Genomic DNA, 1,132,439 nt, shown 5'->3' on the forward strand with positions numbered 1-1,132,439 from the left:
CACCACTAGCCCTCAGCTACACGGATGCATCTCTGACTATCCTCATTGTGGAACAGTTGGGTGTAAATCTGCAGGAGAGCTTGTTATAATTGCTTGGGAAGGTCATGTTGGATGAATGAATTTTTTGTTACATTTACAAAAGTTGCCTTTTATAAGGGGCATAAACTGTGCTATATAGCATGCAGTGGACTTTAGGAAGATCATTTCCACTTCACTGAATAGCGTGGCAGCCATAGCAGAGGGCTGAAGGACACTTTCAAAAGTGCCTTTAATTAAGGTATGATCCTGTGCCATTGACTTCAGTGGACTCAGGATCAGGCCTGTCAGGAGTATCTGAGCAGCTGTGAAGGGTTACGGGCCTGCCCAATGGATTCAGTGGGATTTGGATCAGGCCCACAGTGTCTAAAATGAAATTTGACTGAGAGTCATCACTGGCTAAGAAGCTTCCTTGATAAAGCATTCACTCACTCTTGACCGCTGACAACCTTACAAAAGGACCCTAAACTAAGTCCATTAAACCAGATTATGTCCCAGATAAAAGCAACTTTTGTGGAAGAAACAAGAACCATTCTCCCAACATAACCTTATGTAATTTACGCAAAACCAACATTCACCCATACTAGGCAAGGTATGAGGTGGGGCAGAACTGCTCTAACGGAGGAGAGCAGGGGAGTAAAGGAGACAGCCTGGCATGGATAACAACAGGATCATTCCAGTTCAGTAATGCAAAATGGAGAAAAAATTTAGGAATAGGAAATATTTTCAAAGCAGAATTGGCACATAGGCCTGATTCATCATGATGTAACTTCATGATCTGCAGTATTAAGAATATTATTAGCAATGAAACAGAAAAGTGTCAAGTGTCCAGCTATGAAGCCTTCACATAGCAAATGACAGAACTCAACCAAGGCCTCAGATCCTTTTCACTATAAGTGGCATGGCTATCAATGAGCTAAATTTTCTTCTCAATTGATATTTTCCATTTTATACAGCGAATTCATCATACTATTGCTAAAATCCAGGAGGTTGCATCAGTATAATTCAGTCTGTCATGTAACGGAAGAATGCAGCTCTCCTGACAGGTGAAAAGTATCTGAAAAGATCCTGCTCAGGAAAGATCTAATGAAACCCATAGACAGACCTGTGATGCTGGCTGGATAAGGGGGGCCATTTATGATATTATTTAACATCAATATGTCAAAATTACAATAATTCATATGAGATATGCCATGTCAAGTACCATTAGAAAGATTATAATTTGCTAAGTATGATGATATTATTTATGTTCATGTCTTATATGGGTATTGGAAGTTATGGATATGTTTGATGTATATGTATTTCAACTTGTCCTGTGTTTCTGGGCAACACCCTAGACAGGATGGCTGCAGCACTAGCCTGCTTAATGGCCCATTAAGGAAACTCACAGGTACAATGGGCCCTGAGGGAGATGCCAAGGATACACCTGATGAGTCACCAGGACTTACTCATGTGACCATAGACTCCATTTTATTTATGTAAATTTCCACAAGCAGCATGGGACATAAAAGGCAGATGCACCATATCCATTTTGTCTTCAGTCTTTATTCAGTCCTCACCTACCTCTGGATCAACTCATCTACAACTGAAGCTGTGAAACGAAGGACTGAGACCCATCCAGGTACTAGATGAACACCAGAGGGACTATACAAGCCTGCAAACTCCACAATTCTACTGGAAACCTGATATATATGGCCTTTCCAGTCATTTGTATGTATGTGATTGCTTTAATCCTTTAACATTTCTCTTATAGTTTGTTTCTTTCCTTTTATAATAAACCTTTAGTTTTAGTTACTAAAGGATTGGCTGGCAGCATGGTATATTGGGTAAAATCCAAACTTATGTTGATCTGGTAATGTGGCTGACCTTTTGGGGTCAGAAGAACCTTTTTGGTAAAGAGCATAGAGTTTAAATAACTGATCTCTTTACTGGACCCAGTGGCCGATTGGGAGCCAGAGGCTGAAATGCAGTAAAGGGGGCTGTGTAATGTTTGTGTTTTAGCTTCTTGATAACCAGTGTGGGGAATCAGAAGCACTGTTTGTGGCTGGTTGGGAAGTCTGGCTTCAATGTCGCCCACCAGTGCTGGGAGAGTCTGCTCTCCTTTTGCAGCCTGCCCTGACTTTGGCATTTTCAGGTGGTCTACCCTAGGCACAGACGGGTCACAAGACCACATCAGTGATCAACAGAATGTTTGGAACACTGGGGCAGAGAATTGCCACATGAGACTGGAAGCAGAAGAGGGGCACCCAGAAATTCTGTAGAAATGAGTAGTAGTTCCCTGTTCAGTCTGCCACAGCTGAATTCAGTGTCTGCCTGAAGATTTATTAATTCTTATTGCGTCTTACAGCTCTGAGACAGGATTTATTTGGCAAGCCTGATGTTTTCTGATAGAGATGGGTAGATTATACAGACTGAGGAAATTAAACTTTTCTATTATTTTAGGGTAGTTCTGATGCCTAATGAATTTGAGGCCTTCCATTTGTCAAGTTTGCAATAAATGCATTTAATAATCTAGACGTTAATTAGAAAAATAACAACTGACTTTATTAAAAGGGTTTAATTCAACAATATAAATGGAGAGAGAATCTTCTCCAAATTCAAGCTCAAATCAATCCCAAAGGAATGTCACCCACACAGATCCACCAACAGGACATTAAGTGACAATGCACATAATGAAACTCATGTTGGAACAAACTCATTGGCAGAACCAACACTGAATACAGGAAGCTGTTGCTTAGCTTGCTTAAATTCCAGTTTCTAACTTAGCTGTTACCTAACTTTTGAGGGTTGATGTCTTTTACAGACCAAGCCTTTCACAGATGTCTTTATACTATGTTATTAGATTCTTCTCTATTTTTGCTTCCCTAATGCTTTTGTTTCTTGCTTTTAAATACTGAGGCTTTATCTTTGTTCAAGGAATTTATAGGCAAATGTAAATTTTGGAATAGAGCTATAATAAATAATAATAAAAACTCTGTTTTGGAACAGAGCTGTAATAATTCTTCAGTGACAAATTGTTGATTTTAAACTTAAGCTTTATTTTAAGAAAAGAACTTTTACTATACGAAACAGTACATTCTGATGCCTCTATGGTGCTCAGGGAGCTGTACTGGCCTCTCCCTGCCCAGGATACATACCTATTACATGACACGTACTAACTAATTAGTTGTGACTGACATCTACTCTTCTGTAGGGAAAGAGCAGAGACCAGCAAACTCATTTTGCCTAAGGCTGCAATTCAACTTTAAATACTCTCTTCTCAAGCACTGATCTGTTCATTTCCTACAATGAGTACCTTAAACATGTGCACAGAAAACTCACCATGCAGGACATCTCACTGTTTATCAAACCTGTAAAAGCTGCATTGAGTGGGAGGGAAAATCTCCAGAAGACAAGTTCAGAAAGAAAGAGATGCATGCCCAATAGTGTCTGCTCTCCCTTCTAGAGAAATACTATTGCTTTGGCATCTTTTGCAGCTGTAACTGCTACACAAGCACTCCTGGTGCTGTTACACAGACAGTGCTGATGGCTTAAGGGGCACCCTCAGGCTGCTCACATGCCAAGTAGAAGAAGCCTTAATTTCCTACCTCTATAAATGAAACTATTGGTGCGCAAGATTCCTGGACACCTTAATCTACTTTCTGGCTCTGCTGCACTAACGGAGGATTCTATTTTGTAAAAAAGAGAGAAATAGACGTGGGAATTGTGTTCTGCACTCAAGCTGCATATTATCTCTCTGGGCTTGAGAAATGTGGAGGAATGCAAATAAAACTACAGAAAAGAGGCAAAGACTGAGGGTGAAACCGTGGCTCTACTGAAGTCAATTGAAATTTTGCTATTTACTTCAGACGGCCCAAGATTTCACCCTGAGGAAGCAAAGAGAGTTGGCAGAGATGTATTGTACAAGTAAATACAAGATCAGAGAGGTCAGTGGATGAAGAGTCAATGGAGAGCTTTGAAAAACAGCAGGGTGTTGAACTAGATAAGTTGTTACTGAAGATGACTGCTGAAGTTCAGAGAGCAACAATTTAGAATGATAATGAAATATTTGGACAATAACTGTATTTGCATTAAGGCTTGATACTTGCATCATTGTCAGTATCAGACTGTCACATCTGCACCCAAAGAAAAAATAATGATATTGATAATTAAATGATAAAAGCATGAATGAAGTTTTTGCCAGTGCAGATGCAATGTCAAGGTAATGATGAATTCTGCTAACTGTATAGTACGAAGCACATTGTCTTCTCCACATGAATTAAAAATAACATGCTACAGATGGTCAAAGACAGACTGACTTAAAGAAAACAATTTTTTTTTTCTGTGTGTGAGTGTGATGGAGTTTACCAACCCCACACTAAACCAGAGCAAGGCTTGGAGCAATACTGGGTTAGGGAAGCCCCTCAGCAAGCTGTGAGGTATGCACCAGGTGGAAGGACAGTTTAAAAAGGGCATTGGCAGCCCAAAAGAAGGAGATATAGGTTGCACCAGGAAGTGAAGCTGAGCTCTGAAGCTGTGAGCAGAGTGATTAGGGCCCAGATAAGACCACTCTAGAAGCAGTGATCTGGATTCCCTTCCTTTTCAAAGGTGGGAACCCACGAGAGACCTTGAAGAGTGGGATGTTGCACCCCCAGGCAGACTAAATTGCTACTGCTAAGACTGTCACAATGCCCCAAAGAGAGGAGCTGCAGCCCAGTAGGAAGAGACCCAAGGGAAGTATAACTTTGGGTAGACCAACAGGTGTTCTGGATACTGTAGCAGCCCTTTAGGGCCCGGGTTGGGACTAGGTAGAGAGCTTCCCCTCCCTATTGTGACAGAGCCCAAAGGGGAGAAAAGGAAACACAGGAGGGGCTGAGAGCTCACTGTATACAACCCAGCAGGTTCCTCCCCCCCGGACTTCCAGACCAGAGAAACTGAAAAGGACTGTGGAACCATGGCCTGACCACTAGGTAAGCTGGCTTTCAGACTGACCTACTACATAAATTGGTGGAGAATGTGGGCAACAATTTTGTAACTGAAGGGAGCCTGTGTAAGAACCCATGGGCCTAGAACTGAGGTCTGCGGCAGGCACTTCTTCCTCAGTGCCACCAGTGGCCCAGGCAGGGTGCCACCAAAAGGTACTGAGAGGCTGAGGCCTGCAGGAAGTCCCATCCTAAGTGCCATGAGCGATAGCCATCCATGATTCCCTGGCTGGCTGGCATTCCCCATATAAACCAGAAAGACATTTCTGGGAACTCACTGAGAAATGCAGATCTCCAGTGTGCTTCTGTGTTATATTCCACCTCACTACAACTCATCCTGATTCCAAACTCCTGACCCTGATCCTGATTTACTGTCTTTGAATAAAGACCATTGCTGTCCTGGTGAAAGATCCTGGCCTGGCGCAATCCCAATTCTGGCCTATTACTCTCAGTTTGGTAATGAACTCTGACTTGGTGGTTTTGACCTAGCCTGGTCCTGATTGATCTCTGGCCTATGGCCTTGCTACTGAGCAGTTCCCTCTGTGCCCATGACATGGCCCTGATAGACTGAGGCGTGGTTTTAGGTTTTTTTTAAATAGGGGAGGGAGAGAGAGTAAAAGGAGCCATGGAGATGGATCTCAACAAAAAAACCCTGTGGTCCCAATGCAGATTAATAGTGTCAGAATCTCAGGCTTAATAGACTAAGGATGTAGTCAAAGGATTGTCAGAGAATGTTTGGCGAGGGCTGAGAGAGTGCCCTCAAATACCATATTTCTACAATGCATCCACAGGGATGTTCACCCCAACCCCATGAGATGTGTGTAGTTAACTATACAGTTCCATGTGGACACAGCCTGTGTTGGAGTAGCCACGAACCTGGTCTATCCCCTGATAATTGGGTGGGACTGGAAGCTCTTTATGTACTTGATAGAGGCAGGGCAAGGGAATTCCCCGAAGAAAATAAAAAGGGAGTCTGTGGACAGAATAATGGAACCCCAGGAAATGGCCAGATTGGGGAGGGATGAATACTTGGGAGAAGTGATGTCCAGGTCCCCAATTAATGGCCCCACCCCTACTGATGGCTTACACCTCATGGGTACTCAAGCTAAGGACCCACATATCCCACAACCTGGTATATATCTACTCTCGAGCCAAGCTGATTTCACTGAAGAACAACGAATTCCTCTGATGCTGAGGTGAGCCTATGAAGAGCTTGCCCAGGTCAATGATAAACTAAGGAAACAGCAGCTATTAAAGCAGGAGAAACCAGGAACCTGTTTTGTTTCTCCCCACCTTGTCAAAGTCTTTTATTTTGCAGATGGATGCATCTGATGTCCGCCTTGGAGTGGCACTGTCATAAGAGATGGGAAGAGAGGAACATCTTGTTCTCTATCTTGGCAGGAAGGAAGTTGTTTCCCTGGAAGGAAGTCACCTACTTGGTGATTGAGAAGGAGGAGTAAAGCCCTGCACTACTACCTGTGGGGTCACCCCTTTCGGCTAGTGACTGACCATGCATCTCTATGACAGTTACAGTCTATGAAGGTCCCCAACTCCTGAGTCATGCAGTGGTATTTTTCTCTGCAGCCATACCATCTTGAAGTGCTACATCAAGCAGCACGGATCATAAAAATGCAAACTTTTCATGAGATGAGGGGGGTACTGTCAGCATATATCTGCCTGGATTGAAGGGGAGGTGTGTGATGAGGTTTACAAAGCTCACGCTAAACCAGAGCAAGGCAGAGGGCACTACTAGGCTAGGGAGACCCTGCCCCTCAGCAGCTGTGAAGCATGCGCTGGGTGGAGGGAGAGTTTAAAAGACCACTGGCAGGCCACGGGAAGGAGCTACAGGCTGCATCAGGAAATGAGGCTGAAGCATGGAGCTATGGGCAGGAGTGACTATGGCCCTGGGAAGACCACTACGGAAGCAGTGATCTGCATTCCCTCCTGCCTTCAGAGGTGGGAACCTACAAGAGGCCCCAAAGAACAGGATGGTACTCCACCTGGCAGACTAAACTGCTACTGCTAGAACTGTTGACTATGCCCCCAAAGAGAGGAGCTGCAGTCCAATAGGAAGGGATCCATGGGGCAGTATAACTGGGGATAAACCAACAGGTGGTCTGGACACGGCAACACTCCTTTAGGGCCCTGGGCTGGGGCCTGGTAAAGTGCTCTCCCCGCCCCTCTGTCATGACAGAGTCCCAAGGGGAAAGGAGGAAACAAACAGGAGGGGCTCAGATTTACTTTATACAATCTGCCAGGGCCCTCCTGCTCCAAAACAGAGACTGAAAAGAACTATGGAGCCATGGCCTGACCACTAGGCCAGCTGGCTTTCAGACTGACCTGTTACAGTGAGTCTTAAACATTTTGTGCTGACTGCATCAAGGAATAGCAGATAGGGTTCACTACGCTGGTGAATTTAACATTACACTTTATTCTGTTTTGGGGGCTTGGACAGCTGGCTGCCCTTCAACTGTGGTATCCAGTCTACACTATATTGTAACATTATGTCTGTTTATAATTCTTATTTATATAATGTCATAGGTGACATGGCAGTTTACAGACCTAAAAGGAGAAAATCTCACACACAACCCTAAGTGAAGTATGCTCAATGGTGGGATAAAGGTGGGGTTTGAGACAAGTGGTGTTTTCACCTGTCTCTGGATCCAAATAATACAATCACATTTTTTAAATTACTGCTGTGACTTTAATTAGATGAGAACAACAACAATCTAAGAACAAAATAATAACAACATTCATTCAGTTGATGCAGTGAGTAGGTGGGGTTTTTGCTATAAGTTGCAATCAGTCCACACTATTCTTGAGGTAGGTTCAGCCTCCAACCAATTTCCAAGTGCAATTGCTTACAACTAACAAGCCTTTTGGACTCTGCCACAGAACAGTCCAGACACAGGCATCACAGCTCTTGAAGTTCTATTCCTTACAATGTTTCCCAAACGTGGGAAAGATGAGGAAAATGAAACCAACTATGCCTCACCTATAGCACCTTCACCTATTAGTAAAGATCAATCCGTTTTAATTCATGTATCTCCTGTGCCCTCTGGATCAATGGTGAACTTTGGAGCAAAGGGAGTGTAGCAGAAAAAAAATCATGCTTGCTTCCATGGCACCACTCTCTCCCCAAACCTAGAGAAGGGGAGGATTGGCCCTAGGCAAGGTACTTTCCCATGCCACCTGGAACACTTAATTACTTTTTGCCAGTACGAGGCCTTTACCTTCTTCCCAGGTTCCTCCACCTTCTCTTCTCCCTCTGTTGCATTCCCTCTCTCTGCCAACACCTCCTCCTGCCCTGCCCCACAAGGCTTCCTCTAGCAGCTTCATGGCCTTCACTTCATGGCCTCACAGCCCCAACCAGCAGAGCCTGAGCGAGGGGAGCGAGAGCCTGCCACCCAAGCTGGTCCTAGTGCCTGTACTGCTAATCTTCAACAATCCCCTCTAGTCTGTACCTGAACTGAAGAGGTGTAAATTGTAGCATGCTCTGAACTAAAGTGTTGCACTCTAACTGCCCTGTGCAGACCCTGCTGGTGTGCTCTAAAAAGTACCTAGGGAATGTTAAAGCACACTAGGTACTTTTTAGAGTGCGCCAGCAAGATTTGCACTGGGCAGTTAGGGCGCAACACTTTAGAGTGCTTTACAGTCACCACAGTCTGTGGCTTGGGCGATGAATCCAACATCCCAAACCCCAATGGAAATGGCTGTGTCTGTGCTTCCTGTGAAACCTTGACTGCACAATCTATGTATGCGCCACAGGGACAGTGGAGAAAAACACCCCACTACTAAATTTTTATTAAAGCTAATACTATAAAATTATCAAATACAGAGTTTTTGAAGGGATGAGATTCTGTGTATCTGGGGATAATGCCTAGATTATCTAAAAGGTACAGGGTTTGGTTTGGAAGTCATACAGTACACAGAGTACATTATCTGCATTATCCCAGATTAAGGGTTATTCATTTAGTGAGACAGTTGAGATATAAACAGTGCAACATTTGGGTACATCACTCATACAAGGAAGATACTGAGGTTGGTTAGTGGCAAGCAAGTATATTGATGAGTGCTGATTGTCCCTCACTGAATGATAAGTTCAGGATAGTTAGTCCTTTTAGCAAATATGATCCACAGAGCAAAGGTCTTTCTGCATCGCTTTTCCAGCATACTTTGCCTCATTCCTTCTGGTATTGCCTATGCATGATGATGTGTTCCATGTAGATGTCTCTAGACCACCAGATGGTGTCCGACACCATGAGACGCCGCATCAGCCGAGCATAACGCCGACCAATTCCACACGCCTGCAGCACTTGCTTGTTGCAGGGATCCCACGCAGCCAGGGTTCCAACGATCAAGGTGTGCATTTGAACTTCATAGCCCTTTGCTCTCAAAGCGTCAGCCAGGGGGACGTATTTCTCCTCCTTTTGAGCTCGGGCATCGCTGAAGGCTGGGATCCTGTTTGCAAAGGGGACCGTGACTTTTACCATGGTGATTTTCTTTCCTTCCTCATCGGTGATAATGACGTCCGGTTGCAGCTAACTGTCGGTTCCAGGGAGGTGAAGTTCACCGCCACCTTCCCCATGGATGATGTTGTGGAGCAGCTGCCAGGCTCTGGAGTGGGGCTTGCAGCTATACAGGACGTGGGGCAGGGTCTCATTGGAGTAGCTGCATCTCCTGCACCACTTGTCCCGATTCCTGTGGCGGACGGCTCTGTTCAGTGGGACGCAGTTGAGCCGGGCACAATGGATGAACCTCCAGTTGGCGAATTGGGTTAAGCTGCCCCCTGGGAGGAAATGGTTGATGGTGTCCCACTTGCTCGTCACCTCGAAGACCTTGCCCTGGTCTGGCCTCCACTTGAGGTTTTCCACATACTGCGCATGGACGGCGGCCTTCAGGGCCCTCTCCAGAATGCTCCTGGCTATCAGGTTGATGATTGTGTTTTTGGTGGTTTTGACCTGTGGCACCAGGTCTCCGAGTTCCTGACGCTCCTTGCACCACGTCCAGTGGCAGCCGATGCGCTTCTCCAGGCGTTGCATGGCATTGCGGGAGCAGGTCCAAAGTGAAGCAAAGTTGTCTCCATCCCATCCAAACTCACCAGCCAGGGAGCTGCTTAGGTATGTGGCGGCATTTTGGTTGGAAGGGGTTCTGCCAATCCGCTTCTTGACGACATCACGCTTGGTGCTCTCCGCCACGTTCCTCACTATGGCATATGGGCATGTCAGAAGGCAGAACATGTGGGTGATCACTGCAACGTCGCACAGGTCGTCCATGTGAGGGACGTTGGTGCTTGTGCACGATGTACACCAGCTCATTACTGGCCCTCTGGGGAAGAAACATCCACTTCTTCACCAGCTGCCTGATGCTGTTGTCTGCCTTGTTGAGAGGCACCTTCGCCATGGCGGATCCCCTCAAGATGAACAAGATGAGGGGAGATCAGGAAGCTGTTCAGGGCATTGATCTTCTGCCATGGGGCCAGCAGGGAGGCGTCGATCCTGACCGCATCCCATAGGATGTCCTCGGGTGTCTACTGGACGTGGAATCCCATGAGAGTGCCGAGGTGTTGGTATGCTTGTCCGTCTTGGAGGGAGATTACAGGCTCGCCCTGGATCCAGAATGACGTTGTCTGGACCAAGTCCCTTTTGCTGTTGTCAATGTGGGGGGACCTGTACTTCCTGGCATTGAAGTGGAGCCCCAACCAGTCGGCAGCGTGGCTGGTGGCGTCAAGCATGTGCTGGAAGCTCTCAGGGTCATCTGCAATCAGGACAAGGTCATCCGCATAGGCCAGGATGCTCACCCTCTCGCCGTAGAGTTTGAACCTGCCCGGACAGGAGATCTCTCGAAGGAGTGGCTTCATGGCTAGGTTGAAGGCGATGGGGCTGCCGCTCTGACTTGTTTCAGGAGTGAATTCCACAGGCATCCGCTATATGCCACATGGAGAACTATTTCCTTCCAGTCATTTCAAGCTGTGCCATTAATTTTATTAGACAATGCCCTCGTTTCTCAGAATTCACCTGCAGAGCAATGACAGACATACTTCTCCAGGATGTTGTCGGGATTCATTCAGTAATGTTTGCAAAGTGCTTTGAGATCTTCAGATGGAACATGCCACAGAAGTGTCAGCTCGCGGTGCTAGATTCCCATATTTAAAGTGTTAGCCTACATTCATGCCTGTTGTAATTGCCTTCAGTGGGAGTGGCACGCACTTTGTCAGGGCTGATTTTGGCCCATGGTTTATATTTCACGTATAAATATTTCACTCCGGCCACTAAATAATACTTTAAAAAAAATGTAAAATCTCACTCCTTGAAACTGCTGGTCGCTGAGATCACAGAAAATAAGTAAGCAAAGCGATGTCCATGCAAGGTGCATAATTAGCCCACGCGCCCGGCCCCTCCCGCCCCGCTGCTCCGCTCGCTGTCCTGGGAACTCATCAATTACGCAATTTACGTAAGCGCTAGTGCCCCATCAGCGCCAGGAGTGCAACTTCGAGGAAACAGCCCGCACTGCGCATGTGCACCACGAAGAACCGCTGAGGTGGCCGGAGGGACCCTGCTAGCCAGCCTAGGGGGACGAAGCGCCCATGCGCCCGAGGCCAGGAGAGACGTAGCACACTGCGCATGTGCGACGAGTGTGTGCGAGAGAGGGGGCGTGGCGTTGCTTCTTGCTGACGGCGCTGGGCCCGGCCGCCCCAGCGCTATGGGTGACGGGTTCCGGAAGGCGGAGTCGGGCACTCAGGTGAGGCAGTGCCCCCTTTTCCTGCGTGGGGAGCACCCTCCCCCATCCCCCCGCCCTGGGCCAGGCAGGGCCGCGCTGTTCCGCCGTGGGCAGCAGTTGAGCTAGGACGGGGGCGGGGCAGCCTCTCCCCGCGCCGATCGCCCTCCCCCCCCCCCGGGACTCTGGGTCACGCGGCACCGGCGGGACTGGCTCTGACCTGGTGGCTCCGGGCCGGGCCAGCCTGTCCCTGGTGGTGTCGCGCCGCCCCTCGGGGCACCCTGGCCGGCAGGCAGCGAGGACTGGGACACGTGGAAAGTCTTGTCCAAGATGGGGGTGCCAGCCCTGGGGTGGGAACCCAGGAGCTCCGGGTCGCGGGTTCTGCCTGCTAGCGCGGCCCCTTTCCCCCCATGTGTTGTGCCCTTCCTGCAGACGGCATCCCCTGCCCTGAGCTAGACACGCTGGAGCGGCCGACCGACCGACCCGTGCACGCCATGGCCCGCTGCAGCCTGCTGCCTAGTGTTGATCTGCTTAAATCCTGTTGAAGTAAATGGGACTTAAATCGGTGCCTAGAGTTAAGCAAACGTTTAAGTGCTTTGCTGAGTAGGGATGAGCTGCCGAATCAGGGCCTGCATTCCCTCCCAGGCACTGATATTAACCGTGCATAAGACTTGTCTACACTTGTAGAGCTGCAGTCAATGTAGACGTTACCCATCCTAGTGGGAGGGGTTCTCCTGTGGATGTAATCCACCTGAGCCACCTCCCAAAAGGTGGTAGCTGGGTCGATGGAAGAATTCTTCCTTTGACCTACTGGCTATAGAGGGATTAGGTCAGATTAATGGCATTTCTCAGGATGTGGATTTTTCACACTTCTGAGTGACCTAATTAAAGTGATCTATTTTACTAATGTACACAAGGTCTCACAATAAAGCTTGAGAGATGGTTGTTCACCATAATGGAAGTGAAGGTTGAGGATGAATTTTAGCCACTTAAACTCTTTTTTTAAAAGCTTTGAAGATTTAAAATTGTCCAATGAAGTTTTGATCCTAGCAATAAGGCTTATGTTTGTTTAATTCTTAGAATCATAGAAGATTAGAGTTGGAAGGGACCTCAGAGGTCATCTAGTCCAACCCCCTGCTCAAAGCAGGAATAACCTCAGCTATATCATCCCAGCCAGGGATTTGTCAAGCCTCATCTTAAAAACCTCTAAAGATGGAGTTTCCACCACCTCCCTAGGTAACCCATTCCAGTGCTTCACCACCCTCCTAGTGAAAAACTTTTTCCTAATGTCCAACCTAGATCTCCCCAACTGCAACTTGAGACCGTTGCTCCTTGTTCTGTCATCTGCCACCACCGAGAACAGCCTAGCCCCATCCTCCCTGGAACCCCCTTTCAGGTAGTTAAAGGCTGCTATCAAATCCCCCCTCATTCTTCTCTTTTGCAAACTAAACAAGCCCAGTTTCCTTAGCCTCTCCTCATAAGTCCTGTGCTCCAGCCCCCTAATCATTTTTGTTGCCCTCCGCTGTACTCTCTCCAACTTGTCTACATCCTTTTTGTAGTGGGGGGCCCAAAACTGGACACAGTACTCTAAATGCGGCCTCACCAATGCCAAATGGAGGGGAATAATCACTTCTCGTGACCTGCTGGCAATGCTCCTCCTAATGCAGCCCAATATGCTATTAGCCTTCTTGACAACCAGGGCACACTGCTGACTCATATCCAGCTTTTTATCCACTGTTAACCCCAGAACTGCTGCCTAGCTCGTCGGTCCCCAGTCTGTAGCTGTGCATGGGATTCTTCCTTCCTAAGTGGAGGACTCTGCACTTTTCTTTGCTGAACCTCATTAGATTTCTTTTGGCCCAATCCTCCAGTTTGTTTAGGTCCTTCTGTATTCTATCCCTACCTTCCAGGGTATCTACCACTCCCCCCCAGCTTAGTGTCATCCGCATTTTTCTCCCCAGTTCTCTCCCAGTTTTTCTCCCCCCTCACCCATGTACTCTTCTCTGACCTTGTGACCCTGTCCAGTGCTCTGAAAATCTGCTTTAATGCTTGCTGCAACACTTCTTGTAGAATGTTGTAGCTCATAAGTAAAAAAACTTTCTGTGCCAAACAAATAATTATTTTAAAAAGCTCATAAAATGTGCTTTGTAAAAACAGTGACAATGGAAGCTATAAGAAGTGAATACAGTAAAAGAGAGTACGTGAATTTTGATTAAGCGAATAGGTTATGAAAAGTAAGAAGTCCCTCACTCGCTTGTTTTGACCAGTGTGTCTCTTAATGCTTTTTAAATCACTATTTAATGGTGGCCTACCTAGCATATATTATAGTAGAACCTCAGAGTCACAAACATCTCAGGAATGCAGGTTGTTTGTAACTGTAAACAAAAAGTTATGGTCTTTCAAAAGTTTACATTGACTTAATAGAGCTTTGAAACTTTGCTATGCAGAAGAAAAATATTGCTTTTAACCATCTTAATTTAAATGAAACAAGGACAGAAACAGTTTCCTTAACTTGTAAAATGTTTTGTAAACTTTCCTTTTTTTAGTAGTTTACGTTCAACACAGTACTGTACTGTACAGTATTTGTTTTGGTGTTTTTGACTTTTCTGCTGCGCTGCCTGATTGTGTACTTCAGGTTCCAAATTAGGTATGTGGTTGGCTGGTCTGTTCGTAATACTGAGGTTCTACTGTACTTGGAAATGTTGCATATTATTGAATGGCACCCAAAAAATGTGCTGAGTGCTTCACAGAGAACAGAACAATTCTTAAGTCCCATTGAAGCCTCATTAACTTTAATTGGGAGTTAGGCTCCTAAATGATTGACGTTTTTGAAAATTTTATCCATTGTTCTTGCCTCAGCAAGCTTACAATTTAAGGCCCCTATCCTGGAACACATGGGCAGATGTCCTTATCTGCAGGGACCCCTATTTACTATACATTCCATCACAGTGGATCTTTTTACGTGAATATTGGTGTAAAGTGCAATTATTCAGAAATGTCTTCAAAATACATTTAGGCTACTCTCTCTTACTACGGTAGATAAGTTGTAGACCTACATACAGAAAAACGCTGGTAATCATTTTGTAGGGGGAAAAAGATCAGTTATGTGAAGGAAGAAGTAAGCATCCATAATTAAATTATGTCATGCCAATCTCGGTGGTGACCAGATATTGCTGTATCTTTTCCAATTTTTCATGTCCAGTTACTTTAAGCCATTCACAACAGAAGGTAGAAGCATTTGATTTCAGTCATTGCAGACTTATCTTTTATCACTACAGATATTTTACCCTATACAGTAGAAATGTTACGAAGGTAACAAAAAACTGCCTATGCCAGTATGTGGCCAAGAAATTAGGTAGTCCCAGCTCTCACAAGAAGTTCCATAGATCTTTAACAACCACAAATGGTAGGTCTCCTTTCTTATGTCTTATCTGAACATAGATTTGCTTCAACCTTGTTAAGTGTAATGTGGATAGAGCTTTCGCAGAGTTTGTTGCAAAATTGTTTGTTGATTCTGCCAGGAAATCCCACAGTGCACAGCATGATACCAACAAAGCAAGTGTCTGTGGAGATTCTGCTTCAAAACTAGGCTGTAAACATACGTTTCATAGAAACATAGGTGCATTATCATCAATGAATTGTGAATAATAATCTGTGCAGTGCTTCAGATGAGCACGTGTAGTTATTTGCAATCAAACATGTAAGCATTCAGTTCAGATTTAAGCTATAATGATCAATGCACCAGATATTTTCTGAGGACTAACGAGTGAAAGGAGCTGATAGCCCATGGAACAGTCAAGGACTACTAACCAATCCCCAGGAAATGCACTATGCAGAACGTATTTGCTATTCTAAAATGAAAATTTGGGAGGGGAAGAGTATGGGTTTGGTTTTTTTAAAAATGAATGATGCATGTTTAGCTGGAACTGAAATGGCACTGTTTTGGAATTAATACCCTATACAGTAGTCAGACTACTTATATTACCTTAGCAATCAGTAACTAACTCTAACAGTGAGCAACTACATGTACGCACCTCCAGAGCCTTGCAAAATCATAGGAACCTGCAAAGCAGAGGGCAGGTTTCCAACATACTTCATATTCTTTTGACATTCCAAGGAACCATTAGTTCTAAAGATACACAGAGACTTAAATAATTCCATGATTTTGATACAAATTAATACAAACTAGGAAATGCACATTAAGATAATCCTTGATGCACTGAGCCTTGGCATAGCAGATTTCTAAGAGGCGCCTACATTCAGCAGTCTTAACAGGGTACTTTATATTTGTAGAACAGTACAAAGTACTTAGCCAAATATCTTCCATTAATTTTAAGACGTGGCTAAATCCGCACTGGTCTGAAAAATCTCAACCGTAGTTTCTAAATTAAATTTTCCTGTCCATGCAAAACCACCAAATTAGTTGAATGTGATTTTGTCTTAGTTTGTCTCAGGAGAGTTGTTGAACCATCCATACTACTAACTTGTCTCATAAAGTGTGTTCTGTTTAAAAAATAGGGAATAATTTCAGTTTGAACACCACCAGATTTCCTTTTTTTGTAAAAAGAAAGAAAATCTTGAACACCATACCAGCTTAACATTAAGATTGAGTTATATCCTTTAAAGCAAGAACATCTCAAAATAAACTTAAGTCTCCCTCATTCATGTTTAGGTACATTCTAACACAATGAGCAGTTCTGCAATAAATAAATGCAGTAATGCCAACCTCAAGAGATAAAAAAAAAAAATCGTAAGTCAGACTCCAAAAAGGAGACTTTTTTGTAAAAGATTATATTGTGGCAGGGTTTTGGTCTGTCTTGTTTTTTTTTTTTTTTTAAACTCCTCCTGCCCATCTACAGTGGGTGCGGATTTTGTTTTTCACTTTTCCAAAATTATTGGGTAAGGTGATTTTTGACCTCACTCCCACATCTGCCCATCACTTCCCCAATAATTCTGCACCCCACAGTCCAAATCTATCCTGTCCCCACATCAATTCTTCCCTCACATCAGTTCAACTCATCCCTCTACACCCCATCGATTCAGCCCCCACAGCCTCACCTCTGCTCCTCCTGGGCTCTGCACCCCCATCTCCCAGGCCTGGGGGGAGAGGAGCTGTAAAGCATCTCCTTCTGTCCCTTCTCACCCAGGCTGGCTTTGAGAGGGGGAGGAACATAGAAGCCTCAGCCTTCCCCTTTGCTCAAAAGCGTGGAGGAATAGGAAGCAGACCTATCAGGCTCCTTCTGCCTCCATGAGAATGGCTATGGGAAGGGAGAGGGGAAGAGAGCTCTATCTATAGCAGCTCTGATTTATTGCTTTGCCCTAGAAGGCGGGCAAGTGGGGCGGGCAGGCAGCCAATCAGAAGGATTTCCCCTAGGCAGTGCATGAGGAGTGGAGCTTCTCACATCACCACCAGACAGGCTCCAGCCCCAGCCAAAATCCTGTCATTCACAAAAAAAAAAATCATGACAGCTCGCAGCACTGTAATGTAATGCAATAATTCATCACATCAGGGTTGCGCTAAAGATGCTGTGGGAGCCCTAAACGCACGTTGTGTTGTGGATTTAAATGAGTCTTAAACATTTAATAATGTTTTAATAAACACCAATACAGTAAAGCAACTATTTGCTGCTGCTTCTTTATGCCTTTTTTTTTACGATGGAACTTTTCATCTACATATGATTTTAAAACCAATCTGATCATTTATCATCCCAGTGGCAAGGCTGTTAGTTCAAAAAAGTTTTAAATATATTCATAGTGTCTCAGTTTGACAGCGTGTGACTCCTGATGGCTGAGGACTTCTTAAGCATCAAAATAAAGAATTCCATGATCATGCAAGACTTGGATCTCTAAAACATATAGCCATACAGTATTACTGTTTCCAGCCACATTGCTATGCAGGATTTTTAGCAAACTTAATTTGACTTGCAGAACAAAGTAGACTTGAGTGTTTGTCTAGTAAGTAGCAGCAAAAGAATGGAAGGAGAAAGAGGCTAGATAGCAGAATAACGATCTAACTTTTTCAGTGAGTAATGGATATGTTATCTTCTGGACATATATAAAATGAGTGACATTTGTAAATATGAAACATTTGCTATGAAAATATGGTCTCCCAGAAAAGTGAAATGTTTTAAAATAGCTTTTTGTAGAGTTCTTACATATCATGATATTCTGGTAAATTTCACTTGGCTGCCTTCATATTAAACTCAATGAAGCAGTAGAAGTCATGGTTCAGAGAAAGTACTGTAGGTAAAAAAAGGCAGAAGGGGACAGGAGATTCATAAAGGGGAAACATACAGTGCAGGATGATGAGAATGGAGAGAACATAAACATAGGGAGAGATTCCATAAGTATGATGGAACAGCAGCAGCACAGGAAATAAGCAAGTTATATTCACTCTCTTCCCTGATCCTATTTATGCAGGAAATTTTTTCAGTGAATATTAGTAACAATTTGCAGTGTCAACAAAGCTGTAATCATGGATCTAACATGTATTAATATGCATTGAACAAATGCATGAATCATGGTCCAGTATGAGGTCAATTAGTGTTTTTATTCTATTTTTAATGGTCATCTCATAAGATTCTTATCAACACATCTGAACAGAACTATTACAAAGACATATATATTGACATTTCATTAATGGAAGGTAATGGTACAATGTCAGTGGAAGTGTTATACTTGGACTCACATCATAACCTCTTGAAACAAATTCATTGTCACTTAAGAGTTTTTATACTACCATTAAAAGAAAACACACAGAAAATTGTTTTTAATTAATTTAAACTGACAATAGCAAGAAGATTCAGAGGAAAAATTGTCCAACACATGTGGAGTGGAGGAGGGGGAGATGTGTGCTGGGAAACCATATTTAGAGTTATGTGCGTACTGCCCAAATGAGGTGGCTACAGGTAGATTTGATACACTTGTAAAAAAAAATTATTTTTATTGTTCTAAAAATCTTAATTTAGAGTTTGTGAAAGATGCTGGAGTGCTCTGTCTTCAGGATGTGTACTTTGGCATCAGTGCAAGCTTTTTGCCAATGTGCTTTAATTCATGTATGGAAGGACATTTTTAACGGTGGGTGAAGTGTTCATTTCTTGAATTGTTAGCCTGTGTGTTGAGACTAACTGTAGAGCCATTTGTTATGTGGACACCTGTCCATTTAAGAACTGACCCCAAAACACCCACTTGCCTTACGAAGGCTGTTGAACAGCCATCATGTAATGACTTTTGATCACTTCCAGCCTGTGCTGTTTTTGAACATGTGATGGTGAGGTGATAGGATCTGTAGGCCATCAGAGTTCCACATTACATGTAAGTTGAAATATGTAAGAAGCTTTTGCTTATAAATTAACTGAGGGTCTGGATGACTCAGGAGACTGATAATGGGGAATACAGCCTTTCAACTCCAGATCACTAGTATGAAGTTACCGTCTGATGGCTGTTACAAAAAGATCATCTTTCCTTCCATCCTGTAAAATGACAACATTCCCATATTTCAAAGACATCCATTCTTGCAGCAGTTTTATCTGCCAGTAGCTCACTCTTGTGGTTTTGTAAATACAGGTTCTTACATGGCACTTATCGCCATGGAATCCTGGTGCTTGTTGCTAGGAGAGAGAGAATGTCAATGTCTGTTACTGTACTGTCCAGTCTGAGCTTGCACATATATGCAGAAAGACATGTTAAAAACAAATTAATCTGTTAATAGCGCTATCATTGAAAACACACTAAGTTCTGTGGTTTTGTTGTATCTTATTAACTTGATTCCCATACCCAATTATATTTAGTTAACACAATGTCTTTTTATCTTTTGTTTTAAAAGCTACTTGCACGACTTGAGGGCAGAAGTTCTCTGAAAAATCTTGAACCTTGTCTGTTTGCGGATGAAGGATTTCCCATTCATGGTAAATTAAAAAAGAAGGTATCTTACAAAACTGTATACAGTATCAAAGTGAGTTTGTCGGTCAGGTTACCTTCAGCATGCAAATAGATAGTCTCTCCCTGGGTTCAGGATTTTATAAGTATTGACACAATATACTTAAACTTTCTGTAAGGCATTTAACTTGGAACTGGTACTGTAAAACATTTTGATTAGGAGACTAGAATGATATGTCAACATGACACACATTTAATGGATTAAAAACTGGCTAACTGATAGGTCTGAAAATGTAATCGTAAATGGGAATCATGATTGAGTGGGTGTTGTAATAGTGGAGTTCCACAAAGATTAGTTCTTGGCCCTGCAGTATTTAGCATTTTTATCAATGACCTGTAGGAAAACATAAAATCATCACTGATAGAATTTATAGAGGAACAAAAAATGGGGGAGTGGCTAATAATGAAGAGGACAGGTCATTGATACAGAGGATCTGGATCAATTGGTAAGCTGAGTGCAAGCAAATCGTATGTTTTATGATATGGCCAAATGTAAAGTCAGACATATAGGAACAAAGGCCATGCTGTCTTGGGAAGCAGTGTTTCTGAAAGACTTGGAGATAAGGCTGAATGAGTTCCAAGGGCAATGTTGTGGCTAAAAGGGCTAATGCAATCCTTGGATGTAGGAAAAAGGGAGTCACATCAAGTAGGAATAGGGAAGTTATATTACCTCTATATTTGGCACTGGTGCAACTGCTGCTGAACTACTGTATTCTGTTCTGATGTCCAATTGATGAAGGATGTTGGTAAACTGGAAAGGCACAAGAATGGTTAAAAGATTGGAAGATATGCCTTGTAGTGAAAGACTTCAAAGAGCTCAATCTGTTTAGTTTTATAAAAGAAGGTTTGGGGTGACTTGATTATAGTCTGTAAGTACCTATATGGTGTACAGAAATTTGATAATACAGGGCTGCTCAATCTAGCAGACGAAAATATAACCAGATCAAATGGTCAGAAAGTTGGAGCTAGACAAAATGAGTCTCAAAATAAGTCACAGATTTTTAACAGTGAGGGTACTAAACCAGTGGAACAGCTTACCAAGGTTGTAGTAGATTCTCATCTTCTAAAAGATATGCTGTAGTTCAAACAGGAATTAATTTGGGGTTTTATGGCCTATGTTGTACAGGAGGTCAGACTAGATGATCACAGTGGTCCCTTCTGGTCTTAGATTCTTTTGGAATCTATGAAAATAAACAGCATACGTGTCAATTTAGGGACCGACATTTGGAAAGCAGCAAATATGGGAAACTAAAAGGATCTTGCAGTGAGATGTCAATGATGATATGTTTGTTTGTCTGAGGGAATTTCACGTGAAATTCAGTGGTGCCACTCTATGTGGCCCTTGTGCAACTGCATCTGACTCACTGTACACTTCTAGTTTTTCCAAATTACTCTGATCATAGGAAGAACTGGAACAAATAACAGAATAGTAATAAAAAGGATCATGATGACTGAGAAAAAGAAAGTGTGTATAGTCTAAAAAAAGATTAATTATGGGGCGTTCGTATATTTATAGTATTTAAACTAGGTGTCTAACAATATGCAATCCAGGCCACAAGGAACTTTCACATGATGGAACAAATGTGGTGACTAGTTCGGAGAACAGGGCAACATCAGGAAGACTATGTGAAGGGTAGAACACAACATGATGAAGTAAAGAAGATTTTTATTGTTGGTTTTTAAAGATGAAAAAATAAATAGATGATTTAGTTGACTAATTTATTTTAGGCTTTGCAGAAAAACTGGAGATCAACATGAGGGATTTGAATGAGGAAGAGGGTAATGGCCTTGAGTATCAGCTCAGGAAGACTGTTCCATGATAGTGGAGGGAGGAAGGGGCGGGAAAGAAGCATGGACTCAGTTGTAGGAAAAACAGTTCAGTATGATCTTACAGCAGTTGTAGTAGGTGTATTTTAAGGCCTCACATACACAGATTGGATGGATCATAATTGGAGAGCTATGGCAGCTTAGAATTAAATGAGAGCACTCATGAAAACTTTTTAAACCAACTGTATTTCTTAAAGTTCTTCTTTGAGGTGGTGTAAGGGTAAGGAGGGCACAGATTATCTCCAGGTATTCATGGGTATTCCCCTTCACCTAAATCAGTATTCAGTGTATGAATTCATAATCTAAATTAAAAATGATCCAGTGGCTTTTGCAACTCTCCCATTTGTACTGTATCAGTGTATGGACTTTTACTAAGATACCCATCGTCTCAACATTTACTTTTGTTGAAAGATAAAACAAATATTAAATTGAGTGCCAGAATTTAATTCTGCAGTTATCATTTCCAGTGTGAAAGCATTACACAGATTCAGAAGCTTTTCTGAGGTGCCTGTTCCAGCTTTCTGCATCAGCAAACTGTCATACTGGTGGTACCTTTTGGTTCTGAGAAGTTTGGACACTTTCACAATAAGGCGTATTCATATTAGTGAAGTTCTTTGAGTGCTTGCTCATGTAGATTCCAAGTAGGTGTGTGTGTGCCGTGTGCACAGTTTGCCAGAAGGTTTTTCCCTTACTGGTACCCATAGGGTTAGCTCTAGTGCCCCCTGGAGTTGCACCATATAAAGGGCTTTGCCAATCCTCCACCTCTTCATTTCCTTCTTACTGCCCATGATGGTCGCTAGAACATCGCTTCTCTTGCTCTCCAAGCTTCCCTATTATTCTCTCGAAGTACCTGTAAATAGTTGATGATTAGTTTTAGTCTTAGGATAAAAATAGTTAGCACCTGCTTATCAGGTCATTTCTTCCATCCCCATCCCTGGGACGGGACATGCCTGGCTTCAAGCCTTGCAGGTCTTGTAGGAAGCCTATGCCCAGGGATGATCTACACTCCTCCTGCCTCAAGTATTTGGGAGTGACACACCAACAGAATCGTTGTAAAATTTGCAGAGGCTTCTGTCCTAGGACCCTAAAGAAAAGAAGCCAGATACTCAAGTTCTTACTTATGGAGTCGGGTCTCCAACCTATGGAGCAAACACCATGCACCTCGACATCAGTGCAGAATGCACTGGTGTGAGTGAGGGAAGTGGCCCCGAGGAAGGACTCCTATTCATAGAGACTCCCGGCACTGGCATACCTACCCAGCACCGAAGAACTCGGCACGTGGTGAAGTGCAACAGCATTCACACTACCCAGTGCTGTGTAAGAAACAAAAGAAAACGAGCAGGGGACGCTCACCAATGCCAAAGTCATCAGGGCAAAAAGGCCCAAGCAAAGTGCGATCCGTACCGGGCCACTTAAGTCCCAAGCCTTCAGGCACGACACCATTGACTCTGGCCCCGCAGAGGGGCTCCTCAAGTCTGAGGCCATTGGACTTGCTGCCCAGGGAGAGGCATGAGAAGGAGTTGCAGCTCTCTTCTATGCCAGAGACGTTCGAGGTGGCAAGGGAGCTTATTGAAGGCACAACCCCATTGCTCCTGCCTAGGCGTGACCGGGAACAAGCTGGGACCAAGAACTGAGAAGAGCTGCAGTGCCATCTAAAGGTAAACCTGCCATGATGGCAAGATCATGCTCCCCACAGCACCACTCCTTGGCACCGCACCTCCATGGTCTCCAGGGAGCAAGCGGTTCACTTCTGACTGTGAGCCAAAGTTTTATATGAGGAGCCAGCACTGCCCTAGCAGACACCAGAGGGTAGAGGCAGCTCACTCTCTCTTAGTGCTGTGCCCTACCCCCCTGCCATGGCAAATGTCTGCCTAATGGCCATTCTGGACCCCTTAGGTGTTCTATCAGGTGCAGGGGGGCCCATTGTGGGAAGTTGCTATCTCTCACCTCTTACTTCAGACCCTGACCATCTGATCCTGTCGGGAGTTTATTGCACAGTGCCAGACAAGGCTCTGATCCTGGCACTGGGCCTGACGCCGCCCTTTATCTCAGCACTGAGGACAAGGGACCAGCATCATGCAACCCTTCAGATGCTGAAGAACAGGAAGCATGGGTACCAGTCAGAGCATCGTTCTCCTCGTTGCCAGACAAAGTTGTGGCAGGAGAAGTGGCTGCCCCTGCAGCGGACAACAGCAAGGCTCACCAGGAGCTGCTTCACAGAGTGGTGCAGAATATGGGGCTCCAAGTGCAGGAGATTGTAGAGGGAGCAGACCCCATGATTGACATTCTTTCCCCGAGGGTCCCTCAGAATCATCCTACCATTCTCTTTATGGCAAACGCCTGCCTCTCTACCTCCCACTGCAAAGAAGGTAGAGAGAAAGTACTTTGTCCCTCAAAGGACCATGAGTACCTCTACACCCACCCCCCTCCAGGGTTACTCCTGGTGATGGCCACCAATGCATGTGAGAGGCAGGTCAACAGGGCCCCGCACCAAAGGCTAAGGATGCTAAGAAGTTGGACCTGTTTAGTAGGAAAGTATACTCTATTAGAAGGCTCCAACTTCGTATTGCGAACCAACAAACCATCCTAAACAGGTATGCATTTAATTCCTGGGAGTCTATGGCAAAATGCATAGAGTCAGTGCCACCGAACTCCAAGACTGAATTCACTGCCCTGGTAAAGGAGGGTAAGGCTGTGGTGACGACTTTACTTCAGGTGGTGTTACACGTATGGGAGCTCAGACTGTCATCTGGCATGGCCATGAGAAGAAGCTCCTGGCTCCAGGCCTCTCATGAAGTCCAGCTGACAGTCCAAGACCTTGCATTTGAAGGCCCCGGCCCTGTTTTCGCACAGACCAACTCAAAAATGTATAGCTTAAAAGACTGGGGCAACACTAAAGTTTCTGGGCCTTTCTGCTCCGGCACCCCAGAGGAGCTACTTCAAGCCACAATCTATGCCTCAGTTCTCCCAAGACCAACGTTGGTAGGGCAGGAATAACAGAAGGCCTCCACAACCCCCCTCTAACAAGGATTCTGGACAAGCAAGATAATCCTCGGTCTAGGCAAAACTTTTGAGGGTGCGCCCAAAGACAGCGCACCAATTAGAATCTCTTATCTGTCCCCCTTTTATTTTCAGACCGATTGTGCCATTTCTACCAGGTATAGTCCTAGGTCACATCAGACCAACGAGTCCTACGCACAGTGAAACTGGGATACTCACTCCAGTTTTCATCCTTCCCACCTTCGCTCCCTCACCCTCCCTGTCTCTTTTCAGGGACCCCTCTCACAAGCAACTTCTGCAGCAGGAGTGCAAATTTTTTTAAGAATAGGAGTGGTGGAAGAGGTTTCTTGGGAGTTAAGGGGCAAGGATTCCTACTCCTGATATTTCCTAATTCTGAAAGCCAAGGATGGGCTCCAACCCATTCTGACCTGCGAAACCTGAACAAAATTCATGAAGAAGCTGAGATTCCACATGGTATCCTTGGCTTCCATTATCCCTTCTCTGGATCCGAGCAATTCATACGTCGCCCTCAACTAGAGGGATGCGTACTTCCATGTGGCCATCTTCCTGAGCCACAGGAGATTCTTCCTCTTTACAGTCAAATCAGGTCCACTATCAGTCCGAAGGGCAGGACCATGAACTGTTTGTGGCCCCTTGTGTATTCACCAAATGTATGGCAGTAGTCATTGCATTCCTGAGAAAGAGGAGGGTACTAGTATATTCTTACCTCAACAACTGGTATGTCAAGGGACATACCAGGCCCAGGTGGAGGTAGATGTGAGTCTGATAGGGTCTACCTTTGACAAGTTGGGCCTTATGGTCAGTGAACAGATTTCGACTCTCACGCCAATCCAGAAGATAGAATTCATCAGGATGCTGCTGGACTCAGGTCATGCCAGTGCATTCCTCCCAGAGGCTCGCTTTAGGGCCCTTCGTGGCATTATAGAGGACTTAAAACACTATCCCACCACCACAGTTCAAAACCGCCTAAAACTCCTGGGGCATATGGCAGCAGGCACTTATGTTGTCCAGCATGCAAAGTTACACCTCAGGCCGCTACAAGTATGGCTAGCATAAATTTACCATCCAGCTTGGGTTAACATGGACTGAATAGTCTCACTTCCCCCTTTAGTGTTAGAAACCCTAGACGGGTGGTGCAACCCATGCACGGAATGAGTGGAAGTATCTTTTTCTGCCCCTCACCTCACTGTGTTTAGTGACAGATGCTTTGGCAATGGGCTGGGGAGCTCAGGACCCAAGGTCTTTGAACCCATGAACTCCTACTTCACCTTAATGTAAGGAAGCTGAGAGCAGTATGCCTGGGCTATCAGGCCTTCCAAGGTCACCTGTAAGGCAAGGTAGTATTGATCCTGATAGACAATACAACAACAGTGTTTTATATGAACAGATAGGGTGGAGCACGCTGCTTTCCTATGTGCCAGGAAGCCTTCAAACTATGGGACTTCTGCATTGCCCAATCAATACACCTAGAAGCATCCTACCTTCCCAGGGCTCAAAATGCACAGGCTGACCACCTCAGCAGATCCTTCCTCAGTCATGAGTGGTCGATCTGCCCAGATGTGTAGAGCAGTGTTTTCCTTCGGTGGGGAGCTCCTGGTTGGACATATTCGCCACAAGGATCAACAGGAAGTGCCAGCAGTTCTGGTCATTCCAGAATCACAGCCTGGGGTCCATCACAGATGCATTTCTTATCCTGTGGATGGGTCAACTGTTCTACTCCTTCCCCCAATTCCACTCATCCACAAAGTCCTGCTGAAGAGGAGGCAGGAAAAATCCACCATTATTCTGATAACCCCTGCCTGGCCTCATCAGTACTGGTATACCATGCTCCTTGACCTCTCAGTGGAAATTCTGATCACTCTCTCTCTGCTCCCAGACCTGATCACTCAAGAGCATGGCACCTTCTGGCATCCCAATCTAGAGTCACTTCACTTCCCAGCATGGAAGCTCCATGGCTGAACTCTCTGGAGCTAGCATGCTCAAATCGGTTAGAGAGGTCCTCCTTGGCAGCAGAAAACCCTCCATGAGGGTCACTTACTTAGCTAAGTGGAAGAAGTTTTCAGTTTGAGCAGCTCAGAAGGGCATCCTGCCCACACTGACATTAATTCTGACAATCCTGGACTATCTGCATCATCAATTAAAGTCCACTTGGCAGCCATTTCGGTGTTCCATCTCTTGGCTGCTCAGTCTTTGTTAATCCTCTAGTTGGATGTTTTCTGAAGGGTCTAGACAGACTGTACCCTCATACACACCAGCCAGTCCTCCAATGGGACCTTAACCTTTATGGGACTGCCATTTGAGCCCCTGGCAACATGCTCGCTCCTCTATCTTTCCTGGAAGGTGGCCTTCCTGGTTGCTGTAATTTCGGCCAGGAGGGTATCCGAGCTCAAGGTGCTCACGTCAAAACCTCCCTATACAACTTTGTCCTCACCCAGCCTTCCTTTTAAAGGTAGTTTCCCAGTTCCATTTGAACCAGGACATATTCTTCCTGGTTTTCTACCTGAAACCACACGGTAATTGAGAGCATGGATTACATTTGCTGGATGTCAGGCGGGCCTTGGCCTTTTATATTATAAGAACGAAGCTGTTCGGAAAAACAACCCAGTTCTTCATAGTAGTGGCAGATAAAATAAAGGGGCTATCTGTGTCTTCCCAGAGGATTTCTTTGTGGATCACCTCATGTATCAGCCTGTTATGGCTTGGCAAATGTGCTTGCCCCAACGATAATGGCCCATTCCACCAGAGTGCGAGTGTCCTCCGCAGCATTCCTAGCCCAGGTACCGATCTAGGACGTTTGTAGAGTGGCAACGTGGTCATCTATTCACTCCTTCACTGCTCACTACACTATTACCTTGCATGCTAGAGACGATGCTGCATTCGGCAGAGTAGTGCTTCAATCTGCAGGGCTTTGATCTCCAACCCCACCTCCTACAGTCTAGCTTGGAAGTCACCTACTTGGAATTGACATGAGCAAGGACTCGAAGGAAAAATGGTTACTAATCTTCTGTAACTGTTGTTCTTCAAGATGTGTTGCTTATGTCCGTTCCAAGACTCTACTGCTCTGTCAGAGCCAGCCGGAAAGAAGGAACTAAAGAGGTGGAGGGTTAGCCAGGCCCTTTAGACGGCACCATGAGGGCATGACTCCAAGGGGCACAATGGGTACTGCTAGGGGAAACACCTGGCAGACTGTGCACATGGCATGCACACACCTACTTGGAATGGACTTGAGCAACACATTTCAAAGAACAACAGTTACAGATGGTTAGTATCTGTGGGGGGGTTTTTTCCAGCTCAGGACTGTTGTTTTTTCTCCACAATAAGAGTAATAAAAACCAACTAGTGAAATTGGTAAGTACTCTAAATAATGCTCTGCAGGGTTTGCAGAAAAGATAACTTCTCTTTTATTTCAAACTAACAAACAAAAACACCCCACTTATTTTTCAGTCTGTTGTTTACTTCTTGGATGCAAAGTCCCAGTGGCTAAACTATCACAACAGCTCCAAACACTCACTGCATCTATGCTGCTGTGATACTCCAGCCACTGTTCCTGATCATGAGGGAATTGTGCCTTTAAGGATACATGAGCCGATTACATAGTATTTTACGGTATTCCAAAATAGCATAAATAGCGAAGCAGAAATGGCATGAGCTCTAAAAATAATGTTTCACTACTAACAATCAAGTTTCTCTTTACCACCTTGGAATATCATGCTTAGGTGTGGGTGTAAATGTAGAGCTCTGATTTTCAGTTTTAGTGTGACACCCAAAATTAATTTGAAGTAAATATTTCCTCCCCCAACTCTCACTTACAAAAGTAGAAAGAAGTGACAGCCTCTGCCCAATTTCCTAAATGACTAACAAAGTATCTGATTGTGTGAAAGCTGCAACAGCCTATAGTATAATTCATGTCCCCACCACTCCCACTAATAAGATAATAGCCTGACTAGAATTGTCTGAACTGGGCTGCAGTGCAATGGAATAGTTTTACCAGAATTTGCTAATTAGTAAAATGTAAGACTTCATTTCTGCTGTATGTCTTTTGAGATAGGATGACTAGAACTAAGCACAGTATTCTAGGTGAGGACATCCCATCTATTTTAATAGCATTTGAGGATATGTCTACACAGCAACATAAGCCTAACTCTTCTTGTTTCCCACACACCAATTGTGATAACCTAAGGCTAACCTAGGGTTCCAGGACCCTGCAGGGCTGGAGGGTCCAAACCCGTGTTAAGCTGGGACCTAGGGTCCAAGCCCAGTTGCTTTCCTGTGTGTGCATGGCCCCAGCTTGACTCATATCTCAGAAGCCCTCCAGATATATCCCAGAGTTCCCGGTAGCAAAGGAAAAACATTGCATACACCCAGCACAGCAGCTGGTAGCACCATTACTGCCTGGCCAAGCGTGCTCCTCCCTCTTCCTGCCCCAGCTCCTCCTTGCTGCTGTGTGGAGCAAGGAGCAAAACTGCCAGGCAAGAAGCAGCTCCCCGCCACCAAAATGTTTGAAGTCAACTCTCCCCTGGCCGTGCTGAGCTGAGAGCTCTGCTGCTCCCCCTTCCTGCAGGGCAGCCAGTTGGTCCCACTCTAGTTTCTGGCCCTTACTCCCGGGCCACCCTGCCCTCCCTGTGACCGCTCCAGCTTTGGTTCCTCCTCTCTGAAGGGAGGCTTTAGCACTGACTTTCGCTCACCGCCCTGACAGTGCACACTGTTTGGGCGCCCCTACACATGCAGCCCCAGGGAGGGCAAGACAAGCCCGGAAGCAAAGGCCTGAGACGAGAGTGGGACCAAGCACAGCTGTGGGAGGAATGATGCCCAATACCCCGACTTCTCCCCGTCCCTTCAGGGCAGCTGCTTGGTCCCCACTCTGCTCTGTGCCCTCTTCTCCCCCCCCCCATTTTAAAAGTTTGACAGCCCTAGAGACTGATGTCCTAACTCTCCTCAGAAGAGGAGCACATGGGGCATTTTTCTGCCAATATGACTTAACCTAGAGGTGGAGAGCCCAATTCTCAGATGGTAGTTCAGTATAAAGTCTTCTCAAACTGCAGCCATTCTACAGAGACAGCCACCAATGGAGCTAATTGTGTAGTTTATGTGCTTGAGCTTCTTATGGACACCTGAGTCCCATCAATAACACTGTCAGAGTTAGAAAACAGGGTGGGCAGTAGAGGTTTCCCACAGTGCAACATATTCGTAGAGCTAGTGTATCGACAGGACACTACGGACTCTGTGATGGGATTACGTTGACTCGCATCTGTGCAGTGTGTACGGGTCAAGCACAGGTCAGAAAATCCTTAACCTACCGTTCAAATGCAATTCCCTGACATGGATCAGCTAACCTGAGTCCCACTAACTCTTGGCTTACATTGCTGTGTAGACGTACCCATAGTGGCATCAGTATTTTCTGTTCCATTTCCTATATATCTTGTAGAGGTTTGCTTTTTGAGTGCCATTGCACTTTGAACAAACATTTTCATTGACTTGTCCACAGTTACAACCAGTTTTTTTTCTGTATGTTTACAGTTAATTAGAACCAATTTGTATTTGTGACTAGTCCAGAGTATTCCTTTCAGTGTGCATCAACTTGAATTCAACAGTACTGAATTTCATCTGATACCAGGCTGCTCATTCACCTACCTCTGTTAGGTACTCAGTCTCTAGTCTTGATTAATCTAATTAACTTTGTGTCATCGGAGAATTTTGCCATGCCATTGGTACATTATTTTCATGTTGCTGTTCATTTACTTTGAGACTATTAGTAAATATTAGGCAGCAAAAGTCCTAATATGGAATCTTTTGTTAGCCTCCTTCCATGTTAAACTGGCCATTTATTCCTACTCTGTATCTAAGGCTATGGCTACTCTAGAGCGCTTACAGCTGCACTGATACCCCTGTACCGCTGTAAGCTCTGTAGTGTAACCACTGTAAGCCAATGGGAGTGAGCTCTCCCATCGCCTTACTTAATCCACCCCCACCAGGCGACAGTAGCTATGTTGTATAGTGTTGTCCACACCAGCACTTATGTCTGTGTAATTTACGTCGCTCGGTAGGTGTGGTTTATTCACACCCCTGAGCAACATAAATTGTGCCAACCTAAGGTGTAGTGTACACATAGCATTAGTCTATGACACTACAGTACTACTTACCCCGTAGCTATTTCCTGTCCTTTAAAGCAATTTGAGATCTACCAACAAAAATATAACACAAGGCAATAGGTGGCATTAATATTTATTACTTTGTTTCCTTAACATTTCTCTTGTGAGAGACTTTGTCAAAGGCTTTTTGAAAGTCCAGTTGTCAGCCAGTTCTCCTTCCTCTGCTGTGTCATGGTTTGCCTGCTCTGATCCACAAGGGTGAATTTCCTCCTCTTATCGTACTGTAGCAGCCCAGTCACTAACTTCATGAAAATCTAAATTTATAAATGATGCTATAAAGGGCTCCCATTACATACTGGCTCTTATTGTGGGCTGCCTCTTTGATAATCACAAGGGCACAGAAGTCCCCTGCTCCTTCAAGTTTTTTTTTTGTTTTTTTTACAGTCCATAGTGCACTTCTTTTGAGCAAATGGATGTTAACTTCAAAGTCCAACTCAAACATACGTCGTACCTTACTGTATGCAACCGACTTCAGAAGGAGTTTAAATAAGGTGTCTTGTCCTTAGATTAAAACTAATAAACCCTCAGAGAAACATTTAGAATAGATTTTCATGTAATTTACCATTTTTACATAATTAAACTTTTTGGAAGCATTAAACAGATCATAAAGGTCCCCCATGCTTGCTGTGAACTCTTCCTCCAGAGCAGGGCTTTACAGGAGGTAACTTTATATGTATATACACACACATACTCTTCAAGGAAAACATCTTTTAAACTGACAAATATTTACGTCATAGAATAACTTATAATTTTCCTAAACTACCACTGAGAAGTGTGACACAGTGCTATTCACTACCTCTCCTAAACCATTGTGTAGCATTGCTGTGTGCTTTTTGAACAAGCTGAACTTCACTTCAGAGGTGGATGAAACAACTCTTAATATTTAATTAGCAAATCCAGTAACTGAGCAACACTCAAAAAATGCCTTTGAAGGCAATGGAAGTCTTGTGCAGAAGCCAATGGCAGGACAGAGTCTGTATTTTATAAAGCACTTTTTGGGAGAAGACAAATGTGTTCTAAAACATTTCAAAGACTCAGAGAAGGAGCTGGAGGAAATGACACCACCCAGCATATTTAAAAGGACTTCTTCATGTCAGGTTCCTATTGTAACAGGGTTCTGTGATTGTTGTAATGTCCCTAACAGAATAGCAGCTGGCTGAAAGTAGCAGTGTTAAATATTGCGAACTTTGAGTAGGAGGGTAAAGTAAGGATTACTGAATAGTTCTCTCCCTTAGTCTACCAATGTGGGGGAGTGGTATTCAACACAGACAAGTAAACCCTGGCTGCCTCCCAGGCTCTTCTGTATAATTTTGGAAACATCAAAAATTGAAAAAAACAGAATTCCAGTTTGGGAGGACATTGCTGAATTTCACACAGTCTGTATTATGGAGAATTTCTGTGCACTGCTGAAGTGGATAGAACTGACACGTCATGTGTAAATTACCTTTAACACTTCTAGTGTGTGAGGCAAGAGTCTGTTCCCTGCTTCTTCCCATGCTTCAACTTCTCCATGATAGTCTGTATACTTGTGAGCAATAATAGCCTATGAAAGTTGAGTAATGACTTGAGAAACCCTGTTAACTCAGATGGGCACAAACATGTTGGAGCAAAGCTGCAATTAATTCTCTTCTTTTGCCTTCCTCCTCTGGAAAGCTCTTACCCTACTTACACTTGCCTAGGTCATGGAATGCAACGCTTGCAGTTACAGTTGTGCAATTCTAATTCATCCAGATTAGAGCAGTTAAATGTTACTGCACATGCTTTTATCATAATGTGTGGAGTCCTACATGGACATTTGCCTTACACCATAAAGAGAAAATAACTTTCTAAAATGAAAAACATAGTATTCCTCTGATATAAAACTGTGAATTTTTAGATGTCCTGCATGTGTATCTGACAAAAGAATCACATCTTTAGTAATGGGTTATACTTTCTAGTTTGTCTTTTTAACACTTGCATTCTGTAGTGTGTGGGTTTTTTTTTTTTTATTCCAATTGTGGATCAAGCAGAATTTTCCAAGTAGGTTGTCTGCCTGCAAAGAGAAAAATCCCCACCTCAGATGGCAGAAGAGTAGTTGCCTAGCTCCCATGGAATCTGCAATTCCATCTTCCCAAAAGATGCAGAGTTTCATATTGCAAGCACTATCTGAGAAAATATATAATAAATCATAGAATCATAGGGCTGGTCTACACTATACAGCTGGTCAACATAAGGCAGCTTATGTCGATCTAAATTATGTTAGTGTCTACAATACAGCCTTCCTCCCACAGATGTAAGTGCCCTACTTATACCAACATCATAACTCCACCTCCACGAGAGGCATAAGGCTTATGTCAGTGTAGGTAGGGCAATGCATTGTCTGTGTAGACAGTGTGTCCCTTATATTGGTAGAAGCCGTGAAATTGTCAAGAAATCTGGGTAGATAGAGCCCAGCTGCCTCCCGCTTCTCCCGCTGCCCTGGAGAGATGAGCGGCTGGGTGGTGGGGGGGCCAGGGCAGCTGGACCCTGCTCCCTGGGGGCGAGAAGCCCCAGGTGGCTTCCCCCAGCATCCAGTGGGGAATAGTGAGGGGAGAAGCCCCAGGGACTTCCTCCGCTCCCTGTGCAGAATGGGAAGCAGAGGGTGCGGCAGCCCACCGGGAACCTGTGGGGCAGCTGGGCTCCTGTCAGGCTCTCAGCTTCCCACACTGCCCCTGTCAGTTTGGTGGAAGTGCTCCTGGTGAGTACACGTACCACCGACCCAAGGAGGGTAGTGTGGACATTAATCACCACAGTAATTACTCCGGTGACTGTAAGTCAACCTAACATAGGTCAACTTACATTTCTAATGTAGACATACTCATAGAAATGAAGGACTGGAAGGGACCTCAGTAGGTTATCTAGTACAGTCCCCTGCACTGAGACAGTCTCATCAGTCATAGGCACACATCGCTACCCTGTGAAAGTGAACAAGAACGTTGCAGACTTGAAACACCAGGGGCCTGTCTATGCTACAAAAATAGACTTGTCTAAACATGACTGTGGCATCTAACGAGGTTTTCCTTTCCTATCTTATCTCCATTTTAATTTTTTCTTTGTATATTTATCAGAAATAACAATACAGTCTAAGAAATTCCTTTATGTAGCAGCCTCCTCTTCAAGTCCCATCCATCAGTAATGACAGGTGCTGCCGGTCAGTGTCATCCAGTTGCAAATCTTTTATCAATAGCAATTTCTTGAACACTAAATCCTTGACTCCATGGAGGGTTTAGTTCACATTCAGTTTACACACCAACTAGTGGGCCATACTAATAGCACTTAGAATGGCTGTGCCTTTTTTCAGTTTGCGTCGTATATACATGGCTGAGGTTTGGTGCATACTAAGTGTGTGGCATTCTGGGATGGTATCCCATGGTCCTTTGCTTCAGTGCTGAGCTGTGTGTATTCTGGGATTTTTCTCACATTGTGGGATGTATAGAGGAAGCCAGTGGAATACTGGGACTTAGGGTCAAATTCAAAATATCCCATGATTCTGCTGTCTCCGCCCCATGCTTCCTCTCTGTTTAGGTAGGCTAGCACCATTTTCAGATTGCTTTCTGTTGGCCAGCATGGACCAACAATGCGCTGTGCTGCTTTGGCAGCAACCACAAATACGCAGAGGCTTTTTTTGAGCTTTCAGAGCCTTGTGGCTTCGGCTTTGGACTTACCTGCTGCACCACAGAGCAGATGATGTCACTGCAGCAGTAGCATCTCCAATAGCAACAGCAGTGGTGGCCAAAGGTGGAGGATGAGGAAGAAGATGGTGACAACAATCAACTGCAACAACACAAGCTCTTTCTGGAGCAGTTTCACATGGTGCAGCATCATTTCTGGACTCAGGAACCCAGTGTTGATTGGTGGGAAAGGATCATTTTGTAGACCTAAGGTGACCAGCAGTGGCTAGAGAATTTTAGAACGGGAAAGGCAACCTTTTCTTTGAGATCTGTGCTGAACTAGCACTGGAGCTGCAGTGGGAGCATACCAACATGTGGTGTCCAATACCCATTGAGAGAGGGGTTACCAGTACCATCTGGCCACTCCTGAATGTTACCAGTCCAAGGCCAATGAATTCAACATAGTGGCCTCAACAGTTGATCTCCCTGTCATGCAGGTGTTTTGTACCACATAAGGTACTGTTGCATCATGTTATAAAGCGTGGTAACGCTCAGGAAATGATTGATGGCTTTGCACAACAGGATGAATCACTCAATGTTTGCCTGTTCTGTTCATTCACTCTGAAGCACCTGGCTTTGGCCACTGTAAGAAGACAGGATACTGGACTGGATGGACCATTGCTCTGATCTGATATGGCCATTCTTATGCACAGATGGGGTTCCCAAGCTGTATTGTGCCAGTTGATGGGACCCATGTGCCTAATGTTTGCCCCCACACACCAGAGCTCTGTCTTTACAAACAGAAGGGGTATTTCTCCATGGTGCTCCAAGACCTGGTTGACCACCATTGCAGGTTCACGGCATGAATGCAGGGTGGTTTGGAAAGGTCCACAATGCTAGGGTCTTTTAGAACTTAGCTGTATTGACCTTAATAAATAAAGGAGACTTTGCCCCCAGGATCACTGTGGACAATAATAGAGTGGAGGATGTTCTGGTTATCCTGGTAGACCTGACTTATCTAGTGAAGCTGTTCACAGGCCACTTGGACAGAAGAAAGGAACTGTTTAACGATAGCCTCAGTAGTAGTTGCAGAATGATAGTGGAGTGTGTATTTGGTCATCTGTAAGGAGGGTGGGGTTGTTTGTGGAATAAGTTGGAAGCTGCAGAAAAAACCTTGCCTAAGATTATAGCTGCATGTTGTATTTTGCACAGAATTTTACTAGAATAAGGGAGAAAGGCTTAACGATGGGTGGGAGGCTGAGATACAGAGACTTGCTCTGCAGTTTGAGCACCCAGCAGGGTGTCCACTAGCAAATGGAAACAGCCTGGGCAATGTGGTCGGGGATGCTTATTGCTTGCTCTTTGAGTCTCAAGCCTGAAATTATGCAGATGTAATTCAGCTGTTATCCTGGGAAGCAGGGAGAAATGGCTTATGAGCACGCAGTGTAGATGTGGAACATCATGGCACTCATTTTGTCTTATGCAAAATTTACAGTTTTTCTGTGTTCCATTCATTAGACTTTTTATGCATTTTTTAAAATTAAATAATTTAGTATGTAACAACCAGAAATAAACCTTTTAATTAAAACAACAATGAAACACAGCTATAAAACGAGGCAGTGCACTGGAGGGCAACATGCAATAATGTGGGGGAGCAGGAAGAGGTTCCAGTTCACAGGCAAGTAAATGTCCTGCCTCTGCTGCTGCTTGTTCTTCTCCCTCCTGGTGTCGAGTGTTAGGGCTCAAAGTTTTGGGGTGTTAGATGACTTGAAAGAGCTGGGCTCCCAGGTGCAATTTTTCTTGCTGCCCTAAGCTTGCGATAGGGAAAGAAATGGCATCTGGGAGTCCGGCTGTGGGGATAGAGTAGGGAACTTAGGAGGTGTTTCCAGTACCTTGTATTGTCTGGGGGCTGCAGAACATGGCTGCATCCTGATTGAGGGTACTAGGTTGTCTGTGTGTCCACTAGCAGCACACGCCACAGCAAGAGCATTCTGCTTCTGTATTATCTCCAGAAGTTGCCTCTGCATGTCCCTGTCTTTCTTTAGAGTGTCTTGCCATAGCAACACTGTCTCTGGCCACTTCAGTGCTCTCTCTGGATAGCTCTTTGTCATTTTCTCTCTCTGACCTCAAATGCAACCTCCAGCTCGCCATTGGTTTCTGTTTTTTAGGGAGAGTCTGCAGTGAGAGGCGAGGTCTGCAAACATTTCATCCTGAATTCTCTTTCCCCCTCAAAGTGGCTTTTCCATCACTGGCAATTTTTAAATCAAAATTGAATGTTCTAAGATGTGCTCTAGGAATTATTTTGGGGAAGGTCTGTGGCCTGTGTTATACAGGAGGTCAGACTAGATGATCACAATGGTCCCTTCTGGCCTTGGAATCTATGAAAGTTAGCCAGCTGCTCAGCGATTGATAAATCCCTGTCCTTCAGTGTCTGCCTGTTACAGGTGTGATGGCAAGCAGCCGGGGGGAGAAAGAAAGGAAGGAGTGGTTATTGTTCATATTCCAAAGAGGCTAGGATGGTCTTTAACATGTATTTCTAATTTCCCTTCCCTAAGATTCTTCCCTGTCTTAGGTGGGCATCCAAGATAGTAAGTGGTGTATGCCTAGGGGCTAGATCAGGATATTTGGGTGTGTAGTGTATGCTGTTTGGGTTTGCAGTTGAGTCTTGAAGGCTGTCAGGGATTGGGAATTATGTCCCCAGGCTGTCTTTGCAGTTTAGGCTGTGACTTGAAGTTGCTTATATAGCATTGGAGGGGTTAGTGGGGGACATCTGGAGGCAAACAGGATAGTAATCCCCTCTGCATCCCCATTAGGTTGTCCTGACTCTGGGTGGCATTACACTGAGACAGATGACTAGGAGGCAAAGAATGGCCTTATTCAAAGGAGCAAAGGGCAGAGCAACAAGACAGAAGCTAATTGCTTGTCTGTTCCACATGCCATTTTGGAAAGGGGACAGTGTGACTGATCGAGGCAAGGCTTGGAGACTCAGAAGGCTCCCAGCTCACATCTTCCAAAAATCATCCCTCAGCATCTACCTCCAAGGAGGCCACGCCTCTTCATAATCTGAGCAGTAGGAATAGTCTCAAGAGACAAAAGGGGGGAATTAGCAGCAGTCTTAAGCACCTGGGCCCTCTTGCAGGGCAAGGCCGCAAATAGCTAGAGATCTGGTCTGTGACCAGGTAGCGCCAAAGCAGTCTATAAGCCCAGGCCCTCGGGCAGGGCAGCAAATAGTTAGGGATCTAGCCTGTGACCAGGCAGGGTTGAGCACAAAAGCAGTCTAGGGACGCAGGCTGAGCACCAAAGCCCAGGCCTGGGGTAGGGGGTGTCTGCCAACCTAGGGGGACCCAGCCCCACTCTATTCCATCAGATCCCAGCCCAGGGCCCTGACTGTGGCGGAATGTTTCGCCACTGGGTCAGTGGGGTCACAACCGAAGCATGCTGACTCAAGTGCGGGCAGTAATGTAGCTGGCTTGTAGTGGGCTGCCTCTGGGCTACTTCCTCCCCTTCCCTCAGGGAGTACTTGAGTCCAGGGGTCAGTGTCTGTCTCCCCAGGGTAAACCACTAGGGGTAGTCCCAGCAGCTCCTTGGCATCTGTGTTGTCGGTCTGATCCAGTGAGTCAGGCCAGTCCTTCGTGCAGCTTGAGTCTGTCCTGGTTTCCCACTCCAGCTGCGGGTAAGAGGAGTCTTCCTCTGGCGGCTCTCCCCTGACTGAGCTGCAGGGCCTAGCTTTTATACCTCCCCTTACTGTTCCACCCCTCCATTTTTGGCAGACAGCACCTGACACATCCAGCTCTGCCCTCCAGGTGGCATGTCAGCCTATGAGGGAGACCACGCCTTCTCGTTACAGGCACCTGGAACCAGAAGTTGGCACTGCAATATAACATAAGAATAAATTGTAAAGATACATAATTATGTGCTGCAAGTACCTCAATAGAATCTGCCTCTTGAGTCTCAGGCTGGGTTTTTGACTGAGTATCAAGCTCGCTTTCTACACAGCTGCTTTCAGGGTCTGGAGTCCCAAAGAAATCCTGGCTTTTGTGAATAGTTTTTCACTGCCCTCCTTGTGTCCTTCTGTGACATACTGTACCCCAAAGCAGCATACTATAAACCCATTATTCATCATTTCTGTACGGTTGTAATAATTCATATTAAGTATGTCACGGAAAATATCCAATGAAAGATCATAATCTGCTAAAACCCACTATGCTGTCAAAATATGCATAGAGTTAGTAGGTATCAAGTTATAAAATTTTGCTGTTATTACAATATGTTATAAGCTTGCTAGTAACAGCAGGGGAAGCACCCCCTGCCCAGAAGGGGCTCAGCAGTCCTCAGTCAACAAAGGATTTACAATACAATGACAGTTACACAAGACTATGCAATAGAGATTGCTCAACTCTGTGACTCACTCACATGGGAGAGATTGAGCAACCTTGTGGCTCTGGATCTGCTGGACATGCCTTGACTAGTATCTAGTGGCCACATGGTCAACAGATATAAAAGGAACAGAGGCTGCATGCCTTTTCCTTGCACCTTCCTTATCTACGCTAAAAGCAACAGGAACGCTGGAACACTAAGAGACTGGACAGAGGCTGGGGAGAAGCCTGTATACTTGAGAACTGGAACATCCAAGTGGGGTGAGAAAATTGCCTAATCTAGATGCTGCATAATATTAGAGGTTTAAGATTTAGATTGCATGTTTATCTTTATTTCCTTTGGTATCTCTCTGATTTCTTATGCCTACACCACTTACTCCTCCTTTTTATAGTTAATAAACCTGTTTTTTATATTCTTAACTAAAACAGTGTGTTTCTGTGAAGTGTTTTTAAAAAAATCCCCCACTCAGTTAACAAAAACTGGTGTGTCCGGTATGCTGAAGGAGGGGCAAACTGAGTGATAAACTTATTGGTCAAACTTGTGACCAGGGCAGGACAGGGCAATTTTGGGGTGCAGGGCAGGGAACTGGGATTGACTGGCTGGGGCCTTTCTCTGTGAAATTCTTGAGTGGCTCTGGGATCATTAATGCAATCTAGCTGGGCGTAGGGCTCCACCTACTGCTGGGCTGAGTGATAACAGCACCTGGAGGGGTTTGCTGCTTGTCACTAGCAAAGTAGTGTGGGAGACAACCCAGTCTAGGGAGTTAAGGGGGTACAGCAGTACCTCAGTCCCAGGTGACACCCCAGGGAAACCCCATCACTGCCTCCTTCAATGACTCTTGCTTCTTGTCCTTGGGGGAGAGGTGCAGGGTCCACAGCCTCCTTGGGTTCAGAAGTGGTGTAGTCACATAATATCCTGTCCAGCTCCCTAAAAAATGGACAGATTATATTTCGATGGCTGGACTGTTTCCTGGCATCTTGGTTTTAATGCAAGTTCTCTTGAGCTGTTTAATCTTTATCCAGCACTGATCAGTGTCCCAGTTGTGGACATCTCACTAGCAGTGTCCACAAGCACATCTTTATTGCAGAGGTTGGCCCCAAGAGCTTATTGCACCAGTCCTGCTCCCCAGATGGCAATGAGATGTAGGGTCTCGACACAGCTTGAAGCAGGTGCTTGAGGCATGTTGTAAAGGTAATGCTGTAATACTAATGCCAATACTAATACTAATGCCAATACTACTGGAATCCAGGAGCAAATGGGCTGATCCTGGCACTATGCCAGTTTTTACACTGGAGAGGGGACATCTGGTCAACTTCACTCCGTTAGCAGTAGAGAGCACACAGGTGAACAGACAGGTCAGTTATTGGCACCTGTGAAGCAGTGTGGGATAGCAGGTGGAGGACTGCCACAATAGCATGCGCATCATTGCATCCACATGAACAATAGATGGCACTAATTCAATTTGCATCAAACTTAATACACTTTGAAAGAGGACTCCAGAGTTTGTGCACTCTAAGGTATTGCACAATGTACAAAGGCATTTTCAGACCGGAGCAATTTGAGTTAGGCCTTGTCTACATTAAAGTTTTGTCGACACAAGTTTTGCCAGCATACAGCCACCGCTGTAATTAAAGCACTGTTGCATGTCTTCACTGTCTCCTTCTGTCAGTGGAGTGCATTCACACTATCAGCTCTTTTGTTGACAAAGTACTAGTTTGACAGCTATTTTTAAACTGCCCTGTCAGCCAAGCTGACACTGCTGAACACAAACACAAGAAGCCCACAGAAGAGGGGGAGGGAGAGAGAGAGAGAGAGAGAGAGAGTGTGTGTGTGTGTGTGTGTGGGTGTGTGTGTGTGTGAGAGAGAGAGAGAGAGACACACAAACGGAGACAGACAGACAGCATGTGTTGGGGGACATTGTGTGTGTCTGCACTTGTACTGTCTCTTTAAGTTCAGACCTCAACAGCTGGAAGCAACCAATCCCAAGACAGAAACTGCTACACAGACAGCTCATAGCTGGTGTCCTCCATTCCCCCACCCTCCTCAGCAGAGATGGGGCCGGTACACCGGTACACCCGTGGGGATGGCAAGAGGGACACAGCCCCCACCTCCATCTCTGGCTCTGCACGGCACATCAGGAATTACACTCCTTCCCTGTAGGTTAGGGCAGGCAGGACTGCCGTTTGCTGTGCTGTGGAATGAGCTCTCCCTGGTGAGTTAATTTTAAACTTCCTGGGGCTTTGAAAGGGGAGCGGTGGAGGTGGATGACTGCAGGGCAGCCGAGCTCAAACCGCTTACCAGAGCAGCACTCGTGATAGCATGCTGAGATGCTCAGGTTATATCACTGAAAATAGCCTCCTAAGGGCATTGTATACACATGTTTTTTTGCAAAAACTTTGCTGAAAAAGGCTCTATGCTTTTCGTTTAGGTGGTTTTATTTTGTTGATAAACCAGGGCAAATTTTGTCGACAAAAGAGTCATTGCAGTGTGTACACCAGGATTGTTTTGTCGACAAAAGTAACAAAACTCTAGTGTAGACCAGGCCTTAGTGTAGATTAAACCCATCTGTATAGACAAGCCCTAATTAACAGCAGGTGAGACTTAATCGTGTGTGTCTGTGGTGGGGGAAATAGAAAAAGGAGATTACTTGTGCAGTCATCTGTAGCATATTGTTAAACTATTAGCCACAATGGATTTTATATGTAAAATATGATTTTTAGTTTCTATTTTATCCCATATTGCATTAACCATTGTAGTTATCATGGTATGTACATACTGATACAGCAGCATGAAGAAGGGTATTTTTCAGGGTTTAATCAGATGTCAAAATTAGGCAAAATAATGCAAGTGTACTGTTAGGGATTTTGGTCAAACCTGAGGTGGTTTTTGTTTGTTTTAGGGTGAGATCTCTTTATTCTATGTTTTAATACTGAACACCATTGACGTGCATCATCAGTTAAATCTGTGATGTATGTTCCCTGCTGCTTTCAGGGGCCTGTCTAGGACAGAAATGGAAGGAGGGAGCATTCTACATTTGTTCTATTTGTCAAAACAGCAATAAACCACAGAGCTCCCTGGGCCACAAGGAAGAAAAGGCTTCTTTTCAGGAGTTCTGATGAGGGTGTAGCAATCTGGTTTACGCCTAACTAGTAGATGTAGATCAGGGAGGCTCAAAATAGTCTTCTGGCCTGACTTTCAGAATCAATGAGCACTTGCGGCTCCCAATGAGCACTACAGCTCCCAATGAAGTAAATGAGTTATGGGTGCTCAGCAACTTTGAAAAATCAGGTCAGTAAACTCTGGAAATAATTTGTAAGCAATACATGCTCCCATTTCATGCACTCAGTTTTCTTTTTTTATTCTCAGGAGCTGTCGTTGAATTCCATGGTCCAGAAGGTACAGGAAAAACAGAAATGCTTTATCACCTGATAGCCCGCTGTGTCCTTCCAATATCAGGAGGAGGACTGGAAGTAGAAGTCATGTTCATTGATACAGACTACCATTTCGACATGCTTCGCCTAGTTACCATTCTTGAACATAGACTGTCCCAAAGCACAGAAGAAATGGTCAAAGAGTGTCTTGGAAGGCTTTTCCTTGTTAACTGCAACAGCAGCGCTCAGTTGCTTCTCACTCTTTATTCTGTAGAAAACAAGTTTTGTGCTCACCCTTCTCTCTGCCTTGTGATTTTAGATAGTATATCAGCTTTTTATTGGATAGATAGAAGCAATGGAGGGGAGAGTGTTAACATGCAGGAGATGAATCTGAAGAGATGTGCTGAATTTCTTGAGAAGCTAGTAAGAGAGCATCACTTGGCCTTATTTGCAACCACACAAATGATAATGCAGAAATCTTCAAACTCTACAGAAAACTCCATTCCTTTAAAACTTCAGTGTGAATCTGATATAGAGTATAGGCCTTATCTTTGTAAATCATGGCAACAAATGGTAACCCACAGAATATTTTTCTCTAAGCAATGTAATTCTAGCAGTAGCAAAAATTTTTCAATTGTTTCTTGTCACACCAAAAAAAAACATGTCATAAAATGTTCATTTAGCGTTGCAGACTGTGGAGTTCAGTTTTAACTTCAGTCCGTCTCTTAAACTGTGGTAAATCTTGGCACTTCACAGTCTATTTAGTTTTAAGTAGTTTTAAAAAAAATCTTTTAATCTATTTTGTTATAGCCGATTGTTCATGACTTTTGTCACCAACATTTTTTTAAACTCAGTAAAGGGCAGAGGAGTTTAAAGCACATATCATCTTAGAAAGGAGAATGCTGAAATTGCTTGAATGTTGTTGCTGCAGAAAGAGACTAAATCAAGAAAACTAAAATTTTAGGGCATCTTTAACGTCTAATTTATTTATGTAATGTAACCTCCAGGGTATACAACCAAATGCACTGATTTCAGCTCTGTCATAACCCTCTTCCTCGTCCAGCAATTTATGCTAGTGATTGTGGTTAGTCAAATGTTAGCTCTCTGTAAATATTGGTCTTAATTCTCTGCCATTAGCATGGGGCTATGCCCTTTGCATACACCCTGTGCCAGCAAGCACATTTATACTCAGGAGGAGGGATTCACCTCCAGGGAAGGGTATGTGGTGTTGGTCATGGTCCTCTTTGCCAGCACCACCATTTGTGGAGTGTCACATGCTTGGGGGAATAGGGATTATGGCTGTCACTGTTCTGCCAGCAGTCTTCAAGCAGCTGCAGTCCTCCCAAAAGTGGAGGGACCCAGGGCCATAGATGACTGATCCTAGGAGGTAGCCTGAGGCCCCTGTGAGCTAGTGACAGACCTAACAAATAGTTAACATTTGAAGGAAAAGGTCTAAAAACTTAACTTTTAAAATAAAATTTCTAACTGCCCCCATTCCTTCCCACCCCACCCCTCTCCCCCAAAAAATCTGGGATGCTGTAGCTCTGGGTTTTAAGTACCAAAAGGATGTGGTTGCTCACAACGACAATCAGTGTGGTTTGTGTAACTAGTTTCAGAGCCTCATTTATTATCCCAGCCACTGCTCACCCAGTTGTGGAAATCACTATCTTTTAGTGATTTCTTACTTTCAAATGCTTACCAGTCCACAACCCTATGTCTCCTTTTAGGTGCATCTCTACGAAGCCAAGGTATAGCATGGACCACTGTAATTGCAAAATGTATTATCAGAAAGCTCCTCTACATTTTACTTTCTTTTGATCTAAGTTTATATCGTCCTCCACTATTTAAGCATTCTTTGTACCGTGCTATCTCCTGCACACTGTATTTTAATAGAGACAAGGTATAAATTGTGATTTGAAAAAAGCAGAGAAGAAGACTCATGGCTAAACAGCATATGTTTCTTGGTACACTTTATGGTCAAAGCAATGTGCATCAGTTTAGCAATTATACAATGTTTCTTATTGCATAATCTTTAGAAGTATTTTTAAATGTTACTACTGAATACAGCTGTTTCATCTCTGTGGAATGAATTTTGTTCCAAGTGTAGTTCCTAGGACTAAGGCGTTGCATTACTAATCTCAGATGCCCAGAATTCTCAATAAAGAGAGACTAACACATTTTCACTCTTAGAGAGGAAGCAGGATATCGAATGGAAGATTGGTGGTGGGAAAAGCTTGCGCACTCGGCCCATTATGATGGCCAGAGAGTGCTTTTAGTTTCAATGGCTGTTAATTTTCCTGTCACAGGCACTACAGACAGATTTACAATGGTGAAGGTAATATACTACCGGCCCGTCGTAGGTTTATATCTGTTTAAGGCGGAATGGATGCACCCTTACACAATATTATAAAAATTTTGTTTTCAAAGGCATATCAAAATTAAACAAGGATGAGTGAATGAAGAAAATGATTATTTAGATGCACTGCTAACATGCTAAGGAACAAGGAATATAGAAAAAGGATAAGAAATCCAGAAGCATTTCCTAGTAAAATGAACATCATGTATACAGGAAAAAACAAGCAACATGGTATTATATATGAAAACTCAAATAGGTCCTTTAAAATTATGGAAATAATTGACGAAACAAACCTGAACTTGCTCCTTCCATGTTTATTATGAAATTCTAAATATAATGCAATCCAATAAATTCATTTCTTCATCTTTATATTTGAGGAGACTGTATACTGGGCCTTTGACAGATGCTAAATTCCGTTCCTTCCAAGAAGCTGTGCCTTTGAATTCAGTTTCCCTTGAAACAGTCCTATCAGGACCCTTCTCACATGGAAAGCATACTGCTTTTCTACTATGCCTCATCTCCCTAGCCACTTAAACCCTTAAAAAAAAAAAAATCTCTGAATTGTGTTTCTATGATAGCTTAGGGCTGTGAAATTCGTTATGATCATACCTTGCTCAAGAAGTCTGAAGTGAAGCTATTTTAGTGTGCTAACACAGATGAATTGGATATCCCAGGAATCACACTTCCTTTACATTGGACAGCCTGGAATTCCACCCTTCTTTATCTGAAGCTTACAAAGCAATATGGTTTCTCCCACATGCTGTCTTTCCATTTTACTAGTGAGTTGGAGCACACCCTCTTGGCTGAATGCCAGACTCCCAGCCTGGTTGGTATGCCTTCATGGCTCCAAGCTAAACTTCCATCTGAACCTTTACCTTTGAGCTAGGGGAAAAAATGCCTCCAGTGGTTCCACTGCTGGTTTCCAGGGTGATGTTACCTCCAAGTTCTTCAGCACATGGCTGACAGTAAGAACTCCCCATCACTTAATCTGTTTGCTTTCATCTATGTTTACCCTTTTATTTGGCACTGTCTTGGTGTAGTCTGGATTTACATATTTTAGCCTTTGGCTTGTGCTGAGATTTCAAATGCTGCAAGCTCCTACATGTAACTGCAGAACAAATAAAGCAGCTAAAAGAAGCTCTGCCTGAATGAAGCCCAAATAGAGCATTTGTGTGCAGGATTTGGCATGCTGCATGTTGCAATTCTAAAAAAACAGGCTCCACACCATATGGGAAATTCAGTGCAGTTCTAGCAAGGAACAAAATATCATTTATTAATCTAGAGTGCCCTTTGAAGCTTTATAGGGAAAAATACACTATGCATTATTTAATGCAAAAAACATACATTACAGTTACAAACTGAAACCACTCAAATCAAGAGGACAAGCTATAGTTCTTGCAGCAATGTTAGTTCAGCCATGTTGCACAACATGTTTCACAGTTTAGAACATCAGTATAATAAATTGCATATTTAAAAAGAAACACCTCATACAACACCTGCAAGATAACTGAGGCAATTTTACAGTGAGCATTTTAATATTTTCATCTGACTTCTGAGGACAAAGTTTTCAAATTGGGGTGTATAAAGTTAGGCACCTAAATAACTGGCTGAATTTTTTTTTATAGGTGTTGAGCAATCACAGCTCATTCACACCTGTTCTCCACACACTGCCCTACCATCCCCTTGGTTACTTAAGTCAGCCATGAACCTATGCCTGGAAACACAAATAGGTAGACAACAATGGTATACCCAAGACCCCAAAACCTACCTTTTCTAACTTGAGTGGATCAGAGGCATCAAAATCTAAGTCTAGGTATTAGAGCTGGTCAGAAAAACTTCAACTGAACCATTATCCATCAGAGAATACAGTTCTGTCTGAAGCAAAATGCTTTGCAAATTCACGTCAGTATGTAGACATTTTGTTTTGGAGTAAAACCTTGGGAAAAGCTCAGCAGTGTTGAAACATCCCATTTTGACATTTTGGGAATGAATTTTTTAAGCATTTTAATTGTGAATATTTTATTATAATATAAAAAAATCAGTCTCTGTGAAACATTTTGATTTTTCAAAACAAAATGTTTCAATTGATTTGAACATTTCTTTGGATTTTTTTTAGGAGAATTTCTACATTTTGGGGGTTAGTATCTAACTGGAACAAAGATAAATTTCAAAATCTCTAAATACTCCATGAAATGGAAATGCTATCTTCTTTATAGCTCTACTAGGCATTGAACAAAGTGGCCTGATTTCAGAGATGCTGCGATTCCCATTGATGTCTATGGGAGCTGCAGCCAATGATCTGGGAGTGCTCTATCATTGACCTCTTGTCAGAATGACATCTTTTGGAAGGATGAACCTTAGAAGGTAACTCTGAAAGAGATGCAGAGGTACTGAGCCTGGGAAAAAGCAATTTGCTTCATACCCTAAATTGTGGGGAGGAGAAGTTGGCACTTACAGAGTATTGTGGCAGGTAAGTGAATTGTGCTAATGAACTGAAAGAGCAACTCCGCTATGTCAGTCATAGTTTCATGGACCTCTGCTGTCCTTGATGTGATCAAATATGAAGATTCTCCACCATACTAACCAAATGGATATCTATGCTTATGACTGGAAGCCATTTCTAGAACTATATTGCAACTCAATAATTTGGGGGGTAAGCCCATGACTGCTGCATACACCTACTTGGATTATCAGAGTTGGAATTGGATAACCAGGTAAGGGAGAGGGAATTCTCTTCTTTCTCATCTTCCTAAGATTTGTTTTTCTGACAAGTAGTCTAATGTACCAATCATACATGATCACACATACTCTATTTAGTGCTAATGGTTATAATGTACTATTGAAGTACAGTTTTCTTGGCTATTGTATTTTCTTATTTCCTGTCACTCTTGTATATCCATTAATGTTTACTGTCTGAGTATACAGCATCTATTCCTCTTCATTCCAAGCATGACGCTTGTAATTAAAAAAACCATATCAAGTCCAAAATGGTAACTAAACATAGCATGATTGCCTTTTCCCATCTACACCCCCAAACCTTTAGCTGTTTTGTTCAGAGGTTCCCTCAGTCCTTCTCTCCTCCGGGTTTGTGGGATATGAGTGTAATTATTACACACATACATATAAAAGACCTCCATCACAGTGGTGTCTGGTGCATCTTAACTAGTCTGGTGGCTTAAACTAGATCATTCTTAATTAGGAGTCTGAGTCAAATTCAATGTAATAAATGGGTGTAATAATTTTTCAAAGCTTGTTCAAAAGATTTTTTTCTGACTAGGAAGTTTCTCGTCCTATTGCTTCCTCCAAACTACTATATTAAATTCATTGCTCTGAGATTTTCAGAGAGCATCCTTGTCCAGAACTGCATTCTTTCATTTATAGTTTGAAAGATGCTTCCTCTCAGAAATGCCTCTCACCACTGTCTTTAGTGCCTGGCTTGATCCTTGCAAAGGGCTCTCTCTAGAACCAATTGTGAAAGCTAGCTGGAAGGTACAGTAAATCCAGAATGCAGCTGCTCACTTTGGGCTCATGAGAGCATCACCTGGGTTCTACCTTCTGGCCCAAGTTCTTGGCCTCTGAGCCTAGACCCAAGTCACCACACAGACCACCTGTGCATCTCCAATTTGTGCCTGATGAAGCTGGAAGCAGGGCATCCTATAGTAACAAACCTGTGTTGCTGGAATTCATTCCTGCCAGAAATACACAAACGGCCTTATTTAACAAGAGCCGGGCTCTCAGAGGACAAACCAGAACCCTCTCCATCTTTTATCCAAAAGCTTCAGGCAGAAGAGGTGGTGTGGGGGGTTTGCATCTCTAAGGATGATCCAGTTCCTGTAAGAGTCTATGGGAATTTGACTCAGGCTCAGCACAGGTCTCAGTACAGATCATTGGGGAACCCTGTTGTTTACCCCTCTGCATTGTGAAAAGGAATAATTTATTCCTACCTTTTATTTCCTAACTTTAAAACAGTTATTGATCCAGGAGCATACCTTCGCGGTTATTCCATGACTGCTTAGTTTCCGTAAGCTCCTTTGGTGAGGGACCTTGTCAAAGGCTTTCTGAAAATCCAAGTACATGATATGGCCAATCACCCTTGTCCACCTACTTGTTGAAACCCTCAAAGAATTCTAATAGATTGGTGAGGCATGACTTCCCTTTACAAAAGCCATGTCAACTCTTCCCCAACAAATTGTGTTCATCTATGTGTTTGAGAATTCTGTTCTTTAATATAGTTTCAACCAATTTGCCTAGTACTGAAGTTAAGGTTACTGGCCTATAATTGCCAGAATCACTTCTGGAGCTAATGTGACACCGATTTTTAAAGTGCTATCTGCCAGTCATCTGGTACAGAGTCTTGTTTCAGGGATGGCTACATACTACAGTTAGTAGTTCTGCAATTTCATATTCAGAACCCCAGTCAATGCTATCTGGTCCCAGTGACTTATCACTGATTAATTTATCAATTTGTTCTAAAACCTCTTCTATTGACACATCAGTGTGGGATAGTACTTCAAATTTGTCACTCAAAAAGGGTAGCTCTGATGTGGGTATCTTCCTGATATCCTCTGCAGTGAAGACCACTGCAAAGGATTCATTTAGCTTCTCTGTAATAGCCTTGTCTTCCAGGAGTGCTCCTTTAACACCTTGGTCATCTAGTGCAGGCTTCCTGCTTCTGATCTACCTTAAAAAAAAAAAAAGTTCACTGTTCGTTTTTGCATCTTCAGCAAGTTGCTTCTCAACTTCTTTCTTGGTCTGTCTTATACTTTTCTTAATATGCCACAGTTTAAGCATCTTCGTATTATCACTAGGATTTGATTTCCAAATTTTAAAGGATGCCTTTTTGCCTCTGATGGCCTCCATTACTCTGCTGTTTTGCCATGGTGGCTTTCTGTTTGTCATTGTCTTTTCTCATTTGGAGTGAATTTTTTGGGGAGATGGCTTGTGCCAAATATTTTTCTATTATGGATTCATCAGCAGTGTTCCTAGAAAAACAGGGTACATCTGTACACATTCAACACCTCTTTTGGGTTGTTTGGCTCCTTAAGTGTTTCACCAGAAAATACAAAACATTTCTGATGGTTTAGAGGCCTCTCAGATTTACATAGATGTTCTGATCTGAGGAAAGACTAATAGAACAGCATGAGCAGAGGCTCTGGGTGGCTCTGGAAAGAACTAGAGCGGCTGGGCTCAAACTAAACAGAATTTACATTTTTGTTTGTTTAATGGAAATAATAGACCTGGGAGAGGAGTTAACACAGCAAGATGTAGAGGTGGATCAGTGACGTTGAGGCCATCACCGACATGCCTGCCCCCATACCTATGACTTGGAATGGTGAACTATGCATGGAAATTTGTGCCACAATTAGCTGCTCAAACTACCAAAAGTGCTACTGTGCAAAGATGTCCAAAGGGACATGGGATGCAAATTTGAATAAACAATTTGAGAAACTGCTGGAGTTAAAGAGGTCCCAGTACTGAGATACTAAGGCAATAAGTGCAAAGCTAAATGGTGCACTGATGCCTCCAAGGAGATGTATTGGCACACTCCTCTGACAGAGGCATGGTCAAAATTGGAGACCAGGGGCTAGATCAACAAAGGGATTTAGGTGCTGAACTATCACCTTAGGCACCTAAGTTGAAAATTTAGATCCTCAAAAACCCCTGCTCAGCTGCTAGCTAACTCTGTAAGTGCTGAAATTTCCATGGACAAGTCCCTTGGGCACCTTAAAAAAAAATCTGAGTAGGTGCACAACTGCTAAATCCTGAGCCCAGGACCCTAGCTCGCACCCAAGCCCCCGTGAGTTCCCTTATCTATTTAACTGGTAGGGCCCACTTAATATAATTAAATAGGCATTAGAATAGAAACGGGGGCCTCCCATATCCCAGGAGAGTGCCCTGACCAGTGGACTATAAAATCACTGTTACTGACTCTGGCCCAATCAGTATTTAATTTATTTGTATAAAGTAGACCAGCATCAACAGTGATGATTGAAAGAGCCTCTCGACCCAGAACATCCTATAGTCCAGTGGTTAGAGCATGCACATGGGAGATCTGGGTTCAAATCCCTGCTCCACATCAGGCAGCAGGGAAAGGGGGGTTGAGTCTGGGTCTCCCATGTTGTGGATGAATACTCTAATCACTGGGCTAAAAGCTATAAGGGGCCACCACCTTGTCCTCTAGCTGTGTTTTTGTGAGAGGCCTGATCTATTAGGAGGCTTCTGAGTATGCTACTGGATTGGGCCCCACAAGTAAGAGGAAAACACCTAGTCTGAAGCATCACTAGCTGTGCACATCCTTCTAGGCTGGTTTTTGGGAGTCTAGAGGACTTTATCAATGGAAACTTAGGCCCCTAGGGAATTCAGGCACCTGCAAGGTTAGGCAGCAGCTGATGCAGGTTTTGAGGTTCTCAGTTTTGGACTTACATACCTAAAGTGGCAGTTAGGCCCCTAAATACCTTTGAGGAGCTGGACTAATATCAATGTTATCCTGCTGCCCAAAGATTGGCAAGAAGTGGGAGCTGGGGAGAGGGGGTGGGGGGAAGTCAGTCTCCACACCTGCTCTCTGCATTAACTATGTACTTCAGTTCCAGCTGTTCAGTTATGTAAAAGTAACAGTGTGCTGTTCTGCCTTGGACTAAACAGAAGTCACTTGGACTGTGAGAAGTAGAAAAAAGCTTCCAAAGGACTGTATTGGAGAAGGATACAAAAAGGTGCAGAGAAAGAAATAAATGAGAGCACGGATGTAGAGAGGACAGGAGTCTGGAAGCCAAGGATAAGAACATCATCTCTCCTGGGTTTGCACTGTCAAGTATAGAGTAATAGCACCATAGAATTAGAAATTAGAGATGGAAAACTACCTATACATCATCCAGTTCCAGATCAAAGCCAATTTTCCATAGCTTTGAACAGAGCCCCCTTTTTAAATGATCTTAGAGTCAGTTGAAGCTGGAAACAAGTTTTTGAGTATAGTAAAACTAAGTTATTTCCAATTAAAATGCATTTTCTTAAGATAAAAAACAAAGATTTAATTTTAAAGTGTCCTTGCCAGAAGTCCCAATGTTTTTATTCTGGTGACTGATTGATACTTAAGTGTTCCTTTTCTCGATTGTCACTGCTGTCTCCACATATGCAAACACACATCCCTTTCATTTATTTGAAGCCAAACCCTTTATCCTTGGACTCCAGTTAACTCTTCAGTTTCTCATTCTAGCAATGATTTAACCTTAATTACTGGGTGGGATACAGTAAGTGCCAATTCATTCCAAGACTAAAACACATATTTAACAGACTCTAGGAGGGTGTGAATGATAACAAAGCACAGATAGGAACAAAAAGGTTTTAATTTAGGCAAACAGCTGTCCTGTGAAGTAGAATGCTAAGAGTGTGAATCGTTAGAGGGAACTTCTCCATGGGTCCAGGAGGCTCCCATTTAGTATAATGGAAATTTGAACATAAGTTCTATTGCAGTTCCAGTGCCAACTTCCATCACTGTATGAAATAGGATATCAAAGTCCATGGTCTGCAAAAGTCCCTACAGCTAAAAGAACTCCATCAAAAAAATAGAATCCCAGACTCTGTAGAGTTTTATCATCACATGGGACTTAAAGTTTCATCTTGTTTTTTCATTGGACTCTTTCTGACTAGTTGTTGCTCCAAAGCAGGCTCTGATAATCTTGTGTTGCATGATACTGTGGTTTGCATTTCTCTTGCATTCACAATGGTCTAGTATTTAAAGAACAAAATGACAATTCTAGAAAATTCCATAAAAGCCTTAAGTGTCTTTGCAAATGGGGTTAATAAGTAATTATGGATATTTGGCCTCCCTTTTCTATAGAGTGGTTATGCTGTGTCCTTTAATGGTATGAACTTACCTTTATCTAGTACCTTTAGTCAAGAGGGATCCCAAGATGCTTGTAGACAGATGTGTACATTGATTGATTACTGGCACATGTTTGCTGAACTCCTCCTTTTCACAGAATAGAATGTATTTAGGCTTAGCAATTTGGGTGTTCTCATTTATAGGCCATGATTCTGCAAATGCTTATCCACATGTTTAATATTAAGTATGCAAGCATCCCCATGAAATCACTGGGACTATTCATGTGCTTGAAGTTAAGCGTGTGCATACATGTTTGCACGATCAGGCTATAGTTTGCATTAATTACTTGAACCCTTTCTTTAATTATGTTCATGTCAAATGAATCTATATTAACAGCAGTGGAATTCTAAGATGGGTCTGTAGCAAGATGCTGTGGCCTTCCTCAGAGCTTGGGCCCGAGGAAGGGCCATGACACCCATGCTGGGCGGATCAGGATGCTGCAGGCCATAGACCCTGGGAGCAGAGGGGCGGGGCCAAGACAGGAAGGGAAAGTAGAAAAGGCCTGCCTAGCAGCTCAGTGAGGGGGAAGCTGCTGCCAGAGAAGTAGACTCCTTTCCTGAGGCTGTGGTCTAAGCCTGACCCAGACCCCGTGACTATGCAGTGCAAGCCCTCCACTGACTGGAGCCTCAAGGGCATGCTGGGGCTACCGGGCCTTGGCGACTGGAAAGAGCTACCGGAGGCTGCTGACTTGGGAGGGACCCCCGAGGCCAGACACGACTTAGAGTAGCTGCCTGTCAGCTGGGACCCGCCAGAGCTGCCTGAGCCCTGTGTGCTGGAGGACCCACCAGGACCCTGTGACCTGGAGGAGCTGCCATCCACTGACGGCCCTGAGGGGTTCCTGGACCTGCCGCCAGCCAATGATGAGGGACTAGTGGGACTCCCGCTAGCCATCTACCCTGGAGAATTGAGGAAGACCCTGGCTCCAGGTATCCGGATTCAGGGTGGGAGGAAGTAGCCCGAGGCAGCCGACTACAGTTTGGATTAGCTTGTCGTCGCACCAGTATCAGCGCGTTGCGGCTGGAGCTCCGCTGACCCAGTGGCAGAACTCCTTGCCACTGATAGGGCCCTGGGCTGGGACGCAGTGGAGTCGGGTGGGCCTGCGTCCCCCTCCCTCCTTCCCTAGCCACCCCGGGAGTGCTTGTCTCCTCTGGGCCTGAAGTTGTAGAAGATACCAAGTGTTGTGTTTATAGGCTCCTTGCCAGCCCCGTCCCCCCTGGGGGGCTGGGGACTACAGACTCTTGCAACCCACTAACTTCCCCCTTGGAGCAAGGTGCTGGAGCTGCCCGAGGAAGGGTTGCTGATGCCCCTGCTGGGTAGATTTGCCAGCCTACACAGTCCAAGTCATCCTTCCACAAGGAAAAACCCATACAGGTAATAAACTTCACAGCTTCCCATAAGATCATCCGGTCAGAAGAAGGGGCATAGATTTACATTCCCCATCCCTGCTTCCTTCATGGAATGATCAGAAGGTGTGGCATGGCCATTGTAGTGGATAATTCTACACACCCCACACAAGCACACAAATGCAAACACACACTGCTGTAAAGTAAGCGATGAGAGAGGAAAGGGAGGGACATACTGACATTGTCGTCATACATAGTGAATTTCCACAGTTGAAAGGGAAACAATATGGATTACATGATGACTTAGGTACCAAGGTTCCACACTGTGGTGGAATAGAATAAATACTGCAGAAAATTTCCATTGCCCCCCCACCCACCCCTCTCCCATCCTGAACATGCAGACATGTGCAGGCTTCTTCTTCAAGTACTATCCCTTTGAGCATTCCATTTCAGGTGCACATGTGCCTTTGATTGGAGGTTTTTGGTAGCAGTGCCCATTCAGTCTGCACATGTGCCTTAACTGTCCTTGTGCCCTGTATCCAGGGTATAGAGGGCAGCACAGATGAACCACCATCAGTTCCTTCTCAACTGCCTTTGCCTGAGTTGAAGCTTGTTGCAGTGCCTGCTCTAAAAAATTTTCTAGGGATAGCTTAGCCTATTGTTTTATTAGCTATTAGCCTTAGATTTAGTTTGTTTCTTACTTCATTGATTTGTTAGAGATTTTTATTTTATTAGACCTCTCCCCCTCCCTTTTTCTCCCTTCAGGAGTAGTTTTCTCAGGGTCTCTCTATCCCTAGGATTCAAACATTGCCTCACTTGCCACAGGAGTAACTGTCACTAAGCAGGACAGACTTCTGGCATCTGCTGTTTAGGAGACACTCACAGCCTTTAAAAGTGTAAGACCTGTTTGAGGTTCAAGAGTAGGTTAAGAAAAAATAGGAAAATTAAACTTAGGCTCCCCATGATAGAGCTCTTCTTTCAACAGGCCAAAGATCTGGGCCTGGAAACCCCAGCTGTACACCAGCCTTTGAGTGAACATAGTACTCCGTTGATGCCCACAGCCTGCTGACCCTCTAGACTATCACGGGACAAAACCACAGAAGGTAGCACCAAGGTGTCCACAAAGAAAGTTCCAGATCCCCTCAAAGAGAACTTGTTTCCAAGAAACCTAGATACTACCGTTTTGGAGACCTCCTGTCCCAGAAAGGACACCACTGAGGCTCCAGCCTTCCTCAGCACCAAGATTCATGGTACACAGCATACCAAACTGTCAAAGTCAACCTCAGTATCTCGCAGGCATGATTGCAGTGCCAGAGACCTCTGCATCAAAGAGGTTGGCACTAACCACTGGTCCTCCAGCATTATCTCCAGTAACCAAATTGACATCAGATTGCTAGACTGATACCAAGGGTGTCCCTTCCTTGAGGGTACTACTGTCTACCACAGCAGATCATCATGTGGTTACAGCGCAGATCCACCTGCTACCACAGGAGTTTAGATTCTCCAAGGACTTGTTTGTCTCAGATGAGCCAGAGTGCCCTTTATTAATGGGTACCAAAAGACTTGATACAAGAATCTTCCAGGTCACCAGTACCTTACACTTCTCCAGTACCCATTAGCTCCCCAGTAAGGTTGAAAAGAGACAGACAAACTTATTTAACCCCCATGTCAGCTCCTCCCTTGGACTATGGTGAGGACACTTTCTGACTTGCAGATTTTGATACAAGACACCTCTAGTCCTGGCTTTTCTTCTGTGAGAGAGTATCATGTCACCTCTCATCCATCCTGGTCTGAGCAACACTGGATGCCCCAGCCCTTTCCTTATGGTCACCCTCAATGGCCATATTAGACCCCTGGGCTACTTATCTACAAGAGTATTTTAGAGCATAGAGTTACTTCAGTGGGGACCAACAGAGACCAGAGTTTCCTGCTGTCTGTTCCACCTTGCCAACCTTGACTCCAGGAGTAGTCTTTCTAGGAACAAAAGGCAAGAACTGATGAAGTGACACACAAACTAACATCTCATCTTCACCAAGTAAAGCTGTGATGCCTGCCATACCCACACCATTTTATGCAGATGATTTCAAACATTTCCAGGAGCTTATGAGAAGGACTGCTGAATTGCTCCAAATTCCCTTAGAGGCAGTTCACGAGACTCAACATATTGGATATTTTGCACATGGCAGCCTCTGATCAAGTGCCCATGGTTGTGAACAAGGCTCTACTTGAACCTGACAGATCTGTCTGGCAGACTTCACCACCATATTTTTAACATGTAAAGGAGCTGAAACCAAGTATTATGTTGCAGATAATGGCTCTGAATTTTTGTTTACCCACTCTTCACCTAATTCTTTGGTGGTTGATGCCATCAATGAGTGTGACAGACATCTTTCTAAAGCAATACCATATGACAAAGACCAAAAACACCTAGATTTTTTTAGTCGCAAAAGCTACTCCTCCACCACGTTGCAGTTTCAGGCAGCCATTGTGGAAGGTCACCTCCTAGCAAGGACCTTGTTACAAGCCTCATTTGAGGCAGCTGACACAACAGCTCACTATATCTTAAGTGATCATGCACCATGTTTTTAGCTACAATCTTCAGAATTCCCAAGGGAGATCCAGAACACTCTAGAGAACATTCCTTTTGATGGATTTGAGCTCTTTCTTGAGTCCATTTATTAATCCCTACATATTCTCCAGGATTTGAGAACCACTCTCCGGTCTCTCAGGATCTAAGTACTACAAACAAGGAAATTCAGCCAAACTAATGGCTCCATTTTTTCCTACCCAAAGACTTCCAAAGTGGGTTTTGGGTTGTACTGTCAATGTCCAACCCTCTACTAGATCTCAGTCTACTACCTTGGCACTATTTAAAAATGTGTCAATAGTGAAAATATGCAACACCGCCACTTGGGCTTCCTTTCACCCTCTCCAAACACAATGCCTTAGTGCATGCCTAAAGGGCAGAAGCTGCCTTTGGTACTGCAGTACCTTCATCAGGGAGTACTGCTTGGAAGTGACCTGAAGTGGAACAGCCCTAGACATTACTTGAAGAAGAAAGGGTGGTTACTTACCTTGTACAGTAACTGGGGTTCTTTGAGATGTTTGTGCCTTCAGGTGCTTCACTACCTGCTCTCCTTCCCTTCTACTTTGGACTCTTGTCTTTTGGGGCTTTGTGGTAAAGGAGGAACGGACAGTGGTTCATCTGCACTGCCATAGATACCCTTGGTATGAGGCACAAGGATAGCTTTGGTGCATGTGCGAGCTGAACAGGCACTACTACTGAAAATCTGTGATCAAAGGCTCATGGGGCGCATGCATACCTGAAGTAGAGCATCCATAGGGACAAACATCTTGAAGAACTCCCATTATTGTACAAGGTAAATGACCTCCTTTCTCAAGTTCGGGGGGGTGGGGGAAGGCACTTGTGTAGTTTGTACCATTCACACTTTCTGGCCCCTTGGGATATGGAGGAAAACTAGGTCATTCTCTCCTACTGCATCTGTGACTGTTCTTGGTAGCAACTGAATATAGAGAAGTCCTAGAAAGACTTAGCATTTCTTTTTTTAAAAAATTCTTTGTTTGCAGTTTCTCATGGCCCCTGCACATGAACTGACTGAATTTTGTATTTCAGTTACATGGTCCTATCAGCAAAGGTTTTCCTTAATATTAAACTCTATGGCAGATGTGGTGGAGGAAACCTTCTCTGTGAGTGTACTTTTTCAACCACTAGAATGTGAAGTCACATCCACGCAATTGCAGAGCAAGCTTTCCCTTGTTGCCCTGCCAGTGGCGTTAAACAGAGTGCTGTGTAAACCATTTTTATAGGTGATTAGATTCATATCCACTTTCTGCTGAAACAAATTATAGTTGCCATTTTTATACGAGGAATCAGATTGATAGCAGTTCACTAGCCTATACCTAATGAATCAGTGGATTCAAACTTGTATTTGCTTTCACTCTGCTCTGGACTTAAAGGTGAAGGGCATTGTAACCCATTGCCGGTCCCCTGAACTGTTCATCCACCATCTTTTCCCAGCCTTCCTACTACATACAGTCATAGTGCTCAGACTCTTATTTAAATTTTTTTTGGTACTCAAAACAGCTGTGCAGCAGAGAAATTAAGTTGTGCCTTTACAATCTTGGTTTCATTATCACTCCACCACAGAGTGTAGGCTCTGTAGGAGACCTTGCTTAAGGAAGAGAGTTATCTTGCAGCACTGCATAATCACTGTGTAAGAATAGTAATGATAAATTCCAAGTAGAGACAAATCTTCACTCAGTTATTTCATTTCCTCATGTTCCAAAAATGATCCAAGAAGTATGTCTAGTGACTAGAGCAAGAACCTGGGAGTCAAATACTAGGGCATCTTCCCAGCTTGGCCAGAACATCTCTCATTGCTGGATATATGGTGACTGAATATGAGAGAGCTTTTTCTCATCATATCCAAGACCCCAAAAGTGTCCGATTTGCATTTAGAGATAAAAAAGTCAGCTGTATCACTTCAGAACAAGCACTGGAGAGTGCTCAGTAATGTCAGAAATTAGTAGTTTCTGTCTGTTTTCCAATTCATGTGCTTCAGGGTAATTCAATTCCTATCCAACTCAATAGTACCAGCGATTAAATGTCCCCCCCCCTCCTTTTCCTAATAAACCAGATGTAGCCCTGCTCCTGCAACTGGAACCTCCTACTCTCACCTTTACATCCATGTGGAGCCCTAATGGCTCTGTATGGACACAAACTTCTACCCATCTGGTTCCACTTGCAGGGCTGGGGGCCTACATTTGTAATATTGTTATGGGAAATTAATCATGGGGAAAAAAAACAAAAAACAAGCAAGCCTTCATCCATACAAATAATCCTTATTCACACATGACTCACCATTAAACTTCATGTATTACTCAAATAAGTAAGGTTTTGCAAGGTTGTGTCCTTAACTTGGATATCAGTAGACATAAGGAACTCCCCGCTCAGATGCCAGAGCACGTCAGTTCCCCCTAGTTACAGAATCGTAGAACTGGAAGGGACCTGGAGAGGTCCTCTACTCCAGTCCCCTGCCCTTACAGAAGAGCTAAGTATTATCTAGACCATTCCTGACAGGTTTTTGTCTAACCTGCTCTTAAAAATCTCCAATGATGGAGATTCTACAATTTCCCTAGGCAATTTATTCCAGTGCTTAACTACCCTGATAGTTAGGAATTTTTTCCTAATGTCCAATCTAAACTCCCCTTGCTGCAATTTAAGCCTTTTCCTTCTTGTCCTATCCTCAAAGGTTAACAAGAACAGTTTTTCTCCCTCCTCTTTGTAACATCCTTTTATGTGCTTGAAAACTGTTATGTCCCCCCTCAGGCTTCTTTTCTCCAGACTAAACAAACCCAATTTTTTCAATCTTTCCTCATAGGTCATGTTTTCTAGACCTTTAAACATTTGTATTGCTCTTCTCAGAGCTCTCAGATAGGGGTGAGCACAAGGAGGTCAGGCAGGGATGGGGTGGCAGAAGTGGAAGGGGGATCTGGTCTCACCCTACTCCACCAGGCTTCAGCCCAGAGCCCCCAACAGCAGCAGAGTGTTCTGCCACTGGGTCAGTGGGGTTCCAGCTGAAACACACCAACCGGTGCTCAGGCAGGTGCACAGCCAGATTGTAATTGGCTATCCCTGGGCTACCTCTTACACCACCTTTGTGATGCACCTGTAGCTTGGGTTGTCCTCCATCTCCCGTGGGCACACTGCAAGTGGCAGTCACAGCAGCTCCTCGGCATCTGTTTTTGGGCAACTCCAGCAGGCCAGGCCATGGTGCAATAGGAATCCATTCTGACTTCCCACTCCTGCAGCAGGCAAGAGACCACCTCCTCCTACACAGGTCTCCCCTGAATGAGCTGCAGAGCCTGGCTTTTATACCTCCCCTTCCTGTCCCGCCCTTCCAGTGGGCAGGTCGTGACATACCCAGTTCTGCCACCAGGTGGCGTGCATTGGTCCCTCTGCATCAGCCTCTGGGGGAGGCCATGTCTCCTCATTACATATGTTTTCACTACAGAGTTAACCTGGGTGATCAGCACCCAGCTCTGAGCATCCAATTAGCCTAGCCTGGGTGTGAGCAGCCCCACTGCAAAGACTTAACCTGAGTTATTGTGTCCTCACTGGTTGCTGTGCTTACCCATGTGTGTTGCTAGGACCTCTGGGGACATATCCCATGGCTCTTTATGCTGCCATAAGATGAGCCACTTTATGATGCTGTCCCAGTGAATCGTGGGAGAATTTGTCTGCCTTTCTGGACGTATGAGGGGAACTGTGGGGGCATATGAGGGGGCAGTGGTGGACTATCAGCACTCAGGTGGGTTAGCCTGTGCCACAGTGCAATGTGGGCAGGCAGCTGACCTGAGTGAAAGCAGTACCCTGGCTTTAACCCACAACTAAGACCATGTTAGGTAGTCTATGTTGAAAGCATCATTAAACTCAAATCAGACAGGTTTATCTGTGGACAGAAGGGGGTTGGGGCAACATGCGAGTAAGAGCCTGAGTTAACCTTCTAGTCTTGGGATCTTCTTTTTACCTCCCCCCCACACACACACCTTCTGAAATATATTAAACTTTCTTGTGCCTTATTCATTTTATGACTTATCCTAAAATCTTTCTGAACAAGTACTTGACTTTCATTAGCCAAATGGGAAGTATATTAAACTGTGGAAGTAGTGGATGCCCCATAGTTTCAGATTTTTTAGAACTAGACCAGACAAAGCAGTCAAGAAGATATTGCAAGGGACAATCCTGTCCTGGTAAGGCATGGATTAGAGGACTTTATAGGTCTCCTCCAACTCTAAATCTAATTATGGAGCAACAATAAGATCCATACTTGCTATTTTGTGAGCAACTTTTAAGCTTGTTAATTAAAAAAAAAAAAGAGAGAGAAAATGCTCCTTTGGACCTTTGTTGATAGATAATGGGTAGCCATCCAGTCTTCAACATTTCTCTATGGTGGGGACCCATGCTAGATGGCTATGTAATGTTTTCATTGGTTTTGGGCTTTCTGAATAGCTGCCTTAAACAATTGATTTTGGCTTGGGAAAATGTTTGCTTACCTTGCACCTAAGCTTTGGAGATGAACTCTAATCTTCTTCTCTGATAGTTCATGTGGCACGTGAATTAGATCCACAGCATGCTCAAGAATTATAAATCTGTTATTTTTGAAGAAATTGAAATCTGATGGTGTTCATTAAATCTCCTAGCTCCGATCAACACCCAAAAGTTTTAAAAGTCCTGTTTAAGCAGGTCTTCATTCTATTGATGGAATATACTTTATTATTTGATAGCTCCTACTTGCACTTCTAAAAGTACCAATTAATCTCACTAGATGAAAACTGGTACACAATTACACAAACGAAAATAGCCCCATCCTTTCTTACAGCAACCATGTGCCAGTTCATCTCAGAGCACATCATGATTTACTGTAACAGTTTTAGGTCCAAAATGGGGCCAATAACTAGCATCTGGAAGCCGTGATGCACTTCCCCATGGATATAGTGAATTTATACAGTTACATATAGTTATTTGATTAATTAACAGCTCCACTAGTACAAGCCAGTAAAGGCTCCATTAAGGCTTTTTTATATAACGTCCAAAGTAAGAACATACGTTGCACTCTGCTTTTCTCCTGGATAGTGGTTTAAGCTGCAACCTGGTTATCTTTTGACTGATTTTCAAATTCCATCTTAACCAGCTGCTTTTGCCTCCTGAGTTTGGGATTCAACAGACATAGCTGCAAAGCACTTGCTCGGAGCAGCAAAATAACATTCTACCTGCATGCGCTCATTCCATCCTGAGGTGCCAAGCCCCTGGAAAGGGTTTGGCTGCCTCAGTGCAATTCCCAGACACCACATGTGACACGCTTTTTCTGTGCTGAAAAAGGATGGGAGTTCCTTAGGAATAGGCAGAAGATCAGTGTGAAAAGAAAGAATGCCAGAGCTTTAGGGAGTTGGTCAAGTCTGTGAAAGTATGTGACAGCCCAGTGCCATATGAAATATGGAAGAGCTCTCAAGGGGCCTTGAGCTAGTAAAATTGAGCTCAGTTGAGGTATGAAACATGGATTTTGCTTTTCCAAACTATAAGAATTCCTGCTCCTTAAAAATCAAGTGCAATTAAATAGAGATTAGGTCTTCATGCAGTTTACTGTTTGCTGGTGTGCAACAAGGTCAAGGGGTCTTAAGTACCAGCAAATAGAGTGTAATTCCCTGCTCCACACTCCTGAAGTTGGAAAGAGTGGCTCAGAGTTGGAGCTGGAGAGCAGCTGCTCCCTGCTGCTATCCAATCAGGTGTAAATGAAGTTCAAAGCAGCAATAATTTCTGCCGGGTCCCTTTTGGATGGCTACCTCATCACTGCAGGGGAGGCAGACAGTGGCAGGAGGACAGCTCACTAGAGGCACTGGCTCTCTTTAGGTGTCCTGAGATATATTGACTTGAGACATCTACTGCTTTGGAGGGCCAAATCCCTGGCCAGCTCTGTGATGAGCCAAACTCCAACCCCTATGGAACCATTCTAGAGAAACTGTTTCTTACCCCTTTTTGGGGGGGGGGGGAGGGAAGGGAAGAGGGGAAGGGTGAGATGTGGATTAGCAGGGAGCATTTCCCAAGACTATGGCCCATAGTTTGTAAAATGCTTTGAGTGCTATATAATATTCTGGCAATTAACAACAGCCAGGACATTTCACACTAGAGAAATGACAAACCCTTTGTAAGTATAAAATATCAGGCTTTAATATTTATGAAATGTCCATCTTCCATAATTATAGGCCATTTATGCTGTTTGCAAAGTGTGAGGAGAGCCTGGGATGGAAGGTGCTAGAGAAATGCCATGAATTATTGTAATAGTTCATAGCTATCCCACGAGTCACTTATTTGCTTTCTAAGTTTAACAATAGGAAGGACACTCCGAAACAATAAAAAGCTCTTTCTCCCACCCCATTTTCTAGGGAGCCTGCCCAGTGATAACATAGTAAACATGAAAGGGCAGAGCCATTGGCAGGGTGGAAATGTCATATAAGAACAACTGTCTAAAATAAGCACTGATGGTATTATATGGCACAGAGTTAGAGCATTGGTACTTGATTTGAATATATAGGACTAAATGATTCCACAGGCCCTTGTCAAAGTGTTGCATGATCATCAATAACAAACCCTTTCTTGCTCTCTCGACATGTGTTTTTTCCTCCCTCCCGTCCTCACCCGCATCCCAGCCAGGTGGACACAGGGTTTTCACTCCACTGTACAGCAGTGAAAAAACAGTAAGGAGCATTTCTGGTCATCACCTCTCATCTAGTTCCTAGTCTTTGTGATCCAGTGTAGCTTTTAAAGAGGATGCAAAGACCCAGTCATTGGAAAACCAGCAAGAAGCAATGCAGCCAGCATTACTAGGCTCTGACATCTTTGAATGCCTAAGTTTGAGCGAAGACAGGTTCACTTTGTCTGAATGGCAGGTGGGGAGGAGGAGGAGCCTGGATGGAATTCAGTGTGTACCTCTCCCCGACATGTTTTACTCAAACCTCATGAATGTTTTATTTTTACACAGTCTCCTCTCTTACTCACAAGTGACTAAGGCCCCAATCCCCAATGGGTGGATCCCTCTCCTCTCCATGCCTTCAGGGAGGTTATACTCACACAGAACAATTGGTAGGAGCAAGGTCTAAGAAGGGATCAGAGTTGCCTATTAAATATTTAAAAGGGGTCAGGATCAAGCAGCAGGAAGATCAATGCAGACTGGTGCAATGGAACCATGAGCCACTCTGGGGGCTGGGGTCACAGCCCCTTTAAATCAAAGAGGAAAAAGCATTCGTCTCAACCCGGGGGCAGGAGGGGCTGGAATGTGCACGGCAGCTTCCTTCCCTCTTGTCCTTTTGGGCAGGACAAACAAAAACAGATCTTACTGTAGTTACAGCCATGGGGAGTGTAGTCTTCTTCAGTACAAGGCAGGCAATTGATTCATTCCCTCTCTTCCCTAACCAGGCTCTTGTTCAGGAGTCTTTTGGGTTAGGAGCAGGCCAGAAAGCAGTTCCTCTACTTTTTCAGGAACACAGACTTAGTTCCCCAAACTTCCCACATTTTAGGAGCCTCTTCTTCCTTGTTATAGTCATTTAGGAGGAACAGTTGTCAGTTCCATCTCCCAGCAACCTAACAAGCCACAGCTAACAGTTCTTCTGGCTGCTCAGGCAGTCTCTGAGGCCTGACATGCTCCTTTTTGGAAAAACTTCCTAACTATAAGGATAGTTTAGTACTGGAACAGGTTACCAGAGGAGGCTGTGGAATCCCCAACCTTGGAGGTTCTAATGAACATGTTAAACAAACACCTGTCAGGGATGATCTAGGTATACATGGTCCTGCTTCAGCACAGGGGGAATGGACTAGATCAGAGGTTCTCAGCCAGGGGTACACAGAGGTCTTCCAGAGGGTACATCAACTCATCTAGATATTTGCCTAGTTTTACAATAGGCTACAGAAAAAGTACTAGCGAAGTCAGTACAAACTAAAATTTCATACAGACAATTACTTATTTTATACTGCTCTATATACTATACACTGAAATGTCAGTACAATATTTATATTCCAATTAATTTTATAATGATATGGTAAAAATGATAAAGTAAGCAATTTTTTCAGTAATAGGGTGCTGTGACACTTGTATTTTTATGTCTGATTTTGTAAGCAAGTAGTTCTTAAGTAAGGTGAAACTTGGGGTATGCAAGACAAATCAGACTCCTGAGAGGGGTACAGTGGTCTGGAAAGGTTGAGAGCCACTGAACTAGATGACCACCTGAAGTCCCTTCCAGACTTACATTTCTATAAACCATAACAGAGATGGATAAAAGGGGAATGATGAAACTGTGACAGGATGAACTGCAGATGCTCCATCACTAGAGTTAGTCAACCTTAGGCTTGACAGAACATTTAGGAATATGTAGTAGAGACTGTATAAGCAGACATTATAGTAGAAGGTCTGGAATGGAGGAACTCAGCTCTTCTTCATTGCTAATAGCCATTGTTGTATAATCATAAGAATCTGGGGTCTGGTATCATACTATTGAATATCAGGATGATTATTTGGTAAAATGTTCCTGACATGTTTGTAATTAATCATCCAGCTGTGAATTTTTATGTGATATGTTGGGGGGTTGGTACCAAGCCCCAATTATGGACTCCCCTTCCACAATTAAACTCATATGCTCAGAGTACTGTCACCATCCAAGGCAGGGAATCAGGATATCTTTGGGTCAGTGCAAGTGTGTTTATGGACCTTTCCTCTCATCATTTCAGGCAGCCCAGCCATCTTCCTCACTGATCCCATTTTTTCTCTATTACAAAGTTTTGATCCTCGTGCAGACCAGTTTTAAACAAATAAGTCAATTGCAAAATAAGCACCAGATTCACCAATATGCTTTGTGCTGCCCTGGTGAGGCAAAGCAGTTGTAAATCTAATTTAAATGGTCATTATGCTTTTGTTGATTTGCATTACTCTGGTACTGCAGTGACTAGGCCATTAAAAGTTTACCTAAGAAAAACTGTTTTAAGATTAATGCTACATATCTTCAAATCATTAAAAAAAATCACAGGGTAGCTTTCTCTTTAGGTTTCTTGTTTAGAGTTCATGTATAAAACTTTTGATCATTTTAAAAAACAAGGAAATTCTGGACAAAAAAATATGTTAAGTTGGAGTTTCCATTGAAAGTACATATCAGTACCTTAAGGGTAAAACACATTACAGAAATGTTGTAATTATCTATAACCAAGCATTAGAAACCCAGAATTTAGGTTACAATTAAAAGAAACCTGAACATGGTAAGGAAACGCCCAGGCGAGCAGACATTTTCTGTGGACATTTTCATTTTGTCAAAACTTCAATTTTCTGTTTTAAAAAAAAAGTTTCAACAAAAAATTGTTGACTAGCCCTAGCATAGACTGTGACTTTATGTGTGACAACATCATATATAAATTCAGAGGCAATCACAAATTTAATCTAGAAGTACTGACACTCAGCTACCTGATCTAACCTCTATACCAGCCTCCTCTATCCTATAACTTTACAGGTATGTCAAGTTGTCAACTTGAAGGGCTGAAAACCTTGGCATTGTCTTTTGACTCCCTCAGTTGCAGAAGAAAATCGTGGGATCTCTCCTTGATTACTTCACTAAATAGAAACATGAGGACTTCACGATGGTACAATTTTCTGGTTCCAGCAGTGTTTCTCTGTAATCAGTGAATATCCTTAAAGCTGTATGACACAACTTTCACTGGACATATGCTATATATTGTAAAAACACTCAAAGGATTAACAGCTATCAGAGGATGTATCTCTGGCTGTGCACATATGGTAAATCTACAAAGGGGATTAGAGAGATAGGATATGAATATGTAAGAAAAAAAATACTGTGCAGCCAAAAATGAAGTCACAAGAGCGAGCTCAGCTTACCATGTATAGTACAGTGTTTTATACAAATTACTTTTATTATTTATTTGTACTGTAGCAGCATCTAGACCCTCCAATAAGGGATTTGGAGTCCCATTATGCGAGGTGCTGTACAGGCATATAAAGGAAAAACAGTCTCTGCCCCCAAAGAGCTTTCAACCCAAGGGCTAGATCCTGTAGTGGACCCCATGAATGCAGGGCTCTGCCCACACAGCTCAATTTTCAGGATTCAGCCCTCAGTAGCTTTTTATATAATAAATTACTTTGTTACTAATTGAGTGGTTAATGGGGGGTTTAAAATGGCATTTATTAATTTTAACATGGTAGAAAAATAGCAAAAGTAAAAGGCATAGTGATGTATGGTAGAAGAACTGGATAATTTCTGATGAAAAATATATCATACGGGAGGGATATGTCACTGCATATCTTTAACTTGAATTTATGTTAAAAATCTGAAGTCTAATTTAAGACACTTTTTAAAAAAATATTGAATATCTTCCAACTCTTCGAAAACTATGTAAATCACTAGGGTAGGATATTTAATATTTGAACATTACAAACAGGGGCATATAGACTTCTTTGTATTGTCTCCTACAAGGAGAGAGTATAAATCAAACATTCAACATTACTAATGGCATATTGTAGTGAGGCACAATGGCCTCCCTCCGTACCAGAGAGGGACACACCATTCTTTCCCTTGGTGGGTGGAGCTAAACCCACCTGGCCCCACTCACAGGAAGTGAAGAGTGGGACAGGAAGTATAGAGGGAGGCCCGTTTAGCTCAACTGGGGCTGGACATCTCTTCTAGAGAGCTGAGCCTTCTGTGGGATCCCGGTGGCCAAACAGACCAGCGTCCTACTGATCCAGGAGGTGGAAGGCCCTAAGGAGTTATTGGAGGGAAGGCTGCCTGACTGTAGGACAATGAGACAGAGCCCAGTGCTGATGGAGCAATGCCAGCAGAGCTGGGTAGGAAGTAGCCTAAGGGAACCAGACTTCAGTCTTGTTGGGACACAAGGCAGTGATTTTATGTGTTCCTGCTGACCCAGTGGTGGGAACCCCTCCCATTTCTGGGACTCAGTGAAGTAGCATCGGCCTGGGTTCCCCAGCCACCACTCCACAGCTGGGGCTGGTCGCATACTCACCCTAGGCCAGAAGGCCTGTCCCAGATTGTTGTTACATGCCCAAGCCAGGAGGCTGAGAGCTACAGACTTTTTCACTCTACCTTGCCCAGAGGGCTAGGGCCAAGGCTATTGTCACATGCTATAGTGAGGCAGAGTGGCCTCCCTCCGGACCTGAGCAGGAGGGACCATTACACATATAGTACATGGGCTGTCAAGTTGGAGGTTGCAGCCTGGTTTCAGGGGAAGTGTGATGGCTAGATAGGCAGTGGTTTTGAAACTAACTTCTCTTGTAACATAGGGTTACCGTATGAAAAAAGTTCATAACTAGCAGCCTGGTAGGACACTACTTTTTTTGTCCTTGACTACACACTGATTCTTGAACACATGCTATATTTTCCATAGGTCACCCTGTGACACAGAGGGATAGATGAAGGCAGAATTCAAAGGACTGGTGCATTGGAGGTAGAAACATCATAACAATTTTTGGAAATCTTACAATGTTGCTGGGCAGGAGATGAATAGGGATTTCTTTCCATCCCGCACAGCATCTGAATTCTGAGCAGTGGAGCTGTGTTGTGGGCCGGATGCCCTGCGGAAACCTGGTGGTCTCCACTTAGCAGCAGAACTATTTCAAACCCTGAGGAGTTCAGAGACCTTTGTGGAGTAGCTGATGAAGGGGGGGGACAAACTTTGGAAAGCCCCAGACCCTCGGAATTCCTTCCCCAAAGCGGCCAGCACCAGCTGAGGGCACAGTAAGTGAACCAAGCCTTCCTACACCAACCAATATCACCACACCAAGAGAATCATTCAGGGCATTGAAATCAGCAGAGTCCTCTTTCACATGGGGAATAGCACCTAGTAGGAGGAGCTTCCACAGCCTCCTATCTTCATATGCACTTTTGTATTAATTTAGATGGAATACATGGGCCAAAAGATTTACCATACACCCCACTTCAACATTGTCCATCATTAAACAAGGCTCAGGATTTGATACAGAGACATCACAGCCTACTTAATAGCATGGCAAACACTCCATTAAAAATCCTTTTAACTTTATATTAAAGATACAGAGAAGAACAACAATTCAGCCCCCTGATCTGTGAGTTAATCTGGAATGAAAAAAAAAATCAAACGTATATTAATTTGTAATATTTTATTTAATCTGCTTGTTAGTACTTAGCACATAAACTGGAGCTGTGAAATGATTTTTTTCTCACTACAGGCTAAATAAAGTACTGTACTGTTTTTGGAAGTGTCTAAGGCTTTGCCAGAATGCTGGCAATGAAGCAGGCTGGCAAGAGACAGGCACTGTCTCTGTTCTGTATCACGGAAGTAAGTCTAAGGACTCCAGCCAGTGCCTCCCATCAGCAGGAATGCGACCAATTAACTCCTAGATGATGTCATTGCATGGCAAGAGTATTTCCCTCACATAGCACTTACTGCTTTGCCAACTCCATCCTTCAGTGTATTTTCCTCAGTCTGGTCCATGTACTGTAATAACTAAGTCAACTGGAAAAAATATTGGAGAAAAGAGTAGGAAAAACAGAGTGTAGGGGCAGCTGGAGCCAGCAAAGAAGGCACACTGAGCTATAAAGAAGCATTGTGCAGCAATTTCTCTCTACTTCAGAATATTTAGTTCCCCAGGAGCTGGAGAAGATGGGTAATAAGCTGGCCTTTATTTTAAGGGATATCCCTTGCAGCCTCAGCTGCATAAAGATTAGCCTTTGAGGTATGTGGAAACAGTGCTAACAGTATCTCTCTTTCAATACTTCCCGCTACTCACTCCATTGAATGGCCATGGTCCAGCAAAGAAAAAAAAGCTTCTATCCAGAATTGGTCAGCAGGCTATGAAAGAGAAGAGGTGATGAAAATAGGATAGAAGTGATGGGAGGAAACTGTTATTTCTTATATAAAATTCATATTACGATAGCACCTGGAGACCCCGATCGGGATCAGGAACCTATTGTGTTAATTCTTGAATATATTTTATATTTTTCCTGCCCCAAATGGTTTACAAGATAAGGCTCAGGTCCTGAAGCTAGTAACATGCACATTTCACTTTCTGTGTGTAATCTCGACTTCAGTGGGACTACTCATGTACGTAAAGTTAAGCATGTGTGTCTCTCTGCAAGTTTGAGGCCTAAGAAGATGAATGACATAGGAAAACAGAGGTGACAGATACAGTTGAATATATACAATTTTATAAACCTATATACCTCTGCAAGTTGTTTTTTGTATTATTTTAAATAGAAAAAATAAACAACAACGATCCCCAGGTAGCCATTAATTTGTTTATTTTTTTAAAGATGTTATGGTACAGGTGAGCTTTGAGGAAGGATTGGAAGTAGGAGAGGGTAGGGGCTTTTATAGATCAGTGCAGGGAGAATGTCCCATGCATCATGGGCAGCGTGCTAAACTGATCATAAAAAAATGTTTAAATTTAAAGTCTTTTACCTAGGTAAAAACTCTAAGGGCAAATTGTCTAGAATGTATACCCAAGACTGTTAGTAGGGCAGTTCAGGCATTCTGATGTGCTAGGCAAATCAGCCAGTATTCACCCTTCTCGTACTATAAGCACCTGCACAAGCAGTTACTGAACACTTTGCTGCCCTGAATATTTTGCACCCCACATAGATGATTTCCTGTTCTGCCATCATGGTAGAGCTGGCTTTGCACCTAACATCTGATGTCTGGTAACCACAAAGATGAAAAAGCAAATAAGCAGCACTTCTGGTACAACCTCCGCCTGACTAAAACATTGATATTAGTTGGAATGAACTAAGTCTGATGAAGACCACGAAGTACAGAGTTTTTCATATATAATTTGAAGATTTCCAGAGGGACTCAGCCCTGCCTTATCAAATGCTTCATGAATCTTCCAGCTACCAAAATGTAAAATGACACTAAACGAAATAGTTATAACTGAAGTATAAGGTGGTTTATCTCCAAGACCCATATGACCAGATTATAAGCTATTTAATAAGAGAAAAGTTCTAGTTGTTTTGAAAGTAAAAGGTTTGGGTACTTTAACTTTCCAGATAAATGTATCTCAAACAGTGTAATCATCATATATCAGTATCTCAAAATTGTACGATCCAATTCTAATGGTCCAACTGTTCTGCATGCACGAGCGTATTCACATTTAATTATTTTCTTGCAGGTTTCAATTTTCCTCCCCCACTCACCAGCAATGTATTCACTTACTTTTACTATCAAGGACATGGAGGCAAGGGGGAGGCATTTTGTTACCATGGTGCTGAATGTACTAGAAATACCTATATAGAGTTTGATCCTGCTTCCATTCAAGTCAAGAGAAAATCTCCCATTGATGTGAATGATGCAAGATCAAACCCGTAGACAGGGGGATCAGTTCATTCCTAGACCACATCAGTAAAAAGGGACTCTAAGGCAGGGCTTCAACAACCCCCCCCCCCCCCCAGCTCCCAAAGACACATTGCCACACCTTCTGTCTCTTTTAGGCCATTTTATTGTCCAAACAAACATGGTTTCTCAGATCACTCTGGGTTATAATCCCTAAGGGATTTTTCCCTTTCAGAGTCTCACAGCTTCCCCTCCCAGGAATCTGGCAGTCCTGCTGCTGCTGCCTAGCTCTGATTTATGAGCTTCTCTCTCTCCCAGGCCAAGGTGCCCTCTTTTAAAGCCTAATCTGGGTCATCTGAGGCAGCACAGGTGCACTGGCCCTGCTCTCTCTTAAAGGGCCAGTGTCATCCTGTGGCACACCTCCTAACTTAAGGCTTTGCCCACCCTTAGGGCAAGCCTTAACATCCATACCACCTCCGCTAGGTACAGTCTATAAAGCCTCATCTGCTTCCCCAGGGTTTCAAGAATTCTGTATGCAGCGTCTCTAATTGTCCCTCAAGCTCACTGACCTTCAGGTTCAGATGAACTCTCTCTTTCTGCGTGAGCCAATGTTCCACAGTCAGCTGATCTTTTTCTTGCCAGATCATGTATAGCTAGTGTTCTGCAGCCATCAGTTGTCCTGGCAGTTCTCCAGGCTTCATGACAGGACCCATAAAACAAGTGTCCCCTGGAGCACTGTTTTTGCCCCCCAATTTCTTACCTGGGCCATAGCATACTGCTGAGGTATTGTCTGGGTCCCTACTATATATTGCTCAGCTTGAGCTTCCATGTGGGTGTCCACAGCCTCTTATCCAGTCTTAGCCCCTGCCTGGGGCCCCTCTATACACTGATCAGTCTTGGCCAGGGAGCAGAAGCTGATGGCACCTTTTTCTATTTGGAGCAAGACCAATTCCTGCTCTGCATTAGAGCGCCGCTGTTTCCCCTTCTCTGCCTTTTCCCTAGATAGGGTGACCAGATAACAAGTGTGAAAAATCAGGAAAGGGTGTTGGGGGAGGGGGGGAGAATTGGTTCCTATATAAGACCATTGTCCATGAATATCGGGACTGTCCCTATAAAATCGGGACATCTGGTCACCCTATCCCTAGACTGTGATAGTTCTTGTTCAGTCCTATCAACTGAATCGATCATCTTCTGCCAGGAGGTACTTATATCGTCTAGCTCTCATTGATACTTTTATAGCTGGTCCTGTGAGCTCTGAAGGTTGAGGGTTTCCTCTCAGCCACTTCTACTCAAGCTTCCTGCTCCCTCCACTCCTTTTTCAATCCACTATTCACCATCCCCATTTTAGGCTGTTTTTCTACTTTTCCCTGCATCAGGACCAGGAAAACCCAATCTCTCCCCAGGATCATCAGCCATGGAAGATTCTTGACTGCCCTGATGCATAGCCAATCTCTGCTGTGGGGTAGATGCGTGTCTCACCATGAGATCTGTATGGAGAAGTGCTGGTCCATCTTCATTGACAACACCCCATTTTTTTCAGATATACTGACCATCCTCCTGGCCTGACTGATCGCATGTACAGCTTTGCCCCAGTGCCTTCAGACTGGACCCCAGGTCACAAGCCTGGCTACAACAGCAGCCCAGGTAATCACATACCATTATCAGACCTTCTTGCCTAATATGCATAGGTGTGCTGCATCTAAAGTGCGCCACTGAACTTCCCCAGCTGCCCCCAGAAGTGCTTCTGCTGGATTACGCTTCTGGATCCAATCCAGTTGTATAGGTAACATCTGTCTTCCTGTATGTTGTAGTCATATTGTGTATTGCTAATTGCTGTAGGGTGGTCTCTTCCATGTCCCTGATAGCTCCTGGGAGTCCCCCTGTTTTGGACTATTCAGGATCGTCTCCCATTGGGAGCTTCCCTGCAATTTTCCCTTGTCTGGTCTCCCCTGGGGGGCCATTCTTAGTCTGCCATGCCATTCAGGGTGCTTGTCTCGTTCGACCTCAAAGAAGGGTTCTGTGCATTCAACTATCTCACCCACTGAAGCAAGTTGAAATTGCTTTGCCCGGCTCTGGGCTCCCATGGGAACCACTCCATGACCACTTTGTCCATGATTTTCTCTGTTGAAGTAATCTCTGCACATAACCACTGGCAGCAAGGTCCCAAAATCTTTGAGCCATGATGCATGGTCATGGCCCCCCACAAGAATGGTTCAACCTGAAACCGCTGCCTGTACACATCAAGAGTCAGTCCCAGTCTACCTAAAATGGCAGCTTTCACCACAGGATAGGACCCTACCTGCTTATTGCTTACTGCCTGGTAGGCTGCCTGTGCCTCACCCATTGGAAACAGTGCTATGTGGGCCATCCAAGTTGATTCTTCCCAGCCTTCTGCACTGGCCACTCACTCAGAAGTATGGATGAAGGCCTCCAGTCATCCTTAGGCCCCAGCTTCACCAGAGCTATCCTCTCCAGTACCAGCTGAGCTCCCCAGAGACCCTTGGCCCAGCTGCTTCTACCATCACTCATGTTACTAGAGGTGGGCCTCCAGTCACCTTTGTTGCATGGCAAATTGTGCCTCTTGTTGCTTCTGCCAGCTCTGCAATTGCAACAGCATAGCCTGGGTCTGTTGCTGCTGTTCCTGCTGCCACTGTAAAGCAGCTGTTTGCTTGTGCTTCTGCAGATGTATCACCTCCTCCATCTTTCTTGGTCACCTAAATGAGGCAGGGTCAATCGATGTTTGGAGGCTTCAATTTCCCTTTGATTCCAGGGGCCAATTGCCTGTCTGCGTTCTCCACCACATGTAACAGCTTCCAAAGACACTGCCACCCCCCTGTCTTTCTTAGGAAGTGTTATTGTCCAAACAAACAAAACAACCAGTTTCTCAGCTCATCCTGGGCTACAATCTCCAGGGGATTCCCCTTTCCCCTTTACTTTTCTGGCTCACTGCTTCTCTGTCCTCTGACTCTGGACTCTGACTGTCCTGCTACTTCCTAGCTCTGACTCACTAGGTCTCTCTCCCCTCTAGGCACCCTCTTTTAAAGCCTAATCTGAGTCAGCTGATGCAGCCCAGGTACACTAGCACTGCTCCCTCTTAAAGGCCCAGTGTCACCCTGCGATTGACAAAGTACAGTCTGGTGACTGAATCTCACCAGTGTAAGGTGACTGTTGCCATTAGCATCACTGTGACTAAGCAGATAAACAGTTTCAGTTTGTGTGACTTTTCAAGTTATTTCATAGTGCTTCAAAGCTTTCTAGAATACTAGTTTTGCTCAGTACATTCAGGGAATAGCATCCACCTGGCCAGATAGTCCAAGAATTTGTCTTTCAGTGATGAAAGTTAATTTATCCATTAACTTAATTTCCCACACTCTGGATCCAATCAACTTGCATAGGTAGCTTGTCTGTCTTCCAGGATGTTTGTAATCATATTGTGTGTTGCACCCCCTCATGGCCTAAGTTTGTTCTGCAGGCCCCTGCCTCAGTTTCTCACTTCAATTTTTTTAATCCACGGGTCTCTGAGGTCAGTGTGAGGGTTCAGACAGCCTTTCTTGATAGGTTATAACTATATCAACCTCTTTCCCCTTGCATCAGAGTCCCACAGCCCTCTCCCAGTACCAAACTTTCCCTTCTTGGATTGGGCATCCACAGCACTCCTCCTGGGCTGAATTGGAGTGTAAGCAGTCTCTCACTCTCTCCTTGAATTATGAGTTTACAGACCTCCTGCTGGGTTGGCTTGGAGTACAAGGAGTCCCTCCTGGGATACGATGTTTCCTAGCCCTCCTCTTAAGGCTGGGTCAAATTATAAGCAGTCTCTCTCTCTCTCCTTGGGTCAGGAGTTTACAGCCCTCCTCTTGGAGCTGGGTCACAATTCCTGCCAGCTGCAGGCCTTGGCCAGCTTCTCTCCAGCTGTTCTCTATTTCATTCTTGTCCCTTTTCCATGGAGCAGTCAACACATAGACGTTAGCCTGTTCCTGCTCCTTCCTGTTATGAAGGAGCAGGAAGCCTATATACTGCCATCCTTCCCAGAGTTTGTTCTGATTGGCCAGAAGAGATGAGTCCCTGCCCCGCCCTGCACTATAGGGCTCCTGATCTTGAGCCCTTAAAGAGATACCAGCCTGGGTTTCCCCTAGCCAATTGCTAACTTGCCAGGACCACTTCCTCTCTTCCTGTTCCAGCTTCAGCCACTTCCTAGGCCTTCATTTGTTTTAATGTTCCTGGAATGGGGTCTTCTGACACCCTGTGGGCTTAAAGAGCCAGTATACCTCATTACATTAATATAAAGAGGCTTTGGAGACCATTAGAGGGTGCTATAGTTTAGATCTTTTCCCCTTTCTTCCTCCATCCCTACTGTTAACTGTGATGGTAGAGACCAATTATCTTTGCTGAAGAACATAATATGAACAATTATAAAATATGGAATAAAATATGGAACTCATGCAATTAAGGGTCTCTGATCTGTAGAACTTCTCATATTGTTTTCTAATTAAACCAAAAAAAACACCAACTCTACCCTTTCTGATATCTTCAAAACTGCTAAGACTAAAACCATTGGCGCTTCTGTGAGGGTTAGAGAGAACTAGCATGCTACAGTGCTGGCATTCACCATACCTCCATCCCTGACTTCCTACCTTTTCTCTTGGTCTTTTCCCTCACCTCTAGTCTACTTACATTACATAGTAGTACTGGGGAAAGAGGGATACTTGAATTAGGCACTGTTCTCTACAGTAAAATTACATAGAGAAGATCTAAGATGAGGACACGTTTTGAAAAATTAGTGTGTCATGAGTCCTGACCATCTGATAGATAACGTATCAAAACTTTTCACTAGTCAGAATTCTTCACATAACAATCCACATCCATCCAAGCTTGCAGAGAAGTTAAGATGAATAAAAAGTAGATGAAATTCTCAAACCCTTGGAAAGATCAAGATTAGACGTACAGTATTGGAATATTTTCTTGCTGTGTTTGAATGAATTAGCATTGAAGATGGAGCTCCTAAAACAAAATTGGTCATTATATTGTGATTACAGAGATTATAGCTATCATACTATTGCATATCCTTGGGAAAATCCATACTGAAAAGGCTGTACTGTGCAGAAATGCTTGAAAAATTATTTGGGCTGTGGCAAGCAACCAACATCTATTCATTAAAGTCTTATGGCTGTGAACCATCTCTTCATCTTGCACTAGATCTATAAAAAAGACTGAGATAAATGTGTCCCTTGAAGCAAAGTATGGAAGACATTATATGGTTTCAAGCCAGCTTTTCCAGTTTAATTAATCCCTTTCAAGAAAGCATGAAATCTGCATTGAGACCACTAGTGAGTATACTTATATTCTTTTGGTAAGACTTTATAAGGGGTCCATGCTATTGTGTTCTTATTTTTTTCCATTACTGGTGAGGAATAGGAATCTGATATGGAAATGCCATAGTTCTTTTTGAATACCCTATGGGTGCTCCACTTCAGGTGTGCATGTTCCTCTTGAGCCCTTGATTGGAGATTGTTAGCACTGTCTATTTGGCCCAGACAATCACTCTATGCCTCTTTGTGCTGGATACTGAGGCTACATAGGGGTGCATGGGCAGACCGCCTTCAGTTCCTTCTCAACCACCTCAGCCGGAGATGGAAATGGGATGTTCTTGAGTGTTCTTTGGCTTTTCTAATATGTCCATAATGGTTAACAGTTTTTATAGTTAGTTGTTATTATAGTTATAGTTAGATAAACAGCGAGAGGATTGTTTTACTGCTCTCATTTTTTTCCTTTCGGGGCATGCCTGCCTTGCCAGGTTGCAAACATTTTCTCTCCTTCTGAGAGGCTATACCCATGAGCAGTGGCCATTCTAAGTGTGCCCATTGCTTCGGGGAGTCCCAAATCTCTCAGACGTGCAACTTCTACTTGGCCCTCAATTCCAAGACAAGGAAAACCAGGGAGATTAAACTGACTGCTAATGTTGGAAGGCTTCCTCTGGCCAGCTTCTGAGTCAGGTCAGATGACACCTTCTCTTCCCACTGTACATCTGTCTCTGGATGGATCCAGTGCCCTTTCTACCTCAGTGCAGGCTTCCCCTAAGAAAGGGAAGACTTTGGAGGCTTCAGTGAAGGCTTCCGAAAAGAGGAGCATGGACTCTCACCTTAGGGAACCAACTCTGAAAAAATCCAGGTCCCCAGCTAGATCTATGGTCTCTTAAGCCTCAACCTCTCGACTCGGTACTGTTAAGTCAAAGGACTCCTCCTCCAGTATGAGTGAGGCCATAAAGTCCCAGAGCACGAAGGAGACACAGCTCCTTATAGGGCTTTGGTACCTTCTACCAGTAAGGAGGGCAACATAGACGGTAGGGACTGGCACTGCAGAGTTCAGCCCAGCTATAGGTTCCCATGCATGACCCTCGGCACCGAGAAAGCAACAGCACCAGATGCCATCTGTGTCTATTTTAGTACACCCACCATCGGTGACGCCATTGGCTTTGTCAGCCATGACCACTGTGTCAGTACCGATCCCCCACTTGGTACCACAACTGTTCAGTTCATCCATTATCAAGAGGTCCTTAGTATATCTGGAGTCCCCGCTCCTCATGGATACTGAACATCTCTCAGTACCGATACCCCGATCTTCCTATCATCCTCTGGTACCACAGGACTCTCCACCATTTTCTATGGGTGCTTCTCCTTTAGAGGAGATGGAGACTTCCAGGTGGTCTCCTCTATTTCTGTTCACAGTTCTCCAACATATCCCTTCAGGAACCCATTCTCTGAAAGTCACAGGGAAGATCAGGTTCATTACCTAGGGTGGTGGAACCAATCCTGCATGATACCCCCACTTCTGTATGGTCCACTTCCTCTCCCCCCTACCCCCACAGCCATAGTGGGACCACTGGGCTGCCTATTGACAACAATTTGCCAGACCAATGGTATCATCATATAGGGAGGCTAGAGTTGTATAGCATTTTCTTCCCCAACCAGTCTCCCCACAGGAGGAAATGTTTGAGGAGCAGGAAGCCAGGGCAGATAAAGAGGTCACCCCTCAAACACGTATTTCATCCTTGTCTCCAACTGAGGTGGTTAGACCTCCTCCACCATCCATAACCAATGATTTTTGGCAATTTCAAGACCTCCTAAAGAGAGTAGCTGACACTCTTCAAATTCCTCTCAAAGAGGTCAAGGGTTCACAGTACAGACTGTTGGACATCCTGCAGTGACCTACACCTTCCAGGGTGGGATTATCCATCAATAGGCACTCCTAGATCCAGCTAAAATGGTGTGGCAGACACCTGCCACTATTCCGCCCATGTGTAAATGGGCAGATAAGAAGTATTATGTCCCCTTCAGGATTCTGACTTCTTTTTCTCCCGCCTTCCACCTAACTCCCTGGTGGTAGATGTGGTAAATGAGTGGGTAAGCAGCACTTCTAAATCTCCCCCATATGAAAAGAGCTAGAAAAGGCTGGATCTCTTTGGACAACCTCATAATACAGGATTGTGAATTATCAGGCAGTCATGGCCAAATATAATTTTACAAATTATAACAGATTCATGGTTTTTATTGAACATCTGCCACAAGAACATAGGGAACAATTCCAGTCCATTAGCTCAGAGGGCCAACTGATGGCCAGAATTGCACTTCAAGATCCTTAGATGCTATGGACACTGCTGACAGGTCCATCTCCACAGCGGTGATATACACAGGGCATCATGGCTCTTGGGTTTCCGGGAGAATTACAGAACACCATGGAGGACCTCACCTTCAGCAATCGTTCACTGTTCTTGGAAACCACAGGATGAGTCTTTGCACACTCTAAAGGACTCCAGGGCTACTTTACAATCCCTGGGCACATCTATACCTAAAAATAAGGAAAGGTTTGGTAAGTCACAAACTACCAAGAGATTGTGTCCTGTTCAATTTTTTGGGTTTCATAGATCCACTGAACCCACACAGAAGGAGACATATTTCAGAGAAAGCGGTCTGCCCAACTGCTCTCCACAGCCATTTTGAAAGCAACAGTTTTGATGGGTTGATCAACAGTTTCTGGATTTATAGCCACACCCATTACTCTCCCTCCCTCCCTCCTTTGGAGACCACTTTGCCTATTTCCAACATAAGTGCTAAGTATTATCATCAATAGAAATATATATAGTACAGGTTTCATTACATATATAAAAATCACTGGGATTGTATCTGCCAAATTTTAACCAGTGTCAGCCTGAAGCATTTTTCTCCATTACTGATAAAATTTTAAAGTATTACTTTATTCTGTTTCTCAGTGATTTATATAGAAAACATCTGATAATCAGGTGTTTCCTGCCAAATGCTACTGTAATGGGCTACATCTACAAGGCCCAGTCCTGCAATCAGCTATGAAAATCTGAGCTAGAGGGTTGAGGCACTTCCTCTTTTTGTTGCTTTTCACATTGCAGACAGGACTAACTCATTGCCTGTGTAATTTCACTCAGCACAAACTGAGAGACTGCACTAATTCAAATCAATGCTATTATACCCAAGATGAATTTGGCCCAGAATGTTTTGGCTCAGTGTTTCTTAACCTGGGGTTTTAGAGGGGTCGCAAGTGCAGAGCTGGTATTGGGGGTGGCAAGAAAGGCAATTGCCTGGAGCCACAGGGGCGCCATGAAACTAAGTTACATGCCTCAGCCCCATGGGGGTGGGACTCAGGCTTCAGGGGTACAGTAGTTTGGAAAGGTTAAGAACCACTGTTTTGGCTGATGGAATGTTGAGGTGAGAGTTCCATGGCAGTTGGGAATGACAGTTGTGATCAGCAGTTATTGAGTGGGGAGTAAGAGAGAGAAGGGGCCAAACAAATGTGTAATGACCATGGCAGTTATTAGTTAGTGCTGTTGAGGAGGTAAATATAATGGTGCTAGCACCCAGTAACATGTTATGGGAATTCAACATCAAATCAATGACCGTGAGCATAGTGAACATGTTCTCCCCTGGAAATCAATGGGAGTGTTTCCATTACAGTGGAAGCAAGATAAGCCCCAGCAGTCCAAATCTTGTAATCTTCATTCACTTCTGAGTCAGGCAACAGCCCAATAGAGACCTCAAAAAGCTAATAGTGACAGGCATTTTTAAATACAAGAATGTGTTTATGGGATATTTAAAGCAATGAAGATTCAAAACAGAGCTAACATGAGGTTGGGAAGGATTAGAAAGGTGGGGAGGGAGTTTCAAATCAACTAACACTGAAGAGATGTAGAACTTTCTCTCTCTGTTCATGTTTATTAAAATAAAAACTTCAAAACTAAAACCAATGATTACAGTCACAATCAGAATAAATCACAGATACAAAAAGAAACCATCCAAACTCTCCCCACCCCAGACTCTTTGTCCTGAGAGCTAGAAGATCAATCTGGTGTCTGAGATCAATCTGGTATCAAGGTCCCCAGGCCGTCCACCATCCTGGCCAACTCATTTGTTTTTGCTCTCCGATTTCCAACAGCTGAATAACTGCACAAATAGTGTGAACTAGAATTTCAGGTGTGTTGTTCTGCACCTGAAGATGATCAAACAACCATCGGTGCTGGAACTAGGGGTGCTCCTGCACTCCCTGGCTTGAAGTAGTAATAACAACCCAGATACAGTTTCCGACTTCAGCACTACTATTTCCGACTTCAGCACCTACTATTAAAATTGTTCTAGCCCCACTGCAAACAGCAGTTCTACCTCAGGTAGTATAAAACCATTGTATTAACAACGTCCAGAGTCTCAAGGAAGACACTCATCCGTCCTTCCTTATTGGGGCAGCTGTTGAGTCCTCTCATCCCTGAAAAGATTCAAAAGCCTGTTGTCCATAAGTCTGATCATGCAACAGCAAAACTCTCTGTTTTGAAGTTAACAAATCCCAACCACAGACATTAAAGGAGCAGAATAATAAAGTGTTCCATTGTCTCCCTCTGATTCAGAACAAGCTTCTCGAGGACAACCTTTATCTATATGCTTCCCTTGTAGGTCACCTCTAACATACAATTTACCATGAAATACCTGCCACCGTATATTCCTATACTTGAAGAGAACACTTCTTTCAAAGCTACAACAATGCCCCACTGAGAAAATTTTCTGAGCAATTCAGGACTGCTAAATGCTGTTCCAAAACATATTTCTTATGCTCCCTCTGGTAAAATGCTCTCCTAAACTGAGCCACTGTGCTGGAATGCTGTTACCTGAATCTGTCAATGGAAAAGGCATCTTAAAGCAAGTTGTATGTAAGAGGGAGCCTGTTGAGCTGTTGAAAGGGGGAAAATAAATAAATATATACATACATACTCACTCTAGAGGCTGCATCCTCATTTCCTCACCAGCTATTTCATTTCTTCCCTTGTGGTATTTCCCAGTAATACTGGAAAATGAGTAGCCATCCTTTTCCCCCAGCCACACAAATCTTATGAAATTTAAAAAACAAAAAACCTAACAAAAAAGCTTTAGGGCATGCCATCCCCAAACCTCCTCCTTTAATGGGCCAGTAGACTATATTCCTGTTCAGTAGGTTACACGTATTGCCACAGAGCATCTGACAAAAATAACCCGGTCAATCTGACCAACCATTTTCCAGAAGGAGGATACAGATATCCTTTTCTTTTATGTTGTGTAACAGGAATATTTTAATTAACATCACCCTTTCTGCCAATGTCATGGTCCATCTCTTTCACCTCATCACCTGAACTTGGCAGGAGGCAAACTGCTTCTCCCAGTTCAACTCTACCACTGAATCACTGTGAAGGTGAGTCCCTAAATATCTATAACCCAGGGAGAGCTTGTCACAATTTACAACTCCTCTGGAAGAGAAAGAGAGCAACCCAAAGTCCCTGCCCCCAAAGCCTTGCTTGCCTTTCATGCTCTTCACTGCTCTGACTGCAATGTAAAGTGTCAAAAATATGACACTGTATCAAAAACTACATAAAGTGTTGAAACAAGGTGAATCTATCTTCTGTACTGCCCACCAGCACTGACATCATCTGCACAGGCAAAAATTTTCACTGACAGTGAAATTCCTCTCCCCCTTTATCTGTGCATTTAAATCTTGAAATCCCTTTTGCCACAGCCCACAATAAAGGATTAAAAAAAAAAAAAAATACAACAATGGACTCAAGGAAGAACCTTGCCTTACCCCAGAATGTATCTATATAGCTTCTCCCCTCTACTCATTTACTAAAGCGATTCATGGTGCATGAATGTACAAGAGCCACAACCAGTTAAACTGTGGAGGAGTACCATATTAATAGATTCATAGATTCCAAGGCCAGAGAAATCAGTATAGTCATACAGTCTGATATTTTGTATTACTTGGGCTGTAGAACTTCCCAAAAAATAATTCCTAGACCATATATTTTGAAAAACATGCAATTGCAATTTAAAAAATTGTTAGTGATGCAGCATCCGCCATGACCTTTAGTAAGTTGTTCCAATGGTTAATTACGCTCACTGCTAAAACTGTATGCCTTATTTCCAGTGTAAATTTCCAGCCATTAGATCATGTTATACCTTCAACTGAAGAGCCCATTACTGAATATTTTTCTCCCTGTAAATACTAATAGACTAATCAAATCACCTTTTAGCCTTCTCTTTGTTAAGCTAAACAGATATTTTTCTAATCCTTTAATTATTCTCTTGGTTTTTCTCTGAACCTTCTCCAACTTATCAACTTCCTTCTTCAGTTGTGGACGCCAGGCCATCATATTGAGACAGGGCCAACCATAAGTAAAGTGGGTTCATTTGTCAAAAGCTTTGGCCTGATCCAAGGCCAGAACATAACCTTCCCATTCTCATCACTCAATTTTAAATACTTCCTGCAAACTACACAAAGTATCTGCCACTGTGCAACCTTTATTATTATTATTGGGGTGCAATAATTTCCCTGCTATTTCCCCCCATTTCTTAGCTAGAAAGAAAGCCAGATTTTGTAATCTGTATGGGGTGTTCTGATGTGGGGCTCCCTCAATCTCTCTTAAGGACGCTCTTTCACTGTAGATAAATAATTAAAGTTATTAGAGCAGGAAGACTGGATCATCTGTCTCCACTTCCCAGGTGGGTACTCTAATCACAAGACTACAGAGTCATTTTTTCCTGTCCCCTCACCCCATGGATAAACACTGAAATAATAAAAATAGCAACAGAAATACCATGTTCTTATAAAGGCATAGGCCATTCCTACATACCCCCTTGCAGCCAGGTGTAGCACCAATTCGGATAGCAATAGGTTCACCATAACATCCCAGGGCAAGGAAAAGCCAACACACACTAAGCAATAGCATGTCCCCTTTAATAAGGTTTCAGGACCATAATAATTACAATAAACATTTAATCAGAATCCTGGTTCAAAGCTTCCAAACTTGGAGCTCACAAATCAGTCTCAATCAGGCTAAACTAGTTGCCTGTAGCTTGAAAAGCAAGCCACCACCCACTACAACCTGCAGGGCCTCTTCTCCCCTAATCAGCTTCCAAGTTCCTGTTTAAATACCTCAGCCTCAAGCCAGGCCTTCCTTGGTCATCCTCAGGTGGGAGCCTGCAGGCTGTTGCTTAAAGAAATAGTACACTCCATCACAGTCCTGATTGAACTAAAAAGCCTTGCAGTGTGATCTGAAGCTTGCCATATTCAGGATCTGCTGGACAGTCATGGACAAAGTGAAAATGCCCTGCTGTCAGTTTTGGAAAGCCAGGTTACAGACACCAATAATCAAGATACCCCAAAGGATTTAGGAAGCAGAGACTTTAATAATTGGGTTCCAGACCATGTAAGGCTTCATAGTTAGATTAACTAAAACCCAGCACTGAAGAGGTACCAACTGTAGCAGGTGAAGCTCAGGTGTTATATGCTAGCATTGACCAAATCTATTCAAAAGGCCTCTGCATTCCACATCAACAGAAGCTCCCAGAGGGTCCTTATAGCTTGCCCTGACTGGAGCATAATCCACTTTAGAGATGACAAAATCATAGATAACTATTAGCCCAGTGGTTAGCACACTCTCCCAAGAGGTGGGAAAGCGCTGTTCATATCCTTTCTGCCAGAGAGGCCAAATTGAATGTGGGACACCCACATTCTGGGTGAGTGCTCTAAACACTTGGCTAACGCTTGTAAAGTGAATGCTGCCTCCATCTCCAACTGTTTTGGTGCAGACACTTACCTCATTTCCACAAGAAATCACTTAGGTGCCTAATTAGGTAGTGGGGTTCCTGGTTGTGATTCGCAAGCACATATAGATGCCTCCCTGCAGCCCAGATTAAGGCACATAACTCTAAGAGAGACAAGATTTAGGATGCCCCTGCACCACCATTTCCCATGGCCTAACTTAGGTGGCTCCCTGCCTAGCATTGCTGGCTTTTGTAGATCCCATTCTAAGGCACCTGTCTCTCCCCATTCTTTGTATGGAGAGCTTAGGTACCTAACTCAGAGATGATCCTGTGATTTTATAGGTGCCATGACACTGAATGTTACAGTACTTAAGTCTCTTTGGGTATGTCTACACTGCAATTAAACACCCATGGCTGGCTCATGCCAGCTGACTCAGGCTCATGAGGCTGTTTAATTGTAGACATTTGGGCTCAGGCTGCAGCCCAAACTCTGGGATCCTCCCACCTCATCTATGCTGCAATTAAACAACCTCTTAGCCCAAGCCCAAGTCATCTGACGCAGGCCAGCTATAGATTTTTATTGCAGTATAGACATACTGCCTGTGGATGTGGGCCTCAGTGTTACTGTCACAGCTGAGAGCCATTATGGTAGCATTGGTTGCAACTCTATAGTTAAGGATACGTTGAATTCTGCACTGAAGAGGGATTCAGCTTTGTATTATATGAATAATACACATATCCTCCCCAAATTTACAGCATTTATTGAGTGAAGAAGAACTATTATTTTTGACAATTTATAAGTAAATCTGATAATTAGTTTGAGCTAAAGTTCATTTTAAAATGGGTCCTAAAGAAATTTAGCACTTACTATCAGATCGCTAGTGTCACACGTTATCTTAATACGGAATACAGAAGCTTCAAATCACATATTGTTAAACCTTATTGAAATCTTGTACACAGACTACACTTGAAGAGATTAAGCTATAATTATTGTATGTAATTTATGATTATAGACTAACGGACTCCACTAGGTCAATAACTCAGGTTGCTCTTAAACAGTACCATAGTGGCATCAGAGGTAACTCAACCAATTACTGTTCTTCCTCTCCAGCTAATTTGCATGCTTCAATTTTATTGGCTGGAATGTCAGTTGCATTAAGAGACTGTATACATATAAACTATGATTCTATGTGTGAAGAGTTCTCATTGATAGATTTCTTGGTTGCCAGCTGTTATTGAACTGGCCTCAACTGTCATTGCTTCAGGGTTGTATACGAGGTGTTAGAAGCCAGATTCATCAGAATGCTCCAGCTGCTTTGGGCTACTCCAGTGATACAAAGCAGCTGTAAACCTGCTTTTACTGGCCAATGTGCTTTCAGCTGCTTTGCGCTGCACTAGTGATACAAAGCAGCCAGAGCATACTAGTGGATATAGCATTACAAGAGAAATTTTAAAAATGATGTCAGGCTGTTACTACATACCTTCAACTCATTAGATATTGCAGATTAGCATGACAGTTGGATCTGATGTGGTTTCTCGTTTAATGTTCATGTATGAAAAGTTTAATTGTTTTATTTAAAAAACAAGGAATTTTCCCCATGAAAAAAGTTAAAATGGAGTTGGGGGGAGGATTATAAGAATAGTATAATAATCCCAACAGAAACATTATAAACCCAGAAAATTCAATGTTAAGATTAAATTTACAAGAAATCCAAATATGGTATGGTATGAAAATGCACAAACAACCTTAACTCTGCCCTTTAGTAACACCATGCAGTAATATACAGTTATGATCAAGGCTTTTTAGTGTTTGTAGTTCCAGATTAGAATAAACTGATTTTTAAAGATAAATTAGTTCTTCGAGATGTGTTGTTCATGTCCATTCTACTGTAGGTGAGTGCATGCCACTGTGCACAGTTCCCGGAACTTTTTTCCCCTTAGCAGATCCTGTAGGGCTGGCTCTGGTGCCCCCCGAGTCCCACGCACATGCCACGGTATATGAGGCACTGCCAGCCCTACACCACCTCAGTCCCTTTTTTCTGCCCGTGACGGTTGCTGGAACTAGCCTTCCTCTCTGCAAGTACCATTCCCCTTGTTTGAACTGTTTGTTATTCAGAGAAGTTTAATTAGTTTTAAGTAGTTGTTAAGTGTTGTTAAATGTAGTTAGATAAGCAAGTCCCTGGGGGGACTTAGAGCGGCTGGGCTATACCCTGGTCACCAGGATTTAAGCAGTGTGCCTCCTGTGGGAAGGCCTTCCCGATCAGCAACCCCCAGGATCAGTGCCTTCAGTGCTTGGGGGAAGAGCACAGGAAAGACAAGTGTAAGATATGCAGGGCTTTTAAACTGTGGACTCAGAAGGACTGAGAGATCGGGTTAAAAGCCCTGGTCATGGAGGCAGCGCTCCACCCAGCGTCCAAGACATCCCGCTCCACCTCGGCACCGAGCATAACCTCAGTGCAGAGTGCACCACCGGCACCGGGATCCACTCGGCACCGAGCAGCAGCCCCAGTGCCAAAAAGGAAGAAACAGCACATGGAGCATGGACACTCCCCTGCGCCATCGGTACAGGCAGGGTTGAGTGCGGAGATGCACCAGTCACAGCCTGTTGAGTCTTCTCCAGTGCCTGCATCTCCAAGCTGGGAACCTCCCCCGACTCCTGGGAGTGGGAGAGTGCCCCTGCCAACACTGTCGACACCGGAGGCTTTTCAGGCGGCAAGAGCCTTATTGGCCTTGCCCACGCCACCTCCGCCCCCCACCTCCACCGAGGGAGAAGGGGCTGGTGTCCCAGAGCAACCCACGTTGGGTCCCCCCAAAGGGCAGTGGAGATCCCCAGTACAGGGAGGAAGATCTCCCACCGGATGGCCACCAGAGGTAGAGTGAGGTCGCTCCCGCAGCATTCGCTCCAGGTCAGCGTTGTCGAGCTGGCCTGCTTCGACTCAGGACATGGAGTCCCCCTCTCAGCACCAACATTGATCCCTGGCACTGGAGGCAGCCCAGGCCAGAAGGCAGCACCGGTCGAGATCTGCCAGGAGGCGCTCGGACAGCTCCTGCTCCAGATCCCCGGCACTGAGGAGTTCGCCCACACTGAGGCAGCACAGAACCCGGTTGCCGTCCAAGACCCAGCACCATGCAGTCCACGATGTGGAACCAATTGCCAGAGTCTGGCTCGGCACCGCAGAGTTCGGAGTGGCACCGATCTCGGTCACCGAAGTGCACCACAAATCGTTGGTACTGAGACAGCGCTCCAGTACCGAGAGCTCTTCGGAGTGCGCCTCCGTCCATCGGCACGGCTTGCAGCGATGGAGGCAGTCCTTATTGTCCTCCACGTCAGAGGTGTCGAGAGGACGGTCCCCAGCTCAGAAGGGCGCCCGGGACCAAGGACGTGCACGGCACCACCGGTCCAGTGGCTCGGGGTTTCACAGGGGGACAGTCGTCGGGACAGCCGACGCCCCCACAAAGTGTCACAGCAGGTAGCGCAGTCAGTCCCAGGTTGGCCCCAGGGACAATGGCAGCAACAATGCCTTATTGGGCCCCATGGAGCATCCAGATGGGCCTGGGGCCCCAATCCATCCTGTCGTTGGGGGTCCAGTCCCTACCTCTGGCACAGGAGAAGGCCCAGGGACACCAATCCTCGGACGAGGAGTCAGACCCCATGGAAGTTTGATATAGCTGAGGTTAGTCCTGCTTTGAGCAGGGGGTTGGACTAGATGACCTCCTGAGGTCCCTTCCAACTCCATGATTCTCTGATTCTATGAAGGACCCTGTACGGGCGCACGTCAGTTGGGGGAGCACCTGCAGGATGCACCTCGGCAGTCCTCTTCCTCCTCACCAGATGAGGCAGACTCCCGGGACCACACAGTGCCACTGGAGGATTTTAGGGTGCTCCAGGAGCTACTCAAGACGGTGGCCTATAACCTGGGGCTGGAGGTGAAGGAGTTAGAGGAGACTGATGATACTCTCTTCAATGTGCTGGTGACGGCTGCCCCAGCAAGAGTGGCCTTACCAGTCCACGATAGGGTCCTCAAAATTGTAAAGGGCCTGTGGCAAACCCCTTCCTCGGTCGCCCCTACGTCAAGGGTGGCAGAGAAAAAGTATTATGTCCTGGCCGAAGGGTTTGAGTATTGTTCACTCACCTGGCCCCAGGAACCCTGGTGATAGACGCAGCCAACCAGCGGGACAGACAAGGTCAGCCAGGTTCCACTCCCAAAAACAAAGACAACAAAAAGCTGGATTTGTTTGGGAGAAAAATTTATTCTACGGCAGCCCTGCAGTTCAGGACTGCCAACTATCAGGCACTCTTGGGAAGATATAATTTTAATTTGTGGGACTCCCTCAGGCTGTTTGCTGAGGCCCTGCCCCAGGAACAGGCTGCAGACTTTACCACCATCCTGGACGAAGGAATCACGGTGGCTAGAGCAGCGCTCCAGACGTCCAGTGATGCTGCTGACTCATCAGGTAGGGCCATAGCCTCCGCCATTTCCATGAGCAGGTGCTCACGGCTGCAATCCTCAGGCCTGTCCCAGGAGGTGCAGCAATCGATCCAGGACCTCACCTTCGATGGTCCAAGGTGAAGCTGCATGGTCTGAAGGACTCCAGGGCCACGCTTCACTCCCTGGGCCTGTACACGCCCCAGGCTTCCAGGCGGCAGTCATGGTCCAGGCGCAGCAGCAGCAACCAAGGCCTCCACGTAGGCCCTTTCAACCCTACAGAAATAGGGACAGAAATAGGGGGTTTAGAAGACGAAATCAGCCCCCCAGCTCATCCTCAGCCCCCCATCAGGGGCCCCCCAGGAGGTCGGGCAATCAGAGGAGGCAGTTTTGATGGTGCACCCGAGGGTGTCACCCCTACTGCTCTCCTGGATCCACCTCGCTCCTTCCTAAACAGGTTAAGGCCCTTCTAGCCCGATTGGGTCCTTGGGATAGTCTCAGGGGGCTATGCCCTGCAATTTACCTCTACACCCCCCAACAACCCTCCCCTCTGTCCCTCTTCAGGGACCCCTCTCACGAGCAACTCCTCTTGCAGGAGGTGGACACCCTCCTCAACATAGGAGCGGTGGTTATGGTTCCTCAAGGCAGAAGGGGGAAGGGGTTCTATTCGAGGTACTTCCTCATCCCCAAGGCAAAGGGGGGGTCTGAGACCCATATTAGACCTGCGTCATTTAAATAAATATGTCAAACAACTCAGGTTTCGCATGGTTTCCCTAGCCTCCATAATCCTTTCCCTGGATCCAGGAGACTGGTATGCCGCCCTCGACCTCAAGGACGCATATTTTCATGTGTCCATTCTTCCCAGCCACAGTCGCTTCTTCTGTTTCACGGTGGCTGGCTCCCCACTACCAATTTACAGCCCTACCCTTTGGTCTATTTTCAGCTCCAAGCGTGTTCACCAAATGCATGGCGGTAAGTGGCGGCCCACGTGAGGCGAAAGGGTGTGCAAATCTTCCCTTACCTTGACGATTGGCTGATATGGGGCAGGTCCAGGTCCCAAGTGCAGGAGAGCGTGACCCTCACTTGCTCCACATGCAGCAGGCTGGGACTGCTCATAAATGAGCAGAAGTCCACACTAACCCCACTGCAATGGATAGAATTCATTGGGGCCACCCTGGATGCCTCCCAGGCCAGAGCCTTCCTGCTTCAGCCACATTTCGAGACGATGGTCTCTATCATCTCCCAGCTGCACCGATGCCCCATGACAACAGCCAGGCACTGCCTACAGCTGTTAGGCCACATGGCGGCCTGCACATATGTAGTGAGACTTGCTCGCCTGAGGCTCAGACCGCTTCAGGCATGGCTGGCCTCGGTATATGTGCTGAGCAGACACCCACTGGATCGGGTGGTCACAGTTTCCCCGCCCGTCCTAGCCTCCGTAGACTGGTGGAGGTCTCCCAGGGCAGTGTTGAAGGGCGTTCCAATCAGGGAACTGGTCCCGTCAGTCACCCTAATCTCTGACGTCTCGGATGTGGGATGGGGAGCCCACATCAGTTCCAACCTAAGCACTCAGGGGCTCTGGTCGGGGGAGGAGAGGTACCTGCACATCAATGTGAAGGAGCTGAGGGCTATTCGCCTAGCGTGCAGGGTGTTCCTCCAATTCCTGACAGGCAGAGTGGTGCAGGTGCTGACAGACAACACCGCAGCTATGTTTTATATAAACAGGCAGGAGGAAGCACACTCCTCGGCTCTCTGCGAGGAAGCTACCCATCTGTGGGATTTTGCCATGAGGCATGATTTCCACTTGACTGCCTTTCACCTCCCGGGAGTGAGGAACAACGAGGTGGATCGACTCAGCAGGTCATTTCTACCCCAACCTCGACTGGTCGTTGCACCCGGATGTCATGACTATGATCTTCCAGAAGTGGAGTGTTTCCCAACTGGACCTATTCGCGTCGACCTGGAACACCAAGTGTCCAAGGTTCTGCTCGCTCTGGGGTCGCGAGACTGGGTCCATTTCTGACACGTTCCTCATCGACTGGACGGGGGACCCTCATGTACGTGTTTCCACCCATTCCGCTCCTGCCCAAGGTCCTGCTGAAAATAAAGAGGGACAAGGCAGATGTTATACTCATCGCTCCGGCCTGTCCAAGACAGCATTGGTTCAGCATGCTGCTGGACCTTTCAATCGCCCCGCCCCTGGAGCTCCTGAGACGGCATGATCTTCTCTCCCAGGACCATGGTTGCCTGTTGCACCCGGACGTGGACTCCCTGTACCTCACAGCCTGGAGGCTCTCTGGCTGATGGAGGGAGAGATAGCTTGCTCAGTGCAGGTCCAACAAGTCCTGCTTGGCAGCAGGAAACCTTCTACACAGGTTGTGTATTGAGCTAAGTGGAGGTGGTTTACTTGTTGGGTGGAGTCCCGGGGTATTCTGCCCAGCCTCTCGCCTATACAGGCGATTATGGAGTATCTGCTCCAGCTAAAGCTCCAGGGTCTGGTGCTAGCCTCATTGAGGTTTCACCTGGCAGCCATTTTGACCTTCCATCAGCCGCTAGAGGGGAGATCCCTGTTCTCCCATCCCATGTCAGTCAGGTTCCTCAAGGGGGTGGAGAGGCTTTATCCGCAGGTCCGTGACCCGGTGCCTCCCCGGGATCTCAACCTGGTCCTCTCAAGACTCATGGGGCCCCCGTTTGAACCCATGGCTTCATGACCCCTGCTCATGCTTTCCTGGAAGGTAGCCTTCCTGGTGGCCATTACCTCAGGTAGGAGGGTCTCCGAAATTAGGGCCTTGACCTCGGAGCCCCCTTATACAGTATTTTATAAGGATAAGGCGCAGTTAAGGCTGCATCCAGCCTTCCTGCCCAAGGTGGTTTCCCAATTTCATTGTAACCAAGTTATCTTTCTCCCCGTGTTTTTTCCCAAACCCACAGTTCAGAGGAGGAGAGGAGATGGCATTAGCTGGACGTGAGATGAGCCCTGGCCTTCTACATTGAGCGTACAAAGCCATTCCGGAAATCGACACAGTTCTTCATCACAGTTGCGGACCAGATGAAAGGCTCACCTGTCTCCACCCAGCGCATCTCCTCATGGATTACATCGTGCATCAAGTTCTGCTACTAGCAGGCGAGGGTGCCACGTCCGGGAACCATCACAGCACACTCAACCAGAGCTCAAGCCTCGTCTACAGCCTTCCTGGAGCGAGTGCCCCTGCAGGACATCTGCAAAGTTGCCACCTGGTCGTTGGTGCATAACTTCACATCCCACTATGCCATCGTCCAGCAGGCGAGAGAGGACGCGGGATTTGGCAGAGCTGTGCTGAGGGCAGCTCACCGGTAACTCCTACCCACCTCCAAGGTATTGCTTGTTAAGTCACCTATAGTGGAATGGACACAAGCAATCACTCAAAGAAGAAAACAAGGTTACTTACCAATAACTGCTGTTCTTCGAGATGTGTTGCTCATGTCCATTCCACAACCCACCCCGCGTCCCCACTGTTGGAGTTGGCAGAAAGAAGGGATTGAGGGGGCATAGGGTCAGCAGTGCCTCATATACCATGGCATGTGCGCAGGACTACAGGGGGCACCAGAGCCAGCCCTACAGGATCTGCTATGGGGAAAAAAGTTCCGGGAACCGTGCACAGTGGCGTGCACTCACCTATAGTGGAATGGACATGAGCAACACATCTCGAAGAACATCAGTTACTGGTAAGCAACCTTGTTTTTCTAATATAGTTTTCCTAATGGCAAAACTCCCAATAATTGCTAGAGGCTCAGAATTTGAGCCCCTGATTCTAGTGATGGTGTCTTGGTGCCCATCATGATGAAAATGTGCCCTTTCTTTTAAAACCCCTATTACAGAGGCCAAAGAAGGAAATGCATTGTCATCTTTGCCTTCTTGCTTGTGGGGTGTGGGGAGAGTTTGAGGTTAGCCTTCTGGACTTAAAGTCTTACCACAGAGACAGAAAATAAGGTTGGCTAACCACAGTGACTTGACTCAAAAAGTTAGTAACATTGAAAATAGAATGAGACTTGTTAATCTCAGGAGGTAAGGTATCCCTGAAAAATCTAGAGCCAGAATCTTGTCTGGTTTTCTTAATAAATGCCTATCTAAAATTCTAGGAAAAGAAACTCCACAGGTATCTTTGAATTTTGTTTCAGCCCTGTAACAGAGTCTGCCCCTTTAGGGATTAGGAGGCCAGCCAGTTCTGTTCAATTAGCCCTGCCACATCTGGATTGGGTGTTGGATTTAAAAGGATGATTGAGGAGGTGGGGGTGCTTGAAGGGAGCAATTGAGCTGAATAGCAATTGGAGAGCTTCCAAGGAAGCCATCTTGGAAGGCTGGTGTTCCTGAAGATGAATAAGAGCTGAAGAGGTGCTCAAGAGGGATGAGAGGCTCAGGCCTAGAGAGGAGCAGAAGATGTTTCAGTGGTGTTTGATTTTTGTCGGTAGCTCTGCGTTTTAGAGGCTTTCAGGAGAGAAGCCCTGGGACCTGCTACCTAGAAAGAAGAGCACAATTCTGTTTGATTTGGAAAGACCTTTGTTATTTGCCCAGGGAGAGCAGGGTAAGGGGACACTGAAGAGGCCAGCCTGAGGGCTTGTCCAGTTACAGCTGGATCTGGATACCCTGGAAAGGGTTACATTTGTTCAGAGTATGTCTACACTTCAGCTGGGGGTGGATATACAGACTCATGCCAGTGCAGCTCAGGCTAGAGTGCTAAAACTAGCAGTATGGATATTGTGGCTCCAGGGGAGATGTGGGCTGACCACCCCAGCTCAGACAAAGGGGGTCAAGTAGGCTGGAGAGCCCAAGAACCACAACATCCCTGATGCTATTTTTCGTGGGCTCGTAGGCTTGTTCCCAGCTGCATATTGAGCTCGCTAATGACTTGGAAAGCCAAGTCATGTCACCAAAACTGACCCATATGGGGAAGACCAAGGGGACTCACCTTGGGAGAAAACTGAGGCTGGGAGTGCCTGCAGCACTAGGCTTGACCTGTGACAAACTCACATCAATCTCTCTCTTCCGACAAGTCTAACTCAGCAACAGTGAGAAGGCCATCAGATCAGTGAGACAAGATGAATAACAGAGCCAAGGGAACAGACCAACTTCTGGATTGTACATCTGACTTACTAATAGAAAGAAACAGCATTTAAGTTGAATCTGAATGAGAGCTAAGGCTCTGTGTGCTTTGCTCTTTGACAAGATTACACAGGAAGAGAGGGATAAAAATTCCAGACACTCAGGAACTTTTAAGAGGCCTCCACTTTTATTTGTTACTGATCAATAGTAATGGACTTTGAGAACTCTTCATATGGTTCAAAGTGAGTTAACAAATAAAATCTATTCTCTTTAAATTAATTATATGAAATACTAGTAGCTGAAAGCCTATGCTGTCACATAGCTGTAATTTGTAAAGCCAAAACTGGCTGAGAACTTAAACTGGATGGTGACAGATCATGAATCCCAATGATGATTGAACCTGATGATATTCTGAACAAAAAGGGCTCTCAACCACGCTTGTAGTTGTTTCCATTGCTTTACACTGACTCTGACATTCCAGACTTCAGAGTGACATTCCTGAAATCTTATTATATAGATTGTTCAGCATTCGTACTCTGCCAATGTCAGCCTAGCAGCAGAGTGACACTGTGTAAAGGTTCCAATTTCTAACACACTACACTGTCACTGGTTGCTATCAGCATGATAAAGAAGGCGGGGGCATGTGAAATCATGGATCCATTGAAGTAAATGGCAAAATTCTCTTTTACTTCAGTGGGGCCAGGATTTCACCCTGGGTCTTTCATGCTGTCCTTGACAGCAGAAGCCAGGGTCAGTTTAGAAAGGAGTCAAGTATGCTGTGAAAGGGTAGTTTCCCTCTCTGGCAATTGGGGGAACCCATATATCATTTCCTTTCTGGGAAATAACTAGATTTCCAAAGCATAGCCTCCTCTCATGGGATCTTGTTTAATAAAGTCTCATTAACACACAAATATCTCCCAATGCTTATGTAAGGAATCCCTTCCATATATGCCTCCTTAGAGTTGTTTCATCCGTTTGTTCCAAAAATCTGTGAGCTACTTCAGTGGTGTATACAGTGCAGAAGTCTGACTGAAAAGGAATAAATGAGCAGATCCTCAGCTGGTGTAAATTGTCATAGTTCCATTAACTTCATTGAAGTTATAACAGTTTGTGCCAGCTGAGGATCTGCTCCAAGGAGTGAGATGGTGGAGAGGACGCCACTGAATAGCAGGAGAAATCTGAAGGTAAAGAGGTGAAGAGAAATGGAACAGTAGTTGGAGAAGGAGGGGAAATCAAAAGAGTTTTGGGAGGAAGGGAGACAGTGCCGTGTTTGAAGGAAGAAGCAGAGAAAAAGAATTTAGGGAGCGGGATAGACCGAGGAAGGGAGTTAGGCAGGTCCAGCTGGATCAACATTTCTCAGTGAAGCCCCAGGTCTGAAAGCATAAATTTCTTTTTACCTATTCTACTGAGGTGAAGTGAGGAAGCTTTCACCTTTCCCCAGAAAATTGGTTGAGAAATAAATTAGAATGGATTAAGAAGGTCAAGGCCATTCACCCTTTCACTGTGGAACAGTCTGTTTTCTTTTAGACCATTAGATCATTGAGTTAATCCCACAGCAAGAGCAGGATTTAGTGTCTTTCCCCAGCACTATCTCCATCCCCAACAGAGAATATATCAGATTTCAAACTGCCCCGTATTAAATAGTTAATGCAGAGAGCAAGAGGGCAAGCAACACTCTCTCAGATCAGCTGCTGGGGGTGTTTAATAGACATACACAATGTCTATCTCACCACTCTCTCAAATGAAAGCGTAATTGCTGTGATGGTTATAGTGCCCACTGGCCCACGGAATAAGAGTGCTGATTCTGTCCCAAAAGTTGGATTCACACTACCAAGTGGTGGGCTTGGTCTTTGCCAAGACATTTTTGGAGGAATTATAAAAATCCTTCTTACAGAAGGGAATTATACATGTGGTGCTTAGGCAAAACAGTAATTTCATTTATAAATATAATTACTTTTGCCATTCCAGCATGAAAAAGAATTTACCAGTAAGGTATACAGAGAGAGTCATTTGTGTAGTCACTTTATAAATGGAGAATAGAGCCAGATGAAACTAGGTGGGAAACGAAAACCCATGAAGAAATACAAAAGTGAGATTAATATCTTGTGATAAGTCATGCCTACTTCAGTGCTTTCCTCCCAATGGATGTACAACCCTTTCTTTTGTTATGCTTTTATTTTAATCCTTTGCTTATGCTCTTAAGGGCAAATCCTATTTCTCCCCCTCCCCCCATGGATGTGGAAGGCATGAACACAATGAAACAGGTACTATTCTACAGAGCAGAGGGGGACAGGATGTGGTTTGCAGGTGCTCCTTCTGCTTCATTGTGCAGGAGCATGGAGAAAAGCCAAAGAAGTGACAGTATCAATCAAACTCCCCTACATGTTCACCAGGGAGCAGGAGCATCTGCTGGGGAAGGATTCTGATCCCCCTTCTATATTTACACATACTCACGCTGGCTCTTCTGCACACTGCCCATTTACTCAGGCTGTTTCTGGGCCATTACTGCATATCCCCTGTTTTTGATTTGTTAGGTTGTGAACATTTATAATTTTTATCCAGGGTTTTCACTCTTAAAGATATTAATGATTTATCACATATCTATATTTTTATAGAGCTGTAAGATATCAGGGTGCTGAACACAGTATAAGAGCATAAATAGAAAAGAAGAGAATAAGATATCAGTAACTAGCTATAGATTTTTTCTTTAAACAAAAAGAAAAATATTTTAAGTGTCTGGTTTTAGACTGTATGTAAGAACTACAGAAGTTCCATAATGGAAGCAGGTGATAGTATCTTTACACAGCCTCACCTTGAGAGCATTCTAGGGAGTATACAAATCCTTGTATTTTATTTCTCTCTTTTAAATCAGGCCTCTCAGATCAATTAAGTAGAGGTAGATTGCTTATCCGAGCTCTTTTGATCATCTAGGTTGGCTGCTTTGACCAATTTGAGAGGGCATAGGGGAGGTAGGAAGCAAGTATGTCCTTGTCACACATTATACTACCATCTTTCTGGTAGAAAATGATTATGGTTTTAAAGTAACCATGCAAATTTGTCATATAGATTTATCAGGGCAAAAACAAAAAAATATTTAATTCCCTTTTCCATGATGATTAATGGTAATGAAAAGCTAATTAAATTTTACTTTCACATCTAAATGATTTCAAAAATTGAAAATATTGCCAGGATGATTTAATAACTAAATTATCGTTAGGTACCAGATAGAACTGATAAACAGCGATACCCATTTATTTTGAAAAGGCACTTCTTATATGGGCTTCATAATGTCATACCAATAAATAGTTACTTTAATTGTTGTATTGTTCCAGAGGAAGGATTTTTAACATTCTTGAGAAATGGAAAAATTGTTTGTTATGGACATACTGGCACATATTAAATAGCAAGTCTGCTATTAAAAACAGATGGGGGTGAACGTTGCATGGTGATACTTGAACAAGTATATTCTGCAGAGGGTATAGATTGTGATTTAAATTTTAGATAATGCACATTTTGCTGGCTCTAGTGGAAACACACTAGTCTCTAGTAAAGTAGTTAGATGATACAAAGTGAATGTATTTATTGTACTTACTGACTACAGCTGTCAAACACTGTCAACGTGGTCAGCGTCATATATGCATTGTTTTTGTTGTTTCCTTGGTTTAGCAAACATAAAGCAATGCTTGCAGTTCATCACTTGACAGTGAACGATTACATGTGATAGCCCATAAACTGCTTTACCTTTTAAAATAGTAATAGATGCAAGAGACCCGTAAAAAAAAAGGGGGGGGGGTTAGAAACAGGAAGGCTCAGGAGGGTTTCCACTGTAACACTGCAAAAACCCATCGCTGCTCTTACCACAGAGAGTGTATTGCAACCCTCCTACCACGCCAATCCTTGATCCTTCCACACAAAATAGTGCCTCTGTCATTTTTCAGCTTCTGCAAATAAAGCCTCATGGAAACTAGAGCAAACAAAACAGAACCAACGCGAAAAAACTGTGCAAGGGAGTGGAAACACCGAACATATTTAGCTGTGGAGGGCTCAGATCACAGATTGCAAATGGGTGAGCTGCACAAAACTGCCAGAATCGATAATAGTAAATGACCCTCATCTTCTCCCCCCCTCCCCCCCCCCAACACTTCCACAAACTCGAATCCAACTAGAAATAGCTTAGCCACCGGAAGCGGAGGAGGGGGGAGAATAAAGGGATCTGAGCTGCCACGATCTCACCCCACGCCCTGTTCACCCTTCCCCCTTCCTGTAACAGACCAAAGCTCCCCACCCAGTTGCCATTGATTCGAAAGTAACAAACTGATCCGATCAGCAGGATGGGTGGGTGAGATGAGTTGGAAAACTACAGGTCCAGTCTGGTCCCGTTTCTCTCTCCCCTACCCTTTCAAACCCTCTCCTCCCTCCCACACGACAGGGGGAACGGGCGAGGGAGTGAAAACTACAGAAGAAAAATGCACAGGAGTGGGAAAGACTGCCTGGAGGCTCCTTTTCTGGGAATCATTTGGTGTTTTGACCCCCAAGCTAGAGGGGAGCCATTTACACACCACAAATCCTGTCTAAATATTAGACCAAGACTTTGCCTGCCCAATGCCATGTGGGGGAGGGGAGCCCCTGGCTGGGAAAGAAGCTTGACCTAGTTTGCCTAAAGTGGATTTGACAGGTTGGTAGTTAGCTCAGCTCCCCCTTCCTGGTACCTCTCGCTGAGCTGCGAGGCTGGCAGTCCCTACTCCAGATTTTCTCTCTATACCCTTTACAGATCTCTCTCTCTCTCTCTCTCCACCCTTTCCTCCTTGTTCCCTGGTTTCCATCTCTTCTTCCCCCTACTGTTCCTGAATTCAGTAAATATTAACAGCTCCTCTGAAATCTCCCCCACGGGAATACAGGCTTAAAAACCACCCACCAAAATCTGAAGAGCCATAGTTTCAGTTTTCTATAAAACTAGTAAACAAAAGCAAAGCCATCCACTTGGGAAGTTCTTCATGGCCTAAGGATGAAAATTAGATTATAATGGTAATGTTTGCTCCACTGTAATTAAGGTTGTGTCAGGACTTTCATTAAAGGTCATGTTTTTTTCAAGGGTCTGTGACTTGGAGAAAATATTTGCTTGAGGCTGAAATATAACATAGATCTCAGACAGAAGATTACATATAACATTGCATATCTCAACACAGTCTTAAGTAAGGAGTGCTTTCATAATGTACATGTTGAAAATGGTTCTGAAACATATTTGAGTCACTAAAGTTAACAAATAAAATAAATACAATAAATAAAAAGTTACATTTGACTGGACCCTAAAAAGCAATGGGCATCAGCCCATAAGTGTACATGCTGAATGAGGACAAGATCCTGCTTGAAAACGTGGCATCTTCCCCCTTCATGGCCCCTTGCCTCAGTTTCCCTTCTCGGTAACCCAAAGGACTCCACTTCAGGCTCTTACTTAAAGAATACTCCTCCAGAGGGCCAATTTGTTACAAAAACATTGTGCAAATAGTCTATAACAAAAGTTCCAAAACAGCCCATATCACCATAGCATAATCCTGGACCTCACCATACCCCAGTATCTTCTCTCACAGCTAGACTCTTTCAGTGTCTTCCATGCCTCTGCCAGGACCCCAGCCCTTCCTACTACAGCAGAACTCCCACAGCCTCTCAGTTGTGAGCACATTTTACTGCCCCGCCCTCTCATTGTTCCTCAGGATCACACTCTCTCACAAGAAGACATCAGCAGATAAGTATCTCTGTTGCTCCCCCTTCCCCTTCAGCCCTCTCTGACCCATGGCACCAGCTCCCTGTCTTAGAAGCAGCAGGCATCTCTCTCTGCTGCTACTGCTACCACTACTTTCAGCTCTCTCCAGGCCTGGCTCAGAGACTCTAAACAGCAAATCCCTCTTCCTCCTCTCTTGCTATCAACCTCCCCCAAAATCCATTCTGTCTCTATCAATTCTCATCCCCTGCCTTTCTGCAGTCTGACTCCTGGCTGACCTTTTAGAGCCCCCAGATGCTGTCCTATCTTACTTGGTCAACCTGAGAGCACCTGGAGTGGAACAGGAATCTTGAGCCTAGTTTCATTTAAGGGGCCAGTTACCCTGTTAAACTGCTCTGTTTACCCAGAGATGTAGCGTCCCACTGATGTGAAAACTCAGTATCAAGCAGAATTTGGCCCTTTATCTGCATCAGTGTTCTGGGCTGACACCAGCCCCCTCACACATTCTAGTCCTTCTACAAGTAAGTACAGTTTTCTCAGGGATCTGTGGGTAGATGCTATTGCCTGGCCAAGTTGGCAATATATGACAACATATGCCCATTAACAGGCAGATCATGTCCCCTACTCAGTGGTCATGTCCAAGCTATTCCTTCCTATGAAGTAAATTAGAGAGTAATGCCACCAACTCACTTCACTGTAGAGTATGTGAGGGAGATCCCCACAACTGAGCCATTGTTTTTAGATGATAATCTGAGGAAATATCTGAGACTAAGGTGTCAATAGAGGACATTTTGGAATAAATTGATAAATTAAACTAATAAATCACTTGGATCAGATGGTGTTCACCCAAGGAACTCAGATATGAAATTGCAGAACTACTAACTGTGATATGTAACCTATAGTTAAATTAGCCTCTGTACCAGATGACTGGAGGATAGCTAATGTAATGCTATTTTTAAATAAAGACTCCAGAGATGACTCTGTAAGTTACAGGCTGGTAAGCCTATCTCTAGTACCAGATAAATTGGTTGAAACTGTAGTAAAGAACAATTATGAGACACATAGATAAACACAATATGTTGGGGAAGAGTCAACATGGCTTTTGTAAAGTGAAATCATCCCTCACCAATCTATTAGAACGTTTTGAGGGAGTGAACAAATATGTGGACAAGAGTGATCCAACGCAGTGTAGTCAGATTTTCAGAAAACCTTTCACAAGGTCCCTTATCAAAGGCTCTTAAGCAAAGTAACCAGTCATGGCATAAGAGGGAAGGTCCTCTCACGGATCCATAAAAGGGTAGGAATAAATGGTCAATTTTCACAATGGAGAGAGGTAAACACAAGGATCTCTACTGGGATCTGTACTTTTTAACATATTCACAAGTGATCTGGAAAAGGTGGTGAAATGTGAGGTGGCAAAATTTGCAGACTCTAGAAAGTTACTTGAGATAGTTAAGTCCAAAACTGACTGCAAAGAGTTACCAAGGGATCTCACTAAATTGGGTGATTGGGTGACAAAATGGTTGATGAAATTCAATGCTGATAAGTGCAAAGTAATACACATTAAAAAAAATAAACCCAACTATACAGACAAAATGATGGGGTCTAAATTAGCTGTTACCACTCAAGAAAGATCTTGGAGTCATCCTGAAAACATCATGTGCTCAATGTGCAACAGCAGTCAGAAAAGTTAACAGACGGTTAGAAACCATTAGGAAAGGGATTGATAAATAGAAAAGATAATAATGCCACTGTATAAATCTATGGTATGCCCTCACCTTAAATAATGCATGAAGTTCTGGTCTCCCCATCTCAAAAAAGGTACATTAGAATTGGAAAAGGTGCAGAGAAGGCCAATGAAAATGATTATGGGTATAGAACAGCTTCCATATGAGAAGAGATTAAAATGACTGGAACTGTTCATCTTAGAAAAGAGACTATTAAGGGAAATATGATAAAGGTCTATAAAATCATGAATGGTATGGAGAAAGTGAATAAGGAAGTGTTATTTACCGCTTCACAATAGCATAAGAACTAAGCGTCACCCAATGAAATTAATGGGCAACAGATTTAAAACAAACAAATGGAAGTATTTCTTCACACAATGCATAGTCAACCTGTGGAATTCACTGCCAGGGGATGTTGTTAAGGCCAAAAGTATAACAGGGTCCAAAAAACAATTAGATAAGTTCATAGAGGATAGGTCCATCAATGGCTATTAGCCAAGATGGTTATGGATGCAGTGCCATGCTCCTGGTGTCCCTGAACCTCCAACCTAAAGCTGGGACTGGGTGACGGGATGGATCACCGGTAATTACCCTATTCTGTTCATTCCCTCAGAAGCATCTGGCACTGGTCACTGTTGGAAGACAGGGTACTAAAGTACATAAACCATTAGTCTGACCCAGTATGGCTGTTCTTATATTGATCCTGCAAACAAACACACTACTCAAGTGAGTAAAGTCAAGCATCTGTGTAAATATTTGCAGGATCAAGGCCTAACTGTAGTGCAATCCCTCGGCAGCTTTTCTCAGGAGGCAGAAGCAGAGAATGGCCAACAACTGAACTGTCCGTGAATATTCTGCCATGCATATATCTGCAGATCCAGCCAGAATTTAACTCAAAGGATGTACTTGCTTCAGACACTTATTACGTATTTAACAAACTACTAGCTTTTTAGGCCATGTTTATATTAGTAGTGCTTTACAGTAGAGGAATACCGGTGTACTACTACAGCACAGCAAAGCACACCTAGTGTTCATGCAGCTATATGTATCAGTTTAATAAAACCATCTCCCACGTCTGAAACAATCTATACCGGTTAAAAGTACAATGTTGGCAGTAAAGCTGCACCTATAGTAGGGGCTTCTGCCAGCACAGCTATGTCAGTCAGGGATCATACTACTTTGTACCTGACTGACATAGCTATGCTGACAGAAGTCCATAGTGTAGTCCTAGCCCCAGGTCTCTTGGTTAAAAAAATAAAAGAAAATGCAAATAGTAATCTTCCATAATGGATTCCTTTCTCTCGCTACACAATTCTCCCCACAAATTCTTTAAAACTAAAGCCCAGAAAATTAAGGGCAAGAACTATGTCTTAACAAAACTATGACCAGGACACAAATTTTCAGAAGCTAGGAAAATGAAAAACATCACTCCATCCTTAATTTGTGCAATTGTGTCTTTCCTCTTCCCCCTCCCCCACTTCTCTAGAACAGAATGAAGGTCATAATTAACTTTAATATTTAGCATTCAAATATACTCTCTATCTTTCTCTCTGAATTTAATGGCATACATTAGATTCTGTCAATGTTTTCTTTATAAGAACAGATTATATAAACTGCTAGTTTTAAGAAATTTTGGGGGTTGAGTTGTTTCTCTAATTTTAGTCTTTCAATGGGACTATTCACAAATATAAAGTTACTTGCATGCCTAATTAAGCGTTTGTAGGATAAGGACCTTGATTTGGAAGGAATAACATTTTTACTGCATTTTAATATAGAAAATCAACTAGTAGTTAAAAATAGGAAGACTTAAATGTAAGCAATTCATGCTGTTAATATTTTTAGTGTTTTTTAAAGGAGGTAACACATGCAAAACCAACACCCCTGAAAGACAACGTTGTCTAAGGCCTTATCTACCCCGGAAAATTTTACCTGTTGTACTGATATAGCTCCCCTACCCCGGCCATACAGACTCGTTTATTCTGGTGGCCTTTTTTAGTTATCTTAAACCCCTTCTCAAGCGACATAAACTCCTTCCCCCCAAACAACCCACTCTTGTATAACAGAAAGTCTACATTGGGGTTATACTTGTATAACCATTGGTTTAAATTCACACTTTAGTGTATACCAAAAAACTTTCCTGTGTGGACAAAACTTAAAATTCCTAAGGTCTTGTCTAGGCTACTGTGTAAAAGTCTGATGTCAGCACTCATTAAACACATTTTAAAAGTCTAGTGTGGACAAAGTACTCTGCCTTTAACCATGCCAAACTGATTAAATAAAAACCTACTGGGAGTATAGTAGAGTCCTATGTGTCTTGGGCCAGGTTTACACTGGGAAATTAGGTTGATATAATTATGTTGCCCAGTTAAACTGACCTAATCCCTGGTGTAGACAACGCTGTATCGATGGGAGGGCTTCTCTCATTGACATAGCTACCTCCTCTTGTGGAGATGGCGTACCTATGCTGACAGGAAAAGCCCTCCCCTAAGCATAGATAGCATCTTCACCGAAGCGCTGCACTGGTGCAGTTGCACCACAGCAGCATTTTAACTGTAGACCTGCCCTTGATGGGTAAAAAGGTGTATTTCTCAATCCCATTAGCTCAACTGAGTTAGCTTAACATGAATGAAAAACACTATTAGCACTAATTAAGATGCAGGCAAAGATGGTTGGTGTTGTGTTAGTTAGCCTGTGCTCCACTAGGCTTTCATTTGATCCGTTTAGCACTTGTTAAATGTTTTGTCTTCAGGAGACTTTTAAAATATTGTAGTTATCCTAGTGTAGGCAAGGCCATTGTGACTATTTGGTATTCTTTGCTAGGAATCACGCAGATATATGTCCCAAAGGAACCAAAATTAAACCTCTAACTCATTTTATATAGATTAATGAACAATCATGAGATTGATCTGGATTTGAATCAATGACATGAAAGAGAATGTGTCTATGTCCCATTACCAGCTCCTTGAGTCATTTTATTCCTCATTATTTTTGTTGTACAATACTGTTTTTAATGCTATAATGATACATCAGCATTTACATACCAGTTCTCATGTTCCTTTAATGGTTTCCATAAGAAGATCCCATCTTCCTCTCACTCTTGTTTTGGCTAAACCTATCTGTTCACTACAAAAAGTATGCTTTTACATCAAGATAGATAGCTTAGGACATGTCTACACTTGAACGTTTTACCAGTATAACTATACCAGTACACTATTCCAGCAAAGCGCTATGCAGCTTATACTAGCAAAACTGCATTTTTGCATGTGGTCCAGTCCCTCAAAATAAAAGAAGTTTTACTGGCAAAAGCGCAGTTTTGCTAGTCTAGCTATATCTACATTAGGGGCTTTTGCTAGCACAGCTGTCAGTCATAAATCATGCCCATCACATACCTGACCAACACCGCTATTCTGACAAAAGTTCATGGTGTAAACCTGGCCTTGATGTAAAATCCTAGTGGAGACAAGACACTAAGGCTATGTCTATACTGCTGAGGGAAGTCGAATTACTTTAAGTCGACTTTCAGCAGCTGATTTTTAGAAATCGCAGCAGCATGTCTACACTACACTGTTTGCGCAGGTCTCCTGCATTTACACTGACCAATCTTAATTCTAATTGCAAAGCAGTACAATGTGGGTAGCTATCCTACAGTGCAACTAGCCACGGTGGCTGTTGGGATAAGTGTCATCGTCCCATGATGCAACGCTGCTTCCTCCATCCCTCTTCCCCCACCACAAACAAACAGGAAAAGTATTTTCGCGCCGTTTTTTTACACCCCACGATTGCCATTGCTGCAGAGACATGGAGCCAGCTCAACTCTGCACTATTATTGTGACCGTGACAAATACATCGCAGCTTATCATCGATTATTTTAGAAATAGATCAAGAAGCCAAAGGACAGACAACACTAATGCCACCGAGGTTGCCCTGCTACAAGCCATCGAGCAGAACAATTCCCGATTGCTGCAGGCTGTAATGAGTCATCTGCAGTCCGTGGAGCACTGGTTCTGGTGCAGGGAAACAAGCACAGACTGGTGGGACCGCATCGTTATGCAGCTGTGGGATGATGATCAGTGGCTGCAAATCTTTCGTATGTGAAAGGCCACTTTCCTGGAACTGTGCTCAGAGCTGGCCCTGTCCCTGAAGCGCATGAATACTCGCTTGAGACAAGCTATGATGGTGGAGAAGCGAGTCGCCATCGCTCTGTGGAAACTGGCAACCCCCAACTGTTACCGCTCAGTTGAGAATCAATTCGAAGTCGGTAAATCTACAGTGGGCGCTGCCATGAATGATGTGTGCAGTGCCATAAATAGACTTCTGCTACGAAGACTAGTGACTTTGGGAAATGTGCAGGATATAGTGGAGGGGTTTGCTATGATGGGATTCCTAAATGGCGGGGGGGCCATTGATGGGACGCACATCCCTATCTTAGCACCTGCCCACCTAGCAACCGAGTACATAAACCACAAGGGGTACTTTTCCATGGTCCTGCAGGGGCTTGTGGATCACAGGGGTCATTTCACTGACATCTATGTGGGGTGGTTTGTGAAGGTGCATGACGCTTATGTATTTCATAATTCAGGACTGTTCTCTAAGATGCAGGTGGGCACTTTCTTCCCTGACCAAAAAACTCACATCGGGGGTGTGGAAATGCCAATAATGATCCTGGGGGATCCTGCTCAGCCCTTGCTCCTTTGGCTAATGAAGCTGTACACCAGTCACCTTGACTGTGATAAGGACATGAGAGAGAAGTACCTCCCTTCTGTGATATCTGCTTGCTGTGCTCTTCATAACGTGTGTGAAGCGAAGAGTGAGAGGTTCCACCAGGCTTGGGCTGTGGAGGCAGAAAGACTGGCCACCAGTTATGAGCAGCCAGATGCCAGCACTATGCTAAGAGCTAACCGCAGAGCGCTTTGCATTAGGGAAGCTTTGAAAACCAGGTTCTGCAATGATTTCTGCAGGACTGATTTCTGTTCCTGTATGTTGTTTGCCTTTGGTGAACCCCCCTTCTCCCCGCAACAATATCTGTGCCCACCAAATCCCTCCTGAACAAGATATGATTTAATAAAGAAACATGTTGAAATGATGCAAAACTTTATTTCTGAACATTCAAGTAATGGGAGAAGGTGGGGAGTGTCCATTCACTGTCTCAAGGGGCAGGGTGGTAGCTTGCTGGCCAGTAGTCAGCGTGGTCACTGCTGCTTTCTGCTGGAGGCGAGCACGTACTGCAGCCTGGACAATCTCCTCTGCGACCTCTTGGGGGTGGGGGAGGGGGAGGGCAGCAAAGCCCTCGGTTGAGGAGCATTATGGAGGGGCTGCAGCGGGACTCTGTCCTGCCTCCGCTCCTCCTGAAGCTCCACAAGCCGCCAGAGCATCTTTGCTTGGTCCCGCATGATTCGCAGCATTTCCTGCGTGGTACTGCGATCATGCTCCATCATTTCTCGGCGACTCTCCCTGTCCATGTCCATATTCTGGGATAAGGTCAGCCTCCACGCTCTTTGCTCTGTCTCTGTGGCAGCTGAGGCGTTCATGAGCTCGCCAAACATGTCATTTCTTCTTTTTTTTTTTCCTCTTTCTAATCTAAACTAGTCTTTCCGCAGCATTTCTCGAGGGTCCGTTCAATGCTGAGGTGGCTACAGAATAAAAAAAAAAAACCAAGGTAGCCACTGTTAGCATAGTGAAGAAAATGATACAACTGTAACAATTTAGATAATGATTCCCTGATACAATGTAGACAATGATCCCCTGAGAAAATGTAGAAAATGATCCTGATACAATGTAGAAAATGATCCCGATACAATGTAGAAAAAGAACCCCATGCTACAATGTAGACAATAATTGCAATGCAGTGCACAGGGCAAACACAGAGTCTCACTCCATTCCTGACGTCCCAGAAGGGTCTGCTCACTGTGCCATTACAGAGAGGATCAGAGGACAGCGTGGTGGTGGTGGTGGGGGGAACTCTGCTGGTCTTTTAAACCCTTACAGAGAGGAACTGCGGAGAGCGGGGGGGGGCGGGCGGAGGGAGGGTCTATGCTTAAAACACAGATTTGCTGGACGCAGCAGGGTTCCGCCATGATGCAGGGTTCCTTGATTGCTGCGAAGTATTCTACTGTGGATGGAGGAACAAGGCAGCCCTCCCCTGAAAAGTTTTGCAAAGGATAACAGATTACATACATTAAAGTTTCTGTGAGATATCAACTGATGATAAACGTAGCATTTCTCATCACATAAATCAACTGTTCCTTGGGTAACCCCACAGTACAGTCACTGAAATGCCTGAAATTCCCTTCGTGCCCCCCCCCCCCCCCCCCCCAACCCAATGTACAAGGATGGAAATGCTAAGAAGAAAAAAAAACTCACCAGATGTGCCTTTCCCGGTATCATTAGTGCTGTCCTGTGTGCTGCTGGACTGCTCGAGGGTCAGGAATATGTCCTGACTTTCTGGGAGAATGGACACCCTGCTCTCCTGCACCTTACTCTTCTCAGCCTCCTCTTCCTCCTTGTCCATGGAGTCCTCATCATTGACCATGGACTGTGGCCCAGTAGCGGTAATCGATGCTGCAGGGTGGCACCATGGTGGCATCACCACCGAGAATTGCATGCACCTCATCATAGAAGCAGCATGTTTTGGGCGAGGAGCCAGAATGGCTGTCAGCTTCCCTGGCTTTCTGATAAGACTGACACAGTGCCTTGATCTTCACGTGGCACTGCTGAGCAGCCCTCTTGTGTCCCTTCTCCAGCATGCCCTAGATATCTCCCCATAAATGTCCAGATTCCTTTTGCTGGCTCTGAACTGAGCCAGAACAGACTCCTCGCCCCATAGCCCGATGAGATCTAAGATCTCTGGTTGACTCCATGCTGGAGCGTGTTTGGGCTTTGCAGTAGCCATGCGGAGAACAGTGACAAAGTGCTCTCCACTTTGGGAGCACAGGAAATGAAAATTCAAATCATCCCGGGGCTTGAGGGGAGGGGACTTTTCCTGGTAGCATGACCACTGAGCAGCACAGCACAACTGTCCAGAGCGGTCAAAACGGGGCATTGTGGGATACATTCCAGAGGTCAATTCATTCGAATTAAGTGATATTGTGTCTACATTGACACTAAATCTATTTAACAAATTCAATTTAGGCACTACGCCACTTGCAGAGGTGGTCTTATTAAGTCAATTTTCCAGGCACCTTAATTTGAATTAACAGTGGTGCCAGTGTAGACACGGGTGTATGTAGATCGACTTAAGTGACTTTAAGTCAACCTAAGTCACCAGTGTAGACCAGGCCTTAGATTGTAAACCTGTTGGGCTGGGCCCATCTTTTTGTTCAGTGTTTGTACAGCACCTTACGCAATGAAGTCCTGGCCTATGACTGGGATCCCTAGGTGCTACCATAATACAAATTAAAAAATATAGTGATAAGAGTTTTTACCTCAATGTAGATAGTTGAGGTAAACATTATGTGGGGATTATAGTGTTGATCTCAGCTAACTTCATTGAGGTAGCCTGTGTGCCTTGTCTCCACTAGCATTTTACATTGAGATAGCTATTTCCATGTAAAAAACACAATATTATTTTATTTTTGCAATGATGACATAGCCTGTAAATCAATCTTCTAAAATCGAGCTGAAAGTGTTAAATTGTGTCTACATTGGTATTAAGTGGGTTTTAATTGAGTTAAGCTAACTTGACTGAGCTAACGTCTACACTACAGACTTATACTGGTATAACTATGTCGCTCAGGGGTGTGAAAAATCCACTCCCCTGAGCAACATAGTTGTACCGACCTAAACCTTGGTGTAGACAGGGCTATGTTGATGGGAGAGTTTCTCCTATCAACATCGCTACCTCCTCTTAGGGACGTAGTAGTGCCGCTGCAGTGCTGTACACAAAGACAAACCCTTACTTGAAAAGCATTTTCTTCCTAGCCTGGACAAGGACTAAACACATTGGTTAACGTATCCAAAACCATTAGCTGGCTATATTGTAACCTAGGGGGGAGTCTAGTAATACAATGGTTTAACACAGGACAATATTTTTTAAAACAAATTGGTTTAAATTAGTTCATTTGCAATTATGGTGCCAAAGAACTCACACAAGGTATCCCACTGTCTCTCATTGTCTTTGCAGCTTCAGGACCTAAATTACTAGTTTAAAAAATGGAAACGTACATATACAGAATGAAACTACTTGATAATCTCCTAAAAGTCTAATTTAAACTCATACAAATAAAGGATGTTCATAGTCAAGGCTTCCACTCTCTTGCATGGAAGTAGATCAGTATAAACCATATATGGCAGTTATATATGTGTGCAATTTTTAATACAATAGAGGCAATATTTCTGAAGGTGGCTAGCAGGAATTTTTTAGAGAAGGGAGAAGAAGAGGAGGTTTTTTAAGTTTTGTTCTTCATCTGGTCTTTTACCAAGACACTGGTGACAGAGCTAGTTTTATCTGCTCCCATCTTGTTAGTGGTCAGGTTGTGCATAGTGGCAAGCCTACCTCAGGCAGTCGTGTGTACACTTGGGTGGGTAGAGACAACACATTAGTCAGTGCATGGACACATTTCAAAATGCTAGTTACACTCCTGTTGTGCCTATATGATACTGAAACAATTAAGACCATTCTTCTCAACCAACTGGGGCCCAAAATTAAGGCAAAGAACTAAAAAAAAATAAACACAATGAAAATAATGCAGGACTTTATAGGATTTATTTGATGTTATTTATTTGGGGTCTTTTGCGGTGCTGAGCACCAGAATTTCTGGACTTCTCAGCAAAGTTTTTAAACAAGTACTCACAAAAATGTTTGAGTCACCAATGTCTCCAACGCTGTAGGATTTTCTCTTTACCATACATAAAGTCAGTTTCATGATTCAGCATTTGTAATGTGAATAATTTACAATCACAAAGGTGAAACAGCTCCAGGATTGCGTGGGTGGAAGGTAAATGTGATTGTGAAAGGAGAGGAACTGACCGTCCCTCAGAGCAGACAGCTGAGGGCTTGTGGTTTTGAAATGTTCTGGCAAGTGTGCTGAAGAGCAGCCCACAGGGGACATGGCTGTGTCAGAGGGAGTGAGGGGGACAGTCACTATGTCCAGAACAGAAACACATTCAGCAAAGTCCTTCCTTCTCGGGAAGAGGGGCAGCCTTAAACACTGCAAAACTGCCTCCCCCGGGAGTGAGGTGTGGGGAGGCTCAGGGGCAGGAGCAAAGCAGGTGGCCTCCTCCCCTCCTCCCAGTCTCAGCTCCTTCCCCGAACCCAGCTGCGCGTTTGGGGCGGATCCGGGATGAAAGTCCAGATGTGCGCTCCGCCGCTGGGGTAAATAAAGCAGCTAGCCGGCCCGTCCGGCTCGGGTACCAAGCCCCAACGCCCATACGGCATGACGGCATCGCCCCATGGCGACTTCCTCGCCCCGTGTCCGGACGTTAGGGCATCAAGCCGCGTCTCTCCTTGGAGCCAGACTCCAACGGGAAGCGGGAGGCATTCAATCCCGTGTAATAAGGAGTCTTCACCCCCGCGGATCCGGGCGGGCAGGCCGCCAGCTAGGCCCTGCCCGGGGGGGAGCAAGTAAGTGAGCTTAGCGCAAACACAACTCCCCTCCGCCTCCCTAAAGCAGCCGCAGCTGCTACAGGCAGAATTGCTGGAAACCTTCCCCGCTGCCCAGACTTGGTCTGGGTCTCAGAGGGCCAAACCCTGCCGGCTCGTGATGCGAGCTAAGCTCCGGGACACTCCTCGGGCGCCGCCGCCCTGCCGGAGTCAATGCTAAGGAGCCCATTTGGCCCGCCGGGGCCGGGGCCGGGCCGTGCACCCGGGGGAAGGACTACCACATACAAAGGGGCCGCCAACGGGGCCACACCGTGCAACTGCTGCACAAGGCTAGGCAGGAGCAAGCGCCATTGGGGATTGTGTATTTGTATCATGTGTGCGCCCCTGCGCTGTGCCTGGATAGCCCCACCGATGTGCAGGGAGCCCATGTGTGTGTTAAACAACATCACACACACACGCTCTGTCAGGGGGGATGACAGCTCTGTATAGCATCCTGGGCTAAATTCTGCTCGCCGCTGCTCCGGTGTAAATCTGGATTAACTCTCAGCCGTGGGTTTAATCTGGTTTTACAAGGGTGCAGACTGAGATCAGAATTGACCCCCCCCCTGCGTCCGGATGCACGCTCCGTACAGGTAGGGGTTTGCTTCGCCCGGGCCGTGTACACACACAGCCGACTCCCCTGCTGGGACTGGGAGCGGCGCCCGCACAGTCCTGGCGGGGCTGAGTGCACCGGGGGTGTCACCCGCTCCGCGCCGCTCCCTGCTCGGAGCCCCGTCCCGTCCCGTTCCCGCTCCTGGGCTCCGTACTTTCCCCGCAGCCACCGGCAGAGGCAGCGAGCCTGTGAGGTCAGCGTCGGCGGCACGTCGCAGGGGTGTCTGTGCTGTGCTGTGCCGTGCTGTGGGACGGTCGGTGGGCGGGCGAGCCGGGCAGGCGCAGTGTGGGGCCCGCGGGGGGGAGGAGGAGGGTGAGTGGCGCTGTGTGTGTGTGTGTCTATGTGTCGCACTGGCGGGGGTTACACACCAGGGCAGCCGCCGCCGCCCCGGGCTCCCTCGCTAGCCGCAGGCCCCGGGCTTCACCTCCGTCCTTCCCTCCCCAAGTAAACTTCCTGCGCCGCGCCCGGCCCGACCCGGCCCGGCCGGGAAGAGAAGGGAGCCGGGCCCGGCCGGACTCAGCCCCCAGCGCACACAACAGCTGGAGCTGTCAAAACTTCCTCTCGGCCCCTGCCGCCGCCGCCTGCTCCTCCTCCGCCCCGGGGGCGCCGCCAGGGGGAGGGCGCCGCCTACAATGAAGCGGCGGCCGCCGCAGCCGGGCAGCGCAGCAGCCGGAGCCGGAGCCAGCGCCTGTTCCCGGGGCCTCTGAGCTGGGCGCTCCGCCGCGGGAGTGCCCGTGTCGCTCTCCCCTCCAGCCCCCCCGGCCCGCCCGCTCTGCGGGGCGGTTATTGTGCGTGAGCAGCCCCTTCCCTTCCCCCCCTCCCTTCCCCCGGCCCTCCCGATGCCGCTCCCCCTGCTACCTGCGCTGGTCGGCGGCGGCTGAGGCCAGCGATGCGAGGCGGAGGTGGAGGAGGCGGAGGTGAGGCGCAGAGGCGCATCGGGAGCAGGAGGAGCATCGGGATCCTCGCCGCCAGCCTCCTCCTCATCCATGTGTCTCTCTCGTCCTGCTGACTAGGATGTCAACGGAGGACAAGAGTCTAGTGGGGGCGGTGGCGGAGCCGCCGCCGCAGCAGCAGCCCCCTGAGCCCGGAGCTCCCCCCCCAGCAGCAGCCACAGACAAAAGACCTAGGGGCCGGCCTCGCAAAGATGGCGCTTCCCCTTTCCAGAGAGCCAGAAAGAAGTAAGTTCGGAGCGGGTGCGAGAGGCGGCGGGCCAGGGGGCAGGCGGCGCGGGGAGAGCTGTCAGCCGCGGCTCGCTCCTCAGCGCCCCCTCTCCTCCCCCCAGTGCCATTTTGGGAGGGCCCTTTCTCACCTCTTTTTCTCCTCCTCCTCCTCCTCTCCCCGTGGCACTCTCCCCTCCTCCCCCACGGCTCTCTCCTTTTTCACCTTTGGCCTCCTTCTTCTCTCTTCCTTTCCTCTCCCCACCCCACTCCTCCTTTCCTCCCCCCTTCGCTAACCTTGCCCAGGGAGCCCCTTTCTCTTTCCCTTTCCCTTTCTTTTGCACCTTGCCTCTGCCCTTCCTGGGTCTCTCTCCCCTCCTCCAGGGCTGTCCCTTGCCCTCTGTTTCAGCTCGTCCCTGGGTGTGTGCGGGCTGCGCCTTTTGGCTTTTTAAATAAAGACCGATCTAGCCCTAGCTGGGTGGCTCTAAAACCGTCTCTCTCTACGCAGACACACACGCGAAGTTTAGGCAGCAGTTTCCTGCAGCCAAACCAGCCCCGGAGTGTGCTGCCTTCGCCCTGGAGCTGTCAAACAGCCTCCGACGGGGTCGTGATGGCCCGGCCAGGGGAGGGTGGGAGGTGGCTGGGAAGATTGTGGCGTTTGCGTTGTCGTTTGCTTCCTTCGCTGGTCCCCGCTCTCACCCCACTTCAGGCGGAACTGAATGTGCACCGTACACTTTTAGCAAACTAAGGCACGCTGCCCCTTGCAGCTGCGTCAACTATCGCCAGAGCATCTCAGACAAACCTAGGGAGCGCGGTGGAGTGATCTGCTGCGTCCAAATGTGGTGAAGGTGGACACTGTTTGATTTTAAATGGAAAGTCCCTTTTATAATTAGCCTGTGGCGCTTTTGTGTGCGGATCAGGAGTGCCTTATATCTAACATCCATGTTCTTCTGTATGCACGAATACTTCTGAGTCAGTGAGAACCTCATAACTTTGTGCTCATTTTCATGAGTAGAGTCTGTCTGTACATAACACAATTGCATGGGATATTACAAACTATTTACCTTTAATAACTAGTGAGTATGTGGTTCAGATATTGTATGTTATTAGCACACACAAATAACGTGGTAATGACATACAACAATTTATATAAACTGGTACATTACATGCATAGTGCACCAATACTGATTCACCAGTTAGGAGCATCACAGATGAACTATAGCAAATAAATATGGCATGTTTTACTTATATTTTTCATAATACTGTTGTATCTGAGGCATATTTGGAAGGTGGGTGAGGTAATATCTTTGTTTGGACCAACTTTTGTCTCTCGGTAGTGTGAAGCAGGAATCAAAAGTCATGAAAGTGCTGCTTATGTACTAACTGCACTCAGTTTTGGTTATTGAGAGAGCCTGTAGTAGTACAAAAGTAGAATAAACCTGTTTGTTTTCTTACTATTTTTAATTATGTTGCAGCCTTAAGGTTTTAGTGTGGTTTTTTTTTATTTTTAAAGGGTCACTGTCAACTTGACATCTAGTCAATTTAAAAGAAACATGTTTGTTAAAGTTAGTTTACTAAACCTTCCCTGAGTCTTCCAGTCAGTTTTTGTAGCTTTGCAATGAAAGATCTTACCCAAACACCAGTGGAAAGTAACTGCACAAGGGAAACTGTGAAACTGACTATATGCAAAGTGCTGTTAAGTGCATAAAATAAACTGAACACACAAAGGAAAATATTTTCATCTGATCATTCAGTATTGATCTTCCATGTTACCTGTAACGAGCAAATACATTTTTTAAAGACAGAAGCCTGATTAGTTTTGAGGGTTTATTTTTCTGTTGTTGACAGCTCATTTTAAAGGCTTTCTAACATTCACTGTCTGATTTTATTGTGGTTATGTCTTCTAGTAGCTTTTAATTCATGACCCCATCCTTCTTAAATCTTTGTGTTTTGTTAAAATAACAGATTTTTCCAATAGTGGAAGTCTAAAGTGGTTGGCAGGTCTTGCTATTGTTGTTTATTTGCAGTTCAATCATAGATTCATAGATTTAAGGCTAGAAGGGACCATCATGATAATCTAGTTTGACCTCCTGCAGTTGCAGGCCACAGAACCTCACCCACCCACTCCTATCATAGACACATAAACTCTGGCTTAGTTACTGAAGTCCTCAAATCATGATTTAAAGACTTCAATCCTTGCATTCAGTACTGATTCAGCTGCTGTACCCTTAGTTTTGAATACTTCTTACAGTTTTATTTGTACATATAAAATCTAGTTACATATGAAGCCCTTGAGTTAACTTTTACAAAAATAGTTTTATAGTGAAACTCTGAATGCTGCCTACTTATGTGTACATGTATATATAGCTACAGAATATTTAAAAAGTGAACTAATTTAATTTAATCATTTAAAAAATACCATAATTCATGGAAAAGGCAATTTCTTCCATGCCAATTTAAGATCATCTATACACTTTTTGTGAAAAGTGAAGTCTGAGTGTAATTTCTTTTTCAGTTATAATTCTACTATTAAAGGGACACTGCCAGTCAGTTTTAGGGAGAAATCTAGATTATTTTTTATTAAAAAACATTTTTCTAAACCTAACATGAATATAAATATTTATATGATATACAAAATGTGTACTAGTGCACGAGAGCCAGAAAATGAAACTAGCTAGAGACAAAAGTGAAACTGTTTTTCATTGGCTTTATGTAGTTCACATGAATTGTGTGAGTGAAATACAGAAAGTAAACAGACAGATCCAGTTGTCTGTTTTCCTCCACAGTTTTAATATTACTGTATGTGACTTGATTCTACAAGCTGGTCCATGCAGGAGGATTTCAGTGTGCGTATGGAAAGCTTTCATGGTTGTGACCTAAAGTGTTACAGTAACACAAGTAATCAACATTTCTAAAAATAGGATTTTGTTGTTGGCAGTGGTTTTTCCCCAGTGTATCACTGATTAGGTGAAGACTGGACTGTTTTTAATTACTGGTGTTTCTTGAAAGAGAGGTTTCTTTTAAAGTATACTGGTTTCGATGTGTAAACCAGTGTAATATCTTTTTCATGTTAAAATTAGCTATGCAGATGCAAAACAAACAATGAGTGAAAATAAAGTTTCAGTTTTTTGTCTGATGGCTTAGATATGTCTTCTTCCTCTCTCCTGTGCTTTCCAGTTGGACTAACATGTCTCTTGTAGATCAAATAATAGAGCATATGTCTGAGCACATTCTGTACCATAATCACATATCTAAGTCACTGTTAGCCAATCAGATTGTTCAACTACTTTATCCCATTATGAAAAATGTTCCATTGGATATTCAGTCTAAGTAATGATCTAAATAAGAGCACTACATTAAAACAGCATATTCAAAGTAAAAGGATTTATGAGTTAAAGGTGCTGCCTGCTAAAGAACAATATTTGAAAAATACTCGATTAGTGTATTTCACCTCCTTGCTGACCATGGTTTCAAATGGATAATTGAGTTGAGACTGTTTTTCATTTTCCGGGTTTACTCCCGTGAGATGCTCAGAACCCTCAACTCTTCACAAATGCAGACCCTTTACTTATTTTTATGGGAGCACAGAAAATTGCCATACTGGTAGAGATTTACGTGGTTCTTTCTGAGCTGGCATCCTGCCTCTGGCAGCAGCACTATCTGATGTGTCACAAAAAAGCTAAAAACCCTCATAGTGCACCTCGGTGTTTTGCCATGTTCTGTATAGGAAATATAGGTAGTTGCCTGTAGGTGATGTAGAAGGAATTAGTTTACACCCTGAAAGAGGGACTTATTAGTTGTCAGTACTTTGAGAGTTTTTGCCTGTAGAGAAGTGTGTCAGAACAGCTTTTTGGATGATGTCATCTGCAGAAGCAGCAGAATTGGATGTATAGTTATGTGAATGATGTTGCCTGGGGACTATATCTTAGGTGAATAGCTATTTATTATCTGTGTAAGTGGCAAAAAACTTCATTAATGCAGAGTTAAGGTTGCCTGGCAACAAACAGCTTGTACCCTTCCAGAACATCAAGTTCAGTGAAACTCAAACTTCTGAAAATCAGGGAATACAGAATGAAGATAAATGCTCATTCAACGTTGACTCTGCCCTCCCTGGTGTTGGCAGTAGCCACTGGGAACTTTTAGGTGTAGCTGTATTTAATAATGGAAGAATAAGTTGGAGTAGCATGGAAGAACTGCATTTTGTGATATGAGAGATCTGGGTCTGAGTCTTCGTATGTGTGTGATCAAAGGAAGGAGATGTGTGTGTACGTTGAGGTGCCAATTTTGCATCATTTCAATACAGAATTGTGTAGATTGTAATCAGGAGCAGAGCACCGGGGTCTTCTTGCCATGGCTATTGTCAGCAGTGAGGTGGCACATGAGAGCAGTCTGTGGATTTAACGATGGATGGGGAAAGCATAGGTTTAAGTGGTATCCTATGTGCAGCTGTGAAAGGGTTGTTAAATGTCACAACTGTGGTATTCTGTCAGGGGAGTAGGCTCAGTGTTTGAGTGTAGGGCAAGTGCAGATAGCACCTGTTCATTACAGTGAAAAGGCAGAGTGTGAGTATGTGTATTATGGGCATATTGGGACATAGTTCAAAGAGGGCTGAGTTAAGGTTGTGTGGGGGTTTGTTTACTTTACCTCTGTATTTCCTGGTTTTCAGACATTTGAATTTTGCTGAACTCGATGTTCTTGAAGGGCACAAGCTCTCACTGGGCAACCTTAGCTCTGTGTTAATGAAGTTTTTTGCCATTTAACTTCCTACTTTTTTTTGAACAGGAAGAGAAATATTTGTTGGTAGGAGCTGGTCATTTAGGTCACATGGGTTTGCAGGTGATAAGCTACTGTAGCTAGGTAATAATCTGAAGACCTAGCTTTTATATAGTGCTTGTCATTATTCTCATTATACAGATGGAAAATGGAGGCACATAAAAATGGTGACTTGCCCAAGATTGCCCAGCAGACCAGTGGCAGAGCTAGGAATCCAAGTCCAGTGGTCTTTCCACTAGGCAACACAGTTGCTATGTGATTACTCAGCGCTGCTCCCCCGTCCTCTACATTTTGTTATAATGGAATGTGGATAATGGTTGTGCTGTTTGCAATGTGCAGTTGCTAGCAGAGCTGGTGAGAGAAATCTCATCCATGGTCTAGGTCCCAAAACCTTGACAATTGTATGACATGGTTGTTACATCATTTAAAACATGTGAGAGAAAACTGGTGTGTCTGTCTCCTTCCTCACACCTTGCCCCATCATTCCTTGCAACATGTAGCCCACCCCACACCAGCATTTCCAGCTCCTGCTTTCCTCTCTTCCCCATCCCACCAAACCATTAGTTGGCATTGTGGAAGCCATTAACATGTAAGAAGTTGCTCCTTGTTCTCCTGCCCTATACTGCTTAGTAGCATATCACAGGCATCAGCTTACTGGAGGGCTGCATGCTACTTTGGTTATGTAGCCCAAGCTGCGTGCTGAGCAGGGTCCCTCATTCCTGCTACCCACCTCCAGCTGGGTTTCAGCCAGGCTTCCCCACCCTAGCCATGCCCCAGATCCACCCAGTCCACCCCTCCTCCAAACTGGGCCCCTCCCCACACACTCTGGCCAGCCCCTCTAGCTCAGATCCCAGCGATTCATTTTCTGGATTTCAGATGTATATATTTACATTACCTTCATTCCCCCTTAGATTCCAGTCAACATGGAGGGGCAGAGAGAGAGGCTGAGACACCCCAAGAGATGCAGGATTCCGCAGACCCCAGAACACACAATGGGTGGGGAGAGTGACCCAGACCCCTACAGAGGGATAGGGCTCCCTGAGATCCCAGCACACCCCTACCCCATAACCCCCCACTTCCTCTGCTAACACTTATATCCTTCACCCCCTACTGTCTTCTCTTCTTCTCCTAATCCCTACCTCTCCATTTACCTGAGCCCCCAATCCCTCCCCTACCACCCATTCCCCTTTATTCCCCTCCCCCTTATAGCCCCAGACCCAGCCTTCTCTTCCCCTATTACCACCTCTTTCACACCCCTATTTATCCCTCTGCTCCCAGTGAGCATTCACAGCTGTAATTTATTTTTTTCGAAAATAATTTCAGCACCTTCTGAATATTATGTGCTTAGATTACATTTTAGAAAAACAATGATCCACAAACACACAACAACAAAATAACTCACCAACCCAACAACTTGACAGAGAGAGCTTTTGTCCCAAATGTTTACAGTTCATTCCCAGATTTCTGTTGAAGATGTGTTTCAGACTTCAGAGTTGCAGGCCCAGAGAGGTGTTAAGTGATCCATTAATCTCAGTGAAATATTCTCAAATGAAAGAGAATACCCAATGGAGATTAATATAGCCCGAAACAGTAGCTTTGAGATGTGAACTGCTCCGCTCATGTCAGTGGGTGTTCCCTTCCACTCTCCCCAGCCCTGGAGAGCTTCTACTATGTGGTAAGCATACCCATTCTTAGCTCCTCACACCAGTCTTATGCTATGTACATACTATAGCTTCTGTCAGTACAAATTATGTCACTCAGGGATGTGAATAAACCACCCCTTTGAGTGATGTCAATTACAGCGACCCAAGTGCTGGTGTAGACAGCCCTGATATAACTACAGCCACTTGCAGGAGCTGGAGTAACTAAGCTGATGGGAGAGCACTCTCCCTTTGTCTTAGATTGCACTAGCAGCGGCACAGCTGCATTGGTGCAGCTGTACTGCTGTAAGCTCTGTTGTATAGCCATAGCCTCAGTGTGTTCTTGGTGCATGCTCCTCTGAGCGCGCCTGTTCTAAGTGTCCCAGGGGGAAGGGCTTCCCCAGATCTCAGCTTACATCACATGAGGCAGGCATGGAGAGACCACCCCCTGATCCTGCCACAAAAGGTATCTTTGCCCCTATTCCCCCATGGCCCTCTGCCAGTCACCTCCATGTGCCCTGTCCCCTTCTCACTAGATTTCCCTAGCCCCTCTCACCTCTCCTACCATCTATCCCCTCCAATCAGTGCATCTTCAAACTCTTCACCCCATTCCCCCCCCCCAATCCTGCCATTTCCAAGTTCCTGCTCATGTTGGGGCTTGAACTGACATTGCCTGAGTCAGGTTCGAAGGACTACCGCTTATCCTCTTGAAATAATGGTGTGAAAATTTTAAGGCTAACATTCCTGTTAACTCCTCTGTCTGCACATATTCAGTATACTCAGTTAGTTGCCAGAACTGGAGAAGCAAAATCTTTCTGAAATAACATTTTAATTTGATTTCCCCCAACGAGCTGGTGGGATAACCCTCAAGTGTTGTAGATCTTGGTGCAATGATCTGATTCTGAGCGCTGGTTTGAACTCTGTGAGCAATAAAAGATTGACAGAATCTATCAACTTTAAGAAAAGCTGTTTTTTCCCTGGGGGAGCTGTATCTTGGGAACCCTTTGATTAAATTTGGATCACTAACAAAGCTTTACTCTTTTATAAGGTCCACCAAATTTCAAGGCAATCTGATTGACTGTACAGATTTTAGAGCACTTAGAAGAGTTGAGATTTAAACAGAAAGCTGGTCTTAACCATAACTATAGCAGAGCTCTTGCTCTGCTATAATTATGGTTGCACCTAGAGGCCAGGACCCCACTGTGTTAGACACTGTACAGACATATAACATAAAGATTGTACCCACCCAAGTGACTTTACAGTTTAACTTTAAGACAAGAGAACAATTGGATAGGACATGGAAATTGGGGTGGTGAGAGCATAAGAGAACAGTGAGGCAGTTATGAACAGTGGAATAAGTAGTGGTGTCTAGCCATTGTCAAGTGTTTTGTAGACATCAAGGCGTAGGCGGGTTTTAAAGAGATTTAAAAGGCATAATGTAGTGACCTTGAATATTTTCAGAGAGACCTTCTTCCATGCATATGGGCTGACATGTCTATGATGGTATTTGTCTGAAAATTTGACAAATGGACAATTAATTAAGGGTACTATTGTTGGAGTAAGGCAGAAGTTAGGCCTGGTCTACACTACAGAGTTCTGTCGACAAAAGTCAGCTTTCATCAACAAAACAGTGGAGGTGTACACACTATAATGCTCCTCCTGCCAACAAAACTCTCCTTCTTTGCCAACAAAATAAAACCACCTCGAAAAGAGGCGACGAGCTTTTTGTGGCGAAGTTATAGCGACAAAGTGTCAAGGTAGACACTGCGCATGGTTATGTTGCTATAAACAGCCTCCATGAGGTGTCCCTCGATGCCCCTTCTGACTGCTCTGGTCAGTAGTTCCAACTCTCGCTGCCCTGCATTTGCATTGTACACAGGCATTTGCCCCTCCCCTTTTAAAGGCCCGGGAATTTTTGAAATTCCACTTCCTGTTTGCTTGGCATGGAGAGCTCACATTGCATCTTCCCAGCTGACCATGGCGGCTCTATGCAGCAAATACTCTCCCACTTGGAGCACACCGGAGCTGTTGGATCTACTGAATATATGGGAAGAGGAGGCTGTGCAGTCCCAACTCCACTCCAGCTGTAGGGACTTGGATACCTATGGTCAGATTTCTTGAGGCATGTTGAAGAAGGGCTACGAACAGGACACACATCAGTGCTGTGTGAAGGTAAAGGAGCTGATGCAGGCATACCAGAAGGCTAGGGAGTCAAACAATCACTTTGGTGCTGCACCGAAGACCTGCTGCTTCTATAAGGAGCTGGAAGCCATCCTCGGTGGTGACCCAACCTCCACTGCCAAGAGCCCGGTGGATACTTTGCCAGAGTTGAAGACAGTGGACGTCAGAGACAAGCCCAAGGATTAAGTTGTGGATGAGGAGGTAGAGTTGTAGGACGAGATGGGACAGGCAACAAGGTTGTCCATATCATGGGGAGCCAGGACCTCTTCTTGACCTCGCAGGGTTCGAGCCAGTCACAGCTCTCCATCTCTGGCGCACATGATGCAGGAGAGGGGAGCACTGGTAAGTGATCTTTTTGAGTTGATGCTGCTTGATAATATGAGTTAGCGTTGTCCTTTGCTTTGTTATATTCCACAGGTGGAATGTACAAATGTACAAGACTAGCTGTGTTTGCATGTGCTTTACATTCCACTGTGCAGCTAAGCAGTGTGGTGGAAAAGTATGTTAATACCCACTGAGATTTCCTGGGAAGTCTCCAGAGAGATCTCTAGAAGACTTTCCTGGAGGTACTCGCCAATCCTCTGCTGAAGGTTCCTTGACAGAGCTTTGTTCCTTCCCCCATTGTAGGAAACTTTCCTGTGCCAGTCGGCAATCACTTGTGCAGTGACCAAAGTGGCACATAGGTGAACAGCATATGGACCTGGTCTGAAGCTGCTTGCATGCAGGAGATGTACCCTTACATCCTTGCTTACCCTCAGGAGTGATCGGCTTATATGACCCCTACCTATCCAAAATGGTGGGAGAATTTACAGTGTTGCCCCCACTTGCCTGCAGTGATCTCCTTAGAAAACCACCAAGACCCTTTTCCCCATCTTGAACCCAACCCTACCCCGGGCTGAATTCACCATATTTGGGGCGTTTGTCAAGCTGTGTTCTTGCCAGGGGACCGTGAGAAAGAGGTGTATTTTACTATAATGATTGGATGCTTTGAGTGCATTAACAATCATGCTTCTGTTTTTTGTTTCATGTGCTTCTGCAGATGTGGCCTTCAGAGGAACCCCCTACACAGGGATGGAGCACCTCCACCTGATAATGAAGTGACCAAGGAGGACATGTTTGAAGAGGTGCTCCAATCCTCTGAGGCTGAAAAACTAAGAATACAGGGCGTTGAGAGAGACTAAATGAAAATTATAAAATGGACAAGCCGGACAAAAAGGAGAGCCAGGAGTGAATTTTAATGGGCGGGCAGCGAATGATGAAAGTGATGGAGGAACAAACGGAGATGTTTAAGTTTTAATCATGCTGCAGGCAGAATTCTTGTGTGTTGGCTGCCCCTGCAGCCGATACAGAATTGCTTGCCATGTCCTCCACAAATCCTTTCCCCACATTCCTTCCACCCTTCCAGCCCGTTCACTCTACCAATTGGGACAGCTTCCAAAATTATAGCTAGACTTACACACAGCTATGAAGGACTTCCCTGTTATCTCCCTTCCTACCAAGTGTTTTGTGTGTGTTGTCAATTGGTATTTAATAAAAACATACTCTCTGAAAGATAATCAATCGTTATTTGTCTCCTACATATGGTGGTTGCTGTTGAAATTAATACACAGTGGCAATTGGATCATTTGCAGAGTACAAATCATGGTCAGGAATCATCCAAATTTTCATGCAGGGCGGCAAACTATCAAGGAACAGTGCTATATAGAAAGACACACTACTTGTACTCATTGTCAAAATGATGCCTCAAGGCCTCCTTGATTAGAATAGCTCCCCGTTGTGCTCCTCTAATAGTCCTGATATCCAGTTCAGAATCAGCTGCCAGGCGATCTGCCTCCTTGTTCTACCTCAGGAGAAACTTTTCACCCTTAGCTTCACAAATATTATGGAACGCACAGCAGGCTGCTATGCCCATGGGAATATTTTCCTCATTTAGATCTAACCTGCCATAAAGGCAGCGCCAGTGTGCTTTTAATCTGCCCAAACGCACATCTACAGTCATTCGGTGCCTGCTCACCCTGTTGTTGAAGCGTTCCTTGCTGCTGTCCAGATTGCCTTTATAAGGTCTCATGAGCCATGGGATTAAGGGATATGCTACGTCTCCCAGGATCATTATAGGCATTTCAACATCCCCCACTGGAATCTTCTGGTCTGGAAAGAAAGTCCCTGCATGCAGCTTTCTGTACAGGCCAGTGTTCTGGAAGATGGCAGGTGCACAGTAAGCAAGGGGCGTTGAAAAATGCTGCAAAACGCATTTGGAAACCCATGGAATGATGGGACAGAGAAAAATGTATCATGGGACATTGAGCCCACACTCATGATGCACTGTGATCCAATCTGCCTTCCCACAATTCCTAACTGCAGAAGGTGGGGAGTTGCACAGTAGGATAGCTACTCACAGTGCACTTGATCTCACTGTTGATGCTAGAGCACCAACTGTCGACACCCTCTGTTGACAGAAGGAGCATTGTGTGAACATACACAAGCTAAGTAATTGTAGCGCTTTTTGATCGTTGGCATAGCTTGTGTCGACAAAATTCTGTAGTGTAGAGAAGGCCTTAGTCTATAAGAGATGATAGGCAGAGCCAGGATAGTCCATGAAGGGCCTTAAAAGTGAAGGCAAGACGTTTCTGTTTGATGTGGTGGAAAAGAGGAAGCCCATGGAAGGATGCAAAGAGAGGGGTGATGCATTCAAAGCAGTGAGCCAGGAAGATGATTTTTCCAGTATCCTTTTGTATGGATTTAAGAGGCAAGATTGCATTTGTTAAGACCAAAGAGTAGGAGGAGGAGGTTGCAATAGCTGAGACAAAATGATGAAGGCCTGGAAAAGAGTTTTTTAGCTATGTGGACAGAGGAAAGGCTGGATCTTGGAGAGGTTGTGCAGAAGAAAGCGGCAAGACATAACCTTTATGTATGGGTCTGGAAAGAGGTCTTAGTCGAGGATGACATCCATGTTATGGGGCAGAATATCGGGGGGATGTGCTGATGGTGGTGCTGTTGTCTATAAAAGGGGGAAATGTTTGGGGAGAAATATCAAGAACTCGGTTTCAACCTAGTTGATCTTGAATTAGCAGCTGGATATCCATGAAAAGCTGTTAGAATAATAGGTGCAGTAAGACTTTTGAAAAGTAGTTTTACACAGCTGAACTTTGTTAATCTGCCCATGCTGTAATTCGCACAAAATAATTTCTCTTGCCACTTCATAGTAAAGATTTAGTAGCCAAATCCTGCAGTGAGGTCTGATTCGTTGTGGTGGTAGTTGTGACTCCATAGATAAGCTTGTGTTCAGACTTTCCTTCTAAACCCTGTTTTCAACATTGATCTAACTTTTGATTGGAGTAACTGATTTTTATTTATTTACTTTGCAAATGGTTAAATGGTTACTTTGCAAATGGTATGCTTAAAATATGAATTGAAAAGATCTTTTTCTGAGATTTTGAAAAGTGTTTGATTAAAAATGTTTGTGCATGCTATTTAATTCAAAATTATTTGAATTATTGAATTATTTATTTTGGCCCACGTTCGCAGCAGTAGGTTTTCATAAGTCCCAGATTTCACATATGCAGACAGTTTTTCAGACACAGAATGTTTGCCAGGAAATAATTATTTAAGAATCTTTATCATTAGTTTGACTGCAATCTGCATCAGGATAAGCCAGCATTTAATGATATACACATCAGTTTCAGAAGAGCCATAATGCAATTGTACATTTTCTCTTTGTAGCTTAGCTATGTTTCTTTGGCTCATCCTCTGCCCTCCACTTGATGCCCTGTTCATACCCCGGGTTTCCCCTGCCCTGTTTGGGCTTTTTACATTTGTAAAATGTTAATTTTGAGCATTTACATTGTAACATTGATTTTTTAAAAATGTGTATCTTATAAATATATTTAAAGAAATAGGAATTGCAGAGCAACATGAGGAAAGCCAGCACTTCTGCCTGGCAAGAGTGGCCTTGTATGGATGGGCCAGACTTTGTACATCTGTTGCATGGATCGGAGTTAAGGAACTAAGCTTTTGATTCTCAATTATGATGGAACTTATGTAGTAGATGATTCATAATATTGTATATGTTGATGGTTTTGTAATGGTTTGTTTCATAGGCAGAATTGTTAGAATGCTTATTAGTTTGAATTGTCCTTTTTATTGGTATGTGATTCCATGAATTTGGTGTTAAGGTTGGGGCCAGAGTTATTTATGTAATTGTAGTTTATGATTTCCATAGTTTTGAAAGTTTAGATTGTTTTTAATGATGTGTGTTGTTAAATCTTTGAAATTGTAGTTAGCATCATTAACTGTTTGAGTGTGTTACTAATATGTCGAGCTTCTACAGCACCTCTTCTCAAGGATCTCAAGGAGTTTGACAGACATTAAGGGAGTAGGTATTCCAACACCCTGTGAAAAAGGGATGTGTTATCCCCATTGGTCACCAAGGAAGACTATGGTAGAGGTAGGAATAGACCCCAGGGTATGTCTGCACTTCAAGTGCTACAGCGGTGCAGCTGCCACGCTGCAGCTATGCTGCTGCAGTGTAGACACTTACTACAGCAACAGAAGGGGTTTTTCCAGCGCTGTAGTAAATCCACCCCATTGAGAGTTGGTATATTGATCTAGTTACATCTGTAGTGGGGTTAGGTGACCCTAACTACATTGGATAGGGCGTGACATTTTTCACAGCCTAGAATAATGTAAGCCAGGTTGACCTAAGTTTTAGGTGTGGAGCAGGCCCCAGTCTCCTGACTTTCAGTCCTTTGATTCGGCCACAAGACCATCATTTCACCATGTGTTCTACGACATGGGAGATTCTTTAGTAAAATGCCAGGCTTCTTCAAGTGATACTAACAAATATACTGTGGTACATTTACTGATACGTTATGAAATATCAATTATTAACACTATACTACATTTGTCAAAATAAATTAACAAAACATTTTGTGATATAGTATCTTTGCCTTTTTATAGTTTGCTCACTTACTGAACTGTGTGAATTAGTGAGTAATATGCAATGGAGGCCTCCTAGTCATTAGTACAAACGAGCAGGTTTCTACTGTATTTCAATAATTATCTCCTGAACAATTGAAATCTAACATTGTGCTTTGGAGTTTTTACTGCACAGTTACTAATGAGATGGCACGAGACATCACCATTCATACTGTGGTACAGCCATTGATTAGTTCATCAGATGATGTAATAAAAAAATCAGTTTTAGCATTTGCTGCAGTGGTAACTCTGGAAACAAGTTTCTAGGAACACTAGGGCTTTCTTGTAAAATAAATTAAAACTGGATACAGTAGAAATATAATTTTAAATTTCAGGCTAGCAGTTTAAAAAATAGACAATGAGCATGAGTAATGCACTCACATTGAAACACGTGAGTTGTTCTTTAACTGAGTTGCATGGCACTTTGACATTGCAGCTCCTAAAGAACTTTTGGAGACGTTCCTACAATTCTGAGCCATGTTGTATTTGCTGAGTTATTTGATTTTTAAAAATTGCAACGCTGTAGTATAAATGTTGCATTATATATTAGTGAGTAGTGTTATTGTTTTGGGAACTCTTTTATAATCAACTACTTGTGCTTTAATATCTAGGTATAATAAAACGAATAAAGGGCAGACTTGTATCAGTTCAAAATATTCTTGCTTTTTGCATATTTATCTCTCTTCTTTAATTCAAAACGTATTTTTTAAAAACCCACACTTATTGTAAGTCCAACCCTACACAGTAAGCAAGTGCTACTATGCAATATAATTTTTCATATCAAGATTCTAATTTTTGTTGGTTGGGATGGGTTGAATGAATGGACTATAAAGTAGATAGAAAGCTGGCTAGATCCTTGGACTCAACAGATAATGATCAATGGCTCAATATCTAATTGGCAGCCAGTGTGAAGCAGAGTGCTCGAGGCATTGGTCCTGGTGCTGGTTTTGTTCAACATATTCATTAATGATCTGGAGGATATGGTGGATTGCACCCTCAGCAAGTTTGTGGATGACACTAAGCTAGGGGGAGTGGTAGATATTCTGGAGGGTAGGGATAGGATACAGAGTGAGCTAGACAAATTGGAGGATTGGGCCAAAAGAAATCTGATAAGGTTCAACAAGGACAAGTGCTGAGTCCTGCACTTAGGACAGAAGAATCCCAAGCACTGCTACAGGCTGGGGACCAACTGACTGGGCAGCAGTTCTGCAGAAAAGGATCTGGGGATTACAGTGGACAAGAAGCTGGATATGAATCAACAGAGTGCCATTGCTACCAAGAAAGCTAATGGAATATTAGGCTGCATTAGTAGGAGCATTACAAGTCGATAGAGGGAAGTGATTATTCCCCTCTATTTGGCACTTGAGGCCACATTTGGAGTATTGTGTCTAGTTTTGGACCCCCCACTACAGGAAAGATGTGGACAAATTGTAGAGAGTCCATTGGAGGGCAGCAAAAATGATTCATAGGCTGGAACATGTGACTTAGGAGGAGAGGCTGAGGGAACTGGGCTTGTTTAGTCTGCAAAAGAGAAGAGGAGGGTGGATTTGATAGAGGCCTTCAACTACCTGAGGGGGGTTTCATGGAGGATGGAGCTAGGCGGTTCTCAGTGGTGGCAAATGACAGAACAAGAAGCAATGGTCTCAAGTTGCAGTGGGGATGGTCTAGGTTGGATATTAGGAAAAACTTTTTCCCTAGGGGGGTGGTAAAGCACTGCAATGGCTTACCTAGGGAAGTGGTGGAATCTCCATCCTTAGAGATTTTTAAGGCCCGGCTTGACAAAAGTCCTGGCTGGGATGATTTAATTGGGGTTGGTCCTGCTTTGAGCAACGGTTTGACTAGGTCCCTTCCACCCTAAATCTTCTATGATTCTATGACTGTTTATTTTCCTGTTATTTTCTGTCTGGCTCTGTATCATGGTGACACACCTTCTTGCTTACAAGGTCTTGGAAGTGTCTTCCTCCATAACCTGTCTACACTATCCCTTCAGTTGACTTAAGGGGGTGACTAAAGATCCATATGTGGTATTCCCTTCCATGTTCAAGCCCTTAAGCCTCTGATGGTGCAAATATTTAGGGCTGATATACACTACAAAGTTAGGTTAGCTTAACTACAATGCTTAGGTCTGTAAAAAATTTCACAACCTGTGCTATGTAATTAAGTCAAACTAAGCCCCGGTGTAGTACCACTAGGTTGATAGAAGAATACTTCCGTTGACCTAACTGCTGCTTCTCAGAAGGGTGCATTTACTACAGTGATGGAAGAAGCCTTCCACCACTGTTGCAAGTGTCTATAACGATGCAATTGCAGTACTGCAGCTGAGCCACTGCAATGTTTCTAGTGCAGACACATCCTTAATCACATGCAAAAATTTACTCACAGGAGTAGACCCATTGAAATCAATGAAGCTGCGCATATGAGTAAAGTTACACATGTGCATAAGTGTTTACAATATTGGAGCCTAAGTCTATGTTTGCTGCAAAAAAGGTGGGTTTTTTCTTAGCAGGATAACTAAAATGCATTTATTATCCTGCTGTAAAATCCTTGTGGAGACAAGGCACTGTAGTTTTTAACCACAAGATACTTAGGTGAAGTCAACACTATACCCTGCCCATGGTTGACCTTGCCTTGCTACCTCATAGTAAAACTATAGTGCCATGTCTTCGCTAGGAATTTACAACAGTATAGTGAACAAGTGGGAGTTACCCATTGAAAAAATGGATCTTTTTTTGGAAGAGAAGTCATGGCCTAAGAGAACTGCCTCTGCAGTGGTCCTCCTCCCAGCAAAGCCAGAGTTTGAACTTTGTTTCGAACTACTTCCATCTGGAAGGTCCAGCTAATGCAGAATGAGATGGTTCATTTATTAAGCAGTGTTTCATGCCGAGAGCATGTCATGCCTCTGCTTTATGATCTGCACTGGCTGCTAGTAGACTTCTGGGTAAAATGCTATTGTTGTGTTTGACCCGGACATCACTAAATGGTTGCGACCTGCTTTACTGGAACAACAGCTGCTCTCCCCATGTGAGACCCATGGCAGCTGTGATCATCCATGATGCTCAGACTTCAGACCCTCTAGTCAAAATGAGAAAGGGCTGGCAGCATGAAAACTATGCTGGAAACTACACTGAAGGCTGTATTAATTGTTAGGAAAGTTTTATTGTTCAGGAAGTTTTTTTCATACATTTAACAAAATTGAATGATTGTAGTTATTTTTAAATGTATGGCATTTATATACAAGTAAATGGAAACATTTAAATAGATAAAATTAATAATATTTACTTCCACTACACTATCAGTTCAGCTGCTTCTCCTTTCGCTGGTATCCTCCGAATTCCCTCACTCTTCTTCTCTTTTATGCTTTGCTTTTTTCATATCCCCCTTTTTGTTTGTTCTGCCTAGTGCGTCACCCCCTGAAATAGCCATGTTGCCAACTCAAAATATTTGATATTTATCTTAAAACCATTCCTCCTGGGGTGCTGTGATTTGCTTGAGGATCTCAGCTTTCATTAAAAAAAGAAAAGAAAAGATGGTTGAGAACTTGAAAATAAGAATCCTAGGGGCTGAAAAAAACACAATGCAGATAAATAGTACCCAGCATTTGTTATTTTTTAAATTTAATTATTTTTAAGCCAGCCCCATAATTTTTTGTGGCCTGCCTTATGTATGAATGTTTGGGGTTGGCAATACTGTGACAGCACCTGTACCATTCTGCTTGCTCACAATGTTTTCTAGCAGCAGCAGCAGAATGAAACTGACATGATCCTCATCAATTTTGCTTTCATTCTGCTGGGGAAACACTGTGCAAGAGTTAATGCTTCTCTAGCCTGTAGGGCATAAGCGTGGGTGAGAGAGCAGCATAGCTCCTCAGGGACTGCTGTGGTGCCAGGGTGGGGGTGGGGTAGCCAAGTCAGAAAGCACCCAAGGTTCCAGCTCTCAGCGCTACAACTCCAGAAACTGCGTGGTTATGATCTAGCTTCCCTGTTCAGTACTCCAATGAATTTCCAGGTCTCAACCATTGCCCGGTGCAAAGTTAGAGATTTATTGTTGAGAAGAAAATGGGAAGGAAACTAAAAGGATTTTAACTTGGGGGATTTCCAGCAGGCTTTTTCTAACTGTGTCTCAAAGGGAAAACTGTAGAAGATGATTGAGTGCAAAAATTGTAGTAAAGAAATTCAGAAAATAAATGTTCTATAAGCAAAGTCTCTTAAAATAAAATATATTTCTAAAATCTTCCAGGTAACATTAAGGGTCAGATTGTGGCTGCCACTTGATCTGGGTATGATCTGGGAGGAGAGTTTAGAGCTGCTTTTTCCCTTCCATGTATCTTTGAACAGTGGCACTTTTCCATTACACTCTTATGGAGCGCAGGGACTTCTGCCAGCTAGTACAGCTTGAGGTGTAAGCTACTGAAAGTGAGGAGGAGAAGGAAGCAGGACCTCTGGGGATCAGGTTTCTGGTGGTGTGACTTTGCACTGCTCCCAGTGTGGGCCTGTGCCATAATCTCACAATATGGCCCTAAGGTATTGTGCTGGCCAAATCATTAGCATCTATTGTAAAGGGACTTATTTTAGTTGGGACATAAGTTCTGAGACACATCAGGGCACCAGTTCACAAAGACGGACTGAACAATCATGTCTATTAAAATGTGCTCTTGCCTGTGTTATTAATAGCCCTTTAGATTATTAAAAATTGGTACAGTGATTTAAGTACTGTATATCCACATAAGGATTAGGACACAGTGGTAGAGGAGTGTGGAGAACTTTTATGTTTATGTATCTGTTGTGTTGCCAAGTAAGGAACTTCAAGCTCCTGGCTTATCAATCAGGTATCTTTAATAAGAATTTAGTTTATTGAGAATTAAATGTAAAGAAAATAGAAAATATTTTTAAAATCTCATTTACTTTTCAACATGTGTGCTTTCTGCTTTTGGATTTTACTCACTTTGGGTACTGTCTTGATGAGCGAAAAAGTTTGTGGGGTTTTTTGTTTTTGCTTTTTTTAAATCATCTTTTAAGTGTTGTCTAGACTAAGATTTAAGGTGTGATGTTAGTATGTGTTAATTGATGTGTGTTAAGTCTATTGTAAGCAAAGGACACTGCCTTTAACATGTACTAAACTGGTGGAGTTTAAAGCCTCTAACTGGGCCACTCTAGTGCAAGATAAAGTCTAATTTGCCTTATTTTGACTAGAGTTTTAGAAGGTGTTTGTCAGTTTCATCAAGCTAGCTAACAAATTTAACAACATGCCTTTAAATCATAGTCTAGCCTAAACCATGAATTCAGGCTGAGACATTTGAAGTTGTGTGAGCTGGGTGTGCTGTAGCCTAGGATCTCCCTAGCCTTCAATGTGGCTAACTCACACAGCTTCATACATGTTAATGTCCATTTTTAATAAGTATTAAGAGGGCTTCTCAATCATTGAAAAATAACCCCTTTTTGCCAGTCAAGACACAGAGTCTCAGGATGAAACTAGACTGTTTTGTGAATAGTTTGGGTACGTCTACACTGCCGGCTCCGTGGGTATCGATGTAGTGGGAATCGATTGAGCGGGCTGTGAAGACTCACTCAATCAATCCCAGAAGTTCTCTCCGGTCAATGCCATAAATCCACCTCCCCAAAAAGAGTAAGGCTGCATCGACCAAAGGGCATCCTCCGTCGATGCAGCGCAGTGAAGATGCTGTGTTATGGTGATGTAAGTAAGTATTCATAAATGAACAATAGGTGCCCTGATCTTTGTTGGTTGTTCTTGTCTGAGATAGGGAATAAGTTATTTGGGACAGGGTTCTTTAGATATTAATTTTCAGTACTGTGTATACTTAGAGATATACAAATTTAATCGTAAATCATTTGGAGACTGTAGGATGTTGGGTCATCCCTCCCTGTCCGTTTGGGAGGGACAGCCCGACACCCTATACATGGTGAAGAATGCGGGCAGGGCATGTTGCCACCGCACCAGGGTTTGCCCGCAGCCAATCTATGAGGGCATGTAGTTGGTCTCCGTTGAGGAGTACGGGGATGGTCACCTTGGTGTTGGCATGGCAACCATCTTGGGTCTTGCCCATGCATAGCTGCCTGAAGTAACAGTCCATATTAGGGCATGAAGGTGCCCAAGGCGGCCACAAGTGGATCATGGCCCAATTTCAGCAGGTTTCTTCTGTGCTCTCTGGTCCTCCATGTGGTCTGGGGGTTTCCCGGGTGGGGCGGCTCTCCCCCCTCCATCACAGCTAGCCAGTGGGCCAGGAGGTTTTGGAGAGGGTTGTGGTGGTCCAGCACCTGCATCGACCCTTGGCACGGCCCAAGGTTGGGAATGGGGCGGCCTTAGGGCTGGGTAGTCTTCCACTCACCGAGGGGGAGTTCCAGGTGGCTGTTGCAGTACGTGGGGCTACGGGAGTTTCTGCAGCAGGAAGTCCTCCATAAGGCCATGGCTGCCTTCAAGGTGGCTGGCCGGTGGCTCAGAACCCAGGCCCTCCCTCAAGGTGGGAGGATATGTATAAACTGCTCCACCACCACCTGTTCAGCCAGTTTGGTGGCAGAATGCAGCTCAAGCTGGAGCCATCTCCAGCAAGCATCTTTTAATTTTTGGGCCACAACCCGAGGTTGGGCCCCTGCCATATAAGTTTTTCCCCAAAACTGGCACCGGAAGGTTTCAGGAATGGATGTCGAGGGCGTCCAAGATGGCAGTCCTCACTAGTTTAATCATGGGCTTCCTCATTAGGGAGGCCTTGTACGCCTCCTGGGCGACCCTCAATAGGTATGGGACCAGGTGAGTGGCCCATTGCTTTGGGGCCCATCCAGCTGCTGAGGCAATGCGCTTGAACGTGATCAAGAAAACCTCGGGGTCATCTCCCGGGCCCATCTTTGTGAGGCACAGTGGCATCGCGGGGGTCGCTGAGGTGGTCATCCCTCCAGAGTTGAGGTCAGGCGAGTGAGGCAGCAAAGCCCCCAGCTGCAGCTGCTGGGCCCACCACTTCATCAGTTTGTCCAGCGCCTGCTGATGTTCAGGTTGTTAGCAGGCTAAGACCATGGGCAGCTCCCTCCGGGTCAGGAAGTGTATGTTGCCCAAATTCTCCACCACATGTAGGGTGTTGGGCTGTCCTCCCTGTCCGTCTGGGAGGGAGGCCACACCGCCTCACTACAATGCTCCTGTGGTTGCAGACACTCAAAGGGGAATTAGCATTCAGGTAGTGGTCCTGGCCCCTCCTGCAGGTCACAAGCACTTAAGCAGTCCATAGCCCCAGACCTTCAGGCTGGATGGGGTAAGCAAATAGTCTATAGGTCTCCGAGGCTTCACAGGCCGGGATGAGGCGACCACCCCAGGGGTGGTGTGGAAAGAGGGAGAGGGAAGGGGACGCAGGCCCTCCCGACTCCACTGCATCCCAGCCCAGGGCCCTGTCAGTGGCACAGCATTCTGCCACTGGTCAGCGGGGCTTCCAGCACAACTTGCTGATGTTGCTTCAGGCACAACACAACTGGTCAGTCATTTGGTTCCCCTGGGCTCCTTCCTTCTCCCCTTCCCTGGAGTACCTGGGCCTCAGCGTTACCTTCAGTCTCCTTAGGGTAGATGGCCAGGGGTCATCTCCACAGGCCCTCAGCATTGTGGGTTGCAAGCAGCTCCTCCCAGTCACAAGCAGGGAGCAGATCCTCGGGGGCCTAGGCAGCAGGCAGACTGGGGCCACAGCACTGGTGGAGAGATGTCCTTCCCCCTCCATCAGCTCTCTCCAAACTGAGCTAGATGGCTCACCTTTTACATTTCCTGTCCCGCCCCCCTCTGCTTCCAGTGGGGCAGGCAGGCGTGTTCTGGTTCCGCCCACCAGGGGTCTGGGCATCCCTTGCAGTCCATCTCCCAGGGAGGCCACAGAGACCTATGCTTTTTGACTGTACTTTGTGGTATGCATTTACCAATGGCTTCATTACTCTATCATGTCGATTTTTCTTTGCCTTTCTTTAATGTAAATGTTTTAAAATAATTTTAAAGTAATTTAAAATTAAGTTCATTTTAAATTAAACTACCAAAGGACAGAAAGCTAATGCTGAAAATCCACACTCTTTTTGTTCTCAGATATTACAACATTCATGTTATGAAATGTCATACTGTACCTTCACTCTTTTGGAAGGGATTCACCTTCTGTATTGATTTTGATGGGAAAAAGACTCACAATGTTTTTATGGGAAAGCCTTATTCCCTCCTACTCTTTCCTTGCCCCATGTCCCGTAGTAACTAATTCAGTTGTCATTAGTCTCTCTGGGTTTCCATGTACACTAAAAAAATGATCTGTTGTTGATAATGCTCGTCAGAAATGGCTTCCCCTTACTGTTCCATCTCAAGTGGTATTGAAAAAAGTTCAGCGGCTTGTATAATCTGGATAATGACGTTTTCAATAGCATTGAAAAAATGGCGGCAAACATAATGTTCTATTGGGGTCTCCATCATGCTTTCTGTAGAAGTGTTGAAAATAGTCTTGTCCTGTCTATGCTAACAGTTAAACCATTTAACACCAGTTGACGGGAACCCACTGTCGACAGCTATTGTAAGCAAGCGTCATTCCCCTATTGTAAATGTGATCCTAGGTATATCCTTTTTATTCCATCTCTTTCTCTCCTTTTGCTCCTTCCTTTCACTTGGTATTTAAACTCCCTCTTGCATTTATTCTCCTCCCCCAGTTTTATTTTCCCCCTTTTGGAGCACCAAGTAACTTTAATTAGCACTGTGCATGCTGTGCTTTTGCACAGAGGAGCTTCCCCGCAGCAGCAGCACTAGCAGCAGTGGAAAACTGATACAGATCACGAGATCCTTGTCACTTTCACAGTGGTTCTATGGGAAAGCGTTACTGTGCATGATCCAGCTCTGATGGTTTACAATTAGTACCAAATAGTTTGTTTGTGTTAAGGATGGATAAGGGAAACTGAACTTTGTGCAAGGTAGCACCAAATGTAAAGATTTGCAGGGTTTGGAAAACCCTGAAAAGTATACTACTTAACCACAGTGGGGTGTGTATGTGATACAGCTAGTTCACTACTTTGTTGGGCCTGCTTTATTTATTTGAAATAATGAAACTTATTTTAACCTGACATATTCTGTGCTACTCCATTGATGTCACTGTGTGATAGGGCAGAATTTGGTCCTTTTGTATTTAGAAAGCTATTGCCATTAGTGAGCCTGCACCTTGTTACTGTTTTAGATTCTGATTAATGATGTTCTCACTAGACGGTTTTAAATGTAATGGCTTTACATCACACCTATATTATTACATTAACATGCATATGTAGTTAATACATGAAATGCACTTCTTGACTTTTAAGGATAGTATGGATCTGTGTTGAGTTCAAAAAGTGGTCTATGTCAGGATTGTAACTATGTGGTGAATTTCATTTGAATGCTAAATATCTTTTTATTTTGGTAATGAATCCATCTTCAGAGAAGAGGACATTCTGGCCCAACAGATTTTCAAAAAGTATGTTAGTTAACAGAGAAGCTGCATTTACTGAGAGAGGAGGAAGGAGTGGATTAGTAGCATGGTAGTCTAGTTGGCTACTAAATGGTAACCCATCTCTATATTTTAGTAGAATACCAAACCTTAAGAAGAAAATTCTTTGGATCTCCTTTGCTGTGTCCTCCCTTTCTTCTTTTTGTACAATACAAATGTAGTGTTCAATGTTCAGTGTAAATTAAAGTAAAACTCCAACTGATAAATATGCTCTAAGAATTATTTTTGGGAAGTTCTACGGCCTGAGTTAAACTGGAAGTCAGACTAGGTGATCGCAATGGTCTCTTCTTACCTTAGACCATATGAACCTATGAAATCAAAGAACTGGAAAATAGTGTCAGCAAAAGTTTTGGAAACAATTGGAGTCTTGTCTGAATGACAACTATTAGATTCAGGGTGCCTTTTAATATATTGTCTTTATTATAAACTGTATCACCAAATTGTACACATGCCTAAACTACAGTAACCAAGTGATACTGCTGTAAATGCCATCTCCTTTCTATTTTTTTTCATTTTCACTGATAAATTACAGTCTAAATTTTAGATGTGAAACAATTTTGGGGCAGAGGCCATATCTTCTCTGTATTCTGGGGAGTGTCTAATGCTCTCTCTGGGTTCTATAAAATAACATTCCAGAATCTTTAGAGTTAAATAAGAGTTACAAAGTTCAAATAAGAATAAAGAGAGAAAAGAAGTTAAAATAGATGAGGGAAAAAGAGATACTTCCTAATTAAATTTGAAAATAGATCTAGGTTTTGTGTTCCTTTTTCTCTTTTCCTTTCTTTCTTTTATTATTTGTCAAACTTTTCATTTTTCTCTTTTTCTTTTACTTCCCTTATCTTTCTATATGTCTCAACTTCTCTTTTCTTTAAGGTTCAGGCTAGCAGCTGCTGAAGAAAAATAGTATCACTTCTTTCCAGGAGAACTTTATTCACAAAGCCTATTGTTGAGTAATATTGGCTAGCAACTCAGTCCCACATCCCTTAATCATAAGTTGTCCTACTGGCTTCATTGAGTAAGGACCTTAGGATCAGGCCCTTGTGCTGAATGATCTAAATCAGCTAATCAACAGCTGTGGTTAAAATGCTTCTGTGCAGGATGTGAATGTACTTTTATGACCCAGCTGCTGATGTCACTTGTTTTAAAGATGTCACTTTGGTTTGGGTGGCAAGAGGAAGGGGGGATCTTAAAATAAATTGAAGGTGGCCTAACAACAAGCACGTTGTTATAGATCTCAGACGCTGGTATAAAGACTCATGTCACATCACTGTGAGCTATGGTTATATTTCAATAGAAATGTAATGCAGGTGGAATCAGTATTTGCCAAATGGTGAAGGGAAAACAATTTTCAGTTTCAATTTTTTATAAAAAAGAACTTTTTAAAAGAAAAGATGATATAAATAGAAATATTCATTGTAATGTGTAACATTAATTACTTAACTCATAAATGCATGCAAAACTTTACAAGACACATGATCTATATCTTGAAAAATTTACATTAACACATGCAAAATAAGGGCCTGATCCTGTGATCCCTTACTCCTATGCAGTAGTTCCACTGATTTCAGTAAGACTACATATAATTGCAATCAAGTTTTTCAGGATCAGGCCACTAGAGACAATAACTCAGTGGTTCCCAACCTTTTTGGCATGAGAGCCACAGATATAATTTTTACAGCCCTGAAGAACCACCAGTCTCTGCCAGAAGCGCCTCCTCTCCCCTCTCACTGCAGCCAGATGGAAGGAGTTCAGCGAGGAGGGGATGAGCTTGTTGCATCCTCACTCATCTGCTGTTCCCCTGACTACAGCAGGGAAACTGCATGAGTCCTGTAGCCCCATGCGATCCACTTGGGTCCCTAGGCAGTGGCTCTCTTCTGAAGCCAGAGGGACAGGAGATCAGTGCTCCCCTCCCTCCGCTTCCAGCAGGGGCCCCATCACCTAGGGACCTAGGCAGAGCATTTTGCCATGCTCCCTGCTACAGCCAGGGGGAGAGGAGCGCTGATCTCCTGTCCTGTTGGTTGCAGCGAGGAGCCTGCACGGGTCTTGTAGCCCCGCGGCAACATGCTTCACCTGGGTCCTTAGGCAGCGGCTCCCTTCTGCAGCCACTGGGAGGGGAGTGGTGGGCCGCTTTGAAAGACCCCACGGGCCACTGGTTGGGAACCACTTAACAGAATACTATTTTTTTAAAGACCCGTCAACCTCAAATCTAGTCAATTGGGGGAAAAAAAGTAGTTTCAATTATTATATCTGTCCCTGAGTCCCTCTGCCAGTTTTTGTAGACTTGCAATCACTCTTTCCTGTCTTTTTTCCCTCTCACCTGTTGCCTTGGAAGATCCATTGCAACCATAGGGGAAACTGGATATACCCAAAATGCTGTCAAACGCACAAAGTAAATAAATTGGGGGAGGAGGGAGTAAGAAGGAAGAAATATTTTCTTCTTATCTTATTTTGGGGTGTAAGTTGTAACAGAAGGCAAACTGTTTTCAGATAAAAGTGTGATGGTATTCCTTTACTGCTTACTTGGTCATCCTCTGTTGTAGTTCGTGTGAGATTGGCTGAATAAAGGACTAAGTAACTGGGCATTAAGGCCTATATCTGGTAACAAATTTGCCCCAACACCCAGCACCTGTGTGGAGCCCCTTTTAAATCAGCGGGATGCTGTGCAGGCATGGGGGTCTGTGTGCATGAAGCTCATTGTAAGATTGGGGCCGACATCTTTTTTTTTTTTTTTTTTTTTTAAAGGAATTTATAATACTTATTGTTTGTGGTTATAAAAATGTCTCCTGAGTAGAAACTTGTTACCCAGGTTCCAAGCCCCCATCCACTTTTCCCTCTCTTCAGATTTACAAAATATAAAAATAAAAATCAGTTTTTAGAGGTTTGATAGGAATTTCACCTTCCTCCCTCAGATAGACTTCTCGCATTGCTCTAATAGTGTTGTTTTTAAAATAAAAAAAAATTGCAGGTGATTAATTCTGAAGGAGAGTAAATTGCTTTGACATTATTTCTAAAAAATATGTTTAAAAATTTAAGTAGTTTCTTTTAAAAACTGAAATGCTGTATTTATCTGCCATTTTTCTAATTCCATAAGCTATTGAAGTACTTAGCATGAACTTCTGTGTACATATGCAGAGATGAAGTCTAGATTTCAATCTAAGGTCTTGTCTATACCAGAAAGTTGCTCTGGTTTAATGTAAGGTATAATTTTAAATTGATTTAGTTAAACCAGTGCAAATCCTGGTGTGTTTTTAATCCCTAACTATACTGAGTTAGCTTAACTGGAGTGAACAGCCCTTCCCTGGCTTGGTCTATACTTAAAAATTGTCTTGGCATAGCTATTTTGGTCAGAAGTGTGAAAAAATCTTTGCTGACAAAACCCCCAGTGTAGATGCAGCTATGTTGACAGAAGGATGCTTCTTTTGACAGAGAAATTCCTTTTCTTGGTGTAGGGCTGCATCTTCTCTAAGGGACCATGCAATGTAGACACACCTGTTGTCTACACTAGACTTTTTTTTAACCTAAAGCCTTGTCTACACGGGGATATTGAGCAGAATAGATATTGTGGAATAAACTGTTCTGAAATATTCACAAACAGCTTCCTTTGTGGACACTATTCCTGAGTAAAGGTAACTTTATTTTGGATTTTTTTTCTGCTTTTTATTCAGTAATAAAGTGAATTTTACTCTGGAACAGAGTGTCCACATGATGGATTAAGCTAAACTGTAAAAGGGTACTATTATTCTGGGGATATTTTGGCTATACCAAAATAACTATTCTGGAATAACTGCTTCAGCAAATTTCCAAGTGCAGAGAAGCCCAGAAACATTGCAACTTCTATGTTTAGAGAAGGCCTTGGGCCTAAAAATATTTTTACTGATTTAACTAAATTAGTTTAGAAAGAGTTCTTACTAATTTAAATTAATTTTACTTTATGAAATCTTAAATCCATTTAAGTGTCCACAACATAAATTTTCACCAATTTAACATCAGTTTCTAAAATGATTCAGTTAAATCCTTAAAGTTTTTGTAAATGGACAAACCTTAAGGGTCAAAATTCCTTTTTTTAACACAGGAGTAATCTGGAGTAACCCCATTGATTTTATTGGTGTTAATCTGGATTTACAGAATTTGAATGAGAACAGAATTCGAATCTAGAATTTCAGTATAGCCAGAGAATAAAATTCCCTGGTCTTGTTTGAGTTTGCCAGCTATCTCAGTGTTGCTGTCAGGATTTTAATCTGTGGATTGGAAATGAGCTCTGATTATTGAACCAAGTATTAAACCCCTCCCTTCCTCCTTCCCCCAAACCCAATCAAGACAGACACAAAACAAAATGTTTCCCAACAAAAATTGTGTTGTTTCCTTTTATTAAGGAAACTCATCATTACTTTACTATTTAAACTGGTTTGCCTTTAAGAAGAGATCAGCACAAATGGAATAATAATTGCTTTTTTTTTTCTTTCTGTGCAGTGCTAGTAGAAGGAAACTTGGCCAGCCCAGGGGCCATTTGGGGAATGGGAAGGGCGAGTTTCTTAAGGACATTTCTCGGGCCAGGTTTTCCAGCGAGTCAGTTTCAAACTAGGTTGGAGAAAAGTAGCAGCGTCTCTAGGGAAGCCGCATTAAAGAAGCCCCATTAATTTCAAGCTGAAGTCCTGCCTTGAGTAGCTCCTTAATACCCAAGACGTGTGTCCGCTAGAGGAGGAGGGATCCATTTGTACGTGTTGCAACTTTTCGTGGTGCTGCTTTGTGAAATGGGAAAGTGCGGTCGGCGGGGGTGAGGGGTTGCAGGGGGGAGTAAGAAAAGCGTGTCGAGGTCTGGCTCCTGCCCTGCTCTTGGAGGTGTTTGCCGGAAAGGGGTTTGGGGAGGAGAGTGCCCTGGTCCTGCGGCTAATCTGACAGTGCCTGGGTTCGCAGCCCTGCCGGGAGTAGCCGAGGCATGAGACGTGCTGTTCCTCATGCTCTGGCGGAGTTGGCGGTGCATTGTGCAATGCAAGCCCTTGCGCCGGCTGCATTTCTCTGCGCCAGTGTTACATTACCGCAGCCAGGCGGCGGCTGCTGGGGACGGGCTGAGGGGCCCGGCCGGTGAAAACGTCTGCAGCCGGATAGTTCAAAGTTAAACTGGAGCCCGCTTTGCTTAGCGAGAGCAGCCGGGACTGGCGGCTCCGGCTCCTGTCCGGGGGAATCCAGGCCGCACATTGGTGGCGCCCGACGCCGTCGGATCTACTTTCTCTAGCCCTGTTTTTTTTTTCCCTCCCCTTCCCCTCTCCTCCTCCTCCTCCTCCGGCGGCTCCAGTCTGGCTCGGGAGGATCCTGAGAGCTGAAGTTCCGAGGCGATTCGGGGCTCGCGGAGCGGCCGCTGCCATGGGGGCTCTGCCGGGCCGCGTCTAGAAGCGCGCCCGCCCCTTGTCTGCGGCCAGGCGGCCGGGGGAGCGCTCGCGGCCGGCGGTGGGTTCGGGGGAGGAACATGGCTGATCCAAGGCAGTGCTGAGCGGTGTGTGTCTGCACGACGCTGGGCTCGGATTGTAACATGTAAATAACTTCTCCTGCCTCTGGACAACCCGCCTGGGCACCGATGCCAGCCGCTCCGTTTTCCAGAGAGGTTTTGTGAGAGGTTCTCCGGCGCTGGATTATGTTGTGCAAAACCAGTTCGCGGGGGGTGAGTGTATCTGGCGTTTAACTTCTTTGTATTAAAGGGCAGAATGTGACAGGCGGCACGGGGCCGTGAGCGGCGATCGGCGTGGCAGTTCTATGGAGACAGATGGGGATGTCAACAGAAGGAGGGGAAGTGGGACCTTAGGCGCTAGGTTGGAAACTTATCAGGAGTGCTGCGGTGGCACTGACACGACAGAGAGATTTTTCACACCCTTTGGTCAAAATCCATCTCCCGAAATCAAAATGCAGACATCAGTCCAAGTTGCACGTTCATTAGAGCATCTTCAACCATCAAATCCAGGACAGTTTAGGACTGACAAGTTTTATATGACCAATAATCCAGTCATTTGTTTCTAAGTGTATGTATGTACAATGGACATGTTCTTTTTTAAAAACAAATACCTGGTTTTTTTACACGGCCTAAATAGGCTAATAAAATTAGTTTTATTTATTCTTTCTCTCCTTCACTTGAGGGCAGGGGTGTCCTGAAACTTAAAAAAAGTACAGTAGGGAGTAGGATTATTTCTTCTGTATATTTCTTAAATATCCGACACATGCACATAGTTATTCTTGTAAAACAATGCAAGCTTAAACATTTTCACATAATTTTAAAATATAGTATGTCTACAGAATTTTAGATTCTCTTCCCCATCTCTTTTCCTGCTCATAATAGTGTTAAAAATCAGAAAAATGAAAAGATGACCTGTTCTTAAAATATATTGAAAATTCAGCACATATTGGATGTTTAAACCATTTTATATTTTAATCTATGAGCAATGAACAAATAGGTCATAAATCAAAGAATGCATTATGTAACTGGTTAGGTTCAGCGAATTTGATACAACTGTAAGAAAGAAGAACTGTTGAATGATGTTTTAATGTTGTGCTTGTGGCCCAGTTAATTTAGTATCCCTACTGTTCTTAAACTATGACTTTTGTCATATAACTAATGCTAGATACTATATATCAAACAGTTGGCAAGTGAAACATTTGTTAAATAATTTAGCAGATTCCTTGTATGTTTGAAACACATTCATGAGGGTATGTGTAATTTTTATTATTTGTCTTTTCAGTCTTTGTAGTGTAGTGTGATTCTTGCATTGTTCAGAAGGGGTACTTTTAGGGCCTTATGCCAGTGTTAAAGTAGTCACATTTTATTATGCCTGTTGAAAATACAAAAGACTAATGGACAATTTTGCTATTGCAAAACTAAAGCAAATATACAGACATCTGAAGGCTCTCAATGAACAGAAACATAATATATGCTCAAATAAATAAAATTAAACAGCAGAAATGCTAAGTATCGTTATAGTCATTGCACATCAGCGTACTGTAAATACTTAGTGTACTAAGTTCATGCATAATAAAATGCACACTTCCTGTAGAAAAAACTAATTCACTGCCTACTTAGTGCAAATATTTTTAACCACTGTGCTTATAAGACAATTGGAGATGGAAGACAAGATATACTTTTATCAACAAAGTGCTAATGTGATGCAGCTGCATCCATGCTAACCATTCATTAATGTCTCATTAAAGAGTACTGTACATTTTGTTTCTTAATGTTTTGAAAGCAGTTGATACATGCTCCTTTTAACACATCCGTCACAAGCATCCTTTCCTTCTGATAATATGCTTTGAGTATATTGGGAATCCAGAATAATATCTTTGTCACACTTACGTACTCTGTTCGCTTATGTCCTAGAATAATGAAATATTACTTATTCTGCATTGAAATTGTTCATTAACTTTTTTTTGTTTTGTTTATTTGGCATTATGGCATTTGACAATTTTTGTCATGACAGTGGAATGTGATCACAGAATGTATGCTTCCTTAGTGTGTGATTATTCACCACATTTCCCTGAAGAAAAATTTTCTTAAAGGGGAACTGCATAGCCAAAATAAAATGTCATGTATGAATTTCTTCTTTGATTACATCTTCTGACCAGACTGTAGGGGCTGTTTATCACAGCAGTTTTTTTAAAGGGACATTGCCAACCTGAAATCTAGTCGGTTTAAAAAAAAAAGGGGGGGGGGGGAGGAGAAGTACTTTTCCCCCACCTCCATCCCTTACTGCTCTGCCAATTTTTCTATGGTTTTACGGTCCCATTTTCTTAGTTTTTTAAATGTTCTTTCTCTCCGTACTTGAGTGTGAAGAATTCAGCCAAACAAAAAAGGGAAATGGCTATACACAGGAAAGCGGGGAACATGACTATCCTAGTGTTGTCAAATGCACAGTGTAAGCAAACTGAAAAAATATAGAAATATTTCTTTCTCCAATCTGTATTTCAGTTCTAGTAATTTTAGGAGTTACAGGTAACAATAGTGACTAATGCATTTTCACAGAGAAGAATGCTTTTTTAAATAAGTTGACCATGTGCCTTTAGCTAGTCTTTTATAATTCTATTTTTCCTCAATGAAATCTTTTTGGCACAAACTGGTTCACTGGTAATATCCCACAATGTGATATCACAGATATCTGATGTCTCATTGCAATCCAGGGTATTTGCTATGTCATAGTGGTACATTCCGGGATACCTTCAGTGAACCAGGAAATGTCCTTAGGAGTTTGGAAGGGGATGGCAAGGAAAATATTATGGTGGAGAGAGAGCCACATCATAGGGAAGGTCAAGGGAGAGTTTTCAGTTTAATGGGTGTCTTAAATGTTTCTATCTGGTAATCCAATGTAAATTTAAATAAAGTTAGTTAAACCTTATTTCTGTGGGGGATCTGCGTTAGTGGAAAGTATTTAGCAAACAAATATATGCTTAACTAAATTTTGTTTAGGTATTTTCAGTGCTGGACTTTTTAGGGTAAAAACAAGTACTAAAATAAGTAGCAAAACATGACGGCTTTAATTACATAACCAAACAGACCAATTTTTTATCTAGGAAACCTGTCTGTTTTGTGAAGAAATGTCTTTGTCTGCTTTTGAAAACATATCAAAGTAATAAAACTGTACAGTGCATTGTATAGGATTTATTTTCCTCTTGCTGTGCACATGCAATGCCAACCTCAATGGGAGATAATTTTGTGTATACTAAGGATATTTGACCTCATCCATCAATGATGCTTTAAAAGTTAGTCATAGTAAGATGGTGCTCAACAAATTTTCTTCTTACCTTAAATGTTGTTTTGAACTAGTGTGGTTTGTGCTAATGGTGCTTTTACAATACTATATCTGGGTGGGAAAAGTGTGATGGGCTAGTTTAACCTATGTTTTCATTCTAATTGTCACAATATTGAAAAGTAAAATTAAATATCAAAATTAAATATTGCACACTGATAGAAACAGAAGCCCTGGATTTTCAAACTAGACCTCAGTTTTTGCAGATGTAATATTTTTTCAGTAATGAGTTGTTTCGTTTTAAATACTATTGAGAAGTGCACATGCCTAGATTGAGTAGTTGTATGGTCTTATTGCAAAGTGTGTACTTTCTTCCCACTCTTGGATTTTATTACCCTTGTTCACTGTCATGCCTAAAAGGATGCCCCAGTTCTGCAGAAGGATCTACATGCCCAGATTGTAAGGGTGTTCAGATTACTTCAGTGGAGTTCTCTCTGTGAGGAAAGATGAGTATGGATTTTTATTGCTTATCATTTTATAGTTGTCACTGGTATTCTTCACAAAACAGATAGGTCTCTGTCTCAGCCAACTTGCAATCTAAAGATGGACTTCCCAGACAAGTGAGAGTATCTCATACACCAAGAAGGAGGGGGCAAGAAAAGACATAGCATATGGATATATGGATAATTGGTTATTTAAATTATACACTTATACCATTGACATGAATATATGTCTGTTTTTGTTCACGTGAGAACAAAGGTCTTGCCATACTAGTTCAGAATAATAGTCCATCTAATCCAGTATTCTGTCTCTTCTGGTGAGCAATACCACATGCTTTGGAGAAAGGTGCAAGAAACTCTGAAGTGGGCAATTATGGAATAATAATTTCCATAGGGGATCAGTTAGAGATTGGATTATGACCTGAAGCATAAGCAGTTCTGTTTTTTCCAAACTCTTAAAGTCCTACCTAATGTAACTGTGGGAGTTCTGCATAATTCCTTAGTTAAAAATGAGAAGTGTCTTTAGGAGTGGTTTGAATCAGACAAGGGTGAAAGGTTGACCAATAGATTTTTGAAGGTATTTGCAAGCCTGATGGACAGTGTGAAAAGAGTCCAATGTTATTGGCAAAGCAGAGAATATGGAATGGAGGGAATGTGAAAGGAGATCAGTTCAGCAATATTGGCAGCCAGGGATTGCATGATGTAGTGCCTTGAAAGCCAGGGCTAGAAATTTGAACTTGATGTGCAGCACAGTAGGGAGCCAATATAGTGAGTCAGATTGGGACATGATATGGTTTAAATGAAGGATCAGAGAGACTGTTTTGGCAGCAGTATTTTGGATGTACAAAGATGGGTTAGGTAAAGGTCTAAAGGACAGACCCTTGGCCAATCTAGTCCAGTATCCTGTCTTCCAACAGTGGCTGGTTCCAGATGCTTCAGAGGAAATGAACAGAACAGGGGAATTATTGAGTGATCCATCCTGTCGTCCCATCCCAGATTCTGGCAGTCTGAGGCTTAGGGACACCCAGAGCATAGAGTTGAATCACTAACCATCTTGGCTAATAGTCATTGATGGACCATGGACTTATCTAATTCTTTTTTGAACCCAGTTATACTTTTGGCCTTCACAGCATCCCTCGGCAATGAGCTTAAAAGATTGAGAATGCATTGTGTGAAGAAGTACTTCCTTATGTCTGCTTTAAACCTGCCGCCTATTACTTTCACTGGGTGACCCGTGGTTCTTGTGTTACATGAAGAGGTAAATAACACTTCCTAACTCCTTTTCTCCCCACCAGTCATGATTTTAAAGACCTCTATCATATCCCTCCTTAGTTGTCTCTTTTCTAAGATGAAGAATCCCAGTCTTTTTAATATCTCCTCACATGGAAGCTGTTCGATTTCCCTAATAATTTTGTTGCCCTTCTCTTCACTTTTTCCAATTGTAATATACCTTTTTTTGAGATGGAGTGTCCAAAACTGTATGCAGTATTCAAGGTGTGGGCGTACCATAGATTTATATAGAGGTATTATGATATTTACTGCCTTATTATCTATCCCTTTCTTAATGGTTCCTAACATTCTGTAAGCATTTTGGACTGCCATTGCACACTGAGCAGATGTTTTCAGAGAACTATCCACAATGACTTCAAGATCCCTTTCTTCAGTGGTAACAGCTAATTTAGACCCCATCATTTTATATGTATAGTTGGGATTATGTTTTCCAATGTGCATTATTTTGTATTTATCAACATTGAATTTCATCTGCCATTTTGTTGCCCAGTCACTCAGTTTTGTGAGATCTCTTAATATCTCTTTGCAGTCATCTTTGGACTTAACTATCTTGAGTAGTTTTGTATCATCTACAAACTTTGCCACCTCACTATGAACCCCTTTTTTTTCTAGATCATTTATGAATATGTTGAACAGCATGGTCCCAGTACAGCTCCTTGGGAGACCCTGCTATTTACCTCTCTCCATTGTGAAAAATGACCATTTATGCCTCCCCTTTGTTTCCTATGTTTTTAACCAGTTTCTGATCCATGAAAACACTTTTCCTCTTAACCCATGACTGTGTACTTTGCTTAAGAGCCTTTGATGAGGGACCTTGTCAAAGGCTTTCTGAAAATCCAAGTGCACTACAAAGTCCACTGGATCACTCTTGTCCACATGTTCATTGACTCCTTCAAAGAATTCTAATAGATTGGTGAGACATGATTTTCCTTTACAGAAGCCATGTTGACTGTTCCCCCAATATCATCCAAAACTTTCTAAAGTGTTGTTTGACTTTTGTGTACAATGTTAGTTTAATTTATTGATGTGTAGTTTCTGATTATGGCTAGCATTATGATGAGGAAGTGGTGCTCTCAAGAATTGATGGTAGAGCTTGCTTTTGGAATTCAAGTATAAAAGACTCTTTTTGTTCATTTTCTCATTGCAGGATAATCTTAACATGTTAAAATATCTTGTGCACATAGCTTTTCCAGTGCTACCTAAATATTTTCACTGGTAGTGCACCTAAACCTCCAAATAAAGAACTGTCTTTTAATATGTACTGTATAGCTTAATAGAATTTCTAATCAAGATAATGTATTCTATAAGGCACTAAGGACCTAATCCAAAGACAACTGAAGTCAGTGAGAGACTTTCTTTTGATTTTAATGGGCTTTGGATCAGGTCCTGAAGGTTAGTGTACAGTCCTTACTTGTGCTGGTGACCATTTACTTAATTCTATTGAAATCAAAGGGATTACTCATGAGAGTGAATGCCCTCCAACAGCATTAAGAGTTGGGCAGTCCAGCCTCTATTTTTTGTAGTATTTTGAATAATGATGCAACTGTTGAAGATATTAGCCAATTTTCTTGTTGTTCTGCACAGTCAAAAACTACTGAGAACTGGATGACTGGTTGTATAGTTGTGCATTGCAAGCATGTTCTCTCACATTTTCTTGCTACTTGAAGAGTGAGGCTAACTTTCAAAGAATCATAGAAGCGTATGGCTGGAAGGGACCTCAGTAGGCTATCTAGTCCAGTCCCCTGCACTCAAGGCAGGACTGTGTAATAACTAGACCATTCCTGACAGGTGGTGGTCTAATCTGTTCTTAAAGACCTCCAATGACGGAGATTCCCCAACCTCCTTAGGCAATTTGTTCCTGTGCTTAACCACCCTGCCAGTTAGGAAGTTTTTCTAAATGTCCAACCCAAACCTCCTTCACTACAAGTTAAGCCCATTGTCTCTTGTTCTATCCTCAGAGGTTGAGACAAATTTTTCACCCTCCTCCTTAAAACAACCTTCTATGTACTTGAAAACTTTTATCTCCCCACCTCAGTCTTCTCTTCCAGTACTCTGGAATCTCTCCTGTCTTTCATGAATTTTTGAAGATAATTGCTAATGGGTCAGGTATCTCCTCAGTCAGCTCCTTAAGTATTCTAGGATTTGCACTGACTTTCCATTGACTTCAGTAAGGTTGTCTGTGCTGTAATTAATCACAGAATTTTGTGTTGGTTTCTTTTGCAGCCTTTTTCTGATACTTAATTTTACTCCTGATGTCACAGGTGTGTTGACAAAAATCACATTGTTTTGTGTTAAATCTTAGCAGAATGGTGCAGGGTTGGATGGTTTTGAAGACAGGACCATCCAAAGTCCAACCTCACAACTGCTCCCAACTTGTCTGCCATCATTTTCTGCTCAGGCCAAGAAATGTGTTTGGAGCGCAGCTCCTTTTCTGGGTCCCCTAGTAAAGCACATGGACTTACAGCTAAGGAATAGGAGGCCTGCTCTGAAGAAGAATTTGGAGACTTACTTAGTAATAGAAAAATAGGTAATAGGTTGTAAATCAGTCCCTTCAGAAACTTCTCCAAGGAGAAAGGGCTATTCTTCTGATGCTTTTGTGGAGTCCTCTGAGCTAAAGGCAGTTACAAGGAACTTAAATAAAACTTTGCCACTCTCATTTGTCTCAGGTAGAGGGGACATTTTAGTACATGAACATAGTCTTGGTGTCCTCCTCAGGTTGATATCATAGTACATCTTAGACATGCTTCTTATTGCTGTGAGGAAATGTTTCACTGTGAGATGCATTAGACAAATAGCTAGACAGCAGTCAGTTTTCACCTACTTGGGATCTCAGTTAAATGTCGATTCTGTATAAGGGTAAAGTAATGGTAGAATGTGTAGAGAAACTGAGTGTCGTCTTATCTACTGGAGCTGGATATTACTGCAAGTTAGTAGAGAGGAGCAAGATACCAGCTAGCTTTCTGAAATGAGCTGACAAAAGACATGCTTGTGTTATCTGCTAAGGTTATATCAAGTAATCTGGTGACCAGGAGAGTCCATTTTTAGTTGAACTATCAGAAGAATTCAAAAAAATTGTTTGGAAGGAGAGGTTTTTTTAAATAAAACTTAGATTCTACTGAAATCAAAGGCTTGCATGTGTGAGGGACAGCTTTCTGCTCTTGTGGTTATTTTTTCATCAAGAAAATTGCTACCACCTATCCAGGGAACAAGAAATAAATGCAGTTCACAATTATCCTTGCAGCTAGTGTTGATAGAAGTCAAGGCAAAAAAGTTGCCCACTGAAAGGCAAGAGATTTTTTTTCTGGTGGGAGACTGCAGGCCCCTTACTCAGAAAAACAGATAGCTTCTTCAAAAAAGCATAACAAATAACAAACAAGTGGTTCTCGCAGTAGGGAACCTGGAATACCAGGAAGAGTTCCTAAGATTTCTTGCAGTCTCCAGAGTACTATACATTTCTTTCTCTCAGTCTGAAGAAGTGACAATCTTATTTACTGTATTGGATTTGCTTGCTGAGAGAGCAATTGCACAGTGTTTATTTGCTTTACTTTTTCATGAAAGATTCAGGTCTGGATGATGACTCTGATTTAACACTGCCATAAAGTAGCTGAATGAGTTATCTAATGACTCCACTTCATGATGGAAATCTTGATCATTGATTCTGACCCTGTAAAATTGGTGACTGCTATGGGGGAGCTATTCATTCCTCATCTGCAGACAGAAGAAATACAACATAGAGTCTGTTTTCATTGAAAACAATACTCTCCTCTGAAGATAAATATTTAGTTTCCATTGTTGACTGTGTTCTTTCTTCTTTTCCTGTACCTTCCTCACTATCTACCAAAGTTTGTTGTATTAGTTTAATTTAGATAGTAAGCATCTTGGGACAGGGACCTAGTCATGTTAAATTGGTAACATTCCGTAACCACCCCTATATAAATAGTAATCACAGAACAATGAAGAGGCAGGACTCCAGTACATGATCAGGTAGACTTAACTGTGCTCTCTAGGAGAAGCCCTACAATTGTTGCTATGTCTGGAGGTAGCAGATTGGATCAGTCTCCAGAATTGTTTTTCCTGAAACACGGAGTTCAGTATTCCCCAAATCTGTAGACTAAAAGGTTCAGATCCAGTTCAAAGATATCAGTAAAATCAGTGGAAGATTGAGAGCTACCTACTAAAATAAACCTATTGGGACCATGTTGTAGTTGTAGAAGCCTGATGGTAGGCTGTTATGTTAGGGTGAGGGCACCATAGAGTTCAGATGATACTTGGAATTTGGACAAATTGTGAATCCTGTTTCTGAGTCAGTATTCTATAGATGAGTGGCTATGGAGAATACTATGGAACTTCATATATCTGATTTTTATGTTGGGATGTTATCAAATTAGAAATTTGGTACGTGATAGCTATGCTACTTTGGAAGTGCCTTTTAAAAGAAAAAAATTATGGATGCAGCAGGGATGGGGAATTCCTGTGCTGGAAACATCTGAGTTGCTGGAAAGTATATATCCCAGGGGGGAAGAGAAATCACGTAACTGGCATAAAGCAGGAACTGGCTTCACTTGCATATGTGGACGTATCTAGAAATAGATCAGTTTTAGGAATTAAATTGTTGGAGAATTGAATGTGCTAAGGGATTGAAAATAGAAGACAGCATCTTCACCTAGATTATTATTTTGAATTTGGCCCAGGTCAGTAATAAATGAGGGTTTCTACCATCAACTGGCTGTGTATCCCACTGTGTGAAATGAGTCTCAATTTGGTTTCAAGAGGACAGGTGTCCACATCTCTAAAACCACTACCACATTTGATATTAATTTGGTATCCATATTGGTAGTTTAGCATGGAGGCAAAAGGCTGAATGGGCATGAATGCTAGACAGTCCTTTCATGCCTGGAGTTGGTCTTTCCAGGTTAGATTTGAGGCTCTTCATAGAGCAGTGTGGAGAAACTTGCATTACTGCAGCTTATTCTATAGCCAGAGGAGAGAGATTGAAATTTTGTTTCTGGCATCTTTCATGAACATTTAAATACATAGATAATTGTAATAAAAAGAAGTAAATTGCTGCTTGAGAGTGCATCAACCACATCATTTTTAGTGACTTGGAAAGTATCAGGCAGTTAAAGTAAATTCCTTTAACTGGAAGACATTTTTTAAATACTGAATTATTATAGAAATGCCTCACTATAACAGTCCAATCCATTTAGAGTTAGTTTTGTCTATGTGGCAGTTACAGTTTATTGGAATTTTGTTGAAGTACAACAGAACAGCTAAAAAACAACTTAAAATATTTTTCAGTGTGTTCGAATAATGCTTCTAAAGGGCTGATCCAAAATAATGCTTTTTAGGGTTCTCAGCAGCAACTTTAAAAAAAGAATACTTTTTTATATCCATCAAGAGTTGTTTGAACAATTTCAGTGAAGTCAGTTTGGCAGAGTAGTTAATGGTGAATTCATTATTGCAACAGGCACGGAAATGTGCTGTGTGGAACAGTATGAGGAATTTTTAGTTTAGCTAGGTTTGTGCATAGTATAGTTAAGATTATTTTATTAGCAGCCATCTTGGAGCATTTGTTGGAAGTGAGCATAATTTTACTGCATGTACAAGACATGACATTCGGATTGTTTTGTGTATTTTTTTTCCTTCAAAAATTAATTCATTAGTATACTTAACTGCAATATGTTAGAACATTTGTGCAAGAAATAACACTAGATTGAAGCTTAGTAGATCTGTAAAGAATGCCAGTTGACTATTTTTTCATGCAAGCTCCATATATAAAATAGGATGAGTCATTACTGGATTGTCCTGAAAATCTCTAAGCTGTCAGCCCTTATACTCTTTTTGCCTGTAGTACGCCTATGCTACATAGAATAAATATTGTTTTTATAAAATATTTTTAAAAAGATATAAAAGTAACTGAAACTTTTTTGAAAGGTGGTTTTTAAAATGTTTTTAAATCTCTTCATAAAATTGCTTTTGGGAATGTTTTTAATCTTTTTATTGTGATTCTCAGAAGTATTTGAATGAATGGTGTATTTGAAATCTTCCCAAGAGAGATTTCATGATCTCTGCATTGAAGAGCATATTAGTAGCAGTATAGTCAATATTTTTGGGTTTTTCAGTTTGTAAAATATAATTACTAGAATGCACTTGTTACTAAAGATGGCGTCATATTTAGTTTTAAATTCTGACTTACATGATCTTTTTTAAGCATAAATGTTACTTAAATTATTTTAATGTAGTATTCTTTGATGTAGTAATTTAATACATTAAATAGTATAGGTACATTTCACTCAGAGGACATTAATAAGTTATGATTTATATATATTTATTTCCCAAATATAGACCCACTAATCCACAATATAAAATTCAGTAAGTGTCCCCTATTCTAGTTTTTAACTTTCTAAAATCACATGCCCAGTAATTTCAGTGTTCTCCATTAACTTTTTAAAGCATTATACAAGTGCTTTTAGAAACATATATAATAAAAATAATTCACGGGTCAGACTCCTATTACTTTTATATATCTGCAAAAACAATAACTTGTGTTAAGTTTCAAGTTTTAGAACTCAGGTTCCAGGGTTAACAGTATACTGAAACTAACTTTGCTTGATTGAAAGGGACCAGTATTCTAGATCCGTAGTGTCTGTCAGTAGTTGGTATGTCTACATTACTAATACAATACTAATACTAATTACTACATTACTAATACAGGTCGACTTACAGCTACCACGGTGGTCCATGTTCACACTACCCTCCTTGGGTTGGTGGTGCATGTCCTCACCAGGAGTGCTTCCACCAACCTAAGATGGGAGTGTGGGGAGCTGAGAGTCCAGTCTCTTAGCTCCACTAGCAGTTCCCTGCCAGGAACTCAGCTGCCCAACAGGCTCACAGGCTCCCAGCGAGCTGCCCCTCCCCCCCACTCCCCGTTTCCGCTGGCAGCAGGGGAGGCTGCCCAGGGCCTCTTGCCCCTGGGAGTGGGGTCCAGCTGCCCTGCTTCTCACCCCTCTGTCTGGGAAGCCATGTCAATTTCACAGCTAACTGCTTCACTCCCAGCCAGGAGCAGGTCCAAAGCCCACAGGGGGTTCGGGAGAAGCCCCCAGACTTTCTTGTCAATGTCACCACTACCGCCCTGAAATTGACAAGATAGCCAACAGCGGATGTAAGGGACACACTGTCTACACAGACAGTGCACCCTGTTTACACTGACACAAGCCTTACGCCTCTCGTGGAGGTGAAGTCATTATGTTGGTGTACTAGGGCACTTCCATCGGTGGGAGGAAAGCTTTAGTATAGACATTGACGTAATTAGTTTGACGTAAGCTGCGTTGTTTACCTAACTAGTGTAGACCGCCCTTAGTTGAGTGACATTTCCTATTAAGTGCATTTTCTTTTGATTTAGTTACTAGGTTGAAGAGCTGATCAGTCTCAACATTTTCTGTTGCTTCTCTTAAGCAACAAATAGCTGTTTAAAAAGATTTAACTTTTATGTTTGCAGTAGACTATTAGGAGGTATGTGACAGTTTCCTCTGCTCAGAAAGCCGACTGTTTGATAAAAACATCCAGAAAACTGACTTAATGTTGAAGATTTGATCTGTGAACTTCAATAACAAATGTCCATAAGTAGTGCATCAGTCCACCAACGCATGTTGCAGGGTGGTTCCACTAATGAAATGAACAAAGGAATTTAGTTTACGTAATGTTGAAGTAGGCACTAGATACTGGGGTTGCAATTTTGTGCTTGCTGAAATATATGGAGACATAAGTCTATTTTTATTTAGAATTTTCAGAAGATTATGGAGTACCCTAATTCTTTCCATGAGAATTCTATTTCATTTTTTTTTTTTTTTTTAAAGTATGCTGGAATAACTTTCAAGGTTTTTAAAAAAATAAAATAAGTAAGTTGTTGGGTAGACACAGAATGGCATTTTCAGGGCTTTGAACTAGTTTTACGTAGTGATGCTGTAGATATGATCTAGTTGTACGTTTAATTCTGAAATCTTCTCAGTCATTCATTTTGGCTGGGATCAAGCATAAGAAATTTCAGTACCAAAGGACTGCTTTTTTAAAAGTTGTTTTATACTTCAAAATTTGTCTTTTTCTTTAGTTAGCAAAAAATGCCTTCACAATGACTTGAAATTTTTCATGTTCTAGGTTTTTTTTGTCATACTTCTCACAAAGAGCAACCCTTGAAATTGAAGGCGTGGAAGAGAAAGGGAGGCCACTAGAGAGCCATCTTAATGGTGCAGGGCATTAAGTGTTCCTCTCTGCATACATCTTGTATGGTAACACTCTCTCAGGCCGTGAAACTGGTGGGTTTTTACTATTGTGTTTACTTGATTGTTTAAATCCTAGATTACTCATTTGAATAAGCCTTTGCTTGATTGGAAGACAAATTAACATACATATTTATTACAGTGGTTCATGTTAAAAAGTTGGAGTTTACCAACAGTTTTCACTTACGTTCAGAGAGGTAATTTGTGTCATTGGGCAAATCTTGACTTTTTAATGGTGACTGCTGTATCTGTCTTGACCTTTTTCCCCTCTCCTTTTTATAACCTCCCCCGCTTCCAAAGGACTCTCATGCTGTGCCTTGCCAATCTGAGAACTGTTCAACTGTTGAGGTATGCAGATACTGGGGTGTGAATCCAGTGATTTTTTTTTTCCAAGATAAGATAGGCACCTTCAACTTCCAGTTAAGTTAACAACAGATTTGGATACTCAGTACTTCTGAAAATCAGACCATAAAATTTTTAGTTTACTAACTATATAAGAGTGTGTGAGCGCATGCATGTCTCTGTGTTTAGTTAAGTTTAAAGTTTAGTTAAGTTTAAAGTTGTAGTATACTGTAAATTATGTGTTCTACTTGGATCTCTTCATAGTGCTTTAGGTTTAAATATTGTACCACCTACAATAAAACATTACTCGATGTTTGTATGTAAAACGTGTCCTTCAAGGGAGGTCAGCCACATTACTTTCATTCTGGGAGCCAAAAGCAAGCAAGCAAGACAACTCCAGGTCCTGTATTAGAGGAAGCCTCATCCATTTATTCTGCTGCTCATAGGCCAGAGTTATTGGACCTGAACCTTTTGGATCTGTCTCAAAATTGATTGTTGTTATTTTTTCCTACGTCGTAGGATAGGGGCCCTTTTTGGAGTAGCAGAGATCTGGGGTGTACCATTTTCAGCCATCCTTAAAAAGTTCACGTTAAACGAGACATTCTTTCAGTGATGTCTCTTTAATTAAAATTTGTTTAAAAGGTGTGGTGTATGGGAAGGAGAGGAGGTTGAGGGAGAAGGGGAGAGTACTCCAAATTCTCAGAGCTGATCTCATCCAATCACAAAATGCCATCTGACCAGATACCAAGTGGGCATAGAGCAGAAAACCACCTTAGTTCAGTGGGACTGTATTCTGATTACTAAAGTTTTGTTGGTCAGTGTTGAAATCTTGTGAGTCATTTTGGTGTGGCAAGGTCATTTGACCATGAGGCCCTCCTTGATTTTTGTCGTAGGAGCCAGTCTGACTTCTTGGAAGTATCTGTAAGAACAAAACCATATAGCAAATCTTCACAGCTATGCTGATGCTTGCTAAAGGCAAGTAGTCTCCTCAACCAAGGTGAATTTAAAAAAAACAAACTTAAATTATTTTTAAATTGATTTTTTTAAATGTAAATCAGTTTATTTATTTGTTAATTCTTAACTTCCCATTTTATGGAATTAAATTGCTAAAACAGATGTTTTATGCTTGTTTATCATTTTCCTAATTGTTAGTAGAATTTGAGATTTTTTATTAGATATTTTTTTCTACTAAGACATTTCATGCTTAAAATGATTCATCTGTGCTGAACAATACCTGGGCCTTAGTAACATCCTTATTGTGCAAATAACATGAACTCATACCTAAAACTGATAAGCAAATAACCTTTGATATATTTACAACCAACTCTCCTTCCAATATATTGAACTCTTACAAGTCAAGATAGCTGAACTGCTTTGATCAGGCTCTACTCCTTCATCAGGGTTTGCAGTTTGAATGCAGTGGGAGTTGTGCTCCTAATTCACTTAGGTGCTTTTGAAAATATTACCTTTAGGAGCCTAATTTTTGGCTCCCATTTTTGAAAATGTTGTCCTGTCTGTGGAAAATGAAACTTGCAATAGGTTGTTAATGTATTGAAAGTCTGAATAATTTTTCATTTATAACTAAGTGAATAACTGATGTTTTCAGTCAACACTCCCCTTGCAAAAAAAAACAACAAAAAAATTAGTTCTGGGTTCAACTGAACCTGAACATTTTGAAAAGCATTGTCAAGTTGAAAAAGTCCTTTTTTGGGTTGAGTTAAATGTAATTCAACCCAAAATGTGTTGTTTCTGTGCATCTTTAAAGGGCTACATTCACAAAACAAGATGGGGGAGGAGGGGGACATGCCATGCTCCTCCCACAATAACCCAGTGATTAGGGCATTCCATAAGACATGGGAGACTCAGGTTCGAATCCTTGCTCTATAGCAGGGATTTGAACCCAGATCTCCCCGCTCCCAGATGAATAAATAGTTCATCTGAAAAATTTCTTAGCTCTAGCTCTATTTTCTTTGTACTTCTGTCTGAGTTGTGTGGCACCTACTATGCTTTTAAGGAAAATAGTGCCACTGGTGATGTATGTATGTTGTTTGTAGGGCTTGCAACTAAGGCCTGGCCTCAACCTTAAAAGTGAGTTGACATAGCTATGTTGGTCACAGTAGTGAAAAATTCACACCCTATACCAACATAGCTATGTTGACCTAACCCCCAGCGCAGGTGCAGCTAGGTTGATGGAAGAATGCTTTTCTCAACATAGGCTGCATCTACTCTATGGGGTTATACCAGCATAGCTAAGGCAATGTAGCTGTGCCAGTATAGTGTTCATCGTGTAGACATACCCTTAGGGTATGAAGGGAATACAGTAGACTCCCATTAAAGCATATGATGAAATTGTATGAAATGTTTCTTGAAAAATTACTACAAATTTAGGCATTATTCAGATGAGGTTGGAATTGTTCCTTTCTTAGCCAATGTGAATTGAAAACGTCCTAAAAGAAAAAGCTGTATTGAGTTGGGGGAGATGGCTAATGCAGGACTGCAGGGATCAATCTTTGCTTCATTTTCATTTAACATCTTCATTAATGAATTGGAAGAAGAAGAAGAAAACAGCAGATTAATGATACTGACAGACAATACTACATTAAACTGTTCTGCCAACACCAGGAGAGAGAAAAAAATACAAAGAAACCTAGACAAATTAGAAACATGTACAGAAAATAACTAGATGAGATTTAATTTGGGAAAGTGTAAACTACTGAGTCTGGAGCTGGAGGGGAATCTAAATGAAATCATAATGAAAGTGAGAAACCTGGGATGATACAGTAGTGCTGAAAGGTACCAAGGGGTGATAGTGGACAGCAAATTCATGGATGGTATTGACAAGGTTATGCTGTGTCTCAGTTCCCTACCTGTAAAGTAATACTACCTTTCTCCATAAGGTTATGGTGAAGATAAATGCATTATTGTTTGGGATACAGTCAGATACTGTGGTGATAAGTACAATAGAAAAACCCATGATGAAATAAATAAATCTCTATTCAGTTCAAGTACTGCCATTTTTTTCAAAGGTTAAATAAAATAATATCTTTTCATAATGCAATTGAAGTTTTAAAAATGTGTTGAAGATGAAATTCAATAGTAAAAATTCAACAGTTCATGAGCAACAACTTTCAGTTTTTATACAGAGGGTATGTCTTCACTGATGGCAGCAAATTCGTTGCTGTCAGATCGATTTATCCAGCTCGATTGAGCAGAAGTGAAGACCCACTCAAACGATCTGGAAGTCAATTCAATAAAACCACCTCCGAAAAAAGAGTAACGCTGCATCGACAGGTACGCATTTCCCGTTGGCGCAGTGTAGTGGAGACTGCATGCAGAACAGACTTTAGGAAGTCAGCATATGTTACGCAAGCTACTCTAACAGCTTGCGTAACTCTTGTCGACTGCTGCCAAATTTATCAGTAAGTGTAGACCAGGCCTTAACAATATTTTTCTTTCTGGTTTTTTTCGGAGGGTAGCTGGGGAGGTGAAGATTTATTGTGACTTCTAGCCAGACAACTTTGCCTCCTCCTTCCAGTGTAATTTTCTTTTAAAAGTTTCCATATTAAAGCAAAGGGTTTTCATAGAATACTACCATCTATTAAGTCTTTCTATTTCACAGTGGATGAAAGCAGCTAACAATGATGATTATCCTTAATTAAAAAAAAATTCACTGTTGAAATGGCCTGAATGAAACCTCAGCTGCTAAACCGATACAGACATGGAGACTAGACTAGCAGCATTTACCAGCTGTGTGTAAGAGCTACATTGGACATAAAGGGATTTCATGTTTTGTTATGTGGGAGGGATGATGTCAGTTTGGTTGATTATGCCCCTTTCAAGCTGCTGTGATAATTACCTGCTTGTTACCAGAAGTGTCGAACCCATTTTCAGTTTTTGTTTGCTTTTGCTGTCATGCCCTAATTGCTACATAATTTTGTCCCTGCCAATTACTACCTTGCTGTTGGATTGTACAGTGAAGAAGTTGCAAGAATTGATAAAGTCTTTGTTTTAGCCTTCATAGTTTCAACAGAATATTCTGTTACCTATTTCCTGGAATACTGTGTTACTTGGTGTACATTGAGGTGGTGAGTATCCACAAATCCCATGTAAGCCGATGGGAGTTGGAAGCCTCTCAACATTTTGACAGATCAGGCTCTTGATGATGAGAAGACTCTCGTTATATGAGAAAACAAGAGATGTGGAACTCTGATGTTTTAAGTTTTTGAAAAGTAAATGAAATATGTTTTAACATTCTGTAGGGGTATTGATACTTCTGTTACCTCTCCTACCTCCAGTTATTTGCATCAAATAAACAGCTTTACATGTAGATAGCTGATCATCTTGGATAAGGTTTGTAAGTCCTGACTTTTACAGAGTTATCTGGATATTTAGAGCTAGATTTTAATATGTGGTGTTCTAGCTATGCACCCTTTCCTTGGCCTCACTGGTAATGTCCCCTGAGCAGGGAGTGTGGCTGGTGTAAAGTGCTATGCCTGCTATATGCCACTTTGGTATTCACTTGAGGGACTTGGTAAAGATGGCTTTCTAGTTGCTTTACACCACCTAAGTGGCACAAATCATCCAAAATGTAAGTGCTACATAGGAGCCTCTCTCTCTCTCTCTCTCTCTCTCTCTTTTTTTTAAAGTATAAATACCCAAGCAACTATCAGTCTAGAAACTTAAAAGTTTATGTTCAGGAAATATGAAATCAGAGCATCATTATCCAAATATTCAGAATAATATCAGCCTCATCATCATTCTTCTTTTGCCAATCCTTTAAAAGAGTTACCACATCAGTGACTATTGAAAGAAACTGACCAGATTGCAGGCATGATAGTTTGGCTCTGGACAGATCTGGAAAGAAATTAATTTTTCTCTTTAATTTAGAATACCTTTGCACTTCCATATTACTCCCCAATTCCATCTCTTCTGGTGACAGACAGAAAAGTCACAAAGCTCTTTTTAAAATAGAATAGCTATGCATGGCAATGAGTGGCTTATGTTTTAAAAGGATTCTAAAATATTGAAGAATCTGGAGAGAAGGAATAAATTCAGTTTGCAATATTAATTCTAAAAATGTAATTTGTTAGAAGAACTCAATTCCAAATCTTCAGATAATCCTCACATCTGATTCTTAAATGCCTTAGCACTCTTTTCCAGTTCCTCAGCTGAAATTCTACAATACTGAGGTACGTTCTGTACTAGGAATTTACATTGGTATAGCTACATCTCTTAGGTGTGTGAAAAATCCACACCCCTGAGAGACATAGCTATACTGACCTAAGCCTCATGGTAGACAGCATTTCTTCCATCGATCTAGCTGCCACCTCTTAGGGAAGTGGATTACCTATGCCAACGGGAGAAGCCCTCCTGCCAGTGTAGGTAGTGTCTACATTTAAAACGCTATTGTGCCGCTGTAGTGTTTTAAGAGTAGGCATGCCCTAAATTCCAATTATTTGTAATTTACAAGGAGAATCCATAATTTGTCAAAAATGAGGATTTTTGCTTAAGGGAATTTGTCTTTGATTCAGTTGAATCAGAATGAAGCTGCAAAGTGTTTGTAGCAGTAAACAGAGTATTCACTGTGCCTTTAGCTGATGGCTTTTAAGAAACTTGACGTGGGGATAACAAGTCATCATCATCTTGAATGGCCCCTATAGTAGTGGCTGCTGTAACAATATACACTGAATGCTGAGTCCTGCCATGTGACATAGTTTATATCTTTACCCATCTCATTTGACTTGGGCCAAGAAATAGATCATTCTCTTGCCAGCAGTACGTGTGTGTCACACCCTTATTACAGCTGCCAGGGAATGTGAAGGGGAAGGATGATAAAACAAGAGAACATCTAGGGCACCAAGTGCTGATCCCACATATTTCTCAAATCTCTTATGTTCCTTAGTCTTCAAGGATATTTTTAAGGATATTTCCAAGAAATGAAGAAAAGGAATAATATATGAAGATTAATGCTGTGCATTCAATCCATGTATTTGGGGGGGGGAGGGGAAGGGGGAGGAGAAGAAAGAAAACACCCTGAGATGGGCTGTGGTGTGCCAAAATATAAAAGGAAGAAAATTCATAATTCTCCCATTGACAGCAATATATCAGTTTCCTAAATAAGAGATAGATAATTTAACAATCCTCTGAACACAAGCTCAGAAGATCTTCATAACAGCTATTCACAGTATTAAAAATAAACACATCAGCATTTTTCAAAAGGCTAAGTAGTGTCAAGTCTCAGAAGGTCAGAAACATCCTCTTCAGGTACAGGATGGGGTGACAGGCTGCAAAACTTTGAAATAGCCAAGCCCATAAAGATGATGCATATATGTATACTTGCTAAAGTTATGAAACATGATTAAGGACGTGTTAGTTCTGATTTTATTTTGACATGTTTTGGAGATAGTGTTATGCTATTTTTATATTTATTGCATCAGTAGAGTTTTAGGAGTTTACTTACCAGGGTACAAGAACAGGCGATGTCATGCAGCTTTTCAGATTATAATTTTAGTTTGAAAAATAAATAGAGAAACTGCTGATGTTGTATTTTTATTGGTTAATACATGTTTGCATTGATGTTCATTAGTCATTGTTGTCTCTTTCTTTTTAAGTGTATTTTAGATTTTTAGGCTGTTCCCAGCACCTTGAGTAGGTATTAATGGATTATTAACTAGTTTATGATCCTTGTGGTTTTTGTCCCTTCGGTCCCTTAACAGGTTTAGCAGTTTCAGTGAAAAGAAATATAATTCCTGCATATATTTGTATTTACAAAATAGTTTATCATTTGAAATATACAGAAATCTATTCCATAAGGTGTGTAGGTGGGACTGGGTGACTGAGTGGAATGATATGATATTACGACTTTCATCTCTTTAGGTTGTATATCTCAATCCAGTTCAGATTGGTAATGAGAAAAAGTAGTTACGCTTTGAGAGCTTACTTGGCTTTTATGTAATGAGTTGGTCTTGGTCCAGTTACTATTAGGAGAGGTTTTCCCATCACAGAAAACCATATCTGATTAGGCACAAACTGACATCTTTGGCGGCGGTCTCAACATATAAGCTAACTATTGAATAGGCATGGAGACAGAACCTGGCCTCTCATGTCTAGAGATGGTCCTCTAGTTTAATGTTAAAGACATTTTAGTGGAAATCTGTGGGAAAGATGGATTGATACTACCAGTACTGTGCTTTTTCTACATCTGTTCATCACCTTTCACCAGCACAGATATGAAAATGAAGGGTAGACATCCTTCTCCAGCCTTTTCAAGTAATCCTCTCACAGGGTGCTTCTAAGGGATGAAGATATTTTCTCTTCAGATAAGAGTATAAAAGAGATCCCTCAACAGTATTTCTTTATAATTTCCAAGCGGGGGAGGGGGGAACCCATTATATTGGATCTTAGATCTAAACAAATGTTTTTGAAAGTTCAGATTTAATGTGGTAACACTTACCTCAATATTTCTCTCTCTAACTACCCGTGGTTCTCAGTCTAAAGGATGCATGCTTCCATATAGCTATTTGATCAGCCCACATAAAGCATTTAGGTGTTTGTGTGAGCAACAACCATTATCGACATTAAATCCTTCTCTTTGGTCTTTTTCAGCACCAAGGATGTTTAAAAAAAAAAAAAAAAAAATCCTTGGCCATTCTGGTAATCTTATATCTGTATCTTGAATACTGGTTGGTATGCGCTCAGTCTTGCTAAGGTACACGTTTGTTTCTTAGAAAAGTATGTGTCTTGACCCAGTTGTTGGGACTTAGCATCAGTGAGAGTCAAATTAACATCAGCTTGTCTTATCTTTTACAGGAACAGTTCTAGACTCCCAGTTAGCAATTGCCTACCTTCCTTAAGGAAGAGCTGAGAAAATGTAGAAGGTAGTTACCTTGGCCAGATCCCAGCCTCATCACACAAGATAGCTTTGCCTCAGGCTTCTGAGTCTAATGGCTTCCTGCACTTACGTAATTCCATTTGCAAAAATTGAGTTGGGACTATTAGAACTATGTCTGGGACAAGTCATTTTTCAGCAATGAGATGACATTGCTCCCATAGTGATTATGCCTCCCTGATTTGGGTAGACAGTTTTGGAAAATGCCTGCAGGCAGTACATCCTATTTGCCTTTTCCCAGTCTCCCATTGAAGGTAATTGTGTTGGACATCTCTGGCATAGGTTGGGGAGCATATTTAGAGGAGTTGACTGCAAGAAACACGGAGGCTCAGGGAGGCTTGATATAAGTAAACTAAAAAAGAGTGATTCATCCAGCTATTAAATCATAATTAGAACAGCATAATACAAATCCTGACAGACAACACCATAATGATATTATGGGGGAGCTCATTCAAAACTTCTGTGTCAAGAAACAATTCTTCTTCAGGAATGGGGTGTTCATCTTTTTGGAAAAGGCTATTTTTGAGCATATAACCTAGGATGCAGATACAGCATTCAGTACAAGCAATGTCTGTAAGACTCACTACTAGGTTTGTTGTTTTAGAGGTAAAGGAAATCTGGTAGATGGCCTCCTTGATGCAAAGGAGTACAGAAGGTGGTGGATCAAGAGTCAGTGCTTTGTGATCAATGACATCCTCCCTGAATGGAGGCAAAGTTCTTTTATCCTTTCTCTTGGATACCACTAATCTTGGGGTCATATTTATAATGTTATGTATTTAGTGTCGTTAGTGTGCTCAGCACCTTACAAAATAGACATGAAGACACTTCCTACCCTGAACGGCTTAGTCTATGCCCCTTACAGAGGAGGTAATAATGTAGTGTTTTTAAAATAATTTTTGTTTAAATGTGACCTGCAAAGGGGGGTGTGTGTGTGTGTGTGTGTGTGTGTGTGTGTGTGGTTATTTAAAATGAGCTTGTGCCTTTTTTGTTTTTTTATGACAGGGTTACTGGCCTCATGGATGGTGGGGAAGCAGTAAAATAGATACATCTTGATTTTAGTAAGGCTTTTGGCATAGTCCCACATGACATTCTCCTAAGCAAACTAGGGAAATATGATCTAGAAATGACTATAAGGTGGGTGCACAACTGGTTGCAAGACTGTAGTGAAAGAGTAGTTATTAATGCTTCACTGTCAAAATGGGAGGACATATCTAGTGTGAGGTCCCACATGGCCAGTCCTGGGTCCAGTGTTAGCCAGTATTTTCATTAATGACTTGGTTAATGGAGTGGAGAGTATGCTTATAGAATTTGCAGAATAACACCAAACTGGAAGGGCTTGGAGGACAAGATTAGAATTCAAAATGACAATGAGAAATTGTAGAATTGGTCTGAAATCAACAAGATGAAATTTAATAAAGACAAGTGCAAAGTACTTCACTTAGGAAGGAAAAATCAAATGTATAACTCCAAAATGGGGAGTAGCTGGCTAGGTAATAGTACTGCTGAAAAAGATCTGGGGGTTATAGTGGATCACAAATTGAATATGCATCAACAGTGTGATGCAGTTGCGAAGGCCAATATCATTCTGAGGGGTAAGACATAGGAGGTAATTGTCCCGCTCTACTTGGCACTAGTGAGGTTTCAGCTGGAGTACTGTGTCCAGTTCTGGGTGCCACACTTCAGGAAAGATGTGGAAAAATTGGATAGAGGGCAGAGGAGAGCAATAAAAATGATAAAAAGGTCTAGAAAACCTGACCTGTGAGGAAAGCTTAAAAAAACTGGGCATGCTTAATCTTGAGAAAAGAAAACTGGGGCGGCGGGGTGGGATCTGATAACAGGTCTTCAAATGTGTTAAGGGCTGTTACAGAGAGGACAGTAATCAATTGTCCATGTCCACTGAAGATTGGACAAGGAGTAATGAGCATTATCTGCAGTAAGGGAAATTTAGGTTAGCTATTAGGAAAAACTTTCTGACTATAAGGGTATTGAAACTCTGGAATGGGTTTCCCAGGGAAGTTGTTGACTCTCCGTCACTAGAGGGTCTTAAGACAGGTTGGACAAATACCTGTTGCATTGGTTTAGGTTTACTTGGTCCTGCCACACAGGAGGCTGGACTTTGACTTCTTGAGGTCCCTTCTAGACTTACTTTTCTATTATTCTGTTTTATAAAGAAACCGTGAAAGGGAGGGTGAGTCACTATTTTTTTCCTGCTTGTTTTTAACAAGGATGTAAAGTCTGCTGTTCCCTGATTTTTATTGGAAGCTATTAGCCAAGATGGTGAGGGATGCAACCACGTGCTCTGTGTCCCTAGCCTCTAACTGCCAGAAGCTGGGAGAGGACGACAGTGGATGGATCACTGTATGATTGCTTGTTATGGTCATTCCCTCTGAAGCACCTGGCATTGGCCACTGTTGGAAGACAGGATACTGGGCTAGATGGACCATTGGTCTAACCCAGGGTGGCCATTCTTATGAGGTATATAGGATATTTACTGCGATGTCTTAACACCTTAAATGAAGGTGTGAGCATGTTGAATGTCAACAAAGGATTATTTAAAATATTAATAAATTTTGTTAAATACTTAACAAAAAGAAGCTAGTTTTTTAAATTGTCTTACACTTTAAGATTAGCAATAGGTTAACATTCGGTTCCTAGTTTGCATTAATGTAGTCCTGTTTGACGAAGATTACAATAATGCAAACTAGAAATGTTTTAGTTTGCGTGTGCAGCACTTCAGTGCACACTGCTATTCACACCCCCTTAATCCAAACTATTTGAAGGTGTTTAAAATGGCACTTGCGGATCACAGCCCATTTGTAAATCACCTTAGTTATTTGTAGTTTATAAGGATAAATCACGTGGGAGAAGGAATCTCTGGTCAGAGGCTAAGTGAATTAGGTTATTCATTGATATTTTCTATGGGACTTCAGATGTTTAATTTCCTAAAGGTCTTAGAACATGTTTTACTAAATTTAAAGCAGCTTTAACAGTATATGTAAAGAGTCTCCATCACAGATCAGTAGTGTGGTGATTTGGAGCTTCTTGTCCTACTCTCTTTCAGTTTTAAGCTCCTGACTGGACTTCCAGATTTGATGCCCAATTAGGAAGAGCAGTCCTGCAGTCTTTATTTAACTAATACTCCAGACCCAACTCCGACAGAGTTGTTGCTACCAGTAATCTCCCAGTAGGGAATCTGTTCAAGCAATACTCAAAGAAAAAGAAATTGGTTACTAAGTAGCTGGTTTTTCTATGATTTCCTTCACAAATTCCTACTCCCACCTTTCTTCCCCTTCAGAGTTTTTGTCTTATGTTCTGATGAAGTGGAGGCACTGAAGAAAAGTTAAAAAGCCACACTGGCACGGTGGATTGAATTAAATCAAAGTTAGTTAACTCACTGATTTGAATCACAATTTAAATCAGCAAGCAGGTAATCTTGATTTAAATAATTAATGTTAATCTTGGTTTGCATTTGTACTTTAGTTGTATTTCTAAAAAAAAGTTGATTCTCATTGATTGGTGGTCACTAAAACATGTCGATTTGCAGCTAAATATGTCCTCTTCACAAAATTTCGTACTTCTTTTTGCTAACCAGAAAGATACACTATATCTAGTGACCACTATTTAAGCAATTATGTAACTTAATACATTTATTTAGACTCTTAATTTTTACCTGTTTTTGTGTTAAAAATGGTGATTGATTTACTAAAGAACTAACTTTTTACTCATAATTGGTGTGAAGCTGTATTTGGATGGAAATTGGAATTCAATCAATAATGTTCAAAAGCAGCATTTTAAAATTTGTTTTTGTAATTAGTAGTAAATAAAACTACCTTAGGTGTGCTGGATACGTAAGAAAAAAGTTGATCAAAACATGTTTTGCATTTAAAACTAATTTATTAAACAAAGGAAGTATTATGAGTAGTTAGAGAAATGAACAAATTGTTTTTGGTCATGTCCTTCAAAATTTTACAACAAGCAGATCTGATCCTCTCACACCTAGTTTTTATTCATAGATTAGAAGAGGAAAACAACTTATCCTGCTTTATTAGCTCTCAGTCGGTTTCTTAACTTTGAATAATTGAACTCAACTAGTTGGATAAGATGAAATGAAGTAAACACTCTGACTTCACCTGCAGCAGAGGCTACTGCCATCAAAAGCTGGTCTGGCACTTCAACAAACTGTGGTTCCAGGTGCTCAGCCAGTGACTTCTACTAGTTCAATGTTTTAACTTTCTTTAAAACTTGGGCAGCAAAAAAGTACTGCTTAATAGTAGTATTTTTTATTTAATCTAAATCATTAATAGATAATAGTATGTTTAGGTGTGTAGGTTGTCATAGTTTCAAAATTTGTTAAATAGGTTTATTTTTAAAATAATGTATTTAATTTAAACAACAAAATCCAGTTTAAATAAAAAACAGTTTTAATTGTTGATTTGAATCATCTTTTTTTTTTTCCTACCTGGCCATCGTGCTTTGTGCCCTTCCTTTCAGACATTTGATTTGTGACATAACGTGTCACCCCTAACCATCATTGTTTTTTCCAGACAGTAGTAAGCACATACACCAAGGGATGTGTACATTTTCAAGAGCATGGATCCATGTAGGTAATGAAGCCAAATAACTGCAGTTAAGTAGCCTGTCTTGTATTGGGCTTTTTTATTAGGATTTTTCCCACTATAGGGCTATGAGGTAAAAAGGATCAGATCATTTTAGGGGATCTGGTTGATTGATTAAGGATGTGTACCAGTCAGTTACAGGATATTTCATTCAGTTCATATGGAATGTTTGTTTATTTGTTGGTTGGCAGTTTCTCTGGCTTGATCTTTCTGAATAATAAATCTTTGCATTAATGCAATATTGCCTGCCCTGAGCGTCCAGAAATCATAACTTATTAAAAAATAGCAAGATTTTTAAAATACATTTTGGATTTTTTATTTGCCTTCTGGTTTCAGAGCCTCAAACTTTGTCTTTACAGCCATGAAGCTAGAAAGTCTACTTTTATTAAATGAAAGCAGAGATTTTTACATAGTCACTGGACTCATAAGCTGGGGCTATGTTGTGAGGCTTATAAATTCATGAGACGTGGCAAAAAGGGTTGAGTTAAAGTGGGAAGATGGGGAGGGTGTTGTGTGTGTATATATATATTAAAATAATATACACTTGTGCTCCTTGTTCTGTTAGGCCTACACTTAAAATGGAGGTTGGGTATATTTGCATTGCTCCGTGGTGTGAAAAATCCACACCCCGAGCCAACATAGCTTTACTGATCTAATCACAGGTGGATGCAGCTATGGTGACAAAAGAATCCTTCTGTCCCCCTAGCTACAGTTGCTTAGGGAGGTGATATTCCTACACTGATGGGAAAACCTCTTCTCTCAGTTTAGGCTGCATCTACACTACAGTGTAGTGGTAGCATAGCTATGCGCCGGGGTTATTTTGGCATAGCTATGGTGCCATGGTTGTGCTGATTGATATATGTAGTCCCTGTAAGGTAGGGAAAACTTAAAGTGAAAACTCATCCCCTTATAAAGGTCCAGTGCAAAGGCCTACTTGCTACTTTGTGGCTAAATGTGAGCTGTAATGAGGATCTTGTGTATAACTCTCCTCTGTCGGGTGAATCTCACCTTTAGCAATATCTCTGGAAAGGAAATGGAATAACAGAGAGATGGCAGCAATGGATACATCCAGAGTTGTAAAATCTTCCGTAACACCTGATGGGGAGAGTTTGGCAAGGTCCAAAGGAACCTTGGTTATCCGTTTTTTCCCCCTGCTTTCCATGGCTTTTGCTACAACTATAAGTGAAACACTGAGTTTTGCTGATTTCTTCAACTTTTCAGCATCTTTATATGGGTCATTTAAAGTGTAATTCAAATACATTTTTTCTGCAGTTCATGCTCTGAAAATAGTTGATCAATGTATTTCCTATTTACATTGTTATACTGAAAATTTCAAATTTAGAGGGGTAAAAGTAATTTGAGGAGAAAATTTTCTCAGTTATTTACAGAGCCAGAGAGAAAGTGATAAATCTTTGACTAGTATTTACATCAAAGAAAAAGTTGTAATACAAAAAATTCAATATCCTTTGGAACCTAAGGCTAATAATATTAGAATGCTACTTTCTTACATCAATTAATTAAATATTTTTTATTCAATCTACACTTTTACTTTAGATTCCATTTCTGTTGAGAAATATTACCCTTCAAAGATATCAATCTTTTTAATGTCACTACTAAAACTCCTTCTCTAGTTTTTATATCTAATTCTATTTAAAAAATATTTATTGTAAATTTGTCCCTATAGAACTGTGATAATGCTCTCTTTACAAATATAGAGGAAATATTCATAATTATAATAATGTTACGCACTAATCCAGACACATCTAGGATTAAACATGATAGAAGGGAAAAATTAAGTGTACATGCTGAATTCCTATCAGTGGGTTATACTGCTGCTATTTAATATTTTTTCCTTTTTTTTGAATGCACAAATTTAAGAAAGGAGATATTCAAGAGATCAAATTATTTAAAATTGTAATAGGCCAGGGAGGATTTGATAACTGATTAAGTGTTATGTGCATACGAGTAGAATTATTACTGTTCATTTTATTTTATTTTGTTAGTTGATGTTTTATGTGCCAGAATACAACTTGTTTATTAAATTAAATACATTTTTCTTTGTTTAGTTTCTTTGAATTAAATACTCAATGTGTTTGGAACACTTCTTGGTTAATGAATTATAGTTCTGTGAATATATCTGTTCTTTTAAACATGAATAGTGTGGTATAGTTCTCCTCCCCACCCCTGAGATCTGTGTAGAAAAAAGATAGGTGGGAATCTCATCTCAAAAAACTTGACAATGGCTAGGTTGTTGGTGTACTGAGACCACAATTTATCATGCTGACCAATATTGTCTGTGTATTCATCATTTGTTTGTGGTCCTACACTTCAGTGGCTATAGCAGTGCAGCTATTGCACTGCAGCTGTGTTGCTATTGTGCTGTAGTGTTGACTCTTCCTACATTGATGGAAAAATTGTTTTCTGTCCATGTAGATAATCCACCTGTCTGAGAAGCAGTAGCTAGGTTAACAAAAGAATTCTTCCACCCACCCAGCAGTATCTACAGTGGGGGTTTGGTCATCCTTAACTATGTTACACAGTGTGCAAAACTTTTCACAACCCTGAGTGGTGTAGTAAGGTTGATCTAATTTTTAGGTGTAGACCAGGCCCCAGATTGTAAAATCTGTGGGTGGAGTTCATCTTTTTTTTCTTTGTTTCTACAAATATTGCAGTGTAGACATGGCCTGAGTTGCTGTTGTAGGGTGTGTGTATCTCCTTTTGGCTGCATGAGTAGAGTGAATGTAGTTGTAGGTGTGTTAACTTTTAATTTCCTTGCTTTTTTGAGTTTTTTAAGTTAATCATGTATAGACCAACCTTAACTCATATACAGCCTAGTGTTTTTGGGTGTAATTTATTCATGCTTTCATGTTTTTTATTCTATTTTAATTCCCCCTAAACTGGTATTGTTTCCAGTAAAGATAGACCTGAACTAGAACATTGTTTTGGAAGTTGAGATCCAAGCTATGCAGGTTTAGTCCATCTCTCGTTCCTGTGTGATAGCATTTTGAGGATAGGCCCTTTTGTTGATAATGGATTAAAATATATTAAAATGTTTATATACACTCTATAAAAGAGATTCTAGGTATAAAGTACTTGTTGAGGAGAATATGTATGGTATGAAGAGCCTGAATTCACTTAGCAACTCTTCTGTTCACTTTTGGGCTAGAAGGTTGAGGGTGAAAGTTTCACATCAGCACGAAGGTCTCAGATCCATTACTGATAATGCAGTAAGTTATGAGAGGACACTGAATTATGAGAAGTGTAGTTATTCAGGCAATCCGTTAACCAAGGTTGTTTTTTTTTTCTTTCTAACTCTGATGGTTATCCTCATACTTAAAAATCACATGGTTAATTTTCAGAAAGAGTAGCTGATAACCACAACATTTAGACTCAATTTTCTTTTCTTTTAATTATCTGCAAAGCTCTGAATAAGCTGTTGCTGAATTCAGAATGAAAGACACTCAACAAAACAAGTATTAGTTCTCATTATGTCAGAAATTTAAGAAAATAGAAACAAATTCCCTGAGCAGAGTGAAATACTATGTGCCTTCAAAGCGCTTACTGTCTACTATGCATTTCTTAATGTTCATCTTCAAGTGCTTGCTCATGTCTATTCCTTGTAGGTGTGCACACGCCGCATGCACCATCACTGGAACGTTTTCCTAGTGGTATGTGCTGGGTTGGCTCCAGAGTCCCCTGGAGTGATGCCCTCATGGCGCGGTGTATGGGCAACTGCTGCCTCGCCACCCCCAGTCCCTTCTTTCCGTCAGTGACGGTCGCTGAAACTCTGTTCTTCTCTTGCTGTGCAAGTGATATACTTCAGTGGTTGTGCCTGTAATTAGATGTAAATAGTTAAATAAATTGATCATAGATTAGTTTAAATACTTAGGATCCCTGCCCTGCGGGACTAGCCCGCCTGGGGCACCAGGATATGCCTTGATCCCAGGGCTTCAAACAGTGTGTGACTTGCCTGAAGAAAATACTGGTAAACAACCTACGTACCAGCTGCCTGAAGTGCCTTGGACAGGGACGTGTCCCGGCAAAGTGCTGGATTTGTAAGAACTTCAGGCCCAGGACCAAAAAAGACAGTAAACTAAAGTTCTAATGGAGGCCACACTTTACCCTGCGTCAGAGCAACACCCAGACCCAACACCAAGCACATCCTGGGTTAGGAGCGCACCTGCCTCAATAAGAGAATCACAAAGGAGTCGGGTATCCCCGGCACCTAAGACCACCCGGAACCTTGGCACTTCCTCAGCAGCCAGAAAATTAGTACTGTCGGAGTGGCACCGTTCCCCTCACTGGTGCTGAAGAAGAAGTTGAAAAAATCTGCCCAGGGACTCTCCCCAACAAGAAAGAACATGGAGAGAGTGAGATCTGTAACGGACCACTCTCAGATGGCTGTCAGCTAGCTGGCACTGTTGATTCCGGTCCCAGAGGGGAACCATTGAGTCCGGTGCTCATTGACTCCCCGCTGAGGGTGAACCATGAAGGAGATTCGACCCTGGCAGCACCATCAACGCCAGAGGCATACAAGGCATCGAGGAGTCTCTTAACCCTCCCGGCACCTCCATCTCCTTCGAACCATGGCCCACAAGGGACAGCTGCAGTGCAAGAGGCCGCCTCATGGAGAATGGCCCCAACCTTGGGCAAGCCGGTGATGATGTCAAGGCACCGACCTCCATCTTGTGAGCCTCGATGTCACAGCAACAAATGCTGATACAGTGCAGGTCACAATCCTGGCACTGGCTGGAGCCCCGGCACCGCTCGCAGTCACGACGCTGCTTGCCACCTCAGCACTGCTTGCCACCGTGGCACTGCTCAGCATCATGGCACCAATACACTGCACTGAGGGGCAGGGTACCTCCCTGGTCACCCAAAAGCGACTCCTCTGGCTCGGTATCCCAAGCAGAATCGTATGGGTCATGATGGAGTGCGTACTGAGCAGGTGAGAGATGCACGATGACATCCCACGGGCCTGTCCCATCAGCATGGTCTCCCACCCAATGGCAGATGCCTCCTCAGTGGTCAGTGTGAGCACCGTGGACAACCCAGGCCTTTCAAGGCTCCCATACAGGTCACTCATATTGGCGCCCTCTGAAGTGAGAGTGCCCCCTTCTCCCCTGTTGGAGAGGGGCACAGTGCCAGGGGCAGGATTGATAGAGGTCCATGGTACCCCCACTGTGGACCCGCCCGCAGTGGAGGAGATCCAGGACCCGAGACAGTCCTGGCCATCTGGTCCTCCCCAGATGAAGTCATTGATGGTACGTCCATGGCTTCAGTGCAGGACAATTACAGAGCCCATCGGGAGCTCTTAAAGAGAATGGCCCAAACCTCAGCCTGAAGGTGGAGGAGATTGATCACTTTACCCTGGTCTTGGTGGACATATTGACATCTTGCGGATTAACAAAGGTGGCCTTGCCCCTCAATGAGGCTATTTCGAAGCCAATAAAGGCCTTGTTGCAAACTCCTCCTGCATCCTTTCAGCCCACGATGAAGTGGGTCAAGAGGAAGTATTTTGTACCCCCAAAAGGCTATGAATATTTGTATGCACACCCTCCCCCAGAATCCCTGGAGAGAGGCAAGAGCTGCAAAGTCTGTCTCCAAAGGCTAAGGAAGCCAGGAAATGGACCTGCTAGGAAGGAAGGTGTATTCCATTGGGGGCCTCCAGTTGAGGATATCAAACCACCAGGCCCTCTTAATGTCAATTCCTGGACATCCACGTTTAAGTTAAAGAACTCCTATCCTGGAGTCCAGGATGATGTTTGTGGCATTGGTGGAGGAAGGCAGGGCCATAACCAAGGCATCCCTCCAGGCCACCTTGGATGCTGAAGATGTGCCAGTCTGCGCCATAACCACACCAGTAGTGATGAGGCCCAGGTCCTGGTTCCAATCATCAGGCCTGCCCTGTAACGTACAGCTGACAGTGCAGAACCTGCCGTTCGAGGGTAACTCCCTCTTTTGACTCTTGTGCCACCCTAAAATCTCTGGGCCTCCACATGCCAGCCCCGTCCTGAAGGCATTTTTTTAAGCCCCCGTCTTTGGGCCATTTCCAACCACCACAACAAAGACAGGATTTTGGGTGGTGGCGAAACAAGGGCTTTAAGAGGATGCATCCTTATCACTCCTTGTGGCTATGGCCATGAGGCAACCTTCAGGCCCTAGGCAGAACTTTTGAAGGTGCAATCAGGGGTGATACATCAATCCAGAATCTGGATTTTACCCCATCTTTGGAAACTGTTTATCTCCCTTTATAGGTCTATAGGTATATAGGCAGCAGCCTATATACCATGCCATGAGGGCACTACTCCAGGGGGAACCAAAGCCGAACTGACAGGTACCACTAGGAAAAAGCTTCCTGTGATGATGCTCGCGGTGCGTGTGCATACCTACATTGGAATGAACATGAGCAACACATTTAAAAGAACAACAGTTATGGAAAGGTTAGAAACTCTTTTTTCTGGACTGGTGCCTGAAGTTCTGAAATACTCACTTTATTAAAAGTTTAACTGAATAATCAAAAAGAAGACTTACAATAATAGGTTCAGTACTTGAATGAATATTCTGTAAACCAATCAAAAGCTAGTGTAACAAGATAATCAAACCTTGTATAAAATTACTTAATGAAAAGTAAGTAATTTTAGACTGTGTGTGTGTTTGTGTGTGTGTGTGTGTGTGTTTAACCACTGAGTTTGTATAGACTTCACTACTGGGATTTTCTTTTATATCTTTTTTGAAACAGTAAATTATTGTTTCAGTCAGTACAATACAAGTTTTAGTTTTGTTTTCTTGGTAGCTCTTTCTTTAGAACCAGGCACTGACATTTTGTATCTCTGTAGATTATAATACAATATTATAAAATTTCTTATGATAGTGTTAAGTGCTGACCCCTAACTAAAATAAGATACAAATATACCCTGACTCTTCATTTTACTTTTTTTCTTCTCTCTAATGGATTTATTTTAAACCTGAACCATATTTGGAAGGCCTTTTGTAGTATATGTGCAGAGGGGACAACTGCATGAAAACACCAGATGTGGGTACGTTTTCCACTGAAAAGAAGTAATTATGTTTAATTAGTCCAAACCTGTGATTTTGCTAATGTTAAATAAGTTGCTAAGATGTGGTGGTGGTGGTGTTGAAAAAGTGAACCTTGCTGCTGAAATTAAACCTTTAAAAAGTATAGGATATATTCTTCAGTATTTTGTATATTAATGTAATAACTGTAATGTAAAATTCATAGTTTTTATATATCTTGTGAAATAAACATAGGGAATATTTTCAATTAATGAGCTATACCATACAAAGTGGTGTTGTGGAGAATAGTCATGTGGAGTATTTCAGAGAAAATATAGAACTAATCAGTTGTTTTGGAAAGTTGGAAAAAACTATTTTCTGTTGCAGTCCAGAGCTGTGACATAAGTTGTATTATTGCTGGGAGGTAGGTAGAATAGTAATTTAGGATAGTAACTAGAGATATTACTATTGTTATGTGGTTGCTTATGTCTGCCTTTTTAGCACTTCTGTTTTATGCATCACATCTAGTGATTTCAGCTAGAAACATCAGATATTATGTATATGTGAATGCCTCTAGACTGTTGAATGTGAGCATGGAGAGTGCAAATTGTCTAGGTTCTGTACATGTTAAAGAACTGCAAAGGAGGTAACATTAAAACATGTTCTTCTCCACACTTCTTGAATATTCTAATTATTAGAAGCCCATTAATCAACAGTTGTCTAGATTTTTTTCCCTTTTTTGGGGGGAATAGTGTGGGACAACGCTGGACAAGTGTGTTCTGTGCAAATAACTATGCTCCCTCCTGGCGCTGCTGCATGGAGGAGAATAAATCCACTTAGGGTATGTCTACACTGCGATTAAAAATACCAGCTGACTCGGGCTCAGGCTGAGCTCTGGGATCATCCCATCTCACAGGGTCCTAGAGCCTGGGCTCCAGCCTGAGCCCAGTTGTTTACAAGTGCCCCTTATCCTGAATCCCCACGGGCTCAAGTCTGCAGGCACAGGCCAGCTGGGGGGTTTTAATTGAAGTGTAGACAGACCCTTAGGAAACTGTAATGGAACCTTGCAGAGGGGCGAGGGGCAAATGCTAAAGAGGATGCAATCTTCTCTCTACTCCCACAAGGCTATCTTTCTCCCTCCATGTAGTGTCTAGGCCATGTGGAAAAACTGGCTGGGGGCAGGAGGAGAAGCTGCATTTAGCTGTATTCCAGGGTTACCATCTGTTCAAAATTTTTCAGCACTGTCCTGAACTGATCTTATAAAGATACCAAAAAGATGCAAATTCAGAGAAGCAACTGCCCTCCCTCCCCCCTTTAAATTAATATAATTTGGGTTAGTATCATCGCAGGAGTCGGTTAAGTGGTTTTTGTCAGATTTAGAGTTTAACTATGTTATGCAGCAGGTGTGTAGATGAGGAATGCGTCAAAAGTTGTATTCCCCTCCCAATAATGTATGAAGGCTACATCTTGTTTATTTTTCTAAAAAATAACCCCAAACCCTGGAAAATCATTTAAATAACATGAAAGATGTGACCAAAACTTCCATTCCATAGACAGTTGTTCAGAGATGATCTAAATTTGAGACTGATAATTTGAGGAACAGAAAAAATCCAAAGATTCACTATACTGATGGAGAGCCCATTAAAAACAACCTTCTTTTCATCTATGCCTTTATCAAATTCCTAAATGTATGTCAATAGTTTCTCAGAGCATACAATTACTGATCCAACGCAGTTTCACAGATATGCTGCTTCCTGGGAGGTTAATTTGTACAATCTTTTGGGCACTATTGTAATGATACCTAACAGTTTGGGTAATAAGGGTGACTTATTTATTTTTTTATTTTGAATTGAAGTAGTGGTTCTGCCAGGCGTGCCTTTTAGACTTTCCTTTCCTATTGTGACCCAAACAAAAAGAAAGCCAAGAAACTCAAAAGTAAAGACTGCTTTTTGAACTTCTTTGCTTTTCGTTGTGTCTGGCACAGCAATATTGCCCCTGTGTGAGAGAATGGAGGGTGCTCTCGATTTCAGACTGTTTTTGTTTTGGTTTCCATTTTAATCCCTCCACTCCTCCGCATGGCCAATACTGCTCTTTGGGACATTTTCTGCCCTCGTATGGAATACTCTGCCTCAGCTGTACATGCGACAGAATGGTACATAGACCAAAATAATTCAGTTCAAATTCTGCACCCATTGTCTTCGTTCCTGAGCATCTGAGGTGGTGCAGGATGGAACATTTCCTTTGGATGGCTCAGTTGGTTTAGTACTGAGAAATTATTTTAATGTGATTCTTTTGTATTTCATAGAGCTGTGTGGAGAAGGGTAAGCCCTTTTCATGGAGGATTTCGATACTGTGAAATTTGGTTTCATTCCAGTATGAAATGAAAACCAAAAATTTCAGAATTCACTGTGAAATGGAAAGTTCTGTGTCCCCTGGCATAGTGGCAGTCTGTCTGGTGGGCTGCCCTAGAGCTGCAAACTCGGGAAGCTGTGTGATCCCTGACACAGGGGTAGTCTGTCTGCCTTCCTGCTAGGAAGTCCTGGCAGCCTTACTATGTGGGAGCCCAGCAGGTGAGCTGCAGAAGAGCCTGGAATCTGGGGCTTCCAGGCTGTTGGCTTTCCACCAGACCACTGAGCTGGTTGCTGAGGAGTCGGGCAGGTAAGCTGGCAGGAAACCAGATAGGTTTTCACTGGAAACCTTTCTGCTTTCTGTCAGCCCTTTTTTCAGAATGAAACAGTCTCCGCGGAACATTTCAATTTCGAATTGGCATTTTCTGTTGGTAAAATATTGTTCTGTCTGAGAATTTCTAACCCGCTACAGTATTTAATTTTTTAAGTCACTTATCAACTAACATTTTTAGCATCGTTGTGCCACTAGAAAAATTATTATTTATTCAGTTTGGTTCTTCCTATATGGTTATACTCTCTGGAATTTATGTTCTGGCCTGCTTCTTATGGATATATGTCTGTGTAGTGTGTAAGATTTGTTAATGCACGAGTTTTGGACCACATTCTAAAGGAAGATCCATGTAGTTGCCTGCTGTATAGTGAAAAATGTGAAGATCTAATAAAATGCTTTTCTCTTGTCATGCCAAAAGATGTGAATTACTGAATGACTCCCTTAATAGTAATTGCAAAATCTTATGGGCTGGCAGCTGAGTAAAGGGGTACCGTGTTAACCTTTAGTGGTATAATACTCTGAGTTCGTCAGCACAAAAAAGGGTAGGTAGGACTTTAATCTAGTTTCATAAATGATTGCTTGACTTAAATTGCAGATAAATTAGTGCTGAGAATGGCTCAATCAATATAAAATGATTTTGATCCTAGGTGCATTTAAACTGAAAAGATTTGTCTGTGAACAATGTTGCCCTTCTTACATTTGTAGGCCTCGGAGTAGAGGAAAAACTGCAGTGGAGGATGAAGACAGCATGGATGGGTTGGAGGCAGCAGAAACAGAAAACACTGTGGAAACAGGTAAAGAGACATACAGTATCATCAGTACTGTCACCTTGTCATTTCCCTTTCAGAAGTGAGTGCATGTAGTTATGCAGGAAATGTGTCTGTTTATAAGCAGGAAAATAATCTCTTGCTTTAATATGACACCATGCAACAGACATTTACACATTTATAAAAATGAAAGATTGCATGTTCTCTACCGTTAGTCTGAAGGGAAAATCCTCTATATTTTAAATGTCTAATGGCTTTTTTGTTTTGGTAATTCTGCCACTCTGTAACAGAAATAAAATACAGTAGCTGCTATCTGTATACTATCTGCCAAAATACAATGTTGCTCTTTGCCCTATAGTAGCAGTTAACTAAGGCAAATTGTACCAAAGGGATGGCCTAATTTTAGTGCTTCCTGCCGCTGTTTGAGAAACACAGGTTAATTTGCTATTCTTGTTGTAAATATTTATATTGAGGTAGCACCCAAAGGCCTTAATCAGGATTTAGACTCCATTGTGCTGGGTGCTGTACAAACATAGGAAAAATGTAATCCCTACCCTGGAGGGTTTATGGTCTAAAGACCAAAACAGATGGGTTAAAACATATGAATGAGTATGATGAAGAATTTCCACAGCTTTGTTAGTTTCATGTATGTAGCTCTTGGAAATCTGCCTTGGCTGTGACCAGCAGGCAGGTTTTTGTAGGAATCATGACAAAAGTGAGCCTTAATAAGGGATTTGAAGGAGAATAAGGAAGAGACTGTACAGATTTTATTAGGGAGCTCTTTCTATGCATAATGGACAGAGTGAGAGAAAGCATAGAGGAGCCGTCTTAGCAGCAGCATTTCAAATAGATTTTGCTGGTGCAAAGTTATAGTAGTCAAGGCCACAAACGGTTGTGATAGTCAGCTCATGAAATTAATTAGGAGGATGTGGATGAGAGTTTAGCTGTGTGTTCTGGTCTCTTGCTCCCCATTTGCTAAGAGTTACAAAGTATTGAGGAGGCTTCATGTTCAAGCTGTAGGTTTGAGGGAGTGCTTTGATTGATAAATGAGTGGTATTCGCCAGAGCGGTTCTGAAGGGTTTTTGGTTCAAAGGGACACTGTCAAGAGTTGACTTATTTTGTTCATCTTCCAACACTTTGTTTAGCCAGTTGCATTACCTATATCATGCAGTGGTGTGATGGGAACTGAGGTGCATGCTCTTCCCCAGGCCCTCCAAAAGGGTGTGTTTACCAGTAAGAGCAGTGACAAAGTAGAAACTAAGGCCTTGTCTACACTAGAAAGTGTTGTCAACACAAGTTACAGCAATGATCAAAAAGTGCAACAATTGCAATGCTTGCGTCTGTCCATACAGCACTCGTGTCACCGAAGCGCATCCACAATTGATTCTCTAGCATCGACAGTGAGACCAGTGCACTAGTGGGCAGCAATCCCATTGTGCACTTGCTACCTTGTTCCACTAGGAGTTGTGGCAAGGCGGGGAGAATCTCAGTGCATCATGAGTGCAGGCTCAACGTCCCATGATGCAGTGATTTCCATCCCATCATTCCATGGATTTCTGACTGCGTTTCACGGCCTTTTTCAATGGCCCCAGTTTCCTGTGTACCCATCATCTCTCTCTGAAAGGAGCGATCCTGCACTGCTCTCCACAGTTGCTGTCAGTGTTCTGAAGACATCGTGGTGGCTCATGCAATATACCATAAGCTCCCAATTGGAACAGGAATCCGAGGCGCCTGATCTGCTCTGTGCTATGCAAACAAACAATGCCAGATTAGAGTTTGCATTCACAGAGCATCTGCAAACAGTGCACTGCTGGTTTCGGGTGCATGAAACACGCACTGAGTGGTGGGATTGCATCATTATACAGGTCTGGGATGAAGGGCAGTGGCTGCAGATATTTCGAATGCAAAGCCACCTTCATGGAACTCTGTGCGGAGCTCACCGCCTACCCTGCGGTGCGAAGACACCGGAATGAGAACTGTCCTCTTGATGGAGAAGTGCATGGAGATTGCTGTGTGGAAGCTGGCAACTCCAGACTGCTACCAGTTGGTCACTTAGTCGGGAATTCCACCATTGTTGGCACTGTGTTATCGCAAGTGTGCAGGGCCATTAATCATATTCTGCTACGAAGGACTGAGTGTCTTGGAAATGTAGTTGATGGCTTCGCAGCGATGGGATTCCCTAACTGTGGCAGGGCAGTAGATGGCGCACACATCCCAATTTTGGCCCCAGACCATCTTGCAATGGAGTACATCAATAGAAAAGGGTACTTCTCTGTGGTACTGCAGGCACTTGTGGACGACCATGGGCATTTCACTGACATTAATGTAGGTTGGTCAGGGAAGGCGCATGATGCACACATCTTCAGGAACACTGACCTGTACAGAAAGCTGCAAAAACGGACTTTCTTTCCAGACCAAAAGATTCCAATGGGGGATGTTGAAATGCCCATAGTGATCCTGGGAGACCCAGCCTATCCCTTACCGCCATGGCTCATGAAGTCTTATACTGGCAACCTGGATAGCACCAAGGAGTGCTTCAATAACAGGTTGAGCCAGTGCCGAATGACCATTGAATGTGTGTTTGGCAGGTTATAGCCGCCTTCTGTGTGCTCCATATTTGTGAAGCTAAGGGTGAAAAGTTCTCCATGCGTGGAGTGCAGAGGCGGATTGCCTTGCAGCTGACTATGAACAACCAGATGTCAGGGCTATGAGAGGGGTATAACGTGAGGGCATTGTAATGAGGGAGGCCTTGAGGAACCATTTTGACAATGAACACCAATAAGGTGTCTTTGTAAACAGCACTGTGCCATGCTATGACTGCTATCCAGCTTGCAATGTGTATCAATGTGAGGTGCAACGACCACATGCAAGAGACAAATAGAGATTGCTTATTCCTCATGGAGTATTTCTTTATTAAATAACAATTATTCACAACACGTGCAAAAAGCTTAGCTGGAGGGGAGAAAGCAGTGAGGGGCAGTGTGAGCTATGAGAGTGGGTGTAAGTCCAGCTATCGTTCTGGAAGCTGTCTGAAGGGGTGGAGTGAATGGGATACAGAGATGGGCCGGGAGTTTGGTAAGAATGTCTGGGTGGAGTTTGGGGCACGGAAAGCAGTTCTTTATTGGCTGCAAGGGGAGGGTGAGTGTGCATGAATTCAGTCTGCAGCATTATTAGTGACTTTAGCAACTCATGGCCTGTTATCACTCACTTCTGGTTTTGCCTCCTTTCCTGCCTATCAAGTTTTTGATTTTCAGATACCGTGTCTCCATTCCTTTCCTTCTTTTTTTTTCTACCTTATGGAACTGCAAGAATTCTTGGAATATCTCCTCTGTGCTTCTTTGTGATTATTTTCTTATCAGCCGCAGGCGCTCGGCAGGTGTGGAGGGGTTTCCCCGGAAGGGCACATCGGTAGAAGCACAATAAACAATTAACAGAAGCATAATTGTCAGTGCAATAACTGTACTGATGCATTACTGTAAAATACACCCTCTTGATCACTATGGGCATGACTCTCATTTATGTTGAAGCCCTTTACACCATTCTGGCAGTGTGTTTTTAAAAAAAAAAAAGAAGAAAAGAAAAGGCCTTACTGTATATGAGTCACATCCAATGTGTCTGGACACGGGGGACCAAACTGGACTTAAAGGAACATTTCCGGTTTAAGCAGTTTGGGGGACATTGGCTGCTAAACCAATATTAGACTTGGCTGGGGAGGGTGAGAGCAAGCAGGTAATTGAGTGGTTTTTAAGATTTGCTATCTTGTGATTTGTTAAGGCATGAATCATTTTGGCAGAAATGTTTTCAGGACCAATGAACTTTGTAAAGTACTGGTTTGGGGCTAAAGAGCAGGGGGGAAAGGAAAAAGTGACACTGGTTAGCTTTTAATAGTCATATGTAAAACTGTTTTCTACTAATCAAACTGAAGGAGATTCCAGCTGCCTGTGTGTGTGTGTCTTTCATTTTATTTGTCGAAGCCTAAGGTGGGCATTCTTTTTTATCTGATTGCTCAGTTTAAAAAAAACAAAAAAACCAGACTTTTGGAAAAACCTCACCAGTATTTCCAACTAACTATTTTAAAATGGTAATAGTTAGTATTGTAATAGGGTTTTTAAATAGGCCCTTGAATTTGAGAGTTCAGAATGGGTTCATGTAAACATAAACTTGCACTGTGGCCTTGGGCAAGTCACTTCGTTTCTCTGTACCTCTAGTCTGCTTACTTCTCTGTCTCATCTATTTAGAATGTAAACCTTTTGAGGTTTGTTTGTACAGAGTCTAGCACAATGGTGCCTTGATCTCGATTGGCGCCTCTAGACCCAACTGTAATACAAATAATAATTAATTTTAATCACATGATGTTAGTGGCAGTTGAATTCAGAGTAATCCATGCTGCTTTCAGACAGGGACATGAGGCACAGGAGGAAGGGGTATTCCCTCCCCCCAACCATCCTCTGAAGGTGGGGGTTGCCCCACATACCCTATTCCAGTGGTTTTCAACTTGTGGTGTGCAGAAAGGTGGTTGTTACCATAGAGCAGTGGTTTTCAGCCTGTGCTTTAAAAGATCTCCAAAGGAGTCCGCACCTCCATTCAAAATTTTTTAGGGGTCCGCAAATGTTGGAGTTTGAAAACCACTGCTCTATTACTTGGAAACATAGGGAGGGAGATTCCCACAGTGGAGAATGCACAGGGAACATGTCCCCAATCTTGTGAAAGGGGAAAGTGGGGAATTTTCCCCCATCTCCCAGAGAGAGAGAGAGAGATTCTCCACATAATCTCATCTCCTGGTGAGAGAGACACCCTGAAGATGCCGGAGAGGGAGAATGTTGCCTGTCTGATGATGCTGATGGGGTGCTAACAACCCACTTATCTTACCACTCCATGTACTAAATATAACGTAATGTTCACCAGCAGACATATAACTAATCTCTGGGAAAATTGTTTAAATGTTGGCATATGTATTTCCTACAGTAGTGTGCATGTGCCAATGTTTATATGTAGCAAAACCATTGTATTAATATTTAACAAGCAAGTAAACATTTATAACAAAGAAAAAACAGGTACTAAATCCATCAGTTTAGACTTCTAGTAAGTGAATACTTCTGAATCACTTTACCAGTGACCAAACAATGGATAGAATTGTGAATATATGTGTACTTTCTTAGAGGCCAAGAAAGGTACATTAGGAGTTGAACTCTTGATAGTAGCTAAGTTGCTAAAACCTATTGAGTTTTAAATGTAGATGTTGTAAGAAGGAATGTTGCAACCAGCACTTTCTCTGATTTATATTTAAACAAGGGGGTGCATGCTGTGCAGCTTCTGTAGTCCAAGCTTATTGCATGCATCCCACAAGCTCCCCATTTTCCACCCCCCATTGCCCTCTATTTCAGGGTCTTCCTGAAACCCAGTCCCTTAGACCAGGGGTTCTTTGTGCCCATTGTCCCTTCCCCCTGCCCATGCCAAGGATGCTGTGTGCCCACTTTCACCTCTCCTGCATATGCCAGGGGCTTTGTGTGCTCTCCCATTTCCCCCTTTCCTCATATACCAGGGTCCCCCATTACCCATTCAGATATTTTTAATTCTGAACTCCCACTGGTATTTCTTGGCATACGTGCTTTTTCTTTGATGTGCAAACATTTTGCATTTTTCAGTGCAGAAAACTATGCTAATGATACTTTATGGCTGAGATTGGTAGTACAAAAGTCAAGAAATTCAGAATTATAGTTCCCACAGCAACCACATCTCTGCCACTTGGAATGTACGTATTTAGATGTATAGTAATGCAAACAACTGTGTATGCTCATGGGGAAACTGGTTACAAGTGCTGTTAGAATTTGAGTCTTCCAGCACCCTCTCAGTGATAACACTTCAATATATTTTGAATAAAGTTAGTGTGTGTGAGAATGCATTTTTGACACAAACTTATGTAAATAAACATACAGTGAATTTAAAAAAGTTGTATGGTTCTGCCTAATATGATGACTAAAGCCAATAATTTAGAGATGTCAAGATTTTCTAAAGTGCTTAACGATTTTATATACATCAGTTTTTGGGTATCCAACTTACAGAGTTGTGATTTTTTCGATGGACAGGTGCCTGGCACTATCTAAAAATCAGGCACCTTTAAAGGGTCTCAAATTGAACACCCAAAAATGTAGGCATCAAAATCACTACTTGCTTTTAAAAATCTTGGCTAGAATCTCTATTCAAAAATAAATTTGTCAGCAATTAATCCTTAAGTGAATTCGCATATAGCATTTCCAAATTGTGGTCATCTCAAATTGTACTTCCTGAAACATGTTGTTTGTTACTCTTAATAAAATGGTATGTATTACCTTTTAAAAGGCAGGGATAAAGTGGTGATGGTTCCATAACAATAGGTGATTTAGAATGGGTTAGAATATTAGTCACCAAGATTGATTTCTAAGTGAAGCCTGTGTTCCGGACAGTGTTATGTTCAAGAATGTCACAAAGATGCATAGAATTGTTAAAGATTGAGGAAAGTCTCCTTGGAGCTGGTATACCAGGAAGGATTATTAGATGTCAAGTAAAAATCCAGTTTCTCCTTAAACAAGTTGATGCTACCTGCTTTTATTGCTTCAATAGACTGTTTCAAATTTTAGTCATCTTTGGGATATCCTTTTCCTAATACCTCTTCTCACCAACTGATGGTGCCTTTCTTTCTGGCTTCTCAGCTCTGCTGTTTCTGCCCAGGCTTGCCTTGTTTTACTTCAGGGCTGCTTGTTGGCCGCTCCAGTTCCCTATCCCAGATCTGTATTGACCACAGTACAGTCTTCTTTTGCTCATTCCCATCCTCTTCCTGATCTGTTTTTCTTTGTAACTCCCATCTAAGAACTACTTCCCCTTGATAAGTCTTCTCTAGTACTTCTTGCTGACCCTCCTACCACCACTTTAAGGCTACTTTTATGACTCTCTGAGTCATCAACCCCTTCTGACTCTCGCATCTGTCAAACATCTCAGTTTTTTCCAGCTCACAATTATATGGCCAGTCACTTGTGAGATTCCACCTTGTGATGAATCAAGAAATGATGGATTAAAATACTCCTACATTTTGCTGCTGTCTGCCAAAGTATTGTATTTTTGGAGTAGTTTGAGAAGTCTATTTAACTGTATGTTTTAAAAGATTATTAATGGTTCATAGAGCCTGGAATGTGTATACTTTTTGGATAATAGTATAAATCTAAAGAAAGAAAGAACAAAATAAATACATCCTACAGATCTTTGTTGATCTGTGTTTCTTTGAGGGTTTTTTTTTGTTTGTTTTCTACTGTCTAATACTGAGTGGTATGGCACTGCGGCACGGTACTGACAACTGCTGAGTTGTCTGCACCGGCACCGATAACATCTATAACTACATCGGCACCTACCCCCCCAGCATGCAGGGAATTAGTGTGTTCAGAACCAGTAAAGCACATCTTACTAAACAGCAGAAAACTCACTACAAGAAAAACATATCTCCAAAAGTGGCGCAGGTTCACTTCATGGTGCCAGCAGAAACTGGTCTCTGCCACAACTGCACTGATCCCAATCCTACTTGACTATCTTCTGAGCCTAAAAGAATCAGGGTTAGCGATTAACTCTCTCAAGGTACATCTAGCAGCCGTCACCACCTTCCACATCCACATAGATAAGACAATCTTTGCACATCCAATTGTGAAACATTGTATGACTGGTATACAGAATGTATACCCAGATATACGTCCCCCCACAATACCATGGGACTTTAACCTAGTCCTAAGAACCATAATTAAGTCACCATTTGAACCCTTAGCAACGTGTTCACTAATGTATATGTCTATGAAAGAATCATTCCTAGTGGCCATCAAGTCAGCACATGTAGGTGAACTTGGAGCACTCGTGGCCCATCCACCATACACAATCTTCCACAAAGATAAAATGACCCTTAGGCCCCACCCGAAATTTCTCCCCGAAGTCACATCAGCATTTCATCTAAATCAACCTATTTACTACATTTTATCCAAAACCCCACAGTAACACACAGGATGCAGCCCTGCATACACTGGATGTCAGGCATGCCATTGCATTCTACCGGGAAAGAACAAAGCCATTCAGAAAATCCCCCAAACTTTTTGTATCAATTGCAGAATGATCCAAAGGGAACGCCATAACTACATAAAGACTGTGAAAGTGGATTTCAGGCTGCATCCATACATGCTACATACAAACAGGTGTATCAGCACCACAAAGGGTAAGAACACACCAGGTTGGTCTCTACATCCACAGCCTTCTTACAGAACATACCAATCATAGACACATACAAAGCAGCTACCTGGGCCTCGGCTCATATGTTCATGAAACATTATGCCATCGACCAAGCATCAAGAGCTGATGCGGCAATTGGACTTTAAGTACTCTCCTCCATACAACCTAATGACTCCAAAGTCCCCACTGCCAACTGAGGGTACTTCTTGAGTCACCTGGAGTGGAGCACCCACAGGGACACTACTCGAAGAAGAAGAGACGGTTACTCACCTTGTGCAGTAACTAAGGTTCTTCGAGATATGTGTCCCTGTGGGTGCTCCACTACCCATCCTACTCTCCTCTACTTCGGAGTCAAGTGTAAGGGCTCCATTGTAGAGAAGGAACAGAGGAGGTTGGGTTACACATGCCAAAAAGGGAGCCAGTGGCGCCATGAGACAGGGATGGCGCATGTGCGACCCGAACAATCACTGCTGGTTAAAAATCTCTGATTGAAGACGTGCCAACACCTGGAGTGGCTCACCCACAGGGACAAGTATCTCGAAGAACCTCAGTTACTGCACAAGGTGAGTAACCCTCTCTTCTCAATCAAAAATCAAGAGAATCATCTGTGGAACAAAATTCCAGAGAAGATCAGAACAATTTAGAATTTGACCAGCATCAGGGTGGGTTCTCTGCAAATCCCCTCCTCTCTAAGAAAAGCTGTCCTACCATAGTCAACTCATTGGGTGAACAAAAAGCCAAAACAAAATGATTCTCAATACTTGTGTATCCCAAGCAGGGCTTCTGACCAGGGAAGGGAAAACAGCAGAAAATTCCTATTGTGCAATTCAAACTTCTTGAAGTCAACTGTGACCGAGGTCTGGTCTTGGTGTATTATGCATTGTGTTGGTAATGGGTCATGGGGAGCTGTGCTTTAAACATCACCAGGCTGTGTGTGTGTGTGTGTGTGTGTGTGTGTGTGTGTGTGTGTGTGTGTGTGTGTGTGTGTGTGTGTGTGTGTGTGTGTGTGTGTGTGTGTGTGTGTGTGTGTGTGTGTGTGTGTGTGTAGGTATATGTAGTGTATTGAATGTTGGAACTTGTAAGATGCATTTCCTTATCTTGGATGTGGTGAAATAGAGAGGTGTCTGCAAGCCATATTTTTGCACCTTGTGAATGAATACTTTCCTCCTCAGTCCTCACCACTGATTGTCTTTACTTTGCTGTTTTATGTTTTGTTTAGACTATACGTTTTCTGAGCCACAGACCTGTCTTAATTTTTGTAAAAGTCATGCATTCCGGTAGCATTGCATAAGCTTAATAATATGGAATTTTAATTGCATTCAAACATTTTCCTACAATATGACATAAAAAAAGAAGTCTGGCCTCTTGTGTGACTTACCATAGTCTGTATCAGACCATAGTGTGATACCCAGGGTTCCTTGACCCAGTAACTTTTAGACGTTGCGAGTCGGTATCAGGAAATAAACCAAAGGAAATGCAGTACCTCTGCCTGCTATGTGGCTGACTCAGACAAGTCAAAACCAAGTGCTTTTAACTTAAGCTTTACTTAATGGTCTCCAACCGCTCCCATCAGAATGCTTTTACTGAAGTCTCCAGTTACTAGTCTTAAGCACATACAAATAGGTGGTTAGAGTACCCCAAAACCCACAAATCTGAGGCAGTCTTTGGGTGAATCAGTCTGATTTCTGGATGACTGGTCCTTCCATCTGCACCTCGCGATCCTTCCAAATGTGTGCATGAAGCGATCCGCCTGACTCAGACTCTCTACCTCCCTCTTATACACCAAAAGTTAGAGATATATCAATCAAAAGAACATTACATAGCTGACCAAAAAAATCAATCACTGGGCAGAAGCAGGAATTACAGAGACATGTCACTTAAAAAAAAATTGTTAAGCAAGCAGTCTTAAGCCCTTAGTCTGATAGCTAAATTTCCCCATACCGACTATTCTAAAATATATCCAGACTTCCTGTTTTTCACAGACATTTGCCCCAGCATATTCAGAGAGGGGGAGAGGGAGTGCATAGACCCAGGCTCCCTTCATGTGTTCACTGTCTATCCCCACTCTTCTAGTTTGCCATGTTATGCTAAATTCCTGCAAAGGCCTGAAAATGGCTAAAAGCAGAATAATTGATGATCCATCCCAATAATTGGGCAGTGGTTTGGACACCTGTCTGGTTGCTAAAATGCCACTGTACAATATAATTGTTTCTTCATTAGACTATTTATGGCCATTTTTGACAGCTAGTGTCAAAAATGTCTCTCTCCACACTCCCTGGCCAGTGTGTGGTCGAGGTTAACAGAATTCAGTGTGCATGGCTTCCTCCGGCAAAAGGGATTGACTTTTCAGGTAAACTGGCTGAGGATGATCAACGTGGTTTATTATATTTTGACTTAAATTTTTTTTTCTTTATTCTAAACATTTTAGGCTTGTCTCTACAAATTCATTTTGGCTGAGACTTTGAATTTAATTAGCTAATATGCTACAATACAGGGGGAAACCTGATTGATACAAATGTTGCCATTTCTTATACAATGCCTTAATGTTACCATTATGTGTTTTAAAGTGCTTTTAAAGAGACAAGGTGGGTGAAGTGATCTCTGTTATTGGACCAGCTTCTGTTAGTGAGAGAGACAATCTTTCAGGCTTACACAGAGCTCTTCTTCAGGATGGGGAAGCGTACTCAAGTGGCACAGCTAAATACAAGGTGGACAGATTGTTTAGCATAAATAATTAACACACATTTCAAGGGACCATTCCAGGTAAAGTGGTGTATTAACACCCTTCCAGTCATAGGTGGGAAGGAAGGAAGGGAGGGAAAAAAAGACAACTTGTGGGGTTGTTGTTAATGGATTATAGATTGTTGTAATAAACCATAAATCCAGTGTCTCTGTTCAGTCCGTGATTTTTAGTGTCTAGCGAAGTTTATGAATTTAAGCTCTCAGGCTTCTCTTTTGAAGGTTTTGTGAATGTTTCCATTGAGGATGAGGACTGAGAGGTCAGGTATAGAGTGATCATTTTGTGAAAAGTGTTCACCCACAGGTGATAGAGTTTTTGTCTTTTATCATTTTCCTGTTTGAGTTCATCTGAGATTGTGGGGATTGTCTGGTTTCACCCACATAGTTGTTATTGGGGAATTTATTGCCCTGGATGACATTGCATGTTGTCATAGGCATGTTTAGGACCCGTGGATCTCGAAAGATGTGTTGTGAGGAGTGTTGATCATCAGAGCAGTGGCAATCTGTCTACAGATTTTGCATCTGTTGTTCTGGCAGGATCTGGTGCCGCTTTGAGTTGGTGCATCCTAATCTTTAGGAAGCTTGCTTCTGATGATGAGTTTAGGGAGGCTGAGGGGTTGTTTGAAGGTCAGAAGAGGGAGTTCAGGAAAGATTTATTTCAAGTTGTGGGCCTCACTGAGTATGGGTTGAAATTGTTTGATACCCTATATGGGTTCCTGTCTGGGATGGTAGGTGACAACTAGGAGGGTGAGATTGGAGGGGGGTCTATTTCCATATTGAAGCAGGTTCTCTTGAGGTATTTCAGTGGTCCATTCCATGATGTAATCTACTACTCTGATAAAGTGTCCTTGTTTGGTGAAGGCAGTTTTAAGTGTGTTAAGATGTATATCCTGGACTTTCTCCTCAGAGTATTTTGTGTGGTATCTGAGTGCCTGGCCATAGATAAGATTTTTTGGTGTGTTTGGGGTGGTTACTGGATCCATGAAGGTAGGTGTGGTGATCTATAGGTTTCTTGTATGTAGGGTTCCATTGTTGAAACTGATTGAGGTATCCAGGAAGTTGATGATAGCATGGGAGTGTTCTAGAGAGAATTTAATGGATTTGTGGTGGTTGTTGAAGTTGTGCTCGAAATCTGTGAGGGAGTTTGTCATCTGTGCAGAGGATGAAAATATCATTGATGTATCTCAGGTATATCATTGGCTTTGTGGTGCATTTGTCCAATAATTCTTCCTCATGGTGGCCTATGAAGAGATGGCCATACTGGGGAGCCATCCTAGTACCTATGGCTGTTCCCATGGTTTGGAGAAAGTGTTTGTTGTTGAATGTAAACTTGTTATGGGTGAGGATGAAATGGATGAGTTTTAATGGATGTGCTTTTAATGCAGTTGAGATGTTATAGTCATTCATCAAAGTATAAACAAAATCTGAAAATGGACAGTTGGAACCTTTTCTTGTTTTAATGCGGTTTTAAGCAAAGATATAAATAAAAATTATAATTACAAGATGTGCAAATATGTATTTGGAAAAGAATCCTAATAACTTTACCATGCTGGGATCAACTGATTTGCATAAAATGAAATTTTATGCTTTAGGATCTGCTAAAACTATAGGTTGAGTGTGGTGAAACAGAAAAATAAGTTTTATTTCATGACTGGTGGGAAATTTTACACTAAGGTATCCTGTATTGGCTGGCTAAATAACATTGTGTGTATTTATTAAATGCAAAAATATATTTTAATGCAACATATTAAAGCTTACAAACTGAAGTGCACATAAATGGAGAAATAATTTCTCATTTACACATAATGTTAATTCATTCATACTGCCATGCTGGATTAATAGGGCAACAGTACATTATTATACATTATGAATGACAGCCATGTATTTCCAATGGGGGGAAAAAAGAGAGAAATTTAGGCTTTTAAAAATATGAACACTTAGTATTTGCAGTACTTTGAGAAAAATGGTTGCAAATGTACCTGTGGATTTAATTGTTTATTGCTGTGTATGAATAAAAGTTCACAAATTTCAAGAATTTCCTTGAAATAAAAAAGCATTCCTTTGTTAAACAAAAATTGATCTTCACAAAGCATTGTTCCTGCCAAGTTTTGAACTTTAACCCTCCACCCCATGCCAGTAACTGTGTTTTTAAAAAAAAAAAAAAAAAAAAAAAAAAAAAAAAGTGTGAGAATGTGTGGCTAGAAACTATTTTGCAATCTCAAATACAGCAAGCAGTAGCTACTGGCAAACACCTCCCCAACCACACACACAAATATACTGTGGTTTAGTGCAGTGGTTTTTAAATAGTGGTGCCCAAAATGCTTGCTGTGTTCCATGGAAAATTGGTTGGTCACTGGGTGCCACCTGACCTTCCTGTTTCCAGCTGTTAAATATTAAAATAAGGTAAAAAATAAAGACCTCTCCATGCAACAAATTGCTGTAGTTGCCATAGGAACATTGATTGTGAAGGGAAGGAAAGGTGACAATGAAACTCTCTCTCTATTAAGACATATCCCACACTACAAAAAATGTGAGAACTCTGGGCTTAGTGGAAACTTTTTGTTTTTCCCAGAGTGAATGACTTTTGGTGGTAGTGTGTGACATTACAGGGCAAGGGCATTATTGCCCACCAGAGGTCACATTTTAAATTCACCACCAGGAGTTCTTATCCCTACTGCTGCTACACCACAGTGGTTCCTTCAGCTGTCAAACAGCTTGTCTACACTAGAGCATATGGGTATTACTACACTACTGTAATCCTCTGGCATTCCTGTAAAACATCTTGCCCAAACGTAACTTCTTGCAACTGGTTTGAGAAAGTCCTGCCATAATTGCTTCCTGCAACAAGACACAGCCACTGCGGACAGCAAGTGAGAGAACTGCAGTTACAACAGTACAGTTGGTTTTCCTGGTGTCATCTCTCCAGTGCTTCTGTCTACCCTGCAGTGACAGTTCTGGCAGCTCAGAGCATTGGCCTTGTCACATGTCCGGCTGTTTCCACCTGGATTCTGCTGGCTGCATGTGGCCCTGAGAGCAGCCACCTGCCCCCTTACTGGTTAATAATTCAGGACACACCTAAATAGCCCTAACACTTTTATTTGTAGTGTTAACATTTTTGTTTAAAACACTGCATTAGTATTCGAATTATTATTAGTTATTAGATGTTAAACATCATTTAACCAGATTGTAAATGAGGGCCGTCAAACTTAAAAAAATTAATTGTGATTAATTGCGAAAATCGTGATTAATCACAGCATTAATCGCGCTGTTACACAGTAGTAGAATACCGTTTGTTTAAATATGGTTGGTTTGGTGTGTTGGGGGGAAGGGTGTGTGTGTGTGTGTGTGTGTGTTTTGAGGCAGTGCTGTCTCTTTCAGCAGAGCAGGCAGGAGCCTAGCTGGACCCTCTTTCAGACAGCAGCAGCTGCTGTCAGCAGCGCTCACTCCTGGGCCGGCAGCAGGCAGGCTCCCCTGTTCCCCGACCTCAGGTCAGCGGCGACCGGGTCCCCAGGCAGGGGGAAGGGGCCCCCGACACAGCCCCCTCCGGGCCCCCCCCCTCTGCGCAGCAGGCAGGAGCTGGGCTGCCGGGCTGGAGCAGTTTGGCCCGGGAGGAGGGGCGCGCCGTGCACCGTGGTCCCCCCCTCGCTTACCCCTAGGGCCGCTCCTGTCCGGCAGGGAGGGGACCGTGCAGGCGCTGGGGGGGGTGTTCCTGTGGCAGCAGCTCCACCGCGCCCTTCCTTGCTTTGCATCCTGGCGGCTGCTGGCGACGGGCCGGGCCCGGCCCCTCCCCTCGTGTAAACCCGCCGAGAGATGAGCCGGACGGGCGGCGGGTCGGTACTGTGTGTGTGTGTGTGTGTGTGTGTGTGTGTGGGGCTGGGCCGGGCCGGGCCGCGCATCCCGGCGTCTCCTGCCCGCGGCCGCAGCTGGTGCCCGCCCGCCGCCCGCCCTCCCCGCCCGGCTGCCGCCGGTTCCCGTCTCGGGGGGGGGGGGTGCGATTAGCAGAGCCTTCATGTGCGTGGAGTTCCTGGCGAACGGCCCCGGGGGGTCGCGGACAGCCCGCTGGAGACGTGTGCTCCCCTGCGCTGCCTCCAGTCGGGATGTCTTTAACTCTACATTTAAAAGCGTTTGTCAAACGTTAACTTTAGCGAACAGACTTTTGTCTCTGCTTTGCCCCCCCCCCTCCCCCCGTCTGTGGGGCTGTGGTTGTGTTGGTTTGTGTGTGAAAGGGAAGGGTGGTGCTCAGGACAGTGCTAAAAGCTCTGCTTTGAAGGGATTCTGCCCCTGTAAAATTTCTCTCTACTCTGTTGGGAGCTTACTCAGGCAGCCTCCAGAGAAGCACCTCCTGTTTTCTCTTTCTGACATCCAGAAGAAGGGAGGTTATTAGTGTGAGAGCAGAAGATACATTTTCATCACTACCCTCGCCCAAAGATATCTTTTGTCAGTTGTTAGCTTTGCAGCCATCCTTCATTTCCGCCTCCATGCTGCACAGTGCAGGCCCCGAGGGGCTCACTCCCCAGATGTGGCATGGAGGACAGGGAGAACTGCCTTTGGGTGTGGGAATTCCCCAGAAGGTCTGCTTGGCTCAAACCATGGCCCCCAAGGCACCTGTCTCTGCATCTGGGGAACATGCATAGGAGGAAGAAACTCAGCATAATTTGAAAACAACAAGAGAGATAAATAAGGAAGCTATCTAGCATTGTAGCAGAGCTGTTGATTACACATTAACTACAAATCTTGTATGATAAATTCTGTCAAAACTTAACTTTTTGTTTGTTTGTGTAAGGAGTGTCCAGTCTGTTCTGCTGTAGAGGGTGGGAGTAAAAGTAACTTGCTGAAGGGAGAGAGTTCTAAACACTTTGGTATATTAAAATATTTTTGTAATGGATCTTAAAGTTTTTTCCTACATGAAAACTTTCTAATGAACTTTATAATCTTGTAAAACCTAAAATCTGTCTTTTCAACCTAAAGTCCAATAACAAGCGCTTCAGGAGAACAAAATGAATATGATGAAAAGCTAACTTGTGAAATCAGGTGGTTCAAGTGACTTCTACTTCCTTAACTTGCAAATTGTTAAATCTGATCAAATAAGCATTTTGTAGATCCTGTTGATCGCAGTGACTTGCCTCCATACTTAACCCATAGCTTTTGTCTGTGCTAGGCAAAATGACATTGCTGCCATTATTTATTTATTTTATTTGAATTACAATAGCACCCAGGAACCCTAACCATATTAGTGGACGTGATTTCAGCAGGGGGAATTCCTTGGGGCTATAGAGTGCCTTTTCTTTGTCTGCTAAAATTACATTAAGATTTGGCAGAGCTAGCGTTAAAAATCATTTCAATGCAGAGCCATCCTCCCACTCTGGGAAAGTAGCCTTCTCCTACTGCCAGCTAAAGTAGTCAGTCCATAACTCAAGAAGCAACAATCTGTGCAATGGTGCTAAAGTGTTCTGGTTCAGACTCTGCTGATGATTCATGGGGGAAGAGGGATGTTACAAGTTGTACTTTAAAAATTCTATTATGTTTTTCTTTAAAAATAATTATTAATATAATAAAAACTTGGAGATTACACACACAGAGATTTATTATTAAAAAGGGTTAATTTGCTTCCAAAGTGAAGCTCTTGAAAGTTAGGAGATGCCAGTTTTGATTGCCATGCAATCTCAGTGTGAGTATGATGAGTATAACAGTATGATGCAGTTGCAAAAAGGTTAATACCATCCTGGGTGTATTCACAGGAGCGTTTGTATGGGAAAAACGGGAGGTAATTGTCCCTCTCTACTTGGTAATGGTGAGGCTTCAAGCAAAGTACTATGTCCGGTTCTGGTCACCACACTTCAGGAGAGATGTGGACAAACTGGAGCGAGTTCAGAGGAGAGAACAAAAATGATAAAAGCTTTAGAAAACCTGACCTATGAGGAAAAGTTTTTTAAAAACTGAACATGTTTAGTCTTGAGAAAAGAAAACTGAGTGGGAACCTGATGACAGGTCTTCAAATATGTTAGTCTGTTATAAAGAAGAGGATGGTCAATTATTCTCCATGTCCACTGCAGGTAGGATAATCTGCAGCAAGGGAGATTTAGGTTGGATATTAGGAAAAACTTTCTAACTATATGGGTGGTTAAACTCTACACTTTCAAGGGAGGTTGTGGAATCTCCATCATTGGAGGTTTTTATGAACAGGTTGGATAAACACCTGTCAGAGATGGTCTATGTTTACTTGGTCCTGCCTCAGTGCAGGGGGCTGGACTTGATGATGTCTTGAGGTCCTTTCTAGATTCACATTTCTATGATTCTATTTTTCCATAGAACTCTGCCTCATTCAGTGCACAGGATGTATACACAAGGGGGCAGAATTAAAGGTGTATGGGCAACTAAATCTGGCATTTCCTAACTTTCAAGTGCTTGACTTTGCAATTTAAATAACACACAAAAATCTATGTTAAAAGAATATCATAAATATTTACACATATACACTTGACAATTCTTCTCTCTGCGTAGGTGAAACAAACTTTTTGTTCTTGAACAAATTGCTTATGTACCAACACTCAAATTTGAAAAGCTGTCAATTAGAGAACATACTATTATCTAAAAACCAAGGAAATTTGATATGTAAGTTAATAAGAAACAATAATCATGGACTCCCATTATGTCATTTTTAAGCCACTATACAGATTTTAGGCAGGTATTAAAGTTCTCACTTTAGGTTGATGTGAAAAGGAATGATACTTCCCTACTTCAGTAGTTCTTGTCTAATAGAGTTGTTACACTGACTAACCTATTTAAAAACATTTACATTAAAGGGGAAAATTTAAATAATGGTTTTTAAAGTCACAAAAATGGAATCTTTAAGCAGTCTTCTTTCTTGTCAAACAGAAGTCAAAGAACAATCTGCAGAGGAGGATGCCCAAACTGAAGTGGACAGCAACAAGCAGCTAACACCAATTCTTCAGCGCTCAATATCTGAGGAGTCCGCAAGCTCCACTGCCTCTGTTGGTGTTGAAGCCAAAACCAGGTTAGTAAGTGAGACAGATGAGTGCTGAGCCAGTGGTGGGGGAAGGGCTAAAAATTGAGTAGTGGTGCAGAGAATGCTAGGTGCATAGGTGTGGGACAGTGCTGGTGCTTTGGAGCTTTAGAAGCCACCTTGTTGGCAGCTGCTATGTTTGAGACTGACAGTTTAATTAGCCTGCAGGGGAACCGGGGTTGGAAAAGCGTATTTCTTAAGTGTCCTCCTCAGTTATCAAACTACACAGGAAAGCTTCAGAATTGTAAAATGTTGACAATGTAAATGTAAATGTTTGGGGGTTTGTGTACAAGTGGATACACTACACCCACTAGTAAAGCCTTTCTGGTAAGAAATAAAAGGTGTGTTTTATATAACAATGGTCTAACATAACAGCACGTCAAAAGTTTCAGATGATATTTTTTGCATTTTTGAGCAATCTGTTTTTAATTTTATCTTGTATGCCATAATCTTTCTTACTTTTCAGAGTCTCTAATATGCAAATAAATGTTAACTGTATTTTACTTTTAAATTTTGTGTACCTGTAAATTACTAGTGCCAGTGAAAGTAGCAATCATATGACACTGGCAAGAGCAAGGCCTATTGTGGGCAGGCACCACCGGAACAATATCACAGAACTCTGGCAATACACCTCCAGCCAAGCTTCCAAAGCAGCTGTCAGCCCAGTTGTGGGCCTCTGTTTGTTGCAGAAGTTATCATATCAGTTTTAAGAGACTTTATTATGTGGATATATGTTTTGAACATGAGTATGAGTTTGAACCTGTGCCCCCGATACGAAAGACCTTAATTGTCTGCATCATATACCTTTTACAGATTTTACATGTTCAAAAACTTCTGTTAGAAGGGAAATATCTGTGGGAGCCACACTGATTATATCAGTAAACTGAGGAGTATGTGTGTGTGTGGAGAGATTGTTATAACCTTGCTCAAGAAACCATCTTGTGATACTGATAAACTATCCCACTATTGCCCTTTCTCAGATCATTATAGGGAGGACATTTATTAAGAAGGTGCTGGTGAGGCATGTATCTGGGGTCTTTAGGTTTTCTTGATCCCAGACAGTTTGGTTTTAAGTCTGGATGTAGTATGGACATTGCATTGACTGCAATGTTGGTTGGTCTCCTCGTCACCAGGGATGAAAATCAGATGTCAGTTAATTTTTTTCTTAATCTAACACTGCACTCATCTAAAACCCATGCATATCTTAAGAGTAACAGCTTTGTTTTTTGACGTATCTTCTATATCATTGTTCATGAGGGGTGGTGACACATCTATCCTGACAGGAGTCGAAGGAATAGCTTTTGAGTGTCTTCACTCCTTTCTGTTAGAAAGAACTCCAGATAGATCAAGCAGAATATATTAGAAATTGATCCTCGGTTCTGTAGTGTCCTCGCATGGAGAGAGAGAGAGAACATGCCAAGAGTTAGGGGAGGAGGAGGATATAAAGTCAGAAGTGTAAGGTGGATTGTGAATTTCATGGAAACGTTTGAAAATTAAGAGGGCAGTTTTGAAGCTTCCTAGAGTAAAAAAAAAAAAATAATCCGGATGAAACATTTATACTTCTCCTGAAGCTTAGAAATTTGAGGTTTTAGGGAAACCAGGGGAAAAGTATTGCAACAGACAAGGCAGAAATCGATCAGAGTGTGAAAAAGTAGCAGTGAGGGCTATGTCAAAGTAATGCCGAAACACTGGCATTGTTCTGGAGGTGGGAGATAGACTTACTGACGAGTGAAGTGAGAGTAGACAGAAAGTCTGGGGTAAAAGATGCTTTCAGGATTTCTGGCTTTGGGAGTGAGTTTAAGGCTTGATTTCAGGAGAGTGAGAGTAGTGTAAGAGACATGTGACAAGGCACTTCACCCAAGTAAATTACTTTGATCTTTGAAGCATTTAGTAGTAAGGAAGTTACAATGTAGTTAGGGAATATCAGTATTACTTTTATGCAGCTGATATCCACAGCTTTATTTTCTTGTACTTCTCTCTGATCTCTCTTAACTTTGAGGCTAACTGGGATGTCTCTGAGGGTGATAATGGAGAACAGAGCCAAGGTTGTAACCTTAGTGGAATTACCTAGCAGAAAATGTATGTTCATGTGCACATGCATGTGTGAGTCCAAGAGAGAGTGAATAAGAAATGTGAATAAGAAATGGACAATGGAATGGTAACAGTGTTAGGATTAAAACTCAGAAATAGAGAGCTGGAGACACCAAAATAAAAAATAGCATCGGAAGCCATGCTGATGTGAAGTAGGCTGAAAAGAGAAAGAGGAATCTGTGCTCAGAAATGAGGAGTAGTGGTGTTGGAAGGGCCGGGCAGTAAGATCAAGCAGAGTTGGAGTCATGGCAGTGACAAAAGCAGTTTGTTTGTCTCATGATTTTTGAATTTGCAGTTTTAGCAATATTGCAAAAGGCATGAAGAAACTGAAATTGGAAAGGGCACATTTAGACGCTGTTTTATTTCACAAAGATGTGGTTGGCTACTGAATGTCAGTTGTATATGTAGTATGTATGGACAGAGACAAAAAGGTGCCTGATTAAAACAGCAGCAGAGTTCTTTATCTTTAGAACATTACAAAACTCCTTGTAGCACTCAAAGGAGAAAGGAACGAAGAAAGAAAATGTGAAGTGGAATAGAGATTAGATTACCTAGACAGAATAGCCCTCCACAGGGTTTGACAGGAGAAGCTAAATCTTCAGACAGTTGGGGGCAAGCTGTATTTAATGTTACACACAAAAAACTGTGTTTAAAAATAATATTGTTATGCTTGCAAAGTCAGGCACTCAGAAATTAGGAAATACTAGAATTAGGGATGCCTGCACAACCTTAATTTGGCCCCCTTCTGTGGATGTATTATTATACAGTCTTTAATTGCATGATCACATACTATTTCAATGTATAGGCCTAGGCTTTATTTACTGCACACTATTCAAATCCTGCTCTAAAGACAGAATTATTAATTTCCTCATGGGCTTTTCTGTGGTGCACGTCACTTAGTCTCTGAGTTCTTCATAAATATTGAGTAATACATTTATATTCACTGCATCTTTGTGAAATGAGGGGTTGCTGTTGTTAACCCCATTTTACAGACAGCAGACTAGACCCAAAGAGATTAAGGTAAAAAATATCCACTAGTATTGGAGGCCCAAGTTAAGATGACTAAGACCTGATTTTTAAAGTACTTAACATTATATAGTACTTTTTATGTGTAAAGCACAGCTCTCATTGACTTTAGTTGCAGCTGTGAATGCTCAGCACTTCTGGAAATTAGATTCCGGGTTCTCAAGTTGGGCACCAAGAAAATGAAACACACACAATTTGTGGTCACCTGTGAACATTTTGGCATAAGTGACTTGACTAACATCACACAGGAACTCTGTGGTAGAGACAAAGATAGACACCAGTTATCTAGGGCAGCATTAAACTGCTATAACCATTAGACCTTCCTTTCTCTTACTGCAATCCCATCTCATTTACTGCACATCTTCCAATTTCTGTAACATCTGTAGGACACCAGCTTCATTTAACATCTGCCTTTAGTACATAATCCTGATTCATCCGCTGAACAGATCCATAAGCATGCACTGAATGAGGCCTGAAGCCTGTTAAAAAGTTACTATGTGATCATGTAATTAAAGACTGTATCATGATAGCATATCTACCAGGGGCCAAAAAATAGTTGCACAGGCATTTTTAGTTCTGGCATTTCCTAACTTTTGAGTGCTTGACTTTGCAACCTTACAAAAGTTCTTTTAACTTAGTTTTTGTGTGTGTAATTTCTGAGGTTTTTAGAAAAAGTAAACTGAAAAGACATAAATTCCATCATTTGGCAGCATATTGACACCCATGTGGTTCATCAGGAGGATCAGGACCTTTAGATTTACTGCACAGACCTGTGGTACTTGAGCTATTGCAGTAACCGACAGTAATAATAGGTAGTCATTCTCCATGTGGACCATCAGAGGGGGATGAGAGACAGTTTGTCAGGGAGTTTCGTGGATATTTGCTGGGAGAAGAGGAATAGTGAGGCTCAGGAATCCATTCTAGGCTCTAGAGGGAAGCATACTTTAGTGGGGACACTCATCTGCCTGTCGCTCATGCCCCCAGGCTTCACTCATTCCAACCTGTCCCTGTCCCAGTCCTGTTTCTTCATCACTTCTGGCTCCTTGTTCCAGTCAAATTCTCCTTCCTTACCCAGTCCCAGTCTCCACTCCTCAGCCTTCTCATCCCGGCTCCTTGCCCTGCCAGTCCCCGTTCCTCCTACCCTGCTCTTCATCCGATATCTCTCCCCCTCCTCCCACACACACACTGGCTTTAGCCACTGACTCTGTCCTCACCCCCTCTTTCCTTAGGTGCTGGTCCCAGTCTCCTTGTCCAGCCAGTCCCAGTGTCTCTCCGCTTCTACCAGGTCCTTGTTGGATCTCAGTATTGCCTTTCCCTAGCCAACTGACCTACCCCCCTCATTTTTCTCACTGGCTATCAGTCCTAGCCTCCTCACCCAAACAGTCCCAGCCTCTCCTCCTTTCCTATCCCCGCCCCTCCTCTCAGTCCCAGTCTCCTTGTGCAACCAGTCCTACCCTGTCTTCTTCCTCCAGTCTCTCAGTCTAAATATCACACCCCCCCATTCCCATCCCCCCAACTCCTGGTCTCACCAGTCCCAAACTACTCCTTTCCCCCTGCCCCCACTCTGGCTTTTGTGCCCTCTGCATTTGAATCAGATGGCTTCCTCCACCACATTGCCTGGATGCCAGCAGAAGTGTCACTGAGGGCACAGAAAAGATAGGGTCCCTGTTTTCTGTTCCAGTGCCTGGCACCACCTCAGCCCAAAGCAGCCATGAGTTGCAGTTGCAGAGAAAGTCCTTCTGAGCCCCAATGGCCATGGGCTGGAAGGAGCATGCTCAGTCACTCTGTGGGGATGGCGCATGCACAGTCTGGTCAGCACTAGGGACTGTGAGAAGCTCAAAGTTGCTCAAGGGGGGACAGAATCTTCAGAGATTTTAGCTGATAAGCTCTAGCAAGTCTCTACCAAGCATGTGCAAAGTGCAGTTTTCAAAGGCCTATTTGTAATCTGGCCAAGTCTGGGCAGATTTTCACAGGGACAGCAAAGATACACCCCCTGTTAAATTTCAAATCCCTTTTCCAAAGCACGGGGGCATTAGAGCATTTCAAGGGAAAGATCACCAGAATTTTTTAACAGGTGCAAAACAACATATTTTCCTTAGGTTCGTTCTTGAAAATGGCTGAACTGTTTTGGCTGAGTTAAAAAAACCAGTTCAGACTGAGGCAGATACTAGGCATGGAACATTTCAGTTGAAACAGTTAAAATTTGGCAAAGTTTTATAAGCAACTGAAAATAGGGTCTTTATAATGGGAAGTGTCAGGTAACTTTAATAATAGGCAACATTACTTGTCCCACCTGTAATACTTCAACAGTGCACTTCTTGTTTCACTGTATTTCATCTGCCTAGAGATGGAGTTTTGTTTACACATATGATCCATGTGCTTTGAGCTGTGACATCTTTAGAAATAGTTCAGACTTTTTTCGTTTGGCCACTTATAAGTTAAATCAGCCTGGATTTCTCACAGTTCCTATATGGGATTCTTGCTTAAGGGTTAAAAAAACTATTCCATCAGAACTTTGAAGAATAACTGCAGATGGCCTTGGGATAATTTTTCTACTTAAGATCTACTAAGTAGTTTCTTGAAATTCACTTTATTTAGAACCAGTGTTCTAGCACCTGCTCTATTTAGAACATCTCAAGGGTTTTATTATGTACATCTTCTGTTTTTTGAACATTTGTAATTGAGTTTTGAAAATTTACCTTGAGTTGAAACCTGACACATAATGACTCTGAATAGGAGCATATTTTTCAATTTATTTTTTCTTACAAAAGTCAGTAAATTGTTTTTTGTTGGGGGGGGGAGGGGGAGTTGCTTTGTTTAATTTTTTTTTTTAATGAGAAGGATGTTAGGATGTTGGTGTGTGTGTTGAACTCCAGCTGTGCTGATTTTGAAAAAATTGGAAAGCAGTTAGTGTATAATGTGGTTTAATTGCTTTGTGTATTTTGAAGGTGGTAAAAATACAGAATAGTTTTTAACTTTGAAATACAACTGTTGCCTATACCTACCACTTACAAAGAACGGTTGGAAGGAATTTTACTAGGGACATGTAATATGCATGCTAAAATACTGTATACTCTTACAAGACGGTCTGCAATGGCAACATCCAGCAAACTACTACAGGAAATTCCTGGCTGATTGATTTTTCTCTTGAGATTCATTTTATGTCAGAGTGGAAAGATCTTTTGCATTTGTAGCAGCCACATTAAGAAATGAGTTCAAACACAACTTTTACATTTCAAAAATACCTTTCTTTTTCTGTTTTTAATGCCATTTTCTAGACTACCCATTGTTGTGCTTGATGTATTTTTTATAATTACATTGAGAGGACTGAATTATTGGCTTGTGAATTCTGCTTCCATATCAAGATCTTACACAACTTATACAGACATTTCTCCACAGGCAGCTTTACACTGAGTTTACTGCAATGGGGGAGCATGCGGGAAAGTTACCAAACATCTACAGGAACAGCAATGTGTCTAGATAAAAATGAGTGATGAATGATCTATCTGCAAATGTTTACACTTCCCCCCACAATTTTCACAGGAGGCTTAGCCACTGTATTTTTCAGTGCATATTTTGCACGCATTAAAACTCACAATGAAGCATATTATTGGCATTATTTATTTCGCAAGTTATTTATAAAATAAAGTACTGCTTGAATGCCTCGGTTTGGCCTCACATAAGTAGCAGTCTCTAAGGATGCATCCACAGTAATGACACTGGTTTGTTCTTAACACATAACCAATACCACAGAAAATCCTGTTAAACACAGTACGATTTGTAGTTTTAATACAAATGACTAGTGTTAGGGGGATGTTTGCTAATTACCTGTCAACTAACACAAGGTATGAACAAACTTTTTTCCCCAGTGTAGACAAAGGCTTTACCCTAAAATCTATGCTTATGTGTGTGGAGAAAAATATTAGAAGACACATTGATGTTCAGTGCTTTTGTTAGTAGTTAAAATGTGTACAGGGATTACTCGGATTAACATTACCATCCAGCATATATGGACATGAGGGAACAGAACTTTCAAGGATAGCTCACATCTGCTTGAATAACAAAGGCCATGTCTACACTACAAAATTATGCCGATCTAACTTACATCGGTATGCAGCTGCCACAGTTAACATATTGCTTATGTTTGTGCACACTTTACTCCTTGTGTCAGTGGTGCGTGACCTCCACCAGTACTGTTTATAGCAATGCAGAGTGCAGTGCACTATGGGTAGGTTTCCCACAATGCAACTCACTACCATCCAGCGCGGGGTGTTTTGGAAAGTTTTTACAATGCCTGATGGGGGGCGAAAAGAAACCTGCAGGGGTGACTGGGAGCATGGGGTCAACTTCTCATAATGCAGTATTCTCCATCCCATAATAATTTCATATGAATCGCATAATATTTCATGCCTTCTTTTCAAAATCTGCGTAAACCTGTGCATCTCTTCTCACTGTTGGCCACCTCTGACAGAACCACGCAGCCTGCACAGCTCTGTGCTATTGTCATGAGCATTGCAAGCACAGAACAGATGATCCTCCAGTATTTGCAGAGCCCCAGGGAACATGGAGGCTTGGAGGCTAGATTGTTGTGGGACATGGAAAGAAACGATTCAAGATTGTTGTTGGCGTTCATGGAGCAGCTGGAAATGGTGGAGCACCAGTTCTGGGCCCGAGAAACAAGCACTGATTGGTGGGATCACATTGTTATGCAGGTATGGGATGATGAGCAGTGGCTGCCAAACTTCCAGATGTGTAAGGTCACATTTCTGGATCTGTTCACTGAACTTGCTCCAGCTCTCCAGTGAATGGACACCAACATGAGAGCTGCACTGATAGCTGAGAAGCAAGTGGCAATCGCTCTGTGGAAACGTGCAATGCCAGATTGCTACTGGTCAGTCTGGAATCAATATGGAGACGGAAAATCCAGCGCAGGGGTCTTTGTCATGCAAGTGTGCAGGGCCGTTAATTGCCTCCTGCTATGCAGGACTGTGACTCTGAGCAATGTGCAGGACATAGTGAGGTTCCCAAACTGCAGTGAGGTGATAGATGGCATACATATCCCTATTTTAGCACCAGATCACCTTGCCACAGAGAACATCAACAGAAAGGGCTACTTTTCTGTGTATGCAAGCGCTGGTGGATCACCAGGGATGCTTTACCAACATCAGCGTGGGCTGGTCGGGGATGGTGCATGGTGTGCGCATCTTTAAGTACACAGGACTGTTCAGAAAGCTGCAAACAGGGACTTTCTGTTCCCATGAATGGATTACCGTTGGGAATGTTGAAATGCCAATAGTGATCCTGGGAGAGAGACCCAGTTTACCCCTTGCTACCATGTCTGTACACTAGCTACCTTGACAGCACTTCAGCTACAGGCTCAGCAGGTTCAAAATGACAATTGAACGTGCCTTTGGTCATTTGAAGGCATTGTTTACTTACAAGATTGGACCTCAGTGAGAAAAATATCTCACTGGTTATAGCTGCCTGCTGTGTCCTGCATAATATCTGTGAAGCAAAGGGAGAAAAGTTTCCACTGAGGTGGAGCAGCTGTCTGCTGAATATGAACAAACAGATACAAGGGCTATTGGCAGAGCTCAGAGCGGAGCCGTACATCTCAGAAAGGCTTTGAAAGACTGTTTTAATAGTGAGCCAGAGTTGCTGTAGTGTGCTCTGTCTGGCCTGGCTCTTTTGCAGCCCTTATAAATCTTTCAGTGATACTCTGTATGTAGGAATATAGCAATGTCAGTGCACCTATTAATATGTCTGTGAAGGATGTTATGGGTTCCGTGACACAGTGAAGTAATAGGGAAATTGGTGGGTGTCAGACCTGCTCCGCACCACATAGCATATGTTGTGAACTAATAAAGATTAATTTTGTTCCAAAAATAGAATTTTATTCTGTAACACACACCAGGCAATTAAAAATAACATTTAAAACTTAGGCTTGGTCTATGCTACATACATACTTCAATATAATTGTGTTGCTCAGGGATGTGAGGCATCCGTGCAGCTGCACCAATGTAAATTTGTAGTGTAGACCTGCCCTTAATAAATTAAGGGAACAGAACTTATGAAAGGGAAAGAATACTTCATTTCAGGTACACACAGACCAACCATGGCTTTCACAAGTCAGTGTATGTGTAGCTATGATTGTCTTTAATGTCCCCCTGGGTGGAATGGTAAGGGCAGTGCACTGACTCTTGATTGCCACATGGAATGTTGCGGGGGGGCGAGGGAGGGACAGGTACAGAGAGGTCCTGATGATTAGTTTTCTATAGCCTGCAGAGGCAGGTGAGCACAGGATTGTTGAACCTGCATGTCTGCTAGAGTCTGCAGCATCTCAGTTTGCTGTCAGAAGCACAAGCATCTTCTGCTGTATGTCCCTCTCTTTTTCCTGTGCCTTTCTCCTCTCCACTCTGTCCTTCTTCATGCTGTTAGCAAGGGTGATCCTCCCGGCCCTGGTCCCGTTCTCTGTAGCAGTGGCTTGCAAGATCTCTTGAAACATGTCATCCCATGTCCTGTTCTTTCTCCTCATCTGTCTCAGTCATTCCGCAGGTAGGGAGGGGGAGACTCTGAAGGCTTCAATGGCAGCAGGTGCAGATACAACACACAGAGGTAGCATTGTCAGTATATTCATGACAGAAATTGAAACTTAAGATACTGAAGTCACTCCCCTTGCTCCCCAAAAGCTGTAAGCACTACATTCTCACTTCTCCTTGTGGTTGATAGAGCAAGGTGTCAATCACAGCACCAGTCATGGTGAGTATGACCCTTGGGGGAAGGGGTGAGGGGGGAATAGCTTGCTGGCATGATTATAGTTGTATAGAGCAATGGGACTGAATATTGGCACCAGTTTCCGCAGGCGGTGGTGATTTTAGCTGATATCTCACTTCTGAGGATAAGAGGCAGAGAGAGCACAGCTGCTGCTGGCCTCCTGATGCCGCCTGGGCCTGTATGCTACTGGCCTGTGTACTGCAATGGTGCCTGCTGAAGTAATTGCTGAGTGGTGTGGGAAAGTGTGCTACTGCAGGGGAAGAAATAAGGCAGCCCTCCCTAGAAACCTTCAGGAGAGGATTGCAGAGTACCTCCGTGAAAGCTTCATCAAGATCTCTATGGAGGATTCAGGGGACATTCTGGTGCACATAAACAAACTGGTCCATGTGGCCCCCTCTGCCTAACTCTAAAGGGAAATGACAAACAGATAGCAACTCTGCCTCTATTGGTTGTTTCACTACCTCTACTAGTACAAGCAAAAAATAAATAAATTAACAGATATGTCCTGCTACTTTGTGGGTTACATACCTGTAATTTCAAAGTAAACTGCATACTTCATAGAGATTCCTTCCCCTGCATTAGGCTCACCCAGGCATGACTGTTGGGACTGGCTGCACTATGGTGGAGTCAAAAACATGTCCTGGCTTGCTGCGCATCTGGATCCCCCAGTTGCCTGTACACCATGCTCCTTCTCCTCTGCCACCTACTCCTCCTCCTCACTGTTCACAGGTGGGGCCTGTGACTCTGGCTTCTAGGAATTATCACTGTGTCAATGTAACTACTCAACCCTGACTTCCACAATCCATGTTCCCCCCTTCCAAGGGAGGTTTGGCTCCTAAGGAGTGCAGCCACTTTCACAGTGGCCACTGTAATGTCTCAATCCCACCAGTTCTTCGGTGATGCCTACTGTTACTTATTCCTCCACTTCCCCAGTGGCTAATGAGGCCGGGGGGGGGAAGGGGGAATGGGACCCAGGCCCTCCCACTACTCCAGGTCCCGGCCCAGAGACCCTGTGGATTGCAACCTCCTGCTGTGCCTTAAACTTCTTTCCCTGCTGCTGTCTCCCTGGGCCACTTCCCCCAGCCCTAGCACCTTCTCTGCCCATCCTCAGAGCCTGCTAGCACCCACTCCCAGCAGTAACACTGTCTCAGGTGCCACAGGCCTCTCAGCCTGTGAGAGAGACAGAGTGCCTTCCCTCTGTGAGCTTCAGGCAGTCACCGCTCTGCTCTGCCCTGCAGCTCCTTTTATATGGGCCTGCTGACCTTCAATTGGCTGTTCCTCCCAGCCTCTCTCCTTTTGGCCACCTCCCACGCAGCCTCCCTAGGGCTGCTTTAACCCCGTAAGTACCAGTGTGGGGCAGAAGCCCCATCACAGACCTCTATTTTTCGATTCCTCCCCATATTCTTGGCTCCTGAATGGGGGAGTGTGTCTGCTACTAGGCCCTTAAACCAAGGCTGCTGCTTTTTTGCTTTTTTCTTCCTTTCTGAATACACCAGTGCTCACATCAGCTGTGGTTGATAGCTTTTCCCAAACAGTAGCATGAAACTGACATGATTGTTTACATTTTCACAGGTGTCCACACCATTCTGAATAGCAGCCAACAATAATTTTGTTAATTTCACCCTATTGCTGCTTCAGAAGGCTGCAGCCTGCTGCAGAGACCCTGTAGCTGTCTCCGGACCTAGCGCTCCAGTACTGGGCTATATAATGGCATCCTACTTTAAATATCTTCATTTAATTCTTTATGCATCATAATGTTTTGTTTGCAATTTTGACTATTTTACGTTAAGCTGGGTTTTTTAGCTGTTCCTAATGATCCCGACAATTTTTGTAAATTGTTCGAATTAATTTAGACCCCATATGTATGAATAGTTCAAATTATTCCTTCCAATGTGGAAAACCTTGCATCTGTAAACAGTGAATTTCATCTGCCAGTGTGCTGCCCTTTCACCTAACTTTAAATGCCTGTGAAGTCTCTCTCAGTCCTCTTTAGGTTTGACTACCCTAATTTTGCCAACTGATCTGCAAGCGGTGCTTGTGAGGGCAAATCACATGTTTTCATCTAATGCTCTGATTGGGCCATATTGACTGATACATAAATAGCCACTAATTTGTTGCTCTGCCACATTATGTTAAAAATTACTGCCTGGAAGAGCGATCTCTAGTACTCAGTTGTACTCACTTTGCTTCTCTCTCCTCTTTAGGCCCCTCTTCATGCAACGCAGATTTTTCTTGCTTCAAAACATGTTTGTCTTCAGACAGATTCTCTTAAAGATTTCTGGAATGAGTCCCTCACCTGTTGTTCAGTTATGAGCAAGACCTCTCTTGTGGGTTGTGCATTATAAGTATAGACCAACACCTATCCTGTGTCAAGCAGGATCAGTGGGGGCTGGAGAGGGGTCAACAGGAGGCCTAAATATACACAAAGGTTCTTTCCCAAAGCAGCAGGATGAGGTCTTCTCTAGCACTCTCTTCACTGTGAGGAGGGGGACCCAACAAAGGCTCCCGTTGAAGCAACATGACCCCAAAAGGGTGTAGTCTGCCACATACATGACACGATTGGCCGCAGGTTGCTCCTCCTTGGGCCACTGTTAAGAAGTGCTCCAGAAAACCATGTCCTCCTGATATGGCCTTTCCATAGGAGACAGCCAGCTGTGTGCTAGCAGGGTATGTGAGGGACCTTCTCTGCACCCAGTCCTCTTCCGCATTTTCCCTTTTCCAGTGGCCTTGTATTGTAAGGCCAAGATTTTGTCCAATCTCAGATTGCATTAAGTCAAGGTTAAGTGGCTGTACTGGATTGTCATAATCCTCTGTTTCAGGCTGCAACTTTTCCGTTTTTAATTCTCCTTTCTTCATTCTGCTATTGCTGCTGCTTGTACCTGACCTTGCATATGGCTACACTAGAAATGGTGCAGCGCTGTAATGTAGACGCTTATTAAAGCAACAGAAGGGGTTTGTCCATTGGTGTAGTAAATCCACCTCTCCAAGAGCCAGTAACTAGGTCGACAGAATAATTCTTCTATCAGCCTATGTCTACATGTTGAATTAATTACATCGCACAGGGTGTGCAATATTTTGCAGCCCTGAGCATTGTAGTTAAGCCGACCTAACTTTGCAGTGTAGACCAGCCCTTGACGAGCAGTGCAGACAATCTATTATTTTTTCCAAGTCATAGTGAACATTGTACTGTAATTGGACCTCCAGGGGACTTCTTATTTTCAGCTTACTGCTCCCAAAGTCCAAATATGCCACCTCAGAGATGTGCTTAAATTCTATTTAAATGGAGCTCTTTCCAAACCAGCCCTCCACCCAAGTGCCAGATTCCCTTAGGCACATTTTTGGGATCACAGGACATAAATACAAATAAAACAAAGTTGGTCACTTAGGTGTAAAAATGTGTTAAATTATTTTTCTCTTTAAACAGCTTTTAGGTAAATTGTAAAAGTTCACATTTTAGGTTTGTGAATGTGTTTATTTTAGAAATATTGTGCAGTAACCTCCATATGATGTGACACAAGGAGTGCTGCCAGAGCTCTCATTATGTTTTGAGTGTTAATATAAAATTGCAAATGGTACAAGGATAACTTACTTAACAGATCACAATACTATATACATGTAAATTTCCTCAAGTGCAAGTTTGGGCTGCTGTGTTTTTTACACTGTTTGTGTTGAATGGATATATGTATTTGTAGATGATATGTAGACATAATGTGCCATTATGTAGACATTGCTGTGACTGCTCCATTATTCTGATCTTCCGGTTAATTTTTACAGTGTGTATGTGTGCTCGTGTGCGCGTGCATAAAGTTTTATATACAATAGATACATGTTTTTGTATTGTATGCACATGGTTCTGTGGTGTACATACTCTGTGTTGCATGTGTATTAATGTGTATATATACACACACACACAGTGTGTGTATATATAGTGTCAGTAGTGTGAATTTTCCATTATTACCTGTTTGGTGGATATGGGATTTTGGTGAGGTAGTTAATCTCTTTCCCCTCCTCCCGTATCCCTCCCACCCCCCCTTCTTTCCACCATCACCATTTAGATTTGCACCCACCTTCTGGACACAGTAGTGCATGTGAGCGTTTTTTTCCCTTTATAGGCTAAAGACTTTTTAAGCACAGAAAAAATAAAAAAGCCTTTATTAATTTGGGTGTTTTCCAAATTTTTAGCTGACTGTAGAAGAAAAACACAACTACTGTTGCATAACTTTAAATAATTAGAATAATATATTTAATAGTTAAATTGCAAATTCATTTAAAGATATATTTTATTTGTTTATATTTTATTTATTGTACTTTGCATTATGTTTGAAAAAAACAAATTGACACAAAACATGATGACAATTAATAGGAGATTTCCCCAGATTACCCTGGTTTAAAAAAGTTTCCTCTGCTTTGCAGCGAACAACTCTGCGCCTTTTGTTACTGTGGTGAACGAAGCTCATTAGGACAAGGAGAATTAAAACAATTCAGTCCAACGCTAGCGTTTATCACCCCATGGAAGAACCAGCCTTTAAGTAAGAGTGAAACCAATGACAGCAGCGATGGAGCTTGTGAGAGAACTCCAAGGCAAAACTCAGTGCAGCGCAAACGGAGAGGACAGAAGAAGTAAGTTTGTTTCATCATAAAAACTTCTGTCATGATTTTGTTATGTTGTTGATCTATGGTAGAGAGTCCAGAAAGCATATATGCAAACAATGTGGAGTGAGAAGTGACTAATTTGAAAAACTGAAATTATTTTAAAACTATTTGATGCTAAATATTATTAATCTGTGTCTGAAAAATTGCAAACAGCGCTTCTTTCTTTTACTATTCTTTTTCCCTATCAGGGAGAACGTGGTCTTTTATGGAGAGTACAAAAGTAAAACAGACAGACTTTTAAGTTTGTGTATTTGTACTCTTGAAATAGATCTTAGAGAGAGCATGCAAAAGAACAGAAGAGGAGTTATGCATAAACCAGTTGATTTCTAAACTGTTGTAAGTTTGTGTACATTGGAGAGGCAAGAAATTTCTGTGTATCATCTTGTAATCTTTCTTCCCTGGCCCCTTCAAAAAATTAATTCTCGCAACTGTAAAAAGCAACATGCTATGTGAATACAGTATTTTCTGCTATAATCAGAACTCCGTTTGCCATTTGTGTGTGTCAATGTTCTGTTTTAATCCACTGAAGTATAGTAGTATCCCAGCTCCCTTTTGCAATATAGCATTTTTAATAGCTATTTCTGAGAAATTACATTCACACATACACATGGTCCATGTTGAAAGGTTATTGAATATATTTATGGAAATAAAGTTTAAAATACATCCATAACTGGAAATGCAAATTTTTTTTATAATTGCATAATGGAATAGATTTTTTCTTAATATACATTTGGATTGTGTAATTCTGGGTTTTTGCCGTCACCATGGTTAGATGTGTTCTCATTTCAGAGTTGTCTTGCTAATATGTGGATTCAGTTGTGCTGGCTGATTAGCAGAGGTTTTTGTAGCCTATGGGAAAGTGCAAAATTAATTTAGCTTGGAACAGCTAACCAGCTCTGTCCCTTGAGGGTGATGATGTAATCATCCCCAAGTGCTGTGCTGGCTGAAATCCAAGTTTAAGTACTAAAGCATTGTTGTGTTGGAGTTTTCTGATTGGTTGCTAGCTTTGGACTGCTGCCAGTACAATGAAGAAGTGAAGTAGGAAATGAAACAATAACAAAGAGAGGCAGCCTTTTAAAAGGATTTAAGGTGGAACATTTTAAGGAGTCCTGGATTATCAAGGCATTCATAGCGTTAAAAGTTTTATAAAAGCATTATAAGTACTGTAGATATTTAAATTTAAATTCAGATTAGGTTTATTCAGTTTCGATAAATTTTAATTTAGTAACCGTTAATTAAGCATTAGTGCTGAATCTCTATATAAAGCTGACAGTGATTTTGTCCATTTGATATTAAGGAACTGTGAACACAAATAAAAAAACAGGAGCTCAGATTTCCATATTATATAATCTGATATGAATGCGTGATTATTTTTAGATTGATTCAAAATACCATGTGATAGTAACGCAGTAACAGGAGCCTATGTTAATAATATCCGGCTTAGCTGCACCTAAGGATACTTACCCTTTTTGAGTAGAACGGGTTAATTTAATACTTCAGTACTTAAGGGGACTATTTTGTTCATAGTAGTACAGTAGGTGCTAGTCTTGAAGGTTTTAATTTCTGATGTTGGACTTTTTTTTTGTCCTGACATAAGGCATTAGGATATAACTTAGGGCCCAAGGCTTGAAAACTTCATTCACTCACCCATAAAGAGAGAGATGCTTTTCTTGGCAGATGTGAAGGGGTCTTAGCCATCAATTTTTGCACAATTTAACCTTTAACTTACATCCCCCCCCTTTGCCCTTATGTTTCTGAAGGTAACTTTCAAAGTGAATCAAACGTTAAAATAAGTAATTTTTTATTCCTGAGTCTACACACAACTCTGTTGCCTACTGTAGCTCAAAGCTTTACCAAGCAGCAACGTAAAATTAACACCAATTTGGTTAGGTTCACTGTTTTTTTTTTCAGACGGGTATGAGCAGCATGAAACTGTCAAGAACTATTGCAGTTTCATGCTGCTGCTGTGGATACCTATAAACAGCAACAGAGGTGCATGCTAATGAAGAAGGAACCAATAAAAGATTGAGAGTACACTAGTAGAAATGTCAGCACCTTCCTCCCTGCCAGCCACTTCTGTAGCTGAGGGGACTAGACATCTCACTAAGGCTTAATGCAGTGTATTAGAAATCCAAGGCAGAAACTTTTTTAAAATGGGGAGGAGGGAGTCGGGTTTCTCTGGTTAATGGGTTACTGAGTCTGATAATTAGTCGATAACGTTTGGTAGGTTGGGTTAAAAAGTCAGAAAGACATGATTCCCTGTGCTCAAATAGTATACTGAGTTGCTGTTTGTGTTTATTTGTAATAGGTTTAATAGTTGCTTCTGTTTCATCATAGCTAGTGCTCTTTGTATAATTAAATTCTCCTTTTCTCCCCTCTTTCTCTTACACTTCGCTATTTTGTGAATTTTGGTTGTGTGGGACAAAAGACATCTGCTGCCATCTACCTTCTCTGTTCTTGCTTTTTTCACCCTTCCCCCATACACACTAGCTGTGCTTACCTCTAGCTGGTAGGGCAGAGTCTCCTTTGAGAATATTGTCAATGCTATACCATGGACCAGCTGTCGAGGTTGCAAAGAGGAGACCATAAGAAAGCTGCAGCTGACACCCTCTGCTTATACCACCTCCCGCTCTTTGTTCCAGGTTTTCTCATTTCCCCAGAGAAATATCCCTTCTTTGCTTGGAACTATGTCTGCCTGTACTTACCTAACAATCCACTTCTGGAGATGAAGCAAGTTAAGCAAAAAAATACACTTTGAAAAATTTTAGTATGTGTGTCCTGAACAATGAGACGGTCAGGCTGGACTCATGGCCATTAAACACAATCATTTTTTCTAGTGCATATGACTTTTAACTGAAAGCATTGTTCTTCATTATCTCCTGCTGATATGGATACTGTGTCAAAATGCAAGAAACTGGGCTAGTTTTCCCTACCTTTCTTTGATGTGTATTTTATCACACTTAGGGAAAACTCATTTGCTGCATTCTGGTTTTTAGATCATTTCAAAAACACATAGCTAATTGAGTAATACACTGAGGTTGTTTTGATTGCAGAGTTACCTAGCCACATTTTTTCTCTCCTTCTGTACAGAGAGATATCTCGACAGAGTATAGCATCGTGTACAAGTGTAAGCACCCAAACTACTTCTGATGATCAGGTTGTCAAATTCTGGGATGAACTCAGTTTAGTTGGCTTACCAGATGACATTGATGTCCAAGCCTTATTTGAGCCAACAGGTAGGTATACACTCAGCTGTTAATAGTGTGTGGTACATATTCATAATGTTGTAACTGGCATTCTAACTAAACTTTTGTTTAAATAATTCTTTAGTTCAGTATAATGATTGCCTCTCTGGAGGAAGTGAGGAGCAAAGGAGAAAGAAATAGAGATAATACTTCATAGTTTAAATTGTCGTTTTATATAACTCCTAAGTGCCCAGTCCTACAAAGCCGCCTCCTCACATGGCTTCGTTGGGGCTACCTGAACAAATAACAATTAGTCATGTGAGGAAGGGCTTTCAGGATCAGGTCCGAAGATTGTAATATACATTTTAAATTTAAATGTTTAATTCAGGTGTCTGTCAGAAAAATCAAGTAGCTTTGGGCTATTTTCTCAGAGCATCTCAGTTCAAATGTTGCCCTAACAGTAATTTACACCATATGCTTATCCCCCAAAAGAAGAAACTGTAAGAACTCAGAACTTGTTCTGTAAATAGTATCTCTGTATTGACCTTAGTAGTAGTGTCATTTTTTCAGAATTCTCTGAAAATTGGTTCAAAATTTGATTGCAAAGAAACCTCTTTTAAATGAAAATTGGAGTCGGGGGTCATGATGTTGGATACATTTTAATTCTTTCAAGTCATCACTATACTATTGGAAAATGCTTACAATTACTTATTTCCAATTACTTTCAGCCCTTTTTCATGATACTGAAAAACAGTTGCAATATATAGTATATATGCACAATATCAAATTTCAAGATGTACATACAGTACCTTGAGTCTTAGATATACCTTCAGCTGAGATGAAAAATATTAGCAGCTGAACTGAAAGCCATTTTAACATGAACTTTGAGTCCTAGAAGCTCTATTTTTGTAGTCTAGGTTTCCTAATATCAGTACAGTACAGTACAGCAGGCTCTTATTTGTGACTCTCTCTATATAATGACAGTCCACTATTGTAATCTCAATGTTTTTACAAAGTAATTTATGTATTAATCCTGTGCATGCCATATTGTGACCTTTTAAAAATTATTTGTTTATGGTAGAACTCACAATGTGCTGGGTGCTTTCCTAACAGACAAAAGGCCCTGTCCCAAGGAGTTCACAAGCTAAGGATAGATATACAGATAAATAGTTAACTTTAGTTTGCCCCTCACTTATTTAACTTTGAGTGTATATGTACACACAGACATGTCACAGGTGTGTTTTTGTATTTTGGGGGTACAAAAGCTAGAAGCTGAAAGTTCTAAAAATGTGTGTGAAAACATCTGTTCTTTTTGTATATAAGAAAAACTGCAGTATGTAGAGAACTTGTTGATTCCCCTATCTCTCCTCCTCCTCCTCCTGTTGTTTTAGTAAAAGACTATTGTCCTGATTCTGCAAGCACTTACCAATGAAGTTAAACTTTGCATTCTGTTGAAAGGATTGCAGAATCAGAGCCGATTTTTTCTTTTTTAAGGTTTTTCTTTTAACGCTAACTCAGCCAATACGTGGCAAAGTTGTAAAATTGTGCAATTCTTTCTCAACGATAATGCATCAGGTCATTGCTGGGCTCATCACCGCTGTGCAGAGTGGTCATTGGGAGTATGCCAGACTGAAGAGCAGCTATCAGCGAACGTGGACAAAGCTGTCGTCTCAGGGAGCACAGAAGTGAGTAGAAAGAAAAGAACACTCTCCCAAGCCTGTATAATAATAAAAAAAAAATCTTCAAATAAGAGTACAAAATGTCACTTACTGAAAATATCAACTCCCAGAGCTTTGTTCTGCCTCCTGCATTCACATTCACAGTAGTGCTTTGCTCTGCAAGTAGTCAGATTGTAATCTATAGTTGATTTCAATGGGAAAACTGGTGGAGTATCAAGTACTACTCAACTTGAATTTGCATAGCAGAATCAGTCCCGTGATTATTAGAAGCTGGCAAGGGCGTGGCAGGCAAAAAATAGATGTGTTCAAATTAGCAAATGCCTTCTTCATTAAAACTAACATTTATCCTAGCCTCACAAGTTTATGTAATCAGAGTGTAGTTAATATGGTGTTGGTATACCCAAATACACTTTTTCTTAAAAAAAAAAAAAACAACCCCACCCCACCCCCCCAAAAAAAGTGTAGTAATAGCAAAAGTAATGTGAGTGCAAGGAAATACTGCTATTTTAAGTATTAGGAAAAATGTGTTTGTTTGTTTGTTTGTTCTCATTTAAAGAAGAAATTATATGAAAATAACCACAGTTGCCTTTAAAAAAGGCAGACTCCTTGTAATGACACTTCCTTGGCTTGGTGACAGAAAGAAGGTGCTGCCTACTTGACTGAAAATAGACATTTCAAACTATATTTCCAAATGCCAAAGAGATCCAGTCCGCATTGTCTCTGCCACATGCAGTCATCTTTTTTTGTAGTATTGATTCATTTCCAGTAAATTATTTTAATCATTTGCTATTTATTACTCTAACTAAACGAGACCTAGTTTGTCATTACATAAATCAGCTTAATAGTGCAAGCTAATTGGCAAAATTACTGCTATTTCAAAGACTAACATTGATATCTAGAATTTATTTATCTTTATTTTTAAATAATATGTTGAAAAGTTTTCATTTCTTATATTAAAATAATTACATTTTCCATAAACTATCAGTTAAGTGCTTCCTAGTGGGCGTGAGTGACAAAGGCTCTCTGTTTAGCAGTTTTTCTCACCCTTGAATGTGCAAGTCAACTTTTAAGGGTCTAATATTTACCTTTTTCTGAGACTAATTTCATTGTTTTCAGTAGGATTACTCGGAGTAAAACTGCTCAAAGTGAGTAAAGGTGGCAGAACTGGGCCCTAAATTAGCTAGAGACATTAAAACATTTAAATGTATTGATAACAGAAATGTTATGCCAATAGTATTGCCAGTTTGCCATTTTTTGTAGTCAGAACACTGAAAAACAATTAGATTTTTCGTTTTGAATATTTCCTTTTTAAAAAAATAAGACACAAAATTGCTGTAAAATTGGCTTCAAGTTACTGTTGGCCATGAAAGGTTTCAGTAAACTAACCGTGTTTTAAAGGAGATTTCCATTTAGAATGGAAATATCATCTTGACTATTGTAATATTCAACAATGTTTTATGTATAAGTTTGTCACAGGCGAGTGGGCCTTGAATGAAATGTACAAAAGAAAACTTTTAAATATTCTGCACTGTATATTGAATGGAGATTCATATAAATTAAAGGAAAAAGAAATTACGAGCTTTGGGAGACAAACTGGAATATCACCATATTATACGTGGCCACGTACACTGGCATGCATACATCATATTAAAAAAGACCATATGGTTTTTGTGTGTATGTGTATGCATATAAAATTTCATGTTGTTTTATTATTTTCATTTCAGTAGCACCTAGGACTCCATTGTGTTAGGTGCTGTACAAATACAGAACAAAAATATAGTCCCTGCCACAAAGAGCTTAGAATCTAAGTATAAGACAAGAGACAACAGATGGCTATAGATATACTGGGGAGTACAGAAAAGCAACGAGACTATTGGTTAGCATGATAGGCAGGGATCTTGACACACCTACAGTCTAGCCATTTATCAAGTTGTGTGCATCACAGAAAAGGAGAGTTTTGAAGGAGGATGAGGTAGCTTTGCAGATGTTTACAGGGAGTTCCTCCCAAGTGTGAGGTGCTTGTTGGAAAATTTGTTGGTGCTGTTAGAAAATTTAACTATTAGGCGATGGAGACTGGCATCATGGGCTGATCAGGAGTGGGAGTCTACATTTCAATGGTGAATAAAAAATGATAAATAGGGTGGGTTAGGTGGAGAAAAACCTTGAAAGTGAAGACAGATAGCTTATGTTTGTTGCAGTAGAGAAGGGGGAGCCAATGGAGGGAGGCAAAGAGAGAGGTGACATAGTCAAAGTGACAGCTAGGAAGATGATCTTTGCAGCAGCATTCTGGATGAATATGAGTGGGACAAGACTACACTTGTCAAGCTAGAGAAAAGGATGTTGTCATAGTCAAGCAGTGAGATGAGAGTCTGGATGACAGTTTTAGCTGGGTGCATGGATAAGAAAAGCTTTATCTTAAAGATGTTATGCAGAAAGCATTAGACATAGCCTGCAGCTAGAGAGAGGTCCGAGTTGAAGATGACCCCCAGGTTATGGGACCAAGTGAAGGCAGGATGTTGGTGGTGTTCACAGTGATAAAGAAAGGGGATAGCAGGGAGGGCCACAAGGAAAGATTAAAAGCTCTGTTTTAGCTTCAGCTGATGGCTAGACATTCATGAGGAGATATCAGAGAGCCAGGTTGAGGTTTTAGTTTGGACAAAAGGAGAGAGGAGTAGAGAGGTAGATGTGAAATCGTCAGCATAGAGATGGTAGTAGTTTAGAGTGGGTTAGCTAGAAAGATGTCAGAACTGAAGGAGGAGAGAATATATCTGTGGAGAAGGTCAGTCTGGTCATGGGATTTCTGACAGATGCTCTGCGGTCCAAGAGCAGAAGCAGATGTTTAGAGTGAGCCAGATTTGGGGATTGGCAGAGCAGACCTAGCAATGGTGGAGAGAAGCAAAAGAGATAAAGGTGGAAGAGAGTGAAACATGGAGAGAATGAACAACTATATCATGGAAGGCAGGGAGGAGACGGCAAAGAGCAGAGAAGAAGTGATCAGTGCTGATGGACTGGAAGTCACGGAAAAGTCAAGTGACAGGGCATGAAGAAGAGCATGTGATAGTTGGAGAGGGAGACTCAGCAACAGAGAGTTCAGAGAGATCAGTGCTTGGTGCAGATCAAGTCAAATGAATAGTCCTTTTGGTGAGTGGTAGCACTGAACCAGGGCTGCAGGTTGAATGAAGTGCTGAGGGCGAGGAAACATGCAGCTAAGGTTCAAATGGATCATCAGCATAGAAGTTGAAGTCACCGAGGAGAAGTGTGGGAGATTGTAAGGAGAGGAGTGGAAATCAGAGAGGAAGGCCGATGGTGAAGAGTTGTGTGGATGGTAGGTGACCGCAGCATGGAGAGGAAGAGAAGAATCAGATGCAGTGCTGTTCTAAAGAGAAGGAGTGGAAAAGGTTAGGTAGAAGGGGTTGGAAGTGGCAGAAATAGGAAAGGTGAAGCCCAACACCCTCACTGTGGTCAAATCTAGATCAGGTAGCATGGGAGGAGAGGCCTCTATAAGATGCAGGGGCAGAAGCAGTGTTAGATGAAGGGATCTAGGTCTCTGTGAGAGCCACGAGCTGGAGAGACCAAGATATAAAGAGGTCATGGATGCCTGTGATCTTTTTAGAGATAGCAAGAGAAGAGGAGAGGGAGGATGGACATGAGGTTAGGCATGGTGACACCAGTTAAAGGGGTGGAGATGGTGTCAGGGACAGATATGGAAATGCGGGAGGACATTGGGGCAAATGTCACCAGAGGTGAGGAGGAGGGTATAGATGTGGGCTCTGGATTTGTGCTGGTGGGAGGGAGGGGGAAAATCAGGATGGACAGAAAAAGAAGAGCATCTAGAACTGGTGGGAAACTATAGTGGGTGAGGTAACAAGGATGGGGAAATGGAGCCATTGTGGGAAAAGGAGAGGGAGGTGGATAAAGGCTATGATGTAGAAGAGGGCACTCGTGAGAGCCATGGGGGCATGATAGATGAACAAGATTACCAAAAAAAAAAACCCCAAACAAACAAATAGCAGAGTTTGAAAAATGCTGTGAAGGTATTCTTGCAAGTTCTTCTACTAAGCAGCTACAGGGCATTGCCTCACCATGTGAAGAAGGGGAAAGAAGGTGTCAGACTCAAGCACTTGAGAGTATGTCTACACCACAATTAGGCATCAGTGGCTGGCCAGTACTGGCTGACTCGGGCTCAGGCTGTGGGGCTGTTTAATTGCTTTGTAGACGTCCATGCTCTGGGACTCTGCAAGGTGGGTGGGTCTCAGAGCTTGGGCTGCAGCCCGAGCCTGAGTGTCTACACTGCATTTATTAAACAGCCTGGAATGGGCAAGCCACAGGTGTCTAATTGTGGTGTTGACCTATGCTGAGATAATCTGGGTGTAGGAGAGGACAGGTGCAGGAGTGTCTTCCAAGTGCTTGCAGGGTGTCCTGTTTAGCAATTAGAGTGTGTTGTGTGGCTATGATAGCCACATGATAAATTGTATTTATCATGCATCTTTTAGGAATTCAGCTGTATTCTGTCCATCAGGTCATTTCCACTAAGACTATTTCTAACACTGAACTCGAACAGCATTCAGACAGCTGCCATTAGGGGGAAAAAACAGAAATAAACAAAAAACCAAAACAAACTCAGCCATAAAAATGTTTCATATGACAAATATAAAAATTCCATCCCAAAATTAAAAGGGTGAAAGGGCCAGGATGGGGAAATATTCAATTTTAGACCAATGATTGGTTTAAGTTCTTGTATTTGATGAATTATTAGGGATAGATTTTAGTGCATTATACCATCTGAAAACCAGGAATCACTTCCGCGTCCATTGACCCAATACCCAGCTCTAGGAGACTGTTGGACCTTAAATTTGTGTGGCTTCATGTGTAGAAAAACGTATTTTAGAAGTTTCTGACATGTATTCGTAATAACTTTTTTTCTCCCTCAGAGGCCTGTACCGTTGGGAGTCAGGGTACTTAAGCAGCATACCTTCCCAGAGGGAAGATAGGGAAAGGAGCCCCAGTAAATACAGTGGTGTCCATCATGTGGCCCTAAGCCTCTTGAGGCTCTAAACTGAGGCCCTGCATTAAGATTTGTGTTTGGTTAAGAACTGAAAATGTTTTCCTCAGCTGTGCTCTGTGACTTTTAACCTGAAGCATTTGGTTTACACGGTCACTTCTGGGAGGAGGTAGGGAGCACTACTTCCCAAGCTGCCCCAAGAGCAGCTCTGCTATGGGTATTGAGCTGCTCCCTCATGGCTGCCTGCTGTTTTGCTGGGGGGACAGGAGATAGACAACAGAGCAGCCAGAACTACTGCTTCCCTGCCAGGTTGTGAGATTCCTGGGGAGAGCAGAATGAGAGCTCAGCTGGCTCTGCCTGAGTCTAAGAGATGGTTGAGCAAAGATGGGTTGCCTCCCTCACTTGGCCACCCAGCTTAGCCCCAAAGAGGTGAAAAAAAGAAGCAGAGAGAACCGCCAAGTGGTTTTGTTCACGGATTCTTTGCACCAGTCACAGGTTAGAGTAGCGTGGGGGCGAGTCTGAGTTGTACTAGCTGGTTATGATTGTCAGGGTATCATGTGTCAGTTGGTTATAGCAGGAGTACAGTGTGCTGCAGCCACTTCCTCTGCCCTCCTTCAGCACATCCCTGTACACTACTGACTTCAGGAAGGGAAAAGTAGGAGCTGGTTATGTCAGCTCTGTGCTCACACTAGGGAGACCTGTGGGTGGTTTTCACTGTCATTGTGCAAAGGGAAGAGCAAGGCAGAGACTTTGCCCTATAGTATTGATAGTAATATGTTTGGCCCTCAAGCTGAAAAGGTGTATACTACCTGCAATAATATATTATTATATAACAAACATACAATAATACAGGAATTCTCCAAAATACTTCTATATAAATGCAAAGTATTATCTAATATGTTTGGCAGCTGTTCATTTGATATATTTTTGTATTTACAACTGTTATATTGTGCTTTCTCTAGATTTTGCTTTTTTCTCGTGTTATGCTCCTGTAGTTTTTTATATTCTAATGCTGTAAACGTTCTGAATGCTGCTGGCAATACAGATGCAAGTATGTGGTTAGGTTTATTTAGATGATTTTCCATAAAACAATTTGTAGGTTGTTTCTTTAACGGGACATCAAATCTGCTCTTATTTTTTTCCTGGCAGTTCCCCTGGCATTACATGAGTTTATGATGTAGTCTACTGCAGTAACATCTTTGCCCAACTGGGAAGGTGTGTTTTCCATTCCTTATGTTACTTGTGCAGACTAGTTCTGACATGCAAAGAATGTTTTTTGTTAGCAAGATTTTTTTTCATTCTTTACTTTGCTGAGAACATCTTGTAGGTTTTCTTACCTTGAGGGTCTTTTTAATTTGAAATTTGTATTATTGTTTCTCAGTGCTTGAGCTGTCTGTTGTTTCTGATTGTCTTTTAACTGGATTTGACAGTGTTTCTTATTACTCTTGTTTACCAGTTGAGATGTCCATTTGGCTTCATTGAACTTGTGATTGCATTAATACAGGTTGTGTGAGCATATTTTTACTGACCTGTTTCAAAATGTTTGTGTAATTCATTTTCTATTTCCACCTGGCCCTTGCTTTCTGCTTGGTTAAAACTTTTAAGTGTAGTCCATACCTCTGTCTAGAGCTTTTTATGTCTGTGCATGTTTCACAAAGTGTTCTGTTTAGATTTTCTCTTCTCTGATCCACCCATTTGATTCACTGGTTTTGAAGGCATTAGAATTTATTTGTTCAGACATATGACAAATTCATTTCTTGTTTTTGTTTTTTTGCCGAGTTTTGTGCTAGTTACTTTGACTTTGTTACCCAGTCTCCATTCTGCCTCTGATTATTATTGATATATCCATGATGTCTGTGAAGTCTTGTTTTTTCATGGCTTAACGGACATAATGGATCAAGTTATTTTATTTCATAGCTGACAGATAAATGACTGAATAGATCATTAAATGTGTGGTAATGTATGTGTGTTGGTGCTTAATGTGTAGTGTAGCTGAGTCTTTTTACCCCTTTGCTCATCTTTCTCACCTGAGCAAAAGAAAGTTCTCAAGATCACTCTTCAAGTTAAAAAGTCTTAAGAAAAATGTGGTGATCCAAATGTACAAGCAAAATTGGATTCTATGCCAAAAGCCTGTTCAAAAGACATTTGAGGTGTAAGAGCTGGATTGTATATCTCTGGAGTTCACCCCATATTGAACTTAAAAGAATGATCTTGGTGCCCTGTGGACATAACGGTTTCTCTCTTCACTATAAATTTTAATATTCTCTCATGTAGCTATTTTCCCACAATTTTATTTCAGGACTTGAAGGAAAGCAGCACCAGTTATTTGATAGAATGCAAAATATGACTAAACCACTAATAATATTTCCTTAAAATGCTCTATACATTATATGAAAATTAAGTCTGAACTAATGAAGCAAAGAAGTAGCCACATTGTCAACTTGATACAAGACTGGAAGATCAGACTTTAGTCAGAGACACAGGGAATAGCAAGAAATTTTTAGGTAAGAAATGCAAGTACAGTATTACATGACTGTACGCACTAAACTAAACCAAACAAAACTATTTAAAAAGATACAGAGCTTTAAAAAAAGAGAGAGAGAAGTATCCTGCTTTTGCCTGTACCTCCGGCTCCAGTCTTTTGCATCCCTAACTGCAGCCCTGATCATGCTGCCTTGATACTTGGCACCTTGATACAGGGTGCATTTCCAATTTTAATTTTAATTAAATTGGGGGCCTCCAGCGATTACAGCTGCTGAGTTTTTAACAAAGATTATTTTTAAATGTTTTCAGGTATTTTTAAATACAGCTTTGTAATTTCCATGTTTAATTTACAGGTGTATGTTTTCCTGTGTTCTTCTAAGGCAGTAGTAAAAATTGCTGCTTGTTTGCATTAAATGGCTCAAATCAGGACATGTTACAGAGTAAAAAGATACAGGCTAATGTCACCACAGTCAGGAATTGCTGTCAAGTTTTTCCATTAAAAATGGCCAATTCTCCTCTGCTTTCTTTTGGAAAAGGGAAAGACTTCACTCCTGTGTATGACCACTCCCCCTCTTCTAGTTCTTTATATAATACTGTAGTTGTGTATGGAATTTCACAGGTAAATAAAAGGACACAATCTATCCAGAGGAGCTTGCATTCTAGATTAAAGTAACATGTCAAAAATTATAGTGGAATATGTTGGGCAAGGTCTTGAGAAGTATTGGGCAGACACACTAGGAGGCTAATACTGTTAATGGGACACACAGTATGCCCAAAAAGGCAAATAGTGTTTGTTAGTGGTTTTGTGAGTTGTATGTTAGTTATATTGAAATAAGGGCGTGTATTTTTTAACATCACTTTTTTGTTCTTGTTGATCTTAGAAGAACTTAATGGCATTTGAATTGCTGCCTTTGCAAACCACACACAATAAAGAAGTTGCTGTAGTGATAACTTTCCCAACCACCCTTCTCTTCTGATAGCACTTAGACAGCAGCCTACAAAGCTAGGGGAGCTCATCTGGAGCACAGAGGCTGAAGAAAAGTGGTACCGGAGGAAATCAAGAGGGCATGTGTTTTTATCTCCTGAAATTCAAGTAGGTAGGAAGTCCTATAAATGGGGTGTGTGAAAGAGTCCTCCCAATCCATTGTCTCCCCTTTTTCCACTGTCTCAAATTCAAAAATACTGTATCTTGTTGGTCTCAGAGGACATGTACAGCTCTGCCACTCCCTGTTTATCCAGTTTGTCGTTTACTGTGCTATCCTCTCTTCATCCTCTCCACCAGTGATGGCAGCCTTGTCTGCTCACCTGTCTATTGCTTTTACAACCGTCTTCATGCCTTCCTGAATTGATGTATAAAGCCACTACCTTTTCCTGCTTCATATCCCTGCTAAAGCCTCACTTCTTCTGTGATTCTTACCAGAAGGGATAGCTTATGAGGAAGTTTGGTACAGCTCAAATGTTTTTCATTTATTTTTTTAAAATAGTATATAAATGTCTATATTTGAATTTATCCTTCTCACCCTTGATGCTCTTGTTTTCTTGAACCTTGTCCATAGTTAATGTTTTTGTGTTGATTTAACTAAATCAATTAAAAAACTGGTTTAGTTAATTTGGTGCAACCCTTTAGTGTGGATACATTTATACCGGTGTTTATGCTACTATTGCTTATTATACTGATATAACTGCATCCAGACTAGAGGGTTGCACCACGTTAGCTAAATCATTTTTTCTACTGATTTTAGTTAAATCAGTCCAAAAACTGTATGTAGACAAAGCCTTAGATTAAGTACTCCTCAGGACAGGGACTGTGATTACCTATGTATCTATCTGCATCTATCTATGTATTTGTATCTACCACAATGGGACCCTGACCCTCATTGCGACATCTGGGAGCTACCATAATACCAACAACAAATAACAACCAGGTCAGATAATTGCATAGTGCTCACTTACAACTAATCAGCTGAGATGACCAAACTCCGAGTTTCTCAATGTTCTAAGGGTCCCTGTTCTTCTTGTTTCATAACTGGAAGGACTGTTGATTTTTAATTTTTAAAAAGGACACATCAGATGTTCCACCTATTGTAAGTTACACTTTTCCCAAGTAGGGTCATCCTTACTCATCAGTGTTCAGAGTGACTTAGTGTCTGGCCTAGCATCAGAAAATGCATTGGACTGGGACTCAGGAACTCCTAGTTCTTTTCTGAGTAGTGTCCCTATGGGTGCTTCTCTTCAGGATATGAGTGTTCCGTTTCAGGTGCGCATGCATCTCTGGGCCTATGATTGCAGATTTTTGGTAGCAATGTCTGTTCATCCTGCACATGTGCCATACGCATCCTTGTGCCCCACTTGGAGGATATATAGGGCTGGGCGGGAGAACAATTCTCAGTTCCTTCTCAGCTGCCTTCAGCCTAGGACAGCGCCTCTAGCATGCCTGCTTCCATTGAATTTAATAGGTTAGTTATCATTGCAAATAGTTACTTTTTACTTCGTTTTTCCCATTTGTGCAGTCTATTTATTTCTGGGGCATGCCAACATCCCCAGGCTTTAAGGATTGTCTTTTCTGCCAGGAATCTAACCCAGTTAGTGACAGATGTTCTTGGTGTCTGAAGTGTTTGGAGAACACCCTATTCTCTCATAGTGTAAGACCTGCTCCTCATTTAAAAGCAGATCTCATAAAAATCTCCTCATGAGGGAGCAAGCTTTAAAACTGGTTTCAGACCACGGCTCCAAGAACCCCTGTACATACTGCCCCATAGGCCTCTGGATCTCAGTCTCCCAGAGCTTCAAGGGGTAAGACTGTTGATACTCCATCTCTCTCTGGATCCAGGTCAGCAAGAGCTTCAAGGGGTAAGACTTTTGATACCCCGGTTATCTGAGGGTCTTGGTCACCAAGGGATATAAGGAAGAAGACAGCAGCTACCTAAGCCACCTCAAGGTCCCAGTCACTGAAAGCCTCTAGAGAGATGATCTGTGTCTATGGTACTGAGAGCTTTGCACCCCGAGTCGATGGGTATTGCTAAGAAAAATTGAGACCTCAGGCCTCAACTGAATACTATTGAGGCTCCAAGTGCTTCTGTTAGTGTAAAGATGTTTAAGCCTACTTTTAAGTCTCATGCCTCTACTAAAAAAGACCAGGTATCAAAAACCTACTCTGCTTCCAGTGGTCACATCCACAGTAGCAGGAGATCAGTGTCATTAGACTCTTGAGTATCCTCAGTACCTAATTGGATGCCCTGGATTGCTACATCTGAATCTGTACCATTCTTTGAAACTGGGTAACCAGGTAACTACCACAGTAGCAACACTGATCTCCAATATTCTTATTGTACCTCAAGCATTCTGGTACTTAAGAGATCTCTTTGTCTCTAGTGAACCAGATTCTCCACTGCTTCCTGATACTGCACACCTCTTGGTACCAAGATCTGCTGGGTCACCTACTACTCATATTTCCTTGAGATCTTTTACTTCTCTGACTTCCATCGTTCATGGAGAACAATTATCACCTGTTTTAGAATATGTCCAGGAGGACTCTTGCTGATACTCACAGCTTTCTGTTCAATGAGACGTTACTCGCCTCTGTATACTGAAAGAAGGCAGGATAGACTTCCTCCTCCTTCAACCAGCTGGGATGTGGTCCTCCTCGGTGGCCTGATTGGGATCCCTGGGTCCTATATTACCAACAGTTTCTAAGGGCTCCCAGCGTCTTGCAGGGAACATGGACAGTCCCATTCTTCCATGCCTTTACTCCCTCCTCACCGACCAGGGCCAGTAGAAGAGACCTTTGAGGAGCAGAAGGCAAGGGCTGACAAGGAGATGACTGACACCTCATACAAGTTTCTCATCATCATCACCTGATGAAGCTTAATGCCTCCCCAACCCTTGATGGTGGATGATTTCCATCAGGACCCAATTAAGTGATTTGTTGAATACATGTCAAATTCCTCAGGGAAGTTTAGGACCTCTAGACATTTTACATACCTCAGCTTTGACACAAGTGGCACTTCCAATTAAAGAGGCTTCTCTTGAGCCAGCGAAGACAATCTGTCAAACCCACCGTGGCAATCCCTACATGCAAACATGCAGAAAAGAAGTACTGTGTCGCATCCAAGGATTTGGAATTTCTAGTTACACATCCAACACCAAATTCCTTAGTTGTGGATGCAGTAAACAAACGTAGGAGGCAGCACAACACCAAGGCTATCCCATATGATAAGGACTAGAAGTGTCTTGATCTTTTTTGGACCCAAGAGCTACCCCTCTGCAACATTACAATTCAGGATAGTGAATCATCAAGCACTCACTTCCAAATATGACTACCTGAATTATAACAGATTTAACACTTTTATTGACTGTTTATCAGAAGAGTACCATGAGCAATTAAAAGCCATCATTCAGGAAGATCACTTTTAGCAAGAACATTGTTGCAGGCCTCCTTGAATGTAGCCAGTACCACAGTCCAGTCCGTTTCCACTGCAATGATGATGTGACAAGTGGCTTGGCTACAGCTATTGGGCTTTGCTAGGGAAGTACAGAATCCTGTTGAGGGCCTTCTTTTTGATGGCCACAAATTGTTTTTGGCACTTATGGTTACCTCCCTTCATATCTTGAAGGACTTGAAAGATATGGTTAGATCCTTCAGGATCGATACACCTTTGTGATGATGTGTGATTGAAACATAGCCGTGTATAACATTGTTGCTACCACTGTTATACAAATGTGACAAAACTCATGCAAAGTAGATCATGAAAGGTGTCAATAGAAAAGTTATGATTTGCTAAGTATGATTAACCTGTTTATTTGTATATATTATTTTGTATCTGAAATATAGATTTTGAATGTGAAATTATAGATATCGACTATGTACTGGCATCCTGCATATATGCTGCATTCCTGAGTAACACCCACCAGGTAAAAATCTACATTGAAGCCAGACAGGCCATTGTGAATGGATTATGCAAGTTAATGGCCCATTAAAGGACCTTTGGCTCACATGATAGACCATAGAAGAATCCTCTCCTCAGCTGGTGAGCCTTCCTGACGTTTTAGTCAGATAATGGGGAATGGCTGCTCCTATGACTCATCAAAGCATGGAAGGGCATGAGACTTGCTCATGTGACCCTGCACTCCATTTTTGTCATGTAAAATTCTACAAGCTAAAACTGAAAGCATCCACCCACATGGGAAGATGGTATATAAGGCCCTGAGAACATCTCCATTTGGTCTTCATCTCCTGCTTCATTTCTCTGGATTTCTAACAAAGAAGCTCTAAACAAGGACTGATGACCCTCACGCTGTTTGGGTAATTTCCTGAGACTTTTTGCAAATTAGCAATTTATTTCATCACTGTTCCAATCTGATCTAAGAGTTTTGCAATGATTGTATGTATGTGAGTCTTTGACTTTTTTAATTCTCTCTCTTCCCTATGAATAAACCTTTCAATATTAGCTACTAAAGGATTGGCAGTAGCATGATTATTGGGTAAAATCTGAGTTATGTATGACTCTATGGCTAATCTATTGGGATTTGTTTGATAAAATTGGTTTTAAATAACCACTCATCTTAAAGTTTAACATCTGGGTGGTGAAACAAGGGCTGGGATATCTAAAGAGACTGCTTTTTTGACTTCTTGTTAACCACTGTTGTGAGACAAAAGTTTACTTTTGTTGCTGGCTTGGTATATCTTATAGAAGAATAACCACGAGACTGAGGTGGTTCTGCCCCATTTCTCAGAAGTTTGTCCTGAATCTGGTATCCTCAGCTGTGACCCACTGAATTAAGGTGACGTCCTGCAAATAAACGAAAGTTTACCAGACCTCTGACTATGCAGAGATCTCACCCAGCCCATTTTTCTACCCTCTGTAGGTCACCCAAGCCATAGGCTGAGAGGCCTAGATATTTGAAAAAAAAAGAAAGAAAATAAAAAGAAGCCAGCTACTATCACAGCTGCCTCATCCCAGCCATCCACGTTGTGCAAACTTCAATTTTGATGGCTTGGTCAAGAGTGTGAACCACCTGCTTGATAGGGATTTGCTACTTCACATTCCAGTCGCCTTCCCATCTTTGGAAACTATCTCTTCCAATTTCAGCCTGCATGGGAGAGCATAACATCTGACAAATGGATTTTAGAAGCCATAACTTCTGGTTACACCACCTGGTTTACCTCCCTCCCATCCTCCCTGCTTCCCTATCCCTGTTCAGGGACCCATTGCACACTCCGCTGCTGAAACAGGAGATTGCCTCTCTTCAATGTTTAGGGGCCACAAAACCAGTTCCAGTCCAACACAGGGAAAATGGGTTCTATTCCAAGTACTTTCTGTTTCACAAAAGAACAGGGGATGGAGACTGGTATTGGAGTCTAGATGTCTGAACAATAACATGAAATAGCACAAATTCAGGATTGTGACTCTAGCAGTTTATAATTCCCTGCATAGATATTGGAGATTGGCTTGCACCTCTCAACCTTCAAAATGTCTATTTTCATATTGATGAGTTCCAGAGGGGTAGCCATGTTAGTCTGTTTTTGCAAAACAACGAGAGTCCTTATGACAAATTTATTTGGTCATAAGCTTTTGTGGGCAGGACGAAGTGGGTTTCTGCCCACGAAAGTTTATGTCCAAATACATTTATTTGTCTTTAAGATGCCATAGGACTCTCGTTATTTTCATATTGTGATTCATGTCTCACAAGAAGTGTCTTCACTTTATAGTCAACCATGACTACTGTTAGTACAGTGTGCTCCTTTTCAGTCTGTCTTCTGATCTAAGGATATTTTCAGAGGTCATGGAAGTCGTAGCCACCAACCTATGTCGACTAGGGATAATCATCTTCCCTTATCTTGATGGTTCGCTACTCAGGTCAATCTTATCAAGAGGTCCTATTGACAATACAAATGATGAGGTCTTTGTTCCACAGTTTAGGTGTCCAGCTCAATCTCAAAGTTTGTTTTTACTCCCTGTTCAACAGATATGTTTTACAGGAGCTTTTCTAGATGCCATAACAGCCCAGGCTTACCTATCTGTGCACAGGTTCACAAATCTAAAAAATCCTTTTGCAAGGATTTGGATAAATCCTCAAATTATGATGAGACGTTGTCTGCAGCTATTAGGTCATATGGTAGCTTGTATCTTCATAACCCAATATGCCAGATTACATCTCCAGTGTTTCTAGGGATGGCTCAGAACAGTTTTCATACCAAACAAACATACTCTTGACAGATAGGTCTCTATTCCTGATTGAGTTCTAGACTCACTCAGTAGGTGGAAGAATCCCTCCAATGTCTGTGCAAGAGTTCCCTTCTTCCAGCTCTTCTGACCCTTATTACATCAAATGCAATCCTTTGGGGCTGGGGAGCTCTTCTCAGCCACATACTATCCACCATTTCTTCCCAAGAGTGTCTTCTGCATATCAACATTCTGGGGCGGAGAGCAGTCAGGAGCGTTTGCTCCCACTTTCTTCCGTTGATCAAAGCCAAATCCATCAAGAGCATGACAGACAACATGGCCCGCATGGTCTACATCAATTATCAGGATGAGGTGCGCTCCCCTTCATTCTGTGCCGAAGCAATAAAATTCTGGACCTGGTGCATAGCCAACCAAATGCTTATCTCAGTTTTTTACCTTCCAAGTATATAGTGCACTAGGGACAACAGAGTACTCAGCAGATACTTCTCTCAGAGTTAAGAGTGGCAGTTGGATTCATGAGTCCTCAACAGCATATTTCTAACCTGAATGTTTCCAGAAGTGGACCTTTTTGCCACCACAGCCAATGCAAAGTGCAATACATTTTGTTAGTCTGGATGCCTTCCTCAGTTTATGGACAAAGGACCTCCTTTATGCATATCCACCAATGCTATTGCTCTTGAAAGTTCATAGTGAGATCAGTCAAGACAAGGATGAGGTCATTTTGATTGCATCAACTTGGCTGAGACAAATCTGATATCCTTACCTCATCTAACTTTCTTCTCACCCACTGTGGTGGCTTCCGATTAGTTCCCATCTGTTGTCTCAGGATGCAAGTCAGACATTTCACTCCACTCTGGAAGTTCTGTGGCTCCAGAAATGGTTCCTTGATTCCTTGGTTCTCTGAGATAGAGACTTCCTGTTCAACCCAAGTGCAAGCAGTAAAAAGGAGTGTGAGACTTACCTTCAAAAATGGAGGAGCTATCACCTCAGATGTACTCATCCACAAATTTCTTCTGCCCACTCTTCTCTTTCCATTGTTTTAGACTACCTGTTGGGATTGAAAAAATACAGGGCTTTCGGTGGCTCTATCAGGTTCACTTGGCAGCCATATCAGCCTTTCATTTATTGTTAGAAGGCTTTTCGGTTTTTGCTTATCCTACTACACTCAAGATTTCTAAGAGGTCTGATGACTCTTTTTCTACAAACTAGATACCCTACTCCAATGTGAGACTTAAACCTTGTCCTTAATTGCCTTATGAAGTATCTTTTTGAGCCACTAGCTATGTGTTCATTACTTTATCAATTAAAACAGCTTTCTTGATGGCCATCACTTCTGCCTGGAGGGTCAGGGAACTGTTAGCTTTGATGGCAGACCCTCCATTTACAATGTTCTCCAAGGAAAATATCTTGTTACAGCCACAGCCTAAGTTTTTAGCTAGGTTGTCTTCTGACTTTCATATTAACCAGACCCTTCATCTTCCAGTATTTTTCCCAAAACAGCATCATACTACACAGGTAGCTGCCTTCCATACCTTGGATGTCAGATGAGTGTTAGCCATCTGTCTGGACAGAACCAAACAGTGCCGAAAGTCTTCTAGACTCTTTGTTTCAGTGGCAGACAGATCCCAGGGATCTGCAGTCTCCACCCAGAGACTCTCAAGATGGATTTCTGGGTTTATTATTGCTTGTTATGACTTGGCTGATGTTCAGCCTCCTTCTAGAGGGACAGCTCATTCCACAAGGTCACAGTCTATGTCTATGGTGTTACTTAAGGACGTTCCAGTTACTGAAATCTGCAGAGCTGCAACTTGGACCTCTGTGCAAACTTTCTCCAGCCAATATGCTCTGGTTCATGTCTCTAAATCAGATGCTGCAGTTGGCAGCACAGTTCTCCAGTCTTCAGTATTGAACTCGGTTTTGAAGCTCTCTCCTCATGGGTATAGTGCTCTGGAAGTTACCTTAGGAATCACCTCTTCCTTAAGAGGATACTGCTTGGGAGTTCCCTTGAGAGTCGCCATAGGGACACTTCTCAGAGAAAAAGAAGTTACTCACCTTGTTCAGTAACTGAAGTTTTTTGAGATGTGTTCCCCTGTGCGTGCCCTCCTTTCCTTCTTCTTTGAAGTTTCCTTGTGGGACTTCGTAATAGAGAAGGAACTGAGTGAGGGTGGTTCACTCATGCAGCCCTCTGTTTCTTCAGAGCAGGGCATGAGGATTTGTGGGGTGCATGCATGGGCTGAATATGTACTGCTACCAAAAATCTATGATCAAAGGCACAGGGGTTCATGCTCATCTGAAGAGGTGCACCCATATGAGACACATCTCAAAGAACTCCAGTCACTGCACAAGATGAGTAACTTCTCCTTGTCCCAGCTCTGACGTGTACTTCCTCTATGGTCGTGAGCAAGTCACTTAACCTTTTTGCCTTCATTTCCTCGTTTGCGGAATGGGGATAATACCAACCTTAATAGTCGGATTAGGATTAATTAGGCCATGTTTATAAAGTACTTTGAATGTGGAAAATGTGGTGTAATTGCTAAGTATTCTGAGCAGTAGTGGTAGTAGATTAGTTTACATGGTGATTCATCTTTTCAAATGAATTGCAGAGCTCTTAGAAATTATTTTGTTTTTAGTGTCAACTAAATTTTTCTCTGTGACCTAAGCAACTATTTAAGGCATACAATATGTATTCAGTGATGTTCCTCTTTCTGATTTCGCTTCTGATGTGATTGTTGGGCATGTTATGCTCTTTTACACTGTTATCCCATTGCACCACTGAGCTCCCATATGGTACTTTCCTAAATAATTGATTCCCCCAAATATCATGCTTACAGGCTAGAAATTTGCTTCTACTTCTGTCTTACTAGGTATTTTTCTATAATTGTATTTGTTTTCATTTTTATTCCAGATGGGAAGCATTTTTTGCTTATACACTCTATTGTCCATTAGCATAATTGTAACCCTTTATCTGACATGATGGGGCAGGATGAATGAAATATAGGCCATATGCATGCTTCTTCATGAGATGTTGGTCAATTTAATAGGCAGCACTATTCAACTACTAGCATATTGTAAACATTTTTACCCAGTTCAATAATCTGTATTAGGTAGTTCAGTTTTCCATGGATTCCCTATATATTATTTGCCAGTTTTTCCAGGGATAGGTATGATTCTCCTGCTACTCAGGATGATTGGCGAAATCACGTTGTTGTACTTCAGAGTAAGGATATTGTCGTGCCATTTACAGTTTTAAATAATTTTCATGGATAATGATGTGATCTTCCATAAACTAGATTGTCCCAGAATATTTTGAATATAAGCAGGAGAATTGCTTTATTTTGCTTGCACCAGTTATGTTATTACTTTGGCCACCTAAAGCCAGGTCATCCGCTGCAGAGCCAGAAACTTGGATCTGATATCTTTCGTATGCTATAAATGCAGCTTGTTAAATGCTATCAACCACACTACGTTAATTCAGTCAAAACTCACCTCCCTAATTTTTCAAAATGGCCATCCCATCTTAAATTCGAATGGTACTTACGCCAGAGCATCTTTGTGCATCAACATAATTGCTGTTAACACAGTTCTGGTAATATTGTTTTTTTGTTTCATTATTGCAGGTAAGGCCCAACACACTGGATTTTCGCAGGTCCAATTGAATGTTTTATGTGTTGACATTAACCCATAGAATTGTGCTTAAAATCTGGATTAATTGATGTTTGTCATATGAACAGTGATTAAAATATTCCTACCTTTAGAGGAAAAGAAGCTATGTGGGGAAGGGGGGAGAGTGACAGTGTACATTTGACATGAGTACTGGTGTCCATTATTACCTGATGCCATTTGCAAACCAACTGACCAGTGCCCTGTGATTGCTGGCTCAAAAAAAAAAAAAAGAAAAAGAAAAAAAGGCAGCACCAGTGGAGAGGAGAGAGCTTTGTACCAGAAGGAGTTCAGAACTGGCACAAGGGAGGAGCAGAGAGCCAGTAGCAGATTCTTTGAAAAGCCTGCACTAGAGTGGAGAAGCCAGATCTGGGGTTACAAGCAGGGAAACAGAGCCAGTATGTGAGGTAGGGAAAGAGAATTACAGTTTTGAAACTAAATATTGGGATTAAAGAAGAGACACCCAAATCCAGTTCTCACTCAGTGCCCCCAAATACATACACGCTCCAATGGTGATAGCAATAAAATGTGAGAAAACTAGATTCTCCAATGTGTTTTGTACTCTTGACAATTCCCCCAAGTGAATATTTGTTTAATATAATTTGTCAGTAATGAAGCAATGGATTTCAAATAAATAAAGGTTCCAAAGCTATTTAGAAGTGGAAAAATCTGGATAGAACTATCTTAAAATGTTAGACTTTTGGGCTTAATAACTTGAAATCAGTTTTCAACTATCCATATTTACCTTATAATTCACAGATTTTCAAGTACAGTAAAATATTTTCATATTTGTCTTTATACTGAAACAGTACTTAAATTTAAATATTTATGAAAATCCACTTATATTAAAACAAAACCAAGCTAAATAAAAAAGTCACTTATCCTAGGCAAGATTTTTAGCCTCCATGTATTCCTGTTACTATTCTTGGATATATTCTATCGGTACAATAGGACTTACATAGATTCCACTTGCACCTTATCTGTGTAGCAAAAGTAAGTGTCTTGTGTCCAAATTGAAATCTGTATTAAAACGCATCTTTTTTGGAGGAAAGGGGCAGAACACATTGTCTTGGTTAGCAAAAAACAAAACAGATCTTCGATTATGTACAATTAAGAAGAAGAGGACTGAAATAGATTTTAATGGGGTTTTTTGTTTGTTTGTTTGTTTAAAAAGGGAATTAAATTTAACTTATTTTTGAGTTTATTGATTTAATTGCTGATCACTTGGATGATAAAGTACACTATAAACTGTATGTTATTTCAAAAAACAGCAAGGTGACATTGTAGGAATGCAGTGAGGTATTATAATTGAGTTGAGTTGTGATGATTGTTTTCTTTGATTATCCCGATTGATTCTTCTTTGATTCCTGCCCATCAGGTCAGCAGCAATAATGGAGCCGAATGAAGTTTTTCCATCATTTTCTGTTTTGTGTCCGCTTCACTTATGACTTATGAGGAGAGGCTGAGGGAACTAGGCTTGTTTAGCCTGCAGAAGAGAAAAGTAAGGGGGGATTTGATAGCGACCTTCAACTACCTGAAGGGGGGTTCCAAGGAGGATGGAACTAGGCTGTTCTCAATAGTGGCAGATGACAGAACTGGGAGCAATGGTCTCAAGTAGTAGTGGGGGAGGTCTAGGTTGGATATTAGGAAAAACTTTTTCACTAGGAGGGTGGTGAAGCACTGGAATGGGTTACCTAGGGAGGTGGTGAAATTTCCATCCTTAGAGGTTTTTAAAGCCCGACTTGACAAAGCCCTGGCTGGCATGATTTAGTTGTGGTTGGTTCTGCTTCGAGCAGGGGGTTGGACTAGATGACCTCCTGAGGTCCTTTCCAACCCTAATATTCTATGATTCATGGCTTCATTCATCTTTAAAGCTTTTTGTTGTACTATATCATTCTTCACTGTCTATCCGACACATCTTCAGTCTTCCTCTGTTTGTAGTTCCTTACACTTTGGTATGTATCATCATGAATGGTATCCTTTCCAGGTTCATTCTTGACACGTGTCCAAGCCATCACAGTCATCTTTCTTGAATTTTCTATAAACAGCATAAATACTTGCCCTGCCCATTTTCCTATAATTTAATTTTTATTTTCTGAAATCTTAATATTCTTTGTATTCTTCTCAGCCCAGTTCATATCTGTTGTCAATATCCTTCATGTGTTGGCTTTCCTCATACAGCAACATTCAGACCCATTCAGCAGCCTTGCCATGCCAGTGCTCTTGTATATGCTGATTTTCATCTGTTTTTCCAGATCTTGCAGAATTTTCCAAATGCAGTAGCAGCTAGTCTGATTCTTCTTTGCATTTGCATCTTCACAATTCCAGTTCTTTGATATTAATCCTCCAGAATACACAGATCTTTCCACTTGTTCTAGTTCTTTGTCACTGATTTTGATATTTACTTCTTCCTTTGTCTTCCCCTTGCCATAGTTTTTGTCTTCCTCATACTGCTCTTCAGTCTACATTTTCTGCTTTTATCATCTATCCTGTTAGTTATTCTCAAACCTTCCTTGGTCAGTGCTGTCAGGTCAATGTCATCTGAGTATCTAAGGTTATTCATTGGCCTCCCACATAACATGACTCTTCTCATTTCACCTATCAGGGCTACAGCCATTATTTCTTCCTGTACCAAGTTGAACAAATCTGGTGGTAGCATGCATCTGTGTCTCACTTCTACAGTTGTCTTGAACAATTCTGTCAGCTTTTTCTCTGCTCCCATTGCACTCATTGGCTTGCTGTAGATGTTTTCTATCGAGTTGATCAATTTCTTTGGGATGCCATACATTCTCAGGACTTGTTATAACCCTTTCTGCCAAATGCTATCAAAAGCCTCTTTGAAGTCTATAAAGTTTTTGTAACAGTTTGGTTTGTGTTCTGCATGCTTCTCCAATTTCTGTCTTAGACCCTGTCTACACTTACTTCTGAGATTCGGCAGTAGTCAACAGGAGTTACGCAAGCTACGCACAAAACTTGTGTAACTCTCGTCAACTTCTCTGCTCCTCGTCTGCACCCCATCTTCACTGCACTGCGCCAATGGGAACTGCGTTCCCGTCGACACAATGCTACGCCACTTGTGAAGGTGGTCTTAGTACATTGATTTCTGGATCGATTGAGCAGGTCTTCACTGACCGCTCAGTCGATCCAGAGAAATCGATGGAAACAGTGTAACCATAGCCTTAGTAGTCACAAATACCTGATCTGTTGTACTTCGTCCTGATTTAAATCCTGCCTGTTACTCTGCAAGTGCTGCTTCCATGTACATCTTCTTTCTCCTCGCCAATGTCTTGGTGAATGCTTTTCCTGGAACACTCAATAAGTTGATTCTTCTGTAGTTCGTGCACTCACTCGTATCTCCTTTTTTATAGATTAGTAATCTATCACTTTCACAATTGATTAAATGGATTCATTTTTGCTGACTGGCAAGGAATTTTGCCTATTCCCTTTCATAACATCAAATTAGAAATAACTTGCTGACTCCCCCTTTCATAAATTATCACATTTCAGTCGGTAAGAAAAATTAAAAAGAAAGACAAGCCAACAAGCAGAAATTATTAAATGAAAAGCATGCTTCCAGGATAATGGGGTAATTACCTTCTACCTAACTAAAATTTTAGGTAGTTTTAGTAGGATATGTTGTTCTTCACTTGCACTCCTACAGTCTGTTGTGAAGTGTCGCTGACTTATAGGATATGTCTACACTGCAACATAAGGCTATGCTTAAGCCTAATTCCCCTTGCTTCTACACTGCAGTTGTGCTAACCCAGTGCTCTAGGGTCCGATCTAGAGTTAAGCCAGGTTCCTGGGTCTGAGCCCTATCGCTTTGCAGTGTAGACACGGCCCACTTGACTCAAGCCCCGGGGGGTCAGGTGGAAGTATCCCACAATTCCATGGGACAACTTTCTTAGTCCTCTCTTTGTCCCAACAATCTGCAATCCATTCTACTGAAAATGAAAGCCACCATTCCTTTGCAAATATTCAGTGTTAACCCATTCTCTTATGATCATCATTCTGAAAGCACACTATCAGGGAGCCTTCTGGGTTTGCAATGAAGAGTGAACCGATCAAACCTTTTGCAAAACGAGCTGTTTCCTGGTAACGTGCAGGGTGGGTAGTAAAGTTTTCTCATAGTTCACCACAGTTCTAGGGCTAGAGTGGCCCATTTTGGGGTGGTGTATGTGTGCATGGGACTCTGGGATATGGTTACATTGTCTCGGATCGGTACGCTGCAGTGTGGATGTCAGAGCCCTAGGTTCGAGCATGGCTTAGAAAGTCTCAACATAGGGTTTAAAAATAATGTTAGACGCTGAAGCTCAGGGTTCCCTAAACATGGGTCAGCTGACTCAAGTCCCACTAATCCTGGTCTTACATTGCAGCGTAGACCTATGCATAGTGGCAGCTGTGTTTCAATGCAGAGATGGCTGGATTCCATTTGTAAAGTGCTTTTGGATGTTTTTTGGGTGGAAAGTGTTATGGAAATGTGAGTTACGCCAGCCTTCTCCATTCTCATTTCAGTGTCTTCCATGTCTGATCAGCATCTTGAGAATAATAAAATGCTGTTACAAGAGTAGTTATAAAGAAATTTGTCATGATTAGATGCCAAAATGTAATACAGTAACATTACATCATAAAGTGTCAGATCAGAGAACCAAATGATGGTGGAGTGGATGAATTATAGAGGATTTTTATTGTTATGTTTACATAGAGAAGCTTTATTCATAAAGTGACATCTATAAATATTTAGACTGATTTTTCAGTCCTTTGCCATAATCTGCTTGCTTCATAATAATTGTCTCAATAATTCGATTCTTTTGGATGGGCGAAAGGGTATATTGTAATGAGGTGAATTTAGCAAGAAGTAATCCATATTTATAGTCTTGTGCGTATGGGTTGCACGGAAAGAGGAAGTGATGTATTAGCCTATAAATCTGGCGCTTTAGGCTGGTATTTACCTGCTGAGAGGGAGAGGAGAAAGGAGTATGCAGATTTTTTCCTTTAATTTTTCCATTTGTAAAATTTTGATTTGACTCTGCCACATGTTGTCTATGGAGCAGGGGAGGTCTTTGATCAGTTAAATGATGTGTCCAAGTGCATACGAGAATTTATTGAAGTTTTTGCCTGTGTGCCAAGTAGGATGCCAGCAGTTTGGTAACCTACAGGAAGTGATAGAGGCCTGCTTTATTACTTCTTCCTGCCTATAGAGTGTGTGAACTGAGTTGCAACTCTTTTTAGCATCTCTCTGTAGCTGAAAAGCTCAAAGGTTAGCTAATATAGTGTAATATTTGTATTTTCACTTATATAAGCAGTCTTCTCTATTCATGATAACATTAGTGTTCTTTCAATGCATATTAATGTGATTTCTTTGACTTGAATGCTTACCATCCTACTGACTGTACCTGAACTCAGGTACTACGGATTTGGGGAGAAACATAAGTTTTCTTCTATCCCTCAAGAAAGAAGAAAAAAAGTTATTGAACTACATCACTGACCCTTATTTATGATCATTAATCTTTATTTGTAGAAAGTGGTAACGAGTACAGGAGGCTAAAGTATGGATATGCTAGTACAGTGTAAACCTTTCACTCTTAAAAAATATTTGAGGCTTCCCTTTAAAGGGAAACATTTTGTTTTTCATTCTCACCTACTTCTCTGACTGAAGTGTTGCTCCTGGTTTCCTGCTACTGTGCCCAGAGAATGTTCTGTAGGAAGTAGATTGTGTGAGTGCACTCTTGGCATTGAAGCAGGAAAACGAAGGCAGCCTAGAAGTTTTCCCTTATTTTCTTCAACCAGAGTGCTTTGAAAAATGTTCATTTCTTGAACTCTAGATTTTGAATATCAGGGTATTAGAATGAGGGAGGAGAGGTTATTGCTACAAAGAAATTTCAAAAAGGATTTGCTGTTGAATAGCCCAGAGGTAAAGAACAAAGGCTAGGGAGCCGATGAAGGAAAGCATTGGAAGCAGACGGCATAGACAAGAGGTACCAAGAGAGAGACCGAGAGAGAAGCAGCAATAGCTCAAAAATAAAAGCTAAAAGGCCTATCTGAGAAACATGAAAGGGCCTATGTTCCTGAAGGAATTTCCAGTGAAGGTTTCCTTTATCCCGTTAACACTCACTGAAATGATTTACTAATAGCTCTGAAGTAACATTGTTAGTATGTGATCTGAACCAATGAAATGTGTTCAGCAACGAGCTTTTCATTCTTTTGCATTGATTGAGAAGGAAACATTTTTCATAATGTGCCCAGTAAAACCTTCTACATTTGGTTTTTCCTTGGAGTCTTTCTGTAAAGTTATTATAGCACTGAGTCAGTGCCATTGCAGTTAAAGATGATGTTGCACTTTCATACTAGGCACCTGATCTCAAGGGCTTATGACTTCCCCATCTCCAATTATCTTTTGGGGGCTAAAAATAGCTCATGCCTGGCCACAGATTAAAGAGTAGCTTTTTAAAATTCACATGAAGAAATAGCATGTAAAGAAAACTGCAGCAGTCTTTAGTGGTCAGGATTCTGCTCTGGGCTCCCACAGGTGTGCTGCAAGGAGAGGAGGAATTCTGGCTGATTCAAACAGAAATCTTCCTGGGGGCTCCCAGGGAACACGCACACTGCTGCGCTTTGAAAGGAAAGGAAAGTGAAGTTTGTTCATCACGCTGAACCTGGCAAGTGAATGATCTCACCGGTTGCCTTTTTCTTTTCTTCAGACAGCGCCCTTTGGGGTGCTAGCCGGAAGCACGGTCTACCTTGGTGTGATTCTGCTCAACACAACATAGAAAGGCAAATCCTTGCACTTTCCTCCCCTCCTCATGTTTCTCCTAGAAATTGCTCGAAAGCACTTAAAAGCAACAGGGAAAAAACCCCCACTTAGAATGTATAAGTTAAACAAGGAAATGTCAAAGTACTAATTTAAAAAATACTTCAAACATTTCAAAATATGCATTGAATCAAGTGAGCTGCGGTATAATCCCTGGGGATGCCATTTTAATAATTCTAGTAGTACAGGATGAGCAGAGATCTGTTAAGAGACACAGGAAACAGTGCAAAATTTTTAGACCTTTTAGATAAATCCTGTATTTTTTTCTTGGATTTTTTTTGGTTTGCTGTTTGCATACCTGTAAAACTTAGAATTCATCATTAAACACATAAAAACATTCCCAAAAGCAATTTAAAAGGGAAGTATGGAAAGCTCTTGTTGGCTCTTGTGTATCTAAATGTAACCCTCATCTTCCTTTCCTAATATACATCACTATGCTGATAACATGGCTCCTTCCTGTTTATTTAGTTTATACTCAACTCTTTCCATAGATAAAGTGGTGGGGTTTTTTAGTATTAGTGATTTAGGTCTTGTTTTTGGAAACATTTGTGTGATGGGTGCTATTACAAGAACCTAGGTAAATTATCGTATATTATCATTTAGTTCCCAGAAGTCCTAATCAGAAATGGGATCCCATTGCACTAGGTGCTGTGTAAGAACATAAAGACACATTCCCTGCTTTGAAAATCTTACAATATAATAGACAGACACACATGAGTAAATGGGACTACTCACACAAGAAAAATTACTTAGGTGTATGATTGCAGAACTGCGCCATAAATCGTGTAGTGTTCTTAGATTAACTGACTACAAACTCTGTTTTATTGCCATTTTCCTTTCTAAATTGTTTTTATCTGATCATGAAAAATGTTTTTTCACATTTTAAGGTTCTAGTTCACATGCTTTCTTAGACTGAGAAATGAAAACATACTTAGATTTTTACATAAAAATCATTACTGTAAATTCTTTAGTCCTTACTCAAGCAAAATTACCAGGGGAGTTTTGCCTCAGTAAAGAGTATAGGATTATTTGTCTCAGTAATTATTTTTCCTGATAAGATTATAGGTTTTGTTAAATGGCATTCAGGGTGTGCACCCATGGCATAATCTTGCAAGGTGCTGAACACTCTGGCCCTGTACTAGCAAAGCACATAAACATGTGTTTAACATTAAGCTCATGAATTGTTTGACTAAAGTCAATTCACTTCAGTTTGCTTTTAAGCACATGCTTAAATGCTTTGCAGGATTGGGGCCAGAGTGTTCAGCAACTTGCAGAATCAAGCCCTTAGGGAAAAAATCTTTTTGTATACACATAAGGGCCCTGATCTTGCTTCCACTGAAATCAGTGGAAAGACTTCCTTTGACTTCTTTTGTGCAACATCAGGCACTCTAGTATGAAGTAATTCTATTAATCCAGGGGCTCTCAAATGTGGACTACATCATACTAGAGCAGTGCTCCCCAAGATTTTTACCTTGCACTCCACTCTTATCCCTGTTTGTGCCCCACTTTCCCCCAGCTGCAGTTGAGAGCTGGGGCCAGGAGTGAGGCCGCAGTTGGGGTCGGGAGCCAGGCCAAGGCAGGGCCGCAGCTGGGGGTGGGTCTCTGACTGGGAGCGGGAGCAGGAGCGGGAGCCGAGCCACAGCTGGGCCAGCTGCGGAGCTGTGGCTAGGCCGTCAGCCATGGCTAGGTGCAGAGCTGGGGCCAAGGCCAGGGCCACAGCTGGGGACGAGGCGCAAAGCGGAGCCATGCCTGAAGTGGGGCTGGATGGCACTTCCTCCCTGCCCCCCTGTGGGCACTGGCCCGGGCCCCACTGCACCCTGCTGAATATTTCTCTGCACCTCCTTAGGGGGGCCCACCCCATCATTTGGGGAGCTCTCTACTAGAGAGAGAGTGTGTCATGGACCATCACCTTCCTATTTTCTGTCACGTAGACCAGCTCACCTCCCATTCACAACGGCATAATATTTTTGTGGCAACTACAGCAATCCCTTACTTGGCAAAGTATTTTAATGTATTTTAGTGGTAAGTTTTGTCCTTTTATGAAAAAAGTTATTACTGCCTACGTCATTTCACATCTTCTTTCCATCTGTTCTGTGAATCTAAGCTGGAAAAAAGAAGCAGAGCCAGCAGCACATGACAGGTCAGCTCTTGGCAGTTAACGTCTAGTGGTCTGTGGAACACCATAAAATACTGATGAAGTGGCATGTTTCTTAAATTAACACCTTCCAAAATATTGTAGAGCAGCTTTTCTGCCAACACATTTTTGCTGGCTGTTGTGTGTTTCATTTAAAGATGGCAACGTTTTGCTCAAGAATTCAGTGAAAAATGTGCACATGAAATTGGTTATGTAAAAACATACAGTTTAAATTGTTTGTTGTGGCACTGTATTTCTTGGGATTAAAGGGTCTTTATCTACTTGAAATTCAGCTAGTTTTAAAAAATAGGTTAAAAGTATTTTCAGGTGCTAAACCTATCTGCCCATGAATCTCCCCAGCCAATTTTTATGGTTTTACAAACACATTTCCCGTTATTTTAAAAATGTTTTCCTTGCCTCTGTTGCATGAAAGACTTACACAAACAACTAGGAAAACTAACTGACTATGCAGGGTAAACAGTGAAACTGTCTATAGACAGAGGGCTGTCAAATACACAAGCAAACACTGAAAACATATTTTTGTTCTCTAATTTCCAGTGATGTTAGGTGTCACTTGTAAAAATAGCAGGTAAAATATTTCTATGGAGATGTGACTTTTAAGTTGATAATAAACCTTGAAAGGTGAGTGAAGGGTTTCAGAGATGGGGGTACATGAATGTAGAAAATGAAAGGAGTGTGGGGCACCACACTTCAGATTTTTGTGGGGAAAAAAGGATTTATCCAGAATGCAAGCAAATTTAGTGTACTCTTTGGTAACTGAATGTTAAATAGGCGATTCTGTTTTAAAAGACTCTGACTTGAAGTAGATGGTGAATTATTGGGCAGACAGTTACAGTTATGCATCAATCACATCATATTGTGCCTTGAGCACCTTGATTATGTTTGTTCTCTGTCAAACCTAGAATATTATGATGGATAAGTCCCCTAGTAAAGGTTGGATCTGGCAGCAGTGCTCGTTCATCTGAGAAATAAAAAGGTCAAAGTACTCACCAGGCAGGTAAAACTTGAAGCTAGGAACCACAAAACATCATAAGAGGTCATTTTTGAATCTTTTTAATTTTATGTGGACCTGTTATGTGCAGTAATGTTGGCAAGTCATTTATTTAGCCTGCTGCACAAATATCAACCTTATTAAAACCCTGTGCAGTAATTTGGTATTCTGTCCACTTCATTTAACTTTTTTAATTGGAATAAATCCAGTTTGTGGTATACCACTTCTTGTTTTGTGTAGGTTCTTTTATTGATGAGTTATTGACCACTGCTGAAATGTTAGGGTGCTAATCTGGCATTAAGATTTCCATGCTGTAAAGTGGTGGTAGACCTTTTAGAAAATAGGGATAAAATCTTGCTTGCCTTACTAACATGAATAGTCTCCTTGAAGTCACTGGCACTGTTTGCCTGATTAAGGTAAACTGGATTTGGATCTTGGTACTTTAAGAGATTATTAGTAGTGATTAGTGGTTATTTTTATTATTATTTCTAGTACAGTAAGGCCTAGGGACCCCAGTGAAGGAACTGGACTCCTTTGAGTACAGACAAGTAATAACAAGTTATAATACTTGTACAGACAAGTAACAAAGAAAAAAACCTCTCTGCCCCAATGAGTTCCAGGAGCTGGACTGTAACTCTGTAACTGAGTTACGGTCCATCCTGGGCAAGGGGTAGCGTCTAGATTCGCTGCCCCAGCAGCACGGCAGGATCTAGGGTACGACTCTAAAGGTCTCAACTGGTTCCTGCTTCCCCTTTGTTCCAGCCTTTTTGTTGGCACAGGTTACTTCCCCCTCTTTGCTGGCTCCTGTGTGTGAGCTGGTACAATTGAGGGGGCAGAGCCAAGTGACTATCTTAGTCCCTGCTCCTGCCGACCTACTCCCTACCCACGCATTTGGAAGAGGGAGTAGCTGCCTGCTGATAGCTGCTTTCTCCCTCTACAAAGGCTCCAGCAATTGTCTATTACTATTATTCATACCTGGCTTGTAAAAATATGGGTTACCCTCTTTTTATTATAAATGTAGTAATAGAAAGCTTTAGTACTTAGCCGACAAGAGTCCTAGTTTATTTGTGGCCACATAAGAATAAAAATGTTACAAAGTTGTTTTTGGTCTTGCACTATATAGCACATGATATGAACAAGTTGGAACAATGTAAAGAAATTGAATTGTATTTGACTATACGCTGCAAATGAAATAGAGAAGAGAGTTTAACTAACTGTACATGCCTTATTCTTTCAAGCATTCAGTAAGTCTACTGTATATAACTAAATGTAAAGCTATAGAGAGATGCGGGGCAGGAGGGAGGTATTTAAAATGTACAAGGGATCAGGTGGGAATGGATATTGGGACACAGTGAATATGTACATTTACTAAGGAACTCTGACACATGAAACATAACACTATATTTTGGCAGTTCTTTTCCATTCAATGGCATTATTATCTCTATAATTAAGAGCAATGGAATCATTTTTAGATATACTGTGTAGTATTATAAACCATTCTTTTTTTTCATTGAGCTATAATTTCTATCACTGGAACAAAATATATTATAAGAAAACGATTATTAGTTTAAAATGCAAAGTTAAATGAATGCAAAATTAACAAACAGATGGTATGGTGAAGAATTATTATGGTTTATTTTACTCCTGGGTAAAAGGGCTCATGCATGATTGTAAAAATGTCATTACACTTCGTAAACCTGAAAGCAAACAGAATTTGCCGTTGTGCACATCTGTTTTGGGACATTGCTAAAGGATTAGAAGAATCATTGTTGTTTTCAAATAAGGATATTAATCAGAAGGATATCATTTACTTAACAGTTATGGCTTCTGCTAAGTATCAGACTTAATGTTCTATCGAATTCAGTACAAAAAGTTAGCAGCTTTTTCTTCTCTGGCTCCTGACGTATACTGTAGAAGACCAGTTGAAATAAATGCTAAAAGCTTGACCAGTAATTCAAGCGTTTCAAATTCTAGGTCAAGAAATCAATTCTGAACCATTTACCCAAAAAGTGTAAGGAATTCAATATGAGTAATTATGAGGGAGGCAGAAAGAGATAAAAGGAGGTTAGATTGTTTGTTAGTTTCTTCAGAAGATTGTAAGTTTTAAAAAGAAGGTTATGTGATGTTTGGGGAAATACTGTTTTGGGAAGAGTGAATAAATTGTTTAACTGACTAATGTAGTCAAATCGCAAAAAACTGAAAGCAGTAGCCAAATTAAACATGTGAAGCTTTTATTAAGTTGGAAATCATATTAATGTTTCAAGCTGGTAGTTTTAAAGTATGCCATCTAATTGCTTTATTTGGGCTCATTTTACAAAAATTAGTGAACTGAAGATGTAGGATTTTGTTTACCATGATTCTCTGCCATTTGGAGAGCACAATTTAGGAACTGCCAAGGAAATAAGAATTATGAACAATGAGGTACTGATTGCAGTCAGTGGGGAAGGAATACTAAGGAGATGCTCAGTAGTGGGGAAGGTAGCAAAGGCAAGAACTTCTTGTATTTTATATGCATATAAAATCCAAAATTTCTCTTTAAGCCTATCCCCTTTATCATCCTGTAAAACATACTTGTAACTGAATGTGTGCAGTGGCTTTTATTGACAATTGCCTTTCTATTACAGTAAATGAATTGTATACAATAAAAACTATGCTAAAAAATTATTATTAAGGTTGCACAGTCAATCTCTCAAAAGTTAGGAAATGCCTGAATTAAAGTTGTCTGTGCACTAAATGAGGCAGGGTCCTATGGAAAAAATAGTATAAGATTATGTAATTGAAGACTGTATAATAATACATACATACAATGAGCCAAATTAAGGTTGCACAGGCAACTTGAATTCTTGCATTGCCTACCTTTTGGGAGCTTAACTTTGCAACCTTAATAGTGTTCTTTCAACAATAGAAACATAGAAGGTTAGGGTTGGGAGGGACCTCAGGAGGGACCTTTGGAGGTCATCTAGTCCAACCCTCTGCTCACAGCAGGACCAACCCCAACTAAATCATCCCAGCCAGCGCTTTGTCAAACCAGGCCTTAAAAACCTCTAAGGATGGAGATTCCACCACCTCCTTAGGTAACCCATTCCAGTGCTTCACCACCCTCTCAGTGAAAAGGATTTTCCTAATATCCAACCTAGACCTCATCCATTACAACCTGAGACCATTGCTCATTGTTCTATCATCTGTCACCACTGAGAACAGCCTAGCTCCATCCTCTTTGGAAACCCCTTTCAGGTACTTGAAGGCTGCTATCAAATCCCCCCCACTCTTCTCTTCTGCAAACTAAATAAGCCCAGTTCCCTAAGCCTCTCCTGATAAGTCATGTGCCCCAACCCCCTAATCATTTTTGTTGCCCTCTGTTGGACTCTGTCCAATTCGTCCACATCCTTTCTGTAATGGGATACCCAAAACTTGACACAGTACTCCAAATGTGGTCTCACCAGTGCTGAATAGAGGGAAATAATCACTTCACTTAATCTGTTGGCAATGCTCCTACTAATGCAGCCCAATATTCCATTTGTTAGCCTTTCTGGCAGCAAGGGCACACTGTTGACTCAGATTCTTGTCCACTGTAACCCCCAGGTCTTTTTCTTCAGAACTGCTGCCTAGTCCATTGGTCTGTAGCAGTGCATGGGATTCATCCATCCTAATTGCAGGACTCTGCACTTGTCCTTGTTGAATCTCATCAGATTTCTTTTGGCCCAGTCCTCCAATTTGGCTAGGTCACTCTGTATCCTATCCTTACTCTCCAGCATATCTACCCCTCCCCTCAGCTTGGGGTGCAATCCACCCCATCATACAAATCATTAATGAAGATGTAGAACAAAACTGGCCCCAGGACCAACCTCTGGGGCACTCTGCTTGATACCGGTTGCCAACTAGACATTGAGCCGTTGATCACTACCCCTTGAGCCTGATGATCTAGCCAGTTTTCTATCCACCTTATAGTCCATTCATCCAATCCATACTTCTTTAACTTGTTGGCAAGAATACTGTGGGAGACTGTATCAAAAGCTTTGCTAAAGTCAAGGTATAACATATCCACCCATTTCTCCACGTTCAAAGAGCCAGTCTTCTCATCATACAAGGCAATCAGGTTTGTCAGGCATGACTTGCCCTTGGTGAATCCATGCTGACTCTTCCTGATTACCTTTCTCTCCTCCAAGTGTCTCAAAATAGATTCCTTGAGGACCTGCTCCATGATTTTTCTGGGGACTGAGGTGAGGCTGACTGGTCTGCAGTTCCCTGGCTCCTCCTCCTCCCCTTTTTTAAAGATGGGCACTATATTTGCCTTTTTCCAATCGTCTGGCATCTCCCCAAATCACCAAGTTTTCAAAGATAATGGCCAATGGCTCTGCAATCACATCAGCCAACTCCCTCAGCACTCTTGGATGCACTGCATCTGGCCCCATGGACTTGTGCTTGTCCAGCTTTTCTAAATAGTCCTGAACTTGTTCTTTCACCACTGAGGGTTGCTTACCTCCTCCCCATACTGTGCTGCTCAGTGCAGTAGTTTGGGAGCTCACGTTGTCTGTGAAGACAGAGGCAAAAAAAACATTGTGTACTTCAGCTTTTTCCACATTGTCTGTCACCAGATTGCCTCCCCCATTCAGTAAGGGGCCCACACTTTCCCTGACCTTCTTCTTGTTGCTAACATACCTATAGAAACCCTTCTTGTTACCCTTCACGTCCTTTGCTAGCTGCAACTCCAGTTGTGCTTTGGCCTTCCTGATTTTATCCCCATATTCTCAAGCAATATTTGTATATTCCTCCCTAGTCATCTGTCCAAGCTTCCACTTCTTGTATGCTTCCTTTTTGTGTTTAAGCTCACCAAAGATTTCTCTGTGAAGCCAAGCTGGTCGCCTGCCATATTTGCTATTCTTTCTGCACATCAGGATGGTTTGTTCCTGCACCCTCAATAAGGTTTTTTTAAAAATACAGCCCGTTCTCCTGGACTCCTTTCCCACTCATATTAGCATCCCACAGGATCCTGCCCAGGAGTTCCCTGATGTTGTTCACAGCACTCTCCAAAAACTTCCTGGATTGTCTGTGCACTGCTGTATTGCTCTCCCAGCAGATGTCAGCGTGATTGAAGTCCCTCATGAGAACCAGGGCCTGTGATCTGGAAACTTCTGTTAGTTGTCTGAAGAAAGCCTCGTCTATCACATCCACACTTCAGCCTATTTCCCCCCAGTTTTGACCCCTTCTGCCCCATTCCTGCCAACCTGACCATGTCCCAGTCTTGTCTCTTCCCCAACCCATGCTCCTTGTCCCAGTCTACTTGCCCTGCGAGTCCCAGTTCTCTCTTCTCTCCCTCTTCCTCAGTCTTCTTGCCTAGACAGTCCAATTCCCCTCTCCTGGCTCCTCCTCTGATCTGGCTCCTCCCCCACACCTCCATCAGCTACCAGTCCTTATCTCCCTCCTTGCGCTCCTTACCCAGTCTCAGTTTACAGTCCCTCTTCTCAACGCCCCCAGCTCCTTATCAGCATTGTTTCCCATCCCTCTCACCTACCCAGCTCCTTGTCAGATCTGTTGCCCTGGCCACGTTCTGGTCCCTAGTCCCAGTCTCCTTTTTAAACCAGTCCCAGTCTCTCTCCACCCAGCTGATATCAGTATTCTTCCTCTCCCCTCCAGCTAACTGATTCCCAGTCTCTGTCCCTCCCATTTCCCTCACTAACCGCCAGTCCCAGCTTACGCTTGGCTCCCAGTTTCCTTGCCCAGCTAGTGCCAGTTTCTCCCCCTCCCTCCCTCTAGTCCCAGTTTATTCTTTTCCCTCCTTCTGGTCCAATTTTTGTCCCCTCTACATATGACTCAGACTGCTTTCTTCTCCTTGGGGGGGGGGGGGGGGGGGGGGGGGGGGAGAGAGAGAGAGAGAGAGAGAGAGAGAGAGAGAGTGTGTGTGTGTGTGTGTGTGTGTGTGTGTGTGTGTGTGTGTGTGTGTGTTGGGGGGGCAGTCATTGAGAACACAGCAGATACTGACTCCCCTGCTCTCATTGCTAGTGCCAGTTCCCCATCCTTGGCCTGGAACAGCTTTTGTGCACCCATTACAGGGAAAGTCCAGCTTCAGTCCTGGTAGCCCTATGCTGGAGCATGATCAATTATTCTGTGGGGATAGCTCACATGCAGTCTGATCAACTCTGGGAGCTGTGAGACAGGATCATGCATGTCTATTGAAGACCGAATGTTCAGAGATTTTAGCTGCTAAAATCGAAGTAGTCTCTTTTAAGCATATGGAAACAGCAAATTTGTTTCAAAGGTTTATATATGGCCAAACTGGGATAGATTGTCATGGAGATCGCAAGAGGCCATACCCCTTATACAAAGGTTACCCCATGCAAAATTTCAAGTCTTTGCTTTGAAGCATGGGGGCAATGTTACAACTGTCAACGAAGAGGTTACCAGTAAAATGTAATACTCTGCCCAACTTGCATTTTTTCTGTAATCTCATTCTCAGAAACAGCTGAACTATTTTGGCTCAAATTTTTAAATAATGAAATTAAAAAGATCAGGCTGAAGCAGACATCTGTCATGTAAAATTTCAGCTCAAATGGTTAGTTTGGCAAATTTGTAAACCAATAAAAAGGAGAACTAAAAGTGGGAAGTGTCAGGCAACCTAATAGATAGCACTATCAGCCCGCCTATAATAAGCAGGGCTGGTATTTTCCACAGTTCTATGGCTGCAGAATTTGCCACACAATCCACTCACTACTACAGAACTGTGTTTCAGGATCTAAGTTTTCTGTCTGTCTCTCCTCTACCTCATCCCTAACTGAAGTTTCTACCCCTTCTGGATGTGAAGAAAACCTTCCAGATATGAACCAAGTAGAACTGATGCAATGTTGTTTTCCTGAGCCTGCAAACAAGCAGCCTGAAACAATAACTGACAGGGGCTGATCTGCCCCACTCATCTCTTGGGGGAACTAACCCTGAAACCTAATTATAACAATTTAAATGTCAAATACTGTTAACTATCTCTCTGCTGAGGATTTTGTCAAACATTCTAACATGCCTATTCATTGATATTGAGACAAAGATTAATGGGGTGGCTGGCTCCTGGGAAGGGGAAGTTCAAATATGTGCAGGAAATTTAAGTTCTCTCTATCCTGGCCTGCAGGGGAGAGGGAAATAGGAGAGTCTTTCACTCTCCAATGACAAAAGCTGCAAAAACAGCAAAGCAAGATACTATCCTGTAGCTTTTTATCCAAATGCTTTATACCTCACTACAGCTTGGCTTTAAGTTTAAAAAAATGTACAAGGTAAATCAAGTAGTTAAACAGGGAAGCAGAGAAAACAGGACAACCTACCAGACATTCAGGAATGACAATGATTGAAGTGATTTACCCAGGTGTATCCACTTCTGCTGCGTTTGCTTAGCCAGTAGCTATCATCAGTATTAGGGCTTGTCTTCACAAGAAAATTAACCTGGAATAAGGTAAAGTGTGAATTTAAAGTAGATTAACTATTCCTAATTCACTCCAAGTGTGGATGCTCTTATTCTGGAGTAAGACTGCCTTATCCTGAATTATTTTAATCCATTTCCGAAATTAATCAGAACCCACCCCCCTGGGTTTTCAGAGCCCAAGTGGCAATGTTTACATGGCTATTTTTAGTGCCATTACATGAACCTGAGTCTGTAGACCCTGTGCTCTGAGACTCACTGCTGCAGATTTTTTGTTTCAGTGTGCACATACTCTGAGTGGTTTAGCTATAGGTGTAGCTGGTAGTTATACCTAAGTTAAGGTTGCCCAACACTTTCTGTTAAAAGATCTTGTTTTCAGTTGTTCATAACTGTGCCAAACTTTAACCATTCAGGCTGAAATATTCTATGATAGGTGTCGGCTTCAGGCTGAAGTTTTTTCGGAAAGTTTCAGCTAAACCAGTTCAATTGTTTCCAAGAACAAAATTAAGGAAAAATTAATTTAGCTCATGTTAAAAAAAAATTTGTATCTGTTCTGTTGAGAAGCTCTAGTGTCACCATGCTTTGGAACAGGGAGACTTTAAATTAGGTAGAGGAGATGTCCTATTTTGAGGTATATGCCTTTGCCTTCCCTTTGAACATTTGCCTAAATTGGCCAAGTTATAAGCCTATGAAATTCTTGTTTTGCACATGCTCCATAGAGATTTATTGAGTTTGGCAGCTAAATTTGCTCAACATTCCATATGAACTGGGCATGGTCCATCTCCACACAGCTCCTACATGCCCATCAGACTTTCTACACTCCAGCCCAGGGCTGCAGGGGTTAAGCAGGACATTTCCTGCCATTGGACTTCCACGCCACTGAGGTCTGCTGTACTGCCAAGCATCAGAACTGAAACTAGCGAGATTATCTCTTCTGTTCTCTGTGGCTCCCAGGTAGCATAGAGATGGAGGAAGCAGCCTGACTGGAATGCAGAGGCATGAAGAGCAGACATGTGGGGTAGAAAAAAAAATCAAAGGGAGGCAGGAGCAGGAGTCAGGAGAGGTAGACAGGTGCAGAAAGCTCTGGAACTACTAGAGCACATTCCCCTCCAGAATCTGGGATAGAATCCAGGATCCCTGAGCATTCATACTAACCTGTTGTCCGCAAATAGTTGTGCAACCTATTGGTAAGTGTGTGTTTCATCTCCCATCCACACGCACTGGTCTACCTAGAAAATAACAGCCTATTGCTGCTGCCAGTAGCCATCTAGCTAGTACATTAGTTCAAGTGATAGAAATCTGTGGTGTGGCTCTAAAAGACCCAACTTTGCTGATGACCTGTTTGGTGGTCAGTATGGTTCCATGGGATATAATTTTAATTTTGCTTTGTTTAAAAAAAAAAATTGTAAATTTCATACAAAAAACCCCGGTTAAAATAACATTAAGATTATATACTTAAGTGTTCAAGAATTAGTATATGCCAGAACTAAGGTTACATGAGCAGCCTTAATTCACCCTTCTTGTACATATGCATTATGATGCAGTCTTTAATTAACATGATCACATAGTATTTTTTCCATAGGATACCCCCCCTCCTCCCCCCCGCGCGCCTTATTCATGCACAGCATGCACCATGCTCTGGGAACAAATCTGATTGTATAATGAATAGGGCTGTTGTCTGTAGGGCCTGTTGCAAAAGTTAGAAGGTGTGCAGCGAATGAGGCAGGGGACTGCAGAAAGAGAAAGGATGGTCTCATGGTTAAGGAAGTTGAATTCTGTCCTGGAGAACTGAATTTTATGCCTGCATCTGCCACAGAGTTCCTATGTGATGTTGGCAAGTCACTTAAGCCAAAATGTTCACAGTTGGTCATTAATTGTATGTGCCTCATTTTCTGGGTGACCAACTTAAAACACGTGTGACCTGCTTTGGCTAAGTTGCAACTGAAGGTGATTTCAAAAGCACATCTTCAAATATAAAGGGCTATAAAAACGCTAACTACTCTGAAAAATCAGGCCTTAGCTGTGTCAAAATGCACATCCAAAATTGGTGGATACCATTGTTAATTTTACCCTTTGTCTCTCTGCCTCACTTCCCCATCTATGAAATAGGGCTAATACCCCTTCACCTTACAAAGAAGTTGTGAAGAGAAATGCATTAATAAATTCATAACTGATACTACGGTGAATGCACTATAGACCTGCCCATTAGGAAATTAATACTTTTGTATTCAGTGCAGAGTTTGGATGGTGTACATTCAATATAGAGTAGGGCCTGCACATAGAATGAGGATAAAAAGAAAGAATTAGTAATTACCTATTCATTGAGTACCATCCATCCTGTGCACTGAATGAGGTTGAAGTCCTGTGGAAAAAAATAGTATGTGATCATGTGATTAAATAAATGCTGCATTTAATTACATGTAATCATAATGCATATTGTCAAAGGTGCGGAATTAAGGTTGGACAGGCAACCTTAATTCTAGTGTTTCCTAACTTCTGAATGCTTGACTTTGCAACAGTGGCATTCTTTTCACATAGATTTTTGTATGTAATGTATACTGTACTTAATAGTTTGTTTAATATTGTGAATTTTTTAAGATTCTGTCAAAGCACCAAGAGCCTGACATAGGCACATGTTTTTTTTTAAAAACTGAGGGAAAGAAATGTTGCTTCAGGTTTCAAGCTTGGCTTTTAAATTACATTAGAATTTGCTGGTGCTTCAGAATGTTTCATTTCTTAAGTTATGGTGGTAAAAGAAAATTACATTTATGGTGCAGTTAAAATCTAAGCTAGAGCAATCTGAATTTTAATTTCCTGGGTTTTTCTATTTAATTTTTTATTAAATCTTCAAGTTTAAAATAAGCAATCTATGGTTATCCTGCTCATTATCAGCTTTGAATCATCTCCATATATCTGGCATTGTTAATGCAAAATTTAAAAGATTAGAAAATAATGGGTACTGCTGGACATGCAAGCAACATAGTATCTTTTTTAGGCAGTTGTATAATAGAAAATTGCTTACTCTCCTTTGTCAACATTTTGGTGTGTTTAATTTTTCTTAATTATCTACAGTACTTAGAAACCATTGGATTTGATACTAGATATCCTGATGGTGATGTGTGCTCATAAGCAATACTGGGCTTTTACCAGATCAGAGATCAACTGATGAAGTTTGTCAAAACTACAGTGGCACATCTCATTAACCACTGTTTACACTCAAGTTTCTTTGAGGTCTCATTAGTGGCAGGACCATAAGGTATTATTCACTTTATCTCCCTAGTATGAGTCCATGACAACAATTTTCAATAGCTGAACCATTTGAAAGATAACCGTTTATAGATTAAATTGTGCAAGGTTAATAAATAAGAACAGGTGGGTCTTCTACCTGGTACAGTACATTATTATGAATGAAAATCATTCATTGCATTCTGTTATTTCTCAGCTAACATTTTAAAAGTTAAATGAAATACATGGATCTGTTAACACTATAAAGTCTGTCATTTTATCCAAAATAAGTTTTGGAATGGTAAAAATTCATATTTTACCGAATTCTGCTGCATTGGTAAGGTTACATGCAAGTTTCCATTCTAAGTCATAATTTTGACCCCTTCTCTAAAATCCACAGTATTACTTCATAATAAGATTGCTTGATACGTGTTCATTTCAATTAAAAGTACTAAAAGCTATGAAATAATTATAAAATGTGGCATTACATATATCCTTTGATTTGCTATTAGTAGTAGCTGGATCAGAACCCATATTGTCATACACGCTTCAGTTAATTTTTTTTCTGTGTTTTTGGATGAATATTTTTCCAAAGCACCTCAGTAGTGGAAATCTGTTAACATAGTAGATGTAATATTTTCATAATTGCACTTTTTGGAACTGAGAATATTTTTAACAGTGAGGACAGAGCCAGGGGCGTGGCACATATAACTCTGCCGGGATGGGGAGAGTTATCGCCTTTTGCCCCGGGGCAGGAGATGACACCTCCACCGGCCCCCACTGCAGAGGGGGAGCCAGCTCTACAGGCGACGTGGGAGGAGGGAGAGCTAGCTCCTCCGGCTGTGAGGAGCAGGGATAATGCAGCGGGACAGAAAGTGCCTCTCCAAAAGTGGACAAATTTTCTTCCTGTGCACACCCCTGGACAGGGCCAACAATAAATCCTCCTATTGCCCTAGCTTTTAGGGCCTGATCCTCAACTTCCCATAAAGCCAATGAACATTGGTGAGTCTCAGTCCCTCTAAGGATCAGGTTCTTTCATGTTTTGATAATATATGGAAAAAATCCCAAGCTTTCGTTCTATAATTTTAACTTAATCCACTTTTATCAGAGTTACTTTTATGTGGTTAACACTAGGGCTGACATATCTGCCAACAAGTTTCTTTTTTTACAGCTTACAATGAAAATTGTTAAGTTAGCCTGTAGCACCCTCAACTGAGACGTATGTAGGCACTAACCTCTTGTTTGCATATATTCCGATACTGATCAATCAGTGCACCTTTGTATAATGTACCCAATAAACTCTTGTGGTGGCAATTCTATAATTTCTATCCAAGTTTCTCTTGATGCTTATTTCTGAACATTAAACCCATTGCATTTCCTGTTTATAGAAAGACACTGAAGTTGTGAGCTCAGTACTCTTCCCTTAGGTTAATGGTGGTACACAAGGGCTAACAGGTCTAAGTTGTAACAATAACAAAAACGACTACACCTAAGGAGAGTATGGGGAGAACAGAGGTAGAATGAAAAATGCTGATTCTGCCCATTGGTTTCCCTACACTAAGTGAAAGAGAGAAACTGCCTCTGGGGTGGATTTCTAGTTACTTTTTGAAAAAGTATAGAGAGATGAGTTATGTTACAGTGGCAGATTAGAGCCAATGAACCTGGTGAGTAAAGTAAGTTTCAAATCGAAATTTGAAGGAAAAGCTGGCCATTTGATTCAGATAATCAGGGAGGCTGTTCCCAACATATGGGGTAGTTTAGATTTAAGGCACAAAGATGAGTGTGAGAGAAAAAATTGAAGGGGAGCAATTAGACAAAAGCCTTGGGCAAAGTCAAATGACTGAGAGAACAGTATTTAGAAATAAAATCAGAAATACAGGCAGGATTGGAGTTCTGATGGTCTTTGAAGGCAACCGCTAGAAGATTGGTCTTGATGCAAAATGCAGTGAGTAGCCAATGAAGGGCTTTTGTATAGGAAAGTGGCCTGTCTTCTTGTTCCTGTTTTAATGATCCTAAATTTCTTGAATGAGCTGTGAACAAAACCTGAACTTTCTAGCTAGTTTTATAACACTGTGCAAGGACTTTCTCTCAATCCAGGAGCCTGTAAAACTTCTGGTTTCTTGGTATCCACAGCAACGACAAAGTTATGCTTAGTTTGACAGTTTGCCATTTTTTATCCCTGCATCAAGTGTTGAATGTTCTGAGAGGAGCCCCCCAGGCCACCACCTTTAGCTGTGTCATGACCAGGACATGAGCAATCTGACCTAGTGGTCAAACCAGGCCAAATCAGTCAGACTGGGTCAGATACCAGGAGGTCAGAGTCCAAGACAGGCCAGAGGGCAAACCGAGAGTCAAGTGTCATGACGCAGCCAGGGGTCAGGATACCAAGAGATTAGAAGCAGGAGACAAACTTGAGAGCAGAACCATGGATCAATAACCAGAGTCAGGCCAAGTTGGATTACCAGGAAGTCAAGGCAGGGGAGCAGGAGCAGGAAGCACAAGGCATACAGTCCAGAACAAGGTGGATCCCAGTTGCATGGATGACTTCCTCTTCCTGTGTGGGGCTTAAATAGGGGCTGTGGACATCCATCATTCTGCTAATCAGCTCCCAGGTCCTATGTTTGAGATCAGCTTGTATTCTGACAACAGTTAGCAGGTCCCTGGGTGGCAGTTCAAAACCTGTTAGCTCCAAATAGCCCTGTGGACCTGGGTTCAAGACACACAATTCCTGACAAACTGATGTAATTTTATCTACCCATTGTCAGTCATCTTGAAAACTCCATACCTTCCTTTGGTCTCTTATTATCTTTGAATGTACAGTGTGGTGATGGAAAAGACACTTGTACTGCTTTGATCATTTGATTTTTTTCCCCTAATGTCCAAATGAAATATTTTTGCAGTAGAAAACCAAAGTAACATTGGTTCTGGGAGTTTGTATGTATCACAGCTTTAAAAACATCTAGTTCATGTGTGTTTTGAACACTTCCCTCATAAAAGTCAGTCAGTTATAATAACTACATACTTGTTCTGCTTGGTCATAACTTGTAGTCCAATTTCAAAGAAGGGTTGGCTGCTGTTGCTGGAAAAGTAAGTTTTCTAGTCAACAGTTGTGGCAAAAACTCCTGGTGATGATTTATTACTTCTGACTCCTTTATCACTTCATCTTATACATTCAAAAAATGTTGATATTCTTCATTTTTTTATTTGATTCAGATGATCTATACCATCTCGTTTATAAAGTGTGTGTTTTGCGTAGCTGCCAAATGCTTTTTATTGCCAATGTAGTTTTAGCAGGTGGGTTTGAAGGGTTCAATTAAATGTAATTAGGGCTTCCATCTTTTCCCTCAGCATCTTTATGTGATGCCATAAATCAGCATATTTAGGGCATTTTTCAGTAATTCTTAGAGTTATTTAGATCTTACTCTTCTCTGATCATCCAATTTGCCATGCTTTTTATGAAAAGTGATGAGGAATCCACTAACTGACATCTGAGGAATCAGCATAAAATTTGGAGAAGGGTGCATTCTGAAACTACTTTTATCATTCATTATGTACCATTTTGGGATGGCTATTTTAAAACAGAAACTTGAAGCCTTAAATGTTGTTAACACTGATATTTATTTCAGCTTGATAATTCAAAGTTTGGAGTAAAATTTTGAATCTTTGAATGTTTGCATTCATCTCATTCACTTATCTCTATTACACGCACCCTTTCACTCTCTGACATGAAAGATATCTATGTACATCTTTTAAAGTGTTAATCTGGCTGGAAAATTAAAATGTACTAAGGGTTAGTCCTACCAAACTTCTCTTGCATGCATTCTTGATCTGTACAATTTGAGTGTTGGTTATGAAATTATGCCACTGGTTGTATGGTGGTTACAACACAAGCATGCAGCTGCAGTTTGTGAAGCTTGAGATTTCAGGCTACATGGCTTCAGCACATCACATTCAGTTCCATCATTTACCATGCATAGCATCCTAGATGATAGTATTCAGTGAATGTATGGTCTCTAAAACTGATGTTGTTACAGTGTTTTAAATCTTACAATAGTTATATTCTTGCTAGTCAGAGATATTAGTAACATACATAAATAGAGATTACAAGTCTAGTAGGTATGAAAACAGTCATTTGCGCATGCTCAGAATATTGCCTGTCACCTTACTTTTCTGAATGTAGGTATCCACTATGTATTCTCCCCTACAGGACTCTTAACCCCTTGTATGCCATGTCTTCACATACGTGGAGCTGTATATTTCAATGGCACATACATTTTTACAGCAGCGCTGTAAAGCAACAACAGTACAGATGCATCTTTGATAGCCAGCCTTCTGGCATCTAGAGCTCAGCGCTGCACACTTTTTGCAAGGAGCCCCTCTTATTCATATCAATTTTGAGTGCTGAACAAGAGGTCTTTAGACCTCTGTTTTCAGTAAGGGTTCTGAAATCTGTCTCCTCTGTACATTATGTTGGCATTCTCTTTCTCTACACATTTAGCCTTGCTGCACAAAATACTTGGCAATATCTACCTCCAATCAACTGGCTCCTTTTGTAAACCTGACAGTTTCTCTTTTATATTGCAAATGAATGAGCTATTCCCCCTCCCCTCCTGCCACTATACCTTCAGTTGGCAGTGCAGATGGCTGCTTCTCTGAGGATATGGATTTGGTATGACTTTAAGAATGTCTGTGTAGCAATTAACTTTGACAAACTCCTTGCAAACTCTTTCCTTATAATCAGCTGTCTCTTAGACATCCATTAGTTTGTAAGAGCATTATTAATGTCTTATATCTGGCTCTTGAAATGTTGGAGAATGTACATTTTCTACATTCTAAGGATTAAGTAGATACCATACAGGAGTAAATGTTCCCTTTTGTCAGTTGATGCTCTTGTACTCCTAGCATGCCAGTATTCCTGAAGTGTATATTTTTATAATGAAAGATTAGCTCACCTGGTGCTTGACAGCCTTGCCGTAAACCACTGACCTGTTTTTCATCAGTTTATTCCAAATTTTCTATAGTGCTGTATGTTATCCAAAAATGGTTATTGCCTTGGAGAAAAAGTGCAAAAGCATGTTGCAATGCTTCGGGGACTGCAATGAGATCCAAGAAGTAAAAGGACTGGTGAACTGAATCAGAAAGGCATGGGTGAGATAAATGAGGGCAGTTTTCCCCTTGTTTAAATAAAGGGTTATGTCACAGGTTACAGGGTGGCTGTCCTTTGTGAATGAAGTAGGTCCATCTCCCCTGTACTAGAACAGGTGCTCCCAATTAAGAGGGCGGGACAGCATAAGGGGGCCATAGAAGATCAGGGAGAGACCCAGAGATATGGGGGGAGGGGTTCCAGTGAGTCAGAGCAGACTGGTTCAGTCAGGAAGAGCACGTGAGACCTTCCAGAGACCAAGGGACTGGAGGAGTTCCAGAAGGAAGCAGAATGTGGTTCCTGGGAGAATACTGAAGGCTGAAGGGGAAAGAGCAGCAAGAGGGATTTGCTGGCTGGTGTCCCGCAGCTTGAGAGCCAGGGCTGGAGGGCTTGAAGGCAGGAGGCGCTTACCCCTGACATCTCCAGACCCAGGAGAACTGGGAGAGGTCCAGGGGGAGTGAGGCCTGCTCCCATGGCAAGGATGCTCCCAGCTGAGAGGCTGTGGGGGTTTCTGCTGAGAAGAGTGGGGGTGCACTCCAGTTGGAAGGGCTGGGGTGACTGTCTTGGCAGAGAGACATAAGAGAGCTGTGCTGGAGAGCTGGGGTGTGGTGTGGGCGCCAGGGCTGCATTTGATGTGTTTGTTGTCTGGAGGACTATGGTATTGGGACTTATATGCATGGGGTACTTTCTTTGGTACAAATTAGCCACACCAGGCTATTGGCACTAAGACAGACTATTTGGATTGTTTCAGGGACTCTAAAAGGGGAAACTGAGGCAGGTGCACCTGTCATGCAGAAGGAACTCCTGGTGAGGTGGCCCTATGACAGATTGTTTGTTTGTTAGCTCTTCATGAGAATTCTCTTTTCACATATACAAATGTGATCATTAATGGTCACAGTTCTGATTTCATGTAAACTATGTCTGTTGCGTGAACTGGCGTATCTCGGAATCACAGGAATTAGAGATGGGAAAGAGATACAGCTCATCTAATCCATCACCCTGCTTCACAGGGTTGCGCCATACAATGTATAATGTATTGATCTTTTAAGTAGAACTTGATGTGCCTGTTTACTTTCACATAATTTCATATTCTTATGTACACTGTTATTTCACAATATCAGAATTATACTATTTTTCGTAACAGACCTTACCAACATACATAGCTCTGCATGCACTATTCTGAATTACTTTACAGGCCTCTGTACAAAAGAAATAGCTAAAATTAGACAATAGATAAAAAGTAAAGGAAATATATCCCCCATCAAAAAGTCTATAGTTACCAGGGCAGATTTACTGATGTGAAGCAAATGGTTCTTGCAGCTGATGACAGTTTGTTTATATAGACAGCAGTAAATAATTAGGATAGATTTTGATGCTATGTTGATGTTTGCCATTCTAGGGGATTGCCACATAATGCACCACAGAAGATTAAACGGATTGTAGCTAAGGGTTGGGACTTTCCACAGTTCTCAGCATTGTCCTAGCTCTTCTTCCAGAGAAGTCAGTGGGAATTCTCCTATTGATTTTACAGGCAGCAAAATTAAGCAGCCCTGTGTACTGTTGAAAATCCAACTAAAAAAATCTTTAGCCAGCGTGACCATGAGGGAGCACCAAATTCACAGCTGTCAGCCATCTTTGCAAAGTGAAAATCTATAGAAAATCATGGTTGTAACATTGCTTCTGTGACTAGGACCTTTGGCACTGGCTAGGCCTCAGTGGCTGACACAAGAATGGATTTTCTGATTTGTGCAACAGAGGGATTCCTCTGTGAACCGTAGTTTTTGTATTTAGTTCCATCATAAAAAAAACTGCATGTCTGTTTTTCAGCGATGTGCATATTGTAAGCACCTTGGAGCCACTATCAAATGCTGTGAAGAGAAATGTACCCAGATGTACCATTACCCCTGTGCTGCTGGAGCAGGCACCTTTCAGGATTTCAGTAACTTCTCCCTCCTTTGTCCAGACCATATTGACCAGGCTCCTGAAAGATGTAAGTAAGCTACATTCAAATAAGAAAGTGAACTGTATATGGTTATAATATCACCGGTGCACACTCTGGTCCTATAGGGCTCAACTGTGTAAGATGCTGAGCACTCTGGCCCAATCCAGCAAAACTTTTAAGTACGTGTTTGTATATAAGCATGTGAGTAACCCCGTTGAAGCCAGTGACACTATTGGGCCTGGGTGGTCAGCACCATGCACTCCCATTTGCTACAGCCCCAAGCACTCCCTGTCCATGAGCCATATCAGACATGGCTGCTGAAGGTTCTTGCCCTAAATCACGTTCTCCATTGGAGACAGGCTACTGGAGTGCATGGAACACTGGTCTGATCCAGTATGGCAAATCCTGAGTTTGTATTTCCTTTCCCTGCTCCTTCTGCCTTTAAGGGAAGTTTAGCCAAACTTCCAAAGTGTACTTTGTTTACCAAATTAGTCATACGTTTGTAAAACTTCCTTCTTAATCCACTCTCATTCAGTCATGTGCTATAGCTGGAACAGGTAGGGGGGGAAGGTAGTGAGCAGGAATTCCTCCTCTGCCCTCCAGTCCACTTGGCTGCTCAGTCAGTAGGCTGAGGCTGAGCCAGGCCGTATGAGAATTGCTGCTGCTCAGATGTGGCCAGCAGATGTTTTCAAACGGTCTTTTCTTTCCACTGAGCTGCTTTCATGTCGATAAGTGACAGCACATCCCATGCATCCTGATCCTGCTTATTTTTCTGCATGGGTCAGAGTTGAATTTGAGGGAAGAAAAGTTGGAGAGAGCAGAGTCCCATATAGATATACCCCCTCCCTATTCAGCTATTAAATAACAATTGAAAGAGGGAAGCAGGCAAACCATTACATATAAGCAAATCTAATGTAAGTAAACAGATTACCTGCTGGAGAGGGGTAGCTAAATGATCTTCAGGAGCAATGGGCAGGTGAAACAATACCAGCTAGTAAGAAGTGTTGTAAACATCTGCGTATTTTCAGAAATAGCTACTCAAACTATTATTATACACTTGCCACTATCAACTTGACTTAGGCTAATGCACTAAAATCTGAGGTGTGAATATGTATTTCGATGAGCCGATGAAATAATAAAAAAGCTACTTTTCATTAGCTGGCATGAAAAATGGCTTTTTTCTCAAATTGTCCGTTACAAGCTGACCCAATACCCCCTGACTGGTCACCAGTCTGTTGCATGTGGATCAAGTAGCTGTCTCCTACATGCTTCAAAGCCAGCTAGGTCTGGGTAGAGTCTAGTCACTGTTTCTAGCTTTGAGATCCTACAGATCTTGTTTGACATCCTTCCTTGGGATATAGGGTGCTGCCCCCCAGCCAGCCTAGACCCCAAAATCAGTGTCTGTTACTTCCCAGCCCCCCACTTGCTTATACCCCTCCTCCCAAAGCTACATCTATTCCATGAGCACTCTGGGCTTTTAGTTTAACCCTTCAGAGACAACATGGCAGGAAAGCAAGGTGCAGATGCTTAGCAAAGAAACGATTTAACTGCAGTGACTTTACTCTTAAAGCACTCAAGAGTAACAGATCTTTGAAAACGATAGAAGTCCTCTGATGCACCTTGAGAGTCTGAGGTTTGTCAAGTTTTGAGCTGGTCAGAGTGCCTCCTGACTCTTGCTTCTACAAGTCTGTAAATGTGGCAATGGGTCTGTCCCTTGCATAGAGCAGAATGCTGTTCCTGAATAGGGCCTCCATTTTCAGCATGTTCTCAGACTGAGAAACTGCAGACCCAGTTCAGCTTGCCCCTTCCCTACTGCTGGCCCTGGTGTTAAATATATATATTTATATTCCATTGTGGGGGCTGACCAGTAGTTGAGAGACAATAAATCCGTTGTTCCCAGACTGCAGTCTCGACGGCTCTTAGTGTTTAATAAAGGATCAGACACCTTTCCCAGGCAGGGCAGCTGTCTGGAATGCAATACAAAAGGTTGTCTTTGGGCATGTCCAGACCTGTGCAGTCACTATGTCCAACTTTTCCACACATTGAACAAAATAAAGTTCATAATTTGACTCCGACATACTCCACTCTGTCACATTGTCCATCCAGTTTTTGTGTCGTTTCCTTCAAAAGACTAGTAGGCCAGCTCAACACTTGGGGTCTCTTGATCTCCTGATGTCTAACTTTCCTTTCAAAGCCCCTAGTTCTCTTTCATAACTGCTTCCTCAAACTCAACTTTCTCTTTGCGATCTTACTATAAGAATCATATTTCCATTCAACTTAAGATCACTCTTGGAAAGTTTATCCCTGGTTAATGCATTGCTTCTAAATTGCTTTGTCAAATGTCTTGCCTGTCTAATCGGAACTTCACCCTGAAATCTTTTTTTGCTAAATTTCTACCTGTTGATACCTACACTAAAATTTTCCATTATCTGAGAAAATCTTGATTTTTGAAGTGAACCAGTTTGGCCAAAATAAGAACTAACCTGAAACTTTGTCAAATTTTAAAGATCTGGCAAAATTTAGATCTCTCATACACAATCATATAAGCACACAGAGTCTCTCATTTTTGCACTCTTCTTCACTTTGTTCTGGTCATGAGGTCAAGTTGAAGTACTGAAATACAGAAAGGAAAAAGGTGTTCTCGTATTTCTGCCTCACATTGTAGCAGAATTTTTAGCCAATCTGAGTTTTTGAGTGCTTATCCAAATCTTTTGAGATTCACACATTGCTAATCTTGATCCACTTAATTAGAATTTCTCTTTAGAGCCATGTTTTGCCACGATGCTGATAATTTGCTGACTCTAAGACAGTTCAGTTGGTGCTTCGAAAAACACTCCAAGTCCACTGCACCATTTAGAAATCTCAAGTCACTGTACAGATATGCCCTTTACTCTGAGTAAAATGAAGTTTTAGCAAGCATGGCTGAAGTTGTGGGAAATCCATGCACTGATCACAACTATCTCATCTTGATGCACAGCTCAGTGTTACCACCCTACACTACCCATACTCTGTCTGTAATCCTGGCTAAATTTCTTTTCTGTCTTCACCAGAAGCTACGTTTACTGCATAATATCAGCACTGTCTACCTAAAATGAGTTATTCCAATCTCATCAGCCTTAATGACAACCAACTTTATCTGCTTTTTCCATTTTTCATCCATTTTCCCACACTCATCTTCTCTCTTGTCTAGATAACTGTAGTTTCTTCTTTGAGCGATGGCCCCTATTGTGTTCCATTGAGGATTATGCGCATGTGCTCGGAGCTTTTGAAAGTAGTACTGTTCAATGGTCCATGCATGCGCCCTGTGGCATCTCGTGGTCTTACCCAAGGTGATAAAGGGTGCAGCGGGCCACCAGCATCTCCAGTTCCTTCTCACCGCCACATGGTCCGAGTCAGAGCTTCAGCCTGACAGCTGTTTAGCTCCACCCTCCTGCCTAACAGCTGATCAGCTTCTCCCTCCCCGCTAACAGCTGATGAGCTGTTGAGCCCTGCCCTCCCACCTAACAACTGATCAGCCCTGCCCTCCCACCTAACAACTGATCAGCCCTGCCCTCCCACCTAACAGCTGATCAGCCAGCCCTCCCACCTAACAGTTGTTGAGCCCTGCTGGCAGCCTAACAGCTGATCAGCTGTTGGCTGCACCCTTGGCTGGCAGGTGCTCCAACCCTGCCCAGAAGTCACAGAGTCCAGAACTCCATGACAATCCAACCCACGATCCACAAGAAATGGTCTGCGGATGTCCACGGATTTGCAGAGCTCTGTCAGTTTTGCAGGGCTTGCGGATTTGTCGGGCTCTGTCGCCCCCTGTTCCAATGGTTCTGGCAGCACTGCCATTTGGTGAGATTTCTGACTCTTTGGACTCAGACAATACAGATGTCCGACATGGTCTACCACTCCTGTTCTGGAAGCATGACTATTGGAGGGTTCTGATGGCAGCATGGCAGTTCCCCATGTTGCCTTACCCACAGAGCTGGTATGTGGCCCCGTGGTCACATGCTACACAACAGCAGAGTCAACTGGGCTGGCCTTTCTGGAGCTCAGCCCCAATATTCACCCTCCAACCAGTCCAGCTCAGTTTTGGATGACTCCACCACCTCACCAACACCCTCATCTGGTAGGTGCTCCGACATAGCACTAGATGACGCACCTGTTAGCCTGACTCCAACAGATCCAGAAAGGCATCCTTCATCTTCTCCTGATGCAGCTGCCTCTTCAATCCTTTCGTCTCCACCTTATGACTATTGCCAGTTCCAAGAATTGCTGTGGAGAATAGCTAATATCCTTTGAATTGCTTTGGAGGAGGTATAAGACAGTCAACACCAGTTGCTTGACAACTTGCATTCTTTGGTACTGACAAGGGTGGCTCTATCAATTAATGATGCCATCCTCCAACCTCCATCACTGTATGGCACACCCCAGCCACATGTGCTTCCATCCCAAAAGGGGCTGAGAGGACATACTATGTCCCCGCCCAGGGGCCAAAGTTCCTATTCTTGCATCCTCCACCGAACGCATTGGTCATCCAGGCAACCTTAGAATGTTCTAAGCAACAACACTCCCTGCTCCACCCTATCTGAGAGGGGAAAAGACTGGACCTCACGGGCAGAAAGGTCTTCTCCTCAGCGGGACTCTAGTTTTGTATTTCAAATTACTTAACCCTGATGGCCAAATATGATTTCATTAACTGTGGATGCTTAACTGACTTTGCAGACAAGCTACCCCCACAATATCGCAACCAAGTCCACGCAATTTTGGAGGAAGGCAAATTACTCACAAGATCCATGCTACAAGCTGCAGTGGACTCCATGGACAAGGTCTCCCACGTCCTGGCAACAGGAATTGTCATGAGGAGGGAATCCTGGTTACACTCCTCCAGTTTCCCCAGGGAGGGACAAAACACAATAGAAGACATCCCATTCGACAAATCGCATCTCTTCAGTAAGAAGACAGACTAATCCCTACACTCACTAAAGGACCCTAGGGCCACCCTAAGGTCTCTAGATACTTACACACCAGCACCTAAGTGGAAATTCTATCGCTTGCTCCAACTGTAACAGCCCGACAGCCATACCACCAACGTTCCTAACAGCCTTCTCAAAAAAGTCCTAAGGTTCACCAATCATGTCCTCCTATGTCAACTGCCCACACACCAATGCAACACACCCAAATGTCATGCAAACAACATTTCTGAGTGTCTGTAGAGAACCATCAACCACTCTGTACACCAACTCCCATTTCATTTACCCTCTTTGGGGGGGTACCTCAGACTCTTTCTGCCAGCATGTAAGGCCATAACAATGGACAAGTGGGTCCTAGATATCATCCAGAGTGGCTATGTCATAGAATTTAGGGCGACGCTCCCGTCTCACCCACCTCCTTGGTCCACAAACGTGGAACATCCACGTGACAACATTCTCCAACTAGAGGTCGATTCCTTATTGCAGAGGGGAGCTGTAGAGCTAGTCCTAGACGCTTTTCAGGGCACAGGATTCAACTAAAGCTATTTCCTAGTCCCCGAAAAAACCAGAGATGGGGACCAATATTAGATCTCCAATGCCTCAATTGCTTAATCTCCAAACCAAGATTCCGCATGGTCACGCTAGCAACAATCATTTCCTCCTTAGAAAGAGGCATGTGGTTTACGGCTCTCGATATGCAGGATGCCTACTTCCATATCAATATACACCCAATGCACAGAAGTTTCCAGAGGGACCTTGGCATCTTCAATACAAGATTCTACCATTCAAATTCCCCACTGCCCCATGAGCATTCACAAAAGTCTTCTCCGTGGTGGCAGCCCGTCTCAGGTGTCAAAAGGTCCTGGTTTTTCCCTATCTAGATGACTGGCTCAGAGCAGCATGATCCAAAGAAGAAGCCCAGGAATTGATGTCCCAACTGCGTCTTCTCTTCTTCTCACTGGGGGTCAGTGTAAACATTGAAAAATCAACTTTAACTCCTACACAATCCCTGGAGTTTATCACGCATAGATGTGACCTCTGCCCGAGTTTTTCTACCAAAGGAAAGGTTCCAGACAATTTGGGAATACTTGCAACCCTTCATTTTTGGCCAAAACCCGCACCTCTCTCAGGACACATGGTAGCTTGCACATATATCACACCCTTCGCTTACCTTCACCTATTCTCCCTTTAACTCTGGCTACAAAAGTTCTACTTCCCCCTGTATCAGCCCTTGCATATGCCGCTCCATGTGCCACCAGAGGTTCTCTCCTCAGTCCAATGGTGGATGGACCCACTATGAATCTGCTCAAGGATGACCTTCCTCCCATCCTCGCCCACTGTGACGATCATGACGGATGCATCACTCATGGGCTGCGGTGCCCACATGGATGATTGCATGACTCAAGGCACCTGGACAGCACAAGAGTCCAGGAGGCACATAAACATCTTGGAACTCCGGGCAACATGCAAATCTTGCCAGGCATTCCTGACAACCATCAGAAACCAACACATTCTTGACATGTCAGACAACACAACCATGTTCTTCTACATAAACAAATAAGGAGGGACAAAATCCCGAGCGCTGTGTGCAGAAGCTATGCGTCTTTGGAAATGATGCATCACACGCAACATTCTTTTAACAGCCTGCCTACCTACCAGGCACTGAGAACATGATTGCTGATGCTCTCAGCAGAAACTTTGCAATTGACCACAAATGAGAGTTGTACGACTGTAATCACAGATATTTTTGGCTGATGGGCAACCCCAGTGAGGAATCTTTTTGCATCCCAGAACAATACCAAATGCACCCAATATTGTTCGAGGGGAGGAGTTGGAACCCAATCACAAGAAGCCCCCCCCTAGTACTTGACTAGTTAGACTGGACCAATTATGTCTCCCTCCCCCACTCCCTTCTTACCACGAGTGATCCACAAGATCAGATGGGAAAGGGCAACAACCGTCTTGATAGCCCCCTTCTGGCCTCACCAGTTTTTGTTCTGTTCCTCCTTTACATGTCGAAGTACCTTCCACTCACACTTGGATCATTCCCAGAGCTATTAACACAGCACAACGACAGACTCAGACACCCCAACCAACACATTCTTCCCCAACAGCAAGGTTTTTGGATAGACATCTCCAGTTTTGCAGGAATGCTCCCTGGCAGTGTGAGATGTCTTCTCCAACAGTAGGAAGGAGTCTACAAGATGCTCATATCAAGCTAAGTGGACACGTTTCAGTTCCTGGGCTGTCCAGCAGGGCCTTGTCCCTGAAGTGGTGTGCATTCCACTACTCCTGGAATACTTCCTCCAGTTAAAGGAATCCTGACTGGCCCTCAGTTCCATTAAGGTGCATGTATCTGCCATTAGCACCTTTCATCCACAATTGGATGATCATTCAATTGTTACACACCCACTAACTGTATGATTCTGGAAGGTCCTTATGTGAAAGCACACTCCCATTCAACCTATCGCCTCCCAATGGGCCGTTACCTAGTCCTCACCACACTAACAGCTGCCCCCTTTGAACCTATAGCCTCATGTTCTCTCTCTCTCTCCTTTCCGTGAAAGTCTCCTTTCTTGTTGTTATTACTTTGGCTAGGAGAGTTGGTGAACTGGGAGCCATGATAGCTAGCCCCCTCCCCTCACAACTTTCCATAAAGATAAGATCTCTCTAAGGGTCCACTCTAAGTTCCTACCCAAGGTGGTTTCCTAATTCCACCTCAGTCAATCCATACATTCATCTATCTTATTTCCCAAACCTCACGCCTTGAATGAGAAAAGAAGGCTTCACTTGCTACATGTTCAAAGGGCATTGGTCTTTTATCTTTTGGAAATCTCTCAGGCTTTTTGTTGCCAAAGTGAAGAGAATGAAAGGACAAACCATTTCCACCCAGAAAATCTCCAAGTGGGTTCAGAGTGCATGACGCGCTATCAGTTATGAGGATGATCCTCACCTGAAGGGATTTGGGCCCATTCCATGAGAGTGCAAGCATCAACCACAGCCATGCTCCACAACATGTCTCTCGCAGACGTATGCAAGGCAGCCACATGGTGTTCGATACACGCCTTTTCCACGCACTACTTTCTTGTGCACGATTTTGCAACGGATGCTTCGTTTGGAGCAGCATTCCTCCATTCCACAGTCTCCTCACACCAGATTCCCACATAGGTACTGATTGTTAATCACCCTTAGTGGAATACAATAGGGACCATCACTTGAAGAAGAAAATGAGGTTACTTATCTGTAACTGAAGGTTCTTCAAGATGTGTGGTCCCTGTCTGTATTCCAAACCCATCCTCCTTCCCCTCTGCTTCAGAGTCAAAGGCTCAGTGGTAGAGAAGAAACTGGAGATGCCGGAAGCCCACACTGCCCTTTATCGCCTCAGGCGAGACCACGAGGTGCCACAGGGCAGATACACAGACCACCAAACAGTTCTGCTTTTAAAAGCTCTTGCTCTGGGTGCATGATGTATTTGCATAACCCTCAGTGGAATACAGATAGGGACCACATGTCTCGAAGAACCTTCAGTTACAGGTAAGTAACCTCGTTTTCTTTGCACTGTGTACAAACAGTAATCCTGGTTTTTTTTAATCAGTGTTCAAGCTTGTCTACATTACCTTAGTATCTATTCACATTCTTTGTACATTTTTTCAAAGACCAGAATTAAAAATCTACCTACTAGTTTTTTCTACTTTTACAGCCTCAATCTATCCATCCTCTCTGACATAGTCACTTCCTGTATTTTTCAGCTAGAATCTTCCTTTGTCTGTCTCTCTCTTAGGTATATTACTTACACCCTATCTGATGCAATTCCTCCGCCAGCCCTGAATTATAGTTTCAGTGGTTTCAAAGACTTTATAAAGAAGTACCTCTTCTCTCTTGCATTTTGTTGCCCACCTTCAGCCTTTACTTCTCTCATGTCTAATTTGTTTTTCTAGTCATGTAGTATCCCCTTTATATTATATTATATTTGAAAAATTCTGCATTTTTTAACTGATTGAAACATTTTGTGAAGCTGCTATACAAAAATAAATTGAATTTGTAAATTGAATATTTATCTATTGTATTCAGATTGATTTATGGCGAATGAAGAATAGGGTTTTATTTTGTTTCCTCTCATTCAATATGATCAAATTAAATGTTATCACTTGCATTGAATAAGTATTCAAATCTTGAACAGAGTCAGCTATAACATGGAAATCAGCTGTTTCATAATTTGGAGTCAAACAGATCTAATAACATAGGGACTTGAAGGAATAGAAACTCAGTACATGTTTTAATGTGTTATCTAAACAAAATAGGGAGAGGGGACTATAGCAGCTATATGTATATAAATAACATAGCTAAAATGTGTCAAGTCTCAGCTTCAAAAAATGGAGGTGCTAGTGCTTCTCAATGAAAAGGTTGTATTATTTTTTTTTAACATGGGTAAAAACACTTTCCCCTAACCTCATTCTCAGAAGCATCTGAATGTGCTACAGCTGAAGTTCTCCATAAAAATTCAACCTGAGGGTAAACATCTGGCATAGAAAATTTCAGCCCAACCATTTTAAGTTTGGAGAAAAGTTATTAGCAAGTGAAAAAACAGGGTCTTACAATGAAAAATGTCAGGCAAACTTAATTATAAGCATCATTATCTGTGACATTTATAATTATACACACTTAAACATGTATTTTTAAAAATTACATAGGCAGTGAAATGATTTCAAAATTATTCTGTGTGAAACTAGTAAAATAGAAACAAAAACATAGCTACAGTTTTTGTGATAACTAATGTTTGGTATGGTCAAGTTACTTAAAAATACATTAATATAGATGATTTTGTCTGTGATTACACTCAGCAATTGGCATATGCCCTGGTGAGATAGGGGTTGTGTGTGTACATATACTAACTTTAAGTATATTATGTATAACAGTTGTATAGACTTACAACAAATGCAGTTACTATTTCTTGTTTTCTCAGTGAAGGTGATAAAAGTTCATTGTTAGTCTTCTGCAATTTTAAAACGGGGTTTGATTCAGAGAAGCATTTGGGCTCCTGGCTTCATTGGGACTTATACACATGCAAGTGTGTAAGTCCGTTCCTGAGCATGGGTGCTCCTAAATCAGAGCTTTAGTAAATACCTACACCTTACATATAGCAATAATGTTTGTTCAGTATTTTGCCCAGTTTATATTTATTTAATTGTTACTTTAACAATTTAAAATGAGTAATGATAAAAAACTAACAGGAGCTATATCAGGAAAATCACAAAATCTTGAAGCTGTATTAACCAAATGTAAGCTACTATGTAAGACTTAAATGACTAAAAAAGCATGTAAAAGAAACATAATTGTGGCAGCTAAAAATACTGTGCAGATTTTGTAAAATAGCAAAAGGTAGGATGAAATGTAACACCGAAGCTATCAAGTATCTGGTCCTGCAATGTGTACTGACAGGAATAGGCCTTAAGTCTCAGGGGGAGAGGAGAGTAAATCTGTTTATTCTGGTAAAATTTAATTTTTAAAGTTTTGAAATGTATGTAATTTTGGTGTGAAAAGAGTAGTTGCAGATCTAAAAAAACAGCATATATCCATCAGGAAAACTAAATTTGAATGGATTAAAAACTTTAAAAAAATATTACAAAGCTTTCTCTGTTTTATTGAACTGTATATCATTTTTTAAAAGAACTTGATTAATATTTTGAAAATGTTTACCACTTGATTTCTAAATATATGGAAAAGTTTGGCTTTAGGAAGAAAATCAGGGAAACTTTATTTTTTCACTGAATAATTGGAAACTCTTAAATTATAGCTAAGGAAGAAGCAAATTGTGCAGTGTGTGACAGCCCTGGAGACCTCTTAGATCAACTTTTTTGTACTACCTGTGGGCAGCATTACCATGGGATGTGCCTGGATATACAAGTTACACCTTTGAAACGAGCAGGTTGGCAGTGTCCTGACTGCAAAGTGTGCCAGAACTGCAAGTAAGTGGGCATGGGGCATGGTTTTACATATACTAAGATTTTAAGCACAAAGTGTTGTTAAAACTTTTTATCTTAAACTGTTCTAAAAAAATAAAGATTGCATACCAAAGTACATCTGCTTAGCACTTAGTGCTAGCTTAAATAACTGATCAAATCCCAAAGCATTTGACTCTAACTCAAAAAAGGGCTGAGGTGGAACTCCTGTATATTAGGCATCTTACCACTGGCTGGAAGTGTTCTTTGTGCAAGACTGAGCCTTCTATTTCAGAATATTTTGTAGAGGGAGTGAACTGATAAGTTATTGCTAGAACGGATTTGTGGCTTTCCTAAGTAACCTGAAGGTGATGACAAGTCAAGAGCAGTCACTGATAAGACAGGCATTTGAAGCAATGAAATAAATGTTACAAGGGTTCACTCAGAGGACTGGGATACACCTGTACAATTTTATTTGTATATAATAGAGAGAGAGAGAGAGAGAGAGAGATTTTTTTTTTTAAAGTGCCCATTGAGAAAGAAAAAAAAAAAGAATATTGTTCAGTTGTATGGACTTCCTCAAGGACAAGCTGAGAGAATGAAGAGCGACTTAATTGCTGCCTGACATGCCTGATACATAGGGCAAAATGTACCTCCAGAGCTGTACCCTTTACCAAGAATACCACATTTGAAGACAGTTGCTGTATTTCCTCACCACACACAGGCTACAGCAGATATCAACAGTCAAGGGTTAATATTGGAGTACATTCTAAAGAGTACCCCACAAGAAGAGTTCCAATATGTTGTGGCAGGACTTGTTAATAAATCCACTCCTCAATGGCAAATGGAATTGTGATTATACATAGTATATTGTTTTGTTGGGAACAGGGTGACAGAATTATGCAGATTTCATAGGACAGGGTTTTATCCATTTTGCTATTCAGAGCAGCATTTACTCCTTCCTCTAAAATATATCTCTCTACTAACAAAGTAGCATCTAATACACAGCATGACATTTTGTTGATGAGTTCTGAATGTGAGCCTACAGTTTAACTGTGCATCTTCATCAAAACCAAACCTTGGTGGTACACTCAGTTGCTGCATTTAATTATTAGAACTTAAAAATACACTCAAAATATATTTCAGACATTTAAAAACACTGGACAGATTGTGAGCTTGTTCCTTTCTCAATGGGCAATTTTTGAAAGAAAATGCCTATTTTTTTATATATATACAATACTCTGTAAATTGTCACAGAAGCCAATGGAGGTATGATAATTTACACCAACAGAAGATCTGCCGTAATCTGTTAAGAAAAATTAGGTTTGTAATCTTCTCCCTTAACAATTGTTTTTACTCATTTGCACGCATATTGGTTTGGCATCATAGGCATATAGACAGGCTGAACTGTGGGCAACTTTTTTGAAGAAATATCATTGAACCATTTGTTTTGAGGAGAAGGAAAAAATGCATAGGCTTTCCAGACACACACAAGGCAGACCGTTTCAAATTTTGAGCTGATGCGCCTTGATGGAATTCTCTCTAAAGATGTTAATTTTAGCCAAATATTCCTTGAATTTTCAAACATAGGTACCAAAAGCTAGGTCTTAAATCCATATAGAGACATCTAAATAATAGAGGTTGATTGCCAGAAGTCATAGGAGTTTGCAAGTATTAGACAATTTTGAAACCAAGACAACTTTATTTTAGTTTCTTAAATATAGATTTAAGAGCCTGTCTGTAGACACCTATGTTTGAAAATTGTCTATATGTTGTTGCAATGTAAAGGGGGTTCTGTCCCAACTATCCCAACTTTGTTCTTAGAATACTTTCTAAAGAGTGTTTTTTCAATATGGCCTGTTTTAAATGGCTTTGTTTTTGAGTGTTGCTGTTGACATATTTCTTAGGCATTCTGGGGAAGACAACAAGATGCTGGTGTGTGATACATGTGACAAAGGGTACCATACTTTTTGTCTGCAACCAGTTATGGACTCTGTACCAACAAATGGCTGGAAATGCAAAGTAAGTTGAATATGTTTTTAAAATATTCATTGCCTATGTGGGGCCAAACTTTGATATGTTGAGTATTGCCTTACTCCATATTGCTATTGAAGCCAGAGTGATTATTTGTGGAATAAGGGTTCTGTTTGAAGTGAGTAAAAGTATCAGAATTCAGCCTTTGGCTACAGAAAATAGTTTGTTGGGTGTTTTTAACTCAGTATAGATGTGTATATGGGTGTAACATTAAGACAACAGTCTAACTTTCTTAATCCCTGAGAATTTCACATATCTGATTGTGTCTGGGTACTGGCTGAGCCCGGAGGGTTAAGCTAACGAGGAGCAGCTGGGAGGCTCCTTAGACAGGCCCTATAAAAGCTTGCAGGAAGGAGCTCAGGGGGTGACCAGAGACTCACTGAAGGGAGGAAGTAGGAGCAGTAGCTGGAAGGGGCAAGAGGTCAGCCTGACAGGGAGAAACCTCAGGTGGAGGTGAGCTGCCCTGATCTGGTGGCGGGGACTGTGTGGCCCCTGATTTGGGACTCTAGCTGTAAATAGTTGGTGGTGGGAAGACAAGCCTGTAAATAAAGAGCAGTAGTGGGAGCACAAAGCTGCATCTGCATGTGGCTTGTGGGAGAAAAAGCCTGGAGCAGCAAGGGAGAAGCACGGATCCCTTTACACGTGGGGGCTTGTCCAGGACCAGAAGCCAGTGGGTTGCTGGCCCAGAGATGTAGGACACCCTGAAATGGCTGGTGAAGCAGTAGGAACAGATGCAGCAGGCCATGCAAAGCTTCCAGCAAGCCCAGCAGGCGGAGAAACAGGCCTTGCTCACCTGGCAGGCTGAACAGCAGAAAAGCCTGCAGGATTTTATTTGGGAGCAGGCCAGCATCCAGCAGCAGCTATTGCAGCAAATGGTGAGTCCTGCGGTGGGGATGTCAGTTGCCATCTCCCCACCCCCCGTGGGTCTGGACTATGTGAGATGGGCCCAGTGAATGACCCACATGCCTTCCTGGGTACATTCAAGCAGGTAACCCTGGGTGCCAGGTGGGACAGAGCCACCTGAGCCCTCCGGCTGGCACTGTACTTAGTCGGTGAAGCTCAGGCAACCTACATGGCCGTAAATGAGGAATAGGCCAGGAACTACGTGGCGGTAAGGGCAGCCGTCCTCAGTAGGGTCGGCCTGTCGGCTGAAAGTTACCACCAGAAGTTGCGGGCGACCTGGTGGACCAGGAGTATGCGGCCCCAAGCCTTTGACCAGAGGCAGATGAACTGGGGCAACCGCTGACTGAGGCCTGAGACTCTCACTAAAGGGGAGATAATGGATGCGATAGTCCTGGAACAATTTTTCCATAGCCTGCCGGAAAATGTGTGGGCGTGGGTTAGGTGGAATCAACCAGGGACAGTAGATGCCGCGGTCAAATTGACAGAGGAGAACGTGGAGGCAGACTTGCCCCGAGGGAAGGCTCGCCTGACCAGGGCGAGGCAGGAAGCCCAGAGACCCAACCCTTGGGAAGGGCCCAGAGCAGAAGAGGGAGGAGCCCTGAGGAGCTGCCGGTGGAGCCGGGCAGCTGGTCTGCTGGCAATGCAGACTGCTAGGCCATAAGAAAAATGACTGCTGCCAGATGGACTGTGGCTTTGTTGAATTTTGTGGTTGAACTGAGGTGGGGAGGGTGAGGCAAGAGTCTGAAGTTGTCCACCATCCCCGTGAAGGTGGGGAGAAAGTCCCGAAGGGGTCTGATGGATACAGCCTCCGCCTGCTCACTGATCCGAGGGGGGCTGGTGAAGCCACAATGGATACTCCCAGGGGAAAAGATAAGCCTGAAATGTATCCATGGGGACAGGAAGTCCTGCGTGGTGGCCCAAGTGCCCCTAGAGACACAGGGCAGATTTGATTGGAAACGGGTTAGTGTAGTACAAGGCCTACTGTACCCGGTAGTGCTGGGCACGCACTGTAACACCTTTCCCGGAGGGAAAGGCACCTGGAGACAGGGAAAAGTGGGAGGCTGCTAGAAGGAGTGGGTGTAGCCTCAGGAGCTAAGGAACCCCGGTGAAGGTGGAGACCCCCAACACCAGAGCCCGGAAAGGGCAACAGGGGAGTCTGAGCCCAGAGAGGAGAAAAGTAGAAGACCCTAGATAGCAGAGCACAGAAGAAAAGGGGTTAGGGTGAATGGCTAGCCGAGGCCCTGTGAACAAGGGAAGAGGGCCAGCAGCACCCCTACCAGCGCAACCCCTGAGAGGGCGGCCCAAGCCACCCCGGGTGGGCCTGAGAAGCCTGAGCTCCTGGCGGTCCTGGGGGAGGTCAGGATGGAACCTGGACCCCTTCTGAGAGATGGGGGGCACAATTGGTGTGATGACCTGTAGGCAGCCACAGAGCTGTGGGGCCACCTGGCCCCCATGCAGTGTACTTTCTACAGCTGGGGGGGTGAACAAACAGAAAAAGATGACTCCTGCAAAGTCACCCCATAGAGTGGGTGGCCTTTCCCTGCTCAAATCTTCCAGGGAGAGCACGGAGGGGGTAGGGACAAGTAAACCTGGCAGTTCATAAGTGGGGAGGCGTGTGACAGGGTGCTGGTGAAGCCCGGAGGGTTAAACCAACCCTCTGCCACTGGAGCCCTATCTAAATGGGAAATAGAACTAACTGAATGAGCCTGCAGGGACTAGGCTAACGAGGAGTAGCTGTAAGGTTCCTTAGACAGGCCCTATAAAGACTCACAGGAAAGAGCTCAGGGGGCTGACCAGAGGCTCACTGAAGGGAGGAAGTAGGAGCAGTAGCTGGAAGGGGCAAGAGGTCAGCCTGACAGGGAGAAACCTCAGGTGGAGGTGAGCTGCCCTGATCTGGTGGCGGGGACTGTGTGGCCCCTGATTTGGGACTGTAGCTGTAAATAGTTTGTGGTGGGAAGACAAGCCTGTAAATAAAGAGCAGTAGTGGGAGCACAAAGCTGCATCTGCATGTGGTTTGTGGGAGAAGCCTGGAGCAGCAAGGGAGAAGCACGGATCCCTTTACACTGATACTGAATGGTGTGAATTATTTTTTAGATATTTTATAGTGCATGTAAATATGGAGGCTAACTAAAAATATGTTGTTTGTTTTTCTTGAAGTTCCATTTCACTGAGACTTCTGACAATCTTTTTTTCATTTAATTCTTTATCCCAGTTTTGCATGATTTATTATTTTTATTCGTCTTTTGAGTGGCGAATTTGTTGCCTCTGAGACAGATGCCTGTACTACTGGAAAGTATCTCTGCCAGCCTGTCAGCTTGCTTGATGCCTAAAGCTTATTTGCTTGTTTTTTTTCAAAATTAATAAAATGACAGACAGGAACCAGCATATTCATAAAAATATATTGTACCTTTAAAATTAAACTTCTGTGGATAAGATGTTCCCAGTTTATGTAAACCTTCATGAGAAATCCTTGTTCTAATTATATTTAGTTTTTTTTATATAGGACTTAGTGTTTGTACAGCATTTTGAACACAAGTTTTAAAGCTCATAATACACATGTAAGGCAAGTACTATATGCACTGTATGTCTATCTGCCTCCATTTTACAGTTTGGAAAATTGAGGTATAAAGCTGAAATAAAAGTCCCCACACATCTGGCAAAGCTGAGATTAGAACTAGCGAGTTTCTGGTTTCCAATCTTGTGCTCTTTCCTTTAGGTCATGCTGCCAAACTGAATGCTGCTATTCATTAATTAGTTCAGTGAGCAGTAGACACTTCACTGAACCGATATCAGTCATATTTAATCTTTGGTATTCCACCAACTGAATGGTGTAGATACACATTTTTTGTGTGTGATAGAAAAGTGTCACAGGTTCAGTGGTTTCAGCTTTAACAATAGCAGTCTTCCCCCTCGCTCCCCCAATGTTGCTACATTCTTAGGAGGAAGGAGACTCAGGACATGTGTACACCACAAAGTTAAGTTGACTTAATTTAAGTCGACATCCAGCTGCCACAGTAATTAAATGGGTTGGACACGTCCACACTACCCTCATTATGCCGGTGGAGGGCGTCCTCCCTAGCAGCACTTGCATCGATGTAGAGAGCAGTGCACTGTGAGTAGCTATCCCACAATGCAATCAGCCACAGTGGGTTTTGGGAAGGGCTTGCAGTGCCTCATGGGACCAAAACATTGTTGCAGAGGGGAATGAAAATATGACTTCGACCTCCCATGACGCAGTTTCTTCCCTCCCTTTCTCCTCCCTTCCCTCCCCTGCTTTGAACGGCAAACAACCTGTACTTTTCGTGCCTTTTTTCAAAAGGCTGGCTTAGCCGCACGTGCACCGTAGACTGAGAAGCATGGACCCCGCTCAGCTGTGCACTCTTGTTGTGAGCATTACAAACACCTTGCTCCTTAGCCCGCAATATTTCCAGAGCTGAGACAGGAGCTGCCACATGGAACATTGCGATGTTCTCACAAGCCAGAGAATGAAACAATTCCAGGTTCCTGTTGGCAGTTGTGCAGCAGCTGAACACGGTGGAGCACCATTTCTGGCCCTGGAAAACAAGCATTGACTGGTGGGATCACATTGTTATGAGGTTATGGGATGACGAGCAGTGGCTGCAGAACTTTCAAATGCGGCAGGCCACTTTCCAGGAACTGTGTGCAGAGCTTTCCCCAGCCCTGAAGCGCAGCAGTACTAAAATGAGACCTGTTCTGACAGTGGAGAAGCGAGTGGTGATTGCTGTGTGTAAGTTTGCAATGCCAGACTGCTACTGGTCAGTGGGGAACAATTTGGAGTTTGCAAATCCATCATGGGAACTGTTGTGATCCAAGTGTGCAGAGCCATTAATCGACTTCTGCTAAGAAGGGTAGTGACTTTTGGCAATGTGTAGGACATAGTGGATGGTTTTGCCCCGGTGGGGTTTTCTCACTGCTGTGGGGTGATAGATGGCACACACATCCCTATTTTGGCACCAGATCATCTTGCCAAAGAGTACAAAACCAGAAAGGGATACTTTTCAGTGGTTCAAGCGCTGGTGGATTGCAGGGGGTGTTTCACAGACATCAACGTGGGATAGTCAGGAAAGGTGCATGATGCGCGCATCTTTAAGAAAACAGGTATGTTCAGAAAACTGCAAGCAGAGACTTTCTTTCCGGATTGCAAAATAATCATTGATGACATTGAAATGCCAGTAATGAAACTGGGAGACCCAGCCTACTCCTTGCTCCCATGACTCATGAAGCCATACACCGGACACCTGCAGTCAGGAGCAGTTCAACATTAGACCGAGCAAGTGCAGAATGGTGGTGGGATGTGCCTTTGGACATTTAAAGGGTCTTTGGTGCAATATGCTTACTAGGTTAGATGTCAGTGAAAGCAATATCCTCATTGTTATTGCTGCCTGCTGTGTACTCCATGATATCTGTGAGGCAAAGGGAAAGATGTTTCCACAGAGGTGGGGTTTGGAGGCAGATAGGCTGTCTGCTAATTTTGAGCAGCCAGATACCAAGGCAATAAGAAGAGTCCAGTGAGTAGCACTGTGTCTCTGGGAGGCTTTGAAAACCTGTTTCAGTAATGACCCACAGTAACATACACTGCTTATCTGTGTTGTGTCTTCCCATACCATCCCCTCGGTTGCATCAGTTTCACTGTACCTCCTCTTTCATGCTTTGAATAAACAGAGTATTTCATTCTCAGAATGTTGACTTTTATTGTACAAGCCTAAAGAAACTGAAATACCAGGAAAAAAAATTAACCTTGGACAAACAGTGTGATAAAATTGGAAGGGGAGTCAGTTTGTTTGTGGAAGCATAGTATCTTGCCCATCAAAGGTCATTGAATGGCCACCTTTTGTTCTGAGTACCCACCCCCGATGTTGAGTGGACGGGATACTGCACTTTCCCCCTGCCTCCTGGAATGTTTGGGGGAAGGGGAATATTGCGACGTTTGTGGGCTGTTATGCAGGGGCTGCAGAAGAAGTCTAGCCTAAAGCTGTTTCTCTTGAAACTCAACCAGAGGCCTCAACATGTCTGATTGTTCCGTCATCATCTGCAGCATCTCATCCTGCGTGCCACCCTCATGCTCTGGGCTGCTCCTCTGCTCTCCATGTCCAGTTTTTCAGAGAGTGAAATCCTCCAAGCTCTTTGCTCCGTTTCGGCTGTCCCAGAGGTGTTCATTATCTTATTGAGCACATCGTCATGTAGTCTGTTTTAATCTGGGAAAGCCTCTCTGCCGGTGTGGCGGATGAGCTGAACACCACACTTTCCACTGTAAGGCATGCAAAGCACGAGGCAGCCATTGCCAGTGCATATCCTGGGTCAAGTACACAGTTGCTATTTAAAAATCACGCCCTCTGTTCCACTGAAGTACAAGCCAGAAGATAATCAGTATCCCTAGCTATGCAATGAACCGGTTTGCTGTTTCAGCCATGATGAGTATGGCCCCGGGGCATGGGCGATGGGCTTTGTGCTACAGTTTGTGGACAATCTGCATTGGGAGCACAGGTGGGCAATGCTCCCTCCCCTTAGTAACATGGATATTGTGTGGAAACTGGAGACCACCATTGAGCCTCCCAAAGAATGGTCTTTGTCCGAGGTGGCTCCGGGAGGGTGGGGGGTGGAAGGATTGTGGCTGTGGGAGAACAAAGGAATTCCCTCTTCCCTTAACACTGCTGGTAGTGGTTGCAGTGGGCTTCAGATTCTTATGTCAACACCGATCCCTGCCATCCAAACTGCCAGCATGTTAGGGAAACCATGGTTGAGGGACCCTGACATAATCATGGGTGGGGGATCACATGCTCTATTGTTTGCAGTATCAGCACTTGTAATGAAAACTACCACCGTCTCCCCTAAGGGACCCTATGTGATATCAGTCACCTGAGGGTAACAGAGATGGCAAGGGAGCAGATGCTGCAAGCATCTGGGTACATACTTGGTCCTTACGCTTTTATGCTGCATACCGCAATGATGCCAGCATAATTAATACTGGAGTGGCATGAGAAAGTGTCCTACCGTGGCGGAAGAAATAAGGCAGCCCTCACCAAAAACCTTCTGCAATGGATTGCAGAGTACCTTCATGAAAGTTTCCTGAAGATCTCCATGGAGGATTTCTGGGCCATCCCTATGCACATAAATAGTCTTTTCCAGGAGTTCCCTCTGCATAGCTGGAGTGGCCACTCGGAAGCAGATAGTCACTGCACCTCACTTTTTCTTCTTATTAAACATAAAATATAAGTGCATGTAATCCCTCCAGTTTGATTGGAATAGCATACTCACCAGAAGTGCCTTCCCTGGCATCATGCTCAGCCACAATGCTGTCCTATGACTGGATGGACTGTTCTGGGGTTAAAAATAGCTCCTGGCACTCAAGGAGAATGAATCTTCCATTCACCTATCTCCCATTCTCCTCCTCCTCTTCCTTGTCCAAAACCACCTCCTTGTTGTTGCCTGGGGTGGTCCAGGACTCCAACTTCAGTGAGGTATCCACACTGCTTTTGGGGTAATGGTGGGGTCGCTACTGAGAATTGCATGCAGCTCATTGTAGAAGTGGCATGTTTGCAGTGCAGAACCAGAACAACTGTTTGCCTCCCTTGCCTTCTAATACACCTGCCGAAGTTTTTTGACTTTTCACGTGGCATTGCTGAGTGTCCCAAACATAGCTCTTGTCTCCCATGCCCTACGTGATGTTCTTGTAGATGTCTACATTTCTCTGGCTGGTTTGGAGCTGTGCCTGCACAGACTCTTCTCCGTACAGACCAATAAGATCCATTACCTCCTGTGTACTCCAGGCAGCGGTGCGTTTGGGGTGTTGACTCACCATGATCAGCTGGGCTGGCAAGCTCTCTAAGCTGATCAAACGGGAAATGGGAATTCAAAAGTTCCCTGGACTTGAACAGGAGAGGGGCTGTTTCCTGTGTACCTGGCTGCTGTGCAATGATATTGTAAATGGTCACCAGAGTGGTCACAGAGGAGTATTGTGGGACAGCTCCTGGAGGCCAAGTCAGTCGACTCAAACAATGCAGGGTCTACGCTGCCTCTCTGTTTACTCATCAACATCGTATTAAGCACTACCCCCCTCACAGAAGTGACGTAAAAGGCAAGTCACGTCAGTGAAAGGGACCTGGTAGCATAGATGCATACATTATTAGATCTACATAAGGCGGCTTCCATTGACCAAACTTTGTAGTGTAGATGATGCCTAAGGAAAAAACCATTTGACGACAGCCTATCACAAAGAAATGATTTTGATTAAAAAACATTTAGAGTATTTTAGTGTCTCATACTCTTGATTTGTTTTTCATGGCATCATTTAAAAAAATACTTTCTATTAGACTGATGCTTTGATTATAATCACTTGCCTGATATAAAGGAGATTTAATATGTTATGGACCAAGTTTGGAACCTGATCTGTGATATGTACTTATCGCATTTCCTAGTGAGATAAAGTAGCTTGGGTATCCAACTGTCAAATGTGGACTTGCAGTTACACTATTAGAAAGTGTAAAATGTCATGAATGTGTTAAGCATATATTTTTTTAAACCAATTTATATAATGTTACTGCTGCAAAACATACTAAAGGTTCATTACTCTAGGCCAAGTTGAACCCTCTGATGCAAAAAAAATTTTAAAAAGGAGGAATGTGAGGAAAAAAACAGCCCATTGCTTTCCTTTTGGAGCTTTCCTCCGATCATATCTTCTTGGAGAGAGAATGGGAATGCCATGTGGAACAGTAAGTGAGTTTCGGGCACAAACCTTACAGATCTTGAAGCATCTGCAGTCTTCTGTGAGGTCTTGTGTTACTTCATGGCCTTCAAGTTTCTGGGTGCTCTTCCAATCTTCCTATTAGTGATGCCATTCTGACGGGTTTCCCCAGTTGTCTCCTGCTGCTGGAGAACCTTAAACGGTGTCATGAGTGGTCCTACCTTGAGCGCCCTCCTGCAGCAGGCCACAGCACAGCTGTTGTGCCTGCCTCAGTTTTCCTCCTTCTGAGTTCCCGATATCTGTATGCCAGGCTCACTTGCCTCAGTAATATTACTCTTTGCAACTGGTTTATTACTTAAACACTGTGCAAATAATCTCCAACAAAAATCCCAACACATAATCCATTTATCACATCCAGTGCATATAGTCTTTAAAATCCCTGTACATCTAGTCCCTTGATGCCCCAAGTACCACACCTCCGGTGTTTTCCACCACACCAAGGCGCCTTGTCAGTCCTCTTCTGTCCCTCTGCCAGGACAACCATCCCAGCTCTCCCAGCTAGAGTGCAACCCTACTCTTCCCAGCAGGAAACCCCCACAGCTTCTTTGCTGGAGAGATCATTCTCACTCGGGGACCATCCCTCATTCCTCTGCCTCTCTCACTAGCCTCCTGGTTCCAGCTGGAGACATTAGCGGGTAAGCCCCTCCATTGTTCCCCTGCCTTCAGTCCTTTCCGGCTCTTAGCTTTGACTGTCCAGTTTAGGCAACACACTCTGCTGCTCTCTGGCCTTCAGCCCTCCAGCCCTGGTGTTCTGGCTTGGTGTTGTTGCCAGCAAACCCTCTTGCTACTCTCCTGCCTTCAGCATTTCCCAGGAACCTCGTACAGTTTCCTTCAGAGACCTCCTCCAGTCTTCTGGTCTCTGGAAGCTCTCATCTGCCCCTTTTTCTAACCGACACAGGCCACTTTGACTCATGGGGTCTCTCTCTCTCTCTCTCTCTCTCTCTCTGAGTCTCCCTGATCCTTTATAGCCTCTGGTATTGCCTTGCCCTTTTAATTGGCCAAACTGGGAGCACCTGTTCTGGCACAGGGGTGCTGCAGTTGCTTCATTTACAGGGGCAGCCACCCTGTGACAAAATGTGTGTGTGCATTGTGCATGCGGTGTTCTAGAACATCTCAGAAAAAGTTAATAATAACAGCTCAAGCTGTATTAACGTCTGAGTGGAGGTTCTCTTCAAACAAAGCTCCCTAAATTTAGTTTAGCTTCACTGCAGTCTGCCTCTCTACACACGCATCCTGGATCTTACAAAAAGTCCTTCAGAGTGTCTCTAGAAGAGAAAGGAAGGTTGACATGGAGGCAGCCGATCCTAATGCATTCCCCACCCCATTTCATGTGAGAAGGAGAGCTGCATGCTGAGGGATGGGTCTGGGCACCAATCCCTAGGGATTGTGTCTCTGTCTTTATCACATGTTGCCCTTGGTATCTATCAAGTTAATAATCATAGTTTTTAAGGTGAGATGGGACCTTAGCGATCGTCAGCTCTGACCTCCTGCATATACCACAGGCCAGAAATCCCAACTTAGCAATCTCTAGAGGAATCCTGCCACCAGGTTGTGGTGTGACACCATAAATACTCCATGGAGGCTACTTCCACGTGAATCAGCCTATATAGGCACTTAAGCAACCCCCTGCATAGGAGATGGGAAGGGGGATGATCCATACAAAGATCCATCTGGATTCCTTACACTGCTCATGTCTGCCTCCATACATTGCTTTTGAGGCACCTTGTACAAAGTCGCGGTCTGTGCCACAAAGTAGGTGTTTCCTGCCCTGTATGACTCCCTACATCCTGCCACTCTTTGTTCAGTAAAACAATACCAGTTCAACTGCACAGGGCCCTTTCACAATGGAGGAAGGGGCTATACTTACCCCATTGTTGGTAGCATAAATGGCAATAATTTGGTAATACATTTTAAGGCATCATATGCTACACAGAAAATGAGCAGTAATTGAATAGTTATGCATGCTGTTAAAAGGTGATGACCATTCGTTCAGAAGTTATAAATGTAAAAATGTAATATGGACTGAAGATAGTGAATATGTGATTTTATTTGGTGACCTTTGTGAAATGAGTTGAGTCCTAATTCACTTCTCATTATACAGGTGTCAGAATCACAAATGCATCACCACAGCTGGGGTACTAATTGGTACGCTTGTTGGTAAACTCAACAAGAAGCTGACATTTGAATGGGATTAGAGCTTGAAGTATCCACTCACCAAAGAGGTGTCCTTTTCAAGTGAAAGTGCAGTGCAAGGACATTTTTCCTGCTGTTGCCAGGCTCTACATATTCTGTGGATAGATAGAAGACATCCAGATTCAGGGCTGTTTTACTAGAATTTACCAACATAAGGCCTTTAATCAGAGTAGAAAGTGTCAGTTAACGTCAGTTTCGTCCTATGGTGTAGCATCATAATTAACAAACTGAATCCTTGTTTTCTGTGGTCTCCAGAACTGCAGAGTGTGTGCCGAGTGTGGGACACGAACCAGTTGTCAGTGGCATCACAACTGTCTAGTGTGTGACAGTTGTTACCAACAGCAAGACAATCTACCTTGTCCTTTTTGTGAAAAATCATGCCATGCAGACTTGCAGAAAGACTTGTTGCATTGTCATATGTGCAAAAGGTAAGAAGCCGAATTTACTACAACTACTTAAATGATTTTAATGTGTTTGTTGGCCTGTTTGAAATTAGTGCATCCATCTCGCTTCACTTAATTGGCAAGGGTCATCCTAAAACACTGCCACAATTGTCAATAAACAGGTACCCTTGTTTGTAATTTCAACAAATGAGTAAATGGGCGTGGTGAGTAAACTGTTCTCTCTCTCCTACTAGAGAGGGGGCATAACAAAGAAACTTGCCCTACTGTGAATCAGGTTGCATCTATTTTGTGAGTAAACTGAAAACTAGAGCTGACTTGGGCTGTCAGTGTGATAACTTTTAGGAGCACTAACTTTCAGTGGTATACCAGAAACAGAATTATTTGTAATTGTCTTTTTTTGCAAAGCCTACAGAATAGGAATTCTGTATCCAATTATACCCATGGTGTTAGCCCAGTAATGTGGGAGAAGAATCTTTAGGAAAATAGAAATACTGTTATTGATTAGATGTGCATTTAGGACAATATCATGGCTACATGGTTGGCTTTAAGCAAAGTTTAGGCTTTGATATTTAAGTTTGTTCTATGCTTGATGTACTGAAAGCTTTTTTTTAAAATTTCTTCCCTCCCACAGCTTTTTAAAATTTTTTTTCTTCCCTTAGTATTTCTAAGTTGGAAAGAATCACATTCTTTAGACCTTACTGTCTAAATAAGTCAAAGTGCAAAGTTCATTGTCATAATTTATAATTGCACCATTTAGGCATTGGTTTACACTGTATGCATGTGTGCGCACACCCATGCTCTGTAAACTGGAAAATATATATATAGATAGATATATAGACTGATTCTTAGTTGGACATTTTATAATTTAACTTAATGTGAATATGTAACTTTAATAATCTATCCAGGTGGATTCATATAGAATGTGACAAACCTCCAGGTAACGAATTGGACTCTCAGTTAAAAGATTACATCTGTACTCTTTGTAAACGAGTAGAAGGGGATCAGACACAGCCATGTGATCTAATGCAGGCTTCTGGACTTGTTCCTGAATCTGGCAATGTGACCGGTAAGATTTTTCTCTCTTAAAGTGTGAGAGCATCAAACAATTAGTTATGGTAAAGCTGTATTTAATTAAATCATTAAACAACATTTAATGAGAGATATTATCATGATAAGGGTCCAATTCAAAACAAAATATTTACACAGTAGGAGATAGTCCCTGCCTCAAAGATCTTACAGTCTAAATAGACAAGACAGACCAAAGATGTGAGAGAGGAAATAGTCAGAGAGATGTCACCAACTGTACACAGCACATCATCAACAGAGCTGGGAATAGAACCTAGGTCACCCAAGTCACAGTCCCGTGCTCTGTCCATTAGACCATACTGCCTAGCTAAATTGTAATTTTTAAAAAATTGACTACTCTTGGTTATTTCACACCACATTGTCACATGGGTGGCACTTACTTTCATGCATGTTTTGTCTCATGGGAGAAATATGATTGGTGTTTGAGCTTGGAGGCAAAGGCTAGAAATTTTACGAAAAACAACACATTCATCATTAGGAGAGGGTACCAGTGAGGTCTTACACTGCTTTGATAGCATCAGCCACTCTGGCATCTTGTGAGTTCTTGCCATCCGTGGGTTTATTTTGAGCTTCTTTTAGAAGAAATAGAGAGCCCAATTGCAAGATATCTATATCTCAGAAAGCCAACTGTTCCTTTATTGGTGAGGGGGAAAATATTGAACTACCAGAAAAGTCAAGTATAATTATCCTATGTGTGCAGGCTAATGCTTTGCGTAAACAAGCATCTTTGATGCTAGGTCTGTTCAGGTGTATACATCCTTGATGAGTAGCAGGGGATAATGACAAATTGATCTTGGAGAGAGAGGGACAGTGACAGTAGTTAAATATAAATAAATGGATGGCAGAGGTTTGGAATGGACATGTACAACAGGTTAGCAAAAGGTCACTTCCATCTTGAAAGGTTACTAGCGGTTATTGAACTTTCAAATAGCATGTTTAGGTCATTTAGGGAGAAGTCTGAGCTAACACACAAAACTAATCCTAAAAACCTTCCAACCTTAAAGGGGAAACACTGCTGCATAAATGGCAGCTTTTGTTTGAATGCTTAAAGTTGAAGATACTACATTTTGTTATGGTTTTTAGCTAAATGAAACACTGAGGAATATATTCTTTTCCCCAACGAAGAGTTGGGCTGTCATCTCAGCTACTAGTGAAAATTTGAAGCTATTGTAGGAGTGTAATCTTTTAGCATCTGACACCCAAGAGATCACTTTTGTACATTAAACCGAGATTTGGAACCAATCTAAATGATCATTTCCTCAAATTGAAGTTAAAATATCACTTTAATGTTGGCAGAGTCTCTGAGAGGGATTTTTACATGCTAAAAGTAGCATCACCTAATAATTTCTGGCTTTTTGAACTTTAAAGAGGCTTTTTTGAGCAAGAAGTAATATTCATTGTACTTTTTTTAAACTAATGCTCTCTGAGGATCAGTTCTTTAGGAGCTGGAGTTATTAATATATACTTTACGTTTTCCCTGTCCCCTACTTTGCCCAGTGCATTTTAATGAATTTTATTAGGTGTAAAGGCTTTTAAGGGAAAAGAAAGTAGGCTTCAGGTAGCTATGCACCATAATGAGGCCTTCAGCCCAAGAGGTAGCATATTAACTCAATGAGTGGGACTTTCTCCATACAACTTCCTTCAGCTGAAATGGAATCCTTGCAGACAAAAGAAGGCCTATGCCTCAAGTGGAAAATTTAGTCTCCACTGGCTAAATTTGCTGAGTCAGGAAAGTAGGTTGAAAGGTTAGTGTTCTGAACATTGATAGACGATAGAGCCTCTTCACTATGTCATAAATCTACAGTGCCTTTGTATTATTTATTTTTATAAATATTTTCAGTCATGATTCTGAAATTTATTTATAGGATTTGCGACCTTAAGACCTGATTCTCATTATGCCAAAGCCCTTTTATATGGCTCTGATAGTGTAAAAGGATCTTTAAGTGAGTGTAAATTTATGTTTACAAAACATTTACACTTGCACTCACTTTAAAGCCCCTTTTCACTGTCAGAACTGTGTAAAGCAGCTATAGCATTAATGAGAATCAGGCTCTTAGGGCTTGTCTATACTTGAAAGTTAATTTGGATTAAAGTAGGGTTTGAATTTAAAGTGCAATATAGATTCCTGAATACCTCCACGTGTGAACACTATTATTTTGGAATAAGAGTTCCTTGTTAAGCTTAATCCATTTAGGCCTGATCTACACTTAAAATGTATACCATTACAGTTATGTCCGTCATGGGTGTGAAAAAACCACACCCCCTAGCAACATAGCTATGCTGACAAAAACCACAGTGTAGCCACAGCTATGCCAACAGAAGAGGGCTTCTGTCAACGTAGCTAACATCATTCATGTAGTGCAGATGTAGCATTAGGGTGGATTAAGTTAAACAGAGACATGGCACTCTTATTCCAGAATAAGAGTGTCTATTCATGGAGTTCTTCAGGAGCAGTTATTCTGGAATAGCTATTCCTGAATAACTCCATGTGTAGACAAGCTCTTTAGGAAATGCTGTATAGTCTACCTAACTTTGTTAGGTATCCTGATTTTGCCTTATCTCAGATCACATAGTTAAATACCATTTTGTTAAACCAAAAGGTCAAGCAATGGCAGCAACCACTGATGCCAAAGTAATACATTAAACACCATGTCAAAATTGATTAATACTTTTCTTTTCCTTAAGCTTGTACAAATAAAATGGAAATTGGAGATGATGGAGAGGATGTGGCATTTCAGGAACAAACAGTTACTGACAATGGTCCTGGTCAAGAATCAACAGTTGGATGTGTCACAGATGGTAAGAATGAGAGGTTCAGAACCAGACAAAATAACAGTATGTATGCAATGTACATATTTTTCCATTTAAAGATCACTAAGTGTTCTTGGAGTTACATAAACACTAACAAGAAGATTCTTTGCCCTCTGCAGTCAGATGAATTGTGTAAATTCCATCACCAGAACTCTTCAGTGACTGTATTAACTATGTTTTGTTGTGTTATTTTGTTGTTTGAAAGATTATTTTAATTAAGACAAATTAACTCTTTACTGGGAGTGGATATTCTCTGAAATAGAAGCTAACCAAACTGGTATGTTTGTATATTTGTGGAGTATAGGGAAAAATATGATATTATTTATTGCCATATAATTCAGTTGCAAAACTTTCTGTATGAGTCTCTAAAGGACTGGGGCCTGTCTTATAGCCCCTCTTCCAGCTGGACACAGGCTTGCTCTTGCTAAGCTAGCTCCCGCCCCAGGAGAATTCTGACTAGAACCTTCTCACAGAGTCTGAGGGAAGGTAATTTCCTGCAGAGTCAGGTGTTGTGGTCTCTTTTCTTTCAAGTCTCAACAAAACAAGAGCAAAACCTCCCCAAGTTTGTCCCTCACCCCCATAAATTCCTCAACCCAAAAGTTCCTGGCTCTTATCTCAGAGCCTTTGTGATAACAGGGCTTCCCACAGTCTCTCTTTTGTCTGTTTTTGTTTCTAAAAGCAGTTCCTCCCAGCAGTCCTTCCAGCCTCAGGCGGGTATTTGATCTGCTATCTGCAAAACAATGGAGGCTGTTGGGTACATATGAATTTCTCCATGGATGCAGGAAATCTTAATGGATTACTCTGCATCCAAGGCTGTGAGTGAGACTGATTCTTGCTAAAGTAGAGTTTGCCCATACCTGGAGTCTATTAACCCTTCCACCGTGTTTGGCCCTATTTGTATTGGGACTACAAAGGACTTCACGGTCAGTTCTGTGGGTGGGCTTAGATTCTCCCCTGCTTGGCCAAAGAGGCATTCTAAATAGTCACATTTCATCATAGGGCATTCCTGTTGGATGTGCCCAAGTTGCCCACAGCGACATACTCTGGGCCTTCATGAGAGGGTAATGGAAGTCTGGGACTTTGAGGCCCCTGTTCTGGGTGTGGGGTTCCCTGGTGGCGCTAAAATCTTTGTCACTTGAGATGGACCAATATAGTGACTGTCCCTGGGTTATTAGGTTATCATCTCTCGCCATGTCTCTTAAGTATGGCCAGCCAACCAGAAGACTAGCCTTCCCACTCCTAGCTAATTCAGCCTCCAAGAACCTCTCAGTTGTCTCGACTAGCTATGCAGTGGATGCGGGCTGAAACCATCAAACCCAGGTTTGTACCAGTATAGGGAGAATGTGTAAGTATTGTTCTAAGACAATTTTGCCTGTGAGGTGCATCACCATCTTGGCCTTTGGGTTTAGCCATCAGGTAGCCAAGTTCCAGAGCCATTGAGCTACTACCCATGCCCTATTAGAGAATGGCTCCGACTGAAATTTCTTTAGATAAGCTTCCATCAAAAGACAGAGATGATCCATGATGGCTGCCTTGAGCATTGCATGGGGTTGTGCATCATCCAGACTCATGGCCGAATATGCTGCTTGGGCCTCTCCAGTGAGGTACGGGGCCAGTCATGCTGCCTAGGAACTCTTTTCTCTCAGCCAGCCGTGATGGTGACAAGCTCAAAGCTGTTCAGGTAGGCCTCCGAGTAATAACTGCTGCCCATCTTGGTCAGGATGAGGCTGAGTGAGGCTCCAGGGTGGGCCTTCCCTCCATGGCTGTTCCTGTCTCCCAACAGCTGCTGTGAGACCAAATGGGCCATTCCTACTTGGAACTGTCTGTTCTGCTCATGTTTTGCCAGCTGGGCTTCCTGCAAGTGCTTCTGGGAGGCCAAAAATGCCTCCTGGAACTGACAGTTCATTTCATTCTCTACCTGCTGTGGATTCACCATTAGTGAGAATATCTCCTCCATGGCCCTTCTTGATGGAAGAGGCTCAGATCTAAAAGCCCCTGTTCAGATGCCACGAATAAAGGATTGGGGCCTGTCTTATAGTTCCCTCTTTCAGCTGGCCTGAGGCTTGCTCTTACTAAGCTAGCACCCTTCTCCTGGGGAATTCTGCCTGGAACTTCTCACAAAGTCCAATGGAAGGTAATTTTCTGCAGGGTCAGCTGTTGTGGCTTCTTTTCTTTCAAGTCTTCTCAACAAAACAAAATCAAAACCTCCCCAAGTCTGTCCCTCACCACTGTAAGTTCCTCAACCCAAAAGTTCCTTGCTCTTACCTCAGACTTCCCACAGTCTCTTTTCTGTCCATTTTGTTTCTGGAAGCAGTTCCTCCCAGCAGTAACTCCAGACTCTGGCATGTATTGTAGCTCTCCCTCTCCATTTCCTTCTCCTTCTTTTATGGAGTTCAGCCCATTAAGCTGCAGGTCTTTTCCCAGGTGCAGCGGGTGGGCCTAATCAGCCAGCCAGCCAACCAGTTGCTGGCCTCCAACCCCTGAGGAATGGTACCTTATACTTTCACAGTCTCATGTGTTAGCAATAGCACTCAAGAGGATGAGTGGCTGAATTTTTTTTTGTATGTTTTGGGGCACATATCCAAGGGCTGAATGCTTCCCCCCCAAATAAGTGGATTTTTAAAATAGATGTTCTACATTTATAAAAAGTAGTGCATGGCAGAAATACACGCTATTTTTTTTCCTGCTTTGAATTCAGTTCAGTTTATTTTCCTTATTGTAATCATCTTTCCATTTTGTATGGGGCTGGATGGACCATCCTTCAAAAATTACCATTGACACCGCTTGTGATGTTCCTCTGGTGTAATCTGGACTGGTGAATTGCTGTGTTACCCCAATCCCACACTCCTGGAGCCCGTTTTACTCTGTTCTGCTGTAAGAACCCCCACTCCTGGGCTGTTCACTCACAGCCTCCAGCATATAAACTGCTCCCAACTAAGTGAGTAAGTGCTTCTAACCAGCCACTCTTTGGATTATACAACAAAATGACACTAGTCACTACCCCCCAGCCCTAGATACAACCCTAAGAACCTCCATCTTACAATGTTCAGTTATGGTCACTGAACAGTGTAAGCTCATATAAATTTGTCAGTTTAACAAAGACATTTATATGAACCAGCCTTGTTATTCCTAGTGAAGTCTCCAACACACTTCAAACCAACACACTGCTGTAGGTAGAGCAAACAAACAAATGTATTAACTACAGAAGGATTTTAAGTTGATTATAAATCAAAGCATAAAAAGTCAGATTTGGTCAAAATAAATAAAAGTAAAACACATTCTAAACTAAGCTTAACACTTTCAGCAATCTTACAAATTTAGGTGATTCTCACCACAGGCTTGCTGGTTTCCCTTCAGCCAGGCTCTCCCCTCTTATCAGCACTTCAGTTGCTTGGTGGTTGTAGCAGATGGAGGTGGAAGAGAGAGCATGGCGAATGTCTCTCCTTTTTGTAAAATTCCTTCTCCCCTCTGGGTTTTGCACCACCCCTAGGGTCAGGTGACAAACAATGTCCTTGTATGGACTCATCCATGTCCTGAGTCAGTGAGCATTATCTCCTCAGGGTTCCAAATTGACCAAGGGAAGGGAGGTGGCTCACTCGAGAGTCCAATTGATCCTCCGTTTCTGCCCCCAGGCCAGTCCTTTGTTCCTGGAAGGCTGAGCTGGGTTTGTCCTGTACACACCTTAATGAGGTATGAATTACCCTTCTGCTCCTGGAAAGTTTTGCCTGGACATGTTTTAAGCCATGAGGACACATCTTTGGGAATATTATATAGTGCAGCCTCATAACTATACACATGAAATTGCAACCAACATACTACTATAACAATAATAATCAGTACATCATGAGCATTCCAAAGACATCTAACATGACATACTTTGCAATAGATAATATACAATTATACTATAAGGGTATTCACTGCTTACTGAAAGCTATCCAGCCTGTTCAAAGCCCTTTGAGATCTTCAGATAAAAAGCGCTATAGAAGTGACATATGTATTTATTTATTTGGTGTGGGGATGGAGGGCATGGAAGGGAGCTGTTGATTAATGTGAAACACTTCTTCCTGTTGACTGAATGTGCAACTCCTTCAGAGCTTCCTGCCCTTGCCAGCTAGAGAATTGAGAACCCCATATGGCAACATAGAGCAATAGCAAATGAGCCATCTAGCCCAAAGTCCTATAGCTTTGTACACTTTTTTCCTGAATGCAAGAGGCAACACATCTTTTATCCAACATCTGTTTTCTGCATGGAAGAGTGAACAACAAAAGACCTTACTGTGTTGGCTTTGAAAACAGGGCAGCAGGGGAAATTCTTATGAAAACATTTCATATTCTGAATACAATATGTAATGTATCCAGGATGAGATTTCTTCCACGTACTCTCTACTCTTTGAATATTGGCCTATGTTTTTGCACAGAACTGGAGAACTGACAAAAATCTTGGATTTTTCATAGCATGTGCCCTAACACAAAAAGACATGTCTACACTAAGGGGACTACACTGGCATTGCCACAATGCCATAGCTATGCCAGCATAATCCCATAGTGTACACACAGCACATGCCAACAGAAGGGGTTTTTCCATTGGTGACGAACACTATCTACCTGAGTGTCAGTAGCTAGAGTGAAAGCATTCACTGTCGACTTTGCTGCATCTACACTGGGGGTTAAGTTGGCATGGCTACATCATTCATGGATGTGGATTTTTCACACTCCATAGCTATGTCAGCCTAAATTTAACGGTAGACCAGGTTAAGAATTAAGTATCAAGTTCATACCCTTAAGTTTGTTGTACAACAGCTATGCACCTTTCTGTGGTTCCATTTTTATGTATTTTAATAGGACTTTAGAGCATCTTACACCTTTATTGTCTTATAATAAGGCTATAACTGTTGGTTAGTGGATGGAGTTAATTGTTTAAGGTTTCCTAAGAAATAGGAAAAAAAGTAATTTAAGGCTTCACAAAGCATTAGCTAAAACGTAGGATGGCTTCTAATAAAAAAGACTGTTGTCTTTAATATTAAATGTTTGAATATCCATTAATTCAGAAGGATTCAAAGCCTAAGCCATCAGGCTCTCTCGGTGTGACATTTTGTTCCAGCACTGTTGAGTAGGAGACTATCTGAATTTTCTTCATTGAGTAATGTAATCAATGAACTTGTGAAATTATTTATTTGAAAAATCATGGAAGTATAGGACTGAAAGGGACCACAGTAGGTCTTCTAATCCAGTCCTCTACACTCAAGGCAGGACTTGCGTAATAACTAGACCATTTCTGACAGGTGTTTTTCTAACCAGTTCTTAAACCCCATCAATGAAGGAGATTCCACAACTTCCCTAGGCAATCTGTTCCAGTGCTTAACTACCCTGACAGTTAGGAAGTTTTTCCTAATATCCAATTTAAATCTCCTTTGCTGCAATTTGAGATTATTGCTTCTTGTCCTAACCACAGAGGTTAACAAGTACAATTTTTCACCCTCCCCCTTGTAACAACCTTTTATGTATGTGAAAACTGTTATAGTGTCCCCCCTCACTTCTCCAGACTAAACAAACCCAATTTTTTCAATCTTTCCTTGTAAGTCATATTTTCTAGACTTTTAGTCATTTTTGTTGCTCTCCTTTAGACTTTTTCCAGTTTGTCCACATCTTTCCTGAAATCTGGTGCCCACGACTGGACATAATACTCCAGTTGAGGACTTTTCAGCATGGAGTAGAGCTGAAGAACTACTTCTAGTGTCTTGCTTACAACACTCCTGCTGATACATCCCAGAATGATGTTCAATTTTTTTGTAACGTTACACTGTTGACTCCCAGATCCTTTTTCACTGTACTTCTTACTAGGCATACATTTCCCATTTTGTATGTGTGCAGTTGGTTGTTCCTTCTTAAATTGAGTGCTTTTCATTTGTCCTTATTGAATTTCATTCTATTTACTTCAGACCATTTCTCCAGTTTGTCCAGATCATTTTGAATTTTAATCCTATCTTCCAAAGCACTTGCAACACTTCCCAGCTTGGTATTGTCTGCAAACTGTATAAGTGTATTCTGTATGCCATTATCTAAATCATTTATGAAGACATTGACCAGAACCAGACACAGAACCAATCGCTGTGGGACCCCACTCGACATGCCCTTCCAGCTTGACTGTGAATTACTGATAACTATTCTCTGGGAATGGTTTTCCAAACAGCTGTGCATCCACCTTAGAGTAGCTCCATCTAGGCTATGTTTCCCTAGTTTGTTTATGAGGAGGTCATGCAGGACGATATCAAAAGCCTTACTAAAGTCACATCTACTACTTCCCCCCCATCCACAAAGGCTTGTTACCCTGTCAAAGAAAGCTATTAGGTTCGTTTGACATGATTTGTTCCTGACAAATCTGTGTTCACTGTTACTGATCATCTTATTATCTTCTAAGTGTTTGCAAATTGATGGCTTGATAAATTTGCACCATTATTTTTCCAGGTACTGAAATTAAGTTGACTGGTCTATAATTCCCCAGGTTGTCCATATTCCCCTTTTTATAGATTAGCACTATACATGCCTTCTTCCAATCTTCTGGAATCTCGTCTGTCTTTCATGAATATTTGAAAATAATTGCTAAAATTTCAGATATCTCCTCAATCAGCTCCTTGAGTATTCTAGGATGTATTTCATGAGGCCCTGGCTACTTGAAGACATCTAACTTGTCTAAGTAATTTTTAACTTGTTCTTTCTCCATTTTAGCCTCAGTTCCTGCCTCATTTTCACTGCTATCACTGTGTTAGGTATCCGATTACCACTAACCTTTTTGGTGAAAACTGGAAAAAAAAAAAAAGAATTTAGCATTTCCACATTTTCTGTTATTGTCTTCCCCCGGCGCGCACCCCCCCCCCCCCCAAATGAGTAGGGGGGAAAGACAGTAACAGAATATTGCTAAGTTGTTTGTATGGTTTTTATTTCATTATTCTCCCAGAGCTGGCTGAAAATTCACAAATGTACTATGAATTCTTACTTTCCATTATTTGCCTGGCTCCACTGTTATGTGAACTCAACCTTTTTTGGCACTATCTTTATTGGAGTCTAGAAATAATCCTCCTTCTGCAGTGAAGAAAGGTTTCAGATCCCTATCAGAAGATTCACCCTCTGCTTTCCTTCCTCCCAACAGAGGTTGTGATGGGTTCTCCTGGGGTACAACCTGGGACCCGGGTACCACTGTGCCCCCTTAACTCTCCAGCCTGGGCTGTCCCTCACAGTGCTTTGCTAGTGACAAGCAGCAAACCCCTCCAGATGCTATCATCATTCAGACTAACAGCGTGTGAAGCCCCCACCCAGCTAGATTGCATGAATGCTCCCAGAGCCACTCGCGAATCTCCCAGAGAAAGGCATTAGCCAGTTCACCTTAACTCTTTGCCTTGTGCCTCAAAGTTACATCATCCTGCCCTGGTCAGAAGCCTAATCAGTATACGTTTATTACCCAGTTCGCCCCTCCCTCAGTGTGGAGAAGACATACACCAGCCTTTGTTAACTAAACTGAGATTTTCTAACACTTCAGCCAAAATATGCTGTTTTAGTTAAAATACAAAACAGAAACTAACTACAGAAAGAGAGATTTTAAGTGAGAGTAAGTGATAGGCATAAGAGATAAGAGATAGGTACCAAAGAAAATAAAGATAAACACACAATCTGAATCTTAAATCTTATAACACTAGGCAGTATCTAGATTAAGTAGTTTTTTACCTCACAGATGTTACAAGTCTCAATATACAGGTGTCTCTCTCAAGACTGGGTCCAGTCTGTTTGTCTTCCAGGATTCCTGTTGCTTTCTGCGTAGGTGGGGGAGGAGAAAGGACCAGGCATGAATCCCCTGTTCCTTATTTTATATCTTTTGATCATGTGCCTAGTAGACATTCGTCCAGGCATGTTCAGGTGTTCTCTGCTGATTCACAAGGTTGCTCAGTACCCTTCCCCCCGTGTAATCTTGTGCAACTGAGTCATAGGGTTGAGCAATCTCCATTGTATAGCCTTGTGCAATTGTCGTATTGTAAATCCTTCCATTACAGTTACAACTCCCTTCCAGGATAATAGTCCCTTAACATTCTCCTGGGTGGGAGCCACCACCCTTCTAAAAGAGGCTCTTAAATTTACAGCATATTTCTTTTAACAACTATACTGCAAAATTTCATAACTTGATGCACACTAACGATATACATATTTTGACAGCACAAAGCATTTTAGCAGATTATGACCTTTCATTAGATATCTAATATACGGACATGCTTAATATGAACTATTATAACCATACAGAAATAATTAATATAGGATTTAAAGGGGGCTGCTTCAGGGTACAGTGTGTCACAAAGGTCAGAAACATTAGTCAACCTGGCAAAGAAGCTTAGATTGATTGTCTCAGAATGATTGGTCATACATCCCATCCCAACAATCTAATTGGCTAGATAACTTTTTTCCCATTTTTTTAAATATATTTTATCCTTTTTGTTTTTCTTACCCTAACACTGCATTGCTTCCTTGTTCTGCAGACACTTCAGAAACAGTTGGTTAAGTTGTTTAAGTCTTCTATTGTGTGATCTTAAGTAGATTGCAAGTATCAGGAATCTTTGATCCTACTCTGCTTTTATTGTTGTTAACATTGCTAGCCTAAATAGATCGAGTGTTAGCATAGATGTCAGTACTATCAATTTTGAGTGTAACAGCACCAGAATCTTTCTTAAAGTAAAGACTAGTAGAATTGTCTTTGTGCAATACATAATGAATTAAGACATATTTAATTACATGATACATGCAAAGATCTGAATTAAACGACTTAGCGTTTTTTCTGTACAAAAGTGGGAAAAATCATGTAAGTCATTGGATAAGATTAGTGAAAAGTCAAATCTTTCTGAAATAAAAGATAAATAATATATTTTCCCTAGGAGAGTTAAAGACACTGATTTTTAAAAATTCACCAAGAAAAAGAGGAAAACCAGGGTAATGATAGCCTAGCATTTGGAGTGCCCCTGTATGATGTCTGAGTTATTTAGTATGTGCAGTACTTTGCTTCACATGTTAATAGTAACAGCAGATCGTGGAATATTAGGTGGTAAAGATGATTTGGATAAGTCTTCTCTAATGATGGATTCAAAGGACTTGATAGGATATTGCTTGGCTTTTAAATCAGTGGGATCTGAAGAGTTGTATCCAAGATCCTGAAACAAATAGCAGTGAATTCAAACTATCAGCTATTGTTCTGCTATATTCAGCTAAGATTACAGGAAGCAGGAGAGGAATGCACAAAGTGTTTTCAGAATGTAAATATATTGAACTGTTTGGCTAAATCACAGTTAGGTAACCTATTAAAATAAACAATACAGGAAATATTTAGATGACACTTTGATGTGTAGTAATATTCATAGGTTTATGTAGAAGGAAGGGTTTTTTTGGTGGTTTGGGCTAAATGACTGAATATAAAATTTGGGAAGATTTTTTTATGTTGATGAAGACATGGTAATATGAACACAAAATTGTTTAATTAACTACAAGTGGAGAGAAACAATCAAAGCATAATCAAAACCAGTTGTGGTGTCAAGTGAGCTTCTGGAGAAGTCTTTTTGTATTAGTGCTATTTAATAGCTTCACAGGTTACCTGGAAGATTAAATAATCAAATTTGATGGTGATACCAATTTAAGAATGATTGCAAACATAATAAAAGAGTAAGTGAAACTGCAATAGGACCTTGAGAATTGAGAAAATTGGGCAAATTCCAGTGGGATAATATTCAACATATATGGAGATAAAACCGATGACAAATGCCACATGGGAGAAAGCTGGTTTGAGACAAGGAATCCCGCTGGTGATAATACATTACAAACATGAGCATTTAATGTGATGCTATTGCAAAACAAAAAAAAAAAGCAAAATATGTTGTTCTTATTCAAGTGATATCCCTATGGGTGCTTCAGCGTAGGTAGTGGAGCATCCATAGGGACTCACATCTCAAAGAACCTCAATTACTGCATAGGATGAATAACCTCTTTAGGCTGACTATAAAAATATAAGTTTAAATTCTTCATACATTTATGGCTCAGGCTCACACATGCTCTTGACAGGAAAAGTTTTCTGCTTGCCCCTTTTGCATACCATAACTTGAAATAACACTTTAATTCTGATCCTAAGTGACGAGCTGTGGGGAGCTTTGTCAGGTGTATACGGTTGGAAGAGTCTTTTGTCCTGCTGGACAGTTTACACCAGCTGAGCTTGTTTAATTTGTCCATACTTTCTTTTGTAATATTTTTATGGAGAACATTGTGGGTTATGAAGCTGTCAAATGGGTTTTTCGGAGGAAAAACTGTAATTTCTAATGAATTAGTCATTGGAAAATTTAGTTTGTGGTCAATTTTTTGAAAATAGCTCAAAGGTATCAAATTACTTTAGCTGCCTTATAAACTGTTTCTCCCCTTCCATCATGTTCTTTAGGAAGATGGGCTTTCTGCACTACTGATTTACCCTTTACATGTTCCCTTTTCTAAGCTTGAAGCACCACAGCCATGCTGAAGCAAAAAAAAAAATTCTCTCTCTCTCTCTCTCTCTCTATATATATATACACACACTCACACATGCATGTATGTGTGTATAAACAGTCTATTAAACAGTCATTTACTCTTTCTATCTTTAATTTTTATATCATTGCAAATTACTAGATTATTTGTATGTATGTAAGCAAAAGCTTTTTCTTTGTATAGGTTGCATTTTGAGTTTTGTGGATTAGATACATAAAATATTTGATATGGTTTAATGTCATGGATTATCATGTTCAGCATTTTACCATAATCCTTACAATATTTGTGATGTCAGAAGCAGTCTGGCAGCATGGTGACATGTTCTGGCTGAATGATGGCGTCCTAGCCAAGGGGAAAGATTTAGAATGTCCTCCCCTTCAGTGGGTTTCTGCTGTGCTCCTCAGATCAGCTAATCAGCTAGAATATTCTCCCTTCCCAGCTACTTCCTCCCAAACCTCAGAGGGAAGTTGAGCTCCCATGAGGAGGGTGAAGGGGAAGGTGGATGGAGACCCTTAAGGAAGCCACAGCAGCCCTCTTTTCTCAGTTTATTGGGGGCTTAGAAAAGTATAATATTCATATTATTCATAGACTCATAGAACTGGAAGGGACCTTGCGAGATCATTTTATATGGTGTTAGCTTTTTTGCACTGTCTCTTTTTCTCTTAACTTAACTGATTAGTAGTAATTGCAATTTAATGTATTTATTCACATTCGTAATGTGTCCATCACTGTAGTATCTAGTTACAATACGCTGATTTAAATATATATCTGCAGCCTTTCAGGAGAAATAGTCAATCCACTTCCCATCATCTCACATATTAATTTTTATTTTTTTAAAGTATTTTGTTTATGGATTTAGGAGGTTTGATCTGGGAGCACATTGCTGGACCTGCTCCTCCAGAATCTCAAAGCTTGATCAAACCTGATCTTTGGGTGGGAGCAAGTTTCACAATCAAAGGTCTTCTATGACAGCTTGTGTACATGAGAAAGGGTTTGTCGGTGGGAACATAGCTCATACCTGCAAATGAGGTTCTTTGTCAGTATAGTTTATGCCAGTTCACAAAATGAAATAAGCTACACCATCAAAAAGACTCTTTTTGCCAGTATAATGTGTCTAAATAAGGCTTTTGCTGATCATACATATGTTTGTTGGTGTGTGATTTTCACACCCCTAACTGACATAGCGATGTAGGAAATACTGTGTTGTCCAAACTTAGGAACATTCTGCTTGCTTGCACCTTCACATTTAAACCTAGGTTCCATCTGTTGTACTGTTTCCCTGAAAGATAAATGTATGTTTTAATAGTGAAATATCTTCCATTTTTCTTTTTTAAAATGTTGAAACCTTTTTTACTATTGAGGCTTTTGTATGAGTCTCTAACAAAATGCTCTCATTTAGTTCCAGACATATCACAGGATGAAAAGACTGTTGAACTGGAAGCAGGAGTTTGTAATCAACTTGATACAGCTGAAATGGAAACTTCTCCTAAAAGGACACGAGCATCCGATGACAGTCAAACTGAGCACATGATGGAAGTGACAGAAAGTATTCAAGCTATAACACAGCAAGAGTCAGACACACAAGCAGAAGAGCGGCAACTGTCACAAGATGCTGAGATATCAGAAGTATCCAGAGACGAATCTCAGCCTCCTGCTTCAGCACCTGAGGTCACAGCTATGCCACCAGAAACCTTAGGGTCTGTGAGTAAAGAGGAGACTTCTTTTAAGACAGAGGAACAATTGGGGACAATAAGAGCGCAAGAAGATGCGGAAAAGAGAGAAACCCATGAAAACTCTGAAACACCAGTTCTTTTGTTGAAAGTGGAAACCATTCCTGCAAATGAAAGTTGCGCAAATAGCAGTTCACTATTAGGAGAGAAACCTATAAAATCACCAACTCAGATGTATTCTTCATTTTCACCATCTGTTGATATAAGCAAAACAAGTGTGTCTTCCTCATCAGTAGTTTCATTAGACTTGCATTCTGCACGTGACTTGCTGCACAGTCGGACTCCACCACGGAATTCCTCTGCTGGGAATGGTCTCCCAACTACATGCTTATCTGTCACTCCAAAAATTGGCATGGGAAAACCAGCTATCACCAAACGAAAGTTTTCTCCTGGGAGACCTAGATCAAGACAGGTAAGCATATTGTTTAAGTATTGAAGCTGGTAGACAAATCATTGTTAACTTTCAATACACTATGTTTTTGAGAGAAGCATCAAATTTGGGTTTATGAAAAATAATTTGATCTATCCTGGAAAATATACACTGTGTTTATCCTGCAGTATAAATTGGTATAAATTAAACAGTATAAATAAAGTATGTAGTTTATTGTTAACAAATCATTATTTAAACACATTTGCTTTGAAAAACTCTGGGTAACTACAGATTGATTACAGGAAGATAAGACATGGTGAAGTTCTCTAATGGGAAATTTTTACTTTTGGATCATCCTTTCAGCACTAGAGCAAACTAGAAATCTTATATGATCCTCAAATGCAATACTAAATGCACATCCCAGACGTGATATTATCCACAATGTTGTAGTTTTTGTTGTGTAAGTTTATCTCTCTTTCATATCTGTCTACATATATTTCCATCTTGATTAGTTATTGTGTTTGTAGGCAAGACATGGTAAAACTTTTTCACCTACTTTTATAGATGAACCTGCAGCAGCCCTGCTGTTCTTGTACTGGGAGATTTTTCCTTGATCATGGCAAATGGTCTGATAGATACTTGCCAACGTAACTAAATTATTAGGAATGATCTGGCACAACTCATTGCGGTTGTGATTTGGGTGAGATTTGATCATAGACTTTGAAAGTAAATAGTTTACTGCGTCACTTATAATACACACTGAAGGTTTGTTTGAAAGCAAATCGTTTGCACATCTTTTTCATTTATTTTACCATTACAAAATTCTGCACAAGAAATATTTTACTGTGACAAGTTAAATCAGTACTTCATTAGTCGAGATCACAAAACTTCATTTTATGCTTCTCAACTTCTTAGGCTCATCATTTTGTTTTTTGTAAAGGAAAATATTCTAAAACATATACGGTGTTTTCCATATTGCTGATGTAGGCCAGGTCTACAGTACACACTTACTTCGGTATATGTTGCTTGGGATTTAAAAAATCACCACTCCTGAGTGATATAGTTATACCAACTTTAACCTGCTGTGTAGACAGTGCTATTCAGTGGGAGAACTTCTTGCCGACAAAGTTACCGCCTCTTGCGGCGATGGAGTTAAGCGGACAGCAGAACTCTCTTAGAGTGTCTTCACCAGCTGCATCAGTGCAGCTGTGCGGATGCAAGTTTGTAGAACTGCCCTTAGTTAAGACTATTCAAAAGCACAAAACAAAGCCTAATTTTCTTAAGAGGGAAGAAACAGTGCCCTCCAAGGGTTAAGAATCCAAGATTCATTTAATCGTCTACAGTAATTGCAGCAAATTGCATATAAAATAATTCAACCAGCTGGGATTTGGTGCATTTTTCAGTGGTTTTCACTATATGTAAACCTAGTGAAATTGGCTGGAAATATTCAGTAAATCAAAAATTGGTAGCTAATCTACTAGAAGAAGCCATGTACTTGACCCTGCTCTTAGTGTCTCCTTATAGTCTTTAAATTAACATTGTCACATATTTTAGAATGTTCTTACATTGTTTCTAATTCTTAAATGTCTTGAAAATAAAATGCATTTTCTATTAAAGTTTACTTAGTTTGCCAGGGAGATTTTTTTTCTAATGTAATGACCTTGGTTGCTTTTTTTGTGTGCGTGTGGTGGAGGGTAGGGAGGGAGAGAATGCCAGGGAGTGATAACTTCTTTGTTCTGTGCATCAGCAACCTAAATATTACTTATACTACTGCTCCTATGACTTGTGAGAAAGCTCAGCCACAGTTCTGGTGATAATGTTTGTTAATTAACAGCTGCTGGAGAGCCCGTAGGGGGAAGCACAAAGGACAGATTTGGATAAATGGCCGTATTTGAATATGTGAAATGGGTTTCTGTGAATTCTACTAAAATCACATTAAAAGGTTCTTATTTCTTCCCAGCTTTAATTCAGTAATAATATACATAAGTGGTGAAAGAAAATAATTGTACTTTAAAAAAAATCAACAAAAAGCACTGGATTATGTTATACATACTGCATACATCTCTGCTATTGACATGAACATCTTAATATATGTTGTGTGTGTAATATGGCCAAGTTACAATTGCTGTGGGAACCATAACGTTGAATTTTATGACTAGAACAAACAAAATCTCAGCCCTAATGTTGTCATAACATAATTTTAGCATTTAATTTCCATGTTAATTTTAAAAAGAAAAAAGAGTCACCAATACATTTCTTTGAAATATGCATCTTGAGGCACTTCTTCATGATATCAGGATGTATTAATACTCTGAGGAGTGGTCATAATGGATCAAACGTTCAAATAAACACATGTAGTTAATATTTTAATGTCTAACAATTTAAAAAGTACAAGTGTGCTTTTTTGAGTGTGCAGAAACATGGATTTGTCTGGATAACCATTTCTAATGGTTAAATGGTTCCTATTTAAATTGCTAAGAAAAATAGATTGGTCAGATAGTATGCAACTCATTGAGAGTTTCTTTATTTCTCAATTTTTTACTTTGGGAAAAAGTTCATTTCCCACCTGAGGACTAAAGGCTGATCTAAGGTTTATTGAAGTCAATGAAAAAGCTCCCATTTACAGCAGGTGGACTTTAAATCATACCCCAAACATGCTAAGTTGGCACTTGGATCATTCCAGTAGAAATTGCATTACAAGAAAAGCATGTGCAAACGTTTTGGTCCAAATCCTAAACTCCTCAGTTGTTACTCATTTGTTTTTCAGTCCTAACTCTGTCAAACTTCCATTGAAGTCCGTGGAAATTTGCCTGAGTAAGAACTAAACAAAAAGTAAGAGAATTTCAGGATATTTGATTAAAATATTAATTTAAAGTAAACACAACTTTTTTCTCCTTTCCTATACTAATTTTTTTGCAACTGGATCATCATATTTTTTGTGCTCTGAGTTGATCGTTTCTTAATTTTGTTCCTGTTGTTACAGATTGGACTTGAGAGTATTAATTAAGAGACATTTATATCTACAGAGGATACTTACCTTTTGAGAAAAGGAATTTGATTATCTGTAATTGATGTTTTCTAAAGATCGTTTTACCATTAGAACTACACTTCTACTTCCTCGTTGATTAGTGATTCTGCATTTATTCTTCTTATACCCTTAGTTAGATTATTATAGGTTACTATATACTAAAGTTCATATTGTATGTACATATACATGCATATCCCTGAGACAGTGCAATAACTTTTTTCCAATGAGGGTTCTGAATTTTACAATATCAACTTCCTACTCTGTTCCTTTGCTAAGGGACTGAGGTCTTTTGAAAGTGGGTCTGTAGAGGATACTAGCTTTAGAAAAGTCCAATTACTGGTAAACAGTTTCCCTTTTGAGTAACATATAAGCAAACAGAAAATATCACTTGGGTAACTGGCGTGTTCAACTTTGTACTCATGGGTAGCACCTATAAATTGCATTGATGCAATATGCCTTGAAAACTCAATGTTATTATAAAAACCTTGTACTTGTGACAAATCAGTAACTGTGGATGAGATTAACCTCCTGTGAAGATTATTCATTAGGACCTGAGAACACACACAGTACTTTTATCCTTCTGTGTTTTTTTATATTCAATATTTAAAAATTGGCTATTAAATATAAAGGTACTTTTTCCTTTCATACTAGGATGAATATAAATATCTACTTGTTTAATTTCTAGTAGATGAGTCATTTATACTATCTTCTACTTTCTCTGCAATCAAGCTACTCAGTTTGTTTTTGGAAGTTGATTCACATACTATAGAATGACAGGAGCAACTCCGTAGTTAAAATTGTAACTAGTTTTTCTGTTTCACAATCCTCATTTGGATACAGTCTCTTTCCTAACTTCAGAGAAACAGAAGTATTCTGTGTATAATTTCATATATTGTTTCTGCCAAAGGAGAATTATTGTGTAAAATTTGAAAGTAATTATACCAGGTGTTCATTGGAAATGAATTTGAAAAATTATAAATATTTCACTTCTTTGTGCTAAGGTTCACAAACCTGTTACAATGAGCACTTAAGTCAGTTTGCCGTGTGGGGGCAGAACCAGACCTGTCAGTCACTGGCAGCAGGGGAATGCCCAGCTCTTTGAAGCTCCTGCCAGTTTTTTCTGCCTCCCTAGTGGCTCAACCACGTCTCCCTGCTGCTGCAGAGGTTTTCGGAGGAAAATTCCAGACCTTATTTCAAATTTCTGACTAATAATTTGACTCAATAATGTGTCCATCTAATCCCCAATTGTGTCTCAGGGGTGCATTTGCCTTATGGGGAGATTATCTCCTCAGCTCCACCTTCTCATCAGAGGCTTTTGCAGTGGTTGGTGCACCTGCAGGCTTCGGGGATGGAGCTGGTCTGAGAAAGCCAGAGGCAAACAGAAGGGCCTGTGTCTCCTATTTCACCCTGTAGTGAGTATCTCATTCGGGAGTTCAGCTGGCTCTGCAGGCTGAGTACAGTTTCCCTCACAGCCCAGTCTGGCTGAGGCATCTCTTCCCCTCTCCACTGAGCAAGAAAGGAACCAGGCAGGACTGGATTTACTGGCTTTGCTGGGCAAGATGAAGCCCAGGCTGGGGGAAGTTGCCTTGGTTCCTTCCCACAGCAGGAAAGGGGGCAGGTAGGGTTGGAAAACAAGTAGTCCGGGGGCAAGCAGCCCCATCTCCATAAAGGTAGTGAAGCCAGAGGGTCAGCACACTAGATGGAAGATCACCCCTGAATTCCTATAGCCCGCACCAGCAGCCACATCTCTCAGTGCAGAGCTCAGCCGCTTTCTCCCCCACCCTCACAACCTGCAGATGGAGGGCATGGGACACAGCATGAACACTGTCAACCCCAGAGAGTCCAGCAAGTGGCCTTCAGGCCTAGCTCCTTTCCTCTGCTTCCAACACAGATCTGTCCATGGGGATCCCATACTAAAAGAAAGGGTGGAGCTTCTGGCGACTCCATTCTTGAGACTCAGAAGGACCCATGTAGGGGAGGAGAATCTCAGTGAGGACCGGGGGTTTGGTAGCCACTTGAAATTTTCTTTACAATTTCTATCCCCAATTATTCTGCTTCAGAGGGGGAGTAAAACTGGGCTCAAATTCCTAAAGGGTGAAATAAATGAATAATAAAATCAGTGCTGTTTCCCTAGATCACCTTCTGGAGTGCAGTAAGAGGATAATCCCCATCATAAAGTTCCCTGCCTCATCTGGTGTGCAGTAGAGTAGAATAATCCCCACTGCCAGGTACCCCGGTTCATCTCTATGGAGTGTAGTAGCATGGATAATCATAGAAGATTAGGGTTGGAAGGGACCTTAGGAAGTCATCTAGTCCCAACCCTCTGCTCAAAGCAGGACCAACTCCACCTAAGTCTTCCCAGCCAGGGCTTTGTCAAGATGGGCCTTAAAAAACCTCTAAGGATGGAGATTCAGCCATCTCCCTAGGTAACACATTCCAGTGCTTCACCATCCTCCTAGTGAAAAAGATTTTCCTAATATCCAACCTAGACCTTTCCCACTTCAGATTGAGACCATTGCTCCTTGTTCTGTCATCCGCAAACACTGAGAACAGCCTAGCTCCATCCTCCCTGGACCCTCCCTCCCCTGAAGGTTGCTATCAAATCTCCCCTCACTCTTCTCTTCTGCAGATTGAATAAACCCAGTTCCCTCAGCCTCTCCTCATAAATCATGTGCCCCATCCGCTTAATCACTTTCATTGCCGTCCACTGGACTCTCTCCAATTTGTCCACATCTTTCCTATAGTGGGGAACCCAAAACTGGACACAGTAGTGCAAATGTAGTCTCACCAGCGCTGAATAGCGGAGAATAATCACTTCCCTCAATCTGCTGGCAGTGCTTCTCCTAATACATCTTAATATGCTGTTAGCCTTCTTGGCAATAAGGGCACACTGTTGACTCATTACCAGCTTCTTGTCCAATATAACCCCAAGGTGCTTTTTTTGCAGAACTGCTGCTTAGCCAGTCAGTCCCCAGTCTATAGCAGTGCATGGAATTCCTACATCCTAAATGCAGGACTCTGCACTTGTCCTTGTTGAACCTCATCAAGTTTCTTTTGGCCCAATTCTTCTAGGTTACTTTGTATCCTATCCCTACCCTCCAGCATATCTACTACGCCCCCCAGTTTAATCTCATCTGCAAACTTGATGAGGGTGCAATCCTCCCCATCATACAGATCATTAATGAAGATGTTGGCACTCCGCTTGATTCAGGCTGCCAACTAGACATCAAGCCTTTGATCACTACCTGTTGAGCCCGATGATCTAGCCAGCTTTCTATCCACCTTATAGTCCATTCATCCAACCCTTACTACTTTAACTTTCTGGCAAGAATACTGTGGGAGACCGTATCAAAAACTTTGCTAAAGTCAAGGTATATCACGTCCACCGCTTTCCCCACATCCACAGAGTCAATCATCTCATCACAGAAGGCAATCAGGTTGATTAGGCATGACTTGCCCTTGGTGAATCCATGTTGACTGCTCCTGATCACCTTCCTCTCCTCCAAGAGCCTCAAACTGTATTTCTTGAGGATCTGCTCCATGATTTTTCCGAGGACTGAGGTGAGGCTGACTGGTCTGTAATACCCTGCTCCTCCTCCTCCTTCCCTTTTTTAAAGATGGGCACTATATTTGCCTTTTTCCAATCATACGGGACCCCCCCAGTTGCCATGAATTTTCAAAGATAATGGTTAATTGCTCTGCAATGACATCAGCCAACTCCCTCAGCACCTCGGATGCATTACATCCGGCCCCATGGACTTGTGCATGTCCAATTTTTCTAAATAGTCCTGAACCTGTTCTTTCACCTCTAAGGGCTGCTCACCTCCTCCCCATACTGTGCTGCCCAGTGTAATAGTCTTGGAGCTGACCTTGTCTGTGAGGACAGAGGCAAAAAGAGCATTGAGTACTTCAGCTTTTTCCACATCATCTGTCACTAGGTTGCCTCCCCCATTCAGTAAGGGGCCCACACATTCCCTGACCTTCTTCTTGTTCCTAACATACCTGTAGAAACTCTTCTTGTTACCCTTCACATCCCTTGCTAGCTGCAACTCCAATTGTGCTTTGGGCAATGTTCCTGTTATAGTCTTCCCATGTTTTCCACTGTTCTCCTGGACCATACAAAAGATACGAATGAGAGAACATCAGTTATACTGCTTATGCTTTTATGGATGAAGAAACTATGGCTCCCACACTTGATTAACATAGCATTTGATCTTTGGATCTGTCTCACAGAGGAGTTCTGCCTTGTAAGACCAATCCTCTAGACAGGATTAAAATGAATACTTGGATGTAGCAATCATTGCTTTCATGGACCCCAAAAGAGAAGTTAACAAAATAAAACTATTCTACTGTCTGATGTAAAATCTATAATTTAACTACTGTGTTAAACCAGTAAAACAGCCATCAGTGGCCATAGCCCAAAGAGGCTTTATTGTAGGTGTAGAAGAGTATACAAGCAAAAAGGTAAAGTGTCTGTAGTATTCTCGAATAGTATAATGTGCTCATCATGTTCATGAAAAGGAAGTTTTGTACAAATGCCAGCATAAAATGCTTCCTTAGGGCACCAACTTTATTCCAACCCCACAAGATCATAGACCAGGACCATAGAACCTCATATTGTTCCTTATGGCATTATCCAGATTGAACTTCTGCAGATGGTATCCTTATACTTCCTACCCCCTAGAGTAGGTTTCCCAATGGCAACTATCTCTAGTCAGATGAGTGTTTTGTTTAGAGCTTTCTCTGAGACCTAATATTGTACTTTGAATTCTGACAGGTAGTTATCACAATTGTTACAGCATTCATTCCTGAAGTAAAATCAGTAAATATTCCTCCTTTGATTAAACATCAAAGTCCAGTCCTTAGAAGCACTGACAATATCAGGGCAGAGTACTTATATATATATATATCCTCTACGGAGGTCTGCTAGACAGCCATCAGTTCAACAAATTGTAGCCAATGCCATTTTCTTTCTTTTGGTAGAAATCTTCTCCATGCTTTAATGCCCAGGGGAAGATGGAGATATTACATATATATATCTTTCATCTTCCCCTGGGCACTAAATCATGAAGGAGACTTCTGCCAGGGGTTAAGTAGGCTTATATGCGTCTCTCAGGAATGTGGATTTTTCACACCTGTGAGATTTGTAGGTACGGCGATGTAACTGTTCAGCGCTGTAGTATAAGAAAGTAGATTGGCTGTGGAAGTTATCTCAACAGGTGTGGTAAACTTGGTGGGATGGGGAGGGGTATTGCTCTGCTGCCAGTGACTGATAGGTTTGGTTCTGCCCCCATGCTGCAAGCACGCTGAAGTATCTATTGTAATGGGCATGTAGACCTTATTACCTGGAGAAAGGACATTTTCATGTAAGCCTGGATAAATTTTCCTATTTTGTAGTTTCCTAACTTTTTTGAATGTCCTCTCTAATGAATGACACTATCTAGAAACACCACATTTGGCTAGAATTATCTTCAGTGGGGAGTACTGCTATTGAGGATTTTGGAGAAGTTTGGATGGTTAATTTTAAAGACATTTGCGAAGATATGTTTGAAACTCTGAACTTTACCAGGAAGCTGGCAGTTTGTAGACTCTTTAAGGAACAAAGAGAGCTCCCCATAGCTCTTCAGATAGATCCAGCTGTTCCAGGGAATTTAGGCAAATAAGGGTATTTCTCTATCTCTATTGGAAATGCCTCATCTGATACAGCCTAGTGTTGCTTTTGCTTTTTTTGCAACTGCATCACATTGGTGGCTCATCATCATCCTGTGATCAACCCACACACCCAGGTCTCTCTCTTCCTCTGTTGCTTCCAACTGATGAGCCCACAGCTTGTAGCAAAACTTATTATTATTAGACCCTATGTGCATGACCTTACACTTCGTATTATTGAATTTCATCCAATTTATGTTAATACCGTCTTCAAAATCATCCAGATCTTCCTATATAATATTCCAGTCCTCCTCTGTATTGACTATGCCTCCCAACTTTTTATTATCAGCAGATTTCAATAGCACACTCCTACTTTTTTTGTCAAGGACGCTAATAAAAATACTGAATAAGATAACTCCGTATCCATTTTACAATTCTTGTACTAATCTCCATCTTCTCTAATTTAACTAATAATTTTCCATGTAGTACTATGTCAAATGTTTTACTGAAGTCCAAGTATATTAGATCCACCGCACTTTCCTTATCCAAAATATCAGTTCTTTTCTCAAAGAAGAAAATCAGGTTAGTCTGATACACTCGGTCTTTGCTAAACACATGTTGCATTACATCCCTTTTTCCATTTGCCTCCATGAATTTAATTATTCTTTCCTTCACAATTTGTTCCAAAGTCTTGTATACCACTGAGGTTAGACTAACAGGTCTGTTATTGCCTGGATCACTTGATTTCCTCTTTCTTAAATATAGGTACGACATTAGCTATTCTTCAGTCATACAGTAGTACCCCTGCATAGAAAGATTTGTTAAAAATCCTTGCTACCAGACTAGCAATCTCATGTTCCAGTTCTTTCATTATTCTGGGATGGAGATTATCTGGTCCCCCCAATCTGAGCGTATGAAATTCTTTGAATTTTAATTCGACTTCAGATATGGTAATTTCCATTTCTGTACACTCATGTTCATCAACCATCCTGATTTCTTGCCCATGCTCCATATTATCATCCTTACTGAAAACAAGACACAAAGTACTCATTTAGTTTTTGGGCCATACTATGATTATCTTTAAACTCCTTCCCATCTACCCTACATAGTGGCCTAACCTCATCATTCCTTATTCTCTTTTTATTTATATAAGTAAAAAAAACTTATTATTATTTATTTTAATTTCCTTGGGAAGAGCTCATTTGGCTTGATTTTTAGCTATTCTCACTTTATTCCTACATTTTCTAATCTCCAAGATGTAGCTTTCTTTGCTGATCAATCTGTTTTTCCATTCCCTCTAGGTTCTCTGCTCACTGTGAAAAGCCTTTGAGGTAGTTATTCATCCAGCTGGGTCTGGATCTTTTCCCTGAAAGTTTTTTTTCCCATTGCTTGGGATGCAAATTGTAATAGTTTTTGTATAGTTGATTTCAAGAAATTCCAAGCCTCCTCCCCATTTAAGTCCTTGAGCTGTTCAGTCCAATGGCTTCTTTTAACTAATTCCTTTAATTTCCCAAAGAATGCCCTTTTGAAACAAAAAAAACCCAAAAACCCATAGTTGATAACCTGATTTTGATTATCCTTCCATTTAATTTAAACTAAATCAACTTCTGATCACTTGATCCAAGGTTATTCTTACAATCAGCTCTTCTATAATGTCCTCACTCTGTACCAAAACTAAGTCTGAAATTCTTGGTTCAGTGATGATTTGACAATGAAAATGGTCATCTGTCACATCCAGGAATAAGTGGGCCCTACCAGTATTAGTAGCATTTGTTCTCTATTTTCTGTCTGGGAAGTTAGTCTCCCATTATGACACTATTCCCAGTGGTGTTTCTCTCTCTCATAGTATTAAAGAGAGCTCTAAATATATGAGAGTCCAAACCAGTGTTTATCGCAGTTTCCTGCCACTATCACTGTGGAACCTCTTTTACAGTGTTTCCTCAAAATGATTTAGACCCAAACAGATTCTATTTTGTCCATACTAGCGAGAGAGCAAAACAGTGTTGCGTTCATTGTATATGTTTTTAATTGGGTGTTGTGGCCTTTTAATAATTTTTAATAACAATGGAAGTGCTCAGATATTATGGTCATGGTTGCCAATGTCACAACCTAGATAGAGGGGACTTGTGTTGGTAGGTGGGGCTGGGAAAGGACTGTTATTTTTTTTTATTGTTATTTGGGGGGTTGTTTTTAATACAAGAAGAATTAGATTGATAAATGTCAGGTTATGTCAGTGTCCATGTATATTTTTTTCCTCACACTAGAAATGGCACAATTGCAATCTAAAAAGATCTTATGGGGTATTTTATTAAATATGGAAATGAGATGAAAGCTTATGTTTTGTTCATCTTTATTTCTGATTAAAGAATATTTCTTGAAGGAGGCATTCAATTGCTAAACACAGTCACTGCTGATTTAGTAAGCTCTGCTGACCTTTGTTGACGTTCTGTTTCCTTTTGTTGTAATTTAGTTGCAGCTGTGCTGTTCAGTTGTGAGGACTCAAGAATATGATGGAGAATGAGAACTTCCTGTTTATGTCAAAGTACATAATTATTACCATGCTTTTGATATAAGTGAACTGAATAGAATTTTTTCTCCAGTGTTGTGCTGTAATGGGCATTAATTAAAAGCCAAAATACAATTAAAGCATCTCTTTGATGTAATTCATTTGTTCATACTATTGAGGAAGTGTGTGTTTTTAATTAAATTAATCTGCCACAGAATTCATATATGTTTCTGATCTACAATAAAACTTGAATTCAATTGGAAATTTAAACTATAACAATGTGGTTCATAATTGTATATAATGCATTTTGTTTTGAAAGATAGATATTTCACATTCAAATTTAAATTTCTATTACATTTTAAATCAATTTAAACATATTTAATTGCTAGAGAAGTGTGTTCTCTCTACAGCAAAATTACTTAACATATTCCAGATAGGACTCTAAATAGTTTAGGTCTTAAACAGTAGCTTTGGGTAATGTATTTTAAGATCTTTGGATTGTTACCCTCAAATATATTCTCTCCCTTATAAACACAAGATGAAGAAAGACTTTGATATGCAGAATATTTCCATTATGTTGTTAAGGGTAAAGAACAAGTACCTGTCAAATAATTAACATAATTTTTTAAGGGGGAAAACAAATCTGAAACACCAGAAAGATTTTAATTTTAATTTTCCGGAAAATTATCTTTTTCTTTCTTGAATTGGAAGCTAGTGTTCTGTCTACCTTGATGTTAAAGAAAAGGCTGCATAGTAGCTAAGAGTTGACATCTTATATTTCGTGTAGCTCCTGATCTGTTAAGGTAATCTCTGACAACGTTATTCTGACCATTAATGTTATTGATAAAAATAATTATTATCATTCAACAAAAATTGATCATTGATTGGTAAAAGTACAATATTTTCAACATAGAGAGATTTGACTTCATTGGTAGTCCTTCCATTTCCATTGAATTCAGTGGAAGATGTTACAGATGCAAAGGTGACTGATTTATTTTTACTGAGGCCTGGTCCATACACAGTTTTTGTACTAGTATAATTATTTCAGCTAATGTGTGCTTTTTCCCTTTTAAAACCAATATAGTTATACCAATGCAACACCTACTGTAGAAGCAGTTATACAAGTATAGCTTATTCTCCATCCTGTGTGGAAATAATTATACTCATATAAAGCACTTTTATACTATTGTAGCTGTTCCACACTAGGAGACTTGTATTACTTTTAGCTGTATTGGTAAAGGTAAAGTGCTACAATTTCTGTATGTAGACTGATGCTGAGACAAGTAAAGATTTTAATGAATTATTGGATTCAAAAGAAACTATTTCCCAGATCACTTTATTTTGCTTGACATTGTTTTATATTTAATTTTTAAAACTTACGATGTGTGAAGCAAACATATGTTTCTTTATGCTTATTGTTCTAAGGCCTTAATCCTGCATACACTTTTGTGTGTAAGTATTTTACATATATGAATAGTTGGGATTACTCACATACTGGATTAGGGGCCTAAATTATAGCTGAATTTAGTTTTTTTTAAATTAACTAATTTTTCTTTATACTGTTTTAATCTTAAATATAGCAATGATTTTGCTTAATTCCAAAGGACTAGTAAAAAGAGTATAATTTATTACTCTTCAGGAATGCTAACTTGTAAATTTAGGATGAAATTACTTTAGTAAATCATTTGTGGCTTAATCCTGAAGTCTTTACACGGAGTTCAAGCAAAACTTCTGTTGCCTTCAATAACAGTGTTGTTTGAGTAAGAACTGCAGGAACTTCAGCAGGTTTCCCCACCCACCTCCAAATTAGCACCATATTGCTGATCCTACTCTTGTTGTTTTACTCTTTGCATTATGGTAGTATCCCAAGATCCTAATCAGCTTGGGACCCCATTGTGCTGGACATTGTATAAATAAAATAAAATTAAAATAAAATTAAGATTTTTTTTAATTCAGCTTTATATATTCTGTATTATGTTAGACATTCTTTGATATTATATTTTGTTATAATATAAAAAAATTGGATTTAAGATTAAGAGGTATGTGATTTTATAATTGTACATTTTGTGGTGTACTTGCAGATCAGAGGTATTTTGTTAACTGCTCACACTTATTTTTCATTTTTTTTCATGTTTTAGTTTTATTTTTATCCCTTTGTCTTACATGCTTCTCAGCCTACATGTTGTTTTGATTGTCAATAATTTTATATTTAAAAAGTGATACAAGGCCGTCTGTTCCTTCAAAGATGCAGATTGAGGTGTAGAAGGGAATGTACTCTCAAAACCCTTCTGTGATCTCAAAATAGTATCTTCTTGGAATGGTGATCCAAAATTTAGAGACTTCCTGTGTTGCTATGATTGTTGTCTATGACATGATAATTGTCAGTCAACCTCTTTTCTCACATTTTCACTTGGTGTTCTTTTTAAAGTCACTTTGCAGACCTTTTAACCTCACTGAGGGGTTGAAATTTTCTCTGCATAAATTTCAGTGATGGGTTGAAATTCTCCCCATATGAACTAGTTTGGCAGTTAAATAAATTTAGGAGAAATTGCCTATGCCTGCATGTGCTTTGCTTTTCAAAAACTTTTAGTTGCTTGCTTTATTTTTTTTTGTTAATTTCTTTATTTTTATGTTGCTGAGTTTTATACATCTATTTTCTCACCTGCCGTATCCTAGGGGGCTTGGAGTACCAATAATACAGTGAGCCCACCTTCCTGGTCCCCAGACATTTCAGAAGGTCGGGACATTTTTAAATCCAGACAGCTTCCTGGCAGTGCCATTTGGAGCATCAAAGTGGTAAATAATTTGTATTTATATTTATATATCCATTGCTATCTTTCTGCTATAGAGGCTAATAATGAAAATCATGTATAGCTCAACTGAATTTATCTTCCATTTTATCACTGTTAACTTTGGCTTTTTAAGAAAACTATTGAATGTCTGGAACTTTTAAATTACAAAAATACAAATTTTCCAGAGCATACACAGAATTTGATGGCATTGCATAAATTTTGAATTTTATATCGCAAAATAATTTGCATTACCAATTTTTAATGTAACTCTGTTTAGTACTTTCTGTTGTTTGGTTATTGCTCTTACATAGCTGTCAAAGGAGTTACGAGAGAGAGAGTGTCCTGAAGACTGCTGGCAGTAAGGAGAGCCAGACTGAAAAGGACTGAGCTCTGGGCTGTTGCAAAGTGTGTTGCTGTGGAGACATCTTGCAAAAGGCATTCACAGTGACATATGTTTAAACTTAGAAAAAAACAACTATTTGACTGTCTTAGAAGGAACCAGACTACCATCTCAGTGATAGCTACCATCAAAAGAAACGTAAAGAAACCGAGGACTTGTCCACACAGAGCAGCAATGCACACTTCAGTGGGGTGATTTCGAAAGCAGGCTAACATATTTTGCATTAATTGGTCCATGTAGACCCTGCTGGTGTGTACTAAAAGTTCCCTAGTGCGCTTTAATATAATACTATTTCAAACAGCACTACATTAAAGTGCACTGGAGAACTTTTAGTGCACACCAGCAGAATCTGCATGGACCAGTTAACACACACATTAGCGCTTCGGAGATCACCCTCCTAAAGTGTGCATTGCTGCTCTGGGTAGACATGTCCTAGGTGGGATTATTACGATACTAAAAAGAGAAAGAGAGAAAGCTTAATGATAAAATATAAAACCATAAGTAGGTTGTTATTGATTTCAACTGATTTATTTTCATCTCACTTTAATTATCATGCTAATTTTATTTATTTTAATTTGATATTAGCTTAGCCATTGCTGCTTGAAACATTACTTTTCAGCATAATGTTCAGCATTAACACTGATACGGTTTTGTGCTATTTCTGTTACATTGTTAGTCTTGTGAAAATAAAAATACTGATGTGCAGTCTAAAACACAAAATGTTAGGAATTTGTCAGAGCATTTTACATTTGCAGAAAATAATCTTATATGTAGTGTGTATATACTTTACATTCTAATAGAGAGGTGAGAAATTAATCTTTTCACTTGGCTCCACAAAGAAACTTTGACCATCAAATACCTCCTTCCTTATTCTTATTTCTCAAATGCTGTACAATTGCATTGCCTGATAGTGCATAGTTAGTTTAATTGATAGTTCCATTAATATACAGTATTAATAATATTGTTACTAGTAGGATATTTGGATTCTACCTCACAATAACTATTACCGCAAACTTCTATACCTTCTATAAAAATAGGAGATGATATATGTGAAAATACAATTGGCCATATTGAGGCCATAATATGACCTTCAATCCACGAAACTCTTAATATCAATGGAAGCTGTACACGTAAGTCTAGGACATCTTCCATTGACATTAATGAGAGTGCCATAGGTCAAAGGCAGTATGTGCCTTTTATTGAGTGAACTGTTTTGTCTTGGTATTTTTGGCATCTTAAAATAGTTTGAAGCAAACATTTAGATAGATATTGTAGACTTTAGATAGATATTTTCTGGACAGCAAAAGTAAGTTAGAATAGAGTTGCTATTAGCATAGATTTCTTTAAAACCAGGACAAACACTGTGTAACTAGTAATAGAAAAGCACAATAGGAAATCTGCTATATTGAATATATACCTTAACTCTCATTGTATAAGAACAGAATAAAAGGTCTAAGGTACATGTAATCTGTTCAGATCTGGTCTGAAAAATATCAGCCACAATTCTATAGAGACATAGACAATAATAATGTTGTCCTCTTTTGGAAGTGATCAGTGAGTTTTTGTGTTTTGTTTTTTTGTCTTGTTTTGTTTTTCAGTTCAGTGTGAAATAAAAAATCTTATTCATGAAACCCAAATTAATTCACAATAATAATTTCAGGTAATTAACATTGAATTCCCACCCAAATTCACAGAATTTGAATTCACCATGTCAATTAAGGGATCCCAGCCCAACACTCAGACCAAAAGTCTGCCGATTAAAAAGGGTGGGAAAAAGAACAAGCCACCTAATAATAAGTATAATATTACAAAAATTATTTTAGTATTATAAATAATACTTTCTTTAGGGTATTAAATAAATTAAACACTAAAATCTTGATCTTGTTCCCATTGAATCCATGGGAGTTTAGACCCTGAGCTCTGTGGGAGCAGGATCAAGCCCTAACAACTTCTAATGTCTGCTTGGCTATTTACGGCAAAGTATAACTAAGTATAACTAGTAAAGTGCCAATGCAACAGTCAGAACACGCATGGCTGTGTCTCAGCTGCTTTTTCTTAAAGCATCAAAAAAGAGGTAGCATTTAGCTGGAGTACTATGCAAGATGGAGAAAATGTATTACCTGTATCTGTAGTAAAAATTAGTGTGTTACAGGTTTTAAGTTTTTTATTAAAAGTGATCCTTTTAATAATGGTTGAAGACCACAGACAGAGGAAAAGGTTTTAGTCTGAAGTTAAAGGTATTCTACTACAATTTATGCAGTGATTTAGTAATGATGATCTGGGTTGCCTCTGTCCACTTGAAACCACAGGTTTTTTTATTTATATAGTTACAAGGAAGTGTCCCTACACTGAAAGAGATCTGGGTTGCATTTAAATTGCTCTCTTATATTAAATAGGGCCGTGGATCAGGATTCCCAGGGAAGCGGAGACCACGTGGTGCAGGTCTTTCAGGAAGAGGTGGCAGAGGTAGATCAAAATTGAAGAATGGGATTGGGGCTGTTGTCACTCCAGGGGTAAGAACATTTATTTTTAATCATGTATGTAGTTTGGTGTGTAACTTCATTTATCCAGTTCTAATTTTTATAGGAATTTTGTATTTAAACAAAATAAGCAATGAGAAATAGGTTTGATAATCTAGTTTTCATTAAATGTAATTATATATTTTCAGTTAAAAATAGGGATTAACCTGTGGCTAGATGGATCCAGAGCAATTTTACACTACCTACGGCCATGTCTATATTGACGGCGGCAAATTCACTGCCGCCAGATCTATCTTTCTGGATTGATTGAGCGGTCAGTATAGACCCGCTCAATTGATCAGGAAGTCGACTGAGTAAATCCACCCCCTCAAGAAGTGCAGTGCAGTGTAGACAGTGTGCAGAAGGGAAGCAGAGCAGTCGACGTGAGTTACGCAAACTACTCTGTGTAGTTTGCGTAACTCCCATCGACTGCTGCCGAATCGCAAGGTAAATGTAGACCAGCCCTACATTCCCTTATAAAAGGATACTGTTGAAGGTCCAAATCATTTTTTCCACTTCCACAAGTGGAGGTGACACTAATTAAGGGAGCTTTCACTGGGGACAGTAGACATGAGAAAATTAAGGCCTATCCTGCATTGTATCACCTTCTCTTAACCCCATAATAATTCCCCAGATGGTGCTCCAAAGGTATTGGGGGTCTATGATGAGGAGCTGTCCATGGAAATCTCTCCTTTTTAGGACCCCAGTTCAGCAAAGAACATAATCACCTGTCTCACTGTAGTTTTGTGAGTTGTCCCATTGGCTTCCTGGAACTACTCAGGTGCTTAAAGTTATGTATGTGCTTACCTACCTTGCTGAATTTGAGCCTATCTGTGGATATCAACTTGAATATCCACAACTATCTTAATGCTACAAAGCACTAATTTACACTTACAGAAAATCCTAATATTTTAATAGCAATGCAACAAATAGATTTTATAGAAATAACTATTAAAAACTTACAAAATTTAGTAAAAAATGTGTTCTTTTTGACTAATTGTGTAGGTTGATCTAAACTTAGAAAGGTGATCATTTGCTTCTAAATTGTATTGAATTTTTCCATAAATGCCTGAAGCTTGATTCTATGCCCATTGAAGTTAATGGCAGCCTTTCAATTTACTTCAGTGAGCACCAGATCAGACTCTTAGAGAAGATGGATTTTGCACTGAAAGTTGGTGACTATGTAGTGGCAGCAAGAGGGAAGGTAGCAGGATTTTAGGTCTAAAATTTCAGCTAGCCTCAACATTGTGATAATTTGATCCTACATATTCATTATATCTGTTATTTTGTCAACCAAACACATTTTAAAACAGAACAATTTGCACTCTTTTTAAAATGGTTCTCAATAAACACTGATCTTTGGTCCCTTGCTGGCCTGCCAGCAACAGTTAACTAAAAATAATTTTTCTTGTAGCTGTGCTGATATCAGTCAGTTGCCTCAGAATGATGTTTGGACTGGTGAGATGTTATATAGGTTTAAAATATTATTTAAGCAGAAACAGCGATGTCAACTTGAGCTTTATTAAGAATGCACTTTAAAAGAAATCCAAATTTGTCAAATTAAATGGGAATGAGGAAGATTGGCAGGAAAAGAAAAGTATATCTTTTTCTCAAAGGGTTTTACAGAATCCTTCTGGAGTAGAGTCCATAAGTACTATTCCTGAAGGAGATGTCAATGAGTCATGCAAAACATGCCCCATTTTCCAAACTCTCTCAGTCCCTATTGTTTCAGAGTGCAAGAGTCCAGGTCACATCATCTAAACCAGTCGTTCTCAACCTTTCCAGACTAATGTACCCCTTTCAGGAGTCTGATTTGTCTTGTGTGCCCCAAGTTGCACCTTACCAAAAAAACTACTTGCTTACAAAATCGGACCTAAAAATACAAAAGTGCCACAGCACGCTGTTTCTGAAAAATAATTTACTTTCTAATTTTTACCATATAATTATAAAATAAATCAATTGGAATATAAATATTATATTTACATTTCAGTATATAGAGCAGTAAAACAAGTCATATGAAATTTTAGTTTGTACTGACTTCACTAGTGCTTTTTATGTAGCTTGTTATAAAACTAGGCAAATATCTAGATGAGTTGATGTACCCCCTGGAAGACCTGTGCGTACCCCTCATTGAGAATCACTGATCTAAACTAGCAGAATATCATACATAGGAAGATTTGCCTAAAGTCAAAACAGTTTCGCTGATCAATAATGTTTCCACATCAGTCTTGTAAAATCATGATAGTTATTTTGTTCAACCAAGAGGCAGGGAAAATATATACCTAATTCATGAATACCAGGCAGAAATAGAGCTACTCTTAATCAAAGGAAGCTACTTAGTGTAGACTCCCTTCATTCAAATAAAAATCAAAGAACTGGAACATCACCATTTTTTGCACACTCCTCTATTTTTTTTTAAAAAGCTCTAATATCATAAATTGGTCATTCAGGCATTCTGTTTAGCACTATACCAGTTATAATTGAGCATAGAAAAATGTAGTTAGAAATCACTGTTCAAGTTCATGCATTTGAGAAATCCATTCATAGTGTTATGTATTTGTCAGATGTTTGTTGTCTTTCATAGATCCTTGGTCTCCTATGTGTCACTCTCATATGGCACAGGAGGATAACAAGTCTGTGTGTTGTAGTTTAAATCACAAAACAGTGAATTGTCTTGCTTTTCTGGATTTGTTTCCCAGACTTAATCTTCTAATGAAGATTAGAAGTTTGTCAGTATCCTTGGTTTATTTTGGAAGCTTAATTTATGACTGTTTTTTTATGTAACTAATTGTATCTAATTATTGAATTAGTATAAATATATGTAACGATGTAATTATGTGCAATTGCAATGTAATATTACATTTTAAAAATTCTTGCTGCATTTTGTGAAGAACCATTTTATGTGTATAACACAGCTTTCTAAAGCGTGGCTTGGTTATTTGAAAATATTTTAATAAAATGACAATTATGTTTTAAGGTCAAAAAGTATGGGGAAATTGTTTAAGATAAAATGAAAACATTGAGTTACAGAAACACAAAAACACGTTTTAAAAATCCTAATATCAGGGGGTGGGTATTATGTGTGTTGCCTTCATATAATCTAGATGCATAAATTGATTTTTTTTTTTTTTAATCTTAATGTTTTGTGGAGAAAGATTTGCTTATAGGCTATGGTCTAAATGTCTGTGCCAAGTTTTAAACACGTAATTAAACCCCCTAGAAACCCATGAATGGGAACAGCTGCACAATCTTAACTGGAGCTATCCATCATTTCTAAAATACAACTAGAGTACTTATATAAATCAAGTATTAAAAAGAGATAGGTAATATAGAATAAGTTGCTTCAGCTTCATTCTTCTTCAATTACGGTATATACTGTACCTTTAATATTAAAATGTGCTATTAAATGGACTTTAGTGTTAATATTTTATTAATAAGCAAAACAGCAAATTTAGCATATTCAAATAAACCTCTGTTCACTGCATTCCCAAATCCCCCATGCATAGAGTACTGTACTCTTTGGAGGAAGGGGGTGAGAGAGACTGCTGCAGAAGCATGCTGTGACCCGTCCGTGCCTAGGGTAGCCACCTGATAATGCCAAGGTCAGGGCAGGCTGTGAAAGGAGAGCAGATTCTCCTAGCACTGGTGGGTGACTCTGAAGTCAGGCTTCCCAACCAGCTACAAACAGTGCTTCTGATTCCCCACACTAGTTATCAAGAAGCCAAAATACAAAAATACACAGCCCCCTTTACTGCATTTCAGTCCCTGGCTCCCAATCAGCCACTAGGTCCAGTAAAGAGACCAGTTTTTTAAACTCTATGCTCTTTACCAAAAAAGTTTCTCCTGACCCCAATGGGTCAGTCACAGTACCAGATCAATACAAGTTTGGATCTTATCCAAAATACCACGCTGCCAGTCAGTCCTTTAGTAACTAAAACTAAAGGTTTATTATAAAAAGAAAGAAACAAACTATAAGAGAAATGTTAAAGGAGTAAAGCAATTACATACATACAAATGATTTGAAAGTCCATATATATCAGATTTCTAGAAGAATTGTGGAGTTTGCAGGCTTGTATAGTCCCTCTGGTATACATCCAGTACCTGGATGGGTCTCAGTCCTTTGTTTCACAGCTTCAGTAGATGAGTTGATCCAGAGGTAGGTGGTGACTGAAAGACAGATTAAAGACAAAATGGATCCTGGGCAGCTGCCTTTTATGTCCTTTGATCTGTGCCATGCTGCTTGTGGACTTTTACAGGAACAAAATGGAGTCCAGAGTCACATGAGTAAGTCCTGGTGACTCATCAGGTATATCCCTGGCTTCTCTCCCTGGCCTCTTGTACCTGTGAATCTCTTAATGGGCCATTAAGCAGGCTGTTGTTCTGCAGTCATCCTGTCTGGGGTGTGGCCCAGACACAGCGCAATTTGAAATACAGATATATCAGTCATATCCATAACTTCCATTACACATATAACACATGAACATAAACATTATCATCTTACTTAGCACATTATAGCCTTTCTAACAGTACCTGACATGGCATATCTCACATGAATTACAATGATTTTGACATATTGATGTTAAATAATATAAATAAATGCTCCCCCCTTCCCCCCCCCCCCCCACGAGCCAGCCAGCGTGACACGTGACCTCTTTCTTTGGTGAGGGAGCCTTAAGCATACCTTCGACTTGATGAAAAAAATGATACAATATGGCCAGCAGTGTGTAACTTATGACAAATGTGGATTTTACTGATAGTTACTTTGTATTCATAAACATTTGCACAGTTTCTGACTAATATCAGGAAGTATAGATCTTGAAACCAGCAAATGTCGGTGGTGTTTTCAGTTTATGATAGTCTGTATGTATTTATATTCTGAAATACTCCTGGTTCAGTTCCAGGAGGATAGTAGTAAAGAGAGTGAAAAGTTCGTATCTTAGGCTATGAAAATATATTCATATGATGTTGTTTTTTGTAGGTCACAACAATGGATGTTTCATCTAACAAAGATGAGGAAGAAAACTCGATGCATAATACAGTTGTCCTATTTTCTAGCAGTGACAAATTCACTTTACATCAGGTCAGGATACCAGTTACTCTGTTTGTTGTAATGAAAAGGGAATTAATGTTTTTGTTATGAGTTGAATTATCCAATATAGCAGTGAGGTTTTACTTTAGAGCAGCTGCATAGTTTTGAATTTTAGTGTATTGAAAACTGCTTTTTCTGTTGTTCTAGGATATGTGTGTAGTTTGCGGGAGTTTTGGCCAGGGTGCAGAGGGCAGATTGCTTGCCTGTTCTCAGTGTGGTCAGTGTTACCATCCATACTGTGTCAGTATTAAGGTAAGTGCTTAGTTATAATTAAAATTATTTGACAGCATTGTTTGCATATTGCATTTGAATAGCACTGCATTGCTTCCAGTTTTGTCATAATTAGGAGAGTCGTTAACTTGTTAAATAGTATTCAGCTAATGTGACCATTATTTGTATGCAACTTGTGAAATACTTTAATTAAATGTCATGTTATAGTATGCACTGCCTCAAGAGAAATTAACCTTTTTTGTAATTTTAGAGCCATAAATAGCACTTGCTATCTAGCAGTTGGTTAAAATAACATTTTGAAATGTAAGCTTAAAATCTTAATATAAGCAGAATTAAAAAAAAAAAAGAAATTATAGTGCAACGTCCTTTGCTAGGGCATAAGGTTTAGTTGATTCAATTTGTCTGTTGGTTGTCAGAATTGACAGCAACTGGAGTAGTTAATACATTTCAGATTTTTTAATCTAGGGGAGAAGGTGAGAAAATTAAATTTGAATGGTATGAGATGACTTAGCAAGCACATAATAAGTTATTTACTGCAGCATAAAAACCATAAACTGTCTGTTGCTCATTATGTAAGTGCAGTTATGTAAAATGTGGGTATTTTTTTAAGATACCACTGAGTTTTACTTTGTTTTTACACGGGCTTTATGAAATGCTGTATGCGTTTTTAATGAGAATATAATTTGATTTTGCATTCAGATGATACTCTTCAATTATATTTTCAATAATATTAAATAGATTATTTGGTTCTAGTCACTAAAACCCCAGTATTAGGCCTCACAAAGAATTTGGAATGGAACAGGATTTTTTAATGATTTCCATCTTGACAACGCATTGTTGCACTTCCCCATGAGCAGTCTGGGAAAGAGCTTGTGACTCCACTGTTGCTCCAAGGAGGGAGTAAACTGCACTGGGTATAGACCCTTGTGCACCATATATTCCTTGACATGTTGCTGAGCTATGCAGGCTGGCACACTGTGGTGTCAAAACCGTCACTCCACCCAGCCCCTTCCCCATTCTGCTACTTCCTACCCACCTGCACAAGTAGGAGATATATAGCAACTTTGCAAAGCCTGCTTCCCTTCCTGCGCTGCTACCCATGATGCAGATAATCAGCATAGGGGCAGCATCCCTTTATACCTCAACCTAGCCAGATCAACACTAGGCTCAATGTTTACTATATTGAAATAAATGTATATAACAATTAAAGCCTGTACAGTGGTTTGGGAATCATTTGCTCCCTGCCTTCCTATCTGCAGATTACTAAGGTGGTGCTCAGTAAAGGCTGGAGGTGCCTGGAGTGCACGGTGTGTGAAGCCTGTGGGAAAGCCACAGATCCAGGAAGACTGCTTCTTTGTGATGACTGTGACATCAGCTACCACACTTACTGCCTAGATCCCCCACTGCAGACAGTTCCCAAAGGAGGCTGGAAGTGCAAATGGTGTGTTTGGTTCTGGTGTCAGAAATGTCTACTGTTATCCCTTTTTCATTTCACTGTATTTAAAACCAATATTGTAATATTTCAGCTAAGTATTTCCAGTGTCAGTTTAATCGTAATTTCTCATTTAATTCAAATAACGTTTGAGGACAGGCATATATTGAACAAAAACACTTTCTAGATTTCTTATTTGTTCATACACAATTTAATGAGGAAATTATCTTCTATTAATAGTGGGTTTCGTGCCAAGTATGCTGTGAGTAGAAACAATCTTACGCTGCACCAAAATAATAAAAACATTCTTGTTTGTTTGTTGTAGGTGTGTTTGGTGCAGACACTGTGGAGCAACTTCTCCTGGTCTAAGATGTGAATGGCAAAACAATTACACGCAGTGTGCTCCTTGTGCAAGTTTATCTACCTGTCCAGTCTGCTTTCGCAATTATAGGGAAGAAGAGCTCATTCTTCAGTGTAGGCAATGTGATAGGTAAGGGTTTCTAACATTTTGTGAAATTATTTTCCAGGGGTCATACTTTAAGGAAAAATGCAATGATGTAACATCATAAGAATGGGAGGAAGGATGGTCTTTTGGTGAAGCCAGCTGGAGTGGGACTCTGAATATATTAGTTCATTTGCCAGTTCTGGCATAGATTTCCTGTCTGGGAAAATTACTAAATTTCTCTGTCTCTTGGTTCTCTATCTGTAAAAGTGATATTTGCTTACCTCACAGGGTTGTTATGAGGATAAATCTATAAGTACTTTGCAGAGTATCATATAAATAGATAAGAACAAAATAGACCATCATATATACAGGCAAAGCAATGCTGAAAAGTGTTTCTTTCTTATTTAGGGTGATAGATAATCTGATGGAACATATACGGTATTTAAACACATGTACAGGAAAAACATATATAGAGAACATGAATCATCATTGTTTCTTCCTAAAATAATCAAAATTATATAAGTATTTCCACTTTATTTATTACCTCAAAAACATATACTGATATTTGGGTCTCTTAAGATGCTAGGCATTTCCTTTAAATTGTATTTTCCCCCCACTTAATTTCTAGATGGATGCATGCAATCTGTCAGAATTTAAACACAGAAGAGGAAGTGGAAAGCATAGCTGATATTGGTTTTGACTGTACTATGTGTAGGCCATACATACCACCAACAAACGGTAAGAGGACTTTTGAAACCAATGGATCACTTGGCAGCGGTGCACACTGCAATACAATGGGTTTGGGAATGTTTTTATGGCTCTGTGCTCTGGTTGGTAAAGTCCTGGATCATTGCAAAAGTGAGGGTTTCCAATTTTTAGACGCTAGTTCTTTAGCACCCCCTAGTGACTGACTGCAAGAGCACCATTACAGCATCAGGAAAGATTTAGCAGATTGTCACAGATTGAATTATGTGAATATAAACAATTTATTGAAGATGGGTTGGGTAAATACCCATAAATCCTACTTGACCCAAAGAGCTGTTTCAAATCATGATGTTGGGAAGATGAAACACAGCTCAACTTCCTAGCTAATGTTAGGTGGGAAAAAAAGAATTCTGATTCCTTAAAGATATTTGCATAGGAATCTCAACTTCCATTTCCAGACAGGGCAAACCTCTCTAAGCTCAACACTCTCGGGCCTTCTGGGGTAGCAGTGGTGGTATCCAGAGTGTACATGAACTTTCTTCTGTCTTAGACAGTCACACATTGCAAATGCCACTGCTTCCACCCCCAGAACTTTATAGACAGTTCTGTCTTGATTATAGTCAGTGGAAAGAACTCTCAGCAGGAGTAGCATCCAAATCACTGAATAGCTGTAGCTCTGGATCTTAGTTCTCTGTCATCTGTTAGTTTAATGGAGTATCCTTTCCTGGTCAGCCTTGTGTTTCCACTCAATACAAATGAAAATTATTTTCATTGACTGTATTGCCTTCTTTTGAAACCCTAGGCTACATGATCCTGTAGTGCTGAGTTGTTTAGGAGCTGGGGCATGGTGCTGCAGTACTGAATGAAGCTTCTTGCTGTGTGGAGCTGTCTTGTTAAATTTGTTTTGAATTGCTCATTGGTGCATCAAGGTTTAGATGCTTTAAGGCCTTGCCCATATTATAGCATCCTGGTGTGTTTTCTCATGTCAGTACTTTGAGGTTTCCACTTCAGTCTTCAGTGCTTTAACACCATATTGGCACTGTTTCACCTCTCTAGAAGCATGTTTTAGTGCCCATTGCAATGTTTTCTTGTTTTGTTGCTTTTCGAATGTCATCATCTCTTTTGACGGCATAGAAGGAGAAAGAGATTAGCTTGCTGCTGCATCTGATGGCTAAAAGCTGAGAATATTGTGATACATGGGTTTGTGAGGTCTGCCTGGACAAGTTTTTACAACGTGTGTTAACCTTTTGTGCAGGCATTGGCTCTACATCTGCTTGCGAATGCTTGGCAGCATTTGTAGCCTACGAGTTCATATTGTGTATATATGGATGATTGGTATCCGGGGTCAGTCAATGTGGAATGTATTCAAGAATCCATCTTCATTGGTAGTGGAGGCTAGAGTCATTTGTGTTTATCATACACTTCCCCAAAGTCTATCTAAATGAGGTCTGTCTCCACAGTATACCTATAGGCAACCAGCTTGGCTTAACAGAGAAATCTTCAATGATCTTAAACACAAAAAGGAAGCTTACAAGAAGTGGAAGCTTGAACAGATGACTAGGGAGGAGTATAAAAATATTGCTAAAACATGCAGGGGTGAAATCAGGAAGGCCAAAGCACAACTGGAGTTGCAGCTGGCAAGAGATCTGAGGGGAAGCAAGAATAGTTTCTACAGGTATGTTAGCAACAAGAAGATCAGGGAAAGTGTGGGCCCCTTACTGAATGGGGGAGGCAACCTAGTAACAGATGATGTGGAAAAAGCTGAAGTACTCAATGCTTTCTTTGCCACCGTCTTCACAGACAAGGTCAGCTCCCAGACTACTGCACTAGGCAGCACAGTATGGGAAGGAAGTGAGCAGCTTTTAGTGGTAAAAGAACAGGTTCAGGAGTGTTTAGAAAAGCTGGACATGCACAAGTACATGGGGCCGATTGCCGTGCAATGCAATGCATCTGAGGTGTTGGCTGATGTGATCGCAGAGCAATTGGCTTTGAAAATTGAAAATTCTTGTTGATCGGGGGAGGTTCCAGATGATTGGACAAAGGCAAATATAGTGCCCATTTTTAAAAAAGGGAAGAAGGATTCAGAGAGCTACTGAACAGTCAGCCTGACCTCAGTACCTGGAAAAATCATTGAGGAAGTCCTCAAGGAAACCATTTTGAAGCTCTTGGAGGAGAGGAAGAAGGATCAGGAATAGTCAGCAAGGATTCACCAAGGGCAAGTCATGCATGATCCACCTGATTGCCTTCTGCGATGAGATGACTGACTCTGTGGATGTGGGGAAAGCGGTGGATGTGAGTCACCTTGACTTTAGCAAAGCTTTTGATACAGTCTCCCACAGTATTCTTGCCAGCAAGTTAAAGTAGTATGGGTTGGATAAGTGAAATATAAGGTGGATAGAAAGCTGGTTAGATTCCTCGGCTCAAAGATAGTGATCAATGGCTTAATGTCTAGTTGGCAGCCACTATTAAACGGCGTCCCCTAGGAGTCGGTCCTGAGGCTGGTTCTGTTCAACGTCTTCATTAATGATCTGAATGATAGGATGGATTTCACCCTCAGCAGAAATTAAATTTGTTAGTCTTTAAAGTGCTACAGGACTCTCATTGTTTTTACCCTCAGCAAGTTTGCGGAATCTGGGGGGGGAGGGTGGTAGATATGCTTGAGGATGGGGATAGAATATAGAGTGACCTAGACAAATTGGAGGATTGGGCCAAAAGAAATCTGATGAGGTTCAAGAAGGACAAGTGCAGAGTCCTGCACTTACAAAGGAAGAATCCCAAGCACTGCTACAAATTGTAGACCAACTCACTAAGCAGCAGTTCTGCAGAAAAGAAGCTGGGTGTTACAGTGGACAAGAAGCTGGATATGAGTCAGTAGTGTGCCCTTGTTGTCAAGAAGGCTAACGGCATATTAGGCTGCATTACTAAGAGCATTGCCAGCAGATTGTGGGAAGTGATCATTCCCCTCCATTCGGCACTGGTGAGGCCATAGCTGGAATAGTGTGTCCAGTTTTGGGCTCCCCCACTACAGGAAAGATGTGGACAAATTGGAGAGAGTCCAGTGAACGGCAATGAAAATGATTAAGCGGATGAGGCACATGATTTGTGAGGCTGAGGGAATTTTGCTTATTCAGTCTGCAGAAGAGAAGAGTGAGGGGAGATTTGATAGCAGCCTTCAACTACCTAAAGCGGGGGTCCAGGGAGGATGGAGCTAGGCTGTTCTCAGTGTTCGCAGATGACAGAACAAGGAGCAATGGTCTCAAGTTGCAGTGGGGAAGCCTAGGTTGGATATTAGGAAAAACTTTCACTAGGAGGGTGATGAAGCACTGGAATGTGTTACCTGGGGAGGTGGTGGAATCTCCATCATTACAGGTTTTTAAAGACTGGCTTGATAAATCCCTGGCTGGGATAATTTAGTTGGGGTTGGTCCTGCTTTGAGGAGGGAGTTGTACTAGATGACCTCCTGAGGTCCCTTCCAAACCTAATCTTCTATGATTCTATGATTTTATATATACTTACAATGCCGGACATTGGTCTTCTTTTTCACACTGCCTGTTACAGGGCTTTTATTGTTGCTTTTTAAATATTGAGCTCTTCCTTTAATTTCTTGGCCTAGGGTGAGAATGCTGGGCAGATGATAAATTTAAAGAAGGGAAAGCTATTTAACTCTTTTCTTCTCTGTCTTTGGTGATATCCTCTCATAAATTTTTAAGGCCATGTCTACACGTTCAGCACTGCAGCAGCACAGCTGTAGTGACACAGATGCGCCACTGCAGTGCATGTGGTGAAGACGCTCTATGCTGATGGCAGAAAACTCTCTTGTTGACTTAAAGAACCCACTCCTTTGAGTAGCATAAGCTATGTCAGCGGGAGAAGCTCTCCCACCAACATAGCACTGTGCACACTAGCACTTGTGTCAGTGTAACTTATGTTGCTAGGGGGTGGAATATTCACGCTTCTGAGCGACATACATTTTGCCCACGCAAGTGGTAGTGTACACATGTCCTAATTCACTTACCACCCATGTTCTTTCAGAGTTAGCATTCCTGTTCTTGTGATGGCATGCTTCCTCTTTCCACCAGAAGTATGAGAGAGGTGTTAATGTTCTGCAAACCTTTTAAAGTTTTATTAATTGGCTTGTTTGAGGGGCGCTTGCTTCTTGTGCAATTCAGAAACTGACCAGAAGATTGCATCTGATGGCGTAAGATGGAATAGTGTGACTCACTACTAGGGTGTTAGGCCTGAGTGCTAGACTCCATTACCTCTATTTGAGAGGAAAAAATACTTTAAGCTAAAATGAGCTATGCCCTATCTCACTGTTGGAGCATGGGAGCCAAATTTGAGAATCTTGTGAATCAACTTTTCAGAGAAGCAGAAATAAGGGTAAGTAATTTTTGCTTCTTGGAGATGTTTAGATATCCACAGCCAAAGAATAATAAAACTCTCCAGAAAAAAGTAGGTCTCAAATCTGTTTTTCTTATCTTTCTAGATTTTAATCAGTTGCCTACTTCTCATCCCATACATCCTCCAAAAAAGTTAAAATTTAAAACGTAATAGCCTCTGATCAAGATGTAATCTAAATTCTGTTGTTTTTAATATAGCCTCAGGATGTAACATGTAAGACAGTCAGCACACTGTTGTATGTTGTAGGATGTTCATGAAGCTGGATTAGAAGTTTCTTCATTCTTAGTTTTGTTCTGTGTATTTTATATTATATACAATACTGACATAATATTGGATGTGAAAAATTTATTTTAACTTCTGAATTTTTAATGACATGCTTGGCATTTCTTTACTTAGAATCTGCCACTAACTGTACCTACTTACAAAGTAACTCCCTGCATGTGCACACACTCTATTGCCCATTTGTTAACATTCCTTTTCTCAGCAACATGCTTGAGAAATTAGCCTAGTTTCTTCTGTCCATCATTTATACATCTACATCCAGCATCAGTTTCAGCTGTGCTTTTTTCCTTGTTACGGTATTCCCACCCTGAAGTGATGAAAAATCATGAGTCTGACTCCCTTAAGAGATCAACAGTCATGAGTCAAACCCCCAAAAATCATGAGACTGTTCCAAAAATCATGACTTTAAAAAAAAAATGAATTGTGGGGACAGGGGTTGTCTGTCATTTAATTTTTGAACCCTCCTCCCTGCCTATCACCTGTGCATATGAGCAAATGAGACAGTGTTGTCAAAATTTACTCTCCTAAATTTATTGAGAAAGGTGATTTTGGTCCCTGCTGAAGGAGCTCTCACCCACACATCTGCCCATCCCCAACCCAGCAATTCATTGTGCCCCCCTCAGTTGAGCCCCCACCCCATCAGTTCTGCCTCCCATCAGCTCACCCCTCTTCCCCCCACACACACACTTAATTCTGCCTCCCAGTTTCACCTCTGCTTTTCCTGGGGTTCTTCACCTTTTTTCCCAGACATCAGGGGGCTGCAGTGGGGTAATAATCCAGTCTGGAAGTCACAGAAACCTAGATAACTGGAAAGGAGTAGTCATATTTGTTACATTAATATCTGATGGAAAAAAGAACTTCCAACTACCAAAATAGTATCCCTTTGGATCTCTGTGGATCTCCTTATTTGTTGTTTATACAACACCATAGTTGTGCATGGTGCTTTACCATCCCCAATCTGAGTTGCTGACAGTCTAAATCAATCACAAGAGCAGACACCGTCCCTGCCATACTCTGTAGATGTTTCCCTCAACCCACTAGCATCACTTCCAGAATGAGGGTCTGTCCATTCATTTTTATCCATGTTCCTTTCTTGGAAAACAGTCTAACTGCTCCATCTGAGTTTGACAAAAGTCCTAGAGTAGCATGTTCTCTGTATTCGGATACCCTTAGAATGTTACTTACTCTCAGAATAGCCGCACGTACACATTGTACAATAAGGCTGACAGAAAAGAACCCTCTGAAATCCCACATATGGGAGCCCGTGGGGATAATGAACGATTAACCCAGTGCAGTCCTCTGGGAGTTTTTGGAAGGAAAGAAATCACTGCTGTGATCCCACCCAACCCTGCCATAATCCACAGTCAGATTGGCAAAACCTTGCTGTCACCAATCAACTGCTTGACATTCTAAAAGATCCAATGTGTTCAGCTGCCCATTTTCCTTTGGTAGGAGTTTATCATTCAATGTAGTCTCCATACCATACTTGAGTCTAGGAAATCTGAGTGCTCTAGATGACACCAGAGTTGCTTGGCAACCACCTTTTCAATGACATTGGAAATGCAACCAAAGTAATCATTTTATTTTTAAGGTTCTAAGCAAGTGATGCCAATACTATAAAAGAGAGAGTTTAACAAAAAATGGTTAAAGAAAATTAGTTGACATTGTAGTCTTAAATTATCTCAATAAATGAGCTATTTATTTGATTTAAATTAACTTATTTTTGTTTTTCAGTATCTTCTTCAGACTGCTGTGACCCATCAGTTGCAGCACAGATTGTTGCTAAAGTAAAAGAGCTAGGTAATTAAAAAAAATGCATACTCTTTTGATTATCTAGAATAATTTTGTGATATTTTTATTTGGATCATAAAAATTGTTCTCGCTATGATTTTACCATAGATGCACCATTAAGTATCCTTTAATCTCAGTATAATGTTAAGTTTTCCTTGTCTTCTCTTCTCTTTATCTTCTATTATTTGCCATCCCCAGTTTGTTACAATTATCTTAAATTTGGCCCTGAACATGTAATTAGTTTAAGTGCATGAGTAAATAATCCCATTGAGAACAAGTAATCTCATTTAAATCATTGGGGCTATGCATGTGCTTTAAAGTTAAGCATGTGCATAAGTGATTGAAGGGCTTCTTGTGTTTGTAAAGAGCCTAGTACAAGGTGGCCCCGATCTTGACTGGGGGCTGTGTGTACCACTGCAGTTACTGTTATATCTATATAGTAGGCCCCGGAGGTCTCAGTCTAGTCCCATTGTGTTTGATGCTGTACTGAGGTATGATAAAAGTTGATTCTTGTTGTAAGGAATTTCCTGTCTTGAAAAGAGTTTGCAATCTAAAAAACAATTACGACACAATAAAATTGTTTTATGATACAATGAATAAAAATATTATTGCCGTAAATATTTGAGCTATTTCTTCATGAGAGAAATCTCTCCTTAATAAATGGTTTTATGCACAAACTACCTGCATATGTATCCTTTGGGGATATTGTGTCAGAAGACATTTTTGTTCATTTGTTTAAAAGGAGTGAATGTTACTGTTTGTGATATCTGTAGGAGCTATGTTATCCAGCCAGTATTTAATTAGCCTCACTGGTGAGAACCATTAATTGTGCAGTTTCTGAATGAAGGTTACCAAACTTGAACCCTGCTAGTCCGCAGAGGAAATGAGTTTGAGTCAAGGTTCCCTGCCTACACTGAGAACTGGGGACTGTTAGCACATGCTTATCACTGGACCTCAATTGCTGTGTCACACCATTGGAGTGAGGCAGTCTCAAGAGACCTGGTTCAGTTCCTGGCTGAGAGTTTGTCTGCACTTGAAACACTACAGTGGCACAACTGCAGCTGCACCACTGTAGCACTTCAGTGTAGACGCTACATACACCAACAGGAGGGATTCTTCCATCAACGTAGGTAATCCATCTCCCCAAGAATTGGTAGCTAGGATGACGGAAGAATTCTTCCAACAACCTAATGCTGCTTTTATCAGGGATTAGGTCATCTTAACTACGTTGCTCAGAGATGTGGATTTTTCACACCCCTGAGCAATTGGCTGGGTTGACCTAGCTTTTTAGTATAGACCAGGCCGCAGCCACAGACTTCCTATGTGACCTTGGGCAAGTAGCTTAATCTACCCTGTCCTTCAACTCCCCTTCTGTAAAATGGGGATAATTCTTCTCTACATTACAAGGGTTTTGTGAGGATAAAATCTGTTAACAGTTATGAGACATTCCAATACTACCATGCTTGAGGGCCACATAAGTATCTAGATAGACAGTTTGATAGGCAGCAGAGGCCAAAGCTGTATAAGACTTGTCTAGTTATATGAGTATATCAGGTAGGAGTCCAGCTCTGGATCCCTTTTGAAGACATCAGTTGCTTTAATGCAAACATTCTTTTTAATGAGTTCTTACAGTGTTTCATGTTGTGTTGCAATATTTGACATCATGCTTTAAATTATAAAGCTTTGTCTGTATTTATAAGATAGTGTCAGGTACCTCTGTTATTATTTATACTGATATCCTTCAAGTTCTAGTGCTAAGAATCTTATTGCACTTTGACATGTGATTTGTTAACTCTTTAATGAAAACTGTTTAAATAACTCATCCAAGACTTGTGAATTCAAGTATGAAGAGTTTTATTTTCCTGTTATGATTCATGTCATTTTTATAGACCCACAGAAGACATATACCCAAGATGGAGTCTGTTTGACAGAATTGGGGATGTCTCAGTTACAGAGCCTCACCGTTACAGTACCAAGAAGAAAACGGACAAAACCAAAGCTTAAATTGAAGATTATAAACCAGAACAGTGTAGCTGTGCTACAGACACCACCAGATATCCAATCAGAGCATTCAAGAGATGGAGAGATTGATGACAGTAGAGGTAATGGTCAGTATGTGGCATGTTTTCAGCTGAATATTTGTTGCAATAGATGCATATATTTTTACATGTGGCTGTATTTTAAATATATTATTTATTACTCATAGATGCTTCTGTTTCACGATAGTGCTAGATAGATAAAATGGACTAATGGCAAAACATAATTGACAGTGTGCATAGCTGTCCATTTCAAGGAGATGGACCTTCCTATTACTCTTTTATTCATGTGTCATCCATCTCATCCAGAAACCATCTCTTTAAGGCTGACAACGGGCAGCACAGAAGTTCTGGCTGCCCTTCCATAGAACACGAGCACTACAACTGAAAATTTTGCACACCATGGGAGTACACTGTGCACTCTGGTACTCAGACCCAGATCAAATTCTGTTAGAAAGTTGTAACACTGGAGCTTAACAAAGAGACATCCACACCTGCTGGGCTCTTTCAAATGTGATGCTCAAAAGTAAGGGAGAGGTGGCAGAAGAGGGTACTCGAGGATACTTGAATTTCTTAATGGGGGTCTCAACTCATCTTTCTCTAGATACAAAGAGGGTATGGGGAGGGTATGGAGTTGCTTTTTCTGACGGAGAAGAAGTTGTTGACCCCAGTCTGAAGCAATACATTCTTTTACTTCCCTGGCCAAGTGAGTTTTTGTTTGACTTCATTATCCCAGACAAGACAGAAATTGGATTGGAAAATGGATCACATAGTCAATCTGTATCTGGCTTAAGTGGAGTCCACTGTACATACTGATATTGTGGAATGTCATGTTAATCCTAAACCTGAGAAAAGGCTTACTAAGAGACAGGTGTGAAAGTCAGGAAATAAGTTACACAGGTGTCCATTACAAGTGGAATTCAGACAACCCACCTCATCACAGTCTAAAGTGCTTTCTGTTTATGCAACATTGGATTGTTGTTAATCAGATTAAATGTCATAAGAGGCTTTTTGTAGATATAGAGAGCTCTTGAGATAGCGGAGTGGTTTAACCACTGTCTCATGTTAAATTGTTGATACAAGTAGCATGGCAGTTGTTTGATTGGCATATCTTTAATTGTGATCTGTTGTTGGTTGAAATAAATGGGTATTTTTATTATTTGTTTGTTTTTGTTTTGTTTGTTTGTGACCTTAAATGATGGAGTGGTCACTTTTCTCTTGCTTTGTTTGTGATTAAGAGTTTAAGGCCAGAAGGGGGACTATTAGATCATCTAGACTGACCTCCAGTATATCAGAAGCCCAGAAATTCATTCAGTTACCCCTGTATTGAGCCCAACAACTTGTGTTTGATTAAACATATCTCCCAGAAAGACATCCAGTCTTGATTTGAAGACTTCAAGAGAGAGAAAATCCATTAGTAGCATCCTCACTGTTTTTTAAAAATGTGTAACTTATTTCCATTCAAATTTGTCTGAATACAGCTTTCTGCCATTGGTTCTTATGTCTTTCTCCGCTAGATGAAACACCCTTAGTACTTAGTATTTTCTTACAGTAAAGGTACTGTCATCAAGTCACCTCTCAATCTTTTTGATAAGATAAATAGATATAGACATAATACAGTGAGGCAGTGGAACAGGGGATCTAACTATTTTTTTTAATTTTAGTTCTCATCCTCTCAGCTATATTTTTTTCATTACTTGATTATGATAAAATGTAACTTGGTTCCTCGTTCGGACTGGAAGTTTTGCAGAGAGGACTTACTCATCCCATAAAGAGTAGAGGAAATCACTGCATGTTACTCAATAGAGTCTCCCCTGAGTAATCCAAAAGTAGGGCTGATAAACTTCAGGTTTATCCATTTAGGAGGTCTGCTCAGGGGTTCAGCCTTTGGGATTAAGGAATATGATTGCTAGAAATGAGGAGAGAATCTCAGATGCCTTAGTTACTCAGCAGCATAAACAGACTACACAGAGATGCATTTCTTACTTCTTATTTATTTCTTTTTCAATGTATGTGTATTTAAAGACTATATTTTGTAAGCATGTATTAAAGCAACCTTGCAGAATTACCATGAAATGTAACAAGCTCATGCACAACATTTACTTTCCCCACCCTTTACAATAATGGTTGATAATTAAGAAATTAATGACATTTAGCTCACTGTTCAGAGATACATTTAGCATTCACCCTTGAGCACATTACCACTACTACTACTACCACTACTACTACTGTTACTACTACTACTTCAATGCTTAGCTGAATGGTCAGCTGTAGCAATCGTTCACCATTTGATCCATGTGTGAGTTGCAGGAACTGGCGAGTATAGAACCCAAATAGCACATGCTGGAGACTGCTTGGATACTTTTGTTATTCCAAGAGATTGGAGTCGTGGGTGGACCTGATCCTAGGTTTTGCAGCTTAGTCACTGACCACCAAACATGGAGGCCAGCCTTGGCTGACTCATTCTCCATTTGCTGGAGTGCTTTGTGAAACCTGTTGATGCTCTACTAGAAGGTCAACGTCATCAGCATAGTCAAGGTCTGGGAGCGAGACATCACCGATTTTAATGCCTATGGACCTGATGAAATGTTGCATTATGAAATCCATTGTCCGCCAGAAGAGTGCAGGGGCCAAGACACAGCCCTTCCTGATACCAGATACTGATTTAAAAGGTGCTGATGTCCAAGTCCCACATTACTGCCCTTTGTCCACTAAACCTTTTGCTAATGGGACTACACCCAGCATTCAGGATATCAGAATGCAAAGTCCATCACCTTAAAAAGAATGCTCTGCTAGGGAGCAATGACATCTATAGGTTCTCCAACAACTTCCCAGACACCTAAATGCCCAAGGAGAGAGAACCAGTCCAGTCCCAGTATCTTCATAAGCCAAGGAACAAAGATGACAAATACTGAATTAATGCAGCTGCAGCCCATGTCCTCGGCAGCACAGGCTAATGCAAGCACATCAAACTTGTCCTACACTCTCTACACTGATTTCCCATAGACTTCCAATCGAGTTCAAGGTCTATATCCTTATCTTCAAAGTGTTCAGTGACCTGGGCCAAAGATATCTAAAATATGGCTTGAAGCTTCAGCATGAGAACTTTGGATGACAACTCTGCTCTTCTGGCACAGTGGAACTTTCTAACATTAGAGTAAAGCTTGTCTGTGCAGGAGACAGAGCTTTCTCGGGGGCAGACCCAAGCCTATGGAACTAACTCTCAAAAACCCAAGGACCATCACTAACTTCACCACCTTTCATTCCAAGTGCAAGGCTCACTTTTTTGTCCAGCTTTCGCTACAGAAACAGAGAGCAGTGTGTACATTTAAAAAAACAAACAAGAAAACAACCAAAAACAGAAGCTTGCCGAAACTCCATTGCACATGTAATTCCCGTAAAAAAAAATACTGCATTGCACACGTAATTCCCCCTTTGGGGAGAGGATGAAAGAGAAAACAAACCGCCTGTGAAAGATGTTAGTCACATCACTTAAAGTGCTACTTCAAAACCATCAGATACTATAGTGATGGGGGAAGTATAGGTAACTGAACAGAACAGCACTATACAGAATCACAGATTCATGTGGATTCAACACTTTTACTACTATAGACCACCTTGCATTCTCTGTTTATCATAAGGGAAAATCTGTGGTTTTTGAAAATCTCACCCAATATAAGCTATATTCAAGCATTTTTCTCCTCCTTTTTGGTTTAGTTTATAACTCTATCTTTTCTCCAGAAGGTGATGTTATGGACTGTGATGGAAAATCAGATTCCAGCCCAGAACGAGAAACTGTGGATGATGATACTAAGGTGACAGAAGGAGCTGATGGGGTCAAAAAAAGAAAGAGAAAGCCATACCGACCTGGTAGGGTACATAATGTAGACAATTCTGCATCATTTGTTTGTCACATTTAAGTTTTCTACTATATAAATATTCTATTAATTTAGAAATAGAAAGACTAAACAGCATGTTTGGGAAAGGCTTCTTTGGGAGGGAAATTTCATTCCTCATTGTACAATGTAGTAGTTTCTCCTATTATGGTTAAAAGTAATTTACAGTCTGATTATCCAGATATGTTTTCCTAGGTTGCTGCACAGCAACAGTCCTGCTATTATGCTGTTAAATACTGGTTTACAATTCAGATTGGCAGCCAGGTACAGACTATTTAACTAGATAAAAGAAAACACTGTGCTTTTCTAATTGGATATATTTGTTGCAGGTAAACATACGCATATGCTGTATTGTATAAAAATGTGTATCTATGGTTCAATGAAGTAATTGTGTGAGGCTTTTTGCTTCTTTAAAGATAATATTTTTGTAGGTATTTCCTGAAGGGTGTGATAAGGATAAGGTTCATACTATCTGAAGATGATTCAGACTCGTAGTCAGTTCAGTTGTTGGGTGAATCAATCACCTTGCATTTATTGATTGTCTTTGTAGTCACAAATAGTGATTGGACAATTGCAGCAAAAATATTGCCCTGAAGTTTTAAATCAGGGTGCGGGAAGTCGGGGGAGCAGGCAGGATGGAAACAGCACCAAATATGTTGAGAGCTCTTTTGCTTTAGAATATCACCAGGTTCAATCATTACTGGGATTTGCAGTTTTGTACCATCCAATTTTTAAGTTCTCAGCCATTTTGACTTTAAAAATTGTAACCTTGCGATAGCACAGACTTCTGGCTATGGTCAGACATATATCTATGCCATGTTAAGAGTCCTAGACCATTGTGATATCAGTGGTAACTCAGCAAATGGCCACTCTTACTCTACAGCTTATTTGCATAGAGCAATTTTATGGTTGTATGAGGGACATTGCACAGATGATGGATTACTTTGTCCAGCTGACACAGTTCTTCAAAACTATCAACACGAGAACCCTCAATACATATTATCCCTTACCGCAGTGCACACTCCTTATATTGCCACCCACACAAATCAACACAAATCTTCCAACACAAGACAAGCCTCACGGAAATCAGCACAAATTCTCCCAGCATAACACACATTCGCCCATTCTTACTATTGCTTACCAAAAAACCATAGGCACTCATCATCACTAATACCAATACAAATGTGCTTATATTGGTGTAATTTATGTGTAGCCATATGGGAAAGAGAATAACCTATACCAGTACAAGACACCTTTTATACCAATATAACTGTGTCAACACTAAGGGTATATCAGTAAAAAATCACACCCTAACCAACATAATACCAATACAAAATGTGTGTGTAGACCAGTCCTTAAGGAAAATATTTCTCAGTGTTGAACAAGTTCTTGTATGTGGGTTACCAAAGAATGTCTAAGTTCTAATGGCTTTTTCTTTCTTTAAAACAAAAAACCAAAAAAAGTTGGTTTCCATTTTCGTTTGGGAATATAATCTGCATCTGCTTGCTGTATTTTTGTTTCCTTGTTAGGTATTGGTGGATTTATGGTACGCCAAAGAAGTCGTACAGGGCAGGGTAAAATTAAGAGATCTCTCTCCAGGAAAGATTCCTCGAGCTCTGTTTCTGAGCAGTTGCCTAGCAGAGAAGATGGTATGTACTAACATTTATATGTTTGTAAATTATTGCCAATACTTAATTTAGAAAAATTATTATATTATTTTTTTATCTGCTGTCAGGAGATTATTATAGTTGAAAAGGGTTACATATTAATGTTTGTTGTAATTTCATTTAGTGAATTTGGCTATTATACTCATGCATTTGTATATAAAGCAGTATCCAAAATTCACAGAGAGACAAACTATACATTTTCTGAAACACTAACGCTGTTTCAGGTTACTAAAACATAGTTATGAGAAACAGTGTGCTAGCAGAATGGGCACTGTGCTGGGACTCAGGAGATCTAGGTTCTATTCCCAGTGACTGACCTATTGATATAGCTTGGATTCCCTACTTACTTCCATTTGTTTGTATAACATTTGTATTACATGTAAGGGTATGTCTACACTGAAAACGCTGCAATGGTGCAGCTGCGCCACTCCCTATGTCAATGGGAGAAGCCAAGAGGGAGGCATCTCCCATTGACATAGGTACTCCACATCTCCAAGAGGCAGTAGCTACATCGACGGAAAAATTCTTCCATCGACTTAGCACTTGTCTGCCCCGGGGTTTAAGTCTGTATAGTTATGTAACTCAGGGATGTGGATTTTTCACACCTCTGAATGACATAGCTAGACTGTAAATTTCTCTTCTTTGTAAATATTCTTTTAGTTCGGATTAGGATGTCTGCTCAGCCTGCTGTGAAAACCTTCCTTTGCCTGTTGGTTCCTTACATGTTGTAGCATATGGCATTTGCCTGTTTTATAACTTTCAGACATTGCTTTAACATCTGAGAAGGTGCTAACTGCAGTCAGCTGGCACTTCTGTAGTTTGAAAGGTCATTTTTGTACACCTTATCCACAGTGCTTGACAAAGGGCACTCAACAGCCTGGCTAATTAAAAACTGATTATACCATGAGACTCAATGAGGCCCTAAAACAATAAGGCCTGGTCTACATTAGGGACTTTTGTCAACCAAAGTCTACTTTTCATGTCAAAACAGTGGTGATGTACACACTGCAATCACCCACCACCAACCCATCTGTCCTGGTTTTGTGACAAAATAAAACCACCTCGACGAGAGGTGTAGAACTTTTTGCGCCAAATGTTTAGTGACAAAGTATCAGTGTGGACACCATGCTTGGTTCTATTGTGGTAAATGACCTCCAGGAAGTGTCCCCCAATGCCCATCCTGAACTTTCTGGTCCTCAGTTTGAACGCTGGTACCTTGTAGCCATCCATCCCTCATCTTTAAAGTCCTGGGAATTTTTTTAATTCCACTTCCTTCTTGGTTGGTGTGGAGAGCTCAAATCTCATCTTCCCCGCTGACCATAGTTGCTCCACGCACCAAACGCTCGCCTGCTTGGAGAGCTTCTGGATCTAATCAACATTTGGGGAGAGGAGGCTGTGCTGTCCCAGCTCCGCTCCAGCCAACGGAACTTCGATAATTATGGGCAAATTTATCATTTAATGGAGGAGAAGGGCTATAAACGGGATGCACTGCAGTGCCATGCGAAAATCAAGGAGCTACAGCAGAGATACCAAAAGACTAGGGAGTCAAACCATCACTCTGGTGCAGAGCCAAAGATCTGCCATTTCTATAAGGAGCTGAAAGCTATCCTCAGCAGCGACCCCATCTCCACCGCCAAGAGACCCGTGGATACCTCCGAGGGCCTGGAAGCAGAAGACACCGGACTCAACACCAACGAATAAGTCGTAGGCAAGGAGGTCAAGTTGGAGGACGATTTGGAGCAAAGGACCAGGTTGTTTGCTGACATGGGGAGCCAGGACCTCTTCTGGACCCCAGAGCTTTCAAGCCAGTTCCAGCCTGCCAGCTCTGACATGCAGGATGCAGTAGAGAGGAGCTCTGGTAAGTGATTTTTTTGAGCTGATGCTGCTTAGTTACATGAGGTACAGCTGTCCTTTGCTTTGTTGCATTATACATGTGGTTGAAGGAATAGAAATGCACAAGAGTAGCTGTGTTTGCATGTGCTTCCCGTTCCCCTGTTCAGCTAAGCAGTCCAGTGGAAAAGTGTGTTAATGCACACTGAGATTTCATGGGAATCCTCCAGAGAAAACTCCTCCAGTCCTCTGAGGTGGAAAAAAAGAAGAAAGGGCATGGAGACACATTGTGTCTGAAAATCAGAAAATGGATAGGCAGGAGAGGGGTAAAAACCAGGAGTGAGTGATAGCAGGTCACGAACACATGATAAAAGCCATAGAGGAGCAAACAGAGCAGCTAAAGTCACTAATAATGCTGCAGAATGAATTCATGCATGCTTGCTCCCCCTTGCAGCCAATACAGAACTGCTTTCCATGCCATCCCCAAACTCCACCCATACATTCTTACCAAACTCCCAGCGCATCTCAGTACCGCATTCACTCCACCTTTTCAGACAGCTTCCAGAACGATAGCTGGACTTATACCCAGCTCTCATAGCTTATACTGCCCCTCACTGCTTCCTCCTCTCCAGTCCAGCTTTTCGTGTGTGTTGTGAATAATTGTTATTTAATAAAGACATACTCTGTGAAGAATAAGCAGTCTTTGTCTCTTGCACACTATGGTTGCACCTCACATTGATACACACTGCAAGCTGGATAGCAGTCATAGCATAGCTCAGTGCTGTTTACAAAGACATTTTATTGGTGCTCATTGTCAAAATGGTTCCTCAAAGCCTCCCTGATTTGAATGGCCCCTCGTTGTGCCCCTCTAATAGCCCTGACATCTGGTTGTTCATATTCAGCTGCAAGGTGATCTGCCTCTGCACTCTTCCCAGCGGGAAACATTTCACCCTTAGCTTCACAAATATTATGGAACACACAGCAGGCGGCTGTAACCATGAGAATATTTTCCTCATTTAGCTCTAACCTGCCATAAAGGTATCACCAGCAAGCTTTTAATCTGCCAAACACACATTCAATGGTCATTCAGCACCTGCTCAACCTGTTATTGAAGCACTCCTTGCTGTCCAGGTTGCCCATATAAGGCTCCATGAGCCATGGTGGTAAGGGGGTAGGCTGGGTCTCCCAGGATCACTATGGGCATTTCATCATCCCTTGTTCGAATCTTTTGGTCTAGAAAGAAAGTTCCTGTTTGCAGCTTTCTGTATAGGCCAGTATTCCTGAAGATGCGTGTATCTTGCATCTTCCCTGACCAACCCATGTTGATGTCAGTAAAACACCCACGGTGATCCACAAGCACCTGCAGTACCATAATGGATGTACTCCGTTGCAAGATGGTCTGGGGCCAAAATTGGGATATGCGTGCCATTTATTATTCTGCCACATTTAGGGAATCTCATCACAGCGAAGCCATCCACTATTTCATGCAGATTTCCAAGACTCTCAGTCCTTTGTAGCAGAATGGGATTAATGGCCCTGCACCCTTGCGATAGCACAGCTCCAGCGGTGGACTTCCCAACTCCAAACTAATTAGCGACTGACCAGTAGCAGTCTGGAGATGACAGCTTCCACATGGTGATCAGAATGCACTTCTCCTCCGAGAGGGCAACTCTCATTCTAGTGTCCTTGCACCACAGGGCAGGGGCGAGCTCTGCATAGAGTTCCATGAAGGTGGCTTTGCACATTTGAAAGTTCAGCAGCCACTGCTTATCATCCCAGACCTGTATAACGATGCAATCCCACCACTCAGTTGCTTGTTTCATGCGCTCCAACAGCGGTAGTGCACCGTGTGCAGATACTCTGTGAATGCAAACAGTAATCCAGTATTGTTTGTTTGCATGGCACGCAGAAGGTCAGGTGCCTCGGATTCCAGTTCCGATTGGCATACTGCATGATCAGCTGCGATGTGTTCAGAACACTGACAACACCAGTGGAAAGCAGTGCAGGATCTGTCCTTTCAGATACAGATGGCAAGGTGCTCAGGAAACTGGAGCCATTTGAAAAATGCTGCAAAACGCAGTTGGAAACCCATGGAATGATGGGATGGAAATCACTGGTTTATGGGATGTTGAGCCTGCACCCTGATGCACTGCAATCCTCTCCGCCTTCCCACAACCCCTCGCGGCGCAAGGTGACAAGTTGCACACCGGGATAGTTGCCCATGGTGCACTGCTCTCACTGTCAATGCTAGAGCACCAACTGTGGACACTCTTCAGCAACACAATGAGTGCTGTGTGGACAGGCACAAGCGTTGTAGTTACAGTGCTTATTGATTATCGCAATGAGTTGCATCAACAAAACTTTCTAGTATAGACAAGGCCTAAGTGTGTGTGGAAGAGGGTTAATTCTCCTATGTGTTTATTCATTTAATAGTTGCATCTGTCATTGATATATTTACAAGAAAGTGTGGTATTTGCATCTGTTTGCATGTCATAAACACTTTTCCAGACTCCTTCTCTGATTGGGATACCTTCTGTTCTTAGGGTGGATTTTTTTATATGAAATGTGTAAATTACATGGACTGTAGAACTTGAGTAAGAGTTCACTAATGGCTCTATAATCTAGCCCTTAAGAATTAAAGACTTTTTTAAAAAAAATTCCTTATTTGGAGGAATGATATGTTGCATATGTAATATAGCCCTCAAACTGATATCAGTGTGACTACTTGTGGAGCACAGGTTCTAAACGTCTACAAACTGAGTGTCAGAACCTGATCCTAAGGTGTGGCTTCACTAGAAGCACAGCCTTGCCGCTGTAGCACTTCAGCGGAGACACTCACTGCAGCAGTGGGAGGGGTTCTCCTGTCACTGTAGTTAATCCACCTCCCCAAGAAGAGATAGCTAGGTTGATGGAAAAATTCTTCCATCAACCTAGCGCTGTCTACACCGGGGGTTATGTCAGCATAGCTATGCCACTCGGGTGTGGATTTTTCACATCCCTGAACAACATAGCTGGATTGACCTAACATTTTAGTATAAACCTGGCCTAGGGGATGAAATGAGGATACACCATGAATGGGAGTGGAAAAGAAGGGTGGACTTCAGCAAGGCTTTTGACACAATCCCACATGACATTCTGATAAGTAAGCTGGAGAAGTGCATGCTTGGTGGAACTACCATTAAGTGGATACATAATTGGTTAGACAACCATAAAAAAAGAGTAACTGTTAATGGAATTATGTTAGATTGGAAGGAAGCCTCACGTGGGGTTCACAGGGATCTGTTGTGGGTCCGGTGTTGTTTAACATTTTTATTAACAACCTGGATGTACGAATAGGGAGCATACTGATCAAATCTGCAAATGACACAGAGCTACAGGAGGTTGCCAATACTTTGGAGGATAGAGCTAAAATTCAGCAGAATCTTGAAAAATTGGAGAACTGGGCTATAGACAACAAAATGAAATTCAAAAAGATAAATGTAAAGTGCTACACTTAGGGAAGAAAAACCAAATGCACAAATACAGAATGGTGGCTTGGCAGCAGCATTGCTGGGAAGGATCTGGGAGTTGTGGTGGATCATAACCTCAACGTGAGTCAGCAATGCGATGCTGTTAAAAGCAAATGTAATTTTAGATTGCATTAACAGAGGCAGGGCATGCAAGTCACAGGAGGTGATAGTACCACTCTACTCAGCGCTGGTTAGGCTTCCGCTGGAATACTATATCCAATTTTGGTCACCGATGTATGGAAAGGATGTAGAGAAACTGGAAAGGATCCAGAGGCAAATGACAAAGATGATCAAAGGGATGGAATACAAGCCATATGAGCAAAGGCTGAAGGAACTGCGTATGTTTAGTTTGGAAAAGAGGAGATTAAGGGGGGACATGATAGCGGTCTTCAAATACTTGAAAGTCTGCCATTAAAAAGATGGAGAAAAGTTGTTCTCTCTTGCAGATTTAGATTTAGATTAAATCTCAGGAAAAACTTCTGAACTATAAGAACAGTAGGACAATGGAACTGACTGCCTAGGGAGGCTGTGGAAGCTCCTTCATGGAGGTTTACAAAAGGAGGCTGGATAGCCATCTGTCTTGGGAGATCTAAGAGTTAGACACAACAAATCCTGCATCTTGGCAAGAGGTAGACTGAGATGACCCTTGTGGTCCCTTCTAACCCTTTGATTCTATGATTGTAAGTTATACATGTCTGATAACGATGGGTAGATCTGGGAGTGTGTGTATGTGGTGCACATTTATTTGTTAGGAAAAAAATCAGTTTTGGAATACTGAGTCAGATCCTTAGCTAGTTTAAATTTGCATAACTCAATTCAAGTCAATGGTGCCATGCAGACTGACACCAGCTGAGAGTCTGGTCCTTAGGGCAGGTCTACACTGCAAATCTGCTTTGGTGCAGCTGCAGCACTTCTGGTGAAGACGCTTTAAGCTAGAGGCCCCCATAGGTGGGTACAGAGGAATGTTTGGGTGGGTGCAGTGGAGCCCAGGCCAGTGCCCATGGGGGGGCAGGGAGAGGAAGCGCCACCCAGCCCTGTTCCAGCTACAGCCCCAGCTCCACTTCCAGCCACGGCTCCACTTCCAGTGTCACCCCCCGGCTGTGGCCGTGGCCTCTGCCCCTGGCCTGACTGCAGTTCCACACCTGGTCATGGCTGCCGACCTGGCCACAGCTCCACACCCGATCCAGCGGCGGCTCTGCTCCTGCTCCTGGCCACAGACCCACCCCCAGCTGCTGCCCTGGCCATGGGCCCTGGCTCCTGGCCTTGACCACAGCCTCACTCCCAGCCCAGCTCTCAATCATAGCTGGGAGAAAGGGGGCACGGACCGGGGTAAGGAGGGGGGCGCAAGGTAAAAAAAAATTGGGGACCACCGCTCAAAGCTGATGGGAGAAAGCTCTCTCCAGTCATCTTAACAACTCCATCTCTGTGAGAGGCTGTAGGTATGTCAGTGGGAGACCTTCTCCCATCGACATAGCACTGTTTACATGGGGGGTTAGAGTTGGTATATCTATGTCGCTATGGGGTGTGGATTTTTCACATCTCTGAGTGACGTAGCTATACTAATATAAGTGTGTAGTGTAGACTTTGCCTTAGTGTACAGTGCTGATCTCCTGTAGTGTCATTTGGTGCACTCTCCTGTTTCATTCCCTCCTGTGTACTGGCAGCAAAAGCACACGCCCAAGCAATTCAGAGATCAAGATGTTCGTGAATTTCAGTCTGCTTAGAGTAAGTAGCACAGCTAAACAGCACAGTGCATGGAGAGTTAAACAAGAACAGGGAAGGAGAGAGAGAATATGAGGAGGCAGAGACCATACAAAGACATAGAGACAATTCAGTGAGAGGAAATTAAGACAGAGGAGGATAAAAATCCACAGCAGTGGAAGACAAGGAAGGAAGAGAGGCAGAATAATTCAGGCTGTACAGGAGTGGGGAAGAACAGAGGATTTAGATAAATAAACTTCAGAAAAATAACATAAAGAAACTAGTGGTGTTGGCAAGTCCATAGGAATGGGAGAAGTGGTCCTGGGGAATTGGCAGAATAACTTCTGGTCACTTTTTTGACTGTCAAGCTCACTTGTAGGATATTCTCTTACTGCCTCTGAGACAACACATTTTATTATCTAACAACATAGTTGGTTTCGTAATTTTCCTAAGTAATTTCCTGCAATTAGGCTGGGCACCTCACAAGTGCAAAACTTTTGTGTGTGTGTGTGTGTGTGTGTGTGTGTGTGTGTTTCAGTTATTTGCAGTGGTTCAACTTCTTTGTCTAAATAAACAGTTCAATGGATGATTTGTAGGAAAATCTTTGTCTTTGTTACAAAAATAATTATTGCCACTTTGGAATACAATAGCTGAATTATTCACAAAATATTTTGAATGCTTCAAGGTGCTCTGTGTGTTTTTAGTAGAGCGTTCAGCACAGAGCTATGAAGGTATTCAAAAAATAAGTAGCATAGATTACAGGAAAAAGCCTGCCCTAGTGGAAGATAAGAGGCAAAAGAGAGAGTGCTTCAGAATAATAGGCAGATAAATTATCTGGACCTGATTCCACAAATTTCACCACAAAATTCTGGAACAGTTAGCAGAGAAATGAAGCATTGGTACACTCTATTTCCAGCACATCGTGGAAGCACACTAATGGGAGTTAAACACACATCAAAGGGTGGAATTTTTCACACCCCTGTAAGGGGCTGGTCTAAGGGTATATCTATATAGCAAAGAAAAACCTGCAGCTAGCCCATGCCAGCTGACTTGGGCTGTGGGGCTGTTTCATTGTAGCTTAGCTGTCTGAGCTTGGGCCAGAGCCCAGACTCTAGGACCCTGCAGGGTGGAAGGGTCCCACCCAGAACGCAGGCTCCAGCACAAACCTGGAAGTCTCCATAGCAATGAAACAGCCCCACAGCCCAAGTCATCTGGCAGGGGCCAGCTGTGATTTTTTTCTTTGCTGTGTAGACGTACTCTAAGAGGATTTAGGAAGTCCCTTCTCTAAGATCTATGAACTGTAATGTATAGTTATGGTCAGAAAAGTGACTGTGTAAAAATGGCACCTCCTTATGCAACAGATCTGTTCCCTGCATGTATTCCAGGTCAGCACTTCTTGATTTCTTACTATGTTACCTTTGCCAAACTAGCCCATCTATGAAAACTTAGTTGGATACTTTTCTGGCTTATGCATCATTTGGTAGGTCTACGCTTATGGCAGCACATGGTGTGCAGAGAGTATGGATATAAATAGCAGTGTAGATGATGAGGCACTGCTTAGGTGAGTAGACTAGAGTGCCCTACATGCCTGAACCCTAGGGTATGTAGCCTGCATGGCTATCTACATGCCCAATCAGTGCCTCTCCCATCTGCGCTGCTATTTTTAGCAGTTTAGTATCCTGCTGCTTCCTAGCTGCTGGAGCCTTTCCCTGTTGCAGTGTAAGACTCTGGCAATTAGGAAAAGCTCTGGCAGGGGGGAGCACTGAAGAAAGTAGCCAGAAACTTTCCTCCTCCCTGCCAGAGCTTTTTACTGCCACATGTAGCTACACACTGCAGTGAATGGACACAGCATGTAGCTACATGTACATATACGCCACCACATACGTAGGCGAGATCATTAACAGAATTGTCACTTCTCAACTTTTTTAAAAAAACATTTCATTTTGAATCAGCAAATTCAGTATTATGGAAATTGAGATACAATAAAGATGCAACCCCCCAATACCATTTTTACAGAGACCCTTTTCAGAGTAGCACTGTACTTTAGAGAGTTAGGTTGCATAGTACATATCGTCCCTCTTAAATAATAAACGTCAAATGTGTATAGTGGAGCAGAGATATACAGAGAACTTGAATGTATTTGTGCATGAATGTTTGTTGTTTTTAGGTTGGACTGAACAGCTGCCAGATATACCAGTTGATGAGTCTACTCCTGTTTCTGAAAATATTGAGAAAATAAAAAAGCGTTACAGGAAGAAGAAAAATAAACTTGAAGAAACATTCCCTGCCTACTTGCAGGTATAGTCGGTGCAATCCATTCTGTGCTATTTAAAACTAATGTGTGCATGTGTTGAAAAAATTGCTAATATATTTAAAGTATGAATGTTTGCTTTCTGTTATCTAATGTATCACTCAGTTGAAGTGGCTTTTGCATAGGGAATATATAAAAACTATTCTCTGTAGCTTCTGTAGTGAGCTTATTGCACATACCAGGGACTGCCTGCAGTCCTCCATTCACCCCCACAAGCTCCGTGTGCCACTCGTCCATCTCCCTCTGTGCAACTCCCCCCACCCCTCCCTCATGCCTGGACTCTGTCCCCCATTGCCCGCTCTGCCACATGCCAGGGTCCCCTCTTCCTCTCCCACATGTCAGCAGCTCTGTCTGCTCCTGTTCTCCTCTGCCCCCCATGCCAGTCCACCATTCTCTCCCCCATCTCTCTGTTGGAGAGAGAGAGACAAGCTTTTGAACTTACACAGAGCTCTTCTTCAGGTCTGGGAAACGTACTCCGAGTGTCACGGCTAAATACAAGGTGGAATGGATTGTTTAGTGTAAGTTAACACATGTTTCAAGGGACCATTCAAGGTGAAGTGGCCTGTTAACACCTCTCCAGTCGTAGAGGGAAAGAGGTGGGGATGGGCTTAATGGGTTATAGATTATAAACCACAAATCCAGTCAGTGTCTCTGTTCAGTCCACAGTTTTTAGTGTCTAGCAAAGTTATGAATTTAAGCTCCCAGGCTTGTCTGTTGAAGGTGTTATGCAGGTTTCCTTTGAGGATGAGGACTGAGAGGTCAGATGTAGAGTGACAGCTTTGTGAAAAGTGTTCACCCACAAGTGATATGATTTTTTTTGTCTTTTACCATTTTTCTGTGTGAATTCATTCAAGAGCAAAGTCTCAGAGATAAATCATTCAGGGTGTAAATATGTTAAACTCTATGGAATGATAGAGATGAGATCGGGTGTTATAATGCTGGAAGGTATTAATGAGTGCCATCAACCAGATGATTGATCTATAGACAGTTGCAGAGATGATTGGAAGTTCTAAATATCCCAAACAGTTTTCCCCCTTTTGTTTTCCTGATTTTCCCCAAAATCAAAAGGATTCTGGCCATTGATGCCTAGAAAGTCCCTTAAAAGTTTGGAATTGATTTGATGCACTATTTAAAAGTTGTTGAGTTACATGCAGACAGAAAAATGCTGTCAAATTGACTCTAAGGCTTTCACAAGCTTGGGCAACTCTCTCTGTAGCTTCCAGGCCTTTACTTTCTATGGAGCTATAACACACAATTACATTCTATATTTTTGTTCTCCCAATACACTGAAACATTACACCTTCAATTTGTGTACTTGTATATATTGACTACTGTCATAAGGCTTAGTAAGATCTTGTCATTTCTCCTCAATATTATTACACTTTCTTTACAGAAAGATTACAGAATATTATTTGCTGAGAAAAAATATTCTGTATTTGTTGGGGTGGGAGGGAAGAAAATCCCTGAATTAAGATTTCCTCTTATTAGTAGGGATGGATTTTCTTTTTTTATTTAATATTATCTGATTCTTATAAAATATAGAATAGTTCTTTAGCTCTTGTGTATATGTTCTGACTTCATTAAAGCAGAGAATAATTGAAATTTAAAAATAATTTTAATTACATTTCTAACAATTAGAACTTAAAATGATATGGGTTTCTAGGGCCAAATGAGGAGGTGGTAATAAATAAATTAAAAATGCTGCATCTGACAAGTTGGTTTGAAGATTGTGTGGTCTGTTGACCAGTCAGTGAGTGCCTGCTGTACTTTTCATGACTCAGCTGCAGGTGAATGACAGCTATTACATAAAGTAAATAAGTCTGCTAAGGAAAATGAACAACTTTATGCTCCACGAAGAAAGAGATTTTGTGTTGTTGCAGCTCCACAATGTGGTGATTTCTGCTAATTGTTAAGCACTCAGGAAAGATGGATGGTCCAGTAATTAGAACACTATCCTGGGACTCAAGAGACCCACATTCAGTTCCCTACTCTGCCACAGACTACTTGTGTGGCCTTGGTCAAGTCAGTCAATAGTATTTTCTTGCCTCACGGTGATGTTTGTGTGAGGATAAATACATGAAAGATTGTGTGGTGCTCAGGTACAAACGGGTTATGTTGGTACCTAAGGAAAGTTGTTGTTGTTTTTCCTGTATAACCTAAGATGTGAATTTAAACTGATGTGGTTATACCAGTATAACCACTACCACCCTCCCCCAGTGACACACACACACAACCCCTTACCCTTCCAGTGTGGACACTCTTATACCAACATATTAGTGTCCATTCAGATACTATATAAATATATTCATATAACTGGTAAAACTTTCTCATGTAGATAGATAGACTAAATAGACTGACTCTAATATATGTTTGTCTTCATTATAGGAAGCTTTCTTTGGAAAAGATCTCCTAGATACCAGTAGACAAAGTAAGTTGAGCCTAGATAATTTATCCGAAGAATCGCTTCTGCTGTCATGTAAAACTAATCAGACCACCAATTTTCTGGATCCATCTTCCGACCCACTGCTTAGTTCAGTCTCCACTCCAGCTCAAGCAAAACTGGGAGCTCAAGGTATACAAAACTAAAGTTAGTGATAATTCAGTCATGTTTGGTTTTATTGTTATAGGAGCTTTCCCAAGTTTTCGTGTTTTCATTTTTAACATATATGCTTTCTTACATTCTTTAATTTAATATTACAAGACTAGTTAATGTTATGTTGGGTGATAAGCCACAATTGGGTGTACATTCTGCAGTCACTAGTACACAGCTGCAGGCCTTCAACTGACTTGCATTACAGATGTTCTAATAGGACTCCTTGATTTTAATTTGGATGTTTTCAAAACACTGAGAAACAGGGTAGAAAGCGAACCCTGTTTTAGGAAGATAATTCCTTCATGAAGGCTAAGGTAGACTAATTGGAAAGACAACATTAAAAACCTGTTCTTTGCACTAATTAATATTTATTTTAAAGTTACTATTGTCTTAACTTTTAATATTGATTATTTTAGGTTCCCAGAGTCCTCAGACTTTTTGGGGTTCTTTTTGCTTTATATTGTCCCCCATGATCCTGAATGCTCTTTCAGGGTGCAGTTGGTAGTCAAAAGGCAGCTTTCAACTCTCACTTTCTCCTGCAAAAGCTAACCGGGGAATGTTATTTTAAATTTCCTGTTGGATAGTGAGTCTTGAAAATGGCTGGAGGGCCACAAAGTGCTGCTGAAAGGGCAGCTTTACTCAAGGGAGCAATCTTTTTTTCCCATCTGTCCTGCTACTTTAGGAATTCTTTTTCTCAATGTCTCATAGGTATGTGCTATGTGTTTAGAGGTATGTTATCCCTCTACATTACGTATTTTTAAAAGTTTGTATTATGTTATATGGTTACTTTGTGACTAATAGCTTGTCTGATCCTTACTGTAAATAATTTTTGTCTACCGTTGCCCAATAATTTTGTACCCATGTATTCCTGGGGTTTTTGAATGTGCACAGAATGAGCATCTGTTATAACTTTTACATTTAGAAAAGAGAAAATTATTTAGCTGTATTGCTGCCCAATGAAAACTATACTTAAACTCAAAAGGCTACAACTTTAATATTGCACAATTAAGATCACAAGAATCAGGGAATGCAAAGACCTTAGGCTATGTCTACATTACAATTTATGTCGGCATAATTTGTCGCTCAGAGGGTGTGTGAATAACACACACCCCAAGCAACATAAGTTACACCGACATAAGCGCTGGTGTGGTCAGCATTATGTCAGTGGGAGAGCTTCTCCCACCGACATAACTACCATCACTCATGGAGGCTGAAGTAGTTAAGCTGACGGGAAAGCTCTCTCCCAACGGCTTAGAGCAGTTATATTAGAGAGCTTACAGCGGCGCAGCTGCATTACTGTAAAATCTTTAGTGTAACTGTATCCTAAGAGTAATGTTATCGCAGCCCCCGCTGCACATGGTATATGTTTTCTGATCTACTTGTATAGTAAGTCCCAATCCTGCAAGTAGATGCACTCACACAGACCTCTTTGCCCATGAGGTTTTCACTGAAATTCTCCATGGATGCAAACAAAAACATAGATGCTGGTTTATCTATTTGCAGGATTAGGGCCATAAGCACTAACTTATTAAGCCAGTGTGATAGAAGTTTTGAACTGTGCAGCTTTACTGCTGCCTTAGTGTTATGTTATGTATTTAATTTCCTGATTTTTAATGCTTGAGAGGAAAAATAAAATAGGAAATGCTAGGGGAAAAATATAAAACCACACAATTGCATACTTTGCTTCCGCTGATACAGGTACCTAGTGTTTTAATTATTTAATATGTTCTCTCATGTGCACTTAACAGGGGTATAGTGCAGTGTTACATGAATAACCTTAATATCCCCAAAATAACCATAAGTATAACAATAATTACCAGCAGCCACTATATATCTATAGGAATGTCCAAGTCAGCAGATGTATCCATCCTGCTATTGAGATTTCAATTGGTCAGAACTATGACTTGTCCATATTCCGTTTTGTCATACACCATGAGATGGCTAAAGTGCTAGTGATGGAAGTCCTGTGCCTAGGCTGATTGATTTCAGTATAAAGGTTTTTTAAAAACTCTTGTGCTATGGCTATGCGGGAGGCAAAGAAACAGTTCTTTTACTCCGCTGTAGCATCTGCAGAATCTTGAACAGCAGATTTATTTCAGTTGGTAGATGGTCCAGATTTATCAGATAATCTCAGCTCGATAGCTTTTCTCAGTCCCTCCCACTGTAAGGAAATTGTTTTGCTCTTTTGTGATCAGATTAGGGATGGGCTATCTGTTTCTGCGGTGACAGAATGAGATCTTCAGGGGAAAAAGGGCCTTGTCTTCTTTCCTGGCATTTCAGCCAGTAATGCTCCCTGAGGTGCTAGAGATGTTGGGATAATTTTGTCCCTCAGCCTTTGCTTTGGATCCATGTCCTTCCTGGCTGGTAAAGGCTGGTGAGGAAGCACTGGGTCTCTTACTTGAGGAGGTTGTCAACACCTCTCTTGGAGGAAGCATTGGCGCCACTTTTGCTCAAGAAGTCATCACTGGACAACTGACAGTTGCTAATTATCAAGCAGTATCACATCTTTCCCTTTTTGACTAAGATTGTGGAGAAGGTTCTGGTGAGACAGCTCTCACAGTACCTGGAAGACTTGATCTCCTTGACTCTTTGTCAATATGGCTATAGACCTGGCTATGGCACAGAGATTGAATTGGTTGCTCTGGTGGCTGATCTCCTTCTTGTCATGGATGAAGACCATGCTGGTGGTATTAGAACTATTACTTGGCTTTGTTCAGTGGCCTTGTTCTTTACTTTCAGAGATCCCTATTCTTATAACAGATATTAATGGGTAGTTGTCTGCAATTGCTTCTCTTCTCGAAGAGCTCTCAAGGATGGGGTACCACTGTGTCATCCTTTCTGTTCAACATCTATATAGGGCCCTTAAAAGGGTTAAAAAGGAACCAGGGAGTTTAGTGTTTTCAGTATGCTGATGACACCCAGCTGTAAGTCTCTGTCTCTTCTGATTTGGGTTAAGTCCCTCAGCCAGTGTCTGGCTGAAATTGGGGCATTGATGAGAGTGAGATGGCTGAAGCTCAACTCAGACAAGACTGAGGTGGTGATGATGGGTTGAGGGAAGCAGCCAGAAGTGGTGGTGGAGGTGATATCAAGGACTATGGCTGCCATTATTTATTAGTGTTCACAATTTAGAATTACTTTAGACTCCCAGCTGCTGTTTGAGGATCATATTACAGCAGTGATCCAGTCAGCTTTTTACCATCTGCGTCTGGCTAGGCAGTGGTGACCTTTCCTTTCAGATGAAGACCTTGCCACTGTTATCCTTGCTTTTGCCATCTCAAAACCAGATTATTGCAATGCTCTCTACCTGTGGCCACTGTGACATTACCCAGAGTGTAATCTGGACAGATGAACAGTTCTCCAACCTGCTTCGCTGTAAGAGTTACCACTCCTGATCTCCTCATACACAGCCTCCCAGCACGTAAATTATTCCAAGTTATATTGTCTGAGTGCTATAGCCAGCCGCTCATGAATTACACTGCAGAGCAACAACAGCAAATTCCCAATCCCAGACTTTCCCCCAGAAATATATGTCTTGTACTGCCCAGTTCTCTCCTGGACAACCCAAGTTCATAAAAGTCCATCATTTTATTAATAGATATGCACAAATCCTATTCCCAAATGGAGCTTCCCAAACACTGCAGTCCAAACATACTGGCTTAGATAAAACAAAAGCAAGTTGGTTAACTACAAAAGATGAATTTTAAGTGATTACCAGTAATGAGGCATAAAAGTCAGAATTGATGACAAGAAAATAAAAGTAAAACACAACTAATACCTAACTTAACAAGCTAAGTGAATTCAAAGCAAAGGGTCTCTCTCATGACATGTTACAGCAGTCTTAATGGCTGAATTCCTTTCAGTCAGAATCCCTTTCCCAGTCCAAAGCAGTTTCCTTTATTCATCAGGTATTGTGGTTGCCGTGGGTAAAGAGAAAGGGAGGAAACCTTTGGGGCACTACCTCTCTTTTATAGTTCTTTTTTTTTCTTCTTCGAGAAGAAGAGGCTCAGGAGACATAAAGTCTGTGTGGATGGGAGCCCCTAGCTGTTTCTTTGTCAAGATGTAGATTTTCACCCACATCCTCTTTCCTGCCAAAGAATGGCCACTTAACCAGGTGATGGTCCATTTGATTTCGTAGATACTTGGCTGAAGCATTCCCTAGCTTTTTGTCTCTGGGGAATTGGTTTGTGGCTGCTTTCCCAAGACTGGGATATGGTTTAGTAATACCATACAGAGGAATCCTATAACTTTACATGCAGTGCTACCACACGTTTTACCAGGACAATAATGATCAGCAAATTATGAGTTTTCAAATGATACCTCCCAAATCATACTTTGTACAAAATTTATCATAAAGGGGTGAATGTAGGGGTATAGACTGTCACAATCACACCTTAAAACAATGCAGGAACTGAAACTGGTGCAGAATGCAGCAACTTAGTTACTGGGCAGGGCATCATACTGGGATCACATGACCCCAGAGCTCCAGATTCTGCACTTGCTTCCCATTGGTGGAGTTTAAAGTGTTGATTACGATCAACAAAGCCCTAAATGGCCTGGGATCAGACTTCCTGAGGGGTTGCCTCTCTTCCTAGGACATACTGCCACAGCTGTGGTAGCAGGGACACCTGAGCTGGATCCCCCTTGTTATAAAAGAGACGGGCAGCTGGTAGGACATTCTCTGTGAGGGCTCTGGGACGCTGGAACTAGTATCTGTTTGATTTGGTCTCTGGAGATGGCTGAGGGTATGCTTCCCAGATGATGATAAAGGCAGGTGGATGGCTTAGTTCCAGTGGAACTGATTTTAATTATGCTGATGTTTAATTTAATTGTTTATATTGTGTAATTAATTATGTGAGACTGACTGAAGCCTTGAATAGGCATCTTTATTATTTTAATTTAAATAAATAAAAACAAATAAATACACCAGAGGAACAAGGTCCACAAGGTAGCAATATAACTGTGTTCGTTCAAGAACCCAAAAGTGCAGGTAAATCATTTTTCCTTTTTGTTTGGTATTAGTTTTCATTTCTGATCCAAAACAGGCAAGGGAAGTGAATGGTGTCAAGCATTTGGCTCTGATCTGAAGCAGCTGACCAAGGCTACTTGACCATTTCCAAGCTGAGATTTAACACACATTCAATTTTTAAAAAAAAAACTAAAAGAACAAATGGGAAGATAGCTTATTTAAAAAAAAGTGACAGTGAACACAATAGGAACAGAGCTGGCCAACACAGAGACAGTCTAAGTGGTACACTCTGTTCAGTTACATCTTTTCACACTGAGCCCTTTCTAACTACTTAAAATTAGATTTTTTTTTTAAATTAAAAGGTGGTTAAATATTAAGGACTGTGCCCAGATAGCTTTATTGAAGCCTATAGGGAAAACTGCCACGCACAGGAAAAATATTAAAGAAGAACAGAAGACTGCTAATTCTGCCTGGGTGTTCACTACATTAGGATTTTTTTTTCCTGCTTCAATAACTGCCATAGGCCAGGTATGCATACTTGGGTGGAATTTCATAAAAGCTGAGCGATGACTCAGCTAGCCAGCTAACAAGCCATCCAGCCATTTTATGACACCAGCATCCCTTTGTGGTGTTTGAATTACCCAACTATTTCCATGAATATTGTACTGGAGCCAAAATCCAAAGTCAATAGGTAAAAGGCAAACTTTTATCACAAAAGCAGAACCCACCTTTTGTTCACAGTACTGTAATTACATTCCATGGTCTTTTGTAGCACCAGATATGCTGATTAAATAAAAACTATGCACAACTGATGTATTTCTGAGGCACTTAAAGTACAGCCCTCATTATAATGAGTCCCTGTTCTCTATGGACAATGATGTAGCTCAGTCTAGTAGCTTTCTCCACTGATACATTGTCCTGTACATTGCAAAGGAAGTGCAAAGCTTACCTAATGAGGATAGTACTGTTTTACAGGTACCGTGCACAGTTGTAAATCATTATACAAGGAGGGTCAGGTCTCTTGTCTTGTCCACTCTGACTTTTAGCATGGTTCAGGGAAGAATCATCACCTGTAGGAGTAGTCGGATGTAGTTAGAGAAAGGAGAACTTAATCTAAATACCTGAAAAAACCTTCAGGTCATGTGAGGTCTAGAAGACTGGCATAGCCTCACAGAAGTAGTGCTGAAAGCACAACCCCTGGAACTAGGTTAAATTAGACTGAATAAAACTAGAAATACTGTACTGGCAGGGGTTGGACAGTTGTCTACGTGGATGTCTTTTCCATTTCTAGTCTATTTTTCTACTGGTCTGTGTAGTCTTTGTCTTACTGTTGTCCCACTTTCTCCTACCCACCTTTAGTTGCTCCCACCTCTGTCCATCTTACTGGCTACTCTTCATATTTTACTTCTCAGATGCCTCTCTAGGTGGTTTACAGTAGTCTTCACTTTCCGTGATAGACTTTCTAAGACGTTTTGGTTTATTTGTCAAAATAATGCTATTGGTATGCTTCATGATATACAGCGATTTGTTTTCAAGCATTTATCTACAGATATTTTTACCTAGAGTTATCTATCAATCAGTTAACTTGAGATAGTTCACGTATTTGTAAACACTAGCATTGACACTTCCCAAACATTCATTCCTGGCTAAGGGTAGGACCTGATCCTGCAAACACGTACATATGTTCATAACTTTATTCACGAGTCAAATTCCTTACATCCACATTTGCAGGAGAACTAAATGCTGTGGTAGCCAGGTGATTATAAATTGCAGGGTGTGAGGATACTTGTGAACATCACTTTCCCATCAGTAGAAAAATTTAAATTTCATCTTTCTTTAATGTTTTCAGTGCTGCCAGTTCTTGCAATTTTATTGTGAGTTTTGCAATATTGGGTATTTCTTTTTAAAGCCCTAGATCCTGGAGTCATGTTATTTTGAAAGAAATTTCAGCTCTTATTTTTAAAAAAGAGTGTTTTTCTTACCTTCATAGTTGAAGATAAAAGCTTGAAAATGTGTTTCAAATGTACCCTAAGGGTTTAAAAGACAGAAGGCAAATAAAAAGTTTGTTTTGTTTTGTTAAATGTCATGAATTTTAAACCACTCATGATTTTTTGGGGCTAAACTCATGATTTTTGGACACTTGGAGTTGTCAATACTGTTATTTCCTTCTTGATATTTACTAACTATAATAAATACAGCTAAAGGAAAACTTAAAATGTTTTGTTCCCTCAAAAATAAGAAAATAACTCTTATAAAACAGAATTTTTTTTTCTTTTTCATCCTATTTTTAATTTTTTCTCTTTGTACTTATTATATGCATTGTGGTTACCCCTAAGACATTCCTTTGTATTATGATATAATGAGTTAGAGTTAGTTTATTTGTTTAAATTCGTGGGATTAGTGTTTTCTCTCTCTCTCTCTCTTTCTTTTTTTTTTTTTTTTTTTTTTTAAAGAAATTCTCCCTACATGTTTTTTCCTAAAATCATCCAGCCACTCTTCTTTACAACATGCTCATTCATTACATTTACTAAATTTGGGAAATTGCTCAGCATGTAAATCACTGGACAAATTATTGAAGAAATGTGTGAGGATCATGGTTGTATTGATTTTTAGTTTTTTGTATATTTCATAGGTAGTTCTGATGACCCTTTGGCTGATCTTTCAGAGGTCTTGAACACACATGATATTCTTGGAATACTTTCTGATGATTTAGTAAAGTCTGGAGATCATTCAGGTATGTGCTTTTAAGGCCTCCTTGGTGGCTGTTTTCTTTGTTCTTTTGATTATAGACAAATTTCATGTTCACAGGTTATGTGATATGTAGCTTTGACATTTATGAACTCTTCTATCTTAATATACTCCAGTTTCAGAAGGACTTTTATCTCTTGCTTTTACAAAAAACAAACAAAAAAACCTTTTCAATATTTTATTTTACTCAGCCGTATGCTTTGCTACTTGTAAGGGAATAAAAATAGCTGTTGTCTATCATACCTGCTTTGCTTTTTCAGCATGCAGCAGTGTATGCTCTTGGTTTCTTTTTTTTTTTTTCTCTTCTTTTTTTTTTTTTTTCTCTTGTTATAATCATCCATTTTATCTGGTTTGGGTCCTGTAGGTCTTGATTTATGCACTTTCCAGGTTGAGAACTCACCCTCCCCATTTGGTAAGAAACTAAAGAATGGATGATCCGTGGTTAGAAGTAGTCATCTTTCCTAGTGGTTTCAGCTGAAAGAACTGTTTGGTTTGTGCATGCATACATAGATGTTAGTGCTTTGTTACTCTGTGTAACTAATCCATGCTTTCATTTTTTGCTATTTTTCTGTGTTGTTTTAAGCCAAGCCATTTACAAAATCTGCACTGTGCACTTGATAGAGTTCTAAATAGTTTTATTTGTAATTCTTTAAAATAAATTTGCTGTTTTGTGAGTGTTTCACAATGCAAAACTATGCATTTTCTTGCTTTCTTTCATACTTGACTGTATTATATATAGTGGTATTAGTGATATATTTATTTTTAACTTAAAAACACATTTTAATTATGCCAATGTATAAAGCATGAATAAAAAGATTGACATCAGTCTTTTTGTTATCACTGGTGATGATTGATCACTTTTGCATAGAACTTCTACATAAAATACAGATTTTTTATGATAACTAGAAGAAGCATGCTATGTTATCTTAAAGGTTGTTCGTAATTGGTATTTGGTGCTGTGCAATACCTTTCAAATACTAAAGTCAATTGTGTATTTCCAAAAGTCTGTTGCTTCTAAGATATCGTCTTAACTTTTAAAAGAATATTGTAAATGTTGCAGAATAAGTAACAGTTGTATTTTCTCAACACGCGCAAACTGTATTTTCTAATTTAACACAGAATATTTAAGCCCTGTATTGAAAATAGAAGCCGCTGCCATTTTAATATAGGCCAGAGATTTACTGGTGTGATCTGTATTTTAGTAGATACTCATCTAACACAGCAGGAGTCATGGGAGTTTTGGGGGATACTTAAGGTCAATGGTAACTTTCAGTCAGGTTTAAATGTACCTGCTGCAGGAAATTCTGGTTTTTAAAATGAATCAAATAAGAAGTTTTAAGAGAATTAAATGTCTGAAAACATTCTGTACCTAAATTTAGAAGTCCCATTACAACAGAATTTGCTTCAAAGTCTTCTAACTCTAAGCATTTCATTAAATTAGATGCCTTCCTTAAACTATGCAGTAAGTAAATCAGATATTTTCTGGTTTTTATTTGTCCTATTTTCCCTTGAAAATCAACTTTTAGATTTTAGCAGATGGCTTTAGTTTACAACTGAACTGTAACCAAAAACCATTTTGGAAATGTTTTATGCCCTTTGTCCTGTGTCAGGAGATTTCATTGTTTATGGCTGACTTCATATTCTTACCTCTTCAGCTGGACTAGATATTGGTCCCATCTCTGATGATCCTGCCTCTCTGCCTCAGCCAAGTGTCAATCAGAGTTCACGGCCCCTGAGTGAAGAACAATTAGATGGAATTCTCAGTCCAGAACTAGACAAAATGGTCACAGATGGTAAAATGTTTGTCTTACGTCTTGACCTTGTAGAAGACTTAAGCAAATGCTTCCTCTTTTCTATGATTACTGCCTATGTAATTTTAAAATAAGCCTTTGCACTTACAATTACAGAATTAATTTTATTATGTTTTATCTAGAGGAGTGAAATGATGATTGCTAATTTTGTATTATTTTTACTTTGTTCAGGTGCAATTCTTGGTAAACTGTACAAAATTCCAGGTATGCATTCTTGAGTTTGGCTGTCTTTTATTAAATTTAGTTTTATATAATAGTATTGGCCAAGTTATATATATTATTTTTACAGAACTGGGAGGAAAGGATGTAGAAGACTTGTTCACTGCTGTACTGAGTCCTGCAACCACTCAGCCAACTCCTTTGCCACAGCCTCCACCTCAACTAATGCCTTTACACAATCAGGGTATGATCTTCCGTTTCTTTTAAAAACGGCCTGTACAAAACCTATTGTGTATCTTTCATAATACAAATCGGAGAATAAACTGTGCTCGGGAAAATACATGCTGTATTTCACAAATCATCTTAAAATTGAGTGTCTGATAATATGTGGATGGATTTTGATATCCAAGAGGAAAGGTTTTCTTTTGTTAGATAGACTTTTTGTGAAATACTCTAGCTGTTACATTAGGTGACTGTGTTATAATACTGTAATGTTATAGGCCTCTGATAAAGCAGGCCTCCTATTATGACATTTTATCTCTTTGCTTTGTCAGTACATCTAAGTAGCCCACTCTCAAGGCAAAGAAAGAGTTTGACTAATCTGCCCCTTAATTATAACATTTTTTGTCTAAACATGACAGTGTTATTCAGTCTAATTTCTATTAAAAGGTTAATTTAAGTAAGGTGACTAGCACTATTCAAACAAGGAAGAGATAAGTAGGGTAAATTTGCAATATTTTAATTATTTTTGTCTTTTCCATTTTCTTTCTTGGTTCTCTGTTAGTCCTTCATATGAGCTATAGCATATTGTCTGCATATAGGGAAGGAGGGACAGATGCATTTTGCTGTTGTTGCAAAAACAAATCAAATATGTTGTTTCCCAAACCATGACTCCAGAAGAAGGTTGGTTATCAGCCTTCCTTTATTTAGTTCTACCATCTTGGATAGAGTTTTCTGAGAAAATGCTGGAATACATATCCTTGACTTCTACATTTTCACTCTGAGTGCGCCATCAGTGGTAATTCATGGGTTGTTTACATCAAGGGTTCCCAAACTTTTTCCCTGAGGCCCACCTGAGCAACTGCAATAGGTACTGCGGCCCACTTTTAACACAGGTCCATCAAAGAGGGAGGCACTGTGAGGTATGCATGGCCCCTCGCCTCAGCAGGGACCAGGGCCAGAGAGAGAGCGAAGGGACCAGGCATGTGCCACAGCCAACAAACTTCACTACAGCAGCTCACTGAGTGCCTTGAGCTCATCACCAGGCAGCCCTGCACTTCAGTCACCCACCCAGGACCCTGGCGTGCCTCACAGGCACCTCCTGCCTGGGAACGAGGGGTGGACTTGGGGGCTGCCAGTGCTGGGCAGAGGCAGGCGCTCGGGCCAGGCCTAGCCATTACCTATGATGGTCCCAACCACAGTGTTGTTCAGGTGGAAGCAAAGCAGCACTGCCAAGCCCCCATCCATGGGGTGGCTGCAGGGCCAATGCTTCTGGGTCCCAGCAGCTACAGATTGCGGGATGTGGTGACTCAGAGCAGGAACGGCCATGAACCCTCCAGCCTCCTTCAGCTGCCCTAAGAGTCAGTCCCTTGTCCTCACTCTCCGACCACTGCCCAGTGGTTCCTCTTTGCTGTCTGCCACCCACCAGGGGTACGGGGTTCCTACAGCCCTGGACAGGGACCATCACTAGCCATCACTCTGCCAACGAATACAGTTTGCAGGGCAACGATCCCATTGGTCCTCCACCCTCCCAAATCTCCATCCCTGCTGGCACACCACCTGGGACTGTGTTGCAGCCCACAGTTTTTGGGAACCCCTGGTTTACATAATATCCAGGATTATAGTTAAAAGCACTCTTCCCATCCAGCCATCATCACTAGTAGAGTTGGCACTAGCTCAGGTGTAAGCAGAGAGACCACTGTGTTGTATTTGTGCTTCAGAAACCATTCCAATGTCAAAATTGATTTCAATAGAGAGTAATTCTAGAACCACCAGATATCTAAGGGTGGGGAGGGGGCATATTGCTTTTAATCTGGATGAATTTCTAGAAAAATATAAGACTTCAAAAAGTCCTAAAAATGAGATAATTTAAAGCAAATGAGAGGTAACAGATCACATAGCCGGTTTGTTCCTGTGTCATGTCTGCACTAATATTTTAATGATACAAATAAAATGCTCCATCCTAATAGTGGCACAAAATTGCTAGACTGGATATTATATTGAAATATGGAGGTACATTTGACTAGATGTTTCTGTTTCATTGATAACAGTATAGAAATCATATTTTAGAAAGCTTTACTCGGGTATACCAACCTTCTCTGAAGAGGAGATTCTAAATTTAGATGGTTAATATTTAATAATTGTGAAAGGAGACTGTTATTTTCCAGTTTCATCCATGATGATGATGATGATCATATTATAATATTATATATAATCATCAAATAATCCATCAGGTTATTTTCCATGAACACATTTCCAATTATTTAATAATATATAACCAAATAATACTAACAAATGTTCAAATCACTAACTAAATACAATAAATGCTCAAAATTGCTCTCCTATTTCCCCCTTCCCCCAGAGGTACATATATGTAAGATGGAATAATGTAACACAGGATAGTATGAGGTATAAAATTTGTTAAATTGGGACGTCCTCAAAGAATTCTTTCACTTGCCAAATCATAAGAAACATATACGTAGTGATTTCCATTATATCCAGTTTATGGTTGTGGAGAAGGATATATGTTGATAAATCCTCTCCAAAAGGTTACAGTCAGCACATAGGACAGAAAGGGGCCTCATGGGTCATCGAGTCCCCTGCTCTCACAGGCAGCCCCATCAGATAATCCTGTCACATAATCTTATCAAGATCCAGTTTAAAACCAGTTAGGTTGTTTCTTCCCACTTCTGCTATTGGAAGCTGTTCCAGAACCTCACTCCGCCAAGGGTTAGAAACCTTCTAATTTCCAGCATAAAAGTATTAATAGCAAGCACTACAGAATGTACAAACAAGTCGTTTTTCATTAGACTAAAGGTCTGTTCCTAACCAAAATTGTCTTGAATACCCTGAAATTAGTCTGCAGGCACTCCATTCTTTGCATTGATCATTTCAACTTCTGCCTTCCAGGGGAAAGTGTGTTTTCAAGAGTACCTCTTATGAATGGCCTGGTTGGGCTTACCCCTCATCTCCCTCATACACCTTTGGCTCCTGGAGGTGGACTAGGCACTTTCTCTCCTATGGCACAACCACCATACAATGATACCAGGTAAATCAAGCTGAAGAATGTGAAATTACTCAAGAGTTAGACTAGCTTGAGTGGTATCAGTGATACTTGCCGTTTCACATTGTTTGACAGAGGTATTGAATACATTTTAAAACATTTGTGCTCTTTTAAATCTTTTCAAAATACATGATATTAACTGCTGGAGTAGTGAACATAATATTTACAAAATACATTTTCAAATTATATTGAGAAGAGAATAAGAAATGAAATAAATCTGTTTTGATTTGTCAGGGATAAGAACCCAGCATTTAATTCAATGGTAAATGATCCTAACAGTTCATGGACACCATCTGCTACCCCTATGGAAGGAGAAGGGGATACAATGTCCAGTGCTCAAAGAAGCACTCTTAAGTGGGAAAAAGAAGAAGCACTAGGTGAAATGGCAACAGTAGCACCTGTTCTGTACACAAATATCAACTTCCCCAACCTAAAGGAAGAATTCCCAGGTAAGTGAGTGATTTATTGTATAGAGGCACAGATTTTTGTAAAAGTTCTGTTATGCACCTTCTCCCCTCCCCCCCCACCCAAGGATTTCTACTTATAAAAATTGTCTGAAGAATTATATTCTGAATTAAAACTAAAAGAATATGTGGTTTTGTTTGCAGACTGGACTACAAGAGTGAAGCAGATCGCTAAACTGTGGAGAAAAGCAAGCTCACAGGAAAGAGCACCATATGTGGTAAGGATAACTACAACCAGCATTTGTACACTTTGGGAGACATTTAATCTGTGGGGTGTTTGATTTTAACGCTACTAAAAGTTCACTGGCTCCAGAAGACGCAGTTTTGGACCTGTGTACTTTTAGACTTGTTTTTAAAGCTATTTTCTCAGCGATTCAGTCTTAATTTACCCTACATCAATTAATTAATTTATTTATATTACAGTACCACCTAGAGGCCACAGCCAAGATCAGTATGCTAGTTATGGCACATACACACAGTAAGAGAGAGACTCCTCCCCAAAGAGCTTAGAATCTAAATATCTGCTGATGGTTGTTATTTATGCACTGCCAATGTGCTTAACACTGTACAAACATAGACGATACCACAGTCCCTGCCTCTAGGAGCTTTCATTCTGAATAGGATAGTTAAAACAACCAAGTGACTGAAGTTCAAAAGCCAGCTTTCCCACTCTCACTATAGCTTTCTTTACCTTATAACTTTTTAATATGCACAATCCCATCACTTTAGAAGGGGAGCAAAAAATGTCAAACTTGAGGATTTTGTAAGAAGCTGCAGATATTAATCAGCTGCCATTGTGGATATGCGGCTCTCATCCCGGTGACTGCTTTTTTAAATCTTTAAAAGGTTCATTTCTCCTAGGTGCAATATCCATTTGAGAACTGCAACATAAATTTGAAAAAGCAGCTGTCAGGTTTTGATACTCAGAAGGAGCCAGAATCAGAATGTCAGCCAGAAGCGACTCCCTGAAGCTGCCATTAAAAGTTTAAAAGCTCTACTATTGCTTGAAATTGCTTATCTGAAGAGTTGTTATTGCGCAATCCAATTTTTCTTTGTCCTTAACCCTCTGCTTGTACTGCTAGCCTGATTCAGAGTGGGATGCATAGAGGCTATTTAATGTAGTCCACTAATGCATATTATTCTCCTGTAACTGAAGTTCTCCAGATGAGTCCAAATAAACCTCTGTTGATTCATCTTACCCATCAGCCACCATCTTGTCTTCAGATTTGGGACCACACAAATATAAGATGTGAAGGGTGTACTGAGATATTTGTATTTCTTTGGCACAGTGCTGCATGTACCTACATTTAAAGTCTCTACTGCTAATGACTTCTTTGCCCTACATGATTTGGCGTACACAAATCCCACATTGCAGCTTTTGTAGAGACTATAAACTTGCATTTAGTAGTTTTGGTTACAAGAGAGTAACCTAGTTTGTCCATGCTTGTGTGTGATTAAATTGTAAATAATTTGGTTATAGGTGCAGTACTTACACTTATCAAAAGAAAACAAGAAAAACTACTTGTATTTTTATATTTTCTCAGCAAAAAGCCAGAGATAATAGAGCTGCTCTGCGCATCAATAAAGTGCAGATGTCAAATGACTCCATGAAAAGGCAGCAGCAACAGGATAGCATTGATCATAGCTCTCGAATCGACTCAGATCTCTTTAAAGATCCATTGAAGCAGAGGGAATCAGAACATGAGCAGGAGTGGAAATTCAGACAGGTGTGTTATATCTGGTCATTTATTATTGTTGTGGGACCTTTTTTTTTAATTGGTAATTGCTGTGCTTAATGGATTAAAATCAATTTTAATCTATCCAAGGAAGGAAATATTAATTCATAATATACGCTCTCTATAGAGTGAAGATTTTGGTCAAAAGCAGAAAAGGTGTATAAAAATATTTGTGACTTATTTTTACCACTTCGGTTGGTTCTGAAAACATAATTAATTATCTTTATCTCTGGGGGGCTAGCCAAGAACAATGGTGTATGCCCTTTTCTCTTATACGTCACAGGAAAGGCCCTCATCCTGGGGACTCTCACTTTAAATGAGGCTGGCACTTTTCTGAAAGCCTTTTTACATCTTGTCAATGAGGCTGCATCACTTCTTCAGTATGGCAGGCTGGCAAGCAGCTTTATTCCTTTCAGAACCTTGGAAATACACTTCCCCAATCAGTCAGTGGGGAGCATGCCAGTGTAATTTAGTTTCATAAATGACCAGGCATTCTGCCCCCACTGTACTTAAGCTTTTAAATTATTCTTAACTGATCTCATATGTCTCTAAAGATGCTAATTCGTTGATGTTCAGTCACCAAAATGCCCTTGCTTATGTTCCCTGGACTAATAAATGTAACATTTTCTCTTCCCATCTTAAACCAGCAAATGCGTCAGAAAAGTAAGCAGCAAGCCAAAATTGAAGCCACACAGAAACTTGAGCAAGTGAAAAATGAGCAGCAGCAGCAGCAGCAACAACAACAGTTTGGTTCACAACAGCTTCTGAACCAGTCTGGCTCAGACACACCTAGCAGTGGGATACAGAGTCCCTTAACGCCTCAGACTGGCAATGGAAGTATGTCTCCTGCTCAACAGACATTCCACAAAGACCTATTTACAAAACAACAACTACCTGGTACCCCTACTTCAGTATCCTCAGATGATGTGTTCTTAAAACCACAAGCACCACCTCCACCCGCTACCCCAACTAGACTGCCAGTACAGGATCCTCTAGCTCAGTCCCAGACTCCTCAGCCTGCACCACAACAGATGTTTCCTCCAAGTTCTACAAGCTCTAGACCACCCTCTCCAATGGATCCATATGCTAAAATGGTGGGAACACCTAGGCCACCATCTGTTAACCAAAACTTTGTTAGAAGAAATACCATTACACCAGTGGATATCTGTCCACCACCCTCATCTGTATCCAGGCCCATTCAAGTAAATGAACCAGCAGGAAGCAGGCCTTCACCAGTCAGAGATTCATGTTCTTCATCTCCAGTTAGCAATGACCCCTATGCAAAACCACCAGATACACCCAGACCTGTAATGGCAGCAGATCAGTTTTCCAAACCATTGGGGGTACCAAGATCTCCAATAATTATGGAACAATCAGGGAAAGTTCCTTTGACAACTGGAAGCAATGATCCATTCACCAAACCAGCTCCTAGAACAGATATGTTTCAAAGACAGAGACTAACTCCTGCTGATCCATATGCACGACCACCATTGACTCCTACTCCCGTTGTTGATGGTATCCCTGGACCCTTTAAAACTCCAATGCGCCCACCACAGTCCCCACAAGATCCTTATGGATCAATGCCACCAACACCAAGACGCATTGCTGTTGATCCCTATGAAAGGCCTGTTTTGACACCAAGACCAGTGGATAGCTTTTCCCACAATCAGTCTAGTGATCCATATAGCCAGCCTCCTCTGACTCCTCACCCTGCAATAAAGGAGTCTTTTGCCCATCCACCCCGGGCAATGCGACAGCAGAATGACTCTTTCTCTCAGTCTGGACCCATTTCAAGGCCAGCCTCTCAGGACCCTTATTCCCAACCTCCAGGTACTCCCCGGCCAGTTGCTGACCCTTATTCCCAAGCTCCAGGAACTCCCCGGCCAGCTGCTGACCCTTATTCCCAAGCTCCAGGAACTCCTCGACCCACCACTGTTGATCCATATATGCAGCAACCACCCACACCAAGACCAGCACAGCCAGCAGATTTATTTATTCAGTCTCCAGCAAATCAGAGACATTCTGATCCATATGCTCAACCTCCTGGAACACCCAGGCCAGTTATTAATGACCCTTATTCTCAGCCACTAGAAACTCCAAGGCCAGGGATTCCAGAGAATTTTAACAGACCCACGGTAAGACCAGGACTAATGCCAAATCGAGATCCTTTCCTGCAGACATCCCATAACAGAGGAGCTGCTCTGCAGGGCACTTTTGTAAGACCTCCAGATCCATGTTCACAAACTCCAAGACCAGCAGGACCTGCTGTAACAGAATCATTTAGCCATGCTCCAGCAACCCCAGCACGTGATCCTTATGATCAGCCTCCAATGACTCCAAGACCTCAGCCAGAAACTTTTGGAACTAGTCAACATGCCCACGAAGCTGATCAGCAAAGGTCTGGATCTGAGGGCAACTTTATTGCATCTGCAAATTCTCCAATGAGCTCTCAAGGACAGCAGTTTTCCACAGTCTCACAAGTTTCTGGCCCACCACCAACTACGGGAGTAACAGATACACAGAATACCATGAACATGTCTCAAGCAGACACAGAGAAACTAAGACAGGTGAGCTCAATATATAAGTTGATGTTTGTGCTATTAAAATGTCACTTTATATTGTTATACGTCGGGTGTGGAACGCCAAGCCTATGGGACAGCCCCAGGTCACTTGACATGTTTTTCTGGCCCACCTGACCAAATCAGAATCTGAAACAGCAGCTCTTAGGGTATTTATACACCATAAATTAAGGTGATGCCGTAGAGTGGGTAGTCATTCCAATGCTAGCTTTGATCTAGCTAGGACTTTTTAGCAGTACTAATGAAGATGTGGCAACATGGACTTCAGTGTGGGCTATCAATCCAAGTATATTCCTAGGGCCCTAAAAGGGTTGTACTGGGGCAGTTAGCCCATGCCCCCACATCTTCACTGTTTAAAGCTAGAATATATATATGCCTACTCATGCTATTATTACACCTTAATTTGCACTGTAGACGTATCCTAAGAGTTTGATCCTACACTCATTGATGTCAATGGCACAACTCCCATTGACTTGAGTGGTGAAGGATCAGACCCCAAGTGAGATGCAAACTGCTGCCATTTACCTGAGAAGTGTGTTAAATCTGAAGCTTAATTATTACATTTTATGTACCAGATTTTCAAAAAAATTTAGGTGTGATAGTGTACATTGAAACTGGGCAGTTACTCATGCAAATGATTAAATAATGGTCAGAAATAGTTGTGATCTCAAAAGTGCTCTGCTTAATTCTTGTCACATAAATCGGTGCTCCCAACCTTTCCAGACTACTGTACCCCTCTCAGGAGTCTGATTTGTCTTGCGTACCCCAAGTGTCACCTCACTTAAAAACTATTTACTTAGAAAATCAGACATAAAAATACAAAGGTGTCACAGCACACTGTTACTGAAAAATTGCTTACTTCCTCATTTTTACCATATAATTATAAAGTAAATCAGTTGGAATATAAATAATGTACTTACATTTCACTGTATAAACAAGTCATAGTTGGTATGAAATTTTAGTTTGTACTGATTTCGCTAGTGCTTTTTATGTAGCCTATTGTAAAACCAGGCAAATACGTAGATGAGTTGATGTACCCCCTGGAAGACCTCTGTGTACCCCCAGGGGCAAGCGTACCCCTGGTTGAGAACCATTGACATGAACCGCCAAATAACAGATAAATGTTAGATAGTAAGGTCTCTTGATCACTGCTGACCTGGGATCAAATTCCTTCTGGGCTTATGGTAGTGTAGATTCTGGTAAAGACTGGAAGGCAGAAAGTCTACCTTGGGATGGGGATGAGGTTAGAGTTGTGGAAAGCAGCTTAATCTCCTTTTGTGTGAAGAAGCTCTAGGAGACTAATGCAGCCTAAAAACTGACAGTGCAGGCCAGGAAGGGGGCCTGGCCAAGGTAATGTCTGCCACTGCTGTTAAACCAAAAGCAGTTCTCCCTAGCAGGACTGCTGATCACCTGCCTTCCCTTAGAATGCACCTTTCCTTATGCCACAAGGGCACCATTGGGGCACAACAGTGTGAATGACAGCTTCTTGTGCTAGCATTAGTAAATCTTGCCTGTTAGCCAAGACATATACATTAGGCATAGCATTAATGTTAGTGTTCGGGTTCTTACGTTAACTGAATGTATTATATTCTCCCCACAATTCTGTTCAGCCAAGTCCAGTATCCCATAACACCTTGCTTTAGTTGAAGTAAGCTTTGGCTTAAGTAGATGGGAAGACTGTCAGGATCTAAACGTATGCGTGTTTTACCATAACAAGTAGGGAGTTACTCTCTCACATCCGTACTGGAAAGTCCCAAAGGAAAAGGACATGATAAATGATTGTTCTACCCTGGTGCAAACCTAGGAAGTGCCTTTGGTACCTGGAATGCCTATATTCAGAACAAAGAGATGGGCGTGCACCATGGTACCAGAAAAGCAAGGTAGACAGTGGATTGGTTAAATCTAGTTTCAGATGATATACAGAGTTCCTTTTTACTTACAAAGAGGACGAGTATAAAAAGAATAGCTTTAGGAGTGTAACTTTGGGAGCACCTTCTTTGTAATTGAATTTAAGAACACTGAATGAGAAGGCTTCTTAGGCTTAATATGAGACCAGCTTCTTTCTTCCTGCACTATGCTATTATTGACTTTGAGCAATAAACCTGATTGGTATTGGTTATTTGGGCTCTTGAATATATTTCATAACGAACCACAGTGTGGTCAAGCAATTTACTGTGCAGCTTATCAACGGACACTTGGTGAATAGGAGGCCTTGAGGTGAAAGGTTTCACTAGTCTCTTACAAATTCCCTGAATCATATGATCTGGTTTTTGGTTAATTGCCAATGGGAATTGTAGAGGGTTTTTTCCTGATGAGTGGGGGAAAGATTGTTCCTTTTATACAAAATGCTTAGCTCTGGAGGACTTTACCCAATAGATTATAACATTTTGAAAGTATATTTATTTCAATAGTGAACATAATATTTTTTTAAACCAGCGCCAGAAGTTGCGTGAAATTATTCTGCAGCAGCAACAGCAGAAGAAGAATGCTGTCCGTCAGGAAAAAGCACTACAGGATCCAACTATGCCTCCCCATGCATCTCCGCATCAACATTGGCCGCAAGAAAATCTAAATCAAATTTTTAACCGACCTCCTCCTCCCTATCCTGGGAATATTAGAGCATCCATCATCCCTCCTAGTGGTCCAAGATTCACAGTATTCCCAAAAGATCAATGCGGTCCATTTCCTGCTGATGAACAGTTTAATAGACCCCAATTTCCAGGAGATATGACTGCCATGGGGATGAGGCCTCATGGTCTTAGGTATGATTTTTGATTTCTTAAAAATTAAAGTGTTTAAGAAACAGTTCTAAACTATTATAGAGATTTCCAGTAAAATCGCTGGTTCAACATTGATATAATTGACCTACCACTGCCCCAATCCTGTAAAGACTTATGCATCTGTTTAGCTTTAAGCACATGTGTAATCACATTGAAGTCCAGATATAAAAGTATGCATGTAACATCTGAGGTATTGCAGTCTATATTTTTGCACTAAGTTGATAGTGTCTGTTACCGGAAATTATTCAGCAATTAAAACTTAGATAAAACTGTATGCAATACTTTTTTTTGTCAGTTTGGGGGAGATGAAGCGTGGGAATTTTTTTCCTTGCATTATGCCATGTGTGCACACAAGGCCCACAAAACTGCATTTTTAGGCATTTATAAAGAAAATTATTTAATCCAACTTCAGTTTTGATTTCTGAATATGGAATCAATGAAATAGTATTGTCCTCATGTGTAAGGTATACACAATCAAGAAACTACTTGTATTCCGTCATTATTTTTTAAGTCGTGCCAAGATGTGAAATAAATATCAATACTGAAATATTTGGGGGTTGGGCCCCAAATTTTATTTACATTTACTGAGTTCAATGAAAACATGACATGTCTATCAAGATAGTTTTTGCGGTAAGAAGCATTATTATCCGATGTTATTTGGGTTGAGGGGTTGGTACAGAAAACGTTATTTAATAAAACATTATTAATGCAGTTAATTTAGGTAATTTTTTTATTCTGTTCATAAAGCTCACTTAAATTTGAGATTAACTGGTCAAAAAAAAAAAAAATGTCCAAAGAACACAGTATGCAAAACATGTAGGCAATTAGTCATTTTGTGAAATATGCCAGATCAGGTGGTCCAAATGAATCAAGAGAATTAATTCTTTAATAAATCTTTTATTTCAGATTTGGGTTTCCAGGTGGTGGCAATGGTCCACCAACAGGTCAAGAACGTTTTCTTGGGCCTCAACAGCAAATCCAACGTGCTGGAGTTCCACCACAGCTGAGAAGATCTTTGTCTATAGATATGCCTAGACCATTGAACAACACACAAATGAATAGTACAGCTGGACTGTCTCAGCATTTTCCACCACAGGGTATTCAGGTTCAGCAACACAATATACTGGGGCAAGCATTCATTGAGTTACGTCACAGAGCCCCTGATGGGAGACCGAGACTCCCCTTTAATCCCTCTGCTGCTAATGTTATGGATACAGCACCCCAGCATCAGCGGCATACAGGATTTATACCTCGGCAGGACTTTCAGGGCCCAAGACACACAGATCCAGTGAGACGTAATCCTCAAGGTCTAACTAACCAGTTACAGATGTCTACAAATTTGGAGCATTTGCCACAATCTCAACAAGATCAAATTAATCATGAGCATCCACCTGTGCTTGTCATGCGTTCTTTAAGTCATCCCCCAGTTAATGATGCTTTTTCAGGGACTCCTTTGCCAACATCTACATCCACTGAAGCACCAGGGAATCTACAAATTCCCAACCAGCCAACTGATGGATTAGAAGAGAAACTTGATCCTGATGATCCCTCTGTAAAAGATTTAGATGTCAAAGACCTTGATGGGGTTGAAGTCAAGGATTTAGATGATGAGGATCTTGAAAATCTAAATCTAGATCCAGAGGATGGGAAAGGAGATGAGTTGGACACTTTAGATACTCTGGAAACCAATGATCCTCACCTTGATGACCTTCTGAGATCAGGGGAATTTGACATAATTGCCTACACAGACCCAGAACTTGATCTGGGGGATAAAAAAAGTATGTTTAATGAGGAATTGGATCTTAGTGTTCCTATAGACGACAAATTAGATATCCAGAGCAAGACAGAAGAACCAAAACAGAAAGAACAAGGTGATAAAACTTCAGTTCCTGCTGATGCACTTTCTCCACAGCAGAAATCTGCTATGGAAAGTGAGATTAAAACAGAAGTGCTTTCTCCAAACTCATTAGAGGAAACAAAGTCTGAAAATGAAAAAAGTGATGGAAATGTGGAATCTGCAGGCACTCAGCTTGCTCCTGAAACAAAGTTAAATGCTCCTGTGCAGCCTAGTAATGCAGAATTACCTGACAAAACTATTACTACGAATCAGGAAACAACCGTGTGTAGTCCAAATATTGTTCAGGGCCCTGCTCAGTTGCCTGCTCAGAGTGTTATAAGTTCTTGCAGTATTTCTGGATCCACACCAGTCCTTTCAAGTCTGCTGGCCAACGAGAGTTCAGATAACTCTGAAGTAAGGGCATTGGGCTCTCCACCTCAGTCTTTGCCTGCAACACAAACAAATCATGTGTCGGGTGTTTCACAAACCCTAATGACGCCTGCTGGACAAATCTTGGAAAATTCTAATCTGGCCGTGGTTCCACGAATAAACCATAGCTTCTCTCAAGGGGCAACAGTAAATCCAGGATTTATCCAAGGTCAGTCAACTAATCACAGCTTTGGGACAGGACAACCTGGCAATCAAGCTGTGACTTTGGCAAACCGCCCTGGTCCCAGTGGCATATCTGGTCCCCAGCAGATAATGCTCCCTCAAACTTTAGCCCAGCAGCAAAATCGGGAGAGACCTCTTTTGCTAGAGGAGCAGCCACTTCTCCTGCAGGATCTTTTAGATCAGGAAAGGCAGGAGCAGCAGCAGCAGCGACAGATGCAAGCCATGATTCGTCAGCGTTCAGAGCCCTTTTTTCCCAATATTGGTATGTATGTGATATCTTTTTTGGTGCTGGTTAGTTCACTAAACACCAAAAGAATATATACAAAAAAAATGACTGGCTGTTAACAGATGTGTAAAGGCATTTGAAACTGAGTTTGTAGCTGGCATCAAGCAGAGCAACTTGACTAGTAGTTACAGCAGGAGAGTGGAAATTAAGCATATAGGTGAAATTCTGCTTCTATTAACGTCAGTGGCAAAAATCCTGTTCACTTCAGCTGGGCTAGGATTTTACACACAGTTCTATTGAAATTCTGGGCTGGTTCACACTGACCGCGCGATTCAGCAGCAGTCGACGGGAGTTACGCAAACTACGCAGAGTAGTTTGCGTAACTGACGTCAACTGCTCAGCTTCCCTTCTGTGCACTGTTCACACTGCGCTGAGCCAACGGGAACAGCATTCTCGTCGACTCAGCGCTTCGCTACTTGAGGGGGTGGACTTACTCAGTCGACTTCCTGATCGATTGAACGGGTCTCACTGACGGCTCAATCGATATATCTGGTGGCGGCGATTTTGCCGCCGTCAGTGTAAACGTAGCCTCAGTTTGACCTTGGGCAAGTCGCTTAACCTCTTTATGCTTCAGTGTCCCATATGTGAGATGGGGGTAATGTTCCCTTTATTTTATTTTTTTTTAAAGTAAGCCTCAGATGAAAAGTATTCTATTATTTGACCTTTCATCTGTCTTTTTACTGTTTTATGATGAATGAATTACATTGTTGTGCAGTACTTTAGCTGCCTCAGAGGAAGCAGTGCTTTATAAATAAAATGTATATAAATTATTATATATAAGAACCAAGTACAATTATTAACTCACCCACATTGAACCTAGGCAAAAATTATTCAGCATGTACTAAAAAAAGAATAGAAAAGTTCAGAATAGCAGCTGGCAATCTGTTCTTATTGGTGTAACACAGCATATCCATTTATAGTATTTAGATGTATAAAACACATATTTTAATCCACAGCCATTAATGCAATATGAAAATGCTAAAAACATACTGAGTCAATGGGTGGTACAGGTGTCCAAACACAATGGGCTTCCTGACTAACTGTCACTGATATTGTCTCAATATCAATAATGCCTACTAAATGCACAAGTCAGACTCCTTTTTCTGATTTTTTTATATATAAATTCTGCTTCATAATAGCAGTAAGTTCCTCCCTCATGTCACTGTTCATGGTGACAACTGCAGCTCTGCCAAATACCTGCAGTAACTTGGTGATGTGTATAATTTAATGGATTCACCCTCTGGCCAAGTGTCCTGTTGCAGCCTCTCTTCTTTTGCATTTCTTGGCTCACCGTGGCAATGAAAGTTATTCCACTTGTTATAATGGACACTGCCAATCCTATTTCTGAGATATTTGCTGAAGTGCAAGTTTCTTATAGAATACATAAACCTGCATATTAACTGCTAGTTATAAAGTGAAGAAGAAAAATTAATTTGAATACTCATGGTTACATGATTGTAATGCAGTTGTACAGCTTTTATGTTTCCAATGTTTCCAATATTGGAAATCTGCATTATGTTGGTAGTGTACAATCAGAATGTTCAGCTGTGTAATTCACCCTTTACTATTTTTGTTTCATAGATTTTGATGCAATCACTGATCCCATAATGAAAGCGAAAATGGTAGCTCTTAAAGGGATCAATAAAGTAATGGCACAGAGCAATATGGGGATGCCACCAATGGTTATGAACAGGTAGGCAAAAGATGACACTATTGTTTAAAGTAGAAAAGTAAAAGTGACCCAAAGTATTATAATCTTTTAGCTCCCAGCATCAATAGACCGGAGACTAGATGGCTCCTCCCTATGTATATCACTCTTGCAGGTCACCATAGTTTACAATATGACCTGCAACTGATTGAAATTGGCATGGAGGGAAGTAAAAGAAAACTGGATTAATTAGAACAGAAAATGTTTATACACCTTTCCTGTATTACTGTTGCCAGTGGACTCTGAAAATTGTTGTATGCAGTATAGTTCTAGCCGTATCAGTCCCAGGATATTAGAGAGACAAGGTGAGTGAGGTAATATCTTTTATTGGACCAACTTCTGTTGGTGAGAGAGACTGGCTTTCAAGCCACACAGACCTGAAAAACTGTTGTGCGTGGCTGGAAAGCTTGTCTCTCTCACCAGTAAAAGATATTACTTCACCCACCTTGTCCCTCTGGGGTCTGGAAAGTCATGCTCAGCCACAGCATCAGCAAGTTATTAGACCATCACAACTGTTCACAGTGAATCATAGAAATAAGCATGTGGAAAAGGCCGGTGTTATCATTTAGCTCATACTCCATGCCAATAGAGTAATGCTCCCTATGTAAAGACAACATGATCTAGTGGACAGGACGCCGGACTGAAACTCAGAAGACCAGGGTTCCATTTTCAGCTCTACCACTGAGTTATTGTAAGACTTTGGACAAGCCACTTCATCTCTCTCTACCTCAGTTTCCCCATCTGTAAAATGTATAATGATAGATAATGCTTAGAGATCTATGAATCAAAATTGCTATTTAAGATCTAGTTATTTTATTATTATTGCTACAATAAATTTCCTAGTGCTTTTATCTAGACTAATTTTAAATGGACCAAGTAGTGGAGCTTCTGCCACTTCCCTCATAAGTCTACTCTATACTGTAATAAAGCTGACTGTTAGTAATTCAGATTTCACCATGGTGGTCCATGCCCTTGCCACTTCCAAGCTACATTACTGCAACCTTGTCCATTTGGAGCTACCCTAGAAGAGCACTTAGAAACTTGTGCTAGTGCAGATTGTAGTGGCACCCATCCTCAGTGGGTAGGATAACTATGAGCACAGGCTTCCTCTATGATTCTAAATGCAATAAAAGGAATTGATTATGATATTTAAAGCCCATGATCTAGGACCCAGTCCCATGACAAATTCCATCCTCCTCTGTCTTGTCATTGTGGTTAAGCTCTTCGAGATTCTATTTGTTGTTTCTCCCTAGAGTTAAATTGTCCAAGTTTAGCAGCAGGGCCTTTTAAAAAATGATTTATAATGCCCAAATGTGCTATCTATCCTAATCTGTGTAGGTATTTATGCTGTAGTATCTAAGCACGTTGAATCTTATTTTTTACATCACATAGCATTTAAAAATCAAGCACCAAGACTTCTCAAGTCATCTGCATGTATTCAGCTGCCCTTATGTATGATCACCACTAGGAAAAGCCAGGTCGTCCCTGGTGTAAGACAACTTAAGCCATTTTTAATTCATGCCTTCATAAATTATAAGGCACAACAGGTTGAATTGAGGACAAAGTGTTACAAGGGTGAAATAAGAAATATTATTTTCAAAGTTTTGCAAGTAATTAGGATGTAGTAGTTCAAACAAATATCTCAAAAACGTTTGGAAGTTTTATTTTAGGTCAAAATAATTTGAAACAATGCATCTGTACTGAAGTGCTTACCAGCTTTAAAAGTTTATGTTATAGCTGATCTTTGTATATCAATAGGTTTCCCTTTATGAGTCAGCCAATGCCGGGAACGCAGACTAACGAAGGCCAGAATCTTATACAGCAAGCAATCACACAGGTAACATAACTTGATATGAGAGTTACAGCAGAAGTGTTTTTTTTAAATGGTGAATATTTTATTTTTTTCTTAAAATGAATTATGGTTTCATCACTTTGCTTATACATTTTATTGATTTTTAGGATGGAAGTTTGACGCCTCAGATTTCTAGGCCTAATCCTCCAAATTTTGGTCCTGGTTTTGTCAGTAAGTATAAATTTTATAATTTCTTGTGTATGAATTTAGGGTTTCATAGTGCAGTTTCTTTTTTAAAGGGAAATACTTGATTGCCAACAAATATTTTCCTAGCTCCACTAATTCTTTGGCTTATTTAAAATTTATCCTTTCATGATTATGGTATTAATTCATGGTATTAAAACAAAAGACAAAATCTTAATTCACTAAAACAATATCAAAACTTCATATTAATGTTTTTTCTACAAAAAATTCTCAAAAACATTGTGAGAAAAGATGGAAATTTATACAATATGAATCTGTGATAGTATTAATCACATCGAATAATTAGTATTTTCCAATGGCGTAAGAATAGTAATTAATTATATATTAAACTACAGTCAGCTGTTTCAAAAATCTAATGATGACTCTGCTGGATCTATATTTATTGGAATAGTTATCCAAAATAACCCAAGTCATTTTTAATTTAAGAACCAAAAAGGTTTTTGCATCATCAGTCCAAAAAAAAAAATTTTTTTTTGGAATTGTCAGGAAACCAGAAAAACGAAGAGCAGGCGCCTCTACCTAAAGGAAGAGCAATTTTATACATCCAGATTTGGTGATTTTAAAAATACTTGGAAACGTGTCTATTTTAGTTGATATACCTAATATTTCATTTGCCCCCAGAACAAACTAGGTGTTACACTCTATCATGAGAGAGATTTATCTGTAAATTTAAATACTGAACATTTTTTTTTACATATTCTAAGAAGCTTTTATCTCTGCAAAACATCTCTATCAGTGATTTAATAATAACAAAACAGAAGTGGCTAGATTCCCCCTCCAGATACTGGAGGCACAATGCACAAAATGCAGTTAGAAACTTCACTCAAGTTTTCTAGACTTTCTGGAAAGGATTTTCAGTACTATTCAGCATTAATTTAACTATAATAAACCAGACCTGGGCCCAATACTGAGCACTTTTGAAAATCCCACCCTCTGTTTTTTTGTTGCAACAAGCAGTTACCCTTAACTAGCATATGTTAATGTTTCAGTATGTTCATTGTCACTTTTCTGAGCCAAACATCTTTTCTCCATATCCACAAAGTTATACTGTAACATTTCCACTCAGTTGTCACCTTGGGTAATATTATTAAATACAGAATCTAATCTAGCATTGAAAATATTTAGGTGTCCATTGAGAGTGTGGCTAGCTGTCAGAATTGATTCAATAGACACACTGGATTCTGCAACTGCCTGTAATGCAGTGATAGATAGCTAAGGTCGAATATGGTGGGTATTGGATCACATGCCGAAACCATTGTATATCATAAGAATATCTGCAAATCATTTTTATAAGGAGTTCTGTCCCTGTTTTTCTGGTTACTCTGTCTGTTGCCTCAGTGCTATCATGTAAGGAAACTGGTACTGTTCCCAGACCTGGCCTCCTTTTCTCCGATCCCAGACTGCGAGCAGCTGAGAATATTATTAGAAGTACAGTAGATTCTGTTTACTAGCAATCCTTCGGTTGCTGGCAAAAAGTTGTCATTATACCGCATTTGTCAATAAGCAGAAGGCAGGTTTGCAGGGCTGCAGCCAGGAAAGACACATTCCCAGTGCTTCCTTCCCTGGCTGCGGCCCCACGAACCTGTCTACAGGCAGGGCAGCAGTGGGGAGGGAGGTTCCAGCCCAGATGCCAAGGCTTTCTACAGGGAGCAGAGACCTTGGGGGTCCACAGAGCTGCACAATACCTCTCCCTGTGCTCCCAAGGGGTTGAGGCTCAACACATCCCAGCTCTTCCTTCATTGGGTACAGCCCCCCTTAGCAGGGTGCAGGAAGCTGTGGGTTGTGCTGAGCTCTGGGCACAGGCAGGTTCATGTGGCAGGTTCCAGAACTTCCTTCCCTGGCTGCGGCTTTGCAGACCTGCCTGTTCTGGAGCCTTTCTTCCAAAAAATGTTCTTAAGAGGCCTGCCATTGCCAGTAACCAGATCCCATTAACATTAAAGTAAATGGGCCGGGATTAGTTCCCAGCAAAATGTTGCTATTAACCAGATGTTAATATGTGCGTTGCCAGTAAGCAGAATCTATGGTAGCGTGCTACGTCCCCAGGAGATGGGCATAGGAGCCTGGGGTTACTCTGTAGTGACCCTGATAACCAAACTACACTTATGAGCACTGAAAAAGAGTAACATCTACCAAACAGGGTAGTTTCTGTGATACAAAGCCATTTGGGACTTGAGGCCTTTGACTGTGAACTGGGGGAAAAGTGCATTGTACACAAAGGACAAATAAAAAATAAATAAATAAACACTGACACACATTTTAAGTTGATTTTTTTGTAGTGACTTTAATAGTTCTTAAAAACAGTTTGTATTTTAATTAATAATTCTGTAGATGCTTGAGATTACAAATATCTCATGCAGTTTAATTTTTCTCAGCGATTTCCAAGAAATGAGCCAAATCCCTGCATTTTGTCCTTGTTTCTTCCATTTCCTGGTGCTCTTACATTAAAAATGTTATAAAGAGATTCCATTTTCACAGAATGCAATTTTAAATGCTTTAAAACACATCTGTGGACAGAGGTGAGGTGATTTGTTACTGGATATAACTTTATATTTCCATGCCTTTACTACTGTTACCCCTGTGCTCTGTGATTTTGGCTGGCTACCAGCCAATTTCAGTTGAAATAAGGTGATGTTTTTACCCTAGAAAGCTCCACACCCTTTGTATTCTAACTGTTTGAGAGACTCCTCCCCAGGTGTTATGAGCATTTGAAGTCCTTAAGCTTAGTTTAAACATGAAGGGGCTGGTGGCAAAGTAAGGGGTCAGTTTCCCTTCTGGATCCACTAGAGCCGAAATTTGGTGGCAACCAGATCGTGGTACTAGATTCGCCTTTGCTCCTAGGCTTCTCCTGTGTCAGGGGCCGATTGGGAGATGGATGGAATGATGGTGTAGAGATTGTTTTGGGGGGACTTGCAGGGCTTAGATACCAGTTTGGATTTGAAAGCCTTCTTAGAAGTTCTGTTTCTTTTCATGCATTTTTGGTGGATACAGTTATTTTAAATTTTGTGCTGTACCGAGAAAATGTAACAGCCACAATAAATAACTCCTCCTTTTAAAACAAGGGTCCTTAGTATAGTATCAGTGGTTACTTTCCTTGTGTTTACTTTTTCCCACCAGATGATTCACAAAGAAAGCAATATGAAGAATGGCTTCAAGAAACACAACAACTTCTTCAAATGCAACAGAAATACCTTGAAGAGCAAATTGGAGCACACAGAAAATCAAAAAAAGCGCTCTCAGCAAAACAACGTACTGCCAAAAAAGCTGGCCGCGAATTCCCAGAAGAAGATGCAGAGCAGCTTAAGCACGTTACTGAGCAGCAAAGTATGGTCCAAAAGCAGCTAGAACAGGTAACAATTTGGAAAAACAAAAACAGGACACATCTTTTCTGTTTAATATTAAGATGTAAGATTACTTTTTTCTTTAAATCCACTAGATATGCAAAGTGCAACTCACATAAAAAACAAACACCAAAAACCCTCATGTTTCACACAGTAATGTCATTTATGAGATTCAGTTTCTCAACACTACTGGAGCCATAGGAAAAACCACTTACACTAGCAGTGGAAAAAAACTTGTCTTAGGAGTTTGGGAAGAGAGAGAGTGAACGGGAGCAATGTGAAGGAAAGCCAGAGTCTATAAAGGACCTGGATGCAAAATTCAGACGCACTGTTAATTATACAAGAATAGGAATATCTTGAAATACAGGGCTATATTTCCATTGACTCAGGCTTTTCTCTCAGATTTTATCATATCACGAGGTGCACTTGATATCATTCTATCTTTGTAATAGCCAGTTGTGTGTCATTTATTTTACATTTTACTGTTTAAATGCCTTCTTTCCTTACATTTAGTATTTTTGTATGATCTTTGTTTTGTGAACAAGAAATTCATAGTAAATACTAAGAGAGGGCTTATCATGTTATATGGTCACTATATAAAATAGATACAGTTCAGAAAAAATATGATACCAGAACTGTGCTGAGTGCAGTTTAGGAGCTTCTTCCTTATTCTTTAGAATTTAAGCCTGGGTATCAAACTCATCTGGAGGAGAGGAGCACATTCCATCTTGTGTTATGATCTGTGAGCCGGGATATAATTTAAAGACTTTATATTGCCCTCAATCCACAGCAGATATCCCACTGAAGTCATTGGAAGGTTTGCACAGAGATTAAGGAGCCAGTGAATTCTTTCTGAAGTAACTAAGGCTTTATTTATTATTTATACTATACCTTATTATAGTATTCACACTCATTCACTAAGAAAATATGGTCCACTTCAGACCACTGCTACTTCTGCCTTTTGTTTCTCTTCCTTCCTCATCATATTTTTTCTGTTTCTCTCCCTTTACGGTATCTTCTCATTTCTGTTCTACCCTCAGTATCTCCTTCCCTACAACAACTACCAATCCCTCCCCCCCCCCCCTTCATGTGCTGAAATGATTAGCAGTGAAATAGTTAATTTTGCCACTAAAGTGTCACCATTGAGCTTTAGAGTTGACACTCCTAATAGATTAATGGGGAGAGAGGCGTTCACAGTTTTTAGTCATTGTTTCAGTCTGACTGCAGACTGAGGCAAACATTGTGACATCAGTTTACCTCTGCTCATGGTTGAAAAGTAATCTCTGCAGCAATGAGGATTAGAAACTTACTTTTTTTTAAAAAACAGTGAAGGATTCTGCAATGTGTGAGGCCATCATGTAAGTTACATAACTACATCACGTGGCTAGATCCAGCCCACAAACTCTGTTTGACATACCTGGCCTAGGCCCTGATTCATCAAAGTACTTAAGCATGTGCTTAACTTTCATCACATTTTTAAGTTCCATTGAAATCAATAGGGTTACAGTTAAGCATGTATTTTTAAGTGCTCCCATGAACTGAGGCCTTGTATCTGTGACCAGCAGTATTGGGCACAGTATTCTGCAAGTCATAATTCAGCAATTGTCTTATCGTATCTCCTTAGAATGGATTTCCATTCTTGAAGTATAGAATGTTTGTTGCTTTTTCTTTCCAATTTGTCGGAAGAGCATTATCTTAGAAGGATGTTGGTGCAATTCTGTGGAGACAGATATGATGGGAAGATGAAGCAACCGGCTCTCCATATAATTTATTTTATTTTTTTATTAACCATAGATCACAGATAAAACAAACATTTTTTTATACATATCCGTAATAATGCATTGCACATACTCTACTTCATTCTAACCTTATGCTTCTGTTACAGTTGCTAACCATGATATTAATGATAGATGATTGTGGCCTATTAGTTAAGGTTGTTTTATTTTTCTGTTATTTTATAAAGCAATATTGCATTTGATGCCGGAAGGTGCCAATCTTCCTCCTCTCCTTTTGAAGTCAGTGAGGCCCTGATTAAGGACAACACTTAAACATATGCTTAATTGGAACTTAAACATGCTTAAATTTAAATATGAGCTTAAGTGTTTTCCTGAACCTGGGCCTGAAAGTTGAACGGTGCTTAGCAGGCTCCAGGATCGAGCCACAGTACCTATTGCCATTGCAATCAAGCTTCCATTGTATATTTATACAAAGGGTATATCTCTATACAGCATGCACTTCAAGTGCTTCTAGAGCTTTTTTTAAAAGCCTTTATTTTAAGTGTCTTTTTCACATGAATACAAACCACAAGAAATAAAACAAAAGTCACTACGTGGCAAATGGCAGTAAGATATATTTTATATGCATAATTTATTTCTTATTTACCTATGTATTGCAAGTTCTCTGCAGTTTTGAATAGTGCTGCATAATGACACTATAGTTTAGAGATCAGCACTACTTCTGAAATATTGTCCTTTATTCTGGTTCTTCATGGTTGATGTTGTATAATCACTTAATAGTATGGAAATTGTCATTGAGGAGGATTACACACTTTTTGTTTACATGGTGGATATTGGACATGAAGTGAGAATATAAAAAAGCTTAATGTTTTCCAGTGATAATCTTGAACAAGCCTCATTTTCCAATAAAATATACTTTCAATGTAGTATATGCTATATATTTGAGGTTTATTATATATTAAATACAACTTTGTAGAGATGAGTAATGACTGGTTTAAATTTCAGATTCGAAAACAGCAAAAGGAACATACAGAGCTCATTGAGGAATATCGAATCAAGCAGCAGCAGCAGTGTGGGATAGCACCGCATGCTATAATGCCAGGAGTCCAGTCTCAGCCACCTATGGTTCCAGGAGGAACACCACCAGCAATGAATAAGCAAAACTTCCCCATGGTAGCACAACAACTCCAGCATCAGCAGCACACGGTTGTAATTCCTGGGCAATCCAACCCAGCCAGAATGCCAAATTTACCTGGGTGGCAGCCTACCACTGCTCCTCCAAATCATATCCCCCTCAAAGCTCCAAGGATGCAGCCTCCAATGACACAGTTGCCAATGAATCCTGGCACACCAACTACAGTGCCAGGATCCAATGCAAATGCACAGTCAGGGCCACCACCAAGGGTGGAATTTGATGATAATAACCCATTTAGTGAAAGCTTTCAAGAGCGGGAACGAAAGGAGCGTTTACGAGAGCAGCAAGAACGGCAACGAATACAGCTTATGCAGGAGGTGGACCGACAGAGGGCTTTGCAGCAGAGGATGGAAATGGAACAACATGGCATGATGGGGTCAGAATTAAATAACAGAGCTCCCTTGTCTCAGATACCTTTCTTTAACTCTGACCTACCCTGTGATTTCATGCAGCCTCCACGACCTCTTCAGCAATCTCCACAGCATCAACAGCAGCAAATGGGACAAGTTTTGCAACAAGGCCCTGTGAACTCACCACCTGCTATAACTTTTATGCAAAGCAATGAGCGAAGACCACTGGGGCCTACCTCTTTTGGACCTGAACCACCTTCAATTCCTAGTGGATCCCCTAACTTCCATTCTGTAAAACAATCCCATGGGAGTATCTCTGGGACCAGCTTCACGCAGAACCAAGTCAGGCCTCCATTTGCCCCTGGTGTACCTGCAACACCTCCAGCAGCTGGTAGTGGTCCTCCATGTGGCCAAGACACCAACACACCCCACACACCAAATTTTCCTGGATCAAGTCAGTCTCTCATTCAGCTGTACTCTGATATAATTCCAGAAGAGAAAGGAAAAAAGAAAAGGACACGAAAAAAGAAAAAGGATGATGATGCTGAGTCAATAAAAGCCCCATCAACTCCACATTCAGATATAACTGCACCACCAACTCCAGCTGTTTCTGATTCTACCTCTACCCCAACAGTTAGCACACCCAGTGAACTTACTCATCATCAGAATGAGACAGAGTCAGCGGAACTAACAGGCTCATCAACAACAAATGCTGCCGAGAACCAGCCTTCTTCAGAGCTGGAATGTACGCTTCCCGATAGTGGTTTGCTCCAAAAGAAATTGTCTCCGAAATCGAGTGTAAATCCTGAGACTGACAAGGGCAAAACAGATGCTCCTGCCAACATTCAGGAAATTAAACTGGAAAAGGCAGAATCTGATCAGTGCTCTGGTCAAGCTGAGCCTAAAACAGAGAATCAAAGTGGTATTACGATAGAAGAAAAGGCCACACTGCATCCTGCCTCTTCAGCACAAAGTCCAACGCAATCCACCAGCACCCCAGCAGCAAAAGGGGAGTCAGGGAATGAACTGCTGAAACACTTGCTTAAAAATAAAAAATCATCCTCTCTCCTAAACCAGAAATCAGAGAATAACTGCCGATCAGAAGAAGAAAGTTCTGGGGACAGCAAACTAGTAGAGAAACAGAACCCAGCTGAAGGAATGGTAAGGTGTTTTTTTCTTGGTTGTTTTTGAAATGCATGTCAACATGTAAAGACTAGATTGTGACATTACAATTCACTGCCAAGCATGGGGCAGCGTGTTGTGACACCTTTGGAGCAGCCCAGTTGCAGAGAAAGGAAGAATCCCCAAGTGACTGTCTTCATCCCAGTCTCCCTGCTACTCTGAAGTGGGTATAAACTGTGCTGGATGTAAACCTGTTGCGATGTGTGTGCCACGGTATAGTATACAGCTGTGCCACTTGGGGAATCCAGGCTCTATCCAGCTGTGCAAGGGCAGGACATTAGCAGCTCATAGATAGCAAGGCCAGAAGGGGCCATTGTGATCACCTACTCTGATCTCCTGTCTAGCACAGGCCATAGAACTTCCCCAAAATAAGTTCCAGAGCAGACCTTTTAGAAAAAACATCTGATCTTGATTTTAAAATTGTCAGTGATGGAGAATCCACCATGACTTTTGGTAACTTGTTCCTATGGTTAATTACATTCACTGTTAAAAATGTACACCTTGTTTCCAGTCAGAATTTGTCTATCTTAAACTTCCAGCCATTGGATCGTGTTATACCTTTCACTACTAGACTGAAGAGCCCATTATTAATTATTTGTTCCCATGTGGGTACTTACAGACTGTAATCAAGTCACCCCTTGACCTTCTCTTTGTTAAAATACGTTGATTAAACTCCTTGAGTCTATCACTGTAAGACAGGTTTTCTAACCCTTTAATCATTCTCATGGCTCTTCTTTGAACTCTCCAATTTATCAACATCCTTCTTGAATTGTGAACACCAGAACTGGACACAGTATTCCAGCAGCGGTCACACCAGCGCCAAATACAGAGGAAATAACCTCTGTGATCCTACTTGAGATTCCCCTATCTATGCATCCAAAGATTGCATTAGATCTTTTGGCCACTTTATCGCCCTGGGAGCTCATGTTCAGCTGGTTATCCACCATGACCCCCAAACCTTTTTCATAGTCCCTGAGTTCCCAAATACAGAACAGAATATTAATTGAACACTCTGCCTCTTCTGTATTATTATTGATAATTAAGGCTTCGAGTCTGTCACAGAAGTCGCGGAAGTCACAGATTCCATGGCATCCAGAGACCTCCATGAAATTATGCTCTTCAGCGTCCGGGGGCTACGGGAACCTAGGAGCTTTCATCCACCACAGGCGGCCAGGGTCCAAGGGCTCTCAGTGGGAGGGGAGGAGCAGCTCTCAGCGGCCGCGGGGGGGCCGCCAGCTCCGAGCAGCTGCTAGCAGGGGCACCCCAGCTCCAAGCTGCCGTGGGCAGAAGGGACCCAGCAGTGGTAGAGACTTGGAGGCTCCCAGCCACCACAGGCAGCGGGGATCCTTGCGCCTCCCAGCAACCATGGGCTTTGGGGTACCCCAGAGCCCTGAGCCACCACAGGCAGCAGCGGGGAGGCACCCTGAAGCCATCAGCAAGTGGAGAGACACCCCGGATCCCCCAGCCGCCACAGACAGCAGAGACCCCGTGGCTCCCAGCCCATTGGCGGTAGGGGCATCAGGGCCCCCCCGGCTCTGAGCCACTCTGGGCAGTGGGGGCCCTGCAGGCATCAGCCGCTGTAGGGGAATCCTGCAGCCCCTAGCTGTCACACGGGCACCCCGCAGTCATCAGCTACCACAGGCGGTGGGGGGATCCCATAGGCCTGCAGGTGGTTCGCCCCCACAGTCCAGACCTGCCACGGGCAGCGGCGGACCCCACAGTCCCAAGTCGCTGCTGGCGGGGGGGCACCCCAAAGTCATCAGCTGCCCTGGGCAGTGAGGTGACTCTGGAGTCCCTAACTGCTGCGAGGGACCCATCAGCCCAGACCTGCCACAGCTCCGAGCTACCGCGGGTGAGGGGGCACCTGAAGCCTCCAGCTGCCGCAAGGGACCCCACAACTCAGACCCGCCACGGGTGGCAGGAGACCCCACAGCCTTCAGCTGTGCGCAAGGGTGGATACTGGAGCCACCAAGGGGGAGCTCAGAGCTGGGGCAACTGGGCTGGCAGTGATTGCTGGACCCTCCGCCTCCCACACTAGAGCTAGGTCCCTCACCCCCTCTCCTTGGGCTTCAGTAATGCCCTCAGCTTCCACCCTTCGTTATTTTTATTTTTTTTTAAAGTCACAGACAGGTCACCGGCTTCCATGAGTTTCTGCGTATTGCCCATGACCTGTCCATGACTTTTACTAAACATAACCATGACAAAATCTTAGTCTTATTGATAATTCTACCGTTTCTGTCTAGTAATGGACCACAGTACCATGGTTAGGATTCTTTTTATTCCTAATATTCTTTAAAAACTCCTCCTTATTGTCCCTAACTCTGCAGAGGTAGCGCGGGAGTAAGGGCATCTTATCCCCACCCTCTCCCAGTGCACTTGCACTTACACACAGGACAGTCCACAATTTGCCTCTAAGTAAATCAGCCATATAAGAAGGACTCATTTTTAATATAACGTAATAGTTCAACCTGCTCACAAATGAATATCCCTAAAAATAGTACAAAGATTAATCTTTTTCTATACACCATCATTATTTTAAAACTGCCCCATTTCTAATATTTACCGTGAATAGTGCTTGGGTTTAAATTGCATTTTTTTTATGACAGTGGGACTATATATCAGTATAGTTCTTTTGTATTGTGGCTCCTGTACTCCATGTTCCAAGGATCAACTACCTCAGTTTTTTTGTTCATTTTTATAAGATTATTACTCAAAAGAGCTGGCAACTACAAATATAGGAGAGGAAAAAAGTATTCAAAGCCTCCTAATTGTACAGGTATCCACATGTTCCTTTCATTTGTCTGGAACACCCGTTTGTTTCTTACCTTAAATAAGGCCCTGACACTGCTTCAGGGGGGGCCCTGCACAGACAAGCGGTCCTGTTCACATGTATGAGCCTGCAGATTTGGGCCTTACATTGCAAATCCTTCAAGGCACGGACTATTTTTTCCTTTAAGTTTGTACAGCACCTAGCCCAATGGGACCCTAATCCAGTTTGAGGCCTCTGGGTATCTCTGTTATAAATAATAATGCTTATTATTTAGAGTGTTCCCTTTTTGTGGGATAATAAGTGCATCTTGAGCTGAATGAATTGCCAGGCTGACAGCTGAGGTGTTAATAGCAAGTGAATGCAGAAGATGCTGGCATTACGGTTTATTAGCCCAGGATTGTGATTTTATCTAATTATTAGAATGCACCCCCAACCTGTTAGTATTGTATATTCAAATTTTAATTTCAGTAAAGGGAAAAAATAATTTTTCTCTCTCTCCTGAAAGGTTAATTGTCTTAATACATATAAATCCTTTTGGGCCCCTCTTTTCCACTCCAGTCATCCACCTTCTTTCTGGGTACTTCTGATAATTTTTTTAAATTATATATGTAAACATATGTATGACAAAAAGACAAAAGAATCAAGAGGTATTCCCCTTCGTCAGTTTTCCAGCTCTATTTTCTTTGCTTTTTGGTAATTTTTTTTTGTTTTTTAAATAAATGTTATAGTTTTTCTGGGTTAGTTGAAGGTAATCAGAAACTGAGGCAACCATCTTTGTAATTGGAAAACAAATTTAAAAATTTGTATACAAGAACCAAACAGAGAAGAAGGATTATTGTAGCCAATCAGAGTAGAGATATTTGCATATTTGTAGTATGATTGAGAAATAATTGTACAATTAATATGAAAATCCCTGTACTCTGGCTAATGTTGGCTGTCGGCCAATCAGAGTACAGATATTGACATACAGTTATGGAAATCAGACATGTAAGACTCAGTCAGAATGCAGGGGAAATATAACTTGGGGAAAATCTACAATTATGCATCAGAAAGCATATGGTATGCCTGCACTCTGGCTGAGGCAATTCTATTTCACCGTAACATTTCTAGAACTAATAGTTTTACCAGCATGGGGGAAAATGGTAATTCATCATGTTAATGGCTGTTGGATAATTTAATTATTAAAAAAAAGTAGAGGTTGGAAAACTGTTGGGAAGGAAAAGCTGGATCTGCTCAGAACTGATCATTTTATTGTTAGTATTTCTGGTTATTTTGTTGTTATCCTAGTTTTCCTCTCAGATTGTGTTGTGACTCCATGAAATCTCAATGCAGCCTGGAAGCAAAATAAAGTCAGCTAGGAGTGAATTAAATCTGATGAAAATAAATGGAAGTTATGAGAAGCTGGTAGCATAAGCAGATGTTAGGGATCCACCTTTAAAAGGTATACTGAGGGAGTGAATTTGCGGTTTCCCTGATGTAAAGTATGATTACATCGGGTTAGATCGATAATTGAAATACTGGATATTTTAATCTTTTTACTTGACCCTGTCACTTGATCCATTAAATCCTATGCTAATTGTTTTACACAATTATCTCTTAAGGTTAAGAATTGCATTAAAAGTATTGTTGTGAAACTATTTTTTTTACTCTCAGTACAAAGCTAAATTGTTAGTTTTAGCCAGAAACCCACATTTGGCTCAACCAAAAACATATTTTACATTAAGTGAACCTTTGTGACTTGTTCTTGAAGCCAATTCTTCCATTATTCTGCTGTAGAGGATACCGCTAATATAGGGTACAAGTTTCAGCAAACATTTAGAAGACACTTCTGGTCTATAATTTTTAAGGACATTTCCAGGCATCAGTGGAGCTAATGATAGTTCATATATTGTATTGTGGATTCAAAAAACAGCAATTACAATTGTCAGGGGGGTGGCAAAGTAAACAAAATATAAACTACAGTTTGATGTATTCTGTCAGATGTCTTGTGTCACTTAGAATAGTGCACAGGAAATTTAGGGATTAAACTTTCAAGTGTCAGATATTTTCTTCTATCATCATTATTTATTAGAAATATATATCAAAACTTGTTATAAAAATAATGTGAAATTAACATGGATCTGAACAAATGCATCCCATGTTGCTTAACTTTCCTTTTTCCATCAGCCAACTGTGGGGAATCAAATGCAAGGTGCATTTGGATGTGGTAACATCCAGCTGCAGAGAACAGATGTAGGACATGAAATAAAGAAACAACGAAATAAAAGAACTCAAAGGACTGGAGAGAAGGCAGCCCCTCGGTCCAAGAAAAGAAAAAAAGAGGAAGAGGAAAAACAGGCTATTTATCCTAATACAGATACATTTATCCAATTAAAGCAGGTGAGTGTTCAGAGAATGTACAACCCAAACAGAGTAGGTTTAGGAGAATGAATTCAGTGTGGGGGGAAAAAGTAATTTACAGTTATGCTGAGTTTCAAGTAGAGCTCAACAGGGAATGGTAATTCCATTTCATGGAATATTTTGAAATTGGTTTTTATTCCAACTTGGAACAAAAGCCATACATTTCATTATCCATAACATCTGAAAAAAAACTGATTAAAAAAATCAAAATGTTTTCAATAATTTCATAATGAAATTCTGCCAGGCCAGGAGCTGTCTCTCTTGGGAGTCACAGCTCCATGGCAGTCACCACAGTTGAGCTGGCAGGAAACCAGGCAGCTTTCCCACAAAAGCCTTCCTGATTTCTACTGGAAATTAATCAAAATGAACGTATTTCTGAGAATTGTTTTGATTTTGATGAATCAGTGTTTTCCCACCAGAACAACGTTCCGTTGGAAAATTTCTGACCCACTCTAATTTTAAGACTTTCATGATGTGAATATCACATTACACCTGATACTAGCACCTTCCATAGCTTGACTTGAAATATGTGAACTTAAATTTCATCCATAGATCACAAAACGTTTTACAAAAAAGTATTTGTATCATACCCATCTCACAGATGAGGAAACTTGAGGCACAGGAAAGGCAGTCACTTGCCCTAGACTTGAGCATTGTAAATGTGTACAGCGCTTAACAAATACATTTTCATTTGCTTGTGTATAGCTGTTGGCATTTAAAAGTCAATATGTAACACAGTGTTATCTGAGATTTTGCTCCAATTCAGCAAAGCACTTTAGTACAAACTTAAAGTTGAAGTCATGCTATTATATATACTTAATTCTGATTGAAGTCGATGGGACTTTAAGCTTGTGCTTAAAATTAAGCATGTGCATAAATCCTTTGCCAAATTGCGGCCTTATTTCCTGTCCTAATAAGTATAGGGAAGTACTGGTGTATTTCAGAAACTATTTGACTTTTTAATGGTAACCACTCTACTGATATTACTCTGGAAACTTTACTTTTCTGTCCAGTTAGCATCTTTTATTTTATTTGATGTATTCATCTCTATCCATTTTTTTCTAAAGCAACTTTCTCTGCTGCCTCTAATGGAACCAATAATTGGAGTGAGCTTTGCACACTTTCTCCCCTATGGCAGTGGCCAACTAAATGGTGGAAATCGACTTATGGGAAGTTTTGGTAGTGCTACGCTTGATGGGGTTTCGGATTACTATTCCCAACTGATCTATAAGGTACGTTTTTCTACCTAGATTTCCCATGTCTGCTTTCTGTAAGAAACAAGGTAAAGGGGATTATTTGCATTAACTATTTCTTTGGAGTCCTTCTTTCTGCGCAGCTAAAAAGGAGACGTTTGCTGTTGCTGGACTGTGTATCACATTCAGCTGTGAAGTGTCCATTGTTTTGCTCTACAAAACATGGAAGCAAATAATAGAAACTGTGTTGTAAACAAATTTAAAAAATACAAGCACTGCATTTGTAAACTGATGCTAATTGGTAAAAATTGTAATTAAAGCTTTTTGGAGCAGAAAAGGCTGAATTCCCAGTGCTTTACAAAATCATTCAGAGAAGCAAAGCATTTCTTCGTGAGAATTAGTTGGTGAATAGACTTTCATTTGTCCACAAGTCCCTAACTAAGGACTTAAATACTATGAACAAAATAATCTGTTTGTTGAAGGTCTAAGCCCACATAATTTAAAACTTAGGCTCTTGGAGGGCTGAAAGGCAATACTGAGAGAACAGGAAAAATGTCAACAGACAGAGGACCAGATTTGGCATATAGTTACTCTAACATAAAACTGGAATAACTCTATGAAGACCAATGGAGATATTCCGGTTTTACACCAGAGTTACTGAGCTAAGAATCTGACCCAGCAGGGTAGCTGGTGGACTTGGAAACCAATAATAAAGCTTAGTGTCTATAGACACTCTCCAGAAGGCCAAATCCTGGAGTCTTCGCACAGTTTTTCCTTAGACAAAACTCTCAAAATGCTTGTTAAGAATTTTGTCTAAGTGCTTTAGGAATCTACCCTTTCCCTACAACAATATATTTCATGCCAGACACTACAAAATGTGTTGTGTCTTTGTATACTAGGTAGTTTTGTAGATGTTTTCATCTATTTTCCTGTATATTTGGGAAGTAAATATTATTTTTTGTGTGTGTTGGGTGCTGCCTCTGTATGTTTAAAATCTACAAGTAGGTCACATTATCTCTTACTAGAAGTGTGCATCTTTATTATATTTACCTGTAAAAGCTAATTTTAAAATCCTTTGGTCTCATGCAGCAGAATAATCTGAGTAATCCTCCAACACCCCCAGCCTCTCTCCCTCCGACACCACCGCCAGTGGCTTGTCAAAAGATGGTGAATGGATTTGCAACTACTGAGGAACTGGCTGGCAAGGCTGGAATGCTGGGCGGACATGATGGTAAGCTTATAATCTGCTGCTGCTTCAAAAAATATATCGTGTTGGTACTGAAGTATGAAATGTATACTACTGCACCTCATTTGATGCTGTTTTGGCATTATTGTACACAACTGAACATGGGACTCCTCTGTCTGGAAGTTTGTAAGTGGTTCTGTCCAACTTCATTTTGCAGCAATATACTGTTTAATCATGCATATTCCATAGAAAATCTATGTTGAGAGCATTATCAGTGCACGGGTAAACACTCAAAAGTAAGGAAAAAACAAAGTCAAAGTTGCATGCATAATATAGATGACAAGACTATTAGTTTTAAAGTGTACTTAGCTGCATGTGCATTCACAGAACAGCCTTCCATAGTTGTGCGCTCAGTAAGCTTTGAAAAATGCCCAGTAAACATTTTCTAAAGCTCATAATTTGGTCAAATCAAAACCTGTTTTCTATCAATAAGACTTTTCATTGCCCTTTTTGAAGACTATTTCCATGAAAAAAATTCATCTTTCCAATTTCAGTCACTGGGTGCTGCAAAAGAAGAAGAAAAAAGGCTTCAAGGTTTTTTATAATGGGGAAAAATATATTTTTCTTTCCTTGAAGTAAAAAAAAGCTGAATCAGTTTTTCAAGTGTTTTACCAACATACAAAAACGATCCATGAACAATTGCAACCTGACAAATGAATGTTTTGGAGTTATGAGTGAGTGAAAATAGAGTAAAAACTGGTGTACCACCTTAATTATATTAGAGTGCAACCAGCACCCTGTTACAGTGTGTATCAATAGGGAAAGATAGACATATATATGCTTGGTTGAGCTGTGTTTTTCTGTTTTAGTTACCAAAGCTCTCGGACCGAAACAGTTCCAGTTACCTTTCAGACCACAAGATGATTTGTTAGCAAGAGCTATGGCTCAGGGCCCTAAAACTGTGGACGTTCCTGCTTCACTTCCAACACCACCTCATAACAATCAGGAAGAGTTAAGGTAGGGTTTTTTCTCCTAAATACAAAGTTTACATCTTTTGGCCCAGATCCTTCCACTTTGTGCAAGCCAAAGTAAACTGGAGACCCATGAGGGTGTTAGAGAAGGGAATGCACCCTCCCCACTCACACATGGATGAGAAAAAAATGGCATTATTTGTATTAGATATCTCTCAGTATTCCATATATGAGTTTTCTGTGCCACTAAAAGGGAGACTTCTGCTGTTGCTAGACTGTATATCTTATTCAGCTGTCAAATACTCATTATTTTGCTGTACCAAAAATGGAAACAAATTATAGAAACTAATCAGGTTCACACAACAGCACAATGGCTGCTGCAGTGGTATAGAAGTTGTATTAATATCAGTGGCTACACAGGGTTGTTTTGGGCAATGGATCCACCAAGTCATAAATCCCACTGTTCATTTCCACATGCTGCCCCCCAAAATTCACCTGCGTTGTAAGCACAGATTGAATCACTGTGGAGATGTGCTCCAGGGTCCACAGCAGGGCTCTCTGCAAAGACTCTTCCCTCCCTCCCCTTCTGTAATTTATTGGAAGCACAGCAAGTGTGAGGCCTTATAGCCATTGGATGTATGAGAGAGGATGGTCCAGTGATTAGTTCGCTAACCTTGGACTTGGGAGACCTGGATTCAATTCCTTGCTCCATACAGACTTTCTGTATGACCTTGGAGAAATCACTTAATCTGTCTTTGCATCATATCCTCATCTTTGAAATGGGGATAATAGTACTTATCTGCCTTACTGGAGTGTTTGAGGATGAATACAGATTAAAGATTATATGGTACTATAGTAATGCAAGCCATGATGGATGCATGGATGGATCGATTTTATAAATCCAGTAGGTGAAGGCTGTGGGCCATTCAACATGACATGAATTTTGAACACATTCTAGAAGTTTAAATTTATGATAAGCTCAGGCAGTGTGCACCCAAGTGCATGGCTATGAAGCATGTGAAAAATCCTTTGCACCTGTGAAAAATGGGATAGCTAGCATCTACTAGAAGTTCAAGAGCAGAACAGTTCCTTTATCATCTACATCTGTCTCAACTCTGCTGAGTTAAAAGTATCTCAGACTGTAGATCATCGTTGCCTTTAGTTTGGGAGGGAAGAGGATAATTAAAAACAAGTCTGGTTTTAACAGACAACTTTAGTTCCGTTTGTCACTGATTTTCGTGTTCATGAGATGAAGTAACTACAGACAAAGTATAATTGTATTAGATAAGAATGAGAATATCCAGCAAACACAGATGAAGTGTATTAGTTAGGCCCTTTTTTTTTTTAAGGTGGTGTGAACTATTGGGTAGGACAGTTCTAGGAGGCATGGCTTGATTAACATCTCAGTTTTGCTGTCTGTTTTTTCCAAAGAGCAAATTTTATCTTGAAGTAAGGTGAAAAGCTACAAAAAGTGTTGCCAGCAACCCAAAATCCACCCATTTCCTTCACTTAGTTTTTATATGGGGGGGTTTCAAAAGCTGTAGTTTGTCTTTTCCTCCCAGGGTTCAAGATCACTGTGATGACCGGGACACTCCTGACAGCTTTGTTCCCTCTTCCTCTCCTGAAAGCGTTGTGGGAATGGAAGTAAGCAGGTATCCAGATTTGTCTTTGGTAAAGGAAGAGACTCCAGAGCCTGTACCATCCCCCATCATTCCAATCCTACCCAGCAGTACTGGAAAAGGTAAGAGTAAAATGAGTCATGTACTTATTGCTAGTTTCTGTCCATTCAAAATCATGTGGCTTAACTTCATGTATCTTTTTTTTCATTTTAAGGTTCAGAAGCAAAAAGGAATTATGTAAAATCAGAACCTAGTTCAGGAACTTTACCTGGTTCTGGCTTCTTTGGCTCTCAGCTTGGACCATCTCAAAATGGTCCGAAATCTGGCTTTATATCTGTAGCAATTACTTTACATCCCACAGCTGCAGAGGTAAGGGAAATAAACTTCAATGATTTATTAGTGAGCTCTAGCGCAGTGTTTCTATAATATATTACATAAATAATCTTCGTTTTAATTTGGATGTGGGTTTCTATAATAAGGTAGCTCTTGTAATCTGGTAATTGATATCCTTGCAGTTTATTTCCTGTAGTTGATAAAAACTGAGGTTTATTTTTGTTGTTTTAGAATATTAATAGCATTATGGCTGCATTTTCCAATCTTCTGCACGTCAGAATTCCCAACAGTTATGAAGTTAGTAATGCCCCAGATGTTCCATCCGCCATAGGAGTGATAAACAGTCACAGAATGAATCCAGCTATGGAATACAGACAGCACTTATTACTTCATGGTCCTCAGGCAGGATCCATGGGCCCTACCAGACTAGTAGGGTCTTATGGACTGAAGCAACCTAATGTGCCATTTCCTCCAAATAGCAATGGTGAGTTAATTTACATCTAATTCTTGTAATTATTAGTTTTGAATTTTTAATCATGTTGGCATTGGAGAAGTATCAGCCCTATAAACTCAAACTCTAGCATTAACTAGTTGATTCCTGTTTTTAATAATACTGTCCCCTAGATGATGGGCACACATATACCTGTGCACTATGTTCCTGATGGTCTCATAAACTAATGGAAATGAGAGAAAAGACCTATTATATTATCTTGTCCATCTTACTGCCAGTGTGGGATTGTTTCCAACAGTACATGGTATTTTCAGGTTTTCTGTCCAGTCTAATTTTAAATTACTCTAATGATGTGTCTTTTACCACTTTGGGAGATTAATCCTTCATCAGAAACTTTGTATGTAAGCATTTAAACACATTAATACTCCTATTTTATTCTGATTTATTTATTCATCTCATATTGAATAATCTCTTTTTGCCTTTTTATTCAAACTAGAACTGCATAAGGTTTTTGTCTGATTTCAGTAAAAACTGTCCATCTATATTTAACTTAAAGCTTGCATAACACGTCCTGTCTGGGAGGATGGAGTCCCTCTATAAACCTGCCAAAGAATACTGCCACTTCAGCACACACTTCATTCAGGAATGTCTGACTGTATTTTCTAACAGATTTGTCTGGTTTTTTTAGGTCTAGCTGGTTATAAAGATCACAATCAAAATACTGCAGAAGGCTCAGCCCTGAGACCTCAGTGGTGTTCTCATTGCAAAGTGGTAGTTCTTGGTAGTGGTGTGCGGAAATCTTTCAAAGATCTGTCTTTCCTTAAACAGGTACTGTAATGGAAACTGAAATTTAGGTTCTTGATCATAATTTTCAGTCAGCAAATGAAACCAGCAAAGAATTTCAGAAATACTGTTTTTTGGTCAGTTTCCTTAAATAGGTTCCAGTGTATAACCAGGGACAACAATTTAAATGCTGCTACCAGGATGTATCACTTTTAGGCGGGTTAAGAAATTCAGCAGTGCTCTTTCCAAGACACTAGCTTTGGGCTGTTATCTGACGCTATTGGGAGAGTGACTCGAAACCAATGCAGAGGAATAATACTTTATCTTTTCAAGCAGAAGGGATTTAATTTTTAATTTTATTTTTTGGTATTTTTTCTGCTTTCTTTCTTTCTTGTGGTAGGGGAAAAAACCCCAAATGTCCCTGCTGGCTCTTCATTAAAATATTTGCACCAGTATGAATTCTGGGAAAGCATGCGTCTGGCCCGCAACAAAAATACCATCGCCATTTATCTAAATAATGAAATGATTTGATTGCTGTGTAACAGAGCTATGTAGTCAAAGCTATGTATAAAGCATATGAGCCCTGTACAAAACACCAAGGACCAGATTTTTTAAGGAATTCAGGTGCCCAACTCACATTGACTTCAGTGTGACTTAGACATTGAAATCCCTTAAAAAATCTGGGCCTGAATCCACAGTGACATTTTACAGATCACCATGTGATGATAAAATTATATGATCTATCTTTGACCAGCCTGAAACAAGAAGAGCTGCTGTGGTTCAAAGTTAAAGAAAAATGCCCTGTAGGCATACTGTCTAAGTAAAAATCAGATGAACATACAATAAGGGATCCTTTGCATTGTTTCTAATGCACTTCTGTTGATGGCGTAAGATGCTGAAGAATAAGGCCAGTAGTGGTGTTAACTTTAAATTTCCATAGTTTAGTATTTGTTTTACAGTAGTGCCTGGAGACCCTTTGTGTTAAGTACTTTACAAAAAGCGGTAGATCCTGTCCCAAACAGTTGAAGATTGGTATCACAAAAACGATCATTTGTAAAATTCTGTTCTCTTGAATGGGCGCATCATAATTTTTGGCTTTGATTCCCAGGATTCCCGAGAGATCTCTGATAGAGTGGAAAAGGATGTTGTCTTTTGTAGCAACAACTGCTTTGTTCTTTATTCAACAGCTGCACAAGCAAAAAACTCAGAGAGCAAGGTAAGTACCAAGCTCTGTGTCGCATCCTAATTATTGCTGCTACTTCTCTAATAAAATAGAAAAAATTTCTAAGTAAAGATCTTGGACCAAGGGTTCTTAGAATACTTAGCATTTATAATACCACAAACTGTTGTTTTAATGAGGTTTAAGTGTGAATCCAGGCTAAAGTAGGATATTGAAATTCTGAAGCAGCAAAGGACCAGGAATTGAAATAAAAATTCGTATTTGCAGAAAATTAAACCTAAGAGCAAGCACTGCAGAGCATTAGAAGCCTTTTCCTGACAGCGCTTTAAGGCCCAATCTCTGACTCTCATTGAAATCCGTGGGAGGCTTGCTGTTGAGTTGGTATCAAGCCCTAAGTGCATTCCTTTATTTTCTGCATTTTCATTTGCTTTATGCACAATAAGAAATTATTAACAACTGTATAAAAATAACTGATCAGGGAGGTTGCAGGAACACTTTACTTTCTTGTCACAAAAGGCGGTAAGTATAATAATCTCCATTGTCTTTTCATTTTATTCAATGGACACAATGGCCATTTTAAAGAAATAATTACCAAAATATTTATTGATGAAGACTGTGGTGAAAGACATTGAAAGAAAAAAGTAGTTTATAATTACTGAAGTAACCATTTTACATAGTGTTTTAAGAAACATGGTCAGTGGAAAATGTGGTTATGCCAGGAGTTTGTCCATGTGTGCTCCAGGATGACAAGAACATGTAGTTGGAATTGAATTTCATCCATTTAATCTCCCCCTGTTGTAAACAGCCAAAAGAATCCATTTTCTATTTGTGGACCCTTGCAAAGATATGCAGCAACTCATAGCAGCATCTCAGCACATCTCAGAAGACAGTCTTCCTTGTCTTGTCTCATTTTGTTTAGTTTGAAGGGAAGAAAACAAGATACTTTTGGATGAGGTTCCTTGCTGCAGATATATATCCAGTACATCACATACTAACATTGTTAGGGTTTTAAAATATTAATTGAAAGTAATGATAATAGGCATTGCAAGGAAAGTCTTACAACAAGAAGGATCTGATCTAACTCCATTGAAATAAATAGGAATTTTTCTATTGACTTCAATCAGAGGTAGATCAGACACTGAACTCTTGGATGTGAACAATAAAAAAAAAGTGTATTTTAACTTTAAATTCAATATACTTTTCTTTGACTACACCAGATAGTTGGAAATATTTACTTCCACCTACCTCTCCCCCCCCTCTGAAAGGAAGGCAAAACCACTCACATACCAAAAAAAAGCCAACCCAAAAAATAAATCCTTGTAGTCAGTCTGATAGGAAGAAAGTATAATCAACAAATATTTCTCTCCTGACCCACAAAAAAGGCAGTCTCAAGTACAGAACTGACTAAATAATTCTTTAATTTATTAATTCCATAGAGTTATCCAGGTTTTGCAGACTGCATTAATACTGTTTGACTCCACCACTTCAAATAGAAGTTTATTCAAGTCTTTACCACGCTCCCTAAAAGAGTATCTTCTTAAATTCTTTGGTCATGTGTTTCCTTTTTAATATACATTTTCAAAGTATGTCCAAATTCTTTTTTTCCCCAACACCCTCAAATGGATTAACTAGATTAATTTTACAATAACTTTAGTTTAAACACATTATAAAGCTTCAGTCACGTCATGATAAAATTGTCTTCTTTCAAGACTGAAGCAGTTCCCGTGTGGTCACCCCTCACTTCAAGGTTAAGCGCCTTCAGATCACTTATCATTTTAGTTGGCCTAATGCTTATTCTTTTTTCAAAAAAGGTGGATGAAAGTGAATACTGTTCTTCAAATGTCATTTAATCAGTGCTCTACAATGTGTTTGCATAATATCCATAGATTTACTATATAACTATATGCCCACCTTAATACAAACCAGCACCCCATTTGCCTTTCTATTGTTGCTACAAACTGGATGGAGAATATAAATATTGGGTTTATCAGTATGTCCAGATCCTTTTTTCTCTACCATAGTAACTAATTCAATACTGGTTAAATTGTTCTTATCTTGGGGATTATTTCTAATCAAGTGCATCACTTTATTTTTAAACAATTAAATTTCATATTCTGACTCTGTATCTTTTCATTTAATTTTTCAAAATGACCCTACAAAACATATCAGTCCCTCTGAGTCTTTACTCTGCCCCTGTTTTGAAATCCATCTGCAAATTTAGATCTTGTGTAATAATTTGCCTTTTTTTTTTTTTAAATAGTGTATTTGTCCCTGCAGGACTCCACTCCTCACCAACTTCTGTGAAAAATACACTCCTTTAATTCGCAGCCTCTCTCTCTGACAATTAACTAGTTCCTTAGTCATTAATAATTTATCTCCTGACCCATTTTTAGAGATTTTTATACAATTTCATCCAAAGCTTCCTATAAATATAGATATTGTTAAACTATTGGGTGTTGCTATCTAAACTATTTGCTAGTTCATTTTTTAAAAGCATCACAAAAGAGGAGAGGATCACTTGTCTCTCTGTCTCTGAGGTGTAAAGGAACCATACTCTGGACTTACTGGAACAAAAGTAAAGCTGAAAAATTATTAAAATATTGCTTTGTGGCCCAGCACAAGTCATGGTATGAATGAATCAAGGTAACTTATTTTGTCCTATGGCACAGCAACCTGACAAATGGCCTTATATGCTCTAAATTCAACTCTTATTATTAGGGGACATTTGTTGTTGTTCAATCTGTAATACATTTTTAAGAGGCTTTTTTTTATTTATTTCTCAGGAATCAATTCCGTCTTTCCCACAGTCACCGATGAAAGAGATGCTACCTAAAGCATTCCATCAGTACAACAACAACGTCTCCGCTTTAGATGTACATTGTCTCCCTCAGCTCCAGGAAAAAGTTTCTCCACCTTCATCACCCCTTATCATTTTCCCCCCTGCATTTGAAGCAGCCAAGGTAGAGGCAAAGCCAGATGAGCTTAAAGTAACAGTGAAGCTAAAACCTAGGTTAAAAACAATACACAGTAGCCTTGATGATTGTCGACCTCTAAGTAAGAAATGGAGAGGAATGAAATGGAAGAAATGGAACATTCAGGTTGTGATTCCTAAAGGATCATTCAAACCTCCTGGTGAAGAGGAGATAGATGAGTTTCTCAAGAAACTGGGCACAACCCTTAAACCTGACCCAGTGCCTAAAGACTACAGAAAATGTTGCTTCTGTCATGAAGAGGGTGATGGACTAACAGATGGACCAGCAAGGCTTCTTAACCTTGACTTAGACCTTTGGGTCCATTTGAACTGTGCTCTTTGGTCTACCGAGGTCTATGAGACACAGGCTGGTGCCTTAATTAACGTGGAACTAGCACTGCGAAGAGGCTTGCAAATGAAATGCATGTTCTGTCACAAAATGGGCGCCACCAGCAGTTGTCACAGGTTAAGATGCACCAATATTTATCATTTTACCTGTGCCATTAAAGCACAATGCATGTTTTTCAAAGACAAAACCATGCTTTGCCCCATGCACAAACCAAAGGGAGCTCATGAGCAAGAACTTAGTTACTTTGCAGTTTTCAGGAGGGTCTACGTTCAGCGTGATGAGGTACGGCAAATTGCTAGTATAGTACAGCGGGGAGAACGTGAGCACACTTTCCGTGTAGGAAGCCTGATCTTCCACACTATTGGTCAGCTGCTGCCACAACAGATGCAGGCATTCCACTCTTCAAAAGCTCTCTTCCCTATTGGATATGAGGCCAGCCGGTTATATTGGAGCATGCGATATGCAAACAGGCGCTGTCGCTATTTGTGTTCTATTGAGGAGAAGGATGGGTTTCCCGTGTTTGTGATCAGAATCATTGAGCAAGGTCATGAAGATCTGATTCTTACAGATTCAACACCAAAAGGTAACCAAGAATTGTGTAAACTCAGCTGAGGGTTTTCATGATAATACAGTTTTCTTATACACCATATGTACAGTAAATGTTTCAGATAAATGTTGCATGCACTTGTTTTCCTGGGTAGGTTTCTTGTTTCTATTTCATGATCAGTAATGTAAAACAATTTAGACTTCCATTGTAGAATTGAAAATGTATTTATCTGGTGCCTAATCATTTGCTAATTCTACTGTGTGATGTAATTTTTATACCAAGATGACAAGGCTGTAATTCTAGCACTGAGAGCCTTACACAGTACCGTGCGTTTCAAATATGAAACTTCTAGGATGCAATAGTGGTGCGAACCATAGAAGTACCTAGACAGGTAAAAGAATATTGTCCCCTCCAAATAAAATGAGAAATAAAGGATATTTGCAACAAACTCCTAAAGAAGCCAAAAGGATATAACATGAAAGTTGAACAAAATTTTAAAGAATATTAGTGTTTGTTTCCGCTCTGAAAAGTGACTTTCTAAATTTGGCATTTTGAGGCTCCATTTTCATTCTGGTTCAGTGATCTCCAGATCAGATGTGTTCAAGCTACAAGTAAAAAGTCATTTTTTCCAGCTTCTAGGTATGCAAACACACCCTAGGCTCTGCGAGTCAAGCTAATTTCTTTCTATCTCTCACATAACACCTGCTATTTACACCTGTGCAATCCCATTGTCAAATTATGCTCGCAGTGGCCTGCAGACATAACAAGGTGCAACTTACTAAACTGTTCTGTACATGATTTAGAAATCGTAATGGACTCCAGTTCACTTAATCTTAGCTATGTTAGCTTGCAGTACTAACAGGGATACTTTAATCACTGAAGAAGAACTGAGTCTGAATACATACACAGCAGATCTGTCAAATTACGAAGGTGGTGTTTTTACATAGTGACTTTTCAGAGCAGACCCATACTTGAAAGTATATTTAGCCAGCTCAGCAGTATTGTACTAGACTTGGATCCATTTCCTGGTTTTGGTCGCTTCCTGGGCATGGAGACACTAGAAATACTGTTGAAGCAGTGCACTCAGACCCCGATGAAAGTAGAATGTCTTGTGGTATTTAACAGAGACCCATTTAACTAACTATGCAGTGACATTGTCAAGCCATGAAAGGAGGTTGATTCACTTCTCTTCAACTGCTGTGCAGAATCCCCAGAGTGGTGATGAAAATCAGAGAAAATTGATGGATCTTTAAGGTTCGGAAATGACAGCAGAGATTCCCTTTGGGCTCAGACGATGGTGATCAGTATTGGCTGGATAGAAGAATGGGGGCATATTTGTAGGGTCCTAGCAAACTGACCCAAGTTGCAATCTTGGGCTAAGCATGCTGTGTCTCTATAGTCATCCCCAGCAATTCTTGGATTGTGAGAAAGGGCTGAAAGAATTGAGCTAGAGTCCCAAACTCAGGTCTTTGATCCTCTCCATAACAACAGGCTGTACCACCATGAGACATCTGGGACAATAAGAAATCACCAACTTAAGAAAGTGGAAAATTCCATTTATTTTAGGAAACTTTATTTACTTTGTGGTCATTTTTAAGAATGTATCTGTTTAGCAGGAGAAACTTAGCTGCTTGATAACGTGAGTAGGAATTTGTAATATTGAATTAGTGATCTAAAATTTTTAATCCAGTACACAGTGTTTGTCATGTTTCTCAAACGCTGAGTGTACTCAGCAGAACATAACCACTCTCATGACTCTCCATTACAAACTTCAACACTATGGGGAAGTGGGAAATTTTATTTCATTAAGTGGTTCCCTTTAGATATAAAATGAGAAATCTGGCACTCTCTGGCTTTTTTCATGATAGGTGTTCTGCTCCGATTTCCTTATTTAGTTAGCTATAACTGCAGTGTCTGTGGGCTTTCTTTTTTGCTCATTATAATCTTTTTCCATGTGGTCATGTAGGTGTGTGGAATAAAATCTTGGAGCCTGTTGCTTCTGTTAGAAAAGAATCTGAAATGCTACAGCTCTTTCCTGGATATTTGAAGGGTGAAGACCTCTTTGGCTTGACAGTCTCTGCAGTGGCAAGAATCGCTGAATCAGTGAGTCATTGCCATAACAGTTCTGGACTCTTATTCTAATTAAATAGTAAAGTTTTACAATTTAGAACTTCGCAGGTGAAAATGATACATATATCCCATAAATATTTGTGTAAATAATAATAATAATGAAATATTGACTCTTAGTTTACACTGGTTTCTGCCACTGTGAAACAGGCCACAGGGCCTCCTAGAGTGGATAATCTGCTGGGATGGGAAATTCTGCAAGGCACTGTCAATCTCCCCTCCACCTGGGAGTCTGTCGGGGGCCAGTGCAACTATTCAAGGAAAGGGTTAGCAAGAGGAGCCAGAGACAGAATGATTTGGTGAAATCTCAGCCAGCAGGTCTGCAGTCACTGGGGGAAACCAAAGTTATTCTCTCCCAACGTAACCACTGTGGAAAGGCGGGCAACTGAGGAAACCCAGCTTGCACTTCCCCCAAAGGGATTGCTCTTGAAGTACAGTATGCCTCCCTGATAAGAAGAGGTTCCGTTTAATTCTGGAGATAGTGACACACTCTCTCTTTATTTAGAGTTGTTTCATTCTATTGAGAACATGAAAGGTTGTAGCAAATGAGTGTGCTGCATGCAACACACAGAATTACTGGATAAATCACACACACAGCAGAAGGAAAACAGAAGGTGTGAGAAAGTAAGATTTTTTTTCCTCCACCTTCTCACACTTCTTCAGGGAAGAAGAACCTGAAAATCCAAAAACTGAAAATTTGAAAGCCAAAATGTGGTGGTTTCCAAAAATCAAATCCAAAACATTGTTGACATAAAAACATTTTTTTTGTTTTGAAATTACCCATGGAAAAATCAAAATTTGTCATTAGAATTGAAATTTTCTCATTGTGTGGCGAGAAATTTTTCTGAACAAAGATTTTCTACCAGCTTTATTCATAAAACACACCCAAAAAACCAGTGCATTACAGTGGAAGTATCTGCCTCATATGCAAGCATGCCACATCATACGCTCACCACATGTTCTTTAGAGCCAGGAGGAACGGGGAGTTTTACTAACACCCAGTGTATCTCTCTGTATTTCTATATTTGTAAATTAGTTAGTCTGATTTAATATAGATAAGCATCAAAACACAGCTTTTTGTCAAGAAAATGCTATTGAAGATTTATCATATAAGGCACGATATCAAGTCTTAAATCTAAGTAATTGTGAGAACTTTGCTTGTTCCAGGTTTACAAAGGTAGACTGTTGCGTAGATGTTTTGCTAACGTGTTAACATGTGATTCCTTTGTTTCTTACAGCTTCCTGGGGTTGAGGCTTGTGAGAACTACACTTTCCGATATGGCCGAAACCCTTTAATGGAGCTTCCTCTTGCCATCAACCCCACGGGCTGTGCCCGTGCTGAGCCTAAAATGAGTACCCATGTCAAGAGGTTTGTGTTAAGGTATTTTTGTTTTAACTTCACATAGTACAGCCCAGGGTTTATAGGCTGCTTAGGGTTCTTTGTGCTTTTGTCTGCTGCTTACAAACCCTGTTGTCTTTGGCTGTGTATGTGCATGCCTGAATCAAAGGAACCGCTTTGTTGTCTATGCTAGCTGGCTTTAAATGTATGTTTGTCTGAAAGATTTTCTAATAAAATTCAGTTTCAGGATGTATTCGGAGAAATCTTCAGTTTTTCTTGTATTTTTTCTATTATATGCCCAATTCCTACAGGCCTCACACCTTGAATAGCACCAGCACCTCAAAGTCATTTCAGAGCACAGTGACAGGAGAGCTAAATGCGCCTTACAGTAAACAGTTTGTCCATTCCAAGTCCTCCCAGTATCGTAAAATGAAGACTGAATGGAAATCCAATGTGTATCTGGCTCGCTCTCGGATTCAGGTCAGTTACAACATAGCTATATTTTTTAGATTTTATTCCTAAGTACAAGTCCCAACAGTCTGTAGAGTCGCATGAAGTCTGAAGGGAATTTTCGTCATATACGTGGTGATCAGTTTCTATTTACTGTATGTAACAAAAATTGTTGATTAATTTAAATCTTTTTTCCCCCTGAATTTAATTAATTGAAGCTCTAGCTTGCAAAACTGAGTTCTGTTGTTTTACTGGTTAGGTCCTCTTAATTTTTTTGTCCAAAAAAAAAAAAATGCAGTTTAGTAAAGAAACTAAAATTTACAGCTTATTTTTACCAGCAGCAGTGGGAGCATCATCTGCATAACCTAGTAGTTAATTTTAGACCAAGCTAGCTAATTAAAAGATGGAGAACAGAAAAAATGTGAGACCAGAATGTTGAATACCAGACTTTGTCATGTTAATACAATTAAATAGTTAATTTATTGATTTATGCAATCCTCCCAAGTGTTCAGCTCCATGGAACATGTTGCCAAATCTGTACATATTGCCTTATATGTATTTTCTGTATATTTTAGGTTGGACTAGGAAAAATTATTTATATAGTTAAAGCACCATAGCATATATTTGAATTCTTTGGATCTAGAAAGTTCTACTTTATTGTTCAAGGAATTTACAATCTCTGCCCAAATCAAACAGATCTAGAGTAAAATGCCTACTAGCTCAATTGACTGCAAGATAAATAATTACAAAGCATGTTCTCTTACTTTAAAAAACTAGGAAATTAAATGCAAAAAACATACTGCATCATTAAAGCTGTATAGTTAAAATCACAAAAAAATCCAGAGATTCAGAAGTGAAGAAATCACAGAATGTAATTGCTCAGATAATTCTGTTTTAAACTTTAAAAGTGTAAAGTATTAATTCAGCCATGTTGCACATAAACTCTTTGCTTTTCCAGTTTATGGGTAAATATGTCACTTAATATATCACTGTTTATATTTCAAACTGTAAATTGTTAAACATACTGAATGTGCAGCTGGCAGCTAGAGCTAAGGTGGTTGTTTGCATTTGCTGATCTTTTGTGTTCTTTCAGCTGAGTCACTTTTTATCTTTCATTAAATGTCCTTTCTGCAAGGGTAGATACAGGTTTTCTCCAAGTATGGCTTTGGGGCACACCAAAGGAATCAAATGTAAATGTGCACTGATTCTCCAGTTCTAAATCACATAGTATTCCCTTTGTAGGGCCTGGGGTTATATGCTGCTAGAGACATTGAAAAGCACACCATGATCATTGAATATATTGGAACTATCATCCGTAATGAGGTAGCAAACAGGAAAGAGAAGCTTTATGAATCTCAGGTATTGTATATTATTATTATTATTATTTACTTACTGTGCTTTCCTTTCCTTTCCAAGTATTCATGCAACAAAATGAGATGTGTTGCCAGCATTTTAAGACTTCCATTCTGAGGAAGCTGAGTCAAAATACTGTTGTGAATGTGGATGAATGTTTGAATTATGGGAGGCAGTGTGGTGTCTAGTGATTATAGCAGGGGTCTGGGAATTGGGACTCCTGGATTCATAGGTTCCAAGGCCAGAAGGGACCATTGTGGTCATCCAGTCTGACCTCCTGTATAACACAGGCCATAGAAACTAGCAGAGGATGGTTTCAGTCCACTGGCCTCTCATAGACTCAGCACACTTTTGCTGTGCCACTTTGCTTTTGATTCTGTTCACCACTCTGCTACAGACTCCCTGTGTGACTTTGAGCTAATATTACCTTAGATGACTTAGACCTGTATAGCGCCTTTCATTCAAGGATCTGAAAGTGCTTAACAAATGTATTAAACCTCACAAACCCCAATGGATCTGGTAATAGTATTCCGAACTTACAGATTTACAAGCACAGAGAGCTCAGGGCCTCAATTTTTAGGGACCACTTTTTAAGTAAGGCTTAATTTCTTTGCGCAGTGCAGGGATGTTCTGAGGGTGCATTGATAAAGCACTTTGAGAGCTTATGTGAAAGGTGCTATACAAATCATATTCGCATATTACTGGAGGGACGTATTAAATCACAGGAGGTTGCCTCGTGTGTTTATGGCCAAACCATTCCTCATAAGTAGTGGAGTTAATGATAGTATTCCACTTTCCCGTAATAGGTGAAATATATGAGTCAGTGCTTCCTTAGTGAGCCAATGAGCATGTCTAATTGTGAATCCGGAAGAACACTTGGAGATGTCTCATGTTGCTGCTTTGTTTTAATCATTGACTTTTCTTGTAAAATCTATAGCGCCTTTTCTCCCCACTCTCTTTCAGAATCGTGGAGTGTACATGTTCCGCATTGACAGTGATCATGTCATTGATGCTACATTGACAGGCGGTCCTGCAAGGTGGGTGGCTTTACAGAGAGCTGTGATTTCATGTTTGGAAATTAGCCATGTTCCCTTGGCAGGCTGTTGGTGAGGGATTCCATTTTGGGTTTTGGTTTTTTTTTGGTTTTTTCTTTCAGTGGCCTTATTCTCTCAGCTGGTGCATTCAGTCTTCACACTGAAGCAATGCTGTCTTTCTCCTTCACTCTCTATAGCCTTGATTAACAGTTTCAATGCACATGTTCAGCTGTAGAAAAAGAAATGTATTTTTTTTTTCATCTTTTGATTTCTTTTTTTTCACATTTTTCTAGGTAAACAAACAAGTACAGGGTAATGTAATTTTAGCTGCAAAAATCAGTTCACACTGAAGCTAAAGGCACTCTGTGGTTTACTCAGATTCAAGTCCAATTACATGGATTTAAAAAAAAATACATTTTGCAAATCTTTTATTTCTGTAGGTATATTAACCATTCATGTGCACCTAACTGCGTGGCTGAGGTGGTGACTTTTGAGAGAGGACACAAGATTATCATCAGCTCCAGCAGGAGAATCCAGAAGGGAGAGGAGGTAGAGCTTACTCATTTGCTCTTGTTTTGTTGTCTTCCCCCCCACCCCCGAATGACCATGTATGTTGTACTATCATTAGCATCAGCAACTTGCTTACTCAGGCTTGGGAAGGATCCTGTAGTCCAACATTTCCCATCCCCTTCCTCAATATAAACTACTAAAGTTCCAAAAAGTATGTTATGTACTGGCTAGGTTAGTGTATAGTATAGAATGATAAGATACAAGAAAAGATGTAGTAAAGAATACAAACCACATAGTTCATAACCAGCCTCTCGACATTTGTTTTCTTCCAGCTTTGCTATGATTATAAGTTTGATTTTGAAGATGACCAGCACAAGATCCCTTGTCACTGTGGAGCTGTAAACTGCCGAAAATGGATGAACTAGAATGCATTCCTTGCTGTCTTTGAGGGTTGCTTGTCCCTAGGAAGAAGTGACTCACATTTTGATTTTGTCGACAGAAAATTCTTACTTTCCTGAGAGAAGGGGAATCACTTCTGGGAGTTTAAATTTCTACTCAAGTGTAAAACAAGCACCAGAAGCAAGCCGACAAAATCGGAAGCTGTCTAACTTCCCAAATGCATGGAAGTTAAACTGAATTAAAGAATGGTCCAGCACTTTTGTTTTTTTTTGAGCTCACTATGGAGAAACTGTTTAATCTGGGCAAAGAACTGATGGCTGACCTGCTAAAGGGCAGGTGGGCATATATGAATGTAAGACTGAAATCACCAGCGAACGGGAGAAGTCCAAAGTGCTGGCCACAGCCTTATTTGATAAAGGGGCAGGCCCTCTAATTAAAGAAAATTTTTAAATAAAAGTAGACACCACTGAACAAGGAATGTACTGAAACGACTTCCTTAGGGATAGAGCTAAGGGAAAAATAACTTGCACTAAAATACATTTAAAATACTTGATTCCATGAGTCAGTTTATTGTAGTTTTTGATTTCTGTAAAATAAGAGAAACTTTTTGTATTTATTATTGAATAAGTGAATGAAGCTATTTTTAAAAAAAAAAAAAGTTAGAAGAAAGCCAAGCTGCTGCTGTTACCCGCAGAACTAACAAACCCTGTTACTTTGTACAAAAGTGTAAATATTTTGAGAAAAAAATACAGTATAAAAAAATAGTTATTGACCAAATGCTACCAGACTCTGCAGCAGTTCGGGTGCTTATTATAAAATGTCGATAGGGATGTTACAATATGATCTCATGTGTTACTAAACATGCCATTAAAATTATTATGGAATAAGCAAAATCTCAATTTAAAGAGAGGATTTTTTTTAAATGTTTAAAGCTGGCTCAACTGTGGTCTATTAGTACCTTTTTTTTTTTTTTTTTTTAAACTTTAAGCCTGATAGGAGGCATGTATATCACAACTATGACTTTTATAGTTGCTTGGGTAAGTTAGACTGATTTATTTTATTTGTATTATATTGTTGCATCCCTATTTCTTAAGTCAGGTTTTTTTGTGCTTACAACTTGTGATAACTGTGAATAACTGCTAAAACCACCCAAAATAGAGGCTGAACATTGTTTTTTCTTCAGAAAAAGTAGTCACAACTAGGTGACTGTTCAGCTTACACTAAATCATGTAAACAGAATAGAATCATGTAGTGGGAGCTTAAGTCTAATATGATAGCCTTCTTTAAAAGAAAAAACAAGGAAAAAAATTAGATGTAATTGTGCTTGCAGCTGCAGGACTCTGGCAATAGGGTTTTGGAAAATGTAATTTAAAAATGTGTTTGTATGGATTGTTTTTGTTTACATTTCTTTAAAAAATAAACACTGTTTTGTGTTTGCTTGTAGAAACTTAATCAGCATTTTGAACCAGGTTAGCTTTTTATTTTGTACTTAAAATTCTGGTACTGACACTTCACAGGTTAAATATAAAAAAAAAATGAAGTTTTTTGTGTGCACAATTAAAGTGGACTGTAAACTGTTGGTATATTCAGTAATACAGTTCTGAACTTGTAATGTATATGGCATGATGTATTTTTATCTTACAGAATAAATCAATTGTATATATTTTTCTCTTGATAAATAGCTGTATGAAATTGTTTCTTGAATATTTTTCTTCTCTTGTACAATATTCCAACATCCTACCAGTATTTGTCCTACAGTTTTTTCTGTTCTGTATAATAGTATCTAATGTTGGCAAAAAAAAAAAAAAAGAAAAAAAATTTTTTTTGAAGTATACAGAGTGTTATGGGTTTTGGAATTTGTGAAAACAGATTTAGAAGATCAGCATTTACAAATAAAAATATTTTACATCTATAAATGATGCCTCTGCGTTTTCATTTTGGAGTGTCTATTTTCTGTTTGTTCCAGTGTTACCTCCTCTGTTTCTACCACTGAGCACCATGACTCTGTTAGCAGGCACAGATCCAGCATCCCTCTAAACCCAGCTGCATTCTGAATTGTCTACTACAAAGCCATGCACTGAGTCCACAACACCCTCCAGATTTTGGCGCTTGTAGTTAGGGGCACTAAGCTTCAGCTCATGGGGTAAGCTATTGCCTCCACCAGAAGAAAAGAATCTGCAGGAGATCCCAAGAGAGGAGCCCAGCCATCTTCTAATACAGTTAGTGCCCAGCTCGCTACTCCTTCACATCAAGGCCTCCAGCATTCCTTCTCCAGAAAGGGTCAGGACCTCTTCACCTTCATTTACACAGAGGGAAGGTCTCCAGAGCCCAAGATTTATTGGTTGAGAAGCAGAAACAAAAAGAATGGAAAAAAGCCTTCCGACACACCTCTTTCCAAGTGACACAATGAGTGCTTCCCCCATGCACCCACACTTACTGGACATCAGAGAACTATTTTTCCACATGTTGTCTCATCAGCATTGGGGATGAGCCCAAGTCCTGGTGGACACATGGCAATCAACCAGTCCAGCCTGGTTCTGGTGAGATGTCAATGTTGTGGAGCCCTAGGATGGGTGGTCACCTGGACTTGAGCTGTAGTACCACTATGCTGCTTTGAGCCTCCTTCACAACCAGCTGCTTCTCCTTGCTCTCTTGACATGTGATGGCTGCCTCTCTTCTATTCAGCGGTGCTCCGAAGTGATATCTGGTAAAAGCTGAAACGCAGCAGCAGAAGAAAGAGCCTCTTTCTGCGGCCCAGTTTCTCTCCTCCATCAGTACTAATGAGTTAATGCCTCCCACTTGTGGAACTCAGACGCATCCAAGAGGTGCTGCAGGCAGATGTTCAAGAGCCTCAGGGGGTGAGGTATGCCCTGCTGCGCAAACACTGACCCTCTCTCTCCCAGGGCACGGAGTCAGGCAGGTATTTAGGGCCTCAAATCACCCACCCAAAACCTCAACCATGGGAGGCTTGCCCAGACACATGAGGATTCCCATGGAGAGCCGTTCAAGAGTACGTCTTGCAAACTCCAGAGACTCCAGGTCCCAAAGACAAAATCAGGTGTCCCCTTCATGAAGCAGCAACTGGTACTGGTGTTAATGAGTAAGCAGTGTAAAAATCAGCGTTTAACTCCTTCCTCCTTTGCCCTTCCCACCTTTGGTGGAGTGGTTGCTGGGGCTTTTCTCCTCAGAGAGTCCCTCACCGGAGCTCTGCATCAGGATCCCTGCTCTTTCCCCACCCTGCAATTTAGCTGGGTGAGCAGAGAAGCTTGTGACTCCTGTGAAGCTCTGTCTCAGGCTGCAGTGCAGTGTAATGGGCGTTGTGCCTGTCTGGCTTTCAGCCCAAGGATCCAGGGAAAAGGGGCTCCAATTTCAGGCTGCAGTGGAATGGGAATAGGTTTTGTCTGGTTTTTCGCCATCGATCTTATCTCTGTCGGGGAAAGGTGCTTGGAGATTGGGTGGGAAAGGGGTTTTCTTCCCCTCCTGCTTCACCCCCAAGTAGGCTGGCTCCACTTTAAAGCATAAGGAGCACTTCAGGTAATTTGTGACCAGGCTGGAGGCAGATGAGGACTCCATTTCTCACACAGGTGTACCATCACGGGATTATCGGAAGGTAAGTGAAATCCCTTCCCACATTCAAAATTATTCTGGTTTTCTGAGTAAAGCCCCAAGTGGTACGAGGGTTCTCCCAGAGTACTTAAGTGAGTGCTAGCCATCCTGCTGGGGGCAGGCAGGCACTCTTTCATATTTCCAGGGACATCTAGCAGGCTAGTCCCACAAATAAGGTATTTCTACCAGACAGCATGCTGCCTCCCTCCTGTACACAGCTGGGGGAAGTACTGCAAACACCACCACCACAGATGAAATGTTATATAAAAACATACTGTAATTTCTTAAGTTTTGGGAACGTAGGGCTGGTGCAGCAGTAGCTCCCCAGTGAAGGACCTAATAAGGGCCTTCCTTCCAAAAGATCCCATAGTCCATATAATAGTGAGCACTCACTACACAGAAATTTTAAAGCTTCAACTGTAGTCACTCAGACCAAAAATTTTTCCTATACCTAATGCGGAAAGCCAACTAAATGGCAAACAAGTGGCTCATTGCAGGGTGGGGAGCCTACCTGGAAGGCAAATTTCAAAAGCACAGAGTACACATCCTTTTAGTTCACTTTGACTGCTCTGTCTGGCCTGTCTGAACACAAATATAGACATGGCCACCATAATGCCAGGGCTATAAGGTCTCAAAGATGCTGCAGGCAAAATGTTAAAATTCTGCACCAGTTGGCATGCTAGGCATCTGGAAAACTATTTGCAAAGGAGTCAATACTCCCTCTGCAAGGTCCCTAATGGCATCGTGAAAGAAAGTGCATAGATTCATAGACTTTAAGGCCAGAAGGGACCATCATGATCATCTAGTCCAACCTCCTGCACATTGCAGGCCACAGAACCTCGCCCATCCACTCCTGTCATAGACCCCTAACCTCTGGCTGAGTTACTGAAGTCCTCAAATCATGATCCGAGGAACATTTGCTAAGCAGGTTTCCATTCCTCATAGAGACATCTGTTGGTAGGAAGGCACTACTGGGTTGGCTCCCAAACAATTCCTTAGATCACATCATCTTACCTCATCCCTGGTATAGACCAAGAGCTTTACCTATTTTTGCCGTCGACTCTGATAATTAAATCTCTGCTTATCCTTTTCCCCCCCAACGTTGGTGATTTGCTGCTTGCTACTTCCTATCGGTGACACAGAAGGAGAGAAGCTGTGCTGTAGAATGAGACTGTTCTTACTTGCCCATTTTCTTTTTGTTAGCAGCTTCTCTCCTCATTCAGCCTACCTTGGCATGACTGGAACATGATTTGTACCAAACTGAAATGTTTCTTTAAAGGGAGACTTGGACAACTAATTACATTAGGTTATTTCTATATGAGATCAAATTGTCTTAATGCTAATAATTGGTTGCTGGAATACTTCTCCTGCTTTGGAAACACTCTTCTGGTTGTCTGAGCTGAAGGGCTCAGTCCCTCCAACATTAACACTGGACTGCCTCCAAATTCCACAGGTGGGAGCCACTAATGATGAATGACCAGAAAAGCTGTTAACAGACAATTATCAGGTAAGAAATTTCTCATTCCTTATGCAACAGCTGCCTTGCTCTGAGGAAATCTTTGGGTCTGTGATGGTTGAGTGAGGAGGCTGGAACATGGGCAGCAATAAAATAAAAGAAATGGGGGAGGGAGCTGGGGGGGGAAGTCACCTTTCTTAACCTTTCTGGGCAGTATGAGGTCAAAGAGTGAGCAGGCTGAAGAGAAAATAGTGAGAACAAGGAGCTGATACTTTGTTTTTGTCAGCAGCATTCCCAGCGCCAAGCACAAGGACAGGAAGGAAGATGATGTCCATCCATGAGATGCTTGCCATCCAAAACGAGGAGGAAGACATGATGTGAAACTTGAAGGGAAAAGCAACAGGGATAGAGAACTGAAAATGAGTTAGGTCTCCAGGAGAATGGCATGAAATACTCCAAAGGATTGGGATGGAGCAGAGCAGAGCAAAGCAAGCAAGAGTGACCCAGCTGCTTCTTTGGAAAATATGATCCCCTAAATGTGAAAATTGAGCCCCCAATCTTCTGATTCTGAGGCAAGGGAGTTACTGAGTGAGCAAGGCTGACGTTGGTTGAAAATGTGCCTTATGGTGCACCTGGAAGCTAGGTGTGACAAGGGGAAGCCAGCAAGCCTGACAGCTGGACAATCCCTGTCTTTATGCACCCCTGATATATGGACAAACAAATGGTGTCATGGCTTATGGATCAAGACTGAGCATTGTTTAAAAGTCCCTCAGTAATGGTGATATAACCCTGAAGCCCAGACTCTCTTAGAGCCTTCTGCTTCAGCAGAGAAGATGCTGAGAAGTCTCCATTTGGGGAAGTGATGAGAGCTATGGTTCTCTGCCTGCTATCCAGCTATTGTGTTGCAATTAGCACACAGCAAGCCAGTTTGTGTCACAATCAGCTTAATTGGGGAGACTAGCATTGTGTTGTGCTCTAGCCTGACAGAGCTCAAGTTAGAGGAAGGGGAAGCAGCTGAAGGATGATGCAATTGAGGGAGGGACCGGGGAAGAGGGACAGAAAAAATGGTCTTGTGGTTTCACGAGATGAACTGGGACTTATGAGAGCTGGATTTAATTCCGAGCTTTTGTCAAAAATTCCCTTTGTGTCCTTGGACAATAACCTCTCTCTGCCTCAGTTTCTCATCTGTAAAATAGAGTTAACATTTCCTTTCTCCAGCTTTGTCTGTCTCATCTATTTAGATTGTAAGCTCTTTGGGGTAGGGACTCTCTCATTATGTGTTTGCACAGTAGGGCCCTGATTTCAGTTAGCCTCAAGACAAGAGAAAAAATGAGAGTCATGGAAAGAGAAAAACGGATTCCTCTCTACATGGCTAAAATCAACATCCTAACAGTCACTAACCGCCCAAGTACTGACTAAGCCCAGAACAGGCAAGGGTTTAAAGAGGATGAACACCTGGGGAGGCAAAGATGTGACTTTTTTCCTTTTAACCGTTTCAGTATAGGACGCTTGAAGCACTGATTTTTCCAGCCAAGGTTCCTGATGCAGATAAGTCTGAGACCTATGTAGGGATCACATGCTGCGCAGCTCCGTGGGATTTTGTGAATTGCAAAGTTAGGGCCAGTTCCTAAAAGATGCTGAGCACTTGGAACTCCTTTAACTTCAGTGGGAGCTGCTGGTACCGGGCATCACCCAAGCATTGACTTTCGCCCCATTCATCAACCAGCCAACTGGTGCCAGTAGAGGTGAGGGGTACATAGAGTGGCTTGTGGAAGAGAAGTGGGCAAAGGGAGGAGCTGAAGAGAGAGGCCCAAGAATTATGGTATGGGGGTGAGTGAGAAAAAAGGGGGTGTGACTGAGGGGAGCAGGAATGAATGAGAGCAGCCGACCGCAGAAGGAGGAGAGAGGGGAAAGAGCCTGATTTTTTTTCATATGTAATTTGGTTACTAGTAATGGACAAGAGTTGGGAAAATGGATCAGGAGGGAGAAACTTTCCCAAATCATTTCAGGGGATACCAAGATATTGCCAAGTTTTTATACAGGCATCATTCGCTAACCTGCCAGCGAAGTGCTAGTCTGCTATCAAACATCACTCCTGCTTAGGCTTCACAGGGTACAGTAGAGGACTCACAGACACTGCTGACAAAAATTGCCGATCAGCAGCGCAGAGGGGCACCCCATACCGACATGCCGTAGGCATGCCACTCGAAGAATGCAACTTTTTTCCCATCTTCATAATCTTAAATTTTAGATGTATAACTCCACACCAGTCACTGAGGCAAAAGATCAAACTGTACAGACACTAAACTGTCTTTATAAGCATCTTGACCAAAAAAAAGTGCTTAAATATACTTGTAACAAATGTATCTGAATTATCAGAACTTCAGTTTATTGAGACATTGGTTTGCAGTGGCCTCTTCCATTCTGTACTTTTGAATCCAAAGACAACAGACCAAGCAGCAATAATAATTAATAAAAAACATGAATACTTTATTTTAAATGCAGATACTGTCATGAGTCATCAAAATAAATTTTGTAATAGTAACTTTGTTTTAAATACTGTATGACAAATAACAGCTGAGAATTTAACTGTGTGAAATGTGCTAAAATTGTAAATTAACCAAACTAAAATTAAATATTACAAATGACAATATTCAGAAAGACGAGAGGAAATTAAAATATTTTCCAGATGAGCTAAAATAATTCAGCCATTAAAATAGACTAAAAATGTAAATTAACATGATGCTCCCAATGAAACACTCAGGAAGGGGAACTTCCTTCCTTTCTGTCTTTTGTCATTTAAAAAGGTCCACTGAGTTAAAATATTACAATTCAAATTACATTGTTCTAATTATTTCCTCTTATTTAAACAATAACAATTCAATAATCCAGGATAATCCAAGGAAATGTTGATAAATTGCACTTCTACGTGTGTCTATGTGTTGCAGCTGGGCTGCTGCCGCTATTGCTGCATTTGAATAATCCAATCATTTCCTTCCAAACTTTCCCAAACACACAGGTGGTCACAGCAGAATATTTAAATAATATAATCCTTAAAATAGTCTATGTCAGGGATAGCAGCTAAGGCTACTTTCATGCCCTCCAGGATCACCTAGGGCTGGTCTACACTGGCGGCGGCGGTCAACAGGAGATATGCAAGCTCTCCCGTCGACTTACTTACGTTCACGTAGGCAGCATCTTCACAGTGCTGCATCGATGGGAGACGCCCTCCCATTGACGTAGTCATACTCCTTTTGAGGAGGTGAACTACTGGCATCGACTGGAGAGCCTATCTCCCATCGATTAAATGGGTCTTCACGACCCACTCAATCAATCCTGCTTCATTGATTGCTGCAAAGCCCACAGTGTAGAGATGCCCTTAGAAACCAATGGCTGAAGAGGAGACAGATTTTTGCTAATTGCCTCTGTGCCATTTTTTCACCAATTCAGCTTTCCAGATGCCATTGCTGAGGAAGGGAGCCATCACAAATAGCCATGGTCACATATCCTTTAGGGCTAAGTGGATCAACAACCTTCATGCACTGCCCCACAGAGACCTGGTAGAGCCTATTATTTTTCTGGAGAGAAAATACAAAATTTATTTGTATAGATGCACAAAATAAAAGAGAAAATACAAAGAAACATACAAAAGAATTGGCCTTAAACTGAACGTGAGTGATGCCAAAGCGAGTGGGGCCATTCTAAGCCAAGGCACATTTCAGATGGTCTTCACTTTGACCCAGCCTATAGCCAAGACAATGCGCCTGTCCCCTGACGCAGTTAGTTAAAAGTTGTAGTGTAGAGTTTGTCCCAATAACTGGGTTTAAACCCTGGACGGAAGATTTTAGCTCAGTTACAGGGACCTGGTTAGGTTTTTACTATGGTTTTTAAACGTGTTGGATAATACACAGAACTGGGTCCCACCCCTCCTTGGTGATGTACCCTTACATAGTTACATAGCATTAAAGAATACCCAAATTTGGCACTCCACTCAGATACCCATGCACACCTCCCATTGACCTCAGTGGGGATTCTGTGTGCATACACCAGCACGGGTGTTAATGTTCAGGTGGTAGATCCCATCACAAGGGGTCAAGTCTCAAAGCTAGTTAGCTGCAAGCTGTTGCATGAAATACGCTTTTCACTTCATCTTCCAAGGCCCAGGCTGACCCTTGTCTGGGAAGACCTAGGGGCAGCTCCGGCTAGAGCTGGTCACCCGGAGGCTCTCTTTCCTTCTCAAAGAAGGCCCCATGCACACCATTATCAATCCATCCACACGGGAGTTTACCTGCTTCCCTGGGTAATGGGGCATTTGGCTGGTGCTCTACTGCCATTGTTTTAATGTTTACATTAAAAAGTGACAATTTACTACTGGCACAGCATCCAGGCTAGGCAGTGGGGAAGCCTTTGCATTAACACCGAGGAGCAGCCAGTCTTGATACAGATGTGAAAGTCGGCTCAACAGCTGCTTTGTGAAGTCGATCATTTAAAAGCAACATGAGAAACAAGCACAGGTGACAATTTTAGTTTGCCTGATTGAAAGTGCACTTCTACAATGAGAAGTGACTGTAAAAATAGCACTTTACTCCTCAGATCTGCTCCATATGTGTGTGTAGGGTGAGACCTGCTTATGTCATGGACACAATGTATCTACTGTTTCTTACTCCTCTGAGTCCTGCAGAGCCAACACAGCTGAGACAGTGTGACCTGGATACTAGCCTTCCCTGTGCATCACAGAATTATTTTCTAAATCAAGTTACATCGGTGCAGCCTCATTGATGGGAACAAATCTAATTTGACCTGCCAAACCTTTATTACAGCGGATGATGTATGAAAAGGAAAAGAACTTAACTTGATTCAGAGTCCAGATTGTGAACCCTTATCTACATCTGAGCAGAGTCACTGCACCGCTGTGATTCTCTAGGATATGCTGCACCCAACTTAAATTGTGACTTGCAACTGTGCAACTTACCCTATTAAATTAAGCACATTTGATATAGAAAAAACATCCCTCGGCTCCCATGATGCCATTTTCACAGTCACTTTTAAGGGCAGCTCTGCATCTTAAACACAGGCATGGGTCTGAGTTCTCCCCACACAAATCACTCACCCCAAATGTCCACTGCTGTGACCCTCCAGATCCGTGGCATTTCATGAGACGAGGTGGGTCTGAGGAGCGAGTTTCTGACACATCCAAGCAGAGGAGATTATTTAAAATCAGCTCATGGTCTTCATTATAAATCCATATCTGGAAAAGGAGACCGAAAAAATGTTTGGCATGAAGTGCATAGGATCGGCGGGGAATTCAGAGTCCTTGAATGGCTTAAATCCTCTGGCTAGCTGTAAAGCAGGGGAGATCTGAATTTTCAAAGACACTTCCTGGCTCTTCACTGTTAATTTCAACTTTCCTCCCCTTGTAGGCCAAGAGCAACTATTTTGCCTTGTTACCAGTATTCAGGAGGAAGCAGTAATTGTAACATCCTAACATCCTGGGACTCCATTGCTATAATTATGTTTACATGTGTTTGGGAACATTCTGCTTATAACATCTCGTAGTTCTGTTTGCATTTTGCCTGTAATATCTCTCAGTTCAGTTTGCTGTTTAGAAACATTTTGAGGCCTTTTGTTACACAAGCAACTGCCCGGCCCATATCTAAGAACATTTACTGTGAATGTGCTTTGTTATTCTATGTCAATGGAATAATCCACATTGATGGCTGATTCCACCTTGGCATATTTAGGATTGTAATAATTTTTACTCCCCTCTTTTTCTGAAAGTACATATATCATTTAGTTGGAATGTAGTTTTAATTGGAAGTTGTAATTTTTGGTTTTGAGTTTGTTTTTCTTTGAAGTAGAAGTTAGTTAGCATGACTGAGGAATGAATGGTGTGTGTGTGATAATGAAGTGGAAAGTCAGCAACTCTAAGTCTCCCTGATAACAAAAGGAAGTAAAGCAAGACTTCGTTATAACAACTTTTACGATCCAGATGGCCGAAGAACGCGGATCAAGATAACACCAGGTCCAGAGGAGTCCACCCCAAGGACAGGAACAAGACAAAGTGCGAAACGAATGAGGAGATAACGAACAGATGTCATGCTTGAAACGCTGTGGATGATTGATAATCACACTGGGATGCGGATGCAGCCTGACACAGCAAGACCCATAGACTCAAATGGGAACTGCCTACTATAAAGATGGGGTGAAAAGATGAGGACTTTGGTTCTGCAAACATCTAGGAGCATCAGATTCGCGACAGACAGAGCCTGGCTTCTTCCTTGTATTCAGCCCACCTGGCCAGTAAGCTGGTTCGAGCAACTCATAGGCTGGTAATTATATTCCATTTGTGGGTGGGTGTGGGCATGGGCAATTGCTTTTTGAAACTTCTGTATTCACAATAAATGCGGCGTATTGCCTTGTCCCCCTGAATAAGATCCTGCTGGTTTTTTCTTTTACAAATGTAACACCCTAGCTCCTGTTCTGTCCCCCTGCTCATCTCATCTTCTGACTCCAGCTCCCTCTCAGCTTTCACTATTTAACCCCTTCCTAAAAGTCTGCCCCTATGATCATGGGCCCTGTGTAGATGGTTTCTCTGAGCCTGCTGTAATCTAGCATTTTTTAAATTAAATATCCTCCCCTCGAGATGCCAAATTCTGGTCCTCTCAGCCTGTGCGAAATCAGAGAGGCAGCTGGGCTCAGATAATATGGCAGAAACCCCTGACTGAGAATCTGCCTTTGCCCTTTGAGATCTCCATGCAGATTTCTATTTAACTTCAAGACATCGGGGACGAACAAGGTAGTAAGCTTATAGCCTCTCCAGGCTCTTTGACCCAACAGGTCACTGATTCAGAAAACAAAAAAGCAAAAACCTAAATTTTCTTAGTGAAGGAAGATCTATCAGCCCTGAAGGGACAGTTGGAGGCTTCTGAAGTTACACGAGTCTAGAATACAAGGTGGAAGGCTGGGAAAGATGCCCCATTAGTACTGTCTCAGCACTTAAGGCAGAAGGACCATTTTATTTGCTGAGACTGACTAGGGCCCTGATCCAGCCAAGCACTTAAACACATGCTTAACTCTGACTGGGTGCAGTCCCATGGAAGTCCAGGGGTGGGGAACCAAATAAAGCAGTATAAAATCTGAGTGGGGTCACCAATCGCGTGACCGTGGACAGCCACACAGGAACACTCATCTTTTGGTTCTGTTAGTCGGCTGAGGTGCTGGCAGCCGTTCAGCAAAGGCAGGAAATTGTCTCTGATGGCAAAGAGATGTTACTCTTTCAGGATTTCTGTGGCCCAGATGTGCTGAGACTCCTGCATGCTAACAGATTTAGGGCTGACATTATCAGGGACTCTTTGGGGCCCTACTAAACTTTCCCTACCAGCGAGAGCAAATGCTATTGCTAGTCCTGCTTCAGGCTAGATGTTGCCTGAGAAACAGGGGAAGACCATTATAACACACTCAAGCATAATTTTTTCGGGCCCAGTAACACAGTCCCCCCCCCCCCCCAAACACATCCACAATCCCTCATCCCATACATACAATTTCATGAGCTAAGAACATTTTTTTCCTCATGGTACTGGGGGTTGCAGCCTGAGCTGCCCCCCCCCCCCCTCCAGGGCCTCTGTGCCCCTGTAAAGTGTACCCTCCCCCCCCCCCCAATGTGGGGGCCCTGAACACACTGTACCCACAGATTCACCACTGTTATGAGTGATGTTTTGTACAAAGTATATCTTGTGAGCTATCATCTGAAATGTCATAAACTGCTAAGTATGACTGTCCTGTAAAATGTGTGTAGCAACATTGTTATGGAGTGCTGAGATTTTTTTTTGCTATATGTTTGTTACTGAAATGTTGTGTGTGGGAGAAACACCCACAGACCGGCTCTTCAGACATAACAAAGGCCTTTCATGTCATCCCAATTGTCATGTACACAAAAGGTGCGAGCAAGAAATGTACGATTCACCTGAGAGCCGCTTTGCATCTCATGTAGACAGGAGACTGCTTTGTCTGTACTCCAATGTATGTTTGGGGGGGGGGTGTTCCTAAAGAGGTGGTGGAGGGTATAAAATAAGAGATAATGGCTTCTTCATCACCTCCCTCCTCCCCCATCGCTACTGAAACAAGATTGCTTGAAAGCCTTTGAGCTGGGGAGATTGGTGCCAGGCTGGGAAGAGAATCTAACCTACATACTAAGAACTGTGAACTGCCTGCAACATCCAGAGGGGTGAGACAGTAGCTTGCTTCAAAGTTTACTTAGCTTGGTAAAGTTTAGGCATGAGATTGCAATTTGTCTCATCTTATTTCTTTTTGTAACCAAGTCTCACTTTTAATCACATAAAATCTATCGTTCTCTAAAGTTGTTTTAGCTAAACCAGTGAGCTTTGACTGACGTGTTTGGGGAATCGCTGCGCAGGTTAACAAGGCCTGCTGCACATTCATTTCCTTTGATAAAATGACGGACATATGAGCTTGCACTGTTCAAGGAGAGCTCAAGCGGGATAAGAAACATTTCTGGGGTGCAAGGTTAGGGCTGGGGGATCTGCAGATGTCTCCTTGTATACAGTTCATGAGTGGCTGGGACAGCATTTCTGTAACTTTGTGCCTTCACATACTAATGGCTGTGTGAAGGCGAAGCCTGGAGGGGCTGCTTTTCACTAGCAGAATAGTGTGCGAGCTAGGCTGAGCTAGCGATTTAAGTGTGCACAGAAATGCCACAGTCCAGAGTGTACGCTGGGGGAATGGCACAAGCAGTTTGTTTCAATCCTACAGAATACTGCAGTTTGTAAGTATCACTGCAGTCCCTAGAAACCCCACCCAAGACTTAGGACGCTATTGTGCTAGGTGCTGCAGAAGCATCAGTCCCTGCCTTCAGTCGACGAAGGTGGGAGACTTATCACGTCCGTTTTACAGCTGGGAACATGAGGCAGAGAGAGAGAGTAAAAGATGTACATGAGGTCTCACAATCTCCAGCAACACAGGAAATTGAATGCTGCGCTCCTTAATTCCAGACCACTGCATTAACCACAAGACCACCATGCCTCCCCTGACTTTCACCTCGACTAATCAGATGTTGCATAGCTTCAACTACTTTTCTTGTTTCAGGTGGTATAGAAAAGTAATGCGTGTAGGGATTCCCCCAGTGTCACCCTTTCGAAGCCACGGTATGAGGCGTAGTTCACTCCCTGCCCACCCCCACGTCCAAGTGGTGATATTTCAATATGGCTAACATGTTCTCTCTCGTGCTGCTCTGGCTTGCGTCCCTTTTAACACAGCATAATGATTCAGTTCCCGCTGTTTCCGACTGGTAGTGCATTTCATTCCACTACCCAGGCTCACTAGTACTGAGCATAGCTACTTATTCTTTTATATGACAGCTCTAAAAGCAATGGCAGCACAGCCCATTCATGTGTGCTCAAGTTTGTTGTGAGATGGGGCTTTCCTGCGTCCGCTCTGTGAGTGGTTGGTTAGCGATTAACTTAAACTTTTAATTTGTCTGGCTGTTGGTTCTGCCCTGCAATGGGCCCATTATTCAGACTCCACCATTCGTGGGAAGGCTGAAGGGGTATGTGTGACAGCCCTATACGATTCAAAGCCAGAAGAGGCCACTCTGCTCATCTAGTCTGAGCTCTTGTATAACACAGACTACAGGACTTTGCTGAATTAATTCCTGTTTGAGCTAGCGCAAAACTTTTAAAAATATGCGATCTGGGTTTCCAAATTTCTAAGTGATGTGGTGTGACACTGGCCAGCCAGATGCCTCCTTTTGCCCAGGCTCCAGGCATACGCTACGACTGACTTAAACTCATAGCTGAAGCCACGACCAGTTCTCACACACACACACACCCCCCCCCCCCGGTCATATGTTAGTTGTGCTCAAAATAGGTATTAGTCTTATAAGAATGTGTTTAGAATCTATGAAATGCCTGTAAATTGCTGCATTCATTAATCTCACTTGTAATGTCTGTATTCCAAGCTTATAAAAATCAGCTGGGCCATCAAGGAACATTGCAATACAAAGGATTGGTTAATGGCCCCCTCACACCTGGGACACGCTATGTGCAAGCAAGCTCATCCTGTGGACTTGGAAGTTGAATGAAGGAAAGAAAACAATGCCATAGGAAAATGTTTCCATCTTTTTGGCTGTTTGAACTCCAAAGGGCCAAAGCCTCTAAACTGAAGCCGGAAAACCCCAGGGGCTGCCGTCTAGGTCTGCCCTGACAGACACTTTGAATTGACAGAGCACTACAACTTTCATTCGTAGGATTTAGATAATTCATTTGTGTGTATGTTTGCTTGCTTTGTAAAAATAACTCTCAATAAATCTTTAGATAGTTTACTGCAGGATTAGCTACAGGGGTTGTTTTTGGTGTAAGATTTGCAGTACCAATTTATCTGGGATACATGACTGATCTCATGGGACTGGAAACAACCTGAATGATGTTGGTGTAAGTGACCATTTATCACTAAGTCCAGTTTGTCTGGCTGGCAAGATAGACTGGAGAGGCTAACAGGGCTCTCTGTGACATCATGGTAAGCCTGTTGTAGGAGTTCACATTTGTTTCTGGCTTGGTGAAATCTAATTATAGAACACACAACCAGTTGGCGGGGTCTGCAACTAAGATCCTTTACCCAGTGTGCTAGGCACTATACCTGCACACAGGGAAGATCCTTTAAATGGATAGGACAAGGGAAGTGTCATTAATGGGATCTAGGGCACAGAAAGATTGATACTTAGGCATCTAAGTCCCCTACGCTATAGATATTGTGGTATGGCTTGCTCTCAGGCTCTCCTGTTGACTGATTTGACTTTAATTCAGCAATAATTAGGCCCAGGAAAAAGTTAGACTGATTGTTCAGCCTCATGGTTAGGGAACACACTGAAAGGTGACAGCTCCCTCTTCAAATCCCTTCTCCCCTATTCCGGCTGAGTACTCGTTCCACGAGCCTAAAGATTATAAGGGAGCTCCCTGCTCCGCCTTTTATTGTGGATCCCACCCACAATTAATGCAGCCAAACACCCAGCTTTCCTCTGTTTGTGAATCATTAGCAGAGAGAAGGGCCTCCTTGCAGCCCAGGTTTAGGCACTTTTGAGGGGGAAGAGGGAGAATTAGCTCACACCCATCTTGTCAGGATCCCCCATGGGCCAGTTTAGGCAGCTCCCCTTTTAGCAAGCTGGGCTTTGTAAGATCAGGCACCTCTCTCCCCATCCATTCCAGCAGAGCCTGGGTTCCTAAACTCAGGCATCGTGGAGCACAGTTCCTGTGACTTTTCTAGGCACCTATCTCCCTTCCTAGAGCCCATCCTAAAGTCTTGCCCAATGCCCTACAGGGAATCCATGCAAAGACAGGAAATGAACCCAGATCTGCTGGATCCCAGTTCAGCACCTTCATCACAAGCCCCTCTTTGGTCATCGTGTGCTGCCGCCCGTTTTTGCTGTCTCTGCCCTGCTGCGGTTCACCTTGGGATCCGTTTAAGATTACTTGTCAAATACATCATATCCAATCAGGGACTAACCAGAGCTTGTAGGAGACTATCTGTTCTGCAGAAAGCTCCCTTCACAGGGCCGAAAAGTCCATAAGGCAAGGCTCTGAGAAGGATGCTAGCTCCACCCATGCTGTCCCCACAAAGAATCCAGCAACTCAGCTTACCAACTGCCCTGGGTACCTTTGGGCTCTGACAATATCAGGCATCGTACCCGCTATGGAATACTGATGCCCTCTCTCTCTCTCTCTCGGTCTGTGCTTCCTTTTCCCCCCCCTCATGAGGCACCAACGTAAGCTCCAAGGTGGAGCCTGAGCCTTCTGGAAACTCAGCTGCTCCCAGTGCTGGGAAGGAGGTGAAGACTTCATAAGTGAAGACTTTGGATCAGAACATCAAAAGGATTTAAGCACCTAACTCCCCTCAGCTAGGCACCTAAATACCTTTGAGAATCTGGGCCAGAGTCTTCCACCATGAGTATTTCAGCTCTTTCCCTGATAGTTCTAAGGGCACCTGCTTTTGCTGGAGAGTCTCCTGAAAGCAAAACTACAAAATTCTTTTTTTGCTAGCGATATGAAGTTAGTGATCCTATGAAAGACACAGATTGTTTAAATCACGCCTGTGGTGCTGTTATAGCTTAGGATCCCACACACTGGCTCCATGGTCTATGTGCACATAGACCCAGTATTTCATGCAACTCCTGCAACTAGGGAGCAGTGACACAACAGTCATGAAGGCGAGAAAGTATTTTTTCCACTGTGGTTTTGAATAGGAGAAAAAGCATGAAAGAGACATCTCAAGGGAATATGTTTACATTATTAAACTATCATTATTTTATGACAATGGGGTCTGATGATGCTTTGATCTTGGCAGGGTTCTGCTCTGTTAACCACCTGTACATTAATTGCTTGCACCTCAACATCCTGTTTCGCTTTCTGTCATTAACCTTGTCAAATTGATGAGTCCAGAATTGCCACCATTGATGTTAAGGTAGCAGGCACCAGTAGAGCCATTTAGGAAAGCCAGATTCCCATCTGACTGCTAGAATGATAAAAACTTAAAGCTGCATTAAGAGAACTTCACCCCTCAGATGCAATTTTTAAAGAAGAGGAGAAAAGTAAACGAAAACTGGGAAAGAGCAAATAACAGAAATGCTAATGTTGAGAGTCTTTCGAAATCAAAGTGCAGTTTAGAATAAAATTTCTTATTCCAAATATATGGTTGGAAAGTGTAGCTCTCACATGATGTCTGTGAAATTTTTACTGATGTTTGAACCTTTCAGACTTTAAATAAAACATACAGATGGTAAAGGTCATCGTCCTGATGCTGATCTCAGTTAACAGGGGTACACATTTACTCCTAATTTACACCAGTGTGTACATTTACTCCATTACTCCTAATTTACACCAGTAATCATATCAAAACGAAACAAGCCCCTCCATGTTCTAAGCTCTTAGGTTGGGTTCTTTCTGCTCAAATTGGTTTGACTTCACCCAGCTCATAGCACCACAACTACACCATGCCATGAGTGTGAGTCTCCTGTGAATCTGCATGAGTTTTACACTCTCCCTGTATAAAATATCAAATTCACTGCACTAAAGCCAGGCAAATTAAATTAATTCTGTCTTTATTTTTTCTAGCCTCCCTGAATGTGATGCAACTCCGGCTATTGTCTCACTTGGAGAGCATGAGTAATAGATAGTCAGTATGATAATCTGCATATCATCATATTTCAGAGACTCCCACTGCAATCTGCAGGAAAAAGGTCCTAAGACCTTATAGGCCCAGCTCTCTAACATTTTTAGTATAGATCCTGGCAGAAGCATGAAAGGAAGGCAAGATTAAAAATGAGGAGAGAATGGAAAAACAGCAGCAGAGGCTGTATTTTATTAAATGGTGACAAAAACGAAAAATGTCAAACAGATAAAAGAGTTGAGAGGAGCAGCAATTTGAGCAAAAACTAAGACAGGATGGGGGGGAGGGGAGGATGAAAAAAATATGCTAAAATGATTAATATACAAGGCATCACTTCTCTAACTAGAGCCTCTGCAAATCAGCTGAAATTCATTAGTCTGAACGTAAATAGAAACAGTATGTTCTTCATTCTCAGGCTAGAACAGCAATAGTGACCTGCAAATTGGCAACCAACCAGGGTTCAAATGATGGGAATGAAAAGCCCCCAGCGTTGCTCTTATTGTATTAAGGTTTTGCACATAACTAATAACTCTGAACACTGAGGTTAACCCATGAGCACTGGCTGAGTGATTGTAACTCTCATTGTTGCAGCTCAGCAGGGCTATTCACTAATAGGTTACATTGAGGAGCACTGCATAGGAAACAAATCTTCTATGGCAGCTAGCTTCTGGGAGGAGATGGACAAAGCAGAGTGGGGAATTCTCTGCTCAAATTCTTGAACAACTAGTGTTTGGATTCATGCTCAAGCAAGGTATCCAGGCTAGGTCTACCCCTCCACTCCAACTTTTACTGCACAAGGCAGCTTGACTTTGCCTTCTCTTCACTTCTATTATTGGACTGTACCTCTGCTTTAGAGAGATACCACTGGAACATTTAAGAGTGAAGCTCCATCCCAACTCTCGTTGGAAAAGGGCATGTTGTTTACAATATTACAATTGCTGCTCTCTAGAGATTATTTACATTGCCACAGGACCCCATTGTGCTAGGTGCTGTACAGACACAAAACAAAAAGACAGTTCCTGCCCCCAAGGGCTTACAATCTAAGCATTGGACAAGAGGCAACAGCTGAACACAGGCAGACAAGAGAGTACAAGGAGTTGGCATGACAGATTCAGCACATCAGCAGCCCAAGCTCTATGTTGTGATAGCAAATCATTCACATGCTCCATTCTCCACCATGCTGAGGGTATTTTATGTATCCATAATAAACGCAGGCAAATCAGGTGACGATTTTGGATGAAATCAAAGAAAATAGTTGGGCTGCAATTAAACTTTAATTAATTGCTCGTATTCTCAGAATTCCTCCCACCCCATTGAACTTGTTTTTAATGGCTTGTCTTATTTGCTGAATGCTGTAGGACTGTTTTCTTTCTTCACAGAAATTCTTACTGTCTCCCTTGAAGATGACTTTGGTAAATCAGGGCCTGCTCAGGAAGAGACTGTAGAAAAGGGCTGAAGTTTCATGTCACTGTCAGCACCTTTACTCTCGCTATTTCCTAGATTGTAAGCAGGTGGTAATCCAGCCTTCAGGTGGCTTATTTTTAAGAAGGTTTCATTAATTTTGTTACATGCTGTTTAGGTTGGTGCAGATGGGCACAGAATTCAGATAGATGCAGGGTTCCCATGTCATGTCATTTTCTTGTAGAGAGTTTTAAATAATTGTAGGCTAGATTTTGGAATTTTTCAGGGCTTACTGTAATTCACTAAACTATCCTGGACTTTTCCGATTTTGTTTTCCATCTCTAAAATCTGAATACTGAGCATTCTCTCCCTCCCTCGCAGGAAAAGCACATTCCCCACTGTCCTGTCCTGGTAGAAAGATGCTGAGCCTTGCTCATGAACTAGTTCCTTTCATTAAAGAGGTGAAAAATACTCCTGATATGTTCATGCATGATTGTAAATGGACAATGATGGCCTAAACTACAATCAAAATCAAGACCGATTCTGACAGATGACTCAAGGAGAGTTAAGGTATCATGACTCCAAGTCTATTAAAGTGTAAAGGTGTGTAGCATAGGGCTGGTGGATCCACTTGCTGGTGGATTCTCTATACTTTAGAGAGTCTTTAAACCATGATTTGAGGACTTTAAAAACTCAGTCATAGGTTAGGGGTCTCTTACAGGAGTGGATGGGTGAGGTTCTGTGGCCTGCTTTGTGCAAGAGATCAGACTAGATGATCATATTGGTCCCTTCTGACCTTAGAGTCTGAGAGTCACTGATTTGTACTTTTCTGCTTGTAAGCAGCATTTTGCTATTTGGGGTTTTGGAGTTGTGTGTTGATATGAAGACTTCCATTGCTATACAGCTTGCCGCCCAAACTACAAGAATCTAAAACTTTGCCTTTCCCATTAAGCAAGTACTTTGTCAAACCATCTTCACTACAACAAGAAAAAATAGTTGTTTGTTACAGTGTTTTCTTACTCCTTCATAGCATATACTGCTAAAGCCAACGTAGGGCAGTAATTCAAAGCGATAGCATGCCTTTTCATGAAGCCATACCCATTGATCAACTCATACCAACCACGGAAAGAACCACTGAAAAACTTCACGCCAATTTTAGAAACCAGTAAGTGACATCTAGAGGAATCTTTAGTTTAGGACAGTCACCATTGGAAAAGCAGCCCATTATGTGGAAGAGACTTACTATCATTAACTGTGTTACAACAGACGCAGAAATTTTCCAGTGTTTACAAAAAAAATCTGGTTTAACAGGTGAGGAAAAGATCATTTAAAAAATCCCTCACTGGTAGCTGCCTGATAATGATATTATCTATCCTCTCAGTCTTCAGCCTTTCCTTCCGTCCCCTCCTCCTCAGGTAGGATCAGAAGCTAAAATAGCAAAAGAACAAGTTAAAAATTACTTAGACAAGTTAGATGTCTTCAAGTCACAAGGGCCTATCGAACTGCATCCTAGAATATTCAAGGAGCTGACTGAGGAGATATCTGAGCCATTAGTGATTATCTTTGAAAAGTCATGGAAGATGGGAGAGATTCCAGAGGACTGGAAAAGTGGAAATATAGTGCCCATCTATAAAAGGGGCAATAAGGACAACCCAGGGAATTACAAACCAGTCAGTTTAACTTCAGTACCCATAAAGATAACAGAGCAAATAATTAAGCAATCAATTTGCAAACACCTAGAAGACAATGAAGTGATAAGTAACAGTCAGCACGGATTTGTCAAGAATAAAGCATGTCAAACCAACCTGACAGCTTTCTTTGACAGGGTAACAAACCTTGTGGATAGGTGGAAAGTGATAGATGTGGTATAGCTTGACTTTAGTAAGGTTTTTGATATGGTCTTGCATGACCTTCCCATAAAGAAACTAGGGAAATACATTCCAGATGGACCTACTATAAGGTGGGTGCATAACTGGTTGGAAAACTGTTCCCAGAGAGTAACTCTCAGTGGTTCACAGTCAAGCTGGAAGGGCATATTGAGTGGGATCCCACAGGAATCAGTTCTGGAATACGGAATCTGTTCAATACATCAATGATTTCAGACCATGGCATAGAGAGTACACTTATAAAAGTTGCGGACAATACCAAGCTGGGAAGGGTTGCAAGTGCTTTGGAGGATAGGATTAAAATTCAAAATGTTCTGGACAAACTGGAGAAATGGTCTCAAGTAAATAAGATGAAATTCAATGAGGACAAATACTAAAGTGCTCCATTTAAGAGGGAACAATCAGTTGCACACATACAAAATGGGACTCCCTATGAAGGAGTACTACGGAAAGGAATCTGATGGTCATAGCAGATCACCAGTTAACTATGAGTCAACGTGTAACACTTGCAAAAAAGTAAACATCATTCTGGGATGTATTAGCAGGAGTGTTGTAAACAAGACACAAGAAGTTATTCTTCCCCTCTATTCTGCGCTGATTAAGCCCTGGGCGCCACATTTCAGGAAAGATGTGGTCAAACTGGAGAAAGTATGGAGAAGAGCAATAAAAGTGATTAAAGGTCTAGAAAATATGACCTATGAGGGAAGATTGAAAAAAATTGGGTTTGTTTAGTCTGGAGAAGAGAAGACTGAGATGGGACATGATAGCAGTTTCCAAGTACATAAAAGGTTATTACAAGGAGGCGGGAGAAAAATTGTCCTTCCTAACCTCTGAGCATAGGACAAAAAGCAATGGGCCTAAATTGCAGCAAGGGCAGTTTAGGCTGGACATTAGGAAAAATTTACTAACAGTCAGGGTAGTTAAGCGCCAGAATAAATTCCCTAGGAGATTGTGGAATCTCCATCATTGGAGATTTTTAAGAGCAGGTTAGACAAACACCTCTTGAGGTCTCTTCCAGTCTACAATTCTATGATTCAGTAGTTCTGTTCTTAGGGGATTTTGACAGCATCTCCTTATAGGAATAGCCCTCCTTGAAAGAGCCACCAGACCCACAATACTTTATGCCCACTTTTTCCCTCGGAAAGTCAGTGTTTCCTGGACAACAGCATCTTGAGATCATGATTAAATCAAAAAATGTCCATTTCAGGTTTGTCTGGCGTGTCAAAGTGTAAATGTGCATCTAGTATTCTTCAGCGATTGCTTTGCTGATGTTTTGTCTCAGGGAGAAAGTCCTTTTAGGAGGAGGCTTCATAAATACCCAATTAAAGGTTCTGACTGTAAAAATAGTGAAAACTGCAGTTCTCGACACAGGTATTATTTAAGAAAACTGTACTGTTTTCCCTATCTCAGCAACACAATCTTACAGCAGGATAGCACAGCTGTAGTAAATATGGCATTTTATAAAATTGTTTGAGAGCTTAACCCAATAAAATATGTATGTTTACTTATTTATACAGCACCATAAGAGTTTGCTGGCATTTTACTGAAGTATACATGTTCCCAGCCCCAAAGAGTTTACAGTCTAAGACCCCAATCAAACAAAGCACAAAAGCACATGATTAACTTCAAGCAACTGAGTACTCCTATTGACTGTAATGCTTATAGTTAAGTACTTTACAGGCTTGAGGCCTAAATTAGTCCAATAAGGAAACGGTGCCAGACAGTCAGAAAACAGGAAGGAGGGTTACAACAACAGAAATCCCAAAAGTAAAGTTTTAAATAAAACTACTTCATTAGAAAATAAGGGCAATAAGATAGTATATACAAGAAGAGAAACAGGTTTTAAGAGTCAAGGCTCAGTGAGTTTCCCGCAAGAGTCTGATACCTACCTAGAGCTATCCCGGAAAAACTGCATTGATTGTGATGACAATAACTTCAGTGCATGTCTTGGCAAATTAATTAATAATAGTTCTCTGTTCTATAGTGACCAGAAGCATGCTGGGTGCTTCTCAGGAGAGAAAGAGACCACAGTGACTCCTGCCCTAGAGACCTCATCTTCTATATTTTAGACATGACAAAGGAGGATGTGATGAGACCAATAATGAAGAGGCTGACAGCAGCATACAGTTTCAGCATATTCACACATTGCTATTTCTGGGTTTTGTCTTGTTCTTATATTAGTCAGCTAAAGATAGTGATTAAAGAGTAGTGCTTTGTATTTCTGTAGTGCTTTTCATCAGAAGATTGTGATGTGATTTCCAAACTTTAAACTTCACAAACCCCCTATGAGGTGCCAAGCATCATTTTCTCCATTTTACAGATGGGGAAAACTGAGGTCCAGAGTGAGACTTACTGAAGGCTGTGGAATCAGCAACAGAGCCCAGGCACATGATACCCAAGTTTCTGCTTTAACCATCAGACGCTGTGCAAAACACCAGCTTAGTCTCTCAACCCATTTTCTCCTTTGAAATATGGACTAAGCCTTAACAGCAAAGGGTTACGTATTTTTTAATGAGGCAGAAACTTCTGAGAACATTAATTCTTTCTGACTGATTGCCCCAATGAGTTCATTTGTGGGTCAGTATCAGCTATGTAAACAGATTTTATTTTGTGAAAACTAGTTCAACCACTGAAGGCTGCAAATATATTCTGTTAAAGACCTGGGATTTTACAGAATTAGGGAATTTTTGTTTGATGATTTTTTACCTTTACGTTCCCAATTTCTCTTTATTTCAAATCTGTCCCTGGATAAAGCAGGAAAAGTTTTGGTAATGTACCCACTTGGCTTTTCAGATATTATGCAATATGCACTAAAGAGGGCCATCACTTCTGGTACATGTAGCCTGAGGACACAACAATAAGAGCGAAAGCAAGAGAAACACAGATTCCTATCTGGTTTGAAGGAACACTGATACTCCAGGGCCTCCTCTCTTCTGCGGTTAGCAAAGTGAGAACTCACCAAGCACTTTAATCTGAAGTGACAACAGCAGACACGTGCATGGGGAGCTTTCAGGACTCCCTGCCTTCCCGACTATAAGTAGAACAGCAACAGCACCTGACAGAAGACTCTCAGCTCTTCTTCCTCCATCAGCCTCACCTCCAGCATGTTCTGTTCCTTTTGCCACGCTTCCCCTCTTGAGGTAAAGGGAGACCCCATTAGCAGCTCTTTCTCCCCTCTGGGAAAAAGGCATTGAACAGCAGTAAGGCTTTATGTAAATTCTCCCCTTTGAAAGGCCTCACTCTTCTCAAATGCCTGAAATTACATTTGCTTTTTCAAAATTTGAAACTAAACTCCAGAGCCTCCCTTTTTTCCCCCTTTTCAAATCCATGCAGATTTTCCAGCCTAACCCCATCTAAGTGATGGAATTTATAGGACTGGGGAGCAGCAGGGACATGCCACTGCACAGTTCTGCCGAAATGCATTTCCTTGACTGGCTCTGGGTTGCTTGAGAGCATGGACTCCTTACCAGGATGCACTATTTTCTTCCCCTTACTGCATCCCATCACTACATCGCCGTGACATGTCAAGCCTTGGGAAATCATTGAGTTTCCCCCTGCTATTCTGAATTGCTCAAACTACTGGACATCAGTGCTCAAACTATTTTTAAAATGTTCTTTGCTAGTGATTATCAAAGAGAAAACTAAGAGTTAACAATGCTGCCAACTCTGTTGACTATCATGAGCCTCATAATATTTGGTCTTAAAGCCTCAGATCCTAGAATCAGGGGATAAAGTGAGAATTTCATTCTTTTTTTCCCAAAAATAAGTTTCTAGCCCTCATGTGTGCAGAGAAAACGCTTGAAAACAAAGTACAGTCTCTAAGATCTCAACCATACTTTTAAAAAATTCACTATTTTTAAGCCAATTTCATGATTTTAGCAGGCTGACTCCTGATATTTAAGTTGATTTTAGGGTTGGCATTTCTGAGTTAAACCTTAGCATGCTGAAAACTAGCTCATAGGTTCTGATACTACCAGTGTCACCAGTGATATCATTTATCCAGCAAAATGGCTGCCATTAGCAAGAGTCTCAAGGGAGGCAATTGTAATTCAAAACCTCATTTTTTACCACATTTCATAGTTAGTGGTATAAGCGGCTTTTTAATTTTTGGAACCTGCTGATCAAAAGTGCCTATTGTGTTGCTATAAGTAGATTTGTATTTGGCATGTATTCGAAGAGATAATGATAGCACTTCATACACAGAAAAGATGGTAGAAAAAGTTACCTGAAAATTTTCAGACAGTCTAGAAACTGACACAAACTAAAATTAAATGCTCCCTGCGCACATTTGAAAAATCTTGTATAATTTATCTGAAATGCACCAGCAAGAGGATCACTGATAGAAAATAGGCATCGGTAGTATTTTAAAGATGCGCTTATCCTTTTTACAGGATTTATTAGGAAAACAAAACAGGCCTAAGGGGAGAAAGTTATATTGTTTAAAAATATGCCAGGTTAGTAGAGAACAAAAGTATCTCAGAAACAGATAACTTGGTGTTGGGTCAGTTTTCTATTAAAACTCACTACTGAGTTTGCTTCAGGTAAATTAGGTGCATTGTAAAGGGAGCCAGATGGTAGCGTTCAAAAGCTATGTTTATACCTCCTGAGAAGGGTAAAATGGGAAAGTTACAATTACAAGTGACTGCATTTCTTAACCACCTTCTCTTTCTTCCTGAATACCATAAGGTGACTTGAGGAGAAGGGATGTAAACAGAGCTTATGTTAGGGAGGGGAAGCAACAGTCTTCCCCCACCAATGTGGAATTCTAATAGCTCAATGTTAAGATCATAGCAGGAAGAGAGGGAGACAGCAATCAGACTGTATGGATATTTATTATCATCGCTGATCAACGTCCACATAAATGTCACGTTTTTCAAAACTTCCACTTCACAGATTGAGTAATTTTAAAATGCAGCTTCACACTTCTGCATCACAGATAACCACTGTACGGTTCTGTGTAAACTGATTCAGCACCGTATTCGCATAGTCAATTAGTAAGACAGCTAGCTTTTTATAAGACCTAAAAAGAAATCAGAGTAAAAACCTTGACTCCAACACCAGAATAAAACAAAAGCCTATTTTTGCTGCTGGTGATAATAACTTCTTCCCCAAGGAACTTACACTTGCTTTGTTAAAACTATTTGATGAAACACAGGAGTTACTGAGAAAAAAAGAAAAAATTACTTACCTGTCACACTTGTTCTCTGAAGATACAAGCTGCAGCAGATCACTCCTTAGCTCTGGCATCTCTCAAGTCTCACCTACTAGCACGGTTTTAAAGCCATTGGCTCCAGTAAGTAGCGTTGTACACTGCCTCTACAGTAGACCCACCAGGCCCCTTAGTGTCTTAAGGCATCAGTACATTCCTAGGCTAATGTAGAAATAATAGCACCAAGTTTTCAAAACTGACTAGTGATTGTGGATGCCTTGATTTTTGGGTGATCACCTTGAAACTCCTTAAAGCAGCCTGATTTTCAGAGAACTAGATTTATGAGGCCCCAAGTCACAACGTGCTAATGGTGCCACAAAACAAGATACCCAGAAAAGGCAATACTTGTCTTAATTAAAAACAAACTTAAGAGAGGCAGAGTGCAAGGGGGACAGTAGACAAAGAAGAGGTACATACACAGCATCAGTCCCCATGAGAAGAACCAGTTAACAACTCACTGTCTGTAGCAGCTCTTAGAATCAAAGGAATGTCAGCCATTCAACCAGGGGGAGCCAAGGTGGAGCCCATGAGCCATATGCAGCTCACATTAAACACAAAGATGCAAAGCACTAAGACAACAGCTCCCAGCATCTGATGCTCCAGATGGACCAGAGCAGGCTGGCCTGCACAAGACTACAGCCTGGTCTACACTAGGAAATTAGGTCACTTTAACTACAACGGTCAAAAATCCACACCCTCTGAGTGGCACTGTTAAGCTGACCTGAGTCCCTGTGTAGACAGCACTAGGTCGATGGAAATATTCTTCCATCACTCTCTCAGGGAGGTGGATTACCTACACTGGTGGGAGAATCCCTCCTGTTGGCCTAGGTAGTGTCTGCATGGAAGGGCTGCAGCTGCAACTGCACAGCCGTGCCACTGTAGCATTTTAAGTGTAGACATACACATGAATGTGGCATGGTGGGATCTGCAATCTACATGGCCAGTAGTTGCAGGCTGAAGATAAGAGTACTTTGCAACTGGCTCCTTTCCATCAAAATTAGGTGTTGGACTAGCCTCCTTCTCAACAGAACATGCTGGCAATTTGCAAAGTCTGGAAAATCCTTACTTGAATTAATGGCAGCAAGCCAATACTGATCACCTACCTGGTTTCGATCATTGTAGTCACACTCCCTAACTCCTACTAGTCCTCCTTTCTGACTTGGGTGACCCTGGGCAACCAAACATTTGTTGGTTTGCAGGTGATACAGCTGTGAAAGGAAAGGACAACAGCTTAATTTATGCCATCATTAAAAGGCAAGTTATCAGAAGGAACATCTGGCAAGTTTTCTAATATCTGTATTTCCTAAAACTCATCATATGCTCACAAAGAAACGCCTTCTTCCTTTTTCACATACAGGACATTCTGCTTTTTACATTAATATGTTAGTATAAAAACACTTTAAAACAATTTAATTTTATTTTCAAGATATGGCAAGTTTTCCCCTTGCTATTTGGAAGCAGTGTGAGCACATGACAGAATCTGGCCTTTTTATTTACGTAATTCAGTTATTCTCTACCAACTCCATCCTCTCTCTGAACAGCACAGCTCACACATACGCTTTCACTCCTAGATATTTAATGGGTTTTCTTTCTAGGATTCACAGCAATTACAAACATCAGAATGCTTTCTCCCCCAACACCCACCATCTTCCCTTTTGGATTAATTTAATGCAAGTGACTTTGTTCAACCTGATTTCCAAAATCCTCTCAGGAATTGAAAATCTACCTGGTTTCAATTATGTTAATTTAATTAGGACTCAATTCAATTGAATGGGGATTCAATTTAGAGTGTAAAAATTTCCCATGTCTTTCAGAAATGCTCCCAGCTCAGTTTCAATACATTGACTGTAACCTGAACTAGAATAATCCGGGGGTTGTTTTTTTGGCCAGACTGGGATCAGACACCCAATATATGGCTGCATACTGAAGAAAGCCTACTAGGGAGATGAATTATGATGCTCCCAGTGGTTGCTCAGCTGCTCTCCTGGTTTGACAAGAGTGGCCCCGCCCACCACCAGACTTCTGCTGATAGTCGTTTGGTCAGCGAAGCCATGAAGTAGCTCAGCATGCTCAACTGCTTTTATGCTGGTCTAGAATTATTTGGCTTCAGTATGATTAACAACAGAAAAAAACTGATCTCCCTTTTGGAGCTGAATGTAGAAGAGATTTCACTTTGACACCCTTGGGATAGTGAGCCATCCTAAAAACAGAGCTAATTTTGCCTTTGATAAATGGATACAGTTACCTCAGCTTTTGTATTATTACTAAGCTATTCCTAGTGTGGGGGCAAGGAGGATATCAATATTGTATTATTCTGTAGATTTATAAAAACCAGAAGGCATTGCTATGAACATTCTAGACACTTCTAACACGTACATAAAATCCAGAAAGCAATAGCAACTCTAGCATGACACTAAATAATCAGACAGCAAAATCAACTAAATTCCATTTTTCTCTGAACATTACCCCCAGCAGTATTTGCTTCTTCAGATGCCCTAAGAAGATGCTATGTCCCACGGCATACTAATTAATAGAGTATAACTGCTATCTCTTTGCTGAATCACACTACACACATCTAAATGAAACAGATAACTTATTTTAAAATGAGAGGATTCTAAGGAACGTTCTCGATCAAAGATTTTAGGGAAGATCCAATTTTGAATGTTAATACTCACCAGTAGCTCCTTAAATTATGTAATTTACATGGTTTTAAAATGATTTGCGTGTGTTATCAGTCAAGGGCCACTAATGTTTGAGAATGCTGTTAATAATCACAAATAATTTTTATAATACTTCCTCAGTTGGCTAACAAGCACTCACTCCGCTGATCCAAATTAGTTTTAGAGAATAAGGTGGGATTTGGGGTAATTAATTATGAACCCTTAAGAGTCTGACACACAGTGGAGATATTGGCTGATTATTCTGTTCCCTGGGCCTCTTGAATCAGTTTATGTAATGAATTAGAGCCAAAGCTGATTAACCATCCCACACAATATTGAGCACACTTATCAAACCCCAAAGAATCAGGCTGCAGGACTTTAATTAGATTCGTCAATACACTGCTCTGTTCATTCAAAGGACGCACAAGACTATCCTCTAAATTGAAGGGAGGGAAATCCTAGGCTAGGGAGAAGGCCCCTCACTTTATTTTGAGATGTTCAAAAGCCTTTAGTAATGTCATCCAAAACCAACAGAATTCCTTTAGCTAAGCCTTTATCTGGGAGTATCCAGAAAGCCGTTATCCTCCAAAGACAAAAAGAGTGACAAGAGAAGTGTCTAAGTTAGTTAGGTGCATCAGGTGCATTTAGAACAAACTATACATTTCATTTTGAAATATATAGAGGCCCAAGCAGCTACTGAACTGAATATGGAAATATTCTATAACTGCTTCACTGCTGGATTCAGCTGCAGCTCCTTCTACAGTGAAATCCTAGTGATCTCAAAGTGACTCCATGTGAACACAGGTGATCACCATGCAGCAGCCTGTGAGATCAGGGCCCTGCATTGCAACAGTTATGTCAATTTTTTTAAATGTATTGCTAAATATTGCAGGCTATGCTACGTTGTCCTGGTGCAGGGGTGGGGGCATGTTTACTTATTAACCAGCCGGCTTATTAAATTGGTTTATGATTATCAGTGGAAGTTTCCCACCTGTTCAGATCTAAAAGAAGAATTACTTGAGTCTCCTACAGCTCTCTTGCACACAGAAAAGATTGACATATGTTCTATGGAATCTGGAGTCATTCCTGCTTTTTTTGAAGTTTAAAAAAACAAACTATATGGGGCCAAATTCAGAACTGGCAAAAGCAGGTGCAACTCCAATGACTCCTGCATACAAACCCATAAACCAAGGTACACTTAATAAGAGATGGATATGCACCATTTTAAAAGTCTATCACCATTTCCTTCTTGGTGATGGTTATTGCTACGGTTCCATTAATACACCAGATACTTTCTCTGACCATCTAAAAGTAAGATTTCTTACTTGACCTCATCCTATGAGTAAAGGACAAAAGAAGCATTTTCAGTTTCAGATGTGAATTTTCATCTCTGCAGAAAACTGTTGAATAAAAGGTACAGACTTGGGAAAGCTAATTCTATTGTACATCCATAATAAACAGAGTGCAAAAGTCTCATGGAAGGTTCTTCTCACTCCAAATCCATTCTCAGAACCAATGGTCAGCTATGAGAGTATCCTATATGGACTTTAAAACTGCAAAGCCCACAACATAGGAAAGACATTGCTTCAGTACTATACCATCTGAAAAGGGCCTGGCTTATGTAAAGGAGCCTTAAACCTTTTCCAATTTACTTCTGGATAAATATACAAAATTTATTATTTTCAAGACAAAACTAAGTTTTATTACAATATACCACCAACTCACCTGCTGTGAAAACAACTTATCGTACTCAATTTTGTGTGTACCTTTCACAAAGTCTCAAAACTACCTAAAAAGGGGTGATCTAAGGATTTTCTAAAGTTGAACAGTATCTTACCCTTCCACGCTGCAGTATTTTTGGTCGTTTTTGCCCTCGGTTAATAAAAACTGGTTGCTGAGCTTTGGCATTGGGCCCAGATATTTGCATCTCTGGGTAGATATTATCTAAATACCATTTAAATGATTTGCAGTTCAATTTTTTTCTCAACTCCACACGGTCAGTAATGTTTCCATAATTCCTGGCCCTTAGTTCAGGTCTTAGGGCAAAATATTGTTCCTACATAGAAAAGAAATAGGAGAAAATATTATATCAGAACTATTTACATTACTTTTAGTACCAATTTTAATCAGTTATTAATCCAATGCATTAAACCATATGCTTGTTCCATTTAACCACTGACTTAAAGAACTAGTTCTCTGAAAATTGGAATTCCATAATGTCATTTTAGAGTTAATGTTTATTGTGCCTCTAGGATTTCCACAACAAATTTGTGGGGTTTATAAGTGAAAAAATTATTTATTTTCTAACTGCCAAACATGCAAGTTTAGGGCTTGTTCTTGCAAATGCATCTGAATGATGTTATTCATGTGGTTAATCTCCCTGACTTCAATAGGACTATTCATGTGATTGAAGTTATTCATATCCCCATGTGCGTGCAGGACCAGGACTTTAACCTGGGCTGCTGGAGTCAAGATGGGTTCTTTCCTTGTCCTGCCTCATCACTAGTAATGCAGATTCTACAGGCTAAATTATGGTCTCAGTTACACCTGGGCAACCCCAACAGCGATGCAATGAGAGCTAATGGGATTACACAAATATCAGTAGGCATAATGCAGAATCTTTATCACTGGTGATGTACAAGAAGAAAAATTCCCACATTGATTCTCATGCCCTAGACTGAGTTTGCAGGTAACATAGAAGAGACACTATTTGTAGACTAGGCTAATTTCATATGCATTCTTTAGGCTACAATAAGCATGGAACCCTGACACTTTGCTGGTAGATGTGCACTTTAAATGATGGCTGGAACTCGCTGGTGATAATGATGTTCTAATGCTCTTTTTAATTTTCTGGTCTTTTGTATGACACAATTAAGACTATCTACCCATCATTACTGAGATACTTGTTGATTATGAAGATGAACGCAAGGTGAGTATATCACTGAAATTTCTGTGGCAGGTACAAAGAACCGCAACGCATACAGCCTAGCACAAGACATTATGTATGCAGTGAAATGGAACTCAGGGCAATTGTACATTGTCATAGGAATGAACAAGGTAAGACTTTTCTCTATCAAATATATAATTCTGTGTATTATTGTATCTGTTCCTTTTTTAATAAAAGTATTAATAAGGAGTGATATTCAGTGTAGTCATCACCATATCCTTAGGAGCGTAACTATGGTATCTTGTTTTTTTTGTATTACATAACTGTATCCCATATTGCATCAATACATAATTTACAATTCTTCATGAATGTAAAAATTAAAATGCAATTTTTACTATTTCCCTCTTCCTTCTCTATCATATAGTATTTTGAATTATTATTTCTTAACAATAAATGAATTGCTGCTGTTGTGCTCTCTGCTGAACAAAACAGAGGAAAACAGACTATCTTTCTACATCTCACTTTGTATCATTCATCCCAGTACAGCTTCAGTCAATATTATTTTGGCACTAAATATTTTTATTAAATGTATAAACATGGAACTATCTTCAGAGCTGCCTTCCGCCTTTAATCTGCCGTAACAAAAGACCCTGGCAATTTTCAGAGAACGAGAATGGAAGAAGCTGAAGAACTCCACAGCTAATACAAAGGGAAATAAAAAGCACAGTACTGAGATAGTATACTCATATAATCAGTAGGTGAAGTTCTTCTTGGACAGGAAGTGGGATTGGCTGGTATCCTTAGTCTCTAATGCTGGCCTTAGAGGCCAAAAAGATCTATAGAGCTTGGGAATTTCTGTGTATCTCACACTAAGAAGCCAAGTCACATGACCGAGACTCGTGCATAGATGGTATCTTGTTAGAGAAAGGAAGGTGTGTGTCATCATAAACTGGTCATTTTTGGAACAATTAAATTAACATTCCTATTTCCAACTCAGTAATTGTGTTTTACCTTATATTCATCCATCCACACATGTGCCAGGCGCAGAGAGTTATGTGCCATGGTATCTTGCCCCCCTGGTGAGCCGTAGGGGCGCCTTTTACGGAATATGTGTCCTACTCTGGAGCAAGGGATGATTAGAAGTCTACCCCCACACATCCAGATCTGTCCACAAGAAAGAAGAAGACACCTCACCGTACAGCACAAAAAAGGTTCAGGATTTTTTTTTTCTAAGGGGATAGTTATAGTAGAATTGTGTCTGCTTAGTATTCAGTTTTTAAAGGCTTATCTCGCCATTAAATCAAAACCAATTTCCTATGGGTGGAAAAAGGCAGGGCTTTACTCTTCGAAAAGGGCAATTTTCATATCAATTTGCCCAGATCACCTCTTTGCCACTTTATAGGGCTGTTCAAAATAAAATGTTGCAAGCAGTTTTTAAAAATAGCACATATTTTCTCCCACTCTCTTTTCCTTTAGAAATAGCCAAAATGTTTTTCAAGCTTTCAATATTTAGTTTTCAGACAAAAGACCAAATAGAACATGTCAAACCATAAGTGAAAGTTTTAGAAAGTTACAAGTGACAATACAGGTTAACTCAGTATTGCAGACAAGTACTGCAGATAAGGCTTACGTATACATGTACAACGCCGCTAGTGTGGAGCATTATACTGGTATAAAGGTGCTTTATATCAGCATATCTATTCCCATACGGGTAGAAGAATAACTAGTTTAAGGTCCCTTTAGAGTCTAGACCATTATAACTGTGTCCACACTAGTACTTATACCAGTATAACTATAAATTGGTTTAAAAAAATTATCACACCTCCAACTGACAGTCATCCTGGTATAACTTTCAAGTGTAGACCAGGCATTAGAATGGACACTTATTTAACCTTAACTCCAGCATCCCTGCTGTTCCTGTTACAGTACATCTGCAAACACAGTAACCTGTACAACAGGCCACCATCCTCATTAGTCAATCTCTTGTCCATTTCGGTGTAACTCCAAACTTAACAAGTACATTTTTCTCCACCTTAATAAAACTGTTAAGCAAATACTGTTAAATCCTGTAAGTGGTTGTTTAAGACAGGTTTTCCAAATGTACCGTACGTAGATGCATGTAATTCAGTTACCCATATAGGATTACACGTAAAAATGTTTGCCTTACTTGACCTGCTTTCTGGTAAGTACAATTCAAGAATTTTAAAGCCAAAAGAGATCATTCTGATGATCTAATCTGACCTGCATAACAGGCCAGAAAATTTCAACTAATAATTCCTGCATTAAGCCCATAACTTCTGTTTGAGCTAGAACATTGGTTTTAAAAGGATATCCAATCTTTATTTAGTTTGCACCTTGCTTCTATTCTAAGTTTTTCCTAACGTCAGCTTCCAGCCACTGGATTTTGCTATGTGTTTGTCTTCTAGATTAAAGAGCCGTTGACTCTCAGAAATCTTCTCCAAGTAGATACCTACAGACTCATCAAGTCATCTCTGACCCTCCTCTTGAATAAGATGCTTAGGAAGTTCAATCTATTTGTCTCACTGGAAAGCAGATTTTCCAGGCCCTGAACTCTTCCAGCAACTCTATTCTGAACTCGTTCTAATTTTTCAACATCCTTTTCAAAGTGTGACTGCTGTACCAGGACACAGTATTTCAGTAATGATCTCACCAATGCTGTACACAGGTAATTCTACCTCCCTACTACCCAGTATTCTCCTTCTTATACATAGAAGGATCGTATTAGGCCTGCAGACACAGCAGCACAATTGGAGCCCCAATTCCGTTGGTTTTCCACCACAACCCCAAATTTGTTTTCAAAGTCACTGATTTCCAGCATATGGCCCCACATTCTGTAAATGCGACCTACGCTCTTTGTCCCTATAATGACTCAATTTGCAAACAGACGTCTTTGAAGCATCTTTATTTTGTAGATTTTGTGCAGCAGGAGCGAAGAAACATTTGCCACTGCTGGCTTCCTTAATGAGTTCCTGCCTCACATTTACTCATATCTAATGACTGAATCAACATTCTTTATAAACCAAAAGGTGCAGGCAGTGACATTTTCCAAAACTACTTGCTCTTAAAAAGTTCAAAGCAGTTTAATTTTTTTTCTCATCTCTATGCTGAGAACAAAGGAGACAAAATATAGAAGAATCCTAGTGAACCAACTACAGTGGAAGCTGCTGATACTAACTTTCTGCCTATCTTTCTTCAACAGCTCTGAGATTAATCTTATGCGTGATCCTTAATTTGTACATGCCGGTCTAAACTGTGTTTCAAGCGCCTCAGAGATGGGATTCTATTGTGTTTGTAAAGTCCCCTATAAGCCTATAGAAATGTTAAAATCACATTTTCTTTTTTTAAGTGTGTCTCTCCCCATATGCTGTGTGAAAGACGCAACAAACAAAAGGGGAAACTAACACTGACTAAAGGTAAGTGCTGTCAAAAATACAGGATAAAAGTCAAAAGGGAGAACACAGTTTTCCCTCTAAACTTCCAGTTACAATCAAATTAGTTATAACAATAATGGATCAGAAATTTCAGACAGTGTTACTTTGTAATTTGAAAGTATCCTTGGAAAGTAGAATCAAGGCACCATATAGCTTCACTATGCAAATAGCAATTCCAGTGCTACTGAATCTCTGCTTAGGGAAGGGAAAAGAACAAGTAGAGCACTTATTGTAATACAAAACAAATCATTACCCGAAACGATATTTCCAGATTTTCTCCTCCCCAAATGTCCATGCCACTATCATACTGTCCAAGTTCATTAAAGTATTCTCTGTCCATAGCAAACAAGCCTCCTGCCATAGTAGGTGACCTAGAAGAGAAAAAGTTAAAAATGAGTTCCCATTGTCTACTCATTTTAATAAAAACAATTACTGTAGCTTAATCATCAAGTTCCCAGTCCTATTACTGGATCCAGATGGTTGGACCCTATTGACTACGACTGCAGAATTGAAGGAATAAGATCAGGTCTCAAAGATCCTGTAATTTATTTTTAAAGTGTATAAATACTATCCGTGATCTCTCACTAGTCCATAACATATAATTGTATAAAATATATTTATTTAATGCATACCTTTAAATAGAATTAAGTTAACATGAACGAGGTACCTTTTAGTTTATGCCCACATCACCTGCATTGGGGGAGTTACAGCACAGCATGCTAGTGCACAATGCAATCCACACACCCATAGTCCAAAACTGCAAGGCCATGCAGACAAACCCACAGTCTTGCTTCAAAGGCAAGTAACTGGCTACATAGAAACCAAATTACTCTTTTGCAATGACTTAGCAAAGATGCCACTAGCATAAGTGTATTGTCACCTTGCTTAGTGTCCAGTCAGGTTATATTTTTGTCTCTTTAGCTCTGACACAGTACCTACATTTTCTAGGTTAATGGATGACGTTGCTCTTGATATAAAATGTATGGATGTACTTGTTCATTATGCGTACAAATATACAGTGATGTGTGTACAAAATCAAAATGATTGTATATTCCCCCCTCATGAACAAAGGTCTAATATAGGCTGGGCCTGACCTGATTGGACAAAAAGAATAAATTCCAATGTACACTGTACTTTCTGGTATCACTTGAACAAAGTAATAATTCCCTTTCTATGTGAGACAAGAACCAAGCTTAAAACACACAATCCAGTAAACCTAATGGCTGTAATTAACAAATTATTTATCTTGTCTCACAAACTGACTTTAAAATCAGGAGTACTGATGTTTCATCATTAATAAAATTATCAGGTTATCACCCAATTGTTTATAACTCTTCTACAGTTAAGAATTTTTCTCTATGGAGGTTTTCTAGTTCTTTGACACAGTAAAAATGCTATATAGAAGAGACAATATATTTTATAAACATCTGTTCACTATTTACTATTCTATGATCTACATCGTAAACTGCTCCTGTATAACTACTGCTTAGATAGAAGCAGGAAGTCCCGGTCTGCTGTTGCCCTCGCAAAGTGTAAAGGGGGAGGGGGAATGCAAACATGCCACATGGCAGTGGCTAGACATTTGCATTCTCCTATCTTAGTCATAAATATACAATAAAAATGTCAATGGTAGGCAGGTCTGGATTCTCTTGTTTGTTCTGACATCGTCTTCTGCTATAGGTTTTGTCCCTCTAACATCTGAGTTGAGAAGAATCCAACATATTTTATTATAAAGATTTCTAAATAGATGACAAAACAAAAAGCTTTCCATTAGGTGGAAAGTGATATTCAGAGATTTAAAGAACCTTTTAGAATATTGTTTAAGCAACGCAAGAGCTTCTCTAAATAGGAAAGTCATCCTCAAACTCAAGAAATGTAGTCATCCTAGATGATGGGACTCCATTTAAGTACAAATGTTCTTTGGGCTCAATCCCAAAGTCCTTCTGTAAGCAAAACTCCAATGGAAGATAGTGGCAGCTTTGCCTACAGAAAGGAACTGCATCTGCACATTTTAGATGATCTCTAACCAAGGTTTTTAATTTAAGATTTTCTTCAATGGATCCTCCTCCAGTTTCTTCCCATGTCATTTTCTTCTAACTTCAGAAATACCTGCGGTGACCTGTTCCCAAGATTTATAGATGTATTGCTGAGCCAGTTTATTAAGAAATAACTGGAGACGTTTCTTGGCTTCCTTATATCAAGCTTTGCGATGGGCATATATGGAAAACCTGAGGCACCAGTCTTCAAACCACAGCAGAGAATCCAGTGTTGGAGCTACTTTTGTCAGCTTGAAGCATTTTTAATTTACATTCAAACAGCAGAGGAGGACAAGAGCACACAGCCCATCCAGTGATAAAATAAAACAAAACACTAACATTCTGCCAGAAATTAGTTCGATTGCTTTGAGGAAATTAAAGCTTTCTTTTTATGAAGACAAGCTGGTGCCAATGAATGGTGTTGGATTAACAGTGCTAGAAACTGAAGACCTCTAAAATAGAAAATATATAAAACAGCATCAGCTTCTCTGCACTGCTCCGCCAACTTCAGCATTGCTCCTGGAAGGAACCCCCTGCATAAGAGATTTCTATCTCAGTGCCTAGTCAGTATCTGCCCTCTCAGCTAAAATAAGGATTCTAAAGGTGGTAGCAATCTTGTAACATGGACATAACCAGTAGGAACTGGATTGATGCTGTCAATTTATTTTGTATAGATAGAAACATCAAGGAAGGTGCTGCCAAGTCCTGGCGCTCATCTTTACCCAGTCATTTGCTTTGAAGAATGATCCTTGGCCAGACTCGAAGGGTTGACCGTAGAAAGGATGGATGATTTCAAAGCATTTGACACAAAGCTTGAGGCCATGGCTAACTTTTGAGGCAGTTTTTGCATCCATGCACACTGAAGTAGAAAGCTTTATGCTAAGACAAATGCTAACCTAAAAGAAAAAAAAGTCAAAGGCTATCTGAACAGAAAGAATGGAATCTTGACATGGAAGCTTTTTGAGAACTGTTGTAACAGTTTTTCTATCACTGACCATGACACTTGCCTTCTTGTTACAAAAAAAAGAAGAATTTTCCAAAGTTAGCATTTCATTAACTTTTGGCCAAGAAAGTTCCAGAGCTCATGCAAGATGGATACACAGCATACTACTATGGCACAGTTGATAATCAAAACCACCATCATTAAGCCAAACATACACCAAAATATAATTCTAATACTAAAGTACTGGATAGTGCATATTTAATATAGAATACCTTGTAAACTCTTCAGGACATGGGACCATATCTTATCTGTCTGTAGAACAACATGGCAAATGTGGTGCTATATAAATCTTTTTTTTTTTTTAATAGTGTTTTTCTTGCCCTTACAAGGCAGTCAAATCAGGATAGGTTAGCCTTTTCCTGTTAAAGTTTAATTTCCTCATAAACTAATTCAGTAAAAATGAACAAGACAGACCCTTGTCAATTTAAGTCTCTGCTTTTAAAGATGCACGTTATGAGCTGGCCTTTATTTACCACAGGTTACTTATAATTATCAGCTTGCTTCCCAACACAGCAGAAATCTTACTTAATTGACGCAGTAGCTCCCTCCGGTCCTTCTAATTCTGACAAAGGAACAAGATCCCATTTAAAGTGTAGACCCCAGTTAAACCCTCCACGCACAACTGGGGAAGAGCTGTAGATAAGTGTGTCAGCACTGATTATGTCAATCACTGGGCACACGACTGTCTTGCGGTCTTCTCTGATTGGAGTCAGCAAAGGTTGTAGCCACATCTCATTCACTTCACAGTGACTGTCCAGAAACACCAGCACTTTTCCTGAGAAGAGCAAAACATACAAAATACGCAAGTCTGTGATAACACTGAATATATATATATATATATATATATATATATATATATATATATCTATCAGAGGACTGGATGCATACACAACAAAGAGAGATACAATCCCTATCCAGAAGAGATGACAATCTAAAAAAATCCACTGGGATATATTCCAAGGAAAAAAAGACAGCAGTAATTTACAGGTATCTTTACAAAATATATTAAATATAACAGAGAATACAATCTCCAAATAAAGCCTTGATGACAGCAATCATCTCCAAGTCTCCTGCTGCTAATGGGTTTCCTGCAGAGAACAATTACCGTCTAGCCTGAAGAAGCAGAGTAGAGAACTTTACTATTGACAATAATACTGATTACCAAGTAATATATATGATTCTCTATATACTGCACAGACAGTGAGAGAATCAAAGTGCAATAACAATAAAGGTAAGCACTTCTGGCTCTACAGCTGTGAGAATGAGACAACTCTTGGTTCCACCCTCACTCCAAAAAATTTTAATTAATGGGACCTGGAACACAGTAAATACAGTAAAGTCCAAGCAAGTCCTTTCACTCAGTTCAATGAGACCTGGATCACGCCATTCCTGAAGATGTTTTTTCCCAGCTCAAAAAGGTTCTCCACCACCCTGACAAGACCCAGACCCAGAGGATTCTCTCCAATCACTATACAGCCTCCACATCAATCCTCAAAAAGCCAAACAAAGGAAAACATCCCTTTGTCTGAGAGCTACATGAGTAGCCAGAAGGGTGGAAGACTTTGAAGAGCAGATATCATTTACAAGCCAATTAGGGGACAGTACCGAAAAAGCTCCAGAAGTAGGGTAGTGCAGTCTTACTCATGCAACACGGGATCCATGGCTGACCAAAGATATAATGAAGGGGAAGGTAATCGGCAAACACTCAAAGTCCAGATAAGCAAATGAGGAACCTCTCAAAAAGAAACTACCATTCAGTTGCTTCAGAGACAAACTAAGTTTAACATAATCTTGGCTATTCACATTTAAAGCAATTTCTTGCTCAAATGCGCAGTTATTCATAATAGTTCCTTTGGCAGAGTTTCATATTTTGGTAAGTATTTTAGCCCTATACAGTAGTTGTGTTGCTCTATACACACACAAATGTTATATATATGAAACAAATGCACACAGAGATCACTTCAACTCGGAGTCTGATTGATTCTGACCACTCCAGTTTTACACTGGTGTATCTCAGATCCTTGGAGCTTAAGGCCAGAAGGAACCATTATAATTATCTAGCTTGACCTCCTGCATAACACAGGCCACAGAATTTCAGGCCTCTTGAGAGAAATTTGGGGTCCCGGTACTTCATATTTGCTGGGGCCCCACTCCCTCCTATTTGACTTTATTTACACAGATGTTACAGATGTTTTTGGGACCCCACTGAGTTTGGGGCCCCAGTACAATTATCCCTCCTTTACCCCCTCTCATCAGCCCTGCACCTAGTAATTCCTGGTGTAAGAGCAGAATCAGGGCTGATATTATTAGGGACAGATCTTGCTAGTCTTATTCACATTAAGTAGCATCATGCTTCTTGTAAGTGCCATTAGTTTGTGTGGAACTATTCACCACAATTAGAGATGCTAACTTCTGGACCATTGGGAATAAAGGAGCAATCTCCAGGTTTAGTGTAAAATTATTCTGAAATTTTATTTTAGAACAGAAAGATGATGTGATATTGGGATAACTGAGGAGAGATGGGAGAGGACTTGATTCATATTATGGTAAAGAGAGTGGTATAAAAACCAGATAGAGAGAGAGAGGTAACAAGTAATGTTCAAGTCACTCATCAACAAGACAAACTGTTTTGGACTTTGTAGAAAGCAATTTTAACAACTGAGACTAGTGCAATTATAATGTCAACTTAACTATGAAATGAAATGAGTACTAACACAATCTGGGAATTTCAGTGGTAGTTTTCTTTCTGGATCATGCTATTAATATGCTAACAAATAACAGAATAACTTAGAAATTATCTTGTAGTACAGCTTCTCAGATGCCAAAGAATTTATCCATGTAAAATGTACCCTGGGTAAATAAAGCATAGATATATTCTATCCCAATGAACTGCTGTAATGACAACAGAAATACCATAGGTGAGAAGTAGTTCAGTGATGCATATGAATGAGTAGTTTATTTGGGAGTTTTTCCTAGAGTGCCTTAATGAGAAGGCAAAATACTTCACACTTCAACAGCTGTTATTTGAGGCAAAGTAGTCTGCATGCACATTATCCAATATGTAATGAGCTGGGCTCTCAGGTGGAAGAGGGAAAAAAAGTTTACTAAAAATTTCATCAACCACTGTTGCTCTTCCTAATTAGAGCAAATTAATCTAAATCAGAGACACATTTACTGCAAAAGTAAATAGAAAGTGATTCCTTGTCTCACTGTTTTAATTTTGATAGGATTTAAAGGAGCACCAAGGTCAATTTGGGCCCCAAATGTAGGTTATAAAAAGTTTTTATACATGTATGGGCAAAATTCTGCCTTTATTTACTCAGTGTAAATCCACTTGAAATCAACTGATTAATTCTGGATTTACACTCAAGTGAGAGCAGGCTCTGACCAACACTACTAAGCACAGACTGAGCTTTGTGCCTCATATTTCTTGTAGGGGGAGCTCACACACATGAAGAGCGCTTAAAGGGGAACTCAGATGGTGGATTTCCTTCCCCTGACTCAAGTTGAAAGCTTCAATTTAAAGAATTTTTTTTGTTAATAGAGAAAATTTTCCCATTAATGAAAACCCCACTCCTTGTAAGAAAACTAGTCAGACAGAATTGTGAACCACCATCTGTTTACACCACTTTTTATGACCAACTGCTTGAGCAGTCAGGTAAAGTTAGAGTCCCAATCTATTTTTGTTTTATAGGAAAAATGTTCCGTAATCCTGCCCCAGGGCTCCAAACTCAATTAAATGCAAAAATGGCCACATTTGGAGGCCACTTAATCTTCTCAGAGCTTCCCTTTCATTCATTATGTACCAAGTATGACTCTTTTGAAGACACTTCATTTCTAGCAGCTGCCACATCTTCTGTGATGACAGCATTTGAACAGTTAAACCTGTAAATGCACTTTAACACAGGAAGTTTTAATGCATCAACTGCCACCAAAAAAGTTGGAGTAACTAAATACAAAACAAACACTGATAAATTCTGTAGGAACGAGTACCAAGGTGGCTCAGTGATTTTCATCTAAACTGACATGAACCCAAACACACTTTAAAAAAAAAAAACACCCAGTAATAGTGAATAAAAAGTGACGCTGCCTAAGGACTGCCTTACAGGAAAACTGACTGACTCCCTGCCCCTTGTCCCCTAACCATCAAGAGACTGCTACATAGGCAGTAAGTTCAGCCCACTACAGGAAAGCAAGTGCATTGCATCACTCAACAGCATTCCTCTCACCTAAACAAAAAGCGCTACTAATGATTGCCATATGGAATACATCAAATACTCCTTCGTTTGGCAGATTATGGCTGCAACACAGGGCACTGCCTAGGTGTATGGAAAAAGGATTAAAGGAAAGAAAAACAGGGTATACCTGTAGCATGAGATGCTCCAATCATTCTTCCTCGAATCAGCCCCTCTCGCTTTTCGTTTCTTACCAACTTTGTGTTTCTTGGAAGATTTTTTTGGATATACTCATCCAGGTCTTTTTTCAAATCAACTGCAAACAAGAGAACAAATACAGGAAACAAATTTAGGGATCGCTTCACTGCAGTTGCACGTAGAATAAAAAACAACAAAACTGTGTAGCATGCAGAGTGATAAAAAAGCTGCATTAGAAGCTATACACTTTATGCTAAATGACAAACTTCAACATGAATTCTGTTCAATTTCAGTGCAGCCATTCCAGGTACTACACCCAATCCCAAGTCCCCTGGCCAATTTTGTAATTTTGCAATCACATTATCCTATTAAGTGTTTTTCTTTCCCTTGTTGCTGTGTGAGACACCCATAGAGACAAAATGGCAACTGGCTATACAGCAGCAGTTCTCAACCTTGGGGTCAAAATGATAAAAAATGGGGTTGCAAAGACGCTCAACAACTTCTGGCTGGGAGCACTGGGCAATGTGGGGTGGAGGTCCGGCTCGCTCGGGGCAGCAGCAGTGCTGGCCTGGCTGGGTCACAGGCAGGCAGCCTCACTCCTCCCCTTTCGTTTTGTGTCCTCCCCCACATGCGCCCTCCCTGCCGCAGTGAGTCCTGGGCGCCTCACGACACCCTGCAGTGCCTGGCTCAGGGCAGTGGCCCTGGAATGGAGGGAGGCACTGCCAAGGGCTGAGGCAGGAGAGATGGGGGTGTCACAGTGCTGGGTATGGTTGGGCTGCTGGGGCAGGAGAGTGGGGAGGGGGTGTCACAGTGCTGGGTGTGGGGCTACCTCGGGCAGGAGAGCAGGGAGGGGGTGTGGTCACAATGTTGTGGATGGGGCCTAAATGAGATGAATGAGGACAATTACTGCAAGGCACTAAAGAGGTGCAGCACAACAAAAACTTGCAGCCCAGGGGAAAAGGGATAAGGTGGCTTTAAGTCATTTTGTATCCTCCGGTGTCTGAGCTGATCTGGGAGCCAGAGGCACCCATGACAAAAACCAGAGACAGTACCGGGGAACAGGCTACATGACAGCAATCTGTTACTGGATATCTATACATAGCAGCAGTGCCCAGAATCTCTGCAGTGTGCCCCCTTCCCACAATTTTAAGTCTCAGTTTAGCAACCGTGAAATCTAGGGTTGTTTAACAGTATGATCGCACAGTACATACAATCCACAGTTAAAGCAAAAGTAATAAATGTCAGATACATGGAATTAATAGCTATTTTAGGCTTTGTATTCAATGTTGTATTTTTTTTATGTAAAGAACTGTTAAAATGATTTTAAATGAAAAATATAAATACCATAAGCATTGCAACGCCCTGACTTGTCTGGTGGCAAAACCACCTTGCTCTCTTTCATTTGTGAAATTTCTTCAGTTAGAAAAAGGTAACTTTTTTTAAAAATTATTTTAAAGACTGATTCGGATCTTTTGTTTCTTCTAGATCAGTTTTACTTGCTCTTAGCTTTATGACTCTTGGTTTTCTTAGGCAGCAGTACAGCCTGGGTGTTGGGCAGGACACCCCTTGAGTAATAGTGTCTTTCCCAAGTAGCTTGTTGAGCTCCTCATCATTACGGATGACGAGCTGTGGATGGCGGGGGATGATTCTGGTTTTCTTGTTATCCCAAGCAGCATTTCCAACTCGAGAATCTCAGCAGTCAGATATTCTAGCACCACAGACAAACACAGGAGCTCCAGTTCCCACTCGCTTAGCATAATTACCTTTCTGAAGAAGCCGATGAATACGGCCCACCGGGAACTGCAAGCCAGCCCAAGAGGAACAAGAGACTTTGCCTCCCTGTTTTCCTCAGCCTGACATTATAAGCCTTGTTACCACAACCACCCACGACCACAGAAACACAAACAGAAGAGGGTATCAATGCCATCGTTAGTTTGATACACTATCAATGAGAGAGTGCACAAATCCTTTTATTTGAAGAACCTCCACCCATTCTCCAACCACACTAGACTGGTTTAAAATTAGAAATATTAGCATGACCACATGGAGGCTTTGGGACTAATTAGGCTTTCAAAATAGCAACATACCAAAATAGTAGAAGTGTTAGAGGGCGTGAGTAGCAAGGAAGGAGGTTTGTGGTTAGTCAGTACAATATTTGAAAACTCACTTTTGAGGTAAGTTTAGTGCTGAATTTAAAGGCTATAAAACTTGAAAGCAATAAGTTGGGCCAGAAACTCAGTGGTGTGGGATGCACATTCCTTCCAGACCTCAAGAGGACAACCACAAAACAGGCATTTAAACATTAGGCAGGCTTATTGGCAAGGGATAGAGTATTTAATCCTAGTTCTCTCTCCTACTAACATTTGCTCTGACTCAATAGAAACAAATTAGCTTTATAAGAATAAGGGAATTCCATTCAAAAGCATAAAGACGTAATCAGCCTCACAAAGCAGCCAAGAGCATTTAAGCCTCAAATCAGATGGTGATAAACAGAGGGAGTTAATTATGTATTTTAAAAAAGGATCAGATGAAAGATACATAAGGCAAGAGAATAAGGAGCACACACAATGCCGCTGTAATTGCTGTTTATACCAACATATTTCTCAGCTGCTGCTTAGCTATTTAAATGCCAGAATGCTTCCGAGTTAGTGGCTTATTTAGATTTGCAGAGCGTGCTATAGGAAAGGGCTGGAGCATGATTTTTATACCACAGACAAATATTTGACTCCATTCTGAAAGACCTACCCACTTAGAGGCCCCACCACTGGATTTGACCCCCTTCCAACTTCCATAGGGCTAGACACTGCTCCATGAAGAGACAGTGAAAACCACTCCTGGGACAACCGCAACGGCTTGCCCAGGAGTAATGTCCAGCCAAAAAGCCAGACTCTGCTCCCAGGTACTATATCACAACTGAACTGATGAACTGGCAGAACTTATCTGGCCATGGAAACAAGAGTGCAGCACAGGGTTATGTGTGGGCAATTCTTTTTCAATAGTAAATATATGCTTGTGGAGAGTTTGGGCCTGAAGAATGTATTCTTGGAGCATCTGTGTAAGCCATTCTGAACACTAGGCTGGCCAAGAAAACTTTCCTACATATTGTCATATGTTATTCGTAGCTCAACTGATCCCAGCTGTTTAAATCTCCACTATTATTGACGACAGCACTTAACTCTAGATGGCCCATGCAAAGTTTAAAAACCTAACTATTTTCAATGGTCATGTCTACACAATACATGGTTTACTGGGATTGTCACTCACCCAAGTCACTGTTGTCATCCACCAAGATAATTTCATATAGAAGATATGCTGGAGTGCGATCCAGTACGCTATGTATTGTCCGAAGCAATGCAGAAAGTGCTTCATTATAAAAACAGATGATAACACTGGCAAATGGTAAATCAGAAGGGTAAGATTTTTCTCTGCACCTACAAACAAAAAGACACTTGTGTTCAATGTACATTTGTACAGGAATGCACCTCCTGACAAAGCTTCATAAACAGCATCGCTAATATTGAATTAGAAATTGTTCTTACGCATTTCAGTATTACACTAAGATATATTCATTAACATAATACTTACATTAGGGCTCACGACAGTATAGATTAGCCTCATATCTACAGTTCATACAATTCAGACCCTCATAAATAGGGTTTATTGCTGCATGTTACAAATATAATACATGTTACCTAGAGAGCATACAATACTATAAGGTCAGATTCCTAAGACATAATAGTTAGAGAAGGCACTGAAAGTCTTGCAGCAAAAATATGAGGACTTTTATAGACATCAGGGAGAGAAATTGAAATAGGCAGATAAATCTGATATGATACAGGATAAATGGTCAATACTGGCATTTGAAAGGAGATCAAGTGATAGCAAAACCCCCAGGACCTAATATGTAATTCTGGTTGTATCAAGAAATGGGTTCACTTGAATTCAAGTGGATTCAGCTCTTGGAGGGATATGTGCTTTTGGGCAACAACTATGGTCCATTTACACACAATTGAGCATCCACAACAAAAACAAAAGTTATACCATGATTTGGGGGTGGGGGTTGTGTGGGGGGCATTCAGGTGGTTGCTTTATTCCATCTGAGTGTAATGTAGTATAGAAAAATCTGTGCTTTCTAACAGAAAGAATCACTAGATACACAGCACTAGTTTCCCATCACCAAGAAAGGGTTTTATATAATATAACTTTTCTCACTCCCCAACATCTATTAGCTTGTAGCAATGTGGGTTAGCATGTATGTATACATAAGAGAGTACTCTGCCATTCTTAGGTTCCATCAAGCCTTAAAATACTCATTAACTTGAATGTTTGAACTTTAAGGGTCGGATTTTCAAGGCACTGAGCACAATTCACAGCCTCTTCAGCAGGAGTTGGGGTACTCAGTATCTCTGGAAAAAAATCAGGCTAAAAATTGTTCTACAATACTTAGAATCATAAGGTCTATAATTAGAGAGAGATGAAAAAGGCATATATAGATCATCTAGCCCTGCCTGGAATCAGTGCAAGATTGCTCTCCTACAGTTTATTTCTGAAAGCTTTCCCCCTCCGCCCCTTCGCCTATATTTAAGTTACCACTTTACCTCTTGGATCTAATAAAATAGCTTTCTGTGAATTCTAGTGCTCATGAAGTTTGTACTAGTAAGTTTACATCCAATTTAGGTTTTTAATTAAACATGTTTAAATCCAATTAAGAACCTTAAAAGCATTGTACTGGTGCATGAGACTCAAAATGTGAAACTGAATATTTAAAAAAAGTGAAACTAGCAGTTATGCTCACCATGCCGCATACCTTTTTGGAATTCACTCCAACAATAAATGGGAAAACAAATTAAACTGTAAAAATCGTTTCATTTTTAAATAACCTAGCATGTAATTAATAACACAGGGGAAATAATTTTAAAGGGATATTATGGGGAAAAAATTAACAGTTCAGAGTACACCTGGACAGAATACATGCAGGCACTATGTAAACTTCTCTATACTCAAAATATCCCTGATCACTACATTAAATCAACTAAAGGTGAGATTGATATAATGCAGAACCTCTCTGTGTTAGTTCTGTGTAATGGGCAAATAACCAATTAAGGATCATCTAATCCATTTCATTACCATATATTTGAAGTTAGGTCTCTGAGGTGACCACCAGATGGCTTCTCATATTTAAATTGAGCAGGATACCTTCTAACTGATCAGCTTCTCCACCTAACATCTGACAGAAAATAAAATAATTTCTGCTTTAACCCCTTGATCCATTCAGCTGAGTATCATTAGCTTATAAAGCTTCTACTGTACATGTATTTCTTTGAGGACATATTGTATTTTAAAATCCAAATTCAAAGAGACTTGTGTGGTACAGTAGGTAGATATATGGTTTGTGTAGGTGATCTTAAAATTACACATATGCATTCTGCCTTAAGGTAGTATTAGTCTGACTTTCTCTGTAGAGATTCTCCCATTACGTACAATTACTACCCTATCCCAGTTTGCCTCTTGAGATCCAATTTTGAACGGTATTCGATAAAGCAAGTCCTAGAAATTAAAAGAATAACCTCAAGTCATCTGGCTACAAGTATTAAAGAACTGGAAATTTGCCTTCAGTGATAATGGATATGTTGAAAACAAAATGTAATAGATGTGTAACTGCCAAATGTTTAATTCCAGTCCCATGATTTAGTATACTGAGCCCTTGAAAGCCTAACAATATATTTGGACAGAAAATGGTATAAAAGACTTACTTTGCATCCCTTGTATCTGGCACATCTCTGTGGTATCCCAATCGGTTGCTGATAAGCATATTGAAGGCATGCTTCTGATAGCCCAAGTCTCTCACCTCCTGATCGCGTTCGTTAAAAATCATGCCTGTAAAAGAAACGTATCAAAATCAGTTCATTGGGTCAAAAATGTCCTCTGGCAATCATCAAGTACTGAAATGAAGTATTTAACTGATGAATAGCTTCCACAATCTGCCTTTACAAATCCTATTTTTAACCTCTGTTTTCAAAGCACATTTCTGTGTGAATATTTTAATGTCTATCTCAATAATAGATGAAGTCTATGAATAGTCATTATGGGTGTAATAAAAAAAGATTGTATGTGAATGGAGTATAACATCCCCCAAAGCCTCTTGTGCTTGTTTCCTATTCCCCACACATTCCTTCCCCCTTAAAAATCTCACTCTTAACTCAGTTTAAAACACTGGTGTCAAACACCCAACCAACCAGTCAGATCTAGCCCACTTGATGCATCAATCTGGTACCTATGGCAGCTTAAAGTTACGCAAAGTGTATGATTGTATTTAAATACAAGAAGTTTCTAGTCCTCGCAATCACAGAAAATCCTTCCAACCATGGTCCTAGTGAGGTTTCCTGAAACTGCAGTGAGACAAAAATCAAAGAAGCCTAATCTACCCTCATTCTCGCTCAAGCCTAAGAATAACTATGTTGCTATGGAAGTTTTTTCTGCTAAAATAATAGGGAAGAAATACTTAGCATCAATTCTCACTTAGTGCAGTGAAGGATATAGGAGGGTGGAAGCAGCTATCCAGTTTCAAAAAGTGTGCTAGTATAAGCGGCAAAGTCCTGCAATGTCATTCTTTCTGTCCCTGACTTTGGCTATGTCTACACTGCAGAGTGAAGTCGACTTGACTTTCACCTGCTGATTTTTAGAAGTTGCTAAAGCATGTTCACACCACACTCCTTGCGCTGGGCTCATGCATCTACACTCGCCACGCTTGTGTCGACATTCAAAGCAGTGCATTGTGGGGTTGCTATCCCACAGTTCAACTAGCCACGAGACTAGTGTTGGGACAAGTTTCACTGTCCCATAATGCAACACTTCTTCCTCCTCCATTCTTACCCCAAAGAAACAGGAAACCGATTTTTGCGCCGTTTGTTTATGTCGCATGCTCAGCATTGCTGTGGAGACTTGGAGCCAGCTCATCTCTGCACTATTATTGTGAGCATCACAAATACATCTCGGCTTATCCTTGAGTATTTTCAAAGGAGAGTGAGAACCTGAAGCACAGACAACTGCAATGTCACCGAGACTGCCCTGCTACACGCCATCGAGCAGAACAATTCCTGATTGCTGCAGGCAGTAACGCAACAGCTACAGTCTGTGGAGCACCGGTTCTGGTCCCACGAAACAAGCAGACTGGTGGGACCGCATCGTTATGCAGCTGTGGGATGATGCAGTGGCTGCAGAACTTTTGTATGTGAAAGGCAACTTTCCTTGAACTTTGTGCGGAGTTGTACTCCTCCCTGAAGCACGTGAATACTCGCTTGAGACAAGCTCTGATGATGGAGAAGCGAGTGGCCATCGCTCTGTGGAAGCTGGCAACCCCCGACTGTTACCACTTGGTTGGGAATCAGTTCGGAGTCAGTAAATCTACAGTGGGGGTTGCCATGATTCAAGTGTGCAGGGCCATCAATAGACTTCTGCTACGAAGCCTAGTGACTTTGGGAAACATGCAGGACATAGTGCACGGGTTTGCCGTGATGGGGTTCCCAAACTGTGGGGGGGGACATTGATGGCACACACATCCCTATCTTAGTGCCTGCACACCCAGCAACAGAGTACATAAACCGCAAGGGGTACTTTTCCATGGTGCTGCAGGCCCTTGTGGATCACAAGGGTCATTTCACCTAAGTCTATGTGGGGTAGTCTGGAAAGGTGCATGACGCGCATATCTAGGAACTTGGGGCTGTTCTCTAACATGCAGGGGGAGACTTTCTTCCCTGACCAAAAAATTAACATTGGGGGTATGGAAATGTCAATAGTGATTCTGGGGGATCCTGCTTATCCCTTCCCCCCTTGGCTAATGAAGCCATATACTGGGCACCTTGACAGCGAGAAGGAGCGTTTTAACAACAGGCTAAGCACTTGCAGAATGGTGGTGGAATGTGCATTTGGGCGTTTAAAGGCCAGATGGAGAAGTCTCCTTACTAGGCTGGACATGAGTGAAAAGAACATCCCATCAGTTACATCTGCGTGCTGTGTTCTTCATAATGTGTGTGAAGTGAAGGGGGAAAGGTTCCCCCAAGGTTGGGCTGTGGAGGCAGAAAGACTGGCCGCCAATTTTGAGCAACCAGATGGTAGCAATATGCTCCGAGCCAACCGCGGAGCACTTTGCCTTCAGGAAGCATTGAAAACCAGGTTTTGCAATGAGACACAGTAATGATTTCTGTTTCTGTATGTTTTGTGCCTTTGCTTACCATCCCACCATCGATATCAGTACCTCCAAAGCCCTCCCCAAACAAGCTATGAATTAATAAAGAGACGTACTGAAATGATGCAAACTTTTATTTATGAACATTCAAGTCGGTGGGGGCAGGGGGTGAGTGTTCATTCACAGTCTCAAGGGGTAGCATGGTTGCTTGCGGAACAGCTGTCAGTGTGGTGGCCGCTGCTTTCTGCTTGCCTCCACGGGGTGGAGTGCACCACGTACTGCAGCCTGGCCATTCTCCTCTGAGACCTCTTGGGGCTGGGGGAGAAGGACGGCAGCAAAGCCATAGGTGGAGGAGCATTCTGGAGGAGCTGCAGCGGGACTCTGTTCGGCTGCCTCGCCTCCTGAAGCTCCACAAACCACCTGAGCATGTCTGCCTGATTGCGCATGATTCGCAGCATCTCCTGCGTAGTACTGCGCTCATGCTCCTGCACTGCTCTACAATTCTCCCTGTCCATGTCCATGTTCTGGGACAAGGTCAGCCGGAGCTCTGTCTCAGCGGCCGTGAAGGCATTCCTGAGCTCGCCAAACATGTCGTCCCTTGATTTTTTCCCCCCTCTTTCTGATCTGCGATCGTCTTTCTGCAGCAGTTCTAGAGAGGGGTGCCAAGGACGAAGTATCTACAGAATGAAAAGAAATGCACAATGTTGCCATTGTTAGCAGATGACACGTAAAACTGAAGTAAATGCAACAATGTATAAAATACTCCCCTTAGTGTGCATAAGGCTAAACCAGACTCGCATTCCATTATGAGCATCTCAGAAGGGTCGGCTCGCTGTGCCGTTACAGAGATGGTAAGCCAGGAGCACTTTCCTCTGCTAAACAGAGGATTAATTATCTCTAAAAAGCTCATTTCAAATGTCCTGTATGAGAGGGCTGACTGGGCGCCATGGTTTAAGTAAGATGACCATGGTTTAAGTAAGATGATTTTGGGACGAGGTGTAGCTGAGGACAGCGAGGGCGGGTTAATAGTCTCATCGGATACCGTGGCAAAATTATTTAAGTGACTCAGTAGCCCAATAAAAAGGGGATTTGAGAGGAACAGGGTATCGGCTGTTTAGCTTGGGTACTTTAAACATGTGCCATCTTCCCTAGGTGACCATGATACGGTCTCTCACAGTATTCTTATCAGCAAATTAAAAAAGTATGGGTTGGATGAATGGACTATAAAATGGATAGAGAACTGGCTAGATCAGCAGGCTCAACGGCTAGTGATCAATGGCTCCATGTCTAGCTGGCAGCCGGTCACAAGTCGAGTGCCCCAGGGATCGGTCCTGGGGCTGGTTTTGTTCAACATCTTTATTAATGATCTGGAGGATGGGGTAGATTGCACCCTCAGCAAGTTTGCGGACGACACTAAGCTGGGGGGAGTGGTAGATACCCTGGAAGGTAGGAATAGGATACAGAGTGACCTAAACAAACTGAAGGATTGGGCCAAAAGAAATCTGATGAGGTTCAACAAGGACAAGTGCAGAGTCCTGCACTTAGGATGGAAGAATCCCATGCACAGCTACAGACTGGAGACCGACGAGCTAGGCAGCAGTTCTGCAGAAAAGGACCTGCGGGTTACAGTGGATAAAAAGCTGGATATGAGTCAGCAGTGTGCCCTGGTTGTCAAGAAGGCTAATAGCATAGTAGGAGCATTACCAGCAGATCGCTGGAAGTGATTATTCCCCTCTATTCGGCTTTGGTGAGGCTGCATTTGGAGTATTGTGTACAGTTTTGGGCCCCCCACTACAAAAAGGACATGGAGAAGTTGGAGAGAGTCCAGCGGAGGGCAACAAAAATGATTAGGGGGCTGGAGCACAAGACTTATAAGGAGAGGCTGAGGGAACTAGGCTTGTTTAGCCTGCAGAAGAGAAGAATGAGGGGGGATTTGATAGCAGCCTTTAACTACCTGAAAGGGGGTTCCAGGGAGAATGGAGCTAGGCTGTTCTCAGTGGTGGCAGATGACAGAACAAGGAGCAACTGTCTCAAGTTGCAGGGGGGAGGTCTAGGTTGGACATTAGGAAAAAGTTTTTCACTAGGAGGGTGGTGAAGCACTGGAATGGGTTACCTAGGGAGGTGATGGAATCTCCATCTTTAGAGGTTTTTAAGCTGCAGCTCGACAAAACCCTCAGTGGGATTATTTAACTGAGGTTAGTCCTGCTTTGAGCAGGGGGTTGGACTAGATGACCTCCTGAGGTCCCTTCCAACTCTATGATTCTATGAGCGATATCACTTTCCTGAGGGTAACGCATCAGGAAAGAGAAGATTTGCTGCATGCAGCGGGGTACCGGCCTGGCCCTTATGCTGCTATGCTGTGTTCTGCCATGATTCCGACTCACTTGATTGCAGTGTGGCGTGGCAAAGTATCCTACCGTGGAGGAAGAAACAAGGCTGCCCACCCCCAAAACCTTGTGCAAAGGATAACAGATTACCTACATGAAAGTTTCCTTGAGATATCAACGGATGATTCTCGGAGCATACCTCTGCACATAAATAATCTGTTCTGGGAGTAACCCCCAGTAAAGTCTGCTAAACCCCTGAAATCCCCTCCCCCCGCAGTTAAAAGGACATAACTGCTAAGAAGAAGAAAAAAAGAACTCACCAGATGTGCCTTCCCCGGGATCATTAGTGCTGTCCTGTATGCTGCTGGACTGCTCTGGGGTCAGGAATAGGTCCTGACTGTCTGGGAGAACAGACACCCCGCTCTCCTGCACCCTGCTCTCCTCATCCTCCTCCTCGTCCATGGAGTCCTCATCATTCTCCCTGGACTGGGATGCAGCGGAGGTATCGATGCTGCGAGGCGGCACCGTGATGGGGTTGCCGCTGAGAATTGCAGGCTGCTCCTCATAGAAGCGGCATGTTGTGGGCAAGGAGCCAGAATGGCTGTTAGCTTCCCTGGCTTTTTGATATGACTGCCGTAGCTCCTTGATTTTCACGTAGCACTGCTATGCGTCCCTATTGTACCCCTTCTGCAACATGCCCTTGGATATCTTCCCAAAAACGTCCAAATTTCTTTTGCTGGCTCTGAACTGAGCCATAACGGACTCCTCGCCCCACAGACCGATGAGATCTAAAACCTCTGGTCGACTCCATGCTGGAGCGCGTTTGAGCCTTGCAGTAGCCATGACGAGTTCAGCTACAAAGCTCTCTACACGCTGGCTGCACAGGAAATGAAAATTCAGATTTTCCCAGGGCATGAGGGGAGGGGCCATTTATGGTGTGCGTGGCCACATAACAGCAGAGCGCTCACAACGGGGCATTATGGGATACCTCCCGGAGGCCATTAACGTTGAATTACGTTACGCTTTGTCTACATTGAAGCAAAATCGACCCATGAAATTCGAATTACGCGCTACGTCACTTGCGGAGATGGTTTTATTACGTCAACTTTTGCTGTACTTTAAATCAACGGAACTACCGTGCCAGTACAGACGCAGGCTTTAGGAGAGCGACGTAAGTGACGTTAGGTCGACCTCCGTCGCCAGTGTAGACCAGGCCTCCGTGCCTGGGGCCAAACAATTTAAACTCTACTTGGTCCCAAACTTCACTGAGTTCTGTTGCCCTCACTGAGAAATTTTACTCAATTCTTGGTACAGGCCCTGAAGTACTGAAACAAATGGCTTCAATTATTTTTTCCCTTATTCAACATAAAGTCAAGGGTCTGATAAACCAACAAGCAAGGAAATCCTAAAATCATCTTCTGCACCACACCCAAGAGATTACCTTACTTAGGAGAGCTATTCAAAATCCAGGTGATTTAGGGCAGGGACAGCCTCATCACATCCAGGGAGGTGGCATGATTAGAAAGGAAAGGGGCAAAACAGAAGGAGAAATGCAAGCTGTAGAAATGTTTTTGGAAGGGGAAAGACAGCAAGGACAGGTCCCTATCTCCCTTCATAGCACAAATGTAACATGCTGACTGTGACGTGGCAATGGGATTCACATCAAGGGACAACATGTAACAGTGACTCTCCAGAGGGCACACACCTGGCCCTCCCTCAAACAAGCTGTGCACCACTGTGACCGCCGAATGCAGTGTCTGCACTGGGGTTTTAGCCTCAAGCTACACCAATGTAGCAGCACTGGCTCACGCCCCAAGGGTAGATGTAATGCGTCAGTGCGGCTTATATGGGTTTGAAACCATGGTAAACTACATTAGAGGAAGGCACAGTTGACACCTTTGAAGTCTGTCTCCATGGGGTTTGCATGGACTGGGGGTTTTATCCACCTGGGTAACTACAATGTGACAAGCCATTAGTCAGAGGTTAGGCATGCGACTATTAATAGTGTCACCTTCCCTTCCTTGTCCAGCAGTAGCCATCAGTGCAGTGGCATAAACCCTTCCTTGTAGCTGCACATCTGACTTTAGCAATGCTTTTGTCTGCCCAGAAGCGCTAAACTCAGTCATACTTGCATCCTCTGGATTACAGCAAGCTCTTCTGCCATTGAGCTTGCTCAATTCATCTGCTTTAGAGACCACATACTTGAAAATGTCATGCCAAATCGCACTGGTTTCTGTTCTAGAGACTGCTCTCACGCAAATGTCTTCACTTTTTTTCCCTCTCTTGACACACAGCCAAACTCATATATATTATTTAAAACTGGTTTTGAAGAGCTGCATGCAGGCTAACAACGTGCGTGCAAAGTGCTTGACAAATTCCAGTCCAAACAGCAGTTCTAAGCCCTTGGAAAATGAGGTTTGCAATAGAAACATCAATAAACCCTTTACTATTGCAGTGTTATATGTGTTTCATAAGTTTATAAGAAAAAAATATAGATTACCCTACCAGATGACATTTTGTTTTCAGCTACAATATGCCAAACTTTTTTTTTTTTTTTTTTTTTTTTTTAAATTACAGTCTAGCATATTTAACACTTCTCCAGCCTGGACAGATAGGAAACTCTTCCCTAGAACACCAGGTCTAATTCTAAGAGAGGCCCAGCTGTTTCTGAATTTTTCATATTGGATTTGTCCTACAATACAGTTCAGCCAGTTTCTGGGTTTCAAGATCAAAGGAATTTTCTGTTGCAACTCTCCAATTCATTTCCTGTAGAGTAATGAATACTTGGAAAGAGATGGTCACCTCTGGACAACGCAGCAATTTGCTCCTGTTGGTATTGCAACCAACTGGCAAGAATTTGCATGCCCTGTGGCATCACAAGTTGGCAGTTACATTTGAAGGTGTTTCACCTTCTATCAATCACATAAGCCTATGAGCAAGTCTGCACTTACATTTTGGAAAGAATTTGCTTAAACTCCATAAAACTCTCCAACAGCTGACACTGCTTTGAGATCTTACTGAAGAAGAGTTTAGGGAGTTTTAGCCAACATTCCTAGTATTAAATTCAGTGCTAGATGAAATAACGGAAATAACTAAGATACCAATACAGTGACTTGTGCTACTTTCTTCCAGTCCTTTGACCAATTCTCAGTTCAAAATGCCTCACTCTTCTAAATAGTCCCAATGAAGTCAACAGACCTATTTGCCTGAATGAACCAAGCAGGATTTGGCCCAGTCAGAAAAATAAACCCCTCATCTTAACTTTTTCTAGTCTCATTTGTAGATCATTTTATACTTCTATGATACACTGAGCGCAAATGTAGTATGAGGAGGCCTATCGTCATCCAAACTGATGTATACATGAGAAACCTGGACAGTGTACAGACACCATGTTATGAAGATGAATTACTTTCACATGGACTGTCTGAGGAAACTGATCAGGATAAGATGGCAAGAGAAGATTCCAAATACTGAGGCTCTCATACGGACAGGTATTCCAAGCATCCGTACTCTGCTGATGAAATCACAGATAAGATGGGCAGGTTATTTCAGCAGAATGTCAGCTGAGTGACTGACGAAGAAGATCTTTTAAGATGAGCTAAAGGAGGGAAAGTGCTCTCAGGGAGGCCAGAAGAAACATTTCAAAGACTCCCTCAAGTTATCCTTGAAGCATTTCAACGCTGACCCAGAGTTTTGGGAAGATCTCGCTCAGGATCATTCTACCTGGTGAAGTCTCATCCATACAGCAGTCACAGTCTATGAGCAGAGGAAAACTACTGAGGGAGAGCAGAAGGCACCAGCAGTGTAAATCTCATAGCAGCAGCATGACTGCTGTTAGTCAAGTAACCCAAAGCAGCATCTCTTGTTCAGTGTGCCACAGACAGGTCAAAATATTTTAGAATAAAGACTAGACTGCTAACATTTCGGATTAAACAAATACATAGTGTAAAAGAATAAACTTTAAGTCTACTTTGTAACTAAGAGGAACACCAGGATCAACATTTTAACAAATAAAAAATATTCTCTTCCAGTATAAAAATTTTCCTTGGACACATTTATAGTCTTATGATCTCACTTCTACTGATTTAACCAAGATGTGTGTGGGTGTGGATGTCATTGATAACGAAGATGATGAAGCACACTTACCCATTTCAGGGGAGAGCTCCATGTCTCCCTTCACTGGGTCCTGTGCATGATTTCCAAATGAATTCCCTATACTGCTGTCTTTCCGTTGTGGTTCAGGTACGCGAACTGGACCCCGAGTGAAACGGGGATAGAATTTTTTAGGAAGTGGCTTTTGAGGTTCCAGCCCCTTGATGGGCACATTATTGAAAGACTGGGTCTCTTCGCTAAAGTTGAAATAAACAAACAGCAGAAGTGTCCAAGTCACAGATGTGAAAAGGCACCCGTAGCAGAAATAGCGAAGCGTGACACTTCCCATCGTAGACCTAGCATTGTTGATGGCCCATTCTCAATGCCCTGAAAGAGAATCAGAGAAACACAGAACTGAGGTCTCCATCTTTTACGGCTCTTCTGCAGACTTGTACATTAGGAATTGAATTCTAAATACCAACTTTTCATAAAATGCTATTTTAAACTTGAGCTCTATATTTTAATTTTTATGTTTAAGAATTAAATTTTTCTCCTCTCCCACCCAAATATCAAGAATGTATCTACCTTTCAATAGTTAAGGCTCCAGACTGCTTAGTTTGCATAGTACTGCGTATCTTCAGATACAAGGCTACAGACCAGTAAGAGCACAAACAGTCTTGGTAAAATATTAACAGCATTTTGTTTCAAGTTGTGGGGCACTTTACTGGTGTACACAATACAGAAGTCAGCAACGTGGCTGTATCACGCATTACTTATAAGAAGTAATACTCTGCTCTCCAAAGAGACAGGGAAGAGAGATGTGTAGGATAGAGAAAGGATAAGGAAAGAGAAATATACACATGAAAACTCAAGCAGGAAAGGGAGTGACTGAGATCCAGAGGGAGCAGAGGAGTAACTTTTAAAGAATTATCTCAGAAATGCCTCCAAGATCCAGAGGCCAAACTCACTCCCCTTCTGTGGAAGGGAAACGAGTTAAAAGGCACCTTGCTGACGCCACCCTCTCATTTCCTAGAACCCCAAAAGACACGTTGCAATGTCAGGATCCATGCAGGGGGTGAGGAAGGACAGGGCCAGTTGGAGGATGGGAACTGACCTATGTTATGTGGGACAGTGGAGGGCAATGTTCACCGTACCCTATCTAGTTTACCAGGGAAAGGTAAAAGCCTGAGTTCTATTACCTACGTCACATAGCCCTCTCTGTGACAGGATGCCCCAAGATCTGCAAGGGAGTCCCTAGTGGTGAGACTAGATTGGCACTGGCTTCCTGCAGATCCTCAAATAGCCTTCCAGGTTTTGGGATGGATTCCACAGTCCATCCCGTAGCAGGCAAACAGCCCTACAACAGAACTGGGAAGCAGCACACCAGCCCAGACTTTTATTTCGAGCATTCACCCACAGACATGATTTCCCTGAGACATGTCTACAAGTGTTGTCACAACTAAACACTACAGCACCGAGCATGGTGGAGGGAACTGAAATAGATGGTTCTGGTGATTATATTTTATTTATAGTTGACAAGGAATTAGTTAAATGTTTCAAGTTTCTCTTGTCTAAATGAATGTCCAAGAAATGACATAATACCCACAATGGAAAACTGGCCCTGAGAAACTCAACCAGTAAACCAAGATACCAAATTCTTTCTACAGCTATAAATGTAGATATCATTCACTTGATTTTTTTTTTTTTTTTTTTTTTAAAACGATACAAACTTGTTCTTTGAGTGGGTGGGGGAACTGGTCTATTTTCAACTGCCTATGGGTTTTAAACTAGTAAGACATCTCAAAGTATCAGAAGCCACTGGCAGAAGTCTTTAGCTGAATCTGGCAAAGAACAAATCAGAATAGTTAGCATCTACACCCTCTTCCAAACACTTTATGAACACTGATTATCCCTTACAACATTTCCGTGAGGTAGGTAGAAATTATTCCCTTGTTACAGGTGGGAAACTAACAGATATTAAGTCTATGATCATGCTCCCATTGAAGTTTATAGCAAAAATCCTACTAACTTCAAAGGTGTAATATTGGGCCCAAAGAGACTTGGCTAAGATCACAAATTGTCACTGCCAATCAAACTCAGGAGTTCCTCAGGTCAGACCATGCCACTCCTTCATTTGTTAAAATTCTTGTAATGAAAAATTTTACCTGCTCGTCTTACTAAGTGAAATTCATCCTTGTGTAAAGTGCCAGCCTATGCAGCACTTAAGCCCCAATGGCTAAAGTAGGACTTAACGGGGGCCTAAGTCTTGTGATAGCTGTCCGCATACAGGTGCACTGCACATCACAATCAGGATCATTCTCCAATACTCTAGAAAGGGACGCTGCTACGGAGCTGTTACTTTAAAACCATGAAACTAGCCAGACACTAAACAAAAGCTTGGGATTTCCAAATCATTTCTTCACCCAATCTAGATGGCTCAGTGGTTTAGCTTCACTATGGCTTCAAAGCACCTGTTTCAAGCCTCCAACTTGCTGTGTTAATGAAGGTCAAGGATGTTGCCAAGGTGAATTTAGGCTCAGAAAAGCGTGGAAGGTTGCCAAGGAGCAGAAAGATTAGATGAACAATTACAGCCTCTCACCACCACAGTGTTTCTTGCTGGCTGAGCTGCAGACTATTCAAGCTCATCCACACTACAGGAAGATCTGTGCACTAGACAGTTTTTCTGCATGGGGGTAGTAGAATGAGGTCTGCTTTAAGACTTTATCTAATCTAAAAAACTGCTCTCCAGCAAATATTAAAGCTGTTTGGTTATTCACCCTGGCAATGAAATGGCACAATTCTAACACAGTCCCCCCCCACACACACACAAAACACTGGCTGAGAACTGACCTACTTTATTTTCGCAGCATAGATGTGCCCTTTCTGACCATTGCAGAGAAAACCATCAATCACTGTGTCCTAACAGAGAATGGGCATTTTATTTCACAGGCATCTAAGAGGAATAAGGGCTTCAATCAGGAGGGAAGGAAATGAGTTAGTGCCAGTGTGAAGAGAACTTCATGACCCCTCATCTGGAAAGCCTTTGACCAGGGGCTAGCACGGTGAGAGAGAGCAGGCCTGCCGAGTACTGTATCACAGGAATGGAAATGTAATATGTAATATTCCACCCGTTCCTTGTTAAGATGTAATTGTCTCTCTCCCCCTGAGTCCCACTGGTTACTGCCACATTGTACAAAACATATGAAGTATGAAATATTACATTTAAAACAAATCATGGATTTTCCAAGATCCAGAAGACCAGATCCTTTCAATAATTTGAAGACATTCAGTGACACCCTTAGCAGAAAACGTAGAAGGACTATTTATTTATTTTCCTAAAGTTTCCATTTCAGTAGCAATGTTTTGTTTGGGATTTGGGGGAGGCAGGGTTACCCTGTCTTTATAAACAACACACAACTATAAAAGCTCATCAGGCTCATTAATGAATCTTAATTGCAAGTGGGGCATCTTGAGCAAGAACACTCAGGAGTTGTCTACACTCAACATTTTAAAGTCAGCCACTGGTGTAGCTGCACCTGTGCAAATAAAATAAACAGCTACAAAAGCTACAGTGCAGCTTAACCAGGCTTCAAGCAAGAGAAGGCTGCTAGGGACACACTAACAGAGAGAAGTGAAGTCTGTGACTACAAGAAGGAAGCACTAGGTTGGAACTCCTGGCCAAAACCTGCCCCACTTAATTTCTTCTCCTCCCCCTGCATCTCTTTTAATTGGGGTTTGATGTCTACCCCACCCCAGCTCTGAAAGGATTAATGTGGGCCTGAGAGGCCTATTAACCCACCTGGCTGCACCTAAGGGGTGGGCTAGTTCTAATTAAAGATGACGCTCAGCTGGGGAGGAGCTGGGTGGTGCTATAAAGGCAGAAAGCTGGAGCAAAAGATGGTTGCAGGGAGAGAAAGAAGAGCTTCCTCTACTGAGAGAGTAATTATAAACAGGAAGGAGCACTAGGAGTGGACACACAGAGGGTTGTGATAGAACTCGCCAGACCTAGGATACCATACTGAGTATATGGTTTGTGTGGGGCCCTGAGGTAAAGGGGAAGAACCAGCTCAGCCAGGGAGAAGTTGAACATAAGAGTAGGAAAGCGACCCTGGAGAAGCTCAGCAGGGCAGGACTAGCAGGCAGAAGGACCTGGGGTGTGGAACTGTGGAAGGAATCTGCTTGTAGGAGTCCTGTCATAAGGGTTGCAGTGGAGTGGGAACTCAGTCAAGGGCAGGAATCAGACCTCCAGGGAGAAGCCCTGGGAGGAGAGACTCATTACTAGAGCCCAGAAAGAAGGTAGGAAGAAGGCCTGACACAAAGGATAATGACAGGAAAATGTCCAGGCAGGCAGCAGCAAGGAGTCTAAAAGAGTAGACCTTGCCTGCCCATTACAGGGTCTATGGACTGGAATCCAGAGAACAGGGAGGGCCTAGGTTCTCCTATCAGCCACTGGAGAAAGTGGTATAAAAGCTACCCCTGATAAAAGGGGATATGGATTTTGTGAAAGGCTTTAGGGGGAAAGACACTAGTGAGAAAAGAGCTGCTCTACCACACATAGCCGCAAGGGAGCGTGCCAGCGATGAGTCAACTCTTCTACAGGTCCCAGACCTGGCTCATACCAGGAATGTGGCATGGAATCTAGAAGCAGCTTTGGCCTGAAGACCAGACCAGCAGGGAAGTCAGATAGGCAGGGAGATAACGAGACTCACCTGGAAACAGTCCCACACCTTAGAATTGTCAACTCTCCTCTGAGACCCAAGAACACTAAAGATCAACCACCAAGACAACATATTCAGGAGTTGGCAGATATCCTCCCCAAGGCCTAGCTCTCCAGACTCCCTGCTTTGCCTCACCTTTCTCTCACACACCAAGTGCAACCACATCAACCCATACACAAGAAATTCCAGTAGCTCCTCATTCATTTCAGGCTCCAGTTCAAAGCTGCCCACTGGTTTTTAAAATCTTCCAGGGGTTTGTTTCACTTGATTTCATAGACCTTGGGGCCAAATGCACAACTTATGCCAGATGTCATTTGGCCCACAGTCTTTATCTACTCCTCTCCCTGCTCATCTAGCATAGCACTGGCTTCTTCCCTCGCTACACACAATCTAGTTACTGTCTGCAGAAGCTTTTCCCTTCCCGTATCTCTTCACTTCTCTAGCTCTGTGACATTAAAGTGTTAGGGGTGGAAACTGATTTTAAGAATTCACTGATCAGATAGATAAAGGTGTCCCTTCAGCTGTCTGTATCTGAGATGTAACGACACATGCAATGTCGCAGCATTGTGGTGGATGTCTTAAGCATGCAAGGAAATATCCCTCCTCTCCCAGAGGACCACCCCAAACAGGATTCTGAAGCTCAAGCATTAAAGCTCAGTCATTACGCTGTTCTAAGCCAACAAGCTGCTTGTGAGTCCAGAAAACCTAAAGAAGGATTTGTCTCCCAGGCTACTTACTGTTCCTGCCCCAAGATATTACCAGCCTTGTCAGCATACAGGGCAGGCTGTTTTAAGAACGTGGCTGGTGAACATTTAAGGTCAGTGCAGAGCTGCTGGTAAGCAAGTGATAGTAAAATTCCACATCACACAACTGAACACAAGTTGAGTGGTTAACAGTCCAGAAGATGGGGTAGCTAGATATTAATGCTGGCACAGCTAGCAGGCTTAAATAGTTAAAGCCTAACCACTTAATGTAAAGAAGAACAAGATCATTAACTAGGCAATAAATGTAACTGAGTGAGAAGAACCAGGGATCATCTATGCTAGAGACATAACAATGAGGTTGCAACCAATCGCCCCACGTTGGCCAGTATGAAGACATGGTTAAAGCATAGTTCCATTTCATAGTGTAAACCAATGATACTCAGACCTCAGTGGTTAAGAAACCACATTAGCGATCAACATTACCCAAAAGAGCCACAGTTGTGTGAATTCATAGTTTCATTTACTACAGTACTATTTCTGTTTAAACAGTATGATGGGAAATATTTAGTTTTTATATATGTATATTATTCTCACAGCAAATAAGCTAATAATTTAGCACAAATTGATTATTTAACTGGTTAATAACATAGTAAAACCATGCTGCCTGGTTAATAATTAAATCACACTGTTTTAATATCATGTGCTGCAAAGAGCCACAGGAGACGCATTAAAGAGTCACTTAGGGCTCATGAGCTGCAGCCTGAGTATCACTGGGGTAAACAGTATCTTAACCAAGTGCCAGTTCAGAAATACCGTAAAGATGCCATCTTCAATACATAAATCCATGCTTTAAACAGGTCAGGGAGAACTGTTTTGTAATAAGGTGCCCTAAAGACTGTACCAGTGTACCATGGACTGAGCATGCTGCTGCCCTAACATTCCTCCCCATCATTAGTAAAGGATATAGGTGCCAACACATGAATGCTCAAAAGACCTTAAATTAACCCCATGTTCTTCCAGAAGATGCATATTGCTTGGATGGTCTTCCAACATGTACAAGACAAAAAAAATTTAGCATTTTCTCTCCATATACACAACATAAAATTCATAATAAATATTAATTTGTACCTATAGCACTTATCAGTCAAGAATCTAAAAAGACTTAAAATATGAATTAAGCCCCACAATATCCTAGGCCGGACATATAATTTGCATTCCTACAGCACCTGGGGACCCCAGTCATAGATCAGAGCCCCACTGTGCTAAGCATTGTACAAAACACGTAACAAAAGGCTGTCTGTGACAAGCTTACAATCAATTTTGCAAACAGAGAAATCACACCACAGAAAGATTGAGTAGCTGCTTGAAATGTAGTCATTTAGGGGGAATAACGTTAAAAGTAGTTTCAAACACTATTTTGAGGATTTACAATCAAATATTGGTTTGTTTTTTTTAATTTCCCCTCTCTCGTAGCTGTGGAAAGAGACCCAACGATCTGCCCACTACTCGGCATGAGATCTAAATCAATCATCGAAACATTAAATCAATTTAATAATTAGCCTGACACAATGATACTTCACATGCCACCAAACAGCTGAGCATTTGCCATTCCCCACAGCTAAGTAGACACATGCAGCTCTAGCTAATGCTGAATTGATACATTAGCCTTTAATCTTTTTAGCAAAACAGTATAAATAAAGAGACTGCATTTCACAATATTTTGGCTTATAGTAAGGAATGGTTAGATGATCTTTAACTAGCCATTGCTTAAATACCCACATTCATTTGGATTAACTTCAACCATTTAGTAAACACTCTTCATCACTAAATGTTTAATCACTGTGCCCTGAGGTTCTGTCAGATCAACTTGACCTCAAATTTTTGAAATAGCAGTCAGAAATCATTTGAGAAAATCTTAACACAGCTTTTAGTTTCTCCAAGCAGAGCTTTCCTTAAAAAAACCATCATCACCACTTTTCCTGTAAAGCTGCCTGTGTACTGTACCTGTTTTAAAAGAAAAAATAAGACAGAAATGTGTATCCGCAGCTGTTAATAAGTAAGTTAGCAAAAAGTTGCCAAGACTAATGCTGTAATTCTCTGTGGGAGGAATGCGACAAATCTCTGCAAGCTCTTCTACAGGGTCCTGGCTATAACTTTTAAAGGAAATGTCACTTTATTTTCTTGGTTTTATCCAAGCATCTACTTTTCCTCCTCATATATTCTAAATTTGTTAGTAATTTCCTAGCTCCTAATATTTCCATTTAGGTGAAGGCAAATATTTTCAAACAAAAGTTTTTCCTCTTTCTGCCCTCCCCCCAATTTTATCATCCCCAGCAATTTTTCAACCAAAACAATAATATTAACAGTATACTGAACAGGAGTCATATGGGGGAAAATAATTATGTCACTCACAGCAGATTGTCATAAAAATACACAATGATGATGGCTCTATTCTATGCTTAAACCAAAAGGATATCCTTGGCAGTGTTGACAGTATAAATCATCCTCATTAGGCCTTACAATTAACATAGTAAAATGAAAAGGAGACAGTTCACACCCCGACGTTTCAGGTTGCCTGCAGACTCCAGCAAACTACAGACTCTAGCAGACATCAGTTTATATTCAGTTCAGGTTTTGAAGATTTTCTTTGCAACATAAAGGCTAGAGACATTTTAAATGAAAGTTTAAGATTCTAGAGCACAAGAAACAGGTCATCAAGAACCCACCCAATCTGACTCCCCAATAATTTCCACCAGGGGGGATAAAAATCAATGATGATTTTTTTTTTTTATTAAAAAAAAAAAAATGGATTTTTTAATTTAAATTGGATTTTTTTTAAATCAATAAAATACAAAATCTCATCACAAACTACAGTCTCATAAAAGTGAATTAATGGCTCTAGTCTGTCCAGCCTACCTACCAGCTCTTGCTTCTTGAAAGTTCTGTGCTTTCAGTTTCTGTTTCAGTTTCTGATTCTCAGCAGAGAGTCACATGTGCAAGAAAGTCACAGGCTGGATAGGATTGTTTTTGTTCTGTGCTTATGTGGTGGTGGAGCTGGGTCAAGCAAGGCAGAGGAGTTAGTTAAGATACTGTCTTAAGACAGAGAGACAAAGGACGGAGGCACAGTAGAAAGTTACAAGTGGAGTGGACTGGAAAGAAAAAGGAAAGACATTATTCAGTACATACACAGCTTCCTATAGTCCCCCATACTTTTGTCACAAAAAAACCTGTCATGGCTTCTGGGCATAAGAGAGACCCTATCTGGGAATATTTTGAAGAAATTCCTTCCCTGGGTAAAAAAGGAAAATGTGTCAAGTGTAAGCAGTGCAAGAATGAGATGTAGGACCTACTTGCAAGAATGAAACATCATAATGAAAACCACTTATTGGGAGAAAATGATGTGGATGACAATGTGGATATGTCTGAAGAACAATGTGGATCAACTGGTTAGTAACTTAAATGATTCACTATGCAATGCATCATTCTTCAAGACTCTCTATGCCTTTTAGTATAAGTGTGATTTAACAAGTAAATTCCCAAGCTGTTTGCTATGTTGGATGTTGCTAGAAAAAAAAAAAAGTTTAGCTTAGCTAATCCTTACGGCTTATTTAATTAGTTATTTAGGTTTAGAATCTATCACCCAAATATATGGTACATTTTCTTATTTTATATTACATAATACATGCCCCTTATTTTTGGAACATCATGGCCACAGACCATAATGGTGATGCCATAAGTCTGTTCCCTATTTTACTTCAGCATAACTCAGCTTTCCCAAGGGAACCCCATCCTATACTTGTTTTCTCAAAAAACAGAAATGCCAGTGAGTTCTCTGGGGCTTACTCAAAAATTAAGTGCACTCTAAGTGCAGTCAGTCTTATCTTTTTTGGTAATTTGGAATCGGAGCTGCATCCTTGCTGAAAAAAATGTAAATGATTAACTGAATAATAGAGTGAGAAGAATGACTATTCAAAATCATTTTTGAATGTTGTTTCAGGATTCCATTTAAGCATAAGAGACTTTGACTGTGACTGTCTATCTGCAACAACTTCAGAGTCATCCGTTGGTACTTTTAGCAGCAGTGCCGCAACTAAATGTATTTCAGACAACAAAGTATCAGTAGCAAGCAAAAGATTTCAATCATCCAGTAAAACCACCACCATGGATGGGTTTGTAGTAAGGACCAGCAAATACCAACAACAAGACACCATAGATGAAAAGTTTGCTTGGTTCATTTATGCCACAAATTCTCCTTTTTGCATTGTTAACAATAAACACTTCACTGACATTGTTCAGTCCTTACAACCAGGCTACACTCCACCTGGTAGAGCAGACATTGGTGAAAGGTTGCTAGATATAGTGTATGAGAAGGAACTTGAACAGTGTGCAAGAAATACTGAGGGGAAATTTGCCAGTTTACGCCTTGATGAGTGGAGTAACGTACACAATGATCCAGTAATATGTGCCTGTGTGACAACAGAAGATGGGGTTGCCTATCTTTCAGAAACAATAGAGACATCAAGAAATGCCCACACAACAGAATATTTAAAAGAAGTGGCAGTGAAAGCTGTAATAAACTGTGAATAAAAATTCAACTGTCACATATGCAGCTTTGTCACAGACAGTGGCAAAGATGAGAAGATACCTACAAGAAGAAACGGAAGGGATGTTCCTTAATAACATAGGGCTGCCGTGCCCATTTAATGCATCTTTTAGCCAAAGACTTAAATATGTGTTCTCCAGGAATAAAAGAAAATGTTGTTGAAGTCGCAAAATACTTCCATAACAACCAATTTGCTTCAGCCTCACTGAAGAGAGCAGGGCGATCCAAACTAATTCTCCCTCAAGATGTTTGATGGAATTCTGTGGTTAATAGTTTTGAACAATTTATTAAGAACTGGCCTATTCTCATAAAGCTTTATGAAGAAAACCGTGATAAAACAGATGGAAGTATCTCATCCAAAGTATCTAACATTGGAGTGAAGAGGAATGTAGAGGATATGCTCAGTATACTGAAACTTATATCCATAGCCGTAAACAAACTTCAGAGAAATTGTTGCTGCATTGCTGATGCTGTTGAAATTTGGAAGGTACTTCAAGAGACATTGAAGAAAAATACCTCACCAGAAATTTAAACTGAAGGCAATAAAGAAGTGAATGGAACAAGCACTAACTCCACCTCATTTTCTTGTGAACATTCTCGACCCCAGATATAAAGGTAGATGCCTAACTTCTGAAGAAGATGCTGCTGCCATGGCATGGGCATCTCAAAATCACTCCTCAGTTATGCCAATCATAATAAATTTCAGGGCTGGAGCGGAACCATTTAAACAGTACATGTTTACTGATGATGTTTTGAACAAATTCATTTCCCTGAAATGGTGGAAATCATTAGCCAGGCACTTTGAAACAGATTTCCTTCAGTTGCTAAACCAACTTTTCACAGCAGTAGCTTCCTCTGCAGGCACAGAGAGAATTTTTCATCATTTGGTATCATTCACTCAAAGCTAAGAAATCAATTGGGAGTTGAAAAAGCAGGAAGACTGAAACAGAAATATGAGTTTATGAATAAAAATGACAGTGGGAGTGGGGAAGATGAGAACTAGTTGCAGAAGTTTTAAGGACAGCGTACGTTTAGTTTTGTGATGACTTGTCAGAGTTAATAAAATTTGAAAATTAAAAAAAAAAAAGGAGTTTAAGGGAAGCCGTCAGCCAGCAACTCAGGAGACTGCTGCAATTACAAATGTGAAGCATTTATGTAACATTTAAGATTTAGTTTAATAAAATCTTAATAAAATATAAGTGCTACTGTGTTTGTGTGTGATTTAGTTCTTACCATTCCTAATGTACTGCTGCTGCATCTGCAGCTTGACACAGTTAATGAGTATTATGTACTATTTCCTAAATTAATAAAAATCAAGTTATCTAAAAATGACACAAAGTATACCCTTCTAGATGTTGTAAAATGCTGTATTGAGTTGTAAATTAACATGTTTTAGTGATCAAATTTGCACCAATGTTTAAGAAATATGTAAAGAAGTATCAGTGGGAAACTTGATCTAAATCAATTATTTTCTCTTGGTGATTTAAATCAATGATTCAAATCACCTTGATTTAAATCAATCCACCCTGATTTCCACTGGCTTGTTAATAGTACAAAATGATATCACTCAGCAGTATGACTTACGGAGGAAGCTTTTCTTATATTTGTCAAATGTAAGGCCTCCTGCAGTTTAATCACTGCCAATATAGAAGAGAAGGTGGACTACCGTACATTGTGAATTAGATGGCTGTTTTGTGACACGTAGTAGGTATACAATAACAACTCTTCTATAGTGATTTTCATCAGGGGATTTCAAAGTGCTTTACACAGCAAGTATCATTGTCCCCAATTTACAGCTGGGGGAACTGAGCTGGAAATCACTCAATGTCCAATACGTGCAGGAGTTTACAATCAGCTGTGAATGGTTTAAAAGAAGAGGGCCTAAAATAACTCTACGGATAACGACACCCACTTCCACACAAGAGGGGTGCCTCAAAGCGGGCCATTCAGAATCTGAGCACAACTCCTATTCCTTTAGATATATGTCTATAAAAAGCAGATTTGCAAGGTGTGACCAAGTCACTTATGACCTTATTTTCACAGGCGCTGAGCACCAGTAGCACCCATTGAAGCCAATGACAGCTGCAGATACTCATCATCCAACACCTGAAATAGATTATTAACAACGATTTGAATACTCTGCATCTTTTTTCAATCAGATTATCTCAAAGCCCTCTACAGATATCAATATAACAGGTATTTACCCTACTTTACAGACAGGGAAATGAGCATAGAGAGATTTGTTGCCTGATTTTTAGACATGCTGAGCACCTGTAACTCCCTCTGAAGAACTATCCTTCTTGAAGTCAATCGGAGTGTAGATACTCAGCACCTCTAAAAACCCAGGCCGTAAGTGTCTTGGCTAAGGTCACACAAATGTCTCTAAGAGCCAGGAAAAGATTCCCCACTCTCAATCTAATGCTGTTACCACAAAACTATCCTTCCACTAAAAATAACTGGCTATATCCCACTAACAGACAATACACACAAAACTTTAAAACCCTAAAATAAATGTGTTGCAAGAATAATACCATAAATATCAGCTGCTTAAACCATGAAGGCATTTTCCCAAACTGTTCTAAAGTAGTAAATGGTTCACTTAGAAAGAACCTGCAGTGTTTTACACTTTGGACTTGAAACAAACCTCAAAATCCCTTTCTGTGCAGTGTAGCTACCTTTAATTATACTGTAATGCCGCCCCAGGAATGCCATGTTGAATTTGAAGAAATACAAAACTGTCACTAGGAAGTTGTAGTAATAATAAAGCTTTTAATTAGAGGGACTTTCAGACTAGGGGAAACAAATTAATTGCAAACTATTTTTTTGTGAAATATTTTTCTCCATCCACTTCCAATTTCTAATTTCAAAGAACTTCTTTAATGAAGAACTCAAATTTTCATCTCTTTCTTCCCAACGCATCCCACATCTTTGCCAAAAAAATGCTGCAGTTTTCTTACTAGGAAAGAGCACCTGTAAATATCTCTGCTCTCGGATGAGAAACTACATACTCCATGGTCCCATCAGGTTAACACTGGTCCAAGCAACTAGAATTTAGATGCAAAAAGCAGCTACAAGAGTTTGGAAGGAAAATAAATCTTGTAAGATCCAAGGTCTCATGTTAATAAGATATTTAACAGAACAGCCTAGTCCCATTTTAGGTATAATCATTGATTGGTACAACCTTGTGTCAAGCAGATTAACGTAACAGCACAGCAGGTCATGATTAGAGAATGAAAAATACTTACGGATTGGAATTATCAGCTTATAAAAATCCTAAAATGGTTACACTGAGCAAATAAAGTGGTGCTCACTCGAAGGACATATGTAGTTGTGCTGCACAGTCCTCCTTCGATGCTAGAATGTGACTGTTTACCAAAGCACCAAACACCCTATATACATGGGCTTCTCTTATCTATCCTCCTTGCTAACAAATGTGTTGTGCCACAGGGTTACTCTGCTGGCAGGTACTTCAAGCCATCCAGAGCATAACTACACAACATGCCATTCATGGGGTCCGGATGATTTCCTCTTCCTTTCAGATGCTAATAGATATTTCTCCTCCTATCAACAAGGGCATTTTCTTTTCAAACAGCAGAGCCAGCTCTGGGACAAGCCAGAAAGTTCACGTGCTAACTCCCAAGAAAGGTATAGGGATTTAGTAATACAAGCAACACAGATCACGACAGTAGTTCTGACACTGCCTGTCTCTCCGCCTTCATACACAGCTGTAAGTACTGTAAGACTAAAACTTAAATAATAGCCGTTGATACAGTCTCTTTCCTCTGTTAAAGAAGTTTTAATATCCAAATACCAGCTATAGAGTTCTAGTGTTGTCTACGATACTACGGAATACACAGAAGAGACTACAAGGTCAACCACATGGAAGAAAGCTGTCCAATACACTTATAAATATTTAAAATCAACCTAGCTGTTCCTTTGCAAGTTACATCTACAATCCTGCTAATACAGCCACAAAAGAAAACTAGATAGATACAAAAGAGTTGGATGATTTTAAGACACACGTTCTGCATAAAAAATTGAACAAATGAGTCTCACCTTTCCCCAGCAAAGCCTGCACTAGAGAAGCAGTGCAAGGTTACATGGTAAAAAATACATTTACTGCAATTACAGTCAAATCCAGTTGGTGTCTTCATTTTCAGTGAACAATAAAACTCTGAGCCTAAAACTTAACACTTTCCTGCTGCATGCTGCTCTCAAGCTCTAACTGAAAACTGTGGTAACAAATACAAGAGTCTCTATGACAGGCTAAATTGGATGAAATCTTAGGAAATTAATGCAGCAAAACTATTTCTGATTTGGCAGCATATCCTGCCCCAGAGAGCACTGTTAGACTTTTTAAAAAAATTGATGTATGAACTATATGTTTGGCTGTACTGTATGAGCAATCACGAGACCTTGCAGCGCTGATTACTACAGAAGTGTAAATACTAGCTATGCATGGCATTACTAAGGCATACATCTCCACAATCTCTATCCACTATATATTATGATGGGAGTGGTAGGAACTGGGATAGTTAAAATGGTATGAGAGTTTGCATTCTAACCACCCTTTGCACCTCAGTTTTCAAATTGTGTGTAATTTTATTCATTTTTCACCTTTGGGGCTGAAATTTTCCCAGCTTGTCTTCTGCTTGAAGTTGATTTTTTTTAATTGAGCAAATATGCCTTGGACCTTTCTTCCCTCTACTACAAGTAGAAAAGACACTTTCCAGTTATAAAAAATATCTTGAGACTTCTTTTGAACAGTCCTCCTGCCAAAATAGCTGGGGGTTAAGTACTGAAATTTGGCAGAAAAACAGACCTCACTGAGCAGAAATACTTTTGGGTGGGCCAATGAAAATTGTGTTTGATTTGACTGAGTTATAAACTATTTAAATACTAAACGCACACAACACATTTTGCTCAGATACCGTGCAAATGTGACCAGCTAAAGTTCCAATCCTGCAATGATCTTAATGAGGGCAGAGGAGTCCACTCGTGGAATTCTTTGCAGGTGTAGAGCCTTAGTTGTATCAGGGAAAATGCATTTAAAGTGTGCATGGGCTGACACAAAGACTTGGGAGGAGCACCTTGTATACGGGTTAAAGATAAAGGAGGGCTGCTCTGATGTACCTTATAGGCACTGTAGTTGCAGAAGGTAACAGCAGTCTATCTCATGCAAACCTCCTAAAGAGATCTGGCTGAACCTTTCCTAATAGATTTGATCATGGAAAGAACACACTGTTGGCCTATTTTTTGCAAGCCAACAGAAGCTCAGCCATGAAGAGTTACATTTTTAGGTGTTTTCTTTTTTCATTTTAATATCTGTAAGATTCCATACAAGTATGTACATCAGAAGTGTTAAGTTTGCACAATTAAGCACTCAAATGTCAGGAAATGCCTAAGGCTGCACACACAACTTCTGTCCAGACCTCACCCACTGACTTAAGTACACTGGTCAGTGTGCCATTTAGTGCAACACCGTTGTGGAGTCTGCCTCCATGGCTGAATTTGGTCAACCTGGAAATACATTTATGTTTTACTGATTTGTTTTAAAAGGTCTCTGAAAAAGCTGACAGACCACCACTCCCTATGCTTGTGATCAGTAAAGGCAGTGGTTCAAGTTCAGACTTATCACGAGCATATGCAACTCCACTGGAGAAGGACCTGGGAATAGCAGGTATGAATTTGACCCAATGCACACGGTAAACCATGATCTGAACACAATATTCCGATACAGTGGTACATAGGAGCAGCCTCCCTCCACAACAGCACCTTCATTGGTAACTACCTAATTCCTATTAATGTAGCTCCACTTTAGCATTGTCTTTTTATAGAAACTTCTCTCCCAGCATGTTTCTCCAGGGACTAGCTCTTTAAATTAGGCAACGTCAAGGAGCTACAGCCCTAGAGTAGCCATTTTATACCTGCTTGCTGTGTGTGTGTGCGCGCCCCCAAACTGGTAAATTTTCTTAACTCCTGTTCTGTTTTACCTACTTATTGTTTGTATTATCATAATGCCACTTGATAAGATGGCACATTCTTACAATTCCCATGAATATATTACATTTTAACTTTAATTGTTTTGGGGGTAATGTTTGTTACCAAAATATCTAGAACAAGATCCATAAACCATTCAAAAAATAAGCTTAAGAAACAGTTCAAACAAGTGTTTTACTTTATGTATATGGAGCTGATCTGCATTTCTGGTGTCCAGAGCTACAGATCTCTTTGATTTCAAAGTTTCACCACAGAACTGAAGAAGATACTCTTGATATTAGGGCAGCTGAGACACGTGGCTTTCACTTTTTAACGTAAGAAACTATTGTTCTCGTTGCTGAAACTAAAAATATTTGTTGAATTAAGCCTAAACCCTTCTTTCCTTTGAGCCAGTTTTCTCTGATGGAAATTTTAAAATCATTTCTACTGACAGAAGTTTCTCTTGAACCATTCCCACTGTCTCAATATGCCTATACAAATCATCATCATGGGTGGAAAAATACTGGAATATAAATGGACTTATTTCAGCTCCATGTTCTTTCCTCTTCACACTAATATAGAGGAAGGATGATTCAAGCATCAGCTTGAACTGTGGGAGAACCAGGTTCAATTTCCTTCTCTGCCACAGACTTCCTGCATGACCTTGGGCAAGTCATTTAGGAGAAGATCAGCAAGTGGGATTTAGGGGAGAATCCACAAAGATATGAGTCTAAACCCCAGATATAAGTGCCTTAACCTCAGGTATAGGCACCTAAGTCCCTGTTTTGGCTCCACTGTACTCACAAAACATTACCAAACCCTGTATGTGCCTAAACTCACTTCGCATCTAAGTTTTCAAAGTAAAAATTTCTTAGGCATCTATGTTTCTGCTTCTGGGCATGCACATTGCTGCCTCACTTTTGGCATCTGGATGCCTATCTCCTGCCTAAAACCAGAGTGATTCACCAACCAGGGAAAGGCAGGCATTCAGCCACCTAAGTTGAGTGCGGGCCCTGATCCAGCAGGCATGCTCAGAGGCGGCCTATCAGATGGAATTCCACTCAAAATCTGGCCAGAGGAGGTAGTAGCGGCACTGTCACCACCCATCTTATAACTATTAGCCCAGTGGTTGAGCACTCACTAGGAACGTGGGAGACAGAGGCTCAGTTCCCCCCCTCTCTGCCAGGGGAGGAAAGAGGAACAGGGGTCTTCCACCTTTCAGGAGGTTGCTCTAATCATAGGCTATGGGATATTTTGATGTGGGACTTCCACAATCTCTCCTGTTGAAGCTGTTGTGTTCTTAATAAATAATGAAACAGTGGTTGAAGCAGGGAGACTGGATTCTACCTCCTAGGCGGGTTCCCTAATGACTGGACTAGACAGTTCTCACTCTCTCTGGCCCAATGACTGTTCCACTGTGGATAATTATTTAGTCATCAGTTCATGGAAGATGAGGAACCTTGGGTGGAAGGGGTATGATCCTGAAATCCTTAATCAGGCAAAAGTCCCTTTGAAATAATGTGTTAGAGTTTTGCCAAAGTAAAGACTAGGAAATTGGGTCCAAAGGCTGTAAGGCTTGGAGTAAACAGTGATGCAGACAATTCATCTCTGTGATAAATTGTGACAACTCCTTATCTCTATACAAAAAACTACAAACCGTACACCTGAAATTAGTGATATTCTGTCCCAGAACTGTACCTATAGAACTCTCTCAAAAAGGGGGTGGGGGGGTGTCTGTTGATTTACTATTAATGAAACTCCCCTCCAGAACTGCATCAAATGCAATCTTTAGTAACATATATCCAGTCTCTGCTTAAAGGTTTTGCCATTAGATGTGGTGAAGGGAGGAAAGAGAAAAAAACCACACCCTAACCAACACAGCTATGCAGACACAATACCTAGCATATATTAGAAATAACCAAACAGGTTGTCCTTGGGGCATATTGGGGAGACGGAACCCTTTATTGCCTGCTCATTCCACCTTGACGCTGCGAGTGAGCAATGAGGGGGTTACTTTACAATTCTTTTATCCATAACAGTATGTAAATGTATACGTTTTCAGCAACTCCCCATAGACCCTTATTTGGTTACATTGACACCTATAAAATGAATATTAACAACTACATAATAAATACAATTATACCCACCCATTTGTTGTTTACAGGATTACCATACAGAGGGCAGGCACATCATCTTAAAGCCTATTAATTTTACACTAACGTTCTTTGAAGAAAAGGCACGCTGGGGGGGAAGGAAAATACTTTCTTTCCACCAAAGGCCTTGTGCAGGAGTGGTGATAGTTAGCCTCATCCCCTGCGCAGATGGCCAGGAAGGGAGAAAAAGAAGAAAAATAACAGACTTTAGCTAGAATTCATACCAATTAACAAAGACAAGGTTTGCCTGTGCCTTGACCCTGTTACCTGTAACTTAGGCCTGACCATTTGTCCAACTTTTAACTCTTTACTCTCCTACAGTATAGATTCAGTTATACCAGCAAACAAGTGCTTTTACCAGTATAGCTTTATTTTCTTCAGATAACAAAAGAACTCGTCAGTACAAGCTGCATCCCTACTATGAGGGTTTGCTCACAGCTATACCCGCAAACCCTTTCTGCCATAGACAACACCACAGAAAGCAAGTTCACTGACAAAAAAGCAAGCAGGTTTGGTTGCCCAGCAGGACAGGAACAGTGGAAGATTACGTAAGAACTGGACACAATTAGGCTTTAGCAGCTGGCAAGTTAGCCATAAGCAAATACCAAGGAGAGACTTTTTCTCTATTCTCTAACTTCAAACGTAAAAGTCTGTATGGCAAAGCTAATGATAGAGTTTTACACTTTTTGGAAGGAGGTATAATTTCTAGTAATTAGGTCACCTTTTAGGCTTAAGCAATAACTGACTTAGGCCTTGTCTGTATAAGAAAATGTACACTGATTTAACAAAGTCAAGTTTACAGATTGAACTAGTTCAACCGGTGCAAACCTCCACGTAAATGCACTTAAACCATTTTAACCTATACTTAAACCAGTTTCACTTACAGCAATTATTTACTGATGCAAGCTAAGTCAACTCAAGCATATTTCTAAGGGTTTTTCACTGATTTAACAAGATCAATTTGAAATCAACTTTGTTGCACCAGTGCAGCTTCTCAAATAGACATGGTCTTAGTCACAATGGAGAAGACAGTCCAGTCCAGCACAGCACACACACATAGCATAAGCTCTGACCTCAAACATCTCTACCAAATGCAAAATAGTTAGAAGTTTTCCCACTCATGTCCCACAAGGCTAAGTACTTAGATCTTGGGAGTAGGGGCTTCATACTCATTTCCTATCAGCTTCACGATGATTGTTTTTCAAGCCTTTACTATTTACGGTGATGCATACATATTTAGTGATGCAGATGTGTTGTGCAAGATAAACTTTAATACAAGCATAGTGTATCTAAATGTTATGGACATCTCATCCTACTATCTGTAATGAAGAGGACAAACAGAGAGAACTGCATCTTGCCCACATACGGGATTCTTTTAAGCCAGAATACCTATACCACCACAAACCCCCAAAGTAGATATTCTAAAGTGGTGGAAAGCAGGGCTCACATCAGTGTACCTTACTCCAGTTTCAAACCAGTGTAAATCTAGCCCGAAGGCTTACCTTGGAGAAGTTGCACCACTGCAAAAATCCTTACCTGGGCAAGCCCCATCACATAGGAGGGAACTGAGGTACAGTGTGTGGGACTATTCTTATGCCAACATTTAAATCAGTATTTCAGTTGAGGCACATATTAGGCACAGGATTTAGCTGCATGTTTATTATACCTCTAAGTCTTTATGAGGCAGGTTAGAAGGGAATAAAACTTGTATCTTTGTAAAATGTACTAGACTTATACTGGAAGTACACTTATTTTCTAAAAGTGGGTTTTATTTTTGTTATGGTTGGTTAAGTGTTACCTGTCAGCTCTGTGTTCTTGGGGAACCAGGGTACAAAACTCCTACTGTCTGACTCCCCTGAAAACCCCCTCCATCCTCCCCCCAGCCTCTGCTTGAACCAGAACCAATCAGAGATAGACTTACCAAAAGCAATGAAAAGGTAGTGGGACACACCTAAACCCCTCCAGACAAGGGTGACAGGATTAAGGCAACTCTCCTAGCCTCATCTACATTGAAGATGTGAGGAGGCATCTCCATTAGCACACTGAATGGAAAACAGAGAGCCTAATTTGTATCAAAGACGGAACAAGGGAACATCTCTATTAGCATACCGAATGGAGAATCAAGCTGGAACCTCAGTGAGTTCTGGGATCAGCGAAGAAGGGAAGCACAGCATGATGGGAGATCTCTGCTCCAGACGTTAACGAACCCACGCCTACACACGCACCCAGCTCAGCAGTTATCAAACCAATTCTAGTCATAGATCCTTCAGTGTTTTGGACATCAATAAATCTGCCTGATTGCATTGTGAGCTCCCCCCAAAGGAACACTGCTAATAGCCAGGAATGATCAGTTTCTATTGTCCAGCCTAAACAAAACAACTCTGGTATACTCTCGAATCATCGTTTACCCTTAAACAAATCTAGTGCTCTCCCTTGAACCATTGTTTTGTCCCTTCAAAAACCCCTACCCAAGTTCAAACCTCTGTTCTGATGTCTGGATCCAAAAGCTGCATCAGTTCCACTGGGACTTCACCTTTTCCTGACTGATCCTGTTGGAGGCTCTGCCTGTCTCAAGCACTCCGGACCCTAAGCTGAACAGCCTATCTCCTGGGAACCTTCAACCGGTTCAAGCTGCACTGAGTGGTGAGACCCCAACTCTCTCTCCCCCCGCCTCTGGTTAAGCCCACTTTTTCCCCTCAGACCTAATTTGATATCTCTCTCTTTCTCTTAGCCCAGGTATAACTTTCTAAACGTGACTTTTATAATTAAACTTGGGCTAGATTTCCCCAATACCCCAAGTGAAATCATGTAATACTGTAACTGTTTGGTTGTTTTTCTCTCTTTGTATAGTATTACTATTAGTATCATAAGTTTTATATACCTGGCAATAAAATAACTTTTATAATCAAGCTAGTTTCCAGACTCTCTCCGAACTTCATTTACTGTTCCGTTCTCTCAGCTTCCCCATTTTGCTCTGCAGCAACGCTTCTCTTACCTAAACTAAAGATCCCTGTAGCACCCAAAAATTCTGTGGGGTTTGCTCATCAAGGGGGTTACTACTAGAACAATTGTAGAGTGAAAGTGGGGATAGCGACATGCTGAACCTGTGGCATATAAGGTGACAAGTTTGGAAGTATTGCTCTGCCCAGCCTGCTCAGACGTATTCTATTGCAGTGCGGTGCCAGTGGCATATAAGGGTGGCAGCATGGACGTGCTGTTAAACCCAGCCTGCTGAATCCCGAGATATATAAGGGGTCAGCTTGAGTGTGCTGATAGACCTGGTCCGCTCAGACATGCTCTGTTAATCTGTGTGTGTGGGCGCGCGTGCGTGCGGGGAGGGGGGGTGTTTATTTGAGTTTGGGGCTAGAGGAACCCAGCCCTGGGAAACTTAGGTCCTGCAGGGTAGCTCCAGTAGGAGGGGACTTGCAGAAGGGAGAAGTAAAGCTCCATATGAAAACACAAGTGACACAAGCAGTACATTAATAGAATTACAAACTCCTGCCCCCCAAGGAAAGCAACCTTAATAAATGAGCATACCCCAAGGTGACGGGCAAATCTGATAACAATAGTTTGTATATAATTTACAAATTAAGTATTTACATTAAGAAGAATATTTACACAATTTACACTGACAGTCAGGAGAAACAGCATGCTAAGACATTATAGCAAGCAGCATCTACTAAGTACTTAAACTATTACATCAAGAGAGCCACCCAAATTTTTCACATGTTAATAAATGTCATCTATTGACACAAGTTCTCTCTGCTAACAGGGTTGTGTATAGATAAAAAGGTCACTGCAGAAGCAGCTGCTATACTTTTTCTCCAAGAGCTCATCATGTGTTTAAAAGAGGATCTTACTGATTTTTGTTTAAATGTAGTTTGTCTTTGTCAATCTCCAATGCCCTTCAACAGAAGGTGAATCTTCAAGTGAATACAGCTGCACACAGCTCTTAAATGGGCTTCACCACATCAATTAAAATTGATTGAGGAAGTAAAACACAAGTGTTTATACTTGTATTTGCAAAATATATCTACCTACTTGCCCTCATACAACATGCAAAAATGCTTTCAACATAGCATTTCTCCAAGGACCATGGTGCGATATTTATTCTTACTCAAGTTTATTCATTTAATGATACTTGATAACCTCATATTATTCAAACAGGCAGGTGTTATTCTCTAGTGCGTTCAGGAAAGATGGCAAACTCAGTTAACAGTCGATCCTTTAGCAATACCTTCCTGAATTCAATTCTGCTTCATCAGCTCCTGGCTTCCCCTTCACATTTTCTTCTTCATTAATCAGTTATCACATTGCTAGACTCAGCCCTGCCAGGGGATTAGACTTTGCAATCTTTAGTTGCATTACTTTAGCATTCAGACTGATAAAATGAAAAATGGTTCTCCATGTCCTTTTTACCCATGCTGTACCCATCCCTCCTCCACAGAGGAGAGAGCATTTTCCATCACAGCATACTGCTTAATGACTTCTTATTTTTGTATTCCCTATATGTTAATCAGTTTGTTTGCATATGTTCCAGACAGAATGCCCCTTTATCTTTAAACACCATTAGGTAAGCATTCTAATATGATCTTTGCTGCTCTACTGTAGAGTATGTTCAGACAAATTTCTAAAGTACAGGTACTTGTAACCCACCTTTGCATTTCCACCCCGCCATGTTGTCTCCTCTTGTGTAGCTTGATATTTCACCTACTCTAATTTTACATCACTATGAAATTTGTTACCAAAGTCACTATTTTACTTGTATTTTATAATCACTAGCACACACCTGATCAAGAATTCTTTGGACTTTTATTCCTATGTACAAGAGAACTGTCTTTGCAGAGACAACCAATCAAAACTTTAGATAATGGAAGCCAGGCAACAGGCACTGGAGTTTTCAGTCAGGATTCCTAGGTACTTTGTACATAGCGTATAGCCTGCTACCTGGCTCCCTCCGTTGAGAGAGACAGATGAAAAGCTTATTAGAGAGATCTAGTCTTGTTCCTTTCCCTCCCCTGCTATTGAAGAGCTCATGAACTCTGCAGGAGTTGAGCTCATCTGCAGCTGAGAGGAAAGCTAGGAAGAAGGAATGCAGTTCTTCTAAGTCAGTTACACTTGGAGAGACCAACAGCTTAATTATTAAAACCTCTAAGGACCTTGATGCTGTTCTACTATACGCTTTAGAGAGCCTAACCTATTTGTTGTCTATTTCACTTATGCAAACTGATCTGAGCAAAGGTTTCTAAATTATAGTCTGCAATGAGCTGACTCTCCATTCCAACATCTGAATTTCAGCAAACAACACATTACTTTCCTAATGTTGGTTTCTATATCAGTAATTGCTGTAGTTGCCAGAGGGCGGTTATGTGATCACAAATCAGAGAAATGTTGCCTGTACAATAGGATTAAAAGGGAGGTGGGTGCATCTCTATTAAGATGTGGTCCACATTAAGAAAAAGTTAAAGAACCCCTAGATTAGATCATATTCAGAAATATTAAATATGTCACTTGCATGGACTATTTCTGAAGAAGCTAAGGATTCCACTCATTAGATGTTAAACTAAAATTAACTTTCCAGAAGTACAAGTTTAATTGCAAATACTAGACTTGAACAGGGCTATTAAGTCAAGTGACCTGCATAATTACAGTTTTCATGAAATCTCTTAACATGATACCACAACAGTAACACAGAAATCAAAACCATGAACACAAGGGAAAGTGAACAAATCACAGATTGTTTACAGAGAACTAATGGACCAAGTCATATACAATTATTTTTGGAACAATGGGAGCTATTCTCTGTACAATACTATAGCTGATAATGTAAAGAAGGTCAGGATGCCATAGAGATGCTATCTAAGGCAATTATACTGGTTTTGTAATGGTCTCAACCACAGTTTTAGCAACCTAGGCAGGAGCTGAAAGAAGACTAAATGGATATTTGGAACACTAGCCATTGAATGCAGTCTCTGCTTCCAGTGCCAGATGCATAGCAGGCAAGAGCCAGCCCTGCTGTGCTGCCCAGAAAGCAACAGCTGGCAGCAGAGATTTTGGTTGTTCTGTCAACCCAAGTTCATGGAGGGAATAAGTCCTTCCACCTTGCAAATGCAGACAAAAGAACTGCACTAGACCACATGGGCACTGTCTCAAGTCACTTCTTGTATTTGAGCTGTCTTCCTCTTTATGAACTAAAAAATATGCAAGATGATGGCCAGTTGAAGGGCTGGACCCCAGCCATGTAAAATAACCACTTATTTGTGAAGGGAGAGACATCTCAGTGCTCTGAGCTATACAGTGGAAGCCACAGAAAAATCACAGAGAAGATATTACGAATAAACCCCCTGACAAGGAAGTTATGGCTGGTTTAGACACAGTTGGGGGGTGGGGGGGAAGGCGGGGTTGAGAAATAGGAAGGAAGGATTGCCTGGCTCCTTCCTGCAAGGGAATCCATGCAGGGACTGGAGGCAGCAGAGGAAAACTATAAACATACAGATCACTAGTTTTAAAGACCTATAGTCTTACAATTTCCACCCTACCCTACCCTACCCTACCCACAGAGTGTGTGGTTGATGCCTGCTGCTCACTGAGGTGTATTTAGAGATAAGGAAAAGGTCATACTGTCTCCCATCCCACCTGGTACACTCAAGCTAGACTAGGGCTGGTCTCTATAGCAAAGTTTTACCAGTATTATTTGAATTCACACTTTAGTTTGTACCCTGAAGCTCACCCTCTTCAGCCCTCTGGGGAGGCTGATTACAGCCACAAACCCATTTGTTCAGGTGGGGGAGGGCACGTGCACCGAGGCTGCATATTGCACCTTATCTAGTCCCTGCTTCTCATCTGTCCCTCGCGAGGGAAGAGCTCCCTCATTTCAGGCTCCTCCCCGTTCTCCTCGGACACGGCTGCTCGGGTCTAACGGGCAGCTGACCCTGAGAAATCCGCTCGCCGATGGCCAGCAGGACGGAACCCTTGCGAGAGGCCGGGAGGACTCGGAGAGACACGCGCCGGTCCCTGCAGAACCTGCGCTTCCCTTGTAACACGGGTCACGGCGGGATAGCGCCAAACCCCAGCCCGCCCGCCCGCCCCTCCATGCGAGATGCCCCCGGCCCGTCCCGCAGCCTTGTCTCCCTGACGCTGCAGGCAGCCGGACAGAATCGCACCCCCTGCCCTGCCCACCGCGGAGGAAGAGCGGCTGCGCAGCCCCCGCCAGCGGCCGCGGGACGGGGAGACCCGGGGCGAGCCCCGCTGCTGCCTGCGTCTGCCCGCCAGGCTGGCAGCTCTGCGTCACGGCATCCCCCGCCCGGCTGGCCAGCGGCGCCAGCCCAGGACTCACCCCGGCTCCGGCAGCCCAGGCCCGCCAGCTTGCAACACTCGGACGGCGGCATCCCTCTCTCGCCTGCCTGCCTGCCCGGCCCGACCCCGGCGCTTGGTGTCGCCTAGCCAGACCCCAGCTGGCTCGCGAGCGACGCACTGCGGCGGGCGGTGCCTGCACCACGTGACCGCTCCCCCCCCCGCGCGCCCAGCCCCGTCACGTGACGCAGGTCTGCGCCTCTAGCCGCCATGACACTAGAGGCAAAGCCCTTGAGGCGGCGAGGGGGGGGGCGCTTGTCCCTGTTATGCGCCCTGGGACGCCCCATTCTCCCTAGGCTTTGGGGAGCTGGCGGCAGCTAGGGCTGAGGTGATTCCCTCAGGGGAGGGCAGGCTGTGACAAGACCCAGCCACCGTGTGCAGGCTCCTCCCCACCCCAGAGGAGGAGCCCCCCTTGTGCTAGGTGCTGCCCAGACACAGGACTAGGAGGAGGAGGGATGTTCCCTGAAGAGTGACTGTCCACTCAGGGATTAGCCCCATGCCACAGATGGGGAACTGAGGCACAGAGAGTGACCACGTGACTTACCTGGCCTCCCACAGGAAGGTGCGATAGCACGGGGAACTGAACACAGGCCTCCCGAGTCCAAATCTCAGTCCAGTGCCTTAGCCACAAGAGCATCCGCTGCCCTCTCCCCAGGCCAAGAGAAGAGGCAGCAGCAGGTGTAATAACCTCTCTCGGTTATCATGACCTGTCCTCCACTGAAGAGGGGCGGGGAGGGAAGAGAAGGAGCCTGAGTTCTTGCAGTTCTGCAGTGACGAGTCTCAACTTGTTTGATGTGAGAGGAAACAGGAGAATCATTTTAACCTATACCCTTGTTATCTGGAGTTGCTGAAAGCCAGCACAGAGTGAGTCGGAGAAATAATGTGACCAGTTTCTTTAAACTAAAAACTGCTGGTGGTAAGGTGGCTTCAAAGTTTTTTGACAAAGTGCAGAGTTGTCACAGCAGCAGACTACATTTTTTAAATTATTTTTTGAAAGGATATGCCCACCTATGGATCTTCAGAGATTTATTTCGATGAAGTAAAATGGTAAGATTGCCACCCCTCTGTGACTTTATTTTTCTGGGGAACACTTGGCAATTTATTCAGCAGGGAAAATTAATCTTCATCCACCACTGCTTGCTGGGAAACAGACATGTACCATCACATAATTAGTTCCTAAAATGCTTTAGGGAGACTGATCTCAGAAGATAACTTTGCTTTTTACAGACCAGTCAAAGGAAAATAAGAACACCCTACGGTAATCAGAAAGGAATAGGCAGCTCTGGTCTTGCCTTAGCACAAAAGTATGCTAATAAGGAAGAACAAGCCTGTAAATAATTACTGGTTTGTCTCCCCCTCCTGGTCCGCTCAAGACCTTTCCTTGTCCCCAGTGACATCTTCATCTTTCCCCATTACTGAGCTTCCTAGATATGTATCCCAAGTTTTATTTACCTATAATTTATCCTCCCCTCATTGATTCATTCGGCTGGATCCTTCCTCATTTCACTCCAACTCCTCCTTGCCTTCAAAGGTCTTCATGGTGTGATCCCTATTTACACATCTGGTCATCTTCTATTCCTTTCTATGTACACTTCATTCTGTTATTTGCACTCTTCTTTGCTTTTCTCATGAGTCCCTTATACCTAGAACAAGTCTAATATGGTGCATCTAGCAATCTTACTTGCTTTAGATTTTGCTTCTTTTCATCAATGGTCTTCCCATCAGATACTCCCTATGCCAGTTCCTACCCTTCCATGATGCTACTCCATTTTTTAAAATTAATTCACATTATAAAGTTTCCACCTCCTTTGTAGATTTGTCCTGTTTCCAGGGGTTCCAGATAAAAATGAAAGTTTTCTAATGACTTTATGGAATAGGCAAGGCTCCTATCATAATTTGCAAGGCATCTAGTGTTTAAGATATGTCCTCAGTGTACTTTTCAATACTCATCAACCACAGTATTACATTCAATGGAGCTCTGCAAACCGCCCCAGGGTGTTTACTAAGATATAGTCTGCACTGTGAGGGAGTCCACAAATACAGATTTCTTAAACCAGGTGCACACCAAGCAGTGAAAGATACAATGGAGGCAGAGATATAATTAAGCAATAAGTGAAATGAATTTCCAGAATAATTGTGCATATCAGTCATTGGTAGTGAAGTGCATGACATTTACATTCATTTAGGGTATGTCTATACTGACGGTAGCAAAGTCACCGCCGTCAGATCGACCTTTCTGGATCAATTGAGCAGTCAGTGAAGACCCGCTCAATCGATCAAGAAATCGACCAAGTTAAACCACCTCCTCAAGTAGCATAGCACTGTGTTGACAGCAACGCAATTTCCGTCGGCGCTGTGCAGTGAAGACACCGTGCAGAACGGAAGCACAGCAGTTGACGGGTGTTACGCAAGCAACTCTGCGTAGTTTGCATAACTCCCATTGACTGCCGCCAAATTGCCAGGTAAGCGTAGACCAGGGCTAAGATTGTAATTTAGAGAGGTATTACAAGGATTTCATCCCATTAGTTTCCCCTTCCTCCCATGATTGTTGTCAATAACTTGTGTTAGTTCCTCCTGAGTTAGCCTGGCTCAGATGAAAACTGCCACACAGCAAAATAACACTTAGGTTGCACAGAGTGATTGTATTAGCAGCTGATAAATTGTGCTAACTTGAACTTTAGCCTATAACCCCTGAAGGGCCAGCAAACTCAAGATAAAAACACCTCACACTTGAGATAATGTTTTTTATGTGTTGACAGGACTGGATTTAGGGGAAATGCTTGAGTTATAAGTCAAGTTAACTCTTCAGTGAAGACAAGACAAGAGACGGCGGGGAGGTGTCAGGCATGGAGGAGGAAGCTGGCAGCTGTGGCCCATTGGGTTGCTGGGAGGTGGAGCTTTCAAATGTAACTCCTGAGCATAAAAAGAATTTGAGTAAACTGAGGAAACAGAAGACAAAAATTATCTTTTATTCTCTCTTAGTTTGGAAAGCTCCTGAATCAAGCTCAGATGAGGAAGAAAAGAGAAATTGGAGGATTAACAGCCTTGTTTAAGCACAAGGAAGATACTAGTTCCCAGAGACTTCAGATTAAGGACTGCTTATTTTTCTCCCCTGTCCTTGGCTGGAGGAAGTTGGAAATGGAACATTTTCTTTTGGAGACCTAGCTCAAAGAAGCAATGACCCCTAAATCCTGTTACAGGAGCTATAGCCTAGATGACCAAGCAAAACTAGCTGCCAGTGAAGGTAAGCAGTGGGTCTTTTCAGCAGACAGACTCAAAATCCTGTGGCTGTATAGAAATAGTGATAATGCTTTTCACTTTAATACTTTCAAGAATTTCAAACTGCTTTACAAATATTAATGAGTTAAGCCTCCCACGACCTCTCTAAGGTTGGTGATTATTATTACCCCTCTAAAGATAAAGAAACTAAAGTACATGAGCCTACAAACTTAGTTTTTCAGAACTGACAACTGAAGTTGGGTCTCCAGATTCTGCGCTCTGAATCTGCAATGTAGATGTCAACAGCTTTCAGCCCCATGAAGGGGTCTGACTCCTTCCTGGTTCAGTTTGGGTAGGGGCATACACTTCCATTATTATTGTTTGTTTGTTTGTTTGCTTTTGCTTATTATAGTTGTGCCTAGGAACCAATCAAGAACACGTCCCCATTGTGCTAGACACTATACAAACACAGAGTAGCAAACAGTCTCCAAGATATTACAATCCAAACATTCAAAACACGCAGCGTATGGGGGAAGATGTATAACACACAACCAGAATGATCAACGTAATGGTAGCAAACAACCTGCTAATTCCATCACTTTTTTAGAAGGGATGGGGGAGAGGCAGAGTTAGTTGGGAGGGGATCAGCTACATGGGAAGAGGGCAGACGAGTTAAGATGAGGTGAAGAGACCGTGAGGGAGAGGATGGGAACTAACAATTAGTCAGCACAGGGGAGAGAATGTCCAGTCAAAACTACCAACTCCAGTCTCTGGCTGGCTTCTTCCTGCAGTTTCTTTCCCCAAACCCATGCGGTGGAGAGGAGACAAGGCACCACATGGGTCCCAGTGTGCCCCTAAGGGGTGTGTGTCCTTGCATAAGTCTGGATTCAGGAATCAGTGAGAGGGATGGGTGGTCCTGGTAGGGTCCCAATTTACCCCTATACAAACCCCCACCCAGTGCAGCAGACCTTGCTTAAACTGCTTCTGTGTTTGCTTCTCTTGGCTATGCTGGAGATAGGAATCCAGAACATGGATTAATGGTGAAGCAAAATATATCAGTGGTGGATAGATTGAAGGTGTACTTCGCCAGATGGGAAGGAGCATACCCTTCCCTCATTTTCTACCATCTTCTCTTCACCAGGAGGCTAGAGAGGTTCAAGTGTACAGCTATGAATTCCAGAGAATTAAGACAGGCTCAGCTAGCAGAGATGGATCATGAGAGGAATTAATGTTACAGGACTTATTAAGGACCAGCTCAGGAGGACTTGTTTAAAAGTCCTTAGGTAAAGTGGATGGCTAATGGGTTACAATCTGTACCCAGAAACGGTGGGGCACTTTGAGCTCAGGAGATGGTCAAAGATCTTGGAAGGAAGCAGAACATGCTCCATGATTGGAAGCAACTCAAACAAGCCAAAATAATGTCAGTGACAAGGCAGATGTGCCAGAGGAACTGGAGGTGAAGGTGGATGAGCCAATGCAGCTCTTATTGCTGACTGAGCAGCAGATCATGGCATGATGCTCAGATGGTATGAGAAGCAGAGTGGCAAGAGAGAGAATCTCTTGCATAATCAGAAGCAGCAGTAGCAGGAACTGGAATGACAATCCCCAGAAGGATTAGGGATGGAGAACACAAATTCGTTGTAGGATTCAAGATTCAAGCAACCCAGATGTGCTGTTATTACACAGATTTTTCGCAAAGTCGTCATCTTCATCAGTCAGGCTGGTGCCGCCTTCATAATTGCCATTTCATAAATCAGTTTTGCTCTCTCATTCATACTAATTTTGTCTGAATATTCCAGGTGCATGTTAAACTCTGTTAGGTGAAAGCATACCCAGCTCATATTCTGATAGCTTTATTTTGAATCATTATTTGTGCAGTTTTTCCTAATCTGGCCAATTTTTTCCTGCTTCTTAATCAACAACTAATATAAAATGCTTCCATGGTTCCTGGATTATCATTTCATTAATAGTATTGGTAAATTTTTGTTTTTATTAGTATCATCCAAGGGTCTTTAAGAGACACTATTCAGTTCCCAAGATTTCTGATAATTATCTTCTGTTCAGAACAATTGTTTCATATACTCCAGAGTAGCTCATTAATTGATCTTCTCTGTGTCAGGGAATTAGAAATCAAAACTGGATAAAATCTAATCTAAACAGAACCCAGTATAAAATACATTAGATAAAGACTGTCAAAAATGTTAAAAATCCATGTGGATTGAGTAATTTCTCTGCATCACTTAGACCCATATTTAATATGATAGCAGAGCTAAGATTCCCATATGAAGAATTATTACTTTCTGTAAATACATTAATCTTAAAGATTGAATTCTACTATATGAGTTTTCACAAAGCCTCATTTTTCTGCTGGAGGATGAGGGGAATAGATTTCACCCATACTGGAACTGGCAGCACAACTTCAAAATGAGATGTTCTGCCAGAGACTCCATAGCTGCTGCCATCCACACATTTTCCCTTCTGCAGGGATGCATGTTTTCACAGCGCGTAAAAGGAAGCCCTACAAACAAATGGCAGCTAGCTAACTTCTCAAAGCAACCCTTTGTCAGTATGGATCATAGTGGAACTTGAGGTCCTTACATGTCCAAATAATTAAATTCAGGGAGATGGGGATCAATCCATCATATGCCCCTCACCCAAGCCTCTCAGGCTTCAGGAGTGAAGGTTAGAGATGAGGAATTTTGAACCACAGAAAGGGCATTCTTAAATCTGCCTGTCTTGTGGGCACCACTTTCCATAACAGTTAACAGGGACTCAAATCCTCCCTAAAAGAGCAGGAGAAACATCCCCTAAGAAAACTAAAAAATTTTTTTTTAATCTACAGAATACCTAAATCCCTAGGTAAAGGGTAGGAAAACAACTGACCCTCTAAAGGGGAGAGGACCAGAAGAAGCTGCAACTTGCTCCTTCAGCAACTAGAAGAAACTGAATTTGGTGAGGTCTCACCTCTTTACCATACTGCTTTGCATAGGGCACGCCATAGTTTAAGGCAGGGTCTTGCAAAGCCCTACTGGTCAGAAGTTTTCTAGAGGATTACGTGTTTGTATGAAGTAAATGAGCAGTTTCCAAGTGTGGGGATCTGTACTAACAGTCCTCAAAGAAGGATGAACATTTTATTTTGTTGGCCAGCCAGAATTTTTCTCTCTGCTGTATCTTGGTGCATATAAATGCTGCTGTTGTTTTTCTTGATACCTGCCACTGATTTGATGCTTTGATTTGATCAGATGGTTCCAAGTATCTATGAACTCAAGGCAGACACCTGAGACGCATCCATAGCGAAGTCACAGGAACTGACTAAGATGGAAAAGGAGGTAGGAAGCTAGAGCACAAGCTGAGATAGTCTTCTAGGACACAGCATAATACTGTATGAAAGTTTAGATTAGATTTACAATACATGGTATAGTGGTGCAATGATGTGCAGTGACATATGTTAAACAGTGCATTGACTTTTAGGAATATGCTCCTGAAAAGTTAAACAGAATCAGTGCTTTACTGTTCTGTTATATACAACATTTTTGCAATATTTGTTTACTATAAAGGTCAAGCTAACTCTGCCACAAATAATTTTTTTTTTGGGTGGGGGAGAAAGATAGACTTTTTGCTTCCTTTCTTTTGAGTACAACTCCCTGAACCACAAGCACAGAAGACAGCTGATGGAGAGGTATCCTGGGATTAACAGGGTAAAATGCCACTGTTAAATCCAACAAAATTAACACACCATAAACCATTATATTCAGTAATAAAGCATTTGTTCTTCACAGACGTTAATCAAAGCTGTTTAGTTGAATGACCAGCTCTGCACTCAGCCTAATAAGGGTCAGACATATCCTGATCTTGCAAGAATGGTAGTAGTTGATTACAGATAGCATGCCTAGCTCAAATAGTTTAGAGTTAAATGTAAACAGAGAAACTGAGTGATGAGTACTTGCATGTGGAAATCTAGTCTCCCCCTACTGCCACCCTCAATATCTCTTTCTTGCTCTTAACCTTGTGCACATTTTCTAGCTGGAAAGAGGAACAGTTCAGCACTTAAGCTGTCACATTTTAGTTTGGTGAAGGCATATAAAGAAATGTACTGGATCAGCTTGCAAGTAATATATAACTCCTTTTTTGAAACAAGCTATGGCGAGCTGTCACCATTCCTAAAATTACACAGTTCATCCATAAATGGAATCAAAGCAGGGTTCACTTTTTATGCTAAGACTACATCCTTTATTGCCAGAATGTCTCCCTTGATTAACAAACAAACACTTCAGCAACACTGCTCCCTACCACAGGATCTTTCCCCTGGATTGCCCCAGCCTGGATGCAATTAATGATAACACTGTGCATGCCCAAAAGATCAATATCTTCACTATCCCCCATTTCCTTTGATGTTTTTTTCATCTTTAACCTTTTCCTCCCTTTCTGACAGAGCAGAGGAAAGCTCACTGGCTTCACTTCAAAGGCATGTCAACAAACTTATTGTACTTTGGGTTCCTAGAAGTTCCTATCCCTGAGTTGCAGCTCAAGCTTTGGGGTTGAGTTGCTGGGTATCTTGTAATTTCATCTCAACACAGTGAATCTCTCCTGAAGCTCTGGGAAGGGAGGCATTTGGCCAGATGCTCTGCCCACTTTTGCTTAAGACTATGCTCAATCCTGGTTTGCTTGACAGGCTCGTGAACCTGGGCCAGCGTGGGCTGTTTTCTGTTCTGACTTGGTCTGATTGTGTTTTTACAATCAAACTGTGCACAAAAAAAGATTTTTTAAAAGTCAGAAAGATCAGAAGTAAAATTGCTTCTTTCTTCTTAGTTATCCACCTGCACAACTCTATCAGTAGCTTCTTCCCACCTATGTTTCTGCCCCCAGAAGCTTAGGTATTATAATAATAGCTAGCTCTTATGTAGCCTTTTCTTCCATCGGGCTTTACAGAGTGAGGAGGTAAATATCATTATCCTCCTTCTACATATGACAAAGTTCAGACATACTCTAGATCATAGACCACTGACTAAGGCAGGAATAGAACCCCAGACTCCTAAGGGCTAGTCTGTGAGCCTATCCATGGAGTCATGCAATCTCTCAGTGAGATAGGATAGTCTTACCATGACCATAAGATGCATTTAAAGGTCCTAAAGCTTAGAAACTCTCTGAAGGATGCTTTAGAAATGTGATGAACTAAATACAATTCAAATTCAGGGGGAGATCTTTCATGAACAAGATGTGTGATCTTATATTTTTATTTTGGTAAGCCTTATTCAAAACTGTTGTATTATAGCTACAATTTTTGTCTGAAAGCATTATAGGCCAAGATTCATTGCTATTGTCCAATTATCATGAGGTGTTCAGTTCCTATTTTCTCAAAAGTAAAGTTTCATTTTGGGAATGAGGTTTGTGTTTTCCTGGCACCAATAGAAACAGTGAAGTGAATCCACATTAAAAATGTATATAAAAAGCAACAAGACAAATAGACCTCCTTGAGATTAGACCTTTAGCCAGTAAACCAATGAATTTTGGATTTGACCCACTTGTTTCATTTAGGCCCCAATGAGACAGACAGTTAATTTAATGTAACCATGCTGATTTACATCAGCTAAAAATCTAGCCCTGCATTTCTACAGCAACTTCATTGTATGGATCTCAAACTGTTTTATATACATACACTAATGAATTTAGCCTCACAACATCCCTGTAATGGGAGTACTCTTTGGTAATTGTAACACATTTTTTTAAGCAAACAGGAAATGCAGAGATTATATTTATTTTCTGGAATCAAGATTCTAGCGCATAATATCCTTCACTGGGATTTACTGCTGGTTTTCAGTTACACTAAATAATTCCATAGTGTTTTTTAAAGATTTGATATCACAAGCCTTTGAAATATATCAGGTCTTTGCATTATTTATTCAGAGAAGGATGTGATAATTTCACCTGTAGATTGGTGGCTTCCCATTTTATTGCATATATGTCAGAAACTGGGGAAGAAGTATAATCAAGTGGTTAAGGCAATGGAATGGAAGTAGGAGATCTAGGTTCCTGGTTCAGCCACAGGCTTCGTCTGTGATCACGAGCAAGTTATTCTGTGCCTCAGTTCCTCCTCTGTAAAATGGGGATAATAATACTTAATTTCTCCAATCTTTTGTCTGATCAATTTAGATTGTAAATACCTGTGGGCAAGGACTATATGTTTGTACAGCACCTAGCACATTGGGGCCCCAATCTCAGCTGCGGCTTCTAGTCACTACTGTAATACAAATAAAAAACAATCAAAGCTTATAGTGCATTCCTAACTTGTGATTTATCAGAGAGAGCTATGTGACAGTAACAGTATGTAACTATGTAACAGTAGTATTAAAAGCAAGTTTTATTAATGGTTATTAGATTAAATTTAACAATAAAATGAATTATAAAATAAATGTTCTGAATTGAACAGAGTATTATCTGTACCTGTTACCTGTCTGGGTACAATTGCTTCTGTTTAACTTATTTACTGTTTATTAGGAATTTAAAAACTGGGGATCAGAATTTCTGTGGATATTAAAAACAACCACCATATGGATAACATGACCTTTGTAAAGTTGATTGTTTCAGAGCGGGATTATTAGACAATTAAATCAATGGCTACAGAAAGTTGGCATTAAATTTTATTTTAAAAGGTCAGATCATAGAATCATAGAATATTAGAGTTGGAAGGGACCTCAGGAGGTCATCTAGTCCAACCCGCTGCTCAAAGCAGGACTAATCTCAGCTAAATCATCCCAGCCAGGGCTTTGTCAAGCCTCATCTTAAAAACCTCTAAGGATGGAGATTCCACCACCTCCCTAGGTAACCCATTCCAGTGCTTCACCACCCTCCTAGTGAAAAACGTTTTCCTAATATCCAGCCTAGACCTCCCCCCCGTAACTTGACACGGTTGCTCCTTGTTCTGTCATCTGCCACCACCGAGAACAGCCTAGCCCCATCCTTCCTGGAACCCCTTTCAGGTAGTTAAAGGCCGCTATCAAATCCCCCCTCATTCTTCTCTTTTGCAGACTAAACAAGCCCAGTTCCCTTAGTCTCTCCTCATAAGTCCTGTGCTCCAGCCCCCTAATCATTTTTGTTGCCCTCCGCTGTACTCTCTCCAACTTGTCCACATCCTTTTTGTTGTGGGGGGCCCAAAACTGGACACAATATTCTAAATGCAGCCTCACCAATGCCGAATAGAGGGGAATAATCACTTCCCGTGACTTGCTGGCAATGCCCCTCCTAATGCAGCCCAATATGCTATTAGCCTTCTTGACAACCAGGGCACACTGCTGACTCATATCCAGCTTTTTATCCACTGTTACCCCCAGGTCCTTTTCTGCAGAACTGCTGCCTAGCTCTGAATGAAATTAAAAAGCTCAAGGAAAATCAGGAAAATAAAAGATAAAGATAAAACCAGTGCTACGCTGACATTGCAAATGACATTAGAACAGTATATAATATGCCATGTAAACTGTGATATCCCCGTAGTGGTCATAAGACTGTAAAGCTCAGTTGGTTGTTTCAGTCAGTTCAATAGCAATGCACTATGGGAACGGGTGCAATGAACTGATATATGGATACACTAAGAGAGTACACCAAAAATACAGGTAATGGAGATGAAGGTATAAATATTCATTAGAATGTACAGAAGAGCTAGAGAGATGAGGATGCTTAATAACAATAACACTAGGTCCTGATTCTAATTTACACTAAGCCCTAGCAGTGTAAAAAGGCCTTCGTGTAAATGAGAATCAAGCCTCGAGTTTTCATTTAAAGTTTACTTGTTGTGGTGAGGGGGCATGGCCTCCTTTTGAGACAGACCGAGAGGGACGGCCCAACCCTGCCTTCCCCATCGGAAGCAGAGAGGTGGGGCAGGAAGTATAAGGTGATGAGCCCTCTAGCTCAGTTTGGAGGGAGCTGCTGAAAGGGAAGGATGTTTCTTGTCTCCACTGGCACTGGGGCCCCAGCCTGACCGTGGCACAACTGAGGAGCTGCCTGCCACCTGTGACTTGGAAGAGCTGCCTGCCGCCCATGACGCTGAGGGCCTGTGGGGGCTACCTCTTGCCATATAACCCGAGGAGACTGATGGTGACCCTGAGACCCAGGTACTCCAGAGAAGAGGAGTAGGAAGGAACCCAGTGGAACCAGACAATTGTCTGGTTGTGTTGTGGCCTGCAGCCGCGTCCGTGAGTTGCGGCTGGAGCCACGCTGACCCAGAGTGTAGGACCGTGGGCTCGGATGCAGTGGAGTCAGAAGGGCCCCCGTCACCCTCCCTCCTTGCCACCGCACCCCTGGAGCAGTCGCCTCATTCCGGCCTATGAAGGCTCGAAGGGCAATAGACTGCTGCCTCACCACCCCTCCTTGCTTGAGGGCCAAGGACAATAGACTGTTTCATTGCTGCCCCAGCGTGAGAGCTTGAGGCATAGACTATTTAATTGCCTGTTGCCTGCAGGAAGGGCCAGGACCCCTCCTCCAAATGCTAATTCCCCTTCAAGTTTTTGTATACACAGGAGCACTGTAGCATGGGGGCATGGCCTCCCTCCTAGACGGGCAGGGTGGGACAGACGAATGCCCCACATTTGTTCAAAGCTCTATGCAAACATTTAAGTGGTTAATATTTAAAATTATAATGCTTATTAGATCCCAATATCAGTTATTAACGTCTGGAAAATTAAGTTGTTGAAAAAAGGAAGTAGCAACAATGTAATGGGTTCAAGAATCAATATTATGTTCATTGGCATGAGGAAAAGTTAGAAGAGAGCCAAAGTCCTTTGAAGATGTTGGCAAGGGAGGGAGGAAGAAAAGAAAGAACTAGGATGAGATAAATGACTCAGTCACAGGCTAAGCTGCTATGTAAGCACAGACCACAGTGAACTTGCTGCCTCATTAGTGCAGATATTCACCAACTTTAAGTGACAGTTCAGGGTGTTGGAAGATGGTACTGTAGGAACACCATGGCTGTTCTGGAGACAGCAGCTGCTTAAAACAGGTTGTAACTGAACGTATCTAGTGGGGAGACGAGATGGAAATCAAAGAAGTGTGGGTTTTGTGTTTGTTTTTTTTAACATGCAAGATCTCATAAATCATCAATGCTAGAACAAAGTGCTATTCACCACTGGAATTCTAGGATTCACTATTTCCTTAGCTATCTCTTGAGATAGAATGACTTACCATGCTGGTTCCTTGAACCAGACAGAAATATATTACCAACCATTTGCCAGACTGGGTTGGATGCTTTCATGATCTTAAACCTTCACCCCTTGTGGAAATCTGTGAAGGAGAAAATGGCATGTGACTAAAAAAAAATATTAAAGGCATGTCTCACTGTTTTTGAATAGTACTGGCTTGGGGATGGATTGTTTGTGGAAGATGTTGGTTTTCTGTATGAGCTAGCAAAGGGAAATGTGATGGGTTGAGAACAAGTTCCTGTAGCCAATTTGGTTCACAGTGCTTCTAACTCTCACGATTTTGTTGCAGTATTTGATGTTTTTAGTAAAGCTCCAGCTGCTTAGAGCAAGAAACTGTGAGAATCTCTGCTTTCATTGTTTAAAGTAAGTTTCTAGACATTATTGCAGAGAAAACCTTGAAAATGTCTCAAGTGCCACATAAAGGCTCAGAAACCAGAAGTCAAAGAAAAATACCTCAAATGTAATATTTTCTAGAAAATCGTGTGGGTTTGGGTTTTTTTTAAGCCAATTTCATGATTTTTGGGGGGCTGATTCTGAATTTTTTAACACATGGTCTTGGCAATACTGAGCTTGTTTTATAGTTAGGTCTTCCTACTATGTGACAGTTTGAGTTAGACCTAAGTGTTTTATCCTTTTAATTAAATACAGACTAGTACTTCCATCACATTATGGTACAACATTGCCTGAGAGTTCAAATCTAATACCAAAGTGGTCATCAAAGAGGTTGGTAGGCATTTATGATTTTCTCCATCACTCCACACACTTCACCATTTAGTTTCCAAATCACACATCCTGCTATTTGTCTAATCTCTGATGAATATTCACTTACTCCATTCTCTGGACTGGTGTAGTTCTTAATGCTTTCACTAGATGGAACTCCAAAATAGCACAGTGGACAAGCAAATTGATTAACAGTTTTGACATAACTGGGGAAATGTGTCTCCCAATAACTAGAGAGACAAGGTGGATGAGGTAATGTCTTTTATTGGAGCATCTTCTGTTAGTGAGAGAGACAAGCTTTTGAGCTTGCAGAGTTCAGAATGAGTTTGTCATTCTGCTTATGTCAAAATGAGCTCTGTCAGCTCAAAAGCTTGTCTCTCTCACCAATAGAAGTTGTGCCAGTAAAAGATACTACCTCACCCACCTTGTCTCTCTAATATTCTGGGACCGACATGGCTACAACATCACTGCAAACATATCCCAATAGTTGTCATCCCTTCACTTATCACAGCACCACAGCACTGCATGGTTTGATGTACAGGTTAGTTTTAAAAATTGGTTGAATGATGGAAATTGTTGTAAAGGGGTTGGATTTGATGGCTTCCTAAGGACTAGTCTATATCTAACTTGTATGATTATTTCATATTTCTGTTTCAAACAAATATGCTCAGCAAGAAGTCAATCATGTCATATGATAATCTAAAGCTAATATGCAGTCATGTTTTACATGCTATAATATGGTGCAAAGCCACTTTAGCTGTCAAAGTTGCACAGGAGAGAAGTTTTCCCTTTCAAATATCAAATAAGCCAATCAGGATATTGTTAGTACATTGTAATTTTCCATATGAGTTAAGGATCCAAGGAATTCCCTTGTCTGGTTTAGAGTGAAATCTTTCTTAACTGAGCACCCAAGGGACCAGCAAAACAATATCTAGTAGTGGTTGGTGTTTAACTAGAACCAACACAAACCTGCGCACCTTCTACTCCAAGGACAAGGGGCACTCAAACTCTTCTCCAATATAAACATAGAACAGCATGAACATTCATTTTTTGTTAAAATCCACCACAACAAAACTGGACCAAAATGATGATACATTGCACACAGAATTTCCCCTCACAAGGGGAAGATGATAGAAAGGATGACAGATGGTAGTCACGTCAGTGCACTACTGAAAGGCACTCAGATATCGTGGTGATGAGGGTGATTTAAGAACCTATACAGAGTAGAACTAAAGGTGGAACCACATGAGCCCTTTTGTGATATTTCCTTGCCAGAGTGTGAGAGCAGTGCTGCTGAGCCTGATTGTGAGCCTTGGTTGAGGAACCATTCATCCATGACATTGCCCTGACTGAAAGCAGCAAGGGGGAAATGTATTCCATTAGCTAATGTTTACTATTTAAATTTTTGGTAGAGCTTTGAGGATAACAGTGTCAGGTTGCTATTAGGGATGATATATAACTATTACACTATATCCTACTGATATTTTGGATAATCTTTGCCTGTGAATTCTTTTCTTATGGTCTCTTCTTGTACCTTAGCATTTTAAAAAAGAATATAGGGGCAACCTAGTCTGTTTATTTCAATTGTTGTGTGTTTTATTGGCTTTTTCTGTTTTCCCCTCTTATTAAGGCATCTCAAGGCATACTTTCCTTTCTTAAAATGGGACATAGAAAAACCTGAAGCCTTGCAGAAGGGTCACATAGACAAATGTAGTAGGTCTGCTCTGGCGAGATTGAGGAGAATTACAAGGAATCAAATTTAATTTCATGTGATCTAGGTTTCCTGTAGCAGTTGTTGTTGTTGTAAATCCCAGGACCAGAAGACATAGAGGGATATAACTCTATTCTCTCTACAAGAGCAAAGAGGAAAAAGCCAGCTCTCACCAGGTTCATTTACATATATTATAATATTGCTTACCCATAATTCTACCTACTGAGTGTATTGCTTTATTTGGAATTGGTTTTGATTGTGTACCTATGATGATTTATTTAATAATTATTTATTTATTACCCATTAAAGGGCATAGGAATCATTCAGGATATGCACTAGAGTGAGTGGGTTGCCCTGAGATTATGGTAGTGGACTTCAGTTTAGTAACATACTTAAGCAAGAGGGGGGAACAGGCTCTGTCCTAGAGAACAAGAGCTCTAGCCCAGGGGATAGGGATTCTGTGCTGTTTGGCTTTGGGTTCCCTGCCTGGTGAATCTGTGCCGCATGCTGCTGGCCACAGTAGCTTATGTACTGCAGAGCTGATTTTGCAGCAACCTAGAGGATCTGCAGCAGCACCTGCAGTGGGGACACAGTAGAATTGACTTCATGGTGATCTGGACAATGGTGGCAGTGCAGACCTGACTACACAGCACACCTGGCCAGTGAAACAGAGCTGAATCACAAAACTAGACTGGGTAGCTGTACATCAGTGCAAGACCTGGTGGAGTGGTTCTCTCTGGACTGGAACAGACATTCAGAGAAAAGCTGCCTCTTGGCTACCACTGAGTCTAATTGGACCCATCAGTTAGATTTGTGTTTGAGTTGAAAGTTCTGGACCTTATTAAGCTGGACAACTAGTATTTGGAAGTGTAGGGTTAAGCAAACACCTGCTGTACTGATCTGGGTTGCCCATTTTCTTGTATGTAAATATAGTTTTCATGTTTCTTCAGATTGCTTTTCCCAGATGAAAGAGTACTTGTGGTCCATGTTCCCAAAAGATCCTGGAGTGCTTGGAAGTGAGGAAGAACCACCTGCTAAGGTGACCAGAGATGGTTATTTTAATCTCTCAGAGCTAGAAATAGAAGAATGGCTCTGGTTGGGGACTCAAGCCATTTTTTAATGCATTTTTAAAAAAGGAATCCCTAGACATTGGCACCTGGCACAAGGATTACATTAATATTAATTTGTATTCTAGTTATTCCTGTACATTGTGCTGGACACTGTACAAGCATAATAAGAAACAGTCCTGCCCCAAAGACCTTAGAGTTTAAGTAGACAAAGCAAAGGATGGGAGGGAAACAGAAGCACAGAGAGATAAAAGTGACTTGCCCAAGGTCACACAGTAGGTCAATGGCAAAGTCAGGAATAGAACCCAGGTTTCCTGTATACCAGTCCAGTCTCCATTCAGTTGATTTGGGGGAAAGTAGACGTTGTAGGACATGCTGTCAATAAACAGATTAAAGGTGGTTACTTGATCCTAGTGAATGCAGACCTAAATCTGGGTTCTGATTTGGAAAGTTCTTGTGTCTGGATCTGGGGTTTTGACTTGTGGTGATGATCGTTAGTTCTCATTCTTTATCACCACTCTGCCACTTTGGGCAAATACACATGGAGAAATGGAAATACTCGTCATTTCCAGTTCCAGTGTTTCAAACCACAAAGCAAGACATGCCATGTGGGGTCATTCTGCTTACACTTGCCAGACACCATTGTTTCCACTGGAGAAAAAGTCAAGAGCAAATAGCAACCTGCCTGTTTGTATGCAGGAGTTATCTCCTCAGGAGAACACATAACTTGGCACAGTTCACTAGTGTAGTTTGAAATACCCCCAAGCTATGTCTTGGTGATAGCATCTCTCAGAATACATTTGTAAACTTAACCCAGTTTTGATGCTGCCTTATCCTAACAATATCCTAAAATATCTGTGATTGTTCTCATTGGACATCCAAGCCAAGCTGGATAGGGCACTCTAATCTAGTGCTTTAAAGCAGGGGACTTAATGACATAAGCTCTGTGCCTTAGTTTCCCCATTTGTATAATGGGGCTACTAATACCTACTTACCTCATTAGGACATTGACAGACTCAATGTTGATATAGCATTTGAAGCCTTGTGCATTGGTGACTGTCTCTTATTGCCCCTTTTCAACCCGAGTGGCTAGTCAAAGTTTGGGGCCCTGTGGGTATTCCCAGTTGGAAGCAGAAATTGGTGATAGTCAGGTATTTCTTTGAAGCAGTTTTCTTATAAATAATATACAAGATCCTGGGTGTCTGAACTGAGAAGGAATCAAATAGGAGAAAACAGCTGCTTTTCCTCACGTGATCAAGATCACTTTCTTCAGCCTGCACCCTGACCCAAATACCTCCTCCCTCCCAAATTTCCTGCAGTCAGCCACTGTGCTTTCAGATGCTCTTTCGGGCTGTCTCCTCTCAGGACAGCTCTACACTACAACCTTAGATTGGTATCACTACGTTGCTATGGGGTGCAAAAAATCCACACCCCTGAGCAGTGTAGTTATACTGATCCAACCCCTGGTGTAGACAGTGCTATGTCAATGGGAGAGCTACCACCTCTTGGGGAGGTGGATTAACTACGCTGATGGGAGAAGCTGTCCCGTTGATGTAGTAGCGTCTTCACTAAAGCGCAGCAGTGGGGCCGCCGTTCCACTTCAGCGCTGTACATGAAGACAAGCCCTCAGTCTCTTCCCATTTTCTTTGTGTTCTGCTTTCTCACCCAGTCTCACACAAAACAATAATCAAAACAATACTCAGCAAAAACTCCTGGTGAGGTTCACACATTCCTTTTGTCTTAGGTGGGGTTTTTGCTTACATCTAATTGAAGGGTGTAACCTCCATACCATAACAAGGTTTCACCCAGTTTATAATACTATGTATATCACTGCCTGTTAGTGGATGGGTTCACAGAAAGTACAATCCCTCCTACTAGTGGCAGATAATGGAGAGTCCTGAATTAATTCAAATAAATAGAGATCTCTGGTTTTTTTAAGTTGAAGGTCCTGGGCCAGATTATCGGATTGTGTAAATCGGGATAGAACCACTGATTTCAGTCGGGTCCCTGTTTTCTTTTCAGGACTGTGTACATGTTTAGGGTAGCTGATGGTGTCATATATAGAATGAGCCAGACAGAGTTGTCAGATTCTGATAGAAGGTGTTGTGTAAGGGCAAAGTATTGTTGTAATGAACATGTAGGGACAGGAATATATGTCTGTCTTCGTACAACCAAGAATCTCCTCATCTGTTTGAGAGGCAGCAAGTGGACTTTGGCTGCAAAGTAGAAACCTTGAGGGTTGTTGGGATGGGGGAGATTAAAGTGGGAGTGAGGGATTTCCTGGGCTGTGGCAGGATTTAAAGAATGCCTATGTATATAATGTTCAGTAGCACTCCAGAGCATAGCATGGCAGCAATTTCAGAATCAGGCAGCTGTCCACAGCGGGAGGAGAGAAAGCAGTAGTAATCTTCTTAACCATGTGGTGGTAAGGAGCATCACTGTCAGTGCTACCTCTAGGGCTTTTCCTGACTGATCTCGTCTAACTATCAAATGCCTGCCCTTCCCAGCCCTGCAATCACTGGCACAATAAACAGCCACTAAATATTCTGCTGCCTGTTCTGCAAGTTTGAGTCATACTTGCCTATTCAATAGCTGCTTTCCTGCCAGAGCAACCAGCAGAGTTCACATGGGCTGTGGTTGAGTGCAAATAGCAGGCAGCAGCAATCTCTTTATATTCTGTGGTTCTCACATCTTGTTTGGCCTCTTCTGGCATGTGATCCAGGAAGTGGATCATTGCTGCTCCCATATGCTGTGGAAGGAACAGCCATCACATTTCAAACAATGACATCTTTTTGATCTTTAAACCTGCTCAAGCCAAAGAATTGATGCCATCATCACACTTGTCTGTCTTCCCTATCCCTGCAGGTGACTGCAACTGATGGCTGCTGTCTTTCATTAGGACAGATTCTGGATGTTATCTATATTGGACCAACTTTTTAAATAATTTGGTATGAAGGTTTGGGGCAGAGAACAAAGCCTTCCTTGTCCTCAGAGTTTAAAGAGCATGGTGATGGGTACTGTAGAGAAACTTTAGGTACACAGATTAGCTTTAGGAAGAAGGACGGGCTCATTGGTTAGGGGGCTAATCTGGAATCTTGTAGACCCGGGTTCAGCTCCATGCTCTGTCACAGACTTTCTTGGGCAAGTCAGTTAAACTGGCTGTGCTTCAAGTCCCTGTGTAAAATGAAGATACCAGATTCCTGCCTCATGGAGGGTATTATGAAGTTAAATACATTAAAGATTATGATGTGTCCAGACACTATGGTAATGAATGCCATATAATTAATAATTATTAAGATAGATAGCTGAAATGGTAGAAGTGGCTGCTGTTAACAGATAGGAAATGCAGACGCTCTTACCAGGATGCTATCAGTATATCTGTACTATTAATGTCTTCTCCTCCTATTAGGGTGAAATTCACCCTTGTGCAGAAAGCCAGGACAAGGACAACCCACGTTAAGTCACACGTAAGCACCATGTAAATGGTGCATACACCATGTGCTGGCTCTCTGATGATTTCTCCCTGACAGTTCAAAGAAGTTTCACTGTCCCATTTACTCTGCATCATTATATGCTGTTTTCTCAGCACTTAACTCAGTTTAGGCAATGAAGCACTTTTGTTGGTCATTTTCACTTTCTGATTTGAATATACTAGCCACAGGGCTGTAAGGTTTGGGCTTCCAACCCAAACAGCAATGTTTCCATTAACATAAAAATGTTCCTTCTATTTAACCTCCATCTTCTTTTATAAAATGGCAATTTCTAAATGTTGAGCCTCACATTATCTAACAGTGTCCCTGTAAACAGAATTTCAATATTACTGAGAATAAAATGAATTACAGATCTGAGGATTGTGAGTTTCCCTGAAAGCTACAGGCCCAAGAACATCAAGGCATTTGGTGAGCTGACCTTATTTTTGGGACGCCCCTCACTTTCCAGTGATCTGAGAGGCTTCTGGATGTTTTGGAGTCTTCCATTCAGGGAGACAAATTAAGTGAATGGCTGTTGCTGTTATGTCTTGCTTGAGGGCTTCGAAGCAGCAAGACTGCCTTACAATGAGGGTGCTCAGGATTCAGTACTGTGCATTTAGCACTATTTTACTTTTTACATGCACTAAAATTCACTTTAACCAAGAGTGGTGATAGGGGAATACAGGGCGATTTTTCCAATTTACACATCAGACTTAATTAGATAAAGGCAAATTTTTTGGGAAAGCAGAAAGAGGAGGGGCTGAGAGTAATGGATATGGGGTACACACTCCCTCCCTTATCAAGTAAGGTTAAAGGGCCCAATCCTAGAAGGTGCCAGGGGCCTGGATTTAACAGTAGTTGAACATCCATAGAGCCTATGAGCTTCAACTGGAGTTTTTACCTGATGAGCAGTTCTGAAAATCAGGCCTCAGGACCTTAATCCCATAACTGGGTCCACACAGGCATATTCTTGTGCCTGCCAGGAGCTCAGTTCACTTCAGTGAGGTCCAGCATGGGCACAGCGGTTCGCCCAGGTGGATCTGATTGCCAGCATGGGGACATTAGTGTCTCCAACACTTCACCTCACCAAGATAGGCATTGCTAGGTCAGTGGTGCTTGTCTCAACTTGAGGGCCAGTCTTCAATTAAGAGGTGCGCCAATGGCTCTGCTAAGGTCCTTCTGACATAGATCAGTGTCCTTATGGGTCAGCTCCTGCATTGTTTCATTTGTGAAAAATAGAAAAATCTTTAAATCATTTTGTGTGTTTTTTGCAACATGACCTTCCACTATGAAAGCTGACTCACAGCAGTATGGAGAAGATGCAGTTTCTGTTCTGCTATTTTGATGATTTATTTTTGTCTAACTCAGTTAGGTTGCAGGACTCAGGATAATGTTTAATACTTATATAGCACATTACATTTTTGAAGCAGCGTACAAACATTAATTGACCATGCCACGCTTCTGAAGTAAGTCTTATTAGCCCCATGTTATCGATGGGAAAGCTGTGACATAGGGCCTACTCCTGCAGTTTTGTCTTAGGCAAACTTCCCAGTGGGCCTAGTTCTGTGTATTCCTTGTTCGGATCGTATCCCATTGGAGTCAGTGAGAGTGGTTGCACAAGGACTGCAAGATCAGGTTCACGTGGAGGTAGGGGTAACATTTAGAGCCAGTGAGCACCTGAAGCTCCCATTGACTTAAACTGAGCACCCAGTACTTCTGCAAATTTCAGAACTATTGTTGTAGGCTCTCTGCAGAATTGTCTCTGCCTTGGCTACATGTGGCCACTTTTTTTTTTTTTTTTTTTTTTTTTTTTTTTTTGAGGTTTCTGCACGACTAATAATAGCTAGAGACTTACTTTTTTTTTAAATGAAAAGATCTGAGCTTCTGTAGAATAAAGTAGCAGCATGAGAAGGAAGCTGGCATGCTGTACCATCATGTATTGGTGCAATCCAAGCTCTAGATAATGAGATTTCAAAGTGGCTGGAGGGTGACAAATTACTGTTGAAAGAGCAGCCTGGCTCACGGGGAGAGAGGAGGCATTTATAAAACAGCATCTACTCACTACCATACAAGATGCTGTGAAACATCATTTTGTTATCTATTGGGCACCAAAAGTATGCTCAGTGTTGTATAACATAGAGTAGGGACCATGTCATCCTCTAGGAATTTACAAAACTGCAAGCTTTCTATATCTAGAACTCCCTTTAACATTAATGGAAGCTCCAGGCACAAAGAGTTTACCGGAACAAAACCTATATTAGGTGCATATAATAGGCCAAAGTCATGTGTTGTGTGGCAGGACTAGGGTCCATGCAGCTGGATGGAAACTCAGATGTGCCAGGTTAAGCAAATAAAACCATCCCTGGGCTTTCAGATTATGTATAGATTTTTCTGATACAACCAAACTAAAAACAGTCTAACAAAGGATCTGGCCATAATCCCTCCCCAAAACTGAATGGGCTTTAAACCCAAGACAATATAAACAGGGCAACATTTTGTGTTTCCTCTGGTCTTTGTCATGACTTCTACTTAGGCAGTCTCCAGCTATTTTCAGACTCGCTTTGAAGTTTCTGAGCCTAATTAGATTAAACTGCACCTGACTAACTTCCCTACATGAGAAAGTTCCACCAGTATTACTTCAGGTGTGAATTCAAATTGGTGCAAAAGGCAGTGTGGACACTGAAAGAGTGGCTTATTTTGATGTGTGTCTTATTTCATTAAACCTGTTCCTCTAGCTTAGACTTTAGCTAAACCAAAATAAGACACCACTTGCACCAAAGGTCTACATCCCCTTTAGCATCAGTTCAAATTCACACCTTAAATTATGCCAGCACAACTTTCTCATGTGCAGGAAGGAAGCCTAGGGTTTCCCCAAATTACTTCATCTCAGGGAGGCACTCCTAGATGGGAATCAGAAAACCAGGTCTGGACTGCTTGCTGGGGTAGAACCACAATATTCTTATGCCCCTGTCTGGCTAGATATGAGTGAGACAAGTGTCTTGTATTTGAGGGCTGGGGTTTCCATGGGGCACCAAGGAAAGCTAAGCTAAAGTCTGAAATATCTATTATATGGTGCAATTCCAATGAAATCAGTGAAGCTGACCCTGTTTACACAAGGTGTGAATTTGGCCCATTATGTTTAGTTTCCTTTAGTTTGCTAATTTGAGGAGTTTGGGGTCATGTTTAAAGTTCTATAATTTAGAGCTCAGCCAGTTGGACAATGAGATGATGCCACCTGAGATCAGAGGAGACCCTCATGGCAAGAATGGGTCTGACACAGAATAAGCATTACTGTGGCATATTCAGCCTCCATTCTCATTTTCATCTTGTGTGGCTGGTGGATTATTATACACTAGAAACTTGCTCTGAAATATCTATCTTCCTTAGGCTCCTTACTTCCCAGCAGACCTTCCTTGAGTACAGTATGTGTCTGAAGAATCAAATCACAAGGAACTGAAATGCACTGCAGCTTTGCTCTAATTATATAATAATACATGTTCTTAAGGAAGTAAGGGCCATGCTGTGAGTACGTGAAGGCTAATAATTGACCATTATAGTCAGGTTATAGTGTCATAATATTTGTTCTATTTTTCTTCTGTGAACAAATCATACAGACACCTTGGAGTACTGTCATCTATAAACTACAAAATCAACATACAGTTTAAATACATGCACTTAAAAAACACTGAACAACAATGATCAATGGCACAAAGTTTAAGAAATTAACCAACCTGATTGAGTGTGATGCATGTAAGAAGAGAAAGTATGTTATCATTACAGGCTTCCAATATTATGGCTAAGGAGACAGAAAAATATAGGTAATCAAGGTTAATGGTAATGCCTGTGAGCTAGATTTACTTTGACTCATCTGAAAGAATGCAGAAAGAGGTGTAAAGATCTGCTCTGATAAAAGAGCATGAGAAGAATGCCTTGTGGTTTTCTGTTAATTATAAAAGACATGTTTGGCATTTGATTTCAGGAAATTTCTGAGGGCTCCGGAAGGTGATCGACATTTGTTACAACTATATCTGCAAACAGCACTAAAACTGAAGCTGAATGCTTGATATTTGACCCTTGGAAAAAAATTGGCTGTGAATTAAAAATATTGTTTAGAGGCAGAAAAAAGATAACCAGGAAAATATATCTGTGCTGGCACTAGGGACAGAGGGGATGCACCTTGTGAGGATCCTATTTAGGGGCAGTATGGAACTGATTTGGTTTCCAATGCAGGCTAGGGCAGCCCACATTGGCCTGCCCAACTTTGCACCCCTTTTTTCAATGGTTCCTACAGACCTTTGCATGGGTAGCATTGCTGGGGTATAAGAATACTTCAGCCATGCATTCTCCCATCCTTGCTAAACCTCCTTCCTTCTCAGCCTGGATTGCCCTGTGCTCTGAACGGATTTTGGAGCGAGGAGATTGTGTCTGTGCTACAGCTCCTTTGTGCCATCACAATGGGTATGTTTTCACTGGAAATTTAACATGGGGGATTGGTACTTGGGTGTGAGTGAGTGGCCACGCTGCAAAGCCATACTTGAGGTGCTGAGTCCGCAATGGGACTGCACTTACCCATGTGAGGTGGTAGGACTTCTAGGGACATATCCCATGGTTCTTAGCACTGCAGTAAACTGAGCTGTTCTATGATTCTTTCCTCAGGTAATTGTGGGAAAACTTGTCTGTCCATGTGGGTATGTGGGAGGAATTATGGGAAGGCAGTAGAGGACTATTAACACTCAAGTGGTTTAGTCTGTGCCCACACGACAATGTGGGTGCATTACCAGCCCAAGTGAAAGCAGCACTCATGCTTTAGCCTATGCCCCGGATAAGCTAGCTGGTTTGGGATGAAAACACAACCAGACTCAGGTCAGTTTTTTGTGTGTGGATGGAAGCCAGGTTAGGGGCAGTACCTGAGTATGAGCTTGAGTTAGTTGTACGGTGAAAATCTATTCAAAGTGGCCTCATGGCAACAGTGATTCTGTCTGTAGTTTTCTTTTGGTAGTCAAGACACACTGAGCCTGATTCGGAGAGCTGGTGAACATCTGTGGCCTCCACTGACTTTACTTGGAGTGGAGGGCACTCACAGGATCAGGCCCATACTGATGTGATCCATTAGGAGATCTGTCTGTGGCCACCCAGTTACTGCAGGAAGCAAAACTATATGGTGCCATACCTCTTCAGTGATAGAGATGCTACTGTATAGATTATCTCTCTTTGTTTTGAGCAATTCTGCCTGCCACCATCATTTTATTATTTTTAATGAAATAGATGTAACTTGAAATATTTATTCCAGTCTCCTGTAGTAAAAATTAAAGAGAAAAACCACACTCATTGGCTGGAGATCAATTATCTGCTATTTTCCTACTCAGGGAGTAAATAATTAAACTCTATTGTGACAAGAATGAAACAAAGTAGTTCTAAAAAATCGTTTACCACTAAGAGGACTGACTGTGTCCTACTCACAGTATTTCCATGGAAGCTGTATTTTTCTCTCCTTTGATTCTGTGATAAATATTTTGATGAATATGGTAAGCATTGGTCTGGATGTTGGTGTGTTTGTATTGTACATTTTACTGCTGCTAAACAAAGTATTTTAAATATTTTTGTGTTGAAACTGCCCTACTTGAATTGTTTGTCTGTTTTCTGGTAAGACTAAGCTTTCTGCTGGGGGGATTGGGAGTTTACTTTCTGAGTTTTGAAGAGACAAAACATTTAATGATAAGATTATGGAAAGTTGCCCCGCAATCTTTCTCCCCTAAAACTTAAAATTAGATGTGTGACCTTGCTCCATTGAAGTCAGTGAGAATCTTGCTTGATTAAATGAGATCAGAATCAAGCTGTAGGCATGTACAGAATAATGTAATTATTTGTTTTTCTGGGATATTCATATCTGTTATTTAGAATATACTAATAAGCTACTCTTTGGTATTTGAACAATCAAACTGTGCAAAATACTATATATTATTTTAGCTGTGAGATAAAAATCAGTTTATACTGCAGACTGGTCCTGCAGTCCTGACATAGGCAAAACTCCCATTGTGTCAGGACTTCAGGATCAGATCCAAAGTTGGTAATTCATGGCCTACCTGTAGCAAAAGTTACCCATAGTGACAGGTGCACTAGAAATACATAGTTATAGGGATTTTTACATATGGTTAGTTCTTCTTAAATCTTCAATTAATTAAATGTTGTTTAATTTTACAGTTTGTATTATTCAAAATAGAGAATTATGATTATTACTTATTTTGAGTTTCCAGACACAGAATACTTTCAATTAAAATCCATTGGGATACCAGATATGAATCCAAGTAGTAACAATACTTATTAGCACTTCACATCTTCAAATTGTTGAACAAATATTTTGTATTGCAGTGGCAGCCTCCTGCCACTAGGTGTGCTGGATCCAGGTGACTGCTGGCCAGTATCTATTGGGCTGAAGGGGCGGGTTCAGGGGCAGGCAGCAGTGGGTGGTGCAGTGAACACTATGAGTGGAGTGAAAAGTGGCACAGCTAGGGGTGGGATACAAAATTGATGATGGAAGAGAGGGACTCAGGACATAAAGAGGGGGCAAAATCAGGGGACCACTGGAGCTATGGGGAGATCTCCCCCCGCCAGAGCTGCCAGTAGGGTTGGGAAGAGGTCTGCTGTCCTCCTCTGTGTACACGGACATTGGGCCTCTCTCACCCCCAGGAAGGCAGTTGTTACAGGTGGGAAATTGTTGGGAGAGGGGGCTCTATGGTGAAAGAGGGGGCTTGCGCCGAGACAGATGCTCCTCTGAACCCAAAGCCTTTGGCGGTTCTCCAGTCGCTAATGGTTGTTTTTACTCTTATCAGCTGGGGAGGCTTCAATACTGGGGTATCATGTGTCCTGAGTGTAAATGGGGGAATGGCCCTGCTAGTGTTGGGAACTTTCCTGGCTTATATGTTAGAAGACTCACTGGTACTCTTCCTTTGATGGCATTAGTCAATACATGGTGGGCCAGAAACCATTAGGTAGGCTTGTCCCAGATATAGGGTCTACAAGCACTCAATATCAATTGATATTTCCTGGTACCCAGCAGCGTTCATCAAGGATCTTTCCTCTCCAGGAAGGAATAACTGTCTTCTGTCTTCCACCCACTTTAACATATCCAATCTGCCCAGTGGGGCCCAGGGAATGACTCTGTCACTCCACTCGAGCCAGTTCTCTACTCAGCACAGCACCCTTCTTAGAGTGCCCATGACGGTCCAGCATCCTGGTTCCATCTCCTGGCAACAGTAGCTCTTTCAGATGATCAATGATGTTCAGTCCTAGAATCCCTCGGACTCCTTCTGCCATGTGACTTCCTTCAGAGATTTTATCTTTCAGGATGAAGATGCAGTTTCTTGGCAATGTCTGGACCATGTACTCTTATGTCTGCTTCCAGGCATCTCACCACTGGGATTGCCAGTCCATTAACTACTGTTAGACATATAAACCGTGTGTTGTGTGCACGATCAGCTCCTTGTCCTTCAAATATTTTGGATGTAAGCAGGGTCTGTACATCCTGCTGAGCTGGCTTTGGGGAGGGGAACAGGTCAAGGCCAGATTTATTTGCATGAGCACACCCACTCTGCTTGTGTGCTCAGCATGATAGGACTGCTTTCCTCAAATGATCCCTTTGGCTGGTATTGGGTTACAAATCACTTTAGTGTTAAATGCAGGTGTAAATAAATGTTGTTTCCCTTATTGTGTGAGCAAAGGACAGCAGAACTGTGCTTAGCCTGTTCTGACTGAAAGATCACTATCCTCTGAACTGAACTGGCTAAGCAAGGGGCTCAGATGCCAGAGCCTTGTGAAAGTGGATAAGGGAATGTGGACAGGTATTGGTATTCATACTCCTGCCTGGAAGTGTGGGCTCTGCCTAAGAGCCCCAGGCATAGTTTAACCTTCCCCTCCTACTGTTCAAAGATAGAACTAATTCAGGTTCTATTAGGAGTCTTTTTTTTTTTTTTATTAAGTGCTCACTGGAGCTGAACTCATCTCCTGTGGGACAGTGCTCCTGCCAGCTTCACCACTGAGGTTCACCCACTGAAAGCTGACCATCACTGAGAGCTGAGAATCAGAGAGCTGGGTGGAATCTCAGGAGACCGACCCTCAGAAGTCATAGCGGAGAAGCAGTAGTAGCAGAAGGTGATGGTGTGCAGCAGAGCGGCTGGTGAAGGGTGGCCAGCGGTGTGGCTAGCGGAGCCACTTAGAGGGTGGTTCACGGAGCAACGAGCAACCACCAGGGCAGCTGGCAGAGCGACTGGAGAAGCAACCGGCAGGGCAGCTGGATAGCGGAGTGAACAAGGTGCCAACTTCTTCTTTCCCACCACTCCCAACCAGCGTGGGAGGTGAACTCTGCAACTACATCTCTAGACTCTGGGTCTGCCCTACGGACAATACTTATGAATGGGGTGTTGTGAAGGGAGGGGTACATTAAAGGAACTTCTTGTTGATGGACTTAAGAACTATAGGCAAAAGGAAACTGCCCAACGTACTCTGGGGTGGGTGTTTTGTTCATGGTTTTATGCGTGTGAATTCTGCTTGCTGTGTTTTCCCAAATTAATGTCAGGTTATTTTTCCCCTTTTATTAAAAGTCTCTTTTCTACACTCAATCTCTTTGTTTGCGAGAGGGGAAGTATAGCACCTAGAGGTGCTCAAGGGATGGTGTGTAATTATCCCAGGTTACTGGGTGGGGCTCGAGCCAGTTTTGTGTTGTATTGTTGAAAGGAACCTGGGCCTTATTGCTGCTGACTCTGACTGGCAGAAGACTTATATGAAAAGGTGACTCAGTAATGGTGGTGACGTCTGAGCCAGTATCTAACAAGCATCTGGTTTTCACCCCTGCTGTACATACTTCAACAGGGAGACAACCTCCAAATTCTCACTCATAGAAGTCGCTAGATGTGCTGGCACCGTCCGTATTCCTTTCAATACTGTGTGCAAACTGATTTTCCACCAAGGACAGACCTAGGATCCTTCTGCCACTGCTTGGTCTTCTACTGTAGATGGGCCGCTCACTCCTGGTGTCCCTTCGGTTTTGAGTGTCTGGGACTCTGTTCTCCTTCTCAGTGGACATTCTTGGCTAGTATGTCTTAGTCTTTCACAATTGTAACAAATGTACCATCCCAGATCATCCTTCAGTGGGGATCTTTAGGATCCCGGTGCCTTTGGATACTTTGGCATACTAATGGGAGCATTTCTTCCATCATCTTGGTCATCACTTTCAGCATCTCCTCCTGTTGGACCATCAGTTTCTGGACAGCTTTACTTAAACTTTCCAAAGTTAACTGTGTTTGGGGCAGGGCCTTTTCTCCAACAGTTGCATTCACTAGGCCTGCACTTCGTGTATGGAGGTTAGGCTTGACTATCTCTTCCACAGGAACTTCCGCTTCTTCAGACCACTGGAACTTCTTACCATGCTCTTTAAACCTCCTTTTCATTTCATGGCAGAGGGAACCATCCTAGATTCCCAGCACTAACTGCTCTTTCAGAACCATATCTGGGTCTGGAACTGACCAAGTGTCTTGCTCTCCACTTTGCTCATTCTCTCCTGGAGGTCATACACATATGCCTGGACAGTTTCACTGGGCTCCTGTTTTCTTTCAAAGAACTCTGTTAGTCGAGTTCCAATAGGTACCTTGTCTCCATACACATCTAGAAGGAGTTCAAATATCTTTTCCACATAGAATCATAGAAGATTAGGGTTGGAATGGACCTCAGGAGGTCATCTAGTCCAACCCCCTGCTCAAAGCAGGACCAACCCCAACTAAATCATCCCAGCCAGGGCTTTGTCAAGCCAGGCCTTAAAAACCTCTAAGGATGGAGATTCCACCACATCCCTAGGTAACCCATTCCAGTGCTTCACCACCCTCCTAGTGGAAACCTTTTTCCTAATATCCAACGTAGACCTCCCCCACTGCAAACTGAGACCATGCTCCTAGTTCTGTCATCTGCCACCACTGAGAACAGCCTAGCTCCATCCTCTTTGGAACCCCCCTTCAGGTAGTTGAAGGCTGCTATCAAATCCCCCCTCACTCTTCTCTTCCGCAGACTAAATAAGCCCAATTCCTTCAGCCTCTTCTCATAAATCATGTGTCCCAGCCCCCTAATCATTTTGTTGCCTTCCACTGGACTCTTTCCAATTTGTCCACATCCTTCTTGTAGTGGGATGCCCAAAACTGGACACAGTACTCCAGATGTGGCCTCACCAGTGCTGAATAGAGGGGAATAATCACTTTCCTTGATCTGCTGGCAATGCTCCTACTAATGCAGTCCAATATGCCATTAGCCTTCTTGACAACAAGGGCACACTGTTGACTCATATCCAGCTTCTTGTTCACTTTAACCCCCAGGTCTTTTTCTGCAGAAATGCTGCTTAGCCAGCTAGTCTCCAGTCTGTAGCAGTGCATGAGATTCTTCTGTCCTAAGTGGAGGACTCTGCACTGTTCAACATAGGCCAGGGAATGTCCCCAAAGTATATGATACAGGACTTCTTTTAGACAAACATCCAATCTTGATTTAAAAATTGTGCTTGATGGAGAATCCACCATGATCCTTGGTATATTGTTCCAATGGTTAATTACTCTCACCGTTAAAAATGGATGCCTTATTTCTAGTCTGAATTTGTCTACCTTTAACTTCCAGTCATTGGATTGTGCTATACTTCCTCTGCTAGATCGAGGATTCCATTATGGTGAAAAGTCACAATCAGAAACCTGGGTTTGAGCTACCAAACAAGGACTTACACAAGCTGAGCATCTGGCCATAGGAGTGTTTTAATCCTGGGGAGTTCAGGCCTTCTTTTTTGTGGGCCTTCTCTAGTTATTAGTCTTTTAATAAATATTTAAAGGTGGAAGAGTTGCTGTAACTGAAGGAGGGAAATAACCATTTTGATTGTGACTAATTTTGCTATCACTGTAAATGATGTATCTTGCATGTAAAATCCCTTTATTAAGAGCATTCTTTTCAGTGACATAGGCAACAGATGTTTCAAGGCAAAAGTTCTTCCTGCAGGGGAATTACACAGCCATAAACCCTTCTTTTCCTGATGTTCTTGCCATTGTCCCACACTTTTTAAGAGAGAATCAAAATGTTCAAGATGTTCTTGAGGGTTCAGAATATCAGGCTGTGTACATTGAGTGCACGGAAGCTGGGGAGATTAAATTTCCCCTCTTCAATCAAGGCAGCCATTACTGTGCAGTCATCCCAGTAACTGCAGCCCTTCTGCACCCATTCTGTGGGAGAGTTGGGGTTCACAGCCCCTGGCTAGCCCTCAAGTTGACCTTCTGTTTTGGCCCCACACAGGTCAGATTGGAAGCCATTTCTGCAGCACATAGGAGTTGCACAAATCCACAAACGGGATTAACTAGGAAAAAGGGAATTTGGCCCTGCGTATGCAGACATGTTGAGATCAATGCAGTAACTTCTAAATAGAGTTCCTGTGTGGCTGATTTTTGGAACTAACATGCTTTCATCTCTGCATCACATTACAATAATACACATGGATGTTTTGGGGCAGCTTCACCCAGTTCCTTGTGGAAGAAAGGATCTTTACCACCTACTGTACTGCCTGATGCCTGACAAATGCACTGTGCCAAAATAATAACTTCTGAAATTTTCATAAACCCTGATTTATCACACACACACACTGCAGTGAGCTTGAAATTTTGAACCCTCTGAATTCTTCCCAGTTCAGTGCTTGACTGGTTAGTATGGAAGTAATAGAACATTTTTACTTCAGAAAACATTTGTCCTTGTCCTCACACACGGCTGGCTAACGCTGTGCCTTCATCTCCTTTAAATGCTCTTCTAGTTTATGCACTAGGTTATGTATGCTGCTGGAAAACAACCTGAAAAAGAGATTCTTACTGAAGTCTGTTTTTAATCCTCTTATCAACCTACTGGGGTGACAGAATTAGTAGATCTTTCCACTAATTTTGCTGTGTTCTTCAGCAATAAAAAAAAAAAAAAAAATTGCCTGGGTAATTTGTAGGCCTGCATATGTAAATCACAGCATTAATATTGTGTCTGGCTTGCAGCCAGAGAGACTAAATGAAAAACACTAAAAAATATAGCATAGGGAGCTATGCTTGTATTAGTCTTGTATTAGTAAGAAGCAGATGAGGTGTTCATCTCTTCTGTGATTTTTTTTTTTTTTTTTTTTGTAGCACCAACACAAGTTTTGAAGATGAACATCCCCCATTCATATTAAAGGGATTTATCATTTATATAGCCACTTAGAGTGCTAATACCTTGAAAACAAGGCTGCTCCAAGATATATTTACTTTTAAAAATATGTTTTCTAACTTGACAGTGTCCTTTTAAAACAAAACATATATATAATTTATCTGGGAAGTGGCCCTGATTCAATTAAAAGACTGTTCAGGTTGCTAAAGCCAAAGGAGATTGTGGGAACCCTGAAGAATCGGCTTCTGAACTTTAGTGACACAGAAGAAAAAAGCATTTTCTTGGGAATTTAGGTACTTTCTATTTAGAAGGTGACATTGAAAGGAATTAATACTTCTCATTGTACCCTGAAGATGTCTCTTACACCCATCACCATGGCATCTAGGTGCCATATGGCCCTATTCTAATAAGGATGATCACATGAGCCTATTCCATTTCAAGTGGAGACTGCTAGCACTGTCTGGAGAAAGTGCTACTGATACAGTCATAGGGTCAGATTGTGCCTGTTGAAACAGAACATCCTATTGAGAGTTACAACCAAGAGATACTATTCAGGAAAAATCTGCCTCCAATGGGTATTTCGGGAGAAATTCTCAGACAAAGTTAGAGGAGTTTCTCTACCAGGCAAAATTAGTCTGAAGCTGGCTCACTAACACTTTCTCTGCAATGTTGCCATCCCTATGTGATAGTGCTGTTGCTGATTCAGTGCAGTGGCACCAGTGATTCAACAGGCAAGCAAAACCAGTATGAGTAAGAGACAGGTAGCTTTAGCGTGAGATGGATCAGCTGGAGCAGTGGCAGCTATAAAATAGCATCTTGTACAGATAGGTTTTAGGTGAATGGCAGTAGCAGCATAGTTTATTTTAATAACCAGTTACGCAAAGAAAAGCCTCCAACAGCTCAAAGTAGGAGTGTCATCAGCTGAACACACAATCCCTCTCCTCAAGCCTTCAGATTTGCTGAAAAACAGCCTTGCTGCTGTAGATTCTCCCGCAGGGGACCAGAAGCTTCTTGTTCATTAACCTTTTGTGTTGCTCCTGCTAACCAACTAGTTCTTGCTACTGCATTGCTCGCAGGCACAGCCTCAGCTAGTTGCATCTCTCTGCAGCCTATACTAGTGAGTTTTAACTCCCTATTTGCCACAAACTGTGGGATTCTATTTATCTGCCACAAACACCTTCCCATAATCTATTTTAGTGGACTATAATCTATTTAGTTGGAAAAATTTAGGGAGGTCTAAAGATTTACTGTCTGTAGCAGGTCAGAATGTAAATTCTAGGCAGATAGGTGTCCTGGTGCATACTGTCTCTGGGCACTTTTTGCTCCATGATTCATGTGAATGTAGCACTATATACTGACATTTCATTTAAAAAAAAAGAGAGTCCTGTAGCACTTTAAAGACTAACAAATTTAATTTCTGCAGGCATAAGCTTTCGTGGGCTGCAACCCACTTCGTCAGATGCAAGAAATAGAAATCAGATAGGGGGTGTGTGTGTATATATATATATATTACATCCAAGGTTAAGGAACAACAATGGGGAGGGTAGGTGTTATCAAAGTCCATTCAGTTAGAGTAGATGAGGCCTATTCACAACCATTGATTAGAAGGTGAGAATGTGTTACTTACATTTTACTGCTGAAATAATTAATGAGTTCCATACAGTTTGCTTGATTTTAACCTTGTAAATGTGCTGAATGAAATCCCAACAGCCTAGATGCAAACTTGGGAAAGGGACCAGAGGAATAGAGATATGAGACGAATGGAAGAGAAGAAAAGGAGGAATGGAAATGGGGGGGAGGGGGGTGCAGAGGGAGAGCAAGGGAAAGAGAAAGGAAAAGGGAAAAAAAGGAGACAGATGGAAGAGAACCAGAATCAGTGAGAGGGATGGAAAGTGGGATAAGAGGATGATAAAGAGCAAATTAGCTATATGGAGCATATGCTATCCTTGGGCAGGGAGTTTATACTCCTAACCCCCATAAATACCAATCAGATCTGTGCAGTCATTGGGCAGAGAGATGAGAATAATTTTTAAAAATGTTTCTGGGACGTCTTAAAGGACTATTCTTGATCAAAATGTTTAAGAGCTCTGCTAGCCCTAAATAAGAACTTATTATACATATTAATCAAAATGCATGGTGTTTACCTGACAATCTGTAATAGTTGGTAAGATCTATACATAGGCACTCTTGACAAAGTAAAATTTAGATGCTATAAATGGGGCTGTTATGCACTGTCACATTAACTCAATTGCTGCACGAGCTCACAAAGTCCATATGATAAAAATCAGTATGAAATGTTCGCAGTGAGATGAGTGTATGTGTAAACGGGGGGTTAGGAAGATTTTGTCAGAAAGGTGCATTTCTTATTATTGTGCATCAAATAGCACCTGGTCATATTATTAACTGTGAGCTTCAAACTTTAACAACCAGTGCTTTTTTGTGTGGTTTTTGTTTATTTGTTGTTATAGATGGATCTAAAAAGCACCAGAAACGCTCACATTTTTTTTGTTTTAGTTTTTTTTAACACAACTTTCACTTTAAAAATGAATGTCTTCAGAAAGAAAATTATTCCTGCGCTCAATGTGTGTAAAATTTCAGCGTAGAGCTCACTAGTTAGATATTATTTTGCTTATGGCATTAAATGTCCAAAAACCAGTACAACCAAAGCTTAAAGCAAACTTTTATGGTCTTTTTATAAACTTGGGAATGTATTATAGGTGTTTATAATGGAAAAATTTACTCAACCTATGTTTAAGGGATAGCTAACCATGATGCAGTCATATGATAGGGTATAATCCAAAAATCATATGCCACTTGTGGTTGTTTTGCATGTCAAGTCATATTTCTGCATTTCGGTGTCCAGACTGTACAGAGTCTCAGGATACTTTTATTGTTGTACTTTTTAGCTGCCTCTGCTGGTTTTAAGAGTTGTTCTCAGCTTGTAATAATAGGAGACAATAAAATTATCTTTGCTTCCATCTTTAGAAGAAAATCAAAGGCTTGATCCTGTATTTTTTGTGGACCCAAGACTCCTGTTGAAATGAATGGGAGTTCTGAGTACATACAGAATGTTGAATTGGGCCTGAAAAGAAGGTGTTAACACAAATCCCCTTGCTGAATATCTTGAAAAACCAAAGCCACTACTGTAGATCATAAGTTTTTGACTGGGGGTTGGTACATCAAGATCAACTGAGCAGGAAAAAGGCTTTTAGATGCACACCCAAATGAACAAAAATCTTATTATTTGGCTAGAGAGCATGCTTGGGTTTACAAAGCAATAATATGGGTACCGTGCATATAGTTAGGCCAGGGGATGAGTTACAGTAGAAAAAAGGAATCAACGGATCTGCTGGCCATGTTACGGGGTTTGCTTGTGGAGGTCCTTCTCTCCAGGACTTGTCTATGTTAGAAGTTCAGACCATATCTGAACACAATTGGGAGCAGTTGAGTTAGATGGGACAATGAGGACGGCTGCTTTGAGCTCAGTGGAGAAGAGGACGAGTCATGTTCAATGTTATGTCATTTAGTTGGCACCAGCAGAAATAAGATTTTTGGTTACCCAAAATCTTATGTCATTTGTCATCATGTCATTTGAAATGTGTATCAATGTTCCACTTATAAATATTGTATAAAGGGTTAATAAATCTATATTCATAGATATTACAGGCATGTTTAAGATGTTATAGATGGTTTAAAGCACATGTGTAAGTATTATAGATGGTTAAAGCAACCTCTTGGATTGTTACCATCTTTAACAATTGATTAACCATTAAGAAAAACATCAGTTCATCATTTATTAACCCTTATAAACTATTTGTAAATGGTCCCTTGATATAAAGTGTAAAGTATAAATGTTCTAAGGTAGACAAATTGCTAGTCTCCAACTCATGGAATAGCGTCACAAATACAAATCAGTCTCCCTTAATATTAGGAGGAAGTGGGGTACATTTGAGACCTCCTTCTCCTTCCCCATTCCTTGAGGTTTTCATTGTGCCTTAAAGCATTTAGCTATCAACTTGACAATTCCCTGGACAAGCACTAAATAGTCTGTACAACTGTCATTCAGTGAGAATGAAGCGTGCTTACAGTGGGGCTGACTTTGTTTTGTATTCACTCATTGGGACTCTTTGGGACAAACAGAAAGTCTGGCCAACTGAAATGATGTGCGATTTCTTTAATTAGCAGTACAGTGATGCCAACTCTTGAATTTCATCATGAATTTTGTGGTGTTTGATGCTTTACTGAAAGCCACAGGTCCTGGAGTTAAGCGTCCACAGAAGAATCTAACCTTTAATTTTTTTTGTTTTGTTTTTGTTTTATAGCATGTTTTTAACTCATGGTTGCAGAGAAAAGCTTGAAAATGTGACCTGAGTGCACCTTAAAAGCAGATAAAAATAACCCCAAATGTATTACTATATAAAAATGTTAATGATTTTTAAGCCAATCTCATGATATTGGGAGCATGATTCCTGATTTCTGAACATTTGGGGCTGACAATATTATCATTACACTTAATTTTTTTGTAACATTGGTTGCATGATTCAGCATATTTTATATAAATAATTTATGAGAATCAAAGTGAAATGGCAGTAGTATTGTATGGGATAAATGTAGGCCTAAAATGAGGAATACCAGTGATAATATAGTATTTGCATTAATAGGGGAATGGTTTAGATGATCTAATAGACGTCTTCAATTTCTGATATCTATGATGCTAATGAAGGACAGTTGAAAGATCTGCTCAAAAACTTTGATATTTATGGAATATTGAAAGTCAAAGCTTTTTTTAAAAATCCTGTTTTCATTTTTTGTTTCTTATCTCAAAAGCAATAATAGAAATTACAAGTTTGCTCTTCTCTGAGTTTTGTTGGCTGCTGTGGATTTTTGTTGTTGTTGTTTTTGTTTTGATGTCTCAGACATGATTATTGGTAACTTTCTCAGCTGTTAATTGTGGGGGCAGGCTTGCTGAATCCCAAATATTCAATTCACTGCCACTTCTTTGGCTACACAGGTTATACAAGTGTTGTCAAACTACAACAGATACAGACCCCTCTGGTTTCTCACAGCTGTAGGTACAGTATACTCCAGAGCTTCACGCTGTTTTACCAGGGGTTAATCCTTCTGTCCATTTGTCATTAATGTCTATTCCTGAACTGATGGCAAGTTGCTACACAGTGCAAGTCCTCTCTGCCATCTCTCTCCTTTCAAACTGATCTCTAAAAGGTTTATAATTTTATATTTAATTCTATGGGATGGTGTATACCGATCTGTGGATTGTATATTAATTACTTAAGAATTCCTAGTTATCACTCTGAGGTTTAACAGGTTTTTGTCCCAAGATCAGGCCCAGTATTATTAAAATTACTGTTCAGCTGGGAACCCCAATGTGCACGGTTGCAATACTTTAGGAACTCTTCTGTATTTGTAATAGTTTTATTATACATTTAGCAAAGTCATAAACACTCTAATGCAGCAAGGTAGACAGAGATAATACAGAATGTACATCTGAACATCCATATACTCACATTATCCCTTGCAGAACAACCTGAAATGTTAGCCATTATCTTCCTCCTCACCAGCACCTTCCTTATCATCACCAGTGGCCATCATCCTGGCACCTCCAAAGGCCTACATCTCTCCTTCTGCACACAGGCTGGGATACAACTTTAATAATATGTCATACTGACACCACTCTGCCTAATGCATATTCAGTAGAAGTTTCTCCCCTCTTTCTTATTTGTATTTTCTCACCCTGTTAATGTTGGAGTGCGCTTCTCCTATAGGTTAGTATATTAATTATCTCAACTTATTTTCCTGCTCATCAGTTCATTGCCATGGTACTCTTGTGGTGAAACATCTGCAGATGTTCCTATTCTAAAATACCCAAAAACTTATGTTAGTTCATATTCCTGTGGCTGCCTGGTGTTATATACAAACTTCCCCCTTAAACACTCTATTCACAGTTCCTCAAAACTTAGGGATGATGGCCATTTATCTATGCCAAAGTTCATAGGCCTCAAGTCTTATGCTAACTACTTAAGCTAATGTTTTACAAGATACAGGCCTGTAGGTTCCTTGTATTATCACAAAATAAAATAAATGCTAAAGCTAGCTCTATGAGCTACCATGGTTTTAAACATTCTACAGAAAACATTCTAGTTTTTTATTCTTAGCTGTAAGCTTTTATAGCAATTTCTACAGAAACCTGTTTAAAGTCTTTCCTGTATTGGTTTAATCCCTATTAAATTCTGAGACCTTTCCAAAAGGAGGGAAACAAAAATCCTCACAACAACCAAACACAATCCTAGTTCTTTCACAAGCTAAAAGGATTTTTTGTGGGGAAGCCCGTTTTGAAGTATTGGTAGCAAATCATTGCCTTGTAGCATGCATTGACCTTATCTAAATTGTGATAGAGGGAACTCTGACCCAGTTTCAGCAAATGCGCACATGCATAACTTTGAATTCAATGGGACTCTTTACCTGTTAAAGTTAAGCTTGTGAGTGTTTGCAGGTTTAGGTCCTCTGGTAGTAGGGGCATACTTTAATACTACTGAATACTTGCTAACTTCTAAAAGCTATGACATGGAACATAGGGTGTCTGTGGGAAAGAAGTAATCCACCACACAACTCATATTTTGACCTAAGATGTAGATTTGTAAAAACAAGGTCAGAAGAGAGATTTTGAATGATTTTTTTCTGTGCATTCTAATTGAAAAAATGTGTGTTTTTAAACAAATAAACTTTCCCCTGCATACAGTGTTTGCAACCCAAACATCTCAGCCCTGAGAACCTGACTGTAAATAGAGGTGGAACTGGCTTCATTGATTTCCATTGTCTGCACTGACAGAAATGCAAAAAGCAAACAACATAAACAGTGACAGTGAAATGGATTTTATGTTTCTCATTTTTTGTAACATAAAGCAATTTTGCTTGGTCCTTTAACTTAATTGAAAATGCATAGGAGTATGAGAGCTTGTAAGAGGGAGAGTGGGAAATATTGTAATTTTTTAAACATGACTGAGGCCCTCTTCTCTTTGGCACGTTTCCCTCCAGCCACAAGGAATAAAGGAAGCTGGAGTTTGCATCGACGTGTCTCTCACGGTCTATAGTAGTCATACTATAGTTTGGCAGGTTTGCGGCCAGCTGTGGTCAGCGCCACCTACTGGCCTTCTTTGGTCACTGCAGCAATGAGGTTGTTATTAGCGATACAAATTGCGCAACAGCTGTTTGGCTCCTGGAAGCAGGGGCAGGGCGGTGTGGCGAGGGCTCGGCCAGTCAGCCACGTTGAGGAGTGTGGCTGAAGGAGGAAGGGGGTGGGTACACAGTGCCTTTTGCACGCGGTGGGATGATGCCACCGGAGAACACAAGCCCCTTCTCCTGTATTTTATGGCACGCCCAAGAGGAATCCCAGGGAGGGGGGCCCCGTGTGCCTTGGGGGGCGGAGCGGGGCAGAATGTCGCGGGTTCTTTCTTTTTTATTTGGAGGCGTGAGATCCAGTCACTCGGTCCCTGGCGCATCAGCAAGTGCGAACCCCGCCCCCCAAACACTCGCTCGGTGGCCGTCAGATCAGACGCTGAATTAGTAGGGAAGATCCGGAAGCCTGGGAGCGCTGGGTTGGACTGGAGCATTGTGCTTGTGCAGAGCGACCTCGGCGTCAGTGGGCCCGAGACGCATGTAAACGGGAGCGGTGTCAGCCCGGGGAGAAAGTCTTTTACGATTTGCTGCACTTCCTGTTGAGCTCAGCCTCCTGCCTGCAGCAGGGCCAGATCGCAAGGAGCGTTTGCAACTCCTCCTTGGCGGGGCTGGGGGCTGTCTCCCGTTTGCCGTCCGCGCTGCCTGGGATTCCGGCGTGCAGCGGGAACGGGGAGCCGCCGCAGGCACATTGCGATGTGCGTTTGCGCCACCGCCTGCTGCAGGCCTGCGTGAGTTTCTCGTGCCTCCGGCCCTGCTCGAGCTGCCGCTGTCTGGGGGGCTCTGGCTTGGTTGTTGCAGGCAGCACAGAGGAAGGCACGTTTCAGTGTGTGTCTGTGTGAGCATTTGCCCTCGCTCCGCCTCCTGCTTGACAGAGGAGGACGGACCCGGCCGCAGGATCCGGACTGCAGGGATTGTGTTTCTTTGCAAACAGCGTCGAGCTGCTCAACTTTTGCACCTTCCTCTTTCTCCCCAGGGAGGGCACGTGTAATGGGGGACATGTCACTCCGCTGTGCAAAAGGGAAGAAAGTTTCTCCTCCGCCAGGAGTCTCGGGATATTTTTGAACGGGAGGAAGAGTTGTAAACTAACTGAGCCGCAATTTCAAGGATGTCTCAAGCTCTTGCTCCTGGAGGAGACGGGAGCCCCTAGCAACCCTCTCATCCCCGATTAAAAAAAAACCCGCAGCTGGAGAAACTCCTCCCTTCCCCTGTGGTTCCCCCACCCCCTTTCTCCCCAGTTCCTGCGGGTTTGAAAACAAGCCCAGATTGGCTGCTGGTGGTGGACAGTGGTGGGAGGGAGGTGGAAGAGGAGAGGAGCCTTGCTTCGAGCCAGCCCCTGGAGTTAAGCCTTCTTTAGCGGGATGGGAAGCACGGCCATGGACACCAAGAAGAAAGATGCTTCCAGCAGGAAAAGCTCCAGCCAGAAGAGACGCATGTTGCGAGTGCACATCCCTGTAAGTGCCTGCCACGCCCCCCCTCCCCCTTCTCGTGCTGATGACAGGGCTAAAGGGACTGCCGTCCGCACTCAGCCCTGCGGCCCGGACAGCGCGCGCTCCTCCTGTCAGCAGCAGCAGCAGCAACTAGGATTGCGCGCGCGCGTGTGTGTGTGTGTGTGTGTGGGGGTCTCCTGGGCAGTGCGGACACACCCCTTACCATTTAGCAGCAACGGGTTGGGGGAGGCGTGCTAAAGAAAGGTGCATGTGCCTTCTGCCCTGCAGCAGCAGCAGCTGCGAATCTGTGCAATGCCTGCCTCTCCTGTCACATAGCAACAGCTGGGGGGTGCGCGAGGAGAGGTGCCCCCTGCACGCTTCTGGCATTCAGCAACAGCTGTTAGGAAATGCGGGGAAGCCGCTGCTGGTCAGTGCCTGCCGCTGGGGCTCAGGAACTGCACTTGCGGGGAAGGGGTGCGGACTTGTCTTGCATGCCGTGCGTGCTCCTGCCACTGGCAGCAGCAGCACCCGAGTGCTGGGAGATTGTGTTCCTTGCCGTGCAGGCTCTGCCTGTCAGCGAGCAACAACAACAGGTTGGGTGGGTGGGGAGGAGTGTCCTCCGTGCAGTGCTTGTTTATCCTGCCTCATAAAATCAGTACTTTGGGGGCAGGAAGGAGGAGTTCTCTGTACATTGCATGCTGCTGCTCTGTCCTTGTACAGCTGTGGGGCAGAAGAAGGGACCCCTTCCCTTTAATTGGTTTCTGTAGTAGCTGCCTCTCAGCCTAGTCATGGGCCCTTCTGAACTGATTCCAGATGGGCCCGAGTCAATGTGCAGCTAGCTTTCACACCTGGGTCCAACAAGAGGATCCCACATGCGGCTGTGCCAAAGACAATGTCACACATCAGATGGGTGCCCTCTGACCAGGTGGGGTGGTGGTCTGGGGGCTGTCTGTGCTCTTTGCTGATGAGGCTGCTGCAAATTGGCTTGGCAATGTCTGCATCTGATAAGAAGAAGTCTAGCATTGAATTTTAGTATTTTGTTACAAGAGGAGCTGCCTTCAGGTGCATGGGGGGGAGGGGGTGTATGGTCTATGTGACCATGTGTATGCGGCGGAGGAGTAGCAGTTAGTTGAGGGAGAGGTGTAGGCCGTGTAAGAGGCAGCACCCCACACACTGTTCCTGCTTGGGCTCTTTGCTTGAGAAGAGGATGTTTGCTGTGTTGTAGCCATGTTGGTCCCAGGATATTAGAGACACAGGGTGGGTAAAGTAATATCTGTCACTGGGCCAACTTCAGTTTTTGATAGAGACAAGCATTCGAGCCACACAGAGCTCTTCTTCCGGTCTAGCTGAAATTGGTCCAGTAAAAGATATAACCTTGCCCATCTTGTGTCTCTGAGAAGAGGATGTACAGTTTGGTGCTGGGGAGGGAGGACTGGAGCCCTCCATTGGCCACTCAGCTTCCTCCCTTTCATGCACTAATCAAATCCAGCCCAGCTGCATGCAGAGTGCCAGGGTTGCAAAGTATGACTGGGCAAAGGGAGAGAACAGCACACTCTGCACTAACTACTCCCCTCACTCAGCCATGTGATTTGTTTGGCACATTTCTTTATCAGGATTTGATATTTCATGTACAATGCTGGAGAGTCTGAGTGTATTTTAACTAGAGATGAGCTCAAAGCAGTAAACCAGACTAAATATGCCCAAACTTTGGCACATGGACATATCTCTGCGGTGAGACTGAATTGGAGCCTCTAATCTGAAGCACTCAAACTCTAATTCAGAACTCTGTTTCCCAGGGGTCAATAGCTCAGAACTCTCTCAGATGTTAATAAAAGCAATCTATTGTTGGAATGATAGGTACAGAGGAATGGTCAGACTAGAGCAGAGCGGTGAAGAGATTGGCAAGAAATGGTTTTCCTATCCCATGAAAATTTCCATAATTTTAAAACTATTCCTGTTTTAAAAATTGAGATGAAACTAAGACTTTATGAAAATGTAGTGAGAGAGCTTGACACTCCCACCCCAGAATAGCCAGGTGGCTAACATGAGACCTTTTTAAATTTTGGAGTGAGCTAGTCCCAGATTCAATAGCCTGGTGATTAGGGCACTGATCTGAGAGATAGGAGACCAGGTTCAAGTCCCTCCTTTGGTGACTATTTAATTATTTATACAAAATGAAAAAGCTCCTACAGGTGAGACTGCAAATGCCTCACCCCACAATAGCTGGGTGGTCAGGACACTTACTGGGCATGTGGCAGAACTAGGTTCAAGACCCTGCTTCATTATCAGGCAGAATAGGGACTTAGACCTGGTCTCCCACACCCTACATGAGTGCTTTCACTACTGAGTTATTAGCTGTTCTGGGGTGGGGTCAGTGGCTCACTCTAGTTTTTACCAAACATTTTTTCAAAATCAACTATTTGCTGCAAAAAAAAAAAAAAAAAAAAAAAGTAGTTTTTGATGAATCATCATTTTCCAACATAACACCCTTTTCTCAAATTCCTGACCAGCTCTAGACCAGTGCGCCATGCAGTCCAGTGTCTTGTCTGACAGTAGCCAGCAGTAGCTGATTCAGAGGAATGTGAAAGAAACTCTGTAGTAGGCAGGCAGTATAGAATAACTTGCTCATAGGGACACTTTTTCCTCTTCTCCAATAGTTAGAGGTTGATTTATAATCTGAAGGTGGAGAATTTATCCCTTTCAAAATTTCATTGATATTTTTAATCCTTGCTATTAATTCAGAATATTCTTGTTATCTATATACATCTCCATTCCTTTTTTGGAATCCACCACACTTGGCCTTCATGCCTCTGGCAATGACTTCCAGAATTCCTGCTCCCACTGCTGAGGGGTCTAGATTTTGCTGCAGCTGTTCAGCGACAGGAGGCAACATGAGGATGCGCCTACCAGACCAAAAGGAAACTATCAGCTAATTCCATTTCTATGCTTTTTCAGTTTTTTTTCATGGAAAAACAAACAAATGCAAACATATAGGCCCTGCTGAATATGTGGTATAAAACAAAAGGGGAAATACACAGCTTTTTAATGGGCAGAATTAGTTCTGTAGAATTCTTTTGTCACTCTCTGAAGTGAAACATGAGCCCAGTAGTGTGAGTAAAATTTTCAACCTACAATGTGTTAGTGTGCTCAAAATTAGGCAGAATGAGATTTCTCTAATTTAATTGGGTGTGTCCAGTGTGTCCCTCACAATAGTGTCTCGGCATCCATCTCTGCCACAGCACCAGTAATACTTTACAACTTCCATCTGATGATCTCAAAATGCCTTATAAACATTGAACATCATAGGGTGATTGTAATTATCCTAATTTTATACATGGAGAAATTGAGACATGAGGGGATTAAGGGATTTTTCCAAATCAGAGTGTCTTTGGCAGAGCTAAGAATAGAACCCAAACATTCTGTTTCTAGTTCTCTTGGTTAACTATAAAGAGCATCTTCTTCCCCAGGGTTGCTTCAATCTTGTCCCAGAGGGACCACCTCTTGGGCAGACAGTCATTCATTGTCTGTGTTTGTTAACTTCTTGGCCTCTTTGCTAAGCCTGCTAAGTAGGTTGCCACCTGGACAGTGGTAGATATTTGCACATATGCCACTAAGGGTATGTCTACATGGGGATAAAGTCCTGTGGCACAGCCGTGGCTAGCCCAGATCAGCTGATTCAGGCTTGTGCAGCTTGGGCTCCGGTGCTAAAAATTGCTGTGTAGACATTTGATCTCGGGCTAGAGCCTGCGTTCTCGGACTTGCCACCTCACAGGTTTCCAAAGCTTGGGCTTCAGCCCAAGGCAGAATATGTACACAGCAATTTTTCAGTCCCTGATTCTGAGACCTGTGAATCCGAGTCAGCTGACCCAGGCCAAGTGCAGGTATTTTATCCCAATGTAGACATACCCTTATGGTCTGATCGTACTCTCACAGAAGTCAGTAGCTGTTTTGCCATTGACTCAGTTGGGAGTAATTCAAGACTTAAAAATTAACAAAGACCTTCTTTTCACTCCCTCCCCCCCCCCTTCTCCCGAACTAATAGATTCCTTTCCTCTTCTTGCACAGCTGAGGTCTATTGTATTCCTAAAATGGGTCATATTTTTTCAGGTTGGGTGGTATTTTTCAGTGGTTTTCTGTCTTCTGTTGTAGTCGCAGTACAGCTGTGTTAGGAACTTTTATCATACCCATTTGACAGTGTCATCTTCATTTGAAAAGATCAATTTAGCTGTTTTTTCCCCTCTTTCATAACATTTTCTTGGCTGTTGTTTTGGAGCATCATTCTCCTATTTCAGTGGTGCCTGTCAGTGCGACTCTAGTTGTCAAGGGAGCTTTCATCAGACAGCAATTTTTATTTTGCTCATCCTTCTCTCTTCTGTGTCTTGTTCTGAGATCACGTTTATTGCTGAGACATTTAATTCTTGCTCATTGGGCTCTTCAGATGAGAGGCAGCAAGGGGAAGACTAAGAAGGTGTGAACAGAAAGTGAAATAAAAGAGAGAGTAATTTTAAGAGAAAGTATTGAGAAAGAAATATACACGAGCTATAGCTGGGAGACTGTGATGCTTTCTAGTCCTACATTGCGGATGTATCTGTGCCACTTGGCAGACTTGACATAGAAAGTGTTGACAAGCTTTGATGAAAAGCAGAGGAAAGTCCTTTAAAAAACCATGAAAATTAGGTGGTGAGGGGAAAACCAAAGACTACTTTTTCCTGAATGGAAGGTGTAAATGTTCTCCTTCTTTCTCATTTGTCCTATTTTAGGGGTTGTCCAATAAAGTGAAAACAAATTGATGAGTCTTAGCGAGCCCATTTTGTTGTGGCTCACCACCCAGGATGGGAATTTCAGGATCTTATCCATTTCAAGCAAGAAAGGAGAGTTGGGGGAAGAACTGTAGGACATAATAGAGGAGTATGACAGATGCTTTCTTTCTGAAACGGTGCTCTCTGTGCTGACTCTCCTCTTCCTTCTGCACTAGTGAAGCATTTATATTTTGACACCAAAATCTTGCTCTTGGGAAGGTTGGAAGTCTGCAGAGTTCCTGTAAACTGGATGCTCCCAGTTCCTGCTAAACTGATTTGCAATAGCCCAAGATAAACCTCATACCACTAGATTCTCTAGCACTGTAAAGTGAGGAGCTAGTTGCTAAATCACTGGGCTGTGCTCAGTGAACTTACCCTTTGCAATTACCCAAATGATTTATAACATAGTTTCTCAACCTGGGGTACGTGTATCCCTGGGGGTATGTGAGACACAGGCAGGGGGTACCCAGAGAAAAACAGAGTGAAGGGGAGGCAGGCGGCAGCTGCCAACTTTCGGGAAAGGCAGGCGGCAGCCCCCCCGCTTCCTGTCCGGTCACAGATCCCAGGTGGGAGCCTGGCGTCAGCCTCCTGCATCTTGCGAGCTGGGCTCGCAGCTGGGTGGCAGCCACCCGTGACCTGGCTCCGAGCCAAGGGACAGCCTCCAGCGCCCTGGCTTGAAGATGCACAGCAACCGCCTGCCCACATCCCTGGGTCCCAGCCGGTGCAGAAGCCTCCTCTGCCCCAGCTTGGATTGGGTGGCAGTCGCCCACCTCCTGGACTGGCAGCCAGGCAGCAGCCGCCTGCAACTTGGCCAGGTGGCAGTCCCCCTCCCTGGCTCAAAGCCCAGTGCCCAGAAAACTTGTCAATGTCACTGCTGTATCTGAGCAGTGAAATTGACAACTATGACAGTCCCAGATTTTACCAGTTACCCTCTTTTCCTCTCTCTCTCTCTCTCTCACCCTCCTTTCCTGTCTCTCTCTCACCCCTTCCTCCTCTCAAATCTGTGGCAAAAAATTTGGCGCGGCGCTTTATATTCCCCAGCATTGGCATGCCGCTCAAAGCCTCCTAGTTTTGGCCAACATCACCTCTAGCTCGGGTACATACTTGAGTTGTGCACCCCTGGTGTAAAGGTGGTAACCCTACCCACACTAGGTCTGACATCTGTCATATCATGGCCTTATATGTTGGAAGAAGGGCTGAGTATATGGCTCACGTTAGTCGGTAAATATAGAATCCCGTGGAAGATTGGGTGTTGGGGTTCTTATTAAAATTTTCAGAAGTTAGGGGGTACTTGCTACTTAAAAGTTTAAGAAACACTGGTGTAGACGCTCCAGGATGGATCATCAAGTGATTTAAATTCTCATGGTGTTGTGGACTTCAGTGACACTATGACAACTTACACCAACTGAGGATCTCTCCCTCCATCTCTTGATTCCACTATAGCAAAGCAGTTAGTGGTTGCATAGTTAATAAATGTTTGCAGTGTCGTTGTAGCTATGTTGGACCCAGGATGTGGGAGAGACAGGGTGGGTGAAATAATATCTTTTATTGGACCAATTTCTGTTGGTGAAAGAGACAAGTTTTCGTGTTACACACAGCTCATTCTGACATAAGCAGATGTAAGCTTATTCTGAGCTCTGTATTGCTCAAATGTTTGTCTCTTTTACCAACAGAAATTGGCCCAACATAAAATGTTACCCCATCCACCTTGTATTTCTATAAAATAATTCTTCCTTTCCAGTCTTGTACAAAATACTTTGTGTCTCCTCATGAATGCTGGGAGGGGCAAAAAGAGGACTACACATCATTCTTTGAGTTATTTGTGACAGCAGCAGGTGAAAGTGTTAGCTAGTGAATTTTTCCAGTGGAGTTAATGAGGGAAACTGCTACCTGTGTGACCCTGGAACACAAACTTATCTGGAAATGCTATTTCTTTCACCCGGGAGAGGAGAGGGAAACATCTCCCTAAAATGGAATCTGGAACTGTCCCTGTCTCTTCCTGACGTGACCCAGAAAACAATGTGTCCCAAATTTCTACCTTCTTGCAATTTTGAAATCCGATCTTTCCCTTAATGGGCTAATGGACTAAAGAGTTGTGCAAGGTGAGGAGAAGCTCTGGAACTTTCACAATCAAATCTGAAAGCTCCTGTGCATCAGATAAAAAAGAATTAGCGCCTGCAGTTACAGTAGCTAGGATAACGACAGGGATTCTCATCTTTATGCTTCTTGACATCCCACAAGCTGATTACCAGCTCGGTTTATGGAAAAGTATAGTTGCTCTTTTAAACCACCTCCTCTGTCTCCCAGTTTGCATTCCTGATCTGCCCTCCCCCTCCCTCCTTCCCCGTCCCCAGCAGCACCTGTGGGCTTGCAGACCAGCAGGAAGTAGGTGAATTGAATCACAAGAGTGAGCCATGGGCCTGGAAGAACCAAGGAGAGGGGCAGAAACTGATCAGAGGCATGGAACATGAGGCTGTTGGCCTATGGGAAGGGGTAGACTGTGTTGTGCTAATCAGTTGGATATGTGGGAGGTGGGAAAAACGTGTGGAGAGAATAGGAGTAGGACAGGAATTGATAGCTCTGCTGACAGCTAGACATTCCTTTGTAGTCATTGGCCAGAGAGGAGTATGTGCTATGCTGCATGCTATGCAGCATGTAAGGTTATTTACTGGGTTTTTTTAATAGGATATGAACAAGTAAGGAAGTGATATCCTGCAGATATAGAAAGACTTCTTATGTGTCCTCCTTGCTTTTAGTTGTAGATAGTGATGCTGAAATTTTGAAGGTCAGGTCTACTTGGAAAAGTGACTGTAAAATTGGCATGGTGGAGTATTATGTTTGTCTCAATGTCAAAGATGCTTTTTTTTTCTGCCTCCCAGCCCTGAGATCTGAGAGACAATCTGTTTGTTTTTTCTTTCTCATGAATCATTTCCAGTAATAAACATTCCATGGGCTAATTTGTGCCCTTAGTGATATCTATGTGGCCGCATGGACTTCAACTTATGTCCTCCAGACTACCTTCGAGGGAGCTATACAGTTGTAACTGAGAGCAGAATTTGACTCCGCAGATAGAATTTTACAACAACTGGGCAGCTTGTACAATCCAGCTTGTAGTCCTCTGTGCTGGCTCTACAGGGTTAACAGAAGTAAAAAGTACTCAAAGCTTCACTGACATGGAAGTCAGTAGAGCTGATTCTGAATCTGGATTCATATGCTGGGCAGATCTGTTGAGAAAGGTACCATTTAACATAGTCACTTTTCAGAATAAAACTACATTTACACAAGAATGTGCCCCATATCTAGGGTGCCATGAAAGACAGTGCAGAAATGGAGCATCAAGGTTGACATCTTTTGGTAGGGAAGAGAGTGATGTGGTAAGAGACGAGGCCTGACAGGTGGGGAGGGACAGAGGGACTGATGTCCTTGAGTGGAATATATTTTGCACATGATGGAAAGAAACTGATGTCTTATATAGACAGATAGTGGTGGCTGGCTGTATGATACCGTGTAACCATTGAAATACTTCTAGTAATTGTAATGTGTGGAAATGGTGGTGTAGTCCTAATCTTGGCATGGCAATATCTGCTGCCGTCTGATTAATGTGTTACTCTTAAAGTGGATGCTAGAGGAAAGAATCCCAAACTGCTGCTGTTTACATGTTCTCAATATCTGGATTATAATTCTCCAGTTTAATTAATGCTAATTTGTATAATAGTGAATTGTCTAAATTACATGAAGTATTTTTATATGAATTCCATATAGTTTGGGAGTTCTGTTTTGTTTGTAGAACACCAAAATGCAATCCACGTTTTTTGTTGTCCTTAATTATGACACTTATACTTCAGCTTTATAATACAGTGTCTAGGGATTTTTACATTATTATATAATTTAGCATGGCAGTTTACATTATGTAGTGTTGGCATAATGGGAAGCATAACAGATTTGTTGCAGCATATATTTCATGGTTGTCAGCTATATCACATACAATGGTTGAACAGACGTTCTGGTCATTAATGAAGACAGAACTTGGGTCTTTCTGTTCCAAAACAGGAACGTAGCCCATGAGCTCAAGACAAAACTTGTTTGTAGCTATAGTTGGACTGGAAGGGGTGAGATCTTTTGTAAGGTACAACAGTACAGATAGCTATAGATATACACACAAATACAAACACAGATTTGACATTCTATCATTTGGGAGCGATGGTACATATATATGCACTACCTACAATGTTATGAAATCTCTGACATGGTAATTACTTTATATAGCACTAGCAAAACTTTAGCTACTTTACAGGCAATTTTTCAAGCTAGCTTGCTGTTGGTGCTGTGTAAATAATAAAATTGCTCTTGATCTTCCAGCAGCTCCAAACTGGAGGAGAGGAAGGATAAACTAGTGGTTAGATTGCTAGCCTAGGACTTGGGAGACTTTGGGTCAATTCCCTGCTCTGCCCCAGACTTCCTGTATGGCCTTGGGTAGGTCAGTCACTCTGTGTCTCAGTTCCCCATCTGTTAAATGGGCATAATAATATTTCCATACCTCATGGAGGTGTGAGGATAAATACGCTAAATATTATGAATGAGGACCTTATAAGTACTTATGGTCCCTGCTCTGGAAAGCCTGAATAGACAACATACAGATGAAGGACAGGGAATGGGGAACAACAGCAGGCCAAGTGTTAGAGTGTAGGTGTTAGCACATGCCATACTGGTTCCACAGTTTTTGTCCATAATGGGGGAATATATCTGAGTGAGCTTATGAATTCCGTTTTTGTTTTGTGAATGTCATAATTCAGCCTCTGTTTTGATTGTAATCAAAGTCAAAATCAAAGTGGCTTTGCACACTTTTTTTGATAGTGGGAACTTGACAGTTACTGGGGAAGCTATATCTGGGAAGCTGTGACAGTGCAATCAAGGACCATCTGCATTGAATGACTCTCCCCTGATGAAATAGGAGGATGGCTGGATTGTGTACCCAGAAACAAGTGAGGGTGGAGAGGGAAGAGGCCTGGATACAACCTCCCTTATGGTCTAAACATATGGATGGGAGAGCTGCAATTGCTCCACTTGACCAAAGAGGTATGGAGTCTTTTTTTAAAAGGGGTGCTTTTTTAAATAGAGGAAGCAATTTAATCACTAGAAACAGAAGACACAGCTGGAGGGGTGGAAGCAGGAGGGACTTTGCCACCTCTAAAGGAATTGGTCCAAACCCTTGGACACAGATGAGAGTGAAGATCAGACTAAGGAGGTTGGATTCAGCATTTTGTTTTCCATAGATCTGTAACTCCTCTCTGCTTTTTAAGGGAAAAATGTGTGGTTTTTTTAAGAAATTCTTTTGCTAAGTCTTTGTTGCTTTGCTTTACTGTCATGTTATCCCTGAAGGGTGTAATTAGGAACTCAGAGCTCCTAATATCAGGTGGACTCTAGGGGGAATATGTTGAACCAACTGGGGACTCGGGAGGGCTGAGTGACTGGTTCTAGGGTCTGGGCAGTCAGATTTCGAGGTCCCACTCTTCAAGAAGCATGTCATCAGATTTAGGGTTTGCTCCTGGGCATTGTATCTGAGTGACCCAGAGTGAAGAACAGTGAACAATCACTACCCAGACCCAGGAAGGTTAGTAGCACATGGGATTTAGCAGTTGGATCCCATCACAACAGACTGGTGCCCATTGAGAAAGCGAGAGTGGACTGGGTTTTAACTGGGAGAACTTGGGTTTATGGATCTTTTGGAAGAATTGTGTTTTGAGTGGGGACTTCAAAGGGAAGGGAGGAAGTGAAGACATGGTGGATCATATCAAAAAGTGGGCTTAGGGAAGAAGCATGGGTGTGAAAGTGGGAGGAGGACACAAAATAATACTTAGTTCCTGTGTAGTAAGTAGTAGTTGTGGGAACCAACTCAGCACTCTGGCTTCTTCAAAGAGTGTTTCGGCCTCTGGGATGCAGCTTTCATCTTGCTTTAGCATTCCTTCTGGAACATCAGATGGTAGGAGTGGAATTTGCTGCTGTTGAGTGAGTACTAATCATAGTTTCTGTGATGGAAATGGGAACTAAATGGTATGGCCTAAGGAAAGAGAAGATGAGGCAGTGGATTAGGAACTTTAAATCATCACTCTAGCTATCTGAATCTGTGCTCTAGTTACTTCCTGGGATTGGGAAGGTATATGCCTTGCATTGGTGAATGATTGAGGGCTCAGGTTCTCCACCTCTCAAGTGGGGAAAAAAGTTCCATGTAAACTTTCCATTGTTTTAACTTCGTAGCTAATGAAATATTAACTCCTTTTAATGCAGCAATATGCTACTATGAAACTTTGCTACCTGCTATGAGAGACCTACAGTCCTCAACCAAGGTTGGGGTTCCAGTGTGCTAGGTGCACATGTAAATGTATAGGTGTATATAAACACAGTAGGACACTTTACCTGAAGAGCTTAAAATCTCCAGACACGCTACAGACAAGAGGTAGGAGAAAGGAAGTATTGTTTGTTCCCGTTTTACAGATGGGGAATGGAGAGATTAAGTGACTTGCCCCATGTCATACAAAGAGTCTGGGGGTGGCAATGGGAATTGAACCTAGATTTCTTGAGTACCCGCCAGAGCCTTAGCCACAAGACCATTTTCCCTTTTCTACCCAGGGTCTCTCATACAAGCCCAGTTTAGGTTGGTAACAACTTAACTGAAAGTTGTTACCGTCTGACATGTTTGATAGTATATGTGAAATGAATTGGTGATCTCAGTTCAGTTCCTTGTAGATAGGTGTCCATAACACAAACTGTCACAGTAGTTAGGGCTTTTATGGGATTTCTGGACAGAGGGGCCAAGCACTGAATGGTGACTCCCCCTCCAAAGATGATGCCACTAGGGCAGGTTTGAGGAATATTGGTGAAGCAGTTTGGTGAACCTTGTGCGATTACTGCACACTCCACACAGTCTCCAGGGTCTCCTCGGGGACACCAGTGTTTTGTTCTGAGTTCCTGGTAGCACAACAAGTGGATCATTAATTGAGGCAAGTGTTCTGAGGTAGATCATCTGCTAGACCTTTATAGTATAGGCTCTTGCATTCAGTGTGTATAGTCAGCACTTCCAACTGCCTTCAATCCACCACACTACTCTCATTGTCTTCAGGCACCCTGCCTATGTGACCCACTCTTTACCAGTTGTCCTCCTATCTGCCACAGAGTCTCTTCACTACACCTGACCTATCACTATCCAGGGTAGGAGATTCATCAGACTTCCATTGGTGTTGTCTGTGCCGTGCCTGCTCTGTGAGGAGATGATTTCAGCCTCCTGATCTGTCAAGCTGTCATCTTTCACAAACACTAAACTCCTATACAAGGAGGGTTGGGAGGTAAAACGGTGACCAGTAATTCCCCTTCACCTTCTGTTCGCTAGTACAAGGTAAAGCTAATGCTAGTTTAAGAACAGTTTTGTCTGTTTAGATAGGATCTAATTATACACTTTTTTTTTTTTTTTTGAGAATCTCTTTATGCAATTTTGAGTTATTCAGGGGTATGAGGGCACATTTTTCCTTTTAATGTTATACTAGTAATTCAGCAATTCAAAAAAAAAAATAATTTGACTTCTTTTATCTATATTGTGGGCTGAATTTAGAGTCCGAGATCCCTGAATAGCTACAGACCAGGGCAGCCAACTTCGTGTGGCATGCAAAAAATGCTCTTAATTTAAATCTTTCATTGGGATTTTCAACTTTGAAATACTGAAAAGAGTAAAAAGGAAACGTCTTATCTAACAACATAAAGTTAGTGTCTTTACTCTGCCTCATAATAAACTTATTTTCTTTGTAGGCTGTGTGGTCCTGCCACATGAAAATGGAAAACTCGCTTTATGTTGCTTGATGTCTAGGTTTGTTAGATTATTATTAAGCTCGGGCAAGAAGCTTTGGGTTGTATAAATACAGGGATTAATTCTGCCACAGTAATCACAGGAGTGTAGTGCTTTAGTGTGCAAGTAGTTTCAGTTAAAGCAAAAGGATAACATGTGAAGAAAAAGTATGATTCAACATCAGCAAGGTGGTAGAACTGAGCCCAAAAATTGAACCGTCATAGTCCCTGCCTTTCAATAAGTTCAGTCTCAGGAACTGATCCTGCAGACACTTCGGCATAAGCATCTTGACTCATATGAGTGGTTCCATTTCTCTGAGTGCATGTGTATCTTTAGTGGAATATCTTAGGTTTGGAGAGATGAAAAGAGGTTAAGGGATGAAAATTTTAACCAATGCTTGTTGCTTAAACCATTCAGCTTGATTTATCCACAGAATATGGTATTTCAAAGGGGAAAAAAAAGTGACAAAGGGTAAAAGGTGAACATATGCCATAAAAGTTGGCTAGCTATCTTGAAACTCAAGATTGATTATATAATATCGTGTAGTGTGTGTATATAAAATGCATCCAAAACAAACAAGCAAAACAATGTTAAAAGAATGTTAAGGTTGAAAAGTCAAGAATTCAGAAGTTAGGCAATGTCAGAATTAAGGCTGTTCATGCTCTCTTGGATGTATGCATTATGATATTCTTTAATTACATTATTGCACTACAGGACTTGTGCTTCACTCAGGATCCTCTGGGAATGTAACAGAATGGTGTCGTGAATGAGGCTGTCTAAAGGACCAAAAATCAGGCAAAAATCTTGTCCAGCTCCACCCGTTTGTGTACGTGATGTATTGCTATCTTTTAAAAGAAGTAAATGGGCATTGAATATACTCAGACACAGTATTTTAGGGTGGATAGTTTTAAATCAAAGTGATTTAAAGTACTGATTTTTAATAATGATTTAAATCAGCAAGCTAGAAACCTAGATTTAAATCCTCACTTTTTCATTATTTTCCTGAAGAAAGATTGTTTCTCATTGGTTACCAAACCAAATTTAGTGTAAATTTGCAAATCAACAGTGATGTTTCTTTCTGCTGACCAGGAAGATCCCATATAACTACACCTTTATTTATGTAATTATATAGTTGAAGTCTTTATTAGATGATTCATCTTTTTGCTTGCAGTTTGTGTCAAGCTCTATTTGAATAGAAATTCACATTTAAATTTAAAATGCTTTTTGTGCCCAGATACATAAGAAAAAGTTTCTAAAAAATATGTTTTGCATTTCGTACTAACTGATTTAATAAACAAAGGAAATATCTGTAGTTAGTTGAGCTGATTGTTTCTGGTCACCATATCCTTCAAGATTTTAAAATTACTAATTCTCATTCTCTCACACTTAGTCTTTGTTCATAGATTGTAGGAAGAAAACAAGCTTTCCTTCTTTTTCCATTCCCAGTTGTTTTTTAAACTTTGAATGTGGTAGTCATTGAACTGATCTAGTTGGATACATGGAAATGAAAAACAATATTCTCTCTGCATCTGTGGAAGAGGCTACTGCTATCAGAAGTTGACCTAGCACTTCAGCAAACTCAAGGTCCAGGGGCTTAGCCAGTGACTTCCACTGGTTCAGTGGTTTGACTTTCTTTAAAATGTGACAGCAAATATGAACTGCTTAATATTATTTTTGGATTTAAATTAATTATTTAAATTATAAGAAGTGTAGGTTTCAGGATAGGCTGTCAATTTCAAATTTAATTTTAAAAAGGTTTTTAATCTGTATGCAATTTAAATTAAAAATATCTGATTTTTTGCTTTAAAATTGATTTTTATCCACCCTGGTTTATTGAATAACCTTAATGGGAGACAACCTAATGAATGAGATACTGGAAGAAAGGTTATAAAACTGAGGTGTGGGGTTTAAACCATATTTTGGCTTATTGGAATTTCCTGGAACTAATGTATTTTTTGTGTGTGTGGGTTGCTTCATGTTACAAATAATTATTGTGGTAGGCTGGAGCTTTTCTGGGCCCTGTGCAGGAAGTTAATATTTTTGGGCTCTCCTTGAACTATCAAGAGCTAGTGGGATGACTTAGTGAGCTCTTTCAGTCTTTCTGTATATAGATTGGAAGGAAGCACAAATGTCTAATTTTTAAAGGCTGTTAACGCTATTGAGGAAGAGGAATTATTTAGAGTGGTACATGGCGTATAACAATAGGAATGGGAAAACTTTAGCAAAATATCATGGGAATCTGTGAAATAGGGAATCTGTGAAAAACTCATTGCTCTGGACTTTTAAAAACAAGACTGGACAAAACACTAAAAATGTGCTGCAGGGAATAATCCAATCTTGACAGAAAAATGGACTAGATGATCTAAGAGCTCTTTTCCATCTTCAGTTTCTATGGTTCTTTAAGAGCTCAAAAATTGTGTCCATTCAGTTATATTGATCTTGAAAAATGCGTTGGGTTTGTGTATGAGTGTGTGAGAGAGAGAACAATTGTGTCCTGTGCATAGTTATTCATAACACATTGAATACATATTTGTGTATGCTAGAGGATGGCAAATTGTGCATGCTGGAGAAGAGTGAGCAGCATTGGAATAAGTTCTGGAGCTGTAGCATATATCGGCTCCTTTGCATGAGCATGTTTCCTTCTAAAGTATAAACAACAGGATTTAGTTTTTGACTGCACTAAAGTTAATTTACATTTTAAATCCTGTTGCTTTAATGGCATAAAACCAGTAGAAAAGCTAGCTGACTCTGTAAACATTCTTTTATTCTGATTCTTTTTTTAAATAAAAAATTTTCTGTAGTTTAAAATTCCGGTCTTCTGGGTCAGTGTCCCTAGAGATTAAGGGCACTTCAATGTATGAATCCCACTGCTTCGGTACCTACTGCTGTCAGAGCCCCATCTTGTAAATTGGACTAACCTCCATGTTCTTTGGCTTTCTCGGTCTCCCTACATACAACTGTTATAGAAGACTTCCAAGTCTTGTCATGTCAAATATTGCACGGTCTTCAGAGTTCACTAGAGGAAGAGAAACATCTGGGAACAGTGAGAACAGGCACAGTCAATCACTTCCGCTAATTGTTGATGGGGACTATGGAATACAAAAGCGTGAGAAGGGGAGGGAATGGAAATGTGACTTGGTGTGGAAAGTGCTGTGTAAAAACAAATATGCTTAGGCTTGCTTATTGGAAAGCTGACATACTGCACCAGATAACTCATATGACAGGAATCCTCTGGTTTGATTGTGTATGAGCCCCAGTCAGAGGACTTTAGTGGGTTTTTGTTTTAGTTTTTGTAGCAAAAACTATTTAGTCACATGTCTTCCTTCTCTTGGTTATTAAGGGACTTGGGCTATGAGAGTAAGGAACTGTAGTGGCCAATGGGGTGCGTCACTTGAGTTAACTCAAAAAACAATTCTAAGAGGTTTTTGGCCCCGTTTATGTGGTACTGCCTCCTTAATACTGAAAATAGGAAGTTTGAAGTGTGTTAACTATTAATTTACCTTGCTGCTAAGAATCTCTTATGTCTTGAAAATAAACTCTTTTTGTGGCTTTGGGTTGGATTTTAAATTTGCAGGTGTACTTCATGTAGTGCCTTTTAAGCCAGAGTATTCCAAAGTGCTCTGCAAATGTATATGTGTACAGCAGAGCTAACGTTTAGCCACCTCTAAGGTAGAGGGTGAGGATCAACTGGTGCACAGCTCACATCAGTGAGAAGGAAGGTACACAGGTATCATTTCTTTAGCGCCCAGTCTTCCTGTCCATTTCAGCAACATAGACAACTGGCCAGTTGACTGTGAAGATAACCTAACTGTATGAAAGGAAAATTCCCATTGACTTCAGTGGTGCAGGTTCAGGGCCTTACTGAACATCCTGAGTAAAGTCTATTGTGTATTCTCAGAATGTGGTTTTAAAATGTTCCTAACTTGGACAAATCAAAACCTGTTTTTTCTGGAACACCCCTCCTCCATGAGGACAGTTTCCATCTATTTCACCTTGTAACACTCAGTTTTTTCCAAAAGGAAAAAATACGTTGCAAGATTTTTAAAAAAGATTCATAATGGAAAATGTAATTTTCATCCCAGTCTCATTGCACTTAAAAATGCCTGAACTTTTTTTTGCTCAAACATGAGAAGGGGTGGGAAGTGGGGAAGCGAACAATCCATTTGCAGGGAGACACCAAGAATGGAAAAATTTTAGCCTGGAACATAAAAGCTATAGAATATAATGAATGATTGAAGACTGGGTTAGAATGAAAATATTATTCAGCCTTAACTACCGAGGGAATGTGACCAGTGGCGTCCTGTTATAAATCAGTCAGATGAAGGGGTCAAAATCTTGTAGGTGTTTAGCAAAACCAGAGATTCCCAAACCTGAGCCATTCTTTTTAGGTGACAAATCTAAGTAACTGTGCCAGATTGAGGTGTCATTAGAGGAGGTTTTGGAAATAATTGATAAATTAAACAGTAATAAGTCACCAGGACCAGATGGTATCGACTCAAGAGTTCTTCAATATCACATTTGAGTTCTTTCAGATCTACTAACTGTGGTATATAATGTATCATTTAAATCAGCTTCTGTACCAGATGACTGGAGGATAACTAATGTGATGCCAATTTTAAAAAAGGCTCTAGAGGAGATCCTGGCAATTACAGGCTGGTAAGTCTAACTTAATCAAAGGTTCTTAAGCAAAGTAAGCTGTCATGGTATAAAATGGAAGGTCTTTTTCCGGATCAATAACTGGTTAAATGATAGGAAACAAAGGTTAGGAATAAATGGTCAGTTTTCAGAATGGAGAGAGGTAAATATTGATGTCCCTCAGGGGTCAGTGCTGGGACCAGTATTGTTCAACATATTCATAAATGATCTGGAGAAAGGGGTAAAAAGTGAGCTGGCAAAATTTGCAGATGATACAAAATTACTTAAGATAATTAAGTCCAAAGCAGAATGTGAAGAGTTACAAAGGGATCTCACAAAACTGGGTGACTGGGCAGATAGCAGATGAAATGCCAATGAAATTCAGTGTTGAAAAATGCAAAGTAATGAACATTGGAAAACATAATCTCATCTATACATATAAAATGATGGAGTCTAAATTAGTAGTTATCACTTAAGAAAGAGACCTTGGAGTCATGGATAGTTCTCTGAAAACATCCACTCAATGTGCAGCAGTAGTCAAAAAAGTCAAAACAGAACGTTGGAAATCATTAGGAAAGAGAGAGATAATAAAACAGAAAATATCATATTGCCTCTTTATAAATCCATGGTACACCCACATCTTGAATTTTGAATGCAGATCTGGTCACTCCATCTCTAAAAAGATATATTGGAAATGGAAAAGGTACAGAAAAGGGCAACTAAAATGATTAGAGATATGTAAAAGCTTCCATATGAGGAGAGATTAATGAGATTGGGACTTTTCAGTTTGGAAAAGAGACGACTAAGAGGGGATATGATAGAGATCTATAAAATCATGACTGGTATGGAGAAAGTAAATAAGGATGTGTTATTTACTCTTTCTCATAACACAAAAAGTAGAGGTCACCAAATGAAATTAATAGGCAGCAGGTTTAAAATGAACAAAAAGAAGTATTTCTTCACCCTGTGCACAGTCAACCTATGGAACTCCTTGCCAAAGGATGTTGTGAAGGCCAAGACTATAATGAGGTTAAAAAAAGAACTAGATAAGTTCACAGAGGATAGATCCATCAATGGCTATTAGCCAGATGGGCAGGGATGGCTGTTTGCCAGAAGCTGGGAATGGCTGATGGGATGGCTGACTTGATGATTACCTGTTGTATTCATTCCCTCAGAAACATCTGGCATTGGCCATTATCAGACGACCGGATACTGTGTGAGATGGACCATTGGTCTAACCTAGTATGGCTGTTCTTCAGTTATGTTAAAAAAACCAAAAAAAAAGACAGTCCATCTGCAGGACACTGATAATTCAAGTGCCTGTCTGTAGGATATTTTCACTCTCTACTAAAATGTAGCCATTTCTGGATTGGAATGTGTCAGCTGCAATTGATGATCAACACAATGCAATGTAATTGGTGAAAATCCAAATGCTTAAATCATCCATTTATTAAGTACATCTGAAATGTCTCTCTTACTGAACCAGAAAATATTCTTTTATGGAGGCTACACAAAGAGGAAGATGCCAGCAAAAGACACTGACTTGATGATTCAATAATGGACCTATCATTAATAAGTTGATTATGTCAATGCAGTTTCTTTCCCTCTCAGACAGATACTAGTTTTCTAGTAGAGCTAACTGATCTGTGGAAATGGTCTGAATGTGCTGGAATAGATCTTAAATGGAGGATGGAAGTAGAGTTTAGGAAACTGGAAGACTATTCACTGATAGAAATAAGATGCTGTTGACAGTGCTGAAAGCTGTGCAGGAGAGTGAGAATAGAGAGGAGGAGGTGGATCAGCATTTTCCTTTTTTATTTAAAAATGTAATATGAATTAAGTATTGGTGAAAGGTGCTGTGCTGACAGCCCTGGAGACTGGAGGACTATAGGGTTAGGTTCATCAGCAGCAGTAGCAATGCAAGCTTCCCCATCATAGTGCTTCATTCCAAGAGGCTGGTTTAGCCTCCATGAAAATGGCAGCAAAGATGTGAATTGCAGTGGTGTAGAAACCTGCCCACCTGGCACAGGACTGAGAACCCACCTTATTTCAGACCTGGTACCAAACCACCACCAGTGGGTGGTAACAGCTTTCAATTATTGCTGACTAAGTTTGTATTTCGACAAGCAGCCCAGAGATATTAGAATCCTAATCCTGTTACTGGTTACTTGAGCCATCCAGTTCCCACATCAGATTTCTTTTTAATCTTTTTACTGAACTTTTCTTTTTCTGTAGTCTTGTGAATGGCATTAATCAGATCCATTGCATCACAGACAGAGAGAATATTCTATTGACCAGAGCTTTCCATCCAAAGCACAAGTTGCTGTCACCAGAACTACCCTAAAACAGGAATATAATAATCATTCAGGTGCAAAAAAATACATGTTGCATCTTCATTCTTTTTTTAACAAACATTAAGCTTCTCGTCACCCTTATGAGATGTGTGTTAAAACCAACATTTTAAATATTATCCACTAATTTAGGATGCCAAATTTGAGACACCCACAACTCCAGTCAATTTCAGTAGGAGCTGCAGCACCTCAGATAAGCAGCACCTGATATCTCAGACTTTGCGCTTAAAATTAGTGGATGCTTTTTAATTTTTTTTAAAATAAATTTTTACTTACGTGACTTGCCTAGAGTTGAACAGCAAAGTCAGTGGCACAGCTGGAAACGGACCCCTGACTATACCAGTCACTAACAAGTAGATATGCTGGTCTGATTCTGCTGTCCTCTCTTACATCATTGTAAGTGGCGTATCTCCGCTGACTTCATTGCAGTTACTCCTGATTTACTCTGCTGTAATTGTGGTCAGAATCAAGGCCACAGCTTGTGCATGGGACCTACATTTCAAGGTATCTGTTGGACTTTGCCAGGGAGCAGGTGAGGGGCAAACCACCTAAATTAGATGAGTGTTGCTGATATCTAAATCTGTAATTTAGCATAATATCCTGCTGTATCGATAAACAGGCAACTCAAAACTATTAGTATCTTTTTACTTTATGCTTGACTAGCAGACAGATCTCACTTTCTTCCAGCAACACATGTAGCATAGGGAGATAGCTGGTATCCTGTGGCTCCCATTGCTTCTAGTGGCCTGAATGGGGATGCAGGTACAAAGTGCCCAGAGCAAAATAAATACGTGATTAGCAGTACCCTTTTGCCACCACATAAATAGGCCAGACAATATTCTAAAAGGCCAAATTCTGTTTAAACAAAGCTATGACAACTATACAGATCAAGGTAAGTATATAGGACTATATACTGTCTTTGATGTGACTTTGTAATTGTCATTGAAGTTGATTATACTTCAGTACATTGGCTGAGGATTGTGTAAGATCCATGTAATTGTATGTGTGTCTGCAACATGACCTATTAAGTGTGTCTGTTCATGTATATTCACACACATGTGAATGGAATGGAGGTGTGTCTGTTCATGTATATTCAAATACGTGTGCATGGAATGGAGGTGTGTGTCTGTTCAGGTATATTTACATACTTATGGTGGTACAGTTTTGACAGCGTAGTGAATGTTACATTCTGTTTTGTACTTAATGTGGGATTTCAACTTGTTTGTCTTACAGGAAAAACATAGTGTATCTTTCCCAAATTTTCAGTACAAAATCTTTGAGTAAAGATTGGATTTCCTGAGAAGTTTCAAGAAAATAATTTAGATTTCTGAGTTGTAATCAATTAAAACCTGGTCCCCAAAAGTTGACATTCAGAGTCTCACGACTTTTCTGTTTTGCCAGTATTTCAGCACTGCCTTTCAGAAATCTGTGTGTGTGTAATTGTACACAACTACACAGAAGGAGTGCTGTAAGCAATCTATTTACGGTGAAGGGGTGTGTGTGTGGGGAAGGGAATGGGGGGGGTGGAATTTGGGGATTACAGTGCTGGGAGGCTGGAATCCCTATTGGGGAAGAGTTAAATTGTGGTTCATTTTCTCTGGTGTGTGGTGGTTGTGCTGTGGGTGAGGTGTGTGACTTTGGGTGGGGGAGTGTAGGGTATGCTCTGTGGATAGCTTTAACTTTTCCTTCCTTTTTATGTTTTGTGTTAGGAGAGTTATGTAAAGGGCTACCTTAACGACATCATGGAGTGTGTTTGTGTACTTACTTGCAATGGCAGAGTTGTATAAACATGAATATTCCTCTTGGATAAGTCTATGAAGTGTGTGTATTCATTAAACTGATCATTGAAACTCAGTCCAACGTAAACATAGTCACACACTTGGTAATTCATTAACAGATTCATCTGAATCTATGTCCAAAGCTTCTGCCTCTGAATTAGCTGGAGAACATCTGTTTTCTCAATAGTCCTAAAAATATAGATCTGCTTGCAGAAGCCAAATCTGAGCCAGACTGCCATGTAGGAGTTCAGACTCCCAACCACAAACTTTCTTTATCTTGGACCCTGCCATCCTCCTCCTTCCATAAGTCAAGACTAGACTAGAGAGAAAAAGGGGTATCCTTGCATTGGGAAACATAACAATCCGGGTCCTAAAAGCCTTAAGAATTTTTTCATGGGCCCAAAAGCCAGCATGGAACCCAAACAACGTGGCTCACATTTTCAGTTTTTTTTGGGAGGTAGTTGCTTGACTGATTTCAGAGCTGCTAATTAATAGTGGCGTCTTAGACTGATATAAGGCTTTTCATACCGAGGAGTCCCAGAAGTTGATATTTTTTCAACTGTTACTGAGATGCTGCCACATCCAGAGTGGAGAGCAACAGATGTTTCATTGTACATAACAGCACTAAACAAATGTACTTTTATCCAGCTGATATTGCAGAGGAAATTTGGTTTGCAGAACATAATAATCTAAATTTTAGAATTTGTCCAGAGGACTGGGGATCAAACTCCATGTTCTAAAGGAAAATGTGTGCTGGGATCTTAAATGACCACAGGGGTCAGGAACTTGGTTTTACCTCCTTGTTTGTAGAAGAGCACCTTTTTTTTTTTTTTTTTTTTTTTTTTTTTTTTTTTAATTCCTTTCATTTAAACGTCATTGTAGTGCTTCATCTGCCAACAACAGGCTGGGGAATTGATTGTACTGACTTGTAGGAAAGTATGACCCCTACTGAATCACTAGTATCACTTCCTCAAAAAACTTGAATTTGAAATATAAAATATGTCACTGATGTCTTTACTCTTGGTCATCAGATGCACACCAGAATCCTAGATGTCTCAGTTTAATCTTCAAAGAGAAACTGCTGAGTTAGAAATTATTTGCAAACTTGACTCATTTAAATTGGGTTTAAACAGAGATTTGGAATGACTCTCTCATAACAAGAGGTAAATTGCTTTGATCACCCATTCTCACCTCCTACTCAATGGTTGTCATTAGACCTCAAGTACCCGGCTTTTATCCGCCTACCCCATTGTTCTCTATGCGCTTGTATATGTATATGATGCCTCCTATATGTTACCCATTTGCTGTATCATTTCTACCTACTGCATCTGATGCTCACGAAAGTTTATGCCTGCTGAAATTAAATTTGTTAGTATTTAAAGTGCCACAGAACTCTCATTTTTTTTGCTGTATACAGACTAACATGGCTGCCCCTCTGGAAATCAGTTTAATCTTGTTATATCTATGTTATGGTTCTGTTGGTTTTTAATAGATATGTTCTTTTATCAGTTGATTGTTGATATTGCTGAATGCAATCTATCTGCTTCAGGCTTTTGCTAATCCCCTACACCCAGGAGGGACCTGGTTTATTTGAATTTGCCATTGAAGTGAACTTCTGGAGAGTATCTAGGTTCTTATTGATGAGTTATTTGTATTTGTTTTAATGCTCTCCTAAACAGAGTTTGGTGAGAGATCCAACACAATAATAATAGTAATGCATTGCACTTACAGCATCTTCCATCTGAAGATTTCAAAGTGCTTGACAAACATTAGTGAATTAACTAGTAGTTGAAATCCCATGCTGTCATAACGTCATGCTTTTTTTAAAAAAAAACCCGGCAGTAAAAGACTGAGAGTCCCAGTGATGATTGAACCTGGTGACAATATAAACAAAAAGAGCCCTCAACCATGCTTGTAGTTGTTTCCATCGTTTCACACTGACTCAGTAGACATAAGCTTCAGAGTTACTGTGTGTGCTGATTGTGGTGTTGTGTGGGTCGTTATGTTGCTTTCTGTGTGGGGTGGGAGGTTGAGCTGGGAGATTTCTGTTGATTTGTCTGCCTGGCAGTTGGGGACACAGGTTTGGCAATTGGGCCAAGTAATTCACCACATGTGCAGTCGTCTTCAAACAACCAATGATGAACCAAGTAGTCTCAGCCATGTTTTTTAGCTGTTTCCGTCACTTGATGCTGACTCAATAGACATGTTAGGCTTCAGAGTCACAATACTGGAATCTTTGTATATCGCTCCGCATGCTACGCCTGTGAGGAAGGGACGCATTCTTATCCCCATTTCATATACAGTGAATGAAAGGTTTGAGAGTTAAGTGACTTGCATGAGGAACTGTTGTGGTGGTGTGGCAAGATCCTCCGATACTGTGATTTATGGGGGTGGGCATGTGGACAGAGCTCTGTGCAAGAGCCGTGGGGCTGAGGATACAGACTTCCCTGCCATTGAGTCCTATCTTCACGTATAGCCCTATAGCAGGAAGAAGGTCTTGGGGCAGCAGGAGGTAGAGGAGTGGGGAAGTGGTGCTTCTGTGTCAAGTCAATAATCAGAAATGGTTGGAAATTCCCCTACCTTTGGAATGAGAAGTTAGTAAGTGGAGTCTCCATCTGAGCAGCGAGGGAAGAGATGTGCATTGTTGTGTCTATTAAAGGTTGAGTTTTCAGCCTGAAATTATCTCTCACACATTGGTAGAGGAATAGAGGGACATTAAAAAGTAAAACATAGATTAAAAAACATGATTTAATTTTTAAAAAATCTCATTTTGGGCGGTTTTACTCATGATTTTTGATCTCTTGAGGCTAGCAATACTGTATCTCTGTCAGGGAAACACTGCAGGTCTCTATCAGAAACCACATTTAAAGATATTTATATTACCAGTTTTCCTGCTTGTTGTAAAAAGTAAATAAGACTTGTGATTCTGGAAAATGTTGGGTTTTGCTTATTGTTTTAAAATCTGTTATAGGTGGAGCTGGTAATGATGCCTACAACTAAGGTTGCCCGACAGTTTACATTATATAAGACGCTGATTTCAGTTGCTAATAACTTTTTTTCAAATTGTAAGCATTCAGGCTTAGATTTTTCAGGGTTAGTGTCTGCCTCAGGTTTAATTTTTTTGGAAATATGTTGGCAAAAATTGCCCAGCCATTTCAGAGAATGAGGTTAAAGAGAAATACATTGTTTTGCCCATGTGATAAAAAATTCTTACAACTGATTCACTGAGAAGCTCTGGTGCTTCCGTGCTGTGGAGAAAAGACTTGAAATTTGGCAAGGGGTCTGCTCTGATGTCCGGGTTGTGCCTTCTCCCATCCTTATAAAAATCCACCCAAATTTGGCCATGTGCATGAACTGAGATTTTCAGAGGCTCATAATGTTCAGAGACGGTTAACGTTTGGCAGCTAAATTATCTGAAGATTCCATCAATACTGAGCATACTCCATCCTGGGTCTGAACAGGACTTTTCTCTCAATTGCCCCCCCAGCTTCCAAGAGTTAAAGTTTGATAAAGCTAAAGCAACTAAAAACAGGGTATTACAATGGAAAATGTTGGGCAACCTCAACTATAGGCAGTGCTACCAGCTCTGTCTGTAGTAGTAGAAAAGAAGAGAGACTGGTTTATCTCATGAAAACTGACTAATTTTCTAATCGAAGCACTAAATATAAGCTCTAGCTAAGCACTTTCATTCAGGGCTGTCTCTGATATGTAGGTAGCATTGAAAAATACAGTAAGAATGGGAATGACGACAGGCTGGTAGGGTAGAAGTTTGATTTGTGTAAGACAACAGAATCTCTGGAGTTGGCTCCACTCATGCTTTGGTTATAGCTACGCTTTGAGCTGGAGGTGTCAATTCCATCTCAATGAGACTTACCTGTGCTAGCTCTGATCAAGCTAGCCTACTAAAAATAAAGTGTAGCCATGGTGGTGGCATGAACACCGGGAGAGGCTAGCCGGCCCAAGTATGTACCTGTCCAAGATTCTAGGTATGTACTCAGGGCAGCTAGCCCCTTCTGCCGCTTGCACCACCATGGCTACACTCTGTTTTGATCAGAGCTCTCGCAAGTGGTGTCTCCTCAAGCTGGAACTTATGCCTCCATCTTGAAGGGTAGAACAATGAGAGTTCTGTGGCACCTTAAGGACTAACAAATTTATTTGGGCATAAGCATTCGTGGGCAGAAACTCTTGTTTTGCTGAAAACAGACTAACACAGCTACCCCTATGGAATTCTTTGAGGTTGGTGTTTCACTGTTTATGCTGTAATGAACATGGCTTTCACACTTGTCTCGTGGTGAGAGAGAAGAGCATATAAAAGGCCTGATTCTGAAAGGTGCTGAACTCATCTGGAGTTGGGACTCTGTCAGTGTTTGGCGTTGTTGTTAGAGGCTTGCTGCTTTTCTTTCTCCTGCATTCTGTAGGCTTGTCTCTTATTGCTTGCCTCAATCTTTTTTCCTGTCTCTGTTTTCTTTGGCCCCTTTGGAACACATTATGTATGCATGTCATTTTTCAGTAGTCGTGTTGAAGTGAAATAAAAGGTTAATACTGTACCCAGACCAATAATGTTTTCTTTCCAAAAGCTCTACCCGCTGAATGTGCTTTCAGCTGTATAGTGCGCTGATAATTGATGACTGACAATAGATTACATTTGACAGTAAGGTTAGAGCAGCTGTTGCGAGGCAAAGCATCAGAAATTTACAAAAAACGACTCTTTTTAATAAAGCTGAAAAAGAATGTCACTTTGTAAGCAGGTGCTTTGAGGGGTTATTGTGCCTCTAGATACCCACTGGGGAAATAGCAAAGTTTTGAGTTCACAAAGAAAACTGCTTTGAACATATCTTAATCTTAATACTAATATACTCAAATAGGTAAACAATCCATTTTGTAATGCTTGTGCTTTTGTTAGGATTTTTTTTTCTATTTGAGGATTTCATGCTTTGGGAAAGGCTCCAGATTAACAGCCCTGATGACCAAAGTCTTCCATTTATCCAAAAAGCAGGTACAGCACAGACAGCTGCGCAGCAGGCTTCCCTCAACCCTGAACTGAAGGACCATCCCTAGAAGGTGATAGGTGTCCATTTCCTGGTCCATTCAGTCATACTTCTCTGCTAAGGCTGCCCTAAAAGGGTTCCAGTTATGGTGGTTTCGTAATGTAGACACCTGTCCATCTGAAACCAAACACATTGCATGCATGGTTAATAGTTTTAAAATGTATTAATAAAGACATTCTGCAAGGATGCTGTATGGGATTTACCTCACTTCATGGAAAGTTTTCAGATCTCAATGGCTGACACCCCTGGAGAGAGAGAGCCCAGCCTGTGCTGGAATGCTGTTTAGAGCATATTTCTTCTAGCATTTTCAGGAAATCTCTCACCACTACACCATCATCAGTGCAATTGCCCTGGGGGGAATACTGGTTTTTGCAGGCTGCAGGTATTTTTTCCCCACTGTTATCTAGACCTCATCTGACTTCAGTAGAAACCTTGCTGTTGAAACAGCAACATTTTCCTGAAATATGTTTGTGTAGACAAAGCATCAGAATGAATACAAATAATAAATAATATTAGTAATTCTGTAGATCTTGCTGTAGTGCTGATTCTTCTGTGTCATTGTCGGATCATTACTAAGAAATCACCCGTTGCAATTGCATGTGCCTCTCCATACCTCCTGTTCCTGCCTGCACCACAAAAGACATGGTGTCAAAACTGGCTACATGGTACCTCCAAAAGGAAGGGTAAACAAAGGGAAAGGGAAGAGTGGCACTCTTGATCATCAAGGGATAGGGCTTGTTTTTTTCACTCACAGACTGAGCTGCCAATACTGAATTAAAGAGATTAGAAAGCAGCTAAGGCTCTGAGAAGGGTTGTGAGGGCAGGGAAAACTCCAAAGAGGAGGCAAAGGGCAAGCAGGCAGGGGAAAATTAAACACCTTAAACTGGAAGCTTTCTAGAGAAACTGTGCTGCAGGCCAAAAATACAGTAGCTGCAACAAGGAGATCCAAATGCACTAGACTCAGAAAGGGTGGAAATCTCCCCAGTAGCAGCAGCGAGAGACATGCTGCTTTGAAGGCACAAAAGCAGCAGGAAATAAAACTTAAAATGAAAATGGAGTTTGCAAATGAACTCATCCCCTTCCCCCCACAATGCCATGGAGCTAATTGTCTTTAACTCCCCCAGAAAACTTTCCCTAGGAACCCACTGTTACAAACAGATGTGTGTTCTATCCCATTATACATACCATGGTAGGTCACCTGTCACCTCTGTTAATAACATCAGGCCAAACTCCTGATTAGAAGAATGTGTGTGAGGCACTGGGGGAACTGTGCAAACCAGATCAACTCAGCCAGGCTTTGGGGACTTTTAGGTATGGAATGGAAAATTACAGGGAGAAGTGGTGGTGAGACACATCAATGTTTCTGGCAGCTCTACCCAGCTTGAGAAGCTGAATTCTGTAGAGATCAAAAAGGAACATTTTGCAACATTATGCAGATCTTGAAGTGGGTAGAGATGATAAATGGGGGGGAGGGAAACGAGATGCATTAACAGTAGACATATTTACATAGCTGCTTGTTTCTGATCATGGGAGTGCAGAGAAAGTAGTTCAGTTTTCTTTGCCTCCACATCCTAGTGAGGAACAGTTTACAGAAATTTATAATCATTTGTAGAGCTGAGTAGTGGGTCCAGCAGCAAATGCAGTAGATTAGCAATGAAATGTCATAACTTTTACACCAGTGAAGATGAGTGAATCAATTTGATTTGTAATTCTCAGGGCATCAAACTTGTCACTGATGAACACTGTTAGCTCATTGGGTAGGTACAGTTGGAGTCTCCCAGAAAAGCTTTTGCTCCCACTTTGATAATAAAGACCAGCTCATTGGAGATCTTGCAGACTGTAGTTATGAAGTCAGGAAGTTTTCTTCCCACAGATGCAGATCTCACCTGGAACATGGCTGAAATTGTAGAAAATTTTAAAGCTGCAATTGGCAAACCTTCTGACTGACCTGATGTCATAGAAGATATCTGTCAATATCTGTCAAGAAATGCTAAATTCTGTGAAAAGCAAGGTAAAGAAAGACAAACTGAAGAAGAAGAAGGAAACTTAAAAGTAAAACTAAATACCAGGTGTAAAACTAGAAGAAAATGAATATCCAAAAAAGAAAGAAGCGCAATCTGACTCAAGAGCCAGCTGATTGAAGCCACATGAAATAATGCTTTCAGCATGCTCAGAGTCTTAGGTAGCTTAGTCTGTCTTGCAGATAAAGTTAGGACCTTGTTAGGTTTTCTGATATTGATGTGCTGGATGTTGAGAATATAAAACAGTAGAAGTGGTTGTGATTCACTGAGGCTGTTTCTATAGCTGAATGATGAAAGAAGTGCTGGAAAGCACTTTGAGAGTTAATGCTACAGGTCTCAATCCAGCCAGAAATAGTACCGGTTCTCTTTTCTGTATTACTTCTAGGAGACTACTATTAAATGTTGCAACTGCTTATGGCTGTCTTTGCTTCTTTCTTGTGCCTGCACCACAGCACAGCACAACCATTAGATCATCAAGCCATTTTCCGTAGTCCTGAATCAGATTAGTGAGGAAAATTGCTCCCCGAATCACAGGATAGCTGGATGTTTGTGCTAATAAGATCAGTGAAATAATTAACTGGACACTTACATAGTCATTATTAAGATTGAGAGTTGTCCTTATTCATCTTTGTTAGATGATAAGTCACATCTTTTAGATCTATTTTTGCTTTCTTTACATAGACTCAGGACCTCTAAACTGCTCTACTGCACAGGGCTATATAAGAGCTAGGCATTATTTATTACAACATAGTTAAAACTCACTTGGGTCTTGCCAGTTTACTGAAGTGTTAACTAGTCTGTTGCATCACAGGGCAGCTTGGGACTTTGCAGGACTGTAGCATGATGTTGTAATAATGTCTGTGTACCTAGATCAAAACATGTTTTAACTGGATCTCCCAACACAGTATCTCTTAATCATGTAGGTGTGGACCCAAGACAGCACTGTTCCAGGTTGTATGTTCTTCTTGTGTGGGCTTTTTTTTTGTTGGTTTTTTAAAAAACAATAGGGGGTTATTCTATTTAAATTCTGTACTAATAAAATTGCCAGTAAGAATAACCCCTGATCACTGGCTTCATCTGACCGCTGCATCTAGCTGTTGTTTTTGCTGTGTTATCTCACCCATCTAAGTCTCTGGTGCACTGAGCATCTCTGAGTAGGGCTATTTTTAAAACAGAAAAATCTATTTGTTAATAGTGGGTTGTTTGTTTGCCCTTAGGACTATTTATAAAACCAGCACCAAGCTAGGGAATTCTGCCAGCAAAATAGCCAGTATATAATTAAAGATACTTTTTTCAGAGCTACATATTCACAGGTCTGACCTATGTGATGAGTCAACAGTGCCCCTTTATCACCCGCTCATGTGCACACACACATCCAAAAGCAGCCTTTTTTATGCATCTCTATGATTATTTATATATTTGTAAAACACAATCCCAAAAATAGTATATGGGATACTGTAAAGGACAAACAAAAAATAACTAAACTGGGCTCCATGCCTAGAGAAACCAGACATAAACAAAACAGGGAAAACCGAAAGGGATGTCAAAGTAATCAAAGACACATAGGCCCAAAGAGAGAGGCCTTCCATTGAGCCTTGTGACAGCCACAGAAGGGAACTAGAGCAAGAATTCAATAGACTAGGTCTCTGAAGGGAGTTGAGTTTTCTCTCTGCATCCACCGCACTATGGAAATAAAGGACAAGCATATGTGAAATAGAGGGCAAAGCTTAAAAGGGCAAATGCCCTAAAGTATTACTAGTGTGTATGTTGTTGAACCAATGTAGAATAATACATTTGGTTACAATGTGTGATCCTTTAATCATGATTAGTGGTGAAATACGGGACAAAATGTGCCCTGTAGTAATTTGATATGGGAATTCAGGCACCAAATGATGGTAACTATATGCTAAATTCAGATGGAATCGCAGGGCTGTGAATGGGCTGAGGATACAGCATTTGTATCTGGATTACGTTTAAAATAGGGTTTGGGCTTGAGACTGAATCAAGTCTAAGGTTCAGTTCTGATTTGATAATGTCAAAATGGCTAAATAGCAGAAATCTCACATGTCCAGCAAAGATGCAAGATTTCCATTCTCTTGAATGGTGGAGCTTTATTGCCAGACTCCCTTATAGCAAAGGAGGGAAGTGCTAGCTCAAACAAACCTCATGTTAATGGACTTTACAAACTTTAGCTTCAGAAAACTGTTCTGTTTGGATATATTCATTTCGGAACAGGACTGCATTTGACCCAAAACCATAAGGGGAGCTTTGGAGTTGAGGATTCAAATCCACCCATCCAAGAGAGTCATTAGAGGTTCCAATATTGGCCCAACTCTTGTTGGAGTAGAAAACAAAGCCAATCTGGCTGACCACAGTTACCTTGGAAGGACATAGGAGGGAGGGGCAGCAACTGAAGTACATCAGGCCTAGATTATTAGGGGTTATATATAATAGGACTCAAAACATTTAATCCTCTCAGTTGTGTCTGGAAGCTGAGGAAAATCCTGTGGTATCTTAAAAACTGTGTGTCTGCTGTGCATGGGGACAGCAGCATATGATGTCCTGCCTTTGGGGACTCGGGGGCCCACTGGCTCACCGCAGGGTGTGTATGTGGGAAATGTGGATATGTTACAAGTGTGGCAAGAGCATAGCTATTAGGGCAATGCGTAGCTAACACAAATCTAGGTGGCTGCAAACCCTGGGGGGGGGGGTAGAGTGTCTATGGAGGCAGTACACTGCATACCTCTGTTCCTTCTCTAACACAGCAACTTGGCAGTGTGGATGGCAGTGTTTGAAGTTTCATCCCCATTCATTCCCTAATTCCTGTATAATTCCTGTGGGCATAGCAGTTTTACTCCAGCTTTGCTCACAGGCTCAGAATTTGGCCTGTGGGTCAGTGAATCCACAGGAGCGCCAGCCCCCCAGCTGCTCAATTCTGCCCAAACAGCTGCTTTAGCTAATTAAAAAGATTTTGAATGACAATATCTGGACATCGTGGGGCTAAAACCAGTTTAATCCAACATTCAACAACATACATATTGTTTTTAAATTAGTGAAAACCCTGCTTTTTAAAAAAATTATTTTTGCTCTGCCATAGCCAAGCTGCTGTGTAATTTTGGACTAGTTAGCACATACTGACTTTTATTTTTAGTGTTTTAATAGAATTCGTGTGTGTGTGTGTGTGTGTGTGTGTGTGTGTGTGTGTGTGTGTGTTTAAAGTTTTAGAACTTGGGAGCTGTACAGAAATGCAGATCTCAGTTCCTCTTTTGTGCACAGAACCTTTGCTGAATTTCCCCATGCTCCCTCCCCCAGTGAGAGATTAGTCTCTCCACAGTCACTGTACTTTTATATAAAGCGTTAAGGGTTGATGATGAAACCAGCCTCCTGTTTACAATCATTGCAGAACTGTAGTATGGAAACTTCCATCTGCAACAGGATTAAAAAACATCCCTGCTGTTTGTGTGCCTATTTAGATCAAAATAAAAAAATGGTGGCTGAACCAAGCATCTTAGTTTTGATTAGTACATACAGTGTGTACAGCCAAGGGTCTAAAAGAGAGCTAAACTGACAATTCTCCCCTCTCCTCTGAAAATGTCAGCTAAGGTAGTATAGTTGGCAAAAGTTTCTGTCAGAGTTAAGAACCACAATTTCACTTGCAGAAGAATCTGTCAGCTGCTAAATTCTGATAATCTCTGGAATGAGGTTTTCTAATGGTACAGCGTTTACTTGTTTAGGGGGACACTATCAGGTTAAGAATCATATTTTAAAATCTTTGTCTGTGTTACTAGCAACATGTTAGAATTTTCCAATTGACATGTTTTGTTTTGTTTTTTAATTTTGGCTTACTCTTTGCTGTTTGCTTAATTTTTTACTTTTACTCTGTTTGGACAATGAAGAAGACTGGAATAGAGATAATGCAGTGATTGCAGTACAGATGCCCAGAATAGATAAGTCAGTGATCTGATTATTTTCAGGCACATTTGCCTTCAAAAGAAGCTGTGGTTGCTTAGCACCACTGAAAATAAGTCCGTACTTTTCTAAGGTTCACTTTTGGGTTCTCATACGCTGTGCTGGTAGGCACATAAAGATTGAATGGTTTAGATCTCGCTAAACCCAGAACTAGGGCTGACTCTTAAGTATCACTTCTGGATATTCACTAATAATACATTTGCCTCTTTTGACAACTACAAGTGACTGTGTTTCCTCCTCCTCCTGGCACTGCAAATTGTCACAGTGCTGTTGCGTTTGGGTTACAAATGCTGTAGGAAATGGTTTGTATTAAAAAATTTTAAAATTGACTTTCATGTTTTAAAATGTTAAAATTTTGCTGTTAATTCTGGGTGCTGGTAAACAATGTTTTTAGTCTTAAAGTTCCTGAGAAAATCCTAGGTTTTCACACTTTGTGATAAATTAGTCTCTTGTTTTGGGGAAAAAGCCTTTGAAAGTAGCAACACTTGTGCTCACCGGTTGTATTCATATTAAAGAAATGCAGGCCCAGTACAGGAAGGGATATTGTACGTGTATGTGAACTTGGACTGTTGGACTGAGGATAATGAGGATAGTAGACCATTGTGAGACAGATGTGTCTGCCCTGTACTAGGGCTCAGTTGGGCCCCCATCCTGCTAAGCTGAGTTGGTTGCCAGTTCATCAGAAAGTCTCTCTGACGTTTGTTGAGTTCAAGTGATGTTAGCCAAACTGTGCTCTTGATCATGTGTGCTACTCTCAATGACTTTATGAAGAGCAGAATTAGCTATATGTGAGTCCTCACAGTACTTCACAGTTAGAATAAATGAACTGTGATATGTTCTTCACGCTTCTGCTGCTATTTAAAATCCGGTCTGAAGGTCTCCATTAGTAATAATAATCATGGTTAATAATTCAGTACTAATGATTTTATCTTCAGAGCCCTTTACAAACATTGCCTTTATGAGGTAGATAAGCAAGTACAGTGCATTCCTTCTGTAAGAGTCACATTCATCCCAGATGATTTGATTCTTATAAGCGACTGATTCTTACAATCAGAGTATTTTAGGTTCATATAGGAATGATTTTATCCCATTGGTTTTGATCACTACATGCAATTGATTCTTACATCAGTGATTCTTATGAAAGGAGTCCACTGTATTATCCCCATTTTACAGATGGAGAAACTGAGGCAGAGATGTTAAGGGCTCAGTGCTGTTAGGAGCTATGTTGTGGGTGGGAGTGGAATGGCTATTGAGGTGGGATTCTGCTTCTCTGCCAGTTGAGGGCTTGATGACTTAGGTTTTGTTGGGGGGATGGTTGTATAGTAGTGCATACCTTACAGTTGTGTTCAGAAGCAATAGCATGCATCACCAGATAATGCACACAGCACCCTACAGCATATGCTCTCACTGTGAATTCCAGCCTGCAGACCTTCTCCTATTGGGATTGCGCTGTGCCAGTATGGTAGCCAGCCAGGTCTCTTCCTATTGCTATCTGAAACACAACTGGAAATCTTGCCCTCCTGCTGCAGCACATGAAATGATCTAACAAAGCAGGGTGGGATTTGTCTCCACGTGACTTACCAGGAGTTCACTGTTAGAAGTGGGATTTGAACTGTGCTTCTGGACTACAGGTCTCTTATTGGAAGTATTTACACAAGGGGAATTTACATTGTGTTTTAGTAATGCTATTACTTGTAGGCATCTGTTTTATTCAGTTAATGGTGTCTGTGGTGTGCTCCACTGGCAGCACCCTGGTGGGGGAAAAAACCTGACATTAGAGAGAAGGAAAACGTGGAGGACTTACAGCAGTTATCTTAGAAGGTCCTGCTGAATGCAGCTCCTTTTGAACTCTATTCCTGTCAGGAGGCTCAACTGTGTCTGATAGACACAATCCTGATTTGAGGGTAGTGCAGAACTACCCCACCCAAAGGTGCTCTCCAGAAACAGATGTGCCTCTGAAGAATGCCTGCTGCACCATCCGTTATGATGATATAAGATGCACTGAACCAGCTTTGCTTCGTGTGTGTGTATGCCAGTGTAGCTAGTTTTTCCTGTTTGTAAGTTTTTTACACACCAGTGTGTGATGGAGTCAATCAGACCTTTTTCTCCTGCTGGAGGCATCAGTGCCCTGACACTCACTGCCCAAAGAAAATCCACTCAGACTGTGACCAACAAAACAGTCCTCCAGAGGCCTAGAAGGGCCAGAGGAAATACTGACTCATCAAAAACCAGCAGATCAGTTAAGAAGCTTGTCTTTTTTTTGTTCAGAGGCAGAGGCAGGTGAGACTAGGACAGAGGAGGAGACCCTCAGCCCTTCCCAGTGATGCAAATAAGCGGTTGTATTTTGAAGGTTTTTTCTCTTTGTTTAAAGGCACAGACAGCCAAATCCTGAGTTGCTATTTTTGCTTAGAGACTGATGCCAAGCTTATAAGCATAGGCTACTCTGCCCCCAGCAGGCAGCTAAGCCTGGCAGACTGAGGCAGGGAGTGCCTGTAGTATCACGTGGTCCTGAAGAGGGCACTGCAGATCAGTTCTACCTCCCACAGTGTAAAACCAAATGGTTGGAGAGGGCACATAGGCAGGAGTAGTTACCTGAATTTCAAGTTGATGGTGTCCGTTTAATACAGACAAATATATTGGCACATGGGATGTAGACTACTGAGTTTATGTCTTATGTGTATGTGCATTGCATTTTTGCCTAAGATTGTGTTAATAATTATAATTAGAAGTAAAATCCTAGTCACGTTCAAATCAATGGGAGTTTTGCCATTGACTTAAATAGAGCCAGGATTTCACCCTGGCTCTGTAATTGTCCTGTGAGACAACACTGATTTTTAACCAATCGGGTTACATAACGCCAAACCAATTAACCAACCACAGAACATGTTCTTTTTCCCTTTATAACCAATACTGAAGATGGCAAATACTTTTTTTTTTATGGGATGAGCTGCTGCGTTTGCTTTCTTTGGAACACAGAGGTTTACGTATCTGTCAGTTTAAGGACTTGTGTAGATTAATAGTGCGCAGCAAGCTGGGATGTAAATCTACAGCACACTAATGTCGGTGTGGACTTTGCTGCTACACACTAAAAGTTCCCTAATGTGCTTTAATCTACTCCACTTTGAAATAGGAGTAGGTCAGTGTGCACTAGTGAACTTTTAGAATGCAGTAGCAGGGTCCACATGGACATTTAGCTCTTGGCAGACTAGCGTGCTATAGATTTACTCCCCAGCTTGCTATGTCTTAACTTTTCATCTAGAAAAGCCTTTAGAAACGTCTTCTAAACTTACCTGACTAATAAGCATTTGACATGCTGCTAAGAACGGGTCCTTTCCTATGTAAAATGAGTTTAATTACCAAAAGCCATTCCAAACAACAGGCTTTGTTCAGAGGTACACAGGAAATCCTATCACTGCGTATCTTGGACAATCAGGGTGAAATCCTGGTTCCATTGGAATTCTACCATTAACTTCAGTGGAACCAGGATTTGACCCTCAGTCTGCAAGTGTAGCATCTAGTGTTTTTAAGACTGGCTGATATGCATCTCAGCATGATTGCACTCTGAGTTGGCTGAAGAAACAAAGGGAAGGTGGAATCAAAACGCTTCTTCTTTAAGTGATGGGTGCTCCACTGTAGATGTGGCAATGCCCTCTGTGCCTGGAATCGGAGATCTTCATAAGCAAGATATAAGTGCCAGTTGGATTGCACCTCCCCTCTTTTGCGCTGTGCGCGGGACATGTGTATAGTGCTGAGCGCTCCGACCACCCCCAGTTCCTTCTTTACCCTAACCAAGTCATCAGTGCTGACCAAACCTCCGACACACTCTACCGACGTCTTATGCCGGCACTGATGATGCTTCTTCCCCTTCACAAGACTTCAAATACCTGGCAGACCTGTTGGTCTCTGACACGCTTGACTCTCCACTTCTGCAACGCGACCTCTCCAGACTCACAACACTCCTCCCTCTCTCTACCGAGAATGGCACCTCCCTTCCCCAGTGATGAAGAGGAAGAGTACGATGAGGGCTCCATAGTTCCCTTGACATTTGGGCAACTCACACTTGCTCATCCTCACTATACTCAGTCTACCTCTGGTCCTCAATCCTGGCAGGGACCACTGTGGCTGCAACCACATGTGCCACTTCCACCAGACTGGCCCTGTTGGGACCTTTGGGCCATGTACAGGGTGCAGTTTGGGGATCCTCCCGGGGAACAAAGCCACAGACCTACACTTCTTCCTTCTTCATTGGTCTCTTGCCCTGAGGAGGCTGACCCACTGTCAGTACCAACTGCAGGGTATTTGTATTTGCATTTTTCATCCTCCTCACCTGATAAGGCTATCATGCCTCCACCCCATATGTCTGTCGATGACTTCACACACTTTCAAGATTTATTCTGCATGATTGCGGAATCCTTGCAGATCCCTTTGGAGGAAGTTAAAGATCAGCAGCATAAACTACTGGATATCCTTCACACATTCTCTTCTTCCAAGATTGCACCACTGATCAGTGAGTCTCTTTTCGACCCTTCTCGACCCAGCGTCCATCCCCCTGACTTGCAAAATCGCTGACAAAAAGTATTATGTCCTGGTGAAAGATGCTTAATTCTTACTTTCGCATCCCACCCCAAATTCTCTGGTGGTCAATATGGTGCAAGAGAGAAGCCGTCAATTCCAATCCTGTCCTAACAATCCAGACAGAGATTGGAAAGCCTAGACCTTTTTGAACGCAAGGCATATTCATCAGCCACACTCCAATTTAGGGTTTCAAACTATGAAGTTTTCATGGTAAAATACAACTACCTAAACTACTACAAATTGGAGGAACTTTGTCATGACCTACCGAGACCAAGAAGGAGCAACTTCAGTCCTTAATATCGGAAGGCACCTCCTAACCTATATAGCCCTACAAGCCTTGCTAGATTCTGCAGACACTGCCACTTGATCCATCACGACTACCGTGGTCATGAGGTGCACATCATGGCTCTACCTCTTGGGTTTTCCTAAGGAGGTATAAACCACAGTAGAGGACTTATCATTCGAGGGCCAGAAACTATTCTTGGAGCACATGGACAACTCTCTGCCCTCACTTAAAGATTCCCAAGCTATACTTCATTCCCTTGGGACATACACGCCAGCACCACAGAGACACTCGGGGAAGTATTAACTCCCCCTGCGATGCCTGAGACAACAATACACTCCTCATCAACACTATGACACCCAGGGCCAACATCATAGACCTCCTACTAAATGTAGATAATCCACTCTTCAGGGGTCTACCTCTCAAGCTCCACTACCGAAGCAACAATTTTGAAGGTGTGGTGAAGGCCCTGAGAAGTCTCCACCTTTTCCAGTTTTTCCCACCATCTTGTATGTTCCATCAGTTTGGGGACCGCCTAGCTCCTTTTTTCCCATCTCAAAGACTCATCACCTCTGACAAATAGGTCCTAGAGATAATCAGGGAAGGATACTCCATCCCCTTCCTATCTATCCCGCCCCACCCTCCTTCCTCTTCAGGGACCTTTCTCACAAGTTCATTCTACAGGAGAAATTGAACATCTTCTGCAACTGGGAGTCATAGAACAGGTCCCTTCCCAACACAGGGAAAAGGGTTTCCACCCTCACTATTTTCTGATTCAGAAGAAGTCCAGCGGCTGGTGTCCAATCTTGGACCTTCGCAATCTAAACAAATTTGTGAAACTGCAACGTTTCAATATATTAACTCTCTTCACTATTAGCCCAGCACTGGAACAAGGGGACTGATTCTCGGCCCTCAACCTCCAAGACACATACTTTCATATTTCTATACATCTTGCCCAAAGACGCTTTCTCTGGTTCATCGTGGGCACCAAACACCACCAGTACAGAGTTTTGCCCTTCGGTCTCTCCACAGCACCTCAAGTGTTCACCAAGGTCCTCGTAGTACTCACTGCCTACCTAAGGAAACAAGGAATTGTCATTTTCCATACTTGGATGAATGTCTCCTCAAGGCCCCATCTAAAAATGACACTCTCCAAGCCATCTATGTAACAGTGAACCTGTTCATGAAGTTAGATCTCCTTCTGATCCTAGAAAAGTCTACTCTAATGTCAGAACAACAGCTGGAATTCATCACTTGGATGCCATATAAGCCAGAGCCTTCCTACCACCTCAAAGATTCTTGGCTCTAACAGATCTGGTATCCACCACATGGGTCTCTCCCCAAATCTTGACCCGAACGTGTTTCCAACTTCTAGGTCATATGGCCACGTCCATTTTTGTGGTGAGGCATGCAAGACTCCACATGCGATGCCTTCAAGTACTGCTCCGTATGGTGTATCTTCCTCACAAACACAGCCTCCACAAACTTTTATCCATGTCTGTGCGAGTCAAGGACTCATTGCTGTGGTGGACACAGCCCAACAATGTCTGTCTCAGAGTTCCTTTCCTACAACCACTACCAACTATGATCCTAACCACCGATGCCTTCCTAATCAGTTGGGGAGTGCATCTATGTGAGCTCGCAGATGGTCGTCCACCAAATTCACCTTATACATAAATCTCCTAGAGCTATGAGTAGTCCACAACGTATGCCGACACTTTCTACCTCTTCTCAAATATCATACCATAAGAGCGATGACGGACAATCTCACCTGCATGTATTACGTCAACAGGAAGGGCGGAGTGAGGTCCCACTCTTTATGCTTGAAGGCATTCAAACTGTGGAACTAGTGTATCCAGAACAAAATCTCCATTCAGCAGTGTACTTCCCTGGACACCAGAACACCACAGCGGACCCATTGAGCAGGACATTCTCGCAGGATCATGATTGGGAACTGGATATGCAAGCATTTCAACCCATATCAACTGATGAGGCCACCCCACCATAGATCTCTTTGCCACTCCACACAACGCCGACTGCCCTCAATTCTATTCCAAAGCGGGACTGGGACACGGATCTCTGGGAGACCCATTCCTCATAACATGGGATGCACCACTCCTTTATGCCTTCCCTCCCTTTCTCTTCCTGTTTCGAGTACTTCGCGAAATACAGGAGGATTGAGCTCATGTCATACTAACAGCCCCAACATTGAATGATGATGGTATGTTGACCGATCTCTCTCCACTTAACACCATTGCTCCTTTCACAGGACATAGGATGCATTCTCCATTCTAATCCACAAATGCTCCACCTCAAAGCCTGGCACCTCTGTGGTTCCAGGATTTGGAAATAATCTGTTTGGACAAAGTCAAACAGATACTTTTGAATAGCAGGCATGATATGACCAGCCTAGTCTTACGTTCCCTGACTAGAGCCCCGTTTGAACCACTGGTAACCTGTTCTTACCTGCGCCTATCCATGAAAACCGCCTTCTTTGTTACCATCATCTCTGCTCAATGGGTTGGCGAAATCACAGCCCTTATGGCATTCCCACTATACACATTTAAAGACAATGTCACACTACATCCACACCCAAGATTTTTACTTAAGATCCCAACATCTTTTCATCTCAGTCCCGAAGCCCCACAGCAACCAACATAAGGTGGCCCTACATACCCTAGATGTGAGACAGGCATTATCCTTTTACATGGACAGGACTAAACCCTTCCAGAAATAACCACAATTATTCCTCTCCACCACTGAAAGATCCAAAGGCACTGCCATATCTAAACAGTGCCTCTCTGAGTGGATCTCACAATGTATATAAATTTATCTTATGAACTTCACAATAGACAACATCCTACCTCAATCAGAACACATTCCACAAGTTCATTATCTACCTTGATTGCATTTCTTAATAATGTCCCCATTGATTACGTTTGTAAAGTTGCCACATGGACATTGACAGACACGTTTGCCTGGCATTATGTTGTTATGCGTGACGCCGCAGTGGGCACTCCTGGGGCATGCTATTCTTTCCTCATCAGTACATGTTGCTCCAAAACCTCAGCCTTTCAACTGGGGGCACTGCTTTTATAGTCACCTACAGTGGAGCACCCATAGGGACATCACTCGAAGAAGAAGAAGAGAGAGTTACTCATCCTGTGCAGTAACTGAGTTTCTTCGAGATGTGTGTCCCTATGGATGCTCCACTACACGCCCTCCTCCCTTCTGCTTCGGAGCTGAAAACATAAGCTCTGCAGCAGAGAAGGAATTGGAGGCAGTCAGGCCACACAGCGCTATAAATACATCCCGCACAGAGCACGAGATAGGAGAGGTGCACATGTGTGGTCTGACAGGCACTGCTATTGAAGATCTCCGATCCCAGACGTGGGGGCACTGCCACACCTACATTGGAGCCTCCAGAGAGGGATACATCTTGAAGAACCTCAGTTATAGCACAGGGTGAGTAACCTTCTCTTTTGTGGCAGCATGTTGGTGAACACTTCCACTTTAAAGAATGAGCTGGAGGGATAATACACAACAAAGCTTATTTCGAAGGGATAGTATCACGTGCTGTTTTATTCATGGTACAAAATCATGTTAGTTGTGATTCTGTGCATGATTGTTTGAAAACATGTTTTTTATCTAATCAGTTAAGCATTAGTAGCTCTTTATTGGACACAGATTGTGAGACAGTGATTGTCAAATAAAGAATACATGGTAGGTGGTCATGCTAGTGATGATGGATGAATCTAAAATTGTTCTGAAGCTCTGTTCTCATGAGCATCCAGAAGTTGGATACTTGTCCAGTTTTTTTCCCTCAAAGGTTTTGTCTGTTATTAATATATTTGAAGCCATTTCTCCATCACTTGAAGCATTTAAATCAGGACTGGATATATTTTTAAAAGATATATGTTATAGCTCAAAAAAGTTATGGATTTAATGAAGAAATTATTGGGTGAGGTTCTGTGGCCTGTTATACAAGAGCACAGACTAGATGATCATGTTCATGCCTGCTGGCCTTACAAATCTACGAATTTATAGTCTTTATTATTATTTGCATTAAAGTAATGCCTGGAAGCCCCAATTGACCATTTTGCTAGACACTACAAGCAGATAGTGAGAGAGACTCCTTACCCTGAAGAGTTTGCAATCTAAATAGACAAGATGGATAGAGGATAGGAGTGGAAATGAAAGTACAAAGGTGAAGTAACTCGCCAAAAGTCAGACAGCAGGTCAATGGCAGAAGCGACTCCCAGTTTTGTGTCTTACCTTCTAGACCACACTGTCTTCTTCAGTCATTTAAAGTAAGGAAGTTTTCATGTATTGTATAATTAGAAGGTGGGGTTATGTTGTTTTCTCTTACAAAAGCATCTGAATTCCGGAGTACAGTTGCTGTTAAACTGTTGAATTTGGGCAAGGACATTTGAACTTTAGAAAACAATTAAGAAATTCCTGAAGAATTGTAATCACTGAATATTTTTATTATATATTTAAAAAAAAAAAAAAAAAAAAAGATAATGTAGCAGCTCAAATAACGAAGTTACAAAATGCACAAATGAAGTTTCCAACTGTTAGCTTGCCCTCATTGCCTGTTTTATGTTATACATTTTTTAATATATTGTAGTTTAATATTTCAGGTCTTGTTGTAAAATGTATACTGTAAAATTAACCAAATTTCCTGACTGGGTTTTTGTTCCAGTTGTGTGACTTTATCTTTACACTTACTTTTTTTGGAATTTAATTTCTCTGTTTTATAAAAGACAGAGTGGAAAAAGATTAAAATAAAATCAAATTCTTGCCTTGGCAAGCCAGCCAAGTTTGACTCAATTTCTTCTATTCTACTTAAGTTCACTTCAGTGTACTCTTCTTTCAAGGTTTTGTTTATATGGAGAGGGTTACTTTTATAATACGCTTTGTTGAAGTTTTCAGCCTGGGGATTGTCTCAAGTGGCAGACTAAGGTTTATGAAGAGGTTTCTCTAAGGTACTTAGGAACATAATATATGCAGTAGCAGGCAAGATCATTAATCCATGAAATCTGATAACCTGCTGTTGTCAATATTTAATGCTTTAGTGGAAAGCATTTCCCCCTCCCAAACCTGCCTTGTACAATGGACATAGCCATTTGTGCAGGGCATTACACAGATGGGTGTGGGAGAATGTAGAATTTTAAGGGGCACTGTTAACTTATTTACACACACAATTTGGCCTACTTTTTTAAATGTTAGAATCTGTTGTGTAAAATTTTCTGGACTGTAAATATGCTTTTATAGATTTTGCTCCTTTTTATTATTTTTTCAAAACGATCTTGCAGAAACTACCACCAGCATGAAACAATGTCTGAACCTGCTGTGTTAATGGGCAAACACCCATGCTGGCCACATCCTGGCAGCATCAGTGCACAAGCCGTAAAGCAAACGAGGAGGGGGAATGACGTTGCCATCTTCAGTTTTAACGACACAGCTACATCTTGTTCAGGTTTTCTAATGCCATTCTTTCTCTTCATTTGGAATCTGCAGCTGGCAGCGTTTGTCTAATGGGGAAGCAGAGTCATGGGTCAGAACACCCAGGTTTTATTCTCAAATCTTTCCCTGGCTCACTGTGTGACAGTAGGGTGCATTTGTGCATAAGTCTACCCATAAGTAAAATGGTTACGGTGCTTATGTATTCCACAGAGGTGTTGGAGACTTAGCTAAAGTGTTTGGTAAGCACTTGGGTGGAAAGTTTTATTATGTAACTACATTTTAAAGAAAGTTCTGATTTAAAAACCAAGTTGGACTGTTTGTAAATTGGAAGCGTCACTTCATGCTTTCTCTGACACTCCCATCCCCTTTTAGCCAACTTATGCAGTTGGGTGCACAGGCACTGGCAGAATTATGTGGCTAGGAAGATTTTCCTTGGGCACGAGAACAAAGAGGATTGTGCAAAAGAGAAGACGTTTGAAAAATCAGACTTGTGCATGAGGACCTTGTTCTCTTCTTCACCAATGGATCCAGCTTGGGAATGCCTGGCTGGTGGGTAGGACCTTTTTGTCAATCTCAGTAAACTAAATTGAAGATATAGGTGCCACCTGGGAAAAAGAGGATCTTTGCAGACACTGCCTTGGCAGAAAGAGAGAAAACTGGGCACATATAAATATATTTGTTGAGACACTTTGGGATTTGTTTTGTGGATGGTATTTGTAATTGGCTTGAGGGGTCATTATGGACTTTGCATAAAAAAGGTTTGCCTTCAGTGCAAAATTCTGTCCTGATGTAGGAACCAAACACATAAGTTACCTGTCTTTAAGTGAAAATACGTTTGCAAGGCTAAAGGAACATGTTGAAGGCTATAGTGTGTGCAGTATGGTTAGCTGAGGCATTTAGGCCTTGATGCACAAGAAAAGTTAGGCATTGTCACTGAGCGTCACAGCGCCTAATTTTTAGATGCCTAGAAAATTACTGCAGCTCACAAAGCTTGAGTTAGGCACCTGGCTCCTATAGAATGAATGAAGAGAGATACGTGCCTTAGACTGTGATTCACAAAAGCTAGTATGCTGTGGGGGAGCTGCCGATTAGAATGGTGCATGCTAAGCCGTGCCCCTTTCATGCTGATAGGCACCTATCACTAAGCTGGAGTGGGCAGTGACTCTCAGATGTGAACCTTCTCATGGACTTAGGTGCCTATGACATTTTAGCAAGAAGCTGGTGGGGGGACCTGAACTGGGGTCTCCCACATCCCACGTGAATACCCTAACCAAAGGGCTGAAAGTTACAAAGGAGTGCCTCTCTCTCCCCTTTATCCTCCAGGCTGTTTTGTTTGAATTCACCTGAGGGGCCCAATCCAGTAAGCGTGCTCATAGGTGCCTACCGGATCAGGCCCGTACATGACTTTAGCGACCAAACTCCTAGTTTTCCCTCTATTTTGTGATTTGCTGTGGGGCTTATGTGACAGATAGGTGTCTGGATGCCTCGAGGGAGGCAGCGCAGTACTCACGTTCAGAGGCAGAAACATAGGTGCTAAGGGAACTTTTACTGCAAAAATATAGGCACCGAGTGAGTTTAGGCGCCAACAAGTTTCATTGGGAATTTTGTGCATTTTAGTGGTACTGATTCGGGGACGTTGGTGCCGAACTTCTTTTGTTCATCCAGGCCTTAATGCTTTGAGTAGTCCTTTTCTTATGCTTCTCTTTCCACTTGCAATCGTGTGGTGAAGGAGAATAGTTCTGATTTGCACAAAAAATACGTTTTATTCCTGTCTTGCATCTCAGACAGTCCATAACTTAGTACAGTGATGGGATTATGAATGATTTAATGACATGGGAGAAAGCAACTGAAATTAGCATGAATTTAGCTTTTATGCATGGCAAAATGTACCAAAACTGATTATGTTATGAACAATGCTGCAGTCTTCAGCAAAAGAAAAATACAAGGGGACCATGTTTGCAATGTGTGACCAAACTGTGTTGCATATTTGTTTCCTGGCTGTGCACAAATTGGGGGGAGGGGGGGAGGAGGGAGGAGAAGTTTTAACAGTGTTATTTGTGTAATAAACCCTAGTAGATACGTAGGCTAAAACCTAGTTATTACGTGAAGGGGAAGGTGAGTGTCTGACCACTTAGGCCAAAGAAAAAAACATTTAAATAGAATTGTTTTTATACTGTGGGTGGGAACAAAGATGCAGCTTTGGGTTATTGCTGCTCTGAAAGTGTTCTACCATGTAGCACATTAGGGAGCATCTACTGATATTCTGTAACTTACATTCACATTGCCATTTTACATGGTCTTAGAGTGGATTGTAAGTTAAACATGTATTTTCTTAACTACCTTTTATTTTCTGTTTTCTCTCTTTTCTGTAGATTGCAAATAAATGGCTCACATGTACACTTTACTGGGCTTGGAGAGTTATCTGGGGACCAGGCTGGTGTTCTGAAAAGAAATTTATTCTCTCATTGCAAAGGAACATTTCAGCATGTACAGTCTGAGCCAGCTTATATGTTCTTTTCTGGTTTGATACTGGTAGGTCTGTGATTGTTTACGGTGTGTGTTGATTTGCATCTGTCATATCTTCATATTTAGGCACTTGATTATCTGCATTTCAAAGGATAAGAAGCTGATTTTTTCAAGCGGGTGGTGGAGAAATATGAAAGAGGGATGGATTCTTAGAAGTTCCTAGCAATCTATGTTGGTTAAAGCTAGAAGTACTATGTGGGGAGGAGACTGAACAGCAATCCATCTGGCTAGTTAGGTAAAAAGGGTGCAAGTCTTAAAAGGGGGGTCTTGTCCACCTCTGCGCAGTTGATTATGACTGAGGCATTCCAAGGTGGAGATGTAAAATAAGAAAAAATGGGGAAAGTAATCCTCAAGGTTCTGACAGAGACTCTGGTGGGAAGAGGAAGGGAGGAAAGGAACAACCCCTTCTGTTTGTCAGACATGAGGGAGAAGTTGGAATGGTTTCTCTCAGACAAACGGTACTTCTGCACCATAAGTGGCAGGGTGTAACCCTATCCTGCGTTGATCGTATTTATCTCTGAGAGCGACAAAAGGTTAGGTCTGTCTGTTAATTTTTAACACTTGTTTAGCTTTCCATGCTAAGAAGTATATTTTTGAATTGAATTGGCCAGATATCTAGCCTCTGCAAGTGGCTAATACCCAGTGCTCCAGAGGAAAGTGAACATTTCACATAATGCATTAGTTCACTTGGGCAATGTTGAACAAAGAAAGTGAGTGGTGTGATTACTTCCTGATCCTGTTAAGTGATTAACAGACAACCCTGAATTATGAGCTTTCCATATCATTCTGTTTATTGTCCTTGGGTCTGTAACTCGATATAGTCTTCATGGTCACAGTTATCCAGCCCTGGTGTTTATTCTGTTTTTAAAAATGCAGCCATACGGCTGATAGGGGTAGCTCTGTTGGCGATAGTGTTCTGTATCTAAAGGATATTACTTAAATGGATGCTTTTCCTTTTATTAAAATTCACAAATAAAAACAATGAAGAAGAACATGTAAAGCACAGATAAATATGTGTCTTTTGGTGACAGTGTCAGTGTAGACTGTAAAGAAGTTATTGAAGTGGAACAAGGGCTGCAATAACAATGACACAGATTGGATTTAGGACTCTAATCTCTGTCCTCTGCACGTAGGTCCCATATCTCTTGTTAACATTAATAGGACTCCCTTGCCAGCTTTTCAAGGAGAATCAGCCCTGTAATTCATCTCATTGTTGTGCCTTTTTATTAGCAGATATTCCCTTGTCTTCTTTAAAAAACTATAGCTGAAAACACTGATACTGGGAGGCACCTGGCAGGAAGGAACCTAAAGCTGCTTTTATGGTTGATTCTGTGAGAAGTGTTCCTTAGGTACAATTGAGAGAGACCAGTGTGGAAAAATGATTTGAGCACAGGATTGGAAATCAGAAACTCATTAGTTCTAATCTCAGCTCTGACACTAGCTAATTCAGTGGCTCTGACTGTATTGCTTATCCTATCTCAATTTCTCCATTTGTAAAATGAGGATAATAATTTGTACTTACCTATCTGACAGGGCTGTTTTGGAGATTAATTAAATACAGTTTGTAAATCTCACTGAACATAAGAAAACTCTCTATATATTCTAAGTATTGCTGTTGTGAATACCACTATATATTAACCCAGTCCAGTACCCATTTGAACATTGATCATAAGCTTGAGTCCATGAAAGTCATTATCTGGTGAGTTGGTGCTATTGGCTTAACCAGAGAAATTTGCAGTGATTAACAAATATAAACTATATAGTAAGAATCTTCTAGCCCAAAGGTGCTGAAAGAACAATTTGTGAGTCAGATACAGCCTTCAAAGTCCTAAAATGTGGCCTACACCTGCCCTAACCTTTGCTGTTACATCTTTAATTCTTCCTGGAGTGCTTGCTCATACCCATTGCATGCCAGGTGTGTTTGCACTGCATGCACTTTTGCCAGAGATTTTTCCCTTAATGGTATCTGTAAGGCCGGCTCCACTGCCCTCTGGGGCCACGTGCATATGCGCCAGTATAAGGGGCGCCATTGACCCCGCATCCTCGCAGTTCCTTCTTACCACCTGTGACAGTTATTGGAACAACCTTTTCTTGGCTCTGGCAAGGCTTCTTCTCAGTGGTTTCGGGCTCTTTTCTTCATTTGTAGTGTTAATAGCATAGTGCATATAGTTTTGCAAGTAATATTAGTGTATATAGTTCCTGTTGTTGCAGGACTTTTCACCTCAGGAGCTGGGCATGCCCCCGGTTCCTGGGCTTCAGCCCAGTGGCTCCTGTGGCAAACCTATGCCCATGAGTGACCCGTACTCCAGTTGCTTAAAGTACTTGGGGGAAACTCATGTAAAGGACAAGTGCCAAATCTGCTGAGATGTCAGACCCTGCACTAAAAAGGACCGGGACATCAGGCTAAAGGCTATCCTCATGGTAGCTGCCCTCAGACCTGTCTCAGAGACGAGTTGTTCTCATACTGCACTGAATACTGCGGCGGTGCAAAATGCTCTTTCAGCATTGAGCTCTTCCCGGCACTGTTCCCATCCTCGGTGCCAAGGAAGAAGCATAAAAAGCAGCGCACTGATAGAGGATGCTCACCAGTGCAGATGAGAGACAAGTGGGGAGAAGAAGTGAAACCCATGCTGGGTCACACTGCTACCCCTGGTCCTGCATTGGCACTGTTGACTCTGCTGAGGCTGTTAAGTCTGGGGTGGGACCCTCCACTGACATCGGAAGGCCACCATGATACCAGCAGTCTGACAGTGCCATTGTCTCTAGAGGCCTTTGAGGCAGCTAATGACCTTCTCTCTCTCCCGGTACCCCAACCCCAACGGGACACCAGCCGCCCCTGGAGTCCGGGATCAGGAAGGAACAGGGTGCGTCTGGTGCCTTCCCGGCACTGGGTCCCCAGGTACCATTCAGGGGTAAGCCCCACCTGGTTCCAGCGTCCCAATCCCCAGCATGCCACCGGTCCCTGGAATCATGGCACCATATTGAGGCGGAAGCGGCTACCGCTTCACCCTGATTGCTGAGAGATGAATCCTCTTTAGATTCCAAAGGGGAATCCTGTGTACCACCAAAAGCCCACCATTGGTACCCAGCTGGTGCCCCACTGAGCTTCAGCGCCGGTCCTCTGGTGGGCGCATGGCCAGCGAGTCATTGGCCAATGCAGTGGCCCTACTAGAACCCCTGGGATTTTCCCCTGGTACCAGGACCTTCCTGACACCGTTCCTTCTCAGTGATCTCCGAGTGATGGGCTACCGCCCCTTCATGTTTGACACCAGACCCAGACTCTGGTACCATTCCCGGTACCAAAGTCCAGGAGTTGCCTCCAGTGGACATAGTCGAGGCAGAGGATGAGGAAGGAGCTCCTCTTCTGGTGCAAGTTTCCTTCTCATCCTCCCCAGATGAAGCCATTGTGGGTCCCAGCAGCCTACTTTCCCAGGATAATTGCAGGGCCCATCAGGATCTGCTAAAGCAGGTCACTTCAAACCTGGGCTTGGAGATAGAGGAGCTCAGAGAGACATTGCGCAACCTTATTGGTATCCAGGCTGCAGCAACTCTATCCAAGGCGGTCCCGCCCATCAATGAGACAGTGATGGGACCTGGTAAGGTTCTATGGCAAACTTCTTCTCTGGCCCCCACCTCAAAGAGGGCAGAGAAAAAGTGTTATGTGCCAGCAAACGGGTTCGATTACCTGTACTCTCACTCCCCTTCGGGGACCCCGCGGGTGTCTGCAGTGAACGAGAGGGACAGGAAGGGCCAATTGAATGTACCCTGAAACAAAAACAGGCTAAGAAACTGGACCTTCTTTGGAAGAGAGATTTATTCTATGGGTAGTATCCAACTGCGTATCGCTAATCAGCAAGCTTTGCTGGGGAGATACAATTTTAATCTATGGGACCCCCTGAATAAATTCAAAGATTGTCTCGCAAGAGATGAGACAGGAGTGCGCGGCCCTCTTGGGAGAGGGGTAAGAACGTGGCCAGGACCTGGCTGAAATTCTGAAATCTCTAGACTTGAACATGGCAATGTTTTAAGAGTTGATACAGACAATGTAGGACAGACAGTGAAGAGGAGCAGCATATCTATTTGAAGCTGGAGGGGGACTTAGGGAAGGTAGATAGAATGTATTTACTTGGGTTAGAATTTGCCATGACACTGATAATGAGATCTGGATTTTCACATCAAGTGTCATGGTATTTGATTGGTCACAAGTGGTCAAGACCCCATTTTTATATCTGATCCAAAAGACAACAGCTCAAAAGCATGTGACTACCTCACCCAGAGGTGGTGCAAGCTCGCCTGGAATGGAAGACAGGGAGATCCTCTCGCTGAGGGTAGCTGCTCCTGGCCCCAGCCCGATCACTCTGGTTCCTGCCTGCTCCCTGGCATAGGGTTGGATGCTGTGACAGCTGCTCCAACTCCTCCAGTCCCACTATTCTCCACCCCCACTGACATGGAGCTCTGTCCATCCTCAGTGGCTTGATTGGTGCCATGCACAGTAATGCATGTAGTTTACAGGAAATAACGCATGGGGGTGGAAACAGAGGTCAACCCCTGCAGTAATTCTATTGTGGGGGCACAAGCTCCCTGCTTGGTTCTGCCACCCTGACCTCTCTCCAGTCTGGGGTATTGGTTCAGTACTGATTCAAAGGAAAGGGAGCCACTCAGATATGGAGATGCAGCCTGTGGTACTGCTCCCCAGTGATCTTCTGCCTTAGTTGCTAGCAGCATTAGTATATGATAATATAGTTAGCTGGAAGGCCACTCAGAGGTGTGCATCTCAATCTGCCAGCCTGGCTTCTTAGTTGACAACAGTGGACAGTCTATTAAGATAAAATGAATATGTTTTCAAAATTCCAGTGGTGCATGCTCCATTATCCTCCTCTTTCAGCTTTACATTTTGAATTACAAATCCCATTAATTGAGCTACTGATGTATTTCAACAAGGTTTTTATTTTCCGGTTCATTGGTGCTATACCAGCTAATTAGGAGAAACTCAGTACGTCCCCCACAAAAATGAAATGTCGTCAGTCTATTTTCTCTATTCTTGCAGGGGTTCTGCCTAGGAAAATAAAACAAGTTCAATATTTGTATTCTCTCTTCATTCTATAGATCTTATAAAATGTCTTTTCTTACCCTTAGTGCCTATCTAAATTATTCGCTCTTTCACTCTGGCCCACGATGATACCAGTGATTGACCTATAAGAAACATTCAGGAGCACAAAGCATAGTTTTCAGCTTGGATCGACCTGGTGAACATAGATGGAAGGATCTGTTTTCTTGCTTTTTGTTTTATGTGTGTTTGATGTTTGCCAGCACATTCTTTCTCTTTAGCACATTTGGATTATGTTGCATCTGAGAGGCAGGGAATTGTGCCCTCTTTTACTCAGTCTTATGTCTTACTTTTTTAATACACGGTTATTGCTATACATACATTCAAGCAAATACTGGATTTGTTCCTTTCTGAATACATTTGATCTGCTGGTTTACTACAAAATCACTAAGGGGTGTGGGGAAATATCTTTGTACAGAACCAATTCAACAAGCTGGATTAGTTTTCTGTTAATGCACACAAGGAAAAACTTCAAGTGGGGGGGAGGAGGTGCAATAACTACTGACTGCCAAATCCTGCTCTCACTGAAGTCCTAGACAGAACTCCTCCCATTGTACACCCTGTGGAGTCTTTACATGTGGCTCTCAGGGTGCGGACAAACCTGATCAACTGCAAGTTTTTACTGCTGGGAAACTCTGCTAGCAGGCTAATTGTATTCACCTCTCAAGGAAGTTACAAGTACTGTCCAAGCAAATACTTATTCCTTATATATAGTACTGAGCCAATGCTCTATTATTGCTATTATTTGTTTATTCATATTGTGGTTGTGCAGACAGGTCCTAGAGACACATTTTGCTAGGCACTGAACCTAGTAAAAAGCAGTCCTTGGAGTGGACTCAGACATAACTTGAATCCGTTGTCCATGCTGCTTTTTGATCTTAGTCATTATTCCTCTGGGCTGCTCACCTTGATCTCTCCTGTTTTTCTCTTAGAGGGATATTATTTTTGGTTCAGAACACAACTGCCCATCAGGTTAGTAACATGAGCCACAGGGAACACATCACCCCACTACATTGATCTTTTCACTGGCTACCTGTTAAATATTGGGTCAGATTCAAGGTTTTTGTCCTTATCTTCAAAGCTTTTCATGGGACTGGCCTGAGATGTTTGGGGTGACTGCCTCACTCAGATCTCCTGTGATGAGCCACTGGCACAGTCAGCTTCCCGGGTGAAACTGTGTGTGTGTGTGTGTGTGTGTGACTGTGGGGAATGGGACAGGAGACAGTTTTCCCATGACTAGCATTTCTGAAGCTATCAAAATAATCATGAACCTCCGCACCTGGAAATTAAAATGCTAAATTCATTTCTTCAACCTAGCCATCCCATAACTCCAAAAAGGCAGAAAAAACAAAAGAACTCTCAAACTCCGAAGTGTAGCCCCTGCTGACCAGAGACAGCCAGAGAAATGTATCTTTACAGGTATGTACTCTGTAATTTTACAAGGCACTTGGTGACCATGGCAGTGAGCCCTATATAATAACCTAGACAAAATTATACTGAAGTTGTGAGCCTAGGTGAGGGTGGAACTGAAGGCTAATTATCAGAGAGAGACTTTGGAGGAGGGGCAAAGTTAAGAAGTTCAGATTTTGTTATGCCGGCTTTGAGTTGTCCAGAATGAGATGTCAGAAGGACAGAGATATGAGAGTGAACAGAGGAGGAGAGGGTTGGGGTAGAGAGGCAGATCTGTGTGTCATTGCCAATATTAACCTGCTAGATTCATCCTAGAAAATGTTTATTATTTTTTGTAAGAGGGAGTGCTCCGAAAAATTCATACAGTTTGGTTGTGTCTGACAGGACCACACTGCATCATAGCTTTATCTGATTATGTTCACATCCACTGTTTATAAAGCCTGGTACTTTATCATGGCTAAACCAACTCAGTTTGGTGTCTCAGACACAGGTAAGACCAAGACACATGATTACACCGTAGCTGCTATATTAAGGCTTATAGTATAGGCAGGCTCTGAATTACTTAATACTCTCTCAGTTGATGTAAATTCATCCTGTAGTATTTATTCTTTGTTTCCTAACATTATAGATTGTCTTTGTTCTTCAGCTTTTTGCCTATAATAATCTCTCTCAACTGACTTCTTTTCGTTCCCTTTCATAATTTAAAAAAAAAAAAAAAAAAAAACCCAGTAAAAGGTCATTTGGAAGTCTGTTTTTCCAGTCTGCTTTTTTTCCATTTGGGGAAAAATATTTGTTTATCTAAAGACAAGCTCAGAAGGGAAAGAAATGTTTCTAAATTGTCAAGAGGATTTTCTGAACAATAGAAAACTAAGAAAACTAAAGGGTTTTTCAGTGTCCCTTTAAATAGATTGGAAGGAGTGCAAAGGCTATCCTAGGGCAATTGCATTAGCTGAAGAAAAGGGCTTGAATAGTTTTCCTGGAAAGGAAATACTTTGCTGGCATATAGGAAGGAAAGCCTCGTAGCTGTTCTTCTGCAGTGGGTTTAACGCCTGGTAACAGCATGCTGTACCTGTCAGTATTGGAAGCTACAAATTAGGGAGGTTTGGAGAGAAAAAATACATGCCTTCTAATTCTGTTGAAATACCTTGGATATCAAGAACATTTTGCAAGGACAGAGTGGAATAACAACAAACCTTGTTCTTTGAAAGTCTCTGTGCATTTTCACTTATGGGACATTGAGCTACGGTACAATATAACAAAGCCATGTTCATTTAGGAATTCAGTAGCTTTCTTGCTCTAGGATGTCATCACTGGCTCTATTTGTACAAGGGAATTTCACCTTTCCCAACCATCTGAGTTCTTTGCAGTCACTGCAGAGAGCTAAACAGAACTCTCCCTCATGTCTGTGAGCTAGTTAGCCTGTTGTCTCATTGTTAAGAGTAGTTGGGCCAGTTGCCTTGGGTTATTCCTGAGACTGTGTCAGATCCTGAACTCCTGTAGGAAGTTCAAGAGTTCTGCAACCTGCACTCAGCCAACTTGCTCGACACAAATGCATACATTTGGAGCCTAGTGTGCGTGGGAGAGGCTCTCATGGTATCCCAGTTCAGTTTGCCATGTCTCGACTCCTTGGACAAGGAAGAAAAGACATTTAAGACTGCAGTCACACTTGGCTTCCTTAAGCCTTCGAGCTAGCACTCCTTTGGGAGTTTTGAGGTCTGCCTCTTTGCTGAGGTCTTCTGTAAGCAGACCTGAGATACATCCCGCTGCCCCAGCCTCAGCTCCATCTTCAATATTGGGCCTAAGACAAACACGGCTGTGCCTCCTGCTTGCCACCACCTAGTGCCTCAGTCTCTGTCAGAACAACCTGTCTTAGCACTGCAGTCAGCTCTGTAAACTCCCCTTTTGCCATTAGAATCGCTGCTGTGAGAGACAAGCGTCTGCATCTCGTCTTGCCGGTGTTCTGGGAAAAGGAAGGAAAAGAGGAAGCTTTCCCATCCACAAAAGACGCCTAAGGAGAAAAAGAAGAGTCATTTTTGTTCTGCTCCTCCTCTTCCACCAATGCATGTCACTTTGGAGACTACTTACCAGTCTCGACACCACCTCTGCAATGCACTACCTCTTCAGCTTCTGGCTCCAGTGCCAAGTGACTTGAACACCTCATCAGTGCTCAGGCCTCCAACACAGTCACTGGGGATTAGTTCTCACCAGTCTGATACCCTCTTCTTTGGTTGCTTGCCTCATCTCAATCTCTATCTCTCTGTGGACTCATTTGGTCCCTCTTTGTAACTGTGTGCTTCTCTTTGTCGCATGGCCCTCTGGCCAGGTCACTGTAGTTTTCCTCTTCTGGGGTAACAAAGTCCCTCTGAACAAACTGTCTCAGGCATGCTTCCGCTCCACAGACCAAATGATGCCACTTCCCCAGTGGCTGGTAGGGGAACGTGGGCCTGCCATCTACACTGGATTCCAGCCCAGGGATACTTTGATTACAACCATGGCATACACAATCCCAGACTCTATTGCTGTTTCCCTAAGCTGCTTCCTATTTTTCTTATCTAGTTCTGGGTTACCATGGGAGCTTCCTTTGCGCCTTGTGGCTATTTCACCCTTCTCAGGCTCTTTCCAGAATCTATAGTCCAAAGCAAGATCCCAGGGTTTACTCTCTCTCCCTGGACGACTTCCTTGTCTCTTGCCAACTCCCCTTCTCTCTAGGGAATGACTTCAGAGTTCCTTCCTGCAGCCCCCTTCTTGCTCTCCACTTCCTGGTTTTACATCAGCTCAGCCTGCCTCTGCCCAGCTGGGCTTCATCAGCAGTTACACTTTATCAGCCCCGAGTCTCCTCCAGTTGCAACCTATCACAGAGTTACTCGGCCCTTTTTACGTAGGCCTTGTGTGGGGTACACACCCCATCACACCTTTAGCTTTTCCTTCACTGCTTGACTCTGTGCAGCAGTATTCATTGCTGTTATCAATCAGAACATTCTTGAGGAGCAAGGGATCCCCCTGGAACCAACCACGCAAGCTCCTCCTCCTCCGATTTGCTCCAGAGAGCCTGCTCAGCTTCCCTAACCAAAAGCTCCATCTTTCTGGAAAGACTTTATGCAGGGTCCCCTTCAGTTAATGTGGCTCTACATTCAGGAGTCAGTGAAGGTTTTGCTTGATGCTGCCAAAACTAGCATGGCACAGACTTTTTAGAACAGGTAATAATGTTGATACCGATGCCCCTTCTGATACTGGGGCACTTCCATCAGCAACTTCCCTAGCACCAGGCCTCATCTCTGGCAATGCTACCTTCAAAGACACCCATGTTTCCCTTCAGGCTCCTGAGTTCAACTCCAGATTCTGGAGGGGAGTGTGCTCTAGTGGTTGTGGGTATAGACTCCTTTGCTTCTGTGTCTCCAGCCTGTCTGTTCCCCCTCCCCAACCCCTGATTCTATCCTGCTTTCCCTTCTTCTAGCTATCCTCCCCCCACCCTCCAGGTCTTACGCCCCCCCACCTCTGCTCCTATTACCCCTACATATCCTGACTCCTGCCCCCCTCTTCTTTCCCTATTCTGTCCACCCTTCTCCCACTGCCTGCCTTTCCCCCAGCTGTTCCTTGGGTCCTGTCTTCTTCTGCTTGTTTCCCATTCTCTGGCTTCTGTCTCTCTGTTCCTTTCTACTCTCTGGCTTCTGCAATGCTCTCTGCCCCATTTCTCATCTCTATGCATTCTAATCAGGTTACATCCTCCTCTTCTCTAGCTGGGCATTATCAGGGAAAGCATTGAGAGTGAAGGAGATAGAGGCTTTCTGATCTCAGTTCCTGTGCTTGGTGCCACAGTGGCCTTTGGCAGCTGGAAGGTGCAATTGCAGGGAATCTTCTGCTCAGACCTTGAAGCCCTGGATAGAGCATGCTCAATAGAGAGAAAAATCTTTGGAGAATTCAGCTGCCAAACTGTAACAAGCATCCATTGAGCACGTGTGAATTGTGGTTATGTTTGGGTGAATTTTCAGAGTGATTGCAAAGGCATATATCTGTCACCCGGGTGATGTTTCTGCTCATTTTAAAGCCTTTGCTTCAAAGTATGGAGACTGTAGGGTTTCTCAATGAAATGGTTGTAAGAATTGTTTAAACACGGGCAAAACAATATATTTTTCCCTAATTTTGTCCTTGGAAATGGCTTAACCATTTTAGCTGAAATTTTAAATAAATGAAATTCAGCCAGAGGCAGACAACAAAACAAGATGGAAAGCTTCAGCCCAAATGGTTAAAGGTTGGCAAAGTTCTGAGCAACTGAAAACAAGGTCTCATGATAGGTAGGGTCAGTGAACCTTAACTGTAGACATTGTTACCAGATCCATCTATAATAAGAGACGTCATCTTCAGCTTTCAGTGACTTCACTGTAATCGTAGTATATTTAAAGAGGATAGAGGTGAAAAAGACCTGCTAAACTTTCCAGTCCATCTCCTGCATTCAGGATGTTCAGGATCCTATTCCACATCCTAGCCTTTCTCGGAGGTTCTTCATCAAGTAATGTCCCTATGAGTGCTCCACTGTAGGTGTGTCTGCGTCCCTGTGCTGTGGATCGGAGAACTTTGGTCAGAGTGTCTGTTCAGCTCGCCCATGCACTTGCTCCTCGCCTGCCAAGAGGCTAGCCAGCATGCGGGAGTCAGTTCCTTCTCAATCACCTCTGGCTAGAGATGGAGCTTTAGCTGTCTGTTCCTGGATCGTTAACTTCTAGAACTGTTAATTTTAGCTTCCCTTGCTATCATCTATAACAGGGTCTACTTGGAAGCCCAGCCTCCAGTGGTGGGCACTGCTCGGAAGTTACCTACAGTGGAGTACCCATAAGGACTCTACTCGAAGAAGACTAAGTTACTCACCGTGTACAGGAATGATGGTTCTTCAAGATGTGTGTCCCTATGGGTGCTCCACAACCCATTCTTCTCTCCTCTACTTCTGAGTTCTTGTCATTGACTCTGTGGCAGAGAAGGAACTGAGGAGAGTTTCGCCTGCTGGCTAGCCTGGTGGCAGGCGAGGAGCAGCACATAGGTGGACTGAACAGACACTGCTACTAAAGTTCTCCGATCAGCAGCTCAGGGAAGCACACACACCTGCAGTGGAGCACCTATAGGGGGACACATCTCGAAGAACCATCATTGCTGCACAAGGTGAGTAACTTCGTCATCCCACTTTTAAAATTCTAGAGGGAGCAGATGTGCCATTGGTATTGATCATCTGCATCTTAATTCATGGAGGATGAAAGTTGATTTTCTTATTTTTCATCTTTGTAGGACTAAGTTTTATTGTTCTTTGTCCTATTGACAAAAGCTCTAATTTTCAGAGGCCCTGGATACTTGCAGCTGTCAACTCAGCACCATGGAAGATCAGGCCAGAAGTGAGCAGCTGCAAAAGCAGTGACAGGAGCAGGTTTTTAAATATTTCTTTTAAAGTGGGAGGCTTGTGATTGCCGAAACGACAGCATGAGAATCAGCAGAATTAGTAGACCAAACTGAGATGCAGCTCCCTGTGTTCCTCTGAAATCAGCTCTCCACTACAAACTGATGACTTGTAGAGTTACCTGAAATAACATAATTTATCTTCCTTGCTTTCTGTTTGTAACATGCACTGAAGTGCATAATAAGCCAGTAGCTGGTTTTCTTCTTCTTTCTCTTTTTCTTAATTTGCATACTGCTACCCTTCACCATAGTACTGAGCGCCTTCCATGTAAAATCAGTAACGGTAGCCAAGTCTCTGGTGGACTTCATAGAGTCTCTGACACTTCTCTGTTATACAAGGTTGTTATGATGAGGCTGTATATTTCTTCTTACCTTGTTAATTAACACTATAGAGAGAGCCCATCTGTTTAGTTGCATATGGACATTATACACAGGTGAGTAGAATATAGATGAGTAGAGGCTATGATTTAACTAGCTCCCTGGCAAAGCAGGCTTTTTGGGGGCTGATGGATGGAAATTGTATGCCACAAGAATTAATGAGAAGGAAGTAAGGATTGCTTCAGGGTTTTTCCGTAAGGATGTGGCACTAGTTCATAGGAGTTCATTAGTAATGGAGTGTGCTGCTGGAAGTGTGCTTATAGGAGAGTTACGGCATCTTAGTGTTGCTGAGCATTGTATAAAAACAATTGTCCTGTTTCACATCAGAGGCAGCTACACGTCTTCCTCCCTCCTGGGTCTTCACAAAATGAAGAGGATTTGCAGTTAATTGTAGTGCCTCTTGGTGCTTCAGGTAGTGCATCTAAATAATAGGCAGAAAAATCAATGTAGGCTGAATAAACATTGGCCTAATTTCAATGAGAAATCTTACCTTTCAATTGTTCTTCCAAAATAGTTTGTTTGGCCATGTCTGTGTGTGTAGTGCTTGAAAAAACAAGCACAGTGGATACCTATATTGGTCATGGTAAATGTCACCAAGGAATGGGCTGTGTATTGATTTTGTATGCACAGCAGTATTTTATTAAATATTATGACTTAATCTAGGATGAGATTTTCAAAAACACCTGAAGGAGTTGGAAGCATAAATCCCATGGAAAGTCTTTCAGTCACACTTATGCTCTGTGGCATTGGATGCTTTGAATTCTAATAGGCAAGTTCACTGTGGTCTGCTCTCTGTTGTCCTGCCACCTCAGTCTTTTTGTGAAAGAAAATGATTAGCCTGCCATGAAAACTTGGTTGAGCAGCTGAATGCTGTTTGTTACTTCTCAAGAAAAAAGCTGAACTGGTAGGTGCATCTTAGAACAATTTGAGCTTTTTCAAAAGATCTGTGTTCAGGGTATCTAGTTGCTTCTCACCTGCCTTGATATGTGTGACTTGAGCATATGTCTCCTAACTGCTACGTGGCTGCTTTTTATTTTATGTAAAATGAGTTGCTGGTCTCAGTCCAATTCCCAGTCAACAAGCATCCACCTGACAGCAACCAACACAAGAGTTAGGACTGTCAGTCTTGGGAGAGAGCCCAGGGACTGAATAGATTTGGAAACTGAATGACCTTCTCTTCTCTGAATCCTCCCATACACGCTCCCTGAAGAACATGGCACTCATCCTCTGATTGGGAGCGGTAGCTCAAACTGTGGCCACAAGCAAGGGAATGAGCCTGTTTCTGTTAAAAGAGAGGTGAGGCCAGAAAGTGACTCATCAGGAAGAGTGCCAACTACTGAATCAGCAGTACTACTTGTGGTCTGTTTTCCTTGGTGAGCTCCTATTCAAATAGTCGCCTAGGTCAGCCTTGGCTTATGAAATCACAAGACTGTGGGATTGTCAGAATCCTAGCTGGGCTGGCTTTCATTTGGGACCAGGCTTTAGGTCTGATTCACTGCCAATTGATGTTCCATTGGGACTTCCATGGTAGTTGGATTGGGCCCTGGTGAGGGAAATTCTACTCATGGGGGACTTGGGAATGGATTGGTAATGCCATTACAGAAAGCCCAAGCAGTTACATGCCAACACACAGCATGTCTTAGCTTGTGACCATATTGCCTTGTCCTGTGCTACTGTCAGCTCACACCAGTGAAACTGGGGCCATATTTGAATGGGAGACCTATAAGGAATGCCTCAGTACTGAAGAAAGGGGGGATAATGATCAATTATGGCCCAGAATCAGATAAATACTTACGCACTTTAGTAACTTAAAGCATGAGAGTAGTCCCAGTCCAGTGTTTCTTCCTTTGCTGAAGTATTCTAGACTCTGAGAGTTGACTGCTGAAAAAGGATATAGACAAATAAAGGTTGAAAAGGCAGGAGAATTCAGGGGCTTAGATTGCCTCCTGCCCTCTAAGAGGAAAAATAAACCAAAATAGCCCTACACTTAGATGTCATCATTGCTTTTAAAATGTGACTCCTCACTCTAACTTCTAAATAGCATTGCAAGGTTTTGTTGATGGGTTCAATTTAATGTTGTCTCTCTCTTTCTATTTCCAGAAATGGAGCATGTTCATAACATTTCAGTACACTGATAATTATGGTCAAACCAGAGAGCTATAATGCTAATATTTTATTTCCTCTGCTCTGTGCTGACAACCCTAAGAGACTATAATTAGGTTCCAACCCAAAGAGTAAAATCATCTAAAGAATAATGTTATAAGCACTGTACCACTTCACTCAGATGTCACTAGTTTGTCATATATACTGATGTGCTAACAATAGTTTATCAAGGGGTTCCCAAAGAAATTGTCCCCCTTGGTGTATGATAAACTCTGTTATCCCAGATGTTTGCGAAGAGGGAGGCTGGAGCACTGGGAAATTTTTTCATTTGTTTTCTAATTTAAGCAAAAATACTTCTCTATAGCAAGAGGCAGCAGCACCATGGGGGAAACAAATACGTTCAGCTGCACTTTGCTACAAATGTTTATACTCTGTTGCTGAAAGGTATTCCAGGTATGTTGATAGCATAGTGCAGAATTCAGCTTGTCTCATTTGAAATAGGGGTAGGGTAAGATCCAGAGATATCTTGAACTTTCTAGGGGAGATGCTTTTTTGGGAATTTTCCCCCTCCCCATCAAATACCTGATTCTTGGTGCATTCCAAAGACATAAAGTTATTTTATCAGAAATATTTTTATGAGCTCCAGGGATATGTCATCCTTGACAGGGATGTTTTGTAAATATCCAGAGGGACTAAGCTCTATTAAGGGTTGGGAGTCTGTGCAGCAATTTGTACAGCCCTTAATTGCTGGTGGTTATTAAAGATCACATGGTACTATTATCAAAGTTTGCTCCTGGTGTCCTGGCCAAATTCCAGCTAGGATCTTTATATTCTGCCTACCTAAAATTCTTCCTCTAATTTTAGTTAGATACTGCATTATTTATTTTGCAGTAGTACTCAGTATGTGCTTGGTACTCAGTAAATCCTGTAGAAAGACACAATCCCTTTCTGAGAGCTTACTGTATAAAGACATGAATGAAAGATGGGAGAACAGTATCCAGTATATTAAGAATGGTCACAGTGATGATTGACACCCTTCTTGTTAGTTCCTTTTTTAGCATAAGTAAAAACAAATACATGTTGATGTCTTCACTTCCTGTCCTAAACTGTTGTTGCTGTGCTCTGTTATACAGCTATTGCATTGTGCCCTAGAAGGGACTGCACAGTTTGGTATGGAAAAGTTATTTTTGTTTATAAACCTCTTAGAAGCAGATTGTGGGAACTATGGTTTAAATGGTGTTTTGAGGCACAGTGTTTGAATGGTTTTTGCCCAAGGTCACATAACAAGTCATTAGCAGAGTTTGGGATTAGAACCCATGTATCCTGACTCCTGACTCTGCTCTAACTGCTGGATTCCACTCAGCTTGTAAAGTTTAAGTAGAATAATAGAAGCTGGAGAAGGAAAAGCAGTATTATGAAGTTCTAAAGAATATACTATAAATTGCTGAGCACTGCCCAAGGATTTCTGTATACAGTCTTCAAAACTAGTATTCAGTTGTTTATGGGATTTGTTCCTGTTTAGAAGCTAGCCTAGCCCCTGGAGCTAAAACAAAACACTTCAGATTGTTTTTATTTGTACTGTGACAGTAATACAAATTGTTCAGACAAAAAAGTGTTCTTTCTTTCTTTCTTTCTTTCTTTCTTTAAGTTGAATACACCCTTTTAAACAAACCTGATCATGGAGATGAATGGAAATTGAAGTCAGTTCGCATTCTGCAGGATCAGGCCCTAAATGACATGTAGGAAGTCACACAGGAAGTCTGTGGTGGCACCAGGTATAGAACTCGGTCTTTGTGCCTGTCTTAACCACAGCGACATCCTTCATCCCTTAAAATAAACTTTTTTGTTGCACTGTGGAATACAGCATATATATTGTTAGGCCTGATCCTGAAGGTATCAGCCCTTACACTTGTGAGTAAGCTTTACTCATGTGACTAGTCCCATTGATCAGGATCAGGCCCTTAGAGAGGTGACTCCAGTATCAATACTAGATCCTGAAGTTTAAAACAGTTTGCCTCTTGACCCGTCTCCTTTCAAAAATGTTGGAAAGATTTATGATGTAATGTGAACGTGTTTGTGTGGCTGTTGCACAGGTTCAGTCATCTCACGCTTTAAGAAACAAAAACTAGATAAAGCAATGTAAGCTTCCCCATCTCCTACAACAACCATTTTGGGGCAGGGATATGGATTGATATCCTCACACTGACTTATAATATATATTTTTAAAAACCTGATTGATTTCCTTTTGCCTTTAGGAAAACTCTATTTTTAGGTTGTAGCAGAACTGCTTTAAAATGCCATTGCCTGTGGTCTCTGGCACTGAGAGCAATTTTCCTTTCTGAGTGTGGGTGGATGGGTGGTGGTGTTTTTTAATTTATTATTTAAAGAATAGAAATAGGAAGTAAAACCTAAACTGTGCGTAGGGTTTTAAAATTAAGTCTCCTCAGTGGAACTCAGACATTTCCCCCCAAAATAGCTTCACACTAAGTGGATATTTGATATATACAGAATTGCTGTTGAACACTGCTACACATTAAAGAATTTATAAACTTTGATCACAAATGGAGCCTCACTAAATTAGAGTTCTTTACTGTTCATTACAGGGTTCCACTGTATTAGTGAGTATCACAGTGTTACAGGATGTGCCGACCCTTTTGCAGTCAGTCTGAGAGTGTAATGTTCTTAATGATATATCCTGGGCCTCCACTTTGCTCAGTGGGGAGCCTCATGACTCCTCTACTCCAAGACTGATCCCTTGCTTCAGCAGCTCTGTTTCTCACCGTGGATCCTTCAGTAGATCCAAATGAACTTGACCCTCCCACCCCCATAGGAGACTTACCCTCTTGGCAGCTGTGTGACCAGCCGATGTTTGTAGTGGCACAGAGCAACCTTTCAAAACAAGGCATTATATATTAGTCTGAAGGAATACAGTGTTCAGGGACATTTGGTTAAAATGGTAAGTCACTCACTCTGTCAGCTTCTTCTGGCTTGGTTATTCATAGATCCCCAAGCCAGAAGGAATTACTGTGATCATCTAGCCTGACATCCTGTATAAGACAGGCCACAGAACATCCCCAAAATAATTCCTGTTTGAATTAGAACGTATCTTAAAAAAATCCAACATGTATTTAAAAATTGCCAGTGATGGAGAAACCACCATAATTTTTGGTAAATTGTTCCAGTTACGCTCACTGTTTAAAAAATGTACATCCTACTTCCAGTTTGAATTTGTCTAGCTTCAATCTAGCAGACAAAGGTGTAACAAGATCCAAAGGTTGGAAGGTGAAGAGCCCATTATCAAGTATTTGTTCCCCAAATAGATACTTACAAACTGTGATCAAGTCACCCATTAACCTTCTCTTTCTTAAATTACATAGATTGAGCTCCTTGAGACTATTCTTTTAAGGCATGCTTTCTAATTCTCTAATCGTTCTCGTGGTTCTTCTTTGAACCCTCTACAGTTTATCAACATTTTTCTTGAACTGTGGTGGACACCAGAACTGAACACAGTATTTCAGCAATCATCTCACCAGTGCCAAATACAGAGGTCAAATAACCCTTCCACTCCTACTTGAGATTTCCCTGTTTTATGCGTCCCAGGATTATGTTCTCCTTTTAGCTACAGCATTGCACTGGGAGCTCAAGTTCAGCTGATTATTCATCATGACTCCCAAATCTTTCTCAGAGTCACTGCTTCCCAAGATTTTATGTTTTGTTCAGGTCATTGATAAAATTTTTAAATATAATGTAGGACCAAGAACGATCCCTGTGGTTCCCCACTGGAAACATACCCATTCTATGATGAATCCCCATTTACAATTACATATTGAGACCTATTACTTAGCCAGTTCTTAATCTATTTAATATGTGCCATGTTAATTTTTTATTCTAGTTTTTTAATCAGGCCATGCAGTACCAAGTTAGCAGGATCCCTCTTTGCATTCACCGGTTGGAAGACAGACTTTATGCCCGCAACAAGCCTCCCTAGTCCTATCCAACAATCCTAGATTGGGGAAGCAAGTTTCTTAACCAAGCACCTTACTACCTGTGTCCTTTGTTTCAAGTTCCAGTGTAACAGGGTGGCTTGCCCCTTAAGAGCTAGAGTCATGGGGCCAGCCCACCCTGATTATTAAGGAGGCACACTTGAACAGGGATCACTTGATTCCCCTATAAAGAACAACAGGAAGCTGCTGAACGGTGAATGCTTAGGGAGATCAGAGGCTGCTAGGAGTGAGTAGGCTCCACCAGAGAATCCTGGGACTGAGAGTTCAGGCAGGAAAGGCCATGAAGGAGCCCTGATCAGAGGGTATTTACATGGACTTGAGCAGACTTTATTTTGAACTGTTTTGGATAGAAAGAGAGCAGATTGCACTGGCGTAAAAAAACATTCCAGCTTGGTAGGGCTGAGAGTGGCCTACCAAAGCAGGGAAGAGCAGCAGAGAGCAAACTTAGGGAAGAAGAGAAGTTCCAGGTCTGAGGGTTGGTTTTTTTCTGTTTTATGTAAATAAGTTAGACACTGGGGAAGGGGCATTATTGGACCAAAAAAACAGTGTGGACTTTATTTGAGGAACCAAGAGGAGAAACTGAGGCAAGAGACTGCTTGCAGGGCTTCCCTAGGCCATGAGAGGATGCCCTGGAAGAGGTCACTTGTTCACACCCTGTCACGTTGTTGTCACGTGTACTCCCTTCCCCACCATAAGTAGGAGGAGGGTTGAGGTCAGAAAGGTAATTGCACATCTATTACCCACTGGCTGGCAGTTGTTAAAAGTTAATGGTCTAGTGTTGGGTCTTGGTTATTGGTCTCCACTATATCTCCAAGGTAACTTCAATTGTGTGTTTACTATTCTTGATGGTTCATTCATACCTACCCAGACCTGTCTATTCCACACTTACTCCCCTGCTCCCAGCATGTATCTGGAAACAAAAATGAGTGGGTAAACTGAGTCACGCACAATTTTCATAAAAATAATACAGAAATTTCCCATATTCTCCACAAGGTGGTTGTGAATGAATGTCTGTTTCTTGTATTATATTATTCCTATATATTATTTATTTGCTGACACTGTCAGGCTCCTGAAAATGGTGAATTCTAGGTGAATTGAATAGGTTTCTTTAGCAGCATCTTGTTGCCAACAGATAACTTTATATTTTAGCATCTGACCCTTCTGTGATACTGTAAGTGTTGGCCACTCTACTTAGGCAGCTGCTTTAGCCATCTCCATGTGGCCTTTTATTTCAGTTCAGGTTTAATGGTTACTATTTATTATTTATTTAAGATTTGCATATAGCATAATAGGTACCTGCACATAGTGCTTTAGAGACAGAATACACACACAGTCCTTGGATCCAAAGAGTTCATAAGCAAGTGGCCAGATCCTGCAAACACTTAGGCATGTAGGTAATTTTACTTTCATTATCCCATTGAAATCACAGGAACTTCTTAGGTGAGTAAAGTAAATAATCCAAGTAAGTGTTGATGGGACTGGGCCCCAAGATAGATGACTCCAGGCAACAGATTTACACAAAATAAGATTGAGGCTGTTTTTTTTTTTTACTGGTTGTACACAGTATTACTTCCTGGCTATCTATGTTACTGGTGTTTTGAATTTTGTTCAGTCTAGGGGATTGTTGGGATTTAGCTGAAATGTTCATATTCTCCCTCGAGCTAAAATAAAGAATGCTAAAATAAAGTTGCTCAGAATGCGGGGCTAACACGTCAGATACTCAGTAGGACACCACCATGGAGTCAAAGGCAAGCACTGAAGGCACTTCATAGATAGGCCTTATACACTCCAGTCTGTGGTAGTTTCCAGTAAGGAGGCTTGCACATACATATAGCAATAAAGGAATCTTACATTAAAGCTCACTTAGCGTGACCTTATAATTAAAAACAAGCACCTCATCTTTTGTGGCTCTTTGTGTGACTTTATTTCTGTGTTTTGTACAGGATTGAGCAAACAGGATAAGTAGTTCCTGTGACGCTGTCTGTTATATGAGTGACCATTTCTAATATTATTTATATCAATTTTGTAAAATTGGAATAATTCATACAAAATATGCCATGTAAGGTATCATGATTTACTGAATATGATAGGCTCATCTATAGGTGTGTATCATCTTTGTATTGTAAGCTATGAATATGTGTGATATTTCTATATCTAAAACTTGTGCTGTGCTACTGGGTGGCACCCCAACAGATTAGCCTCAGCACTGTCCAGCCTGATTGAGGGCCATCTGCTATACAGTGCGCCCAGGCAGAGAAGCCATAGACTACACTTATGAGTCATCGACATGTAGAGACATGCCTGTGAACGGGGAACTCCAAGTGCTTTTCCATGCACACATTCCTGCTTGCTAACTCTGGGTCAACTATTCTGCATCTGAAGCTGTAAAACAAAGGACTGAGACCCATCCAGGTATTGGATGTACTCTAGAGGAACTGTACAAGCCTGCAAACTCCAATACTGCTAAGAAGTTGATATATATGGACTTTGAAGTCATTTATATATATCTGATTGCTTTGATCATTTAACATCTCTTTTCTTGTTTTTCTTTTCTTTTATAATAAACTTTTAGTTTTAGTTACTAAAGGATTGGCTGGGCAGTGTGGTAATTTTGGAAAGATCCAAGCCAATATTGATCTGGTAATGTGACTGACCCTTTGAGAATCAGGAGAACATTTTGGTAAAGGGAATAGAGTTTTAAATAACTGATTTCTTTCCTGGACCTAGTTGGTGATTGGGAGCCACAGACTGAAATGCAATAAATATTGAAATGCAATAAAGCTTGTTTTAGCTTCTTGATAACCAGTGTGAGGAATCAGGAGCACTGTTTGTGGCTGGTTGGTGAATCTAATTTCAGTGTTAGCCAGCAGTTCTGGGAGAATCTGTTCTCTTTTTGCAGCCTGCCCTGATCTTGGCACTTTCAGGTGGGCTACCCTAGGCATGTATGGGTCATAGTTCCTAATTAAATCTCTAGGGAGCAGTCCAAAAGCAGGGCACAAGACTATTCTTACCTTTTAGGGCTTCTTCAGTTACAATCAATTTGTAAAGGGAGATGAATTCAACTCCTTGTGCTGATTTAAGAGGTTGTCACCATCTGTCCTGTAGCCCTGAGTGCCTTAAAATGCTCTGCTGTCGTATATCCTTGCCTGAGTGCCCCCAGCTAGCATACAAACATACACTGTGTCTGTGTTGAGCAACCCCCTGGTTCAGCACCTCTGACTCCAGCAGCCTGCTTGTTACACCAGAGCTTGATACGCTCGTCTCCACCAGCCTTGGTTACTACTTGTAGAGTGATCCCAACACACACCCAGTCCTGAATTTCCCCAAAACCATCTGCCTTGAATTGTCCAGCCCCTCTTGGAACTCTCAGAAATGAGTAAGTTTTGTTGTTCCTAGAAAGAGACAAAAAGCACAGTTTATTACTTTCACTGGAATTAAAAATCACTTCAGTTCAAACACAGCATTGGGTTGGTTTAGATAAAAGTAAAACAAGTGTATTAACAAAAGAAAGAGGTTTTAAGTGTGTTCAAGTACAACGGATAAAGACAAAATGGTTACGAGCAAATAAAAGTAAAATATGCTTGCCAGTGGCTAAGACCTAACTTAAGCTACAGTCTTGGTTTAAGGTGGATTTCTAACTAATCTTTTTTCTTTCCAGGCCTGGTTGACATTCTCTCAGTGAGGGTCTTCCGCAGAAGTCCAGGGTGCTGGTTTCCTTGTCTTCCTGGGTCAAAGATCTTTGCTTAAGCAGATTTTTCACTTATATTCAATTCCCAGAGACTTCTGCTCTCTTCATGAAGGACATCTTTCTCAGCTTGCATGAGTAGAGCTCTGCAAATCTACGGATATCTGCCTTATATCCGCGGACTATGTTTGCGGATTGGATGTGGATACAAATTTTGTATCTGCACAGGGCTCTATGCATGAGCTCTGGCCCCTTGTGTGTCTGTACAGAGATGAATGCCAAGATGGCTTCTTCTCTTCTCTTATATTTTCCCAAACTCACTGCTTTGTATCCAGACTCAGGAGGACCTTATGCTGTTATTCTCTTCTTGTAGACTTCCCATCCCTCTACTGATTTGTATGTAAATAGGGCTTCCATTTTTTTGGTCCCACCTTGCTTAATTTAATTGGAGACAGATAGATAGCTGCCTTCCCTGCTGACGGGGAGAAAACCTGTTTCTCCTTGTGTTTTGGTCATAGACTTTAAAGCATAATATTAGTGGATATTCATAGTTCCACACATGGTGTTAATACATAGGTTTTACAATAACATTAATCATCAGTGTGTCATTAGCTTATATAAAAGACCTTACTTGATATGCTTTTATAGTACTGTAATATTGTTTACAATCAGTTGATCCACAAAGATTTTGTATGGCCTTGAAAACTGAACTAATAGAAATGGGATGAAATTTAATACTGCAAAGTGCAAGGTCATGCACTAAGGGACTAAGAATAAGAATTTTTGCTATAAGCTGTGGATGTATCAGTTGGAAGTGACGGAGGAGAAAGATCAAAGGATGACTACAAGCTGCCAACGTGAAGCAGCTATAAAAAAGGCTAATGCAATACGAGGATGCATCAGGTCAGATATTTCCAGTAGAGATAGGGAAGTGTTATTACCATTATAGAAGGCACTGATGAGACTTCATCTAGAATACTGTGTGCAGTTCTGATCTCCCATGTTTAAGAAAGATGAATTCAAACTGGAACAGGTGCAGAGAAGGGCTACTAGGATGATCTGAGGCGTGGAGAACCTAACTTATCAGAGAAGACTTAAGGAGCTTGGCTTGTTTAGCCTAACAAAACAAAGGATGAGAGGAGATACGATTGCTTTCTATAAATACACCTAGGGAGGGAGAGGAGTGATTTAAGTTAAGGACCAATGTTGGCACAAGAACAAATGGATATAAACTGGCCATCCATAAATTTAGGTTTGAAATTAGAAAAAGGGGAGCAACGGGGGCAAATGACCTAATTTGTTTCAAGAATGAACTCGGTAAATTTATGGAGGGGATGGTATGATGAGATTGCCTACAGTGGTGTATGGTCCATCCTCAATAGCTATTAGAAAATACCACCATTGGCTGGAGATGGGACACTAGATAGGGATGACTGAGTTGCTACAGGTGTCTGGCTGGTGGTTCTCACCTACATGTTCAGGGTCTAACTGATCACCATGGTTGGGGTCAGGAGGAAATTTTTCCTCCAGGTCAGATTGGTAGAGACCCAGGGTTTTTTTCCCCCTTCCTCTGCAGCATGGGGGCATGGGCCACTTGCTAGTTTGAACTAGAATAAATGGTGGATTCTCTGTAACTTGAAGTCTTCAAATCAACATTTGAGGACTTCAGTAACTCAGCCAGAGGTTATAGGTCTATTACAGGAGTGGGCAGGTGAGTTTCTGTTGCCTGCGATGTACAGAAGGTCAGACTAGATGATGATCATGGTCCCTTCTTGCTTTATATCCTGTGAATCTATGAGATGCCACTACTTATCATTTGAGGTTCAGACCCCCTTTCTTTATAGTCCCAGTAAACCATTGAAATATATTCTCTATGAAGTGTCTTTTCACTTTCTGGGAAGAAACCCATGTGGCCTGGTGAAGACTTCATGCTGGTTCCTTTGTTTATCTTTTATGTAAATGTGCCTTCATTGTCTGCCTGCTGACAAGGTTGGTCAGCCAAACAAATGCACTTTCTTGTCTAGGACAGACTGGGCTTATACATTGCTTGCCAATCACATTTTAAGAACATAATTCTAGCATATATCCATAACTCTTTACACACATCATGAAAGAATATTAATGATCAGTGAGTTATTGGTTTCCCAGTGATACATTACATGCCATCTTTTGGGTATGTATCATGAGAACAGTGTGCTAGATGTAGTGAGTATGTCTGGTATAACAAGAGTTCCTGACACAGACTAATGAAGCACCAGTGGTCCTTTGTGTCACATCTTTTGTCTCACAGGCCTGGCGCTTTCTTCGCTGTTCCAGGTGTTGCCTAGTGGTAACCACATTGGTACTTCCTGCCCAATCCTTGATGGGTCCTCTGCATATAGACCAGTGATTCCAAAACTCCCTGGCTAATTGCTCAGTAGATCTGATTGAAAAATTGTGAAGAAAAAATTTGTGATAGTTGAAAAACATGCTAAAGCTGTTTCGCCCCCAACGGAGTTTTGAAAAGGGACCAATTGTTGTATTAAAACTAATTCCATAGAATTTATTCAATCTTTTCCTTTAAAAAAAAAAAATCCCACCTGTGTGGATGGTCCTTTGCTCCTAGACTGTGTTATCTCAGCCTTGCATATGTCCCTCCTGTGCTAGGACCCTGTTCACCATCTGATACGTTCCCTAAATCAGAGGCTCCATCTCAAGGGTCAGTCAGCCTTTTCCATTTCCTGTCCCCTGTAAGGATCTTCCAGCTACTAGCCATTTAAAGAGCTTGGCGGTGGAAGGATGTCTTGCTTTAGAATTCTGGTTGCTTCCCTTTGTCTAAAGATCTGTTGTCTAAAGTCTCTATTCCCTGATCTTGTTCAGCTACCACCAACCCTGCACCTCTGGGCCTCTGCTCCAGGCACTTTTTCACCTGCTGGTGTTGCTGCTGCTGCTATGGCTGCCTGTGATTCTGAGGCTTTGTGTTTCGCGTGGTGTACATGTACTCCACCGCCAGTAATAGGCCTGTGTTTCCAAAGCATCAGCTCTTGAGAGGTTCCCTTGGGTCTTTCCCCTTGCCGCCATCCCATTGTGGGGCTGCCCTGGTCTTCTCATCCCTGCTCTGGTCCAGCGAAAAGGCATCTCAAACTTTTTTTCTGGGACCCCTTTTGAAAATATTTCAGGCTATGATGACCACCCACCCCCCAAAAGAGTGACGACCACCCCCCATGTCATGCCACCTTACTTCTGCACTGCTGCTGGGTGTGGCGCTCCCTTCAGAGCAGCTCTCCAGCCACCCAGCTCTGAAGGGCTCTGGCTGTGAGCAGTGCACGAGGCTGATAGTCGCAGCCACAGCAGGTGTGGGGCCTGACAACTCGTGACCCCCACAAAATAGCCTTGTGACCCCTTGAGGGGTCCCAACCCCCAGTTTGAGAACCCCTGAGTTAATGGTTGCTTCTTCTGCACTTCAAGAGTTGCTCCTCTTGGCTTCATTTCACCTGGAGACTTTTTGACCTCCAGATACAGACTCCAGTCTACATCTCTCACGTGCTGTCTGTCACTTTCAGTTCCTGGTCCCTACATTCAGTAGCATTTGTAGGAATGGACTGTAGGGCACATGCTGATGTGATAACTGAGTTCATTGTAAAAATGTGAGTAAAGGAGGAAAGATTTTTAAATCCCATGTCAGATCAACTGTAATTCTGCTTTGATATTTTTTTTATAATAGTTCTCATTAAAGGTTCTATTCTGCCACCTTTCTGATAAGTACCTTACGCCACAAATAGTTCCATTGATTTCAATAAGCTGCTTGCATAGTAAGGCACTACACAGCATGAGTAAGAGCAGAATCGGGCTCTGTGTGCTCCTGTGGTTTCTGCTCTATATACATATTAGTTATACATCTGTAATTCTCACATTTAAAGACCTAGAACATAAATAACATAAATCAATAAGAAATCATTTCATTTCTCCTTTGGGAAATCAATAAATATCACTCTACTTCTAATTTTAAATTTATAGGATTAGAATTTATATCTAAACCAAAAAAGGGAGGAAATAGAGCTCATGGTTTGGAAAAAACTGTGAATGAATCTTATCAGACTGATATGGTACAGAATCTTAAAATATTGAGTGTTAGGAATTGGGCCCTGATCCTGCAGCAATCTCCTCGTTAACCTCAACGGGACTACTCATGTAAATCTTGGCAGGATTGGGTCATTAGACTGGTTATGAATCAGCTTCCTCAAAGTTTTTGGGCTATAAATAATTATTTTACTCATTCATAATAGATTTTACTGATTATTTTTTTCACTATATTACTTCTCTACAGAATTAGACAGTTATCTAGTCAGTCTGAATTGAGAAGAGTTTTAGAATATATATCCCTTATTCTTTATAAGACTTGGATTATAATACCAGGAATGATTAATAAGATGTATGTATGAAGAATTAACAATATAAACAGAATTAAGAAAACCTAAAAGATCAATTTTAGTGTACTTATTTTTATTACAAGTGATTGTGATGAATGTATGTTATAATTCAATGTAAGTGATTTTATAGATTAGAATGTAGCAGGCAACTGGGTAAAGCTTATATAAAACTATTTTTGGAGGCTTGCAAATACTGCTTAGCAAAGGCCTGGGAAGGTCTGGAATTTTGGGTCCATCTTCTCACTGCCTCTTAGGAATTTATGCATATAATACATTTGTAAGTAACATTAAATGGAGTGATCTGGGCAGTTTCTTCTGTTACAAAACCTCCGTTACCCACACACTGTTGTACAACATATTGTGCACTGATTTTCTGCTGCGCTCCACCACAGAGGTTGCTACACACATAGGATCAAGTTTTGAAATCTAGGGTTGTGCAACTGTGCATAGTTAACTTGTTTGTAGAAATGAGATATTTGCATGATCACATATCCACTAGGTGCCTAACTAGTAAAATGCATACACAAATATTTTAACACACACCAAGCATTAGATAGTTGTGTGCAAACATATGCCCATAATTAATAAATGATTGCATGAGTATGACTTTGAAAACCTCACTTGTAGTTTTGAAAAGTGGATTGGAATCCTTTGGCATCAGAGATACTGTATAAATGTGAGGTTAAGTGATGGTAAGAACTGTAAAATCCTATCCATAATCATCTTGGGAAGGAGAAAGAAATGGGGAGTTATTAAATGACTTTTTATAAATGTTAGGAGCTGGCCAAATTCAGGAGTGTTTTCAGTAAATAATCATAAAATAGTGACTAAACAATTAACTATTCTGCATATTTGGGATGCACTCATGCATATGTTTTTCTTGCTTCATATTTTTTAAGTAAAAAGCAGTGAGGGAGGAGAAGACATATTTTCCATCATGAAAAATAAATGATGGCTGCCCCTCTGGAAGGCTGTTGTGAATTTCTTTCTCCCACCTTTCCTGCAACTCTGTGGCAGGACAGGAATGCTCAGCCTCCCACACCTCCCCCTTCTGAGATCCAGAAGCTGGAGAAGCAAGCAGAAAGTGAAGTTGACAAGAGCCTTCCAGGCTGGCAACTTGGAAAATGAAAAATTTCAATTTGGTTCCCCCCTTCCCACAAAAAACTTCATGGCGTTTGACTTTTCACTCCCTTTTGGGATGAAATTATTTTGCAAAAAATGTGAAATTTTTCTTAGGAAGGGATTTCCATTTCCTGACTAGTTCTAGTGCTGGATCAACCCAGATGCTGTCTTTTTTCTCATAATCGGAACAGGAGAGAAAATGCTGTGACCAAGTGACGGCAGCAGATTTATTCCTTTCCTCCTAGTATTTGGAGTGTGGCTATAAAAGGGAGATAGTCAGTGAGGATTCTCTTATTGGATCTCCAAAGAATCTGTGCACCCTGCTACAGCCCTAAAATTTGACCTATTTTAAAACAGTCATCATAGTCTGGTGGAGACGCTAAATATCTGCTAATTTCGGTCACCATTAACAAAACACTATTATTGCATACACATTTTAAAACAGCCCAACTAAGAGCTAGCATTTTTTGAGGGAACAGAATACCCCCCCCCCCCTTTTTTTTTTTTTTTTTTTTTTTGCTTTTCCACATGCAGAGAACCTGGTTTGTACACTTAACACGTGTGGGAATTGAAGACACCTGGCACTCTTCAGGAAGTACTCAGTGCCTTACAGACGGGAGCCCTTACATCTGGTGCTGCATGACTGGGTCAAGTAAAACACCAGTTACTTCATTGATCTTAGAGAGACAGAGTAGGTGAAGTAATATCTGTTATTGGACCAACTTTTATTGGTGAAAAGTGCTAGTTTTTGAGCTTCACAAAGCTCTTCTTCAGGACTGGGGATGGACAACAAAGAGTCTGAGCCAAATACAAGTTGGGAGAGAGGTGGTGGGAGACCACTTTAAATGAAGTGAGCAATTAAGAGTTAGCAGGCAGTGGGGCGTGTTACAAATTGTTGTAATGAGCTATAAAACAACTGTGTCTCGGAGTCCATGGTTTTTAGTGTTTAGCAGTGTTACGAATTTAAGTTCCTAGGCTCATCTTTTGAAGGTGTTGTGCAAGTTTCCTTTGAGAACGAGGACTGAGAAGTCAGATATGGAGCCATCACTTTGTGAAAAGTAATCATCCATGGGTGATACTATGCTTTTGACTTTTATCTTTTTCTGTGTGAGCTAATTTGAGAGCATGATTGTCTGGTTTCACCCATATCGTTGTTGGGGTATTTGATGTTCTGGATGAGGTACACCACATGTTGTGATAAGCATGTGCAGAAACCATGGATCTTGAAAGGTGTATTGTGGAGGGCATTGATCATTGTACGAGCGGAGATATGTCTGCAGGTTTTCCATCTGTTGTCCTGGCAGCTTTTTGTGTTGCTGTTGAGTTTGTGTGACCTGGTGTGTGGGGAGCTTGCCTCTGATGATGCACTTGGTAGGATTGGGGGATTTTCTGAAGGCCAGAAGAGAGGGTTTGGGAACGATTTATTTCAGAATGTGGTCCCCATCAAATATAGGTCTTAGTGTTTGATGATAACGCTTATGGGTTCCAATGTGGGGTGCTAGGTGTCAGTGGGTTTTTTCCCCTGTATTGAAGCAGGCTTTCCTGGGATATTTTGGTTAACCCTTTCCATGATGCAAACTACTTGTCTGGTGGCATGTCCTTGTTTCGTAAAGGTGGTTTTAAGTGTGCTTCAGTGGACTTTCACTTTGGAGCAAATTCAGTGCTATCTGAGTGCCTGGCTGTAGATAACAGACTTTTTTCGTGCATCTGGATCTGCGGAGGTAGGTATGATGATCCACAGATTTCTTGTCTATTGTCATTTGTTGGGTTCCGTTGTTGATGCTAATTGTGATGTCCAGAAAGTTGATGCGTATGTGGGAGTGTTTTCAATAAAGCAGCCCCTTCTGTCAGGGCAGTGGGGCCTAACAACCAGGGTCAATAAAGCAGCCCCTTTGGTCAGGGCAGTAGAGCCTACTGGCTGGAGTCAATAAGGTCACCCTCCTCTGTGGGGTGTTGTGGCCTACTAGAACGTTGGGGGAGTGGAGCACTACCTTGAGGTGTGTGGTGCCCGGGATGCGGGGAGTGGACCCTTCCTTCTCAGAGCCCCAGACCAGGGCCCTGGCATTGATGGGGGCGCTTGCCACCGAGTCAGCGGGGATCCTTCCAAAACTTGCTGACCAGTTCCCTGATTCCCCCACTGTAGCAAAGTTTAATTCCCCTGGGCTATATCCTACCCCTTTCCCCAGCGATGAAGTCCGTAGCTCTCCTGGGTCTCTGCAGTCATTGGCTGCTGCAGCTCCTGGCGACTCTGTTACCTCTGGACATCCTTTGGGCAGCGTGGCGTCCGCCTGGATTGTGGAGCTCTCAGCCTGTGCGGTCTGGGGCTCCGGCCACTCCGTCCTCTCTCTTCAGTTGGGCCACTTCAACTGGCCTGGGATACTCTCTTTTGTATTGAGGCTGGAGGTGGAGCATGCCCAGTAGAACTGAGGGGGCATGGCCTAATTGGCCCACAGAGTGGGATTAACCCTGGCCGGACCAGTGCGGGGCTTGTACACCCTGTTGCAAGGGTGGTCATTGTTAAAGTTGTGGGGGAAATCTATGAGAGAGCATAGATTGTCTGTCTGTCTGTCCAGAGGATGAAAATATCATCGATGTGTCTCAGGTATATTGTTGGTTACATACTGCATTTTTCTAGAAATTCTTCCTTGAGATGGCCTATGAAGAGGTTGGTATATTGGGGAACCATCTTAGTGCTTATGGCTGTACCCATGGTTTGGACAAAGTGTTTGTTGTTAAATGTGAAGCTGTTGTGGGTGAGGATGAAATGGATGAGTTTGGCAATGTGTTAGGATGGATTTCTGACTGTTGTACATTATCTTATCGGTATTTGCGGCAGAAAGCTATGCCGTCATGGTGAGGGATGTTGGTATATTGGGAGGTGACAACAATGGCGGCAAGGGGGAGTTGTTAATGTTGTGGAGGAAGTCAGTAATATCTTGGAGGAAGCTTTGTGTGATGAGTGGTTTGAGGATGGTTTCTATGAGTACTGATATTCCTTCAAAAAGAGTGCTGTGGCCAGATACGATGTGTCTGCCTGGGATCCCTTGTTAGTGTATCTTGTCAAGCATGTAGAACAGGAGTGGGCAAGCTACAGCCTGCGGGCCGCATACGGCCCGTCCAACCTTTTAATCAGGACCTCCAGCAAGGCGGCAGCCACTTCCCCTCCCAGCCCCACCCCTTCCCCCCCTCGCCCACCACGTGGACCCAGTGGCATCCTGACTGGAGCCGCTCCTAGCCCCAAGCAGCACCACGCGGTGACTGCTCCCCCTGCACAGCTCCGCCCCTTCCCCCCCACCCCTCTGTGTGGCCTGCCATACAACTTCTATATGCAGAAGTTGCCCTCAGGCCAAAAAGTTTGCCCACCCCTGATGTGGAAGGTCCGTGGGGTGAGTTTGTGTGGAAGATGAGGTTGTAGTTTTTTTCTTGGCGTTTGTGATAGGACGTCTGCCCCACACTGGCACTTAAGGGTTTAAAAGCAGCCCTAGAGAGGCTGCGTGGGAGACAGCCAATAGGAGAAAGTCTGAGAGGAACAGCCAATCAAACTCCATATAAAAGGAGCTGCAGGGCAGAGCAGAGCAGTCACTGCCTAGAGCACAAGGAGGGAAGGCTGTCTCTCTCACAGGCTGAGGCCTGCGGTACCTTAGACAGTGTTACTGCTCAGGGAGACAGCAGCCGGGAGAGGAATTGAAGGCACAGCAGGAGGCTGCAATCCCTGGGCCCGGGTTCCTCCCCTCCCCAGTCACCACTGGGGAAGTAGCAGAATAAGTTGCTGCAGGTGTCACTGAGGAAGTGGTGAACTAGATACTGCAGTAACCATTAGGGAATATGGCTGGACTCCTGAGGAGCCAAACTTCTCCTGAAAGGGTGGAACATGGATTGTGGCTTGACCGGAGGGCTGAGTCATGAAGAAGATGCTGTGGGTTCTAGCAGCTGAGGGAAAGGGCCAGAGGTGAACTGGGAGGAAAAGTGATGGTGCTCAGACTGGGGATGTGGGCGTCGACTTGAAGCTAATCGCTAGACAACCGGCAAGAGACGCCAGTCCAGCGGTGAGTGGTGCGAACGCGTAACAGAGTTGTTTGGGGAAGGATTTAATGGTATCTTTAAACTCCCATGAGAGTTGTGGTGTGGGGGTCTTCTTTGAGTTCTTTACAGTAGGTAATGTCAGAAAGTTGTCTGTTGGCCTCGTTGTGGTCATCATGGTTAAGGACTATGATGATGCACCCTATATCTGCTGGTTGGATCACCATTCGGTGATTTGATTTCAGGGACTGTAAAGCTATGCTTCCGGTGGTAGACAGATTGTGGTGGATGTAATGTTTTAGATTTCTCGGTAAGTTTTTTCCCTGCAATTTATGTAATGATCCAGTGTGTGGTTTCATCTGCTGGGCAGTGTCCAGTCAGATGATTCTTTTTTGGGGATTTAGTTGTGGGTGGTATTTGTTATGAAATAATTCCTTGAGGGTGTGTCATCAGAAAAATTCTTCTAGTTCCCCACATGTTAGTATCACATTCTATGCTGGGGAAGAAATTCAGTCCCTTGGAGAGTACAGATACTTCGTTCTGGTGAAGAGTAGCCTTGACAGGTTCATGACGTTTGAGAGAAGTGTAGAGTCCATATGGTGTACGATGGTGTCATCGTTTCTCCTGGAGGTGATGTTCTGTTGGTGGTGGTGACTATTGTTGTTGACTCCGCTTTTTTGTTGGATGGCTCTCAATAGGTTTTTTTAATAGTTGTTTTGGGTTTCCTGTGTGATCTTCAGGTAAGTTTCCTGATTTTCTTTGCTTCCATTTTGTTATGAGTTCTTGTCTGAGGTGATCTCTTCAGGAGTGAGTAAGGTGCACACGATGGTTCCTTAGTTTTTTGAGGTCTTTCTGCAGAGATGTTCAGCATATTTGGAATAGAATGTGGTCAAAGGGTTATAGATGGTTAGTCCTCTGGGGATGGTGTTGTGTTTCTTTCATTTACTCAGGAAGTAGATGTTGCTGTTGAGCCTGGCTTCATGTTGTGAAGTTTCCATTTTACATGGCAAAATTTGATATCTTCCATAGTTGTTTGCAGTGTTGTAGCTGTGTTGGTCGCAGAATATGAGAGAGGCAAGGTAGGTGAGATAATATCTTTTAATTAATTTTAATTATTTTGCATAGACATAATCTAGAGCACTGTACCAATGCTGGTGTTTTTCATGGTAACCATGAAATGAGGCAGACTGTGTGCAGTGAACAAGTTATACATCAATACAGTATAATGAATGCTATTTTGAAATGACAGAGGGCCAAGAAAGGGTTGTCAGCACCAAGCATTTTAATGTTTGGCTACTTAATTCTTAATTCAAGGGACAAGCATTTTTTTAAGCCCTGGAAGTTGCAAGTGTGATCCTTCTACCTTACACATAAATATTAAATTTGTTGTACAAGAGGTGATCAATGTCTTTAGCAGATTTTAAAATAGTCATGACAAAAGGTACAAGCTAGAAAGTGTGGAATCCTGCAAAATCATTGCATTACCAAGCTCTTCACTCTGTCCTTTGATGCAAAGCTCAAGTTTCAGTCTGACCTACTCCATGCATCGCCCTGACTCCTATGTCATTGTGTTATGCCAGCTGTAGCGATGCGTTTCAAACCAGTGGATGGTGGAAAGGTAACTGGTGGTTGGAACAGTGGTGTGTCTGTGTGAGGGGAGAGCTAAGGGAGTAGTGGATGGATTCCTATTAACCAGGAGAAGGGCAAGGAGTACCTGTAATGTGACTCAGTCAGAGACACTAAAATGGGACAGTAATACTCATCACAGAGCTGCATCAGTGTGAAGAAGTTCACACTCCATGTAGCATCAGCATGAGTATTAATCATCATACTAGCATTTCAACCTGATCTCTTTGCAGTGGAACACCCATGACTTCCTCTGCAGCTGCAGGCTTGGCAGCACTGTATGAACAGCCACCTGCTTAAAGCCCCCAAAAGATCATTCAGTATAGATCCGGGTGCTTTTACCTCTCGTGGCTGATGTTACATGCTGCTGTATATAGTGGACCATTTAATTACTGTAGTTGGTGCACTCCAGAAAGCCATTGCTCCTGATGTCACTCCCATGGATTGATTTAGCTTTTGAAAGATTAGTTAGCAGCAGTTTTAGACTTTGATAGATATTTTTGTGGCATTCAGTCTAGACTGAGATAGAACTAATTTGTCTTCACTAAAAATAAAAAAAATTAAAATGTTCAATTACTCTGCTCAGTCAGGCTATGAATTTGAGAGCCGGTTAGAGATTTGGATTAGAGAATGCAGTGAGTGAGTAAACTCTTAAGGCACTTCGTGCTCCTCTTCTAGCATTAAAAAGGGGATAATTTTTAAAAATGCAAAACTTTGCTGAGATGTGTCTCATTTTTGAAGCAGATGACGGGCTGAACAGCTTCAGCTCTGCATGTAGCCTATAGACACCTTCTAGAACAATATTTTTATTTTAAGTGAATTTAGAGCCAGATTGGGAGTTTTGGAGATTGAAATCTACAGAACAGGGACAGCATGATCAGAAACAGTGCAACCTCCTTCTTCGAGGAGTGTCCCTGTGGGTTCTTCACTTCAGGTGATGGTGCGTTCCTGTACCTTTGATTGGAGAACTTCAGCAGTAGTGCTCGTGTGGGTTGTGCATGTCACTGTTCCTGTCTCACGCTGTTGTCGGTTCATTAGCGCACATGTGCGACTGACCCCTCTCAGTTCCTTCTCAACCGTCCTCAGCCTGAGATGGAGTTCCCAGCAGTGTGAAAGCTGACAACTTTATGTAGGGTGTAGAATAGTTTTAGAGTAATTGTTAGTTTACTAGTTAAATTTACTTACCCTTTTCTTCCCTTTTTCCAAAAAAAAAAAAAAAATTGTTTTCATTTGTTTTCCTAACCTTCCAATAGTTTGTGTTCACCCTCAGGGCTGAACTGCCATAGTTTGAGCCATGCCTGGTTCACTGGGATTCAAGCACTGCCTGTCCTTCTGGAGGCAATCCCAGTATCGGACATTCATTCTCAATGTGTCCGATGTTTAGATGAGACATGCATCTCACAAAAGTGTTCTCCCTGCAGCAACTTAAAGGTTCGTGCCAGGAAGGACAGAGATCTGCGTCTCAAACTTATTCTTATGGAAAAGTCTCTGCACCCAGCTTCCAATCCCAGCCAGCAGACTGCCTCTAGACAGCATTTTCCAGAGATTTCACCCTCTTCACAGAGAGAGGCTCAATCCTCCAAAAAAGCAACAAAGAAAAGAGAAGCAACTTCTCCTTCAAAAGAGCCAATGAAAAAGAAACGGTCTCTGGCTCACTCTGTATCCTTGGTTCTGACCACACCGTGGCTCAGTACATACAAGACACTGGAATCCTCTGGTACCACCCACGCCGTGAAAATCGCTGACCCCAAGAGGGCAGGCTTGGAGTCATAGAATATTAGAGTTGGAAGGGACCTTCAGAAGGTCATCCAGTCCAAACCCCTGCTCAAAGCAGGACTAACCTCAGCTAAATCATCCCAGCCAGGGCTTTGTCAAGCCGCAGCTTAAAAGATCTAAAGATGGAGATTCCACCACCTCCCTAGGTAACCCATTCCAGTGCTTCACCACCCTCTTAGTGAAAAACGTTTTCCTAATATCCAACCTAGACCTCCCCCACTGCAACTTGAGACCATTGCTCCTTGTTCTGTCATTTAGTACCATTGAGAACAGCCTAGCTCCATCCTCCCTGGAATCCCCTTTCAGGTAGTTAAAGGCTGCTATTAAATCCCCCCTCATTCTTCTCTTTTGCAAACTAAACAAGCCTAATTCCCTCAGCCTCTCCTCATAAAAAGTCCATCTCCTGCATTGCGGAACCAATGGAACGGAGACTCTCCCCACAGGCAATGCCACCACCACCTGCTCCGATAACACAGATCACCAGATGTTGGCACCGATGTCTGCAACTGCAGCGGCGTCATCAGCATCGGCCACTTCGGTGCCAAACCATTGGCACTGAGCCAAATCCTGAAGCACAAGGATTTGTGTTATCAAAACCGGAATCTCTGCTCTTTGGCACCGATGTATCCCCGGTATGCATGGTACAAGGGCAACCTACTTCACCGCTGACCCCTCTGTTTTCCAGTGATGAGGAAGATAATGAGGAGGAGGGTGTTTCCTCATCTCACCACTCCTCTCCTGTTCAACCCACTGCAACCCTAGGACTACTGTACAGCCAAGACCTTATCACGGACTTGACACCCAGACTTGGTATGGCCACCCATGGATGCCTCCATCTATACCGTTCCCCACAGAGTGGCCTTATTGGGACCCCTGGGCTGCATTCAGGAGGCAAGCCCCCAAGTCTCTACAAGAAAAGAATTAGATCTCCCCCACCACCTTCTGTGGCTGCACCGTCAGAGCCCCCTGATAATGCTTTGAGGAACAGGAGGAGGTCATGGAATAGCACGTGACACCACCAACCAATATCTCCTCCTTTTCCCCAGATGAGGCCATAATGCCTCCACTACCCACAGCCATGGACGACTTCAAACATTTTCAGGAATTCTTCAAAAGAGTTGCAGATTGTCTAGAGTTCCCTCTAGAAGAGATCCCAGAGGCCCAACATAAGTTGCTGGACATTCTGCAAACCTCATCAGCTTAAAAAATAGAGCTTCCAATAAACGATGCAATCATGGAACCAGCCAAACACATGACAGACCCCGGCAACAATACCGCCCACCTGCAAGAGAGCCGATAAAAAGTATAATGTCCATCCATTTGAAGGGACATTTTATTTTCCCACCCCGCATTGGACTCTTTAGTCATTGATGCAGTCAGCCACTGCAATAAACAACATCAATATAGATTCACTCCATATGACAAGGAATGGAAACAACTAGATCTGTTTGGCCGCAAGGCCTACTCATTGGCAACTCTTCAATTTCGAATTGCCAACTACACAGCATTGATGGCTAAATATGACCATGTAAACTATTCCAAATGTACAGAATTTATTAATGATATCCCAGAAGAGAAAAGGGACCAATTCAAATCCATCCTTACCGAGGGTCAACTCCTGTCCTGGACCGCCTTACAGGCATTCCTAGATATGGCAGACATGGTGGTACACTCCATAACCACCGCTGTTATTATGCAACGAGCATTGTGGTTTCACCTCTCTGGCTTCCCCAGGGAGGTAGAGTCCACAGTGGAGGATATCCCTTTTGATGGCCAGAAACTGTTTGCCTCAAAGACAGATGAAGTTTTCGACACTCTGAAGGACTTTTGGGTAACTCTCTGCACCTTGGGGATATACACACCTGCAACCAAAATAAAATAGGGTAGATCTTATCCCTCCCAGCACACAAGATCCGCCCCATACGTTTAACAACAGAGACACTACAAGATGCAGAGACAGAGATCTCTGAGTGTCAACCACCTCCTTCTCAGTCATCGGCATCTCAACCTTCTTCTGTGAAACAACAATTTTGAGGATTTGGTTGAGGGCACGAGCAACCTTCCCTATCCATCAGTGCTGACACCAATGACCACTCCCCCTTTTGGACACCATTTGACCCCTTTCTATTCAGCGTAGACTTCCATCACCACAGACAAGTTGGTCCTAGAAATAATCCACATAGGCTACTTGATCCCATTTAGCTCCATTCCCCCCCTACCCACCCTCCCTTCCTGTCCCTCTTCAGGTGCCCTTCTCATGAACACCATCTACGGCAAGAAGTGAACCACCTTGTACATCTGGGCGCCGTGGAATAGATACCATCACAACACAGAGGAAAGGGCTTTTACTCCCACTACTTCTTAACCCAGAAGAAGAACAGAGGTTGGAGGCCTATTCTAGATTGCAGAAAGCTCAACAAATTGGTAAGGATCCATTGATTCAGGATGATCACATTAGCAACAATGATAACAACAGTGGAACAAGGGGACAAGTTCTCAACCTCCAAAACGCCTATTTCCACATAACCATACATCCCACTCCCAGGAGGTTTCTCAGATTACTCTAGGAACAGAACATTACCAATACAAAGCTTTGCCTTTCAGTCTCTCAAGAGCACTCCGAGCATTTACTGTGAGAATTTTGGAGGTGACGGTGCACCTTCACAAACAAGGGGTAATAATATTCCCCTATCTGGATGATTGTCTACTAAAAGTCCACACTTGGGCAAATACCCTTGATGTTACTCATAGGACACTTGTCCTCTTCCTGAGACTGGGATTACAGCTAAACATATAAAAAATCAACCCTAAATTCCATTGGACTTCATTGGGGCCCATCTTGACTCTCTGGGGGTCAAAGCATCATTACCAATGAACAGGTTCATCACTATAACCAACCTTATTTCTTCGGCATTGAACAGTGCACACATATTGGCATGAACCTGCCTCCAACTATTAGATCATATGGTGGCAACCACATTTGTGGTACAATTTACGCATCTTCACATGCACTGCCTTCAGGGCCAGCTAAGAACCATCTACATACCACACAAACACAGCCTTAACAGATGCCTTGCAATGCCGATAAAAATCAAAGATTTTCTACACTGGTGGACTAAACAACATGGTCCTACAGAACATATTCAAACACTGGGTCACCCATCCATCAACCTCTTTGCAACATCCCAGAACTACAGTGGATCTCCGGGTGCATCCACCTCTGCTATCAACAAAAGGATCTACAACCCCCATTGGGGATCTGAACTCACTCTACCAGATTCCTTTGAACTTCAAAAGCCTTTCTAAATAACGCACCGATCATGGACATATGTAGAAGCGGCCACTTGGGCCTCCGCATACATGTTTACAAAACATTTTGCAATTGACCAGAGTTCAAGATCGGACACATTGCTAGGTCTTACAGGCAACTCTGAAGCCCTTTCTGTCCAATGTGGGGCAATGCTCAACAGTCACATGAAGTGGAGCACCCACAGGGACACATCTTGAAGAAGAAAAGTTACTCACCCTGTGCAGTAATTGAGGTTCTTCGAGATGGGTGTCCCTCCTCCCCTTTACTTCAGAGTTCAGTTTCCAGACTCTACGTAGAGAAGGAACTGTGAGAGGGTCATGCTCACTCAATAAGGTGCTGACAATGGCATGAGATGGGGACAGAACACGCACAACCTAGACAAGCCCTGCTGGTGAAAGGCGCAGGGATGCACCATCATCTGAAGTGGAGCACCCACAGGGACTCCCATCTTGAAGCACCTCAGTTACTGCAAAGGGTGAGTAACCTTCACTTCTGCAATAAAGACTTACTACTGGGCCTCAGACCTGACTTGGAGGGACCTTGCTGATGGTGAAAGGGAAGTTCTGTCTCCGTTCTCATTTATGGTGAAATCCTGGCGCCATAGAACTCCACAGGAGTTTTGCCATTGACTTCAATGGAGCCAGGATTTCATCCTTGGTCTTTGGCCTCTTTGAGACTGACAGCATAGATGCCAGTTGTGCTGGTGTTTTTTTGCCATTGAACATTTGTTCAATAGAAACTGGACTGATACCACTAAATGTATTTCACTACATCACTCACAAGCCAACTTTTGGTGATGTAGAAGTGACAAGATTTGCATTCTGAGATGTCCATGTGATCTGGGGGATCAGTCTGTACAACTTCTGAATTCTGGCTAATGTTATAAAGTTATTATGAAGTGTTGCTATGAAAATTGCTGTTGTCATGAATAATACTGTCAGCTTGTGTCCATGGGCTGGCAAGGCACTGTAACATCCCTGCCAGACTGGAGATAATGGTGGGCTGTGAGAACTCAGTGACCACCTGTTCAGTATAAAGCAGTTCAGGACAATAGGTTTGTTTGAGCTGGGAGAAGATACCATCTGAAGGGAAGGGAGGAAGTGGAGGGCAGCAAAGTTATCAAAGCAGGACAGAGATGGGTGACCAAAGGAAAAGGTTATAAAAGGACTCACATGGGGAAGACCCACAGAGAAAGACTGGAAGTTTGAGCAGGAGTAAGGGGATGGACTGGTAAAAGTAAATGAGGGAGGGGAGAAACCCTGTGTTTTAGCACACACAAGTGCTGAAAGTGCACAAGTGATGCACTGCAATAAAAGGATGCTGGGCAGCTCCAGTGATCTCTTTGGGGTCTTTGGCCATTTGCACCAGCTCAAGATGATGGAAGCTGCTGTAGGCATTTGATGAGTTGGGGGGACCCTGCCTACATGAGCATAGATAGTTCCCCCAGAACACCCAAGGGAATGGTGAGCTAGAGTGAGGGGCATTGCATTCAGGATATTGTTTTCTACATGATCTGTACGCTGTGTGTATTTCTTGTGTTTAAACAAAGAACAATAGCATGTTAGACTTCTGTGCAAAGGGTCTGTGTGCTACATGCTACATCTACTGTGAGGCCCCTTGAAGAAGTAACTGAGAAGGCTCACACCTGTTGGTAGAGTTTTGGGAGAAGGTGTGCAGCGGTCATGGGGCCTAAGGCAGGTGTGCTGTGGGGCTCCATTTTCATGAAAGAGTAACGGTGCTCAGGAAATGTGCCAGAGCCCAAGGAAGGAAGCACTGCTCTGTGGTAGTCCAGTCCTATCCAGTCCAGTCCCCAAATGTGAATTTTGTTTGTTTGTTTTTTTGATCCTAAAGGTCAGAAAACTTAATTTCCTTCCCTTGATGTTGTTGGAGTTTCTTGCTAGTAAGAGGGGCCCTTCTGGGGTTGCAGGTGATGCTGAGCAAAGCTGAACGTTTAAACTATCCTAAAGAAACATTTTTCAATGGGCTTCTTATTCAGAAAGAAAGGGCTAATGAACTCCTATTTTTTTCCAGCTCCCACTTTGAGAGTTTGCATTATTTTGCCAGCATATATTTTTTTGGTTTTAATTACATTCTCTGCGTTTTCAAACTGGACATTTCTGTGTATCTTTTTTTATACAGCACTCTTCAGCCAGAGATTTCAAAGCAATTTGGAAAGTTGAGTCAACCTCCCTATCCTCATATTACAGTTGAGGAAACTGAGGCACAGAGAGATTGTGATTCTCTTATCATAGAGTGGACCAGTGACAAATCTGGCAATAGAACTTATGTCCCATGGCTACCAGTCTTGTACTTTATCCACTAGACCAGAGGATTTTTGAGGGTGGCATGGAGGAATGTTCAAGAGGGGGCAGTAGGGCCCAGGCCACCCCCCATGGGGGACGGCGAGGGAGTGCCACCCAGCCCTATTCTGCCCTGGCCTCACCCCCTGGCCGTGGCTGCTGGCTCAGCTGTGTACCCCAGTCGCAGCACGCAGCCTTGATCCCCGGTTGCAGTCCTTGGCACTCGGCCCATGGCCCTTGGGGCCCCTGGCCGCAGCCCCACTCCCAGCCTTGGCCCATGGCTACTGTGGCCTCACTCCCAGCTTTGGCCCCGATCACAGCCCCCTGACTGTGCCTCTGCTCCTAGTCACAGACCCAGCTGGGGGTGGAGGGAGGAGGTGGGCGGGGGGTACGAGCAGGAGTAAGGGGGGGAGGGGCGCAAGGTAAAAAGTTTGGAGACATCTGCGGTAGACTCTGCTGCTTCTCCTCCTTCAGGGTTAGGAGCATCTGTGTGGTGCTTTCACTGGGGATGGAGGAGCTAGGACATGCCAGGCACTGAGATGTGACTCTGCCTCTCAGCTTGCAGGTCCTGCTTCCATTGCACCTGTGACTCTGGGGCTAGCTCCCACAGCGGTGGGCCCCATGCATTCTTGGCTGACTCTTTGCTTGACCCTCAACCTGGTGCCTTAACACTTGGCTCCCCCAGGAGAGCTCTAACCCCAGCTGCTCCAGCTGTTCTGCTGCTTGCCCAGCTCTGGAGCTGGGCCATACCCATCACCTGTGCTCTGATCGCGCTGACTGTGGTATTACGCTGTGGAATGTATTCTCTGAGGTCGCCAATCAGAATAAAAGTCACCTGAATCTTGGGGGAAAAAAACCAAAAACATTAGAATGTAGTGCAACCTAAATTATTTGAAACTTCCTGGCATCAAAAACAGGATCTTGTTCCCCAGTGTGTTGTTTTAATTACAAATTAAAAATTTCCTGAAGCCCCACAAGTGACCCCAGTACATTTGGATATCAAGGCTGTTCTAGACTTCCTTTTGTGTAATTCGCTCACCTGTAACCCCTTTAGAGTTAATATGACAGGTTGCTGTGTTCTTGTAATTGAATCTTCTAATGTGTCTGAAGCATTTTTGGCATGCAGTCAGCAGCAGTAATAAAACCGTTGCCTGTATTATCCTGGGTTACCTAGTGTTTCTGCCATCCTCTTGTTATGCTGTGTTGGGAATCAAGAACATACCCAGCCCTGGTCCCCATCTGTTGCAGCATCAGAATATGTAGCAGAGCCTGAACTGTTTTAATTCAGTTGCCTTTTAGAAGAGGTTTTAAATGCAGTTCTTCTATGGACATTTCAAGCTAGGCTGCAGGATTTTTCAGCGCTGTAAGTCAAAATTTGTATGACTCATCTATGTTTTGCAAAAGACTTGTTGTAAAGGGAATGGGTATTGTATTCATTTAGAGGGAAGCATGAATGCACTGCAAGACTGTTGAAAGCAGACATTCTTAAGCCTGTATGAGAAATGTGTGGTCCTTGCGTATTGTTTTTTGCCGTGTTTTGTCTCTTGTATGCCTGACTAGCAGAGTTGATGTTCTCTCTTTAGAGCATTTAATTACAGTAGATATTTCAAGGCTGAACAAAATGTTTTTATCTAGTACAATTTTGTGGTTTTTTTCTTTTCGTAACTTTTCTTAGTGATTTGAAAAGAGAAATTAGCTTTGTGAGGTGCATGTATTTAATTTCTTCTTAAAACCATCTGGTCTCTGCATCCTGCAGTGTCTGTCTTCTCAAACTGTTTGTCTAGGGGAAGCTGTAACTGCTACCTAGCTAGTGGTTGTTGCTAGTTAACAAAAACCAATAATCCTGATTTGTTGGAAAATTCCTTCATTTTAAATCTAATTTTAATTATATTCATTTTTCCTATTTGAAATGTGCTTAAATTTGGCTTAATAAAGATTCACACTGTAGGCAACTCTGATTTCTGCTGCATATGTTTCCCTTCTGTTTTTTTTTTTTAATGTCCCCAGACTTAATGCTAAGCACCCAAGAATTCCCATTGAGGTTAATGGGCCTGTTAGGTATTGATTGCCTCCTAAAGCTCAGGTCTGTCATCTCTCAGGATCAGCACAAAATGTAACAATAGAAAGAGGTCTAATACCTGAGTGTTACAAAATGCATGTGTATAATACTTGACATCTATTTGAAAAAAGGAGGCAAGATATTTTGGCAGTGTCTGTATGTTTTGCTTATGGATTACTGTGTTTTGGCTTCTGATAAAGGCCATGCTTTCAGGTACATGCAAGTCATGAGAGCATAGGATATCTGCCTTTAAAGAATTGATTTCATTTTCAGGCAGCTGCAGCCCCAGATGGGGTGAAAAGCCAGCAATGGCTGCAAAGTGGAGGTTGGACAGACGAAGAGCACCCAGGGGAGATCAGAAATGTCTTAAGTGACTGAAAAGTGGTTGTTGAGGACCAGGAGCATCTGTGGGTAGAGAAAATGGGATGAAATGGACCCTATTGACATTGGGCCAAGCCATTGCTGTTCAAAGTGCTGACTTGATCAACAGGGAGGCAGAAAATTCAGAAGGGGAGGAGCCTGTCATGTTTATTTTTGTCTTGGTTTTATTGTTGATTTGTTTCTTCTGTAGATTTTTAGCAGCAGTGAAGCAGTGCCTCTCCACTTGCAGGTATCTGTGTACAGGTGGGTCACAGTACCAAGGGACTGACAAACACTACTACCACCTACCTCCCTGTCAGACAGAACCTACGGCCACTGGCTCTGTTCTAAAGAATCACTAATAGGATAGACCAAGGCTTCTCCCTCTGAAATCCACTGTGGGAGCTGGGATTTCATGGCACACTATAGTAACAGACCTAGGTACAAAACAGCAGGCTCAAGATATGTCCTACTGTTGCCATGTTCAGGGCATGCTGCCAAACTCTCTTCACCAAAGCTATTCCAGGATATTGTCCAAGCAGGAGAAAATTCCAGTAACAGATCCAAAGCCAGAAGCTTACAGCCAAACCATATGCAGATTTGACCATTTCAACTGGACAAGACTCTCTGTAATACATAGTCAATATACAGTAATCAGATGTTGTGGTGATAGGGCCGTCACAAATACCTACATATAGATAATAGTCTGGCTAAGGTTTTAGCTGCATGTATCTGAATTTAAATTTCCATCTGCTGCTCTCTTCACTGCAAATCCGTTATAGTTACATTAAAATGGGAATGCTATGAGTAAGATTGGGGTAAAGTCAGAAATCTGCTGATTAGAGGGGCTTGCAGGAAATGTGGGTTGTGCTCTGAAGTAGCCAAGCTGGGTACAATTTATGGAAAATTTAACATACGTGTCCTAAGCTTATACTAAAAAAAGTTACAACTCTTGGAAGGTCTGCTGCAGGTTGTAGGGGGAAATTTCTCTTGCAACATTTTATGAAGTGTGTTGAATAGCAGATGGCATGAACTTCTTTTGGGTCATTTTATTTCCTTCTTCTCTATCATAACAAGTTGATTTAATTATTTCCAAACTGTGCCTGTTAGATGGATTCCAGTATAATGATTAGTATCGCCAGTGATGATGAATAACCCCACTTGTCATCTTGCTCAGTTTGGCTGATTGTTCTTATAGGTCCAAGTTTGTCTGAATGGATTAATATTTTAATTACCTGTTTGTCTCTTGAAGATTTCTTGAAGAAAAGAACAGATCCCAGTGCACAATAGGAATCGGACTCCACTCTAAGCAATTGCCATGAGATTGTGTTAGAGATTGCACAGTGTTGTCAGAGAGACCACTCAGAATCCTAGATGGTTAGAGTTGGAAGGGACCCCAGGAGGTCATCTAGTCCAACCCCCTGCTCAAAGCAGGACCAACCCCAACTAAATCATCCCAGCCAGGGCTTTATCAAGCTGGGCCTTAAAAACCTCTAAGGATGGAGATTCCACCACCTCCCTAGGTAATCCATTCCAGTGCTTCACCACCCTCCTAGAGAAAAACTTTTTCCTAATGTCCAACCTAGGCCTCCCCTACTGCAACTTGAGACCATTGCTCCTTGTTCTGTCATCTACTACCACTGAGAACAGCCTAGCTCCGTTCTCCCTGGAACCCCCTTTCAGGTAGTTAAAGGCTGCTAGTCAAATCCCCCCTCATTCTTCTCTTCTTCAGACTAAATAAGCCCCATTCCCTCAGCCTCTCCTCATAAGTTGTGTGCCCCAGTCCCCTATTCATTTTTGTTGTCCTCTGCTGGACTCTCTTCAATTTGTCCACATCTTTCCTGTAGTGGGGGGTCCCAAAACTGGACACAATATTCCAGCTGTGGCCTCACCAGTGCCGAATGGAGGTGAATGATCACTTCCCTCAATCTTCAGGCAATGCTCCTACTAATGCAGCTGTTAGCCTTCTTGACAACAACGCCTACTGTTTACTCATATCCAGCTTCTTGTCCACTGTAACCCCCAGATCCTTTTCTGCAGAACTGCTGCCTAGCCAGTTGGTCCCCAGTCTGTAGCAGTGCATGGGATTCTTCTGTCCTAAGTGCAGGACTCTGCACTTGTCCTTGTTGAACCTCATCAGATTTCTTTTGGCTCAATCCTCCAATTTGTTTAGGTTGCTCTATTGTAGCCTTACCCTCCAGCGTATCTATCACTCCCCCCAGCTTAATGTCATCCGTGAATTTGCTCAGGGTGCAATCCATGCCCCCATCATCCAGATCATTAATGAAGATGTAGAACAAAACTAGCCTCAAGACTGACCCTTGGGGACTCCGCTTGTTACCGGCTGCCAAGCAGATGTTGAGTCATTGATCTCTACCAGTTGAGCCCGATGATCTAGCCAGCTTTCTTTCCACTTTATAGTCCATTCATCCAACTCATACATCCTTAACTTGATGGCAAGAATACTGTGTCAAAAGCTTTGCTAAAGTCAAGGTATATCACATCCACTGCTTTCCCCACATCCACAGTCAGTCATCTCATCATAGAAGGCAATCAGGTGGGTTAGGCATGACTTGCTCTTAAGTAAATCCATGTGGACTGTTCCTAAACACCTTCCTCTCCTCCAAGTGCTTCAAAATGGATTCCTTGAGGACCTACTCCATGATGTTTCTGGGGACTGAGGGGAGGCTGACCGGTCTTTTGTTCCCCGGATCCTCCTTCCCCCCCTTTTTTTGAAGATTGGCACTGTATTTTCCTTTTTTCCAATTGTCCGGGACCTCCCCCGATCACAAGTTTTCAAAGATAATGGCCAATGACTCTGCAATCATATCAGCCAACTCCCTCAGCACCCTCAGATGCATTGCATTCAGCCCCATTGGCTTGTGCATGTTCAGCTTTTCTAAATAGTCCTGAACCTGTTCTTCCATCACGGAGGGCTGCTCACCTCCTTCCCAAATTGTGCTGCTGGGTGCGGTAGTCTGGGAGCTGACCTTGTGTGTGAAAACAGAGGCAAAAAAAAAAAAGCATAGAGTATTTCAGCTTTTTCCACATCATCTGTCACTAGGTTGCCTCCCCTATTTAGTAAGGAGCCCACACTTTCCCTGACCACCTTCTTGTTGCTAACATACCTGTAGAAACCATTCTTGTTACCCTTCACATCCCTTGCTAGCTACAACTCCAGTTGTGCTTTGGCCTTCCTGATTTTACCCCCGGATACCTGAGCTATTTTTATACTCCTCCCTAGTCATCTGTCCAATCTTTCACTTCTTGTAAGCTTCCTTTTTATGTTTAAGCCCACTGAAGATTTCTTTGTAAGTGGACACAGAGCACAGGTAATAAGTTCCATGCCCCAAAGAGTTTGTGTTCTATGGGAAAAGGAGGATATGAAACAATGCAGCACAAAGACATGGTGCTAGGTGATAATTCTGCACAGGGCTCTTCCCATGTAGCTCCATTAGGAAACTTACTCAGATCTTTCCCCAGCATATGTGGCCTTACCTTCCCTGTCTTGAGGTCAGTAATTGTCAACATCTAGTTTTCCCTTATTCCTTTCTGTTATTTAAGTCACTTCCAAGCATCTTCCCTATTAGATCAAGGGACTAGTTGATCAGAATGGTCTAATCTCCTACCTAGAGACTTTAGTATCATTGTTTATAGCAGGAAAACTCTCCCCTAATTGTTAGAATTATTCATAGCTATTATCTAAACAGAATGTAAAAAGCAGGCAATGAATAAACATTGTGGGCTAGAAAAAGTCCATAACAATCAAGTGTTTACGAAAGAGATTTTCTGTCTGATGTGAATTTTACCTTTTACACACCTCCTGTTGACATCCATGAAGGTGTTTTCCTTGAGGAAAACACTTCACTAGAAGATTTGGTCCACAACAAAAAGGAAATCAAAGTGCAATGGATTTTCTTTAAATAGAAGCTAAAGTACTGACATACTTCTGAAGCACTCCTGATGTGACCCTGTCTATCGAATCTATCTTCTTTCATTTGGCACCCGTCACTATAGTATCCTTCAGTGTTTCCACTATGTTTGGACGCAGTTATCTTTTGTCAGCTTTAATGATTTCTTGTTGCCTTTAGTTTTGTTGTTTAACCATTTCCTGAAGCTCCATTTTGTTTTGTTTTCCTTTACAAATATCTTATTCTCTTATCTGTCTAATCTACATAAGGTATTTCTAAGGCCCCATCATGAAAATATCTAAGTACCAGGCAGCAATTACTGATAGCACTGTGCATGCCTGGAAGGGCAAGATCTCCACAATCTCTCCCTGCTTATAGATGTGTATTGTTTGTTTTTCCTTTTAAATCCCTCATTGTTCTTGTAACTACCCCTCTCTTTCTTGAGCTCTCAATTTTTCTTCCATTTCTTCTCCCCGCCCACAGCCTTACTATTTTGGATAGGGTCTTGAGGGAGATGTTCTGTTAAAGGGGGCTTATCACAAAGGGGAGTTGCATTGAACAGGGTTGGGGTTGGGCTTAGTTTGATCTCTTATGATGATGATGATCCATAGATGGTGTCCTATAGTTCAGAATGCTTTGTGCCTGAGTGCTCCTGTCTATCCAGTAATACGCAGGCCCCAGCACTCCTTCGGGCCTGGGTCCAATAATAATAATGCCGATTGCTCTGTTATGGATGGATAAGCAATCTAGTACAGTCCTAGCCCAGTAAGGACTCTGAAGATCAGAACTAGGACTTTACATTGAAGCTGGAAATAGAAAAGTAGTAGACGATGCAGCAGTGATGTGCTGTGTTGGTACTTGCCTCTGCTGGTCAGTAAGCAGGCTAGTGCGTTTTGTACAAGTTGCAGCTTGTGAGTGGCAGCCAAGTTGCACTCCCGGTAGAGTGAATGCAGGAGTCTGATCTGGGGTGATGAGTGTGTGCATCACAGCTGTGTGGGGAGAAGGGGTGGAAATATCCACAGTTTTTGTTCTCTCTCTCTCTGAATTTCTCTCTCTCTTTTTTTTTTTTTTAAATTGATGCATTAGCTGGGCTGTCCATCTGCCATTATAATAAATATTCTGTCAACAGTCACAGCACTGTATGATTCCTAGTGTGAAGAAACCAATAAACAAGCTGTCACATGCCTGAGATTCTCACTTGTATCTTGTTAAAGAGCCACAAATAATATTCCATTATTAACTGTTGGCTTCAGGAATAGGGCAGCATTATTCATAATATTTCCATACTGTCTCAAGGCCTCTGGGCATTTTTTTGGTACCTTAAAACATTTAAATAACATGGCACTCTGTACAGAGCAGAACATGCCACACACAGCCCCCCACCCCTGAGCTCAGTCTCTAGAATATACCTGACCATTCTTCAGAATCTATTGCCTGGTTCCTTCCCAACCCATTCCGTGGAAGTGTTCAGTGTGGCTTTTGCTGCTAGATTCTTTACAAGGTGGTTAACCAGGTAACTCAGAAGATAGAGCTGGGGAGTTCCCTTAAAGACTGGAGGAATGGGTGTAAAGAATGCCATATCTCTGAGATATTAAAAAACTCCAAGTCTCTTTATGGGTTTCTGTTGATGCAGTTTACATATGGCTTGATCCCAAGCAGTGAATTCAATGCAAGTTGCTGGTGCTCAGCAGCTGTCGGGATCAGTCTCGGAAGAACAAAATGTTAGCGATTTGGAAGAGATCCTTTCCCTTTGGGGTGTGCTAAGGCTCACAGGATTCAAGACCCATAACTCTCAGCAAACTATTTTGGTCAACCAATATCTGGAAAATATCTTGGAATTACTTTTCTAATGTGGTTTTACTTTTTCAGTAAGGTACCACAAGTACTATAAGATCAGGAGACTGGAGAGGCTCTATGGCTCCAACCAAGTATAACAGTAGCCACCCATGCTGTGCATGGCACAGGATCGGGTGTGGGAGTGCATAGGTAGCTTCAGTCTCCATGGCCATTTAATCCTTTGCATATTTGCTGAGGATGCCCACAGAGGTGCCTTTAACTGGCAGTTGTGGTGACGATTTTCTAATATAATGCTTATCCTTTGGGAACTGTACTGAGGCCACCAAGTTAATTTCACAAACGACACTTTAATAGTCACTATATAGGTGTTAATGATTTTTCAGGCGCCAAGATCTGGGTGCAACACAAAGATGAACGTCACCATATCTCATTTCCATGAGCTTCAGCTATCCAGTTCCACTTGAGTGTTTCTTTTATTATGAACATCCTCTAAAAAAGTTAAGAGAAATGAGAAATTAAATCAACCAAGCCTGGCAAAGTACAAACCTGTGTTCTGCATCTGTTGCTGCCCACTCATTGAGTCATACTGAAACTTAGTAACCAAAATCCTAAAATCTCATAGTATAATTTATCACTCTGTCTTCCAGAACACACACTTCTGTTAGATTAACTGGAGCGGGAAGAGAATGAGTAACCATACCCGTAAGGAACAGAATAATACAGCAAGGCTCAGTGTTGTGTTCGGTATGGAAGCCTAACAAATATGAGTAGAAATCTCTGTCCGTTTCAGCTCCCCCATGCCTTTATTTATTAAGACAGGTACAGTCAGTGGTATATTTTAATAGTTTTGGCACATTATCTTAAAAAATACCTTCTTCATCTCCTTGCCAATGACCCAAACTTGATTTACTAAATGGCCTGTAAATGTAGCAATTCCTTTATATCTTAATCTGAAGATAGAGCCATCTACAAACCATTAGAATAAAATACAATGGATCTCACTTTGCAGATGTTTCCAGGATGTTCTTAGGCAGTGGATTAAATGCGGCCAGTCCTCTTGGGTACAGGCAGCCTTTAAATCATCTCTCCAAACTGCCAAAAATATTTATTCTCAAAATCATCCATTTTGTGTCCTTAATGAAAAGCAAATAATAGTTTTGTGTCTGGAATCAATGATTCCTATGTGCAAGACTCCTAATGATACAGATTTACAATCAAGTATGAATTTTAACTTGAACAGTAGTCATTGGAGTGATGTTTTCTGAGGTCTGCAGGGTTTCCAAAAAGGTTCTTTCTGAAAAGAAAATCCCTCCATCAGGTCAGATCTGGAGAAATATACCCCTCATCCTCAAGCCTATTTAAGATGCTCCATTGCAAAGAACAGACCAGGACACAGGCAGTTAGCACACATGCTAGCACAAGGGTTTTAATGCCTTGAGATTCTCAGTTTGAGGTAGGGTTTGGATTCCACACTCCTACAAAGACAAAATGAAGGACATGAGCACCTCTTGAATTTTCAGAAGGTTGTTGGCCTATCTGTCACAGAATGAATGGCTCCTTGAAGAAGGAACGGGGGCCAGTGCACCTCTGACTGGTGACAGCTGACTCCTGATTGGGCTTAAAAGAGGGCACCTGGGTCCTAAAGGGGAGGAGATTGGGTGAGTTGGAGATCTGGAGGGTCAGCCTGACAGCTGCCTAGGAGAAGCAAGGAAAAGGGCAAGTAAGAGTTGTCTGGGAGAGACAGGGATGCTGCAAAGCTCTTCAGGTCCTCCCTGGGGATAGGGAGGAATTGGCACAGAGACTAGTGGAGGGGCTACCTTGCTGATGTTCTTGAGCCAATGCTGGGAGGCAGAAAAGGACTGAGAGACAGGAGACCAATGGAGGGGGCAGGCTGCTGACCTTCCTGAGCTGGAGAGTCAGTGCCGAATGGCTGAAGAGGGCTGACTTGGACTCCCTTTTGGGTAGAGGAGTCATGAGACATCACTCTCAGGTGGATGGGCTCAAGAATGGGGCCCTGGAACAAGGACAGAAAGGACCTGTGAACTGTATGCTGGTGGACTCACAGGTGGGTGACCTGGAAGTGATGTTGCTGGAGAGGGGTACAGAAAATTGCTGTACCATTATATGTTTCAGTGTGGGACTTGGGAGACCGATTTTACTACGAGGGTTCTATGGCTTATTGTATGTGACCATGAACGTATTATGTCCAGAGGTGGGACGTTGAATTGAACAGTGAGAGAGATAGTGCTCTCTTTATGGCTGGACCTACAGGAAGCTGAGACAGGCTCACTTGTGCCAGTGTCTGCTTCAGGAGAGTACCACAGCCAAAGATTGCCTTATAACACCACCCTTAAGGATTTGTGGAAGAACTGTGTACAGCAGTTCAGTTTTTTCATTCAGCAGACTACTTTGTAAGAAAGAGATCCTCTTTTCCCACAACCTACCACCATGGGATCTCAAAGTGTTTTATTCTGCAGAATGACCAGTAGGAAGAGTTTTGTAGACCACAGATGATCACAGATCAGATGTGCATAATGTAAATGCAGATTATTAATATAAAATGCGTGGTATTTGTACATACTATATAATGGAATTTGTCCAGTCACGTAAACAAAGCGAGTTTAGAGCAAGAGAGTGCCTTGTGGTACTTCTCCTTGGTTAAGGGTTATCTTACAAAGAGTTCCTACTTTGGGAACCCAGGACTCCATTTTTTTTCTCAGAGAAAGGCCATTGATTCCTTACAACATTTATTACTTGTTTATATTTAGAGGTGTCCATGGTAGCTCTGTCTGTAGTTACTGAAGAGCCTGCCCTCTGAGATGTTTAGAGGGTAACCAGTATCTGCTTTTACTGATGATTGGCCTCAGGCAGAGCTTGTGACACAGAGTGATTGCTTACTACTCTTACAGTAAATCTCAGGCTCCGTGGAGAAATTGATTCTGAATCACTCTTCCCAGACTGCGACTGGTAAGGAGATGTTTCTCAAAGAAGGAACAAACATTCCAAAGACACAGAATTACTCAACTTTGGAAATTCTTGAACAGATTCCCCTGGAAACCACAGTTCTGGATCCAGACCCTAAGTTCCACCATTGCAGTAATTTCCGGAAAAAACCCTGTATATTTCCCTATCTACACATTATTATATTAACCTTTCATAGGGGATATCTCCGCTTCATATGCCACAGACATTACTGGTATGCTGCTTCATCTTTTAGCCATCTGCCTCTCTCAGGGGGTTTTCCAAAACACTAATTCATGTTTTCCTCAGGCAGAAAAGGGTTCATGTACACCCGTTCTAAGATGACCTGATTATCAGACCACCCTTCCTGGAAAAGGCTCAGAAAACAGCCATTGTACAGCTCAGATTCTGTTCTGGAGAAACATGGATTTGCCAGCATCATCAGAAGCCTAATAATAATAAAAATACCTGTCTCTTATGTAGTGCTTTTCATCTGTAGCTTCCAAAGTGCTTTCTAAAGGAGGCACGTATCATTTTCTCTATTTTATTCTATGCATTTTTATACCATGCTCATCACCGAAGTATCTGAGTGCCTTCCAGTAGTGCATTAAGTAATGTGAATACTCATGTTGTGTTTTTGTTCTCTCATCCTCTCCCCAGAGTGAGAAGCATGTTCTGTGGAGTTTATTTTGGTACTTTTTATATTAGAGCAGGCCAGGTCAAAAACTTACCTTGCACTTAGAGCAGAAAGTGGTAATGTTGTTTTAGAAATGGGGAAACAAAGGTGAAGTGACTTGCTGAAGGTCACTTGGTAGACTGGTGGCAAAATCAGCAATAGAACCCAGATCTCCTGAGTCTCAGTCAGTGCCCTGTCCACTGCGCCACTATTACTTCTGGGCATCAGCATAGATAATAACCTACACAGAAATTTATTTCTATCCGAGAACAGGATTCAGAAGCCAGTGGCTGCAAGATACAATGTAATATGTTCTCCATTCATATCAGGGCTCTGGTGACTAAGATCAGAACAATTGCCTCTTGCACCAACATACTGCTCTGAGGGAGGTTCCACATGTGTCCTATCTGCAAGCTTTTTCTTTTCTCTTCAGAAGTTTATTATCTTCTCCCTACTCCTGTTGCCAATGGGTACTTGGAGAGCCACAGCATGACAGAATCAGAGTGTTAGTGGAGAAAATTTATGCCAGCTCCAAGAGCAGGGAAACACCTTCCGGAAACATTTGTATCTGAGGTTTATCCAGTTTTATCCAACATAGTATCTGTTAGCTGAAGGTCAGAACAATCATATATGTTCTGAGATCTATAACTTCAGTTGTAATTGACCAGGAAGTGCTGACAGTGTCTTGTGACACTTCAGCAGTGGCTTTTATCAACAAGGAAGGAGGTACCAAATCCTCAACTGTCCTATCAGCATCTAATCGTCTATGTTCCTGGATGATGCAGAAGAGAGACTATATATGTATTCCAATTTCTCAAGTGCTACACATAAAGAGGAAATAAACATCACAGCTACTGGTTAAGCAAGAAAAGGATAGATCCATGAGAGTGGAGTCTACAGCCAACGGTCTTTAAGTGGAGAGCTGGCTGGGTTGCCTTCTCATCAATGGATATATTTGCATCTAGGACCCAGTGAAGGTACCCTAGTCTTATTCCATAGCTATGATCATGCTCTTTCTCCCATGGACAAAAGCATGACTGTCTTCTTGATCACAGCGTTCTCTGGCACAATTTTAAAAGGTGAGTTTGGTTTTAGTATCCACTTTTCCTGGTTCTAATATCCAATTCAAGTGGCAGCCACCACTTAATTATGCCTCCTCTACAAGAATCTGCTCTCAAGGACCAAAATTCTGCACACAGGCTCAGAGAAATTAAATCTATCTACATTATATGTGAGAGGTACCAATAAAAATAGGATATTCAGATGTGATTATAACACACTTTTAGCCTTGAGGAAATATTCCATAAATGGCATCTTTAAGAGCTTGGCCAGTTGTTAAGGAATCGTGCTAAGTTATCAACAGGGAGGGTTCCAGTTAAGGCAAGAGCAAAGCATACTTTTTTGTTTTGGGGGGTTCTTACAGAAAAGTCTTAATATGGGCTTAAAGCCTCAAACTCTAAAATCCAAATGATAACTATTTCACTAGAGAAATATTTCTTTCACTTTTTCACTAGAGAAAGCAAGCAGGTGTAGGATTGTCTTCTCATCCAGACCTAAGCTTTCTTAAAGGTACCTCGCTTGTCAACTCTGCTCCAATGAGGATAACTCCCTCTTGAGATTTAAATCATGCACTAAAAGGCCTGACTAGACATTTTTGATTGCTTGTCAGGAGTGCCCTTAAAAGTTATTTTAAATTTGTCATCCTGGTTGAAATCACATCAACAAGAAGCTTTTTTTTTGGGAGGGGTGGGTGTGGGGGTGTTAAGGTCTTATATATAGCAGTGCTGCACCTCTTATGAGGGCAAGGTTTTGTTAAGAATTAACATTGCCTTTATTCCAAAAATAAACCCAGTTAGAAGAAATTATTATTTTATACTCTTTATTGCCTTGTGTAAACCACTTTAAAAAATCTGGCATATTCTTGATGACAAGAAAGTGCTAAAAATCAACATTGAATGCAGTACCCAATTCAGAAAATCTCTATTCTCTGTTGGTCTATAGCACTAATCATAAATAATAAGAAGGAGCAAAGGGGGTGGGGAGCCAAACACTGTCAGGGCTTTAATTATTAGATGGCTAAATTGGTGCATTTCAGAAGCTTTCTAATGTAGAAGCCATCTTTCCCCTTGAATGTTTCTGCTAATTAATTCATAGTATGGAAGCCACCTGGCCTGAAGGATCATATGCAGCATCCAAAGAGAGATGTAGGGTGTCTACCTCCTTATGTTTTTACATCTTCATTAGTTTTTACTCTTTAACCCTTATCCACATTTGTGAGGTATATATTTTGCAGTATCTCATGAACTAGTGGCCCTCCAACTGTGATGTTTTAGGACATGGTCACCAAGTCACATGTACACAATTCAGGGAAAAAATTAATTTGGCATGGGAAAAAACATTTTTTCTATATAAAAAAAGTATGTGGGGTACAAATGTACCCCAAATGTGTTACACTGTTCCCCTGTACTTTTAATAGTTCTGTGTACACGTTTGCTGCTCGTGAGAGTTGTGATGCTGGCAGACCAGATGCCAGCCAGCTCATGCCAAAGGCCCTAGGCCTCATTGAACACTGACAAAAATGCACAGTTGGAAGCCAATCTGGCTCACCTGTGTTAGCATTGTTGTGTATATAAGAATATGTTTAGTGTTTAGACTTGATGAAATGTTTGTAGGATGCTGCATGTATTGATCTCATTTAAAGTTATATTGACTGTTTGCATTGTAAACCTCTGTAACTATGTAACTCACCAAAAAGAAAGAAGCATTAATTAATTTAAAGTGCTGGTCCTGCACACAAGGAGGCCCATTAAAACCAAATGAGCCATTGTGAAACATCAAAGGACAAAGACTTTGTTGAGTGCTCCCCCCACACTCCTGAAGAGAAGATAGGAGCAAACACTCGTCCCATCAGTTTGAATTCTGGGGAAGGGAATAAAAATCCCTGACCAGAAAGAACTGTATCACTCTGCTGCCTGGAATTTGCAGAGGGCAGTATTTCTTAAGCAATAGGAAGGGATCCCTAACCTGCTTGGCTTGGGTTAGTTCTAGAGGACATAGAAAGCTTGTATATTGCAACCGTTTCTATATCTTTTGGAACCTAAGACTGTGACTCATTTATGTGTATGTTACCCGCTTTAACTTTAGAAAAAACTCTTATTTCTTTTTCTTAGTTAATAAATCTTTAGTTAGTTTATTATAGGATTGGCCACAATTGCCGTCTTTGGTGTGAGGGTCTAAGGTGCGATTGACCTGGGGTAAGTGACTGACTGATCCTTTGGGACTGGGAGTCACTTGAATATTGTTGGAATTTTTGGCTTAGAGGATCATCTAAACCAAAGACAAGTTTGCCTAGGTGTCAAGATACCAAAGTACCCAAGGGGACTCAATTGTTGGGCTGCCATAGTGCTTGAGGAGTTCATATTTGTTGTTTGATTGGTGAAATCTAATCATAGAACTCAACTAAGTTGGGGTTTGAGCCCTGCTTCTTGACAGTCTGCCCTGAGGTTGGCACTCCCACTCGTGAGCTACTGCAGACAGGTTGACAAAAGTATCATGTCTTGTAACAGTTAGCATATGCTAATTGATAATGCATTGCAGTGAGAGTGGTTGCTGCATACAGTCACCCTAAGGTAGAAGGTACTCCAGGGAAGTTGGTCCCTTCAAATCCAGACTTGTTTGGTATCCTCAACACAGAGTGGACTGATGTTGGCTCTCTCCACCTAACACTCTTGAGAAGATTTTTGGTCTAGATAGTGTGTTCCAAACACTGCAGACTCAGGAGACTCTTATGGGGATTTTCTGTGTTGCACAGTTAAAGATGGTGAACAAACGGGCACAATAATTTGCTTCTGACCTTATAAAAATGATTTGCAACTCTGAAAGTGAGTCATCGTGTGATGATAGTGTATTAGATGATAATGACTTTCTGCCAAGTCATATTCAGAGTTGTTCTGAGAAGGAAGACCATGTTTTCATTGATTGTTCATCAAGTTCGTCTTCAGACAATGAGGAACTTATGTTCAGCCCTGGTATAAGACTGGAAAAAATGTAGTTGGGGATAACTTCTTCACCGTATTCAGCTTGCTGAAGATCTGATCAATGAAAATTTGACCTACGTTGGAACAATCTGATGAAACAAGCCAGGTATACCCAGTGAGATGCACCCACATCTCAGCAGAGAAAAATTGTCATCAGTGTTTGGGTTTGCTAGGCCAATAACCCTGGTTTCTCTTATATTCCAAAGAAGGGCAAGTCAATAGTAATGTTATCAATGATGCATCATGACAAGGTTGTAGAAGGAGACAAAAAGAAACACTACATAATTCTCTACTACAGTGATTCTAAAAGTGGTATCGATAAAATGGACTATCTAGCAAGAATGTGCTCCTGAAGGTGCAAAATAAATAGGCTGCCAGTGGTTCTTTTCTTCAATGTGCTTGATGTTGCTGGCATTGCAAGTTTTGTCATTTGGGCCAGCAACAATCCCGCTTGGCATAACACTCAACCAAGAAAAAGAAGGCGCCTGTTCCTTGTCAATTTAGGAGAATGACTTGTAGATGCATATATAAAGAGAAGAATCCTTGCTACCCATCATCTCACCATTCCCATCAAAACAGCAGTCTTGTCTTTTGGCTAACAGAAAAATAGACGCTTCTGGAGCATCTTGTAAACTTGGCAGTGTACAATGCCACATTTGCCAAAGGTCAGCTGACTGGAAGAGCCACAAGCAGTGTGGAGAATGCAGTGAATTTGTATGCTCTGAGCATTGTATGTGCTCCATATTGATGCTAAATTACTAAACCTGCTAATTCTTTCAATTTGCTAGTTAAATTAAGTTTTTTCACCTAAAACATTAAAGAATTTTTCTTTGTTTCAGAATGCATTTTGGGAAATAAGTCCCCCACAAAACAATAAGCTACAGTAAGTGTAGCTTTTTTCATGACACTGGATAAAGGTTAAATTTGCAATCTTCATCAGTCCCTGCTACTGGAGTAAGGCTTCTGCATACTATGCTCACTCAGTAGTTGATAGATGTTTCCTTTTTATTAAATCATATATATTGCCTCATTCATCCCTTATTTCCCTCCCTGGTGAGACACTACTATTGGGCATCCCAATGTAATGGATCCGTGGACTTTCCTGCAAAGAAAAATAGGAAAATTTATCTGAACTTTTCTTTCTTCTAGTGGGAAAGTCCTCATATCCAGCCCACCTGGCATATAAGGATTATAGTTCTGAGGGACCCTTAAACCATCACACTCCTCCATGTTTTCCATGGGTATAATTTTATATACAACTTCTCTGGTAGTTGGGGTGAAATTTGAAGTTGCTTTGCTGTAGGAAGTGTTTATAGGAAATTCTTTTTCTATTAATAAGTGAATTAATGTTTAAAGAAGTAAGTTCTACAAAGCAGCTTTGGAAGTGTCTGTTGGCAAAGGCGGGCCACTCCCAGCCTGCCATGATTGACAGGTCTCATTTCTGACTCCAGGAAGCTGCAAGCAGGAGTAAGACCAATTATAGCGGATCTGCAGTCTTTACCACTAGACAAAAGGAAAATTTCAGGTAAGTTCAGATAAATGTTCCTACATTCTTCCGCAGGACTGCCTTTTGCCATAATATGAAATTTGCCATAAAAAATTAAATTATGTAAATCTTTAATAGTGACCACAGCAGTGTTAAGGCATAATAACTTCTTAAGTTAATCAAATGTGTGGCAATCAATTATGCAGATCAGTTTTGATGTAATTGATTTTAAAAAGCATATACATGATTTAGATAATGGCATAGAGAGTACACATATAAAGTTTGTGGATGATACCAAGCTGGGAAGGGTTGAAAGTGCTTTGGAGGATAAGATTTTAATTCAAAATGATTTGAACAAACTGGAGAAATGGTCTGAAGTAAATAGAAGGAAATTCAATAAGGATAAATGCAAAGTACAGTAGAATTTCAGAGTTACGAACTGAACAGTCAACCACACACCTCATTAGGAACTAAAAGTACACAATCAGGCAGCAGCAGATATTAAAAGAAAAAAGGCAAATATGATGAAGTACTGTGTTAAATGTAAATTACTAAAATAATAAAGGGAAAGTTTAAAAACATTTGACAAGGTAAGAAATCTTTCTGTGCTTGTTTCATTTAAATTAAGATGGTTAAAAGCAGGATTTTTCTTCTGCATATTAAGTTTCTAAGCTGTATTAGGTCAATGTTCAGTTGTAAACTTTTGAAATAACAATCATAACGATTTGTTCAGAGTTACGAACAACCTCCATTCCTGAGGTGTTCATATCTCTGAGGGTACTCCACTTAGGAAGGAACAATCAATTGCACACCTACAAAATGGGAAATGACTTCCTAGAAAGGAATACTGTGGAAAGTCATCTGGAGGTTATGGTGGATCACAAGCTAAATGTGAGTCATTAGTGTAACACTGTTGCAAAAAAAGCAAACATTCTGGGATGTATTAGTAGGAGTGTTGTGTTGTAAGCAAGACACGAGAACTAATTCTTCCACTTTACTCCACCCTGTTAAGGCCTCAGCTGGAGTACTGTATCCAGTTCTGGGCACCACATTTCAGGAAAGATATGGACAATTGGAGAAAGTCCACAGGAGAGCAACAAAAATTATTAAAGATCTAGAAAACATGAACTATGAAGAAAAATTGGGTTTGTTTAATCTGGAGAAGAGAAGACTGAGGGGGAACATAACAATTTTCAAGTACATAAAAGGTTGTTACAAGGAGGAGGGAGAAAAATTGTTCTCCTTAACCTCTGAGGATAGGACAAGAAACAATGGGCTTAAATTGCAGCAAGGGTGGTTTAGGTTGGACATTAGGAAAAGCTTCCTAACTGTCAGGGTAGTTAAGCAGTGGAACAAATTGCCTAGGGAGGTTGTAGAATCTCCTTGGTTTTTAAGGTTTTTAAGAACAGGTTAGATAAACTGCTAGCAATGGTCTAGTTATTACGTAGTCCCGTCCTGAGTGCAAGGATTTGGACTAATGACTTATTGAGGTCCCTTCCAGTCCTACACTTCTGTGATTTTTATATGAGAAATAGGTTGGGGTTTTGTGTTAGATTGCTAGTTTGAAACTGAGGTATGTATTGCGTTTGGGTATCTGTTAAGGATAAATTTGGAAGTTTCACTGAGTGTTGGAGTGTGTTATCAACAGCATTGTAGGCAATGTGAAGGTGGAAAGGAATGCACTAGTCCTTTCCCCTTAATTTCTTATTTTCATACTATTTAGGTTTTGGGTGGATGGGGTGTGTCCTCATGCAGCCTTATCTGTCATTAAAGGTAGTTTTTGTTTGCTAATTGAAATAAGAATGCATTTTTCCTCTACTATTTAGTGTTTGGTTTTTGGCAAGCCCAGTGGTTTTGATTATCACATTCATCATTAACTGCACATTCAGAATGGGGGGAGAGAGTTTGTATGCAGGGGGAAGGTGAGTGGACACAATTCAGTGGCTGCAGGGATCGCAGTGAAAAGATGTTTGCTGTTTAAGACGGTGTGAAATTCCCCTTTGGAGCACACTGCAACTTTTCACACTTCTGTTTAAAAAAACTTTCCTTTGGCTATCACAAGGGTGATGGATCTTTTCAGTAAACACAGAGGCTGGCACTGGACATTACTGCATAACAATGCAAGAGAATTTTGTTATTTTTAAAGCTTGAGGTTGTAACTGTGTTGGTTTGGTAACCAAAATTCTGTTCTTGCACATAAGGCTGTACCATCCCTTTTTGCAATTTTAAAATTTGTATTCTAAGCTTAAGGCAAAGGACTGGGGTTCAGGAGATTTGTGTTCCTTTCCCAGCTCTGCCACAGGCTTCCTGGGTGTCTGGGCAAGTCATTTAGGCCTAACATTTCCAACAATGACCATTAAGACAGGTGCCACAGTTTTTAGATGGCAAAGTTGAGAGACCTATGGCCTGGTATTGAGGTTCAACCCAACCTCCCCAGCCCTGCCTCCAAAACCCCATGGCTCATTGCACCCCCAAAGAGGCTTTCACAGAGTTGGGTAATACAGGATGGACAATGCCATGATGTAGGATCTCTTCCTATGCTATGCATGCCCACCCAGATTTATCAGTTTTTAATCCCTTTTCCCCATGGAGCCACATGTTAGCAAAATTCCATGAAAATATGAATTAATATTTTGTGTAAAGTTGCTGAACCGTGACATTACATTACAGCCTGTATTTGGATGGTACAGGCAATTATTTAATGGTTGGAACTGAACACCTGTATCTCATTGAACAAATAGATAATATTGAAGGGGTTTCATTTCAATACATATTCACTATTGGGGTTGCATTTCATTACATAAATATTGAATGTGTAAAGAAATACAGTCCCAGTTGGGGTTTGAATGCAGAATCCTCTAAATGCAACGCAGACCCTTCATCCACAAGGCTACATAACCTTCCTATAGGAAAAGCTGGTAGTTCTGCTGTCAAACCAGCCAGAGGAAAGGGGAATGAGAATTTTGAGATGGAGAGGTTGAGGCCAAAATATTCAGATTTATTCTTAGTTATATAAATGGAAAATTATAAAGGCACAAACCTTAAGAGTGTCTGAAGTTTCTTTGTGATTAAAAATGGATATTTTGGAATTAGGATGATTGTGCAATCTGGGATGAGACCAATTGTTGGCCTGCCATCTGCTCATTTTGCCAAATGCTTTTTTTTTTTTTTTTTTTTTTTTTTTTTTTTTTGGCCAATAAAAAACAAACAAAAAACACCTCTGATAACAAAAAAAGAACAAAGTTAATTTTTAATGAAGAACTCTTTAATCACAAGTTAAGTTTGTATGAACTGTGCAAAAAAAGATATTAATGCTATTGGATGAGGTACAAATGTAAGTGCTGTTTTTAAAGAGGGATTGAACAGAGGTTCTCCGATGGCACTTCCAAAAAAGGGAGCCAATTTTGGTGGTGGCTTTTGTGATGCAGACACTTTTGCATGAATAACCGGACTGAGACCCACCAAACGGCCATTTGCTGATAACTTTTAGCCACTACTAAAATGGCCTGCATTTGAACTGATGCACAAGAAGTGGGGAGGTTCTACATCAGGAAAAATACTTATTCAGCCCAGGATCCAATGCTCAAAGTGAAGTCAGGTATCTTGTTACAGAACTTCTGTTCACAAAGTTGAATAACTCCATTCTGAGAAGTATAGCGTGAGTTGCGCATACCCAACTCTTAAATCAGATGGATGGTAAACCTGAGTCTTATGCAAAACATTTAATTATTAATTAAAAAAACTGTGCAGGTCCAAGTGATGAGCTGGAAAGTGATCTAAGTGGAACAGGCAGCGGGGAGTGGAATATAATTGCAGTTTGTTTTCATTAACTAAGGATGACCATGCATACTTGTCTCATTGTTCCACTTCATTTGGTCAATCGTATGCTTCTCTCTAATGTGTGAAATTACATGGGTTATTTTCCCACCTCCATGCTGTATCAGTCTTCTCTCTCCTATACATGTGTTGCATATTTTCAGATCATCTATTTTTTCTCTTGTTAATTTGCTTGCTTAAAATAATAACGTTGTCACTGCTAGAGGCAAGATATAGGAGTTGGTGAACAAGTGTGTATATCCCAAATATCCTCTCCTATGAATTTCATTGGAATCTGGACATCTGACTCCATTACTCTCCTTTGAAAGTCCTAGCATAAGGTGCTAGGTTCTGATTCTCCAGGGATGAGGTCTATACCCCTGCTAAGTACTCCTTACTCCTGCCTTATTCAAACAAATCTCCCATTGACTTCAGAGGGAGGGAGTACTGAAGAGGGTCTTTTGCAGCAGTTATTAAAGCTTACTTGTAAAGCAGTTCATGGTATGCCAATGGGTACTTCAGGAATAAAACTGTGGACTAGAACAATATGAAGACCTAAAGCAAAGCAGGAGAAAGGTATTAATGTAAGGCATTACTTTTCCTTCTCTCCTCTCTTAGGATCTTAGCTCATTTGCCATGCCATTTCTGGATGGAGATGTGGACAGCTCAGACAAAAATGCTTCTCAAAAGGTAGGACGTTTCAAAGGCTTCATTCTTACGGTAATTTCTTAGTGCTTGTGGTAGCATAAACATATTTTATTTTTCTTAGGTTTGCAGAGGGTGGGAGTCTTGGGGTCATAGAATCATAGAATATTAGAGTTGGAAGGGACCTCAGGAGGTCATCTAGTCCAACCCCCTGCTCAAAGCAGGACTAACCTCAGCTATCTCATCCCAGCCAGGGCTTTGTCAAGCCTCAGCTTAAAAACCTCTAAGGATGGAGATTCCACCACCTCCCTAGGTAACCTATTCCAGTGCTTCACCACCCTCCTAGTAAAAAACTTTTTCCTAATGTCCAACCTAGACCTCCCGCCCTGCAACTTGAGACCGTTGCTCCTTGTTCTGTCATCTGCCACCACCGAGAACAGCCTAGCCCCATCCTCCCTGGAAGCCCCTTTCAGGTAGTTAAAGGCTGCTATCAAATCCCCCTCACTCTTCTCTTTTGCAGACTAAACAAGCCCAGTTCCCTCAGCCTCTCCTCATAAGTCCTGTGCTCCAGCCCCCTAATAATTTTGGTTGCCCTCCGCTGCACTCTCTCCAACTTGTCCACATCCTTTTTGTAGTGGGGGGCCCAAAACTGGACACAATATTCTAAATGCGGCCTCACCAATGCCGAATAGAGGGGAATAATCACTTCCCGTGACCTGCTGGCAATGCCCCTCCTAATGCAGCCCAATATGCCATTAGCCTTCTTGACAACCAGGGCACACTGCTGACTCATATCCAGCTTTTTATCCACCATTACCCCCAGGTCCCTTTCTGCAGAGCTGCTGCCCAGTTCGTCGGTCCCCAGTCTATAGCTGTGCATGGGATTCTTCCTTCCTAAGTGGAGGACTCTGCACTTATCTTTGTTGAACCTCATTAGATTTCTTTTGGCCCAATCCTCCAGTTTGTTTAGGTCACTCTGTATCCTATCCCTACCTTGCAGGGTATCTACCACTCCCCCCAGCTTAGTGTCGTCTGCAAACTTGCTGAGGGTGCAATCTACCCCATCCTCCAGATCATTAATAAAGATGTTGAACAAAACCGGCCCCAGGACCGACCCCTGGGGCACTCCGCTTGTGACCGGTTGCCAGCTAGACATGGAGCCATTGATCACTACTCGTTGAGCCCGCTGATCTAGCCAGTTCTCTATCCATTTTATAGTCCATTCATCCAACCCATACTTCTTTAACTTGCCGATAAGAATACCGTGAGAGACCGTATCAAAAGCTTTGCTAAAGTCAAGATATATCACGTCCACCGCCTTCCCTACATCCACAGAGCCAGTCACCTCATCATAGAAAGCAATCAGGTTGGTCAGGCATGACTTTCCCTTGGTGAATCCGTGTTGACTGTTCCTGATCACCTTCCTCTCTTCCAAGTGCCTTAAAATGGATTCCTTAAGGACCTGCTCCATGATTTTTCCAGGGATTGAGGTGAGGCTGACCGGTCTGTAGTTCCCTGGATCCTCTTTCCTCCCTTTTTTGAAGATGGGCACTATATTTGCTTTTTTCCAGTCCTCAGGGACCTCCCCCTGTTGCCACGAGCTTTCAAAGATAATAGCCAATGGCTCTGAAATCACCTCAGCCAACTCCCTCAGCACCCTCGGGTGCATTGCATCCGGCCCCATGGACTTGTGTATGTCCAGTCTTTCTAAATAGTCTTTAACCCATTCCTTCAGCACTGCGGGATGTTCGCCTCCTTCCCATTCTGTGCCACCCAGTACGGCAGTCTGGGAGCTGATCTTGTCTGTGAAGACAGGGGCAAAAAAGGCATTGAGTACCTCAGCTTTCTCCACATCCTCCGTCACTAGGTCGCCTCCCTCATTCTCTAAGGGGCCCACACTTTCCCGAACCTTCCTCTTGTTGGCCACATGCCTGTAGAAACCCTTCTTGTTCCCCTTCACTTCCCTTGCTAACTGCAACTCCAATTGCGCTTTGGCCTTCCTGATTTCATTCCTGCACGTTCGAGCAGTGTTTATATACTCCTCCCTAGTCATCTGACCAAGCTTCCACTTCTTGTAAGCTTCTTTTTTGCGTTTAAGTTCGCCAAGGACATCTTTGTTAAGCCAAGCTGGACGCCTACCATATTTGCTATTCTTTCTGCACATCGGGATGGTTTGCTCTTGTGCCCTCAATAAGGTTTCTTTAAAATACAGCCAGCTCTCTTGGGTTCCTTTCCCCCTCATATTAGCCTCCCAAGGAATCCTGCCCATCAGTTCCCTGAGGGAGTCAAAGTCCGCTTTTCTGAAGTCCATGGTCCGTATCCTGCTGTTCTCCTTTCTTCCTTTCGTCAGGATCCTGAACTCGACCATCTCATGGTCACTGCTGCCTAGGTTGATTCTTCCCTGCTGTAACTCCCCACGCCCATGGAATTACACCAGGGATAAATTAGCCACTGCTGGATTGCCCTGTACCACTGTTGTACTGATGTGATACTTCCTTTGAAAAAAGAAAAATAGTCCTTTCTACACACCGTTGCTATAAATGCTGCAAAGTAAACTTAACTTCATGCAGTAACACTCCTCACTATATTACAACAGTTATCACTAGGAATATGGTTAGCTACTGTGATTCACAGAGAGGTTTTGCTGTGTGATGTTATACATTAAACAAGCAGATGTCTGTGGGTGTCAGATTGTTCCCTATGATCAGCTCCCTGACCTCTGGCCAGTGAGTCCTTTTAGCTCTTTCTTTATGGTCTTTCTTATCTGTTTATTCCCAGGATTGGCAAAATAAGTTGTAAAAATGTACCTGGAGCCAAGGATCTAGGAACTTTCTCTTTAATGGCTCACGCATTCTCCCTTAATCCTCTTGGAGGTATCTAACCAGAAGCTATTCCCTTGCCTTCCTGCTTGTGTAACAAGCCTACTGTTAAACTGAACATATTAATTCAGTAAACATCCCTTACAGCAGTCAGACAAACACCTAGAAAGATTGTATTCAAAACTTGTTAGAGTAGCTCCACATCCTTCACAATGGCACCGGTTGTGACTGGGGTCTCCTGGCTCCTAAAGTCCTGGCCTCACAGCTCCAATAGAGTTTGGAAGATGCTATCACTGGGTCTGATCTCCTTCCAAAATGGCTATTCTAGGAGTGCAGTAGGTCCGATGGGGAGGAGGTGGCCAGGCTGTCCAGTCTGGAGAATGAAGAGTACACCTCCCCAAAAAAGTGCTAACTCCACTTATATCTGCAAAACAGCCTGTTCTGACTCATGAGAATGCTTAAGCAAAGAATATAGACTCTATGGTAAAGTTAGACCTCTTACAGTCTGTTTATCCAAGTGTCTGTATTTTGTGGTTCAAGGCAGGGAAATGACAAATGTTGCCCCAGTGAAGTTAATATGCATCCAAAAGTGGCACTTAAATAAATTGGCTTTTGATAGCACTTTTTTCTCTATTACTTTGTACCTCCGAGTAAAGGATAATCATGTTAGAAGCTGCTGCAATCCATCAGTAGTTCAGCATCCTAATGTCACAGACCTAAGACTGTGATGCAGGAGCCAGAGATGGATAGGAGGGAACTCATGTAGACGCTGGAGGGAGAGGGGTAATGTACAAAGTCACTGAAATATATATATCATAGATTTGCATAAAGGAACAGTGTGACATCTTTGTGCTGAATTTTTATGATGATGAAAGGCTGTAAAAACTGCTTTCTCCATCTTCAGTCTCCTTTTTTCACCTGGTGATGGGAAAGCTATATGAGGGTCAGTCCTGAAAAAAACATATAACATTTTCTCTTGTGGCCTTACCCATTCCCAAGGCTGTATGGTGCCTCTTTGAAGTTCTCCTTTGACATTTTGGAGGTGCCTGAATTTTTTCTGCTAGTTTTGTGATGTCATGCTGATCAGTGATCTTGGGAAGAGCTGGAATTACGTTACCCAGCAGCCACCTCTTCTTTTTGCAAGTCCAGTAAAGATATTTTTTTAAACACTTGTGTCCAGTTCTGTTCTGCTGCCACTCAGCCTGTAGAACTGCCATTGACTTTAAATTCTATGCATGGAACAGCTGTAGGATGGGTCTTGAAGAGGCATGAAATTGCTTTTTTAAACTGTGTGATTTTTTTCAGTTGAAATCTAGGACCTTCAATGCTTTCTAATATTCCACTTCAAGATGTGTTCAATCCTGTGCTCCAAAATGGGATGAGAACAGCTGAATGTTCCCAATCTCTGATAGGGAATAGACCATATAATAACATCCATTACATGCATCTCGTCCTACTTATTACCTTGCACTTCATGAGCATAATGCATGAGATCTCTCCCATAAGTGAATTAGTCCTAGCATCAGTCAGTAGTATGTTATATAATTCTAAATAAAAGTATAAGTCAGCCTTTGCTAGGGATAAGCAAACAAACAGCTTGAATTACTGTACTATTGAACTTTCAGGTGAAGTGGTTCTCCCTTATCCCAGGTTGAAGTCACAGTCTGACCCATCTAATTTGGACATGCTAAAAAAGGTGACCCCTTCATATATAGAGTCTGCATTTCCCATGCCCCTAATCATTTTGGAGACCAGCACCAGCAGTAAATTAGAGGTGTCTTTCTTTTCATACTTAGCTCCTTTTACTGTCTAGACTGTGGAGTGAGTTAAAGGTGAATAGTCCACAAGATCTCACTATCATCTGCTTTTAAAGTTTTTCCTTAAATTTGTCTGTTGTTCTTAGTGAAAGTGTGCAAAGGCACTTTTAGAAAATGTATTTGTAAGGTTTTCCTGTGGTGCTCATCATTGTAATGTCTGAGCAGCTCACACTCATTAATGAATGTATCCTCCTAATATCCCTTTCAGACAGGGAAGTATTATCCTTATTGTACAAATAGTAAACTGAAGGACAGAAAATGCTTTGCCCAAGGTCACACAGGAAGTCTGTGGCAGAGCTAGGCACAGAACCCAGGCTTCCTGAGTCCCATCCAGTGCCTTAATCACATAAACTTAATAATAATAATTAATAATAATAAGCCATAACCATTCTTCCTCACCTCACAGTCTGGTGCCATGTGAACAAGGAGTTAACCTCAGCTCAGTTTTCTTCTTTCCCTGTTCACGGCAGGGATTGCAGTTCCATCAGAAGGAGAACTTACATTATTTCAGAATACTCCTGGACAGGAGTATTTTGCAATCAACCGTACCAAGTTCTCCATAAAGCATGAATACTGATGTACTTCCCCTATCTACAGACAGGGGGAGAACATTCACCTGATCAACAAGTGCTGCTTCTGCAGCATGTCACACCAGAAGCAGAACTCAGAGTATCATTAAGGCAGTTTGTTGCCCCACCTTCAGAGATCTTACTTATGGAGTCCCACAGGGCTCAGTTCTGACATATTCAACATCTCTATGAAATAGCTGGTAAGACAGTGAGAAAACATGGACTGAAGCCTCAGCAATATACTTAGCTATACATCTCTTTTACAGCTGATGTACACACTACTGTTCGATTGAAATTGCTCATTTATGAGAGTAAATTTGACCTAGTTGGCATTACTGAAACCTGGTGGAAAGATTCACATGATATGAATGTTTGATAGTGGTTATGGTCTATTTAGGAAGGATTGAGTGTACCGAAGGTGATGGGGAGTGACATTCTGTCCAAAATAGCATTACCTATTTCCAAGTCACTGACAAGTTGGAACCAAATGATCTTGAATGCATATGGATTAATATTCTAACAGATAAAGTACATGGTGGGATAGCAGTTGGTGTCTTGCTATAGACCACCAAATCACACTAGAGAACAGGATGATCAGCTTCTTAAGCACCTGTCTATAATGTATAGGGGGGGAAAAAAGATATATTATCATGGGGGACTTCAATCTGAGTGACCCATGATCTCATGCTGCCATTATTAAAATATCCTTATAATTTCGAAAAGCCATAGATAACAATTTCCTAACTCACAACGTACTGCATCCAACAAAGGCGGCTTCTATGTTAGACCTCATCTAACAGATAAACAGGATTTGATCACAGAACTAAAAATTAATGGTCCCTTAGCTACAAGGGATCATAAAGACTTGATTACATTTGTTATGTGCAAGCAGAATGAAGTCCTAACCAGTAATATGTATGTTCTTGGTTCTTTAAAAGGGCTAATTTCACAAAACTGAAAACAATTAAGAGCCAAATCAGTTGAGAGAGAGAATTTGAACAGAAAATTGTGAATGATAATTTGAACAGTTTAAGAAATGTTACTAGATGTCTAAAAAGCCACAATGAAGAAAGGATACCCTGCTTGTTAAAATATAAAACAAAACAAAAAACTTGTCTTAGAAGGGGAAGTGAAAGCAGCTATAAACATTTTTAAAATACCTATAAAACAAATGGAAGAAAGGGGAAGTTGATAATAATGAATATAACTCAGAAGCTAGGAATTGAAGTAAATTGATGAGAAACAAAAGAGAACACAAAGAAAAACCAATGGCCAGAAGAGTTAAGTATCGGAAAAGGAAATTTAACAAAAGGAATCCTAACAATGGTATTGGTCCATTACTAGATGGAAATGGTAGAATTGTCAATAATAATGCAGAAAAGGCAGAAATGTTTAATAAATATTTGTTTAATGTTTAGGAAAAAGCCAATTGGTGTATTTATATCATATGATGGTGATGAAGTACTTTCCATTCCAACAGTAACTAAGGAGGATGTTAAATAGCAGGTACTACAGCTAGACATTTTAAAATAATAAGGTTTGAATAATTGCATCTAAGAGTTTTTAAAGAACTGGCCAAGGAGCGTGCTGAACCATTATTGATGATATTCAATAAGTCTTAGAACACTGGGGAACTTCCAGAGAAGTGGAGGAAAGCTAATGTTGTGCCAATATTTAAAAAGAGTAACCAAGATGACTGGGTAATTATAGTCCTATTAGCCTAACATTGATCCCAGGCAAAATAATGGAAAGGCTGATATGGGACTCAATTAAAAAAGAATTAAAGAAGGGTAATATAATTAATGCCAATCAGCACAGGTTAATAGATCCTGTCAAACTAACTTGGTATTTTTTTGAGATTACAAAGATGGTTGAAAAAGTTGAGTATGTTCAGGTAATATTCTCAGACTTCCATAAGGCATTAGACTTGGTACTGCAGGACATTTTCATTAAGAACCTAGAATATGCAAAATTAATGTCACACACTGAACTGATTAAAAACTGGCTAACTAATAGGTTTTGGAATGTAACTGTAAATGGGGAATCATCATCAAAGCAGGTTTGTTTCTAGTGGGGTCCCAAAGGGATCAGTTCTGGGCATTATGCTATTTACATTTTGTATTAATGACCTGGAAGAAAACATAAAATCATTGCTGATAAAATTTGAAAATGACACACACATTTGGGGGGAGTGATAAATAACAGAGAGAGACAGGTCGCTGATACAGAGCCATCTGAATTGCTTGGAAAGCTGGGTATAAGCAAACAATAGGTATTTTAATATGGCCAAATGTAAGGTCATCCATCTCAGAACAAAGAATGTAGGCCATACTTACAGTATGGGGGACTCCATTCTTGCAAGCAGTGACTCTGAAAAGGACTTGAGTCATGGTGGATGGTCAGTTGAATACGAGCTCCTAGTGCTACACTGTGGCCAAAAGGGTTAATGCTATCCTTGGGTATATAAACAGGGCAATCTTGATGAGAAATAGTGAGGTTACAGTGCTTCTGTATTTGGCACTGGTGCAACTGTTGCTGAAATACTGCATCCAGTGCTGGTATCCACAGTTCAAGAAAGATGTTAATAAATTGGAGAGGGTTCAGAAAGGAGCCATGAGATGGATTGGAAAACATTCCTTACAGTGACAGACTCAAGGAGCGCCATCTGTTTAGTTTAACAAAAGAGAAGGATAAGTGGTGACTTGACCACAGTTTATAAGTATCTAAATGGGGAATCGAAATTTGATAATATAGGGCAATTCAATTTAACAGACAACAGTACAGCGAGAGCCAAAGGATGGAAGTTATAGCTAGACAAATTCAGACTAGAAGTAAGATGCAAAATTTAAACGTGACTGTTTATTAACTATTGGCATATTTATCAAGGGCTGTAGTGGATTCTCCATCAATTACAATTTTAAAAATCAAGACAGTTTTTTTCTAAAAGATATGCTCTAGTTCATAGTTTCTCAACCTGTGGTACGTGTGACACAAGTAGGGGGTACATGGTGAAAAAGCCAATGAAGGGAGGTGGACAGCAGCTGCCAACTTCTGGGGAAGCCAGGCAGCAGCCACCTGCTTCCCACCCGGTCCCAGCTCCCAGCTGGGAGGCAGGCGGCAGCTACCGGCTTCTGGGGGAGGCAGGCAGCAGGTCCCGGCTTCCTGCCTGGTCCTACCTTCTAGCTGGGAGGTAGATGGCAGCTGCCCCAGTCCTGAGAAGTTGGGCGACAGCCGCCAGGTTTTTGGGATGCCGGACAGCAGCCGCTGGCTTTTTGGGAAGCCAGGCAGCAACCGTCTGCATCCTGCCCAGTCCCAGCTCCCAGGTGGGAGCCCGCTGGCAGCCTCCTGCACCCTGCGAACTGGGCTCACGGCTGGGTGGCTGCCACCCGCGCCCCAGCTCTGAGCCGAGAGACAGCCTCCCACACCCTGGCTTGAAGCTGCCTGCCACCTGCCCACATCCCTGGGTCCCAGCCTGTGCGGAAGCCTCTTCTGCCCCAGCTTGGAGCAGATGGCAGTTGCCCACCTCCCAGGCTGGCAGTCAGACAGCAGTCGCCTGCAACTTGCCCAGGTGGCAGCTCCCCTCCTCGGCTCAAAGCCCGGTGCCCAGAAAGCCAGGCGGAGAGCCCAGTGGCTTGCCCAGTTCTGAAGCCTGGCCCTACCCGCAGGCTTACTTGTCAGTTTTACTGCTCTAGTTGAGCAGTGAAATTGACAATTATGACAGCCCCAGATTTTACCAGTATAAAAATGTTAAGAGGGGCCCACACAGTGTGATTTACCCTAAGCCCGCACTCCCCTAGGGACGGCCATGGGGAGCGCTGCTATCCACTCTGGTGGGCCGCTGCTGCCTGCTCGTACCTCACAAATTCCCGCGTGTGTGAAGAGAACACCACGTGACCCTACCTTCAGGCCATAGTGACTGGCTGGTGTTGACCTTTGCTCCTATATGGACGAAGGGGAGGATGAAGGAGAGGAGAAACAGCAGGGGGTTTTGTGATCTGCCACAGCCACACAGCACTGCAGAACTCAGAACTCTCCTGCTTTACGAGAAATACAGTCGTCCAGCAGTAAAGGGGAGAACGATTGTATTTCTCAGAGTGGAAAATTGGATGTTGAGGTACTTATTAAAATTTCCAGAAGTTAGGGGGTACTTGCTACTTAAAAGGTTGAGAAACACTGCTCTAGTTCAAATAGGAATTAATTCAGGGAAGGGCTATGGCCTGTGTTATACAGGGCTCAGACTAGATGATCACAGTGGTCCCTTCTGGCCTTAGAATCTGTGAACACCATCTCCCTGAGATGAGCAGTTAGCTGAAACTGAATGTGGGGAAGAGTGATGTGGTGCTGGTAGGAAGAGCATAGCAGTTAGAAGACCTTGCAGTCACGGCCCTTGACGAGCTTCCCCTTGTTGTCAGACACAAGCCTGCTGTGTTGGACCCAACCCTTGGATCTCAATTTCCTGTAAGCCCACTGGATATGAGCAGTGTCTTGACACAGTCTTAGTCTGACCTCTCTGACACACTCCTGGCGAACAGAACTTGTCTTTTGTATCCCCTAATTGGGATGAGGGATCCCCCAGTTCAGCTGCTCTGGGCCCCAAAACCAGTGCTGATCCCTCAGGTGTCCCTAATAGCTCAAGAAAGTCTTTCCCAGAGCACCACCTATGGGGCACTCTGGATTACTGTTTAACTCTTTGAGACTTTGGCACCATTTACTTCTGCACGCACGCACGCACGCACGCACGCACGCACGCACGCACGCACGCACTCACTCACTCACTCACTCACTCCCACCCCTGCATGTAAGACCCTCCCTCAGTTTCCTTAGCCCTCATGAGAGCGCTTTGGGTCTTAGTGTCCTTGAGGGAGTCCTGGACTCTCTATATCCTCACTCTTCCAGTTCTTTCTGGTGATTGTCTCCCATGCTAGGGAATGTGTCTCATTTTAAAAGCCGTTTCTAACGTGTTGTCCCTTCCTATCCTTCCCCGGGGGAATTTTCCATTTTCCAGCTCTCTGTGTGCTGGGCATGGAAGGTCATTGACAATTAATGTGACTGCAAGTTATTGTCTCTCCTGTCATCTCTTTTGGAATCTAGAGGATTTACTCATTTTTCTCTCATCCCAGTGATATCCCATGTGGCAGTCCCCATCCCGTCAGCTGAGAAAGAATGGATCAGACTCCATTTAAGGACTGCCCCGAAGGGGTCTATATTAACAGTGGTCACTTTTTTTCCCCGAGAGTGCTGAATATTCAGTGTAGCCTGGTCTACACTTAAAATTTAGATGGACCTAGCTATTTCACTCAGGAGTGCAAAAAATTCACACCCATGAGTTCTTTAGTTAAGCCGACCTAACCCCCAGTATAGATGCAGCTCAGTCAATAAGACTTCTTCCATCGACCTGGCTACTGCCACTTGGACCAGTAGATTAACTACAGCCATGGAGAAACCTCTTCCATCAGTGCAGAAAGTGTGTACAGTGACACAGCTGCAGGGCTCTACGTGTACCACACTAGCACTCATAGTATAGACACGGCCTCATGCTCTAGAGTACTTCCAACCCCTGCTGGCTTTGGAAACTGAGGGCATGTCTATACGGCCGCTGTGGCAGGCGTCGATGCAGCAGCATCGATTTAGACCCACTCAGTTGATGGGGAAGCGCTCTCCCGTCGTTTGAATTAGTCCACCTCCCCGAAAGGCGGAAGGTAGTGTTGACGGGGGAGTGTCTCCCGTCAGCGTAGTGTCGTGAGTATGTGTCTCCCGTCAACGTAGTCTCCCGTCAACGTAGTGTCATGTGAGATACACTAATTACATTATGTAACTAGCGTATCTCACGTCAACACAGCACAGCAGTGTGCACCAGGCCTGAGATCAGAAACATAACCCAGGTCAGTCACATGGAAGTGTGTGCAGAGCACTTTCACTAGGCTACCAGGTCAGCCAACTTGGTCACATCCTATTTTATTTTAGAAAAGTGACATCTCTCTGATTCTGTAGGCTGTTTTGGCATCTCCTTGCTGTCACTCATGCAGAATCAAGGAAAGTAATAGTGCAGAGCGTAACCACATGCTGCATGGGAATGCAAACCCTCCATTATTTTCTGGAAAATCAAGCCAGCTCTTCTGATTCTATGAGCTCTTTTGTTCCACCAGAATGAGGAAGTCATCCAATTAAGTTTATCAAAGAGCCTCTTATTAAGATTCACTGGAAGGGCAGGAAATAAATGCAAACTTCTAGCTAGTGTATTCTCTATAATTACATTTACTCTCCTCATCAAGGGGAATAGAAGGCGATTCCTTTCCTGTTAATCTGCTTTCATTTTTTTCAGTATAGAAGCATAATTAAGGTCAAATAACTCACTGAAAGAGAAGGATAACAAAACCCAAATGTTCCATAAACATCCTAGCCCCTCTGAATGGGAAGAGGGGGAGATCAGCACAAGAGTATTTAATAGGAGCTTGGCTCAAAGACACACATTTCAGATCAAAATGTTCCCTAAATTCATGAGTGTTAAAACCAGAGTATTATTTTGAGCCCATTTCTAATCTGGGAATAAGCCAATATTTTCAAACATGAGTATCTAGAGTTAAGAATCTAAATCCTTAATTAGAAGTTGAATCAAAGTAAACTGATTTTTCAGAGGTGCTGGGTACCTTTGAACTTGTGGTCGGATGGTGAGAGGGATCATTTTGGCAACAGTGTTTTGGACAGATTTTAGAGGAGTGGTATGTCTATCCAGGAGGCCAGAGAAGAGTACTTTGCAGTCTTCAAGACCAAAGTCCAGACAAGTGCCTTAGCTGTTGGGACATCAGTTTGGAAGAATCAGTTTTTCAGTAAGAAATAGAGAAGAGAAAACCACTAGATGTGGATGTGAGGGAGGAATGAGAGGCTGGATTGAAGATGAAGGTGATAAGGAGGATGTTGAGTAGTGTCAGCAATGATGGAGAATGGGGAAGTGATGTTGGCTTAGGAGAAGAGGGGATGAACTTGGTGTTGGCTGTATAAGTTTGAGTGGTCAGTGAATCATCCAGTCAGAAATTTTGGAGAGGCGCCAAGATGGGGGATTTGGCTCAGAGATCAGGTGTGGACAAGTATTGAATCCTGAGCATAGAGATTATACTAAATCTGTGTAGCTAGATGAAGTTGTCTAGGGATAGTGTGTAGATGAAGATCATGTGAGGACCAGCAACAAAGCTGTGTTGGACCCCTGCAGCGAGGAGGAACAAGGGAGAAGAGGGGCCATTAAAAGAGACATTAAAGGAGTGGTCAGAGAGAAGGGGGATCACAGAGAACATTGTTCTGCAAACCTAGGGAGAACTGGGTATTGAGGAGAAGGGGAGAGAAGTAGCTTAAAGGGCAGCAGAAAGGCCAGTGGGGATGAGGATGGAGTACAGGAAGAGATCATTAGACTTCGGTGAGAGCAGTTTCAGTGGAATGGAAGGATGGAACCAGATTGGAGGGGATGTCTGGTGGAACATGACTGTGTGTTTCTAGATAATCTTATAATTGTATAGTGTTTTTCATGCTGAAAGAACTCAAAATACTTTTCAAACTATATTAAGTAGAGAAATTGCACTGCCACTGAAGTGCGGCTTTCCCTGGGATGGCACATGAAATCTCCTTGACAGTTCATAGCAACACGACCTGACAGGTGAGGACAGGAAGTGAAGAAGAATGCTGTATCCAGATGAAACTATAAGGGGGAGTTTGTTAGGTAACTGCCTGAGATGAATTTTGGCTAGAGCACCCAGGGTAACACTGAGTTCCAGTGACAAGTGCTAGGGAGTCTTTAACAACCATTTTATCTGTCATCCAAAAAGCAGATTAGAGTCTGCAAGGTATTGTGAGCAATGTGTCACACAGCCCCATTCTTCATCCTTGCCAGTGCTCGCAGCCACAATCCAAGATTTAGGGACCCCAAGGTTAAACCTGAATCTTGAAATCCCTGGGTTATATGTGCTCTCCCCCACCTCAGCATTGGAGGAAGCTTTCCCTTTTAAAATAAGGTGTTTGGACTTGGCATCTTTGATAACTTGCTCACTGGCTAAAACAGTCTTCCATTTTATTTCATTAGACCACACCTGTGTCTTAATTTACATTGTGCTTCCATTATTTATTTTGATCACTTATCTCTTCATACCCGCTTCTTCAGCTTGTATCGAATGAGCTATTGTATCATGTACCATGTACATATAGATCTACCTGATTCACACTGTGCTTGTTTTCCTGCACCAACATACACCTGTGAGAGGGTTGTCACTGAGAGAAACTGGAGAGTGACATTTTTACTACATCTGCATCACAGCCAGACAGATTTTCCTAAGGCACAAATGGGACTTTGAAAGTCAAAGTCCATAAAGAACAAGAAAAATTATCCACCTAGTCCTGTATTCTGTCTCCAACAGTAGCCAATGCTGGATGCTTCAAAGGGAGAAATAAGATACTAACAAATGCATCAGATTGTTCAATTCTGTACCATGGGAGAAATTTCTTCCTGACTCTCCAGCTGGTGATGCTTTTGTGCCTTGAAGAATGAAGATTGATAGTGACTTGTGACTTACACTACTAGCAAGGCTAAACTGTTGCGGCTGTCCTTACTCATATAAATGACTAATCCTTTTTTGAAATCTACTAAGCTGTTAGCATCAAATATTCTAAGAAGAAAGTACTATTCTAATGCCCCCCCAAAAGTCACACAGGCTTCTGTCCCCTGTGATGGAGTGACCCGTATGTAATGAACATGCAGTACAGTTATGAAATAACTGATTGAAGTAATTTTCTTTCATTTAGTAGCATGCACTTAAAATGTTCTGTTTCGCCCCCTGGTGCTCAGCTACCTAATTCACCAGAGAAATGGTGGTGATCAAAATGAATAAGATACTGTTGCTTCTGCATAGTATTTCAGAACAATTTTCTTTCGTATCTGACTAGTATTTAAATGGGCTACATTGATAAGTTACTTAAGAAATGCCTAACCTTTGATTTTTTTAATTTTTTTTTTGCCCCCAAATTTCTGTAGATCCATTAGCATAGTGAGGTCCTATATTATAAACAAACACTTAAAACTATGTCTTTTATCATTGTTTTGATATTGCTAGATACGCGATAAGTGAGGGCAACGTAATAAAGGTGACAGACAAAAAATCATTGACACTTCACTATTTTACCTTCTTTGTGGACTTGTCATTTAGGTAAAATATTAGTGAAATTATCCACTTGCAAATGTTCTCAAATTGTAGTAATAATTGCAGCTTTGTGGTTATGACAAATTAATAGAACTGTACCTCTTATCCTCACTTCCAGTTAATGTATTTGGCCCTAAACACATTTAAATTTGCAGTATTCTCAGGATATGCTGTGAATGTCAGCTTTTTATGTTAATTGGCTGTGAGCAAAAGCTGTGTGGAAGTAATTTCAGTCATTTTAGTCATATGAATTGTATTGTAGTATTTCTGTAAAATTAGCAATAGCTTTTAAAAATGTTACTACTTTGAAGATGTTTACACAGTATAATAATTATAGTTTTTATTTATTTATATTGTGGTAGTGTCTGCAGGACCCAATATGGGATCATGTCCTTTGTGCGGTACAAACCGATAACAAACACAGTCTCTGCCCCACAGAGATTACAGTCTAACTAAAGGAAGTATAAGATGGTGGGGAACTGATGCACTTAGAGATAGTGACTTTTTCTCAAGGACACACAGGGAGTCTGTGACAAAGCTGGGAAGTCCCAGTCCAGCTCCTTTACCATAAGACAGTCCTTCTTTTCTGTAGAAAGGAAATGATCAAGTTCATTACATAATATTACAGTTAGAACTATAGAGTCTCCCTCAAGACCCACTTCTTCCAAAAAGCCCACATGAAATTATAGGCGACAGGAGAGTCAGAAATAGCGAAGTGTTTTTGTATTTATGTAAAAATGAATATGTATGTATGACAATTATGTAAATCTGATTGTATTTCTCTCCCAACACCCTCCATCTGTTGCTTGTCATTTTTTATTATAAACTCCTGAGGCCATGGACTGTGGTTATGTATATGCTTGTACAGCCCCCTACACAATAGGCCCTGATCTGGTCATAACTTTATGGTATGATCCTGCACTCTGCAGGTGAGAAGACTTAACTGGCACAAAGTATAAATTGATGGGTAAGACAAGCTGTGGGGTAGCCCAATTCTGTTGTAATCAGCGTGTTGCTCTTTGGCTGCTGTGTTACTTCTGCCTACTAAGCAGGTGTAAGTTCTAGAAAAGAACATACAGCTAAACACCTTGTTAGAATGATGAGGCTCTTGCGTAAGATGGCAAATTTGCATGCTGTCTGCCTTGACCTTTACCCTTTGTTTACCATGTGCAATTGAGAATAAAGGAACAGGCATGCAAGGGGTTTAAAACTCAGTACAACTCACTTTGGACAGCTATCCCTAGCACTTAAACTCACTTCTGTCCATGTGTGGTGTCTGCTTGCACATGCTGTGGAGAGCAAGAATCTTGTTGTTCCCTTTTTTTCACGATCAAAGTATTTTATTCATAAGAAAATCTCTTCACCCCCAACAGTTGTATGGTATTTTTTTGGTCTTATTTTTCCCTCTGAGCTTATACAGTTGGGGTGAAATAGATCTCTGTGCAGAGGGCCACACAAGTTCTATTCACCAAATTAGTCCCACTAAGCCTTCTGCTGGCCTTCTGCACGGGGTGAATTTCACCCCTGATTGTTGTTTTTGGTCACTTAGAAACATACTTAACCGCACGGAGAATGTTTGGGGGGGGGGAGGGGGGGCGTTATTCATGTCATTGTAATTAGATAGGGTATGGCTACACTGCAGCTGGAAGGGGTAATTCCCAGCCAGGTAGACAGACGTGGTCATTGCACCGCATGTGGCAGCTCACGTTAGCCACCACAGTTTGGACCCAGGACTCAGACGGACTTTGACTCAGGTGACTAGCCTGAGCCACTGCCTGTGCCGCAACAGCCACGCTGCTATTTTTAGCACACTACCTGAGCTGGGCTAGTGAGAATCTGTCTGTCCGCACTGGGAATCCCACCTCCCAGCTGTGGTATAGAAATACCCACAGAGGTTCTGAAACTTTTAATGGAACAAACTGGATTGAATTAATGTTTTCTTTTTCTTTTTCCTCCTCCTCAGGTGGAAGAGACCTACCATACGGGCAGCCCTTCGAAAGGCCTTTTCTCAAAAGGGCTCCAAAATCGACCTTCCAGCCCTGTTTCTGCCCCTGTGAGATCTAAACATAGCCCAGGTTCACCAAAAACAGTGTTCCCCTTCCCATATCATGAGTCTCCCCCACGCTCCCCACGCCGAATGAGCTTCAGTGGGATCTTCAGGTCCTCTTCCAAAGAATCTTCTCCCAGTTCTAACCCATCTACCTCGCCCGGGGGCATCAAGTTTTTCTCCAGATCAAGAAAAAGTAAGAAATTGATCATGTTATTTCAGGAAGATACCCTGTACCTCTGGGCTTGACTTATTCTTTCCCTGCTATAGTAAAGTAAGTGCAGATGGGGCACCTGCTAACTGTTTATTATCAATTTCACGTAATGTGTTGATCAGTTTCCTGTACACTAGCTGCCGTATTAAAAATGATCACGGGGTTTCCAAAGGCACAGGGAGAAATTTAGCCCTGTGCAGAGAGCCAGCACAAGCCCTAAGCAGCATATAAGTAATATTTAAGGCTTTCGGTGAAATCCTGTCCCCATTGAAGTTGATGGGAATTTTACCACTGACTTCAGAGGGCCTGGAATTTCATCCATGGGGTTTAAGTGGAACTAAAGTGGTACATGGGGTTAGTGCTGGCCCCCTGCACGGGGTGTATTTCACTCAGCATGAGAGGGGTTCTGCTTCATTAACTACCTAGAGGATTTCAACAGTTATTTTACCTATGTTATTTGTGCTATTATGGAAAAAATTATCCTTACCATACACATGAAAACGACATGGTTTTCTGATCTGATGACAATGGAGTGGGTGTTTCAGCTCATCCATCTAAAACCACTAGACACATCAATCAGTCTGATTCAGCACAACTACTCCTTATCATGCACAGTTTGTACCTCTTCAGTAGTTTGTGCACTGTTATTGAATGAGCCACTTGAATAACTTATTTATCAAGGAAACAATTTACTTTTATGTTTTAAAATCGAATAATGTAACTGAAGAGTTAGCGCTCACACATCTCAGATGTCCTAGGAAACAGACACACAGATGAATCACAGAAGAGAAAATGCTCAGGTTTCTTTTGCTTATTATTATTAGGAATTGTTGGACTTGGCTGACTGTTTGGATTGTCTATATTTTTGTTTGTGTGAATGGAAGAAATACAATCTATACAGGTGTAAAGGCACAGTAGTAGTGATGCCTGTACCTATGTGTGGCTAATGTATATTGCATAATGTATCGAGAATCGTCTTTGAGCCTTAGGTGTCATAATGGACCTTTTAATTTTTTTCTGAACTTGCACAGAATTTCAGGGAAATATTTATTCTAATCAGAATAAGCAACTTTGTAGTGATTTTTGTATACAGAGATACTCTCACATGTATGTGGGTGCATGCACGCACACACAGAGATGTAGAGGATTTGAGATTATATTTGTCAAGATTTTCTGCAGAGTCAACTGAGATGAGATCTTTACCAGTTCATTCCCCACACTGAACCACTTCCCAGGGACTGAGAAAGGAATCCAATTTCTATTACACCCAATTAGAGATGATATATCCAGTTTAGCTACATTAATGAGGGACATTACTTCTTCGAACTTAAAGTTCGAACAGGCTTTCTAGGAGTCTGTTTTTTCAGACCCTCTGCATCCCAGCACAAAGCCCAGGCACTCTTTAAATCCCATTTTAGCCCTATTTTGAGGGTTTGAGTGTGTCTCAAGTGTTGCACAAGCTTTATGCTAGCTCATTGCACATGGGAAAAATTCATCTTGCTAGCTTATTTAATAATAATACTCATATGAATTGCACAGTAAAGTCCTCCAGTGACATTGTGATTATTTAGGTGCTGCCTAATTACGTTCTTGTGCAGGGCTGGAAGCTGAAGTCTAATCCTAGCCAGATTGACCTGTCCATCATCATATTAAGCAAAAGGATCCTCCAGCACTCAGCAAAAGCACCTAGATAGGGTCATGTCACTATATAGCAGAGCCAGGAATATGGGAACACACTAGAGCCAACAGAAGTCATTAGTGACTTTCCTGTTAGAGAGATCATTGCAGCAGTCATGCTGGTTATTTTTTTAACACAGGAATAGTCGCTTCTCAGAGAGTAAGTGATGTTGAGTCAAATCCGTGTAACTTTTGCCCTTCAATAGCTACAAGACAAAATGTCATTTTTTACTCCAGGGAATGTTCCCTTCCCTAAGATCCCTTCTGAAAAAGACTTGAATAGATACTTGCCTCTCCCTCCATTCTCCCCCACATTTTGGTAGGTTTTATATCTACACAGGAATTGCATGCTTACGATTTACTGCATTTATTTTTATGTCACTTCTTTTAAAAGTGCCTCTCCAAGACTCCAGGAACTTTATGACACTTGATAAACAGCAAGGAAATATTACGGGCTTTTTATAAATAAATCGAGTGAATGCTACCTACTCAGTAAAATAAAGAATTGGCTTACGGATTATGAAACAGTGATCTCATTTATTAAACTCTTATCACTTCAACTTCGTTGTCTGATGAGGGAATTTCTTAGAAAAAGTATTCAAACCAACCATATAAGATCAGTGCTGAGTTACTCTGGTGATGGGCAACCTGGCACGGCCTATGTTTGTGAGGGCCACAGTTCAGTAAAGCACCCAAGCATGTGCTTATTGAACTGGGGCTTTGATCACGATCTCTCTCTAAATTGGTGCTAATGAGATTCTGTAACTTTCCCTTGTCTGTCATGTAGCAAATCTTCATATAATCTAGTCTAATCTTCATGTAATCTAGTCTGCAGTTGACAAAAGAACCAAATAAAACTTTACATTTTGGATTATTGTTTTACAAGAGAATCTGTGAAATAATCATTTCCCACTGTCCTGGAAAATAATAATCTTCTTTTCCTCCTTCCATGCACAGTTCAAAACATGTTGCTCCATGTGTTCCATGTTTCTCTTGGCAGTGACACCTTCCCATGTTTTGGGTTTAACTTCAAAGCGTACATATGCAGTTCTTGAAGTGCTCCATTTCTCCCATACATTTATCTCTTCCCCCTCCCTCCCACTTCATTTATTTTGGTTTCTCAGCTTGTGCAATATGGGATCAGTAGTGGTGGTTGGAATAAGACTACAATAAAACAGACATTGAACTGAAGATGTGAAACCTAAGATCCTTTCCCATGTAAGGGTAGAAGTTGAAAGCACTTGGACATCTTGGTGATTAATGAGGCTTGAAATGCTTAAGGTTCCTCTCTGTCTCATTCCCTGCTGGTTTACCCTCCTGTTGTTCTCAGTAATAACCTATTGATTCTGGTCTAAAAAAAGTTTGTGCCATAAGAGGGAAAATATTTTCCTGCATGTGACTGTAGCAGTTTTGTTAGGTTGCTAACAACTTCCTTTATAAGAAGAGCCTTGAAATTGTAAACTGATTGTTAGAGCTCAGTGATTGTCACAGTGCCTTTTCCTGTAAAAAGGAACATGTGAAGGAGCTACACTCACTATTTTACCCCTCATTGCCTAGCTTGAGTTTCTTCTGGATGAAGTTCATACGCTTCGGTCAAGTAAACTACTCGGTTTCACAAAGCATGAAAGTAACCCCCCCACCCCCACCCCTCAAAAAAAATCCCCAAACAAACAAACCCAAAAACGAGCACAATCTGTATCAGATATTCACATGTGTTTTTAAATACTTTATTAAAAATATGAAATTCCCTGACAATGGTTTTGTTTTTAAAGAAATTTTTAGAATATTGATTTAAAAACAAGCATATGTTTGGAACCCAGGAAGTTCAAGTTATGGATCACGGTTCCACAAATTACTGACTATATGAGTATCCATCTTCTATCTATGCACTAGAACAGCCTTTACTCTCTGCAGTTATACCTCATGTACATTTCCAATAGTAACCACAAACCCTTATCTTACGTACGGTACAGATCTAAGAATTACCTCTCTAATATCAGCCAAATCCAAGGATGTCTTGCAGTCACTTCTTAAAGCCCTGGCATCTGGAGTACAGTAGCAAGTTTTAGTCATCTGTGAATATAGAGGAAGCAAGAAACAGTCCAGCATAGAACAACCAAATTTTTCAATAGAGTGGAGGGGGCTAGATAGGAAGAATGTGAATAAATTGGGATTATTATCGAGTCAGTCTATTTGAGGTTGTTTTTCAGATCTGAATAAAGAGACAATAAGTAGGTTTAACATAACTATTGCTATGCTATGAAGAGTGATTTTAAAACTGACATTTTGAAATTCTTTTACAGTGACTCCATTTCACATTTGCTCAGCTTGCAAGTAAAACTCCTCTTTCTAATTGCCAGGCCTGCAAACTCACTCTGGGATCTGAAGCTCTGTTCTTCTTACTTTACAGTAATAGTTTATGATCCTAGTCTCGCTTTAGAGAGAACATGTATAAGAAGAATTTAAGACAGCATTATTTATAGAGTAGGGAATAAGTGGGGCAGACTTTCAGCTGAGATGCTGAAATTCAGTCCTGTTAATATTTTTAGGTGAACATTTAGCTATGTGGAATTTAATAAGTTAACAGGATATATTAATTTTGTGCTTTGAAGTAGTTGAGGGGCAGCAGGGATTTTTCTCTAATCATGCTTCCTCATACCCATAGTGATTATTTTTTTTAGAAAAACAGCAATACTCATGCTGCACCAATATGCTGCCTAAGAGGTCTGATTCAAAGGCCTCTGAAGTCAATGGAAAGAGTCAGGCCTGTGGTAGACAGGGTGAGAAGATACTGAATCAAAGTTAAGGTTATTTTCAGAAACTTCAATCTGAACTATTTGCCTTTCAAACATTTTGTTTTTAAAATAGTCTTTATATTCTAATGATGACGAAATTGAGTGATACGTATTCAAATCTTTGTATGAGGTTGGGAGGGGAGTTTGGTCTGGAAACGTCCTACTTTTATCTGAGGAAGAAATCCCCTCAGTCTATTAATATTTTTCCTCTGGACGTAGATACTGATAATCACAGGGGAGACTAATTATATTGTTCAATGGAGGGATGATTGGGGTACTATACAAAAATTGCCACATACCTTATTTATTATAATGCTATTTATTCTTTGGGAGAGCCAATAATGGATAGATTGTTTTCTGTGTACAAAAAAGGTATGCACATTGCATGCTATACTGTCTCATTCCTGAAGATGGTGCACGTAGCTCTGGTTTCCTATATGCCAATGATAAAATAGAAAAAGTTTCAGGGTTTCATGTTGCAGCATTTAAGCTCTCCTCTCATGAAGGCTTCCTAACTATGACAGATCTGTACACTAAAGCTCTTCCTTCAATTTTAAGCTGAACTTGATTTCCCCCAAGATTTGTTTTAGAATTGCATTGCATCTTGTTTTGGTAACAAGTTGCTGTGAAACTGCTTACTCTGTAACAAGTGCAAGGACTTATGCAAATTATCAGGATCAGTGAGACAGGTCAGCCTGACAAAGGGCATTCTGGATGAATGCATGCAGCTGTGTGCAAACTCAGATTGTATTTTTACAGTGTCAGGCTCCAACTACTGATATATATTATTCTAAGGAATAAGCTTCCTTAATATATATTCCTGTAAACTTGATACAAATTGCTAATTGGCTGTCCTAAATTCACTGCTTTTGCTTATGGATTCTAAATTTAGACAGCTCTTTATGAGGTCAGTAAGTACAATCCATAGTGTAAAGTTCCAGAGGGGTAAAGTGCTACAGGACTCTCCTTGTTAATCCATCGTGTGTTACCCTCCGAGCCTTTGGATCACTACTGTACATAAATATCAGTTATAAGTTGTGTTGTGAAATACTACAACTGTGGGCTTTTTTCCCCCCCCAATTGTTCTACTATACTGCATATAGAACTGTTTCTTCTGATACTACTGGGATCAATTGGTCCTTGCTATGGGAAACCTAACAGCGTGGGAGCTAAAGTTTGGGAAATAACCTTGAGGAAGTTTTCTTCCTGATTATTCTGTTGCGGGGCAGGCAGAATTTAACCCTCTCCTTGAGAAGCATCCCCCAAACCCGCCAGGATCCACATGGATTCCAGATCAGCAGGAGGGGCAGGAACTTTGGTGTGGAATCTGAGTGACGTCTTTGGACCCCTGCCATGGTTTCCCCCAAGACTCATCCTTTTAAGATAAATCCTCATCACAGCGAGGGTAACATGGAAAGCTAAAGCCATCTTGGGCTTTATCATCTTCCAGCCCTGATCTCTGTAGGGTTGGTAAGGAAGGCAAAATGTATTCCTCCCAGCAGTCTCTCCAGTCCAATCACTCCCAGCCCCCTCCTTGGTCCTTTGAACAGCCTTCTGTGAAGCCCAGGGAAAGATGCTTGGGCCACCTTTTCTTTAATAATTCTTATGTGTGAAAACATCCAATCATTGTTTTCTGTTTGTATTCTCCACACAAGGGGATTTGTGCTGCTCATTGAGCTTGTCTACACTAAAAAAATGATCTGTTGCTGACAACAGATCAGCAATGGGTCCAGCTGAAAAGGTGCTATATATAGTTTAGCTGCAAGCACAGACAAAGAAAGTTATGTCCAGCACTGTTTCTGCTGCACCAGTTACTGATTGATGTCTGTTCTCAGGAATGGTTCATTTTTCTAGTATAGACCAGGCCATAATTATTAGCATAATTATTCCTTCCAATCATCTGGAGAGGGCTTCTGATTAATTTCCTTTTTCCATCCTTGCCTCCCATTTCCAATATTACCCTGTAATTATGGGTAGATGATGTACTTACAACATACCTAAATTCTTTACATTTATGTATAATTATAAAAATATATTTTGAAGTCTCTTAAAGTTATCACTGCACTGTAGCAAAAGACTTATAGGAAATGGCTCAGAAAATGGAGGAGTTTCTGAATTTGAAATACCTCTTTCTGAGAATAATTTCCAGCTGTTGCTTTAGGTGAGGGGGACAGGCATTGGATGCCCAATTCCTTCCCATCTTCTGTTTCTTTTCCTCAACATGGGATTGAAATCTGGGTACTTCCTGGAAACCATCAAATATGCTTTTGGTGTCAGCCCAAGACATTCATTCTGGATACACTTAAATAATTAAGTGACTTTATTTTTTCTTGTCCTGTATGAATATGCTGTCAGCGTTCCTAATTTTTCTTCTCTACAACAGTTATTTGTTGAAACCAAGTGTGATGAGGTGGACTAGGCCCAGAGGCCCTCTTCTGGATGCCTCAGGGTCCTGCTTGCTACACCTGTCCCAGGAGAGGAACAGTGGAGCTAAGTCCTCTAAACAGCCTAGAGAGACTGTGCAGAAAAGCAGTTAGTGAGAGGGAGGCTGCAAGGGCTAGCCACTCAGCGGATTGCAGGCTCGAATAAAAGGAACTGCAATGCAGACCATAGACACTTCCGTGCTAGAGCCAGAGGAGTTTAGCTGGTGCTCCTGGCTGGCCACAGAGAAATGCAGCACCATGGACAGCTCAGTCCAGTGCAGGGCCCAGGGGAGCAAAAGAGAGCTCCTGGCTGGCTGCGGGATCTGAACCTAGAGCTAAGGGTGAAGCTTGGTGAAGGCTGGGGCCGTGGGGAAGTGGCCCAAGGAACTGAAAGCAGTTTCATTAAAGGGACACAGTGGCACGTGGCTGCTGTTCTTAGAGTCCCTGGGCTGGGACCCGGAGTAGTGGTTGGGCCTGGGTCCTCCCCCGGTATCTACTGGTGAAGTGGCCTACAACTGGACAGCGATAAACTTCCAAAAGGGGAATTGAACTACTTAGTGGCTGAGCTGGGACCAGAAGGGCTCAGAGAGGACAAAACTATTGCCTCCAGGAAGAAAGCTCCAGGGGATATGGCCCAATACCAGGGTCTGGACAGTTTAAAGACTGCAGACACACCCAAACAGAAGGGGCGGTCATGAGAGGTGGGTACCACCCTGTCACAGCAAGTATGTGTGTTTGTTCTTTTAGTAGCAGTAAAGAGTCTGTAGAGAAACTAAGAATTAGCCTTTCCTGGATGTCTTAGTAGCTTTCTTTAGCAATGGACTGAGAGTCAGTAAAACATCAAATGAAATTTTTGCCTCAGCCAGGGTTGAAATAGAAACCAAACAATTTGAACTTCCCATAGCATTGATTCCGCTTGGTGGAGCTTTCACTACTCCTACCCTATTGATTCAATGACTACCAGTGATCTTCAGGGCTAAATTCACTTGGGAGAAACCACAATTTAAAGATGCAAACAGCTTCCTTTTCTGACAAGTCATGCTGTAAACAGCAATAGAGAAAACTAAAGAAGTAATAAGTCTTACTATGCTAAGCCCTTTGGGAACAAGATCTATTGATTTGTTTGTTTGTTTCCACAGTAAGATATTTAGGCCCCAGTCCAGCAAAGCACTTAAGCAAATGCTTACCTTTAAATAGCAGAGTAGTCCCCTTGATTTCAGACTGCTTGTATGCTTCAAGATAAGCACTTGCTTAAGTGCTTTGCTGGATCTGGGTCTTAGAGCACAATTTACCATCATATCTACACACTTTTACTGTGCAGTAAGCAATGTTTTTGATGTGTAGTTCAATTATGTACAGAGTTTTAGCATTAAACAGTTTTTTTTCCAGTACAAAAATTAACCAAGACATAAAATTCCAAAATACAGTGCAGTTTCTCAGACTTTTTAATATAAACATCCTTGGAAAATTCATCTAAAAGGCTGAACAGGCAACTGAAATGGAGCCAATCCAGTTTTCCTAATGCACTAATGTATAGAGAAAATATGGGAAGAAAGAGCAAGGGGACCTAGCTTAAACTCCAAAAACAAGTCTGCGAATAAGATAAATACTGCTTTTAATCCTGGGCCAAATCATGCAGTCGTTAGTGCTTATTTAGGCAAACCTCTCATTGACTCGATGGGAATTTTGACTGTGGGCAGATCTATACTTAAAACGCTCAAGTGGTGCAGCTGCACTGCTGTAGCGCTTCAGTGAAAACAGTACTATGGCGAAGGGAGAGCTTCTCCCACAGGTGTATTTTATCCGCCTCCATGAGAGGCTGTAGCTATGTTGACAGGAGAAGCCTTCCCGTCGACACAGCGCTGTCTACACTGGGGGTTAGGTCAGTATAACTGCATCGCTCAGGGGTGGGGAATTTTCATACCTCTGAGCAAAGTAGTTATGCCGGTGTAAGTTTATAGTGAAGACCTGGCCCCAGTGAAGACTTGACTGACACTGAAGTGAAAAAGAAAAAAAAAATAACTCTGCTAATTACACAGTTAGGGGCCAGTTCTGCAAGGTGCTGAGCACCATCTGCTGTCACTGAAAAGAGGCACATTGTATGGAAGTGAGCTACTGTGATTGAAGTCTTTGGGAGTTGAGGATGCCGAGTACCCTGCAGCGTTTGACATTCTGGTAGCAGTGGCTGGAGTGAGTCGTATGATTTCCAGTAGCATCTCACAGGGACACTGCTACAGTATCTTGCCTGTTTATTTAGGTACATTCTTTCTACAGTTTCAGTTATTTGTGATATTCTTCTTTCCTCTGGAACTCCAAAGTTCTGTAGGGCAGAAATAGCTAAGGATAATTGGGATTTCTGTGTTGCTGCTACGCTCCAAACTGTAGGGAGAAGGTAGGGGAGAGAGACGTGGAACCCACAGAGCTCCTTAGCTTATTAAACAGAACACTTGGTATTCTACTGGCAAGAATGGGAGAATTCTTCAGCTCCACCTTTCTGTGGTAGCTCTCATGGTCACACACACTGCCCCGTATTGCCTACAGAATTAGAGAGAGTAAAATAGGACTTTCATTTGCATATGGGTTTGCAGGAATCTCAATCTCCCGTACGACCTCAGACAAATGAGAAAATCCTACAGTATTCACTATCAGTGCAAAGGTAGCTGTGCTCTTGCACAGTAGCACTACTCTAGTGATGCTGGCGGCAGTAACTTTAAAGTGACTGGGATCTGCTTTTAATACTGGAGAAACGTTGGGTGTCAGTAATGTCTATTTTGTTCAACAGAAATTGCAGGTGTGTAGTACCTCACAGGATTTATGTTCATTGTCATTACTTAATTATAGGCTTTTTGACAGATCCCTCAGCACCTTCTGCTCCTTCAGGGAAGTGCTATCTTGTATTTTACATCAAGACTGCAGTGCTATGAAGAACATCAACTGCTGCCATATTGTAATATAATTCAGGTATGAGCTGTGATTAGTGAAGATAACCCCAGATTCTAGGGATTTTGCCACCACTGTGGGAATGTAATAAAATGAAGGGGCCCAGATTACAGCTGGTGTGGAAAAGAAAACAGGAAGCCTGGATAATCCCACTAAGGGTTTTGGAAAAGTCATCTATGAACATTGCAAGGAAGAAGGGCCTCATGACCTAGTCTGTTGTATCAGTTTTCTCTCACTGATGTACTCTATTGAAGTAATAAGGGTCCTATACAGAAGAACATGTAGGGAAGGGCGTTGTGAATGGAGAAAAGTAATAAAAGCTTTAAAGAGGAAAACTGGAAGAAAGTGATGCTAACTTAATCTTAAGGCTCTGGTTACTGAAAATGGTTGGAGAGTTATTGTAAAGCCCCTCTAAATCAGCTGCTTATTATTAGCTTAACATAAAAATAGTGAAAAGCATGACATACTTATAGAAAGAAGACGATGAATAGATATTAAGTGCTGCGTTTGAACCTCCACTCTGCACTCACTTGACCCAGAATCCATCTTCAAGAATCAGACCATAGGTTGCCAGTTGACTGTGCTTTTTCTGCCTGGGCCCATCTGGTGTGGCGCTTGCTCCCCTCGTTAAAGACACCGCAGTTCATTTCTCCTCATTCTTCAAATAATGTGTCCATTCCCTCCACTCTCCAAAGGCACTTTTCAATCTCATCACACTTGAATCCATTATTAATTCCTTGCCCTGCATCACTTTTATGCCCATTTATCCTGTAACTGATGACCTCAGTTCCTTTTATTCATTTGACTACTAATGGAATAATATATTCTTATTTTACTGTATAGGCAGAAAGTGGGGTGGAGGGCCTGTATTTTCTCTCTTCTTTCTGTCAAAACAATTCTCTCACATCTATCTTTCATTATTGGTATTACAGCAGTGTAGAGAGGCACCAACTGAGATTGGGACTCCATTGTGTCAGGTGCTGTACACACATCAAGGGCTGGTCTACAGTGCCCTTATGGGCACTCAGTGCAGACTACAGGGGAGTGAACTGCAGAGCTCACCAAAGTGATGTGCTGTGACTGATGTGTGTAGACAAGGCTGGTGCCAACTAAAACGTGTCTAGTTCACGTTAATGTAGTCCTTTTTGAAAGAGTTGCAGTAAAGAGATAGCGAGACACTTCCATCCTGAAAGAATTTAGAGTCTAAATAGACAAGGCAGACAAAGGGTGGGAGAGAATAAGTATTAATATCTCTATTTTACATGCAGGAAACTGAGGCACAGAGAGGTTAAGTGACTTGCCCAAGGTCACACATGGAGTCTGTGACAGAGCTGGGAATTGAACTCAAATTTTCTGAATGCCTGTTCAGTGCTTGAATCACAACAGTGTGCAAAAAGTGTTTCCAAAAGAAGAGTCCTACACTTGACTCTGGAATAGAAGCCTAACTCCATTATAAATTATGTCTGTCTGCTTGTGCTCAAATGTGCCCTGCAAGTTATCTACAGACATAGATGTAGTTTCTGGGCTTCCCCCCTTCACTGCAACTTCCTGCTCCTTTTATAATGGAATCACCTGATTCCTCTCAGGTGGGGCTTATCCTATAATCAGCGCTGGCTTACTCCAGGCCATGGGGCTATGCTGTTAGAATATATATTATTTTTTGAGCAGAGAGTTGTTGATACAGATTGGGGAGAAGATCAGGAAATCCCACAAGGGGGCTCACGGTGCAGATGTAACTTATCTGGGGAGGGCTTAGCTGCTATTGTGAATGGGCACTATAAAAAAACTGAAATAGTGAAGAGTTGGGTAAAAGTGTGTTCAAGAGTATTGTAAACAGCTAAGGTTGTGATATATCATTATTGTTTTATTGCCTCCTGTGTGGCTATTTAAACTAAACACTGTAGCAGAGACATTTAACCATTAAGGGCCCCATCCAACTTCCCTTAAAGTCAATAGAGGGGAAAGGTGGGTGAGGCAGTATCTTTTATTGGACCCACTTCTGTTGGTGAAAAACACAAGCTTTCAAGTTTACACAGACCTCTTTCACCAACAGAAGTGGGTCCAATAAAGGATATTACCTCCCCCGCCTTGTCTCTCTAGTGTCATGGTACCAACACGGCTACAACAACGTGGACATTAAAGTCAGTAGTCGGTGAGAGTCTTTCCACTGATTTAAATGGGAGTTGGGCTAGATATTCCTGACATTTCTAGGAAATAGTATGACCTGTTTATACTCCATGTTTCTTATGGCTTATGACAACGTTTTGTGTGAGTGGTTTAAATACAATGGGGGTTTTCTGGTGTAAGGAGATGCAGGTATGTACAAAATTCTCTACGCACTTGGCATAAGGCCCGGTTGCCAGGTTAGGAATTCACTTTTTTGCACTGTGAGTTAAATAATTATCAGAATGGATTTGGAGATCTAATGTGAAGGCTTTTTGCATTTCTAATTTTTCGAAGGTGAAGGGGCTGTGGAAATTGTGTAATATTAAAACTCTGTTGGAGTCATTGGGTCTGATCTAACTAAATCCTATACTTTTGAGTCTACATAATGAAACTAAGTACTTCCATACTGCTCTTCATTTGGCTAAAGTAAGCTCACATGTTTGTTTTTTCTAAGGGAAGTTGAGAACAAAGGTGTCACTTTTTAAAACTGGTAATTGGTTTAGGATTTTCTAGACCAGTGAATAAAGTCATTCGGGTTTTATTGTGCCTACAGTAATCAAATCATTAACTACTAAAAGAGGCCAGAAGTCCTCCTCTTAGTCCAAAATACTAGCAGGACAAGAAGGGTCTAGTCCTCCTGCCATTGAAGTGGTGGAGAAACTCCCAATGATGTCAACAAGAGCAGGGTTGGACACATGATTGTTTGGATCTGCATCTGTGAATGATTCCCAGATATCAGATTCTTTAAGGAAGCCTATTTAATTACCATTTTCTAAATAGGTTAATAGTGTCCATGCTCCAGTATGTATGTTGAGAGCTAATAGCTGTTACCTTCTGTGCTTTGAAGATCAGAGTAAAATTCCCATTAATTTTGCCTCTCACAGTGTGTGATGTATTAAATTATAGTACGAAATGGCCCAGATGCCCCAGTTAGGATTGGGAATCCACTTTGCTAATTGCTGTACAAACTCCTAAGATATGATCATTGCCCTCAGAAACTTACAATCTAAGGAAGAGATGGCTATCCGTTCAGCTGTTTTACGTTTTGAAACAGTGGCTGTAAAATATTTTCATTCTTCAGGACACTTAATGAGAGAGATGCTTTCACGGGTTCAACTTTCTTCTCAACACCCTGAATCCTATTGCTCTGTTCTCAAACTATTGCATTTTGTGGGCCACCGGGAAGGCTGCTACAAACCTTTGCTCATGCACAGATCATATTTTGTGAGCCAGTGTGTTACGTGTGTTGGGTTCCACACCCACTCCTCCCTCCCCCCCCCCCCAAAATAAGATATGGTGAAGTTTGAGGGGGCAAGGGACAGAATTTTCAATGCTCTTTACTAGAGTGGAAGGATTGGGCTCGTGTCGATGAGATGAAAGGTCACACATAGTATCATGTAATGTAAAGCTGTGATTATACATGTAAGCACAAAAGTTCTAATTAACGTCCTTTGCTTATGTGTAAATTTTGAGCCTAATCTGGTTAGTTTTGGAAGGAAAACTTCAACTGTGGAGTCAGCCAGCCCAGTTTTACCCTTTACATTATGGGTAATCATCTTCAATTGAAATTCTCTGCAGATTACATTCCGTTTAGCCCGCTTTTCCTCTTTGGGGGTTTGACATTATCTACTTAAACAGGTAAGGCAGTGCACCTAGTGAGGCTTGATGGAAAGGTCAGACTATCAAGAACCGGCTGTTTTGTATTGCTCCCACCACTAGGTGAATCTAGAAAGACACACATTTCTGAGAGCTCTGTTTGTACAATAGGCTAATGATTCCTCTTCCCCTTCCAGCGCTAGCAGGATCTAAGCAGGATCTTTCTGCCTCCTATATTTATTTTCAGAACGTTCATGGTATTATTTAAAAAAAAAAAAAAAATTCTGGGCACCATGTTACACCATTTTCTGTCAAATCTCACCAGTGTTTTGTGGCGAGTGCCCTTTCCCCTTTCATCTCCTAAATAATGCTTGAATCTCACATGTGAAATGGGCACTTGGATACTGTGGGGATGGGCCATATAAATATTTTGATTTCTAGACAGAACGTGCAAAACTGTTACTTTTTTTTTTTTTTTTTTTTTTTTTTTTTTTAAGCCTTGTCCCTGCTTTCCCCCTAAGCACATCCTTAATGGAGCAGTCAAACTGGATCATCAGGAAGGATTTCTTTCCAGTCTGCTCATTGCAGCTTTTCCTGATGCTGTTTACAGCACACACAAAACAGAAATCTAGGCACTGCTTTCAAAGCATGACACTTCTTGCTTACCTAGGAGAGAAATGTGCGGTACTTAACTGTGTTAAGTTATGCCAACTAGTGCTTTGTGTGTTACTTGAAACTGTGAAACATGGTTAGGTGCTCTCCTGTGCATATACTGTAGATTTGTTCTCTGTATGGTTGGTGGGATTGTCTAGAAATGACTTCATTTTTTGTTTTGAATTGGCTGTTAATGGACCATTATTTACATTCTCTCTCCCCCCCTTTGATCATTTTTAAGTTTAAACAAAAGTAGAAATGGCTAAAAACTTTAACACCCCCCTCCCCTCTCCGGGGAAAAAACCCCCACGGTGTATATAACAGTGGTAATTTCTAGAGTTTTCCAGACTGCCAAATCCTAGTCCCAGGTGGAGTGGCAGTTTTGTCATTAAATTCAGTGGGATCAAAATATGACCCTCAGTGTAAAGACAGGTTTGTGACTATATTCACAAATAAATGACTTGAAATCAAGGGGAGTTCGGTGGTGTCATGTTATTCATTATTGAGGAATATTTTAACAATTGCAACTATTTGTGGATCCTGAGCATTTCATGAATTCCAAAGGCTATTGTGATGGAGTGCATAGATCCATAGTGCATGAGAGACCCTGCCAGAGAGACCCTGGCAGTAGGGCTAACCCCACCCCTCTAACCCTGTTAATCATGTACGAGAGGGAGGAGGCCTTAAAAAGGGAGGAAATTGCAGCCAGGTAGCAGGGAGGAGCAAGACTGCCCTAAGCAGCAGACTGCAGGAGTGACTCCTGAAGCCACAGAGGGAACTGCCAGCCAAGAGACTTTCACCCCAACTCTATGGAGAATGCAGCAAAGTCCCAGGGTAAGCCAGACAGACTAAGCCTGACTCAGGATTTCTCAAAACCCACTACGCAGGTGCTCTATCAATGACAATGGACTCATACCCTGCCCGAGGGGTTCTGGAAAGGGAGTACTCATGAACGTGTTGGGGCTTGTGACTTTCCTTTAGATCCCACGTCTGGAGAGACTTAAGAAGGCCCACAAAAACAGGCCCCCTCACAAGTAATAAGGAGCTGGGACCTGTGCTGGAGCCGACCGGTATAAATAACTGGGTGTGTTCAGGTTCTCCGACCATCTGGGGAAAGAAATGCAGGGGACTCTGTTACAGCCAGAAGTGCTGGTCACTGAGAGTGTTTCTGTTGAATTGTCTGTGTGTGTCAATTGAGTGTGAGGTTTGATGTCAGAATTGTTCACTTAACCTTAACATGTAATTTCCAAATTTCTTAATGTTTGTGGTCTTTAACTGATCGGTTTGATGGTGAGTGAATTGCACTTAGCAACCTTAACTGTAACTTAACAAAAGTATTTTGTTTAGAATTATATTATTATTTGCTGCCCCACATTGGGATGGAAAAAGGCCAAGAGCCAGCTATGCAGGCTTTACAGCAGCTGAGGATTCCCTAACACAGTCCCTTTCAGGCAGCTTCAAGGTCACTTTGTGCTACTCTGGTGGCCCAAAGTGACTTTAATGTAGGGTATGATCTGTCCCTAGGCCTCTATGTTTAAAAGCTGTCATGATTAAGATTTTTCATGGGGGGAGGAAATCACCCCTAAAATAGAACTTTTTTATTACGAAAAGTTGACTAAACCGTGACAAATAGCCCTACATTATTATTATATATGTAGTTATCATTTATATTGTGGTAGTGCCTGGAGGCCAGAAAGGTACTGTCTTGATCATCCAGTCTGACCTCCTGCACATTGCAGGCTACTGTCACAGCCAAGTCTGTGGGCAGCCAGATGTGGTAGTTGGAGCCCGGGTTCGCAGTTACAGTGCAGCAGTCAAGAGTCGGCTAGGTTGGGATACTGGGGGGTCAGAAGCAGGAGACAAAGTGGAGATCAGAACTATGAGTTGGGAACTATTTGGAGTACTCTGTCCCACTACAGAAAGGATGTGGAGAAGTTGGAGATAGTCCAGAGCAGAGCAACAAAAAATGATTAGAGGGCTGGAGCACATGACTTATGAGGAGAGGCTGAGGGAACTAGGATTATTTACTGTGCAGAAGAGAACAGTGAGTGGGGATTTGATAGCAGCCTTTAACTACGTGAAGGGGGGTTCCAGGGAGGATAGAGCTAGGCGGTTCTCAGTGGTGGCAGAACTAGGAGCAATGGTTTCAAGTTGCCAGTAGGGGAGGTCTAGATTGGATATTAAGAAAAACTTTTTCACTAGGAGGGTGGTGACGCACTGGAATGGGTTACCTGGGGACGTGGTGGAATCTCCATCCTTAGAGGTTTTTAAGACCCGGCTTGAGAAAACCCTGGCTGGGATGATTTAGTTGCGGTTGGTCCTGCTTTTAGCAGAGGGTTCGACTAGATGACCTCTTGAGGTCCCTTCCAACTCTAATCTTCTATGATTCTATGAACCAGAGTCAGGCTGGGTTAAGATGCCAGGGGGCCAGAGGCAGGAGACAAACTGGAGGCTGGGAACCACTAATCAGATGCCAGGAGTCAAGCTGGGTTGGAATGCCAAGTGATTAAGCTGGAACATAGGAGCAGGTATTGGGAGCAGCAGCAAGAAGCACATAGTACAGAACAGGATGGAATCCAATTGTTCAGACAGCTTCCTCTTCCTGCTTCTGGCTTAAGTAGGGCCAGCAGGCCAATCAGCCACTCTGGGAGCTCGCCAATTGGAGCTCTGGGCAGAACCTTACACTGAGGCTGGGCTTCATGGGTCTCAGGTTAGTTATACTAGCATGCTACCAGTGCAGGGTTGCAGAGTGACGCCTCCCATGAAACTTGTGGGCCTGGATTTGAGACCCATCATTCATGACAGTCACAGAACCTCACCCCACCCGCACCTGTAATAGGCCCATAACCTCTGGCTGAGTTACCTCACCACCTATAACCTCTGGCTGAGTTACTGAAGTTGTCAAATCTTGATTTAAAGACTTGATTACAGAGAATCCACCATTTATTCTAGTTCAAACAGCAAGTGACCCAGGCTCCACACTGCAGAGGAAGGCAGTCCCCTTACCCCTGGTCTCTGCCAATTGAACCTGGGGGAAAATTCCTTCTTGACCCCAAATATAGTGATCAGTTAGACCCAGAGAATGTGGGCAAGACCCAGCAGCCAGACACCTGGGAAAGAATTCTCTGTAGTAACTCAGAGCCCTCTCTATCTAGTGTCTCATCTCCGGTTGTTGGAGATATTTACTAATAGCTGTTGCGGATGGGCCATATGGCATAGTAGGCAATCTCATCGTACCATTCTCTCCACAGATTCATCAAGCTCAGTCTTGAAGCCAGTTCGATTTTTTTGCCCCCATTGGTCCCCTTGAAAGGCTGTTCCAGAGCTACACTTTGGTGGTTAGAAACCTTTGTCTAATTTCAAGCCTAAACTTATTGATGGCCAGTTTATATCCATTTGTTCTTGTGCCAACATTGACCCTTAATAAATAACTCCTCTCTCTCTGACATATTTATAGAGAGCAGTCATATCTCTCCTCATCCTTCGTTTTCTTAGGTTAAACAAGCCAAACTCCTTACATCTCTTTTTGTAAGGTAGCATCTCCATTCCTCCAGTCATCCTACTAGCCCTGTTCCAGTTTGAATTATTCTTTCTTGCTTTAGGTAAAACATTTAGAAAATGATTATCTGCCCCAAAGACCTTTTTACTCTTAAAAACAAAAAAAAAAAAAAAAAAAAAAAAAAAAAACATGAGACATGTCAGGTGGCAGAGACAAACAAGTGGGCAAGATGTGGGCAAAACAGGTAATAAAATGAAATGTTTTGGCATAAACTAGCTGTGTGCACAATTCACAATTCTTAGTCAGTCAGTAGCAGTAATCAAACTCTGAAAATGAATAAACCTCATTTTGGGATAGTGGGCATTTAATATGAGCATTTAATCCACCATTTCATCTCTTTTGCAGAAAAAAAGCATCATTACTTTGAGGGGAGACCAAACAATAAAAATGTGGTTCACACCCACTGGATCATATTCCACTCTCTTGTTATATAAATCTGGTGAAAAACTACAGCTGATTTACTCTGGTAAGATGTACACTGGCATAGGTGAGAGTAGTATATGGCCACTAAATTCTGAACACATTGGTGTTAATTATACAGGTAAAAAGTTGCAAACCTCGGTGCCTAAAGTTATGCAACTACAAAAAAATTCATGCTGAGGCACCTAAATAAAGAGTCTGATTAGGGGCCTAATCTAAAGCCCACTGGAATCAATGGAAATACTTTGCATTGACTTCAGTGGCGTTTGATTAGAGGTGCTGAGCATTACAGAGGAGTTTCCATTTAGATAACCAAATTTTAGAATGATTTTAGTGCTTCATAGCCAGGGAAAGATCCTGCTTACTATGAAGTCAGTGGCAGCTAGATCAAACCCTCGTTGATGAAGAGTCTAATTACCACCCGCTCCTCCTTAAAAATTGAATTAATTAGTAATAGGGATCATTGCACTTCTGACATCTCCTACAGTTGCTGGCTTAGGGTAGACTTCACACAGGTGCTGGGGATTAGTATGAGGCAGTTTGTACAGCTGTCTGAATTTCATTGAATCAGAAGTCCATCCTGCAGAAAAACATGTGAATTATTAGCAAATTCTTGGATGGTAGTGGGCAAGGAAAGGCTGGGAATAAATATTCCAGGGTAAACTTTTCAGCCATGCAAACAAAGATAGATAAATGATCAAAGCTTTGCTATGTGGCAACAGATGCTGTTTTTGTTCCAGTAGAAGAGAACATTTTATTTTTTCCATGGTTTTTTTTCTACATGAAAGAAAGGAAACTATCTGAGATCCCTAGAATTGTTTTTAAAAAATTATTTATTTACTTATAGACATTTCTTTGATATCGCTCTCTGATGGGCCAAACTTTCTGCTTGCCTGGTTGCATTGACGTCAGTGGTTTTAGGCCAAAAGGGAATTGGGCCCATAGTATCTGAAGATGAAGAATGCATAAAATCATTAGATTATGAAAATGCAAAAGATGTGGCACTGCTTATTTCTGTATTAGACCTTTTATGCAACAGTATCACAAAACGTCTTTACTTTAATCTACATGACATTTACCAATGCAATCAATAGGAAAAGAATCCTGAAGTCATCGGGAGTTTTGTCATAGTAAGAGTGCGCCCTTTCTCAGACACACACTCTCACGCCATGTAATTCACGGCTAAACTGGCTTTACACAGGGGATTTAAGAAAAGGTGAGTGGAAAAGGAACCATTTGAGTTTGTGGGAAGTTTAGCACGTAGAAGCTGAGCAGCTTCTGTACAGCTATTCCTGCACCTCTCTGCAGTATGTGGATTTGTGCGTAGAAGGAACCACTGGCCACTCCTGTGCTCCATCTCAGCCATGACCCCACTCTTTCCTTTCTGCAGAAGGAAGTTGTGGGGGCAGCATTTGGCTCTGAGAGAGGATATGATTTATGTATGGGGTTTCTTTCAGGCAGTATCCATAGTTATGACAATACAGGGTGCACGGTGTGCACAGAATCCTAGAAATTATGAATGAAGAATATTTACTGGGGTAGATTCCACTCTCATTCACACCAGCATAAATCTGGATGGTTCCATAGACACCAAAGGAAAGGATGGTTACATACTGTACTGTAACTTGTTCTTCGAGATGTGGGTGCAGACATATGCCACTCAGGTATGTGCATGCACCCAGCATACAGAAGCTGGAGAAATTTGCTTAGCAATACCCATCGGGTACCCAGCGCTGATGCCCTCTGCCCCTGTAGCCCCTAAAATGGCTATATAAGAGTGTCATCACCTCAGGCCCCTTAGTTCTTTTGCACTGAAAACTAAGATTGAAGACTAGGATGCAGAGGGGATGTCAGGGGGTGTGTGGAATACATGTCTGCACCTATATCTCAAAGAACAACAGTTACAGTACAGGTAAGTAACCATCTTTTCATCTTCGAGTGGTTGCAGATGTGTATTCCACTCAGGTGACTCACAAGCGGTATTAGTTGGAAGTGGACTCGGAGGCTACTTAAACAGTGACTACAGAACTGCTTCCCCAACGTTTGCATCTGACCTAGGTGCCATAGTCACAGTGTAATGTTTGATAATAGTACGTACGGAAGAAAACGTAGTAGCCCTGCAAATGACCAATACTGGAAACATTGCTACAAAATGCGACTGATGTCTCTTGAGCCCTTGTCAAATGAGCCTGTAATGTCTGTGGAGGTGTGGTTGAGCTATTCCGTAAGCCACTGTAATGCAGGAAGTTATCCACCTGGAAATAGTCTGCCCAGAGACTAGCTGACCTTTCATTTGATCCACATAAGAGACAAAAAGCTGGTATGATATAAGGTCAAGCACTGCCTCACATCTAATGTATGAAGACGCTGTTCATCTGCATTTGAGTGTGGCTGAGGAAAGAATACAGGTTAGTAAATATAAGTGGTTAAGGTTAAATTGTGAAATTGCTTTGGCAAAAACTTGGAATATGGCCTCAAGGACACCTTCTCTTTGAAGAACTTTATATATGGAGGTCTTGTCATTAGGGGTTGCAGTTTGCTGACTCTTCTTGTGACACTCATTCACAACCGGCATGCAAGTCAAAAAGGCTGCCAGCTTGGTGGTGGAGAAGGATGGGCTGGTTAGTTAAAATTAGTTGGTTAGTTAAAAGGTCTTCTTGGCTGTGGTTTATATCTCTTTCTGGGGAGGTCTTGCTGCCTCGCTGGATAGGAGGACTGCCAGAAATGTCACCCAGGACGATATTGCTGGTGTTCTTGCATACCCCAAAGATGATGTCTCTTCGTGGCCTGAGTATAAACCTCCAGTGACTACACACGGTAGCACAGGAATCTTTACAAGAATGCGGAATGTCATCAGTTTTCTCAGAGAACAAAAAACAACCATCAAAAGGAAGTTGTCTGTGCTCTATTGGACCTCAGGAGCTATGCTGGAGTTCTGTAAGCACAAGGCCCTTCTCATTGTCACAGCTGAAGCCATGAGTCTGGACAAAGCATTCATACTTCCAATGCTGACTGCAGAGATGCCTTGGCTACCAAACAGCTGTCTGCAATAAAGGCCTTAAATGCTTTCCAGGAGGATTCTGGCAACTTATTCATAAACTTGGACACTGTGTCCCAATTCACAAAGTCATATTTAGATAATAGTGCCTGCTGGTTGGAAAAGTGCATTTGTAATGAAGAGGTTCGATAAACTTTTCTCCCCATGAGGTCCAACCTCTTACATTCTTTGTCTTTAGGTATGGATTTATATCTTCCCTGCTGTGATCTCCCATTTGCTGCACTCCTCTTAGAAGGGAAGCGGTCCTAGTCTGTTTTATGAGCTCTTTTTTCATGGTACCAGAGGAAGGAGAATGTTCTCTCCTCCTTCTAGGCGAGGAATTGGAGTTTGATCATGGAGCCCTAGCCCGTACCAGCTCAGGCACGCTCTGGAGGGCCCTGATGAGCTGAGGCATCCTTGGTGCTAGACTGGGCCTCATGACCTCCTCTGCAAAGTGGTGCTCCCAGTGCAAGTCTCTGGCCACCTGCATTCTCTTTTTGAATGACTTGCAGATGGAGCACCTTTCCTTAATGTGCCCTCCCCCAAGGCACAGTAAACTTTAAGTGTGGGGGCCACTATTAGAGAGAGCTACCTCACATGAATGGACAATGCTTAAAACCCAGTGAAGATGTCAAACTATGCTAAAAAATCTACTAACTACACTCAACTAAACTAAATCCTAAGGTACTACTCAACTAAGGACTTGTCTACACTTACCTCCGAGATTTGGCAGCAGTCAACCGGAGTTATGCAAGCTACGCAAAAATCTTGCGTAACTCCCATTGACTTCTCTGCTTCTGTTCTGCGCACCGTCTTCACTGCACTGCACCGACGGGAACCGCGTTCCCATCGACGCAGCGCTAAGCCACTTGAGAAGGTAGTTTTAATACGTCGATTTCTGGATCGAGTGAGCAGGTCTTCACTGACAAAAATCTTCTTCACAGAGAAATCAATCTGACGGCGGCAAATTTGCCACCGTCAGTGAAGACGTAGCCTTAGTGACAATTTACAGAAAAAATCCACAAAAGCACTGTGAAAGAGAACATGAGGTGAGACAACACACTGAATGGTTCAAGCTACGGGTGGTAAGAAGAAACTGTGGGCCAGGTTGGCACCACCCTTATATAGCCATGGGAGGGGCTACAGGGGCCAGAGGATGTGAGCACCACCCTGATGGATACTGCTAAGCATAGTTCTCCAGCTTTGGTGCACTGGTCTTGTGCACACCTGAGTAGAATACAAGTGTGCAACCACTTGAGGAACTGCCGTCCTCTGGATTTATCCTGTTGTAACTGAAATCAGAATCTGGTCCATTTCTCCCTTCATCACTGCTTCCTCCCCTAGCCAGTGCAGGATTCCTTTCTCCAGAGTAAATTTTAGTCTTGTGCTTTTGTCTAGTCTAGCTTTACATGGTTCAGAGGATGGGGCTTCCACCTCTGCCCTTGCAAAACTATTCTACATTCTGATATATTTGACTGTCAAGAGTTTTTCTCTGTTTTGCCTAAACTTGCTGTTTCTAATTTCCATCCCATCACTCTGGGTTATACCCTCTTGTATCACCCAAAGGAATTCCTGTTCCCAGTGCAAAGGGGAGTGTTTTAGGAGTGAAATTTGTCATGGGGTTGCTAGGGAGCTCAGGGAAAGAGCTCAGTGTTTAAATGGTATTTATTATTAACAAGGCAAATCACTGAAATGAAAATCAAGTGCAGAGTAAATGGAAGCAAACAAGCTGGTAATGAGATCTGGTCAGAAATGAATGAGACTGTTCATGTCACTACTAAACGAATACCCCTTTTTAGCATGAGTTTCAGTGGAAAATTAAAGCGAGTCTTCCACACACCTCAAAAAGAGCAGAAAAAGAAACAAGGGAAGAGATGTTCTTCTTGATGCTGGAGGCAAAGCAAACAAACTGACTTATACACCCATGCAGTATTTCCTTTCCCACAGCCTGCTCTTGGTTGTGTTTACAAGTGGGGGTGTGGCATAAGGGGCAGCACCAGTTAATCAAGGGTCTACACTGGCTTGAACTGGAGTAACCACTGATAGAGGGTCCCTGAGATTGAACATCTGTTGGTGGTGTTGATGGAAGTTGTGACAGCTGAACGTGGCCACAATCTCTTGTGCTGATAGGGAGTGGGCATAGGTGGTTAGTATGGGGCTCAAAAGGTGGGAAGTTTATGGTGAGGGAATGTGCTCTTTGAGTACATTGCATTCAGCAGTTTCACTGGAAGCTCTAGTTGTAAACTAAAGCAGTGGGTGCAGGGAGCAGTGAAAACACATCTGTATGCTAAGTTTCATGCATCTGGCCCAGACTTCCTCAGCTTCTTTCTAGCATTTTCTGTATTAGGATGTTTTTTCTTAAAATTTCCCACCATTGCTATCCGTGGTTCAGCTCTACTGAAATGACAGCAAGAGGGGAATGCTAATGCAGAGACGTCTCTGTGTCTTTCTTGCCCTCCCATATGTGTGTGTCTATCTCAAAATATTGGAGGTTCGTGCAATTGGAGGATGTGATATGTAGAATGTATATTTTAGATGTTGGGACATGTGAAAAGATGCCTGCCTGTCTGGCTGGGAAGAGTTCAATCAGGTAAACAACTTGGTCAGCAATCCAATCAGGTAAACAGCTGAGTTAGTAAACTAATCTTAGTGTTAGGCAGAAAAGTCTTTATACAAATATATAACAACTTCATAACAATGTATTTAAGGCGAGCACCTGAATGTGCATGTGCGCTTGCATTTATCCCTATGCTGTGCCCTGTTTGGTGGATTGATCACTCACTAAAGCAGCCAATAAACGGCATACTACTTCAGCTCAAGAGTCTGTCTGTGGACTTGTGCGTTCTTGAAAAGAAAAGAAAAGGTCAAGAGTTATGTACAAAAACCAGGACTGATCTCTTCTGTTTCTAAATTGAGAAGGGCGACATTACTGTAAATAGCAATATATTCAAAACAGAGGCTCTGGTGGGAGTCACCAGGTGGCACCGTTACCCATAGGTTTACAAGTTAGTTTTCTTCCTGTAATGAGCACAGTTTTGTCTTTGGAGAAATGCTGTGTTTTCCTTAGTTTTGGGATGTTTTGGGGGGAACTTGCAGCAGGAGAGTTGGTACTGTCTTCTTCTCCAGCAAGAGTCATTTTGGGGGCAGAGTTGCTCTCTGGTAATCAGGCGCTGGTGTTTGGGCTGAAAGAGGGGATTGCCCGTGTTCTGCTGGGCCACCTGTGGACAAGGACTGGGCTATATAGTGTAAATCAAACAAGTTACACTAAGAAAATATCCAGACTCTGCATCATTCTCCTCTCCACTGGGAGACCACGTGTAAGGCCCTGAAATGTGCTCCTGCTTGACAGGTACCTGGCAGCATATTATTCTTTGTAGTGGGGGACTGAATGGAAATACTGCTTGTACTAGATTTTATCACTTTCTCCTATCTAGCTATAATTAATAGAAATGCGTATGCTGTATTCTACATATCCCAAACAGGTTCAGCTCCATTTCCACTCTTGCAGGAGCATTCTTCTAAGTCCCTCCAATTCCTCTACCATAAGGGCTAACTAACAAAGCACTCCAGTGCTTCACAGAACAGGTCCAGTTCTGCTTCTACAGGTGGACAGGAAGACACAATCAGTATTTGGGGCAGGGTTAGAATAAAGGAAAAGATGTTGAGTGAAATCCTGGCCTCATTGAAGTCAATGAGAGGTTTGCCATTGACTGCAGACAGGTCAGGATTTCACCCATTCAAATTAAAAATTGCAGTAGTTCTGACGCCCACTTTCCTAAGAACTCTCCTGGACCCCTAACAAAATGTAACTACATGCACAATATATATATATTTTTAAAGCCACAATAAGCAACACTAAATTTTGCTGTATACTGTTTCAGAGATGGCAAAGGGAAGGCTCAATTATTTAGTTTTATTCTTGCTGTTTAAAGTAAAATGGTGCCATTGAGACAAACCAGAGAGGGACTAAGTCTTTAAACGATCATGAATATAAACAGATTCTCAAAACCTTTCCATATTAGACATAGTAGGAGGGCTCTTAAAATAAAAAAAACCTAAGGAGTCATTGATGTAAAATGCAGACACCAAACAAATCCCAGAACTGAATGAATTTAGGCAATATCAACATTTTTTGTTAAACTACTGCCAGCAGCTTTTGCCACTTAAATACCATATAAAAGAAAATGCCCAACGTCATCAAAATCCTGAGAATTTACTTTCTCATCCTTCCAGCCCATGTAGAGCTTGGCCAGAAATAACACCTCAGAATCTTCTTCTTTGTCCAGAAAGTCAGATTTCAGAGCAAGAAATTTTCCTCTGATGGGCTTATGGCTGGGAAGGTGTGTGGAGTCTTTGATTCCCCAAATACAAGCCACTTACTTTTCACCATTCCAAGTTAAAGAGATGTTTCTTATCCTTTCCTGTTGCAAATCCTATATTGTGCCACTTCCAAGAGTAGCAGGAATTAGAAAGGCTTTCATGCTATGTGAAGAAAGGACACATTTTTTTCTATTATTACTTGTATTATGTAAATGCTCCAAGGCCCCATGCAGGACTGGAGCCCTGTTGTGCAGGGCACTCTAAATAATTCAAAAACAGTCCTTGTTCTGACAAACTCACAGTCTAATTGAAAAAAGACATCACAGGTAGATGTAGCACACAATGGAAGTGAAAGGGAGAATGGGAAAACTAGGGTAATTTATTATTCATTATTCCTGTTACAGTAGTGCCAAGAGGCCACAACCAAGACCAGAGTCCCATTATGGTAGGTGCTGTACATACACATGGTAAGAGACAGTCCGTACCCCAAAGAGCTTGCATTCTAAATAGGCAAGACTGACAAATCTCCCTTGGAAGCAGTGGAGCTCTTCACCTTGTTTGATAAATGACATATAAACATTGCTTCATTTTACTCTTAAAGGAAACTCATTGAGGACCATACAAAGTGTTTTCTCCCACAAGTTCTTGTTTGCTTTGAGGGCAGTTGTTACCAATACCTAACCAGCTTCCAGAAAAGAAGATTGTGAAGTTACAAGCAGAGTTAACCTCCTTCCGTGCAACTTCTCCACAAAGAGGATATTTGAGAATCTGAATCTCCTTTGGATACCAAGGAGTTAAAAATGTCTCCAATGAACCTGCCTTTTTCCTAGCTTTAGAACAAAGCTTTGGAGTCACCTTGCAATTGCCCAGGAAAAGATAGCTCAGTACAGAGTCAGTTAACAGGGGAGTGATGTACAATCTCAGATAAGTTTACAAGGACCAAGGAAAGCGGCATCTCAGTATACAATTCTCTAGCCTCAAAACACAGAGCCCAATCCACTGCACCAGCACAGAGCAAATTTAACACTACTGATAGAGTGTAAATGGTAAACTCTTGGGGTAAGAACAGTGCCATCCTTATGTGTGGATCGTGACTAGCACATTGTGGCAGTTGCCAGAAACAAACATAATATTAATCAATGGGACACATTGCTGCTACAGAAACTAAGTGACTTGTAAAACAAGGAGAGTCCTGTTGCACTTTAAAGACTAACAAATTTAATTTCTGCAGGCATAAGCTTTCGTGGGCTGTAACCCACTTCGTCAGATGTAAGGAATAGAAATCAGAGAGGGGGTATCTATATACATCTAAGAGTGAGGAACAACAATGGGGAAGTTAGGTCTGAGCAAAGTCTAGCAACAAGGTTCAAATGAAACTAAATTCATTAGAGCAAAAGCCAGTAAACTCCTTACTAAATACAAGGATGCTTCGCTCTCTGCTTGTTATCAGGGCTGGTGAGAAGAGGTACAGATGGGATAGCTAAGCTGTTGTGAGGATTTCTTCTTCTGGTAATACTCCCCTCTACCCCCCACTCCCACCCCAAGGGTTTGGCTCTCTGTGTGCCACATAGCAGCCATAATGTAATGGGACAGTGGCCTGATGATAAAACTGTTGCTGGGGGGGTGGGAAGGGGGAATGGTCTGGTAGTGCAAGTAAAGGCCTTAGAGTTGAGGGATCTGGGCTCTATTCTTGGCTGTACCCCAGACTCATGCAACCTTGAGCAGAACGCTTAACCTCCACAAGCCGCAGTTTCCCTATCTGTAAAAGGGGACAAGGAGACTTTCCTGCCTCATGGGGTTGGTGTGAGGATTCATTAATTAATTTCTGCACAGTGCTTTAAGATACAGGTGCTATGGAAGTGCAGGCCATTAGTAGATGTGGTGTTTAACAAAGTGCTAATTTTGGAGCAGGTGACTATAAATAGGGAGCCCCCAGGGAGGGTGCAAGGAGGAGGCAGGAACACTGACTGCTGAATGCTGTAACTCAAAATAAAGATAAGCTGAACTTTCCTTATCTGTGCTGCATTCTGTTACAGCAGCTCGTGTTACATCTGTTAATACACGGAGAGGATAAAAACAATCGATTTAGGCGTATATTAGGTGGCTAAGATTTCCTGACCATAAGACTGTCTGGTGCTACTGCAGCCAATAGGGCTGTCACGTCTCTGGCCAATGGGGCTATTGCCATCTGAACTGCTCTGCACTAATCCACTCTGAGCATTTTACTGAGGACAAGAGGATAGACTCTCTTCAGGGACTTTCTCATTTGCCCTCTCAGCAGTTAGGCAGGTAATGGGTATTGACACAGAAGGAGTATGAACAGGGAGGAAATGACCTCTGAATGACCTTAAAATCAACAGGGAACTAACTAGACCTGTATTTTTCTTTTTGGATCTTTAATTGCCTTACTGGTTAACAGGGGGAGGGAAGGGGCCAGAAATAAGATGTATGACCTGTTAATGGGAAGTCTCCCTTAGAGCACTTTCCCAGAGCTCGTCATCTGAGGCTCTCAAAGAGGATAAGTGTGTTGCTCATGGTCACACCATGAGCCATTAGCAGAGCTAAGAATAAAACCCAGGTCTCCTGATTCAGTGCTCTGGCCATTGGCCCAGCACTGCCTCCCTTACCTTCCCCTCTCCCATCAGTATTTTATTAATGCTGGAAACAACCTGCAGGAGTTACAGAAGTACATGGCTTGGAGCAATAACTTCTAGTCATGGCTTTTAAGATAGAGGTTTTTTGACAGATATTTCTGTTCTAGTCACATGCTTGTGAGTAATATGACTGTCAGAGCCTTGCCAAGTCTTTATTGCTAGCTGCCAAGGTGATGACATCGAGTTTTCTTTGCTAATGCACATTGGGTAATAATAGCAAAAACATTTAATCTTTAAAGCTGATAAGGTTTCTTAATGCATCCTGTAAAAGTCTGATTCTGAAAGTCCCAGTTGCAAGACAGTAATAGTGACCAGTTTGTGTTGTTTTTTACAGCTAATTCTATGACATGCTTAATACTAGCTCAGAAAGGATGAACGACGTGGCTGAAGGGCTAAGTAGGTAGTAAGTTTTCTTAAGTGAGCAGCAATGTCATCTGCCAAGCTTTGCATTGTTAGACATATGAGGTGCCCAGCAATACAGGTAGCAAGCATCTGCTTTTTGTTCCTAATACTTCATGTCTTTAAATAGAGGAAGAAGGTTACTTTTAAAAAAAGTAGTGATTTCCGTCCTACCACTATAGGTTCTTCTTTAAAAAGAACCTGCCAGTACTCCATGGCCATTTTTGAAGCAAAGTCATTACATTTCATGACTTGGTCATTTTAAAATTAGTTTTTCAGAGTAAAAATAAACAAACCATAAAATAACACAGTGGGTACAAAATCTTACCAAACTCCGGTTGGCCACCAGAAACAAGTACACTTAAATGCTGTAAAAGCAGGGATAACAAGTACATGTATTTTGGCTTGCTGAGAGTAGGCAGGCTGCACGATTATCTGTTGTGACTGTTGCTGGGTGCAAGGGGAAATATAAAGTGAAACTCAAAAGATCTAGCAGGTTTGCACCTGATTAGCTAGCCTGTGCTAAAGCCCGTGCAACCACATCTACCTTACTGTTGTTACCTAGGCTAGCTGGACAAAAGATTGTATGTTTACCTGTGCTACCTTCACTTGCAGTGTAGACACACCCCTAATGGCATACTAGTTGCCAGCTTCACTAGAGGTTCTAAGGACTGAGACCGATTCAGCAATGCACTTAAGCCTGTGCTTAACTTTAACCAGGTGAGTGGTCCATTTGAAGTAAATGGGATTACTCATGGGACTACTCACATGCTTAAAATTAAGCACATGCTTAAGTGCATTGTTGAATCAAGGCCTGGATGGGCTATGGAGACTGATTTATTCTTTCAGCCCTAGGCTTGGTCCCTCAGGTCAGAGCTGAGGCATAATGGTCGGGGAATGTTGGGGAGCCTGCACTGGCATAACTTCTGCTGAACCTATTCCTTGACAGGGGTTCAGGTTCCAGGAACAGTCACCAGCCCTATATTCACAATGATATTTTAGTAAGTAAAAAAGTCCAAACAAGTAATGCTTAGAGAGGGTGAGAAATTGTTTTTGTGAAATCCCCCTTTGTTTCTAGCATCCAAGCATGCTTTTCAAAGCCAGAGCAGGGTCTGGTAGTTAGGCTGGGCATTCTCTGCCCTTTAACATTAGTCACAGACTAACTGGTATGTGCAGGTTTCAGAGTCTTATTTCTGCTGCCAATTTGCTCTCTGTACATTCTGCCAGAATGGCTTGGACTGACCCCTGCTTGACCTTCTCCAGGAATATGATCTGCAGCAACAGTGAGTGGAAAATCTAAATGATCCATTCCCAGCGCTTTCATAATCCGTTTAGAAAGAATAATTCAGCATTCTCCCCTATTTCATGTCTTCAGTGACCCCAACAGAGCCAATGATTTGTTAATGTCAGGTTTTTCTCAGGGTTGTGACAGGGTACTCTTAGTAGCACCTTGGTCCCTGATGTTTGCTGCAGCATGAAGAAGGCTACAAGCTCAGTTATGAGCGACTAAATACTTTCTTCTGGGGGATTATGAGCACCTGGGTAGTAAACATTGGGCTGATGATGTAATTGGGAGCATATAAGTGGAAGGAACAGGAAGCAAGGGTGCTCAGAAGAGAAGCATAGAGGGTGAGTCTGGCCTGGTGAGTTAGGGCTTCAGGGAAGCCTTCCCACTGTCAGACAGTAATACACTGTGTAAGGAAATAATAAATACACACGTTGTGAAAGGGTGACAACGTGATGTGTGTTTGTGATTGTGAGACCACATGAACTGGTCAGGCAATAAAGCACACCAGGTAATGACAATGTCCATAAATGTGGTTCCTCTAAACTTCGCAATCCACAGTGTTTTCAGGTATGCAGTGTAATGGAGGAACAGCAGTGGAATTTTCCTCATCATGCAGTTTCTTCTCTGCCTTAAACGACAGACTGTCATCCCACATTTCCCTTTGATTCGCCCACTTGCATCTTCATAGCATATGGAGTAAAGCTCCCTGAGGGTGGGCTGGCAGCAATTTGCAAATTGGATGCTATGTCCCTGTGTTGAGTTCCCTCAGGCCTGCCAGTGGGGGAGGGGGGGCAAAGTGGGCAATTGCCCAGGGGCTTGGCGATTTTAAGGAGGCCCGGTAATTTTAAAAGGGGCCTGGGCCATGGGTGGTGGGCTGAAAGCTTCCTCTCAGGGAGGCTAGCTTCATGTCCCACGTCCCCGCCTGTGGACCCCGCTCACAGTCCACCCCTGCTCCGCCCCAGGTCCTGCCCTGCTCACCGCCACATCCCTTCCCACTAGCCCCCCTCTTCTCTTCCACACACCCCTTTTCTTGCTTGGTCTCCCCGCAGCCGCATTCCTCCTCCCTACTCAGCCCCTCCCTGCCATTGCTCGTTGCATGTGTCACTCTTCTCCCCTGCTCACCCGCCCACTGCTGCTCGCTGTGTCCCTTCTCCCTCCCTCCCTGCTCAGCTCCTCCAGCTGTCCCATGCCACCTGGGTGAACCGGAAGTGAGGAGGATGAGGACCAATGGGAAGAGAGGATGGGGACCAATGGGTGGGGGAGGGACACGGCGGTGAGCAAGGGGGGGCGGTGCCTGGGACAGATTGGGAGGAGACACAGATGGTAGGGGTGGGGCTGCACTGTCCTGGGATCTGGAATTCCTGTTGGCAGGCCTGAGTTCCCTACCTATTACTGGAGTACTTGCAGCAGTATTGTAGAGAAATAGCAAAGACAGGAGCTTGGATGATTATATCGCATAAGATAGCTTGCATCTGAAGTCACTGAAAGATTTGCTGTCCCCACTACCTGCCTGCTGCCCCAGTCTTTGCCCCTGTTTTCCTCTTTTCATTGTGCTGGAAGGTTGGTCTTTATAGGCATCCTTACTGCAGCTCCGAGTCAGTGAGCTCCAGGCTCTGTCTTTTTCACAGTGTGTTAGACTCCTTTAAAAATTCTAGTAAGGACACATTTTTACTTTTCTGTTGCTAAGAAAATTACTTTATCTCCTCTGTGCCCACAGATCTCAGAAAGCTGGAGAGAAAAGCTGGGAAGATTTTGTATAGGTTTTTCAGGCCTGATGCATAAAATAATGAATGCTTCCTCCTTGATGCAGCCATCTGATCAGGCTCATTTCAGGCAGGGTCTTCATTACTTGGCTAACTAATTCTAGTAAGCTCTTTGGAAACACTATATGTGAGGCAGACACATGGTGCACAGAATTATTCAGAGCAAAGTGAACACTGTGTCTGAATTTTGTTAGCATTTGCTCCTTAGAGAACAGAGTTTATAGACAGGGTTTGCTAGTACATTTTGTTTTTTAATTATTCTTGATATAAACTTATGCAAGGTCCTCAACTTAATTTCCTTGATCATTTCTCTGATCTAATGATTCTAGAACAATTTCACTATGAGCAAGAGTAGGTCATATTTTTTTTTCAGCTCTCCTTTTAGAGCCCTTATAAATTGCAAATGGGGATCTCCCCCATGTGCTGTTTGATTTCATGATGTGGTCAGTAGATTCACCAAGGTTGAGATGTATCCAAACACAAGGCTGAGGTATAGTAGGTTGGACTTGATCATTAGCTTATTTCTGGTCAGTGAGTTGCTGCTTTTCCATTATAGAACCACTCCCAAGAGCAATACCACTTGAAATGACCGTGAAGCATTGGAAGGTGCTGATTAGATGACAGTTCATTGCCTTCCAGAGTTTTTGGCATTACACCTGTGTTCTGTATATTGCACTAGGGTGCAATCTATTATGTTGTTTTTATCTATTAAGCCCTATATAGTCTGTGGCTATGTAAGAGACAGTCGGTCTCATATATCATCACAGCAATTGATATGAGATGAAGCATGCTTGCTGACCTTAGATTGGAACACTTGAGGACTGGAAGGTAGGCACTCTCAGGGGATGGTTCCCTGCTCTGGAACCGCTCCTTTTTGTAGTCTAACAGAGACAGCTTCCTCTCGCTACATTTGAAAATCAGAAGTAACTCCACTGAAATCAGTGCTGTTACGGTAGAGTAAGGGAGGGGCTTCTCAACAGGTTGACTTGACATAAATCACCAGTTTATGATTTAAATGAACAAGTAGGAAATCTTGATTTAAACTATCGATTTTAATGTTGTTCTGTATTGTACCTTTTAGTTATTTTCCTAGAGAAAGATTGATTTTCATTGGTTGGTATAATTTGGTACTTCTTTTCTGCTATCCAGGAAGATACACTATATCTGCACACATTTAATTAAGTAATTGTATAACTTAACATATATTGACTCAGATTCTTCATTTTTACATTTTTGTATTATGTTAGAAAATGGTGACTGGCATTCTTATTTACTAGATAATGATGAACTTTTTACTTGTTATTTCTGTCAAGATCCATTTGGATGGAAATTGAAATTAAATTAAAAATGCACAAAAACATTATTTAAAAGAGTTCTTATTAGTTAAGTAAAACTACTTTAAATGTGCTTGATACATAAGGAAAAAGTAAGTTTATCAAAACATGTTTTGCATTTAGATTTATTAAACAAGGGAAATACTATCTGTAGGTAGTGAATTGAACTGATTGTTTCTGGTCACTGTGTTCTTCAGTATTTTAGAACTAGTAGATTTCATCCTCACGCTTAGTTTTTATTCATAGATTTTGTGATGGGGTGTACCAGGCCCTTTGAGATCCTACCACACCCCACCCCAGGAAAGGAGCAGTGAAAGTGGGTCCTCCAGGCCTGCCTAGAAAGGCTGCAGGGAAAAAGCCAATCAGAGCACAGTAGGCTCAGTTAAAAGGGGCTGCAGGACCAGAGCCCTCAGTTCTGGGCCAGAACCAGAGAAGAGTAAGGAAGGGTGCTCTTCGCTGGTCACTGGAGCTCAAGGGAGAACCAGAAGACGGGTTCTGGTGGCATTGGCACTCAGTGAGGAAGAAGAAGAGTTGACATCATCCCTGAGGTAAGGGTGAAGAGAAAAGGGCTATGTGGGAAGCAACCCAGAAAATGCAACAGCAGCAACTATTAATGGAAGCAACATGTGGCTGCTGTTTATAGGGTCCCTGGGTTGGGACCCAGAGCGGTGGGTGGGCCAGGGTCCCCCCCTACTGGCCACTGTGGAAGTGGCCTAATCCCTGAGAATTTAATCTGGAATGTAATCAGGAATGGGGCTGAAGACTCTGATAAGACCATTTGATGAACTCTTGGTCACCACCCCTCAGAAGGGGACTGAAGATAGGGAGTGACCTGGCTGGAGAGATGGAACACCAGATAACCATCGAGGACAAAGAATCTCCATGGAATCTCCAGTGCTCCATAGCAGGGCAGGGACAGATTTAAAACTAGCCCAGAAGGGGTTGAGGACTGATCCCAGAGACAGGGCCACAGATACCAACTAGGCACAGATAGTCCTTGTTAGACTTTTGTTTCCCTGGAAGGGGTTTGTCCACTTTTGACTTTATGCGACTTACCCGGGGGACTGAGTCCCTGAAGATTCACTGGATGAGCGCAATATTCAAGTAGTACTTGTGTGCTGCTGAAAGGGGCACCAGGAGCAGAGAATAAGAGTGCGGGATCGCACCCCGGTGACGTGAGGGATTTATGAAAGATGAGTGCACCCCACCACATATTGGAAGAGAAAAACAAGTTTTCATGCTTTTTCAACTCCCAATCAGTTTCTCCACTTTGAATGAGATAGTCATTGTACTGAACTAGTTGAATAAACTGAAATGAAGAAAATACTCTGTCTGCACCTTCAGAAGAAGCTACTGCTATCAAAAGCTGGTTTAGCACTTTAACAAACTCTGATTCCAGGTGCTTAGCTAGTGAATTTAACCAGTTCAGTATTTTGACTTTCTTTAAAACTTCAGCAGCGCTCAAGTACTACTTGAATATTACTTTTTGTTGAATTTAAATGATATTAATAGATTGTAGTAAGTTTAGGCCTTAAAAATAGGTTGTCATGATTTCAGATTTAAATCAAGAAAATCTGATTTAAAAAAAAAAAAAAATTGACTTTTTCCACACTTCATCTCAAACCCATAGTGTTTACATCTTCAGGGCATGGTTCAGTGCTCCCCTTCAATCAAGCATTTGCTTCCACTAGATTTTTTTTTCCCCCTCTGGTGTGTGTGGATGACTAATAGGATGGGGCAATTGTTGCTGTCCATTGTGGCATATTTGTGTGTGTGTGTGTGTGTGTGTGTGTGTGTGTGTGTGTGCCATAGTGATGGTTCATGATAAAATATTAAGGGGATACCATCAACTTAAAAATCACACTTGTGTCTGATTTTTTTTTTTTTTTACTTACTGTTCCAATGGACACTGAAGATTGTTTTAACTCAAAAGATGAGAGAATAGTAACTCTGAAAAAGTCTTTTTCTAGTTTGCTTACTCTGTGCATTTCACAGCACTGTGTGTATAGTCAGTTGCTCTGCTTCCCCTATATAGTCAGTTTCTCCTGTTTATGTGGGACTTTCACATAGAAATGGGAGAAAAATCATTTTAAAACAGGGCAAGTGGTTATAAAACCACAATTATTAGTAGGGGGACAGAGGGGCAGGTGTATAATCTGAAACTACTTTTAACTTCTGTTTTTTATTACTAGATTTCTAGTGGAGGGTATCCCTTTAAATAAGTGTATTCACCAACAAATGCTACATTTTGTGATAACTTTTTCAACTCTACAAAATTATAGTGAATTTGTGTTAAGCTATATTGCTACTACTACCACCTTGTGGCTTACTAGCTTGGGCTGGGAAGCTAAGCAATATGAGCCTGGTTAATAGTTTAATGGGAAATAGCCAAGGAACAGATGGGTGTTAGAATGGCATTGTTTTAATATAGTGGTGTAGGAAATTCATTATGTGTTTGATTCTCCAAGTCAATATAGAACCAGTACCTCAGCACGCTGTTAAGGACAATGTGTGGTGTTGGGTGATTTTGTTTTTCTGTTATGGTAATAGCAAGTTATTGACTTTTTTCTGGAGATTAAAGTTCCCAAGACACTTACTGCAGCAGTAGAAGATCATTCCGAGTGTCCTATCCAATTTCATTTCAGTTAAGTTATTCCTATATTACTCTGATAGTATCAGTTGGATAAGGTATTCCCTGTCCTGAACTGTGGGGTAATGATGTTAAGTCTCCTCTATTTTGGTGTGTCCATTGTCACACCAGGAATTGTGAGAGTATGGGCATGAATCACACCTTTCGGTTATGAGCCATCCCTAAGTTTTATTATTTCCTCAGTTCAGTGTTGTCTGAAAGCCTTTTCCAGCCATTTGAATCGAGGGAATGCTTTGTTCTGCTCAGCAGTGCACAGTGAGTCTGATTTATGGAATTGGACAGTGGCTAGATATGTCTAGCTGTTCCAAGTCAAGGTGGGGGAAGCAATGAGAAAGAAGGGAAGAGATAAAGAAAAAATTTCTCTATAAGAACTTTTCTGTCTCTGCTAATTTGTGTAAAACCTTCTTCTGGGGATGTTCCATCTTACCTAAGAACTCATAACTACTTTTTTGATTTTTTGATTTCAAAATAGACTTGATGTGATTATCAGATCAAATGCTGTTTTGAAGTTGAATGTGACCTGGTTGAACGGTATGTAATAACAGCTCTGTTTAGACATTAATCATCTTTTTTTTGTGGCTTAAAGAAGCATGTGTGATTGCTGCAGAAATATGCAGCATAGTTTACTAACCAGATGCTAAAAAAGATGATTTGTTATGGGACCAAATGCTGCAGTCCTTATTCAGTGGCCCCTGTGGGTATTTTGACGGAAGCAGAAATGCATTATTTGTGTTACTAGAAATTACTATTACATCAGCATTCACTATTCCCATGAAAGTTATTGGTATTCCTGCAGCTCCATCTTATATCCCTGGGAAAGGTGGGTTTAGGAAACATCCCAGAAGTGTCAGGATTTAATTTAGCAATAATTTACAGAGTGAGCTGGGGAGGTTAGAATACTTTTTGGTATTTAAACATTGTATTACATTTTATCTTTCATATTTTTCAAAACCAGTTTTTGTGAAACTACTGCCTGGCAGACAGCTCTGCATACTGAAGTCCTCTGCTTACTCACAGCAAAAGCAGAAGCAGTGCCACTGCCCCATCATTGTGCTTCAAACCTCTCCTATAGGGGCCAGCACACAAGCAAAGGGGGATAAAAGGAAAAAAATGTCACTGCAGCAAAACTTGAGAGCATGTAACTGACCCAGTATGTTTTGCTACTACAGCTAGCTGAAAGGGAGAAGTGCATCAGCTTGATGTTTCTGGTACAAAAAAAAAAATCAGCTGTGAAATAGTTAACATTAGTGTTTAAAGAATTTACATCAGGGTCCGGTGCTAACCCTGCATTGAGATGAATAGGGCAGTTTGTGCTATTGTTTCATGCTCTCTGTAGAGACTCAAGGTGGGTGAGGTAATATCTTTTATTGGACTGTGACGGGGTGTACTTGCCCCGCACTGGATTTGAAGGGGTTAAGCCAGTACTCCTGGCAGCAGAAGCCACGCCCCCGGCCCCTGCTGGGCGTTCTCCAACTGTTGCAGCAGTGTAGACGGGAGCAGCCCAGCTCACTCGAGGTGGGATGCTGAGCAGGGAGGACGCATGCTGGAGGCTCCAGCCTGGGAGCCAGAAGGCCCTACAGCCACTCTATGGCAGCCGAAGCCCGCAGGCCGCTACACCCGCAGCAGGCATTGGGGACCCAGAGATGCAGGCTTCAGGAGCCAGGGTAGGAAGTTGCCTGGGGGAAGGCTACTTAATGGCTCTTGAAGAGACAGCGTGTTTCAGCCGGACGCCTGCTGTTGCAGTGACCACCCCCTAGTCACTGGTAGGGTGCTGAGCCGGGGCCTGGTAGAGCAAGGAGGGTCCCGGCTCCCCAGCCCCAGCCGCCACCCACCCTCATGTGGCAGCCTTCCCCCCATTCCGCTTCACTGGCCGCTAGGCCGCCCAGCCCTGAACGCCAGGGCCACCGCCGGCTCAGAGCCTAGGGGCCGTTAGGAGCTCAGACTGCTAGACCTCACTGCCTTGAGTCTCCCCATCTTGCCCTCTTCCGGGGTGGCGGGGTCCAGGTGCCCCACGATATGGACCAACTTCTCTTGGTGAGAGAGACAAGCTTTTGAGCTTACACAGAACTCTTCTTCAGTCAGACATCCCTGTGTTGGTTACATTCAGTTCTCAAAGGTTCTTTTTGCAACTGTAAAGGCTGGAGACTCAATAAAAAAGATTAGCACCTGGAATACAAATATGCAGCATATTTGGGGGTGGGGAAGGGTGCACAATTACTTTACTCTTCATGTCTGCATAGTCATATTGTATGCAAAGCCCTGTTTATGGGAGAGAGACAGGTAGGGAGGAACTGGGAGATCACAGGAATGGCATGTGACAAGAGGAGGGAGGAAGACAGGCTAGAGCTGTGGAAGCTAGAGGAAGGAGTTTGAATTTGGTGCCAGTTGAGATATGATGGCAGGGAAGGGATTCAGAGAGTGTGGGACTGACAGGGTCAGATTGGCAGAAGAGAGAAAAAAGTTTACCTAGAGACATCATTTTGGATAGACTGGCCTGGGGAGCAAAGTGGGAGTCGGGTGGGCCAGAGAAGAGGAGTTGCAATAGTCTAAATAGGCGAGTACCAAGGGATGGATGAGAAGGCTGGCAGCAGGGAAATGATTGATATGGGGGAGGTAGAGGCAGAAATGACTGATTTAGCAACAACCTGGGTTTGTGGGGTGAAGGATGGAAAGGCACCAGGGAACATACTGCAGTTGTGGGTCTAGGTGACAAGGAGGTTGGTGGGATATAGAAGAGAGTGGGGGTAGGGAAAATTTGGGCAGGGGGGAGATAAGTTCTATTTTAGCTATGTAGTGTTTGAGTTGTCAGCAGGTCAACCAGAAAGAGTGTCAGAGAGCCAGCTGCAGATCTGAGAATGAGCCCAGGCAGAGAGGTGGGGCTTAGAGGCAGATTGAAGAGTTGTTGTAGTGATGGTCATTAAAGTCATGAGAGTGGACTGTCCAGTCTGGGTAAGGTAAAGAGGCAGAACAGGACAGGGACCAGGATAGAGACCTGCGGGATTTTGAGAAGGGGGTAAGAGGAACTAACAGGGTGAAATGATCATATGACATGAAACTGGTTCATAGTCATTCTCACTGGGTGGGACTACTTTGTTTGCACAGTGCTCTTGAGTTCAGGTGTCCAACATTATAGGGAAGCATTTCACACACATTTCTGCCCCTCCCACTGGAAAAAAACCCCTTGTGATTGATTGAATTCTTGAAAAATATCTTTTTATATTTGACCTGAGCCTGTTCATCAGCAGCCTCAACTTCGTTTGAAATCAGTTGGAGTTGTGGGTGCTCAGCCTCTCAGGATCAGCCCCATTAGGTTTTAAAATGTTTATAGATTGCTCTGGAGACAGAACATAGTACAGCTTACATTTGGGGACCTAAAAGCGACTTGATAAAGTCTATTTACATCACTGTTTAGAAGAGATTTGAGTTTCAAGCCTACAGAACTTTGACAGTCCTAATACCACTGCGATGAGCCTGGCTTTTTATTATTTTTTTTTCCAGATGTTTCCACAAGACTGATTAATGCAGACATGAAATCTGATGCACAGGTGCAGCATCAGTTGTTAGAACATCAGGGGCAGGAGCCAAAACGATTGCACTCCTAGCACTTACTATTTTCTAACAAATTACTGTGAAAATCTGTTGTTAAACAGCATTGTCTCATTTTCTAGTAGCAGTATGCAAAGCCATTAGAACCGTGCTGCTATTCGTAACAAGGGGAAATGAGCTCCGTTGGTGCTGTGGCCTGCTTGAAAAGGTCATCAGCGTGTATTTATTCTTGGCTCCTGCCAAACGTGGGTTTGAGAATATTGTTTCTGCACTGAAGGGATACCAATTTCTAGCTCATTAAAAAGGGATTTAATTTTTTTTGTTTTTAATGACATTAAGTCATTCTGCACGGTCACAGGGGTGCAGAAGAAAGAGAAAATGCTTCTGTGGAGAGGGAAGAGTGGAGATGTAGTTAACAGTGGTTTTGTAGAGAGACTTATTTATTTTGCACCTGGGGCAAGGGAATTTCAGCAGCTTATTACTGGCTGTTTTCTTAGCTTTCTCTCTCTCCTTCTCTTACCTTCCATTCCTTGTAAAATTACTGGGCCAAAGTCTGTCCTCCGAAACTTACATGCATCTCCCATTGACTTGTCTCTTTTAAACATGCACGTGTATAGCGTGAACATTGTTTAGAGGTCTTACAGTGTAAGGATGGGATAAGTACCTGTATTTGGTAAAATACCACATTTTACTTTTATTGTTGTTGATGATTGGGATTGTGGTAGCACCTGAATATTCCGGTCCCCATTGTGCTAGCCACTGTACACACTCCTAGTGAGAGACAAATCTAATTTGAGAGTAGGCTCGTGAGGATGACAAAATTAGGGAATGGGGCAGTGAAGATGAGAGTAACTGGGATAGGAATGCACGATTACAGAGGAAGCTACGTGCAGAGCTTGGTGGTTCCTGAAGGCGCTCAATCTTCCTTACAAAAATAAAAAACACCAAATCTCCTTGACTGAAAGTCAATCAATGTTCATTGCTTGGCTGATTTCTTGTCCAGATTTCAGCAAAGGAGGGCCTCCGGGAAAGATTTGGAGGAGAGGGCAGTAGCCTTACAGAATATTTCAGGAAGCGTATACCAGTGGCTCTCAACCTTTCCAGACTATTGTACCCCTTTCAGGAATCTGATTTGTCTTGCGTAACCAAGTTTCACCTCACTTAAAAACTATTTGCTTACAAAATCTGACATAAAAATACAAGTGTCACAGCACACTGTTACTGAAAAATTGCTTACTTTTTCATTTTTAGCATATAATTATAAAATAAATTGATTGGAATATAAATATTATACTTACATTCCAGTGTATAACTTATAGAGCAGTATAAACAAGTTATTGTTTATGAAATTTTAGTTTATACTGACTTCACTAGTGTTTTTTATGTAGCCTATTGTAAAACTAGGCAAATCTAGATGAGTTGATGTACCCCCTGGAAGAGCTTTGTGTACCCCCAGGGGTGCGCGTGCCCCTGGTTGAGAAACACTGATGTATACCATGCATAAGGAGCAGCATTGCTGGAAAATCCTGAGATCATTCTGAGTGAGACTGACAAGGCTGGCATCATTGGCACAGCAGAAGAGATGGGAGAATGGGTTTGATATAAGAGACCAGAGGACAAGTAGAGAGGGGTAGAGTTGTGAACAACCTTGAATGCAATATTTAAATTCAGTATTTGACTCTAGTAGCAAGCTTAGTTTGAAGTTCATGAAACTGTATGTAGTTAATCCTTGGTTCTTTTAAAGAAGTGTGGGAGGGAGAACAGGGCTGCCTGCCATGGGCTTTTCTTGTCCAAGCTCCCCTTTACAATGGATGGGGGGAAATCCCCAATTATTTTGCAGCACCAGGACCCAGAAACCTCTCCTGGATCCCACTTCAGAATTATTGAAGCTATAGACTCCCATGCACTCTAAGACATCTCCAGTGCTGAGGACCCAAATGCACCATGCTTCTGAAATCCCAGAGTGCGTAAGAATTGACTCTGAGGTTTCTGAAACACAGTGTGCCCTTAGATGTCAGAAACCACAGAGTGAAGAGGAATTTGGTGGGACTCAGCAGAAGATTGTTAGGTCCCCATGCTTTCTTGTGCTGGAAATGTATGGAGGAGCGCGCTCTGTTTCTATTGACTTCATATGACAGTGGGTGCTGAGAGGACTCAGCGCTTGAAAAGATTGTGACCTTGCTGTGGTGATAGCAGTTCTCCCCTTCTCCCCCCAGTGACTTGTCGGGGAGACTCTCTAGCGGCATCAGTGGCCGTTTCTCCTTTCCCTTCTGGAAGAGAATGAGGTGTGGCTATTTCTCGTTATTCACATAGAGTCTGATTTTTTTCAAAAGTGCTAAGTACTCACAAATTCCAGGGAAGTCCATGAGAGCTGCAGGTATATAGCACCTTTGAACATCACGGATTTTGTTTTTACCAAGCATTCACTGTAATCCTGAAGACATTGGGTATTGGCATGTAGAAACATTGGACTGGATCCTGGAGCTGCGCTGATTTACATCAGCTGAGGACCTAGCCCAGAATGTTCTGTCCATTCCTAAAATAAATCTAAATCTGTAATCCCAGAGCCTAACCTTAATAAACTCCTGCCCATGTAGGGTAATTACTCTGGGTAAGAGCCCTTATGGGTTTGAGATTTCTGCTTTGTATTGTGTTTTTTATAATTCTGTTTATGAAAGGTTTTCAAGGTAGATTTCAATTAAAGTAACTTGTGTTGCAAACAGTTATTATAAACTCCCTTTGCTTTGCAGAGAGCAGGGCACTTGTTGAATGTGGGCAATCTATCAGAACCATTTCCTTGTGTACAGTCCAAGGATGTGTGTAGAGAGCGCATGTTGCTACAGAAATGCCTACTATGCAGCTCTGTCTCTAGTTTCCAAAAGATGACCACGGTCCTTTTATGAAATTAGCAGGGCCTCATTCCTCACTAATCCATTAGCTGTTAGTCCTCAAGGAGCCAGTCGTTTTCTTAGTCATCAATAGGCACCATATGATTCTGTCCCTGTAAAGATATAGGACACATGAATCAAAATAGTTGCGTGATGTCATGTCATAATGTGAATGTGCTCTGACCAATTGGTGCCAAGAATTGTCTGTACAGGAGTGGTTTCCTTTTACAGTCTTTTTAAAGAGACATCATGCAGAACTGCACATGACAATTCTCTTCAAGAGGGGTTGTGCCTCCTTTGCACATTTAGTATTTTTTAAAAGCGGGAGCTTATCAGCTAGTTACTGACCTTTTCTGCATAAGCTGATCCACTGGTGAAATTCTACTTCAGCCTCTGAAGCTTTCTGACTACTTAAGGATAAGAACTGCTGCTGCAAGCTGTATGGGCTTTTGAAATGTTCCTGGTATCCACAGATATTTGTAGAATAGTTACTGTACAGTAAGAATTAAGACTGGAACTGCTTTGGGCAAAGCTCAACTACTCTTTTTGGATCTTATTGTCGTTAAGACGTGATCTGGGCTCACTTCAGAATTTCACCAGTTGAAGCTTTTTCATAACCACCTGTTTCAGCCAACTTTTGGAATATCTTATTTTTTGCCCCCGTGTTTCCATTTTAACTGACTTATTTTCCTGCCCCCCTCCAGCTTTTGATCAAATCTGCTCTTTCTTCATTTCCAATACTGGGTATGATTGACAGCTGCTATTGCTTTGGTGCCTGCTGCAGCTCATGAAGCGTTTTGGCAGTCTTAGAGGAAGCAAGAAACGAAAGGACCAGAGCGGAAGCTCTGAGAGGCGCAAATCTGAACCTCATGGCCTTTTAGGTAGGGAACTTCTGTGTTACCCCTCAACAAGAGGATGAATTATTTTTGGGAGCAAACATTGTGGCTGAATTAAACAATTGAAGAGCAACTTTCTGCTTCCTAATACTGTTGATTCCGTTGGGTAATTGCTGTGGTAGATGTTAATGGGGATATTTATACAATATTTTGCACCTGACGGGAAAAACCAAGCTAATACCTTTATAGATTTTTAGATGTATACTAAGGAATTAATCTCCCAATGGCTTTTTTTTCAAAGCTGCTTTCAGATTAGTATTAGTATTAGTATTCAGATTAAACTATGTGAAATACATCCTGACAGGTTGATGATAGTAAATTTCAAACTAGGATTCTCTTACTTTAAAGAAAGCACTTGATTTAATTTTCTAAGTTAATAAATATTTAATTAATATATTTGCTAGTAAGAAAGGAAAATGTAAGAGTCTCTAGACTAAGTGTTACCTCCCATAGGCAGCTAGTGTTTTAAATCACATCTTTCAAATGTCCCCTTGCAGTTTCCAATAAAATTATATTTGACTTTTTAGTTAGATCAGCCTCCATTAGGTAACCAGAATGGGTCACTTAAAACATGTTCACCATGGAACAGGTGCTAAATTCTGTTTGGGTATTGCACCGGGAAGGAAATTTCAGGTAAGGCTGAGTTGGTCAAGAATCATGTGATATTCTGACATGGGACGAAGCATCACATGTGTTCCTGAGAACGGAATAGCTCCGTGGTGATTTCCACCTGATGAACAGCAGAAAGCTATAATTAAGTAACTGGAATGAATTACCTTCATCACTGGGTGGTGGTATTTTTGTGCTCGTGTATTTTCCAGTAAAGCACAATTCTGCTGAGAGAAAAAATAGATACTGACCTAGCAATATAGCACTTAAAAACAGTGTCACAATGATCAATAGGATAAGTCCAGAGTTCAGTATGGTTGACTGGTTAATAACCCTGCCTGCTTCTTCTCTCACACTGGTATAATTCAGGAGAAACGTCATTAAAGTCACTGGAGTGACACTGGCATAAAACTAGTGTGAGAGAAGATGTGGAGTGCATCCAGATTTAATAACTACTTTTCAGCATTCTTTACTCTTGTCATTAAACAGAAATGTTACTATTGCGAGGTGGTTTTTTTTTTAAAGTTTGCTTTAAATTAATTTGCTCTGTTTTTAAAGTCCGTCTCTTGCCACTGGTGCTCCTAGTTTTCTCTGCTGCAGTGTTGAGTGTTTGAAGTATTGTAAAGTATCAGTGTAAATCAAGTGTGATGCTGCTGGAGTCAGTGCAGTTACACAAGTGCAGTGGTCCCCAAATTGTGGGGCATGAGGAATATGCAGGAGGGGTGGCAGGGCCTGAGCCAGCCCCTACAGGGGAGGAAGTGGGAGAGGCAGCCCCACTCTGGACCCAGCTGCATTCCCACTCTGCCTCTAATCCCAGTCCCCAGATCCTCCCCATCCCTAGTTCTGCCCCAGCTCTGCCATCAGCCCAAGCTCCTCTGCTGAGCCAACTGTGCAGTAAGGCAGGGGGGCATGGACAGATTCCATGGCTGGTAAGGGAGAGAGGTGTGACAGGGAAAGTTTGGGCACCACTTCACTAGTGTAAGGCCCATGTAAATGAAAGGAAACTTAGGCCTTGAAAAAGTAAATGTAAATGTAAAGGAGACTTAGGCCTTAGATCCTTCATAGCAGGGTACAATGTGTGATCTAGTAAAAGGAAAGCTAATGTTGCCCTTTTTGGGCCTAATGTTGCCCCTTATTCCTACATAGAGGGCCCAGATCAACAAAAAATGTTGGACCATTCCCAAATGGCCAAAGGAAACCAATGGGCTCCCAGAAAGGCAGCAGTGTGGCTAAGTCTGATATATGACAATTCAAGCCACTGCTTCCCCATTTTCCCTTGATTGACATTATTACATAAGAGTGTTCAAGTCCATGAAAGGTTCTGGGGGGCACCTGAACTCTTGTTTCAGCAACAGTTGGCTGGCCAGCAGCACCATTTGCTATACATAAACACATTGTGGCATCTTCTCTCCCTCTGAATGTAAGCTCCAGATCCAAGCACCCAACGTTAATCTGCCCCTGTGCAGGAAATAACAGTTGCTATAAAAACCTTTCTGACTCACAAATGTATTACAGAAATGCGGGTTCAAAAAAGAATAGATAAGTTCATGGAGGATAGGTCCATCAATGGTTATTCACCAAGATGGTCAGGAATGTAACCCCATGATCTGGGTGTCCCTAGCCTCTGATTGCCAGAAGCTGGAACTGGATGACAGAGGATGGATCACTCAATGATTGCCTGTTCTGTACATTTCCTCTGAAGCACTTGGCACTGGCCACTGTCAGAAGTCAGGATGCTGTGCTAGATGGACCATTGGTCTGACCCAGTCTGGCCGTTCTTATGAACAGCCAAAAGGGAAAAATACATAAAAATTTACCTCCTCATTTCTACACATTCCCCTCCTGTGTAACGGAAGTGAACTGAAAGGTTTTAGTGGGTATGAAAGAGCCTAATGTACTTTGGTTCCTTAGTGCTGTGAGTTGTGCAGGCTATAAAACAATAGCTGTCCTTACTAGCTTCTGACAGTAATTGATTTCATTAATCTTGCTGGGTAGCCCACCCTGCTGGTGTAGAGGCAGAATTAGATGCATGTTTACTATGCAGAATTTCCACAGCAATATTTAAAACGTGGCTCAGGTTTGTTCTCTATCACTTTTGTGTCGTGAATGAGCTGCAGGTGTCTTTCCAAAACCTGATCTCAGATCACCAGGGTAGAAAATAAAGATCAGGTATGTATGTTTTACTTGCTTCCACAGAGTAGCTGCTGCTGTTGTGATCCTAGAGGGATCTGGATTCTTTTCTGGAAACAAGTTAACTTTTGCAAATGGCTTTTTCCTCAGGGTGGCTTATTTTATTGAAATAAAATGTCAGAATAAAAGCTTGCATTATTTTCTGATTTAATCTTTATCAAAAGAGCTTTGCATATTTATAAAGCAGTGAACTGTACTAAACTCATCCTGAGAGGCCCTGAGCACCATCCGCTCCCATGGGAATCTAAGGCGTTCAGCAGCTTTTAGAATCAGATCTCTTGTGTGTTATTTGTAAGAGCATTTGCAACAAACACCTGTGGTGGCCCATCAGGTGCAGTAATGCAGACAGAGGCATTCTCTTTAGCTTCTCTGCTGTCAGGGAGCAGGAATTTAATTTTAGATATCTATCCTCCCTATACTCTGGTGTGGGTGTAGCTATGCAAATACTGTTGGTGTTAATGGGGTTCATGCAGGGCATCATACCCTACTCACCACCTGGGACTACTCATGTCTCCTTATGCTGTGGTTGTTCAGACACTGAGGTCTCAGCTACTTTTCGTCCTCTCTTTTTCTGAGGAGAGCGGGAAAACCAAAGACTGGGGAAAAGGCCATGAGGTTATAAACATATTATTTTCCATGCAAGCTGTCAGGTGCCCCATTTTGTGCTGGATTCTGTCACCACTCCTCTTCCTCTGAACTAACTGAACTCAGAGTTTCTGACTTTTATTTCTTGGCCTCCTCTCATAAAATGTTTAACGACAGTAGAGAGGCCTCTGGCCATCATAAGCTGGAGCACACCAGTGGCTTCTTGCCTTGTTACAGAATCCACCTTTGGGGCTCCTACAACTAGTATTATTTTTCCTTTTCCAAACAGAACTTTCTTATGTGCATTATTCAAACTAAACCCCCGCATGGGCCAGACTTCTTCTCCCAGGCTGAGAGGCGTGCTGTGGGAAAGAGGCTTGGTCTAGTGAATGGGAGCAGAGAGGGAATCGGGAGATCCCTGGTTGCCCGTTTAGAGCAGCTTTAAAGTCCCTTTGGGCCAAGTGAGCAGCACAAGAGGGTTATAGCATGGGTCAGAATATGGCCCACAGAGCTGGGAGTGAGTACAGAGATAAAGGGAGCAGACAAGAGAGAGGCTTGGACAGAGCATTGGGAGTGAATGAAAAGGTGAGTGTGAGGAGGAGACACTGGAACTTTATGCGTAAGAAGAAGGGAAGGCAGTGCAGAGATTCAGGAAGCAGGAAAGATTCGCTCTGAGTAGGGGGAAAGGGAGATGATTTTAGCAGCTGTGAGGCATGTAGCTCTAAGACATTCACCCTTCTGGCTCACCCTCTTAAGGAAATCTGTGACTCCCTCCCCCACAAACTATCTGCCAGTTATATCACTGATTGCCAGATCTTGATACAGCCTTCAGCGTTGTAAATAGATCAGCTCTGTTGCTTTTCTCAAGGGGACAATTTTTCGGCTAAGATGACGCTAATATCCCTGCCCTTTAAAGGACACCATCTGTTCTGTGAAGGTTAGAACAACACATGCAAAAGATTGAATAGGTGTTGAATAGGAGCTTTCCTGCCCTGTCAGACTCGTAAGTGCTGAACACAGAATAATTTCTGTTCTTAGTACCATGGTAGAGACACCTTCACAAATGGGGAGCTCTGTCTTGCTCCAAGGCAATTGGTCACAACTATTCATTTTGAAATCCATCAGCTAACTCTAAACTTCTGCCTGCTAGGCTGCTGTAGAGTCAGCTGCAGTCTGTTCCTTATCTGGGATGTTGCCGTAGAAGTTTGCCTTTATAAATTTCAAGAGGCATATGCTGAAACTTACCACAGATAAGCTAGGTTCTCCACATCTGGAAAGAGGGTGACAGGGGAACTTCAATTTTGCAACATTGAGAAAAGGGGATATTTCAGGACAGAACAACCTGCTATACCCCTTCATGACCACTTGGCGGCACTGCTGATGAGGGTCACCTTTCACAGTCCCTGACTTTAAAAGGCAAGGGAGATAGTTCCTTTGTGGCTGAACAGAGGAGAAATTTAAAGGGGCCATATTCTTCAACACGCAGTAGTAGCCGACAGCTCTGTGAAATGGGTGAATTTTTTCACTCCCATGGAGACTGGAAGCAGAGGAGGAAGACACAACCGCTTGCGCAGGGAATCCACCAGCAAAAGTAAAATAAGAGGGGCCTGTCCTGGACTCTCACACAGAGGGTGCTCTGCAGGGATCTCCACAGCTTCAGGGTTGCCCTGTAGGGAAGCAGAGGGGGACAAGGACCTGCAGGAGGCCACTCAGAGCTGGCAGACTTATTTGCATGCACTTTTATATGAAAATAGGGATATGATTCTCATCTCGCTTACACAGGGTATTACTCTGTGCTGCATTCTTCACTGCCTGGCAGCACATGATGCAGTGGAGAATCAGGTCCATTGATTACAATGGGGTTAACGCCTAATTTACACCACTGTCATTTAGAGCAGATTCAGGGGAAACACCCAAGCTCTTGGCAAAGTCCCCATAAGCCTTAAGCCTTTCTCGTAACTGGAATAAGTATTGCACCCCCACGTTTGCTGTGTTTGGTCTTTGTTCCTCCATGCGCCTTGGAGGAGGTCTAAAATCTCATGAGGGTGTTTCCCATACACCAGTTCAAGGGGGAATCCCATGGATGCCTGAGGAACCTGTCTGACGGCAAATAACTGTTGTGGAAGCAACTGATCCCAGTGACGAGGATCTGATGCAACAAGTTTCCTTAGCATCTTTTTCAGTATCCTTGACTTCCTGGCCAACAGAACCTATTAATCACCCACTCGAGGATCTTGTCCCATCCCAAGTGCACCATGCATGGGATTGAGTGAGCAAGCCAAACCACTTTTCTTTAATATCTTCTTGGCACAAGGAGTTGTATTTTTATCTGTTTGGTTCAGTGGTTGTGCTCCAGCTGATAGAACCGTTCTCCCCTAAGTTCAAAGTGGGAACATGGTTTTAACTGCTGAAGGTCCATTACTTCACCATTGGCCATAGCCATCTGATCGTAGGCTTGGCTTAGTGTCTGGTTGTTTCCCTGTTCCTTAATGAAATCTGCTTAACTGGCTTGGAGTTCTACATCTAAAGGTTGTATGTTCTCATAGTTCGTTTGGCAAGGGAAAGAGCCTCTTACCTGACAGGAGGTCCCTTCCTTGTGATACAGTGTTTTGCCCAATCCCACCAGTGCCTTTGGCCTCACAGGTTCTGAGGCCTGGTCCCCAAGGGTGGGTGATTGCCCTTACTCTTTTAGAATTTCCCAAAAGTATTTCCAGTCTGTGCTCAGGATTACTGGATATGCCAGGATAGAAGCTAGTCCTACACAGAGGCTTCCAATATGTTTTCCCTTGACAATTAGACTTCCCTAGTGGGGTAGGGCTGTATATCTCCCTGTACACACTGGAGAAAGATAGTTTCTCCTGGAGTGTCCCCATTGCCCACCAGCTGCTGTCTGGCTCCACCTTGAGTCAACTAGCCCAGTTATCTCTACCCCATTAACCTGCACAGGACCACTATCTGAGCTGGGCCTCATTTTCAGGTCCTGGAGGCAGCTGTCCAGGCTTGCCCAGAGTTACACTCCATTCAAGGACAGTCACAGCGGAGATGACCTCATTGCCCACATGGAAAAACAGCTTCCTCCAGTGGTGGTAAATGCTGGTTCTTCTCCTGGGAGAAGTTTGGCATCTGCGGTCAACCTTTTTTGTGGGAATCAATCTTTTCCGGGTTTCTGTTTCTGGTTGATCTAGGCATAGGCATAGTTTGACTTCTATAATTAAGGGGGCAGCTCCAGTCATGCCAGTGCAGCTGTACAGCGGGGGAGGGAGGGGAGAGGATTCCTCATCTTGCAGTTAGAGGAGGGTGTCCCACCAATGCTCCCCGAAACTATGCCCATGAATCTAGGATCCTGTGGCCTTGCTGTGTCCTTTCTGTCAGTAATGTTAAATTTGAGTCGTGGTCCCAGTCAGACCAGCCTCTTCATCTGGCTGTGCCTCAGGGTGGACTGATCCCCTGACCCCAATATAACCACTCCCCATTGTCTTGAAAAGGAACCTGTTCGGCAGTCCATTAAGTTATGGCTTCTGCCAATGTCTCAGGTCAATGCTTCAAGACTCTTTCTGACAATTTCTTCATGTTTATCGTCTTGTTACCTCTGACTGGCTGATGAAGTCCGTTGTTTTTTTTGTTTTGTTTTTAAATATTTCCTTTTATGAGGGCTGGAATGAGCTTGCCCACATTCTCCACCAGCTGTGCAAGGTGATCCTCACCAGCAGTGCTGCCTAGTGGTTAAGCAGGGGTGTAGCAAGTTTTACAATCCTGATGTCTCCCCTTTCCTCTACTACTTCGTCCTGTGGGGTCTGTCCCTTCTTTTGTGGCTCAGTCCTCCATCTGGGTCCTCTGTTCAAGTCCATCTCTTCTTGGGTATACCAAAAGAAAATTCTTTTGGTGCCTGCCAGGGTTTTCCTTAGCTCAGGACTTGGGATCTGGATCCTTGTGTATTCAGGATCTTCTCCAGCTGTATTCCCCACTCAGATCATTTCCTACTTGAGTTCCCCCTTTCCCTCTTGGATGAACTAAAGAAGTGATCCAAAATCAAGTGTCTGACCTTCCTAAACAGTCACCACTCTCTCCTTTGCTGGGTTGGTCAAGTCAGTGTCGTCTGGTCTCAGGCAACAAGAGCACCTGGGCTGTTGCTTCGTCAAAGCTCAGAGTAGAGGTCTCTTCCTTTCTACTGCTTGCCCTCTTCTGAGCTGCTCTGCTTCCCCATTTAAGCTCTGCTTTCAGCTTGTGCAGGCTTTGCAGGTGTGGCTTGGTGGGGTTGCCTGGGCTCAGAGTTGCTCCTTAACTCCCAACCCCCCAAAATTCATGGGGGGGGGGGAAAAGAGAGGTTGGTGCACTGTGCATCCCTCTTGTAAGATACTCCTTTGGGCATAGTAAAGGAATATAAATGGACAAGAAGTATAGAATGCCATTGCTCCATAAAGGCAACTGTAACCCTTCAGCTGAAACGTTCTTCAGTGCATTAACAGTTTTCTCTATTGATTGTCAGGATCTGCTGAGCTGATGGTAATTTCAGAAAATGTGCACCAGTGACTGATCAAGGCCAATTCATCTTGCATTATAGAGAACTCCAACACCCAGGCTCCTGAGAGGCTGGTTGTCATTAGGAGTAAGAAATGGTGATGAATTGCAGTGAATTGAATGAAAGCCTTTTCTCCCCGTGATTCAGTTTTACAGATTCACCTCTGTGCTGCTGCCTGGAGCACACCACAAGCATAAATGCTCTAACTTGAGAGTGTCTTGAATGTCAGGAAAAGGACTGTTCTTCTTTGAGTGCTTGCTCATGCCCATTCCATGCTAGTGTGTGCACGCTGCATGCACAGTTGCTGGAGATTTTTCCCTCAGTGGTATGCATAGGACCAGCCCTAGTAACCCCCTGAAGCCATGCACGTACACACCAGTATAAGGGGCGCCACTGGCTCTGCACCCTTTCAATTCTTTTTTACCACCCCTGATGGTTGCTTGGAACGATCCTTCTTGCACTTGCAAGTCTTCTTTGCCAGTGGTTTGGACTTTTGTAGATACTGTATAGTTATTGTAGTTTTTAGTTAGTTTTAGTGCATATAGTATGAGTTGTTGTCCCTGTCATCAAGGGACTTTCACCCCAAGAGCTGGGCATGCCCCGGTCTCTGGGCTTCAAGCCGTATGCCTCCTGCGGCTAGCCCATGCAAGTGAGGAAACCGCACTCTAGCTGCCTAAAGTGCCTCAAGGAAATTCACGTTAAAGAGAAGTGCCAGATCTACAGGGGCTTCAGACCACGCACTCAAAAAGATAGAGACATTCGTCTGAGGGCCTTACTCATGGAGGCAGCCCTCAGACCTGCCTTGGAGTCAAGCCGCTCTGGATCCGTGTGCAGCACTTCGGCTCCTTTGTGAAGCGCTTCACTGTTACCATGCTTTTCCCGGCTTTGTTCTCCATCCCTGGTGCTGAGGAAGAAGCATGAGAAACAGCGCACTGAGAGAGGGCACTCTTTGGTGCCAAAGAAGGACAAGCATGGAGTGGCTGGTGTAATGCGACCTGCACTGGGACACTCGTCCTCCGCAGAGCCACTGTCAGCCCCAGTGACTCTGCGTAGAGTGCTGAGTCCGGTACAGGACCCACCTCTGACTCCTAGGAGTGATGGTGGGACCTCACATCTGTGGGCCCCTTTGACTCCGGAGGCTTTTCAGGTGGCAAAGGATCTGATGTCCCTCCCAATCCCGCTGACCCCTCAAGGCCCCCTGCCAGCCAAGGTGACCAAGGATAGAGGGGATCAAGGGGTGGTGAGCTCCATCATGGCACCGACCATCATGGTGCTGTCCACAAGAAAACCCTCCATGGTCCCATTGTGGCAGTCTGCGACCCATCATCAATCACCTTTTTTTGGCACCACCTAGAGGCAGAAGAGGGTACGGCACTGTGATGGTCTCCAAGGGAGGAATCCTCTTTGGTGTCTGAGGGGGAATCCTTCGCCCCACCAAAGGCATAGCAGTACCTGACCTATGCACCAGACTTCAGTAGTAGCCCCCCAGCCGGCACTTGCCCGATGGGCCACTGGCCTGTACAGTGGCAGTATTGGAACCTGTGGGGGTTTCCCCCAGTACTGGGGCCATCTTCCCACCAGTCACATTCGGTGGTGTCCAAGAGGTGTTCTGCTGCCCCTCCCATCCGGCACCAGACCCCGACTCGGTACCAATCTTGATACCGATATTCCAGAATTGGCCTCAATGGACGTGGTGCAGGTGGAGGAAGAAGAAGCAGCCCCCTACTCCGGTGCAGGCCTCTTCCTCGTTATCCCCAGATGAGGCAGTCACAGGCCCTAGTAACTGGCTTCTGCTGGACAACTTCAGGGCCCATCAAGAGCTCCTGAAACAGGTTGCCACAAACTTTGGGCTGGAAGCTGGCGAGCTGAAGGAGTCTGCTCACAGCTTAATTGATATCCTGGCTGCAGCATCCTCCTCTGGAGTGGCCCTGCCATTTAATGAGGTGGTGTTGGGACCTATTAAGGTACTATGGCAGACCCCTTCTTCTCTGCCTCCTGCCTCAAAAAGGGTGGAGAAAAAGTACTTTTTACGGGCTAATAGGTTTGGGTACTTTTACTCATATCCCTCCCCTCACAAGACCACTGCTGGTTGCTTCATACAAACCTCGCCTCCCTGCACCTGACAGCATGATTGCTGCATGGCTGAACCCTGAAGAGGAGGCCTACTCGGAACAGGTCTGGCAAGTTTTGCTCTGTAGCAGAAAGCCTTCCACCAAGGCTACCTATATGGCCAAATGGATATGTTTCACTTGTTGGGCCTCTGGATGGAGGATTTCTCCATCTCAGTCTTCTCTACAGTCTGTCCTGGACTATCTGCTCCACCTGAAACATCAAGGTTTGGCTGTTTCATCTATTAAGGTTCACTTGGCAGCCACATCAGCCTTCCACCCTCCTGTGCATGGCAGATCAATGTTCTCCCGCAAGATGACAATGAGGTTTCTCAAGGGCCTGGAAAGACTCTACCCTCAGGTTCGTGACCTGATTCCCCCCTGGGACTTAATCCTGGTCCTATTGAGGCTTACGGGGTCCCTCTTCAAGACATTAGCATCTTGTCCCGTACTGCTTCTTACTTGGAAGGTCACCTGCCTAGTGGCAATCACCTCAGCCAGAAAGGTCTCCAAGATCAAAGCCCTGATGTCAGAACCCCCTTAGATGGTGTTCTTCAAGGCCAAGATCCAGCTGCTCCCCCATCCAGTCTTCCTACCAAAGGTGGTGTCGCAATTCCACAACCAGAACATTTTTCTTCCTGTCTTTTTTCCAAAACCTCACACGACCATTGAAGAACATCTGCTCCATACATTGGACGTTAGGCAGGCCCTTGCCTTCTATATTGAGAGGACTAAGCCCTTCTGCAAATCCACACAACTCTTTGTAGCAGTAGCAGAAAAGATAAAAGGGCTACCTGTCATCCTAAAGAATCTCATCCTGGATAACCGCTTGTATCCGACCTTGATACAAGGAGGCAAAGGTTTCTCCTCCAACCATTGTGACCGCTCATTCCATGAGAGCCCAGGATTTGTCAGCAGCGTTCCTTGCACAAGTACCAATCCAGGACATCTTCAGAGCTGCGACACGTTCATCAGTTCAGACCTTCGCGTCTCACTATGCCATCACCCAGCAGACCCATGATGATGCCAGTTTTGGGAGAGCAGTGTGGCAGTCAGCACATCCATGAACTCCAAGCCCACTTCCAGTGGTACTGCCTGTGAGTCAGATAGCATGGAATAGACATGAGCAAGCACTCGAAGAAGAAAAAACAGTTACTAACCTTTCATAACTGTTGTTCTTCAAGATGTGTTGCTCATGTTCATTCCACGACCCACCCTCCTACCCCTCTGTCAGAGTTACTAGCAAGAAGGAAGAGAGAGGGCATGGAGCCGGTGGCCCCCTTATACTGGTGCATATGTGCGTGGCTCCAGTGGGCGCTAGGGCCAGTCCTACAGATACCACTGAGGGAAAAATCTCCAGCGACTGTGCATGGGGCATGCATACACTTATCATGGAATGGACATGAGCAACACATCTTGAAGAACAGTAGTTACAAAAGATTATAACTGTTTTTTCCATGTAACAGTCAAATGAATATCTTCCATTTAAAGAACTAACTTAGGGCCTGCTCCTGGAAAATAGACCCACACACAGACCTTTTCTCCTTAGTCCTGTTGTGACTTCATGCTGGAGTTAGGGTCTGTGGGTATAGATCATTTTGCAGGATTTGACCCAGAGCTTCTGTAATCTGTAAATTCTATAAATTGGTGCTGTATGTAAGATATGCAGTGAGTCAGTTCAGCAGGGCCAAGCTCAGAACAGATCCTAGTCGTGCTGGCAGGGGGAGAGACTCTCTTTGGGAGGAGTTTGACTGGCTAAGGATCATCAGAGTTCCAGTGTGAGTTTTAGCTGCAGGATGCCTATCCCCTGAATCTATCTGTGGGATGTGGAACTCTGAGGACAGGGTAAGAGTCTGTACTAACGTTTGGTCCCCAGCAGGCATGCACAACACCAGAGAGTTCAGTGTGTAACTGTGATGATCATCTGTTAGTCAGCAACACAAGACAGTTGCAAAAAAAAGCTAATGTTATTATGGAGTGTATTAACAAGAGTTGCATGTAAGATATAGGAGGAATTGTCCTTCTCTATTCGGCACTGGTGAGGCCTCAGCTAGATTACTGTGTCCAGTTGTGGGCGCCACACTCTGGGAAAGATGTGGACAAATTGGAGAGAGTCTAGAGGAGAGCAATAAAAAAGATAAAAGATTTAGAAAATGTGACCTATGAGAAAAGGTTAAAAAAACTGGGTATGTTTAGTCTTAGGAAAAGAAGACTGAGGGGGACATAAAAATCTTTAAATATGTTAAGGGCTGTTATAAAAAGTTCTGTGACCAATTGTTCTCCATGTCCACTGAAGATAGGACAAGAAGTAATGGGCTTAATCAGCAGCAAGGGAGATTTAGGTTAGATATTAGGGAAATCTTTCTAACTCTAAGGGTAGTGAAGTTCTGGAATGGGTTCCCAAGGGAGGTTTTGGAATCCCTGTCACTGGAGTCTTTTAAGAGCAGGTTAGACAAACACCTGTCAGGGATAGTCTAGGTTTACTTGGTCCGGCCACCAGCCCCACGTTTCTATGAGTCTATGATCATTTAAAAAAAAAACCCAACATACGTGTGCTTGACTTATTTTGGGCAATGGAGGCTGAATGTTATTTCTGAAAGAGAGGGAAACAAAACCAGATCCTTGGGTATTCAAACCCAGAGAGAGAGTGTGAAACTGAGAGAGATCAGTAAAAGCGTCTAGACAAGAGAGAATGAGTGTGATCTAAGGTGATATGGATGAGGAGCATGGAGCAACAACGTAGAAAGAGGAGAGGTATTTACTGGGAAGATGCACAAGAGAGACAACAGATGCACAAACACATTTTCCTGAAAAGAGATAAGATTTGTATATTCCTCTGTTTAATAATACTTGGTCCTTTTGAAGTGTAAATGAAGGAAGCTTCCCAACATCCCCTGTGAGGCAGGGAATTATTATTTGTATTGCAATAGCACTTAGAGTCCCCAGTCAAGGATCGGGACCCTATTGTGCTAGACACTGTACAGACATATAACAAAAGTTAAGAATACGTAGAAGTATTATTCCCATTTTACAGATGAGGCTACTGAGATTCCATAAAGCCAAGTAAGCTTTGCTAAGTTCTACTTGCTTGCTTACTGAGGGCTAGTAATTATTTTTTTAGGGACTTAGTAAAATATTATTAGGCTGTGTTTTTTCATTATGGTAATGTCTGTTAAGTATCATCCACAGGCACAAAATTGTTCATGCCTGTCTTGTAAGGTGGGGTTTAGTGACTTTCCCAAGTCAGAGGCAGAGTTGTGCATAGAACTCAGGAGCCATCACTATTTATTTCTCTCTCTGACTACTTCCTTCTTCCCCTAACCTCCTCACCTCTTACTTTCTGATGTATAGACCAAATATGTGGCTGCCTTTTTAATGAATATATTGAAAGGTACAAAAGGTGAATCAGAGATGGCTTGAACGTGAAATTACAGTTTGAAGAATGAAGCCTGGGGTTTTCTCACACACAATGCCATAGGATCACAATACAGGCTCCAAGAACCAGTGGCATTATTGATTTTAATGAATGTCTGAGTTTATGGGCTCACACCTATTGCTCTAGTTTAATGTTGGTCTCTTTTAGTCCCATTTGTAATTTTCAAGGTCTCTCACTTCCAGATTAATAGCTGTTTTAGGAGTTATAATATCTAAATCAACCTTGTGTTTGCTTTTACTGTACTACACCAAACCATGGTTTATTTATAGAACCTTTTCCATGCATCCATATCACAAAAGCCGTTGCAAGGAACTAAAAGCAAATTAAAAAAATTCACAAACTGTACCATTTCCATAGCCTAAAATCCCACATGCAGATAGCATTTATTTATTAGGTACTTTATTACATGAGAAATCAGTGTTTTTGGACCATCAACTCCCTGTTCGTGGTTCTAGTGAGCTGTGCAAAAGAACAATTTTACAGCATGTTGTTAAAATGTGTTAGTTTTGTTGAATCACTAACATGAGGAATTTTTCGAATTCAGCTACTTTTCATCAGTTTGCCTTCACCTTTATTCCTGTTCAGATCTGAAAAAAGATTAAGGACTTTAAGCATAAGAAATTCTGAGCAGCCAGATTTAACTGCTCCTAATTGTCTTGGGCATTTTATTCTCACCAAAGAGTTGTGCTGAAACACAAATCTTTAAGTCTTCAAAGATGCAATACTGGTCTATAAGATGTTGCTGTGTCGTTGGCGCTCTTGATTTGTATGGTTGAATTCTCACTGCAGGCAAAGGTCACAGAACCTTAGTTGGCTTTAATGACATAGCCAGGCAGTGTATCATACAACTTTGTAAGTCTATTATATAGCTTCAAACAGATTCTTGCATTCAGATGGTTCCTTTTCCTACAGTCCTTACTTTGATGAAGCTATTGGGATGTTAGCTTGAGGAAAGATGGCAATACATGATTTTTCATAGTGTCAGAGAACTACCACCATCCATTGCCATGTTCTCTGGATGGTGGTGAGGAATCTGTAGGGACATTCAAAATGGCAGCAACTGAACCATTCATCTTTTTCTACTAGACCCCACAATCCCCACTGTTTTCAGTATGGGTAGCGCAACAGAACAAAATAATACATACAGGAATCTTGGAGCAAATCCTGCCTTTTTGTGCTGGAGACACACCTGAAGAGAAGCAGAATAGTGTGTGATTTCTCCAAGCTGTTCTCCCAGAACACAGCATCCTGGCCAAGAGTAACAGGGAAAGTGGAAAGAATGCATAGTGAAGTGCTGCACATGACGGCATACATGCCAGAGTGCCGGGGGGCTTGGGCACATCCCAGAGATGGTAGACCATGCCCCCTTGGAGCCTTGAAGTGTTGGACAGTGCAGTAATAGTTGGTATTCTGCCCTTCTGCTGTGCAAGTGCACTGGTAGGGAAGAAGCTTCCTGTGCCCTCCACTCCTGATCACCCAAATATCAGAGAGCAAGACTTGGCCTCTACTCTGCATTCTCTCATTCACAGGCTGGGAAGGAATGCAAGAGTTGACACTGTACTACATGCATTGCTGTCTATGGAATGTAGATGCTAAGTCCCTTTGCAGAATCAGAGAAACAGTAAAACCTAAGGGGAGACTAATGGCATATAAACCAAGAATTAGTGTACAGAAGAGCTATCTCAGGAGGTAGGTCTCTGATATACAGCACAATTCAATTTTATTACAGATTTTATATAGATTTATCTTCCACAAAAACTATTTACCAGAATTCTATACAGCATTATTGTGTGTAATGCAGTTACAAATAAATCATAACATCATAGAAGATTAGGGTTGGAAGGGACCTCAGGAGGTCATCCAGTCCAATCCCCTGCTCAAAGCCGGACCAACCCCAACTAAATCATCCAGCCAGGGATTTGTCAAGCCACACCTTAAAAGCATCTAAGGATGGAGATTCCACCACCTCCCCAGTGAAAATGTTTTTCCTAATATCCAACCTAGACCTCCCCCACTGCAACATGAGACCATTGCTCCTAGTTTTGCCATCTACTACCACTGAGAACAGCCTAGCTCTGTCCTCCCCTTTCAAGTAGTTAAAGGCTGCTATCAAATTCCTCCTCATTCTTCTCTTCTGCAGGCTAAACAAACCTAGTTCCCTCTGTCTCTCCTCATAAATCACGTGCTCCAGCTCCCTAATCATTTTTGTTGCACTCCGCTGGACTCTCTTCAATTTGTCCACATCCTTTCTGTAGTGGGGGACCCAAAACATAACAGTAGAATGAGTAAACATAAGAAAATAATACGTAACAGTAGAATGAGAGACAAATTTAAAAAGTAGAGACAAAAGAGAGAGAATACATTTTCAGATTTGGAATGAGATGAAAAGTCAAATAGATGCAAAGACAAAGGAAGCTTGTTCAAGATGGTAGAAGCCTGAGTCAGGAGGGTTCTTGCTCCCATAGCAAAAGGAGAAGTAGAGTTCTGAGTCTAGGATGGTGCCATGCTTAAGAATGGACATTGGAAAGAAATGGAAAGACTGAGATGAGGAGGGTGATAGAGAAGTTGGGATGGTGTGGTAGAATGCTCTGTTTGTCCAAGAGACACACTTATGACTTGGTGCAATGGACCTCAGAGAGCTGTTCTGGTAGACGGGAAGTACTGGAGTCTGAGAGTGTGCTGACTGTGCTGCTTTTCTCATTCTATACTGGGACTGGATGGCGCAAAACTGGCTGTGCCAGTCCCATGCCACCCAGGGATTCTCCAGCACTGGGTGAATCCTCTGGCAGCTAGGTAAGCTGATTTTGTTGCTGCTTTGCATCAGTGGACTAATGCAAGGCCGCCATCATGGGAGCCCAGATCTGGCCTTAGATGTTCAACATGAAGAAGAACAGGCAACACTGAATCATTTGTATTTACTGAGATAGCAGCCTCTCTTAAATCAAGAAAGAGCATTGCTTGCTGGGACTTGTACAACTTGCAAAAGGCATCCATATTAAAAGTTGCATTCTGCCTCTTTTCATGCAAATTATGTGTGCCCCTAGGGGTCCTGGAAGATGGCTAATGCAGCCTTAGCTGAGCAAAGTTTGGGTGTTCCTGAACCACTGTCTCACATAGACTACTATTTGGATTCATTTACTAGCTTCCAGAATTGCAGTGGGACTTGGTTTGTATCAACTAACTGTCACTATAGCAACTCCTCACTTACACCAGTCTATCTGCTAAAAATAGATCACCTAGATCCCAGGGAAAGAAATCAAGGAAAATCAAAGAGGCCCATGGTATGTAAAAGATGTAGAGTCAACTGATTGACATCAGAATGGAGCAAAAGCAGTTTAACATTTAAAATGTTATAAATAAGCTATGCTGTAAAATGAATAGCTGAAAGGAGTGTGTTTAAGTAGGAAACCCAGCAATGGCATTGTGTCTGAAAACTTAGTATAGAGCATAAATCACCTTTTATTGGATTAAAAAGTTTTCAATTATTACTGAGCATGTGGGGGGACACTGATTAATGTGACTAGATTTGTTGAGAGATGTAAAGATCTTATCACTCAAGCATTCAAGACAGCAGCATTATCAAAGGTCTGGTAATCTCAGTATGCTTTTGTGTAATGTAAAGTAAGTTATCAAAATCTCTACTCATGGATGGAATTGGCACTTGTATCCATAAGGGCTTATTATGGATCTGATCCTGAAAGGTGCTACATCAAAGATACAGAGTCTCATCTGCTCCCATGTGAATGGAAGATGAGGGTGCTCAATACCTTGCAAGACTACATCCGTTCTACTACTGGGAAAGCCCAAATGATACTGGTGGCTCCCCCCTAGGGCCCCCTCTCCCCAGTCAGTCTACGTTAGGTGCTTGAGTCTGAACGCAGCATAATAAATCTGGTGCTTGAGGATATTCATGATGAAGTTTGGTGATTGTTTGCTGTGAGGACAAGATAACAGAAAGTATAAACCTTATTCCACAGTTTAGTGGTTGCAGCATAATCCGGAAGCGTTTTTAATGGATGAATGAAATGACTGGGAGAGAAGAGATTGTGAACAGTTGCAGGATCCTTAATGTTGATTTTCAAAAAGTCTTGGAACACTTGGAAAATTCCAGACGACTGGAAGAAAGCAAGTGTTATGCCAGTATGGAAAAAGGGTTAATGGGATGATCTAGGTAATTATAGGCCTGTCAATCTGACATCGATACTGGGCAAGTTAATGGAGCGGTTGATATAGGACTCGGTTAATAAAGAATTAAAGGATGGTAATATAATTAATGTCAATCAACCTGGATTTATGGAAAATAGATCCTTGTCAAAATGACTTTGATTTTTTTTAAATGAGATTACAGGTTCGGTTGCTAAAGGTAATAGTGTTGCTGTAATATACTTAGATGCCTGTAAGGCATTTGACTTGATACTGCATGACATTTTGATTAAAAAGCTAGAGAGAAGTAAAGTTAACCTGGCACACATTAAATGATTAAAAGCTGGCTAACTGCGATAGGTCTTAAAATGTAATTATAAATGGGGAATTATCATCGAACAGGTGTGTTTCTAGGGGGGTCCCACGGGGATTAGTTCTTGGCCCTATGCTATTTAAAATTTTCATTAATGACCTGAAATAAAACAAAGTAATCACGGATAAAATTTCCAGATGACACCAAAATTTGGGGAGTAATAAATAATGAAGAGGACTGGTCATTGATAGAGAGTGCAATCTGGATCACTTGGTACGCTGGGTGCAAGCAAACAATATATGTTTATAATATGGCTAAATGTAAATGTATACATCTAGGAACAAAGAAAGTTGGCCATATTTACAGGATCCCTGTAGAGGGTCCAATCCTTGGGAAGCAGAGACTCTAAAAAAAAAATTGTGGGTAATGGTGAATAATCAGTTGAACATGACCTCCCAGTGCTACACTGTGGCCAAAAAGGCTAATGCAATCTTTGGATGCATAAAAGGGGAATCTTGAGTAGGAGTAGAGAGAATATTTTACCTCTGTATTTAGCATTAGTGCAACTGCTGCTAGAATACAGTGTCCAGTTCTGGTGTCAACTGTTCAAGAAGGATGTAGATAAATAGGAGAGCATTCAGAGAAGAGCCACAAGAGTGATTAAAGGATTAGAAAACATGCCTTATAGTGGTAGACTCAAGGAGGGATAGTCTGTTTATCTTAACAAAGAGAAGGTTAAGGAATAATTTGATTCCAGTCTATAAGTACCCACATAGGAACAAATATTTGACAGTGGGCTCCTCAGTCTAGCAGAGAGTGGTTTAACATGATCCAGTGGCTGGAAGTTGAAGGTAGACAAAATTCGAGTGGAAATAAGGCGTTCATTTTTAACAGTGAGACTGATTAATCATTGGAACAATTTACCAAGGGTTACAGTAGATTCTCCATCACTGACCATTTTAAAATCAGGATTGAATGGTTTTCTAAAAGATCTGCTCTAGGGATTATTTTGGGGAAGTTTCATGGCCTGTGCTATACATGAAGTCAGACTAGATGATCACAGTGGTCTCTCCTGGATTTGGAATCTATGAGTGTATGAAACACTCATGAAAGACCTGAAGAGATCTGTGTAAGCTCAAAAGCTTGTCTCTATCACCAAGAGAAGTTTGTCCAATAAAAGATATTACCTCACTTACCAAGTGTCTCTAATATCCTGGGACCAGCATAGCTACAACACCACTGTTTATAACTTATGAAAGGGTTAATTTAGCTTTCGGATACTGCAGGAACTGACTATGTATATTCAGGATATCAGGCAATATAACTTATTATTAACAAGCCAGATTTTTTTTTGTAATGGTCTTTCTTGGACCTGCAGTTTGCAGACACAGTTGAAATCATTTAGATGTCTAGGTACCTGGCTGTCCTGGGTCACATCTGTGTGGCTGCTATGGGTTTTGGGTTCTTTTAATTAATTATTATGAGTTGTACTTTTGTTAATGTTTGGTCCACTTTCCTAGAGCCTGGGATAGGCATATTTTTCTTACGTTTACATAAATAAAATACACACATGTGCACACACCCTGGTCCCAAGAATTCACACTTGCTGGGCTTTAACAATGTAACAATGGGAGAGGAGAGCTGTTCTGCGTTCTCATCTTTGGAATCGTTCAAGACATGGAGAGCTTGAAACTGCATGGTGGTGGTATTAAAAACAAAAAAAAGAGGTGGGGGGAAATCCTCACTGGTTTCAAGCATCGTAACCTTGTTGGCTTCTGTGGAGCAACACCAGTTTTACACCAGATGAGGATCTTTAACTCTTTATTGGGCTGCTCTTTTTAACGTGCTATTGTGAGGAAAATATAGCACAAGAGATCCTGAGCACAATATGCAAACCTATCTGTGTCAGGACAGGCATTCAGTCCTTAGACAAACTAAAACAGCTACCCACTGAAATGATCCTGTGTTACAAAGTTCAGTGAATTTACAGCTGGGATGAATTTGGCTCAGTATATCGACCATTTGTGGAGAGGGAACTACATCAAAGTGTACACTTGGAAGAACTGCTCTATCGTACATAGCCACTAATGGGAAGAAAATTAAAGTTAGAGCAAATGAATCTTGCCCACCATATGCCATTGTTAAAAACCTCGTGCTTTTATAGCTGTATCTTCTAGAGTTGTTAGTTTACATTAGTGCAGCTGATATTGATCCCTTAAACCAAAAGGAAAGAATTCCCACAAGCATGGAAGCTGCTGCCAGCAAAACTTTTCAGACCAATTTTACTGTTCTGATGGCTGCTTTTATCCACAACTTCAGCCTTTGCTTAGAGCAGCAGATTAGGTAGGTGACTGACACACAAATATGATCCATGAACCTATAGTGGTACTGAGTGTAGCACAGAATCCATCTGCCATGTTCTCCCTGAAGGATTTGTTAGTAGCTGTCAAATTTCCCCACCTCACTTGGATGGCAAGGCCTAAGTCTAGTAAGATTAATCTGCTCTGTCCCTCAAAAGTCTAGTTCTTTTGCTGGGCTGTAATAAAAACCTTCTGCTCTCTGGGGTCAAAGCAGGTGACAGCTCTAGTGCTGACAGATTTGTTCTTGTTACCTTGCTTTCTGGATTGATGTCTGACATTTTTCCATATCACCTTTAAAACTTGGTGAGTGTCCTTTCTTGTATTAGTAGTAGATCCTAGGGTCAGGTAACCAGTTTATTCAGTCTACCAAACTGAGCCTAAACATAGCAGGTGGTTCTTCGAGTGCTTGCTCATGTCCATTCCATTGTAGGTGCCTGTGCGCCCTGTGCACGGTTACTAGAAAACTTTTCCCCTTTGCAGATCCCGTAGAGACAGCTTCGGTGCCCCCGGAGTCCCACATGCATGGCGCGGTATATGAGGCGCTGCCGGCCCTACATCCCCACCTTTACTAAACCGTCTCGCTCCTTTCCTCTCAGCCTGGGCCCATATAACATTGGACCGCTGGGTCCTGGGTACCACTGGAACAGGCTATACTCTCTCCAATTTTCCTCTCCTCCTCCCCGCACCTTCCTGTCCCCAGCCCTCTTCAGGGACCCCTCTCACAAGCAACTCCTCTTACAAGAGGTGCACAATATTCTCATACTGGGAGCCGTAGAGGAGGTCCCACTGGATATGAGAGGATGAGGTTTCTTCTCCCGATATTTCCTCGTCCCGAAGGCCAAAGGAGGATTCAGACCTATCCTGGACCTGCGGGGACTAAACAGGTACATCAGAAGGCAAAAATTCTGCATGGTTTCCCTGGCTTCTATTATCCCCTCCCTGGATCCAGGAGACTGGTATGCTGCCCTTGATTTGAAGGATGCATATTTTCACATATCAATCTTTCTAGGTAACAGAAAGTTCCTCAGGTTCGTGGTGGGGGGGTTCCCACTACCAGTTTACAGCACTCCTGTTTGGCCTATTGTCAGCCCTGGGGGTGTTCACAAAGTGCATGGCAGTGGTGGCTGCATATCTCAGGCGTTGAGGGGTACAAATCTACCCGTATCTGGATGACTGGTTAATCAGAGGCAGCTCAAGGGCTCAGGCCCAAGCCAATCTGGACCACGTATGAGCCACCTCTCACAGACTGGGCCTGCTAGTAAACGAGCAGATGTCTACTCTGGTGCCTGTTCAAAGGATAGAGTTTATTGGGGCTGTCCTCGACTTGATGCAGGCCAGAGCGTTCCTGCCACAGGTCCAGTTCAAGGCCATGTCTGGTCTGATCAGGAACCTCTGGGCCTTTCCCCTTAAAATGTCACAAGTCTGCATGCAGCTACTGGACCATATGGCAGCGTGCACCAATGTGCTCCACCATGCCTCCCTGAAATTCAGACAGCTTCAGCTATGGCTAGCCTCAGCTTTCGCCCTGAGCAGGCACCCAGTGGACAGGGTTGTCACATTTCTCCCATGGGTCCTGGCCTCCCTAGAGTGGTGGTTAGACCCCCGAATGGTGATGGAGGGAATGCCCTTTGCAGACAGGAGCCCTGCAATCACTCTAGTGACAGATGCTTTGGACCTGGGGTGGAGGGTGCACATCAGCTCTGGTCACAGTACCCAGGGGACCGGGTTGGAAGAAGAACAGGGGCTCCACATAAATGTCAGAGGGCTTTGAGTGATCCAGCTATCATGCACGGTGTTCCTTCCCTTATTGAAGGGCAAGGTGATTCAAGTCCTAATGGCCACAATGTATTATATCAACAGGTAGGGCGGGGCATATTCCCCAGCCCTCTGTCTGGAGGAGGTGAGTCTCTGGAATCTGGCAATAGGCCACGATTTTCACCTGGCGGTCTCTCACCTCCCTGGTTCGGCTCAGCAGGTCCTTTTTACCTTCTCACGAGTGGTCTCTCCACTCATCAGTCACCAATATGATTTTCTGGAAGTGGAGGTTTCCCCAAGTGGATCCAAGTGGATCTCTTCACCTCCAAGGTCAACAAGAAGTGCAGTCAGTTCTGATACTTTCAAGAGTGGGACAAGGGAGCCATGTCAGATGCCTTCCTCATTCCCTGGTCAGGGGGGCTGCTGTACGCCTTCCCTCCCATTCCATTAATACATAAGATCCTATTAAAAATAAAGGAAGTCAAGGTGAGGGTCATTCTTATTGCACCCACGTGGCCCAGGCAGCACTGGTTCACGATGCTCCTGGAGCTGTCGGTCGCCCCTCCCCTGGAGCTACCAAGGTTGCTCGACCTACTTTCGCAGGACCAGGGGCGCCTTCTGAATCTGGACCTGGAGTCCCTCCACCTGACAACGTGGAGGCTGAATGGCTGAACTTGGAGGAACAAGCTTGCTCGTCTCAGGTGCAAACCATACTGATGAGTAGCAGGAAGCCCTCCACGAGGTCATCATATTTGGCCAAGTGGAAGAGGTTCATTTGCTGGGCTGCAGCGCAGCAGATTACGCCCCATCAGGCACTGATCCAGGAGGTCCTAAACTATCTGTTGCACCTCAAGCTTCAGAGTTTAGCTACTGCCTTGCTAAAGGTGCATCTGGCTACCATCTCAGCCTTCCATCCCCCAATTCACGGGAGATCAGTTTTTTTTCTCACACCATGGTGGTGAGATTTCTGAAGGGCATAGAAAAGCTCTACCCACCCACACGCAGGTCAGGGATCCCATACCCCCCTGGGACCTGAATTTGGTCCTCTCTAGACTCATGGGGGCACCATTCGAGCCTATGGCAACTTGCCCACTTCTGCTAATGTCATGGAAGGTGGCCTTCCTAGTAGCTATCACATCAGCTAGGAAGGTGTCTGAAATCAGGGCACTCACCTCAGATCCGCCCTATATGATTTTTTATAAGGATAAGGTCCAGCTGAGGCCTCAGCCAGCCTTCCTGCCTAATTGTTTCTTACCCTTGGATGTATATATATACCTCCTATCTGTGATTTCCATTTCATGCACCTGATGAAGTAGGCTGCAGCCCACGAAAGTTTATGCCTGCAGAAATTTGTTAGTCTTTAAGGTGATACAGGACTCTCGTTGTTTTTGCTGTTTACATACTAACACGGCTACTCCTCTGGAACTTTCCTGCCAGTGTTTTCCCAAAGCCGCACACTTTGTTTATGTCCTGGTGTTTATGTCCTGCCTGCACAAGGAATGCCTGTCGATGCTAGAAAGTTAGAAAGGAACATCAGAGGAGTTGTGTTTTCTGTCTCACACCAATCACCCCACCAAGTTATAAGTCTTGCAAGTGAATTCCTTTCATTGGCAAACATTGCAGCTCAAAGCAGGGGAGTAGGAAGGGAGTAAAAGCCCCTAACAAGAAGGAACTATATCTCAATGCTGCTTGGATTCTAGGGGGCAAGGAATACTAGGCATAAGCAAAAGATCCCCAGTGCTTAGCCTGGGTTAGGCCTAAACAACTTTATATAGCTTGATTATCACAGAAACTTGTATTACTTTTTTTAAACTAAAGACTGGAACTCATTTTTGTGTATATGTTTACCTTTTTTAACCTTGTAAACAACTCTCATTTCCTTTTCCTATATAATAAATCTTTAGCTAGTTTATTATAGGATTGGCTACAAGTGTTGTCTTTGGCGTGAGAGCCAAAGTGCAACTGACCTGGGCTAAGTGACTGGTCTGTGGACTGACTAGCAGAGAATGGTCTAAGAGCAAGATAACTTTCCTAACCTTCTTGTCCATCTAGTTTGTGGAATCTCCACTCATAATGAAACCTCCCAGAGCAAAGTAATCATGAGTCTCCTCGAGGCCACTCAGACTAGCTTTTTTTCTCTGTAAAGATGTGTGTCTGGGCACTGTAGTGCAGTTACCTGATGAAATGATTCCAGGTAACTGGTAAGTTTGCATGGCTGTGACCTATATTTATAGAGTCATAAATTCTAAGGCTAGAAGAGAACATTGTGATCATCTAGTTTGACCTCATGTATAGCCCAGTTCATAGAACTTCCCCAAGGAAGGCACTTGGCAGCAGTGAGAAGAAAGCGTTCCGAGGCCTGTCAGCAGGATTAAGAGGGTGGTTTTGTAGAGGTAGCTACGAATATCATTGGGATGGAAGGATGGACAAAATTGAACAATATTTGGATTGTGGCTTTGGTTGGTTTAGCTCAATAATTAGAAAAAATTGTAGTGAGAGAGGACAGAGCAAACTACAGAGACAGGCGTACAGTAAAAAAAAAAAAAAACTGTGAAATATGGAGTCATTTATTTATTAAGTACTTCCTTAGGCCTGTGTCTAGCTATCTAATCAGTTTTTGTACATGTCAGCAGCACATCCATAATAAGAAAGTGCAGTGTGGCATTGTGTGAACTGGAATTAGAGATGTGCTGAACTGTTAGAGATAATGTAAAGGCTTCATGGCATACACTTGCATTCCTTTAGCCAGGGAAAAACCTTATATGTGCAGATGAGTTACATTTTTTTTCAAAAACATTCTTAACATTGTTACATTGTTTTTTGGCTGATCCCACTGGCTCTTAATAGTTAAATCCCAAGGAGCACAGCCGTGGTTCCTAACTGCAGCTACATGTCCCTAAGATTGTCCATTGCTGTAATGAGTTCATTGATATGTGTCATCAGTAGTGTGATGACTGATAATCTAGGCTCCTCCCCCTGCCTAATAAACCTTTGTGATGGGTCTCTGTGATGCTCATTCCCACCTTCCATTCTTTTGTGCATCTTCCAAGCTCTTGGAGCGTGTGCTGCTCTACCCTCCAGGCTTGGCAAACCCAAGGGCTCTTCCAGCAGTGAAAGTGTCCCCCAGCCACAGCGAAATATTATTTTGTGGTGGGTGCCCCAGATTTGGGATTATAAAATCTGGTGTGACAGGGCAGTCTGTCCCTTCAGGGAAGAGGGGCCTAATGGTGACCCTACCCTTCATGTAGCATGGTCCTGTAAGAGTCTTATATATACAAGTATGTGGGAGACATTGGGAGAGAGGAAAGGGTCTTGGGAGGAAATCCTGTTACTGTTTCTTTAAGAGTCTGGGGCTAAGAGACTTGCAGAGAGAGTGGGGCAAAGGTTCCCTTCTCACCTAATCAATTGGGGATGAGCTATGAGAACAGGACCAACAGAGAGGCTGCCTCCTCTCTCTAAATGGGGCAGACACCAGAAGATACCAGCAGGGAAAGGCTGGCCTGCTGAGCAGCCTGAAGGATAATGAAGGAAAGGGGGGCCAACCGGCTAATCCACAACTCCGCTCGAGAGTGGAGAACTGAGGGCTCCTGCTGAGGGAGGACAAGAAAATCTGATTAACAGAACACAGCTTCAGGGAGTAGAGGCTGGGGAGATTCCTGGATAAGGAGAATGTGGAACTCGTATAGCCCAGTTCCGAAGAGGAGAGCTTAAGAAAGGACTGAAAAGGGGTAACCCTGAGAAGGAAGTGGGAAGTGTTCCTGGACCGGAGACTGTTTTCAGGTGCAGGAAAGAAGAGTCTCCTGAAGGAAGGAGCCAGAGATGGCTAGTTGGACTAAAAGCCTGAGATACTGAATGTCCCTGAGCATCTCAGTGAGCTGCAACTTGTGCTTACGGTTGTTTTTAATAAAGGAGACCCTTGGAAGTGGGGTACTCTGATTAAAAATGGTCTGTCTGGGCTTGTTTATAACCTGATGAAGGGAAGTGAGGCATGGTGCACCAGGGTGACTTCCACGCCATCACACTTGGATTCTAGTCTCATCCCTGCCACAAACTCTCTGCTTAATCGCCCTGTTCCCCAGTCTTCCCACTGTGAAGTGTTGATATTTCTCTACCTCACCAGGGATGTTTGGAAGCTAAATAATGTTTGCAAAGTGCTTTGAGATCCTCAGATGGAAGATGTTATAAAAGTGCAAAAAATTATGAATGCCTTAACCCAGGGCTCGACAAACCCTGGGCGCCAGGTCGCCATGGCACCTAGAAATTTAAGTCTGGCACCTAGTATTTCTCTGGGGGGAGTGGCCACCGTCCTCTGGCCAGGGCGCCCTGCCACTGGGCCCATGTTGTGGGAGAGGGGCGGGGAGAAGGGGCGGGGCCGGGAGGGGAGAGCGGCTGCTGTGCTCCGGCCAGGACGCCCCGCTGCTGACCCCACATTGTCTGGTTCCTAGCTCCAAAACAAATTTGTCGAGCCCTGCCTTAACCAATTATTGTTTGACAGCTTCTGCTTGTCATCTTATTTCTCTCTCAAACCCGGCTTGGGTAGTCTTAGTCCAATTCCCACTGGATTCTTGTCTGTCTTTATCATTGGTATCGCAGTTTGCAGTATGTACCCAGAGGCTGAAGGCTAAGGGTTTCATCCTGCACAGTTTAAGGTTTGGAGTGTTGAACAGGTAAGTATGAGGTAAAAAGTGAAGAATAGGACAGGTAGTTCTACAGACTCTGATCCTGAATTAATCAGAGTACTGCTGCGTGGCCACCAAGCTGTTCTTGCCTAGTAGCAGGAGAAAAGCATAGGTAAGCACCTGATTTGTATACTAACGATCACACACAAACTCACATCTTGCTACACTCACTCAATCTCTGCCCATATTCTACTTCCTTTTTATCTTATGGCATGCTATTGCAGTTAAGGGAGTGGACATGAAAGAGACTTGAGAGTTAATATTGTTCATTACCAAAGACTTTGCTTAGCACTTATAGTTAAAAGGCAAGCTTCAAGAGCTTACTCAAGCCAAGCAGGTTTCTTTCAGAAAAAAGAAAATAGGAAGGGAGCACAAGCCCTGTTTGGTAAAGGGCAAAATGGAAGTTGAGTGAAGGGAGTTTGAAGATCTAGGTTCTGTTCCCAGCACTGCTTCTGGGTGACCTTGGGGAATCCCCTCACCACCCTGTGTGTCAGTTTCCGCATCTGTAAAATGGGGATAATGAAAGTCATCTCCTTAGAAAAGCACTTTGAGAGCTACAGCTGAAAAGTGCTATAGAAGAGCTAAGTATCATTATTAATAAGTTAGGAGGAGGCATAAGAGAGGATTTGCAGTGCATATAGGTAAGGACATAAATAGCAAGATATTCATTAAGAATATCAGAAACTGGAACCTCAAGGAAATCAGTGAGTTTTTTGGATTATTAGTGGGGTAAAAGGACCAGTTAAGGATACGAAGATTGTAAAGGGGCCAATTGTTCTGTGAATCAGTCTTCATCAGAGAGGATGTTGAGGAGGTGCCTATGCTTTTTAGGAAATAAATATGCAGTGCTGTCAGAAGATGAGTTGCTCAAACAAATTAATAAATTAAAGATTAACAAAACCCCAATCTAGATGATATGCATGCAAGAGTTCTGAAGGACAGAAGAATGAAATGGCTGAGTTGCTAACAAAACCTTCCGTAATTTACTTAAGAAGCAATTTGCTAAATGGAAAGAAAAGGGAAGGAGGTGAAGGGGAACAGGGGAGGAGAGGGTAGATCAGCAAGTGACAGAGTGAAGCCTAAGCAGAGATACTGTGAGGAAGGGTTAGAGCAAACAGCCAATCAACACAGGATAGAGAAATTAAGTTTTTCAACAGTTTTGAAAAGAATATCTAGTGGTCCCTACATTGCCTGCTCCTGTTCTTACCAGCCAGAGTCTCTGGCTGATGCTCTCTGCTTTCTTTTCTCCCAAGGCCGTATGGTTAGGAGAGGTGCTAGTGCCCCTAGGGTGTGTGTGTGTCCCTTGCACAGTTGTGGGTCTGGGGGAAGGAGTGGCCCTGTCTGGACCCCATTCCCCACTGCAGTGCAACAGTTCCTGCTTTGGCTGTCCTGTTGAAAAAAAAGAAAAATGGCTGACAGTTTTCTTAACAGCCTCTTCAGGGGGAGTCTGTCAAAGGCTTATTTAAAATTAAAATTAAAATTATGACTGATCAGAAGCTGACTAAGAGAAAGAAGAAAGAGTTAGGAATAAATGCTCAATTTTCAACATGGCAAGAAGAGAACAGTGGGGTGGGTGTCACAAGGATCTGTCCTATGACTGGTGTTAATATTAGAGCCTTTTGAAAAAGGAGGGGAATTTACATAGAAAACTTGGATTTTTTTCCCCAGAAATTTGAGTACTGAAAAATTTGGCTAAAACCAGAAATATTTCTGTTGGGAATGGTGCTGCTGTGTTTCATGGGAGTTATAGTTGAGGTCCCTTCTCCTCTATGGGCTGTGCTCCACAGCAGATTACATGTGCCATGATGCACTATAGTTGTCTTCTTGAACAGAAGAGACTGAATTATGGGAGTTCCCGGCCATGGTGCATTACAGGAAATGTAGTCTGGCTGGGGAGGTTTACCCCTAGAATAGAAAGGGGATAGAAGGCAACCAAATTACAACTGCCATGAGGCACCGTGACAGTGTTTCCAAAACAAAATGTTTATAGTGAACAAAAAAATCAAATATTTCTGTGGAAAGCAGTTTGATTGAAAACCCAGTTTTCCATCAAAAAACAGCTTTGACAGAAAATTTTCAACTAGATCTAGTTAATATATTCATTATATTCTGCAAAGGGCAGAAACAGTGAGGTGACAAAATTTTCAGATAACTCAGAATTACTTAGATTAGTCAAGACTTGAGAAACTTCAGATGGACACACATCTAAATGATTAGGCTAAGAAGAAACTTCCCCTATGGGCAAGTTATTCCATAACAGTTCTTGCACCTTCCTCTATAGCATCTGGTACTGGCTACTGTCAGGATACTGGACTAGATGAAACGCTGGTCTGATCTGGTAGAGCAGTTGTGTGTTTCAGTCATTCTGTGCTTAGCTTTAGCTGTACCTAGGCTCCATCTTACTTGAAGAGCACAGCCTTATATACTGCACTATTACTGTGCAAGGACTTACAGGATGTAGCCTTAAATGGATGTGGAGCCTTTCGCCTTTCAAGTTGGCCCTTCCAAACACTGGTTGCAGGTAGTGCCCAATCTGTACTTGTAATAATAGTGATGTATGTGTTCATTGGACTTCACAAATGTTAACATAATGTCCCTCAACATGAATGTTAAGTAAGAAAATATTAATATTTCCATTTTATAGATGGGGAACCTGAGGTACAGAGAGGTAAACTGACATGTCCAACATGTAGGAGGAGACCCAAGATTAGAATTTCAGTGTTCCTTGTTGGTAGAGTCACCCTTAAACCTGCCATTTCAAACTCCAATTATATGCCTGTATGAAAGGTCTGTGAGGTTGCAGACTGGTTTATGTTGGACAGCATGGTTTGTGTGACACACACACTGTTATTTAGTGCTCCGCTGCTTCATTTTATATATGTTCATATCATACGGCTGTGTGGCAGAGTAGAGGGTGACAAGTCCATTGGTGCCTCTGCCACCCCAACCCAGCTGCCTGGGCTGGGGCACAGTGGGCCAGCGGGGGCCCTAGGCTGCAAAGGAAAAAGCAACAGCTGAATGTGCTGATTAAAGCAAGCCAGAACCTTGCCTAATGAGGCAAGGGGGAACAGCTGTCTCCCTAGGTGGAGGGGATTCATAAACCAGCTAGGGAGGAACCAGAGTGAGGTGTGGCCAGGAGGAACTCTGATACACAGTTTGCCTCCTGGCCGGAGAGGGTAAGCAGCCCAAAGCCTCGGGGCCAGAAGGGCCGGGTGTGGGGATTGTACACATACATTGTAAATAAATGAGCATGGGTGATTGCACCAGATTACGCCTGCGAGTCCTTTTGTTCTGGAGGGGTTGAGACCACCTGGAGGACCAAGAAGAGCAGGGGGCCCATGGCAACCTGCCACAGGCTCATTTGGCCTACTCCATGCCTGAGAAGGCTTTTGCGAATGAGATGGAAGAGATGTATCCTCTAGCTGGGCTACTGAACAAGTAAATCAGGGTCTGATTTTCCTCTGGCATGCATGCATGAGTGGCTCCTGTTGTTTTCAGTGTCAGCTGTCTGCCACTGCCTGCGCATCCAAGGACAATGTTTGATCCATAGTTATCTTTCTTGCATAACTAGCTAAAGCTCTCCTTTAAGTACCCCCTTCACCTGGCCAATTGTATTTACAGGGGTTTTTGCTCATATCTCTAATGCAAGTAGTTGTGAACAAGAATCCCCAGCCAGTTTATACTTGTGGTACACAGGGCTGCAGTTTTCTTTTTGCTGAATGGAGATGTGTTTATTGTTGGTAATATTAGTAATAACTGGGCCCATCCTTTGTAATTTACCAACTCCCACCACCAGGAGTGGTGCAGAAAATCTAAGAATATTTGAAATAAAATTTATGTTCTTTCTTTTATTATTTATTCTTGAAATTAATTCCTTTGTCTTCGTTCATTTGTATAAAGGACTGTGCATATCTCTTGTATAAAGTAACAACTAGTAATAGCAGTAATAACACATTTCATTCAAGCTCCAACAGTGCTATATGGATTTGAACTTGTAAGGTGCTGAGCACTGTGACCCCAATTCTGCAAAGCATTTAGGCACATAATCCCAATAACTGCAGTGTGACTGTGCACATGCTTAAAGCTAACCGTATGCTGGATAGAGCCCAAGTGCTCAGCACCTTACAGGATCTAAACTGTGCACAGTACCAAATTCACCCCCATTGTAATTCCAAGGACTTCAGTGGAGATACTCCATGGATGAATTTGCCCAATGTTTTTCATCTCTCAGTGACTGTTCTCTGGGAATTCTTGAATGATTTTGGAAACTAGGATTCTTGTGGCTGGCTCTAGTTATATATAAACATGTAATCCATCATATAACCATGTACATACAGTGAGCAAAAATGAGTTCTTCATACTCCAGCTTTTTAGTCTTGACCAGATGCAAGATACATGGTAGATTGTAATCCCCATGATAAACAGCTGAGAAAAAGCAGACTATTTTAACCCAATGCTGTTTACTTAGCAGATAGACTGACTTGTCAAAAGCAGGGAAAAGAGAGCAAACTGATGTGGACGTTGACAGTTCTGGGGTGGGATTGTCTGTAAGTTTGGAGGGGCCTGGTTCACCGCTGCATTCTACCAGTGTAAGACGACTGGAGAATCAGGCCTCGAATTCTCTTTGCATTGTCTGTTGGCCTGCTCCTGCACCCATTTAAGTCAATTGGAGTTTTGCCATTAAAACCTCAGTAGCAGCATAATCGGGCCTTCTTTTTTAAAATGGATATTCTGTGTCTTTTCCAATGGATTGTCTGCTTATAGTATATAGGTTTCCCCCCCTCTTTTTGAAAAGACTTAATTTTTTAAAGATATTTTATAATCCAAATCGTTCATTGTATTCTACCTTCTAGGTCTCTCCAGACTGTTTGATAAATGTTTTTAGTGTTGGAGGCCCTGTGCCTCCTCTGCTGTTTTCATCCCAGTCCAGTGCACTAAGGGACAGGGTCTGGCTCTCTCCCCATCCTATAGAAATGTTGTGCTCAAAAGGACCTCAAGAGGTCATCTAATCCAGCCACCTGTGCTGAGGCAGGACCAAGTAAATCTAGACCATTCCTGATGGGTGTTTTTCTAACCTGTTCTTAAAATCTTCCCTCAGTGGGGATTCCACAACCTCCTTTTAAAGTCTATTCCAGTACTTAACTACCCTTGTAGTTAGAGAGGCAAGTTGTGTGAGGAATTTTTATTTGACCAACTTCTGTTGGTGAAAGAGACATACTTTTGAGCTACTCAGAACTCTTCTTTAGGTCTGGGAAAGGTAATCAGAGTGTCTCAGTTAAATACAAGGTGGAACAACTTATAGCGTAAGTAATTAACACAGGTTGCAAGAGATCATTGAAGATGAAGTGGGTGGCAATTAACACCTCTGCAGTCATAAGATAAAGGAGGTTTAGTGGGTTAGAAATGGTTGAAATGAGACATAAAACCAGTGTGTCTATGGAGTCCATGATTTTTAGTGTCTAGCAAAGTTATGAATTTAAGCTCCCAGACTCATCTTTTGAAAGTGTTGTGCAGTTTTCTTTGAAGACGGGAACTGAGAAATCAGATATGAAGTGATTGTTTTGTGAAAAGTGTTCATCGCCAGGTGATAAGGTGTTTTTCTCTTCAATTATTTGTCTGTGTGATTGATTCAGGAGCCTAGTGATCGTCTTATCTCTTGTTTCACCCACATAGTTATGGTTGGGGCATTTGATGCAGTGGATGAGGTACACCCCATGTTGTGATAGGCATTTGTAGGACCCATGGATCTTGAAAGGTGTTCTTTGGGGGGTGTTGATCATTTTAGCAGTAGAGATGTCTGCTGGTTTTGTATCTGTTGTATTGGTAGGGTCTGGTGCCATTTTGAGTTGGTATGTCCTGGTCTGTGGGAAGCTTCCTTTCAATGATGAGCTTGGCAAGGTTGGGGTGTGGTCTGAAGGTCAGAAGATGGGGTTTGGGAAATATTTCTTTCAGGATGTGGTCCCCATTGGTAGGGTTGTAATTGTCTGATGATATCCCACACTGGAACCCATAAGTGTTAAGTGACAACTATAGGAGTGCAGTTGATGGAGGGATTTTTTTGTTTGTTTTTGGTTTGTTTTTTTTTCTTGTATTGGCGCAGGTTCTCTTGGCCCATTCCATGATGTGATCTACTTCTCTAGAATGTTCTTGTTTGGTGAAGGTGGTTTTAAGTGCGTATCCTGGACTTTCTCCTTGGAGCATACGCTGGGGTATCTGAGTGCCTGGATGAAAATAACAGATTTTGTGGTGTGTCTAGGGTGGTTACTAGATCTGTGAAGGTAAGTATGGTGATTCATGGGTTTTGTGTATATGATTGTCTGTAAGGTTCCATTGTGAAAGCTGATTGTGGTATCCAGGCAGTTGATGCTGGTGCTGGGTGTGTTCTAGAGAGAGTCTGATGGATGAGTGGTGGTTGTTGAAGTTGTGGTGGAAATCTATGTGGGAGTTTGTCAACTTATATTTAGAAAGTTTTTCCTAATATCTGTGCTAGATCTCCCTCCGTGCAGAGTAAGCCCATTACTTCATATTTTACCTTCAGCGGACACGGGGAACAATTGATCAACATCCTCTTTGTAAAAGTCCTTAACATATCTGAAGACTTATCAGGTCCTCCCTCGGTCTTTTTTTTCCTCAAGACTAAACATGCCAGGGTTTTTTTTTTTGTTTTTTTTTAAAAAACCTTTCCACATAAGAACATAACTAAGAATAGCCATACTGGGTCAGACCAGTGGTCCATCTGGCCCAGTATCCTGTTTTCCTATAGTGGCCCATGCTATAGGCAGGTCTTCTAAGCCTTTTATCATTTTCATGCTTTCTCCTGGACTCTCTTCAATTTGTCCAGATCTTAGTGTGGCACCCAGAACTGGACATGGTACTCCAGCTGAGGCCTCACCACTACCTACTAAAGCAGGACAATTACCTCCCATGTCTTACATATGACATCCCTGTTAATGCATCCCAGAATAATAGCCTTTTGCAACTGAATCACATTAACTCTCATTCAATTTGTGATGCACTATGACCCCTCAGATCCTTTTCAGCAGTACTACTGTCTAGTCAGTTATTCCTCATTTTGTAGTTGTGCATTTGATTCCCCTGTGCCCCAAGGGGGTAGTACTTTGCACTTGTTTTCACTGAATGTCATCTTTTTGATTTCAGACCAATACTCTGATTCATCAAGGTTAATTCTAATCCTGTTCTCCAAAGATCTAGCAACCTCTCCCAGCTTTGTGCCACCTGTATATTTTGTAAGCAAACTGTCCACTTCATTATCCATGGTCCCGTTGCTGCTGCTGTTCTGCCTGCTTGCAGTCTCCCCAACAGATTCAAAGCCTCTGAAAGGTTGTTCCTGGGAAGACGATGGTGGAACTATTGCCTCTGCGGTGAATTGGGGTGAGGCTGTATTACAGTGCAGGCCATCCCGACAAACCCCCTTGCGGTCAGGCATGGTACCATGGGTGAGCCCTGCCTTGGTTTCCCCTCACTTTGGGTATAAGAGAGTCCAAGCAGGCCTTCAGGTACTAAATACCCACCACTTTGAAGGGTCTGATTTATTAACAGAAAAAGCCAACCCATAACATCAACAAAACTTTACCCCAGTGTTTTAGCTGGGAGATGGACTTAATTGTAGAGTATCTATTCCCAAACGAGTCCACTAGTCCAGACCCTTTACCAGCAGGGTTCTCTCAGTTCGAGTTTCTATCTTTGGAGCCAAGTCTCTTACCATTACCTGGGTAAAATCTAGAGCCAGAGGGGCATGGAGATCTGCAAGTTTTCCCCAGGGCGGCACATAGTTCCTGACAGATGGGACTTCCTGCTTGTTTGGGAAATTACTGAGATCCAGCCTTTCTGGGTGCCTAAGCTCCTAGGCTTCCTCCTCTGGGTGGGGGGAATTCTTCAACAGGTTTCCTGTCTCCAGGAGCACACTCTCTAGCCTCCCTGCTCTGGTAAGCTCTCCTGGGAGCTCATACCCTCAGGACAGGAGCTTTGTCTCCTTGGGAGTGCCTTCCCTAGCTGAGGTTGGGTAACATTTTATTAGGTCCAGGTTGTTGTTAGGTCTGTTTTTTTACTAAGTATAACCCTAAAGCAGCCACCTGGGGCAGTCAGTTACACCCAGGTGGGCCTTCAGAAGGCAGTCAGAGGCAGACAGGGTCCTGACCCTCCTTAAAGGGAAGTTACCCTGTTAACAGGCTGCTTGTGGTTTTAGTTTCCGCAACTGCTGCTCCTCCAGGATCCTAGTCTGTTTGTGTGGTGAGCAGGGAAGAGGAGCTGGCAGTCCTATTCTCTCTCCAGCCCTTTCTGACTCCACTACTACCGTGATTGGTGCAGTCTCTCAGAAAATCCAGTGGTAGGTGCTAATATTACATTGATTTGGAGGACAGATTGTGATTCCCTAAAGCAGTGTAACAATGTGGATGGGGCCCAGGAAAAGCATAAAACTGAAAGACAAAAAACCTCTCTTAAATTGGGATTAATCACCAAGTGTAAGACAAAACGCAGCATTTATTAAGGTTTAGATATGAAGGAGTCTCTAATTCCCTGTAGACTTGAGCTGCTCCTTTTTATGTCTTTGACAGTCATTTGCCTTGAAAGGAAGGTTTAGTGGATCATTTAGTCCATCCCCTTGTGTTGTGGTAGGATTGATTTCATTATGCCTAAAGCATCCCTGACAGCTGGGTGTCAAGTCTAGCCTTGAAACAGCAGATCTAACCTTGAGACATTAAAGGCATCCCTACATGGAGCAGCAATGTGCAGTAAGGGGCGTGAGTTTTCTAACACACACTAACATGTTGCACATAAATTGGTCTGTGTAGACCCTGCTGGTGTGCACTAAAAGTTCCCTTGTGTGCTTTAACATAGTGTTGTTGGAAACAATATGTTAAAGCGCACAAGGGAATGTTAATGCACACCAGCAGAATCTACACAGCTCAATTAATGAATAACGTATTAGTGCACTTTACAAGAGTGTGATTTCTAATGTGCATTGCTGCTGTGTAGGCAAGCCCTCATTTGATCAGCAGGACATAGTGGGCTGTGGTTACACCAGTATCAAGATGTACATTGTGCTGCACAAGAGAGTAAAGTATGATAGTGCTTCACAGCTAAAAGACACCATCCATGTTCAGTCTAGTCAGTTTAGAAAAACAATTAAAAGTAGTTTCAGGTTCTATAACTGACCCCAAATCCTTCTGCCAATTTCTGATTTTTAGTCTCATTTTCCTATTTTAAAATCTACAGTCCTCCGTGAATTCAGTGGGAGCTGTGGGTACTCTAGCACCTCTGCAGTTCAGGTCATTTACTTAGGTGCGTGGTATGGATTTAGGTTTCAGGTCCAACTCTGACATCCGTGTTTAAAATTCTGTCCTTAACCTCTCTGTGCATCGTTTATTCAGCTGGTAATAACTTCCTTCAGCACAGAGATGTTATGTATTTGTAAAACATATCAGTTTTGCAGCAATACTCATTATATTAACATTTTATTAATCTCATGTAATTTAATTTACCCTAGCTATTAGTGTTGTACATCTTTATACAGCATGATATCCTGGAGGGTAGGGATAGGATACAGAGTAACCTAGACAAATTAGAGTATTTGGCCAAAAATAATCTGATGAGATTCAGCAAATACAAGTGCAGAGTCCTGCACTTAGGACAGAAGAATCCCATGCACTGCTACAGACTGGGGACCGACTGGCTGAGCAGCAGTTCTGCAGAAAAGGACCTGGGAGTTATAGTAGATAAGAAGCTGGATATGAGTCAACAGTGTGCCCTTGTTGCCAAGAAGGCTAATGGCATATTGTGCTGCATTAGTAAGAGCATTGCCAGCAGATCGAAGGAAGTGATTATTCCCTTCTATTCTGAACTGGTGAGGCCATACTTGGAGTATTGTTTCCAGTTTTGGGCCCCCCACTACAGAAAGGATGTGGAGAAATTGGAGGGAGTCCAGAGGAGGGCAGCAAAAATGATTAGGGGACTGAAGCACATGACTTATGAGGAGAGGCTGAGGGAACTAGGTTTGTTAGTCTGCAGAAGAGAAGAATGAGGGGGGGTTTGATAGCAGCCTTCAACTGCCTGAAAGGGGGTTCCAGGGAGGATGGAACTAGGCTGTTCTCAATGGTAGTAGATGACAGAACTAGGAGCAATGGTCTCAAGTTGCAGTGGGGGCAGTCTAGGTTGGATATTAGGAAAAACTTTTTCACTAGGAGGATGGTGAAGCTTTGGAATGGGTTACCTCAGAAAGTGGTGGATAAGGCCTGGCTTGACAAGTCCCTGGCTGGGATCATTTAATTGGGGTTGGTCCTGCTTTGAGCAGGTGGTTGGACTAGATGACCTCTTGAGGTCCCTTCCAACCCTAATCTTCTATGATTCTATGATAACATAAAGATTGAGTGAGCTGAGGTAAATATTGACACTGGTCAGTGTTAACCTTTTAAATCAATATGTTCTGATATTTGTGGAAAAACAAAGTCAGTATCTGCTTTATGTCCTATCATCATGTTTCCTTATCAGGTAAATCTTTACAACATCTGCAGTAGACTTTGATGATGATGAAATTCTGCCCAGTTCAACATCTGTGCTGGACAGATTGCCTCATACATTCTACTCCACTTTGTATGGATGGCTCTAGCTTCCTGAAGCATCCTGCAGGGTTTGCCACCCATTCTATATCAAGGCAGCCTCTCCTCATGGCATGATCCTAGGAGTGCAGTCTTCTTCCAACTGTGTTTCTGTAGGAGGGGGTAGTTAGGCTCCTAGTGCTGTAATTGCATATCATACTGCTGTCACCAGGGGCAAGAGACAAGATGGGTGGCATATAGTCCAAAAGTCTATGGAAGGCTCAGCTTTCAGGAAGGATAGTGCTATCTGCATAATGAGCAAAGCAGGGTATCAAAAAAGAGCCAGGACACTGAACATTTGCAAAACGAAAGACGAATAAATGGGGAAGTTATCATAATCTAATACGCTTAAGCGCTGGGAATAGAAAACAGACTGAGTAGCTGAGACCTTGGATGTTTGTTTTTCCTTCCATTTTTGTCTATTTCATGTTAATGATTGAAGGTGTTTTTTTCTAAACTTAAGCATGTGGGCTCTGACCATCTAATACATCTGTGAGATCTTTAAGGGTCCCTTCAACACACTAGCTAGTGTCACTATCCTCTGCTTCAGTCCTCTGCCCTTAAAAGTTGTCTCCTCTCACTTACCATGGTGAACATAAGGAATAATTCTGTTCAAGTCAGTGGGGGTAGGTAACTCTAGAAAGAGAGTGAGTAAAGAATCAAACCTTTACAGTTATTGAAAGGTGGGGACCTGAACAGCACAAGCTATTCTTTATAAAATTGTAGAATTTCAACTAAGCTTTGTGGCTTTTTTTCTATATTGCAATTTTGGCCAGCCCCTCATGTAGCTCTCCTAAAAAGCAATCTTTAGACCTGTAAAAAAACATCTAATAGGGATTTACTCTTGGGTATATTCCCAGCTAATATGACAGATTAGACTGAAGTACCTTGGAAGAGTCACGCCAGAAATGGCCACTGTAAAACAGGGTAGGGATAGGTGTTCTAAGTGATAAAGTGCTGTTGAGTTATGGAGATCAGTGAGTGTACTGTATTGAAGTCAGTGGAGTTATACCAATTTACACCATCTGAGGAATTGGCCTCTGGTGTTTTATTGTGAACTATTCTGAATTTATATGATTCTAAAACTGTAAATGGATTTAGTTTTTAATTTGTATTAAAAAATGTACAGGCTTGGTGCTTCACACCTTTACACACAGGTGTCATCCTTACTCAGATTGAAGTCAGAGGCACTGCTCACAGGAATAAGCATTACTGCCAGGTGTATGGTTTGCAGGATCCAGATCTTATTTTGCATAGAGTCTACCATGCATACTGAACTCCAGAATGTTTTAAAGAGTTAAACAATAAAGCCTTTCTTCTGGGTCCATCCTGCTGTCACAGCTGTAAAATAATTCTTGTGCATTGGGAGTGCAATGGGGACTTCAGACATTTGATGTCAAATTAGGAAATGCTTGTCTTAAGCCACTTTCATTTACCACCCAAAGAGGCTCTGGAACTCTTAGGGGCAGATCCTACTTCTGCCCCATTGCGGCGGAGGATCACAAGCCGTGGCACTAATGCTTTTTTGGGGGGGGAGGGGTGCACACTCCAGGCCTGAATCACCACTGACTTTCTCTAGTTCTATGCCAGATTGACTCTGTTGATTTGAAAATTGGACTATAACACCACTCTCCATGCACTGACTATCTTAATTCTGTTCTGCAATGTATCTGAAGCCAAGAATCTAAAACAGTGTGACTACATGTGAGGACAATCAGCTGAATTTATTTTGTCTGAGTTTAAAAAAAAATTTTTTTCTAGGATTCATGCCTGTCAATGTTTTGTGGGGGATTATTCTTAGTGGGATGAATGCCATAGCCGTTACAGTAGCACACACCACGTACCTCTCACAGTAGCTGGAAGATATAGCACAGTTTCTGTGTTAGCATTTTCAACAGTGGTATATTTGCATGTATACCAATATTTCCATTGAAGTCAATTCCTTTGTAAACCTCCTTCCGACAGCAATTGGACTTGTCCTTGTACTCCAGTTAAATTAATGAACCCATTGAATACCGGGCAGGCTGTTCTTTGGAAAAGACCTTATACTAAAATTTACTAAAATCTTTTCCGAAATAAAACCTCATTCGTTTTAAACTTCAAAGTCCCAGTTCTGCAGCCTTTACATGTGCAAGAATTGCAGATCTGGGCTCCAAAAAGCTAAATTATCAAGGGCTTTTACCCCTTGTTGCATACATACGCATGCATGCACACACAATTTGAAGTCTGCCTACAAATCTGGCAATCAAATAGCATAGCCAAACAAAATTACTATCCTTGACCATATCCTAGGTAACAACACACACTGCTATAGAAACCAGTTACACACAGTGGGAAAGAAAAAAAGTCATAAACAAACCCCACATCCTGTAACATTTTAACTTTATCAGTCCCTTTGAATTGTTTAAATACCTATTACTCTCAGTAATAAACAACATTCTGGGCCTGATGGGAGCAACTTCCTTTGAAGTCAGTGCAGACCCACAGAACAGGTGGCAGGGGGACCCTGCTGCCAACCTCATTCGGAGCCCAATTGAGTGCCTTTTGAAGTCAGTAGGAGGAGTCCTATTGACTTCAGTGGAAACTGGATCAGGCCCTTGATCAAAAGTGAAGTGAGGGACTACATAAATCACTAAAGATTTCTTCTCTCATGGATTATGTGAATTAGTGAGGCTAAAATTAGTATCCTATTGCCACTCGTTCTTTCTATCTGTCTTATAGAGATGGAAAGCTTAGGTCTTCTCTATATGAATGCTTAGTTCATGGCAAGCTGGGGTGTCAATCTACCTCATGTTAGCCTGCTGCTAACAATCGGCATGAATCATGCTGCTGCACACACAGTGCTACAGCGTGCTTTGATCTACACTGCTTTGAAACTGAAGTAGATTAAAGTGCACTAGGGAACTATTAGTTTTTCTTCAAGTAGTGTTCGTATGGGAGCTCCGCTCTAGGTGTGTCTGTGCCACTGCGCTGCTGATGGGAGAACATTGGTAGCAGTCTGTCCAGTCCACGCATGTGCTGCTCCTCACCAGCCAGGAGGCTAACTGGCGCACGTGGGCATTCCCTCCTCAGTTCCTTCTAAACTGCCCCTGGCTAGAAATGGAGCTCAGAGCTGTCCATTCACGGATCATTAACTCACTTTAGTTTTGTTAATTTTAGCTTCCCTTGAAGCCTTTTCTTTTGTTACCCAGTGTTTTTTGTTGGCTTTGCCAAAAGAAAAGAAGAAAGGGTTTGCCTCCCAACAATCCTAGTGGGAGAGGCCCACCTCACTTAAGACTGCTAAGGAAAGGTCTGTGAGTCCCCGCAGTGAGCCCCAATCGAGCCAGAAGCAATCTCTGGCTCCATCGATATCATCTGTACTGACAGCATTGAAGCCACCTAATGCTGGCATGTGTGGTACCGAGCCAACAGAGCTAGTCGGTCTGCCCAAAGACCTGATGGGCACAGGCAAAAAAGACTGGTAACGTGGGGGCATGAAAGGCATAGAAGATCCGCCCCAGGGAAGGCTACATTGGGATGGATATTGGCACTTGCACCAATCGCAGTGTGCATGGCACTGATGGACTGTATGGCCAGGTCTGCATCTCTAGCTCCATTGTTGCAAGCCTCTTGGTACTGACCTTCACCACCGGTACCAATGCTATCTGCTCCATTGGATTTCCGATGTGCAATGGATCTCTGAGTGTCTGACGCACTGGACTCGCCCCTACTCAGTAGTGGGGCCCCAGTACCAAGTTCTCCCAGAGCATTGGACTCTCTGACATTTTTCTGCCGTGCACTCCTTTCTCATCGTTGAAGTCAGAAAGTGAATGAGAGGACTTGGGTTGCCACCGCTCTTCTTACCTGTCACTATGGACCCAATTTCACTATGGACACCAGGCACATTGTCCACTCAACCCTTCCATGGTTTGGCCAACAGTAGTACCAGGCACCAGCCCCCTACCCTCCATGGCCATACTGGGACCCTTGGCAGGTTCAGAGGCAGTAAGCCTTCAATGCCTCTAGGCTGGCATATCAACAAGCAAGGAGGCACCTCCTTCAGAAGGCTTCAGAACCTGCTGAACAGCCAGAGGAGGAAGTTGGGGCTGAGGCAGGGGAGGAAGACACTCCTCAAGCTCATTTCTTGTCATCCTCACCGGATGAGTTGGTGAGGCTCTCTCTGCCATCCATGGCTGATGATTTTAAATCATTCTGGGGCCTAGCTGAGAGGGTGGCAGAAGTCCTGCAAATTACAGTTGGAGGAAGTGACTAAGCCTCACCACAAATTGGTGGACATTTTACACTCTTCCACCTCTTCCAGAGTGGTCCTCCTGATTAATGAGGCACACCTGGTCTCTGCCAAAGTCATATGACAGACCCTTGCATCCATCCCACAAACATGCAAGTGGACGGACAAAAAGTATTATGTGCTGGTAAAGGACATGAAATTTCTATTTTCCCACCTGCCTCCCAATTCCATTATTATGGATGCAGTTAATTCTAGTGGCCACCTGCATCAATTTAAATCCACCCCCTATTACCAAGATAGGAAACATCTGGACCTATTTGGCAGGAAGGCATATTCATCAGCCACCCTCTAGTTCCGCGTAGCAAATTACCAGGTCTTGCCAGCAAAATATGACTACCAGAGTTATATTCTTTGTTTCCTTTATTGAACAGCTTCCAGACTCCCATAAAGACCAATTCAAGGCCATAAACAACGAGGGCCAGTTGGTGGCTAAAACGTCTCTTCAGTTCATGTTTGACGTGGCTGACACAGCAGCATGCTTGATTTTCACAGCCATTATTATGAGTCAGGCTTCGTGGCTGCATTCATCTGGCTTCCCTTTTGAGGGGATAAATATTCACTGAGAAGACCGAAACATCTCTTCACATGTTGAAGGGTTCACGGGTGACTCTTCGATCCCTAGGGATATACATACCGGCCTACAAGAGGAAATACAGCCCTCAGCCACTGTTTAAGCCTTGGTCATCACACTACATCTCCCAGTACTCATCACAAAGAGCTTACAAGCTGCAAAGGAAGAAACTGAGGTTCACTAGGCGAAAGTAATCAGGGACCCCTACTGACTGCATCTCAGCCCTCCACCTCAAAGCATCAGTTTTGATGGGGTGGTTGTGGCGCCAGTGAACACTCTCCTTGCAGCCTCAGGCTGGAAGACACTGCCTGTCCTTTCGGAGACTGCCTTACCCCATTCCACAGCACCTGGGGAATGGATAACCTCCGACCAGTGGATGTTAGAGATTATCCAGAATGGATATGCCATACATTTCTTCAGCCTCCCAAACACCCTTCCCTGTCCCTCTTCAGGGACCCTTCTCACAAGAGTCTACTATGTTAAGAGGTAAACCATCTCTTCAGCATAGGAGCTATATAACCTGTGCCTGTACATCTCAGAGGCAAAGGCTTCTACTCTCACCACTTCCTGATATCAAAGAAAAAGGGAGGCTGGAAACCCATACTGGACCTCAGAGTCAAAGCACAGAAATTCAAGATGGTCACCCTATCAACAATCATTTCAGCATTAGAGGAAGGAGATTGATTCTCAGCCATTAACCTTCAAGATGCACATTACTATTATACCAAATCATAGGCGTTACCTCAGATTCACGTTAGGCTAGGACCACTACCAGTACAGAGTACTCCCTTTCGGCCTCTCATTGATCCACAGAGTATTCTCTCAGGTCCTTTCAGTAGTGGAGACCCACTTACATTCTCAAGGCATTGTGATTTATCCTTACCTGGACAATTAGCTTTTCAGAGCACGGTACTTCACAGAGGCCCAACTAGTCACTCAGGCCACATGGGACCCGTTTCTGAATCTGGGCCTACAGATGAATCAACAAAAATCAACCTTAGCATCGGCACAGAGGCTAGACTTCATAGGAGCTGACCTTGACTCCACTCAGGCAAAGGCGCTCCTACTACATCACAGATTTCTCAGTCTCTCCTCATTGATAGAGACAGTACAATCCAGCCCATAAATTTCAGCCGGACATTGCCTCCAGCTTCTGGGGCACATTGGTTATTGCTCATGCCAGATTACGCATGAGATACCTCCAAGCATAGTTCAGTTCGGTTTACTGGCCGAACAGAGACAACATAGAATTTGTTTATCGATGCCTACTAGGGTCAAGCGATCCTTGGACTGGTGGAAGGACCCGGCAAATGTCCGTACGGGAATCCCGTTTGCTCAGTCTTCCCCATCTCTACTCCTGACCATGGATGCATTCCTCATAGGATTGGGTGCGCATCTTAGTGGTCGCACAACATAGGGTAAATGGTCCCCAACAGAAACATGCCTTCATATCAACCTGCTCAAATTCAGAGCAGTCAGAAATGCATGTGCTCACTTTCTCCTGCTGATCAAAGACGCACACACAAGAGTCAAGACAGACAACATGGCCTGCTTGTATTATATAAACCAACAGGGAGGTGCCAGATCTCATTTCTTGTGCATAGAGGCACTAAAACTATGGAACTGGTGCATTTCCCACAGTGTCCTAATATTACTGGCCTACCTACCAGGAATACACAACACGATGGTTGACAGTCTCAGCTGCAAATTCCCGCATCACCATGAATGGGAAATAGAGTCGGTGATGCTTGCTACACGACATATTCTGAGAATGGGGAACACTGATAATAGACCTGTTTGCTACTTACCAGAACAAGCAACATCCACAGTACTGCTCCAGAGTTGGGATTGGACAACGCTCCATTGGAGATGCTCTCCTCCTTCCTTGGGACAAGAGCCTTCTTTACGCCTTCCCTCCATTCCCTCTGTTACTAAAGGTGCTGTTGAAAATAAGAAGAGAGAAAGCAAGTGTCATACTGATTACTCTCACCTGACCTGGACAGACATGGTACCCTTACCTGTCACAGCTGGCACTATGTCCACTGATGACTCTTCCAATCACTCCTTACCTTCTATCACAGAACAAGAGATGCACTCTCCATCCCAACCTACAGATTCTATGGCTCAAAGCCTGGCTCTTTAATGGTTACGGTGCATAGAGACTTCTTGCTCTGAGGAGGTACAGGAGATGCTGTTACACCGTAGAAAGGGAACTACTCATCATACCTACCTTCAGAAATGGAAGAGGTTCCAGATCTGGTGCCAGCCCAAGGGTGTCACTCCTATTGCAGCCACCCTACCAGTTGCCCTAAACTACCTGTTGACTTTAGTTCACTGAAGGTTCATCTGGCAGCAATTAAAACCTTCCACTAGCAGCTAGAAGGATACTCAGTCTTCTCCCACTCGACTATGAAGAGGTTTCTTAAAGGCTGACAAACCTCTTGCCATAACCCAGGCGCCACACTCCCCAATAAGATCTCAACCTAGTGTTAAAAAAACTGACTAGACTGCCATTTGAATCCATGGTCACTTGTTCACTAACTCACCTTTCCCTGAAGATGGCGTTCCTCATCATCACCACCTCTGCCAAGAAGGATAGGGGAAATAGCAGCTTTGATGGCCCATTCCCCTTTTACTGTGTTCTTCTCAGACAAGGTCACACTTAGACCACATCCGAAATTTATTCCCAAGGTGACTTCTGCATTTCACATGAATCAGCTTACTCAGCTTCCAATCTTTTATCCCAAACCTCATGAGGACAATAGGAAAGCCATCCTCCATACGCTTGACGTGAGAAGAGGCTTGGCCTTCTATTTGGACAGGACAAGGGCTTTCAGGAAATCCCTGAGACTTTTCCTGTCCATTGCAGATAGGTCAAAAGGTACAGCAATCTCATTTTAGAGACTCTTTAAGTGGGTCTCTGGCCAGATTAAGCTCTGTTACCAATTGCGTAAGATTAGCTCCCCCATCTTCAATATGCAGGCATTCTATAAGGTTGCTCTCCTCGTCCGTCGCCTTCTCAAAGGGTATCTGTATATCAGAAATCTGCAGAGCATCTACCTGGACACCTGTGCCTATCTTTGCAGGACACTACTTCATCCTGGGGAATTCAGCTGCAGGTGCCAAATTCGGTGGCACAGTATCATCTGTATCAGCCTCCAGTGGTAGGTACTACTCAGGAGTCACCTACGGTGGAGCACCCGTAGGGACACTACTCAAAGAAGAAGAAGAAGTTGCTCACCTTGTACAATAACGATGGTTCTTTGAGATGTGTGTCCCTATGGGTGCTCCATGACCCGCCCTCCTCCCCCTACTTCAGAGTTCTAGTAGTTGAGTCTGCGGTAAAGAAGGAACTGAGAAGGGCATGCCTGCGCATGCTGGTTTATTTTCATGGCAGGCGAGGAGCAGCGAATGCGCGCAGGCAGGATGGACCGCTAGCAAAGTTCTCCGATCAGCAGCGCAGTGACACGGACACACATTTTGATGAACCATCCTTACTGCACATGGTGAGTAACTTTGTTTGCATAGCAACAGAGTGCATGCAGTAGGGTCCACACAGACAGTTAGTGCATGGCAGGCTATGATGGGGTAGATTTACACCCCAGTTTGCCACAAACTATGTTCGTAGAGACACGCCCTTAGTTCTGTTTCATTTGTGTGACATAATAGTGTGCTTTGCACTTCCATAGCGCCTTTCATCTGAGACTCTCAACAGGCTCCGCATACATTAATACTTATTGTAGTTCATAAAGGAGTTGTGAGAATTATCAGATCCATTTTCAAATTGAGAAAATGAGACACAGAGATCAAGTTACTTTCCGGAGGTCACATATTGTCAGTTTGGAAGAACTGAGAGTAGAACCTGGGAATCCTGCTTTAATGTTGCCTCCTCTAGCTCCATGGCTGTTATCCATCATGATATCCCATTCTGCAGTGAAGAAACACCTGGATTGAAATTGGAGCCAATCTAAGATTCACTCACACCAGTATTCTTTTTTCAGAAAGATCTGCATTTAGAACTGCTATTACCCTAAACTTTTAATTTCTTGGTTTTCTATAACATTATTTAAATGAAGTTTTTAATAGTGTATTTGATGTGCATATTGGGTAGAAAACAGGTCAGATTTTTATCTGTTAAATGGGTGTAAATGAGGAGTAATTTGATTGGTGGAGTTACTCCTGACTTACATCTGTTTAACTGAGATCAGAATGTGACCAATCACAACTTTGTTGCAAGTCGTGTGATATTTGATCTTTCTTAAAGCCTCAGCTTCTTGAATCATGTTATTTCATAAGACTCTCAACTTTCATTTAAAAAAAAAAGTTTCTAGTCCTCATGGTTGCAGAGAAAAGCTTGAAAACAAATGTTAATGTCAAAAAACAAAAGGCAAGTAATAAAACCCCCGAAATGTATTATTTTTAATCTCATAATTTTCAGGTCCCTGACTCATGGTTTTTAAAGCTTGGGGTTGGTGATACTGATGAATATAATGTGTGTATACAAGTGTTGTGTTTGGCTGCAGCAGGCACTATATGCATCAAAATAATTACACAAAAATAATATAATTTTGCTAAAAAAAACTAGCTTACCTAGATGAAAATTTTTTATGCTAGGCACATAAATACTTATTTAAGCATTTAAAAATAACTTAGGCCATGTCTACACTGACGGCGGCAAAGTTGCCGCCATCAAATTGACTTATCTGGATTGACTGAGCGTTCAGTGAAGATCCACTCAGTCGATCCAGAAGTTGACGCTGTTAATCCACCCCCGCAAGTGGTGTAGTGCTGTGTCAATGGGAACGCGGTTCCCGTCAGCGCAGTGCAGTGAAGATGGCGTGCGGAAGAAAAGCACAGCAGTCGATGGGGTAAGTGTAGACCAAGCCTTTTAATTTTCAGAGGGGCATTTAATTTGGATTGATATTCCTAATTTTAGGCATGTCAGTTTGAAAATATTGGTTCTTGTTGATAGTGATGCAGCATTCAAGAAGGGAAGCTAAAGTGCACTGGATGCCAGTGAATGAATGAGTTAAAATTGGATCAGTTTGTAAAATGTGTGTGTAATCCAGTGTAATCCAGTAGCTATCCTGTGAGCATTATCAAGACAATTTATAATAGCAGAGTTACTGAAATGCTGGGCGTATATTTATGTTCTAGACATCACAGTCTGGCTTGTTAGCATTGGATCATTTATTGTATAGATATTCTCTTCCAAATCTCTGGAGGGAAATTATTCAGAGAACCCTTGGACAAGGCAGCAAGCAGTTGAAGTAGCTGGAAATGAGATCTCCACTGTCAGTTTCCACTAAATAGCCAAAAAGAGATTTTAGATCTTGCTGCAGAAGTAGAGGCAGACTCAGGTGTTCTAAAACAGAAGGCAGATGGAATTCTTTAGAGGGAAATGTCAGTGACATACCAGAAGGTAAGACTGGAGCAGGGGGAAACTATGGATGTTTGGGCCACAAATTTTAGTTTTAGGGTTTGTTTTTTTAAGAAAGAGGTTTTATAGACACTAATGTTAAGAGAAAAGCTTTCATGATACTTAAATATAATTAACTGAAAACAGATGGACTGAAACATTCCTGTACAGTGTGCAACCTGGACATTGCAATTCTATCAGGGTATGAGAATCAGAAAGCTGAACTCTGATTAAAAAAGGACTAGGAATAAAATTCAGTGTCTTACTGTCAAAGCTGAGTAAAATGCATAAAAGATGAAAAATAAATCAGGTTTACAAACACCCCTTTTAATAATCTGAGTGAGGTAATTTAAAAAACAAAAACAAAAACAAAATATGATTTGTAGCCTGACAGACTCTTGTAGCCATATGGGAGGAGTTGTGTGTGTATGTGTGTGTTGGGTGGATAGTGTTTCCCAATGGTGAGAGTCCAAGGCTGCCTTGCCTAGTAGCTATAGTAAAAAACATTGGGGTTGGGAAACCCAGGCCCACCCTTCTCCACCAGATTCTGATCCAGGACCTTTCGAAACAGTAGCCCCTATATGTGGTCTAGGGTCTGGTACACTTACGCATGCTCTCTTGGTGGCTTCCTATCCTTGTTCCTGTCTCTCTGTTATCGGCATGGGTTGGCCTTGGGATCCCTCCTGGCTTCCTCTCTGGTCCGTCTCCGAAGCCCCTTCTCCTGGCAGCAGTGAGTCATCACCCTCAGCTCCAGTGGACAAAGGACTTCCAGTGGCTTGGCTGGAAGGCCTGGTCCCAGTGGCTTCTCCCCAGGAGGCTGCTGCACGTAACTGCTCTCCTTCTCAGTAAGCCCAGGCTGAGCTGCACTGCTCTCTTTTGAATGATCCCTGCAGTGGGAGCATGCCCCACAGAAGCAAAGGGGCGGGGCTTCCTGTGTCCAGAGCAGCTCCTTAACCCTCGCCTCACTAGTGCTGGGTTGATGCACCCCATCACTGTATATGTGTATGATGATATTGTAATGTACATATGCTAAATATACCCTTTAATTTTGCTTCACCTCTCATTACATGTACTTTTTATAAATTGGCTGTAGTGGAAGACCAAATATATGGGCTGGATTCACCGCCACCATCAGTGGAGCCTGAGTAACACCCTGTGTGCTAATGGGGTTTTGCGTCCACCCATATCTGAAGGCACCCTTCTTAGCCCAAAGGGAGGAACTACTGAACCCGGAGCTTAAGTAATTACAGGGAACAACTAATGATAAAACAGGGATAGGAGTGAGGGTTACAGGTTCAAAAATAGCTGTGCCAGTGGAATAGATTGATACCAGCATTATGCCAGAGGAGGCAGCCTTAAATTGCAACCTAGTTCAGTAGGAACTCTGCCAGCACTGGCTGCCCAGGAAAGGTGATGAATCAGTGCATTTCTCTCTCTGTCTTTGGGGATGTCTCGGAAGCTTCTGGTACCCCTGGTGAAATAGAGTGGTGTTGGCTCATGCCTCTGCCCTCTTGTCCCCCGGCAGACTTTTATCTATTGTGGTCTTGTATCTGCAGAACTCAGTTTATGTCCTGGGTTATATAAATATTTTTCTTTATATCTTATTATACAGATTGTGCTTTATGTATTTGTTGTAAATAACAAAATACATTTCATTCCAAAAAAGTGGGAGTTACAGCACAAGGGATGCAATTTTACCAGTGTTCACAGGGGAATTAGAATTGCTGCTCTGGTTAATAATAATGAAAGCTAATCTCTCCAATGCTCCATACGCTGTATGGAAGATGGTTCTCTGATGTTGGCTGTTATTTCGAATTATTAATTAACCATGCTGCCATTTTGAAGGAACTGGGGAGCCCACTCAAATGAGCACTTTGATCCATGTGGAATATACCGTATGTATTGAAAATCTTATTGTGCTAAACTTACACTTTTTCAAGTGTTTTTATTGCCAGAGTGTTTATCTGGAAGGAATTCTTCATTGCTGATTCATGATTCCACACTGGCTTCAAAAAGACTTCACTGCCAAAATGCTGTCAGTGCTGTCCTAAGAAATGCCTCGTGATCTTGAACTAAGAAATTAGCTCTCCTGTAAGGAGGATAAAACATTCAGTACTGCAATACCCAAAGCAGATTGTATTGGTAGTTATCTTGTGCTATAGAATGGAAGTTAACTGCAGTGTGGAAAGGTTATATGTAACAGTTAACCTGCTCCTATATAAAGGGAGCCCTGCTTTGTGAGGTGTTTTGCTTCTTCTACAAAGTGCTGAGAACCCTCAACTCCTCACTCACTTCAATTATAGTGACCCATTATCTTCAGTGGGGATTGTGGGCATTCATCACTTCACACAATTGAGCCCTAGACTAGAGGCCCTATTCACATGTGGTGTAAATGGGTGCATCTGTAATGACTTTGGCCCTCATCTCTATATTGTAGTTTTTATCATATTCTTTCTTCTTCAGTTCATTGTCAATACTGTACATACCAGTAAAAAGGAGACATTGTAATTTCCTATTGCTTTAATTTTCACTTTTTTTGGTCTTTCCCTTTTTGGTGTATCAGGTTTATTTGAAATGGAATCTGAAACTTCAAACTTAATAGAATACTCTTCTTTGGGCACATAGAATGGGCATTGTGTGTTTATATGCCAGTCTGAGTGCCCAGATATTGTGTCTGGCGATCCTGTTGAAGATACCTTTGAGAGTTGGCCTCCCGGTCTTCTGTGTACTTGCATTTCCACACTGGAAGCAATCCCTAAGACAGCCTTTAAATTTTGGTCATTTTTGAGTTAGATCGACTCTAGAGATGGAAAAAGATCTCTAGAAATGGAAAAAGTGTAATCCCTCTCAATGCTAGTGAAGGGCTGCATTGTATGGTTACTGCTGTAGTGTCCAGTCCAATTGTTATTATTTATTATCATTGGGCCTGAGTGACCAGCTGGATGATGGTGTCATCACAGTGACTTAGAAAGGAGGTAGCAGGGAGGGTTTGAGTGGAGATATTAGGACCTCTGTTTTAGCCATGTTGAGTTTGAACTGATGGCTAGACATTCAGAGATGTGGAGCAACAGGCTGAGATTTTAATTTGGACAGAAGGAAACCAGTTTAGATTAGAGATGTAGATCTATGAGTTGTCAACATAGAGATGATAGTCGAATTTGGGTAAGATTACCCACATATAAGATGTATTTGTAGATAGAGAAGAGAAGGGGACCAACGACAGATGACACGCTGAAGGAGCAGTTAGACAAGTAGAAGGAGACCCAGCAGAGGACAGAGTCATGGAAGCCAAGCGAGGACAAGACTTCAAGGAGGAGAACTAGGAGAGAATAAAGTCATGGAAGACGAGAAGACAAGATTTCAAGAAGAGGAGTATAGTTGATGCGGTCAAAGGTCGCTGACATGGCAAGTAGAATGAGGATGGAATACTTGTTCTGAGCTTTACCTAGGAGGAGGTCATCGGAGATTTTGGTGAGAGATTTTTCAGGAGAGGGCAAGGTGCAGAAGCCAAATTGGAGAGGGTGTAGAGTGGAACTGAAGGAGAGGAACTCTAGACAATAATTGTAAACCACATGTTCAGTGAGCTTAGATGAAAGGGAGAAGTCTGATGGGGTGATAGTTTGAGAGGCAAATAGTCTTAAAGATGCACTTTTTAAGATGGGAGAGACTAAAGCATGCTTGTAGTGTGAGGGAGAAGCGCCAGAGTTTACAGAGACGTGTAAAGGAGGGGATGAAAGTGGGTGCAAGGTAGATCAGGCGATAAAATGGGATGTAATCACTAGAGCAAATGGGAGTGGTTAGTGGAGGAGAACAGTGAGAAACTGCTGTGTTTGTGATAGCAAGAAAGAGGAGAGAATTGTAGGGGGGAAAGGAAGGTTAGCTGAGGGGAGAAGAAAGGCTATGTCATATTTTGTCATTTTTTCTTTTGAAAGAAATTGGCAAGATCCTGTGTGGAGAGAGAAGTGGAGGTAGGAGGAGGGGAGGATTAGAGAAGGGAGTTAAGGTGGTGAAAAGGCAGCGAGGAGTCCAGGTCTGAGGCTAAATTAAGTTGGAGAATTAGAGTTGTTTAGCTAGAAAGATGACAGACCTGAAAGTGCAGAGAACGAAATTGGAGTGGAGGAAGTCAGCCTGGTCACGGGATTTCTGCCAGAGTCACTCTACAGTGTGAGAGGAGGATCATAGGAAACAGATGTTGGGGGTGAACCAGGCCTGGAGATTGACAGGGCAGACCTTACAATGGCAGAGAAGAGCATAAGAGCCAATGGAAGTGGAGAGTGAAGCATGGAGAGAAACAACCACCATATCAATAGAAGAAAGGAAAGAGATGGCATGGAAGAGAGGGCTGAGAGCAGACAAGAAGTCATCAATGCTGAAGGATTGGAAGTCACAGAAAGGCCAGGTGACTGTGCATGGGTGGGAGGGGCGGTGACAGGTGATGTAAAAGAGACTTGATGATGGTTGGAGGGGGGAACTCAGCAACAGAGAGATCACAGAGAGCTGTGCTTGGTGAAGACCATGTCAAGCGAACATCCTTTTTGGTGAGTGGGGTGTTGAACCAGGGCTGCAGGTTGAATGAAGAGGTGAGGGTGTGGGGAAAAGTGCAGCTAAGCTTTGGCTGGGTCATTAATATGGAAGCTGAAGTCCCCAAGGGGGAGCATTGGAGGTTGTGAGGAGAGGAAGAGGGAGAGCTAGGAGTTGAAACCAGCAAGGAAGGCTGATGGGGAGGAGTTGGGTGGATGGTAGATGACAGCAGCATAGGCTATGTCTTCACTGATGGCGGTGAATTTGCCACCGTCAGATCGATTTCTCTGGATTGACTGAGCGGTCAGTGAAGACCTGCTCAGTCGATCCAGAAATCAACATATTAAGACCACCTCCACAAATAGTGTAGCGCTGCATCGATGGGAATGCGATTCCCGTCGGTTGAGTGAAGACGGCGCGGTGAAGAGAAGCAGAGAAGTCGACGGGAATTATGCAAGTTTTTTGCCTAGCTTCCGTAACTCCAGTCAACTGCCATCGAATCTCGGAGGTAAGTGAAGACAAGCTCATAGAGAGGGAGAGGAGAAAAGAGCCAGATGCAGTACTGTTCAAAAGAAGAGAAGGAGTGGGAACGGGGTAATAGGAGGGGTTGGAAGTAGCTGGAGTAGGAGAGAAGTCCAACACCTGCCCCTGGTCAGATCCCAGGTCAGGGAGCGTGAGAGAAAGAGAGGCATCTGTAAGAGAGGACAACTGCAGAGGCAGCATCAGATGAAGGGATCCAGGTCTCTGAGAACCAGGAGCTGGAGGAAGAAAGGTATGAAGAGGTCATAGGTGGTCGAAAATGTGCTAAATGATGGCATTTCCAGTACATCTCTTGGCCACAATCGCTTGCTGTTGGGAAGTTTTATTTATTTTTCATCTACCTTTCTCCTTTCTTTATTTCATTTATAAATTACTCTTTTTGTGGCAGTCAACTCAAATAGCTCTGAATTAGGAGAGCAAACCAGGTGACTACTTAGCAGGAGGCATAGGAGAAAAGGAAAGCAAGGAAGACAAATTGGGAAGAACTATTAGCTAATTTTCCTTGGTCACATTATGACATATGACCAGGAATCACAGGTTCCACAGGAACGTTCCTTGTCTTCTCAGCGCAAGCAGCCGTCTGCATGTCAGTCACACTCTGACACTGGATCTGCAGCAACTGTTGCTTCATCCAGCTGCTACTATATAGTTACCATATGAGGCATTGAAAATAAGTCTAGAGTGAAGTGTCATTAAAAAGCTTTAATTGTCCATGTCAGAGTGAATAGAAATAGGAAAAAGGTGGAACTTATCTGAATACAAGAGATTTGAATTTTATTTGTAATTTATTTCTGTGCTTGGCTGATTACAGGTTAAGATTTAAGGAATGCCACAAACCATGACTGTGAATTTGCATTTAATTTCCATTTTTAAGCCAGTGGACTGGCTGCCAAACATTGCAAATACATGCACGTAGAATGCATCTGCAGAGCATTCTGCGTGTACCAAATACAGCCAAACAGCTCATTCACTGCTGTGGGGTGTTCATGGGTTATGGAAGTTGAGGGCCAACAGTGAAAGGGTTACACAATTATTTACTATCAGGATTCCTTTTTAAAGCTCTGGATTTGCTCAGGGGTTAGCTCTGGTTGTGCCTTGTTTAATTTGGTCATTTTAATGGCTAACACTGTTCTGTCCTGGGTCCTTTTTGTTCCTGTAGCTCTTAACGTCTCCTGTGGCCAGCTGCTACTTTCTCCTCTCTCTAGCTTGGCTGTGTTTATACACATTAAATGGTTTGGATTACCTGTCAGTGCCTTCTAGTTTAGTTATTTTGTTTACAAAGATGAAATGATGAATTTAGACCATACAGAGAGGAAAAAATACAAATAATTTGTTCTGGTGAAACAACCTTTATGTTGTTTAAACCCTCAACGTCCTATCCTAGGGGCAACAGCTCTGTCCAGTGGACTAGAGAGATTCTTCAAGACAATAGAGTTAAACAATCTGTGTCACATAGATAGAGAGCTTGCAGAGTCTAATTCTGGATGCTGGGTGTATATCCAGCAATAATCTCCACTTGGGTTTGCTGCACTACCTTTCTGCTCCTGACCACAATGACAAGCAGATAAATTAAAAATGACTTACTGACAATTTAAATGACTGCAACCTCAATATATTTTGAAAAATGCTCTGCCAAGGACATTTCTTCCTCTCTCCAGGTTTAGTTATCTTCTGTTTCCACCACCAATAACTATCCCCTTATTGCTCTCCCAGTTCTTTGTATTATCTATCAGTCTAAGGGCATGTCTACACTACAAACATAAGTCTACTTTAGTTAAGTCGACATCCAGCTTCCACAGTAATTAAGTCAGTTGTGCATGTCCCCACCACGCGCCTTGTGTCAGTGGAGCACGTTCTCACTAGCAGCACTGGCATCGATTCTGAGACCAGTGCTCCATGGGTAGTTCTCCCACAGTGTAACTTGCCACGGGGGATTTTGAGAAGGGCTTGCTTGCAGTGCCTCATGGGACCAAAACAATCTTTCATGGGTGACTGGGAACATGGCTTCAATGTCCCATGATGCAGTTTGCTCCCTCCCCTGATTTCATCTGCAACACACAATATTTTGTGCCTTTTTTCATATGCCATCTCTAGGGAAGCATGGACCCTGCTCAGTCGTGTATTACTATATTGAGCATTACAAACACCACACACTTTATCCTGCAGTATTCCAGAGCTGCAAGTGGCTGGACTGCTCCAGGGTTAAAAACAGGTCCTGGCTCGCCAAGACAGTGAATCCCCCGCTGTCTGTCTCCCATTCTCCTCCTCCTCTTCCTTGTCTAAGACCTCCTCTTCCTCAGTGTTGGCTGTGGTGGCTTGGAACTCCAACTCCTCCGAGGTATTCATACTGCTCTTGGGGGTCGTGGTGGGGTTGCCGCAGAGAATATCATGCAACTAGCTCCTTGCAAAAGCAGCATGTCTGCGGTGCTGCACTGGAGAGACTTTTTGCCTCCCTTGCCTTCTGGTATGCCTGCTGCATCTTCTTGATTTACTTTCGGCACTACTGCTTGCCCCTGGTGTAGCCCTTCTCCCCCATACCCTGAGTGATCTACTCGTATATGTCCATGTTTTTACAGCTGGATTGGAGCTGTACAGCTGCTCCTCCCCACAGACCCAGGAGATTCACCACCTCCTATGTATTCCAGCAGGAATTTGTTTGGGATGTGGAGCTAGCATGCTCAACTGGATAGGCAAAGTCTCCGTGCTGAACAAATAGAAAATGGAAATACAAAAGTTCCCAGTCCTTTAACAGGGGAGAGGCTGTTTCCCATGTACCTAGCTGTTGGGCAGCAGAGTTGAGAATGGTGACCGGAGCGGTCAAGGCAGAGCATTGTGGGATCCCTCCTGGAGGCCAGTTAAGTTGAGGTAAGCAACGCAGTGTCTACACTGCCTCTACGTCAACTTCACTAAGTGGAATTAAATGATATACCTCTCGCAGAGGTGGAGTAATTAAGTTGATGTAGCAGGCGAGTTACATCAGTGGGAGGGATCTGGTAGCGTAGACACAAACATTATTAGGTCAACATAAGCTGCGTTACATTGATGTAACTGTAGTGTAGACCAGGCCTAAGATTTTAAGCTTCTTGGTGCAGAGATCTTGTCTTATAACACTGAGATTGTTAAATTAACCTGTGTGCTGCAGTGCCTATTGCAGAGTTAATGCATTGTAATGGAGATTTCAATCCTTTCTCCTGCAGCAAAGGCTGTTCTAGCACCCATGTGGACACAAGGAAATATTTCATTTAAAAATAGTTCCCATCAGTGCTGTCTCCCATTTAGCTGCATCACTAGTAAGACTAATGGGAGCCCTATTAGTACAGATTTGGATATGTTAAGTCCAGAAGAGATCAGTTTGAGTATTTGGTCTGGCCTGCTTTCACAGCTTTCTGAAATGCATTTATTCTGCAGCTGCAGTGTCATCCACTGTTTCTGAAAGTGTCATAATCAGTATTTAGAAAAATGTGAGGCTCAATAAAACATAAGAGCTCCCCTACCTGCCCAGCAGGCTTTGGAGTCCAGACTTTGGGTCCCACAGGACCAGACTATAAAGAATAAGTACCAGCCTGCTTTTCAGACCTTCTGGCTATGAGAGGTATGTGCTAGCTAGTGAATTATTAGCAGTTTCTTCACTGAAATCTAGTCTGGTGGACTCTAATGTCAAACTGGCCTTTTGATAGCTGACTGATTCATCTATGGGGCAGAGGCTGACCCGGGAGGATGTAATCAAATCCTACTTAGCCACCATTCAGTAAATTGGGGCCAAATAGTACTTACTACTTTCTGTTCACATCAATGTGATACTCATACAAAGGACTGACTACTGTTTATAGTCTATTTATGGAAACAAAAGCTAAGAAACTAGGTTACAAATATGGACTCAAACACCATGGCTTTATTAGTGCAAATCCTTGTTATTCGGTGTGTATGCAAGTCTAGTGGGTCAGGGGAGTAATTATCTTGTTCTGAGCAATGTGTGCTTCGAGGAACAGGAGACTGTTAACAACACTCCCTCACTTTAATGATGCTGGAAATAAATACCAGGCTTTCCAATGCAGTAGCTACTTATTAAAGTAGCAGTTTAGCTCATGATTTATTTTCAGAAATGAGGTAAAAACTGTCACAGTGTCTGGAGTGGTTTGCGACTGAGTGCCAACCTTGGCAGGCTGTCAAAAGGCAGAACAGACACCCCAAATTGGTGGTGTGTTCTATAATTAGATTTTACCAACCCAGTAACAAATGTGAACTCCTGGAGCACTGTAACAGTCTTAACACGGAGTCAGAGACAGTCCAATTGGGCACACCCAGGCAAGCTGGACTAAGTGATAAGTGATCAGTTACACGAAAGATCACAAGAGAGTCAGTTTGCTTCCAGTCCCAAGAGATCAGCCACTTACCCCAGGTCTATTTGTACCTCAGACCTCACACCAAAGACAATAGTTGCAGCCAATCCTATAGTAAACTAAGGATTTATTAACTAGGAAAAAGAACTGAATTATTTACAGGTTAAAGCAGGCAACACATATATACAAATGAGTTACAGTCTATGGCTCCAAAAGGTGACACCATTGTAGTAATCTGTCAGCAATGAATGTCTTTTAGGGCTAACCCAGGTTGACCTTCGGGATCTCTGCTTTTGTTTCTTTGCTCCAGCCCTGTGAGAATCCAAACAGCAGAGAGATGAAGCGTTGTCGAGTCAGCTATCTTTATTTCCTTCTTTCAGAATTCAAGCTGATGGGATGAGCTTCCTTGCACGTAACACCTTCACAGATGTGAGGCCATTAACCCAGTCTTTCATAGAGTCATAGAAAATTAGGGATGGAAGGGACCTCAGGAGGTCATGTAGTTCAACCCCCTGCTCAAAGCAGGAGCAAAAAATCAGCTAAATCATCCCTGCCAGGGATGTATCATGATGTTTCACAATTGCCCACTTAGTTTTGATAGTCTTTGATGGGTGGGGGAACCTCTCCGTCTGCCTGGATTCACAAGTTCAGAGCAGGCATTTTTACAATTATAATGCAAAACTTGCATATTACCTTGTAGCATGGGATACAGACATTACAGGTAAAATTAATGCATGCAGCAACTTCCAAGCATTTTATAGAGACTAAACACATCTTTACAAGTCTAAAACCTATCTTGAATAATATTAATATATAGATGAGCTGATCTGTTTTCCAACTATGAATTTGTGAGTACTCAGCTGATGCCTACAGCCTTGGCAAGAGCTAGCACCTGGTCTACCAGAGTCACAAAAACATTTCAGTTGGAGGAAACTGATTACCCGTTCCCCTGAGCCAATGAGATACAGAGCCCTTCACCTGTATGATAAATCCAGCTCTGTCAGTAGTGAATAGACACTGACATCTGGTTGTGGTTCATTGTGGCCTCTGTCTGTGGTAGCCTTGGCCTGTTCTGAGTGGTATCCAGATCACGGTTGGCATTAATTAGCACCATTGTTGGCAGGGAGTCAGATTGAACAAGCATGAAAACTGAATCGTCAAAGTGGTGGGCTGAGGCAGGTCAGCAGAGAAGCTTGCAATAATTACTGCTGCCAGGACCACCTGTCCTGTGGATAAAGAGGACTCTAGTCTCCAGGGCTGTAAGCCCAGCACTTCTCATGAGCATTCAGGAGACTAAGGCCTAGATCCTTAAATATATTTAGATGCCTAACTCCCATGGAAATAAATGGAAAATAGGTGCCTGAAAATCTTTGCAGAGCTGGGCCTTAGGGATTAGAAAGACTTGCATCTTTTGTCAGGTCAGTGTGGAGAGGCTGATGTTAGTGCCATTTTTTTCTGTTTTATAGCAGTAAAACCTGTCTCCAGCACAAAGCTAAAGTAAATGGTGAGGACTGGTTTGCAGGGTTAGGAATGGAATCCTCAACTCCCAGCTGTTCTGCTACTGATCCGACAACAGCCTCATCAGCTGCTTTGACACTTGTCCTCCTTTTCTTGGTGGATTTGGCTGGTGGATCTACCTACTCATGGATCTGCTGGCCATGCTTCGGTCCCACTCAATCAGCCTGTTGTGGAGGTCTCTCTCTACTGATTCTGCAGCATTCAGGGCTTTTACTTGGACCAGTGGATTTGGTCCTAGAGGATTGCTATACCTTTACTTACCCGGCCCATTGTAGCATTGTAGAAAAGAAGTGACTGAAGATAAGACCAGTGTTCCCAAGGAATTTATAAAGCTTGGAGACCTCTTTTAGAGTTTTCATAGCTTTCTCTGTGCTGCGCACTGATCAGGATGGGCAGGGAGGGGCTGGGCTCTGTAGCCCTCAGCAAAAGCGAGCATCAGTACAATCTCTGGCTCGCAGGCAAGGGGCAAGTACTAACACAGTCTAGGGCTCCAGGCAAAAAGGGATCGAGCACCACCACAGTCTAGGGCTCGCAGACAAGGGGTCAAGCACCAGCGAGTCTTTACAGGCCAGAGGGAGTTGGCAAGGTGGGAGGGGGACGCAGGTCCTCCCAGCTCCACCATGTCCTGGCCCAGGGCCCTAACAGTAGTGGGACGTTCCGCCACTGGGTCAGTGGGGCTCCAGCCACAACGCACCAACCGGTGCTCAGGCAAGAGCACAGCCGGACTGTGAGCGGTTATCCTTGGGCAGCTTCCTCCACCCCTTCACAAGGTACTTGCCTCCAAGAGCTCTCAGCAGCCTCCTCGAGGTACGCCGCCAGTGGCAGGTCCCAGTAGCTCTTCGGCGTCAGGGTTATCGAGCGGGTCAGGCAAGTCCTCAGTGCAGCCAGCGTCTCTGCCAGGCTCCCATTCCAACAGCAGGCCAGAGACGTCTTTATTCTCTAGCGGCTCGCCCCTGACTGAGCTGCAGGGCCTTGCTTTTATACTTCCTCTTCCTGTCCTGACCCTGCGCTTCTGGGGGGGCAAGTTGTGCCGTGCCTGAGGCTGCCCACCAGGCGGTGTGGGTTGGCCCCTCAGCGTCAGGCTCGGAGGGAGGTCACACTGCTTCGCTACACTGAGTTTGCAGACTGAAGTAATGATTGTAAGAGTTGTGACTCCCCTTACCCCATTAATCTCTGTGAGTACGTTTATACTGCCATCACGGGGTGCGATTGCAGATTGTGTAGATTTATCTGAGCTACCTTTAATTTTGCTAGCTTGGTACAGGAGCAGTGAAGCCACAGCAGCACAGGCTTCAACATGGGCTGTAATAGTCCACCTGGCTCCTGCAGTACTTGCTTGGGCAGCTAGCCCACTCTGAAGCCCAGGATACTGTGGCTTTGCTGCTCCGGTTCCCAAGCTATCTTGGTTATATCTCCTGCAATCACAGGTGTGTTTGACGCTCATGTCTAGGCATACCCTTTGGGATATTAAGTCTAATGCATGACGATGCTTTGCATGTAAAAATAACTATTCAATTGCTGATCATTTTAGTGGATGGAATGGGAGTGAAGTTCATGGGGGTGGGAACTGGGGAGCTGCTGAAGAGAATTAAATGCAAAGGCAAAAACAGAGGAGACTCGCCAAGACAAGGAAGAGAAGAGGAACAGGCATAGGAGGATGGTGAAAGCAGAAGGGGAATAAGGACGAAGATAGCAGTGCTCTTAAGCAGGTCCATGTGATGAGTGATGAAAGCAATGGTGAGGTACTGCACTTATATAACAACGTTTAGTTTCTATATAAAAGCCATATTCCACTCTTGATCTTTGTGTCAGTCCCCCATAGCCATCATTGTAATTCTGCTGTGGAATAAGGGCAGCATGTAGTCCTGGCTCATAGACCACAATGAAAAATAGGATTCAGCCCTTTCCACAGATTGAATTTGACTCCCCTGTTCTGGATCATGGAGCCCACATCTTGGATTGTCCCCTACTGTACATTTAATAATTTGGGGTGACTGTTCTAGGTTATCAGACTAAGGCCTGATCTGCACCAGGCAATACTTTGAATTGAAATGTTTGCTTCTGTTTTCTGAACCTGGAGCCCTAAATCTAGGTCAGAAAATTACAGGGTTTTTAAAATGGACTATACAGTAGATCAGTGGTCCATATGCAGCATCCTTCTCACCCCATTCCTTTCCTCTGAAGCTGGAGCTTCATCTTTCCTCCCCTGCAATGACCCACAGCTCCTCCTACCTTACCAGTGAACTCTGTGTACCACCATGGCCTGCCTTGCCATTCAGTTGTGCGGGCTCTTACCTGTCTGACTTGCTCCAGTATGTGAGAGACTACGGTGTGAAGCAGTCAGCTGCAGATTTGAGGGCCCACTATTGAATAAGACTCACCAGGCTCCTCACAGAGATCCATCATTGAGGTGGAGATGTGGAGCCTGGAGTGTCAGTCAGATAGATTTACCAGCGATTGGGAACTACTGATCTGTGCACCTGAATAAAACACAATCAGTGGATCTGAGGCATATTTTTAAAACTCCCAAAATGCTTATTGCTGCTGTTGCCTCTGCCTGGGACTAGCACTTTATCCTGTATTGTATGGGTAACTTTTTTAGGCCCTAGTCTTGAGAAGAACAAGTGAGTAAAGCAGATGACACAGAAAAATTAGATGCTTCCAGTGATGAGAGCTGCTGAAGGAGGTCAATCAAGAATGTGTGCATGGGAGGTGAGAATGGGGGTCGGGAAAGGCTGGAACTGGATGTGATGTGGGCAGGAGGAGCAGAGACCCCAGTGACTGGATGGTTTTTATTTAATATTTCTCTAGTTCCATAACTTTAGAAGAGGATTTACCGAAATCCAAAGGTGCAGGATCCTGCAAGGGGCTGAGCACCCTCAGCTCCCATTGTTTTCAGATGATATGACAGGAAGATGGCAAGGAGAAAGGGGGCTGAAGGGTGTAACAAACCAAGAATGTGATTGATACAACATGGTGTATGAAGCTTGTAATAATTAATTGGGATGGGGAGTAGGGTGAAGCTGGGGACTGCATGAGGTGTGGGCCCAAAGAGAAGGCTGGAACTGGATGACATGGGAGGGGAAGGGTTTCCTGGAGAGGAAAACCACTTGGCCAGGCCTATGGAAAATGTAGGTATGCACTGACTTAAACACTGCTGAAGGGCAGTTTGCACTCTCTCCTGCCAGCGTTTTACAACAGCATGGGGCTGGGTGTTGAGAGGAGGCAACAGCTGCAGCCTGTAGTAATGCCGAGCGAGGGAAGCCACCTTGCGGCACATTTTGTCAGGCGTTTGTCTTGCACTGGCCTCACAAGCAGGCATGCTGTCAAGAAAAGGGCATGGTGGAGGGGCAGTGTCCGTTCAGCTGAGCCCACAGCCAGAGAGATGAATTGGGCCAGTCAGTTAAAGAAGTGTTTCCCAGAGTGGGGTAACTAGCTACAGTTTATCTATAAAAATATTTGGCACCTTTCATCCCAGGATCTCAGAACATTTTACAAACATTAACTGAGCCTCACAGCCCCTCTGTGTTATCCCCACTTTGGGGAAATCGATGTGCAGGGACAAATTAATCCCTGGTGTAAAATCATATTGACTTGATTGGAGTTAAACCAGGGATTAGTTTGGCCCACAGAGAGATTAAGCAGTTACCCAAACGTCATACAGCAGGTCCCTGACAGAGCCAAGAATAGAAGCCTGTACTCCTGATTCCTGGCCGTATGCTCTAACTGTTGGAGTGTGCTCTCTTTAGAGTATAGTCTGTAAATGTGGGATGGGTCAGGTCGGTGGTGAGGATCAAGGGAGCACATGACAGTAACTGTTTCTGTGAAGAGACTATGGCGAATCCCAGGAGGGGAAGCAGCCAGAGGGGTTAGTATGACTCTTTTCCCTTTCTCCAGCTTTCTCTGTTGGGGGTGGAGGATTAGTGTGATTGCTCAAGTATATAGTGCCATAGTGTAGCGAGGCATCAGTTGGGGGCTTCCTAGCACTAAATAAGGAAAGCTGGAAGAAAACTAGAGCTGAGTGAATCATTGCACAGAAGGGGGGTTAAACCATACGCGACCCGGCAGCTGGAGATCAACACAGTCTGAAACTCTCCAACGCAGCTGCTGCTTAGCGTCTCTAACGTTCATTTGGGAGCACAATCCTGCACAGCCTAAATCAATGGAGATTTTACCTTTGAGTTCAGTGGGATCGAGAGCAGACCCATAGCAATGTATTTTCTATCAAATGGGTGCCATGGAATTATGAGTCACTTCTTCAAGAGGGTTTTGGTGGGTGCACTGGAAAAGATTGTGCAGTGTGTGCTATACCAAATGTGAACAAAGATTAATTCCCAGGTTAGCCACATAAGAATTATGATGAGGCAGAAGTCTGGGTCAGCTGATGTGTGGTGGGGAGCGCCACAGGATGCAGCCCCTTTATTCCTGTTGAATTTTAAAAGGAGCTAGCATGAGGGAGAATTTTTTCTTTTAATAACAGCTGTTTTGAAAAATATGGATTTCAGAGACAGCTGAATTGCTAGTTAAAACTTTGTACTCCTATAATGTCTGTCTTTGAGGGTCTCTGGATACTTCACAAACATTTAATTATTCAAATCACACATCACCCTTGCGAGCATCTCAAAAAATAAACAAAAGTAAATTGTGCTCTAAGTCAGACTCTCAACTCAGCCTTAACTATTGGAGCCACTACTAGTACCTCTGTAATTATTATCCTCATTTTTAGGTCAAGAAATTGACACACACAGGCTCAATGTCTTGTCCAAATTTGCAAAACAAGCCAGTGGCAGAGTCAGGAATAGGTCCCAGGACTTGAGTCTTCCTCCTGTTGCCCTCTGAAGATGCAATATTCTAAGCACATGCCCAGTTCTTAGGGCTAATGGCTGCATGCATCAGGAAATGGGTATACCCTTGTCTGCATTGGCCTCTTTTTTAGCTTACATCCATGCGTGCCAAATAGATATCATCATGGTTTTTATGTGCATTAACATTCCATGCTCTGGATTATGTGGATAGTATGTATACTGTGCAAATCCTCAGTGATTTCAATAGGACTTTGTATGCTAGGATTTAGATTGTGAGCGTTCTTTTCACATAATTTGGCCCCTTAGTATCAATGGATCAATTGTAATGTAAGTGGTTTGTTTTTTTCCTTTAGTTTTCTTTAAAGGAACGTCCAGTGGAAATAACACACACAGTTAAAGATAAGTTCTGATTTAAAGTGACAAAGCAAGGAGCTTCTAAATCACATCTCTCTCCACTCCATCCTTAATTTACTCACTTTTGAAAGTGTACTACAGCACACAGGAGAAGTAACAAGTCATGCATTATTCTGAAATCTCATACAATATCTGCTGAAACAGCCCCTACTGTTTAAGATAATGATTTGCAAAGTTACTTAATTTTGTACTAGAAGAGGCCAGTTACTACCTGAACGCCTTTACATGTATTATATATCTATATATCTTTCCCTACCCTTTGTTTTTGTCTTTCAGAATGTAGACTTTTCAGGGCAGGGACTGTGGCATCTTTTATGTTTGTGAAGCGCCTTGGACACTAGGTGCCACCAGAAACAAATATTAAATTATACGAATAATCTCTGGTTTATGACAGCTTTGCCTGCATAAGACAAGACACAGGACCCCATGCATTGAAAATCAGCCAGAGGAAGGTTGCAGAGACAGATATCAGTGGTAGCCTCCACTCTGCAGGGGCCCAGTTTAACCTGGAAAACTTGGCAGTGCTGGCCAGTAAAGGGTTATGGCCAGGGCATCCAGGGGACACTGATTCAATCTATCCCTATTGCAGTCTTGCCAGAAGAAATTCTACACACTAAGCCACCAGTGGAAATTAAAGCTGTCATCCCCTAACATAAACCCCAGGGAAGAAAGCCAGTCATTTTTTGCCTCCCCTGGGGAGTGAACCTGGTCTCTTTTGTGCAAGGAAGTGCAGTTTGCACCTCTTTGCACTAATGGGTGTATCTAGCCCAACATGAATTAAAATAGCAATAAAAAATGACCGTAACAACCCCTGAAAAACTGAGGTCAACAATGGAAAGAGAAGTTCAGCATTAGAGCTGACAGTCCCAATCGGCTTCACTAGAATACAAAATGAATGTAACTTCATTAAAGCCACTGCTGCTGAACGCAAAGTACCCTGTGAGAGCTGAACTACCAGGTGGTGTATTAAGTAAATAAAGCAGTGCGGCTCCAGGCATTGTTTCTCACAGCAGCCAGCTGCAACCAGCATATAGTAGAGCTGACCACGTGAATCTTTGCCAGGTGATGTAGTACTATGCCTGACTAATACATAAATGCCAGATTAGGATCAGTAGAGATTTGCTTGGTTTTTTTTGTTGCTGCAGTTGTCATGATATTGATAAGGGCCAAGGATTGTAGTAGCTGGCTTGATGCATTAATGTATACTCATCACTCAACTTATCTGGATGGTGATAGACAACTTGAAGTCTGCAGATATGCCACATCTGTCTTGGAAAGAATAATTTTAATTAAAAGGATGTTTGAAATGGTGACTTTTTAAAGTGCAAATATCTGAATCTTTGTGGGCGAAAGACCTTACTGAAAGGGTGACTCTTGCACTCATCGGCACAGCTGCACCACTGTATGAGCACTTGTGTAGCCACGTTATGTTGATGAGAGAGAGCTCTCCCACCAACATAATAGAACCACCTAAATGAGCAGCGGGAGAGCATCTCCTGCTGACATAGCGCTGTCACACAAGTGCTTATGCCGGCAAAACTTATGTTGCTATCGAGTGGTTTTTTTTTTTACACCCCAGAGCGACAAAAGTTTTGCTGGCATAGGTGCTAGTGCAGACAAGGCCTAAGATAAAGTAATGGTTTGCTAAAAGGTGGTATTTTTGTTTCATTTGAGCTGATATGGGGGAAAAAGGAGCCTGATGCCTTTTTACTGATGAAAATAGACATTTTTCTTATGCTGCTTTTAAAATAGCATATTTGAAAATTGATCATAAACCCACATTAATCTTGGCTCTAGAATTGGCCTGGCCATTGCATGCTCTTCATGGGAGCAGAGGAGGGTACAAGGCGCCTCCCCAGGACAGCCTGTGGCAATCACTGAGGGCAGCTCCTCCAGCGGTCCTCAAAGGCTGAATCTCCCATAAAGGTGCAGGATGGAGTCATCGTATCCATGTTGGCCTGCTGCTCTGGCTGCCCATTGGAGGGAAACGTGTTGCCCCTTCTGAAGTGATGGTCCATCTTGAACACACTCTTTGTTTTCTGGGGAACTGGAAGCAAGAATTATATCTCCAGATGGGTAGTGAAAGAATCCAGCCCACGTGGACACCCTCTTACTGGGGCATTGTACACAAGGGAGAGGATTTTCTGCTTTAGAAATGGCAGTGGTCCCTCTTATCACAGAGATCTGCTGAAGGAAACCACAGCAAAAACTTCTGAAAGGTTTGTCTAATGGTTTCATCTAAAGGATTGGGATGGATGCTACTAAATTCTATTCCCAGCATTACCACTGCCTCATTGCATAACTGTGTCCAACTCACTTAACCGGCTTATGCCTCAGTTTCCCCATGTGTAAAATTTACTTACCTCATAGAGGTATTTTGAGGCTTAATAGTGATAGTTCAGAGAGGCATTTTGTGAATTGCAGATAAGAAAAAATAAGATGCATCAGTGAAGAGTGTCACTTCCAGTTACACCTGGGTTGACAGCCAGCAGATTCTCAGACTTCATGTGGTTCCTGATTCTCACGTTAACATGCTATGTTTTAAGTAGCATCCATGGAATCCTTTACTTGCCACATGCAGGTCCCCCACCCCATTTATTTCAATTACACTAAAGCTGACTAGCTAAAGCAACTAGTATCGATGCTGCCTATCTTAATTGGAAGCTGAGACGAAGGGCCACAGTCTTTGGCCACCAGTAGGGAGATGGCTTTTCCATAACAAATACAGGCAGAATAGTTTAACTATGGGGACTATGGCTCCTCTGAAGCCTGCGATATTTTGAATCTGTGAATTGATGAGAATGGCAAGCAAATTTCCAGGGAGGAATCCATGTTATTTTTGGCACAGTGACTGTTCAGATTACTTATCAAGTTTACTTTTTATAAAGCCGTATGTTATTTTACAACTCTGTGCATGTGTACAGTATATCATAAGCGCTACCCGATTAAAAAGAGCCAATAATTCTCCATGTGCTGGAGTGTATAATTTTACAGCCGTTAAATAGCTGTGCTAAACTTTATCTTGCGTATTTTGTACCGTTTGCCTAAGTGCAAAGATAGATGTAGTTTCATGCCTGAGGAGTGAATCAGCTAATGAACTAATAGTAGGCTCCGCTCAGATTCACTATTCACTACAATTCATCAGCAGTAGCCTGCCTACTCCTCTCCTTTCATTAATCAGGACGATGCTCCCTTTTCATTTGCATTCTTCTGCTAGCAATGAAAACAATCAGAGAAAAATCAGAACTCTGAACCATTGCAAATCAAACCTTTTTTTGTGTGTGTGGTTTTTTTTTAAAAGAAATTTGAGTCTAAATGATCAGCAAATGCATAAACCTTGGGAGATATGAAAACTTGTTAGTGATGGTTTTATCTGTTTGATCATGTATGAATCCAAACTATGAGAATATTGAACAGCTCTTAGTCATATGAGAACCTCAAAAGTGATTTACTGCAAGTTTTCAGTAAATCCCACAAATCTTATCAACATTATCGCTAGCAGATAAATCAAAAAGCAAAAAAAGACAGCAAACTCCAGGCCATATCATTTGGTTCCTCACCATGTGAGGGAGGGTCATAACTCCATTCAAATACCAGCCAAAATTGGCCATTGTGTGCAGAAGTGACAGGAGACGATCATGTTCTGAAACAGCAGCATTCCTCATTCCTTTGAAATCTGCAGCAGCCACCTCTGTATGTGTGTGGTTCGTGAGGGGCCGGGTGTTTGCAGCGCAGATTGTGTCCTTTTTTCTGCAAGGAGATGACTTGAGCCTTTAATATAAACATACATAGCAGAGCTGTCAAGTTGAAGGGAGGCATTGCAGTAGACCGCAGGCTGGGAGCATTGTTCCCCATAAAAAAACAGCTGCATGTTGCTGGCAGATGACAGCACCCACTGTGGGTGTCACCCACTTTGCAAAGGAAAACTAACAGAGCAGCTGTGATTTCAAATACCCCCAAGAGGGGGGGAAAAAAGCAGTGTGCTGTTTTATTAATTCTTTCCTCTCAAGTCCTGGTGGAGGGTGGGTTTGGATAAGAATGTCTGAGTGGGAGGAGCAGATAAAATCTATTCAGAGTCAGGATTTTGAAGCAAATTATTGTGTGAGGGATTGGCATGTATAGAGACAAGTTATTTAGCAACATTGGTATATTTTTATGACAAATTAAATATCCCAGTTGCTATATTTTATTCTAGAGTTGGCGAAAGATTTGGCCCCGGCTGCTGTTATCTTCAATACACTGATGGATTCTACTTATCCCATCATGTGTGGGCCTTCTAGATCTAATTTGATGCTCCTTAAACTGAGATGGAGCATTGCATGCTGGGATCCATATATGCAGTGGACTACATTTTCATGCTTTGAGGACAGCTGTCGTTTGCCCGTTTTACTTAAATTAAGACTGGCTTTTTGGCTCTTGGCAGGCTGCAGGTGTGTTCCTGTCAAACAAAGTGATGCATGCCTGCTTTTGCCTTCTGTATATTAATTTGAGTGGTTTCATACTAAGAATTGTGTTGAAAATCTAGTGGTTTAGGTGAGCAGAATGAAAAACTATTTTACATCTTTGCAGCTACTGTGGTTGCTGTTATAAAATCAACAGTTGCCAAATGGTAATATCTGAAACGTCACATTTTTCCTCCTATACCTAGAATGGGGAAAAGCTGCGGTATGTGGTATGGTTAACAGTTGACTATTTAATATCAGTCACTATACTTACTAAACGATAGCCTGTAATATTTCTGAAGAACAGAGAAAATGTATTGGTGCATTGCTGGGTTCTAGTATGTTGATCTCCAATCTTTGCTGTGTTTGAGGATGAGCTATAATGTGAACAGCTGCTTCTTCATGTTAATTCAAATTAAAAATTAAAGACAGCTTGCAAATCTTGGGGCTTATGAATCATCAATAAGAAGCAATGCAAACAGTTATTCATGTATCCCATGTTTTTATTGTCACCAGAAATGAAATACAAATGGAGTGGAACAAGGCAAAATATTTTTGTTCTCCCTTAAACTGGACAAAAAGAATCACTGGAAAATATAGGGCACAATCCTGCACCAACAGAGGATGGACTGGATGACCTAATAGGTCTTGTCCCTCTCTAATGTCTTTAATTCTGTTGACTGAAAACTATTACTTTATCTATTCAGTGGAGAAAACGCAGAGCGGTTTAGGTTTGATCATAGAAAATACCTTGGCTTATTGCACATTTCTTTCTCCAATGAGGGAAACTTTAGGTGATGGGGAATTCTTTGCACATCAGTTCATCTCCTTATTAAAACCAGTAAAAGTCTGAGGGGTTCTCAAATATTTTTCCCCCTTCAGAAGCCTACATGAATACTGAGTTTTCTTGTCTCCATTGTAGAGGTGTCTAAAATAGCTGGCTAGTTTTTACTGCTTCCTTGTTTTAAGTGTACTTTCTCCATAACATCATTTGTTCTGCTTGATTTGGCTATGAGACCCTTTAGTAATGTGTGAAGGGGCTTCTTTCTTCTCAAGTGAAGAAGTTTAATCTTTCTTTAGTGCATTTGAACCATGACTGTTAAGTACCCTGTGATGTACTGTTTCTAACCATGTGGTATAGCTATAGCTCACTTTCCTCTCATTATGCTTTATATGTGGTAGAACAGGGCAGCTGCTGTACGCACATATGACTTCGGGTATTTTTAGAAATTTTGGCTGTTAGATGTCCGTCCAGTAAGTTTTAAATTGGTGCAAGGTTTTGTTAGTCCAAAATTTATTTTGGCTTTATAAAAAATGCTGAAACTTGCATTTTTAATATGACTAGGCATTTACAAAGATCCTTATGTTGGATTTACAAGCAAGCTTTTTGGTTCAATACTAATCATCAGATAGCATATGAGAATCTCAAAATGCTTTACAAATATAACTGAATTAGGTCTCACAACAACTCTGGGGAAACTGAGTCACGGAGAGGTTAAAGCCCAGATTTTTTAAAGTGTGTTCTAATTCTGGGTGCTTCAGTTTTGGGTGCCCAACTTGAGACACACTAGTCTGATTTTCAGATGTCCTGAGCACCAGCTGCTCCCATTAACTTCATTGGAGCCATGGGTCCTCAGTACCTGTGAAAATCAGGTGGCTGGTGTCTTAAATTGGGCTTCCAAAAACAGAAGTTCCCCCAGTTAGTGGACATTGTTGAAAATGGAGGTCATAATGACCTGTCTATAGGAAGTCTCTGGCAGAGCAGGTAATAGAATCCAGATCTCCTGACTCACAGTCAGGTGCTCAGCTGCCAGTTGCATATTCCTAATGGAGTGAGAACAGTTCCCACAGGTCCTAAAAGATGCCACTCAGTCTCCTTTGATACACTGCTTCCTGTGTGCTCTCTATCTGGAGTGCCAGACTCATCAGGACAGTGAATCTGTGGCTAGCTACTCTGTGTCTGGTAATAACCCTGTTCACACAGTTTATTGACATTGAAAATGGTTTCTTTTGACTCAGTGAGTCATTAGCTCAGGACGGACGTGTCCCAGCAGTGAGGTTTTCAGAACTAATGTGGGTTTTTTTTCTTTTTAGTGGTTTGTCAGTTTCATCAGTTACTGCTTCCCCAAATCCTAAACACTCTGCAAACACTTGTCCATCCATAAAAGATACCAAAGATAAAAGCACTTTCCCAAGCATCATTTATCTAAACCTGTCAGAAACTGAGAACTGAACAGGAAAGTTGGCTTTCTTTATAATCCTGCCAGATGCTGAGCAACCTCAATTCCCATTAAAATCAATAGGAGTTGAGGACATTCAAAGTATTGCAGATTTTTTGTTTGCATCTCACTTGCATTAAGCATCATCTGTATGTCTGCAACACCCACTCTGAACCAGACTTGTAATTAGTCTGATTCACAAGGATGCAGTTTTCCATAAGCTTGGAAGGGTAGCTGTAAGTCTGGGGAAGAAATGAAGGAAGGGTGGGAACTTGTTTTGATCCCAATAAAACTAAACCATTTAGGAGTTAAGAGCTTCATTAAAAATGTAGAGAAATAAACTAAATATTAGCAAAATACCACACTAAATTAAACCAATGTTAGAGTATCAACAGTATTTTTCTGGGGATTTTGTGATCTTGAAGTCAATTTTATTTAACTTGTTGAGAATAGTAAAATTATAAGGAGAGGGTTAACAAATGTCCTTTTTATGTAGTTCTTTATAAAAATCATTAAGCCCCTGATTAATTTCTTTAATCATTAGATGCGTTACATTTCCCCTGGAAATGTCTGGGATAAAAGAGAGAAGAAGGCAAGAGAGGTAATGTCTTTTATTGGATAAAAATATATTACCTCACTCACCTTGTGTGTCTAATATTCTGGGACCAGCACTACAAACAACAATGGAGTAACTGAGTTCTTCCTCAGCTGTTTAGTTAACAATTTCCTGACTATCATCAGCGCCTTAGCAACTACTTGAATTCATGATTTAGTTTTATTAAACACAGATTCCCTTTTAAACCTGCCATTCAGCTTGGTTGAGGTGTGGCCTGACCCTACAGGTACTGAGCATCTCAGACTCCCTTTGAGGTGAGTGAAAGTTGATACAAAATATCTCTTAGGCCTTGCCTACCTCCCACCCTCCCCAGCTCCTTTTTTTTTTTTCTGGTGTGTGTGTACAATGGTGGCACTTGTAGAATCATTGGGGTAAAAAGTGACTTGCTACTGGTGCAGTTTTCCCCAGTCTGAAACCAAGTTTAAACAGCATCACTGCAAGCCTTAATTTACACTGGCATAGTGCATCTATACTAAGGTGCAAAAATCCCCACTGGAGATAAGACTGAAGGATTAGACCCATAATGAGTACCTGACCAGGAGTTAATTTGAAGATGGGTTTGTAAGGTTCTCTGAAGCATTTGTCTCTTTTGGTTTCAAAAAACCTTTCTGCATGCTAACGTGAAATTATTTATTCACTCCCATTCTATGAGCTAAAGTCTTCTCCTGATTACACACACAAATCCCTTTAAGTACAGTACGTGAGCCAAATTCAAACATGGTGCAAGTGGTTCAACTCATTTAAAGCATGTAGATCTATTCACCTCACGCACATGGTTTACACTAATGTAACTCCATTGAAGGTAAGGGACTTACTCTTGAATTACACTGGCATAAGAGAGAGAAGAATTGGGTCGTGTGTGTTTATTGATAAACGCACACATACAGACTTTTTATTTGGATTCATACTTTGGGTGGATATGCTTTATCTGTTTAACTGGTTCCTTATTTGTAATGAGGTTCACAGATTGAATGTCATGGATCTGTGGACCTCATTACTGCAAAGAAGGAAATTTTCACGTGAGGGATGAATACATTTTCCTGATTTAGATGATACAGTAGTTGTAGTTCAGTCTAACTATGTAAACACAGTGCAGAACTGCTATAAGACTACTATCTGAAGTACAGGTGAGGCAGGATGCACTTTGCAAGCGAAGCTGTATCTCCACCCTTCCTTCTCAACTGATGTTGAAAACTATTTAAATGTAGATGGACAAAACTATTGTTAGCGCCATTTCAGAAAGCAGGATTGAGACAATCTCACTTGGAAAATGTACCCCACATCTTCTTTGAGTAATGTCTCTGTGGGTGCTCCACTTAAGGTGAGCATGCGCCTCTGCACCTTTCATCGGAGATGTTTGGTAGCAGTGCCTGTTCTGCCCATACATGTGCACTATACCTCTTTGTGCCCTATATTGAGGCTATATAGGGCTCTGTTGCTCCTTCTCAGTCCTCAATTCCTTCTCAACTGCCTTTGGCCAAAGACGGTATCTAGCATTTGACTATTTGTGCTGTACCTGCTTCCCCCTTTTATTAGTGTTTTAGCTTTATAGTTCTTAGTAGTAGTAGATTTAGTACCTTGTAGTTCAAACATTTGATCCCCTTTAAAAAAAAAAAGATTGTTTCCCCCCCACTGAGGAGCTTGAACAACTTTTTCTTTTGTCAGGGATGCCAAGCTCCCTGGGATTTAAAAGGTGCCTTTCTTATTGAGACACAATCCCTGTTAGTGATGGACATTCTCACTGCATTCATTGCTTGGGAGACTCTCCCATTCCCAGCAAGTATAAAATTGGCTCTTCTTTTAAGGGAAGATCCCATAAAACCAGGAAAATTAAGGATAGACTGATATTGGTTGAGCAAGCCTTACAATTGGCTTCAGACATGGATATAGAGAACCTCCTTGTACAGGGACTCTCCAGGTCTGTCAGCGCCCCATTATCATTGAGATCACAGCCATGGAGAGCTTCAAAAGGGAAGATAGCACCAAAACTCCAGCCTCCAACACTCTCCTTGACTGAGGTACTTATAACCACACCACTGGTATTGAGAGCTTCCCACTCCAAGTTTAAGGAAGGGGAAAAGAGAAGCAAAACAACATAGGGTTCTTCATCAAAGAAGATCCAGTCACTGGAGACCCCAATAGGAGTGCTAGTAAAGCTCAAAGTACTTTGGGAACTGTGAAGCATGTTAAGACTTCATATCTCAGCGATAAAGGGCTCTGTACCAGAGATTTCCACTCTTAAGAGACCGGCTTCTGTGAAATCCTTGACCTCCTAGTTATTGATGTCAGTGCCTTGCACAACAGACTCAGCAATGCCTTCTGTGGCAGTACTGAATTCTTTTGTGCTTCCAGTACCGCAGGAATTCCAGTTCCAGAAAGACCTTATGGTACCAAATGAGACTGAGTGTCCACTTCTTGACGTCTCTGGAAATCTACCAAGGTTGGCTGGATCACTGACTGCTCATGTTTCTGGGCGACCTATCTCTTCTCCATCTTCAACCCCATAAGGAGGGGTTGTCATCTCTGATGCAATATGTGAAGGATCATTCTGACCCAGACTGTCCCAGGATCTCCAATTTATTCCAAGAGACATTATTCCTTGTTGCAGTTGCAGATGAAACAGGATACCAGATCCCTGCCTTCTAATACTTGGGATGACCAGGGTTGGATTCCTCCCCCCCATGCCTTATGGTCTCCCTCATTGGCCTTACTGGGATCCATGGGCAATGTGTACCACCAGCAATTTTGAAAGACCTTAACTCCATCCACAGGGAACATAGAAAACCTCGTTCCCTGGTACCGTCCATCCCTCCTCCCCATTCTGAGCTTGAGGAGACATTTGAGGAGCAGGAAGCAAGAGTGGACAAGGAGGTTACCACCCTTACAAACAGCTTGTCATCATCACCGGATGAGGCAGTCATGCCACCACTGCCATTATTAGCTGACGTCTTTAGACAATTCCAGGATATGACGATGAGGTTCACTGACACCCTGCAAATTCCCCTGGAAGAAGTCCAGGATTCCCATCACAAGTTCCAAGACATATTGCACACCTCTTCCTCAGCACAGGTGGCACTGACAATTAATGAAGCCCTCCTGGAGCAAGCCAAGTCCATCTGGCAAACCCCAGCAACACCTTCGCCACTACATGGAAGAGGGATGATAAAAAGTACTACGTCCCACCCAGGGATTCTGAATTTTTATTTTTTCATCCAGCACCATACTCTGTGGTCATGGACACAGCCAATGAAAAGGGTAGGCAGCATACCCAAAAAGAAACCCTTTATTACAAAGACTAGAAAAGTCAGACCTGTTTGATTGTAAGAGCTATGTCAACAACACTTCCGTTCAGGATAGTTCACCATCAGGTTTTGATGTGTCACTAAACTAAGAGAAATGTAATGCCTTTATTGACCATTTACTATAAGAACATTGTGAACAGTTCAGCACCATAATAAAGGAGGGTCAGTTTTTGGCAAAAAATTCACTGCAGACTTCACTTGATGGTCTGGACACTGTTTCCACCACGGTAGCGATGAGGCGAGCTTCCTGGCTTCCGTGGTCCAGGTTTCCATGGGAGATACAATCAACTGTGAAAGATTTATCTTTCAATAGCCAGAGACTTTTGGCAGATTCCACTGACAACTCACTTCATCTGTAAAAAACTCCAGGACAACACTTAAATCTTTAGGGATATACACACCTGCAAAAAACAAGGAAGTTTAGCAGGTTCAGTCAGCAAAAAGATCCTGACCTGCTCAATTTTCTGCCTTTCATAAACCATCAGAGCCACTGACCAAAAAGCTTGAGGTTTTCAAAGAAGAAGCCTGCACCTTCCTCAACTGCTTCATCCCAGCCTTCAGCATCAGCCAAACATTAGTTTTGATGGTTTGGTTAAGAGTCCAGACCACCCAGCAACCAGGTTATATCAGCTCCACAACTCAATCCCTCTTCCTCAATATGGACACCATCTCTCTCTGTTTCATCAACTATGGGAGATTATAATAATGGACAAATGGATATTGGAAGCCATTACTTTGGCTATACTATGCAATTTACCTCCACTCCAACCTTCCAACCCCCTGCCCCTTCCCTCTTCAGGTACCCCGCTTATACAAACTCTGGACTTTGGTAATTCCTTTTGTTTGGTTTGGACTACCCACAGGGGAAAGCCTAGGACTGAGTTGTCCCAGGAGGGTGGGCCACACTGCAGAAGGAGGCAGTTGCCACCCAAGAGAAGAAGAGAGCTACGGTGCTACATACAGCCACCAGAAGGTGCCTTGTGGTGAGAGGACATCCTTCACACCACCTTCACCCAGACAGCAACTTTGAGACAATCTCAAGAGGGTGATAGGAAGTGGCCCAGGGACGGCAGCTTTAAGCAGCCCTCGGGCTGTCAGAGCACTAATAGCCCTCAAAGGGCCCGGGGTTGGAGCCTGGTGGAGTGGGAAGGCCCTGGCTCCCCTACCAATAACCCCCCTGCAAGTCACAGGCCGAAGCCCTGACCACTACATGATGCTACCTATCAACTGGCCCCCGAGCAAGGACTATCACAAGGGATGCTGCTCGAAGGGGAAGAAGAGATTACTCACTTTATGCAGTAACTGTAGTTCTTTGAAATTTATGTCCCTTGGGTGCTCCATTACCAGACATCCTCCCCTCTGCTTCAGAGCTGCCTCTGTGGGCTCTGTAGTAGAGAAGGAACTGAGGGTCCTATATAGTCTTGGTACCGGGTATGAGAATGTGTGGGGTGCATGACCGGGCAGAATGGGCACTGCTACCAAAAATCTCCAGTCAAAGGCACAGGGGTGCATGCGCACCTAAAGTGGAGCACCCACAGGGGGACACATCTCGAAGAACTCCAGTTACTGCACAAGGTGAGTAATCTCTCCTTCCCCTGTACCTCTCTTCCTAGTTTTATTCTAATTGTTGGCTTGGATTTTTGTTTAATGATAAAAGGAAGGCAAAAAGACAAGAACACAAAGCTATTGAGCTCTTTGCATAGATACTGTCATTCTGAGATTAGTGTGGATATTAAAAATAACAACAGTGCTGTATACTTACATAGCTTTTATCATTTTGTGGCTCTCCATGCTCTTCAAAGATCCTGTTATCCCCATTTTACAGACAGGAAAATAGAGACACAGAGAGGCAAAGGGTTTTGGAAAAGGTGACATAAGTTAGTGGCAAAGCTGGGAATAGACGCTCAGTTCTCTGCTCTAACCACTGCACAATGCTACTTCCGTGTATAATGGATTATACACATAGGATGTACATTTGAATTATTTTAAATAGTTTTAAGTAGGGGGAGGGGAAAACCCCTTTATACACTAGAGGACGAGATGTGTATTTGGTTTTTTGAGGGAAGGGTAGAAAAATTGGCTGAGCAAGTGCTGATACACTTTCCAGTTTAGATTCTTCTCAGTTCTGCTCTTGTTTTGACCTGAATCATTTATTAATGATTTCTTTGTTTACAGTGTCTGGCCTCTCCTCTTCTCCATCTACCCCAACACAAGTGACCAAGCAGCCTCCGTTTCCTCTTGAATCCTATAAACATGAACCCGAGAGACTAGAAACCCGGATTCATGCTTCTCCTCCTCCGGACACTGGGCAAAGGTTTACTCTGCCTCCACCCCAAAATGCAGCCAAGCCTCCCACGGTGACACCAACCCTCTGTGCTACCTCAAAAACAGTAAGTGGACTATTTTGTTTAGAGTTTTCAATAGAGAAGCCTGTGTGTGTAAGTATTTTTAATGGCTAAGAGGCTGGGAACTGTGCATGCATAAGAGCAGAAAAGGAGAGTTTTACATCATTTTCCTGTTGGTCAATCATTTGGGGAAGAACCAGCCACCGCTTCAAGCAGAAACTCTATAGTATCAGTTGTAGGGTTTGAGGTCCAGCTTTGGCTCCTCCTAGGGCCTAACCTGAGTGGGAGAACCCTCCTCTAATGGCATCAGTCTCCAGCAGGTTGTCTTCCCCCAGTCCAGCAAAATGAGAGGAAGGACGCAACTGCCAGGGGACATGGCCAGCTCTGAGGAGCGGAGACTAGACTCCCTGGCAGCATGTCAGCAGACTGTATATTACAGTTTAAACTCTTGACACACTTTCCTCTCTGCAGACTGGCTTTTTGCTCTAGCTCCTTCCTCCCTTTCACTGCCAGCATCAGTTCTCCTGCCTCCCTCCACCCACTCTCTCCTTTTCAGCATCGTTCTTCCTTTTCCTTCCTTCCTTCCTTCCTTCCTTTGCTTGTATTAACTTTTCCTCTTCTACCATTTCCCTTCACCCTTCTTCTGTCCCATGGAACTAGCAAGCTATGTGCCTGTCTTCAAATTTATCACTTTGCTAAGTATGTTCTATCCCTTTTCCCCGCCCTATGTCTGTTTTTTGTCTTTTAGATTTTAAGCTCTTTGAGGACTGTCTTCCTATATGACTGTGCAGTGCCTAGCACACTTGAGTAATATTGTCATATAATCAGTAATACTAATTATAGAATTTTTCCCCTACACAAGTGTCATTGCCAAGAACCAGATTGCCAGTAACTGTCCATGGAATGGCTGATGTGATGTTCTCTGGGCTTTCGATGAAAACAGTAGCCTTTTTGGCTGTGGAGATCAGGAAACCTAGGGTTCAGTGGCCATGAAAATCATTTTCTGCAGGCTTGGATCTATTGGGTTTTATTATTTGTGTGTGAATCTGATTTGCTGCAAAGATGCAGCTAGGAAAGGAGTTTTTTCTAGAGGTTAGAGCAAAGGACTGGTAGCCGATGCATCTGAGTTGTGTTCCCAGCTCTGCCAATGACTCACTGTGTAACCTAGAATCCTTTTGTTCATTGAAAGATTGACAGTTTTTTTTAATTAGTCACTGAAAAATATAATTAAAAATACTGATTGAGACAATAAGAAATGGTATACAAAAGGCAAGAACCACCATGGAGGTCTCCACTAGTATATGACATTGTAAAGTGTGGCCACTGATTGGTTTAGTTTCGTTTTGGATGCGTCTATACAAATGGAAGATTAGATGGAATGTAAATATTTAGGGCCTCATTCTCCTTCACTTTGCACCTTGTGTTATCATTTATGCCTGTGCAGAGTGTGTAAAATGCTGCCATTCTGATTTAATAATCTTCACTTTGCCTCAATAGAAATGATGGCAAAATGTGCAAAGCAATAGGGAATCGGACCCTTTATGTTTAATTTTCAATAGATATCTTTAAAAACTATTAAATCCTTGATAAGATCTACTGAGAGGGCCAAGTATTAGGAGAACGTGACTCACCTTCAGCAGCTTGGAGATGATTATGAGACCGATAGGTTTAGGATTTGTGTGTCTTTCAGTGACTGAATAGCTCACACTGTTCTCTGTAGTGCAGATCTGCATTGCTCACAAGTCTGACCACAGTAGAGGAACAACATTAATTTATGAGCATTGCACTCATACACTTTGTTGACTTCATTTATCCTGACTTTTAGCTCTTCTGTTGTGGGATAATAAAACATTTGTGTTCATAAAGCACATACCATAAACAAGTCCCTAAAAGACTTGCTGCTTATTAAAGCAGTTTTTTCTCTGGTTAATTATTATTTTAAATCCCCTCTATAGATAATATAATAAATGATTCATGCTAATAGCTGTGGAATGCGCCTAGGTGCACAGTTTCATCAATCGGAGGGAGACTTGCGTACAGACATGGCAATCTGTCTCAAACATCACTTAAAAGATGAAATCGCATTTCTTCCTGAAACTTTTTACCTACTACACTTACAAGCAACGCTTAAAACGAACTATAACTGAAAGAGTTTAGAAAAATGTCTCTATTTATTTACTTTGTGAGTCTCTGTTTTCCCCTATGTAGTCAATTACTTAGACACCAGTCATTCAAACATTTATGCACATGCTTAAATTTAAGCACACGAGTAGTCCCATTTTATTTATTATTATTATTATTATTATTTATTTGTATTGTGGTAGTACCTGGGAGCCCCGGTCACAAACCAGGATCCTTTGTGCTAGGCTCTGTACAAACACACAACAACAGGGGAACTTGGGGAAGGTGTAGTACCAGTATCTAGAACTAATTTAACTTGCCTTTTATAACTGACTAGATTTCAAGTTGATTCTGACCCTATGCAGAACTGGCCTTTGGTGTGCCTGGGAGTGTGGCACTGAAGGGTTAAAAATCTGTTAGAGAAAAAGAGAAAGGGAGGGGAAAGAGTAATACTATTTATTTCCCTACTGATGTAATCCCAGAGTTTCCTGTTGTGAAGAGCACTTTGAAGGATCGAACATCCTCTATTTTAATATTATGTTGAGCCTTAGATTTTGGAGAGAGGAAGAAAATGTAGAAGGCAGGTCTTGACAGCGAGTGGAGCAGTGTACCTCTTCAGATCATCAGAATATTATACATCAACTCAAGCAATTAGCCCCTCACCAAATGGATGTCCAGATTGATTACTATGTGAAACATCTCTGCAGTGGTACTTGCAGGCATTACTTCTAAAATTTTAGGTATTCATTAATATGCATACAGTGTTCTTTCAATAATGTATGGGTGTTTGTGTCAGTGGGGCCACAGTGTTGTAATGAGGAATTTAGCTGATAAGAGATCAAAGCTGTAACCAGAGATTAGCATGCGCTACACTTAATGGGCCAAGTGCAACTTGATTTTTCAATGTACAGTTCAGTTCATGAGACAGCTTGTACTTTGACCCGTATTGTTTGAACTATGTGACCTTCAGGCAGTAAGTGATGAATGATAACTTATTCTTTAATGTGACATTATTAACCGTGATTGGAATGCAGAGCGTTTGTAAATTTAATAGTGAACATGTTTTCCTTCTTTCTGTTTTGCCTGTTTTGAAGTGGAAGGTAATATGCTAAATATAATGTTGCTGTTCTCCTTTTTATTTCCTCCTCACTCCTTCCTCTGCCGTGGTATGGGGCGATGTGGTGAAAGGGCCAGTGTTCCATTTGTCATAAAAAAGTTCATGTTTGCAGAGGACTTCACTTGCCAGCCCATTTCAGGGCTTTGTCCTCTCCTTCATCAGAATAACGTATATAAAGGAGAAAACTCCCTGATTTTCAACCTGTGGAGCTTCCTTTGTATTCTCCTACAGGGTTTGTGTCCCCTGCCCCTCCCAAAAGAATCCAAGAGTGCTGCACCCTCAATTTGCAGGATCTCCAGGAGACAAGAGTATCTGCACAAATACCCCTTGCCTCCCCTCTGCCTTTATAGCCTCCCACAAATCTCTGTAAACATGGCTTTTGAGTCATGCATTGGGCACACGTCCTCCTACATTGTGGTTATTCCCCAGCACTCACCTAAAGGGGACTTCTCATCAAGAAAGGGAAGCCGTAGCACAGTGGTTCCCAACCTTTTTGGCTCAAGGGCCACAAGTATCATTTTTACAACCTAGAAGGGCCACCAGTCTCTGCCAGCAGGGCCCCTCCTCCACTGCAGCCAGACGGAAGAAGTTCCCTGGCTGCAGCAGGGAAACCGCACGTGTTCTGTAGCCCTGTGCACTCTACCTGGGTCCCTAGGCAGTGGCTCCCTTCTGCAGCCAGAGAGATGGGAGATCAGTGCTCCACTCTCTCTGGCTCCAGCAGGGACCCTAGCACCTATGGACCTAGACAGAGCACTTTCCCGTGTTCCCTGCTACAGCCAGGAGGAGGGGAGCGCTGATCTCCCATCCCCTTGGCTGCAGCAAGGAGTCTGCACCAGTCTTTTAGCCCTGTGGAAACATGCTCCTCCTGGGTCTTTAGGCAGTGGCTCCCTTATGCAGCCAGCAGGAGGGGAGCCGCGGGCCACTTTTGGCCTCTGGGCCATAGGTTGGGAACCACTGCCTTAGCCTAAAGTCTTGCAGTGGGACTGGGATCCCACGAGTCGTACAGGACTTGCTGCTGTAATAGCAGGAGTGGGACAGGAGGGGGATTAAAAATAGTCCCATGCAGGGCTCTACTTTAGCCGCAGCTTTGGGCTGTATGAAAATGTGCTGGTTTACCATGCAGGTGTAGGGTGAGGGAGAATCTGGAGGAGCCAAGTCCACATCTGGTGTACTCATTCCAAATGCACAGCACTCCAAGAAATGAAGGTGAGGGGGAATGTGCCACAGAGATGGAACTGTATCCTCCACACCTAGACATGAAGGGGAATATGGGGCTTCAGTGACTATCTGGCTCTTTAACAGTGGCACTTTCTCTAGGGCTTTTAATGTTGCTCCTTCTTAGCCAAACTGTAGTAAACGCACAAACATAGCTGTTAACTTGTTTTGCATAAGAAATGATTACATCACACTCTTCTGTTGGCAAAGAGCCTGGGAACCCAGCTATGCACAGTAGGTCCCTTAATTTGGCTCTCTCTAAAAGCTGTGCCAAACATCAAAGCCCCATAATCTGGCTGCCTTATTGCAGAGATTTAACTCTTCTGAAGAGAACTAGAAATGACCTTTGGATCTGAAGTTGTCTTACAAAAGCTTCCTGGTTAAGGGAAAGGGAGTCAATTCTTTCACTGTACAGAGATTCAGAATTTCAGCATTCAGCTGATTTAAGTCATTATATTATTATGCCAAGACATTACTGTGACTCAGCATTGATTTATACTGCAGTCAACTGATAACAGAAATCAGAGATAGAAAGGATTTAATAATTATATAGTCTGTCAGCTGCTAGTGCAAGAGTCTTTCCTGCATTTCCTAAAACAATTATAGCCAGCCTAGTTTTAAATGCCTCAGAGGATGTGGTAACCATCGCTTACTTCTCTGTGAGAGATTATTACACAATCTAATGGATCTCAGTGGGCCCTAGCAGGCCATCATTGTTTGAACAGAACTGCCAGTGAAATGGTTGCAGTCCATATGAAAGTTGTAGTTAGTTAAAAGCTGGTGTATCCGTATGTCTGTCTGACAATAATCCATGACTGGTATTTCATGAATAGGTTACCAAACCCAATAAATAAATAGCTTTATAAAAAAGGATAAGTTAGCTATTGAACAATTAAGTGGGGTATTACATTTGTCTACAAGTATCTGAAACGATTAAATAACAGTGGCTTGATTCTTCTCTCCTTTGCATAAGTGTGTATCACGGATAACTCCACTGAATTCAATAGTCACATTTGTGTGAGGGGATAATCAAGCCCATTGGTGGAGGGGAATATTTAACAAGGTGAGGGGGCTATAACAAGGAGCAGTGGGTTGAAAATAAGAAAAACATAGGAAGAATGTGCTAACATTGAGCTGTACCATGCCATTGCTCTTTAATCAGATATACCTCTTTCTTAAAAACTACTTAACTTGGTTTAGAAAATAATATGTACAATCATATCATCATAAATATTGTTTTATTGACATATTTATACACTAGTTTCTTATTTATACATTGGTATTTATACACTAGTATTTACAGCCACAGCAATCAATCTTATGAACCTATAGTGAAATAACATTCCATAAAGATACACTCTCTGCCCTGAGGAAATTAGAGTGCATACAAAAGATACAGCCCCTTCCCCTCCTCCCTCCATCCCCTGCAGTTATAAATCCAGTTTAACTAGCTACCTGAGGATTCCCTCAATGTAGGGCTTTTCCAAGTGGCATAAAGCCAGTATAGCAGCTCCTATAATACTTATCCCTTTTGGCTCCAGATTTAGGGAAACGTGGCCAGGAAAAATGGGGGTATAGCCAGGATGTTACTAAATCCAGCCAATCCTCATCTACTGTAATGTCCCCCTTGGTGTTGTAGACAGCTGAGGCAATTTAGAACAGAGCAGCTTTAAGTCTACTTCATATTGCACTTTGGGGCCGGTTTCACTGGCCCGGAATCAGGAAGTCATAGAGATGGCTTAAAGCCAAGCTACCTTTAACATCTTGTTTTTCTGCACTATGCCATATGCAGAAAGGTGGCCCTAAGGATCTGGCCCAAAATAGCTATATAATACAATACATTTTTATTATTGGAATGAATAACAGTGTCTAGGATGATGCATAAAGATTGATGTGCTGGATTTATTTGTCTTTATACACTGATTGTGCTGTTCCTTTCTCATGGCTCAGTTTTCCTCTAGATATTGTGTGACATTTTTTCTTTTAATATTTGTTCCATTATTTTGCTAGGGAGTTAGACCTACATCTTCAAGTAGATGCAGCTATGTGTTCCACTTAGTTGTGTGTGCACCCAGCGTGCTGGAGCCAGAGAATTTTGCCTAGCAGTACACGTAGGAGGCAACACTCACACCTCATGGCTTTCGCCCCTCCCCTACCTATATGAGGCAGTGCTGCCTCGACCACTCTCAGTTCGTTTTTATTGCCTATGGCTGGAGTTGAAACTCTTATGTGCTTCTTAATCTCACTGTGTATTTCTTTAGTGACTACTCTAGTAGTACCCTCACTAGGGTTCAAACATTGTCTGTCGTTTGGGGGAGCGATCCCCCACAACAATCCCCACCTGTGGTACTTGCTGTGCTTGGGCAAGACCCCCATCACAGCGCGGTGTTTGATTTGTAAATTGTTCACAAAGTGGACTCAGGTAGCTAGGGATCTACCCCCTAAAGCAGCACCCATTTGAATTGGCCACCAGGCCTGCTTTGGCACCGAGGCCTATCTTGGATAGACGTTCGCCTTTGGGTTTAGAGAGTGCTATCATTTCACACTCTGGGGTCAGTGGCGCTCCGAGGAGCTGCTCCCCATTGGGTGCACCAGGAAAAGGTTGCATAAGACCAATTGAGGCCATTTTAGGTCTTGGGGAGCTTCTTCTGCCTTCTCCAAGAAGAGTTTGGACCAGCATGGCAAAACGGAACAGGTCCTTCCAACTGCTCTCTGGTGCTGTGTAGGGAGGTCAGAGACCCCATACCATCAACTCCAGTTCTGGCCCCAGGACATCCACTGAGTCTGATACCAATGAGGGTGATGCCGGCACTGGCTGTGTCCATGCAGGTGGCATATCAAGTGGCAACGGACCTCCTCTGCCTCTTCATCCTGACTTTTCCCTTGGTCCAAGTGTTTACCAGGGCTATGTCCTTTACAGTCCAGCTGTATGAATGGGCTGCTGAATCTTTGGGTCCGTTGGCACCGCAGCCTGTTGTTTCCCTGCCACAGACTGTAGAAATGGGGTCGGTGCCAGGCTGAGCACAAGGAACTTCTTTGGCACTGGGGAAACGCCCTTCACTTCCTTTTGCTCCGCCATTGTTATCGTGGCAACAGTCTCTGCCCTCCACTCTGGTACTGTCAGCTGCATCAGTACCATCGCTGACTACAGGACAGATGCTGCTCCTGGCATTGGAACCAATGGAGGCGGAGTGCCAGGGATACCATTTCTGCCATCAGACCAGTCCCTTCCCAGTTTTGGGTGATGGATGAGTTGGATCAGTTGCTCAGTCCTTTAGAATTGGCTCCACCCTTATTCCCAGAACCTTGGGACTCCTGGGCGTTGTGGTTGGAATCCTCCTCCTGCTTTCCATCACTTGGCTCACATTGAGGGCCATTCATGGAGTATCATGGGTACCGGGATTGGCACTCATCTTGCAGTCAGGATGGGGGCTCTGGCCTGCTACCTACTGGCCACCAATTCCCAACCCTTATGCCCAGTGACCTCCATGGAATCTGTGGGCTGTTCCTCAGTCACAGAGGTCACAATCCTCATTACGTTCCAAGGTGAGATCACTGTTCATGTTGGTGGCTGGGGACCATTGTCCCACCACAGGTTCAGGCATCAGTGAGCCTTCACCTTGTGGAACCTTTGGAATCATCTCACCCGGGTCTGCCATTCTAGAAGTGGGATCTAGCCCTGGTGCAGTTAACCACTTCCTCTTCGTCCCCAGACAATTCAGCAGTGCTTGGCTCTTTTCTCCTTCAGAGCCTGAGAGCTTCAAGGCCATTAGGACCTTTTGCGGTTTGTGGCTGCTTCCTTGGGCACTCAGGCATAATTCCTGTAGGAGAATACCCATAAGTTTGTTGGACATCCTGCAGCCTTCTGCCCTGGGAAGAGTAGCCATCCCTATTAACGATGCACTCCTGGAAATTCTTTAATATACCTACTGCAAAGCATTTGGAGAAACACTACTTTATACTGGTGCCAGGGATTTGAGGGCTTTTACTCCCACCCAGCCCTTAATTCCCTGGTCATAACCTTGGTGAACGACAGAGCTCGGCAGGGTGAATTTAAATCCAATGCTAAGGACAAGGACTCTAAGAGGATGGGCTTAATGGGTAGAAATATCGATACCTCCTCTTCCCTGCAAATGCAGATTACAAACCAGCAGCCATAATTGTTCAAATATGACTGTGTGAACTGGAATGGCTATGTGTAAATTTCCAGACCAGCTGCTTGAAGCCTCCAGGGAGGAATTTTGATTGTTCGTCATTGAATGCTGTTTTGTGGCCAAGACCTCATTACAGTCGACACTAGATGTCTTGGATACTTCAGCCAGAGTGATGGCCTCGGCTGTGACCATGAGAAGGGTGTTCTTGCTGCAGAATTCAGGCATTGCTTCCAGTGTGCAGTAGACTATAGAGGACTTGCCCTTTGATAGCCAGCTGCTCTTTATGGACAAGACTCTGTTCTCCTTCAAGGATTCAAGCGCCCACCCTGTATTCCTTGAGGATGTATACACCGGCAGTGCAATGGCACCATTACAGTGCTGTGCAACAGTAGCAGCAGCAGTACCCCCTGCAATATCCCTTTGAGCAACTTTCCCCTTCCCTGAGACAGCAGGACTACCCCAGAAAGGGGCATAGGTCCCAGAGGAAGAGGCATTAGGATCCTGGTTCAGCCAGTTGACTTACCCTCCCCTGGCAAGAGCCCATTTTGACTCATTTGTCCAGAGCAGCGACCCAGTCATGGCTTCCATTATCCTGTCCCCTCCATTCAGGGACAGGCTAGCTCACTTCCACAATGCTTGAGGCTTGATTATCACCAAAAGCTGAGTCCTAAGCATCATTAGATTGGAGTATGTCATCCAGTTCGTCTCCCTTTTCAGGGGTCCTCTCATGAGATATTGCTCCTCAAGCAGGTCCAGTTTCTACTGGCTTTGGGACCGGTAGCGGAGGTTTCTTTGAAGCACCGAGATCAGGGCTTTTATTCATAGTACTTCCTGGTTCCCAAATTCAAAAGAAGGGTAAGACCTAGTCTCAACCTCCTAAATCTCAACAAATGTATCAGATATATGAGGTTTCAAATGGCCACCCCATCAACTATCCTCCCTGCATTTTCTCAGAACTACTGGTTTGCTGCTCTGGACCTTCAGAACACTTATTTTCATGTAGCAGTTTTACCGAGCCACAGAAAATTCCTCTGGTTCACCATGGCAAATCGCCATTTTCAATACATAGTGCTTCCTTTCTTCTGCCTCCCATGTTTTTCACCAAGTGTATGGTTGTGGTGACAGTGTACCTCAGAAAGAAGGGAATCTATATCTTCCCATATCTGGATGACTGGCTATTAAGAGCAGGTCCAGAGAAGAAGTTCTTTCTCACATATAGCTTATACTATGCTTAATCAACCATCTGGGTTTCATCCTAAATCCCATGAAGTCAGCATAGGTTCCCACTCAGAAAATAGAGTTCACTGTGTCCCTAGTAGATTCTACGAGTTTGAGTGTTTTTGCCAACCGTTTTCAGACAATTTGCTGACTTTGCCTCGGTCTGTAGTCTTAACTTTCCACGACAGTTTGCATGTGCCTGAAGCTCTTTGGCCACGTGTCCACTTGCATGGGGATGGTCCAGTTTGCAAGGTTGCATCTTTGCCCTCTTCAAATGTGGCTCAGGGAAGTTTACCATCTGATTCTTCACCCTTTGGACAGATTTTTCCACCTTACTCCACTGGTCCTGGACTCCTTGCAGTGGTGGATGGTTCAGGGGAATGTATGTCAAGGCATTCCATTCCCTTCATCTAACCCTTACCAGCCAAGATTCTTGTCACCAATGCTTCCATGATGGGCTAGGGGAGCATACCTGGGGTTGCTGAAAGTTCAGGGTGTCTGGTTGGAACAGGAAGCTTCACTGCATATCAACCTGCTGGAGCTTCAGGACATCTACAATGCCTGTCACGCTTTTCTGGATCACATCAGGGTCTCAGTGGTTCACATACTTGCTGACTATATCATTGCGATATATTATGTGAACAGGCCATGGGCAGTACATTCCAGGGTGCTCTGCCAAAAGGCAAGCATGCTGTGGCAGTTCTGCATCGAGGAGAACATCACTCCCATAGCTGATTACTTGCCCGGGGTCCAGAATCATTTCACATACCATCTCAGCACGAGTTTTTCCCTGAACCATGAGTGGTCCTGAAGACGAGTGTTCTGCAAATCATCTTTGCAAGTTGGGCCATCCTGATGATTGACCTGTTTGCTACAGGGACAACAGGAAATGTTTTCTGTTCTGCTCTCAAGGGCCCCTCAGTCTGGACTCCTTGACTGATGCATTTCATTTTAACTGGCATTCAGCTCTTCTGTATGCTTTTCCTCCAGTTCCGATCATTCCACAGGTCACCCTCAAGCTGAAAGCAGATCAGGCCAAGATCAGCCTCATTGCCATGGTGTGGCCAAGGCCGTGTTGGTTCTCTGACCATACTGTCAATTCAGCCTCCTATATCTCTTTCTCTCCATTCTGACCTGCTCAATCAGAATCACGGTCACACCTTGCTTCCTGCACTCAGTTGGCTGCATCTCCTGGCATGGCTGCTCCATGGTTAGATGAGGAGGAAGAGCAATGTTCGGCAACTATTCGATAGGTTCTACTGAATAGTAAGTAGAAAGCCCTCTAGCAGAATGGCCTATTTGGCTAAATGGCAGTGGTTCTCTCTGTGGTCATTGGCCTGCAGAGTTCAACCGATGTTGGGTCCTCTTTGGGATATATTGGAGTTACTTGCTGCATCTTCTGTCATCAGACCTTGCACTTAGCTGCCAGATGCACCCTCAGAGAGCTATTTCAGCATTTCATTCCCCTGTTCATGGAAGATTTAGTTTTTTTCGTGCCATGTAGCAAGATTCTTAAAAGGGATTCTTCGTCTCCATCCTCCGGTTTGAGAGCTGGTTCCTCTGTGGGACCTTAACATGGCCATGGCGGTTTTGATGAGACCTTTGTTCCAGCTTCTGGCATCTTCTCCCTTCCCTTTTTTGTGTCAGAAACATGCACTCGTTGTGGTGATAACATCCACAGAGAGGGTCTATGACTTGCAGGTTCTGATGGCAGATCATCTTTATACACAGTTCTCCAAAAACAAAGTGACTTTGCATGCACTCAAAGTTTTTGTCTCAAGTGATCTCTCAGTTTCATTTGAACCAGATGGTATACGTACCTGTGATCTTTACTAAGCCACATTCATTTCCAGAAGAGCAGCATCTCCACACGTTAGATGTCTGATGTCTAACCTTCTACATGGAAAAGACTAAACCATTTCATGCTTCACCTTGCCTGTTTGTGTCATATGTGTACTGTATGATGGGGCAAAGCGGTCTCTTCACAAACAAATCTCTAGGTGGATAACATCCTGTATTAAGACTAAATGTGAAATAGCTTTGACTACGTCTTCTCAGTGTGTGTGAGTTCATTCTAAGGGAGTGCAGGCTCCGTCAATAGAATTCCTAAGTGAGGTCTCAATACTGGACATTTTCAGAATTGCCATGTGGTCATCGATGCATATGTTTACAAACCATTATGCCATTATCGCATCATCCAAAGCTCTTGCAAACTTTGGGAAGGCAGATCTGCAATCTTTGTTTAGAGAGACTCTGAGCTCTGCCTCCTGTGGGTACGGCTTGTAAGTCACCTAAGTGGAATACATGGCTGCATCTACTCAGAGAAGAAGAAATGATTACTTATTGTAACTGTGGCTCTTCCAGATATGATGTAGATGTGTATTCCACAACTCACACTCTGTCCCACCTGCACTGGAGTCTCATCTCTGGGCATGTGGTGTGGAGGAACTGTGTGGGGGTTGAGGCGGTGCTGTCTCATATAGCCAGGAGAGGGCTATGACCAAGAGGCACAAGCCCTGCCTCCTGCGGGTACTGTGAGGCCAGATTCTCCTGTTCTGGTGCACTGGGCATGCACACACCTAAGTGGAATACACGTCTACCTCACATCTCGAAGAACCAGTTATCATAAATAACAATCTCTTCTCATGAAAGAAGGCAAAATTATGACAGTAATATAATGTGTAGTGCCCAATTCAGCATAAAACACTAGCTAAAAGGAGGGCTGCTCATGATTATTTGCAAGCTATATTTGTGCAATTGAAGGAAAGAATACAGAAAACTATTTACCATCTAGGTTGTTCGTTCACAAGAGAGTAGGGATCTGGGCCAAACCTTTTCATGAAAAGGGTAGGAGAGATCCCATAGAACTGTGAACTACTGTTCCACTGCATCACCTCTCTTAACTACTCGCCCAGATGTGGAACAGAGCTGGCAACCATAAATGGGGTGCAGGCTGGGGTCCACAGGAGAGAACACTGTAGATTCTTAATTATTCACGGGTCTCCCAGTCTCCTGCCTTTGTGACACTGCTGCACATTGTACTCCCACACCCAACATCTCTGGCCCCCTCCACAGTGTCGCCTGTAATCATGTACAGTGTTTTAAGCCATGTAAGTCCTGACAGGCCTTGAAGGGAAATGTGCTGTACCAAATGACCATTCCTATGCCTTTTCCTCCCCTCCTCCTTCCTTAGTCCCACCTCTTGCCCAGGTGAAACAGGTTCTATTGCAGCAGCTGTAAAAAGATTGTTGCATAAAGGAGGGGGGATACACCACAACCACCTTTCCCTTGCATATACCTTGCTTCTCTCAACTCCCTCTGATATTTGGATGTTTCAGCTTTCTCCCTAAACAGGAAGAGAGCATTTAGCTCTTTAAAAATGGAGCCTGGGTCTGGGTTTTTTTTTTTTTTTTTTTTAATTGCAATCAGCCAGAGTTGGCAATTGGAATGTCAGCTGCATTGAGGTGCTGACTCATAATGGGACTAGATACCATCTCAGCAGCAGCTTGGAAAAATGTTTTCATTGTGTTGGTGCAGTGAACACAAAATATTTATTCTTTGAGCTTATTCACAGCAGTGTTTTCAACTGGAACTAAGGGTCAGGTCATGTGTTTTTATGATGGCAATGATTTGTATAGTGCCAGAGATGTGCATAGTTCTTTTTCATTATAAAATTAAGACAAGGTCCCTGCCCTGTAGAGCTTACAATATAAAGACAAAACACTGGCACAATCAATAAAAACACCAAATCATAAGGAGGGGAGGTATTATGGGAGAAGGAGGTCATGACAACAAGGGGACAGGGTCAGAATTCTCTGGAGAGAGAAGCTTTTAACTTGATCGCTTGCGTACTGAGGGTTACAATCAATCTAATTACAATCAAATAACTTATTACTTTTAAAAGTTTTATTATTATTCAGGTTAGAAATTGCTTTTTCACCCACAGGCTGTAAGTGGGGTTATTTGGGAGATCTAGAAATATGCCTATTACCCTGTGCCCCATAACAGAAAAATGTAAGAATTCTGGTTTAAAGTTGTGTGCGCATGGCACTGTGCACACAAATAATAAACAGGATACCTGTGCTGCAGAGCTTACTGTGCAAGGACCTGATCCTGCAAATGTTACCAACTGTAGTACTTATTACCATGAGCATCAATAGGACTGTTTATGGTTGTAAGTACTACTTCCAATAGTGTTTGCAGGATAGAGTCTGTGTGTAGCCATAACACTATTAGAGATGACGACACACAGGAGAGGCATTGAGGGAACGTAGGCTGAAGGTTACAGTAATATATAATTTTATGGTTGCTCTGGATTGCTATGTACTTCTTTTGTTGGTTTGTAGTTTGGTGGTTGTGTTTAGAAAATGAATATGGCCCTGATCCAGGAAAGCACTTACGCACATGCTTCACTTTTAAGCACAAGAATAGTCCTGTTGACTTCAAAAGAACTGCTCACATGCTTAAAGTTAAGCATTTGCTTTAATTGCTTTGCTGGATGAGAGTCTATATAAATGTATTTGTTAAAAGATTTTTAAAATGATTAGGAGGGATGTTGGAGGTGAGAAGAGAAGATGACGATGCAGGAGTGGAGCGGAAGAACAAGTGGTGGATTCAAGGAAAGCATAAAAATTGGAGATAAGGAATGAGGGAAGAGAATAGGAGAAAGAGGGTGAAGACAAGGATCAGAGAAAGAGATGATAGTCTGGCCACAATGAGTTAGAAACAATTGGTGAAGTCAGGCTCAACCATTGGGCAGCCAGCCATGAGAACAGCAAGAGTAGCAGGCTGCAAAAGTACCACCCCGGTGTCCTTCTGTTGGTGGGGACTATTGATTAAGCCTGGGCATTGTTACTTCTTTAGAAATGTTAATGATGCCCATTGCCTCAGCACCTGGGCCCCTTACATGACTGGAAACAGCCCTTTACAAAGAAGTAGTCCTATAAAAGAAAAAAAACCATAGTAACAGATCCCTTACCTGCCAACATCTGTTAAAAATTCTGGTGAGGGTCAATCAAGAATTTGTCCTAGCCCATAAGTTTTACACTATGAAATGAAGCTTACCAAATTTGGGTTCTGATGGACCTCTGGAGGGAGTAATTTCTAGATGTGTGAACCCTCCATTGAAAACACATGGTCTCTCCTCTTGCAGTGTTAACCTCAGAAATAGACAGCAGGAGCAACCAAGAGGATCTCAGCCACTGTGATGCTACAAAAGGAGAGCAGCACAAGCTGGTAGCCTAATGGTTCCCCTCACCTGTTATGGCTTTATAGATATGGAGATTATACTTTGAAGAGGGAACACCTTTGCTCACTCTTTATACCTTTCAGCAGACTCATCAGCATTTGGCTGTTGCAGTTTTGTGGAAATGTGTTGGATACAAAGAACATTTCAGTTAATAAGTTAATGAAAACACAAGATTCAGTGTGGAGTAGTGTTGTCCAACAGTTAGGCATTAACTTGGGATATGAGAGTTCTTTGAGTGGTTACAGACATATATTCCATTCAGCTGTGCACATGCCTAGTGCACTGTAGCCAGAGGGCTTTCTATAGAAGTACCCACCAGGGCGACACATGCGCCCTCCATCTCCTTGTGGTCTCTCCCAAGGCTACATAAGGGCACTACCACCCCAACCCTCCTCAGTTCCTTCTCATTACCTGTGGCCTGAGTTGAAGTTCCTTGTGAGGTTTACCTTGCAGTTACTTCATCAATGAGTTTTCTCCCTGCTTTTTATGTGAGTAGTTAGTAATTAGCAGTTAGTACCCAGTAGCTAGTTGTTCATTTCATGTGAAGACCTGTGGTATATTCTCACCAGGCTTTAAGCACTGCCTGTCTCTAATAGTGACCCGCACATGCATTGTCTTTTGTGTCTAGGCGAGGGACACATTAAAGAGAGGTGCAGTATCTGCCGTTCTTTCAAGGAAAGAATCCAGATAGTTGGATCTGAATCTTAAACAGCACCTCATGGAGAATGTGATGAGGCCTGCATCAGATTTGTCAGATTGCCTGGCCCTTCAGGAAGTTGTGGAGGTTGTGGTAGTTTCTGACTGGCCTCATGACTAAGACTCTTCTCCTCAGAGAAAGAGAGGCTGATCTTCTTCCCTGGTGCCTCCATGAATGAGGACCCATAAAACCAACCAGAACCATTCCTGATCGAGGAGAGACTCTTTCTCCAATTCCTCAAAGAAGGGCTTAGAACGTCACTGGGACTCTGCTGGTAGTGGTAGAGCTGGGCTCTTAACCTATATATTCCCAGTACCACAGCAAGAACATATTAGTATCTTACAGTCAAGTCTAGTACCATCTGTGGAATGGCCATTGAGTCTGGTACCAGTGCACACAACTGCGGCACCGACACTGTCAGTACAAACAAGTCCACAGGCTTATCAGGCAGCAACTGATTTGCTTTGCCTCTCTGTTCCAGGCTCTCTTGTGGTACATGAGTCCATGGCCTCAGCACCCAGCCCTAGCACCCGACCTCAGCTCCCGGCCCCGACTGCAGCCCCCTGACCGTGGCCCCGCTCCCAGCCGCAGCCCCCAGCCCTGACCGTGACCCGCTCCCAACCTCAGCTGGGAGGAGGAGGGGGCACGGATGGGATAAAAAGTTTGGGAACCACTGGCCTATGAGTTATTCACAAAGAGCTCAATTGTGCAGGGTACTGAGCACTCTGGCCTCAGTCCAGCAAGGCACTGAAGCAAGTGCTTAACTTTAATATAAATAATCCCATTGACTTTAGTGGGTCACGGTGAAGCCCTGCAGTAGGGGTAGCCCTGGACTCACAGGTAAAGGACACTCTTCTCTTGCCCATTTTGAACAAAACAGTATTTTTTGATTGCCACCATAAATATAATCTAAATCTGTCTGTTACACAACCCTGTGTGTCATCTTGCCCTGCAGATAGCAATTTTAATCTCTTCCTGTCATCTTCCTTCTACAGCTCCCTAACTGTCAGCTGGTTTGCCTAGTCCCCAGGCTATGATAAGAGACTCGGTCAGTTTATGTAGGTCTGAAAGAGGAAGAGGAGTATGCCTCAGACTCAAGAGCATTGAGCTGAGCATGTGTGTGTGCCTACAGTGTACATGTTTAAGGAGACACAGTATAGACATGTAAGAAGGGGACATTTATAATCTGAAACAGATTTTAATCTTAGGTAACTGATGGCTCAGCTCTTGAGGTACCCAGGAGTGCGAATCACTTTGTTATCCCTCCTGCTTTGAGTGAGAGGGAGACTTGCTCATGTTTATCTGACACAAGCAGCTTCTTAGGTTACCAAAACGCTCCCCTCTGAATTATGTCAGCCCTTACTTTGCCTGGCAAGTTCACAATAGATGTACTTCAGCCCTGAGATCCTTTGAAGTATTCCCCTGTAGTGTCCAACTGCATATCCATCAAACATTCACCAAAATACCTGGTGTGCTGTCCCCAAGGGAACAGTGTACACATGGGCCTGTATGATTCAATTCAGGATCAGAATCTAACTTAGTACCACAGCACTGAGATATATTTATAGTGAATACAACAGTAACTTAATGATCTAAGATTCAAGAGATAGTGAATAAGGATAATGGAAACAGAAAGATTACATATAAAACAAAATCATAACATGCTTTCTAGAGACTAAACTTAGTCTTTTCTTGTCTAAAGAAGTTTCTCTCACCCAAAGCTTTTGCAGCATTTTCCACTGATGTGGGCAGAGATCCCATTTTCATGAATATAAATACAGTACCTGTTTACTTTCCAGTTGGAGGATCAAGGGTTATCTTTTTGCCTTCTTATATCCCCAAAGTATTTACTCTGAGTCAGGATAATCCCCATGGTGGTGTGCTGCTGCTCTTTTGATTTCATATCCCCCTGCTTATTTCATATGTAGATGTGTAGCCCTTGTGTCAGGTTACAATGCTTAATTTACACGCTGACATAGACACAAATGAATAAGCATCTTTCACTGGACAGAAAAACATGTTTTTTGCAGTATTGGTGAAGTCATGTTGGTTCCAGGATATTAGAGAGACAAGGTGAGTGAGATAATCTCTCTTAATGGACCAACTTCTGTTGGTGAAAGAGACCTGAAGAAGAGCTCTATGTACGTCAAAAGCTTGTCTTTTTTACCAACAGAAGTTGGTCAAATAAAAGATATTACCTCACCCACCTTGTCTCTCTAGAAAACCTGTTTGTCAACTCTGCCTTGATACAGTCTTTAAAACATATTTTCAGAATACATATATAACTCCTTATGTAATATCTGTACATACCTTTCACAATGATAATAATGACGCTGGCTTTCATTGAAGATCTCATATGACATTCTTTAATGAACCAGAATGTACATATCAGGATATTCTTGTAACCCGCTTGCCAGTTGGCATTGAGGGATTTTTGGGTCATTTTTGGGTCCTACATGTGTAGACTTATGTAATGTGTATTATAGCATCAGTAATCTTAACAAGGTATCTCTAGCTCTCTCTCCACAAGTATATAACACAGTGGCTCTCAACTTCTTTACCATTGTGGGCCACATATACGGCTCTCTATGTTTTATGTGGTCCACATATGCACATGTATATGGTACCTGTACATCTTAAAAAAAAAAGTTTAGAATTTGTTATATTACTATATCGATTTGAATCGTAGTGCAGTTTCTTTCATTTCAACAATGGCAAATGTCTATGAAGATCATTTTAAATTAGCAAGATAAGTCAAAACATTAACTATTAAAATTAAGTAATTTACTGTAAGGGTGGTATGGCATGGTACATTACCCCCCTCACTTCCATGCTGCTGCTGCTGCTCCTGGCAGGCACAGCTGGGTTAAGCGCTCAGAGAGGATAGCTGTGGAGCTTGCCTGCAAAGATCGGGAGCCCTTCCTGGTGCGGGTGCCCTCCCAGCCAGGGAATGCCCCTCATCACCCAACTCCCTTGGGATTGTCACCCCAGCATCCGGACCCCTCCCCGCAACACTGGGCTGGCACACATGCCTACCCTTCAGAGACAGGGTGCCCTGTCCAGGGCAGAAACACCGCCCCAGGGATTGTCCCTTCCACCACCCAACCCCCCCACCCAGGGACTGCCCCCATGCACCCAGCTCCCCCCAGAGACTCCCCCCACATCTAGAGACTGTGCCCCAGTATCTAGCCCCTCATCCAAGGACTGCCACTAGTCCTCCTACTTTGTCTGTCCTCCATGCACTGGCTGCCCCTCATAGTACTAGCCCCTGCACCCCTCAGCCACTGGTCTCCTACCTCAGCTGAGCTGCAGCAGCCCTGCCCAGCTGCCACTGTGGTCCTAGTGCTGGGGAGTCTGCTCCAGCTGAGGTCACTGAATCCACAATCCTACGGGGGGGCGGGTGTCACTGAGCACTCTGGCCTCTTGCCCATACTGCCAGGCCCAGTCTTGTGGGAGGGAGGGTGACGGTGCTGGGCCCAATTCCACACTGCCACATTTTTGCACCCACCCTCCCCCGCAGGCTCTGCACCCAGGGCAGGTGCCTCTCCCTCCCCACCCTAGTTACGGCCCTGCAGCTGTGTAGTGATTGAGCTGCAAGCAGGCCGCAGGCTGAGAACCACTGACATAACCTGTGCAATTCAGCCTTGAAATTGGCACTGAAAAACAATTTCACCATCTGTTAGAGTATCCTAATTTATCACTGGTAAAACAGTCATAAATGGTTTCCATTTTATATATTGTAGAAGTGTTCACCAAAAGCGTTACATTTTTGTTACATATTGGTTGGAAGAGCCATACTAAGTTGTTAACAAAATTACACTTTTTTTCTATGTCACCGCTGTGAAAGGAAGGCAGAGTTTGAAGTTGTCTTGGGCTAATCATTCTCTTTTGTGGTGATAATGATGATTCACCCTCCCCTCTTTAGTCTATGTGAGTAATTAGGGCTTGGAATGAATATTGTCCATAAAACTCATTAACCACATAGGTTTATTCAGAAAAATTTCTGTTTGAAAAACTAGGACATTCTTGGTTCTAAATTCTGGCTGTTCTTATCTGAGCTGTATGAAGGTAGTGGGATTAGAAATGTAGCAAAGAAGTGGGGTTATTACGTAAACTTAATCTAGTGCATATAGGAGCCTACATGCATGGGGCTTTGTGACAGCATCATGGCCTTTTACTTTCTTTGGAGTGATAGACCAGTGCTGAGCACTTTTGAAACTAACTCTTTTCCTATTGAAATCAATAGTAAAATTCCTATTGCCAAAATTTTCTGGCCCAAAGTGGAAGTTTTGTGGTTAACTCAATGGCATGATGCTGTATGGGCACTCTACCTTTGTGTAAGATTATTGCTTAAGAGTCCTGAAGTTAGATTAAGAAGCCTTGTGTTAAGGATCAGTTCCTGTTTCTATTGAAGTCAACAGCAAAAGCCCCCATGACTTCAGGAGGAGGATCAAGTCTCTGAGATTCTCAACAATAGAACAGTAGTGAAAATATATTAGAAATGCTTCAGAATAATATATTCTCCATTTCATCCAGTTTCCTCATTCCTGACTCTGAGCTTGCTATCCACGTACAATGCCAATAGTTTCTTTAATTATTCACAACAGGCAAAATTCTTTATTACACCCCTGCAATCCACTAAAGCTAGTAGAGGTCCACAGGTGTAATTGAAAGTACAGTGTAGCCCACTGTTTTAGTATATTAAGTGTTTAAAATAATATATCTATTGTTAAGGATAAGGAGGGCAGAACAGCTGCGGCTGGGAGACTGTTTAATGGAGGTAAACTGGGAAAGCATTACATAATTAATACAAAATATATTCCCCACCCAACCAATGCTATTTGGGACTGCTGGTAGATACAAAGTTCTAGTGATGTGGCAAGGCAGATGGGGGAAAAAAACCTCTTTCGGGGCAGGCTTCCTTCACAAAGAATGTATTTATAATGTGCCCATAAACCATAGCATCTAATTGCCAAATACAGTAATTAAGACTGGCATCCTGTTATCCATGTCAGACTTTACTGTGAATTATTTTTTTATTTTTTCCCCGTTCCCTAATCTTGGACACTTTGCTTTATAATTTGTGTGTGTGTGTGCACAAGATTTCCTTGGGTTTGGTTATGATGGAAGTAGGTGGGTTTTCCATAATGCTTTGAAGACTGTTGAGCTTGGCCTCAATCGTGTCTCTTCCGAAAGACCGGCATTTCTAAAACCTTTGAAAGCTGATTCACCCTTCAGGAAAATGAAACCAATCATACGCCTCTTCAGCCCTTCCATATTAAATGCATGCAGATCTTAATTTTTAAATGTTCTGTGCCCTTACCACAGCTAGTTCTTTGTGCCTTCCTGTGGGGATGTGCCTTGCATTTTAGGAAATGGTATTCTGTTCTATATACTATTTTATATAGGTTCTTATATTGTGCTCATCACCACAGTAGCTGAGCGCTTTCCATTAAGTGAATCAAAAAACATGATTGCATATCTGTCACGTGTTGTTTGTTCTCTCATCCTCTCTCCAGGGATAGTCACATGCAGTGAAAGGTCTTGTATTGGTAGGGTTTCTTTTTTTAAATAAATATATCTGTTGCTACGAGTTTGTTAGATATAGCAAGGCCAAAGAAATGTTCCTTGCACTTAGAGCAGAAAGAGGTAAGGTTTCTAATGGCCCTTAATTCTTGGTACGGTAGGTCATTTTATAATTGTGAGGTCTCACAGACACTGTCCTCCAGCATGATAAACTGTGTTGTTCCAGAAGTGCACAGCTGTCTCACTGGGTCAGAAATGGAGAGGTCCAACCCATTGAGGACCTTTAAGATTAACTCAAGTCTCTATTCTTAACACCAGAAGTGAGCCTGTGGAGGACATGGAGCACTGATGTGTGCAGTGTTCTCAGTGATTTATTCTGGTAACAGGTTAGGATGCTGCATTCTATACAAACTGGAAGGTCTGGGTCCCCACCACCTTCAACACACATACAGTAAATAATAATTATAGCATCTAATGTTCAAAAGCCTTTAAGACCAGAGAAAGTTTTATTACATCCCCTCCAGGTGGGAGAAGAAAAACAGCGAATTCAGTATTTTGGATGAAACATCCCCTTCCTTACTAGTTTGTTTGGGGCTGGTGCAGAATGTCATCATTCCACGGGTCTCTACTCTGGGAACACAGGGTTCCCAATCAGTGGTTGCCTCTGGCTCCCACCCAGTGGCTTGCTACTAACCAATTGAGTGGAGAGACAATGAAATCTGAAACTACATCAGGGAGGCCTCCCCTGGGCTCTGATTGGAGAAACACCAGGACCTCTGATAGGTCAGAGCTTTCTACATAAACTCAAAGGGAGGCACAGGAAGTTGTCCACACATCTGGACTCTACCTAGCTGCTACATTGGACCTTATCTTCTTCTCTGACTCCTGGGTTACTGCTTCTTGTTTCTGCTTTCCTGATCTGTTCCTGGTTCTTGATCCTTGCCCTCCAGTCTCAGACTCCGACTCTGACCCTTGGTTCAACTCCCAACTCTGACTCCCGCTCCAACCATTAGACCCAGTGCCTGTATCCGAGCCCCAACGGTTTGTGTGGACCATTACCCCAAGAGGTGGGCATAGGAGAGGAACAAGAATGGAGTCAATTGGCCAACCTCCACTTCAAGAAAAATCAGGCTTGCCCGACTGGGCTGTCTGCTTCCAGGCAGCCAGCCAAGCACTACAGGCTGAAGTTGTGCAATTGCTGAGAACCAACTGTTGTGGGAGCAAGTGAGACAGCACCACACTGAGAATACACTGCTGTGGACACAATCCACAGAATCCACCTCTGAGCAGTATCCCTCATATCCTTGCTAGAATGGTATGATGTTAATTATCAGTGGTTCCAGGAATTTATGAGTCAGTGACGCCTCCAGTTCTTACTCTGTCTCCAGACATACACTTCTGACCATGCCCAGGTAGGCCTGGTAATTAGTCTGTCTGGGGGAAGCATTGGATTGGACCTCACCTTTGCTGGAAGGCAACAGCCTGGTACTGTCAAACTGGGACCCTTTTCTTCAATGAATATCATCAATTTCTAGGGCCCTATCAAATTCTTTGCCATGAAAAACGTGTCACGGACTATGAAATCTGGTCTTTTGTTTCTTTTACCCTATAGTATTCTATAGGGTAAAAATATACAAAAGTACACAGCGTTTCTCAAACTGGGGTCTTGACCAAGAAGGGGGTTGCAAACCCAGTGTAAGAGGGATTGTGATATTGCCACCCTTATTTCTGCACTGCCTTCAGAGCTGGGCAGCCGGAGAATGGCAGCTGCTGGCCAGGCACCCAGCTCTGAAGGCAGTGCTACCGCTAAGTAAGGGTGATGTGGTATGAACACATCTGTGAAATTAGCTATTTATGCTATGACCAACCTATGAAAAACGTATGATTTCTCTGCAATTTAAGTAGACCCCCATCAGTGTATTATGGCCCTCAACATGCCCACTTGACAGCAGCTGCTTTAAGGAAACTTTGTTGTATGCAGTGTTAGTGTAGCCTTGTTAGTCCCAAGATATTAGAGACAAGGTGGGTGAGGAAATATCTTTTATTGGACCAATATCTATTGGTGAGAGAGAGGCAAGCTTTCGAGCTACACAGAGCTTTTATTCAACTCTGGGAAAGATACTAAGCTAATTACATAACCTTGTCATGGCTAAATACAAGATCGAACAGATAGTTTAGCATAAGTAGTTAGCACACATTCTAAGGGACCATTAAAGATCAAGTGGCCTGTTAACATTTCTGAAGTCAAAGGACAAAAAAAGGAGTTAGTGGGTTACAGATTATTGTAATAAGCCATAAATCCAGTGTCTTTACTAAGATCATGATTTTTAGTGTCTAGCAAAGTTATGAATTTAAGCTCCCAAGTTCATCTTTTGAAAGAATTGTGCAGGTTTCCTTTGAATATGAGGTCAGATATAGAGTAATTGCTGTGTGAAAAGTGTTCATCCACAGGTGATATGGTGTTTTTGTCTTTTATTATTATTTTTATCTAAGTTCATTTCAGAGCAAAGGGATTGTCTTGTTTCACCCACATAGTCATTGTTGGGGCATCTAATGCACTGGATGAGGTACATACATTGTGATAAGTATGTGTAGGACCCATGGATCTTGAAAGGTGTGTTGTTGTGGGGGGTGTTGATATGTCTGCAGGTTTTGCATCTGTTGTTCTGGCAGGGATTGGTGCTGGTCTGAGTTGGTGTATCCTGGTCTGTGGAGAGCCTGCTTCTGATGATGAGCCTGGGGAAGTTGGGGTTTGTATGAAGGCCAGAAGAGGGGATTCAGAAAAGATTTATTTAAGGATGGGGGTCACTATCAAGTATGAGTTATAGTTGTTTGGTACCGTGTATGGGTTCCAGTGTGAGGTGGTAGGTGGCAACTAGGGGTGTGTGGTCAGAGGTGGTTTTATTTATATATTGAAGTAGGTTCTCTCGGTGTGTTTGGGAGACCCATTATTCTCAGGGTGTTTGGGTGGCCCATTCCATGATGCGATCTACTTCTCTGGTGGAGTGTCCTTGTTTGGTGAAGATGGTTTGGAGTGTGTGAACATGTATAGCTTGGACTTTTTCCTCAGAGCATATTCTATGGTATCTGAGTGCTTGGCTATAGATAACAGGTTTCTTGGTGTGCTTGGGGGTGGTTACTGGATCTTTGAAGGTAGGTGTGGTGATCTGTGAGTTTCCTGTATATAGTTGTCTATAGGGTTTCATTGTTGAAGCTGATCATGGTATCCAGGAAGTTGATGCTATTGAGGGTGTGTTCCAGAGAGAGTTTAATGTTCATTAATGTCCACAGAAGTTGGTCCTATAAAATATATTACCTTACCTAACTTTTCTCTCTCAAGGAAGCTTTGGCAGGGACAGGGCACCGTTGCCTCTTATGCAGCACACATCTGCCAGCATATCGCAACCACTTTATGGAATGAGGCAGTGCAACAATATCTATTCAGATGGAACCTGCAGGAGGAAAGTAAGGATGAATTGGCCCAGGTAGACAATCCCAGGGGCCTGGATACCTTAATCAACCTTGTTATCCGAAGTAATGACTAACTACAAGAAAAGAGAGAGGAAAAGAAAGAGTCCTCTCCAGCCGTCTAGTGTCCATGCAAGTCCATCAATGCACACCCTGCCTACTGAACCAATGCAGATAGATCTATCCTGGAAGGAATGGTGCCAAAAATACCATCTACTTTTTTATTGTGGTGAATCTGGTCATGCCACATTGACTTTGTTCTATACGAATCCCATAAAGGGGATCAGCTTGGGCATGGAGTCAAAAGAAGCCCACAAGTTTTAAACCTCAACCCTGACCAGCACATGCATCCAACTTCCCAAGAAAATATTCCAGTGGCAAATATTGATAAATTGGTGTGTCCATGTAGCGGCCTGACAAATCCCAATACAGCGGGTCTTGAACGATTGAGGGGCAGCCAAGAATTTTATAGATGTTGTAGAGGCCCACAGCCTGCAAATCTCCTTACAGCCCAAAGGCCACCTTGATTTCATCAAGACTATTGATGGATCATCCCTATCCTCGGGGCCCAGATGTTAGGAGACGGTCCCTTTGGAAGTCTTTGTGTGGGAGCACAGGGAAATATTGCAATTTGTTGTGATACACTCTCTGCACTTCCCACTTCTCCTTGGGATCTCCTGGCTGGCTCTCCATCATCCCCTCATCCACTATCGAAGATAGGAAATCAGCTTTCCTTTGGAATTTTGCCAACAACTCAATAATGATCCAACCTCTGACCGAAAAGGATCTCAGTAAGAGGAGCTTCCCAGGTGGATACACTCTCAGAGTTCGTGCAGAACTCCCCTGTAAACACAGAGTTCGCTAATGTGTTTGAAAAGAAAAATGCAGCTATCCTCCCCCGACACCCAGTTTGTGATAGCTCAGTAGAGTTGCAATCAGGAGCTCAGGTCCCATTTGGGTAAATCTATACTATGTTGGAGCCCAAATTATCAAATCTAGCTAATGGATTATTTCATAAATCTACATAACCAACCAAAGCACAGGATCTCTTTGTTAAGAAGCAGGATGGCAGCCTCCAACTCTGTGTAGATTACCAAGCCTTGAATCAAAACAAAATCAGAAATCAATAGCCCTAATTCCTGAGCTGTTGAGCCGTGTTGGAATTGCTCAAATATTTCCAAACCTCGACCTTTGGGGGAAGGTGGCCTACAATCTCATGCATATTAGAGTGGCTGATGAATTGAAAACTCCATTCAGGACCCATTACGGCTACTTTCAAAATTTAGTAATGGCATTTGGCCTACAAATGCCCCAGCCATTTTCCAACATTTCCTCAACAATGTGTTATGGGATACATTAGACCCACATGTAGTTTATTTCAACAATAAATTCATTTTTTCCAACAATCTAGAGCAGCATGGTTTTCACATCAAGATTATCATGGAGAGATATGGTCTTTATGCTAAATTATAAGAATGTGATGAGAATGAGATATGATCATGGTCTTTACGCTAAATTAGACGAATATGCTTTTGATCAAACCACTATAGAGTTCCCAGATTTTATCCTGTGTCCTGAAGGAATTTAGATGGATCCACACAAGGTTCCAGACTGTTCGCTATTGGGCCACACCTCAAAATACCCATGCTCTGCATGTTTTCTAGGCTTTTCCAACTTTTATCATCAGTTCATCCTGGATTTCTCAAAGCAAATCACACCTCTCACAGCTTTACTGTGCAAGGGCCCCAGAGGCCCAAACTGCTTCTGAACAATTAAAACTAGCTTTTACTACTGCTCCTATATTGGCTCACCCAGATGCCATGTAGGCTTTTGTTGTAGGAGACATTGTGTGTGTGAAGTAGGGTGGATTGATTTAAATCAAGGCGATTTAAATCATTAATTTAAATCATGATTTAAATCACCGAGAAAATTATTGATTTAAACCAAGTTTCCCACTGATACTTCTTCACGTATTTCTTAAACAATGGTGCAAATCTGATCACTAAAACATGTTAATTTACAATTCAATACATCATTTTACAACATCTAGGAGGCTATACTTTTTGTCATTTTTTAGATAACTTGATTTTTATTAATTAAGGAAATAGTACATAGTACTCATTACCTGTGTCAAGCTGCACATGCAGTAGCAGTACATTAGGAATGGTAAGAACTAAATTACACACACAAACACAATAGCACTTATATTTTATTAAACTAAATCTTAAATGTTACATAAATGTTTCACATTTGCAGTTGCAGCAGTCTCCTCTGTTGTCGGCTGATGGCTGTCTTTAAACTTTTCTTTTTTTTTTAATTTTCAAATTTTATTAACTGTAACAGACAAGTCATCACAACACTAAATGTATGCTGTCCTTAAAACTTCTACAACTAGCTGTCATCTTCCCCACTCCCACTGTCATTTTTATTCATAGACTGAAACAGAAATACAAGTTTTCCTGCTTTTTCAACGCCCAGTCGATTTCTTAGCTTTGAGTGAATAATACCAAATGATGAAAATATTCTCTCTGTGCCTGCAGAAGAAGCTACTGCTGTGAAAAGTTGGCTTAGCAACTGAAGGAACTCTGTTTCAAGGTGCCTGGCTAATGATTTCCACCAATTCAGGGGAGCGACTTTGTTCAAAACATCAGTAAACATGTACTGTTTAAACGGTTCCACTCCAGCCCTGAAATTTATTATGACTGGCATAACTGAGGAGTGATTTTGAGATGCCCATGCCATGGCAGCAGCATCTTCTCCAGAAATTAGGCATCTACCTTTATATCTGGGGTTGAGAATGTTCACAAGAAAATGAGGTGAAGTTAGTGCTTGATCCATTCGCTTCTTTATTGCCTGCAGTTTAACTTCCTGGTGAGGTATTTCTTTCTTCAATGTCTCTTGAAGTGCCTTCCAAATTTTGACAGCATCAGCAATGCAGCAACAATTTCTCTGAAGTTTGTTTAAGGCTATGGATATAGGCTTCAGTATACCGAGCATATCATCTACATTTCTCTTTAATCCAATGTTAGATACTTTTGATGAGATACTTTCATCTATTTTATCATGGTTTTCTTCACAAAGTTTTATGAAACTAGGCCAGTTCTTAATAAATTGTTCAAAACAATCAACTACAGAATTCCATCAAACATCTTGAGGGAGAATTAGTTTGGATCCTCCTGCTCTCTTCAGTGAGGCTGAAGCAAAATGGTTGTTATGGAAGTATTTTGTGACTTCAACAACATTTTCTTTTATTCCTGGAGAACACATACTTAAGTCTTTGGCTAAAAGATACATTAAATGGGCACGGCATCCATATGTTATTAAGGAGCATCCTTCCGTTTCTTCTTATAAGTATCTTCTCATCTTTGCCACTGTCTGTGACAAAACTGCGCACGTGACAGTTCAATTTTTGTTCACAGTTTATTATAGGTTTCACTGCCACTTCTTTTAAATATTCTGTCGTGTGGGCATTTCCCGATGTCTCTGTCGTTTCTGAAAGATATGTAACCCCATTTTCTGTTGTCACACAGGCACATATTATTGGATCATTGTGTACATTGGTCCACTCATCAAGGCTTAAACTGGCAAATTTCCCCTTGGTATTTCTTGCACACTGTTCAAGTTCCTTCTCATACACTGTATCTAGCAACCTTTCACCAATGTCTCTACCAGGTGGAGCCTGGTCATAAGGACTCAACAATATCAATTAAGTGTTTATTGTTAATGCGAAAAGGAGAATTTGTGGCACAAATGAACTCAGCAATCTTTTCATCTATGGTGTCTTGTTGATATTTCTGGTCCTTACTACAAACCCATCCATGGTGGTGGTTTTACTGGATGGTTGAAATCTTTTGCTTGCTACTGATACTTTGTTGTCTGAAATACGTTTAGTTGCGGCACTGCTGCTAAAAGTACCAATGGATGACTCTGAAGTTGTTGCAGATAGACAGTCACAGTCAAAGTCTCTTATGCTTAAATGGGATCCTGAAACAAAATTCAAAAATGATTTTGAATAGCTCCAATTCCAAATTACCAAAAAAGATAAGACAGACTGCACTTAAAGTGCACTTAATTTTTGAGTAAGCCCCAGAGAACTCACTGGCATTTCTGTTTTTTGAGAAAAACAAGTATAGGATGGGGTTCCCTTGGGAAAGCTGAGTTATGCTGAAGTAAAATAGGGAACAGACTTATGGCATCACCATTATGATCTGTGGCCATGATGTTCCAAAATAAGGGGCATGTATTATGTAATATAAAATAAGAAAATGACACCCAGTGGCAACTGGCAACTCTAGATTTCTCTTACTGCAGCTTACCTGTACCGTATATTTGGGTGATAGATTCTAAACCTAGTTAACTAATTAAATAAACCATAAGGATTAGCTAAGCTAAACTTTTTTTTCTAGCAACATCCAACATAGCAAACAGCTTGGGAATTTACTTGTTAAATCACACTTATACTAAAAGGCATAGAGAGAGAGTCTTGAAGAATGGTGCATTGCAAAGTGAATTATTCAAGTTACTAACCAGTTGATCCACATTGTTCTTCAGACATATCTACTTCTTCATCCACGTCATATTCTCCCAATAAGCAGTTTTCATTATGATGTTTTGTTCTTTCCAACTAGGCCCTACATCTCCTTCTTGCACTGCTTACACTTGACACGTTTTTCTTTTTTACGCAGGGAAAGAATTTCTTCAGACTAGAGCCATTAATTCACTTTTACGAGACTTTAAGTGTAGGTTTAGCATGTTTGTGTTGAGATTTAATAGTAACTGTTTTTTAAATGAGAGAGAAATTTAGTATTTTATTGATTTAAAAAAAAATTAAAATATCCGATTATCAAAAAAATCCAATTTTTTTTTTTATTTAAATAAAAAATCATTGATTTTTATTCACCCTAATGTGAAGACATAGGGCTGACCAGATTTTACCTCCTTGTGCCTATTACTTCCGGAAACTCACCCCCACAGAGCAGAATGATGAAATCCTGGACAAAGAACTTCTAGCCATCAAAACAGCCTTCAAAGAATATTACACCAAACAAAAGGGTCAGAGCCAGGAACCATCTCATTTACTGAAATCCAGTAATTTTCTGCCACCATTTGACAGATTGATTGTTTTTAATCTGTTCTGCCTCTGCCTTGGGAATACCTTCTAAGGAGTTAGCTGTATTTAACAAAGAGCCATGAGACACTTGGGAGGAATTACGTTTGTGAAGGGCAGTAGCTATGTTTTCCCTGGTCCCAGTAAAACTATGCCACATCTTCTCACTGATGGGACATCTGGGGCACTTCAAAACAGTTTTGGTATTCAGTTTCTTCCAGTGGTTCTGAATGCATTCTAAACAGTCATTTGTTGCTTCTTATAATGTGTGCGCTTGTGCCAAGACACCACACAGTAACCCCTTCAGCCTCCTTCAACCCCTGGAAGCCCCATCTAGACATTGGGCACTTATCTCATTAGATTTTATAGTGGAACAGCCAGAGTCCAAAGGGTTTTGAATGATCCAGACAACTGTTGACCACCTTACAAAAATGTCCCATTTTGTTCTCTATGCTCATCTACTACCCTCATCCGAAGAAGAAACAGCCCAGTTATAGATACTCCATGTTGTCTGTCTCCATGGTTTCCCAAATTACATTATGTCTGATAGTCAGCTGCAATTGATCTTTTGGTTCTCGCAGGTGATACTGTGAATTCTGGAGGTTCACACATTTCTCTCCTCTGCATACCATCCTCAGACCAATGGCCAAACAAAGAGAGTAATCAAATCTTAGAGCAGTACTACAATGCTACACCAGGATGATTGTTCCTCACTATTACCACATGCAGATTTCGCATACAACAATGCAAATCACACTTCCACAGGTGAGAGTCCTTTCTTTGTAAACTACAGGTTCCACCCAGTTACCAGCATCTCCTCTAACCCAGCAGCGTTGGACTAGGTTCTACAGATCCATCAAAACCAGGAGAGAGTGAGTGGCCATCTTGAAAAAGCAAAACTGGATTATAAAAAGCATGCAGACCAGGGATGTTAATTGGTCCCCCCTTATTTAGTGGATGATAAGGTGAGGCTCTTAGCAGAACATCTTCATATGGATAGACCTTCCTACAAACTGGATCACTAGTTCCTGGATCCCTATCGAATCCAACCACAGATCAACCCAGTCACCTTCGAGCTCCACCTGCCTTGATCCCACAGGAGCCATCCAGTTTTCCATATTTTGTTGCTAAAACCATATACTGAAAACCCGTTCCCTCATTGGGATTTACTACCTCCTCTGATGGTGCACATGAAAGGCCACGAAGACTACATCATCCATGAGGTCCTAGATTCCAAGATTAAATAGGGAAAACACACTGGTACCTAATCAACTGGGAAGGGTATGGTCCAGATGTGTGTACTGGGGAACCAGCAGAAAATCTTCACACCTCTGCTCTACTCAAAGCGTTCCACAAAAACTACTCCTAAAAACTCAGTCTGGCACCACCCCAAGTAGAGGTACTGTCATGATACCGCAGGTCTCAAACCTGGGTCCATGAGGTTCCAGTTGATAGTCACCACCCTGCTCCAACCTGGAGAAACACCGGGACCTCTGATTGGTGAGGGCTTCCTATTTAAACTCAAAGAGAAGCACAGGAAGTTGTCTGCACATTTGGGCTCTGACTCCTACAGTGGACCCTAGTTTCTCACCTAACTCCTGCTTCCCTGCCTTGGTCCTGCTTCCTGACACATTCCTGGTTCCTCCCTTCCTGCCTTGTCCCTGATCCTTACCTCTGGTGTCTGCTTCTGACCCTTGGCTTGACTCTCCAACTCTAGCTCTGACACTTAGCATTGTCAGAAACCATGATGGGGATGGTCAGCCTCACAGTCAGAGCCAGAATCAGGAATCAAGGACAGACGTGAAACAAGGCTGGAGCAAGAGCAAATCTGGAACAGGACTAGGAACAGGGCTGGAGCAGGCTGAGGCTTGTGGCATCTGTTACTGCTACCAGGCAGGGGAGAGTTCCAAGCCATGAAGTGACGTAGAGTAGACTAAGCTGCTCTTTCTCCTATGATGCTTATATACCTGCCCTGAGAATTACCAGACTAGCTCCTGGCTTGTGGATTGGTTGAAGCCTACCATAAGAATGACTAATCAATGCATGTGGCTTAATCGGGCTCTAGCTTGGGAATGACTCATCATTTTACAGGCTTGACTTCTGAGTCTAGCTCTGACCCTTTGCTCAACTCCTGACTCAGACTCCCACTCCAACCATTAGACCTGACCCTGACACAGAGATCCTTTACTGGAAACTCCACACTTCTTGTACAGCTGCTCAGTGCAAAACCACCTAGACATCTCCATTTCAGGGTTTGAGTGGTCCTGAGAAGCTTATGTCAAGCCCTCTGCTCAAGGGCGGATTGCACCCTGTTATTGAAATGTATGTGCCCAAAATGTCATTTTACAGTTACATGCAGTTCCTATTTTTATATGGGGAAGGGTAAGGATCCACAGTGTGGTTCCAACCTCAGCATCACTACATCCAGTGCACCAGGCTGCTAATAAACTATGAAAATCAGTTCTACACAGTTCATACTCTAGCAAACAAATAGGGGCTTTTGTTCAAAGTTCAGTGAGCAGATCTAACCCTTTTTCTTTTCTGACCGCTTTAGTCTTTATGTATTTCTGGAGCAAGACTAATTAAACCAGAAACAAGGAATAACAATGTTTTAAATTAAATCTGCATAAACAAATTGCTACAGAATAATAATATTTGGGATTATTATATGACTATAAAGAATTAAAATATGCATTGTTAAATTCTGAAGAGAATAGCTGTTAAACACTCCAGTTGTGTAAGACTATAATTGTAATACATAGCATTAGCAAATGGTGGGAAAATTACCATTTGTAACTTATTTGTGCATTCAAGATGGTTGTGCCTTGATTTGCATTTAGATTAGAGAGCCACAAGAAGGAATTCCCATCTATTAGGTTTCAGAAAGCAAGGGTGATTTTTTTCTTTGGAGTACTTGCAAGAACATTAAACTTTACAGTTAAACTATCAGTTGTACAACTGGCTCCCCAAGCATAAAGGTAACTCTAATGTCATTGCCTTTTCTGCTCAGGAAGAAATGAATAGTAGAATTGCAGGAAATGCTTTAAGACAAACATCTTTTCATGCGTGTCTGGGAATGTACAACTTTTAATGAAGGACAGCTAAGACTTTTCTTGCAATACTTTAATAATTCTGTTTCATGCAGACTTGTATTTTGCAACAAAGTTTTTCTGAGTCTTTACCCAGCCATTGCAGATTAATATGTAACCTTTTGTATTTCTCCAACACAATTTGCTTAGAATATTTTATTTTAAAATGAAAGCTGGTTCTCTGGGAAAAAGGCAAACAAAGATGTTTATTTTTAGAAGAAGGTGATTTAATTCTTATATAGGAAACATTCACAGTGTTTTATTAGAATTTACATACTAAGCCTAAATAAATTTGTTTCTAGAGATGATCCAAAACTGTATATGAATTGCCTTAAACTTTGGGGGTTTACAGGAAATGGGGCCCAAAGCCAACACCACTTCTGGTGTTGATTGCAGGCAAGAACAAAATAAATGAGCTCTCGCCAAAACCTCCCCCAATTTTATCCAGTCTCTGTTTGTTTGATATGAATGTGTTGGATGATGTGGAAGCTGGGGAGTATATTTTATGAAATTTTGTAAATGTACTTATTTTAATCAATTCACATTTGTAATATAGATACTGTAATCCACAAAACATCAAGTATTCTCTGTTACAAGCCTTATGAGACCTGGCAACTACTAGAATAATCACATGGGGTGAAATCCTAGCCCCATTAAAGCTAGTGGGATTTTTGACCCTGACTCCAGTGAGTTCAAGATTAATAGAACAAGCTATACTAAGAAAACTACTTATGGCAACATTCTGACACAAACTAAAACTGTTTTCAGCATTTTAAGAATATTCCTAGATTCATAGACTTTAATGGAGTTATTCTAATTTTACGCTTCTGTAAGTGATATCAAAATCTGGTCTCTAGTGATTATACATTCCCCTGAATTGGGGCCCTGATTCAGCAGTCCATCCCTATTCAGAAAAGCATGTAAAGTACCTGCTTACCTTTAGGCATATGTTTAAGCGTGCATTTAAAGTGAATGTGCTTAAGTGCTTTCCTGAATATGGATGGATTTAAGAATGTTTTAATGTTTTGCTGGATTGTCGCCTGGTTGTACACCTTTCATCTCCTATGAAAAGCAAATAAATGTTGACGATATGGCCATATTGGTCATCAGCTGCTTACTTAATCTCTGATTCTGAACTCAAATCTGCATAGGCAGATCATTATACCCAACCAGAATCCTGTGGGAGATGAGATGATGAAGCTAGTTCTTTATGCCAAGTTCTCAAATGTTAGTAATAAGTACACTGGGATCCTTCCATCTGTGCAAAAGCAGTCTCTTGGCACATGAGAAAAGTAACCGATGTCTAATTTTAATAAATTATCTATCAATTCTTGAAAAGCAATTACATTAAGTAAAAGGATTAGTTTTGATTTTTAAATTCATTGGGATGTACTTTTTAGTTAAGTTTATTGGCTACATGCTAATGGCTGAAAGTGTATATGGGTTTGTGTAGAAATGTCTATTACATGTTTTTAAATTTAACAACTATTTTTCCATGTGATTATGAAAGTGATTAAGAGCTGTAAATGTAAGAGTGTAAATAGCACTAATATGTTTTAGTTTATTATTATGGAGAGATGAGTCATCTCTTAATAGTTAAGGTGAAGCAAGCCTTCCATTATAAGGCTAATGTTCAACCTCTTCTAATGTGGCAAAAAAACAAAACAAACCAGTTGAAATTTGACGGGCTGAATCTGGTTATAAAAGAGAATTAAACCTTTTGCAAAATAGAGTTTTTGAAGATTTTTGGGTTCACATTTTTGGACTTGTTGAACTTTTAAAAAATCCTTTTAATGTTTTTATATCTGTATATACACACCAATAATTAAAGGTTCAGTCTTACCCCAAAATGGTAATACCTGCATAAGGGCCAAGAAAATCTGGAAGGCTCCTATGGGCCAGATGGTAATAAATGTGGAAGGATAGCTGGTAGAGAGGAATATGGTAGATACTTTAACTTTCCATTTCCACACTCTTTAACATTTAGGGTTTTTTTTATACATATGGTAGATTGCTTTATATATCAAGTATGAAATTGTCACTCTTACCTTTAGGGCCTAAGCCAACATTCTTTGCACAACTAAAACCATTACTGAAATCAGTTAGATTTTGGGTGATGATGAATGCAGCTTTGGGCCTTTCTGGTGTTTTTAGGTTTACCATTCAATATGTCTGTCTCAAAGATCTTAGGATCCCCTATTTTGCTCTCCAACTCAGACTCTGTTGCAGCTGCTATCCAAACAGGACAGGATGGGACTTCCTCAGAGCCAGTGAGTGATCTTGAATTGAGTTAATGGGATACTTTTTAGCAGCATCGGGTACTTGTTCCTTCTGTGCTGTTTCCCCCATACTTAACATTCTATCTCCATGATGCTCTCAATTTTGGGCATGAAATTGGGAATGCAAATATTGTTTCCAGCATGGCAATACATAGACAGGCAGGGATGTTTGTCCTGAGCACAGGCCTGGGAGCCAGGAACTCTCCAGTTCTAATCCCAGCCCTTTCACTACCTTCCTCTATGGCCTTGTGCAAATCAAACCCTCCCTGCCTCAATTTCCTCATTTGAGAAGTTGGGATAATACTTAGTTATATGCATCATAGAGGTGCTTGGGGAATTAATTAATGTGTGTAAAGTGCTTTGGACATTAAAGTATTAAATGTTACTTATAATTAATATATTAAAACATATCTAAAATCTAGGGGATAGATTTCCCCCTTCAGAATATGAGTAACTCCCATTAACTTTAATGTTAAAATGTTAGGGAAAGAAAACAGTGATAAAAAGTAAGCAATTTGCTCCTACGATTTAAGCTCTTCCCTTCCCAAAATTATTTTGCTTACATCCACATTTTTTATGACTTACTATTCTATTAACCTTCAGATTGTTTTATAAATTGTCTCTATAAAGATTGCTAGCATTGCTATATTAAGGTTCTGTCTGTGTCAGCATTCTGATTGTAAACCCCCTTTTTTAGGACATTAATAACTCTTAAAATGTAACCTAACAGAAGAAAAATGCTCAGACAATTTTCAAAAATAAATCAACTATTTACTAAGTTTTGTTTTGCAATAATGGATAACAAATGTTATATGAAATCATAGTATATCAGAAAGATACCAATATGTATGGCAAAGAACACTGTTCCTTGATCTGTTTTTATTGTGTAAAAGTAAAGGGGCTGCCTGCAGCATAATGAAGAATCTGGCTCAGAGTATCTAAAGTTTTAAATTACTTTGAACACTGTTGGTTTAAAACATGTGTTAACATTGTAATAGCATTAAATCTTGTCTAGATTAGGATTAAAGATGTACTATAATGTGTTAGCTAACATGTTCTAACTAATACATTTGAAAAGTCTTATGTGCACCAGGCACACACTGTCTTTGATATGCGCTAAGCCTAAGGGGGGCCTAAGCTCTAACTCAGCGATCTTAATACATTTTCAAATGTACACTGCCTTATCTACATTAGACTTCAAACATGTTACCTAACACATTCTAACATCATACCTTTAACTCCTAGTTTAGACAAGGTCTTAATATATTAATATATACCACTATATATTAGTATAAAGTAATATATGCTATACTTAGTATAGACTAAGGGAGCTATTAGAAACCTTGTGTGGCAGCAGATTAAATAGTCTAAATACACAGATGTTATGACATTATACCATATCATATCAATGTACTGGGAGTTTCAGCCCATCTGGGGTAGGACAGATTTTTATCCTAGCCCTTAATGACTCCTCCTATTGAACTACTGAGGTAGTTCATTGATCTCAGAATATTAGCATTCCAGGATATTGCTAGGCTAGCTACAGTGGGTGAGTGAAGGATGGAGTTTCCATGGCAAGGATGGAGATTTTCAGTTTCCATTGCATTTATGAGCAGTATAGAGGCAATTATAGCACAGTGATGTTTCTGTAAAATAGTCATGTGCAATGTAGTATTACATATACACTAGGAAATATTACCAGAGGTTAATAATTATCTTTAAATTACATTGAATTTGTCTTAATATTCTCAGCCTGGATACAGTTTTCCCCACCAAAAAATTAACTCTCTTATTATGCAGTGAGGTTTGCCAGCACAGAACTCATGGCATGATTAGGGTCTAAATGTCTTATTATGGCTTATTATGTACTATAGCAGGTGAAATGTATAGTGTATTTTCAGGGCGGGTTAGATTTAAGTTACAAACAACTTGTGTGTTGTTTTTTTAAAATGTCAGATATTTAGTAGCTTATTGTGTGGTGTTAAAAAAGAAACAATTTTAAAATCTGGCATAATTTTTTTTTCCAATCAAACATTGATTCCAAGGCCAGAAGGTACTATAGTGATAATCTATTACAGTGGTTCTCAAACTATTTACCAGTGTAGGCCACACATAGCAGCCCTCTATGTGCTATGTGGGCCACATCCACACAACATATATATTACCTTTATAGCCCTGAGGATGTCAATGCCATAGGTTGTGCTTATTGGGCCGCAAGCAGCCCTTGGGTTGAGAACCACTGATCTTATCTAACCTCCTATATAACAGAGGCTATAGAACTTCCCAAAAAATAATTCCTAAAGCATATCTTTTGGTAAAACATAAATCTTGATTTAAAAATGTCAGTGAAGGAGAATCCACCATGATCCTTGCTAAGTTGTTTCAGTAGTTAATTACTCTCATTGTTAAAAATTGAAGGCTTATTTTCAGTCTCAATTTTTCTAGCTTCAGCTTCCAGCCATTGGATCATGTTAGTAAAGAAAGGTATAGATTGAAAAGCCCATTTTAAAATATTTGTTCCCCATGTAGATACTAACAGACTGTAATCAAGTCACCCCTTAACCTTCTTTTCGTTGAGCTAAATAGATTGCTTATCTTTAGTTTATCTAAATCTTCAGTTTATCATTGTAAGTCATGTTTTCCAATACTTTAATCATTCTTGTGGCTCTTCTCTGAATGCTCTCCAATTTATCTATAATAGTCTTCTTGAACTGTTGGCACCAGAACTGGACACAGTAATCCAGTAATGGTTACACCAGTTCCAGAGACACAGATAAAATAATCTCTCAACTCCTACTCAGGATTCTCCTGTTTATGCATCCAAGGATTGCATTAGCCCTCTGACCACAGTGTCACACTGGGAGCTCATATTTAGCTGATTATCCACCATGACCCCCAAATCTTTTTCAATCACTGCTTTCCAGGATAGAGTCCCCCATCTTGTAAGTATGGCCTACATTTCTTTGTTCGTATATGTATACATTTACATTTAGCTGTATTAAAATGCATATCATGTGCTTGCACCCAGCTTATCAAGAAACCCAAGTTGCTCTTAGTCAGTAACCTGTCCTCGTTATTTACTGCATCCCTAATTTTTGTATCATCTGCCAACTTTATCAGCAATAATTTTGTTTTTTTCCAGGGTCACTAATGCAAATATTACAATAGCATAGGGCCAAGAAACGATCCCTATGGGATCGTGTTAGAAACCTACCCTGTGATAGTCCTATGACAATTAATACCCTTTTGGACTTCCAACCCATTTAATTTAAAAAAAAAAAAACAAATTTCTGTAACTAATTCTCCCATACTGCAAATACATGCTTTATTACTTCTTTAATCACATCAATATTAATTTTTCTCTTGAAATATATTTCTTATTGGACGTTTTATTTTCATAGTAGGGTTGCCACCTGTTCAGTTTTTCCCAAGATTATCCCTTTTTTTGAGAGAGCTGTCCTGGAAAGTCTGTAAGGGGGCTCAGTATGCCCAGTCAGCTGTCCAGTTTTATAGGCTCAGGATCATCCCAGATATTCTGGGTTTTTTTTGTAACTCAAAGGAAGCAACCTTATTTCACGGCCTTTTCTCCATCGTAAATATTTTTAAGATACATTTCAGTGGTGTTCTTCATTTTGACAAGTTTACTTTTTGATCTTCCAAACAGGTATCATTTGCTATGAGGTATGGGGGTAAGTGCCCCCCCAACTTTGCTCCTCCTCCCAGAATTTTCACAGCTCACCAGCTGGAGCTGAGATGGCTCCCCACAGACTGCAGGTGCCACCATAGATACCTGGTTATATTTGTTTCAGTTGGGGTGATACCTTGATGGGTTTGTGGTTCTTTTTAAACAAAAAACCAAATTTAATAAGAAGTACATTTTACCCTGAACAATATTAAGACAACTGATATAAAAGGAAAATTGTATAGGAGTTAAGTATAGCTCAAATAAAAGGTATAATTAAAATGCTGTGGATGTTCTGAAGTATTGCAAGTATTACTACTTAGTGTGTGTAGTATTGGTTTATATGGCTGATCAGCTACAATATTTACTGAAAAGTTCCAGCGGGGTAGCCGTGTTAGTCTGTATACAGCAAAAACAACGAGAGTCCTGTAGCACTTTAAAGACTAACAAATTTAATTTCTGCAGGCATAAGCTTTCGTGGGCTGCAACCCACTTGGTCAGATGCAAGAAATAGAAATCAGATAGGGGGTATATATATATATACATCCAAGGGTAAGGAACAACAATGGGGAGGGAGGTGTTAGCAAAGTCCATTCAGTTAGAGTAGATGAGGCCTATTCACAACCATTGATTAGAAGGTGAGAATGTATGAACAGTGACAATTACTTCTTGTAATGAGATAACCATTCCAAGTCCCTATTCAGACCCAGTTTGATTGTGTCAAGTTTGCATATGAGTTCCAGCCCTGCAGTTTCTTGCTGAAGTCTGTTTTTGAAGTTTTTTTTGTAGAAGTATGGCAACTTTCAAGTCAGCTACAGAGTGTCCTGGGAGATTGAAATGCTCTCCGATTGATTTATGGATGTTACCATTTTTTATGTCTGATTTGTGTCCATTTATTCTTTTGTGTAGTGACAGTCCGGTTTGGCCAATGTACATGGCAGAGGGGCTAGAGAAGTCTGGGTTCCTTCTGAGCTCTGCAGACAAATGATGGCTCAGAGCTCTCCAAGGAAAAGGCAGTTAAATAAGAGGATAGAGATGAAACAATGACAATCATTAAGAACTAAAAAGAAAACTGCCAGGAAGAGGCAGAAAAGGGTTAGGTAATCAGGTAAGTAAGAGAAATTTCACAAGAGAATAACTCAATCCCACTGGACTCTAGTCCCGCCAGTTGGTAGCAATCAGTGATTTTGGGCCACAAAAGGTATATCCCAGTTCAGGAGGTTGATAATGTAAACTTTATTTACATTACCCTGTTTCAGCCAATATGATTTATGCTGAACATTTCTAAAGCATCCAGACTTTAGTGACTAGCAACTGCAGGGTATTGATTTGTAAAATGATAGAATGTAAACCAGAAAGACTCATTATGATAATCTAATCTATCTTCCTGCATAATATAGACCATACATTTTCACCTCTTAATTCCTGCATCAGGACCATAACTTTCAATTGAGAGCCAGAGTTTTTCTTTTAGAAAGATATCTAATTTGGATTTAAAGACTTCAAATGATAAAGAATCTATCCCATCCCTTGGTAAATTTTTCCAGTAGGTAACTACCCTTACTTTTAAAAAATGTGTACCTTATATGAACAGACTTAGAAATGTGGAGGTAAAATAAGAACCTTCTTAAAATATTTTACACCTGGTCATTAAAATGGAAAAGATCTGCTCTATTTAAACAAACTATAGGAGCTGTGTAGCAGAAACTAATCAAGAAAATGCAGGAGATGGAATGATCACTTCAGAAGGGGATGTCCAACTTTTGCCCAACAGCCTGTACTACTGTCACTTGGAGCATGAAGGCTACTCCACTTGTTACATCTCTTCAAAATCTAGTCCCCACACTCCTTACAGCTCTGCTACAGTATCTCTGTCTAATGAGTACAGAATAGGACAGGTGACATTCACCTTTATCATTACTTCAGCAAAATGGGGCCTGTGCCAACAAGTCTGACATGCAGTGCAACCTGGCCCCTTACATCAAGCTGGACCACTGAATGCTGGGACTTGCTCAGGGTTATGGCCCCCTTGTAATGCTGGGGTCTTGCTCTTGTGCATCTCTGTGTCACAGGATGGACGGGGACCCTCACTGTCCTGGGAGACTGGGGCTGCAGTAGGTGTGGGAGGCATGTGGGATGTGGAGGCCCCAGGCACTGCAGGACCTGTGACACACCTGGGAGGATGGGGACTGCCGAAGGGACCTGTGGCTGTGGTTGATCTGCGTGACAGCCTGAGAAATGTGCCTTGTGAAAGCAGGTGGCCCAACACCCGAAGTAGGGGGAGGGGAGATCCAGCCTCCCCTATTAGAGAGCAATGGGGCTGGCTGCTTAGTTTCCACTGCCGCCTCGGCAGGTGAATACATTGGACAATACCATCACCGACTGAGGGGGGAGGAGTTTCCTTTTCTCAGGTTACCCCGCCCCCGGGAAGAATGGCAGCTTTAAACAGTCCGCCCCGCGTTGCAGGATCGACAGGAGAAAGGGGTGGGTGGTTTGATCGAGGTGAGGGGGCCAATAACACAATCACCGCGCCCCTCCGCTCTCCGGGTAAATGGTAGTTGCCTTCCCTCCTGTGCAGAGCGGCCGGCTTGATTGCCGCGAAATGGAATGTTCCAAATTCCAGTCAGGCCCCAGAGAGGGGGGAGGAGAGGGCAGGGATAGAACTTTCTCACCTAAAGGTTCTTTGGGTTGCCTGTAGAATCTAACGGACGTAAACGGCCGCTTGCTGACTTGAAGGATGCTGAGGAGACGCGATGCCGCCCACGTCACAGGCCTGCGGCCTCTTTAAAGGGCAGAGTCCTACCCCAGCTGGATGTGAGGGGTTAATGGGCTGGGAGCAGCCGCCTGGGGGAGGGGAAGTTCCCGTCTCCTCCCTCCCCCAGTGTGTGTAAAACAGCGCAAATTCGAGTCCCATTTGTCAGGCTGAGGGGCCGGCAGATCTCCTCCCCCCCGATTCTGGCTAGCGGCCACTGAGCCAGTCCCCTCCCTCAGACCGGCACAGCCTCCGCCACGCCGGGCTGCGTCTGATGCCGCCGCGGGTCTGGTGAGTGCGCGCCTGGATGCTGATCCCCTTCTCCGCTTTCCTCTTCCGCAGGCGGCGGCAGCGGCAGCAGTGGCTGCGGCTCCGGCTTCTCCTCAGCCCCCAGCCGCCTTCGAAGGGATGCTGGAGAAATTAGAGCTCGACGATGACGGTAAGTTGGGGACGCCTGCCGCGAAGCAGCGACAGACAGACAGACACTCCCCCTCGCTCTGGGCATTGCTGCCAGCTACAGGCTCCGGGGCTCGCTGCTGGCCCTCCTGCCTGGGGAACCAGACAGAGCCGCCCTGTGGGGAGAAGGGAGCCAGCATCCTCGGGGGCGGGGCAGGGGAGAAAAACCTAGACAGACAGACAGACGCCTCCTCCCCCTGCCGCCTGTGCCCTTGGAAAGGTGCGAGGTGCTCGCTGGGTTACAGCCGACCCAGCCCCCAGACTCGGCCCAGCTCAAGCGGGGCGTGGGACCGTCGCTGCGTACGGTGCAGACCCGTCCTATGTGTTCCGTTCACACGCTGGGAGCTTCGTGGCAGATGACAACACAGGCGGGTAAATGCCATTCTTCGGCACCCACTCCTGGGGTCGATCCTTGATCTGTTTTCCCAGGTATCGCTGAGCTCAGTTCTGTATGTGGGGAGGAGGATGGAAAACCTTGAAACCTGTGGGGTTTTTAAAATTATTTTTAAATTCTTTCGTTGATTACATGTACTGTAGACCTTCAGCTCGTGATATAAATAAGTTGAAAGTTCACAAAATCAGGAATATTGTACTAGATGAGCATGTATTAGAAAAAGTCAGTGTTCACAGAACAGACGTATCTCTGTCAGCTTTTCTTTGATACTGCTTTCTATTCACCTCTTAATTAGGTGACTAACAAATAGTTAACTCAGCTAGTAGATGAGCTTCTGACTAATTTATTTACATCGTGCAAACACTAAATTGTTTTGCAAATTAATTTATTCTCCATAATTTTGAACAGATATATAAGCTTGTGTCGTTTTAAAGTGGAGTGTATTGAAAACTTAAGGTAGTAATTTTTAGAGATGATAGCCTTTTTAGTAGCGAGTGGCCATACAAATCTAATTTTCATGTTTTGAATATTTTCAAGTAGTTAAAACTTCATGGGCTGAATCTTACTGTGTTGGTAATAGCTTGGTATGTTTTTATTTGCAGAATGTATAGTATTATATCTTTAAAAAACTGAAAATAATAGGCTGAGTCATTCTACTAAAAGAAATCATAAACCAGTATGTTAATCAGATGTTCTTCTTGGCAGCTATTCCTTTCTATAGTTGGTTCTGCTGTTGAATATAACTTAGCCACAAAACTCCTTTTAAACTCCTATATGGCTTTTAAAGGTTTATCTTGAGTCCTACTTATTTGACTACTTTTCAAAGTGCTTCTTGCGCTGTAATTTTTAAAGCAAAGGTAGGCCAGTCAAATGGACTTGCGCCATTTTTTGTCTTGGTGAATCCTCACCAGAACAACAAAATCTGTAGTTTTGGTGTAGCTTATTTAGCATGAACAGTTGAGATATAAGGAATTTAGTCTCTAATTTGTACTTTCCTTCCCCAATTTAATGTCAGTAATTTCTGACCACATCTGCACCTTACGTGTATTCTTGATTAACTTCCTCTTAGCTTCAAGTTGGAGAGTTAAACCATGACATGCAGAGTCAAACTAGGGAAGGCTAGTAAATCTTTTTGATGAAGAAGACAGGCATTCCATTTTGGGGAAATGCAAATCACCTTTACATTTTACTATCTACTTTAATAGTAGTGTTTCATTATATTATGCTTTGATGGATGTTTGATCTAAATAAAAATTGTCATCTACACAAGATAGTACAAATTACTGTAATAGAATAATTTTCCAGTAAACATGTCTGATATTATTAAATATAAGTTCAGTCATCACTGGCAATCATTCTCGCTATTCTCAAACTTCTGTTTCATTGTAGTATTTCTTGGGACTTTTTTTTCCTTCATAAAACTGAAGTGGTGTATGTGGCTCTTGTATTGAGTTGGTGTTTAGGTTTGAGGTTTTTGTTTTAAATTGTTGTATCTTGGTTTTGGAATATGTCACAGGCAGCATATTCCTCCATTGTTGAAGGGTACCTTGGTTACTTAATAGCAAACACATGGCCCCATTCAGAGACATTCAGAGACTTTGTAGGAAGCCATCTAATCTTTGGCTGGAAGGATAGCGAGCAAAACATGGGCATTAAAAATGCTGTACACATTAAGTTGATGGCAGGGATGTGAGCAGTGTATTTCAGTGAAGAAAATTTTGATAAAATTAACAGCCCATACACTAGAGGGAAAGCATATTTCATTGTCACAATGTCTTTATGTGTGATGTCAATACATGGAGAAGCCCAAAGACAATGAGATGCAGATGAAAACATTCGCAGTGCGCATTATATATATATATATATATTTATCTCAATCTTGTTCTTGTTTCTGTGATCACAGTTGTGCTGGTGTTAGGGAAGGGAGAACAGAATGAGGGAAAATTAGTTCTGGTTCTTTGGTAGATGAGACGTTTTGGCTGGTAAGGTGCTTCAGTAACAAAAGGCCTTCAAGAATGTGATTAGATTTCATACTGTGGATGCAGTTTGATCGTATTTGGTGTTCTGTCTTATCATTGTAGAGAGAGACTGCTTGAAATGTGACATCTAAAATTTTATGTATTTAATTAGAAACTTGTTTTGTAACTGCTATTGTAGCTGAATATAGCCCTGTGTTAGCTTCCTCAACAGTGTGTCCATCAACAGTCAATAACTGTCTTGTATATCAAATTATGCAGCAGTTCCTTTGGAACTGAATGTTTAATAGAAAATAACCCTCTAAAACAAGGCTTCAAAATAGTCTTATGCCAGAATGGATCTTGCTTGCAATTCTCTTGAAAGCCTACACAAGTGAGGTAATTTCACTGACATTTTAATTCAAAGGAATTTAACTCACATTATTTGAAACTAATATTGTTTAAACTGAAGGAGGAAAAAAATTAAATGCTGTTTAGAGAACAAATCTCTCTTGTAACTGCATTTTGTCTCATGACTGAGAAGGTATGTTGATTTGCAGAATCTGGCCTTTCAAAAGGGATGGTTTCTAAGTAAAGTGGATACTGACTCAAAAACGTCACCTGTGTTTCTGGAACTTTTTGTACCTACGAGTGTTACAATTAACATGTAACTATCCCTGAGAGAGAAATGTTGTTGGTGTCCTGTCCCCGTCCCATACACACACCCCCTTGCTACCTTCCCCTTGTTCACTCTGGACATTTGACTGGACTCTTTATTGTTAGTTTCACTTCTTGTTGGTCAGTTGCAGGTCCTGTCTCTTGCAATAGGGTGATAACATAATTCTTGTACTGAATGCTCTTACCCAGTCTCACCAAGAGAGTGTTTACTACTATTAGCTGCAGCAGAGCTGAAACACAGTAGCCAGCAATATAAAAGGGAAGAGAAGAAGAAAAGAGCATGGGCCAGAGCATGTTTAGTTTGCTTGGGTCTGCCCAAAAGAACCTTCTGAACAGCAATAAGAAAACAGAAAATTGTAATGATTAATAAAAGGGTTATTTACAAGAAAGTTCAGGACATGCTAATCTCTCAGAAAACTGACCTTGACTAGTTTAAATATTTTAATTCAGGATCAGTGTCCCTATAGCAGGGAATAGATTTTCTTATCTTTCATGCTATCTCAGTGGTCGTATTTCTATTACTTTTTGGGAAGTAGGGACCATCAGCTCCTCCTTAGTCAAAAATGTGCCAAAGCTGATGTGACTGTGTGCCTAATAATAAACACGCACATGTGCTGTCACATCAAAGTGAATTCCTTGGTTTGTTTCACATAGTTTTGGGTTGACTTGTTGAACTTCAGGATGGATTGATCATGGATTGCATGACTGCTCCAAAAAACACCTTGCTCTCCAATTGTTTTCTGTATGGAATCAGAGTCAGGCTATAGTAAGTTTTGGGGGTTTAATTTTGTTTTTGCGAAAGGGGGAGGGAGGAGTCGGGAAAGAGGGAGGAGAAAGAACTTGGTTTTTGTGTATTTAACAAAAAACTTGAGATTTTTACTACCACATTTTGAATCACTGGGTAGCTTCATTTTGTTAAACAGGTAGAAATGTTTGAGATCTAGATATTTTTTTCTCTTTAAATTAACTGTTAGCATTCATGGTTGAAACTATACCATGACACTGATCTGTTCAGAATTCTTCTTGTCCCTGTCTTTCAAATAAACGTAGGCTACAGAAGCTATCTATGATGTAAACAGCGAGACTTTCTAAGGCATCAACCACATACCTGTCAGCTAAAGTAATTTTGGTTGGTTCAGCATTGTAACTGTACCTTGGGTAACTGGTTCTGCTGCAGTGTTGGCTCATAGCCATCTCTTTACTACCTTATCCACCAGTACAACTTAAAGAAAATAAAGCGCCAGCTATTGACTATACAAAAAGCCCAGAAAGATAACTGCAGCTATCTCATCACAGATTGAAGCTTAGGAACAAATTTTTGTTATGCAGGCCTCATTCTAAGGGTATGGTGAAAGGAAGACAATAATGGAAATGTGCCATGCCAATGGAAGAAACTCATTACTAACTGTCAATTGTCACCTTAAGACAATAAAGTGATTCTTATCAGGAGAGTCTGCTGTGCCTTAAATTTTCAAAAGGGAATGAGTGGAGTTTTTTTTTTTTTTGTTTTGTTTGGCACCCAATTTGAGACACTTTAAGAATGGCCTGTCTTCTTAGGAAGTGCTGGGCACTCATCTTCTGACAGGCTGGCATATCCATTCCATGCTAGGTGTGTGAGTGCGCCACATGCACCAGTGCCAGAGATTTTTTCCTTCAGTGGTGTCCATAGGATCAACTCTAGCACCCTTTACAGTCATGCATGTATGTGCTGGTATATAGGGCATTGCTGGCCCCTCTCCCTCCTTCTTACCGCCGATGACGGTGCTGGAATGTCATTACCTCAGCAAGCACTTCTTAGTGGTCTTTTTCTATCTTGCATCGTTGTATGTAATTTTAATAGTTCAAAATAGTGTTTTAGTAGTTTTAAGGACTTACTATTCCCTGTTCATGGGCTAGGCAAGGGGACAGGACAGGCTCCAGTCCCTGGGCTTCAAGCCATGCACAACCTTTAAAAAGCCTATGCCTGTGAACGACCCTCACCAGAGAGCTGCCTTAAGTGTCTGGGTGAGGCTCATATTTGGGACAAGTACAGGCTGTGCAGTCAGAGGAGGATGAAGGTCCCTCTTGCAGGGTCTTGTGCCTGCCAGGTTTCCCCCTGCCCTACTACCGGGCTCTTGGCCACCAGCTTAATGGACTGGACCTTGGCAGTTCTGGAGCCCCTGGGGCTTTCCAGTGGTTCCGGGTTCCCAGCATCTATCTGTCTTTGGGACCTCAGAAAGACACTCTGCAACAGTGTCTAAGCCGCCCCTTTATTCCAGTGAGGATCTGGGCCAGGCAGAGGAAACGCTGGTAATCCATCCGGAGGAAGAGACCCTGGTAGCGAGGGAACAGTCACCTACTCTTTCCCGACAAGTATCCTCATCTCCTGTTGAGGCGGTAGTGGGACCTTCCAGCACAGTTCCCCAGGATGATTTTATGGCCCACCAAGAGCTCCACAAACAAGTGGCAGTCAGTTTGGGCTTGGAGGTGGAGGAGCTAAAGAAGCCAGCTGACTAACTATTCAACATCCTGGCAGTTGTGGCACCCTTTAGAGTGGCCCTCCCCATTCATTAAGGGATCATCAAGTTGGTGAAGGCCCTATGGCAGAACCCCTCCTCCTTGCTCCCGCCATCCAAATGGGTGGAGGAAAAAATACTATGTGCCTGCTAAAGACTTCGAGTATCTCTACTCCCACCCATTTCCGGGATTGCTGGTAGTGTCAGCAGCCAAGGAGAGGGACAGATGGGGCAGTCGAGCTCAACCCCTAAGAATAAGGAGGCAAAGAAACTGGACCTCTTTGGGTGCAAAATTTATTCAACTGTCAGCTTCCAACTTTGTGTATTGAATCAGCAAGCACTGCTGGGGAGATATGACTTCAGTGTCTGGTGTTCCATGGCTGTGTTTGTTTGGACTCCTGGGGCAGGTAGTCCACAAGAATTCCTGGACGTAATAGAGGAAGGCGACTCAGTAGCCTGGGTCTTTCTCCAGGTGGCCTCCGATCCTGCGGACTCAGCCACCAGGACCATGGCGTCTGTGGTATCAGTGAGGAGAGCTCATTACTACAGTCATCTGGCCTCTCTGGAGGTCCAACAATCTATCTAGGACCATCCATTCGATGGCATGGCTCTCTTCTCTGAGCAGATGGATGCTGGGTTGCACGGCCTTAAAGATTCAAGTGCCACCCTCCAGTCCTTAAGACTGTACACTCCGGCGGTAAGAGAACATTTTAGGCTGCAGCAACAACACTGGTTCACTCCCCAGTCAAGGAGTGAGCCCTATAGAAAACAAAATAAAAGCTTTAAGCACCATCAGGGCCAACCTCGCTGTGCACCTTGGTCACGCTCAGGCCTTTACTCGTCAGGTGACAGACAGAACTTTTGAGGGCATGCCCGGGCGTGCCCTAGCAGTCTCAAACCAGGATCCATGTCCATTCTTTTTCAAACTGACTTTCTGCCTTTCTTTCTGAGTGGTCAACGACAGCTTCAGACAAGTGGGTTCTAAACACCATCATAGTGAGATACACACCACAGTTTATCTCCATCCCAACTCCCCAACACTGTCCCTCTTCAGGGGAACCTTTCACAAGCAACTTCTCACCCAGGAGGTACGAGCCCTCATACAGGTTGGGGGCTGTAGAGGAAGTTCCCCTACTAATGAGAGGGAAAAGGTTTTACTCCTGCTACTTTCTGATCCTGAAAACCAAAGGAGGCCTGCGAGCCATACATGAGTTTGGCATGCTGCTAGACCCTAGTGATGGCAGCCCCTTGGAACTCCTGGCCTGTCCGGACTTGATCTGATGGGATCAAGGTTAGTTTCACCCCAGCCTGGCCTCCTTGCTCCTGACAGCATGGATGCTACATGGTTGAGCCAAGAAGAGTGAGCATGCTCTGCCCAGGTCCAGAGAGTCTTACTGGAGAGCAGGAAACCCACCACTAGAATCACTTACCTGGCAAAATGGAAACACTTCTACTGGGCAAGGGAGCATGAACTTTTCCCATCTCGAGCACCTCTGCCATCTATCCTGGAATACTTACTGTACCTGAAGCAGCATAGTCTGGCACTGGCATCAGTCAGGGTACATCTAGTGGCTATCTTAGCTTTTCATCTGCAGATCCAGGGCAGCTCAGTTTTCTCCCACAACATAATCGTTAGATTCCTAAAGGGCCTGGAGAAGATCTTCCTACGTCAGAGATCTAGTGCCTCCATGGGACCTTAACCTGGGCCTCCCTTTGAGCCTATGGCATCTTGCTCCCTTCTCTTCTTGTCCTAGAAGGTCGCTTTCTGGGTGACAATTACATCAGCGAGGTGTGTCTTGGAAATCAGAGCCCTAACCTCAGAGCCACCCTATACTGTATTCTACAAAGATAAGGTCCAGATGTGACCGCACCTTGCATTCCTACCAAAAGGGGTGTCACATTTTCATGTCAACCAGGACATCTTCCTGCCAGTGTTTTTTTCCAAGACACACAGCTTGAACGAGGAAAGACGTCTACACACATTGAATGGCAAGCATTGGCTTCCGGAAGTCCACACAGCTCTTCGTAGTGGTGTCCAATCATATGAAAGGCTAACCAGTTTCATCCCAAAGAATTTCCTCTTGGATAATCTCCTGCATCCTAGCATGCTATGAGCAGGCAGGGTAGCCGGGGGTGTGGCCTTAACAACCCACTCGAACAGAGCTCATGTCTCCTCTGCGGCTCTCTTAGCCCAAGTACTGATTTAAGACATCTGCAGGGCTGCAGTTTGGTCCTTGATGCATACCTTTTCATCCCACTATGCAATCATACCGCAAGCCCGGGACGATGCAGGCTTTGGCAGGTGGTTTTGCAAATGGCACATCCTGGCCCACCTCCAGAGATACTGCTTTGTCAGCCACCTAGCGCAAACATGGAGAAGAAAAGATGGTTACTAACCTTCTGTAATTGTTCTTCAAGATGTGTTGCTCATGTGCTTTCCGCAACCCACCCACCCTTCCTCCCTGTCAGAGTTCTGGCAAGAACGAACTGAGGGAGAGAGGGGTTGGCCGCACTCTATATACCAGCGCCTACATGTGCCGCTACAGAGGGCACTAGAGCTGGCTCTACGGATATCACTGAAGGAAAAATCTCTGGCACCGGTGCACGTGGCACCCCTAGCACAGAATGAACATGAGCAACACATCTCAAAGAACAACGAGAATGTTAGTAAAGTCTTTTACAGTTGCATGTGCCATCTTTAATTTGGCCACCTTGTGTATATGTATTATGATACACTTTGTTTTCCCCACAGAACTCCTGTCTCATTCAGTGCATAGGATGAACTTGCTCTGAGGATGCATCAGAGTTATAGTGATGGAATATGTTGTCTAAAGGGCCCCTGATTTCATTTTGTTGCAGAAATTGGTAGATAGGGAGTCAGTGATGCAGGGGATTATGAAAGAGGAAAGGAAGGTCTCATGGTTAAGGTAGTCAAATGTGCTGCCCTGGAGAACTTGATTCTCTATGGCAGTAGAAAGTTAGTTCCTATGTTATGCCAGCCAAGTCCCTTAAACCAGGCTTTTCAGGGTTGGTCACTAATTGGATGTTCCTCATTTTCTGGGATCTGATTTGCAGAAGTGCTGAGAACTCTCAGCAGCTGAAGTCAGGCAGAGCTGTGCTTTGAGCGTATGAAGTGCTATATAATGCTATGCTCTCAGAAAAATTATGTCCTAATTGTTTCAGATTGGGCACCCAAAATTAGTGGATACTTTTGACTTAATCTCTGTCTCAGCTCCCCATCTGAAATACGGGGATAACATCAACCCCTCATCTCACAACAGTGTTGTTATTAACTAAGATTAATGAAGCACTCCAAAATTGTAGTGATGAACACCACAGAAAAGCCCATTAGGAAATGAATAACTTTTTTTGTCTTCAGAGCAGAATGGTGTGTGGCCATGCTTTCTTTTTACTTCCCACCAAACAATGAGTATCAAAGAAAATATTGAAGAGATGCTTGTTAAGTACCTTCCATCCTGTGCTCTGACTAAGGCAGAAGACCTGTCTCTTGCCTACCCTCCCTCCCCTGTCTCCTTGTCCTAATCTCTCTGCCTCCACACCCCAGTTTATCCCCTCTTCTATTGCATGGGAAGTTCTGCTTAGCCCCAGGCTTGAGCATGCCTAATGCAGATGAAATCTTTAAGGGATCTGACTGCAATGCTCTAGTAAAATCTCCCTAGACCATATGCAAATCAGTTTTTTCAGAGGTTTACCACTTGGCCAAGTTTGGGCTGACTTCCACAGACTGTCACAAAGGCAGCCACCCTGCCAAACTTCAAGACCCTTCTCTGGGGGTGCCAGAGCTTCCCAGTGAAATTGCTAGATGATATATATTTTTTTACATGGGGGGTGGAGAATATGATCCCTTGTCCTAGCCTCATTCTTGGAAATTTCTGAACCATTTTGGCTGAAACCATCATATATCCCCCCCTCTCCCCCTCCAAAAGAAAAATCAGCCTGGCACCCTACATGAAAAACTTCAACCCAAATGGTTAGTTTGGCAACATTATAAGCAGCTGAAAAATGTGCTTTATAAAGGGAAGTGCTATTGGCCTCCCCTATACCTCTCTCACAAACTTCCTTGAGTTTTAAAATTGCTCACATGCATTTTGGACCAACACAATCAAATATTTTTGGAAAATTATGCATTAGACTAGTGCAATTTATGTCTTTGTCACCTTAAGACTATTACTGTAATGCACTCTGTGAGGGACTTCACTTAAAATCAATCAGGAAGCTTAAGGTGGCAGAGAAAACTCTTGCCTCTTTGGTAAGTAGTTCTTCCTGGTAGAAGCTCATCATACCTGTGCTGCTTGATTTGCACTAGCCATCCATGGTCACTGGGTTGAGTTTAAGATATTGTTGTGTTTTTGACTTACAAAGCTCTAATGGCTTGAGACCCGCCTACTACAGGGATTGTGTCTCTGCCCTACTACTGCAGTTGTGATTAGCATAGACACTTCCAGATAAATTTCCCTTCATTTTAAGATGGGGTGTGGGGATTGCAGGGGTTGACAGCTCTCTGCAGGAGGCCCTCTGCTTTGATACCAAACTCATTTTCCCACCTTCCACTAGTCCGAACCAGTTCAGATCCATTGACCTTCAGAACCTATTGGGGAGAGGATCTATTTACTAAGCACTTGGAGGGGAAGGATGTGGAGGCTGAGACTTGTGAGAGGGGGGAGGTTTTTTTAGGGATATTTGTTGGGAAAGGACTCTTTGGTTTAGATGTGCTAGCATAACTGCTAATCTGATTAGTATCTGTAACCTATGTGAAAGGCTCTAAAAATTCTCAGATTTTACAAAATATGAACAAAGATCCTACAGCAAAAAATACCCACCTTGAAGTGACCTGCATTTTTGGAGGGTAGGCACTGGGAGAAATGCAGGGTGAACAGCCAGCCTTTTTAAATGTGCCATTCTCCACACTAAGAGCAAAACGGTATCTGTAACTCATGTTAAAACACTTTCTAATACAAGGCATCTTTCCCAGTGTAGACAAGACCCATGGGTCTCTTTTCTACAAGTTTAGCATGTGGTTTTGGGCATTTAAAGTAGAATAATATACTAGAAACTAAATGCATTAATGTCCCTTTTGAGATTCTTTTTGTGATACATGAGCTTAGATTTCTTTACACAGTTATTAAGTAGGTCTGTGGGAGTTTAATTTGTGCTACCTTTAAACATCACCTCTAAATTTGGCCAAGGGCAGTTTTATATTGTGCAGGTTTGCAACTGTAAATAAGTCTGTTTAAAGACAAAATAACTTTCCTTACTTGTACCATTTTAATGAGGTCCTTGTTACCTTGATTTCTGTGCACTCACTACCCCTGACGTTGTTGAAACACCCATCAAAACAGCAAAATTTTAGTATTACCATTGCTTCCTTGAGCTATGCTTTTCTAGTTTTACATCTGATCAGCCTGTGCCATTGCTAAATTTGCACTGATGAAGAAAGAAAGCAAGAAGAGGTTCCAAACAAGTTTTCAACACTAGATTATTTTTTAAACTTTCTTTCTATTTTTATCCTCTTTTGTGCTGCCGCCCCCCCAATTCTCTTGCTGGAATAATATGACTTTAAGGTGAAAGTATTCTAGCAATGCCTAGGGAGACATGGTCACCTAGAGTATAGGTTAATGGAATCCTTGGGACTCCACAAAAAATGCCCAGAATAAAAGCTTTAGTGATCATATCTCACTAACCAACTGTAGGTTCTCCTCCCTTGCTATGTTTAAAGGGACACTTGAAGCTATTTTTAAATAACTTTAGAAATAAACTCTAGTTAGCTTCAAGTTCTACCTGGCCTCTGGATCATCCTATTAAGTGTTGTGCCTATAAAAATATACAACTTGCACAATGCTTCACTGTCATGAAAATATTTTTCACACAGAAAAGAGACCCACAAACTGCAAGGGAAATTCTGTACATGGAGAAACAGTTCGTGACTAAACAGAAAATGCTGTCACATGCACAAAGTCAGGGGTGGGGGGAAATGTAGAAATATGTATGCTAATTTAACTGAAAGATTAAGCTTAAATGTTACAAGTAGTAATAGAAGGTAAATTTTTAGACAGAAATATCTTTGGTTCTGCTTCATACTTTCTCATGGCCTTTTTGAAAGTCCATGTCTAGACAGAACTTTGTGCATCTGTTTACCGGTAATCTGCAAAGGGGGGAGAAATGGGCTTGTGCCAGTTGTTCTGTATGATGTGCAAAGAGGACCTGAGAATTTCCCCTTCTTCCCCCTTAACATCAGAAATTAATTACTCTTCTATTCTGGAAGATTCTGTGGTTACTGGAGAGAACTAGTGAAATTAAGGTATTTTAAGATTGCAAGTTGAACAGTTGAGTTGGGGGAAAATCTTTAAATGCTGGCTTAAACACTGGCATACAGAATTAACAAAACCAAATCAGAATTTGGGAACAAAGCATGTCTTTAGTAACTCAGTGTTGTCCCTTCAGTTAAGGTGTGAGAAAACAGAAGCATCTTTGCAATCCAGTCCTTCAGTAAAATGACGGAAAACATTCCTAGTATTACTAAGGCTAGAAATATTTCTTTAAAACCATACAAAAATCTTTCAGGCACTTTTTATATGTAAAGGGGCAGGGAACAAAACAAAACACCCTTTCAGCTTACATTTTAAAATTGACTTGTTCTATTAAGGATAGGACACTTCTTCTTATCTTTCTCAGTGAAGGCTTGCCTACATGAGAGAGCTACTTTGGTTAAACTAAAATACGAGTGTCTACACAGGGATTTGCATTCATTTTAATGAACTCACTTAAAAATCACACTTCAGTTAGAATGGCTCATTTTGGATTAGTGTAAATGGATTTCTAGTGGACCTCAGTTTAATCTAAACCAAAATAAGTGCCTGTCTGCACAGGGATTTCCAGTAGTTTAAATAAATCAGTTCAAAATAACATCGTTAGTTAAAACAGTGCAACTGTCTCATGCAGAAAAGGCTTTGAGGCTAGTTTCTTTTTTGAGTAGTATCCCTATGCTCCACGGTAGGTGTGTCTGCGTCCCTGCAGTAATGATCGGAGAACTTTGGTAACAGTGTCTGTTGGGCCCACACATTCAGTGTCTCTCCTTGTGCTGCACCATGAGGCTAGCCAGTGCATGCAGGCTAACCATCCTCCATTCCTTCTCTACTGCAGTCATAATAAAAACTCTGAGGTAGATGGAACGGGAGGAGGGCAGGTAGTGGAGGACACATCTCAAAGAAACATTGTTAGTGACATGGGGGGAGTAACTTCTTACACTTCAACAAGCATTCGTTGATCTTAACTAATCACTGAGCCAGAATGGTGGCTTCTACTATTAATATACAAAAGCTTAACACTGTTTTTGGAAGTCCTGTATTTGGTGACCTTCACCTGTCAGTCTTGAGGAGCACTCCCTTGAGAGGCACTTTTTTAAACTTAGTTTTTTCATTGTTTGGGATAATTAGACTTCTTAGGGAAAGTCCTGGGGCTCCCTTGTAAGGAAAAATGTAGGTGTATTCGTTATTTATGAATTCCTGATTAGGTGGTTGTGAAATTTGTTTATAGAAAACATTAGGTTGATGACCCTGGCAATTGAAGTTCAATCTCTATTCACAAAATTACAGTAGTACAGGTTTCCCAAAAATGCAGAATTTGAACTGGTGACCTTGAGCTGCTGATCTAATATAGTGATGGACACTGTAGAAAACGTTAAGATAAGTGAGGTACTCCTTACCAATCCCCTGAGCTATTTAGTCTCCCAACTAGGCATTTTCTGCTTGACTAACAAATGGGAAAACTACTCCCCTTTCTCTCACCTCCTCCCCGAATGTGTATCCCAGGCCAGAGGGTAATTTAAACCAGGAAATTCAGTTTATCTCCTTCTCATCATCAGAGCAAATAAGCGTGGTGTGTGCAGTAGGTTCTTTTGGTTGGTTGGTTGAGTTTTTTGTTTTTGTTTTTACCTGGACACGATATTGTATAGTTATGATGATTTAGCTCTGGAATGCAGATTTCTTAAGCTGTTCATCTGCTCCATTTTCAGTGTCTTATCTCACATAGACAGTGTGAATGTGTTAATGATTCCAGTATTGATGCCAAGTATCAGCAAACAGCAGTATGAAATATATTTTAATACTTTTTTTATAAAAGCTAGTTATTGAGGAACTTGAGCAGCCATAAGACTATGGTGACAAAATATCTGCAGTGTGCCTCAATATTAATATAAAATTATAAAGTATACTAAACAATATTGAGACATAACTTGAACTCTCCTAAGCAAAAGAAAGATAAAGGCGGCCCACCTTAATTAAGAGTAACTCATTTTATGCCTAGAATGTGTGCCCAACTTAAGTGGGCACTCAACTTTAAGAAGTGACAGGTAATAAACTGATACTGGTATCCCTTTGCCAATTTTTAATACTTTTACAGTCATTTTCCTATTCTTCAATGTATTGCTTTCCCTATTGCTGAGTGAATTTTTCACACAGTAGCAAACTAAAGAGGGAAACTGACTGTGCATTAAAACTGGCTCAGTGTTGCTAATTCTCCTGAATTTTCTCCCTGCCCCTCCTTGCCCCCATATTTGATTTTTACTTAACACCCCAACTGCTAGAGATGAGTGGATATATGAGAAGCTTGGGAAACTACATGAAGAAACTTGTGGGTGTTAAACATTAGGTGTGTGCAGTCCTGTGCACTTTTGATTGAAGATTTTTTTAGAGCAGTGTCTGCAGGTCCACACCTGCGCACTATACATCCTTGTGCTCCCATCAGAGGGCATACAGGGGAGGGCAGACCCACTGCTACTTTACTTCTTTCTCAACTGCCTGCTGCTAGAGACAGTGCACTGTGGTGCTAGCTTCGCTTTGCCTAGCCATCCGCACTGTTTTTATCTGTGGTCTTCCCTCCTTTGTTATGCCCCAAACCTGTGCCACAAGTCTTTTCCCCTCAGCAATGGGCATTTTAGCTACCTACATTGTCTCAAGAAAATGGGATGGAAGGTCTGCTCCAGCTTTAAGAGCAGATCCAGTAAACTGAGGGAGGACAGACTCAAGTTGCTCCTTATGGAGCATTCTTTGAGACTCATTATTGCTTCAGGGTCCAATCTTCCCTGTTCCCCTGTCATTTGCCTCAAGCCTGATCCATTCTAGAGACTTTTGTTGACAGAAGTCACCTTTTTTTGTGCCAAAACAGTGGTCATGTACACACTGCAATCACCCTTCTGCCAATCCAACTCCCCTGATTGTGTGACAAAATAAAATAAAACCACCTTGATAAGAGGCATAGAGCTTTTTGCACCAAACTTTTAGTTTTTTAGTTTTTGCACCAAAGTGTCAGTGTAGACACTGTGCTTGGTTATGTCACAGACAATGGCCTCTAGGAAGTGTCCCACAATGCCTATCCTGATGGCTCTGGCCATCAGTTTGAACCCCACTGCCCTGCAGCCATCTGCTGCTCCTCCTTTAAAGTCTTGGGAATTTTTTAAAATTCCACTTCCTGATTAGTAGGAGAGCTCATATCTCATCTTCCCAGCTGACCATGGCAGCTCCACGCACCAAATGCTCTCCCCTTTGGAACACATCTGAACTTCTGGATCTGATCAGCATTTGAGGAGAGGAGGTTGTGCAGTCCCAGCTTCACTCCAGCCAAAGGAATTCTGATATCTACGATCAGATTACTTGTGGTATGGCGGAGAAGGACTATGAATGGGACATGCTGCAGTGCCATGTGAAAATAGAGGAGCTGCGGCAGGGGTACCAAAAGGCTAGGGAGTCAAACTGTCGCTCTGGTGCAGAGCCAAAGACTTGCCACTTCTGTAAGGAGATGGAAGCCATCCTCGGTGGTGATTCCACTGCCAAGAGACCCGTGGATGTCTCTGCAGGCCCAGAGATGACAGACACTGGACTCAACCCCAACAAAGAAGTCATGGATGAGGAGGTCAAGTTGGAGGATGACGCAGAGCAGGGGACTGGGTCGTTTGATGATGTGGGGAGTCAGGACCTCCTCTCAATCCCAGAGGGATTCGAGCCAGGCCCAGCCCTTCAGCTCTGGTGTGCAAGATGCAGGAGAGGGGAGCCCTGGTAAGTGTTTTGTTGTTTTTGGTTTTTTAGGTGGTTTTTTTGTTGTGGGTTTTTTTTTTTTTTTTTTTTAAGCTGATGCTGCTTAGTAACATGGGGTACTTCGCTTTTTTACGTTATACAGGTGGTTGAAGGGATAGAAAAGCACAAGAGTAGCTATTTGCATGTGCTTCCCCTTTCCCTGTTTAGCTAGGCAGTGCGGCGGAAAAGTGTGTTAATGCACACCAAGACTTCACGGGAATCCTCCAGAGAGATCTCTAAGAAACTTTCCTGGAGGTACTTGCCCATCCTCTGGTGGAGATTCCTAGACAGAGCTGCTTTGTTTCTTCCCCCTTTGTCGGAAACTTTCTTGTGCCAATTGGCAGCCTCCTGTGCAGGAACCAAAGTGGCACACAGGTGAGCAACATAGGGACCAGATTTCAAGCTGCTTAAAACGGAGGAGATGGACACTAGCATCCCTGCTTACTCTCAGGAGTGAGATTTGCTTCTGTGGCCTCCACCTGTGGAAAATGGTGGCACGATTTGCAACTTTTGTCCCTATCTACCTGCATCAGTATCCCCAAACAATCACCCAGAACCTTTCCCCAGCTTGTGTATCCCCCTCCCCCTGGGCAGAACTCACCATGCCCTGGGTGATGGTCGAGCTGTGCGCTTGCCAGGGGACAATGAGAAAGAGATGTATTTTACAGTAATGATTCAGTGCTGTTAGTGCACTGACAGTCATGCTTCTTCTGTTTTTATGCTTCTACAGATGTGCCCTTGAGGGGAATCCCCTACACACCTGCTGAGCACCTGTGACTGATAAGAAAACAACCACGGAGAAGTAAAGAGGAGATGTTCCAAGAACTCTTCCAGCCCCCTGAGGTGGGAAAAAGAGGAAAAAGAGCATGGAGACACAGTGTGACTGAAAATCAGAAAAATGATAAGCAGGAAAAGAGGGAAAACCACGAGCAAGTGATAGCAGGTTATGAGTGCATGATAAAAGCCATAGAGGAGCAAATGGAGCTGCTAAATCACTCATAAAGCTGCAAACTGAATTCATGTGTGCACACCTCCCATTGCAGCCAATCCAGAACTGCTTTCCATGCCCTCTGTAAACTCCACTCTCACATTCCCACCCAACTCCCAGCCCATCTTGGTACACCATTCACTCCACTGCTTCAGACAGCTTCCAGAATGATAGCAGGACTTACACCCAGCTATCATAGGTCACACTGCCCCTCACTGTTTTCTCCTCTCCAGCCCAGCTTTTTGTATGTGTTGTGAAGGATAAGCAATCTTTATTTATTTCTTGCACACACTGGTTGCACCTCACATTGATACAGGGTGCAAGCTGGCTAGCAGTCATAGCATGGTCCAATGCTGTTTACAAAGATATCTTATTGGTGCTTTTTGTCAAAATGGTTCCTCACAGTCTCCCTGATTTGAATAGCCCCTCATTGTGTCCCTCTAATAGCCCTGACAACTGGTTGTTCGTAGTTACCCGCAAGGCAATTGGTCTCTGTGCTCTATGCAGAGGGAAAATTTTCACCCTTGGCTTCACAAATATTATGGAGTGTACAGTAGGCATCTATAACCATGGGATTATTTTCCTCATTTAGCTGTAATCTGCCATAAAGGCATCACCAGTGATCTTTTAATCTGCCAAACACACATTCAGTGGTCATTCAGCACCTACTCAACCTGTTACTGAAGCACTCTTTGCTGCTATCCATGTTTCCTGTATAAGGTTTCATGAGCCATGGAAGTTAAGGGTAAGCGGGGTCTCCCAGGATCATTATGGGCATTCCAACCTTCCCCCATTGCAATCTTTTGGTCTGGAAAGAAAGTCCGTGTTTGCAGCTTTCTGTACAGGCCAGTGTTCCTACAGATGCATGTATCATGCTCCTTCCCTGACTAACCTGTGTTGATGTCAGTAAAACGTGCACAGTGATCCACAAGCGCCTGTAGTACCATAGAGAAGTACTCCTTTCTATTGATGTACTCCATCGCAAGATGGTCCAGGGCCAAAATTGTGTTGTGTGCCATCTATTGCCCCGCTACAGTTCGGGAATCCCATCCCTGCAAAGCCATCCACTGTTTCACAAACATTTCCAAGACTCAGTCCTTCGTAGCAGAATGTGATTAATAGCCCCACGCACTTGCGATAACACAGTGCCAACTGTGGACTTAATCGACTCCAAACTAGTTAGCGACCAACCAGTAGCAGTCTGGAGTTGCTGGCTTCCACAGGACAATCGCCACGTGCTTCTCCACTGAGAAGGCAGCTCTCGTTTTGGTGTCCTTCACCGCAGAGCAAGGGTGAGCTCCACACAGAGTTCCATTAAGGTGGCTTTGCGCATTTGAAAGTTCTGCAGCCATTGCTTGTCATCCCTTACCTGTGTAACGATGCAATCCCACCACTCAGTGTTTGTTTCACATGCCCAAAACCAGCGGTGCACTGCGTGCAGAAGCTCCATGAATGCAAACAGTAATCTGGCATTGTTTGTTTGCATTGTTGGAAAAATGCCATGAAATGCAATCAGAAACCTATGGAATAACAGGACAGAAATCACAGCCTCATGGAACATTGAGCCTGCACTCACGATGCACTGTGATCTTCACTGCCTTCCCACAACACCTAGCGGCACAAGGTGGCGAGTTGAACAGAGAGATAAATGCCCATAGTGTGTACAGCTCTCACTGTCAATGCTAGAGCACCATTGTAATTATAGTGCTTTTGATCATGCTGTAACTTGCATCGACAATACTCTGCAGTGTAGATAAGGCCTTAGCCTCTCTGCTATACTTCGTAGGCAAAGGCTGTCTCTTACCCCTTCACAGAAATAGGGCCTTGCAGCCCAGCTGCTATAGGCCCCCAGGACGAATGCTGACTTCCCCAGTAGCTTAAGCATGCTCTTGCCTGGTGCTCTAAGCTTGTGGATGCTCTGTATTCACAGTTTCTTTTCAAAGATATGTGCTAGTTGCAGCACAACACATACATAGGCTTTGCAAAGGCTTCTGAACACATTCACTTTTATCTGTTGCACTATCTAAAGTATACAGGTACGGGGCCAGGGGGAGAATAAAATGCCTATATGGGTTTTCCTGTTTGTTTCCTTGCCATTCTGGAGCATCTGTTAGTCTTAGATCTGAATCAGCTGGGGTGTCCTGGATTCCCCTTATGAAGCTCATGGCTTCTCCTCCAAATCATGGTTTGTGTGTGTCTGTCTTGATCTCTCTCTCTCTCTGCCCCCTGTAATCAGTGCCCTTCTGCTCTCTCTCTAAAATGGTTGAGAGACCCTCTCTCTCATAACTTCCTGCCCCCTTTGTCAAGTGATTAGTTGCCTCCCCTTCAGAGTTCTAATTCAAAATATTCGGGTTCCATGGTTAGCAGTCATTCATTTGTTCAATGGTGCATCTTTTGAATGGAGGACCTTCAAATAACCCTCTGTTAGCCATGTACTAGGTACAAGAATTTCTCTTGTTCCTCTTGTGAGTTTATCTCAATATAGATTGAGAAGACATCCTGTTCTTAATGTCTTTGGAAGATTCTAGGGGTTGCTTATGCTTTGTCTCAATTTGGATGTGAGAAATATTCTGTAACCATGATATTCTGTAACTAGGAATTGCCAGATTGGATCAGGACCAGGGTCCATGTAGTCCAGTATCCTGTCTCTGCCACTGGCCAGAACTGGATGCTTCAGAGGAAGGTGTAAGGACCCTACAGTAGGCTGTTTAATAACTTGTAGGATTGAAAAAGTATTTCCTTTTGTTGGTTTAGAATCTCAACTTTTTAATTTCATTGAATGTTCCTATATTATGAGACAAGAACAGAAACTCCCAATCAACTTTCTCTATTCCATTAATTATTTTATATACTTTTATCATATCCTCTCTCTTTGTATGAGTGTTTTTCCAGATCTATGACCATTTTTGATGCTTTTATCTGACCTCTTCACCCCTTCTCCCCATTCTGCAGCGTCTTTTTTGAGATGGGATAGTTATTTCTGAACAAAGTATTCAAGATGAAGTCATATAATTGATTTATCTAAAGGCATTATAATTTCAGTATTTTCTATCCTATGCATCCTAACATAGTGTGGCTTGTTTTTTACTGCAACTTTGCACGGAGCAGATGGTTTCATTGAGCTGACTACATCAGTGCCCAAGTCCCTTTCTTAGGTTGATGCCATTAATTTTGAATCGTTTAAGGTATATGAGTACCTCAAACTTTTCCCTCCAATATGTATTTCTTTGCATTTATTGACAAATTTTATTTGCCATCATATTACCCATTCACCAAGTCTGTCGCTTAAATTTCATCACAGTTCTCACGGGTTTTGACTGACTTCAATAACTTTCATCAGCAAATTTTGCTACCACACTGATCATCTCCCGTACCCTTTTTTTTTTTTTTTTTTTTTTTAAAGATAATTGATATTAAAAAATGGAACTTATTATAAGGAACCTTGAGTCAGTCTGCTGCTGTTAACCTTTCTTCATGATGAAGATTGACCATTTAATCCTACTCTTGCTTTTTATCTCCTAGCCAGTTTTTGATCATACAATATTTTGTTGCTTTAGTAGCCTGCCTCTTGTGCTAGTCAAAGGCCTTTAGCATGTCTAAATTATGTCAACCCAAGTGGTCTTTAACCACTTTTTTAACATGCTTAAAAGAATTTAAGATTAGTGAGATACTATCTTCCTTTTCAGGGTGCCACTTAGGTCCTATCTTGCTATAATCTTCCAGATGTCTTGTTTATCAGTTCAACCAAATACAGACATAAGGCTTATAGCTCTAGTTCCGCAGATCACCTCTAAAGCTCTTTTTGAATATATGCTTCTGATATCCTCCAGTGTTCTGGAATAGTGCTGCTTTTAATGAAATTGCTTTTGCAAATTTGCAGTGTTTTTGTGTCAAAAGAGTTGTTACTGTTCTTCAAGTGCTTGCACAAGTCTATTTAGCTTCAGGTGTGTGTGCATCAGTGCACTGAAGCCAGAATTTTTTCTCAAAGTGGTATCCATGTGGACAGCATGTGAAACCTCAGCATCCTCATGCTTCTAGCTAAAGGTATAAAGGGCAGAGCCACTCTAACCCTCTCTCAGTTCTTTCTCACTGCACATAGCCTTTAGTCAGAGCATGTGTGTGCTTGTCTCACGCTTTCCCATTTTCTCTTTAGAGTTTTTTCTGTTTTCTCATTGTGTTTAATTAGGGGTTTCTTTAGTTTACTTGTAGTTAATAGTACTCATTTTAGAAAATTTGTTTTTGTTTTCATAGTGTTTGTGCTTTAAGCTCAATATTGGGGCATGTCTAGGTCTGCCTGGGGTTTAATGGTTGTTCTGGCTGTAGCAAGCTTATTCCAGTCAGCAATCCTCACTCCTGTTGCTCAAAGCATCTGGGAGAGGGACACATGAGACACATAAAAGCCCAATTTGTAGGGAGTTTAGCCTTCATACTACTGGGTCTTAGAGCAGTTCAACTTCAACAGCTTTATGGAAGCTACTTTGTCGCACCTGGGAACCCAGCCTCTTGGTAGACGGGGGTTTAAATTCTGTCTGGTCTTGGAGTGCACCACCGGACTTGGCAGGATCCCATCTCTAGAGAAAAGACACTATTCTCCTTATCTGGTACTGCATACGCTGCAAAAGAAGTCGAAAGTTCTTTTAGCCAGAAAAAGCCTTTTTCAACTTCAAGGGTTAGGACTCTGGTAGAGTCACTCAGGAAGAAGGCAGGTCCCTAAATGAGAACTAAGCTGGCCCCAGCCCTGGCTAGGTGCCCCCCAGTACTGCATTTGTCATCTAGTAATATAGAGTAATTGATTCTGTTACCACTTTCAGTACTTTGACTGATTCCATTGCTTTTATGGATTAGTCTTCGTCTGTGGTGCATCCTATGCTTTGTTCCAACAACACTGATGTGTATGTGGTGGCCAGAGACTTCCTTTGCCTCTTGTCCTGGACTCTCCATTGTTGCAGGATGAGGCTCAGCTGCCAACTATTCCCACCATGTATGCCCCAGTACTGGGATCTTCCTCGGCACCCATATGTTCAGTGCCATCTTGGAGTTGGCTCTTGTCAGTACCATTGATGTCCAGAAGCCCTACTGTGCAGAGGACACACACACAGTACCCTCAGCAGGAAAGCCTCTGGTACTGTCCATTTCTCATCAGTCCAAGTCCAAATCTTCTGCTCAACCCAGTAATGTACCACCTTGGCCTTTAGACTATGCTTGCTTCTCTTTATAATCTAAGATCCCATTATAAAAAGTTTCAAGCATCTCCTTGTTCTTCCTTGTGCAAGTCAAGGCCTTGTGATTCTTATGGGAGCAGGTCCAGGAATAGGGGGCCTTAGGGTTGGGTGCTGGTACCGTATCAGGTACAACACCCGCATTTTTGGAATCCTTGGGGGTGAGGGAGGATTCCTCCATACTCTAGGTCTTCCTCTCTTAGACCCCGCACTATTATGTCTCCACCAAAGCACCATTCTCTACCTGGAACCGACTGGTACCCTACAAATAAGAGATCTTATTCCTTTGGTGCCTGATCCTCCTGATACAGACCTTCAGCAGAAAGCACAACCGAAAGGCATTATAGTGCTACCACACAACACTTACTCATCAGCACTACATGAAGCCACTCTCTCTGAGTCATCCTCCCCAGTTAGTGACTATTATAAAATGTACCAGGATCTTATGGAAAAGGTAGCTATCTCCCTGGGTATACAGATAAAAGTGGTCCAGAATAATCCACAATAAATTGGTGGATATATTGCCTACTGCAAGCTCTGCTAGTGTGGCTTGGAGCCAGCTGAAATCCTCTGTCAAACTCCCTTCTCTCTGATGCCTACTGCTTAAAGGATGGAGAAGAGGTACCACATTGCCTCCCAGGGACGTGAGTATTTTCATTCACACCCAACCCCGGGATCTCTAGTACTAGCAGCTGTTGATGAAAAAGGTGAGACAAGAGTGACCTAAATCTAATCCCAAAGAAAAAGATGCAGAATAAATTAAATTTGTTTGAGGGAGAGGTTTATTCGTCGTCAGAATTGCAAACCATCAAACTGTCTTAGCTCACTATGATTACTCTAATTGTGACTCAGTATTGAAATTTGTGGATAGTTTGCCAGATGATGCTGTGGAGGAGTATGGAGTACTTGAACGAGGGGCGCTTGGAAGCAAGATTATCCTTACAGGCTGCATTAGCAGGGGTAGAGTCAAAAGATTGAGTGATGGCAACAGCAGTCTCTATGCATCATGCTTCTTGGCTGAAATCATCTAACATTCAAACCAAAGTCACGGATTTGCCCTTTGAAGGCCCAAACTTATTCTCTTGGAAGACTGACAATGCTCTGCATTCTTTTAAAGATTCATTGGGTCCTTCAGGTACATCTGCACTGCTCCAGAAAAACCCCACAGCAGTGAGTATGAGCCCAGGTCAGTTAGCTCAAGCTCCACTACGGGGCTGAAAATAGCAATGTAGATGTTCCCTCTTGGGTTGGAGCTCATTCAGGCTCTGAAACCCTCCCCATTCACTGGGTTTCAGTTTCAGAGCCTGAATGAGCTCCAACCCACGAGGGAATGTCTGCCTTGCTAGTTTTAGCCTCGTAGCGTGAGCCTAAGTCAGTTGACCCTGGCTCTGAGACTTGCTGCTACTGACTTTGTGGTGGTGGTGTTTGCAGTGTAGACACCTTTACACTCCAAGTCCCAAGAGGAAGTATTTTTGTCTTTAGGTCCACCCCAGGAAACCCTGTTACACTCAAGGCAGCTGGGCTAATCTAGGAGACAGTATAAAAATCGAAGGAGACCTCCATCTCCAGCTATCTGTAACAAATTGACAGTTTCTAAGCAGTCTGCTTAATCCTTATTCAAGGCCAGCGAACCACTCACTCTGATTTTGCCTCCGTTTGGCAGCAGGTTATCCTGCTTCTTAGGTGCTTAGACCCACATTACAACAGATGGATGCTTGAGACTTCCAGGTAACATGGCAGCTTGTACACACCTGACTCAGCATGCTAGACTTCACCTCAATGATGCTGAGTTAGTTGAAGTTGGTCTACCATCACTCTTCTTAGCTGCTGGATATTCTGGCTAACACACCTGCAAGTGTTTTGCCATCCCTGGATCGGTTGTCTGGGACTTCCCTTTTCCCCCCTCTGCCCTCCATGACGATGGATGATTCATCTTTTGGATGGAAAGATTATTTAGGGGACCTCCAAACTCAGGGAATCTGGTCAAATCAGGATTTCTTGTTTGAGAACATTGAGCATCTGGTTTGTCTGATATTTCTTCCCCACCTCAGAGTGTATTTTATAGGTAGTTGTGAACAAAACTGCTGCTATGTTCTAAATCTATTTGAACAATTGGGACGGTGCCAGATCTGACCCCATTTCCCAGGAGGCAATGAGCCTTTGAACTTTCTGCATCAAGAATGCCATTACATTCAAACACATTATATCCTGGGAGTTCAAAACGGTCTGGCAGATGACCTCAGCAGAATATTCAGGAGACGTCATCAGTGGTTCCTCAGACCTAACAAAGCAAACTATATTTTTCAGACTTGGGGAATATTTGAAATGGACCTCACCACCCGGCAGAATAGAAAGTCGCCTATTTTGTTCAAGGGCAGATCATAGCCTAGGATCTCAGTCTGGCATCTTCATATTGTCTTGGCAGGGGAAATTTCACCCCAGTGCTTTGGTACCAAAAGTTTTGTGCAAACTCGGACAGGTTCACTCCGTTCTGATTTTGATAGCACCAGCCTGGGTTCAATAGCATTGGTCGTTGGACCTGTTTTGAGTCTCTTGATTGGAGATCCCTCTCTCTCTCCCTCAAGTCTCAGACATAGTTTTGTAGAGCCACGACCAAACACTGCATCTCAGACTGCTCATCCTATATCTGATTGCTTGGATGATCAGTGTTGAACTAACCAGGAAACGTAACTGTTCCCTTAAATATCAGAAAGCTGGTGGAAGGCTATAATTACCTCAAGAAATGGAGGAGGTTCTCTGTGTGATCTGAGCAGAAAGGTACCCCTCCTCTTTACAGGCTCATGTTCAGTTTATTCTGCCTTACCTGCTTCACCTAAAAGGGGTGGGGGGGAACCTATCAGGGGACTTACACAGTCATTTGGCAGCTTTCTCAGCATTCTGTTCTCTCGTGGAAGGAAGACGTATGGTTTCGGTTTTTTGTTTTTTTTTTGTTTTTTTGTTTTTTTGTTTTCCTATCCCTGTGACAGAATCTTGAAAGGATGGGACAGACTCATCTCACCTATAAAAAGATCCCACCCCAACATAAAATCTAAATTCGGTTTTGTCAGCTTCAGTGGAACCCCCTTTTTTGAGCTTATAGTTATGTGCTCCCTTTTTAATCTCTCAGTGAATACCAGGAATGGTAGCTATTATTTCAGCCATGAGGGTAGCTAAGCTTTAGGCTTTAGTTGCTGATCCTCCTTACAGTATTGTATAAAGTTAAAGCTACTCTGTCCACACCCTAAATTTCTCACTAAAGTGGTGTCATATTTCCATGTGACTCAACCTATGCACTTACCAACCTCTTTTATGACAACGATGTTTCAGAAGGATAAGGGAAAACATCATACTTTGGACATTCATAGGGTGTTAACCTCCAACCTGGACAGAAGTAAACTTTTTAGAGTGTTTCCATGATTGTTTCCTTTGCTGATGGGATGAGGGGGCAGCCAGTCTCCTCTCAGTATATCTCCTTCTGGATATCTTCCTGTAACAGTTTTGTTATATCGTTACGGTCCCACCATTTTCAAGAGTTTTAGCACATGCTACAAGACCAGAAGCAGCACCAGCTGCTTTCTTACGTCAAATACACATCAGTGAAATTTGCAGAGCTCCAACTTGGTCACCTGTTCATACCTTCACCACTCGTTATGCTAGCTCTCTCTCTCAAGCCTCAAAAGATTATGCTAAATTCTGGCAAGTGCTGTTGCAGTCCTTGGTCAGGTAGACTATGATACCCTCCTTCATCTGGAAATGCCTGTGCGTCACCTGAAGTGGAATGGATACATGCAAGCACTCAAAGAGAAAATGATTACATACCTGTATGGTAATTGTTGCTGTTTGACATGTGTTGCATGTGTCCATTCCACAACTCATCCTCCCTCCCCCCTACATCAGAGTCAAAGGTAATACAGGCTTCTGGTGTGAAGGAACTGAGAGGTGTTGGGCCATCTTCACATTTATACCCTTGGCTAGCAGCACAAGCATGCAGTAGGTGGATGGACCTCTTTGATGGGTACTAATATTAGAAAAAGATATCTAGCTTTTGGTGCGCTGGCACCATTCCTGAAGTGGAATAAACATGCAACACATCTGAAAGAACAACAGTTATCAAAAAACTGTGTAATGATTTTTTAGAAAGCTGCTTGCACATCTATCCTGTTTCAGGCCTGACTCCTCAAGTAATAGGTCTCATGTCCGCACCTTACGGGGTGGAGTTTCACAATGCTCCCACTCTTAGGACTGGACCTGGGTACAACACCAGTCTAAGCCAGCAGCTTATTTTACAGATCCTACTTGGCTCAAGCATCTGTGGTTCTTCCCTTTGGGTGCCAGTGACCAAAGAGCCTTTTTTAAAATGAAGTAGACAGAGAGAGAGCATAAGAGAAAAGGGATTTTAATACAAAAAACAGCCTACCCCAGTGGTTCTTGAACTTTCTTGAGTCACGTACCACAGCCTTAAATTGTGACATGAATGGATGGAACATCAAGCGCTCATACCTTTTGGTGGTTCATGTACTATATAGTCTGATAACCCCTGATCTAAACATCTAGAGTTCTGCTATCCCATGATGATGATCTAGTTCTCCAGACACCCCCTGTGGGTTCCTGTTTCTGAGTCTGGTGTTTGTTTAGTTGGCTCTTTGTTCTACTGTGTAGTGGGTCTCGGCCATTTCTGGTCAAACCAGTTTTCTAGGCTTGTCATAGATCAGAGACAGAATCATCAGAGCTAATTGTTCTGGCATTGTCCCTTAACTCTTAAGTATTTGCTGATAAAAATAGTGCAAGTTCCTGCTTGTATTGAGTTAAACCAATATATTCATTCAGTAAACATCATTCTAATAAACAGGCTAGCATACAGCATTCATAAATTATTACAGGACATCTCCACATTGCCAGACTGCAAAGGGATGACAATGTGAACTTAACTAGTAAACACATTGCACTGCATGAATGAAAGATGTTTGTTCCCAAATAACTGAGCTACCAAATGTTCAGCTGTGGTATCCAGCCTCAAACTATATAATCTTTCCTCTTGTATCTTTTCATGTTTCCCTCCCATATTTTCTCCCATCCAGTGATGCCAGCTTTGATACCTCCTTTTTGTCCTGCCTTCTTCCATGCTTCCCCTCTTTAGGGAGTGCCTTCCCTAAAGCTGTTCACCAGACTATTCCCTGCCACTAGTAAAATCCATTTTAAAAAAAAATCTGTCATTGTGAGTCTTAAGTTAAATTTCTTAACATGGCTTTTTGTTAAGTTTTTATTTTGATGTTTATACATCTTAGTAAGTGACTCCATGATCTATTATTGTAACCCTTGTTTAGGCCTCGCTTACTTTTTATGTATAAATTTAGACCAAAAGATCTTCAAGAGGGAGGGAACATGTCTCATTCCTGTGAAGTAACTAATGCTTTTGAGTGCCCAAAAATACTGATTTCTTACAATGAGTGCAGAATGGCTTTCTAATTAGTGAAGTACTTAGTGGTGGTTTTTAATTTTAGTTGAAGAACTAGTAGAACCATACAGTCATTTTACTTGCCATTTGTTCATAAACCTTTCCATCAGAATCTTGCATTAGTTTGTAGTTCTACTTAGGGATATGAGACTTGTTTTGACACAGATTTGCTTCTTGCTTTTTGGATTTGAAGTAATCTGGGAGTACTTTTCCCCCAAATCTTGGGCACATTCTAGATCTATCTTAGAGGTGTGTAAGCATTTCTTGATAATGTTAATCTTACATGGTAAGCTTCTTAACAGATATAATGCAATTCTATGGTCTTCCTCCCCTCCTGGTTAAAGAAATCTCTGATTAGCAAATCATTTTGTTGTTTGACGGTATAAATTCAGTATTGCCACTCTGAGGAAATGTATGTCCTCAAAGTAGTCAAAATGTAGATCAGTAATTCTTCATCAAGAGAAGTACAATAGGCTACAGAAATGCAGCTTTTATAGAAATTGGATAGTTAAAGCCCATCCTCTAATGTTCTAGAACTCGCAGTCAACCTGTGGAACTCCTTGCTAGAGGATGTTGTGAAGGTCAAGAGTGTAATGGGGTTCAAAAAGAAACTAGATAAGTTCATGGAGGATAGGTCTATCAATAGCTGATAGACAGGGATTGCTGTTTACTAGAGGCTGAGAATGGGCAATGGGACGGAACACCTGCTGATTACCTATTCTGTTCAGTCCCTTCTTTGAAGAACCTGGCATTGACCAATGTCCAAAGACAGGATACTGGGCTAGATGGACCACTGGTTTGGGCCAGTATGTCGGTTCTTATGTTCTTATATCTCTTGTGGTACATTTGATCTTAAAAATAATCAGCTCTGTCTGCCTTACTGCAAGCACTTTCTCCATTAGCACATTTTCATATCTTCTATCCAGTGAAACAATCTTCATTTTACTTCAAATAACTGAATAAATTGAGAACTAAATTCTTAACATTTCCTCCATTCGCTTTACTGTTCAGAACTATAAAAGTATTGTAATTTGACCTGTTGGTGGCACTCTTAACTTTTTATGCATACAGTAACTGCAACCTGATGATGGGTAGATAGATGACAAGTTGTGATTACTGCTCCTAATTAGAAAATAATTGTATACATCCTGTGTTGGTTTTTACTTATACTGTCTGGCTCACTCTGACCTGCTTGTCTGTTCATGGGGATTTTTTCAGGGTTGTGGGTGGCCTCGTGTGGATTTTTTGGAGGCCTGTCTGTGAGGGCAAGAAGGTACACTTGGGTCAAGTTGTCTTAACTCTGTTGAAAAGCATGCGTGCACACACATACCCTCCACCACTACCTTCTTATCACCCTTTTAAGATCTCTTGAACTGGTACTGCTGTGTTATAACATAGATGTAGAAGTTGATTTTGTGCCTGCGTGGGTAAGGCCTTAGATTGTAAGCTCTTTGGGTCTGTCATCTTCTGTATGTTTGTATATAACCTAGTTCAGTGAGACCCCCAACTTGACTGGTCTTTAAGTTCTACTATAATATCAGTGTTTAATATAATAAAAATCATTTTGCACTCATCCTGAAAAAATAGCTAGTGAGAGAATAGGTGAGCCTTTCTGACTTCACAAATAGTGCTGCTAGAGTTGTGAGGGCAAATCTGCTCCCTCCATAGCATAACCACTAAAAAGGTGTACATACATGGTTAGTCTCTTGACTTTGGGAACTTGGGAACAAGGGCTGAGAGCTTCAAAGGAGGTAGGGGAGAGGAAGAGAGAGGATAGAGAGAAAAGAGAAAACAAACACACACAGCACTGCCTGAAACAGATTTAGTAGAGTTTGGTCTCTTTTTTGTATTGCCTAGCTCTGGGAGATCTACAGATCTCTTGCCTTTATATCATTACCGATGTACAGATTGGGAAACTGAGGCACAGATGTGCGTTACCTTGTTCAAAGTCATGACCGGTCAGTAGCAGTCTTGTATACAACCCCAGTATCCTGACTGTCAATCAGATGGCCTATCCACTGAATCATGCTGTCTCAAATGTTTGTGCAAAATGAGTGAGGCAAGGAAAGAACAAAATGGATATTAAACTGAGTTTTTGAAGAACAGTCGATGAAGGGAAGAACAGTCAGCATTGGGAGATAGGAAAAAATAGATGGAGTAAAAGTCTAGGGAAAGAATCTTGGCATGGTCTATAGAAAACTGTATTTCTAGGCAGCACTTAAAAACAGCATCACAATCTGTTCTGTTGCTAGCTTGCGTTAGGAGCAGCTGGTACATTTAACCTATCCTGTTGTACCCGGAAAGCCATCTTGCAGCATATTGTGCTTCTTAGTAGAAGGTGTGAGTTTTTTGTTTTTTGTTTTTTTAATTTGAGGGACTAGACAGTACTTGAAATAATTATTTAAAAGAGCAAATAGACATTTTTAAAAAGTAAATAAAAAATGAAGATTCTGTGAAACATCTAGAGAACTAAAAGCAGCCATCATATTCTAAAATCAGAATACACTTAATAAGTAGTTACAAATGACCAGAACTATTTGGACCTTTCTGAAGTCCGAGAAACAGCACATATATTTCAGAGAGAAGTGTGTATACATGTACAGCTTTTCAATAATCATGCCCTCTAGGGCAGTGGTTCTCACAACAATTTTTTTTGGTGGCCTCAGAATGCGGCCACCAACTCTTGCTGGTGGCCGCATTGACAATTTTTCTTAATATACTCAGTTAACGTTAGGAAAATCAAATAAATATGCATATATACATGTCCAAATAATAAGTTCTGGGTTTTGATGCTTCAATTGTGTGGATCAGAATATTAGCAAAAGTTCAGGAGCTCTTTGAATGGAAAGGCTGCCTCGCTTGCCCCACTCATCTTTCAGGTGAAAAAGGTGAGTGGGGTGCTTGAAGAACTGCAGCTCCTGCCAGGTGGCTGGAGGGAGTTGTTCTTCCCTGCAGAGCAGCCAGTCTGGCTACATATGCAGCAACTGCCCTGACCCACCTGGCAGGAGGCAGGGAGGGGCTGCTTTGGGGGAAGAACTGCAGCTTAGAGAGGGGAGCTGGGAGTCATTTGCATGGTTGCAGGGAGGGGGGATGAGTGAGGGAATACAAAGACCCTGGAGGCAATCGAGCTGCTGACAGGCAGGGAGGGAGGAAAGGGGGTGGATGGAGGGAAGTGGGTGGAAGTCGGGACCCAGAGGCATTGGCGTGGCCAGTTGGGAGGGTGGGGGGGTGAGTGGATGGATACAAGGAATTGGACCCTGGAGGCAATTGAGCAGCTGGCAGGGAGGAAAGGGGTGGGGGGGAGGGGTGCCGGAAAGGCAGGGAGGGAAAGGAGTGGGAGTTGGGACCCCAGGCGCTGGCGGACAGCTAGTGGCTGGCAGGGAGGGGTGCAGACCCCAAGGCAGACATGCCGGGGAGGGTCACTTACCTTGGCACTGCAGTCTGGCAGTGGAAGGTGTTTCTGGGAGCCAAAGGCGGGGGCTTATTCACCCTGCAGGGGCTGCTCTCAACCAGTCCCGGGTTGTGGTCAGATGAAATCTGGCTGGGCTGGGTGGATCCTCTCCCTCCCCAGCTGCCTTGTGGCCGCACAGAAAACCCCTGGTGACCCCATGCGGCCACAGTGGACGCATTTGAGTACTGTTGCTCTAGGGTATTTGTAGCCACTCCTCAAAGATGAGTGGTATGTCTGATTACTTAGGTAAGAAAGATGAGATGCAACTGAAAAGCTGTCGAAGACCATGAATGGCAGATTTCTGAGTGCAGTGAGATGAAGACTTTGGAATTATCGGTATTGCAGAACATACTTCAGATACCAATCCTTTTTATTCCCCCCTTAGGCCATTAGAAAAGTCTTGCCAGAATAGTTATGTCAGAAAACCCTCTTAGTGTAAAGTGACAGTCCAACATTACCACAGTGGCAAAAGTTCCCTGGCTTTTATCATCTTTAGAACAAGTTGAACATAAAGTACTAACTTTGGCACAGGGAGAGTAGAATTTATCCTTCAGTCAACAGCCCAGAAAACTCCAACTCTGGTCTAATTCTACAACTGGACAAAAATTCAATACCAGAATGCTATAGTGAAGTTTTGTTATGACTTGTTTTACAAAATTGTTCTTTTACTAGTGTACTGTGATTTAATATAAAATTAAACTTGTTAAAATAAATGGACAATATTTGGCTTTTGACTGGTTTGCCTACCATCTTTCCTATTACTTTGTAATAAACCTACCACTTAATAGTGCGTATTGACAGGATTCTAAATTGTAGTTGCTTTACCTTTTTCCTTACAAGTCAATCTGGCTGTCCCTCTAATTATACTTCTGTTCTCTGAAATTCTTCATTCATTCTCATCTCAAAGTGCTCTATTACTCCTAGGTCCTCTCTGGAAATTTTTTCTTTATACGTATTACTTTCTTCAGACAAAAGCTGGGAAGGGAGACTGTTCATTACCAGCTTCCAGATCAGCTGGCCAATTAAGATTATGAAGTTTTTGATTCCTTCAGATGCACCCGTGCTGTGCTGCGTTTTCAATTTCATCTGTGTCTCTCCATAAAGCAGTCTGTAACAATTTGCAGCTGCTTATAGTGATCTTACTACTTTTACCAAAAATCTTACAAGGGAGAAGGTTGCAAGATCCAGATGCTCTGTTCCTTAGTGGGACAACATATTTTGGCTGCCAGTCTCCCAAATTCTCACTCTTCACCAATTTGTTTCCCCATTGAAAAGTTGGAAAAGAGCAAGCTTTAATACTTAATGGATTTATGGGCAGCTTTGGAAGTATGTGTCCTTTCTTCCCCCCACACAGCACTCCCTCAGTTCAAACCCCCTTGTGAATGTTGGACAGTTTTGAAGTAGTATTGCTAAAGCCCAGTTAACTTGGGGCGTGCCTAAGCAGAGATGCACCAGTTTAATTAAAGGTGTGACATTAAACTAATGCCAGAGACCAAATGGATGCTTATTTCGGGTTAACACAGGTTAGCTTACATTAATTGGGAACATGTTTAAGCTAAACTGCAATAAGCCGGTCTTAAATCAAAGCAAGAAGGTGGTCTTAAACCAACCCAAGTGTCCATACAGGTTAGTTAAACCAGTGTACGTTGACAATTCCTGAGATTCTAGTTATTGAAAGTGATTAGCTTGTTAAGGAAGACACATTTCTAGAGGATGGAGTGAGTGAGGGGGGCTGGTGGATATTGGCTACTGTAGTTACAAACTACCTTACAGCCCAGAAAATGCTAGAGGTGTAGGATAACTCTCTCCTTTTTTTTTTTTTTCCTCATGTCTATATTTCAACTGCATTCATGCTATAGTCACTACAAAGTCCATCTTATGATTCTCAAAACATGGGGTTGCAGTCAGTGTTAAACTTTATTATATAAAAGTTATTCTGTTGAATTTATTACATTTTTATTAAGGACTGAATTGTTACTAGATGATCAAAAAGATCTTTTAAAAAGAGGCTAGTGTTATATTTTCTCTAATTCTGTACCTCCCTAGTTTATCGCCTTCTGCTTAGACTCTTGACACAGACTTTTCCATTTGTGTACAGAGTACAATATCACAATCAACAAACTATAAACTTATTAACTCCTCAGCATTTGAGTTAGGAATAAAATTGTTAATTTCATAGCTTGTGAAGTTTAAACAGTTTAACTTTCTGTTGAGAACTAGACCTTTCTTCTGATCAAATACCTCTTATTTTATGCAAAGTATTTTTAAAATATATCAATAATTCATAATAGCTACGTTTATTACAAAACAAAAATTTAGCAGACCATAAATATGGTTTCAAACTATCATTCTTGGTTATGGTTGAGCGTGTATAGCTTTATGTGGTCTGTCTTAATGTAATTATGTTTTTAATCAGGCACTGTCTTGTTGGGGAAAAATCGGGATAACTTTTTTCCATTATAAAACTTGATCAGACTCAAGACTTAGGCTATGGCTACACTGCATTCGAAAGTGTGATTTGCAGCTCGTGAAGGCATACCTACACTAGCCTTATTCTATTAGTGAACCACAGCAGTCTAGATGTGGTGGTGTGGGCTTCAGGGCAGATTAGTAACACAAGTATGTACCTAGGGCAACCAGGAAGGCTTGTACAACCTGCACTTAAGACATCACCTCTGCATCTTCACTACAAGTTTTAGTGAGCTAGTGTGAGCATACATCTATATAAGATGGAAGTCACACCATTGATTGCAGTGTAGACATGGCCTTAGAAGCTGGCCAGTCTATATTTGTCTAGCCAATTCTGAACTAAGGAGTTCTTATTTGATGCTTTAGTGGTATCAGCCACTTCTTTAAATGGCTGTGGTACAGAAGGATCACTGAAGTGCCATTTAGAACTGCAGAATAATATCAGCATCCATCTTAAGTCTTGACTGTCCTTTTCAAAACTGCACTGAGAGATTGTGGGTTGAGTCTCTAGATAAATTCTGTATTCCTAAATAGAACTGCCTCTGCAAGATCCTTTATGGAGTCACATCTCTGGCCTTGCGACCACCTACAACAATCCACTAAAGGGTTCATGCCTTTTTAAGCTTGATCACACCCTTTTGTCCAGTTGTGAGACTTTTTTCTGATTTTCTTTCCTGGTTTTTGGGGGAGCACTTAAAGTCTAGATCAGGGGTGGGGAACCTTTTTTATGTCAAGGGCCTGATGCTGGCCCTGGCGGTGGGGGAGAATTCGGCGGCAGCGCGGTTTCACAGCGGAGGTGGGGTTCCGTGGGGGGCGGGGAGCAGTGCCCGCTGCCGAAGTCCCCCCGCTGCCGAAAAGGGACAAACGGCGGCAGGGTTGCGGCGGCGGGCACAGAATCCCGCCCCCTACCCCCAGAACCCCGCCGCCGCCGTGAAACCGCGCCGCCGCAGAATTCCCCCCCCCCGCCGCCAGGTCCAGAACAAATGATACGGCCCGCGGGCCGGATGTTCCCCACCCCTGGTCTAGATGAATGGAGGTCCTGATGAATAGCCTTCTGCTGCTGCTTTTAAATATTTGGTTAGCAGACTGTGACGTACTAGGATACAGTCCAGACCAGTGGGGGGCTAGGTCATTCCTGTCCTGCAACCTTAGGTGCTTTACAATACCTTGCTGAAATAGCTCCCATCTGGACGTCTCACAAACAGCTTTCCAGCATGCAAGCCATACCCTGAATGTCTGTGTGTAACTGCAGCCTGCCTGCCATACTTGGATTACACTCTGGCTCTCGCTAGCTTTGGTTATACTGTGGGATGACCCCCAACATGCTTCCAGCCCCAGGTTTCTCTCAGAAATGTATGTCCTGTACTGCCAGCGCTCTCCTAGACAGTACAAATATTTTAAATCCATTACTCCTTTAAGGGAATAATATGCCAGTTTATTATCTCAAATAGTTTCTCAGACACTTACATTTAAATACACTGGATTAGATAAAACAGTAAAACAAGTTTATTAACTTACAAAGAGATTTTAATGAGTACAAATAATGAGGCATAAAAGTCAGAAATGTTTACAAGAAAATTAAAGATAAATTTAGTAATGTCTAACTGAAACTGTACTAGTCAAGCAAAGTCTCTGTCTACATGTTCCAGCAGATTACTGACCAAACTCTCAGGTCGGGACCCCTCACCCGGAGACCAGCAACTACTTCCTTTGTCCCTTCAGGTGCAGTGTATGTGATGTGCAGGGGAGAGAGGGGACCCTTGGGGTGTTTGTCCCTCCTTTATATAGTTTCAGCCCCCCTCTTGAAAAACATTTCCAGCTGGGCACTAGGAGACAGCCTATATGGATCTATGTTCCTTGCTGGTTTCTTCACCAGTTTGAACTTACCTTCTGGCTGGATGACTCTGTTTACAGCTTAAATGCAAATTAAGCAGAGCACACATTCCTTTTGTTTAGGACAACTCTGTTTGCCAACTTCTGTTCTGGCAGGTCTTTGAGGTTTGGAACATGTGTTATGATTTCCCTTATGATGATACTAACTTTACATACAATATTGCTACTCAGGTTTTAGCAGGACTATATTGAACAGCAAATTGAGTTTTCAAAATACATTACAAGACATGCCTTGTACAAAGATTATTACGATACTGTAGAGGGTGTGAATACAGGGGTATATTTTGTTAGTATTCTCTTGCATATATCTGATGCATTGAAACCTTTTGCAGTAGGTTTTGGACCCTGTCAGTTGTGCTGCTTTTTTTTGTGCGTGGGGTTCGTGTCACTGTTCCACATTGAAGTATTCTAATCTGTTCTACTTGGGATACACATCAAAGCCAATTGCAGACTATTTTGTGATGCAGAAATCAACTGCCCACATGATTACCTAGTGTTGCCAACTCTCATGATTTTGTCATGAGTCTCATGATAATTGCTTTTCTTAAAGCCCGAGCTCCTGGAGTAAAGTTGATACGTGATTATTTCAGCCTTACTTCTTCTTTAAGAATGACGTTTCTAGCCCTTGTGGCTGTGGAGCCAATGTCAAAATGTGAGACACCCTAAAGGCTCAAAAAGCAGAAGGCAAATAAAAAGAACACCAAATCTGTTATTTTTACATAATTTAATGATTTGAAAACCAATCTCATGATTTTTGAACATTTGAGGTTGGCAATACTGTGCTTCTCACAGCAAACATGTTACATCTGCACTGGCTTCCAGTCTGTTTCAGAGTAATTCGAAGGTTGTTTTTAATTCATAAAGCCCTAGGACGTTTCATTTCTCACTGTCTTGGGGTTAATTTCTTTGTGTGACTTTGCAACGCTGCATCAACTTAAGTGCTCTACTCCTGAGGGAGTTTTATGCCTAAAAATTTTGTGCACAATATTTTAAAATTCTGCAAATGTATTTGTCTATAAATAAATGTGGAGACTTCAGCATGGTAGCAGGGAGCAAAAGCCACTGGCTGCATGAAGGTGGGAGATCAACAGTGAGGCGACACTCGACTCTGACACAGGGGCAGGCCTGCCCCAGAAACACCCCCGGGACTTGCCCCTCTGTGCCAGGTGCAGCAGGTGTGGGCAGGTAGGCTCAGCCTAGCATGATCCAGGTATGGGGTGGGAGAGTTCTCTGTGGGGCAGTCTGGGTGTGGGCAGCTCAGTGGGCAGGTGCGATCTGGATGCATAGGGGTTGGAAGATTCCTGGTGCAGGAGCAATCGAACTCTGAAGAAGGGGTCCAAGTAAGGTGGTTGGGATTCAGTGAGAAGGGGTCTGGGTGTGGAGGGCTCAGCGGAGGGGTCCAGGAGCTGGGGGAGTAGGATTTGGTGGGGTGGGGGGTCCAGGTGCAGCCCCTCCACACTGTCCCCTTTCCTTTCCCCCCATTGCCTCTCTGTGGGCACTCACTGTACAGAAAACAGGATGGTGGCCATCCAGGGTTCCAGCACACACAGAAGGGGAAGACAACTGGCACTAGGACTTAGGAGGTGACATCGAGCTGCAGAGTCAGCAAGCTGGAGCAGCCATCCTCCCTCACCTGGCAAGGAGAGAAGCTCACCACTTGGGCCCGGCTTGCGGGGAGAGGGGTTGAGTGAGCGAGCTGTAAATGTGCTAGGGAGGGAGATGCACTGTGGGAATGATTGAACCTCCCCTCGCCCCACCCCCAGCAGGTGGAGCAGAGCAAGCCCTGGGCAGCTCGGTGCACTCAGAAATTGGGGAGAGGGGAGGCAGTGGCACGTGACCTCGCGTATCCCCACATACCTTGCTTCTGGAGGGGCAATGCCCCTTATCCTTTCCAAACTACATCCATGGGTGTCCTCAGCCCCATCCCTCTCTCCCCTGCAGTGATTTACCTTTCCGCCCGTTGCACCCCTTGATCTATTGCCCAGCCATGACATTCCAAATCTATTGCTATTTACAATATTTTACAAATCCTGTCCACTTTCTCAGACTGATGAAGTAGGGAATGTTTTAACCTGACTTCTGCCCCTACTCCCGATTAACTTGTTCATCCCTCTAAACTACTGAGTAGATAGATGCATTTTAGGCTTACAGCAGTAAGGAGAGGGTGGAAAACTGACTTCAGATTTGAAGCCAAATTGTTATAATTGATATAGTTAATAGTAGGTTTATAAATGTCAGCTTTATACAAATATTTTGTGTAAAGCCCACTAGAAGGATTATTTACAGCATTGAAATGTTTATGGAGAATGTTTTCTTATTAGTTGGCAGCTTTAACAAGCTGCTCATGAGGGTCAGAGATGTGGATACAACATATGTGTACCTATAGCTACTGAATGATCTCTTTATGATGAAACTAACCCTTGAAAGCTTTAATCAAACATGGAAAATGTTTCTCATGAAGTATAACTTCCTGGAACCACAAACTAAAGTTGAACTGAGACTGAATACTAGTATATAAATATAAAAAACCAGAGTATTGCGTATCTGCAAGAGGTTATTATTTGTACTGTGGTAGAATAGTATTACTCCTGGGGGGGAGTTCTGTGCAGCTGCGCATGCACAGAATTCCTGTCCCTCGCAGATTATTTTCTCTGCAGAACATAAATTCTGGAGAGGCGCTGCAGTTACACCTTTTACCTACCAGGGGCTGCTGTGGCACCAGAAGCTGCGTTTCTCACAGTGGGGCCAGATGAGGACTTCAGGAAGGACAGAGTGGGGCACATGAGGCTGCTGGATGGCGGGGGGGATGTCACAGAATGGGGTTCAGAAGGGCTACTGTGCTGGGAATTGTCTGGGGCATGGGCTTAGGAGCTAGTGGAGTGGCAGCATTGAGCAGGGGTGAATGGGAGAGGGGGTTGCAGGGTCACAAGGGTATGGGAGGTAGAGGGGTTGCAGGGCCATACGGGGATGGGGGCAGATGTGCTTGACTGTGAATGGGAGAGGCTAGGGGTCAACCAGGGTCTGCATGAAGTAGGCTTCCCAACTCCCTAACAATCCCCTCCCCCCAAAAAAACTTCCATACTTTTCCCACCACACCCAAAAACCCTCCAGATTCCCTCCCAGCCTCCTTCCCTCTCCCTCAGCTTCTTTGTTATTCCTGACTCCCCCAAGCCTTTGCACTGCTTCTGAGGGGTGCATGAAATATGTTTCTGTATTGTAGTTTAAATGAATTACTCAGAGTTCTGTGTTAATATGTCTAGTAAGGAATCTATTTGTCAAAAAACACTTCCTGATTCATTTTTTGTCTGTATTGTTACAGACATACTTACTGAAAGATATTTTGAAATAAATTACCAAATAAGTGAAACAGGTGTGATTATATTGTTATTTTAACAAATAAAATATGCAGAATTTTGCAGAATTTTATAATATTGTATGCAGAATTTTTAATTTTTTTATCACAGAATTCCCCAGGAGTAGCATAAAAGCCCTATTCCTGGGCCAGGACCCCATTGTGCTAGGTACTGTTCAAACAGCAAAAAGTCGATCCACTGTGGTCTGTTGTAGGCACTTCTGCACAAACTATAACAAGTATTTATGCAATATCTTTATAAAGAATTCAGTGGGATGCACTATAATTACAATTAAATGTCTACTTCTTTGGGGATTACTAGTGTTAAGTGCCTTCAATGATAATTAGAAGTATGCAGAGATTTGTATACCTTTTAAGACTGCAAATTAACATACCAGAATTATCATTTCATTTGAAAATGTTAAGCTCTGAGTAACTTTAAATAAATAATACTTACCTTGTATGATTGTTTACCAGCTGATAACGTGGCTCCTCTTAACATAGGGATCTTCTTTCAACACTCTTCCTCAGTAAAAATTAAACTTTATTTCAGGATTTCATGTGCATTTATGTGTAACTGGAATTGAGGTCACAATTTATAGCAGTGTCACTGTTCTGTTATATTACATTTTGGTAGATTTTTAAGCCATTAGGTTACACTATTATGGAAACTTGATGTTGAAAGTACTGTAGTACAGTTGTAGCTTTTCATTAAAATAAGCTAACTTTTTGAGTTAGTTTTTCTATAAAAATACTCAAACACTTTGGATATCTTTGAGAAAACCTGTAGATGTTATACAGCTTTTAGATAGTGACTTTTTAAAAAACAAAAAACCCAGAAAACTTTGTGGCACCTTAATTTCAATTTTCTGTTACACACAATGTTTAAAATGAACATTATTACGGTTGTAAAGTCAAGCACTCAGAAGTTGGGAAAAAGAAGAATTATGCTTTGATATAGTTCTTAATTACATCACATGCTTTTTCCACAGGACCCCTGCCTCATTCAGTACAAAAGAGGGATAATGCTTGCCTTTTGAGCAACTATTCAATATATTCTATCTTCATGCTTTTACTGTACACTATTCAAATCCTGCTCTAAAGACAAAATTATTAATTCCTCCTTTAAGTACTTGTGCATATGCACATTCCACTGTTAATGTGCCTGCAACTCAAGAGCTCAAGATCTCAAGATTGGAGACATTTGAATCAGCAGCATCTATGCAGCACACATGCCCTCTCACTCCGTGTGCTTCAAGGAGAGGGCATATAAAGGCCAAGTATGGCAGCTGCCATTCAGTTTCTCTCACGACCTTGTGGCTTAGAGGCAGAGCCCTTAGTGACCGAGAGACTGCCAGCCTTTCTTTACTAGTTATAGCTACAGTTTTATAGGTATAGCTAGATTAGGTGTTAGTAGATCGCCTGTTCCACAAGCACCAAGTCACACAAAGTTATAACAGAATACAGAGTTAATGTAATCTCTTGTACCATTCCTTGCATATACTCTCACTCTTTCTTTGGGTTCTGGGGGTAAGAGACAAAGATCCTGCTCTGTCTCTGGCATGCCAAACAAATTGGAGGGTCCATATGTCCCACTTACAGGGTGGTCTAGCCTATTATATGGCCTCAGAGCTATTACAAATATTCATTCAAATATCCGTATCTGACTTCCTCACCCTAAATAATGTTGGCGTCCTGTCCTATAGATGAGTATATTAATGATTTTAGCTTATTACCATATACGTTAATTTGTCACCAAGGCAAGTTCATGGTTAAGCATCTGCCAATCTTTCTATACTAAAATATCCAAGCCTATTATCAGTTCAATGTTCCTATAGTTACCTGGTATCATTTTGTACAAACTTCCCCACCCCACCTAAGCATGCTATTCCCAGGTTCCCAACATTTAGGGGGACTGTTGGACCATTTATCAGTGACAAAAATCATAGGCCACAAAGTTTAAGTCTTTGACTTACAGGATACAGGCAGGAAGGTTCTTTGTATCACTGCTAAGTAAAATAAAATGGTAAAGCTAGCTTTACGGGCTACCATACCTAAAGCCTCTTCCCCGTCCCTTTTCAGGGACCTGTTTCAAGAAGGCCTATTACTTCTGGAGAGAAAAGCATGAGGACTTCTTGAAGTAATAGAAGTCTTTTCATGATATGGGGGAAATGGGTTCTACAGCAATTATTTCCTTATTCTGAAAAAAAGGGAGGCTGACAACCTATCCTGGATCTGAGGAACCCCAGTACATTAATTTGCAAGCTGAAATTCAGGATGGGCATTCTTGTATTGATAATCTAGACTCTGGCATCCAGAGACTGGTTTGTGTATCTCAGCCTTCAGGATGAGTACTCCAGCATATCCATCATTCCACACACTGTGAAGTACTTACAGTGGGCCAGGATTACTACCAATATCAAGTACTCCCCTTTGGAATCTCCACAGTATAAAGAATGCTATCAGAATTAAGGTGCTATTGACATATCTATGTAAGATGGTGTCTCACCCTTCTAGGTCATATGGCTTTGTGCACATCATCATGCCACACACCAGACTTCATCTTGGATACGTATAGGGTTGGTTAAAGATGGCTTACACACGCAGCAAACATTACTTGGACATGTCTCTTATCATTCCACCTTTGGTCCTATCATCACTAAAATAGTGGAAAAACCTAAATGCCTGTAGGAGGGGTCCCCTTTAGGGTGCCTCTGCCATCCTAGACTGTCACTGATCCATTCTTGTTAGGATGGAGTGCACATATGGATAGATTAAAGATACAGGGACTATAGTCCCCAAGAAAGAAGAGAACACACATCAATCTCTTAGAACTCAGAGCTGTATGAAAGGCCTGAAAATCCTTCCTTCACCTAATAGGATAGTTGGTACAGATCATGACTGACAACACAAGCGCCATGTTTTATTTCAACAAACAAGATGGAGCCAGATCTTCCCCTCTCTTCCAGGAAGTCATCGGGCTCTGGAATTGGTGCTTCAAACATTAGTTATTCCTGAAAGCAGTATGCTTACCTAGACTGCAGAACATGCCTGTGTACAACCTCACAGATACTTTCTCCCAAATCATGAATGGGAGATCAAAGACAAGATCCTGGAGAACGTCTTCAAGGCCTGGGACAAGCCCAAGATGGACTTCTTCACCACTTAATACAAAAAGTGTCAAATTCTGCTTGAGGGTAGGAATGAGCCCTGGATCCATAGCAGATGTGTTCCCAATACTATGGTCAGGAGACCTGACATATGCATGTCCCTCTACCCACTCCCTGGCACCTCTGATTGATAGAGTGCTCCGCAAGCTCAAACAGGATTCAGCCAAGCTAATCCTCATAGCTTCCACATGGCCTAGGCAATTGTGGTTCTCAGTTGCTGAACCTAACAGGATCGCAAACCAAAAGCTTACATCTGCTTTCAGACCTCCTGTCTCAGGACCTTGGACAAAACCTACACCCAAATCCGACTGCCCTTCTGTGATACTGGTAAACTAGATGCAAGTTTACGCCAAGGTCCCCATGCTTCATTCAGATACTGACATGCATAGCTGGAATTAGTTTGGCCCACCTCTGTTTAAATATTGTTAAAATAGGTATTAAAGTAATCTTACTTATAACATCTCTATTTCATATTGTAAGGTAATATTTGATCATTTGCATTGTAATTGTAAATCAGTAGGCAGGAAAGAGACATGAATTAGTGTGATATGCTGGCTTCCAGTCAAAAGGGTTAGCGCCTGCCCGACAGAGAAGGCCCATCAACATCAGATGAACTACTGTGGAACATCCCTGAAGAGAAGATGTGTAAGTGAGCTCCTCCCATCCGCTGAGCTGGCAGCCCAGAGAAAAGGGAATAAAAATCCCTGACAAAGAGAAACTATCTCTGTGTTGCTTTAAGTCTCGAGGGCAAGGTTTTCTAGGCATAAGCAAGAGATCCCCAGGGTATAGCCTGAGTTACCCCCAAGGAACATATAGAGCTTGTATATTATAGAAGCTTCTGTTACCTTTTGAAACTTAAGACTAACTCATTTGTGTGTGTTTACCTGTTTTAACCTTGTAAAACGTCTTATTTCCTTTTCCTTGCTATAATCTTTAAGTAGTTTATGTTATAGGATTGGCTACAAGTGTTGTCTTTGGTATGAGATTTAAGGTACAATTGACTTGTAAGTGATTGGTCCTTTGGTACTGGGAGTAATCTAAGTATTGTGATTTTGCGTGAGGTAGGGAGTGGGGAGGAACAACCATCAAGCTTACCTGGGTGGCAAGATAGATCAGAGAGCGCAAGGGGACTGTCTGACTCCATGTTGAGGCTGTTAGTGCACTCGCAACCAATTTGGAGTTTGTGCCCTGATTCTTAACAGTCTGTCCTGAGGTTTGTACTCACGTTCTTGAGTCGCTGCAGGACAGTTTGACACCTGCATCTCACAGCATGGTGGCTAGATGGATGCCAATGATAGAACAGGCCAGTTCTTCCACAGTTAGGTTCATCTTGGTGATTCTTATTTGCTGTTTATTAGAACTCTTCAGTCTGGTAAAATGGACAATATTTTCTCACTGGTGCCAGAAATCAGTGATGCCTTATCTCTTCTCAAATATTTGACTTTTTACTTGGGTTAAAACACACAAACCTGTCCCTCAGTTCTGTCAAGGTGCACCTAGTGGCCATCTCATCTCACCATCCATCAGTGGAGTACCATACAGTGTTTTCTCATCAGTTGGTAATTAGTTTCCTGGCAAGGCCTAGTTAAAGTATTCCCACCAATAAAGGAATCTGTACCCCCATGGGACTTGAACCTGGTACTCTCAGCTCTCATGGGGCCAACCTTAAAACCCCTAGCCTCTTCTTTCCTCCTGCACCTTTCGATGACAGTGGCATTTTTAATTGCCATAACTTCTGCCAGAAAAGGTGGGGAAATACAGGCATTGATTGCTAATCTGCTGTATCCGGTATTCCACTTGGATAATGTATCCATGAAGACACACTCTAATTTTGTTCTAAAGCAGAGAGAGAATTTCAGATGAACCAACAAATACACCTATAGTTGTTTTTCCTGAAACCTCATGCACCCAGAGTTGAGGCAACACTGTACGCTCTAGACATTAGGAAAGCACTGGTTTATTATCTACATAACACTTGGTTCAAAGCACAGCTCCCAGGGATTTCTGCAAGAAATGAGGCTGGGGTCCTGTAGATAAGTCTCCTTTACCACATAAACCTGATTCACCCCCAGAGCAGGTCCATAGCGTGATCATGTAATTAAAGACTGCATCATAATGCATGTTCATAAGGGGACCAAATTAAGGGTATACAGGAAACCTTAATTCTGGCACTTGCTAACTTTTGAGTCCTTGACTTTGTTACCTTAACGTTCTTTTAACAATTAGTTTGTATGAGGGTTACTTCCTAGCTTTAAAAAAAAAAAAAAAAAAATCTGATGTCATCATATGGACATCCATATGGTCATCAGCAGGGTTGGAACCATTGGATCCACCACACAGACCATTAGCTCAACTGGCAGAGTACCTGATAGCAATAGTAGATTATCATGCTCTATATGGACTAGCACTAGAGGGGGATGACCTAATTTTTCCAGTGGACTTCACAGATATTTGCTGACAGGGAATAGAGAGATTTGTGAACCTTGGATTTCAATTCAGGCCCTGGAGGACAGTGTGTACAGACTCTTCAGCCATCTTCCCTCCCTATCCCGCAAAGCTCCTTGACTCCTTCTGACCTGCCCCTCCAGCCTGTTCCTGTCTTTTATGAGTCCTATTCTCCTTGCTGTTAGTCTCTACTCTTCAAGAGTCGCATTCTAGTTCCTACCCATCCTCCCCCAATTCTTTGTGTCCTGTCTCTTTGCCCAGCCAATTCCAGTTTCTCCCTTTTTGGCTTCTCATCCGATGTATTATGCACACATGCCCAGACTGGCTTCGCCCTAGTCTCTCTTTCCCGGCTGCTCCTGGGCTCCTGTTAGTTACCTTGTTCTAGTCTCTCTGCCTAGCCAGTCTCTGTATCCACTCCTTTTCATCTCCCACCCCTCCCAGGTCCTTGTCCAATTTCAATGTTTCTCTTCCTGACTCCTAGTCTCTCCTATCCTCCCTGCCACTCCCAGTGTCACTAGATTCCTTGTCTCAATCAACTCCTTACCCTCCCCTGATCTAACTTTTGTCCCATCTGCATTCAAATTGGATGGTTTCCTCCACACTGTGTGGGTGCCAATGGGGTTGGAGAGCAGAGCTGTTGAGTGTCATTGAGCGCACTGGAGAGACAGATTCCATGCTCTCAGTTCCAGTGCCCGCCCACATTGCCCTGGAAAATCCATCTTTGCCCCTGTAGCTTTGGACTGGATGGAATATGTTCAGTTGCTCTCTAGTTATGGTGCGTTCACAGTCTGGGCAGTACTAGGAGCTGTGACACTTGAGTGTGCTCAGTGAGGACTGACTCTTTAGAGACTTTAGCAGCCAAACTAACAAGTCTCTAGTGACGATGCATGAATTGCAGTTGTTTTCAAAGGCTTACAACTTGGACAAATTTAGCCAGATTTTCATGGGGATGGCAAAAGGCACATCTCTGACACAGTCCATTCATGCCAAATTTCCAGTCCTTCTCCCAATCATGGGGGACACTAGAGCAATTGAAAGGAAAGGTCACAAGAATTTAACATGGGGGAGAAAAATACATTGTTTTGCCCTTGCTTTGTTCTCAGAAATGGTTGAGCTGTTTTGACTGAAATCTTAAAAACTTGAGGCAGATATCCAGCATGTAAAATACCTGCCCAAATGGTTTGTTTGTCAAAGGTTTAAGCAATTGAAAATAGGGTATAATGGCAAGTGTCAAGCAACATTAATAGGTGGTGCTACCAGCTGCACCTATAATTTGCCAAATTTGCCTACTAGTCATCCAGTTCCCTGTCAGAGAAATAGCGGTGTCCAGAAAACAACAGGTATAACACAAAATTAGTATCCTAAACAAACAAAATGTTGAATAGACTTGATATTGAAGAAATTTATTGTCATATTAAAGGAATTCTGGTCAGTTAAATCAATGCATCAAGTCAGTCTCAAACTGTGATTTCAATGTGTAATCAGAATGCATGTGCTTTGTTTATGTAGAACTTGCAGTGCACTCTTGTAATTGTTGCTGGAAAAATGGATTTTTAACCACAATCCCTATCAAAAACCTATCTCACGAAGGAGGAACAGAGAATATTTTTTATTTTGTAACATGCAGAGTGATAGGAAAGTTGGGTCTGAACTTCATAACTCTGATTTGAAGCTTGGAAGTTTGTGTTCAGGTTTTTGCTTTGGGACTGTCCATCTTTTAAAATGGTGCCTAAATGATTTGATGGTATGCTTTTTCTTTTGCAATTAAAAAAACAGATTTGTTAAGTGTTCCTTTTTTTTATAGCAGTTGAAGAATCGGAAAGTGACATCTATGTGCGATTCATGAAGTCTCACAAGTGTTATGACATAGTTCCAACAAGTTCTAAGCTTGTTGTTTTTGACACTACATTACAAGTAAGTACTTGTCTACATTTCATTGCAGTTCAGTTGCCTTTTAACATATGCACATAGATATCTTCCTCGAATGATGTGTGATTGATTTCTCTCAAGAGAAGATAAGTTTTTTAGATGCTTTTGGTGTCCAAGGATCTGCAATATGTTTTTAAAGTGTAACAAATCTTTTGCTAAATTGTACACCTTCCACTTGTATAGGAGGGAACTTTTATTTTATATTTTACTTTGAGTCAATAGTTAGTGTAGCCTTTAAAAGGACATGGAGCTTTACTGACTTTCCAATGAGGATAGGTAAGTAAGACAGTTACCAAAATATTTATCTTCTTTTTGATTATGCAGAAGTATGGATATTACACAGATCATCAAAATGTTTTGAGCCTTACCTTTTAAGATATGAGCTAGACAATTCAAGATTTCAGTAATCCTCTGAGTTAAATAAATGTATAATTCCTTGGAGGTCTTAATTTTTACCAGCAATTCTTCTGAATATTTCAGCTAGTTTGGATTTTGGTTTTGTATGTCTGATGAATACAGTTGCCAAAGGAAGAAAGTACTAGCAGTTCAGTCCATTTTGGAAACATTAAGAACAATTCGTTCTGAAATTAAGGGCACACAATATGTCTCTTTCTAGACTCTTTAGATTTCATTGGCTCTATTTGGAGTGATTTTTAAAAGGGGGCTCTATTAACTTCAGCCTGATTAAAAAGATTAAGTTGAGATGACACATGCTGTGCTCCTAGTGTCTGCTGAAATGGTAAATGAAGCAGTGGCTAACTGTTTGTTTTTTGAAAATTTAAGAAAATCTCTCTTTCAGACTGTAGTGTTTTCCCTGCATCAGAATTAATCTGCAGCTAATTTATTGCTTACTGTAAGTGTAAGTTCTTTTGTAGGTTTGTTTGGAATTTCACTCTTTATTTTAGAAAATGTAATAGTAGATTAGCAAGTGTAGACTTTAGAGACTTACACAGATTGATACATGTATCAATTTGATTAACCTAGGGAATTCTGATAGGCACATTGGGAAATAAAACAATCTAAAATTTGTATTTCTGAGGGCTTTGGCTACATTACAAAATTAAGTAGACTTAAGTCAATGTACAGCCATTGCAGTAATTATAGTGGTGGTTCACATCCACACTTGCTCTTCTGTTGGTGGTGCGCGTCCTTACGAGGAGCACTTCCACTGACTGAAGTGGAGCATTGTGGGACACTGACAGCTGGAGCCCGACAGCTGGCTGCCTCTGTTGCTGACCACTGCCCCAGGGCTGACAGCCTGAGCTGTCAACCAAGTGTGGGCTCACAGCTGGGGACCTATCCTCTTTCCCCCCACCCTCCGTCCTAGTACTGACAGCTTGGGATAGCTCTGAACCTGTGCCCGGCTGTCAGCACGGGGGTGGGGGTGAGGGTTTCAGGTGTTCAGCCAGTAGGTGATGTAAGTAATGCAGTGTCTACACAGACATTGCAGCAACTGAACTATATTGGCTATTGTGGAAGTGGAGTTATGTCCGTGTAGCGAGGGACTTACAATGTTGCTTTCACCAAAGTAGCATAGACACTGACATAATTAGGTCAATGTAGGTGGATGCAAAGAGGCTTACAAACTCTGTAGTGTAGACCAAGCCTGAGCCTACTAATGTTAGTGTCTTTCTTGAAGCGTTTCAGTAAGCCTCCAAGAACACAGTGTATTTTCAACACAAATGCCTTACGTTTGTAAGTCTTCTGTCTGATCTCCATCTTTACAGTAAATGTGCCGTTGGGGGCCCAGTTAAAAAAAGTTGGTGATAGCCATTTTGCTAAAGAAAAGTAACTTACTTAATGATGCTAGCAGCATGAAAAGCCCAGTGTGAGTGACTGATTAACCAGTTGTCAAGCCATAGTGAAGTTTATTTGATTGGAAGAAAAACATGAAGATTTCATAGAAAACTTTTGATTAAAAACATTTGTGGAGAGGTTACCCGACAGATATAATCAGGTAAATAAATTAACAATTGGAACATTACTTAAAATTTTAATAAAATTAAAGGAAATAAACAAGTGCATCTGTCCAGCAATTTTGAGACAGTTAATCAGGACCTCAAGATCATATCGCCATATTTGGGGTCGGGAAGGAATTTTCCCCCAGGGCAGATTGGCAGAGGTTCTGGGGGTTTTTCGCCTTCCTCTGTAGCATGGGACATGGCTCACTTGCTGGTGGATTCTCTGGATCTTAAAGTCTTTAAACTATGATTTGAGGACTTTAATAATTCAGTCATAGGTCAGGGGTCTATTACAGGAATGGATGGGTGAGGTTCTGTGTCCTGTGTTGTGCAGGACATCAGACTAGATGATCATATTCGTCCCTTCTGACCTTAGAATCTATGAGAATCATAGATCAAATCTTAGACTATACTGCTAACCCTAGGATCCCACCCTTTAAGTGTTTCAAAGTTTCACAACTCCCATTGAAGTCAGTGGGATTTGTGTGTGCTTCACATCTTTACTGGATCTGGTCCTTATGGAAAACTGACTTACAATTTATTTCTTTGGATTTATAAAAAGTAGTACCTTGCCAAGTTTCTTGGTGCTTTTTCCACAAATTACCAGAACATATGGCACTCCCAAATATATTTTTGTAACTTGCTTGCAAAATTCACAGGTTCTGTAGCTAAACTGAATAAAAAACATAAGAGATGATTCTTATCTCCCTTGCACCAATATAAATCAGAAGTGATAGATGGGATTATGCTGGTATATAATAGATAAGGAAGATAAAAATCAGACCTTCATTAATATTTTAGTTCTTTACTGTGCTGGTAAATTACTCTGTAAGAATGTTTTTGAGTAGCTGCTATATCCTCAATATCTTGTCTCCCCCTAGTGATTGGAAATGGCAATATTTTTAGTCAAGACTGGGTTTGAGAATGAATAGATTTCTGACTTGGTGGTATGAATCATGTATTTTAAGGCCATCAGAAAACTGCAGATGTTTTCATGATTAACAGTAAAATTAGTATACTTTACATAATGATAAGCCTCACTACAGACTATAGCGCTTTAAAGGTAGAGGGGAAGAAAACTCTTAAATACAAAAGGAACAAGATTTACTGAAATATAGACGTACCCAAATATTCTGGAGGATCTTAAACTACGTCTGCACGACACACCACTAGTGGTGGCACTGTGGCACGAAGCTAATCAGGCTGTGTCCACACTGGTGTGTAGCTACGCATGTCAGTGAAAGGCTCTTCCAAACTGGAGACAGCAAGGAAAGGCGTCAAAAGCTCCCCCCTGCTGGAGCCTTTCATTGTGGTGAGGAAAGGTTGTGGCAGCGGGGAAAGGCTGAATTGCTTGTTAGCTCCATAACGGATGAACTTTCTACCCTTTTGCACCTGACATTTGCTAGGATTTACAGCGCCCCTAGGACAACAGCACTGGAGAGTGGGAGAACCCTCAGAGTCCCTGATGGATTTGTATCCCAGGTAGAGCAAGGAATTCCCTATCTCCAGGAGAAAGAGGTGACCACATGGGTGTGGGAGTGTTTAGATTTAAAAAGTTTCATTAAAAGGTTCAAGGTGCAGGTTGCAAAGTCCATCACTAAAAATTTAGGAAATGGCAGAATTAAGGTTAAGACAACTTTAACTCAGCCCCCTTGCCACAGAACCCCTACCTCATTCAGCATATGACTCTAGATCTTATTCAATGCATACCATCCAAACCTTACATGCATATTTATTAATTTCCTCTGGGTGTTAGGGTGATACTGTCGCCATAGTATCTGAGTATTTCACAAATATTAATGTATTTATCTTCACAACACTTATGTAAGATTAGATGGTGATGTCAGCCCCACTTTACCACTGGGAAACAGAATCAGAGAAAGTAAGGCTAGAATTGTCAAACTAATGGTGGGTGCCCAATTTGAGAAACATGAGGTCTGATTATTTTTTTCCCCACAATACTTACCACCGTTGCAACAGTTTATGTTCAAAGCACAGCTCCGATTGATTTCATTTGCAGCTATGAGCACTCACCACTTGTACAAATTCAACACTAGTTGTTTCAATTTGGGTACCAAAAAATGAGGACACACAATTAGTGCCCAGTTATGAAAAGTTTGATTTGTATGAATTGCCCAGCATCACACAGGAACGCTGTCGCAGAGGCAGGGATAGAATCCAGTTCTCCAGGGAATCATTCATCTTCCTTATCCATGATGCCATCTTTTCCCTTCCTGTAGTTCCCTGCCTCCCTCCCACTACACACCTGTGACTGTGGGCAGGGCTTGCCATTGCTGTTGAAGGAGGATGCTGCTGAGCTTCTGTTGCTGCTAGGGCTGGGGGGAGTGGCCTGGAGCCCTCCCTTATTGCTGCCCCTGCTGACAACTGCCTGCCTGCCTCCACCCACCTCCCCTGGGGTTGCTGCAGCAGAGAGTATATCTCAAGCATATATGAGGGCATGTGCAGCTTGGGCTTTCCCTGCATTGGGCTGGTGGACCTCCTCCATCTCCTTCTGCTTGTCCAGTTTGCTCCCCCCTTCCGTCCTTTGCTGATTTGTTACCTGTTTCCCACTTCCCACCCAGGGCCCAGTCCCCTTCTCTTGCTACTCTTATTTCTGCTCCATCCAACCACTCCCTCCCCCCCCCACACTCATTATTTGGTAATTGCCTACTCAGCTCCAGCACCCTTTTTGCTGTTTGTCTCTGCCCTGCCATATGCTTTCCCAGTGCTTGTGATTTCCCGCCACCATTTTGTTTCATCTCATATTCAGTGCATCTCCTCCCATAGCTGCCCTTCACCCAGTACAGCCAGAGGAGCTGGTGCCTACACAACACTGCCTGTTGTGCCCTATGTCCTCCTTGCTTTATTTCATTAACCTTTCCAGTTTTTGTTTGCATCCTCCTCCCCCTCGTGTAGGCTAAGTCCAGATGAGAACCACTTCCCCAGTTTAATGATGCTGCTTTTGTCTTTCAAGTGACCTAGCTGCCATAAGTAGAGATAGAGGGGAAGAGGTGAGGTGGAGGTCACTGTCTTATTTTTATATCCTCCTCTCTTTGAGGATTACCCCCACCAACAGGGTACAGATAAACAGTCTCCCATGTACGTGAGATTTGAAGCATTTCTGGGAGGAAATGTAAATGCTTTAATTGTACACCTCCCCGTAGTTGAAGAATGGCTGCTTAAGTGATAGTCCGCTTGACTTTTTTTTTTTTATATCTGTCTGGGGTTGTCAGTGTGTTTTCGTCTCTGAAAAATTGGTTTCTGGGCATTACCCACACTTGTGAAACGTTTCAGTAACAATCATACAGTGGAATCTCATACATTCACATATAATGTCTGTACACCCATTTCAACAGGTTAATAATATTCCCCACCCTGATGAGGAGGCATGATGTCCATTGCCTCCAGGTGGCTGCTTCATCCCACATCAAAACCTATATATGGGCATTGGCACAGGTAGTAGGCCCTTGGCCATTGTGGTGGCCTCCGAGATGTATGGGAAGGTTGTCTTCCTGAAGTCAGAGGCTGCCACCTAGGAGATGGTGGAGAAAGGCATCACAGTGGAAAGACCCCTTTGTCCCCCTCAAACTCCAGGAGGACCTGGGCATACAGATGGCCCTTATTTCTGTCCCACCCTTCCTCCCCACTGCTGATCTTCTGCTTCCCCTTACCAGCTTGGGGAAGCTGGTCTCCAGCATCTGCCCTCTCCCACTGGGCTCTAAGGACCCATCCCCCTCACCCTCCTCAGTAGCATCCTCTTGTTCCCCTGGCAAGTTACCAGCAATGTGCGGTGTGGGGAGTCTGGAGGGGTACTTTCTAATGTCCTACCAGGTGCCCTACTTCTCTGGGGAGGCTTAGTGCTTCCTCTTCAGGGCACACCTGGAGGGGACTGTCCCTTTATCCAGCAAAGAGGAATGCTGGGCCCCTCCAGTGCTTTGGAGGACATTGGCTCTGTCACCATCAGCAATCTTAGCCACCCAGCCTCCTGTCACACCCACCTGAACAGAGGGACCCTGCTGCTGATAAAACCCATCGGGTGAGGTCCGCAGAGAATAGGGTTGCGGTGACATCAGAGATCCCTGGAGATAGCCTGTCTAAGGGGGAAACTACTACTCCTTCTGTTCCCCTGTGCCCTGCATCCCCCTCAGTCCCAATACCATTGCCCTTTTCTCCTGGACTCACCCTCACTGGCCAGCCCTTCAATGATACCACCCTGGAGGGGTAGGTACTAGTAACGGAGGATAATTTGTTCCAGTGCTTTGCTACCCTTACAGTTAGGAACTTTTTCCTAATGTCAAACCTAACTCTTCCTTGCTGTAATTTAAGCCAATTATTTCTTGTCCTGTCCTCAATGGACGTAGAGAGCAATTTATCACCTTTCTCTTTATAACAACCTTTTACATATATGAAGACTGTTTTATCACGTTCCCCCTCAGTCATCTTCTCTCTGAACTAAACAAATTTAACTTTCTAAAGCTTTCCTCATAGGTCATTTTCTAGACCTTTAATCATATTTGTTACTCTTATCAGGACTTTCTTGAGTTTGTTCACATCTTTCTTGAAATGTGGTGCGCAGAACTGGACACAATACTCCAGCTGAGGCCTGATCAGTGCGGGGTAGAGTGGAAGAAGTACTTCTCATATCTTGCTTACACACTGCTGCTAATACACCCCAGAATGATGTTCATTTATTTATCTGTAGGACGGGTTCTTGCCCGGTCCAGTCCTGGCAGCCCTTCCGCGGGCCCAGGCTCAGAGGAAGGCCACTGCGCCTTCCTACACAACAGGGGAATGTTATTCTTTTAGTCTTTCGCCCCGGCCCCCAGGCAGGGCGGGCGAGCAAGGAGTCTTTCGCCCCGGCCCCCAGGCAGGGCGGGCGAGCAAGGAGTCTTTCGCCCCGGCCCCCAGGCAGGGCGGGCGAGCAAGGAGTCTTTCGCCCCGGCCCCCAGGCAGGGCGGGCGAGCAAGGAGCAGTGGCTCGAGTTTAGCGGGCGGTAGAGGCTATTTCCCTTTTGGGGATCGGCAAGGATCAGGAGGGAGGGGAGGGGGACGCAGGCCCACCCAACTCCACTGCGTCCCAGCCCAGGGCCCTAGCAGTGGCACGGGTGTTGCCACTCAGTCGGCGGGGCTCCTGCCGCAACACGCCGACTGGGAATTGCCCCTAATACAGCCACGCCTCCGGCTGTCCCTGGGCTCCTTCCTCCCCTGGTTCCCCGGTACCTATGTCCGTTGGCTCCTCGGGGTCATCGGGGTACACTGCACGGGGTAGTCCAGTCAGTCCTTCCGCGTCCACGGGGGGCAGACTGGGAAGCTCCTCAGCGAGGGGCAGCTCCTCCAGATCGCAGGGTTGGGGGTACGGTTCAGCCTCCGGCAACTCCTCCAGGTCAGATCCCGCCTCCTGGGGTTGGGCGTCTGACAGCTCCTCCAGGTCCGGACCAGCTTCTGGGCGGAACTCCCAGCCCTCTGGTTCAGGGGGCTCGTTCCAGCCGCTGCGGGCCTGAGGCTGGGCCCGGCGCCTCGGGCCTGGAGACCTCAGCCAGTCCAGAGGGCCCGGAGGCCCAACCCAGGCCTTAGAGGCGGGTCGCCAGGGCCGCAAGGCCGGGAGGGGGTTACCTGCGGCAGTAGTCGGGCGTGGTTCAGCCCCTTGCCGCAGCCGGCGAGGCAGCGCGTCTGTCTCTGCCGGCAGCCTTTTTCCTTCTGAGCTGCAGGGCCTGCTCTTTATGGCTGCCGCCCTCCCTAAGGCTCCGCCCCCCTGCTGTCGGGTTGGCCGCTCGGCAGGGCCTATCGGGGCCCAGCAGCCTGGTTGCCGGGCAGACTGGGCTGCCGGCCAGTCTAGCGTCTGATTGGGTGCCTGCGGCCCTCCCGCGGGCCCAGGCTCAGAGGAAGGCCACTGCGCCTTCCTACAATCTTTTTGCTACAGTATTACGTTGTTGATTTATATTTAGTTTATCTACTATAACCCCCAGAACGTTTTCTGCAGTATTCCTTCCTAGGCAGTCATTTCCCATTTTGTATTTGTGCAATTGATTATTCCTTCCTAAATGATGTACCTTACATTTGTCCTTATAGACTTTCATCCTGTTTTCCAGACCATTTATCAAGATCATTTTGAATTCTAATCCTGTCCTTGAAAGCACCTTCAACCTATCACCTTCCAGTTTGATATTGTCCACAGACTTTATAAGTGTACTTTCTGTGCCGCTATCTAAATCAGTTATGAAGATATTGAATAGAACCAGACGTAGAACAGATCTCTGTGGGACCTCATTCGATATACCCTTCTTCTCAAGTGCTTGCTCATGTCCATTCCATGCTAGGTGTGTGCACGTGCCATATGCACTGGTGCTGGAGATTTTTCCCTCAGTGGAATCCATAGGGCTGGCTCTAGTGCCCTTTGCACTGGCATGCATATGTGCTGGTATATAGGGCGCTGCCGGCCCCCCACCCTCTCAGTTCCTTCTTACCTCCTATGACGGTGCTGAAATGTTCTTGCCTCGGCAAGCACTTCTCAGTGGTTTTTCTTATATTACTGTATATAGTTTCAACAAGTTCAGTTAGTTGGTTATAGTAGTTTTAGTAGTTTCTATTGATTGTGTTCCTGTTCCCTCGTCCCTGGGCTTCAAGCCATGTGCATCCTGTAAAAAGCCTATGCTCATGAAAGGTCCTCACCAGAGCTGTCTGAAGTACTTGTGTGAGGCTCATATTCAGGACAAGTGCAGGATCTGCAGGAATTTTAGACCCCACACAAAGAAAGACCATGACATTAGGTTGAAAGTGCTCCTGGTGGAATTGACCCTCTGACTGGTGTCTGAGCCCGGCTGATCAGATTCAGCACCTAGTATGTTGACATCGATCCAGAGCACTCTCCTGGCACCAATCTTGTCCCGGCACCATGATCATCATCACCAGTGTCAAAGAAGCAGCATAAGAAGACTCATGCCAACAAAGAGTATTCCCCATCTAAGCGGAGCAGGTCGGGAGCAGGGGGACGAGTCGAGACCTGCACTGGGCTGCTTGTCTCACCTGGAACTAGGGTCAGCCATGGCCTCATCGTCTAGAGAACTCCCAGCCCACCTTGGGACCCACTTCTGATGTTCCACCCCAAGGCCTTCCAGGTGGCTGCAGACTTACTTCCACTCCTAATACTGCCCACCCCTCGGAACAACAGGTCCTCGCACTGGGACACTACGTTGGGCTAATTGTGGGTCAAGGGGCAAGCCCACAATGAGGGCCTATTTGGATCTCCGGTATTGCTGCGCTGCTCACCATCCCCACGGTGCCCACCCACCCCTCAGAAATGCCTTCACAGATGCCTCCGTGGTCTCCGAGGCACAGTAGAGTCCAGCCGGACTCTAGATGCTGCATGCTGGACCCTCAGTACCAGTCACCAGAACCCTGGTACAGAGCTTCGGGGCCTCAGCACTGATCCCTGGACTCGAGGAGGCATTCACAGGGCACTCCTACCGATTGCCAGAACATCGGTGCTCTAGGAAATCCTGGCACCGATCACTGGAACCTTAGCGCCATTCCCCTGCACCAGAGAACCACACCCAGTGCTCCAAGGAACCAGAGGCAAGATAAGTGCTGCTGTGGTCTTCTGGTTTGGAATCAGAGGAAGATAAGGATCCCTTCCATAAAAGCCATAGATACTCATCCACAGCTACCTGGTTTCCCCCTGCCCTACTACCAGGCTCTTGGCTGCCAACACAATGGGCTGGGCCATATCAGTTTTGGAATATGTGGGGCTTTTCCTTGGTCTTGGGGTTTCAGCATTGGTCCATCTCAGGACATAAAAATGATGCTCAGCAACAGTATTACAACCACCTCCAGATTCGGATGATGAACCGGGCCAGGCAGATGAGATGCTGGTGACCCACCAGGAACAGGAGACCCCGGGGGCGGGAGAACAGTCGTCTACTCCTCCCCTACTGGCATCTCATCTTCATTGCCTGATGAGGCAGTAATGCCTCAGTCACCTGGGTGATGATAGGGCTCACCAAGGGCTACTCAGACAAGTAGCAGCCAATCTGAGCTTGGAGGTGGAGGAGATAAAGGAGCCAGCTGACTCGCTTTTCGACAGTGGCATCCCCCTCTAGAGTGGCCCTCCCCCATGCATTAAGGGGTCATCAAATTGGTGAAGGCCCTATGGCAAAACCCCTCCTCTTTGTACCCGCCATCCAAATGGACGGAGAAAAAATACTACGTGCTGCTAAGAGCTTTGAGTATCTATATTCTCACCCATCCGCGGGATCATTGGTAGTGTTAGCAGCCAATGACAGGGATAGACAGGGCAGTCAAGTTCAACTCCTAAAAAATAAGGAGGCAAAAAACCTGGACTAGTTTGGGTGGAAAATTTATTCAACCGCAAGCCTTCAACTCTGCATATCGAACTAGCAAGCATTGCTGTGGAGATATGATTTTAACATCTGGCACTCTGCAGCCAAGTGTGCAGACTCCCTACACCAGGAGTAAAGCAAAAGTTCCTGGCCATCCTGGAGGAGGGTCATCAAATTTTATATAACGTGCTGCCCTATATTCTCACCCATCCGCGGGATCATTGGTAGTGTTAGTAGCCAATGACAGGGATAGACAGGGTAGTCAAGTCAACTCCTAAAAAATAAGGAGGCAAAAAACCTGGACTAGTTTGGGTGGAAAATTTATTCTTCAACTCTGGTCAGGGGAGCGGACTTCTCTCCAGGTGGCCTCTGAGGCCGCAGACTCAGCAGCCAGAACCATGGCATCAGCAATGTCAATGAGGAGGGCCTCATGACTGCAGTCATCTTGCCTCTTGGCAGAGGTCCAGTAATCCATCCAGGAGCTCCCTTTCGATGGCGCAACCCTCTTCTCTGACCAAACAGATTCACGGCCTTAAGGACTTGTTGGCCACGCTCTGCTCCTTGGGGTTGTGCACTCCTTCGGCATCAAGGAAACACTTTAGGCCTCAACAACAGCAGCAGTTCGTGAGCCAGTCTAAAAGTGAGCCCCATTGAAAGTGAAACAAAAATTTTAAATGCCGTCAGGGCCAACCTTCTTCTGCACTCCAGTCAAGTTCAGGCTGCTATTCATCAGACAGCAGACAGAACTTTTGAGGGTGCGTCCGGGGGCAACTTAGCAGTTTCAGACCAGGATCCATCCCTACCTTTCTTTTCAAACGCCTTTCCTTCTTTCCTTCCCTCGTGGTCAGTCATTACCTCGGACCAGTGGGTCCTAAACACCATCACAGCGGGATAAACCCTCCAATTTGCTTCCATCCCTCCCTCCCACTCCCCCACTTCCTCTACGACTGACAGGAAAGATTTTACACCCTTTACTTTCTGATCCGAAAGCCGAAGGAGGCCTGTGATCCATACTAGACTTGTAGCACCTCAACAAGTATCACAAGAAAATGAGGTTCCACATGGTTTCCCTAGCCTCCGTCATCCCCTCCTTAGATCCAGGAGACTGGTACGCTGCCCTCGACCTAAACGACATATATTTTCTATTTCCATTTTCTAGGGCCACAGGCGCTTCCTGCGATGCAGAGTGGTGTGATGTCCTATATCCCCATGTTCACCCTTACAGTATAATTGTGTATTGTTTAATGCAAAGTATGTCATATAAGATGTCTTTGGTATGCTCATGAGGTACTGATCATTATTGTAGTAATATATTTGTTTCAATTTCATGTGTATGGTTATGAGGCTTCACTATGTAATATTCCCAAAGATGTGTGTCCATATTTTGCCTGGCCTTTGATGTAGGTGCCCCTTACTTCTCTGCCTTGCGTACATATAGACCAGACAGAATGACACCCCCAGCACTCTTTGGGAATACAGAATGCTCAGTGCCTCAGAAGATGGGAAAGGGAAAGTATATATCTAGTGTATCAGCCAGCAATTTACACCGGAAAGTAATGTAATAGCATACATACAGCTTCTGCATGCTCTGGAGTTCTGAAGGGCATTGTCCCATAGGGCTATACAGGTGTGCACTGCCTTTTGCTATGGACTGTGACTAAAAGACACAATTTAATCCATTAAAGTTATCGGTGCTTTACTAAAATTATCTTAAACTTTTTTGCCTAACTTTTGCTCAAGACCTTGAAATTAAATTTTTGTATGTGCTCAATATTATTATAAGTAATCAAAATCATTGGGGTGACTGGCATTATATAAACAAAACCATCTTTCAAAATCATCAGAATATGGAGGGGTAGGAGAGGGAACTTCTGGATAGTTTGAATGACTAACTAAATGGATCCTGTCACCTCTTTATCTCTTGGTGAAATATGGGCCAGGGTGCTAGTGGACCAAAATAAGTCATTTTAAAAAGTTGGATTTTCCCTGCAGTTACTGCACACTAGTAACTAAGATACCACAGTTCTCACCCTATACCTAGAATAAGAACAATCTGTTGGCACCTTTTTAATGGTTTTCAGAGTTTCAAATGAGCTTATCTATTTCCTGTTCATTGTATGTTGGCAGGAGTATCACAAACCTCTAGAATTGATACCTCTATGACGGTTTCTGCTGAGGCCATGGATTGTATGAGCATAAACACAGGTTTGAAGAATGTAGGAGATTGCAGTCCTGCTGCTTGAACTGAATTTGATCAGCAGACAAATGTATCACTCAGTCCCTCCATGTCAGCCACTTTTCACAGGGGGCCATTCCCCATCTTCATGGCAATTGGAGTATATCAGATCTTTGCTCTGAACCTATGTTTAGGATTGCTTCCTCACGAAGAACTTTCCAGAATTTTCTGCTTCTAAATGGCACACGAGACATATTCCAGGTCTCCTTTGGAGGAGATCTTTCACAGCATTTTAAAGATTTTTAACTAAACATTTCTGCTTGTTTATTGGCTTTGAGTTTTGAGGAGAAAAACCTCCTAAACTCAGTAATAATAATTAATAATTCTTTTGGCTTCCTGCCCCTCCCTTTCTCCCTCAGAAATGGCAGGAGGATGAGGCTGCAGTGAAAGCTGACTCCCAGCCATTGTATGGGCAAGTTACACACCAAGTTGATTGAGTAAACTGAATGGAAAATCCTTTCACTGAGGCTGGGCCAGAATCAATGGCATGAAACCGGGGGCACTTTTTTAAAAAAAGGCTCCACTCCCTACCTTTCCTATGAGCATGATACCACTATTCCCACAGCTTGCAGAGCAAGCAGGAAAGTGTTTTGGAGTTTTTTTAAATTGTTGTTTAGTTGGAGCCTCCTGAGAGTCAAAGAAAGGTAAGATCTTCAACCTCCCAAAGCAACCCTGAAAAAGAAATTTCCACTCCTAGACAGCACATAATCAAGATCCATGCTGAGATGACTGAGAAGCATCTACCTTTTCATAAGCTGCTTTACCTGCAAAGTCTTGACTGCCATGAAAGGTTCCAGCTGCTGCAATCTCTTGGATACCAGTGAGTCACTTGTCTGCAGTGGCTCATTTCTCATTCAGTGCAGTTGGCTCCGTCAGCCTGGACCCCCAGCATCAGGGAGCATCGGGTGAAGTGAGTCAGATTTCCTTTCCCGGGAGATTGGGTCCATCTCCTCTCCCCTTCCAGCCTCCATGATCCCATAGGTGGTCATACATTGGCTATTTTCTTTAGGGAGACCTGCCTGCAGACTTTCTATTCAATCTCTCTGGTAAATCACTCTTCCCTCTCACAGGTGGTTTGGCCCAGGACTGGTGAAGGATATTGCTCAAATCAGCTCTTAAAAAGGCAACACAAAGCCTTAAAACCTATTATGAGAGAGTTTCCCCTCTAGATCCTTTAAAGTGCAGGAGACCTCTCTAAAGCTGAGGTGGTCTGCAGTGCTACTACAGGGCCTTCCATCCACACTATCTCAAACACTATAAAGTCAACATCCCACTCCCATCCCTCTCCAGTTTGGTTAGAGATGGGCCTTAAGGAACAGTGCCTTAGTAATCCTTAAATTTCTTTTCAATACTATGTGGTTGAATCCTCTCTCCATGGGGATGACCTACTGATTTCTACATTGCACTGCATGGAGGGGACTGAGAAAGTGAAAATTCTACCTTTCCTATGAACTTTCATTCTAGGACTCGATGTCAGATAGTTTGGTCCTTGTAGGGATTGCATATGATGGTATTTCTGAGTATTGCTCACTTAAGTGATTTGAAGGGAAAAGAATGTTTCTTCGGGAAGAGCCTAAATTTCATGTCAAGACTCTGATGTAAATTATTTGAGTTAAATAGCATTATATAGTCAGTATTTTTCAGCTTTGGAAGCTGTCCTCCTGGAGAGATCTTCCTGAAGAATGAACCCAGACTCAAAACAAAGATCTAGTCTGCCTCCAAGGAGACAGGGATGAATGCCCCACATTGAGGACTCTGACATGAATGAAAATTCACAAATAAGACAGAATTTTCCCATTTTCCAGCTTCATGTATCTTTACATGAGTTAATTTATCTGCTAAGTGTTCTTCACAAGTACTTACTTTTGCACCTTTTAATATTCATCAAACTCTGTCCTTCTGATTTATGTTGGTCCTTCTCTGAGAAGATGACTTTTTCTTGTCCTTGAAGAATGCCTCTGTTGGGGAAGAGGGGTTTCTCATCTGTTGTCTTACTTTATCAGATAGACAAAACCTTTAATGAGCATGAACATTCAATACATTTTTAAAAAATGCTATATATCTTAGAAAAGTTAAATTGTGACCAGAAGTTTCACAGGATTATTTTTATTTTAAAGCCAGCAATTATAACCTGTGACTTTGAAACTTAGAGAAAAAAATTATTTGAAGTAGGAGAAAGAGTGTGGGTCCTGTAGTTATCTTGGAGCAAAACTCTCTAACTTGTTGGACAACAGAATCAGCTGAATCTGAGTTTTTTGGGTTTCTTTTAATGAAACTTTTGTATAATCATTCAGGAGCTTAAAAACTGACAGGAACAGGAGTGGAAATGAGACTTCTATTCAGTTTCTATCTTTTCTCATGCAAATGTTTCTACTTAGAACATTCAACTAACTGTACTTTTCAGGTGACTCAGCATAGTTTTTCTGAAGACATTACAATCTCTGTCAAACTATGTGCTTGAGCTGGTAGTCTGAGAGCTCTCTTACATTCATCACTGGTCTTTTTTTGGGGGGGAAAAAGGCAGTGTCTACTTGTGCATCACCCAAGTGTGTGAGATAAAACTTGTTTCAAGAAGCAAATTTGAGGTAAAGTGTGGACATACTTTTCCAGCTGTACCGAATTATTTGTGTATCAGGGACTCTCATGTAAAATACACATACAACAGCATAAGACAAGATCAAGAAAGATTTTTATGTTTGGTTATCATTTAACCATTTTAAAGTGTGGGTTTTTGTTTTTGTTTTTTGTTTTTAATTTTTAAACACAAACTATCCACTGACTAACTGCATTTTTACGAGTGATTCTACGTATACTATTCTGTTGGCCTCTTCTAATGCGAGGGCTTAATATCAATAAGGTTTTGTTTGGTTGTTTTTTCTTCTGGCAGGTAAAGAAGGCTTTCTTTGCTTTGGTGGCAAATGGTGTTCGAGCAGCTCCACTGTGGGAGAGTAAAAAACAGAGTTTTGTAGGTAAGGAAATCTGCTGTTTTTCAGTGGTGAGTTAATGTGAGGTTGCGGGGTTATGGTGGAGCAGGGTTCAACAAATCCCAGGTGCCAGATCGCCATGGCACCTAGGAATTTAATTCTGGCGCCTAGTATTTCTTCCAGTGAAGGACTGAGTCCTGTGGGGGGGGGCGGCCGCCGTGCTCCAGCCAGGGCGCCACTGAGTCCATGTGGTGGGACCGAGAGGGGGGAGCACTGCGGCTGCTGCGCTCTGGCCATGGCGCCCTGCCACTGGGCCCATGTGGTGGGAGGGGGGGGGGAAGGAAGAGGCTGCCACAACCAACCCACCAGCCCTTGAATGAACACTGGAGAATTATCCTTGAAACTAGATGGACAGACAATTTTGAAAATGCAAAGTTTCAAATATCTGAGTTTCAGAATCCAGGGAAATGGCAGATGAAATTAGAGATAGTATAATAAACTGCCCGATGGCCAAGTTCACCCACGCTTTCTCCTCCCTGACACAAAACAATACAAATATGAATGGAGAGTTTCAGATAGAAGTTATTAAGCAAAAATTTAGCGATAACGCATTCCAATTACTGCTCATCTCTGGCAGTGCATTTGTGATCGTGTGTATAACAGTGTATGGTTGGTGGACATTTTGTTGGCACGTGTTGCAAAGCAAGGAGCACAGTGATTGGCTTGTGTGCTCATCCGTGTTAAACGCATAATAGACGCAAGATGAACGACGCTTTGTAGTCTCATGGTGTGTACAGGTGTATACACGTGTGTCTCGCCCATAACTTGTTTACCATTCAATGGTGGAATGTGACATTTTTTTGGTAAGTCGTTAAAACATAAAACCCTGAAAGCTGAAAAATTCATCTGGCTCCTTAATTTTTGGGCTGGCTCCTAGATACAAAACTAATTTGTCGAGCCCTGTGGTAGAAAAGGTGCCAGTGCTAGCTGTGTTGTGTTGTTGTATATCCTGGAGTTTTTATACTCCCTCAGCAAAGGTTGAAGTGTTGCCAGTTCTTGTGACTTTATCATGAGTCTCTCAAAACTTGATTTTTTTTTCTTAGAGCTTCAGCTTTTGAACTCAGGTAGCTACATGAGAATGTCCACTTTCATTTAAAAATAAGTTAAATTCCAGATCTCAAGGGTTGCAGAGAAGAACTTGAAGACATGAACCACAAGGGCTCAAAAACCAGAACACACACTTTCTTGAAATGTCATGATTTGATGGGCCTGATTCATGACTTCTTTGAGCAGTTGGGTTTGGCAATACTGGATAAGGCTGGCGAGTGAGGTGTATAAATCATCTCAAGAGATGCAGCCTGGGTAAGGCTAGTTGTCTATTCTGAAGGAGTAGTGTTTCTCCAGTGTTTTAAGATTTTCCTTTCCACTCTTAACTAACATACATAAAGGCTGACTAGCCCAATGAAAATGTTCTTCAAATTGGAAGCGTTGTTTAATATACATATAGCTGGGCTAGCCATATAGTCTACCCCCAGAATGGCTTCTTCACTGTCATCACTTTCCAATATGCATATGAGACTGCACAGAAACGTCGACATAATCTCCTCCAAGGTTTTGATGTACCTAGAAACAATGTATTATTGAGCTCAACTACTTATTAGTTTGAATCTACTATAGATAAAGTAAAACTTCCACGTTTTTGTATTAAAGGTCACATGTAAAGAAATAAACTGGATTTATGTTCTTTTGTTGCTTTATTGAGTATAAAGAAGGCCTGAAAGGTCTCTCTACACCATAAAAAGACACAATCCAGTTTTTCCCTTTAAATTAATTTCCTTCACTCTCATATTTTAATATCTTAATAAGCTGTTCAGACTACGTGTATATCTCAAACTACGTGTGGATTGCAGAGCAAAAAGCATTACACACAGAACACTGTGGAATGCTATAACTTAGGTTCATCCCGAGAGGGCTAGAAAATGCATTTGGTTCCTTATATTGCTAATTAGAAGCCTTAGAAGCTTTCTTTAACACTTCTCTAATTTTGGAACATAGCATTATGTCAACATCACATTTGAAAAACAGGATCATAGTGACACTTATAAATACTTTGTGTGACCTGGAATGTTAGATTGAGAGGTTCTTGGAAATAAATTATAAAGAACTTAATATTTCTCTAAATATCTCTGATTTCTGGTAAATTTAAAGTTGACCTCTAGAAATTGACATTTTTCCCCTGAACACTTGCTCTTAGCTCTTTCAGAAGTTCATCTGTAGGAATAGTAATCAATTAGGTGGAATTATATTTGCTCAATTTGTAGGACTTCAGTGGATGATGATCTGCACTTTCAAGTAATTTTAAAAAACATTGTTTTCGATAGCCTAGTATTACTGATAGAAATTGCATTATTCTATATGCCTAGAGATATGATGGACTCTGTCACTTACAGTCTTTAAGTCATGACTGGATATCTTTCTAGAAGATATGCTATAGTTCAAACAGAAGTTGTGATCTTGCTGCAGCAGTTATTGATTGAGGTTCTTTGGTCTGTGCAGGGGGTCAGACTAGATGACCATAATCTCTTCTGGTCTTAATATCTATGAACCTGCCTGACTGCTTGTATTCTCTTTAAATGAACTTTTGACTCATAAAAGAGAGTAGCACTGGACCTGAGTCTCATACTTGCATAACTGGGTTTTGAAACCCTTTCTTTCCCCCACACCAAATTCCCCCCTCTCCCCATGCTCTTCTCCCCCCTCCTCTCCCCCCCCCCCAAAAAAAAAAAAAAAAAAAAAAAAAAAAAAAAAAAAGTTGTGTGGGGTGGGCCATTCTAATTCAGGGTTTTGTTTGGCTAAAATTGTTCAAGAAAAGCACCAGCTGCAAAATCCAGATCCAGGGGATTGTCTCAGACTCCTACCAATATCATGTCTATTCTTTGTTCTAATCTATTCTGTCAGTGCTAATCTGGAAAATTTAGTATACACACTTTAAAAATGATTGGCCATTTGTAAAACTCTTAAAATGTTGCATTCAATTAGTCCACAATAGGAAATACACCAGGTTAGAAATAAATATTTAAAAAAAATATATATATTTTCAAGATAATTTTAAGATGCCTTTTCTTAATGCTGTTACATTTTTCCACTTGTTTACAGGAATGTTAACAATTACAGATTTCATTAATATACTGCATAGATACTATAAGTCTCCAATGGTAAGTACCATATCAGGGTTTAATTGTATCATTAACAACCATAGCATGCATAAATGCAAATCAAAAGCATTGAAAATTGATTAATATTTGTACAGTCTTTAGAAGCTTAAATTGCTATAGAAATACTTTATTTAGTGTTTTTGAGAGGAAAAGATGGCTTTGTGGACAAAGTACTGTACTAGGATTCTGAAGACTTGGAGTTAAATTTCCAGCTCTGCCACAGATTTGCTGTGATCTTGGGCAAGTTGCTTAGCCTTTCTCAGCTTCAGTTTCCCATCTGTAAAGGTGGATAACATTTCTTTCCCATTTGTCTTCTCTAGTTATATCGTAAACTCCTCTAGGCACGGACTTGTCTTGTATTATGTGTGTGTTTTGGTGCCTGGCACAGTGGGACCTTGATCTTGGCTGGATCTAGACACAGAATCTTGGTTGATCTTGGATTGTAGATGCTATTATAATACTGCTACTAAGAAGACATCTTTTTTTAAATTTGTTTGAGTAAAAGGTCTAGGCTAAACCCCAGTGTAAAATAGTGATTCTACATAAAAGTGGATTTAGTGTGGGAAGTATTTAGAAAAAATACTTGATCATAGTTGTTTAGGGTTTTATTGTACATTTAATTCAGAATATGTGATTTGCACATGTTGAATCACATGTAACAGTATTCATGTGGAGAAAAAGGAAGATTGGGGGGAGAGTGTGATGAGTTATACCAGTGGTTCCCAATCTCTTTGGCTCGAGGGCCACAGGTATCATTTTTACAACCCTGAAGGGCCACCAGTCTATCAACTCATCAAAAATGTATTGACGTATACACCATTAAGGACTGGCTATCACTACATATTTAAAGTAAACATTTGGATGCTACTGTGCTCATTTTTACATTCACTATTGTACACCTACAAATGACTCACAGTACGTCACACACACAGACAAAGCACTAGTGTAGATGAGTGATTGTCACTACATGCTGAATCACATGGCCTGGCAGCTAAGTCATGATGGGTAGCACCCCTTCCCTGCCACTGCAGCCAGATGGAAGGAGTTCAACAAGGAGGCTGCCTCCTTGCTGATCTCCCATCCCCCTGGTTGCAGCAGGGAAACCGCATGCATCCTGTAGCCCCGTGTGCTCCACCTGGGTCCCTAGGTAGTGGCTCCCTTCTGCAGCCAGGGAGACAGGAGATGAATGCTCCCCTTCCTCTGGCTCCAGCAGGGACCTCAACGCCTATGGACTCAGGCGGAGCACTTTGCTGTGCTCCCTATTACAGCCAGGGGGAGGGGAGCACTGATCTCCCATCCCTTTGCTGCAGCAAGGTGCCTGCACTGGTCTTGTAGCCCCGCAGCAATGCACTCCACCTGGGTCCTTAGGCAGTGGCTCCCTTCTGCAGCCAAGGGGACGGGAGATCAGTGCTCTCCTCTCTCTGGCTCTAGCAGGGACCCCGGCGCCTAGAGACCCAGGCGGAGTGCTTTGCTGTGCCCCCTGCTACAGCCAGGGGGAGGAGGAGCGCTGATCTCCCATCCCCTTGGCTGCAGCAAGGAGTCTATGCAAGGCTTGTAGCCCCGTGGCAAAGTGCTTAGTCTGGGTCCTCAGGCAGCGGCTCCCTTCTGCAGCCAGCAGGAGGGGAGCTGTGGGCCACTTTGAAAGACCCTGTGGGCCACTTTTGGCCTGCAGGCCATGGATTAGGAACCACTGAGTTATACAGACCCACTCTGCTAGGGAAGGCACCAGAGAGGCTCTGTGTGCAGGGCTAGCCCCAACTCTCCAGCTCTGTCAGTCATGTATGGTAGGAGGAGGGCTTTAAAGAGGAGGAAATTGCAATTAGCAAGGGAGAAAAATCACCCTGAGCAGGAAATGGGTGAAGCGACTTCTGAAGCCGGAGGGGGAACTTCTATTTAGGAGGCCTCCACCCCCAACTCCATGGAAAGTGCAATGAATTGCCTGGGTAAGCCTGACAGAGTGAGCTCAATTCACCTACCCCATCAGAAGGACTCCTACAAAACAACTACTTAAATAAGAAGGTACTGCTGGCCTTTTCCCCTTTAAGTTGGCTGTAGGAAGAAGTTACCCTTGGGTGCATTGGAACATTTATTTTCCTTTTAATCCCTCTTCGGCAGAGACAGAAGCCCTGCAAAGGGTAGGGTTCCCATTGCAACGATTAAAAATTATGATTTATACATAAACCACCCACTGTAGATAAATGGGCATGGCCAGCATCTCTCACCATCTGGGAAGAAAACCTAAGGGGACTTTTTTATAGGGGGAATCAACTAAAAGCAAGAACTAGTTCCATGAATTGAAAAACTTGTCCTGCACTTAAAAAAAATAAATTACATGGTGAAGTCATTTCTTGCAGCCTTCAGAAACTGAATATGAGCTCTTGAGACCAGAATAGCTGAACTAGAGGAGCAAAGGGAGACAGAGATGTACGTAGACAAGACTTTCTGGGACCCAGTAGAGTGGTCCTACTCCCAGTCTCACAGCTTCTGTGCTGTTGATGAAGATGAAAATCTTGGGGAAGGAGAACCTGAGATACAGATAAATGAAAAATTCACTACAACAGCTGTTTGTGTAGTATTTAGCATGTAAACATGGTCACTGAGTTACATATGTGCAGCTGTATGTTATGTGTATGGTAGAACTCAGCTAAAGTAATTGAAACATTCAGTTTGACTGGAGCTAGCTGTGTTAAAATTCCCATTAGCTATCAGTTTAAGAAATCTCTTGTTTACGTACACACTCATATGTATGTGCCATTTTCTTGCTGCTGTTGAGTCCCAATTGCCCATATCAATGATTTCTTTACTTAAAAAAAACAAAAAAAACTCCCATATTTTGGTCTTGTTACAAATTAACAGAATAATTGGGTAAAATCACAATTGTAGTAGGAGGCTTTGGAAAGCTGTCAACCCACTTCCATTTTGCTGTTAACACAAGGCATTTTATTTACTGTATCAGCTGCAAGAAATTTGACACAAGCTGCTGTCACCATTTTAAGAAACTGATAACTAGAATTTTTCTTGGTGATGTATAATAGAAAAACAGTTGAGAGAGGACTGCACATTGGAAAGTAGTAGTTTTCACGTTGTAATATTAATTCTCGGCTTTTGATAATACCAGTTTATCTTTGCATATAGTATAGCTGAGAGCCAAATTCTGCTACCCTTAGTTACATTGTGTAGCACCTTATTCCACAAGCAGTCCCATAGACTAGACTTAAAATCAAGCTAATTTCATAAATAAGGGGCTAATCAATCAGAGTAAAGATGGCAGAATTTGGTCCTAAATGCCTACCACAGAGTCTCTTACAAAATGAGTAGGGAGGGATATTTGTAAGATCTCTCTCTATTTTATTATTGTGGTACTCCTGTTCTAGTAAAAATAAGTTATCTTAATGTTAATCTTGGTCTTTTCAGTGACTGATGAACAGTATTTATATGTATTAAATGTTCCTTTAAAAGTGACCTGCAAAGGCTTTTTTTAAAAATTGGACTTGTGCCCTTTTTTGTAAGATACAATATACCATAATCACTTGGTTTATGTCTTTAAACCTAGTGCTGAGAAGTGTTGCTCTTGTTTCCTGTGTGTTAGTGCCAGTAAGTTCTGCTCTTCACTGGGCCAGTGTATTTCAAGAATTACGACCAACTTTACTTTATGTGGTGGTGAATCTGAAGTAAAATTTAAGGAAATAATTCAGATCTAAAAGTTACTGTTTAACCCTAACATTCTTTTGGTCATGATTGGACAATGTTTTAAGCATTATAGACATACATATTTTCATTGTAGGTTCAGATCTATGAATTGGAGGAGCACAAGATTGAAACATGGAGGGGTAAGAACACTTCTATTAAGTTCCATTGATGCCTGTTAATGAAATTTAAAATTATCTCAGAAAATTGAGTTTTGGTTACTCATACACTTAATCTGTCTCTCTCTAAGATACTTGAATGAAAACAGGAAATATTTGGAGTTTGTCTGTTTGCTCATGCTGCTTATTTTTGAACTTGAAATAATAATGCTGTCTGTATTGGGTGGTGGTGATGGTAATAAAAAACTAGTGAAACAAAGATCCTGTTTTCAGGCTGATTTTCATAGAAGTAGTTTGTTGTTTTTTTAAAACACAGGTATCTTTTATAGGACGAGTAAATCTTAAACTATTTGTTTGGATGACTTTTATGGGTTTATATACTGTATCTTTTCCTAATAACAGCTTCACAATCAATATTACAGTATCTTGCTTTGAACTGTTCACTTGACTGTCACATTGTGAGCTATAACTAAACGTTGTGGGAGAACTTTAGAAGGACTTTGTTTAACTTCATGCCACTTAAGGAACTGTTCCTAAATATAAACACTTTCTAACTGCCTAGGGTTTTTGAAATCTCTCCTACTGTTTTAAGCAAACTTTGTAGAATGTAACCATTGGTTGTTTGCTTTTCCAGATTTGTGTTTCCCAAATTATGGTTGTCATGGTAGCAGTTTCAAATATATTTTAGTCATGGGCTAGTTACCTTTAAAAAAGACATCTTAGAAAAGAGAATTATAAGCTAATATTTAATGACATTGTGCAGGGATGATTGTCATACAACAGTTTATCATCAATTCATATTGATTTAAGGAAGTTCAGCAAAAATTTGAAAATCAGATAAGTTGATTAACTGTATGATCTTCAACTTAGTCTTCTAAAAATCACCAACTAAAAGATCTTAGTGTTGGTTTCATATAAATCTAAATATAAAATCCGCTCTTGGTGGATATGCATTTAAGATCGGAATCTTTTGGCCAGCTGTGTCCTATTAAAGAGAGGTCAGCTGACCCTTAGTTCCTCCTTACCACCCAATGCTGTGAGGTGGAGTGACACTGTTCGCAGTTTCTCTTGCGAGCTTAAAACAAATTGTGTGTCTAGTTATCTTCTTAGTGTAGGTTTTGATATTTAGGGTAGGTAGGTTTCAACCGGCTTCTGTTCTGGGTAGCAGTGCTTTTCATTACCTGGTACCAGGCAGCAGCCCTTAGTGTTGAGCAAAAATCTCTCTGGTGCACGTATTACCCTCAGTGATAATGGCTATGCTTCTCGATGTATATATGAGATGCCTGTTATCCTTGAGTGAGGGATATATTATTGACACATGCACTGTTTGTCAGTCATTTTCTAAACACACTCAGAAATTGTAGGAGACTCACCTAAAACTTCATCTGCTGCACAAATCAATGAGACCTGCCTCTGATCCTGGTAAACAAGATTCACCTAGATCTGAGCAGTCTTCCACCAGAATTACTCCCAATGAGTGTAAACATTATGAACAACTCTAGAATTCCTTCTCTTCTGAAGCATTCTTCTGCTGCTGTGATTACCAAGTACACTTCATCGACTGATTGGGTAGGATACAGCACCACTTTTCTAAAGAGCCTATGTACAGGTCTTCATCTGAGAAACCTGTCAAAAAGAAAAGGCATAAATCACCTCAGCCTTCCTGGTACAAAGTTGGAGTTGGGACCATCTGTCATCCAAAAAGGCTCTGTATGCCCGTACCAGATATAAGGAGCATCCTCAAAGCAGTCTCCAATATGCACTCTTTGGCTCTACCTTTGGGATACTCCGTACTGACATCAAGGCTTACTGTTCCTGTACCGGCAACTACCTAGCTTTCAAAATTGTTGCCTACAGTACAAATAGTCTTGAGACAGAGATTCATTGTATGGGGGAGGAGGGAATCTACTTTTGTCTGCCCTCCCTAAGTCATAATTGTTACCTTTGGCCACAAATATTCCCTTATCATACACACCACTGACATTTCCTCAGCACTGGGTAGGTCTTCTGTATCAGCTAAAGATTTTTCCAAATTAAGTCCTGGGATGTGCCTGTCAAATCAGCTCCATTATTGGAAGAAAAGTATTCCTCCTTATTCATTTCAGACTGCACTTGGGAGGCTTCATTCATGTATTCCAAGACCTCTTATCTGACCCTTCTACATTCAATACAGAGTCCAAGGCTCAGAATTTAACCTCTAGCTGATAGAGGGGATATAAAGAGGGAACCTTGTACCTTCCCTGTGGCCCTCAACTCATTTTGCTTATAGCTGTCATTCCTGGCCATGCTGGGCACCATGGGGCTTCCATCACACCAGGAAACCGTCTTTTGCCCCCTATAGGGCTCATCTCCCTCTCTTAAAGTCCAACAGCATTAGCAATCCCAGATGTCACTTCCTGTGATCCTCAACAATTACAAGTTTCTGATGAAAAAATCATCAGTCAGCTGAACTTGCCCCTGCTGCCATTTCATTGTCATCCCCTGACAAAGCTGTGGTCTCATCTGCTCCATCACACCCGACAACTACAAGGCTTTTCAAGACCTCCTTTGTCAGATGGCAGAGATGTTAGGCATTACAACTGAGGTAGTGCAAGAGAAATCCCACAAATGTTTATACATCCTCTGCACCTGAATGAATGCCAGATGCTCTCTATGCCACTCAGTGAAGGACTGTTAGAAGCTGCACAGTGCTTATAGCTGACACTTGCATCTGTTCCACTGAAACTAAAAAAGGCAGAGAGAAGGTACCAGGCACGGTCCTCAGGTTTTCAGTATTTTTACACTCCTCCCACACCCAGATCTCTTATAGTCACTGCTGCCCAAGAAAGCCCAAAACAGCAAAGTTCCAAGGCAACACATAAGGAAAAGTAGCCCAAACTATATTTTCTGAAGGAAGAGCTAAATCATTGCCAGTTTCCATTTTAGGATAGGCAACTACCATGCACTCCTTGCCATGTAGAAGTAAATCAATAGGCATAAGATATTGGACTTTTACTAATAGACTACCACAGGAGTTCTAGAGAGGAATTCAGATCCTTAATTTCAGAAAATTAACTAGTGTTTCAGACCTCCTTGCAGGCAGCAATTGATTGCACTGTGGAAAGATTGATGGTAATATCTGTGACAATGAGGTGGGGGCATTATGACCACAATCCTCACAGATCCTCAAAGAAGTACAGACTGCTGTTGGAGACTTCCCTTTTTAAGGGCTGTGATCTGTTAAGGAGAAAGACAGATGATGTGTTGTGCTCATCAAAGAACTCCCAAGCTACAGTTGGGTTCTTGGTTCTATACATCCCACAACCCAGAAGAAAAGGAGGTTAGCAGACCTATTCCTTCTGCCCCTTTTTTAGCCTCTATACTAAAGGCTGTCAGAACTACCAAGAAAGACACAAAGAATACACAGATGACTTTCTGCATTCTTCTTCAGTGGTAGCAGTATTTGTTTGATGTTTAGTTGAGAGCTGCTCAAAACTACATACCCTTTCCCTGTCTTATTTGGACACAGTTCATTATCTTTTTGGGAAGCTTGGACCAATATTGCCTCATACTGCTGGGTCCTGGAAATCATAGAGCTTGGATATTAAGTTGCATTTCATGTGTTCTCTGTCCTCCAGCCAACTTACCCATCACTTTTCAGGGACCCCTCTGACAAAAGAATTACAGCAGGAAATGCCCTACTTTGGGAGCAGTAGAAATGCCTCTTCAATAAAGGGGGAAAGGTTTTTATTCCTGTTCCTTTTTCCTTGAACTGAACAATAGGATGCTTCCCAGTTTGGGACTCAAGGAAACTCAGATTCATTCACTGAGTCGAGTTCAGAAGGGCTATCCTTGTCTCAGTAATCACATTCCTAAAGTTTAGCAGGTCTCTACTGTCAAGATGCATATTTTCATGTTTTGATCCACTCAGCCCACAGGAAATTCCTGAGATTCCTAGTGGGGAGTTCACATTTCCAGTTCAAAGTCCTTCCAATTTGGTTATTAATTACCCCAAAGGTTTTCACAGAAAGTCTGGATCTAATGGCGGCATATTTAATGAGACATAAAAATTTATCTCTGCCTCAATGAGTGGCATGTTTGAGGGAGCTCATGTCAGCAGGTAAGATGTCATTCATCATATCCTACAACTCTTTGCCACATTGTAACTCAAGATCAATAAGGAAAAGTCATCTTTGATGCCTACCCAGAAAATACAACTTATTGTGACACTATTAAACTCCATGACTGGTAGGGCATACTTACCTCAGGCCAGATTCAAAGCTATGACAGGTCTCAATTCAGTTATAAAACCAACCACAGACACATTTTTACTGTTGTGTAAGGTTGATAGGTCATGTGGCTTCAAGCACATTGGTCACACCACATACCAGACTTTCCTTCAGCCATATTTGCATACAGTAAAAATAAATGTGTCATGAGCAAACATCTTATTGATGTCCCAGTCCATTTCCAAGTTAATGCAAGAATCCTAGTCAGGTATGCAGAAGTGTTCCATTTTCTCCACCTTTGTCCTCAAAAACAATAGTGACAGACTCCTTCATCCTCAGCTGGGGAGCACATCTAGAACAATATGAATCTCGGGGTTTGTGGTTCTCAAAGGAGACTTTTCTTCACAGAAATATAATAGAACTTGGGGCAATGTGTTTAGCTTGTGTAGTGTTTCTCCCTCTGATCCAAGGCAGGATAGGGTAGAGAGTGAGAGACAAAAACCACACCAAATGTTACGTGTGAGCAGACTAGGAGGAGTACAGTCATCCTCATAAGGGGAATTAGTATGCTTGTGGAATTGGTGCATACATTATCAGATCACTCTGATAGTCATTCACCTACCAGGACTACAGAACACACTAGCAGATCACCTGATCAGGTAGTTTTCAGAAAACCATAAATAAGACTCTTTATAATTCAGTCTTTCATGAGGAGGGTTGCTCACACATGGACTTGTTTACCACAAGGACAAACAGGAACTGTCCTGTCTATTCCTCTGGAGGGCCTGAACCTGGGATCACATTGACATTTTCTGATGTGTGTGTATCCTCTAATATCCAAGGGTTTTTAGGAAACTAAAAAGTCTGCAGTAATGATCCTGATAGCATCAGCTTCGTCCAGACAATTCTGATACCCAGACCTCGTAAAATTTTAAATTCCATCTTCCTAACATTGCCAAATAGTCCAGATTTAGTCCCCTCCATCATACCCAGAACAACTGGCATCTAGACCCAGCCTCTCTACATCGCAGAGCCTGGATGCTGGCTGGCTGATTAGATCAAGCCTTTCTCCATGATAGAGTCCAAAATTTCTCTCCAAAGTGGCTTCCAACTAAACAAGATAATTCTCTCTCCTACCAATGTTATTCCCTAAGCCACACTTCAACTGGGGGAAGCAAAACTCAACTGTTTAAGTGTTAGAAGGGCACTCTCATTTTTTTTGTATAGAATGGTCATCCAGGGACTTACCTACATTTTTTGTTGTCTTTGCAGACAGAAAGATGGGCCAAGCCATTTCATCTCAAAAGCAATCTAAATTGGTCTCAGAAGGCATTGAGATTTGTTACCAGTTAGCTAGTTTAGATTTTTCTGGGTGGAGTCAGGTCAGGTCTCGTCAAGCTCCAGCAACTTCTGCTGGTTCTTTCAGAAGCATTGCATTTACAGAAATATGTAGAGCAGCTACTTGGCGATCAATTAATACATTTACAAAATACTGTTCACTGGTAGAGACATCTAGATCAGATACAATTTTTATTCAGGTAGACTCCAAATGCACACCTCCAGTACATCAGGTTATTGCTTGTGAGTCCCCAAGAGTGGAATGTGTATGGACAAGCACTCATAGGAAGAAGAGTTATGTACCATACTGTAACTATGGTTCTTCGAGATGTGTTGACAGTATATATTGTGCAATCTGCCCTTTCCCCCACTGCTACAGAGTTCTATGATGATGATGATGAAGAAGCCTATTTATTATATAATGCTTTTTATCAATAGATCTCAAAGCACTTCACAGTCTTTAATGGACTCTATATTGACTAAGAACTGAGGGTTGGTTGGCTTTACTGTGGTCTTTAGGCCCTCAGGTGGATGTCATGAGGGCATTAATTCAGGGCTCAAGCACAGTCCCAAAGACCCTACTGGCCAAAAGATTCTGATCTCAAGCACATGGGGCATGTGTGCACCAAGAGTAAAATATATATGGACAGCACATCTAAGAACCACAGTTACTGAAGCTAAATATTCTTTCCAGTGGATGGATTTTCTCCAGTATATTTTGTATTGTTATGACACTTATTGATGATACTCTTCTTTGCATCACTTTAATTCTTGTTTAAAGAATTCCTATAGACCCCTTTACTGATTATCCCTTTAACTTCAGCATAGAGAGCTCATTGTCAAAAGTATCCCTGCAAATTGATTTAACTTGAGAAAAATGTCTGGATGTTTGTCTGATTGTGAGCCTTTGTAACTTTTCTTCCATTTAATTGGGAGTTGAGGTATAGACATTATAGTAATTGTCCACTTCCGAGTAGCTAAAACATTGACTTTTAAAAATATTTGCTTTTTAATACAGAGCTTTATTTACAAGAAACATTTAAGCCTTTAGTGAACATCTCCCCAGATGCAAGGTAAGTTTCTGCTGCTTACTTTTAACTTGTGTTGATCATGGAAATAGTAGTGGGGATTTCTTTATCTATATTAAAGAGAAACAGGATTTGAATTTGTGAACTAGAGTAAGATAATGAAAATGGAAAAACTCTTTGCATGTTTTTATTTAAGTGGCTCAAAGCAAGAACTCTCTAAAAATCAGCGTTTGACTCATGTAGGATGTCTTGTAATGTTGGAGCAACTTGAGAGCTTGCCACAAATCCCTTGCATAATTCCCTTCCGTGCACTTGTCAAAGAGGGAATGGGGGCCAATGACCTGACTGCATTCTAACTTCTATAACTCTCAGAGCTGAGAAAGCAAATACTGCAGGGAAGATGATTCTTGCATATATCACTCCAGGGTTCCTAATTACAAAGAAGATTCATTTGTCTGTAAGTGTTACTCTGATAAATGTATGATACTGATGTAGGAAGCATTAATCAAACTATTAACTTTTTGGAGCCATGTCCTAAGCTTTTGTTCCAACAGTCTGGGAAATCTTAGTACTTCAGGGGTTAACCTTTCATTAAAAATGAGTAATGTCATATCTCAAATGATAAGTAATAATTGGTAATCAGTTATTTTTCTTGCAGTCAAAGTAACATTTTATAATTCCTACTGTGCTTCCAGCTTTCAAGAATAGTAAGACAAGGTAGTTCAGGGGATTGTTAATGTAATACCGCCTCTCATCTCTTGGTAACTCTATTTCAAATAAAGTTACCACCCTTTAACATTTTCACCCTGCCTAATCATGCCTCCGTGGCACATGTTTAATCAATTATGATCTTGGCTCCATTTCTTGTGGACAAGTGTATGCATCCTGAAAGGCAATTGATTATAAATAATCATTTATAGTAAATAATGTTTAAATAACAATAAATAATAATTGGCATTGCTGATTGTTTCAAAGAACCAACATTTAAAGGAGTGTACAGTGAAGGTGAACTCTCTTCCCCCAATGTGATCCTTTCAGCTGAGGATTGAGGCACATCCAGTGCAAGAGAGTAGTTGGAGACTGTGCATTGTCACTGTGTGTGTTTCTTTTTAAATAGAGGGTATTAATTTTGAGTGCTATTAATTGGCTATCTTTATTTTTGAAGTGATTGTCTTCATGAGAAATTTAAATTGTGGAGAATGCTAACCTCTCTATTACGGTGGCTCACTGTCCCTCAAGGTTTACTGATACCAACAGTTTATTTAACTGCTGATGTATGTCTGTGTGCATGTGATTTGTCTTCAACAACAGTGAAAAGCTTGCTGTTACCTTTTGGTGTGCACAAATTCTGCAAGTTCTCTAAGATTTTATGTGAAAATTAGGGTAAATAATGATTGGTCCTGTGTATTCTTTGTGATGCTGTTATGATGTTGAAGTATGTTTTGGGATTTCGTGATCGGAATTCACTAACAGATTTAATGATTTTTTCCTCAGCCTTTTGGATGCTGTATATTCATTGATCAAAAACAAAATCCACAGATTGCCAGTTATTGATCCTGTCAGTGGGAATGCACTTTATATACTTACCCATAAAAGAATCCTCAAGTTTCTCCAGCTTTTTGTAAGTAGTTTATAATGTACTTTGACGAACTGATTTTAAATAGAAACCTAATACAATTAATCATGTAAACCCTTGGCTTGGAAACTTTTCTTGATAAACACTTTAATTTGAGCATTTTTGCTTGTTTTTTGTTTTGCATCTTTTTTTGATAGTACGAAAAGTATGCTGGAAGGAGGGATCAAAAGTGTCTGTCTGTCCGTCCCCCCATTTATAAAAAGTTGGTAGCTGATACAGACTGTCCTAAATTCTATTGTTTTGCTGTTTTCTCTCTAATAACAGTACTGCAAAACATAAGGGTGAAATGCATATAATGGGTTGTCATTACGAAAGATTAGATAAATATACAGCTCGAGAATTGAAGTTCACTTTCAAATCTTAATTCTGAACCTCTTTGATATATGAGGAAAAAACGGTTACTAACTTTTCTGTAACTGTTCTTCAAGATGTATTGCATATGTCCATTTCAATGTAAGTGTGTGCATGCCCCAAGCACTGTTGCCAGAATTCTTTCCCCCAGTGGTATCCGTCAGGTTGCTTTGGTACCCCCTGGTGCCGTGCGCTCATAGCACAAGTATAAAAGGCCCTACCAATCCTGTTATGCCCTGCCCCCTTAGTTCCTTCCTTATTGACAAGAGGGGAGGAGGGGTGGATCTTGGAGTTGACATACGCAACACATCTCAAAGAACAACAGTTACAGAAAGGTTAATAATCGTTTTTTCTCCTTTGAGTGCTTGCACATGTCCATTCCAGTGTAGGTGACTCCCATGCAGCTATATAGGAGGTGGGCTCATAGTTCATGAACATGCTGACTGCAATACTGCTCGGCCAAAGCTTGCATTGTCTCTGGCCTGCTAGGTAATGGCATAGTGAGTCGAGAACGTGTGCACCGATGACAAGGTTGCTGCCGTGCAGATGGCCAGAATAGGGACTTGCGCTAGGAAAGCAGCTGTGAGGAGGCCTGCAATCTTGTGGAATGAGCAGTCAGGTTGGCTGGAGGTGGAATGCCTGCTTATAACATGCGAATGCACAGTGTGATCCAGGATGATATTCTCCTGGATATTCTCTTTTCATCCCCTTTGCTACCACTATGAATGGTAGAGCAGATCTATGGAATGGATTAATTGTTTGTATATAGAATACCAGGGCCTGTCTAACATTCTAGAGAGGATAGACGTTGCTCTTTCTTGTTCAAATGTGATTTCAGGAAACTGCGAAAACACTTTCAGGAGGAAAGCTGGGTGTGGACGCAGTTGCACCTTATCCTTGAAGAAAATCACATATGGGGGCTTCAGTGTGAAGGCGTGAATCTCTGAAATCTGTCTGGCCGAAATGATGGCTACTGAAAAGATTACTTTCTGGGGTTGGTGAACTAACAATCTCATTGCTAGTGGCTCAAATGAGGGACCTGTAAACCTTGTTAAGAAGAGGTTAGGTCCAAGAGACGCATGAGATCCCTAACCTGGGGATGGGGTACAATCTCTCTAGGCCTTTAAGTAAATAGATAACCATCTCATGCAAGAAGATAGACTGATTGTCGACCAGGGGATGGAAGGCTTAAATGGCTGCGAGGTGGACCTTGACCGAAGAAAGAGCCAAACGTTGTTGTTTCAAATGCAATAGGTACTCCAAAATAAGCTGCAAAGAGGAACATAAGGGTGGTACTCCATGCTGGGAAGACAAAATGGAGAATTGCTTCCATTTTGCAAGGTAAGTGGTCCTGGTGGAGGGCTTTCTGCTGCCTAGGAGACCTTATGGACCTGCTCCGAGCACACCTGTTCCTCCGGATTCAGCCATGGAGCTTCTAGGCCATCAGATGAGGGGAACTGAGGTTTGGCCGGAGCAGCCGACTGTGGTTTCGGGAGATCAGATCCCGATATAAAGGAAGCAAGAGTGGGGCCTCTACCAAGACGCCTAACAAGATGGCTGTAAGGGTTCGCCACCACCGCCCCTCTGCTTTGGCCACCCCCACCTGTCACGAAGGAGTCCAAGACTGTCTTGTTCAGCAATCCAGTGCAGTTTATTTACAGTGTGCAGTCCCCCCACCTTCTTTACACACACTTTGGCCGGCTGCCTTAGGAACTTCTGCAGCCAGGCAGGTAGAGCCTCTGTTCCCCTTCCACTTCCTGGCTTCTCCTTCCTCTCATTTCCTTCTGTGGGCCTGTTTATAGCCCCTGGTTAATCAGGCACACAGCTGTTTCCCTTGCCTCAATCAGGTGCAGGTGTAGGTGTTCCCAGCCAGCTCCAATCTACCTTTCTCAATTGGGGCTGGCGTGACAGAGGGCTGGCTAAGGGATTACGGCCCAGCACCCTGTTACAGTGTAAAACCAATGTTGCCTGGGCCATGTCAGGGCTATGAAAATGACCCAGTCCCGCTGGTCCTTGATCAGAACTTTGTGTTTTAGTGGGATGGGAGGAAAGGCATAATATAGGTGATCTGGCCATGCTATCAGGAAAGCATCCGAGAGAAATCCCAGACTGTGGCCTCGCAGGGAACAGAACTGGTGACATTTCCTGTTGATCCAGATAGTGAACAGATCTATCTGGAGAGTATCCCATCATTGGAAAATGACCCTCGCAATGTCCACCTGGAGGGACCTTTGTGGTGAGAGGAGAAAGACCCCTTGAGGTGATCTGCCAATTGGTTGTACACTCCTGGGAGGTGAGAAGCCTCAAGATAGATTGAATTCACTATGCAGAACTCTCACAGATGAATTGCTTCCCAGTGCAGCGGGGAAGAGGGATTCACCTTGCCTGTTGATGTAGAACATGGCCATTGTGTCATGCATGAAAACCAAAACTACCTTGTTCTCAGTGAGAGTCAGGAACGCCTGGCAAGCTAGGCAGACTGCCCTGAGCTCTCTAACATTAATATGGGGAGAGAGAGCTCTTCTGGGGACCAGAGGCCTTGAGTCCTGAAGGACCCCAGGTGGGCTCTCCAGCTCTGAGATGACGCGTCTGACACCAAGACATCGAAAGTAGGGGCCACGAAAAGCATACACCCACACAGACTACGTGATGGTCCAACCACCACTCCAGGGAGAAGAGAACTTCAGAAGGTACTGTGAGAACTGAGTCCAGATGATGATGGTTAGTTAAGTGAATACACTGTGGCCAGCCACACTTGAAGAGGTTTGAGACGCAGCCTCGCGCGTTGCATGATGTAAGTGCATGATGCCATGTGGCCCAGAAGACTCAGACAACTCCACGTTGTCGTAACCGGGTGGGCCTTGAGGGACCTTAGGGTCATGATCACCTATAACCAGTTTCCCGGGAGCAAGACTGAATGGAGTCAAGAACCAACCTGATGAACTCTATCCTCTGTAGTGGGACGTGGGTGGACTTTTGTGTGTTTATTAGCAGGCCTAGGACTTGGAAGAATAATTGGATGAGGCAGACATTGGATTCCTGCTGATCACTGGACTGACCTTTGACAAGCCAGTCATTGAAATACAGGAAGACGAGTACTTCCTGTTTCCTCAGGAAGGCTGTTACTGCTTCTATGCCTTTGGTGAAGACAGGCGGAGCAGTTGACAGGCTGAATTGAAGCATCGCAAAATGGTAATGTACCTGGTTTATGATGATTCTGAGGAACCGTCTGTGACCTTGCATACTTTCATATATTGATTTTCCATCTTTTAAATCGAGAGCGGCATACCAATCCCCCAGATCCAGAGAGGGAATGATGGAGGGCATGGAGACCATGCAGAACTTTAAGTTCTTGAAATCATGGTTGAGATGGCACAGGTCTAGAATAGATCTGAGACCATCCTTTCGGAATCAAGAAATAATGGGAATAGAACCCCTTTCCTCTCAAATCTTGCGGAACTTCTTCTACAGCTCCACCCGAAGGAGGGATTGGACTTCTTGTACCAATAAGTGATCAAGAGAAGGGTCCCTGAAGAGGGAAGGTGGAGTAGACACAAACTGAAGAGTGTATCCCACTTCTACCGTGCTCTGCACCCAGCAGTTCAAAGTGATGCAGGCCCAGGCAATAAAGAAATGGGACAGGCGGTCTGAAAACAGAGGGTAACTGGATCTAATATTGTGGGGACTGGGATGTTGACCTCAAGCATCCCGTCAAAAGGAGTGCTTTGAACTCCCAGAGTGGGGCAGCTTGCTCTGGGGCGGCTTGCATGAGACCTGAGGTGGAAACTGGCAAAAGAGGTCTACACCTAAACCCCGTTTCTTCTCTGTGGGTCCTACTGGGCCAGCAGAGTGAAATATATGCCTGCCTGCTGGGGCCTATAATGTTTCCTAGAAGCTGTTGAGGTATACAACCTCAGGGACTTCACGAGCTTAAGGATTCCAGGGCAACCTTGGAGCTCAGTTTGCTCTGAGAAAAGCGAGAACCCTTCAAAGATGAGATCATGTAGGGTATGCTGAATCTCCTGAGGAAATCCAGACGACTGTAACCATGAGCTCCTGCGCATGGTTACAGCTGAGGCCGTGGATCTGGCCACAGAGTCACCTGCATCCAGGGCTGCCTGTAAAGAGGCCCTCACTACTATTTTTCCTTCATCGACCAGCAAGGAGAACTGCCTGGCTTCTTGAGGGAGCAGGTCTTTAAACTTTTGCATGGTATCCCGCATATTAAAGTCATAGCTGCCCAGTAGTGCCTGCTGGTTTGCCATGCAAAGTTGCATCCCTCCCATAGTATAGACCTTTCTGTCAAATAAGTCTAGCTTTTTGGAGTGCTTTGCTTTAGGCGTTGCTCCCGACTGCCGTTGGCGATCTCTTTTGTTAGTGCCCAGGGATCCTAGAGGGGGATGTGAGTATAAGAACGCGTAACCCTTGGCTGGCACAAAATACTTCCACTCCATATGCTTTGCTGTGGTAGAAAGAGACGCAAGGGTCTGCCATAGTACCTTGACTGGGTCCGTGATAGCCTCATTGGGGGGCAGGGCTCTCAGGATGTCCAGTAGGCTATGAAAGGACTCCTTAGCTACCTCTGCCTGGCCAGACTTGAGGCCATCTGCTTTAGTGAGTCCTGGTGAGCCTTGTGGTCATCCTGAAGATACATGCCAGCAGTCACTCATACAGGGAGGAGGAGGCTAGCATCAACTGGGGGGCTCCCACTCCTTCCATTTTTCCCAGGACCCATGGGGCCTCCTCTTGAAATTTGGTACTGGAGTCTGGGTCAGGAGTCACCTGGCGAGATACCGGTGGTGCTCTGCTCTCAGAGGCCACCACGTAGGAGCGCCTTGAGAGAGAGCCCTGCGCTGGGGGAAGAGGAAATCCCACAGATTCCAGAAAGGCCATTGTTTGGGTGCCGGCCCCCATGGACTAGGTGGCTGTGCACTCAGTGGCACCCCTGCATTTGGGGCCATAGTGAAGGGGTGCCTCGGGAAGTAGCACGGGCGGCTGCAAAGGTGAGATGAGTACAAACCCACTTCTGACTCTTGATGATTAGTCCTGGTGAGGCTACCAAAGTAGTGTGGACCCGTCGGTGCTGGAGATGGGTGCCGAGGTGGTGAAGCCTGCAATGAGGCCATCGTGGAGGGTGTTCCCCTGGAAAATAGTCCTGGTACCGGATGCTGGATGAAGATGGTTTTCTGCCGCTCAACAGAACCAGCAACACTAATTCCTGCATCACTAGAGACAGAGGCACCAGCAACAAAAGGAGGTTCCTGACTGTTACAAACACTTCAGGAGTTGACGGCATCGTAAACATACTGGAGCTACGTTGCCTGCCTGAGGTTGGTGTCTCCAGAGCCAGAGTTAGTGGAACCTGTGTAGGTACCACAGTTGCCAGTACTGGCTTTTTGCGTTGCTGAGGTGGAAGAGTGGTCCGGCACAAGTCTCACTCTATCCCAGTCCCCATGTCTGATCAACTTCGGTGCTGGGGAACTACCTCTCTCTGGCTGCTTCTTTTTTTCTTCTTAAGCATCGGGGATGGGGACCAGTGCTGAGACTTCTGCCCAGGGAGAGGAGTGCGCTACAGTGATGCCGAGGTACTTGGCACAGAGTCCAAGCTGCTCGGCTCTGAAGCAGGTCTCAGAGCTGCCTCCATGAAAGCAGGACCTTCAATCTCACTCCCCAGTCCTTTTTTGTGCGAGCTTTGAAGTCCTTACAGATCTGGCTGTGGTCCTTCTATGTGCTTCTCCCAAGCATTTGAGACATCTCAAGTACAGGTTGCTCAAGGGCAAAGACTTGCTGCAGGAAGCACAGGGCTTGTAGCCCAGTGGCAGAGGCATGCCCCGGCACAGGGGGATGGACATACTACACAGGAAAGGGTCCAACACTAACATAACTAAAAAAAAGAACTAACTACAGACAACTCATTAACCATTTAGAACAGCGGTTCCCAAACTGTGGTACGCTACCACTGCGGATATGAAGGCCACCTCCCAATGGTATTCATCCACCTGCTGCTGGGGGGCTGGCTGTGGAGCCTCCAGTGGCACTCAGCCATGCAATGGCAGAGCGCAGTGGCCCCCAGCACCCAGGGTAGCCCGGCCATTCTGCCCCCCCTTCTTCCCCAGACACGCTCACAGTGGCTGGCCGCTCCAGCGCCGGCCCCACCCCCAGCAGCGCGGCGGCCTGGCCATTCTGGCCCTCTCCCCCCTGGACACACTCACAGCGGCTGGCCAGAAGCCGCTCCAGTGCCGGACCCGCTCCAAAAAATTGGCAGTGGTGCTACAAGTGGTGGAGTTTTATGTTGGTGGTAAGCAGTGTGGTAGAGTTTGGGGACCGCTGTTCTAGAAGATAGTGAAAACCACTAGGAAGTTTGCCAAAGCAACCAGAGCAGTGCCAGTAACTGTCTCGGGCAATAAGAGGGAACTGAGGGGGCACAGAGTCTGAAGAGCCCTTTATACTGGTGTTTTGAGCATGCGGCACCAGGGGGCGCTAGAGCTAACCTGACAGATACCACTGAGGAAAAAATTCCAGCAACTGTGCTTGAGGCATGCGCACATCTACATTGGAATGGACATGTGCAAGCACTCAAAAAAGTAAACTGTATTGTAAACTCACAGATTCATCAATTTCTAGGCCAGAAGTGACCCTTGTGATCATCTAGTCTGAGCTCCTGTATAACACAGGGCACAGAATTTAGCCAAAGTAATTCCTAGAGTGTATCTTTTAGAAAAACATCTAATCTTGATTTAAAAATTGTCAGTGATGGAGAACCCATCATGACTTGTGCATGAATGTATTTTTAACTCTCCCAGGTGTCAGAGATGCCAAAGCCTGCCTTTATGAAGAAGAACCTGGATGAACTTGGGATAGGAACATACCACAACATTGCCTTCATACATCCAGACACTCCTATTATTAAAGCCTTGAACATATTCGTAGACAGAAGGATATCGGCATTACCAGTTGTGGATGAGTCAGGTGTGTATTAAGCTACACAAAAAATAGTAAGAGGGAGTAGTAGCATGTTTAAATTTGAATTTGCTTATTTTGTACTATTACCTATGCTAAAACTAGCCCTAAACCCTGTCTCTATACCTAGAGCCCTGCAAATCCAGGGATATCCACTTTATCTCTGCAGATATCCGCATCTGCGGATCATTTTTGCAGATTGGAAGTGAATAGAAATTTTCTTTTCACGCAGGGCTCTGTTTATACCATCCTGCCACTTGTTTATCAAACAGCTAGGGTGAGAGGGGAATAGAATATAATTTGAGATACAAGAAATAAACAAATGAAAAATCTAGGTTACAAGCCTACAAGAGCTCATTATACCACTCTTGTTCAGTTAGCCAGATATCCATTGTAACGTCAGTTTTTTCATTCTTGATCTGAATTTTTTTCCCTGTAATTAGAAGGTAATTAATGAAACTAGGGTGCAAGGGAATTAACTCTTCTTTCTTTTTAAAACACTTTATTAACATTTTTTTTTCATTTCTAGGAAAAGTTGTAGATATTTATTCCAAATTTGATGTAATAGTAAGTATCTCTTTAAATTCTGTAAAATGTTTTTAAGTGCATCTTTTGAAAATGCAGTATTTCAATTGTTTGCTTCAGCTATTACTTATTCCTTAACTTTTAATTTGATGAACTGGATAAAACACCACTTGAATTCACTTTGCATAGTATTTTTCTGGCTTTATTAGTGTTCTTACACATGGGCATCCAGTGATCTGGACATTACTCATGGTACCACAATAGAGGAAGCATAGGCTTCATCACTTCCCCTGAGTTCAGACATCTTGATTACTGCTGCACCTGACTCTTTCAGAGAGTTTTAGAGTGAGGATTTCCTCTCATAGGTTGTTGGGAGCTTCATATGAACTGGGTTTTCAGTGGATGAAACCACATGGCCTTCCTTTTATGTGAGCCTGAGGAGCCAGTGTGCTAAATCCTTCCTGCTGTGTGTGTCTGAGCCTAGCTCAGTCTGATATTTTCAGCATGGCTTCCCTCAGTAGTGAAACAGTTTAGTATAGCCTGTGCTGCCAGCCAGCCTGACCAACAGACCCTCTAAATAGCTTGAATCGTCAAAAAAAGAAAAAGTTTGAATGTCTATGTTCGTCGGTATGAGCCAGTGTGGCCTAGCAGAGCCTTCCACCTAATGGGGCCTTCTGGTTGCTGGATTTATTCCATAGGAATGCAGAAGTGATCTAGTAACTCTTACCACCAGCTTGCCAGTGCCAATGGAAAATCCAGATGTCTGTAACCCTGCACTGAAAATCAGTAGTAAAGAAGTGTCCCAAATGTGAAATAGCTTTAAAATGCCTTTAAAGTGCCTTACCTGCACACAGTGCTTTTTATAGTAAAGGTTCCCAAAGCCCATTTCTCCTGTCTCTCTCATCTAGTCTTCTTTGCTTTCCACTTCTACTCTTGTGGAGAACATTCTTCTGTCCTTTTAGAATGACCGTGGGGTGCAAAAGCTGTAGAAGCAAGAGTTTTTCATCCTCCAAGGCCTTGGGAGTCTCTAATTAATAATACCTCCTTAAAACATTGGATTCAGTCTTGGTCTTAAAGGATTATTATAGTTCTCCTCAACCACTGAGGACAAATAGGATTTTCTTTCATATTTCTCATACCTTTTATCATAATGTTTGAAAAGAAAGAGGTCTGAGTCCAAGTTGATTCCTTAGAGAGAAAACTCAAGAGAATCTCTGATTTAAAGAAGCTGCAATAAAAAGCACAAATCTGAACCACAAGGCCACCAGTATCCTATTCATTAAGGAAAACGTACACCTAGACCTAAAACCAAACCTCTGGACCCAAATGGCTTACTTATTACTAGCTGACAACAGAAATGTGGGAGCTAAATTAGGACACCTTTTGATCATCTGTTCAAGTGGCTTTTTCTTTCATCTAGACTAATTTACAGATTAGATCAACAAGACTAAAACAGTATTTTGTTCTTGACAACAGCATCCCTGAGCATGAATAGCCTTCATAAAGGCTTAAACCTAAACTACCCGAATGTTTCAGTCCTCTGGGTTATTAGTCCAAAGGTTTTTTGTTATTGGCTTTTTCCTGTATCCTCTCATCACCAACTCATGTCTTCATAGATGTCACACAAGAGGCACTCATTGGTAAATATGGTTCTACAAACCCTCAAAAAACAAATAAAACCTGCCTAAGCTTCCAGTGGAAGCCTCACACTTGTTTTGTCTCCTTTCTTGTAGCAAATACTTCAGCTAGGAGAGGAAGTGAATTAGGAGCTCTGTCAATTTAAACAACCTTTGTTTTTGTTTTTTTTTAAATAGACACACAAAATAGATATTGACTCTGCGCACAGTCAAAAACTAATTCCACTTAAAAGCATTGTTTCTTCTCTCCTTTATTTAGTTTAAATCCAAATATTGTTAGAAAAAGTGTCATGTTTTAGATGTGAAACTGGTGTTTGTTTGCACAGAGCCAAAGAATGAAAAAAATCTGTCCCAAATCTATCTTTGTGGTGTCCACCTTAGAAGGTCATTAGTGCACAGCACAGTGGTCCCCAAACTTTTTTAGTTGCACCCCCCCTTACCCGATCCACACACACACACACCCCGGGAGCCGCAGCCAGAATCCCCAGGGCTCCCTGTGACCGGAGCTGTGGCCACAGCCAGGAGCCGGGTTAGTGGTGCAGGCCATGGTCAGGAGCAGGGCTGGAAGCCCGAGGCAGGGTTGTAGATGGGGACAGAGCAGGGCTTGGGTAGGTTGGCCCAGGTCCCGCCAGTGCACCCCCGCCGAATGTTCCTCCACACCCCTCTAGGAGGGTGCGCCCCAGTTTGGGGACCTCTGGTATAGCACCACTGCCCACTATTCTGTAAAGGGGTTCCTTCAACATCCTGGGCTGAAAAGTGTAGAGATTTGCACAATATATGCAATATTATCATTTGCAATTTGGAGTTCCTTTGTCATATACTACAAGACTGATACACTCACTCACACCCTTTGGTGTTTCTCTAGATCTAAACAAAGCCATCTTTAAAATTAAAAAAAGAAATAAAATGTGCATTTTTTAATGCCCATAGCTTCATCCCCATGCCCACCATCTTCTTCCCTGTTTAAGCTCAGGCTCCCACTGCAAGACTGTTCTGACACTGCAATCTGACACTAAAAGGTAACTTCCAAAACTGAAATTACATAAACTAGATTAGATACATTACCACTACCAATACTGAAGTGTGAGGGTTAAAAGAATTATAGATACTGTCTAGGTAGATACATCTACGTATAGATACATTTACTGTCTGGATCAGGACTTCAGAGCATACTGAGCAGTCTGATTCATGAGTAACGTCCATAGCAGTGGATATGCTCCTTAATGAGAAATAAAAACTACAAGTAAGGTAGCCAAGTTTCTTTTTATTGCTGATGTCTCTTAAATCTCTAGAACTTCAACTGACCTTCGCATTTTCTACTCCTTGTACGAGAGTGAATGGAGCAGCATTGAACCTCCTACCAAAAGATCATTTAGCAAAGGGAGCAGTTCTTCATTGGCCTGGTGTACAATTGTGTATTAATTGTTGTGGAGTCTGTTTTGGGGTGTTTAACAGAAGTGCTTACTTGGCTGCGTTTATAAGATGAAGGACTTTAATATAGTTTGCTTTAATATATGAAATGGAATAGCCATCAATTTACACCAAAAATGTAACTTGATATTTGCATTGATAGTTTAATGACAAAATATCCACTTGCCTCTTGTAAAGACAATGACTCCTGTAATTTATTTTTCAGAACCTTGCTGCTGAAAAAACCTATAATAACCTAGATATCACAGTAACGCAAGCCCTCCAGCACCGTTCTCAGTATTTTGAAGGTGTTGTGAAGTGCAGTAAGCTGGAAACACTGGAGACCATTGTGGATAGAATAGTGAAGGCTGAGGTGAGATTACTTTGTTCACTTTAGTATTTTAAAGCAGTAAGACAACAAGTACCAAATAGTGCATATGCATCCTTTCATCTAAGTCCAATACAAATAACACAAAGTAACTTTGATGGTTCACTGCAGATGTTGCTTCTTGCATTAGCATGTGTAGATAACAAAGTTTGATTTACTAGGTTTATCAGCAGGAGCATGGTAATTTGCAGGGGCTCTTGACTCTGTTGAGGAGTTGGCAGGCGATGGGGGAATTGCAAGATTTTTTTTGTAGCTTGTATCTCCAGTTAGGCCCATTGCTATGTTTTGTACTTGATATCAGCGTACAATGGACGAATCCTTCAAAGATAATGTTATTCAAGAGAAATGCTGCTTTTGGAACATACTTTACAGCAAATGTACATTTCGGCAAATTGCATTGTGTATGCCTAACACTTTGCAGCTGATAAACTATGTTTGAGGGTGCATGTCATGTTTTTCAGAAGTAACCTCTGGGTCAAAACCAGGATTAGAGTGAATGGGGCCCTGTGCACAGATGACATACTTTTTTGTGCAGCTGTAAGATAATTATATATGTATATATACTATAATGTATTATAATAATAATTGAAGCTGAGTAACATAATGAATTAAATAATTAATGCCAATCAGCATGGGTTTATGGAATATAAATCCTGTCAAACTAACTAGATACAGTTTTTTAATGAGATTGGTTGATAAAGATAATAGTGTTGATGTAATATGCTCAGATTTCTGTAAGGCATTTGATTTGGTACCATGTGACATTTTGATTAAGAAATTAGAATAACAAAAAAATTAACATGGTATACATTAAATGGATTTTAAAACTGGCTGATAAGTCTCAAAATGTAATTGTAAATGGGGAATCATCAAGCGGGTGTTTTTAGTGAGGTCTCGTAGGGATCAGTTTTTGGCCCCACGCAATTATGTGTGTTTATCAATTACTGGAAGAAAACAAAATCATCTCTGATTAAGTTTACTGATTATACAGATTGGGAGAGTGGTAAATAATGAAGGTTACATGACATAGTGATCTGGATCACTTGATAAACTGGGCACAAGTAACCAATAAACATTTTAATGTGGCTAAATGTAAATGTATACAGCTAGGAATAAAAAATATAGGCGAGACTTGCAGGATGGGGGACTCTGTAAAACATTTGAGGGTCATGGGAGATAATCAACTAAACGTGCTTCCACTGTAACTGTGATCCTAGGATGCATAAATGTGAATCTGCAAGTAGGAGTAGAGATTATTTTACCCCTTTATCCTGGCTCTGATGTGACCACTGCTGGAATACTGTGTCCAGTTCCGGTGTCCACAGTTTGAGAAGGATATTGATAAATTGGAGCAGGTTCAGAGTAGAGCCAGGAGAACGATTAAAGGATTAGAAAACATATTTCTCTATAAAGATGGAGTCAAGAAATTCAGCCTGTTTATCTTAAGAGAAGGTTAAGGAGTGACTTGATCACAGTTCATAAGTATCTACATGGGGAACAAACCTTTGATAATGGGCTCTTCAGTTTAGCAGAGGAAGACATAACCCGCATCCAATGGCTGGAAGCTGAACCAAGCCAAATTCAGACTGCAATTAGGGCATAAGTTTTTAACAGTGAGGGTAATTAACCATTGAAACAATTTACTGGGTGTTCTGATGGATTCTCCATCATTAGAATCATAGACTCGTGGACTGGAAGGAACCTCAAGAGGTTATACTAGTCCAGTCCCCTGCACTTTTGGCAGGACCAAGTATTATCTAGACCATCCCTGGCAGATGTTTGTTTAACCTGCTCTTAAAAATCTCTGGTGATGGAGATTCCACAACCTCCCTAGAGAATTTATTCCCGTGCTGACAGTCAGGAAGTTTTTCCTAATGTCCAGTCTAAATTCCCCTTGCTACAGTATAAGCTCTTTGCTTCTTGTCCTATCTTCAGAGGTGAAGGAAAACAAATTTTCTTCCTTCTCCTTCTAACAACCTTTTATGTACTTGAAAACTGTTACATGTCCCCCCTCAGTCTTCCCTTCTTCAGACTAAACAAACCCAGTTTTTTCAATCTTCCCTCATAAGTCATGTTTTCTAGACCTTTAGTCATTTTTGTTGCTCTTCTCTGGACTTTCTCCAATTTGTTCACCTTTCCTGAAACGTGCACCCAAAACTTGACACAAAACTCCAGCTGAGGCCTAATCACTGTGGAGTAGAGAGGAAGAATTACTTCTTGTCTTGCTTATAGCACTCCTGCTAATGCATCCCAGAATGATGTTTGCTTTCTTTGCAACAGTGTTACGCTGTTGACTCATACTTAGCTTGTGATCCACTATGACCCCCAGATCCCTTTGCACAGTACTCCTTCTGAGGCAGTCATTTCCCATTTTGTATGTATGAAACTGACTGGCAATTTTTAAATCAAGATTGGATGTTTTTCTAATAGATCTGCTTTAGGAATTATTTTGAGGAAGTTCTGTGGTGTGTGTTATACAAGAAATCGGTCTAGGTGATCATAGTGGTCCCTTCTGACCTTCGAATCTATGAATCTAAGATACAGTATGTGGGGAGGCACTGGAGGTATTAAGGACTAAAAACCGTGGAGAAGCTGGCTGACCAGACAGCTAGTGATCATATTGTAGTTGGATCTTAACCAAAGTTTCTGTATAATCTGTTGGCAGAAGAGGGCATCCTCTAGAAATTAAGACTGCTGGTAAACTGGGGAATTGGTCACCCTTTGCTCATTAAATGGGGAAGAAATATAATAAGAATATTATTGGCATAACAACTACATTGAGATGGATGGAGCAGTGTACATCTTACAGCTATTTCAGTATGTCTCTAGACCAGGGGTTCTCAACTCCTGGGCAGCTTGTAGCTTAAAAAAAATTCAATGATTGCTGCACTGATTGCCTCACTCCCAGATGGGTCGTGGCAGGAGCAGGGCCAGCTGAGGGGGAGACAGTGCCACAGAGTCCTGCTGGAGCGCTCCCTGCCAGCACAGAAGGTGAAGCAGCCCCCTGTGGCGGGCAAGGAGCTCAGCTGGCAGTGAACCCAGCAGCCTGCTGCTTCCTCCATCCCCACGCTGCAGGGACATGCTGAGAGTGCCGCTGCCAAGGAGAGCGCAGTCTCCTTGCTTCTGGCCGTCTGTGCCAGAGACATCTAGAGAAATGGGGGAGAGGCATGTCCCCCCCACTAGCCACAGCTGTGTGTCACCTCTGGGGGGGATGAGCATGCTGCAGGCTGCAACGTGCCCTGGGCTTTTTGCAGCAGACAGTGCCCGCCTGCCTGTCCCCTGCTGGCCATGTCTGGACCCAGAGCTCCCAGCCAGAGCAGGAGGCTGCCCTGTAAGTCCCGTCTGTAGGGGGAGAGCTGGTGTGGGGTGGAAATTTTGTCCTGTGGGTGGCTTCCCAGCTATGGTCCCCCATGGCTCAGTAGATGGGATCACCTCTGCCCCTGACTGTCTGGGAGCAGACATGGAGGGACGTGTGCCCAACCAGGTAGCCCCAGCAGGCAGGGTGGGGAGAAGCCCTCTCCCCATCCTATGCAACCTTCTGCTACAGAGCTTTAATGCCCACTGCAGCAGGGACCTCTCTGGACTGGACTGCACCCCAGTGTTGAGCCCCATGTGGGGCTGCATACGTGCTACCGGTGCCTTCTGCCCTGAACAGGGCTCTGAGCAGCCTGCTCTGTCCCAGCCGCTGCATCTCCTCCATAGTCACTGCTGCCATCCGGAAGTCAGTGCCCACTCAGCCACGCACAGGGACAGCAGCTGGGTAGCCTCCAGCAAGTCTCTGCCCCCATCTCAGATATGGTCCAGGTGAGAGGTGCCCAGGGCACAGAGCTGCTGTGTGCCACATGGCAGCACACTGCCCTCTGCCCTACAGCACAGCAGCCCGGAGGAGGACACACTGCCGACACTGCAGCTGTTCTGTGAGCCCAGCTCAGGCAAGACTTAAAGTGGGCAGAGTCGCCAGGGGTCAGTCTCAGCAAAAAAAAATTAAAAATGGAGTTGGATCACTGGGGTGCACCTTAAGTGCTGCCCTTCCAAGTGCATGAACATTTATTTCAACTGGGATTGTCATAGGCCTCCCCATCCCATTCCCTCCCCCCACAACATACACACACATGCTTTTTCCAGTCCACTTTAAGCACTGAGCTCAGGGATTCACAATTATCTTGCCATGGTCAACAACGCAGGGCAATACTGACTATTGTACAGAAACTGGTTGATTCGCGCGCGCACACCCACCCACCACACACAAGTATTATATATCATAGGTACTGGTACTGTCTGTCTCCCACGACTTTCACATACTGGCTCTCTCCCACACACACTTCCTGTCTGTTTCACACAACTTTCACCTACACACACTTGCTAATTCTCATACACACCCACTCAGCCACACCTGTGTTAACAGAAAAAAATCTTTATTTCAATAAATAGATGGGCTACTTTTGGGTTAGTTTTTAAGTGACTTACAGTGAAGCACAGATAGTATATATTATATATTGTGTGGATGCAGCCCACATAACACACAGAGAGCAACATATATGGCCCACAATGATAAACAGGTTGAGAACCACTGCTCTAGACTCAGAACGACAACCTTTAAAAGGTTATCTTCACAAAAAGAAAGGAGGGCTACAAACCGCTTTCTAAATGAAATCTTTAAATGCTATGGAAAAGATTAGGGCAGATATTTTGAATCTTCAATATCTTTTTAGCATGGAAATTCTTCACACAGGTTGCCAGTGCCCTGGTTATGAGATGCATTCACAGTGAGGCACAGTTAAAACAACAAATAAGAGTTCAAGCAGGCTAAAAGCATAAAAATATGTGTAAATTCAAATGACAAATACATAACATTAACATTACTGCATCATGCATACCTAATCATGTTTAGTTATGATATACATGTGATTCCTACTAATTCTGCCATGTGATGTTGCCTGACTTACCAGAGAACCTTTCTTTCTACAAAAAAGGAATCTGGCCTAATCAATGATCTCCCATGAGACCATTAAAAGTTGCTTGGTTGTCACTGTCTGAAAAATAAACCAAAACTCATCTTTTGTATAAAGTCATTTAAAATGCAATCTATACTCTTTCACATACTGTAAAATGGTACCAAAAATAAAACTTGTGAAGAAGACGTTATGAAGTCTCAATCAGTTTCACTTGTAGCTATATCTACCAATGTTTGGGTGCTGTTATCCTCTGTCTTCCTTCTCCAGTATCAATAGACTTTATGTGGATGAATGAGTGAGTAAAGGGAGCAAGAGAGAGGTGTGCACCTATCAAGCACATTGAAATGGGTTATTTTGATTTTCTGCAGTCAGTCATTAAAACATATTACTTCAGTTTCTGTAGCCAAGATTTTGCATCTTCAGGGACCCCAATCTTTCATTTATTTAATTTGAGCTAATTCCCAAGATTGTCCATACCATTCCTCAGTATTCCATTAGAACTGCATCAACAAACAATTCCATATCTGGCTTTTTCTGTGCCTACTAGAACCTTAAGCCAAACGCCTGCAGTTTGTACTACAGTGTCTAGAATGCCCCATATTATGTCTAACTTTCTATTAATATTTTTAGAGGTCTTAAACCCATTACAACAGTTTCAAAAAAGATTCCCTCCCTAGGGAGTGCAAAGTGAACATGGTAAGGCCATACATACCCCCTGTCAGTCTGTAAGTCCTCAATGGACTCACCTTTGCTCAGAAGTTTTACAGAATGTCCACATCTCCAAAGAACACTTCATAAAAATAAGCCAACCACTAGTGCAGAAATACAAAAGGATTGGACAGTCTGTCACTCAAGGATGTGGCCCATCTTGGCCTGCCTTCCTGACCCTTCCTCATTAACCTTTGTTTCACCAGGTGACAGCTCACTGAGAAGGAAAATCACTTTTACAAGAGGAGCCTGCTTCTTGAGACTTGCCACTTGGTAGCTGCAGTATAGTTCAATTCACACAACTTCAAACATTCAATTAACATCTAATAGGAAAAACTGTATGTATTTTTATGCACACTGTATAATGAATGAAATTTTTCTATATAAATGGATACATTATAAATACGCAAATATAAAATATTTCTCAATGAGTCTGCTTTAAGTAGAGGCCCACAAATATTCTAGAAATCTGGCTCTGTTCCCCAATGATGTTACAAGTTGCCCACTGGCTGGGGGGATTAGTTTGAAGTTATTGAGTTTGTGTCTCGTGTGTAAAACACTTATTTTTACTATAAAAATGCCAGGTATAGTACTAAATTGATCTTTTTGTTTGCTAAACAAGAATGCTTGATAATACTGGTGTTAAGTGTTTAATTGATATACTAATAATTTAAATAATGAAAATCATTATACAATGTGAGAAAGATGACCAAGTGATTAAATGTGTGTAATATACAGAAAACTAATATCCGTGTCTAAAGTATCACCAGCACAATTTCATTAGAAGAAAAAAATATAAAAACAGAATTTTCCCCCCTTTCTTTCTATTTCTTTCCTGTGTTCCCCATTTATATCAGGTGGGTATGACTGTTCAAATACAAGAGAAGAGGAGCTCTAAGGTATCGTGACTGGTATGTAGTTAACCTCAGTCCTAAATTAACATACCAATAGTTGAATCAAACAAGAGATGCTGCTGTCATGCTGTTATCTCCTTGGTGAGGGTGATGAGGTTTCTTCTTTGCACTTACTGGCACTTGAGAAATTTGATTACCTAGCACCAAGGGGGTTCCAAGGTGTTAATAAAAGAAATAGGTTAATTGTTAAGGGCAAAAAACAGAGTTGAAATGTTATCACTTGTATCTGTCATCCCTAATCATCTTTTAAGAGAGAATAATGCCAGTTCTTACTGAAATACAGTGCTGGAAGCAGTAATCTCACTATTTACATTTTTACTCATTTGGACATCTTTCCCATGAAAAAAATTGATGTCTTACAGAAAACAGAGTGATGGTAAAAAAGAAGAAATGGTTAAATGTTGAACCTTAATATAAATGTTCAAGATTGAGCTGTTAGATATCGACATTTTGATACTCAACTAGATGATCAACTCTTACTCTGACATTTCCGTCAGTTATCTGTATATTGCAGTTAAATTAGATTATTCAAACTGAAATTGTTAAATATTAAACTTTTTGGTATTTAAGCAACAAGTAAATAATATTGCTCTCAGCTTGTAACAAAACTAGACTGGTTAGCTTCACTTTTGTTTCTGATCAGGTTTATTTTTCTGATCCTGATGAACGCTGCAATGTTTAGATTATAAACTCAGAAGGTGAATATTTTTTGTTTAAAACTGTTTCTACTAAATATATGTGAAACATTTTTGTTGGTCTTAAAATTCTACTCTGAAAAGTAACTGTAAAAATAACACCTTGCTATTCACAAATCTCTTGGTATTTCAAGTTGTATTTATTTTGTCTAGTGACAAATCTTTACTAGTTCACTCTTATAGCTGTGTTATCTCTGCAGTGCTACCAGGAGTATGATGTGAAATCTATTCAGGTTTCATGCAAAATTAGCAGAATTGTTAATCAAGTTCCAATATTAGAACCAGATTTGGCCCTCAGTCTCACCTGTCCAACCCCATTACAGAGAAGTGTCACTGAACACAACTTAAATACAATGAGCTTGAAAAAAATCTGAGTGCAGAATTTGACATGCAGGATCTCTTCTTCCTGCTGATGGTGTACATGCAAGAATCCAGCCTGTGAATGAATATAAGATGCCAGGGTGAGTTGGCAGGGACTGGCAGTTGGAAAAATCTCTTTTTAAAGTCAAGTACTTATCATTGTACTCTAATTCATATAAAATATATTCACAAGTTATTGAATATATTAATTCATATTCAAAAATATGAAACCCACAATGATACTTTAGAATTGCTTTTCAGAACAGAACCATACTAAGTCTTAAAGGCTTAGGTTTTGTAAAAATAAATTATTATTATTTCTGGGCTGCTGTCACATGACAGGATCCCTTTTGCTGCAATGTCACATAAATATTACAACTGTGTGCTCCTTTAAATAGCAGCTTAAGCATGTTGTGATACCACCATATTAAAATGTTAGTCAAGAAACTGATGACTTTGAACAATTTCTTCCCTCTAATTCTGGAAATTTGCCCACCTTACAACACTTTATTTTAGGACTCTTGTTTCAGTGTGGCTATTATTTATAAATCAGAAAAATAAAATTCCTATCCCGTAAAATATATCTTCTCTGCTTGCAGGTTCATCGTCTGGTAGTAGTGAATGAAGCAGACAGCATTGTGGGTATCATCTCCCTCTCTGACATTCTACAAGCTTTGGTGCTCACGCCAGCAGGTATAGATGCTGCCTTCTGACCTCTTTTCAAAAACCTTCAGGTACAGTAGGGTATAGCATACTGTTCCTAGTCTGCTTGATTTGTTACTAATGTCTGTCACAGACTTTCAGGTCAGAAGGAACCATCATGATCATCTAGTCTGACCTCCTGCTCATTGCAGGCCATGGAACTTCACTCACTCACTCCTGTGATAATAGATCCATAATCTTTGGCTGAATGACTGAAGTCCTCAAATCATGATTTAAAGATTTCAAGTTACAGAGAATCCATCATTTACACTAGTTTAAACCTGCAAGTGGACCCTGTGCTCCATGCTGCAGAGGAAGGTGAAAACCCCTCAGGTCTCTGCCAGTCTGACTTGGGGGAAAATTCCTTCCCACACCCAAATATGGTAGTTAGTTGGACACTGAATATTTCAGCAAGACCCAACAGCCAGACACCTGAGAAAGAATTCTCTGTTGTAACTCTGAGCCTTCCCCATCTAGTGTCCCATCACCAGCTTTTGGGAATATTTGCTGCTAGCAGTCACAGATCAGCTACATGCTATTGTAGACAGTTTCATCATACCATTCCCTCCATATCAAGCTCAGTCTTGAAGCCAGTTAGGTTTTTACCCCCCACTGTTCCCTTTGGAAGGCTGTTCCAGAACTTCTGTTCTCTGATGGTTAGAAACCTTTGTTTAATTTCAGGCCTAAACTTGTCAAATGGCCAGTTTATATCCATTTGTTCTTGTGTACACACTGGTGCTTAACTCAGTAATTCCTCTCCTTCTGTGACATTTATCCCTCTGATGTATTTATAGAATGCAATCATATCTCTCCTCAGCCTTCATTTGGTTAGGCTAAACAAGCCAAGCTCTTTTGAGTCTCTTCTCATAAGGTAGGTTTCCCATTCTTCTGATCATCTTAGTAGCCCTTCTCTGCCTGCACCTGTTCAAGTTTGAATTCATCTTTCTTAAATATGAGACCAGAACTGCACACAATACCATTATAAATCTATCTGGAATATTAACACTTCCCTATGTCTTCTGGAAATACCTCGCTTGATGCATCCTAGGATTGCATTAGCCTTTTTTTCATGTCCGCATCACATTGGCAGCTCATAGTCATTCTGTGATTAACCAGTATATCCAGTTCTTTCTCCTCTTTTGTCACTTCCAACTGGTAAGTCCCCAGGTTATAGCAAAAATCACCAGGTCCAAAAATGCTATTATACTTACTGCTTTGATGTCAAATACTAGAACTGATAAACCATATTTTCTAGTGTACTTTCCATTTTTTTTGGCAGAAAAAACAATTAAATGGCTACGTTCAAGTTTTGTAGGGAAAGATGAATCTGGATGATTTATCTCTAAGTATTATACCAGCTTTCACCATTAGAATCAAATTTTCTTCCCTATGGAGTCCGGAACAGAGCATTCCATGAATGCTATTGTTGGCTGTAGAGGCTGCTGCTCACATATCTTCTTTCTAGGAAAAAAATGGTGCTTATGTTTCGAGAGGAGGGAGTATGGAATCAAAATGTTGGACGCTTAATTAAATCTATATACAGGTACCCTGTCAATGAAATCAAAAGTATTATAAAACCTTCACCATTTATGCTGGTGGCAGTTTTGTATTTCTTTCAGCTTAAGCAATGGAAAACAATAACCAGTTACATTTTTATAGTAAGTTTTCACTTTTAGGTTCTTCAATTAGTACAATACTGTAAAGTTTGGAATAAAAACCCTCTTTCTATTTTAATGGTGGGGTGAAGGGACACAAACGTTTGAATCAAAATATTTTTGTTTTTGTTTAAACACAAAAAGTTAAATTTTCCCTAAATTTTGAGCTAAATTTAATCTGTTAATGCCCCTTTAAAACAAAGTGTCTAACCATAAGCCCAAATGGGATCTTTCATCTGCATTGATAATGCTAAATTTAGCTTGAGATCAGTCGTGGTGTCTGCCTATGTTTATGGAGAAAGGAAATGTGACTGTTAGGAGAAGAGACTAGAGGATGGACAGCAGCTGCTGTAGGTAAAGAAAAAAACAAGTGGGTGGGGGAGAGCTTGTGGTTTTTAACATTGTGCACTATCTCTCCCCCTAATTGTATACATTTGAAATCCAGCTGTCACAACCCCAGCTTTCCCATGACCACCTGCTGCCACCACCAAGCTTTTCACCTTGGGGCAACCCTTCCTCTGCTCCCTTATTAGAAGGACTCTGGTCTTCAGGAGCAGGGGTCCCCAGTAGATGTTCTTTGAAGGCCACTGCAGAAATTACCACAGTTCCATTTCAGACTGAATTAACAAACTTGGAGTGTATTGCTTACAGTGAAAACCTATGAATGAATTGATTATCTGGAAGTGTCCACTGTTCTTTCAAGCCCCAGAAACTCGTATTTAAGATCCCGGTTCAGGCTTCCTCTTCATAAGCCATGGAGTCCAGTGTTCTCCCTCCCTGTCTGTTCTCACTGCAATCCTCTCAGCAGCCCAGAGCTCTTTAGTCCCTGATGGACCAGTCTGAAGAAACTTTTTTCTTGGCAACTTCAGCAAACCCGGACAAAACCACCTCCAGCTGGCAAGTCTCCATGCTTATGCTAACAGTCCTCTTCCAAATGCTGACTTTCAAACAGACATTCCAGGGTGGCTCCTAGCAACTTCCTGGGCCCTCAGAGTTCTTAGATTTCAAATCTCTTATCTCACTTCTGCATACATTTTACCTTTCTCATAACTAAAATAATAATATAAATGCAACATATACCCTAATGTTCTCCAACCACCTGGCTTAAAGTTGCTGGCTAGAGAATCCTGGTCTCCAGGATAGGATGATTGGGCTCACTTTGAATGCAGCGTCATCCTCATTCAGCTTATGGCCACTGGCTGTCTGGAACTGTAGAGGAGAGGAAAGGCTTGAGGCTGAAACCCAGCAGCAGAGGGAGTGGTGAAGAGCCAAAAAGAATTCCAGTACACTGAATGGGTCTTTCAGCCCTGTCACCACTTGTGCTTCCAGGACAATTGGACCACCCGTTAATCAGGCTCTTTTGATGTACTAAAATAAACGAATGCACCAATATAACAGCGTTATCATGGGAGTCCTCTTTGGCTCAGTCTCAAATAGGTCTTCATCTTGAGGGAGCTTTAATGCTGATCTTGGCTGCTGTCAAGGGCAAGAAAAAAAACACCAAGGGTCTTTTATGCCATGGCTATTGACCTCATCCTAGAAGAATCATCACCATTGGTTCAGGGACTCTGTGGTTGATTTGCCTTCTATGGCATTTGGCTGCTGTGCTGATGGGTGCCACTAAAAACAAAAAGAAGTAAGCAATGGTAGTCCAAGTGCCCCTCTGACTTTGCTCATGTGCCTAATTTCTAATATTAAAGTGTCTTCTTAAAGAATGGCATTAACTGTTAAGTTAAGAGTCTCATACTTAGTGAGTCAGTGTTGCAATATCCCAAATATGCTCCGGAACAGTGTTTTTCAAACTGTTTTCCATGAATCTGAAGTTCTGTATGAGCAAGAACACTACATGTTTTTGAAAAATCTGAATTAGTTTTCTGTCTACAGGTGCCAAACAAAAGGAGAGTGAAACTGAGTGACTGCTGTGAATGTATAAAGCTTTCTAGGAGAACTTGAACAAAGTTTCTGGGTCAAGTTTGCCTCAAGAACACTGACTGCAATAGAAACGAGAAGAACGGTTATGAGAATGTGTATGGAGACTTAGTGATGGGTAATGTCTGTATTTTTCCCCAGTGGTGTCGCAAAAAAGCAGCATGACAAAAAAGCTTATATGTTAAAAATGTAGGCTTGCATTTCAAAATGTCTTCAAAACATTTGCTGAAAGACAATGTCCTTCATTAAAATGTACTGTATTCTGAAACTATTTCATTCTGTATTTGACAGAAGTCACTGGTCAGCAACAGCTACGTGACATAAGGCAAGTGTATGGCATATTCATATCATAGTGCCTTATGTCAAAATACAGCAATATGTCATCAGTTGCCCATCACTGTCAGAGGAAGTATTGTGCTAAACAAGGCACTATATTTGAATGTGAAAGTCTTTAAACCTAAAACCAAATCAGTTTCAGTTCTCATTAGATTTGTCATAAAAGTTGTAATTTGAATATCAGTAGATTACTTTAAAACTTTAATGACAGTTTTGTGTTTTTAATGTTGCATTCTGAACTGATATGTAAAACAAGACTGATTTAAAAACAGCTTTATTTATTTTTCTTTCATGGTAATTTTTTACACATTTTTGGTGGATAGCTAAAATTTCACCATATCCATTAATAAACTGTTGATTGTTATACAAAAAAGTGGCAGATTTTTCTCATTTTTTAATACTGGGGAGCTGGAGAAGCTGTGACTTCCAGATCAGCCCACATTACTTCACTCTAAGGTTTTCAAAAGCATGCATTGAAAAGTGTTATTCTGTACTGTAATAGACAGGTACCATGGAGGAGATTAAGTGCCAGAGAGCTATATATTTTCCTGTGTATTAAAATGTAAAATCATGTTTGTAAGATTGCAGATACCATTTTTTGTAAATTATAATGGTGTATACAGTTTTCATACAGATACAAAGAGTGAGGAAAGGTTTTTGTTAATGTAAATGCACCATAAAGCTTAGAGATCACACTATATAATTGTAGACTTTCTTCTGCAGATGGAAGAAATTAAACAAACCCTAATATATCAGTTTGTTCATAGTAGTTTTTGAAAATGCCAGGTATCTTTGTATGTACAGATTGTACATGATTCTTATATGCTTTTTTTCCCACCTGGATATTTTATCTTGTTGTAATGTAGGACATTGAATCACTCTTATTTCCCTTCCCACTTTACAGGTTAATTTTACACTGTGAAGGGACATTGTTACTTTAAAATATTTTCAAAAGCAAACTTCTTTACCTGGGTTATTGAATAACACCTTACACTACTAAAACTAAATGAATGTTCAGTCTTGCCTTTACAGAGTATTTCTCCATTTCTCCCAGCTAGGACAATGAAAATAGAAAGTGACAAATCAATCCAATTCCAGACATTGGATGGGAAATGTTTAAATGAAACCTGAAAACTACATTAATGACTTGCTTAAAAAAAATGAAAATCTGTCTTGTCAAAACTTGCTTTCTATAAAGCTGAATTTTGGATCTACTGTTGACAACTTAATAGTGTCTCATTGACTCTCTTTTTCAATATAAAATCTGAATACATTCACATAGTAAGTACCCTGTCAAAAAAATTGTTCTATAATTTTTTCTGTCCCTTACTTATCCCCTCTGAAAAGTTATACAGGGTTTTTCTCTACCAACTTTTCCTTTCGACTAGATAAATATTGACACTTTCCCATATAGTTTGAATGGTGCCGAAGTTTAAATAGTTGCTTTGGTTTAACAATAGCTTCAGCATATAGCATTCATCATCCCCATCATAGATAGCACTGGCTGAGCTCTGGGAATAATGTTGGTGGACAGAGAAAAATAAAACTGAATGTAGTGGCTCTTGGTTTTTTAGAGAGCACTTGCATAATATATGTGTTCAATATGGTCTGTTATTTTGTGGTGTGTATTTGTAAGCCCAGTCTTTGCCGAAGAAGGGATGAAAATTCTATTCAATTGATATGGTAAGAGATATACTGATTAAAGCAGCAGTTTAGTCACTTGAGAATTAATTATATTGGCTGAACTCCCTCTAGTCATAGGGAGAATCACATTTCAGTCTGTCTTTTAAGAAAAAGAATTATATGAATTATTGCATAATAGTTAAAACTCAAAAGCTCTAAATTTATAAAGGAGTTAGACCCCAAAAAGAAGGCAGAGGTTTTAGTTCCTGATTCAGCAAAGCACTGAAGTGTGTACTTAAAGTTAGTGCTTTGCTGAATTGGGGCCTAACTCTAGAACAGTACCCTTTTCTCCAACTTTTTATTTGGGCATTGCTGAGCGTGCACACCCATTGTAGGACTCTCTGATAAAAGGAATACAATCCTATTGCATATCACTGGGAAAATATTTATCGCAAATTCAGATGATGTGTGTAGATGGCTGTACTATTCCCAGTATCTACTGTTCCCAATACACCATTATCTATTTTAAGATACATGAAATGTTACCTTTGTATGCTGTAAATAATATGTATGACCTATGTACTTCATTTGGTAAAGTGTTAAATTTAAGTAATATACATCAGAACAATTGAACAGCTGTAAAATAAACATGTAAAGCGTTGCTCTTGCACCACAAAATTAAATGCATTCAATTGTTCAGTTTTGTGTTTAAAAAACCATGAATGTAAGGAGTTTAAAAAAATGCAATCAAGTCAAGTGAAATGTCTGTTACAAAAACTTGAAATAGCTTAATTTGTGAAATAAAATGCCAATTAGACATGCAGAGTCACATTAATTTTCAGTATTGACTTACTATGCAAACAATACTTTTGAAACCAAGGCCTGCACAACCCTAAGCAAATTTTGTCTGCTTCCTCACCTCCCACAGCAGACCCTCCTAATAGTTACATTGACATTTTAAATAAACAAAATCACATTGATTTCAAAATGATGGTAGCTAGAGCTAACCATTTATTTATATAATATACTCTAAATGTAAATCAAATGAATTCCTTGAATAATAAGGAAAAGGGGAGGGCAAGGTCTGTTGGAAGAGAATGGGGGAGTCTAGTCTCTTCTCCATCCTTTGTCCTTAAGAGTCTACATGGAAGTTTATCCTAGTGTTACTGGATTCTAGAGATTATCCACTTTGCAGCTGTGATCATTTATGTTATGCAGCACAACTCCTCCTCACAGACCTGTCTTACATTTGAAGCCTTCAGCCAAAATGACAAGAGTGCTTCTCCATCTGGAATTCTGCTCCTTTTCTGCAATAGGCAAGTGCTTCTGTCTTTGCAGATGTAAAAGTTACTCCCTCCCTTTCCTTGGAGTGGTATCACCTGTGTGCCATGTTATCTATTTTAATTTTCTGATTTTTATCTATAAAGAATTTTTTATTTTAAAATTATCGATTATTGGTCAAGTTGGTCTTTGTTCCATAGGTAGCCAAAATTGTATGGGTGGGATCTAGATATTGAATAGAGCATTCCTTCAAAGAACAGAGCTGGTCATTATTCAGTGGTTTTTGTTCCTTCTTGTTAACCCAGCTTGATATAGGAGTTGGTGATCCTTTGGATGGCCGTTGCACATTCCCACTCATATGATGCACCAATGGTGCTGCTCAAACTGTGGAACGTTTCATAGCAGTGCTTGTTGGAGCACTCCCATTACTTACAGGCCCTCCCTTCACAGCTTCTGAACATTTTGAGGTTGATATGTTGGTCCCTGCTGGCCTTAAATTCTATTATTGTTTGAGTAGTGTCCCTTTGGGTGCTCCACTGTAGGTGTGCTTGCACCCCCTGCACCTTTCATCAGAAATTTCTCATAGCAGTGTCTGTTCTACCTGCTCATACGTGTTATTCGGTCTCATGTCCATGCTGTTATATAGCACTGAATGGGTGAACAGCCCTTAGTTCCTTTTCAACCACTTTGGTGCGAGATGGAGCCTTAGCAGTTAAGTTTTACTTCAACTGTCTCTCTCTAGCTTATGGTAGTTAATTTATTATAGTTGTTGGTACTTAGTCATTTAAAAAAAACTGCGAAAAAAATATAAATATTTTTGGCAATTTTTTTTAGAACTACAGTTAACTACTGTTACCCTTGAGATAGATTGTCCCCTCCTGAGAGCTTTACATTACTGGAAAGGCATGTCTGGTTCTCCTGTTTCAAGCTTTGTCTTTCATGCCGTGAAGTAATCCTGGTGAGTGACGGACACTCCTGGAGCATCCGTTGCCTTGGGGAATCTCATTTTTCCCAAAAATGCAACTTTGTGTCTGGCATTAAAATCTAGAGCCAGAGAAACACAAGGAAATCAAACTTGGTCTCATGATGGCGAGCTCGCTGCACTTGGCCTCTGACTCTGCCCAGGTAACTGCCCTATCTGCCAGTCTCCGAGTAAGCCCACTGTCTCTGAGTTGCACTCTTTAAGGGCATCTCTAAGGACCACTGAAGATTCCTCTCATAAGACTTCCAAAGACCATGCCTTAAGATCTCCAGAAAGGGGGAGTCTACCTCGAAGTCAAGGTCACCACTTACTCCAGCCACTTTGGCACCCCATCAGTCTCCAACCTGGAACCCACAAGGCTGCTGGTTCCACAGGTACTGTGGGCACTGTTAAACCTAAAGACTTCGAAGTGTTGGGCTCCAACAGGTAGATATCATCAGCAGAACAAGGGGGCAAGAAGAGCTCTACCTCTTCTCACTTGGTACCAAAGAAGCCCACTCGGGTTCCATCTGGACTCCCATAGAAGCATTCAAGATTCATGGTACTGTGAACTCCCTCAACCTCCATCACTTTGGCTTGGGTCATGGACACTATGGTGGGGTGGCTGCCCCACATTAGCCTGAAAAGCCTTAGGGAGGCTGCAGTAGGAACAGCCAAGCAGGGCTGAGGAGGTCTTATATAAGCAGACAGCAGAAGGGGCAGTCACTTCCAGGAGCTTGGGGAGGGAAAGCTGGCTGCCCTGCAGACCAAGCAAGGTTAGCACCTCCGACAGCAGTTGCTGGGTCTGGCGAAGGAGCAGCTGAGAGCCCTCACATAAGGGCCAGACAGTGGACTGCAACTGCAGAATCGGCCGGAAGGGGGAGAGCACAGATTGTGGCACAGCTGGAGGGCTGTGTCATGAAGCAGACACCGCAGGCTTGGGGGAGACATGGGTCCTAAGATGGAGGTAACGGCAGGCAAGACACAACCACATGGGGATACTGCAGAGCTATTCCCTCAGACAAACTAGCAGGAGGCGCAAGAGCAGTGAGTGCAACCCCATTACAAACACGTACCTCCGGGAGCTCAGAATGTGACTACAGATACATTCAGCAGGCACTTCTCACAGGACGAGTGGGAAATTGATTCCATTGCACTTCACTACATATTTCTACAATGGGGCATTCATTGGATAGACCTGTTCACTACAGCCATAAACAAGAAATACACTCAGTTTCGCTCAAGAAGCAGGCTGGGTCCCTGATCTCTGGTAAATGCTTTTCACCTTCAGTGGTTTTTGGGTCTTCTGTATGTTTTCCCTCTAACTCCTAATATCCCAAATTCTACTCAAAATAAAGGTGGACAAAGCCAGAGTTCTATCTTCGAGTGATTGCTCATATGCATTCCAATATAGGTGTGTGCGCACCCCGTGCACAGATTCCCGGAACTTTTTTCCCTAGCAAGCCCCGCAGGGCCAGCTCAGGTGCCCCCTGGAGTGCCGCGCTCATGTCGCGGTATAAAGGGCGCCGCTGGCCCCGCAGGTCCCCAGTTCCTTCTTTCCGCCTGTGACGGTTGCTGGAACTACTGCCTCTTGCTGTCTGCAAGTAGCATTTGTACCCTAGCTTGTTGTTCAACTGGTTTTTGAAATTCTAGTATTAAGTAGCTGTTAATAGTCTGTTAAGTTGTTAGAGTAAGTACCCCTAAGGTGTTCTTTTTCCAAGAGCCATGCCGGGCTCTACAGGCTTTAAGAACTGCGACCTCTGTGCTAAAGCCTTCCCAGTGAGTGATCCTCACGACCGCTGCCTCCGATGCCTCGGAGAGCAGCACAAAAGAGACAAGTGCTGGATCTGTAAGGCCTTCAAGCCCTAGACGCAAAAGGAGAGAGAGAGACGCCAGGCTGAAGGCTATCTTGATGGCGTCCGCGCTCTGACCAGCTTCTGAACCATCGCGGTCCCCGACGGCACTGAGTGTATTGTCAGTGTGGAGCGCCCGTCCGGCACCAGCACCGAAGACGAAGGTGCCTAAGAAAAAGATACGGCCTCAGGCCGCACCCAGGGACTCCTCTCTGCTACCGGGACAGCAGGGAGCAAGCAAGGAGACATCCCAGCCACGTGCCGTGGAGATTACTCTGGCACTGGTGTCTCCACACAGGGAGCCTCCCCCGATTCCTGGGGGTGGGGGAGCGCCCCTGCAAGGGCCGTCGACGCCGGAGGTGTTTACTGCGGCACGCGCCCTCATGGCCGTGCCTACGCCTCCGTCCCCCCTTGGCCTAGGGCTCAGGGACCTGCATCTTGGGGCAAACCCGCGCTGGGTGGCCCCGGTGGGTGGAGACGTCCACAATCCAAGTCTCCACCCAGACGGTCACAGAGGGTGGAGAGTGTCGGCTCCCCTCCGAGCTCTGACTCTAGGTCGTCGAGTGCCTCGGCACCACGGCACCGTGGGCGGTCGCGAGGCGGGCGCCAGAGTAATCAGAGATCCAGCTCCGACCCTGGCAAAGACTGCAGTTTGGGCTCGCAGACTCTGGTGCGGAGCCCCTTACGGCATCGGTCCAGATCCCTGTCCTGCAGCCGATCTAGGGACAGCAGTCCGCTGCCATCGGCACCGAGGGCACCGGTGATCCAGGAACCATCCTCTACACTGGTCCCAGAAATTCCGGCACCGGTACCATTCGCAGTCCCACTGCCTGGCCCGGCACCGATGGGCTGGGCATCAGCAGCAGTGCGGTCCGGATCTGCTCCACGTAGCCATCACCGACGCCACTCCCGCTCTCGAGGGGACAAGCAGCATCACAAGTCATCTCGGTGCAGGGGCCGGTCCACGACCTCGTCGTCATCTTCGCCGTCCTCGTCGCGGAGCCGCTCTCCATACCAGGGTGGCAAGCGACGCTCTGGGGGTTCCAGTGGCCGGCATGCTACGGCGCATCAGCCTCAACCTGTGCAGGTACCGGGATGGGATCAAGGACCATGGCAATGGCCGTATTGGGGGCCATGGAGTGCTCCAGTGGCTCAAGGCTCTGCATCGCTGCATTCTGCGGTGGCCCCGCCAGCACCCCTGTTGCCTAAGATAACCCAGGGGCATGATTCAGAGGGTGACTCAGACCCTGAGGAAGGACCCTCTACGGGACCCATCCCCCAATCCTCCTCCTCGTCTCTGGACGATGTTGCGGCCAGGGATCACAGGGCTCCCCTGTTTGATTTCCGGGCCCATAAGGACCTTCTAAAGAGGGCCGCTGAGAACTTGGGCATGGAGTTCAAGCTCATGTCCGAGGAAGAGGATCCCTCTTTGGACCATCAGGGTCGGCGGGCCCTTCACGAGCGACCCTCCCCATACATGACAGGGTCATGAAGATTGCCAGAAACCTCTGGCAGACCCCATCCTCAGTACCTCCTATGTCTAAAGGGGTAGAAAGGAAGTACTATGTGCCCAAAGAGCCCTTTGAGTTCCTGTACAACCACCCTACGCCAGGCTTGTTGGTGGTTGATGCAGCCAATCAAAGAGACCGCCAGGGGAACCAAGGGAATACTCCCAAGGATAAGGATGGGAGGAAGCTATACCTCTTTGGGAGGAAGATCTACTCTATTGCAGCTTGCAGTTTAGAGTAGCTAATCACCAGGCCTTATTGGGAAAGTATAACCTTAACGTCTGGGCCTCGTTGCAGAGGTTTGTGTCAATGCTACCGCCTGACCAAGCGGCGGATTTTGCCACGGTGACACAGGAAGGAGAGGCTCTGGCGACCGCAGCCCTGCAGTCAGCCAGTGACGTGGCGGACACAGCTAGCAGGTCTATGGCTTCAGCTGTCGTCATGAGCCGCTGCTCCTGGCTCCAAGCGTCAGGCCTGTCACAGGAGGTTCAGCAGGCCATACAGGACCTCCCCTTTGACGGCTCCAGCTTATTCTCAGAAAAGACAGACGAGACACTCCATGCCCTAAAAGACTTGCGGGCTACGTTGAAGTCCTTAGGGCTGTATACCCCCCAGGCCTTGAGACAGCAGTCCCAGCCTCAAGCCCAGAGGCAGCCGCCCCCCCCCACCGAGACCGGCTCCCCGACCTGCCCAACCGAGGAGAGGTCGGGAGCGTTACCGAGGGCCAAACAGAGGAGGCCAGCAAGGATCCTCTGCTGGGGGCCAGCAAGGGCCTCCTAAAGGGGGTAATTCAAATAAATGTTTTTGATGGTGTGCAAGAGGGTAGCATTCTTCCTTTTCCCCTGGATCTTAACAGACCGTTTGCAGAAAGGCTTCGACCTTTCTATGCAGAATGGGAAGCCATTACTACGGACCGTTGGGTCCTGGAGGTGATTTACAAGGGCTATGCCCTCCAACTTACGGCCTCCCTCCCTAGGATATTTCCCCTCGGGGACCCTGCCCACGTTCAGCTCTTGGTGCAGGAGATTGATTCACTCCTGGAGCTTGGGGCAGTAGAAGAAGTCCCAGTGACCGAGGAAGGTCGGGGATTTTATTCTAGATATTTTTTGATCCCCAAGGCGAAGGGGGGCTTAGACCCATCTTAGACCTACGTCGTCTGAATAAGTATATCAGACGCATTAAATTCCGCATGGTTTCCCTCGCCACGATCATTCCGGTTTTAGACCCCGGGGACTGGTACGCTGCTCTGGATTTGAAGGACGTGTACTTCCACATTTCTATATTACCTGCCCATAGGAGATTCCTAAGATTCATGGTAGCGGGGCGCCACTACCAGTTTCGGGCCCTGCCCTTTGGTCTTTCCTCAGCACCAAGGGTCTTTACAAAATGCATGGCGGTGGTGGTAGCCCACCTGCGCCGCAGTGGGATACAGGTTTTCCCCTACCTGGACGACTGGCTGATCCGGGGCAAGTCCAGGACCCAAGTAAGAAACAGCCTACGGCTCACTTGCGCAACATGCACCAGACTGGGGCTGCTCATCAACGACCAGAAATCCACACTTACCCCGGGGCAGCATATAGATTTTATTGGGGCCACATTGGATGCTGTACAGGCCAGGGTCTTCCTCCCAGTCTCGGTTCGAGGCAATGGCGGCCATTATATCCGATCTCCACAGGTCCCCCACGACGACGGCCAGACACGGTCTGCAGCTGTTGAGACATATGGCAGCCTCCACGTATGTGGTGAGGCTGGCTCGCCTCAGGTTTAGGCCTCTACAGGCGTGGTTGGCCTCGGTATATGCGCCAAACAGACAATCTCTGACTAGAGTGGTCATGGTTCTCCCACAGGTCCTGTCATCCCTCAATTGGTGGAGGGACCTAAGGGAAGTGATGAAGGGAGTCCCGTTCAGAGACTTGGCCCCGTCAGTGACTCTCATCACAGACGCATCCGATGTGGGATGGGGAGCCCACATCAGTCGCAACCAGGGCACCTAACGGCTATGGTCACCCAAGGACAGAGCTCTGCACATCAATGTACGCGAGCTCAGAGAAGTCCGGTTGGCCTGCAAGGCCTTCCTCAGATTCCTGAAGGGCAAGGTAGTCCAGGTCCCCACGGACAATACGGCGGCCATGTTTTATGTGAACAGGCAGGGGGGAGCGCACTCCTCGGTCCTGTGCCAGGAGGCCATTCGACTCTGGGACTTTGCGGTGAGGCACCATTTTCATTTATCGGCCTCTCACCTCCCCGGGGTCAGGAACAACGAGGCGGATCACCTCAGCAGACCGTTTTCACCCTGCCACGACTGGTCACTGCACCAGGACATAGTGACTTCAATTTTCCAAGAGTGGGGTGTTCCCCAACTAGACCTGTTCGCGTTGGCCTGAAACAGGAAACGCCCGAGGTTTTGCTCGCTCCAGGCTCGCGAGCCGGGCTCCCTGTCCGACGCGTTCCTTATAGACTGGGCGGAGGGTCTGATGTATGCATTTCCCCCGATCCCGCTCCTGCCCCAAGTCCTTTTAAAAAGCAAGAGGGACAGAGCAGACATTATTCTGATCGCCCCAGCGTGGCTGAGGCAGCATTGGTACAGCATGCTGCTCGACCTCTCTATCACCAAGCTGATTCCGCTACCCAGGCGATACGACTTGATCTCCCAGGACCAGGGGCGCCTGCTGCACCCAGACCTGGACTCCCTCCACCTGACGGCATGGAGACTCTGTGGCTGATGGAGGGAGAGAGAGTCTGCTCCTTACAAGTCCAACAGGTTCTGCTGGGTAGCAGGAAATCGTCCACACAGGTTACGTACAGAGCCAAGTGGAGGCGTTTTTCCTGTTGAGCGGAGTCTAGGGATATACCGCCAAGTTTCTCGCCTATACAGGCAATCTTAGAATACCTGCTACACCTTAAGCTTCAGGGCCTAGCTCTGGCTTCCCTGAAGGTGCACCTGGCAGCCATTTCGGCCTTCCACCAGCCAATGGAAGGGCGGTTCCTATTTTCCCACCCTATGTCAGTTAGGTTCCTTAAGGGGGTGGAGAAGACCTTCCCTCATGTCCAGGACCTGGTACCGCCCTGGGATCTCAACTTGGTTCTTACCATGTTAATGAGACACCCCTTCGAGCCCATGGCCACATGCTCCCTACTCCTCCTGTCTTGGAAGATAGCCTTCCTGGTGGCCATTACATCGGCTAGGAGGGTCTCCGAGATAAGGGCTTTGACCTCGGAGCCCCCACACGGTTTTCTATAAAGATACGGTTCGGCTGAGGCCCCACCCGGCATTCCTGCCTAAGGTGGTGTCTCAGTTCCACTGTAATCAAGATATCTTCCTTCCCGTGTTCTTTCCTAAACCACACGGTTCGGAGGAGGAGCGGAGGGGGCATTCGCTGGATGTCAGACGAGCTTTGGCCTACTACACGGAAATCATCACAACTGTTTGTGGCAGTGGCGGACCGGATGAAGGGCTCACCGGTCTCCACCCAGCGAATCTCCAACTGGATTACCGCCTGCATCAAAGCCTACTACAAGCAGGCATGGGTGCCCCTTCCGGATGCTGTGAAGGCACACTCAACCAGAGCCCAGGCCTCGTCCGCGGCTTTTCTGGAACGAGTGCCCCTGCAGGACATCTGCAGAGCAGCGACCTGGTCATCGGTTCACACGTTCATGTCGCACTGCGCCATCGTGGAGCAGGCGAGAGAAGATGCGGGTTTCGGCAGAGCCGTGCTGTCAAGAGCAGGTTACCGATAACTCCTACCCACCTCCAAGGTATGGCTAATTAATCACCTATATTGGAATACATATGAGCAATTACTCGAAGATAGAAAACAAGGTTACTTACCAGTAACTGTTGTTCTTCGAGATGTGTTGCTCATATCCATTCCAAACCGCCCCTCCCTCCATCGGAGTAGGCAGAAAGAAGGGACTGGGGACCCACGGGGCCAGCAGCGCCCTTTATACCGCAACATGAGCGCGGCACTCCAGGGGGCGCCTGAGCTGGCCCTGCGGGGCTTGCTAGGGAAAAACGTTCTGGGAATCTGTGCACAGGGCGCGCACACCCCTATATTGGAATGGATATGAGCAACACATCTCGAAGAACAACAGTTACTGGTAAGTAACCTTGTTTTATTCTAATAGTTTCAACCTGGCCCAGATAGACATGGTTTCCTTCCCTTATACAGAGGGCCATTTGCTCACCGATCACCTTCCAGGTTGCCCCTCATCTTCTTTCCCAGAAGATCCTTCACCCCAATCTCAGAGTTCTTTGCCTCAAAGCATAGTTGGTCAATGGTCCACGGGATTAGAAACAACCTGTTTAGGCAAAGTGAAAAGAGTGCTGTTAACAGCAGAAAATTGTCGACACACTACACTAACTTGCAAAAGTGGACAAGATTTGGCTGCTGGTGTGATCTCAAGCACATTCCACCAACAATCTCCTCATTGTCAGATATACTGTATTACATCCTAGAACTGAAAGACTCTGGTCTGTCACTGAGCTCCATTAGGGTCCACCTGGCAGCCATTAAGGCGTTCCATTCCCCAGTTGAGAGTAATTCCATATTTGCTCACCCAATCACAATGAGGTTGCTCAGGAGACTCAAATCTCTTTCCACCATTCAGACGTCCCAATCTAATTTGGGACATAAATCTGGTTCTTAAATGCCTTACAAGATCATCATTTAAACCAATGGCCACCTGTTCACTCCTCCATTTATCAATGAAAACAGCATTTCTGGTACCCATTACGCTGGCTCAGCAAGTTGGGGAAATACGGATACTTATAGCATACCCTCTTTCACAGTGTTTTTCAAGGATAAAGTTATGACCGCACCCCAAGTTTTTACAAAAAGTATCTTCAGCGTTCCATATTGACTAGCCCATTCACCTTACAGTATTTTACCCTAAACCTCATCTGGGTAAGGAAGAAGTGCAGTTACACTCACTCAATATCAGGAGAACACGACCTTCTATCTTGACAGGACTAAATCCTTTAGAAAGTCTTCTAAGCTCCTTGTTTTGATCATTGACAGATCAAAAGTGTCTGCAATCTCTAAATGAAGACTTTCCAAATGGATAGCTGACTATATTAGTTGTTGCTATCAATCTTGCAATCGCCAAATACCTCAGACACACAAACTCACTCAACAAGGTCTATTTCTTTTTCAACAGCTTTGCTGAAATATGTAGAGCCTCAACTTGGACCTCCTACTCCTCCTCCAACTTGGACCTTTGCTGAATATATTGTTTCCAATGCTGCATTTCACTCAACTATACTTTTGTCAATATTGGACTTGACTCTGACACCCTCTCCTCCTTAAGGGGAACTGCTCAGTAACCACCTAGAGTGGAGCACCCATAGGAACACTACTCACAGAAGAAGAAATGATTACTCACCCTATGCAGCAACTATGGCTTTTTGTGATGTGTGTCCCTAGAGGTGCTCCACCACCCGCCCTCCTTCCCCTCTGCTTTAGAGTTCTCTGCTATGGAGCATTGCAGCAGAGAATGAACTGAGGACAGTTTGCCCATGCAGTGTTATATAACAACAGCCTGGAGCACGAGACTGAGTAACATGCATATGCGAACTAAACAGACACTGCTATGAGAAATCTCCGATCAAAGGCACACGGGGTGCAAGTACACTTACAGTGGAGCACCCACAGGAGGACACATTTTTAAGAACAACAGTTGCTGCACACGAGTAACCATTTCTTCTAAAAGAAGGCATGGCACTCTGGCCATGTCAGTGCCCTCCACCTGTCCCTGGGTTGATCCAATCTTTTTGAAGACTCAGTGCTTTAGTTTTTTTTCATGAGGATTAGTGTAAGAAGTTTTAGCTTGTTCATTTTAGTTATAAAAGTAATTTTTTTAGCTCCTATGCCTTCATGCAGTCTTACAGATCCTATGGCAGATGTGAAGGGGAAGAGGCCAGGATTTAAGAGTTGCGCTTCTCATGCTGCTGTATTTCTGCTTTTGAAGCGCATATGAAGTATCTAGCTTGCGTAGGGGAAGGATGCTCTTCTTCAATGCGTATCAGCAGCAGCACCTTCACGCAAGGAACCTCAAAATCAGCTTCAAGTCTTACTCCTTCAGGAAGGGCTAGTGCCCAAACCCTCCAGTTCTGTAACAGCTGAGTCTGGGAATACTGAAGGGTCCACACTGGCTCCTAGTCCCACTGAAGGTACAGCAGCCCAAGATCCTGCTGAAGCAAAACCTTCAATACCAAAGGATCCTAAGCCATTGAATCCTAGTTCCAGGAACAGTGGAATTGCCTTTGTTAATAGAGCCAATCCTAGTAGGAGCACCTCTCTGGATCAAATACATTTAGTTACAGATAAGTGTATGATGCAAGATATGGCTCCTGTTAGCAGAGCTGAGCACCATTCTGGATCCCCCAGTGTTGGTTCTGAAAACACACTTGGAACCTAGGCTAAAGGTAAAGGACACAGCACAGGGCAAATCCCTAAAGAAGGATCCTACCACTAATGTAACAGGATCTGTTCCAGATATCTGTTCTGACTTCTCGGTATCAGTATATACTATAACAGTAGTGGCCCAGGTACCTCATTTCAATCTGGAGTTACAATTAATCTGAAGGTTACACAAATCACCACATCCCTTGGGCTGAGTGATAAAGGGAATATATATATATATATATAGTTGTATAGTTAGCTGCCCTGGGTGATGCCCTCACCAGGGTTCAAACACTGCCCATCATATGTGGGAAAGAGTGATAGCCATCAGTGCTTCCCAGACAAGGTGCTTGTTCTGCTTGGCTGAGGATTACGCAAGGGAGCAGTGTTTAATTTGTAAATTGTTCACTAAAAGGATTTAGGTGGCTCAAGACCATTGCCTGAAGCAGCACCTTCTTGAGCAGGCCAGGAGGCCTGTTCTCTCTTCGAGTGATTGCTCATATCCATTCCATTATAGGTGTGTGTGCACCCCGTGCACAGATTCCCGGAACCTTTTTCCCCTTAGGAAGCCCAGTAGGGTCGGCTCAGGCGCCCCCTGGAGCACCGCGCTCATGCTGCGTTACATAGGGCGCTGCAGACCCTGCGGGCCCCTCAGTTCCTTCTTTCCGCCTGTGATGGTTGCTGGAACGCTTGCCTCTTGCTGTTGCAAGTAGCACCCCTTTAGCATTTAGTAGTTCATTGTTCGACTTGAAGTAGTGTTAATCATCATTTATAGTAAGTAGATAGTTGCCCTTAGGGGCTTGCAGTTGAGCCATGCCTGGCTCCATCGGCTTTAAAGCCTGCACGTTATGCACTAAGGCTTTCCCCATGAGTGACCCTCTCGATCGCTGCCTCCAATGCCTCGGAGAGCAGCATAGGAAGGACAGATGCAGGATCTGTAAGGCCTTCAAGCCCCGGACCCAGAAAGAACGGGACTCCCAGCTGAAGGCGATACTGATGGAGTCCGGGCTCTACCATCCCGATCTCCGGCGGCACCGAGCGTCTCCTTGGTGCGGAGCGCTCCGCCGGCACCGGCACCGAAGTCCTCGGTGCCGAAGCAGAAGAAGCGGTCCGAGGCCGCCCACATGGACTCCCCCCTGCGACCGGCAAAGCAGGGGGTCACCCAGGAGATGCCCCAGCCACGTGCTGTGGAGAGTACTCTGCCACCGGCATCTCTTCGCAGAGAGCCTCCCCTGACTCCTGGGGGTGGGGGAGCACCTCTGCAAGGGCAGTCAACACCGGAAGCATTCGCGGCAGTACGCACCCTCATGGGCATGCCTACGCCTCCATCTCCCCCTCGGCCGAGGGTGCAGGGACAGGTGTCTTGGAGTAAACCTGCGCTGGGTGCCCCTGGTGGGTGGAGGAGACAGGAGTTGAGGTCTCCTCCCAGACGGTCAAGGAGGGTCGAGAGTGCGGGCTCCCCTCCTAGCTCCGACTCACTGAGCTCCTCAACACCGCAGCACCGAGGGCGGCTGAGGTGACACCGCTCCAGTTCCGCCTTGCGCAGGGGTCGCAGCTCCAGCTCTCGTACCCCGTTACAGAGCCCGGCCCAGCACCGATCTCCAACCCCAGTGCGCAGTCCGACGCGTGGACGGCACCAATCAAGATCCGCCGCAGGCAGTCCATGCCATCGTCAGGCACCGGCTGCTTCGGCACCGACTGCTTCGGCACTGGCCGCTTCAGCACCGCAGAGCCGATCACACTCGCGGTTGGCACCGCGGCGACATAGGCGGCACCGCTCCCAGTCCCGAGGTGGAAAGCGTCGCCGCAAGAGCTCAAGGAGGAGGAGACGAGCATCATCCAGCTCCTCCAGCAGCTTGTCCCCCCATCGGCACCGCAGGCGTCGGCCCTCATCATCTTCATCACCACCCAAGAGCTGCAAACGCAGATCCAGTGGTTCTGGGTCCCGGGGCCGCCACCCTGAGGCAACCCAGCAGACATCCCTGCCTGCTCTGGTGTGGGCCCAAGGCCCCTGGTAGTGGCCGTACTGGGGGCCCTGGGGTACCCAGGTGGGCCAGGGTACCACCTCTGTCCATTCCTCAGTGGCCCAGCCAGTGCCCCCTCCCCCCCCCCCCCGAGTCAACCGGACCAAGGCCACTCCTCTGATGAGGGTTCGGACCCAGAAGAGGGTCCCTCCACGGGGCCCCTCCTGCAGTCCTCCTCCTCGTCCCCAGACGATGCGGCGGCCAGGGACCACAGGGCTCCCCTTTATGACTTCAAAGCTCACCAGGACCTTCTTAGAAGGGTGGCAAGCAACCTTAATATAGAGCTCAAAGAAATGTCTGAGAAGGACCCCCTCTTCGGGGTGTCTGGGTCGACAGGGCCATCAAGAGTCGCCCTGCCGGTACATGACAGGGTCATGAAGTTAGCTAAGGCCCTTTGGCAGACCCCATCCTCGGTGGCCCCCACCTCCAAGGGCGCCGAGCGAAAGTACTATGTTCCCAAGGAGGGCTTTGACTTTTTATATACCCACCCTGCCCTGGGGCTTTGGTGGTCGACGCCACTAACCAGCGGGATCGGCAGGGCGGCCAGGGCAACACCCCTAAAGACAAGGAGAGTAAAAAATTGGACCTCTTTGGCCGCAAGATGTATTCTACTGCGGCTCTGCAGCTGAGGATCGCAAACCATCAGGCACTCCTCGGGAGGTATAACCTCAACTTGTGGTCCTCGCTGCAGAGGTTTGCTCCGGTGTTGCCCCCAGACCAAGTGGCGGATTTCGCCACTGTCACCCAAGAGGGCGCTGTGGTGGCAGCAACGGCCTTACAGACTGCCAGTGATGGGACGGACTTCGCCAGCAGGGCCTTGGCTTTGGCCATCGTCATGCGACGCTGCTCCTGGCTTCAGGAATCGGGGCTATCCCAAAAGGTCCAGCAAACCATTCAAGACTTACCGTTCGATGGCGCTGGCCTCTTTTCTGATAAAACGGACGGAAAGCTCCATGCCCTGAAGGACTCCCGGGCTACACTGAGGTCCCTAGGGCTTTATACCCCGCAGGCCTCGAGGTGTCAGTCTCGGCCTCAGGCCCAGAGGCAGCCTCAGCCCCCTCCCAGGCTGCCCCCCAGACCCACCCAACCCAGGAGAGGTTGGGACCGGTACCGGGCACCCAATTGCCATGACCACCAAGGGTCCTCGGCAGGATCCCAGCAAGGCCCAGGCAAGGGCCAGAGTAGTAATAAACGTCAATTTTGACGGGGCACACGAGGATGGCACTCCTCCTTTCCCCCTGGATCTCTCCTGGCCTTTTGCCCACAGGCTCCAGCCGCACTACGCCGAGTGGAAAGCTGTCACGACGGACCGTTGGGTCCTCGGGATAGTCCTGCGGGGCTATGCCCTGCAGCTTACGGCCTTCCCTCCGGACTCTCCCCCTATCCCGTCCCTCTTCAGGGACCCCTCTCACGAGCAACTCCTCACACGGAGGTCAACTCCCTCCTCCTGCTTGGAGCTGTGGAAGAGGTTCCTCCACAGGAAAGGGGAAATGGATTTTACTCACGGTTCGAGAGTGCCCCAGTCTGGTGCACGTCGCACAGGTGAGTGCCAGGCTGTTCCTCACATGGCGCAGGTGGGCCACTACCACTGCCATACACTTTGTAAAGACCCTGGGGACGGATGAGAGGCCAAAAGGGAGAGCCGAGAACTGGTAGTGACAGCCAGCTACCAGAAACCGGAGGAACCTTCTGTGACCGGGGAGGATAGAGATATGAAAATAAGCATCCTTCAAGTCGAGGGCAGCGTACCAGTCCCCTGGATCTAGGGCAGGAATGATGGAGGCTAGGGAAACCATGCAGAACCTGAGGCGTCTGATAAATTTGTTCAGGCAGCAGAGATCTAGTATGGGCCTCAGGCACCCCTTGGACTTGGGAATGAGGAAGTAGCGTGAATAAAATCCCTTTCCCCTTTCCTGTGGAGGAACCTGTTCAACTGCCCCGAGCAGGAGGAGGGAGTTGACCTCCTCTATGAAGAGCTGCTCGTGAGAGGAGTCCCTGAAGAGGGACAGGGTAGGGGGAGAGTGCGGGGGGAAGGCCGTAAGTTGGAGGCCATAGCCCCTGAGGACTACACCAAGGACCCAACGGTTGGAAGTGATGTTTCGCCACTTACTGTAGTACGGCCGGAGTCTGTGGGCAAAGGGCCAGGTGATATCCAGGGGAACAGAAGAAGTGCCACCCTCGTGCGCACCGTCAAAACTTTTTATTGTTTTGCCCTTTGGCTGGGACGTATTGAGGGCCCACCAAAGACCCCGAGCAGTCGCAGCGGTTAGGCACCCTGTACCTATCCCGGCCCCTCCTAGGTTGAGCGGGTCTGGGAGGTGACCTCGAGGGAGGCTGAGGCTGTCACTAGGTCTGTGGCCGAGACTGACGCCTCAAGGCCTGAGGTGTATAGAGCACTAGGGATCTCAGTGTAGCCCTCGAATCCTTGAGGGCGTGCAGCTTGTCATCGGTCCTGTCCGAAAAGAGTCCAGTGCCATCTAACGAGAAATTCTGGATGGCCTGCTGGACCTCTTGGGACAGTCCCGAGGACTGTAACCAGGAGCATCGCCTCATCACAATGGCCGAAGCCATGGCCCTGCGTCACTGCGTCCGCTGCGTCTGGTCCTGGGGCAACGCTCAGATCCGGTAGCACCCTTCTGGATCACTGTGGCAAAGTCCGCTGTCTGGTCCTGGGGTAACGCCTGTGCAAACCTCTGCAGTGAGGACCAGAGATTAAGATTATATCGGCCGAGGAGCACCTGGTGATTCGCGATCCTCAGCTGCATGGCCGCAGTTGACTAGACCTTGCGGCCAAAAAGGTCTAATTTTTTACAGTCTTTATTCTTGGGGGTGTTGCCTTGGGCTCCCTGTCTATCTTGCTGGTTGGCGGCCTCAACCACGAGCGTTCCCGGGGCAGGGTGGTCATACAGATATTCAAACCCGTCCGTGGGGACGTAATATTTTTTCTCAGCGCCCTTGGAGGTAGGGGCAACCGAGGCGGGGGTTTGCCAGAGGGCCGTGGCCAGCTTCAAGACCCTCTCGTGCACGGGCAGGGCGACCCTCGATGGCCCTGCCGCCCCCGACACCCCGAAGAGAGGGTCCTCCTCCGACAGCTCTTTGAGCTCTAGATTTAAATTGCTCGCCACCCTCTTGAGCAGTTCTTGGTGAGCTCAAAAATCGGGCAGCGGTGCCCTATGGTCCCTGGCGGCTGCATCATCCAGGGACGAAGAGGAGGATTGTGGGAGGGGCCCCATGGAGGGACCCTCCTCAGGGTCTGACTCCTGCTCAGAGGGAGGGCCCTTGTCCAGCTGGCTTGGACGGGGGGGTGGTGGTGGTTGGGCCACGGACAAGTTTACAGACTCTGTGCCCTGGCCCATTTGGGCCCCCCAAGGACCCCAGTACAGCCACTGCCATGGGCCTGTGGCCATGCCGGTGCCAGTACAGGTGCTGACTGGGATGCCTCTTGATGGCGGGCTTGGGACCCAGAGCCGCTGGATCTCCGCTTGCGGCCCATGGCTGGTGAGCGGCCCCGAGAAGACGACAATGATCGTCTGTGCCGGTGGGGGGATGAGCTGCTGTAGGAGCTGGTCGACGACCGCCTCCTCCATGTCGACCGTTTGTGGCGGCGCTTCCCATCTCGGGACTGGGAGCGGTGACGGTGGTGCCGACTCCGAAGAGCGTGACTGACTGCACGGTGCCGTAGCTGCTGGTGCTGAGGACTGCGGTGCCGTCGTTGCCAGTTCCGAGGTCTGTGGTGCCGGGATCCTCGTTGGGCTGCGTGCCGAAGATCTGGATCGGTGAGGAGATCGATGGGCGTCCTCGGATGCCGGGGTCGGTGTCGGGCAGTGCGCTGGGGATCTCGACCGGTGCCGTGCAAGACTCACTACTGGAGTGCGAGAGCTGGAGCTATGACCCATGCGCGAGGTGGGACTGTAGCGGCATCGCCTGGTGCGTGGACCTCTTGACCGCCCTCGGTGCCGCGGTGTCGAGGAGCTCAACGACTCGACATTGGAGCTGGGAGGGGAGCTTGCACTTTCGATCCTCCGCGACTGTCTGGGGGGAGATCTGGACTCCTGTTTACCTCAAGACGCCAGTCCCTGCACCCTTGGCTGAGGGGGGGACGGAGGCGTGGGAATGCCCATGAGGGTGCGTGCCAGCAGGAAACGCCTCCAGCGTCGACAACAGTGTGGTCGGCCCTTGCAGGGGCGCTGCCCCCCAGGAGTCGGGGGAAGCTCCCTGCGAGGAGATGCCGGTGCCGGAGTAATCTCCATGGCATGTGGCTGGGGCATCTCCTGACTCCCCGCCAGCTGGACGAGCGATGCGGGGGAGTCTCGGCATGTGGTGTCCTTCCCCTTCTTGCATTTCGGTGCTGATTGATGAATCGATATTGGTGCCGGTGGAGCGCTCCGCACCAAGGAGACGCTTGGTGCCGCAGGGGAACGCGCCGGTTCTGAGTCTGGCCAAAGTGCGGACTCCATAAGGATGGCCTTCAAGCGTGCGTCTCTTTCTTTTTGGGTGCAGGGCTTGAAGGCCTTACAGATCTTGCATCTGTCTTTTTGGTGCTGCTCCTCGAGGCAGAGGCACCGATCGTGAGGGTCGCTCACGGGAAAAGTCTTTCCGCACGCGGTACAGGCTTTGAAGCCGGTTGAGCCAGGCATGGCCCAATCTCAAGCCCTTGAGGGCTATCTATCTAACTAATCTCTAACTACTTAACAACTATACTTAACACTATACTAACAACAATCAACAGTTCAACAAAGAGGATGCTACTTGCTGAGGCAAGAGGCAGACGTTCCAGTATTCGTCACAGGCGGAAAGAAGGAACTGAGGGCCCACGGGGTCGGCGGCGCCCTATGTACCGCAGCAGGAGCGCAGTACTCCAGGGGGCGCCTAAGCCAACCCTACGGGGCTTGCTAAGGGGAAAAAAGTTCCGGAAATCAGTGCACGATTCGAGACCATGGCCGCCATAATCACTGATCTACACAGGTCCCCCACGACGACAGCCAGACATTGCCTCCAGCTGTTGGGACACATGGCAGCCTGTATGTATGTGGTGAGGCTGGCTCGCCTCAAACTCAGGCCTCTCCAGGCATGGTCTCCATATATGCGCTGGCCAGGCACTCGTTGAACAGAGTAGTCATGGTCCCTACGCACGTACTGACTTCTCTGGATTGGTGGAGAGACCCGGGGGAGGTACTGACGGGTGTTCCCTACAGAGACTTGACACCCTCCATAACTTTGATTACGGACGCCTCAGACATGGGATGGGAGGTCCACATCAGCAACGAACTGAGCACCCAGGGGCTCTGGTCGTCAGATGAGAGGTGCCTGCACATCAATGTCTGGGAGCTCAGAGCAGTCCGCTTGGCCTACAGGGTCTTCCTCAGATTTCTGAGGGGCAGAATGGTGCAGATCCTCACGGACAACACGGCGGCCATGTTCTATATGAACAGGCAGAGGGGAGCGCACTCCTTGGCCCTTTGCCAGGAGGCCATTCAGCTTTGGGACTTTGCAAGGTGGCACGACTTCCACATATCTGCCTCTTACCTCCCGGGGGTCAGGAACAACAAGGTGGACCGCCTCAGCAGGTCATTTCTACCCCAGCACGACTGGTCACTACACCCGGAGGTGATAGTTTTCATCTTCCGCAAGTAGGGTGTTCCCCAACTGGACCTGTTCGCGTCGTCCTGGAACAGGAAGTGCCCGAGGTTCTGCTCACGTCGGGGTCACAAGCTGGGCTCTATTTCCGACGTGTTCCTTATAGATTGGACGGTGACCCTCATGTACACATTTCCCCCATTCCGCTACTGCCCAAAGTACTCTTGAAGATCAAGAGACAAAGCGGACATCATACTGATTGCCCCAGCTTGGCCAAGACAGCACTGGTTCAGTATGCTGCTGGACCTGTCCATCGCCCCGCTGCTGCCGCTCCCGAGGCGCCACAACCTGCTCTCCCAGGACCAGGGGCGCCTGTTGCACCCGGACCTGGACTCCCTCCACCTGAAAGCATGGAGACTCTCTGGCTGATAGAGGGAGAGAGAGCCTGCTCGGCGCAGGTCCACAGATTCTGCTGGGCAGCAGGAAACCTTCCACTCAGGTGGTGTACCGAGCCAAGTAGAAGCGGTTTACCTGTTGGCGGAGTCCCGGGGAATCCCACCGAGCTGCTCGCCCATACAGGCGATCTTGGAATACCTGCTCCATTTAAAGCTCCAGGGTCTAGCACTGGCCTCGCTACAGGTGCACCTGGCGGCCATCTCGGCCTTCCACCAGCCAATGGAAGGGAGGTCATTCTCACACCCCATGTCCGTCAGGTTCCTTAAATGGGTGGAGAGGTTGTACCCACAGGTCCGTGAGCCGGTGCCTCCCTGGGACCTGAACCTGGTCCTCACCATGCTGACAGGACCCCCCTTCAAGCCCACGGCTACATGCCTGCTGCTCATCCTCTCGTGGAAGGTATCCTTCCTGGTGGCCATTACATCGGCTAGAAGGGTCTCCGAGATAAGGGCCTTGACTTCGGAGTCCCCCCATACTATCTTTTATAAAGACAAGGTGCAACTGAGACCCCACCTGGCCTTCCTGCCCAATGTGGTGTCCCAGTTTCATTATAACCAGGATATCTTCCTCCCCGTGTTCTTTCCTAAACCACATAGTTTGGCGGAGGAGCGGAGATGGCACTCGCTGGATGTCAGACGAGCCCTGGCCTACCACATCGAACAGAACAGGCCGTTCTGGAAGTCGACGCAGCTGTTCGTGGCAGTGCAGACTGGATGAAGGGCTCACCTGTCTCCACCCAGCACATCTCCTCCTGGATCATCGCCTGCATCAGGACCTGCTACGAGCGGGCGAAGGTGCCGCTTCCAGGAGCTGTGACAGTGCACTCAACCAGAGCCCAGGTCTCGTCAGCGGCCTTCCTGGAGAGAGAGCCCCTGCAGGACATCTGCAGAGCAGCAACCTGGTCCTTGGTTCACACCTTCACGTCCCACTACGCCATTGTACAGCAGGCGAGATGGGATGCGGGCTTTGGCAGGGCCGTACTCATGAGAACAGCTCGACACTGACTCCTACCCACCTCCAAGGTATGTCTATTTAATCACTTATAGTGGAATGGATATGAGCAATCACTCGAAAATAGAAAAAAAGAGTTACTTACCAGTAACTTGTTCTTCGAGATGTGTTGCTCATATCCATTCCACACCCACCCTCCATCCCCACTGTCAGAGTCGGCAGAAAGAAGGGACTGAGGGCCCTCGGGGTCGGCGGCGCCCTATGTACCGCGGCATGAGCGCAGCACTCCAGGGGGTGCCTAAGCTGACCCTATGGGGCTTGCTAAGGGGAAAAAAGTTCCAGAAATCAGTGCACAGGGCACGCACTCACCTATATTGGAATGGATATGTGCAACACATCTCAAAGAACAACAGTTACTGGTAAGTAACCCTGTTTTAAGGGACAGGCCCCATCCCTAGTGCAATTGACCTCTTTGTTGTTGTCCTGACAATTTGATGGTACCAGGCTCCTCCTCTCCCTTGGTGTCTGAGGATTTCAAGGCCTACCAGGACCTTTTGTGGTGCTTGCCTGCTACCTTGGGCACCTTCAGTTACCTGCACATCCCCTGCCCCAGCAAGAGATTTTGGAGCAGGGGGCAGTCAGGCCTAGTGCTCACTCATGCAGGGGAGCAAGACTAGGAGCAGGAGCAATTGCAACTGCAGGAATAAGCATTGAACAGCTTCTGCCTAAGTGCTACTATTGGGTTAAGAGGAGTCCTGGCAAATGCCACTCAGCCAATCAGGCAATACGGCCAATTAGAAGTTTCAGCTGCAGTTAGTTAGCTGATCCCAGGCCCAGCTGTGGGCTTTATTCTTGACGTTTGGTTTATATTTAATAGAAGTAGCTAACCATAATCAAAAACCTAATCATAATGATGCAAGAAACTCACCTTTAGAGGAACAGCCAGGAAACTGCGGATGCAAACAGTTTGACCTCATCTATGATTTCTTAGCCAAGAACAAATGATAAGGGATAGTATAATCCCACTCTCCTTAATGCTCCCTTTATATAGTACAGAAGGAAAGTATGTGTTAAAAATACTGGCTTGTACTATAGTACTTTGATCTATGTACACCTCTCTTGAAGATCCTTTGGAATTTTCTAAATCTAGAATTCTATCCTATGAACGATGATTATGAGAACCCACACATAAAAAGCATTCTTTAGTTATACACCAAAACTGATATCTGAGCTGAAATATATAAGTTTTTAAGAATAGTAATAATTAGATCCAGAATAATCAACCATCTGCCATTCCTTAAAGTTGAATTTATTGATACTTATAATACCAAAGGGGGGGATCCATTGTCCTATTGCTGTCACAGACAGCCTGTGTGCTTAAAATGTTACACTATGTTAAATTCTCAGGGCTGATTTTCTGCATCAGAATGGAAACTACATAGTAACAGTTTAGAATCAAAAGTAGTTGGAAATGCCTTGTTTTTCAGGGGCTTCCTACATCAGTGAAGTGGAGCAATCCCACTGTTCCCATGCTATCCACAAATGTTAACTTACCTCTACATAACTGTCTCCTCATTCCAGTTTATTTTTTAGAAAATTGTAAGTCCTCACCATCCTCTGGCTGTCCTATTTGTCTACAAGCTCTTTGGGGCACACAGACCATGTATTTTGCAGTACTGCATTGACTTGGGAGTTTATTAATAAAATAAACAGTCCTAATCAAGTTATGCCATGGATACACTTCACATGTAAACAAGCAGCGAGTCAAAGGCCTAGTGCTGTTTTATCTCTAGCAAGGAAGAGAGTCTTTAGGAATCCCTAGCAGATATGCCAGAACAAAAAACATTTTACCAGTGGAAATATCCACCCAATGGTTGGCCTGAGCTCCACAGATTAGGTTGGGAAGCTGTTTAGTGACAGAATGACCCTGTTTGGGCTGAAGATCTAATTATGGACTGGAGAAAAGAGAGCTCTTTATTAGTTTAGCAACAATTCCCTAAATCCTTAACATAATGTCTTTTAGACCTTGTGAAACACTTGGATACCACAGTAATGTGTGATTTTTTTGAAGAATATTAAGTCCAGTTGAATGTGTTTTCACTGTAGTTGTTCCTGGTGTCAGATCTGGTAATGCTTTCTTTCTATACCCAAGGAAGTAGGCTCCTTTAAAGTGAGAATATAACATTTCTCCATAAGCCAGGTAAATGAAGAATAAAAAATAAAGTGAATCAGACTGATTTGTAATGCAAATGGATGCTCCTACAACAGTTACGTATGTGAACACAATGGAACTAAATCATGTGTGTAAAATCAGGTGAAAGTACAGGATCAAAGTCTAAGCCATGAATATCTACAACAATGAAAAATTTTATGAGTATCTGGCCAACAATATGTGCACTCAGGAGAGTAGGACTTTGATGTAACATTCTTCCAGGACTATTTCCACACTACAGATTTCTGAGGGCATAGCTATATCGGTCAAAGGTGTGAAGAAGTCCTTGATTCAAGCTATTCTGATGCAGAGGAAAGATAAGAAGAGCCCCAGGAGACCAAGGTGGCTGCCCAAGGAGCTTTTAGGTGCACAACGAGGTTTTTAGCTATCTAAAAACCAAAAGGGATACATACAGGAAATGGAAAGAACGGTTACTTACCTCGTAACTGTTGTTCTTTGAGATGTGTTGCTCATGTCCATTCCCAATTAAGTGTGTGTGCCACATGCACTGGTGCTGGAAATTTTTCCCTTAGTGGTATCCATAGAGCCAGGTCTAGTGCCCCCTCCAGTGGCGCGTGAATGCGCTAGTATATAGGGTGCTGCCGGCCCCCCTCCCTCTCAGTTCCTTCTTGCCGGAATTCCGACAGAGGGGATGGAGGGTGGGTTGTGGAATTGACAGGAGAAGCACATCTCGAAGAACAACGGTTACAGGATAAGTAACCGTTCTTTCTTCTTCGAGTGCTTGCTCATGTCCATTTCCAATTAGGTGACTTACCAGCAGTACCCTTGGAGGTGGGCTGGAGTTTATGGATGTGCTGATTGCAACACTGCTCTGCCAAAACCTGTGTCATCCCGGGCCTGCTGCATGATGGCATAGTGGGACACAAAAGTATGCATTGAAGACCATTGAAGAGTCACGGCTCTACTGACGTCCTAGATTAGGATCTGAGCTAGGAAGGCCGTTGACAATGCCTGAGCTGTTGTTGAGTGGGCTGTCAAGGAGGCCGGAGGAGCAACTCCCGCCTGTTCATAGCATGCTCGTACGCAGGCAGTGATCCAGGATAAGGTCCTCTGAGATGACACTGACAGCCCTCTCATCCGTTCAGCAATCATGATGAAGAGTTACATGGATTTATGAAAATGTTTGGTTTCACTAGGAGGGTGGTGAAGCACTGGAATGGGATACCTAGGGAGGTGGTAGAATCTCCATCCTTAGAGGTTTTTAAGGTGCGGCTTGACAAAGCCCTGCCTAGGATAATTTAGTTGCGGATGGTTCTGCTTTAAGCAGGGGGCTGGACTAGATGACCGCCTGAGGTCCCTTCCAACCCTATCTTCTATGATTCTAAGATCAAGTGGGATCAAGGGCCTCTCTCCAGGCTGCATCAGATGCAGTTGACTGTAGCTAGAACCATGGCGTCCACATTGTCAATGAGGAAGGCATTATGGCTCCAGTCATCTGGTCTCTCATAGGAGGTCCAACAATCCATCCAGGACTTCCCTTTCAATGGGTCAGCCCTGTTTGTAGACCAGACAGACTCTAGGCTGCATGGGATGAAAGATTCCAGGGCTACACTGCATTCACTGGGGATTTACACCCCTCCATCCAATTGGTGGCACTTTAGATCTCAGCAACAGCAGAGATTCAGGCACCAACAGAGAGCAGAGCCCTACTGAAGGAAGAACAAGGGATATAAGGGATATCAAGGCCAGTTGCTGGCTTCAGCCACCTGAGTAGGTCCCAGCCACTACCACTCTGGGGGCAAACAGAACTTTTGAAGGTGCGTCTGAGGGCAACCTATCAGTCATTTACGAGGATCCAGTTTCCTCCCTATTTTCATGCCACCTTACTCCATTCCTCCTGGCATGGGCTACTATAACATTGGACCATGTGGGTTCTAAATACAGTAGCGGCCAGGTACACCCTTCAGTTCACTTTGCTCCCACCTTCCTCGTTCCTCTTCAGAAATCCCTCTCACAAGCAACTCCTCACCCAGGAGGTACAAACACTCCTGAGGGTGGGCACCATGGAAAAGGTTCCTCGAGAGCTGGAAGGAAGAGGGTTTTATTTCTGCTACTTTCTGATCCTAAAAGCAAAAGGGGGTCTGAGGCTATGTCTACACTGACGGTGGCAAAGTCGCCGCTGTCAGATCGACATATCTGGATCGACTGAGCGGTCAGTGAAGACCTGCTCAGTCGATCCAGAAGTCGATGTTATTAATCCACCCACGCAAGTGGCGCAGTGCAGTGAAGAAGGCGCACAGAAGAGAAGCACAGCAGTCAACGGGAGTTACGCAAGTTCTCTGTGTACTTTGCGTAACTCCCGTCAACTGCCGCCAAATCACAGAGGTAAGTATAGACCAAGCCTGAGACCAATTCTGGACCTGAGGTCTCAACAGGTATCTCAAGAAATTGAAATTCCACATGGTCTCTGTGGCCTCCATCCCCTCTCTGGATCCAGGTGACTGGTACGCTGCCCTCGATTTGAAGAATGCTTATTTCCATATCTCCCCAGGCCACAGAAGGTTCCTGCGCTTCGTAGTCGGAAGGTGGCACTATCAGTTCACAGCGCCATGGTGAGAATATCTCAGTCTGCTGGGTCCTGTGTGGTCCAGTACGCCAGACTGCACCCTCAGTTCCCTGCAGATGTGGTTGGCGTCCTTGTAATCCCCATGCAGGCATCACCTGGACACAGTCATTACCGTTTCCCCACATATATCTACCTCCTTATCATGGTGGACAAGGCCTCAACATGTACTCAGAAGAATGCCATTCGCAACCCCCGTCCAACGGTGTCACTGGTATCAGATGACTTGGAGTTAGGGTAGGAAACCCACATAAGTTCCCTCAATGTCAGGGAATTTAGCGCAGTCTGGCTGGCCTGCGAGGTGTTCCTGCATCATCTCACCAACAAGATGGTCCAGTTACTCACAGACAATATGGCCTCGAGATATTTTATCAACAGACAAGGTGGAACCAGTCCCCTACCCTGTTAGGAAGTAATATGTCTGTGGAACTTCTGTATTGGCCACGGTATTCACCTGGAAGCTGTGCATCTCCCAGGCATCAAGAACACACTAGCGGATCGTCTCAGCAGATCCTTTTGTTCTAACCATGAGTGGTCGCTGCATCTGGAAGTAGCCACAACCATTTTCGAAAGGAGGGGCACTCCCCAGTTGGACCTATTTGCCACCGGGGAAACAGGAAGTATTAACAGTTCTGTTCCATGCAAGGGTGAGAGAGAGGCATCCGACAGTGAGCCATTCTCCTGCCATGTCAGGCAAGCTCATGTATGCCTTCCTGCTGATTCTGCTGGTCCACTGAGTCCTCGTAAAGATTAAAAGAGACAAGGCTCGTGTCATTCTGACGGCCCCTGCATGGCACTGACAACATTGGTTCGGGATGCTTCTTGAGCTGTCTGTGGTCCACCCCTGGATACTTCCATCACAACCGGACCTTCTCTTCCAGGAACAGGGCTGGCTGCTCCACCCAAACCTAGCTGTACTGCACCTGACAGCGTAGATGCTGCATGGTTGAACCTAGAAGAGCAGTCCTGCTCGGCACAAGTCCAACATATCCGGTTGGGAAGCTGGAAGCCTTTCACTAGGGTGTCTTATCTGGCTAAGTGGAAGTGCTTCACCTGCTGGGTGGCCCTTCACAACATCTCGCCTTCAAAATCTTCCATCCAATCTATCTTGGAGTACCTGCTCTATCTGAGGCAAGAAGGGCTGGCCTTGTCGTTGCTCAAGGTGCACTAAGCGGCCATATCGGCTTTCCATCCACCATACAAGCTAAGACAGATTTCTCGCATGGGATGACAACCAGATTTCTCAAGGATCTAGAGAGGATCTTTCCACAGGTGAGAGACCCAATTCCCCAATGGGATCTGAATCTTGTCTTCTCCAGGCTCACCGGTCCCCCTTTTGAGCCCCTGGTTTCTTGCTCTCTCCTGCATCTATCATGGAAAGTGGCCTTCTTGGGAGCAATCACATTAGAAAGGAGAGCCTCGGACATTAGGGCTTTGACCTCTGAAACCCCTTACACAGTTTTCTACAAGAACAAGTTACAGCTGCGTCCACACCTGGCGTTCCTCCCAAAGGTGGTGTCCCATTTCCATGTAAACCAGGATATTTTTCTTCTGGTCTTCTTTCCAAAGTCCCCCAATTTTAATGAGGAGAGACGCCTCCACACTCGATATTAGGAGGACTTTAGCATTCTACATTGACAGAAAAAGTTTTTCCTAATATCCAACCTAGACCTCCCCCACTGCAACTTGAGACCATTGCTCTTAGCTCTGTCATCTACTACCACTGAGAACAGCCTAGCTCCATTCTTCCTGGAACTCCCTTTCAGGCAGTTAATGGCTGCTATCAAATCTCCCTCATTTTTCTCTTCTGCATACTAAACAAGCCTAGTTCCCTCAGCCTCCCCTCATAAGTCATTTGCTCCAGCTCCCTAATCATTTTTGTTGCTCTCTGCTGCCCACTCACCAGTGCTGAATAGAGGGGAATTAATCACTTCCCTCGATCTGCTAGCAGAGCTCCTACTAATGCAGCCCAATATGCTGGCCTTTTTCCAGAATGGCCTCAAACTCCTGTTTGGAGACCTGTGGTAGGTAGTCGGAGAACTTTCCTAACAACTGACAGATGTTATAACCACATCTACCCAACAACGCTTACTGGTTAGATATATGCAGCTGTAGGCTGGCTGTGGAATAAACCTTTCTCTCAAAAAGGTCCAATTACTTTGCGTCCTTATTCTTTGGGGTGGAACCTGCTTGTCTTTGCCTACCCCTTTCATTGGCTGCTTTTACCATCAACGATCCTGGAGAGGGATGGGTATAGAGATATTCAAACCCCCTTCCTGTGGACGTAATATTTCTTTTCCACCCTTTCGGATGTGGGAGGCAAGGAGGCCAAGGTCTGCCACAGGGTCTTTGCTAGCTTTACCACTCCCTCATAGACTGGGAGGGCCACTCTGGATGGGGCTGCTGCTGCCAGGACACCAAACAGGTCATTCATGGTTTCCCTCAGTTCCTTAATCCTAAGACCTAGGGTCAACACTACCAATTTCAAGTTCCTGGTGGACCTTAAAGTCGTCCAATGGGACAGATGTGGAAGGTCCCACATTTGGCAAGGATCAGGATGAGGCTCGTAGAGGTGAAGGACTAGGCACATCCTCTCGGGGTGGTGTAACCCTTTCTGGGGCCTCTGTGAGGACCTCATCTTGGTCTGAGCCCCTATCCAAGTTCAGTGCCGCATGTACAGTCGCCGATGTCTGTGGCACCAAAGCTCCAGAGAGGTAGTACCGTTGCAAATCCACAGCTGGAAGAAGATCCCATGGGTTCCAAAACTGCCAGGGGACTGCCAATTGGCCTTATGGCCATACCCCCATCTAGGGTGCCATGGGGAGACCCAGAGCCATGGTGGCAATTCTCCCTTTGGACCCAACCACTTCCTCTCCCTCAGAGTCTGAGGTGCCTCTTGGGGTCCAAGCGGGTGCCAAAGCCGCTTGCCCTTCCACACCATGGCAAGAACATGCGTGTGCCGGTGCCGGGGAGCGTAGCCAGGAGCCTGAGCATCACTCCTCTCTTGACCAGCTCTTGTCTTTGGGCTTCAGTGACTGGCATACAGAGACGAGGGAACTCTATGAGGTCGGTGCCGAGGCTTGGTAGACTAGCGGCTCCCCGGGGATCGACACCACTTCTCTGGAGACCAGTGCCGAGAGACTGGGAACTGGTGCCGGGATCATCCATGGTGTGGCATGTCTGGAGAATAAATCAGAGATTGGCGCCTTGGTGATGGGGAAAGTTGCAGCGGCCTCATTGGTGGTTCCCCCTGGAGCTCCACGGACATAGGCAGTGCTGAGGGCCTCCCTTTTCGGGGCGTTGGTGGCACCAGGATGGCCAAAAGGTCCTTTATCGCCTGAAAGGCCTCTGGTGTTATGGGCATCGACAGGTGCTGAAAGCCCTTGCTGTTCCTCAGAGTGGGGGTGGGGCCAGTGTCAGGCTGGAGACCCGGATGGGAGAGGGCATCTCATGGATGGGTGGAGACTGGTGTCCGAATGCAGATCTCACCAGGTCTCCCGTGCCCATCTTATCCCTTCTCTGTGCTGGTGAGCACCCCCGCTTGGCGTGTGCCTTCTTTTGCTTCTTCTTAGGCACAGGAGATGGTGATCAGAGCCGGGAAGATGACGGTGCTGGGCAGGGCGCTCCGCACCAAACCAATGTGTTCGGCGCTGAGTCTGACTGGGTCGGCTCTGATGTCAGTCTAAGTGCTGATTCCATTAGAAGCGCCCACAGTCTAATGTCTCATTCTTTCTTGTTGTGGTGCCTAAAGCTCTTGCAAATCTTGCACTTTTCCTGCACGTGAGCCTCTCCCAAACACTTCAGGCAGCTCTGGTGCAGGTTGCTGATTAGCATAGGTTTCTTACATGAAGCACAGCATTTGAAATCCAAAGTCCAGGATATGTCCCGTCCCTAGATCGAACTATAATCTAACTTCCTATTAACTAACTAACACTTAACTACAACATGTTGAACTATATACACTGAGATAAACAAAGAAAAATCACTTGCTGGGGAGCTTGCCCCAGCAAGAGAGTGTTCTAGCATTGTCAGAGGCAGTAAGAAGGAACTGAGAGGGATGGGGGCAGGTAGCACTCTATATATTGGCACATTCATGCACCACTGCAGGGGACATTAAAGTTGGCCCTACAGATACCACTAGGAGAAAAATTTCTGGCACTGGTGCATGTAGCATGCACACACCTAATTGGGAATGGACATGAGCAAGCACTCGAAGAAGGAGGGGCATATCACTAAGGAAGTATACATGGGAACAGCACAAACATGTAGGGACAAAAATCTGGAAAGCCATGGCAAGGAATGTGTTACAACTGTCAAGAAATGTTAGAGGCAACAAGAAGGGATTCTACAAATATGTCAGACAAAAAAGAAAGATCAAAGATAGTGTGGGTCTCCTGCTCAATAGAGAAGATGAGTTGGTAATGGAAGATAAGGTGGAACTGCTCAATGCCTACTTTGTGTTTACACAAAAAATAATGCGACCGGACAACTAGCGAAGTTATTAGACAATAAAGAGGAAGTGATGCAGATCGGGATAAGTTAAGGACATGTCAGAGATCTTCTGACTTATATGGATAAATTCAAGTGAGCAGAGCCTGATGCTATTCACCCAGGGTGCTAAAGGAATTAGCTGAAGAAATCTCAGAGCCACTGGCAATAATATTTACAAACTAATTGATGACAGCAGAAGTCCCAGAAGACTGAAGAAGGGCTAACATAGTGCTCATCTTTAAAAAAGTGGAAAAGGAGGAGCCAGGGAACTATAGACCAGTCAGCCTAACCTCGATACATGGGAAGCTACTAGAGCAATGAATAAAACATTCAATTTGCAAATGCCTGGAGGACGAAGAGGTGATTACTAGCAGTAAGAATAGATTTATCAAGAACAAAACATGCCACAACAGCTTGATTTCCTTCTTTGCCAAGGTAATTGGTTTGGTGGATAGAGAGAATACGGTGGACATAATGTACCTGGTCTTTAGCAAGGCTTTTGACACAATCCCACAAGACATTTTCATAAGTAAGCCTGAGAAATGTGGGCTCATAGAACTACCATTAAGTGAATACATAATGCGCAAATATGGAATCGGGGATAACTGGCTTGTCAGAAGCACTGCTGAGAAGTATCTGAGAGTTGTGGTGGATCACAACCTCAGCATGAATCAACAATGCAATGCAGTTGCAAAAAAAGCTAATGCAATTTTGGGTTGCATTAACAGAGGTATAGCATGCAAATCCCAGGAGGTGATAGTACTGCTCTACTCAGCACTGGTTAGGCCTTAGCTGGAGTACTGTATCCAATTTTGATTACCACTGCATAGACAGGATGTGCAGAAACTGGGAAGGATCCATAGGCAAGCGATAAAAATGAACAAAGGGATGTAATGCAAGGCATATGACCAAAGGCTGAAGGAACTGGGTATGTTCAGTTGGAAAAGAGGAGATTAAGGGTGGACATGACAGAGGCCAAATACTTTGAAAGGCTGCCATAAAAAGATGAAGAAAAATTGTTCTCTTTTGCTACAGAGGGCAGGACAAGAGGCCATGGGATTACACTACAGCATAGCAGATTAGATTGAATCTCAGGAAAAACTTCCTCCTAACTGTAAAAACTGGAGGACAATGAAACAAACTGCACAGGGAACTGGTGGACTCTCCTTCACCAGAGGTTTTCAAAAAGAGGCTAGATAGCCATCTGTCTTCAATGGTTTAGACACAACAAATCCTGCATCATGGCAGGGGAGTAGACTAGATGTCTCTTGCCGTCCCTTTTAGCCCTATGGTTCTAAGACATAGTTGTGATGGCTGAAGTCCTTATGGTATGTCTACACTGAAATGTAAGCCCAGCGTCTGTGGGATTCGAGCCTACAGGCTTGAGTGTCCACACTGCATATTGACCCTAGGTTTAAATTTCTGGACCTTGATCTCACACCAGTGTTACACATCTATGCTACAATATGCAGACGAGAGTCAAACCAACCTATCCCAGGCTTTCTAGCATCCTCCCCAGCTATAGTCACTCTAGTTCGTGGTGCACTGTGGGAAATGGTGGTTTGTGTGACATGAACTGTGGATTTTCATTATGGATTTCTCTGAATAGATGAACTGAGAATTGTGTTTTGATACAGTTTCCCAGTTGTTTCTTATTATGTCCTTATTTTTCTTCTAAATACATATTATATGATGTGATGCAGTGATGGTAATAAGCTTCATTAATAAAATAAAAGCCTTTATTTGTGAACACGACTGTATTACAAAAACACATTAAAGCATTGTCAGGTAGGCCAGCTACCATTACAACATCAAAACACCAATAATAAAATAAAGTGCGTAACACAAACACTGAACAGTGCAAAACAGTGAAATCAATGCAAACACATGAATTCCCTACTTTTGTATGTCAGCTGATCCCCTGTTCTCCTTTATCTTTTTAGCATGTACATGGCGCTGCTGCACGGGGCAGGAGGACTGCAGTGGGCTGGAAGACTGCTGCAGGTACATTTTTCCTGTCTAGCTAGTGTTCAGCCTGTTCCTACCCAGAGGAGAGAGGCAATGAGTGAAAGTTAACAGGGAAGAAAAACAGTGGAAAGATAAATACGTTCCCAGAGGTGAAAGGGAAAAAAAGAAAAGGGGGTGAAGAAAAAGAAGTATCCAGTGGAACCAGATTGAAATCCCTTGGAGGGAGAATGACTGCTGCTTACCAAGCCCTGCCCAGAATGTGTTCAGGGGGTCTGACCTGCCTTTTAAATATCACATTTTTTCTGCATGCTCTAGGGAGGGAGGATCAGGGAACAGTGCTCAGATGTCTCAGGTTTAGTAATAAGGGGACGTGAAGATTTGGAAGGCACAGCCATGGCTACAAGAGACACCAACAGGGTCTTCCAAACATAGTTCAGATGCACAACTCAAATAATAAAATGCCAGCAAAGCAGCCTGGCTCTTTTTGGTTCTGCCATCTAGCAAATGACCCAGACACTGGACTGTACAATGGCTACTACACCCAGAGGGGGAAGGGGCAAAGATTCCTGCTGGTACTGCAGCACTATGGCCACAGTAGCCCTTTGCAGTTCTAACATGCCCCTGAAGGTAGGAAAGAAAAGGATTATCTTCATAGCACCAGATCCTCTACCTCCATAACCTGTAGATTAGAAGCTACTGTGAAGTAAGCACCAGAAGGCATATGGGGGTACATATACTATGTGTCACTCCTCTCTCCCCATCCCCACATCCAGCCTCTCATAGAAGAGGAGATAGACTTGATCCCCTAATGAATGGAAAACAGAGTGCAGATATAAATGTCAAGGACAAATGACTGTACTGCATCATCAGCAGAATGCTATCCACATCCTGCTGTCTTGCATCTCACTATCTTAAAATAGTATCTCATAAAATCTATGTTCTCATATGAGAGAACTTCTTTCTATTCGTATAACTATTCACTAAAAGCCAACAATATACTCTGCTTTTCACAAGATATCACAATTATCCCTGCCTTGAAGAATTTACAGTCTAGAAGACAAAGTCAGATAAGATGTACTGGGAAAGCCAGAGGGAGCCATTTCCTTAGATAAAATTGTTTTTGCTTCCACTATCTAAGGTTTGTCATTTTTTCATGGATGGTGGGAAGGTAAATAGTAACTGAAAAAACAAGTAATTGAGTCAGGCCCTATTTATGCTAGAAAGGATTTGCTAACATAGATAGACCAGTACATCTATTCCAGTAATCCCTCATAGGATAGATGCAGCTTACCACCAGCAAGAGTGCTTCTGTTGGTATAGCTTATACCAGTTTCCCAAATAAAATAAACTGTATCTACACCAGGGCTTTTGCTGGCTTAGCTATGTCAATTAGGTGTGTGATTTATTTTTCCAGACTCCTAAATGACAAAACTTTTTAATGTAGAACAGACTTAAGCAGGAAACAAATTGTAGGTTCCTTCCTCTCTGCCAGAATCTGTGATCTTTTGTACCAATTAGGTGCTTAAAAGGTCATCATCAAAGTAAACATCACTTTTCTGAAAGTGGTTTTTTCCTTTTATTGCTCCAAGAAACACCTCAGATCATTGTAATTAAGAGCAAAGAACATTTTTTTTTCTCTTTTCCCCTTGAGTCAATGCCCCACACTGTCTGCTAAATCAGTGGAAGCACTCCTGGTAAGGACACCGTCACCAATAGAAGGAGCATAGTGTAGACATGAAAAATCTATTTAATTACTGTGGTGGCTGTACATTGACATAATTTAAGTCAACTTAATTTTGTAGTGTAGGCTTGCCCTCTGAGTGCCACAGCTAAATACAAGATGGAACAGATAGTTTAGCATAAGTAGTTAACACGTATTTCAAGGAATCATTCAAAGCAATGTGACCCGTCAACACCCATCCAGTCACAGAGGAAAGGACTGGGGGGAGTGTTGGTGTGTCATAAATTGTAATAATCCACAAATCCAGTCTCCAATCAGTCTGTGATTTTTAGTGTCTAGCAAAATTATGAATTTAAGGTCCCAGGCTTGTCATTTGAAGGTGCTGTGCAGGTGTCCTTTGGGGATGAGCACTGAGCGGTCCAATATAAAGTGATCACTTTGTGAAAAATGTTCACCCAGAGGTAATAGCATGTTTTTGTCTGTTATTTTTCTGTCTGAGTTCGTTCAAGAGTGTATTGATTGTCTGGTTTCACCCCATAGGCGTGCACAGCACATTTCATTAGGGTGTGCATCCAGGTAATCAGGGGTGTCAAATTCAACGCTGCCAGCAGGCAACATTTGAATTACCCACCGGCGGAATTCTCCCAACGTACTAGTCTCCACCGACAAATGACGCAAGACAGGGTATTTTGGCGGCAGATCGCGGCGTCTTCCTGTCCGCCGCAAGATCGCGCAGCTCCGTCCTCCAAGAAACCGCGCACCCGAAACACTTTCGGTGGCAGCATTAAACAGACTGAGATGCCGCCACAGGCAACATAAAAAATGTTCACAGCATGGATGCAAAAGGTATCTATAGATACCCCTGCATTAGGGTGTACCTGGGCACACCCGGCACATCCCGTGCGCACGCCTATGTTTCACCCATATAATTCCTATTGGAACATTTAGTACACTGGATGAGGCAGGGCTGGATTAACTCTCCTGTGGTCCCTGGGCTATTAGATTTTGTGGGGCCCTTGTATACAAGTCTTTTTCCTAATTTAAAACAAAATAATCACAATTATGGCATTGAAGCTATTAACGCTGTGCTAAACTTACCTTTCAATGAACATAAAGCCATTCTGTGGTTACATTTCAGTCTTAAAACATGTAGAACAAGGGTCGGAAACCTAGGGCACATGTGCCAAACGTGGCACATGATGATTCTGAGCAGCACTCACTCACACTGGGCCCATGGCACATGGGAGGCAGGGCTGGGAGGGGGAAGCGGCAGCCACAGGGTGCTGCTTGGGCTGGGAGCAGCTCCTGGCCAGGGCCTTGGGCCCATGTCACAGGGAAGTGAAGGGGTAGCAATTTATTTTTGCCGGACACCCCCCTGAGGTCAAGGCCCTGGGCTGCAGCCCCTAAAGCCCCTGAGTTAATCCTGCCCTGGGATGAGGTACACTATATGTTATGACAGGCATGTGTAGGACCTATATATCTTGAAAGGTGTGTTGGGTGGGGCGCATCAGCATGCCAGTGGAGATGTCTGCAGATTTTGCATGTTATTTCGACAGAGTCTGGTGCCACTTTGAGTTTGTGTGTCCTGGTCTGTGTGGACGGGAGCTTGCTTCTGATGACAGAGTAAAGCGTTTGGGGGATTATTTGAAACCAGAAAACAGGGACAAGAAAGATTTCTTTCACAGGGGGGCCCCGTCAAGTAGTGGTTGTAGTTGTTTAATGATACCTCATATGGGTTCCAGTGTGGAGTGGCATGTGACAGCTAGGGGTGTGTGGCTGGAGGGGGTTTTATTTTTGTATTATAGCCATATGGCGTATATATAACCTTTTCAGAAAATAACAGTCCCTTCTAAATGAGCGAGCAGAACACATTTCCCAGGGTCAAACGGGTGCAAAGTGCCTACAGACCATCCGCCGACTTCTACGCAAGGTAGGGTTCAGATGTGCAATGCCTGAGTGTACCTCGGGCTCCATGACCCCAGCATGCCTCGCGCTGTATTACACTGCACAGCTGTTTGCTAGGCTTCCTGCTGCGAGCACGCCCGTCACTCTCCGGCTGGCTAGCTGAGCAGGTCAACTCATCCTTTATCAACTGCGTCTGCCAGCCGAGGCGAACCTGCAGCGCTGGGCCCCCCCTGGAGTGACTGGCCTTGGGCCTGGCGCGTGGGCTCCCACGGCCCCTCACGTATGGCCCGGCCACTTCTCCGGTCATCCTGAAGGAGGAGCAGAGGGGCCAAATCTACAGCTCGGCTCCGCTGCTCTGAAACGTGCCTCGCGCGGCCTCTGCTCCAGCGGGGCGGACGAAAGCGTGAATCGACACCGGGGCGGCTTCGCTTTCTCTAGCGTCCCGGCCCCGCCCCGCCCCGCAGGCACAGCGCTGGGCGGGCAGGCGGGTTTTGCAGCGTAGAGAAGCGGCGCATTTAAGAGACAACCGCGCTCAACCGCCACGACAGCCGAGCGCGCGACCCGCGCCACTCTCGACCCTCCCTCAGGGCGCAGCGCCAGAGTCTGTCTGTTCAAATTAATTCAATAACGCCAATAGGGCCGGGCCCCACCCTTCACGCATGCGCAACTCTACCCTCTCCGCCAATCACGACTTGGCTGCCCCTCCTCCCCACTATTTGCCATTTAGCCCCGCCTCACCCTTCAAATACAGCCAATTGTCGGCGCGGGCCAGTCAGCGTTCACAACCTGCCGCCAATCCCATGCCGGCTATGATACCCGGCCTTACGTTTCAGGGCCAATCAGAGGTCGTACTTGCTGCGTGGCGGTGTGAAGGCTGAGGATGACGCAGCGAGTTTTCGGCGCCGTGTTTCCGGCCGGTTTTTCAACGGCGCAATCCCAGACTCCGCCTGTGACGTAAGGACGTTCAGGTACGTACGGCTGGTGATGTAGAGGTCGCGTGAGGAGAGCGCCGCTGCTGCGCACAGGGACTAGAGCTCCGTGCGGTAGGTGCCGCCGCCGGTCCCTGTATGTGGCGCGTCGCTGTCTTCTCTTCCTGTCGCCATCGGGGTCTCCAGTCCTGTCCTCGCCGCTGCCTCAGCTGAAGCCGCCGCCCTTAATGTGGGTCGGGGCCGGGCGGGGAGAAGATGCCGCCGTCCAAGTCCCGCAAGATCGCGATCCTGGGCTACCGGAGCGTGGGTGAGCGCGGGGCCGGGGGTGCGCGCGGGGCCGGGGCTCCCGCAGCGGGGGCGGCACTCGAAGCTGTCAGGGCCCGGCAGGAGTGAAGGAGAGTCCGGGGTGGTGGCAGGCGCTCGGGCAGGGTAAGCGAGGGGTTGCCGTGGTGTAGAGCCCGGGATTGGGCTACGGCCCGGGGAAACTTGCCGTCTCCAGCCTGTGGCGGCTACTTGTAAGTGGCCGGGCTGGTTGTCTCTCCCTCTGGTTGCCGTGGGTGAGCCTCCCTGGAGGCGGGGAGTGGGGTGGGTGCGAGGGAGTCCGGCAGCGGCTCTGAGCTGCGAGCCTGGCCGAGCCCTGGGAGGGGAATCCTCGCTCCTGCTGCCTCCTCTTCTAGCGTGGCCTGCGGGTTGGTTCCGCACCTTGTTCTGAGAGTTCCCACCGAGAGGTGTAGCCGGACCGGGAGCTGCCACGGGCCCGTCGGAGTGGGGGCTCCGGTGGCCTCACTTGGCCTGGGAAGCCCGGGACTCCGCAAACATGCGTGGTGCCGCCAGAACCTGACCCGGGTTACGAAAAGGAGCCGCCTTCTGCGCCGCTCTGATAGCTGGCACCGTGTTCGGTCCCTGTAGGTGAGAGCGCTGCCTGGCTCCTCAGAGCTGTCGGATTTGACGTGACCCCTCCGGTCTACCAAGGTCCTGGAGTAGGAGGAATTCTGTGGCAAGGAGAGGGGTAGTGTGCTGCTCAATGAGCCATTAACGGGTTACGGGAGACTTCCCTAGCCCTCTTCTGTGGTTTTCTAAAAAGGTCACCTGGCCAGAAGTGCTGCTTGTGAAAAGTGTTCTTGATTAGAATGGCCAGGTGCCTGCTAACTTACTGAAAGGAGTGATGCCAGTTCATGGTCCACTGTAAAGCTATCATTCTGCCTCACTATTAAGTTAAAACATCTAATATAAAACATTTTCTTTAGCAGAGTTCACTGTTACATGAATTCTCATGTTTTCCTACATGCTGCTTGTGTGTGTGCTGGAGTGATTGTTTGCCCAGAAACTTTTTAGTAATTGAGTCCTTGAGATGTGCTTGCTGAGACACCAACTAGGTACAATACATGGGGTGAATCAGTTCCATTGGTTTATGGAAACTACGGGGTGATTCCTTTCATGTGTAACTTCCTCCCTCCACAGGCCCCAGCATAGAGGGCATAAGCCCTTTCCTGCTGCTAGATTCTTCCTCTGAAATTGATTTGCACCACCACAGGTGTACTATCCAGGTGTGGTAAACGTCTAGTTCTCCCTATGTGTTTCTTCCACTTGTGACTGCTCTAGCATCCGTCTCCCCAGACATCACTTCTTCTTAACGGTTGGTCTCTAGATGTTTTTCTCATTGCAAATTTATGAAGATGTTTCAGCTTTATATAGTAGTAGTTAGTGTTGATATTGTGGTGGTGTGCCTGTGCCTTATGCCATATCACATCACTGAATATATGCAGCACTACTGCTGTTGAGCTGTGCAAATTAACCCAAGCAGACAAATTCCCCAGAACTATCCAGGAGCAGTCTGAAATGAATAGTTGTAATCAGTTTTTCTTTGTCTGCCCTGTATGATCACCTTTTTCTCCAGGTGTATTTTAAGGTTTTCATGGTTTCAATGGAACACAATTTCTGATCTTGAACCAGAAGAAACTTTTTGAAAAAAATTAAGATAGTTAAGCCACTCCCCATGTCACTTGTGTGATTTAGTAAAAGTTGAAAATGGTGTCTTCAATAGGGACCTACATTTAGATGGTTGGGAGGGGGTTGGGAAACACCAAGGAGAATAAAATCTCTGTATCTTCTGCCCACGACAGGCTACCAGAAACAACTGCAATATAAATGTTAAAAATTGGTAATTGTCTGCATCTGCTCAGTTAAGCCCCAACTCAGCAGATGCCCCCCCAAAGTTGAATCTTTTGTTGAATAACAACATAAGCATGGGTGTTTCTTAACCGTCACATGTTTAAAAAAAAAAAAAAAAAAGTAAGACTCTTTAACATAAAGTTATGTAACTGCTTAAAAGTGAGTAACATCTCCTTCCGTAGAAGATTAGGTTCCATGATACTTCTATCTTTGAGTTTATTCTAGAAATAGAATTGAGTTGAGACTTAATTCTTCTCTCTAGAGAAACTAGAAAAACAAGGTGGGTGAGGTAATGTCTTTTATTGAACCAAGAATGACAAGCTTTTGAGCTACCTGCCAACCTAAAGAGGAGCTCTGTGTAGCTTGAAAGCTTGTCTTTCTTGGGCCATGTCTATATGTTCTATGGTGCAGTGCATGTGATGAAGATGCTGTATGCTGATGAGAGCTTTCTCCTGTTGGCGCAAAAAAAAAAAAAATCTCCGCAAGTGGCAGAAGCTACTTGAACACATGAGCAGTTATGTTGGTGAAAATTACATTGCTCAGGGGGTGGAATATTCACACCCCTGAGCAACATAAGTTTTGCTGACATTGGCTGTAGTGTAGACCTAGCCTTAGTCCAATAAAAGATATTATCTCACTCACCTTGTTCTCGAATATCCTGGGACCAACATGGGTACAACACTGCAAACAATCTCTGACCACTGTAAGTTATGAGAGAAGCCTTTAGGCTAACATTCCTGAATAGTCTCGAATATTTTTCAGGCACTTCTTTAAAGTAAAAAAGTTCAAACCACAGAAACAAATACTAAAGAGTTCATTGGAGCTTTGTTTCATTTTGTAAAACTGCTTACTCATGAAAGACACTTAAGTGATAAGTTTCATTTATTTTATGTTTATAACAGACAAAAGAAATTACTGTCAACATCTAGGAGACTGATAATGGCTTCAAAATAAGCAAATTGACAACGTACCCCAGATAAAGTAATAATTGATCAAGCCTTGAGTAAAAGAAAAATGAGGAGAGATACTCTACTTAAATAAAACAAGTAAGCAAGATGTCCCTTTTGGAAGCTCCCTAAAATCTGAACCTTGCAGCATGTTCTGCAGAGCTATTTCTGTCCAAGGTTGGGGCTAATTCCAAAACTGAAGGGACCGTGCAGAGAATGTTCTGCCAACAGTTCTCTTTCAAATAAAGATTGAGTCACTTCATAATGCCTACAACAGTCTTGATTGTGGCTATATGGCATGGAGAGAAACAGTCTCTTTAGTAGGCAGGGTCTAACCCATTCACAGCTTTATAGGTTAAAGCCAACACCTGGAAAACCACAAGCAGCCAATTCAGGTCATAAAGCATGATATAATGTTTGACACTAGTAAAAATGGAGCTTTCCACATTCCATCCAGTCTTCATTTTCTGTGTAGTTTAAGATGTAGCCCCAAGTGTATTGCAGTAACCTAGTCTTGAGATGACCAAGCAGATATTAAGTGCAAGTGAGAAATCCATCTTTCCTACTGTCAAAAATTGATCATCCATCAATAATTGAGACTTTAAACAGGCACCTGCATTGCAAACATGAGTAACTAGTGGACAAACACCCTCATCCAGAAGATCAGACATAGTCTCTCCCACACACTCCACTTGCTTTCCTCCAAACCACTGTTTCCATTTTGTCTGGATTGAGCTTCAGCCACCTTGCACTCATCCATACCCCAGTCTTCTTTTGGTATTTGGAAAGATACTTGACCACGCTATTGCTGTCAGAGGGAAGTTGAGGAGACTATATAGGCCTTGTCTACATTAAGAAAATAAGTCAACATATTTATGTTGACTTTCATCCAGGTGGTGCATGTCCACACTACTCTCCTTGCGTCGGTGGAGTGCATCCTCACCAGGAGCACTTCCACCAACCTAAGGGGCAGTGTTGAGGGAACTGAGACCCATCTCTCAGCCGGGAGCCTACGGGCTCCCAGGCAACCTGTGGGCTGCCTACTTCCAGCCCTAGTCAGTTGTTCGGGAAGCTGCAGCCTCTTGGACCCAGGCTCTGAGCAAGCTGGGGGGCAGCCTCCTGTACCCGATAGATGGCATTTAGAAGTCTTTTAAAAATTATGAACTTTAAAAGAAATCTACATGTTTTGTGTAGCCTGATAGATAAAATTCAGGAAATAAAACACTTGAAAATTCAATGTGAGAATAATGGGTTTTTCATTAGGTGAAATGAAATAAGAAGGTGAGGTTGTTTGAGTTGTGGTTAAGCCTTTCAGAGTCTACTGAGGATGGTAGACTATTTGATGAAAAGCAGCATAGATGGGTCTCATGTTTGCCTTTAGATCAACTTGTTATGGATTATCTGTGTGACGCAGACACACTTGTCTTCCCACTAGAATAGTGGTCATTTCTTAAATGAGGTAATTTGGTGGAACAGCCATGAGAAGATGGTTGTTGACTTCTGTAGAGTATAACTCAACTCTGTCTCAATGTAGCTCTGCTGTGGTATGGTGGACCTTTTGGATGTGACAATTTTTCCTACTTTTATATTGCTAGTTGGAGTGCAGGTCTTAGATATTTATCTGAAGGTGCAGATTTAGGGCTTGTCTACACTTAAAGCACTGCAGCTGTGCTGCTGTAGCACTTCAGTGAAGGCTCTGCCTACACCAACAGTAGGGATTCTCCCATCAGCATAGGTAATCCACATCTCCAGGAGGCTAGGGAGAATTCTGTCTACATTGGGGGTTAAGTCAGTTTAACTGCGTTGCTCAAGGGTGTGGATTTTTCACACCCTGAACAATGTAGTTGTACCGATCCAATTTTCTTCTGTAGAACAGCCCTCAGAAGTGATCTACATTAGTTCTTTTTTAGCCCCATGAGGGAGTGTAATTGGGCTTCTAGTGACCTTCCTGTTTTTCAGCTGGACTGTCTCATGACTTTTTCAGGTTTTTTGTATGATATGGCATACTTACGTATCTGCGTGTAGAGGCTGGAGAAGACCAGTCTGTGTAGTTTGCTTATTGGTCAAGACTGTTTGTCAGTTTGAAGAGAGATCTTTTCTTGGCAGACTGATGGATTGAAAATGCTGAAAACCATTGCAAGACTTTTAAAAACTATATAACGGTCACAGTGACAGAATTGTTATTGGCATGTGTAGTGGGCTTCACTCAGACACTATCAGGCCTAGTGGACAAGCCATGGCTCAACAGTCTTTCTCACCTCCAAATTTCTGGGTTGAGCTTGCCTGACGGTCAACAGGCTAAGCATTCAAGCTATGGTCTGTTGCTCTCTGGATGGATGAGGGGAGAGGGTAAAGGTAGGGGGGAACCCAGGCCCTCCCCCCCTCCTCCATTGGGTCCCAGCCCAGGGCCCAAGCAGGAGGGAGATGGCGTGTCTTGGTCATCTGTTCCTTGGGCACCTGGCTAAACTTTTTTTGTGCTGCTTCCTATCGCCTTGCTCTCTTTGGTTTGGAGTGTGGTCATAGCCTCCATCCCCTCCAGGGGGGAGTTCCCAATCAGTCTTAGTGGCTTAGTTGGTCAAATAAGTATTCCCCCAGCTCTTCTCAATGTTCAGTTATTTTCCCTCAGTGGGGGAGGCCTACCCTTCTGGTTGGGGTCATACCCTTCTCCTATGGCTTGTTCGGTCCTCAGAAACTGCAAACTGGCTTCCTCCTTTCAGACAGCCTCTTCTTCCTTCCCTCCCTGTTTGATTGTCAGAGTCCCCTTTGGAGCATATCCTCTATTTGGAGCATGCACTGCTGATGATGAGGGGAGGGGTCCTCTTGGCCCAGTACAGCTCCCTCACTCCCTTAGGCTATGGTTACACTACAGCACTTACAGCAGTGCAGCTGCACTGATGCAGCTGTCGCACTGATAGTGCAAACTCTGTAAATTGACAGGAGAGAGCTCTCCCATTTTAATTAATCCACCCGCAATGAGCAGCAGTAGCTACATCCATGGGAGAGCTTCTCCCACTGACAAAGCATCAGGCTGGTGCTTAGGTCAGTAAAACTCTCATGTTGCTCGGGGGGGGGGGGTGGCTTATTCACAACCCTGAGTGCCATAGGTTATATTGACCTAAGCTGTAGTGTTGCCGTAGCCAAAGTTTCTGTGGGATCTGTAAACCCCATCACCGTGTGTTATGAACCTGTGCGCACTCTCCTTGATATAGCCATCTGAAAGCCTTCATGCTTGTCAAGGATAAACAAAAAATGCAAGAAACCGTGCAGCTAGCTTTGGAGTGGACTGTGACAACCCTCTAGCATTCATAGTAATGCAGATAGCAAATACTGTATCTGAAACAACTGGGGGATTTAAGCATGTGTTTGGCAGGAAGATAGAGCAAACACCCCCTTATTCTGGCAAAAAGTATTTCTAATATTACAGATGTAGTCAGGACTGTTCTCTTAAGTTATTCTGAATGATAACACCTCTCTCTGTACAGGACTCACAACACCACAATGCGATATCCATTCAGTATTAAATAAGAGGGAACACGTACATCTAATACTAAATAGCCATTGCCTCTTTTATCTGAGAGGGAGAACAAAAACCTACTGCTGTCATGTCAAAGTATGTCACTACACAATTAGCGGGGCCTGTAACACACAAAGGTTCTAGGTGGTTCTAATGCAATGACTTAACATTAAATTCTAATGTTTGTGATTTATGCAAATTTTAATACTTAATTAGAAACATTGAAATTAAAAGTCTTAGACTGGGAACTGATTTGAATGGTCTCTACAGTGGGGATGCTCTAGAATATTAAGATGATAAACAAAATGGCTGCCATCAACAGGGGACTAAAATGAGACTTAAATGCCAGTTTTGATTAAAAACTTCATTTTATGACTGGTTTTACCCTTTAGAAGTCAAATTTATTGCAGCGAACCTGTTAACAGTATCTGGGACACTAGAGGCAGCATGTTCAGCTGTAATACCAAGACACAGTAGGATTATTTAAGGACACTGTGCTAGGATTAACTCTTGATTTGCCTGCTTTATATTTTCTCTGTCAAATCCTTAAATGTTTATGCTTGTAGTTTTCTGACTCAATGGTAGCTTACTCAACCAAGTGATAATACCTTTGTATGAAAGGGAGTTCTTTTTTGAACTAGGCATGGATCCTGCTATGGATCCTGTTTGTATAAAAGTTGAAAATATATTGTCTAGAACACAGTAAAGACCTGCTGCAATTAAACACTGGATGTCTGGGTGTTTAGTACTGTTTTATGGAAGAACCAAATAATTATTTGGCTTCTACAATGCAGCCCCTTAACACTTTTTTTTTTTTATAATTTGGCATTCGTATAAGAGTAAAGTAAAACACTAGTCAGCTTTAACTTCATGTAGCTCTCAGCAGTATCCTGCAAGAATTTATTTTAAACACTATCTAATTGTAGGAATATATGCTGAATAATTAAAACATCAAGGGCTTATCTACATAGTGAGTTAGTGTGCAGCAAGCTAGGGTGAGAATCTACAGTGTACCAGCTTGTCATGCAGTAATGTCCTGTATAGACACTATGCCCTAAAATTTCCATAGTGCACTTTAATGTATTGTTGTTTGAAATGGTAGTAAGTCAAAGCTTAGTAAGGCCATGTCTAGACTACAAACTTTGGTCAATGCAAGTTATGTCTGCCTAAAGCTGTCCCATTCCTCATCTGCCCCAGCACCTCCTTCCTAGTCCCGCCCGAGACACGTGGAGGGATCTAAGGAGGCTTTTTGATGGGACGCTCAGGGATGACATGCCAGGGAAAGCTGATGCAGTTAATATGACGTAGTATGACATGCCAGGACGCTGTGTGGATCTGATTTCGCCTACGTTTGTGGACCAGTTGTCCCGCTTCTATCGTGTGGGCCTGCATTACCATAGATCACTGGGTACTAGGCATGATATCAATTCAGTTGTTCTCCTCCTTTCCACCCTTCCTCTTTGTCCCTCTTCAGAAATCCTTTTCATGCAACTTCTAGTTCAGGAGTTGCAGTCGCTCCTGAGGGCAGGACGAGTGGAAGAGGTCCATCTGGAATTAAGGGGCCAGAGGTTCTATTGCTGTTACTTCCTAATCCCAAAGGCCAATGGTGATCTCAGACTGATTTTGGACCTGCAAAACCTCAACAAATTCCTGAAGAAACTGAAGTTCCGCATGGTCTCCTTGGCCTCCATTATTCCTTCTGTGGATCCAGGGAACTAGTACGCCACCCTCTACTTAGAGGATGCGTACTTCCATATTGCTATCTTTTGGGGACACAGGAGGTACCTACGGTTTGTTGTAAACTACAGATACCATCAGTTTGATACTCCCATTCAGCCTGTCAGCAGCCCCCCTGTGTCCACAAAGTGCATGACAGTCATTGCAACCTTTCTAAGGAGACAGGGGATTCAGGACTATCCCTACCCAGATGATTGACTTATCAGAGGACCAAGGACCAGATGGATACACACGTAAAGCTAATACAGTTGACTTTCCAGGAACTGGGGCTGTTGCAAAATATTCAAACATCCACCCTTTCCCTGGTGGTGGTCGTAGGGATGGTCCTTGACTCAACCTGGGTTGAGCCTTCTCCCAGAAGGCTGGTTCACAGTTCTAGAGATGCTCAGAGAGTCTGAGCGGTCACCCTATCATCACAGCAAGAAGCTGCTTAAAATTCTTGGGGCATAAGGCATCATACACCTATGTGATGCAACATGCAAGGCTGCAACTCAGACCTCGCCAATCTTGACTAGCGTCAGTATATGTACCAGATTCACACCAGATGAACAAGGTGGTCTCACTTCCCCCATCAGTGACCAACACCCTTTTGGTGGCTGGACCTGTGGATGGAATGCTCAGGAGTTCCCTTCTTGAGATCCCTACCATCAGTGTCTCTTGTCACAGACATGTCAGTGATGGGATGGGGAACCCACTTGAGGGTCCTCAGAACTCAAGGCCGGCCTATGGTTCCCCAGAAGAACTCTCAATGCACACCAGTGTGAGAGAACTAAGGGCGGTGTGCCTAGCCTACCAGATGTTCCAACCCCACCTGAAAGCTAACTGTGTTTTGTCCTCACAGACAACACAACAGCATTTTACACAAGCAAGCAGGGTGACGCGTACGCCTCTCCCATATGCCAAGAGGCTTTTCACCTAAGGCTATACAAAATTCCCAATTTGATTCACCTTGAAGCCTCCTGCCTCCCATGGTCACAGAATGAGTTAGCAAATCATCTCAGTAGATCCTTTTCCAACCATCACAAATGGTCCACCCCACTGTTTTCCAGAAGTGGGGAACTCTCCAGGTAGATCTGTTCGTGATGAAGTACAACGTGAAGTGTCTTCAGTTCTGCTCCTTCCTAGGCCACAGCCTAGGTTTGCTCTCAGATGCCTTTCTCCTCCCTTGGATGGACAGCTCTTTTACATGTTTCCTCCCATCCCTCTCACACACAGGGTCCTGCTGAGGGTCAGAAGGGACAGGATGCATCTCATCCTGATAATCCCAGCCTGGCCACGCCAACACTGGTACACCAGTCTCCTAGATTTCTCGGCGGACAACACCAATCAGCCTGTCACTATTTCTGGATTTGATCTCTCAAGATTACAGCCATCTACGTTATCCAAACCTCGAATCTCTTCACCTCATGGCATAGAAGCTCCATGGCTGAACACAGAGGAGCTGGCTTGCTCCATGCCCATTCATGAGGTGCTTATAGGGAGCAGAAGGCCATCCACTAGAGCCACTTACCTGGGAAAGTGGAAGAGATTCTTTATCTGGGTAGCACAAAAGGGCATTTCACCTATCGAGTCATCATTGCTCTTCATTCTGGATTACCTATTCCACTTAAAGTAGCAAGGTCTAGTGGTGTCATCCATGAGAGTCCATCTCAGCCTTTCACCCATGGGTGAACGGCTGGTTGTTCTTCTCAAATTCAATCTGTGGCTGTTTCCTTAAGGGGCTGGAGTGGCTGTACCCATAGGTACTCCAGCCACTACCTCCTTGGGACCTCAATTTGGTGCTGGCAAGGCTAACAGGACCCCCATTTGAACCACTGGCAACATGCTCTCTGCCCTACCTGTCTTGGAAGGTGGTCTGAGTTCCAAGCTCTTACCTGAACCACTGTATGCTGTCGTCTTCAAGGACCAGGTAAAACTGCAGCTACACCCATCCTTCCTGCCAAAGGTGATCTCACAATTTCATAGTAACCAGGATATCTTTCTGCCAGTCTTCTATCTTAAGCCACACGCTAACAGGGAGGAACAGAAGGCATGCACTAGCCTTCTACATAGAAAGAACTACATCCTTAGGAAGTTCACCCAGTGGTTCATAGCCATCGTGGACAGGATGAAAGGCTGTTTAGTCTCAGCCCAGAGAATCTCATTCTAATCACCTCCTGTATCCGTACATGCTACAACCTAGCGAAAGTCTCCGCTCCTCAGTTGACTGCCCATTCTACAAGACATCTGGCAGTGGCATTTATGGCACAAGTTCCAACTCAGGACATCTGTAGAGCAGTGTGACGTGGTCCTCAGTCCACATGTTCATGCTACACTATGCCATCACCCCCAAGCTAGAGACAATGCAGACTTTAGTTGAGTGATGCTCCAATCAACGTGCCAGTGAACGCCGAATCCTCCATCTGCACAATTGTTTGGGGGTCACCTACATTGGGATGGACATGAGCAAGCGCTCAAAGAGAGTTACTAACCTTCCATAACTGTTCTTCGAGGTGTTGCTCATGTTCATTCCAACCCTCTTTACCCCCACCCACCTTCCTTTGTCGGACTTAGCCAGCAGGAAAGAACTGAATAAGTGGCAGGGAGGCAGGACCCTATACGCTGGTGCTATGAGAGCGCGTGTCTAGGGGGCACTAGAGCCAACCTGATGGTTACTACCGAGGGAAAAACTTTCCAGCAGCAGTGCTCGGGGGCGAGCACATACCTACATTGAAATGGACATGAGCAACAGATCTCCAAGAACAAGTTACGGAAGGTTAGTAACCGTTTTTTCTGCTGTCTTAGTGATTTTTAGTCTAAATGTATTGCTTGAGCTATTCAAATCTCTATTTATAGCCTATGTGTTAAACTTTATAACTTTTGTAAAATCAGTCTTTAGGGAATACAAGAGAACATCCTCTAAACTGTGTACAGAGTATTGAGTGATTTTTTTAAAGAGACTAAGGGTTCATGAATTTTTAGAACTCTTTTCTACATTAGATGTTATAGAATGTGTATTTACAATATTGGCCTGACAGTTCATTGAGTACCTCTGCCTAGTTGCAACAGTATCACGCTGCATTGCTGAAATACCATTCAAGATGTATTGGGCACAGTCTGAATGGTCTGGCTATTGAAATAGCTGCAGTACATAACATGCAAAACCCTTTTTTCATTAGTAGCATAGCAGTAGACTAGCAAAAACCTCTTATTGGATTACCGCACTTCTAAAGGAGCATATTTATCCACTTCGAAGCTTTATCCTACTGTCTGACAAGCACTCTGTTCTAATACTTCACTGAATATGAAAGTCCTTCTGGAATAAGGTAGAGTGAATTTAAAACAGAGAAGCTATTCCAGTATATCTCCATCTATAGACAAGCCATGTCTCTTGAAGAAAATTGGCTGCTGTGCTTCAATCTGGACTTCATGGAGATGTCACCTTGTTGCCGAGTATGTGTTGCTGTTTCCCTATATGAGTGTAGTTTGGGACTCTAATATGTGCTACCTGTGAAAGAACATAACTGAGCTCCTTAATCTTCATTAGGATCATTTTTCTTTATTAGTGTCTGGGAAAGCTCAGTAGTCAAATGTATTTTGTATTTAAACCTTGACAGGGAACTAACAATTTTCAGACCAGTGTAGTTCTTTTGAGCAAACAACTTTTCCATCCACACCAGCAGCTTAAGGGTCTTCACATAGTGCCTGTCAGGTCCAGAGACATAATTTTACAAACATTATTGTACTGTTGCATGTGCTTGAAATAATCATATTCTCCAGTTGTTTATGAATCAATGTGTATTAATGTTGTTTGTGCATCATGGTACCTTAGCACAACTTCTGGTCTGCTTAACTGCTTGGTTTTTGTCTCAACTTCTGAATAAATCTCTTAAATCAACCACCACAATTTATCATGGCATGTGAGAGAAAAGAGAATACAGAGCAGAGGGAAAGTGAAGGAGGGTAAGGCTGTTCAATGATTTGTCTAATTTTTTATAAAGTGAATTTTCTGTAAGATGGATGTTCTTGGGTGAGTATTTCTAAACTAGTAAATCTTCACTGTTTTCTTAGAGTCAAATCATGCTCTGTTTTGTAAGTACAAACTCTGCAGTACACCATTAGAAGGGGAAAAAAAATGGTATTAGGGGAAAAGAAAATACTTCACAAATAAGTCAGTATCTTCCTTCCAGGAGAATCTTACAGATAATTTGGCCCCCAAAAGGCCATTATCCCATGGTAGGCATGGGTAACAATGGGAGACTAGCAGAACTGTTGGGAGGTCATTTTCTGTTTTTCTTGAAAAAACTGGATAGATGTAACTTGATGTTCATGAATAGCTGAGAGCAGGCTGGCAGTGACTGTAAAAGTGAGTCTTGAGGGACTTCCAGATGGTGGCTGATGCACACAATGGAGGGTATGCTGATATAGAGGACATGGGGGCAGGGGGTTGGGAGGAAGAATATATTCATGAGTGAGGAGACAAAGGGCAACACAAGAGGAGCAGGCAGAGCACAATGCCTAAAAGATGTAGGAAGAAGCTAGCTGTGAAGGCAAGAGCAGAGTTCAGACTCTGCTTGCCAAGCAATCAGTGAGGAGACTTAAGCAGCATGAGTTCAGAGCAGTGGGAGATGTCCCACCAGCAAACTGGAGAGGTGAAAGAGGATGTTGCAGTACTGAAAATGAGAACTAAGGAATGAATTAGAATTTTTAATAGTAGGGTCAAAAGGGGTGAGTTTCTTTGAGAACTATTAAATACACTGCTGCCAAGTAAATGTATTCAGTTTCTTAAAATGCTGTTAATTAAAATAGACATGAGGCTATTAATTTGTAGCGTTTAGCTATATAGTAACCAGAAGCCACTAATACAAAACACCATTTATGGAGATTTGGGGTTTTTTGTCCATAGACAAGACTTTTTGCTTAATATAACTGGCAGACATACTGTACTGCCTCATGTCTGTTGCCTAGTACACTATGGATTGACCTTCTGCTATTGTCTAGAGCAGCGGTTCTCAACTGGTGGTGTACCACCGGTGGTACTTACGAGAAGGCTGGATGGTACGCGAGCTGTACCATGCCACCAAATCCACCGGCGGAAGTGCTCTCCCGCCAGCCTGTGCGAAACCTTGCTGTCGAAAAGGGGCAAACGGCGGAAGGGTTTTGGTGGAGGGCATTGTTTCTCCCATGTAACCCGCTGCCGAAAGTCCCTCCCTGCCGCGAAACCCCGCCGCCACCGCAAATCCCTCCCCGCTGCCGCGAAACCCTGCCGCAAGTGTCCCTTCCCTTCCCTTCCCCCCCCCCCCCCCGAGTGGTACTCAGGAGAAAAAAAGGTTGAGAACCGCTGGTCTAGAGTGTAAACAGGTACTTTCCATAATTGCTCACCTGAGTTACATGGCTATGCTAGCTGAATATAAGTTAAGAAACTGCAAGAATCTCACTACTTCTGGCAAATGCGGTCTCTATGTACTGTAGCCAGAGTGGCTGCTTTTCATAAATGTGAAAGGTCTTCCAATCTAAATTTAAAATAGAGGATAAAATTGACACACAGCTTTTTTTCTTGAACCTGAAAGTTGACTTGTCACAGGCTTTCATTGGTACTGAACTCAAGCGTATCTGTTCACCCATCAAGGAATGTGCAAGTAAACTTGTGCTTGAGCATTTTTATTTAAACTTAAGTACATATTCCTGTCAGAAATGGTTTAGTTATTATTTAATCCTGCCTTGAATGTAAGGGACTGGACTAGATGACCTATTGAGGTCCCTTCCAGTCCTATATTTCTATGTTCTATATGAAAGTTAGGTTGACCCAGAGATTTCTGCTAAGCTACAAATAGCACTCCTGATAGACCAGTGCCAGTAGTTTTCATCTGATTAAATTTAATCTAGTAAGAGTCCTATTCATTTGGTATCAGGATAGACTTGGCCAAGGAATCATGCCGTACCTTTCTAGTATTAAGTCCTTAAAACAATATGTACAGATAGCTTAAAGTGCATTTTGGTGGATGCACAGGTTGTTTTCTTTGAACTGCTTGTTTAAAGGTGTAGAGTTTTGTGCACTGTCTACTAATGAATGAAAATAATTTGTGTGTAAACATTCTACCTGTTCCTTCTCCAGTCAGTAAACTGCATAGTTTTAAGGAATACAACTCCATATTTCAAATGTCAGGTTTTTTTTTTGTTTTTTTTTTAAAGTTCTACATAGCTTTGCCTCAGTGTTTAAATAATTATCAGTTACTCTAAGTGTGGGCGCAGGGGAGGGGATGGTACAGGGTGAATACTTTGAGTACAGCTAGTGGAAAGGAGTTTCTATAATACCACACTTTCCGGTAAGAGGTTTTCTCCAGTTTAGGTGACTTCTGCTGTTAGCTATCTGTTTCACCTCTGAGCCATCTGCCTCCTGCAGTTAAGGAATGTTCACTACTTTCTCTTGGTACTCTTCTTCCATCTCCCAGTCGTTTACTTTGCCAGTCTCCCACTTCTGTGCATTTTCCTGCTTCTCATTTTCTCATACTCTATTTTGGGGTCATAAATTTGGGATCCTAAAATTTTCTTAGCTCCACTTTCAAACCAAGGAGCTATATCCAGTCACTGCTTCATTTAGCATGGGTGGTACGTGATAAAAAGTAAACCATACTTTCGCTACACGGCAGTACTTAAGGCTCCCTGTTGTCTCCACCATCATAACTTGACCACAGGAAGGAACTACAATGTGGTTTGAAAGTAACATTCTGCTACTAGATTATTTGTGTGGTATTTTCTCTCCTACTATTCACAAGTTGTTCAGCAGCACTAAATAGCATGAAAACGAGACGATCCTGTATCAGGTTCACACAGGCCCCCCTCCTGGTCAGGTCGTCTGCACCCACAAACCACGCACAGTTCTCAGCTTCCTGCTCCCACCAGTGCTTTTTATTTGCAGGCTTCTCCACTATATACAGCAGTAGTCGCAGGCTAGGGCCACGCAGCCTCAGCCCCAATGAGGGCAGCTTGTCTCCCATGGTGCTTCGCCCTTGCAGGATGAGCACTTGCCCCTTCCCTTGCAGCTACCCCTTGCTGCCATGCTCCCCTGAGCCTTTATTGGGCTAGGCTGAGTGAACCTACCAGCTGCTCCTTACTAGCCCCAACCCTACAGGCTCTCCCAGTTGGCTCCACTCCCCTCTTAATTAGGGCTTTGGTGGCAGCGGGCTGGCTTAACCCCTATGGCTCAGCCAGCACCCTGTCACAATCAATATCCATTTCTTTGCTACACGTGAGGGAATGGGGGACAGGAGATATTTAGACGCACAAGTGATGTTCTGCTTTTGGTGTGAGAGGAATTTTATCTAGCCCACCTCCTGTTCCTCATGCCTTTGGCCTCAGTCACACCTGTGCCTCTGTTGCTCCAGCACATATTCAAGTGGCACAGCAAATATGCTATTGAATCGGATTTAGTTTCACATGGCTGCTCCTGCTAGAACTATTAGACAAATGCTATGTGCAGCCTGGAATAGAGGTGGAAATGCAGCATTTCTGCCCCTGTTAAAACTTGTGTGGTAGCCATGAAAAGCCATTTAATCACATTATACATTGTGTGGTTTAGAAAATTACTGTCAGACAACTGGTAAGTGGATCTGGGCATAATACAGATAAATGTAGCTGTATGTTACTGTCCTGTATTCACATAATGTAACCCTGCTCAAATGGTATTAACTCTGCAAATATCTGGCATTGCCATTTCCATTTCCTAGGAAATGGCAATTTCAGGTCCTAACTTGTACAGCTACAGTTTTGCCAAAAAAAGCAGATTAACATCAGAATAAAGATGAAATGGAATATGAAAATCCCACTAAAATAGTACTAACAGCCATAAACTGAAGACAGGTACCTAGGTCTTGCTTTAACACACTCTAGTTTGCAACTGTTTGAATTTTAAAAATACTGTGCAAGGTGATCAGAAGTGTAAAAGCAATGTAATAGCAAATCTTACTTTAAAAGATTTGCATGCTGTCTGTATAGCAGGACATTGAGTTCATCTTTATTCAGCCATACACACAGTCTGAAAATGAGTACCAGGGGAGAAACAAATACCCTACAGCTGTAGCACACTAAGGTCTACATTTAAGAAATATAAAATCAATACAAAGTTCAGAATCTGACTCTTGATAAGTGTAAACTGAAATGTAAATTGTTTCTCAACTCTTCACATAAATAGATTTCTGTTGGCTAGTGCGTTGTATCATACTGCTTTAACCATCAGATTTAGCAACTCTTAAATTAGACCTTTAGTAATCATAACTGTGGAGTGTCTGCTGCTGTTCCACAGGTAAATTATAACTGAGTGTCCATTAGAAACTTGATTTTTAGATTAGATTCTTGATTAGAAACCAATGAAATTCCACATCTGTGTCAAAATGCAGGTTAGATTTGGGAAGGAAATAAATATTTTCATGTTACGTGAATTGGACAGGGTTCTTTGAATTCAGACTAACACTTCCAAAGTCTGACAATTTTTGAGACTTAGTAGCAAACAGAGCTGTAGAGAAGTAGTGTATTCCACCGACTTTCCACTTGTTGAAAAGTCAGCTTTGAGGTTAAAGTTTAATTGGGAACACTGCTAGCAATAGCTAGCTTTGGTACAATACTAAGCTTGAATCAAATAGTGGTCAGGGACCTGAGTGCTCATTTTAAAGTCTACCCCTTTTCCTTATATGGATAGCTTGGTGTGATCCAAAGAGGGTTATCAGTGAGACTAAGTCTGGTTTTGTGAGGGGTTGCTGCCACAGAAATGTGAGGGGTACTCAACAAACCTAAGGCTTATTTGAGATTCTTCTGCAGACTTAGTGAGCCCAGAAGAATGGGGAATGTCTTCTGACTTCCTCCCCAATTCAGTTCACTCAGTCACCTCCTCCCAGAGGACATCTTTGGCTTGCAGCAGTAGGCCATGTCTCTGACAAACCCTGAGAGGTTTTATTTGGGGAACTAGAAAGGAAAATAAATGCTAGCATAAACCTACTTCCTACTGCAGCCCTGAAGGGCTCATGAGTGGAGTTCACTGTGTGGCCATCTTGCTCCTGGTAGCACCCAAAGCATTGTGGCCTATCCATTTTCACCATATCCTGCACCACTGATTTAGAGGAGTGGTCCAGAGGAGAAAGCAGGGAAAATTGCTAGCAAAATTGATCTTCATCAATATTTTTGTTATGGGGTGTCGTCTTAATCTAGAAAGATCACCTACTGCAGAAGCCAGGGAAGAATCCGTGTTCTCCTGTAGTGCTGAGCTGCTGTTCAGCTCATCTACCATTTTTGGGCCTTGAAATTCCCTCATCTCCCGCCATCAAAAGCTGATTCCCAAGGTTCTAGAGCTTGGAGGACTCCCAAGCAGAAAGTTCTAGGACAAGGGGTGGCCTTGCCAAACTTCTTAAAGCTTATGGTGGCTCTTCACAGGACTCAAGGATCACCTTGTCTCTGTGTATTTATGAGTTGCAGGGGAGCATATCTTTCCCTAAAACTTCTAAATCAGGTAGTGGGGCAGCTACAAGCCTTAGTGTAAGTTAATGAAGTTCCTTTTGCCAGATCTCAGAAGGAGGAAAGTTCCTCGAGTTTTTCATCCTGCTATTATAATGTCACTGCCTTAAGGAAACTACCACACAACTTGGTGAAGTTCACACATGGTTTGAGGTACATTTTATCTTTCTAAGATGTTCAGTTTGGAAAAACAAAAAACCACCAGATCTTTAACCTTGCATTGTCTGGGTTTCCAATATTTGTCTGTCTTAAAGTATGCCCCTTAAATAGGGTGTCCAAACTATCTTGGCTCTATGGCTTAGTAATACCCTAAAAAGATTAAACATACAGATTATCCATCTGTAAATTTAACTTTATTAGTGATGATTAGAATGCCTACACCTAATTGTATAGCAGTGCTCTGGTTTAATCATACATAGTACATATAAAAGCCTCAATTTTCTGATTACAATGCCAAAAGCCATTATTAATGACCTAATTCTTTATGGTGCTGAGCTCGCTCAGCATCTTGCAGGGAGCTGCTCGCTTCTGAGGCGCCAACCCCATGTTTCCTCATGTTATCCAGTTAATATGTCCCATTAGACATAAAGCTAGCATCACTCTATCTATGTATTAAACATATGCTCTGAGAGTACTAATTCTGCAGTTTGCATTATAGAAATTTTGGGGTTTCCAGTTGTAAAACACCAACATCTTCAGACTGAAAGAGAAATTATTGGCTGAAGCTTCTTGTACAAAAGTTTTTTTTTAACCACCATTTTGAGGCATAATTTGAGTTATCTTGTCAACAGTTGGTTCCATATGACTTGACATCAGTGATGGCTCTTCTTTGCAAAATTACTTGAATCTTAATGTGGTGAAACAAAATATGCAGAGATTAATTTATAGAACATGAAAATCCAGACAATTTTTGTAAGATGTCAAGTTTATGGTCTGAATATTACTTGTAAAAGCTGGATGATACCATGATAAATACTGTTTCGGGATTTAAATAGTGCACTTAAAATTGTAAGGTGTTTTTTTAAAACTTTTGATAGACACTTATGGAAAGAGCAGCATTGGGTTTCTGAAATCCATTCTGTTTTGTAGTTTTTAACAGATTGAGATTTATCACTAGTTAGCCATGGGCGTGCTGAATTACTAAGAAGCTGATGACTAAATGACAAGACAGATTCAGTCTATTTCTAGTGGTGGTTCACTATCTTTGTTCAAGTAAGCAGGACTATTCATAAATGAGGATAAACTTCTTGCAATTCATATCAATGCATAGGGTATGTGAAAGGGTAGATGATCTGGAAAATATTCACAGTCACTGAGGATCTCAAGTGCTGTGAAGCTAAATCTTAAGTGGTGCAAGAGGGTACTAGCTCAGCATACAACACTAGCTCAGTGACAACTCCTTCGGAGCAAAGGAGCAGATTACATAAGGCATAACACTTAATAAGTTAGTCACTTCCTAGCCCTTCTTTGAATGACGGTGATGTCCGGAAAACTGATGTACTGAAACTGCCCTACTAAAAAGCTTTATACATCTTTTGCTACTGTTGCATCATGAGAGAATGTCATAACATCCACTTCATAATTAGAAGCATGTAGTGTAATCACCCATCTTCCCATTCCATCCCGTCCCCAGCATCCTCATGTGTGCATAAAATCTACATTCTGAACAAATAAAACCCTGCACAAGCACATCTTCATGGCAGTCACTCAGTTATCTGCTGTCATCCTCTAGAATCTCAATAGAAATCGATGCACTCAAGTGCCATCATTGCTCCCCACCCAAAGTCTGAAAAAATCCAAAAAAATCTTGTTTAGTACTTGGAATCACCATTGTTACTTGATCCGTCCATTATAGGATTGGGAGCAGTGCTATCTCCTTACTGTATACATCCAGACTTCACATGAGCAGTATGGATCCAAGAAAATTCAGAGTCTGGGTGATGACACCTAGTTGACTTGCGGAAGAGGCAAGTTGATAGTTACCACTAGGTGCTTGTTTAAGAGAAGTTGACACCCTGCCTTCCTATAGCCAGGCACTAACTTGCAGCAGAAGGCAACCCCGGTCCTTTCCAGCTTGCTTGACAAAACACAAGTAACTCACAGTTGATAGCCCAAAATTCTTACAACATCCAGGATCTATGACCAAGTTAGCAGAAGCATAATTAAAACATGGGTTCTTCCAGTGATTATCAATATGTATTCTACTCTTAGTGCACATACTTCCTATGGGGTCTTTTTGCTAGCAGTGCATGAAGGGGGTGCAGTGGGGCCAGCCATCTTAGTTCCTTCTTTACTACCCATGACTGCTAGTTGGAACTGCTCGTGGTGTATATCTTGTGCCTTATGAGACTTAAAGCTGAATTAGTTTAGCTTATCAATAAGTTGGCAGAATTAGGCTTTTATTTTTTAATTTTGATTGTCTATTTTTGTTTTAAGCACTTTTTAAAAATTTTTATATAGTTCAGTTTTCTTAGAAGGGAAAAACCTAAGGTTTTTAAGATTTTGTAATTTTTATCTATTTGAATTTTCATATTGTGGGAAACTGGGTGGGGGCAGAGTCAGACAATTACAGCAGATGTTGAGATTTGAAAATGTAAAGCTTTATTTTTGTGACTAGCTTAATTCAAAAGTCTAAATCACAGAATTTTGTCCATAGTTTTCAGTTCCCACAGCTAGGAGGCTTGAGCAAACTCGTGCCTCTTGTTACAGGTACTAGAATGCATAATTTGTTGTTAGGGCTAGCAAACCACTCTGGATTTTGAAAGCTCTCCAAATTGGAGTGCATGTCCTTATTGTAATACAAAACGTTGAACTGCCAAAGGTGGTCTTTGGAGAGACCCGTGCAATGTTTTTCTTGAACTTTTCTGAACAGACTGAACAATCTTTCCACAGACACTGAAGTTACTGGCACTGCCAGAACATGTAGTGCTACGCTGGACATGACAGGCAGTGACTGGGTTTTACTTCTGTAATGCTCAAATCCTGGTGCCCTGTCATGACAGGGCACTCCACACATCCTCTGCAAGTCAAAGCTATGCTTGAACTCTTCTCCCTGGTGAGGGGAAAACGTGCAGACTATTCTTATAGTAACTAAAAGTGCATGACATCTAAGTCTTGACAAATAGATCAAACCGTTTACTAGTTGACAAAAAGAGATCCTGAACCATAATCTGTCAGGTACGTTGTAAAATATGATTGCTCTTTGGTTTGCTTTGAAAATCTGATGCAAAAACATGCATTGCATATGGAAGGAGTTGCCTTTTGGAGCCCATTGACTTCTGCTTCTTTTAAGGCATTATCTACATCAGCTGCAACTTGTAAATTGATGTTAAATCCATGCGATGTATCAAGAATACATTTGTTTCCATTTTCAAATAAACTTGGTGGATACACAAAGAGAAGATAACTTGCAATTCCGTTCTTGCTGATTTTCGTTTTCCTCATCTGCTTTATGTAATTTTATTGCCTTCTTTGGGTTGACTGCATCTTTAATGAGTATTAAACGGGCACAATACGAATCAATGAATTTTGCTGCCTCAAGCCAGAAAAACCAGCAAAATGGCACAACGGGAGAGAGCAGATGCAAAAACCAGTGGGTTCATGTTGTTGCTTGCCCAGACTTAAAAATCATTCACCTTTGTCTATTGGCATGTTAAAATGTACCACAGATTTTATTGATGTCATAGAACACATCAGTTTTGATAGAAAAGATGCACAATACATGGAATGTGCAGTTGGCGTGACTACATTTATTTCAAGTCCTTTACTAAGCATTGCATATGCATCATGTAGTCAGTGCTGACTGACACATTTTCCTATGTTTGGCTGTACTCTTGGAACACGTCTTGAATCCAAATGTAAATGACCCCTGCATTGCACTGAAGAACAGAGGATTTCAATAGAATAGTATTTATTGATTGGTTTGGGGTTTGGTTTTGTTTTTTCTCCCCACTGTTGAATATTGCGGGGACATTCATTGCTAGCTGTCTGAAAAGCTCTGGGGTTTCATCACTTACTAAACAGAACTACTTCTCACCACTCAAAAGACCCTTAATTGCAGCTTTGCAGTGAACAAAATATTCAAGCATGTTTTCCCCATCCTAGCTGATGATATTTTGGGCAAGTGTGCGCTGCTGGTACAAGCTTCTGAAACAGAGTTCAAACCATGGACAGCATTCATTGGAATCACCTTAAAGCACCATATGCATACCAAATTGTGTGGCAAATACATAGCTTCTTCCTTTGCGTCTCATTCTTCCCAGACAGGCTTCTGTTATAGCCTGGCCTACCTTTGCTTGACTTCCTTTCTCTCCCCCCCCAAATGTTCAGTAGTGAGATTCGTCTTTCCAGAGAATTCTGTTCTGCAGGCTTTGTAGCACACTGTCTTTCTCTCCCTTTCCAGACTTTTTTTTCATCGTTTTGAATTCAATATCAGAGTATTCACCAGAGTTTTTCTTTTGCAACCTATTACTGCTGTAAATAGACTTGCCCCCTTACTGTACTAGTGCAGTTGACTCCCTGCCACAAATGTAATTGCATTCATTTTCTTTCTGAACGTTGACCTCAAAGTCCTGTTGTATTTAATCCTTCAGATCTCTAGCTCCAGTGCTGCTTTGTGGCCACTAACTCTTTTGCTATATGGTCATCTGCTCTCCCTGAGTGATCCTGGCCCAGTTGCATAGTCATCCACTCCAGAAGGTCTCCTAGTCCTACCGGGACCATGTTGAGTATGAGCCCCTTGCTGCAGAAGATGCCAACCTGCTGTTGAATGGCTCCTGCCCAGAGATGGCCCCCATACTATCAGCTGGTGAAGCAGCAGTAAGTGAGTTTGACAGTGGAGTTGCTGAAGGCTCCCTGTGCTGCTGCAGGGTTCATGATACCCAATCCCTACAGGTGCAAGGTGAAGAAGGGGAAGGGGCAGAGGCTGTGGTCCTGGCAGGGCAGAGCAGAGACCGGCCAGGAATGTGAGGAGAAGAACAATCCCCTAGCAGAGACCATTCATCAGCAGGGTGGACTCCACTGTGGCCCAAGGGGTGGTTGTCAACAGTCCTCTTTACCACTTACTGGAACAGGAAATGTTTCTGCTATTGCTCCAGAGCTGGGTTGTGGGGGAGAGTCCTGGAGGATGCCCTCATCTTTCCCCAGGCAGGGACCTACTGTATGCCTTTTCTCCATTTCCTCTGGTGTTCAAGGTCCTGTTAAAGATATGGAGTGGAAAGGCGGAAGTTAAACTGATTGAGACGAATTTGGTACTCGTACCTGGCGCAGCTGGCAGTATGTTCTCCGATTCCTCTTTGGCCTCTTCATCACCTGATCTCTCAAAACAATGAATGGATCCTTTGCCCTGATATGCAGATCTTCCGGCTCCAGGCTTTGCTCCAACATCTAGAGTGTGAATGCTCCGAGGAGGTAAAAGACATGTTAATGCACAGTATGAAATTGGAGACTCATCGTACCTTCCTTCAAAAATAGGAACTATTCCATGTTTGGTGCACTTCCAAACAAGTGGCCCTGACATCTTCCTTACGCCCATTGATTCCAGACCTCAAAAGGTCTGGGCTCTCTTAGCTCACTTAAAGTACATCTAGCGACCATAATGGCCTTCCACCATCCAGTGGACAGATACTCGGTGTTCGCCCACTCAACACACAGAATCATTTAGGGCATGGGAAACCTCTTTCTGCACATCAGACCACCCACTCCAGTCTGGCACCTCGGTCTAGTTCTAAGAACCTTGACCAGACCACCCTTTGAGGCTATGACCACTTCTTCCCTGTTACATACATCCATGAAGATGGCATTTCTGGTGGCATTTACTTTAGCTTGAAGTTTAGCCAAAAGGGCATTGTGACAATAGGGGGTCAATGCTATATATGGAATGCTAAAGACTTTAGGAAGTCCCCCAAACTCTTCCTTTCATTTGCGGAAAGATCTAAAGGCTCCACAATATCCGCTCAAAAACTCTCTAAATGAATCTCTAGTTGCATTAACCACTGTTACCATGTTCAGAACTTGCTATCCCTGTCAGGAATCTGCATCCATTCTATAAAATACATTTCCATTTGGATTCTGTTTGTTAAAGATGTCCCTATCTCTGAAATTTGCAGGGCAGCAATTTGGGCTTCTGCCAATGCTTTGGCAGAATGCTATGCAATTACCCAAGACTCAGCCTCTGATGCCATAATTGACTCAACAGTGTTATCATCAATAACAGACTCCACTCTGAAGCCCCAGCCCTCCAGGGGGTATACTGCCATGGAGTCACCTACAGCAGAGCACCCATAGGGACATTACTCAAAGAAGAGGAAGTTACTCGCCTTGTGCAGTATCAATGGTTCTTTGAGATGTATGTCCCTAGGGATACTCTTCAACCCACCCGCCTCCCCTCTGCTTGGAGTTCTTGACCGCTAACTCCACTAGAACACAGGCCAATTCTGTGGCTTCTTTCATAAGCGTTCCCATCTCTGAAATATATAGAACTATTTGAGGACTGGTATGTATGCTTGCAAAATATTCCCTTGTAGAGATATCTAGCTCAGAGGGGCACCGAGGGGCTCAGAGCTGTCTTGCAATTATTATTTAGATAAGCTTTGAGCATCCACCTCCATTTCAGTTCATTGCTTTCAAGTCACCAAAACGGTTATGGCATACAACCAAGTCACATGGCATTTGTTTTAATTGGTTGCTCATGGCACTAACCACCAGGTCAAGAGGTGACCTGTGACTGTACCAAAGTAGCTGAAGACTTAGAAGCTGCTAAGTGTTCACTCTGGCTAGTGAAACCAATATACTAACACGGGTTACAAAGGAACAAGAAAAGCTAATTTCCAGGTCTAAAAATATCTAACTTTGTAGGATTATGTTGCAGTGTATTGGTAAACATATGATGAAATAGGATCTTGCAGATTCCTGCATGAAGAGGGGTCACTGAAATGGAAATGGTTCTGTAACTTCAACTTCCAACTTGAAATGCTTCCAAGTGCTTGCTTCAGACTGTCTGGCATCATTTTACTATCATGCTTAAAAGTACTGTCTAGATAACACAGGTTCCATGATATTTTGTTTCACCATCACACAGAGTCTGTAACCAGATGACCACATTGCCCAAGAAATGCTACATATTGTAGCACACTGCACTGCTCAAATATATGGTTCTGGTAGGGTTGAAGTGATAAATTTGGGCATGGGGATGGGAGAACATATGCTATGCCTTTCATAAACACCCCTTATCAAATCAGGCAACATCCAATAGTCTCTGAAAAGCAGTATGTTGTAGTGCATGGAAGTTAATACTAGGGAAAATATTGTTCTGAATACCAAAAACTTGAGTATCCTGGCTAATATGAGCAGTTAGCAAAATCCCTCTTGAGAATTAGACTAGTTGCCTTAGTCACTAGTTAAGACAACAAATCCAACCTTTCAGTGGCTGCTCAAGTTTCAGCTAAAATTGTGACCATACAAATAACTTTAAAAGCAGAATATGCCAGAGAGTAAACTAAAATGAAGTCCCCTATCTAATGGTGGACTTGCAAGGCTTTAATTTGCACAGACCTAAGTTTAAGGTTTCCCCGTCCCCTCTAAGAATTGATGACTGTTCTAATACTTAAACTGTGTAAGAATCAATATTTCCTTCACTGCTTTAGGTAGTATTAGCTGTTGAACGGAAAACAGACCCTTGAACCTGTGAAAAGACTTGGCCCATGAAAAGACTTTAGCTCATATTTTTAAATAAACTTGTCAAATATATGTTCTGTTAAGTTGAAATTTTTTAAAAACCTCATTGGTGCAGTTTTCTTTCAGCTCCTTAGTGTGATACTAGAATTCTTTTTTAACACTTAAGGGAAGTAGGAGCAGCATAGAACAGGAAACTGGCCCTCTAATTGTTGCATGCCAGTCTCTGCCAGTTATGAATGCTGCCTTCTGCATATTCCAACTTTGTGACTGTCTTACAGGAAGCAAAGAGTGATTGGGACAAATTGTCAAATGATTCTCCAACTTCTGTAGTTCAGACACTCTCTGCATATTGCTTGTCAATCTCAAATAGCTTACTGTAGGGGCCAACAGTGGTTCACAACTGCCAGAGGCCTAGGTTGGCTCATTTGTATTCCTATAACAAGGGTGGCCAAACTGTTCCTGTAAAAGAGCCACATGCAGCTCATGAGCCAAAGTGCAGCTTGCAAAGCCCCCAGTGTGCTTCCCCTCCCCCCATTCTTTGCCTACCAGACTGGGGTGGGGAGCTTGGAGCTTCTGTCTTGCAGCAGGGTAGTGGAGCTAAAGGATTCTGGCCAGTGAGGAGGGGGGTTTCAGATGGTCGGTAAGTTTGGCCAACCTGGTCCTATAACATCATTAAGCATAGTGTTTGCAGTGCATCTGGGACCCCAGTTATTTTTGTGTAATCGGTTGGCCAGTTCTCCTTCCCAGATCTTTGTGAAGTAGGACATGCTGGACTGGACTGCCCCTCATTGTTCTCTGTGTACTTATCTTTCCGAGGTGTAAGTGCACAAATGTGGTTGTGATGACAGAAGTTGCTGGGTAGACACAAACTGAATTACTTGCTACTGAGCTTTACAGTTTAAAGCCAGTTAAATGTGGGTTGGATCTTAAACCTTTAGTGGCATATTGTTGAGATGAACAGGGCAGGCCACGCTTCTCACTGATTTTCAAATCGTTATCAGAATTGGGTGGACATGCTTGCATCAGTTAATGTTACATTATTTCTCAGAATGATAAGGGCTGGACATTTAACTGTTCTTAAATTATAGGCCCCTGGATTAATCATGAAAGGTGTGGAGGCAAGATGTTCTTAATCAAGGTTCTTGGAATGTGAAATTTTAAGTTCTGCTTCGAGTGATTGCTCATATCCATTCCCATGTAGGTGAGTGCGCACCCCGTGCACTGGTTCCTGGAACTTTTTTCCCCTTAGCAAGCCCCGTAGGGTCGCTCAGGCGCCCTCTGGAGTGCCGCACTCATGCCACGGTATATGAGGCACCATCAGCCCCGCAGGCCCTCAGTTCCTTCTTTCCGCCTGTGACGGATCCTGGAACGTCTGCCTCTTGCTCTTGCAAGTAGCATCCCCTTTTGTATCGTGTGGTTAATTGACAGAACGGTTAATTAGTTAAGTAGCATAATTGTTGGAGTTAAGTGTTAAGTATTTAGATAGACAGACAGCCCTCAGGGGCTTAAGGTTGGGCCATGCCTGGCTCAACTGACTTCAAAGCCTGCGCCGCTTGTGGCAGGGCTTTCCCAGCGAGTGACCTTCACGACTGCTGTCTCGGAGAGCGGCATCAGAAGGACAGATGTAAAATCTGCAAGGCCTTCAAGCCACGCACCCAAAAGGAGAGGGACGCGCGTTTGAAAGCCATACTTATGGAGTCTGCACTTCAGACGGACTTTGAACCGGCGCGTTCTCCTGCAGCACTGAGTTTCTTACTGGTATAACTTGAAAGTCAAATCTGAATCCTAAAGTCTCCAACTTTTTTCTTATGATGGTAGAGGGTTAAATGCCTCTTAGAATGAAACCATTAAGAGGGTTTTAGCTATAATAGTGGTTTTATTCCTTCAACTGCTACAGATTGGATAAATGCATTTTAATAAAATGTAGTAATTTTGATTTGGCACAGCCGTTCTCTAATGTTCCAAATTGATAAAAGTAACACTTCACCACTCAATACTATATAGGTGATGGAATGCCTGCATAGGTCAGGTGACTCACTTTGCCCTGAAACCTTCATGTAAAACTCAGTCCTTAATCCTGACACTGCAATAATTTTCATTACTGCCATTATTTAGCATCTTGCTCCCTTCCTTTTTTCCTTCAAGTTCCTGTTTTCTCTTGCATCACTTGTCTTCGTAATTAAGTATGGAAATCCCATCTTGTGGTGTTGATTAACGTGTCCTATGATACAAGTACTAACACCACTTGGAATAGAGATTGGTTTCCTAGACTATAAACTGGAATGGGAACTCTGATTATGCTAGAAAACAGAACCCTTGATGAATACTGCTTGTCAGACCTGTCTGTGCTAGCTCCTGCTTCATTTTCAGTACTGATTGAGAACAGGTTACCGAATCGGTACTTTCAGGGCCGGTCTACACTAGCGGCGGTGGTTGGTGGGAGATACACAAGCTATGTTACGTAGCTTGCATATCTCCTGTCGAAGGACTTACATTGACGTACCACAGCATCCTCACGGCTGTGCGTCAAAGGGAAACGCCCTCCCCTCAATGCTGCCTTACTCCTTCCAGGGACGTGGACTAATTGAGTCAACCGGAGAGCACGCTCCCATCGACTAAGCGGGTCTATAGAGACCCGCTCAACTGATGCCGCTGCGCCCATGCCTGCTGCTGTAGCAGTGTATACATACCCTCAGTAACTGTGTGATTCAGTTGTCAAGTGTAGCCAGGGCTTAAGCCACTCCAGGTTTGTACACTTACTTCATAAAACACATTAAACTCTGATTATTGTAATATTTCTTCATAGCTGGTAGCAGACTTTACTCTGACTCATTAACTCATTGGAGTATGTTTCTATACAGTGGCATTTAAACTTGTATTTAAATGAATATTTTTTGCTTGCTTTATAGGGAAATCTTCATTGACTATTCAGTTTGTGGAAGGCCAGTTTGTTGATTCGTATGATCCAACCATAGAAAACAGTAAGTATCTTTTAGGTAATTGAAGCTGCTTTCCATGTAATTCCCTGTAAATTAAACTTTCTTCTCTCTGCATAATCACCAAAAAGGCTTTTTATATGGAGTGATAATCCAGATGAGGACTTTCATATTAACACTGACTCTTCAAGTGCATTGAACAGGGTAACACTGTTTGGTAGAAAGCTGTTTTGCACATATTACACGCTGTAATATGCAAAAGGAGCAGGATAGTATGTGTGGTTTGACTTCAAACACAATGCCAGAAAAAATACTAAAATCTGATTTAAAATATATCGCAGTGGTTGTCTTCTGTTAAGAACATTGTATTTGTTAGTCATGTTACTCTTATGAACGTAACTTCATTGGTACATCTTGATAAATGTCAGTATGTAAAAGTCCCCAAATTCATCCAGTTTGGTATTCTTTATGCTGTCTATTCTCTGCACTTCTCTGTTTGGATAATAAAAAATTAAGTTTAAACGCTAGTTTCTAGTCATTCTCTTTCAGATCTAATACTGCAAGGGGGTGGGGGAAGAGGTCTTTCTCCAAAGATACATCTATGCAAGTTTCTCATTCTAGTGTATTTAGCTCCTTATTATAGGATTGACTTTTTTTAAGAACAGCAGTAGCGGTGTCCTTACTATCCATTGAACTCCACCCCTGGTGATAAAAAATGCTACCCTCTTACTGTTGCTGTGTTTCACTTATTCTGCTCTGGCTTTTCTTCAGAGATCCAGTGATGTCCTATCAGATACTCTTTTTTTCATAAAAATCTCTCCTTTTGGTCAGATCTTCTTAAATCATTAAAGGGTTTGTCTGCTTAAAGGGCTTGTCTGCACTTGAAAACTTAACAAAATAATTACCGCAAGAGTAGTCAAGTCCTACATTTTTAGAGACTTGCCCTTGCTAATTGACATTTTGCCAATAACTTTTTTTTGGAAAAACTCACTGCATGATTAAGATGGTCAATCAAAATTTGTAACATAAAAGATGGAAAAATAAAATCTCCGAGTAGGCTTCTTTTTAATAACAGAAGAATGCCCATACTGGGTCAGACCAATGGTCTGTCTTGCCAATATCCTGTCTTCAGACAGTGGCTGGTACCAGATGCTTTGGAAAGAATTCATAGAATAGGGCAATTATTGACTGATCCATCCTCTGTTCAGTCCAAACTTCTAGCAATCAGGGGCATAGGGTTGCATCCATGACCATCTTGGCTAATAGCAATTGATGGACCTATCCTCCCTGAGAATTCATTTGTGTTACGATAGCACCTGGTAGTCCTACTCATGGACCAGGAACTCATTTAAAGTTGTTTGTCAACTTTTCCAAAACCAGAACACTACGTCTTTTTGTGAAATTTCATTTCTAATAAAAGGCATTTTCAATAGCTTCTTATGACATCCATTTCTCCTTAAGTGTGTGCTTGGCTGCAGGAGTCTGGGTCTCAGGAGGTAGAGCTTGAGGACCCATTTTGCATCGGAATATAGTGGAGAGCAAGTGGAGGTCTCTTCATATATGGTAAAGGATAAACTATCCTGTTGCATTTTCTTTGGTCTGTCTTGCCCTTGAGTGTCTCAAAGTGGTGGGAGGGAAAAATACCAGTTAAGTCCTGTGGCTTTCTTCCATGTGAGAAAACTACATAGGACCATAAGATGCTAGTGGAAACAAACATGAAAGGAACTCCAGCATCACATCTGGGTAATACAAGATGATGTACTTCAGGTGTCTTTGGCCTGTTACTAGACTGAGACAGTTTTCAAGTACCAATTGACTTCTAAACACCTCCAGTTTGCAGCAACCACAGATCGATTCAGCTTGGGGGATATGGAGGTTAATTAAAAGGTCTCAACATAAGGAAGTGGTTCTTTTGGGGAACAACTGAGCATTAATTTTCAGGTGATGTGGCAATCCTGTGTGCACTAAGCACCTTCAGAGACCTGCTATCCCAAAATGCAGTCCTGGTTTCAGATGGACAAGCATAAGTATTGCAATGCTGTCAAGCATACTCTGTTGGCAGTCTTTCTAGGCATTGGAGTGGGCTTTTCTACAAAACCTACGTAGTTGGTGTGTATTTAATGGAGAAGAACACTATTGTAGACTGAATTCACAAGTAGTCTCTGGATTGAGAAGCTGGCTGGATCTTCTCCAGGTGAGAGTATTCACCATTAAACAGACCTGGAAGCTATTTGTCCTTTGCTAATACCTTCTAGAGAAGGCTTTGCTGTCAAGGGATGTCTCCATTTCACTCTGAAGGGGAGGCATTTTTATGCTTTTCCACTAGTCCCTCCAGCAGCTAAATTAATAGCAAAGCTCAGAGGTTTGAACTTCATAACCATACCTATCTGTGTATGGCCACTGTAGCACAGTCCACTTTACAGAGCCAAAGTCAGTCCCATCAGGCTGAGTTGCTCAGGTCAGTATCAGATTGTCTGTTAATCAGGGCATCTCTTTCCAGCCAACCCGGGAGTTTTATTTCTAACAGATCTATCTGTAGGTGTAGTGTTTCCAACAAATGGCTCAAGTGCTTCTGGCATCTTGGGGGGAGGGATGTCAGAAAGGCCTACAATTCTAAGAGGGAAAAGAATTCTGGGATTGTGTAAATAGGTGCGCATATGAACCCCCCTTTACTTGCTTGACTACTTAGTCTTCAGGTTAAACTCAAAGAACTTAATTCCTCTGAGCTAAGTTAGGCTGTATGGTATAACATGAACTAGTCAATGGTAGCCCCATCTCTGCAGTTTGATTTCAGGTTCACGCGAGCCTTGACACTTCTAAACCGTCTCCCACTAAAGGAACAGGTTGTCTGATGTGGCCCTGACAAAACTGCTGAAAGCATTTTGAACAGTTTCGTTATTGTGAGCTCAACATGGAGGGTCTATAGCCTGGTGGCAGTGAGAGAGGCTTGTGGGCCAAGTGAGTTTGACTTTCATGACCCGCCTTCATACTAAGCTTCCACTGGGCGTGGTTCTAGGGAGTCATTTGATGCTCTTTAGACTAGAGTCTGTCAAACTGCCAACATTGCTTTCCCTGTTCTTAACCTCACTCACTGAATCTTTTCTCTATATGCTAGGTATTAAAGGGTCTCTGAGGTTCTTTTTGGAGCGCACTAAATCCCTTAAGTCCAGCAAACTGTTTTGTTTGACAGCAGTTTGATGAACAACATTGTTATCAAGAGGACTGTCTGAATCTCACCATGCTATGACATGTGGGGTCCTGTCAAGGCCCACTAGTAGAGGCAAGTCACTTGCTGTTGCCTGCTTCAGTTAAGGATCAAATTTCTCATCAGACTTCAGCAGAGCAGCTACATTGTCCCTTCTTCACACCATTACTAAGCCAATACTAAGCAGCCTCACTTGGATTCAGTCTCCAGGAGGGAATACAATCTGTGTTCCAGAACTTGTTTCCACAGTAGGATATACCAAATTCCTCTTCACCACAAGGTTTTCTTTTGTGACGACCCTATTTTTGCCTACAGTTTTAACTGGCATTCTACAGTTTGAAAGTTTTTTGCTTAATTGAGCTTTTAAGAGGGGTTTTACATCTCGTATCTGTAGTTGTAACAGTAAAGCTAACACCTACTGAATTCTGCGACGATGCCATTTTACAGGATTTCTTGCCTCGTAAATGTTTTTCTTAAGAAAAACACTTTTTGCAGGAATTTCTCTTCTGCCCTCTCCTTCAGTGTGAAGGAAGATTTTATTGAGGTTTTTCTCTTTTAAAGAATATGCATCGTATGTATCAATCTGTAATTGGCCATGTGTGGGAGGCAAAGCTCTCAAAGTATAAACTGACTAATATGTTGAAGAGAAGGTGGTGGTCTTACTCTGATAGCATACAGTGGACTGCTGCTGTTGCCCTCAGGCCCAAACCTTTAAGAGAAGTAGTTCTGCCTTGCCCTAAAGAGCTAAGGCTGTAGAGAATAAGTGTATTATAAGGAAAACCTCTTTGGAAAATAATGGAAGAATCTTTCCCTTCAATTCACATTGGAATTGAAAACGGAAGCCTTTCTGTTAGTGATCTAGTTTTTAAAAAAAACAAAACCAAAAAAACCTTCTGGCAAATTTTAAAACTTTTTTTGTGACCACACTAGTGTCTCAAATGTCTGTCCTCTTGTCTCTACAGTTACAGATTAAACTTGTTAAAAGGCAGTGTATTTGCATTACTATCTAAATTGTTTGTTTGAAAATGGAAACTCTTTTTAATATGCATCTCTAATCACTAAATCTTATTTTGAATATCTCACTGCGATGCTTCTGTTTATGCCAGAGGCATAAGACAGTGGGAAACATGAAAGCAATTCTGTTTTTTCTGTTCCTTCAGAATCTGACATTAGCCACTATTATTTACTAGAGACTTGAGACAAAGTGGCAGGTGAGTTCAAATCTTGTGCCTGAGGGAGGGTTTGCGTTTTTCCAAAATGTTTAGTAACAAATTATAAAACCTTTGACTTGAATCTAGTGCTAAAATTTCTGCTGTAGTGCCACAGAAGTAAATGAAATGTAAGCTAAAGAAACATCATAGCTTTTTTCTTTTTCTTTTTCTTTTTTTTTTTTTTTTTTTTTTTTTGGCCTCTAGATGTCTTTGTTTGCAGTAACTTCCCTACAATGTTATCAGTTTCTTTAAATTAAATAATTTAAAGTATTCCTGTACTACACGTTCCTGTATCAGGACTTTGGTATGATTCACTTTTGCCAAATGCCACATACAAAATGATTCAACTTCTGAAGCTTTTTTTATGGTAATTCAAACTTAGTGCTCTCATGAGTCTAGTCTTTACAATTTTTCCCAAACTTTACTTTGAATTCAAATGCTGAATTACTTAGGCAAAAGCAGTAGTTCAGTTTTGCAAATGCCCATAACCACTAGTGAGAGCTCTTAATAAAACTGCCTAACAAACTGTAAAGTCAGTCTTGGGGCCCAAGACAATTTATCTCCACCAGTTGGCTTTTTTTAAATGTAGAACCCTCCGTTTTGTTTCTAGAAACGGGTGTAAAATCTCCATTGATGCAAGGAAACGAGCAAATTTTATCAAATTCTCACATTGACTTATTAAGCATAGATCTTTAGTTCTTCCCTTTTTATTGACAAGCAGGTAGGAACAAAATCAGAAAAACCTAGAAAGACAAAAGAAGGCAATAAGAGGTTCTTTAAATACATTAGGAGCAGGAGAAAGATGAAGGAAGCTGTAGTTCTTCAACATGTAGATCTATACAGTGGAGAAGGAGAGCTAATAACTGATTACATCAAGAAGGCTGAGATATTTAATGTTTATTTTGCATCAGCCTTCACTGAAAGGGTTAATGGTAACCAAATACGCAACGCAATTAATATTAACATGGTGGAAGGAACTCAAGCCAAAACACGGAAGGAACAGGTAAAAGAAAAAGTTAGATGTATTCAAATCAGCAGGGCCTGATGAAATTCATCCTCAAGTACTTAAGAAGCTACCTGAAGCAATTGTGGAACCTTTAGCTATTCTCTTTGAGAATTCATGGAGGATAGGTGAGGTCCCAAAGGACTGGAAAAGGGCCAACATAGCACCTATCTTTAAAAGGAGACCAAAGAAGGCCCAGGCCAGTCAGCTTAACATCAATACCTGGAAAGATACTGGAACAAATTATTAAACAGTCAATTTTAAAACACCTTGAGGATAATAGGGTTATAAGAAATAGCCAGCATGGATTTGTCAAGAACAAATCATGCCAAATCAACCTAATTTCCTACTTTGACAGGGTTACTGGCCTACTGGATCAAGGAGAAGCAATAGACATGATATCTTGGGTTTGTTTTTGTTTTAGTAAGGCTTTTGACAGTCCCACATGACAGTCTCATATTGAAACCAGGGAAATATGGTCTAGATGAAATTGCTATGAAGTGGATGCATAACAGTTTGAAAGACCATTCACAGAGTAGTTATCAGTGGCTTGCTCTCTCAACAGACAGGGCATACCTAGTGGGGTCTGTACTGGGTCTGGTACTGTACTAGTCAGTATTTTAATTAATGACTTGGATAATGGAGTGGCGTGAGAATGCTTATAAAATTTTGCAGATGATGTCACCAAGCGGGGGGGGGGAGGGGAGGGTAGGTTGCAAGCACTTTGGAGGACAGGATTATAATTCAAAGCTATCTTGACAAATGAATTGGTCTGTACCAGATGAAATTCAGTAATGACAATTGCAAAGTACTACAATTAAGAAAAAATCAAATGCACAACTACAAAATGGGGGGAATAATCGGGTAGATAGTAGTACTATTGAAAAGGATCTAAAGGTTATAGTGGATCACAAATTGAATGAGTCAACAATGTGATACAGTTGTCAAAGGCTGATATTCTGGAATGTATTAACAGGAGTGTTGTAGATAAGGCATGGGAGGTAACTGTCAGGCTATAGTTGGCTCTAGGGTGGCCTCAGCTGGAGTACTGTGTCCAGATCTGGGCACCACACATTAAGATATAGATAAATTGGAGAGACTCTAGAGGAGAGTAACAAAAAATGATAAAGGTTTAGAAAACTGACCTTTTTTAAAAAATAAATAAATAAAAGGTTAAATAAAACTGGGTATATTTTGTCTTGAGAAAATAAGACTGAGGGGGAACCTTATACAGCTTTCAAATCTTTTAGGGGCTGATATAAAGAGGACTGCAATTAATTGTTCTTCTTGTCCACTGAAGTTAGAGCAAGAAGAAATGGGCTTAATCTGCAGCAAGGGAGATGTGGACTGGATATTAGGAAAAGCTTTCTAACTGTAAGAGTTGCTAAATTCTGGAATAGTCTTCGAAGGGAGGTTGTGGAATTCCCATCATTGGAGGTTTTTAAAAACAGGTTGGGCAAACATCTGTGAGGGGCAATGTAGGGTTACTTGCTTTTGCCTCACCACAGGGGGCTGAACTTGATGATCTGTCGAATTCCTTCCAGCCTCTAACTTCCATGATTCTACTTGTGGTAGAGTACATCTATATAAGAATTGGAATGGATTTGGGAGGTATGTAGTGATCCGATTCATGTGCCTTGAATTTTTTTGCATATTTACACTATCAAGGCAAGTCTAAGCTGCTGAGCTTGACTGTGCTGGTAAAAAACACAGTCCAAGGCTGTGATTCTGATAAATTTCTCAGCTTCTTTTGTGTCTTAATGAGACTAATTTTAGAGCAGCGGTGCTTGAGAAATGGAATTGGAAGAGAAAGTTAACCTAGTCTTCTCCCAAGCAGTGACGTTACTTTAAATTTGTGTTGCTCCAGCTGGGCCCTGAAGAAAGAGTGACTAGGATTTAAACTATTTAGATGGGTAGTGACTATTGCATTCAGACTGCTTGTTCAGAAGGAGCCTAGCATACTCAGTTCTGTGAAGATGTCATAAGGGGGAGAGGAACCAGAGGCTTTCTAAAATAGGAGCAAGTAAGTAAGGCACAAATAGGTCGACTTGATTTACCAAAAGCACTTCAATTAAGAACTAAATTTGTTTCCTGCTTGTGATGCATGCTGGACTGAATGAGGTGGAGACAGCCCACTGCACCTCTGAGGAGAAAATGTGCCTCATGTTAGTCACCAGGGACTTGTCCAGCCATGAGAAACAGCAGCAACAAATAGCTCAGAGTGCCTGTCTAAGGATAGCTCTGTTGGTCTGGCTTTGCGGGGACTGTAGTAGAAAGTATCTTGGCAGAAGACTAAAAAGAGGCAAAAACAAAGGGGATGGGAGCATGAATGAAGAACAGATAAAATTCAAGGAAGTGGGTGCAGAAGTAATTGCTCAACTTCTGAGAGGCAGCTTCTCTTTTTAAGAATAGCTACCAGCCCAGTAGCTTTGTGGGGACAGTTTGCCATTATCTTTTATACCTCCACTCAAGGATAATCCTGCTGAGCTATAAATCTATTTGCACATACATATTCAGTGGCACTCTTCCTGTGGCACAGACAATAGCAGTACAAAAAGGGACTAAAATCACCCCCAAATGCGCATTAACGTGTCAGCAGCTCATATTCATTCTGTTGCCTGCTAGTCTAATCTTGCTTGTGTTGCCTTCAAGTGCTCTCGCCTGTGAGCTGGAGGTTAATTTGTCTGGAACCTGAAAGACTGAATACCCAAAAATCTTTATCTCCTCAATCTTTCAGTTTGGGAAGTAGAAAGTGAAAGCTTTGTTAGTTGTATTACACTAAGTGTGAATATCTTCAATTTTTGCTCTTGTGATCAAGACCGTTAAGTACAAGTGTGTGAGCGAAGGAACGCTAAGCATTATGGACATGCTATTTCAGCAAGAAAATTCAGCTGATATGCTTCTCACAATTCCTGACTTGCTTCCTATTGCCCAAAGGTTTTGGGAGTCAGTTACCCAGCTACCAAAACTTCTAGCTTCCCCCTTGACAACCTTCACAATGTAGTGTTTCCCTCTTTCAATATAAACTTTCATTTTTATGTTGTTACACCTATGGAGGTTTATCTATCCAGAGCCACTACAGAATTGCTTGTCAGGTTACTGGACAGCCACAGAATCCAAGCACCCTATTGAACAATTTAGGTAAAGTAGATATTATGATCAGGGATTGATGTCATATGCTAACTAATCCTAGTAGGTAACCTCCAAATGCATCACAGTGTGTGTGTATTGTAGAGATTGGGCATGGATGAGAGCTATCTTGGCAAAGCCTCAACCAGCTAAGAAGGAAGCAATCAGTGGCTATGGCCTCTGATAAAGGGCCCTAGTCCGCCTTTTGACATGTCTATAGTTGGAGGTATCTGTTTGGATAAGTCAGTGGTGTCTCTCTCAATAAGCTACACCATGTCCAGTACTATTCTAGCTCTTTTCTGGAATGAAGATCTGCAAGTTCAAACATGATAGGAGATATGTTCTTGCTCTCTTTGAAAATTTACTAGGGTGTTGATGAAAATATACTATTATCTCAAATGGTAATGAACATAGTTACCATTTGCAAGATTCTTGATTCAAGTTAGTAGGATGGAAAACAAGCCCTGTTAGACAAAGTCACATTAACACAAATATTTAAGAGGTCCAGAAAATGGAAGAGGATAGCACTATCATCTACCATATCAAAACTCTGACCAATAAAAAAAAAAACTTGAAACATTAGAACTTCTCTGTGTGCTGTTACATAGTTCAAAGGGGTAAAAAACTGATGGCAGCTCTTCCAGACTTCTTCTAGAAACTCAATGTACATACTAAATGAAGAAATTTTCATCACTACTAAGTCAACAGTAACAAGATTTAAGAAGGGAAGCATGCAGTGGAGGAGTTAAGTATCGGGAGCAGGAGGCACCCAAATTACAATGCTAAAATCTTCACTACTCGCAATGGCAATCTGCTTCACCCTGACAGGCAATTCTGCAGTGGCTCTGGATAGATAAACCTCCATATATCTAAGAAAACACGAAAATGAATAATAGAGCCTTTGCAGTATTAATCGTTTAGTTTAAGGGAAAGCACCAACATTAATATTCAAAGTTATCACCTTCAATGCACTGCAAAAGTTTATATTGAAAGAGGGAAACACACTACATTGTGGAGGTTGTCAAGGGGGAAGCTAGCAGTTTTGGTAGCTGGGTAAAAGGATTCCCAAAAATCTTTGGGCACTGGGAGGCAGTCAGGAACTGTGTGATAAGCACATCAGCCGGATGTTCTTGCTAAAACATTTAGCACTGAAATAGTTAATGTTAAGGTGCTGGCTTTTGTGACTTCCATCCTTTCAGGAAATCTGTGCTGCTTTATAAACTAGAGGACCTACGTCCATAAAACAAACTTTTAGTCCATAACCTTGTAATAGCTCTAGAGACATATCAAGAGTGTTTAAAGCTAAGGTGTATGTTTGGGAAGTACAAAGATTAACCACCTGGGCCAAAACAAATTTCTGAAATTGGCTCCTTATGTTCCCAGCATGGATTATGCTAGTAAAATACTGGAGGCAACTAGCTTATATAACACTTACTTAATATAACATTACTATACTAATATACACCCGCAAAAGCAAAAAAGAATTGAGTTGTAGCTTCCAGAGAATCCTCTGATCATAATGTGCATTGGCATATCCTGAAATATAGTAAGATAAATAGTGTTCTGATTTTCCCTAATAGTACTGAATGTACTTCCTGATTAAGAACTGAATGTGCTGCGATTACTGCAGTAAGTTAAAAATAGTGGTGTGACAGTCTCAAGTCAGAATTTCAGTGGTCTTGTGTGCGCGCAGTTTGTTTAAAATCAGTGCTATTTTTAATTCATTTGTGCTAAAAGTTTTTGGTGGTTCACTTCATGGTGAGTATTCAGACCAGGAAAACTGGATTTAGTGAATGGTTTTGAAACTTAAAAACTTCTTGTTAAATTGTAAGTAACTTGACGCTGACTTGCATTCAGGTAACCCTTAATGTGAAAATCCAATTCGGCCTACAATTTGACCACTATTTTTATCTATTTGAAAAATCTATGTTCTTAAAGTACTTTAAACGTAACCCTCATGAGAAAATCTTCATCCGGTGTGTGCAGTTCCAATTTTCAAAGTTTTAAATTAGTTAACATTAATGTTCAGTGTATGCAATATGCTAACTGTATACAGAGCAGTGCAATTTAGTCTTTTTTGTTCCTGTTTTTAAAAACTTTAAATTGTTTGACTAGAGTTCTCTCTACTAATTTCTGGTCTGACATCAGTAGACCTTGAGAATAAAGCTATTAAGGTTTAATTCTGAAGTGCATTTCTCTTGTTTCCTTAGCTTTTACAAAACTGATCACAGTAAATGGGCAAGAATATCATCTTCAGCTAGTAGACACAGCTGGCCAAGTAAGTGATCTTTGAACCATTGAACCAGAATGAAGACCACATGTGTTACTGCTACTCAAGTCAGCATTGTCCTGTATTAAGCAAAATACCACAATTGATAGATTTGAATAAAGGGGATCTGAAGGCCTTTACACTCTCACTCACAGTACTAAACTAGTATTATTTGCTAAATTAGCAGTAATTGAATTAACTTCCAACTTCAGAAGTGATACTGTCAAGTAGTTTAGTCCCCCAGAATTAGTAGAAATGCCTTGCTAAAGTGGTACTCATAACCCAAACAAAGGTGTGTGGTAGTTTTTTGACTGGTGTGTTTGGAAAGTGAATTTGGCTATAACCAAACAAAACACAAGAAATAAGGTTACAACAATGAATCATAGTAAAATTTAAGATGTCTCTTTTAATATAATATGCTATAATACCTAGTAGCATTCTTGTTTGAGTTCATTAAATACAGAAGGATTAAACTGATAGAACCTATTATTGCAAACCCCAGGAACCAACTGACATAGGTTATGCATAATCAAAATGAAGGTGGGCATGATATTTGTAATCTGTGGTGGTGATCACTAATGTTCAGATTTCTGTGGCGCTCATGAATAAATGACTAGTGGGCACAGACAAATCTGCTAGATCCTGTAACTAAAGTAGACTACTAAATTTTGTTAAATACCAGCAATTAGGTGGGTTGCTTGTGCACTGTGCCTCAGATATAGGAAATATTCCAGGAGGTTTTTAATGTAAGTGGCCTGTGGCATGGTCATTTGGCTTGATAACTTCAGGGACTCATTACACAGTTTAGCTTCCGTAAAGAAATATGCGAGTATATGTGTGCCTGATTCTTATATAACCCCATGACCTCCCATGCATATATGTCCATTATTTTGTATTTCTAAGGATTTAAATTGAGGGCAAGATAAGGGAGAATCTGCTGTTTGCTTTTTTATTAGTGCTCATAGTAGTGGAGATGCCACACAATCTCATTCACTCATAGTTCTGTCACTCCTATGTGGTAGTTTCCAAAGCAGCATGAGCAGTGTTCCACAATGTTGAAATGTTAAGTTCTCTTTGAGTACCGTCCCTATGGGTGCTCCTCTCTCGGTGCACTAGCACCCCGTACGCTTTGGATCTGAGATTTCTCATAGCATTGTCCATTCAGCCTGCACATGCATGTTTAGTTGGTCTTGTGCCCCAAGTTGTTAAATGGGCAAACCACCGTCAGTTCCTTCTCAACCACCTCAGCCTGAAACTGAGCTCTGTCTTACTGATCAGTAATAGTATTAGTGCTAGTAAATTTTGAAACAGCTTTTTTTTATACATAGTATTTAGATACTTGCTGCTGCTGCTGCTGCTGCTTACTGGGAGGTAATGCCCAGTTCTCTTGGCTTCAGGTGCTGTCTGTCATGCTGGGAGGCAATCCCAGTCAGTGACAGATACTCCTGCTGTATCATAGAATTGTAGGACTAGAAACCTCACAAGGTGATCTAGTTTGTTGCCTCAGGGAATTACACTTGTGAGCAACATGCAACTTTTTGTCTGGCACTGGAATCAAGAGCCAGAAAAATAAAACTTTGACTCCTCCTCGTGGAGAGCTCTCTACCTCCGGCCTCTGACCCAGGCCAAGAGACCTTCTCCCCTCCCCCCATGTCAGTCCCCAACCAAGTGTGCTGTCTTGGAGCCCCACGGTTTCATGGCATCTAAGACGACACAGGACTCCTCTAAGCTCTAGAAAGAACCTACCCCAGGCTCACCAGATAGAGAGCCTACCTCCAAATAAGCTGAGATTATCTGTTTCTTCAGCTACCCCAGTATCATTGGCTCTTCAGTTAGGTACCGTCAAGGCTACCAGTTCCTCAGGTACCCAGGGGGCATGGCTGGACCACAAGGTGGCAAAGGCAGGGGCCTGAAGAGACCGTCCGTACTGTCATTGGATCAAAGCAGCAAAAAGAGCTTGAAGTCCACTTGGGCTCTGACTGCACTTCCCTTGGAGCGCACGAGACCTTTTGGTACTGTCAGCAACTGTGCTTCCCTCTGAGTGCTCAAAGCCTATCGTACTGTCTTTGGCCTCAGCTATGACTACCTCAGCACAGACTTCAGTCGCATTACTGATCACCCTCATGGTAGGGCAGGAGTTCCATTTTCCTCAGGACCTGGCTGTATCTGAGACACCCAACTCTCCATTCCTTGGCTATGATGTGCTGTAGGTACTGAACATCCAGACCACCTGAACTTCACATGATACTGTTTCATCTCAGATCTCTCCAGGTGCTCCACTGTTCATCAGAATCCTCTTCCTCAAGTTCACTTAGGAAGACCTCGCCTTGGTCTCAAGTGTCAGTTAGGGCCCTCCTCACTCCTACCGAGGCCCCTTCCCAGAAGCCTCCCCTGAGGCTGCAATTGTTCATGGCCCTTAGTTACCACCAATGCCTCACTGTTATGTGCGCCCTTGGGTGCCACCTCCTATGCTAGATGCATCTCCTCCCTGGCCATATTGGGACCCCAGGCAGCTTATTGCTAACAATTTTTACAGCGTATCAGGTGCCACTTGCTATAGACAGGAGGAAACCACATCAGCAGGAGACCTGATCCTCCAGAGGAATCCTTTGAGGAACAGGATGCAAGAGCCAATGAATGGATCTCCCCTATGGCCAGCATCTCCTCTTCATGGGAAATTATTAAATTGGAAAAGATGGGGATTAATATGAAAATTGAAAGGTGGATAAGGAATTGCTTAAAAGGGAGACTACAAGTCATACTGAAAGGTGGAACTGTCAGGCTGGAGGGAGGTTACTAGTGGAGTTCCTCCGGGATCGGTCTTGGGACCAAACTTATTTAACCTTTTTATTACTGACGTTGGCACAAAAAGTGGGAATGTGCTAATAAAGTTTGTGGCTGACACAAAGTTGGACAGTGTTGATAATACAGAGAAGGATCAGGATATCATACAGGAAGATCTGGATGACCTTGTAAACTGGAATAATAGAAATAGGATGAAATGTAATAGTGGAAAGTGCAAGGTCATGCATTTAGGGACTAACAACAAGAATTTCTGCTGTAAGCTGGGGACGCATCAGTTGGAAGTGAAAGAGGAGAAGGACCTGAGCGTATTAGTTGATCACAGGATGACTGAGTCTCCAATTTGATGTGGCTGTGAAAAAAGCTAATGTGGTCCCAGGATGCATCAGATGAGGTATTTCCAGTAGAGATAGGGAGGTGTTAGTACTGTTATACATGGCGCTGGTGAGACCTCATCTGGAATACTGTGTGCAGTTCTGGTCTCCTGTGTTTAAGAAAGATGAATTCAAACTGGAACAGGTGCAGAGAAGGGCTACTAGGATGATCTGTGGAATGGAAAACCTGCCTTATAAGAGGAGACTTAAAGAGCTTGGCTTGTTTAGCCTAACCAAAAGAAGGTTATAGGGAGATATAATTGCTCTTTCTAAATACATCAGAGGGATAAATAGCAGGGATGGAGAGGAATTATTTAAGTTCAGTGCCAGTGTGTACATAAGAACTAATGGATATAAACTGGCCATCAGGAAGTTGACTTGAAATTAGATGCAGGTTTCTAACCATCAGTGTAGTGAAGTTCTGGAATAGCCTTCCAAGAGGAGCAGTGGGGGCATATAAAACCTAGCTGGCTTCAAAACTGAGCTTGATAAATTTTATGGAAGGGATGGTATGATGGGACAACCTCGTTTGGGAATTAACTGATCTTTGACTAGTAGTGGTTAATATGCCAATGGCTTGTGATGGGGCATTTGATGGAGTGGGTTCTGAGTTACTACAGAGAATTCTTTCTTCGGTGTCGGGCTGGTGAGTCTTGCCCACATGCTCAGGGTTTAACTGATAGCCATATTTGACGTCAGGAAGGAATTTTTCCCCCAGAGCAGATTGGCAAAGGCTCTGAATTTTTTTTGTTTGTTTTTTTTTTTTTTTGGGGGGGGGGGTGGTTTGTTTGTTTTTTTTTGTTTTTTTTTGTTTTTGCCTTCTGTGCCATGGGGCACAGCTCACTTGTTGGTGGATTCTCTGTACCTTGAAGTTTTTAAACCATGATTTGAGGACTTAACTCAGTCATAGGTTAGAGGTTTATTACAGGAGTGGGTGGGTGAGGTTCTGTGGCCTACAATGTCAGGAGGTCAGACTAGATCATATTGGTCCCTTCAGACTCATTGACTAACGTCAATCTCCTGATGAAGCAATCATGCCTCTTCGTCCATCCTGGGTGGATGATTTTAAACATTTCCAGGGCCACATTATGTTGTTACTTGGCAAACTTTTTAAATGTTAACTGTATAATTCCAAAAAGCATCTCTAAAAAGCAGACAGCCAAACAGAGTTGTGGAAGTGTGAATTAGAAAGAGAGGGTTGAGATTACAAATCTCAGTACAGCAGAGATTTGTTTTGGTACTGAAAGCTGTAGGGAGGTGGTGAAGTGGAGGGCTGATGGTGAGAGTACTGTGAAAACAAGAGCCTTGGTTAAGAGGTCTAGAGGTTGGGGGTGAGGAGGTGATAATTCAATTCCAGGTGATGGAAATGCTGTGGAATTCCAAGTATAGTCTAATGCTTCGTTTGCACATCCACCGTCTTTGTAAAATAAATGGCTTGGATCACTTCTATAGTGTGTGCAAGAAAGTCAGTAACCAGATTACACACTTACCTGATACTCGAGCAATGGTAGGGGCTTTGCTTCCCACTAGAGCTGAATATGAGAAACAAAGTGAAAACAAGTCCTAGCTAGCTTCACTTTGCTAGAATGTTGTAAAGGTGAAGGAGGACTAGATTATAAGGGACCTTTCCCACTTGTGCATTAGGGAAGTGGGAAGGAAGGTTCTTGTCAGCCATCTAGGCTGACGACATATGAAAGTGAACAATCTGAGCAATTGGATTGACTGACAAACCTGCCAAGAGCTGAAGTGTATTAAACTAAACTTTAAAAGTGTTTTAACTTAACTTTAAACTCTAAATCTAGCATCAGAACAACATTTATTTAGAATTTAGAGGTGATCAAAATTTTTCCAACATGTCTATTTTTAAAAAATTTTGAGTGGTGGGGGAGAGACATGAAGTAAGCATTTTGATAATTCCATTTTGATACTTTTTGGAATGGAATAGTTTTGATATTTTAATTATTTATTTTACAGTATAAGAAAATATAATTCAAAATTGTTTCAGGTGAATGTTTTGTTTCGATCTTAATTTCATTTTGTGGGAAATTTTGAAATTCTTTGTTTTTGTTCAGCATATATTGTCTGTTTAAAAAAAATTTTTTAATGTAGAGCTTTAAGTCTGCTTCTTATCCCCAATTTACTTGACTTCTTCTGAATGTCCATTATGTAATCCTTAAGGAATAAGCAGCCTCCACCAAAATGCCTGCCAAAAAGTTTGATTTACCTGTATTGACATTGTTTTAAATCTCTGCAAATGGTGGTCTTGCAATTCATGTCTTATAAATATGGTCTGTGTTTAAAACTGCTGGTGATCTGTCACCAAGATTCTGACTTTTTTGGCAATAACTATTTTTTAAAATACCATTTTCCTTCCACAGGATGAATACTCCATATTTCCTCAGACATACTCCATAGACATTAATGGCTACATTCTTGTTTATTCAGTCACATCAATAAAAAGGTAATAGTTCCTCTTTGTGTGTATGTTTTTGAGTTAGCTACTGGCCTCAGACTCAGGTGGTTTCAATACTTGGCTTTGCCATCGACTCCCTGTATGCCCTTGGACAAATCTTTAATCTCTGCCTCCATTTTCCCCTTAGTAAAATGGGAGTAACACTTCTTCTCACAATAGCGTTCTGAAAATAAAATCTTTAATGTACCTAAACATCTTGCAAACTACAGTATTGGTAGGCAAGTAAAGATATAACCAAAGCAGTTGTATATGGATTCTGAGCTTTGAGTAAGAAGTTGATTAAGCTTAAGTATTCCTAGTGCTCCACACTGAGGTATCTGTATACAAAGAGGCATAAATAAACTGAAACATGACCAAGAATAGTAACAGCAATGCATGCTTGCTGACTTTTCTCCTTGGGTCAGAAATCATCTGTTGAACCATATTGTTGATTCTCTTTGCTCTTAGCCTTATAAATTTAGACCATGTCTACACTACAGCTTATGTTGGCATAACTTATGTCACTTGAGTGATATAAGTTACATCGACATAAACACCGTCATTGGCACCATATTCTATTAATTTCCTTCCTTTTTTGGACCCCTAGATTGTTTTATTTGTATAAATTTGGTGTGTTTTAGCAGCAGGATTTCTTTTAAAGTTACCTTGTACAGCATCTAGAGCATACCAGTGGAAAAGGAAGAGTTAGCACTTTAAAAACATTATACTTATTTAGTAGCTTACATAAAGAAACTAATCTAAGAACCTTCAAGTTTAATAACAGAAGGTACTGAGTGGCCTCTCTTCCTCTTCAGCACATAGGGGCACTTGGAAAGAAAACAGTTGCTTGCATTCTTGATGGGTACTGGAGTGAGGAGCACATTTGTCCTAATCTGAACTCTACTGGGCTGCTTAAATGCTTTTATGGTTGCTTGCTATCTTAATACATAAAGTATATGCAGAGTAACTTGCTCAGATCTACCTAATGAAACAAATATAACATTTTGTAGTATTGAGGAATAATGTTAAAGGGAGCATATGGGTTAGACAGATGCTTCTGTCGCTACTTACAGGATCTTTCACAGTAATACATGATGAAGGTAAGAATTGAGTCTTATGACAGTGTGAAATAATTATGATAAAGCAGCCCCATGTAAGAACTCATGGTGCTGAACAGCAATCATAAACAAGACATACTTGGTGATAACATTCTCTCCTGGGGGAGGTACTCTGACTTAATTTCAAGACAATATTTGAAAACCTGGGGATTTATGGGGCACATGGAGTCTTCCATCTTCTTAGTCACTAGTTCAGATCTGGGCTTGGCTGGTAGCATGGGCCTAAGTAAAATGAGTTGGTGGTCTCAACCTCAGTCCACTTTGAAGTGGACAATTGGCCACATCTGTGTACTGAAGATGTGAAGTTCCCTTATTTGTAGTTTCACCCAGGGACAATGCTGTAATAGCAACAAAGGCTGGATCTTTGCTGCTAGAGTTACTACCTTTCAACCAGAGTTGAGGCACATTGGTGGCCTGGAAGCTTCTGATTGTCCTATACCTGATCTGTAGTAATTAGAGGATTTAATTCTTTAAGTCTGGCTCCTGTTCTCTTACATAGTGCTGCAGTCAGATGAAAAATAGAAGCTTGTCCTGCATGACAACTGTTGGGATGCCACTGTGTAAATTCTAGTGTTGGCTTAGCAAAGAACTGCAGAATGTATTCAGACTGCCCTGGGTCTATACCTACATAGCAGTAGAGCATATCTTGCAACTCTACACCCCAATTGTCTAGGTATTCTGAAAACCAAAGAGGCTTTGATTTGTTTTCTGCTTGCTTGCCAGTTACTGTTTGTGGTTCATATAGGACATATAGTGACTTAAGAACTGAACATTTAAGTACTGATATGATAGGACACCAGCTTGTTGTTTTTTCCCACTTTTGTGACAGCTCCTTGCGCAAAATCCATTTTAAAAAAAACTCTTCTATATTGAATAACTCAAGTGCAGTGTTTTGTCAAATGGGACTTCATAAAAACACTCCTGAAGAACTAAACAGTGTCCTACTTTTCTAACCAGTCTTAAACTTGCTCACAATAGAGGTTATTGAAGGTTTCGCGCTCTGGTTTACTTAAATTCCTAATTTGTATCACAAAGTAGATTCCATTACTTTGTATTGTGTGTTGCCTTTTGCTGGTGGTCTGTGCATTCTTGGGTTATCTTTCCTCTAGTGAGCAATAACATGCCTTCTAACCAAGTTTGTACCTCCTTAATGAATCCTCAGTTACTGTCAGCCTATGGAGAATAAATTGTGGTCCTACAGTTACATTGTCTTAAATGTGAATAGCTCAAACTTAGTTAATTCCACTTGTTAATATATGAAATCTCTTCATAAAGTAGGAAAGATGAAGTGATGATGTGTAATGCAGTCTGGTCCATTGATGCTATTTTGGTTTTACTGGCAATTGTTTAATGATTCTTATAATGGACCAGAGTTCACTGTCTCTGTACTTCCATGTTTTATATTTTCATTGACTTTTACAATCTCCTCCCATTTGTCTACAGTCTTCACTGATTTAGGCTTGAGATTGCATACCTGTAGTCAGACTCTATAGTGAGGTTGAGCTATAGTCTGCCTTGGGGTCAGCTGTGTGGGAACAGAGGCAAAGATGGCTTTAGGCTACTTTTGTGGACCCTGATTCTTGACCCATTTGACACCAGGCTGGTCTCTTCATTCAGATTAGACCAGTCATGTGCAGGGAGAAAATCTGTCTGTGTAGCATATATTCAATCCAAAGATGTGCTTGAAGAATCAGGCCCTTGGAATTGGAGCTCTGATTAAAATGCCACGTAAATGAGCACACTGCCTATGGCAATAATCAGTTTTCAAAGTCAGAACCTGCCCTACCTATCCTACAAATAACTTTTTAATTGCAATATTTTGGTCCAGTCCAGGTTTGTACATGATGTCCCTGTTTGTTATTGATCAGAGTTGTCTGTCAGTCTCTTTAATAGCTCAATTATTCCAAATGTAATAAGAATGGTTGCCATTGCACTTCATTGGCTTCATTTGTTTACAACTTGCTTATTCTGCATCATATTAAAGTCCAATACCCATTAAGTTAGCTAGGTTTGAGGCTTCCTGGCATCTCACAGTATTGCTTCTGGCCTTAGTCACTCAAGTCTTTTTGTGTACAGACTTTGTATTAGCACCCATAACTGTAGTGTCTGAACAAGTAATGTTTCTCATACCACCTGACAGCTCAGTTTCTGCTTCTGTTGACTTGGAAAGTCACAGTTCAGGCTTTTTTCTTCATTTTCAAGTGTATAAATTCTGAATGAAAATATTTGGATTCTATTTTAATTTTGGGACAAAACGCAATCTCAATTTAAAATGGAAAGAAGTACTATGAATTTCAGGAAAGCAATGCATGCTTTGTAATTCTATTGCACCTTCCCTCTTAGTGCTGGTTTGCTTTGAAGCTGTACTTTAAATTTAAACTTCCTACCCAGACTTCCTACATGTTCTGCCTAATGTGTACCTACAATCCAAGTAGATGCCTCAAACTTCCAAATGATGCTTAAAACATGACTTCACCATCTTGATTAATACACATGCTGTGCCCTTTAACAAAAGGGAAGCCAAGTATATAAGACAAGTAAAAATGTTAGATGAAATAGTATTTATGGAGTTCTGGCCCCATCTTTTTGTACAGAAATCAGTAACACATTTATAGCATTTCTGTTGCTTTACAGCTAAAGAGAGAATAAAGCTTAAATACAAACAATCTACAGGTGGAATTAATTGCTTGTGTATTCGGTATTGAGGCTAAACATCAGAGTGCATGTGTGATTTCATCCCTTTATTTTGCAGTTTTGAAGTGATTAAAGTTATCCATGGCAAGTTATTGGATATGGTGGGAAAAGTCCAGTAAGTAGTAACACTTTCATCTCATTTCATTGCAGGTATATTACTAGTACATTGTTCAGTATGCTAGAACAGCTGTTCTAAAATGGTTCACTTTTTTCACAGAATACCTATTATGCTGGTTGGAAATAAAAAAGACCTGCATATGGAACGGTATGTAAATACAATATTTTTCTGAAAAACTTAAGATATCATAACAGTTCTTTGTTGCAACATCACTTGTAACCATTCCGATGCAATTTTCTTCTTGGGAACTAAATTATGGTACATAATTTTCCATAGCTAAAAAGTTAGCATAAGCTAACCTAATTTTAAAGTAAACAAAGTTGTCATAACTAAGGTACTGTGGACTGAGTATAGAACTGAGAGTCAGGAACTACTGAATTCTAACCCTGGCTCTCACTTTGGGGTAAGTCACTTAACCGCTTCATAGGAATGTTGTGATAACTTTAAAACACTATATAAAATGGCGATACTATATAGTAAATATAGTACAAATATAGTAAAAATGGAAAATAGTTAAGTATCGCAAGACCCAAATTTTACTTTGAGATGTTTATATTGCATAGAGCATGAAGTACTCCAGGGAAGTAACTGCAGTTTTTTACAGTGAATTCTCTAACTTCTCCACTGGCCATTCTTCTCGTTGCTATAATAGTTTATATCAGTGGTTCCCAACCCTTGGCCCGTGGGCCAAAAGTGGCCCGCGCTCCCCTCCCACTGGCTGCAGAAGAGAGCTGCTGCTGCCTGAGAACCCAGGCGGAGCATGTTGCCGTGGGGCTGAAAGACGGTGCAGGCTCCTTGCTGCAGCCAAAAGCCGGGGAGATCAGCACTCCTCTCCCCTTGGCTGTAACAGGGAGCATGGCAAAGTGCTCTGCCTGGGTCACTAAGTGCTGGGTCCCTGCTGGAGCCAGAGGGAGGGGAGCACTGATCTTCCGTCCCCCTGGCTGCAGGAGGGAGCCACTGCCTAAGGACCCAGGTGGAGTGCAGGGTTCCCTGCTGCAGCCAGGGGATGGGAGATCCTCCTTGCTGAACTCCTTTCCACTGGCTACAGTGGAGGGAAAGGAGGGGCTGCTGGCAGAGACTGGTGGCCCTTCAGGGTTATAAAAATTATATCTGTGACCCTCGAGCTAAAAAGGTTGGGAACCACTGGTTTATATTGTCTTTTATTTGATTAGGGTGATCAGCTATGAAGAAGGGAAAGCTTTAGCAGAATCCTGGAATGCAGCTTTCTTGGAATCATCTGCTAAAGAAAATCAGGTAACCCATTAGCATTCACTTTGATACACTGTATTTTAAATAGTGGCATTCAGTATCAAATAATCTTTAAATGTCTGTACATGCACCTCACAGCAATGGGGAGAAAACTACAATATGCTGCATAGCTGGGTATTGGCAATAGAAAGTGAAATGATTGCATTTTGAACTCCATGTGTGCATGCTTGTCCAATAAGTCACCGAGAAGCCAGCTCTTGGATTTGGGTTCATTTCCAGGTTCTGCTAGCATGCTTCCATTCCCTCTGAAATAGGAGTAATGTTTCCCTACCTCACAATCATAAATACCGAGGAGGGTCTCAAATGTTGTGATGGGGGCTGTGTTAATGGATGGATGGCCACAATCTGACCAAATATAATCAGGAAACATTGTAAATGTTACCATTGTTTTGAAGTGGTGAGAAATTAGCTGATTTGATTTAATTCTAACCTAACACTATTCCTTGTTGGTGTATTGTTCTTTATTTACCTCCTGAATACATCCCACTATTTCATAGAAATGTAGGGATGGAAGGGACTTTGAGAGATTATAAAGTCCAGCCCCCTGTGCTGAAGCAGGACCAAGTAATCGTAGACCATCCCTGACAGGTGTTTGTCCAACCTGTTTTTAAAAACCTCCAGCAATGGGGATTCCACAGCCTCTCTTGGAACTTAACTACCCTTGTAGCTAGAAAGGTTTTCCTAATATATAAACTATATATTCCTTGCTTCATATTTAGCCCATTTCTTGTCCTACCTTCAGTGGACTTGGAGAACAGTTGATCACTGTCCTCTTTAACAGTCCTTAACACACTTGAAGACTAATCAGGTTCCCTCCCCCACACTTCAGTCATCTTTTCTCAAGATAAACACCTAGTTTTTTAACCTTTCTTTATAGGCTAAGCTTCCTAAATATTTTATCACTTGTCTGGACTCTCTCCAATTTGTCTGTCTATCTTAAAGTGTGGCACCCAGACTGGACATAATACCCCAGCTGTGGCCTCACCGGAGCCAAGTAGAGCATGACAATTATTCCCCTTGTCTTGCATAGTACATTCCTGTTAATACATCCCAGAATATCACTCCTTTTTGCAACTACATCACCTTGATTCAGATTCTGTTTATCCACTGTAATCCCTACATCCTTTTCAGCAATACTGCCCCCATTTTGTAGTTGTGCATTTGATTTTTTTTTTTCCTTCCTAAATGTACTACTTTGCACTTCTCTTTATTGAATTTCTTCTTGCTGTGACTTCAGACCAATTCTCTAACTTTTCAAAACAGCCTTGACTTCTAATCTTGTCCTCCAAAGTTCTGGCAACTTCTCCCAGTTTGGTGTCATCCAACTTTATATAAACCTACTCTCCACTCTATTATCCAAGTTATTAATGCAGACACCTGTGGGGGACCTCACTAAATATGCCCTCCCAGTTGGATAAGGAACCACTGATTACTACTTCTTGAGTATGGTTTTTCAGCCAGTTGTGTACCTACCTTATAGTAATTTTATGTAGCCCACATTTGAAAATATCATATGGGACTGTTTAAAGCCTTATTAAAATCATGCTATATCATGGCTATTGCTTTGCCGTATCCTCCAGGCCAGTAACCTTGTCAAAATCTATGCTGGCTGTTCCTTATAATTAAGGTTAAGATTTTGTCACGGTTATTTTTAGTAAAAGTCAGACAGGTTATGGCTTCCATGAATTTTTGTGTATTGTCCATGACCTGTCTGACTTTTACTAAAAATAATGAGGGGGAGGGGCTGACCAAATGCCCGACGGCGGGGGGGGGGGAGGATGAGAGCCCCACTACAGAAGTGGAAGGGTGCAGCAATCACTGCTCCCATCAACCTCAGCTGTGGGTGATGTCTCTGCAGTACACTGCTGAAGCAAGGCAGATCAGGGCTGCAGGGTCCCTGGTAGAGGCTAGGAGTTCTGGGGGGTCCTGGGGCATCTGGGAGCTACAGGAGTCAGTATGACTGGGGTTCCCCACCACGGCTTGGGGCTCTGGTGTCCCCTCACCACCACCCCAGCTCATGGCTGCGGGGCTGCCTGTGGCAGCTGGGAACTACAGAGTCCCCGCAGCCTGCGGTGGCTTGGAGCCAGGGGTCCCTGCCACCCTTGGTGGCAGACAGCAAATCAACACCAATGCCTGGGTGGAAGCCTTCAGTGTCAGGATATCTGTCTGCTGCAAGCAGAGGAAGAGCTAGCAGTGGTGGGGGTGACATGCCATTTTCCTCCCATTGCAGGCTCTTCCTTGTAGAGTACCTGCAAGTTGAGTGTGGGGGGGGGGGAAGAGGCGGTTCCATTTTCATGGCTGCACATAGTGCTTAATCTGTGATATTCCTTTATCTCTTCCCTGGTTCATTTTAACTGACTGTGGGTTTACCAACATGTTCATACTCAACTTTAATTGTAACAAGTAAAATTGATATTTATGTTGCTGGTGAAACTTTTGCCTTACGGAATCCAGGCTCATGATGGAGTCAGAGGAACAAGTATCAGATGGGTTTCTAATGAAGAATGAGGCTCCAGGCTGACCCTTATGATGGCAGAAATTTCATTAGCACCCTCTGTCTAAAATTAGGAATCAAATCTGTAGCTGTCCTGAAGTTCTCTGTGCAACCAAACAGACAGTCCTGCAAGGTAGAAGCTTGTTTCCTGCTAAAAACATACCTCTCTTATTCTTTCATGCTTGTAATTGCTAGAACTTGTGCTGCTGGCAGTGAAGAGTCAGGAAAATCCAATTTCTGCTGGGCTAAAGAAAACTGATTGTACAAATCTTACAAAATCCTGCAAAAATTCTGTTTATAATTAGTGCTTCCAAACGGCAGTGAGTACCTAACACTTAAGTTGGTACAAAAGATCATGCCAATATAAAGGTAACTGGACATGATTTATGTCAAGGATAATATAGTAAACTTAACTGGAGACTTTTTCTTGATTTTAATCATTGATACTGGCATAATCTAATGCAGGTCTCAAACTCTCAGGTCAGAAGGGGACCAATATGATTATCTAGTCTGACATCCTGCACAATACAGGCTACAGAACCTTACCCACCCACTCCTGTAATAAACCTCTAACCTATGAGTAAGTTAGTCTTTAAAGTCTCAAATCATGGTTTAAGGTACAGAAAATCCACTAGCAAGTGAGCCGTGCCCTATGCTACAGAAGAAGGTAAAAAAAACCCCAGAGCCTTTGCCAATCTGCTCTGGGGGAAAATTTCTTCTTCTAATTTCAAGTCTAAATTTCCCGATGGCCAGTTTAAGTTTAGTGCCAGTGTGGACACAAGAACTAATGAATATAAATAATTGCTCTCCTTCCCTGGTATTTATTCCTGATGTATTTATAAAGAGTAATCATATCTCCCCTCAACCTTCTTTGGGTTAGGCTAAATAAGCCACGCTCTTTTGTGAGAGGCGACTCAGGCAGGTTTTCCATTCCGTGGATCATCCTAATAGCCCTTTTCTTCACCTGTTCCAGTTTGAATTCACCCCTCTTAAACATGAGGGACCAGAACTGCACAGAGTATTCCACATGAGGCCTCACCAGCGCCTTGTATAATGGTACTAACATCTCCCTGTCTCTACTGGAAATACCTTGTCTGATGTAACCAAGGACTGCATTAGCTTTTTTCACAGCCACATCACATTGGCGGCTCCTAGTCGTCCTGTGATCAACCAGTATGCCCTGGTCCTTCTGTCACTTCCAACTGATACATCCGCAGCTTATAGCAGAAATTCTTGTTGTTAGTCCCTAAATGCATGACCTTGCACTTTCCACTGTTAAATTTCATCCTGTTTCTATTACTCCAGTTTACAAGGTCATCCAGATCTTCCTGTATGATATCCTGATCCTTTTCTGTATTGGCAATACTACCCAACTTTGTAATTCGCAAACTTTATTAGGACATTCCCACTTTTTGTGCCAAGGTCAGTAATAAAAAGATCCTTAAACATCAGATGTAGTTGATCTCTTCTAATCCTCTATCAGTCCAGATGTTTGAGTATAGCTCCTTTCCATGAGATGGGGGAAGTATACAGCCATATCGGTGAGGTCATTCTTTCTATACAATATGCATGGTAAATCCAATAGGTTTGAAAGAAGGGGAGAGGTCAGTACATTTGCTAGTCAGTAAAGCCTGAACAGAGAAGGATCAGACTCCACAAATCTTTTTAAGACTGATACCCACACTGTGTGGCTGTCTCTGGCTGCTATCAGAGAATTACTCTGTCTAGCATGCCAAGGGGCTCAGGAGATCTGACTCCCACAAATACTCCAAAAGCCAAAGCTGGGACAGCTACGCCTTGTAGTGTAGGCAGCTACTGGGGATGTGATTTGCACTCTTTGGGAAGGAAGATGAAAGGTAAGAGAGAAGGTTGCAACCATCTAAGACTACCCTACTGGTTCTGGAGACACTTCCTCCTCTTGAGAGAGATCACACACTGGCACCAGGAAACCTCTGGGATAGGGACCCCTTCTGAGGAGCCAAGATTCTCTTCCCTGATTTTAAGCCCCGCCTAGTTCAGAAGGCAGAGGTTTCCTCTAGCTTAGGAGCAAAGTTTGCTGTTCTTGCATGGACAAAGGGAGCGTCCTGAGGAGCAGGAAGTCTCCCAACACTTGCCTTCTGGTATTCTCCAGCTGCTGTTTTCTGGCCATGATAGTACCAGCACCCTGACTATTGGGACTGGACCATGACCATGTTCCATCCTCTCTTAGCTTTCCTGCAAGTGGGAAGATAATCTTCCTCCTTAGAGGACTACCCAGATTCTATAAATCTGGAGTTGAAGGTCTTCCTACAGCTAAGGAAATGAGCCTTAGGCACAGAAGGAACTTGTCTCTTCCTTTTCCAGTAGAAGGATCTAACTGATCCAGTTTCCATAGATTTCCTCCCATGGAGTTCTTGCAGGGTCCTGAAACAGCTACTTGTCCACCTGCACATCAGGCATGGTAGCCAGAGAATGGAAATACCCCAAATTCCTGTAATACAAAGCAAAGGGATCCTGAGATACTTATTGAAAATCAAGTGAATGTGGCAATCTCCCAGATGGAAAAGAAGATGACAATACCTGCTAGAGGCACTTCCTTTTAAAGAGAAGCTCAGCAGATGTTGAATCTGTGTTGAAAAGAGCATTTAAATTGTCAGGCAACTCTTCTCAAGCTGTCTCACACATTACATATTTCTCTAAGATAGAACTCAGATGGCTCCAAAGCCTGTCCAGGTCATTCAAAACCAGGGAAGAACAGAGCAGGTTTAAAAACTGCCATCTAGAGTTGTGTTTTATAGCAGAGGCTACTTAACATCAGGACCTTTTCAAGAACAAGGATCTCCATCGCAGCCAGGAGGTCCCTCTGGCTGAAGTGGCCAGTTGATCAGATATCAAAGGTTAGACTTCATTCAGTTCTGCTGCTCCAGTCCCACAAACGTTTTTCCAAAAAACTGCGGACCATCTGCTGAAAATCTAGGCCATCCTGTTGGTCCCTCCCACCCCCGACAAGTGGGGACAGTTTGTTGCCTAGATCTTTGCACCCCAATATGGCCTTCACATCAGTTATTCAGTATTTTGCAGTGCTGGGGCTATCGCAATTAGGGCAAAGGTCTCCCATTTGGGCCGCCAGGAACAGCACCAAGAACATTGACCAACTTTGTAGCAACCTTGGATGATTGGCTTGAAAGGAAAGAGAACACCAGGCAAAGAAAACTATTGCTGCAGTAGATTGCTTTCTGGAGAGCCATAGTTGTATCACAAACTGGAGTTTTATCTCAGTCTCAGCTGTGCCTACTTAGGAATCCAGTTCGAGACAGCATGGGCAGAACAAGTATCTAAAGTTGTAATTCCCAACTGTAATTGCAGGTAGCAACATCTAGGATTGCTTATAGGTACTCGATTCCATGATGGCAAGCTTAGATGTGGCTCCTTGAGCCCACTTCCATATGACCACTGCGCACTCCGCTTGCTGAGAGCTAGAATCAAAGAACTTGGAAATACATCTCTAGTTGCCAACTGCGGTCAGAGTGCTTCTAGGACTGCCCAACAAGAGCCTGAAGAAGTCTGCCCCTGTAGCTAAACACCAAGCTTGAAATACAATATGACAGATGTTCCATTGTGTCCGAAGTCCAGCTGTATTCCTTTCCTTATCTTCTGTCTCATTCCAGTGCTTCCTTTCCTTCTCCTCTTTGGAAGATGTAAAATGCCCTTGTACTGAAACACATTAAGAGTTTATATGGCAAAGTAACAAATGAATCCAGATTCTAGCATGCTCTAGTGCTGTGAGGCATCCTGTACTCATTGAAGAGAATTTTTTGTAGTACAGAGGTCAGACCTGCACACTGACCGCATCTCTTGATCTTACTATGCCAGGGAAAGGCAAGTTGGTATTTTTAATGGAACCGTGCAAGAGGTGTCAAGTGAGCTCTGTGTGGTACCTTGTTAGTAGTCATAAGAAGGCTTGGAGGGATTAGATTTGTATTGGTAAATGTCAGTAGACATCTTTCACCATACACACACCCCCACAAAAACATTTCCATTGATGATCAAAATATCCAGATACGCAAAGTTTAAAACAAAAACAAAAAAAAACTGCTTGGAAACTTACCAATTTGATTTAAGGATATTTACTTTGTATATTTTGATGTGAAGTTGACAGTTGGTTTTAAGAATTATAAAACCTTAACTTTTCCAATCTCAATGTTTACTGTCATTAAATTGACAGACCATCCCATAATTTAATGCAACTGTGAAAACTTAAATTGATAAAAATTATTTAAAATCTATCCACTGAAATTATATTTTAAAAAATGGTGGTATGCCGCGCTTGCACATACACACTCACACTGCGTACCCAGCCAAAACATTTCACACAAGCCTAAATGCAGAACATGAATTCCAATAACTATGCTTTATGGTGTTCTCAGTAGCTTTAAATTTCCATAATTAGGCTATACAATTGTTCTATGATCAGTATATTAGTAAAAGAGGAAGAGCAAACAGACTTAAATGTAGTACTTATGTCAGATTAGGTAGAAATACCTTTTTCTGTAGACTTGATTATACACAAGGTTTGGATTTAATGCTGACTACTAGTATTTGCTGGGCTGTCCTCAATTTGAAAAAACTCAAGTCTAGAAGGATGCCAAAACAGTCAAATGGCTGACCAGAGCTCAGTAATTTCTGAACACCACTGACATCAGTCATCAAACTATCAAAGGCCAGATCTATACTTAGGAGCACTTTGCTGGTATAGCCATATCTGTATACTATACTGGCAAGTGCTCTTAGTGTCAATGCAGCTTTGGTTAGCTGAACTCTGCTCTTGCCAGTACAATTTATCCAGCTCCTCACAAAAGTCTGTAGTATAGACCTGGCCAAACGTGTTGAACAGCATCACAATACCCCTGTGGCGTGGTTCCCAATGAAGACTGTATTGATCATGCTGCAGTGGCCCCTGTCTTGGTCTCATGACCTTGTTTTGCTGAGAGGATTTAACAGCTTGAAAACAGATGCTTGATCTTTTTTTGTAGATCCATAAAGAATGCATGTATCTAATTAAAACTTAAAATCCCATGTTTTCTGTGAAATGTATTAATTGGCCACTTGCATCTTGGTGAGTGGCCCAGATGAACAGTCCCTCTGAGAAATGACATACAGCCTCTTCTCACTTGACAGAATAAGCGCTTTAAAAAAAAAAAAAGCTGTTTCCAGTTAGGTGTGTATAGAATACTTGTCTACAGAAGCCAAACTATTAAAATTTCAACTGTTTATAGAAGTGCTCCGTGTACGGCATGTCAGACTAGATTTTTCCTTTGAGTTGTCACCTGAGGAAAACTTATCAGCAGGAGCTAGTTGATGGGATCTGTAATCCTGTCCAGGACTCTGCTAAAATATAATTTGCACAGGAAATGTATTGTGTAATTTGACTAATCAGCCACTTATGTCAGTTTGCCTTTGGATTGCATGGAAAATTGTATTGATGAATAGTATTTTGATGGTTCCTGAGACCATACACCACACATGGGGTATTAAATATGAGAAATGCTATACATAGTCTTCAATCTACTATGATCTTACTATAATTACTTTAAGATTGTTGTGTGGCTGTTTGAGTCCAGTGGAACTCATTTGGAAGTGAGACAGTTAAAAATTGTACCTTACTGGAGAAATAACATCAGTCTGACCTGGAGGTCAGAACACACAATGCCACACACTGTGCTTTTCAGCATGCTTATTTTAAACAAATTATAGACTTGCACCAGCTTCTTCCAATTCTCGTTCTCCATGTTATATGGAAGTGAATGTATCTTTTCCTTTTAATACAAACTGAACTTGGTGCTTGTGAAATTATAATGGTAATGAAACTTGTATCTCCCTGTGTGTCAATTTTAGGCTATCCTAGCTTTTGATCATGCTTCCCTAGTTAAAATAACAATGTCTGTCTTTAACTTGATCAGTGCTATTATCAGAAACCCAAGATGAAGAATTCAGCATTACAATTGGCTTTAGGATGATGATGTAGAAAGGAATATTTAATGAAATGATGACTCTTGCAAAATATGTAAGAAACACAGCAACCTATTCCCTCTGGAGTCTGCAGTCTAACCATACAAAGTGCACCCCCCCTAGAAGATGCAATGGAATGCTCCATCTAACCTATGGTAGAATAACAATGTGGGTCCTCCCCACAGCTGGATGGTGGGGCCAAAGCACAGAACAGGATGGTCCCTCCCAACTTTGATCTGAGAGAGTAGAGCATCAAGTAGATTGAAAAACATTACCCAGTGATTACTGTACCTAAGCATGTTCAGTCTAGCAAGGGGAGGGTCCAGCAAGGCGTTCTAAGGAATCAATAACTGAAAGATTATTCCTGCTCAGAGAACAGCAGTTACTCTTATCTGCTGAAGGGGTGTATACAAGGATGTATACACAGTTAATTTGAACAGATTTTGTGCTTTAAGGGGATTCTGGATTTTTTTCCCTCAACTATATACGGAAGTAGCAAGTTTATAACATGATTGCATGCAACCACCCTATGTTAATGTTTACTGTTTTGCAGTTTGAGGTTTCATATGTACAATGTAAGCCCTGACCCTGTCAAAATACTTACGGTTTATCTGCTCACATTAACTCTCCTCAAAAGATTTTGGTTAAAATTAGATACCAGTTTGGTTTGAAATACTTACTTTATTTTCTTGAAATTCAACTTTCTTCTGTTATCTCTGGAGCATTTTCCTGCAGCAGGTTATCAGACTATTGCCCCATCCAGGTAGAACTGAAGAGGACATCTCATCTCAGACATTACTTGTAAACTAGGCAGCATCTTATGGTAGTAGTCACTGCAGTAAAATGTAAATATGGGCACTAATAATGTAGGAACATTCACTGTGTATGACTAAAGGACCCAAGCCACTTAAAATCAACCTTCAACTGAACTCGTTTTTAGTTTGCTGGAATTACCTTCTTTTTTTCCTCTCCTTTTGATGTTAAACTACTTGGTGCTTTACAAAGATAATGTTTGTTTCTCGTCTGAATTATAGCGGGATTGCTTGGAGTATGTCAATCAATTTATACTTGCCTATTGTCTTTGGAGAGGCAGAGTATCTAAGCTTTCAATATTGTCATTGAGCACTTACTTGCCATTCAAAATGCTTACAATACAAAGCAGAATTATAGTAATTAGCTTTTTGTTTGTTTTTGACAGTTCAGTTAAAGCTTGTTCTCTGCAGAATATTTTAGAAAATGTTTCTCCAGGCAAGCATGTATATTGGGTAGGTTATGCCCATTTTTCAAAAGGAGTTTCTTTTTTCTGTGGTAAATATTTAAATTATACCTACATTTTCTACTTATCTGAGTCCTACCATATTTGTGTGAGGCTTGGCTTGATGTATTTGTCTAATAGAGTAGCTAGCAAAACTATGCCAAATTAGCTGTCTCTCAGTAAGTAGTATTTGCAGCCTTCATGCTAATTACACTCCCCTCTCTTTACAGACAGCCGTCGACGTTTTTAGGAGGATAATTTTGGAGGCAGAAAAGATTGATGGGGCAGCTTCACAAGGAAAGTCTTCATGCTCAGTAATGTAATTCCATTGCAAAACCTGAACACTGAGAATACATTCTACTTGAAGAAGCAAACTGCCTGTTATCTTTAAGGATAAACTATGCTTTTTTTCTTCTGTTAACCTGAAAGATACACAGTTGGTTGGAGCTTTTCCCTTCAGATTGTTAAACTCTGACTCCTGTGTAAATGGCTTCACTTCCATTTTCAAATTTTAAGCAATCCTATTTTCAGTTTATATTGTATTTCTTAATATTATGACCAAGTATTTTACTGGCATTACTTTTTCAGTGTAGTTTGTTGGTTAGAATAATCATCAAAATAATGCATATTGTTACACTACTCCTAACTAGGCTTGGATATCAGTGTTTCTTTGTGTTAAATGTATACTTGTAAATAAAATAGCTGCAAACCTTATTGTGTGGCTCAGTTTAACGGTGGTTTTTTAAATAAGATATAATAAATGTAACTAACTTAAAATCAGTTTTCCTACAAACTGATCAGCCTCCAGCCTCCCAGGGCCAAGTAGAGAGAGATGTTGGAGCCAATGACTTGTTTAGCTTTTTCAGAGATTGTTTGCTACAATGATCTGAAACATACCCTCTGGCAGAACTCCTGGAAGGCTGACTACAGTCTCAGATGAACGTGTGTACCAGCTGATAAGGATGATGCACTATGCTGCTGCCTGTTAACTTGAGAAAGAACTGAGGGTGCAAATAGAATAATCGGTTACCAGCACTGCTCTTCTCACTTAAGATGACTCATTTGGTAGAGGCCACTCAAATAGCTACAATGAAGGGTCTGTTTATAAACTGTTTACACAGGCTTGTCACTAGGGTCAGTATTTTCAAAATAAAATTAAATAATGAAGCAATTCTGGGTCATAAACTCAAACTGGCTCTTTTGCAAGAAATTACTAGTGTCTTGAATATTTTTGGCATGCATTATTCATGGCATTTTCATATCCGTTTTCCATACTGAGACTACCATTGGCCTGGGTAAGGAGTGGTTTCATATCTCTACTGCTTTTCAGAGGGTCAAATAGCAGAGCAGTCATGACCAGTTAAGGTAAATATTTCCATTCTTGTAAAGGTTCAGGATCATTGACCTGAACCATGGAAAGTGAAAACTTTTAATTGTAGCCATATCAGAAATCATAACCAGGAAGTTTCAAAAACTATAATTTTAAAGAAGGCACAAAACTTTAAATACGTTTGGGACTGTGGTGATGGAGAGGCCTGTCTAGCAAAGGGGACGTTTTGTAGGAGGCTGAATTGGGGAAACCATCTTGTTTTTTGAATGACGGGCAGTTGTAATGCATTTTTTCACTATCATCAGGCCTCTCTTTGAAGGTGAGGATAAAAATGGGATGGGAACTTCCAAGGCTTCTGCATCTAGAACAGGGTGGCAACCTTAAGGTGGCCAAAAATCTGCAGAGTCATTTGCAAGAACTCCTCACAGAGGCTTATCAGTTTCTTGCAATGGCCCAGTCCATGCTATTGAATAAACTGCATCTTTCCCTTAGGATATTTTAGATATTCTACCCCGCTGTGTAGGTCATCAATTAAATGTCAAGTAGCTGGATTCATGCTGGCTTTAATTTAATGGTTCACCTGGCTCTTCATCTCCCTCAAAGTTGGAAACAAGAGGAAGTTGCTCAGTTTCTTTGTACTTAAAAGATCCAGTTCCAAGTTTCTGAACTTTGCTTCAACTCTGCATGTACTTGAATTTTTTGTATGGAGTTAAACTCCTAACTCAACCAGGTATGTTAAATCTGCCATACAATATGGATTACTAAAGGGTAGATTGATCATTCAGGAAAACCTGCACTTCCTTTATTCAGAATCAAGTTAGTACTTTACCTCTGCACAGCCTTGCTTCAATGTGAGAGGAGCTATTGTTGAAGGGAGCCCATGGATGGCAGAGCAATTCAAACAGCTGTGAATTCATTGGGCAACATTTAATGAAGTTCATTATAATTTCATGAAGAACTTGCACTAAGGCCCTTCAAGAAGCTGTTTTCAGGCACTTCCTGTGAAGCTTGGTGTATTTAACAGTGATGCTCTGATGCATTAGATGCAATGGTAAATTGGGATCAAGCTTTTATTCTTACCTGTCATTGCTCTGTCTCCATAGGTGCAGACTGCAATCTTACTGATATGGAAACTGACTTTATCCTGAAACGTGTAAATCCGGGGTTCTCAAACGAGGTTATTATGTGGGGGTCACGAGCTGCCCAGGTCTGAAGGCAGCGTGCAGACATAAGGGTGGCAGTAATATTGACAGTTGCTTTGCACCCCAGTATTAAACAGTAACCATTTTTTAAAAATTACTTTTCTGCTTATAACAATTAGATAAAATGTGTGTGTGTTACTTTAAAAGCAGTGAGAAGGTAAATTCATTTTAAACAATAGGGTTATAAATGTAGCATTTAAAATAGTATTGTATTTTTAATTTACAGGGGGTTGCACTCAGGCTTGCTGTATGAAATGAGTTGCCATTACAAAAAATTTGAGAACCACTGGTGTAAATGTACAATCTTTCATAGAAGCAATTCTTTTATAATTGTCAATCTACCTTACAAGCATTAGAAGTTACAGTATCCGGGAAGTTGAGTTCTGGGGTGGTCTCATTAGCTGCCTTTTGAAAGCAATGGCTCCCTGCTGTGTGACAGTCTCCAATTTGGTAGGTACTCCAACATGGCTTTCTGGTGTGATTTTTTGTGTGTGTATACTTCAAGTACCTAAAAAGGCAGGGGTGGGGGAACGAGAGGGTGAAGTACCAGACTTGAATAATGAAGTCTCTGTTTTACAAGACTTGGACTCCTCCTTCCAAAAAGAATAACAACTCCCTTCTCTCTCCCCCCCGTTTCATTTTTTTGTTGGCTTTGGTTATGTAGCTGCAACTTTCAAGACTTCATACCCTCAGCAACACTTCAGAATGCTGCTTTGACATCACCTGCCAAAACCAGTAATGTCCTATCTGTCACTTTCTTTCTGAAGTTTTGAGTCTCCCTGAAAATGCTTGTCATTCTCACTAGATCTGCTTTTTCTGAATGTCCACAAATGAGTTTGAAAGTCTGACTGGACACAACAGCTAGTGAGGTTGCTTTGAGCCTCAGCTTAGACATATCTACCATTCCACTACAGTGATACTTTGTTGTGGTAGTTGTAGGAGTGCTAGAGTGTTCTACTCAAATTTTGCTAGCAATCATTCATAAGCCAGAAGCCCATCAGCTACAGGCTTAATTTTACTTCAGTAGAAGTTTCTGTAGTCTACTGCACTCTCATTTTACACCAAACCATTACCTGCCACTTTCAGAATCTTCCATATCAGGGACTTGCAGGACTACACTTACTGAGGCCTTATGTTGTGCTTCCACTTTTATCACATGCTCAAATTTCTTGCAAAACTTGTAGAAGTTTTGTGCCACACCTTGTAACCCCACCAATCCCTTCTGCAACTCCTGGATTGCAGCCCTGCATCTAGAATACCTTGCCCTAGAATAGATTAGAATCTTGTTGCTATCAGATGTAGTGTGGGAAACTGGGCACAGCGTTAAACTTGCAGGACAGGCGTGCCATTCCCACTTCCACATAGCTCGGCTGACACCAGAGCCGAGGAGATGGCAGGGAATCTACTTCCCCAACTGCCCTCCCCAACTTGTTTTGGAAAGCTGAGCTGCTTTTCTACTTCTGATGTAGTAGGTAGATCTCCAGCAGGTGCAGAGAAGGGTGAGCATGGCTGATCACCAACCCTGAGTAGAGATCACAGGGAGAATGTTGTATATGTATGTAGCGAAAGAAGGAGAGGAAAATAGACAAGTCCCTGCTTGTCTTATTGTCACTAAGCCCTGAAAACCTTGAGCAGCCCTGGCTTACAATGTAGAAGATGCCTAGTTATGACACAGCAAAGTCAACAGCTTTGAGAAGAAGGTGGAAGGGGCTAGGGTGGAGCAAGTCTAGCCTCCCCAGCCTCCTTTCTTAGGCAGGCACAATGAGGCAATGACAATCTCATTCCTTTTGGGTTTGGCAAGGAGGGAGTTGGTGAGTCCCAATCTCTCATTTTCTGGGCAAGCAGGGTGCTGCAGCAATGAGCTTATTGCTGCCCCGTGTTTGTAACTGCTAGACTGCTCCACTAGCTGGTCCATGGGGGAGAGCAGCATGGGCTGAAGTCTGCCTGAATGGCGTAGGATGTTCTTGCTGGCTGGGGGGAGGGGCGGCTGTTGGATTTCAGCTCTCCTTAAATCATTCTCTGAATGAAACTCCCACATCCAAACATCTGGCCTGTAACATGAGTGACTAGCATACAGATGAGAGAGTGGCAATGCTCCTATTGTTGAGGATGGCTTTGTTTCCATAGAGTATTCCTCATTTACCCCATGCAGTAGATAGGTAGCTTGCCAAGTTTCAACTTGGAGAAAATTATTACCAATAGGATTTTTAAAAAAAAAACACCAAAAAAACAACTTCCATGGTGCAAAAACGCCAAGTATCCCCTTTCAAATTCTTATCTTTTCAGAGACACAAAACTGTATACACCTGCATTCTGCAGAGTGGCTGAATGATTAGCACCATGCCTATTTTACTAAGGGTTCTTAGTATGATCCCATGTACCTTACACATCGATCAGAACTTGCACTCCCTGATAATCACTGTAGTGGAGACTTTCATTGCACCAGTGGTTGGTAGGTTATAGTCTGAGTAACACTGATATGCTGTGTGTAACCTGTGGTGGAGGAGGAGTAAGCTACAGGTTATTACCAATACCATCATAGTATTTTTATAATCATTAGTCTTACTCAACTTCAAAGGATTTTACAAACACTGACTGATGCTCCCCACCCAGCCCAATGAGCATTGTCCCCATTTATAAATGATGGAGGAACCTGGCTTCTAGCCCAGACCTCCTCGGGGGTCATGTTACCCTGTGAATGTCCTTCCTTTTTAAACCAAAATGAAAACGAAGGTGTTAAGCAGCTGTTGTCTTGTCCCAAGGCTCTTAGTACAAACACCAAGCCAGGGACTCAAAATTACAAATGTGTCCACTCCGTTGTTAATTCAGCCCTTAGTTCCTGCATGTTGCACTATGGACTGGTACAGCAGGCACTGGCAGTGCTGACAGTTGGAGGGACAGGAGGGCGGGAACCCATTTTCTGTTTTTCCCTTAGCATTGCTTCAGCATATTACTCTTGACCTATTTAATCTATAATCAATTGGTCAGCTTTACCTAGTATAGAAGAAAGGAAAAAAATAGCATTTTACTGCTTAGCTGGGCCCTAATCTATGCCTATAATTCCCTTGATAGGACAATGCTCTTAATTTATAACCGATTACTTGGTATTTATATGTCAATGTTATACATGCAGAACTTGTTTCATGGCCTAAAACAGTTCAAAGCTTTGCCAAACTTATTTACCAGTTTTTTGGTTTTTTTTACTAATGAGCTGCTCTTTCAGTTAGGTTGTTTGGTTTTTCTCTATTTATTTCAATTTGACTGCTTTGTAAGGGGTGAGTTTTTTGCCTCTGCACAAGAGTAAAGCTTCACGTTGCAAACAAATACCATAAAATCTCAGCATTACATACGTCGTGGGAATGGCGGTTGTTCATAACTCTGAAATGTTCGTAACTGAACAAAAAGTTAGTTGGTTTTTCAAAAGTTTACAAATGTACATTGACTTAATACAGCTTTGAAATTTTACTATGCAGAAGAAAAATGCTGCTTTTAGCCATCTTAATTTAAATGAAACAAGCACAGAAATGGTTTCATTTTTTTAGTAGTTTTCGTTTAACACAGTACTGTACTGCATTTGGTTTGGTGTTTTTTTTTTGTCTGTGCGGCTGCCTGATTGTGTATGTCTGGTTCGAAATGAGGTGTGTGTGGTTGACCAGTCAGTTCATAACTCTGGTGTTTGTAATGCTGAAGTTCTACTGTAACATAATCCCAACAGCACTACTCCTTAAATCAGCAGTTCCAGGGGCAGTGGAGACTAAGCTCAAAAAAGGATGCAGATGGGACAGGACAACACTCTTAAGAACTGGCTTCTTCCTTTCTAAATAACACTCCTTGTAGTTTACTTTATCCTTTCCATTGACCCCATTACTCACTCTGCCTTCAGGTGTAATTGGCTGATATTGTAGAGAGAATAAGAATTTGCCCTAGTCAGAGCATTGCATAGAAGCCTGCTAGAAAATGTGACTGCGTCTGGAAAGCTCAGATTGCATTTGCACGGGTCCAGAGTTAAGCACTTGCCTTGAAAGGGCCTGACTCAGACCTGCTGCATGCTTTCTGCATCTAGCTTATGCAGCCAACTTTGAAACATGGGTATTACTCTCACTGATAGCTTTCTTAAATCTAAGGGGCCCTGCTGCCTGTGAATTCTACACTCATGTAGGAACCTGGATATTGGCCAGTGGTCTGACTACACAGCTGGTAACCAGTTTTGGATTATAAGACGGTGATGTGAAACCCCATAATTAAGGATATGAGACTGTCATGGAGGTCCCAGAAGTTACAATTCCATGACGTTCCAGCACCTACAGGACTTTTTCTGAGCAAGGGCTGAAGCAGCAGCCAACCCTAGGCCTCCACTGAACAGCTGCTGAACAGCTGTTCGGCAGCAGCTGGCTGGGGAGGGGTATCTGGCCACCCCCAAACAGCTGATTGACACTACTAGCCCCTCCCCTGGCCACTGCCAAATTCTACCACAGTGAAGTCAATGCATTGATGGTGTGCAATATAGCTGCTGCCTGTGATGTGTGTGAGCCCATGGTCACATAACTAGGTTTTAATCAAGTAATGTGTGGCTTTAATATAAAAAACCAGAACAGCTTGAATCACTAAAGACGTCGGCTCTTTCTCCAGGGAATGTGAGTTGTCTGTTGCTCAAATCTACCACCCAATGACTATTGCTAATTTTTAAAGCAGTGTCGTGTTGTATTAGTGAGCTGGCATAAAAGCTACTGACCTCTTGCATCATGAAAGATCCTGCATCAGTGAAAATTATTCTCATATCTATTAAAAGCAAAGACCAAAGGAGATGTGTCCACATGATTTTAAAAAGTGTAATGAAAACAATTTTTAAATACTCCCCTGCAATGTTTGAACCCTCATTGTTGTGGCAGTAAGACCAGCAGTGAAGCAGACCGCAATCTTCACTACCCAGAAAGGCTAGAAGGGCCGAAAGAAAATAAAGAGATAAAGATTTAAAGTAATTGAATGTGAAATAACATTTTAGAATTTTTTTATTTCTAATCACCTGAAGGGTTATTTTTGTAACACAGGTAAAGAATGCTGTTTACAATACAGGATTTTTAAGGTGGGTGCCCAGTACGATTACTAAGTGAAATCTGGAGGCAAAGCTCACAGCTTCCAATGCCAGCTTTACACACTTTTAAAGCTCCACTTGAAGCCAATGTGAGCTTGGCCTGTGCCAGAATCATGAGGTCAGGCCCTTGCTGCTGCTTATTTTATTTATTATTTATAGGCAGTAGTGCTTAGCATGTGAGAGGCTGCCATGAACAGGAAGATGTCAGTATGAAATGAATAAATAATTCCTCTTAGAGTTATCTAGGTCATCCCTAAAGCGTCAAGTCCAGCAATCATTTCTTATTCTCCTGAGGAAATCTGCACGTCAGAAAAGAAACTACTTTGTTTTTTGTCTGAATGCAGAAATCCGAAATAAACAAACATTCTTCCTACTAGTACCACACTGTATCAAGCCTCTTAGTGTCCAGTCTTTTGTGGCAATATGTAGTGCAATGAGGGTGCAGAGCATGTGAGCCTCTCCTGGGCCATTGCTGATGTCTGCATTAACATAACTGAGCTGCATGGACCTCAGGAGAATTGGTCTGTGTGAACCTTACATGAGCCTCTCCCTGGAATTATGCTATGGAGGCTAATTACTGTGTTTTGATGCCTTTCCTGCTTTGATATCTGTGCTCACGAAACCCAGGAGCTCAGCAAGGGAAACATCTTGTTTATTGAGTTTGGTGTGAGAGTCATCTACAACGCACATCATTGATGTGCTATGAGCCCTGCCTGATCCCCATTGTGGGTCTATGACACACTGTACCCCAAAGCCGCCTACTGTAAACCCCTTAGTCATCATTTCTGTACGGTTGTAATAATTCATATTAAGCATGCCATGAAAGTGAACTAATGAAAGGTCATAATCAGCTAGAACCCAGTCTGCTGTCAAAATATACATATTGCTAATATTCATCAGGTTATAAGATTTTGCTGGTATTACAGTATGTTATAAGCTTGGTAGTAACAGAGGAGGCTCAGCAGCCATCAAGCAGCAAAGGATTTGTAAACAAAGGATTTACAATACAATGACCATTGCACAAGACTATACAATACAGATTGCTAAACTCTAGCACTCACTTGCACGGAAGGGATTAAGCAACTTGGTGACTCAGCATGGACATGCCTAGCCTAATAACTAGTGGCCACATGGTCAAAAAGATAAAAAAGAGGCTGCATGCCTTGTCCTTTCTCCACCCTTGTCTGCACTGAGAAGCAACAGGAAAGAATCGTTACTTATCTGTAACTGTTGTTCTTCGAGATATATTGCTCATGTCCATTCCCACATGCACAGATGCTAGACAACTTTTTCCCCTAGTAGTACCTGTGAGAGCTGACTCTAGCACCCCCCCTGCAGCAGCATGCATATGCGCCCGCATATAGGCACTGTCAGCTCCCCCATCCCTCTCAGTTCCTTCTTGCTGGCACTCAGACTGAGGGGAAGGTGGGCGGATGTGGAATGGCCATGAGCAACACATCTCAAAGAACAACAGTTACAGGTAACTGTTCTTTCTTCTTCAAATGCTTGTGCATGTCCATTCCAAATTAGGTGACTCACCAGCAGTGTCGCCAGAGTTCATGGACGTGACACTTGAAGCACTGTTCTACCAAAGCCAGTGTCGTCCTGAACTTGCTGAGTTAAAGTACAGTGGGACGCGAAGGTATGTACCGATGACCAGGTAGTGGCCCTGCAGAAGTCCTGGATGGGAACATGAGCTTGGAAGGCTGCAGATGAGGCTTGCACTCTCATTGAGTGGGCTGTCAAGGGTCTTGGAGGCATAACTCCGGCCTGCTCATAACAGGTTTGGATACAGGCCGTAATCCATTTTGAGCTACACTGCAAAGAAACCGGCAGCCCCTTCAGTGTGCAACAGCCACAAAGCGTTGCATCCAACGATGAAATGGTTTGGCCCGTCTCACATCGAGAGAGTGCAGGTGTTTCTCTTCACTCAAGTTGTGAAGCTTGGGACAAAAGACAGGTAGAAAGATGTCCCAGTTAAGGTGAAAGTGCGAGACTACCTTAGGCAAGAAGTCCAGGTTCAGGCGCAGCTGGACCTTGTCCTTCTACAACACCATGTAGGGTGGTTCTGATGTCAGTGCCCTGATCTCCAAGACTCACCTGACAGACGTAGTAGCCACCAGGAAGGCGACTTTCCAGGACAGATGCATCAGGGAGCACAAGGCCATGGGTTCGAAAGGTGGACCAGTGAGTCTGCAAAGGACCAAATTCAAGTCCCACTGAGAAGGCTCCCTTATTAACGGAAAAAGCCTCTCTAAACCCTTAAGGAACCTGGCCATGAGCTCGTGTGAGACAACTGTTTTACCTTCCTCCAAGGGATGGAAAGCCGAAATGGCCACTACATGGCCTTAACAGACGAGAAGGTCAACCCCCCTTGCTTTAGGTGGAGTAGATACTCCAGAATTTTCGGGATCGACACCTCCATCGGGGACATGCCATGTTCAGATGCCCAGCAGGTAAAGCGCTTCCACTTGGCCCTATAGGCTGATCGGGTCAATGGTTTCCTGCTCTCTAAGAGCATGCGCTGAATTTGGGCTGAGCAGGCCAGTTCCTCCCGACTCAGCTGTGGAGCAGCTATGCCGTCAGATGTAGGGAACTCAGCTCCGACCGCAGCGACAGGGTCTAACGCTTGGGTCCTGTCAACTCCAGAAGCATCCCAAACCAATGTTGCCAGGGCCAAGCCGGTGCTACAAGGATGACCCGACTTCAAGCCCTATCTCTCTTCACGTTCAGAAGAACCGAGTGGATCAGAGGTATAGGCGGGAAGGCGTACAAGAGACCCTCCATCCAGGAGAGGAGAAACGCATCTGTGATGGAGCCTGCACTGAGACCTAGACAGGAGCAGAAGTGAGGGCACTGCTTGTCCCTGGTGGCAAAGAGGTCCACTTGGAGAGAGCCCCACCTCTGGAAGATGCAGGCTGCTACCTCTGGATGGAGGGACCACTTGTGGCAAGAGCAGAAGGACCTGATGAGTTGGTCCTCCAAAGAGTTGTTGACCCCTGGGAGATGTACCACGATTGGGTGAATGCTGTGCATGACACAAAGGTCCCAGAAACTCATGGCCTCCTTGCACAGGACCAGGGATTGAGCTCCCCCTTGCCTGTTGATATAGTACATGGAGGCCATATTGTCCGCGAGTATCTGCACCACATTTGTTGGTAGGAAGACTGTGCAAGGTAAACGAATTGCCCTGATTTCTCTGACATTGATATGTGGCTGCAGTTCTTCTGAGGTACACACACCCTGGGTCTTTAGGGAACACCCAAGCAAGCTTCCCATCCCCTGTCTGAAGCATCAGAAATCAGTGTCACTGATGGCTGGGGCACCTTGAAAGGCATCCCCACGAGCACCTGGTGTGGATCTGTCCACCACCCCAGGGAGGTAAGTAGTGCTGGAGGAATTGTAAGTATCCTGTCCAGGCAGTGCCTGGTTGGAGAATACACCAATGCCATCCACATCTGGAGGGGTCTGAGGTGCAGTCTGGCATGGGGAACTATATAGGTGCAGGCCACCATGTGGCCCAGGAGTCTGAGGCAAACCCTCGCTGTTGTGAGGGGGGTGGGACAGAACATGGGTTATAATGTCTGTCATAGCCAGGAATCTTTCCTCTGGAAGGAATGCTTTGGCTTCAGACGAGTTCAGCATAGCCCCAATGAACTTTATGCTTTGTATGGGGACTAAAGTTGATTTTTGCTCGTTTAGTAGGAGGCCTAGCACTTGGCAAATGTTTCAGATCATCATGATGCCGGCCTGGACCTGAGACATTGACCTGTCCCTGGTGAGCCAATCGTCCAGATAAGGGAACACTTGCACCCCTCTCTTTTGAAAGTATGCCGCTACTACTCACTTGCACTTGGTAAAGACTCTTGGCGCAGTTGAAAGGCCAAGGGGAGCACTGCAAATTGATAATGACTGTCTTCTACTGTAAACCGTAGGAACCTCCTGGGGCCAGGGGAAATTACAATGTGAAAGTAAGCGTCCTTTAAATTGAGAACGGTGTACCAGTCTCCCAGATCCAGAGAGGGAATGATAGAGGCTAGGGATATCATATGGAACTTTAACTTTCTGAGGTATTTGTTGAGGTGTCATATCCAGGACAGTCCTCAGACTTCCTTTTGCCTTTGGAATTAAGAAATAACGGGAGTAAAACCCTCGACTCTGTAGGTCCTCGGGAACCTCTTCCACTACACCCACCTGCAGGAGAGCTTGCACCTCCTGTTCAAGAAGTTGCTTGTGACGCCTGCTTAATCGACTCGAAGAAGAACACAGGAACACTAAGAGACTGGACCCAGCCTTGAGAGAAGCCTGTATGCTGAGAACTGGAACATCCAAGTGGGATGAGAAATCTGCTTAATCTAGCTACTGCCTACAGTTTAAGATTTAAATTGCATGTTTATCTTTATTTTCTTTGGTCTCTATCTCTGATTTCTTATGCCTACCCCTTATACCCACCGAAAGTCCCTCTTTCTGTAAGTAATAAACCTGTTTTATATTCTTAACTAAAACAGTGTGTTTCTGTGAAGTGTTTGGAAAAATCCCCACTCCATTAACAAAAGTTGGTGTATGCCTCCTCTATGCTGAGGGAGGGGCAAATTGGGTGATAAACTTACTGGTCAGACTTCTGACCAGGGCAGGACAGGGCAACTTCGGGGGTGCAGGGCAGGGAACTGCGGCAGACTGGCTGGGCCCTTTCTCTGTGAGATTTGTGAGTAGCTCTGGGAGCATTCATGCAATCTAGCTGGGCGTAGGGCTCCACCTACTGTTGGGCTGAGTGATAACAGCACCTGGAGGGGTTTGCTGCTTGTCACTAGCAAAGTAGTGTGGGAGACAACCCAGGCTGGAGAGTTAAGTGGGCTCAGCTGTACCCCAGGCCTAGGTGGCACCCCGGGGGACCCATCCCAAGGCAATGCATGTGCACTCAGGATATCTGTATAGCAGTGTCCATTGGGGCTGCATGGATCTGTACCTGCTTATGTTCCTGATGGCCACCACAGACAGTGAGCAGAGACTTTGCAAGCTCTGTCGGTTCCCTTCTTCCTTTGGGAAAGTTGAATGCTTTTTGTCCATAGATCTAAGCTATCCTTTTATGAGTCCCTTCCAGCCCTGGCAGGCCTCAAATTATATCAAGCAACTTTCATACTAGCAATATCTCTTTGTCCATTGTTGTATCAATTTTCATAGTAAAACAAAGCTCCTTATGAAACTAGACAGTCCCTAAACACAGTCCACGTTAGAAATACAAAGATGATGGCCCTCTAAAGTTCAGAGAGATGCACAGGCCCAGCTGATCTAATGTTCAGTTAGTCATTAGAGACTTGTGTGTAACCACAGTCATGTCAAAAAGCAGCGAGATCAGAGAGAATGTGCCTGTGACTAGTGTTGAAAGCCTTTCTAAAGAACATGCCGTGAAACATTCTTTCATCTCCATGAGCCATCTCACCCTTTTTCTAAGGAGCGAACTAGTTGGCCTGGGAAATGATGGTAATTCTAATTGGGTGTCGCAAACAGAAACTTCTTCTTCCAGTAGGGCTTCAACTGAATAACAGTGACTTTTCAGCTAGGTTTTGAAGACTAGCACTTTTATTATTACTTGTTTTACAGTAACTCCCAGAAGTCCTGCTCAGGAACGGGGCCCCATTGCAGTGGACTCAGTATTTCTCATGTTCAACGCACCTTACAAGTACTATTCCTCATGGTGCAATTGCAAGGTGAGCTAGTAAGTTTTACTGCCCCATTTTACAGCGGGGGAAATTGAAGAAGAGCGAATATGTGACTTGCTTGAAGCTATGAAAGTAGTGTGTGTTTGAGCTGGAATTAGACTTTCAGGACTGCTTAGTGCCTGTTCCCAGTTTGATCCCCCGCCCTTCCCTAAGAGCATGTCCCTCTCTGATTTAAATTATGGGTTTTTTGAAATGCATTCTTCCAGTCCAGGGCAATACTGCACTTATTGCAGGTATCCCTTGCTTTGCTGCTAGCAGGTGTGATTGATTAACCAGTGAAAGCTCTTTGTTATGTGGCTGGCTAACTGTGTTGCATGTTCAGAAGAGGATTGTTCTGAGCTGGTGCAGTCACTGCTCAGTGCAAGCCTTGCCTATTATGGTTTTTATTTTTTGACTGTATACCTGCCAACAACTCTAATTCCTCAGCACTTACAGTTTATATCCACTTGCTCAGCCCTGTGTCCTTCAGGTAATGTCACAGTACCTTTTTAATAATACTTAATTTCCCCGATATTTTTACTAAGGCCTTGTCTACACTATAGAGATTTGTTGACAAAAGTCAGCTTTCATCGACTCAACATTGGAGGCACACACATTGAAATGCTCCTCCCGCTGCTATAGCTCCCCTGCTACACTGACCAGATAAAATCATTTCAATGAGAGGGCCTTGAGCTGACCTTAGTGCTGGCCAAGGGACAATGAGAATTAGGTGTGTGTAACTTTTGTGATTCACGGCTGTGAGTGCACTCACAATACTGTCTCTGTTTATTGTTTTACTTTGCCTTCTGCAGATGTGCCCTTGAAGACCCACTCCTCCACACCAGCGGAGGCAGTTAATGGCCCTCCACACTTGTATCATGGCAACACCCAGGGTGGACTTTCCAACTCCAAATTGATTCACAATTGACCGGCAGTCAGGAGTTCCCAGCTTCCACTCAGCGATCACCACTCACTCTCATTCTGGTGTCCTTGCGCTGCAGTGCTGGGATGAGCTCTGCACACAGTTCCAAGAATGTGGATCTGCACATCCGAAAGTTCTGTGGCCACTGCTTGTCATCCCATGCATGCATTTACAATGCGATCCCTCCAGTCAGAGCTTGTTTTCCGAGCCCAGTACCGACGGCCCACTATGGCAAGCTGTTCCATGAAAGCCAGCAGCAATCTTGAATTATTTGCTCCATGGCAGACAGCAGAGTAGGCATCCCCGATTCAATCTCTGTCTCCCAGCTCCTGAAATACTGCAGGACCAGGCACTTTGTGTCCATAATGCTCACCATCACAATGGTCAGCAACTCAGGATCCAGGGCGTCAGGCAGAGATGGCAGGCCACAATTTACAGGGGCTGTTAAAAAATGGCACGAAATGAAGTCAGAAGTCCATGGAATGACGGGACGGAAAGAACTGCATCACAGGATGGCAAGCATGTTCCCACGATGCACCCCCATCATCTCCCAGCGGCAGAGGGTCACAGAAGGTGGTGAGTGGCTGTGACAGATTCGCACTACTCACTGCCGAACTGGCGCCTCCTCTTGTTATCTGAGAATTAGCTTGAGCAGACGCCCATGTCCACAGTCTGTGCACTGTCACTCTCTCACTGCAGTTGACCTGTAGCCCTTCTCACAGCTGTTAGAACCTGGAGCGTCCTCTTCATGACTCAGCCAAGCCACAATCCGTGTTCCCCCCTTCTGGGGGAGGTTTGGCTCCTCAGGTGTCCAGCCATTTTCCCAGTGACCACTGCAGTTTCTCAATCCCACCACTTCTTTGGTGGCACCTGCAGTCACTTATTCCTCCACTTCCTCAATGGCTAGTGGGAGGGACCCAGGCCTGTCCACTACTCCAGATCCTGGCCCAGGGGCCCTGTGGATTGCAGCCTCCTGCTGTGCCTCAAACTTCTTTCCCTGCTGCTGTCTCCCTGGGCCACTTCCCTCAGCCCTAGCACCTTCTCTGCCCATCCTCAGGGCCTGCTAGCACCCACTCCCAGCAGTAACACTGTCTCCGGTGCTTTAGATCTCTCAGCCTGCAAGAGACACAGTCTTCCTCCTGTGAGTTCCAGGCAGTCACTGCTCTTCTCAACCCTGCAACTCCTTTTATATGGGCCTGCTGGCCTTTGATTGGCTGCCTCCCACGCAGCCTCCCTAGAACTGCTTTTAAGTGCCAGTGTGGGACAGATGCCCCATCACAATGGCACAGTGGCATAGCTACCAATGATGCAACACACTTGCTGCCAGTGCAAGAGCAACAACTGTAGATGTGCTCAGCCGACCAAAGGGGCAATGTGTGGACATGGTCAACTGATGTTATTAAAGCGATTTATGAGCGTCGACATAATTTAAGTTGACTTAACTCTGTAGTGTAGACATGGCCTAAATCACATAATATAATTTATTTTACTTTAAAATATTTGAATGCCTCAACAAGCTTTTCGCTTTCTTTATCAAAGCCCTGATGTACCCATGAAAGGTGATCAATTGTTTCTTCTAGCTAACAGAATGGACATAGTCCATATTTGTGTCATTTATTTGAAAAAGATTTTTGTTTAAGCCACAATGGCCGGTTACTACTCTAAACAAAAGCACTTCATTAGTTCTATCCAGGCCCTGATATTTGTTGTAATCCTCAGCTCTAGGGCACAATTCAAAAAGTCTTCATCCTCTTTTTTCACTAATCCAATTTTGTTGCTGTTCCTCTTTACATTTTTCTATACTAGGCTTTTGAATTCCTGTTTACTCAAGGGTATTTCGATGTCAATCCTGCCATTTCTTACAGTATTTTTAGCTGCTTTGTCTGCAATGTCATTCCCTGTTATCCCATTGTGGTCTGGGATCCAAGCTAATGCTACATATATCCTCATATATACTAACTCTGTTATTAGAAATATAACTTCATTGATTAAATCTGTTCTACAGACTGAGACACCCTTTTTTAATCACCATACAATTGAATCTGAAAAATTGACCGCTGCTGCTAGGCTTATAGCCCAGATCCAATTTAATGCTAGCATTGTGGCTAATAGTTTGGCTGTCATGACAGCTACATAGTCAGGTATTCTTTTAGATGTACTAATTTGCAATTTTGGGGTACGATATGTCCTCCCTACTCTTCCTGTTTTATTCTTTTTTGGACCCATCTGTATATATTTAACAAAACAGACTCAACTTTTCAACCATATATTAATATACTTCATTTTTAATACCTACTGCCACTTTTTTACCCTTAAGTTTATAAAGTAAATCTAAATCAATGGTTGGTCATGCAACTTCCCATCCATAACTAATTTTCCCATGACTGAACGTTTTGATTTCATTCAGCTTTTCCTTGTCTTTCAACTCCTGCAGCCACCCTTTGACTTGAATGGTAAGTGGAGTTCTAACACGGTGTGCTATCGTTCATCTACTAAGTTCCCAACAATCCTCATAAATTTGTTTGGTACTTTCATTATTGCATTTCCCATTAAGCAAGGTCCAGAAGTTTCTTTCATAGTGTAACTGGCCTTTTGCTAGAAGCTATCTCTAGCACGCATGGAGGTGTTGTACTAAAGGCACACACAATTCATAGTGCTTGAACTTATATGAAATCTAATTTTTAAAGATCTGATTTTGTTGTGGACCCAAAGTTTTGGTAACCACGGTCACTAACTGGTCTGATTAAATCTCTGTATGCCATCAGCAATGTTTTCTTATCCGCTACCCAGTTAGTCCCAGGAAGACTTGTAAGTGGATTACTCCCTCCTGTACATGTAGCTTTAAAATAGTTGATATGATCTTTCCAAAGTAATTTAGTATCAAATATTACCCCAAGAATTTGAACCTTTTAACTATATCTGTTGTTCTCTATACAGATACAGTTTATATTCCTTTATAACTTTCCTTTTTGTGAAGTTAAATCATTTGGTTTTTAGCAATGGAGAACTTGAAACTCCAGGCATTTCCTCAGTCAGAGGTCTCTCATAATGTTTAATTGATTCTCTTTTCTGCCACCTTTCCTGCTCTTAACACACTGAGCACAATCATCTGTGAGTAGAGTGACACATACTCCAGCACTTGCTTGTTTTGGGTGATCATCTATCATAATATTAAATAGGGTTGGGCTGATAACACCTCCCTGTGGTGTACCATTTTTAATATTATATATATTTGACATAACATTCCCAATTCTGACCTTCATGGTCCTTTTACTCAAAAAGTCTCTGAGCCACACATACATTCTTTCCCTTATCCCTAGTGCACCTACTTTGTACAATAAGCCTTCCCTCTTTAGCATGTCATATGCCTTTTCTATATCTAGAAATATAGCTATCTTGAAACCCTTGTGCTTCATACATTTTTGTATTTCAGTTTCTAATTTAGCAATGTGATCAATGGTGTATCTTCCCTCCTAAAACCACTCTGCTCCTTTTCTATAATGCCATTGTTTTCCAAATAGGCAGCCAACTTTTCATTCACCATTCCCTCCATACTGTTACCCCTATAGGACACAAAGGCAATTGGTTTATAGGCTTCCATTTATGTGGATAGTTTGCCTGGTGTTTGTATTAGAATTACTACTGCATGTTTCCACCCTACTGGTATCACTCCTTTTTACTATATAGTGTTAAATATTTCCAAGATAACCCTAAAACTGCTTTCAGAGCGATATTTAAATATTGTTACATATATTATCTTTACCGGTGGATGTATTCTTGCTGATATCAATGGGAGTCTTAAGTTCTCACATACAAAACCATTCATTCAGTATAGTATCTTCATGTTTATCCCAGCTACATAGTAGATCATGATTCTCTTCAATGAAAAGTCTTTTAATCTGGTAGAAAACTTCACTTTCATTTTCATCATTACTCACCCCTTGGAAAGTTTCAGCTAAAACTTCTGCTTTCTCAGTATCAGAACTTCTAACTATGTTGTCAGTCCCAGTAAGACCTGGGATGTGGCTCTTAGTCTGAATTCCATTCATTCTTCTAATTTGCTTGTATATTTCTGGTGTCTTTGTTTATCCTCCCACAATATTTCCTCCAACTCTCTTTGATTTTTTTTTATAATTCTTTGCGCTATTGCCTAATGTCTTTTACACTTCATTAGATCTTCATTAATCACTGTATTGTTTTGTGTTTGTATAGGTCTTGTTCCTTTCTTTAACTGCCATTTTGCACTCCTTATTCCATCATGGAGGTGACTTTTTAGTTTTGGGGTACTTTAGTATCCTAGGTATGGCTACAGTAGCTGCTGCTGCTATTAATCTCTTTGTTACATTATTATTGAAATTCTCTGTCATTACTCACACAATGATTATTCACAAATTCAGTACATTTGCTTGTAAATAGCTTCCAGTTAGCTTTCTTAAAATTCCAGGTGGGTAATTATCCATTACCTTCAAACTTACCTTGCCCATGAAAAGTAATAAGTATTGGGAAATGATCACTTCCAATTCTGTCTTCCTTATATATTTTCCCAATTGCATTTATTTGCAGTATGTACTGTTATAATTTCCAGATCTAAGCAGGAACAACTACCATCTGCTGCACTAAATCTAGTTATGGTGCTATCATTAAAACCACTAAATTGAACTTTTCATCAATGAACTTTTTTAAGCATGCACCATTTTTATCAGTTGTCTTACTTCCCCACAATTTATTATGTCTATTTAGGTCACAGCATATAATATATGGTCTTCTAGCATTCTCCATTATTTCTTGTAGCTCCAAACTTTCTAATTTCCCACATGAGTTATGGATATTATAAATCCTTAAAGAAATATATTCTACGTTGGGATCTCAACAGCATTCTATTCTAGGCTTACTTCTTCATTCTCTGTTGCTATGTAGTTTAATCTTTCCCTTATGAATGTACAACTGCCTCGTCCTTTTCCTAGTGTTTGGTCTTGCCAATTTGGAATTTGAAATGCAAACTTTTCAACCAACCATGTTTCCTGGGCACACATGACATCTGGTTTAGCTTTCATTTCCAGGATATTTTATTGTAGTTCTTGACCATGTGCTATTAGATTGTGTGCATTTCAACAAAAGATTGGGATCCCTCATATTTGTCATATTTCACCACTGACTTCATTCAAAATTGCATGAATAAGATCCATTGACAAGCTGCTAATATACAAGTATTTTTCCACTGCCCACAGTTTTTGTTGTACAATTTATCACTTCTATCATAAATACAAAAAAACCTTTCTTTTTTATTACTAGTATATCATTGCCTATTCCTTCCTCAGTGTTTATATATTCATTATAAAATGAAGCTGTGTCTGCAGTTCCCCTTTTTCTGTGCTGACTGTTTCTTCCTTCTCCACCTGATGCTGTGAAAGTCGCCTGACAGCTTCTGCCTGAGGTATGTTGTTAACAATTTTTGTCTTTTGTATCTCTTTAGTTTGCCTTGCCACAGTACACCCGCTATATGCCTGACTGTGATTACCACCACAGTGACTGCATTTGATCTCTGTCCCTGCTATACAATTTTCATAGGAGTGCTCTCCTCCTTGTGTACCATGTTGTATTTTTCCTTTACAAACAGCTGCTATATGCCCCTACTGCTGGCACTTGTAACACCTTAAGAGAGTGGGGATATATGGCATGGTTCTGAATATCAGAAACTCCAGTGTTACTTTCTCAGGTATGAGTCACAACCCCTAACTATAATCGGTACAGCTGTTGATGGCTTGCTTTCTTCTCCTTGTTTATTAGTTAGTCATTTACTTACTAACCCTTTATTTTCTCCTGTGCTTTTGGTTGTCTCATCATTGGTCAGCTATAACGGCACTCCATATTTCCCCCCCTTTATTTCAGTCAAATACTTTGGGAGCTGGCAAACTTTCCTTAGCATTTTAGTTTTTAGCATTTTTAGCTTGCTCTTTGGTTTTACATTCAACTAAAAGTTCACCATCTTGCAGACTCCTAGCTCTTATAGTACCCACTATGGTTTTTTTTTTAATCCAGTTAGCTACTTTCATAGGGTTAACATCTCCTAATCTTGTTTCTTTGGCTAGGGCTCTTACAACAATAACATTTTCATTATAACATTATTGCTTTCCTCTGCAGCACGGGGTACGGGTCACTTGCTGGAGGATTCTCTGTACCTTGAAGTCTTTAAACCATTATTTGAGAACTTCAGTAACTCAGTCATAGGTTAGGGGTCTATTATAGGAGTGGGTGAGTGAGGTTCTGTGGCCTGCAATGTGTAGGAGGTCAGACTAGATGATCATAATGATCCCTTCTGACCTTAGAGTCTATGAATCTATTTTGGTTTATTTCCTTCCTCAGCTTTGCTTTTTTGCTGATATCATCATCATCTGTTTCTGCTTCTATTCTTTTCTTTGTTTTCTTACTTTCTGTCCATTCTCCCTCTCTGATAGATTCTTCTTTAGGCTCTGTCCACACCAGCACTTATCCCAGCAAAACTTTTGTTGTTCAGAGGTGTGAAAAAAACACACTCCTGAATGACATAAGTTTTGCTGGCATAAGCGCATGTGTGGACAGTGCTATGTTGGCAGGAGACGCTCTCCCACCGACGTAGCTACTGCCACGCATTTAGGTGGTTTTATTATATTGGAAGGAAAGCTCTCTCCCGTCGACCTAACGTGGCTACACAAGCGCTCTTACAGTGGCACAGCTCTACCGATACAGCTGTGCTGCTGTAAGTTTTAATTGTAGACTAGCCCTTAGTTTCCAGAGTGATTTCATGTGGGATTAGAGAATCCTCCATCACCCAGCCCAGCTCTGCGCTCAACTTCTTCTGCTCTCAACTTCCTGGCTTTATACTAACCAGCCTGCTCCTGCCCAGCTGGGCTTCATGTTCTATTAAATCTGCCTGTCCCTCCAGGTGCAGCCAGAGACCATAACTGACCTCTCAGGCCCACATTTACTCCTTCGGGGCCTGTGTGGGGTGCACACCTGATCACAGACACCTTTGACATAGCTGAGGATGTCCAAGAGCTTCTGCTTTCAACACTCAGGACAACGAACTACTCGACCCACCTACTGCTGTGCCGAGTGCTACACAGCTTCTCGTGCTTGTGCAGTATCTTTCTGTTGGTTCATTTGAAGACCTGTCTTTGTAAAGTTGTGCTGGGCTGCACAGCAGGATAATGTTCGGCCTAGGCATTCTAGAGCGCAGACAGAGTCCCACCTTAGACTCACAGAAGTGTAGGGCCGGAAGGGAGCTCAAAATGAGTCATCAAATTGAGCCTCCTCTGCTGAGGCAGGACCAAGTAAATCTAGATCATACCTGAGAGGTCTTTGTCTAACCAATAATGGGGATTCCACAGCCTCCACCTTCAGCAGGAATGGAGTATTGCAGCCTGCACCAATGGTGCTAAGGCAATGGAAGTTGAGGACAGCCACCTTGTTCATGAGGTACCTGAGGCCTTGTGACTTTGTGTTTCATACACCACCAAGCTCTTGCTGCTGATGAAATGTTTGGAAACCTGCCCCCGCTCCTTCATGAAGCTGTTACAGTGAACTTCATTAATGGCTTCTCAATGAATTCAACTTTGTGCCTTGCTCTGGGCTGACATGAACTCCCTTCACCAATAGCTCCTCCAAGCCAGGTGAGTCTCATGAGGTAAAGCACTAACTCAATTCCTTGTAGATGCAGCTTTTCTGGAATGATAAGCAATCTCCCCTCACCGAGGCCTTCTGTGATTGATTGTGGGTGGTACACTTAGCCTTGCCCTGGCAGATCTTTGAGCACCTGGACAAGCTGCGTTCTTTCCCCCAGGGATGGGAGATGAAAGGTCTATCCCTGGGTGACAGAGCTGAAGCAATAATCAAGGAAACTCATCAGTGGTTCTTCCCGTGTGTTTCTTCCTCTTGTTCAGACTTTGAGAGAACTGAGAATCTCATCAGGGCCCATCAGGATTTCAAGTCAGCATCTGAGGGCATTTCATACCCAGCTGTGGGACTATTTACTTGAAGACCGGCAGAGGGGAAAGATGTGGCTTGTTCTTTCCTTTGTCCAGGATGCTGTTGGCTTGGCATCACTGACTAGGTCACTAAAAAAACAACCTATCAAATCTCTCCTCTCACAGGACACTGTACCTAACTCTCTAGCCAAGAACTCCACAGTTTTTGGCCATCTCTAAAGGAGGTGTTCCCACCTTTAGGTGTGAAAGCTATGGACGCTTTCGTCCCATTTCTTAACTTCGTGTCTCTGTGAGTTGGGTTTCTCTTTGGTGACCATGTAAACAAATTACTGTGATCAGCTGTCAGTAGGAAATGAATTAACATGCTGTATTTCCCGAATAGATATTATGTGGATCATCTTCTATCTGCAACACAGGCACATCCACCAGATTGAATTGAGTGTATCTAACATTTGTACCTCCTCTATTGACTTCTTCTCTTATTTCTTAAACACTTATTCCTGTGTGACTATAGTTACAAAATTTCACCATGTCATGGTTAGGGTTGGAGCTCTTGAGAGAGAGAGGTCACAAAAAATCTTTAGTTTAAAGAGGTTTTTCTAGCTGCAAATGTTTGGGAAAACCCTTGGACTATATCTAAAAATGTTTTTTCCATCTCCAACTTCTGTGATTCTGTCATTTGCTTCTAGTGAGTGATTGACTTCAGTGTGTTAAAACGTGTGTTTTACTGCCTTTGCTTGACAACTGTTCATAAGAACTGAGTTCAGCCTCATTTGGATGGGGGTCTGGGGGGGTGGATGAGAGTTGGGCTTGACATCAGACAATTGTGAGGGAAGCTGTCTCACCTGCAAATTGCAACATCCCAAACTACTTTAACTGGGGGGAAATAGCTCGCCTATCCTAGCTGAAGCATGGGAGAATGAACCGAGCCTTAGAGAGACACCATGCCGTCAGGAATCATGTGGACAGAACCTCTGTGGAGATGAGGCTGTGACCCCATTCACGGCCTCTCCAAATCTTTCTTCCACCCCTTCAGCTAGTGGAGCTTTTGCTTCCTCTATTGCCAGAGGCATCTCCACACCTGTGGGAAAAAGATTTGTTCTTCAGGGACACCAGCTTTTAAGATCCAGCATAGCCTCAAGCCCCAGTGATATCAGTGAAAGATGAGAGTGGTTGGCATCCTGCTGGAACAAGGCTCTTTAACAATGACAACAGCTAAGAATCAGTTAGCAGTTTATAACTCATCTGTACAAATTAGCTCCCAGTTCAAACTTGCCACACTGTAACTGTGTGTGTGTGTGTGTGTGTGTGTGTGTGTGTGTGTGTGTGTGTGTGTGTGTGTGTGTGTGTTTAAGGGAAAAAATACAGGATGAGCATTATGAAGAGGTTATAGTACAGATTTATTGGGTTCAGATGATTTGGGCTGGAGTCAAGCTGGTGTAAATCAGGATTACATCAGTGTAAAATCAATGGACACAAGACCAGAATCAAGAACTTTGTGTGAGTTCTTGTAACCCACCCTTCCCCCAAAAAAACAACTCTAATCTAATTTAAACACAAATACAATTTGCTGAGTACTTCTCAGACCACACTGATCTAATCTTTGTTTGGATAGTTGGTTTTAGTTTTTATTTCAGTGATGAGCTATTTAATTTTAATATGTGTCTGTGGCTCATGTTACAGAAATTCCTCTACCTCGGGCTGTGCGCTCCCACGTACTCCACAGGCACTCACTGCAAGCAAACACACAAGAAGAGACTAATGTATGGTGTTTGTGCTAGTGCTTCCATGAGGTCAGCTCCTGTCATTGTACATACTAATGAGCATGGCTAGTGCAGTGCTGTTAATCCTTGCATAATACAGCATTGATAAGAGCCTTAGATAACATCAAACTGAGCCCAAACATAAATTCCCAGGCAGCCCTCCCTCACCCACTCTCTACATTCCTGCACAATGCAATCCTATAGGCAACTCTCAGTAAGTCTGCAGCACCCACACAGACTCCACCCACCCCGTCCCCATGGACAAGAGCAGCAACAATGCTGATCATAAGAAAAACCAAGGACTGTTTTTTGTTTTTTTTTTTTTAAATTCTAGAATAGATTTATTTTTTTTAATGTAAGTGAATTTACAGTGAGAGGCTAATAAAGTTAGGGAATGTGGGCGGCTGTGGCATGCCCCAGGGTACAAGCTGGACTGTTAAACAGCAGTGTCCTCTGAGATCTATAGCCTGGGGTGCCTTTTATATGGCTTTGCTGTCAGAACAGCCACACCCGGCCTGTTCACACAGTCTTCAGCAAGCAAGTTCACTCCCAGCTAAATACATGACCACGCTGACCAGTCACTCATGAGTTAAACTGCAGGGCGACACCCACAAATTGTCTAGTCCCACCTTTGTCTCCCCAGAAATGTGCCTCTTGTACTGTCCAGCACACCGCTAAACAATGCAAGCTCAAAGTCCATCATTTCATCCAAGGAAATGATATATGCACTAGCCCTGTTATCCTAAATGCAGCTTCCCATACACTTTAAGCCAAACACACTGGTTAAGATAAAACAATAAGATAAGTTTATTAACTACAGAAAGATAGATTTTAAGTGATTATAAGGATTGATGCGTAAAAGTCAGGATTGGTTAAAAAATAAAATAAAAGAGTAATATGCAAGTTAATACCTAACATAACAAGCTAAGTGGCCTTAAAAGCAAAGGTTTTGTTTCACCATACACTGCTGTATATTTCAAAGGCTGGGTCTCTTGCCAGCCTGAGACCACTCCCCTTTAATTCAGTTCTTTGAGAGTCTAAGACATAGACGCTGTGTCCTGAGCAGAGAGATGGAAGAAGGAGAGATGCAATGGAGGCCATTGTTTCTCTCTGTCTCTTATAACGCCCTCCCTTCTTTGAGGATTACCCCCAATTTGGGTGCTGGCAACAAGAAGTCTCTTGTGGATGTGAATGTTGAACTGTCTCCGTGATGAAATGTAAATATCTTGTTTACATTTCCTGTTGCTGAAGAATGGCTGCTTAAGCCAGTGATAGCTTTTTAACACCTGGCTGGGTGCTAGTGTGTCCTTGTCTCTGAAAAACTGGTTTGTGGGTGTTACCCAGAATTACAGCCTATTTCAGTAATAATCATGCAGTAGAATCTTATATCCTAACATATAGTATTGCTACACATATTTTACCAGGAACAGAATGTTCAGCAGATTATGAGTTTTCAAATAGTATTTCACAAGGCACACTTTATACAAAATATTAGCATAGTCTTGTAAAAGTGGTGACCATAATAGTATAGACTGTCACAATGGCAAATGGAGGGAGGAGGTGGCAGTGCAGTTGCTGCTGGGGGTAAATTCTGATAGGGCTGTGGAGTATTATACCCAAGGGAATAAGGATTACCCTGGTGAGGTACACCTGGGACAGTCACAAGACTGAGAGGTGGAGTGAGCAGGGCCAGATGCATTTACAATTAGCCTTTCCCCCACGCCTCTGAACAGGAGACTTGTGTGTATTACATTAAGTCCATGTGCCCGGAGCTATGTGGGAGAAAGCATTTTAATTAATTAAACGAAACGGCTGGGTGGTGAAGGTGCTGCAGCAGCCAGGAACTGGCATGGCAGGGCAGATGGTCCAGCAACTGGGTCAGACTCTTGACTGGGAAAAGGAGGGGGTGCTGAGTGGGGCCACTCAGAAAGCTGAGCCAGAGGCCATGGGGGCCAGGCTGTGCAGAGCCAGTGTGGGAGGGCAAGCAACAGCTGCTGGGCTGGTCCATTGAGGGGAGTGGAGAGCAGCTGATTGGGCCATTGGGAGGCAGGTGTGAGGGTGGAGGGAGGAATTAGGTGGGCTGGACCATTGGGAGGCAGGAGCAGGGGGAGAGGGAGGACACAGCTGGATGGGCCATTGGGAGGCAGATGGCAGGAGGAAGCAGCTAGCTGGACCATTGGGAGGCAGGTGTGGGGGTGGGGGAGGGAGGAAGCAGCTGTTTGGGCCAGTGGTAGGCAGTGGGCAAGTCCCAGGCATCAGTATTCTGACTGCCACAAATGTAACATGTTGCTATTAGGGTTTTTCAAACTCAAGTGTGATGAATTCTGTTCTGGCCATGTCCTGTCACCAGGCCAGCTCACCCCGCAGGAAGCAGATCAGAAATGTGATGCTGTAGCAGTGACATTGTGGAGTCCTCTCACAACGGCCTCCAGATCAACTGTTTGAACTTGTAAACTGACCAACTGTTTTTACCCCTCCCCCTTCCAGCACTGCAATGTCATCCTGGCGTCCGAGAATCAAGCAGGGTTCCTCCCAGACTGTGCCATTAAAGCATAGCCTGGACTAGGGATGGTGCAGCTCCACACTGCTATGCAAGACTTCTAGGAGTCATTATACCTCAGAGAGAAAAAATGCTTCCTGCAGCTTTATATGTGTGTGTGCTGGGCAGTGGGCGGAGTCCCCTTTAAGGCTGACAAATCTCGCTGCTTTCTGCTCGCTGGTGTGAAAAGGACAAGCCAATGACCCTGCCTCCCTCCGTCCCCTTTTTGGAGCTGCTAGAGGAGCCAATGACGAGCAGTAAGTGCTGCAACTATAGCCAGCTCCTGTGTGGAAGGGGCCAAGGCTCATTGTGTCCTCAACACACTTAGGCATGGGCCTACCACTGTGTGATCTTTCATGTTCACTGCATCCTGGTAAGATGAAAAGCACTGTGGCCATGATTCAGCAACGCACTTAACCACATATTTAGATCCCTCTGACATCAATGTGACTTAAACACATGCTTAAAGTTAAGCCTGTGGTTAAGTGTTTTGCTGAATAGGGCTGGACTAAGCATGCGCTTTAAGATAAGCACGTGTTTAAGAGCTTTGTTGAACTGAGGCCCATATGAATTCTGAGTATTATTAATAAAAAGCTGTAGCTGGAATTTAGCTGACAATTTTGTTGACAATGCAGGAGCCAGAATAAAATCCAGCTCACTCTCATGTTAGACAGCGCTCTTCCTCCAGAAGGATTCTAAAGTGCAGCCACTCCTGGGGAAGAAGGGAGGCCACCAGCAAGGACAATGGAATGAGATGCATTTGGATGAAGACTCCATCAAGCCCCAACTGTTTCTCTAAGTGCCACAGGAGCTTCATATTTACATTCAGTCTTGGTTTTAAAGGTCTTTTCTGAAGAATGCTCCTCATCAAATTCCAAGAAGGCGTCAGCTGGCCACAACACGGCCTGCGTGGAACTTGTAGTTCTACGTACCCTAGAGCAGGGGTGTCAAACTCATTTGCTATGGCGGGCCAGATTTGAATTAAATGCACTTCAAGTGGGCCATACATACCATACATCGAAATACTAGGCACAGCCGTTTTATGTAGTAGTATATTTTATTTGCTAGATATCAGTGATATAAAAACTGCAGTAAAGTCACTTCAACAACTACTACTATTTTATGATTAAAAGAACTGATCAATGATTACTGCGTGATGCCCCAAGACCACACTGTCCCTCTCCCGCCTTTTGGAGCGCTGTGTCTCGTGCACACCGCGCTCCACGCGCTGCCGCCAGAGTACACAGATCTCGTGGCAGCGCGTGACGCCGTGACATCTCGCGGCGTTGTACTCTCTGGTGGCAGAGTGCGCTGCCGCGAGATCTCACAGCGTTGTACTCTCTGGCGGCGTCGCGCGCTGCCGCGAGATCTCACAGCGTTGTACTCTCTGGCGGTGTCACACACTGTTGCAAGATCTCATGGTGTTGTACTCTCTGGCGGCGTGTCACACTGTTGCGAGATCTCGCAGCGTTGTACTCTCTGGCGGTAGTGTGTGATCTCGTGGTGTTGTACTCTCTGGCGGCGTTGTGCGACATCTCTCTGGCAGTAGTGTGTGATCTCGTGGTGTTGTACTCTCTGGCGGCAGCGCACAATGCTGCGACATCTCACGGCGTTGTACTCTCTGGCGGTAGTGTGTGACGCCGCCAGAGAGTACAATGCTGCGAGATGTCACGGCAGCATGCGCTGCTGCCGGGGCTGGACCAAAAAGATTGGTGGGCCGTATCCAGCCCAGGGGCCAGATGTTTGACACCCCTGTCCTAGAGATTTCAAAGGTGAGTCTCAAACCACTATGTCATCCCTTCTGTGTCAATAAGAAGGGCGCACCCAGAGACAAGTTTTATTGACAAATCATTTGTCTGACCAGAAATATGCTGTAAAGATGATATTTTGGAGGTGAAGAATAAAGCCCATTGATTTGAGATAAAGATCCAAGGCAATTTGACTTGAGATACAGACAAGCAAATGATAAAGGTGAAGGATTCCAATGGTGAAGCCACATGGGAAATCATGAGTCCTCTTTCGAATAAACTTGGTGCCAGTATAGAAGGCAACGGCGAGGGAGTGCTGACTGGACAGATTGTTGAAGAACGGTGTGAAGGATGACAGCATGGGTTGAGGGGAGCTTGCAGTGGACTGCATGACAGTATTCACCATGAAAACAACATGCACTAGTGTTTATCGAGTGGGGGCAAGATGCACAGTGATGAGGGAGAAAAAGCAGGCAACAGCCATCCCATTCTCTGGTTACTGCTAACGTGGCTGGTGCTATTCAGCGGTGGAGTGTCTGCGCAGTACAAATCCAGTTGGTGCTCAGATACTACTTGATAAGCATAGTGTAAGAACCTGTACAGAATAGAATAGACTGTTCCAACCAGGTATCAGAGAGGGAGGGAACTGGAAACAGGATAAAAATTTCAAAAGCAACCTAAATCCCATTTTCAAAACCACCTAACTGACTTTAGACGCCTTAGTCCACTGATTTTCAGTGGAATTTAGGTTCCTATGTGACTTAGATGCTGTTGAAAATTTTGCCTACACTGAACCTATGATTCCAATTCCTAGTTGGGTTAGGGATGGGTGATAAACAACAACCCTCATCCCTAAACCTGGGGCCATTTTTACACCCATTTTAAATCCAAACCTCTTTTGTGGTTCAAAAATATTTGCTTACTTACCCCCCACTTCTAATTTCTGGCCTGGAGCTGAAGCAGAAGTGCCTAAATACCCTACTCATGCCACTGTATGTACAGCTTGTATCAGCAAAGGAAGGGTAGGAAAGTTCAGGGGAGAGCATGATCTTGTGAGATTTCAAGACTGACTTTTCATATCCATGAGATTTGATTAGTGTGGATAAAAATCGACACTGTCAGTACTTATCCATGTTGAGCCCAAACTCCAAATCTTCTAAGGTCCACACCCTCCCACTAGCTTTTACTCCCTTGGCAATGACCACTGCAACAAAGGAATCTATTTTTTCTTTTGTGTTTTTCTGTTTGTTTGATTTTTTTCTTCTGTTGTGTTTCTACTGATTGGAAGCATCGGAAGCATCCAAAAGGTAATTCATTGTTCTAGCCTGCACACATGTCTAAATCTGGAAATAGAGCTTGATTTGCAGAACAGCTTGTGAGCTTCAAGGAAAGGGCACTTGTTCTGAAAGCTGCTCACTGCTGTTTTGATCACTGGCAATAATTTCTTTATTTAATAGAAGTTAAATATTTAGTATGAGAAACTCAAGCTTGTGCTTATGATTCTTCAATTTACTATTTTTCACACACGTCTCTCTCTATTTGCAGTATTTTCTGATGTGACTCCTCTCTCACTAATTCATTATTATTTCTTATTTATATTGTGGTAGTACCAGAAGGCCTTGGTCAGGGATCAGGGACCCATTGTGCTTATCTATGTACCCACACCTCATGAAAAGACAGTTCCCTGCCCTCACATAGCTTACAGCCAATGTGTATGGTGAGAGGCAACATGTAGATGCAACATATAGACGGACGGGGAAAAGCCCCTTTTCACCAGGCCCTAAACACCAGTGACAGCTGCCGCCAAAGTGCCTCCATCAGCATGGCACTTAAGAAACATTGTTAGTGCCAGCTGATGAGTATTTTCTAATTTGGCAAAGGCATCCTGAGATCTACTCCCCATAATACCATCTGAAAAGATCATAAATTACATTTGCAACTGGGGAGCAATATAAAGCTGAAGAATGCAGTGGAAATTATTAGATGTTTCATGTCCTGCTTATCCAGGAATTAAGCAGACGGTGCAGGTCTGATTTTTTTCATGGTGTTGTGAGTGCAATGAGTTCTTGATAGCACTTTAACATGTGAATTTCCGTATGTTCATTACTTTCCTAGGACAATGTGGTGACTAATTTAGCACTTAGAAAATGATGCTAGCATTTTGAGATGCTGAACTAGATTTTTGCTTTGCTGTTTCCTGCATACCTATGAACATTTAAAGATGGCCAGCATTTCTGCCCATTTTTTTTCTGATGGAGCTTTTTTTACCTAATAAATATTAGGAATGTCAAGCCTGATATTTCCTGTTTCTGCTGGAAGACTGCTAAATATCAGGGATCTCAGAGAATGTGTATGTGTGTGTGTGTCTGTGTGACCTTTTAAACTTTAATTAAAGGGGATGTGTGAATGTCTACTATTTAATAATTTCACCTTTTCTCCAAAATGTTAATTAGTTATTGAAATGAAATGGTTGCTAACATGAACAAACAAAAAATGTGTTTTAAAGAGTCTGGGTAACTAAAACTCCATTCCCTTTCAATTGCTCAGCTTTCAGTCTCCGGTGATGCCATAATTTTGTTAGTTACTGTCATGGTTCAGGACAATTGCATCTATATTTCCCCTCACAGGTCCAGTAAGGGCACCCACTATCAAGCTTCCAGCTCCCTAGCTGTTGCCTTTCTTGGGTGGAGACCCTCACCTCACTCCCTTCTGACTAGGGTATTTCCAGGCTGTGCAGTTCCCTACCTTCACTGTGTTATTCCCAGGAGAGTCGGGCTGCCTGAGCACACCTGCTTGCTTTCTCTTCAGAGATGGTTAACAGGTGTAATTGGCAGTTATAAAGTACCAGACAGCACTTCCTGTGCAAGCCTACTTTATTCTTAAGGTACAAAGCATCACAGAGAAAACAGATGACAAACAATTAAAGAACCTACGCACATGTTAATAAGCTTACCAGAGTTTGCTCCCACCCTCACATTGGCTCTGGCAGGAACAGTCCTTCAAACCCCACCCAAGGGAATTCCTTGTAGTTACAAGTTCATCACAGCGTTAGGTCAGAACAAGCACACATGGGGAGTCAGTTAAAGTCAAGTCCTTCCAGTCTTGGCTGAAGGTTGGGGCCCTCTATAGACCAGGGCCTGGTCCATATCTGGATCAGGAAGAAGGCCCTGATCCAGTTTATAGCCAGGCTATTTATCCAACAATTCTTTGTCTGTTGGTCCCTGGAGAATCCAGTTTGAACTAATATATATGTACCTCTCAAGGGGGTGGCTTCAAAGGGCTGATAACAGAGAAGTGAAATTAGCATCCCTCGCCTGCTAGAGAAGGTTCATACAATTCCACAATAACACATACACAACTGCATTTTTAACACAGTAGATTGCTGTGACAATTGGGCCTACAAATTTACCGAAATTATGAGCTCAACTTTAAAAAGTATGGAAAAGTTCATAAAAATGTTATAATAACAAATGTTAATGGAAAATGTATGAAAAGAAGGCAGAATAACTGAATTAATCTAAATAAAAAGACCAAGCTGATATGATTCAAGGGCTGTGTTAAAATTATGCTTGTTAAAAACAGGAGATGTGAAGCCTAAGTTTATGAGCCAAAACTGGAACGTTGAATATTAACCTAATTGGTAGACAAAATAATGAGGGGATGAGCTATTCCCCACCCATCGTTCCTTTTTTAAGTCCTTAAAAGAAATATTTTTGTGAGGAAAGTACAAAGGAACTAAAAGAAAAACAGAAGGAAAGAACAGAGGCTATTGGAGCAAGCTTCACCACCATGGCCGCCCTTCTCTTCCCATTTCCTGGGACCCTGGGCCTTCACCATGCTGACCCTGAGTGGTGTCTTGATCAGAATGGACTAGAAAGAAAAGGACCCAGATGACATTGTCACCTCGACTAGCTCCAGCTGAATCCCAAATGCCACTGGAATGACAGTTATTTCCATCTTTAATACAATCTGAGAGACTATCAAACAAGAGGGCTTTTCCATCTGATCTTGGACTTTAAGAACAACAAGAATAAATGGTAGGAATAAATGGTCAGTTTTCAAAATGGAGAGAGGTAAATAGTGGTGTCCCCCCAGGGTCTGTACTGGCACTAATACTGTTCAACATATTCATAAATTATCTGTAAAAAGGGGTAAGTGTCAAAATTTGTGGATGATACAAAAGTACTCAAAATAGTTAAGTCCAAAGCAGATGTGAAGCGTTACAATGGGATTTTACGAAACTGGGTGACTGGGCAACAAAATGGCAGATGAAATTCAATGTTGATAAATGCAAAGTAATGCACATTGGAAAACATAATCCCAACTATACATATAAAATGATGGGGTCTAAATTAGCTGTTACCACTCAAGAAAGAGATCTTGGAGTCATTATGGATATTTCTTTCCAAACATCCACTCAATGTGCAGTGGCTGTCAAAAAAGCTAACAGAATGTTAGGAATCATTAGGAAACGAATAAATAATAAGACAGAAAATATCCTATTGCCTCATAAATCTATGGTACGCCCACATCTTGAATACTGCATGTAGATCTGGTCTCCCCCAGCTCAAAAAAGATACATCAGAATTGAAAAAGGTACAGGAAAATGGCAACAAAAATGATTAGGGGTATAGAAAAGCTTCCATATAAGTAGAGATTAATAAGACTGGGACTTTTCAGCTTCAAAAAGAGATAACCAAGGAAATTGTCTGTCACAGTTGCATATGACAGATTCTTCTATTTCTCTAATGTAAAAAATCTCCACAATTTTTCCAGGCTTTCTTTATATATCATTAAGAAAGACGCAAAATTAGGTGACACAAAAAGAAAGGTGCCTATATCAGGAGGTAGTGTTGTCTAGAGGTTTGAGCAGTAGACTGGGAGCTGGGGGACTTGGGTTCTATTCTGTTCCAGACTTGCTGTATGACCAGAAGCAAGTCAGTTTGTGTCTCTTTCCCCTCCAACCCTTTGTTTGTTTTTTTCTATTAAGACTTGACACGCTTCGGGGCAGAGACTTAACTATGAGTTTGTACAGAGCATTGCACAGTGGTCTCTGATCATGATTAGAGCCTCTAGATGCTGTTGTAATACAAGTAATAAGTCTTTTTTTTTCTTTTGCAGGTCACCTTTAAGAAACTTGTGGATTATAGAATGTGAAGCTATATGCCAGGGAGCCATATTTACTAGTATTTGTGAAATCTGTTACTTATACAGTCAATAGTACCTTTGCTTAAAATCCTTGGGAAGCATTTTAATCCCAGATTATATATGTATATCTTGGTGCTTAGCTGTATCTGTGTTGAAATACCAGAGCATTAATGAAAATGACAAATAATGAATACATTTTGTTAAGCACAGACTCTGTGCACCAGAGGAGATGAGGTGTTTTGCTTTCAGCAACGTAGTTTAAAAATGTTCTGAGGATGGCTGAGAAGCAGTTCCTTTGATGGATGAAGTACAGACCATTATTGCTAAGGAGTCCTCCCAGGACACTCACTTTTGGCTCTCCAGCCCCAATAGATGAGAGTTAGCTGAAAAACAATGGACCATTTAAGAAGAAGAAAAAAACACCAGTGAAAGAGCCCCACATCTGAACAGCCACCTTTTTTTAATTTCCTTATTGCCCGTTCTAAAAACAAAGTCCTCTAAAAGGAGCTCTAAATGTGCAACACGAATCGGTCAAATCCCTGCCAAACAAATCTTTTGTTAAATTGTCTGCACTAAATCAAAACTCTGGACTCAGCAGGGCCTGATAGTGGAGGTTCTGCCTACTAAGCATGAATTTTTAAGCCTTCTATTCCTGCTGTATTGTTAAGCATGTCTCGTGATACCAGCCTCATCTCCCCTTGCTGATATATAGTGGGGTATCCAACATTTCTGTAGATCCCATTTTTGGTTTGGCTTCTGCTTTGTCTTTGGCTTGCATCCAGCAGAAAATGTCTCAGTATTCTGGAAAAGTAAGTAAAAAAACAACTGCGTGGTCTTCAGTTCAGACCAAAGAACCAGAGCTCTCTCTAGGCTGAGAGAGTAGGAATTCTCCTAGGTTATGATAAGGCAGTATGAGATCATGTGGTGATACTGTTAGTAATTAATGTGGAGAAGTGGAAACGAAGTTGTTAAGGAGGGAAAAGCAGCAACTATACTAGGGTATACTTTGATAGCTGTGCTTCCTGTTCAAACATTTATATTTATAAAAGAGCAAGAGAGAGGTGACATGAAAGCCACGTGCAGTGTTGTAATCTTGAGCTGTGCAACAATTCTCATTAAAACAAACACTCCAGGGACAATTTAGTTCTCCTTTGGTTGGACACCGAATTAAAGAACCAGCAAATCTCTGCCAGAGACACCTCTCTGCTCAGAATAACAATGCATAGTACAGGCAGGCAGTCTGTGCTTGCACAAGCCATACTTTCTCCCTCCTCATTTCAGATCACTTTCTACGAGGGCAAATACTTCACAGGCAGGAAGCTGGAGGTCTTTGGGAGCTGTGATAACTTCCAGGACAGAGGTTTCATGAACCGAGTGAACTCTATCTGTGTACAGAGTGGAGCTTGGATCTGTTTTGATCACCCAGACTTCCGAGGACAGCAATATGTTCTGGAGCATGGGGAATACCCTGACTTCTACCGCTGGAATGGCTATAATGATCACATGGGCTCTTGCAGGCCTGTTGGAATGGTTAGTACCAACTTGCAATTAGTTTCGAAGAGGTTTGTTTTTGTTGCTGGAATAGCTGGTTGAGGAGGATGGCATCAGTGCCTCTATCTTTCACGTTAGCTGGAATCTAAATAAATATCTGAGAAAATGTGCTTTACAGAAATAATACACAGTTAGGAATTAAACAGCATTCTGGAGAAAGTAGATCCTCTATTAATGGACTGAATAGGTAACAAAATAGTATAACAATTTCCCATGCTTCCGGGACAAGGGGAAAATCTGTATTCTAAACCTCCCAAATCAGGGGTAGGATTTTGCTGTGATTTTTTTGTGTGTGACGGTAATGCCACTATAGCATCACATGCATTTATTTGTAATGTTAAATATTATGGAATATTTACATGTAAATGAAGAGCAAGGTTCTATGCACAAGGCAGGGCTCCACTCTGATATTTTGCTTTCCCTGTGTATGCAGAACTCCTGATGACACCGACTAGCAATCTGTGTATTTAGGGACGACAGGCCATTGGAATCACAATCTGCTGTGCAAATCAGAAAGGAGAATGCTGCTGTGGAACAGCTCTCAGGCTCCTGGCAAAGTCACCCATGTTATCTCCTGTGTTTCAAAGTCTGAGCATCTCTGAATTAATACTAAATATGGCCAAGATCACAAAACAAACAAACAAAGTGGGGAGCCTTTAACACTCTATGGAGGAAGTTTAATTGGGAGGATTAATAGCTGGAGAAAAAAAATTGAACCTGGTTTGATCTTTCCGACTTCACTTGCTACTGATGGGAGAATGATTAAAGAAAATTACTCTCAGGTTATGTTCACTTACAGGTAGATACAGCCACTAAGTCCAATTCAGCTGTAGCTTTCTTTAGTTTTGTGTAAAACTTAGCCTAAAAGAGTGTGTGTGTGTGTGTGTGTGTGTGTGTGTGTGTGTGCGCGCGCGCGCATGTGTTTATAGATATGTACTGCACCTGAACTAAAATTCCACCAGAGATGCATGTAAGATCACACATGCTTCTCTAGGATATCCTCTCAAATTTAGGAATCCGGACATTACTCCTATGCAGGCAGCTCAGACTGGAAGTTCTGAAAGCTGGTTGACCAGTACCCAGAAACTAAAATGAGACTGTATATCAACAGTTGTTTCTTTGGAACAGGTCCACGGAAGGCCATGTTCTCCATTAAATAAATCTGATCTTTCACTAGCTCATAAGGATTTGTTAGCCAATGAGCCAAGCTGCTGAAGGGGACTTTTTCTTACATTTTAAATTGCCGTGAGAAGCTATCAGTGGAAGCTGTACCAAATCAATACCACTGCCTGTCACATGCAGCTCTGGGTGGTGTATGTGGTTGGAGGATCCTGCACAGAGCTGCTTTTAGAACTTTTACAACAATGTGTTGCTTGGAGCCAGTAGGCAACTGATACACTACATGAGAAGAATAAAGGGTATATAGTGACACCCTATATTCAAGCACATGTGTTGTACAAGTCAAAGATTGGCTGTAGCCCTATGCTTGGGGCTCCTGCTGGTTGATCCCTGTCACTCCTCATTAGTGTTGATGGCTTTTTATTTCTTTGTTGCCTCACCCTCGGGCCTCTTGCTAATTTACTAACTTTGCTGGTTGAGTGGCAGGCGCACTCCTCACATCAGCCAGGATAAGAGGCATAGTCCAGAAATGTGCCTGCTCCCTTAGCCTAGCCTGAGGGGAGGTAAATATAGATCTTTGGGGTAGTGGATGCTCTTTCTTTTGGCTGATGTTGGAACCAGGCGTTTTCATTCAGCAAGGGAAAGCATAGTCTTTATGTTAGGACTTCAAAGAGACTCTTAAGGCATGTCCAGCACAGACCCCTGATGGCAGTTGTAAGTCTATTGTGTGGGGGTGGTTTCCAATGTTCAATACAGAATCCAGATGGGCAATATGAGCGTGTATGAAGGGCACCATGCAGAGCCTTATTTCTAGATCCATGGAGACCTACTGAACCTCTGTGGGCCAGTAGCCGGGGACCCCATATTGGAGGGAAAAAGGGCACACTTTACCGGGGCCTGGAGGCCCTGGGAGGCCCAGCCCAGGCATGTGTGTGGGAGGGGGCCCGTGTTAAAAGTTTGTACTGGGCCCGAAAAAATTATGCTTGGGCCCTGCCAATAGCCATAAATGTTTTTCTTTCCCTCAGGTCTGAGCTCTATTGCTTTTACATGAGTGAGAGTTTTACAGTATTTCAACAGTTCAGGCAACAGTTACACTGAACAATGTTTGGTCAGGAATGGTGTCTGAGATTCCACTGCTGGAGAATGCTATGGGATTTTTGGCACTATAATGTAGCTTTTTCATGCATAATGCAGTTTATATGAAAAAATGTATTCGGTATTCTCTGAATTCTGCTTAAAAATATTATTTCAACTAACTCCATCACAAATACCTAGACAGCAAAATTCCCTCAAAGGAATTTACCTCAACTCACCCTTAAAAGCTTGCATACCTAGGACTCTGGGAATGTTTTTTTTCTTTTCTTTTTAAAGAAAGGTACAATAGCTTGTGTAAATAACCACAGCTATGATTGGAACTGAAGGAACGTATAAATTAGGGAAATAATCTAATATCTTTTTGTATTTTGGGTTTATTTAATTTTTTTTGCACTATGTTCTTATTTTTTTTGTTCATGCAAGTTTCCAATATTTTGTGTGTGGCATTTTGGGGTGGGGGTTAAGTGTATATGTGGAGCGGGAAATGGTTGTATTTATAGTGTTGTTTTGTGTGATGTGCACCTTTGTGAACTGTATTTAGGTACTTGTTTGGTGTGGGGAGGGGTTTGGTTTGGAGGGTATGTGTGGTAAGTATAGTGTGAGCAATAAATTTGTATCTGAATGCAGGTGTGTGGAAGTTTGTAGAGGAATATTGTGGGATTAGGAATTTGTGTGTGTGTGTTTTTGTGAGACACATTTGTATGTTTATGGGGGTGTGTGTAGGGTGGGTATTTGTGTGTAGGGTGAGCAGTGTGTTTGTGGGTGGGAAATATTTTTCCTGGGATCTTTTCCACATTTCCATGATGAATTATCCTTCTTGATTTCTGTTTATCTTGTACAATCAGGGGAAAGAATTTGATGCATTTTTTTTACTTGACTCAAATCCCTTTGTCCCCAGCATGGAGCGCATTACAGAATGGAAATATTTGATGGGAGCCATTTTAGTGGTGACTGCATGGAATTCACTGAAGATTGTTCTTTCCTGCAAGGGAAGGGCTGGAACAAGAACTGTGTCAATGCCATCAAAGTGTATGGAGATGGAGCGTAAGTAACAAAAGGACATAAAAGGAGTGCAACTGCTATGTCATTCTGTCTTGAAACACAATGAAGCTATTTCCTCACAAGCCACCCTTGTAGTAAACAGTATGGTAACATCAAAGGGACTGATCCCTCAGAAGTGTTCTCTGAAGAGGGAGGGGGATTATATATGTAGCACGCCAAGGGCTTGATCCAATTCTTATTGGTGTCAAGGGGACCGCAATGGGAATTGGATGAGGCCTAAAGACAGTCACTAGGTCTATATTTTTAAAGGTATGATTTTGAATGCCTCAGAACATTTTGGGTGCCAGACTTTAGAGGTGGTTAAAAGGATGTGATTTTCAGAGGGTGAGTGCTCAACACTTTCTACGAATCAGACCCTTTTAAGGTGTCTTAAGCTGGGCACCAAAAAACACCAGTCATTTCTGAATGTTTAGTCTGAGAAGTCCAAAATCCACTCTGTCACAGGGTAGCTGGTCTCTGTGGATAGACTGAGCCCAGCTCCCCTGGACTGCAGCAGGTTAGCCTAATCTGGCTAGTTAAAGAAGACTGGACTACACTTGGGTCTATAAAGCAGAACTGAGGCAGGCTGAGCCCTGGGCAGAAAAGGCCACACTGGAGTGGAGCTACCTCTTGTGGTGAGTGCCTGGAGCAAGAGGAATTTCAGGGAAGCAACTCTGCGGCTGCCACTCAAAGGGGGACAGAGCTGGCCGAAGTTAGGAAGCTGCTAGGAGCTGGAGTGTCTGTGGGAGAGGTGGCCGTGAACGATGGGGGCCAGGTACTGACTTAAGACTGCATTCTGGTTGTCTGTTTAATCTTTTTCACAAAAGAATAAACCTCCTCGACTGGGACCGGGCCTAAGTTTGGAGCTGGGGTGCAGCGGCGGCCATCTCGGTGGCACAATCCCATTAAAATTGGTGAAAAGACCCCCATTGTCTTCAGTGTGACTGGGAGTCAGCCTTACGAAAGTGCTTGCACTGGTGGAGGATGTTTGGTTCATCCTGATCTATACATTTAATGTGTTGTTCTTTAAATGTAAGTTAAGTAATCTTGATGTCTACAAGGGGTTGCTAATGCTTCAGATAAGAAGTGAGGTTCTTTCTGGTAGAGCTTATTACCAGTATCTGTAAAGGTGGCCAACTTCCTCCCTTCTGACCGATAAAATTAGGAGTCATCCAAGTCTTTATCTTAAAAATGATTTTTCTCTGACAGACAATGGCCACCACCAGTTAAAATGTAGTGGATTGAGTAATGGCTGTAATGGCTGTCTGGCTTACTGTTTCAGGAGTTTGCCAGAGAGCTGATAGTGTTGGATAAGTGCACAGACTGGAAGGATTAGCTACTTTTGGGGCCTGCTATTGGGATATGGAGCCTTTTGATCCCCTAGATGGCTGGTTTGAATCCAGCCCAGGTTAGTGGGGAGTGTCTACATGTGCTGGTTGGTTGGTGGCCTACGTGAAATGAGCTGGTGTCATCAGTCCAGTGCCTAGTAGTCAGGTGCCTGCATCACAAAGCCAGTGCCATATCTGGCACTAACTGGAGTCCTTTGGGCCAGTCTCAAGAGAAAGGCCAAGAAGTGAGCTAGCAAGGAGACTGGATTATCCTCTTCCCCTTAAATATGGTCCTCCAAATCAAGGTAGAGCCATGTCAGTGGGACATTGTAGGGAAAGATTTGCTCTGCTCTGTACCTGTTTTGTGGCTATGGAGGGGATGTCCGTGTCCAGAGACTGTTGGTCTGGCACCCTTCAAAACATTATGCTCATTAAACATGACCAAACTGAAATAAAAACAAATGTCATGGACTAAAATGGAACCAAATGAGTGCAGAAGGCCAAGGCCAAAACTATGTGGAAACAGCTCTCTCTGCTCAGAAAGGGAAGCACATTGCTAAGGGGCAGAGGAGCAAATATAAACTTTCCTCTCCTTTGCCCAAGAGGAGTCAGCCCATGAACTGACATTCTGCTCGGGTCCTGAAAGTAAGTTATTTCCTTTCCCTCTGGGTCTGGTGTCAAAGAGTGATGGGACCAATCAATGCATTGCAAAACTTAAATGGGACATGGTGACTTGCTATGCTTGTGGGTGAAGCCTACTGGACAGCATGTCACTATCTAATTATAGTTTGTCAGATGAAGATGGTTCCTGCCTTCCCACTCTCCATTAGAAATCCTGTGGGACTCCCCAACGTGGCTTCATGGTACCGAGAGATGGGCTGAGACTACAGCATTTGAATCTGAATTTAAATGTGGATGTTACACACCTAGAAGGGGTGTGTGCATGTGAATGTTTAGATCCGGAGTGGCAGGTTGGGTGCATCTCTAGCAATGAGACACTAGAGTTTAGGGAAACATTTTCACTGAGGTGAAAATGGGAGGAAAACCGGGAAGCCAACTCAGCCTGATTCCAACCCCATAGCAGACAGACCAGAAAAGGAAGCAGCTCAAGGCTCTGTTTCCATGCACCCAACCTGGGCAGCCTGGGCCTGTAAATCATAAAGGCCCTGGCTCCAGTTCATGCCACCATTTAGACAGAGGCACATGCTTGCAGCAGGCCTTAAGACCAAGCAAAGAACGCAGCTCCTAGGAGCACTGTTCTTTTGGGAGCTCCACAACCCGTGTAAGTTGATCATCTCATGAGCCTGCCTGTCTCCCTCTCCAGCCCTGGAACTAGTAAGGGTGGGAGGAGCTTATTGCCAGACTCTCACCCCTCTCTGGAAGCTAGACCAGAGGAGGAAGAATTTGTCCTGATCTTCCCTTCTGACATCTTGGGACCCTGCTTTTGATTGAGGCCACTGCAAATTGTAAGACCAGCCCGCACATAGTCCTGCCCTGTACCATACACTGCACTACTTACCCAAATCTGACAAGCCAAGAGTCAAAACTCTCCTCTAGGGAAAGGTCAGTGTCCCCTGCACACGCCAACAACATGTACCTGGCATTGCTCCCCTGCTTATCCAGAGGAAGGGATAGGGGGACTGAAATCATGAAACCTGGGTTCTGATCTTGGCTACAGAGTCATTGTTTGATCTTGGACAAGTCACTCAGGTGAACATTTTCAAACCTGAGTGCTGAAAGTTTGATGCCTAAGCAAGCCTGGTTTTCAGAGGCACTGAGCTGCCACAACACCCATTGACTTCAGTAGCACTTTGAAAAACCAGTTCGCAATTCCCTAGTTAATATAGGTTTCCAACTTCTGTCACTCAAGTTTGACAATTTTGGCCATAATCTCTCTGTGCTTCATTCTCCTGGTGTTTAAAATGAGGATAACAATAACAATAACCCTGTATGACAGTACTATTGTGAGGCTACATGCATTGCTGGCTTCTGATCCTTCAAAGTAGAGGTGCCAAGTATGATCAGCCCAGTTTCTGTCTCCTCTACATTTTCAGTCATCCCTGAAACCTTTTGTTAAGTGGGGGTTGTACAGAATTTCCTTTGTCAGTTTCAGGGGAACTAACATTGCCTAATAAAAGACCTTTTTTTTTTTCAGAAACACATTTGTTATTTTTATGTCGTCATTGGTTATTTTTCTGTTTTCATTGTATCACATTTCCTTTTACAAACAAACACATTTCATTGAAAGTGTGTGTGTGGGATGGGGGGAGTGGGGAGAGGAAGGCAGAAAGCGGCAGAATTCTCTCAGAGCCAGGAAGTGTTTGGCTCATGCAAGACACAGCTGGGTCTATGGTGATGCATGATGCTTCCATGCCAAGAGAGCATCTTCACTGAGGGTGAGTGGCAAAAAAAGAGGGGAAAATCTTACTGAAAGAAGTTGGAGAAAAGGTGCCTCATGACCTTCAGGTGATTAGGTAGTCTGTGTCGGAGGGGATTGGCCTGGATTATTGCCCAAATCATTTTTTACTGGGCATATTGTGTTGATGATTTTCTTTTTCAAAGCAGTTTAGCAGGTGAAATTCCATAACATTCCAATACTGTATAATTCCAACACTGTGTGTCAAACAGGGGTCTTTTTAATTAAGCTACACTGAGCCACATTCAATGGTGGTATATGAATGGGCACTGTATCAGGTGATACCATCGTTAATAACAACTAAAAAAAATAAAAAACCCTGTTGAAGCAGAGTTTTTACCTTGAAAAAGTGTAAGAGACTCCATGAAGTTCACTAGAGACTTTGTTATTGCTATTGATTTTATGTGGAAGGTGCGTGCGTAGATACTATGGTGATGAGTGATGATAGAACAACAATAGATAGATAGACAGACTGAGTCATCCTACAAGCTGCTGCTTCCAGGGGCAATAGGGTCTGTCATTTACTCAGTGTGTCCCTACAGTAAGGATTGGAACTTGGGAAAATGGAACTCGAGCCAGGACTTTACAAACTCTTAAACATTTCAAATGGATTTTTTTCCAATGATGTAAAGGCTGCGAAGTCTTACTGTTCCCTGTGCATGGGAGAACTCTTTGCACACCTATGGTACCGATAAAGAGCTCTCCCCGGAGGCTTTATCTGGCTTAGACTAACTTTAAAAAGAAACCTATTGAGGATAAAAATATGACTGTTTTTCCCCCCCAGAGTTAGTCTTAGGGAGCCACGGAACTACTGGTTGAGAAGGTGGCAGGGGGAAGCCTGTTGTGCTGCTAGCTCAGAAAAGCCTAGTCTGTTGGTGTCAGAGAGCACTGTGTGATAAGAGAGCGGGAGGGAATGTGGAATTGAAGGGATTTGAGGTGGGAGTAGAAAAAGATATTGAGAGGAAAGACTTAGGGGGATTTGAAGAGAAGAGACTGAAGGAAAAAGGAGAGGTATACTAGAGGGTGAATCAGACACTGGGGGAGTTTGAAGGTAAGGAGAGACTGATGGATTTGATGCCTCTACCCCTCAATCCAGCCCTGTTTTCATCCTCCACAGAGTTATAAACATCTTCCTGTTAGATGTAACCCCTGAGGAATCCATCCCAGCTGCGACATAAATCAGAGTCCCATAGCATCAACTTTACCACTAGAGCTCTGAGGAAGCCTTCCTCACCTGCAAATGCTTTAGGCCTAGTCTACGCTAGCAATTTATGATGGTGTGAGCGACGCTAGCAATTTATGATGGTGTGAGCGATGCAGTTATACCAACCTAAACTCTCAGTGTAGATGGTGCTATGTTGATGGAAGGGCTTTTCCTGTCAACATAGCTACCACCTCTTAGGGAGTTGGAGTACCTATGTCAACAGGAGAAGCCCTCTCGTTGGCATAGGTAGTGTTTTCCCTGAAGCGCTACTGTGGCGCAACTGCCTTTTAAGTGTAGATAAGCCCTCAGTAGTTGCACTGATATCATCAACCTAGCCATTCAGGGGTTGATCACATACGTAACCAGCATTCTGAATTGTTGACTGAAGAAAATGACCTTCAGTTACAGTCCAGATTACCAGTTACGTGTGTGATCAAATACACAGCTTCCCATCCTCTTGCCCCAGGATCCTAGAGACTAAATTCTTTCTAAACTGTCCCTTTCACCAGATAAAAAAGGCATTTCAAATGCAGTGTGGGGAAGGCTGTATTAGTCTGTGTCACTTCAATTTAGGTCACCTCAGGCATGCCACATGCCAGCGTGTGACTGATGCAATCTGACAGGGCATGCTACCGAATCACCCGTTTGGCTGGTGCTGCAGCGATCTGTTCTCCTGAGACTCCAAACCTGGTAGAGAGCCCCTGTGAGTGTTCAATGGGGACAATAAGCATACTCACTCTTGCTTGGGAAAAGGAAAGCTTCAGGGTACAGGTTTTCTGTTAAAATCCTCTTTAAAGAGGGTTGATTGGCCCTTAAAAAGCTCTCCATAGTATTCAGGGTCAAAAGCCAGGAATAGGCTCTTAGAATATTGGAAATAAATGATCTTACTGGTTTTTTAAAATTCAAGGTATAAAAATATTAATTTAACTTTATATATAGCTGTGAGTGGAATTCTTTGAGGATTGTCCCATTCCACCCTTTATCTCAGCCTCAAAGGCCCCAGGTCAAGAAAAGCCATCCCCTCAGATGAGGAGGGTTATAGACTCAGCTCCTGTCCCTGTGTGAGGTCAGTCTACCCTTCCAGCTGCAAAGGGCTGTAGACACAGCTCTGGGCCACAATGCTGGGCTAGCCAGTCCTTCCAGCTAAGGAGGGCTCTGTACCAACTCTCTCCAGGTCCTGCTGGCATAACTCCAGAATCATCCTGAGAGTGCAAGATACAGAGAACAATATGAGGGATGACGTCCACCATCTTGAACATGCTGTTTCCAGAGCATTTTCCAGCCAACAAGTTTAGATGAGAAACTTGGTAGATTTTACTGTGTGCGCAACATCAATAGATTACAGCAGACTCTTCCTCTCAGCTACCCTTCTGCAAACATTTGAAGCCCCCAAACTCAATTCTATCCTGCACTACTCTGTGAACAGGCTGTGCTTTTGTTGTAATACATCCTTTTTATATATGGCAATTTTCATCCCTACATCTCAACGCTGTTTACAAGGGAGGGTAAGTCACATTATTCCCATTTTACAGATGGTGAAAATGAGGCACAAGTGTGAAGTGGCCCCACAGCAAGTCAAAGGCAGAGCCAAGAAGAGAATGAAGATCTCCTGAACTCCTACTCTAGTGCCCTCTCCAGTAGGCAAAGTAGCCTCCCATAACAGGCTAGCACGGAGACCCTAGGTTTTTTGCACCCCAGGGACCTTCTGATGATGTGTCCTACTTGTGCCTTTCGGAAGATAATTTCATTCCTTTGCTAATTTCCCATGCACAATCATTTGAATACAGAAATCTTCACTTCCTTGCGGGATAAACATGATCCTGGAGGGGGTACCTCAAAAGAGCTTCGTTTGTATGAAATGCAGCCTCATAGAGCTGATGGAAGAGAAGATTTGAGGGTTGGAAGATGCAGGTGGAAACTCTGGTTGAGTTTAGAAGGGGATTCGAGCAGATGATGGAGCAAAGGAATGAGGAAGCTGAAGGGAAAAACCCAGACCTGCAGATGGAAGCAGGACCAACGAACTCTGAGGGGAGAATGCTGGGTGAGGAAAGTGGCCAGTGGAAGCATGTGACCACAAGAACCAGGCAGAGGAAAAGATGGGCTAGTGAAGGAGAAATAGAGCTCAGGAACAGGTTTGCGGAGTTGGAAAATGAAGAAGGGGCACAGCAGGTAGTTGCTGAAGGTGGGAGGGCAAGGAAAAAAAGAAGAGCAGCTAGTCCTACACAAAGAGTGGATGAGCCAATGGAGATACCACCAAATAAGAGCCCCAGGAGGATACAGGAACAGTTGCAGAGGATTGCAAAGGAGAACAGAAAAGGAGATGACTTGCAGCCAGAAAGAACAGGGGATAGGCTGGAGAATTGCACCGTCACCAAGAAAAGGTAGGTCTATGTCATTGGGGACTCGCTGCTGAGAAGAACAGACAGGCCTGTAACCAGAGCTGATCCGGAGAATACAAGGGTGTGCTGTCTACCAGGTGCTAAGATATGGGATGTGGACCTAAGGCTGAAGAGGATCCTAACGGGAGCGGGAAAGAATCCACTGATTGTCCTTCATGTGGGTACAAATGATACAGCTAGAGTCTCGCTGGAATGTATCAAAGGAGACCATGCCATGCTGGGGAAGACTCTTAAGGAAATGGAAGCTCAGGTGATCTTCAGTGGGATTCTGCCTGTCCCTAGAGGAGGACAACAAAGGTGTGACAAGATTATGATGATCAACAGATGGCTCAGTCAGTGGTGCTATAAGGAGGGCTTTGGGATGTATGGTCACTGGGAGGCATTCTTGGACAGAGGACTGTTCTCTTGGGATGGACTTCACCTGAGTAGGGAGGGAAATGCACTTCTAGGATGGAGACTTGCACAACTGATTAAGAGAGCTTTAAACTAGGAACTTGGGGGAGATGGTTGGGAGATGTCCAGGTTATCACCACACCTGATTTTAGCATTAAGGGGGGAAAATGAAGTAAGAAAGGACAAAGCAGTGGTGAGCAAAATGGACATTAAGAGGAAGGGTGGTGTAGATACCAACCTAATAGGAAATAATAATAGGCAATATTAGAATGACTGAGCCAAATCAGGTAAGGAATACGAGCGAAGCCAAGCAGCAAAAATTAAGATGTTTGTATACCAATGCAAGGAGCCTGGGTAACAAAATGGAGGAACTAGAGCTACTGGTAGAGGAACTGAAACCAGATATAATAGGGATAACAGAAACATGGTGGAATAGTAGTCACGATTGGTGTACAAGTATTGAAGGATATGTGCTGTTTAGAAAAGACAGATATAAAGGCAAAAGTGGTGGAGTAGCATTGTATATCAATGATGAGGTAGACTGTAAAGAAATTGGAAGTGATGGAATGGATAAGATAGAGTCTGCCTGGGTAAAAATCACATTGGGAAAGAAAACTACTAGAGTTTCCCCTGGGATAGTGCTTGGGGTGTGCTACAGACCATCAGGATCTGATTTGGATATGGATAGAGACCTCTTTAAGGCTTTTAATGAAGTAAATACTACTGGGAACTGTGTGATTATGGGAGACTTTAACTTCCTAGGTGTAGATTGGAGGATAAGTGCTAGCAGTAATAATAGGGCCCAGATTTTCCTGGATGTGATAGCTGACTGATTCCTTCACCAAATAGTTACTGAACCAACAAGAGGGGGTGCCATTTTAGATTTGGTATTGGTGTGTAGTGAGGACCTCACAGAAGAACAGATTGTAGGGGACAACCTTGATTCGAGTGACCATGAGCTAATTTAGTTCAAACTAAATGGAAGGATAAACAAAAATGGAACTGTGATTAGGGTCTTTGACTTCAAAAGGGCTAACTTTAAAAAATTAAGGGAATTAATTGAGGAAATGGGCTGGACAGAAGAACTCATGGATCTAAATGTGGAGGAGGCTTGAAATTACTTCAAGTCAAAGTTGCAGGAACTATCTGAAGCCTGCATTCCAAGTAAGGGGGATAAATTAATAGGCAAGAGTTGTAGACCATATTGGATGAATAAGCATCTCAGACAGGTGATTAAGAGAAAGCAGAAAGCCTACAAGGAGTAGAAGATAGGAGGGATCAGCAAGGAAAGCTACCTCTTGGAGGTCAGGACATGTAGTGAGAAAGGCCAAAAGCCAAGTAGAGTTGGACCTTGCAAAGGGAATTAAAACCAATAATAAAAAGTTATCTAGCCATATAAATAGAAAGAAAACAAAGAAAGAAGAAGTGGGACTGTTAAGCACTGAGGCTGGGGTGGAGGTTAAGGATAATCTAGAAATGGCCAAATATCTAAACAAATACTTTCCCTCCATTTTTAATGAGGCTAATGATGAGCTTGCGGGTAGTGGTAAGATGACTAATGGGAAAGAGGATATGGAAGTAGAAATTACCACATCTGAGGTAGAAGCCAAACTCGAACAGTTTAATGGGATTAAATCGGGGGGCTGGATAATCTCCATCCAAGAATATTAAAGGAACTAGCACATGAAATTGCAAGCCCATTAGCAAGGATTTTTTATGAATCTATAAACTCGGGCTGTGCCATATGACTGGAGAATTGCTAACATTGTTCTTATTTTTAAGAAAGGGAAAAAGGTGATCCGGATAACTACAGTCCTGTTAGTTTGATCTCAGTAGTATGCAAGGTCTTGAAAAATTTTGAAAGAGAGAATAGTTAAGGACATGGAGATTAACGGTAATTGGGAGAAAATACAACATGGCTTTACAAAAGGTAGATTGTGCCAGGCCAACCTGATTTCCATTTTAGAGTAGATAACAGATTTCTTAGACAAAGGAAATGCAGTAAATCTAATTTACCTAGATTTCAGTAAGGCATTTGATATGGTTCCACATGGGGAATTATTAGTTAAATGGGAAAAGATGCGGATTAATATGAAAATTGAAAGGTGGATAAGGAACTGGTTAAAGGGAGACTACAACGAGTCATACTGAAAGGTGAACTGTCAGGCTGGAGGGAGGTTACTAGTGGAGTTCCTCAGGGATCGGTCTTGGAACCAATCTTATTTAACCTTTTTATTACTGACGTTGGCACAAAAAGTGGGAATGTGCTAATAAAGTTTGCGGATGACACAAAGTTGGGGAGTATTGACAATACAGAGAAGGATTGGGATATCATACAGGAAGATCTGGATGACCTTGTAAACTGGAGTAATAGAAATAGGATGAAATTTAATAGTGGAAAGTGCAAGGTCATGCATTTAGGGACTAATAACAAGAACTTTTGCTATTAAACTGGGGACACATCAGTTGGAAGTGACAGAGGAGGAGAAGGACCTGGGCATATTGGTTGATCACAGGATGACCATGAGCCACCAATGTGATGTGGCCATGATAAAAAGCTAATGCAGTCCTAGGATGCATCAGGCAAGGTATTTCCACTAGAGATAGGGAGGTGTTAGTACCTTTATACAAGGCATTGGTCAGACCTCATCTGGAATACTGTGTGCAGTTCTGGTCTCCTGTGTTTAAGAAAGATGAATTCAAACTGGAACAGGTGCAGAGAAGGGCTACTAGGATGATCCATGGAATGGAAAACCTGCCTTATGAGAGGAGACTTAAAGAGCTTGGCTTGTTTAGCCTAACCAAAAGAAGGTTGAGGGGAGATATAATTGCTCTCTATAAATACATCAGAAGGATAAATACCGGGGAGGGAGAGGAATTATTTAAGTTCAGTGCCAGTGTGGACACCAGAAATAATGGATATAAACTGGCCACCAGGAAGTTTAGACATGAAATTAGATGCAGGTTTCTAACCATCAGAGTAGTGAAGTTCTGGAATAGCCTTCGAAGGGGAGCAGTGGGGGCAAAAAACCTAGCTGGCTTCAAAACTGAGCTTGATAAATTTATGGAGGGGATGGTATGATGGGACAGCCTAGAGTGGCAATTGACTGATCTTTGACTAGTAGTGGTAGATATGTCAATGGTCTGTGATGGGATGTTTGATGAGGTGGGTTCTGAGTTATTACAGAGAATTCTTTCTTGGGTGTTTGGCTGGTGAGTCTTGCCTGCATGCTCAGGATTTAACTGATTGCCATATTTGGGGTCAGGAAAGAATTTTACCCCATAGCAGATTGGCAAAGGCTCTGGGGTTTTTTTGCCTTCCTCTGTAGCCTGGGGCACAGCTCACTTGCTGGTGGATTCTCTGTACCCTAAAGTCTTTAAACCATGATTTGAGGACTTTAATAACTCAGTCATAGGTTAGGGGTCTATTACAGGAGTGGATGGGTGAGGTTCTGTGTCCTGTGTTGTGCAGGAGGTCAGATGATCATATTGGTCCCTTCTGACCTGAGAGTCTCTGAGTCCTAAATTCTTATCCGGAGTTGCTGTGTGCTGTTGAACAGCTGCCACATTGTGTCACAGAGGTGGCTGCACTTCAGTGGTTAGTGTACAGGGTGATTCCTATCTTACATGTAAATGAGTACATTGCACGTAATTTGAATGAAATGTCTGTTCACTAATGGTATAGCTTGCTGCAAGTGAGTACAGCACCACTTTATATGGCTTTGGTCCATTATTGGGGCTTCTAGGTACAACTTCAATGTAAATAAATAATAATTATTATTGTAAACATAATCTCCTGATGAGATTTTAATTTCATAGTAATTTCTGAGATACTACTGTCTAACAGAAAATGTTACGGTTTTGGAGTGAAATCTGGCCATTATAGATGGTTACTTTTTGGAGCCTGGTAATCTGGTATTTTGCTTTAAGTAGCTATTTTCTGTTCCATGTGCAATGTCGCGCACTGTTTCTCTTCCAATATCACAAATGGCATAATCTGATACGACATGTGTCTTGTTCCAGTGTCCAAGGTTCAGTGATTGCGAGAGATTGTTTGTTTGGCAAGAATAGCATTCAAGAGCTGGGTTTTTTGTTTTTTGTTTTTAAATTGGAGATAATGTACAAAAATAATTTGTAAAAAAAAAAATTAAGATCACAACCTTGCAATTAATAATTGATAATAATTTTGAAGATGTTGTTTAAATTCACATTTACATCATAGTCCCCCACTAAAATCTCAATGGTGACTGTGCCAGGGTATTTGAATTGATCAAAGTATTGTGATACTTCCTATACTCAGACTAGAAAGCATTTCAAATATAACAATAAAGTTAAAGAGTGGGGCCCAATAAATATTTTTTCCTCCAATGGAGACCACTGTGATTTGCATTGATCAAATAGATTTGCACTGAGAATAAGTTTATTCAAACAGTGCTCAGAACATGTGGTTCAGAAGCTGTGGGACTCTCTTTTGATTAAAATTATCAGCCTGTAACACTCCCTTAACCTAACCAGGAAGCTGGTTTGACACTTTCTAACAGATCAAATTCACCAAGTGGTGGGTTCTCCATCTCTTGAAGTCTTTAGATAAAGACTGGATGGCTTTCTAGCTCCACACAGGAGTAACTGGATGAAAATCCATGGCCTGTGATGAATAGATCTATGAACCTCCCATGTAAACAGGTACTTCTCCAATGGCTGCAGTAGAGTTGGGCCCACTTACATCAGCAGTGAATTAGGCCCAATGTCCTTTAGAAATTACAGGTTGAATTCTACTCTTAGCAACACCCACTGATTTCACAGAGGTTCCTCAAGGTATTAGGGCAGAAATTGGCCCATATGTATTTTCCCCCTTTATCTGACTTTCCACTGGATCAGTCTTCCTTAATCTTCCTCTGTTGACAAATATATATATTCTTGGGCCTGAGCTGCTTTAGAATTTAGACTGAGACTCGTCTTGAGATAACTTTCCTTTGTTAGTCCTTCAGTATGTAGGGGACTAAATTTGGTGGACGGGCCCTAAACCGGCTTCATCTCAATTTCTAATTTGGAGTCATTTGGGTTGATGCTGTAACAAAACTCAGCAACAGTCTTTATGAATGACATGCATGCTGTGGGTGTGCCTCAATCAATTCAGCCATGCATTTCACACGTGGTTAGGGGATTAGATTTCATCTTTTCAGTACTCCCTACTTTCTGGTTTTGTTTGTTATTAATGTTCTGGGTGAAAGTAATGTTTCTGGAAGTAAAGGGCTCACAGCACTAGCTGGACAGTTAGGTCGGCCGTATAGGCCCAGTGAAAGGTTTATCATTCAGCTCTACTAATACAATTCATTCCGGATGCTGCCTTCCTGTCATGGGCTTCTTCTGACCCAAACTATGTGTAGGTATTTGTGTGGTGGGGGAATACATGCCCATACAGAGGCTGGACTGCCAGTACAATGCTTGTTTTCTATTGCATCTCTCAAACCTATTCTATCCAAAGAAGCATTGGAGAAGCTTAAAAATGAGTTATAAAGTTAAATAATGACAGGGGAAGAGATAAATTAAAAGGTGTAGGAAAGAGGAGAGAGAGCTGTTTTCGGGGAGTTTGGAAGACGGATGATGGATGAATTGATGAGGCAGAGAAATACAAGACTTTGTGAAACCACAAAGAGTGTGCTAGTTGGGTGAAAGGGTTAAGAATGGGAGTAGAAAGAGAGGCACAATGAGGCAAGATCAGGGTGGGTTTTAGGAAAAAACAAGGTAATTTTCAACTTGCTCTGGAATTGAATGAGGATCCAGTGGAGTTGGAAGTGATGCAATTTTGTTTATTTTTGTGTGTGAGAAGGTGCTTCACAGCATTCTCCACATGCTGGAGAATAGGGTCTTGGGGGAAGTGGGAGAGATAAACTATCTCCAATGGGGTGTAAACTGGCCTCAACAAAGTGCCAAATAGTAGACATTCATTAGTCTGTAGTGAACTCTGAGAATTCTGATATCTTCATTGAATATATTTTAATGCTATTGCTTCTTTGAGGGGAGTGATTTTTAAACAGTGGGTAGCAGCTATAGAGTGGATACCAAGGTGAAATGGTCTGAGTTTGTCAATTGCATTGGTGCTGTATGAGGTATCTGGGGATGAGTCTGAAGCAGTGACACAACAGAGTCTGAGCCGATGCTCCCCAAAACTGAAAATAAGCTCCGTGACTCTAATCTTAATTAGACGTCCATAAAACCTTTTGCATCTTCCCTGTGTTATGCATTGTAACAAATAATCAGACTTGCAGGAAAATGCTTTGGGGTGAGGCTGAATAATGCTGTGTTCTCTGTTTAACTGGAGAGCACTTCTTCAGGTGCTGCTGACTCCTTGCCACCTGACTCTCCTCACAATCACTGAAGGGTTTCAATTTTTTTTTTCCTGTGGGACTGGGACTCTTCAGAACCCAGGTCAATTTTAGCTTTGTCCATAGCCAAGACAGGAGAATAGTAAGGCAGAGATGAGGATTTCAGCAGAGGAGGAGTGGAGACTTTAGTGAAACAGGTGTAAGTGAGGGAATGGTCCTGCTATTGTGGGGAACTTTCCTGGCTTCTGCACTATGATGGTGGAATTGGATTGGGATCTGAGTCCTCACTTCAGCTCCCTTTACTTGGGTACCTGCCTGACCTCAAGGACTCCTCCCACTCTCCCGTGCAACAGGGGTCCTTGTAACCCCAACAAGGCTGGGCCCAGGATTCCTGGGAGGCTTAAGCCCCAGTCTTTTCGTGGTCACTTAGGACAGGGGCTAGCGTGTTCCCACTCCAGGAAACTCTCTCCTCACTGACCACTTCCCTGACTTACTGCTCACTACATCAAGTTCAAACCAAATACAATTTATTAAACAGAAACTGTAAGAAAAATAAGGAGAAAAAAATGAAAGGGTTAAAGGAACAAGGAATCCCACCCGATGGGCATGGGGAACACCACAAACAGCAGTCTCTGAAACTTAAGGAAAGTTCACAGTCTATTCCTCGCACATCCCAGGCCTCCCTTCCAGGACCTGGCTGATACTGCAGGTAACACACTTGCTCTGGCGGTGGCCACATGCCCTCTAGGTGGCAGGGACCCTTCTTCTCCCCAGTATTGGCTCTCCAGCTGGGGTCACATCCCTCCCTCCAAGTCCAGCCCTCAAAGCCCTCTAGTCTGGCAACATCTGCCTGCATTGGGCCCGCTCTGCCAGGGTCTCCCGCTTGCACTCCATGCTTGGCTATAATGTTACCTGTGGCGCAACGAGTGGCCGCTAGCCCATCTCTGGCCCCGCAGCTCCCTGCTGTTGGTCAGCCCTTGGCTCAGTGTCAGTGTGGCTGGGGTCTCTGCTGCCCCAGTTCAGCTCCTCTGGCTCCAGCCCAGCTCAGTTCTTCTAGCCCAGCACCACTGCTCTGCCTCCAGCCCAGTTCTGCTTTCTGGGCTGCTTCTCTGGCCCCTCTGGTTCTGGCTGTTGTTGCTTTGCCTGCAGCTAAGATCAGGCTGTGGCTTTCCCCTTAGCTCTGACCTTCTCTGACTCAGGCAGCTGTAGCTGACACAGAGGACAGGCTGCTGACTCCCTCATTGGCCTGCCTGTCCTGTCATTTGGATTGACTTGGAGCATTGCTCTCTCCCCATTGGCCCTGTGGACTGTCAATCTCAGGATCCATTCTCTTCAACCCTTCCCCTTTCTTTTGGTATTGGGAGAGGGCCAACCAAAAAAAAAAGCCCCACTAAGTTACAGTAAGGGGCCAACATCCTCCTTACAGCAGCAATATGGGAAAGGAGGTAAAAAGCTGGTTTACGGACACAGGAGATTTAGAGGGAGGTGAGTTCATGGCCAAGAATAATGTTAAGGTTATTGACAATGGAGGGAAAGGGGACAGTCCATGAAAAGGATGATGATCGGCATGAAGTTCTGCTTGAGGATTTCTCTTGCCCAAAGTGCTTCTGCCTTTGAGACATTTAGCTGACGGGGTGAAATGAAGCAACAAGTTGACTTGGTTAAGGCAGGCAGAGGGGTTGTGCAGGGTAATGTCATGAAAGGTGTCAAATGATATGTCCAGTTGAGTGTCATCCACATGAAAATGGTAGTTAATGTTAAAGTAGAGATAAAATGACAGGGAGAGAGAAGGGAGTGGAAAAAAACAGATAAGAATTGATCCTTGTGGGATTCCATGAAGAGGGGCCATTGAGAAGATCAGCTATCACCAGTCAGAGAGAAAGGGAGAGAGTGATTAGATATGGGTTCGAGGAATCAAGTTTACTTTTATAGCTAAAGGGATGGTTCAGGAAGATGGTGTATTTGATTGTTTGGGGCAGGGATGGCCTCTTACTGTGTGTGTACAGCACTCACCATGATGGGGGTCTGAACTTAGTTGGGACCTCTAGATGCTATTGTAATATAAATAATATGATGGAGTGGTCCAGGATGGCTGTGGAATAGTCAAAAGGGAGCATGGAAGTCAAGGAGAGGGAGCCAGCAGCACCAAGGAAGTTAATGCCACAGAGGAGAGCAGTTTCCATTCTGTGTCCAGATTGAAACTGGACAAGTATATAGACTGGGATTTGGCTCAGAGATGAAAGTCATGTGCACTTAGAAAAGCAGTGCTCCCTTACTTCCAGGGGGAAATTTGACAAAGGGGTCCAGTAAGGGACCAAAGATAGTTTTTATTACTGTACTGTATAAATGCTTCCCTGAGTAATCCATTCATTTTCTGTTGTAGATGGGTGCTGTATGAGGAACCCAACTATCGTGGCCGTATGTACGTGGTGGAAAGGGGAGAATACAACAATTTTAATGCGTGGCAAGCTCAGAGTGCAAACATCCAGTCCATCAGAAGAGTTGTCAACTACTTTTAACTGAGTTATTCTTGTACAAAAAATGTCCCTGTGCAAACTGAACTCTAAGCTACCCCTTTGCTCACTCAAATGTGGAATAAATTCTTAAGAGCTGCTATTGGCTTCAGGTATTTTTCCCCCGATTACATGAATCAAATTATGCTTTGCTTGATTCGATGGCTTGACTACACCTTGATTCATAAGCAGAGCACATGGGCTTGCTTTGCTGCTTTCCAGATGAGGTCCAGAGATGGCAATTGTAAACCAGCACATTATTCACATATGCAATCTTTAAACTGGCATGTTGCATCTGGTCTAAAGCCCATTGAAGTAATTGGACATCTACCACTGATTAAATGGATAAAAGGAGCTATTGAGCCATTTTCATTCCCACTGGTTTCAGTATACATTGAGCACATTGTATTTCTTGGGTATTTTCAATTGGTCCTTCCCTAACACTGCACTGCAGATTTGGCTGATCTCTGTTGCAGCTTCACATGGGTGCAAGAGGGAAGTAAAGGGAGTGGGACTGAAAGGCCGAAAGCTGTCTTTTCAATTATTTACAAAATACATAATGAGATTGCTTTTGCACTGTCAGCAATGCATATCCCCAAGAGGTCAGGTGACCCGTTGGAGCATAAACTGCATTCAATATTAGCTGCAGTGTTTCTGGCCATTTTTTAAAAGGACAACTTTATTCTCCTTTTCACTCCAGCTGTGGTATAAATTGGTTCATTAAATTGGCTGTTTAGGCTCATTTGTCTGTTGGTTACTGACATGAACTGGCAAAATTCCTATAATGCTGAACCATAGCTTCCTCTCTGCAAGTCTCTGCGTTAATTCACTGACAAGTCTGCTGACCTAACCACTTCATCTGTCTCTTCAAAGGGACACTAGCTGGGATGACAGGCCCAGAGTGTATCTGAATGTGATATAAAAGTGCACTTTCAATGGGCTGCTATGCCCTGCAGTTCCTCTCTATCCTGTAATTGTGGGCATTCAGTGGAGTGAAATATACAAGAGCTCAGAAAAAAGCCGGAGTCTCCATTTGTTAACTGCACATTATAACAGAGCACATGGATACACTTTGAAAGAAGAGCAATCTGCCTTGCACCTGCACCCAGGCCTGAGTCCATACAAGGATACAAGGCCAAAGACATGTTGCTGATGAGTCCTGTTTTCATAAATAAATCTGATTGCATCCACTGGGTTTTGTTTTTGAAAAAGAATCAGAAGGACCTTGGAATGCATAGTTTAAGGTGTGTCAATTTTTAGGAGCTGCTCACTGTCAGTGTTCCCATAATTGCCTTTATTCTGGGGGTTTATATATATATATATATGTATATATATATATAAATAAAATGTACTTTTTAACTTTTTCATTAACCCTTTGAATTCAGGATTATTTGCTTAGTATTGTCCTGTGCAAACAACACAGTTAGGCCATTTTTTGAATGATACTGCAATAACCATGCCTGTATTTGTATGAATATGTATGTATAATTTATATTATGAAGGCATTAGTAGTGATACCGTAGTTAAGGTTGCATTGAGATTTACCCTTAAAGCAGGAGCAAAATCCCTCTGTTTTTACACTTTAATGATTGAATTTATAATGTCTAGTTTTGGCACATTAGCTCTTCATGTGGCAACTTGGTTTTCTATCAAATTTATTTAGATAGGTATTTACTAATTTTTGCAGAAGAAACAGTGAATTATGTTCCCTTTTGAAATGTTGCCCTTTTCCCTCAAATTTCTTTAAGGTCTTCTATTTGAATCACCTCTGTCCTCCCACAGTCTGGAATATTTTCTGTCTCACAAACTCTCATTCACACGTCTCTGACGTATACTACTTTTTAAACTTTTAAATTAGATAAAAAGGACCAGATTATCAAATGATACAAATCAGCACAGTTCCATTGAGTTTGATGATACACTCCTGATTTACACCAGCTGAGAATTTGGTGTATGAATAGTATAATTCAGAATAACACAATGAACATAATTTTCACCAAGACAAGATAACACAACTTCTAAGATCCATCAGCTACTTTCATTTTCAGATGTTGAGAGCTTGTCTCTCCGACTCCGCAGCAGCTGTTGTTGTTTGTTCTGCAATAGCACTCAGAGGCCACAACCGAGACTGGGAGCCATCGTGGTAAACACTGTACAACCACATAGTAAGAGATAGCCTTTCCCTGAACAGCTTAAAATCTACACAGGGCAGGAGGAGAAACAGCAGCACAGAGAGGTGAAGTAGTTAGCCCAAAATCACGCAGCAGGTCAGTCATCAAACCTAGATTTGATTAGAATGCCCTAATGTGCACTCATGCAGATTTCATTTCTGTAATTTCTAACACTACCCTATTTAGAACAATCATTAACACAAATCACCTAGCGAAAATTACAGGATAGGTATCTCAGGCTACCAGAAGCAGCCTAACACCATACCTCCTTTACTTACTTACTTCCTTACACACACACACATTTATGGAAACCACACTAATCCTGTGTGAATCATTGGAACATACAGGGCTTTGTTTTCACAGCTGCAGCTGACCTGTAGGTTCCATTGACTTCAGCTGGAGCTGTGGGTGCTTGCACTTCTGAAATCAGGCCCATAAGTAATAAACATGGTCAGAGGTAAAGCTGCCCTATGGGGGTGGAGAGATGTGGGTTCTAGCTCTTGGAAGCATGTAGAGAAGGAGAAATGAAGAATGAGGAGTGTTTGTTTCCTTAGGATTTGTGTTGATGGGATGTGCAGTCTAGTGACCTTAGCTCCAGGTTAACAAAGATTTTTCTATATGGGAACATATATAAACTATGCTCTGCTGATTGGAATCAGAGTATCTCAGCTGAGTCAGAGGCCTTATATTGCTATAGCGAATGTAGATTTTCCTTTAGCTCTAGTGGTTGGGGTCTGTGTGTTTGACACTGGAAGATAGGAGTTTTAGTCCTACTTTTGCCAAGATCTTGATGGTTGTCACTATGCTACACAGCAAGAGCAACAAGTCCCCGGTGGTTGTAGATTTGTGTGTTTTGTGCCTCTTGTGTGTTTGTAACATTCTATATTTGCTAATTCAACTGTACATGCAGGACAAAATTGAATAATAGGACCAACAAAATGTTCAAAAACTTGATAAAATGTCATTTTCTAAACCGTGACAAAAGGAATAGAGCTGGTGGGGTGATAGAAAACTTTAGTTGGCATTTGTTTGGAGTTATAGGCATAACATGCTCTTGGACTAGCAACTCCTGAATAATTTGCCACTTCTAAATGCATGCTGATTAAAGCCTGCATATCCCCACATAACATCAGGTATTCCACCTTGGCTAAATTCTGAAGTCCTTACTCAGGTAAAACTCCCTTTGAATTCAGCTCCTGAGAGATGCTCAGCACCTGCAACTCACTGGGCTTTCATCCTGTGCTCAGGCTGACTTCAATGATCCCTGACATCAGTGGAAGTTGAGGCTACTTGACATTTTGCATGATCAGGCCCAGAGGGAGTTGCCAAGTGCTCTGCTTCTGTTGAGTGGGCTTCCTGAGTTTTGCCTTAGTAAGGATTCAGGGACTGATTCTGATCTCACTTACATGATATAAATTAGGAATAACTCCATTAAAATCAGTGTAAAACTGATCTGAGAGGACAATCAGGCGCTGAGTATATGTAAGGGATGTGGCCCCATGTGTACATATTGACATTCCCAGTGTACTGGGCTAAATCCTTGAAATCAATGGAACTATGTTGATTTATACCAGCTGAGAAATTTAGTCCATTTTATATATAGCTTATATATATATGTGTGTGTGTCAGTCTACTCTAGTGATACTGAGATAGATAACATATGCTGTGAACTTAATAATTGTCTGGGTGGTGGTTTTTTCTCATAGGCAAACTGGGCTGTCCGGTCTCGTCTTGGGATTGGCTCTGTGTTCACATGTTCTGGAATATCCTCATCTAGTCAAATATCAAATGATCTTTACAATAATGCCAGAATAGCCTTCTATTGTAATGGGTATTTCCTGTGTTATGTAGAAGGTCACTCTAGATAATTATAATGGTCTGTTCTGGCCCTAAAATCTATGAATCTTTATGAACTGCAAGGTTTTTCTGTTTCAGAAAGGAAAACAGGGAAATGATTCATTTACTGAGTGGGATGCAGAAATGCACGACTCATGCATCAGCTTCTGTGTGTTTCATTTTCTTTTAATTAAATATGGCTTACAGATGGTTTTAGGAGTCCTTTAAGGAGGGGGAATGCTGCCATTTTATCAGGGCTTTAATCAGCTGCTGAACTCAGTGCAGTCTATTAAATGTTAATATTCATTGTGCTCTACTATGACCTCTTCTAATCTGTTACTAAATCAAAATTTGGTTCTTAAGGAAGAGAGACATGATTTTAGTTGAGTTATGGACTGTTTTCAAAGCAGGATTGTCATTTATTTGAATCCAATTCAATATCTGGGCACAGCACAAAAGGATAAAGAAGCAAAAGCTTTAAAATCAACCCAAACTGCACACTCAGATGCTCTAGGTGTTTTGTAAAAATCACAAACTACGTGGAGTGTAAAACTTGGAATTTCACCAAACTGGTATTTTATATACCCACTGCATGCATGTGTGTCTGTTCCACCTGGACTGACAGCAGAGAGCCGAGCCACAGAGCAGAAGGACACATGGCTGGAGGATCCTGGTAGGACAGAAAAGCTGGTGCCACTCTTTATTTCTGTTAGTTTTAGTTTCCTTTCCTTTGTTGTCTTGAGAACTGGAACTACAGGCTTGACCCCAGGGCAACTCCCTCTTGAAAGTATGAGCTACATGAGGAGAGGGTGGAAGGAGAAGAAGTAAGAGTTCTGAGCAGACAGATCTTAACCACTACAAGGGCCCCTGGCCTGGAACTCAGGGTAGAGGAAGGGAGTGGGTTCTCCTACAGCCTCATTAGAAAGACTAATGAGAAGACCACAAACACTTCTAGCCTCTTGTACTATTGGGCCTGGTCCAAGGCCATTGACCTAGTGTGAGGTCATAGGACTATATTGGCTGAAAAACCTGGTTTACCCAAAAAGGGTGAGACCAAAGGCGACACGGCCAGGGGGCCAAGTGACAGGGCAAAAGGGAACCACCAACTAACCTAGATGGCAGGACAACAGAGGAAATCCCCCCGCCCCCATGTAACACTGCACCTACCCACAAGGCAGTGCAGCAGGTGGTGAGTCACTTTGCCACAGAGAGACCATTGATTTTCAAGGTTCTAAGAGGTCATCAGAAAAACTGGATAGCAAAAAAGGAAGTCAGGACTAGTCTGCAAGCCGTTTATGCCATCACCCTGTAGTGTGAATACCCTTCAAACTGTTTCTTATGTCGGTTTGTAGTTGATATAAGCTGAACTGATTTAAGACTGTCTACACTAAGCAGGGTTGGATCAACTTAACTCAATTGATTTAGAGTTTAAATTGATGCACACACTGGGTGTAGACTAGCCCTAAAACCCTATTTAAAATAATACTTATGGGTCTTTCTTTAAAGGGGGTATGGTTGAGATACTAAGTATTACAGTCTTGCCTTCCCCAGCATAAATGTAACCCAATGAGCCTGATTCTCTGCAGTAAAACAGTTACTGTACATCAGAATAAAAGCATTTTACATGCACTTCGATCCAGTATAAATGGCAACACAAGCTGCAGGCTTGTGGAGAATCAAGCCTTGTAGTTTTGCTGAAAGTAGAGGGTTTAGCTTAGAATAGACACTCATGACTGTGTTTTACTCACTCACTGTAGACGTTAGGGCAGGCTCTATCTATGGAGACCTGATTCTCCTCTCATTTATCTTGATTTAACACCAGGTTAGCTCCATTGACTTCTCTGATGTAACTGAGATGAGAATTGGGCCCATGATCTATGATGTGGTAACAGAGCAGTGCGATCCTTTCATTATGAAACCCAAAGTTAGGCAAGACAAAGCACCTAACTCAGGTTTATGAATGTTGTGGGAGAATGTGCCCCAGGCTTTGCTCTAACCACACCATAAGCAACTGGCAGGGATTTCTGATTCTGACTGATAGACATGCAATCTTATGTGGTTTCAGATAAATTTCCCTTTGCACTTTTTGGTTTCTTTGAGCCTGAAACCAGTGGCGTGCTGAAGGTCTCCAGTGCCTGGGGGCCAAGCCTACATTTGTGCCCCTCCCAGGCCTCACACCCCTTCCCCCGCGCGCAGGGGGAGGGCATGAGGCTTGGGGGGGTGCAAATGCAGGCTTGGCTCCGCTGCCGGCCATGGCACCCTCTCCTGCTGCAGCCCCGCAGATGGGCACCGGCTCGGCCAGTGCGGCCTCACCCCTGGCCTGGGGAGGGGGACCTGAGCCAGCCATTCATGATACGTGGGGGGGAGGTGCTGAGGGGCATCCCTCAGCCTCCTGTGCCCCTGCCTGTTGTGAAGGGCCGGCCCAGTGCTTACCCACTGCTCCAGCCCTGCTTCCTGCACGTCGTGAAGGGCCAGCCCAGTGCCCTCCAGCAGGCTGGCACTCAGGGGCCTGGCACCCCTCCCCTCCACCCCCAGTATGCCACTGCCTGAAACTCAAAGGAAAACTCAGCAGGCACAAACTGAGCCCCTCCTCTTCCTCTCTGCCTAAAATAATGTCGTTCCCTCACTCTGTGTGAAGCAAAGGCCAGGCTACGCTATGAAATAGTGTCCCATTGCTGATCCTAGTTTCAGCAGGGAAGCATGTTATGTGATATAGACACAGTTCGGTCTTGCAGGGCAGACTGAATCCAGTTACAGCCTTGAGGGACACAGTGAAGACGTGGTTGGTCCTTTCTTCACTGTGAAAACTATGTAAACACAAACGCTGTTCCAGCATGTAGATGGGAACCAAAACTGCTGAGACTTGCAGTGCTCAATGTGGTCATCACTGGGTTTTTTGGCTGGTAATGCAAGGAGGAAGAAATAACACTTGAGTAATCTGAACCTGTAATAATAATAATAGGCCTCCAAGTGTGTTTTGTGTGTCTGCTGCTATTACTGATGTGAACATAGTATTATTTTCAATCTCCCTCTTCATTGGAGGGATACTCACTATCCATTTATATATAAGGGCAAATACAGCTTTGACGTTTGGAGCTCATAATCCCATTTAGCTTTTATGTTCACAAGCAAATAATCCATGCTTCAAAGTTCTTTGCTGTAAATGTATTAATGAATATGGCACTGGCTTTGTCAAAGGCTGTTTTCCATTAGGCAACTTTCCAGACAATCACCGATTCCCATTGCACTGGAAACATGGAACTCCTTGATACTGAAAAAGCTTTTGCACTGAGTGACCCTTCTTTTTAGCTGCATTCAGACGCTACAGGTTTGGAGACAAAAAATTCTGGTAGAAATCCAAAATTCTCTGTAACAACCCCACCCCCACCCTCCTGGCCAGGGATATGTCTAATGGTTATGTTGTTAAAGAGTTTTTTGGCTGGAATGAGATACAGACAGTTCCAGTTCCTGGGGCTTTTTTTTAGTGTAGTTATTGAGTCTTTAGCACAGGCTCTCTGTTAAAATGAAGGGAAAGGGTTAGGGGAGTTAGGTTACAAGATTGTTCAAGGTTCTGCTTATTCCTTCCACAAGCTGATCAAAACTTTTTCTATCATTTCTAGATCTGATCAATAGATAGTGAGTGGGGTCTTCATCTGGATAGAATAAAAAATATTATGGCAAACCAGCAATTTTCTCTTGGGTCAAAATCCTCTCTTTAAAAGAAGATGCACACATCATTAGCCTAACAGAGGACTGATGTATGGTCTCTAATTTGTCTTCCTGTATTGATCTTTTTAAACTTAATTTATATGCCATCCAGTTATTGCTGAAATCAAGACTTCTGTCCTGGACTGGGGGTTTTCATCTGATAAAAATGGATATTAAATCTTGAAAAGGGCTTTAATATTTTCAACACCTCCTTTTTAGGCATTCATATCTGTCACCTTAATTTCTGAGCATGTTAATGGCTTTATCCTCACACCCCTGGAAGGAAAGGGAAGTATCATCCCCATTTTACAGATGGGGAGCTGAAGCACAGAGATTTAAGTGATTGGCTCAGACTTGCCCAGGACGTCTGTGGTAGAGCCAGGGACTGACCCCTTTAGTCATGGGCTTTAACCACAAGACCATCCTTTCTCACTCTGGCCTTTTCTATTCTATCTAGAGGTTTCTTCTGTGTCTTCATATTTTTAAATGAATAATTATAGAGCAGATTGGAAAATCTCAGACAGTTTGGCACAGCTTCCAAAGGAGGGCTAAGGTTTGGCTCTTTCTAGCATCCAGTTCTGTTTCTGGACTCGCAAATTCAGCCTTTATAGATTGTGGGTAGTTTGCTACAGAGGTAGTGATTTGAGGTCCTCTGCAATCTCTACTCCTCCTACATTTGTCATCTTCTGCTTTACTCCTTAAGATATCTGGGTGGCCACTGGTATCTTGCAATATAAACCAAATCGTTCTCTCTGCTCCAGAGGTGCAACCCTACTGAAGTCAACAGGATTACACTGGTGTAAACTAGAGCTGACTTTAGCTCTAACTTCACATGGGAGCAAGGAAATAGATGCCTGAAACTGTCTCAGGATATTTTGGGCTTAATTCTGTGCTTCTTTCAGTCTCCATTGGGTGCAGCAATAGTGGAGAAACTGGTTGTGCTTTCCCAAGACTGAAAGCACAAAGTGCCTATTTGGCCTGATGGTGTAGTTTAGCATCAGGGCTATGCCCTGGCTTCAGTAGTCCACAGTGGGCAGCCATAGGCCAGGTTTAAGAAAGTCTGGTATAAAAAATGGTTCATAATCACACAGGGCCAGCTCCTCAATTGGTGTAAGCCAGCATAGCTCAACTAACTTTAATAGAGCTACAATGATTTTCACCTGCTGAGGATCTGGTCCATACAGTGCATACAGTCCTTTCAACCCCAATTTATAGTCTCAGATTGTACATATTTAATAATTACCCTAAGGTGGTAATAAAACTATTGTTCTTATTATTTCAGTCGTTTACTTGTGAAATTTATGTTTGAGAGAGAACCACAAAAAAGTCTCAATGGTAAATAGCATCTCATAGGACCTGATTTTTCTTCACACTTATACCAGTTTTACACCATTGTAAGTCCATGCTCATTTGCCACTGCTTTGCACCTTGCATGGTCATTTTCACCTGTGCAAAGGGAGTACAAAATGCTGCCAGCCTGATGTAAGTTGTTCCACAAGCTGCATAACAGTGGTGACTCAGACCCAATTGCTTGTGTAGTGTTTCTTCTCTCACTCACAGGAGTGTAAATCAGGAGTGATCAGCCCCTTACTATTTAGTAAATGATAATATAAACCACAGACAAATGTACAGAGGAGAGGGAAAATATGTTCCTTAAAGGTCAGATCCTCAGCTAGTGTAAACTGGCATAGTTCCAAGTCCATGGGATGCAAAATCAGGCCTGAAATGTTTTGCTTTCCCAGTGAGTGGGGTAAAGCTAAACAGGGAACCAAGGGGTTAATAGCACAACTGCAAACCTCCTTTTTACTTACAGTCACACAAATAAATAGTGCATATTTTGAGCAATTGCATCCAAAATGAACAGATCTGTGAGATGAAATGGATCACTTACACAGCAGAACAGGAAGAGCCTGCAGCTGTCTTCAAAGTGTGTGGAGTGGTTATTTTCCAGGTCCTAGTGCCTTCCAGAGCATTTCTGAGATGCTGATGAGCTTGATCATTCTGATTACTAATCACATAGGTTGTCTCAGAGATTTTTTTTTTACACTTTGTTTTTATTAAACTAGCAATCCCCAAAAACCTCAAAAGCAAAGCACTTTGGTGGAGTTACATGCCAGGAGATAAATTCACACACATGCATCCTGAAGTAAGCTGTTGCTTGCTGTTTACTTGGCAGTAGTTAATGTGATGTTAAACACTGAACCTGATTTTCCTCCCACACTTGCTTTACACTGGTGAAAGTTTTCTCATTTCTGCAGAGACACTCCTGATTTACAACCATCTGAGTGGGACGGAGGGGAATGAAGCCCATTGGCTGTAAACTGATTAGCAAACAGGTGTACATGTACATACACTGCTTTGCCAATTAATTTTCAGTGATTTGGCATTGAGTGATTGGGCAAAACTTAGCTAACAAGGGCCTGTATGGAGTGTTGCCAATGCCTGAGATATTATCATGAGTCAGACAATATTTGTTTGGCTTTTTAAAAGTTCTAGCTCCCGGAGGCCTGTGATTATGTGAGAATTTCAACTTTCATTTTAAAAAGACAGTACGTTTCTAGCCTTCATTGTTGCAGAGAAAAGCTTGAAAATGTGATCTGAGTGCACAGTTGAGGCTGAGAAACCAAAAGGCCAATAAAAGCTTTCCAAATTATTTAAAAAAAAAAAACTTCATTATTTTTAAGCCAATCTCATAATTTGGGGGGGGGGGCCTCACTCATGACTTTTTAAATGTTGGGGGTTGGTAATATTGTACAATAGAGGTGTTGTAGGAAAAGTAACTAACACGAGGAAAAGTAACTAACAGGAAAGTGGCCCTCAATCAGCTTTAACTTGTACTACATTAAGTTCTAGAACTCTTGGGGTCAAACTCTGATTGTGGTGAGGAGGCACAACAATTCCCATTGACTTCAGTGGGAGCTGCATCCACTTACCATGGGGGATGGATTATGTCCAGAGAAAATGCCAAATTGGTGTGCAATCTATTTTATGAATCTTCTTTTACATGTCGAGTTGGCGTAAATTTGCCATTTACATCAATTTTCTGATCAATTTACACAGGGTGTGATTTTTACACCACACTTGACATCATGGCTGAATTTAGGCACAGGTGGTGGTCATTCTACCATGAGATCATCAGTTTTTAGCAGAACGTTCCCTCGAAACCAAGGAGGGAGTTCGGATGAGATCCTATGAAGGTATAGATTAAGAAGTTGTGCAGTCACCTTTTTTTAACAAAAATCAAACAAACTATTTTTCTCTTCTCCATAAAAAAGATAAGGAATTAAAAAGGAGAGAGAATTTGATAAAAGTAAACAAACAGGAAAGGAACAATGCTAGCTTTTATGCCAATGTAACTCCATTGACTTCAATCAAAGTACTCCTGATGAAACCAGTGAAAGTGCACTGAGATTAGGCTGCAGGGAGTGTTGGTTTTCCTGTTAATATTTGAACATATGGGTTTGGGAATCTGGTCATTTGATCACTGGGGAGCAATATATCAGATCCTGCCATGTTGCTGCTGTTCCTCTATTGTTGGCCATTCTCTGTGGGCTGATGCAATCTGTGCAATGCTTCCTGACCATCATCATTCAGACCATGTCATCTTGGTATCTGTTCTGATATCTAGTAGACAGAACACTCTCCAAGGCCCACCCTGCACTGGATTCAGTTCAAGGCCACAAAGAATGTCAGTGCATCATTTTAATGGGCAGCTGGAAAACCTCTGGATGAAGAATCCATATTTGGCTGAATTACACTTTCTCCTCACAAGAGAGGGATTCCAGTTCGGTTTCTTTAAAAAAAAAAAAAAAAAAAAAGACCAAGATGAAAGCAATTGAAAATGGGGGGAGGAAGAGAAAGGATTTAGACAAAGGGGGATGTAGTGCATGTACAATAGCTGAAATGAAGTGTCTTATCTGTGAATTTTGCCTTTAAATACAGAGGAACTTTCCTGCTATAACATAGGCAGCTGTGAAGTAGCTGCCATTATATGTTTCTATTCTGATGCAGAATGTCAGTCCCTATGTGTTCTCTCCCACTTTTTATTAAGATATTGAATTCAAGGGGGTTTTGCCTGAGAATGGCATGATGGAACCTGTAAGGGGTATATGGCATAGGCTAGACACACTCAGCTCAATTGAGCATGTGGCTGGGCTATTGAGACATGTAGGAAGGGTGCATGACTCTGGTGGTAAGAGACAGACAGAGACTACTGAGTGAGGGAACCAAATGCACCTAGGTTATGTGCCAGCTATTGGAGAATGGCTCCTTGGTGGCAGAAGTTCTAAATGGGGAAGATTACATCTGCGTAAGGTGGCTGCAACTTCCCCTGCATCAGGATCAAGTACAAAGCACAGCCAGCCAGTCCAGACCCAAATGTGGGGTGCAACAGCTGGAAAAGATTAATGGCAAATTCAGTGACATCTCAACCACTGGGGCTCCTACATAGCTCCCAACACAAAGCTGTCCATAGCTGGCAAAAACTGGGACTGGGGGGGGGAGGATGTGGAAATGCTGTTTGCTCTCCACTGGGGGTTCTTCCCTTCAGGAATACAGCAGTCAGGCTAGCACAAGGAAGTATAATTTATATACCTTATGCATCAGCAAAGGGTGAATTTTGCCCCATCATCTACTGTCAAATCACACAAGCAGACAAACTGAAAAATGCTGACTACTCAGATAACACCCATTTTAAGACACTCGGGAACTTCACTGAAACACTAGTCAGTGTTCCCGTGGCCCCCAGACAGTGTTAGCCAGAACAGGTCTTTACACCCCACATGATTTTCCGATCACCCCTGGCTGTTGAGGGCAGACTTACCCACCTCAGAAACCAAAAGACCCATCTCCTAGCTGACCACTCAGACCAGGTATGAAAGGCAAACCATTCTCCACACAACCACCCAGTTGTCAGTCCACAGGCAGAGTGTGCAAGTCACATGCCTGCCATCACTGCTGCTGTTGTGAAAAACACCAGGCAGTAGGGGGAGCCACCTCCGGTTAGGATGGGGTGGGAGAGTGGATAGTCAGCAAGTATTTTACACTCCTCCAGTCAAGTAGACCAGCTAAAGAAGAACATTTTAGCAGGTGCTTTTGTTAAAATGTGCTGTAAAATGTTGGCCACACATCACTGGATTCACTAAGTAAATGGGAAGCCTGAGTTTTCCTTAAACCAGGGGCACGTGACCTTTGTGATGCTAAAGGACAAATTATCAGTTTGTTAGGAGCCAGAAGGGAGTATCTAACTAGCATATACAATCATATGGCCTGCTTGTAACAAAATTAACAATCCAATTATTTCTATATGGGCTCATCCTGGCCTGCGGCGTTGGAGTGGCTCAAATTTTGATTCCTGTCTGACTGTTCAGGTGTAAGCTCATCTCTTTTGGTAGCTGTATCTCCTTGCCAAGGACCAGATTTTGGCATTTAGCCCTGAGTAGAAGGATGGTGGGGAATTATGTTGACCAAGGTAGAGAGCTGGTAGAAATACAATCCTCCCTCCTGCTCCATGCCATGCAGAGCAGTGGACAAACTTTGGCATCTTTTGAGATAGTGCAGCCTACTCCCATTGTAGCACACCCATCCCAATGCTGTTGGGACATTTTTCACTCCCCTCCGGAATGTTGTGCTGGGGGCAATGACAATCCAGCCTTCTGGACCTGATCCAAAGTTCACTAAAGTCAGTGGGAATCTTTCCATTGTCATCAATGGGCTTTGGATCAGCTCCTTGTGTGACTTCCCCAGCAATGAAAATCGATAGGAGGTCAGCAATGATCAGCCACAAGGAGAAGGCAATGGTGGGTTACAATTAGGACCCTGTGGGCTGCTCATTGAACATCCCCTACCTAAGAAGTATAGTCACTTGGAGGACACATTACTTATTAAGTACATCAAGCAAGTAACTGAGGCAGCTTTCAGAGTTCACCACTTCCATACTGTGAATGTATTAGACCAGCATTTGTAATGCGAATAACCAACTTTGACTTTATTTATTTATTTTAAAAATTTGGTTTATTACTGATCTCAAAGTCATGAGGCCCATTTCTCTTCTTGCATTGATGTAAGTTAGGAGTGACTCAACCAAAATCAGAAGAGTTGCAATGTTGCAAAACCATTGTAAGGTCAGAATCAGGCCTACAGAGTTACCCTTGTCACATTGTGAAACATGTCTTTTGGCTTGTATTAGAGTTGGCCCTTAAGGAGTCTGTCATAAGAGATATATGGTCTGGGCAAGAAGCCAGTTTACTGTCCAGAAGGAAAGCAAGGGCTCCTATCAAAGTAGAACAGAGTTGAATGAGGTTTTTTTTTCCTGGTTATTTTGTAAAGTTTTGTAATTTTGAGTTATTTTGTAACATTTCAGAAATACAATAATATTGCAGGGATGTCTGCTGCCGGTCCTAGCAGAGAATAGGATGGAAGAAGCTGATTGCAACAACCCTTCCTAGAACAGCTGTCATCACAACTGGCTACATGTCACGAAAAGTATCTTGAAAGTTTCTTGGCAATTATAGTTGATTTGTTAGCAGAGCAAGAAGACTACTATACAGAAGAAGTCCCTAAACTATTGGGGCAGTGCTATCTATTCAACATACTAAGGGTCTGAACCCATTGATGTTGATGGCAAGAGTCCCATCAATTTAAGTGAGCTTTGGGTCAGATCCTAAGACCTCATTTGTAGCAGCCAGTAAACCCACTGTCTCTTGTTCAGGTCAGCTCTAATCTGTGCTTCTCCAGACTCTGCTCTTACAGTTACTAGACTGGAATTTGGAGCAGACCATGCGCCAAAAGATAGTGCTCACATGGCTGGGTAGATTCACATGATCATTTAGTCTGCCTTCCTATATAACACAGGCCTTAGAACATCCCCCAAAAAATCATTCCTAGAGCATATCTTTTAGAAAAACATCCAACTTGATTTTCAAGTTTTTATTGATGGAGAATCCGTGACGACCCTTGGTAAATTGTTTCAATAGTTAATTACCCTCATAGTTCAAAATTTAAATCCTATTTCCAATCTGAATTTGTTTAGCTTCAACTTCCAGCTACTGGATCATGTTATACCTTTCTCTGCTAGACTGAAGAGCCCATTTACCACACCTCCAATTTTTGCATCATCTGCAAACACTATCAGTGATTATTTTGTTTTCTTTTAGGTTATTGATAAAAGTGTTAAATAGTGTGGGGCCAGAAACCAATCCCTTCAGGACCCCACTGGAAACAGCCTGATCGATGATGATTCCCAATTTACAGTTACATTTTGAGACCTATCAGTTAGCCAGTTTTAAATCCTGTCAATATGTGCCTTGTGTAGCAATGGGTGCTGGAGTTTAGCAGATAGATTTAATCATTAAAGTAGGGAGAGGGAACCTAGAATACTAGTGATAAAAACTACCGCTGGTTGGGAACTACGGTGTTAGAGCTTATCAGAAAATGAAGGGCCTTTGTGGATATTGATAGGAAATTCTAGTGTTTGAAATGGTCTCCAACAGAGCTTTACCCTGCTAGATTGTACATGAAATTTGCAGAACCATTCTACTCAAGCAAGGCTCACAAGGAAGCTGGGGCATGCCTGCCTGCAAAGGATCAAGACTGAGAGGCTTTATAGAAGCATATGAATCGTTGAACTTGATCAGACCTGTGGTCCACCTAGTTCAGTATCCTGTCTCTCATCGGGTGCTTCAGAGGAAAGTATAGGAAACACTGTAGCAGGCAAATATGGGATAATTTGCCCTGCAGAGGGGGAGTCTCCAGGGGGTGCCATGTCAGATTTGGAAGGGGGGGCAGGGGTGCCATTTCAGGTGGGGGCAGCCCAACTTCAACCCTGATTCCAGGGGTTACTTACACACCTGAAAACTAGGGTTTTTTGCAGATAACTTAGAAATTAGCCATATCTAATTCCTATATAAAGAAAGAAAATTAAATATTAGACCCACTCACCTCTAACACTAGCATGTTCTGACATGTGTCAAGTCACTTAAGGGACACTGGTTAGATTTTAAAAAATGTTTAATGTACATTCTTACTTTGCTACTAACTCTGGAATGCAACAATTGAAACAACTGTAGAAAAATCTAGATTACTTGTTATCATTTAGGCTACTTACTTTTTGCAGTTCACCAAACTTGGAATAGATCATTTAACTTTCAGAAACATCCTACTAGGCTATGGCAAGGCCATGTGAATTTGTACTGCACCTGCCTGGGACTCCAGGGATGTTACCATACTACAAATAATAGACTAGAAATTGACTTTAAACAAGAATGAAACTGACACTTTCAAGTCACTTTCACAGTATTGCCAACCCCAAATGATAAAAAATCATGGGTCAAGCTCACCAAAAATCATAAGATTGGCTTAAAAATCATGAGATTATGTAAAACAATAGATTTAGTTTTTATTTGCCTTCTGCTTTTTGAACCTTTAGGGTGCACTGGAGTCACATTTTGAAGCTTTCTCCACCACCATGAGGGCTAGAAATTTACTTTTTCTTTAAGATTGAAGGATGAAATCATTACATATCCACTTGACTCCAGAAGTTGGGGCTTTAAGGAAAACAATTATCATGAGACTCATAACAAAATTATGAGCTGACAACACTGCTTACACTTCTGTTTAAAGATGCGTTACTTTCCAGAAGGCTCTTAAACACAACACTACAGTGATTGAGTTGCACTTTTCACAGGAGAATATTTAAAACCAAACACCAAGAAAATTCCACATTTTAAAGTTGAGAAAAAAAGTGTGTCTTCTGAGGTATATCAGGGCCACTGCAAGAAGGAAAAGAAATAAACAGGCACAGGAGCTCTGGGTAGCTCTTCCTCTTGAAAAAAAGTTGGAGGATCAAATCTTCCAGTTCTTAATCAGGTAAAACTTATATTTCCATCAGCACCTCCACTCATAGGTATTAACATGTACTCAGTGACCATACACTTCATACTTAAATATCTGAGTCTTCTTATCCAGGGTTACACATTTTATATGTGTTGGTTCAGGGACTACATTTTCTGGCATATTCTGAACAGCGCTGAGCACACAGATGGTGCCCAGTGAATAATACAAATTATGACACTAATAATTGACTTTATGGACTATGTGGATGCAATTTCTGTTCTTTGTTCTGGAATTGGCCTGAATACAGCTGAAAATCCCTCCTCCCCGCCCCCCTTCCTGTTTCACAGGCTCCCTCGAAGATTTTCACCGGGATTTTAATAATTTCCATTCCACTATCAACCTCAGCCTGGACCAGTCCACACAAGAAATCCACTTCTTGGACACTACAATAAAAATAAAGGATGGTCACATTAATATCACCCTATACTGAAAACCAACTGACCGCAATATGTATCTTCATGCCTCCAGCTTTCACCCTGGACACATTACACGATCCATTGTCCACAGCCAAGCCTTAAGATACAACCGGATTTGCTCCGATCCCTCAGACAAAGACAAACACCTACAGGATCTCTGTGAAACATTCCTTAAACTACAATACCCACCTGGAGAAGTGAAGAAACAAATTGACAGAGCTAGACGGGTACCCAGAAGTCACCTAGTACAAGACAGACCCAACAAAGAAAACAACAGAACCCAACTGGTCATCACCTACAGTCCCCAGCTAAAATCTTTCCAACACATCATTAAAGATCTACAACTTATCCTAGCAGATGATCTGTCTCTCGCTCAGGCAGTGGGTGCCAGACCCTTCCTGGCTTACAGACAGCCCCCCAACCTGAAGCAAATACTCACCAGCAACCATATACTCTACAAAAAATCCAACCCAGGAACCTATCCCTGCAACAAACCCCGTTGTCAGCTCTGCCCACACATGGACTCTAGTGACAACATCCCTGGTCCTAACCACATCAATCACACCATAAGGGGCTCATTCACCTGTACATCCACTAATGTTATATATGCCATCATGTGCCAGCAATGGTCCTCTGCCATGTACATTGGCCAAACTGGACTATCACTATGCAAAAGGATAAATGGACACAAATCAGACATAAAAAAAAAATTACATCCATAAACCATTCGGAGAACACTTTAATCTCCCAGGGCACACTGTCACTGACCTGAAAGTTGCTGTGCTTCTCCAAAAACAGACTTCAAAGAGAAACTGCTGAGTTAGAAATGATCTGCAAACTTGACACATTCAAACTGGGTTTAAACAGAGATTTGGAATGGCTCTCTCATTACAAGAGGTAAATTGCTTTGCTCACCCATTCTCACCTCCTACTCAATGATTGTCATTAGACCTCAAGTACCCGGCTTTCATCCACCTCCCCCATTGGTCTCTATGCACTTGTATATGTATATGATGATCCTATGTTTCTCATTTCTACCTCTGCATCTGACGAAGTGAGCGGAGCCTCACGAAAGCTTATGCCTGCTAAAATTAAATATGTTAGTCTTTAAAGTGCCACAGAACTCTCGTTGTTTAGGCTCATCTAAGACTTCCAGATGCTTAATTTAATCATCAGCCCTTTCTTACCTTAATCACCCTACCTCTGTTTGTAAACAAAATACTGACTCCCTGCCCCAGAGGCATAAACTGGGAGCAGCAAACTCATATTCCACACTCAGGCTGCTCTGCAATTAAGTGCTCTGCCAGAGGCTAGAATGTGGGCCTCGAGCAGACCTCCTGTATGAAACTCAAGGGGGGGGGCTCTTGTGCCCTTAAATGGTGTCCCTGGGAGTCTCCTCCTAATCCCTCTAATAGATACTGGTTTGCGTCCGAAATCATGAGGTTTTATATTCCTTCTAGTAGTATTTTTTAGTATCTCCTAAAATAACTATAGATATTCCTGTTATCCATATATATATCTATGCCTCTTTGAAGCTAAGTTCTAAGGTCTTGGCCTCAACAACATCCAGTGGCAATGAGTTCCACTGTCTGATTATGCATTGTCTAAAAAGCATTCCCGTCTATCATTTTTAATTTGCTGCTTTTCATTTTCATGGCATGTCTCCTTGTTTTTGTGTTATGGGAAAGGGAGATCAGAAGTTCCTCCTCTATGTTTCCTATGCCACTGCATAGAAATGCGAACCTTTGTTCCACATATTAGTTGAAGTGAGTCCGCACGCACAGCCTACAAATATTTTCAGACCACATTGGGGCTTGAAGGATGAGCAGTGTCTGTCAGAGTTTTGATGTGGTTGGTTATTTCCATTTCTTTCCTTATTTTTTTTTAGTGAATTTAATGCTGGTGGAAGGATCTGAATTGATGGTGCAGGAAACTAAGGAACTGGCATTTATAAGATACAAAGCTGGGTTTTCCCTTATTGCCCCACTGATATGCCTTTTCTCTTATCTATAAGAATCATCTCTAAGACTGGTCCATGAAAAAAGTTTCATCAGTTTCATCAATGTAAATTCCTAATGCACTTAAACCAGTTTAGTCCTTGGTAACATACTAAATTAAGCAAAACCAGTTTAAGCAAGGTTTAAGCCAATTTAAGCAAGGTATAAACTGGTTTAAGTGCAATTACATTAAGAGTTTGCCCCAGCATAACTAGATTAATTTTAAATCAATATAATTATGATGGTGCAATTTTTCTAGACCAGTTCTAAATGTCAGTGGAGATTCCACCTAACACACCTCAGAAGGTAACTATTTTCATTCATTAAATAGATGTGGCTAGTCTCAAGAGGGTGGCCTAAGTATGTGTGTTCCCTTACCAGTCTCCTGAGTTCCTGGCAGCTCTTTTATGAGAGGTTTGCTTGGCTTGTGAAATTTTGGGTTGGGAAGAGGGGAGGTAATATTTAATTGTTAGCAGTTCTGACATTGATTAGACTTGACAGCTTGAATTAGGAAGCAGAGTGATAGGATGAAGTTAAAAGATGTTTTTAGCAGGTAGCCAGACAAGCACTTCTGCTGGAATATGGGGAGAGCGAGCTGGATTGCTGAGGGGTTAATCCTGTAGAGAAGCTAATTTCTGTTGCTGGACACTTTATTCTTTTGTTTTTAGTTGGGCAAGAGAAGCCTTGAGTGCAGACTACTTTCGGGCATTATTGGCTCTGCTTCTTTGATACAACAAAAAAGCCTTTGTTGTCCATGGTTGTTCCATCTGCTTACACCAGGTCTGGATTTGGCTCATATAAATAAGGGTTGAAATAATCTCCTCCCCTTGCTCTTTCTCAGAATAAAAGTGAATAACATCAATAAAAAATAGCAATTTTGTCCAACATTGTACGCATCCTGTACAGAATACCGCAAAAGAGGTAAAATGCTATTCTTCTGTGTCTCCTTCAGTGTTACTCCAAATGAAGCTTACAGTCGGAGCTGGAAGCCTATTGTGTGTTAGAAGAAGCAAGCTCAGGCAGCAGAGATTGCTTTCATAAAAGTCAGAAGAAAATGCACTTCCAGAGGCCTCTCCACTCCACCCCTACAATCCTATTGTCTCTTGTGGGAGAAGGAGCCCAGCCAATTACGGTGTCCTCCTAAATCCTGCTCCCGGGTTAGGAGGGGGGGAATGAGCCAATCACAGGCCCTTGAGAGAAATTTGGGGCCTACTCCACCCCTTCCCATTCCACTTCCATGACAACCCACTTACAGATATTCTGGGGGACCCCCTGAGCTTGGGGCCCTGGTACAATTGTCTCGCCTTTCCCCACTTTTTTGTCAGCTCTTGCTAGCCATAAGGTGGAAAAACAGTTCAGAAATGGAAACTTTAGAAATGAAAACTCTTTTCAAGGATTTATATTTCCGAACCCATCATCATAGGAGTGCTTTGTATCACTTTATATGTAAATAGTTAGTTAACAGATCAGGTGCTAGTAGATGGTACTCAGGAATATGTAGAATTGTCAAGAGGTTTTGTAAGACCAAAAAACTTGTTTTGCTCTGCAAATGGCTTCTTCTAGCTGCTCTTGACATCCACTCTTAGTACGCCTAAACATATTCTATTGAAATAATAAATATGAATAAAAATTGTATTCATGTAATTAGATTTCCAGAAAAAAATAAACATTAAGAAACCCCTGTCTAAAGGCTGTAGATGTATCTAATCTGCATTAAAAACACATCCCAGTTTAGCCCCTGTGCCTGCAGTGAGTTCTTTGCTTGAGATCTCTGATGACTTCAATGGAGCTCTGAGCAAGGGGGAAGGATCTGCCTATATGGAGCTCATTGCAGGATCAGGGCCCTAAATAGCAAAAACAAACAGATATTTTTCTTACTCCTTCCTCACTGTACGGTATACAAACAATATACAATAAAATATAATAAATCCTAAGATTCAAACAGATAAAAGCCATAGAAAAAGATGGAAGGGGCCGGGCGAAGGCAATAAAATAGAATAAAATATTCAAAAGCTTGGATAATTTTGAACATTTTATCCATCAATACTAATAATGATCACAGGGGAAAACCGCCTTTGAAATGAAATGCCTCTTAAAAATAGGAAGCGACAGAACAATTTCTATACCCCAGGACTCACAAGAGCCCAAAAACATGGCTACCGAGATATAACAGAGGGATCACCTATGGCCCAGTATAAGCAGGAGGATTTATACCTGGTGTAATGAAAATGTGTGTATATGTCTGGCACCTTATAAAGCGTCTATTCCAATTTATCTTTGCATCTACACTACTGCAGTATAGTAATATAGTGCTTGTGCAGCTTTCCCATAACTTATCCCACAGTTCCCAGCACAACAGCAATAAGCAAGGATTTGTGGAGAATTGACTGATATACTGTGGGACAGTGGGGTACCTTCTGCAATTATACCTAACCCAAAAGATTCTCAGGCCTACATTTTCAAAAATAACTAGTCATTTGGGGTGTCTCAAATTTTGGATGCTGAAATTAAGACATGTTAAAAGGGGCCTGATTTGTCAGAGGGGAAGTGATCAGCATTCAAGTTGTGTATCCAGAATCACTGCTCACGTTTTTGAAAATTTGAGTCCCAGTTTTGGTCCAGGGGAGTGTGTTGAAATGTGTGTTGTCAGAGAACAGCCATTACAGCTAAGTCATTAGGCTTGATTCTGCTCTCACATCAGGCTTTCACTGGTGTAATTTAAAATTAACTTCAATGAGTTGCTCTAGATTTACATTGATGTAACTGAGAGTACAAGCAGAACCATATACTCTTCTTTGTGGATGTGATATATTGGGTCTGTCTTACGTCTGCCATAATATGCTGCACTGAATATGATTCCTTCTGAAGTATCTGCATAGCTTATGCATTTCTTTTCAATGTATACATTGGAATAAGTTATACGGATAGTAACCCTTTGGGGCAGGGACCTTATCTTCTTATGTATCTGTAAAATGGCTAGTGTATTTTTGTCACTAAATACAATAACAATAATAATAAAGTGGTCTGTCCCCTGACAACATCTTGCAGATCTTGCCTAGACCAGAGGAATGGTTTTGTGGCTAAAAAAGATTGGGAATCAGGAGAAATGCTGTCTCTTCCCTCCTCTACCACAGAGTTTTTGGGCAGTAATTTGTGCTCTGCATCTCAGTTGCCCATTTGTTTAATAAAAAACTGGGTTCTGTTCCTGATTGTGCTACTGACCTGCTGTGTGGGGTTTTTTTTTTTTTTGGTCCCTTCACCTCTCTGTATCTCTATTTCTCCTCCTCTCCTTTGTATATTTAGACTGTAGCTCTTTGGGGTTGGTTTGGTCTCTTTCTACGTATTTATACAGTGCCCAACACAGTGGGCCCTGATCTTTGTTGCGACCTTTGAGACCTTATGTCACAGGGGTGTTGTGGGCTTTATTAGTGCATGTAATGCCCTACATTCCTAGGATGGAAAGTGCTAGAGAAGTACAAAAAAATTTCTGTGATGAATCCAACTTCCTCTAGGACCTTGCGGAAGTCTGAGGAGTGGTGATTTTGGTCCCCCCTGCACAGCGGATTGACAGACAAACTGAGCTCTGAACGAGCACGTTAATGAGAAACAGTGAACAGGCTTCGGAAGGGGATTAAGGGAGAGAATGGGTCTGGGATGCCTGTAGGGAGCTCAGCGGGAAGTTCAGCTGCAGCTCTTCAGACAGGCGCAGCTGAAGGGGGCAAGGACAAGGACAAAAGGCATCTCGCTGAACATGAAAACCCTTTAATCCAACCTCTTTGCAGTGATGTTCCCTGCGCTGCGGCAGCTACCACGATGACTGTCGGTCAGCCCAGGCTAAAGATCTTCCACACGAGCATCTTCCCGCACTTGGGCAAGTTTAGCATTCACGGGATTGTTAAACTGGGGCTAGCTTTATAACTCCCCCCCCCCCCGCCACACACACACACCCCCAGCTCTCTCCTTGCCCCTCAGCGGGGAAGGAAATAGACCTGCCTGACAGCGGGTTTGCTCCGGTGGCTTCGGATCGCTTGCTCTGGAGTCTGTGCCCCTAGGACCCTCCGTCCCTTTGTGCGGGGGGGAAGTTGTTCGCGTTGAAAAGCACGAAACTTGCTGCCGCTGCGGGAACGTGTCTCTGCCCCCTGCAGACAAGCCTGGGGACGCTTGGTTTTCTTTTTTTTGTTCTTCTCCAACAAGTGGGTGCCTCGACCCCCCCCAGCCTCCGGGAAACACCGGATCTTCCTCGCCCGCCCTGGCGGCTCGACACGAGGTAAGACCCCACAGGGGGTGCGGGGGAGTCGGGGGGTTCCTCTGGGGGAGGCGGCGAGGCAGCCCAGACATGGGGTGGCGGGTGTCCTTTATGGGGCTGGGGGGGGGGGATGCGGAAAGGGGGAAGGCTGGGGGGGCTCGTGTCCCCCGCACAGGGGATGGGGTGACATGGAGGAAGTGCAGCTATGGGGGGTGTCAGAAGGCAAACAGCGCTGACGGGGGAGCCTATGGGGGGAGGCGGGGGCTGCGCTCTTTGGGAAGGGGACCGGCGTGCGCCTGGGGGCGTTAGGAGCAAAATAGCCCGATGCGGGGGAGGGGAGGGCGGGAGCTGGCTAATGGGGGGCACCTGGGTGGGGGGGGGGGCAGCAGAGACAAAGGGGGGCAGGAGTGTTAAGGAAGCAGCGCAGACGTGGGGGAGGGAGGGAAGGAAGGAGGGAGCAGGGGGAAGCAGCACAGACGTGGGGGGAGGGGCGTTGCTGTCCTGGGGGGGAAGGGTGTCTCCCTGGGAAAGGAGGGGGGGCTGGCCGGGGGGGATGGTGGGGGGGGGGGGGAAGGAGAACACGCAGGCGGCCTCTGTGCGCGGCAGATAGCACAGGCCTGGGGGAGGAGGGACCCCTGCGCCGCTAGGGAGACATGGCGGGGGGTCTTCTCTGGGGAAGAAGGTGGCCTGAGTGGAAAAGCAGCCCAGGCATGGTGGGGGAGGTGTTTTGAGGGGAGTAGTTCAGATGGGGGGGCTCCTCCCTGAGGGGGAGCTGGGAGGGGGCTCCTCCCTGGGGGGGAGGGGGGAAGGGCAGGAAGGGTTAAGCACAGCCATGCAAATTGGAGGGGATGAACACAGCCATGGGGGGGGGGGAGCTCGGAGGGGGCTCCTCCTTGGGGAAGGGCAGGAAGGGATCAGCGCAGCCGTGGGGGGACTGAGAGGAGGCCCCTCCCTGAAGGGGGAAGGGCTGGAGGGGGTGAGCACAGCCAGGCAGGTGGCAGTGGATGAGGGCAGGGATGGGGGGGGATTTCCTCTCTCCTGGGGGTGGGGAGGTGGTCTGGGGGGTCTCCTCTCTGATGGGAGGAGCCATTCGGGGTGTATCATCCTGTTTGATTGTACACAGATGTTGAGCTTTGGGGGGGAGGGGAAGGTGAGGGGGTTACAAAGGGAAGAGCCCTTCCCTGCTTTCCCCTCTCCCCTGGGTGGCAGGGCAGGCAGAGGCCTGTGTGCCTATAGGGCAGCGAATGTTAGGGAGTGTACCACAGGGAACAGCCCTGGCCTGGCCCCTCAGAGTGGCTCATCTCTAACTCCTGGGACGGGAGGGGAGGTGGTGTTGGCCTTCTCGCTCCTCTCCTTGGGATAGGACCCCTTCTTCTCATGTGTCTGTTCAGGAAGGTGATGAGTAAGTGCTGAGGGCTAGGCGGAGTTCGTTCCCATTGGGGTGTGAGAGAGCCCTGCTTAGAAAGGGCAGGTTTTGTGGGGCCAAGGCCAGGGTCACTGGGCTGACATAGTGTCTAGTCAGTTCAATCTGATGATCTTTCATTGGCATGACACGCTACACAAGTTTTGCCAACCTGTAGAAGAGACAGACAGACCTCTGTCAGAGGGGGGTGTTGTCTGTGCAGGACTAGGCTTCATGCTGCTTTAAGGGGTTTGTCCCCTGCGTCTAGTCAGAGCTGGCTCTAAACCTTGCAAGGATACATTAGAATCCTCTGGGTGGTCAGGATATCAGATTATTGGCACTGCACCCAGTCAGTGGGAGCTACCTGTGCTCTGCACTGCAGAAATCATGGACTTTCTTATAACCAGAATAAAGTGTGTGTTCCCCACATAGGCCAAAGACCAGCTTTGTGTCTTTAGTAGGGAGTATTGCTGCCTTTTGCATGTTTTTACTCTTGAAGGGGCAGAGATTGGTTAGTTTAATACATCTGTTCGGGGGAGGGGAAATGGGTAATTTATCCATGCTGGGGATCCGTTAGTATTGTGTTCTGTTCTGTGTCCTTGTGCATTTTTGCAGGGGGATAGGCTAGCCTGCCTGTTTTTCAGGGTCAGAGTGATGGCCTAAGTTGGCCTTAGGGAGCCTGCTGCAGGCCCAGAGTTCTTTCCTAGAGTGGCGTGGAGCCAGTGAGTCAACCTCTTCCTGGGTCCTTCACTTTTGCTGGGGCGTGTGCTGTGGCCAGCAGGATGGGAAGCAGTGGCTCGGCACTGAAGGTCTGTACTGATCATCAAGGAGGCATCAACTGGCTCAGTCTGAGCCCAGATGGACAGCACCTGCTGACGGGCAGTGAAGATGGCACTGCACGACTCTGGAGCACTGCAGATAGCCAGTGCCATGGCCACTTCCAAGGTACAGTATGTGTCCCTTTTCTTCAGACTCTGAGTCCAAGTACAGCTTATTCTAAAATATGGTACAAAACCACACAGCATGTTCCATCCTCTCCAGTCTCTGAAGCAGGTTGAGTGGCCAAATATTATGTTTAAGAATCAGTAAGAGTAATAGTAACTAGAATCTCTTTCATCTCAACGCAAGTTACAAACATTATGGTAGAGAGGAATCCTTTCATTTGTGGGGTTTAGCACAGCAGTTATTTAACTTCTGCTTTTTCACTGAAGTCCTCAGCTTCTCACCAAGTGTAATAATGGTTTTTTTAATTATCATTTTTTCCAGAAGACTTTTTTTATTTAGAACTTCTTGACCTTACAGTAAAGAAACAGGCCTCAGTGACCAATAAGATTTTCTTCAGCGGAACAAAACTTTCCCATGTGTCTAATGCAAACTGCCAGGCTTTATATGCTGAAATATTTTACCTGTTAAAGAGATTTACATCTTTCTACACAATCCTTATACCAACCTCAAAAAGATTAAAGAATGCAGAAACCCTGCAGGAAAGAAATAATCCAGGAGAGGATTGTGAATTGAATGGTCTTTTAAAAACCTTTAACAAACAACTTTCTTCACTTAAAAAAAATAATCTTAAATTTCCAAAAAGCTGCCCTTTAGGTAAGGAGTATGCAAGAAATTTAGGGTTATGATTTTTTTAATCCACTCAGGAACTGCTGGGTATATTCTCAACCTGGCCTATTTACTGCTAGGGTTTGGGGCTCTGCCCGCATATAATCTGCCCTTAAGTATGTTGGCTAGTTTCAGTTTTACAAGAAGAGTCAGTTGATGATTCAAATAGTTTGTTTTATGGAAAAAAATCATAAATTTGGTGTTGTGAAAGTCACCATATTGATAACCCTCTATCTGCAGAACAAACAGCGCTGCAAGCTTCTCCCACAATATAACCAAGATGCCTCAGCCCAACCTATAGGAGCCATCAGTGAAGCCTTGTCTACAATGGCAACGTGGGAGCACTATTGTAGATACTGGTGAAGTGATTCTGCCATCATGTCTAGATTTGCTCAGAGCAGAATTATATAGCACAGTGATAAAATGCTGTCTACACTAACATTCCCAAAGTTGCTAGCATTGGTGGAAGGTTTTCACAAAAATCTCAATATAGGCCCAGGGGTTCAGAGTATAGATCAGGTGGCTTGATTCTTGACCTGTGTGGTGTTTGTTTATAAAGGTGCCAATTTTTTATTTTATTTTTTTATTTTGTGTAGTGCAGATTACTGTTCCTAGGTAATTGGACTGAAGCCATCAAGCTTGCTTTTCATTGGCCGTTGATGGTAACAACTTTTGGTCATGTGATCTAGACTGGATTTGAACCAGCAGCTAGAAGAGTGCTATATCTCATTAATAGTCCCCAGAGCCATCTTTTATTTACTTAAAATGCATGTCAGTTTACCTTTACTAGTGATACCATCTGGAAGGTCTCTTACTTTCTGGAAGTCAGCCACATATTCATTTTATTGCAAATAATTTATGCTTTAGTTGAAAAGATGCACAGTATGCTGTCAGATTAACAATAAACAAATTCCTGTGCGTGGCATGGTCTACAGTTAGTCTGACAGTATATTGCGTCTGTCCCTTTTCTAGATAAGTATTTGACTAGGTGCCTAGATTAGCTACAGCAAATGAACACGTCACTGGATTCCAGAAAGTAGGATGTCCAGGTGCTATTGCTGTTAATATAAATCAATTTTCTTTCTGAAAGACTTGGGAGGTTTGCAATAAGACTGAACAAAGATGGATTAATCATTTAGGATTGACAAATACAGCAGAACAAATCAGAGTAGAACCCTTCATTAATCAAATAATTTTACATCATTCAGACAGCTCAGGGCTCTGGACTGCTACAGTAGCTCTAATTGACTATCTTTTATTACTTGCTTTAAGTCACATGTTTTTAATGCTGTCAGTTAACTATGTCTGCTTGCCTTGTTTTGCATCTGCTCTCCTCCTGATCCTTACCTCTACCCTTTCCCATTTCCCTTTTCTGCATAAGTCTCCCTATTCCATCACTTCTTTCCCTCTATCTCTCTCCCTTCCTCTTTCCATCAGCATCATCTGCTTGTGTCATGTTCTACCTCTTCCTTCCCCACCCTGAAACCTAAACAAACCACAAAGGTATCTTGAATAACATTATTCATCACTTGTATTATAACTGTGCCTAGAGGCCCCTGCTGAGATTGTGGTTCCACTGTGCTAGGCACTGTACAGCCGCACAGTAAGGAATGCTGCCCCAAGACCATACAATCTCAACAGATAAAACAAAGAGGTGGGAGAAGTGAGAAAGTATTATACACCTATTTTACAGATGAGGAGCTGAGGCCCAAAGAGATGATGTGACAAGGAAAATTTGGAAGTCTATGGCAGAGCTGGGAATTGAATCCTCAATTCACAAGTCCCAGTAAAATACACTTACGGGTACAATCAAGTAACAACACTACCTAAATGTTGTTACCCTTGTCCTCCTGGCCTTTAGGGCAGGAACCATGTCTATTTTTAATATGACTGTAAAGCCTTGTACACTTTGGGCACTATATAAATAACAGTTACAATGCCTTTATTCTTTCTCTCTAGTTAATTTGCTTAAAAGGTTACTGTTGCCATTAAAAGCATATTTAATATTTCTACTTGTTATTAGATGTAATGGGGGGGTGGGGAGCAATACAGCGGATTTGCTTTTCATCATTCATATTCTTTTTGTTGCTTGCATTTCGCTTCTCTTGGACTATCATTTTCGATTAATTGGAAAATTTAGTTACCAGTCAACTGTATTTCAGAGTTTCCTGCACTAGCCCAGTGCTGCTGCTTATCTAAAAAACTGGAGGGTAATGCTGAAATACAAACTTTTTCCACCTAATTAAAAAAAAAAAAAGAAAATACATGTATTTATATAGTGAACCAAATTCATTCCTCTTTTGAACTCAGTTGATTTCAATTGAGTTACACCAAGGATGAATTTGGCTCATTGTTTCTGTAATACCCTTTAAAACAAGAAGAAGCTCAATGATGGGCCTTAAACTGGTTCACAGTAATCCTTGAAATGGTCCACCGTACTTCTGTTTCATTTATTCCTTATACCAGTGAAGCAGTAAAGCAAAGATGGAGTTCATGCTTATAAAATTAAAAGTGCCATGTTTCCCATTAGCTCCTGCTTGTGCTGAACCTAGTTGTAGATTTTAAAACTAGAGCCTCAAAAGTATTAAGCTCTGGTGTTTTGGATCAGGCCAATTTTAAACTAAGTTGTGTTGTTTTTTGTTTTTTTTTTAATTAAGCTAAAGAGAACATGTCAGAACCTGCCCAATCAATTCTGTTTGCATGTACTGAATATTTTTATCTCCCTCATTGTTCCTAGGACACGAAAGCTACATCACTTTTTGCCACTTAGAAAATGAGGTTGCATTCACATGTAGTGCAGATCACACAATTAGGAAGTGGGATGTGATGACAGGCCAATGTCTGGCCATTTACCGAGGGCACACATCAATTGTTAACAGGTTGGTACTACAGATTCTTCTTTTAAGAGTATCATCATTCCATTGTGTTTCTGTAACTTGACACCAGATAAATTGTATGCAGTGCTGTGGTAGTGGTATGGGTCCCAGCGTAATAGAGAGACAAGATGGGTGAGGTTGGTAATATCTGTTGTTGGACAACTTCAGCTGGTGAGAGGGACAAGCTTTCAAGCTACACAGAGCTCTTCCTCAGGTCAGAGGAAGAAGTCCTTGTCTCTCTGCCAGATAAATTGTCTTTTTACCAGTAATCTACATTATACAACTAAATGGGTAGTGTAAATCTTTGATTCTTTGCTACAAGTGCTCTTTTCTGTAATGATTAGTTATCCTAGCAACAGTGCTGACACAGTATAGACTGGAGATGGGAGAAAAGCAAAAGTCTCACAGCATGGGGAATTGAATCTGCCACTGAGAATGGAATTCTAGAAGAAATTGCTCAGTTGAAAGGAGATGCTCTGATAAATAGATTTTAAAATCAGAGTGTCAGCCATTCTTGTCAGTAAAAATGACTTAGTCCTGTTTGAATGATTTATTTCTTACTGGTAAAATAAAGTTTAAAACTACACTGTGACTTCTTACTGAACTTGCATACTCCCTAGCTTGTTTTCACAGGGTTTCTCATGGTTCCTGGAATATATTTACTTATTTAGGAACACGGTAATTGAAGCATTTGTTTTGAAGGGAAAAAACAAATACACAAACGTAATAGAGACTGTAAACAGATAGGAGGAGAAAGATCAAATACCGGGTCAGCCAGTTTTGATGACACCAAAATGTTGTTCATTTTAGATGGCTGCCTTGACAGTTCTAAAGGGCCATATCTAATTTACAGAAAAGAAAGTAGTTCAAAATGTCCTTCTATTCCCTATCTCTAATTTGGACATTTGGCTTCTTGATGTAAGTGGACCCAGTTGCTTTTCCTCATTAAGGTAAAGGTGCAATGTATTGCAGCGTAGAACTTCATGGGCTGCATGCCCTTCTTTGGTCAGATCTTCTGTAGTCCAGTGGTTGGTGTGTTGGACTAGGAGTCTGAAGAGCTGCGTTCTAATCCTACATTTGTCCCTGACGTGTTTGAGACTTTAAGGAAGTCACATAATTAATCTCTCTGTGTTTCAGTTTCACTATCTGTAAAATTGGGATAATGATGGGTGCTCTCTTTTTGTGAGATCCTTGGCTAGGTATTCATTTAAATGTAGTTTTTAACCTGCCTGTTTGTCTAACAATTGCATGATAATTAGTCTTAGAAACCATCATTTGTGGTTCAAGTTCTTGGAAACTAAATGTTCAGTTAGTTTAATTGCTGCTGTTGTTGGCTATTTTCTTATGCGAGCATCTGGACAACTAAACCGCCACAATGAAAAATGAACTGCTAAATAACAGGTTTAAAAAAAACAACCGATAACTAATGAATAACACATGGTAGCGCTGCTGGTCAAGATTATTTTTAAAGAGTGCCCAAAATTACTCCATTTTAGGTGCCTAAATAAGTTACCTGACTTCAAAATGCTGAAGCAGGGTTTTGGTTTTTTGGGGGGTTGGAGGAGAGGGAAGAAGAGGGAGGGGAAGGATAGCATGTGATTATGTATAATGCATATGCACAAGGGCCAAATTAAGGTTGCACAAAAATCTTGATTCTAGCATTTCCTAACTTCTGGATGCTTGTATCTGCAACTTTAAATGTTCTTTTTATGTAGATTTTAAAATGTAATTCATATAGATAATGAAAACATCACCAATTAAATGAGAATAAAAATTGAAAGAGGAGAAAACTCTCATTCTTCAGGGTATAAATAATCCCTAATTATCTGAGTTTAGGAAGAAATTTCCTCTATGGACAAATTATTCCATATGAAACTGTCCATTATGTGATTTTTTTTTTTGGTACCTTCCTCTGAAGCAACTGGTATTAGCCACTGTTGAAGATAGAATAGCAGATTAGATGAACCTCTGATCTGGTCCGGCAATTCTTACGATCCTGGGAATCTTCCATTGTCCATGTATCAGAAATCTAAAAACTCCCTGCAGGTTCAATGGGGAAATGGAGCAGCCTGCTAGCAGCATGGTGTGCTAAACTGGAAGGAAAGTATTAAGAAGCAGAGAATCAAATACCAAAGATCAAAGCTTTGATGAACCCTGATGGAGTACTCTTCTGGCCTGTAATGTGCCTGTTTTCACTTGTAACTGGGTAAGGCTCTGAATGATTGTGGTGTGTTCTTGCGCATGGTAGTGAGGTACTTACACTGATATATTTAATACATCTGATGGTTTGAGCAATTATTTGAGGGACAGCTGCTTCTAGCACTTCATTGCACTCTTGGTATAGTACTCTTGCATGCAGTCACCAGGCGGAGGAAGAGTGGCAATTAAGAGGGTAAATATCCATACATAAAGCAACAATGTGTATTCTAATTGTGTTTATTTTTAACAGGATTCTGGTTGCCAAAGACTATCTATTCAGTGGCTCTTATGACAGGACAGCACGGTGCTGGAGCGTGAACAAAGAGAAGCAAATCCAGGAATTCCGGGGCCATCGGAACTGTGTTCTCACTCTGGCTCACTGGTCCTCCAAGGATGTTCTTGATGAGTTGGAGGAGGAGCAGGAGAAACTGAGCAGAGACTTCCTGGTGACAGGAAGCACAGACTGCACTGTTAAGGTCTGGTGGGTGTCTAGTGGGCGTTGTTACCAGACTCTGCTAGGACACACTGGGGCTGTTTTATGCCTTACACTCGATGCTCCAAACAGGGAACTATTTTCTGGCAGCACAGATTATACCATCCGAACATGGAATATTGTAACTGGTGAGCAGTTAAAAGTGTTCAAAGAGCATCAAGGATCGGTTATCTGTCTAGAGGTAAGAACCAGTATGTTTCATACTGCCACCTGGAGGTGGATATCCACATCATACCATTCTTGGCCAAGAACTGAATAGTTCAAGGGGACTGAATGCTTTCTCATACTCGGAAGAGGTTCCTCTGAGACAAAATATACAGAAATGGCATGCAGGAAACCTGCTCTGTTATTGCCACGCCCCCATCCCCCAGTGGCAGAGCTGAGGGACATTTGGTGTGAGGAGACTTGAATAAAATTGCTCCTTCTGTGTATAACTGAGATAGCAGGTCTATATTTTTAGAAATTCCATGCTCTAGTAGCTGTAACTTTAGGGATTTCAAGCCCAAATGGTCTTAAATAGATGTATTGTGTTAGCTTCCATGGGCAAACACATGCAGTCAACTCTCTCCTTGTTTATTGGTGTGTAAAATTACTGCTGCTCTTTTGCAGGGGATAAAATATATTAGTAGCTGTTTCATAAATGTTGCCACTGTTACATAAAGAAAATAGTTGCTGCTGGCTCCTACAGGCCAAAATACCTATTGTCACATGAATTTTAGTGTCCCTTTCTTAGAGGGAAAACTTAAAGCTGAATTATGCTGCCACCAAATAACCTCTGTTTATGTTTGGATAAATTTTCAGGGTTAAAGGTGGTTTCTCTCCTCCTTCGGTGCTACTATTATAGTAGCATGTTTTGAGGATGCTCTAGTAGTCAATTACTGCTCTTAAAAGTATAATCAGAAGACAAAATAAGTGTGTGTGGGTAGAATAAACAAAATTATTCTAAAATGTAACATGCTTAATTCCTGCTTTGGACCCCTTAAACAGTAAGGTAAATTTCTGGCCCTATTTCTTTCAGTGGAATTTAGGTCACTGACTTCAATGGAACCACGTTTTCACCTTACAGCTGTTCATGAAACTTACTTTTTCTGAGCCTTGTTCTCAAAAGTAACTACACTGCTTCTGCTGAAACTTTGCAAAAATCTGTGGCCTTAGGCAGAAACCAAGCTTTGAAAATTTCACTCCAAATGGTTAAAGTTTTGGAAAGTTGTAAGCAAATGAAAATGGACTTGTAACGAAAAGTGTTAGGTAGTTTTAACTATAGGCAGCACTACATGCATGGGCCCTGCCATAGAATACCATACTTCAGTGATATCGGACCTCTTCAATCTGAGGGCCAGACATATTATTTCAGAAAGATCAAGGGGTCACACTGAGTACTTTTGGGCTGACTTTCTATCTTGTTCCCTTTGCGCTTTTCTGGTGGTGAAAAGGGAGCAGAAACCACCTGCAAGTCCTCTGCTGGAGATTCCCTTGGCATGCAGTGACCTGCTGTACATATTCAGATCCACCAAACTGCTGAGCATTAAGCCATTACCTGCCATTTCAGTCTTGAGAGCTACCTGGATGAAAACGTATTCATTTGTTATTTGTATTAAAGTAGTGTCTTAGAGGCCCCAGCAAAGAGCAGGGCCATCTGGAAGATGGTCTCACCATAGCTAAGGCTGTAGCAATTTTACCATTTTAATCTGTTATATTTACCATTATATTATATTTACCATTATAATCGATATAATTTTGCTAGTACTAAACTGGTCTGCCTGAAATTTCTCATGCAATAGCCTACCTCAGATGGTCTGGCCTGTATGCTCAAATTGGTTTTATTCAGCTGCCCTAGGTGAGAGTTAGTGTTTCAGCTAGCAAAGTGCAGAGGCGAAGTCTCTCTCAGCAATGGGGCAAGTGAAGGGGCTGGAATACTGGATAGCTATGCAGTGATAGCCACATTGTATAATTCATTTGTAAATAAGGCTTTAAAAGCAGGCATGGTTGCCATCAGCTTTTTTTTAGCTACTTAGTTTTAAAATGTTTAGACCCCTTTGAATTAGGTCCACTTTTCTCATTGGTATCAGAGCTGCAAATCCCAGGTTGTGCGCTCTAATCTATTAGTCTCTTTGGTTTGCCATGCTTTTCCCCAACCAGAGCTGCTTTGGGAAATTGGCCAAAGCGCTCAAAGCTTCTCTACAGTCAGTCAAGAAAAGTACAGCTCTGAGGATATTACTGGTTCTCCAGGCAGTGGCAGATTATCATTTGTAACTATATCTTCTGATCATTCATAAACCAGGAGTTGACAGACCTGAGTATGTTTAAAAAAGCTATTGTATAAAGTTTCTCTTTTTTTTTTCCACTCCTAAATCATGGAAAATTAATTTGCACTCTTGTCAGCATAAGGCATCTATATCTTTGTAGTGAAACAAATATAAATTTAAAAATTAGAATATTTGACATTTTGTAATGAAGACCTAATTTAGGATTTTGTGTACTTATTCTATATCATATAATGCATACTATCGTAAGCCTGAGACTGCAGTCATTTTTCCATTTCATTAATTAATTTTGTGGGAGATTGTATTAAGTTATTTTATTCCATATGTTGGAATACAACTAGAATACAACTGGAAACAAATATTCCTCTGAAAAACAAATGGGCGAGGCCTTACTAAACTAGAAAGTTCACTCTCTTTGGATTGTATGGCTTGTTTCTGTATGAAAATAGATTTTGCTTTAATAAAGGAACAGGATTGGATGAGTCAAGGGTTTGGTAATGGGATATGGAGCCTTTTACATCTAAGAAGAATGGTCTAGTGGTTAGGGTGCTATCCTTGGACTTGAGATCCATGCCCAATTCCCTGCTCCACCACAAACTTCCTGTATGATCTTGGGCAAATAATTTCATTTTTCTACCCTAATTTCCCATATCTAAAATGGGCATATTATTAATTTCCTGCCTCACAGGGGTATTGGGAGGCACTCAGACAGTAAATGGATGGGTGCCATATAAGTGATATAGGTAGATCTAGGTTATAGCTTCAAATCCAGTAGGAGTTTGTGAAAGCTGTCACCAACTAATGGCTGATGGTGGCTTCAGTTCAGTTCCTATTGCAAAAACACCATCAAAATGAGAGGCAGGAGTCTGTTGTGGTTAAGGACTGGGACTTGAGAGATCTGGATCCTGATTCATCCACAGACTTCCTGCATGACCTTGAGCAACAAATCATTTAACCTGTTGGTACTTTAGTTTCCCAGTCTGTAAAATGTGGCTTATAATATTTTCCTGTATCTTATGGGTATTGTGGGTCTAACTTCATTATGTTGGTGTGATGCCCATACACTATAGTTGTGAACAGCATAAATAAGTACAACCGGCGCCTTTCTTGGCACAAAGGCTACAAATTGAATAACGACTGAACTAGTGTTCATGAAGACTCTTAGAGTTCATCCATCCAGATCACAGCTGGGGCTATTCAGGGGAAGCTTTCACTGCTGTTACATCCTGGGTTCCTTTAATTGGGTAACTAAGCTAGCTTCATTTGACACATTTATTTCTCTGCTAGAAATACAAGATAGAAAGCAAACCAAAGCATGTAGCTGTTATTTTATTTGACTTAATTATTTACACACTCACTTAAATGGAGAGTTCAAGCAGTATAACCTAATGTACCATTGATGCGGAGTGGCATTTACCTGTAGGACACTGTAACTTAGTGTTTGTTCTTGTTGAGTAGATTTTGCTGCTTGTAAGATGTTTGGAACAGAAATACCATGAGTTAGCCGGCCAAGAACAATCCAGCAGGATCCCAACTGCAGCCAACCTCTTCAATTAGCAGTGGAATGTGACAATGTTTTCCATGCCCACTTAAGGTTAGAGGTCAGATTAGCTCTGTCAGGCTATTTGTGTAGCTCTAAATCTGTGTTTATACAGCAGGTCACTCCCTCACTTCCCTTCTTGAGGTGTAATATTAATGCCACTGCTGATGCATCAGAAATTTAATGGGATGTGAAATTTCAAACTACTAGTTTTGGGGCAATTTATGAGCTTCTGAGACCTGGCCTTGGCAGAGGTCCTGTGTACCAAGTTCTGCCTGCAGTGAATTGCACATGCACAGCTACCCTTGAATTCAGTGGGGTTTGTGTATGTATCTTCCAGGGCATCTTGGTCCTTCTGTGTGAGTTTGCCGTTACTCTTGTCCAGTGCAGCACAGCCCCTCATGAACACTTTAAGTGCCTTTCATTAGAGGTTCTCCTAGCATTGCACAGGCATTACAGATGTGATTCACCCCTTCTGTACAGAGCTGATTTGGGACACTAAATGGGATTTTGGGCAGGAAGAAAATCAAATTTATCTCCAAGAGCCAGAGGAAAGCAAAAGGACTGAACAACCAGGTAGGGGTGGGGGTGGGAGAGGTGTTTTAAATAACTTACTTTAAGGTGAAGGAATGAATTATTTTATAGGAGTAGATTCATGGCCTGAAAGTGAAGCCCCCGTCAGGCTGGTTTGGTGCATATCTTGCAGTCAGTCTCTCTGCAGGACTCCCATTGACACAAGAGAGAGTTTTGATCAGGCAAGGGTTTATCTGCTGGACCTGTGTGCTTGGAGGGGAAAATAGGAAGCCATTATTCCTTGTGCAAGTTCTATTTTTCTTCCGATTGCCACCTGTTTTGCCCTCTTCCTTGCATGTTTGAATCAATCCTATGGTGGTTCCTATCAGCCCTTGAAAACCTTGATATCTGAAACTGTGATTACCCTGGCACCTGAATTGGAACTTTGGTAAGAGAATTTTTTTTTTTAATGTAGCACCAGCTGTGTGCTAAATGCTTTACAGAAAGGCGCCCAACCAGTGTCCCTGCTCTGAAGAGTTTACACTCTCAGTATTTTAATGATGCCTGTTTTGTCTTGGTTTATTTTCCTTATCTGCATGTTAGAAGAACTCAGTGAGATCTTTTCCATATTAGGGAAGGCTGATTAGAGGAAGGATAGCCTTGTGGCTAAGGCACTAGACTGTGACTCAGGAAATCTGGGTTGAATTCACAGCTGTGCCACAGACTCGCTACATGATTTTGCACAAACCACTTAATCTCCCTCTGCTTCAGTTCCCCATCTGTCTGGTGTAGATGACTTTTCCTGCCCTTCCTGTCTTGTCTGTTTAGACTAAACTCTTCAGGGCAGGATTTGTCTCTTACTATGTGTATGCATGTGACTAGCACAATGAAATCCTGATCTCAGCTGGAGCCTCTTGGTGGGACTGCTATAATATAAATAATATATTGGAAACCGCTTTAATTGCTAAGATAATTTATGAAATACTTTTAGGATCCTGTTTGAAAACAGCTTTTTAAAAAATGTTATTGCATCATTGAACAATATTGGAAGTAAACATCCAAAACAGTTACAAAGAAAACACAGTATTTCAAAACACTGACCTTGTTTGTTGTTATCCTATTAGCCTCTGACTAGAGCTTTTTATTTGCTTTTTGTCACTTAAGAGTTGTTCTTTGGGATCTTTTTAATTTGAAATTTGTAATCTCATAACATATTTACCAGTTGTTTTTAGTCTAGTGCTTGTATAAACTGACAAACTAGTCCAAATTTTCTACTATTGCAAATGGATGAGTTCCACAAACGTCAAGGGAGACGTGCCCACTTGCACCAAAAGAGAATCTGGCTCTTAATCTCTCTCTCTTGAAATTTGGAAACCATTTTTAGGGCCCAGAAGTCCAATGAGAAACATGGCTGTGCAAATAATACAGGATCAGGCCCTTATGTTTCAGCTCTGAGAACTGTTTTGCTGAAAACCCCCTCTAAAAGCTGTTCTGTTTTTTTTTCAGTTGGAAGATGTGACTGAAGATGAGTCACTTGAGTGCAATTCTCTGAACTTACCCAGGAGGCTATTGCTGATGTTCTTTTCTCTTCCCTCTCCCCTCCCCCTCAGCTGGTGAATCGATATTTATATTCGGGGAGTGCGGACAAGACGGTGAAGTGCTGGTTCGCAGACACTGGGGAGCAAGTCCAAACATACAAGACTCACAAACACAGCGTTAGCACTTTGAAATACCATGCAGGAATCTGTAAGTTGCCTTTCCTCAAATTCATCAACCTTTTAGCTCATTTTCCCTGCTATTTATGAATGTTTTGCTTTGATTAAAAGTGAATAATAAAGATAACATTATAGTTGCAAGGAGTAAGATCTTGTGAAATCTTCACTGACTCTTCCTTCTGCCTAGTGCTCCTAGATTCAGCACCAATTTATGGCACTAACTATGCCGGTGGGCAGTTGCTGAGGGCACCTTCCCTCCTCCCCAGCAGAATATTAGTGCAGGAGTAGGCAGCTTTTTCTACTCCATGGCTGCAGCGGGATCCTGCTATTTCTGCACATCCCCAAAGTATATCTGGATGGGTTGGAGATGTGGCTGAGTTCTGTCCTCATCGGCACCAGCTAGCACTAGAGCATGCAGGTATAACAAGATGATAATTAGCTTTGTGTAACACACAATTTATTGTTCTAAAGCTAAAATGTATATCTGTGATACTTGGCTCCTTCCCTTCCAAAACATTGTCTCCTTTGTCATGAAAGCTAAAAGTCCTTATCAGACCCCCATAATCTCCCATACTAATTCCTGCAAATAACTAACTAACATCTTGTGCCTAGGAACCCCACCAAGGCCTCGTTGAGCTAGAAATTGGACTAATAAAGATAGTTCCTGCCCCAGAGAGTTTACAGTCTAGACTTCTGGCCATTTCATCTCCCTTCTCTGAATCCCTTTGTTGGCTATCCATTCTAGTATGTCTCATTTATGCTCATTCTTGTATCATCCTCTGGCCTGATCTGCCAGTAATGTAGCCTTGATGTGCTATTTGTCCAACATATGTCTCCATGCCTTCTTGTATACAGGCAACATGGAAGAAATACCCTTTCTGAGCCAGTCCACAAGGCCACTGCTCTCTCCTCTTCAGCTCCCTCTTCCACATTCACCTCAACTAGAACAGCTGCACATAACTCTTAACTGCATTGTTGTAGGGTAATTTGGAATTAACTATCCATCCTTAGAGGTGAAAGGGCAGCATAACGGCTGATGAAATCCACTGTTGACAAATACAAGGTAATGCACATTGGAAAGAATAATGTGAATTGGTCAAACATAGATAATGGGTAAACAATGATTAGATGACATGATGAATATGGTTTTGTCTTGATCCACACTGACTGGTTGGTCATGATCAGAATCAAGTAAGCTAACTTGACTTCATAGTTATACTTGAGCACTTAAAATGTGTTCATGTAGACAAGCCCAGAGGCATGGTACTGAACTATATAGGCTGCTGGCCTCATCCGCTATTGCAACTCCTACTTCCTGTTGGGGAGGAGAACAAAAGAGGTGAAGGGATGGGGAATCTTTCTTTGTTTAATCAGAGAGACTAAAGTCTCAAAATAATTCTCACTCTGCAGATCAACTGGGAAATAGATCGACATTGGCTCACTTGAAAGCTAACACACAGAGTTCAAATAAAGCTTCCTTTCTACACTGCCCCCCAGTGTTACCAGATTTTGCCCTTTGCCCATGCTGCAGTCTTTCCTTTCATCCCCTTCTGTCTTTGCAGAGCATGCCACACTCTGTCTGTGACTAAGCACTCAGCACTAATATATTTAGCCAGACCGGGGAGAAACAGTGTTAGTGTGACAGAGGTGTTCACAAGGGTATTAAAAGCTAATACAACAATAAAAGCTAAAAGGTGTTGAAGAGAGACAGCTGATTTGTTCCATTTGGGAAACAGATCATCAAGTGGGCAGTGAAGAATATTAGGGAACTGTGTGAGAAAAATAAACACACTATTTTAACCTTTTAAAAAAGAAATTGCCCCCTTATAACCAGTAATTTTTTTACAGTGTGATTTTATTACAATAGCGCCCAGAGGCACAAATGGAGATGAGTGTCATTGTGTTCATAGAATATAAGGTCAGAAGGGACCATTATGATCATCTAGTCTGACCTCCTGCACAACGCAGGCTGCAGAACTTCACCCACCCACTCCTGTAATAGACCCCTAACCTAAGACTGAGTTATTGAAGTCCTCAAATAATGATTTAAAGACTTCAAGGTACAGAGAATCCAGCAGTAAGTGATCCATGCTACAGAGGAAGGCAAAAAAACCCCAGAGCCTCTGCCATTCTGCCCTGTGAGGAAAATTCCTTCCTGACCCCAAATATGGCGATCAGTTAAACCCTGAGCATGTGGCAGGACTCATCAGCCAGACATCCGGAAAGGATTCTCTGTACTAAATCAGAACCCACCCGATCTAACATCCCTTCACAGGCCATTGGGCATATTTATTGCTAGTAATCTAAAATAAGTCAGTTGCCAAATTAGGCTGTGCCATCATACCATCCCCTCCACAAATTTAACAAGCTCAGTTTTAAAGCCAGCTAGGTTTCTTGCGCCGACCCCCCCCCGCCGTTTCCCTTGTAAGGCTGTTCCAGAACTTCACTCCTCTGCTGCGTAGAAACCTTTGTCTAATTTCTAGTCTAAACTTCCTGATGGCCAGTTTATATCCACTTGTTCCTGTGTCCACATTGGTGCTAAACTTAAATAACTCCTCTCTCTCCCTGATATTTATCCCTCTGATGTATTTATAGAGAGCAATCATATTTCCCTATAGCCTTCTTTTGGTTAGGCTAAACAAGCCAAGCTCTTTGAGTCTCCTCTCATAAGGCAGGTTATCCACTCTTCAGATCATCCTAGTAGCCCTTCTCTGCACCAGTTCCAGTTTGAATTCATCTTTCTTAAACATGAGAGACCAGAACTGCACACAGTATTCCAGATGAGGTCTGACCAATGCCTTGTATAACGGTACTAACACCTCCCTATCTCTACTGGAAATACCTCGCCTGATGCATCTGAGGACTGCATTAGCTTTTTCCATGGCCACATCACATTGGTGGCTCATGGTCATCCTGTGATCAACCAATACACCTAGGTCCTTCTTTTCCTCTGTCACTTCCAAGTGATGCGTCCCCAGCTTATAGCAGAATTTCTTGTTATTAGTTCCTAAGTGCATGACCTTGCACTTTTCGCTATTAAATTTCATCCTATTTCTATTACTGTTTGTGCCAAGGTCAGTAATAAAAAGTTAAATTCGATTGGTCCCAAGACCAATCTCTGAGGAACTCCACTAGTAACCTCTCTTCAGCCTGACAGCTCACCTTTCAGTATGACTCGTTGTAGTCTTCCCTTTAACCAGTTCCTTAACCACCTTCCAATTTTCATATTAATCCCCATCTTTTCCAGTTTAACTAATAATTCCCCATGTGGAACCGTATCAAATGCCTTACTGAAATCTAGGTAAATTAGATCCACTGCATTCCCGTTGTCTAAAAAATCTATTATCTTCTCAAAAAAGGAGATCAGGTTGGTCTGGCACAATCTACATTTTGTAAAGCCATGTTGTTTTTTGTCCCAATTACAGTTAACCTCGATGTCCTTAACTATTTTGTCTTTCAAAATTTTTTCCAAGACCTTGCATACTACTGAGGTCAAACTAACAGGCCTGTAATTACCTGGATAGTTCCTATTTTTAAGAAGAGGAATAAAAGCTATGTTAGCAATTCTACAGTCATATAGTACAACCCCTGAGTTTACAGATTCATTAAAAATCCTTGCTAATGGGCTTGCAGTTTCACGTGCCAGTTCCTTTAATATCCTTGGATGGAGATTATCCAGGCCCCCCGATTTAGTCCCATTAAGCAGTTCAAGTTTGGCTTCTTCCTTGGATGTGGTAATTTCTACCTCCATAACCTCAAACCCATTAATCCCTCTGCCACTATCCCTAAGCTCTTTGTTAGCCTCATTAAAAACTGAGGCAAAGTATTTGTTTAGGTATTGCTCAGCATTGTACACGTACATAGTCGGAAACAATTCCTGCTCCAGAGAGCTTACAGCTGAAAAAAACAAGCCAGACAAAGTATCATTTTTACTGTTGGGGAACTTCCCCTCTTCCTCCAAAGGGCTTCTATTGGGTTTGCAGGTCAGTTTGGATACAGATTTATTCATATAAATTCTAAATGTTGGCCTGAGCTTGATTTGATATTGCCCTTTTGAAGCTCTGAGGTACAAGCAAGCTCTTTAAATGCAAAATGACAGTTCACAGGGAAATAAAGGATACTTGTCAAAAAGCAAATCCTGAAAGAGAAAGAGAATTAAAATGTATCGCTAAGAGCATTCAAGTTGCTGACCCGCCTGCCTTTGCTTAATCTGAGATTTGCAAAGCTTGTGGCACTAAATGTAAGATGGCAGGTTGCTTGGTGTACCAGTAAATAATACTGAACTAATACTGAACTATGACGGTTGCCCCCCCCGCCCCCCCCGCCCCCCCCTCAGTAGCCAATCGATACCTTGTCACCTGTTTTGGGGAGTGGGGAGGCTGGAGACAGAATCTGAGTCCTTGGATGCACTTCTGTTTCACCAAACTTTCCACACTGGCAGTTTATGATGAAAAACAAGGATTTTCACCTATTTCCTAGCTTAGCTCAGAAATTTCCATTTGTAGGAAAAGTTGACAAGTTGGGGATAGTTAAGAAAATTTGTGCCATTAGAAGAGGGTATTCCCTAACCATTAAAACCAGTTGATATGGTCCTTATTGTGTATATTAATATTTATTTGTACATCATCTGAAATGTTAAAAAAGTCTTGCAATTTTTGTACGCCCAACCTGAACCTCCTTAAAGATGTTGAGCTTTTACCATCTGAAAACCAGACCCCTTTAAAGTGTCTCAAGTTGGGCATCCAAAATCACAAGTTCTGTTTGAATTTAAAAAAAGCTCCCATAGTTCATATAGGATGTGGCATACAATAATACATTATAGCTAACGTTTTCAAGCATTTCTATAAACTCCTATACTAATGGAATACCAACTATAGGCTGTGGCTTAAATCATTCACAAGATGTATTGCTTGCAAGGATCCTAAGCTACAAGAGTTAATTGAAAAAAATCTGCTCTTACGAAAGGAAATTGTGAAGTTGCTTGAAGATGCATTTCACTGCTGATGAAAAAGAATTGTGTGATGTTGCTGCACAGAGAACTCCTACCTGCACATAGTAAGCTTTTCTGATTTAAAATAGGAGAAGCCCAGGCTTTATTCTAACAGTGGTAAAGCCATGCTTCATATATTATGAGAGATTGTCAGACTCATACTTGATTGATGCAGTTTCTCTTTCAAAATCAGAAGGGTATTCACCTCTCCTACTTGATGCAACAGGAGAAACTAGTGAAGATACTACAGTAATGAATGGGCCCCTGGAACCGTATGGTGTTCAAAGAGATTGAAGGCTTCAGGGAAATCTTTGAAACCAAAGATGCTTTGTCTGCTCTAGAGACTGTCAAAGCATATCTATAGACAGGGAAACATACATAAAGAGGGAAGGGAAACCGAAATCTGTGCAATGAACACAGATTTAGAGCTACATAAGTAGCCTGACAAAGCCCAGAGAGAGTATAGGCAGAACTTATTTCTGACAAGTGTAATTAGCGTGTGGCATGGAACAGCAAACATAATCACAGAAGCTGCAACTGATTGCTTTACAAATAAAACAAATGTTTTTGAGTGGGATAAGTTACAGAGTAAAGCTGGTAGCTGGTTGAATGAACCAGCGTGAGCTGTATGCAAGCCTCTATGGAGGAAGGCACCCGTGTTAATAAAACAGGATCCTTTGCCATCATTTCATACTGTGTAACTCCTTCCTCCTAATGGATTATGTGCATTGGAATTCTAGACCAGATCCTCAGCTAGTGTAAATCAGGGTATCACTGCTGAAGTCCAATGGAGCAATGCTGACTCTCACCAGCTGAGATTCTGTCTCCACATCATCTAACCCTGCTCAGGGCAAGCCTATATTTCGTGGCTACTGGTGTGTTGTCTATACTATGCTGCTGGCGCTACAGAGCTTTTAGCAATGGTGGGAAAGACCATAGAATCATAGAAATGTAGCCTGGAAGGAAACTTAATAGGTCATCCAGTGCAGTCTCCTGCGCTGATCCAAAACCAGATATTATCTAGATCCTCACTGACAAAAGTTTGTCTAACCTGTTCTTAAAAGCCTCCAATAATGGAGATTCTATAGCCTCCCTAGGCAATTTTTGTTCCACTGATAAGCTTCCTAATTATAAGGATAGTTATTCCTAATCATAGAATCGTCGGACTGAAAGGGACCTCAAGAGGTTTCATAGACTTTAAGGTCAGAAGGGAACATTATGATCATCTAGTCTGACCTCCTGCATAACACAGGCCACAGAACTTCACCCACCCACTCCTGTAATAGACCTCTTACCTAAGACTGAGTTACTGAAGTCCTCAAATAATGGCTTAAAGACTTCAGGTACAGCAAATCCACTGGCTAGTGACCCGTACCCCATGACACAGAGCAAGGCGAATAACATCCAGGGTCTCTGCCATTCTGCTCTGTGAGAAAATTCCTTCCTGACCCCAAATATGGTGATCAGCTAAACCCTGAGCATGTGGGCAAGATTCACCAGCCAGTCACCCAGAAAGAATTCTCTGTAGTAACTCAGAACCCACCCCAGCTAACATCCCATCACAGGCTATTGGGCATATTTACCACTAGTAGTCAAAGATCAGTTAATTGCCAAAATAGGCTGTCCCATCATATCATATCCCCTCCATAAACTTACTAAACTCAGTCTTGAAGCCAGCTTGGTTTTTCGCTCCCACTGCTCCCCTTTGAAGGCTGTTTCAGAACTTCACTCCCCTGCTGGGTAAAAACCTTTGTCTAATTTCTAGTCTAAACTTCCTGAACGCCAGTTTATATCCACTTGTTCCTGTGTCCACATTGGTGCTGAACTTAAATAATTCCTCTCCCTCCCTGGTATTTATCCCTCTGATATATTTATAGAAAGCAATCATATCTCCCCTCAACCTTCTTTTGGTTAGGCTAAACAAGCCAAGCTCTTTGAGTCTCCTCTCATAAGGCAGGTTATCCACTCTTCAGATCATCCTAGTAGCCCTTCTCTGCATCTGTTCCAGTTTGAATTCATCTTTTTTAAACATGGGAGGCCAGAACTGCACACACATTCCAGATGAGGTCTCACCAGCACTTTGTATAATGCTACTAACACCTCCTTATCTCTACTGGAAATACCTCGCCTGATGCATCCTAGGGCTGCATTAGTTTTTTTCATGGCCACATCACATTGGCGGCTCATAGTTATCCTGTGATCAACCAATATGCCTAGGTCCCTCTCTTCCTCTGTCACTTCCAACTGATGTGTCTCCAGAATAATAGCAAAAGTTCTTGTTATTAGTCCCTTGTACTTTCCACTATTAAATTTCATCCCATTTCTATTACTTTAATTTTCAAGGTCATCCAGATCTTCTTGTATGATATCCTGATCCTTCTCTGTATTAGCAATACCTCCCAACTTTGTGTCATCCACAAACTTTATTAGCACACGCCCACTTTTTGTGCCCCAGTCAGTAATAAAGAGATTAAATAAGATTGGTCCCAAGACCAGTCCCTGAGGAACTCCACTAGTAACCTCCCTCCAGCCTGACAGTTCACCTTTCAGTATGACCCATTGTAGTCCCCCCCTTTAACTAGTTCCTTATTTACTTTTCAATTTTCATATTAATCCACATCTTTTCCCATTTAACTAATAATTCCCCATGTGGAACCGTATCAAATCCCTTACTGATATCTAGGTAAATTAGCTCCACTGCATTACCTTTGTCTAAGAAATCTGTTTCCGTCTAAAGAAGATCAGGTTGGTCTGGCATGATCCACCTTTTGTAAAACCATGTTTTATTTTGTCCCAATTACTGTTAACCTCGATGTTCTTAACTACTTCCTCTTTCAAAACTTTTTCCAAGATCTTGCATACTACTGAGGTCAAACTAACAGGCCCGTAATTACCCGGATCACGTTTTTTCCCTTTCTTAAAAATAGGAACTATGTTAGCAGTTCTCCAGTCATACAGCACAACCCCTGAGTTTAGAGATTCATTAAAAATCCTTGCTAATGGGCTTGCAATATCATGTGCCAGTTCCTTTAGTATTCTTGAATGGAGATTATCTGGGCCTTCCAATTTAGTCCCATTAAGCTGTTTGAGTTTGGCTTCTACCTCGGATATGGTAATTTCTACCTCCATATCCTCATTCTCATTAGCCAACCTGCCATTATCCCTAAACCTTTCATTAGCCACATTATGCATCAAAAGAAGTGGGTTTCCACCCACGAAAGCTTATGCCCAAATAAATTTGTTAGTCTTGAAGGTGCCACAGTACTCTCATTTTTTGCTGAAAACAGACTAACACGGCTACCCCTCTGGAATTGAAAACTGAGGCAAAGTATTTGTTTAGATATTGGGCCATGCCTAGATTATCCTTAACCTCCACCCCATTCTCAGTGCTTAGTGGTCCCACTTCTTCTTTCTTTGTTTTCTTCCTATTTATATGGCTATCGAACCTTTTACTATTGGTTTTAATTCCCTTTGCAAGGTCCAACTCTACTTGGCTTTTAGCATGTCTCACTTTATCCCTACATATTCTGACCTCCAAGAGGTATCTTTCCTTGCTGATCCCTCCCATCTTCCACTCATTGCAGGCTTTCTGCTTTCTCTTAATAACCCGTCTGAGATGCTTGGTCTACTGCTCTTGCCCATGATTTTTTCCCCCTTCCTTGTGATGCAGGCTTCAGATACAGAGGGGTAGCCATATTAGTCTGTATACAGCAAAAACAACGAGAGTTCTGTGTTTGTCTTTAAAGTGCCACAGAACTCTCATTGTTTAGGCTTCAGATAGTTTCTGCAAGTTTGACTTGAAGTAATTCCAAGCCTCCTCTGCCTTTAAATCCATGAGTTCTTCAGTTCAGTCTACTTCCCTAACTAATTCCCTTAATTTTTTTAAAGTTAGCCCTTTTGAAATCAAAGACCCTAGTCACAGATCTATTTTTTTACCTTTCCATTTACTTTGACCTGAATTAGCTCATCTAGTCCAGCATTTAGTTTTTGTTTCCTAATATCTGACCTAAATCTCGCTTGTTACAGTTTAAGCCCATTACTTATTGTCCTGTCCTCAGTGGTTAAGGAGAACAATTTATCACCCTTCTCTTTATAACAACCTTTTATGTACTTGAAGATTGTTATGTCCCCCCCTCAGTCTTCTCTTCTCCAGGCTAAACAAACCCAATTTTTTTCCAGTCTTCCTCACTGGTCATTTTCTAGACCTTTAATCAGTTTTGTTGCTCTCCTCTGGACTTCTTGCAATTTGTCCACATTTTTCCCAAAGTGTGGTACCCAGAGCTGGATGGAGTTCAGTTCAATAGTCCAGTTGACTACTCCATCCTTATCAGTGCTGAGTAGAGTGGAAGAATTACTTCTTGTGTCTTGCTTACAACCATCCTGCTAATACATCCCAGAATGACTATATAGGGCTGGATTCGTGTCTCATTTACAAAGAACTAAATTGGGAGCAACCTTTCTGAAGTCTGTGAAGGCAAGTTGGTATAAGAAAGTGGGCTCAGAAGTGTTTTTCAACTCATCCTTTATGGCTGGTCACATGGGCATTCTCAAAAGGCCTCATTGCTCATTTGTGTTAGTGTTTACAGGAAGTGGTGATGCCTGCGCTCGAGCTTTCAATTCAAAGACTGGCGTCCTGCAGAGGATCTTCCAAGGACACAAGTTCATCATCAACTGCATTCAGGTGAGGAGAGGATTTTACTTTGAAAAACCCAACATCCAGAGCAGCAAGCTTTAGTGTAGGTTTTTTCATATGTTCCATGAAAAATGATATGGCCAGTTACATGGACATTGGAATACTATGTGCCAGGCAATGGGGAATTGGGCCTTAAATGTGAAGGACTAAACCTCCCGTTTACTTCCAAGCTACACTTTGATTGTGGTGACTGAAGTGTACAGTCTGGGATTAAGTATGACCCTATTGTTCCAGATTCACAATGAATTATTGTACACAGCTTCCCATGATGGCACGCTAAGAATCTGGGATGTACAAAGAATCTGCAAGCGAAACAAGTGTCGCCTGAAGAAGGAGCGGTCCATCCAGGGCAAGAGCTCTCAGAAGGGGAGCCTGTCTCGTCTTTTCAATAACAGAGTTGGCTGCACAGTGCAACAGGAGAATGGGGAACTTGAGCCTGTTGAACTAATGTGACTGCCTAGACAGTGGCGTACCGAGGGTCTCCGGCGCCGGGGGCCAAGCCTTCATTTGCGCCCCCACGGCTCACGACCCCTTGCGCAGGGCAGGAGGGGTCCTGGCACCACCCCCCAGCTGCCCCAGGGTGGGGGGGTTCTGTACCTGAGGGGGGATGTGAGACCTGGGGGGGGGGGTGTGCAAATGCAGGCTTGGCTCTGCTGCCTCCCCGCACATACCTGCCTGGTGCTGGCTTGGATGGGGCGATCTCCCCCCCACCGGCCTGGGCCTTTCACTCCTACGGCCCCCCGTGTGCCATGAAGGGCCTGCATGGCCTCCTCCCCCCCCAGGCCGGGTAGGTGAGGCTGCCCCATCTGAGCCGGCGCCAGGCTGCAGGGCTGGAGCTGTGGGTAAGTGGGCTCACGGAGGGCAGGGGGGCACTGCATCGCCTCAGAGCCTCCTGTGGGCCTTTTCCTGCGCGTGGTGAAGGGCTGGCCTGGTGCCCTCTCGCAGCCTGGTGCCCGGGGGTCTTGCCCTCCCCATCCTTCCCCCACTTCCTGCCCCCATACGCCATTGTGCCTGGAACAAACTTTCTGTCAGAGAAAAGCTGAGCCATCTTCTATGCCATTGGGTGCAGACCTTGAAAAGAGGTGGGAAATTAAATTGCCCAAAGTATTCAATCTTTGTGAATCATGTAACTGACTCTCTTCAGACAATTACTGATGAATCACAGCATCTCATAGTATATTGTAATGTGAAGTAAACTTACATGATGAGTTACAGCCACTGGGACAATATGGGGTCAGGAGCCATTGTGGAGAGCAGACCATATGATATGTGCTTTTCCCTATGGTTTTGTTTGTAATTATAGTTTTTGACTCTTTAGTTCCTCCCTGTACAGTGGTATTTGACCCCATTGCTGCCTCACACTGATACTTGTCAGGAATCACCCAATAGGCTTCCTCCCCTTCTTACTGCCTGTTAAAACACACTGCAGTGGAGCAGAATGTGCAAGCAAAAGATGCCTTGCAGGATGATTCTGAATTAACCCCAGCAAACTGCCCACCGCAACCTCAGGTCTCTTTCTCCCCACACAGCTGGAGTGGGAGAGCAGGCTGGCAGTGAGTTCCCCTGCGGGGGAGAAGGCCTTATTTCTTTGTTGTGAAAATTGGAAAGCAGGTCAACAGGTTTCATATAAGGATGCTGATTCTAAAGTATGTAATTGGGGGGAGGGGTGCAACCACCCAGCATATCTCTGGTTTCTCTGCTGGGCCTGGCTTGTTTCTCCTTTCAAATCTCATGACCCCATCAGAGGTGCTGTACATTCCATAACAGGTGAAATGGGAGCCAGAGAAAATCTTGAAATGAGGAGCATACGGCGTGGGAATGTAGAAGGGTGTTACCACGGAAGAGGGTGGGGACCTGTTAGAAGGGAAGTGGAGGTGTGTAAAGAGCTAGACAGTTTGCCTGAAGGAAAGGGTTTGGATAAGCATCTAAATTTAGGGATGTCTTAATCTCATCTGGCTTCACCCCTCTTTGATAACCACTGAGCCATGAATATTCAAGTGTCCTTATATTTTTTTTGCAGACATAGCACACTTTGTAGAGTCAATGAAACAGATACTTAACCATGTGTTTTTATTTTTGTGGCTTTATTTATTCTGTATGTGGTAAGATAAATGCTGTAATACTCTTTGTGAGTGGGTAATAAACACATGGCATCCACAAATGAAATTGAAAATCCTTTATTTGTAATTTCTTGTGCATAGATAGCTTTGGATTGGCTGCAGACAAATGACAGTCAGACACCGAGGGGTGGGAGAGGCATGGCATAGCGGGGAAAAAAATCTTTGCAAACTTGCCCTGACTTTCCCCTCTTAGATGGGCTGGAGTCAAGTCGGTTACTGGAGAAGTAGGACAGTCCCTACATTCTGTTATCCTGCCTGCTGCAACTGCATGACTACCAAAATCTGAACTCTTTAATTCGTTGTTTGACTGACAAAGCCACAAAATCCACTGCAGCCTTGGGAAAAGATACGCTGTGCTGGGAGCCAGTACACCATGATTTCAAATCTTGGCTCTGTTACTTCGCTCACCAATAAGGGTTGTGAAATGCATCATATCCTTCCCTTCCTGGAGGCTGGAAAATATTATGTCCTCCATTTTATAGATAAAGTAACTGCTGACAAAGTTGGGAACAGAACCTAATGTCACACTGGCTGGATTTTGGGAGGTGGGAGGGCATTTATTATATTATTTAACAGCAATATGTCAAAATCATAATAATTCATGTGAGATATGCCATGTCAGGTACCATTAGAAAGGCTATAATGTGCTAAGTAAGATGATGATGTTTATGTTCATGTGTTATGTATGTAAGGGAAGTTATGGATATGTTTGATATATCTGTATTTCAAATAGTGCTGTGTCTGGGCAACATCCCAGACAGGATGGCTGCAGCACTAGCCTGCCTAATGGCCCATTAAGGAAATTCACAGGTACAATGGGCCCAGGGGGAGAAACCAGGGATATACCTGATGAGTCACCAGGACTTACTTACTCATGTGACTCTGGACTCCATTTTATTCCTGTAAATTTCCACAAGCAGCATGGCAAAGACCAAAGGACATAAAAGGCAGCTGCCTGAGATCCATTTTGTCTTTAGTCTGTCTTTGTCTTTAGTCTCCAGCCTACCTCTGGATCAACTCATCTACAACTGAACTGCCCTGAAGCTGTGAAACAAAGGACTGAGACCCATCCAGGTACTGGATGTATACCAGAGGGACTATACAAGCCTGCAAACTCCACAATTATTCTAGAAACCTGATGTATATGGACTTTCAAAACATTTGTATGTATCTGATTGCTTTAATCCTTTAACATTTCTCTCATAGTTTGTTTCTTTCTTTTTATAATAAATCTTTAGTTTTAGTTACTAAGGGGTTGGCTGGCAGCGTGGTATTTTGGGTAAGGTCCAAACTTTATTGATCTGGTACTGTGGCTGACTTTTTGGGTCAGGAGAAACCTTTTTGGTAAAGAGCATAGAGTTTAAAAAACTGGTCTCTTTACTGGACCTTGTGGCTGATTGGGAGCTGGAGACTGAAGTGCAGTAAAGGGGGCTGTGTATATTTTTGTTTTGGCTTCTTGATAACCAGTGTGGGGAATCAGAAGCACTGTTTGTGGCTGGTTGGGAAGTCTGACTTAAGTGTCACCCACCCGTGTTGGGAGAATCTGCTCTCCTTTTACAGCCTGCCCTGACTTTGGCATTTTAGGTGGCTACCCTAGGCACGGACGGGTCACACCTAACTCTTTGGTAGGGCAGTCCCAAATCTCAGCCACAGTGCAGCTGCCAAATCTGTCTAACTATTAGCATATTCTCCTCCCATTGCATGATAAAGAACCAAGGCAACCTTACTTCTAGCATTCTAATACTGTCTAATAAATAGGTGTATAATCTGGGGGCAACGTCTGTGCCACACTGCACCCCCACAGAGTGGCTGGTCCACAAAGGATAAGAGCCTACACTGCTACATTATTCCCTTAGTGCAAGCAGTGCAGGTTGGTACAAGGCATCAGAAGGTCTTGGGTCAAAGCCTGCTGCCTCTCCATGTAGGGAAAAGTAGTTCGCACTCATAATTTAATAGTGAAGGTTGTCCTAAAAGTATTTAAACAAATAGCCACATCCCTATATTTCTCTCTCTCTCTCTCTCTCTCTCTCAAAGGAAGTGGTGAAATTCTATCCTTGCCCAATGACATGCCCAACACAGCTAGACTCAGAGTTCAAGGCCAGATGGGACTGCCAGATCACTTAGTCTGACACCCTGTAAATCACCGGCCAACACCACCAACCAGGTCCGCCCCCCAACCCAACAAATGACAGAGTGAAGTATCACAACCCACAGGAGACTTATGTACGACAGGCAGAGAACAGGAGGGACTAAGGTCCTGCAGTAGCAGAGACATGATTGAGTTATACGCAGATAATTCTGGCTACCCATGTACTGCAGTGGCAGTCAAACACCCCCAAGCTCACTGCCAATCTGACCTGGAAGAAAATTCCATCCCAACTCCACATACGGTGATCCGTGAGACCTGAACAAGGATCTTTAAGCACCTGAGATGGAGAATGCTTGGTGCCATCTCAACGTCCTGGCCTACCCTACTCGCCCATCTCCAGCCATGGTGATTCCCTGATGCCTCAGAGGAAGGAGATTTAAAAAAAAAAAAAAAAACCTCTCCCACAGTACTTTAGGGATTGGGGGAAATCCCTTCCTGACCTTTCCAGCTGGCTCAACCCCTGAAGCATGATCTTTTATGAACATAAGAGGAAGTGAGCCCCAGAGCTGGTGAGCCCTGCTCCCCTACCAGCACAAGTAATCCTATCATACAATCAGTCCCATAACTTTGTCCAGCTTGTTCTGGAAATAAACTATGTTACTAGCTCATCCCTCTACTGGTTAGAAACCTTCTAATGTCCTTTAGCGGCACCAGCTTGCCATTCTCCCTGCTATTAGCATGCCCCCCCCCAATGTATTTACAGAAAGCAATCATTGCCCCCTCAGTCTTTTTTGCTCAACTAAGCAAGCACGGTCAGGCTGTTCTATGAAGGTGGTTGCTAGCTCGTTTACCAGTTCTTTCTGATCGTCAGCCTGTGCCACCACCGTTGGCTGGGCCAGAAGCTTGTATGTAGGTGTAGGTGTGTAGGTCTACACTTCAAGCTGGAGGTATAAGTTCCAGGTGACTGCCCTGTGCTTGTTTGGTCAGTGATAGCATGGCTCCATGAGCTAGAAATTATACTTCCCGCTGGAAGTGCAAACACATCTAGAAGTGCTGGTTTGGGAACCTATCTGCAAGCAGGACTAGCCCTCAATTCTACCACCATCAGGCACTGGACCTTGTCTTGCCATGCAGCTCTGTACTAACCCTTGGTCCTGGGGGAAGTATTTACACGATGGTGGTGCTTACCAGGCTCCTTGCTCAGCAGTCCTGAGGCTCACTTTAAAGGAGTTCTGGCTGGAGGACTGGTGAAGGCTTATTTTGTTCTGATGGTTAAAGTGCCTCTACACCTTTACAGAAAGTTTAGAACAAAATTATGTTTATATGAAGTTGACAGGCTGCTCTGCTGCAGCAGCAGCACATGGTGCTGGGAAATATAGATGATAAATGTTGGAGAAGATGATCCTTTGACTCATAGCTGGGTGACTGAGGAACTTGAATGTTGCGTCGTTTGTAAGCAGATCACAGCATCGAGTGTATGTTTGAAATTACTCTCAAACTGCTTCAATCATTCTTACTCGGCAGCTCACTTGCCAGTTGCATATAGTCACTATTTTTTGATTAGTTCCATAAGTGGTGGAACTGTTTCTGTTGGAATGATCTTACATATTCCCTATTGCCAGCATTTCATTTTAAATTGCACTGTCTTGCATAAGCAAAGCTTCAATGCAGGTGCAGCGCACAATTCAATCAATACTGAATGCATGCTCAATTGTTGCCCCCCCTCCCCCTCAAAAAACCACACCTCTGCTGTTCACTCTGTGTTATATCAGGCCATACCGGCCATCTACCCCCCCTCCCCCCCATATCCTTTGGTGGGAAGCGCTAGCCTGTATTATAATAAGGGCTGAGGGTTTTCAGCCCATGTAGTACCAAGCCTAATTCCCTCAGGGCTAGACTACTTCTTTGGGCTTCCTTTGTACAGCTGTCTTAGGCCTGGTCTACACTGACAATGGAGGCTGACGTAATGCGGCTTACTTTGACCACATAAAGTATGCGTCTCCAGTGGCATGTCAGTTCCGCTGACCTAAATTGTGATAAAAACCACCTCCGCAAGTGGTGTAGCACTGAAGTCAAATTCTGTGGATCAAATGAGCGTCAGTGTAGGCAGAGCGCAATGTACATTGACATCATTGGCCTCCGGGAGGTATCCCATAATGCTCTGTTCTGACTGCTCTGCACATTTGCTGTCTGCTGCACTGTGGCCATATAAACAGGAAATAGCTCCTGTTTGGTCAGCGTAGCGAGAGCTTGCCAGCACAACTGATCATGGCGCCTGCATGCCCCAAATGCACGTCAGCCTTGAGTCAACGTGAGGTCTTGGATCTCATCAGTCTGTGGGGGCGAAGAACCTGTTCTGGCTCAGCTCCGAGCAAGCAAAAGAAATTTGGATATCTATGAGAAGATATCTCGTGGCATGTTGGAGAAGGGGCACAACAGCAGTGCCGCATTAACATTAAAGAGCTGAGGCAGGTTTATTGGAAAACTAGGGAAGCTAACAGCTGTTCTGATTCTTCACCCAAAACATGCTGCTTTTACAAGGAGCTGCATGCGATTCTCAGAGGAGACTCCACCACTATGCCACCACGCAGCATTGATACCTCAGGGGAATCAGAGGCCAGGCTGAATGAAGATGAATCAGTGGATGAGGAGGAGGAGGAGGAGGATGAGAACAGGGGGCAGGCGAGTGGGGTATCCTTTCTTCCTGAAAGCCAGGAGCTGTTTGCAACACAGGAGCAGCCCACCGAGTCACAGGAAACCGTGACCAACCAGGATGCTGGGGAAGGCACATCTTGTGAGTATGTTCTGCAAATTGCATGTCTTTGGTTATATCCCGTCCAGAATTTTGTACCAGAAGGAAAACGTGATGTGTGTGGCGGTAGGGCTGTACTTCTTTGTACTTGATGTGCTTAAGCGTTGGGTTCATCCCGGAAAAGGTTATTTAGATGCACAGGGATAGTCTGAGAATCCTCCAGGGATATCTCCAGGAAGGTTTCATGCAAGGTATTCTGCAATCCTTTGCAGAAGGTTTCTTGGGAGGGCAGCCTTATTTCTTCCACCATGATAAGACACCTTCCCCCACCACTCTGTTATTAATTGTGCAGGCATCATAGCCGAACACAGTATAGCAGCGTAAGAGCCAGGCCTGTAGCCAGATGCTTGCAGCAAATCTTCCCTTTCCACCTGTGTGACCCTCAGCAGCTGATATCACTCATGGTTAGCTAGGAAAGATGGCACACATTTACAGTACCTGACCAAGAAAGTTTTTTAAACCATGTGTGTCATTGCACAGCTGGGCATCATTTCTTGGTTCAGCACACCGCAAGTCCCTAAGCAGGACGTTGTTGCTATGGCCCTTGGGGATCCGCAAATGGGCTCCCATTATTTTCCTCCAGAGACAGTTTACCTGTACCCACCCCTCACCCTTTCTACTACCTGTTAAAAGCCTGATCACTTGGGTGCCTGACATCCATGCTGCTCTAGGGAGCATGGACTTCTGCAGCATGGGCCTCAGGGATTTCCCTAACATAGATGCACTTGCCGCCCCTTACTTACCATGGCTGGAACGGCACTCCGACTCCTGCAAGAGTCAGACAACGGTATGTGGTCATAGCCTTCCCTTGGGAATGTTCAGGGGACTTATTTTTACATTGTAACATTGCTTTTTGTCCATGGGATGAGTTAACAATGGGTACCTTGTGCTCTGCTTCCCTCACAGTGGTCTTCAACACACCATCTCATACTGCTGTAGAGCACCTGTTGCAGATAGGGCAGTGGAAAAAACCCCCCAGGATGACATGTTTAATGAGCTAATGAATGCCTCTGCAACTGCTGACACAGAGCAAAGAGCGTGGAGGATATCATTATCTGATAAGCTGGACATGGACAAAGGAAGGCAGCACAGGAATATGAGCGTTCAACACAAGAAGAGAAGCTGTGTATAATACGTGATCGGTCAGACGTGTTGAGGTGTCTGGTTGAGCTTCAGGAAGCTCAGCGGCAAGAGAGATTCCTCTTTACAGCCCCTGCAAAACTCTGAGTGAACACATTCTTTACTAGCCCCACCCCAAAGTGATTTAAGAGAAGGTTGAGCAGGGTGCAGTACATGCTCCACTCGTCACTAGTTGAGGGGAGCAGAAAGAGGCGACAGCCCCTTTAAGGAGCGGGGATGTGTGATTCTTTCGTGTGTTCACAGCCACAATGCATTCGGAACATTCCATTTCCCACTCTGTGAAAGATCACCAATAAAGAAAGTACTGCTTTCCACTTCATTGCTCTTTATTTATTGATAACAAGGGAATAAAAGGATGGGGATGTGTGTGTGTGTGTGTGTGTGTGTGTGTGTGTGGGGGGGGGGGGGATAGGCAGGAGGGGAGGTTGGGGTGGGAAACCATACTGCTTCACATTTCCTTACTGTTTGTTTATTGATCAGAAGGGAATAAAGGGAAGGGGAAGGAGGGGGAGGACTGGAACGGTGAGTGAGGGAGAAGGGAGGGGAACTGGCTCCATGGGGGATGGGTACAGGATGCAAAATGAAAGCACAGCACAGATAAGTGATGCACATTACTGGTGTTTCTCATTGCAAAAGGGTTTGTCAATACTTCCCTGAGGCGCAGTGCTCCATGATTGGCTCTCAGTGCTGCAGTGACATCTGTCTGCTCAAAATTTGTGGCCAGCCTATCTGCCTCCACCACCCAACCCAACAGGAACTTCTCCCCTTGTCTCAGACATTATGGAGCACACAGCAGGCAGAGATAACTTTTGGCTGTTTTTTCACTGAGGTCTAACCTAGTGAGCAGACTGTGCCAGCGTGCCTTTAAATGTCCAAATGTACATTCCACCAGCACTCTGCACTTGCTAAGCCTATTATTAAAATGCTCCTTCTCACTGTCCAGTTGCCCCGTGTAGGGCTTCATTAGCCATGGGAGCAAGGGGTAGGCCAGATTCCCCAGGATCACTATTGGCATTTCAACATCCCCAACATTTATTTTCTGGTCAGAGAAGAAAGTGCCCGCTTGCATCTTTTTTAACAGACGAGTTCCTAAAGACGCGCGTGTCATGCACCTTTCCAGACCACCCCACACTGATGTCGGTGAAGCATCCCGTGATCCACAAGGGCCTGCAGCACCATGGAGACATATCCATTTTGGTTTATGTACTCTGCGGCAAGGTGGTCTGGGGCTAAGATAGATGGCATGTACATCCTTATCGTCCCCCGAGAGTTTGGGAACACCATTGTGGAAAAGCCTTCTGCTATGTCCTCCACGTTTCCCAAAGTTACTACCCTTCTTAGCAGAAGTCTATTAATGGCCTGGCACACTTGAATCACAACTGCTCCCATGGTGGATTTACCGACTCCGAATTGATTCCCAACTGACTGGTAGCAGTCTGGCGTTGCTAGCTTCCACAGAGCGATGGCCACTCTCTTCTCCACTGTCAGACCTGATCTCAAGTGAGTATTCATGCATTACAGGGCTGGGGAGAGCTCTCCGCAAAGTTCAGAGAAAGTGGCCTTTTGCATTCCAAAGTTCTGCAGCCACTGCTCATCATCCCACACCTTCATAACCATGGGATCCTGCCAGTCACTCCTTGTTTCCCGGGGCCAGAAGTGGTGCTCCACTGACTGCAGATGGTGCATGACAGCCTGCAGCAAATGGGAATTGTTTTGTTCAATGGCTTGTGGCAAGGCAGCCTCTGTAACATGGCAATTTTCAGCGCTGCAGCTCCTGTCTCGCCCCTGGAAATACTGCAGAATGAGTCGTGAGGTGTTTGTGATGCTCACAATAATAGTATAGAGCTGAGTGGGCTCCATTCCTCTCAGGCAATGGCATGTGCACGGCAGAGAATGAAGGATTTGAAAAAATGACGCAAAAAGTAGATCGTCTGTTTGTTTTGACTGGGACAAGAAGGGGAGGGGAACGTTGCATCATGGGAGGATGATAACCTTCCCAAAAGCCTCTATGGCTAGTTGCACTGTGGGATAGCTACCCATGGTGCACTGCTTTGATTGTCGACCCAACCATGGCTACTGGGGACGCATTCCCCGACGCAATGAGCGTGGTGTGATCACGCTCCTCCAACTTCTAAAATCTGGCAGGTGAAAATCGATTTAAAATAAATCAACTTCATTCCGCAATGCAGACATACCCTTAAGAGGACATTATATTTCTTCTATTTGTCTCCAGAGTAGTCACTCGGCTGATCTTTTTCAGGTTTGTTTAATTCCAACCACCCCTCATTAGGTTTTGGATGCTACCAGCATTTTCATAGGTGATGCACGACTGTATTTAACTTTTGTACTATCAGTTGTCTTGATGTGCAAAAACTGTAAATAATATCAAATATTAAAGCCAGATAAGTAATACCACCGTCAGCACCATTGCTGTTAGCTGTAATATCTGATCCATATTTGCCAGGACTAAAAGAAATCTTTCTACTAAATCAAGTAAATATGCCTCAAACTGGAATTTGAAGATTGGTGGACCAAAACCACAGCTCCATCTATCCTCCTTGCCCTAACAGGACCGTAGGGTGCCACTGTCCTTGTGTTTTCCAGAGAAGGCTAATTCATCGGAATTCCAGCACAAAGAATTAACTGGGGTAAAGTGAAAAGCAGACCCCTGAATAACTTGTGTGTACTGCTTAGTCAGTAAACTAAACTTTGAAGGGTCTTCATCTGGGCTGAGATACAGAAAAGAATACAAACCACACATTGCTGTGATAGTCTCTCCTTTCCCAATCACTGTTTTCCTCCCTGAAGTAGGGCTATTCAAATGGACTGACACAACGGATGGGACTTGGAGTCCCTCTACTGCTCGGATAAAGTTATTGAAAATATGCCGCCACGTTCTCTGTTCTAGAACAGCCTCTCAAAAATGGAGAGACAAGGTGGGTGAGATAATATTTTTACTGGACCAACTTCTGTTGGTGAGAGAGACGAGCTTTTGAGCTTACAGAGCTCTTCTTCAGTTTCCCAGACCTGAAGAGGAACTCTGTGTAAGCTTGAAAGCTCGTTTCTCTCAACAACAAAAGCTGGTCTAATAAAAGATATTATGTCCCCCACCCTGTTTCTCTAATCTC

At 42.5% G+C, this 1,132,439-nt stretch overlaps 7 protein-coding genes, 2 long non-coding RNA genes and 2 pseudogenes across 27 annotated transcripts; 7 read left to right on the top strand and 4 right to left on the bottom strand.

Moving 5' to 3' along the window:
• Nucleotides 1–4,862: 4,862 nt before the first annotated feature.
• On the top strand, nucleotides 4,863–8,060 carry LOC137149309 (uncharacterized). The gene is made up of 2 exons (XR_010918737.1): nucleotides 4,863–4,985; nucleotides 6,316–8,060. It is a non-coding gene; the product is annotated as an uncharacterized lncRNA (long non-coding RNA).
• Nucleotides 8,061–11,559: 3,499 nt separating this feature from the next.
• XRCC2 (X-ray repair cross complementing 2) lies at nucleotides 11,560–44,751 on the top strand. Its single transcript, XM_067542738.1, has 3 exons — nucleotides 11,560–11,738; nucleotides 19,540–19,621; nucleotides 42,022–44,751. The coding sequence occupies exons 1-3, from the start codon at nucleotides 11,700–11,702 to the stop codon at nucleotides 42,735–42,737; spliced, it is 837 nt and encodes a 278-aa protein (XP_067398839.1). The 5' UTR covers nucleotides 11,560–11,699; the 3' UTR covers nucleotides 42,738–44,751.
• A 33,253-nt stretch (nucleotides 44,752–78,004) lies between these two features.
• On the bottom strand, nucleotides 78,005–82,924 carry LOC137149310 (uncharacterized). Its single transcript, XR_010918738.1, has 2 exons — nucleotides 82,665–82,924; nucleotides 78,005–78,337 (listed from the first exon to the last, which is right to left on the bottom strand). It is a non-coding gene; the product is annotated as an uncharacterized lncRNA (long non-coding RNA).
• A 27,102-nt stretch (nucleotides 82,925–110,026) lies between these two features.
• On the top strand, nucleotides 110,027–412,675 carry KMT2C (lysine methyltransferase 2C). Of its 2 annotated transcripts, XM_067542734.1 has the most exons (60): nucleotides 110,027–110,089; nucleotides 111,734–111,898; nucleotides 176,963–177,051; nucleotides 194,878–195,016; nucleotides 209,330–209,536; nucleotides 212,660–212,805; nucleotides 214,330–214,439; nucleotides 260,315–260,477; nucleotides 271,182–271,353; nucleotides 273,234–273,348; nucleotides 284,474–284,646; nucleotides 285,528–285,688; nucleotides 288,394–288,507; nucleotides 300,455–301,197; nucleotides 315,015–315,134; nucleotides 317,927–318,043; nucleotides 323,028–323,129; nucleotides 323,286–323,390; nucleotides 324,629–324,810; nucleotides 325,127–325,291; nucleotides 325,875–325,984; nucleotides 332,369–332,434; nucleotides 334,315–334,533; nucleotides 338,203–338,331; nucleotides 339,887–340,006; nucleotides 349,232–349,362; nucleotides 351,761–351,947; nucleotides 359,567–359,668; nucleotides 361,338–361,475; nucleotides 361,665–361,697; nucleotides 361,783–361,896; nucleotides 364,782–364,920; nucleotides 365,170–365,384; nucleotides 365,544–365,617; nucleotides 366,944–367,126; nucleotides 367,783–369,702; nucleotides 372,151–372,476; nucleotides 373,401–375,205; nucleotides 376,811–376,922; nucleotides 378,696–378,774; nucleotides 378,897–378,960; nucleotides 382,108–382,340; nucleotides 385,073–386,773; nucleotides 391,731–391,943; nucleotides 393,032–393,196; nucleotides 394,247–394,388; nucleotides 395,213–395,360; nucleotides 396,877–397,055; nucleotides 397,148–397,302; nucleotides 397,498–397,750; nucleotides 398,406–398,545; nucleotides 399,609–399,716; nucleotides 402,464–403,583; nucleotides 405,514–405,650; nucleotides 406,913–407,055; nucleotides 407,325–407,493; nucleotides 408,706–408,822; nucleotides 409,780–409,853; nucleotides 410,291–410,399; nucleotides 410,693–412,675. In XM_067542734.1, exons 2-60 carry the CDS (start codon nucleotides 111,735–111,737, stop codon nucleotides 410,783–410,785), a joined length of 14,952 nt encoding a protein of 4,983 aa, XP_067398835.1. In that variant the 5' UTR covers nucleotides 110,027–110,089; nucleotide 111,734; the 3' UTR covers nucleotides 410,786–412,675. The 2 variants fall into 2 exon arrangements, with proteins under 2 accessions (XP_067398835.1, XP_067398836.1); XM_067542735.1 differs by lacking the exons at nucleotides 110,027–110,089; nucleotides 111,734–111,898 and adding an exon at nucleotides 139,784–140,585.
• A 5,551-nt stretch (nucleotides 412,676–418,226) lies between these two features.
• GALNT11 (polypeptide N-acetylgalactosaminyltransferase 11) lies at nucleotides 418,227–494,101 on the bottom strand. Of its 2 annotated transcripts, XM_067542736.1 has the most exons (12): nucleotides 493,999–494,101; nucleotides 468,560–468,892; nucleotides 459,655–459,778; nucleotides 457,166–457,332; nucleotides 453,894–454,019; nucleotides 450,054–450,303; nucleotides 446,743–446,860; nucleotides 444,049–444,201; nucleotides 441,988–442,206; nucleotides 438,594–438,698; nucleotides 420,932–421,069; nucleotides 418,227–419,399 (listed from the first exon to the last, which is right to left on the bottom strand). In XM_067542736.1, exons 2-12 carry the CDS (start codon nucleotides 468,852–468,854, stop codon nucleotides 419,268–419,270), a joined length of 1,827 nt encoding a protein of 608 aa, XP_067398837.1. In that variant the 5' UTR covers nucleotides 468,855–468,892; nucleotides 493,999–494,101; the 3' UTR covers nucleotides 418,227–419,267. The 2 variants fall into 2 exon arrangements, with proteins under 2 accessions (XP_067398837.1, XP_067398838.1); XM_067542737.1 differs by lacking the exons at nucleotides 418,227–419,399; nucleotides 420,932–421,069 and adding an exon at nucleotides 429,247–431,823.
• Nucleotides 455,394–455,761, bottom strand: LOC137149258 (histone H2A.J-like; annotated as a pseudogene).
• LOC137149257 (myb/SANT-like DNA-binding domain-containing protein 7) lies at nucleotides 462,272–466,315 on the bottom strand (annotated as a pseudogene).
• A 2,921-nt stretch (nucleotides 494,102–497,022) lies between the features above and the next one.
• Nucleotides 497,023–923,617, top strand: PRKAG2 (protein kinase AMP-activated non-catalytic subunit gamma 2). Of its 15 annotated transcripts, XR_010918708.1 has the most exons (18): nucleotides 533,143–534,627; nucleotides 641,896–641,967; nucleotides 658,270–658,549; nucleotides 778,056–778,270; nucleotides 820,241–820,337; nucleotides 866,211–866,320; nucleotides 881,755–881,836; nucleotides 884,948–885,006; nucleotides 888,791–888,836; nucleotides 895,377–895,431; nucleotides 896,881–897,007; nucleotides 904,177–904,342; nucleotides 904,863–904,900; nucleotides 908,132–908,278; nucleotides 914,163–914,294; nucleotides 914,814–914,867; nucleotides 916,525–916,618; nucleotides 920,167–923,617. XR_010918708.1 is itself a non-coding variant. In XM_067542741.1 (17 exons), the coding sequence occupies exons 2-17, from the start codon at nucleotides 534,469–534,471 to the stop codon at nucleotides 920,196–920,198; spliced, it is 1,779 nt and encodes a 592-aa protein (XP_067398842.1). In that variant the 5' UTR covers nucleotides 497,023–497,259; nucleotides 533,747–534,468; the 3' UTR covers nucleotides 920,199–923,617. The 15 variants fall into 15 exon arrangements, 13 of the variants coding, with proteins under 13 accessions (XP_067398842.1, XP_067398850.1, XP_067398848.1 ...); XM_067542741.1 differs by lacking the exons at nucleotides 914,163–914,294; nucleotides 914,814–914,867 and adding an exon at nucleotides 497,023–497,259 and having other exon boundaries at nucleotides 533,747–534,627; XR_010918707.1 differs by having other exon boundaries at nucleotides 914,163–914,867.
• Nucleotides 923,618–959,003: 35,386 nt separating this feature from the next.
• On the top strand, nucleotides 959,004–1,019,510 carry RHEB (Ras homolog, mTORC1 binding). 2 transcript variants are annotated; one of them, XM_067542755.1, is made up of 8 exons: nucleotides 959,004–959,259; nucleotides 987,389–987,460; nucleotides 998,174–998,241; nucleotides 1,003,787–1,003,869; nucleotides 1,007,731–1,007,787; nucleotides 1,007,890–1,007,937; nucleotides 1,008,963–1,009,044; nucleotides 1,019,027–1,019,510. In XM_067542755.1, exons 1-8 carry the CDS (start codon nucleotides 959,208–959,210, stop codon nucleotides 1,019,117–1,019,119), a joined length of 555 nt encoding a protein of 184 aa, XP_067398856.1. In that variant the 5' UTR covers nucleotides 959,004–959,207; the 3' UTR covers nucleotides 1,019,120–1,019,510. The 2 variants fall into 2 exon arrangements, with proteins under 2 accessions (XP_067398856.1, XP_067398857.1); XM_067542756.1 differs by lacking the exon at nucleotides 1,007,731–1,007,787.
• Nucleotides 1,019,511–1,053,193: 33,683 nt separating this feature from the next.
• On the top strand, nucleotides 1,053,194–1,073,670 carry CRYGN (crystallin gamma N). Its single transcript, XM_067542803.1, has 3 exons — nucleotides 1,053,194–1,053,733; nucleotides 1,056,867–1,057,012; nucleotides 1,073,459–1,073,670. Exons 1-3 carry the CDS (start codon nucleotides 1,053,422–1,053,424, stop codon nucleotides 1,073,592–1,073,594), a joined length of 594 nt encoding a protein of 197 aa, XP_067398904.1. The 5' UTR covers nucleotides 1,053,194–1,053,421; the 3' UTR covers nucleotides 1,073,595–1,073,670.
• Nucleotides 1,073,671–1,096,839: 23,169 nt separating this feature from the next.
• WDR86 (WD repeat domain 86) lies at nucleotides 1,096,840–1,121,794 on the top strand. Of its 2 annotated transcripts, XM_067542759.1 has the most exons (7): nucleotides 1,096,840–1,096,875; nucleotides 1,098,872–1,099,201; nucleotides 1,102,605–1,102,746; nucleotides 1,105,193–1,105,616; nucleotides 1,111,363–1,111,498; nucleotides 1,121,035–1,121,138; nucleotides 1,121,385–1,121,794. In XM_067542759.1, the coding sequence occupies exons 2-7, from the start codon at nucleotides 1,099,039–1,099,041 to the stop codon at nucleotides 1,121,601–1,121,603; spliced, it is 1,188 nt and encodes a 395-aa protein (XP_067398860.1). In that variant the 5' UTR covers nucleotides 1,096,840–1,096,875; nucleotides 1,098,872–1,099,038; the 3' UTR covers nucleotides 1,121,604–1,121,794. The 2 variants fall into 2 exon arrangements, with proteins under 2 accessions (XP_067398860.1, XP_067398858.1); XM_067542757.1 differs by lacking the exon at nucleotides 1,096,840–1,096,875 and having other exon boundaries at nucleotides 1,097,981–1,099,201.
• Nucleotides 1,121,795–1,132,439: the final 10,645 nt, after the last annotated feature.

Source organism: Emydura macquarii, unplaced genomic scaffold, assembly GCF_026122565.2.
Source record: "Emydura macquarii macquarii isolate MOO-44397 ecotype Brisbane River unplaced genomic scaffold, CSIRO-AGI_Emac_v2 contig_719, whole genome shotgun sequence".
Taxonomy (NCBI): Eukaryota; Metazoa; Chordata; order Testudines; family Chelidae; genus Emydura; species Emydura macquarii.

Bases quoted from the DNA above. Each gene is read 5' to 3' on its own strand.
- XRCC2 (XM_067542738.1), top strand. From the start codon at position 11,700: ATGGGTGACGGGTTCCGGAAGGCGGAGTCGGGCACTCAG. The intron at 11,739-19,539 runs GTGAGGCAGTGC...TTGTTTTAAAAG, and splicing joins AGGCGGAGTCGGGCACTCAG to CTACTTGCACGACTTGAGGG. The intron at 19,622-42,021 runs GTAAATTAAAAA...TTTTATTCTCAG, and splicing joins TGAAGGATTTCCCATTCATG to GAGCTGTCGTTGAATTCCAT.
- KMT2C (XM_067542734.1), top strand. From the start codon at position 111,735: ATGTCAACGGAGGACAAGAGTCTAGTGGGGGCGGTGGCGGAGCCGCCG. The intron at 361,897-364,781 runs GTATGATCTTCC...TCTGCCTTCCAG, and splicing joins AATGCCTTTACACAATCAGG to GGGAAAGTGTGTTTTCAAGA. The intron at 375,206-376,810 runs GTATGTATGTGA...TTTGTTTCATAG, and splicing joins GCCCTTTTTTCCCAATATTG to ATTTTGATGCAATCACTGAT.
- GALNT11 (XM_067542736.1), bottom strand. From the start codon at position 468,854: ATGGGAAGTGTCACGCTTCGCTATTTCTGCTACGGGTGCCTTTTCACA. The intron at 454,020-457,165 runs GTGAGTGACAAT...TCTTGTTTGCAG, and splicing joins GGATGACAACAGTGACTTGG to TTGATTTGAAAAAAGACCTG. The intron at 442,207-444,048 runs GTAAAACACAAT...TTTTCTATGTAG, and splicing joins TGTGGATGGATGAATATAAG to GAACAATATTTTGCCCTAAG.
- PRKAG2 (XM_067542741.1), top strand. From the start codon at position 534,469: ATGTGCCTTCTGCCCTGCAGCAGCAGCAGCTGCGAATCTGTGCAATGC. The intron at 820,338-866,210 runs GTAAGTTGGGGA...TTTTTTTTATAG, and splicing joins ATTAGAGCTCGACGATGACG to CAGTTGAAGAATCGGAAAGT. The intron at 885,007-888,790 runs GTAAGTACCATA...TTTTCATTGTAG, and splicing joins GATACTATAAGTCTCCAATG to GTTCAGATCTATGAATTGGA.
- RHEB (XM_067542755.1), top strand. From the start codon at position 959,208: ATGCCGCCGTCCAAGTCCCGCAAGATCGCGATCCTGGGCTACCGGAGC. The intron at 1,007,938-1,008,962 runs GTATGTAAATAC...TTATTTGATTAG, and splicing joins AAAGACCTGCATATGGAACG to GGTGATCAGCTATGAAGAAG. The intron at 1,009,045-1,019,026 runs GTAACCCATTAG...CTCTCTTTACAG, and splicing joins CATCTGCTAAAGAAAATCAG to ACAGCCGTCGACGTTTTTAG.
- CRYGN (XM_067542803.1), top strand. From the start codon at position 1,053,422: ATGCATAGTACAGGCAGGCAGTCTGTGCTTGCACAAGCCATACTTTCT. The intron at 1,053,734-1,056,866 runs GTTAGTACCAAC...CTTTGTCCCCAG, and splicing joins CTTGCAGGCCTGTTGGAATG to CATGGAGCGCATTACAGAAT. The intron at 1,057,013-1,073,458 runs GTAAGTAACAAA...TTTCTGTTGTAG, and splicing joins AAAGTGTATGGAGATGGAGC to ATGGGTGCTGTATGAGGAAC.
- WDR86 (XM_067542759.1), top strand. From the start codon at position 1,099,039: ATGGGAAGCAGTGGCTCGGCACTGAAGGTCTGTACTGATCATCAAGGA. The intron at 1,102,747-1,105,192 runs GTTGGTACTACA...TATTTTTAACAG, and splicing joins CACACATCAATTGTTAACAG to GATTCTGGTTGCCAAAGACT. The intron at 1,121,139-1,121,384 runs GTGAGGAGAGGA...CTATTGTTCCAG, and splicing joins TCATCATCAACTGCATTCAG to ATTCACAATGAATTATTGTA.